Genomic DNA, 827425 nt, shown 5'->3' with positions numbered 1-827425 from the left:
CAACTCCTTTAAGTAAATACCAAGGAGTGTAGTTGCTGGATCTTGTCTTAAGGGTATGTGCCTGTTACTTCACATCCTTGTCAGCATTTGGTGTTGTCAGTGTTCTAGATTTGGGCCTTTCTAATAGATATGTAGTAGGATCCCATTGTTTTTGTGTTTCCCTGATGACATATGCTTGCTCTCCTTTATTCATATCTTTTTGGGTAAAGCGTTGAGATTTTGGGGTCCATATTTAATAGTGTTTTCTTTTTGCTGACTTTTCAGAGTTTTGGGTATAATTGGATAACAGTTTTTATCCTTGTGTCTTTTGCAAATATTCTCTCTTAGTGAATGGCTTGTCACCTCTTGATATTACCTTTCATAGAGCAGAAATTATTTCTTTTATGGATTGTGCTTTTAGCCTTGTATTGAAAAAGTTATTCCTGTACTCAAGATCACCTAGGTTTGCTTCTATATATCTATACTATGTTTTAGTTTTATGTTCTACATTCATGTCTATGATTCATTTAGAGTTAATTTTATGAAGGGTCTAGATTTTTTTTTTTTTTTTTTTGCACTGGACTGTCCAATTTTTCCAGCATTATTTGTTGTAAAGACTATACTTGCTCTGCTCTGCTTTTGCTTGTTTGTCAAAGATCAGTTGACTATATTTTTGTGGGTTTCATTTTTTATTCTCTTTACAGCCACACCCATGGCATATGGAGGTTTCTAGGTTAGGGATCTAATGGATCTGTTGCCACCGGCCAATGCCAGAGCCACAGCAACGCCAGATCTGAGCACATCTGCGACCTATATACACCACAGCTCACAGCAACACTGGATCCTTAACCCGTTGAACAAGGCTGGGGATTGAACCCACAACCTCATTTTTCCTAGTCAGATTTGTTTTTGTTGCACCATGATGGGAACTCCTTTGTGAGTTTATTTCTGATCTCTGTTCCTTTGCTCTATTTGTATATTCTTTCAACCAATACCACATTGTCATGATGACTGTAGCTTTGAGCTTTGGTAGTTTCTTTGGTCATGATGTGAAGAATGGATTTGTTTATGGCAGAATTTGAGCCTGTAAGACTTGTTTGTAAGCTTACAAAACATGCATTGACTTGGCTTATAAATATGTTGTCATATAGCCTGTGATTGACTCCACAGCTTTCTTTCTGTATTTCCCTTTGTACCCTTTACTTCTGTATTCATATATGATCATATTCATTTCACTGAACTTGGCTTGATCTTGAATTTCATGTCATTTGCTAGGAAGCCATTCCCAACTTCTTTTCCTTCCTTCTACCGCTTATTAACTATTCTCTTCTACCCTTCTTTACTTTTATTAAGTACTGAAATTATATATTTTCTTGCTGGTTTCTCTAGTTAGACAAAGGACAATATAAAGATTATAATTTACATACCAAACCCAAGTAGTTGGTGATATTGTATGAAGCTCTGTACAAATAAGATTTCTGAAGATTGACAGGACCCACTAAGGAAAAGAATAACGTGATTGATTATTACTGTCTGCTCCATACAAGAGAGTAACAGACACATTCTTGCATTCCTTGCACTAGAAGGCATGGTTGAACTATATTTATCTGAGCACCTGCTATCTGTAAGGTATTATGTTAGAACAATTATGTCTTTTATTTTACTCTTGCAATCATTATCTGTGGAGCATAATCCCATTTTTTTTTCAAATGAAATTACTAAATTAGCTTCTTGTATAAAGACACACAGTAAATGGCAAAGGTAGGATTAACCTCATACTATATCCAATGTTTTTGGAATTAAATAGATCAGTGGAAGTATCTGATACACATCCAGTGTTATGCCTGATACTGTAGGAATAAGAAGGATGTAAAAGAAGGCATTATCCCTCCCATCAAGGAGCTCATGTGAATGTGACAGAAAGTATGAAGTAATTGGCGAAAAAAAAAAGAAGGGCCACCCCCTCCTCAGCATCTTTGATTATTTGGGGAAAGCAAATGAGAGAAAGGAAAAGGAAGCATTTTTACAGTTGCAAGCCTGTAATGATGGTGTTACAGATGCAGATGCTGTGAGGTCTCTCATTGAAAGTTAATTGCCCTTTATTAAGACAAACCAGCTATAATGGAAAAAAATAAAAATCATTATATTAAAAAAGAGAGTTTCAAAATAAAGGGAGCAAAATTTGACAGGAAAAAAAAAAAAAGAAAAACAGACTGCCTTATGTCCATCAGGCCTTGAAACTTGGGCATGAGTTCACCTTCTTGAGAAAAGCCAGAATGGATAATAACCTTGTTATTGAAACTACAATAATAACCTAAGCTACAATTAGGCAGTGAGAATCATCACCTTTCCCATACATAAAAGGTCGCCTAAAATACTGGAAAGAACCTTGATTCAAAGTTATCCAGGTACAGACGCAAATTCTTGTTCTACTCTTACTGACTTCATACCTTTTTTTATAAGAACATATTCTCCTTGCATCATCCATAAAATGAGGGTGATAATACCTACCTCCCAGAATTTTTGTAAAGACGAAATGAAATAATGTGTGCAAAGTGACTTACATGAAATAGGTGATCATAATGGCGAGAGCCTTGATAGAGGAAGCAGTGATAATGATGGTACTAATGACAACATTGACAAGAGAATAATGATGATGTTACAGGTGACTTTTGTGAGGATGCAAACTCAAGACCTTCTAGCTCTATATTCCAAGTATAGCAGTAAGGCTTACTCAGTCTCCCCAAGCCTCTTTGGGCTCCATTTACTCTGACTCCGCCAGCATGCAAAATCTACACCACAAAATTCATTTCAGAAACATTTTCATCTTGAAGAGTTAACTGCTGCTTGATACATTCTCATACTCAGGGATAATAATCACTCTTTGCATTGTACTGTACTATTTGGTAGTTCACAGATATTTTTCTCATTAAGTCTATTAACATATAAAACACGCTTGAAATAAGTCCATCCACATAGTAAGTCCTAAATAAATCTTCGCTGCTGTTTGTGTTAATGCTATTACAATATTATTTTTTAGTTCATTTAATTTTGCAACAACACATTGTAAGGTAGGTAGAGTGGATTTTTAAATTCCCAAAGAACAGATTAAGATACCAGATCTCACAAAAGTCTAGTGATGGCCAGCAATTAGCACCTTGCTCAAGGGCAGAGGACTTTTACGCTTACAATTACTTCTTTCAGTACCTCTTACTTGGCTGTTCACAGAGCAGGTGCTTGGTCGATATCATTAAATGCTTATGCAGCTGATTTATAAAGGCCGTAGGAAAACATTGGTTCAGAGGCCAGATGAGATATAAGGCAAGAATAACATCCATATTAAAGTCAAAAATAAGAATGAATAACTTGATTCAAACACTTATATACAAATAAAACAAAGGATAGATGTTATAAACTGAATGAAAGCTTTGCTTGAATTCACAAGGTCTTGGGTATCCACTCACCCTTCAAATATCCTTAAATGATTTCAATTTATTTGCTTTTGTTACTATTAAGGGAAATCTGAAAGGAGCTGGAGATCAATACTCTACTTAGAGAGTTGGACAAAAGAAGTAAATGTCCAGGCTCCTGACTGGGGCAAGAATGATTGAGATGATCTCAATGATTCTATCTTAAGATAAGGTTCACTTATGAGTAGAGCTTGGTGTTCCCCCTTATAGCAGATAAAAGAGCAGAGGCTTGGAAACTATAACTGCCTTGCTCCCAACAACTTGTTATAGGAACATATTTAACTGAGGTCAAGAAAACAAATACTCTAAAGTAACTTGATCCAAAGGGCAGGGAGCATTTGCATTCACAAAAGGCCATCCACCTGAGGCAGACTTTGCCCTGGGTAGACAGAGGGGCTGGGGTCTGTGCTACACATATAGTTCAGATAACTGTAACCATTTTTTTCCTTTTTTTTTAAGGGCTGCACCTGCAGCATATGGAGGTTCCCAGGCTAGAGGTCCAATCGGAGCAACAGCTGCCAGCCTATGCCATAGCCACAGCAATGCCAGGTCCAAGCCATGTCTGTGGCCTCCACCACAGCTCATGGCAATGCCAAATCCTTAACCCACTGAGCAAGGCCAGGGATTGAACCCACAACATCATGGTTCCAAGTTGGATTCGTTTCCACTGCACCACAATGGGAAGTCCACCATTTTTTTCAACAACAGTGTTCATTACCCAATGTCTAGTATTATTTTGACAGACATACATGATAAATTAAGATATTATAGGAGTATCCAGGTTTCTCCCTGTATTATTTTTACAACTCTTTCATAAATTTTAAATTATTCAAAAATAAAATGTTTATTTTAAAATGTCTATTAAGTTCCCTCTTAGTGTGGCAAGGGTACAAAGGGAAACGGGGATAGTCAGGGAGAGTTTTCAAGAGAAGGGGGTCGTTAAACTGAGTTTCTTTGTTTTGTTTTGTTTTATTTAATGAGTAGTGGTAAATAAGTTGGATCAGAGGTAGGGAAGTACATGTTTAGTAACCTAATTTTTTTCCCAAATAATATTTCATAACTTCTTGCTATGTCAACTATTAACCCACATCATTATTATCAGGAACATAGTAGTTTCTAGAATAGATGAACACTAAATTAATTAATTATTTCTTTATGAACATTAAGAGTATTAATATTTTTCCTTCTTTTGTATCAAAATCTTGAGGAAATTCATTTCCACTTATATTTTATTTATTTATTTATTTATTTGTTTATTTATTTGCTTTTCAGGGCTGCACCCAAAACATATGGAAGTTCCCAGGCTAGGGGTCCAATTGGAGCTACAGCTGCCAGCCCTACACCACAGCCACAGCAACGCCAGATCCGAGCCACATCTGCAACCTACACCACAGCTCACGGCAATGCCAGATCCTTAACCCACTGAGCAAGGCCAGGGATTGCACCCTCAACCTCATGGTTCCAAGTCATATTTGTTTCCACTGTGCCATGACAGGAACTATTTTTACTTTTAAAAATTTTTTACTATACTTGATTTACAATATTCTGTCAATTTCTGCTGTACAGCAAAGTGACCCAGTTATACATATATACAATCTTTTTCTCATATTATCCTCCATCATTTTCTATCTCAAGTAATTGGATATAGTTCCCAGTAGGATTTCATTGCTTATTCATTCTAAATGTAACACGTTGCATCAACTAACCCCAGTCTGCTCCCACTCCCTCCCCTTCTTCCTTGGCAACCACAAGTCTGTTCTCTATGTCCATGAGTTTTTTTCTATTCTGTAAATAGGTTCATTGGTACCATATTTTAGATTTCAAATATAAATGCCATAATATGGTATTTGTCCTTCTCTTTCTGACTTACTTCACTTAGTATGAGAATCTCCATTTCCATCCATGGTGCTGAAAATGGCATTGTTTTGTTCTTTTTCATGGCTGAGTAGTATTCCATTGTGTATATATACCGTATCTTCTTAATCCATTCATCTGTTTTTGGACATTTAGGTTGTGTCCATTTCTTGGCTATTGTGAATAGTGCTGCAGTGAACATAGGGTGCATCTATCTATTTCAATGACAGTTTTGTGCCAATAGATATCCAAGAGTGGGACTGCTAGATATATGGTAGTTTTATATTTAGTTTTCTGAGGTACCTCCGTACCATTTTTCTTTTTTTTTTCTTTTTTTTTTTTTTTTGCTTTTGAGGGCTACACCCATGGCACATGGAGTTCCCAGGCTAGGGGTTGAATAGGAACTACAGCTGCCAACCTACACAATAGCCACAGCAGATCCAAGCCACATCTGTGACGCATACCACAGCTCACAGCAACACCAGATCCTTAACCCACTAAGTAAGACCAGGAATTGAACCCAAAACTCATGCTTCCTAGTCAGATTCATTTCCACTTCACCACAGTGGGAACTCCCATACCATTTTCCATAGTGGTTGTACCAATTTACATTCCCATTAACAGTGTAGGAGGGTTCCCTTTTCTCCACACCCTCTTCAGCATTTGTAATTTGTAGACTTATTAACGAAAGCCATTCTGACAGGTGTGAGGTGGTACCTTATTGTAGTTTTAATTTGCAATTCTCTCATAATTACTGATTTTGAACATTTTTTCATGTGCCTGTTGGCCATCCATATTTCCTCCTTTGTCCATTTAGGTCTTCTGCACAATTTTCAACTGGGTTGTTTGTTTTTTTTGCTGTTGAATTGTATGAGTTGTTTGTATATTTTGGAGATTAAACCCTTGTCAGTTGCATCAGTTGCACCTATTTTCTTCCATTCTGTAGGTTGTCTTTGTTTTTATGGTTTCCTTTGCTGTGCAAAAGCTTCTAATTTTGATGAGGTCCTGTTGGTTTACTTTTATTTTTATTTCTATTGCCTTAGGAGACTGACTTAAGAAAACATTTCTACAGTTGATGTCAGAAAATGTTTTGCCTATGTTCTCTTCTAGGAGTTTTATGGTGTCTTGTCTTCTGTTCACGTCTTTAAGCCATTTTGAGTTTATTTTTGTGCGTGGTGTGAGGATGTGTTCTAGTTTCATTGATTTACATGTGGCTGTCCAGTTTTCTCATCACCACTTGTTGAAGAGATTGTCTTTTTCCTATTTTATATTCTTGCCTCCTTTGTTGAAGATTAATTGGCCGTAGGTGTCTTGGTTTTATTTCTGGTTTCTCTATTCTGTTCCATTGATCTGTATGTCTGTTTTGGTACTAGTACCACACTCTCTTGGTCACCACAGTTTGATAATGTTGTCTGAAGTCTGGGAGAGTCATACCTCCTGCTTGGTTTTTGTTCCTCAGGATTCTTTGGCAATTCTGGGTCTTTTATGGCTCCATATAAATTTTTGGATTGTTTGTTGTAGTTCTGTGAAAAATGTCATGAGTAATTTGATAGGGATCACATTGAATCTCTAGATTGCTTTGGGTAGTATGGCCATTTTAATGATATCAATTCTTCCAATCCAAAAGCAGGGAATATCTTTCCATTTCTTTGAATCCTCTTTAATTTCCTTGATTAATATTTTATAGTTTTCAGCCTATAAGTCTTTCACCTCTTTGGTCAGGTTTATTCCTACATATTTAATTTGGGAGAGTGAAATTTTAAAAGAGTGAATATTTTATATTCCTTTTCTAATATTTCATTGTTAGTATACAGAAATGTGACTGATTTCTGAATGTTAATCTTGTATCCTGCTACTTTGCTGAATTAGTTGATCAATTCAGGTAGGCTTTTTGTAGAGTCCTTAGGGTTTTTTATATGTCATATCATGTCATCTGCATAGAGTGACAATTTTACCTCTTCTCTTCCAATTTGGATACCTTTTATTTCTTTCATTTGTCTGATTACTGTTGCTAGGACTTCCAATACTATAATGAATAAACGTGGTGAGAGTGGCATCCTTAGCTTCTTCCAGATTTTAGCAGGAAGGCTTTCAGCTTTTCTCCATTGAATATTCTATTGGCTGTGGGTTTGTCATAAATGGCTTTTATTATATTAAGGTATGTTTGCTCTATACCCACTTTGGTAAGAGTTTTTATCATGAATGGATATTGGATTTTGTCAAATGCTTTTATGCATCTATTGAGATGAAGCCATCACCCTAATACCAAATCCAGACAAAGACACTAAAAAAAATAAAATTATAGGCCAATATCTTTGATGAATATTGATGCAAAAATTCTCAACAAAATTTTAACCAACTGAGTCCAATGATACATAAAAAAGTTCATACACCACAATCGAGTGGGATTCATCCCAAGTTCTCAAGGATGGTTCGACATATGCCAGTCAATCACCATCATACACCACAGTTACAAAAGAAAAGTCAAAAAGCCACATGATCCACTTATATTTTAAATGCCTATTTAATTTTCTCCCAGTAAACAGTCATCTTCCTGAGGACAACAGCTCTGTTTATCTTTTTCATGCGTTAGTCCCCAAAATATGATATTATACTCAATAAAACTTTATGGGAATGGATGAAGATATAGCATATACAAAGACATGAACAGGGAGGAAAAAGACATGTAAGAAACATAAAGTAATTTTTAATAGCTGGAGTAAAGAATGCTTATTGTGGAATTTGGGAAGGCAGGGAATGAATAAATTGAAGGATCAACATTCACTCACTAAGGCAAACAACAAAATATTTACTTTGAACCTAGTCTGTGTCATGCATTGTAATGACAAAGGAAGGCAAATTTGCTCACCCAAGGAGTTTATAGGATTGCAAGGCCTTCAATATGAAGGACTTTTCTTTCTCTTTGTCATAAGAAACTTTTGAAATATTTTGAAGAGGAATCTTAGAAAGATCTTTACGTCAGTTGCAGAAGGAAACAGAGATATTTAATATTAGGAAACAAGTTCAGGTAGAAGTTTGTTGCAATAGTCTAGGTAGAAACGATAACTGCTTCCACTAAATTAGTTCTATAGAGACTGCAAAGGAGTGGCTACGGAGGTAGCTGGGATTAGGAGGGTGTGACCTATGGCAGCTGTGAGAGGAGATTCAAGAGGAAGAAGGTGGATTAAGATAAACCAGGGAGTAGGCACCTGTCCTATATGACTGATTTGAAGTGGAAAATGATGAAAAAAAGAAATGAATATGATTCTCAGTTTAATGGCTTGAATCACTAAATGTATGGAGAGCACACATTCGGGAAGGTAAGATCAAAGACAATGCAATCTGTTAGGGGTATGGGATGGGCTTTTGGAACAAGCTGAGTTAGATTCAACTCTAAGACTCCTGTGAAGACGCCCAGTGGGTAGTTGAGTGTCCTGTCTTTTAGGGTGAGAGCTCTGGGCTGAAGATATGGATATGTGTCAATATTGATTTGAAAAGCCATATCTCTAATCCTTCCTTATAATCACTGTAAATGAGATTATTCAGGAAGACTATGTAGACAAGAAAGAAAGATAACCTGGAGTGTGCTCTGGAGAACACTTGCATTTAAGATGATGAAAGAGGAGCATAAGAAAGAAATGAATTGGAAGTCATTGTCAGAGTGGTGGGAGAGGTTAATATTAGGTGAGAACGCTTTAGGAGAGTACATAAAAATATGGTTTAGGAAGTAGGGATAATTCGCCACTACAGGTATGAATGAGGAGTCGAATGATGTGTTCTTACACTTGGCAGGATGGGCGTTAGAAAGTCCTCCATAGTCTTATATTACAGCAATGCCAGGGACAATGCTAACTCTTCTATAGGGAAAATTACATTTAATTTATACAACAGCTGGTGAGGCAGGTAATATAATCTTAATTTTGCACATGAAGAAACTTAACTGACTGACTCACAGCCACTCAACTAGTTATTGGTAAAACTCATAATTAGACCTAAGAAAGCTAACGCTAAAAACTGCACTTTGAGTAACTAAGCTCTACTGTGCCACCCGCTGACATATGTAATCATATTCTATTTAGCACTCAGTTTAGAGTTTTATCTTGTCCTTCAATTTTTCATAAACACAAATATTAATTCTCTAAATCTGTTCTGAAAAAATCCTTAGAACTAAGTCATACTATATGCCTCCATGTGCTCCCCCAAATTATTAGCTCAAAACAAGTTACCCCATAGGTGTCCCATAAGTTTCATCCAGTGAATTATATTGAAAAGAAATGAGCATTTAGGGTGTTAAGAGACAAGGCAGAGAAGCTAAATTGTCCTCCAGTGACACAAGTGGCAGATCGAAAGGCCAGTGCAACTGCTATTGACTATAATCCCTGGTTCTAAGCACTAAATCATTACACCTCTCTAATGATTTATGTGTGACATTTCCAAGGTTATAAAACTAGGCCACACACAGACCTTTAATACAACCATAAATGGGTTAATAATGAATACTTCATACTTAATGCATGAGAAGGCAAACTGTAGGAATTGCACAAAAGAGGTCAAATCACATCTCTGGTGGGCAGTTCCTTTAAGCTTAGAGTTTGGAACAAACTATCGTGGGAGAATACTTTTCAACTCCTATCTCATAAATAAATCACCAGTTGTTTTATATTTTAAAACATCGGAACAGCCCCCCAGGGCTCTGTAAAGGCTTTATTTTCTAGGTCCATTGGCGCACAAGCCATTGCCTAAATTGTGTGTACAATCAGCTGCTTAAGAGACACAGTGGATTTTGCCTACGTCTGAAAAAGTGGGCACCATGGCTATCTTTTGCATAAAACTGGCTGCCATGGTGCAATTAGATGAGAAATAAATCTTACCATCTGATGACAGTCTGTGAACCTGAAACTAGGCAATATAGATGACTTTGAGAAAATGGAATCTTGTATTCTTTGACAGTGTAATTATTACTCTCTGTCAGCTTATTCTACTTTTTCATAAAAATCACTTAATACTTCACAAAGATATTACTTTTGCCATCTAATATCACTTTGGGAAGTATTAATAATTTAGGAACTTCTATATTAAAAATGGCTAATTCACCAAATGCATGAGTTGCCACAACTGGAGAATCCTCTCATTTTGAAAGTTTTGTTTGAATAGTTCAGTCTCAAGGTAGGACATTGGGAAGATTTAGAAGAGCTTCATTAAATATTTACTGTTTGGTATTTGGAACCCAGAAAGTCAACAACTCAATTGCAAAGAATTTAGGAAAATAGTGTGCAAATTTGGTTACATGAGAGAGTTTTTCTACCAGCAGATATGTATGTTATGATAAGCTCATTTCCTAAGATTAAATTTAAAGTTTTGTTTTTAACTACTTTTGTTTGAGCTGAAGTTCACTGGCAATGGGTAATTTTTACTTTTTTAGTTGACTTTTAAAATGTATTTATATAAAGTAAAATTCTCTTTTGGGTATAGACTGAGAGTTTTTATCAACGTGCTCAGTCTTATACCTACCACCACAGTTAAAATACAGAGCGATTCTGTCACCGCCTCCAAATTCCTTGTTTTGCCCCTTTATACTCAGTCTCCTCCACCCTCCCCCAGTCCCTGGCAACCACTGAGATGTTTTCTCTCTCTATAGTTTTGCTTTCCACTGCTGTATAAATAAAATTATGCAGTATGCAACATTTTAAGTCTTGATTCTTTCACTTAGAGTAATGCATTTGAGATTTGTTCATGCATTTCAGATGCCTATTCATGCATATCATAGAGTAATGGATATGAGATTCATTTGTATGTATCAATATTTTTTTATTGATGAATACTATTCCATTGTGTAGAATACCATAGCTTGTTTATATAAACTTGAAAAAAAAGTGCATTTGTAATGCTAGGATGGCAATGATAATAATGACAAATGACATAGTGCAAATGCTTATTGTGTAGGAGACATTGTTCTAGCTCTGTTCACATACTACCTGTTGGGGGAGGTCATCAAGAAGACATGACATGGTGTGACCTAGGAGTTGGACCCGAACAATTAAAGGCACCTCACCCTCTTTCCTGTCTTTAGAACTTACCTTCCACTTGCTTTACCCACTCCCAAAAAATGCCCCAGAGATACAGCCTTGTGGTGATGAGGCTATCTGAGCTGCTTGGAAACTAGTTAAAGCCTCTACATAAAGTTTTAAGATTCTGAGAAAGGCAGGGGTATAGAAATCTACTCACTTGGGGCCACCCAAGCCAACCCTTGGAATTAAGTTCCTTTGTTTATTAAACTGCCACCCACCAAATCTGGAGTGGTCTCCCTCTTTCTTTAACTTCTCCCTGAAGCAGAAGTGAGTCCATTTCCAATTATACCTGGTAAGCCCCTAAAGAGGTTCCTGACTCAACAATACCTTACTTAATTTCATCATCATGACACAGGCAAGTAACTATTTGACTTCATAGAAGAGAAAAGGGAGGCAAGAATATTAAATAACCTCCCCTGGATCACACCATTTATTAATGCCATAGCCCATATTTGAATCTGGGCAAGCTAACTTCAGAAACTGTCATTGTAACCACTATCATAAACTGCTCCCCAGTAATAACTACCAATTACTGAGCACTTGCCCTTGGGCTACAGCAAGTATTGGGGAAATTAATTTTTCACATGAATAAGGATAGGTTGAGAAAAATGAGACTTATAGAACTTATGCAGCTTGCCCCAAATAACACTGATAATATTACCTAATTTTCAACCACATCTTGACAACAAGAGCTCAGTACTTTAAGAGTTATTTGGTTTTGATCAATTTCTGGGCTTCTATTTTTTTATTGTTTCCTCCTATGACACTGAATTTCCCGTTCATCTCATCTCAACATGCAGAGCCTTTTGCAGTTGGAATAACTTGTTGGGCATTGATACAGATCATCTTCCAGCCTTTAAGATTAGATATTAAAATACATTTGCTACAAAAGAGACCTATTCTCTATCTTGATTCATCTTTGCCTGTGGGAAATTGAATTTTTTTTTTAAAAAAAAGTACTATCCTGCAAACTACATGGAGTTGACATGTGGGAAAAAAATATATTCATTTTAACTTCATGTTGTTCTTCATGAGGTTAAATCTTTATTCCAGAATAAAGATAAAAATAAAATTTGATGCTAGGCTGCTTATGTTATCACCTTATCATGAGCACTGCAGAATTGGAAGCAAGTCTTCAGTAGAAATGACTAAAGGGAAGACATGATTTTATTTTTCAACTATATTTATAGTAATAATGCACTCAGCTCACACCTCTAAGAAAAAGGTCTTGAAGTACTTTACATATTTTAATTAACCCTCACTGTACTAAGGAGGTAGATAATATATCAATTTTATTGAAGCATAGACCATAGAAAGCAAATTTGAGGTCTTAGGGTCAAAGTCATGGCCTGTTGGTAATAATAATGTTTCCTGGTAGAGACAGATCTGTTAAATGAAAGAACAGGAAGCACACCCAGCAAACTCTATGGTCTGACATTTTAGGAAAAATGAACGCTGCACATCCCAGCAATACTTTTGATTATTAATTTCTCAATAAATAAGAAATATATCCTGAATACTCTTTCCTACCTCACTTCTTTTTTTTTTTTTTTTTTTTTTTTTGTCTTTTAAGGATTGTACCTGCCGCACATGGAGGTTCCCAGGCTAGGGGTTGAATCAGATCTGTAGCTGCCAGCCTACACCACAGCCACAGCATGAATTCACTTCTTTTGCATATATACCCAGAAGTGGGATTTCTGGATCATACACTAGTTATATTTCAATTTTTTGAGAAGATGCTATACAGTTTTCAATAGTGGTTGCACCATTTCACATTCCCAGTAACAGTGCACATGGTTTCAAATTTTCCACCTCTTCACCAATACTTGTTATTTTCTGTTTTTTATTTAAGTAACCATCCTTTTGGTTGTGAAGCATAGTTTAAATTTTTATGACTAGGAATTTCATAAATTGAAAATAACAGAATCTTCCTAGTTCAGATAATTTTTATTCTGCTACTAATTATACACTTGATCTTATACAAGCCACTTTCACCTCTCCTTGCAATTTTTCTAAGACATTAGATGGGAATAATAAGAATACATATCCTAAAAACAGAGTTTGGGATACTATATAGGATATAGAGAGATATATAAACCTGCAGCTATAGTATATAAAAGATGTAGATATAAATATAGATGATTATATGTGACAGGTAAGTATACATGATTGAATGCTTATATACAATAAGATATAGTAAATGGAGATATGGTATCTTCCTTGACAAATTTCCCTGTATAGCTGCCTTCCACTTCCCTCAGATCACTTCCCAAATTAACTCCTTGCCTGGAGTCCTTGTTTCAGTGTCTGCTCCTAGGTATACCAGACTAATACAAGTACCTAGTCCTTCTTAGTCACTCAGGTATAATATTTAAAGTTTGAATTAAGATGAATGGGTTAAGAAGATGTGGTACATATATGCAGTGGAATACTACTCAGCCAAAAAAGGAAAAAAATAATGCCATCTGCAGCAACATGGTTGCAACTAGAGATTCTCATATTAAGTGAAGCAAGTCAAAAAGAGAAAGACAAATACCATCTGATTTCACTTATATGTGGAATCTAAAATATGGCACCAATGAACCTATCTATAAAACAGAAACAGACTCATGGACATAGAGAACAGATTTGTGGTTGCCAAGGGCGAAGAGGGAGGAAGTGGGATGGACGGGAAGTTTGCAGTTAGTAAATGCAAACTATTACATATGGAATGGATAAGCATTGAGGTCCTACTGTATGGCACAGGGAACTATATCCAACCTCTTGTGATAGAACATGATGGAAGATAATATGAGAAAAGAATGTGTGACTGGGTCACTATGCTGTACAGCAGAAGTCGACGTTAACATTGTAAATCAGCTATACACTAATAATTTTTTTTTTTTGTAGAAGTGTATCTATTTATTTATTTATTTATTTATTTTATTTATTTTTTTTTTTATTATTTTCCCACTGTACAGCAAGGGGGTCAGGTTATCCTTACATGTATACATTGCAGTTACAGTTTTTTCCCCCACCCTTTCTTCTGTTGCGACATGAGTATCTAGACATAGTTCTCAATGCTATTCAGCAGGATCTCCTTATAAATCTATTCTAGGTTGTGTCTGATAAGCCCAATCACCCGATCCCTCCCACGCCCTCCCCTTCCCATCAGGCAACCACAAGTCTCTTCTCCAAGTCCATGATTTTCTTTTCTGTGGAGATGTTCATTTGTGCTGGATATTAGATTCCAGTTATAAGTGATATCATATGGTATTTGTCTTTGTCTTTCTGGCTCATTTCACTCAGTATGAGATTCTCTAGTTCCATCCATGTTGCTGCAAATGGCATTATGTCTTTCTTTTTTATGGCTGAGTAGTATTCCATTGTGTATATATACCACTTCTTCCGAATCCAATCATCTGTCGATGGACATTTGGATTGTTTCCATGTCCTGGCTATTGTGAATAGGGCTGCAATGAACATGCGGGTGCATGTGTCTCTTTTAAGTAGAGTTTTGTCCGGATAGATGCCCAAGAGTGGGATTGCAGGGTCATATGGAAGTTCTATGTATAGATTTCTAAGGTATCTCCAAACTGTTCTCCATAGTGGCTGTACCAGTTGACATTCCCACCAACAGTGCAAGAGGGTTCCCTTTTCTCCACAGCCCCTCCAGCACTTGTTATTTGTGGATTTATTAATGATGGCCATTCTGACTGGTGTGAGGTGGTATCTCATGGTAGTTTGGATTTGCATTTCTCTTATAATCAGCGATGTTGAGCATTTTTTCATGTGTTTGTTGGCCATCTGTATATCTTCCTTGGAGAAATGTCTATTCAGGTCTTTTGCCCATTTTTCCATTGATTGATTGGCTTTTTTGCTGTTGAGTTGTATAAGTTGCTTGTATATTCTAGAGATTAAGCCCTTGTCGGTTGCATCATTTGAAACTATTTTCTCCCATTCTGTAAGTTGTCTTTTTGTTTTCTTTTGGGTTTCCTTTGCTGTGCAAAAGCTTTTCAGTTTGATGAGGTCCCATGGGTTTATTTTTGCTCTAATTTCTATTGCTTTGGGAGACTGACCTGAGAACATATTCATGATGTTGATGTCAGAGAGTGTTTTGCCTATGTTTTCTTCTAGGAGTTTGATGGTGTCCTGTCGTATATTTAAGTCTTTCAGCCATTTTGAGTTTATTTTTGTGCATGGTGTGAGGGTGTGTTCTAGTTTCATTGCTTTGCATACACCTGTCCAGGTTTCCCAGCAATGCTTGCTGAATAGACTTTCCTTTTCCCATTTGATGTTCCTGCCTCCCTTGTCAAAGATGAATTGACCATAGGTGTCAGGGTTTATTTCCGGATTCTCTATTCTGTTCCATTGGTCTGTCTGTCTGTCTGTTTTGATACCAGTACCACACTGTTTTGATGACTGTGGCTTTGTAGTATTTCTTGAAGTCTGGGAGAGTTATGCCTCCTGCTTGGTTTTTGTTTCTCAGGATTGCTTTGGCGATTCTGGGTCTTTTGTGGTTCCATATAAATGTTTGGATTGTTTGTTCTAGTTCTGTGAACAATGTTATGGGTAATTTGATAGGGATTGCATTGAATCTGTAGATTGCTTTGGGTAGGATGGCCATTTTCACAATATTGATTTTTCCAATCCAGGAACATGGAATATCTTTCCATTTCTTTACATCTTCTTTGATTTCTTTGATTAAAGTTTTATAGTTCTCGGCATATAGGTCCTTTACCTCTTTGGTCAGGTGTATTCCGAGGTATTTGATTTTGTGAGGTACAATTTTAAAAGGTATCATTTTTTTGGATTCCTTTTCTAATGTTTCATTGCTGGTATACAGAAATGCAACTGACTTCTGAATGTTAATCTTATAGCCTGCCACTTTGCTGAATTGATTAATCAGTTCAAGGAGTTTTGGGGTTGAGTCCTTAGGGTTTTCTAGGTATAGTATCATATCATCTGCATACAGTGACAGTTTGATCTCTTCTCTTCCTATATGGATGCCTTTTATTTCTTTTGTTTGCCTAATTGCTGTGGCTAAGACTTCCAAAACTATGTTGAAGAGCAGTGGTGAGAGTGGGCATCCCTGTCTTGTTCCAGATTTGAGTGAGAAGGCTTTCAGTTTTTCCCCATTGAGGATTATATTTGCTGTGGGTTTATCATAAATGGCTTTGATTATATTCAGGAATGTTCCCTCTATACCCACTTTGGCGAGGGTCTTGATCATGAATGGATGTTGAACTTTGTCAAATGCTTTTTCTGCGTCTATTGAGATGATCATATGATTTTTGACCTTTTTTTTGTTAATGTGGTGTATGATGCTGATTGATTTGCGTATGTTGAACCATCCTTGTGAACCTGGGATGAACCCAACCTGGTCATGGTGTATAATTTTTTTGATATATTGTTGGATTCGGTTGGCTAAGATTTTGTTGAGAATTTTTGCATCTATATTCATCAATGATATTGGGCGATAGTTTTCTTTTTTGGTGGTATCTCTGTCTGGTTTTGGAATGAGGGTGATGGTGGCCTCATAGAATGTCTTTGGGAGTATTCCTTCTTCTTCAACCTTTTGAAAGAGTTTAAGGAGGATGGGCACCAATTCCTCTTTATATGTTTGATAAAATTCACCTGTGAAGCCATCTGGTCCTGGACTTTTATTTGTAGGGAGTGATTTTATGACCTCTTCAATTTCATTTCTAGTGATCGGTCTGTTCAGTTGGTCTGTTTCTGCTTGATTCAGTTTTGGCAAGCTGTAAGATTCTAGAAAATTGTCCATTTCTTCCAGATTGTCAAACTTGTTGCCATACAGTTGTTCATAGTATTCTCTTATGGTTTTTTGTATTTCCGCTGTATCCGTTGTAATTTCTCCTTTTTCATTTATAATTTTGGTTATTTGGGTTCTTTCTCTCCTCTTTTTAGTGAGTCTGGCCAGGGGTTTGTCAATTTTATTCACCTTTTCAAAGAACCAGCTCTTGGTTTTATTAATTTTCTCTATTGTTTTTTGAGTCTCTATTTTATTGATTTCTTCTTTGATCTTTATAATTTCCTTCCTTCTGCTGACTTTAGGACTTTTTTGTTCTTCTTTTTCTAATTCGTTTAGGTGGAGGGTTAAGTTGTCAATTTGGGATCTTTCTTCTTTTTTGAGAAAGGCCTGGATTGCTATAAATTTCCCTCTGAGCACTGCTTTCGCAGCATCCCATAGATTTTGAGAGGTTGTGTCTTCATTATCATTTGTTTCAAAGCATTTTTTAATTTCCTTCTTGATTTCCTCATTGACCCATTGGTTTTTTAGTAGCATGTTGTTGAGTCTCCATGGAGTAGGTTTTTTCTCTTTGCTTTTCCCATGGTTGATTTCTAATTTCATGGCATTGTGGTCAGAGAAGATACTTGAGATAATTTCTACGCTCCTAAATTTATTGAGACTCACTTTGTGTCCCAATATGTGGTCGATTCTTGAGAATGTTCCATGAGCATTTGAGAAGAATGTGTATTCTGATTTTTTTGGATGTAGTGGCCTGAAGATATCAATTAAGTCTAACTTTTCTATTGTTTCCTTTAGGATCTCTGTTGCTTTATTGGTTTTCTGTCTAGAGGATCTGTCCATTGATGTGAGGGGGGTATTTAGGTCTCCTACTATGATTGTATTCTCATCAATATCTCCCTTTATGTCTGTTAATATTTGTTGTGTGTATCTGGGTGCTCCTGTATTTGGGGCATATATGTTGACGATAGTAACATCCTCTCCTTGGATGGATCCCTTAATCATTAAATAGTGTCCTTCTTTGTCTTTCTTTATGCCTTTTGTTTTAAAGTCTATTTTGTCTGATATGAGCGTTGCGACTCCTGCTTTTCTGTCATGTCTATTGGCGTGAAATATTTTTCCCCACCCTTTCACTTTCAATCTATATGTATCTTTTGTCCTAAGGTGAGTTTCTTGTAGGCAGCATATTGAAGGTTTTTGCCTTTTTATCCACTCAGCCACCCTGTGTCTTTTGATTGGGGCATTCAGTCCATTGACATTTAAGGTGATAATTGATAGATGATTATTTATTGCCATTTGAACCTCGTGTTCCAGTTGATTCTATGGTTCTCCATTTTTTTTTTTTTTTTTTTTTTGGTTGGATGGTCTCCTGTTATTATCTGCTTGAGTGGTTTTTTTTTTTTCATTTTTTGCAAATGCAATATTTGGTTTTGGCTTGTGATTGCCCTGTTTTTTAAGTATGCTAACCCCTTCCCATAAATGTGTGTTTTAGCCTGATGGTCCTGTAAGTTCAAACACTTCATTACTATATTAAAATTAAGAAGAGAGACATACATATAAACAAAAAGGGTTATTTACCTCCTGACATCCCTTGCCCACATTTTATGGTTTTGATGACTCTTTTTTATTTTTTTCTTTTTAATTTTATTTTGTTTGAAGCATGTTCATGATTAAATCTGTATGCTGGCTTATTTGAGTGACTTCTCTCTGATTGCAGTTTCCTCAGTCCTAGTTCTTCCTCTTCTTCTTCTTCTTTTTTTTTTTTTTCCTTTTCTTTTTTCTTCCCTTTCCTTCCTTTCTTTTTGGTTTAGAGAAGCCCTTTCAATATTTCCTTTAACCTGGGTTTTGTGTTGCTGTATTCTTTAAGTTTTTGTTTGTTGGGAAAAATTTTTATTTCCCCTTCTATTTTAAATGATATTCTTGCTGGAGAGAGTATTCTAGGTTGCATATTTTTTCCTTTGAGCACTTTAAATATCTCTTGCCATTCCCTCCTGGCCTGTAGTGTTTCTGTAGCGAAATCAGCTGATAATCTTATGGGGGTTCCCTTGTAGGTAACATTCTGTTTTTCTCTTGCTGCCTTGAGGATCCTCTCTTTATCACTAACTTTTGCCATTTTTATTATGATGTGTCTTGGTGTGGGTCTGTTTGGGTTCAGTTTGTTTGGGGCCCTCTGTGCTTCTTGTATCTTGAACCCAGTATCCTTTAGACTTGGGACGTTTCCAGCAATAATTTCTTCAAATATATTTTCCATTCCCTTATCTTTTTCTACTCCTTCTGGAATTCCTATTATGCGTAGATTGGCCCGCTTTATATTATCCCATAGGTCTCTTATATTGCTTTCCAGTTTTTTGATTCGGTTTTCTGCCTGTTGACCAGATTGAGTGATTTCCATTATTCTATCTTCCATATCACTGATTCGTTCTTCTGCATTATTCATTCTGGTTTTTACTGCCCCTAGTTCAGTTTGCATCTCTGCAAATGAATGTTCTAGTTTTTCTTGGCTCCTCCTTATATGTTCTAGTTCCTTTCTGAGGGTATCTGCATTACTGTTCATATCTTCTCTTAATTCCTTCAGTATTTTCACTATTTCTCTTTTGAACTCCAGGTCTGTCAGACTGCCGAGATCTGTTTCATTGTTGACTGTTTTAGGTGAGTTCTCCTGTTGGTTTGACTGGGAGTGGTTTCTCAGCTTCTTCATCTTGCTTGTTGTTTTCTTTCTCCTGAGGGAGTTGTACTCTCCGTGATCGGGCAGTGTTTGCCTTGTCACTGCCGTGGAATATTTCCTGAGGGCTGGCGTTGTTGGTCAATCTTTTTTGAGGCAGTGTGGCTTTTCTGGAGTGTTGATGGGGCTAACAGTGTTTCTTTGAAGCAAAGGAGGACTTCCTGAGGGCAGACAGGACTGAGAGGTCCACACCGCGATGGTAGCAAATTTCACTTGGCCATGCAGAGCTTGCTCTGGTGTTTTTAGGCTGTGGGGTTCTTGCAGGGGGTTGGCGGTGTTGAGCAGCTGCTTTTTAGGGGTGCATCACCCCCTGGGGGCTGGAGCAGCTATCTGGGGCACTGAGAACCTGAGAGGCTCTTCCCTAGGGCAGCCCAACTCAGAAGGACAGCCTGAGAATGTAGGCGGGTCTTTTCACAGTCTGGCTGAGCTTGTTGCAGCTTTTCTGGGCTGCAGGGGGGCCTGCCTGGAGCTGGCAGTCCTATGCAGCTGGTCCACTAGAGCATCCCCTGGGGGCTTGGGCGGGTAGCAGGGCCGTTGGAAACCGAAGAGGCTCCTCCCCGGGGCAACCCGACTCAGAAAAACTGAAAAACTGTCCGAGAATTAGGCCGATCTATTCACAGCCTGGCTAAGCTTGTTCTAGCTTTTCTAGGCTGCAGGCCTTTTCTCGGGGGCTGGTGCTGTTTGGTGCTGCTCTGCGGAAGTGTAGCCCCTCCAAAGGGAAAGCAGGCCTGTGCAGGGACAGCCCCTGCAGTGGTAGGCTTCAGGCAATTGTTGAGGCCAGCCCTCCTGGATGGCAGGCAGCCCCAGGTCCGTGAAAGCGTAGGGCGTGGCGGGGGTGGGGGGAGGGGATGCACTGGGAAGCAGAGTTTTCAGCTAGCTAGCGGGCCTGTAAGCTTGCTGTGGCGTGGGGGGTATTCTATGGGGACCCACCCCTTCTTCTCTCCCCTCCCCAGCACGGGTGCAGACCAGGCTCTTCTCCCAGGTTCCCTCTGATGTGGCTTTCCCCTTCCCCACTCCTGGAGTATTGCTCCATTCCTCTGCGACAGCTTTGTTTTCTAGTCTCCCAGGCAGTCTCTGCCCCATCAACTGGTTTCTAGACCTCCCAAGCAACTTTTCCACTCTGCCCCGCCCCCCTAGCCCGGGGACTAATCTCTGGAGCCGAGGTCTCGGTGCCCAGCCCCCACCCAGGCGGCGCCCCCCGGCCCTTTCTCGGGGACTAACCTTCTGCGGCGAGGTCTCGGTGTCCAGCCCCCTCCCAGGCGTCCCCCAGCCCTTTCTCAGGAATTAACCTTTGACAGCGAGGTCTCGGTGCCCAGCCCCCCCCCCCCAGGCGTCCCCCGGCCCTTTCTCAGGGATTAACCTTCGGAGGCGAGGTCTCGGTGCCCAGCCCCCACCCAGGCGTCCCCCGGCCCTTTCTCAGGGATTAACCTTCGGAGGCGAGGTCTCAGTGTTCAGCCCCCACCCAGGCGTCCCCCAGCTCCCTCTCGGGGACTAACCTTCGGCGGCGAGGTCTCGATGCCCAGCCCCACCCGCCCCCCCCCTCTCGGGACTAACTTCGCGGCGAGGTCTCGGTGCCCAGCCCCCACCCGGCGTCCCCCGGCCCCCTCTCGGGGACTAACCTTCGGCGGCGAGGTCTCGGTGCCCAGCCCCCCCCAGGCGTCCCCCGCCCTTTCTCAGTGATTAACCTTCGGAGGCGAGGTCTCGGTGTTCAGCCCCCACCCAGGCGTCCCCCGGCCCCCTCTCGGGGACTAACCTTCAGAGGCGAGGTCTCGGTGCCCAGCCCCCACCCAGGCGTCTCAATTTTTGGTGACTCTGCCCGTAGTTCAGATGGTCCGTTGGGTTCTTGATCGGCTTTTCCGTACTCCAACTTACTGCTACACTCTTCTCTGCATCTGGAGATTCCTCCGGTTCGTTTGATCTTTCGCCCGGTAGGTGACTTTCCAGGGTGCGGGATCCCTTTCTCCTCCGCAGTTCCCTTTCGGGAGCCCCCGTCTCACTCGGATTCGCCTTCTCTCACTCTCCTCTTTTCTCCTGTTCTGCCCAATAATGTCACGAATTTCTTGCCGTTATTGGAGTTTAGGTTCCTCTGCCAGCGATTGGTTGCTGTTCTGTGTGAGTCATTTATTCTGTAGATGTGCTTTTTTTGTTGTGTTTGTGGGAGAGGGCGAGCATGTCTTCCTACTCTTCCGCCATCTTGTCCTCCCTCCTAATAATTTTTTTTTAAGTTTGAATTAGGATCATATTTGATGTACCTAGGACATCTCCTAGAGTTATCTTTATTTCTGGTGCTACTGTTTTGATTGTTAGACTCATCATATAGTGTGAAGAATGATTCACAATCCTTTAACAGCCTCCCCCATCTCTTCCCCTAGAGGGCGAATGATAGCTCTAGGTAGAACACTACACCATCAGAGACTGAGAATCTCAGGCCAGAGCAAGACCTGATAGGAGAACAAGAGCCATATTCGCCATGTCTATTAGCAAATATAAGGGCTGTGTTTGACAGTCTCATTTGTCTGTCATCATTTTCTCTTCTAATCATCAGAAGATGAGCAATGATGAAAAATAGGAGTAGAAATAGGCATTACATATGTGCAGGTTTAAAGAGAGTGTGACCTTACTGAGGCTGATTCCTGGAAAAAAAAAAAAAAAAAAAAAAAAAAAACACGTAGAGGGTGGATTTTTCTATTCTGGCGAGGCTCATATTAAACACTCTGTCTGATCTTCTGAAAATGGATATGAGTATAAATGCATAGTTGTCAAAATGCACGATGGGCATGAGATTGCAGCCTCCAATTGTCTTATGAAATCCGTTTACTTATGGATTTCTGCCTACTCTAATCTATCTCAATAATCATCTTGGTCCTTGGCCTGTAGGATCAAAAATGAAAAAAATAAGTGTGTCCCATCTTTGTCCAACAGGAATCTCTGCACCACCCAAGTTCCAAATCGAAGCATCCTCACTAAGTCCTTTCTACAATTTGCCTATTCCCAGGTCAGCATTTTGTCTTCTCTTCCCCATGTTTTAATTGTGTTCTAAACTTTCTTCTGCCTTCATGACTATCATTTTGTATTAACCTCCATTTACTCTCACCCTAGATTGAATGCAAGCTCCTAGGGGATAGGGACCAAACATTTTTTTTTTCTTCTCTCCTTACCTGGGATCTAACATAGTGCTTGGCACATATACATAGATAAAAGTTGCAATATCTAGCATTAAATCTATAAACTGTTTTATTTCAGTGACTCAGGGGAGCAGCTGACATTACCAACCACTTACTCTGTGCTAGGCACTGTGCTAATTGCTTTATAAATTCATCTAATCTCAGAAACACTCTATGCTTTATATGAGGCTAGAAAATAAACCATCTTAAAGTTAGTTGCTTAAAGCAAAAGCCACTAAGCACCTGAAGTTGATCTGCAGAGGACACTGCTTGGGCATGTGCAAGGTCACCTTGGGATGACAATGGTTGAAGCAGGTCTAGGTCTCTCTCTCTCTCTGTCTCTCTCTCTCTCTGTCTCTCTGTCTCTGTCTCTGTCTCTGTCTCTGTCTCTCTCTCTCTCTCTCTCTCTCTCTCTCTCTCGCCCTCTAAATTCTTTGTTAAATTCTCCTTTTAGTATGATACCTTTTGTGTCCACGCTTTGTTGGCTGATTGCTCAATTGTTGTTGACAATACCCTGGGGCACAAACTTCGAGTCCTCTGAGCTAGTTTTTGAAACCAATCTTTGAGGTTTTTTTCTGACTTGGGGATGGGATCTTAGCTGTCTCTTTCCCTGGTTCTGTCTGGTAAACTAGGTGATCTGTGGTTTAGCTTCTTGTTCTCATGAAGCTATATGCCTCCTCTTATTTGCTGATCATCAAAATATCCATTTGGGGGAAAATGGGGGGATGGGTTCCCTTAGGCTTGAACTGCTCCATATTCTTTCAAGTATAGTAAGTTTACTTGAGGATAATTTGAGGGCTTTTTGCTCCTATGGACTACCTCCACCCCTGGGGAAATTCTTAGAGATGCTGTTCTGGAGCTGGAGGCTCAGGAACAGTGGTCTGGTTTTCTTATAGGTCCGTCTTATGAGAAGGGAGCTGCATGAGAATCTGGGGAACAGTAGCTTCTTGTCTTCTCTGCTTGCCTTTACCTGTATGGAACCCCTAACCTATGAGTGAGCTGCAAGAGGACAATGGGGGCGCTATTATTCTCTGCCTCTATGCCTAATCTAGAGCCTCTATTCTATTTGTGGGAGGAGGAATGGACATATCCTTAGCCAGTTGCACCAGGAATTTAGTCTGCAATTCACTGCTGGAGGCGGGGTAGATGAAAAATGATTAACACCCGCCTTTTCTAGAGAAAAAATGGCCAAAGTTGTATCACATGTTCCATGATGGTATCAGTGTGCTCAGGTACTTCACTGTGAGCTGAACTGACACCACTGCTAACACACCTGCCTCTGGACCTTGAATGTAGCTCTTTCTCATGCTGCCCTCACAAGGGGACTCTAAAATGTTCTTATGTTCTTGATTTTGTTGCCTCACTAGCTTGAGAGTCGAAGTTGAGTGTGCGTGCAATTGATTTGCAGAATCTAGGTCACATCCCTGCATCCTGACTATAAGAGAGGTTGGGAGGGTGGGCATTGAGCATGTGCATCCTGATGGTGGAAGTGAAACTTGCCTTCTAGAATTACCTTTGAGGTTGGAGGTTCCTCATAGATAGAAAGGGAGTACAGATGCTTATTATAAATGTCTTAGGAAAGCATATGTTGAATTAATGAATAGCAAGACTGAGAATAGCTACTAAAAGAGGTTATACTCAACTCTTGAAGGGTATTTCTCTCAGGTCTCTCTCAAAGACCAAGAGTAGGATCCGAGTGTGCTCATCCTTACAGGATTACAATGGGAGGACCAACTTGAGTTTCATTCTTTCATGATTCTTTATTGAATGCCTTCTCTGTGCCAGCCATTGAGTTAGGTAAATGGGGTTCCATCGTGAGCACAGACATGTGCCTGCATTGATGGAGATTATAGTCTGTAAGAGGAAGAGCATGTTATTTTTTTTAAATGGATGTGTATAAGTATCTTAGAAGTATTAAGAGAATGTGTAATAAGGGTTTGACCTCAGTAGATGATTCACCAAAGGCTTATCTGGGAAAAGAATGACTGAACAAAGATCCAAGGATAAAGAGAAAATAACTATATAAAGGGGAAGTGGAGATGGTAAATGAAAATTATTCCTCACAGCAGAGGAAAAACATTTGCAAAAGGTCATGCAAAGGCTGGAACAAGGTCCTTCTGAGGCACTGAACAAGAACAGTTATTGGATGGCAGAGGATTTTGTGTAATTTCTGGATGCAGACAGACACAGGGATAAAACAATACTGAGTTTTGGAGCACTTATTAAGGATAGTTTTATCCTAAGAACTATGGGAAATCATGGAGGAATTTTATAGAGAAGTCTTCTTTGTATAATCATATTTGTGTTTGTAAAAGGTAACGGTAGTTCCAGTGAGGAGAATGGACTGGAGGGTGCAAGAGTGGTTATAGGACACCAGCTCAGAGATGGTCAGACTAGCCTAAAGGAGGGGATGGTGGCTTTACCTTGGGTAGCAGCAGTTAAGATAGAAATAAAAATATATCCATCCTTCAGAGTTACCATTATGGCTCAGTGGGTTAAGAACCTGCCTAGTATCCATGAGGATGTGGGTTCAATCCCTGGCCTCGCTCAGTGGGTTAAGGTTCCAGTGTTGTCATGAGCTGTAGTGTAGGTCACAGATGCAACTCGGATCTGACATTGCTGTAGCTGTGAAGTAGGCTGGCAGCTGCAGCTCCATTTCGACCCCTAGCCTGGGAACTTCCACATGCCACAGGGGCTGCCGTAAAAAGGAAAAAAAAAAAAATATATATATATATATATATATATATGTGCATATCTCCATCCATCCTTGGCTGAAACTTAGAGTGATGCTAGAGAAGTAGGGAGTGAAGGAAGAAAGAGACCAGCTTCGCATTCACTGAAGCCCAAGTTAACACTGCATAATGGATTGTAGTCTGAGTCCAGCCAGATCGACTTTTTTTCCAAAGTCATTATCTGCTGTTATTTAAAATAAACTTTTTGTCATATAAAATAAAATATATTTAGGTTCTCTTTATTCTTCTCTAGTAAAATTTGAAACATCAAGTCAATCCTACAAGACTCTTAATAACTTATTTTTTACCTCTCTATTTAAAAATCATCTTTGAAATATTTTAAGTAAAATATTTATTTACTAGAGATAGTACTGTCCTGATCCATGACTATTTCATTAAATATTATGAGCTTTAAAATGCTCAACAATCTAAAATCTGACAAATAATGTATTTTATTTAATAAAAATACTAATTTCCTCTCAAATTATTAAAGTGTGGGGAAGAAATTTTAGCTGAGCCGAGAAGCTCTGGTGTTTATTTTCAGATGTGATCTCCTCTGGCACAAGTCAGACAGAATTAATCTGTCATCACGAAGTGAAGCAGGATTGATTATGTGTCTTATTTCCTGTGTAGTGTGAATGTGTGGGAACATGGACATAAGTTTTAATTTGTGTGCTCGTATGTGGTGTGAGTGTGTATGTGAACAGATAGTGTGACTTGTCATAGAAGAAAAGTATGTTTCACCAACATACTTAGGTTGCCTAATATGAACTTATTACACATGTACAAGTCAGTGAAATAAGTATAATAAGTTATCGTCCTTATTATGGCATGTCTTTATTGTCTGTATTACAACATGAGTATTTTCCCTGCCTGACTTCCATGCCACCTAATATCTCTCCTCAGTCTCTATCTATCCCAAAGTGTCTTTTTGCGTTACATAAAAATACAGGTGACTCTTAGCAATATGGGTTTGAACTATACTTTAACACGATCCACTTATACAGTTTTTTTCCAACTCCTATTACTATGTTTACAAGTCTGTGGCTGGTTGAATCCATGGATTTGGAAAGATAATGAATTTTTGACTATGAAGGGTTGGTTCCCCTAATCCCTACATTGCTCAAGGGTCCACTGTACTCTTCACAGTGGTGCAGCGGGAAATTTGGAAAAGCTTTTAAATGCTCAATGGGATCATAATTACCAGATCTTCTGCACTTGCCATTGGTGGGGAATAAATCACATGCAGCATGGAAGTTTTGAGGAATGACGTCGAAATCATATTTTGACCCCATGGAACATCTGAAAATTACAGTAGCAAATACAGGGTGGTGGACACTTGTGAGTGGATAATGATTGTGGAAACAGATAAACCAGAACAAACTTAGCTAATTTCACAGAATTGCGAGGCCGCCCTGCCACCTATATCCATCATCTTCCCACAGCGTATCAGAGTTCACCCTTTTAGAGATAGATCTATGATCCTTCAGAGAACAGTGGTTCTCATGGTATGGTCTCTGGGCCAGAAGCATAAGCATCACAAGGGAACAATTTATAAGTAAAACACACTTCATTGGCTATTTTAGGGAAACCAGAAATGGGATCTGAGTGCACAGTCTGCCATCTCTGAAAGTTCCACACCACTATTTCTCTCTTTGTCTACTCTTTCTGGAACTGTCCTGGGAGTTTCAAGTCATTTTCCTTCATAAGCTGAGTGTTACCCTCATTTGGCATAAGGCACTCAGAATCTTACCCTCTATACTTATCTTCTAACAATAATAATCCAATAAATTAGTCTCCCATTAGAAGGGAAGCTGGTGCTTATTTTCATGGAAACCCCAAATTCCTTCCTTCAGATATATGCTGCATGAGAGCGAGGACTCACCCTCTATTCTCAATAGCATCTCTTGCATGTCATTCAAGTAGATGAATAAATGCAAAGTTGATGATGAATTAGGAAGATGTCATTTGCCTATGGAAATGATGGGGTCTTTGGCCTGGTGGTGTTCTTAGTCAATAAACTCATGCCTTGGTCAGCATTGCAGGCCAATCATTCAAGATCGTTAGGGAGAGGAGAGTGTTGTGCACATGCAAGACAGAAACGGAGATCAGCCTTTGAGAGCAATATGTATGTATACTGTGGAAATGTGAGATCCAAGGTCAGATAAGTACTAGCTGTGACTGTAGATTCCTGTGTCAGAAAATAGAAGGCAAAGGAATTTGGGTCCATACCTGGAAGTAACAGGGAGCCACTGCAGGCTTTTGAGCAGAAGAGTGACATGACATTAACTCTGGGTAATTCTCTGCCTCCTCTAGAGCAGATACTTTCATGTACACAGGTTGTACTCCCCAGCTACCCTGTAGGTGGGAGCTTATCTGTGTTTCAAAGATAAGAGAACCAAGGCTCAGAGGGGCTGAGTGATGACTTGCCCAAAGTCATAGAGCAAGTGAATGACAGAGCTAAGGTCCAACCCAGATCCCACATCCAAGGCCAAGGCCCTTTAAATAAAAATAAATTAAGTAGTCATGTGTGAAGAGGCACGATTTTCAGAAAAGAAAGTTATTGGTCCTTAAACAACCTTCTCTTTTATGCGTGGTGGGAGGAAATGGTGAAAGATAGTAGTAAAACTCTCAGTAGGTAAGGACTCCACAAAACAAATCATCAGAAATTATCCAGGCTTCCAGCCTACTTTGAATTAATTGAGCACAGGGAGATGCCCAAAGCAAAGAGCAGTCTACGAGTCTTTCTAAACTCTCACAACGTCACCCTTCTCTGGGCTGTGAATTGTCTCCCGGAGAAATCCCAGCAGGGGCAGGCAAGGTGGGAAATGAACATTTCATCCCTGAAAGTGAGCCAACACTGCTTTGTCACTCCAGTCAGTTCCTGTTGACTTTCCCAGCCAAGCTTATGTCCACTTTGAGGTTTCTTGATTTCCTGCTGAGCCTCTAATGGACAGGTGGACCCAGAGTGCAATTGTGATGTCAAGGAAGGGTGAGGTGAGGGGAACAGAGTGAAAAAGAAGGAAGAAAGGCAAGGAGCCCATAAAAAGAATCTCTGACTGTTCAGTGATCTGATCCAGGTGCTCACTCAGCAGGGAGCCGTCTCTGGCAGGCAGGCATTTCTGTGGGACCCTGTGCAGGGGCCACATCAATGGGATTACAGGAAAGCGTTGGTGGCCCCAGCAGGTCAGGCTGCCATTTTTATTTAGGAACATATGAACCACTCAGAGTGCACTGAACACCATCTCTCTACCCTCTCTAGCCAAGCATGGCTTTTGTTGACAGTTCCATGAGAGTTCTTTCCTTCAGTGTTCCCAGAGGTCCTGCACATGGATCATTCCTCATTTACATGGAATAGATTGCTCTTTCCAGTAGCCAATCTCTCTTTCGGAGATGAGAAATGGCCCTTGCCACTTATGCTGTTTTATATAAAACAGATGCCAAGAATGGAAAATATTAGATCCTATTTGAGTTTCAAAGACAGAATTAGGATATTCTTCGAAGCAATGAAAATAATTGTATTCACATGTTTAGTTTTGGATATACTTCTGATTTACCAATGCATTTTTATGAGTTGGGTACTGGGCTACATTATTTTTCTGTGTTATCATTAATCCTAACCATGCATTTTAAGGAAATGGCACGTTTTCCTGTTTTTCAGTAAAACAATTAGAGAGCTGAGGTTACTTGTCTAAGATCACAGAGTTCCTCCATAGTAAAATTGGGATTAAGATTCTAGTTTATTTGTCTCTGAAACTTTTTGTTGTTGTTGTTGTTTGTTTATTTGTTTTCATAATGAATATAAACCAGAATTTTTAATGATTTTTATTTTTTCCATTATAGCTGATATAGTGTTCTGTCGATTATCTACTGTACAGCAAAGTGACCCAGTCATATATATATATATACACATACATGTTTTTCCCTCACATTATCCTCCATCATATTCCATCACAAGTGACTAGATATAGTTCCCTGTGCTATACAGTAGGATCTCATTGCTTATGCACTCCAAATTCAATAGTTTTCATCTATTAACCCCAAACTCTTGGTCCATCCCACTCCCTCATCGTCCCCATCCCCCTTGGCAACCACAAATCTGTTCTCCAAGTCCATGTGTTTATTTTCTGTGGAAAGTTCATTTGTGCTGAATATTAGATTCCAGATATAAGTGGTATCATATGGTATTTGTCTTTCTCTTTCTGACTTACTTCACTTAGAATGAAGTCTCTAGTTCCATCCATGTTGCTACAAATGGTATTATTTTGTTCTTTTTTATAACTGAGTAGTATTTTATTGTGTATATATACCACATCTTCTTAATCCATTCATCTGTTTATGGACATTTAAGTTAAACTGACTATAAAATCCTGTGATTCAGAACTAGAACAAACAATCCAAACATTTCAATGGAACCACAAAACACCCAGAATTGCCAAAGCAATCCTGAGAAACAAAAACCAAGCAGGAGGCATAACTCTCCCAGACTTCAAGAAATACTACAAAGCCACAGTCATCAAAACAGTGTGGTACTGGTATCAAAACAGACAGACAGACCAATGGAACAGAATAGAGAACCCGGAAATAACCCTGACACCTATGGTCAATTAATCTTTGACAAGGGAGGCAAGAACATAAAATGGGAAAAAGAAAGTCTATTCAGCAAGCATTGCTGGGAAACCTGGACAGCTGCATGCAAAGCAATGAAACTAGAACACACCCTCACACCATGCACAAAAATCAACTCGAAATGGCTGAAAGACTTAAATATACGACAGGACACCATCAAACTCCTAGAAGAAAACATAAGCAAAACACATCAACATCATGAATATTTTCTCAGGTCAGTCTCCCAAAGCAATAGAAATTAGAGCAAAAATAAACCCATGGGACCTCATCAAACTGAAAAGCTTTTGCACAGCAAAGGAAACCAAAAGGAAAACAAAAAGACAACTTACAGAATGAGAGAAAATAGTTTCGAATGATGCAACTGACAAGGGCTTAATCTCTACAATATATAAACAACTTATACAACCCAACAGCAAAAAAGCCAATCAATCAATGGAAAAATGGGCAAAAGACCTGAATAGACATTTCTCCAAAGAAGATATACAGATGGCCAGCAAACACATGAAAAAATGCTCAACATCGCTGATTATAAGAGAAATGCAAATCAAAACTACCATGAGATACCACCTCACACCAGTCAGAATGGCCATCATTAATAAGTCCACAAATAACAAGTGCTGGAGGGGCTGTGGAGAAAAGGGAACCCTCCTGCACTGTTGGTGGGAATGTCAACTGGTACAGCCACTATGGAGAACAGTTTGGAGATACCTTAGAAATCTATACGTAGAACTTCCATATGACCCCGCAATCCCACTCTTGGGCATCTATCCGGACAAAACTCTACTTAAAAGAGACACATGCATCCGCATGTTCATTGTAGCACTATTCACAATAGCTAGGACATGGAAACAACCCAAATGTCCATCAACAGATGATTGGATTCAGAAGATGTGGTATATATACACAATGGAATACTACTCAGCCATAAAAAAGAAAGACATAATGCCATTTTCAGCAACATGGATGGAACTAGAGAATCTCATACTGAGTAAAATGAGCCAGAAAGACAAAGACAAATACCATATGATATCACTTATAACTGGAATCTAATATTCAGCACAGAAAAGAAAATCATGACAACAACAACAACAACAACAACAACAAAAAAAAAAAAAAAAAAAAAAAAAAGGAGTTCCCGTCCTGGCGCAGTGGTTAACTAATCCGACTAGGAACCATGAGGTTGCGGGTTCGGTCCCTGCCCTTGCTCAGTGGGTTAACGATCCGGCGTTGCCGTGAGCTGTGGTGTAGGTTGCAGATGCGGCTCAGATCCCAAGTTGCTGTGGCTCTGGCGTAGGCCAGTGGCTACAGCTCCGATTCGACCCCTAGCCTGGGAATCTCCATATGCCGCGGGAGCGGCCGAAAGAAATAGCAAAAAGACAAAAAAAAAAAAAAAAAAAAAGAAAGAAAATCATGGACTTGGAGAAAAGACTTGTGGCTGCCTGATGGGAGGGGGAGGGAGTAGGAGGGATCAGGAGCTTGGGCTTATCAGACACAACTTAGAATAGATTTACAAGGAGATCCTGCTGAGTAGCATTGAGAACTTTGTCTACTCATGTTGCAACAGAACAAATGGTGGGGAAAAAAATGTAATTGTAATGTATACATGTAAGGATAACTTGATCCCCTTGCTGTACAGTGGGAAAATAAAAAAAAAAAAATTCTGTGATTGTGCTCTAGTAAAGATTGGTTGACTGATGTAACAACAATCCCCAAATTTTAGGCTCTGTCCTCTCTATTTAGCTGGAAGATAGGAAAAGAGCACAAGAAATATGAATGGGACCTTAAAATAAAATACTTGTTTTTCAGATTTTTATTTTTTCCATTATACTTGATGAAATGTTAACACCATCTACTACACTACTCTACTCTGCACTCTTAATCAATAAAATATTCAGGAGTTGCCATCGTGGCTCAGTGGTTAACGACTCCGACTAGGAACCATGAGATTGTGGGTTCAATCCCTGGCCTCGCTCAGTGGGTTAAGGGTCCAGTGTTGCCGTGAGCACTGGTGTAGATCGAAGACATGGCTCAGATCCTGCATTTCTGTGGCTCTGGCGCAGGCCGGTGGCTACAGCTCCAATTAGACATCTAGCCTGGGAACCTCCATACGCCGTGGTTGCAGCCCCAGAAAAGGCAAAAAGACAAAAAAAATAGAATAAAATAAAATATTCAGAGGTTGGTGTCACGATGAGGGCTTTGCTTGGAGCCAGAAAAATCAAGTGCATTCTGGAAACATGTTCTGCTTCCTGATAATAAATTGTTGAAGATTTGTATTTGTTTTTGTTTTTCCATAGTTGACATGCCTGAAGTTGGCATGCCTGATTATTTTTCCCCAGAAAAGTTATATGTAACAAAACACTATGTAGTATTTTTATCGCGTTAGTTAATGAAAATTGTAATCAGGGAGTTTTTTTCCCCATATTTTTCTCTTTATTCATAAAGTTCCAAAAGCTGTATCAATCTTCTCACAAGGATGGTTTCTTTCTGAGAGAGGTGCCAGGTGAGGAAGTATCACATGAGCGGTAATGGAATAGTCTTGGCCTTTATAGTATGGGAGTAAAATGGTACCATTCCAAGGGTCAGAGCATTTCTTGTTACATTTCAGTGGAAGAGAAGGTCAGAAGGATGATGTGGGACACAGCAAACACACAGGGCAGTAGGAGCCCAGCAATCTAGCCCTAAATCTCCTACTTTCTCCCTGAGGGACCCAATGAGGAAGGTTTCTTCCCTTTGGGTCTCAGTGGAGCCTCATGTGGAAGGAACAGCTTACTTAATTCATATTTGCATCTATTTACATTTCAGACAAAATTGCTAGCAAACTGAATACCTTATTTGAATAGAATAAGTGTAAATACACGTGAAGATACATGCAAAACAAAAATTATTCAAGCTCTCTGAATTGTAGGGATTTACTAGTTAGTATCAGAATTCTGGAGACAGAACTAACGGTTAATAGAGAAAGAAATATCATTAATACCCTCAGCTCTGAAATATCATGGGCTACTCCAGGCAGTAAAATTTTATATAATCAATTAATGTGGCTTTCTCTTTGAAATATAGCCTGACTACTATAGAGTTCAAATTGTTTTAATAAACTTTATTCTGGACACCAGAATATTAATAAAGATAAGAGGCACTAAGTTGAAAGCCAGTTAGTTACAATGACCGCAGAATTTTAACAGCAGCATTATTGCTTGGGATGCTGTGATCCCAAAACAAAATAAAACAGGATATGAAGGGTGTCAGACAATACGGAGGCCAGGAGAATGTGATTTGGATCCCACAAAGTTCCATTAAGACAGATATCATTTAGATAAACGCAACTGTTTTTTTTATCTTAAAGGCAAAAATCAATTATATTATCTGTGTATAAAGTGAAAACGCTAGTTGAAGGTTAAGAGAAACAAATCCCTACACCCCCAAAAACTGAGCAGCCATGGTAGTCTCAGACCATGAAGCCTTAGCGGAAGAACAGAATTCCTTTTGGAGGAAGTTAGGACACAGCCCCTGTCCTTGAACAGACACGAAAGGTTTATTAAGGGCATTGAGGCACAGTGCTTGAACAAAGCTCAGCTGCAAAAAAATATCCATTCATAGAAGTCACTACCCAAAGTTCTAAAACATGTGTTGGAAAACTAAGATTTGTAATTATGAGAATTCATAGGGAAGCAAATTGTACAACACATTTCAAGTGTTACCTCATAGTCTCTTAGTAAGTTGAGGATAAGAAAACCTGTTACCTGGCAATTACATCTGGGGGGTGGGTTTCCCTGGGGAAACTTGCTCACATTTGCACACAAAGACATCTTTAAGAGCATTTAATATGTTTCCTAAAGTGAAGCAATCTAGATTCTTATTAGTGGTAGAATGAATAAATAAATTGTAGTATTGTCATGCAGTGGAACACTACGCAGCAGCATAGACAACTTAAGTAGAAGAGGACTATAGAAGGTGGATTCCCCAGAAAAGAGACTCCATGTCACACATTTCAAAGTTTAGTGGGGATTGCTCTTGGGAATGACATCTGTTAGATAATAAGTGAAGCAGAACTGGGCAGAAGTAGATTTTTCTGCCATTATACATCATAACAAAGCCCTCAGTTAATCCCATGGGGAGCTCTGACATAGGTAAAACTTTTCAAAGTCATCCAAAATACCAGGAAAGGGAGGCAGACCATTGTACCTTAATTGACTAATAATTGGATAGTTGCTCTTGGGAAAGTGTAACCTGGGGCAAGGCAAATACCTTAGACTAAGGTCTGCTCCTGAGAAAGGCAATCCATTGAGAGGGTCTCAGCTGAGAGTAACCAGCATCCTTTTTGAAGGAAGGAATAGCTCAGTTCTGAGAGTTCTAAAAGAAAATCTGAGCAGCATATTAGAGCATCTAGAATAGATATGCATCAACATGATGCTATTTCCTAACATAACGTTGATGCAAAAAGCAAATTGTGTAAGAGTACAGAAAAATGCAATGCAATAACTGTATAACATTTTAAGAACATGAAAAACAATGGTGTATGCTTTAGCCATCCATAAATAAGAAACATAAAAGCATGAATGGTAATGAAAACATCAAGTTCAATATAATAGTTACTTCTGAGTACAAAGGGAGATGCATGTCGATTTTCACTATCTAGTTATCTAGATGATGTATATAGTAACTCATACATACTATTCTTTATGAGTGTTTATATGTTTGTAACAAAAGTTACAAATGTTGTAGTCTTTACAAATGTTTATATGTTTGACATATTTCATTGGGAAATATGAAAAGTTCAATTTGAAAAAATAAAATTAGGATTTCTCATAAGTTGATTTATCCATCCACTCATTGTGTGTGCATATATAATACTTTTTTTAAAAGTGGCTTAAAGTCTAAAAGTCAGCCTCCTAAATGCTAAGAGAAACAAGAGAAATACCAGGTATGGCCTGTCCTCTCAAAGGGCTTTCTCTAGTTGGGGATATAAGGCACAGAAAAATTAAAATAATAATGTAAGTTTATGTCGAGAAACCTGTATGTAAAGTGAAGATGTAGCTTTAAGCGGTAGCACATAATAAAGGCTATCTCTCAAGGACCTGGACAAATATAAAAGAAAGCATGAGTGTGAAGCAAGAACACAGAAAAAAATAAAACCCTAGAGTCCTTCACTTTCCTTTCCAGGATGCAGAGGACTCTATTAACTTGACAAGTGCTGCCATCTGAGTCGCCATTATTTCAAACATTTCTTACAACGACCTGAAATCTGGCACCAAGAGTGATTTCCATTCATGGTGTGTTCTTTGTAAGTATCACAACTCTCTTGGAGGCATATCTGTGATAGGAGCTGTATTGATTAATCATGATGCTATCTTGTGTTAGGTGATACCTATAGCTATCTTTCTACCCAAAGAATTTATTCTTTAAGAACATACGGAGTCATACCAGAACATATCTTCCTCCTTACAGGAGAACTGAGTAATTTACCATTGGAGGATTCTGAGTCCTTGACAACAATTTTTGAAGGAGTGTACAGATAGGATTTACTTCTCCCTTATGGCAATGGCTAGAGCTTATCAGTACTGATATCGTTTAGCTTCAGTTCCCAGAAGTGAGAGCTGTGTTATAAAATCATTGGCTACCTTTAAGAATTGTTGTGCCATTGTCTTCCATGAGTCTTTCCAAGCCCCATGATTCACTGTAGTTGTTATGCTTTATCATTTACTGTAGTCCTACAGTAAATGATAAAGCATTTATGTTGGATAATTTTAGAGGTAACAGTTTCCAAAATGACTTCCATTCAAGTGAAGGAGACGAAAGGGCTTATTTTTTTCCTCTGTCCCCAAATAATCTACTTTGTGACTCACAGGAGAGTTCAATATTCTAATAATTCTCTGGAAAATGCATGATATCTCTGAACACATCTGAGTTTATCTCATTACGTTTCCCATATTTGTGATAGCTTCAGACCCAGCTATTCAGTCTGCTTTCATTATTACCTCATGAGAAACTATTTAATTTTGGGTTATATTTTACATATGTTTTTACATTCTTCTTTTTATGACATCCTCATATATTAGAGATGTTCATATGAGGAAACTGAGGGCTAAAGGGGTAATGATTTTTGCCTCAGGTCTCATGGTGACCATTTCAAAACTGAATTTAGAATCAGAAAGCCTGGTGTGAAGCCCTCTTTACCAGCTGTTTCATCCACCTGGTGACCTGTCATTTAGTATTCCATTGAAATATGAGGAGTTCCCGTCGTGGCGCAGTGGTTAACGAATCCGACTAGGAACCATGAGGTTGCGGGTTTGGTCCCTGCCCTTGCTCAGTGGGTTAACGATCCGGCGTTGCCATGAGCTGTGGTGTAGGTTGCAGACGCGGCTCGGATCCCGCGTTGCTGTGGCTCTGGCGTAGGCCGGTGGCTACAGCTCCAATTCGACCCCTAGCCTGGGAACCTCCATATGCCACGGGAGCAGCCCAAGAAATGGCAAAAAGACAAAAAAAAAAAAGAAAAGAAAAGAAAAGAAATATGAACCAGTAAGTAATATTAGCAAGAGGCAGATTATGAGCTGCCATCATCTCCCAACAGAAGCATCAATTTTGACAACAATCCATCGACAAGATTGCTTTTGTGGGAGTCTAGTAATCCAGCAGGAAAGTTCCAGCACAACACTAGAGAGAAAAATTGAGAATAGATGTACCAAGGAGGGTTAAGAAGAACAGTCTTACTTTACCTACATCACCCTTTCTCCAAGGTGACACAGATCAGTGCCTACAGAGACCTTCCTAGCCTGTAATTTCTTCCACAAGTGAAAGTAAGAGCATTGAGTAAGTGAGAATCTAGCTGCCCCAGCCATTCAAGACACTGTCCAAGATGTCACTTCTTTCTTACCTTACCCAGATTGCTGAGGAGATCAGCACAGCCGAGTCATTGGGAGAGGTTGAGACCAGGGATGAGAGACTGTACACCCTACCAATCACACTGTGGACTCCAGTGGGAAGTCTACCCATGAGCTGATTGAGACACCTGGACTGTGGACCCCTCCCAAATGATGTGTGGTCATGCCAAATGCATTGTGTGCCTCACCTTCTCTCTCCCCAAGGCTGGATCCCAAGTACACTCTTGTTGACAGTGAGAACAGGTGTCTGATGCAGTCACTGTGAATCTGTGAGACTGGGACAAGGTACACAAACTTCAGCATATCACAGCACCATGTTAGAAAAAAGAAAGAGGAGATTCTCAGCACATATCCTTGCTTTGCAGCATAGAGAAAAGATATACAATCTTAAGAAAAATCCCCCAAGACGTGTAGAGTGAGCACATTGATAGAAAATGTATGAGAGCCTGAGAATCCCTATCTGGTTTGCTGGTAAAAGTGTTTCTCTCCCAAAGCTAATTCATAGAGACTGAAGAGGTGACTGCTATTTCAACTGCAAATGCAGCAATGCAAGACTTCAAGGAACATGAAAACTCAAAGAATCATGACACAAAAGAAATAAAATGGTGTTCCTGTAACCAATCTTAAAAAAATGGAGATCTGCAAATTGCCTAACAAAGAATTGAAAATAATTGTTTTAAGGAAGCTCAATGAGCTACAAGAGAACATGGATAGAAAATCAGCAACATCAAAGAATACATGAACAAAAGAAGTTCAATTAAAAAGATAGAAGTCAGGAGTTCCCGTCGTGGCGCAGTGGTTAACGAATCCGACTAGGAACCATGAGGTTGCGGGTTCGATCCCTGCCCTTTCTCAGTGGGTTAACGATCCGGCATTGCCGTAAGCTGTGGTGTAGGTCGCAGAAGGAGCTCGGATCTGGCATTGCTGTGGCTCTGGCGTAGGCCGGTGGCTACAGCTCCGATTCAACCCCTAGCCTGGGAATCTCCATATGCCGCGGGAGCGGCCCAAGAAATAGCAACAATAACAACAACAACAACAACAACAACAAAAAAAAAAAAGACAAAAAAAAAAAAAAAAGATAGAAGTCAGAGTTCCCATCATGGCTCAACAGAAACAAATCTTCCTAGGATCCAGGAGGACGCAAGTTCGATCCCTGGCCTCGCTCAGTGGGTTAAAGATCAGGTGTTGGCGTGAGCTGTGGTGTAGGTTGCAGACCAGGCTTGGATATGGTGTTGCTGTGGCTGTGGTATAGGCTGGTGGCTGCAGCTCCAATTCAACCCCTAGCCTGGGAACTTCCATGTGCCACATGTACAGCCCTAAAAAGACCAAAAAAAAAAAAAAAATATATATATATATATATATAGAGAGAGAGAGAGAGAGAAGTCATTTTTTTAAAAAAAAGTATATAAGTATATACAGAAATTGGAGCTTAGACTACAATGAATAAAATTTAAAATTCAATAGAACATTAACAGTAGATCAGGAAAGCTGTGAACTCAAAGACAAGTCATTTGAAATTAGCCAGGCAAAGGAGAAAAAGCAACAACAAAAGAGGAATGAAGAAAGCCTACAGGTTTTATGGGACATCTTTGACAGAGCTAACATTTTATTATGCTAGTCCCAGAGGATGAGCAAGAGAAACAGGCAGAAAACCTGTTATAAGAAATAATGGCTGAGAGCTTGTTCAGCGGCTGCTCTGTCTTTGTCCCCCAGCATGTCCTTGCTTCCTGGCCCCACAAGATGCCCAGACTCATCCTGTATCTACCCTGCCCTGGAACCTGCCATCCCTAAGGGAATGGCTCCTGCCTTGGAGAGAGGGATGAAAATCCCAGATCTGGGTGCTTTGTGCTTCCAGGCCCTCTCAGCCAATGGGCCACAGATACCTGTGTGGACACTGTAGGTGTTTTGGAGTTATAGTTGGCAGGCATACCTGAATCAGGCTCATTATTTTTGAGGTTTTTTGAACCAATTTCAAACTTAGGAAAAATTGCAAGTAAAATACAAAGAATTAAAAAAAAAAAAATAAGGCAGATACTTGACTGTGATTTTCTACCAAGGACAAATACAGCTATCAGAATCATCAGTATTGGAGTTCCTGTTGTGGCTCAGCAGTAATGAACCCGACTAGTATCCATGAGGATGAGGGTTTGATCCCTGGCCTCACTCAGTGGGTTAAGGATCTGGCATTGCCATGAGCTGTGGTGTAGGTTGGCATCTGTAGCTTCAATTTGACCCCTGGCCTGAGAACTTCCATATGCCACAGGTGTTACCCCCCCCCCAAAAAAAAAGATGACAAAAGAGAATAAAAAGAAATAATGGCTGGAGATTTCCTAGATCTGGTAAGATATATGTACATTCTGGTACATGAAGATCGAAAGTCTACAAAGAGGTTCAGTCCAAAGAAGACTTTACCTAGACATATTAATCAAACTGTCAAAAATGAAAGACAAAAAGAGATTTTTGAAAACAGCAAGAGAAATGCACTTCCAAACTCAATTTATAAGGCAACCATTACCCAGATACTCAAGTCAGACAAGGACACTGCAAAAAGACTCTGGGCAAATATCTCTGATGAAATGCAAAAATTATAAACCAAAGTACAGACAACAAAAGCAAAGATAAACAAGTGGAACTATATCAAACTAAAAAATTTCTTTACAGTAAGGTAAACAATAAAATGAAAAGGCAACCAATAAAATGGGAAAAAAAATGTGTAAACTATGTATCTGATAAAGTGTTAATGTCCATAATACATAAAGAGCTCATTTTACTCTATTACAAAAAAAATCCACAAATAACCCAATTAAAAGATGAGAATAAGACCTGGATAGACATTTTTCCAAAGAAGAAATACAAATGTCTATCAAATACATGAAAAGGTACTCAAATCATTAACTAGTAGGGACATTCCAATTAAAACCACAATGAAATATCATCTCACACCTCTTAAAGAGCCCTCTTATCTGAGGGCTGGTATTAATAGTTGTCAGCCTATATTGGATTATTATATATATTAAAGGATTCTCTGAACAAATGAGCCTAGAATAAACTCAGTGAAATGATGTGAAGTACATTTCTGTTCATGCATTTTCAGAGCTTTTAGGATATTAGAGATTACTGTCTAAGTATCAATACAGAGGCTACTGGATACTTTTCTTCTAGACATGTTTGTTCATAGAACTCTCTAGTTTATTGCTGTATCTTGCCAAACATATAGGAAAATGCTTGTCTAAGCCAACCCTATCAACATGTAAAGTGGTAAATTAAAGCATAAAGAAGTGGAGTGATTTATCCAAGGTCACTCAGTTGATAAGGGAATGATACCCAAGAGCAGGGAAAGAGGAAGGAGGGTGCTTGTTGAACAACATTTACCCAAATATTTCTAAAAACATGCAGCAATTTTTCACAGCCTGTGTAATGCTAATGAGAAAATGTACCCATCCATAAAATCAAATAGAGAGTAAGGTGCAATACATATTACTTTTTTTTTTCATATTTTTAAACTTGTCCATCACCATTAAACAGCAGGCAAGAAAACTCAAAAGAGATTATGGTAACAATACTACTAGTCTTATGTTAAATACCTATTAGGCATCTGGAATGCATAGGAATAGCTTAACGTTGCTAACACAGTCATCCTCTCCCATGTTGCTGTTAAATTGTGCTTCCCATGTCCATAGATTGTAAAAGAATAATGGGACCCTAGGAATCTCTTACTCTAAACTTTGAACATTTTTCAGAAATGAAAACTGAGACCCAGTTTTGGTAAAGAGCAAGGTCAAACATCTAATTTGTGGCAGCAGTGGACAGAGACCTTTGGTCTCTGGATTTCCACAGAAATGCATTTCCACTGGTGTGTGAGTGTGTATGACAATGCCACACTGCTGGATATTGCTCACAGGGCTCCACATTAAATTCTGGTTAACATCCCATTAGGGTTTTTATGAAAGAGAATAATTCTAAAATAATATGCCTTGTTATTTTTTAGCAGCCAGGGTCCCTGTTCAGGTAACCCAGAAAATAAGGACTGTGGCTCCCCATCTGGTTAGGGGGAAAAGTGGAAGGTAGCTCCTTATTGCATGCAAGATTCATCAGTCACAGATTCCTGTTAAGAAATATTTCAGTATAGATCTTGCTTACCCCCTTTCTAAGGAAATAATAGCCTTTTCTCCTCATCTATAAATGTCATCTGTGCTGCAAAGCATAAATAAGAGCAGTAATCAGAAGAAATATGAAAATGATCTAGCTCAGAACAAAAGAACGGCAGATGGCAGATTTAGCTTCTCTTTATAATAAACAGGGGAAGGAAATATTGACGTGCACATAGTCATTCTGCCTTTTGACTAGAAGGGGGAGGAAGATCTAAGAATGTTGCTCCTCAGCCACTTGCACATTTGCTTGGGGGTAGGTTTATGTCATCACAAAAGCTCATACAGTAAGAGGAAGAACCACATTAACTCCATTAGCTTCACAATAACAGACTGCAGCTGCTTTTTGACTGCCTTTTACACTTAGGGAGAATCAGGTAAGACAGTTCAGTGTGTATTGGATTTACCTTACAAAAGATTAAATCTGTCTCCTAGAATGTAGGAAGTTATTTTTTATATGTGTATATGCTCTATGACATATGCATTAGACATGTAAGGAAGATCCCTATACCTGCATGCATGTGTAAGTGCAGAGATTTCCCCAAACTGAACACAACTGTGCAATCAGCACCCAGATCAAGAAATAGAACTTTATCAGCACCAACATCTTTAACTTGTGTGCTTTTCCAGTCGGATCAGTAGAACACAACTTCATGTATCCAGGTTGTATAATAGGTCTTGCTATCTGGTAAGTTCTCTGGCTTTCTTCTATTTTGTAAATGCCCCTTGGCTATTCTTGGCCATTGGCATTTGCATATGCATTTTTTATTTTTTCATTTTTTTCTTTATATAATGAATTTATTTTTTTTCCATTGTAACTGGTTTACAGTGTTTTGTCAATTTTCCATTGTACAGCATGGTGACCAAGTTACACATACATGTATATATTCTTTTTTGCCACATTATCATGCTCCATCATAAGTGACTAGACATAGTTCCCAGTGCTACACAGTGGGATCTAATTGCTAATCCATTCCAAAGGCAATAGTCTGCATCTATTAACCCGAAGCACCCCATCCATCCCACTCCCACTCCCTCCCCCTAGGCAACCACAAGTCTATTCTCCAAGTCCATGATTTTCATTTCTGTGGAAAGGTTCATTTGTGCTGAATATTAGATTCCAGATATAAGTGATATTACATGGTATTTGTCTTTCTCGTCTCTTTCTGACTTATTTCACTCAGTATGAGAGTCACTGGTTCCATCCATGTTGCTGCAAATGGCATTAGTTTGTTCTTTTTATGGCTGAGTAATATTCCATTGTACACACACACACACACACACACACACACACACATATACACACCACATCTTCCTAATGTAATCATCTGTTGATGGACATTTGGGTTGTTTCCATGTCTTGGCTATTGTGAATAGTGCTGCAAAGAGCAGGCAGATTCATTCGTCTTTTTTTTTTTTTTTTGTCTTTTCTAAGGCTGCACCCACAGCATATGGAGGTTCCCAGGCTAGGGGTCTTATTGGAGCTGTAGCCGCTGGCCTACAACAGCCACAGCAATGTGGGATCCAAGCTGCATCTGCAACCTACACCACAGCTCACGGCAATGCCAGATCCTTAACCCACTGAGCAAGGCCAGGGACCAAACCTGCAACCTCATGGTTCCTAGTCGGATTCGTTAACCACTGCACCACGACCGGAACTCCTCATGTGTCTTTTTTAAGGAAAGTTTTGTCGGGATATATGCCCAAGAGTGAGATTGCTGGGTCACATGGTAGTTCAATGTACAGTTTTCTAAGGTACCTCCATACTGTTCTCCATAATGGTTGTACCAGCTTGTATTCCTACCAACAGTGGAAGAGGGTACCCTTTTCTCCATACCCCCTCCAGCATTTGTTATTTGTGGATTTATTAATGATGGCCATTCTGACTGATGTGATGTCATATCTCAAGGTAGTTTTGATTTTCATTTCTCTAATAATCAGGGATGTTGATCATTTTTTCATGTGCTTGTTGGCCATCTATATATCTTTTTCGGAAAAGGTTTATTCAGGTCTTTTGTCCATTTTTCAATTGGGTTGTTGGCTTTTTTGCTGTTGAGTTGTAGAAGTTGTTTGTGTATTTAGAAGATTAAGCCCTTGTCTGTTGCATCATTTGAAACTATTTTCTCCCATTCTGTAAGTTGTCTTTTTGTTTTCTTTTCAGTTTCCTTTGCTGTGCAAAAGATTTTGAGTTTGATTGGTCCTATTGGTTTATTTTTGCTTTTATTTCTGTTGCTTTGGGAGACTGAGCTAAGAAAACATTTGTAAGGTTGATGTCAGAGAATGTTTTGCCTATGTTCTCTTCCAGGAGTTTTTGGTGTGTTGTCTTATATTTAAGTCTTTCAGCCATTTTGAGTTTATTTTTGTGCGTGGTGTGAGGGTGTGTTCTGGTTTCATTGATTTGCATGCAGCTGTCCAGGTTTCCCAGTAATACTTGCTAAAAAGACTGTCTTTTTCCCATTTTATGTTCTTGCCTCCTTTGTTGAAGATTAGTTAACTGTGGGTTTCTGGGTTTATTTCTGGGTTCTCTATTCTGTTCCATTGGTTTGTCTGTCTATTTCGGAACCAGTACCACACTGTCTTGATTAATGTGGCTTTGTAATATGGCCTGAAGTCTGGGAGAGTTATGCCTCCTGCTTGGTTTTTGTTCCTCAGGATTGCTTTGGCAATTCTGGGTCTTTTGTTGTTCCATACAAATTTTTGGATTGTTTGTTCTCTTTCTGTGAAAAATGTCATGGGTAATTTGATAGGAATTGTATTGAATCTGTAGATTGCTTTGGGTAATATGTCCATTGTTACCATATTAATTTTTCCTACCCATGAGCATGGAATATCTTTCCATTTCTTTCCATCTTCTTTAATTTCCTTGATTAATGTTTTATAGTTCTCAGCATATGTCTTTCACCTCCTTGGTCAGGTGTATTCCCAGGTATTTGATTTTGGGGGGGGGTGCAATTTTAAAAGGTACTGTATTTTTGGATTCCTTTTCTAATATTTCATTGTTAGTATATAAAATGCGACTGAATTCTGAATGTTAATCTTATATCCTGCTACTTTGCTGAATTTGTTGATCAGTTCAAGCAGTTTTTGGGTTGAGTCCTTAGGGTTTTCTATATATAGTATCATGTCATCTGCATACAGTGACAGTTTTACCTCTTCTCTTCCTATTTGGAAGCCTTTTATTCCTTTTGTTTGTCTGATTTATGTGGCTAGGACTTCCAGTACTATGTCAGACAACAGTGGTAAGAGTGGGAATCTTTTTCTTGTTCCAGATTTTAATGGGAAGGCTTTCAGCATTTCTCCATTGAGTATTATATTTGCTGTGGGTTTGTCATAAATGGCTTTGATTATGTTAAGATGTGTTCCTACTACCCACTTTGGTAAGAGTTTTTATCATGAATGTATGTTGGACTTTGTCAAATGCTTTTCTGCATCTATTGAGATGATCATGTGGTTTTTGACTTTTCTTTTGTTAATGTGGTATATGACCTTGATTGATTTGCATGTGTTGAACCATCCTTGTGAAACTGGGATGAATCCTACTTGTTCATGGTGTATGATCTTTTTTATATGTTGTTGGATTCAGTTGGCTAAAATTTTGTTGAGAATTTTTGCATCTATATTCATCAAAGATATTGGTCAATAGTCTTCTTTTTTTGTGGTATCTTTGTCTGGTTTTGGAATTAGGGTGATGGTGGAATCATACAGTGTCTTTGGGAGTGTTCCTTCTTCTTCAACCTTTTGAAAAAGTTTAAGGAGGATGGGTATAAGTTCCTCTTGGTATGTTTGGTAGATTTCACCTGTCTAGCCATCTGGTCCTGGACTTTTATTTGTAAGGAGTTTTTTTATGACATATTCAATTTCCTTTCTAGTGATCAGGCTGTTCAGTTGATCTATTTCTTTTTGATTAGGTTTTGGTAGGCTGTAAGTCTCTATAAAGTTGTCCATTTCTTCTAGGTTGTCAGATTTGTGACATGCAATTGTTCATCGTATTCTCTCATGGTTTTTTGTATTTTCATAGTATCTGTTGTGATTTCTCCTTTTTCATTTCTTATTTTGTTTATTTGGGGTTTTTTCTCTCCTCTTCTTAGTGACTCTAGCCAGAGTTTTGTCAATTTTATTTACCTTTTCGAAGAACCAGCTCTTGGTTTTGTTGATTTTTTCTATTTTTTTTAATCTCTATTTTATTGATTTCTTCTTTGATCTTTATGATTTCCTTCCTTCTGCTGATTTTGGGTTTTGTTTGTTCTCTTTATAATTCATTTAGGTGGTGGATGAAGTTGTTGATTTGAGATTTTTCTTCTTTTTTGAGGAAGGCTTGTATTGCTATGAATTTTCCTCTGAGCACTGCTTGTGTGGCATCCCATAGATTTTGAGTGGTTGTGTCTTCATTATCATTTGTCTTAAGGTATTTTTTAATTTCCTTCTTGATTTCCTCATTGACCCATTGGTTTTTTAATAGCACGTTGTTTAGTCTCCATGTAGTCAGTTTTTTCTCATTTCTTTTCCTGGGGTTGATTTCTAGTTTCATGCCATTGTGGTCAGAGAAGCTACTTGAAATAATTTGTGTACTCTTAAATTTGTTGAGTTTAGCTTTGTGCCCCAGTATGTGATCAGTTCTTGAGAATGTTCCATGTGCATTTTGATGGAATGTCCTGAAAATGTCGATTAGGTCTAACTTTTCTATTGTGTCCTTCGGGATCTCTGTTGCCTTCTTGATTATCTGTCTAGAAGATCTGTCCATTGATGTGAGTAGGGTGTTAAATTTTCCTATTATGATTGTATTCCCATCAATTTCTCCTTTTATGTCTGTTAGTATTTTTTGTATGTATTTGGATGCTCCTATATTAGGAGCATATATGTTGACGATTGTAATATCCTCTTCTTGAATGGGACCTTTAATCATTAAATGGTGTCCTTTGTATTTCCCTATGGCCTTTGTTTTAAAGTCTATTTTGTTTGATATGAGTATTGCAACTCCTGCTTTCCTGTCTTGTCCATTGGCATGAAATAACTTTTCACATCCCCTCACTTTCAATCTATATGTGTCCTTTGCCCTCAGATGAGTTTCTTATAGACAGCACATTGAAGGTTTTGGCTTTTTTATCCAGTCTGCCGCTCTGTGTCTTTTGATTGGAGCATTCAGTCCATTGACATTTAAGGTGATTATTGTTAGATATGTATTTATTGCCATTTTAAGCCTTGTTTTCCAGTTGATTCTATGTTTCTCTTTTCTTCTTTTCTTTTTTTTGGTTGGATGGTTTCCATTTGTTTTATGCTTGAGTACTTTTCTTTTCAGTTTTTCTGAATGTAATGTTCAGTTTTGATTTGTAGTTGCCCTGTTTTTTAAGTATGTTAACCCCTTCCTATATCTGCTTGCTTCAGCGTGATAGTCATATAGGCTCAAATACATCATTAAAATTAAAAAAATCCATATTTTCTTACTTTCCTTCCCCACATTGTATGCTTTTGATGTCTTTTTTTAATCTTCATGTTTAGATCTGTATGCTGGCTTATTTAAGTGATTGCTTTCCAACTGTGGTTTCCTCCATCTTAATTCTTCTTACTTTTTTTTTTTTTAATTTAGAGAAGCCCTTTCAGTATTTCTTTTTAAATGGGTTTAGTATTGCTGTACTCTTTTAGCTTTTGTTTGTTGGAGAAATTCTTTATTTGCCCTTCTAATTTAAATGATATTCTTGCTGGATAGAGTATTCTAGGCTGCAAATTTTTTCCTTTCAGCACTTTAAATATATCTTGCCACTCCCTTCTGGCCTGCAGTGTTTCTGCAGAGAAATCAGCTGATAGCCTTATAGGGGGTTTCCTTAAAATTAACACTTTGCTTTTCTCTTACTGCCTTTAAAATCCTCTCTTTAACTTTTGCCACTTTTATTATAATACGTCTTGGTGTGGGACTGTTTGGGTTCACCTTGTTTGGGGCCTTCTGTGCTTCTCACATCTTGATATCAGTATCCTTTAGATTTGGAAAGTTTTCAGCCATAATTCCTTCAAATATATTTTCAATCCCCTTTTCTTCTCCTTCTGGAATTCCTATTATTTGTAGATTGGCCTGCTTTATATATCCCATAGGTCTCTTGTATTGCTTTTATGATTTTTCATTTGGTTTCCTGCCTACTCTCCTGATTGGGTGATTTCCATTATTCTATCTTCCACGTCACTAATTCGTTCCTCTGCATCATTCTTTCTGGTCTTTATTGTCTTTAGCTCAGTTTGTATCTCTGCAAATGAATTTTCTAGTTTTTCTTGGATCCTCCTTCTATTTTCTAGTTTCTTTCTAAAGGAATCTACATTACTATTCATATCCTCTCTTAATTTCTTCAGTATTTTCAATACCTCCCTTTTTGACTCAAAGTCTGTCAGGCTGCAGAGGTCTGTTCCATTGTTGATTGCTTTAGATGAGTTCTCCTATTGCTTTAACTGGTACTGGTTTCTGAGCTTCTTCATCTTGCTTGTGTTTTTCTGTGAGTTTGGGGAAGCCAAACTGTAGTCTTGTAAGGCTACTTCTATGCAAGAATACCCCTTTGTATTTTTTTGGGGGGTTACTATTTATTTTTGGTGTGGAACTGTGAATATTTGCTGTCTCTTTGTTTGGTGTGGGTAAGCTGTTATTCCCAGGATGCTCAGTGTGTTTTCAGAGAGAAGGAGGCAATGGGTAGGGCCAGCAGTCTGTGCCTGGTAATTGGGCCCTCAACAGCAGTAAGGACCTGCGGGAATGTGGCACAGGCTACTCCTAGTTGCAGGGCCCTGGGAAGTGGTAATGAGCTCTAGGCAGATCTACAATGTGACCAGGGAATTTTTGCAGAAGCAGCAGCAGGGTGTGTGAGTTTCCAGGGGAATGAGTGCAACAACCACTTGTGTTCAATTGCGATGCCCTCCTCTGAGGTGATTGGAATCACAGGTGGTGCCTGTTCAGGGACCCCTATTGGGAGCAGGCCATGACCATCTCTAGAGTCAGGGATAACTGAGGTGGTTTGCCCCCACCCCCTGTAGAACATGCATGAAGCAACCCATCTCACTTAGCCCACATAGGAGGTGCTGTACAGGCTGCTCCTTGTTGCAGGATCCTGGGAAGTGACAGAGATCAGGCATGTGGGTACTGCCTAGAGCGCTTGGCAGTGGCAGCAGCAGGGCAGGTGTGTTCCTGGGGGTGCGGGGGCACCAATAGTTGGTGTTCGGTTACAATGCCCTCCTCTCTGGTGCCCTTGAGGTGAATGGGACTGCAAGTGATGTCTGTTCATGGACTCCTAGTGGCGGTGAACCCTTCCTACCTCTGGAGCCAGAGATAACTGTGGTAGTTTGCCTTCACCTCCTGTAGACCATGCAAGAAGCACCTTGTTCTGCTTAGCCCTCACAGGAGGTGCTGCACAAACTGCTCCTAGTTGTAGGTTCCTGGGAAGCGACAGTGATCAAGAGTCTGGGCACTGCCCAGAGTGTTTGGCAGTGTCAGCAGCAGGGCAGGTGTACTCCCAGGGGAGCAAGAGCAGCAACAGGTGGTGTTCTGTCACAATGGCCATCTCTGTAGTGCCCTCTGAGGTGGTTTGGGCTGCAAGTGATTTTTGTTCAGGTATCCCCAGTGGCAGTGGGCCATGCTCACCTCTGGAGTCAGAGATAACTGGGGTAATTTGCCCCCCACCATGTGCAGACCGCACTAGAAGCACCTTGTCCCACTTAAACCATGCTGGAGGTGCTGCACCAGCTTCTCCTAGTTGTAGGGTTTTGGGAAGAGACAGTGAGCAAGCATCTGGGCTCTGCCCAGAGCATTTCGCAGTGGCAGCTGCAGGGCAGGTGTATTCCCAGGGGAGTGAGAGCAACAGTATATGGTGCTTGGTTGCAGTGACCTTTTTTTCTTTTTTGCCAACCACCAAGGTGACTGGGGTCGCAGGTGGAGCCCAATCCCAGGCCCCCTCTACCACAGTCTGTCCCCTGCCACCTGTAGATCGTGCAAGAGGCACCATGTCACAATTAGCCCACTGATGCCCTTAGCCCACACTGGAAGTGCTTGGTCACCAGCCTGCACAAGAAATGCCCAGTCTCCCCTAAACAAGCAAGAGGTTTCTCACCCCCCACCCCATAGTCTGCACCAGAGCTGCCCTACCCTCTGAGAGCCCGTGGGAAAGTGCATGCTCTGGTGCAGGGAATTTCCTATGGCATCTGCCCCTCCTCCTCTCACCCTTTCTAACAATGGCACCTTGCCTCTCCTGTGGGTCCAGACTTTCTCCCGGGTTCCCTCTGCCATGGTGTTTCCCTCCCCAGCCCATAACGTACCCCTTCCCTGCCCGTGGCACACTGCTTCTTAGCCTCTTTGGCTGTCTCCACACCACCAGCTCCAGTCCTCTCCCCAGGAATGACATCCGGAGCTTAAGTCTCAGAGCCCAGCCCCAACCCAAGCCTCTCAGGCTGTGGTGTCCCAGTAGGTGGTTCAGGTGATCTGTGCAGCTCTCAATCTGCTTTGCCGTTCTCAGTCCAGCTGCTGCACTTTTCTCGGCGACTTTGAGGTCCTTCCATCTGAGCTGATCTCCCCAACCCCACGATTAGGTGGCTTCCCAAGAAGTGGGTTCCTTTTCTCCTTTACAGCACCCTCTCAAGAATGCTAGTCCCATCCTGATTCCTTTTCTCTCTCTCTCTCTCTTTTTTTTTCTTTTGTTCTACCCAGTTATGTGCAGAGTTTCTTGCCCTTTTTGGAGGTTTAAGTTCTTCTGCCAGCATTCAGTTGATGTTCTGTGCAAGTCATTTTACATGTAGATGTGTTTTTTTGATGTGTTTGTGGGAGAAGGTGAACGTGACATCTTATTCCTCCATCATCTTGCTCTGCCCTCCCATATGAATTTTATAATCAGCATTATGTGAAAAAAATAAGTTATGTATCATTTTGATTAAGGTTGAGTGTGAGACAATTAATGTTTTTTAAAAATTGAGTCTTCTAATTCATAAATAGGATATATCTATTTATTTAAGTTTGCTTTAATTTCACACACTTGTACCTTTCCTATAACAATAGTTCTTACTCAACATGTCAAAGAACCAAGTGAGCTTTCTGCCAATTGTTAATTACGTCCATTACAGTTATGCATTTGGGAAACAGAAAATGAATAATGTGCTATAGTCTAAGCCAGAAATCCATTAATTATTTGACCTTCATATGCTTTTACTTTGTCAGAGCTTCTATTAATGGTGTTTTGGTTCTTCTCATATCTAAACTTGTCTTATAAGTTCACTGTTCTAATATAGCATCTCTTGAAAGATTTCACTTTTTCCAGATTTATAGGGAGACATTTGTGAACCAGGAAAATGACTATCTATGTATGACAAAGGATCTAGGCATGGACACCCTTTATAACTTGAACTCCACATTCTTTCCTTTTTCAGAAAGAATCTATACTAGGGATCTCCATGAAACAACCCACAGGATGTCCAAAATGTGCAGGGCTTGGCAGCAGGCTGGAGATCCAGGCCTGGGACTCAGGGAAGAGCTAATACTGTAATTTAAGTATGAAAGTATGCTGATAGTAGAATTTCTTCTTGCTCAGGAGAGGTCAGACTTTGTTCTGGTTAGGCCTTAAACTGATTGGATAAAGTCTACTTACATTATGGAGGGCAATGTGTTTTACTCAAAGTCCACCAATTTTAATCCTAATCTCATCCAAAAACTCACTCATAGAAACATCCAGAATAATTTTGACCATATATCCAGGCCTATGTCCTGTTAAATTGACATGCAAAATTGATCATCACAGAGTTTTGTGGTGTTTTGTTTCCCTTTATCTTGTATCTGAGAGCTCTTGACAGATCTTTACAATTAAGTCCTCTCTTGGATGGTCAGTATTTTGCTTTCTGGCTGCTGGTGTAAACTACCAGAATGTCATATGTTAGCTTAAATTGTTAGTTGGTCACGTTTGTTATTTCCTCTCTTTGGTGTTTCAGTGGTGCTAAGCAGCAGTCACCCAGTTCTGCAGCTCTTATAATTAATATTTTCCCCATACCTCTCAAATCTTGCAGGCACTGCACAGCGCCTCCCATCAGTATCCTGCCTAGGGTCAGCAGAGATAAAATCCTTAGCAATGGTAATGCTACTGCATGCCAGTGGTTACCAACATTCCACTTTCCACTAGTAGTGAGTTCCTTATTGCCAGCTGGCCAATGAATGTTCCAACTCTAGAATCCTTTTCTTAGAAGCGCCAGTTCCTACATGAAGATTTCTGAAAGGAGCCTCCAAATTTAGAGTACAGATTCAAGTTATTTATTATATAAATGTTTCTGGGTGAAACTAGGAAGTGAGTGGGGAAAGTACATTAATGAAAAGTTAGGACTCTATCTCAGTTGAAGCTCCATCCACCATCTGATTTCTAAACAACTCAGACTGTCCTACATCAATAAAAGAAAGTTGAGGTGTTGTATTATTTAGCAAGTATTTACTGGTTGTGAGCTGCTGTGGAACAGGGTGAGGGGTATGATTCCCAGAAACCTCTAGAACTTCATAAAAACTAAGTGCCCCTAGTAGCCCAAAGGCATATTCTAAAGAAAGTTGTTGGTGGAATCCCTTAGCAGGAAAGCTAATGGAAGCTGGAATATGGTTGTAGAGGAGCAGTAAAGGGGATCAAAATGAATCTGGGAAGAGCACCAACAGCATCTGCTATACTTTGTAGTTTTTCTGGCATCCAGAGAGCACTATGGCACTGTAGGATCAGGTTAATACTGATGCCCAGGAATTTGCAGGGCCTGAAACGTTTTTGACAGCAATTATCTTCCATATTTACAATATCTAAGTAGGATAGATAAAAGAGGTGTTATTGCTTGTGAATGATGAAGAGAAATAGTTACAAGATCATTAAATTAGTGAAGTACCACAGATAGGGCCAAGTCTCTGGTTCTCCTCCTAAGGGATGCATGTTATTATATATTTGAGCATCCCTCAAATTCGTTGTTCACCTGTCCAAAGCAGCTTGCTTATATATTAGTCCTTTTTGTGCCTTAGGTCAATTTTCAACAGAATCGTTATTCTGTAGCACACCAAATATTAGTGCACTAGTGCATTAGTGATCAACACTGTGCTAGAAGACACAATTGACACAGAAGAGGACAGGAGAGCACCTCCTTTGTCTACAAAGGGCTTATGACCTGTTATGTGTTGAATTGCCCCTAAAAACCTTATGTTAACAATCTAACCCCCAGCACCTGTGAATGTGACCTTATTTGGAAATAGGGTCCTGGCAGACTTAATCAAGTTGATAAGGTCATTAGGGTGGGTCTTCATCCCTTATGACTGGTATCCTTATAAGAGGACCACTATGAAAAGACACAGACACAGAGGGCAATTCCAAGTGACAACCAAAGCAGAGACTGAAATTGAAACTATGTAGCCGTCAGTCAAGGAGCAACAGAACTGGTATTCTCCACCAGAAGCCAGGAAGAAACAAGGGAGGCTGCTCCCTCTACAGGTTTTTAGTTTGTATCCATCTTTTGACCTCCCTGAATCTAAAGTTCATCTTTGAAGCTGTCTTGTTCCCTCCTCAGACCTAGCACCAAGGCAAATAAAGGAGCAGTGAGGCAATGAAATATGAACCTACCTGCCTAATTTCTGTTTTAACTTGAGGGGAGAGATTTACACCATTACTTTTTAATGCTGATGTAAAAGCAAGAGCCTCTGTGTAATTTCTTCTTTAAAAGATTTCAAAAGCAGACACAAAAATCTCTGTGGAGTTGGGCTGCATTTAACTTCTCTTTGCAAATTTCTCGGGACTTTCAGGTATTTGGTTTGTTCGGTTTCCTTGCTTAACTGGCAAACATTCATATATCTGTGACATATTGAAGAGAAGACAGATAAATTTAGAGGTGAATATTGTTATGATGCTTGGGCGATGGCAACTCCTCAGGAAAAAAACTAAACCACACTAAGATTAAAAACCTATGCAGAATTGTTGGAAATTACTTGTGTCACTGGAATACCACATCAAGTTAGAATGGAAGAGAGATATTTAGGACACAAGTCCTCCTGGAGAGTGAAAAAGTCCAAATATATTCACAGCTGTCTCCCTTCAGAATTAGCTTTTGCTCCAGAGCTTGTTCGAGAATCTTATTTCAAATAAAAGCTTCTTCTGTAATGAATTGAGATTCCAGCAGGTAGAACTCATTGAGTGAAATTGCTTCCTGCAATGATATACCATTCATTCATTCACTTCTCAGAGCTATTTAGAGGAAATTATCCATGGGATTGTAGCATTAGCTTAAAAGCTGCTGCTGTCGGGGGTTTTTTGTTTGGTTTTGGTTTTGTTTTTAATTTTTTCATCAGTGTAATTTAAAAACATGTTAGAGTATTAGTGGGAAAAATATTTTAAATGTATCCTTTTCCATATTGCTGAAATCGAGACATCAGAGATTTGTAGGCAATGGCATGAATAAACTTGAGAAGAGACAGTATTCTCCTACAAATGTCACAAGCTGTAATCCCCCTCTTGTTAAGCACCAGTTATAGAGACTTTGTGTGATCTGGGTACAGTGAGAGAGAAAAAGGTGTCAGGTTCCATTCTTGAAAGCTGCTCTATAATTGGTCACCTGGTTATATAAATTGAGTTTTTGAGTTTCATATGGAATTTGATCTACCATTCTAAATTCCAAAGGGAATTCAAATCATCCTCTGAGTTGCATATGAAATTGTTTTGCTAATAGAACAGAAATAGAAAATCGCATTCATGAAGGAAACATTAAAACACTGGGGAAATAAGTGACAGGAACGTTATGCCTTCATGGCATGTCATATGCGTTTTCCTGATGAGAGAAATTTAAATGTCTAAAAGAAGTGAGTAAATAAATGTCTAAATAAATAAATACCCTGAAGACATAAGTGAATGCACACTGAAAGAAAACTTAGAGCTTATTAGGTAAGCTTTTGTTTCAGTAAAGAGGATCTTTAACTTATGTTCTATTTGCTTGTTTTTTTTTTGTTTTGTTTTATTTTGCTTTGCTTATAAGAGATGCATGATGGTTGGTCTACATAGGGGAATGTGGGTGTTTTTCTTCCCTAGGTTATTGCTACAACATTTGAAAATACAATATTTGTCTGTAGTAAGCAGTGTATAGTTGATTTTTACTTTTAAATAGTCTGAAAATTGAAAAACTTCCACCTGGAACAATTCATCCAATTACATTTAATGTTATTAATGATTGAGTTTATTCTCCAGATGTTTTCTGTTTTCTGATCCGTTTTTTTTTTTTTTTTTTTTTATCACTCTTTCCTTCATTTATCTAATTTATTCTTTTAATGTGTTGGTTAAATTTTTATAAATATTATTGGATTATAGAAACAACAAAATACATCGTTGACTGATTAAAACATTCTAATGAAAATCATTACTTTTGCCATTTGCTCTTTCTATTAGAACTTTAAAATTTTAAAATAGTATGTACCTCATCCTCATTTTTAAATTGTTTTTCACTATTAGCTTCTAAGTTAGAAATTATTTTCTTTCACTGCTTTATTTGACTATTTTCTTACCCGACCATATGTATTTTGAAATTAAATATTTCATTTTGGTTCCTTTAAAGACAATGTCTGTTATTGATCTTGTGTTGCTCTTAATATTATTTCTTCTTTTTTTTTTTTCTTTTTTTTTTTTTTTTATAGGGCTGTGCCCTGGCATATGGAGTTCCCAGGCTAGGGTTTGAATCGGAGCTATAGCCACAGGCCTGTGCCACAGCCACAGCAATGCCAGATCCGAGCTCCTTCTGCGACCTACACCACAGCTTACCGCAACACCGTTTCCTTAACCCACTGAGCGATGCCAGGGATCAAACTGGTCCTCAAGGATTCTAGTTAGATTCATTTCTCTTGAACCACGACAGGAACTCCAATGTTATTTCTTTATCTTTGGTTATCAGTACTGTTTTTATGATATGACAAAATGTGCGTTGTGTGTCTGTGCCTCTTTGTGAGCATGTCCTGCTTACTGTTTAGTGTTTGATGAGCTCCTTTTGTTTGTAAATTTAAACCTCTTGTCTGTTTTAGGGTCACACCTGTGCCATGTGGAAGTTCCCAATTTAGGAGTGGAATCCAAGCTGCAGCTGCTGGCCACAGCAATACCAGATCCAAGCTGCATCTGCAACCTACTCCACAGCTTGCAGCAATGCCAAATCCTTAACCCACCGAGCTAGGCCAGGAATCGAACCCGCATCCTCATGGATACTATTTGGGGTCTTAACCCACTGAGCCACAACAGGAACTGCTAAACATTTTAAATTTAAAAGGTTTGTAGGTTTAAACCTTTTAAATTTAAAACAGTTTTAATAATTTTTCAAATGTTCTACATTCAAGCAAGATGTTTCATTCTCTCTTCTCCATCTGTGACTCCACTTACAACATTTTGTTGTGAACCACATTTTTCTTAACAACCTCACCTCCTTTTATCTCCTATGTTTTATTATTCTCTTTAAAACTCTATATGGGAATTTTTATTGGAATTGGTTGATTTTGTATTCATTAGTTCTTTGTTCGGTTAGCTGATAGTTTGGTGACTGAATAATTGTCCCTTCCCTTTTCCCTCTTCAATTGAAGTATAAAATATACAATAATATTCAACAGCTTAAAATGTATAATTTGATAGGTTTGGATACATGTATACAGTTTTGTAACCAGCACCTTAATTATTACATATAACTTTTCCATCACTCCAAAATATTTCCCGTGCTGCTTTTAGTAATTGCCTTCCCCTCACTAATTTCTGACTACCACCAGTATGAATTCATTCATTATAGTTTTGCCTTTTCTAGAATTTTATATCAATAGAATCATGTTTGTATTTTGTTTCTGACTTTTTAAGTTACAGCATTCCAGTATTATTTTAATTTGTATTGAATAATTATGCTAACATTTTTATATGCTTATTTGCCACGATCTTCTATAGTCTTAACATTTGTAACTATTTGGTAATTGAGTTGTTTTCTTATTATCAGATTGTTAAGATTCTTACCAGATTTGCAAATATTTTAACCCAATTGGCAGCTTATATTTTCATTTCCCTAAGTGTTTCTTTTGAAGTCCAAATTATCAAAGTTTGTTTTTTCTGTCTTTTTTTTTTTTTTTTTTTTTTTTGTCTTTCCTAGGGCGGCACCTGTGGCATATGGAGCTTCCCAGGCTAGGGATATAATCAGAGCTGTGGCTGCCACCTACGCCAGAGCCACAGCAATGCCAGATCTGAGCCACATCTGCGACCTACACCACAGCTCACATCAACGCTGGATACTTAACCCACTGAGTGAGGCCAGGGATCAAACCCACAACCTCATGAAAAAAAATGTGTTCATGTTTTCATCTAGAATTTTATTTTTGGGTTTTATGCTTGGCTCTATCATCCATTTAGAGATAATTTTTATTTAATATGAGTTATGGGCTATAATATTTTGCACATACATATTCAATTGTTCCATGACAATTTACCGAAATGACTATTCTTTCTTCTTGCTCAATCTTGAAAATCAATTGACTCTATGAGTATGAATCAATTTCTAGATTCTCTACTTTGTTTTACTTAGCTATTTGTCTAACATTTGGAGGAGGAGTCATGTTGCAAATGGGAAAAAAAATAACATTATCAACATACTGAGTACGGAAACATAGAAAAAACTTAGATTCTTTATGACATTGTTGTGATACCATATCATCCCTGTAAGTATCTGTCTTTAAAATTTCAAATTTAACTATAAATGCCATTATAGTTTAGGCCACTATTGTTTTTTGTTAGTATATATTTATTGTTGTTACTTAGAGTCTAGTGTCCCCTAGTTTTTTTAGACACATTATTTTATGGGGTAGTAATGTGTTCAACTTCTCTGCAGTGATATGGGATTTTGAGAGGAACTACTGAGTCCCTGAGAAGGAAGACCAGTTGATAATTGATTCAAGAATGTTTAATTTGAAACTGTTCTCCAAGAAATGCTATGAATTATATGGGAAAATAGAAACTAGATGTCGAAACTCAAATTATCCTCCAAAATGTATCTTTAAGCCTCTTCTATCCTTGAAACCTCTCTGTAGCAATCTGCAATGATAATTCATACACTGAAAGACATCTAGAAAGTTTAGAGCTATTTCTAGTAGTTCAGAATACTACTTAAGAGTAATTTCTATGGAGCATATAAAGTAAGTATGATTATAAAATATGACTATGTTATCCCACTTAGCAAAACTCCCAGAAGCCATTCTAAAGTTTCATTATCTATTTGTTGCTGACAGTGAGGAAACTTCATTTTCTAAGTGTAGTGGCATTCTTAGGAATTTGTCTGGCTTTTTATAGTTTCTTTGGTGTTGAAAACATCATCACTACTTCAACTTCTGCCCAAACTGATAATGCTCCCATGACAATTTAGGTTCAAGTCACTTGCCCCTCTTTCCATGTATGAGAATAGAATTGAAAAAACTGTGTAATTCAGTATCTGTTTTTCTTCGTACAAAAATACGTTTCGAGACCTCAGTTTGATGGAAAACTAGGATGGCGAGGGATAGATACGAGTGTTCATTTTGAGACCCTAAATTGAGAAGTAAATTCTAATTGGGAGTCAGAGAGTGGGATAAAATGAAAGAAGGACCAGAAATCACTAAATAGCTGCATTTTGTAGAACAATGGTATAGCAATTGAATATGTGAAATGGGGAGTTTATAAGACCCTGTGAGAAGTATTAGGTTCTATTTCAACCCAACATTTGCTGATTAAATTTAAAATTAACCTTAATGGGACAGAGAATATTACAGTCTTTTGAATGCATATTTTATTTTCTTTCCTAAAATAGTCTCTTTGAAGTTATACAAAGGAAAAAAAAATGAGAGGGAGAAAGCACATATAAACCATGCAATGAGGAGTAGGCTTCTATTTCTACAAATCCCAGAGGAGGTGACCTCATAGACTATACTGCTCATCACAGTCACTACAAAAGACCAGCCAGCATGGCTTGATAAACCTGGGTATATTGGCTCTGTTTTTGTCTCGCTTTGCCATTGCATAAGACACATCAGAAGGGGTATTTGATTTCATGGCGTACACACACTAAAACAGAGTAAGCAGCCCTGATGATATGAGTACTAGGGGCAGGAACCTGGCACAACTTCCACAGAATTCCCTTGGTTCACCTGTGAAAAAGGACTTTCAAATCAGACAGACAAACAAATCTCATTTTGGTGCATATACCAGGAATCCTGTACAAATAAACTGATCTCTCAGAGATGTACAGTCACCTTCTATAAATCAGAGTTAATAATACTAATAATAGAGTTTTGTGAACTAAATATGTATAAAATAAGAATGTAAAATATACAATGTCTGGACTATATGATTATTGTTTGGGAAAGAATCTATATAAAGATAAGAAAAAGAAGGTCCCATTCTAATTAGGTTTTAAATTCACATTTATTTACATTTAAGAGAAAAATTACTCCCCGAAATTGTAATCCAAAGAGTTACATTATTAAGCAACTTATTTCCAGGCTTATTTTTAAAAGAACAATTTAATGGTTTGTTTTTGTAAATATATGAAAATACAGTGTAATTGTATGGTATCTTTTAGATCTGTTCAGCTATAATTATTGGAAAACATTTAAGACTGAAGGGCCAAATATTATAGGCATTTAATGACACAGCAGAATTGCAATTTCTACCATTTTCATAATGTTAGGAAAGAACATAACTGTGGCCAAGAGAAGGCAAATCAAACGGAAACAAAATATTTGAAAGGAACAGGAAAGTTGTTTTTTGACAACTCTCCAAATGGTTGCACGGGCACACACACACACACACACACACACACACACACACACACACATCTGTTCTCTGCGGCTCTTTCTCTGGATCCCTGGACGCTTCTTCCGCCCTAAGTCACAAAGTGACATAGACTTTAGCTAACTTCCTCCCAACCCAAATGAGCATGTACAGTGAAATTACTAATGACTTTGTTTGTTATTTTGGTTTTGTTTTAGAACATCAGTGTGTTTGCAGAGATCAAGAGATGCTCAGTAGATGCAAACTATTACACTTAGAAAGGATCAACAGTAAGGTCCCACTGTATCTATATAGCACAGGGAACTATATCCAATATCCAGGATAGACATGCTGGAAGATGACATTTAAAAAGAATGTATATAGGGAGTTCCCGTTCTGGCTCTGTCGTTAACAAACCCGACAAGGATCCATGAGGATGCCAGTTCAATCCCTAGTCTCTCTCAGTGGATTAAGGATCCCACATTGCTGTGCTGTTGTGTAGGTCACTGATGCAGCTGGAATCTTGTGTTGCTATGGCTGTGGCATAGGCTAACAGCTGTAGCTCTGATTCGACCCCTAGCCTGGGAACTTCCAGGCATATGTACGACATCTTCTTTATCCACTCCCTGTCAATGGACGTTTAGGTTACTTCCTTGTCTTGGCTATTGTATATAGTGCTGCGGTGAACATCGGGGTACATGTATTTTTTCAAGCCATGGTTTTCTCTGGATAGCTGCCCAGGAATGGGATTGAGGATCAAATGCTAATTCTGTTTTTAGTTTTTTGCAGACTCTCCATACTGTTTTCCATAGTGGTTGCACCGATTTACATTCCTACCAACAATGTAAGAGAGTTCCCTTTTTTTCCATACCCTCTCCAGCATTTATTTTTTGTAGACATTTTTATGATGGCCATCTGGCTAGTGCAAGGATAGGTGTTAGCTCTTCTTTAAATATTTGATAGAATTTTCCTGTGAAGGCGTCTGGTCCTGGACTTTCATTTGTTGAAAATTTGTAATCACTGTTTCAATTTCAGTTACTTGTGATTGGTCTGTTCCTCTTTTCTATTTCATCTTGGTTTTGTCTTAGAAGATTATACTTTTCTAAGAATTTGTCCATTTCTTCTAGGTTGTCCATTTTATTGGCATATGGTTGCATGTAGTAGTATCTTATGATCTTTTGTATTTCTGTGATGTCTGTTGTAACTTTTCCTTTTTCATCTCTAATTTTATTGATTTGAGTCCTCTTTTTTTCTTGATGAGTCTGGCTAAGGGTTTATCAATTTTGTTGATCTTTTCAAAGAACCAGCTTTTAGTTTCATTGATCTTTTCTATGGTTTTCTTCATTTCTTTTTTTTTTTTTCCTTTTTTTTTCTTTTTTTTTTTTTTTTTTTTAGGACTGCAGGTGCAGCATATGGAAATTCGCAGGCTAGGGGTGGAATTGGCGCTACAGCTGCTGGCCTACACCACAGCCATAGCAATGTGGGATCCAAGCTGTGTCTGTGACCTACACCACAGCTCACAGCAGCGCCGGATCCTTGACCCACAGAGCAAGGCCAGGGATCAAACCCACATCCTCCTGGATACTAGTCAGAGTCGTTTCTACTGCACCACAACAAGCACTCCCATTTTCTTCATTTCTATTTCATTTAGTTCTGCTCCGATTTTTATGATTTCTTTCCTTCTTCTAACTTTGGGTTTTGCTGTTCTTCTCTCTCTCTCTAGTTGCTTTACATGTAGAGTTAGGTTATTTATTTGAGCTTTTTCTTCCATATGAATTTTTATTGATGAGGATCTTTCTTCAGAGTGAATTCCTAGAAGAGTCATTTCTGAGAGAAATGTGAATGCATATATAGTGGAATTAGATCTGCCCAATATTTTTTCCCCAGACACACTAATTTTCAAATTTTTACGAATATGATAGTTGAGAAATGTTATCTCAATTTAGTTTTAATTTGCATGCATACATCTCATAAATTTAAACTCCATTTTATGTATTTCTGGTAAATAGCTGTTCACATCTGTTGCTAACTTTTTGAGTCTGTTGCCCTTTCTCTACAGATTTTTGGTATTTTTCTTCAATTTGTAAAAGTTTTTTCTTTATATTAGGGATATTAACATTTTTTTGGCTTATGTTGCACATTCTTACCCTAATTTTTAATTTATCTTTTATATTTACTGGTAAAAATTTTCTCATAAAAAAGGTATTTTTATTTAACTTCATATAGACAAATTCATACATGTTTAGTCTTATTTAGTATAGATTCTGAGTCATAGTCAGAGAGCTTTTCTTACATTTAAATTAGAAAGGAATTGAATTTTCTTAGAGTATTGTATAGATTCATAGTTTTACTTCTCTAAAAATTATAACAAATTTTGCATATTTTAAAAGTCATGTCATTGTGCCCCATTAATTAAGTCTATCCTTGATTCATTAATTTTAGATAAAGTCTTTATCACATAATAGATTTCCAAAAGCAGTTGAATCTATTTCTCAAATTTCTATTCTATTTCATTTTACTACATTTCCATGCCAATTCATTCACCAATATCAGAGTGTTTACACAGAGAGGCTTTGTAATATCTTTTAATAGCTCTTAGAGTAATTCCCTTTCCTAGCTCCTTTTTCAGTATTTCCTTACCTATTCTTGTATGTTTATTTTTCCATTATGGGTTTTATTTTATTTTTTATTGTTTGTTTATTTATTTATTTATTTATTTATTTTTAGAGCCCCACCTGCAGCATATGGAAGTTCCCAGGCTGGGGGTCGAATCAGAGCTATAGCTGCCAGCCTGCACCACAGCCACAGCAACACAGGTTCCAAGCCACATCTCAATCTATACCACAGCTCATGGCAACACCTGATCCTTAACCAACTGAGTGAGGCCAGGGATCGAATCCACATCCTCATGGATACTATTTGGGTTCATTACCCCTGAGCCACTACAGGAACTCCTCTTTTATTTTTTTTAATTTTTTTCTTTTTTAGAGCCACATCTGTGGCATATATAGGTTCCCAGGCTAGAAGTCGAATCAGAGCTGCAGCTGCTGGCCTATGCTACAGCCACAGCAATGCAGGATATGACTATGTATGAGACCTACACCACAGCTCACAGCAAACTGGATCCTTAACCCACTCAGCGAGGCCAGAATCAAACCCATATCATCATGGATACTAGTGGACTTTGTTACCGCCTAGCCACAATGGGAACTCCTCTTATGGATTTTTAAATCAACTTCCTAGCTCCAGAAAAACTTGGTTGATGTTCCCTTTGGGATCACACAAAATTTATAAGTTGATTAAGGAAAACTAAGATTTTGATGATTTTGAGTGCAAAACAAAATGAGTGTCTTTACACATTTCAAATTTTCTTTTTGTCTATAGGGACATGTGCATAGTTTTTTTTTTACTTAATGATTTTTATTTTTTTCCATTATAGCTAGTTTACAGTGTTCTGTCAATTTTCTACTGTACAGCAAGGCGACCCACTCACCCATACACTTATACATTCCTTTTTCTCACATTATCATTCTCCATCATAAGTGACTAGATATAGTTCCAAGTGATATACAGCAGGATCCCATTGCTTATCGATTCCAAAGGCAATAGTTTCTATTAACTGCAAATTCCCAGTCCATCCAACTCCTTCCCCCTTCCCCTTGGGAACCATAAGTCTGCTCTCTATGTCCATGATTTTCTTTTCTGTGACATATATTAGATTCCAGATATAGGTGCTATCATATTGTGGATTGTCTTTCTCTTTCTGACTTCACATAGTTTGAGAGTCTCTAGTTCCATCCATGTTGCTGCAAATGTCATTATTTTGTTCTTATTTATGGCTGAGAAGTTTTCCATTGTGTATATATACAACTTCTTATTAATCCAGTTACCTGTCAATGGACATTTAGGTTGTTTCCATGTCTTGACTATTGTGAATCGTGCTGCTATGAATATACGGGTACATGTTGTTTTTTCAAGGAAAGTTTTGTCCAGATATATGCCAAAGAGAGGAATTGCTGAGTCATATGGTAGTTCAATGTATAGTTTTCTAAGCTACCTCTATACTGTTTCCTATAGTTGTTGTACCAATTTACATTCCCACCAACAGTGCAGGAGGATTCCCTTTTCTCCATACCGTCTCCACCATTTGTACTATTTGTACAAATGCTGGAACTTATTAATCATGGCCATTTTGACTGGTGTTAGGTGGTACCTCATATTAGTTTTGATTTGCATTTCTCATAATCAATGATGTTGAGCCTTTTTTCATGTGCTTATTGGTCATCTGCATATCTTCTTTTCTATTCAGGTCTTTTGCCCATTTTTCAATTGGGTTGTTGGGTTTTTTTCTGTTGAGTTGTAGAAGTTGTTTGTATATTTAGGAAATTAAGCCCTTGTCTGTTGCATCATTTGAAACTATTTTCTCCCATTCTGTAAGTTGTTTGTTTAGTTTTTTATGGTTTCCTTTGCTGTGCAAAATCTTGTCAGTTTGATTAGCTCCCATTGGTTTATTTTTGCTTTTACTTACTAGCCTTGGGAGACTGACCTGAGAAAATATTCATGAGGTTGATGTCAGAGAATGTTTTGCCTATGTTCTCTTCTAGGAGTTTTATGGTATCTTGTCTTCTGTTTAGTCTTTAAGCCAATTTGAGTTTATTTTTGTGCATGGTGTGAGGGTGTGTTCCAGTTTCATTGATTTACATGTGGCTGTCCAGTTTTCCAAGCACCATTTGCTGAAAAGAGTGTCTTTTTCCCATTTTATATTCTTGCCTCCTTTGTCAAAGATTAATTGGCCGTAGGTGTCTGAGTTTATTTCTGGTTTCTCTATTCTGTTCCATTGGTCTGTATGTCCGTTTTGGTACTAGTACCATACTGTATTGATAACTGTGGCTTTGTAGTATTGCCTGAAGTCTGGGAGAGTTATGCCTCCTGCTTGGTTTTTGTTCCTCAGAACTGCTTTGGCAATTCTGGGTCTTTCTTTGTTCCATATACATTTTTGGATTGTTTGTTCTCTTTCTGTGAAAAATGCCATGGGTAATTTGATAGGGATTGCATTGAATCTGTAGATTGCTTTGGGTAGTATGGCCATTTTTACCATATTAATTTTTGCAACCCATGAGCATGGAATATCTTTCCATTTCTTTCCATCTTCTATAATTTCCTTGATTAATGTTTTATAGTTCTCAGCATATAAGTCCTTTACCTCCGTGTTCAGGTATATTCCCAGGTATTTGATTTCTTGGGGTGCAATTTTAAAAGGTACTGTATTTTTGTATTCCTTTTCTAATATTTCATTGTTAGTATACAGAAATGCAACTGATTTCTGAATGTTAATCTTATATCCTGCTATTTTGCTGAATTTGTTGATCAGTTCAAGTAATTTCTGGGTTGAGTGCTTGGGGATTTCTATATATAGTATCATGTCATCTGCATACAGTGACAATTTTACCTCTTCTCTTCCAATTTGGATACATTTTATATCTTTTGTTTGTCTGATTGCTGTGGCTAGGACTTCCAATACTATGTTGAATAACAGTGGTGAGAGTGGGAATCCTAGTCTGGTTCCAGATTTTAGTGGGAAGGCTTTCCGCTTTTCTTCATTAAGTATCATATTTGCTGTAGGTTTTTTTGTAAATGGCTTTTATGATGTTAAGGTATGTTCCCTCTATACCCACTTTGATAAGAGTTTTGATCATGAATGGATGTTTGACTTGGTCAAATGCTTTTTCTGCATCTTTTCAAGATGATGATGTGATTTTGACTTTTCTTTTACTAATGTGGTGTATGATGTTGTTCTATTTGTGTATGTTGAACCATCTTGTGAACCTGGGATGAATCCCACTTGGTCATGGTATATGATGTTTTTTATATGTTGAATTTGATTGGACAATATTTTGTTGAGAATTTTTGTGTCCATATTCATCAAAGATATTGGACTATAGTTTTCTTTTTTGATAGTATCATTGTCTGGTTTTGGAATTAAGGTGATGGTGGCATCATACAATATCTTTGGGAGTGTTCCTTCTTCTAACTTTTGGAAAAGTTTAAGGAAGTTGGGTATAACTTCCTCTTTGTATGTTTGGTAGAATTTTCCTGTGAAGCCATCTGGCCCTGGACTTTTATTTGTAAGGAGTGTTTTTATGACATATTCAATTTTATTATCTAGTAATCAGTCTGTTCAGTTAATCTATTTCTTCTTGATTCAGTTTTGGCAGGCTGTAAGTCTCTATGAAGTTGTCCATTTATTCTAGGTTGTCAAATTTGTTGGCATATAATTGTTCATAGTATTCTCTCATGTTTTTTTCTATTTTTGCAGCATATGTTGTGATTTCTCCTTTTTCTTTTCTTAATTTGTTTATTTGGGTTTTTTCTCTTCTCTTCTTGGTGAGTCTGGCCAGACGTTTGTCAATTTTATTTACCTTTTCGAAGAACCAGGCCTTGGTTTTATTGATTTTTTTTTCTATTTTTTTAATCTCTATTTTATTGATTTCTTCTTTGATCTTTATGATTTCCTTTCTTCTGCTGACTTTGGGTTTTGTTTGTTCTTCTTTTTCTAACTCATTTAGGTGGTGGGTTAAGTTGTTGATTTGAGATTTTTTTTCTTTTTTAAGAAGACCTGTATTACTATGAACTTCCCTCTGAGCACTGCTTGTGTGGCATCCCATAATTTGAGTGGTTGTGTCTTCATTATCATTTGTCTCAAGGTATTTTTTAATTTCCTTCTTGATTTCCTCATTGACCTATTGGTTTTTTAGTAGCACATTGTTTATTCTCCATGTATTCATTTTTTTTCTCATTTCTTTTCCTATGGTTGATTTCTTGTTTCATGCCAGTGTGGTCAGAGAAGCTACTTGAAATAATTTGTATACTCTTAAATTTGTTGAGTTTAGCTTTGTGCCTCAGTATGTGATCAGTTCTTGAGAATGTTCCATGTGCATTTGAGAAGAATGTATATTCTGATTTTTTTTTTTTTTTTTGATGGAATGTCCTGAAAGTGTCAATGAAGTCTAACTTTTCTGTTGTATGATTTAGGATCTCTGTTGCCTTCTTGGTTGTCTGTCTAGAGGATCTGTCCATGGATGTGAGTGGGGTATTAAAGTCTCCTACTATTATTTTTTTCCAATCAATTTCTCCTTTTATGTCTGTTAGTATTTGTTGTATGTATCAGGGTGCTCCTAAATTAGGGGCATGTATATCGACAATTGTAATATCCTTTTCTTGAATGGATCCTTTTACTGTTAAATATTGTTCTTTTTTGTCTTTCTTTATGGTGTGCATTTTAAACTCTATTTTTTCTGAGATGAGCATTGAAACCCTGATTTTCTGTCTTGTCCATTGGCATGAAATATCTTTTCCCATACCCTCACTTTCAATCTATATTTGTCCTTTTCCCTAAGGTGGGTCTCTTGTAGACAGAAAATTGTAGATTTTTGTTTTTTATCCAATCTTCCACTCTGTGTCTTTGATTGAGCATTCAGTGTGTTGACATTTAAGGTATTATTGATAAATATGTATTTATTGCCATTTTAAACCTTTTTATCCAGTTGATTCAATGTTTCTCCTTTCTTCCTTTTTTTTTTTTTTTTTTTTTTTTGGTTGGATGATTTCTATGTACTTTACGCTCATGTCCTTTTTGTGAATGTAATGTTGGTTTTGATTTGTAGTTGCCTTGTTTTTTAACTATGTTAACCCCTTCCTGTATCTTCTTGCTTTAGCCAGATAGTCATATAGGCTGAAACACATTATTTTTAAAAAGAGTCTAGATTTTCTTTCTTTCCTCTCCAACATTCTATGATTTTGAAGTCCTTTTGCTGATTCTTTTATTTATCATCACTTGACAGTAGTTGTTTTTTTTTTTCCCCCATTTAGATCTGTATGCTGGCTTATTTATGTGATTGCTATCCAATTATGGTTTCCTCCATCCTACTTCTTCTTACTTCTTTTTCAATTAGAGAAGTCCTGTCAGTATTTCTTTTAAAGTGGGTTTAGTATTGCTGTACCCTTTTAGATTTTGTTTATTGGAGAAATTCTTTATTTCTCCTTATATTTTAAATTATATGTTGCTGGATAGAGTATTCTAGGCTGCAAATTTTTTCCTTTCAGAACTTTGAATATATCTTGCCACTCTCTTCTGGCTTGTAGTATTCCTATAGAGAAATCAGCTGATAGCCTTATGAGTGTTCCCTTATAATTAATGCCTTGTTTTTCTCTTGCTGCCTTTGGAATCCTCTCTTTATTTTTAACTTTTACCATTTTTATTATAATATGTCTTGGTGTGGGCCTATTTGGGTTCAACTTGTTTGGGGCCCTCTGTGCTTCCTGTATCTTGATATCAGTTTCCTTTAGGTTTGGAAAGTTTTCAGCCATAATTTCTTCAAATATATTTTCAATCTCCTTTTCTTTTTCTTCTCCTTCTGGAGTTCCTATTATGTGGAGATTGGCCTGATTTATATTACCCCACTGATCTCTTAAATTGATTTCATGTTTTTTCATTTGGTTTTCTGTCTGCTGTCCTGATTGGGTGATTTTCATTATTCTATCTTCCACATCACTAATTCATTCCTCTGCATTATTCATTCGGCTCTGTGGTGCCTTTAGCTCAATTTGCATATCTGCAAATGAATTTTCTAATTTTTCCATATTCCTCCTTATATTTTCTAGTTCCCTTCTAAAGTCATCTGAGTTATTGTTCATATTCGCTGTTAATTCCTTGATATTTGCCTTAATTCCTTCAGTATTTGCATTATCTCCCTTTTGAACTCAGTGTCTGTCAGACTGCAGAGGTCTGTTTCATTGTTTGCTGTTTCAGGTAAATTCTCCTGTTCTTTGAACTGGGAATGGTTCCTGAGCTTCTTCATCTTTCTTATGTTTTTGGTTTTTTTTTTTTTTTTCTGTGAGTTTACAGAAGCCACGCTGTAGTCTTGGAGGGCTACTTCTATGCAAGAGAATCCCTTTGTATTTTCTGGGGGGTTACTATTTATTTTTTGTGTGGAAGTTTGGATATTTGCTGTCTCTTTCTTCGGTGTAAGCAGTATGTTATCCCCAGGGTGCTGAGTGTGTTTCCAGGGAGAAGGAGGTAATGGGTAGGGCCAGTAGTCAGTGCCTCGTTGCTGGGCTCTTAACAGCAGCAAGGACCTGCAGAAGGTGATGCAGGCTACTCCTAGTTGCAGTTACCTGGGAAGTGGTAATGAGCCTTAGGCAGATTTACAAGGTGCCAGAGCATTTGGCAGGGCAGCAGCTGGATGTGTGAATTCTCAGGGGAGGGAGAGCAACAACAGGTATTGTTAGATCACAGTACCCTCCTCTGAGGTGACTGGGGCCGCAAGTGGTGCCTGTTCAGGGACCCCTAGTGTTATCAGGCCATGCCCACCTCTGGAATCAATGATAACTGTGGTGGTTTGCCCCCACCTGTAAACTATGCAAGAAGAACCCCATCCCACTTGTCCCATGCAGGAAGTGCTGCTAAAGCTACTCCTAGTTATAGGTTCCTGGGAAGGAAAGTGATCAACCCTCTGAAAACTGCCCTGAGCATTTGGCATTGGCAGCAGCAGGACAGGTGTGCTCTCAGGGGAACAAGAACAACAACAGGTGGTGTTCCATCACAGTGTCCTCCTCTGTGGTGCCTTTGAGGTGAATGAGGCTGCAAGTGGTTCCTGTTCAGGGACCCCCCCCCAGTGTCACTGCACCATGCCCACCTGTGGAGTCAGAGATAACTGCTATGGTTTTCCCCTGCCACCAGCAACCATGCAAGAAGAACCCCGTCCCATTTAGCCCATGCAGGAGGTGCTGTACAAGCTGCTCCTAGGTGTGGGGTCCTGGGAAGTGACAGTGATCAATCATCTGGGCATTGCCCATAGCATTTGGCAGTGGCAGTTGCAGGATGGGTGTGTTACCAGTGAAGTGAAAGCAACAATGGGTGGTGCAGTGCTGTCTTTTTTTTTTTTTGCCAACCCCTGAGATGACTGGTGCACAGGTGAAGCCCACTCACAGGGCCCCAGTGGTGGCAGTGCATGCCTCCCTCTGGCCTCTGAGACTGCTGTTATGATTTGTCCCTGCCTCCTATAGATCATGCAAGAGGCACCACTTTGCACTTAGCCCACCCAGGAGGTGCCCAGCCAACTGTAGCCCACACAAGAAGTGCCTGATCTCCCCATATCCCAAGCTATTGGCTTCTTGCCACCCATAGCCTGTGCCAGAGTCACCTCACCTTCTGAGAGCCCATGTGCACAGGGAAATTCCTATGGAGGTCTGCCCCTCCTACTCTCACCCTCCCCAGCAATGGTGCCTTGCTTCTCCTGTGGGCCCAGACCTTCTCCCAGGTTCCCTCTGTCATGGCGTTATACTCCCCAGCCTATAGCACACTGTTCCTTATCCCCATAGGCTGTCTCCATACAGCCACCCTAGTCCTCTCTGTGGAACTGACCTCTGGAGCCTGAGTCTCAGGGCCCAGTCCCTGCCCAAGCATCTCAGGCTGTATTGTCTGGGGAGGTGGTGCATATGATCTGCGTGACTCTCACTCTACTTTGCCCTCCTCAGTCCAGCTGCTGTGCTTTTCTAATTGACTTTGAGGTCCTCCATCTCGACTAATCTCCCCGTTGGTTAGGTGGCTTCCCAGGATGAGGGTTCCTTTTCTCTTTCACAGCTCCCTCTCAGGAATGCTGGTCCCATCCTGATTCTTTCTCTCTCTCTTTTTTTCTTTTGCTCTACCCAGTTTTGTCCAGAGTTTCTTGCCCTTTTTAGAGATTTAAGTTCTTCTGCTAGCATTCGGTTGATGTTTTATGTGAATCATTTTACACACAAATGTGTTTTTTTGATGTGTTTATGGGAGAAGGTGAGTGTGACGTCTTATTCTCTGCCATCTTGATCCTCCCCTCCCCCCCCACAGTTTTCTAAACAGACATTTTCAACAGGAAAAATTGTTGTTATCATAATAGCTGATACTCGAGATTCTCTTGAAGAAAAAATTGTCTTTTATTTGCAAAAGAGTATCTTGATAATTGTGTTGGATAGAAAGAAATAGTGGGAGACAAAGTGGTAAGATATCAGATAAAGAAGAAATTGCACTATAGACAGAGAAGAATTCTGAATTTTGGAAAATTTCTAGAAGAAAATGGAAAGAAAGATGAAATTGAAAAGGAGAGGGAAGAATCAAAAAAATTGGTAGAAAGTTGTATAAAATGTCAACGGTGTCCTTTTCAAGTCCTCTCTGGAAATTAAAAAAAAAAAAATCTTCCAAGAATGCTAGTAAAGTTACAAAAGGCACTGAGTTTCCTGTCAGGTTTATAGTTCTTAGGGAGAGAGTGTTCCCACAGAGGAGCATAAATGTAATGATTTGTGTTGCAGAACCAGAAGTAACTCAGAATTGAGGTCCCATGGTGCTTTGTTGAAATCTTAGCAAAGAGCACATACATCTGATCAGTGGGGGTTTAAATTAATTTAAATTAGTTTTAAGTTATCCATACCTGAATACTTAGTGACAGTGAGGCCCTCAGTGACTATCTTAATTACAATAATAAATAAGAAATAGAGAGCATCAAATACAAGTTCTCTGACACACGAACTTTACAAAAGACTAAAATTGGTATCATCCCACCGTCCAGTAAGTGTGAGGCTCTTAGGGATGTGTATTGTCAAAATATGTAGGATGAAGTGGGACTCTTTATAAACTGAGGAAGGCCAACTGTGCAGTGGCAATGGTATAATAATAGCTAATAGTTTTTGCGTGTGATATATATATATATATACATATATACATGCATATACATACATATATATCACAGTAACCATATATATCACAATAACCATTTGGAATGACTGCTATGGATATGCAGCTCTTAGGTGTTAGGAAATTAGGGTTTGGAAGGACAAAGTAACTTGCCTGAGGTCACACAGCTGTTAAACAGTGATATTGGTGTTTAAAATAAGAAGTTTGATTCCAGGGTGCAAGTAACCAAGCACTATGCTAATGCATCTCAGTCAGTTACTACATCTGGCTAGACGGAAGTTCACAAACTTCAGGAGAGAAAGTATGACAAGTAGAGGGATAGTTGGAGAAGGACTGTGCAGGTCAAGAAAAAGGTCGAGGGTGAACTGAAAAAAACTGTTCAGTGCTTCTCTTGTTCTGCCAAATAAATAAATAAATAAATAATATCAGCCAAGAATTAAATCACATGTGTAAGTGACATTTAGCGTAATTGCCCTTTGAACAGCTTCTGTATCCTAGAAGGTCATCAGTTCCTGACTCTTATCTTACCTAGGACAAGAGTTGCTCTTTTTAGAAGAACTGAAGGGAATGCATGAAAAAGAAAAGAAAATCAATCATTACAAAATATAGTACCTGTTCTGTTTTGGAAAAGAAAAAAAAGCAGGTAATTTTTAATTTTTTTTTTCAAAATTTGCCCCTGTTGGCCAGTTTTAGTTCTAAAAGCACAGTCACAGCCACAGGATCTTGTAACTTTATGGTAATTAATCCATGCTGTATAATGTCTCATTACTTCAATGTATGCTTATTGTGCATTGCCAAGAAGCAATAAAAGAAAATTAAAATAACCAAGGAGCATAATTTATGGCATTTTTTCCCTAAAGCATGCTTTTAAATAACATTCAGTCAGAGCAGTGTCATCCAAGGCATTTGGGATTACACATTGTACTATTAATAAATAGTTTGGGTAAGATGAATTGTGTTAGTAGTGATGATGCAAGTTAGATGTATATTTCATAGTGTGAAGAAATGGCTTCCTGGGGGAGGAAGTGAGATCCTTCATTTGTCACCATGTGAATCCAAGTAGATTATGGAAAAAAGGTATTGGAAAAATGTCAGAAGATCTGTGGAGATAAGGATCAGCCACCCCACCCCCAAATTCAAGCACCTTTTGAACTGAAGAGAGAAAGATGACTGTACCAGACTATCGGGAGGGGGTGTAAAGCTAACTTCCAGACATCACTCTGAATGCCTATAGTCCAGTGGTGGGAAGGATGGGCTTTTCATTAAATAGTGCAGAAGCAGTTATATATTCATAAGGACCATATCCTTAATTCCTAATATGCAGCATTTAATTAGAGATGAATCATGGACCCAAATGTGAAAGTCACAGTTGTAAAGCTTCTAGAGAAAAATGCAGGATATCTTTACAACATTACAGTTGTTTTTTTTTTTAAGCAAGCTACAAATGCATGAATCAAAATTGGTCGATAGAGAGAGAGAGATGATTAGATAGATAGATAGATAGATAATCAATAGGAAATAAGCAGAGAAATGGGTAGAAAATGGAAAAAGATAAATATATAGGCTTCATTAAATTAACATCTGTTTATCAAAGAATGATGTGTAAGAACAAGTTAAAATGATATGTTAGAAGTTTTATCTCAATAAATTTACCAGGAAGGAAGTGAACAGTATGCAATTAACTATGGAATCCACTCATTCTATTGCATACCATATTTCAGACATTTCTTGCTAATGGAGAATTGAAACAACCTCATAAAAATTTACCTAAGGCACCAGATGAGATTGACCCTCTGAGAGGTTAAGATGCTGTCTTTAAAACCTATTTTATACTTTGAAACAACAGCCATTGTGTCAGGTAATTTCCCTAATAAGTAAAAAATATGGATAAGAAAATCAGAAGATGTATTTAGCAGGTCCACCCACCATTTATCTCAGAGATTCATTTGGGGACTCTATTTTTCCTATTCACTCTAAAATTGAATAGTTTTCCAAGATAAGAATATTTCTGCTAAGAAATAAAGCAAAATTTCCATTAAACCTGAGAATTTTGATGCTATTGGTCACTTGGTCTCTCCTTATGTGTTACATAAGCAGGAAGAGAAAAAATTTGCTATTCTGGTAGTAATAATATTCCCAATTATCATGAGATTAGGTTGCTGTTAGATAATGGATAGGAAGAGATGTCTGTAATTTAGAGTATTCACTGGGGTATATTTTGGTACTTCCGTTCTCAGTAATAACCCTAAATGGGCAATTACAACCAAAGTTTAACAAGGACATAATAAATAGATCGGACCTTGTAGTACAGATCTGGTTTATGCCACAGGGTAATCAATCTAGAGCAGCCAAGTTTGAAGGGGACTTTTGAATGTTTGGTAAAGGAGGGTGTATTGAACAGCAGTAGGTGCTCTAGCAACAGGTACAACAGCAGAAACTATATTCTGTCTCTGTCTCCATCTCTGTCTGTCTGTCTGTCTCCCTCTCAGATGTAATAGGTCATACATCATTGTAGTATTAATGACAAGATAATCCACATTTACTCTGTTGCTGAGGGATGCATGGTACAGAATGTGGACTACAGTGGACACTGCAGCCCAGCATCTATGCTGCCTGAACCACAGTCTCCACCAACTTCTCTCATATCTCTGTGCTTGAAGGTATTTTCCAGAGCAAACTTCAGCAAATGAGGAATGAATAGCGCTATGGAAATGCTCCCTCATTCCCTGGGTGAAATAACTCTGAGGTGCATGTATTACACTGGCTTCAAGAGTTGTCCAGAAGTATTACGCCTTGTACACCCAACCGTAACCTTGCTTGACGATGCATCTTCTGTTAACTGGGCTCCATATACCTATCTCTTCTCCCCACTTACCTATCAGTGTGTCTAGAGTCACCTCCCAAATAAAATCCCTATTTCAAATTTGGCTTCTGGAGGGACACTGACCAGAGTACTACATGCAATATTACCTGATATTTTTAAACACAAGCAAAGATTATATGTTATTAAATATGTTTCTCTTCCCTTTGGGGACAACTGTTCATTTTAAAAAGGCAAATCATTGAGTTTAGAAGATAAGGACTAAAATCTCAGCTTTAGTTACTGAGTGATCTTAGAAAAGTTATATAATATCTCCAGATGTCATTTTCTTCTGCTATAAAATGAACTCTTGATGCAAAACTGGTATTCTATAATTCAGTTCTTATACATTATTCTACTGAAATCTTGTGGTTTTCTTTTGCTCCCACCCTCTTTCTTCTGTCTCTCTCAGACATGGCCTCTGCACCACATCATTCAAATACATCATCCAAATTATATTTTTGTTCAGTTACTATGGTGATGAGTGCAACTCAATCCCTCAGTTCTGAATTTTATTCTCATCACAAATAATACTTATTGTTCCTGTTGTGTCTTGTTGGGGGTGGAGAAACCCAAGAGAAGGTAGCTGGTGATACTTGGGAATCAAAATACATGCTGAAATCCTCTGCTGTAAGGGAAGTAGAGGCAGTGAAGAAAGAGTGCAAGGCAATAGCACACTTAACCACTGGAAAATACGGTTATGCAAAGGATCAGTGATTCTCTATAATTCTGGGAGAATTAACCTCTTGACATAATTCAAAAGTGAATCAATTAACTAGGTAGTGAAATTAGGCTACTGAAAAATAATAAGATATGTGAAACCTGCAATAACATTTCAGGCTAGTTAGTTTTTGATAAGCATAATTATTGTGTTTTTAAGTGTCAAATGATAGGCACCCATGAGTTTTCCTCTATCAGTATCTCTGACTTCGACCTGAAATACTTTCCCCTAGTACTTCACAATGTAAGTGGAACCCCCTTCCAAATTGTGAAGATTTGGAAACAAACTAAAAAGGTTACAAAATTGCAGCTTTTGGGCTGGATATGAGTGATATATGGGTTTTTTAATTAGGATGACCAACAGTTCCAGTCTGCCCAGGATATAGGACTTTCAGCTTTAAAACTATTCCAGGCATCAATTGTAGATTTTTGGTTTGCAGTTATTCTGAAGTTTTGATATAAGAGTCTGTATGTATATGAGATTGTTTTAAGTTGTTGTTCTCTTAATTGTAAGTTCATCTCCAGTGTCCTGCATTTGTACCCACCTCTTCTCATGATTTCTGATTTTGGAGGTCTAATTGTGCATGGATGATTTCATATCTTTACTATATAGATGCCTTTACTGGTGAGCCTTGTCATTTGTGGAATTTTTGTTTCCTGTTGCTGTCTTTTCTGCCTAGAGAAGTTCCTTTAGTATTTGTTGTAAGTCTGGTTTAGTGTTGCTGAATTCTCTCAACATTTGTTTATCTGTGAAGGCTTTGATTTCTCCCTCAAATCTGAATGAGAGCCTTGCTGAGTAAAGTAATCTTGGCTGGAGGTTTTTTCCTTTCATCACGTTGAGCATATCATGCCACTCCCTTCTGGCCTGCAGAGTTTCTGCTGAAAAATCTGCTGATAACCTTATTGGGGTTCCCTTGTTTGTTACTTGTTTCTTTTCCCTAACCCTTTCAAGATTTTCTCTTTGTCTTTAATTTTGGTCAGTTTGATTAAAATGTGTCTCGGTGTATTCCTCCTTGGCTTTATTTTATATGGTACTCGTTGTGCTTCCTGGATAAATCATGATGAGTTAGTCACTCTTTTTTTTCTTTGAACTACACAGTATTTTTTAAACTATGTTTCGAATCAATATTCCACATACAAAAAATTGAGAAATTCTACATAGTTATTTAGAATTTGAATTTCTCTTACCAAACCACCTGGCACCACTGGGTCTTCAAAGCTGTCTTATCCCTGAGTATTCGCATAGCAGCTGTTCTTTTCATAGGCAGAGCTTAAGGTCACCAGTTTGTTTCTATCCCTACCTCTTCCTGGTGTCTACCAACAAGTTGGCCAGGACATTATCTTCTCTCTGATGCTATTTTTCTTACCCCTGCTTAACTTTACCTATTATCTTATCTGGCTTGCCCCTAGATGCTTTTAAGATCACAAGCCATGTTTTTCAAATGTCTTTTGTTTTGTTTTTTGCTATAAAGTCCTATCCTCCAGCTACACTCAGAGGATACATTCTTTTTTAAGACAATTCAGCCATGCTTTGACATATTCTAAAATTTGAATTGGTTATTTCCTTTTCTACTTTTCCTCCTCGCATATCAATAGAACATTCATCACATAATGATTCAGTTATTTACAAGTATTTCTCTTCTCCAGAAGACCACACACAGAGAGAGACAGAAACAGAGACAGAGAGACAGAAAAAGATAGAAAGACACAAAGAGAGACAGAGAAAAAGAGTGAGTAATAAACAACTACTCTGTCATCAATTTGCTCTAAATATAAGATTTGCCAAATGTGAGTTGAAGTAGGGAGGTTATGTGAAGTACGCATTGAAGGATGAAAATAGCTCATTTAGAAAGGTACAATTCTGCTGATGAGAATGTAAATTTGTTACAAGCCTGGATAGCAGTTTAAAAAAGAGAAGAAAAGTCTGTGTTCCTAATGATCCATCATCTTCACTTCCCAATACTTAGAGAAACCTGCAACTTAAAATTGTGCACACTGATACTCATTTTATCATTGATTCAAATTGTGAAGATTTGGAAACAAACTAAATTACAAAGAATAGAGGAATAGTTAAAAAATCATGGTGTGTCTGCTATGAAATATTACACAGAATTCAAAGAATAAGATAGACGTTTATCTTATTTTTAAAGACATTCAAGATTTACATATTTAAGAGAGCAGAAAAGATATGCAGCACCAAAATGTTACATATCCACAAATAAATATGAAACTATATGTGTAAGTATGTTAGGTCATGCACTTAGAAAGAGTGCACCAAGCTGGTAACAATATCTCTGGGATGGGAACAGGATCTTGAACATCATCAAACCAGGCTTAAGCTATTTATCTTCTTTTCCTTAAGAGAGACAACTAAAAATTCAGAAAATAGTAAGCATTCATATTACTACCACTGATAATCAACTACTATTAACCATTGCTTTTTGCTTCTACTTTATCGTTCATTAAAATAATGGGTTTATTATAAAGATCTCAAACCAGCTATAATGAAAAAGATAAAAATCATTATTAAAAATAAAAATAAAATAGATCTCAAACAAGGTAGAAGACCACACATAAGTGAAAATAGCATCTCAGATCACATGACCCAGAAAAATAAGTATATTTTATATTATGTAAACATCATTCTAAAAAGCTTTAAGAGTATAAAGAGAGACCCCCTAGATCTATATACAGGACTATTTTCTAAGTATGTCTTCATACCAAAAATAGATCCTCTTTTTAATAAAAGGTACTGCTACATTTTTATTTAAATTAATAGAGGAGAATAAACTAAAGCAGCTCTTGAATTTAAAACATGTGATGGATTACCACAGAGATATTATTTGTAGCTTAAGTCATAGCTTAAAGTCCAAGAATAAAATATTAAGGGAAAAAAAGAGGGTAAAAACATGTGTTTCTTTAACCTTGTGTTTCAGTTTAATGTCATAGCAGTTCACTCCTACTGTTAGAGATGAGGATACAGACCACTTGTCTTCCCTTTACCTTCCAATGTTTTAAATTGCACTACAATTTTAAACAGTAAGCATAATTTTATATAATTTTAAATATAAATGTATTAACTGCCTACCATCAGTGCTTTTGAATAATTTATCCATTCCTGAAGAATTTTTTAAAATATAGTCAATCACAGGATTTTATCATTAGAAAATTTTTTAATTCAAGAAGGATTTAGGAGTATTTTATTCCCTGAAATATTTCATGTCTGAGAGTGCCTGCCTATTGACTTTGTATTTGAATATTCTTGGATTACATTTTATTTACATTCTGAACATTGTTGCTGTAGAGAAATCTGAAGCCCACCTGATATTTTTTCTTTTATGCAGTGAGTGCTTTTTTCCTTTTCTTGATGTTGGAAGTGTCTTGTCTTTATTCTTGATGCTCAGAAACTTAACTGGTAGTTTGACTGTGTTGTATCAAATTTTCATGGACTATTTCACCATCTGTTAGTATTTGTAAACATTGTACCCCCTATTTGGATACAGTTTTTATTCAGGATATGTTTTATTATATATATAATGAATTTTGTTTTTTTATTTACACAAATATTCCACTCATTTTGAAATGTTTGTATCAATTCTCAGTTTAACGATGATTGGTTTTTGCTTCAATGAATTAAAATTACTTTTATGTAGTAATATAAAATTTAACAAATATTAATAATTTCCCTAAGAAATGCATTTTTCATTTAGGTCTGAATGTTTTTATTTTTCATCATCTCTTTCTTTTCTTCTTTTTTTTTTTTCAGTTAGATTAGTCAACATAGGGAATCCTTGGAAATTATATCAGTTCCACACTCACTGTATTCAACCTAAAGTCTCAAAATTTGTCAGAGGCAACCTGTTTGTTCCCTTTTTTACCAGGCTGCAATTCTCCTAAGGAAAAAAAAAAAAGTAACATAAATATTAATTTTGTTTCTTTCCCAGCTGAGTGTTCTAGTAAGAATTCTTAGAATTCAGTTGACACACAAAGAGTATTTAGGATAAAACGGATCCAAGTAAGAATCAAATTCTTACTGTAGCCCTCTGCTTCACTCCACAATCTTCTGTTGCTTTCATGTGCCACCTATTTTGGGGACTATCAGTTTTAGGTCTAAATTCTTGATTCATATGAGACTCCTATGGGAGTTCATATTTTATGCAACTACCTAGGATGCAGGGTGGGATCCAGGCATCCTTATTTTTTTTAATTACTTAGGAAATTCAGGTAAGCAGACAAGTTTGAGAACTTCTACATCATTCTCTGCCTCTCTCTTTGTTTGACTGCTATTAATAATCACTTTTTAGGGAATAGAGTTAAATTTTTCTCAGCTAATTAAGAATAAGAATATGAGACATTGTATCAGTTCACTCTCTCAGCAGTGAAATAGACTACATTTTTCAGGCTAGTCCTATGACCCTCTATATATATTTTTAAATTCTACCTTGAATGTCTAACATAGATACTCCTGACCTCATAATTCTCCTGGGTAACTCAGAGGTCACAGCTACACAGGTTATGATTCCACCACATTCAACACATGATTTAGAAATTATGTTGTCATCATCTAGCTGGCGGGAGGGGGGGCCGCAGAGAGGTGATGGAGAAAGCACACCCTCTCCTCATAGCCACTGCCTGGAAGACACTTTATGTGAAGTGAGTTAGATGCAACACAGCGGGCCATAAAGATGAAATAAGTTTGGTGGACCACCAGCCAGTCTGTGCCACATAGGCTCATTAATTTTTGTGTGGTCTTCCATGGCAAATATTCATGTATGATTTGTTACAACCAAATTGGGTTTCTAAAAAAAAAAGAAATTAAATAATTTTGATGAAATGCTCTGACAGTGATAGACCAAGCTGCTTAGAGTAAAGAAAGTTTTGTGAAGGAAAGAAAAAAATAAAATAATGGAGGATTGGAGACAATAAACAAACAAACAAACAAACAAAAAAAATGGAGAGCATGGACTTTCAGCTTCCAAACAGGGGAGCTTAGACTGGATAGAATTGGCAGCAACAGCTACAAAGTTTCTCATTCAGGGGCAGAAACATTCCACATCAAACCAATGTGAGCTAGAGTGCAGAAAATTAGACAGAATCTTTGCCAAATTCCCCAAAGATATTAGAAAACCCTGGAATATATTTAGAAGCCGTAGCTCTTCTTGTCCCAACTTGTTCATGACTTGCTGTCAGAAAAGGTAAAAAGAAACCCTTTTCTGTGTTCCCAAATCATTTCTTTGACCTTCAGGTGCAAAATTAGAGAAGCAAGAATGTTTACAGGAAAATGAAAAAACATCCAGAAAGCAAACACCATATCCCAACAGCAGCCTCCTTCTTTGTGTGGAAAAAGCAATAATAAAACTAGATAAATAAGGGTCTACGTAATTTGTGAGGGAAGAATGGCTTTGCTTCCTGCAGATGTTTAGAATAAAACTATCTGCTGAAACAAAGCACCGCTGAAATCTCTCCTCCACAAATTCCCAGAGCCTCCATTGAAGAGGAAACTGGAGAAGTTGCAGTCTGCAGCTGAATAACCCCACAATTCCTGTTTTTGCTCTTCCCTGCCATAGTAATCTTTCAGAAAAACTAGGTGGGATGGGTCCCTGAAATGTGGTGCTATGTCTATTTGGGCCCCAGCTCTGAGCATGGATTCTAAGACTAGGCTATTGCACAAAGCTCCCTGGGCACAGAGAAGAGAACTGAAATCTAGACCATGCTCATTCTTCTTGCCTAGCTATGATTCTTGCTCTCACTTTCCCAAAGTGGACACCCATGGGGAGCTCATAAACTAGGAGCAGAGTTTTCTAATTTTTCTTCTAGAAAAAGTGATCTTTTCTAATTGTGTGCACCAAAGACCCCAAAGAGGAGAGAGATAAACCATCCTAAATAGGAGCCATTTGTGGCTGATGCTTTAGCAGAAGTAGTTCCTGTCTTTGAGATGCATAGTAAGTACTTGGTCCCTTTATCTTCCTGATCATGGCCAGATAGGAAGTACTTTTTCCTCTCCTCCCTCACTTTACAAGGGTATTTTCTTGCTAAGGATGCAGACACAGGACTTTACCTATTTTTTTCCCTAATGCCGCTCAGGTTCATCCTTAATTTCTTCTTGCCAAGGAATTCCAAGACCCCCCTTGCCAGTGGTAGAAGGATGGAGAGGGGGTGTTAAACAGAGAACGTGGAAAAGTGGGTAGGAGTACTCCCACGAGTGCAGTGTGTAACTGGTTGTGTGTCTGGGGTGTGTATGTGTGTATGTGTGTGATAGTGAATGTTGTCAATTAGATGGCAAGGAAAAACACTTTTGATAACATATGATAAAAGATAAAATAGGAAACGGACTTGATGGAGGTCCATTTAATTTGATCTTGGGGAAAAAATACTCCAGGAGAATACCCAGACTAAAGGATAATAAATTACGATATTATAATTGCCAATTATTTAATTATAGCTCTATCAATTTCATCCATTGATATGGTCTATTATTGTTTCTGTATTGATATTTTGTCTTATGGGCTTAAACCTACACCTTTAGGGGGTGTAGCCCCATCCCACCCTCACCCCCACCATCAGCATCATGATTACCATAGGGGAAACACAATTTTGTGGCAAATTGTTCTGAGTACCTTTTCACAGTTGATTGATTCAGAGTGGACACAAAAACAAACTATACTATTCTATTTTCTTTGTATTTGGGGACTGAAAAAAAAAGTTTTCAGGTGATTCCAATGTCTGAGGAAGAAATAATAAAGATCTAGAACAATTATAGGGCCTATTTCCTTCCTAGGGATCAGAGAAATGGAAGGGATCTTGGAGAGGCAGCAGTGAGTGATGACGTGGAGTGAGATCTTAATTTTCTGCTCAGGAATTGAACCTGGGCAGCCTGTTTGGGCAGGAATCCTAGCCACCAGACTAGCTAGAAGCTAAAAGTAGAATTGCCCTGATTCTTGCTCCCTATTGAAAGCAAGAATGTTTCCAGGAGTCAAAGACTGTGAAAACAAGTATCAAATTTATTGTTAGAGTCACAGTACAGTATGAAGGAGAGCACAGCAGAAAAGTAGTTTATTTAAATCAGAAGCAAAGAAATAATACACACCCTAAAGAGGAGTGCGGTTGAGGGTGTCCCCCTGAGTGAGTAGGGGTGGCAGAAGAGGTGATTTAACTCACTATGTAGGACAGTTCTTCAGGTCTTTGTTTAACTTTGGCTAATAATCTTGTTTTATTTCTCACACTTGACTGGACACCAGATCCTCCCCAATATGTGTGGAAATGTTTTGGCAAAGATGGATTCCAGAGCAAAGTGTGCCAGGATGGTATCAGGACTTTTTTTTTTTTTTTTTTTTTTTTAGCTTTTTAGGGCCGCACTTGTGGCATATGGAGGTTCCCAGGCTAGGAGTCAAATTGGAGCTACAGCTGCCAGCCTATGCCACAGCCACAGCAATGCTAGATATGAACCATGTCTGTGACCTACACCACAGTTCATGGCAATGCCCGATCCTTAACCCACTGAGCAAGGCCAGGGATCGAACTCGTGACGTCATGGTTCCTAGTCAGATTCATTTCCACTTCGCCATGACGGTAATGCCTCAGGACTTATTATGGGCTGGTGCCCCTCCCTTTTTGATCCCTTGGAGTCTTCCTAGGCATGTGTAATTGGGGAGCTCTCCTTGACCCCAGGAGTGATTGAAGTGGTCATCTTACCTTTCTACTCCAGCAGACTCAGCTCCTGCAATTAACTTTTTCCTTGAGGTGTCAAAGAGAAACAAGGCCCAATTTCCTTAGCCTAACAAGTCCCAGCTCTTCTTGGCCCAGACCTATCCACCTCCTACTTCAGCAGGAGACACTCAGTATAAAAAGAGAAAGAAAATGAAGCAGCTGTAGAAAGAGGATCAGAGTCAAAAGACAAGGCAAACATCCTGGTGGTGTAGAAGCCCCTAGTGCCAGGGGTTCCCCAAACCTGGTGAATTCCCTGTCCTTTAATTCCATGAGACTGTTCAATCTCCTAATAGCATTCTTCCTTTTTATTTGAGGTAGTTGGTATCAGGGTTTCACTTGCTTAGAATAAAAATTGTCCTTAGTAGAACTTTCCATGTATCCTCCAATTTGATCATCACAATATCTGTGTTAGGATGTATTCCTATTATATCTTCCATTTTATTTATAGAAATTGCACCAGAAAGTTTGACAAGCATACAGTCACATAGCTACTATGTAGAAGGGCCCCCTTCAGCACAGTCTTAAGAACAAAATCATGCAGAGAAGGAGAATCGGTGTAGGTATCAGGCTTACATTAATAACAATTTCTAATTTCTAATTATCAAACCACTCAGAAAGACTCCTCAGTGGTAGGCATGGCACTTATTGCTGGCTGTGACGTCTGTTTCCTGGGTTAGTTTTTGCAGAATTGATTTTGGTTGGTCACATGAAACCACACACTGAGAAGTAATAGAGGTGGAACTGTGCCTTCCACAGGAAACCCCCTGTGCACATGATGGCCCATCATCAAAGAACTGTCTAGCCCCACATCCCAGGAGAAAATGGAAGCCTTTTAAAAAATGTCAACAAACTAGCACAACAGCAGAAGCACTTCCCTCCACCTCTTTCTCTCCTGATTCAGCAAGAAATGGGTCCATTTTCCCTCCAAAGCTAATCATTCCATCTACATGTTTAAACTCTTCTTCATCTGACCCCTTTCAAGGACCTTGTTCTCTTGGTTACCGCCTCATTCTTTTATCTTCACCAACTTCTCTAAACATTTTTTAAAGTAGTTCAAATACCACCCTAGACTCTCATACCCCTCTTTATCATTATGTTTTTCCACTACCCCTCACAAACGAAGTTCTTGAAAAATTTATCTATGCCTGTTGTAGCCAAATATTCCTCACCCCGTTATAATCCAGTTCCTTTCCCCCACACTGTCGAAACATCTCATTCCTTGGTCAGAAATAACTTCTTTTTGCTAAAACTCAGTGGACTCTTTTCAGCCCTTATCTTTCTTATACTCCTGCAGTTTTTAACACTATTGACTTTTCTCTCATTCATAAACCAACCTTTAGGTTTCCCCCCTCCAAGTCTCTAACCATCTCCCAATTCTCTTCTACAGGATTTTGACCCCTTTTCCCCTTCAGTCTCTTACTGATGCTCTGAGGGTTTTTCCTTGAAGCTGCTTTCCTTTTCATTCCATAGTTGACCCACTGGCTCTCACTTCCACTATCGTGGCTTTGTTAACTATCCATATTGTAATGATTGCATGGCTTAGCCAAAATTTTAACCTCCCACTGTTAAGTGGACATCTCTTTTCAGGTGTGTCAGTGATGATTGAACACATCATTTTCCCCCACAGTAAAAAATAACACCATCAAGAAAGATGCTCAATTCCAAAAAAAAAAAAAAAAAATGAGAGGTTGCTTTGATTCCTCCCTTTATTCATCCCCCATTTTCCAAGTAAACACCAAATTAGGGCTTCACCCTGATAAAGGTTCCCCATATATTTTTTCCTATCTCCAGTATCAAAATTCTCATTCATTTTGCCCTGCTCTATGACTGCACTCTTGCCCGTCTATTCAATTCTCCACCCTGAAGCTAACAGGAGCCTAATAGTGTATAATCCTGACACAGTCAAACTTAGGTTTTATTGTCTCAAATAGATTCTGATTACATTCCCAATAATGTTTGATGTCTTAATGTCTTACCTCTTATGCCAAGGCCAGGGGTTGTATCTCTCTTTCTCACAATTATTCTCCCAAGGCCATAGCACAGTTCTTAGCACATAGTAGGGGTTAATGATATAAATAAATGCATGTTTACCTACTTTGCATTTTGGTAACTATTCTTAAAAAGACTGTGTAATAGAAATACCTTAAAGTCCAGAGAGCAGAGTCCTAACCTAATTTCTATTCTGCCTCTAACTTATAATGTGACCTTGAATCGCTCGGAGGGTTTTGCAACCTGAAGTAGCAGCTGGTCTCCAAGTTCCCTAAAAATCTAACATTCTGTGGTTCTGTTTGTTTGCCAAACCTCTAATTAATCTGTATCAGAGGTTACAGAGGAAAAAAAGAAAAAAATTAGAAAAAGCCAAATTGTACTAATGAATAGAGTCAATAAAAATAAGATAGCTTTTTGTGACATGAATGTCTGGTAGTTATGTATTGAAAAAAACAAAAAATGTCTCCATCCCGCCTTTTCTTCAAAGTTGAGCATCCAGAGCACACACCCCCATTAACTGGGATGCCAAGTGTGAAATTAATTCGTATAGTCCACATAAGTCAAAGGAAAGAGAAAGAAAAGCTAATGTCTCAATATCTGTTCGCTTGTAAACACTAGAATACACCATTATAATTTCATGGAGGAGCCACATTAATCTATCCATGCATTCACTGCCCTCTGAAATTATTATTCCTGCCAGAAGAGTTCATCAAGATAGGAATACTAATACTTTTGAGGAAATATGTGACAATGTTAATCTGGAAAACTAAGTGTCATTTGGCCTTTATTGCATATATAATCTCAAAATAATCAGTGTGTATACATTCCTAAAAGAAAATGTCTGAGCAACACCTGACAGTCAAAAATATTTAGTGAAATGATTCACCACTTGAGATTACAAAATTGCCTCTGAAAAGGAAAGCTCAATATGTTTTTAATGCGGCAAATTGGCCTTCCTATGTTCACAATAGTTTTCTTTTCCTATTTGAATGATGTTTAATGTCTACAATACTGACTTTAGCTTGTTTCCATTTTCACTATTATAAACAACCTTGGAATATTTCACGTTTTATACTAGGTTGCAGTTAGTTATCACAAAGAGGCAATGGAATACTAGGGTGTGACATTTATATCCTGGGTACCTTGTGACCGAAAGTAACCAATGTATTGACAATATTATGATGAATACCTTGAGAATCATTAATAATCAGATTAAATGCTCATTTGATTGTCATGGCAGATTTATTTAGTATCCATATACAGAGGTAACTAAATGTTGGCTGCTGCTTAGAAAAATACAAAAAATTGTAGCAGCTAAAGTTGTTATTCTTAATATAATGTGATCCTTTTAGTCTGCTTTTACACTGGAGTCTGATGCCACTGGTAAGATTAAGGGGATAAGGTTATCATCAGAAATTTCTCAAATTCTCCTTTCAATGTTATTCCATGTGGTATTACATTCAGACACCTCACAGCCAATTCTTGCCTTCATGCTGTGTTTTGGACATGCAAAGAAGGTCCACACACAGTCCAGGCCTCTCCAGTTTATATCCACCTACAAAATATCTCACATCTCTCCACACCTACTGTTTCTAACTTCAGTTCTACATACACTCATTGCTGTCTTCTCTCGGATGGAGGTCAATGGAAAAGACCTGGTGGATTTCATGGACACGATTGGTTATCCTGATCTTTTGTTCCAATAATGGGGAAAAAAGGATATTGAAAATATGTTTCACATCCTCCATGAGTCCATGCTTCACTCTTTTTTTTTCTATAATGTGACTTATCTGACTGACCAATCTCCTGACCTTTAATATCCTGCCTGTGCAGCATGCTTTATGAAGCAGAAAGCTTTGGGGATCTTCCTGGGCTACGTCTCTCATTCAGTGAATGGACCAGGCTAGACCTACTTGAGTGTATGCCCCATTCCACCAGGTTCTCACGAGATCATGAGGCCGTGATTCGGTCCCTTTCAATAGCACTGGAAAGCTCTCATCAGTCCTCTGCTCTAGAGTTGGGATCTCTCCATATCAGGTTTCCTCTTACTGATATCTCTCCTTTTTCCTCATTGATTTTTAGAACCCAGAAGAGAGAAGAGATATTCAAAGCTGCTAAACAGACTAAACAGGATTTGCTTTGAAATGGGACGTTAACCCTTAGTTATCACAATGAAAAAACACCTTAAAAGACATTTTATTTATCATTGAAAGACCAGTGTGAAAGACACCTGAAACTGGATGACTTGGTTGAGGTATGATAGACACAGGAAAGAAGATACCTTTCTCATCTCTCCACTACAAAGATACACATTTGGGATTAATCATGCCATCAGATTTTGATCATTTTGCTTTCAAATACAAATTCTGGATCTGGGGCATCTGGCTTCTGAGCTCTGTTCACCTTCCTAATAGACCAGTGACCCTGGGCATATTACTGCAGTTCTCTGTAACTCAGTTTGCATATCTGCAAATTAGGGATAATATTACCAAACACATAGGATTATTTTAAGGAGTGAATCAATTAATGAATTAATGCTTAAAGATTTATAGAATAATGCCTAGAACATAATAAGCATTCGAACTCAATAAATGTTATTATGATTATTAGTATTATTATTTCAATGACTATATCTGATTTCTTCTTTAACTCTCCCACCTTTCCTTTGTATCTTTCTCTGTCATTCTCTCCCTCTGTTCTGCCTTCCTGTGTTTCTATCCTTCGTGCTTACTATAATATATTGGTTACCTATCCTTTCTCCTTCGGTTAAGTTCTCTTCTGGGGTTTGGGGAAGTTGACATTCACAGTTCACAGTCAGTAATGTACTGAATATTAGCTGGACACTTGGAATATACTAAGTGACACAAAGTGTTGGGGACATTTAGAGGCGTTAAAGCTAATTGTTCCAACTGGAATTTATCCAGAACAGCCATGGAAAATGCATCATGAAGATTTTATTGACTCTAAGTGGCAAAGACCTTGATTTTTTGTGTCCTCTAAATGACAACACCTCCCTTCTCTCAACTGTATGCCAGAAATAGAAGGCAGCAAATTGGTCTTCTTGACAGAGATTACTGAGACCTAAAATATCACAAAACGAATTCTTTTCAGGGTAGCAGCAACATAGAAAGTCTGGAAGAAGCCAAGTGATAGAGCCTCGAAGTCTGAATTCCCCTGACTTCTAAGTCTCAGCCTTACTTACTTACTGATGGTACGGCTTGGACAAGTGACTTATTACTTCAGAGTTCCAGTTTCCTCATTTGAAAAAGGGGAATGCAAACGTCTCTAAGGCATGTTTGTTGTGAGGAGTAAAGGAAGTAACACTGCTAATGGGCCTTGCACAGGGCCGGGGTGAAGTAGGTAATCAATAACATTACTTTTATCCACCTGATTACAAAACTTCCCCTTGCTTTCAGATTCACTTTACCTAGAATCTGAGTGAATACTTCCTCTTTTTCCTATATCAGTACTCAAGCACAGAACAAACAAACATGACCCCATATTGGAGGTAAAGTTCAGAAGCTGAGAAAGGACTAAATCAGGAAACTGAGAGACAGTATCCAGGTGAGGAACACAATTTTATTGACGAGTTTCTCTGATAAATATTTGAACTATTTCTTTTTTTTTATTTTTAAGGTTTTATTGAAGAATATTTGATTAACAATGTTGTGATAATTTCTGCTGTACAACACAGTAATTCAGTTATCCATGTACACACATCCATTCTCTTTCCGAATCTTTTCTCACATAGATGATCACAGAATACTGGCTAGAGTTCTCTGTGCACTACGGCAGGTCCCAGTTTCACTGTTTCTAAATGATAAGAACCCAGCTTTGAGAGAATCTCTGGGACAAGCCTTCTAGGAAGAGGAGAGAGAAAATTCAAAGGCCTGGAGGTGAGAATGAACTTAAAATACCAAAAGAATAAAAGAAGACCGGTGAAGCTTGAGCACAGTGGCGTTAAGGAGGAGTGGTCAGAAGGGAAATGGCAAGGGAGGCAAGAGCGTAAGGTCGTAAGATTAAGCCTTGAGTTTCATTCCATATGCAATTTCCCTATGAAATGACTGAGCGGTTTTCAATATGGGAACAACAGAATCTGGAGGCTTTTCATGTTTTCTAGGAAACCTTTAACTAAGAAGCAAAGAAAGGCTCCTCTTAGAACTGGATGAGGTTAATCAATCTTTCACCTCAAATTCTTTATTTTAAGATAATAAAATTGTGGCCCCCTCCCTAAATATTATTTATTCAAAAGCTTATATGTTGTTGCTAATAGAAGCAGAAAATGAACATGGAATTTTGGTCTTTTGGCCTAAGTTTTTTTCTATACTAGAGCCCCAAACTCAGTTTAATGTCACCCAAGTCCTCATTATTCCTTAATTATAGGAAAGTAAAGTAGACAGAGTTCCTCATGAGATTCCTCCCAAGAATGTCTAGGAGTCTCCAGGAATTCCCCCATCTACCAGCCAGCCTCTTTGTTCAGACCTTTCTCTCCTGCTTGGTCTCAACTTCATCCACTTACTGTGCTTATGAGAACATTGTCGCCTGTGTCTGGGGTACCAGCCCCTCATGCTCTGAGGTCCACCATTCCTGAAGGAAGAAACAAGGTCCTCTACAGCACTGGGGAAGACCGTCCTTTCTCAGCTCTGCACAGCCTTCTTTCTCTAAACTCCACAGTGACACTACTTAGGCCACAGACTCCTGGGGACCTCTTAGAACAGCTACCTCACTGTCTCTCTTAACCACTCTCTCCTCAGGGACCAAGATTGGACCAACTGATTGGACAAGGATATACATCTTCCTCTCTTTCTCCATCCCTCCCATATCAGCAAATAACAAATATCTTCCTACCCAAATCAGACCTAACAAAACAAAATCTATGCCTTTCAATGTAGGCAGTCATTTCTCCATAGTTTGGCTTTTCAGAAACCCCACCTCTGCATCCCACTCCAGGGTCACTCACAACCCTGCTAAACAAGAACCAAGGGATATGTAGCTGATGGAGGTTGCTGACCCTGCCTAAAATCCTCCCTGCTGTGGCTTTAGCAAATGAAATTTTGCTTTTGGGGAAGGAGTCACCTCAGCAGAGGGTGGCCTTGTATTTCTCTGTGCCTTAAGCAACAGCATTACTGCCTAGAGAGTGGAGAGAGAGGGGGGATTTACTGCCTGAAGGGCATCTTAATAAGTCATCGACCACAGCCGAGGTGCTTTTCCTTAATTTATAGAGGAAGTGATAAATCACTGGGAGATACATCTTGCTCATTCAAGTGAGTCATTGGCCTCCTGCCAGCTCATCCCAGTGAACTGCAGAGTCTGGGATAAGGGCATGTGGGGCAGCCTTTCTCTGGCACTGGTTTTCAGGGCACAGTTGAGTTTTGTCATTGCATCACAGGCCCCAAAACTTATAAATAAGCTGGGATTTAGAAAACAGTTATGTGGATGATATATGACAGGAGAGGCGGTTTATATTTCACGTAGTTACTGAAAGAAAGAAGCATTTGGTTCTTCCTGAAAGTATCAATGACCCTTATGACAGGGATCACCTTTTTTTTTTTTTTTTTTTTTTTTGGCTTTTTGGCTTTTTAATACTGCACCCATGGCATATGGAAATTCCCAGGTTAGGGGTTGAAGCGGAGCTACAGCGGATGGCCTACACCACAGCCACAGCAACACAGTATCCAAGCCACATCTGCAACCTACACCACAGCTCAAGGGGACATGCTGGATCCTTAACCCACTGAGCAAGGCCAGGGATCGAACCCACATCCTCATGGATACTAGTTGGGTTCATTACCACTGAGCCACAACAGGAACTCCAGGATCATCTTTAAGACTTGGAAACCTGATATTTATGGTGCAGCTAAAGATTGTGAGATGTACAATGCGCACTGAGTTATCAAACACCTAAGCCTTTCCTTTTCAGAGTAGGGGGAAAGGGCAGGAGAAAGATTGGAGGAAACAGGAAAGCAAAAGAAAGGACAGGAGGAATGAAAGAAGAAAAAAGAAAGCAAACACTTCAAATCAAGGATCCCAAAAAGACAGAGGAAATGGAAGTCAAGAGTCATATATGTCTGCATTTGCACAGCGGTCTGGCAAACCTGGCCCAAATGTAATGTCATTCTTTTTTTCAAATGCACAGGATCTATAAGAGATAGTTGTTCCTGTCCTTGTTATTTGTAGAAATGTAAAAAAAAAAAAAAAAAAAAAAAAAAAGAAACCTAAAAAACAGACATCGGGGCAGCTCAACAGGCATTCCATCACCCTGGCCTGGGCTCCAGCTGATTCTTTGGACCACACAGAACCAGCTTTTGGGTCACTGCTTCCTGACCCACAGGTCCTATCAGTGAACTCCTTGCCCTCCAGAGAGGAGGAAGGCATTGGCCAATAGAAGAAAATGAGAAATATTTTGTTCTTCATTTTTTTTTGCATTGCTATTAGGGCCTCTGTAAGTCTGCAGGTCAAATTGTGAAATAACCCATCCTCCCGCTGTAGTTTTGTTTTCTTCATTCAAGCCTCTCTTTGGAGAGTTAATCTATTCACTCCCAATACCATCTACTGTCCATGACATCATTTACATGGAGATGCCACTAGATTGTTCCTTCATCTGTGTTTAGCCTTAAGTCTAAAAGCATTAATTGCAAAAAGTGGAATTTAGTTTCAGTCTAGCCTTGTGAGGATTCTGTATTCATCTGGTGTCCAAAGAAATCACCTTTGATGTTGTCGCTAAGATCCCAAGTGATCTTATCTCTGCCCAGGTCTCTGTCCTATATCCTATTACCAAGATAGTTCTCTCTCTTCATGAACCATCATTCCATCAGCATAGGGCCTTTTTACATGTTCTTCTTTCATCTGGAACTCTCTTCTGCTTCTCTTCACATAGTAAAATCCAGCGTAGCCTTTACATCTCAGCTCACATGTCGCTCCTTCATGAAAGACTTCCCTGCCTCCCCAAACTGGGTCATGCCTCACTACTCCTGGTGTACAAATCACCATACATCACTTCCCTATAGCTCTTATCATGTGTTTCTTATTGTTACTATTCCATCAATGGCCATTTTCTTCTCTGTCCTGTAAACAAGGAGTCTGGAAGTTCGTATACAATTTCTTTATTGTTTTCTCAGTACTAAATGAAAATCTAAGGGGATAATATTTCAGACAGAAAGGAAAGATATTCCAAAGACCCTAAGGTGTGAGCAAGGTTGATGTGCCTCAGCTAACAGATAAGGGAAAAATAGGGGAAGATGACATCAAGGAGGGAGACAGGGACCAATCATGTAGAAACGTCAAAGTCAGATTCCAGATTTTATTCTAAGATGAGAAAATATTCGAAAGGAATTCATATATATATATATATATATATATATATATATATAGTTTAATTTTAATTTTGCAAAAATAATATAGATTTCCTATATGCCTTTCTATCAGCTTCCCATAAGGAGAGCAGCTTTGCTAGTATTATCAAAACCAAGAAACTGACATTAATACAGTACCACTAACTAAAATAAAGACTGGACTTCATCAGTTTTTACATGCATTGTGAGTCTGTCTGTCTGTGTAGTACTATGAAATAACATCACATGTATGGATTTATATAACTAGAACCACAATTAGAATATACAATGATACCATTACCACAAAGAAACTACCTCATGTTACCCTTTTATAGTTATAATTACTGATCTTGTATGTACCACTATAATTTTGTCACTTCTAGAGTGTCATATAAATGGAGTCATATACCATGTCACTTTGGCAAGTGGCTATTTTTGTTCAGCATAATGCCTTTGTTTAGTCATCTCACAGAGATGAAATGGATACCTGATGCAAAATTTGGTTTGGATATCAGAATTTGATTTGGATCCTACACATTCACCAAGAGAATGTGGAAATGTTTTATTACTCACATAATGAGGCTTTCTGGTGAGAGCAGAATATTCTCCCAGACAGGTAAAAAATGCCTTGAGAAAACAAGGAGAGACAACTGTCTTTGTCTTTTACTGTAATTGAGGAGTGAGACTGTGGTGAGGGTCCCCAAATGCAGCCCAGGGCTTGTGTAGTTTGAAGGTTCAGTCAGCACCAAAGGAAAGAGAGTTCAAGCTTTTTCATCAGCTTGCCCTCATGTAGGGCAAGAGAGGAAGAAGTGATGGGGCCTCAAAGAGACAGAAATCAAACATCAAATAACATGTCAGACACTTTATTATACCTTGAGATTCATCCAAGTTGTTGCTTTATCAATATCTTTTGTTGCTGGGTAGTCTCCATTGTATAGTTGTATCACAGTGTATTTATGCATTCACTCATTAAAGGATCCATGGGTTGTTTCTAGCTTTTGAAACAACTAAGGATTTTGTACACAGGTATTCATACAGATATGCACTTTCATTTCTCTATAAGTGGTGAAGGGTGTGGTTGCTCAGTCCTATGGTAAGCGTGTGTCTAACTTAGTAAGAAACTGTGAGTCATAATCCAAAGCAGTTACACCACTTTATATTCACACCAGCAAAGAACGAGAGACTGCACTGGAAAGTTTAATGTGTGAGAATAGCATGAACTTATTTACACTTTTTTTTTTCTTTTTAGGGCCACACGGTGGCATATGGAAGTTCCCAGGCTAGGAGTTGAATTGGAGCTGTAGCTGCCGGCCTACACCACAGCCACAGCAACATGGGATCCTTAACCCACTGAGCAAGACCAGGGATCAAACCTGCTTCCTTATGGATACTAGTCGGGTTCGTTACCACTAAGCCATGATGGGAACTCCCTATTTATACTTTTAAAGGATCATTTTAGCTACTGCTTAAAAATGAATATGGAAGAATTAAGAGCAATAATAAGATCTAGAAAACTGGTTAGGAGGTGAGCGACAATTACGATGTGTACAGAAGGATAACAGGAGAGGTAGAGAGGAGTACATAAACCAATATATTTGTTTTAAAAAATTCAGCAGATTTGACAATGTGTTTTGGTGGTTGAGGGAAAAAGAAATTGAAGAATCAACTTAAGTAAAGTTGATTCAAAGCCACTGGATTGAACACAGCGGCTGTGTCTGTTAGCATAAATAAAAAAGGGAGAACAGTGGTTTTTGGAGGGAATAGATTGTTATATGCATGCCATGTTAAGTTTGTTGTGTCCTTTATTCAAATGAAAATGTTAAGGAGTCAGGTGAAACTATCAGAAAAGGTCAGTGCTAGAAATAAAGATTTGGCAGTAATTCAGATGAAGAAAGGTTTAACTGATTTGAATTTTTCCATTGGAGTAAAGTTGGGGGAGAAGGATGGGATAGTTAAAGTATTGGTAGGACAGAATAAATGGACCATGGAATCTAGCAAGGTCAAAGTGGTGAGAACAGCATGAAGTAGTAAGGACAGTGAAAAAATAACATCGAAGAGCTGAAGATTGTTTTGAATTGTCTAAGTGGTAATATGGAGGTGGCAGGTAAGTGATCCAAAAGGACAGGAGATAGTGGCCATAAAATGTAATTCAGGAGTCAGAAGCCTCCTCTTCAAAATCACCTGTCCTGTGTGTTGCCAGTCTTAAGCCTTGACGAAGGCAGTGTTATTGTCATGATCTAAGATGGTGTGATGGTTCATCTATGTATCAATTTGGCTAGGCCATGGTAGCAAGATAGTTGAACAAGCATTATTCTAAATGTTTCTATGAAGGAATTTTAAGATTTAAGTTTAAATCAGATTTTTTTTTTTTTTTTTTTTTTTTTTTGTCTTTTTGCTATTTCTTTGGGCTACTCCCGCGGCATATGGAGGTTCCCAGGCTAGGGGTCAAATCGGAACTGTGGTCTCCGGCCTACGCCAGAGCCACAGCAATGCAGGATCCGAGCTGCGTCTGCAACCTACACCACAGCTCACGGCAACGCCGGATCGTTAACCCACTGAGCAGGGGCAGGGACCGAACCCGCAACCTCACGGTTCCTAGTCGGATTCGTTAACCACTGCGCCACACGGGAACTCTAAATCAGATTTTTAATAAAGCAGATTGCCCTCTGTAATGTGTGAGGGCCTTTCAGTCAGTTGAGGCCTTAAATAGAAACACCTAAAAAAAAATTAAAGTAAAAATTAAAAAAAGAAATTTAAAAAAGAAAAAAAATGAGGAGTTCCCATTGTGGGCCAGCAGTAACAAACCTGACTAGCATACATGAGGATGCAGGTTTGATCCCTCGCCTCGCTCATTGGGTTGAGGATCCAGCGTTGCCGTGAGCTGTGGTGTAGGTCGCAGACATGGCTCGGATCTGGCATTGCTGTAGCTGTGGTGTAGACCAGCAGCTACAGCTCCGATTTGAACCCTAGCACGGGAACTTCCATATGCCATAGCTGTGGCCCTAAAAAGCTGAAAAAGAAAAACCTGTCCACCCACAAACAAGATATGCCAGCCAACTGCCTTCAGACTCAAATTGCAGTTCTCTGGGTCTCAAGCCTACCAGCCTACTTCGCTGATTTGGGGCTTACCAGCCTCCACAATCCTTCCCTTAAAGAAAGTCTCCTTCGATACATACATATCCTATTGGTTCTGTTTCTCTGGAGAACACTGATTAATACAAATTACTTCCCATCTTTGTAGGCCAAATCAATTCATATTTTTGAGTCTAAAAAAATTCCTATAATAGTTTCTCAAAAATAGAAAACGCAGTCCTAAAATCTGTATGGGACTAACGAAAGACCCCTAAATAGCTAAAGCAATCTTGAGTAATAAGAACAAAATACTACACTTGCTGGTTTCAAATGATATTACAAATTTATGGTAATAATCAAAGCAGCATGGTACTGTCATAAAAACAGACACATAGACCAATGGAACAGAATCAAAAGTATGGAAATAATCCCTGCATATAACGTTAACTCATCTGTGAAAAAAGTAACAAAACAGATAGTTTCTTCATTAAATGGTGTTGGTAAATCTGGATACCCACACACAAAACAATCAAAGTGGATTATCTTACTAAATGCAAAAATTGACTCAAAATGGATTATAGACTCAAAGTAAGATCAGAAATCTTACAAATCCTAGAAAAATTTGTCAAGAAAAAATTCCCTGATGTTGTTCATAGCAATGATTTCTTGAATTTGACACCAAAAGCACAGGCAATAAAAGTTAAAATAAACAAGAAGGACCACATTAAACTAAAAGCTTCTGCCAAGCAAATAGTTAATAAAATGATAATAAAGTGACTTTCTTTAGCTTACAAGTATTGTGGTAGTTTTGTCGAAGTTCTCAGAGCTTCTTTTTTTTTTTTTTTTTTTTTTTTAAAGGCCCCAGGGCATATGGAGGTTCCGAGGCTACAGCTATTGGCCTGCTTGGGATCCGAGCCACATCTTCGACCTACATAACAGCTCACTGCAATGCCAGATCCTTAACCCACTGAGCGAGGCCAGGGATGGAACATGCATGCTCGTGGATGCTAGTTAGATTCATTTCTGCTAAGCCACAACAGGAACTCCCAGAGCTTTTTGTTCTTTAAAGTTGAGAAATTTTACTAATTTTACTAAATACACCTGAGTTTTATATATTCTGGGTCAATTTTTAAATTTTTAAAAATTTTATTGTGGTATAGTTGATTTCAGTGTATTAGATTCAGGTATAATTTTTTTTAAGTGTTCAGTGAGCCCTTTAACATTTTAATTTTAACCTTTTTTCAGAAAAATTACTTAGCATTATAATTTTTAGTACTCACTCTATATCTATACTTTGTTATTCTTCTTTGGAGATACCTATTATATCATGTGGTATCTTCTTGCATATGTTTAGATTTACCAGTTACTCTCAAATCATTTTAAAGTTTCTTCTTTTGTTTTCTCTGTCTTCAGTCTTCTGTTCATTCACAGTTAATTTTAATTTCTGAACTGAAATTTTTAAATTTTATTTTTAACTTTTAACTTTTAAATTTTATTATTTTTAAATTTTACTTATAAATCTTTAAATTTTAAATTTTTAAAATTTTAATTTTATTTATAAATTTTTATTAAGATCTAATATGTATTTTAAATTTTTAATTTTATTTATAAATCTTATTAAGGCCTAATATGTATATATCCAAGGGTTTAAATTTTTTAATTTTATTTATAAAATTTATTTATAAATCTTTATTAAGATCTAATATGTATATACCCAAGGGTTTCTAATTATGACTTATTTTATATTTAAAGCCTTTATCTTTAAGTAGTTACCTTCCCTTGAAATACAAAATCATTTTATTTCTTTGGTGGTCATGTTTTCTGACATACTTTTACTGATGTGGAAATAACCATTTTGCTTCTTACTCTCTTTTTCTTATCAGGCTTAATCTTTCTTATCTTAACCTTTTTGCTATTTGTTATATAAGGAATTAGCCCCCACCCTGCCCCCAGCCCTTTGTGGCTTTAGCGTACCCCCTCCTGTTGTCTTGGTGTGATGTCCCAAATATGTTTTCTTACTTCTGATGATTCCTAACCCTGCTCCTCTCCTTCACTTTTATCTGGACTTTGTGTGTGTGTGTGTGTTTCTGTATAGTACTTCTCCTCAGTGTACGAATTTTCCTGAAAGAGAACTTTGGATGACTGATTTTTGAGAGTTAAAGTAACTCGGACTGCTCAACACCTTTAAACTTTAGATCAATACCTTGAGGGAGTTCCCATCGTGGCGCAGTGGTTAACGAATCCGACTAGGAACCATGAGGTTGCGGGTTCGGTCCCTGCCTTGCTCAGTGGGTTAACAATCCAGCTGTGGTGTAGGTTGCAGACGCGGCTCAGATCCCGCGTTGCTGTGGCTCTGCGGTAGGCTGGTGGCTACAGCTCCGATTCGACCCCTAGCCTGGGAACCTCCATATGCCGCGGGAGCGGCCCAAGAAATAGCAGAAAAAAAAAAAAAAAAAAAAAAAAAAAAAAAAAGATCAACACCTTGAAGTCACTCACTTTTGGAGTTGCCCAAGGCCCTGCAGTTTTAGCACCTGCTTTTAGTTGGCCGTCTGTGGTTTCCAATGAGTATATGTTTATTCATGTGAATTTTTTGTTTAAGAAGTTGTCGAGTATATGCCTAGTTATTTTCCTTTGCTTCACCCTGCAAATATTTTAATAATTTTTTTTTGATGGACGGTGGTTTATTCCCACATTCTTGTTCTATGTGGTTCAGAGTGAAAAAAATTTAGGTAATATTAATGCAGATATTTTCCACTTTGGCTGTGTTGCTTGGTGATATCTTTATTGCTATATAGACAATAATAGATACTCTATTTCATGAAGCATTTGACAGTTTCAAATTACGCTATCATTCCTGTTTTCAAGAAATTCCTTGGATCATCTTATTTATTATTTTTCTCAATCCTTGAAGCTATTTAACATTGTTATCCTCATTTTATGGAGAAGATAAAACATTATGCATAAGGCAAATTTTCAAGGTCACACTTCCAGCAAAAGTAAGCGTGCAGATATGAATTTGTCATAATTTTTTTTTGCAGACTACCAACTGTTAAACACCTTCATAACCCACTTCTAAATGTAATTGAAGCTGACAACAAAAGGATAAGTAAGAAGTGAATAAATGAAGAAAAGGGAGAATCTTCTTCTATTTGGAAAGAATGGGACTTTCAGAACTCCTAATGCTTAGTTTTTGAAAAAACAGAAAGGTCAGTGTGGCCAGATCCTGTGGGCTGGGAGAAAACCATGAACTGACAGATAAGAGGTAAAGAGGGAAATATAATTCAGAACATTATAGCACACAGCCAAAACTTTGGATTTTATGGGAGCCCATCAAAGTATTTTAACACATGTGCAAAATAACATGAAAGCTGAGAAGGATAAATTATGTATTTGGTATCTTTGGCTTTGAATCACTCACACACTGTAAGTCCAAGAGCATGGAGGATTGGACCTGTGTAGAACAGCCATGAAACAGTGGCTGGTAACCAAAGTGAGGAAAAGCCACAGGAAGAAAGCTGGAGATTTAGACTGTGGGAGGCCAGTCCTCACGCAGGGGATCATGGGAACTTTGGCAATGCTGTCAGTCAGAGTCATCATGGAGATCATGAAGCCAGTTGCATAATCAGAAACAGCAGAACTGCTTCAGTTTGAAATAGGAAAACACATTTTAAAAAAACCACACATTATCTTTGATAATTTTCAGGACCCTGCATCAGAATGTCTGTGATGTGTACATGTAAAAATACTGTGGCAATGATAACTCACTTCCTTACTTTGTATGTCAGCCATCTTTTATTACTGCCACTTAGATTTTGTGAGTTGGTTTTGTGATGTCTCAGTACATTCCTTGCTTCCTTATTCGATAAAGCAAATACATCAGGGGAAATAGTGGAAAGGACAATTCCTGTGACTCATATTATTTTTATATGCATTTAAATAACTAAGGACATTAAAATGCTTGTAAATCTCTTTACATGAGACTTAATATGCGGCATCACTAAAATATAAATTAAAAGAATATATAAAGTCACACGTTCACACTCCACAGTCCCTTTAGTGTTAATAGAAATCTTATGTTTCTGTTTAAACTTTCACTTATTCTATGTTTGGGGTATGTGGTAAATATTTGCATAAAAACCACTTGATAATGTGATGTAGATAAAAGGACATTATTACTTTCAAGAAGGTAGTTAATCAGCAATATTTTTAAGGACCTATTTTTAAAAATCCTTACATTGTTCTGAATTATGAGTCATCCCATTACTTCAAATGAATTGAGTTATTGGTTGTTTCTCATGTATTTTTACATGCCCACCTGAGTTCTGTCCGGATGCAGAAATATACGATAGTCCCCCAAAACACAGACACGACTGGACATATATTCTGTGCCAAGGACTGTCCTTGATGTTGGAGACAAGAGATGATAAAGATGTTATACTTGCTCTTAGTGAGTGGACAGATTTGTATGCTCAAATCTGAGCATTATAAAGCAGCTTTAAGTGTTTTCTTGTGGCACAGCTGGTTAAGTATCCAGCATTGTCACTGCCAGGTCTTGGGTTGCTACCATGGTGCCAGTTTGAACCCTGGCCCAGGAACTTTCACCTGCCATTGGCATAGCCAAAAAAAATTTTTCTTAAAGCAGCTTTAAATGAAATGAATAACTAGACATATGCTATAAATAGTTTTCTCTTGTATTATGGTGTGAGAGCATTGACTACGTCCTAATCAACCCTGCATCTCTCAAAGTGCCTGAAACTTAATGTATTTTTATGAAAATACACATTTTGTTAGAAAACAAAGCAAAGATTCTTGAAATTTTTGAACAATGTTATGAAGATAGAATAAAAATGGAACACTATAATTCAAAGCTGATAACAAATATTTATTTGCCTGGATTCCACTCTTGAAGACAGTATAAGAAATAGAATTCCTATTTACTTTTTTTTGTTTACAGAACTTTATGGGAAGATAGACGAATCAAGTACTAAAAACATTCTAGAACATTTAGAAAGAACCTGCGAATACACAAGGATGCAAAGTGCACGTGATGGGAAGGGTAGAGGGTGCAGACTGCTCTTTCTTCAAGTATTTTGCCAAAGCTTAACTTACTCTGGGAAACAAGCAACCCTGGATTATGGTTAATAATGAGAAAACATATGGTTCAGGTTAGGCTACAGTCTGTGAGATCCAAAAAAAAGCAACAGGTGTTTGCTTTGAATGCACTTGTGTTATAAAACACAATACATAACAACATTTGGCTTCCTGGAGCATTTTGAAAAGATTCGCTCCTATCATTAATAATTATAACATCTTACTGAGCATCAGAAAGCCATTCCTCTTTTGCTTCAACCCTTCAGTTAAACTGATAGTTTTTGCCTTCATATTTCTATCTTGGTGTATTTAGTGGTTTTAGACAATTTGTTAGCTATGCCCTATAAAATACATTTTTTGTTTAAATTTTAAAAAAAAAGAGTATTCTGTTTTAGTTCATGACAACTGCCAGGAGGGATAACTTGAGTCATGTGGATTGTGGGTTCTGCTCTACTGCCCATTTTTAAATGTCTCCAGTGTCCCTAGATAGTGTTGCTGGATAGTAAATTATCAGTCTTCCCTTCTATGGATTTTAGCATTTCTCCATTAAGTAATTTTATTACTAACTCCCACTACATATCTAGGGTCTAATGGCCTTATTTTATTTCCTGCTATTTCCAAAATAATCCCCTTGGCTCAGAATTCTATCTTCTGTGCCTCTAACCATCTCTCATACCCAACGGGCAAAGCTATAAAGCCAAACCTGTGAGACTCTGGGATACTGACAACAATCATCTAGTTTCCTTTTTCCGTGAAACTGCCTGCCTTACATTGGGGAAGCTTGGGGCAGCCCAGAGAAAGGGGAGGAGGAAGACATGCCCACTGCATTTTCAGATTCCTGTCAGTCATTATACGACACACTAAAGAGAGAAAGAGGGGAGGGTTGAATTCAGGGTTTAGGGGACATGAGCCAACAAAATTTTGTCAACCCTTTTAAGAAAAAGACTTCAAATTATCAGTAACATTCAGATGCAAAAGTCATTATTTATTAGAATAAGAACATGGGAAGCTTTGTCTTAATGTGGATTCAGCAAGATCTGCAGTCCTGGGTCTCTTGTAGACATAAGTCCTAGAGTGGGGAACCTAATGTAATAGATGGGGAAAATGTTCTTCACTAAAAGTTTCCTTAGAGATGTGATGTCTGCTCAAGTATATAAATATGTTCACTCAACTGTCTTATTATCAAGGAAGAGCATATGTGGGTACTGACAGAGATCGTAGAAGAGAATAATTAGAAAAACAAGAAATGAATGGCCACACTAGAATGTTCTATTGTTCCCCCTCTGGTGCAATGGTCAAAGATATCTTCAGGAGAATATGTACAATAAGTGGGTTTTAGATTATCTTGCTGAAAATTGTACAATATAAAAGAGCCTCGCTATGCCCAACCTATCCCTATAAGCCCCATGAGGTCTTCAGTATAAGCTTTTTGCCCATTCATATACTAGAGACCTAGAGGAAGTAGCTTGCTTTTGTATCCAGAAAGTTAACAGCAATATTCACAGGCCAAACATAGCTACATTTGATGCTTTACAGAAGGTGTGAGGGTCATGGTGGAAATGAAGCGATCAAAGGGAAGAAATTATTTTTTTATGTTCACTTAATGCAGAAGCATTTTTGTTTTACCTCTCATCATTCCCCCACTTTACAGGTGAAAAAACAAAAACCCAAGATAGCATGTGCTTCTTATAGGCTGGATTATGTTTATTGCAGAGTACAAGTTCTTTAACTCCAATTCTAGCCTCCTATATGTGGTCCAAACCACTCTTATTTGACCTAGCTCATCCCTCATCTTTCCTCTTAGAAATAAGATGGATGTCTACAAACTGCACTAAGACCTGAGCAGTGATATCTGTAGGTATCTTTAGAGCCAAGAGAAGTCTCTGTTGACCTAAAACAAATAGATTGCCATTTATTTCTCCAGCAAAAACAAACAAAAAAATGGGTTTATTTGAGATCAGCAGAGATTTGCAATTTCTTATATTGCCTTCAAAAGTGCAATTCAGGTAATTAAAGGTCTAGGAAACTAAATGGCTAGCCACTTGCAAATTCCTGGACAGCAAGGAGACTTTTACAGAGAGGAAAAGGAAGTTGGGATGGCTATACTAAACAAAGAATATGTGTCTTTTCATTAGCTGAGTTGTTTCCAGGAAAGAAGAGGAATTTCTTCTTCCCGTTGGCTCTGCTGATCACAGGTTGTGAGAGCTCCCCCTACTGGTTTCCTGGCTGTATTTAATTGCGGTTTTTGTTCATTAATTTTTTGCACCCTAGATCATTGTACTCTCAAAGTCTGCATGTCAAATCAAAGGAGCCTTGGTGGGAAGACACAAAAGCATCCTGTTGCCTATTCTCTATTCTCAGATTTCTTGTGGCCCTCAAGACAGGGTTTTATCAAGTGGGAAATTGACTTGGAAGCATTAAGCATTGATGAGACTCTTTTCAATAATCGATATGTTTCAAGTTTAATGATTAAATAATAAGAAAAAAGTTACATTTCCTTAGTTTTGCATTCTGCTGGCCAGAACTCATTATTATTTAAAGGTCTCTCTAGATGTTCTGATAATTTTTAGAAACACAGTTAAATGCTGAGATTTCATCTCTGCCTTGGAGCCATCTTCTTCTTAGCAGCTAGTAGGTAACTCATTCAGCTGTTCTCTTTATCACTATTTTCTAATATATTCAAGTTAAGAGAAAGACACTTCTGGCAAGATGTTGGTTTTGACTGGGCATTGTGACCTCGAACAAAAAATCCAGCTGTGTCTTTCTGTTTCCTGGGTCAGAAAAACCCAGTTCAAACTTGGAGATGGAAGCAGGACAATGGAATATTGATGGACCTCAACTGAAACCTTTCGGCCAAAGGCAGTTTTGCGTTGCCCATTTTTTATTGGTATATAAAAAAATTTAAAGTCTGCAATTACTCTAAATGTGTACCATTGAGTTCCAAGGAACGCAAAATGCCAAAAAGTCACATCCACAACTCTTTTCTGACATGTCTCACTGTCTCTAGAGTCTAGACTTAATTAAAAAAAGCTTTGGTTTATCAAGCTTCCATGGGATCATGACCTTGACACTTTTGAGAATCCATTTGTCCAGTTGAAAGAGAAGAGTTGTATCACCTTGATCCTTTCAGAGGTTCTTAACAAAGAATATAACAAAGGCATTCTACATTTTTTTGCCTTTAAGTTGTGTCTTCACAGCAGCAATTAGAATTGGAGCTTTGTCCTAAAGTTTGTTTTTTTTTTTTGTGGCCAAATAATTGAAATAATTGAAAAATTGTATTATTTCCTGAAAATCTTGGAATGTGTGGACCTCATATATCACTCTCAATTATATTTGCAAATCTTCTTTTCTGAACTCATCAAATTCAACTAGTAGCCACCAGATCACATTTTCAATACTATGACTCAAAGCCATTTAGTTTAAGTTCGAGTTTATTAATCACATCCTCTGTATTTCAAGTCACCATATGTGATAGCTATGCCAACCATGTTGCCCTACATAACATGGGTTGCCACTTTGCCAGCATCTTCTAAGTAGTTTCTCACTGCTCGTTCCCAGTCCCAAAGAATATTTTAAATTTTGTTATGGTAATAATGTACCACTTTCAATACCAGTTTCTTTTTAAAAAATTTTTAATATAGTTGATTTACAATGTTCTGTCAATTTCTCCTGTAAAACAAAGTGACCCAGCCAAATGTATATATATACATACACATTCTTTTCCTCATACTATCTTCCACCATGTTTTATTACATGTGATTGGATATAGTTCCCTGTGCTTTACAGCAGGACCTTATTGCTTATCATTTCTAAAAGTAATAGTTTGCATCTATTAACCCCAAACTCCCAGTCCATCCCACCCTCTCTTCTACCTTGGCAACCGCAATTCTGTTCTCTGTGTCTGTGAGTCCATTTCTGTTTTGTAGATAGATTCATTTGTGTCATATTTTAGATTCTACATATAAGTGATATTATATGGTATTAGTCTTTCTCTTTCTAACTTACTTCGCATAGCTTGGGACTCTCTAGTTACATCCATGTTGCTGCAAACGTCATTATTTCATTATTTTTTGACTTATAAGTATTCCATTGTATATATGCACCACATCTTCTTAATCCATTCATATATCAATGGACATTTAGGTTGTTTCTATGTCTTGGCTATTGTGAATAGTCCTTCTATGAACATACAGGTACATTTATCTTTTGAATTATAATTTTGTCCAGATATATGCCCAGGAGTGAGATTACTAGTTCATATGGTAGTTCTATATTTAGTTTTCTGAGGTAGATCCATACCATTTTCCACAGTGGTTGTACCAGTTTACATTTCCACCAACAGTGTAGGAAGTGCCCTTTTCTCCAAACCTTCTCTAGAATGTATTTGTAGATTTATTAATGACAGACATTCTGATGAGTGTGAGGTGGTACAGTCATTGTAGTTTTGATTTACATTTCTCTAATAATTAATGATGTTGAGCATTTTTTCATAAGCCTACTGGCCATCTATGTGTCTTCTTTGGAGAAATGTCTATTTAGGTTTTCTGCCTATTTTTCAATTGGATTTTTTGTTTGTTTTTTCCTGTTGAGTTCTATGAGTTGTTTGTATATTTTGGAGATTAAGCCCTTGTAGTTTGCATCACTGTTTTCTCCCATTCCATAGGTGGTCTTTTTTTTTTTTTTATGGTTTCCTTTGCTGTGCAAAAGTTTCTGAGTTTGATGAGGTCCCATTAGTTTATTTTTGGTTTTATTTCTATTGTCTTTGGAGACTGACCTAAGAAAACATTTCAGAGAATGTTTTGCCTGTATTCTGTTCTAGTTTTATGGTGTCTTGTCTTCTGTTTGTTTTTAAGCCATTTTGAGGTGTGTGTGTGTGTGTGTGTGTGTGTGTGTGTGTGTGTGTGTGCATGGTGTGATGGTGCATCCTAGTTTCATTGATTTACATGCAGTAGTCCAGTTTTCCCAGCACCACTTGCTGGAGACTGTCTTTTTCCCGTTTTATATTCTCGCTTCCTTTGTAGAAGACTAACTGACCATAGGTGTCAGGGTTTATTTCTGGGCTCTTTATTCTGTCCCATTGGTCTGTAAGTTTGTTTTTGTATAAGTACCACACTGTGCTGAATAGTGTAGCTTTGTAGTATTGTCTGAAGTCTGGGAGTTATGCCTCCTGATTGTTATTTTATTTGTTCATTTTTTTTTCTGTTTTGTTCTTTTCCAGCATTGTTTTGGCAATTCTGGATCATTTGTGATTCCATATAAATTTTTAGATTGTTTGTTCTAGTTCTGTCAAAAATGTCATGAGTAATTTTGTAGGGATAGCATTAAATCTGTAAATTGCTTTGGGTAGTATGGTCATTTTAACAGTATTTTTCCAATCCAGGAACATGGGATATCTTTCCATTTCTTTGAATCCTTTTTAATTTCCTTGATTAATATTTTATAGTTCTCAGCATATAAGTCTTCTACCTCCTTGGTCAGGTTTATTCCTACATATTTAATTTTTGAGGGTATGATTTTAAAAGGTATTATATTTTTACTTTCCTTCTCTAATATTTCATTTTTAGTATACAGAAATGCAACTGATTTCTGAATGTTAATCTTGTATCCTGCTATGTTGCTGAATTTGTTTTCTGTGGAGTCCTTAGGGTTTTCTACATATGGTATCATGTCATCTGCATAGAGTGACGGTTTTACCTCTTCTCTTCCAATTTGTATACCTTTTATTTCTTTTGTTTGTCTGATTGCTGTGGCTAGGACTTCCAATACTATGTTGAATAAAAGTGGTGAGAGAGGGCATCCTTGTCTTATTCCAGATTTTAGTGGGAAGACTTTCAGCTTTTCTCCATTGAGTATTATATTTGCTACAGGTTTATCATAAATGGCTTTTATGATGTTAAGGTATGTTACCTCTCTAACCACCTTGGGAAGAGTTTTTATCATGAATGGATGTTGGACTTCGTCAAATGCTTTTTCTACATCTGTTGAGATGACCACATGGTTTTTACTTTTCTTTTGTTAATGTGGTGTATGATGTTGTTTGATTTGAACATGTTGAGCCATCCTTATGAACCTGGGATGAATCCCACTTGGTCGTGGAGTATGATCTTTTTTCTATCTTGTTGGATTCAGCTGGCTAAAATTTTGTTGAGAATTTTTGCATCTATATTCATCAAAGGTATTGGCTTATAATTTGTGGTATCTTTGGTTTTGGTATTAGGGTGGTGGTGGCTTCATAGAACCTCTTTCAGAGTGTTCTTCTTCAATATTTCGGAAAGTTTAAGAAGGATGGGCATAAGTTCTTTGTATATTTGGTTGAATTAACCCATGAAGCCACCCCATTTTGTTTGTAGGGACTTTTTTTTGACATATTCAATTTTATTTCTATTGATCAGTCTGTTCAAATGATCTGTTTCTTCTTGGTACAGTTTTAAGTGGGCCGTATGTTTCTAGAAAGTTGTCCATTTTTTTAGGTTGTCAAATTTGTTGGCATATAATTGTTCATAGTATTCTATTATGGTTTTTTGTATTTCTGCAGTATGTGTTGAAATATTTCTTTTTTCATTTCTTATTTTGTTTATTTTGGTTCTCTTTCTCTTCTTCTTGGTGAGTCTGGCCAGAGGTTTGTCACTTTTGTTTACCCTTTCAAAGAGCCAGCTCTTGGTTTTATTGATTTTTTGTCCTATTGTTTTTTGAATTTCTATTTTATTGATTTCCTGTCTGATATTTATGATTTCCTTCCTTCTGCTGACTTTAGGGTTTTTTTTTTTTGTCCTTTCTGTAATTCTTTTAGGTGGTAGATTAAGTTGTTGATTAAAGATTTTTCTTCTTTTTTGAGGAAGGCCTATATGGCTCTCATCAACTCCCCTCTAAGGACTGCTTTTGTGGCATCCTGTAGATTTTGAATGCTTGTGTTTTCACTGTCATTTGTCTTGAGGTATTTTTTAACTTCTTTTTGATTTCCTAATGACCCATTGGTTTTTTAGTAGCATTCTTTTTAGTCTCCATGTCACAGGTTTTTTTGTTTTGTTTTGTTTTTTACATTTTCCCCCTGTGGTTGATTTCTAGTTTCATGCCATTGTGGTCAGAGAAGATACTTGAAATAATTTCTATAATCTTAAATTTGTTGAGGTTAGTTTTATTCCCCAATATGTGGTCAATCCTAGAGAATGTTCCGTGTGCACTTGAAAAGAATGTACATTCTTGGCTCTTTGGGGTGTAATGTCCTGAAACTCTCAATCAAGTCTAACTGTTGTATTGCGTCATTTAGGATCTCTCCATCAGATCCGTTACAATCTATCCATTGATGTGAGTGGACTGTTAAAGTCTCCTACTATTATTGTATTTCCATCCATTTCTCCTTTTATGTCTGTTAGTATTTGTTGTATGTATTTGGGTGCTTCTATATTACAGGCATATATATTGACAAGTGTAATATCCTCTTCTTGAATTGATCCTTTTATCATTAAATAGTGTTCTTCTTTATTTATGGCCTTTGTTTTAAAGTGCACTTTGACTAAAGTGTGTATTGTGACTCCTACTTTGCTGTTATTTCCATTCGCATGAAATATCTTTTTCCATCCCCTCACTTTCAACTTATATGTGTCCTTTGCCCTAAGGTGAGTCTCTTGTAGGTGGCATACTGTAGGATTTTCTGTTTTTATCCAGTATGCCACTCTATATTTTTTCATTGGAGCATTCAGTCCATTGACATTTAAGGTAAGTATTGATAAATATGTATTTAATACCATTTTAAACCATTTTTTCCAGTTGATTCTATGTTTCTCCTTTGTTCTTTTATGTTTTGGTTGGATGATTTTTTTGTTTTATCCTTGTGTCCTCTTCTTTTTAGTTTTTGTGAATATATTGTTTGTTTTGATTTGTGGTTGTCTTGTTTTTCAAGTATGGTAACCCCTTCCTATGTCTGCTTGCTTTAGCCTGATAGTCACATAGACCCACAGAATCTTTAAAAAAAGAGAGAGATTGTGATTTTCTTACTCTCCTTCCCCACATTTTATGATTTTGATTTTTTGTTTGTTTGTTTGTTGTTTGTTTGTTTTTTAAGGGCCACAGGTGTGGAGTATGGAAGTTCCCAGGTTAGGGGTTGAATCAGAGCTATACATTCTGGCCTATGCCACAGCCACTACAATGGCATATCTGAACCATATCTGGGACCTACACTACAGCTTGTGGCAATGCTAGATCCTTAACCCACTAAGTAGGGCCAGGAATTGAACCAGCATCCTCATGGATACTAGTTGGGTTTGTTTCCACTGAGCCACAGTGGGAACTCCTTGATGTCCTTTTTTAACATCTTCATGTTTATCCTTTGCTGTTATTTGTGTTTATTATAACTTTCACAAATAGATTTGTGTTTTGTTTTTTATTTTCCTTTTAGATCATTATACTGGGTTATTTAAGCGATTAATTTCCAGTTGTGATTTTTTCCATCCTATGTCTTCTTGCTTCTTTCCTATTTAGAGGAGAACTTTCAGTATTTATTTTAAAATGGGTTTAGTATTGATGTATTCGTTTAGTTTTTGTTTGTTGGAGAAATTATTTCTATTTTAAATGATAATCTTGCTGGGTAGAGTATTCTAGGATGCAAATTTTTGCCTTATAGAACTTTAAATATATCTTGTCATTCTTTTCTGGCCTGTGGTGTTTCTCTAGAAAAATCAGCTGATAGCCTATGGTGGCTCCCTTATAATTAACTCTTTGTTTTTCTCTTGCTACCTTTAGAATCTCCTTATCTTTAATTTTTGCCATTTTTATTTTAATATGTCCTGGTGTAGGTCTGTTTCAGTTCAACTTGTTTGGGGCCCCTTATTCTTCCTGTATCTTGATATCTGTTTCCTTTAGATTTGGAAAGTTTTCAACGATAATTTCTTCTAATATATTTTCAATCCCATTTTCTTTTACTTCTTCTGGAATCCCTATTATGTGTAGATTGGCCCACTTTAAATTATCCCATAAATCTCTTATATTGCTGGCAAGTTTTTTCATTTGATTTTCTGTCTTCTGTCCTGATTGGGTGATTTCTATTATTCTATCTTCCAAGTCACTGTATTATTCATTCTGTTCTTCAATGCCTTTAACTCAGCTTACATCTCTGCAAATGAATTTTCTAGTTTTTCTTGGCTCCTCCTTATAGTTTCTAGTTCCATTCTAAAAAAATTTGCATTACTGTTCATATCCGCTCTTAATGCCATCAGTATTTTCATTACCTCCTTTTTGAAGTTGATGTCTGTTGGAATGAAGAAGTCTTTTTCATTGTTTGCTTCCTCAGGGGAATTCTCCTGTTCTTTTAACTAGGAATGGTTCCTGTGCCTCTTATTTTGCTTTTATTTTTCCTATTCTGTGAGTTTAGGGAAAACAATTATCTACTGTAATCTTAGAGGGCTATTTATGTACAGGGGCACTCCTAGGTAACTTGTGAGGGCTTAGTATTTTTTTTGGCATGAGGGCTGCTTTTGGTTTGGATGCTTGCCATCTCTTTCATCAGTTTGTGCAAGATGTTATCCCCTTGATAGAGGGCACGCCAGCGTACAGCCTGAACATGCTTCCAGGAGATGGAGGCAATGGGCAGGGCCTGTAGCCAGTGCCTGTTTGCCAGGGCCCTTGATAGCGATGAGGACCCCCTTCAGAGGTTCTTAACAAAGAATGTAACAAAGGCATTCTACATTTCTTTGCCTTTAAGTTGTGTCTTCACAGCAGCAACTAGAATTGGAGCTTTGTCCTAAAGTGTTATTTGACTGGCCAAATAACTGAAATGATTGAAAAATTGTATTATTTCCTGAAAATCTTGGAATGTGTGGACTACAAATATTCCCTCTCAATTATATTTGCAAATCTTTTTTCTGAACTCATCGAATTCACCTAGCAGACACCGACTCACATTTTCATTATTTGACTCAAAACCATTTAGCTTAAGGTTCGAGTTTGTTAATCACATCCTCTGTATTCCACAGGTGAGAGCTATGCTTACAATGTTACCACTACATAACATGGATTGCTGCCTTTCCAGAATCTTCTAAGTAGTTTCTCATTACTTGTTCCCAGTCCCAAAGACAATATTTTAGGCTTTTGTTGTGATAATGTACCGCATTCAATACCAATTTCTGTATCAGTCAGCTAATGCACAATAATATTGCATAATAAACCTTCCCAAGTGTCAACAGCTTACAACAACCAGTATCTGTTCTTATTTTATGGGTCTGTTCATCACCTACAGTTTAGCTTGTCTAGACTGGCAGAGCATAATGATTATCTAGACATTAACTGTATCCCATCTTTTATGGTCCAGTATAGGCACATTAACTCCAGATTTATTGACTATTTTTAACATATGCAAAAAAAAAAGTCCAAGCCAAACAATGAACAGGAAGCAAGGTGAGTTTATTTTATAGGCGGCAATCTTCATAGGTTTGAACTGTGTGTACAAACTGCTTGAAGGTAAAATTACCTTTTTTTCTGGATATAGGACCACTTATACAACGCACTTAACCTACTCTCCTCTTCCTCAGAAAACTGGATGGTGTGTTCAAGAATCAGTCCTTGGGAATATTGTTGGTGAACATGGCAGAGGTGTTGTCTTCCAGGAAGGGACAAGCAGAGCAGTGCTTCATCTTACATCTACCTGTCATGAGTAAGATTTTTTTTCCTTTTTTTTCTCCACCCATGGCACTTGGAAATTCCCAGACCAGGGATCGAATCTGAGCCACATCTGCAACCTATGCCACAGCTGTGGTGATGCCAGATCCTTAACCCGCTGTGCCACCGCAGGAACTCCATGAATGAGATTTTTTTTCTTACTTTGTCAAAGCTATGCTGTTGATGGAAGAACATGGGCTCCAGATTTGTTCACCCACTGAAGAACAAAACCTCCTACAGTCTTTCCTAAGGAGGGTGGATGGTGGAGTTCCCCAGCTATCCAATATTAAACCCAGCAACTTGGTAAAGAATGTGGTTTGGCACCAGTCTCCTTTCCTCATGTGTTGGCAATGTCATTTACTTCAAGATTTAGATTGCAGTTCAATCTAATTCATTTGTGACCTGACATTAAACAAATTGCTTACCCTCTTTAAGGTCCATGTATAAGGTCGGGATCATAATGCCTACTTCATAGAGCTATTGTATTATAAGAAGATGGTGTGTGGGAGTTTGCTGGTGGCCTAGTAGTTAGGAGTCATTGCTTTCACTACTGCAGCCTGGGTTTAATCCCTGGTCTGGGAACTGAGATCCCAGATCAAGCCATTGGAGGCTACAGAATAGAAGATGGTATCTGCAAAGCAGTTGGCATAGTGTCTGGCAAATAGTCAGATTTGTTTTTATCAGTTGGCATAGTGTCTGGCAAATAGTCAGATTTGTTTTTATCTCCCCTGCCATTTTCTTTTATCTTGCCTTATTTCAGTAACATTATATGTGGATATGCTATGGATGATACACCTTTTTTGGAGAAAATAAAGTCATTACCTCTTGACATTTTAATATCTACTGATCTTCAGTCTTATCCAGCTATTCACTGGACTAAAACAGTTCTGTCCCTCTCCAGGGTTTTCTGGCTTCTGTGCTATGTCTTCATAGAATATTAGAACTAGAAAAAGCCTTAGACTCATTCATTTTCTAGCTGAAGAAACAGACAACTGAAAAGATGAGGTGGCTTGCTCAAGGTCATTAAGCTGGTGGTGGCAAGGCTGAGATTACAGTCTATTTTAGTCCACATTTCACTTTTCCATCTAAACTAGTGCCTGAAATGAAGAATTTACAAGTTTCTCTGATTAGTTTCCTGCTAATTTCTTAGCTGAACCCATGGCAAAAATAAACAACAAAGGTAATAATAACAAAACAGAAAATAGTCTACTTTTCTAGCTTGTTCTTAGATCCAGATTATATGCTTATATATTAAATCTAAAGTTTCACAATCATGAAACAGAAACAAATAACTGTAAGTAGATTTCAGAAATCAATATGAACTAAACAAATTCAAGAGAGCCCAAATATCTCTAAAATCCAATACTCTTTGGAGGGCCCACCACAGGATCCAATAAGAGAATAGAAAGGCCCTCCAAAAACCCCTACTAAGCTTGGGATCCTCAGCAGGCAACCAATTGTATGATCCAGAAACAAACTTAATTAAAGTACGCAGCAGTGTACAAAGCTGGACCACCTACATCGCTGAGACCAGGAATTCATTCAAAACAAACAGAAGAGAAAAAAGAAGAAAGTCCAATGTTTTAGTTAGCTCCAAGAGAGATGGTTGTGCTGGCTCTAATATCCCATGAGAGGATATAGCATGAAGTAGCCAGGCCTGAAAATTTACAAGCTGTGCAGTTAGGAGTTTAGATTTAGGACCAAAAAAATACATAAAGAGGTTTGGAGGATGTGTCTGGTGATTGCTAGCACTATAGGTGGGAAGGATGCTTTGGACTTAGATGCAGTGAATGGCTGTTTTCAAACTGGAGACATCTGTAGGAACTGTATTTTTTGCCATGCACAAAAGTAGCTGAGAGAAGAACTAAAGATGCTGCATTTGAAGATAGTTATTACCAGAAGCACGAAAACCTTAACATTTTGTGAGAAAAACAGGCGATGAGTGCAGTAGAATTTCAGCAAAAGGAGACACTAGGATCGAGGGGTGAGGGCAGGCTGCCCAGGCCCCACAAATCCAGGCTGAACTCTGCACTCTCTTTCCAATCATCTTTTATTGGGTCTTTGAGTCTGAACCTTGGCAGTTCAACTAGGTCATTGTGGTATCACCCTTGCTAAACTCTCAATTCCAATTCAGAAGTTTTCTTTTTAGGGTCTTGTGACCCTAAGACCCTATTTCTGAAATTGCCTCGTTATGTTTTCAACTGTCAGTATTAGTCTGTATGGAATGCTCTTATCCACCCAGACTTAGTGCACTGATTGTTTTCATGCTTCTGCTTACATCATTTCCAAGTTCCTGTGTCTTCCTAACAAAGGCCATCAAACATTATTATCATTCCATGTCTTTTTACCCCAGCAATAACTCCAAAATAGATTTCTTCTCCCCCAATTATTAGCATTGCTCCTTTTTCACAATGACACCAACAAATACTAAATTATAGACTTACCACTGCCCTTTGTTCGTATCTTTGAAGGATTCAGCTTCTGAATGATTGAGGAATCTCCTACCTTTCCTACCTATAAGATAATAGGGAATATCTTCACTCTTCTAAGCCAATCATCACATCTACATAAATCTGAATATCACAGCCACATCACAGTTAGTGATCCACCAGCTGTAAATTTCTCTGAGAGCCTCTTAATTTTTTCAAGATAGAGTCAATCGTTGTTATCCTTAACTCATAAATAGTAAGATAACCAGTTTTTGCTAGTAAATATTTAACAACCAGCTCCCCAGGGAAAACAATCCTGATTTCTCCTATTTACTGATTTCCATGCTGTAAATACTCCCACCATGTCCTGACTACAAGCTATGTATTTGACATACTGAACACAGGACTGGGGAAAAAAAGCTCACAATCAGCTCTTTAGAGCCAGTACGAGCTGGTTCCCACAACACCAGTGAATAAGTATTATTTAACAATGCACTTTTTGCTGTAACAGAATAAAGATGTCATTATTTTTCAATGGGTTTACAGTTTGAATAAGAAAATAAAAGCATGCACACAAACATGAATATATGCATCTACAATCTAATAAGCTGCAAAGCACAAGGGGAATTTTTCAGTGTCCACATAGGAAAGGTGACAATTAGTATGGATACTAGCACGTGGAGAGTGGTGTGCATGTTATCATTTTATTAAAAAAACAAATATAATACAACATGCATATGCTTAGGATATTGCTTTGATGACTTAAGCATCCATGTAGAAAATGCTTTTTTTTTTTAAATTCAACTATTTTAAACAGCCACCCACAAATCTCTGAATTTGAATAGTTACTCTGTGTTCATTCTCAGGCCTATAATGTACAAAGTCATTTATTCAGCAAAAATCTATATACTATATCCTGTACTAGGTACTACACAAAGAGCCGGTGGTAAAATAGAGAGTGAAATAGATGAGGTCCCCATCCTCAGAGAGTTTGCTGTTCAGTGGAGAAAAAAGATATATCGGCATATTTACCTATGCAGTTGTGTGGTTCTACCTGCCTTGAAAGGAATGTGTAGGGTATTATAAGAGCTCATCATAGGGAAATTGATGTAGTGTGGGAGTAGGAGTGGTCAGAGAACTGTTCTCTGAAGATGTGATAATGAAACAATAATACAAAAGGCTGGCGTTCCCATCGTGGCTCAGCAGAAATGAATATGACTAGTATCCATGAGGATGGGAGTTCGATTCGTGAGCTCGCTCAGTGGGTTAAAGTCCAGTGATGCCATGAGCTGTGGCGTAGATTGCGGAGGTGGCTTGGATCTGGCGTTGCTGTGGCTATGGTGTAGGTCAGCAGCTGTAGCTCTGATTCAACCCCTAGCCTGGAAATTTTCATATGCCATAGGTGCGGCCCTAAATAGCTGTGTGTGTGTGTATATATATATATATATATATATCATCTATGTGTGTATATATATATATATATATATATTTAGCTTATATAGAGAGATATCAAAAGTGAATGGAGTTTAATTAGGAAAAGAAGAAGGTATTGAAAGGTATAATAAAATCCAAAGAAACTGTAGCACATGGGCGTCTCCAAGGCATCGAGGGGAGACTCCTTTTAGAAACCTGATCATTATAGACAGTGTGCAGGGAAAATGACCAGATATGAAGATGGAGAGACAATGAAAAGCCAGATTAGGCAGGATTGGGGGGGATAGTGTTCAGGATTCTGAATTTTACTCTGAGAAGGAAGACACTTGTCAGGGTAGGGATGGGAGGGTAGGTGAATGGGATATTGATAAATTGGAGGTGCCCTGAGGACCTCGAAAATACAGCATTAAATGCATATACCATGAGGTGAGTCATGATTCCATTTAAAGCACTTCAGCTTGGGGGTGATATAAAGAAATACTTTTCTGAACATCATTCCGATTTCCGAGCATCTTTTTACAACAACAGCAAAAAAAAAAAAAAAAAAAAAAAAAAAAAAAAAAAAAAATCCTAAGAATATTATCAGATGCTTTTATCTTTGTGGTACCCATCTGGAAACAATGCTCTGGACTACACTGACAGATGGGTGGGGGGAAATCTGGTGCGTTTTCTCTCTGGGGACAATAGAGACTTCTTGGATGCTACCTACCAGCCCCCTGCTGTTCGTTTCAGAAACTCAGTACTTTAAGAATGCAGAGTTCCAAACCAGTGGACAGGAAGACATTTTTTTGTGGGGAGGGGAGTGGTTGCCTGTGGACAAAGCAGTGAATATGTTCCAATTTTAGAATTAAAGGAGAGTTAAGCTAGCTCCTCACTAGAATTGCCCAAGCCCTCTAGCACAAGTGTTCAAATTTTGGTTGTGCAGATTAACCTGGATAGAAATGGATTTTTAAACAGATAAATATCAGTGTGAATTTAACAACCTGTGATTTGACCAAATCCATGGAAATTACCTAAATCAACACCTTCAGGTTCATTTCACATAGAGAGTGAGAGGAATTAGTCAAGGGATTTGCTGTTGATTCTTGACTGCTGCTGCTTCCTCCAGTCCATTATAAGGGACATGTTTTATTTTTGTTTCCCCTCAACTCATCCTTTCTTATAATGTATCCTGGTACCACCTGCCTTCTCTGCCCCTTCCCATCAAAAAAAAAATAAAATGAAAAACAAAAACACTTCTTCGCCTCCGTCAATGCCACCACTGCATTCTTTTCTTGCCTTTTAAATTTTTATCCTTATTGATTTCTTTATGGTGGTAAAATGAGTAAAGGGAAATTTCTGCAGAATTCAACACAATAAGATCATGTCCTGAACTCCCTAACAGTCTGCTACATTATGTGATGTTTTAAGATCCCAGGAGAAATAGTAAGAGGGCAATAATCTGAGTTACTTAAATCTCAACTGGACAAAGTCTTGGAAAATATGCTACCAGGAATGTCAGAGCTTCAGCTGAATGGGAATGAAGAAAAAGAACACAATGGATTTATTTTCTATCCTTAGTTCTTTTTTTTTTTTTTTTTTTTTTTTCTCTAGGCTGAATTCTGGACCTCCCGCTAAAATCAGCTGTACCTTCAGACCAAAAAATTCCTTGTTTCTCTGCTACCACATTCCTTACACTAAGAAAACAACAACAAAAAGATTCCTCCTCTATGATCAAGAAGCAGCATAGATGCTCAGGTAAAAATTTTCAGATTCAAGTTCTAATTCCAGGCCTGTTCCCCATTCAATAGCAATTCTGTGAAAATTATAGGGGAAAAGGTCAGTATGTAACACTTCTACAAATGTACCTACTTATATTTCACATCATTTCCTGCAATTTCTAAGTGTCATTTTTATCCACAAATGAGTAATACTTTCATCCCACAAAAAAATCACATGTTTTCTGATTGCAAGGTGGTACAGCAATTACTCTGAGTCTATTTACTTATTTCTTGTTTGTTTTTTAATATATACCAGCTGAGGAGTCTGGCTCCAGGCAAAAATCCTACATGATCTTTCAGCCTGGCCACTGGCATTCATAAGACTTTACTTAGCAGGCCTCGTGGGGGAAAGCTGTCCTCCCCATCCCAGACTTGGGGCTTTGTGGTTTGCTGGAGGAAGCTTCAGTAAAGGACTCAGGAGCAGGTACTTACACTCAGAGGGCGTCTTGCTGGAGGCCTCTGCTGGGACGCTTCCCAAGAGCTTTTGCCAACCCCTCCTCACAGGGGGCCCTCACTTATGTACTTTTCCTCACTCTGACTCAGTTTTTCTTCACTCCTAGCTCTTTCCCGCTCCCAGGGCTCATCAAAAGGCAGGAGCTTCTTCTTCAGGATCCTCAGCAGTAAGATGAGTCCGTGATGTATACTTCATGCCTTCTGACCCAAGCTGGGCACCTTTTCATGGGAAACATGGAACATGACAGAGCTGGTACCTTTTCTTTTGTCTCTTGCCTCTACTGTCTCAGAAGGGAATGAAGACTTGATTGCTGATTTTTAGTTTGACTCATTATCTCCTCACTTGGCAGCTTGATACCAGTTTTACATGATGGGACAGGAAATATTTTTGACCCCAATTACATGAACTAGAGGCATCAAGGTGTTGAGGTAAATCAGCGTCCTTATTACCTAGCACTCTAAATCCATGGAAAGGCAACAGGGGAGAAAGTCAGGTAAATATAGCCCTCATCCCACCTCAGAATTTCAATAAAGAGCCACTGTGTTCTGATAAGCCATAGTACCATACACATAGCTCTCACAGTTGATGGGGCTGTGTGGCAGGCGGGATAATGTTCCCTCCAGAAACGTGAACATACTCATCTTGGATCCTGTGCGTATGTTATTCTACGTGGCAAAAAGGACTCTGATGTGATTAAACTAAGAACCTTGGGATAGGGGATTATTCTGGATTATCCTGGTGGGCCCAGTGTAATCACAAGCATTCTTAAACATGCAAGAGGGATACAGAAGATGAAATCAAAATAATGCAACAAAGGCCTGGACCCACCATTTCTGGCTTTGAAGACAGAAGAAGGGGCTATGAACCAAGGAAAGCAGAGGGTTTCTAGGAGCTGAAAAGGGCAAGGAAATGTATTCTTCCCTAAATCTTCAGAAAGTAATGCAGCCTTGTTAACACCCTGGTTTTAGTCTGTCAAGACCTGTGTTGGACTTCTGATCTACAGAGTTTTAGATTTTAAAAACTGTGTTGTTTTAGCTCACCAGTTATATGGTAATTTTTTTACAGCAACAATCGTAAACTAATACAGGCTCTTTCACGAGCATCCTTTCACTTGGACATCAAAATAGCTTCATGAAGTAGATATTAATATTTCTACTTGAAAAATTATTTCCCATTTATAAGCTTCAGGTTGTCCTTTTGGAGGAAATAATTTGCTCCATTTTGCACTAGTTCAAGAGGCAGAGCTAGAATTTATACATAGGTGTATGAATCAAATCCACGTCCTTTTTCTATTATATCCCCTGCCTTTCCCAAGTTTCTATGGGACCTCAGCCTCCAGAAATATTCAGATGAGTTTTACTGCTAATACTCTTACTCCAGTCCTCTAGATGTGTCTGGCCAAGTAACCACACAGATAAATACAATGTTTTAGTCGATGTATTTACAATTGTTTAAATGCAATTACTGCTTGTCTACTTGAAATCCATTTTAATGCTCAGGAAAATTCTCATGCAAGTTCTTTTCAATTTTATGGCATTGGGATGGAGAAATTAACCCTATACCCAATCATTATCGTGATCATCGCAGGACCTAGGTTCCTGGCTCCCTAACAGAATCAGGCTCCGCTATTGCCAGGCCACAGTATTTAAAGTCCTTCTTTTGTGCTCTGAGAAACAACATTGTGAGTGGCAACAATTAAGCTTGATTAGAGTTAGTAGAATGTCCAAGCAACGTTTACCATCCTACTGTTATGAGCAAGAGCATGCTGTCTCCTGAAACTGATTGCTTCCTTACACCAAGCATAGATAACCATTAAAAAGCTCAAAACCCTGGCCAAAAGGATGACAAGTGTAAAAGATGCAAACTGGTGGCCATGGAGTGAATACTCTGAATAGTGTGACTGTTGCTCGGGAAAACAGCGTGCCTCAACAGAGAAGTTCATCAGTTATACAGCAGAAATTGGCACAACGCTGTAAATCAACTATACTTTAATAAAAATATTAACAAATTTAAAAATAAAAAAAGAAGTTTGTCAGACTTCCACTCCATTGTCCTTCAAGGATGAACTGCCCTGCATTCATTCTTCATGTCTCCCCAGCAGAAAGATTCTTCGTGGCCTTCTGCCCATGTAGCTTTTGCTCTCTAGTCTACTATATAGCTCCTTTTTTTTTTTAAATTTTTCCACTTAGCAATTTTTGTATTATTGGCTCTGTCTTTTGATTTTTAACAAAGATTCATCTCAGAAAAAAAAATTATTCCTCTTAATTTTTGTCTTGTGTTTTCCTGTTCTCATGGCTCCCTGAGAAGAATGCTTGCCTTGCTAGGAATAACAAGAACATTAATTCATGTTGTTACTTAATCATCACATTAATGCCAGCAGGCATGTACTCATAGTCACATTTTTTTCAGATGAAAAAATTGAGCTTAAAGAAGTTAAATGCCAGAGTCCCCACTGTGGCGCAGTGCATTATGAATCCGACTGCAGCAGCTCAGGTCGCTGCGGAGGTGTGGGTTTCATTCCCAGCCCAACACAGTGGGTTGAAGGATCCAGGCATTGCCACAGCTATAGCTCAGATTCAATCCCTGGCCCAGGAACTTCCATATGCCACAGGTGCAGCAAAAAAAAGAAAAAAAAAGAAAGAAAGAGAAAGAAATTGTGTTTCTGAAGATTATATGCACACAGACCTAGGTTTGATAGCAAATACTTCCTGCTGCTGCTGGGCAGGGTGAGATGGCATGACTGGCTTTCACAGCTAGTGACTTCTTTGAGCCGTCTGTGTCTGATTCCTTCCCACCTCATAACTACTGCTCTGATGAGTGAAAAGTGGGCTCAGGGAACGTGGATGGAGATGCATGATCAAAGTAAGAAACCCAGTGGTAAGGCCACGCAGACTGCTAAGCTGCATGATCAGTCTAAATGGTTTAGACAGAAAGAATCTGGACTCAAAGTATATGACATAAAAATTAGCCCAAAGAGGTAAATGCCAAGGTTGGGGCAGAAGGTAAATGGTAGTGCCTGGATTAATTCCCTAAGATGGCTGACACCAGGATGGTATCTAATTAGAGTGAAACCATGTCTCCAGCATTTATGAAGACAGATTAAATAGACAAATAAAATATAATAGAAATGTAATAAACTAAGACTGGCTTATCCTCTGTATGGACAGTGTGGCTCTGGTGACTTGCAAGAGAATTTAGATAATACAAAAAAATAATTTTCTCATGCATAAAAGGAAAAAAGAAAGCTTAAATAGTGTAACTTGTAATTTCATATTTGAAGTGAGGCTAATTTGTGCAAAGAAAGAGAGAGAAAGAATTTAAAGCCAATGTAAGGAAGCATCACTAAGTAAATAAAATGTGTAGTAAAGTTATGGCAAACTGGATAAGCAAAAATTGTTAAGCGCTTAAGAGAATACTATTTAAAATAAGGAAAATCCTTTATTAATCAATATAATTACTACATTTCCAACACAAAGAGAAAGATGACCATATATTTAATTAAGAACTTTCTGTGATTCTTTTATTAGTTCACCAATATGCTGGTTTCTTTAGTGTTTGACAATATGGGGGAAAGATAAAATAACCTACTAACTGTCCACAAGAAACAGATAGTCTGTTGTGAAGGCAAGATAAAACCCATAGAAAATTTGGCCAAAACAAATTGAATGTGAATCTGTGATCCATCAGAGACAGGAGGAAAAAGGCAGCACGGAGTGGCCAGAGAGTTTTCATGGAGTGGACAAGGTATAGTCTAGCCCTTGAAGGATATGCTGAATTTGCCTAAGTGTAGAGGAAAGAAACAATAGAGGAGGCTAAACAGCATTATTCAAGGTGGAATGAGCAGGTTGCATTTTTCAGAGGTGTAGAGGTAAGGAGGGTAGGAAGTCGGCTTTAAAAGGGTAAGCTAAGTTGGGAAAAGTAAGCTAAACAAAATTAGTGTTTCCAAGTAATTCAACCAACATAAAGGTGTGTGATTAGTGTCAGTTATCCACTGGGAGAGTCTCTGGACTGATAGTGACAAAGAGATTTCTCTACTCAACAGCTTTCCCCATCATGAATAATAGGACTCCAAAACTCACCTGTTTCAAACAGTCTCTCTAAACATGAAGTCTATAGTGATGGAGGCAAAAATATTTATTCATTAAGCCACTGAGAATGACAAAGCTTATGCTGTATGTCAGACATTATAGTAGCAGACCCTGGGGATATTAAAATGCACAAAATTTCCCCCTCAATAAAAACTTACAATCTAGGAAGGAAAACAGACAAATAAATATCTTACAATGTATTATGAAAATTGTATGTGGACAGCTAAGGACAGCATTTCAAAAACTAACCAATTCATCATTCGGCATGCAAAAACTAACCAATTCATCATGTTGGGGAAAAAGAGACAGTTAAAGATGTCTGAGTAGCAACCCGAAAGACAAGTAGACATTTACAAAGTCAATTAAGTAGATAAAGGTATCAAGGAAAGAAGGAATCCCATATGTAAAAATAGGAAAATAAGAGCAATGTTTAGAGAACAGCAAACATTTCAGTATACTGATGTATAGGCTGCATTGAAGTGGAATGCAGTTCATTAAAGAATGAAGTTACCAAGAGAGGCAGAGATATAACTCAACAAAGTGTGGATTAGATTAACGTTCCACATAGATATACATAAATATAAAAACACACAAATATATAGATATATGATATACATGGTTACATGTTTGCATTGAAGAGCAACCAACTTAAATAGTACCTGAGTGTCCACAGTACTTGAGATAAGTGTAACACACAAGGTGAAGGACACATTATTCTTGAGTTTTTTTCCAAGAACATTTTCTGGTCGGCAGTGCAGGGAATAGAGCCCCAAGCAGTAAGTGTCCGTTTTAGTGAACGGAAGAGTCTGAAGAGTCAGAGACCAAACCCCAGGCCAACAACAGCATAAATATGAAGAACAATGTTTTGGAGCAGAGGGAATCACAGAGAAACAAGTCTCAAAATCTGCGTTCAAATATCCTCGAGTCATTGAATAACTCCCAAATTCTTCATGCAACAGGAAAACTCCATGAAACCCAGCACAAAACTTTAGTAAGTGAAAGACCTGAGCACAGATTTCTGCACCCAGAGCCAAGGATGTGAGAGGTAGAGTTCAAACCTTGCCAAGAGGGGCCTTCGCAAGTATCTGGGGATTTCTGTTAAGAACCCAGAAGGACTTGGCCTTAGAAACAAGGATCATTCTCTAGGATTAAACACAAAACTAAAATAGATCAACAAAGCCTAAAACCATTGTTGAAGAGAGAAATCTTATTTACTGAAACACTGCCTGCCTGACAAGAAAATGTAAGCATCTTTGCAGAAAGAAAGCATCAGCAATAATCCCCTATGTTTTTTCATTTGTAAGTCCAGGATTCAATCAATAAAGCATGATACAGGGCAAAAATAAAGACTGACATCAAATCAATAGGGGACAAAAGGAATAAAAGATTTAAAAAGAAATCAAAATTTTCAGAAAAGAATTTTAATTATAATTAATATATTAAAAGTAGAGGAAAGGAGAGAATTGTGGTCACAGACTTAAAATCTGAAAATGCATCAAACCAAAAATTAGGTAAGTGAAAAATTCAGTCACTAAAATTAAGTATTGAATATATCAGAAGCATCAGAAACCTGTGGTGGAGTTCCCGTTGTGGGGCAGTGGTTAACGAATCCGACTAGGAACCATGGGGTTGCGGGTTCAGTCCCTGCCCTTGCTCAGTGGGTTAACGATCCGGTGTTGCCATGAGCTGTGGTGTAGGTTACAGATGCGGCTCGGATCTGGCGTTGCTGTGGCTCTGGCGTAGGCCCCGGGCTACAGCTCCAATAGACCCCTAGCCTGGGAACCTCCATGTGCCGCGGGAGCGGCCCAAAGAAATAGCAAAAAAGACAAAAAAAAAAAAAAGAAAAAGAAACCTGTGGAAAATATCCAAATTAAAGGCAGACACCAAAAAAACAGAAAATAGAAAAAGAAGATATGAAAACACAGAATATATGTTAAAAAGGTATCAAAACATGGAATCAGAGCATCAGGTGAAGAAAAATGTGGAGAAACACTAGCCATTTTTTTTTAACCTGACAAATTAAAGAAACTCCAAGAATTCTAAGAAGAGAAAAAAAATAAAACTCAATCCTAAAAAATGATACACAAACAATTAAAAACCAAAAATAGTGATAAGTTAAAAGTTTCCAGAGGGAAGGAAAAAAGATGGATTACCTTCAAGAAAACTAATAAACTGATAGCTACTTTAATGATGTGACTGATTGAAAACATAAGCCAATTAAATGATATTTCTAAAGTATTGAAAGGGAAAAAAAAATGTAATGTGCCATCTTAGAATTCTATCCAAGGGAGAACATGTCCCATAATAGCAACAATTTATAGCTGTTTTCAGATTAACAAATCTGGAAGACTCTGTTGCCTGTATACTTGCCTGTAAAATATGCTAAAAGCTGAAAAAGAATTATCCCAAATATAAATATGAGACTATAGCAAATATATATATATATATATATATGGCATAGGAAAGGCAAAAATGAGGATGTCATGGGTTAGGTTTTTATTTAGGGATTATGTAAAAAGTTCACTGGGTCGTGTTTCTCTGCCCACTCTTGGGCAATAAAAGAGCTAAGACTGGGTAAAGGAATTTTGTTGCCAAATATAGTAACAACAAAGTTGTCAGCGAATCCTCCAGGCCCTTCTACTCTTATCTTCCATCCCCTAGATGAAGCTGCCCCAGGGAGTGGGGGTGATCCTGGACAAGAAGGCTCTCTTCAACAAGGGCAAATGGTGTTAAAACAAAGCAGGACGCTGTGTCCTTCACCATAACCTCCACCTGCTTTTTATCTGTAGAAACACCTTAGCCAAAGAATAAGTTTAACCAGAGAAAAGAGAAAATGCAGAAGCAGAGGAAAGCAGTCAAACACGGCAAAATGATCATAGTTTATTAACCTATTAGGCAAAGTCAAAGACCTTTACTTCCTCCTCAAGGGCTATAGAAAATATTCTGAGCCATATCCTGTGAGCTGTCTTGTAGAGTCTGCAATCCCCACCAGGTGAAAGAAGTTAATTCCATGTTGATTAGACTGTAGCCATGACCTAAGCTGCCACAAATCTGAGACCTGGCCTCAAGGAAATGGAAGCAAACCCACCCTGGGACTGAGGATTAACTGTACTTAAAACAATCAAAATGACGCTGAGCAGACCACCTCATGATCACTTGCAAGATGACTGTCAGCTGACCCTGCTGTTTCTGCATGTAGCCCCCCTCCCTCCACCTATTTGACCCTGAAACTCCCCTTTAAAATGTCTTGCCCAGTGGTTGTCACTGGTGGGGGGAGTCAGCCTTTGGACATGAGTCCACTCTCCTCCTCACCCCCCCCCCCACTGCTGGCTTCTGAAATAAAGCAAACTTTTCCTTCCAACAACTTTGCCTCTTTATTGGATTTTAAGTGGCGAGCAGCTGAACTCCACTTTTGCACCTGCCCAATGTGGGGCTGTGCTCTCTCGAGATCTGGCTCCCTGGGTTTCCCAGAGTAGACCTGCCACCATGACAGTGCTAGGATGGGCTAGATGAGCCTGTTGCTCCTGGCTACTGCCCCTAAGAGGGAGGTTTCGGGGGACATGCCTAGCAGATTACAAAGCCATTGATTCTCTCTGTTTCTCCCTTGCTCGGTACTGGCTACCGGCTTCTGCTCCTCCGTGGTGGAATGGAAAGGTGCATCTAGATGAGCTGACGAGCTCCAAGACCAAGTAAGTCCACCGGTATGCACCCAGCAAGGCACCAAGTAAGTGCACCAGTATGCACTTTTGGGCATAAAGTGCCATTTGGGCATTTTGCCAATTGGTACAGATGTCCGTCTCCATCTGGGGACCTGTTGTGAGTACTGACTGCTTTTTGGACACTTTGCCAGTTAGTTCTGGTATGTGTCTGGCGTTGAGGACAGTTTGGGTTGGGCAAGTGTTTGTTTTGGACTCTGTACAGGTCATCTTCTTGGAGGATTTGTGACAATTCTGTCTTCTGGTATGTGAATGTGTATTCCATTTGTGTGATTGGTATCCTTGTTGCCTTTTGTTAAATGGGAATTTCAGGTTCAATTCATTAGAAAAACTTTAGCTATGACTAAAGAAAGATGATCTTTTTTTTGTAACCCTGTGGCCACCAACAGTATTCAGAAACCCTTTTGAAATTCTAAAAGTAGTTCTTTTTGCATATGCAGTTAGAGAAAGCTAGCTTGGTAAAATACTGTTTGGAGAATTCTGATGCTGAGAGAGCAGAAGTATACCTATGGAAAAGCTTGAAATTAACTATTATTTTGTCCTTGAGCTGGTATAACAGTTCAGTTACTTGTTTCTTGGTTTTGTTAAGGATTTTAAGAGTTAAAAAAAGTAATGTATAATTAAAGCTATTAAAAATAGTAAGGGAAGTGGAATATGTGTTTTCAGCAAGAAAAGGTTGTCGGTGAGAGAAAGTAGAAGGAATGGAGATGTTTTTGTTGAGGAAAATAATAATTTTGCTCTACTGTTGGTTGTTTCTGGATGGAAAAAATAGGGGATGATGAATATGGATCGATAAAGTGATGAAAGTTTGTGAAAAAGGGAACTTTGATAATATAATTTTGTACATTGTTAAGATTAAGATTAGATTGAGTAAAACTAGGTGAATGAATTTTGTTATAAACTGGGACTGATGCAAGACCGAGTAAACTGATGCAGGACCGAGTTTTGTTTTGTCTCTGTTCAGATAGTAAAGTTTTCTAGATGAGTTAGGATTACTTGGTATGTTAAATCACATGGAAAATATTGTCAAATAATAATGATAAACATTGCATGGGAAATGTCATTAATATAAATGTTCTAAAAGTTATGAAGTTTCTCAAATTTTAATAATTCTGGTATTATGTTGTCAGTCATACTTCTAGTTATAAATTATCTAGTGAAGTTGTCACAGAGTATGGATACTCATGACATTTATCACTGCTAGCTTTAAATCTACTGCTTAAAGCACACATACAATGTTTGGGTGACAACTGGATATAATTGACAAAATGTATATCCTATAAAGTATTCTCCCATCACCATACCTCAACACATGTTATGTCTGATCAGTTTTCCCCCAATGTGGGTGGGCTAGACCAATATGTAAACAAAAGTTAGGCCTGGCAAAATATTGATGCTAAGCTTGGAACCCAAGATTATTTCCAACTCTTATGTCCATTCCCCTTTATTAGGCGGGACTATGCCCCATTTCAGCAGGATCCAGAACAGTTGCTGCCCCATTCCCTCAAATAATTGGGGGAAAATGAAACAAAAATGGAAACTAAAACTGAGTTCCTCTGCCAACTTTATGATTAGCCTCTCGATCCAAAACTTTATTTCCTTTCTTGCTCTGTACCAGTCCTTCCTCAAGACTGAGGGGAGTCAAAGAAAAGGGAGGGTCGAAACGGAGCAGGACCTTCCCCCCATGGCTTCCACCTGTGTTTTGTCTATAGAAAAACCTTAGCTGAAGCCAAGCAATTAGTTTATTCAGAGAAGTGAGAAAATGCAGAAGCAAAGGAAAGCAGTCAAACAGGACAAAATAATCATAGTTTATTAACCTATTAGCAAAGTCAAGGACCTTTAGTTTCTTCTCAAGGGCTATAGATAATACTCGGAGTCATATCCTGTGAGCTGTTTTGTAGATACTGAAACCCCCACCAGGTGTGTTGTAGGATTCTCGTACAGAGAGATGGGACATGGGCTTTTTGCCAGGAAGGAACATTTATTCGTGCCAGCACTAGCTCAGTGGATTCACATCCAAAGGCTAAGCCCTAAATGCAGCGGGGTGCTGTCTTATATACCCTCCATTATTTTTCTTTTACACTTTGATCCCTTTGTCCCCCTTATAAGATAACATACATTCGGTAAATTCTGGTTGGATGGTCCATGTTACAAAGTTGCACATGGATACCCACTGTCTTGTTGCCACAGAGTTACACATGCGCACACAGGTGCTGGTTATGCCATGTTGTGTTCCCTTTGTTCTGGGAGGGCCCTTACCACAGGTGGAAGACGTTAACTCCAGGATGACCAGACTGTAACCATGGCATCAACTTGCCACATTTCTGACACCTGGCCTCAAAGCAGTGGGGACACACTGACCCTGGGACTGAAGATTAACTGTACTTAAAGCAATCAAGATGATGCTGATTAGACCACTTCATGACCATTCAAGATGACTGTCAGAGCTGACTGTACTGTTTCTGCATGTAGCCACCTTCCTCCACCTATCTGACCCTGAAACTCCCCTTTAAAAGATCTTGCCCACCGGTTGTCATTGATGGGGAGTCAGCTGTTGGATATGAGTCTGCCTCCCCACCCCATCCCTGTTGCTGGCCTCCAAAATAAAGCAAACTTTTCTTTCCACAAATCTTGCTATTTTTTCAGCTTTTTAGTGGCAAACAGCCAGACCCTATTTACAATAACAACAGGAAGGACAACCAAGTGCTATTGGCTATTACACTACCAGTAGTTGAGTGAATGAATGTTTTAGTCCTAAAGAGCTTCTATGTGGGCAGTGCAGTACCATGTCTATTACAGTCCACCTCTTGGGCACCTGGAGTCACAGGCACAACCTGGAGATATTGTGGTTCAGTACCAGACCACCTCAATAAAGCAAGTATTGCAATAAAGTGACTCACATGAACTTTTTGGCTTCCCTGTGCATAGAAAATTATGTTTACACTATACTGTAGTCTATTAAGTGTTGCATAGCATTATGTCTAAAAAGCCAATGTACATACCTTAATTGAAAAATACCGGATTGCTAAAAATTAAAAATATTATGGAGTTCCCTGGTGTCTCGGCAAGTTAAGTATCTGATGTTGCCACTGCTGTAACTCAGGTCACTTCTGTGGAACAGGTTCAATCCCTGGCCTGGGAAATTACACATGCCATGGAGGCAGCCAAGAAATTTTTTTGAAAATAAAAATACTTTTGCTGAAAAATGCTGTTCCTCATCTAAGACTTCAGGGAGTCATAATCTTCATGCAATAATGACATCAAAGATCACCGATCACTGAAAAGCCTTGAAATATTGCAAGAATTACCAAAATGTGACACAGTCAGGAAGTGAAGAGATGCTATTGGAAAAATGACACCAACAGACCTTGCTATGCAGGGTTGCCACAAACCCTCAATCTGTTAAAAAAAAAAAAAAATTTCTGCAGAGTACTGTCAAGCAAAGCACCATAAAACGAGGTACGCCTGTATTTGTGTCATAAATTCTAGAAGCTGCTTCTTCAGAATTTTGGTAGGCTTTTTTTTTCCCTCCTGAATGAATTGTATGAAGAGAATATGTGTGGCATTAATTAAAATCTTAACTATCCAGCTGGTTTCTAGGCCAAACTTTATACTTATTGCTATCTACATCAACCATTGATTCCAGCTTCCCCTCATCCTAGGGCCTCTCCTGATGTAGATGAGTTGCCTGCTGGGGTGACAGACCCTTCCTGGCTGAGTTACCAAGGCTTTTTTCTTGGGATCATGCTACAGTGTTAGTTCATTTACCATCAAAGTTGGCCAAGAGATTTCCACTTGGAGTATTTAGATGCCAAACCTATGTTTCTCTGCCCCATTTTATAACAGAAGACCTAGCTCCTCCTAAAGATCAGAGCCCATGACACACATGATGGAGATTCCTTTCCTTGCCTGATGGTCTGAGAAGCTGAAAAAGTTTGGGTAGCAGTTGCTAGATGCCATTTAATAGCACTTTTGCTGTCTGGAAATCAAGACCTCTGAACTTCAGAGCCCAGGACTGTTTTTTCTCAGCAGGCACTGGACTTGTGGGGCTGAGATCATGACAGAGGGGACCTGAGGATTCATAGACTCTCCAGAATAACACTTCATCTGACACATGGTAAGCAAAATACCTGCTCCAGCCTCCTCCCTGGAAGAAGAGAACCAGGCTGTCTTAATCCTCTCATCTAACTGTGAATATCAGAACTATAGAACTACAGGCAGAAGCTGTAGTACTTTGCAGAATGTGGAAAATGCCGAAATAAGCTCCCTTCTCTGTCCTAAAAAGCTGAGCAGGATGGACCTATGGACGTGAGATGTTTGCCACAACAAACAGCCTCCCCTTCTAGGCTTTACTTTTCCCCCATGTTGCCAGGTTCCAGCTTGGCTCCCATGACATGATCTGCTATTTACTGATATGCTTCGTGACTAAAGTGAAAAGAAAATCAATAAGCTGTCTATCCAACATCTGACGCTAATGATATTTGCCTTTGGGTTCATCCACCTCCTCCATGCTGCAGGCTCCTGCTGCCTTGCTGCCAACTCTGATTACATCCTCCGTGTTCTTCTCAGTGCTAGAAGAAAAGGCAGAGGTGCCACCAGAATCGCTTGTTTTCTCTGATTCATGGCGCATTCTCAGCCTCCCTAGATTTTGTATCTAGCATAATCCTGGCGACAGTTGAAATAACAGAGAGGGCAGAATGTGGACTTTGGTAACTTAAGAATCTCATCTTCCAACATCACTTTGGGCAAGACATTTAAAACTTTGGCAGTCAGGTCTTCATCTCTAAAAGGACAGAGATTGAAACACTGTCAGTTTCCCATTCAGCTAAATAATTTTGTAATTCAGTAATCTAAGATTTTCAGGGATTTTAATTTGCCAAAGATTTGCCTAAGAGAAATAAATATTTTACATAAGCCTGAAACTTTCAAAAAAGGCCTGATTCATTGCCACTTCTGTCATCTGGCATCTATTTGATCAGATCTGGGTTAATGATTCATGAATGGAGTTGAGTTTTCTTAGGCAGCTAGTTTCATAAACATTCTATAATGAAAAGCATAGAATTAAGATGATGTGGGACAAATATAGAGTATGTGATGTAACATCTGAGTGGTCTTAGTTACACTCAGCTTCTTTGTAATTTAGGGACATTACCCATGTCACAGGGTTTCCATATGCCTACATGATTTGATATTTGTAAATCACATAGCACAGTGCCAAAGTATATTAACTATTTAACATGCCTCGCCAGTTTTCTCAGGTTTTGAACATAACCGTTGTTGCCGGGTCAGTGAATAAAAAGCAGTACCAATGTTGACAAAGATTAGGAAGAATGTTCCTTTTCTTCCTTTGACTAATGAGCCCCATAAACAGGACCATAAAAATATTGAGTTCTAAACCCCCACTCTTCCTATACTTAAAAATAAATGGAGGGAGTTCCCGTCGTGGTGCAGTGGTTAACGAATCTGACTAGGAACCATGAGGTTGCGGGTTTGGTCCCTGGCCTTGCTCAGTGGGTTAACAATCCGGCGTTGCCGTGAGCTGTGGTGTAATCTGCAGACGCGGCTCGGATCCCGCGTTGCTGTGGCTCTGGCGTAGGCCTGTGGCTACAGCTCCGATTCGACCCCTAGCCTGGGAACCTCCATATGCCGCGAGAGCGGCCCAAGAAATATTTAAAAAGACAAAAAAAAAAAAAAAAAAAAAGGAAAGTTCCCACTGTGGCTCAGCGTGTTAAGGACCCGACGAGAATCCATGAGGATGCAGATTCCTTGTCTTTGCTCAGTGGGTTAAGGATCTGGCATTGCCATGAGTTGCAGTGTAGGTTGCAGAAGTGGCTCGGATCTGGCCTTGCTACAGCTGTGGTGTAGGCTGGCAGCTGCACCTTTGATTCTACCCTAGTCCAGGAACTTCCATATGCCACATGTGTAGCCCTAAAAAAGAAAAATATAAATAAAAACAAAGAAAGAAAAAGAAACAGGATCTTTATGTTTAAATGTATCAATACCATACAAACAAATAAGAATGAGAAAATGGAATCCAAAATGTTTTCACCTCTATAAAATATATTTTATAGCTGCAGGGAACATTACTAGCTCTGCAGAAGCCCCTACCTTCTGTTCCCTTATATTCAAACATCCCTCTGAGTAGCTACTACCCTTCCTCTAAGAAGAGCATATAAGCTAATCTTAAAACTTCCTATAAATATTCCTAAATTTCATAAATCCACTTAATCAGTTTGGGGTTGTTCTTTCTTATTAGGATATATCTAAGAAAACCGGGATTTCCCAACAGCCATGAAGATTTTCTCCTATAATTATTTCATATTGTATGGCTTTAGTTTAGTTATATGATCCATTTTCAGTAAATTTTTGCATGTAGTGTGAGGAAGAGTCAAAATTTATGCTTTTTCTTTTTTTATAATGATTTTTATTTTTTCCATTATAGCTGGTTTACAGTGTTCTACCAATTTTCTCCCGTACAGCAAGGCGACCCAGTCACACATACATGTATATATTCTTTTTTCTCACATTATCATTCTCCATCATAAATGACTAGATATAGTTCCTAGTTCTATATAGCAGGATCCCATTGCTTATCCATTCCAAAGGCAGTAGTTTGCATCTATTAACCCCAGATTTCAAGTCCATCCCACTCCTTCCCCTTCCCCCTTGGCAACCACAAGTCTATTTTCCATGTCCATGATTTTCTTTTGTGTGGAAATGTTCATTTGTGCCATATATTAGATTCCAGATATAAGTGATATCATATGGTATTTATCTTTCTCTTTCTCACTTATTTCACTCAGTATAAGAGTCTATAGTTCCATCGATGTTGCTGCAAAAGGCATTATTTTGTTCTTTTTATGGCTGAGTAGTATTCCATTGTGCATATATACCACTTCTTAATCCAATCATCTGCCAATGGACATTTGGGTTTTTTCAATGTCTTGGCTATTGTGAATAAAGCTGCAATGAACATGCAGGTGCATGTGTCTTTTTCAAGGAAAGTTTTGTCTGGATATATGCCCAAGAGTGGGGTTGCTGGGTAATATGGTAGTTCTATGCCTAGTTTTCTAAGGTACCTCCATACTGTTTTCCCTAGTGGTTACACCAGCTTACATTCCCACCAACAGTGTAGGAGGGTTCCCTTTTCTCCACAGCTTCTCCAGCTTTTGTTATTTGTGGACTTATTAATGATGGCCATTCTGACTGCTGTGAGGTGGTACCTCATAGTAGTTTTGATTTGCATTTCTCTAATAATCAGGGATGTGGAGCATTTTTTCATGTGCTTGTTAGCCATCTGTATATCTTCTTTGGAGAAATGTCTATTCAGGTCTGTTCACCCATTTTTCAATTGGATTGTTGGCTTTTTTGCTGTTGAATTGTATAAGTTGTTTGTATATTTTTGAAATTAAGCCCTTGTCAGTTGCATCATTTGAAAATATTTTCTCCCATTCTGTAGGTTGTCTTTTTGTTTTTTTTATGGTTTTCTTTGCTGTGCAAAAGCTTTTCAGTTTGATTAGGTCCCATGGGTTTATTTTTGCTTTTGTTTCTCTTGCCTTGGGAAACTGACCTGAGAAAACATTTGGAAGGTTGATGTCAGATAATGTTCTGCCTATGTTCTCTTCTAGGAGTTTGATGGTGTCTTGTTTTAATGTTTAAGTCTTTAAGCCATTTTGAGTTTATTTTTGTGCATGCTGTGAGGGTTTGTTCCAGTTTCATTGATTTACATGCAGCTGTCCAGGTTTCCCAGCAATGCTTGTTGAAAAGGGTGTCTTTTCCCCATTTTATGTTCTTGCCTCCTTTGTCAAAGATTAATTGACCATAGGTGTCTGGGTTTATCTCTGAGTTAGATATCTCTATTCTGTTCTATTGGTCTGTATGTCTATTTTGGTACCAGTACCACACTTTCTTGATTACTGTAGCTTTGTAGTATTGCCTGAAGTCTGGGGGAGTTATGACTCCTGCTTGATTTTTGTTCCTCAGGATTGCTTTGGCAATTCTGGGTCTTTATGCTTTTGCTAACTAGATGCTTGGTTGTTTCAGATGCATTTCATGAAAAGATTATTCTTTCACATATTGAATTACCTTCACATCTAACATTTTCACTGAAAACCAGTTGTGTGTATGTGCGTGTGCACATGTGTATGTATTTCTACTTCCCTTCTTACTGTTCTATTCAATTACTCTATATGTCTATTTTTGATGCAAATATGAAACTGTCTTAACTACTGTCAGTTAGTGTGGTTGTTCCTCTAGTGTTTTCCTTTTCAAGATTATTTTGTGTATTTTAAATCATTTACACTTTCACAAAGTATTGTATCAAATTGTAACTTTTAAAAATGCTGCTTGGCAATCTACAGATTCAATGCAATCCCTATCAAATTACCCATGACATTGTTCACAGAACTAGAACAAACAATCCAAACATTTATATGGAACCACAAAAGACCCAGAATCGCCAAAGCAATCCTGAGAAACAAAAACCAAGCAGGAGGCATAACTCTCCCAGACTTCAAGAAATACTACAAAGCCACAGTCATCAAAACAGTGTGGTACTGGTATCAAAACAGACAGACAGACCAATGGAACAGAATAGAGAATCCGGAAATAAACCCTGACACCTATGGTCAATTCATCTTTGACAAGGGAGGCAAGAACATCAAATGGGAAAAGGAAAGTCTATTCAGCAAGCATTGCTGGGAAACCTGGACAGCTGTATGCAAAGCAATGAAACTAGAACACACCCTCACACCATGCACAAAAATAAACTCAAAATGGCTGAAAGACTTAAATATACGACAGGACACCATCAAACTCCTAGAAGAAAACATAGGCAAAACATTCTCTGACATCAACATCATGAATATTTTCTCAGGTCAGTCTCCCAAAGCAATAGAAATTAGAGCAAAAATAAACCCATGGGACCTCATCAAACTGAAAAGCTTTTGCACAGCAAAGGAAACCCAAAAGAAAACAAAAAGACAACTTACAGAATGGGAGAAAATAGTTTCAAATGATGCAACTGACAAGGGCTTAATCTCTAGAATATACAAGCAACTTATACAACCCAACAGCAAAAAAGCCAATCAATCAATGGGAAAATGGGCAAAAGACCTGAATAGACTGTTCTCCAAGGAAGATATACAGATGGCCAACAAACACATGAAAAAATGCTCCACATCGCTGATTATAAGAGAAATGCAAATCAAAACTACCATGAGATACCACCTCACACCAGTCAGAATGGCCATCATTAATAAGTCCACAAATAACAAGTGCTGGAGGGGCTGTGGAGAAAAGGGAACCCTCCTGCACTGTTGGTGGGAATGTCAACTGGTACAGCCACTATGGAGAACAGTTTGGAGATACCTTAGAAATCTATACATAGTACTTCCATATGACCCTGCAATCCCACTCTTGGGCATCTATGCGGACAAAGCTCTACTTAAAAGAGACACGTGCACCCGCATGTTCATTGAAGCCCTATTCACAATAGCCAGGACATGGAAACAATCCAAATGTCCATCGACAGATGATTGGATTCGGAAGAGGTGGTATATATACACAATGGAATACTACTCAGCCATAAAAAAGGATGACATAATGCCATTTGCAGCAACATGGATGGAACTAGAGAATCTCATACTGAGTGAAATGAGCCAGAAAGACAAAGACAAATACCATATGATATCACTTATAACTGGAATCTAATATCCAGCACAAATGAACATCTCCTCAGAAAAGAAAATCATGGACTTGGAGAAGAGACTTGTGGTTGCCTGATGGGAGGGGGAGGGAGTGGGAGGGATCGGGAGCTTGGGCTTATCAGACACAACCTAGAATAGATTTATAAGGAGATCCTGCTGAATAGCATTGAGAACTATGTCTAGATACTCATGTCGCAACAGAAGAAAGGGTGGGGGAAAAAACTGTAACTGCAATGTATACATCTAAGGATGACCTGACCCCCTTGCTGTACAGTGGGAAAATAATAAAAAAAAAAAAAAAATGCTGCTTGGATTTGACAGGACATGTGTTGTATCTATAGATAAATTTTGACAAAACTGACATTTTAGCAATACTAAGTCTTTCAGTCCTTGACTATCTAAAGTATCTCTATTTATCTAGGTCCATTAAAATTTATCAGAGCAATATTTTATAATTTAAGTCCATACTTCAAGCACATATTCCACTCTATTTATATCTAGTATTTGATGTTTTGATGTTACCATACATGCTATTGTTTTTAAATTTTATGTTCAAGTATTTTTTGCTACTATATATAAATATAAAATTCATTTGTGTTTATAAAACTTGTATCAGATGACTTTGCTGCATTCATATTTTTTTTTATTTTTAGGGTCGCATCTGGAGCATATGGAAGTTCCCAGGCTAGGTACCAAATCAGAGCTGCAGCTGCCGGCCTGTGCCACATCCACAGCCACACCAGATCCAAGCCATGTCTGTGACCTACACCACAGCTCAACGCAATGCCAGATCCTTAACCCACTGAATAAGGCCAGGGATCAAACCTGCATCCTCATGGATACAAGTCAGGTTTTTTATTGCTGAACCATGATGGAAACTCGTACATTCACGTTTTAATCTAGTAGGGGTTTTTTTGTTTGTTTTATGTTTTTTTGGTAAATTCCTTGGTAGATTTTCTGTGAATTAAGGCAGATTGCATTCTTCCTCTCTAATTTGAATGCTTTTAATTTATTCTTCTTGCATCGCTAATGACTAGGACCTCCAACACAGTACAGAATAGAAGTGGTAAGAATATATAACCTTGTATTATTCCTAATGTTAAGCAACTAGTATTCATTCTTTTATCTTTATTTATGCTATTAGCTGTGTTTTCTAATAAATGCCCTTTACCAATTTTAGGAAGTTATTTTCTATTATTTGTTTATTTTTCATAATATGTATGCGTTGAATTTTGGCAAATGCTATTCAGCATATGTGATATAATCATGTTTTTTCTCCATTTTTTTTATTTTTATTTTTATTTTTTTTGTCTTTTTGCCTTTTCTAGGGCCGCTCCCACGGCATATGTAGTTTCCCAGGCTAGGGGTCAAATCGGAGCTGTAGCCACAGGCCTACGCCAGAGCCACAGCAACGCGGGATCCGAGCCGCGTCTGCGACCTATACCACAGCTCACGGCAACGCCAGATCCTTAACCCACTGAGCAAGGCCAGGGATCGAACCAGCAACCTCATGGTCCCTAGTCAGATTCGTTAACCACTGCACCACGATGGGAATTCCTCCTTTATTTTGTTAATATGGAAAATAGAACTGATTGTTGTTCTGATGTTAAAATAACCTTGCTTCCTGATGTAAATTATTTTCAGTCATTATATATACTATCAATTTTACAGATTGGATTTGATTTTTTAACACTATCTTAAAGTTATTTTTGGCCTAAATTATTAAGAAAAATTGGTTGGTAATGTTTTATCTTTATAATGTATGTATGTATGTATGTATTTTTGTCTTTTTAGTGCCTCACCTGAGGCATATGGAAGTTCCCAGGCTAGGGGTCTATTCGGAACTGCAGGTGCCAGTCTACACTAGAGCCACAGCAACGCAGGATCCAAGCTGTGTCTGTGACCTACACCACAGCCCCCAGAAGCACCAGTTCCTTAACCCACTGAGTGGGGCCAAGGATCAAACCCATGTCATGATAGATACTAGTCAGGTTCATTACCGCTGAGGCACAATAGGAACTTTATATTTTTAATAAGGATAAACTTGGTCTCATAAAATGTGTTGGGAAATATTTCTTTCTACTCCATGTTCTAAAAGAGTTAGTATAGAGTTCATATTATTTCCTTTATGTATTTGATAGAATTCAACTGTGAAGCCGTCTTCATCTAAAGTTTTTTTTTTAATTCAGTATATTTACTATATATTGAACTATTTGATCTTGTCTCTTTTTTTTGTTTTTTTTTTTTTGTTTTTTTTTTTTGTCTTTTGTCGTTGTTGTTGTTGCTATTTCTTGGGCCGCTCCCGCGGCATATGGAGGTTTCCAGGCTAGGGGTCCAATCGGAGCTGTAGCTGCCGGCCTATGCCAGAGCCACAGCAACGCGGGATCCGAGCCGCGTCTGCAATCTACACCACAGCTCACGGCAACGCCGGATCGTTAACCCACTGAGCAAGGGCAGGGACCGAACCCGCAACCTCATGGTTCCTAGTCGGATTCGTTAACCACTGCGCCACGACGGGAACTCCTGATCTTGTCTCTTTTTGACCTAGTTTTGGTTATTTGTGTCTATTTTGACATTTTACATTCAAACTAAGTTGTCAAATTTATTGGCATGGCTTTCTTCATAATATTCACATATTCTCCCATTTAAATAGCAGTTTTAATGAGGTATAGTTCACATCCTATGCAACTCAACTTTATGTAATATATAATTCAAAGTCATTTTTTGTTTTGATTGTTTCATTAGTTTTTTTTTTTACTAAAATCTCAGATATATTCAACAAGTACAATAATCAGTTTTAGAACATTTTGTCCTCCCAGAAAGAAACCCATTACCCATAAGCAGTCATGCTCATTTTTCCCTACCAATCCCAACCCAGACAACCACTAATGTAATTTCTGCCCATGTATTTTCCTATTTTGGACATTTTATATGAATTACATCATATAATATGTGATATTTGGCAAGTAACTTTGTTCATGTTCTGTAATATTTTCAAAGTTCATCCATATCATAACATGTATCAGGACTTCATTTTTTACTGCAGAATAATATTCCATTGGAGTTCCCATCATGGCGCAAAGGAAATGAATCCAACTAGGAACCATGAGGTTGCAGTTTTGATCCCTAGCCTTGTTCAGTGGGTTAAAGATCCAGCATTGCCTTGAACTGTGGTGTAGGTCACAGACGCAGCTCAGATTCTACGTTGCTGTGGCTGTGGTATAGGCCGGCAGCTGTAGCTCCGATTCAGCCCCTAGCCTGGGAACCTTCATATACTGTGGGTGCACCCCTAAAAAGTATATAATAGTAATAATATTCCCTTGTACAAATATACCACTTTTAATTTATACATTCCTCTCTTGATAGACATTTGGGTTGTGTACATTCTTTTCCTATTATGACTAGTGCTTCTATGAACATTAGTGTACAAGTTTTTGTGTGAACACACTTTTTCAGTTATCTTGAGTGTATACCTAGGATTGGAATTGCTGGGTCACATGGCATTTTTAAGTTTATCTGTTTGAGTAAGAGCCAGATCATTTTACAAAATGGCCACAACATTTTACCAACAGTGCATGAGTTTTCCAGTTCCTCTACATCCTTTCTGACACTTGTTGTCCTCCGTGGTTTTTTTGGTTTTTTTGTTTGTTTGTTTTTTGGCCACCCCATGGCACATGAAGTACCTGGGCCAGATATCAGATACAAGCAACAGTTGCAACCTATGCTGCCGCAGCGACAATGCCAGATCCTTAACCCAATGAGTCAGGCCAGGGATGGAACCTGTTTCCTGGTGCTCCAGAGACATGACCTATCCCAAGTGCCATGGCAGGAACTCCATCCTTTGTCTTCTTTTATGTTATGCATCCTAGTGGGTGAGATGTGGTATCTCATTGTGGCTAATGACATTGAGCATCCTTTCATTTGCTTATTGTATAATTGTGTAACTTATTTGTAGTCATACATATTCATATAGTTGTTTAGAATGTTCAGTGGATGTCTGTTAGTACTTGCTGGATTATAGTGTTGTTCTAGGCATCTATTTCTTATTGATCTTCTGATTAATTTTTCTACCAAATTTTGAAAGGAAGTAATGAAGTCTCCAACTCTTATTGCTGGATTTTCTGTTTCCCCTTTCTATTTTTGTCACTTTTTACACTCCTCTAATTTTAGGGTTCCGTGGTTAGGTACATTTAGTAGCAATTATTATGACTTCCCAGTGGATTGACCTTGATGTTTTAAGTTGCGGTGATAACACTTATGAGATTTACATTCTTAAAAATTTTAAGGGTAGGGTATCATTCTTGTACAGCAGGTCACTAGAACCAATTCATCTTTCATAAAGAAAACTTTTCCCCTTGATTAATAGCTCCTATTATTCCCATCAACCCAGTTCCTGGCAACTACCATTGTATTATTTGCTTTTAGAACTTTGATTATTTTAGATACCTCATATAGCTGGAATCATGCAGTATTTGTCCTTCTATGACTTGATTATTATATTTTTCATAATGTCATCAAGGTTCACCAAAGTTGTCATATATTGTTTAGGATTTTTTTTCATTTTTAAAACTGAATAATATGCATTGGATGTATACCTCCTTTTTAAAAATTCATTCATCTATTCGCAAACATTTAGGTTGTCTCCACATTTGTTTATTGTGAACAGAGCTGAGTAAACATGAGAATGTAGATATCTCTTTAAGATGCTGATTTCAACTCTTTTGGATCATATGATAGTTCTCTTTTTAATTTTATGAGGAGACTCCACACTGTTTTTCTTAGTGGCTCCACCATTTTTCATTCCCACCAGCAATATACAAGAGTTCCAGTTTCTCCACATCATTATCAATACTTGGTATCTTTTGTTTTGGTGATAATAGCTATCTAAACATGTATGAGGGGCTATCTCATTGTAGCTTTGATTTGTACTTACTATTACCTTGATGTAGAGTGACATTGAACATCTTTTCATGTGCTTTGGACATTAATATCTCTTTTTAGAGAAATGTCTAATGCTTTTAGTCCATTTATAATCATGTTATTAGTTTTTTGTTTCGTTTTGTTGTTTGTTATTGAATTTGTAGAAATTACTTTTATATTTTGGAGATTAAGCCCTTATCAAATACATGGTTTGCAGATATCATTGTCCATTCCATATATTGTCTTTCCACTTTATTGAATATTTATTTTCCTGAATAGAAGCTTTTCAGTTTGATACAATTCCACTTGTCTATTTTTGCTTTTGTTTTCTGTGACTTTGGTGAAATAATGAAAGATACGTGAAATAGTTGGCAAGGCCAACGTCATGAAGATTTTCCCTTATATTTTCTTCTAGGAGTTTTATAATTTCAAGTTTTATGTTTGAGTCTTTAAATTTTAAGTTGATTTTTGTTTATGGTTTAAGATAATAGTCTAGTTTCATTTTTTGCATGTGGATATCCATTTTTCCCAGCACCATTTGTTGAAGACACTATCCTATCCTTATTATGTATTCTTCACATTCTTCTGAAATATCAGGTGACTACACATGCATGGGGTTATTTCTGGCCTCCCCATTTTGGTCCATTAATCTATATTGTCCTTCTTTTTGCTAATCCATACTGTTTTAGTAACTAAAGCTCTGTAATATATTTTGAAATCAGGCTGCATAATACCTTCAGAATTGTTTTTCTTTTTCAAGATTTCTTTTTTTACTTTTAGGGGTAGTTTGTGGTTAAATATAAACTTTAAAGTCATTTTTTTCTACTTCTGTTAAAATGTCTTTGGGATTTTGATAATGATTACATTGAATTTATAAATCACTTGGGGCAGAAAGGATATGTTAACATTATAAAGTCATCCAACAGAGGGACATGGATTACTTTCTACTTGTTTGTGTGTAATTTAATTTCTTTCATCAACGTTTGTAGCTCTCAGTGTACAAGTGTTTCACTTCCTTCGTTATGTTTATTCTTTTTTTAATTTTTTTTATTACTCAAATGAATTTATCACATCTGTAGTTGTATAATGATCATAACAATCTGATTTCACAGGATTTCCGTTATGTTTATTCTTAACTATTTTATTTTTCTTGATGGTATTATAAATCAGATTTTTTCCTAATTCCCTTTTCAGATATTTCATTATTTGTGTATACAAACATTATTTGTGTCCTGCAACTTTACTATATCCATCTATTAGTTCTAACAACATTTTGGTGCAATCTATAGGGTTTTCTATATGTGAGATCAAGATCATGTGCAAATAGAAGCAATTTTACTTTTTCTATTCAGATTTTGATACCTCTTATTTCTTTTTCTTACCTAATTGCTCAGTTTAGGACTTATCTATCTTTAAATAACTGGTGAGAATGGGCATCCTTGTCTTCTTTCTGATCTTAGTGAAAAAAAAACTTTAAGTTTTTCATTGTGAGAATAATGTTTACTGTGGGCTTTTCATATATGGTCTTAATTATGTTTATGTAATTTCCTGCTATTCCTAGTTTGTTAAGTTTTCATAACTAAAGGGTGTTGGATTTGTGCCAAACCCTTTTTTCTGCATTTATTGAGATGATCGTGTAATTTTTATTCTTATTCTTTTAATGAATTTATCACATTAATTGAAGTTTTGTTTGTTGTTCCTTCCTTGCATCCCAGGGATAAAACCCAATTGGTTATGATGTAGGATCCTTTTAATGTGCTGTTGAGCTGTTTGCTAGTATTTTACTGAGGATTTTTGCATCTATATTCATACAGAATATTGGCTTGGAATTCCTCTTCTTGTAGTGTTTTTTCATGGCTTTGGTCAGGGTAATACTAGCCTCATAAAGTGAGTTTTGAAGGGTCCTCTTCTCTTCACTTTTGTGAAAGAGTTTCAGAAGGATTGCCTTTAATTCTTTAAATGCTAAGTAGAATTTGCCAGTGAAGCCATCTGGCCCTAAATTTTTCTTAATTTGGAGGTTTCTGATTATTGATTCAATCTCCTTACCAATTATGCATCTGTATACTTCTAGTAATGTAGCCAATTCTTCTAGTTATTCAGTTCTTTGGTGTATAATCATTCATAACAATTTCTTATAATACATTTTTATTTCTGTGGCATCAGTTGTAATATCTCAACCTATAATTTTTTATTTTTGGGGGGTTCCTTCACTTTTTCCTTTATTATTCCAAATAAAATTTAGTTGATTTTATTTATTTAAAAAAAACTCAGTTGTTTTGAGTTTTTTCCCTATTGTTTTCCATTCTCTATTTCATTTATCTCTGATATAATCCTTGTTATTACTTTTTATCTACTAATTTCAGTCTGAGTTTGCTCTTTTCTTGTTCTTTAAGGTATAAAACTATGTTGTTATTTGAGGTCTTCCTTCTTTTTTTAATGTGTTTATCATTATGAACTCTTAGTACTGCTTTTTTTTTAAATGTATTCTTTTTATTGCAAACAAACATCTAAATTAATTTCTCCACCCACTTTCTTTAGAAAGAAAAAGAAATCAGCAGACCAAGGAGATACCCATTCAAGAACTGACATGATTAAAAATTAAGATATAAATGGGTGACTCACAATTTCATTAGCTTACAAAGAAGGTGGAGTTAACTACTACAAGCACACTGGTTATACAGCCTTAGTACTGCTTTTGCCTCATAACTTTTAGTGTGTGTTTTCATTTTCATTTTTTAAGATATTTTCTAATTCCCTTTTGATTTCTCCTTTGACCCATTGACTTATTCAAAAGTGTGTTATTTAATTTCCACATACTTGTGAATTTTTCAACTTTCCTTTCGCTGTTGACTTCTAGATTTATTCTACTGTGGTTAGAAAAAATACTTAGTATGATTCTAGGCTTCTAAAATTTGTTAGTGCTTGTGACCTAGTTTGATTCTTTGTGGAGAATGTTTCATATGTACTTGAAAAGTAGGGCTTGTTCTTTTGCTCTTGGGTTGGGTATTGTGTATATGTCTGTACATTCTATTTGTTGTATAGTATGTTTCAAATCTTCTGTGTCTTTATTGATTTTTCTACCTGGTTATTCTTTTTGTTACTGAAAGTGAGGAATCGAAATCTCCCACTATTATTATATTGCTGTTTATTTCTTCCTTCAGTTCTGTCAATGTTTGTTTTATATATTTAGGTGCTTTGATATTGTATACATATACATATACTTGTTATATTTTATATTTCATTATATTTTATACATATAATTGTTAGGTTATTTTTTATCTATACATATACATACATATAATTGTTGTATTTTTCTGGTAGATTACCTCATTATCACTATACAATGTCCTTCTTTGACTACTGTAACAATATTTCATTTAATGTCTATTTTGTCTGATATAAATATAGCCGTCCTGATCTCTTTGGCTCAATACTCTCCTGAAAGATCTTTTTCCATCCTTTTACTTTTAGCACATATGAGTGCTTAAGCCTAAAGTGGGTAATTCTTGAGCATCTCTTGGCCACTCTTTCTAGGAATTTAGTTTCTGCAACTTGCAGCTGAGGACAGTGTGAAATGCTAGAGACCTGTCAACATTGAGATACCCTATCCTTTGACTGACGACTGAGCTGAGAGGGACTCCAGTCTTCTTGGCCATACATCTTCTCGAGTGTTTCTTCATGCTAAACTGAGAGATGGGAAGGGAAGGAGAGGCTCATGGATCAAATGCCACAAAACCACTGTTCTTACTAAGATTCAATAGATTTTATTGGATAAATGTTTTGCCACTTTTTGTATACATTCTGTAGAATTTAAACTGTCATGCTGTTTTTTTAAATAGTACAAGTTATGGCTGTTTCACTAGGGAGTGGGTCTGCAGATCTCACACAGCCATTCATTCTAGGAGTAGAATTCCACTTGTCCTGTAAATGACTCTAGGGTCTGTAGTAGAATCCCACTTTTTATTCTGATATTGGTAATGGGTGTGTTATTTTTTTCCCTCATTAATCTACTTACAGGATTATTATTATTATTATTTTCAAAAATCCAGATACTGATTTTATTGAATTTTCCCTATTTCTTAAATTGTTTCTAGGTCATTGATTCCTACACTTCTATTATTTCCTTCCTACTGCTTGTTATGGGTTTAGTTTGTTCCCTTTCCATCATCACAAGTGAAAAATCTCAGTGATATATCTTTAGATGTTTTTCATTTTCTAAGATAAGCATTTAAAACTAAGCAGTTTTCCATAAGCAGTGGGGACAAAGCAGGATCAGAAGGTAAAATAGAAAAGTAGTTACATATACATTTTTGTCACTCTCTTGGCCTGCGAGCAAGCAAAAGGAAATGATCTGGTACCCTCAACCCGCCATGAGGAGAATGTGAATATGTCTAATTCCTTGGTGACAACAATTTATCAATGAGCTGTCAGATCTGAGTATAAGTCATGAAAGTAGATACTGAAACATCCTTCTACAACCCAAAATTATCCTCACCATCCACCTGCCTATCTCTTTTATTGAACCATTCTTTAATGAGCACCTAGTCCATGCCAAGTACTAGAGTAGGTATAGGTCACTACACACTGAACAGGGCACTGCTATCAAAGTGTTTAAAACCTCAGACACTGACTATCCTTATGCAAACTAAATTGGATTTATGAATAGGCAAACACTTAGACTTGGTAGAATAAAACATCTTAATTTCCAAACCTAACTTTTCAAAATTGACACCAAACACTTACCTTCTCTGTGTCTCTGGTTCTTCTTTTCCTTTGAAAACAGATTAGAATACTACATACCTCATATGGTTGTAGTGAAATCACTAACTATAAAGCCCTGGTGCAGTGCCTGCCAGAATTAGGCATTCACCTATGAGCTCCTTCTATCATCAATTGTTACATCCCTGAAGATCTTGGCAGAGGGCCTGGTGAAGAGGATGAACCGCCGTTCAGGGATTGTTAGAGAAGCTAGAGGTGGAAATGCCTAAGCCAGACCCAGGTGGAGTTTCAGGTACAAAATACTGAGCTTTTCAGGTCATGAAAGGATTTATTTTGCATATGAGAAATCTGTCCCATCACTGAAAGAATGACAAATAGTTCTTTAGAATTGGGGGCGTTTTAGAATTTCTAAGGACCTTAAGCATGGGTATTCAGGGTTCCTGTTTTCTAAAAGTAGCATTCATGTGTCTGGGTGTTATTTCAAGGCTCATATTGTTTTTTTCTATTAATTTTATATGGCTCTGACATGCTTCATTGCCTGAGAATATGTCCAGCCTGTGAAGCTGAGAATTAAATTCCTAATTTACATTTTCATGAAGTCAGGGATGCTTTTTTCTTCAGGAGCACATGTCAGCTACTTAGAGGAAGAAGTCAATCTCAAGAGAACATGGGAATGATGTGTGAGTACTATGGGTAGAAATCATAGACATATGCATTTGTAGGAGAGGGCATTGTTTTGAAAAGCCCTCTTGTAATCACTGTTGGCCAGTATGGATACTATAATTTCTCGAAAGAGACACATGACTATCCATATGTTCTCAGATTTAACCTCCCAACCTTCAGGTCATTTAATGTCCCAAACCATATGGCTCTGAGAGCCCATGGGAAGTAATCTCTTACTTCGTACCCACATAGAAAAGAAAAAGAAGGTATAGGGGAGCAAAATTTGTGGCCCCAAGGTGTGTCTCTTTGGTATGAAGATTAATTTAGGATGATTATTTTCAAGAAACAGAAGATTCAGCATGTTTCATTCCACCTCCTCCTTAAGCGCCTCAAGGAATTTAGATAAAGGACCTGTTCTTGGAATAAAGCTAACACTTGATATATTTGCAAAGAATATGGCCTACGAATAGTGGGGGAAACCCAATAAGACCTAGAAATCAGAGAATACTATGTGTCTCATCGTCTCTGAATGACTCAGCAGTCATTTGTTTACCAAGCATTTGCTTTGTCATCTCATTGTACATTGCCTTTCTCCCCTTTGAAGTCCCAAACCAATATCCCCAACATCCTCTTTTGTCTTTAGCTGAAGATGGTATTTAAGGTGGAGGTTTCAGTCATTTGGGGAGTTGCTCAGTTTTCCTGGACCTCTCCTATGTATATATGTCATTAAACTTTTGTTTGACTTTCTCCTATTAATCTGACTCACATCAATTTATTTCTTAAACCAACCAGAAGAACTTAAAAGTATAGAAAAAATTCCCTTCCTCCCTGACAATATATTTAAGTATGTATATATACATACATTTACATATTTTATATGTGTATATGTATGTATATATGTATAGCCATAGTTATTTTTAATATGATACCAGCTGTAATTGGAAGTAAATAACTCCTACTTTGAAGATAATCTTCTCATCTTTATCATAAAATAATTAATTTCTGACTCAAATTCACAAATGAAATTTAAACTTTTAGTTTTATTTTTTTTATTTATTTATTTATTTTTTGGTCTTTTTGCTATTTCTTGGGCCGCTCCCACAGCATATGGAGATTCTCAGGCTAGGGGTTGAATCGGAGCTGTAGCCACCGGCCTACGCCAGAGCCACAGCAACGTGGGATCCGAGCCACGTCTGCAACCTACACCACAGCTCATAGCAACGCCGGATCATTAACCCACTGAGCAAGGGCAGGGACCGAACCTGCAACCTCATGGTTCCTAGTCGGATTTGTTAACCACTGCGCCACGACAGGAACTCCTAAACTTTTAGTTTTAAATATAACCAAGAAGTTATCATCACCCTCCCTCAGTTCAGTTTTAGACATAGTTTTCAGATTTATAGAAGTCTAGGAATAATTGATGCCCATCTCATAATTACTTTCAGTCAGCTCAAGCAAAAAAATATGTAATGTTGATTCTAAGAAGTCATTCCACTCAGCAAAGGAGATTCTCTCTGTAGACTTAAAAAAAAAAAGTGCACAACTTAGAAGTTGAGAGTTAAGTTTTATTTGGGGCAAAATGAGGACTTAAGCTCAGGAGGCACCATCTCAAGTAACCCTCAGAAAACTGCTCAGAGGAGGCAGTGGGGGGAGATGTACAGGAGTTCTGAATCAAAGAGCAGGAAGTTGAATCAAAAGATTACTGTTATTAAAAGAAAACCAGGTATCTCAAGTTAAAGAATTTAGTGCTTTTCTTTGTACAGGAAGAGGCAAAGGTCTAGACTCACTGAAATCATTCCTTTGATATGCACCTCAGCTATCTGGGGCCAGTATCCTGTGTTTTCAGATCCTGAGTTTCCTCCTGGCTCACCCTTGGGAGTGACTGCCGTCTGATGTCTGACGGCTGCTAGATGGTGGGTATTTTTTGTTTCCTTCCTGAGTTCCCTCAGGGCTCACCAGCCCACTTTGGAGGTGGCTGCAGTCACTGATGACTGTGGCATTCTTTCTTCACTGGATATGGCAGGCATTATTTTATTTCTCATGTCCATGTACTAGGAAAGACCGAGTCAGCAATGATCCATAAATATGGAGTACTGTATGCTATAGACTGAATGTGTCCCTCCCAAAATTGGTATGTTGAAAAGTAACCCTCAGCATGATGGTATTTGGAGATGGGGCCTTTGGGAGCTGATTTTGTCATTAGGATGGTAACCTCCTGAGTGGAAGCGCTCTTCAAAAAGAGATCACAAAAAACTCTTACCCCTCCTGCCATGTGAGGACACAGCACAAAGACAGCCGTCCGTGAACCAAGAAACAAGTCCTCACTGTTGTGGGCTATGCATATGATGTTAAAAGAATTTCCAGACTCATAGGGGGTGAAAAGGAAGACAAGTTTATTGAAGCAAAAGACACTGCTAGGGCAGCAGGATGACTTTCTGATGATCAGGGAGAGCCAACCCCAAGCACGTTGTCATGTCTGTTTTTATAGCCCAGAGAGAGAGGAGGGGTCTTAGGATACACCTGCTGACCTACTGATTGGTTGGGGAAAGAGATGTCTTACGATATACTTGCTGGTTGGTTGGGAGCATAAAAGCCCCCTTAGAGGGGCAGGGTGAGGAGTAGGCCACATACCTTTCCTAGCAGAAGGTAGAGAGGAGTAGGCCAGGTTGCTCAAGGAGAGGAGAGGGCGTTACACTGTGGCAATAAGGGTCTGGTAATTCTTATCTCAGCCAGGGGCTTTTTGAGTTTTATCTCCTTGGAGAGGCCTTGAAGTCCCATGCTCACCAGACACCATATCTGCCAGCACCTTGCCCTTGAATTTCCTCACCTCTAGAACTATGACAGATAAATTTCTGTTGTTTATAAGCCACCCAATCTATCATATTTTTGTCATAGCAGCTGTTGTTACAGCAGAAAGACACTATTACACAAGAAATAAGTTGACTTTGGGGAATTGTTTCAATGTGGGCAATTATGGCTTGTAAATATAAATGCAGAGGATAACAATACATTTTCCTATGAGATTAATTCCCATTTCTAGGAGTTCCCATTGTGGCTCAGCAGTATCGAACACGACTAGTATCTGTGAGGGTGTGAGTTTGATCCCTGGCTCTGCTCAGTGTGTTAAGGATCTGGCATTGCCATGAGCTGTGGCATAGGTCGCAGATTCGGCTTCGATATGGCCTTGCTGTGGCCATGATGTAGGCTGGAAGCTGCAGCTCCGATTCAACCCCTAGCTTGGGAACTTCCATATGCCGCAGGTATATGGAAAAAAAAATTCCTATTTCTCATGTTTGGAAATGTTTCTCTCAACAGACAATATATTGATTATTTGGTTTTCTGGAGCCGAAAAGTTATTTTCCATTGCACATAGTTGTCACCTGCGATAACTAAGAAATGTGTCCTTGAGATGGTCCTTTGCACTGAGACTTGTGTTCTCACTTTTAATAGTCTTTAAGCAAATTCATGCATGTACCTGGGAATGGGGCTCCTGCCTTCTTGTCCCAAGTGGTAGATATACTTTTCTGATTTAAGACAGTGTTTAAGGCAGCATTTTGATTTAAGTCCTCTGTGATATCTTTGCTCTCCTTTTGGAAGGGTTCTTCCAAGAAGAGTAACCTATGAGGAATTTCTTTTTGGTCCATAGTAGTTTTTGGCTGTGTGTGAGAAGACAGAAGGGGAAGGAAGGTGGCAAGGCAATCCCAGCACCTTGAAAAGTAAAATGACTATTTTGCTGCACAATTCTGGCACTCGTTATCATTTATTAATCCTCAGAATCTCAGACATTCTTTCTAAATGGAAAGCACAGTTGTTTACCAGTGTCAGAGCAAGTCTTGCAATTATGAATCTAATTACTAAGAGAAAAAAACATGAATAATTAATAAAAATTATAAATGAGATTTTTAAAAGCTCATTGTCAGCAAGCAAGTGGCCTAAACTGTCAAAAAACACAAAGGAATGATCATAACATCATTTTTTCAAACTGGAAAAACTTTTTCCTCAAGGATGCCTACCTAATTTAATCACAGATTGTGAGATGCAGAATGACCAGAAAGGCGTGGTTTCATCAAGCAGTAAAGAATCTTACTAAATGCAAAGCTGGTTTGGAGAAACCTATGTAAGTTTGCTGGTCCATAAGTTAGTAATCAAAGAACAATTTTTAGGCTAAAATATCATGGGAAAGAAGAGAACTAATTGCTGGTCTTTCTGGGGGGGGAAGGGGAAGGAAGGAGTGATGGAAAGAGTTGTTCACTCCAGCTTGAGTCCCTGGAGATTGTTGGGCTCTGACCTCACCAACATTCAGGTTATGTGATGGCAATACAGGAGACATGACAAAGGTAAATGTAACTCAGCTTCCAGGGTGATTTTTATGCCCTTAGAAGCCTTTGTAAATAAATATTATTTTATATTAAACATAAAAATGTGCTATAAATTCAGATGATCAATTTGCATGAATTTGAAAAATATCTCATTATCACAAGAAATGTTACAGATTGCTGTAAGTTACTTGGGTTGTGCCCTATACTTCCCTTCCATCAGGAAATATCAGAAAAGCAGAGTTAAGCTGCCTTTGTACCAATTTTGAGATGGGAAAAAGGGGACTCAGAAAACTAAAGGGAGTTATCCAGACCACACAGCATCTATGATCAGAGCTGGAGTGAGATTCCCTCTTTCTCATCCTCCAGGACCCTTCCCCTGACTCACCCAGAAACAGAGAGGCAGCACCAATGGTTGCTGTGGAGATCCAGGTTGGCTGACACCGCTTGATCCTATTTGTTCCAGCCTGGATCTCTGAATAAAGAGAGATTCACTGGATGTTCTTTCAGGGGAGAAATCGGTCTCTGGGCTACTGATGTCCTCTCCTCTGTAGGAGTGGTGTCTGATTCCCCCCATACATCTTCCCTTTCCTGCAACACTTTCCTCCTAGAACAGAGCCAAGTTCCCTCCTCTCTGCCTGAATTGTCTGAAGATAATCTATCCATTTACTTCCTCATTTCTTCATTTTTATATAGCAACTATTATGTGTCACATGCCACTCCACTGCTAAAGACATACCCAAGAAATGTTGGTACATATGATACATGTAAAAGATATGCAACTGATGTTTATAGCAGCTCTATTCAAAGATTACAAATTGAAAATAGCCAAAACGTTTACTACAAAAGAACATGCATGTTTACGGTGACTCAGAGCTAAGTAAGCCAGCCATCATCTCTTCCCTCCATAGGCATTCAGTCTAACAAAGAGGGAAAGCAGGGTGAATCTGTCTACTTCACACAGACATCATTCGTGAACCCCATCCCAAAAAGGTGTTTTACTTTCTTTGGTTTTGTTACAGTTTTTATTGAGGATGTACATGCATGGAGGCAGATGCCCAGATCCTAAATGGGCAGCTCGGTAGTTTCTCATATCTGTATAAACCATTTCCAGTACCTGTAAGGCTTTCTTATGCCCTTTTCCAAAGCAAACACACCAAAATTAACTACTGTTTTGACTTCCAACACCAGGTATTACTTTTGACTATTCTTTAAATTCATTTATACGGAATGATACAGTGTGTCTTCTTTTAAGGCACTGGCTGCTTTGCTTAGTAGTACATCTGTGGGAGTCACTCAAGTTAAAGTGTTAGTAATAGTTTATTTTACTGTGTAACATGTCACTGCATCTATATATCATAATTTACTTTTTCATTCATCAGGGGTGGACATTTAGGCTGATGCACGTTTTCAGAATCAAGGTGAAGGAGCAAGTCCGTGTAATCACTCTCTCTTCCAATGAGTCCTTCAGAGAGGGGTGGGGGGAAGACCCCATCTTTCAGAGACAAACCTATTCAGCAAATGTTAGTTGCAGAAAAACATATGTAAATAAATATGTAATGAAAATTTTTATTCAAAATATCTCATCATCTTGCTACATCCTATGTCTCTACACACTGAGCATCTTCATCATGCAAACCACATATGGGCACATTTTCTCCTTTGTAACACAGGATACATTTGATTTCTAAATTCTTATTGAGCAGCTTAAGTGATGAGCATGGGTTCTCCCCATACCTAGATCCCAGTTGTATTAATAAGCATCTTTTCAATTTCTCATTCAGATTATATTTGCCTCGTTGGGAGTTCATGATAGCTTCTCATATATAGAGAGTACATTTTAGTTGACACAAAATTTTTATGCAGATCATTTCATTTGATTCTTGCAACAATTCCATAGGATGGAAAACACAGATAACATTATCCTCATTTTACAGAGGTAGAAAATTTTCTGTTAATATTTATTGAATGTCTCTATGTCATTACTGTTCTGAATGCTGCAAATATAAAGTTGAGCAAAGCACATTTCCTCCCTTAAGGAATTAATAGTCTTTTATATATCTACAAATACACAAATTTATATATTTATAAATATATAATTCATAGTCAAAATGGCCATAGGAACCGTAAAGCACCATATCATTTTTTAAAAAGTTTTGTGGCTGCACTGTGGCATATGACTCCCCAGGCCAGGAGTCAAATCCAAACTTCAACTGGAGCGTACATCACAGTTATGGCAACACTGGATCCTTAATCCACTGTGCTGGGCAGGAATCGGACTTGCACTGCCACAGAGACCACACCAGATCCTTAAATCTCTGTCCCACACCAGGAACCATACCATTTTACATGCATGAAAATAATAATTGTTATGTTATTATTATCATTATCAAGAATTTTTGATAATCAAAATGCAAATATTTAAAGACAAAGCTTAGATTCAAATTCAGTGCTCTTTCTATAGGGTCTTTTCCCCCATAATTAATGTTCAAACTCTGACCAACACACTGCCTTGAGCTTAATGAATGAAATACTGTCTAATCGATGGCCTCTAAAATGGGTGCATAGGGCAAATAGTTAGCATTCTTTATTTCAAGTCATATTTGGGAAGAAATTGCTCTATACTAACAAATTGCAGTAGTTATGAACATAGTAATAACACGAATAATCAAATGCAATTGAAATGAAAAATACATCTATTCAAGCTGAGTTTCAGCTCTTGTAATGTGCATTCAAATTTAATGTTATGATTTTCTGGAAGCTATGATAGACTGATTCTGCACTGGGGTTTTGTTTGACAGTTTGTGTTTCCAACCACATCCTCAAATTTTTAAGAGGAAAACTAACTTACATTCCATCATCTGGTCATAGGAATAAACAAACTAAGCTAGGTCTAGGGTAATAAAGGTTGGGTAATTTATACTCATGCTCAATATATTATCATCATCAAGCTCAAATTGAACTAATGTAAGAGGATTTATAAATAACCTTTGAGAAGAAATTTGTTCAAAATGTGGTGCTTTTATGACTTTTTTATTACATCTCTGAGACTGATCAGAGATGATGGAATCTTGTCCAGTGATCCCGTTCTGGCTGCTCTGGCCATTATCCTTGGTTGGTGACAGTTTTTGTCATTGATTTTCTACTTTTTAAAAAGTTGGGTAGAATCTTCTAGAATATCAGTAGAGGCTACTAGACTAGTTTAGAAGCTGCATTTTTTTTTTTTTTTTAAGCAGAGATTAAAAGTATGGAGGAAAAGGTGAGGGAGTTTGGTGGCATATCTAGAGATCTCCCTTGTCACTCCTCAGTGCCATGAATATTGGAATTCAGGTTTCCCTCTTTCCATTGTAAATGGGCTGAACCTCTCCCAGTAGCTGATTTTATGTTGTAGTTAAGTCTGCTGTGGATACTTTCTGTAAAAAACAATGAAAGAAGGTATTTTGGCCATGCGAAAACTCACACCAGTGGACTTCAACATTTTCATTCCTGGCTTCATTATTTTTCTGTGTAGAGAGAACAGCAAAAGCTTTCTATTCTTTCTTTTCCATGTAAAGTCCATGTAAGCCCACTCCTAACCATTTTCTCAACAAAGAAACACAACTTGAAAACACTAGGTCGATAAGCTGCTAAAAATTCATTCCCAAATCCATATACTTTGACTATATGTCCTAGCAATGTACTTTTCCTTAGACTCTGCGAAGCATATAGTCCCAGATATAACTAGGTGACTTCTGTGAGGGAATAGGATGGCCTCTAGAGCTCCCCCTGTGGGTTCTTGGTGGAAATAATAGTTAATCCACTATTTCACCCATTCTAGTGCAACCTCAAGTACTCTTCACAAATTATAGCCTGGGGACCAAATCCAGCCAAGTGCCTCCTCTTCTGGGTGTGTGTGTGTGTGTATGTGTTTTCTGTTTATTTTTCTTTTCTTTTCTTTGTCTTTTTGCCTTTTCTAGAGCCGCTCCTGCGGCATATGGAGGTTCCCAGGCTAGGGGTCGAATCGGAGCTGTAGCTGCCGGCCTACACCACAGCCACAGCAACTCGGGATCCGAGCCGCGTCTGCAACCTACACCACAGCTCAGGGCAATGCCAGATCCTTAACCCACTGAGCAAGGCCAGGGATCGAACCTGCAACCTCATGGTTCCTAGTTGGATCCATTAAGCACTGAGCCAGGACGGGAACTCCTGTTTATTTTTCTTTAAATGCACATGTACAGATTAATTACAAGGATATGTTGGTGTTTCAGGGATCCTGGATAGAAAACAAGCCTTACAAGGCATTCAGGAGTTCCCATCATGGTTCACTCCAAATCTGACTGGTATCCATGAGGACACAGGTTTGATCCCTGGCCTCGCTCAGTGGGTTAAGGATCCAGTGTTGCCATGAGCTGCAGTATATGTTGCTCACAGCCACACCAGATCTAAGCTGGAACTGGCGTGGCTGTGGCTATGGTGTAGGACAGCCACTGTAGCTCCAATTCATCCCCTAGCCTGGGAATCTCCACATGCCATGGGTACGGCCCTAAAAAGACACACGAAAAAAACAAAAAGCCAAAGGCATTCACATCAGACATCGCTCAATGGTAAACTTCACTAATTCAGTATCTTCCTCTGTTTTGCCTCCTTAGGTCACTGTCTGTTTTTGGAAATAAAGTCTTACTGGAACACAGTCACACCCATTCCTTTATGGCTTTGTGACAAAGTTAAACCAGTGGTTATGACAGAGGCGTAGTTTGCCTGCAAAGCCTAAAATATTTACTATTAGCCCTTTACAGGAAACATTTGCAAACTCCTCTATTCTAAGGAGCTTCAGGCACAATGATCTTACTTCTTTATGTTCTTTACAGAAATATAATAATGGGAGTTTAAATGTTACAATTTTTTCCTTGCAATTCGAATGAAGCAATGAAATGGGTGATGGAGTTCCCATTGTGACTAAGCGGGTTAAGAACCTGACTAGTATCCATGAGGATGTGGGTTGAATCCCTAGCCTTGCTCAGTGGGTTAAAGAATCTGGCATTGCTTCAAACTGTGGTGTAGGTCACAGACACACAGACGCAGGGTGGATCTGGCCTTGCTGTGGCATAGGCTGGCAGCTGCAGCTCAGATTCAAGCCCAGGAACTTCCATATACCACAGGTATGGCCCTAAAAAGAAAAAAAAAAAAATGTGTGAGAGCCCACTAAATTAAGCATTAGTCCACAGTCATGGGAAATAGAAACTATTTGTTTTATTATTACTATTATTATTATTAAAATGCATTACCTATGTGAATGTCATTATACAGAGAACCTTAAGAATATCTCCTGTAGGGAGTTCCCATCGTGGCTCAGTGGTTAACCCATCCAACTAACATCCACCAGGATACAAGTTTGATCCCTGAACTTTCTCAGTGGGTTGGGGATCTGGCATTGCCATGAGCTGTGGTGTAGGTCACAGATTCAGCTCAGATCCTGTGTTGCTGTGGTGTAGGCCAGCGGCTACAGCTCTAATTTGACCCCTAGCCTGAGAACCTGTTTTTGCCTCAGTTGTGGCACTAAAAAAAGAAAAAAAGGCAAAAAAAAAAAATCTCCTGTAATCTCCACATGGACCTCATGAGACACAGGCAGTATTATCAAGCCCATTTTATAGATAAGGAAATTGAAACTCAGCAATGTTACATAAATTGCCTATAAAACCCACTTCCCCAAGTATATGATAACCAAAAACCAGAGTCTAAGCCTTTCTGACTCCACAGTTTATGGTTTTAACTACAAAGCAAGCAGCTAAATGAAGTGTGTTCCATAGAGTTTTATTCAGTAACATTAAATTCATTTGATTATGGTGAATCCAACATTTATTTGAATTCCCTGCTGCTCAAGGCACTATGGTAAAAACTAAAGGATACAGAACCATGAATATGACACATAGGTTTTTAGGGAGCTCAGTTTTGGCTAGCGTGTGTTCCCCTTTAAAAAGTAAATAATCCATGGATAATAAAACCTGATTCTTATCTCCAGCTGAATCTCTTTTATTACTTTGCTTTCTCTAACCTTCAGGCAAATAAACTGATCTCAGTGGAATTGTCAGTGATATATAGCTGTAGCACTTTTTGACCATCCTCAGGTAGTGCAAATTTGGCTATTAAGAGGGCACAGGATATAGTTTTGAATTACAGAACATTGCAATATCAGAGTGTTGGAGAGAAAGAAAATTTTCCCCATCCTTCTAAGTTCTTCTGGCTGGTCTGCAAATTAAATTAGCATGAGACATATATCTGGAAAAAACAATCATTTGAAAAGATTCATGCACCTCTATGTTCATAGCAGCACTACTTATAATAGCAAAGACATGGAAACAACCTAAATGTCCATTGACAGGTAAATGGATAAAGATGTGGTGTATATATATATTATATGGTGTGTGTGTGTTTGTATATATTTTTTATGTGGCATATATATATATGTAATGTGGTATCTAAGTGGTATATAATGGAATATGGAATACTACTCAGCCATAAAAAAGAATGAAATAAAGCCATTTATAGCAACATTGATGGATCTAGAGATTATTATACTAAGTGAACTGTCAGAAGGATAAAGATAAATATGATATGATATCACTTATATGTGAAATCTAAAATATGACACAAATGAACATATCTACCAAACAGAAACAGACTCAAAGACATAGACAACAGACTTGTGATTGCAGAGTGTGTAGGAGGGGAGGAATGGACTGAAAGTTTGGGATTAGCTGATGCAAACTACTATACATAGAACAGCTAAACAACAAGGTCCTACTGTATAGCATAGGGAACTATATTCAATATCCTCTGATAAATTTTAATGGAGAAGAATATGAAAAAGAATGTATATATCCATATGTATATAAAACTGAATCACTGCTGTACGGCAGATATTAATACAACATTGTAAATTAACTATACTTCAATAAAATGAATTTTAAAAAGTTAACTGGCACCTAAATCAACTATACCCCAATAAAATTAAAATAAATAAGCAAAATTTAAAATATTCATTAGCATGAAACAGATCCATTATGATCTTTAGAAAAACCAAAAATTTAGTAATGTATATATGGGAGAAACTCAGGAAAACTACATAACTCATCAAAATGACCTAAACCCTCACCTTAATTACCATCTTCGGTTTGAGATTTCCAAGGGGAAGAAGGCAATTCCCATGAAGATGGAATAGCAAATATTTGGTAAGGGAATGTCTGCAGAGACAATGGAATAGGAGTTCGGTTCTGATCCTAGGTCCTGCTGAGTTTCCCACACCTAGCCCATATTCTGTGCAAATATCTCTTGTGATAAGCTCTACTCCAGGAATAGGCCATTTATCTAAAGTCTTTTAGGCAGTTAAGGGGCAGGTAACAAGAAACACCTCCTGAATCTTTTGTTTCTTAAAAATAATTAGCCTAAATTCATCCTCCTGTCAAAATGGCCTAGCGAATTTTGCTCTCTGACAAGAAGGAAAACTGAATTGGGTCAGGGGTGGGCATATGGAAGGTGACATGAGTACCCTGAGTGGGTCAACAAAAAGATGAGAGATAAGAGAAAACCAAGAAATTGGATCAGGAGGCCTTCAATAGCAAGCCTGCTTGTTGAGCGATTTAATCCAAATCAAGCTAGAGGGGAGATTTGGTGAGAAAGAGAGTGGAGTGGAGCTTTCAAGTATGTCTAGTCTGCGTTGCTATTTGTGGAAGGCCCAGTTGATTTAAAGGCTCTGTCAGGTCCAGAATTAATGAAGCACACTCAGAGATGTGACTCAAGCAGCGGAAACAGGAGAGGTGACAGTACCACCTCCAGCATTGATTGCCCAGCACTGGTGCACCAGTTTGGGAGGTGACCACCTGGGTGACTGAGCTTCTTTTGCTGGCCCCTCTGCCTCTCTGGTGTGTAGATGCCTCCTCATCGCTAGTCTATTTGACACTATTTTGGGGCACAGTCACAGGCTTATCCACACCCCCTCTCAGCAACAATGAGGCCATTTCTGGGCCTAGACTCTCTCAAGCTTCCTAATGAGAGAACATCAAGTCAGTAAAGGAGAAAATGCTTTCTTCTGCTCTTATGCCGCCAATCTTCATTTGCCCTGATATCTTTGTCTCTAGCATTCTGCATCTCATCTGAAGATGCCAAACTGAAAATAAGGGTTTTGAATCCACCAACACTCCCTTTAAAATTAATGTTTTTTTTTTTTAAAGCCTCTTAGAAATGGGTACAGTGCTGAAGCCATCAGGAAAAATGAAGACTGACAGTTTAATTTCACTAAATACTGTAAGAGAAAGGGTTCCAGCCACAATGACTGGTGGGCCTGCCCTGGATGATGGACTGTGCTGGAGAAAATTAATAGTTTTTTTTTTTTTTTTTAACCATTTCAAGATTTTACATTGAAAAACCCAGAGTGACTCCTCTGGGTGAGGGCTTCAGGCTATATTTTGCCTCTTTCTCCCTGATTTCATTTTACCACAAAGGCTAAATTGGACTTATTTATTTACGAGTACACAAAACAAAATTCCAAAATGCCTCTTCGTGTTCATCTTGCTTCGACAGCGTGCCCTCTGTGCATGCTCAGCTCACATAGTCTTTGAAGCTGATGCCTTGGCAGTGACAAGTACATTTACAAGACTCAGGTCTTCTCCATTCAGATGCCTCTCAATTTAGTATCCATCAAACACATCAGGTGCAAGAGGTTTGACATTATTGAAATAGGCACATAACACATAGCATGTTCTTACTTTTGCTTGGAGACAGGGACTGCAACCTTGGAATTAATTGCGGAGGGCAAGTTGACTCAACTGAAAAAGCATAACCAGTACTTCATATGGAAAACAAGACTCCACACAGTGGGGAGGCCATCATAAAAATAGGCATTTCAGACAATTTAACCTGCATGTAAGTAAGTTAGAGCAGAGTTAAAAGAGCGAGTTTTAAGGCAGTGATGGGTGTGTGGAGAGAATCTGTCAAGGACAGGGCACCCAGGAAGCTGACTCTACAGGAAATATTTGAAGGGATACTATTAAGTCCACATCTACAGAAGAAGTGAAGAAAGCAGAATTCTCAAGGGAAAAATTGGGCCATGATGCAGTCATAATAAAGGACTCATCTGATCTTATGGGGAACCCTGGACTAGGATGACCCTGCAGAATTTTTCCAATGTGAGATAAGGAAGTGTTGGGTTTTCACAACCCCAGGGAAAAGAAGGTCGTATGGGAAAAGTATTTCTTTTCAGCCTACAGTGTAATTTTGTGCATACTCAGCTACAAAACCTTGGTTTCCAAAACCATAGGCAGGTGGTGAAATGAGAACCTCAGTTCTGAAGTAGGGGGACTGAAAGGTATAGTACAGCATCTCTGGCAGTTTTCCCCATCAGTCACCCAGGTTCACTTTCTTCATTAAGTTCTGGAAGCCACTTCTTCAGGATTCTGGTGGCTGCTTTCCCTAAAGTAAGCTCACCAGGGGAAGGACGGTAGGACCAATGACCCCTTCCACAAATATACCCTTCTCCTCCCTTTTCTATTATACATTCTAGATTCCCCTTTGCTTGTCCACTGACTTACCTAGTAGGGTTACTCAGATTCTTATTCCTTAGGGCTTGAGACACATCTCAGGCTCTGACTATGGTGCTTGTCTGTTAATAAACAACAATGTTATCAGGAGACAACTAAATGGAGCAGTAGGGTACAAAATCATATTTCTCTCTCCTTCGAGGTAGAAAACAGTCTTTACTTCCTGCCATAAACAGGGTCATGACCACTGCCATCATGGTGAGTCCTTTGCTTGCTCATCACTTCAGGAGCCCAAAGTGACTAGGTATCACCCAAGGGCTAGTTTTTAAAAAGATTAATACATTGCTGCAAATTATATAGTCTCACTCCAGAACCCTGGGGTGATACATTGTGAATCTTCTATTTATGCTCACCAGAATATCCTGGGCAACTTTTTCTACCACAATCCCTTCTAATACACAGGATCTAGCATCCTGCTTGCACCAAAGCTTAGTCCTGCTTCAGGGCCCTTTCCCAGTGCCTTTGATGTGATCTGATATGTGGGTCAGAGCAGTATTCTCAGGGGTAGAAGATGCTGCCTCCAAAAACCAAAGACGTCTACCAGGCATTGTGCTTCCTTCTTCATGATAAGCATTGTGAGAGGCAATAGTCTGTCCTTTACTTCGGAGGTGATGTCCTGGCATGCCTCATTGGATCCCTAAATAATTCACTGATGTAGCAAGTTCCTGAATATTCATGCATTTTATCTCTTGCTCTTTGAAGTGTATGTCTTTTACTAAGTCCTCCAGTGAACTTGTCACTTCTTTCTTATCTGGTCTTATTAGCCTGATGTCATGAATAAGTTCATCCCTGTGATGCCCTGCGGGGTGTCCAGATGGCCTGGGTCTCCTCAGACTATGTAATGACCTTTGAGCTTCTCAGTGAGGCTAATTCCCAGCTCATCAGCACATTCCTTGTTGCTTTGGTAAGTGGATTGTCTTTCAAGTCTTTCCAAGGAATAACATTCATCTAGTGGATTTTCAAAATGTATATGGCATATAACGCTAACAAATCTACTTCCCTGAGTCTTGAGTCCTTCATCTCCTTCTTTCAAAAAAAGTTCTGGCATTTCTTTTACATACAGGCAGGGGTCATTGCTATTCCCAACTCCTCAGAGAGTACTCTCATATCAATAAACTCTCCAAAATCCAACTCTCTTTCCTGACACTCATGATCCAGCACCTCAGAATTTTGTTCCATATTTGCTGTCCCAGTTTTTGCTTGTATATGTTTAGTAAATCTTGCAGCTCTTTTAAAATTCAGTTTCTTACCTCCCTTAGTAATGCCAACATTCCCTGGCTATTTTATGTCATGTATTAACCCTAGCTATTGATCTAGTTAGCCAAGTATGGAAGTTCTGTTTAGCAAGGCAAAGTCTTTTACATAATCTTCAAGTAAAGGTGGAGTTGGGGATAACAGGAAAAAGACATACCCTTCTGTAGGCACAGATAATTTGAGTAAATCTAAGGAACCAACTTTTTTTTTAGTTCATCAACCCAATCCTATTTCTCAGGATCCCATTCCTTCCCAAATAGGATCCTGACCTTGGCTGAGGCAACCTATTGGCTGAGACCCCAGCCTTCTATGAAGCTCTGTTGGTGTCATGAGTAAGTCCTGGGAATTGTCCTCATTTTTTTCAGCCCTTCAGCAGCAAGAGATAGGAATCTCTTTAAATGCTATCAAGAAGTTTCTCTGGCTTTCACTCTTAGCTTTTAATTGCTTGTCAGTTGGCCCTTTCATTATCTTTCTCCAAATTATCAATTGAATTGAGAAATAGTGTCATTCTAGCTTCTATTTCCTAGTATTTCTTAAATGATTTATATATTCTACCTGCTAGCGCATCTTAGTCCATCACTAGTAAAGTTTTAAAGCTGTGCTGCTGTATTATTCTAGGGCCTGTGCATGCTCCACATCACACCAAGGGTGGGGTTCTCATTGTTGCCGTGCCAACACATGCTTCAGCTCTGAAAAATCTCATTGGAAGACCTATTCTCTCAGCCACTCCTGGACACAACTGTCACAGGGTTTGTTCTTGGGGGTCAGATTCTGAGATGGAGATTGGGATATAAGAAATGTTTAGGAGTTCCCGTCATGGCACAGTGGTTAACGAATCCGACTAGGAACCATGAGGTTGCGGGTTCGGTCCCTGCCCTTGCTCAGTGGGTTAAGGATCCAGCGTTGCCATGAGCTGTGGTGTAGGTTGCAGATGCGGCTCGGATCTGGCATTGCTGTGGCTCTGGCGTAGGCCAGCGGCTACAGCTCCAATTCGACCCCTAGCCTGGGAACCTCCATATGCTGTGGGAAGCGGCCCTTGAAAAGGCAAAAGGACAAAAAAGAAAGAAAGAAAGAAAGAAAGAAAGAAAGAAAGAAAGAAAGAAAGAAAGAAAGAAAGAAAGAAAGAAGGAAAGAAAGAAATGCTTAGAGGAATACTTTTTTTTTTTTTTGTCTTTTTACCTTTTCAGGGGTCACTCCCATGGCATATGGAGGTTCCCAGGCTAGGGGTCCAGTCAGAGCTATGGCTGCCAGCCTACGCCACAGCCACAGCCACGTGGGATCCGAGCCGCATCTGAGGCCCTCACCACAGCTCACGGCAACGCCAGATCCTTAACCCATTGAGCAAGGCCAGGGATCAAACCCGCAACCTCATGGTTCCTAGTCGGATTCATTAACCACTGAGCCACAATGGGAACTCCTAGAGGAATACTCTTGAAACTAATTCTGGTGGGGACATGAAGGAAATCAGACAGGACTGAGGGAGATGTTGGGCTCTGAGGCAGTCACAAAAAAAGGCCTGAGACTATCTTCTAGGAAACTCTGAGGGTCATTTAGAGTTTTCCCAAATTGGGGGAAGGGGCCTGGACTTTTATGTCGTCTACTGGTCATTGTATGTGGATGCTCCTGGTAAGAGCAATGTGATCTAGATGAGACAGCTGCCACTTTTAGTGAAGGGTAGTCTCTGGAGGAGCCTCAGTGATGAGCTGCCAGTAGCTTTGAGCCTCTGAAGGGACGGTTGCTCCAATCTTAAACCAGAGGAATATAGACACAGCACAATATCCAACATCAGAAAAGAAAGAACAATAAGACAATGAGATTGTGCTCAGCACTGGAACTAGGGTAAGGCCAGGGAAGCCTCACAAAAAAATTTAAGAGGGCACCAAAAATTCAAAAATCAAAATAAATGACTTTCTAATCCAATGTTTTTTAAGCAAAATTAACACAAAAACATTGATGAACAAGATACCAAATTTTATATAAAGACAGGACAGGTACTAGTGGTTTGTCTTTTGCCTCGGGCTCTAATATATCTTGGCACCTCACTGAGGTAGATGATTGGTTTTGTTTTATTTGTGGATAATAATTCCTTAAAGTATAACTCACTGTTCATGATCCCCAGGCATGACGCACATAATAGAAACTGTAGGCAAAAATTTGCTGAGGATCTTTTATACAAGGGATTGAGCTAGAGACTTCAGTAAAGCACAGACTCCAATATTTGCAAGACAGATCTTTTATTCCCTGTTTTACAGAGGGGGAGGTTAGGACTCTAAAGACTAGCAATTTTTATACTTCGGAAATATACATTTTTACACAAATCATGGTCTGTGTTTTCAAATAAATCAATGTCATTATTTTACAGTCACGCTGAAAATAGGAAATGATTCAGAAACCTTGCTAAAACTTCACACCAGCTACTACAGACTATCAGATTAAATAAGAATTTAAATGTATGTTTTTACTAGACATGCAGTATATGTACAACCACATCTCTCAAGGCCCTTACTAGCCCTGCTCTTGGGGAAAAAAAAAAATGCTTTGGAATCCTTGCTCCATACTAAATTCCATGATACCAAGAATCCCCCAGGCAGCCCACATGGACTGTCATTTCTCCATCAATCCAGTCGCCATGAAACTTCCCACGTTTATCTGAGCACTTTTCACAGAGTGCTGGAGGTTAGAATTACTTACATCTTTTCTCCTCTAGATCATGTGCTCTCAGCAGAGTGATTGATTTATCTTTGTTTTGCATACAAGGTAAAAGGCAGTGAATATATGTTGAAAATTATTGAAATAATAGATATGTATGCCCCCCTCTGATGGCTCAATGTCCTTCTCCTCTCTTCCTCTCCTTTGATGTCTCTATCTCTGTGTTTGTAGACACACCTACAGACACACTTTTTGGCCTGTGATCTCTTCAGAGAAAAATTAATTAATTCTGACCTTTATAAACTAGCTTCCTAATTGTGATCTATTCAAAAGGAAGACTAGAGAGTTCCCATTGTGGTTCCCCAGAAATGAATCTGACTAGTATCCATGAGGATGCAGGGTCAGTCCCTGGCTTTGCTCAGTGGGTTAAGGATCCAGCATGAGCTGTGGTGTAGATCACAGACACGGCTCGGATCTGGCATTGCTGTGGCTGTGGTGTAGGCCAGCGGCTACAGCTCCGATTTGACCCCTAGCCTGGGGAAAAATCGAAGCTGTAGCCAATATGCTATGGGAGCGGCCCTAAAAAAAGACAAGAAAAAAAAAGGAAGACTAGAACGAGATAGAAAAAGAGGAACTGCCTTTAAGTTTTGTTTAACTAAATTTAATTTTTAAAGCACATAATAGAAACGTTGTACACATCTCACTGACAGCCTTAATTAAAGAGGTGTGAAAAATTAACATGGAGATTGTGTGTTTCTTAGACTGTGTTCCCCAGAAACAGTTTCTGGGATGAAAAATTGTGTGCAAGTGATTTACTTAAGGACATGATCCCTGGAGAAATCAGGAAGATAGGAGGGGATAATAGCAGACAGGGTAGGGGGGAAAGCCAGGAAAATCACGCTCATCAGCCATGGCCTGGCACCAGCCTGACTTACACCTCAGTTTGCCGCATTTCCAGGCAAAGGAGTTATGATTTCCTACTCCCGTCTGTCAACAAGGGCTGCTAGTGAGGTTCCAAGGATTTCTGTTTTTCTGCACCTGCTGATGAAGAGATTTTGTTAGCCCAAAGTTAGGGCTCTGAAGAAAATCACAGGGGGAGGCATTAGCAGTAAAGCACTTAGAAGCTGGGAGAGGGCAGTAAAACAGTAAAATAAATACAAGGGACTAGGGGCAAGATACCACCAGCCCCCACTATCACCCACCACTTAATGCCATAAAATCCACTCCTTCTTACATTATATTATCTGCGTCCTATGATGCATCTTCTAGATGATGGTTGGTCACTAATTCTGAGGGAAGATTTCCACAGGAAGTTTAGCAAGGTGAACCACAGCCCCTGTTGCTTCAGTTAATCTCCAGGATGTTACTGATTTTTATACTCTCTGGCTGCCCAAATTATCTGACCTAGTCCACATTCCATTCACCCTTTGCTTGTGCTTCTGTTGGTCTAGGTGGCTGATCACACAGCTCCATACAGACCTTGATTACCAAGGCATCCAAACCCCGGGCTACTGTTCACTTTTCAGGCTTTGTTTACTGTACATGGGAAGAAACCTGGTTAAGGACACATCAAGAGACCCCAGATGGATCATCTTAGCAGCATATCCCTACTACCACCTTATGTAGCATCAACTTTATCTCCTCATGGTGATGAAAGTCTGTTATTCCCATTAGGATGGTACCTGCCTTCTTTGTCTTCTGGTTTACTATCAGGAGGAGACTAAAGTGATCAGCTAGCAGTGATTGCTTTAAGTTTAATGAGACTCATGATGTGTCTCCTGGTGTAAGTGTCCCCTAACTCATGGAATCAGGACCTCTCCTACACTGTTCAATACGGTAGCCCCTAGTCACAGTGAGCTACCAAACATTTGAAATGTGGTTAGTGCAACTGAGGAACAGATGAGGAACAGAATGTTTAATTTTGCTTAGCTTTAATAAATGTAAGCTGAAAGTTAAATTTAAAAAACTGAAACAGTGACATTTACACACTATGTATACATACATATACACACTATCTATATAAAATCAATGATTAACAAGGACCTACTGTATAGCAGAGGGAAATCTATTCAATATTCTGTAATAACCTACATGGGGAAAGAATCTGAGAGAGAATAGGCGTATGTATAAGTATATCACTTTGCTATGCAGCAGAAACTAACACAGCATTGTAAGTCAACTACACTCCAATAAAATTAAAAAAAAAAAACTGAAACAGTGTAAATTGTGTGTGTGTGTGTGTGTGTGTGCATGAAACACAAATGAGATGGTAGCATTTCACTTTATTCATGAAACAGACAGGATATCATTGCTTTGTTACAGTGCTTGTTTAAGCTTTGTATATAATTTCCAGTATTACACATAAATGCATCACCAATCTAGGTGGTTAGTAACAGATTGATTTAATGAGAAGTATTTTTTTCTACACATTGATGCAACATTTTGATGTGCTTATTTGAATATGTTTGCAGACAGCATGAATTAAGAGATACCTATGTGAATTATAATTGGTAATTAAATTGAAGTACCTATTATCTTATTCAATATAATTAAATTATTTGTTATGTTTAAAAGATAAATATGAGTGGAAATTTGCATTTAAAATGTAGACATGCTGCTAATGCAGAATACGGTGAGGGGGACAGAACTACAACAGGCACAATTTTCTTTTTAAAAAATGAGAGAAACTAGAAGAAAGTATGTCATAAATTTCATATTGAATGACTGTTATAACCTTCTGAGATGGAGCAAAATTTAAAAAGCTGTACATACATATTCTATGTATTTGAAAAAATAAGATAATATAGTGAACAGTGTTAAGAGACATCCTCAGCAACTCAGCACATTCATGGTAAATTTGAGTTTCTTTGTAAGTCATTTAAAAAGCAATCAAAATTAGCTGAGGAATTCTCTTTTGGTGCAGCAGGTTAAGGATCAGGCATTATCACTGCAGTTGCCCAGATCGCTGCTATGGTGTGAATTCAGTCCCTGGCCTGGGAACTTCCACATGCCATGGGTATGGCCAAAATTTATAGAATAGTCAACTGATATCAGAATTAAACTTCCAACAACAAATTTCAAATGATTCTTAACAGGATCTGAAATTGTGACTTTGACCCACTATAAAATGTTCCGGTGCTTGAATATGCACACACACAAATTACATGGAAAGATTACTGTTTCAGTTACAGAAATTTTTTTGAAAATATGTGAGAACAGACTAGAAAATATACTTCTAGTGAAAGTTCCTGAACTGAACCATCAAATAATTGCTCATAAAATACCAGATCTTTCTGGCAATATCAAAGATCAGTTGATTCACATCTGAAGAATTGCAAATACCTTTCTTTAGTGTTAAATGAATCCTGTGACATAGAAAATCATCCAATTAATAGTTTGGGTGTATTTTGCATCAAAGGACTTCAAAGTTTATAAAGAAATATTGTCAATTTGAGGCCAAAAAAAAAGTGAACTCAGACCACAGGTATGTTTTAATCTTTTACATCGGTCAAAAAGAATTTCAGGTTGATATTGAAAATGTTGTTTCTCTCAGAATAAATGGTGCTACAGCTTTGTGAGGTTAAAAGTCCAGATTTATTAGAATTTAAAATAAGAGCCTATTTTCCCTATTGGGTTATTCTAATAAATGATACATATTTAAATAATTTATATAAGATTTTATAGCAAGCTCTATGGAAAATATCATGGATATAGTTGTTAAAAAGTACTCACTGCTTAAATGCAAATGCCATGAATCATCACCACCAGTTGATGGAACTTTTATTAGAATTAAAAGAGAATAAATTTAACAATCCTATATTGTCAGTGCTAGCTGGTTGAATAATGCAATGATTTTACCAAGACTCACTATATTTACTCCAATTCAAGATTTTCTTGAAATAAAAGTAATTGCTAGTTCAGACTATGATAATAAATGCTATAGACTGGGTAGTTTAAACAACAAATGTTTATTTCTCAAAGTACTGGAGACTGAGATGTCCAGGTCAAGGCAACAGCAGACGTGGTATCTGATGAGAGCCCACTTCCTGGCTGGTAGACAGCCAGCTTCTTCAGTCCTCATGTGGCCAGAAGAGAGATCAGGCTCTCTTCATTAGGGCATTAATGCCGTCATGAGGGCCTCACTCTCAGGAACTAATCTAACCCTAATCACTTACAAAAGCCCCACTTTGTGAAGTGTGGGTTCCTGTTATAGGGTCCGACTTTGGAAGGGACAGAAACAATAGGCTCAGAGTTGATGTTTGCTAAATATTTACTTATCAAAGACAAACCTGGCAACGTGGCTTCTACTTTTTTCACTGATGTTACATTTCATAAGAATGAGTTAAGTCTGAAGATCCAGTGAAGTGAAGAACTTATTTGTGAACTACCCACACAAGTGCAGTAATTTCTTCTTAAGACTAAAACTTTCATATCAATAAAAAATTAGTTTACACATTTTTAACATGAAGCAATGAGCAGATTATATCAGTAGACACCAGTGCTGTCATTTTAAAATTGACAAAGTTTTGCTTCAAAGTCAAATCAATTTTTTCAAAAAAGATGAACCAATATTGCCATTGTAGATGCCAACACTAGAGAAAATACTTTTTTTAATGTGATGCACTATTTGGAAAGATTTTAAATGTTTGGAACAACTTGTTTATGTGAAGCTACAGTTGTTCCTCAGTATTCTTGAGGAGATTGGGTCCAGGACTCCTTGGGGATACCAAAATCCACAGAATCCATAGACACTAAAGTCCCATATTTAACCCTCCAAATCCAGAGATTCTACATCTGTAGTTCTATATTTAGTTTTCTGAGGTAGCTTCATACTGTTTTCCATAGGGGTTGTACAAATTTACATTCCCACCAACAGTGTAGAATCCCTTTTCTTCAAATCCTCTCCAGCCCTTGTTATTTGTTGACTTGTCAATGATGGCCATTCTGATTGGTGTGAGGTGGTACTTCCTTGTAGTTTTGATTTGCATTTCTCTAATAATTAGTAATGTTGAGCATTTTTTTCATGTTACTTCTGCCCATCTGTATGTTTTCTTTGGATAAATGTCTATTTAGGTCTTCTGACCATTTTTCAGTTGGATCGTTAGGGGTTTTTTGTCGAATTTTGTTGAATTTTATGAGTCGTTTGTATATTTTGGATATTAAACCCTTGTCGGTTGCATCATTTGCCAAGATTGTCTCCCATTCTGTGGGTTGTTTTTTTGTTTTTTTAATGGTTTCCTTTGCTGTGCAAAAGCTTTTGAGTTTGGCTAGATCCCATTGGTTTGTTTTTGTCATTATTCTAGGAGGTGGATCAAACAAGATGTTGCCGTGATTTATGCCAAAGAGCATTCCGCCTATGTTTTCCTCTAGGAGTTTTATACTATCTGGCCTTCAAGGAGAAACAGGATATTTGCATCAACTTAAAGGGACTCCCCACTGAATGTTTATTACTTGCAATGAAAAAAAAATACATACATGGTGCAAATATCAGACAATATTATGACTGAGTATACAGTACTATAGTATATAATTCTATGAGTATCACTGAGTAATCAACATTTACATTATCATTGAGGGAGATATGGACATGATGTGCCTCAAGATGTGCCCTGAGAAAAACCTCACCTATGTGGTGTTCTGGCACAGAATGCATATCCTAATGGACTCATAGGCAAACACCAGGCAAACACAAAATGAGCAATAGTTTATTAATACAGAGATATGGTGACTACAATTTTTTCCAAAATGCTAAGGTTATTTTTAAGAAAGGCTCTGGAAAAGTTCCAGATTTAAAAAGGCTAAAAAATAATAATAATAACTAAATGTAATAATTGACTGTAGAATGGATTCTAGTTTGCAGGGAAATAATGCTCTAAAGCATGTATTGGTCAACCGATGAACTAGGAACACAGTATTAGATAAAAATAAGGTGCTGATGTTAAATTTTCCTGATGCTGACACCTGCATCATAGTCATGTTAAAAGTTATAATCATCATTAATAGTAGTATAGTTATTCTTGAATGATCGTTACCATTTATTGAATATACACTGTGCTGAAAGCTTTATGTGCATTTTCCTTTTCAATCCTCACAAAATTCAGAAAGAAAGACATTCCAGTAGAGGTTTGTCCTTGTAAAGATTTTCCAATGTGGCTGTCGCTGGGATTATAGCCAGCTGATTATTAAATTCAGACAAGTGAAAGCATCTCTGTTGTGAAATGCAGTTTAATTCTGCTTGAAAACAATTCTGTCCCTCAAGCCTAAGCACATCAGGATGGAATTAATGTAACCAGGATAAAAGGCTCAGGAGGGTGTACTCGCTCTCATGTGAAGTGGGGGTTTGGGAGGGGGTTCATAAGCATTAACTGAAGATGCCTTTACTTGGTATCATGAAGAAAAAGGCAGCAGTACAAGAGGTCTTGTTCAAAACTGCTATATAAACCGTGAGGTGTGTGTGGTTCCAGAGCCAGCTCTGACGCTAATCAGATTTGTTATACATCCCCTTGGGTAAGTTGCGTCTCTCTCAGAACTGACTTTCTTTACTTGTAGTTGATAGTGAGAAAATTTTCATCAGATGTGTGGTTCTAAACACTGGCTGCAGAGTTGAATCACCAGGAAAGCTTGACAAAGTAAAATAGCATCAGGCCCAAGACAAGGCAGACCAATTAAGCCATTCACTAGCAGGTGGAGTCTGGAGATGTATATGCCCAAGTGATTTTGTTGTTGTTGTTGTTGAGGTATAACTTACATGCAATAAAGTGAACAAATCTTCAATGTATAGTTCAGTTATTTTTTTACCATGTATATGCCTATATAATTACCTCCATAATCAAAAATATAGTAGAACAATTCCATCTCTCCAGAAAACTCAAGTTCTCTCCCAGTCAATACCCTCCACCAAATTTACTACCTTGCTGATTCCAAGACAATGGATCAGTTTTACTAGTTTCTGAATTTAATATTGCTAGAATCAAACAGTATGTCTTCTGTCTGATTTCTTTGTCTCAATATTAAACATGTACAATTTATCTGTAATGTTCTGCATTCTTTATTCATTTATTATTGCTTCACAGTAATCCATTATATGAATATGCCGCAAGTTTTTATTCCATGTTACGGCTGATAGATATTTGAGCTGTTTCCAAAATCATACACATTATTAATAGTACTGTTGTGAACATTCTCAGGCAAGTCATTTGGAAGATAAACACACTCTTCCCCCGCATATGTCCCTAACCAGGGAATTGCTGGAGCAGAGGGCACCTCTATATTTACCTTTGAAAGGCACCACCAAACCATTTTTCAAAGTAGTTGAACTAGTTTAACTGCCATCAGCAATAGACAAGTTCTCCAGTTGTTCCCCATCTTTATGAATATTTGATATTGTCAGTCTTTGTAATCTTAGGTGTTCAGTGTGTAATTATATTGTTTTGTTTGTTTGGGGTTTTGTTTATGTCTTCATTTGTTTATATTCTGCTGATGACTAGAGAATTGAGTACCTTTATCTAAGCATATAAAACCATATGTATATCCTATTTATAAAGTACTTTGTTGAGTTCTTTCTCCATTTTTAATATAGTGGTCCTCTTCTTATGGATTTGTAGAAGTTCTTCATTTATTCTGGACGCAAGACAGTTTTCAGATATACATGTTGCATCATGCAGGGAGTAACTTGCCATTTTATACTATTAATGACACAGTTTGATGAACAGAAGTTCTTAATTTGAATGACTGTTAACACAGTTCTCCAGACAGCAGACTCTGAGAAAGTCTAGTGTTCGGGTTGTTTATAGACTGTCCTTTGGACAAACACCCAGGAGAGAGAGGGGAGAAAGGGAGATGTCTGTCAATGAAGCATGGCCAACAGCCTCCTCCAACCACAGCGAGCTCTGGAGCATATATTACCTTTTAGAGTTGTCCTGCATTGGGCCAAAATGGCAGAACTTTTATACCTTTGACCTCAAGGAGCACAATCTTGGGTAAGGTGGCTCTCTCCCCCTGGGGCTGTCCATAAAGTGGATGGCAGCTGAATGCTGTCCACTGACAGCCCTCCCAGTCGCTGGGATACCAAGTCCTTCCTTGGGGGAATCTGGTGTCACCTATCTACGTCCACTTCAACGTCCAAATCATAAAATCTTTTATTTTATGATTAGTACTTTTGGTGTTATGTTTAAGACATTTTTGCCTACTTCAATATTATGAAGGTTTTCTTGAAGCTTTTAAATTGATTTCTCATATTTAGGCCTTATAGGTCAGTTTTTGTATATGGTATGGCTCGGGTTAAAGCCACTTTTTTTTTTTAATGTGGATATCTAATCGAGACAGCATATATAAAAGAGCACTGTTTTCCCACAATGTTTCTATTTATTTTCACATACATTCATAATTTTGAATTGATGCTAGGGATGAATTTTAAGATCTTTTTTAGGTCTAGAGTTCTAGGTACAAGATGATAGGTATTTGGGTATGAATGAAAGGGAACTATGCCATCAGTTAACCTGAGGTCACTGATAAGGTATGTAACTAATAGAATTTAGGGCAATCTAATAAATTTGGAGAAAGGTTTGTGAGTCTAAATCAAATCTGATGAAATGGTATTTGTATTTGGAGACAGAAAACTTAATTAGTAATGGAAGACTTGTTGAATATGTGCAGGTTATGAAATACAGCTGAAACACATATAAAATAGGTAGAGATAATACTGGCAAAGTCTTTCCATTCTATTTAAAGATGATTAAGTTGCATAATATGGACACATAAATTTTTCCCATGGGCATCAGAAAATGCTTCTTAGAGTGTGGAGCATTTCAATTAAGTATTTTAATCAAAGAGTGGAAAATGGAAAATATGTGCAAGAGGAACTTAGGATTTGAGTTTCAAAACATTTGAGACCAGAGAAATTCTATAGACAAAGCTTTTCATTCCACTCAGAAACATTGTAGTCTCTGTGCCTTCCAGGTATTTCAACTCTCTGTACAATTAATCTTTTTTTAAAACCCCACCATTTTTAAAGAGTCATCTGAGCATAACCTCCTCTAGGAAACCATCTCTTCTTACTCTGATCTCCAACCCATCACTGTTTCGCCCTTTTGTTTTACCATGTCAAACCCTCACCTAGGCTGTGAGCTTTACAAAGGAAAAGGCCTTATTCATATACTGCTTTATTGTCTTATTCCCAGCGCCTATTACATGGCATGGATCACAATAGGCGGTAAATAAATTTTTGTTAATTTGAACTATAATTTAATAAAGATACATCAGATGGAGTCATTTCCCAGCTCAAAAGTCTAAAATGGGACTTGGCACACAGTAGACTCTCAATATTTATCTATTTAAGAGAAGTGAATCTGGAGTTCCAACGTGGTTCAGCAGGTTAAGGATATGGTCACTGCAGTGGCTCAGGTTGCTGCAGTCCCATGGGTTTGATCCCTAGCCCCAGAACTTCTGCATGCCTCGGGTGTGGCCAAAAAAAAAAAAAAATCCTGCTCACAACGTTCTTATTTTGACACTATTATGTTAATGATTCTACAGTGTATAAATGCATAAAATTATACACTGTATACCTTAAAGTCATATGCAGTGGTATATGTCAATTACATGTCATTAAAGTTGGAAAAAAAATAAATGATTTCTTAGGTTTAGAACAATTTTAAAAGAAAAGTGAAAGTGTGTAGGAAGGATAATTTTTAAAGTTTGATTAACTTATTGTTTGTGAATTAAATGAAAGAGAAAATCAAGATTGAGTGTTACCAGGGAGTTCCCGTCTTGGCGCAGAGGAAACTAATCTGACTAGGAACCATGAGATTGCAGGTTTGATCCCTGGCCTTGCACAGTGGGTTAAGGATCTGGCATTGCCATGGGCTGTGGTGTAGGTCACAGACGCAGCTCGGATCTAGCGTTGCTGTGGTTCTGGCATAGGCTGGCCACAACAGCTCCAATTGGACCCCTAGCCTGGGAACATCCACATGGAAAAGATTGAGTGGTACCAAATCATAAGAGTGAAAGGGGGTTACCTTACTATCAGATCCCTATGTTGGTATTTGTCTTTATGAGCAAAAATAGTGGCCCTATAGATGAAGTGGAATAGAGTCCTAGAAAGTTATATGATTGACTAACTTTCCAAAAGCCCACATTTCATAAAAACTATGTCCTTCTCACAAATTAACTCCTGATTTAGAGGTATGGGTTAGCTGCGACTATGCATTTTAGCTTTCTACATCTCCAATGTGTAAACTAGCTAGGTGATTTTTAAACACCTTGACATTTAAGCCACATACTCAGAAGCATTCACTTTCTTTAAAAAAGAGAAAATATTCCTGTGATCTAGGGAAAGTAGTATATCCTTTCTTATCATGAAATTAATAAGGAAATTTAGAATATTAACAAAAACGGTGGCTCCAAGAAGATATTTCCAATTTTTTTTTTATTTTTGCCCTTGTTATTACTAATTATGTCATTTTTCCATAGTAACCAAGCAAAAAGCTTCCCAGGATTGGAGGTGTAACAAGATGTAGAAAAGATACTGCTTTTGCCTGAGTTTTATAAAGCTGATATCAATCTTTTGTTTCATAAACTTCAGGCTGGTTATTACCCTAAACGCAGACTTTGGTGCGTTAAAAGCAACACTGACAGGAATACAAATAAGAGAATTCCCAATGATACTAACCAGTGGGATTGCAGAAGGATTGATTCCCTCCCACACCTCGAGAATGGAATTCAGGAAAGGTCACAAAGTGGCCAGACTTTGGAGATAAATTTGAGTTCAACTGACTCAGTGAAGACTCAGAGGTACCATTATCACAGTTGTTTGTTTTCCAGTAAAAGGAGAAAGAACAAAGCTTTCCACTGAGCCTCAGGACATAAACTGAGGGCGGTGCATTGAAAATGCCCAAGCCCAAAGTCAGGAGATCTGGAGGGCTTTGGACCTAGACTCTTAAGAGTCATGTAACCTTGAACAAATCAACATTCAACTTCCCAGGCCTGACTTTGTTTTATTCCATTCATATCTGTAATTTTTTTTTCTTTTCTTTTCTTTCTTTTTTTTTTTTTTTTTATTTTAGTGCTGCATCTGTGGCATATGGAGTTTCCCAGGCCAGGGGTCAAATTGGAGCTCTAGCTGCTGGCCTACGCCACAGCCATAGCAATGGGACCCACACCACAGTTCATGGCAACGCCGGACCCTTAACTCATTGAGTGAAGCCAGGCATCAAACCCGCAACCTCATAATTCCTAGTTGGATTTGTTTCCATGGCGCCACAACTCCTATCCTAAATTTCTAATTGCATAAACTGAAGCTAGCTCAGGAAAAAGACTCACAACTGGCTAAAATTTGATGAATCTGGTTCTAAACTTCATAATCTCTCATGTGCCTTTCTACTCTCTCACACTGCTATTCAACAAAGAAAACAAAAGTCCTATTTTAACAGAACATTCACTTAAACCTGAGAAATAGCTCACTTAGTCTCTTGGCCATACCCAAGTACAAGGGAGGCAGGGAAACAAAGTCTTTAGTGAAATGCCCTTGTGTTGAACTAAAGCTCTTTTTTATCTAAGAAGGGGAGAATGGATAATTAGTGATCGACAAGCAATCAGTGACAGAGAACTATCAAAGGCTTTTAAGCAAAGAATGATGTGATTAAATTGTGGAAGGTAGGAATGTATGTTATGTATATTTATATAATCGTCTAAGACATTTCAAAATATGTTATATAACTACTTAAACTTTACCTTCTCCAAAATAAGTTGAGGCTAGAAACAGTATATATAAAAAGTAAACATTACAAAGTAAAATATATAATTCAAGCCGGGAACCAGGGAGCTCTGTACAGAAGGAAGGCTGTCACCTAAGGCTTCATGGAGCAGGTGAGACTGAAGCATGATGGGAAGCAGCAGGTGGATCAGAAGGGCGAGAGCTCCCTCAGCAACAGTGACTTGATTGTTTCCTTTAAAAAAGGGGGCAAGCTTAGAAGTATCCAGGTAGCAGATTCAAGTATAATGTCTCCTGTGTTCTTCTTAAAAAAGACTACCTGTAAGACACAGGAGACAAAGGGATGTGTGACCATCAGGGCTTTTTCTTTTTTCTTCTTCTTTTTTTTTTTATTGGGTTTTTGTTTTTTTAAACTAATGCCTTTATTTTTTTTTTATTTATTTATTTTTTGGTCTTCTTGCCATTTCTTGGGCCGCTCTTACGGCATATGGAGGTTCCCAGGCTAGGAGTCAAATCGGAGCTGTAGCTGCCAGCCTACACCAGAGCCACAGCAAGGCGGGATCCGAGCCGCGTCTGCGACCTACACCACAGCTCACGGCAACGCCGGATCGTTAACCCACGGAGCAAGGGCAGGGATCGAACCCGCAACCTCATGGTTCCTAGTCGGATTCGTTAACCACTGCGCCACGACGGGAACTCCCATCAGGGCTTTTTCAACAGAAGTGATTGTTTCTGTAAGTTGGAGTAAATATCTACTATGTAGGAGACATTCTACTAGGCACTTCACAGTTCACTTAATTTTCAGAATTTTGTTCTGTTGGCATAATATTAGTCCCATGTTATAGATGAAGATATACTAGTTGATAAAGGTGAAAGTAATTGTTTTAGGGCACCCACCCCTAAGTGATTTTAATCCCAGGCCTCTGCAACCTCAGATGCCACGTTTAGTAGAAGATTCAAGGACATTCTAGTTGGAAATGACAACTCTTACCTTATTCTTTGTGTCAAAGGCTGCCAGGCAATTACCAAATACAAGTCCATCTCCTTGAACACAGCCTAGAGAATATAGTAAATTATTCTGGTGGTTTCATGGAACCCGTCCAGCCAGAGGGAAAATAAAGAGGATGTAGGAGTAGGCGTGTGAATTTCTTGTTCAGACTGTTTCTGGAAAGGCTTGATCACTTTGTTTACATACCTTGCCTTAAACTCAGTCCCTGGCTACACCTAATGGCCAACTGTGTGTCTCCCTCACAGTAGCCTACACTCTTCTTCACTATGGTCTTCTTTTTCCTGTCAAGGATGGAGTAAAACATGAAGCACAGAAGAATTATCTCTATCTCTTTAAGTCTTCATTTTTACAAAGAAGCCAATTCATTTCTCACAACCCCATGCATGCGTGTAGCCTCTCTCGGTTTCACAGAGCTGACAACCCTCTGCTGCAGCAGGTTCCTCCAGACTGTGTGATTCCGGGACAAGCATTTGGAAACAGGTTTGTTTTCTCTACTTTCTAGCTCCTTCAAGGAAACAGAAGTGCTTGTTTTAACATCGGTGTGAGGGGGCAAGGAAAGATTTTGCTTTACATAACTTTGAGGAATTTCTCCATTATCCACAGAATAAAAACAAAATTCTGGACTTGGTTTTTCAGGTTCTTCAATCAGTTTCTTTCTGTCTGTCTGTCTGTCTGTCTTTCTTTCTTTCTTTCTTTCTTTCTTTCTTTTTTTCTTTCTTTCTTCTTTCTCTCTTTCTCTTTTTTCTGCTTTTCCAGTCTTATCCTCAAAACAAGTTTTCTCTGTTTTTACCGCATGGCATCAGATTTTTATTCAAAGTAATTCCTTTATCTCTAGTTGTCTTCACCATTATATTTGCCATCTTTCCAAGAATCAGTTCCTGATTTTCCCCAGTTGGGCACTAGTGTGCTCTGTCTTTCTCTCTTTCTCCTTTCTCTCTCCCTCTCCATCTTTCACTGTCTCTTTCTCTCACTGAATACTCTACATATCTGTAGCCATATTACTTCTGTCATGCACTATAATGTTTTCTGAATCTGCTTTATCACCCCTACTAAGTGCTATTTTCCTTTAGAGCTAAGGGAATTAGACTTCCATAGTACATGGAATTAGGTATGCAAGGCTCATTTATTTATCTTCACACAGTTCCAGAAGACCAAGTGACTTACATAGGTATGGTTGACTACTAAGAAACCTGTAAGATAGTCTATTCAAATATATTTATTGAGTTCCTGTTGTGCCTCAGCTGGTTAAGAACCTGACATAGTGTCTATAAAGACACAGGTTCTATAGCTGGTCTCATTCAATGGGTTAAGGATCTGGCATTTCTGCAAGATATAGTGTAGGTTGCAGATATGCCTCAGATGCAGCCATTGCTGTGGCTATGCCATAGGCAGGCAGCTGCAACTCCGATTCAACCCCTATCCTGGGAACTTCCATATACCACAAATGCAATGCTAAAAAAGAAAACAGTAGCTTAGAATAAAACAAACCTATTTTCCTGGTGGTCAGAAGTCTACAATGGTTCTCCATGGACTAAAATCAAGGTGCTGGCAGGACTGCATTCCTTCCATAGGCTCTAGAAGAGAATACTTCACCTAAAGTTCTAGGCTTATAGAAGCTTGTATTGTTTCTTCTTCTGTTTTCAAGCCAGCAGTGTATCATCTTTCAGGTTCTCTCTGATTATGACCCATGCTTCCATCTTCAAATGCCACCTCAAGATTCTTATTTAGTCCCATGTGCAAAGTCTCTTTTGCATGTCAGGTAGCATAAGCATAGGTCCAGGGAGTTGGAAGGGGACCTCTTTGGGGGACATTTCTATTCTATTCTATTCTGTTCTGTTCTGTTCTACTCTACTCTATTCTACCATAAGTATCAAAACAAAGGTGTGGACTAGCTTAGAACTTATAGTAAGGATTTTTATAGCATTTCCTCCTAGAATAGAGGAACACAACTCTTTCCCCCTCTGATATCATAAGGAGAGCTTTGGGTTTGGTCCTACTACATAAAAAATAAAATTTGCAATATATCTTCAGAGCTCCCAGATAAAGGAAAATAAAAGGAAATATTTTAATTTCGATGCTGTAAAACATTATTCAGTTGACCACTAAAATGCACTTAATCATGGAATGTTATAAAGCCATGAAATATTTTAAATATTTACAATCTAATGACTAAGGAAGATGTCCTATAGTATAGTGGTTCCACAGTTAAGCAACTTATGAATATAAACACTCAAATTGATGCTTTAAAGCATGTTAGTGGAAACAAAACAAACCTTTTCTTAAAAGTTGGGTTTTTATTTGAAAATTTTTATTTTTAATTCTAAATCATATTGTGTTCTCGACACTTCTAAAATGACATAAATAAGCCTGGCTTGTAAAATTCTTTTTCATCTAACATTCAGTCTTTTGGCTTTATTATTTTTGGATAGTTAAAATGATCTAGCTCTTCTTGATCAGCTATGGTATGGCTATACCATGACACATAATTTAAGTGGACACCATTCAAATATGTATAATTATAGTTACCTATCTATAAAGAGAGATAAGTAGATAAAATTATTTTCCCTAAGCTGATTTTCCTAGAGCACCAAACAACTCTCCAGTACTGTTTTGGTATCTCAAAAGTAGTTCCGGCTACATAATTGAGTTTGTAGTCCCGGGAAAACTAGAATTTTATAACACTAGGCACAAATTTGAAAAGTCATATAAGGAAACTTTGCTTTGAAGAAGACTAAAACTATTTTATTAACTTTTATCTTACATACATTTACCTTTTCCTATTATATTGATTCCATCTAATCATTCTATAACCGTTATTATTTCTTTTCTATTTCCATTTAAGCAATTCTCACAAATTTTGTTACACAGTGCACAATAAATATTTATGTAATGGCTAGAACATTTTTTGTGAAACCTCCCATCCCAAGTATTGTACGAGGTTCTGGGATACACTATTGAGAAAAATGCATTGCCCCTGCCCTCATGGAGCTTAGTAGGGAAGACAGATATTAATCAAATAATCACAGACGTAGAGGCTTATGAGTGTGATAAGTGCTAAGAAGGAAAGGCATGTAATGATATGAGGGTTTGTGACAGCTGATCAGGAAGGTCAGGGGGAGCTTCCCTGAGAAGTACTTAGGTTGAGCCCTGAAGTATAAATGGGGGATGGTCAGGTGGGGGAGAAAGGGGCTAAGTGTTCCAAGAGTGCTGAAGGCCAAGCGCTCTGCTCAGGCTTGTGGGGGAAGCTGCCAGCAGCTGCGAGAAGGGCTGTGGCACTGGAAGAAGAGATTCAGGGTCAGTGCGATGACAGTATACAGAGGAAGGGCGACGTTAGTTTGGGACTTCGAGGCCTCTCCAGTGAGATAAACTCAAAGAGCCTCTGGTCAGGACAAAAACTGCCAGACCTGTACTGCCCCCTCCATCCCACTGTAATTGTTACAGCGTTCTCAAGCCTCTCCTGAGCAACCTGGCCTACTCCTTCCTGCCCCTACTAGGAGAGATATTTGGCCTGCTCCTCACCCCGCCCCTATAGGGGCAATATACACCCCTAACCAACCAGCAAGTGTATCCCTAGACCTCTCCTCTTGTCCTTTGTTCTTAGGCTATAAAGAGACACAACCTCAGACTCAGGATCTGCTCTCCTCCATAATCAGGAGGTCGTCATCTCACTGTGCTAGCACCATTTCTTATCTCAGTAAACTCTTCTTTCTCTGTACCTCTCTGTGTTGGAAGTTCCTTTCCCAACCCATGCATGATCAGGCCCTGACTCCATGTTACAGGATCTTTATTTTAAGAGCTGTGGGAGAGTTCCCATCGTGGTGCAGCAGAAACCATGAGGTGCAGCAGAAACCGACTAGGAACCATGAGGTTGTGGGGTTACTCCCTGGCCTCGCTCAGTGGGTTAAGGATCCGGCGACGCTGTGAGCTGTGGTGTATGGAGGTTCCAGACGCAGCTTGAATCTGGTTGCTGTGGCTCTGGCTCTGGCATAGGCCGGAGCCAACAGCTCCGATTAGACCCCTAGCCTGGGAACCTCCATCTGCCACGGGTGTGGCCCTGAAAAGACAAAAGGCAAAACGAAAAAAAAAAAAAAAGCTGTGGGATGCTATTGAAAGATTTTAAGCAGAGGGACATGTAATCAGTTCAGATTTCAAAACCAATGTGGAGATTTTTGAAGACTATCGTCTAAAAGAAGGAAGGCACAGGGAACTTGGTAGTCAGCAGAGGGAAATATGAAATAAAGGAGGATAATAGTACTTACTTATTTCTGTTGCTAAGTGCCAGCCATTTTGTTAAATTGTCATATCTGACCCTAAAAGTAAAGCCCATTTCACATCAATTCCAGGTTATCCTTGGCAGCCTAACCTCCTCCTGGCCCTTTGGCCTTCAGAGGTATTACGTTTTCAGTGAAAATAACAAAGAAAAAAATAATGGAGAAAAGGTCATCACTATGTGAACAGATATTTGAAAGTATGATGCTTATGTCAGCAGTCATTAATTATTTCATTCAGCATGAGCTGGAGACTAAAACTCAGAGGCCATCTGGGGGCCTGTCCCATGGCCTCAAAGGCCAACCATTTTCACATTGTTAAGTTCCAGATTCCCTACTACGATGACCGCAGCATGAATGTAGGTCTTTGTTACTAGAGGACCAGCTGGCAGAGTGCCACGGCTCCTGCAGAGTCTCAGACCACATGGCTTAACTGAGCACAGGTCAATGGCATTATCTGAATAAAAATGAAGAGGACATTTCCTTACCATCTAAGACATTAATGCCAGTGATGCCCAATAGAATTCTGAACTTCTGGTTCATACTAAAGAACTATCTATTATATAACTTAATAAGTACAAATCTTACCTACTTGTGATTTTAATCACTTTTTCATGGTTTATAAGGTAGATGTTTGGATTATAATTAGTTATAAGTACTCTCTATGTACCAAAGGCATTCTAATTAAATATTTAAGTCTATTACTCTTAATTTCTGTCTTCCTAATTAAACTGAACAGCCTATCTCCTGAGGATGGAGTCTCATTATTTGCCAGCTCTACCATATTTGTGAATCCATACACATCTCATTATCTTTCCCTTGTCCTTTTTTTTCAGTTGAAATCCCACCCCAACATCAAGGTCATGCTACTAACCATACCACATACCACATCCTTTGGGTTTTTGCTGAATATGGGTCTTAAGGTTGCTCTGATGGCTATCTCCTCTGAATCTTCAACTCTTTCTGTGTCTCATTTGAATTATGTCACATGCTACCTTCTATAAAACCATTCATACATTTTTGGTGTTAAGTTAGTTAAAGGCAGAGATTTTTCTCCCCAGAAGTACTTAGTGCAGCACATTGCAGATGCTCAATATATTGAGTTTAGCAGAATTCAGGAGAGTCTCTGAGAACTCTAACTTGAGGCGATGTCCTCCCACATTGCCTTGACTCTGCAGGAAAATATGCTTCTCATGGTAAAGCTGAGGAAGGTCTCATTGCTGCCGAGCTAATAATAAACATGAATCTAGGCTTCTCAACTGAGAGAAGCTTTTTAGCTGAAGTGATTCCAATGCCAAGTGTTAAAATGTGTGAAAATAGCCAAAAATAACAAGGAATGTCAATTACTGTGTGCAAGGGATTTCTTTTTTTCATTTCTAATTTTTTAGCCATGAGTTTTTTGTTCTTCTCATAGAAGCACAGTATGAGAAGAGCAAGGCTTGCTTTTGTTGGTTGGTTGGTTGTCAGTTGGTCGGTTTCATTATCTACATAAGAAAATTTTTCTCTATAATAGTTATGAAGAGATTGTCATATGTGCAATGTGTTAGTTTTGATCATGTAGAAGTATGAGTTTCATCAAGAGACATACAATGGCTGGAGGTTAAACAGGAGAGGTTTAACACAAAGAACTATTCACTGTGCTAAGAGAGTAACCATAAGGTATAAGGAAAATCTGTCTGGTGCTCTAGAGCTGAGGGAGAGTACTTTTGAAAATAAACTTGGAAGAAGTTCAGATCACATTGAAGAAGGTGTGCTTCGGCCCAGTGGATAGAAGAGAAGTGTCCTGGTTTGGCCAAGCTGAGATGGTTTGAACTTTCTGAGTAAACAATAGACCAAAGACCTTCAGATATAGAAGGTCATCAAAGCATGGCGGTCTGCATGAGAGCTTGCAGGTAGGTCACCTAAGTCACAGGTAGGCAGCTTGAAGATGGGTCCATGGAGAGTTTAGCTTCCATTTCTAGAAAGCTCTAGAATAGTTGTCACAAAGCTTAGGCTACAGCATGGCAGAAGGATTACATTCTGGCTCATGCTGGGGTATACCGTACTACATATTCGTGTGTGTGTGTATATATACACGTATATGTGAATATGTATCTGTGTGTATATATATTTATAAATACAATTTATTATATATATATTTTATGTGTATTTCAAATTCCAATTCAACATAACACAGTACATTGTTGTCTTCTTCCCTTCCATGTTTGTACCTCCATTCTCCAACAATGAGAATCATTGCTCCCATTAAATTCTGTATATTTACTTATTTGCTCAATCCTGGAATACGTGAACATATTCTCATAATGGCAAATAAACACATTACGGATAAAAATAATCCTACTAGAGTTCTCTACTTGTGATTCTTTTTCCCCCTTTTTGATAAAACATATATACTTATACAATGAAATCTATACGTTAAGTGTGAAATTCAAGAACTTAAAAAAAAAAAAAAAGCTGCTCACATTTTCCTCATGCCAGAAAATTCACTTGTGCCCCTTATACCTCAATCATGCCCCCACCCACACAAAATATTTTTATACATTTTTTTTGCCTGGTTTAGGATACCACATAAATAAAATAATATTGCATGTGCTTTCTTGTGCCTGGCTTCTTTTCTTAATATAATATTTTCGCATGTGTCATGTTGTTGTCTGTAACAGCATCAATACTTTTTTATTGCTGAGTATTATTCCATTATTTGAATGTACCACACTTTTTTTTTTACTGCATCTTCTGTTGATATGCACCTGGTTGTTCCCAAGTTTCTAGATGAATAAGACCACTATAAATATTCTAGTGCTGCCTTTTCATGTACATTAATTTTCATTTATCTTGGCCAAGTACCTAGGATTATGTGTACATTTACCTGATGTTTAAAAACCTTTCAGATAGTTCTCCATGTTCACTACCACACATGCATGAGGATACCAGTCGTGCCACCTCCAGGCCAGGCTCTAGTGTTGTCAGGCCTCTTGTGTTTGTTTTTGCCATCCTAGTGGATGCAACATACTATATTTTTGAGGGTTTCATCTGCATTTACCTGCAAATGTGATGTTCAATATTATTTCATGAGTTCACTGGAATATTGTTATGGACTGAATGTGTCACCTCAAAATTCTTATGTTGGAGTTCCCTGGTGGCCTAGCAGTTAGGGATTCGGCAGCATCACCTCTGCGGCATGGTTTCGATCCCTGGCCCAGGAGCTTCCACAGCCAAAAAAAAAAAATCGTATGCTGAAGCCCTAACTCTCATGTGACTGTGTTTAGAGATAAGGCTTCTAAGGAAGTAATTAAGGTTAACTAGGTCATAAAACTGAAGCCCTGATAGGTTAAGTTTAGTGTCCTTATAAGAACAGATACCTAAGAACTCTCTTGCATAGTTCATTCTCTCTCTCTCCCTCTCTCTCTCCTCCCCTCTCTCTCCCTCTCCACAGGCATTTGCTGAGAAAAAGTCATGTGAGCACACAGTGAGACAATAACTGCCTGCAACCCCCAAGGAGAGCCCTCACCACACACCAACCTTGCTGGCACCTTGGTCTCAAACTTCCAGTCTCCAGAACTGTGTGAGCATAAATTCCTGTTGCCCCAGCTATCCAATCCTTGTGTTTTGTCATGACTGCCCAAGCTGACTAATACAGATTTCTTTTTAGTGAATTGTCTGTTCAGTTTGTCTGTCCACATGTTTTATTTGAGTTGTTTTCCTTCTTCTTATCAATTTATAGAAATGTCATCATATTTGTATCTCAGCTAAGTGGCATGGGATCAGTAACGGCTGCTGTACCTCAGTAGTAACACACACGAGGTACGGAACTAGGTACTTTCTACACTTCACCTCTTTCAGGCATCAGCACAACCCAATGAGGGTGTCAACCTAAAAAAAATGCACAACCTGAAAGCTGATAGTTAAATTTGATCTGGGGTGAAGCCTTATTAGGACTAAGGCCTGGGAGACAGTATCTCAGGTGGGGGGGGGAAGCTAGGATATATAAGTTTTTGCCACAAAAGGAAGGTAGTAAGAACAAAAGATTTTCGGATAACCGGACTCTATGGGAAGATGTAAGGGTCTGGAATCTCTCCTTTGATATGCGCCTCAGCTGTGGGCAAGTTTTCTTTGTTTCTTTCCTGGGCTCCCTCAGGGCTCACGGGCCCACCCTTGGGAGTGGCTGTTCTCACAAATGACCATGACATCTTTGTTTTGTCCGCTTAACTACAGCCCAGGAAGCAGCATTTCAGACGGCTCTGAAATACTGCCCCAAGAGGAAAGAGGGAATATCAAGATATAAGTCATAAAGGTGAAGGGGGAGGTGCATGCAGAGACACGCACACATTTTCCAGAAGTTTGCTGCTGGTCTCGTGAAGGTGACAACTAGTCACAAGGAGCAGATCACCATGACGGATTTTAGTGTTTTTCTAAATACGAGGAGATGCCAGAATTGGGCTTATAAAATCTTCTCCTAAAAATTTCTATCTGAAGACCTTTCTTCCATTTTTCCCAGGACACAGAGTGCCTCGCTCCTGACCTCCACCCTGAGCTCTGCTCAAGGGGTGCTGCGGGTTGGCAGCTGCAGTGGCTCACGTTTTACTCCATGTAGAGACTGAGGGCAAGTGCCGAACTTCAGTTCACAAGGGAAAGTGATACTGTAGATTCATAAGGTCTTACACAAGGCTCTATAGTACTCAGTTGGATTCATTCCTCTCCTGACTTTTACTAATGAAAGTTATGCTGATTCGTAAAGACAACGTTTTGTATTTTCTCTATGTTTTTTTATTGTTAGAATTTTTCATAAGTTGTCGCATATTACAGATTAACTGGTCAATATGTAGAAATACGTGAATGTATAATTGCATGAAAGTGTGTACAAGGCATTTAATAACATATCATTTTCATCACATTTCTTTTTTTTTGCTGTTGCTGTATAACAAACTATCCCATACTTAGTTAATTAAAACAACAATGATTTCTTGTTATTTGGTATTCTGTGGGTTCGCTGAGCAGTTCTTGAGTTGATCTCCCTTGTAGATCACTGGGCTCACTTGTGCAGTTAAAGGCAGACATGGATGGATGGGCTGGATGGTCACTCACCCATCAGTCACAGTGTTACCCATCAGCTAGGATGCCTAAGTTCTTCTCTGTGAAGTGTCTCATTGTTCTAGGATAGATGGGCTTCTATTTAACATGAGGATCTCAGGGCAGCCTAGCAACAGGAAAGTGCTAATTATGGCCAAGCCTGAGTAAATATCTAAGAGGACTTGTATGCAACTCTTAATGAAAGACGTAGGTGTTTCAACGTGTACCTCTGAGATTTTCATTCACAGAGGTGACTGAGTGATGACTTGGACAGGCCAGTGCCACTGAAAGATGAATGCCATGTTACTCTCGCGTGCTTAGAAATGAGAGGCAAGGTACACCACACAGGGCACAGAACTACAAACCAGTCAGTCAGGGAGAATGAAGGATTAAGGGAAAGGTGTAGGGCAGAGCCCATATTGGGGTTTCTGTGATTAAGGCAAGGCAGGCAGGGTAAACGTTTTAGGACTGACTAGTTTGAATCATCCCCGTGGGCTTTGGGACATAGAGGCTGCCCCTAATTGCCTGATATCTGTTTCTGTGTTGATTTATGGGCTTAGTGTGTGAAAGTTAGATATAAGAGGTGGTTGGGGTTCTGGACTCAGGAGTAGTTGGTTTGCATATGAAAGACAGGCTGATCTACAAGTTGTTTATCATTTCTAAGAATTAGCTAGAGGGGCAACCTCACCCCAGCCAGCAAGGGACTTCCAGAATGTCAAAAGACATAAAAATCATAAGCTATGGAAAATAAAAATATGTGATTTATACAGTGGATGAGATTTTGTGTCCACAATAAATCTGGGGACTCCAAGCATTAAAGTTCGGCGTGGCCCACGTCAGATAAGGGTTAGGCAAATCTCTTTCTCTACAAATAATAATCATGACAGTTAATATTTATTGAGCTCTTCCCTTGTGCCAGGCATGACACACATAGTACATCATAGATTAAAAATGATCACCATTAATTCTCACATAAATCTTGTAACATAAACACTAGTATAATTTACACTTTCCAGATAAGTAAACCAGTTTTTACAATAAAAAGATTTGTTTCCTTTTGGATCTTGGGAGGAGAAAGTTGACTTAACCATTCTCACATTATCAGAGTTGGCCTTTGCAATAAAAATAAGTTCTTATGTAATAGGAATGGCTTAATTTGGGGGCAGCACAGGGCTTCCTCTCACATCTCTTTATCAACATTTTAACAGTTATCATAACAAAATGTAACCTTAAAAAGTATTGAGGGAGTTCCCACTGTAGTGCAGGGGGTTAAAAATTTGACTGCAGTGCCTTGGGTTGCTGCAAAGGCACAGGTGCAATCCCTGGCCCTGTGCAGTGGATTAAAGGATCTGGTGTTGCTGCAGCTGCAGTGTAGGTCACTGCTACGGCTTGGATTCAATCCCTGGCCCGAGAACTTCCATATGCTGTGGGTGTGGCCATTAAAAAATATATATATGTACACATACACAAACACACACACACATATATATAATAGGAACTAAAAGTTGGGAGACTTTGTCTGAAATTCTGGCCTTTGTCTGACTCTAAATCTTAAATATTTAACCACCGATTCCATTTTCCTAAATAATAAGCTGTGGAGAACATTTTCCATCATTGCTCACTCTTGTGTATTATCTCCTGTACTAGAGAAGGTGCATATTTCCATAGTTTAAGTAACTCCAATTTAAGTTCCAACTTAACTCCCTTTGACTTTCTTTATTGAGGTAAATCAGCCAAAGCATCTCAGTCATAGGCACACTTCCAACAAATTGAATGAAAAAAGTAAGTGTATGTGAAAAGTGCATTAAATGATTCTACTAGGCTATTTAGTTATCTGTATCCTTGTCTCCATCTGGTTTCCTCTGTAGTGCTTCCTTTTTGGGGGGAAAGTAACATTTCCACAATTTACAAAATCATTTTCCTTATTCTTTAAAGTGCAAACCATCTGAGGGGCATTTCTGAGTATCTGAGACATTTTAAAAAGAACCTATGTGTCTCATCTCACATTTTTCTCTTTAAAATATTAATTCCTTGAAACAAGTGTTCCCCAGTGTTATAGCTATAGTCCCTAGATTTTCTGAGTATGGTTCTAGGAATTATTGCCAGCAGTTTTAGTGGTAAAGGGAGAGAGAAATGAACAGAATTGTCCCCTCATCATGGAGGCCCAGGTCTGCAAGAAAAATATTGGGAAATGCAACATCTCTGCTGATTTCATGCCTTTCAGTAGGTAGTGTTCTCTTCTGCCCATGAGAACCAGGCAAGAAAATCTTGGTGGAAAAAAAGGAAAGTTGAAGCTAGGAAGTCAAGTGTATGCTCATATTTTATGTGTTATAATATTTTTTTTTTCTTTTTAGGCCATGCCCATGGCATATGGAAATTATTGGGCCAGAGATCAAACATGTGCCACAGCAGCAACCTGAGCCTCTGCAGTGACAATGCTGGATCTCCAATCTCCTGCACAAGAGAACTCCAGATCATTGTATTGGAAGCACTAAATAAACTATAAGTCTAACGCTATTATACTACACAGGTATGCCAAATCCAACCTGGAATTAATTAATTTTTTTGCTGTTTTTATCAATAAAAAAAATCACCATCATCAACTCCCAGAGTCTGAAACATCTTGAGCTTAGAGCAAACCTAAGACCTTCTGAGAGATGATCTAAGCCATAAAAACAAAGATATTTACTACTATAGTTTTCTATCCTGGAAGCTATAGGGGATAATTCAAACTTAGCAATGGTTTAAGGGGACTTTATAACAAAATATAGGATCAAAAAAATGTAAATGAATTAGCTGAACCATCAAGGGGTTATAAAATTTGATATATACATCATTGAAGATGTTAGAAGAGAAAATTTTGTATATGCAATATCATTATTAGTTGCTTTTTGTTTTCTTGTTTTTTAGCATTTTGAATAGTCAATCATTCCATTTTGCTCTTTGCAAACATTTTCCTACTTTAGTTTCTGAGATGGAAATGGTTAAGAAACAACTTAGCAAAGTTAAGTTGACGAACATATTTCCATTTAAAGATCAGTCAAGTTCAGTATGAAAGTCAAAACATGACCTCCTGTTTTAACAGAAAGAATTTAACACAATCTAAACTTTTGAGAATGAATAAAATTAGAAAAATTAGAGTACTGAATAAAACAAAATGAAGAGAGAAGTCTATCATGACAGAGCTTGTGATTGAGGAAACAACTACCACCCCTAGCATTGGGTGAACAAAGGGAAGAAGGTGAGTTTTGTTTTTTTTGTTGGTTTTTTTGCTTTTTAAGGCCACACCTGTGGCACATGGAGGTTCCCAGGCTAGGGGTCCAATCAGAGCTGTAGCCGCTGGCTTACACCACAGCCACAGCAATGTGGAATCTGAGCCGCATCTGCGACCTACATCACAGCTCACAGCAACACCGGATCCTTAACCCACTGAGTGAGGTCAGGGATTGAACTGGCATCCTCATGGATACTAGTTGGGTTCTTTAACCCCTGAGCCACAATAGGAACTCTGAGTTTAGATTATTAAATGTATAGGCTTGGAGAAAGAGCTGCAGAAACCTGGAACCCAGGTCTTGGAAGAGGACTTACTGTTCAGCTGTTGTTTGCACCTCAAAAATTCAAAGCAGGTCCCTGCAGAGGGGGGACTGAGATCCCATGACATGACAGAGCCTGTGATCGAGGAAACCCAAGTGCTGAGTTTTTGTGTGATGAGTGATTGTGTTACCCAAAAATATGGGTTCACCTCTTGGTGAGTACCAAGCCAAAAGAAACAACCAACCAAAGATCAAGAGAAAGAATAATTTATTACTTGCAACAAGTAAGGAGAACACTGAGGATCTTCCTCAAAGCATTACCTCCTAGAACTGCAAAACTGAGGAAAGTTTAAGCTAAGGATATAAGCATATTCATGAAAGGACATCCAAGCTTTAGCTGATTGAAGGGTCAAAAAATGTCAATATCTTCATCTCTCAGCCTCCAGGTGATCAGCTGGTTGAGCCCTTCAAGCTAATCGTTACCATTGAAATAATTCTGAGAGTCCTTACAACCAATGCTATAGTTACTTCTCTTGCTTGAAAACAGTCATGTGTTTATACATTCTTCTGTGCCCTTAAGATCATTAATTACTGAGACTTGTTCAAGGGCAGACACTGAGGCTGGGCCTAGTATATCAAAAGGCTTTTGTCCAAAAATGGCTTCTCTCACATCAAGAAAGCCCACCTGGTTTTCTTTCTTTGAGAACGCCCTAACTTACCTTCTTATGGTTGCTTCTAGACTAGTCATAGGAAAGGAACTTGAAGGTCAACTCCTCTGGGGCCAAACCTCAAACCCCTAAGGAATAGGTGCTGGATAGCTGAGGTCTGAGGTCTGTTCACCCTCATGGTGTAGCAGAGAAGAACCAAACTCCATATTGGATCTATATGTTTAGTGCTAACCTTTTTTTCAGTTGTCTGTGCTTAGTCATGATGGATCTGCACCTTTGTAAAGAAATATTGTCTCTAGCCTGAAATACACACAATAGCCCTTTCTCCAGACTCTGCCTTCCAGGCTTGACCTTTAAAGGTAAAACAACCTTTCATTCATATAGAGATAAAAGTTGCAGAACAGAAAATAGCAGTTGTCTTGTTGAAGGTTTACAGGACATTGTGACTAGACCTACCCAGACAGCGGCAAGAACAAGGGATTGTTGCATCTCCTCCCAGATCTGGCCATTACCAAGAGGTCTGCAACAACCGTCCACATCCTCTAACCTTTTAGTATACCAGAAGCCCGAATTCCAGGCTGGGGTGGATGGGACGTGAGTCTGCCATCTTCTTGGCCTGCTGGCTTTCCAAATAAAGTCACTCTTCTTTGCCCTGATACCTCACCTCTTGATTTATTGGCCTGTCCTATGGTGAGCAGTATGAGCTTGGTTTTGGTAACAATGAGTTTCTCAGTGAAAGGCTCAGAATGGCACAATGAAATATGTACAGATTATTTACAAGACACAAAAGATGCTACTGTGCCTCCTATTTAATTCTATCAATTCATGATGAAGCAACATGTCTCTTACCTTGCGTACCTCAACATGCTTTAGACCACTGGAACTTAAGAAATTCCACAGTGATAGGGTGTCCCTGAACATTCATAAAGTTAATCTCCCACCATCTGGCTTACATGCATCTTATTAAAGCAGCTGAAGTAATTGCTATTTCCTGTTGCTCTAGTCTGATCAACACAATGTCCTCAGTGTGGTGAACATTGTTAAGACATTCAAGAAACCAGCAGACTCTATTATGAGTGACAATAAGAGAATTGATGTTGCAATGAGGCAGTTTATGAAATAAATTGTGGTGTAAAATCAAACTGCCTTGAATAAAGGGATTTTGCAAAGTGGTACAGAGGGGGGGAAATGCATTTGCTAGGTGCATGGCTACATTCTAGGTACCGGAAAATGTGTTGATTCGCTCCTAAAGTTACCTTTCCACATCTGAAATAGTAGCACCCTTTGGAGTTGTCACCTAATTAAGTTTATGATAATCACCATTGTTCTTGGAGATCCTTTTCCTTTTAGCATAAGCTAATTAAGAAAACTAAATGGGATATGATAGGTAGCAGCATTCATGAATATTTCAATTCTGGACAGTGGTATTAAACAATGCAGTTTTCATAGGGATGTGGTTTGTTTTTTCTTGTATTGTTATGGCAAAGAAAGAAAATTCCAAGGACTTCCACTGAGCCCTTCCTTTCACAATAGCCCTCAGTTAATGGGTCAGAGGGTCAGCATGTGGATTCTGACATTTTCTATATCTGTCTATTATCATTATTCATTCAAAAAGTGAGGGAATATACATAGAATTTATTAATATAACTACTGAGATACTATGAACTGGAGATTGGCACTTGCCATCTGCTTCTACAGGGATTGAATCATGAGCCACTGCAGCTGCTGACCTGCAACACCCCCTGAACAGAGCTCAGGGTGGAGATCAGGAGTGAGGCACTCTGTGCTCTGGGAAAACTGGAAGAACAGGTCTTCAGATAGCCAGATATTTTCAGGAGATCTTGTGAGTCCAATTCTTGCATCTCCTCATTATCTGGAAAAGCACTAAAATCCTTCGTGGTGCTCTGCTCCTTGTGACTAGTCGTAACCTTCATGAGACCAGCAGCAAACTTCTGTAAAATATGTGCATGGCTGCATGTACCTCCCCCTTCACCAAAATCACATGTAAACTGACATTCCCCCTGCCTCTTTGGAGCAATATTTCAGAGCTATCTGAAATGCTGCCTCCCAGGCTATCGTCCTCATTTAGCTCCAAATAAAACTTAACTTTCAACGTTTAAGTTGTGCATATTTTTAAAGTTGACACTACTCTGGTTCCAACTTGGGCTGAAACTTCATTTATTGCCTAGATTCCATTGGCCCCTAATTAAATGGTAGACCACTGTCACATTTGAGATTCCTAGAAATTATTATCACAAAAAATACAACATCTACTGATCTCTATAAAGTGCGAAGTATTTCCATTTCCCTTTATTAAAGGGTGTCCTGTCCCTTTGGAAAAGGTTTGTAGTCACATTTACATATATACTTGTGGCAGCATGACAGGGCCCATCCTTATGCAGAACAGATTCCACCATTGATGAACTGGGGGAACTTGTCAACTGGCTGTGATATGAAAATTAGGTGAATGGCTATAATTTTCCATGATGGCATTGAGAAATCACTTTCCTTTTTAATGTGCATCAATTAATATCCATTAGGCCAACCATCTATTTTATTCCTAGAAGCGTCATAATTAGCTAGCAATCTCAAAAGATCACTACAGGTCCAAAGAGTCCACTTCCTACTACATCCTTGCTGGTTCATTGTGGTGAATATCCTCACCTTGTCTATGGTGAAATATGCTTTCCATTATCCTTTGTTCCTCTGGTATCCTATCATCCCCTTCGAAATTGTGGAGTTATTTTCCCTCCTTATACACAATCTAGCTAATGAAGCTACCATAGACCCTACCAAGGATACTAATACTCTCATCATTAATGTATTTCTCAATGCCTTCATGAAGCTCTTGTCTTCTCGGCACTCTTGAGGGATGTGATGGAGAAATGATGAAGTGCAGCCTTGGATATTAATTCCATTCCACATTTCCACCTCCCTAAACCTTTGTATTCCTCCCTTTACATTATTCCATGAAGTTCTGACATCGCATTAAATGAAGGAAAACATTAAGTTCGAGTTTAAGTCAACCATCTGAACTGTTCTAAACCCTTCTAGATTGGTATTCATTAAATCCAGACTTTCTCATAAATGCACTCATATCAACATATTGAGCTTAATCAAGATATATATCCTGCTTTATCCTTAAGAGGTTACCACAGAAGCTGTTAGAATCCATTCCCATAGGTCTCTGCTCACATAAAGAAGCTAAATATTTTTTTAAAAACTTAGAGCATTAGCTATTTTCTTCTGGGTCTGATGTTGAGCTTGTTCCAAATTATTGTAAGATATGACACTAGGAATCTAATCTATGACTATATGGCATAAATTAGGCAATAATAGGCAAATGTATGGTAGAACTTCAAAAGAGACTCAAAATTACTTGAAAATCAAGGGGCTTTGTCTTACCTGAATCTTCCCAAACGTTCCAAATATTAGGACCTCAATACACACAGTCCCTAACTTAGGAGTTTTCAACTTTACCATGGTGCAAAAGCAACACACTTTCAGTAGAAACCACACTTAGAATTTTAACTTTTGATCTTTTCCCAGGCTAGCCATCTTCAGGACAGAACTCTCTCATGATGCTAGGCAGCAGCAGGAGTGAGCCACAGCTCCCAGTCAGCTTCCAGGTCACCAAAGGTAAATAACCAATACACTGACAGCCATCCTGTACCTAGACAAACATTCTGGTTTTCACTTTCAGTATAGTATCCAATGAATTCCATGAGGTATTCAACACTTCCTTATGAAACAGTCTTTGTGTTTGATGATTTTGCCCAATGGGGATATAAATGTTCTGAGTGTTTAAGGTAGGCTAGGTTAAGAGATAATTTTTAGTAGACTAGGTGTATTAAACAAATTTTTGACTTCCAATGTTTTCAAATTATAATGGACTTATTAAGCCATATATTCTATCATACATGGAGGAAGATCTATATTTTTCAATAAATATCCTAACTTTTACATATCTCATTTGGTGAAGTGAATCCAACATAAGCTGTAATTCTGCAACTTGGACAATTAATGTTTATGTCTGGATTTATTGAGCTTAACCCCATGGCTATAAGAATAGGAAATTCTTCCATAAATGTATCAATGCCTAAAGAGGATGTGACATATATATATATGATAGATAGATAGATAGATAGATAGATAATAGATAGATAGATATGCAGTGAAATATTACTAAGCCATTAAAAGTGAAATCTTGCCATTTGTGACAACATGGATGGAACCAAGTGAAATAAGTCAGATGGAGAAAGATAAATACTGTATAATTACACTGACATGTGGAATGTAAAAAACATACTAATAAACAAATAAACAAAACCAAATAAAAACAAGCATGTAGATACACAGAACAGTCCAGAGACTACCAAAGGGCAAGGGATGGAAGAAGGACAAAATAGATGAAAAGGGATGGATTAAAGCTAAATTTTTGGCAGTGAGCACATTCTACTATATATGAAAGTAGAAATGTAAGGTTGCACATGTGAAATATATAATGTTATAAACCAATGTGATCCCAATAAAAAAAAAAGTTTTGTAAAGAATAAGGGTCTACCAGAGATGTTCTTTGGCTCCTCGATTGTGTTCTCAGCTTGTCATTTCATTTTTTAAATGTTATATAATTGAAAAAGGAGAAGTCACAACAGATACTACAGAAAAATAAAGAACCGTTAGTGAATACTATGAACAATTGTATGTCAAAAGATTTGACAACCTAGGAGAAATGGACAACTTTCTAGAGACTTACAGCCTGCCAAAATTGAATCAAGAAGAAATAGATCAATTGAACAAACTGATAAATGGAAATGAAATTGAATATGTCATAAAAACACTCCTTACAAATAAAAGTCCAGGACCAGATGGCTAGACAGGCGAAATCTACCAAACATACCAAGAGGAACTTATACCCATCCTCCTTAAACTTTTTCAAAAGGTTGAAGAAGAAGGAACACTCCCAAAGACACTGTATGATTCCACCATCACCCTAATTCCAAAACCAGACAAAGATACCACAAAAAAAGAAGACTATTGACCAATATCTTTGATGAATATAGATGCAAAAATTCTCAACAAAATTTTAGCCATCCGAATTCAACAACATATAAAAAATATCATACACCACGACCAGTTGGGATTCATCCCAGGTGCATAAGGATGGTTCTACATATGCAAATCAATCAACGTCATACACCACATTAACAAAAGAAAAGTAAAAAACCACATGATCATCTCAATAGATGCAGAAAAGCATTTGACAAAGTCCAACATCCATTCATGATAAAAACTCTTACCAAAGTGGGTATAGAGGGAACATTCTTCAATATAATCAAAGCCATTTATGACAAACCCACAGCAAATATAATACTCAATGGAGAAAAGCTGAAAGCCTTTCCACTAAAATCTGGAACAAGACAAGGATGTCCGCTCTCACCACTGTTATTCACATAGTGCTGGAAGTCCTAGCCACAGCAATCAGACAAACAAAAGAAATAAAAAGGCATCCAAATAGGAAGAGAAGAGCTAAAACTGTCACTGTATGCAGATGACATGATACTATATATAAAAAACCCTAAGGACTCAACCCAAAAACTAATTGAACTGATCAACAAATTCAGCAAAGTAGCAGGATATATGATTAACATTCAGGAGTTCCCATCATGGCTCAGTGGTTAACAAATCTGACTAGGAACCATGAGGTTGTGGGTTTGGTCCCTGGCCTTGCTCAGTGGGTTAAGGATCCGGCGTTGCCGTGAGCTAGGGTGTAGGTCACAGATGGCGGCTTCGATCCCACATTGCTGTGGCTCTGGTGTAGGCTGGCAGCTACAGCTCCGATTCGATCCTTGGCCTGAGAATCTCCATATGCCGCGGGAGCGGCCTAAGAAAAGGCAAAAAGACAAAAAAAAAAATTCAGAATTCAGTCGCATTTCTGTATACTAACAATGAAATATTAGAAAAGGAATAAAAAAATATAATACCTTTAAAATTGCACCCCAAAAACTCAAATACCTGGGAGTATACCTGACCGAGGAGGTAAAGGTCTTGTATGATGAGAACTATAAATCATTAATCAAGGAAATTAAAGAAGATGTAAAGAAATGGAAAGATATTCCATGCTCATGGGTTGGAAAAATTAATATTGTAAAAATGGCCATCCTACCCAAAGCAATCTACACATTGAATGCAATCCCTATCAAATTACCCATGACGTTTTTCCCAGAACGAGAATAAACAATCCAAAAATTATATGGAACCACAAAAGACCCACAATTGCCAAAGCAATTCTGTGGAACAAAAACCAAGCAGGAGACATCACTCTCCCAGACTTCAGGCAATATTACAAAGCTACAGTCATCAGGACAGTGTGGTATTGGTGTTAAAACAGACATATAGACCAATGGAACAGAATAGAGAACCCAGAAATAAACCCAGACACATATGCTCAATTAATCTTTGACAAAGGAGGCAAGAACATAAAATGGGAAAAAGACACTCTTTTCAGCAACTATTGCTTGGAAACCTGGACAGCTGCATGCAAATCAATGAAACTAGAACATACCCTCACACCATGCACAAAAAAAAAAAGTCAAAATAGTTTAAAGACTGAAATATAACACAAGACACCAAAAACTCCTGGAAGAGAACATAGGCAAAACATTCTCTGACATCAACCTTACTAATGTTTTCTCAGGTCAGTCTTCCAAGGCAACAGAAATAAAAGCAAAAATAAACCAATGGGAGCTAATCAAACTGACAAGCTTTTGCACAGCAAAAGAAACAAAACAAAACAAAAGACAACTTACAGAATAGAACAAAACAGTTTCAAATGATGCAACTAACAAAAGCTTAATCTCTAAAATATACAGACAATTTATACAACTCAACAGCAAAAAAGCCAACAACCCAATGGAAAAAAAAAAAAAAAAAGGCAAAAGACCTGAATAGACATTTCTCCAAGGAAGATAAACTGATGGCCAATAAGCACATGAAAAAATGCTCAGTATCCCTGATTATTAGAGAAATGCAAATCAAAACTACCATGAGATACCACCTCACACCAGTCAGAATGGCCATCATTAATAAGCCCACAAATAACAAATGCTGGAGGGGGTGAGGAGAAAAGGAAAACCTCCGGCACTGTTGGTGGGAATGTAAGCTGGTACAACCACTATGGAGATCAGTATGGAGATACCTTGGAAATCTATACATAGAACTACCATATGACCCAGAAATCCCACTCTTGGGCATACATCCAGACAAAACTTTCCTTAAAAAAGACACATGAACCTGCATGTTCTTTGCAGCTCTATTCACAATAGCCAAGACATGGAAACAACCCAAATGTCCATTAACAGATGATTGGATTAGGAAGATGTGGTATATATATACAATGGAATACTACTCAGCCATAAAAAAGAATGAAATAATGCCATTTGTAGCAACATGGATGGAACTATAGACTCTCATCCTGAGTGAAGTAAGTCAGAAAGAGAAAGACAAATACCATATGATATTTCATATATGGAATCTAATATATGGCACAAATGAACCTTTCCACAGAAAAGAAAATCATGGATTTGCAGAATAGACTTGTGGTTGCCAAGGGGGAGGGGGAGGTAGTGGGGTGGTTTGGGAGCTTGGGGTTAATAGATACAAACTATTGCCTCTGGAATGGATTAGCAATAAGATCCTGCTGTGTAGCACTGAGAACTATGTCTAGTCACTTATGATGAAGCATGATAATTTGTGAAAATAGAATGTGTACATGTATGTGTAATGGGGTCACCATGCTGTATAGTCGAAAAAAAAATTGTATAGGGGAAATAACCATTAAAATAATAATAATAAAGAAGTGTTTTTTAAAAAAGAAAACCCTTAAAAAATGTTTTACCGCACCCAGAAGCAGTTATCCCACACCAAAATCCATGTTATCAACACCATCACAGTCAAATAAACAGCGTTTCCTCTCCCAAAGCCTTTACTTTGGAGGTCACTGTATTACTAATAATCATAGATGATAATTTAACTAATGATCATATGAAGGTATACTCACTTGAAAATATTAGTTTACTTGAAGTATGTTAGTTTCATTGATGACAATAGGCTAAATCAGAAGGGGAACCTGAGCAGCATTTTGATGCACTGATCTTTCCTTTGCTTAGGGATACTTACTGTTCTAGTACACACTTTATTAGTTATGTAGAGTAGACGTAATCGCCATACCTCCAAGTATTCTGGAATACACAGCTCTCCTGTGGACAGTTTTCCACATGCACTGATTTAGGAGTAACTAGAAACTGGGGTTGAGGAATATGGTGATTAAAGAAGCTTAAAAAGGTCTCATGTGAAAATACCTCATTGGACACATAACTGAAATATAAAGCAAGTCTCTAATCACCACCTCATAGGATTTTTATGTGATTTAAATAACATTATATGGCATGTAGTAAGGAGTACAATACCACATTCAAGCCCAAAGTCATAGACAAAACAATCCCCAAGTCCCATCACTGAAGGTTTATTTCCTGGGACCAGGCATTACCAATTTCTGTATCACTCAGCTTCTAGTCAGGATACACAACAACTCATATTAAATAATTGAAAAGGCAAAAGGAGATTTCTGAAGTATCACTGAAGTAGCAGCTTTACTAAACAGCTACTGCACCCAGGACCTGAAAAAAATAAGAATATGGGAGAAAAGGGACCTCACAGAGCCAAGACTCAGCCATCTGAAAAGTGTTGAGACCAGAACTGATGTCTCAACCTCAGAGCGAAGCTCTCCCTTCAAGAGGGAATTCAAACTTCCAAGGGAGGTGTCCTTATGTTTCTGGGATGGGGGGAGGCACTAGGGGGCTAGTTTTATAGTGTGAGGAGAAAAAGCAGCAAACTGGAACAAACCAGGGAAGAGCAAGTCTGACTCCACATTGGATCTGTTTCATTTACTTTAACTTTCCTATTCTATTGCTTTTGCTACAAGTTAATCACCAAAGGGATATTGCCAATAGCCTAACCGTATACATAATGGCCCATTTTCAGGAACCCTCCCTCTGACTATCTGGGCATTGAGCTAAAACACATTTGTTAAACTCACAGGAAAAATCCTGACCAGGCCCACCTGTGAATGGCTACAGGAAAGAAGAAATAACACATTCCTTCAGGGAACCTGGAAATATTTGCAACGATTTATCACCTTTTTCACTTTACTTTCTCACCCCCCACCCCATTTGTCCTATAAAAGAAACTAGCATCCGAAGCTGGGCAAGACAACAGTCCACAGTCTTCTTGGCCTGCTGGCTTCCTGAATAAAGTCACCATTCCTTGCCCCAACAACCTGTGTCTCGATGTATTGGCCTGACCTGAGGCAAACAGTACAAACTGGGACTGGGTAATAACCCTGATATTAAAACTAATAACCCTGATATTAATTTCTGTGGTGACACAAATTATAAGTAGCAAGTCCATGTGTCATTCTCCTCTTACAGACTCCACCTAGCTCCCTCTGTCGGTCAGGCCTAACAGAATGCCAGCTGACAAAAGAGAAATGTCATTTGCACAGCCCTGGGCCCAGCATCACAGAGTATGCTGGTTAAAAGCATACTCTTGTATGCTTAAAAGGCTGGTTTTTAAAGGAGAGGTACTACCTTTATAATCAACACATACTGAATAATTCACATAATCCCAATATCAAAACAAACTGCAGGTGTTACCTAAACAACCAGGATGCAAAGATATGCCTTGGCATTAGCTCAAAACTTAGTTAATCTGGACACAGCTTGCCATATTAATATGTAGAAAAGACTTTGTTTTTCTCTATGGTAGCACAACTAAGAATGAAGTAATCATGTGCTTTTAAAAAATCCATACAAATTAAAATTAAATGAAATTTGCAGTAATAAAAATTGTGAGATTCTGGAATTGGTAACTAAGAGTATTTGCTGCATTTCTGTGCATGAGGTATTTAAGAAAAGAATATACCATCTGGACCAGAAGAATGAGCTATGGAGGAAGGAGCAGGTTCTCTGGATGACCTTTAGAATTCCCTCCCCACTTTTGCTAGTATTTTGCTATGTTTTTCTAAAAAAAAATCAATTTTCATTTCACATCCTTTTAGAATATCTGTCTTTGTCACTAGCAGAGCCTGCATTTGCATGAGGTTTTGAACTTTTAAAAAATGTTTACACTTTTAATGGGTTTTTGTGGCTACTGTAACAAATAATCACAAATTTAGTGGCTTAAGAAATACAACTTTATTATCTGGAGGTCAAAAGTCTAAATGGTTCTCTCTAGACTAAAATCAGGGCATTGGCAGGACTGTGTTCCTTTCCAGGGACTCTGGAGGGAAATAAATTTCTTTGCCATTTTATGATCTAGAGACCCTGCCTCCCCCCCACCACACACACATATTCCTTGGCTTGGGACTCCCTTTCTCCATCTTAAATGCCAGTAAAATTGCATGTCTTTGACCATTCTTCTATACAGCCCATGCGCCCTCTGACCATAGCTGGTTAATGGTTATTTAAAGAACCTGTGTGATTAGAATAAACAGGCCTAGATAATCTACTCGGTTCTAGGTCTTTACCTTAGTTACTTACGCAAAGTCCTTTTTCCCAAGTAAATGAGTGTATTCACAGTTTTCAGGACTTAGGACACGACCATCTTTGGGTGCCATTATTCTGACTACCAAAGCACTTACTGCCTTTTTGAGCTTCACAATCATCTCCTGGAGGTTCAAGGCAGGCATTTTTGGGGTAAGGTGATTGTAACATTGACAAATTAGGAAACCTGCTCAAGATCCCATTTCAAGCTAATTGCAAGATCCTAAACATTTATGTAAATTTCACACAGTAATTTGTCTTTTCTAATGATGTCATGGATCACAACTGTCAACACTTTAAAATGATCAAGCCCAGTCTCTGTAACACAGATGAAGGAACTGAATCTTAAAAGTGCCTTACTCTATATCATATGGTAAAGAGTGACAGACTTAGTACTTCAAGAAAGTTCCGGAAAGAATATCAGACAATGTATAGTCATTATGCCCCTTTGCCCCTACAAAACTTCTTCATACCTTTATAAACTATTTTAAACATAAAATTCACAGTCAACATTTCTTTGGGCATCTGGGCTTGTGTCCACATGTGGACTTGCTGTAGAAGAGGCTTCACGTGCACAGATCTGGCTCAGTCCTGTTTTTTTAGAATTTTTGGACTTGAACCAAATTGTTTAAGGCTCAATCTGTGTGTAACCAGTATGTTGAGCAAGCACGACTCCTGACATAATCAAAACACAACTTTATTTTTGTCTCTCACCATCCTTCTAAAATGTGCTCAGTTGTGATAATGTTTCTCTTGCCTTTGGATAAAAAACTTCAAGTCCATATTTTTGCTTGCTTCTTTTGGTTAACGTATCCTGGAGCCACTTTAAGAAACAAAACGGCCCTAATTCAGAAATTAGAATGTCCAGTTTAAGATATTAATGCAAACATTGGATTTGACTTAGCATTAAAATGTTCTTACCATCCCAGCCTGCAGAAGCCTGCATCTCCTAGAATCCTGCAGTGAAAAAGAAGAACAAGTTTGACTTCTTTTGCATTTCCTTACCTTGTGCTTTCACTGCCCTCACCCCACCTCCCTAGATAGTTTCTGACTCCTACACAGTTGGAGCAGAGTGAGGGTGGAGTAAAAAAGAAAAGTGAAATCTTTTGTTTAAAATGGTAGTTTCATAAGCTGGTTTTCTGCTCCCTGAGTTTGGCACCTGTTAAGAGCTGATGTTTAGAGGCTGTTGGAGTTTCTTTACTAGGTCCCTCTGCTTATAGAAATCATACACTGGGAGTCATATTGTGGGTGGAAGCTTGGCCTAATTTTAGTATCCCCTAGATATTCAGGGTCACCCCTTAGTTTTTTGCTACTGAGATTTGAAACTCTTATTTCTGATCTGTCTTGGCGGCACTTCTAAACTGGGATCAAGTTGACTTTGGGCTGGATATTATTCTCCCACATGACCCACCTCTAGCCCAAAAGAAAGACCTACATATCCTTTGTACTGATCAATTCTTAGGGTGCAGGTTAACTGCAAGAAAACCACAAAGGTTTTTTTCCAGGATAATCTAGATTTCACTGATGGGAGTTAGACTGTAATCTTTCCTCACAATTAGGTTTCCTATATTCTCAGGAATACATACATACATACATATACATGTATATCTTATCTAGCTGAAAGTTTAAAGTTCCTGGAGTTCCCACTGTGGTTCAGCAGTATCAAACCCAACTAGTATCTGTGAAGATGCAGGTTTGATCCCTGGTCCCACTCACTGGGTTAAGGATCTGGCATTACTGTGAACTGTGGTGTAGCTCTCAGACGAGGCTTGGATCTGGCATTGCTGTGGCTGTGGCACATGCCGGCAGCTGCAGCTCTGATTCGACCCCTAGTTTGGGAACTTTTATATCCCACAGGTGCAGTCCTAAAAAGAAAAAGAAAAGACTTTCCTTTGAATATTTGCATGTATCAATTTGGAAGGTTACTTTGGAATTTTCCATCTGTTTACCTTGGTGCTTAGTTGAAATATCACCTTTTATTAACTTTTCCATGTGATTCATTGCCAGCTTATTAAAATCCATATCCTAGAACAGTGGTTCTCAAAGTTTTGTGTTCACTGGGATCCCTCATAAATTTTGTAAAGTTTCTGTTTCTGATTCAGCGAGTCTCAGGCAAAGACAAATAATTTACATTTCTGAAAGTTCCCAGGTGATGCTGATACTGCTGGTTCTGGAGACCGTAAATCAAAAAAAAAAAAAAAAAAAAAAAAATCTCTGCAGTTTAACAAGAGGATGCCAAGGTATCTCCATTCTCGTACTGTTTTGGAGTTAACATTTGAGAGATATAGAACATATTCAAGTGTAGGATTCCTTTACAAGATCTGATAAATGTAATACTTCCTACTATCCTCTCTGATCCTAGTGTTATATTTAGAGTCAGGCACTGTTTCCAAACTGCAAGTGAATCTATATAACAGCATGATAGAGTCTGTTTATCAATCTGCTGTGTGTTCAACTATTCAATAAATATCTATTGATCATCTATATACACCAGGTATTATGTCTCTGGGACAGTATTTTTCAAAGTGTGGCCTCTGAGCCGTCAGTGTGAGCAGTGGTTTTTCTGAATGAATCAGAATCACCCGGAGGGTTTGTTAAACACAGATGTCTGAGCTCCACTCCCAGAGTTTCTAATCTATTAGGTCCAGGGTGATGCATGAAAATTTACATCTCCAACAAATTCCCAGTTGTTGCTGAAGAAATGTCAGTAGACACATCTAAACTGTCTTGAAGTGTGAGGCCTTTCTGTTTGCTCTTTCCAGTTTTTAAAAATAAGGAAAAACAATATCTTTTTTAAAAGTGAAAGTCTCCATCTAAATCATTTTGAAATTATTTACCAACTGAAGAAAGAAGTTTATTTTAGCAGCACAGATCATACCATCTTTAATGATGAAAAACTACAAATACAGTTCACAGGTCATTATACTTGCAGTGTTCTCTTTTTTACTATTATTCTGTTTCTTCCAATTAGTTCTTTGAAAATCAAGTTGAGGGCTATAGGTGACAGTGAGGGACAAGAATTTCTATTATCTTGTCAATAAAAATAAATCCCCCACATAAAAATGTCCTACTCTTGTTGGCAATGAGTAAAATCCAGCGATATATTTCAAAGGGTCTAGTGGACACGTATCTAAGCACTATGATGTCTTAGACTTCTGGTTGTAGCCAAGGTATAAGAGCTTGAATCAGAATAATCCCTTAGTTGAAAATAACTGTAAAACTTATGCAGTAACATAAAATTACTGTTTCAAAAGGCATTGGAAATAAACTCTGGATAGAGGACGCAAGAGACTACAACTCACAATGAGCAGAGCTACATATTCCCAGGGTTTTATTCCTGAGTCCATTTGCCAGTTCACGCCTGGGGAATATTTTTCTAAAATAAGTAAGTTACACAGAGCCAAGGAGGCAGACAAAAGCTGAGATTAGGGTGACAAAACAGCTAGGACTTTAAAGGAAGATACTGCAGGTAAAGGATATACATAAAGTAGAAAAAAAATATGTTATCGCCTCTTAAGCAATTCATGATTTGCCCATTGCAGGGTAAAACTTCAGGAAAATCAGCAGAAAGATGCAGCAGTGTACAGATTAAAAAGCAGAGCTGAACAGTGATTTAAACCTCTTTCCCAGTAAAATTCTGTGGAAACAAAAGTTAAAGCTCAAGGCCCATCAAGATAAAGTGGTCCTTTCACAGTTTTGTTCAAGATCCCAGAACTACCATGTCATGGAAGTAAGGGAAAACTGAAATAAAGCAGTTTTAACAAACTCTAAACCACATCTCACTCAGATTGACCGTGTATTATATCCATCATCCAAAAGAAATTGTTATGCAGTTATGAAAAACATAATATCATCCAGAATATATAGATATTTATATTTTGTCTGGAATCCAAATAAAAGAGCAAAACAGAGCTAAGAGAGAGAGAGCTTCTGAGAAAGAAATATGAATAATAGAAACAGACACACAGATGACTCTTATAGACAGGTACTTTACAAAAAGTATTAACTATAAAGAGAATAAAATGTAATAAATCTATAAGAATTCCATAAGCTATGAAAATAGTTAATTATAAATTCTACAATTGAAAAAAATGTAATTTTGAAATTAATAATTTAATAAAGATCATAATAGAAGAACAGAGCATTATTTAATTGCAAATTATGTCACAGTAAGGTAATCAGATTGATGCACAAATAGAAAAGGATGGAAATAGAAATATAGAAAAGAATATAAATTTTTAACACATTTCTAATTGCAGTCCAGTGGAGAGGAGGGAAAGAAACGTCATGAGCAGTATTTCAAAAAACCCTGGCCAACAAAATTCTCCAAAACTGTCAAAAGAGTGAAACATAGCTTTAAAAACAAATGAAATCCATGTAGTCATGAACTTCCTACCCAATACCACCACTTAATTACAACTTGGGGGTCTTAGATTGGTTGCACAACTTGCTTTGATCTCATGAAAAATAGCATGAGTGTCTTTGTTCTTTGATTTTTGGACTCAAATTGTGTGACTTGCTTAGACTAATGAGATGATACATACAAGACAAGAAGAGACTTGAAATACACTTTAATATTTGGGCTTCCTCTCTGATTCGTCTCCTATCATCACAGAAAAATATACCTCAGACGGCCTGCTGATCCAAGGAGGGGTGGCACCCACATATAGCATTTGTGCAAATGGATGCCTCCTTCAGGCTGGCCCAGCTGAATTTACCAATGATCTAACACCAGCCCATCTATAGGCATATGACTAAGAATTAAAGACTACTGTTTATGATTCTAGATTTTAACTAATGGTTTGAAAAATGGCCATAGCAAACATTATAAAGTATCTCCGGTTAAAAGACAAAGACTGACTTTGGTTTCCTGGAAGATGGTTAGAAATACTTTCCCCTCTTCCTCTCAGTAATACATTTAAGAACCTTGAACATCATATATTAAACAAACAAAATGATTCTAAAATGTGGAAATAAGAAGGTAGGTCAACTGAGGACCTTGGGGACCAAAAAGTTAGAAAAGCTGACAACCTAATAATACCAATAGGAACAGGCAAAAAACTCCTAACAAAAACCTTCTCTCTCTACCCAGGAACCAGGAAAGGTGCAGACAAGCAAGGCACACAACTTTTAGGTAATAACTGCACTACTCAAGCCAAACATAGCAGGAAATTTAAAAAAAAAAAAAAAAAGCTTGTATTCCCCACTCCTACCCTTTCCAGCAAAGGTCAAGTGGGAAGCCTAGAATTTCATTCTTGCCAGGGTGTACCAACCTCCTTCCCCCCAACCAGAGTGGTGGCTCAGAAGATGGAGTCTGGAATCAACATTTCCTCTCTTCTTTTTGCATCAGAGATACAGATGCTGGCCTACACCACAGCCACAACAATGCCAGATCCTTAACCCACTAATTAAGGCCAGGGATCAAACCTGTATCCCCATGGATACTAATTGGGTTCTTAACCCACTGAGTCACAGTGGGAGCTCCTGGAATCAATATTTTCATCTGCACCAGGCAATAGTAAGTCTCTGCTTCCCTGTAGTGAAGACCATAAGGGAGCCTAGATCCATATCTACCGGAAATAATGAAGATACCCTCCTTCTGCCCACTGAGGTAGTATAGAGAAAGTCTAGTGGAAAGTCAGGACTTTCCTTGCTGTCCAGAGTCTTTGGAGGTTGTGCAGACAGCAGTGCCAGGAGCTCCTACTCTCCCAGCCAGCAAGCTATCAGTGCTAGCCTAGTGGAGAGCCCAAACTCCCACCCTGCCCAGCAGTACAGGAAGACACCCTGATGAGTGCCAAGGAACTAAGAGGAAAACCAGGAATTTTTCCCCCATCCAGCAGTAATGAGACAGCATTTCTTTTCACTGCTGGGAAAAAACAACCAAACCAGAGGTTTAAACAAGAACCAGAGTCTCATAACATAATACCACAATTGCTCAGGTTTCAATCAAAAATCTCTCATCATACCATGTACCAGGAAGATCTCCATCTGAATGAAAAAAGATAGGCAAAATGACAGAAATGTTAGAAGGATCTAACATTTTTAAAACATTTTTTTTTCCCACTGTACAGCAAGGGGGTCAGGTTATCCTTACATGTGTACATTACAATTACATTTTTTCCCCCACCCTTTCTTCTGTTGCAACATGAGTATCTAGACATAGTTCTCAATGCTATTCAGCAGGATCTCCTAAAACATTTTTAAAACAAATAGTTTTAAAGCACTCATCAAAAAAACCCTCAATAAACAATTACGAACACACTTGAAACACATGTAAAAATAGAAAATTTGACAATAAATAGAAAGGCCAAAAAATAGAGAGCATAAAAAAGAACCAAATGGAAATTTTAGAACTGAAAAACAAGGTAACTAAAATGCAAAACTCAGTGAATGGGCTTAAGAGAAGAGTGGAGAGGGGAGAAGAAAAAAAATCAGTAAACAGGAAGAAAATGCATTGAAATTAACAATTTGAACACAATAGACTGAAAAAAATGACAGATTCAGGGACTTATGGAACTATAACAAAAAGTACAATGTTTGTGTCATCAGAATCCCCAAATGAAGAGGGAAGAGCTAAAAAATTACTCAAAGAAATAATGACCAAGAATTTTCCAAGATTGACAAAAGACTCAAACATACAAAGTTAAGAACTGAGTAAACCGAAAAGAGGATTAACAGAAATACATTCACATCAAGACAAATCTTAGTGATACTTCTGAAAACTAAACACATAGAATATATCTTGGGAGTTCCTGTCTTGGTGCAGTGGAAATGAATTTGACTAGGAATTATGAGGTTTCAGGTTCAAACCCTGGCCTCGCTCAGTGGGTTAAGGATCCGGCATTGTGGTGAGCTGTGGTGTAGGTCGAAGATGTGGCTCAGATCCCGCGTTGCTGTGGCTCTGGCGTAGGCCAGAGTCTACAGCTCCAATTAGACCCCTAGCCTGGGAACCTCCATGTGCCGCGGGAAGTGGCCCTAGAAAAGGGAAAAAAAAAAAAAAGCCAAAAAAAAAATTTTTTTTAATAGAATAAAATAGAAAGTCCCAGGCTCAATCATTAAGATATCAATAGTTACATGGAATGTTAATAATCTAAATGATAAAATACTTATGTGAAAATCTAACAAAACATGTTCTACTCTTATATGTTGAAAACACAAATGAAAGTAATCAAACAAGATTTAAATAAATGGAGAGACATGCAATATTCATGAATTAGAATATTCAACTTATGAAAAATGTCAATGCTTGTCAAATTTACATACAGATACAATGTAATTCCAAAGTCCTAGTAAGGATTTGTTCATAGATATAGACAAGATTATTCTAACATTATATAGAAGGAAGTTCCCTTGTGGCGCAGCAAGTTAAGGATAGGGTGTTGCAGCAGCTGTGGCACAGGTTTCAACTGTGGATTGGATTCGAGCCTGGCCCAGGAATTTCTACATGCCATAGGTGCCACCAAAAAAAAAAAAAAAAAAAAAAATTATGTAGAAAACCAAAAGAGCTGCCATAAGTAAAATAGTTTTTAAAAAGAAGAAAAACCTAGGCATATCATATTCAAACTACAGATATTCAAAGATAAAGAAAAAATTCTAAAAGAGGTCAGAAGAAATAAACACCTTATCCATAGAGGAACAGAATAAATTTACACTTTTAATTTTTAAAAAAATAAAATTACATCTGACTTCTCAGAAACCATGAAAGTAAGAAGGGAGAAGAGAAAAAAGGAAAATAAAAACTCTTTCAGACAAAAATTGAGGAAATGTGTTGCCAGTAGACCAGATTTGCAAAGAAGATAACTGGACAATTTCAAAATACTTGATGATTAAAAAACATACTTTTAAACAACATAAAGTTTAAAACAGAAATCTCAAAAGAAATTAAAATATATTTTGACCTAAATGAAAATAAAAATACAATTTGTCAAAATTTGTGGGATGCAGCAAAAACAGTGCGTAGGAGTTCCCATAGCGGCTCAGAGATTAAGGAATCCGAATAGGAACCATGAGGTTGCAGGTTCAATCCCTGGCCTTGCTCAGTAGGTTAATGATCCGGCGTTGCTGTGAGCTGTGGTATAGGTCACAGACATGGCTTGGATCTGGCGTTGCTGTGGCTCTGGTGTAGGCTGGCAACTACAGCTCCAATTAGACCCCTTGCCTGGGAACCTCCATATGCCGTGGGTGCGGTCTTAGAAAAGACAAAAAAGACCAAAAAAAAAAAAAAGTACCTAGAGGGAAATTTATAGCGTTTAATGAATATATTAGATAAGAAGAATAATCTAAAATCTATACTCCTCATCAGGAAACTAGAAAAAAAAAATCCAAATTAAACAGAGGAAAATTGTAAATAATTGAAATTGCAGGCAATATTTTTCTGATCACAATGGACACAAACTAGAAATAAAAACAAAATGATAAACACAAATACTTGAAAATTAAAAATTATACTTGTTAATTAGCTTATTAGTCTAAGAATCAAAGAACAAATTTTAATAGAAATTAATATATATTTTAAACTGAGTAATAATTAATGCATCACATCAAAACTTGTGGGATGCAGCTCAAGCAGTGTTCAGAGGAGAAATATTTTTAAATGTGTGTTAGTGCATGTGCACATGTGGATGAAAAATGTTGGAAAAATAATCTAAACATCTATGTCAAAAGAAGAGGAAAATAATAGGAAATTAAGCCCAAAGTGAGAAAAGGAAGAAGATAGTAAGAAACAATTATAAGAAAATAAAATAGAAATTAAGTAAAATATACAAAATTGGTCCAGCAAAAAATTTTTAACAATTCATAAAACTGATAAATTTTTAGTAAGATTTATCAATAAAAATGAAAGGAAACAGGGAATTCCCTTGTGGCTCAGTGGAATAGGAATCTGGCATTGTCACTGCTGTGGCTCTAATTATAGCTGTGGCGCAGGTTCTATCACTGGCCCAGGTACTTCCACATGTCACGGGTGCGGCGAAAAAAATAAACGAAAAAAAACAAAAATCCCCAACATCAAGAATCAAAAAAAGGATATTAACCTATATCTAATAGATAACAAAAAAAATGAGTAGTATAAAAATATGATAGAAACAAATATATGCTGATAGCTTGAAAATTCGTATTCAATGTATAAATTATTTGAAAACCACAATGTATCAAAATGAATGCAAAAAGAAATAAACATATATATGATATGAAATAAATTGTGTATGTTAGTAAAATTTTCCTGTGAAGTAAACCTCAGGCCCAGTTTATTTTGATGGTTATTTTCCCCAACCACATAAGGAAAAAATAAAACCAATCTCACAAATATTCCCCCAGAATATAGACAAAGTGGGAACACTTATCAGTTTGCTTTATGAAGCCAATGTAATCTCGATTTCAAAATCTGGCAAAGACATTACATGAAAGAAAAATTAAAGAACAAAATATCTCATGAATATAGTTGTAAAAATCCTAAACAAAATACAAGCCAATCAGAACCACCAATAAAATATAACAATAGATTATATTAAAGTGGAGTTTGTTCCTGGAATGTCAGATTAGTTTAACATTCTATAATCAATTTACGACATCAAAACAAAGGAGGGAAATATGTAACCACTTCAGAAGATGTATAAAAAGCATGTAATAGAATTCAAAACCCATTCATGGTTTTTAAAAGTCAGCCAACTAAGAATAAAAGAAATTTATTGAGTATGATAATGTCATTTGCAAAACAATCCCCAGGAAACAATGTACCTGAGAGTGATTTCTAAGCCCAGTGATTTTCTGAGCCCATTACCTCCATTTCCATTCATCATATTTCTCTTCCTAGCCAAAGAGATAAGCAATACATAAATAAATAAATGCATGGAAGAATTACTTGAAGGAAAGAAATAAAGTTTAATTTGCACATGATATCATTAGGCACATAGAAATTGCAAAAGAATCTAAAAATTATCAGAATTGGTAAGTAAAATTAACAAAGGCAACTAAATACACAAATCAATATAAGAAGTAATTATGTTTCAAAATACTAGAAAAAAATTCATTGAAAATTAAGAAAGAGATAATACTCACAATATGGCCAAACAACTCCAAAACCTGGGAATAAACTGACTGTAAGATGTGCAGAATTTCTACACAAAAAACTAATAAATATGGCTGAGAAGATTCAAAGAATAGCTAAATAAATAAAGAGCAGTAATAAACATATGGATTGGAGTACTCAGTATTTTGAAAATGTTAATTTCTCCTTAATTGATCTATAGACACAATGCAGTCCCATTAAAAAGCCCCGCCTTTTTTTTTAATTGACAAGGTAATTTTAAAACAATCTAGAAGTAGGGGACTTCACGCCCAATATCAAGATTTATTATAAAAAGCTACAGTAATTAAGAAACGTTTTTATTAGCATGGGGTTTAACAAACATCAGTTAACCAGAATAGAAAATTCGGAAACACGGATACACACATACAGTCACCTGATTTACAATAAATATGTCACAACAGCAAAGTGGGAAAAGGATGGTCTTTTTAATTAATGGCAATGGGTTAACTAGTATCCAAATGAAACAATATGAACTTTCACTCTTACCTCATATTATATACACAAAATTAATCATAGATGGATTACAGAAGTAAACATGATAAGTAAAACAAAGTTTATAGAAAGAAATAGAATACATTCATGAATTTAAGGTAAGAAAAGATTTCTAAAATGGAAAATAAAAAGCATTAGCCATAAAGAAAAGTTTTAAAGTAACAGCTAAGTTGGGTTACTTAACTATTAAGAACTTCTAGTCACCAAAAATTAGAATATAAAAAAAGAAGAAGAAAAAAAAAGCAGAAGTTCCTGCTCTGACACAGGGATTGATGGTGTCTCTGCAGCAGGAATGCAGGTCCCAACCCTGGCCTGCTCCAGTGGATTAAGGATCCAAAGTCGCTGCAGCTGTGGTGTAGATCACAGCTCTGGCTGGGGCTTGAATTCAGTCCTTGGCCTAGGAATTCCATATACCATCACAGGGCAGCCAAAAAAGAAAACAAACAACCTCCCCCCCCACCAAAAAAAAATTTGGAACATTACATCTAAAATCATTACTATTTTCTATGAAATTATAATGTGAAAAGGATTTATATTTAGACTATAAACATGCTTACAAATCAATAGGAACAATATATTGACCACCCAATATTTTTAAAACTGACGCAAAAGTCTGGAACAAGTGCTTCAGAAAATAGAATATCCAAAGGCCAGTAAATATTTTAAAAAGTACTCAGCATCATTATTCTTTGGGAAAATGCAAATTCAATGGCTATAAGATACCTCTGCACTCTCACCAGAATGGCTAAATTGAAAAAAAAAAAAGTGTTGATTAAGATGTGAAATAACTGAAACTCTCATTGCTGTTTGTAATAAACACTTAGAAAAATTGGCACCACTTGTAGAACAGTAAACATGCACCTTCCTTCGAACTCATTGATTCCCAAGACTATATCCTAGAGAGTGTCTAGCTTTTGTCTGCTAAATGGCATGTACATTGATGCTTGCAGCAGCTTTATTCCTACTAGCCAAAGTAGATACTACCTATATGTCTATCAACAGTAAACAGTATAATGAATAAGCAAATAGTTGTATGTTCATGCCATGGAATACTACCTGAGAGTAAAATGGACCAATTGCTAGTACATGCTACATGGATCATGAATCTCACAAATGTAATATTGAATGATAACAACTAGACACAGGGTACATACTGACTGATTTTGTTAAACGTATTCGAAAAGAGTAAAAATAATTTACATGTTATAGAAGTCAGAATAGCCATTCTTTGTCAGAGTGTATGTGCCTTGGTAGTATTGGTTGGTAGGGTACAGAAAGACTTTAGGAGACTGGAAAAGATTTTTCTCTTTATGTTTGTTTTTTGTTTTTGTTTTTTTTTTTTTTTTGTCTTTTTGCTATTTCTTGGGCCTCTCCCGCGGCATATGGAGGTTCCCAGGCTAAGGGTCTAATCGGAGCCGTAGCCACCAGCCTATGCCAGAGCCACAGCAACACAGGATCTGAGCCGCATCTGCAACCTACACCACAGCTCATGGCAACGCCAGATCGTTAACCCACTGAGCAAGGGCAGGGACCGAACCTGCAACCTCATGGTTCCTAGTCAGATTCGTTAACCACTGCGCCACGACGGGAACTCCATCTCTTTATGTTTGTGAGTGTGTGTGTGTGTGTGTAAAAATAAAATAACTGAGCAAGGTAATTAAGACTCTTACTGATATAGGTTAAATTTCAAAGTAATTCTAAAAGATGTTTCAATGCTAAAAAGCATTACCCTTGATATTGGACAGGGTTCTCGTCAAAAATCTGTAACTAATAGCAGTGGGTTGGAAAACATGAACCATTCCAGTTGATGTTCTGTTTTAAATTACCTTATTCATTGACTCAACTTTTGTCTTCTGTGCAAATATAGCTTTATGTGACACTGGTGGTGGGTGTCTGTGATTCATCCTAGTGGTAATTACCTGATGATATTAAGAAATGCTATCAGAAATATGAGAACACCAGCTTTGTCACTCATTCATCCATTCAGCATTTACCAATTGTCTCCTCTGTGCCTACACTGGTCTAGGTACTAAGGCAAAGGGAAAAATATATAAAGCATATAGGACCCCTAACTGACAAGAGTTTACAGTTGCATGAAGATAAGTAAGACAGGTGATCATCATAATGAAAGTACAATGTCAGAACAGATACCGGGTGCCAAAAGAATATTGAAAAGAAATAGCGGTTATCTACTTAGCATTAAAACAATAGCACTGATATATATATACTGTAAGATACTTTCCATAATAAGAACCCTTAAAAGGCTACAGATAAATCTCAAACATCCCTTAATGAAATGACATGATCTAGTGTGTGATGACAGAGGGTAATTAGTCAGGGACCAAGAACTAGGCTACAAAGGATGGCTGGTAGGCGCCACGAGGTCCTTAACTTAGGGATCCAAAGTCTAGAAGTATCAGGGAATCAGACTAGGAGATGTAGGAATGGAATAAATAATTTTGCTGTAGGGCCTCTATAGAAATCCAGTATTTGAATAGCAGGCATAAAGCAGCTTAACAATGAACCGGAAGGATCTAAATGCCTTCTTAGATCCGGGTTCACGAGGCTAGGATCATAGCTGCTAGGTCCACAGCTGGCTTTGGAAAATGGAACCCTCAGCCCACAGTGTGACTCAATTAGTCATATCTAGTCATAGTAACTGAGGAGGAAAGGTAGCTGAACACTTCCTAATGACAGTGTTTCTTGGCAAACACTCATGGATCTGCATTTGGGCATTTTTCTAAGCTTGTTCACATCTTCAAATTTTATACTATCTCTTCATGATAAATGGCATGTATTTACTTCATGATGTATTAAATAAGGGACTCCTTTAACCTTTTCTAACGTTAAAGTTTCACATTGCAGGAGTTCTCGTTGTGACAGTGGATACAAATCCGACTAGTGTCCATGAGGATGCAGGTTCTATCCCTGAACTCACTCAGTGGGTTGGTTATCCAGCATTGCCGTGAGATGTGGTGTGGGTCACAAACACAGATTGGGTCTTTTGTGGCTGTGGCTGTGGCATAGGCCAGCAGCTGTAGCTCTGATTTGCCCTCTAGCCTGGGAACTTCCATATGCTGCGGTTGTGGCCCTAAAAAGCAAAAAAAAAAAAAAAAAAAAAAAAAAAAATTTCATATTGCAAAGAATACTTCAAGTATCTGGTCAAGAGTTTGTCTACCACACAGTCTTCTGCTGACCGCCCAGAAGCTTGTGAATTGCACACAGGGGCAGATTCTTTGGCCCACGATTCACATAAAAGATCAGTTTGAGGAGAACTAAGAAGGCTTATTCCATCCATTCAATTTGACTCTAAAGCAAAACTTTGGAATCTCAACCTCTGTTGTCTACTCTTCTTGTTATATCTGATAGGGTATGGTAGTCTCTAATTATTGTTTTATATTTAGTAGGAAATCAATTATTTTATTTTATTTTATTTTATTTTATTTATTTATTTATTTATTTATTTTTTTTTATTTTTAAGGCCACATGGAAGTTCCTGGGCTAGATGTCCAATCCGAGCTGCAGCTGCTGGCCTATGCCATAGACATAGCGATGCTGGATCCGAGTTGTTTCTGTGACTTATGCCACAGCTTGCAGCAACGCTGGATCCTTAACCCACTGAGCAAGGCCAGGGATTGAACCCACATCCTCACGGACACTATGTCGGTTCGGTTCTTAACCTGCTGAGCCACAATGGGAACTCCAAGGAAATAAATTTATGTTTTTAAAAACTGACTAGATGTTTAACGTCTTGTCTTCTGCCTAGGGAAACGCGTTGGAGACCAGTGTCAAACAGAAGTTGGTATTTGAAATGTGAAATAATTTTAACAACAGCTGTCAGGTATTGGGCCTATGCTCTGTCACACAGGCCATTCTCACATGAGGGAGGTGATATAACTTCCATTTTATAGATGAGGCAACAGAGATGCAGAAACTCAAATGATATTCTACAGGTACAGCGTGGCATACATGGGATTTAAAACTAGGATTGTGACTTCAAAGTTTAGGAGTTTAAGCCCCACACTACAGTGTCTCCAAGCACCAGATGCAGATAGACACAATAGACTTGCAGCTTTGATCACTTCTGTTGCTTTCCTGGTCAGTCAGTGTACTTCTGTGCTGCTACCAGAGATTAACATACTGCCGGGGTACCTGGACTTGTGAGGGCTAGAGTATGTCTGTGCCTTGTCCAGATCAAATGGAGAAATGGGAAGCAGCACAAAAGAGTTAGTGTCTGCCCATCCGTGATACCCATTCTTTGATTTGTTTCCTCCTTGCCTTTGTAAGCTCCACTTGTGCTCTGAGAGAAAAGTCCTAAAGATCTTATTTTCCAATAGCTACCACATATTTTATAGAGTTGTATTCTGATGGAATATTATGCCCTAGAAATGTGCTGAATTTGGCTTCAGGGTTAACCTCAGTCATCTTCAGATCAGTTCTTTGGAAAGGAGACAAAAATAACCAAAGAGGGCTTGTGATATGGGACCTTTTGGTTATCATCTCAGTGGCCCTTAAAGGATTTGAAGGGTAGCTTTCCATTTCTCTAGTCTTCTCTAGTCAGTACTCCCTAAGAAACAGAAGTGAAATGTAGCTCCAGCTGTGTTCATTTCTTCCTTTTTGTATTTTCAAGGAGACTGGAATCAAAAAAGTATTATGAGGTTGGTTTTGTGACTTACCACATCAAAGCCTTTTATGTTGGACTAACACACGAGAGGACAGGAGAGAAAGAGAGATGATGGAAGTAACTGTTTCTAGATTAAGATTGTAATGATTTTTTTTAAAATACATTCTAAGGCTTTTTGGTAAAAGTATATTTATGAAAGTCTAATAATACCTCTCTGGATAAACTTAGTCATACTGCACATTTTCTCCATTTCATATTAAGACTATTTAAATTGGAAAAATATATGTGCATATGTGAATTCACACAATGACAATGATATTATTTTATGCTTCTCTCTTCCTGTTTAACTATGTAAACCATCTTTCGAAACCTGAAATGATAGTGTAAATTATACGTAATAGCTAAACAAAACCTATGTGGAATTTTAATTCATTGCATACAAACTGGGGGAAGATTTGGACTCAAAGGAGGGGAAAAGGATAACAAAATTCAGCTCTAAGTTTTTTTCTCTAACTCAATGACCTTGGATAAATTTCTTTATATTCTGTAAGATGCAGGCAAAAACTGCCCCCTACCTATCTTTTGCAGCTGCTGCAAGATTTATTAAACTAGGAGGAAAAAAAACCCTAAAACTGTTTAGAGGTCTGATGAGATAAGAGTTACATAAATTTAAGGCAACATTGTTATCTCCAAGAGGTGTATGAAGTTGAATTAAGTTTTACAAGACCCTTATGAGTCAAATAGATAATCTTAGACCTATTCTTACAAATATGAGGGCTTAAGTTCTTCTGTTAAAGCTATTTAGATTGGTTGTATGAGAAGAGATACAATCACTGGATTCAGAGCAAGGCCTGTATTTGTTGATACTTCAATATATTTTAAATGGTAGTTTTTTTTTTTTTAAAAAAAAAACCCCATCATTCCCTTGGCAAGCAATGAGAAGAGTCTGCATATTATTTTGTCAAGTTTTCTTTCTGTGGTTCTTCATGAAATTGATCTGAAATGCAAGACACCTTGTCTCAATGGTATCCAAGGGGAGCCAAGTATTTTGAGAGCTATTAAAAGGTATTGTTCTAATGATGAGACATATAATGTGATTTAGTGCAGTTGAAGCCAAGGTATCCATCAGCCAAAGGAAGACCTAGGAGAAAGCGAAGAAAAAAGCAATGTAACAGTTACTTATAACATAGTTGCTGCTCTAAGGTTCTGTGTGCAGTAAATATTCTACTATATTCATATAACATATATGTGGCTATAACCATGTATAACATTACCCCCACCCTCAACCAAATAATGAATATAAATTGGAGAATGAACATTTTCCTTTCAGCCTAAACAAACTCACTCACTTGTTTCCAACATTACTAAAAAAAATATGCAAAGTGCTAATTAGAGTGTCTGGAACATAGTCAATTGTCAATAAACATTACCTGTTATTATTTGGATTTGGAGTAGAAACGGTATTGCATAAAGTCAAGAGCATATAAGAAATAAGATGCCTGGGTTGAAGCCTTGCCTCTTGCACTAAATTAACTTGTAAAGTAAGCTGTAAAGTGGGAAAAATAATAGTGAAAAACCAAGTGAGCAGATCCATGTAAAATCCTTTGCAAGATTTCTAGCACACTTATCTACATAACGTTAAGCACTAGCAGCTGTGCGGGAAAGGCTTCTACACTGGTGCTGCTCTACTAGTCAGTTAGTGATTGAGCTCTTCCTTGAGCCAGGCATTGAAGGAGGCACTGGGGAAAGGAAAGAGAAATAGGGGAAACATGGCCCTTATCCTCTTGTAGTTTTGGGGGTGGGTGGGTATTAACACAAAATATTCAAATAAAATAATTTAAGGCTGTAACATGCTAGGAAGCAACTAAAACGGGGCTGACACAGAAAATGTGAAAGGAATTTTTTCTTAGGGAGACAGGGAAAATCTCTCTAAGGAAGTACATTTGAAGTGAAGGTTTCAAATAAAAGGAGTTAGCCATGTGAATGGGGTGGTGATGGGCATTCCAGGTAGGTGGAATAGCATACACAAAGGTCATGGGTTGGAAAAAACTTGGCACATGGGAGGATGGGATTGTCCAGAATGGCTGAAGCATATGGGTGAGGAGGAGGACTGCTGTCAAATGTGGTTGAGAGAATGGGTAAAACCCAGCTCATGGAAGCCTGATGTGTCATGGTAAGAAGTGTAGGTACTCTGTTGGCAAAGGTAAGTCACTGAAGGGTTTTAAGTAGTGGCAAGGGGCTTTTTAAAATACTTTTGAAATACTGCTTTTGCAGCTTTGTAGGCCAAGATACCTAAATTATTTTGATCATTATTTTATCAGTCATATGCCATAATGTTTAAATGTTCATATTAAATGTTCACATATGAGAATAGATGGAGATAAATACTATATATATATATGTTAACTGGTAATTAAATACCAACAAGGCTCTCTATTTCCTGCACATAAATGAATTATCTTGTGGTACCATTTTGGTCTTTGTATCCGGCTTTGGAGATGAATGTTAGAGACAAAGGATGGAGCAGAACAATTGCGGGGTAGAGAGAATAGTGTGGAGGCTCTTGTGCTGGTCCAGGTAAATGGTGGCAACTTAGACTCAGAGGTGGCATATTTTTTATATGCAATGAAAAACTCCTAATTGGAATTACAGATATATGCTCTCAACTGGTCTTTGATATCAAATACTTTTCTAATAAGTGACCCATTCTTAATGGATTATAGTAATAAAATCTATTGGATTGCTTATTGGTTTTTAAAACCTTGAAATAGACTAGCCCACTTCCTCTATGATTAGCCTATTTCTTGAAGTCCTCTGGAAAAGGAGGATGGTTTAGGCAATTACCGGTTCATGTTTTCTCTGCTTGTTGACACAAGTCCATGGGGATTAGAGCCATAAGAAATAAAGTAAATTTATATAAAAACACTTGGAGTCAATTTCTTCCACATCTGTGTAACTTTTTTTCACAAATGGATAATTAAAAGTAGGCATTAAAAAAGTGCCTGCTCTCTATGAATTTGCAGCAAATGGATTGTAAATGCTTTTATTTTAAAGGGAATATTGGATTATTGTAGGCGCTTTAAAAGATGGACATTGTAAACTCCTTGGGGAGGAAGGGTCAGCGCTTCTTGTACCAATTCTTCAGGAAGAACTTTGTTTTAAAAGCAAAACAATCTAAATTTTCATACAGTAATAATATACTAAGGCCAGAAAATGTGAATCCACTAATTTCTTTTCCATTTTTCTTTTTCCAGTCCTATATTTGGATGGGTTTATTTGGGTTCTGAGTCTTTAATCTAATCTGGGTTTCCTCTTTTGATGGAATTCTCCACTTATCCAGAGTGGAAAGGAGGTTAGCAGGGCATAGAAAGAAGACATTAAGCAAAGGATGCTGTAAACCTTTGAAAACCTTTCCAAGGAGATGAAAACAGCTAACCTGGGCTTTGACAAAGAGCACTTGCAATGTGGGAGGAAGGAGGACTTCTGGCTCTCCTCTTCTCCATCTAGAAGCCACAGTCCACCAGCGGTCCTCTTTTAGGATTCAGCCTTGGAAAGTAAAAGCGGTTTTGGAAGAGCACTTCGTGTCTCCATTAATGACAAACAGGACATGCTTTTGTCCTTTTAAGTATTCAAATTTAATGGCTGGGAAGCCTGCCTCTTGCATTTGCACATTTCTTGGATTGGTCATGAGAACAATAATTTTAATTAATTTTTTGTAGCATACCTCTGGCTTAGCATGATATAAGAGAAATTCCTCTTGAACAGCCTTAAAAAGAGCATTGAATAATTATAACTCTGTTATTTTCAAGTTGGTCACATCACAAACTCCAGATTCAGATTTTTTCAGTAAGGTTATCTTTGCAAGTGTGAAAATGAACAAACATGTAATTAGCAGCTGAAAATTGTAACTATTTTGTTGAGGGACTTGTTTATTCAATTATATATATTCATAGAATAACTTAATAGCTCCATGTGGTAAGAAAGTGTTATTGGGTGCATGAAGACTACAAAGACATTTGAAGGTATTTCAACCCTTAGAAGCAACTTTCTGTTTGAAAAAGGCTTGGATTTTGAGAAATTCTTTGTAATTTTCAAAGCCCATTCACCTACTATAAATCTTCATCTGAACTTTTGAATAGTAGCAGGGGAGCTCGGCAGAGTGGACATTATAATCATACAATTATAGAATTTTAGGAGTGAAAGGGATTTTAAAGGTCATTTAATGCAACAACTTGGTTTTAAAGCCAGGAAGCTGAGAAATTGCTACTTGTACAAGGTCCCACAGCAAACTAATAGCAGAGAGTCCAGCACCCACTTGAAGTTTGCTATTCAGAATCTTAAGGCATGTGTTAGTAGCTCTGGGCTAGGCACTAATGCCATAGGGTAAATGACTGACAGATTTCCTACCGTGCAGGGCACAGTGTCAAGTACTGAGGATAAAAGGGCAAACAGAATGAACTGGTTATTTCTTCCAAGTTGCTCACAGTGTGGTCTTCCTGTCCTCACTAAGTGTGCAGTCCCTTAAGGAAGCCAAGAAAAACGCCCACAAAATGCAGCAAGATTGGGTTCAAATACAGTGAGTGCTTTACGTTGAGGAAAGATCTAAGCATGGTGATTGATGGAGAAATCCCCAGACCCCCCCCCCCCGCCAACACACACACCCACTCACGCTCACGATCTTTTAATTACATCATTCTCTTCTGATGCTGGGACACACAGGCTCTGCTCAAGGTAAGGTCAAGATGCCAACTCACTGAGACTAAGAAGGCAGAGAGCAGAAGCCTACTCATTCCCTCTTAGCTAAACTGAAAAAGAACGCGGCGGGGGTGGGGGGTAAGGAAACGACCACAAAGACTGATAAAAACAATAAAACAGGAATAGGAAGTCCCCAACACCGCGACCACTCCGCCAGCTCCGGGCTGGCCACCCCCGCAGGAGAGGCGCACGGGCTCTGAGTGGAGCCCAGAGGCAGCGGGGGCGCAGAGCGCGAGGCGGCGAGGAGCGGGCGGCGGCGGCGGCGGCGGCGCGGGATGAGCCCAAGGGGAGGGTCGGAGGCGCATCCAGTCCCCGCAACCACCCGCGCGCAGCGCAGCTCGGGAGCGGGACGCAGCGCTCGGAGTCCCAGCAGCGCCCGCCCTCTCTCGCGCGTAGCCTGCCAGCGCGCCAGCGCCCGCTCCGCCTGTGACTTCAGTTCGGCTCCACCCCCGCGTGGCGGCGGCTCGCTTCGTCCGAACCCGCGCTCGGCACCAGCCCAGCCCGGGCGTGCGGCCGCCACCTGCCCCGCGCTTGCTCCGCCCGCCCCCACCGCGGCCCAACTTGGATGGAGTTGGGGTCCTGAGCGCCTGTCCCCCTCAGCTGGCCAGCGGAGAGCCCCGCGCCGACACCTCCAGTCTGGGACCCCTTCTCCGCTCCTCTCCGCTCCAGCGATGGGAAAAGTTGGTGCCGGCGGCTGCTCCCCAGCCGGGCTGAGCGCGCTCCTCGCTGGCGCGGGGTTCTTGGTCCTCTGCGCCCCGGGCGCCTGCGGAGGCGACTCCTGCTGCCCTCCGCTGCCTCCCAGCTCGGCTCCACGCTGGGTTCCGACCCCGCGGGGGCTTCCTCACCAGGGGCCGCGAGGTAGGGCTCCTGCCACGCCTCTGCCCCTGCTCGGACGCCCCCTGTTCGCAGTGTCCCCCGGAGACCGAGTGCTATCCCTGGAGCGGGCCCCGGGCACCGGGGCTTCGGTGGCGGTTGCTCCACGCTCTGGCCGGAGAAGACGGAGTGGAGAGGCTCAAGAGAAGGCAGACCCGGAAGAGGGCACGAATAGAAGCCCCCGAGGAGTGCTAAGGGACAGAGGGCAGCAGGAGTCTGGGACTCTGGAGCGGGACCCGGACAAAGCCACTCGCTTCCGGCTGGAGGAGCTGAGACTGACCAGCACCACGTTCGCGCTGACAGGCGACTCCGCACACAATCAAGCCATGGTCCACTGGTCTGGCCACAACAGTAGCGTGAGTAGAATGGGACTGAGGGCGAAAGGGTGAAAGATGGAAAGGGTTAAAGTCAGCCGTGTGATGGAAAGGAGAATTTGGGGGAAATGGGGTTTCTGGACTTGAAAGATTCTGCAAACTAGTGTTCCCTGCCCAACTCCCGCAGGAGTTGATGTCGTTATCACCTACTGGGAGACCACCCCACACCTTTTCCACCAACATCATCGGAGTCCTCTTCAAACCTCTAAGAAAGCTTCAAACAGGAACGGCAAAACCCTCTTCCCTGTTTCTGTGGTCTCATTGGCATAGGTGGAAGCCGAAGACCAGGCAGACAGAGGGGGTTAAGGTATTCTGAATGCCGAGGTGAAAGGGTTAAATTTACAGGCAGGCTGGCATTCCCTCAAGCCAGTTTCCCTGTACTTGCAAGACATAAGGATGAGCGCAAGTAAGATTAAGAAGTCATTATTTGTGTTTTTTTTTTTTAATTTTATTTTTTAAATGCAGAGCTCCTAACCCACTCTCTTCCCCACAAGCGCAGAGAAATTCAGTGGATGATAAGGTGGCCTTAATGTAGTCTCTGTTTCTTTGGACCAAGTGGATGCAAGTTTCAGGACTGGAACTCTCCAGCATCTTCTAACAGCACCCGCCAGTGTGTTTTGAGAGCTGGGGCTTTCCAGCCTGTGAATGAGTGGTTGTTCTCTGGCTTGATCGGTCCCAGGAAGATCAGATATATCCCTGTGACAACAACTCCCTGTTCTCCCCCATTGCCTGACCTCCTCTAGTGAAGAGCACAAATAAAGACTTAGCTCTCCTTTTATTAAGGGACAAGAGGGATTACTGGATTCCAGGAGGCCAATGCTGGGGAGCGTGGGTGCAAGTCCGTGAGCTGTGGCCAAGTCAGGGAAGGCTTTAGATTTTTGGAAAAACCTGCATGTCTGAAATTTGAGGTAGCTATTCCAGTTTAAACTGCACCTGGAAACTTTAAGGAGCTGAAATAATAAAGAGCTTTGGTAGTAATAACTGCAGATGATTTAAAAGTATGAAAACTTGCCCAGGCTGCCATTAAGCAGATAAGAACATAAAAACTGAGGATGAGAAAAAAAATGACAATAAATAAATAAATAAAAGTTTCAGGTTCTATCAGATTATTAGGATTGTAGTATTTATACTATGAACAGTCTCTGTATCCTGGTACATTTCAGAGTATTTTCGGTTGTGATGTAATTTCCAGCAACCTTCCCAGGGAAGTGTCACTTTAGTGAATTGTGCTCATTGTCAGCTTTTTAATGAAAGTTATGAACATTTTAAAATAAGAGCTTGTCATTATGTGTTCCTTGGATACATAGATATAAATTGTATTAAGACAAATCCTGATAAATAGTATTTTGTATAATATCTGTCCTGAGAGCATCAGCAGGGTTTTCTCTATAATTCAGCCTTCGTGGCCAAGGCATTGGTTTTATACGGTTCTCAGGACTGGTTTAATCAAATAATTGAAGCCAAAATTCTTTTCATTCAAATTCTTGGAGACCCTTGCCCTCATTCCTTACCCTAACTATCATATTTTTCATATCACAGCCACTAAAATTAATCCCCCAATTTGAACTTGAATCTTCTTAAACTGATTAAATAACTTTTGCACTGCTTTAAGTGATTAACTCAAAGCTACTGGGGGGGGATTTTAAACACATCAGACCTATTAGATCTTGTATCAAGATATAAAAGACGTTGGACTCAAACTGTTTCTAGCTTTTAATGTAATTCAAGCTGTAAAATATCACTCCCCCATTAGACCTCTACTTTAGTTCATCTCTTGAAAGATCTTGGAAAGAGCAAGAAAAGGAGAGTACATCTTTGGCAAAATTTAAACTAGTTGAGAAGTGGTGCCAGGCACTGCCAGCCTTTCTTTTTTTAATGGTGCTTACAAGCCAGTCAGGCTTATTCGGGTAAGGGCTTGAATGGGGAGCATGCAGGGAAATCTGAGTTTATGTAGGGAATCATCAAAGTGTTAAAGGTTGGAGCACTCAAATCATGTAAACTAATGCTATTCCTATCCTATCCTATTGAGTCGCATTCTTTAAGAACACTTCCCACCCCCTCTCTCTACCCACTTACATGCAAGTTTTTTTTATTATTTTTTTTCAGTTATATGTATAGGTAGTAGAGGAAGAGAAAGAGTCTTTTATTAGGATTCTCCAAAACAAAGGCATCCCAGATTCATAGGAGAGATAAGGTTTAAAGTATTGTTTTGAAGGAAAGAAAGGTAGAAAGAAACTTTTCTGGGCAACTTTGTGGTGAAAAGCAGAGTGGAGACCTGCTTATTTGTTGTTTGATCTCTGAGTCCTATGAATTTCCTCACCTGAGAAATGCGTGGGTTAGAGGTGGGGGGAATGCCTGTTGGATTCATTACTGAGAATTCCCTGCCAGGGTATGTTTAAGAGGGCCTTGTGACTGCAGAGTCCAGTGCACCTCTTTGTAACTCTCATCTCATAGCACTGCACTTGCCCCCAGAGTGGGATATCTGCTAACCTAACACTCGGGGGGGGCTTAGATTTTCTTCACGCTTAGACATTGTCCCCTCCGTGTCCACCCCCAACCCATGCAGGCTGCTGGCAGTACAAATCCTCTGAACCTGCCTCACCTTTTGCTAAATGCCTGTGCTAAGTAGGGCTTCTGATGACAATAACACCTGCATTAAAGGTGAAAATGTATGGTAATTATAGGCTGCCTGTCAAACTTGTGAATAATTCTAAGTCCTTCATTCACCTCCTTCCCTTCTCCCTCCTGCCCCCTCCGCTGTTGGACTTGTGCAGTTGTACAAAGATAGGACTGTTTTGCCTCCTCCGTGGGTGGGATGTGGCTCCTCTGTACTGCAGTCTAGCTTGGTGGAGGCTGTTGACAGAGCTGGTGGAACACCTGGGGGGAATCTTTTGGCATAAAAGGTGCTGGGTATGAATCATTTGTCATGAGCTTGGTGTCGTAAGCAAGAACATATTGTTCCTACCCTACTCATCCAAGGCATGCTGTGCCCTGATCTAAATTTATACAGTAATTCATAGTTTGTTGAAATATATATTTGTCTATATGTGTGTATGATGGGGCATGTGTTTATTCCTTATTTTCAAGGAAATTTCAAAGTGCTATACTCATTCATCCTTACAAGATCCCTGTTAGGTAATAGGGAGGCATCAAGTGTTAATATCTCGTTTTTATATTTTTATGCTGGAATCAATTTGTTTGAATTCATGGTCTTGTCCCTCTCTCACTAGAAATAGCGTTATAGAATTTGTGAACAGGGGCTTTTACTTGACGTGTTTTGATATCATGAATACTGCATTCATCGTAGAGAATGATGACCTGGTTGGTCACGTACTTCTTTGCCTTTTGTGGTTCTGGGACTTGACATTTAACTTCCATCCTGCATGAATAAACTGCATCCCACCTTGAGTCAGGTTTTGGGGTAGATGTCTCCGTTCGTCATCTCACTTAATGTTCAGAAAAATGTTGTGAGTAGGTATTATTATTCCTGATACATCAAAAAGGAAACTGAGGCTCCAGAAGGCTCAATGACTTGCCAAGAGGATATAACAGCTGAGTGGCAAAGCAGACACAGGCAACCAGGGTGATCTGACTTCAGCCCCCTTCCCCCTCCACCACCGCATGGCTTGTCTTAGAGAGACTTTAGGGTAGGACAGAGACCCTCAGACCTTTGGGAATCTGTATTTTAAATAATCCTATCTTGGGTGGATTTCAGATGATGTTGGAGGAAGACATAGTCTTAGCTGGAAGCTCCATCTCTTTGTAGAAAAGCAAGGACTATAACGTGTGCCTGTCACAATGCACTCTTTACCTTGAAGTAGTGATTTGGCTGTTCTCTTATCCGCCCACTTCTTCATCTTTAGTGAGACATGGAATCTGCACCTGGTGATTCATTGCCTGAGAGGTAATGTGCCGTCATTCAGCTTTCAGAGCTGGTCTTCTGCAGGAATGGATTCCTTTTCTAAGTTAATTACAAACCTGATTTATAGAGAGGTGGCCGGTGGACACTTGAATTGGATATACATTTGGACATAAGTTTTTTTCTACCTTTTTTCCTCAAGAAAAGTGATGAAGGATTTTAGGATTTTTCTAGCAAGCCCACATAGTAGCTTTATGCTATTAATGAATGTTAATGTGGTGTGACATGGGAGGAGATGGGGTTGGAAGCAGATTTGGGTTTGAATGTTAGTTCTCCTGCTTACCAACACTTTGCTTTGAGCATGACGCTTAAATTCTTTGAGCTTCTGTTTTTTTCAACTATAATATAGGGAAGTTATGTCTTTTTCTGGCTTTTTCCCAAAGATTTGATATCATGTACACAAAGTAGCTAGTGCATAGTAAGTGCTCAGTAAATGCTACTTCTTATTTTTGTGCACAAAATAGTTCTCTACTGGTAATTAAAAATCCTGGGTTACAGCCCTGGCTGTACACAAAAATTAGGTGTGTAGTGATAGCTTGTTAAAATTTTGTGGCCTCAATTTTATCCTCTGTAAAATGACACTAACAGACTACCTCAGTGGAATCCCTTACAGGTTGAAATTAATTTAATATATTTTGTGAACCTGTAGGTATTGTACACCTACTACATCGAAATAAAGTGCACTGAGAGTGTCCGGTATGCAGAAATGGCACAATGACCTGTACCTTTGGCCTATAAGTGAGCAAACTTTTAATTTCACAAGATTCTTCTTCTTTCCATGGTTTATATGCATATCTAGTTATAGGAGATTAAGGCATTTGAGACTCAAGCAGGCATTCATTTCAATGTTTGCAGCAAAACATAGTTTATTTGGCTTATTGTATCATATCTTCATGTTAAAGCACTTTGGGCCAAAAAAATGCTTAATTTGAAGTTGGAAATTAAAGATCTCTTAAGATATTTTAATCGGATTGTGTAGAGTAAATTGACATCAGTGTTGACTCTGGGAACTATATCCACATCCTTTTAAAGAAGGACCCCAGAAACTCATAAACTAAGGTACAGAAGCTGATGCAACTATCTGATTTTTGTAAGAGAATAATTGCTCACATGTAAGGAAACGTTGTCATAGGGCAACATTAGGCTAAGAAGCTTAGGCAAAATATCCTATTTATTTTTGATTCTGTAAACATGTATTGAATCTTCATAGTTTGCAGGCACCGATTATAGGGACATATGTGTAGTGATGCACAAAGATGGAAAGAAATGATACCTGCCCTCAAAGAGCTTTCGGTCTGCTACCCAAAGTATACTCTGAAGAGGCAGCAGAAGGTTAAGGGTCCTCTGAGGGTATAACACGCTGGAGGAGTTCAGAGGAGGGATGGGCGTGTTCTGGCTGGAGTGGTCTCAAAACTTTATTGCAAAACGGATACTTCAACTGAACTTTGAATTGTAGAGAAATTTTTAACTAAGAGATGGAGATTATTATAAGGATGTTTTGAGCTGAATGGATGGTGTGAGTAAAGGTCAAGAGTAGAGATGTAAAAAATCATATCTAGAGCCAAGAAATTAACCTGCATTTGGTGTGAACTATGTTTGAAGTTTTAATCTTAGAAATATTTTTAAAACTATGATTTAACAACAACAAAAATCCACACCCATCTCCCAGTGAGTTTGACTGTATTCTGAGCCCCAAAGGAAAACAGAAACCTGTATGGTCACTTGAAGGCATAACTGCCCTTATTTGCACATTAAAACTCAGCTAGAGTCATCACTATTTCATTGTTACCTTGACATTCTTTCACACACAATATTCACAAAAAGACTTTCTTTCGTTTAAGTTCTTGGTCCGAAATATCACTGGCCGGGCTGCCTGGAGGTCAATTATTTTGGCTTCCTGACAGCTTCTGTTAACTAAACAAACATATGTAAAACATTTGCCCTGTCTTGGTGTATGTCTCAGTTACTGTCCTATATCTCTGGCTGGAAAGGAGGGAGAACGAACATCTGTGTGTCCTAGAGGGGAAACTAGCCAGTGTCTCTGAAGTCGCCAAACAGATGGCAGAGAAGAGGTGTGGTCAGCATGAGATGCAGCTAGGCTCCATGAAGCCTTGTGGTTCATCTTGAGGAGTAAGTACTCTGCTCCCATGGGATAGATGGAATAGTCAAATGGTTGGCAAGAAACAAAGCCGGAATCTTACTGTGCACAGTTTATAAAGAAAAAGAGAGCCTATTCTAAAATGTAGGTATGGGGAAAAAAGGACACGAATGCTCTGCAGGAAATCCTATATGAAATTCTACAGGTGTATAAAAGATATTGTGTATGTTTCTATACCACTTTCCATTGGTTTTAGCCCTTTTCCTTTGTAAAATGCTTCAGTTTTCAGAGATTGAAACATTAATTCCATTACTTTAATTTTATTCTCACCTCAATCCAATGAGATTGGAAAGACAAATATCATCCGAGTGTCTCAACTAGGGAAAGCCAGCGTTGGTATTAGGCAGGTCAGTTAGTGGAAGAAGGGGGTCAAAAATGTTTTGTCACCCTGTATGACTGATTCTTGATTTGGAATACTGCTGCCTTTTCACAGCCAGCAGTTAGAACACAGCTGCATCCTAGCCTCATGGTTTGCCTGAAGCCGGTGCACCTGTGTTTGCCATTGTGTGACCAAGTGTGGATGTTGGCCATGGAGCGCCTGAGTTCTAGGTTCAGCTCTTCGAGTTATTTGTTCTGAGCTTCAGAGAAAGTGGTCTGGTCAAAAGTCATGCTTTTGGCATTGTGTAAAGAGAGACCTTAAAGAGAGATGATGGGACTTTTTGCCAAGGGAGGTCTCCATCAATAACCTCTCTACCCTATAGGTTCCACTGTTAATGGACTTTGGTGATGACATTACTTATGGCTGGGCTTATAGTTGCAGAGGATTGGGGAGGAATAGAGGATAATCACCTCCTACCCTCTTTAATTGTCTTATACATATGAAATCTAGTTTAAAATAGTATTAAATATGGTCTCAGTGAAAGGAACCTAGAGCTTCAGCTTTGGGGAGCAGCAGTAGTCAAACCAAAGGGGTGCCTTGTTGATTCTAATGGATTGTATTTGCTTAAGGATTTTAAGAGGGCTACCAGCTATTGCCTTTTCTACTTCTTCTAACTTTGGGGGTATGGGCATGAAGGCGGTAGTGGAGGAAGGGAGCAAAGAAGAGTTTACTGAACACTAGAGCTAACTATTTGCAGCCAGATAAGATATGTTGATTATAGCAGAAATTGCTCTTAACAATGATAACATAAATAACCACCAAGTCAGTGACCAGCTTCCCTGGAAGGACATTCTAGGGCATCACCACATTATTTCACTTCATCTTCACACCATCCTTACAAACTAGATTATCATTATCCTCATTCTATAAAACTGAGGAGGTCAAGCCTTAAAGAACCTGTCCAAAGTCACCCAGCTGTTAGGTGGCAGCCAAGCTGGAACTGGATTTTTGCCTTGGCTCCAGAGCTTTTTCTCGGTCATGCTGTCCCTTCATAAGGGTTTATCTCTGAGTTTCTTTAGCGAAAACTACACGAGTCATTGCAGAGGGGCAGCAGAAGAACGCTTAGCATAAGTACCCCATCTCAGCGTGTCCCCTTTCACGTCACCCCCATCTCAGTCCCCTGACCTGATACTCTTTGCTTGGTGATGAGCTGATCCATGGGGGAGTTTGATCAAAATCCTAACCTCCATCCGTCGTATCCCCAGGAACGGCTCGGCTGGAGTGATTAATATGTGTCATCTTGTTATCCTGGGAGTATGTGTGGGATGTGCTGATTGGCTTCTCCCTGCTGGCTAATGACCCTAGAGTGACAGTGGGACAACTTGTCCTCTCTATAAAGGAAGTGCTAATAAGAATCATATTATCAGACAACCAACTAATCATGTTGTGCCTGAAGCCAACACATTGATGCCTCTGGTCGACTTCCCCAACCAGAGTGGCAGGGGCTACTGAGACACCAAACTGTGGGCCGTGGGTCTTTCTTCTCCAGGGCCTGAGGGGGAAGTTAAAGGGAAAAGCTCTTCCCCTTATCTAAGTGCTTCCCAAAATGCACTCTCGATTAGAATCATTAAATGGGAGCAGAGGCTATTTTAGGCACGGTTGTCACCCTGCTTAGAAACCTATCTGCAGCCCTGTTTACCCTGCCTTGCGTTTTGCTGAATTGATGGAAGAATCCTTATATGAGCAGCCCTGGGCTCTCTCTTGGGCACCTTGGGCAGCGTTTTCCTAAGAGTTTGTCTTCATGGGGCCTGATTTTGAATCTGCTGAGGGGACTGGGAATCTTTATGTTTTGCAGGCTCTCTTAGGAGTGCTTTTTTCAAAGTTTATATGTGAGTCTGGGGTCCACGAACCCCTTCTATCATCTGCTCAATTTTTTATGTCAGCATGCTGTACTTTTTTTCTGCAGAGAGCTGAAGCCCAAAGCTTTTATCAGCTTCTCAATGAAAACTGTGACCCCAGTGACGAGGGCCCAGTGGAGAGTTCTGTAAGAGAAGGAAGGATAATTACATGCAGAGCACAGGTGCCCCAGGCAGAAGATGGTGCCTTTCTGCCAGAAGGTGATATTTCTGTCACTGGACTTATTCCTAGGCAGTTATCTTTCCTGGATGTCCATATGACTTGGACAAAACAAGTGGCTAGAAGAGTACATTATTTTAACTATAACATAAGAACCAGCTATAATGGAAAAAATAAAAATCATTATTAAAAAAATGAGAAAACTGAAAAAAATATACATAGATATATAACATAAGGGAGTTCCCATTGTGGCTCAGTGGTTAAAAAAATCCGACTATTATCCATGAGCATGTGGGTTCGATCCCTGGCCTAGCTCAGTGGGTTAAGGATCTGGCATTGCCGTGAGCTGTGGTGTAGGTCACAGACTTGGCTTGGTTCCCCTGTTGCTGTGGCTGTGGTATGGGCTGTCAGCTACAGCTCTGATTTACCCCTAGCCTAGGAACCTCCATATGCCGTGGGTGCGGCCTTAAAAAAAAGTATAAATAAATAAATAAATAAAACATAATGCTTAGTGATTGGTTTGAATTCCCACTCCACTCTCTACTAGATATGCAAACTTCGGCAATTAACTTTGTAATTCTGTGCCTTAGTTAAATGGAAATAATAGTGGTGTACTTTCTATATGGTTTCTCAATGGTTAAAGGAGACAGTAGATGTAAAAATGCTGAAGTTGGAGTTCCTGTTGTGGCGCAGTGGAAATGAATCCAACCAGGAACCATGAAGTTGCAGGTTTGATCTCTGGCCTCTCTCAGCGGGTTAAGGATCCGCCATTGCTGTGAGCTGTGGTGTAGGTTGCAGACCCGGCACGGATCTGGTGTTGCTGTGGCTGTTGTGTAGGCCGGCGGCTACAGTTCCGATTAGACCCCTAGCCTGGGAACCTCCATATGCTGCAGGCGCAGCCCTAAAAAGACAAAAGACAAAAAAAAAAAAATGCTGAAGTTGACATCTGGCATATATAGTAAGCAACAAATAAAGGTTAGCTATTATCACTATTATTATCATCCTTTGTTAGTATTAATTCTAGGTCTAGTAATGCTTGAGTATGACACACTAAAAGATGTTTGTAACAGGATGCTCATTGCTTCTGGTTCTGCATTTATGCTTTTTCATTCCAGTTCCAATTTCTTATAATGAAGCATCCCTTTCAACATCTCTAGCTATTTGCATACCTGTACAGGGTTGTAATGGTTGATAGTTGTAATCGGGTTCTGGACCCAGTTTTCAGTGTATGGGTGGGGTCATGGGGTGATAGTTCCCCCCGCCCCCAACAAGCAATTCTCTGACACCAGCTGGGCGTCCCAACGATTTAACTCCATTATGACACCATCTACCCAGAGGTAGCATCAGATTTCACAGGTTAAGGACTCAGTTCCCTCCCTCCCAGTTTCAAGACCAGCCCCAAATCCGTTATCACCTGTGCTTCTGACCAGCAGGCCATTGATTGCAGGATTCCCTCCTTGGGTTTGATTGTTAGAGCGGTGGCTTGCAGAAATCAGAGAAACACTGTCCTTGCTAGGTTAGCAGGTTAGTAGAAAAGGATATAACTCGGGTAGGGCAGGTGGAGGAGATGCCTAGGGCATAGCATGGGGAAAGGGTACAGAGCTTCCCTGTGCTGTCTGAGCTGCCACTGCCCCTGAACCTCCACAGGGTCACCAGCCTGGAAGCTCTCGGAACCCTGTCTCCCTCCCTGTCTTTTTGGGTTTTTAATGGAGGTTTCATTTCATAAGCGTGGTTGATTAAATCAGGGGCCACTGGCCATTGATTCAAACTCTAGCCCCTCTTCTCTACCCAGAGGTCACGGGGTTTGGACAGAAAGTTTCAACCTTCTAATCACAGGGTTGTTTTTCTGTCAACCAGCCTACATCCTTCGTTATGGTCCAAAGTCACCTCATTAATATCTCATCACAGGGAAATCCAGGGGGTTTAGCAGTTCTGGCCAGAAACAGGAACTAGGACCAAATATATATTTCTTATTGTAAATCGCAGTATTGCCACTAGCTTACTGAATGTTGCCTGGGTTTTTTTTTGTTTGTTTATTTGTTCTTTGGCTATTCTGTGGGGAGAATTGGCTTTCACATAGAAGAAACAACTCATGAGCTTCCACAGGAGTGCTGTAGAATATTCAGCCATTTAAAGACTGCTCAGGTAAGTAGATATACATGAGCAAATTGGGAAAATGCCCACAGGATACTAGAAAAGGGAAATAAAGTGATATGTAAGTAATAAAATGAACATAGTACAAATGTAAACCCCATGAGGTGAGGATTTCTTCTTTCCTTCCTTCCTTCCCTCCTTCTCTCCTTCCTTCCCTCCTTCTCTCCTTCCTTCCTTCCTTTCTTTTTCCTTTCTATACCCCAAGTGCCTAGAAATATATCTGGAATTAGAAGTGGCTAAATTCTTGAAAAACTTATTATATATTATAAAATTTCACTTTTGTAAAAATAGAGGGAAGGCAAAATTAAAGAGTTTGCCTCTGATTATGATGAATGTGGGATTGCAAGTGATGTTTTTTTGTTTTTCCATAGTTTTGGTGGTGTTGTTTTTCCATGAACATGCATTGCTTGAGTTATATTTAAAAGTTATTTGAGAAATGAAAAAAAAAAAAAAAGGAAACAAACAACACAAAGAGAGAGCAAGCAAGTTTGTGAACTTGGCCTCATTAGAATTGCATTCCAGGCAACTGAACTAGACAAAGAGCCCACGTTCAAGTTGCCTGATTTGCTTTCAGTCACTATTGTTGGGAAGGGGCCGGTGCCCAGGGTTTTTGTAAAGCGACAAGATCACTCTGAGCCTCCCTTCCGGGTGTGCAGCAGCAGGGGCTTCCAGGCCTTTTGTTTATTGTCCCCCTTGTTGATTCCAGAGAGAAAGATCTGGAGGTACTGTCACCAAGCTGCTACACCTCCCAGAAACTCTAGTAGCTTCCAGTCCTCAATAAAGAAGCACAGAAAAAAAAAGAAGAAGAAAAAGAAGCATGTATTTTATTTTAATATCAGTCTCCTTCTTGATCTTGGGCTTCACATCTGCATCATTTATGTGTATGTAAGTGCAGACATCACTGATGTCGGCATCGCTGGCTACTCTGTACACTCAGAGCAACTGTGCACTGATGTACAGCATTTCAGTCTCAGCTCTTAAATGTGAAATACTAGATATTGTAGGGTTACGGAGAAAGGGTGTTTACTGATTGTGAGAGCTGAATGGAAGGCAATTTCCATAAGAAGGAAAGGGGAAAAAGAAACCGGGAGGAAGAGTCAAAGAGACAATGGAAGCAGAGAGATGGAAAAGGAGAAAGTATAAGAGGAGAGAAAGAAAGTATGAGATCCTGCCAGAGGCAGAGATGAAAGATGGAGACCCGAGAAGTGGACCAAGAAAGAGGAGGATAAAGAAGGGATAATGAGCCAGTGACACCATGAACTGGGAAAAGCACAGAGACAAAGACAATCCTGTAACAAAGGCATGGAGACAGTAAATCACAGAAAGAGACTTAGAGATGAAAAGAAAAAGAAAAGTGCCAGTGAGTGAAGAAAACTTATCAACTCATAAAATGTGCAGAATAGAACCACTTTCTTCCTGATCTGACCTTATTCTTTGCACTGTAGCAACAGCACATCTCTGGCCTTTGGCTCTGGGGCTTTCATACCCAGCCATGTCGTGTTGCTAGCCGCAGACAATTTTGCATGTGGGTCAGCTTTGAGAGCCATGCATGTTGGTGAGCTGGGTGTAGGCTGGAAGGGGCGCATGCAGTATTTATGCATTAAAAAAAAAATCTCTTGAATCTGATTGGGAAATGGGACTGATGGGTCTGGATGGTGGAAAGGCAACTTTTAACCTTTCCTTTTATACTAGTCCATGCTGTTTTTAATTTTTAACATGGGCATGCATTTCTTTAATAATAAAAATAGTAAAGCATGTTTTAAGTGGCTGTTGTGTCAGCACTGTTCTGAGTGCTGGGAATACAAAGATAAATAAGACCTGATCTTTACCCTGGAGGGTGAATATTCTGATGGAAAGAGACAGACACATAAACAGATAAATAGCAATTTAGTGTGATAAGTGCATAATAGCTATAATAGAGTTTTGGGCAAAGTGTTATAGGAGCAAAGATGAGTGGGGGACAACTAATTTTTTTCTAAGAGCAGGAGGCAAAGCTTTAAAGTGAAATCATATTCAAGCCAGGTCTTTATACACAATAGGAGTTTTGCAGATGACGGGGCTGGACAGGAGGAAAGACTACTCCTGCCCATTTTAAACTTCCCAAATCCTGGGTCAACAGACTGTGACTCAGATGGTTCTCTCTCTCTTCATCATCTCAGTGCCCAAGATATTTGGAATCAAGGCTCACAGCGTGTTTAAATATCAGATTAGCCTCCCCAGCGTAAAATGTCCTGTTAAGTACATGACCTCAAACTAGTCAAAGGAAGCTGATTTTTCCAAAGGGAAAAATTACCCCCTTGCATCCTTACACACCCATGTGTGCCTACACATGCATGCACACAGATATGCACAAACAATTTTAAGTATTGTTAACTTTTTATTCACAGAAGAATTGGATTAACTAAGCAGTCATGGGATTTTCCCTTGATTATTCTGTATGTTTTAAAGAGTTAAAGTGAATGTTTATGTCATTTTCTTGATCATGCTTCCCTAATCAATATGGAGATCGAGGTGTCTTAGGATGAATTGTATGGTCACCATTTAGGATTGCAGTAAGATTATTCAAGGCAGTAAGAAAATGCAGTGGCATGTTATCTAGGCTTAAGTGTTTACCCCTTACAAATAGGAGACTGAGCATATGTAAATAAAATACGTAGAAAATTCCCAAAGAATAAATTGGCTTTTACTTGGTTGTCTCCTCTACCTCCTTCTTGTCTACAAAGAAGAAAAAAGATAAAGAAAAAAGAACATAGAGGGTAGCCCATGAGGAAAGACATGGCCAGAAATAGAGGGAGCCTATGCCCTTAGAACCAGCTCACCAGGTCATGAGAGACTGAAGAGACATTTCCCTAGCCTTTGAGTTCTACCCTTTCCATGCATATGCCTTTCAAACAGACTGTGGTTTCAGATGATATTACAAGGTCCAGATCTGGCTCTGAGGTATCATGATTTAAGAATTTCTGCCTAGAGTTTTGTGCTACTGTAGTTGATTAAATGACTCAGGAATTTTATCATTTTTGAGACAGAAATCACTTGGGAGTAACCTTTTCAGCTGATAATAAATATGCCTTAGATATAAAAATGACTATCCTCAAAGAATAGGATGAGGTTTACTATGATCTGAATGGTTGCAACCTTCCCTCAATTCATATGTTGAAACCTAACTTCCAAGATGCTGGTATTAAGAGAGTAAGGCCTTTAGAAGGTAATTAGGATGTGAGATGCCTCTATGAATTATATTAGTGACTTGTGGAACCCCCTTGAACTTTCTTCCATGTTAAGGTCACAGCACGGAGGCGCCATCTGTGAACCAGGAAGGGAGCCCCCACCAGATTCTGGATCTTATGACATCTTGATCTTAGGCTTCCTAGACTACAGAACTATGAAAAAGAAATTTCTCTTTTTTACAAGCTCACCTAGTCTCTGAGTTTTTTTTTTGTTTTGTTTTGTTTTGTTTTGTTTTGTTTTTGCTTTTTTACTTTTTTGCACATACAGGTTCCCAGGCTAGGGGTTGAATCAGAGCTATAGCTGCTGGCCTACATCAGAGCCACAGCAACTCCAGATCTGAGCTGCATCTGCAACCTGCATGCACCACAGCTCATGGCAGTGCCAGATCCTTAACTCACTGATAGAGGCCAGGGATTGAACCTGTGTCCTCATAAATGCTAGTCAGATTCCTTTCTGCTGTGCCACGACGGGAACTCCATATTCTATGGTATTTTCAAATAGCAGCCCACGTGGGCTAAGACAAGCTCTTGTCTGGTTACCAACATAGTTTTAAAGTCCTATATGAGATTCTTCTTGATATTCATTTAATTTAAAGTCTTAGAGAAAGAAGAAGGAAAAATTATATTTCCCTTAAAAGCTCATCAACTTTGAAAGTACCCAAGTACCTCTTACTCAGCCTCAATGTAGATCTTGAAAATATCTGCAAAGAACCAACAATGGCATTTCCCATCAGAGGGATAAAAATTACTTTACCTTCCTTTTACAGGTGCATTTGAGGTCATTTATTTAAGGCAGGGGTTGGCAAACTACAGCTTATGGGCCGAGTCTGTCCTACCTCCTGCTTTGGTATGACCCATCAGCTAAGAGTGGATTTTATATTTTTAAATGACTGAGAAAAATCAAAAGAAGAATGATATGTTGTGACACCTCAAATTTTTTTGATATAAAGTTTTATTGGAACACAGTCATTTATTGTCTACAGCTACTTTCCCTCAAAACTGATAAAGTTGAGTAGCAGTGACAGAGATTGTACAGCTCATAAAGTCTCAAACATTTATCCTTTGGTCCTTTACAGGGAAAGTTTGCTGCCTCCTGATTTGGGGGCTTGGAAAGAATGTGAACAGGGAGGTCTGGCAGTTGTCATCTGCACACGAACCTGACAGTGCTCCTTTGACCCTGATTTCCTTGCCTCAAGGTGTATGCACTCTTAGCTATTGCAAGTTCCCAGTCACAACGTGAACCTCTCATTCTCTGTTTCTGTCCCTTTGCTTTATTTCTTGCCCAGTTAAATCCACCTCATTTTTTAAGTCCTCACTTGGATATCACCCGCCTTCTAAGAACTTACCCATTAATTCCAAAAAGATGAAGAGATCTCACCTTATTTGCCAGGTCACTGTCTTCGTACCCATGTCCGAGCACTAAACATCATCTGGTTTGCATTCTATCAAATCTACATTTTGCTCATTTTTATAAACCAGTATTAGGTATGTAGGGGGTACTTAGTCACACTTTAAAAGATCAGAGCACTAAAGTAGTATAGGATCGTTTAATTGGATTTTTTTTATTCACCGTCCTGATTCATGAGGTATAAACCATATGGATTATCTCATCTACATAGTTCTAGTAAAACAACTCCAAAGTAGAGAAAGAGAAAGGCACACACACACACACACACACACACAGAATCACAACTTTTTCATAGCAGGTGTTTAGGGATGCTTCTTAATGAAGTTTGATGCTCCAGCTAGTGACTGGTAGGGGCTTGCATTGCCCCAGGTCTGAGGGAGAAAATACTTTCATTCTCCTCATTCAGGAGCTGGCTTGACAACCAGCCCCTACCATACAAAAGTCTCAGCATGGCCAGAACATCTGAGAAATGATGAGGAGCTGTTGCTCTGTGAGAGATAAAGTTGCATTTGTGATAATGGACTGAACTGAGAGTACCATGACAAATGAGAAAAGAATTATGGGTTAAAGCTGCATGTTCTTTTAGGCACATTTACCTGAAAAGGTAGCTTGAGAGTTGCTGGCTTTTCCAAGTGAGTTTGGGTATAGTAGAATTTCAGTTAAAGCTATTTAAGGACTCTGTTTATTGAGGGCATAGGCGACAGTGACTATGGTCACCCTTGTCGGTAATAATCATCTTCACTGCTGTCAGTGTTGACACCGTGACAGTGTGCTTGGCGGTATTCCTGGTAATACATGTATCAGCAACAATAGGAAGTAGGCATTGTCATTATCCACATTTTAGAAATAAGGAACTGAAAATAGGAGGCTAAGTAACTCACTCAGCATCACAGGGATAGTAGAATGTAGAATTGGGATTTAAATGCAGACTGTTGCGGTCTGAAAAAAGATCAGCTCTTGGGCATTATATTCTTCTGCATTTAGAACACTATGGCATTTCATCTTCAAGTAGCTTCAAGGTGCTCATGTATTCAGCCATTCAGTTGTTGAGTGCCGAATACCTGCCAAGCATGTGCAGGCACTGGGGATTTATTCGTGATCAAACCCAGTAATAGTCCATGAGTTTGGCGCTTGGTGGTCCATCCATGGACTCTCTGTAGGGTTTGAGAGATTATGATCCAGTGCTTCTTTTGAGAGGTAGACTTTTCAGAACTCCCAAAGCTTACTCATTCCTTAGGGGTTCATTGAAAGAAACAGTTTTTAAAATAAGATGAACACTGTTAGGCACTGGGGAGCATATCGTGGTTAAAATAATGTAAACATATTCACAGAAATCTATATCTAAAGATACAGACACTTAGGATTCTTTTTCTCATGGACATTGGCAAATTAGTATTTATGTGTGTGGGGGGGTATGTGAAGGACATTTGTATGTACACACACATCTCCGTTTCTGCCTCTATATCATCAGGTATACATATACCTATAGCTGGATGATCTCTTCCAGTGTCTCTGCTTTGTTTTCAAATTTTGAGGCAAATTCTATTATATAAGGATATAATAAAACTGTGGGGCTACTTTTCTATGAAAACCAAGATGTTTGTCCCAGTTGTCTGATTAAGTAAATATTTTATGTGTAGATTAAAAAAATGATGAAACTATTTCAAATCCAGTAGTAGCTATAAGCACTGAATTAAAAATAGAGCTCAAGTGAAGTTATTTAGCAAAGAATGTGTCCTTTCTTCTTGCCATAGTTCCTTCTTTCATATGGAAAACAACCCTTTCTATTTAAGAAGGAGCCCTTGGTTTCTTTCTCTAAATCAAGGACTATTTAAACTGGTTTGTGTTGTGGGCAACCTGCTATCTTTCGGCCTAACAGCTAAGTTGCCTTAATTCAATCAGAACAAATTTGAATGGTCTGACCTTGATTTATTATTAAAACTACCCTGCAGCCAACTTGTTTGTGTTTTTAATGGAATTCCTTATTTTTAGGTCTGCTTAGATTTTATTTATGCTAAATTTCTTGCAAAAGCATGGGTTTCTAATTAAGACCTATTCGCTGTCTTTGTTAATACCTTGGTGCATGCTGGTTAATTTTCCTGCACAGTGACTTAGCGTTGGACCGAGTTTCTTAACATGTGGTATTTGTGCTGCAATAGAGACAGAAAACCAGGATAGTAATGGGGTTTTGCATCCTTTAGGCAAGACCATTTCTGTAGCTTTGAGTGACTGACAAAATGTTTCCTTCCCAGAAGTTACTGGTCTTTGGCCTTCCTCCAGTCTCCTCATTTTATTCTTTAGGTGATTCATTTCAGCAACTTTCGCTTCACTATTTCTGGTAATTCAAATAACTTGTACCATCAGGAAATGCTTAATGTGTTTGCCCAAGATTTTCCTACCAAACAATCTTCCTTATTCTTTGCTTGCCCATGTTTTAACACCACCCACCACCCACATCAGTGTTTATCACATTGTTTGCTGATGGGTATAAGCAGAGAATTTGAAATGCTTTCTTTCACACCTCCCCCTTTGTCCACAGGAAGCCAGAGTTATTGCCACTTTACAGTAGAGGGAGATAGATTAAATAGCATCATGTACCCTGATGGTTTAATTCTTTTAAAAAGGCACTGCAGAAAGCCTTAGCATATTGACATAACCATTCCCATTTTTTTTTTCCTTTTCAAAAAGTGGTGTGGATATTTGTCACACCTATATCCTTATAATCCTGTACAAAATGCAGGCAAGTGACTGAATGCAAATTCTCCTCTGTCTCCTTTGGGATACTAGTATTTCTCAAAAAAATTGTGACCCTTTCTACACAGGTTTGAAGAAAACTGTGGTGAAGTGGGAAGAGGAATGTCAAGGAATTCAGCAGGTGGAGCTGTTCCCTATGAGACAGTGCTGAACCTGGCTTCTGCATGGGTCTCAGCCACTCACTGCTGAGTGCAGACTAGGCCAAGGCCATGGGTTCATACTTGTTTGGCAGAGACAAACTAGCTGCAGGATCTTGCTCTGTCTTTATAAACTCAGGCAGTGTTCCACAAGAGTATGTCCTCTTATGATGAGATGGGGTCAGTGTTAGCCTAGCTCTTTGGCTGACCATTCTGGCACTTGTCTGGTCAGTAAAGTCTTTTTTTTTTTTTTTTTTAATTAAAGTATAGTTGATTCACAGTATTCCTTCAATTTCTGCTATACAGCAAAGTGACCAAGCCGTACATACACATACATTCTTTTTATTTTTTTTTCATACTATCTTCCATCATTTTCTAACCCAAGAGACTGGACACAGTTCAGTAGGACCCCATTACTTATCTGTTCTAAATGTAATAGTTGGCATCTACCAACCCCAGACTCCTTGTCCATCCCCTTCTCTCCCTCCTACAAACACAAGTCTGCTCTCCCTGTCCATGATCTGTTTCTGTTTTGTAGACAGGATTTATTTCTACATATAAGTGTCTTATTAGGGGGAAGGAGAGAGTAGTAGTTCAAATATGGACTGTAGGACCCCATGTTTGTTTTCCATTTACTAGCTCTGTGACTTTTATTGTGGCATATAAATCCTGCCATGTGATTATTAACTTTCTGATAGGGCTGAGAATGCAAACCTAGTGCACCTCTCAAGTAGCTGACAGTCCGGGGGGGGGGGGATACATAGTGAAAATAGAACTTGGTAAGTACACTACACAGGTATTTACAGAGGAGAAGAAAATTAGCCAGATGAGAGTGGAGTGAGGTGATATTAGCAAAGAATTCTGAGAAGAGATAACATGTCCTTGGTCAATAAAAAGGATAAAGAAGAATATTCTGGTGAAAAGATGTAGAAACATGCTTCCTATGGAAGGACTGATACATGTAGCAACTCACAAGCACAAGGGGGAGCAGCTCATGAAAGGTACAGGGTGGAAGTCGGGGGAGGGAGGATAAGTCAAGAGAAGGAACCTAGCATCATATCATGAAGGGCAAACAAGACTGAAGGTACCAGGAGGTGACATAATCAACATTTCACTTTGAAGAATTGATGAATTGGAGGGACCAAATATTGGAACAAGAGAGACTGGGCAGAAAGCTACTTGTAGAATTCATTCCTCTACTGATCCTTGTTTTGAGGCATCGTGTGAGCAGCTGAGTACCTGACTGTGGTTGCTGGTGGTGCTTTGTGATTTTTGCATAGGCTTTTTCAAGGTGTCACCACAGAGGGTAGAACCAACACATGAAGCCTGTCACAAAATGTGCATCATTGGAGATCTTGCCATGACATAGTGGGTTAAGGATCTAGTGTTGCCTCAGCTGTGGTGTGGGTTGCAACTGCAGCTCTAATTTTATTCCTAGCCTGGGAATTTCCATATGCTGTGGGTATGGCCAAAAAAAAAAAATGTGCGTTATCAGTAGCGATATCTTTTTGTCTGCTCTATATTTCATCCTTTGCCTTTGAAATGCCAAGAGGGAGGCCTGTGCTTGGAATCAGGATGCCTGGGTGTAGAAGCTGTTTCACCACAAATTCCCTGTGTGTCTAACAAGAGTCATTTTAGTTCTCTGGGGTTCTTTCCTTCATTTGAGAATGAAAATGCCAGACTGGATGATAGCAAAGATCTTATCCACTTTATAAGATAAATGTGATCCTACCTATGATATGGTGATGAGAAAGATTTGAGATGGCATTTAAGAGCTTGGAGAAGAGCCACAGGTGAAATTGGAATTTAGCCTGAAGTATGAATGATGGAGAGGACTTCATAGGGATGGGGACATATGGATTTGAACCATGCTAAAGTATTTTACTATAGGTCACCACACAAAGAGCATATAAATATAGACTGTGTGTAAATCTGCTGAGCATACAGGTGGTATTTAATAAGTGTTCAAATTAGTGTTAAGCAACTTGAAGGACCAGATAACATCTATTTTTTTTAATAGTTGCCCTAATATGGTACCCTTCTCACACTAGGATGCAGGAAAGGTCAGTTAATGAAGACACTTTCAAATGTCTTCTTCTGAGCACAGTTGAACATTTATGCAAGAACAGCACTTGTGGTTTCAGCTGCTTCTTGCAGTACAGTTCTCCATGCTACAAAATCTAAGTTCCCACCACATCTCTAGTGGGATTCATAAAACCAGTCCCCAGTAGAATCACTCTTAGAATTGTTATCTTCTGGGCTCACATTTCAATATTGTTCCTCTTCCCAAACCTCTGCTGCATTTGAATACCAGAAAAAGGAGAATGATCCCTGGAAGGCAGCCAGTGAAAGAGCTAACCTTGGGTCCATGTTGCCAGAATGGAGTAGGAAAACTTTAGAAGACAAAAGCAATGGAATTGGTGGGGAGGGAAATATGCAGTGCCTGATTCCTCATCCACCATCTTTTCTCACTTCTTAGAATGAAGGAGCTTTAAGTGCTGTGAGACTTCAAGGACTGTTTTCCCCTTGGTGTCCCAAGTCAGGGGGAAAGAATGGGACTCTTTGATAGGAAGGTGAACGTGGGTGTTTTTGATTGTGCTCTATTCAGGGAAGGCAGGGGATGGTGATAAAGACAGAAAAAGACACTGCTGCTTCAGCAGAGTTCCCTGGGTGCAGGACATGCCACTGGGACTGTGCTGGGGGAAGTGCCTTTGTTCAGCACGAAGCCAGGCATCTAGGGAGTCGTGATCAAAGGCAAAAAAAAAAAAAAGAAAAAACCTCTTTGCTACAGCCAGCCTTTAAAATAGACCCAATTAGGCCCTTAACTAGGAACCCTAGGGATTCCTCTGCCCCATGCTCATCACCATTCCACTCTAGCTAGGACTTGTGCATGCACAGAGGCAAGACTTGGTGCTGATAACTTTTTTGTATTATATGACAAAGGTCCAGGAACAAATTTGAGTCAATGATCTGAGCACTGCCCCAAAGCAAGTCTGCATTACATAACTACCACCTTCTTGAAAAATAGTCTAATAATCCCTATTGGGCACACTGCATACTTTCTTAGCTTGTTCTGGCTTGGAGAATTGTAACAGTGCTAACAATTGGCCTAGGGAGGGAATGATGAAGCTTATGTTTTTACTTGGAAGGGAGAGTCGTTGTTTTAATTTGTTCTCATGTTAAATAACATGTGTGCTCTCCTGTCCACGCTGTCCATCTCTGCAAAAGCAGTCCAGATAAACCCTACCTGTGGATGCTCAGTCCAGATCCTTATGGACTCGATTTGAGTTCACATTGGGAATTGCTGGTCATTTTCATTCCTTCTTTTCCCACAGTCTGATCTTGGTAATTGAGTATTGTTAATTGTTGGGTCCCTTACAAAGCAGAAAGATCTCTGAGGTCAGTCCCTCCAGTGGTCTCATTTTGCAGTTTAGAAATCTGAGGACTGTGGAGATTGAACGAAATGTGCTATGAAAGCCTTCAGAGTGTGGTTGCCCTTGACTTTTATAAAGGGTTTCAAACACTGGAAGTGGGTTATAGTGCTGGAAGATTGGGTTTGTATTCTTGGTTCTGCTATTTACTAGTTGGGCAACATTGGATAGGTCATTTAATTTCTCTAAGACTGTTTGTTCATCCATGAAATGAAACTAATGGCACATTCCCCCTAACAGGGTTAATCCGAGTATTACCAGAGATCTTGTATGTCAAGCGCTTTGTACAATGCCCTCTCCAAATTACATACTATGCATGTTAAATGTTGAGCTAAGGAAAGACCTTTGCAGAGGACGTAACTATAGATGTCTTGAAAACAATTGTTACCGAAATACATACTGCCAACTGGAGACTGGCACTTGCCATATACCTCTAACAAGGATTAAATCATGAGCCATTGCAACTGCTGACCTTCAGCATCCCCTGAAAGAGTTTAGGGTGGAGATCAAGAGGGAGGCGCTCTGTGCTCCGGGAAAACTGGCAGAACAGTTCTTCAGATGTATATTGTCAGGAGAAGATTTTATAAACCCAATTATAAACCCAATTCTTGCATATCCTCATGTCTAAAAAGCATTCAGATCCTTCATGGTGACATCTGCTCCTAGTGACTAGTAGTAACCTTCTGCAAAAATGTGTGCTTGATTGCAATGTACCCCCACCTTCACCAGATTCACAAATATCCTGTACTCCCCCTGCCCCATGTCTTTGGAACAATTTCTCAGAGCTATCTGAAATGCTGCCTTTCAGGCTATAGTCTTTATTTTGCCCCAAGTAAAACTTAACTCACAACTCTCGTGTTGTGCATTTGTTTCAGTGGACTGTATATATGTGTATATATGTTTTTCTTTATCACAAAGGTGATAAGTCAGGGAGCCTTCATAATATAAGCATTTTCTACTAAAAGCTGGCCATAGACTACATTTCACTAAAAAAACAACATTTTATAAGCACTCATTGAGAACATTCAGTATTTTCACTCAGTGGGTGACAACACAGTCCAATAAGAACAAATGTGTGTTCATTTATTTGAAAACTAAACACTTAAAAGTCAACCATGAGAAACAAACCACAAAAATGACAGTGTGAAATTATTGCTGCTTGTAAAACTGCATATGTCATGAAATTAGAAGCTTGAATTTTAACAGTTTTTCACCGAGCACACTTGTTCAGGGTTTCTTTGAAATCCTGTATTGCTGGAGTTTATACGTATGAAAGAATTGTGATGGTGATGGTGGCCTTAACTTCACAGGCTTTGCAAGGAAATTTTGGTTTGCCAAAGCTTGAGGTACTTAGTGTATGGTCAGAAAAATATAGTTGTACACACTTTCTTTTTCAATGGTAGGCAAATGGAAATATGAGTGAAGATTATGAGATCAAGATGAAGATAGTTTTAGCATGGGATTTAATTTGAATGCTGCTTTAGCATTACCTTTGTTGAGATGGAGTGGAATGTAATGGTTAAGAGAAGCACTAGAGGCCCGAAAACCTGGCTGTGCATTTTGTCTCCACATTTTACCAACAAGGTGACCTTGAACAAATCACTGAAACGTTGAAGATGTTTCTTTATCTTCAACGTCTTCAAATTCAAAATGGGCTCAACAGTGGTGACTCCACAGGAATGTTGTTAGAGGTAAATGAGAGACCATACCTAAAGCCCTTTGTGTTGGGTTAGGTGCATGGAGGTTCTGAATACCAGCTGGTTGTTATTGTTAGCTTTGTGTCTGGGCTATTATTATTATGTCTTGGTAGCTCCAGGTTTCTAGAAATACTTCAAGGAAGTGTGATCACTAGAAATACTTCAAGGAAAGGCCTGCCAAAAGACTAATTTACATGGATGGGTCGCCTTTTGTCTTAGGAAGTATGGTGCACATCAAAGCATTGGCAATGGAACTGTCTAATGTGTACAAGCTTCACTAATCTCCACATCTTAGTGTATGTGTGAGGATCTGACTGTCCCTTTAAGGATCCACTTTCCCCCTTTCCCTCTCTCTTTCCTTTTCTCTTTCTTTCTCTCTCCTTTGTGTCCCCTAGGATTTGCTAGGACTTCACAGCTACATCAGCAATTGATTGCAGGGCGAGCCCAGAGGATCTAGGTGGCAGTGTCCTTATTTCATTTGGAAAGATCTTAAAAGGATAAACAAGTAATAGAAACTGTGTTTTCTTTTGGCTTTTTTTTCCACCAGACTCCAAATAAGCTAGTCTTCCATCAGCAAGGCTAAATCTAAGCTTACACCTCTGCCCATTACCAGCTTGATTTCTAATTTTGAAAACTGTCTTCATCTATGTCATTTCAAAGCCAATGAATTCAATGCTCTCTCTCTTTCTCTCTCTCTCTCTCTTTTTTTTTTAACCTGGAGTTTCTTTTTAAAGAAAGGAAGACTATCCAGATGATTTAAGCAAATGAGAATTTAATTCATCAGATTTAATCTTATTTCTGTGCTTGGATTCATAGCTTTAATCTGTAAACAAGCACATCATTAGGGAGATAGGTAATTACACAAATTAGATTGGAGAAACTTGGCCAGGGGAGATGGATTTTGTTTACCCTCATTTGTTTGGCACCAGAGGAATTTCTTACACAAAGAGAACGTCTTGTGTGGCTAGAGAAGGGGAAAATAGTGGAAAGTCTGGAAAAGGAATGCTTTTGTCCCAAGGACTAAATCTGGTAGCAATGAGCTCTTGTCCAACCACTTCATGGGGGTCAGTCTGAGGTGAAGGACAGCAGAGCGTGGAGCAAATAGAGGCATTGAGGTGTCCACTTCCCAGGAGCCTGACACGTGTTCCTTGCTCAGAATATGTCCTTTGGCTTAAATCGCAAGTATAAAATCTTAAGATATGCTCTGTACACGTTGAAGTATACCCATGAACAATCATTCAGATTGCCTTAGGGATATTTCCTCTTAAAAAGAATGTCTAAGATTTAAAGAGGAGATGATGTTCTCAGTGGATGAATAGTCTACAAGGATAAGTAAAATGTAATTATGAATTAATGTTTTTATCTACTCATTTTAAAAGGAGGGACCGATACGCCTGATGAGTGGTGCACAGACCCTCACCCTTGGAAGGGCTTTGCAGGCAGATATTATTTCTGAGAGTTAAGGCAGGCAGAGAAGGAGAGGAGAGAGAAAACACATGCTCTTTGGACAGATGGATCCTCAGAAAGGATAACAATCCATTTACAAAGACAGTTTGGATCCTAGAATCCAGGTATTGTCTTTCTCTTATCAGCATTGCAGAGCCAGTGAATACTAAAAGGAAAAAGCAACCTAAAGAAAAAGCACCTTAAAATAAGAGTGGTCAGGCATGAAGTCCATAAAGGATTGGAGGGATGGAAAGATCATTTAAAAGTAAAACATTCCTTCATTCATTTTTTAAAAATTACAAATTCACTACCTACTACATGCTAGGCACCATACTAGGATCAGGATCAGGAAATTCAGCAGTAACAAATCCAGTATGAATTTTACTCTGAAAAATTTTAGAAATCAAAACCTGAGAAAGATGATTTATATCTTTGATTATTTTGGTGATAATGAGATGAGAAAGGCAAAACACTGCTGTTACCTATTTTTGAACTTGATATAAATGGAACCATACTGTATGCAATGTTTTTGACTGGCTTCTTTTGTGATATTCATCCAGATCACTCCATATAGTTTTAGTAGGTGGTTCCATCCTGTAATATACCATAGTTTATCTATCCTCCCAAAGATGTGTACTTGAGTACTTTTCAGTGTTTTAAATACCACTGCTATGAACATTCTTGTAAATAGCAGTGGTGCAGCAATTGTGACACATTCTGTGAAAGTACATATCAAAGGATTTAACCTAATCCACAGGGCAGAGGGGACTTTTTGAGCCAGTGACATTGGAGTTAGGGGTAATGGAGTCCAGCCAGAAGGAAAGGTATTTGCTGACATCCAAGACAGGAAGGAGATTGAGGCAAAGAACTCTGTTAGACCAAGAATATCTAGGAATGCATGTCATGAGTGCTGTGGGCCTCATTCAGAATGTCCCCAGAACCTGCTGCCCATGCAACATCCAAGGTCTACTCCATCCTCTCTGCCATTCCCACCTTCCAGTCCCCTTCTCTGCTACCTGGTTCCTAGGCTGGAGAAAGGGTGACTGAGGCTGCAGGATTAGTACAGGGATTCCTTGTAGGAGATGACAGATAAGAGGGGCTCTGGGGAGCTCTGTGACCCCAAGACCTTGGATTCTATTGTTGGTGAAATATTTATTTTCCAAACTGGAGCACTGGGGATGGTTTAGTATTAGGAGAGGTGGCTAGACTCTGGTCTTAAACCTGTTTGGTGGAGTGATTTGAAGGGAATTTGTTCCAAATAGAATTGGATGAAACTGATTGATTCTTTCAAATTTGTTTTGCAAATGGAAAGAAGAGAAGTAGGGGAGATTCAGTGGCATGTGGGGAAGCAGTCAGTGTACACTGGGCCAAGAGAAGTGTGTGAAGGCCAAGGGAATAACAGTATTTTAGAAACTTGACCTGGCCTCTTTTTCTACTTGGGTGCAATATGAAGACAAATGGCTAAGATTCGTCTTATTCCTGGGGAGAGGCAGTATTGCAAAGATTCTTATTCCTGGGGAGAATAAGAATTGGGGAGAAGCAGTATTGCAAAGAGGCTATGAAAATGAACTCTGAGATTGATGGCCTGGACTTGAATCCTGAATCTCTCTGAGCTCCAGTTTCTTTATCTTCACCACAATCTGAGGTCTCCAAGTCTACTTCTGTTGACTAGCTGGGTAATCCTGAGTATGATGTTCAACCTGCCCATATCTTCATTACTTCTTATTTAACATGAATATAATAATAAAGGTGGTTATATGTCCATTGACATCTGAATGGATAAAGAATATGTGGTACATATGTACAGTGGAATACTGCTCAGCCGTAAAAAGAACAAAACAATGCCATTTACAGCAACATGCATGCAACTAGAGATTATCATACTAAATAAAGTATGTCAAAAAGAGAAGGAAAAATACCATATGCTATCTCTCATATGTGGAATCTAAAATGTGTTGCAAATAAACCTATCTATCTAGAAAAAAGAAACAGATTCACAGACATGGAGAAGAGACTTGTGTTACCAAGGGGGGGGGGAGTGGGATACAGTGGGAGTGTGGGGGTGGGAGGTGCAAACTATTACATTTGGAGTGGATAAGCAATGAGGGTCCTACTGTGTAGCACAGGGAGCTATATCCAGTCTCCTGGGATAGACTGTGATGGAAAATAATTTTTTAAAAATAATGTACATATATGTATGACTGAGTCACTTTGCTGTATAGCAGAAAATGGCACAGCATTGTCAATCAAATATACTTTAATAAATAATAAAAATAATAATAAAAGTGGTCATGAGGCTTAAATGATTATCGATGAGGCATTTAGAATAGCACCTGCTACATCTTGTAATTGTTAAATATTATCATTAATTGCACCCCATCCCTTTCCATCTGTGACTTTAGACAAGACACAGTCTCTCTGAGCCCCAATTTCTTCATCTTCACCACAATCTGAGATCTCCAAGGCTGCTCCTGACATTTAGCAATTATGTCCATGTGCCGTTTATGGTTCTCCAAAGCTAAAATGGTATAATCACATAGCCTGGTGCTGAAGTATGTTTTGCGTGCTCCTGATGTTGACAATTACTGCTGCAAATTTGTCTAGCAAAACTCAACACTTTCAAGATTTGGTGGAATGTAATCTGAACTTGATGCATTTCGTTTTCTTTGCAAGCTATGTGCAACCATAGTTTGGATCAGAAAATAAGGATTTATTGTTTCTGTTTTAATCTCTCATTCCCCTGGATGTTAAGATTTCAGTAGGTCCCTTGCATGAAGAGAAGCCAGGATTCGTTGCTCTCTCCCTTGCATGTGGGTTCACAGGCCTTTCCTGTGAAAAATCTTTGATGAAATTGTCCCCAAAAGTTTTGCATAAACACCTAGCTTCCACCTTCTTGATTTCAAACTATCTTTTCCTTTCAGCCCTTTTATGTTTCTTTGCTAATTTTTCCCTAGGACTTCAGGGCCCTACTATTAAACAGGGGCCACCATTTACCTTCCTCCTGATGAACAACTTAAAAGAAAAACCAGAGGTTATTTATCTGAAAACAGGATCATGGCGAAGGGTAGGAAAAAATGAGAGCGAGCGATCAGGAGACGCTTTCAGTTGCTATAACAACCATATATAATATCTGTATTTTCTTCCCTCTTTGCTTTTAGTATCCTATCTAATCTGGTTTCTGATTCTAAAAATCACCTGGGATCATTTGACAAAAGGCTATGTGATTTTTTTTTTTTTTTTTTTTTTACAGTGCTTGAAAAAGAAACAAAATGCAACAATGTCTATCAAGTATTGTGGGTCTGCTGCCTGCCAGGCACTTTACTGGGTTTTTAATATATGTCATTTCATTGCAATTTTCTCTTTCTTCTAGAACACTGTGGAGAATATATTGCTTTCTGGAAATACAGTGTTAATCTGATACACTTATAGCTGGAGCTGTTAGGAAACTCCCAATGCAGGTCCTGGGTCTGAGCTTTAGAAGACACAATCTTCTGGACTGTCAGGTTTTGGGTGGAGAGGGGAGTTTGATAAGTGTCCTTTCATGATTTGTTCATCTATAAGTTGCGTTTGGTCACATAACTTCCTGGGTATCTTTCTCTTTTGTTGAAAACAGTGCTAGTCTGTCTGTATGATACTGTTACTTCTTGCATGCTTAATTGGAAGAAAATTCTGAGCACTGTTACACTTCAGTGAGTTCAGATTTGCTCCTACTATGTGCAAAGCACTGGGCACAGTGCCAAGGGGGAGGTGAGTAGATCCACTCTGCAGCTTTCTGGAATTCATATTCCCAAAAGAGAGAGAGTTCCATATACAAATAATGCAGATAATCTTGAACTTGGGGTAAGTTCTAGAAGAAATATGCAACGATTAAAGGAAGCCGAAGACTTGGCTTTCTTCAGAATAAATTTACCATCACAGAGACTTAACTGTCATTGTATAATAGTTTCTTCTGGCAGGGCCCTTTTTGGGTTTTTGAATTCAATTTATAGCTATTCAGGAAGAACCTCCTATGTGTTAGGCTCTCTGTTCAGCACAGAGTTCACAGGTAAATGGGACAGAAACTTTACTCAAAGATGCATTATACATATTTGTAAATGGGTTAGTGTGAGTGTGGTCTTCAAAGCAACTCCTTCTTTCCAAATTTCCACTGTGTTGTGCATTCCTTACCTTAGGCAAAGCCACAGACATTCCACTAATGGCACAAGACATATAGCTGATTAGCCAGAGTCAGATTTTGAAAGATCAACTGGATTTTGCCTCTCCCCTTAAAATCCTACAGACCTCCTCCTTTTTTATCTGGGCACCATAGCCATCAGTCCTGTGCTGAGCTTTCCATGGCTATTGCACCCAATCCTTCCCCTTGTGGTCCAGCTACATTAACCTACTGCAGAGTGATGGAATGTTGATCTTAAATGATCCATTCTAGGCAGAGGCAGAGAGAAGGAAGCCTAGTTAGTGGGAATTAATAGTATAAAGCTTGAAAGTTATAAACAAATCTTAGTTAAATAAAAACTAAATTGTGAATTGTACCCTCATGATTTCTTTCCTTCCTTCCTCACATCTATATCCCATTCCCAGCTCTCACTCCCCTTAGAATGAAAGTGTGTCAGTTACTTTGCCCAGGGCCAGTAAGACCCTCTGACCCCCTTTATTATTTTTAGTAGTAATAGTTGAGCAGAAGTGCACAGGAAAAAGCATCTCAGTGACTCAGACAGAAATTTCAGCAATTTGTGGCAAAGGTGTTGGAATCCATAGCTCTGAATACTTTTCCTACTTTCAACGGCCCTTTCTTACTGAGTGTGAAAAACCGCTGGAGTAAGCAGGTTATGTTTGTTAGAGAGATGGAAACAGACAGGAGGAGCGCATTACTTAACTGAAATTGAAATCTGGGCATCCGTTTAGGACTGCGGTTGCTCTTGAGAGGTGGCTGGACCCTATTTTGGTTTGCAGATTCCTGGGGTTCTGATTATTAAGGATTTTCAAAGGTTGTGGTTATATTCAAGTGCCAAGAGTAGTGAAACAGACACAAAAGGAAGGATGGAAGAAAAGCATCAGGGCTGAGTTGAAGAGCTCTTCCATAAAGTCCTTCCTGCTGACTAGATTTCTAAGTCTTTCTTATATTCCTGACAAGGGAAAATGAAAATACAACTGCTGTAAGACTCCTCCACAAATGTGGCTGTTTATTCAAAGCAAAGAAAACCTCTGTGTGTCTGCTGAGGTAAGCTGTCCACAGGCTCCTTCCTTTTCCTAGATTTTACTCTTAAAATATAGGGGACAGAGGAAATAATAGCTGAAATATGGTTACACACATGGAGTAGCAACAGGGATGTTGAATAATCTTAGTGAATCTTGTTGATGCCTTAACAAACAGACAATAGTCACAATCAGCACATTGATTCCATGAATGGAAGCAGCCACGGAAGTGCTGCCTAAAATAGTGTGTTGATTTTCACATTAAAGTAGGCCAAACTCTCTCTGTTGACAGTATTAATTTGCTTAGCAAGCCCTTTATTTCATTGACAGCAAGGAGATAAGCTTTCAGCCCAGCTGTGACTGAATTAGCCATCAAGCAACAAGTATTTGTTGTCTACTGTCTCTGCGCTCATGGTTGTTGGACACTGTAGTGGATGCATAAGTCATATATATCTCCAGTTTTTAAGGAGATTTAGTCTAGAACTAAGGGGACTGTGCTAACTCATTTAAACCCCAAATGCTACCTCCTAGAAATGAAAATACAGCCTAGGAAAGGAAAGCAAAGGGGTCGGCACTGTGCTTTATAGAACAGAGTGGGACTCTCACTGGATATTTAAGGCTAGGGTAGGTCTGGGTTAGAAAAATGTCAGGTTTTCCACAAGTGGGGAAATGCTTGGATATAGGGGTGAAAAATAGGATTTCCTGGAGTTTATAGAAACTTGACTCTGTGGTGAGCAGGTGTGGATGAGAGGTGGGATGCTGAAGGAGAAGACGGAGGGAGAGACAAAGGGAGAGAAACCTGGGTAGGAAGGGGGAGGGAGAGAGCCAGGCCATTTGCAAGACTTTAAATGCTAGAAAAAATAATTTTCTTCAATTCCCACTCACTTGAGTCTGAAAGGATTAATTTTTGAAGTTTTATTTTACTACTTTATTCTTCTTTCAGGGAAGAAAGAAACACTGATGGAAATACACATTTTCTAGCTTTGGGGCAGCAGCTGTCATTCCTATTGGAAGGAGACCAGAGAGAGAGCAGACAGAAGATAAGGGGTTTTTCTCATCTTTGCTTGTGCCTCAGGTGCCCGGTCTATAAAATGGATGAGAAACAACCTAGTCATAAATAATTGTCCTGTTGGTGCCTGTTGTGTGGTAGAGACTCTACCTAGAAATATTCTAAATGCTAAGAGTGAAATACCTTTTCCAAGGTACCGCATCATCCAAGAGAAGGGCTAAAGCCCGGCCCTGAGAATCAGCAGTTTTTGAAGGAATTTCCGCAGTTGGTAGATTAGTTATAGGAGAGGGAGGTGAGACTTGGAGGATCTGGAAGTGGTCAGAGCATGAACCATAAATGTGACTTGAAAGGTCTCAGTAAGAGAGTCAGGGGAGGAGGGCATGCCAGGAAGAATGGCTTTCCCAACCAGTGGACAGGCACTTATGAAAGAGACCAAATGCAAGCTAGTTCAGAATTAGAATGGGTGGTGTGAGGAGCAGAAGGGAGAACACAGGGACCTGGCAGCCTATGTGTGGTGTCAGAATCAAGGAAACATTGAAAAGTGACTTTAACTTCTAGACCTTTCTACTTGTATGAGGTACCCAGAATGAGCAAATTCAGGGAGACAAAAACAAAACAGTAGTTACCAGTGGTTGGGGGGGGGGGCGCTATTGTTTTAAGGGTCCAGAGTTTCTGTTTGGGATGACATCCCCGTTCTGGAAATAGGTAGCGGTAATGGTCAAACAACATTGTGAAGGTGCATGATGCCACTAAATCGCACACTTAAAAATGGTTCAAATGGCAAAAATTCAGTTAAAATGGCAAATTTCATGTTATATATATTTTGCCAAAATAAAAGAAAAATCTCTTCCTTTCATGATTAACAAAATAACTGCCTGTTTAGGAGGACTCTTGGTTAAAGTCCACAAGGAAATCTGTTCAACTTCAAGTTGTGTTAAGAGCCAGAAGGAGAGCAGGAGTTGCTATCAGACAGGTCCTAAGTCTTAGATCTTTGTATTTTTGTGCTCCTGTTGTTGCCTATGTGCTGTACAAAAACTCTTCTCAGCCATGAGAAGCCACAATTAGAATGGTGAATCACTCTTACAACAATAAATAAATCGTTTCCAGCCTCTATTCCTTTGGGTAGATTTTGGAAGGGTTTTGGTTAATCATTTAAAATATGATTTGCCTCTTAATATTACTTAACTTCTGTACTGCTTGGAGAATATTTTCCATCTTAAAGGGATGGAAATATTGAACTTAATTATAAGAAATGCTAATCCTGTATTGCTACCCAGTCTGTAAGTGTACAGACTACAGTTAAGAGGAGCTAACTTGTTGCTTCTGCAAACAAAAGTAGCTGTAAGACACAGAATCCCACTTTTTGGGAAAATTTTACTTTTCTGCTAAGGGCCCTTGAGTGGCGGGGTTTTCCAGATTTTCACCCTTTTGGTGGTTCTACTGATACTGCTTGGGTTCTTTTAACTCACAGTGACGTCTCCCCTTCAGGATTGTAAGGCAGAGATTCCTTCTGGTTGGACAGTCCTTTATTGCATGTGAAGCTCATCCCTCTTCTCTAATAGTTTGGTCTTTTTTCTCTGGAATGTATAGAAAACTTGCATCTATCTGAAGACATGATGATACCTGTTGTGGTTATAAGAGATGGACTCTCTAAGTAATGAGGTCCTACTGTATAGCACAGGGAACTATATCCATTCTCTTGGGATGGCCATGGTGGAATGTATATATTTGTATGACTAAGTCATTTTGCTGTACAGCAGAAGTTGCCACAGCATTGTAAATCAGCTATACTTTAAAAATAATAAAGGACAGGGAGTTTGGGGTTAATAGATGCAATCTATGTGTTTGTAGTGGATAAGCAGTGAGATCCTGCTTATAGGACAGAGAACTTATGATGGAGCATGTGGAGGATAATGTGAGAAAAAGAACATATATGTATGTATGACTGGGTCACTTTGCTGTACAATAGAAATTGACAGAACATGTAAATCAACTGTAATGGAAAAAAATAAAAATCATAAAAAATAACGAGTCATTTACAGTGGATAAGCAGTGAGGTCCTACTGTACAGCACAGGGAACTATATCCAATGTCTTGCAATAGAACATGATGGAAGATAGTATGAGAAAAAAGAAGGTATATGTATCTATGCCTGGGTAACTTTGCTATACAGTAAAAATTGGAGCACAACTATACTCTAAAAAGAGAGAGATGGCCTCTCTTCCATGATACAGAACCTCATAATTCCATCTCCACTAAATAAACTGACATTGACACCCACAGAAACCCCCACTTCAGCAGGGTAGAGCTTTTGTGAACTTTGGAGTATGATCAATGGTCTCTCATGTAGAACCCAACAATAGCAATAGTGCTCGTGCCAGGGAAACTAAAATCAATAAAGAAAAGAGATTTCAGCCAAGGCATCAAAGAGGTTATTAGGGGACAGTGAGAAAGAATTAGACGAGCAGTTGGAAAAGGTCTTAAAAATCTTCCTTTGAGGGGGTTTGTTCGGAGAGGCCTCTTGAATGTAAGATGACAAGTCCGTGCTCCCATCTTCAGATTAAATGGCAGGTTGGGAGAAGTGGTAAAATAGAAGAACTTAAATCGTGCTCATGTGAGACATTTTCCTAATTAATGAGTTAATCCATCTCTACCTGGTTTCTCCATAATGAACCAGGGCCGTTTTGTTATTGTTCAGGCTCGTGTGGAGTCATTGATAACAACGTTATTTGTACATCTTTCTTCCTCACTCCTTTTCATGCCAGTGTGCAATTGAGCCCAATCATTGCATTTCTCCCAATGTTGAAGGAACTGGCAGCTCTTGCTTGAGCCTGACTGATTTATTCCATGTTCTTTCGTCCCACGGCAACTAAATTCTCGTTAAATTTATTTTTGAACAAAGGTAGTCAGCCTCTGAGAGAGATTCTCTTTTAAATGAATGACAGCAGACAGTTCCAAGACAATTCATTTGCTTATATCTATTTGCTGTATCTAGACGGCTATTATCATGCATGTGGTACTTCAGAACAATTTCACCCAGTCTGCTGTCAGTAGCAACCAGCCTAAGGATCCTGCTTCAGCTGGACTTGTGCTTGGCATCTTGAATCTGAACTGTAACTTTCCATATCGCCTTGATATGTGGACAAATTCATGCTTGGAAACATGCTGGGAAAGAGCATCCTTATTGCAAATAATTTTTTGGCTTAAAGAGACTGTAAATGTATATACTTCTGTGTTTTTCACCAACCATCTAATAAACAAGTTTTCAGAAACAAAATGTGTCCCAACCTCCCACCCCCCTCCAGAGCCTGGTCATTAGAAATAGTAGCATCACCCAGCAGTAAAACCCAGGAAGCCTTATCAGATAGCAGGATAATAATAGCTAAAGGGCAGTAAGGAGAAATGCCAGAGAATTAATATTAACCACCAGTGTGTATCAGCGTTATGAAGCAAAGGGAAGCTAGAGGAAGACTATGGGAAATGCTCCATTTCTAAGTTAAAGGGATGTTAGAATTCAGGAAGTCCCAGCTAGGAACATGTGTCCTGGAAAAATGATGTTGGCAGTGACTCAGCAATCCCCTGTATGGTGGTGAGGGTTTATTTTTGCTTGTCTTTGTAAGCACATTACACAGGTGTCTTCATTAGATTTAATTCTCACAAGCTTCTCTTATTACTTCCATTTTACAGAAGAAAAAACTGAGGTTCAGTGAGGTTTAGAAACTTATCCAAAGACAAACAAACAGCTGGCAATGGCAGATATGGAGTCAAACACAGACCTGGTAATTCCAAAATCTTAATTACAAAGTCCATTTTCCCTTTCCTCCTTATCCATGCCAGCAAAAGTTCACTTTGCCTTTTTTTTTTGCAGGCTTCCCTAACTGTGAAAGGAGAACGGAACATACTGTCAGCCCTCTATCCTTTTCTCCCAAAGGACACTTTGGTCTCTGGTTGCTTTGGTGTAAATTCTTTCTCACATAGGGCATGATATAGGCTAAGTTTACATTTATCTGAAAGAAAGGATTAACACTTTGGAGCAGCACAGTAAGTGCTGTGGAATTTCTTTATGCCTACAAAGATTTGTAAGACCTTATGCTTACCTTGAAGAGCTTCCAGTCTAGTATAAAGTTTGGAAGGAAAGTAATGTGTGTTGAGAGCCACCTGAGTTCCATTCACTCTATTTTAGGGAACTACTTTTCTTCAGTCCTTGAAACAGCTAAACACACTATCCCTGTGTTACAATGAGACAAGGTTTCAAGATGATCCATTACTGGCTCCAGATTACACAGCTGGTAAAATGAGGAGCAAGACTTAAAACTCAGCTGCGCCTGACTCCAGAGCCAGTATTTATTGCCTTATTCACCCAACTCTCTCTTGTATGGGGGTGGGAGAGTGCCATCGGATTCAGAGATGGAGGGGGTCCTACCAGAATGGGAGCATGAGGGAAGGGGGGACAGCAGTCCATGTGGGAAGGAAGCATAAGTGAGGTGATATAGAAGCAGAAAGGCATGAGGTGCATATATAGAAAACATGACTAGCATTGGTTCTGTCATTTAAGATCTTGTACTATCTTCCGGAAAATGATTCCATCCTCCTACTGTCTTGAAAATTAACCAGATAATAGGCAAGGTTATGCCATATGGGACGGACACACAAAAGAACCAATGAACACTTAAGCAAATGAACCCAAAGAAATGCTGCTTACCTAGGGAGCCCTACAAACAAAGCGTCTGCTAAGGAAATCAGAGTAATGGTGGTGTCAGAACCTGTGTAGGGTTAACCTGGAGAATTAGAATTTGAAGCACTGAAAGCAAGCAAAGAGAGCTGTATGTAAGTGAAAATGCATTCATTGGTCCAAGCAACATAAGGAAAAAAAAATGTCCTAAGTGGCAACATAAAATCCTGGAGCAGTTAATTTCTCTTACCTGGCAAGATTGGGCTCATTATCAGCAAGCTTCCTTGAAGAGCCAATGTACCATGGGCATTTTTTGCAATTACACATCTCCTCTGAATAATCAGCCTGTCATGGACAGGATTGAGGTTGGCATCTCATTTGCTGCCGAAGTCACCAAAGATCTGTAAATCATGCTAACCACCTCTGGGCTCAAATGAGCGGGTGGTGGAGGGAGGAAAGGCTACTTGCCCATGGCACTAAGTTGTACATGCTTCCCTTACTGTTGCTATTTATGATAGGCAGAGTGCTTACAAGTATTCTCCCCACTTGCTCATTAATGCCTAACAAATCTTTTAGAGTCTTTTCTCTGTCATGGACAGAGTGTGTCCCTTCTGCTTGGAATTGATTCATTAATACAATTATGTTGAGGTCACAGATCCTCCCTCATAACTGGGATACAGGGAAGTGCCCACAATTAAAGGAGATAAAATCCACATCCATCAAAAGAAGTGCTCTGATGATGAGCAGAACTGGTGTGTCCCCTCTCCTTGGCATTTTCTAATGAGCTGGAGATGTGGAGACAGGCTCTCTGCAGAGGTGCAAGGAACGACAGGGTCCTATGGATGGTTTCTGACTTCATCCCAGAAGCTAAAAATGATTTAAGTCAAACTGCAGGAATGCAGAGGATCTGGGCTGGGGGCCGGGGTTCTCTTAAATGTCAATAGGAGGTCAGATTATTTTTGGTTCTCATAAAAATTTGATCCCAACATAGATTCCAAGAATTGAAATAATGTAGATACCTGTGTATATAAGATGTTTCATATTGTGAGTCGTACAGGGAAATTTTCCGAGATGCTGACCCTATGTTCTAGAAGTCCTAGGAATTTAGCTTTGTCTAGGCTGATAGTCTAAGTGTTTAATTGCAGCTTTTAAATTTAGGAGCTGGCATTAGAAGGTGGTTTTTGTCCTTGTTTGTTTAGAAAGGGCGGAGTGATTGTTGGCTACCTTAGAGGAGGTCAAGGTTAAAGTAAGTTTAAAGTAAAAAGGAATATTGTGATTCAAGGGACTCTTCCAACATGAAGACATATATATGAAGGAAAGCAAAAGGACAGGTAGGTCAAAGAGGAGATAATAAAGTCAAGCAGAGATAAATGTGACCTTAAATAGGTGTTTAATCACATTGAATCATGTTTAATCATGTATTATAGACAGTTACCGACATGTTAGTTTATTGGCAAATCACCTTAGGGATGAAGGAAGGAAGAGCATTCCAATTTAGAAGCATTTATAGCATTTCTTCTGGGACCTGAAGCATTTCCCATAATGATGGTTTAATACAATCTTGGTCAATTACCTTTCTGTGAGAGCTGGGGATGTGTGCCACCTTGCTGGAAATGTTAAAATCCCATTAAACTTCAGTTATTAGTAGCAGAGGGGAAAAAAAAAAACCCTGAGTGATTCAATTAAGACACAAGCGACCAGATGTCTGTGGCACTGAATTAGTTTTCCTGTTATGAGCAAGAAATACTGATTTTCAAGTTGGCTGAAAGCCTATTTTCCCCCTTATTCACCATTATTATGAGCTGCTTTTCAGCCTTCTCATGCTGCTCCAGTTGCCAGATTTTTAGAGATTTAACCATATCCAAACACATTAAGTGACTTCTTCTGTGTACAAAGATGTTATAGCCACCACCAGGAAGGCAGGAGAGCAGTGACTAAGTGTCTACACTCTTCCCCTTTTTGTTTCAAGACTGTAGTTGGGGAGATATTTCTGGGCTATGATATCTTGCTTCTTGGAACTAGAAACCTGGATGGAACTACCTGACTTATGTACATTTGTGTATAGATCACTAGTAATTTCTAAGAAACAATCAAATTGTGTATATTTTCAATCATTTTGCAAAATAAGCCACAGTGCAGATTTGTTGGGAGAGGGAGAAAAATCACCTTCAGAGGATGCTGAGTGGTAGGGTCCAGCTTTACTGATGCTCAGTGATGGGTGAAGAGCTGAATTCTTGAGAACACCTGTTTTTGTTGACTTCTTTCATACATTGAGGAGAGGGTTCTATGTGATTTCTGAAGCTCCTTCTAGCAACCGTATTACATATTTTGTGAAATTGTTCTACAAACATCAGGAAAAGCCCAAACTAACCAACCAATAAACGAAAAGTACATGAAAATCCTTGAATCCAATTCTTAGATACCAAAATGGATTTTCCCAGAATGTCTTTTTTTTTTTTTTTTTTTTTTTTTTTTGGCTTTGCTATTTCTTTGGGCCGCTCCCGCGGCATATGGAGATTCCCAGGCTAGGGGTCGAATGGGAGCTGTATCCACTGGCCTACGCCAAGCCACAGCAACTCGGGATCCAAGCCGTGTCTGCAACCTACACCACAGCTCACGGCAACGCCGGATCCTTAACCCACTGAGCAAGGCCAGGGATCGAACCCGAACCTCATGGTTCCTAGTCGGATTCGTTAACCACTGCGCTATGACGGGAACTCCCAGAATGTCATTTTTATATTGATTCTTTGTATTGTTGTTGTTGTGGGAGGGTCCCCTAAACTATAAATTTTGGAGGAAATTCAGCTTGATTTTTATCAAGCTGTAATACTCTTGATATCACTTTGTGATACTCAGGGAGGTTGCATGAATGGGTTTATTTTGGTTAGTCATTAGTTTATAATTGATTACTATTGTATTGGTCTCATAAAATCAGGCTGATCTAGCAAGCTTGAATGAAGCTCAATATCCAATATACTGTGGATACAGGCCTAGGATAACAAGAAGGTTCCAGAGAAGCAGGCCCTTCTGCTCTGACATTGCTAAGAAAGTGCCTCTTGTGAGAGAGCAGGCACAAGCAGGGGGGATGCTTTAAGTTGGTCCCAACTTCCAATGGCTGGGCCAAAGCACTTTTCTTGTTGAAGTTGCCAGGTATCACTGTCATCCTTGTACATTTCCAGCTGAATATGTGGGTGAAGCTTCCAGACCCTCTGGAAATAAAGAAAATGGGCTTTCTTGTTTTAGAAAGCTGGGAGGAGCAGGCGTTGGAAGAGAATTCAGTTTTCCACAATTGCATTTTGTTGACCAAAAAGCTGACAGTTCCCTTGATCGGGTGGGAGAAATGCTGTATGCTTTTTGAGTTTTATAAAGAGAAAATTACGCATTTCATACGCAGTCGAGCTGGTTATTTACCAGGTTTCGATGTTTTTCTTTACTTCATTGTTTTGGGTACTTCCCACCTCTAATAACTACATTAGTGCTCAGATTGAACTGGCTACCATTTCTCAGGGGAAAAAAAATTAGACGGGGAATAGGTGATACTATTAATGATATATTTACCTTTCTTTTCTGCTTTCTGTGCTAAGTTATGAAGGCTTCAAAGCTAGCTCAAAGAGTCATCAGTTTGGGAGACCTAAATTTCAAAACTGCCCAGTCTTTATTTTTTGGTCTTTTTAGGGCCGCACTCATTGCACATGGAGTTTCCCAGGCTAGGTGTCCAATCGAGCTACTGCAGCCGGCCTATGCTACAGCCACAGATCTGAGCTGAGTCTGTGACCTACACCACAGCTCACAGCAATGCCGTATCCTTAACCCACTGAGCGAGGCCAGGGATTGAACCTGCGTCCTCATGGATGCTAGTCAGATTTATTTTCGTTGAGCCATAACAGGAATTCCAAAACTGCCCAGTCTTGATTGTGTTTACATCAATTCTCTGACAAGTTTCCCATTACATACCTGACCCTAACACTGAAATCAGACTTGCAGAGGGAATGAGATTTAAGTGCATTGAATAGAGGCATGTCTCCACTGTAGTGATCCAGATTGGGAACTCTGGTGTTGGATGGTGCCATGCTGTTGAGGCCAGCTGCACACATCCTTCTTTTTGAGGCTCCTGTGCTCAACAAGAACAATAACCATGCCTTCCATAAGCACACAGACACTAAAGCATGGTGCAAAGAGTTTGAGTGCATTTTATTATTTAATCCTTACTCTAACTCCACAGGTAAGTTTTAGTTTTGTCTCCATTTTGCAGTTTTTTGTTTGTTTATTTGTTTGCCTCTTCTCTGCTGGTGCCTTTTGTTCCTTGGCCTATGGGGATATGTGCAGGATCAGTGCACAGATGTGAAAACCTGTGTCATCATGCCATTTCAATCCCTGTCCTCTCCTTTGCACAGTCACAAATAGGAGTCATTATTATTCTTACAGCCCAAAGCTCAATGCTGCATTCTGGCCTCACTCTAAATGTATGGGAGCCTGAGCTAGCTCTAACTGAGGCTAGAAAAAGTAATGTCTTCAAGTCATCTAGCTAATAAATGACAAAGCACAGATTTAAACCCTTGTTTATCTCTTAGGCCCCATATTTAAACACCAACCTATGTCTTATAGTTAAAAGATATTCACACTTTGAGTTAAACATGAAGAAATTAACAAGTGAAAATACCACCTTCAACACTGGACCCAAGTAAGAGTCTTTTTATAATCTTAACTTTATGATATTTTGTATTATGTCTCATGTGCTAGGTTCTGGGCTAATTATTGGGCTAGAAATGAGTTTAGACTAATTCCTATTCCTAGTTTTCAGAGTGTTCTTTTTCACTTTCTATCTATTCACTTCAGGGTTCTCTATTTGAACTACTTTCGAGAATTAACATTCAGGAGATCCCGTCATGGCACAGTGGTTAACGAATCTGACTAGGAACCATGAGGTTGCGGGTTCGATCCCTGGCCTTGCTCAGTGGGTTAAGGATCCGGCGTTGCCGTGAGTTGTGGTGTAGGTTGCAGACTCAGCTCGGATCCCGCGTTGCTGTGGCTCTGATGTAGGCCAGCGGCTACAGCTCCGATTAGACCCCTAGCCTGGGAACCTCCATATGCTGCAGGAGCGGCCCAAAAAATAGCAAAAAGACAAAAAAAAAAAACATTCATGTAGAGCCAGTCCATTTTAGTTTGTTTATCAGTTTATCAAATGGTATGGTTATCTGACACATTGCTTTATTACTATATGCACATTACTTTATCTATTTTAAGCATTAGACATCATGTGTGGGCAAAACTGTGAATTCATGGACCAATTATTTCAGTTTTCAGTGGGAGATTGCAGCTTCACTAAGAATCTTTTACTGTGTATCCACTTCCAAATTGGGAATTGCTTTGGCTCTTTAACACTTTGGACCTCATTCAGTTTGCTTGCTTGTTTTTTTGTTTTTGTTTTTGCCAGTTTGTCTCTGCCCCATAAATTTTAAAAGTTAGAAGAAAGTGGAAAAGAGAGAGGAGAAATTGTGGATGTAAAGGAATAAATTTTTTCATCTGGAATGTGAGTGAAATCATCACTGGAAAGCAGTGACAATGAGCAGAAGGGGCCTGTCAAAGTGACTGAGATTGTCTGTGCATCTCTAACAATGTCTAGAATGACACCAACAACACTGAGGATTTGCTCATCATTATTCCGAGTTGAGTTTTCTTTCTCTTCCTCTTCATGCCCAATTCATAGCTCATCTCCAGCTGTAAACTTCGGCTGTTAAGACAAATGCTAAATTGGTGCCTCGCTTTGGACGATGAAACTAAATTTCTCCTTTTTTTGTTTTTAGCTCATAATGCAATGATAGACATTTTATAATGACGCTGAGATTTTCCTGAAACTGCCATCATGCTCTTGTGCCACCAGGATCAAAGCCGAAGATGATGAATTTAAAAGCTTTTCTACTCAATTAAAAATTACTAAATACTACAGCTTTTCATTGATGAATCACTTAAGATGGTCTTGTGTTCCTTCCTTCTACAGATTCACATGCACATGTGCACACACACACACACTCTAATGCCCTATTTTTATCTATAATTAATTTGAGTAGCTTCCTCTCCACCTTTCCTGGCTTCACGATCAGAGAAGCAGAACCCTGACATTAGAGCAGAGCTCCTGCCACTTTCTGCTCAGCAGTTTTCTTTCTGAATAAAAAGGGTAAGGGGAAAAAAGGGAAAGGAAAAACAGACTTCTGATGATTTTACTCCAAGCAAAAAAAAAAAAAAAGGGAAGAAATAGCAGGGTTGACAGGGTCAGGAAAGGCAGACGCTTGGTTGTATTTGTCTTAGGGGTGAGAAGAGAGAGATGGAAATAAGGATGTAATTTGAAAGGATATTTCTTCTTATGAGGTGACCTTTTTGTGCCCCCAGGAATCGATGGGGCCAGAACCAGGCTCTACAGCCCGTCTCAGGCTTGACACTAAGTGCAAACTGGCCCACCTACATTCGCAGAGGCATCTAGTTGCTAATCTCCCCTGGGACCTGCCCTATCCACCAGCCAACTTCTGCATGGGGATGTACTTGCCTTCATTTATTTTTATCCTTTTTTTTTTTGGTTATATGATTAATATATGAGCAAATTTCTGTTGTAAAAGATAAAAACAATTGATAAAATAGTGGTTTTCTTGGGCTCCTTCTCCCTCTGCCCAAAGTACATTTCTCTTATGAAAGGCAATCACTGCATTTTTCCAACAGTTTATGTTTATTTTGCATGGAGATATAGATACAAGGAAATAAAAATGCATTTTTTTGGTTTCAAAGATACGAGTTTCATATTGTCTATATACTATTATGCAAGTTTTGTCTTTTCTCTAAGTGATATTTCTTGGACACTTGCTGTAATGTTACTTAAAGAATATCATGTGATTTTTTTTCTCTAGTATGGTGTTTTATAATGTAGTTAAATCACCCTTAGCCATTTTACTATTAATGTATTTAACAGTATGTTGTAATTGGCACCATCTAGCCTTCTTTGCTGGGTTTTCTTGAAACAACTGAAAAGCTAGGTGGGATCATCCCAAGCCTACCATGGCAGGACTTTTGTATTGTGAAAGCCTGATTTGTGGAGAGCAGAGAGAATGTTTATGTGCTTATGGTCAGCTCAACTCTGAACTCCTGCTCTGCTTAAATCTGTGCATTTGTCGGATCTTTTCAAACTCCACGTGTTTTTGTTTAATCAAAAACATCTCTGAGGATAGCCAGATAGGAAGTATATTTTTCTGGGTTCCCGCAAAATGCCAGGCACACTTATGTCATCTTATGGCAACTGAGAAACAGGTGATACTGTCCTTAATTTATAAAGGAAAATGAAGTAGCTTGCCTGAGGTTGCACATGCTCAGTAAGTAGCACATTGCAGATTTAAATACTCTGGCTACAAACACATCTGTGATTTCCATGACGCCATGTTACCTTCCAACTTGAACTTCAGCTTCAAATGCTAGATTTTTTTCTCTTTAATGTCTTCATTTCTCCATGCAGACCTTAAGCAAAGCTCTCACATTGCCATCTTTCCCTGCTTCTCTGCGTAGATCAGTGCCTGCTGGCTTTTGCACCTGAAACTTGAAATATAGCACCTAGGGATTTTCTTGCCGTGGTCTTCCCTACAAGGAGCATGTTAAAAGAAGGGATGTTCTATGGAAATTAAATGGGTTTTCTTGAATGTGATGAGCCTGCTTACTGCATTTTCAGTTGTAGCAATTTGGTGCAGGGATGCATGGCTGGTTTAAGCAAGCGTGCTTTGCCTCTCAAGTTAGTCATCTCTGGTTTCATGGAAAGAATCCTCCCTTAGAGAAATAACAGGTGGGAAAGATCTATTAGGTTATCCTGTGCATTATGAGATTGCTTACTGCTGTGAATTCGCTGGGTCTTTGCTTTATCCCTCTTTCAAGTGACCCATGTGATAAGTCTTTCGTCTCTTTCTATAAACTAATAAGTATTACTGTTGGGATTTGCTTAGTCTGAGTGTTATTTTGAATCTGCCAGTCTAAATCAGACTCCTACCATCAGAGAATAGAATAACATCGCACAGTACAGTCATCTCTCCTGGCACTTGGTTATAGGCAGGTACTTTTTTTTTTTTATTAGTTTCTTTCCTTATTCATGAATGTATGTATTCATTTCAACAAATACAAATTAAATGCCTTCTCTGTGTATCTCTACAAGAGATGCCTTATGACGTATTAATGGATTTTGTAATGTATAATGATGTAAGGTAGTTAACATCCAGTATCTACTCCCCCAAGAGTTTGGCTTCTCATTATTTCTGACAGTATACTCACTTGCAAAGGTACTGCCAATATGAAGTAGAATTATTAACAGTGATCATGACATAGGAGATACATTAAAAAGCAGGCCATGATTAAGAGCCTGGTATTGATCCCTGATGGCATATGCTTTGTGCTCTGAATAGGTAGGGCATCAGAATGAACTGGAAGAGGCCATGAAAGGTTCTGCTAAGTGAGTGACAGGTGTTGGATGGCTGTGACCAGTCTTGGCTCTACATGGACAGCTCCATACATGAAGACTCTCCAGCCTCCTTTGTTTTCTACCACTGCATTGTCTTGATGATCAATACACCTATGATTTTATCTATCCGAAGATGATTTTGACCTAATTTGTTACATGTCTACTTATTTGGTCTTCAGGAAATGTGAAAATTCCCAGCATCTGTGAGGAATCATAAGACTTGTTTCTTAGTTTTGCTGATCTGTACTGGGACATGGGCAACTATCTGTGGACCTATCTGTGGATTAAAGTTTTTCATTTATAAAAGAAAAAGTTTGAAGAGGATTCTAACAATTATTGAGCTTTTCTCCTTGGCCAAGGAATAGGGGGTTATTTAATTTGATTGCCTCACCAGACCATAAGATGATCCTGGCACTCTCCATTTACTAATAAAAGAAAAATCAAGGTCAAGCGAGGCAGTATAAAATTTTCAAGGTCTCAGACATGGTAAGGTATTTCTGATTCCAAAGCCCATGCTTTGGAATTCCTTTGAAGGGTTAAATGGGATTACACTAGGGACCCTTGAAATGCAAACCTTGCGTAAACTAATCCCTTCTTTAAAATCAACTGTATACCTCAGGGGAGTGCATGGAATATACAAAGCAGCAAAATTCTGTAGGTAAGAGTAACAGCACTGCTAATATTTCTTTGCTGTATCTGAGCCCATCCTAATGATTTTGCCATTCATCTCTGAAACCTTCCTAATTCTTCTGCACAATTTGAAGGCATGCTTCAAAATCTGCAGTAAAATTTTTATATTTTGCCTACTTATTTTGCTTCCTGTACTAGTAAATTTGGTAATTTTAGAGGTTTGTGTATTACCTTCATTGTGCTGGCTCTGCACTGCATTTCATTAGGGTATATAGCAGTCAGGATAGATTAGTTGATGCTGCAGTAACAAACAACCCCAAATTATCAGAGACTTGAAACAGGAGATGTTTGTATCTTATTTATTTTATATGACCCATGTGATTCATTTGGGGAGGCTCTCTTCTGCTTAATTATCTCTTAGGGAGCCAGGCATTGAAAATTCCACTATCTGTAACTTTGCTAATTGTTGACATTGGAGAAGAGAGTCCTGGAAAGTCTCGTATTATAATTGAATATTCTGACCTGAAAGTTATACATGTCATTTCTGGTAACTGCCTATTATCCATGTCTAGTCACATGTCCCATTGATGCCCGAACTGGATGAAAAAATCAAGATGATGGTATAGTCAGTATATGGTTAGTTTCCCAAAAGAAAAAATGGGGTTAATATTGCAAGTATTTTTAAAAGCTTTAAGAAAGTAGAAGTGGACAAGAGCATAAAGACCAGAATAGGTATTATTTTCCTAGATATAAATTCATCTGTGCAGTCACCCATTGATTTGTTTATCCTTTTACATTATATAAAAATTTATAAAGATCCCTCACAACCTTATGGAATAAGGCAAGAATACTTTTTAAATCAAAGGATTTTGGATGATAAGTAAATCAGTGGAAGAAAGTAATAGAGTCCAAAGATGAATTTATCATGGGCATATACATATGGTAAGGTCCTATTCAGTTCATGGATTATTCCCTAAATTCACTGTCAACTTTCTAGGAGCTAAATCAAAAAACATATGCTCATGCTTTATATGATTAATAATTTCTTGATTAAAAAATTGTGGTTAGGGAGAAGAATCTTTATTTCTGAAACTGAGAACTGAATGCATTTTTTTCTTTAGGGCACCGCAGAAGCCATCCGCTGAAGAGATACAATAGCTTTTTCTGCTAAGACCATTCGGTATTTAGATGGATGGCTTGTAGAAGAGTGTCACTTCTTTGGGAACTAAATACATGCAGAATAAATAGGTAGTTCTCAGGCATGTCTGATATTTTCACTCTAAGCTTCTTTGCTGTAAACATCTCTACTATAAGCGTGGTTGCCTCATTTTTTGCTGCATAACTAATTGGCTGTAAGGCAATTTTGCTGTAAAAGAGAAAATAACTGGTTGGCAGTTTGTTTTCATTTCTTCATTGATGGAGTACACCCATTTTTATATTATATAAATCCTAAAGAGGCTGAAGGCCTCAAAGGCTCTTAGTTGAACTCACATTTCCCATCAAACTTCGGAATGTCTGTTAACGGACATGTGACCCTATGCCAGGAAGAAACAACAGCGTAGAAGCCTTTCACAATATAATACACAGGTCAGTTACAGATATGCATTCTAGTGGTTGGAAAACTGATACCTCTCTTAATGAAGGAAGAAAATTTAACAACAACAACAACAAAAAGGTGTGATGTCTAATAAGGAAATGAATCAACAAGCAAAAAATGCATACAATATGGTAAACTTAGTGTGAATAGTAAGACTTGAAAGACAAGTGCTTAGGTATAACCCACAAAACAAAATCAGTCATTTGCACAGATTGCCATGAATCTACACATTTTGAAATGTATTCGGATAATTTTGTATTTGCCCTAGTCCTTTTAATTCTGTTACTGAAAAATCATTGAATGCCCTCCTTTTATTTTTGTTATCATATCTTTTATGGTGATGTGGCCCTATAGGTTAGTTATGTGGCAAGAATGTTTATAGTGAAAATGCTTTTGTGACAAGGTGATTTATGCCAAAAAGCTTAAGGTGAAAATACCTAGATCCCTCCTTGGGTCTGATTTGAGCTCAATAAAACACATTTGATACTTATCTGTTCATAGCATCCTTTCAACAAATATTTATTGAGCTGTGGTATCCTGGGCATTGTGCTAGATTTGGGGAATACCAAGATTAGGTTCTCAGTGTGTAGCTGGGATAATTGTCCTATTGTATGATTATTATGGGGGGCGAACATCTTGTTCTAGTCACATGCAGAAAGATGGATGAATTTTTCACTATAAAAGTATCCTAAGAATGAGTCTCATTTATATCATGGGAAGTGCATAGCAGTAGGAGAGACTCTTTGGTGAGGAGAGATCCTAATCCTAATTTCTCATCATCTACATCCAATAGCAGAGGCATAACTATCTCTTGCTTTATTATCCCTCAGGATTCAAGACATCTGGATCCAGCACAGTTTATTAATATTGTTTCTTCTGCTGTTCTAACCTCTGAACCACTTCTACTCTTCTCTCCCTTTTTTTCTGCCCTTCTCTTGTTGTGCTTCAGCCATCAAGTATTCTTTCTTTCCTAATCTCTACATCCTGAGTTTATACTGTGTTTGCTTTCTAGATCAACTTCCCTCTATAGTTCCTTTCACATCTCCTTTAGATCTTAATTGAGCTGTTACCTCCTGTCCTGGTGCTTCCCTGACTCTCCAAATAGTTAATTTGAACCATTCCCTGTGTTCAGACCCAGAACTTAGTTCTTCACTTAAGGAAGGTATGCTAATCACAGTCATTGACCCATAGTATTCACTCAATACCCATGAACTGTTGTTGTTAGTATTATTATTATGCTTTCAAACTATATGTTAATTGAGAAATAAAATTGGGCTTTCTGTCCAGCATTTCTTTTCCTTTTTGATTCTTCTGGATACGCCACTGGCATTCAGGTTGCTCCTGACCCTTCTAGCTCTTTCCTTCTTGATTCTGTCTCCCATCACAACTGAGGTTACTTCATAACCTGCAAGCTTGGTGTTTCTTAGGTCTGGTTACTAACTCCTGCCTGCTCTTTCCTGTAATCTAGACTCAGAGATGACTCTTTAAAAATTGAGCTGTCCCTGTGTGGGTAAATGGAACGTCCTGCACTCCTCAGAGAATTTGGTGAAGGAGGGCTGAGCAAAGGAAAGGGCTGTTTTATAATCAGATCAGATAAGGTTAAGACTTTTCCAACGTGCTGAGTCCTGAAAAGTCTTCTGAGTTTCCCTTTTTGAAGTAGACATCTGTGGTTTTGGCTTATTAAACATGCTTTTCTCCTGGGAACATCATGCTGATGTTCTTTACTCTTCCCTACTCCCAGTCCAGGTGGCTACAGTAGAGTAGATCTCACATCCAGATCCCGGGAGAAACATGACTCTAGCCTTTCGAGGAGGGATAATGTCCCTGTTGGCCAGAAACATTGGCTCAAGAGAAGGAAGATGACCAAAGCCAGATCTTCTAAGCTACAGAGATTCAATTTCTGGACTGTTTTTGGAAATAATGGAAAAAGGGGACTTTTTTCAACTTAGGGCAGCTAGGAAGGTGAGATATAAGCCAAGTACAAGAGTCTGACACCCTGGTGAGAATTTGCTGAGGTATCATCTAGCAGTGAGGAGTGCTGTGCCAACAGATGAGGAGAGGCTGATTCCTGATGACATTAGAGCACCTGGAGGGAGCCATACCTGAGGATCACTCCTTGAATGTCTCAGATACATGGACAGAATATATACTTTGTTACTTAAGCTTGACAGAATGAGTTTCTGTCATTTGTGTCTAAAAGAGACTAACCCACCATCCATTAAAGCAGGAGAAATATCATATCTGTAATATTTTTTCCAAATAGAGGAGTGGATTGCAGCTCTGCTCACAAGGAAATGATGGCTTGTTTTGAACTTGAGTTTGCCCTGCTCTAAAATGGTGCCTGTGGCAGTGGCCACAGGTGGTCAAGAGGATTTGGTCTTTGGGTCATGCAGGAAGGAGCACAGAGGGGCATTTTATGGCCCACGGATGCCTCTTTGGGATTCCCTTCTCTGCTTCCTACCGGAATGTAAAAGCCTACACAATACAGATGGCATATTTCATTAATACAAACAGAAGTCCAGGCAACAGATGCTTCGGGGACTGAGGGGAAAGAGCTCTCTGTATTTCTCCAACAGCAACAACTTGGATGACAAATTTCTCCCACTGAGCATATTGAACCAAGAGCAAAGAAGCATGTAGTTTTCAAGCCTCAGGCACTCTGGTATTTAAAAGTAGGAAGATCAAAATTAGTATTTTTGGACAAAGAGTTCTTATGAGGAAGAAGCTTCAGTGAAAACGGATGAGCAGGAAAAGTGAGGCATCTTTGTGAATTTCCCAGGCCTTCAGGTTGGGCAGGACATCTATGTTCTATCTCTGTCTAGAAAGCATATATTAATACACCTTAGTTGGCACCACTTCCCTGCACAATGACAAAAACGAAGCCAGGCCAATTATTTGCACACCAAGGGCTGGGTTAGGGTGGCTCCTGTTCCTTTGTTTCTTATATTGTTTTGTGAAAAATGTAATACAGAAATGATTAATTGCAAAGCAGACCCAGTTCTCCTTCTGCCTGTGATCAGGTTAAATCAAATGTCCAAGTTTAAGTTATGAAACTGTGTGTCGGTATAGTGACTAAAGAATTATAAAAATTATACAAGACTTTCAGATCATATTCTCCTGAGCTCACTGTGACTTTCGACAATGCCTCAGAAGGAGTGTGGAAAAGATAGAGGTGTGGGGATAGAATGCTTCTGCACTGCCTTGTGTTATTTCACTGAAAAGGGAAGATTGATAGCAAGCATTTGAAGGCAATAGTATTTCAATTTTTGTGACTCCCCAGTAGGGTAGGCTTAATGCTAATAAAGTATCATGGACAGTGATCACAGGACAGCTCTGTGCTCACAAAATGTAAAGGTTTTGCATTACTCATATATATATATGTCTTTAACATACTTGCCCCTCTTATTGTGTGTGCATTTTTAGTCTATTCAGTTGTCGGAGCAGAAAAGGCTAAGTTAGCCTGAAGAACTGCAGTTCATAGCTTTGCATCTAATAGGTCGATGCTCTGACTCCTCTGGTTTTGCAAGACTTTTTCATTCTTTTTTTCTTTTTAGTGCTCAAGTAAAACCTTAACGAAATGCCCCCTGAGATATAGGAAGCAAAATAAAACACCTTTAACAAATCCCAGTTAGATTTCCTTTTCATATGTAACTCAAAACAGGTGATACCATTAAGAGTGTGAGCCACTTACAATTCAGTATATGCTTCTGCTGGCAGCCAGTCTTCACTTGGTAGCGCTTGTTTGCTCCTCCTGTCCTGGCTTTGATCCCTAACACCTTACCTTTCCAACTGATTTCCCTGAACTCACAGGTCTCCTCAAAGCCAGCTCCAGGTGGGTAAGGCAAGCAGCTTGGTTTGTGGAAGAAAAGCTACAGGTTTTTCTTTCTGTACTTTAAACCCTCTCATCATATCCACAGTGTTGGAATGAATAGCAAAATAAAATAAGAAGACGTACCTAAAATGCTGTGACTATTATTACCCATTAATTTGTTTGTGCTTTACTTATTGAGGCAACAAGTGCAAATTATGTAATGCATTATACCAGTCAGGAGAAAATGGTGAATAAGATAAATATAGTCTCTTAAGATGTAGAAAGCCGAAAGCTCCCTTTTGGTTTTGTCTCATCCATGCTGAAAATGCACATTGAGTATTTCATAGCAAGGAAAATAAAAATAACAAGTAGAGCCACTGTAAATCAAGAATTGCATACTCAAAAGACCAAAGGGACTGGGTAGTTTACATCTATGTACAAATTTGGTCAGCTGAGAATTGATAGGACATGATGGAACTATCAATAGTTCTATCTATCCAGTAGATAACTGGAGAATGACATGCTTAAAGACATTCAAGTTGAAGAATATTAAGTCAACTTTTTCCAGACACGTGTGCACGTGCACAAGCGCGCACATACACATGCACATAAGTATTTAGTCCATAGAAATATTTTGGTTTCTGAAAATATGTTATTTAACACAAATTTTAGTTTATTGATTTTCATGCAAGAACACATGTCTATTGTTTCTCAGCGGAGATAATTCATTTTTTCTTCAGGAGGGAGAATTTTTTTTTTTTTTTTTTGTCTTTTTGCCATTTTCTTGGGCCGCTCCTGTGGCATATGGAGGTTTCTAGGCTAGGGGTCGAATCGGAGCTGTAGCCGCCGGCCTACGCTAGAGCCACAGCAACGCGGGATCCGAGCTGTGTCTGTGACCTACACCACAGTTCATGGCAACGCCGGATCCTAAACCCACTGAGCAAGGTCAGGGATCGAACCCACAACCTCGTGCTTCCTAGTCAGATTCGTTAACCACTGAGCCACGACAGGAACTGCCAGGAGGGAGAATTTTGAAGTAACATTAAGAATCTTGGCAGGTAAGCATTTGCTCTTAAATGGGTGTTAACTTCTTTCTCCTGACTCCTCTGTAGAGGTTAGCTTTTGAAACAATGCCAGGAGATAGAGAACCAACTGTGGTTGCCAAGGGAGAGAGGAGAGGGAGTGGGATGGCCAGGGAGTTTGGTGTTAAAAGATGCAAAATCTTAGATTAGCATGGATAAGTGCTAAGATCCTAATGTATAGCACAGGGAACTATATCCAATCTCCTGGGCTAGACCATGATGAAACGTGTATACATGTATGTGTAACTGGGTCCCCTTGCTGTACAGTGGGAAAAAAAAAATTGTATTGGGGAAATAAAAAAGAAAAAAAAGATGATATAAGAAAAAGTATGTATATGTTCAACTGGGTCATTTTGCTGTGCAGAAGAAATTAGCGTAACATTGTAAATCAACTATACTTTAATTTTAAAAAATGTTTAAAAAAAATGTCAGGAGTGAATAAGCAAGATCCAGCTCACTAACTACCAAAGTTGTTAGAACTAATCCTGGCTCCTCTGGGTCATGTTCAGCTTGATTAACTGAAGTTAAGAACTCTTTCCCCACCAACAAGGATGACTGAAACCAACCCAGTCAAAGATTGATTTTCAAGTTTTTTATTTTTTTTATTTTTTTTATTTTGAGATTCTCACTAAATGCTGTTTTCTCATTTTCCTAGACACAGGATAGCTTTGACTTTACCAAGAAGACTGTCTGAGACTATTTACTTATTATTACAAAATGCACCCATGCCTGAAAAACTCTCATTTGAATGTACGTGGGGCAAAACGACTAAAATGCTTATTAATAAAGTCACATCTCAAAAACTTGTAGATGTTTCTGGAAGAAATTTTTCTTTAGCACGGGTAACTAAAGAGTAAAACCTCTCAGGAGACAAAAATGTCTACTTCTCTTTGCATGTGCAAGTGTAAGAGAGCTGTCATTTGTTGTTATGATTGCAACAAAATTAGAGGTAGGATTAAATAATGAATCACATTCTGGAGTTCCCCATCATAGCGCAGTGGTTAATGAATCTGACTAGGAACCATGAGGTTGCAGGTTCGATCCCTGGCCTTGCTCAGTGGGTTAAGGATTCGGCGTTGCCGTGAGCTGTGGTATAGGTCGCAGACTCGGCTCAGATCCTGCATTGCTGTGGCTCTAGCGTAGGCTGGTGGCTACAGCTCCGATTCAACCCCTAGCCTGGGAACCTCCATATGCCGCAGGAGCAGCCCAAGAAATGGCAAAAAGACAAAATAATAATAATAATAATAATTAATCATATTCTGTTTGAATTACATGTTTTATTGTATCTCCTCTAGGTTTTAAGCTGAATGAGGTCAGGAATCATGTCTGTTTTACCCATTGTATCTCCTACTGCAAGTCTGATATCTGACATATATAGTATGCACTTAATACATATTTTTTAGATCCACTCAGAACAAATGAATGAATGAATCTAGATTATTCTCAGAAGTAATGTCATTATAAGTTTCTATTTTATGGTTTCAGTTTATGAACCCATGGTCCTTTGATTCATCAGTTTTAAGGAGAATGTGTTTAAAGTATATACCGATGATGTTGAATAGAACATTCCACAATGGTGGAAATCTTTTATACATGCTCTGTTCGACATGGTAGCCACCGCCGCATGTGGCTATTAGCAGTTTAAATGTGACTAGTGTGACTGAGAAACTGAATTTTTTTTCCTTCTGGCATCTTTTATTTTTTTATATATGATTGTTATTTTTTCCACTATAGTTTATTTATAGTATCTTCTCAATTTCTACTGTAAAGCAAAGTGACCCAGTCACACATATATATTCCTTTTCTCGCATCATCTTCCATCATGTTCCATCACAAGTGACTAGATATAGTTCCCTGTGCTATACAGCAGGATCTCTCTGCTTGTCCACTCCAGATGCAATAGTTTGCATCTATTAATTCCAGACTCCCAGTCCATCCCACTCCCTCCCCCTGACTTTTTAATTTAACTTAATTTTAGTGTATTTAATTTAAATTTAAGTAGGCATATGTGGCAAGTGGCTATCATGTCACATTGTGCATAGGTCATTTGTTGACTTAATAGAGTTAGTTTTTTTTTTTTTTCTTCTGAATAGAAGTTCAGTGCTTGAACATGTTTATGGAAAGTGGCATATTTTAGGAGATGGATATGTAAAACTCTTATGTTTTCTAGTTGTCTCTCCCTCAAAAACTTTCTCCATTAAGAGTGGATAGAATTTGCACATGTTGGAGAAAACTTCAATTCAGGGTTGGGATAAGATGCTATGAATATAGACCTCTGGAAGGCAAGAGAGTTAATGGAGAAGAATTAATAAAAACTGAATTCTCAATAGCCAAGACATGGAAACAACCTAAATGTCCATTGACAGATGAATGCATTAAGAAGATGTGGTGCATATACATGATGGAAAACTACCAGCCATAAAAAAGAATGAAAGAATGCTATTTGCAGCCACACGTATGCAACTAGAGATGTTCATACTAAGCGAAATAAGTCAGAAAGAAAAAGACAAATACCATTTGATATCACTTATATGTGGAATCTAAAATATGGCATCAATGAACCTATCTACAAAACAGAAACAGACTCATGGACATAGAGAACAGATTTGTGGTTGCCAAGGGCGAAGAGGGAGGAAGTGGGATGGACTGGGAGTTTGCAGTTAGTAGATGCAAACTATTGCATATGGAACGGATAAGCATTGAGGTCCTACTGTATGGCACAGGGAACTGTATCCAATCTCTTGTGATAGAACATGATGGAAGATAATGTGAGAAAAAAATGCAAATATATGTATGACTGGGTCACTTTGCTGTATAGCAGAAATTGATAGAACATTGTAAATCAACTATACTTTTAGTTTTAAAAAATTTTAAAAAGTGGATAGGATTTGAAATGCAGAGAGAGATACATTATGTAGTAAGCAGTTTATAGAGGAAAAATATATCTTCTATTAAGTTGCCTCTGAAGAACTTGCATTTATCAAGTAAGACTGAACCCAACTGTTTCTCCCCTGTGAGGTCTCCCTTTTCTGCTGCCTCTGAAGCTCTGTAAAATTCTGTATCTCTGACACTACATATGACTCTACTTTAGATTTTTCTCAAGACAACTAAAACTTCCTCAATGAATTAGGCACTGTATCTTTCTTTTATTTTTGTACAGAAGCTCATACCAGGCCTCATTCAGTACCTCACACGTGGTTAGTCTTTCATGAACAGTTACCAAGTAAGGGAGTTCCCGTTGTGGTGCAGTGGAAACAAATCCGACTAGTATCCATGAGGAATTCAGGTTGGATCTCTTGCCTTGCTCATTGGATTGGGGATCCGGTGTTGCTTTGAGCTGTGGTGTAGGTTGCAGACTCAACTTGGATCCTGCATTGCTGTGGCTGTGATGTAGGCTGGCTGATATAGCTCCTGTTTAACCCCTAGCACCTGGGAACTTGCATATGCTGTGGATGCAGCCCTAAAAAGCAGCAAACAAACAAACAAACAGACAAAACCCCCACCAAACAAAAAAAGTTACTGAGTGAAAAAGAGTGAAGTTTGGGGTCATAAAGTTCAAGTTCTAGTCCAGTTCTGAGTCTCTGCCATTTACTTAGTGATCTGAGTCTAACATGTAATACCTCTATGTCTCAGTTTTCTTGTTTTTAAAACATGGCTATTAATACATGCTTCCCAAGGGTAATGCAAGAGGATCTCGCAGAAAAAAGCACATGGGTGTAAAGGTCATTAAAAGTGGATCTAACACTTGTCAGTATGGCCTTCAGATTGATACCTCCATGGAACTGATTTCAGTTCCTGGCAAAAGTTATTCCAAAAGTGTTGAGAGTTATGCTACAAGGTATTAGTTAAATTCTCTCTTTCCTTATAAAGTTATGTATCTCTAAAAACAAGGTATTTGATGAGCCCAAGGTATTTGATGAACAGTGAACTTCCTAATTTGACATACTTCTGTACCGTATGATACACTCCTTTGCCAGGTCTTTTATTTTTACAAAATATGAAAATAGCCTATGGAGTTCCCATCGTGGCTCAGTGGTTAACAAATCCGACTAGGAACTATGAGGTTGCAGGTTCGATCCCTGACCTTGCTCAGTGGGTTATGGATCTGGTGTTGCCGTGAACTGTGGTGTAGGTTGTGGACGCGGCTCAGATCCCTCGTTGCTGTGGCTCTAGCGTAGGCTGGTGGCTACAGCTCCGATTCGACCCCTAGCCTGGGAACCTCCATATGCCACAGGAGCGGCCCAAGAAATTTCAAAAAGACAAAAAAAAAAAAAAAATTGAAAATAGCCTAATTGCCTCTTGGGGAAGAAAACCAAAACATGTAGTTATTGCTCAAGACCAAAGGGTCAGCTCATCAGCCTGCATTAGGAACACTGACTAGTTCTTTGGTTTGGCAAGCGGCTCCTAGAAAACAGTGATTGATTCCAGGCCCCTCATTTTCTGCTGAGTGATACTTCAGATGTTCAGAGAGGAGCCACAGGATTAAGGGGCTGGGAATGATTGACCTGGGAGGAAAGATGAAAGAACTAAATATAGACAAGTTGGCAAAGGTCTAATGAGAAATGTCATAACTACCTGCCAGTAGTAGTTATCTAACATCATATAAAGAACAACCTGGATAGTATGCTGGGAAAAAAAAAAAAAGACATACCATAAAAATTGGCCACTTTGCAGCTAGTCTAATGATTGTTTGCATAAGACTAAGACATGACCTGAACAGAATCCTATTACAATAATGCTTTGCAGAAAATGCTTTCATGTGTAGGATGTAGTAGATATTCATTGATCGTCTTACTGTGTAACAGGGACAGGATGGGGCATTTTCACTTACTTTATCCCCTAGCACTTTCATGTCAGTGATACAGACTTCTGTAGGAGTCTGTCCTGGAAGTGAAGAGATGACATATTCAGTGGAAATAAAGGAGAGTTTAATAAAGGAACCATTCAAGGTTGTTGGTGGAGTTAAAGGAAACCAGTAAGCAATGAGGAAGCAGCCTCACCTCTCGTCCTGAAAAGATGAAGAGAGAACGTGGTGATTAGAATGGAGAGGGAGCCATAGGTGTGGGAGGCAGAGAGTAGGAGAGTTTCAAGCACAAAGAGAGGAAGGTGGCCACCACTAACCAGTAGGTAGACAGATGGTTAGGGATGAGGGATGATAGATAGCTTTGGTCTCTCTTTCTCTTTCCAGTCCCCCAGCTCTTGCCAGTTCCTCCCACTGACCCAACAAGAAGCCACAGGGCATGAGTTCCCGTTGTGGCTCAGTGGAAATGAATCCGACTAGTATCCATGAGGTTTCGGGTTCAATCCCTGGCCTTGCTCAGTGGGTTAAGGATCCAGCATTGCCATGAGCTGTGGTGTAGGTTGCAGATGTGTCTCCAATTCTGTGTTGCTGTGGCTGTGGCACAGGCCCGCAGCCATAGCTCCAGTTCATCCCCTAGCCTGGGAACTCCCATGTGCTGCCAGTGCAGCCCTAAATGCAAAAAAAAAAAAAAAAAAAAAAAGGGCAAGGGGGCCCAGGTGCTATAGCCCCAGACGTAAGCATTCTATGGCCCACAGTGTGAGGAAGGAGGGTAGACAAAGCTCTGGAAGGGCACATGGAATTGTCTGTCTTATTTTATAATAAGAGAAATTGTGACCCAGAGTAAGTAAATGATTCATTTACCAGCATGCAATGGAGGAATCAGATTACAGACTTCTGATTCCAGAGTTTTTGTTTCTTAAGTTCTCCATTTCTGATTCACTTGTTTCAAATAAAATGCAAACTGGACTAAGTTCCTGGATTCCATCACAGGAGCACAGAGGATTTTGTTCAGTTCCTTGACTGAAGATTGTCTTAACACTGACCAGTCACTGTCCAGAACTTCACATTCATCACAAGTGGACCTGGTGAGAAAGTGAGGGTGAGTTTGTCTGTGTTTGAGCAAAGATCTCAATACTGAGGGGAGGTTATTCTTTTTAAAGTACATGAATGGTTTGATACAGAATGAGAGGTTGAGGAAAAGTGGTGCTGGGATAGCAGAGAAAAGTGAATGGGGAAAGTGAGATGGGAGATTTAAGCAGGAATGAGGGGGCCGTGTTGAGTGAGTTTCTGATTGGTTATGTTAGAAATTTGACCTTTAACAATATTGATAATTTCAGCAAACTTTTACTGAGTGCACATTATATGGCCAGCTGTGTGCTAAAGCTGTGTCTTTATGGACGTAATCTCTGTGTTCACAATAGTTAAATATTTAACCACTTACAAGTGAGAAAATGGAGGCAATAAAGAAGTTGCAAGTCATACCAGTAGTATGTGGTGATAGGGATTTGACCCTAGGCATCTAGCTTATCTCAGAGTCAGTGCCTTCGACGTTTTAACACTTACTAAAGCAAAGCACAAAGCCTTCAAGATCATATTCCTCATTAAATGTGGGTGAAAAATAACTTCATCTATTTCTTCTGTAGTACAACAGTAACTGAGCCATGCATTATCTGCATTTAGAGTTTCTGCAAACACTGAATAAGATATAATTCATCTATTAGCAAATATGACTGATTGTGTCATTTAGTATATTTTATAATGGAGATTCATCATTGTTTCTAGTTGGGTGAAAATGGGGACTAGGCAGTGAGAGTTTCATAAATACAAAAGAAAAATTCCTGGGCAAGTTGTGAAGTGTATCTTTATTCTTGGGTTTTTATGCAAATTGAATCCCACACACCATTTGGAAATAACTATGTTGGGGTTATGTGGTTTATTGTAAGCAGGGCACATACTATTTTTCATATTCGGCTTTATAATATTTTTATCTGAATCACTTTTACTGTGCTCCTTGGATGAGAGGTAACTTTTTTTTATTCCTCATGATTTCTGCCCTATACTTAGCCATTTGGTAACTTTCTAGAATTTTATTTTACTGTAAAACTCAGCACTGATAAATCACTGGGCTTCCATATAGAGTGGATCTTAAATTTATACACTCTGACTCAGGTAGGTAGAAATATAACTTTATTTCTCCATAACTGAATATTGCTTGCTTACCAGCACCCATTTCTGCTTAAGGAAGGAATACTCATATGCCACTTGAATTTATCTCACTTGCTGTTTAAATCTAATGCTTTTAGGTTAAATCCAACTCTCTAGAGAGGATACTTAATTTTTTTCAGAGGACTTTCTTTACCCCTTCTCTTTCTCCTGGGTCCAGTAGGACCATGAGTTCCCACTGATAAAGTGGGAAAGAGGCATGAGGTCGAAGGGTACCTTCTGGCTCTTGCAAACTTAACGCTGAAGAATGTCACGCCTGGTCTTTCATGTTGACTCTGCTGAAGATCAGAGGAAATGAATGGCCTAGGCATTCTGCATATTTTTATAACCATTTGTAACCAATACATGTGGTTCTTCATTATAAATTTATTAAGCTCATAATTAACAAATTTACTAAATAATGTAACTGTGGAAATTCCAGCTATTGAGTAAGCAGGCATTGAGTACCAGGGTCGTTTCATAAAGAAATGGTGAGTGAGTTTCTTTGTGTTTATCTGTTGGCTGTGGCGGTTGTGCTGTGTTAAGATTCTGGGAGCCTCTGGCCTGAGTGGAAATGAGCACTGTGGTCAGTTGGTGATGTCTGCTTTGGAAGCGTAGTGGGGAGCATGGTGACATGTAAGCCGTATGTGTGACAGCTCTAGTTTATGTGTTAACCATTTGCTACTCCCTCTCAAAGTTCCTCATTTAAAAAATTCTCTGAGTTAGATCCTGTACTTAAAAAAAACTTCAGAAATTTATATCTACCCTACCTTTTGTCAGTCGCACCTACCTTATACAGACATTTAATTTTGTGGTTAAGAATGCAGTTGTAGAAGAGATAAGTTACTTCTGTTTCCTTTTGTATGCTGTGCATTGAGATCACACCCCTAGTGGACGAGGCTCCCGTCTTAATGCCTCCTTGTTCAGTGTCTTTTTCCCCAAGACTAGCTTTGGCTGCCATTTAATCCCTAGCTTGACCATCTACCGTCACCCCTTCTCCACCACCTCTTGCCTAATACCAGCCAGTGCCTTTAGGAAAGACCTATGTCTTACACTTGGCCAGGCAGTTTCCACATCTTTACACCTGTGTTGATATGAGACACTCTGAAGACTGCCTTTTCCCGTGTTTCAGAAAGAAATCAGGTGAATCTCTCCTTCCCACAGATCATCAAACTTATCTATAAGACTTCTGTTGTTCCCTCTCTAAATGGTGCAGGGCTGGCTGTGTCAGGGACCAAACTTTTATTTAACCATGTTGATTCTTCAATGTTCACGGTCAAATGCTTCTCTTCCCCTCTGTTTTAATTTTTGGTCTGACAAACTGCTCCTGTATCCTTCTCTACCTAATGACTATCTTACTCTCCCATTCTCCCAACCACTGATACATGGAAGCTTTAAAAAAAAAATTCAAAACAAAATCCACCTGTCTGTTTCTTATATCTAATCATTTCTAATCAAAAGGTCTTGGGCTCTAAATCTCTTGTAGAGACTATGGCTTAAAAAAACAAAAACAAGAACAAACAAACAAACAAAACCTCACTACTTTTGCAAGTTGCAGTTGAATGATGAACTTATTTCTCTAGTCTGTATATCTTGTTTTCTCCTTTTAGACTATATTGCCTCATCCTGTTGGTCTATTCTTAATGAAAAAAAAATGGCTTAAGGGAAAAAATTACCAAGAAGGAGCATAATTTGGAATATAATATTTCAAAATAATAGCCAACTTTAATAATAAATTGGAGCTGCTTAATGTCAATTAGGAAGAATACTTAATAGGATTTCTCAGGGAGTTAAGTCTCTCCATGATTGATAGATGTCCCTTAGAAAATTAAAATTATGTATTAGTTATTCAGCAACAAATGCTTACCATGAATCACTGTTTGAGGGCTGAGAATATAGTAGAGAATAAAATAAACAAAAATATCTGCCCCTATAGGGTTGATATTCTAGAGAAGAAATAGAAAATATATACATAAGCAAAATACGAAGGACATTTCATCAGTGTTGTGCCAAAGATATAATAAGGAATAATGAAAGGAAGTCTGGGAGATACAGAGCTTTTTGAAATTTGAATTAGAATGATGAAAGTTGAAAAATCTTGAGGAGGGAGTGAGCCATGTGTACATCTGGGTGGATAGTGGTCCAGGCAGAGGGGCCAGCAGGTGGAAAGTTTCTGAGGCAGGAACAACCTTGATGTGTTTAGGAAGAGCAAGGAGACACAGAGTGAGTGAGGAAGAGAATAAGAAAGGGATGCATCATAGAGGTCAGGGCGGAAGAGAGAGTGACGGGCAGATGGTGTAAGGCCTTGTGGGCCATCATGGGGAATGTGGCTTTGATTCTGAGGGAGATGAAGAGCCAACAGAAGCTTTTAAACAAGCAATGACAGGAGAGGCTCACTTTTAACAGAATTTCTCCAGTCGAGAATAAGCTAGAATTAAGAGATTCTTTGCAGGAGGCTATTTCAGAAATTGAAGCAAGTGGTAGAGCTGATTCAGACCAAGGATGCGATGCCACAGGTAGTGGCAACTGTGCACATGTTGGGTATATATGTAGTACATTGTGGTTAAAACACGTGGGCTCTTTGTGGCCAGGCTGCTTGGGTTGAAGTTGTAATTCAATCACTTACTATGAAATCTTAATAGAATTCCACTAAAGCCTATGGAACATGAGGATTTTATAAAGATGAAATGAGAAATGACATGAAAAGTAACAAAAATAGTGCCTAGCTCATGAAACTCAAACCATTATCAGGTATTATTATTGTCATGGTTTCTTTTGTTTTTAAACTTAAAAAAAAAAAAAAAAGCAAAGTGGGATCATGAAGGATTTAGGGGTTTTTTGTTTTTGTTTTTTCCTCATGGTTTGCTTTTAGCCCATGGATCTTGGACTCTTTTCCCAAAAGAAACAACCATCAAAACTTTCAATGCTTTCAGGATTTGTCTGGTATAGGTGCTTAGAAGTAAAATGCAGAACCTTCAGTTTCTTGAGTCCTACACTTGGTTCTCAAGTTGAAAGCCATACAAAGATGCAGTTGGCATTTTATGGTTACTGAGTAAAGAGAATGTAAAAATAAAATTGTTATTGGTCTCTCATATCAAGTTACTAAGTTGTCACATCAGTTCTTTGTTTATATGTAGTGCACATTTGGCTCCTGAGTGGGAAGAATAAAGAATCTTAAGAGCCATTTGTCTGGCAGGTGTATTGGACTGCATCCTTGTCAAGTCCAAGGCAATGAGCATGATAACACTGAGAGTCAGCACTGATAGTCACCATGCATTTAGCGCTTAGTGTGTGCCAATCCCTGTGCCACATCCAGTAATTCTCATCCTGTAATACAGATGATATTCTTCCTACTTTCTAGATGAGTGAGGCGCTACACTACGTAGTTTCCATAGATGTAAATAGCCATCTCCTGAAGAATCCTTGTCTCATATCCTGGTTTTTCATGGCAGAAATAGCACACTTCAGTCTTGGGCAACATTCGCTTTTGAAGTGTCCTTAATATCTTACAGTCTAACAGGATACCCCTAATAATCAATGGGAGGACCTCTACTCGATATCTTATAATAACATATAACGGAAAAGAATTTGGAATCTATATCTGTATCTATATATATATGAATCACTGTGCTGTGCTCTTGGCAATGACATAACACTGCAAACTAACTATACTTAAATTTTAAAAAACGTTAGTCCTTTTCCTGAGCTCAGGTTGTACAGTTGCACCTAGGATGGCTTCCAGTCCCTCTTTGTAGGAGCATATCTGAATGGCAGGTATATGTGTGTGCTCTCCTTACCACATTTCTGTAGTTGGCTTATATGAGAGTTCTTGTCTTCCTTCATAAATCAACTTCAATACTGTTAAATCATGTGCGCAGCTCTTCTCAGAATCTGCTCGCATCTTCTGTCATCTTCTGGTTCTGTAGGTGCTCCGATATGCTCTGAGGTACATTTCCATGGGCCCACTTGTACACAAAGACAGGATCACCAGAAGGTGAGTGATGGATAATGAAACCATGTGGCAGCTAGTTGGTTCTTGGGAAATACTGAGATTTTTTCCATTTCTATATCCTAAGGCTGAGTTGAAGAAAATGAATTGTAGCCATATGGACCATTTAGACTCTGAGGGAGCAAGTTCTAGCCATTAGAGGCAGGTGGGCATCTCCAGTGGTTTCCTAGCATTTGAAAGCTTTTAGGCAGGGAGCTGGAAGTAAGCATGACTGAGGAAGGTGATGGAATCTCAGTGACTTCTTTCCCACCTGAAATTTAATTTGATAGCAGATGAACTAAGTCTCTGGAATTTCAAGCTCATGTTTAATCTGTTCATGATGACTTGAAAAGAGATACTCCACTCATCTTCCTGAGTTTACAGGACTGTCAGAAAGCCAGAGACACAAGTTAGAAACATTGGAAGAATTATCTTCCTGGCAGTGGACATTAATGCCCTATCCTAACTTTAGACACCACCTTCTGTCTGTATGATGCAAAGATGTCTACATCATTACATGATGAAACAGTGAATTTCCATCATCAGAAGACTGATTCCATTTAAAGGGAGAGGGAATAGGATTTACTTTGAATCCTAAGCCATCAGTCATTGTTGCTGGAGACTCATAAGCAAGTGGTAAGGATTAGGGGATTTATCAGAAAAGACTCAAATGGGGCTACTCACTGACTCCACTGCACAGATAGGAGGGGCTTAGTAGAGGAGTAATGTCAGCAGCAGCTGCAGGACAAGATTTGTGATAAAAGGTGGTAAAGGACAGCTGTATTAACGACTTTTGTGGCTGTTTTCCTGAGTTGCACCATAGCAGAGGGCTTGAGTCTTTCTTGCTCTTTCCTCCAAAAGCCCCACGGAGGGGGGTAGTTTTTTCCCCATATGATTGCTCTCTTTTATGTCACTGACTGTCTCCCCTTTCATCCCTTTACTCAATAGATTGTGTGTATGTGCATATACAATTGTGGATTAGAATAGATTTCTGGCCATGTCATTTCGGCCCATCAGTCCTAGACCCAGAATATCTCTCCACATCATTTCAGCTGTAAGGTGTTGGACTAGTGAAGAATAGGAGAGCACAGAATGAAAGGCCTGGCTTATTGTGTGCCAGGCAGACTTGGGTTTTGCATCCCAGTTTCACATCTTACTGGCCAACCTTGCTGGAACCCTGCTTCATCAAAATAAAGGCTTTGGTCCAAAGTGTGCAGTCAATGAGGCTATCATTATTTATCATTACTCATTTTAGCATCTCTCCCAGGTCCAGCATCTTCCAACCCTGTTAAGCATCCAGGTTTAGTGCTGTTCCAACACAGTTGGGAAAGAATAGCTAACAACTACTCACAACTTTAAATTTTATAAAGTAATTGCATACTCTCATTTAATATCTTAAAAATATTGGAAGATATAAGTGATGAGAATTGTTATCAGTCATCATCGTCATCATTACTACTGCCATCGTTTTATGTGCGGAAAAGGGAAGGTCAGCAAAGCAGTGACCCAGGCCCAGGTTATAAATCCAAATCACTCTCTGCTCTCTTGTCCTATGCTAAAAAAAAAAAGATTAGTTATACCGGGAAACAATTTGTCCCCAGTTTAATACTACTCATCCATAAAAAATGACAAAATAATGCCATTTTCAGCAACATGGATACAACTAGAGATTCTCCTAAGTGAAGTGAGTCAGAAAGAGAAGGACAGATACTGTATGATATCACTTATTTGTGAAATCTAAAATATGGCGCAAATGATCCTGTCTACAAAACAGACACAGATCACAGACATGGAGAGCAGACTTGTGGTTTCCAGGGGGCAGGGAGGAGGAAGTGGGATGGACAGGGAATTTGGGGTTGGTAGATGCAAACTATTACATTTAGATTGGATAAGCAATGAGGACCCTACTGTACAGCACAGGGAACTATGTCCAGTCTTTTGGGGTAGAACATGATGGACGATAGTATGAAAAAAGAATATATATATATATATATATATATATTTGACTGGGTCACTATGCTGTACAGCAGACATTGACACAAGAATGTAAGTCAACTGTATTCTAATTTTAAAAAATAGTCCCCAGTTTACATGTTAATGGGAAGCTGCTATCGCCCATTCTATTTTCTTCCCCTTTCTACTCCCTTGTGCCCACTTAGGCTTAAGCTTCTGTGAGGTTCTCTCTAGGGATGGATAGATTGTGACAGGCCACTGGTGGGAAAAGTGCTCTTGATGCTTCTTGTCTCCTTTCAAGGAATACTGAGTAAGAGGAAAGGAGATCAAGAAGGCTTACTCCTCCCAGAAGGAGGCCAGGTCCCCTCCGACGGAAGTCATTCAGGCTCCCCACTGCCTTTGCTCTCTAATGCCGTTCTGTCATTGTTGGCTGAGTTATGAAGTGAAATAGACACAGACTTAAGGGATTTGGTGGGTCCAGGGATAATTCCTTTTTCCTCGTTTCCTGTTCAGTGTTTAAGTCTAAAAAGAGCTTCAACAATTTTAGACTCCTTTTAAAAATTGTGAAGATGGATGGAATAAATATTGCTAGACTTCGGTGGGTTTATTGTAAGACTATAATAACTTAGAGTAACTTGCATCGAGCTTTGTGCCATTTTTCTGAGTTCAGTGCTTCGGGAGGAGAGAGGTGGGGTTTGAGAAGATATAGAGGAGACAGAAAGCATCCTGCAATTTATGCTTTGGGATAATTGATTCGCCTTTGCTCAACAGCAGCAGCTTTGAATCATCTTTTTGTTGTATTAAGAAAACCCTTTTGTTTCATTTATGCAATAACCAGTTTGAGTGCCTGCTCGAGCTTTGATTCTGTGCTTAGTGATGGGACACAGCAGTGAGAAGGACACACGTTTCGTTACTCCTCAGAGATAGAGAGGCGGTATGTGTTAGATGATATTAAAGCATATGAACATGTTTTAGTTTCTGCAGATTTTTCAAGATTTCCAGAAATCTCCATATTTTTTTCTAAGTTTTAGATTTTCATGTACTTGGATTAATGTAGACTAAGCTTTCCTGAAACTCAGAGGAATAGACAATGGACAGTACTAGTAGTACTTGGATGAAAATCACGTAAAGACTAGAATGTCTATGCCATTCTTTTGTTTACTCCAAAGAGCTTTCTTAGTTCATTCTTAGTCAGCTCACATCAGCTTTACTGTTTATTAATCTATTCTATGAAAATGTTGATTTTATTTATTTATTTATTTATAATTTTTTTTCCTTTTTTTTTTTTCCAGGACCACACCTGTAGCATATGGAAGTTCCTGGGCTAGGGGTTGAATTGGAGCTGCAGCTGCCACTCTGTGCCACAGCCACACTAACACAGGATCAGAGCCACATCTGTGACCTAAACCTCAGCTTGCAGCAATGCTGGATCCTTAACCCACTGAGAAAGGCCAGGGATCCAACCCACACCCTCACAGACACTATGTTGGGATCTTAACTGCTGAGCCACAACGGGAATTCGAAAACATTGGTTTTAGCTAGAAGCCAACAAAATGAAATGAACAGTTACAATGCCCCCAAAATGAGAGTTTTTCGTATACTTTCATAAGAAATATAGGAATTTGATTTAGGGTGATTATCCTTATTGGTGTCTCAGGTAAGCCATTGGTTCGTACGGAGTGCTTTTTCAGGAGTGACTTGTATATCATGTGATTCTAAGTCAGATTCTTATTGCAATTTCAGTTCCGGTAATAGCAACTAAAATTAATAATGGTAATAATTATAGCAACATTAATAGTAATTTTTCAGAAAGCTTAGATAAGAGGTACTAATTGGAAGGAATGTGGATCTCTCTCCTCTAATCCAAAGAGAATCTGAGCATGGCATATCAACTATAATGGAAAAAAAATCATAAAAACAAACAAATAATTTAAAAAAAAAAGAGAGCTGAAGAAGAAGGATCCAGGAAAAGGAGGATCCATGGCTACTCCAGGGGCTATAGCAGAAGTTGTTCGTGAAATTTTATTCTAAGTCTCCACCATTGGTGTAACTTAAACTCTGCATCTAAATTACAGATGACTTGAAAAGACACTCTAATTGTTTGGGTCTGGTTCAGCTGCCAGTGAGTTGTGGCCAGAGAGATAGAGGCAGAAAGCTGCTGATCATCAAGTAGTGGCTATACCAGCTGACTTTCTGATTAAAGGCGAGTCAGCCAGTTGACCAGTATGCCTGCTTCATTACGCCTCTGAGCCTGCCATGCTTAATTACACAGCTTCTCTTATATGTCAGAGACATCCTGGTTTACCAATTCAGTTGTCACACAGACAAGCAGAGTGCCAGCCATCCCTCCCCAACCAGGAAAAAAAAGCAAGGTTCCTACCAGAGGCTGTATCCAGATGCAGCGCAAGGAGCCACTGTAAAAGCTGCTTGTCAGTCATTGAGTTTTCAAGGTGATATGCTTGCCTCCCTGATGTTTAACTTGACCTTGTCTTACAGTTCTGAGATCTATTGATAAAATGATAAATTTAACTATCACCAGTGCAACATGTATACAGCCTTTGAGGAAAAGAGTGGGAACAAAAACATTCAAGCCATTTTAAAAGTAAAAAATCCCTTCAGTGAGATAGTTACTCAACCCACGGCAACTAAGAAACTCAAGGAACCAAAAGAAAAAACAGGTAGAGGCTGTAAAGAAGGTTTCTGCAGATGGTGGTCCTCTGCTAATATTTATCTTTTGCCCCCTCTACTCTTTTTTAAATTTTTTTTTAATTTTTAATTTTTTTAAAAAAATTTTGACTTGTTTGATATTAGTTTCAGATGTACCACAAAGTGAATCAATGTGTGATATATATATATATACATTCTTTTTTTACGTTATTATAAACTATTGAGTAGATTTCCCTGGGTCATACAGTAGGTTCTGGTTAATCATCTACTCTATACAGTAGTGTGTATATGCTATGCTATGCCCATTTTCCCAATTCCTCCCCTCCATGATTTTTCCTGTGGTAACCATAAATTGGTTTTTAAATCAGTGAGTTTATTTCTGTTCTCTAAACAAGCTCCCTTGTATCTTTTTTGTATCTTTTTTTTTTTTTTTTTAGATTCCACATATAAGTGATATCATATGGTGTTTGTCTTTCTCTCTCTGACCTAGGTCACTCAGTATTATAATCTCTAGGTCCATCCATGGCCTCCTCTACTCTACATCCCAGCTTTTCCATGTCTTCATGATGAATGCAATATTAATTCCTCAGTTGTTTGACACCTTGGCTGCCTTTCCTATAATGGGTTCTAATAATCTTCCAGTTAATCCTTGTCACTCACTTGTCATCGCTTTCATCATCACTACTACTATGTATTGAGTACGTATCAGGTACTAGGAATTATGCTTGGTGATGTGTGATGTATGTATGATGTATATGTATGTGTTTGTGTGTGTGTGTTTATAATTTATTCAGTCCTTAAAACAATTCAAGAGATCATGACTCTATAGAGAGGAGTTCATGGTTATTCAGACACATTAAAAATTTGCCTAATATTATAGCTAGGAAGTAATAGAACTAATCTACCTAAGTCTTTCAGGATCTTTCTGTTATTCTTTGTTGCCTTTTATTCATGAAATTAAAACTTTTTTTTTCTCCAGGAAAACTGAACATGTGGACCAATGATAAAGCTGCTTAATAAAAACAGATTGGCTGGTGCCACTATGGAATGCCATGCTTTCCAGAAAAAAAAAAAAAAATGAATTGCCTCAAGCTGTTGATAATGCTCTAAATTTGAAAGGCCAGCCAGCCACATGGTGGCAGGTTAAATATAGTGGGTTTCTTGAATTTTATAGAGTACAATTCTCTGTCCTCAACAGTGAACACAACCAAGGTTGACCTAAAGTAAAAGACATGAATCACAGAGGAGTGAAAATGAAATCCAAATTTTGTAACTCTCAGTCCAGTGCTCTTTCTGTTATTGGTAATACTTCTAGGTGGAATTAAATAGTCTGACTTAACAGACTTCTGTATTTCCAAACCATGCTGGTGGGTCTCTTCTTCCACCCAGTAACAGTAATATGCATGTTGTTGCATTATTTTTTCCCAATGGGAAATGAAAAAAAACCCCAAGAGATTGGTTAGTGTACCTAAAGTCACGCAGCTACAAGTGACAAAGTCACAATGTTGAATCTAGACCTATCTGGTTGCAAATTCATGGTCTTTTCACTCTGACATATTATGTATAGTTTTGATAAAGGTATTATTTGACTAGATTAAAAAATATAGGATAAAAATTTCAGAATATCTCCACATTTTAAGCTCTTCTATATTAACTTCTCTTATTTATTAAAGAATCTGGTCTCTTAATGAGTTTAGACATGCCCACTCACTACCCCCAAAATAATCCATCTTGTCATTAAATACATCATTTATGCACATTGGAGGTTTGAGAGTTGATGAATTTTGCATCTGTATATTCACATCTTGGACTTTTTGTTGTCTTGGCTGGGTTTTACTATAATATAGAGTGCATTAGGATTTCTGTGTGAATTGTGAAACTATTAAATGCTTATTTGTCTCTAGAAAGCAATGAGCCTCCAGGTATTATGCTTATATTAGATTCCTCAGATGCTTCTCCAGTGCCTGAGATCTCTACACTGTGAAAGCAAGCTTTGGAAATCCTTATTTTGACAGCATCTGTGGAAGTGCTTTAAACCCCAAGTCACTTCCAGGCTCTGGAGTTCTTTATTCAGTCACATTCTCCTTTTGAACAATAAGGCTTAGAAATTTGTTTGGTAATAGGGAAAAGGCCTTGGTTTGTTTTATTGTCAAATTCCAATTGCTTTGTGAGTGATTGTAAAATGTAGAGCTAGTGTCTGTAATGCAATTGCTTCAGCATAATACAAAATGCTCATTGTCGACTCCTCCTGAGAAAAACACTGTGTAGCTGTTAAAAAGGATTCTGCTTATACTTCTGCAGCATTCCGCCAGGCGGGATCATTAAGATCCATCTTCAACATGTGTCATGTGTTTGGGTGTCACCAACCTACTGTATTTTTTTTTTTTTAAGTAAAGTGTAGTTGATTTACAGTGTTGTGCCAATTTCTGCTCTACAGAATAGTGACCCAGTCAAACAGATGTATACTTTCTTTTTCTTCTACTGTCTTGCATCATGTTCCATCACAAGAGACTGGATATAGTTCCTTGTACTATACAGTAGGACTTCATTGCTTATCAATTCTAAATGTAATAGTTTGCATCTACTAACCCCAAATTCCCAGTCCGTAACACCTCCTCCTTCATTCCCCTTGGCAACCACAATTCTGTTCTCCGTGTTTGTGAGTCTGTTTCTGTTTTGTAGATAGGTTCACTCGTGCCAGATTTTAGTTCCACATTTAAGTGATAACACGTGGTATGACAAAGGAGGCAAGAACATACAGCAGAGGAAAGATAGTCTCTTTAATAAGTGGTGCTGTGAAAACTGGACAGCTCCATGTAAAAGAATGAAATCAGAACTTTCTCTAACACCATACCCAAAAATAAACTCAAAATGGATTAAGGACCTAAATGTAAGGCCAGATACTATGAAACTCCTAGAGGAAAACATAAGCAGAACACTCTGACATAAATCGTATTTTCTAAGCTGGGAAATGGAGCAGATGCTCTTGGGAACTTGATTTACTTGCCCTATTTCTCTTCAAAAGAGCCCCGGCACTTTTTTTTCTCCCACATTTCCCCATGGTTACAATGTGCCTCTCTTATTGTGGTCCCTAATTAGAATACTACTTGATAGTAAATAAATTATTTAAGAGTTTAATAAAATAAAGTGTGGTGTGAGTTGTCCATAAAGAACAAACCATAAAATGAGCTTTGATCATGTTTCTGTGTTTTGGAAGTACATTTCGCATTTATTTGCAAGAGACTAACCACTAAACTGAATAGTAAGTCACTCCTTTGAGGAGACCCATGTTGAGTCAGTTCCGTAATATGTTGATGTTCTAGCCAGCTTTTGTTTGTTGTTGTGTTTAAATGGGATTACCCAACAACAAATCCAGCCTTCCTAAAAATCACACAATGTTGGTTTTCAGAGTTTCTGAAATATGATGATTTAGAAAAGCCTAGTCACACGCCATCTGGAATGGCATCTCTGTCTCTATCTCTCTCTGTGTCACTCTTCATCTCTTCAAATGTGAATAGGCTAAAAGGACTTGTCTCTTGTGTCCCTAAGATTTTATGTACCTGGAACTTGAGGTCTCTTCAATAAAACAGAGGCTTTGGGAAATTCATGCTGCTCTAACCTCTCATCAAGACATGCTATTGGTAGTGAGATATGAGCACAGTGTTTTAGAAACTGAGCTTTAGAAAATTCGCATGCTCATGAGTTTATATCAGGTAAAGCATTACTACTCTAAAAAAAGCTTGTAATGAGGAACTCATGAACCATGATCCCATTGTTTTTCAGGAATTAGAATAGAATAGAGCCCCCAATAATTTGGAATCTGTATTCTTTTTAAATAATATCACAGTGTCTTTTGAATAATTTTTATTTGTGGTTTTGTAGCATTTACTTAGTCTCATTAGGGGGCAGGAAGTCAGTTGAGAAATACATCAAAGAACGCATTAGGGTAATTCTATTTGTCTTTCGTATGAAGAGGCCAAAGAATGTATTTGATTATTTGCATTTGTAATTCTATTGTAGACTATTATTGATAATAGTCAAAATTACATTAATAGTCAGAATTACATTTCAGTTTCCCAAGTTTTATTTTTTACACCAGAAAATTCAATTCAGTATTTTCATTTTCCTCCCTCTTTCCCCCACCTCTTTCTTTCTTTCTCCCCCTTCCTCCCTCCTTCTTTCTCTCTGACTAACCCCCCAACACACACTAACATCTGTGGTTATAAACTGGGTTTAAATGAAGATTTGGCTTCTAACAATAAGAAATAATACAGTTCTTTTTCATTTACCTTTTTTTGCCCTGCTGTAGACATTCATATTAGCTTTAAGTGTTATTTCTTACAGTGTTAGGTGTATACACTTCAATAATTCTCTTAGCTACAGTATGAAAGGGTATATCCTAAATCATCTAATCCTAGATAATTATCCAACAGCTTTATGTCATGCCCTTACTAACAGGGCAGAAGGCCACAACCTGGAACTCAAGAATCATGTCCAAACCCAATATGACCTTTTGCAGTCAGACTCTAAGTTGGAAGCCATGGGTTGCCTCTTTCCCCACTAATGGTTTCTGTTTAAGTATCCATATGCAACTCTACTCTAGTCAGCATCTTTCTTTTAAGGATGCAGATTCCTTGTGGAAAAGAAATGCTTTCACTTAGGATAGTTCTGACTCATTTTAAAGACTGGGGCAGGGCAGGCTAGGAGTCTTCTGAAGATGTGTCCCGTTTCTCAGAATTAGGGAGGTAATTGTTTTGGAGTATTACAATGGTTATGAACACTACTAAATCTTCTGAAAGTTAGGACACACACACAAAAAGTATGACCGGTGACGCTCTTGTACTTTAAATGGCTGTGTCTTAAGGCATGATGGGTATTTTTTTTTTCTTTATGCTTTTTAGGGCCACACTTGCAGCATATGGAAGTTCCCAGGCTAGGGGTCCAACACCTTACACCACAGCTCACAGCAACGCTGGATTCTTAACCCACTGAGTGAGGCCAGGGATCAAACCCACATCCTCATGGATTGTCTTTGGGTTTATTACTGCTGAGCCATGATGGGAACTCCATGATGGGTGTTGATTAAAGAGCATATGAATGGGATTGGAATAATAAGATGAAAAAAAAATACAAATGGATGATTTAAACAAAATCATTTGAACATTCATTGGAAACGAACAGAGCAAAATGAGAATTCTATTTTGAAATATATTATAAAATTGATAGTCCACCAAGATTTTTATGCCATAGGATGTCACTTTAGAGTTAGATATTCTCCTCTTCAGATGTGCTCACCTAAATTCCAAGTTCCCCTTCCTGGTGATGGGGGTGAGCCTTGCCTGTAAAGGTACTAAGCCCTTTCAAATATTCAAGCCTCTGACTCTCATAGAGCCCTTCTCTTATCAGGAAATCCAGCTCTTATATTTTAAAGATCTTTTTTTAAGACAAACAAACAAAACCTACTTTTCTGTGTAGTTAAAAACAGTGTTTGCCTTTGAACAAACCATATCTCTAATGAAAAAAAAATGTTTTAAAGGTATACCTAAAAAATGTTTAAAGAGTAAAATAACTTGTGAAATTAAAATAAGCTCCTCTTAAAGAGAAGTGAAACTAAAGTTCCAAATATCTGAGGCTATTTCATTTCTACCTCAGAGTCCTTGAGGGCAGACAAAGCCCTGTTCTGACAGCTGGGCACTGTGCTTTGTCGTCAGGAAAATCTTTGCCCTGAGAGTTTGTGGAAGTGCAGGTGTGATTAAAAAACAAACAAACCCTGAAATTAAAATGAGGGAAAACTGTGCAGTTACACACCAGATTGGCCAATTGAACAAAGTGGCACCATTGCTTCAAACAGGCCAAATGGGAAAGTGCTGTTACCTCTTTGGGAGAATCTCTTTTTATCAGTTTTAAACAGATTATTTGCTTCGCAGACATAGACACACAACCATGTATGTTCTACTTGTGTGAGTTGAAAGATGACAATAGGGTTTTTCTACCACTTTCCCACTGGTCCAGGGAGCTCACAGTTTGCTTGAATTCATCTTTGTGGTTTTCTGGATCCTGTTAATAACCCATGACCTGGGTAGCCACAGATGGGACCCATAATCATAGTAGCTCTTGATTTTTTGCTTGTTGTCATTATTCATGTTATTCCTTTTTATTTTTTATTTCTCTCCATCATACTTTTTTTTCCCTCTTTCTCTCTGTGTCTTCATATATTTATTAGCTCTAAAAATCTGCTACATCTAGAAACAGACTAAGTGATAGCCATAAGCAGGCAATACACAAAATATGATTAGCTGTTCTGAATGTGACAGGGTGCAGTTGTTATAGAATACACAGAAGAAAGCAGCATTGAAAGGACCTGGGTTTTTTTACCCATAGGCAGCCGGCTTGGGGTGCCGTAGTTGAGAGCAGTTCTCAAAATGGCAGATCTTGTGGGTTGGTGATGGAAGGGTTTAGTACAGTGATCGGCATGTCCTGGAATTCACATTCTGTTCACATCGTGTATAAAAAGCCATGAAGTTAACGCTCTATTTCAGTGAATTATAGAAAGTTCCCTGAGAAGGAATGCATGGTACTTTTCTCTTGGACCATCTTGTTTGGGGTCAGCCTGTGATTTGAGGACCTGAGACTTGTTGCAAGAAATGTTTTCTTACTTTTGCATGATCCACTGAGTGGTCAGGTTATGAGACTGGCCTCCTTATAGAACAGAGAGAAAATGATTAAAGAGGTAGTTTAGGGGTACTTAGGGCTGCAGCTTCTGGAATCGGACAGACCTGAAACTGAATTGTGTCTACAGTACTTATTTACCAGCTTTGTGACCAAGTTGACTGACCTATCTGACCTCTGTGGATTCATTTATAAAATGAGAATATCAGTAATCCTTCTTGATACAGTTATGAGACTTAAGTGTGATGATAAATGCAATGCACTTAACCTCCTAACTCTTAAGAGAATTATAACCATGACAGACAGTTGTCCCAATGGAGAGAAGGTATGGACTAACATCCTGGGGGCCAACAGTGCCCTCTGAATTTTCTGTACCATTTTATTTGAAATATGATTTCTGAAGCCATTCAGATAGGTTACAATTAATTTAGGAGATTGGGTATTAGTTTTATTGTTCTAATAATTGAATTTTTAAAGTGAATAAAGAGCAAAACTTGTTAAAATTGCTCTTCTAATTACCATAGCAGTGGGACAGCTTTTAGCTGTGGCATTCGAAGTGCTTCTGATATAAGTGCAATACTGTCTTTATGTTTTGATTACAGAAGGTCTTTCGTGTGCAGAGCTCTTTATAAAATGATGCACTGCTTGATTACCAAGGAGCAGATCTTTTCGACACATATGGTTTTACCAGACCCCACAGGGACTTGGAGAAGAGACTGCAGTTGTCAAAGAGTAGATGATTTTTTTTTTTAATTAAAGGAAGTAAGTTGTTTTTAAATTGGAGGCATGATTGGTGTTCAGCATCCCTTCTGGCTAATGCTGGAGTGACAGGGGTTCAAGGGAGACCATCTCATTTCACTAGTTGCCTGCAGATTGCAGGAGGCATCTCAGGGAGAGATTTAGTGCTAAGAGACCAGCAGAAAGCTATCACTTGGCAGTGGAATGAACACCCACCGAAAACAACATTATTGTTTAGCATCAGCAACTCAGAAAAAGCATGGGAGGGGTTGTCATTCATTGGAAGACTTGGAGGGTGCTAATAAAATACATTAGAAGCAGGTTGTTCAAAACCGTTCTAAAAATGGAAAAGAATCCAAATGTTTATTGCAGCAATTTTATTGCTGGGAAACACGGGCTTTACGACCAGAGCATTTGTAATATATTCAATTGGGTCTCTGAGGAATTCCAGGCTGGTGAGAATTATTTGGATTGCATGAGCGTAATTATGTTACAGTTTGAGAGCTAAATCTCTCTTTGTTTTTATCCTACATTTTATTTTATTAATCTTTTAGATGAGAGCAGCTCATGAGGAAAATTGTACGCCAGCCAAAGGCAGGAGCTGGGGTCCATCCAAGACCTTCATTATTAGCCAGTAAATCCAGGTTTTGTGCCGGCTCAGAGTTCTCCCTTTGGCGATGTTTGTGTGGCATCTGTGCTGACTTCCACAGAGTCGTCCCTTCACCAAGGATGCTGGCCAGATGCAAGGGCTTTCTCACCCAGGACCTTCCTGGTTTGTTCCTGGAGAATCTTTTGCCTCAGCTTTGTGTTATCCACTTTCCAGAATTTTGGGGCAAAGGTTTTGTTTTTTGTTTTTGTTTTTGTTTTTTGTTTTTTTTTGAGGATGAATTAGCTGACAGCCTGGCATCCAGCAAACTTTCTCTCTCCTTGTTCTTGCCTTTACACTGAAAGGTGTAGCAAAAATTATTTTGTAACGGTGGCTACTGGAGCAAGTGACAATTGTTTACTAACTTGCTGTCTCCTGAGGGAATAAGTGCTAAGATCAGGTGAGGCATTGGGCAAAGCCAACCCTCCACTCTAACCATCATTCTAGAATGTGGCTACTTAAAAGGTATATGTTACATTTGGAATGGATAAACAATGGGGTCCTACTGTACAGCAAAGGGAACTGTGTCCAATCTCTTGGGGTAGAACATGATGGAAGATAGTATGGGAAACAGAATATATATATGACTGGGTCACTATGCTGTATAGCAGAAATTGACACAACACTGTAAGTCAGTTATACTCTAATAAAAAAAAAAAAGAAGTCCAGTGTCATAAAAAAGTAAAATAAAATAAAAGATGTGTAGTTCTTAGCTGCTTAACATCAGTGATCCAGTTCCTGCTAGGATCTGTGTTGGCACACCTTTGGAAGGCTTCCAATGAGTGGTGACAATTTTACATTTAGTCAGAGGTGTTATCACCTTCAGGGCATTCCCTTAGGATCTCACTGCCATTTTAAATCAATTAACTTTCTTGAGTGCCTTTTATGTATTTCCTGAGGGATACAGTTTTATAAAACGTGGCCACCTGGGCTCCATGAATTTAAGGCAAGTTGCAGAGAGAACCTTGCACAAATCCAACCACCATGAAACAATAAATGACCTAACAGTGGTTCAGTGCTAAATTATAAGAGGCGAGATGTTGTTGCTTTGGAAGCTTAGAAGAGAAGGATGCTGGGTGGTCCATGGTGGTCCTAGAAGAATGATCTAGTACAAAAGTTTAAGTAATTCAAAATGTGAAGAGTTTCCTAAACACAGATGGTGGAGAGAAATGCGAAGAGCGTCATGAAGATTGGGTGCTAAGGGAGTGTTAGGGAACTGGGTTGGGTGGGAAAGGTGTGTCCAGACCAAAGGCATTCAATATTTTTGGAATTGCTTTCATCGCCAGAGGACACTTCAATCTGGGATCTGGTGAAGACTTATGTAGAAAGAACTCACATGCAAAGTCTACCCCATAATTCAATGTCAGAAACAGGCTTCCCTCCCTTGGGTGATAAATTACCTTCTCCTTTCTAATCTTGTTTTGAATCCCCTGCAAGCTGAGCTAGAACTAGGGTGAATTGAATTAGTATTTCTTTAATCCCAAACATTTCTCTTCTTCCAGGGTGGCACCCCCTTTTTCTGGCTGTAAGTTATTGAACCCTGAGGCCTTCTCAGAGAAATTGACACTGGTACAGAGCAAGATTTTGTTGCTGAATTAATGTAAATAGAACCACTATTCCAAAGCGTTTTACGATAGTATTTGATGTCGTACATCATGTAGGAAAGACACTTCAAAACTAATATACTGGGCTTCCTCTGAAAGTTTCAAAAACTCTTTAACTCACGTAACATTTTATATTGATTGTAAGTGATCAAGGAATAGCAGTTCCATTTAACAGATGGGAACCATGAGTTTTCCAGACGTTATATGCTGGTTCAGAATTGCAGAAATTAGTGAAAAGGACTTACCTGATTTTCCCCAATTCTCACCCTAATTCTCTTCCTAAATTCTCACCTCTCTTCCTAAATGTTACTTTCTCCCCTAATTGCTGTATTCTTCTGTAATTTTCCCCCTTGATATATGTAGCATATATAGAGTGGACTGTCATTTTCTAGAGTCTGCAAAGGGAAGCATAGTGTTTCAGAGGAGGGACGGGTCTGGAGTCAGAGATACCCAAGTTTGAGGCCTGATTCTGTTTAACATCAGTGTCATCTTGATCCATTTAATCGGATCTGTGTTTCATTTCTCTTAACTGTCAGGCACATACGATAATGGCATCTGCGTGATGCATTATTGTGAGGGTTAAATGAGATATGATGTGAAGTGCTTAATACAATGCTTGCTTTATGATGACGCGCATCAGCAGTTATTAATAACCGCATGTTATGCTGGGTAGAGCTAGTTTGTTCTTTATCTATAATGATCTTATGTTTTCCTAAGGTCCATTTTGTATAAACATCTAGAAAATACTGTAGTAAAATCATGTCCCTTACTTTATAGTTTTGACAATACCTAGTTGTAGGTAAGTAGTAGTAAGTCTATAAAAATGGCATGATTATTTAGTCTGTATCTTTTAAATATTTTGAGACTGTGTTTAGAATTCATCCAGTAGGTAACATTCATTATATCACCTAATTAGAACTAAACATATTTGTAAAAATGGGATTTAATTTCGGGAATTTGATTACCTAACTGTTTGAGTAGGTTCAAGGCTGGAAACATGATGTCACTACATACACCTCAGAGATATCATAGGGGAAAAGCTAATAAAACATCAGAGGGATAAACTGAAACTAGAGCATGTGAAACTCTAGGTCAGTGGAGACAGAAAGTATGAAGGAAGAGAAGAACGATTGGGAATGAAAAATAGGGCAAATCCCCCCGAGGTAGAGTCATTAAAAGTAACAGATGCACATAATCAACAAGCTACTTTCATCTTGAAAAAGCATAACAGATAAAGGATGCATGTCAGATGCTAGTGCCACAGTGGAAGATTTTCACAAAGGAGTTAAATATATTGAATAAACCCACTAACTTTTCTTGGGATGAAAATGTTTCCTTCATTCCGAAGTCCCATACTTCTATAGTACTGTGAAAAATAAAAATGGCTTTAGGATATGAATGAAATAGCAGTGACCACTAGAAAAGTCAGGAAAATACACTCCAGGAAACACCTTGAAGGGTCCATCTCACCGTGTTGTTTCACCTCAAAGGGAGCCAAAATAAAACATTTACCTCTCTTTCCTCACAAATGGGTGTATGTAACTTTCTCAAAAGCTCCATCACTGGGTTCATTCAATGTTGAGTCTGAGGATAGGGAGTGAATTCAGTCCTTAGACTGAACCACGTGAATAAACAACTTTCCTTTATATATTATTAATTTTTAGTAAATATTTGCTGAAAAAAATTAAACTTTGCTCAAATGTTACATGTTACACTGGGTACAGTTTTGTGAGTGTTGGGGTGATGTGCTTTTGTTCAGACAGGATTGCTATAAGAAATAGCCATACTAAAGGATATTAATATGTTTTATTACGAAAAATGTTAAAAAGGCTTTCATAGTCAAATCTTTTCAGGATGGAGTTGCCGTCATGGCTCAGCAGTTAATGAACCCAGCTAGCATCTTTGAGGACGTGAGTTCCATCTCTGGCCTTGCTCAGTAGGTTAAGGATCTGGCATTGCCATGAGCTGTGGTGTAGGTCACAGACCTGGCTCAGATCCCCAGTTGCTGTGGCTCTGGTGTAGGCCAGTGGCTACAGCTCCAATTGGACCCCTAGCCTGGGAACCTCCTTATGCTGTGGGTGTGGCTCTAAAAGACAAAAAGACCAAAAAAAAAAATCTGTTTGGGATCCTCTGACTTAGGTGATCTTAAATAGATTTTTTTGGCTGCAGGACTTCAGAGAGTTTAATATGCTCGTGTGCCCTGTGAATCACCAAGAAGGCTAAATTGCTAAGTTTATTTCACTACAGGCAAGTTTTTCAGAGTATCTTAATGGTCCTGATGTTTTGCTAAACACTACCAGAAGCCTAGCAAGAGACTTTGATATTCACAACATCATTAACTTGTGGGCAGCCCTCAGAAACTGATGATCTGAGATGAAGTGTGACTTTTTCCAGGTTCGTGCTTGGATTTCAGAACCTGTACAGAAAGTCACTTAGTTATTAGTGAGTCCAGCTGTTTCCCACCTCCTCAATTTTCCTTCTTGGTGGTATCATCTGTTTAAAGTGATGTAGCTTTGTTTCTTTGTGAAACAAAGTGCACCAGAAGAAAGTCAGCTCATGTGGCAGGTGACAATAATAAAGTGAATGTGAAGACCTCTGAGAAAACCTTTGCCAGAATATGGAAATTCCAGAGATGTCAAGGAATGAAAAACTGAATTCAGCTGTGGCGTTTTTGGATCAGAACAAGTCCACCATGTGATCTGTATAGAAACAAGAGTTGTTTGAGAACAGATTTCACCAAGCTTTCTAGCTAGTGCCAAAACGCATAGCTTTAGAGACATATGAATGGAGAAATGGAAGATTCTGAAGAAGTGTACTGTATTTGTGAATTTGAGGGTTTCTGACAGTCATGCTTTATCTGGTAAGAGTATTAATCTAACTTCTGGAGGGTAGCAAGTTTATACAGTTCTCTATGCCAAGAACATTCACTCTAAGGAAGGCATTGACTGCACTTTGCGAATGAGGAAACTGAGCTCCAGGGAGATCAAAACACTTATATCATCTCATCGTTCAGGATTGATGATTCAAAGCAAAGCCTGCCTACTTCCCAACTCTCTCCACTGCATTGTGCTGTTTTCTAATTTGAAAAAAAATCACTTTCTTAAATTAGGATTAATTGAGGATTCACTATGTATGGCTTATTACATCAAAACCTCAAGCCCTCTGTGTTAATATATAAAATTCAGTATGATCAGTTATAAAAATTAACTGCCCAGTTTATAAAATCCCTAGTAATTATTTTGAAGGTTTCTTCCAGGTGAATATACTTAATAGGCTGATGTTTATCGATGTATACTACCCCATTTGGGGGAAGCTTTGCCTTGAATGTCTACTGCCTGACAAATAATAAACATTCGATAAATATGAGTCACCATTACCAATGGTAACAGATCATGACAGCAATTCCATCATAGAATGAATCTTATTTAAAAGACATGCGGAACTCCTGTTGTGGCCTAGCAGCTTACAAACCCGACTAGTATCCATGAGGACATGGGTTCGATTCTTGGACTTGCTCAGCAGGTTGAGTATCTGGCATTTCATGACCTTTGGTGTAGGTTGCGGACACGGCTTGGATCTGGTGTTGCTGTGGCTGTGGTATAGACCCCAGCTGTAGCTCTGATTAGACCCCTAGTCTGGGAACTTCCATATGCCACATGTCCAGCCCTAAAAAGCAAAAATAAATAGATAGATATCCTAGCCCACATTCAATGTTGTCCTCTCCATGTAACTTTCTGGTCTCCCAAATTAGAACATTTCTCCAGGCCTTAAGTGTATGTAGTTCTGTATGATATTTGGCATTTCTTGATTGTTATTGCAAGAGCCAGTATGGTTTAGGTAAGCACAGAGGATTTGAAGTCAGAAAGCCTGGAATTCAATCCTACCTCTACCATTCTTGAGCTATGTGACTTTGGCAAAGTAGCTTAAATTTTCTGTGCTTCAGTTTCCTTATCTGGAGATATGTGCTAAGAATATCTGCCTTCTAAGTTGTGAGGAGTATTTGTTTAGTGACTTAGTACATGCTCGGCACTTTGAGGAGTGACTGGCAGGTATGAATAGTCAACAAATATTAGTTACTGAATTCGAGTCTCTATCGTCAGCTGGACTGTAAGCTCCTTAAGGACAATGGCCAAACCCTGCTTCCCCTCTGTCTGGCACTGGGTTAATATTTTTAGTTTTAGTTTTGCTTTGTGTTTTAGTGTAAATGTCAGGTGAATGCTCCTGAGAAAATTAGTAGCAACTCTTTACCCTTTCATTCATGGCCTGTCCACCTTGGCTGATCCCATTTCTCCAAATCTTTCTTTCTGTTTAGAGTGGTATCCTTAGGGAAGAATTACATAAGAATATCTGTGCTACATGTAATTGAAGCAGTAGCTCATTGTAATTAAAAGTAATTGAGATCCTACAGTGAATGGGTTTTAGGAGGAGCTGGGTGGGCATCAACTAGACAGAGTGTCCCAGTGCTTTCCCAGTCCCCTGAACTCTAGTAACCCTGCAGCTTCGGGGAACAATGAGCCTTTGTGTCAGTGTCACCAAACACCACTGAGCACCCTCCTTGGGAAGTGGCCTTCTAGACGGAGACCTAGCATGTCCCTTGCTGGCTTTAGGTAGTGTAGATAGAGGAGTTAAAAGCACAGGGTTGACAGTCCGATCTGCATGTGGCTTCTGGAGCAATTATTTAAACCTTCCCTGTCTTGCTAGTTCCTTTTTGTTGTTGTAGTTGTTGTTATTTTGTTTTGTTTAAAAATGAGTATTATACTAGATCTCTAGCATTGTTCCAGATAATACATGTGCTGTCAACTTCTTTCTCTTTCTTTATGCAATATTAAGTACTCTCACTTTTTTCTTTTCTCTCTCTATGTATCTGTATATCTGTCCATATGTATATGTGTGTCTTTCTACACACACACACAGAGTCAGACACACACATACACACAGCAAGATAAAGAAAGGGAGGGGAATTTTTGTGTTATGGAGATCAAATGAAACAGTATAGATTAAATTAAACCACCACACTTTTCTAGCATATAGCAAGCGCTCAGTGCATGTTGTTAGTGTGTTAGGTATTCTAAGGCATTTGTATGGGTTATGTAGGTAGAAACTTGTTTAATTGATGATTTGAAAATTTAGAAAAAATCTGAGGACTCTTACTGAGCGAATTTGGCTTGCTTGTTACTATTAGCTTCAAGCTTACCCCTCTGTAGTTGGCTTTGGGAAGCTGAAGTTGGGTCTCCCTTGACAGCCTTCCTGGTTCCCTGGAGGCTTATGTTAGGCTCTGCCCATAGAGGACGCTAGAGAAAACCAGCAAGGTTGGAGGGGGCAGAAAGGACTCCTTCCTTTCTCCTTTTGGACTCCCTGACTTCCCATTACTGTGGGCGTTACCTTAGCAAAGCTTCTTCACTTGGGCAGCAGGAATGCCTGCCTGTAGCTGCAGTTGAATCCAGTTTGCAGTTTTGCCAACACTCGAAGAACCAACCTCACAGTGCCCCTCAGTGATGCCCCAGGAGCCAAAAGCACCCCCTCATCACAGGTCTAAGTGTATAAGTGTTGGTAAGTTCGACTTCTTCCTGTTTTTCCCTCCGGCTTTCTGCCGTGATTACCTACTTCTGTGATACCTTCAAGTTCTCTTTTGACACTGTCAGTTACCCAGTGAACAATTTTATGCCTATCTCACAATTCTTCCTTTTAAACTCTGTCATCGTAAGTTGTGTGTTTTCTGTCTGGTGACTGGACTGAGTGATGTGTGTGTTAGGACCAGTCTTTGGTAATAGTGCCAGAGAGAGTGAATACCAGTTGGCAGAATGCTAATTGGGTGGTGGCTTGCTCCATATCATTCTTAGATCCAAGGAAGTGGGTTAATCTGGAGGAACAATTTTTCCAGACATATGGTGCCTTTAATGCTACTTAAAGAAATTGTCACATTTATCATCTTAACCTTAACTATCGCAAAGGACGTTTTCTTCCTCGAAGCACATTCTGTAGAGGTGAAATGACTTGCCCTCAGGCAGGTGTCCCTAAGGAAGTTTATTTGTTGCTTTCAGGGGATTCACATAATCTCTCACACTTGTGTGCCAGAGTTGGGCAAACGGAAGCTTTTTGAAGGAGAGGCTTTTCTTTTCAGTAGGTTTTTGTTTTTTTGTTTGTTTTTTTTTAATGGAGCCTTGATCTGTAAAAGGAAATACTGTTATTTTTTAGTAGGGTTATTGGGAAGAAAATATTGGTGGATTAAAAAAAATTAAATCCATTAATATTGATGGATTAAAAAAAAAATCAAGTTCCTGCCAAGGTGCAGGGGGTTAGGAATCTGACTGCAGCAGCTTGGCTCACTGCAGAGGCACAGGTTCAATCCTCAGTTCAGTGCTTCCACAGCTATAGCTCAGATTCAGTCCCTGGCCTGGGAACTTCCATATACCATGAGCGCAGCCAAAAAAGAAAAAAGAAAGAAGCTTGAGAATTATTTTGGGAGTGAACACAAATAAAAATAACTACATAAAAAAAAAATCTCCCAGTATATTTCCTGCCCTTGAGGCTGCTGTTGGGAGGACAGCCCTTCTCCCTGCCAAGCCCATGCTCCTCTTTTTGGCAGCATGAATCTGAGCCAGATGGGCTGGGATTCTGACTCTTGCTGGTCCTTTCAGAGTATGCCTGACCTCAGACTGGATAGAGCCAAAGCCAATGTTTACACTTTGCATCTTTGCATTTCTCATTATTAACGTTTAGTAAATGCCAAATGGAAACCTCCTGGTCACTTGACTCAAGCCTCATTGATGGAACTTTTTTTTTTGGAGATATCTTTCCTTCTCTTAAAATGATCACTGGGAGATTTATATCACTCTCCTTATAGCACAAATATTCACAGGATAAATATATTTTTAAATATAATATAAATATATATTTAAATATAAACATATGCACACATTAGATTCTCTAATATTCAGTACCATAATCATTAAATAGGTAAGAATGGTAATTTCTGTTTTATGAATTTTCTAACAATACATACAGCCATACAAATCATGAATTATCTTTCTGTATTACTCTTGCCCTATAGGAGTTGGTAGAGTGGATTGAAAAAGAGGACATTTTCAGAAATGATGAGGGGAAAGTAAATTATTTGTCTTTCTTGAACTTTGATTTTGCAGCCCCTGAAACTGAACACAGTTGGAAGCCTAGGAAAAGATGCTTTAAATGGAGGATAAGTGCTCAAAACGGAGGTTTTAAATTCTGCAATTCTGCTCTGTTGTTTTTCATTAACTCGTATTCTTACAGAGTGAGGAAAGAGGCAGTTAAGTGGGAGTATAAGATGGAAAAGTTTGGCAGTTCCTCAGAAAGCTGCCATATGACCCAGCAATGCCATTCCTAGGTGTAGATCCCAAAGAAATGAAAGCATATATTCACACACAAAAATTCCACATGAATGTTTATAACAGCATTATCCCCACTAGCCAAAAAACGAAACAACGAACCAGAGTCAACCAAGTGGCAAATGGATAAACAGAGTGTAGTCTCTTCACATTTTGGAATATTGTTCAGCCATAAAAAGGGATGGAATACTGCTGCATACTGCAACATGGGTAAACCTTAAAGCATCCTGCTAAGTGGAAGAAATCAGTCACAAAGGCTTACGTACTATATGATTTAATTTATGACAGCTCCGGAAAAGGCAATTCTGTTGAGCATAGGGACAGAAAATAAATTATTGGCTCTGGAGTGGGGAGAATGAGGAGTGAATGATAAGGGGCCTGGAGTTTCTTTTATGGTGATGAAAATATTCTAGAGTTAGGTAGTGATCGTGGCTGCACAATTCCTTAGATATGCTAAAATTCATTGAATAGCATGCTTTAAAAATGGTTTTAGTATGTTAGTTATATCTCATTTAATAACTTTTTTTAAAAAGACAGTTGATAAAAAGTAGTCCTTTGCATTGAAGGAGAGAATCATTGCATATGACCTGGTTTGGATTCTGTACTCCTTCCTCTTTTAAACAAAGACTGATCATCTAATTCAAAAGAGATACTTAGGGCATGTTTTAAAAATTTTTGAATTTGCAATGGAATTCTGGAGGCATGAAAATGATAGAGGTGCAGATGGGGTCAGCATGGACATCTTGCAGTTTTGTGACCACATTCCCTTCCCCAGGTCAGATCCCTCCATGGTCACATGAGGGGATCCCCTTAGCTGGAGGCTGCTGAGCTCGTCCAGAGGTGTTTCTTCATTCCATAGCTGTATTTACAATATCAAACCAAACTTAAGACACTCTTTGAATTGGAGAACTCAGTTTATAGTCAGAATAACATGACGTCAACAACAAAATAGCAAGTATGTGCTTCAGGGATGGTTGGGAATCTGCTACCAGTGTGTTCTCTCACCGGCAGGGTTTCGTGTATGATTAACTATCATTGTACTTGGATGATACATCCGCTCCTCAGGAAGATAGCTTTCTAAGGGGGGAGAAAGAAAACTCAACTTATATTTAGAGTCAGACTGACTTATGCCTAAATTAATGTTTGTTCAAACACTTGTTACATAACCTTTAGGAAAATACTAAGCGCTTTCGTCTCCAAATCTTGGTGATTTGTCACAAGATTTAACAGGTACAATGCATGTGGGGCTTGGTAATATCTTGAGGAGTTAATCTGTTGTTCCTCCTGATTGCCTTCTACTGTTTCACCAAATTCAAGCAGGTCATTGGCTTCCTGCTTAGTTGTCTCAGGGAGGAAATTGGTAGGAACAATGATGAATGTGGTTTACAAATCTTCCAGGCCTTTCTTTCCAAAAGCAGGAGTCCAGAGTACATTCAGGATTTGTGGTAACAAGCTTCCCCAGAGCAGCTTAGAAAAAGATTCCTTCAAGCTAAGGTGAGGAGGAAGGTTAAAATCACCTCGATTTGTTTCCCAGCAGCACTTTTGTGACAGTGGCCAGACTTTGAAGATGGAGAGGTGAGGGTCTTAAGGGGGCTAGCAAAGTTATGCTGTTCCAGGCTTGCCATGGAGGCAGCAGGAAGCTAGATTTTCTTCTTTTTTTTCTTCCTTTTTCTCTTGACAGCTTTTTGGGATAGGGGCTTTGAACCACCATTATCATCATCATCTTTCTCATCATCTGTGTCATTATCCTTGTCACCATAGCCAGTGCTTAAGTGATCTTAATGTGCCAGGCATTTTCTAAGCACTTTGCACATACTGCTTTAGTTAATCCTCACAACATATGAAGTGGCACTCTTTAAAGGAAAATGAGCGAGGATCACAAAATAGAGAGTTGTCCAAGGTAGCACAGTGAGTAATTGAGGGAACAGGCATTCTAGCTGAGACAGTCTGGTTCCAGTTGCTTTTAGGCACTGTGTTACATGCCTTTCTGAATGATAAATCTTGTGTAAAAGAAGGAAACTAATAGTTCCTAAAAAGCTGTATTTAGGAACCAAATCTCACACCCACTCTGCCTGAAAAGCACATGGCAATTTTGTAAACTTTTTAATGCTATCTGTGCACATACAAAAATTATGCTAAAATGTTTTGGAGTGCTAGACTAATTGATACCCCATTCCAAAGGAAATGTTCATGGCTGGAGCCTTGCAAAAGGTACAGTCTGACCTTCTTCCAGACCGCTGGGCAAGGATCAGAAGATGGTCATCCAGAGACTAGCCAACAACTTGTTGACTGAGGGAAAAAAGCTGAACCAACCAGCCACTTTTCTTCCTTGGGTTCCTAGTAGAGGAGAAGGTAGGCTACCTTTAGAGAACAGATGAGTCCATGAATGACTGAACCCGGGGGGATGACCTCAGAATCCCACACCTGAAATCCCTGCAATGGTCTTATCTCTGAAATGATTGAGTTCCAGCCTTGCCCCAATGAAACTGTGCTGCCCTGTCAACTCTTTGTGGTTTTACCATAACTCCACCTATAGTCCCCATTTTTAAATTCTTGGAATATTTGAGTTTCTCAGCCTAGCAAAGAGGTGTGTCTAATGTGGTGTTGAGCTTTTCTGTATTGACCACACATTTTTAGTATTAAGGTTGGTTAATTAAGTTAGCAAGATTATGTTACATAGGGCCCAACTATGGCCAGTAACAGGATTTTTCATATCCCAGTGGTGACAAGTCAGCATCGGCCATTTCTCCTTTCCTTCCACTTGTGTGGTTGGGAACACACTATTTATTCTCCCTCCTTTTTCTCTCTTAATCACTCCTGGAGGACCCAGTCCTGTTTAGGTTTCTTCCCTAGAAAAATTTCAGCAGTGTTGAGAAAAATCATCATCAAATGATTACATTATTATAACAGAGTAGGCATTTTGAATCATTTGAGGTAAGAGTCAAGGCTTAATCAGCATTAACTAAGTGACTTTTGATCATTAACTTTATTTCTCTCTAGCCTTGTGTCTCCAGTGTCTAGGGCAATAGACTCATTGTGCAGCCTTGTAGCAGATGGCTGGCTTTTCACTTTCAGAGAGCTATTATCTTTGAAAAGGAAGGCTAAAGACACTAAGTAATATTTACAGGTTTCCTTATGTTTGCATAACACATTCTCGTTTCACTCAAAATCATTTTTATTTGGTAAAGTGATTGAAGGATAATAAACATGGTAGCAACTCACAAAGTAGTTTTCTGCCTGAAGGAATCTGAGGCTCTTTGGAACATAGGTTGCAGAGACAACTCTGGAGTGAAACGTGGGAGCTATTTCATGGCTAAATGGCTAGAGAAAATGCTCATGATGTTTGGAACCCCCGAGGGGTGGACTCAGAGCTACAAATACCCTCTTAGTTTCAGACAAAATGAGAAAAGGAGTCATCTAGGTTGATCTGATGAAAACTTAAGACTGGGGAAAATCGTAAAAATATTCAGAACCATTAACATTTCCATTTCTCTTCAAAGAATCAGCTTCCCAAGGGAGGATAACTTCCTTTTTGAAGGTTGAGAAATAAGTTTTCATTATAATGAGAAGATGGTGGCTAAGTGATAGGCCCTGGAATCAAACAGGTTGGATTTGTTGTGAGCCACATGGGAAGTCCTAAACAGGTTGGATTTGAATCCTGTCTCTGCAATCTGTTAGGCTTGAAAAACAAGAGAAATTTATGAAATGAAGGAAATAATAGTACCCACCCTTAGAGTTTCTGTTCAAGATGAAATATGATTATGTATGAGTATTCAGTGTATTTTAGAAGCCTGCAGCTCTCGCTAAATGTTAACGCTGATCTTTTTATTATTGGCCTTTGCCACATTCTCATGGCTGAGTCAGAACATTCTAGTTAGGGATGCTGAGTATATGTAGAATGCCTTAGGATTTGTGGTATTGGTAGGGTGAGAGAATGCTCATTCAAATTACAGGTATTTCTAGGATTTAAAAACAGAAACAGACTCACAGAGGTAGAGAACAGACTTGTGTTTGCCAAGGGGAGGTGGGGAGGGAGTGGACTAGATGGGAAATTAGGGGTTGGTAGATGCAAAACTATTACATTTTGAAGGGATAAGGAATGAGGTCCTACTGTATAGCACAGGGAACTGTGTCCAATCTCTAGGGATAGAACATGATATAAGATAGTATGAGAAAAAAAAAGTATATATATATATATATATATGTATGACTGCGTCACTATGCTGTATGGCAGAAATTGGCACAACACTGTAAATCAACTATTTAAAATATGGAGTTCCTGTCATGGCTCAGCAGTTAATGAGTCCAACTAGTATCCATGAGGACATAGATTCGTTCGATCCCTGACCTCACTCAGTGGGTTAAGGATCTGGCATTGCTGTGAGCTGTGGTGTAGGTTGCAGACATGGCTTGGATCCCATGTTGCTGTGGCTGTCGTGTAGGCAGCCACTACAGCTCCGATTCAACCCCTAGCCTGAGAACTTCCATATGCCATGGGTGTGGCCCTAAAAGACAAAAAATAAAATAAAAAATAAAAATAAAGGGGGAAGTGGTATTGCTTTTATTTGGATTCTGTACTCTGGCACTCTTTAGATGGTGTCCCTGTGCAAGAAAGCTGAGACTCACTTTCTTCTTCTGTTAAATGGGAATCACAGTAAATAACCCTTTATGGTTGTCCTGACAATGGATGGAAATCATTGGAATGGAAGCTTTTTGCAAAAATAGCACTACAGAAATATTGCTTCCTTTAATGTGTACCAGCACCACTGGGGGGTGTATAATAAAGTTTGTAGACCAAGCTTCCTGAGATGATGTAATTCCATAAAAATAGATCAGTGCATCAACAACAAAACAGATTGCTGTCAACAAAAGACGAGAAAAAAAAATTCATCTTCTGCTGAAGGATGGGTAGAATCAGAAAGGTAGATTCCACTTTGGGACAGATGATAATCACACCTTCAAAGGGAGTGAAGATGAATGAAATTCCAGCATGGAAAGTGGAGATCCTTGTGTAGCAGGCTGTTTATATAAACTGGAGCTTGATAGGAGGCAGTCTGGAGGCAAAGCTTCAGAGAGGAATCATTTTCCTGGCTATTGCTTCTTGCCTTGAGCCCTGTTTCCTTGGGAACAGCTGTTACCTGTGCCATAGTGAGCGGCTCCTCCTCACTCTTTCAGGTGGAAAATGTACAACTTTGAGTGACAGGCTGTTGAAGACTTAAAATTTGTCAAGCTGAATGTATCAATTGACTGGGGAGGTTGGAGAGTCAAGGGTAGGACGGAGGCGTCTATGGAATTCCTTAAGTCCCTTCCAAGTTCAGAGTTTAGGATTCTAAGTGGGTGGCCCCAGATGCTGGTACCTTATTTAATCCTTTCTATTCTCAGCCAGGATAATTATTTAAATGTTAAAGTAGAAATGAGTTGAACTACTCAGGAAAGCCACAGGTAGCTGCCTAAGAGAATTTTAAACATTTGTGAACAAAAAGTAATAATTAGTGAAGGGACTGGGGGTGGAATGGGGAGGAAATGAAGAGAGTTGGTTAATAATGTCTTTCAACTCAATGAGGTTCAGCAAGTATTGAATTTCTACTGAACATTTTGAACCAGGTAGCTTTACTGTTCTGCCCCCTCTTCATTTATTTGAAGTGTGTTAAAATTCACCCAGATTTCATTATAGCTAAAGTTACTGTCATGAACCTGTGCAAGACCCCAGAGAATTTCCATTTTTAATTGGGAGTGTGGAGAACTGAGGAAGTTGCTGCAAATTTATCCAAGTGCTTAACTGTGGTGTGAGAAAGCTCAGGATTGGTGCCAGAATGTTACTATCTATATCCATAAATTTATAAAATGTGAATTGATAAACATGCACAGCTAATAAGTTCCTTTCATTAAGAATGCAAAATTGAAAACTCAAATAACCAGGCTTACTTGAGATACAAAGTTAGTAAGAATTTTTTATTTTGACCATGAGGGTCCAAGAAATTTTGGATTGCCTTTTGAATTATTGAAAGGATATTAAATCATGTTAAACATCGTTGTGTTTGAGAATTGGTTTTTCTGATATTGGTATATATGGTTACATTTTATTCACCAGAATCGAATAAGTCACCAGCTTTTAAATGGTCTTGAATGGTTTGTTCTGCAGAACTTTGTCAACTGATTATAATATTGGAGTGTTCCCCTTTCATAGAATTAATATAAAAGTGTTTAATGTCCTCATTCCCTCACATATTTTTTATACAGTTTTATTATAAAATGACTGCCTCCTTATTTTAGAAAATATGAAAATTAGAGAATCAGAAGTTTCCACTGTGGTGCAATAGGTTAAGGTTCTGGTGTTGCCACAGCTGTGGCGTAGGTTGCAGCTATGGCTTATGTCACAGCTGTGGCTCAGATTTGATCCCTGGCCAGGAAACTTCCGCATGCTGCAGGTGCAGGGGAAAAACAGAGAGAGAGAGAATCATATACAGAACAAAAAAGCCCTCATTTTTCCACTAACAAGAAATACCTCCTAATATGTTGGTGCATTTCCTTGTATAACCATACACATATACATACATACATGCAGACATGTATAGGTACATAAACATACTTGAGAATAACACACACTCTTTCTACCCAACTTTCTAGCATCTAGCAGTCACTCACGTGGTGAGTTTCTTACGGTGCAAGGAAAGATCATTTGCTTCCACTACCTGATTGTCCAGTTTTATGAAAGCATATTTATTCCTGCATAATTTGAAACAAAGAGTATGGAATTTTTCACTTGGCAGAAAGAAGTATTTGAAAAAACAATGAAAATCAAAAATAAAACACTAGAACAGTAAAACTCTTACATCTTCACACATACCACTGCCGTCATATTTCAAGATGCAATATCTCTGACCTTGTTGAATTTAGGGGGACTGCAGAGACGAGAGTATTAACATATGGAGAAAGGAAGTGATAAAAGCTTGATATAAATCCAGGTGATTTGCAGATCAGTTCCTGTGTACCTGTGGAGTGGCTGCATTTCCTTTTGTGACAGTCTTTCTAGAGTTTGAACACTTAACTTCTATTTTCCTGAAATTCAGAGAAATAGGTTTAGCTCCCTGTGGTGTTCTACCATTACATCGACTTACGTTTTCATGAATAATTTAATGAAAAAGGTGCCTTTAGTTAGATGTAATTATAACGTAAATGTGCTCCATCCTGAATTAATTTCAACTCCTCACTCATCTGTAATATTTTGATTGAAATAATAGAAAACACTACTATTGAGGTATTAGTGAATTTAAACATGTTAACAAAAATATGGTGAAGATAAATGACTTGATTTTTCTATCAACTTTAAAAATTAAATTCAATATTTATTCCTTTATCAATATTATTATTATAAATATAAGTTCTTTCAAGTTAAATAAAATTGCATTTAAAAGTATATGCATGTAGCATGCAGATGGTGTGGTTTTGGACCGATTTCTTAACTTCTCTGGGCCTCAGTTTCCTCACTGATAAATGAGGAAGTGGAGGCTGCTGATAGCTGTTTTATAGGGCTATTGTGATCATTTATTGATATAATAACATGCGAAGTATATTTAACAATGTCTGATACAGAGTAAAAACTCAATAAAGATTAGCTACTAATATTATCTTTTCAGATTAGCTTCTAATATTTATTTCACCTTTATTGTTGACTTAATCTTATTATGGAATCAGCATATTTGCAATTTGTAATGATTTATTCATGCATTTATTATGCCATGCTTATTTCCAAAATAACTTTTAAGGTGTTATACATTATATGATACAGATAAAAAACCCCATAAGTTATATGAGTGAGATAAAACAACCAAATTATTAAAGGGTTTAAAGAATAATTATATCAGAACCTAGATTAGGAGAGCTATGATACTGGATCCCTGAATTTTACTCTGAGCTGCCCACAAAAGGGCAAAAAGGAAAGAATGGATTATGGAGTTCTTGCTATCTTATAAAAGGAGATGTTGGTTTTATAGATTTTTCTCTTGTACTGCAGTCTAAGTGGAATGTATTGCTGTGGCCTTTATGTAAGAGATGATGAAAACCCTAATGAATGGTATCTTTATTAGCAGTTTTATTGCAAAAAAAAGATTAAGAATGGTCTTAAAGTCATGTGCTTTTCTTTGATTTTTGTTAGTTAGAAATAAGAATTTTAATTAGATATGTAGAATTTTGTTAGGATGTCAGAGTAGTATTTGTAAACGCAGTTTGTTTTTCATGTGCTAAACATCCATCATGGATGTTTGTGTACACATTATTTTTTCTCTTTTCCTTTATTTGTATACGTTCATCCCCGATATAAATTATGATAACTGGTAAAAATTCTTATTGAGTACCATTAGATTACTTGATAGAGAGTCAATTTTTTTTTTTTTTTTTTTTTTTTTTTTTTTTTTTAGGGCCACATCTGAGGCATATGGAAGTTCCCAGGCTAGGGTTAGAATTGGAGCTGCACCTGCTGACCTACGCCACAGCCACAGCAACTCAGAATCCAAGCCATGTATGCAACCTACACCACAGATCATGGCAACACCAGATTCTTAACCCACTGAGTGAGGCCAGGGATCAAACCCACATCCTCATGGATACTAGTCAGATTCATTTCTGCTGTGCCACAACAGGAACACCTGAACTGATTCATTTTTATGTCTAACTTTCCCTCACGTTATCTTTGCTTTTTCTTTTTGTCTTTTTAGGGCTGCACCTGCAGCATATGGAAGTTCCCAAGCTAGGGGTCAAATTGGAGCTGCACCTGCTAGCCTATGCCACAGCAACATGGGATCCGAGCTGTGTCTGTGACCTACACGCAGCTCATGGCAATGCCGTATCCTTAACCCACTGAGTCAAACCCAAGTCCTCATGGATACTAGTCAGGTTTGTTACCATTGTGCCACCACGGGATCTCCTATCTTCCCTTTCTCTTGATGAAACTCATCACTTAGCATAGTTCTGATACTTGTCAGGCAAGATTACTGCTATTTTTTACTCATAGCTCTCTTTGGATGGAATAGAGAAAGAAGACATTTTCTTGAGTTAACTTGGGAAGGCAAAGAGAAGGTATATTTGCAAATGTGAGTATTTGATTCGGTATATATTTTTTGAACATTTAAAACTCATTGGTTTAGGTATTGGTGAAATAAAATTAAATATGATTTTTAAAAATCTTAAACATTTTGAGGAAAAGAAGGCAAACATGATAGGCAGTGAAGAGAATGAAAAAATGAGTTGGGTTCGATAGGTTTTTTTCATGTAAAAAGATATTGTTTAAGATAGAGTGAACATTTTGAGCTGGGGCCCTGTGGTCACAATGACCGCAAAGCAAAGGAGAGGGGTTGTTGGCAAAGAGATTGAATCGGGAGACTCTCCTTCATGGTGTCTTTGATCAAAAGGGGATGCTCAAGGGCTGAGGGCATGTTGGGGAAAATAAGGAGAGAACAGTCTTGTGTGGGCAGAGGGCAGGGTAAGTCTTGCAGGGTAGGTCTTGCAGCTCTCCATTTGCAGGTTTGGGACCCTCTTTATGTACAGGGTAATAATTCTAGCAAAGAAATTCACTTGGGTGTATATTATCGTCAAAGCCTTTCACATCCATTAATTAATTTTAACCTTACAAGAACCCTCCTCAATACCTTTATCCTAGTTTTACCAATGAGAAAAAAAGAGGTTGGATAGATTATAAATTGTTGAGAATACATAGATAAAAGCCCTGGAGATAGTTGAATCCAAACTTTCTAAATTTGGATTACTGTTTCCATCTTTCTACATTTTAACGCTGGGTATACATGTGTACATGTGTATACGTGTGTGTGTGTGTGTGCGTGCGTGCGTGTGCGTGATGAGGTATGGCAGCGGATTAGCTAAGGTACAACTGTGCTGTCACTGGTAGGATTCTGTCTGTGAAGACAAATGATAAATTAAAGATCACTGTGTCTGTCAGAAGCATTCACTGCCCCTCATGATAATCAAATCTGATGTTCTTTGGCATGCTGATGTACTTTGTAATTGAATTTTATTTCATTTGGTAGAACATCTACTCTCGAGTCTGTGAGTAGACTTCTGAGGTTGTTATTTATTTATTTATCTATTTCACATCCCCAATGCAAAATAAAGCAGGATCTCCTCTGTCTGGGCTTGCGGAGCATAAACCTGCTTGATGGCGGGAGGATGGGACAGATGGACTTCTGAGGTCCTTTTCATGTTGCAGAATTCATTAGTGTCTCCTCTCTTATTGCTCCAAAGGTTCTTTCATAATAAAGCTGATAGTCAAAGCGCTAAACAGCCTCATGCTTTATACCTCATCTCCTGGATTCTTTATGGGAGTAGGGCTGCAGGTCCTTAAATCTGGCATCCATAGCGTTTCTGAGACTTTTTCTTTCATTGTCAGTTATGACCTCACAGGAAATCTGGGCTTCTTGTTTTCCTGGGATTTTGAACATAACTTCTGCCTTCTGAGCAGTTCCCAGGCAGCAGAGAGCCTTGTTACAACCTGAGATCATATGCCTTTAAACAGTGTGAAACATTGCAAAGTAATTGCTTTTGTTTTAAAGTCCTTGTCTTGGAATGGAAAAACATTGAAAAATAAGATTGTGTGGGAAACTATAGCCACTTCAATGTCACAGTTTCAGCGAAACTAGACTGTTTGCCTTTACCACTTTTACTGAAAGAGTGTCTTTATAATGTGTGCGTGGGATTTGCTTTCGCCCTCATTGTAGAAGCCAGCTCTGTGGAGTGAAGTCCCTTGTTCTGGGCTTATTGGCTGGCCTTCCTGTAACCCTAGGCTCCAATGAGAAAACAACAAAGACAGGTTTTATGTTCTGTGTTAGAGATGATTTAGATTATGCTAAGGAATTTTTATACAGACACTAGTCATAGGAAACATATTTTGATCAGTGAAAACATAAAAATGGCTTATTGGTTTCCCATCACAAGATGCATTTCAGGGGAGAGTTTCAGCATATGAAAAAAAACCTAGGGCAGTACTATTAGCAACGTGCTGAGGTTTTTTTGTTTGTTTGTTTGTTTGTTTGTTTTTTTTAAGGTTTGCACGCACAGCATATGGAGGTTCCCAGGCTAGGGGTCTAATCAGAGCTACAGATGCTGGCCTTTGCCACAGCCACACCAGATCCTTAACCCACTGAGCAAGGCCAGAGGTTGCAACCTCATGGTTCCTAGTCGGATTTGTTTCCGCTATACTACGACAGGAACTCCATGAAATGTGCTTTTTTATTGTTGGTGATTTCCCTAGTTTTCTTGGAAAAGTTGAAAAATTGCTTACCCTAATGCCTTTTGATATCAATTCATATTTGCAATACTTTCAGTCATACTCCTTGAAAATAAAAATCTTAGACAATTGGAATCATAAACCATAATTCTTGGAGTTACCGTAATGGCTCAGTGAATTAAGAACCAGTTTACTATTGCTGAGGGTGTGGGTTTGATCCCTAGCTTTGCTCAGTGAGTTAAGAATCTGGCATTGCTGCAAGCTGTGCATAGGTCATAGATGAGGCTCGGATCCCATATTGCTATAGCTGTGGCGTAAGGTGGCAACTGCAGCTCCGGTTTGACCCCTAACCTAAGATCTTTCATATGCCATAGGTGTGGCCCTAAAAAGAAAACAAGAAAAAAACAACAACCGTAATTCTCTGTGGACCAATACTTTAATGATATTTAATAGTTGCAATATTTGTAATTGCTAACCTTTACTTTCCTGTTCTCATGTGCCAGACACAGTCTTGCATAGACTGATTCATCACCCTGTGAGGTCAGTAGTATTATCCCCATTTTAACCCATAAGCATCCTGAAGCATGGAGATACTGAGCAGCTTGTGTGTTATACCAAACAGATAAATAGGAGGGCTGGGACTCAAACTCAGACATTCTGAGTTGGGAGTTTCTGCACCCTGAGACAGTACAGCATACAGCCTGGAGCCCTTCTTGAATCACCAAAGAAAATAATAGTCAAGATAATTTTATTGTTAATAATATAACACATTATATTTATATATTTCTTTTTGCCTTTTCTAGGGCTACTCCTGTGGCATATGGAGGTTCCCAGGCGAGGGGTCTAATTGGAGCTGTAGCCACCGGCCTACTCCACAGCCACAGCAACGTGGGATCCGAGCCGCATCTACAACCTACACCACAGCTCATGGCAACGCTGGATCCTTAACCCACTGAGCAAAGCCAAGGACTGAACCTGCAACCTCATGGTTCCTAGTCAGATTTGTTAACCACTGCGCCACAACGGGAACTCCACACATTCTATATTTTTGAATGGCCATCTCTGTTGCCTATTTAAAGAAAAAGCCTCAGCCAGAATATGTATTAACCAGAAATACTTATTTATCTGTCATATTGGATAATGACGGTAGGTATCTCCGGCATCTTCAAAAACAGGCTGATGGACCCATTTCTGTTATAGGAAGATTGTTGTTCTTGTTCTCCGGTAGCTGCATTATCAGATTCTATGCTGTCTTTCTTTTATCGGTAGTAACAAAAATGTTCTGCCAGTCAAATGAGTTGGTTTTCATTTAAGGTGCTATAAACTGAGCGTGTTTCCCCCCCAAATTGTGTGTTGAAACCTACCCTCCAAGGTGGTTGTATTTGGGGGTGAGGCTTTTGGGAGGTGATTAGGTCATGAGGGTAGATCACTCATGGGTAGGATTGGTTGCCTTACGAAGTAGGCTCCAGAGAGCTCCTTGCCGCTTCAGACATGGCTAGAAGTCGGCTACGTATGAACTCAGAAGTGGGCAGATGAAGCAGTACTAACATGTTGATTGCAGTATGCTTCTATTTCCATGTGTCGTTTAAGAATGTCATTTTTAAACTTTCTTTGAGATACTATGTTAATTTCTGCTCCACAAGTGATTCAGTTTTATATAATAGAGACTTTTTAAATATTCCTTTTCATTATGGTGTATCATAGGACACTGAGTGTAGTTCTCTGTGCTATGCAGTAGGACCTTGCTGTTTATCCCTCCATGTATAATAGCTTATGTCTGCTAACCCCAACCTCTCACTCCATCCCTCACCCAAATCTCTCCTCCTTGGCAACCACGGGTCTGTTCTCCTTATATGTGAGTCGGTTTCTATTTCGTAAATAGGTTCATTTGTGTCCTATTTTAGATTCCACATGTAACTGATGTCATATGGTATATGTCTTTTTTTTTTTTTTCTTTGTATGATAATCTCTAGTTAACATCTGTGCTGCTGTGAATGGCATTATTTCATTCTTTTTTAGGCTGAGTAGTTACCCCATTGTATATATGTACTGCATCTTCTGTATCCAAAGAATGTGATTTTTATTTTTTTGTCTTTTTAGGGCGGCGCCTGTGGTGTATGGATGTTCCCAGGCTAAGGGTTGAATCGAAGCTGTAGATGCCAGCTTGGCAGCCCCAGCAACACCAGATCTGAGCCGCATTTGTGACCTACACCATAGCTCATCGCACTGCCGGATCCTTAACGCACTGAGGCCAGGGATAGAACCAACATCCTCATGGATACTAGTCGGTTTTGTAACCCGAAGAGCTAAAATGGGAAATCCCAAAGAATATGATTTTTGAGGTGAACTAACTACGTAGAATTTGGAATTTCCAAATTGAAATCTAAACTTTATTTTTTATTCTGTGATTGCCCATTGTTAAATGGTGGAATGTTTCGGGAGTTCCCGTTGTGGCTCAGCAGGTTGGGAACCTGACTAGTATCCATGAGGATGCAGGTTTGATCCCTGGCCTTGCTCGGTGGGTTAAGGATCTGGTGTTGGCCTTGAGCTGTGGTGGAGGTTGCAGATGTGGCTCAGATCCTGCATTGCTGTGGCTGTGGCATAGGCCAGCAGCTGCAGCTCCAATTCAACCCCTAGCCTGGGAACTGCAGGTGCAGTCCTAAAAAACAAAACAAAACAAAAAAATAAAGGTGGAATCTTCGGCAAAATAGTAAAGCTCAGTTCCATTAGACATTGTAAGAACCTGGATTCAGAGAGGGAAGGAAGAAGAAAGGGAGGGAAAAACTAGGATAGACAGCCACACATAATGTGTAGAAACTCTATACTTGACTTGAGTTTAGTATGAGAAAGAATTACTTTGTTCAGGTTCAGGAGTTAAGGGCACTTGGGTCTTTGGAGGAGCTGCAGATTGGGAAAGGTGAACCAGATGTTTGGGGGCTATGACTCCCAAGAGGCAGAGACTGATGTTGTTTTATAATGCCTGTTATATAAAAGATAGGACATTATCTTAATTTTTCTTTATGTATTGGGTTGTGTTTGTGTGTGTCCAAGAAAGAATGCCTTTGCTGGCTTTTTAATGATCTTGATATTTGTGTTCAAGAAACTCATTTTATGGGCAATTTTTTTCTTCTGGGGGATTCATCTATTCTATAAAGTGGTCATGCATTGATTATTTGAGAATAAAAAATGCTGATTTTATCCTTTTCTTGTCTTTTGAGATCTGGTGGTGTATTTTTCACTTCTCTATGTGACCTAGTCACATTCTTTGGAGTTTTAATGATGACTTTTAGAACAGAGAAAAGTTGGTGATCAAGCAGTTGAGGTTTGGGAATGGGGGAGGTTGGTTGCTGGAGCTGATAAGGAAAGTTTCTGGGCATCTGATGACAGACAAGAAAACCACCCAGGGCATGGTGAAAGAGGGATAGACTAAAAAGACAAATAGAAAATAAAAGAAATTCAACTGAAAATGTCTGATTTGCGGGCATACCAGTTAGCTGTGGCTTTAGTGACATGAACCTCCCCTATATGATAGGGCCTTGGATGTTCGCTATAAAACTATAGTAAGATCAGAGGCAGAAGCCCAGCTTTCTCTTTCTAACCTAGAAGAATTTTGGATGAGCAGAGACTAAATGTCACCATTGCCTCAGCCAGCTGAATCAACTGATTTCCTTTATTCCTTGCCTTCTTGCCCTTTGCCACTAATAAATGAGTTAAATGAAAAAGGCAAATGATATTTTGCTTCCTATGCATCTTTAGATTAACTGTGAGTGTGTACGTGCTGATTATAGGATGAGAGATTTTTCTCCTGTCCTCATGAGTCATTATATTCTGCAAACTAAAGTTTCTCTGCCACCTGCATACACGGCTTATTGTTCAATCCCCTGTAACTGGCAGAGAACAATTAAAATTCAAAGAAAAGCTCAGTGGCAGAGGAATGATGTTATATCTGTATCTGGCAGAGTGAGGGCCCACAGTTCTCAGATCTGCCCTGCAAAGCAGAGGCAGGAGGGTGAGCAGAGAGTGGCAGTGTCTTGGGCTTCCAGGATACAGGGGCAGTTTGTTAACCTCTCGAGTCCTGGCCTGTTGCTCAGCTCACTGAACTGCACAAGTACATTGCTTTATCAAGTCTCTTTTATGAGCTGCTTTCCCCTTCCTGAGCACATTTTTTATAATGGCTGATGGGCTGTTGGTTGTGATGAAAGCCCCTTGGACGTCTGCACTCTGTACCAGCCAATGTCTGCAAGGACTCCTCGCCTTCTTTTCTGCCAAGTCTTAAAGAAACTGCTGTTTTCCGAAATTAAGTAGCTTTGTTTCTCCATGCTTTGAGCTCACATTGTCAAAGGGGGCATGTAAAGAAGGGTCATCTCTCAAAGTCATCCCTCATGGGTGACTTCAGTCTTCAGAAGGGAAAAGGTAGTTACGGCCCAGCTCTGACAGCAACTCCTTTGAGCAGATATTTCTCCTTGTTCCTGCCCAGATATGGCTCACGCTGAGGCAGGCTGTGCTCAACAGGCATATCCTGATATCATCTCTATTTCTAAAGCAACCATGAGGCAACTCTAGGTGTTAATTAGATATGTCCCACTGTATTATTTTCCCTGTCTTCCGTCACCCTGATGGGCCTCCCTTCCCTTTGACTCAAACTGCCATTGCGGCTGTCTGGTAGAAAAGCTGCACAGAACTTTGTATACTCATGGTCCAGTGCTGTCACTGCCTGGGATCTAGCAGAGGGCTCTTACACAGTGCGGAGTCACTCAGAGCAACATCCTCTGCCCTCCGGGGAGGTGTGGAAGTCTAAGAGGAACACCATGCACCAGAAAGTAACACAGCATTGTCAGTTAGCCACACATCAATAATAAAAAGGAATGTGTAAACTGATGACAAATCTTAAGATGAGCGTTGCTTTGAACAAGTGTTTTTCCTTTTAATTTTATTTTGCATAAGTTGTAAAGATGTGCCAATCGGAGTCATCTTTGTTGCAAGGAACATAGGACATCTTTGGGTCTGTATGAGGCACTTTAAAAATTATTTTAAAATTTTTACTATAGTTGATTTACAGTGTTGTCCAATTTTCTCATTTATAGCAAAGTAACTCAGTCTTTGTGTGTGTATATATATTATATAGTGTGTATATATGCACACATGTACATCATATACATAGATATATATATATATATTTAGCTCACTGAGCTGCACAGTGTACTTTTTTTTTTTTTTGGCTTTTTAGGGCCACACCTGAGGTATATGGAAGTTCCTAGGTACTAGAGGTCAAATTGGAGCTACAGCTGCCAGTCTACACCACAGCCACAGCAACGCGGGATCCAAGCTATGTCTGTGACCTACACCACACACAGCTCACGGCAACACCAGATCCCCAACCCATTGAGCCAGGCCAGGGTTCAAACCCACATCCTCAGGGATACAAGTTGGATTTGTTTCTGCTGCGCCACAATGGGAACTCCCACTTTTTAAAATATTATTTTCCGGAGTTTCTGTCTTAGCTCAATGGTTAACGAACCCGACTAGCATCCATGAGGTTGTAGGTTCGATCCGTGGCCTCGCTCAGTGGGTTAAGGATCTGGCATTGCCATGAGGTGTGGTGTAGGTCATAAACGCGGCTCAGATCTCACATTGCTGTGGCTGTGGTGTAGGCTGACGGCTATAGTGTCAATTGGACCCCTAGCCTGGGAACCTCCATATGCCATGGGTGCAGCCCTAAAATGACAAAAGACAAAATAAAATATTATTTTCCATTATGTCTGTCCCAGGTCCTGTACAGCAGGACCTCATTGCTTATCCATTCTAATTGCAATCTACTTACCCCCAACTCCCCTTCCATCCCACTTCCTTCCCTCTCCCCTTTGGCAACCACAAGTCTGTTCTCTATGTCTGTGAGTTTGTTTCTGTTTTGTAGATAGGATCATTTGTGAAGCACCTTCTTTATGAAACTCGCCTGTAGAAGTTGAACTCAGCAGCTCCTCCTTTATGTCAGCATCTCTCCTTTGTACAGAATCTCAGCTTCTCTCCTGCTTTCTGGCTTAACATGGAAGGAGACTAGGGCTTGGCTGTTGCTTAGAACACAGAGGTAAGAGGGATGAAAGAGTGGATGGCAGAGTCAACCAGAGAGAAGAGGAGGATGATGCTTTTTGCTCTTGAAGGTCTCTCAGCATCTTCTCTCCCTGTGAAGTCTTCTCCAGTCCTGTGATTCAAAATCAATCCTTTTTTACTCTGTCCTCTTATAGGATTTTATTTCAGGTCCCCCATGGTCTTCTGCACATCCTCTGTTGGATCCAAGGTAGCTGTGTTCATGTCTGGTCTCTGACTACATGGCAGGCTCTTGAGAGTCCTAATAAGAGCAACTAACACTTCTTAGACATATCCTAGTGACGGGGGCTCAGGAAGCATGATCTCAATTAATCTTTACCTAGTGGGCCCTCAGAGAAGAGTCCACCATTTGTTACATTTTATAGATAAAACAAAGAGATGCTTCAATAATTTGCTTAAGTAGAAGAGGAAATTAGTGTTGAGACTGAGTTTGACAAACCAGAACCCACTCTGGTCAGTGCAGAGCTCCTGCCCTGTGGTTGCTACTTGGCTGTTGATTAATGAATGTCCGAGGGAGTAGAGTTCCCGGCACTTAGCCTGGCCGTCTCACTCCCTGCCCTGGGCTGTCAGGTTAGTCTTTCAGCAAGACTCTAAATGTGACATTTCCCTGGTTACCCGTGACTCCCACTTCAAATCTCCCCCTCTTGTGCTCAGTTCCAGCCAGACTTTCTTTCTGTCCACTGAATGTGCCCAGCTGATTTCTGTCGCACAGGTACCGCATCTGTGCTGATCTGCCTGCAGTCCTCCCCTCTTCACCTGGTGTATTTCTCCTCCGTCTTCAGATCAGGGCTGCAACTTCCTGATAAAATCTGCCAACAAAAGCCCCAGTGGCCTGCTCTTACAGTTCTAGGCACCTTTTCTTTTACAAAAGTTGTTGCAGTTAGAATCCTGCATTGGCTCAAGGCCCATGGCTGGTTCTATTCATCAGTGCAGCCTCACTACTTATCACAGTGGACATAGTGAAGTTAAAATTTTTAAGACACTGCTCCCTTGCCACGTGCACTTTCCCTGTTGTGAAGGTTTCCACTGCCTATTTCCCATTTCTGCACCGTAGCCCTTATCCTTTGCCACCTATTTGTTGTGGACATAGCACCCAAATCAGGGGTCTTCAATGCTTGATGCATATCAACATCACCTGGGGGCCCTCAAAAGTTTGATAGCTGTGCCTACTCCGGGTCAGTTAAGTTGGAATCAGTTTGGGATGTATTTTTGACTCCTCTAGAGGATTCTAAAGTGAGAACTACTAACGCGAATAGTGACTGCACACTATAGGGTCTCTATAGAAATGCTCTTTGCCAAACAGGTATGTGCATTTCCTAAATGGGGACAGCTTAGATGCAGCAGGAGGTCAGCTTGTGTGATTGAAGATACCTGTGCACACTCCTGGCAGTTGATGGGAAGAAACCAAAATCTTGATGAAACACAGGGTTTCTGCTTCCTTGTGCTTTTAATACAGCCATTTTGACTTTTAATCATTTGATTTGCCTCTTCCTTTGCCCAGGTAGATTTTGACAAGCATTTTCAGAGAACTCAGCAGAAAGACCTTGTATTACTTATCCATGGGTATGTTTCAAACAGTATAGCTCTTCTGGGTTGCATATCAGCCTTCTTTTCCCGTTGAAGTGACTTTTTGAATGGGTTACAAATGTTTTTTCTGATTCAAGGAGAAACATACACAAATGGTAAAGAATAAATATTCCTATTTGGTTCACTCTGCATTTCATATTTGACTACCTACTTAACTTTTGCCTGACTGATTTCATTTACCTGTGGCAAAAGGTGACCTGTAAATTTTTTTTTTTAAGAAATAAAGATTTTAAAGATTTTGAGTAGTGTCAAAAGTCTGTTGCAAACTGTTCTTATCTCAGAACAATAAATCTTTAAATGTGTAAAGATTTCCTTGGAAGTACTCATTTTAAAACTTACGTGGGGATACGTGTTTGGAATGAATAATGGATTAGTCTTCTACCAGTGGAAATCACAAAGATTTTAAATAGATTTTGGCTTGAAACAAAGTTTCTTAAGCATTTGAGTGAATGATTGAGTGGCTTTTAGGTGAGGGAAAGCAGTGGGTTTTTCCCTGTAGGCTTTTAATTTACGCATAGGAAATATATTCCCAAGTGAGATACATTCCTGCCTCATAATTTTGCCTCACCTGGAAAGTCGTTGATTCCTGCTTTGTGCTGATTATGTCCTTAAAGTAATAGCAAGCCACACAGTGTTAGTAAAAATGCTGAGAAGGGGAGAGGGTCAGGTTCCTTTGTTGGCTCTGAGTTTTCTGTGAAGTTCAGTGGGGTGGGGAGACCATTTTCTGCAACAGTTGATGTCAAGATTTTTCATATCGCTAATGTTCTAAAAAGTGCTTATTCCGTTAGGTTATAATCCACAAAACTTGATGAGAAAAAATTCCCATTGTAGAATTGAAGTTGACAAGGAGCAGGAAAAGAATTCATGGGAGAGAAGTGAGAAGAAGATAGAAACAAATTCATGGGAGGCTAGGAGCAGATTTAGGATTTCTGTGGTACTGTTGTTCTCAAAAATCTATGACTTGGGAGTCTGGCATTAAATTTTTGTCTTTATGTTATCCTTTAAGAAGGTGCAATATAAAATATCTATGTATATATGTATATACATTTATACCTGCCAAATACTTGGTGCTCAGTAAGTCTTACTTGAATCTGAAGATGCAGGAAACTAAGGCAACTCTATGTGCTTCCTTGCCCTGGAGGATTTCACTTTTTTTCTATTATCATGGGTCTTTATTCATAGAGCCCCTTTCAAAAACATCCTGGTTAATTGATAATATATATGGTCACTTTCCTTAGAAGAAATGTACCTAACCTTTTTTATTTGATTAACTGAGTTGCAGTTGGTTGGACAGATCTTGAAATTTGAAAATGATTCTTGATCTGGCCTAAAATGTTATCATCATGTCTGAGGTTGTCCCTAGATTCCCAGCTGCTAAGAAGTGATAAATGAGTCTCTGTAACCAGTAGGCCTCCTCAGAGGTGGGTGAGGACCTGGGATATTTAACAGCTCCATTAATGACCTGGAAGAGCTTGATAAGCAGCTTGCTAATGACACCTGCTGATGACACTAAATCATGTAGGCGTTGGAAGCAACAATTGAAGTATGAATGGGAAAAAAAAAAAAAAAGCTGCAAGCCCAGGCAGGGGCTAGAACATAAAAGTCCATTTAGTTTAATGTTGTTAAAGCAATTCTGCATCTCTGGGATTCTCAGTTCCTCCTGTAAATATTAAATTAGTGATGTATCTGAAAATGCTTGGCACAAATGTGCACCTCAGTATGAATTGGTTAAGTCAGATTTTAAGGGCAGCATCATAAACCCCAAAGTCGTTCCTTCTTCTGCTATATCGAGAGTCTATGAGTCTCCAATAGATAGATAAATGGGCATCAATGGATGCATTAACCCCGAAATAAGTTTACCAGATCTTTAGTGTGTGTCTGTGAGTGTTGTGAATGTATGTTTGGGTGTTTTCTGGGGAGAGTGTCTGGTTTTCATCAGGTACCTGAGGGTGTTGAAAAGGAGAAATGCACTAGGAACCTCTGTACTGGTCTCTGAGCTTCTTGTAATTTTTTTTCCCGATACCCTAACCCTGAACTGAAATTTCTATATCTTCAACATGCCAGATGGCTCAGAGCTTAGGGCCAGGGCAGTTGACTATTACTCTGCCATCCCCTGAGATTTTCAGGGATTTTAGCTCTTTGGAAAGGTCTGAAGTATTACCCTATCTTCAGACACTCTCCATCACTATGCCTTGTTTTGTTATCCTCATAAGACAAGAGTAGCTAAAGTGTGACATTTTCTTCTTTACTATTTCATTTCACGTGTGTGCTGCCATCCATTAAACTATAAGCTCTTTGAGAACAGTATTCTTGACTTCTTGCTTGTTGTCATATGCCACATACCTAAAACTGATCTATAATAGGTCCTCAGTGGTTATGTGTGGCAGAGAAGGAAGAAGGGAAGAAGAAAGGAAGGGAGAAAGGAAGGGAGGGAGGAAGCAAAGGAAGAAAGGAAGTAGAACCTGCCACAGGGTATATATTAAACGGTTTAATGAATGAAAAACTGAGAGGACATATGAATGAATAAGGACAGCTCACTGAAATTGTTGTAAAGATGTGGAGGGAAGGATAAGGCCTGAGTCCTGGAAAAATTCACCAGCTCTTCTTTGGCATAATAGGGATTTTCTGCTCTCTAGCCTGCAAAACTTTTCTCATGATCTGGTTCCTAAGTTGTTCTGTGTGGTGCTTTTGGTTCTAGAAAGAAACTACCCAGTCACATTTCTTCCAAGTTGTCAGGATGGACTGTTCCATTTCTTGGATACACAAGGAAGCTTTGGTCCAGCTGCTGACAAAATGAACTCCTGGCAGAGATCCACTAAAAGCGAGGTTTCGAGGAGAGGTCCACTAAAAGTGATTTGCATCTACTTTCATTTAGTGTGACTAGAATATTCCAGAAATAAAACCTAAGTGGGGTGGCATTTTTATCACCAGGTTTTCTCCCCTGCAACCAAAATACTTCCTTCAAAATCAGAAAGCAGTGTCCCAGAGTCTTCTCCTCACAGGAATCTACCTCTTCTGATTGTGGAAATGGAATTTTCCTTTTGGCTGAAGCCTATATTCCTGTTCTTATTAAATCGACTTGTATGTCGCATCAAGTGTTTAAAAGTGAACGTTTTTTGTCTGAAAACCTGTCAGCCCTGGATGATGAGCTGCGGAATAAAAGAATTGACCCTTATAGGTAAGCATCAGTTATTGAGCCAAATCTAGGAATATCTGAGATTCAGCAAGATGAACTAACGAATGTATTTGTTTTGGCTAAATCTCTCCCTTAGGCTAGTTTTTCAAAGTTAAGAATTTTGGTTGATTAGGCCTGTTCTCACAGGAGCATGTGCTCATGGGCCTGGTTCCCTGAAACTCTTGGGAGAAATGTGTACTTGTGGAACAGCAAACCCAATTTCATACACTAATATCCCTTATTAAATAGGCTGGAAGCCAGAATTTTAAAGTGAGGCATGTTACATTTGTTTACTGATCATTCTTTCTGCCTACAAGCCATCATCCAGAGCTGGAAGTTTAGGGGCATTATGTATCTGCCAAAAGTACTGGAATTTTTTTTCCTTAAAATTCCAGATTCATTTCTAACCTCTTGTAAGTTTTACTGCATAATTAACAATAATGTTTGACACTGTCATCATCTTGACAGACTCTAACTTGGAACATCTGGTGTTATTTAGCCAAGAGCCTGGTTCTCTTCTCCCAGTACAAAAGGGTTCTGATTAATTAATCATTGCCCAACTTGAATAATACATTAAAGATAAACTTCAATGCTTAGGAAAAAAACAAAGGGGAAAGTTTTCTTATGTTGTAGAAGATGGAATTTCCTATTCACAAAAATGTAAAAATGAGTATGTTTTAGCACCTACCATAGAGGGCTGTTTTTTGGGGTTCAACCAGCAGAGCTTACTCCCTGGGTTGGTTGTTTATCCCCTGCACCTGTCTCAGCACCCCCTTTTGATGTTGGTGCCTTTGCATTCTGTGGTTTGGATGCCTAGAGAACTCAGGGAGAGGAGAGTTCACTGAGCATCTAGGTGGTAAATTCCGTGCGGACTTTAATTGTGTACCCAGTGCCCATCTGAGCCCCGACACCAGTAGTAACTCAGTAGGTGTTTGTTCAGTTTACAAATGGGAATCCCTTGGCTGTGCCCACTACCAGTGCCCACGCTATATAGGTTGAGAACTATCAGTGTCCTCATCTTATCAAAGGCTGGAAGTTGGTGTAGTTTATTAGTCGATCTGTTTTTCTTTGCATGGATATGGCTCTGTGACTCAACGGACTTTATATCCACAAACTTCGAAAACACCTCAAGTGTGTGATCTGCATTGGGTTAAATAAGATAATAACCGGTTTATGATTTGTATTGCTTTCTCCGAGAGTCCTTTATATGAGGTTTTCAAACACAGAGTCTCTGGTACATCATTAAACATGGCCTTTTTGTGTGGCTTTGTCCTTCATAAAAGCCATTCTCTCGTTTGCTGTGTCCCTTCTGTGGCCTTTCATTTAGGCTTACTTCAGATCACTTTTTTATTCCATCCAGAAATTCTCACCTACAATCTGAATGGCTGTGAAAAGTTGCAGTTAACTCATATTTAGTCGTAAGACTAAATGTTGTAGAGACAGCTCCATTCTGAAGGTCATGGGACATTTTCCATCTTCACATGCCCCATAATATATTTATTTATAAGTACCTATCAGTTATTAATTCTTTCAAACACATTTGCATTGCAAATATATCCAAGGCAAGATCCTAGGCACTGGAGATACATCAGTGAATAAAAGGGCAGGTTCCTGCTGTCATGGGGCTTACACCCTAATTGAGAGACAAATTAACAAATTAATGTAAGGTATATTATTTCAAGTAGTGTTAAGTAGAAGAAAGGCAGAGTAAGTAGAAAGATAGTGAGATGGTATTCTAAGGTTATTTGTGGTGTTACTAAGGAACTTACTGGGCATTCCTGAGCACCAATTATATGCAATGCTTTGTGCTAAAAGCCCATTCCCTGTAATGCACTTTCAATCTAATGAGGGAGATAGGAAATGCAAAAACATAGCTAAACCATAATGTTGAAAATATTCAAGTTAATGGGAGAGATGCAGAACAGTATCACGGGGCTTTGAAAAAAGTGAAAGGGACCACCTAGGGAGCAGTAACTGTAAAGTCTCCTCAGAAGAAGGGTGTGGGAGGTGGGCCCAGGTAGGGATGGGACTCCATTCACAGGAAACCTGTATGAGGACATGACATTGGGAAAATACTGGCAATGCCCTGAAGTAACACATGGTCCATTTTGGCTCAAGTGCAGGGAGAGAGTGGGATGCTATTGAGAGAGCACTGTAGTGTTCCCGTATTGCCAAATTTTGAAGGGCTTCAAATGCGAAAGTGAGAAATTTGAATATAAGAGCCACTTAAAAAATATGTATTTAAAACACGTTTCCTTATTTTCAGAGTAATACATTTTCATTATTTAAAATGTAGACAGTTCCTAATAATAAAGTTTCAGGCAGAAAGGTGAGTTAATCAAAGCAATGGTAACAAAGTAATGACCCATCAATGGTGTACAGACAATTTCAGAGTGGAAAGAACTGCAAACTAATCATCTAAGTTTATTGACGCCACTGACAATAGTTTTGTTTTGCTTTGTTTTTTAACTACTTGTTCTGCTGACATCTGGGTTCTGTCTAAAATAAAATTGAATGCCAGATGGGCCTTTTCCAGAAACCTTATGAAATTCAAATACATAGCCACCATTCATGGTTTAGGGACTGTTTGAGAGACCCCATGTTTTCTTTGCTTCATGCTCTTTCTTGCACCCTCTACTCGGAATCGTTGTCCAGAATGTGGTGAGTCCTCAAGGGATATTGATCCTAATTGAAGATTGAATTTTCTGGAAAGATTTTTAAATCCCAGCAATTAACGCATGGATTTAGAAAGTCAGACAGTCTCTTTCCTGGAATCAAATCCTTTCTCTTTTTCACATTCTTTGCTGGCATCATAAATGTCTTCTTTCACACACCCTGATGTACAGGAGACGTATTTGCCGGTGCCCAGTGTAAAGAGTTTTTAATCCTTTTGCATTTTCTCACCCTCTTTTTCTCGGCCGCATGTTATTTTTATGGGCTTTTGTCAGTTTGCCTTTGGGGTCTCTTTCCCTAGAAAAACATATTGCAATTATATTTCATGACTGAATTAGTATAAAGGAAAATATATAATGTTATTTATTTGAACATTTTCTTTGAGCTAACATTTGTATTTTTTGCTTTAGATTTTAAAGTAAATTAAAACATTGCTCTGGTTCCTTAAAACTAGTATGAGTCTTAGGAACTCTGCATGTTATACCTAAAGGGTAAGTTGGTCCTTCTTCCTAATTGTGGAGAATTGATGATAAACTGAATTGAAAACTGTTATGCATGACCGGGCCTAAAGTTGTCCATGCCCCATAAAACTCTGCAGATATGGGCTTCAAGTCAGATATTGCATGCTTTGAAAATACCTCCCATGTGTACACTTGGGGAAAGGTCAGTTTCATTTTATTGACCTTTTCATTCCCGTCAGTAGTGGCAGCTGCAGTCTTCTATTTGCAGTGAATTTAGGAAAAATAGGGGCCTCACTACTCATGTGAGAATCACCCAGGCCAGTTAACGAGGTCCCTTTTAATGAAATTTCAAATTTCTTTGCCCCGTTTAATTGAATAAGATATTTTGGATCAGAATCTCCATGTTTAAGGCATGTAACTCTCATGCAAACTTAAGCTCATAGCCACTGTTCTATCAAATATCTCTTGTGGGTCCTCCAGTAGTTCTCCATCACAGAATAAAGCCCAGCTCTTTAACCTGGCATTAACTATCCTTCATAGTATGGTCCAGCTTCTAACAGGGCCTGGCATTTCTTTCTCTAGCCCTGATGACATACATGAAGTTATTCAGGTAAGCCATCCTCTCTTTGGGTCTAAATTCCTTTCTTTCCCAGGCTGTCAGTTTCATATGTATTCCTACAAACTCACATCAAATGCCATCCCCTCACTAAAGCTCCTAGGGAGCCCGTAATATAAAATTGGCACCTCCTTTTCATGCCCTGCCCACATGTCAGATACACCACTCATGACACATTATTGCATCTCTTTATTTGGGACTATCAACTTAAAGACACACACACAGCATGAGAGCTGTGAGTTCAGTTTTATTTGGGGACTTACCGAGGATTGTAGCATAGGAGACAGCCTCTCAGATCTCTCAGGAACTGTGTCAAAAGAGATAGAAGGAAAGGCATATATATATATATATACACAAAAAACAAACATAAGAAAAATACATATATATAGGCATATATATATATGATTTTGGTAAAGGAGTACAAGCCTTTAGTCAAGGATGTCTTGGTAGAAGGTTGCTGCTGGTCACGATAACTCATTTAATATTTTTTTGCTTTTCTAAGAATGGGAAGATACAAGAATCTAGGGTCATAAAAATTTCTCTAAAAATATCTGTCTGAGGGCCTTTGCTGCCAGTTTTCCCAGAGCACAGAGTGCCTTATTTTCAGTCTTTTCAAGGTACACCATAGGTTAGCAATTGCAATGACTAATGATTCAATCCCTGTAGAACTGGGTAGCAAGTGACATTCCTTAGTTGGCATGGCTTTTCCCTTACAAGTTAGAAAGCTCATTTCTTAAAAGCATGGCTTATTTCTTATTTATTTATTTTAAAAATTACAAGGCTAATTTCTTATGGGCCGTATTTTTCTTATGTTTGTTTTTTGTGTATATATATATGTGTGTGTGTATGTGTATTTGCTTGTTTATTCATATATTTGTTAATATTCTTAATCCTTAAGGCTAAACACAGAATCTAGCAAATGTTAGGCATGCAGTGTGGGGATATCTTGATTTCTTTCTTTCCTTTGATTGATTTTTTTTTTTTAATAAGGTCATAGCCAGGCATGTATTTGGGTTAGGTAATATCAAGATTCAAAGCAAAGGCAAAGTGCAAGTCACCGGAGAAATACTGTAAGCAAACCGTTGGAAATGGGAGATCTCCTTCGCTATAAACAGTTCTCCATCGCAGGTCTTTTATTTAATTTTTTTTTTCCAGTAAAAGAGAGAAGAAAAAACTAGAAAGGAACCAACATTGACTATTGCAGGTGATCTGTTTTTGGCATGAAAAAGGGTAGAGAAGCTGATGTGGGAAAGGTATAGGTGTTTAGTTGAGAGACTATAAAAATGGACAAGCTACATAATCTCTACGTTTATGGAATTCATAGTCTAAGGCAGACACATTGTCAAAGATCCAGAGACAGAAACAAGCGGAGCTTTGGGAAGGACAGTGTAGTTCAATTCTTTGAATGTTTACTGAACCAGAGACATAGGTCTTCCCTCATGGAGTTTTTACTCTAGTAGGTAGGTTGATATTCAACAATGAAAAATATAAATCACAAATATCATATATTTTATATATATTTATAATTACTGACTCTGGTAAGCATATAGTTTCCTAAGGAAAGGCTGGGCCAGAGGGTGAAACATGAGACTGAAAGAATTAAGATGGGACCGATTTTGGCAGTGAGGGGGGTGCCTTTGAAAGCTCTGCTAACAGAAGCATTTTCAGACAATGAAAGAACATTGAACACTTAACAAGCCTTCAGGCTATGGAAGGAGGAGGAGCAGCCCAGCACTAGCTAAGAAAGACTTGTTAACGTGTTAATAATTTTAACAATAAAATTTCTTTAATAATTTAAATATTTAATAATTTTAAAGAAAACCAGAAAGACTTTATTGCTTCATGTATTTGGAGAGCTATTCTTCCTATAAACTCATACATACAGCTATTTCTGTTTCCCATATGTCTTCATGGAAAGAGCATCATTTCATCTGGCAAGAGAGAACATGAACCATTCACATGGCAAAATCAACACTTTTCAATATGTAACCCTCAGGCTGAATAAAAACTTGTGATAGAAAAGACCTATTAAGCTACCCATTACTAATACTAAATCTTCCTCCCTGAGGACCTGAATAAAAGCTTAGTCCTTCTCCTTAGATGCTGTCTAGCTCTTTGCCGGAACTGGATTTTAATGGCTGAGGATCCAGACATCTCAATATTTCCCTGGAAATAGTTTTTGTCTATCAGATTGACTTATCTTGGAGGATTTTTTTTTTCCCCCTGGGAAAGGTTTCTATGCTTAATTTAATTCTATATTTGAAGGGTGACAGAAGATGAATTCATTAGATGCCTGGAATCTTTGGAATAATATAAGTTGGAACATCCAGCTTAAATTCTTGAACAGATGCATTTTATTTTGAAATAGCCTTAGAATTTCCAACATAGAGTTCATGCCCATCCAGCTGCACTGGTGTTTGGGGGTCAATTATCACTTCTCTAATGGCAGACTGGTAGTCGGAGCTAAATCAAGAATTTCCTATCGCACCATGAGAGCTCTAGCTCTCCTTTCTCATGCAAAAAGCAGGTACTGCTGGTCTGTTGTAACACATTCACACTGTACTAGGATTGTTAACTGAATACTGGGTTTGTCTCCTGGTGGGTATTGAGCCAAAAGGCACAACCAAGCCAAAGATCAGGAGAAGGAAGGATTTATTATTACTTGCAGCAAGGAAAGAGAACACCAGGGATCTTCCCAAAGCAGTGTCTCTTGAACTGCAAAACTGGGTACGTTTTAAGCTAAGGGTACATGCATATTCATGAAGGGGCGTAAGCAAGGAAAATTCATCACAGAATTGGGTAAAAGGTCCGCAGAGTCGAAGCGGTAGTAGATTAAAGTCATGAGGGTCAGCAGCATCATCCATCCTCCATCTGGTTGGGGGCCTTAGTGCCTACAGAACTCAAAGATATATATTATTATGTATATCCCTTGAGGAGAACCTAGGACCCAGCTTTATCACTGAACTATTGTGTGCCTTTTTTCTGTTCCTGCTTTCCTTTGTTCCCTTAAGATCAGTATTTCCTGAGACCCATTTAGGGCAAACATTGTGGCCAGGCTTAGATCCCAAGATGACTTAAGCCAAAAAACGACTTAAGAAAGCCGTTCTTGGTTCTCTTTCTCCAGAGACCTCCTAACCTGTTTACAGAATGGCCTCAAAAAACATTCATTGGAACAAATCTGAGTTAGCAACAGAGAGAAAAATTATCTGCCAGCCTGGTTCTAGGTGATCTCCATGGCTCTTGATAATTCTAGATTGTGTGGGGCTCCTTGAGGTCTTTATTTTAGAAGTTGGTAAATATCATACCCCTTCTGCCAATGAAAGCCAAGCATTCTTCTTATTCATAGTTCTTGTTTTGGTTGAGTGATTGGATCATTTTTCCCCAGTACAAGGCCAGAAACGATGACAACAGATTCAATGACAGTGGTGAAATCTATAGGTACACATTCTAAACCACAGTCCGTGGGAGGCCTGTGGCTATCTGGCTTGCTAGCACCCTTTATTTTGGGTGGTTGTTCCAAGCCTAATTACAGAAGATGTGCCTTGGAGTTTATAGTTTGCTGTGCTTTGTAGTTGATAGCATTGCTAAATTGTGAAGACTGTCATCTCTTTGCTTGAGATGGTGCATTTTAAGGTTAATGAATATTGTGAACTCAAACTTGATACTACAACAAGGATTTAAATTTTTAGAAGTTTTTCATTCCCCCCAAAGTGACTTAAGAGCTGTTATCTTCTTCTTATCAAACCTAATAGGTAGATAGATAGGAAACATAATTTTTTTTCCCATTTGTGATAAAGAAATTGAGGCACTGAAAGTTTGATTGGTTTGTCTCTGGAACAGGAGATACATACTCTGAAAGTCCGTTTTGAGACACAGTGTCCCAGCCCAGCTGGCTTAGGCTTCCGAGGGCTGTGATCTCACTCCTCTTCACTTTTCACTGAATAGCTGGATTTACATTCTGGGCTTTTATGTAAAATTCTATTTGAATATAGGGCTAAAAATATTTAAAAAACCTTGGTGGAGGGGAAGGAGAAATGAGCCTGGAGTTTGAGTGTGTTTCATTTGCAAATGAAAAACACAAATGGAACTCAAACTGACTTCATAGAGAGGGAAATTACTGCTTTTGAACTGCAGTGTCAAGGGGGTAGCCCTAGCTTCAAGCCCTCTGGAGGATCCCAGTGCTTTAGTCTTCAAGAGATCTCCCTTCCCAGCTTCAGTTTCTCTCCACATTTCTGTAAATGGATGTCATTCTCGGCCAGCGTCTTGCAGAAGGTGTCAGTTAGCTACCAGTCACAAAATGCTTAACCCACAGCAGAAGGAGAGAGCTGCTTTCCAGGGATGGCATTAACCAGAGTTCTGTGGCTGCTTCTCTTTGCTTTCAATAGGACCATGTGCTCTCCTGCATAAATGATCATGTAGGAATACATGTGGTAAAGTATATTGTATTTTAGTGGGTTTTCCCCCCCTACATACAAATTATATCATACTACACATTTGCTCTGAACTTGCATTTTTCCTCCCCAAAAATGTTGGGATCTGTTTTTTCAACTGTTGCATGGTATTACACGGAGAACTATAATATTGATTATTTCATAATTTTACCATTAATGAGCTTTTAAGTTACTTGAGTTATCTTTGTTACAGCGAATGATTATTATATTAACAGCATTTTACATACCCCATGGGCTGCATATGAGATTATTTCTCTGGGATAGATACCAGGAGGTAGATCTGCTGGGTTAAAAGCTATAAGCTTTCCAACTTGGATGACTGCCACTTGACATCCAAATCCTTACTGGGTATTCGCCCTTGGCCAGGTACTATGCTAAATGTCTCATTGAATTCTTGCTAGAGCCCTAATAGGGTTACCCTATGAGGTACATGCTAATATTATTATTGGTTTATGAAAGAGTATGTTGAGTCTTAGAGATTTCTCGTCACTGGCCTAAATTTAGAAAGGCCAGTGATGAGAATTTGTCCTGTCTTGCTAATCTAAAGATATATTTTACATTCTAAAGTTAGAGGGTCTATTACTTGTACTGTCCCATCTGCTCAGGGAAGAAATGTATCCCTTAGTCTTGGGCCAAATACATGAAGGGGAGAATCTACACATGTGCCATCCTTGTGTTCAGCTTATATGATTTGGGTTCCATAAGGTATTTCTGCAGTTATTATCTGGCACAGTTAAATGTGGAGTGAAACTAAGTCAATAAAACAAAACTGATCTGCACCTAAGCCACCCAGAGAAAATGAACATGGCGGGGAGAAAACTGGAGAAAAAGATGGGCCATTAGTTAAAGCAACACACATTGTGAAGTGGGGGGCACGTTTGTCCATGGAGTCGCTGGCTGTTGTATAACACGGTTAATGTGTTCACAGTGGCCTAGGAATCCTTGTAGGATGTCATCATTATTGCTTTGTCACTGGCTTCCTGGACTTCGTTGGTATTAAGTAGCCTTACTTTACTTAATCCTGTAAGGATAGGTGTCTTTTTAACCTTCCATTGAGGTGGTCAGATGTTTAGTTCTATTTAACGTAGATTGCAGTGGTGGAGGATTGTCAGGTCTCTAAAAAACAGATCAACTGCTGAGCTCTTAGGACATGGTTAATTGGTAGCTGCTGAGTCTAAGAGGCACCCAGTGCTTCCCAGCTGAACCCAAAGAAGGAGTCAGACAAGAAAGAAGGCTACTTCCAAAAATCCCAGAAAAATAGGCTGAGCTGTTATTCTGAGAACCAGGAAATAATCATACCAGATACATGTAAGATACTTTGGCTCATGCTAGAGACTATTAAAATATTCTTGGCTCATTTTAATTTTAGAAGTTTCTATAGAACAAGCGAGAAAGCAGCATTTTATAACTCCAGCATTTTCAGTAAATTTTTTAAAGAGATTTGATATACTTTTTTATTCCTTGCTTTTCGGATTACCTTGCTATCGCTTAACTTAGTCGTGTTTGGGAGTTTATTTATCTTTTACTCTTGTAAATGAGCCCTTTTTTTTTAGCTTAAACTCTTGTGACATTTCTTTAAGCATATCTTAGCGTTCTGGACCTAATACCTATCATATTTTGACTTTTTCCTGCTCTATTCAAAAGAAGAACCATTTGCTGCTGACCTGTCGGCAGAATTAGAAGGTAGAGTGAGTACTGGACTTTATACATATTTTAACTGATCCAGCCATTGGGAGGCCAACTCCCCTCCTATAGATGATAAATATTAGAACATATTGATGTTCACATCATGCAAGTTCATGACCCATTTCTGACAGATGTACTAACTTTGTAGCTTTTGTTGCACTTAGAATGTGTATCATGTGCTGGGCAATGTTAAATGTGTGTTATTTCATTAAATCCATGCCACCCTAACAGGGAGGCTCTCCATTCACCCTCATCTCCATTTTACTAGTTAAAAACAACAGGATTTAAGCAGCTCACCTGGGACCATAGTTATTAAGCAGCTGATTCAGGGCTACATCTCCTCCCTGATTCTAGGATTCCTTGTACTACCTTGCTGAGTGCTTTCCCTGCTGTTTTTTTCCCTTCCCTGCTGTTTTTTTTTTTTTTTTTTTTTTAATTTTTTTTCTCTCCCTTCATATGTTCAACTTTAGGAGAAATTTCTTTGTGTGTGTGTGTTTTATGTTTCCATTTAGAAAAGCTTATAGAGGCTCAGTTTGGTACTTTAACAAATCTTTTTCCATCTAATAGCTTTGTTAGGGTACACTTAGCCATAAGTAAGTGGGGAAACGAATAAGGTGTCCTCCAAAGCAAAAAACAAAAAAACAAAAAAAAAAAAAAAGAAAGAAAAGAAAGAAAAAGAGCCTTCTTTTAAAATACTGTTTGGGACTTGGTTTCTCCTATTAGCCTCTAGAGCTGAAGTAATTGGGACTAATGGTCCTTTCTGGTGTTACTTCAAAGGGATGTTAAGACAATTGAATGATTTGTTTTGTAGGAATGACAGTATTCAGTATTTTGAGGATTAAATCTCCATGATTGTGCCTGGAAATGATTTTTATCTGAGAAAAACAGTGGATTTCCCTACTCCCACAGCTCATTTATAAAATATGCCAATATTTATTCAAGCTTCTTTGGCTCCAGAAGCCAGATAGAAATGCAAACATAGTATAGAGGTTTAATTCTTACCGAACTGCCACCAGGGCTGGCTGCTGATAGATCACTCCCCTCTCGCTAGGAGCTTGGATACTATGTGTGCCCATGCACTCTGCAACTCTCTACACAACTTGTGTCGCCATGGGAACATACTACAATTACCGAATCTGTTGGAACGTCAGCTTCATTTCTTTCATTTCTAATTGAATACCAGCAAAAAGGGAGCCTTACTTATATTTATTTTTTCAATTGGAGTATAGTTAATTTACAGTGTTGTGTTTCTGGTGTATAGGAAAGTGATTCAGTTATGTGTGTGTATATGTGTGTACGCACTTTTTCATGTTCTTTTCCATTATAGTTTATTACAAGATATTAAATATATGTCCTTGTGCTATACAGTAGGACCTTGTTTATGTATTTTATATATAGTGATGTGTATCTGTTAATCCCAAACTCCTAATTTATCCCTCCTCTCCCCCATATTTCTCCTTTGGTAACCATAAATTTGTTTCCTATGTCTGTGAATCTGTTTATGTTTTGTAAATAAGTTCATTTGTATAATATTTTAGATTCCACATATAAGTGATATATTTGTCTTCCTCTGACTTAATATTTCTGTGTCCATCCATGTTACTGCAAATGGCATTATTTCATTATTTTTCATGGCTGAGTAATATTCCATCATATGTATGTATGTATGTATGTATGTATGTATGTACCTACCTACTACATCTTCTTTATCCATTCCTCTGTTGATGGACTGTTGGGTTGCTTCCATGTCTTGGCTGTTGTAAGTAGTGCTGCTGTGAATATTGGGGTGTATGGATCTTTTTGAATTAGAGTTTTCATCCTTTCCAGGTATGTGCCCAGGAGTGGGATTGCTGGATCATCAAATTCGGTTTTTAGTTTTTTAAGGAACCTCAATACTATTCTCCATAGTGGGGGCCTTCTTTATAAATGGAACCTAGTACAATAAGGGAAGATGATGAGGGCACTACCTAATATTTTAGAACTTGAGTTTTTTTTTTTTTTTTCTTCAAGAGATTTCCTTCACCAAAATGAGAATTGGGTAGTCTGAGTCTAGATATTTTAGCAGAGGATACGCAGGAGATGCTAAAAGGGAGGAAGTTTTACCTAAGGAGGTCTGTAAAGTCTTAGAGCTACAACTGTAGACAATTGCAACAGCTGTAGTTCTTACTTGTGTTAAAATCACCATTGCATGGCTTAAAAGATATGGTATATATACACAATGGACTATGACTCAGCCATAAAAAAGAACAAAATAATGTCATTTGCAGCAACATGGATGGAACTAGAAACTCACATACTAATGAAGTAAGTCAGAAAGAGAAATACCACATGATATCACTTATATCTGGAATCTAATATATGGCACAAATGAACCTTTGCACAGAAAACAAACTCATGGACTTGGAGAACAGACTTGCAGTTGTCAAGAGGAGAGGAAGGGAGTGGGATGAACTGAGAGTCTGGGGTTAATAGATGCAAACTATTGTACTTGGAGTGGATGGGCAATGACATCCTGCTGTATAGCACAGGGAACTATATCTAGTCACTTGTAATGGAACATGATGGAGGATAATGTGAGAAAAAGAATATGTGTATATATATATGTATGACTGGGTCACTTTGCTGTATAGTAGGAATTGATAGAACACTGTAAATCAACTATAATGGAAAAAATAAAAATTAAATACAATTTTAAAAATAAATAAAATACATATATTCCTTAAAAAAATAAATAAATAAATCACCATTGTGAACAGTTGTATAGAAAGAGCTCAGAAAGGGAGTTCTCGTTGTGGTGCAGTGGCAACGAATCCAACTAGTATCCATGAGGGCACAGGTTCGATCCCTGGCCTCGCTTAGTGGGTCAGGGATCTGACGTTGCTGTGATCTGTGGTGTAGATTGCAGACACGGCTCAGATGCTGTGTTGCTGTGGCTGTGGTGTAGGCCAGAAGCTGTAGCTCTGATTTGACTCCTAACCTGGGAACTTCCATATGCTGGTGGTGCAGCTCTAAAAAGCAAAAAACAAAACAAAAAAAAAAAAAAAAAAAAAAAGGAAAAAGGAAAAAGAAAAGAAAGCCAGAAAGAGCTCAGAGAGAAACAATGACTGTCTGGGCTCAGCAACCTGAGTAGCTTGCTGTGGTCACCTATAGGCTTGGAGGACTGGGGAATTTAAGTTCACTTATGTCAGTATTGGTAACTCTCTCCTCAACCTAATTGTGTGTGTGTGTGTGTGTGAATATGAAGTATACTGGCATTGGCTCCTCACTTCAAATACTACCTGTATTTGATGTCTAAAATGAAAGGACTAAAAATTCAGCATTTTTATTACTAAGGCATCAAATATCTTTTCCTTATACTGGCTAAATTAAACAAAAAAAATTGCATCCAGAGTAGGCTATTAATGTCACTCTTTCCCTAGCAGGTATAATATTATGGCATAGTATAAGCATATGTGCTTAGGAATCACACTGTCTGGGCCCAAACCCTGATTCTGCCCCTTACGATAACTATGACTCTGAAGGGGGGGGTAGCGATTATCATGTCAGTTTCATAGGAAGTTTGTATGGAGTAAATGAAACTATCTGGGTATAGTACTTAAAGTGTCACAATCTTAGAAGTGTTAGCCCTTTAACTATTAGTCAGTTCTAAAACACATTGGTGGTTTAATAATCTTCAGATGTGGAATGACTTAATTGATGAGAGCTTTACCAATGACAGGCAAAAACAATTTAGAGAAGAAAAAACTCAAATTACAGGTGATGTTTGCAATTAATCAGTGAACCCTGAGCCTCATCTGTGGAAAATCTCATCGACAGTGAAGCTCCAGATGATTAAACACTATATGGAGCATCCTGATTAACTTTTAATCTGTTAACTAATGATAAGCATGGTTTTCACTCCACTCTCCTACCAAGGCATGGTTCTGCTGGTACAGGGTTGGCTGAAGGGTGGGATTCCAGTTCACTATGTTCAGTTGAGGTGCTTTTTTAAAATAAGTGGAAAGAGACATTCTTGGTGGGGAGCAAAGCGCCCAATTCCCTGTGCTTTCTCCCGCAAAAGTAACCCCACTCAACATTGTGTGTGAAGATTTTTTTATCTGGAAGAATTCCCTGAAGCAAGATGCTCCAAGACACCTTACAGTAACACTGGAATAGAACCTATCTCCACATCTATGAAGATGTAGAAAGCCTGGTGATGAGCTGCAGCAGAGTCTTCTTCCCCATGTGGAGACTGGTTGCTGCTAATCAAATTCCTGAGCCCTTTTTTGATATTGCAGAGGCCCAGTTGGAATTGCACATGTATCTGTATTCTTCATTATACAGAAGAGCTGAATCACTCAGCTTTTGGCTGGTACCCCTCTTACACTGGTTATCTCAAAGAGGTCAGGGTAGTATTTTTGTATATTTAATTAATAGGTAAATGGATAACTCACTATATCTGTACTAAAATGAAAAGTGAACAAAATGTGGTGTTTCTGGGGAAAAATTGTGAAAGGATTTCTGGTAGAAAAAAGAGTGCAAGTCAGTGTCCTGATAACCCATCCCCATCAGAGAGGGGGCATTTCTTCCATTCTTCGGGTTTTCAATGCAGCTGGAGAGATACAGCGTTTTCTCCATTAGGTTATTAGTGTTGTTTCAGATTAAAGTATGAAGGAAGGACAGGTAGCAGGCTCACAAATGCCTCTTACCCACCCTTCCTCAAGCAGCCTCTGACTTCCTAACTCTTGGCTCTTTTCTAATACTTGGAACATGGCCAATTGTATTGACTCAACAGCCTTAAGCTCTCTCCAGACCCCTCCCCCCCCCCATTTCTGTTTATGAGGTCTTCTTTACTACACAGTCTATTTAAGACTTAACCAGGGTGCTTCCAGATGTGACAGATAAGTGGTTTTCCTATTGAATTGGCCTGCCCATCTCTGCTCTTTCCAAGCTGTCCTGTGGAAATCTCGTTCCAAATATGTTTGTGATGCTGATTAACAGTTTCCCCACCACACTACCAATGAACTAGAGGATTAACTGGCTTATAATTATATCTCACGTCTCCCAGAACATCAGGAGTGATTAATGGACCACAAGCAGCTGCCTGCCCTAACTGTATTCCATTATCTGGGAGGCTCACCAGCTCCCATCTCTCTTACCCCACATGGCTGAGGAGTTCTCCTGGAAGTACCAAAACCCACTTGTACTAGAGACAACAGAACTTGGAAAATGAAGGAATGGGGGTGAGGATTTAAGAAAAGCAGATCTTAAACCTCAAGAAAGAAAAAAACAACCAGCTAAATTCTGGAAACCCTCTTTATACTGTTAATGGGAGTCTTTAATCTTTATCTGTAATATTTTCCTGTAGGTAAAATGATTCCCTACCTTATTGAATTGTTACATGATTGTTCACTGATTAATTGAATTAAGAGCTTAGCATAGCTCTAGGCACATTGAAAAAAAATTAGTGTTTATTGTTAGATATCAATAACACTAAACATGCTTTTATTTATCATCACCTGTGGACTGTACTGGCCACACACTTTACACAGCCTATGCAGTGCTCCAGTTGAGAATCAAACCATTGTCATTTTGTAGCTATGAGAATGAGGCTCAATGGGAAATAAGAATCGGGAAGGGTTTAGTGCACAATACTGGTTCTTGGAACTGTGCCTTCCTTTCTAAAGGAAGATGATGAATTTGCTCTGTTGGCAGGTTGTGGGGTAGACAGGTTTGGTACTGACTGTGCAAAAAAAAAAAAAAAAAAAAAAAAAAAAAATTCCTTCCCATGGGCAAGGTTTGCTTCTCGATTGATGGCTTCAGCAGTGAGTTGGAGGGTGTGATACAGTCTGAAGTGTGTGGATGGGAGGGAGTTGAAGTGTGTTACTCCAGCCTGGTCTGATTACCTCTATCATTGAACAGTTTTCAGGTAACAATAGCTTTGTTGTCATTTCCCTTTGACATTCGACATTGTGGAGAATCACCCAATTCACAAGACCCCTCTTTTTCTGGAGATCTCTCCATGTATCTGTGAGAGTGATGAGGGGAAGTGCCCAGCAAGCTTGCTTATAGTGAGTGATTTACCTCACACGTATGCCTGGTTGAAGTCAATTAGATTTCCCACCCCCAGGAAACTAGATTGGGACTGAGGAAGAGTAGCTATTTCTATAACTGCTGCAGACCTTGGTGGTTTTCAGAAGGACATATTCCACCCAGCCTTTGGAATCAGGAGCAGGAGAGGGGAAAATGCAGATAAGCAGAGAGAAATCAAGAAAAGATATGTGCAAAGAATATTCTTGGGATCTTCATGGTTTTCATGCCTGCTTTCAGTCCCAAGGCTTTTAATCCATACCCCTTTATGCATGTAATCACTTTAATTTTCTCTTTCTTGCTTAATCTAGTTTCAGCTGGTGTCTGTTAATTGTTGAAACCACAAGGGTCCTTACTGCTAGCCATATGTTTGTTTGTTTTACGTATATTTATGTGTCTGGAATGGAGCTCCGGGTAACAGAGAAGCAGCGAGGCTATGTTCTTGGGTTTGACTGTCAAAAGGTCGCAAATGCTGCTGCTGAGTCCTTTCTTTCTCCTTTCTGTCGTTGGCACCACCAGACTCTGCATATGTCTGAGATTCTGAACACAATAGAATAACATGGGGAAGAACAACATGTCAGAGGTGGTTCATATTTCTGATTTTGGAAAGCAGGAACATAGGGTCCTAGTGCAGAGAATTTGGGGAAGTTGGTACAACCACTATGGAAAATAGTATGGAGGTACCTCAGAAAACTAAATATAGAACTACCATATGACCCAGCAATCCCACTCTTGGGTATATATCTGGACAAAACTTTTCCTGAAAAAGATACACACACCTGTATGTTCATTGTAGCGCTATTTGCAATAGCCAAGACATGGAAACAACCTAAACGTCCATTGACAGATGAATGGATTAAGAAGATGTGATACATGTACACATGGAATATTACTCAGCCATCAAAAAGAACAAAATAATGATATTTGTAGCCACATAGATGGAGCTAGAAACTCTCATATTAAGTGAAGTAAGTCAGAAAGAGAAAGACAAATACCATATGATATCGCTTCTATCTGGAATCTAATACATAGCACAAATGAATCTTTCCAAAGAAAAGAAACTCATGGAGTTGGAGAACATACTTGTGGTTGCCAAGGGGAAGGGGAGGGAGTGGGATGGACTGGAGTCTGGGGTTAATAGATGCAAACTACTGCATTTGGAGTGAATAAGCAATGAGATCCTGCTGTATAGCACAGGGAACTATATCTAGTCACTTATGATGAAACATGATGGAGGATACTATGAGAAAAAGAATGTATATCTATGTACGACTGGGTCACTTTGCTGTACAGTAGAAATTGACAACACTGCAAACCAATTATAGTGGAAAAAATAAAAACCATTTGAAAAAAGTTGGGAGAAGGGAACCAAGTGGAAGCAGAGGAGATAGTAGGTGGAACACAAATATGCTTTGAAGTGTTAGAGGAAAGCCCGGAAAGGATGGCCTCAGAGCCATTAAAAATTATGGCCGGAAAGCCAGGTCTCAACATAGGTTGGGTGTCATTCACATTTTGAGGCTTTTAATGCAAAGTTCTTCTTTTCTACCAATGTCACAGAAACCTTCCAAAAAAGTCAGTCATTTTCGATAGGGTAGAAATAAAGTCTTTCAAGACAATTTGCCAGTAATGTTACTCTGTGTCTCCCAGCCCTAGGCATTGATTCCTAAAATGACTGTGGACAGAATCAATTGTTTTCAGATGGCTAATTTGATGAGTATTATGGGCCATGGCTAGCAAAAAATGCATTAGAAATGGAAAAAAAAAATCTGTCAGGGGTTGGAAAGGATCCCTGGAAAGTTATTTTTTAATGACACCAAACGAGATAACTTAGCTATAAATGAAAGAAGCAACTACTTACATGCCTAATAGTTCTCAAGATCTCAGATTACTTCAAGGGTTAGGGAGAGAAGAGGTTGTTATATCCGTATTTTCACACGGAGGTGGAGACCTCTGACTTTTGGTGTGATTTCATCTGTTCAGACATCTGCTTCAGCCTCGATGATAACGCCTTCCAGGTGAGCTAAGCTGCCCATTTGTGCACAGGCCAGTTTCTGGGAAAAAAGAGTTTGAGAACTGTGAGTCCTTGTTATCTCTCGCATTGTTTCTGTAAGGGCAGCAAGAGAGGTTCGTGGTTCTGAAATTCAGGTGAATTGCACAGGGGTCCTTAGAAGATGCAGGCCCCTCTGTGTATCCCTCCTTTGTCACTTCTCACTCCTGGTGTCTCTCCGGTCCCCTTTTTGCATTTGGGATTTTATGTCTTACTCCTTAGGTCTTTACCAGTCTCTCTCCTCTCTGGTGTCACCGTTCCCCCTTCTGTCCATTTCCTTTTCCCTGTACTTTTAACCTTTTCAGTTTCAAACTCAGTAGGATGTAAACATGAGTTTTGCCCTGAAAATGATGAGCAGAGTTTTGTTTTGTTTTGGCTTTTTGTCTTTTCAGGGCCGCACCTGCGGCATATGGAGTTCTCAGGCTAGGGGTTTAATCGGAACTGTAGCCGCTGGCCTACACCACAGCCACAGCAACACGGATCCGAGCCATGTCTGCGACCTACACCACAGCTCTTGGCAACGCTGGATCCTTGACCCACTGAGTGAGGCCAGGAATTGAACCCGACACTTCGTGGTTCCTAGTTGGATTTGTTTCCATTGCAACATGATGGGAACTCCTCACTGAGTAGAGTTTTTGCACCTGTTCAGAATCAAGTGCATTTGGCCATGAATAAACATTTATCTCAACCTTTCACTATCCTTCCAAACAAACAAAACCACTGAGTAATTTTGCTACTTCACTTCCCTGAAATTAGATTTAAATGTGCCTCGTTAGTATATGTGTTCATCTGTTATATTTGTGATTTTCCTTTGCATAGCATAGCTATGGGTATGGAGAGCTTAGACACATAAAGGCATAGATAAAAGCACAGAGGGCTTTGAATTGTACAAATCTTGTATTTATATGTAATTCAGTTACTTAGTAACATTTGTATGACCTCAAGCAAGATATTTAACCCTTTTCTTATCTGTCACTTTGTCATCAATATCATGCTTACCTCACAATGTAAATAGGAGGATGAAGTACTATGTAATGTTACTAGAGTACTTAGCTCAGGTCTTTAAGCATTCTCAAATGCTTGCTTTTATTATTAGCATTAGACATGTCTGAAGCCACCTGGTACTAAGTATTGAATGTGGCCCTTCACTAACAAAAGAGATGTTCTTATGACTAAAAGATGTAACGCAGAGTAGACCACTCTTGATGTCTTTAATTTTTTCAAGTGCAAAATGGTTAAAATAATTTCAGCATCTGTTAGGTTCTCACATGACATGGTAATCTTCTTTAGACATGCATAACCCTCCAAAGGTTGGCACCTTTGTTTTCTTTAGCTGCACTCCAACACACCTTCCATCTTTCTTGCCTCCACCTCTTTCTTGCCATGATGTTCCTTCCTGCCTCAGAGATGTCACAGAAGCGCATATTTCCCCTTAAGTGCAGTTGATGTTTGAACAGTCTCTGATACAAGAATAAAGAGCCTGCCTACCAGCCTAGAACTTGATAAGAGTAGAATAGAGACAGAATGACTTTGTATGTGTATGTGTACATGCTGTTGTGTCTGCTTGTATTTGATTAATGTCTATTTCACACCCTTAATTGTAATGTCTGTGAAATAAAAAATTTCTTGACTTCCTCCCATATCTGGAATACCTAGTTCTGGCCTGATGCAAAATCAGTTCAATGCATATTTATAGGGTTAATTGAATGTCCCATGGGGAGTTTAGGCAATGCACTTACAATGGGGAGGCTCTCCTTTCAGTCTTGGGGTTTTGTTGGGAGTGAACAAGCTAACATTTTTTTGAGTGTCTCCTGCATACTGTGGTTTGGGGGAATTACAGGGAGAGGGACATGAAGACTGATTTTGGCAGCTGAATGTTTGAATAAGCAGTGTAGAGGAGGCTGTGGGTTGGTAGATTTAGTGGGACTTTTTCTGACTAATGTGCTCCCAAACTGATAAACCCCTGCCCTTGCCTAGTGGAAGGGAATATTGACCAGGATGCAAATGTTTTATGGTTACTCACCCAGTATTACAGAAGGATGCCAATTTGTCAGGGAACGACCTAAACATCCTCTTGTAAAAACAAACATAAACTCAGGCTTGCCTTAGGGAATCAATCGGCTTTATCGAGGGATAGCTATTGATTGCAATCCTGTAGGAGAGTATCTAGCCCAGTGTCTGTACATCCTTAGGGCTTAATATATATTAATCTTCCCATTAGAGCAAAGATAAGAAAATTATAGGGCTTCATTTGGTTTAATATCTTAAACTGGGCTGACTTCTTGATTTGTTATCTAGGAGCTAGGAGTGTTCATTTCCTAGAATCACAGAGCACTGAGCCAGAAAGACTTTAAAGATTATCTAGTCCCACCGATTCATTTAAGTGATGAGCAAAGAGCAGCCATGAGAGGTTAAGTGACTTGGCAAAGGTCACACGTGCTTCTTTGATTTAGAAGTAAGCGTATATAATCTGTTAGGCCCCTGCAGTGAAAAGAAGGGGAGAGAGAGAAAATGAGAATTTCTTGCAGATGAGAACTTTGGGAGTAGGCATTATTACTAGAATTCACAATCCTCTTCCCCATAGTTGGTTGGTTGTTTTCTATAATGCTGCTTAGTTCAGTTGTAAAAGGTTTCCTGGGGATTTACCCAATATAGCAACCGCTCACCCAAACCAAGTATTGCTACTCTCTCTCAAGAAAATTGGTTAACAGTGTTACCATCCACCTAAGTCCGAGGAAATATGTTAGAACCTTTACACTCAGCCTTTCACTTAGTCACTGCAATTGCATGTGGTCTGGAACAGTTGCACAGATGAGGAAACGGAGGCTCTGAGGAAATGAATCCATTGTCAAAATGACAGAACTAGGAAGCAGTACAGAAGGGAGTGTGACACAGATCTGTAGGAATAAGAAGCATTTTCTATTCCCTGTCTGCTAATTCACATGAGAAAGGATGGGGAACTCAACAGGTGAGGATAGTCAGCTAAGAAAGTGTTGAGTGCTGCCTTCTGATAGAAAGGAGTTCCCACTGTGTCTCAGTGGAAACCGACTAGTGTCCATGAGGATTCAGGTTTGATCCCTGGCCCCACTCCGTGGGTTAGGGATCTGGCGTTGCTGTGAGCTGCAGTGTGGGTCACAGATGCAGCTCGGATCTGGCATTGCTGTGACTGTGGTGTAGGCCTGCAACTGCAGCTCAGATTTGACCCCTAGCCTGGGAACCTCCATATGCCACAGGGACAGCCAAAAAAATAGTGAAAATAGTGACACCTGAACTGCCTGTCAGGAATAGGTTACTATAGAAAGTACCTCCCTCCTCCATAATAATTAGTTCAACTTGGCAGAGATAAATTTAAAAAAAAGCAAATTCAACCCCAATTTCTTGTTTTCTTTGGAAAAGTAACTATTGTTTCATTCACCAAAACTCATGTATTCATTCTTTTGTTCATTCACCAAACAGAGCCTGAGAACTTATTTTGCACCAGACGTCAGGTGGAGAACTGAGGATTCAAATGAATAGGTCCCCGTTCTTTCCATCAACGCGTTCACATTCTCACTGGGGCATGACAAGCAGGCCAACAAATAATCTGACAGAAATCTTTTTGCCACTGAGCCAGCGGGTTGTGTTTGCGTCTCAGATAATTCTGTACAGAAGGACCTGCCAGAGGAGTTGAGGATGGGTACCTTTCCCTGCAGCAGTGGGTGATTGAAACTTCTGCGGTGCCCTTGCCGATCCTGCTAATAAATCAGGTTGGATCCACCGCGTGGCTTGCCGTGGCTGTCCTTGAGGAATGGTGTCATACTGCTGCTCAGGGATGAGTGTAATGGTTTATGACTTCGGCACCTGAAGTCCTATCACACAGCACGTTCCCTGGAGATGGTGATCATACAGAATGAATATTGCTTAGCTGGTGATAATGTCACGCTGCCACGCTGAGTTACACGGATTGCCTGATTCTTGCAGCTGAAAAACTCCTGGCTGATTAATCCCGTTGCCATGTAAATAGAGTCAGTGTCAAGGAGATCGTAAATGAGAAAACGGATGCTCGGATGAGGACATTAGTGAGGAATAGAGAGTCCCCATCACCCCTCTCATCCTTCAGGCAGCCCCTGACAACATCATTATCCAGGTGAGAAGAGGCACATCACTCAGCCATGTCCTGGAAGGCTTCCACATCTTCCTACCTGACCCCTACCCTCCAGCCCTATTTTAAAGAGTTAATATTTTACGCATCGTGTAACCAGGCTTTCACTTGCTTGCTCTGCCTCCGGGGAGGTGTTTTGGGACCACCCCAGTATAAGAAAGCCTGAGCTTCAAGCACCTTAATTACTAACCAGATAAATTGGGGCATGAGTTATTCATTCTGTTAAAGGACTCATTAGAGAGTTCCTTTCAGAGAGTCTTTCACATTTGACTTACAGAAATTTAATTGCTCATATAAACTAGATTTCAGGTCTGCTCACACTCAGCTCTTTAATTGGTTTATACCCGAGACATGCACGTCCACCCATATCAATTATCTTGTATGTTGGGTAACTTTACTGCCAGTGTGAAGGGTCCTGGGGAGATGTCACATCACATCACGCTGGGCTCTGTCTCCCACTGCCATACTTACACCTTCCTTTTCTCTTTTATCCTGATCCTTCCCTTCCCTTCCCTTCTTGCTCTCTGGAAAAACTATTTTAGGGGCAGCCTCTGCTTCGAGCTTTAATTAAAGCATCTCTTCCAAATACATCTATTGCTCTTCTAAGTAAACCCATCAATCTGTTCACCTGAAGAAATTTATACTGTGACAGAAGTTCAGGTAAATAACCTTTTTCTCCATCCTGTTACACTTTTTAGAAACATTCCAGTGTGTATATGAAACACTCCAGTGTTAAACTCATTGGAACGTCTGTAGAGATTTGAAGTCCTGTATCCTTTACTATGCTGCTTGATATTCCTTTCTAATGTGGGTGGTCACATTCCTGTGGCAGATGGTAGATTTTGAGGTTGGCACCCATGGAGCCTCAGAGAGAGGAGTACTTTTATGCTGTAGGAAGAGAGGCAGATGCCACTCTCAAGGGTGACATTCATTTGACCTTCTTCAGCCATCCCAGGGCTTATCTCTCTGTGCCAGGATTATTTCCGCAATCCCTTCACTGGCCTTCCCACTTCTAGGCTCTGGCTCTTGCTTACAGTTGTTGTCAGATACACCTTCCTGAGGGGCTGGTTTTTATCCCATCAAAGACTCTCTGGCTTCCTGCTGCCTGTGGAATTAAGTTCTATCTCCTCAGTCTGACATCTAGGGTCTTCCAGAAATTAACCTGCCCCTGACTGAATTTATCTTCTTGAAATATGCTGTGGTTTTTGGATTCCCCTTGGAGTACCCTTGAGACACTGACATTAACCATTTTCTTATATTCTGCAATCAGTTGATTTTGTTTGGAGTCTAGTTTCCAGGATATCTGATTTTCTTCATCTTCTCTATATACAGCTATACTAAGCATTGTACAAGTCAGTACCTCAGTGCACCCCTCTCTCTCACTGTAAACCCCTCCTGAAATAGCTTCTGATAGTTTGTTTCATTGTTAAGCTTCCACTGTAATTTCAGTCACCTGATTCAATAGAAGGGCATTGTCTTTGAAAGCTCCAGGGGTGAGAAGTTTTCCCATAATTCTTAACCAGGTATCTGGGATTTGCTTGAGCCTGAAGAGCTATTTATACCCATGCTGGCATTTTTTGGGTTTGATCCCTTCTTCCTTTTGTTTGTCTTTTTAGGGCCGCAACCTCGCCAATATCGAGTTTCCCAGACTAGGGGTTGAATTGGATGTAGCCCCTGGCCTATAACACAGCCACAGGAATGCCAGATCCAGGCCATGTCTGTGACCTAGAACACAGCTCACTGCAACTCCAGATCCTTAACTCACTGAGCAAGGCCAGGGATCGAACCTGCATCCTCATGGGTACTAGTCAGATTCATTTCCCCTGAGCTACGACGGGAACTCCCGATTCCTTCTTTTTAGACAGACTTTGCCATGATGATAGTTATAAATCTCTGTGTTTTAACTAGAATTTTCTTTTTTCTTTTTGGCCACACAGGAGACACGTGGAAGTTCCCAGGCCGGGGATGGAACCCAAGCCACAGCTGTAACCAGAGCCACAGCAATGACAGCACTAGGTCCTTAACTTGCTAAGCCACAAGGGAACGCCTAGAATTTTCAAGTACGGTGTTATGCATTTCGTTTTCTTTATAGCCTAACCGTTCACAGAGTTTTATTTTTAAAGTTTTAACATTTGCAGTCCCTTTTGCTCCATTGTTAAGCCGTTTATACTAATGTGCCCTTGCTTTTTAGATTTCAGTTTTGTGACCCTTCATACAACATCTAACAAAAGCCGTTTGCCATAATTAATATTATTGGTAACATGCTGTGCTTTACATCAGGTAATTTTGGGGGCATTATTCAGCTTCACAACTCTCCAGTACTGAGATGACTAATCCTTAGCTCCAGGCAGGCTAGTTAAATCTCCTCAGATTCTTCTAAAATAGAATATCCTTCTTCCTTACCTATTTAAACCCTTCCAGAATATTTAATGATACTCAGGAATTAATTGTATTTTAAATGTGGTAAATGTCTTAGTTATTCTTTCTAAGACATCATGTCTTTTAAAGATATACCCTATGAAACAGTCACCAATGAGATGATATGACATAGTAGATTTCTTTCAAAATAATCTCAAATGAGGGTGAGAAAGTAGGCAGAGGTACGAATAAAACAAGATGGACCACCATGCATTTGTCAACGTAAATAAAGAGGCAAAGTAAGGCAGGCTCAATAACCAGAAATTGAGTTTATTTGGGAATAGCAGAGGAATTGCATTTCAGGAAACACACAGAATAGCAAGCTACAGGCTCGTCCGCTTGAGGAGGAGGCTGTACTCATGGGTAAATAATGCAAAGAGTGGGGAGTCCAGTTGGAGTCTAAGCAGCAAGCTCAGTGGCTTGAAGATGACAAAAGATGTTTGATGCATGTTCATTGTTTAGGAGGTGAGTCTTGGTATTCTGTAAGTCAGGCATTTATGGAAATCAGTCTCTCAGTTCTTAAGTTCTTTTCTTCTGAGGGTGTGTGTGTAAGATTCTCCATTTCATATCCTTTAGTTCTATTTTAGAGTGAAATCCTTTCACAGTTGGTAATTGCTTGAGTATGAGGGATAGGTACTGTATGCTAAGAAGCACTAGTATGATAATACTGGCATTTCTCAAGCCTTCGTGCACACAGATCACTTGACAATATTGTGAAAATGCAGATTTTGATTAGGGAAATCTGGGGTTGGATGTGGAATCTTGGTAAGTTGGCCTCCTCCATATGCATGGGTGCCACATCCTCAGGTTTCAGCCAACCAAGGATCAAAAATATTTGAAAAAAATTCCAGAAGGTTCCAAATGCAAAATTTGAATTTATCATGTTCTGGCAATTACTTATATAGCAATTACATTGAATTAAGTATTATAAGTAATCTCGAGGTGATTTAGAGTCTGTGGGAGCAAGTGCATAGATTACATGCAGATACTACTCTCTTTTATATACAGAAAATTGAGCTTCTGCAGATTTTGGTACCCGTGGCAGGTCCTGGAAACAATCCCCCAAGGGACAACTGTATTTCTAGCAAATTCCCAGGTGACAATGATGGGCTTATCCTCTGACCATACTTTTGAAAGCTTTGAGAAGCAAGGTAGTATAATATTCTCTTTTCATTGTTAAATATTCATTATTTTCCAAAACTACAACAAATCCTTCTATTCTTCTTTGCCTAACTCAGGTTCCATGGCTTCCTTCAGGGATTTTCCCCTAATTTCAGGACAAATGGATTTCTCCATGTTTTAAGCTTTACTAGGCCTTCTGGCCTCTACTATGTATTGATATATAACCAATGTATTGATATCTTGAATTGTTAGTTTAAATTTGTGTTATTTTCCTGAGACTGCAAAAATTCTCATGTCCCAAGCTTTGCCTTTATGTTTTTTTGTTTTTCTACCATTATACCCCTAGCACATATTTTTATATAGGGCTTGATTTGACTCAAGGGGGAAGAAAAAAATTGATATTGCCTAAATTCTGAAATGCTAAAATGAATACAACCAATTAAAAAACTCCAGAATGATAGTCTGGGGACAGAGAGTGGCAGAAAATGAAAGAAAAGTTCTTGTTAGCCAGAGAGGGAGAGAGGCCTTGCTCATCTGGGTTTGAGGTAGGAGGGTCAGCATTTCTTGGAATCTGTGGTGTGGGGGTGAAGGAGCATAGTACTGACAGTCAGGAGACCTGGGAGTCGTCCTGACGCTGCCATAATGAGCCATGTGGCTGCAGCTAATGTGATGGTGGCTGGAATTCTGTGGCATGCTCTCTCTGGACTCAGTAATTTCAGTAAATATAACTCTCACAGTATCACTGCAGGTAGTTGCTATCACCTATGTTTTCCTAAATGCATACTCCCTTGTGAACCAGATAGCCCACTTAACCTCTCAGAATCCGTGTCACATGGGTTCACACCCAGACCTCTGACTCTGGAACCCAAGCCCTTCTTGACGAGGGTCCTAGTCCACTGAAAAGTGTCTCAGGCTGTGGTCTGCCAGACTCAAGGGAAGACCACCTGGAGTGGTTCTGCTTCTCTGTCCCTATACCCTGAATCAGAATGTTAGGGGAAGGACCTAGAAATGGGCATTTGAGGAAGTTACTCAGGTGCGTTTGAGCTTCCTTAAGTCTGAACCATGCTGTGTTGTTCTGACTGGTTGAGTTATATGCACATACACACACACACATCCCTCATATTAATCTAGACTAAAATTCTGGTGGCCTTAGGTATGCCCTCTGGGTCTGTTTTCCTATCTCTACTTTCTGTAATTGTTGTGATGTTCGTGAGATTTTGCATGCAAAATATCGGGCATATGATAGATACTCAGTATCAGGATTTTAAAAAATTGTTTCACTGATTTTTTTTTAATGGAGAAGGAAAAAAAACTTGATTACCTAAATGAAATTTCTGTATCTTCTAAGTATGTGCATTGTATGTGTGTAGAAAGAGTTAAGTGGGAATCAGTTATGCAGATTTGGTTGAGAATTTAGTTTTCCAGGGTGGTGGGGAGGGAGGGGACTTTTGCCTGAGAAGTTTAGGCATTACTGCCTTGTGTTACCCAAAAATTCATAACATCATTTTCTCTGAATCAACTACCCTTTGGAGTTCCTGTTGTGGCACAGCAGAAATGAATCCAACTAGTATCCATGAGGATGCAAATTCTATCCCTGGCTTTGCTCAGGATTCAGCATTTCTTTTCCATACTGTCTGATGGTTTAGGTACAAAAATAAGTCTTGGAACTTACTTTAATAGGAATTCCTTGAAAGTGTCTTTTGAGAAACACTGATTCCATCAGAGTTAATAGATTATGTTAATCACAGAAACATTTAGGAATGCCAGATTTAAACGGATTTCCCACTGAAGAATGGTTAGGGGTCTTTAGTATGCTAACATCTATAGGAGCACAAGTTAAATTTCTAAAATTCTGAACATCAGATATTTTTCCCTCTCCTTCCCTCTCACCCCAGGCATTGCAGAGAACAGATAATCCAGGGAACACACTGGGTATCAGTTTTGAACAAAATTCTACAGGCTAAGTCGTTTTGGGGTTGTTCTAATTTCATACTGCTGTTCATTTACTATTGTAATTCTAACCAAAGGAGGTTTTTTTGAAAAAGCCCATTAGTGAAATTCTGAGATTAGAGGCTGTATATTTAGTTAGCGTAAAAGGTGATGTCATTTGTCCTATTTGTACCTCCTTTTAGTCATTTTTGTCTGGGCAGAGTGACTTGGATAATTTGAGGTAAAAGCACTCATCCCAAATTGACTTCAACTTCAGGGTCATCACCATCACCGTAGGGGATATGGGGTGACTCTCCCTAGGAAGAGGAAGCAGAATGGTCTTGGCTCATTGAATTGTAGGTTCATAGTCTCAATGATTTCATTGCTTCTAAACAGCCTTTTTGGACTTTTCTGTAGCTTTCAGTGATTGCTTCTTCTTGGAACCCCAGAGTACTCACTCTGTGTGCAGCTCTTGTTCTGGCATTTACTTTCCTTGTCAGTCCAATAGGTTCCTGGGTTGCCTGCCTAAGGAGATCATAAGTTCCAAAAGAGCAGACTCACGCCCCAGTGGGCTCAGCACAGCAACACACACACACACAGTGCACATCTGACAGCTACCTGCTGCTGGAACCCAATGAGCAGCCCGTCTGTACTTGCCTTTAGCATTTGAGACATTCCAGTGCTATATTTTGATTGAATGGCACTCTTTAAAAGAGATGGCTTCTAGAAGGAGCTTTCAGAGACTGAAGTATGTGGCACAGGGAAAGGAATGGCGGGGTCAATGGGCTTCTTCTCTAGCAGACCCTGATCTCTTTGCTTCATTCCGGAATGTTGCAATGTAATTGCTTTTCTGATTTAGACAACTTTAGAAAAAATCTTAATAGTAATATTTTCTGTGGATCCCAAACTCTTATTCCTATAATAACCAGTCTAGCAATAAAAATGGATGGAGGAGACTCTGATGAGCCTGAAAATATATGGTCCATTGACAGAGGAACACTTACTTCTAAACTTAGTTGTTGCCATCAGGAATTTGTGCCAAAGACTCTAAGATCTTCAAATGCTATTAAAAAAAAAAAAGATTTAAAAACCATAACCTGAAACCATTATTTATAATGACAAATCTCCTGATTTTTAAAAAGTCTGTGTACGGAACATTTGTTTACAATCTATATCTACATTCCAAATGTACAATTTACCCACTAGACATCATCATCATATATGTTGCTTAAGAGTTTACAAAACAGTTTATGATTACCTCGTTTAGTATTTGCAGTACTGAGTTTTCCAGTAATTAATTCCAACATTAATTCCCCTGCACAGGTGCAAGACCTGAAGTCTGGATGGGTGAACTGAGTCACCCAAAATGATACAGCTATTAAACAGCAGAGCTGGGACTAGAACCTGGGATTCCTGGTTTTTTGGTTTGGTGTTCTCTCTAACAAACTGCCATGTCACAAGCCTATTATTTTTTCTTTCGGTCTTTAAATTGTTTTTATATAAAGTATCACATATGTACATAAAAATGCACAAATCATGAATCCACTGCTCAATGAATGATTGAGAAGGGGATGCACTTAGGAAACCATCACCCCTTGAAGAGGCAGAACATCCCCAGCACCCAGGAACCCCTGTCAGGTCCCTGCCTTTCTCTCCCAGGCTAACCATTCTCCCAACTTGACTTTAACTCAGTAGACTGAGTGTGTTAGATTTTGCCTGTTTTTGTTCTTTGTGTAAATACAATCATGCATTCTCTATTATTTCATGTCTCGTTTCTTTTGCTGAGAATTCTGATTATGAAATATATTTGTGTTTACTGTTTCATATAGCAGTAGTCTGCTCATTTCAGTACTTCGTAGTCTGTTGTGTCAGTATTCTAACATTAATTAGTCAGTTTCACTGTTTATGGACATATGTATCATTCCTAGTTTTTGGTTGCTAAAATAATGCTGAAATGAGCATTCTTCTTATCTCTTAGTGCCCAAATATATATAATTTTGTTGGAGATATATACAGAAGTGTAATTCCTGGATTCCAGATTAAGTACTGCTTAATTTTAATAAACACTGAGTTTTCCAATAATTAATTCCAACATTAATTCCAAAGTAACTAATGTTCCCACCATCAATATAAGAGAGTTTCAGGGGCTCCACATTTTATCAACATAGTTTTTCATGTCTTTCTAATTATAACTATCCTAGTGGGTACATCCATGTGTATCATTATGGCTTTCATTTTCATTTTCCCAAAGAATAATGAATTTAAGCATTTTTTCAATTGTTTTATCAGCCAACTGACTGTTGTCTTTTGTGAATTCCTTGTTCATGTCCTCTCTTTATTTTCTGTTAGGTAATCTTTGCTTTTGATTGAAGAGTTCTTTATATATTCTAGACATGACTCCTTAATCAGTTATATGTGTTGCAAATATTTTTTTCCCACTTGACGCCTTCCTTTTTCACTCTGTTAATGATTTCTTTTCATGAGTGGAGTGCTCTTAAGTTAAAATCGTCAATTTCCCATTCCTTGCCTCTCTGGTGCTTTGTGTGTCCTATTGAAGAAATTCCCTTGTTTACTCCAAGGTCACAAAATTATTCTTTTATATTATCTTCCAGAAATTTTATTGTGTTGCCTTTCACATTTAGATCTACCATCCATCCACCTAGAATTGATTTCTGTGTATGGCACAAGTTAGGGGTCGGATTTTTTTTTCCATGTGGATATATCCATTTGACCTTGTACCATTTATTGAAAAGACCGTGTTTCCCCCACTGTTCTGCAGTACAACCTTGTTGTAAATCATGTCTAACATCTCTATGAAACTTTTTCTGCATTATCTCTTCTTTCCAGTGGATATCCTTTAATATTATCTTAATAATTATAGATTTATAAAAAAAAATCCTAATATCTGTTAAGGTAAGACCTCTAAATTTACCTTCCTAGAAGTTCCCATCGTGGCTCAGTGGTTAACAAACCTGACTAGCATCCATGAGGATGCGCATTTGATCCCTGGCTTGCTCAGTGGATTAAGGATCTGGTGTTGGCATGAGCTGTGGTGTAGGTTGCATATATGGGTCAGATCCCGAGTTGCTGTGGCTGTGGTGTAGGCCAGCTGCTACAGTTCCAATTCGACCCCTAGCCTGGAACATCCATGTGCCACGGGTGTGGCCCTAAAAAGACAAAAGACAAAAAAATAAAAGTAAATAAATTTACCTTGCTATTTATGATACCCTTGCATATTGGCCAACTCTGTTTCCATCCATTTTAGTTTATAATCAACTGCTAATGGTTTATTTTTGACTTAGATGTTTTTTACTTCACAGCTGCTCCTTTGAGATCTTTACAGATTTGTTACTTTCAGTCAGAAATGATAGAAGTGAAACTCTCAACTCCTAGTTCAATGCATATGCTGACAGATGAGGAAGATTTCGTGCTAAACATGTGTCTTAATTATTTAAGACCATGGTTCATTCAGAGAGCCAGGGATCCTTGTGTTACAAGTTATTATATTATTTTAGTTATTTTGAAAATATTTCAAAGTCTAAATATTATTTTCAAATGTAGCATATCAATTCTCTGCATTTTGTTTCCATGAGAACTGTCCTTGTCCACACCAGGGGTGCTTCTGACTTTGACTCTGCACTAGCTCTGCCCTGGGTCTAGAATGTCATTCCCCCAGTTCCTGGTATGCCCAACTCCCTCACCTTTATCCAGACCTTGCTTAAACATCATCTTCTCGATGAAACCTAATTCTAGTTCAAATTGTAAGTTCTAATCCTCTTGCCCTGCTCTGTTGGGTGTGTGTGTGTGTGATTGCAGTAACTCTTGTCACTTTTTGACACACTTGCTAATATACTTGCGGATAAGGTTCTGCCTAGTATCTGTCTGTCTTTCCACAACAGCAGATGTCTTGGCTTTGTTGGCTAATATATCCTAAGGCAGGAACAACACCTTGCATGTAGTAGGTGCTTAACAAATATTTGCTGAATGAATTGAAATGAAAGATAGGTTTCTTCTTTAAGCCTGGTTTATCTCTACCTGTGATTATTTGGGATTATATGGAATGATCTGGTGAAAAGGTGTGATCTGAAGAAGTCAGTGTGCATGAGAGTCTGAGAGCTTCTTGGAAAGAACTCATCCTAATCCTGAGCTTAGCACTTCAATCCAGAAATACATGGTTTCAGAGTTTGCAAGCAAAGGATGACTCTGACCACACTCGGACACTGGCTGTTCCTTTAGGAGTTCATGTGCTCATCCTAGAGTGAGGGAAGATGCAGGTTAGAAATAAAACATACCTTTTTATTTTCTAGAAAAAGTTTGTAAAATACGTTCTCAAACTTGTGTCCATTAGAATCATTTTGAGGGCTTATTAAAATTCAGACTGCTAGACTCCAACACCAGTATTTATTTATTCATTTGTTTTAATTTTAGCATGGGGCCAGATGATCTGTATTTCTACCAAGTCCCTAGATTATGCACCTGCTCTTGGTCTAGCCCCACACTTTGAGAAACATTGCTGTAAATTATCAGAAAGCAAGGAACCTGGCTTCTGTACCCCCTTGTGTGTGACCTTAAGAAGGAAAGAAATGTTTTGGTACACCTCAGTCTCCTACTTGCTATAGAAAACTTTCCAAACTTTGAACTCTAAAGCATCGTCAGAGCTCGGTATCCCCTGAAATGAACAGTGGCTCCTGTAAGAGGGCTGGTGCCAGGGGAAAGGGTAGAAGAACAAGGTGGATGCTCCATGGTGGAAGGTGTTTCTCCCCCCCATCCCTTTAACGCCCACCTCCTTTTAAAAAAATGATTTTCTCTCCTCCTTCCCTCCAGACCTCCCTTTCTTCCTTTCTTTTTTAAGTGAGTACATTTGAGCCACTTCTAAGGTGGACCAAGTATAACTTCTAAGGATGACCTGAGTATACCTTGTTTGTGGGGGTCTAGAGATTCTGAATTAGCAGGAGTCAAGAGTTGGAAGGGTTATACCTTTTATAGACCTTTAAGCCCCCGATAAGCTTGTGACAAACAAAATCTTAAGCAATCTGGACCTCCATCCTTGTAGCGTGAGGAGGTCAGGCACACTGGCAGGAGGAGGCCTGGAGGGAATTGATAGTGTCATTACAGAGTCGATATTTATTTAATTCTGTCTTCCAACCACTGGCCAGAGGTAGCCAACAAGCTGAGGTGATGCTGCATTTTAATAAATATCCCTAAAGAGCTCTTCACCTAGGCTTAGTTACAGTGTGTAAATACGCAGACAGCCCATTATTGATGCTAATCCTCATGCTAGTGCAGAAGGGAGAGGATGGCCATGGAATAAAGTATAGGTGGGTAATGGCCGCCTCTTATTAGCTCATCCAAAGCAAGAGTAAGTCTCCTGCTGGCTACCTGTGATTCGAGGTTATCTCAGAACTAATTACCCTTCTCTGGGTGGCAGGTTCCATCTCAGTGCACTGTAGAGTTCCTGGCTAGATCTGAAATCTTTTATGCCACTGACTTTAACTTCTGCTAGTCTTCCTGTTGAATTTCATTGAGGCCTGGGCTCTGGGTTAAATGCCGTCTGAGTTACCCAACTTTTCTTAGAGATTTGATTTCTTGTGCTTCTCCAAACCTACCAGTTACAACAGATGCATGTTCGTTTTGTGAAGGAAAGCTACCAGGTGCAATGGGGCAGTAACTCGACTTCACTTGGTATATTAACTCATCATCAATTATCTATCTTGTACCTGGTGTTCCTATAAGCCTCCGTGGCTGTGGAAGTGAATGCTGTTAGGCAGTGAGATGAAGAGGAATTAAGGGATTACAGAAGAATACCAACTCAGCCCACAAGGTGCAGGTCCAGGCTTCTTAGTGGAGGTCATGACTTGAGATACATCCTTACTGTTTTGTAGAAGTAAGTAAAGGAAATGAGAGAGAGGAGCATGCTAAATGCAAAATATTATAAATAACATAAACATGATGAGTTGTATGGTATCTGTGGGGAATTATATTAAGAAGGTGATAGAGGAGAAAGGATCTCAGTGAGTTAACAGTCATGCTGTTAACAGTCCTTCAGTTTCATGTATGTAACATAATGCTAGAGTACACAGTTTTTGGAAGCAGATAGCATTCAATTTCTGATTCTTCTACTAACTAGCTTTGTGACCCTGGGACAGTAACTTAAACTCTCTGTGTATGTTGCTTCCTATCTTTACATTTTAGTCATTGCATGTAAAGTGTGGATAATGATACTGTCTTTCTCACAGAGTAATTGGGAAAACAAAATACATTAATGCATCGGAAGTGCTTAGCAGAGTAAGAACTAAATAAATATTAGCTATTATTATTCTTTATTAATGCTACTGAACCAAATATTCTCACCTGCTGCGTAGCAAAGCCAATCTCCTGACACTGGATTGTGGTGAAGAAAAGTGCAGCATTTAATGTCAGGGCACCAAGCAAGGAGAATGGGCAACTTATGCTCAAAAGACTTGAAATTCCTGATAGCTTTCAGGGAAGAGTTTTTAAAGGTAGCATTTGGGTGAGGGTTGCAGCTTGTGGACTTCCTTCTGATTGGTTGGTGGCAGGGTAACAGGTTGTTGTCTTGGGAATCTTAACCATCAACTTTTGGGTTCCAACCAGTCTGGGGTCTCTGTGCTTGTGCTCAGTGGGTAGTCACCATTCTCCATCTAGGTGGTGGTCTTAGTTCCTGCAGAAGGACTCAACTATATGCATCAGATTATTATGCATACCTCTTGAGGAACTAGGACTCTTTTACTGCTGACTTAGTGTTTTACCTAGCATTGCTTTTCTTGCTTGACTGCTTTTCCATTTATTTGTTTGTTTATGTATTTATTTATGTATTATTTAGCATTCCCTCACTTTCCTAATTAGTAACTCCTTGAGTCTGTTCTTAGGAACTCAGGGGAGGCACCTGGGGACTAAAGCCTTTTGCTGCAAAAAAAGGAAGAGGAGACATGGAGGGGCTTTTATATTCAGGAGGTCCCCGCAGGATTCTGCTCAGTTTTAAATTCCCTCTTTTATTTGGTACTCCTCAATCCTGAGGGGAATGGCATGGGACAAGAAAGGGAATAAAGTTGTGAATAGAAATGCTAATCATAAACTTGAAAGAGGAACTTGGTTTTAGGAGAACTTGGTTCCCTTATCAAATACTTATTATGTATCACCCCTCAACTACCATATGAGCAGTTAAGTATCTCTGTTTGGATTTTTTGCCATGCCTGTCCCACATGAGGACTTGGGCTTTTCATCATTATACTACACTGTACTTACAAACTTCTGTAGTATGTCTTGTGTGTCTAGCCAAAAACAATAAACAAACAAACAAAAATCAGGAAAGGAGTGTGTGAAATAAAACTAGATTGAAACTCAAGGAGTTCCTGTCATGGCACAGTGGAAACAAATCCGAGTAGGAACCATGAGGTTGCAGGTTCAATCCCTGTCCTTGCTCAGTGGGTTAAGGATCTGGTGTTGCTGTGGTTGTGGTGTAGCCTGGCAGCTGTAGCTCCAATTTGACCCCTAGCCTGGGAACCTCCATATTTCACAGGATCGGCCCTAAAAAGCAAAAAAAAAAAAAAAAAAAAAAAAAAAAAAAAAAAAAAAAAAAAAAAAAAAAAAAAAAAAAAGAAAAAGAAAAAAAGAAACTCAAGACTATTCTTTGAAGCCACACCACACCTTGGAGTATGGAAGGCAGGTGCAAAGGTAAAGCCAAGCAAATGACTCCATTGCCATCTTAGACAAAGTCACATAGGAACTCCTGAGATCCAAACCTATTGCAGTAACACATCACTCTGCCTGGTGCCTGGACAAATCCACACGGCAATCATGCCATCTTCAGGTGCTTGCTTCTGATTTTAAACATTTCCAAAAAAGAGAATGAAGGAAAAAGTATCTTTCATGATTCTTTCCTTTTAGGAATGAGGATCTCCTTCTCTAATGGGGGTGGTTGTAAAGATAAAAATAGTGAAATCTCAAGGTGTGAACAGATTGACCTTTTCATTCCACTGCCTCCTTACTCGAAAACTTCAGGTGTGCTCACTTCAGGGTTCTCTATGGCACACACTGCAGGAGGCTGGGGAGAGGGAACCTATAGTATAGGCAGTGACTTTGAGTGTTTAGGGAAGTCAAAAATAACAGAGTGGGAATTAGGGAGAAGTGGGAACATTCTGTTGGGTTCTCTGTAGTATTCTGTCAAATTGTCTGAAAAATGTCTTAACACCTTGAACAAGGTTTCCAAGAGGTGGGCACTTGTCAGGATCCCCAGAGAGCTGGAGTTTTGTCAGAGGTTGTGAGTAGCTGCAGGGTGAACCTTCAGGTTATAAAGAACGAGTGAGAGTCCAGGTAGCATCTGTCTAAAGGAGCGGTCATCTGGTGTCTTGCAGGGCAGAAGCAAAGACTCTGCTTTTGCAAAAGAGAGAGGGCACAACTCTTTGAGGTTTGCATGGGTTTCTACTAAGAACTGGGTGTGCTTTTCTCTCTTTTATGGCGGGGTTTTCTTTCTTAGTGAGTTCAATCTCTTTATTTCCTCTTAGGCTTTCCAATTAGCACATTCCTCCTGCAGGAGGCGACATTTGAATAAGAAGTGAAAAGTGGTTTGAGAAATAGGCAATGGGATCCCACTGAACAGCATAGGGAAATATGTGTGATTGGGTCACTTTGTTGTACAGCAGAACTTGATGAAATATTGTAAATCAACTATAATTTAAAAAGATAGGAATAGGCATGTTCTTCCCACTGTGACTGGTGCTCTGTGAAAGTGAGAGTAAAAGCAAAACAGACCCAGACAGGGGCCTTCATGCTGTCCATGGCCAAACAGTGGAGAGACTGATCAAAGGTATTGCTATTCATGGGGCACCCCCTATCCCCCAATTGGCATGACTTGGTAATTATGGAAGAAGTATTTTTTTGTTCCTCCTGAGTTTCCTCCTCGGCTGAGCATGTGAGAATCTCCCCAGTGTAGGCAGATCTTACAGTGTGTCACAGAATAGCAAGGCTTGGTTCCAGATGGTCCAGTTGAGTTACACATTTTCTGGTGGGGCCTGTGAAAAATCATTGTGTTCCTGTCTCTGTTGGGTATATCTGATCTGAAAGCTTCAGTGTGAGAGAAGCTAAAATTATCTGCAAGATGTGTTCGATACAGTGGAAAAAAACAATGCAGGGCAGCTCTGCCAGTAGACGCTGCCATTGTCTAATTATGACCATCCAAGCTTTGAGCTCTGCCTTATGTAAAGAGATGCTGACTTATTCAGAGATGTGAGCCCTCCCCAAAAGATCACAATCCTAAGGTGAACTTAGTTATTCTGTCCGTCTCTACTCAACTTTCTTGCGCTGGGCTGATTTTCCAAGTTTTCCACTTGGTGGCTGAGGGAAGTGCCTGGTAGGAGCTGATGCCTCAGTACTTGACATCACAGAGCTGTGGATAAACACATCTGCAGGGGAGATGAGCTGAGTGATGACTATTCCGTGACACAGGATGTTTCCCTGAATGGCATTTGCTTTTCGAAAGTCATTCAAAGAAAGCTGGAAGAGGAAAAAAAAAAAAAAATCCTCTGCCTTGTGAGCAAAGTAACTTGGCCTCAGCTCAGTGAAGCATGATCAGGTATGGCTGGAGTTTTCTTTCATATTCTGTCCTGCAGAGCAACTATTTGAAAATGTTTCTGGCCCAGTGAGTTTTCAGACGTACATAGTGGAGAGCCCATGTGATAAATGAAACCTTTTGTGAAATCTCCTTGACTTTACCCTCCCCAAAAGATTTAAGCGGCATTTTGCTGAACTAATTTATAAGTTCAGATTTCCACATGCTTTTACGATCCCTAGCTTCAAACACCGAGGTAATGTTGATGAACACAGATTTGAATATATATGCGATGGGCATCTCTTGCTGTTAGCTATGTGTTTGGTGCCATGGTTGTTTATGCTAGTTTACTTTTTCAGAAATGAGAATATACTGGCTCACATAGTTAAGTAGTTACACATAATAACAATTTTTCAACGACTTAAATCTTAATCCCAAGATATATACTTCAGTTTTCCTACTGGTCTTTTTTCCAAATTGAACCACTACCATCATTTAATAATTATTTGCATTTCTCAATAGAAATCCCTTTAAGGAAGTTGAAAAAACACGTTCATCTTCAAGTTAAAAGGTATTTTGGTTTGTTAGAAAATACTTCTGTGTATGAGATTGTAATATTTTTCAATCTTTTTTTTAATTGTGTATATTTTGGTGTGCTTCTCAGTGACTCCATTAATATTTCCAAACAGGACATTTTATTCTGCGTCACATTCTGAGGACAAACTTTAAATTCAGCCCAGTCACTTTGTCCATAATTGTAAACTCGATAACATTATGCCTTGTATTGCCAGATTGATCATATTCTGCTTACTAAGAACTTGAAGATTCACAAAAATCTTGTTACAGTTATATTCTGTTTTAGAAGTGCATAAAATGAAGTAATTTCTTGTCTCATTTGAAATATTCACATTTGTACCTTGCATTGAACAGATTTGCTGAAGGACAAGTGAAAAAAGAAAAATTATAACTCTCTGACCAAATAATTCTAAAATGTCTGTGATTTAGTGAACAGTATAGAATTCATTTTCCAATGCAGTTTTGCTTTTTTTTTTTTTAAGGCTGAAACCACAGCATATAGAAATTACCAGGCTGGGGGTCAAACCGGAACTGTAGCTGCCAGCCTACCACAGCCACTTCAACATCAGATCTGAGCTGCGTCTGCAGCCTATACTGCAGCTCATGGCAATGCCGGATCCTTAACCCACTGAGGCCAGGGATCAAACTTTATCCTCATGGATACTAGTTAGATTTGTTTCTGCTGCACCACAACGAGAACTCCCCAATGCAGTTTGGATAGAAGATGGCATCTTAAAAAAGTGGTGCTAGTCTGTGCAAGATGCAAAGACTGCTTGAACATATGTGGAGAATAAGTTTTATAAGGGCCATCACACTTTATAGTTTTTCCTACTGTGGTTTTCTCAGTAGCAATACAGATGTGAGTACATAGTTACCACACTGGATTATATGATTAAAAAAAAAAAACAAACAGATCCAGATCCTTAAGAGTTTGTGTTGTATAAATACAGAATAATTTAACCAAATAATAAATCTTCCTACTATCTCCTTGCATGATCACAAGTTACCAAAATCAGCAAAAGGGAGAGAAAGACAATACTTATTTTCATATTCACTTGAATTCTTCTGATCCTATATAACCCAGACTTTGAGCAAATTCATCCAGAATGTGGAATTCACTTTTTTGGCTTCATCTCTGCACTACATTATCAAATATTCTTTCCAATTGTAATATGATCTGTTCATCAAACTACTTATTGCCGTGTCACTTATCAAAGGCATTAATAAACTTTTGTCTGTTGTGGGCCCATCTCTCATACATGTGATGAAGCAATTTATATTGAACAATGCTACAACTGAATTTTCATCAACATGTTTGAGTTTTCTTTGTATACATTTTTTTTCAAGAACATTTAGATTTATTTATTTATTTATGTTTGTCTTTTTAGGGCTGCACCTGCAGCATGTGGCAGTTCCCAGGCTAGGGGTCAAATTGGAGCTGTAGCTACTGGCCTGTGCCACAGCCACAGCATTGCCAGATCCAAGCCACATCTGCGACCTTCACCACAGCTCACGGCAACACCAGATCCTTAACCCAGTGAGTGAGGCCAGGGATCAAACCTGTGTCCTCATAGATGCTGATCAGATTCATTTCTGCTGAGCCACAATGGGAACTCCGAAGAACATTTATATATTTAATTGTCCCTGAGAGAATCTGGGAGATATATTTGTATTTTGTATAAAAGTGACCTTGTGACTTGGCTGGGTGGATCACTAATTTTCAAAATTGTACTATATAAATTAGATGCAAGGCTTGGACTTATATCACTGTAAAAAGTGAAAGCAATGATAAATGCTTGTTGTGCTATCTTTTTATGAGTGACTATATGGAAAAAATTGGGGACAGTGCTATTTTAGGTACTAGTGAAATTGTCATTGGCAGTAGCTGAAGAATCATACGATGTCAGTATCAATTGCTATCTCATTTTGGAGCTGATCAGTGTCACAACAGTCATTCGAATTAAAAAATAATAATCTGTAAAAGTAATGATGCACTTCTAATGTAATTACTTAACCTGCAATAAATAAATAAAAGTGGTACCAAAATTTAGACAACATACAAAAATTGTATGTTATTATAGCAAGACCTAAACAATAAGCACTGAAATTCTAGAAGAATATGGCATGTATCCATTTGTTAGTACATATTTATCAGGTGGTCGTGACAAGGCACCCAGTTGGGTATGGCTCAGATGTGCTGAAGTAGTGCATTAATTACTAGCATCCTCAAGTGTGATGGACATGCACAGGCCTGGTTTTTTAAATCTGTTTAAAAGACTCATGCAGAATATTCCACATATTGATTTCTGAGTTTCTAATCACTCTAAAACATTATGAGATAAAACTCCAAGACATTTAATTTTGTCATGAACCTGCGATTTGGGCAGGGCTTGACCGTGGCTGTGTCAGCTGGTGAGGCTTACCTGGGCTGGAAGATGCATTTCAAGATGGCTCATTCACATGACTAGCAAGGTAGTGCTGTCTGATGCCTGGGAGCATAGCCAGGGGCCTTTCTTCTTCTCCACTGGGGCCTATCTATAGGGTTTCTTGGGCTTCCTCACAGGATGGAGGGTGGGCTAGAGGAGAGTATGTTCCAAGAGACATGAAGTAGAAGGTAACAATTTGTTAAGGCCTGGTCTGAAAGATGGCACAGTATCACTTCTGCTGTATTCTACTGGCAAAGCTTCAAAAGAGCCTGCCCAGATTCACAGAGATGAGACAAAGACCCTCTTCTTGGAGCGGTATCAAAGAATTTGTGACCATCATTAAGGGTCACCATGCAGAGATACCACCTTGATAGTCAGTGACTCTTTACAAGGAATTTGAAATAATGACACAGGGACTGCAGTTGAAGTTGCAGACTGAGGTTAACACCAGGAAATGACTTAACCTGGAAGAAAAATGAACACTCTGATTGTCTCTGGAGTCTGGATATTTGCTGTGGGCCTCATTTGAGAGCATGACTTTGTTTTTTAATTACTACCATTAAGAATATGAAATGTAGTTTGAAAAGGGATAAGATTAGAAGAATCTAGGGGTTCTGTGGAACATAATTTGAAACTTACTATTTTCATGTATGCTTCTTTCAAAGCCCAATTCTTTTTCTTCCCTCAAAGATATACTTCAAAGGACTCCTACTTGTCACCCTCCTGGGTTTCTTTAATTTTGTCATTGCTTATACAGTGTGTCCTTCTGCTATCTACTCTTTCATTGCTCTGATTTAATATGTCATCATTCATTCATTCATCTACTTAACAAATGTTTATTCATACCTATTATGTATTAATCACAGGGTGAACTGGGATAGAGACATAAGTGGGAGTTTTGTCTTTTTTCTTAGAGTTTTTTTTAAGCTTTGTTATTTATTTATTTTATTTTTTCTTATCAAGTAGTCTTAATTGTAATCAATTGTTATTTCCCCAATACTTTATTTTTTTTCTACTGTACAGCATGGTGACCCAGTTACATGTACATGTATACATTCTTTTTTCTCACATTATCATGCTCCATCATAAGTGACTATCTCTTTTTTCCCTCCCACTATTCTATCGTAAGTAGTATAATAGATTTGCAGAGTGTAACAGACATAAAAAGGGGCTTTAAATCCAGGCTAAGATTACACACTCCAGCCCAAAACAAATTACCACAAAATCAAGAATTGACAATTTATATAATTTTCGGTCATAATAGCATACCAGCTGAATATTTATTGGTTCTAAATAATTCTAAGTCTTCATTCAGATAGTTAAAATTAGGCATCAACAGATGGATAAAAAGAACTATAGCTTGATTTAATTTTTTTTGGCTTAGTGATGTTTATCCATTCTCTTCTGTGTTCTGTTACTTAAAAATCAAATATATTACATTTTCTTATTAGAAACATTTAAATAATTCCTTGTGAAAGTTAATAGCCTTAAGCACTTGTCTTCTTGTATATTAAAAAAAGTATATCCTCTAACATATCAACTAGGAAAATCTATATAGTCCAGGAGATAATCTTATCAAGGAAGCAGGACTAACAGCTATAATCAGTCATGTTTTCAACACTCATACCAAAGTACTAAGGGTTTATTCACTTTTAGTTTAATAATCATTATTTCTTATACCGAGCACTTTCTAATAGAGTGATCATGCTCTTGTTTTTGCATTCCATTTTTAAATTTTTCAAAATGTTTATTTTATATTGAAGTATAGTGATGTTGCAATGTTGTGTTAGTTTCAGGTTACAGCAAACTGCATCAGTTTTACATGTACAAATACACGTTTTTTATCAGATGCTTTTCCATGTAGGTTATTGCAGAATATTGAGTAGAGTTACCTGTGCTATGCAGTAGGTCCTTGCTACTCTGTTTTAAATATAGTCATGTGTATATGTTTCTCCCAAACATCTAATTTATCCCTCTACCCCGTGTTTCCCCTTTACTAACTGTAAGTTTGTTTTCAAAGTCTGTGAATCTGTTTCTGTTTTGTAAATAGGTTCATTTGTGTCAGTTTTTTTAGACTCCACATATAAGCAATATCATATGTTATTTGACTTTGATTACTTCACTTAGTATGATAATCTCAACGTCCATCCACATTGCTGCAAATGGTACTATGTCATTCTTTTTAAATGGCTGAGTAATATTCCATCGTATATATGTACCACATGTTCTTTATTCATTCCTTGGTCAGTGGACATTTAGGTTGCTTCCATGTCTTGATTACTGTAAACAGTGGTGCAGTGAACATTGGGGTGCATGTTATCTTTACAAATTTTAGTTTTCTCCAGATACATGCCCAGGAGTGGGATTGCCAGATCATATAGTTTCATTTAATTTTTTTTTTTTTTTTTTTTTTGTCTTTTTGCCTTTTCTAGGGCCGCACCCACAGCACATGAAGGTTTCCAGGCTAGGGGTCTAATCAGAGCTGTTGCTGGTGGCCTACCCCACAGCTACAGCAACACAGGATCCCAGCCGTGTCTGTGACCTACACCACAGCTCACGGCAATGCCGGATCCTTAACCCACCTAGCAAGGCCAGGGATCAAACCTGCAACCTCATGGTTCCTAGTCAGATTCGTTAACCACTGAGCCATGACGGGAACTCCCCATTTAATTTTAATGCCAGAAAATATCTCAGGGTCTTAGGTCTATTTTTGCAATTCATCTTTGTTTTTATGATCCTACCTATTAAAAGAAGAAAATTTTCACTATGATTATAGCAGCGAAATATTGTTATTATAGAAACTATGTAAAGTACAGAAAATTACAAAAAGGAAAATAAAATTACTTACAATTATACCAAGAGATAACTATGTTAATATATATATATATATATATGGAAAAAACATAAAATACAATTTTGGAATCATAGGATCAAAATGCTTATGTACTTTTTAAAATTTCAGTTAAATTCATATTTAGCCTTTATTTTCTGAAATACTTTTCAAAAAATTGTATTTCTGCTATTTATATTATCCCATTATATAAAATTTCTCAAGTTTAAACTACCTCTATTTTTAAGGTTTACATGGTAATCAGTTCTTTTTCCTATTACAAGTAAGACTGTGATGAACTTTCTTACGCACATATCTTTGACCATGTGTCAATTTGTGTAGAATTGTTTGTTGTATTTGGGATTTTTTTGGTAATAGCCATGAACATTCCAGGACTCTTTCTTTGTGCAGAGCTATTCTTTTCAGAAGTTTGCATTAAAGTATCTGTCCAGGTAAGTATTTGATTGGTAGCAACTGGAGAAAGTTTCTTCAGGACCAGATGATTTGTTTTTGTTTTGTTAATTTAGCGCTTTGGCTGTCTTTGGACACTCACACTCACACACACACACACACACACACACATACTTATGCATAAGGAGATGTATTTTTTTCTTTTACAAATATCTCTACTACAATGGAGATGATATGCTCCACCTTTTCATTGATGTTCTGCTCACAACCCAAAGTCCAAGGAGGTCTTCGCAGATCTTGAACTAAGACATGGAGAATAAATGGAAATTAATGAAAGAAAGGAACTGAAGAATTGTTGTAGAAGGCCGCTTAAAAATTCAAATTAAAAAAAAAAATTCAAATTTGGAGGAGTTCCTTTTTGTGGCTCAGTGGTTAACGAACCCAGCAGGTATCCATGAGGACTTGGTGTTTGATCCCTGGCCTTGCTCAGTGGGTTAAAGATCCAGTGTTGCTGAGAGCTGTGGTGTAGTTTGCAGACTCAGCTCAGATACCACGTTGCTGTGACTATGGCATAGGCCAGTAGCTACAGCTCTGATTTGACCCCTAGTTTGGGAACCTCTGTATGCTGTGGGAGCAGCCCTAATAAAAGACAAAAAACAAAAAAAATCAAACTTGTGGAAATTCCACGTGGCACAGCAGGTTAAGCATCTGGCATTGCTGTGGCTATGGCGCAGGTCACCTCTGTGGCGTGGGTTCAGTCCTTAGCCCAGGGACTTCCTCATGCCTTGTGTGCAGCCCAAAAAAATACAAAACAAAACAACAACAAAAAAATAATAAATCCAATCTTGTGTGGGGGGGGTTATTACACACAGTGACAATAGGATTCTCTGCTATTTACTTATTAGTTTATTTTTCGGAGAGAGTTTAAGAAACACTTTGTTAACTTTTACAATTTATGCAATGCTCTATAAAATGCACTCTTGAAGGTATCACGAGGTAAGTCGTTCATTGTTGCTTTCTTTTTTCAGTATGTAAAGACCTTAAGGTTTATTCATACAGTAGAACACACTGTAGGGATTATTATGGTGAAATACTTCTGTATATATTTATAATGGACACGTATTGGAAAATTACACATTAACATTAGATTAGAAATTGGAGGGTATAATTGAATAACATTTTTTAACAGTTATAATTGTATGTTTTTAAAATGTAAAGTGAGATGATTTGAAATCCATATATGTTGTGGAATGATTGCCAAAATCAAGATAAGTAACATATTCATCATATCATAGAGTTAACTCTGTGTGTGTGTGGTTAGAATGCTTAAGATTGACTCCTGGCAACTTCCAGGTATACGGTACCAAATTATTAATTATGGTCATGTGGCTTGCTTTTAATTGGAAGGTCCTACAGTCATACTGTTTCCCTGCTTCTTCCTTCTTCTTCCCCTTCCTCCTTCCCTCTCTCCTTTCCGTTCCCCCTTCCTTCCTCCCAAATATTTAGGGCTGTATTAATTATGTAATGAAAGGCACAGTGGCCTCAGTGGGAGGCAGTATCTTCCTTGCGATGTGGGCTCCATCCCACACAGCTGTTCCCACAGCAGCCCAGAGACTCCTTTCCGAATTCCACAGACCCTGCAGGTAACATCGTCACCATGCGGTTTGCAGTGCAGTGTGCTGGCGCATTTTTATGCTGAGAATTTCAGATCTGGACGAGACAACAACAGAAAAGCATCAGACCTATTACCCTCCCTTAGACATGTATCTAAACGATAAATATCTTTGTCTTATGAGGCAGTTAAAGCAGGTAGTGAGTTTCCAGGATCAATGTCGATATGGCTATACATACACACTTGAGCTATCCATAAACATATAATCATATGTTCTTACATTGTTGTTCCATTGGAAGTTTGCAAATAATTTAAGCATCTGGGAACCCTTTGTAGAACCACTTTTCATCATAATGAGTGGCCCAAGTGTTATAACTCGCTGAAGCTGAATTTGGTCAGAATTATCAGTCCCCTCATGGAATCTTGGTAACAGCACCCACGCTGATTGGGGCAAGTATGCAAATAGTGGGACAAAGGCACGGAGCACTTTTACACATTTGTTTAAAAATAGCCCATGCTGTTTCTTCTAGGATTTAAAATCAGAGGTGTTATGTTATAAAGAGACAAGGGTGGAACCTGGCGGCTGAGTTCTCATAGACGTAGGTGAGATTGTCTGTGCTGAATGCAGCCTGGGTTTGCTAGACATGGTTATCTTGATTCATTTGTTGGCCAAGTCCAACATGCATACGAATTCATGTGAGATTGTATGTGCAGGTGAGTTATGCTCTGTTTTCTTAAATTCTCCAAGGTTTTCGCAGCTGTAGAAATGAGGACTCATTAGTTACAGTTTCTGCTTCAGCATGAGCTAGGTGAAGTGAAAAAAGTTGCATACAGTGAGAAAAGGCTTCTACTAGCACCAAAGAGTGGCTGTGTCTCAAGGCTTCCTAAATTAGTCCTCGGGTAGGAGCTTTCTTAGGGCCTGGGTCTGACAGAATAATTAAAGAAGACTGGGAAGCTTCACTCACTTGATAATTATTTTTTAGTTTCAATATAATCTGACCTTACAAAATTCAGTATTATTGAGAGATACTAGTTTGGCTTAATGAGAAGCATGAAAAATGTAACATTCTCCATTGAAACACAGCTTTATTACTTGGGGCTAGATTCAAAATCACAAACTAACAGCTTAACACCTTTTGTGGTGATGCTTGTGGGTCTGCTTTAATGATGAGATAAAGATGATTTTTAATTCACTCAGGGCTATTCTTTTCCCTGATTGGGCATACAGACCAAGTGGTCTTTGCCATGTTCATTTGCTGTGTAACACATTCTTTCTAAAAATATGTATATTCTTGGAATTTTTTTTTCAAAATCATAAAAGTGACACCTCACTGCTGTAAGAAGTTAAAGGAAAATAAATTCTCTGAAGGAAGAGTTAATAAATTCCCTCCCTTCCAACTCAGATCTCAAGTATAACCAAAAATAACAATTCAGCATGAATCCTTGTGGAGTCGAGTTTAACTGCCTTAGCCAGAGCACACAGCAGATACTCAATAAATAGTTGTTAAACTGACTTGAAGCCATCTCCAGCTCTTACACAGCCTCATTCTATCTCTTACAGTGCCCTACTATTTTTTATTCCCATTACCCCAACTCCAGCTTGAACCCCCAGAGCTTTTTTTTTTCTGCCCCCCATAGGGACACACCAGAGGCACATGGAAGTGCCCCTGCTAGTGGTTGAATAGGAGCAACAGCTCCTATAGGCCAACAGCTGGATCCCAGACGCCTCTTTGACCTACACCACAGCTCACAGCAGCACCAGAACCTTAACCCACTGGGCAAGGCCAGGGATCGAACCCACATCCTCATAGGTACTATTCGAGTTCTTAACCTGCTGAACCAACAATGGGAACGCCCCCAGAGCTTGGCTTCTAACTTGACTACTGGGATGGCTTCCACTGACAGATGTGTTCCCACTGTGTTTTGATTTTAACCTTGGAGGACTGCGTCTGACATGTGCCCTGTGCTGGCTTTCCCTGACCAAGAAGTCTTACACTGTACTCCTCTCTGCATTAAAAAAACAAAAACAAAAACCAATCAAACAAAAACAAACAGGCCAATTCCAGTGCAGACACCTCTAACCCTTGGCCCCAGTCTAACAAAACCACATTTTTCTACCTCATATCTTAAGTTCCATACAAACTTGACTTTTGAAATTTCTTATGCCTTGCCGCTTTCTGCGTCTCTGCTTATGTTTATTTTGAGCCATCTCTGCTTATGTTTATTTTGAGCCCGGGATTCAATTACATGTTAATTTTAAGGAATTACTGTGTATAAGACATTGTAGAGTTAAGTAAAACATTCCTAGCATCCTTTAATATAATACGGGGGATGTTGAGATAATTATACAAGAAACGCTAATAACATAATCTTTCTTCCACCACCCAGTATTTGTGTTCCCTCAAGTAACACCTTCTAGAATTCTTTCAAAATAATTGCTGACATCTTTCTTTTCTACCCTCCTTGAAATTGGCATTGATTGTTCTCACCCATCCATGTTCCCACACTTCCTGTTCTGCCTTATAATTATTTTTGTCCTTATCTGTCTTCCCTGCTAGACTGTAAACTCCTTAAGGACAGGGACTGTGCATTCGTTCATGAGTCTCTGAAGCAAGTAGAATACTGAGAATAATGTGTTAAGATATGAGTATTATTTATTAATCTGTGTTCAGTGTTTGCCTGTACTAATTTAAATACTCTGGTTAAGCCATGTGTTAGCTTGAAGTTTACTGAAATTCAAGTTTTGGGTAAAATTGACTTGATAGTTAATGACTTTCCCAAGGATTCTATCAGTTTTGAAGGGTTGAGAGGGTCAAGTACATTCTCAGGGCATCCAGTTCTGTGGTGTGTACCATACACTATAAGATACAAATCTTGTAGTTCCTGTGGTGGCTCAATGGTAATGAACCTAATATCCATGAGGATGCAGGTTCGATCCCTGACCTTGCTCAATGGGTTAAGGATCCGATGTTGCCTTGAGCTGTGGTGTATCTTGCAGATGCGGCTCTGATCCCACATTGCTGTGGCTGTGGCATAGGCTGGCAACTGTAGGTCTGATTTGACTCCTAGCCTGGGAACTTCAATATGCCACAGATAAGGTCCTAAAAAGACAAAAAATGATGCAAATCTTTCTGTAGCTGCTATATTCACAGGTATTGGAAAAAAATAACATTTCAAATCTTTGTTAGTTTTGTAGATTCAATTAAAGATTTGCTAGAGGGTGTGGTGGGGAAGGGTGACACAGCAGCACAGGTTTCTACCATGACTCTTGTTTGGTTTCTCTCTTCTCTTTCCTCTACCACTCTCTTTGCCTCATCTGCTCCTTTCTAGTTTGTTCCAGAATCTCCAGACTTCCTCTCCCATGGCCCAGCTGTTATCTTTTGAGACCTTTTTTTTTTTTTTAAAGAAGGAAATGAATATAACAAAAACCCCAAATTGGACAAAACAAAACAGATCAAAATAGGAAGGAGTTCCCTGGTAGCTCAGTGGATTAAGGATTGGCATTGTCACTGACATGGCGCAGGTTTGACCTTTGGCCCAGGAACTTTTGCATACCATTGGTGTGGCCAAAGTGTACACACACACACACACACACACAAATAACCAAACAAAGACAGTTTTCCTCTTAAGAATTCTGAGTTCAGTTGTGAAGAGAATACAGTTTTCCCTCTCATTACCCTTGTGAATTCCATCTTCATCATGCATAAGTAAAATTCTGAGCTTGGCCCTTGGCTGAATGTGTAAGGCCTGAATTAAGAAGGTGTACTCTTGAGCCTACTGCCTGATCTGGAAAGGAGAATGGCTCAGGAGTCCCTGAAGCTAAGTTATAGTTTGAAAGAGCTGAGCTTCTGCTGGTGCAAATGGAAACAGTTTGTCTTCGAAGGCAACTCGAAGTGATTTCTGACAAAGTGAAGAGATGGGAGAATAAATACGTACCCTGAACTCTAAAATTCTGTTTCTGCTGTGTAATTTAAGGCCAGGGACTAAGCACTGTTTTCTTAAATGAAACAAATGGTGCTATAAATGGTAATAGAAACAATGCATCTTCACTGTTTGATGTGCCTCCGATGAGTTCCCGTTAATGAAACAGGACACGACAGATGCAAAAGGATCAGAGTTGAAGATGGGAGATGGGATTCCAAATGAAATAGTCTCTAGTGTCTGGAGATCTGATCTTAGAAAAGAAAAATGACCTTTGTCTATTGGTGTGTGTGTGTGCACGCTGGGGTGTGTGTATGTGTGCATGATATGTGTGTGCAATAGGGTGTGGGTTTGTATGTATCAGTGTATGTGTTTGGTGGTGGTGATATTGAGATGTGTGTGTGTGCACATGTGTGTATGTGTGTCAGTGGGTGTGTATATGCTGAGATGTGTGCATCCTTGATGGCATGTGTCTGATTTTGCGTATTTAGGGGCTGAAGGTGCAGGGCATTGCATGTGGGTTTCCATTAAACCTTAATCATATAAATCTATAGCTGTGGTTTGACACAGGCTCTTAGGTTGGTATTTGAGGATCTGCCTTCATTTGACCAAATGTGATACTTTAAAAGTTTTGTTGCTCGTTATTTCTTAAAACTTGAGTCATTCCTTGCCAGCTTTAGGTCTAAAGAATTATTTATCACCAAAGTTCTAGAGTCAGTAACAAATGGGAGAACTAAAAAATAGTACAGGGAGCTGCTTTTTAATTGCTCGTCCATTGTCTTTACTGTCTGTTTCTATTCAAGAGGTTGTTAGCTTTACTAACCACAGAAATTAATTTTTGCAAAGTCCAAAACCTTAGGAGCTCAGTATATCAGAGGGGTTATTTTTAGAAGAGATAAAGCTGTTCTGTTAGTTATTTAAAATGAGGTAATGGTATGTGTGTGTTGAGGGGGGAGTTTGGGAACATTTAGTGCTAATGAATAATTCAATTTGATTTGCTGGGGAAATGAAAGGGGATGGCATTCTGCCCTTCTCTAATGTAAAAAAGATAATGGCTGTTTTGCTTTAATGGTATATCTGAAAGTATCTAATACAGCTTATTTTTAATTCTAGGTCAAGTCATCAGCCTTTGAAAGTAGTTTAAGACTAGCTGTCATATTAAAGTACACTCTTAAAAATAGAAGGAGTCTGGGATGAAATTGTATTCAATCGTTCCTTTACCCCACTCTTACCTAGGACTCCTTCCAAAAACAAAATGTTTTTCTTAGCTGAACATTAAAGACATGAAAGTAACCAGAAGTTGGGAATCCTGATGACAGGAAAGGCAGCGTGAATCTCTGGTCAAAGGTGCTTATGAAATTTCAGGGTCTGACATCATCAATACCAGGAGGTTTGCAGGTTAGATATCTGTTTTGTTTTGTTTTGTTTTGTTTTCTTCTATTTGCAAGGCAGCTCCTCTCTTGCATTTAGTTGGAGTCTTCTCCTAAAGTAAAAGCAGGCAGTGAAAGAATCTGCTGAATCCCTGAGAAGTAAGCAGAGTAAATGGTCTCCAATGCAAAGTCCATTCTTTCTCTCTCTTCTCCCAACCCGGGGAGCTGGGAATGGAGGAGGTGGGCATGGAGGCTGGGGGTTTTTTGGGGGGAGACAGTGGAGAGAGAATGATGCTTAGTGTGATGGAGAGAGGCAGTTCACTAAACAAAAGCATGCTTTTGAATTTATGTATAAGTTTTAACTTTTTTTTTTTTGCTACAAAAATAGCCAAATCATATTCCCTCCCCTCCCCTCTCCTTTCCTTTCCTCTCTTTCCCTCTCTCTTTTTCTCTTTCATTCTACCTGCAGCATATGGAAGTTCCCGAACTAGGGGTTGGGAGCTGCACCTGCCTGCCTATGCCAAAGCGACAGCAACAACACATGTGGAGCTGCATCTGCCACCTATGCTGCAACTTGCAGCAACACTGAATCCTTAACCCACTGAGTGAGGCCAGGGATCGAACGTGCATCCTCACAGACACTGTGTCGGCATCTTAACCACTGAGCTGCAACAGGAACTCCGATATGCTTACACTTTAAACCACAGTATGTATGTAGACTTTTAGGAGAAGCCTTACTGAGAGCATTGCACATTTCTCTGACTTTCGATGCCCTTTGGGAGGTTTTCTGAATAAGGGAAATCTCTCTGTATTGGTTATAGTTTTCTTCAGTTGACTTGGAACAAACCCTCTGTTTTAGCAGGAGTGTAAAGTGCTTGGAAATGATGTGAATTGGGATGGTTATTTATCTGCAAGTTGGGGGACTGTTCTATGGCAGTACGTCTGTGATAGTTGAGTCCAACTATGGTCAAGGAGATAAGCAGTGGGTCAGGTTCAGAGAATTTGTTCCTGCAGTGAAGTTCTTGGAGCATGGCCAAGCTGCAGGCATGGAAAAATGAGTCAGAAACCCAGACCATCGGCGGCAGGACGGAAACAGAGGTGGGGGTGGGCACACCGGGAGTGACTCAGGACAGAGATGGAGAATAAGGCGAAGGCTGAGTTCACCAGCTATTTATAATACACCTCCTGTGTGCCAGGCACTGTGCCGAGGATAAAGATAAATAAGGCCTGGTTTCTGGTTCCCAGGGTAGTTCACATTACTGGGAACTAGAGTATCAGAGGACTATTTTATGTAGTTCCAGCTTTGTGATCACAACACTCTACCCAACAACTATTTTGGTGCAGTTTTAAAAAGAAAAAAAAAAAGGATGTCAAAATAATTTATACATTCCTCCTCCTCTTTCCTTTTCCCTAAATGAAAAGAAGATTCTAAAAAAGACATTTAAATGGAGTTCCATATGCTGCTTTTGTGATTTTAAGCATATTTCCTTTCCATTTTAGAAACATGATGGATATTCCTTTATAACTGCCCTGTGGGCCCTGGGCAGGTATCCTCCAGCGGTAGAGGTAGAGACATTGCGTTTAAGTTCTTTGCAAGTTGGACTTCGTCATTTCTCCAAAGAGTACCAGCACTGATCTCATTATGTAGGTGACACCCTCTGCTCAAATTATCTGGAATGATCACCAGATAGCCTGTCTGCTATTATGTCAATGAAAGGCCTCATTTGCAAATGGAAAAATTGTAGCTCTGAAAACAATGTGCTTCTGATTTCTTGGTACAAAGAGAGGTGGGTGATGGTGGGGTGGGTGGGAGTAGGGTCATATGCCTCGGAGAAGTTATGCTTGTGACTTTAATGTGAAATTTAAACTGATTTCTAAGGATCTGGGTTTCTGGTTTTAGCTCAGATCATTCCCTGTTGTGGGGGGAAATCTGGGCCTCAATGAAAAACTATACGTTGTCTATAGCACACCCTTCTGGTAATTCTCAGATTCTGATTTTATGAGAGCTCTTGTAGAATTCTTTAAATTGTAGATAAATGATAATAATGCAAAATAATTTTTGTCTGAAGACAAGCACATTCCAATCCTGACCTGCAGTTTCTACCAGCTCTCCCAAGCCTCTGAAGGTTTTGTTACCTTTTGCATATTCATGTCAGCACTCTTAAATCTATACAGATTGGTGCTGTTTGGAAGTCTCCTTTGACTGGTTATAACACCTTCCAGCTTCCCTTATTAAGAGTAAAAATAGGAGTTCCTGTCATGGCTCAGTGGTTAACAAATTCAGCTAGGAACCATGAGGTTGTGGGTTGGATCCCCGGCCTTGCTTAGCGGGTTAAGGATCCAGCGTTACTGCGAGTCTGCGAGTCGTGGTGTAGGTCGCAGATGCGGCTTGGATCCCATGTTGCTGTGGTGTAGGCTGGTGGCTACAGCTCCGATTAGACCCCCAGCCTGGGAGTACAGCAGCCAGTACATATGCCGCAAGTACAGCCATAGAAAAGACAAAAAGACACACACACAAAAAAGAATAAAAATAATCTTTTTTTTTTTTTTTTTTTTTTTTTTTACGGGTTGACTTACTGGGGTAGTATATGTAAATAGCACTGTGAAGATTTAGTGCTTATATTTAAATTCAAGCTTAAGTCATGTGGAACACATCTTTCTAATGGTGGTGGGGAAAAAAATCCCAAATAAGTGCTGTGGTTATTTTTGGAAAAAAGAACCCATGTTCTTTTTTTTTTGGCAGGGTCAGGATTGGGAGGTTGAGGCATGCAAAATTTCCCAGGCCAGGGATTGAACCAGTGCTACAACAGTGACAATGCTGGATCCTAACCAACTAGGCCACCAGAGAACTCTGAACCCATATTCTTTTTATATTTCTATATGATTTTATCATTTTTTGGAAATTATCTTTTAGCACTGTATTATCGTCCAGACAGATGTGTAACTCCAGGATTCAGTACCTTTTGATTCAAATTCCCAATTCATTTCTAAAGTTGTTCTTTTCTTCTCTGTTACAATAATCTCACTTTTTTAACCCCTTAATATCCATCCTTCCCATATATGTTTTAACTCCTCTTTCAGTTATTACTGATAGTTTTTTTTTTTTTTTTTTTTTTTTTTTTTTTTGGTCATGCCTGTGGTATTTAAAAGCTCTCAGATTGAACCCACACCACAGCAGACTAATAGGCTTTTTATTGAGAAGATTTCCATTTGATTTTTATGGGATAGACCAGTAAGGGTTTACTTGCCATCTTTGCACAGAAGGTAAGAAGCAAAATGCAAGTTGGTGTTTGCCTCTAGGCTATGTGTCAAGGCTTAGCTGGATTGCCATCAGTGAATTATTGCCTCTTCATCTTACCCTTCTTCCTCAGAAATATTCAGCACCGTTTCGGAATGTTATATCTTGAGTCGTTAAACCTTCACCAATATTTTCACATTCAAGTAATGCCAGCAAAATTTAAATTTAAGAACTAGTGCTTTTGCTTCAGGGCAAAAAACAGCTCAGTGGCTTGTACTTGTGTCCAAAATAGTTTTAATCAGCTGTTAAAACCAAAATCACCCTTTAAATTGATAGCATTTTTCAAGAAAAATGGCTTGAGGATCCTTTCCCAAACTGTCTGTTGGCTGAAATAAGGACCGGTTGCTAGAATTGTATCTCTGTAATCTTTATTTGATATTTATGTGATATTAATCCTATTTTTTTAATTCCCTGATTACTTAGAACTGAATTAACATGCTGAATAGTAACATACTGGTAGAGGAACAGATACCTGATTATATTATTTTTCTCTGGCTCCTGTTTTTTAAAACATTCAGCATATTTCCTAAGGATTTTTGTCAAGCTGTGGTCATTCTTTATGTAAAAAGCTGACCTCAAAAGAATCAGTTCTGTAGGTAGGAGAGTTTCATTATCACGCAGGTTCCCTGAAACTCCTTGGGACTAGGTTTAATTAGAGTTTTAATGAGCCTATTTTAATAGCAAAGTGGGCTTATTTTTCTTATCAGAATCATGAATTAAGATTGTTTGTTTGTAATTTTCCTTTTCCTATAATTTCTCCTTTTTCATGTCATATCCTTAGATGAGTAAAGCTTACTTGGTTGATGATTAACTTCAAAAAGAGTAGTTTTTTTCTCCTGCATACATTCAAATAAAGTGTTGATGGTTCCAAATGTGAGTGTTGGGGCTTCATACCATGTCAGATTGGCAGTGATATTTGCTATATAAGGAACAAAACTATTAGCTAGACTAGGAGCTATATCTAGTCACTTGCGATGAAGCATGATGGAAGATAATGTGAGAAAAATTTTGTATATATGTGTGTGTGGGTGTGTGTGTGTGTGTGTGACTGGGTCACTTTGCTGTACAGCAGAAAATTGACAATACTGTAAATGAACTATAATGCAAAAAATAAAAATCATTAAAAATACTAATTGAAAAAAATGTATTAGCTAGTTTTTTTGGCTTTAAGACATTATTTGTTGGAATTCTCCTGTGGCTCAGTGGGTTAAGAATCTGGCATTGTCACTGCTGTGGCTCTGGTTATAGCTGTGGCATGGATTCAATCCCTGGCCAGGGAATTTCCACTTGTTGTGGTGCAGCCAAAAAAAAAAAAAAAAAAATTATTTGTTTGGAAAAAAAGGAATTCCTGGGCACTCCTGTCCAATCAAACATTCTAAAGAATGTTTTGTCTCCATCACACCCCCTTAGTCTTTGATAGTGAAATCTTTTATTTTGTTGAGGCTTAATCTTCTTATCTGTGAAACGGAAATGTTAAATAGTGTAACAGAGATGCTTTGATGGTGCTTTGATGAGTGTAACTTGCATTCAGGTATAATCAAAGCTATCAGTACAGCTTCCTGTAAGCTAGTGTCACAAACTGAAGCAAGAGAGTGGTCTGCTGTCATAGCACGGGCATGAAGGCTTTCTTCAAAGAGATGCATGGGAAGAGTTTCCAGCCCCACTTGGGGAACTGAAGACGTTCTTGAAACCTTGGCCCTGGAAATAGGATCTAGACCTGACATGTGAAAGACCTATAAGAAAGTAGCTGGATCTTAGAATTGACAAGAGAGCCTAGTATCAAGATCTGTGATACACATCATGAAACTACTTTATAGTTTTCCCATTTTTGGATAAACTCTAGAAAATGTCTAAGATATGTTTCACTCTATTATAATCCATTGCTATTAAGTCCCAAATCGGCCTCTATTTTCCTGGCTTTAGCTTATACAGACGAGCATTCCTGTTTCTCATTATTATAACTAGGAGAGGAAGTCTGAGCATTGTGAATGGTGGGGAAGTATATACAAAGCCAGGGGTTCCTTTGTCAGTGCCAGTGCTTTTAAGCCCACACAAGCTCTTGTTCTCCAGAGATGTACCAAGAAGCAAATTACAAACAAGCATCCAACAGTCTCTCCATTGTGATCCTGCGTCGATTGCTCTGTCCTCACCTTTTTGTTCCCTGTCCCTATCTTCACTCTAAGTTATTGAGACAGTATTCACACAGAGTCACATTGTATTACACAGGCTATGTAATTGCATAAAATATTTCATTTCTTTCAGATCTGTCGCTGGTAGAAGTGGCGATAAAAAGACCAAAAAGAGTAATTTACTTTACCATCAGAATCAGGTTCTAAATGTAGAAATTAATGAGACGTTTGCATAGTTTGAAAACGAAGCTACAAAAGGAAAATGCAGAAGTGATTTTATACAATCTCAACTTCATGCTTTTTCTTCCTTTTCTTCTCCCTCCTCTTTTCTTCCTTCTCTTCTCTTTCTCCCTGTGTAGGGCTTTCCTTTTCCCCCTTCTGGCATTTTCTATAATGTACCTTAGAGTTAAAATTCACCTCTGCTGCAGGGGTAATGAATCTTTTAATCAAAAACAGATAATTATTAGTGGTGTTAAAGGCTGAAAATCCAGGATTCACCTTTCCCTAATGCTGTGGACTTTGTTCCAAAGGCATGATTGCCTTTGTCAGTAAAGCTGGCAGGCCTAAGTTGAGGACTCACACAGAGAAGATCTGATCAGAAATAATCAATTTTCAAGTTAGAATTGCCCACTACAATTAAGATCTCTGCACTTTCAAACATGTCAGCCTAGCTCACCAGTAAAATCTGGCCAAACATGTGTTCTCTTTGTTTCAGGTTTTGATTCTATGTATTTGAGGGATGGAAAGGCCAGGATGAGGGTGTCGTCTCCCACCAGCTTGTCAAACACATCATTGTGGAGAGAATTATCGAGCCATTTGACTTCTGCAATCAGGGAACAGGAAGCTGAAATAACACTCTGGCTCCTGGAACACATGCTGAGTAGGCATTGGCTTGGGTGGAAAGCTCTCTTGTATCCCAAGGGCCCTACGTGTCAAATACAAAATGTAAGTCAAAGGCAGTGGAACATAAAGTTCTCTGCTGTACCTGGTATTTGACAAATGGCTAAACATAAGCATAAGTCAGATTAGTTAGGCTCATAGAATACTGAACAGGTGAAAAAGTGACAGCTTTCATTTCAACATGATTTCGAATAGCTGCACTCCAGTAATCAGTGGCCATGGATGAGTCTTCCGCTCAGCAAACCTCTTTTGTCAGTGATTATAACGATGACAAGCACCAGTGAAAAAATCATCGCTCACTTTGCAAAAAGATAACCTGCCTCAGTGAAAAGAAGTGCTTATAAATCTCTTTAAATTATAAACATTTAATGGAATTACAATCATTATTGTATTTTTCATGGGTTGTATTTGTTTGCCTGTTTTATTTTAGGAACCAATTTAAAAGTAGACCTTGTGCATTGATGGCATGTGTATGTGCAAGTAGAGGCTATAGGTAGACATGGAAAGTGGCAAATGAAGGCTTAGGTTCTCTTCAGTCTTCTTAAATCCTGTTACTCTTCATTGCAACCAACTGATCTCCATTTGCTCTTGGGATCTTTGCAATCATACACCATGACACTGGTAGCAGCACTATTTCTTATGAAAGAGTAATGTGAAAGATGCAGTAGACTAAGTTGTATAGACTGTGAGAAGAATTTGAGTTTTATGGGTAGGATGAAGTTTAATTCCTTTAGGCCTGGACTGAATAAGATGTGTTAGGTTTGGAGGGACCTGAAGAGACCATCTCTTTCTCTTTCTTGCCTCTGAGCAAGATGCTCTTAAAAATAAAGCTCTATACTATTTTGGAGGTGTCTTAATCCCAAGAGTAGTTTTTTTTTTTTTTTTTCAAGGTGACTCCTTTTATTACCTTTTCAATAAATGACCCTTAATATGAACAGCAACATGGATGTAGCCGAATTAAGGGTCTGTGCACATTAAGAAACATTCTACTTTAAAATGAATTATGTCAGTGAAGGCATACCCAGGACTAGTTGCTTCAACATGAAAGTCCTATGCGAAAAGAGCAAGAGGTTGGTGGTGTGATGGGAAGGGAAGGGGCCCTGCTGGAGAAGCTGCATTTTGGGTGAGCTTTAAACTGGCAGCAATGTCTTGCTGAATGGAGACCAGGAGTATATCAGGCTTAGTGATGGGTGGTAAGGAAAAGGAGTGAAAGAGAGTTAACTTCCCCATACTTGAAGGTTACTGTTAACTATCAGTGAACTTGACTGAGTGGGGATACTGCCTTGGGAGATAGACTGCCTTGGGAGATAGATCACCTACAGGGTGGCTTTAGAGAAAGCACTTGTGGTAATCTAACATCATTTAAATTAGAGGAAAAAGCCCCTCCTAGGGACATTTGATCCTTATCTCATCAGTATAAGATTGTGTTTTATAGAGCAGTATTCTCTACTTTGCTCAAAATACTGTAGGATTATGGGATTGGACTTCTGGTTGTTTCCCTGGGAGGTTCTTACAAAGTCTAAAAATATTTCTGTGTTACAAAGGCACATTTTGAGACCTGATTTTATTTACTGTGGAGCATTGCAAGCATTTATAGTGCTATATGAGTGCTAAATATTAATGTACTTTTTTTTTACTCTACTGATACCCAGGCATCATATGAGTGTATAATTCTGGAAAAGCAGTCAAATGCATCCTAGGAGCTGCCCTACTTTATTCTTAAAAGGCTGCCCTCTTGCAGAGAATTCTAAAAAAATATTAAATGATTATCCACTTTTCAACCCAGTGGCTCCCTAGAAACGGTGAGTTTCTCTCTAGAGGTAGACAGATTTTCTTGGCTACTGAGAAGTAGTGCTGAAAGACTGACATAATTCTAAACACCCTAGCTGCAGGTTATACCAAGCAGCCTCACTTTAGCCAGTGGTAAGCAGAGAGAATGTATTTTTCATCCACCACGTCTGTCAATTGAGATATGGATACTGCCCTTCTGCTGGCACCTTTCTGATAAAACAGTAATTTTAAACCCACCTTGATTTTAGACTTTGGAAGTAAATAGATCCCTTTGCCCTGTGTGAATGTGGGTGTGGTGTGACTCACATTTTATAGAATAAAGGTGCTCTTCAAAGTTGACATGTGAGGTAGAGTCTACTTCTATCTCCCTTTATTTTTGATGACTTCATTGGACATGATACAGGAAATTTACCAGGCATGGGAAGAAAGGGCAATTTTATGGCATCCTGTATACTTAAGTAATATAGCAAGAGGAAAGGAGGATGGATCTGGTAAAATGGCCTTACTCTGTTGGCGTAGTTCTGTTTTCATCACTTTTTGTTAAAGTCAGCACTGAAGGAATCTCTCTTGAACAAAATCAGAAAAGCATGAAAAGCATCCCTAGAGCATAAGTAAACAAGTGATTTTGTAATCATCATCATCATCTTCCAAAGGTTGTTTAAATCGAGTTAAAAAAAGGATTCAGCACTTGTGAAAGATGGAGTTTTTTTTAAAGTATAATTGATTTACAGTATTATGCCAATTTCTACTGTACAGCAGTGACTCAGATATATATATATATATGTATATATATATATATAGTCTTTTAAAATTATTATTTTCCATCATGTTCTGTACCAGGAGATTGGATATAGTTCTCTATGCTGTAGAGTAGGAACTTGTTGTTTATCTGTACTTTTTTTTGGTCATTTTTTTCCTTTTCAGGGCCATACCTGCAGTGTATGGAAGCTCTCAAGCTAGAGCTGTAGCCATTGGCCTACACCGCAGCCATAGTAACTCGGGATCTGAGCTGCATTTGCAACCTACGCTGCAGCTCATGGCAATGCCAGATCCTTAACTCACTGAATGAAGCCAGGGATCAAACCTGCATCCTCATGCATACTAGTCAGATTCGTTACCACTGAGCTACAATGGAAACTCCTATCCATTCTAAATGTAATAGTTTGCATTTACTAACCCCAAACTCCCAGTCCATACCACCCCCTCCCCTTGGTAACCACAGATCTGTTCTCCATGTCTGAGTCTGTTTCTGTTTGTTTTTTGCTTTTTTTTTTTTTTTTTTGCCTTTTTGACTTGTTGCCTTTTCTAGGGCCACTCCCTCGGCATATGGAGGTTCCCAGGCTAGGGGTTGAATCGGAGCTGTAGCCACCAGCCTGTGCCAGAGCCACAGCAACATGGTATCCAAGCTGCATCTGTGACCTACACCACAGTTCATGGCAATGCTGGATCCTTAACCCATTGAGCAAGGCCAGGGATCAAACCCGAAACCTCACGGTTCCTAGTCGGATTCGTTAGCCACCACACCATGACGGGAACTCCTGTTTCTGTTTTGTAGATAGGTTCATTTGTACAATATTTTAGGTGTCACCTTTAAGTGATAACATATGGTATGTATCTTTCCCTTTCTGACTTACTTCATTTAGTATGATGATTTCTGGTTGCATCCATGTTGCTGTAAATGGCATTATTTCATTCTTTTTATGGCTGAGTAGTATTCCAATATATACATGTACCACATTTTCTTAATCAGTCCATCTATTGATGGGCGTTTGGGTTGTTTCCAAGTCTTGGCTGTTGTGAATAGTGCTGTGATGAACATAGGGGTGCATGTATAGAGTTTTTGTTTTGTTTTAAAGAAGGAGTTCTAGGTGTTAGATAAGTATCTTGTATTGCACTAGTCCTTCTGTATATAATAATTATAAACTTTGAAGGAAAGAAAAAACTACTTGAAGACATTGGAGAGGGAGACATCAAGCAGAAACAGAAAGGGATTTAACTCATGAAAGGAAGGAATGGGACTGGGCCAAATCTTTTTTGTATGGTTTTTCCTCTGAGGGTCCTCCCCTATCCATATGGCACAGAGGGGATAGACCTCAAGCAGAGGGTTGGTGGATGGAATGTGGAGCTTTCAAAGAGGCTAGTGATTATAGAGCTATCTCAGAAATGAAGATGCCAAAGATATGGGAGCCTCAAAATCTGATTCAAATAGTCACTGGTTCCAGCAGATAGGATTAGTTTGAAGACTGAAAGGGCTCAAAAGGGGTTTCATCTACTGCTTTCTGCAAGGGAAACAGAGTTTAGGTTTGAATTCTGCTCAACTAGAATTCTTAGTAAATATTTGCCTTGATCCCATGAAGCCATAGAAGGGACACACCTTAAGAATAAAAGCTATGTACCAGACTCAGGAATTGCCAGAGGCTTAAATGAAAATCCCAAACCATCTCATCCTGATAGAATGTAAAGCCAAGCTTCTGCAAGCTCCAGGTAATCAGCCAGTAATTTTTTTTAACAATTTTATTTATTTATTATTTATTTGTTTATTTATTTTTAAGACTGCAGGTCTGAGATATAAAGTTCCCAGGGTAGGGATTGAATCGGAGCTACAGCTGCTGGCCTGCTCTGTAGCCACAGCAACACTAGATCTGAGCCATGTCTGTGACCTACACCACAGCTCACAGCAACACCAGATCCTTAACCCACTGAGCAAGGCCAGGGATCAAACCCACATCCTCATGGATACTAGTTGAGTTTGTTTTCTCTGAGCCATGATAGGAACTCCTCCCTGCCACATATTACCCACAATGTTCAAAGAACAGTAAAAGATTACTAGCCATGCAAAGAAAGGGTAAAGTAACCCACTGAGCAAGGCTAGGGATTGAACCTGCATCCTCATGGATACTAGTTGGGCTCCTTTCTCTGAGCCACGATAGGAACTCCTCCCTGCCACACATTACCCATAGTGTTCAAAGGACAATAAAAGATTACTCGCCATGCAAAGAAAGGGGAAAGTGTCACCTATGGTGAAGGGAAAACGTAGTCAAGACAGACCAATCTGATTGCCCAGATATTAAGAGTTAACAACAGAGTTTTTAAACTATTATAGATATGTTCAAAGACTTAAAGGAGAAGATGGTCATACTGAGAGAAGAGATGGAGATCTCAGAAAAGAAATGGCAACTATCAAAAAAGAGCTAAGTGGAAATGCCAGAAGTGGAAAAAAATACTGTATGAAATGGAAATATGTATTGGGAGAGGAGATTGGACAAGAGTGTAAAAAAAAAATCAATAGGCTGTAAGATAGGTTGATAGAAATTTATCCAAGTACAAAGAAAAAAAAATCCCCACCTCCAAATATATATATATATATATATATATATATATATATATAGAGAGAGAGAGAGAGAGAGAGAGAGAGAATAGAAAATGCCCTAATTTGATTTAAAAAAAAATCTAAGAAGCTAAGCAATATCAAGTAGGATAGATATAAAGGAAGCCACACTTAGCCATCTTGTAGTCAAGCTGCTGAAAATTGATTTTAGACAAGGCTGTTACCTAATATAGAGCTGGTTCTTAAGAAATTTTTGTTACGTGATGATCACCAGTGGAGCATAAGGATGAAGAAAGAATATGATAGCCCTATGAGCAAATAGACCAGGGTTTTAATTGACATTGATGCTGAATGACTGAACCCTAGGAGAATGGGGCTCTCTGTGTCACACTTCATCATCTCTAATTTTGCTGATAAGCATAGCTGCCCCATATGGCTGTTATGAAGCCTGACTGTGCTTATGGTATACACACAGATGTAACGCAATGCCACATAAGACATGCTCTGTAAATGCTCACTTCCTCTCCTATTTTCTTTTGTCTTTCTGGGCATTTGGAAAGTGTCTTTGAATATAATGATTCTGGTTATTCTATATGATATAAAACATAGAGTATATTTTATGAGGCAGAAAAGTCCACTTTCAAATCCTAAATCAAAAGTCTGGTAATTTCCACCCGATTTTTAAATGTTTCTACCTGCAAGATGTATTTCCATTTGTAAGGCTTTGGAGAACATTTGTGGAAAACATAGAGCTTTGAAAATTTGCATATTTTAAGCAACTTAACTAGAAGGTAGTTCATGTTTGCTAGTGTTTTCATTGTATTTATGTGTCCGTGAGGTTTCAGGATTGAAGGTGTTTCTGAAATGTGTTCATAAATATGTGCTAATAAAGATAAAATTCATTTCCATGTCTTTAATGCTGCATGAAAGGTGGTCAGAATGGTATTAAGAATAGTGATTGCTTTTTCATTCTGAAAAGTTAAGTTAGTTTAGCTGTACCTAAAGCTTTGCAGGGAAATTGGAGAAATACTTTAGACATTGGTAGGCAATTTAAATGTTAGTAAATAAGCCTGTCATTGGAAATATTTCCAGGTTGGTTTTAAAAATAAACTAATCACTCTCACAAATTACCAGCCTAATTCTTAAATCTTACAATCTTACTTGGTCATTGAAATAATGGTTCAGTGGGCCTTCTTTGTTTTAAACATCTATTTTATAATTGACTAAAGTAATTAGTCCTGGGAGTTCCCGTCATGGCACAGCAGAAATGAACCTGACTAGGAACGATGAGGTTGTGGGTTTGATCCCTGGCCTCACTCAGTGGGTTAAGGATCTGCTGTGAGCTGTGGTGTAGGTTGCAGACGCAGCTCAGATCCCACGTTGCTGTGGCTGTGGCATAGGCCAGGAGCTGTAGCTCTTGATTCAGCCCCTAGCCTGGGAACCTCCATATGCTGTGGGCAAGGCCCTAAAAAAAAAAAAAAATTCTAGTCCTGTTTAAATTTGTGGCCCCTTGTTATACTTCAGTTCCTATGTTATGTAAAGTGCATTGATAATTTCCATTAACCCCAAAACTGCAATACATTTTCTTAATACCTGGCCTTTAAAAAGCTTTGTCAGTTTTCTTATTAACTTTCACCCTATTTACAAACACGAAGTTAAATGTGACCTTTACAAATTGCCGTTAGGACCTGGAACCAGTTGGAGCTAACAAGAATTATGCTGTTGGTTCCCCAACTGGAAAATTCCTCACAGTTGCTACTGTTTAGGTGATTTGGGCTTCTCTTTTGCTATTGTTGCAGTTTTGTGTTAAGTTCTTCAATTTAGAATTTTGTGGTAAAGGCAAATAGAGATGGCAGTGCACACTGTATCAATTTAAATGTTTACCAGCAGTTATTATTTATGAGAATGAATACTAATGTGGCACAATCTGGTTTCAGAGATTGTGGACAGGATTGCTTATGGAAACTCTAGCAGTCATAAAAAGGCAAATTAGTCCCTGGAAAGCGTGGACATACTTTTTATTTGAATGACTTATCTCAGTCAATTATTACATTACCAAAAAAAACCCCCAGAAAACAAAAACAATACTGTTTTGGGTGGAGTCCCAATTAGCTTATGGAAAGAGAAGACCAATTAGTATTTTAATTTACCATAGACTTTTTATAGTGAATAGATTCATGATTTGTATTTACAATAGATTTTCAGAATTCTACACATTGGGTTGTCCAGTGTCTATTAGATAGATTATATCATATATATTATATATATATAACATATATATATATAAATATCTATTAGATAGATAGAAAATGGAGTTCCTATTGTGGCTCATCAGGTTAAGAACTAAACATAGGGTCCATGAGGATGAGGGTTTTATCTCTGGCCTTGCTCAGTGGGGCTAAGGGTCTGGTGTTGCTGCAAGCTGCAGTGTTAAGTCACAGATGCGTCTCAGAGCCAGCATTGCTTCGGTATGGTGTAGGCTGGCAGCTCCAGCTCTGATTCAACCTCTAGCCCAGGAATTTACATATGTAAAAAGGAAAAAAAAAAAGAAAGTAACATCAGAATAAGATTTTATGTATAATTATTCTGAGTTAGTGAGGCAATATAGCATACGCAGTTACCGAAATAAATATTTAAAAGCTAGCACTGGTTTGAATGTCCTTTTTAAGCACCTTTGGCATTTCATTCACTTGACCAATAGTTATAAATACCCCTGTGCCAGGAAGCTAGCTGCTTGTGATAGAAGGTGAATATAGTGAGGCCTCCGATGTCAAGCGTCTCCATAAGTCCTGATTAGTCAAGACTAATCAAGTGTTCTTTATGTGGTTATTTCCTATCCCTAAAAAATTAGCACTAGGGGAAATGACATATTCATGGGTGAATTTAACCAAACTCTGATAGCATTCCAGTAATAGTAAATATGGCCCTAGGAAGCTTAGAACCAGCACTGGGAGATCTTTGTCTTTTCTAGGATATTTAATTGTCCTCGTTTTACCTTTGACCTGTGATATTGATCTTTCTATGGAACTGAGAACAAACTCAAACCCATGGGAAACAGAAAGCAATGGCGATCTTAACAGTGGAGTGTCTTCAAAAGATATTTTTCTTAGCTGTTGCGTTTGGGTAGGTTTCTGAAAATGGTAATGGCTTGGTAAAAGCAAGCTTGCGCACACACACACACACCCTTAAAATCTAAATTAGTTTTCTCATCCTTGAAACTGGGCACAGTTCTCTGTTTACATTTCCGCATTCCATGGACTAACATAGTGTGAAATTCCAAACCTAGATGTCTTGGCTAATGAATATACAGTATGTTGAAAAAACACGATCCGTACCTTGGAAGGCAGGAACACAATTTTTCATATCAATATTTATTTAGCTGTAGTTATATGTATTCCTCTACTGTTTTATATAGGTTAATATGTATTAATATATATTCATACTATCCTCATAAGCCATCACGATGAGAATTATTGCCACTAAGCTGTGTTGGGTCTAAAGCTTGTATTTCCTTTGAACAGATTTCAGTAATGGTCTTTCTTGTGGCTAAAGAATCCAATTCAGCCTCTTACACACAATTTTTTTTTTTTTTTTGGTGTTTTTAGGGCTGCATCCGTGGCATGTGGAGTACCCAGGGTAGGGGTCAAATTGGAGCTGTAGCTGCTGGCCTATGCCAGAGCCACAGCAACGTGTGATCTGAGCTGAGTCTTTGACCTACACCACAGCTCACTGCAACGCCAGATCCTTACACAAAATTTAATCTGACTATGTCCTAACACTTTTAATTATATCCAACCATCCCCAGGTACCAAAATCCCTACATGAATAATTGCCACACTTTGGCTAATGTATTGATGATTAATTTTTGGTGACCTGGAACTTAAAACCCTATAAAAATGATGGAAGCCCCAAGATTTGAATGGGTGCTTGGGGTTAGAAACTCAGGAACCCTCAGTGACTGTTTGGTGCTTTTAGCCTTTTCTGAGCATCTCACAGGAGATCCCTGAGAGTTTCTCATCCTAAAGGACACCTGAGAACCAAATTGTTGGGAGCGCATTTCTGGGGAAAGGAGGTGACAGGAAGAACAAACAATGAAGCATGTAGCCTGTTAAGTGCCCCCTGGTACTGTGATGAGGAGCCTGTCCTACCTGTCTTCTCTTTGGATAACTGGTTATTTTTCTCAGCACTGCCATTTTTTTTTAACGCCTCAGCCTGGAGGTGAAGACAGGGGAAAATTTCTCAAAGATGAAAAATCAATTATTCTTTCGAAACCTCTCAGGTTTTAAGTACCTAGGAGAAGTGATTACAGTGTCTGCCTCTATCCTCTGTATGTTTTGAAAGCACACAGGTTGTATGAGAAAGATCAACTGGAGTTCCTCTCGTGGCTCAGTGAAAGTGAATCTGACTAGTATCCATGAGAACACAGGTTTGATCCCTGGCCTCACTCAGTGGATTAAGGATCCGGCGCTGCCGTGAGATGTGGTGTAGGTCACAGATGGGGCTAGAATCTGGCGTTTCTGTGGCTGTGGTATAGGCTGGCAGCTGTAGCTCCAGTTCGACCCCTAGCCTGGGAACCTCCATATGCCTCAGGCACAGCTCTAAAAAGCAAAAAAAAAAAAAACAAACAAAACAAAACAAAAAAACAAAACAAAAAAAACAAGTGCATGTCTATAACCAAAGTTATTTCTTTCCTCAGAAGCGAATCATTGAGCTTCTTAAGGTGCCCCAGAATTTTATTTACAACCATTGTTCATTAGACGTGGTGTATGTAGCATCTGTAGCTGTCATCAGATACTTGAAGAAGTTTATAACCTCCACCCAAAACCAGGTATAGCAAATTCAGTGCTCACAGTCTCACTAAAATTTGAATTTAATGATTTTCCTAAACAATGCATTTGAACAGACTCCTGGGTGTGCACAGTTACAGTAAATGCATTCTTACAAACAGGCCGAAACTCCTTTAGTGTGGTGGTGCATTTCAGGAACTTTTGTTTCCTATTTATTTGTTTGCTAGTTTAGGGGGTAACAGCGTTGGGTGTTAAGCCTCATGTATATTGACAACATAAACACATTTTCTGGATCATTGGATTCTTGGAACATAGTCTTTAGGAATCACTCCTGTCTGAACTGAGGTCTTGATTGGTTTAAATTCCTTGAAACTTGTTAAGGAATTAGTTATGATGTCCTACCCTATTTTGTTTTGTTTTTTTCCTTCCTCATAAATAAATGAAAGATTTAAATTTCAAGAAATCACACTTAAATGAAATAAATTACATCTCTTAGGGGAATGCGTGTTGAAAGAAAAGAAGGAAGAATTGACGAACTATTAACAGTTGTAATTCTCCACCTTAAGTTACTGACAGCAAGCGACATGATAACCTTACAGATTGCAATCTATGAAGAGCTTGGGAAATTTGACCTTTGCATTACCATTGGTCTCACAAAGCCTTCCGCTTATTCTAAACAGCTGTCACCAGCATATTTTCTCGTAGGCTGCAGAAGAGAGGAAATGCATATAACCAGAGAACTAGGGTGCTGTTTAGCAGAACTCAGCAAGGCCACTTACAGGCAAATGTGATGGATGGTGAATGGCAGCAAACTTCTCAGCCAGGGTGAAAGTATTAGAAGTTTGCTTGTCATTGATTTACAGTCACCGAATAGAAAGAACTAATTAGCTGAGGTTGGTTGACTTAGCAGTTTTTTTGGTCCACTTTTGAAACAGACAGGGACTTCCAATTCATAAACAGGACAGAGTGGCTCCAGGATATTTCTGCCAGCCTTTTTACCTACACTTGTTCTCCAGGATAGGATACAACTAAAAGTCACCAAACTTTGACTTGAGGTCTGGCTTGGAATTTACACTGTCGCAAGTGGTCAAATAAATGTTTAGAATTCCTTTATGTGGCTTTGGCAAAAAGTAAGTCGCAGACACATAATTATTATATGTTTGTTCTAATATGCTACCTTTGAGTATCACACCTGCAAACGGCCCCACATTATATCTAACTTGTACTTTGTTCTTTTTCTTCTTGGTTCTGGGTATACCTTTGTTAAATTTTTCAAACATCCCCATAGCGTTTGTGTTGTAATACACTCAGGGTATTGGAAATCACACTGGAGTCATGATAAATGAGTCCTGTTACTGGTTCTGCCACCAACTGATGGTTTGTTCTTGGGCAATTCATATAACTTCTCTAGGCTTCAATTTCTCATCATGATAATAATCATGGTATCTAATATTCGAGGGACTACTGTGTGCCAGTGCTTTGCATAGACTATATCAGTTAATCCTCAATAATCCTATGAGGTAGTTATTCTACATCCCATGACGGAGACACTTAATGAAGTTAAGTTGGCACCCACAGGAAGGTGACAGCCAGGTCACAAGCCTGACAGTCTGATTCCAAAGCCCAGACACTGAGATCAGGGCTCACAAACTCAGAAGTCTGCTAGGACCACACAAGGGCTGTCAATGAGTGATGGCATGCAGTTGGCTCCAGCAGGTGGAGAGCTGGCATTCTTTAAGCAGGAACTCCAGCTGCATCCTTCCAGTCGCTTTTGCTGGGTGGCAGTGTCATCTGAGTATTGCCAGATCTTCTAATTTTTATTTTTCCAAGGGAAGAAAGAAGTCTAGTTTGGTACTTAAATTCCTGATTATGAAATGCTGGCCAGTTCCCATCATGGCTCAGTGGTTAACAAATCTAACTAGGAACCATGAGGTTGATGGTTCGATCCCTGACCTCGCTCAGTGGGTTAAAGATCTGGTGTTGCTGTGAGCTGTGGCGTAGGCTACAGCTCTGATTACACCCCTAGCCTGGGGACCTCCATATGCTGTAGGAGTGGCCCTAGAAAAGGCAAAAAGACAAAAAAAAAAAATCAGGGGTGTGAAATGCTGACAAATAATTGTCTTTGCTTTTAAAACATGCTGAAGGCCAATATCACGTAGGACGAACAGTAGGACTAACAAAACATGATTTGGAGCTGCTTTGGTTTGACAGTCATCTGCTGTGATAGAAATACCACCTACCCTCCTACTTTATAAAAGGGCAGATTTTTGACTAAATAATCTCTTAAGTCCTCCTAGCACCAAAATTCTCTATAATTCTTTGATTATCTCAAGTTTCTGGTTTCCACATGCGCATGTCTTCAAATTGCTTTCTTCCAAACTTTTTAGGTGTTTCTTACTGGTAAAAAAGAAGACCCTGCCCTTTTAATGATGCCTCTATTCTCCTCTCCCTCTTTTTTCAAAACCTTAACAAGTCTTCCTGTGGTATATTGGATACTGTTTTCCTTACAGTGTCCAGTTAGTCCCTCTTTTTTTCCCCCCTGTAGTCTCTCTTCCTTTGGTTCTTTTTTTTCTGTTTCTAGTCCCATCACCCTGGTACAAGCCTCCCCAACCCAATTTTACACCAGTATATTCAAATAGACTCTTAACTTCAGCCACTTATTGCTCTAATCCAAGAGTTGGCGCACTACAGCCCGGGGGCCAACTTTGGCCCATGGCCTGTTTTTGTAAATAAAGGGTATTTGGAACCCAGCCATACCCATTTGCAGTCACACATCTGTGGCTGCTTTCATGATACAACTTTGGCATAGAGTTGTTGCAACAAATATTTGTGGTCCTAAAATATTTACTAACTTATTCTTTGAGAAATAGTTTGATGATACCTGCTAATCCATTTCTTACCTAGCTGTCAGATTTAACTTTGCATCTTCAGGATACTGTGAGTCACCTCTGTTCAAAATCTTTACTTGTTCTCCTATTTCAACACACTCTCTCCCCGCCGCCCCCCCCCCCACCCCTCAAGATCTCTCAGCCTGGCATTAGAAACTATTCAAAGATGATTCTAGTTTATCTTTCCCGCCATATTTTTAAACATCACTGTGCTCTCTGATCCGGCTGGTTAAATGATGAGCCACAAACACAGCCTGCTTGCCCTAATTCTGAACTTTTGAGAATTTGCTACAACCAAATGTGCAGTATAATTTGCCCATCATTCTTTGAACTATGATTTCAATGGACATTGATGATTGTTAATTAAACTAATTATTATTGAGATCTTACTGTGTATCAAGGAGGGCAATTGGCTTGTGCATATAAATAATTTTGTATGTCCTGAATTGACTTATGCCTTCAACTTACATGTCTGGGGAGTTCTCTTGTGGCACAGTGGGTTAAGGATCCAGCATTGTCACTGCAGCAGTTACAGTTGCTGCTATAGCACAGGTTTAACCCCAGCCCAGGAACTTCCACATCCCATGAATGCAGCCAAACAAAAACAAAACAAAATTTAAAAAACAAAACATGTCTGCATATTGAATAATTATTCATTGACCATGTACTGGTTTTTATAATTATTTTTTATGATGGGCTCTATATTAGCACAAGAATTAGATTAAACTAGACCCAAATCTAATGAAGGAAACAGGTAATAAAAATGATGTGCTTGGCCGTAGTAGAAACATGCAATACTAAACATGTAACATACTCAGGTCAGGATGGCTTCTTGGAGGCGATGGCATTTGAGCTTGGGTATTGGAAATTGAGAAAGCCCCAGAGACCTGAAAATTCATAGTGGTTCACAGAATAGCAAGAAGGTGAGGATTGTAGCATTGCAAGGAGAAGTGGCAACAAGAGATGTGGACTGTGGGTGTCTTGGAGAATAGGAAGTTAAGCTTCCTGAGACAAGGAACCCTGAGCATTTCTTAACAAGAAAGTGGCGACTAGGTATTACCAAGATTGTAAATTCCTGGGTGGCAGAAATTACATTTTATGTGTAATTTTGTCTCCCATGGGTTCTACCAGCTCTGCCTTGAACATAGTGAACATTCAATAGAGTTGTCCATTGATTAATTTCATCCTGGGAATGAAGTGTTTCTGGCTGGCTAGTAGCCAACAACATTTTTGAGTTTTCTCTGAGCTTAATAAAATGCTGACACCTAGGTGTTTTTTTTTTTTTTTTATTAAAGCAGCAAATATCATTTAGGTGATGAGAAGCATCAAATTCTTGACATTTCTCTGCCTGTCACCTTCACCCTAGTGGCCAGAAGTGGTGTTTTCAGTGATCAGCAAATTTTTGATAAAGTTGAAACTACCATAAAAAGTGGAAAGTTTATTCTTTGTGAGAGTAAAGGTGGGAAATACTGGTTCTCTAAACTCCCTGAAGATGACATGTTTTTAATTATTATTATTTAAGCCAAAGGGAAATGAGATAATTAAGAAACCTGGAGTTCCCATTGTGGCTCAGTGATAATGAACCCAACTAGTATTCATGAGGACGTGGGTTTGATCCTTGATCCTTCTCAGTGGGTTAAAGGATCCAGCATTGCTGAGAGCTGTGGTGTATGTTGCAGCTGTGGCTCTGCAGTGATTTGGTGCTGCTGTGGCTGTGGTATAGGCCAGGAGCTGTAGCTCTTGATTCAACCCCTAGCCTGGGAACTTCCATATGCTAAGGGTGCAGACCTAAAAAAAAAAAAAGAAAAAACAAAATTAAGAAACGTTCGAAGTTGTTGATGGTAGGGAAGGACCTTATGCTTCCTCCAGACACATATACATCAAGCCCCCAGCCTTCTGTGCTGTGGCAGGAATGATCAGCCTGCACTAATTGTCACAAGTTTCCAGGAGTAATGGAAGTCCGTGGGCATCGTAGCTGTGAGTGTCAGATCTTTGGTTATGTTTATGATAGTGGCTTTTAAAAAAGCAAAAAGAAGACATTTCAAAGATGGTAATCTGAGTTTAGCCTTGTGGGAACTGTTTTGTTTCTTTCCCTAGCAAAGACTTGGATTAGGATTTTGTTCTGAGAACTTCATAAAGCTAAGACAGTAGAGTGGTTCCACTTCCGGTTTGACTGTAGCAAGAGTACCAGGGTTGTTCTTTTTTTTTTCTTTCTTTCTTTTTGTATTTTTAGGGCCACACCCACGGCATATGGAGGTTCCCAGGCCAGGGTCTAATAAGAGCTGTAGCTGCCGGCCTACACCACAGCCCCAGCAAAGTGGGATCTGAGCCATGTCTTCGACCTGCAGCAGAGCTCATGGCAATGCTGGATCCCTGACCCGCTGAGCGAGGCTAGGGTTCGAACCCTCATCCTCATGGATACTAGTTGGGTTAACCACTGAGCCGTGATGGGAACTTCCTCATGGCATTTTGTATGATATTTATCACACTGTATAAAGTGGCCTGAAGCCCACAGGATAGTGATCACTTCAAGGGGATAGGATTCATTATTTTGTTTCAGTGGCGTATCCAGGACACTTAGCTGTACTTGGCCCACAGTCATCGCAATGATAAAATAATAATAGCTATGATGTAATCCTAAATCACCATGTTAGTCCTAACATCTGATGCAATAGCTTGAATAGGTGCTCATTTAAACCTTGTGGATAAAGAAAAGGGAATCTCTATTGAATCTCTCTCAATCCTGGCCTCCTCCAGATCCAGACAAAATCCCCTTATGCAGGCATCTCACCTTTATCTTTATTGTGCCTGCCTCCTGCAGGGCACTGCCATTAAATAATTTTGGCAACTGGTATCTTTTCCTGGAGACAGAGTGCTAAACAGTGATTTATTGCTTGAATACACATTGCTTTCATGGAAGTGATTTGTTTAAAACAACAGTAAAGCGCTAAATAAATTATTCATTCCATGCTAATTCTTCACTTTTATGTGCTGTAGTCAGCGTCAAAATAAGCAGCCTGTGGGGCATTTTATTTTTGCCACATTAATCTTGGACAGTTTAAAGGAAAAAAAAAAAAAATCAGAGGAAGTCTAAAGAAGTGGTTCCATTTTCAAGAAAAAAAAAAAAAAAAAAAAAGATGTTTTTGCCTACTGCCTCGTGCAGCAGCCGGGCAGAGAGTTCTGGCTGAGGCATCCTTTCCCCCCAGTGGTTCTGAGTCACTTGCTGAACCCACAGACTGGGCCGGTGACCCGCTCACTCGCCTCCCTGTTCCATGTTGGGAACACTGTTGCTCCTTTTCCCTGCAGAAAGCCATTCTCAATGGCCCAGTCATGTCACAGGGCAAAGAGGTTCTTTCCTTGGGTATCTGCATTTCCTAGGGCACACTGGGTGTTTTGATTTAGGATTTATCAGTTAAAAAGAGAAGCAACAGTGCCATACTTATCCATTTTGGAGCTGACTTCCCACGTGGACTAGAGATATTATTTGTTTCTAGCCTTTCTTATTCTGCTTTACTGAAGCCTCCTGTCCTGTGTTGGAGTGAGGGACGTTTGAGTGACTTTGAGTTTTGAGACCCTTCATTAGTAGAGTGGCAGGTGGATGTTCTTGTTGTAGATTTAGGGGAAGTCTCTCTCCTCTTTTCTGAGCATTGAGCCCTCCATGTTTTATCCCTGATGGTGGGTTAGGAGAGCCATGGCTCTCTGGCCTGGAATCCACAGATGTCTCATTGAGTAAGAGACAAAGTACTTCTCCGCGTAGGATGGTGGAAGAGTTAACACACCCCATCTGTCAAAGCACCAGCTCCACATCCAAAGCCAAGATCTAGCCTTAAATATGTGTGACCTGAGTCCCATCCCATCTTCTGCAGGAGAATAACAAAAACCATCTCCCTAGGATTGTAAAGTGTGCAAAGCACCTGGCTTGTAAGAGCTTGGAAATGTCCCATTTACATCCAGCTACTTTCTCTTTAGTTCCACAGTCCTTAGTTTCCAAGGCATTCTAATCTGGCAACTCAGTGAGCCACACACTGCCCCAACTCACCCACCCCTTCCCCGAATGTATAATGAAGGCAGACATCTGTTTTTCTTTCTTTTGTCTTTTTAGGGCCACACCTGTGGCGTATGGAAGTTCCTAGGGTTAGGGTCAAATCGGAGCTGCAGCTGCCACAGCAACTGCAACCACTCAGGATCCAAGCTTCGTCTATGACCTACATCACAGCTCACGGCAATGCCAGATCCTTAACCCACTGAGTGAGGCCAAGGATTGAACCTGTATCCTCATGGGTACTAGTCAGATTTGTTACCACTGAACCACGATGGGAACTCCTGTTTTTTCTTTTTGCATCCTCCATGACATTTAGAAAAATAGACTTTATGGTCAGTGTCTAGAAAGACAATTGAATAGATTGAATAAATAGATAAATAGGTAAGATAGATATGACAGAGCTTCCTCTGGCTGATTAAAAAAGCAAGTATAATCTTTGAAACTCTTTAAAGCTATTCTTTTTCCCTGTCTAAAAAGGCCATGTAGCATGGTAGATAATCACCTGAGCTCTGGTCTCAGTTTATTTGGGTTTCAATCCTTGCTTTCCTACTTGTGTGCTAGCTGATGTTAGGAAAATTCCTTAAACTCTCTGATTTGCCATCTGAAAATAGACCATAAAAATAATAAAAAAAGTATTGACTTCATAGGATAGTTTAAAATACATAGAGATTATGTTATGCAAAGTGCTTAACAGAGGGACAAGAAATTTTAAGTACTCAGTAAACTGATGATAATCATTTAGTTAGAAAAGGGAATTCTAATTTTATCACTCCTATTTGATAGGGAAAAGAAAACAGTTCCATGAATTGACTAAAGTCACTTAAGGAATTAAATTTGACTCTGTAACCAGAACCTTCTCGACTTCTAACTTTGTCTTCACTCTGCCACCCATACCAACTTGATTTCGCTTGGTCCCCATTGCACAGAGGAAGTAGGGTTAAGGGGCCCACAGGAAACTGTTGGAAGACCTGGCATTCAGGCTCTGCTTTCAGATCTGCACTCTGATGCACTTACACTTATCCAGAGCTGTCCTTTCCTAGACAGAAGAAACTCACAGACTGGGAAGTGGGTTTCTGCAGTGTCCTGGCCAACCTTCAGATATCTCACAGATCTGTGCATGAAAGCTAACGCTCTTGGGTGAAAGGACAGAAAATCAATAAACCTTTGGATTGGATCATAGACATGTTTTACAAATCCCCAGCCCTCCGCAAAGAGATACACAGCATTGAATTATCCATAGCATTTAATCCTTTAATCAGCTTGGGCTTCTAAGTGGAAATCCAGAGTGTTTGGAATGTCATTCCTAAAATTGGAATTTCATGAAATGGCACTGCTCTTATGTTGCAGTTAGTCGGGGGTTTTGATCACACTCTGTTCTAAAAGCTTACTACAATAATTGCTCATGTAACGGAAACATGTTCTTTATACCTGGAAAAGTTCATCATCAATATACGTATGGTCAGTCAGTCAGACCATCAATAAATATTGAAATTCTTTAGGTTGGCAGAACACCATGTCTAAGGTCACATATGAGAGTCAAAGAGGCATTGGTTCCTACCTTTTTGACTTGATTTGATTTGAAGCTGTATCTGACTTGTCCTTGTAGGTTATATTATGAAATTTAAACTTAAATGGGAAGCAAGAGAAATGCTTTAAAGATTGGGAGAAGATGACATGAATGCTGTTTTTATTTATTTTTTTATTTTTATGTTTTTTAAGGCTGCACCTGTGTGTGGCACATAAATGTTCCCAGGCTAGGGGTGAAATCAGAGCCGCAGCTTTAGGCTTATGCCACAGCCATGGCAATACTGGATCCGAGATGCATCCGTTCCCTACACCATAGCCTGCAGCAACACTGGATCCTTAACCCCTTGAGAAAGGCCAAGGGATGGAACCCATGTCCTCATGGAGATTATGCTAGGTTCTTAACCTGCTAAACCACAATGGGAACTCATATCTTAATTTTTTTATATATTTATTTTTTGGCTGTGCCATAGGCATGGGAAGTTCCTGGACCAGGGATCAAATCCAAGCCACAGCTGCAGCAGCACCGAATCCTTAACTTGCTGTGCTGGGGCACAGATCAAATCTAAGCTGCCTCAGAGAAAATGCTGGATCCTTAACCAGCTGCATCACAGCAGGAACTCCAAGACTGTTATTTTAAAAGAGATTATAGAGGTAGCAGCACAGAGTGAGCAAAGTGAGATGAGATGCTGGCAGAAATGTCAGAGGCGTGGTGCTGGCCAGACCAGGTTGATGTGAAGTTAGATGGGAGAGGTTTATAAGATGTAGTGACTGATTGGATTTGGGGAGAAAGGAGAGGTTTGGAATCAGGCAAGACTCAGAGGTCTAGCTTGAGCAAGGGCAGTAGCGTTTAGTAAGCTTGATGACATTGAAGATTGAGGTACTGGGCATTGAATGGTATTATAATGGGAAGACATCTTATGAGCATGTAGTATAACCACAGAGAAAATTGAAGCCCAAAGAGGTACCTTGCCTCAGTGTCCCATTGTGTCAGCAGCAGGGCTCAGAATTAAGTCTGCATCGCCTGATTCATAGCCCAGCTGCACTGAATAGGTTTAATGGGCATCTAATGTAGAATCCTTCTTAAAGGTGATTTACACCTATAAGGAGAAATTCTGGAAAATGTGAAGTTACTGAAGCTCAAGATTCTGAGCTTCATAGGCATGGGCGTGCTGAGAGTGCTGGGGAGTTGTAGGTTTTTTTCACGTGTATAGGGGAAGCTGGGTTGCAATCAGAAAACACTTCTATTTCCTCATTTTTGCCAAACTAAAGATATCTCAGAAGAAAAGTATGCAAATCTTTAAGACAATGGTGATTTGTTGTGATCTAATTTGTCATTCTGATATTCACAATGAAACTTCATTTTATTGATAATTTTATATTATTTTCCTAAAGTGAAGCCCCCAAATTGTATGACTTGCATCCTCACAAAACCTGGGCCTACCTGTTGCAGTCTAGTCTACCTCTTTCAAATCCCGCATCTCAGAACTGGCCCAATCCAGCCCTTCCTTCTGAACCCAGGAACTCTTGGCTTCATGCCCCAAATCCGCATATGGTTTATTAAGATTATTTTTTTACTCTCAGAAGCTCCTATTCACAAGGTGATCCTTCTAAAAGTGTAAACTATGCCATTTGTCAAATGAGGTGGACAGTGAGATGATCTTTCTATTCCCTTCAAATTTTGTCTTGTTTCTTTTCAGCGTGGCAAAATGCTCCCCTCCCCCAGTTTATGGCTGCGCTGACAACATAGGGAGGTTCCCAGACCAGAGACTGAATATGAGCCACAGCTATGACAACACCACAAATCCTTTAATCTACTGTACTGGGCCAGGGATTGTCCCCATACCTCTGTAGCAACTGGAGCTGCTGCAGTCAGATTCTTAATCCACTGTGCTGCTGCAGGAACTCCAAAATGCTCATTTTTTAAATAACCACCCACCCAGCCATCTAGGATCCCATTGTAGAGGATTAGAATTAGAATCACGTAGAAACAGTTTGGTTTTGTGACTACATGACAAGGAATATATAAAAATCACTTCACTTCTATAGGATTTTTCCTCCAACAGAAACCTTTATCATTTGTTAATGTATTTGACTTGGGATTTCAAGATGTTATTTAAATTTCAGTTTCAAGCCAATTCTTTTAAGTTTCAAATTTCCTTTTAGGCAAATTATGTTCCATTGAACACTTCAGACAGGCAAACCAGAGATCTGCTCATAGAGATGATCAGTGGGTATTGTTGATTTATTTCTCTTCCTTTCTGGCCCACCTTAAGATTTACTTGTAGTAAAGGAAAATACTTGAAGTTGGCCCATTTGAACTCTAGCCTATTGTTTACCACACTATTCTTGTTGCTTTCCTTAGTTGCGCTGAGTGGTAAATGAGAAGAGAAAATGAAAACACAAAATTGAAAGCTTACATTCTTTTCATTTTTTTATTCTAGCGTCTTACTGAGGTTCATGGTCTGACACTTGGCTCGTCATAATATGCACTTCTTTGTTTATTAGCTCCTTGTGTGTTTTGTTATCCTTGAAAAAATAGTATTTTAAAAAATTGAGTTAACCTCTTCAGACCCATGAATCACAAGAGAGTGAAACCGAAGAAGGAGAAGTGGAAAGGGAAAGTCTGGCTTCATTTCTTTCCATCCAAGTTAAAGCTAAAGCAGTAAATGAACAGAAGGCCCCTCATCCTGAACACACTGTTTGCTGGTTAATGGTGCGTTCCTCTTGTGTGTGGGTTCTCACCTAGGAAGATTCTTAATATTTAGAGAGTGTCTATAAGTCAGGCAGACAGTGATTTGAGAGCCTGGAATTCTGTCTTTCTCAGATCAGTGCCTCAGAGAAGTTGAACGGGAATTTCTCCATTATTCACATCCCCTCTCGCTCCCTCCTTCCAAACTCAGGTTTGTGCACCTTTTTCTTTAGCATATGGAAGGTTTCCTCTCTTTTATTTTCTAGATTTCCGGAGAGGAAATATTGCAAAATTTTTACTATTATTATTATTTTGCACTTTAAACTCAAAATTCTCTGCATTTATTGTGTTTTTGTAAGTATCAGATGATCTAATATGAATAGGGATTAACTCAAAGGGAGATAGTTTGGGTAAAATCTCCATTCCTTTCTAAATACTAGGAGGGGAAAGAGGAGAATGTGGTCTATAGTTTGTTTCTTTAACTATGAAACAGTGGACTTGCACAGAACATTTCCAGTGGGTTCCTTCCTTGCACTGTCGGAGACCCAGACCACCCACTGAGCTGCCAGCTCTTTTGCCCTGTGTTCTAGCCTCATAGCCTCAGTTGCTTTTAGGTGTTGAAGCTTTGGCTTTGGGTCTCCAGTTCTTTTTTTTTTTTTTTTTTTTGGCTATGCGTTTGGCATGTGGAAGTTTCCAGGGCTAGGGATCGATCCCGTGCTGCATTTGGGACCTGCAGCATAGTTGTGGCAACGCTCTATGCTACATGGAAACTTCCTCCCATGCTTTTTTAACATTTCTATTTACTATCCCTGTATGGGGAGAGGTTTTGTCTTGAATATACATTTTCTTCATATTTTGTGCATTTTTCCTTCGTACTCTTTTTGGGATTACGTTGGTATTGATATCTGGCTCATTTTTAGAAAAAATGCTTTATTTAATTTATCCTCTCCCTACTTCCCCTGCTGTAATGCAGAAGATTGAAATAAAGTATAATTTAGGGTAGAATAATTTAAATAAAAGAAGTGTGTGAAATTGTCATATACATTAGATATGGGTTTGTTTCCTTGTTCAAAAAAGAAGAGGAGGAGGAGAAGGAAATAAAAAAATATAGGAATAAAGTGTCATCAGTCTGTTTGGTTAGGCACTGTAAGATTAATAGATTTTGGAGAGAGTATTTTTTTAAATTGATAGCATCCCTCACTTTGGGGAACAGAAAAGCAAGTTTATGATCAAAGGTTCTATTTTCAAGATTTGTGTATGAAAGCTATTTAGGTCTTGGATTTGTTCGCTAAATATAATGACCTGGGCCTAGAATTAGAGTATGCTAGTTTTTTTATTAAAAGCATTTCTTTACTACTTTGTTACTGACAGGAGAGCACTTGACTTTCTGTAGAAAGGGGCCAGGAGATAAGAGTTGCCTCCAATGAAATGTACAGTTTTTCTCTCATGCAAATTCCTGGACCATTGGTCTACAGCTCCTGGGACAGATCTGGTCTTACATGTTAATTCAGGCGACCTCTGTGGGGAAACAGACTCACAGGAAAGACATAGCAAATTTTACTCAAAAAATGTTTCACTTTCCATAAAGGCTTTTCCGTATGCCATAATTTTCCTTGTTTCTTGTGTTGATTAGCTTAACTGTGTGCACTATTTCTGTCTGCATCTCTGTTGATTTTAAGTTCCCTGGACGGGGGCTTGGTCCAGTGGGTCTTTAACACACACCATTTCAGTGTCACACAGAGCATATTATATGAATAAACATTACTTTAAATTATATGTGGGCTTCTACAAAACATGAAGGTTGTTTGGGCATGAAGGGCTTTCTGGAGGTAAAAATCTACTAACTGCACTGACCCTGCACCCCAGATTAATCCCACGCTTTATACTGGTTTTTCATTTCAGGTTGTGTTTGTAAGTGCTAGATTACCTCCATCTGATGACTTCGCGTGGGTGTGTGAATCCTACCAACCCTTCAGCGTCCTTCTGGGGCCTCTTAATCCAGTTTAGCCATTATTGATTTCTCCTCTATTTGCTAACTCAAGTGGAGCACTGCTACGCATGCACATAAATCTTCCGAAAGTGTTGATATTTTAAACCAGTCTGTTGAAATTTGTGGTTAGATGTGTGCACATTCATTATCAGGAACCCCCTGATCTGAGAATAGCCAAGTTCTGTTTTGAGTTAAGTGGAAGGATCAGCTCCTAAACAAAAGCATTTCATGATGGCTCAAAAATTTAAAAGAAAAATAGTAAATTAAAAGTAACAAATAGGAGTTCCCTGATGGCCTAATGGTTAAGGATCTGGCGTTGTCACTACTATAGCTCGATCCTTGGCCTGCCAACTTTCACATGCCACAGACACCCCCCTCCCCCCAAAAAAAGACAAAAAGATGCCATTGAGGGAGTTCCCATCGTGGTCCAGCGGTTAATGAACCTGACTTGCATCCATGAGGAAGCAGGTTCATTCCCTGGCCTCGAGCAGTGGGTTAAGGATCTGGTGTTGCTGTGAGCTGTGGTGTAGGTTGCAGATGCTGCTTGGATCCCCGATTGCTGTGGCTGTGGCATAGACCAGTGGCTGCAGCTCTGATTGGACCCCTAGCCTGGGAACCTCCGTATGCCGCAGGTGCAGCCCTAAAAAAGACAGAAAGACAAAAAAAAAAAAAAAAAAAAAAGATGCCATTGACCAGAGGGCAGTAGAAAGGTAAAATTTAATTTGTCCATTATAAGGAAATCTATTGTAGGACTTTCTAGAAAAAGCAAATTGAAGAGAGAAGCCTATGACCAGTAATGTATATAAGTAACAAGATTTCTATACTTTTTAATTGAATGTAAAATGAAGATTCTTCTATGGTTCTGCCTTGCCTCTAGGCAAGGCAACAATCATACTCCTCTTTTGTTTCATTTTTTTTTTTTCTTTTTAGGGCCACACTTGCGGCATATGGAAGTTCCTTGACTAGAAGTCGAATCAGAGCCACAGCTGCTGGCCTAAGCAACAGCCATGCGAGATCCAAGCTGCTTTTGTGACCTGCACCACAGCTGGTGGCAGTGCTGGATCCTTAACCCACTGAGCAAGTCCAGGGATTGAACCAGCATCCTCATGGATACTGGTTGGGCTCGTTACCACTGAGCCACAACAGAAACTTCTGTAACAGTCATACTCTTGTTAAGTAGAGTACTTTGGGGAGAGTTGAGCACAGTGATTAATAGTCTGTATCTAATGTGAGTTAAAGTTGCCCCTTACTTACTTGCTGAGTAATCTAAGTTCCTTAAACTCTCTGTGCCTCAACTTCCTCATCAGAAAATCAGGTAACTACTTGAAATGCCCTTGATAATGAAATTTGGCACACAGAGTAGGTATCAAAGAATAGTAAATGTATAGTACTTTAACCTTTGCAGATTTTCCACTTCCTATTGTGTTTGCTTCCCACAACTCTACACGATAAAAAAGAAAGGTAACCTTATCTCTTTATTTTTCTGATACTTTTTTTTTTTTAATTAGAGAAGTCAGTTCAGCATTCACATGACTTATTCAAGGTTAAGCAGTGGCAGATGTTATCGATGTGGTGATCATGCCTCACTTTTTCTTCACTAGCAGAGTCTACCTCTTACCGTAGAATGTGCCAAGGGAAAGTACCAGCTCCTTATTTTCTCAGTTTTGTTGCACATACCATGTGGACATGCAGTTGGATCCTGGTCGTTGAGATTATAGAGATTTTGCTGGGAGGGCTTTTGGGAAAGGGTTTCCTTTCTAGTTCAAAAAACAGAACAAAAGCAGACATACACTGGAGATTCTTTTTTTTTTTTTTTTTTTTTTTTTTTTTTCTTTGCTGGAAGTAGCTGTGTCTGCATGTGCTGTAAAGAAGGGTTACAGCCTCCTTGCAAACATTAGGGCAAGTAGCAGCCAGCATTGACACTGTCAGAGAGGGAATGTGACCATGGCTTGGGTCCTTGATGATATTGTTAGGCTAACTTAGTCATGGAACTCTATCAACTCTTGGACCTCTTGTTAGATGAGCTAATAGTTCCGTTACTGTTTGAGTTTTTTTGTATTCCGTCTCTTACACTAAAGACATATTAAGGGATGTGGTGGCTAAGCCAAGAATCAAAATCTGATCTTCTGAGGATTCTAAAGCCTTTGTTCTTTTTAGCAAAGCACACCACCACCCTAATATTAAGGCCATGCATAGGCGAGCCGCATGTCTCTCTCAGTTCTGATATATGGGCGCCCCAGCCCATCATCTAAGCCAGAGCTCAGCCTGAGGACTGGCGCTCTTTTTATTGCTTTGTGAGCTTTCACATCTCTGAACCCTTATCCCCATGGTCCCTTCCCTTAGAATTTCATCTCTATAGCCTCTTGACTCCATCACAAACATCCTTTGGGGTTGATCTTGAATGCCTCCTTTTGTAAAAACCTGTTCCTGATGATACGTTTCTTGCTCTCTAAAAGATATAAACACTTTGCTGCTGTTGCTGCATACCTGTTTCTTCCTTATTTTGTAACCCTCTTTGTACAACTCTGCCTCTCCACTAGACTGTGAACTTCCAGGAAATGGTACAGGGTCTCATTCTCCCTTTGTGTCCTCATGACACATATTTTTTATTCCTCCATCTTAAGAAGGCATAATAAATGTTCATTGAACTAAATGTGGAGAATTTTAGAGCTGAAAGTTCTTTCTTCTGAACAAAGCTCTCATTTTCTGGGAATTAGAGAGGGTTCTTATCCTTGGATTCATGACCCCCCCTAGGATTCAGGAGATCAGTGAAATCATTAACATTATATTCATTGTTTTATGTTCATAGCTTTTAGTGCAGCAGATTCTTAAAGAATTCATGGCTTCTTAAAAGAATGAGAATCTGTTTAAGTGGAAAAGTTGAAATAAATGCTTTCTGAGCCAAAGATACAATTTGGAACATGCGTATTTTATGGAAACCACTGTTGTGAGTTTGCTTCTTTTCCCTAAATCTAGAGTGTGGATAAAAAAACCAAAATGACTTTCTGGCTGCTCAACACCCACCCCTCTCTTACATTTTATCCAAATTTTTGATCTCCATGGAAGATTGTTCCACATCTCTTCAGGGCCCTTACTCTTCTCTGTTCCCATATTCACTTCCATCCACATCTTTAAAAACATCCCACCTTATGTCACTGGTGAGCTGATGCAGTGAGCAGAGAGGTGGTCCTTTGAGACTGGGTAATGAGGGAACACCAGGGCCTGTAGGAAGCTGGTGGGGGAAAGATGCAGGTAGCCACCTTCAGCCCCTGAACCAACCTGCTGATGTCTTCAGCATGGTTATGCTAATGCTTATCCATGCTAGACTGCAGCTCACACTTCAGGAGACAAGGATTGTGAGCACAAGCATGATTTAGTTCTGGGGAGCCTGTACCTACATTACAAGGACAGAAGCACCTGCCTAGGCTGGCTCTGAATCACTAACGCCTGAGAACATTGCAAAAGACAATGTCTTATTTTATAGAATAGGACCTCTGTCACCCTCTTCATTATTCAAGATTTGGAGCCATAGACTCTCAAGAATGAAAAGACTTTAGGATCTTGTAGTTGAAATGCTCCCTCTCAAGAAACCTAAGGCTACGCTTTTGTTTTCTCTGAGATTAGATTCCACTTCCACAGTTAGACACAGAGCAAGAAGGAAAAAAAAAAAAAAGGAATAAAAATCATCCATAATTGAAAAATGAAGAGATGTGTCCTACTGTTTTAAGATTTCCCTGAGGTGAAGGTGAGACCAAGTGAGGGACAGGGCCTAGGCTGGGTGTCTGGGTGGAACTTAGATGTCCCTAAATGTGCATTAGTTCCCCCAGAGCTACCCTAAATCCATAGTTTAATAAGAATAGTAAGATTGCAGGGCCAACTCCTCCTTCAAGAAAGATTCTCATAGTCTGCTTTTTTCAATCAGGTTGCTATTTTTAAGCAACATAATTAGGAGAGGCCATTCCTTGGGGGACTGTGCACATTCCTTCTTAGAGGATGAAGGGGAACCCCAATGACCCTCCACTTTTACTTCCATCCTCCTTCTTCTGGGGTGCATGCTCTGAGTTAGCCAAGGGTCAAAACACTGTGTCCTTTCCTTAGGAAAATAAGTGGAGAATTCCTGTGTCACTGCTTGGGAAATGATGCATCAGTGTTGCATCATTGCAGTCTAGTAGTCAATTTACAGACATTTTTAAAAGTATACTGGGTAGAATCAGGTGACTAGGAAGGTGCTTTAGGAGTTGCTTAAATGTTTGGAGTTTCATTTCTAAATTATACTTTTTTATTCTGTGAATTTTACCTCAATTTTTTTTTCCATTTTTTAAATTTTATTGGATTACATTTGATGTGCAATGTTGGGTTAGTTTTAAGTGTACAGTAAAGTGAGTCAGTTGTACATGTACATATGTCCATTCTTTTTCAATTTCTTTTCCCATATAGGTTATTAGAGTATTGAGTAGATTTTGCTGTGCTATATGGTAGGTCCTTGTCACTTATCTATTTTATGTATGGTAGTGTGTAATCCCAAAGTCCGAATTTATCCCTCGCCCCTATGCTTCTCTTTTGGTAACCATAAATTACATTTTGAAATCTTTGAGTCTGTTTCTGTTTTGTGAGTTAGTTCTTTTGCATCATTTTTAAAATTAGATTCCACATATTAGTGAGCTCATATGTTTATCTGACTTCCCTTAGTAGGATAGTCTCTAGGACCATGCATGTTGCTGCAAATGGCATTATTTAGCTCTTTTTTATGGCTGAGTTATATTCCATTATATGTATGTACCACGTGTTCTTTACCTAGTCCTTTATTGATGGACATTTAGGTTGCTTCCATGTCTTGGGTATTGCAATTAGTGCTGCAGTGAACATTGGGGTGCATGTATCTTTTTGAATTATGGTTTTCTCTGGATAGATGCCTAGGAGTGGGATTGCTGGATCATATGGTAGTGCTATATTTAGTTTTTTAAGGAACCTTCTTACTGTTCTCCATAGTGGCTGCACCAATTTACATTCCTGCCAACAGTGTAGGAGGGTTCCCTTTTCTCCACACTCTTTCCAGCACTGAATTGTATTTTTATGTTTAAAAAAAAGTCAAAACCCAAACATCTGCTGTCACATTCTAAGGCATCACTTGTCTTAATACTTGGCATCATGGAGACTTCTGATGTATTAATTTGGCCTGTTTCCATGTTAATTCATTCTAATTCAGACCTGGATAGAAGGCATGCCTTGCCATTTTGGACAACAGAACATTTTTTTTTTTTTTACTGTTTTTTGCAACTTTAAACACTTCCATTAGTTATCCACATACAGTCTACCCTCCATATCCACAGGTTCCACATCCCTGAATTCAACCAACCACTGGAAAAAATTCAGAATGTTCCCCCCCAAAATCTTGAATTTTCTATATAGTGATGCATTTTTACATAGCATTTACATTGTATTAGGTATTATAATTAATCTAGAGATGATTTAAGGTGTACCCGAGGATGTGCACAGGTTAAGAACAAATACTGCATGATTTTATATAAGGGGTTTGAGCATCCACAGATTTTGATATTGATGGCATCCTGGAACCAATCCCCTGTGGATACTGAGGATGGCTGTGCTAGTGTCTCTATCTCTGCTTTTGTTATAACTGAGTGTGGAAAGAAGTTGGGGTTAGCAGAGGGGAGGAGTTAATTGGCATTTTCCTTTCCTAGGGTCCATTGTGATTTCTCCCCCAACTTTATTAAGGAATTCTTGACAAATCCAATTGAATGTATTTAAAGGGCACAAGGTGCTTTAATATACAAATACATTGTGTAATGGTTGCTAAGATCAAGACCTCCCCCCGTCCTCTCTCTCTCTCCTTCTCTCCCTCTCTCCCTCTCCTTCTCCTTCTCTCTCTCTTTTGGTGAGAGTGCTTAAGCTCTACTCTCAACAAGTTTTAAATGTACAGTATTGTACCGTTAACTATAGACACCATGCTATACAGTAGATCCTCAGAACTTAAAACTGAAAGTTTATATCCTTTGTCCTACATCTACTCATTTCCCCTTCCCTAGGCCCTAACAATCACCATTCTGTTCTGCTTCAATAAAATCACTTTTGTTTGTTTATTTTAGATTCTGCATATAAATAGACAGTATTTCTTTTTCTCTATCTGGCTAATTTCACCAGCAGAATGCCCTCCAGGTTCATCTATGTTGGCATCAGTGTCAGTATTTCCTCCTTTTTTATAGATGAGTAATATTTCATTGTGTGGAATACTATGTTTTCTTTAGGTGATGGTTTTTTTAACACCTGTGTACAGAGGGGCAGGTGAGAGGCTGGGATTGGAGGAATTATTTTGTGGGAGCTTTGGGTAGATGCTGGGAAAGGATAATAGCTTTAGTGGACATCTGGCTCAGTGCTGGGAAGAAAGACACAAAGGAAGACCCTGATTTATCCCTGCACAGAGTGTGGCACAGTTTCTGATGCCTTCTCACCCTCCAAGGAATGAGTGATTTGAAACAGCAGCTTAGTAGATGGGCTTTAGTATCCTCTTTATAAGTGTGGACAAAATGAAGTTCCTCCTCCTGCCTCCAGCAGAAGCTTTGTAAACAGTGCATATGGGGGGGGAGCCCCAGAAAAAGGATTTATGGTGACTACATCTCCTAGACTGGATGGGCGATCCTTAGACATGTCACTGTGGAAAGTCCCAGAAATAATTGAGCATTGAGGTCCGGATACAATGTAGGCAGTGGTTCTCAAGCCGTAGATGTCTAGACTATAGCTATCTAAAGAAAGTATCCTAAGATTTAAAGAGTGACCTAAAAAAGTGTTACCATAGGGTCACCACTTATCATTTTGAATTAGAAATATTTTGGTACTATATAATGAGAACAAGACATATGGAAAAAAAACGAACAAGACATATGGAAAAAAAAACGCTTATAGATAATCCATTTAATATGAATGTATTTATCAAAACAGCCTTGTTCTTACTGATTGTATTTATAATTAAACATGCTATACACTTGGACAGTGAATTCAATCTATATGTGAAAATTGTTTACCAAGTGAATAAAAATAAATGATCATTTATACATTATTTAAGTACATACAACATTTCACTTGATTAATGAGTTCAGGTGACCTTTTTTTTTTTTTTTTTTTAAGTTTGAAAAAGATGCAAACATGGTAGCCAATCGGACCAGAATAGGCAAGTAATTGCATTTACCTCTTTTTCATCCAATGGTGCTAGTTTTGGCTATGCCTCTTTAGCAAATGCTAATTCTGTAAAAATCACATTGCCAATTAATTAGAACAGAAAAATGAAGAACAACAAATCAGATCTAATATCATGACATATCACCATCCAGGTGTAATGTGGTAAATAATGCATCTAGAGAGGCAAGGAGAAAAGAGATTTCGGATAACTGATTGAAAACATAACTAAAGGTTAGCTGTTCCCCCTTCTTTCTTGCTCTCCTTCTGAAAACAGAAAAAGTAGATTGATCAAACAGCTATGCTTTGAAATGCCATAAAGGACGCCTCTTCTGGGGCGGTATTGACAAGCTGCCTGAGTGTATCATTGGCATTTTTGTTTTACTAGCCCAGCAAGAAGAGGCAGGAAGTGGATTTTTACCTCCCTGCCCACCTGCCTGTGAATTGCTTTAACAATGTCCGTCTGCATGTGTGAGGGGCTCCATGCCATTCCTCGCTGGGTTAAAATGTTCCTTCTCTTAGGGCTCCAATGAATTCCCTGGTCAGATGGACAGGAGATGCAATTTGTGACCTGCAGAACTGCATTATTTAGTTTACTGCCATCTTGTTTCAAGAGAGCGACTACCTAGAAATGCGTTATGCCCACACCCCCATTTTCTTGGTGGGGGATTTATAGGCCTATTCAGCAAAATCATACCGAGGTGGAACTGCAACATCACTCGTTGTCTTCAAACAAACAGCCACCCCACTGTCACTGATCAGTGTTCCTGGGATGGCGGTGATTGAAATTTACCACTTAGAGCAACTTAATTGGCACATGGATCTGTTAAACATATGCCCCCACCATAGGTGGGCCATCTGACATGCCCATAGGGTGCCCAGCGACTCACACATGCTCACATTTTGCTAAAGAAGTAAGTTTTGAAGCCTGTGCAGTGGTTAAGGAGGAGTGGCCTTAGAGCACAGGTCTGGAGATGTCTGCCTGTCTTGGGGTGACCATGATCCTTCATTCCCTTGAACCTGGAACAAACGAAAGGGCATGCACTTTCAGTTTTCTTGCTGTGAACAAAGGGATCAGAAGCTGTCCATCAATTCTTGTGCCTTCAGTAAAGCCAGCCCTGTGCTAGTAGAGTGAGTCTTAGGATTCAGTGCGCCTGGGCAGTTTGCTGCCTTGGAATTCAAGGTTAGAATGTTCTGTGTTCACTGTGGCTAGAACTGATCCCTTGGTCTCCAAAGAAAATCAAGGAAATCAATGGCAGCATTTTTCTGTTGAGTTGAAAACAGCAGGACTGGGCTGAATGTTCTAGGTTATGAGTGTCAGGAGAGAAATATGAACCACAACAGAAAACAAAGCAGGTCTTCATTTTGTAAGGAGAGTGAACCTTTGTGTTTAGGAACACAGCTCTGTTGTATCTTCCCAAGTGTCCCGTGTTTCACGTGGAGCCAGGCGGTGCCAGGTCATGGCTGCAGGCCCCCAAAGCAAGCCGCTCTTTCAAGCTGCCACGATGGGCATGAATTCACAGACCACCAGGCCCCATCTGTATTTGTGTTCTCTTCTGACACAGGGCCAAACCCTGGGCTCCTAATAAATGTTTCCTAAGAGTTGAATTGTGAAAGAATGAACTAAATAGTTTGGCTTCCTCTGGGTGAGGTTGAAAAGAGCAACAAGTTAAAATCAGGGGAAGATTTGCAGTGAAGCTAAGGAAGCTTAAGTTTTGGTGTCCCTTAATTGCACAGGTCCCATCCCAGGATGTGTTCTTGGAAGGTTTGAACTCACAATTTTATATATATATATATATTTTATCACAGGCTCCCTGAATTCTCTAAGCTTTCAGACCCTGAAAATGCTTTGAAATGCCATAAAACATTGGCCTGTGCCTATTAAAATGCTGTTGCTTAGTCCTAGTAGCTTCTATCCAGTGGCTTTCCCAGAAGTTGGTAGATTAAGAGAAATAGATAAAGCCAAACCCCCAAAAGAGCAGGAAGGGAAGGAACTAACATTTAAGAAACTCCATGCTAATTGAAGAGTAATCTGCATTTATTACCTAATTTAACTCCTCCCAGCCACCCTATCTGAGAAGTAGCATGTTGAGGTTCAGAGACGCTAGGTCTCCCCAGTCTAGTACAACCAGGGGGGCTGGGACCTATGCCGTTGACCTTCCTCTTTCCACTTTCTGCTCAGTGGCTGCCTTGCAGGGCTTCTCTCTGATCACTTTGCTAGTTAGCCCTGAAAGTGTTAAGCCCACCAGGATAAGAAATGCCTGGATGGGCACGTAATGCTTGCTGCTGGGTGAGAGGGAGAAGGTTAGGCAGGGGATCCCTGGCTTGAGTGGTTTATGGACGGGTACAGGAAAACCCTCCCCTGGTCTCTGTAAGTGGATGCTGCAACTATTCATTCAATTATGTTAAGCACCCATTAAAGGAATTCTAAGCCCTCCCTTGGGCCATTTCAGTTCTATGAGATTGTAATTGTTTGAAACTAACCATGATTTCTTCTTTTGCCTTCAGGTGATTCTCATTTTGACAAAGCTCTATGACTATAACCTGGGGAGCATCACAGAGAGCTCGCTTTGGAGGTAGGAAATTGAGTTAATAATTACTGTGTTATTTAAAACAATGCCCGGGCTGCTCTCCCTCACCCCCTTTTCCAGGTGGGACGGGTTTTGGTTACGTGTACCTTTTGTTCCTCTGTTTGCTTTGTATTTCCCTTAGCCATGGATTGGGGTTTCTCTCCAGGAAGGCTGGATCCTTACTTTTTATAGACCCGTTTTTTGGGGGGGTTATAGACAGATCTTTTTTGCTAAATTGTTCATTAGGTTGTCTTTATGCATTTTGGTTCCCACATTTCTCACTCATCTGTGAGCTTACTGGAACAGAAACAAAAGAATGAGGAGATCTTTGCAAAGGGGATCAACAACCTCTAGGCCGGCAAAACCCAGGCAGGCTACCAGGGCAACACTCCACAGGGCTACCAGCTCCCGTTCCAAGGTTCTGAGGCACAAAGGTGTGCACACACAGTTATTTTTTATTTTTATTTTTTACTTTTCTTTTCTTTCTTTCTTTTTTTTTTTTTTGTCTTTTTGCCTTTTCTAGGGCTGCACTTGCAGCATATGGAGGTTCCCAGGCTAGGGGTCCAATCAGAGCTGTAGCCGCTGGCCTACACCAATGCCGCAGCAACATGGGATCCGAGCCGCGTCTGCGACTTACACCACAGCTCATGGCAATGCCGGATCCTTAACCCACTGAGCAAGGCCAGGGATCGAACCCGAAACCTCATGGTTCCTATTCGGATTTGTTAATCACTGAGCCACAACGGGAACTCCATGTGCACACACGATAATATGCATGCCTTAACTCTGAAATTCACACTATTTTGTCACGCATGTAAAGCGTGCAGTTAATACATTTTTTTTTTCTCTTTTTAGGGCAGCATATGGAAGTTCCCAAGCTAGGGGTTGAAACGGAGCTGCAGCTGCTGGCTGGGTGAGAGGGAGAAGGTTAGGCACAGACACAGTAATACAGGATCTGAGCCATGTCTGCAACCCACACCACAGCTCATGGCAATGCCAAATCCTTAACCGACTGAACGAGGCCAGGGGTGGAACCTGCATCCTCGTGGATACTAGTTGGGTTCATTGCTGCTCAGCCATGATGAGAACTCAGCAGTTAATACTTTTGAGATGAATGAACAAATCTTATAAGGCCACACTAACTCATTGGATTCAGCACAAAAGAAAGTACTGAGATGCTCAGGCAGTTATTCTCTCCTCATTTTTTCTTGGAAACTATACATTCTGTTGTTTTGTTTTGTTTCTTAAAAAAAAAAATCTGCTTGATTTATCTCACTTCTGATGGGCTCTTCTCCACTCCTGTGCCATGTGGCCACACCCAATCCTTGAAGTCCAGGATAGCACTTCCTCTGATTGTTCAGCCCTGGATTACATGTTGATCCCTGACCTGGGAGAAGATGGAGACAAACTCCATAAATAATGTTCATACACAGAGTTCCCATTGTTGCTCAGCAGGTTAAGGACCTGACATTACCTCTGTGAGGATGCAGGTTTGATCCCTGGCCTTGCTTAGTGGATTAAGAATCCAGCATTGCCACAAGCTGGGGAATAAGTTGCTGCTGTGGCTCAGATTCAGTATTGCTAAGACTGTGGTATAGTCCAGTAGCCATAACTCCAGTTTGACCCCTAGTCTGGAAACTTCCATATGCCGCAGTTGCAGCCATAAAAAGAAAAAAAATATTATTCACAAATATACTCTCACACACACATATAGACAGTGAGAGTCATTATACTAATATCAGAAAGGCAGGAGTGGTGTATGGGACAACATAAGATCAGTGGGGGATTCATTACCTATCAGTTCACCAGGAGACCAGGAGAGACTGGCTACTGGCTATCAGTCTCAACACTGAGCTCTAGGGAGAAAGACTCCAGTTGTCCTGTTTGTGTCAGGCCCCCGCCCCATGTTATGGAATTGTGTCTCATGGCTCACAATCAATACTCACAAATGTTGGTAGAAGGGACAGTTGCCTTTGATCTGAATGCTGATAGTCTGGGTGTTGGTGGACTCAGCATCTGCCCAAAACTGCCTCTGAATAGTCTACTTGGCCATGGAGGTTTTAAAGGGAAGGAGGGAAGTAATCTCAGTTAATCATTGAGATGGGGGAAGGGGGGTCAGAGTCATGGCCATTCCCCCCCCCCACCCCCACCCCGAGCACAGGCTCGTGTGTAGGCTTGTCCACTCCTTGTGGTCTTTCTTCAGATGCTATCTTGTCCTCGTGGTTTGTTCACAAGATTACTGAAGGGGAAGCTAGGAAAGAGAGCTGGTCGTCTGTTAATTACTTATTCTCCATTTCTCCTTTGATCTAGAGAAAGAACCCACAGATTAGGCCAGGAATTGTGTGCTGGAAAGATTTTAAAGCTGTGCTAGGGCTGGAGATGAGTAGAGCATGGGGGCGCCTGGTTTAAGGTTAGTGACAAGACAAAAGGGTGCTTCCTGCGGAGAGCTCTTTCCTGCCTAAAGCTGCTTACACTGTACAATCAACAGTAGCTGGGGAGGCAAAGTTGATTTACTTGGTAGCAGTTTGGTGCAAGAGCTGCCTCTGTTGGGGAGTGAAGTTGTCATATAAGAGGAGGTGTCTGGATTGGATAAAAATCCAGAAGGAATCTACCGGGCCCCCAAAGAAGATTGTTCATTAAATTTCATGTTCATCAGATGTCTGTTTTCTTTTGGGCTTTACACTCAGTACCAGAAGCCTCAAATAAATAGTCATGTGTTTTAGGAGAACCCTAGTAGACCAAAGGAAAAAGGCTAGGTTCTATTATTTGTTGTCAGGTACTTAAATTACTGAGCTCTTTCCCCAACTAGGAGGTCACTTATGCAGAGTTTCTGTCCCAAGGAAATTTTGTAACTGAATTAAAATGTGGGAAGTTTGGTAGGGAGCCTCAAAAAATTCAGATCTTTAATGCATGAAAGGCTTGACACCTGCTGCATTGTTTAAATGCAATACCTGTTTGTCAGCATCTTTGTGACTCTGAGTAAGTTTGTTTTCTTGATGGATTTCTCTAACGTATGTACATAAATGAAAGTAAAAGCCAGCTTTTACTCTGCCATAGAAAGTGTCATCGGTACATTAGAAAATTAAAAGATATGCAGTTCTGTCTCAGTAGGACAGACACATAACAGCCAGGTTTTCAACCTGAGTGGTACTGGGAAGAGCATATGGGAGGCCATGAGGGACAGCTTGTCCTGGTCTGCTGAAGCTCACGTTCAGCCTGCTTTTCTCACCGTAATGGGGCTTTGATACTGATGCTTCAATCCAGGCAGAATATTCTTTTCTCATCTTAAGGGATGGAGTTAATGAAATGAAAATGACATCATGTTCTAGTTGTATCAGACCTCCCTTCTGATGGAGTGGCCTCCATGGGCTTTAAGCTTGGGAAAGTGTGGCAAGAATGACCTGCTGTCTTTTCCAGCTTAGAATCAGTTTCATTCAAGGATATATTCATATATATGTCATATCAAAACCAGACAAATATGCATGCATACATATCAAAACCAGACAAATATGCATGCATACATACAAATATATACACATAATACACACATATATACATAAACAATATACCCACATATATTTGCTTTTCTTATACCCACAATAGTTATTTGCCGTACATGTCATGTCCTATGTGACAAATAGGACTGTGGGTATTTGTGCTATTATAACCCTGATACTTTGATAAAAGAGCACTTATGTTAAGGAAAATATAATTTAGAAAATGAAAGAAGGAGAAATAAATATTTGGAATACTTCATGAGTGCTTTGCAGGACTTGCATTTTTTTTTGGAGTGGCTCATGATGCTTGTATTTGGTCTTTAAGGAACCTTTTGGGGGTGCTGACATAGAGGAAGAGAGAGATAGGCCTGGATGGGTCAAGGATGGGGCCAGAAAGAAAGGTCCTCATGGTCTCACATCATCAAGTTCAGTCATGACGGTGGCAGGTGAGACAGCTATGGGTTGAATCATTTTCTCCTGCACCAGCTTGTACTTTCTTGTCAGAAAACCTGCCCTTGCCAACATTCGGAGCCTTCCAAGGGGCACAGGCCAGGTTTTAGAGATTCTCATGTCACTTTGAATACAGGACATAGCACATGGAGAATGCTCAGCACGTATCTGGTTTTCAACAGACCAGTGAATACTACAGTTTTATCTCTAATGCACGGTCATTAACATAGCATTCTCTTTCTCACTCATTTATTCAACACAGATGAATCGATTAACTTCTTTAGGCCTTACATTTTTCTTGTCTAGGGAAGAGAAGGTGGATGAGTGCATAGATCCGCAGCATGTAGGCTCCGCCTTCCAGAAGTTCATTGTTCAGAGAAGCCACACTCTGTGGATAGTTAAATTGAGAGAGAACTGTACTTGCCTGTAAGCTGCCTTATGTAACTGTATTGAATAAGGGACTTAAGCTGTACCCAGAACTGCCATATCCCAGAAGGTGTTAAATCTAATGTAAATAGACAAACTGTCACACAACCGTTAAGTGTTGTAATAAAGACATGAGAGTAGTGGTGCGTCTTTACTTTGCTCATGTGTATATTTTCTGTTCTCAGCTAGACTTCATGTCCTTAAACCCAGCACCTTGCTGGTTTCATGATAATGGCAGTGATGCTGTTGATGAAAATAGTGATAGCAATAATAAAGGCTAACTTGGATCTAGCACTCCGTATATGTCAGGTGCAAAGCAAAGTGCTCAACATACATTATTGCATCCTCTGAGTTTATTTGTATAGTGTGCCAAAGTTTGTAAATAATAGCCCACACACTTAGAGGCATGTTAGTTAATAAACTTCAGTCATATCACTACTTATTTTTCATCTCAGGTCCCATCTGCCTGCTGGTGGATCTTGCCATACGTCAGCAAACAGCATTTTAATCATTATGTGTGTGTGTGTGTGTGTGTGTGTATGTGTATATATAAAATTGTTATGTATGTGTATTAAAAATAGGGTTTTTCAAAGCACTGTGACATTTTAAGCCACTTTTGCCCCATTCCAGAGAAATACTGGGCAACGGAAACGGCTTCCCATCCGGCAAATTGATACATGCACTTTTCAATTGAGCCTTTATTCTTTACAACTTTTAGCAGCTGAGCAGTCCAAAGGGGGCAAGTGGCAAATGCCTTAGGGATGTTAGAATAGGAGGGAGGCCAAGAGGCAGCTGACCTTGCAGTGATGTTCTAGGGCCTTAAGCCTGGCGGAATCCACAAACCTTGGCTGACAGAGCTCTATGCCGCTGTACCATATTAATGAGCTTTTGCTCCCAGTTGGTCTTGTCATTGATTACACCTTAATCCTGGAGCGAGTTGTTGATTTTGTTTTGTTTTGTGTTGTTTTCACTCAGGGAGTCAAACTGAGGGAAGGGGGCTGATCTGACACAGAACAATTAACTGCACCTCAGAATCTTCTCTGCTTTACAGTGGATTAAGCTGTGAGATTTGGTAGAGCTGGCGGTTTTACCATATTGAAGCAAGATAAGCTTAAAGGTTGAGATAAATAAAATGTCAAAATCTAGATACAGTATCTCTGAGAAGAAATATATTAATCTTTTTCCCCTCTGCGGTAGGGTAATCAGCACTCTGCTGTGAGAGGCTTAGCTGATGAGCAAGCCCCCCAGCAATTCTGGAAAGACTGCAGGTATACTTCTCTCTTAAAGGGACACACAACCTTCAGTGTGTCTGTCATAGGGCTTGCCTGGAGTGGCTCACTTCTCAAAGTCACTAGTATCTTATTTTCAGGTCCACATGAAACACAAGCTTCCAAATAGATCTCCAAAATCATATACTCTCAAACAGCAATACCTGCTTGGGGCGGGGGCGGGGGGCGCGGGGGGCGGAGGGGGAGCCATACAGTTAAAGTGAAGAGAATGGGTTAGGCTGTTTGATTCTGTAGTGGGCGCCAGCCCTGCTTCCTTACCATAGGAGCCACCTTTTTTCTTCTTGAATGTTACACACAAAGGTCATCAAGAGAAGCTTCCTAGTAGAGCCTCTGTGGAGAGAATGGCTGGAGAGTGCCTCGAGGCAGCATCTGTGTAGGGTTGGCTGCAGCTAGTACTTTTGGAGGGCTCCGGGGATTCAGGCTGACAGAAGCTGACCTCAAGACAGTGGCTCTGCCAACCCGGTGGGTAGTTCCACTAGCTGAAAGTCTCTGCTTCCCACTCCTCACCCAGGCGAAAAGCAGAGGGCAGCTTGGATAATTAGCACCAGCTTTCAAGACTGTTTTGCCACACAATCCAATTTTCAGTCAACTGCAAATACAAAGATACAGAATAAGGATATCCACCCTGAAAAAAAGAAGGAATAAAGCTAGAGTGTAAAATTGTCCTGCACGAGGGCTCTTCATGTTACATGGATCCTGTGATGTTATTTATCCCTGTACGTGCAAATGTTTAGTGTCTTCCTGAAGGCCCCCAGGAGAGACCCAAGCTCCTCAACAGGATCACGGGGTACTTTGGATTCTGGATTCCTCCCAGCTCTATAGCTCCCACTCCCATCCCCCCATTTGTGTCGGGCAGAGCTGTTTGTGGGTCCTGGACTTATACATTCATTTGATTAGATCTTATTATTTTAAAAAAATAAAAAAATGTTTGCTCATTAAAACAAGTCAAACAGTGCAGAGTCCAAAAAAAAAAAAAAAAAAAATCGTTAGAATGTTTTACATCCTGCACAGATCCAGCTTCTCCAGCATCAGTGATGCTAAGAGTTTTGGGGGATACCATCCATGTCATGATGACTCACCTCAAAAATTACCAACAGATATATGCATATGTCGGGACCACTTTTTTGTTGTTTAAGAAAATAGGAGTAGCTGTTCATAGGATTCTGACAGCCTCTTATTTTCACTTAACAATTCGTCATGGTTGTCTGTCAGTGAATACATTTTAAAAATAGATCTGGTTTATAAGCATCAAATAGTATGGATGTTTTATACTGAATTTATTTTTATTTATTTATTTATTTATTTATTTTTGTCTTTTGTCTTTTTTTTGAGGGCCGAACTCACGGTATATGGAGATTCCCAGTCTAGGGGTCTAATCGGAGCTGTAGCTGTCCATTAGAGCCACAGCAAGGCTAGATCTGAGCTGCCTTTTCGACCTACACCACAGCTCATGGCAACACTGGATCCTCAACCCACTAAATGAGGCCAGGGATCAAACCCGCATCCTCACGGTTCCTAGTCAAGATTCGTTTCCGCTGAGCCCCGATGGGAACTCCTGTATACTGAATTTAACAGCTGCTCACTGAATGAACTTAGGTAGTGCTTCTGTGTGCCCAGAAGTGTTCTCAGTGTTTTTTATCCTTATGACAGGCACTGCTGGCTTACCAGGTTTACAGATGAGAGATGTGAGGCTTAGAAAAATTAAGTAACGTGCCCAGGGGTCATGTGGTTGGTGAGCGTCAGAGATGGATTCTGAGTGTATTCTCTTTTTTAAAAATCTTTATTATTAAAGTATGGTTGATTTACGATGTTTCATCAAGTTTTGTTATATAACAAAGTGACCCAATCACACACATTTCCCAGTGCTCTACAGTCGGATCCCATTGCCCATCCATTCCAGATATAACAGTTTGCATCCAAAAAAACCCCCAAAATGTCCATCCATCCCACTCCCTCCCCTTCCCCCCCCCGAAACCCCAAGTCTGCACTTCTTGGCCATGCTGTCTTAACACCAAGCTACACTACCTCACCATGATCTTTTTTATTGGATCATTATCTAACGTCCACAATATTTGCTATTACATGCAGGGCTTCAATAAACATGTTTGTAGACATGTTTTTACATTTTGGTAATTTTCTCTCCATCAAGTACTCTAGAGTCCTAAAGGTGATCTTGCTGGATCAAAACCAAATGCATTTATAATGTTAACAGATTCCTGAAATTACTTTCCAAGGTGGCTGGGATAATTCATATACCCACAGACAATTATAGACTGTAATTTGCTGATGATTTCACCAGTAACTGGGTCTTTTCAATACTTAGCATTTCTCCAGTCTCTTGAATGAAAATTGTGTCTTGACGGCAGTGTGTCTTAAGAGGTAGACTACCAGTGAAGGGACATAAAGGAGTAAACACAATTTTGCGTGAAGGGGGTCATAGACTAAAGGACCATCTTCCTTTCTTTAAGTGAGGACAAGTCCAACCATGTTTTATGAAGGTTAAATCAGTGCAAAGAGATGAAAAATATTTTTCTTAAACTGAGGGAGGAATAAAACTGATGGAGGATTTTGTATATTAGTTCATTTGTATCATTTTTGTTAGATTCCACATATAATTTGATATTTATCTTCCTCTGTCTGACTTACTTCACTTAGTTTGATGATATCTAGGTCTGTCCATGTGGCTGCAAATGGCATTATTTCATTCTTTATGTGGCTTAATAGCATTCCATTGTATATATGTACCACCACTTTTTTTTTTTTTTTTGTCTGTTCATCAGAAATAGACTCACAGATGTAGAAAACAAACTTACGGTTACCAAAGGGGAAAGTGGTGAGGAGGGATAAATTAGGAGTTTGGGATTAACATTTTACATATTACTATATGTAAAATAGACAACCAACAAGGACCTACCTGTATAGCAAGGGAGGCTCTACTCAATATCTTGTAATAACCTGAAATGGAAAAAATGTGTAGAGTAGATATATGTATATATTATAACTGAATCACTTTGCTGTATACCTGAAAGTTAACACATTTTCAATCAACTATAGTTCAACATTTTTTTTTTAAATGGTGGAGCCCTCGTAGCAGCCCTATTCACAATAGCCAAGACATAGAAACAACCTAAAGTCCATTCACAGATGAATAGATTGAGAAGATATGGTACATATACAAAATGGAATACTACTCAGTCATAACAAGAACAAAATAATGCCATTTGCAGCAACATGGATGCAACTAGAGATTCTCATAGTAAGTGAAGTAAGTCTGAAAGAGAAAGACAAATACCGTATGATATCATTTATATGTGAAACCTAAAACATTGCACAAACGAACCTGTCTACAAAACAGAAACAACCTCAGAAACATGGAGAACAAAACAGAAACTAACTCACAAACATGGAGAACAGACTTGTGGTTGCCAAGGGGGAGTGAGGAAGTAGTGGGATGGACTGGGAGTTTGGGGTTGGTAGATGCAAACTATTATGTTTAGAATGGATAAGCAGTGAGCTCCTACTATGCAGCACAAGGAACTATATCTAATCTCTTAGGATAAAATATGATGGAAGATAATATGAGAAAAAGGTTATATTTATATGTATGACTGGGTCATTTTGCTGTACAGCAGAAATTGGCACAACATTGTAAATCAGCTATACTTTAAAAAAAAGAAAGGATGGAGTTCCCATCGTGGCTCAGCAGAAACAGATCTGCCTAGCATCGATAAGGATGCAGGTTTGGATCCCTGGCCTCAGTCAGTGGGTTAAGCCGTGAGCTGTGGTGTAGGTCATAGACATGGCTCAGATCTGGAATAGCTGTGGCTTTGGTGTAGGCTGGTGACTACAGCTTTGATTCAACCCCTAGCCAAGGAACTGCCACATGCTATGGGTGTGGCCCTAAAAAAGATGAAAGAGAAAGAAAGAAAGAAAGAAAAAGAAAAGAAAGAAAGAGAAAGAAAAAGAGAAAGACAAAAAGAAAAGAAAGAGAAAGAAAACAACAAAAAAACGGTAGAGGATTGGGTGGCAGAGGGGGTTTGGATATGGAGCTTATATGGGGGATGGTCCAGCCATGGTAGATCATCGTGGATGAGGGGTGGGAAAAGGTCCAGGGTCTTGCTCTTTGACCAAGAAGGGAAGCCAGAGCTTACCTGAGACATAGAAAAACTTTGCTGGGAGACCTGGAGTTGAGAGTGCTTCTGCCATTTGGATATATGGTGAGTGATAATGGACTTAAGAAGAGGCTTGAGCGTTTGAAAGAGCTGCTAAGGAGACAGGAGGACGGACTACTCAGGGAAGGCTGGTGCAGTGGGTGATGCTGGGACCCCAGCCGAGGTCACAGACTGGGGATAACATGCCTGTGCTCTCACTCCTGTGAGCTGTGGGTAATGCTCAAGAAGGCAGTTGGTCATGTGGTACAGGGAGGTGTTGGAGAAGGATAAGAGCAGGGGGATGAGGAAGCTAGGGGTTAGGGGGAGGCAAAGAGTGAAAAAGCAGGAACTGTAATCCAAGCATGTTTAAAAGCCTAAAAAAAAAAAAAAGAAACACTTAATATGCAGAGGAGTATAACCTTTTATAATATTAAATTTAGGACACATTTAGCAACCAGGGGTTCTGTGGAAAGGAGATGGTCAGAGCAGGTAAAATTAATCAGAAAAGCCATTTATGAAAGCTGCTATTAAGAAATCTACTCAGCTCTGTTGGAGCAGCTGCCCCTTTTCTGCATGTGTGTGGAAGAGATGGATCTGCTTGTCAGGACCCCCATGTTCTGTGAGTGGTACCTCACCTCCACATCTTGGAGGACACTAAGCAGCCTTTTCTGATCTGGTTGCGAAAGATCATCCAGGTAAAGACTTATGGACCACATCTGGTCAAAGTCACCGCGATGCCTTTGTCAAGAAAGAAGGGCCAGCTCAGATGTCATGTTAAAGTGATGTTAATCAACTTTCTGGTCACTTTTTTCTTCCTATCACACTTTGCTCTAGAGCCCATGCCAAAAATGCACTCTTTTTATATAAGTCTATTTTTGGAATTCAATTTTCTGGACTCTCAATTGACTTTGCCTTTGGCTTCTTTCTCCTCTTGGGTGTTTATAGTTCTTGACTTTGATCACTCCACTTCATAGAATCTCAATAAAGAAAATCTTTACATATTCCAGCCATGGTGAACTACCTGTAGGTTCTGCTAAACAGCATGTGTTCTCAGAAGGCCATTCTGTAAACAAGTCAGCTCCTGCACTTGGGCATTGAATCCAGGGTCTGTCCATTCCAAGGTGATGGGGCGGTTTTTTAATTGCTTTGTTTTTCATCACAAAGGGGGCTGTGATAGTATTTATCTTGTAGAATTATAGTAACACTTTGTTACATGTGTGTCACCTATCAAACGCATAGTAAGTAGAGTAAATAATACAAGACAAACAAAAACCTTAGATCTTGTACTTGTGTGATCTTCTTTGCTTGCCTTTTCCCTTCCTTTTTTTGTTTAATAAATAATGATAACCATTTATGCTGATGCTTTACTATGTGCTAAGCACTCTTCTGGGAGCTTTATGTGTATCAACTATAAATTAATCTCTCGATATCCTCTGAGGTTGGTACTATCATTATACCCATTTTATAGATGAGGACACTTGTGCAGACAGTTGAAAGCTTACTAAGCAGTGGAGAAGGGATCTGAGTGCAGGCAGACTGGCTCCAGAGCTCAGACTTTGAACCTTCCAGGGACCATCTCCTGTAGGGTCCCTTTCCTGACCACAGCCTTCCGCACAGAATAAATCCCTGCTCATTTTCTCATTCTTTCTGTTGCACATATTTTTCTTTTTGATGTATTACTTGAATCATTAGCACTTCCTGTGTATTTATTCCCTTTACAGAACCATCTTGAAGGTTGCCTATTATCTTACTCACCTTTGCATCCCCGGTACCAAGTACAGTTCCGCACTAGGAGATAGAATACTGGGGAGAAGAGATTTTTAAAAACACAATCTTTGTCATCTTGGATTTAATGAATTGATGCAAAGCTTGCCCCATCCTATATATCACAGTTTAACAGGAGGTAGTTTACTCAGCTGATAAGTCTTGCTCTCATCTGTTGTCATTGCATCTGAAGGGCAAATAATTCATTTGATTTTGGCGTGTGGATTGACACTGCCATGCTGCAAGTCTGTAATGATGCTTCTGTGAGTGTGAATTTATTCCTCTTAGTTAGGTTTTTTTCCTTTGGCTAGCGTGGGGAGTTGTTTAAAAACAAACATAATATCGGGCCCATTTGAATTCCTAATCCTGAACACTGCTTACTGTGCTGTTACCAGAGAATTGACTTTATGTGGGGAGTTGGGACCCCCATCTAGGCCAGACTTGACCCTGAGCAAAGGCCAGGGGGGCCATGCATGTCCATGAGGGTGGTCCCTAGGGGTGGGGGCTTTGCCCTGTGCGCTGCAGGACAAGAGGGATGAAAACAGCATCACAGGAGAGTTTTAGAAAACCCTTTTTTCAGGTGATGTTTCCTAAATACTGTTCATCCATAAATCAAGCTGGGGCATTTTCGGCTCCGTTCTCCTCTTTCCAAAGGGAAATGGTGTGCTGAAGAGTTATTCCTCAGCACGGCTTTATTTCTTTCCCCTGCTGGGATGTATTAGCAAGGTCATCACCTTTGGTTTATTGGCTTCAAACAATCTGTGATTGCAGAGGATTATGACTTCTTAGCTTGCAGAAGCAGGAGATGCAATCAATTCATGAAAGGCACAGGACTTTTTTTTTTTTTTAATGTATATTTATTTCTGCCAGCATTTCTGGGGACCAAGACTTAAAAGAGCTTTTTGAAAAGAATTTATCATTGAATGTCCTGCTTCATTGCTTCTTTCAAATAAGAACATTGAGTCAGGCCAGTGTGAACGTAACTTTCACTCTTTGAGTTTGAAAGAAAGAAGACGACTTCTCAAGTCTGTCTTCCCCCTCCCCCAGCTCTAAACCGAATTAACTGGGAAATATATACTCATTGCAGCGTGCCAAACGCAGAACACTTTGAAATAGCTGGGGCCTTGGATTAGCAATAACTTCTGGTTGATGAGTTAGTTCTCTTTGGTCAGGTAAGAAATTCTTTTGTCTGAAAACTCTTCCAATTTGATTAGTATTTATTGCAGTATCAGTTTTCTGACTTATACTGACTTCATTTCCCAACTTCCTGGGTCACCCTTTCTCAGTTTGTTACTACCTTTCTCTCACTTGGGATTTCGTCACTTCTGACCTTAGAAAAGTACTTGAGAATTTCAGCTCTCCTCTTCCCTCTACATTGCATGTCCTCTTTGGGAGTTGCAGAAAACAATTGCAAAGACCTGTCTCTTCAGAACTTAACAAACAAATGTTTCGACATGGAGACTGTACTTGCACGAGGCTGCTGTGGGTCCTGCCCTGCAGTGGCTTTGGCAAACAGTTTCTCTGACACCACGTGCTTCGTTAAAAACTGCTGTTCTCTTGAGCAAGGTCTGGCCTTTGAGTTCCCCTTCTTGGCTGCTCTGCAGAGGTCCAAGGCCGATGCTCTGAGGCTGAGATGACACATTAATCTGTGGACTCTGTCTCTGCCCAGCAGCCCAGCAATGTTTTTGTTTCAGTTGGTTTTATAGTCTCTTACTCAAAAAAGACCCTGCTTACTGATTCGTTGGGCAGTCTAAGCGCATGATACAGTGACTCCTCCAGTCAGCAGGAAGCATGTGGGATGGAGGGTGGGGTGGCGAAATCAGCCACTATCTGGACTCCAGGCAGCAAGAGACAGCTGAGAATGGCTGCTTCCAGGGCAGTGCTGGATAGCTGAGCTTCACCAGCCAGCATGGCAGCTCAAGGTACTAATTTATCTGTGTTCCTCATCTTCTCCAGATATAACTCTGAAAGATATATTTCAAATGAAAATGAGGGCCACATCTGTTATTTTAGCAACTCACTGTAGTAGGGCAAAGGTCAAGGTGCAGGAGCCATTCTAATTTATAATGGCAAACAAGCTGATGGGTCTGTGCTGTGTAAGCCCCTGAAACAGGCCTCCTAGACTAGAGTAGAGCATGAATGGTGTGGCTTTGGGTTCCTCTTCCCTCACTTCTTAGGCCTGCTTTTTTCATTGATTTGACACTTTCTACACCCCAGTAGTCCCTATACCCAGTGGAAATAACATGGCCCTTTCTTTTTTCATAGGTTTTTTGTTTGTTTTTTATCTTTATAGAAAAAGTAGAGTGGAGGTGGTTACTCAGTCTAGTAAGCCTTAGTTCGTGCTACCCTTTCTGGTCCTCCTTTTTCTCATCTGGTAACTTGGACTGGTAATAGTTCAGCATTTTAGATTTGAGAGGACATACATACACTATTTTAAGATTAGATTGAGTTTCTGCCGTATTTAACCAAGGACAGAAGTTTATTGAAAACACAGTGATCACAAAGAACTACTGATGATTTTTATCTATGTAGGTCCTTGCCTTGGCATGTCTGAGAAGTGTACTATTTTGATTTTCCACAGTTTTGAGCCTTGCATTATACTCAAGAACGATCTTTGCACTTAATGTTTCCTTTAAGGGAATGCAGATATCAGTTTCCTCTGGGGCTTATGTCAAATCTGCCGTCATCAAGGCCACATATGATCTATGGTGGAAATCAGAGTTCAGTAAATCCCTGAACAATAGCCCTGCCTCCAGCTTCCCAGTGTCCATGAAAACCTAATCCCCCACAAGTACATCTCATACAAGTTTATTGTGAGAAAAGATGCATAGTAGGGCCTCATTATATGTGAATTCCCTCTATGCATACCATTTTTAATGTATTCTTTTCTTATGGCCTAAAGGTATTATTATTGATCTCCAGAAAGATGTCCTGTGTCTGAGAGAGAGCCTGCTGTTCCATCTGCTGACCAAATCAAAGCTCCTGTCTTGAATTTGAGTGTCTCTTGACCATATTGCTTCTCAGATGTGTGCTTTTTGCTGGACATAGGATGTGGGGCAGTGTGTTAGTTCCCATCCTGTTGTTTTGCTGAAGACAAATATGTAACTGGTACTTCAAGGTGCCAGTCAGGACCCACGTGAAAAGAAGGAAGAAGCTCATTGAACTGCTGTGTGTCACCTCATGGCTTGAGGCCAAGTCAAAATTTAGAAAAGAAGGGAATTGGCTATGATGTATAAAATAAGTAAGCTACAAGGATATACTGTAGAATACAGGGAATAGAGCCTATGTTTTAGAATAGCTCGAAGGCATATAAACTTTAAAAGTTGTGAATCACTATGTGGTATACCTGTAACTTACATTGTATATCAAATTCAATCTAAAAAAATTAACTCCCTATAAATAGGGATACCAAGGCTCAAAGGCTAAAAGACTTATACAGAATCACACAGCTAGTAAGTAGCATACCTGGCACCCTCAATGAGGGTTTTGTTTTTGTTTGTTTGTTTGTCTTTCCTGTCTTTATAGGGCCGCACCTGTGGCATATGGAGGTTCCCAGGCTAGGGGTCTAATTGGAGCTGTTGCTGCCAGCCTATGCCATAGCCACAGCAATGCCAGGTCTGAGTCGTGTCTGCGACCTACTTCACAGCTCACGGCAACACCGGATCCTTAACCACTTGAGTGAGGCCAGGGATTGAACCTGCAACCTCCTGGTTCCTAGTCAGATTTATTTCTGCTGCGCCACAGTGGGGAACTCCTCAATCAGGTTTTTTATATTCACACACATGCACATGCACACACAAAGGAACTGAGATTTTCAGCAACGAATCAGTATTTAAGAGTCGTTAGCTTCCTATACCATCCTGCAAAGATCACTTTTGCAGATTTTCAGGAGGTAGTAAAGAGCAGTGAACATTCGTGTGTGCTTCAGTCAGGTGGTAATAGTGGTACATTTTCAAAAGAAGAGAGCATCTAAACCGCCAGTTCTCAAGTTTAATTCTTATATTTCAAAGTACTTTCTAGAAGTATTAGCAATTCTAATGAAAATTGAATGTGCTTAATCTCCAAGAATTTTCCTCAAAAATTTTGCAACAATAATCAAAATAGTACATTTATTAGATAACTACTTTGGTTTATCCTATGAAAAGTAAATGGCATGTCCTGGGCATGTTTGAGAGTTGGTGTGAGCACGCCCTGTGTTCTAATCTTAGCACTGCCACTAATTGTGTGATTGTAGGCAAAGTGTTTTATTTTCACAGAATTTTGGCCACCTCATCTATAAGCTTTTACTACATGGACTCTGATTTTTAACCTGGCTTCAATGTTCATATTTCTAAGAATTTTGCCCTAAACATTTGCCTTGTTCAAAGCATATATCCTCATATATTTTGGGATGCTAATGAGAAAACATTAGTATCCCTGTTTCTTCTAGGGTGTTTTTTCCTTAAATGTGTGTCCATCACTAGAAAGAGGCAGAACAGCTAGTAAACTCTCTCTGGTTTTGTGGGTCAGAACCCTCATATTTCATGGCCACTGAGTTAGAGAACCTCTACGCCAAGTTTAAAACAATAGAAAACAGAGAATAAATTACCTTGACTAGATTACTTCATGTCTTTGGACCTTAATTTTCATATATTGGGGATAATAATAATTCTATCAGGTTACTGTAAAGAGTAAATTTTTAAAAAAAATTTTCTTCGCATATTTTAAGTTATAAATGGTAAAAACATAACTGAAACCTAGGTGTTCATATTTTTGTGACGGAAAAGATGAAAAAGAGTTAGTTATCATTTGCTGCAAAGCTTGTGTGACTCTCAATTCCCTGATTGGTAATTTCAGAAATGCTTTCCTTAGTTAAGGTTGCCGTAGATATCTGGTGACCAGATGTTATAATGGTCCAGATGCTCTGCTCTTTGTAAAGGACTCTGTGGATGGTGGTTATTCCTAGCTGGGAGTGGGAGCAGGGAAAATTTGATCTTTCTATTTTCCTCCACCATGGCAGAGGGCATCCTAACGGTCCAGGTACCACTGTAATTCACTAGATATTGGACTTTTGGAGAATAAGTGTTTAGTCTGCAATTTTTTTGGCTTATAGTACTAGACTAGAGAACAAAGCTGTCACATAGTCGGTACTCCGTAGGCATCTTTTTAAGGAATCTGTGAATTAATAAATCACTGATGTTATGTTAGTTGCCAGCCTAAGCCTGGCAATATGCTGAGTATATTTCTTACTTAGTGGCTTTTAATTTTAGGAACATTAGAATCTCCTGGGGAGATTTAAAAAAAATATATTATTTGTGGGGTCCCATCCAGGACTAATTGAAATAGGCTCGCTGAGTCTGGGACACAGGTAGTATAAAAGCTTCCCAAGTGATTTTTAACTTGTGAGAGACACAGAATCAATGAACTCTTGATCGGTTGTTTTCCTGGGGTTTGCTTGACTGGACTACTTGCTAATGTTGCCAATTACTTACTTCTGGTCATCTAAGTTTCCGTGAGCATGTTCTCCCATCTTGCCGTTTGTCATGTCTAACATTTTCTACATTAACAGGGATGCAAATTTATTATCCACATTAAGAGTGTAATCTCTTCAGCATCTAGTTTGGAAATGCAGTCGTGCTGTCCATGTAAATCATCAGCTTAGACCCTTTTGTCGTGTGAAAGAAAACATGACCGTCAGGATGGACAAGATTAATGTTGACTAAGCTCACTGATATGCTGTAAATTGCAGAGGCCTGGGTCTCAGACTGGTTGAGTCAAACTATTGGTAATCCCTCCATAACATTATGAGATGAGGCGGGTTCTTGGAAGGTGGTTTGAATTGGAGACTAATTCCTAATTCCTATTTAAGGGTTTAGTTGCAACTGTGTTGGCACAAATCAGCTAAATGTTGCCATTGCCCCTTTTGGGGGAAGGGGAAGCTGTTGCTTACCTTGAAGGTCCTTCTGATGCTATGGAGGGCGGAGGAGACAAGCTCATTTTGGGAGTGTGTTGAGGATGCCCTTAGAGTAAAGCCTTGTCTGGAGTCTTTGGAATTGTGTTGCTTTGTTTTTCATGGATGGTTAACATATTTATTCTTCTTTAGTTCCTTGTCCCACTAGAATATCATTTTGTCCAAGAAGCAAATATAAGTCATGCCATAGACAGGCGTACGCCTATGTGGTGAGGACTGGGGGGAGTGATGGCTGTCCCTCTAAGGCACCAACATATACCTTTGCTTTGTCACCCAGTGGCAAAGTTATATGACAACTCAAGATTCCAGGAATAACACAGGAGTGGTGTGAGGTGCTTTAAGGAAGGATGATTAAATGCCAAATGAATGGTATTGGGGAGCTATCCACAGCCAAATGTGAAGTTATTTTTACTCAAGGCAGTGATTTCTACACTGTTTTTTTTCTTTAAACCTCAGGGTGTCTCTAGATATTTCAAGAAGTTTGTATAATTCTCAAAAATAATAATATACTTTTAGCCTATATTAATATCATAGTATGCTTTTTTCAGTGAGGGAATGGAGGTGGGTGATATTCACATAATGTCTCTGCTCCAAAAATGAGGGATGGACAGCTGATCAGCTGACACATCATTTCCCGGTGAGAGCATTCCTAGAGTATAAATGTCAGTGCCCCTAAATCCTGTGTTTTCTTGAGCCTTCTGGAAGCATGCAAATCTGAGATCTGCTGTTTTGGAAGAATCTGCATGTTTTTCCCCAGACATTTTTTCCTATTTTATTGGCACATGTGACCCAGAATTGCAGTGCATTTATCTCCTATCACCCTTTTGTTTCTCTTTCTCCTCTTACCTTTGATTCCAGAAATGTTTTAAAAATGACAAATGGTAGTTAATAGCATGGCAGGCAGGGAAAAATGAACAGTGGTGGGCTCATTTTGATAGACTATGCTGTCTGCAGATAATTTGCCAGGGAAGAGTGCTGACATATACAGCCCCACAAGAGGACTTATCCATGATCTTAAACCAAAATCATTTTGGAAAGTTTCCATTATTCATAAGGCATGATCCGTGAAAACTGGAGGAGGCTGTCCCCTGGTGATGCCTCTGGGCTGGTGGCTCTTGGGTTCATGAGTTAGAAACAGGCAAACATCTGTATTTGTGCACTTGAGGAGATGGCTGACTTTCAGAGAACGAGATTTTCACTGGAGGCCAGCATGGTGAAACCAAGTTTTCTGCCATTATTACCAAGTATTTTCCTTACCCTCTTCTAGGTCCTTCCCTATGAATTCTGAGACCCTGATCTTGCGGCTGCTTTTTGCTCTATCCCATCAAATGTACTTCATCACTTTTCTGTCTTGCCTCTATTCTAAACCCTCTGATGATCAATGTTTCTTTGTATGTCCCTTGCCTACTGGGGTGCCTGGATCATGAAGTAGGCTCATTAAAATTAGTTAAATGAATGACTGAATGAATGAATGAATAAAGATCCAAAACAATATTGCTGGAATTCTCTAGATGGGATTTAAGTGCAATCTCCTCCCACAGAGTCTGCCAGGAGGGGCGGGTCAAGACAAGGGTGTCCAGATTTTCTCAGCATTAGGGATAAGATCAGATAGTCAGTATTTATTTCCCCCTGAATCTAGTCCACAACGTGTGCTTTTCCATAATCACACACCTGCAGTTTGAGAGAATTCCCAAGGCTACTCTATCTGCATTAATGTACCTCATAGCCAGCCAGTCTCCCGCAGTTTGACTCTAGGAAATTCTGATTGCAAAGCTTCATTTAAATCTGCTGAGACTGTCCTATCTTTGAAAGGCAGATTCCCTCACATCTGTCCTTGGTTTACTGAGGCTTTTGAACAGATATGAGGAGGAGGTTATGGAAGCATTAGGGAACTAGCTTTCCTGGACTTTTGATAGAAATTTCACTTAGGGGTCATACCTGACTCGGAGGGAGATTTTTTTTTTAATTTTTAATTTTTTTTTGCCTTTTCTAGGGCCACTCCCTCAGCATATGGAGGTTCCCAGGCTAGGGGTCCAATCGGAGCTGCATCCCACAGCAGCGCGGGATCCAAGCAAGGCCAGATCTTTAACCCACTGAGCAAGGCCAGGGATCGAACCCGCAACCTCATGAAACCTAGTCGGATTCATTAACCACTGCGCCATGATGGGAACTCCTCAGAGTGAGATTAAAACAAAACAAACGGGAGTCTTGACTCTTGAGGACCACAGTGTTTTCCCAGATTCTATTAAGAAAAAAAACAACATGAAACAAAATGCACCTGATCTAAGCACTTGGCAGGTAAGGGCAGTTTGCCTGTATTGATGCCATGCCTGTGAGCTGGCTACTTTCTTTAATATAAAGACAGCAGTTTATAATGAGATGCACAAATGCACACATGCATGCATACACCTGTGCATGCATACACCTACAAATGCCAATGCCTGCGTATTCCCAGTGACAAAATGAGGTAAGGCTAGCAGTAGGTTTTGCAGATAATTTGTATTCAGATATACAGCAGCCATGCCACTTACTTTTCAGGGTAAGCTGATGGCTGTTTACTCTAAGCATAATGGTTCTGTTAGGAGTGACCTTTCCTGGTGATTTTCTAGCCAATCAATCTTAACCCTTTAATTGATTAATTTACTTAAGCAAAAAGGGCACTCCCACCCCTTCTTTCAAAGCAATTATTCATTTTACACTGTACTCAAAATGATTAGTTTGGGAATTCTAATGACTCTACACCATTTATTTTCATCTTTATGACTGAGATCTCAACAAATAAGTGAGCTGATATATTGTGTGTGTCAGTGTGTGTGTGCACTTACGTGTATACCCTCACAAGTGCATGTAGTCATTTGTTTGTTATAGAACCTTACTGAGTACTCCAAAATTATAGCCAAGAATAGAAGCTTTAAAGTGACAAAGTTTGATTTTCCACATACGTAGGACACTAAAACAATGGAGAGAAAATGAACCAGAAGGCTTGCAAAATAGTCTTTCTTGGGTGATCTGCTTTCCCAAAAACTGATTAGGACTCTAATCTGTCTAGGTGTGACAGATTATTAGGGAGGGGGAATGAGGAAGAAAGTGCTGGCATCTTTTCTTTTCTAAAAAGGCCTTTTTAATAGAGAGGGAAAGTAAACACAAGCCATTTCTTGTGGAACTCACTTTTCTCTAATGGACCAATTCATATCTTTTTCTCTTCTTTTTTTTATATACATATAATGATTTTTATTTTTTTCCATTATAGCTGATTTAATGTTCTGTCGATTTTCTACTGGTACAACCTCTATGGAAAACAGTGTTGAGGTACCTTAGAAAACTGTACATAGAACTACCGTATGACCCAGCAGTCCCACTCTTGGGCATATATCCGGACAAAACTTTCCCTGAAAAAGACACATGCACCCACATGTTCATTGTAGCACTGTTCACAATAGCCAAGACATGGAAACAACCCAAATATATTTTTCTCTTCTAATATCTCAGGTCTTTTTCCTTTTTTAAAAATATGATTTGAATTTTTCTATTCACTGCTATGGAGAGACCTGCATGTAATGTATAGCAGAAAGGAGATGGAAAATGGATGAGCAATTTTAGAAGATTTTAGGAGTCTTTTGTTCTGGAAAAATTCATTCTCTTCTGATCTTCAATATAATCTCCTTCTAAGTCCCTCCTCTAAGGCTAAGCCACCCTTGAACATGGAGCAGCTCTTCACCATTAAAGCATATTCATGGAGACAAAGTGACACAGAAGGAGCCATTGAATTCTCACCTGTGAGAGTCGTGGCTCTCCTATGGATGTTTTAATGTGTCTTCTGCACACTTTAACAGTATTCTTTAATTAGGCGTAACGGCAAGTAAAAATATTTTTTCCTCTAAAACTACATACACATTATACACCAATTTAGACAACTATTTAAAATATTGAAAATTTATTTGCAAAGAGAAAAGGCAAAAGTGAGAAAGAGGAGACATGGGGGTAGGTGGGTGGAAGCAGCCATCCCCGCCGTTTCTTGTGTGGGGCAGTCTTCCTTGTCCTGCCTGTTCTTTGCCTTCTCCCCGGAGAGCAGGGCATCTTTGCCCATAGTCCCTTGAAAGGCCAGATCACTTGCTCAGATGTGGTTCTGTTTCTAAAAACCCAGGGCTTGTCCTCTCGCCCATCTACATACTTGGCTTGGAAAAACCCTGGCTATAACCTTGCACTGTATATTATTTTTCTTTTATGTTTTCTTCCTAGTAACTGGATAGATAACAGTGTTACTACTGACCTAAGCATTAGTCATTGTCACAGAGACGTATCTTCCCTAGAAATCCTGTCTCATGGGGGGAGAGGGTGTACAAAAAAATATATATATACATATATACCTTAGAAATTTGTTGGGAAGAATGGTTACAGTTTAAGACCCTTGATCTAATATCATCACAGTGCTACTAAGTTATTTAATGATTCTTTTACATCAGAATTAACTGTTAGATTTGTGCCTATTTATACTTCTGGATGGGATTTTATAGTCTACTTTTACATCCTACTTTCCTATTTTCATCCCTAATATTTCACTGGTTTTAACCATATGACATTCCCAATTTTGACTATTTTTTTAAATTGAGGAATAGTTGATTTTACAGTATTGTATTAGTTCCAGGTATACAGCAAAGTGATTCAGATATATATTCAATATATGTATTTCAGATTATTTTCCATTATAGGTTATTATAAGATATTGAATATATTTCCCTATGTTATACAATAAATTGTTGTCACTTATCTATTTTATTTTATTTTTTTTGTCTTTTGTCTATTTTTAGGGCCATACCTGTGGCATTTGGAGGTTCCCAGGCTAGGGGTCCACTTGGAGCTGTAGCTGCCAGCCTACACCACAGCCACAGCAACTAGGGATCCAAGCCATGTCTTCGACCTACACCACAGCTCACGGCAACACTGGATCCTTAACCCACTGAGAGAGGCCAGGGATTGAACCTGTGTCCTCATGGATGCTAGTCAGATTCATTTCCACTGAGCCATGACGGGAACTCCTCTATTTTGTATATAATAGTTTGTGTCTGTTAATCCTATCCTCCTAATTTATCCCTCCTCACTTCCCTTTCCCCTTTTTGAACTATAATGTAGTTCTGCTATTAACCCTCTCATATCTGATGGACCTCAACTGAGTCTTTCCCTTGACTGGTGCTGTTCATGCCAGTTGAACAAGACCAGGTTCAACAAAGTAGAGCAGAAACTTTATTTGATGATCAAGGAATGGAGAAGGGAGAGCTCATGTTCTCAAGACACCTTCTCCCCGAAGGAAGGGAAGTGAGGGACTTGTAAGGGATAAAAGGCAGGTGCATCATCAGAAAGTGGGAGAAAGGGCAGAGATTTCCAGGAACAACCAGGGATGTGTGGTCCCTCAGGCTCCCTTCCATTTGCTCAGCAAGGTACAGGTCTTGCCTTTGGGTAGTGATCTTAGCATGGTAATGAAGCAAAGGAACTTTCGGACCCTTCTAGGTTTCCTCTGAGCAGGAACTGTTCTTGCAGTTAGGTTGGAACTGGTTCAGGGCAGTTGAAGGTCATGTTTCTTTTGAAGTGTAACTGGTAAACATCTTTGACGAACATCAGGTGTTTTGGAAGAAGAATAGAAATGAGTTGCAGTGGTCTTCCCGGTTCCTGGAGTATGTGTGGGTGACAGTTCAATCTAATGATAATAGTGGGTGCTCAATAAAGAGGAACTTTATAATTTGCTAATTACTTAACACAGACCATCTCATTTAATTTCCTAGATGATCTCTCAAGTAATCACAGTTGACCCTCCAACAAAGTAGGCATTACAGGCACCAGCCCTCCACACACTGGAAAATCCTCAATCTTTATAGTCAGCCCTGTCTATACATGGCTCCTAAGTATCTGTGATTCTGTATCTGTGATTATGCATCTGAGGATTCTACCAGCCATGGATTGTGTCATCAGCAGAGTCTTCTATTGAAAAAGCAGTAAGTGGACAAACACAGTCAAACTTGTGTAGTGCAAGGCCCAACTGTGCATTTTTTGATTCCCTACTTTTCAGATAAGACAATTCAGGCTCAGAAAGGCAGTGACAAATTCAGTCTTAAATGGCTGGTAGGGAGGCAAGATAGTATTAAAACTCAATTTGCTTTGATTTGAGAGAGACTTTTTTCTTTAAGGCACACAAATTATTTTTAAAAATGCGTATTCATAATGGCAGCAACATATAGAGCTCATTGTATGGAGCTACTTGAGTATTTTTAATCCTAAAAATATTGTCCTTTGATTAACATTTACTTTGTTTCTTTTTTTTTTCGTTACTGTAAAGAATGCTGTGCCCTGCATAACTCTTTAGTACACATTAACTATATACTTTAGCTGGGATTAAATATATTTGCTGTTTTAAGATATACTCTTGTGTTCTCCATTGGATGGTAATATCCAATGTGAGCCTTGAAATTTTCCAGTCATGGAGTTATTATCTTTTTTTTTAAAGTTATGGTTTACTTTCGGTGTTTTATTTTAGAATCATTTTTAATAGCAGACCCCAGGTAATGTGTTTATATAAAACACTGGTTTTATGCACAGATTTCTTAGAACACCACTATTTTAAAGAGTCTGATATACTTGTAATGACTACAGTTCCTTTCCATCAAAGGAAATCTTAAAGTCATTAGCTTTACTTTTCTACCAAACATACTGTCCCTTGGGCTCTAGTATTACCCCCAAAGATATAGGGCAATTGTTGTCTATTGTGTTGTTTTAATGAGAAGTAACAATTTCATCGTAAAAACACAGAAATAGACTTGAAGCAATTATATGGGAGATGCTGCATGAACAAATTTCAGGTTATTCAGACATAAAAGGAAAAACTAATTGTCTGGACAGAAACATTCTTATTTCTTCTCTCATGCGATTGTCACATGGAGAGAACAGAGAGGGGGGAAATTGCTATTCAGGTTTGTAGAGACTCTGGCTCTTAAGAGCCTCAAACAGTTAGGTATCAGTAAGCAAGCTTGAGGCCATCAGGAGGGGGTGATGTAAGAGCATGTATTTCAAGCCCATTTCATGCTAAGCAGGGAGCTGGTATAATTTGAGTGATAAGCTTCTGCTACAGGGTTAGCCAGTTCAGTGTGTTGGTGGTCCCATCCAGGAGTCCAAAAGCAGAAAGTGAATGCCCTGCCTTGTGGAAACTAACCACACAGAGGGCACAGCAGGAGTAGTAGCCACCTAGCACTTGACCTTGGGCAGAATCTGGCTGCTCTGACTGTAGAGGAAGACAGGATAGTGGAAGGGGCCTTTGTGCTACACAATGAAAAATAATACAGAAGACAGTCATTTATCAAGGATCGTGAGGCTTTGCCTGCTCCAAATTAGTAATACTGCCAGAGTTTTGATATTTTAATCTGTAGGGACTCACTGATTACAAAGAGAGATTTGTAGTGTATACTATTTGATGCATACTGTAGGATTGAAGAGTAAAAGTATAATTTAAAAAAATAATATTTGAAGTAGGTAATGTTTTAGAAAGTATGTATTTCTTTAGGTATAAATATGTCTTGCAAGTGAGCAAAAGAAGTGTTGTTTTGCATAAATCAGAACATCTGAAAATTGTTGAAAGCAGAACAAAGATTAATAAAACCTTAGGTATTTATGAAAATTACACAAGGAATACATTTTGCTTGTCTGTTCTTATAGAATTAAAAAGTGAATTCACACTGTAATTGTGTTACCTTGAAATGTAAAAACCAAAAAAAAATGTAGTTAAATGTAAAAAGAATATTTAAATGATTAGAGATTCCTATTTATCTGTCTCTCATGGGTTATCCAGCAGCAGCATTAATAACTGCAGAAGTAGAAAGAGATGATGACGGGCAACTCTTTTGACAAGGTCCTTGTAAAGTATAAAATAATGTATATATAATTGGGTGATTTGTGGTGTTTTCATAATATTAACAAATGTCATGGTTTTGCTAGTTTGTTTTGATTTTGTTTGGTTTTGTTTTATTATTTACCAGATTGGGCAGTTTTAAAGATTCTTTTAAATCATTGAGTATTGGATACCATCATCATGCATTTCTTTTTTTTTTTTTTTTTTTCCCACTGTACAGCAAGGGGGTCAGGTTATCCTTACATGTATACATTGCAATTACAGTTTTTCCCCCACCCTTTCTTCTGTTGCAACATGAGTATCTAGACATAGTTCTCAATGCTATTCAGCAGGATCTCCTTGTAAATCTATTCTAGGTTGTGTCTGATAAGCCCAAGCTCCCGATCCCTCCCACTCCCTCCCCTCCCATCAGGCAACCACAAGTCTCTTCTCCAAGTCCATGATTTTCATCATGCATTTCTAAACAGAACAAATTGCTTTTAATGCAAAAGTAGATGATCACTTAAAAAGCCTTTTTCAAAAGAATGAGAAGCCACAGACTGAGAGAAAATAGTTGCACACACACACACACACACAAACTCTGACAGAGAAGTGTTATCCAAAATATACAAAGCATGGTTAAAACTTAACAGTAAGAAACCAACCCACTTTTAAAAATGGGCAAAAAGTATGAGCAGACACCTCACTAAAGTAGGTATTTAGCTGGCAAATAAACATATTAAAAGATGTCCACAATCATATGTTATAAAGGAATTGCAAATTAAAACAGTGATATTTTACTACACATTTTTAAAGAATGGCTAAAATCCAAAACATTGACAAAACCAAATGCTAGGAAGGATGTGTGGTAGCAGGAACTCTCATTCATTGCTGTTGGGAATACAAATGGTACAGCCACTTTGGAAGGCAGTTTGGCATTTTTTTTTTTTTTTTTTTTTTTTTTTTTTTACAAAACTAAACATATTCTTTTCATCTGATTCAGTAGTCTTGCTCCTTACCCAGATAACTTCAGAATTCATGTCCACACAAAAAACCTGCACATGGATGTTTATAGCAGCTTCATATATAATTGCCAAAACTTGGATGCGACCAAGATGTGCTTTGTGGGTAAAGGGAGAAATAAACTGTGGTGCAACCAGACAATGGTTTATGATTCACTGATGAAAAGAGATAAGCTATTATACCATGAAAAAATATGGGGGAACCATAAGTGCCCAGTATAAAGTGGAAACAGCCACTGTGAAAAGGCTACATGATTCCAACTATATGGCATTCTAGAAGGTACTATGGAGAGCATAAAAGAATCAGTGGTTTCCAGGATCTTGAGAGGGGGAGAGAGGTGAATAGGTAGAATTTAGAGGGCGTATTTAGTGATGCGATTCTAAGATAGTGCAGTGGTGGACTATGTGCCATATACATACATTGGTCAAAACCCATATGGTAACACCAAGAGAGAACCTCCATGTACTCTGTGGACTTTGAATGATGGTGATGTGTTAGTGTAGGTTCATCCAGTATAACAAATTTACCACCCTGGTGCAGATGTTGATAAGAAGACTAGGTGCTTGGAGGCCAAGGGCATGTAGGAGCTCTGTGTACTTTCCACTTAATTTTGTGATGAATCTAAAACTTCTCTGAGAATGTATGTTAAAAAAGCACTCAAAGCCTTTGGACAATTCTATGATTTGATGTTATCAATGTTTTGATGTTCTTATTAATAGTTTTGTCTGTTTGTGTTGTGTGTTTATTAGTCTCATAAGCTCTTCTAAGAGGAATGGGGATCTGTGCTTATAATGGGACCTGCTGGAGCCTTCAGGTTGAGTTGAAGCCAAGCACTCTCACCCCTCACATTTTCTACAAGGCAACCCTATAATTTCTTCCTCTCCTGGGTTTCTATGTTACTGCTCAGTGATAGTTGTATGTTGAGTACCTAACTCATGAAACCTGCCTAGAGAATATCAAAACTTTGTCCTTGGTGCAAAATGAAAGTGCCACTGTAGCTGATCCCTTTCATGCTTTCTTAAGCCTTAATGTTCACCACCTGAGGAAACCTGTCTACTCAATAAGACTGTCCATTTACAAGTGGCATTTTCAGATTCTTGACCTTTCTGTGTATTTCTTAGTGTTTTCCACTTCTGGGACTTCAAAAGTTCAGCAGATCAGAGGGGATTTCTCAACTTGTAAGCTATAGCACACAGGAAAGCAATTTCTTAGATTTCCCTGGTGGGAGTAAGGTGCTTAGGTTGTAGAAGTAGGACCCTAGAGAGAGCTGTCCTGGAAACCCAGGCAACACGGAAAGAAATAATCATTGTTCAGATTGAATTTGTGATGGGGCAGAGGAGGGATGTCAGCCTGCTTTTAGCTGGTTTTGCCCTCTGGGCACTAGACCCTTACTGCTAATTCTCACAAAGAGTCATAGGTACTTATAGTTTCTACTGAGATGCCAGTACAGTAGATCCCAGGGTTAAGTGTGAGCTGGATGCTCCTCTCCCTCCTCAAGTCCTGCCTCCTATGAACTAATTTACAAGGCAAATGATTATTGTAATCTTTGGGGTGCAAATGATTGTTGTAACCTGTTTGGAGTCATTTGCACCCTTCACTCAAATAGAAGGGTTGGGTAGAGGATATATAAACAGGTCAGGAGGGCGAGAGGATTTTGTAAGGTGGGTATCCTCACAAGGAGACACAGAGAAATTTACATGCTAAATAAACCTCTTCTTCCCTGTTTCAAGCGGTTACTGCCTGTCATGTCAGTTGAGCCTGGTAGGGATCAGGGAGGCAGAAACATTCAGTAGGACTTGCATGTGATGAAGAGGGTTTCTTGAGAAAGCATTGTCATATAGCCATGGGATGTTTCCTGTCCCACTCATGTGGTGGTGAAGGAGAGGGCTTCAAGAGAGCTTCACTCATACCCCTCACCCCAAATTTGGCGAGGCAAAGCCTGACACCTGCCTTTTTTCTTTTTGTCTTTTTAGGGCTACACCTGAGGCATATGGAGGTTCCCAGGCTAGGGGTCAAATCCAAGCTGTAGTGCCAGCCTACACCACAGCTACAGCAACCCCAGATCCAAGCCGCATCTATGACCTACACCATGGCTCACGGCAATGCTGGATCCTTAACCCACTTAGTGAGGCCAGGGATCAAACCCATGTTCTCATGGATACTAGTCGGGTTTGTTAACCACTGAGCCACGAAAGGAACTCCCTGGCATCTGACTCTTGCCAGATGCAGTTAAAGTGGTTTGTGGATTGGGATCTGGTTCTGGGGTACCTAGAGAGAGAAGTAAGAGCTGACCATCTACTAGAGGGTGGGTCAGAAAGAGTACTGGTGCTCTGGTGCATTGGGTCTGGGGAGGTGGGAGTGTTTAGAGAGGACTATGAAGGAGAGAGGGTCACTGGGGTCTTCTCAAGCCTCGTTGAGTAGGCTGTCCAAACAGGCGAGGAGACCTCTTGGTGGAAGGAGTTGGAGTTGGGCGTCCAGGTGACTGCCAGCTGCAGAGATGCGCTCCAGTTCTTCCTTGTGTCAACGTAAATGATGCCCAGCTTAAACATTGAGAGTTAAGGGGCAAATGAGGAGCAAAATGAGGACTATGGCCCCAGAGGCTGCATTTCAGATACCTCTGAGAAATGGCTCCGAAGAGCCAGGGGGAAATGTCAGTATATATGTGATCTGGGCGAAGGGGGAGGTACATGCAGCCAAGCACACATTTTACAGAAGGTTGCTTCTAGTCTCATGAAGGCTACACTACTCACGAGAAGTAGCTGTCGCCATGAAGGATATTGTGCTTTTCAAGATAGGAGGAGATACAAGAATTGGGCTTATAAAATCTTCTCCTGAAAATATCTTACTCTCTGAAGACCTGTTCTGCCAGCATTTTAGGGGGTGTGGAGGGTCGGCAGCTGCAGTGGTTCATGATTCAATCTGTGTAGAGGCAGATGGCAAGCCCCCATCTCCAGTTCTTACTTGGAATGGAGGTGGGATCCCAATCCAGGTCATGGGAATGCAGAGGAGGGGATTCAGCTGGGAGCCCTGAAGGTATCCAGAGGGCTAGAAACTGCTCATGGGTAAGAATGACCCTTACTCCTCACCCCTCCCCCTTCTGCCTGCCTGGAGCAAGGCAGCAGGTAGAAAGTTGAGGGAGCTTGAGTAGACTGCTCTGAGAATTCCATGGTGCAGCTGGAAAGGGGTCGAGGGCTTCAGGGTGGGAGGTATGAGGAGGAGGGAGAGAAGAGGAGGATTTAATATAGTCGAATACAGTATTTTGATTACTATATTCAACTGGACATTTTTATGTATTGAATTAAGCTGTGCATATGGTTTAAAGTGACTTTAGGGTTATCTATGATATTAAAATAAACAGCCCAGGGATCTGCCAGAGATTTCATCAGGAGTAGGGGAAGTTTGCTCCCAAAGAATGAAATTGAACAGAAGACAAATAAAATTGTCTTTTAAATTTCTAGTCATATTTGTTTAGCATCTGGTTATAGATAGAGATATAAATGTGGATGTTGGCCCTGGGTCCCAGTAGGTGGGCTGTGCCCCCTGTGGCTCATGCTCAGCATCTGCTTTTCTCTCTGCAGTGACCTTGGTTCCCTGGAAAACTGTGGTGATGGGGGAACAGTGGTGGGAGTATAAACCTCCTTTTTTGAGAAGTAAAGCTGTAGCTGCTAAAGAGGGGGTAGGAATTTGTCACCCTCTTCCTAAAACCTATCTAATATCATGAACGACTATGGGAGGAAACATAACCATTTTAAATGTGATTATACCTGAACCTTAAAAATACACCAGTCATGCACCATGTGAAACTGGAGCTATATTTTGCATGACTATATAATTTTGCTTCCAAATTTGGACCCTTTAGAGAAGGGACAATATGACTAATCATGTTTAAACAACAGGAATAAATTGGGATTGTCCTGAGCAAACCAGGGCATATATGGTCATTCTTCTTTTATTTTAGGGTTGCACCTGCGGCATATGGCATATGGAAGTCCTGGGCTAGAGGTTAAATCAGAGCTGCAGCCACAGCAACACTGGATCCAAGCCACATCTGCGACCTATGCTTCAACTTGTGGCAACGCTGGATCCATAACCCATTGAGCAAGGCCAGGGTTCAGACCGGCATCTTCACAGATACTAGTCAGGTTCTTAACCCACTGAGACATAGTGGGAATTCCATATATGGTCATTCTACCCATAATCTGCTGCTCTTAGTCTACAGGAAAAAAAGAGAGATTTTTAATTTGTTTGTTTGTGCTGGAGGTAAGAGCTAAAATCATATTCTGCTTTTGTGCAGCATCATGCCATTTACCATGTAACACCATTAAGCATCCTCTGAAGCAAGTAGCTCAGGAATTTACTGCTTATTTGCTTCACGCTTGATGGTATTGCAGGTCACACACACCCCTATCAGAATCCAGACAAGGCATTTAAATCGAGGTATCAGATTATAGAGCCTATATCTCCCTAGGAATCCTTCCGTGCTCCTGGTTCAAGGTCCTAGCAGATATCCTTTTCCCAGGCAGACCATGCTCAAGAGTAGGAGAGAGAAAATGACTACAACCAGCAGAAAAGAAGACAGGGAGGCAGTGGAATTAGGTGTGTTCCATTTAAGAGTCAGTGGAATCAGGTTGGAAGGTATATAAGATTTAAAATCAGAAGACTTGGGAGTTCCCATCATGGTGCAGTGGAAACAAATCCAACTAGGAACCATGAGGTTGCAGGTTCGATCCCTGGCCTTGCTCAGTGGGTTGAGGATCTGGAGTTGCCGTGAGCTATGATGTAGGTCGCAGATGCAGCTCGGATCTGGCATTGCTGTGGCTCTGGCATCGGCCAGTAGCTGTAGCTCTGATTAGACCCCTAGCCTGGAAACCTCTATATGCTGCTGGTGCGGCCCTAAAAAGACAAAAAAAAAAAAAAAAGACTCGAATGTATTGTCACCCTGTTACTTAATATGTAAGATTTAGCAGATATATAACTTTCCTAATGAGAAGGCCAGTGCCATCATACCATCCCCTCTTTTTACAGAGGTGTTTAAATTGTCAGGTTATAGAAGACATTAAAATATATGCTAAGTTTATACAACTTTCAAGACACTCATTATGAAAGTTCCTGCTAGTTCTTCTCATTTACACTAAAAATAAGTCGGAAAATTTTTTTCCAGCATTGCCTCTTCCTCTCTCTGCATCTGAGCCCAGATGTTGAAACTTATGGTAAGGAGATAATTACTTGTTTTCCACTCCTGGTCACAGATTTTCAGACCACTAAATACACTATTTATTCTTCTCTCTCTCTCTCTCTGCCTCCCTCCCTCCTTCCCTTTCACTATTTGATGAAATAACATATGTGAGGGTGAGCAGTAAAGTTCAAGTAGATGTCTGTTATCAAGAAGCCACTTTGCTCAGGTGCTCTTGTTTCTGGCAGAAGGCACTGCGGTAAATCGGTGCAGATTCTTACCCCTCAGGAGAATGGAGTGGACAGGAAAATCAAAAAGTTGCAATGATGAAAACTTAATTGGGGGGTTCAAAGAACAGTAAACAAGATATTCATTCACCTAGTGTTTGTTCCAAGGATGTTCAAATGAGTTGCAGCTATTGAGAAAACAATTCCCGAGGCAGAAGTTCCATAGGCTCCCGGTCAATTTGGCTTCAGTTTCCAGCACTTGAGGTGAGTACCACTCATAGGAGAGATCGGTTACTTTTAGATAAGTGTTCTATTCCTTGGCCATCCTGGAGCAATACCACCAACGTTTGAGGGACTCTGCAGAATTCAGAGATTGCCAAGCCAGTTTGCAATCCATTAATCAATATTGATTGGAGTAAGCATTTAATCCAGTGTCTTTCAGCACTGGGTGGATTTTGCTCTCAGAGGCTATTTGGTGATGTCTGGGCATATTTTTTGGTTGTTATGACCAAAGTGGGGTGATTGCGACTGACATTTGGTGGGTGGAGGCCAGGGATGCAGCTGACCGTCCTACATACGTAGGGCAGTCCCACACAACAGAGAATTTTGGACCTGAATGTCAACAGTGCTGGAGCGGACAAACCCTGGTCTAACCTAACTGGGTGTAGCACAATGGGGGATGCAAAAAAAAAAAAAAAATCAAGAAATATGGTATCATCCCTCGAGTAATTTAGAGCCCTGATTCAGAAGCCAGAGCAATACGCCCCATCCATTAGTTGAAATAATTTCACATCCAGAAATATTTATTGAGCACTTGCTACGTGCCAGGGGCTCTGCAAGATTTTAGGATGATTGGTAGTTGTAGTAGGACCTTTTTTCAAGACGCTTAGAATTTACTTGAGAGGACACATGTTAAGAAGGAGAACACCAGAGTTCTCTTGTGGCTCAGAAGGTTGAGGACCTGATGTTATCTCTGTGAGAATGTGGGTGCGACCCCTGGTGGTCAGTGAATTAAGGATCTATTGTTGCCACAAGCTGCATGGTATAGGTTGAAGATGTGGCTGGGAATCCTAGTTGCTGTGGCTGTGACACAGGCTGGCAGGTGCAGCTCCAATTCAGCCCCTAACCTGGTAACTTCCATATGCCATAGGTGTGGCCCTAAAAAGAAAAAACAAATTTACTGTGTGATGGAAGAAGTCCTATTTGGAAGGGAAAAGTCAGTATTGCTCTGAGAAAGAATGACGGGAAGAATTTCTTTAGGTTTGCTGATCAGGAGAAACCTCTCTGAGAATATGAAAGAAGAGAAAAGTAAATAGAGATAGCTGTGTGCCCTAGGCTCTGAGGCCGGAAAAAGCTTTTGACTTTGAGTGATTTGTGTGTGGGGGTGGGTGGGGAGGATGTGCCAGTGTATATAGATGGGGAATAGTCAAGCCAAGAAAACCTGGTAAGAATTCAGGGAAGGGAGAAATGACTAGGGATGAGGGAATTCTAGAGGAGGATATGGGAAGTTGGAGAGGGTGCACAGGCAGCAGAGGGTGGGAGAGGATGCACAGGCAAGGACTTGCAGAGAGAAGTCAGCACGTCTCATTTTAAAGGGAAATAGAAGAATCTGGGCTGGTTTGGTTGAAACAGGACATGAGAGTAATAAACCTTGATTTTCACCAGACTTCTTTTAAAATGGGCCTGTAACAGAAGTGTACCTGTGGTGCGGCAGGTAAGGATCTGGTGTTGCCACAGCCATGGCTCAGCTTACTCCTATGGCATGGGTTCCATCCCTGGCCTGAGAACTTCCATGTTTTTTTTGGCAGGTGTGGCAAAAGGGGAGGCTCCCTGTGGTGACATTATATAAAAGTGACCCCGGAAAAGGAAATGTTTGGAAAAGTAGGTTCTTTGTCTTTGAAAAGGATTACTGCAGGCAACTGTATGTTGTGATCACTAGGCAGGAAAAACGCATATACTTAGAAGCAAGGACTTGGATCCAGAATGGCCGATGGTGCTGTGGAAAACCAAAAAAAAAAAAAAAAAAATTACTCTCAGCAACTGTCCACTTCATTCACTCAATATATAGGTTTGAGTACTTTTGATGTACTACACCCTGGCAGCATATTAGTGAGCAAAATCAGAAATGGTTTCAGCTCTCAGGAAAGTTACAGTTTAGTGGGTAAGATATTGCTGAAATGAAAAACAAAAGTAAGGATTCATATAAATACTGAGGGGAAGGCATATCTGTCCTTATAAAAACCTATGATTAGAGGTTTTTTGCTAGACAGTTTTAGTGACAGGGAATGTAGGAAAGTGTTGAGCACGAGGCATGTAGAAGTCCAGGTGAAGTGGGGTGGAAAGGAAGGGTGCGAAAAGGTAAGAAGAGGAGGGAGGAATCATGGCAAGAAAGAAGAAGGTAGGGACCTCCACTGGGGCTGCAGTGGAGGGGGTCATGAGAAGTAGGCTGTGAAATGAGACCACACTGATAGGGAAGAGTAGGAAGGAGGGAGATAGGATGGGGGCTGAGTCAGGTGGGAGAGGGGGAGGAGGGAGCAAATAGGGATTTTGGAAGATCCAAGAGAAAAGAGTGTCAAATCCTGTTGGAAAACTTTGCAGAAAATCGGGAGAGGGACAGTGAAGAGGTTAAAGTCATATTAGTAGGAATGCATTGGTTCATATTCAAGAAACCAGAGTAAAAGATAAGAGAGTAAAAGATAAGCCTTGGGGATGGAGTTTCCTTATGGTACAGTGAGTTAAGGATCCGGAGTTGTCACTGCAGTGTCTCAGGTCACTGGTACAGGTTTGATCCCTGGCTGGGAACTTCCACATGCTGCAAGCACAGGGGGAGAAAAAAAAAAAAAAGGACTTGGGATAAACCATTAAAAGAAGATGGGGTGTTAAGGATGAAGGCTAGATATCTAGCACACCAGCAGGATAGATAAAGTACCACTCACTGAGAAAGGAAACTCTGGAACAGGACTCTTTGGGGGAAGAAGATCACGAGCTCAGTTTTAAGAAAGTTGATTTTGAAGTGTGTTTGAGACATCCCAGAGGAGTTATCAAATGCAGTTCTGGAACTCAGAGAACAGTCTGTATTGCTGTTAAGCAGCTGCTGTGCTCCTGCTTAATTAAAAGCTGACACTATTCCCGCTGCAGAGGCTGGTGCCTTGCCCCCATCACAGTGCCATCTCTTAATCCGCAGACTTGAAAATGGGTACAGCCTACCCCTGGCAGCTGACAGCACTGTTAATCTGCACTAAGCAAGGAGCAGAGAGAGTTTAAATCAAAGTTCGGTGTTGAGCATATGTTGACAGGAGAAAGAAAATGAAGGGTGGGAAATCAGATTTGCCATTTGTGAAGTGGGGGACACTTTCACTGCGCACAATTTGGAGGGAGGAACATGGGGATCTCACATTAGCCATTCCTATAAGCCCTGAAGTAGCTGATTAATGCTATTCTGTCCAATGAGCTAATTGGATGTGGGATTACATTTTGGAAAGGGATCTTCAAAATTATCTAGATCAATCACTCTTGTTACAGTTGAGAAAATTGAGGTTGCGGGGGTAGTAAATAATTTATCCAAGTTTACCCCACTTATTAGTGACAGGGTGTGGCTACCGTCTATCCAATTTATTTCACTGTTGGACTTGGTTCTGTCCCCTAGAATTTTGATCCTGAAGGCAGTGGCCTGCAGCATTATTTCACTTCTTTGCACTTTGAGGATGGATGCTGATCAAACAGCTCGGGCCCCTTTATTAAAAAAGAACATGTTTTGTGGCTTTTTGCTAGCACATGCTTGTAAATCACCCCACTGAAATCCAGAATAGCTTGGATAACCATATGAACCTTAGCTAAGAATTTAGCAGTCTGTTACGACATCCAGTAATTTTAGTTTATCCCTGTCCCTAGGGGAGAAAGGGAGGGACTCCAGTACAAGAAACAAGCTAATAAATATGTGTTTTTAAAACTCAACATCTTCTTCCCTTCCCTCAGCAAATGTTGTAAATTTGGGGCATTTATGGTTTGCTGGAGGGAGCAGGCTCAATGTCAAAGTGTTTTAATAGCCTTTGATTTACTTTTTAAGTGTTTATTATGATGATTGATGGCAGTGTTTTGAAGCCAATCACAGAATTGGGAGAGATGGGAATAAATTGCTGTCTTCCCTCTGATTGGCTGTGTGAGGGAGTTGGTTTGGTTTGGGGAGGAGTTAAAAGCAGCATAGGGGCTCAACCTGCATTTCCTTTTCTCTTTGAGTGGCAAGTGGCTCTTGTTTTTCCCTTTTGTCACCTAGAAGAATGTGGTTTTGCCTCAAGGACAATTTCTTAGGCTTCTGTCCCTCCAATGCCCAGTTCCAGCAGCCACCCTGCTGAGTGGGAATAGAGTGGCTTGCTCCAGGGACTTCACTCAGCCTTGAAGACTTACAGGAAAAATTATCCTTCCATGTTAGGTCATGAACTCAGACCAGATCTGGCACTCCATCTCGCATGCCTCGAAGGACTAGTGAAAAGCAAGCCAGGCAGTCGAAGGAGTAATTGGCTTGGATTTCCGTTTGTTTAGGCCATAATAACTGCCTCACCATGCAGCAGCACCCAGCAGGGTGAGCTTGAAACCCCTCTCTCCTTCTTGGAGAGAATTAAGTTGCATTTCACCCTGTGCTCTTTCTCTAAATCCTCAATGGCCAGCATCACTGAGAAGGCAGGCAAAGGGGGCTTTTGAAATGTAAATACTGTCACCTCTCCAGGAAAATCCATCAAGTCAGTTGCTGAGTCTTTACTCACATTTTGATGAAGAATCATTGTATTTCAGTTCCAGCAGCATTTTTCTTCCCTCTAAATCCAGCCACAGTGTTCATCAATTTGTTTAACAACGCCTGGGGAGCCTTTGGTTCTGGCGTTGAATAATGAATGTTTGGAGTGCCCACTGCTTTAAATACTTTCTAAATCTGTGTTCCCGTCTGTGCAGAAGGCAAATTGACAGGAAGGAGACTTCCATTTCTCTCATTCAGAAGAGAATTGGCATAGAGAAGTTTGTTTAGGTAATGACACCTGGCCAAAGAAAAGATACTTTAGAAATACAGTTCCTCCTGAACTTCTTTCTCTTTTTCTTTCTTTCCTTCCTCTTCTTTTCCCTTTCTTCTCTCTCTTTCTTTCTAATTTTTATTTTATTTTTTTTTTTACTGCCCAGGGGTATCGCCTTTGTAGTGGAGGTTCACAGTCTATTAGAATCCTATTTGAGCTTTAAAAAAAATTTAGCAGTGCAGGTCCCCCACCTGGATAACTGTGTGGAATCCAGGTATGTTTGTGTGTTTCGCCACACTCTTGGCATATAGAAGTTTCCTGACTAGGGATTGAATCCAAGTAGTCTTAGAGACAACACTGGCTTCTTAGCCCACTGAGCCACAATGGGAACTCCACAGGTGTGTATTTTTAAAGCTCTCCTCAATTCTTCTTGTGCAGCCAGAATGGAGAACCCCAAAAAGGATTATACTGCTGAAAAAAACAGGAGTATGCAGCTCTTTAATGAATGTAATCCCAGGAAAAGCAGTGGTCCTGAGCTTTTGTACAATTAGATGGTCTGAGGAGCCTGTTGAGATGCAAATTCAAATCAGAGACTCTGATTCCCTTAGGTCTGGGGTGAGGGTCAGAAGTGACAATTTAATAAAATCTGGTGCCAGAAATAAAAGGATCATCTAATGAGAAAAAGTAGCACAGGCCTGCTGTCAGGGTTGTTGCTGTTGTATTTTTCTTGGTTTTCTTTAGTTTCTTGATTTTAGGTGTTCTGATTTATAGGATTTGGCCGAATTAAACACCTTCATTGGATTCTATTTCTGCTTCTCTCTAGGTTCAGTCTGGCTGTGGTGTTAGCTCTAAGCAGTGGTTCCCAAGCAGGCTTCATACTTGAGGAGCTTTTAGTCTGTACTGTGACCTGAACCCCTGTCTTCACCCAGGATCCTAATGGCATTGGTTTGGGGAAGGGCTCAGACTGGTATTTTTAAAGATTTTCTGTGGTTGTAATGTGCAGCTAAGATTGAGGAGCACTGGGCTAGAGAAAGGTGAGAAGCCACAGGATTTCTCGGATCAGCACAGAAATGCAAAGTTCTATACTATGTCTGCAGAACTGTCCATGACAGTGCAACCAGATCTTTGTTTTAGGGCTACTTCCCTGCTCCATCCTGAGTTGGGGATCTTGGCTCCCTGATACTGATGGCTTGAAGTTCATCTGTTGATAAGCTAGGGCTGAGGCTGTGTGACTGGAAAAAAAAATGTCAAGAGAAGAAAAAAAGACATTTGCAGGTCTTGTCCTCATGACCGGACTCTGAGGGTGATGCAGATAATCTGTGCCACCACAGTGGGGTGAGCCAATGTGGTGCTGGCTGGGGTGTACACCTCGTGGAATCCTGAGTGACACATCAGCCCAGGATCCCGTGGATGAAGGAAATGCTCTTTTGAAAAACCAGTTGTTTGGTAGTTGAAGCTAAGTGTACAGCTATTTTCAACAGCAACGAATAATTCTTGGACATCTACTGAAAATGAGTGCCATCCACTTGCATAGTGCTTTACACTTTACAAAACCTTTCACATACATTTTCTTCCTTGACCTTTACAAGACATCTGTGAACTGAACCAAATGAGATAAATGGGGTTTAGAGAGTTTAAATGACTTTCCAAGGGCAGACATCAATAATATATTGGACTATATTGTAGGGCAATAATTCAGGTCTTATGATTCCTCTTCCAAATGCAGGAACTAGTATCATAGTTGGACGGCAGATAAACGTATTTAAAATGTTAGTCCTCACCACTTATTTTATGCATATTAAGCAAGGATGAATAGTGCATGAGACCTGTAATTTTGTTTTTTTCTTAGCTCAGGCCTGAGAAAAATAGCTGAGATGACTTGAAGAAGAAAAAAAAAAAAGAAGTAAATATAGCATGCATTGTGGTCCAGGGATGAGGTAGAATCCTGGTGTTGGCACACAAGTGATTGTAGTTGGAGTAGTACTACTCCAGTTATGCCATTGTTTTGTGTGTGTGTGTGTGTGTGTGTGTGTTTATGTTCAATAGATAATTATTTTATAGGTTAAATGGAGAAAAACTGTGTTGTACAAACAAATTGCCAGAGCTTCCTTTGCCTTTTTTGGGAGACATTTGTGTTAACTGGTGTCATTGGTGATAATATATCTGCATACTCCAGACCTCTTGTAATGATTGATGGGAAAGAAAGATGGGATAAGAACTCCCATGTGATTCTCTAAGGCAAACACTAAAGAGGGCTTAGCCTGTGCCAGGTAACCGACAAGTACCTTTTCTGCGTCATCTCATTTATGCTTCATACAACCCCATAATTCAGTACTGTCATTAGCCAGTACTGAATTATAGAGAGAGTGACTGAGACACAGAGGTGTGAAGTAGCTTATCCCAAATGTCACACTGGTAGAAAATGAGGCTCCTTAATTCAAGAGCCCAGTTTTCAACTGCTTTCTTCTACCTCTGCTATGCAAAGACTTTTTCCCTTGGTAGGGGGAAAGTAGAATCAGACTTAAGTTTGGGGGTGGGGGCTGCAGAGGACAGAATTGTTCAGTGTAATCTACTTAGAAAAGTTACCTTGCTTTGCTAAAGTGAAATGATGGGGCAACAAAACAAAACAAAAACTCCACTGAGTATGTGGGAATGAGTGGAAATTACTGGAAAACTTTTGAAGTCATTTCCCCTGCCATGATATAAACATGGATTTCTCCCCACTGTGCCAAGCTCTGGACACTTAACTCTTCCCCCAGATCAGCAACTATGTCTCAGCAATACCTGCAAATATATTGTGTGGAGAGGTATTTTTGAGCCTCTCTGTGTGTAGGTATATGTTGTGGGGGGGCTGTATGCAGAGATTTCAAGGAAAAGGGACTACATTTCACAGATTAGAGGCAGAGAAACAACCTCTAGATGTAATAAGCAAGGGAGATGGAGAAACCAGCTTGAGGCTGGGTTCATGTTGAAATTTAAACATTCTGAGAATGCATAAAAATCTCAGGAAGAATGTGGTATAGAGTAAGCTGTTAATTGGGGTAGAAGAGCATATCCCCATGCCTTGCTTGCACAGAACTGTGCAGTAACAGGAAAGTGCCTATCTGTGTGCTGTTTGGCAGAGGTGAGATGGGGGATGCATCTGTGGATTTCAGTGCAGATATGATGCCATGGTCTGGAGGTAGCAAATCCCTCTCTGTAGCTGGGCATGTGTGTGGGTCTGCATTTCTCTGTCTCATTTTCTGTTGCTGAGTACACTGTCTCCCCAGCCCCTCTTGCCTTCATTTTGTATTCTCCTACTCGATACCTATAGCCACTTTGCAAGGAAAAGATGTTGACTTCTGACAAAGGGAAATGCATTCTTTTCACCCCAGTGAAATCAGCGAGGGTCCTCAGCATGGGAGCAGTGGATTGAGAGCAGGCAAGGCAGCCAGGCAGCCAGTGTAGATTGAATGCCATCCTCAAAGACCATGTGTTCTGTGAATTTTCAGAAGGCTGTACTGGAGCCTCCTCCCAAACACCAAGGGGGCTGGGCTCCTAGGCTCAGAGAAGGAAGCAGGTGGAGGGGGCAAGCTTTCTGCATGCTTGGTGGGTGTTGTAGGGTTAGCCAAGGTGCCCATCTCAAGGAAAAGCTGACTCTGGAAGACAGTCATACACTTCTTTCCAAGCATCTGAAGCAGCAAGAAAGGCAGAGAGAATTCATGTGCCATCAGGACAGAAATAATGGAGTAAATGGAAATGTTTAAAGAAGGCATGATGGCAGCTAGGAAATGTTTAAAGAAGGCATGATGGCAGCTAGGTGGTGGAGCCCGAAGAGTCCTAGAGGAGGCTTTAACAGTTTCCCGAAGTCGTGAATGAGCAGCCCAGGAGCTGACTGGGAGAAGCAGTGAAACCTGCCCACCTTGGACAGCTTCCATTGCCTCCAAGGGAGCAGTTCTGTTGCAAGGTCACTCCAGTTTTCAAGGCCCTCGGAAAAGAATGGACAGTCCATCCCGCCGAAGATGTACCCAGCCGGGTCTTGGAGGGGACAGCCTCATCCATAAAGTGAAGTTCTCCAGCTGGGCAGCTGAAGCAGAGAAGCACTCCCCACGTCAACCATGCCAGCCCAGAGAAGGGACAAAAGGGGTCATTGGAGTAAAAGAGGATTGACACTAAAGGCTCCTGCAAGCCCTTAGTAGTGACAGGCAAGTTACATTAGCTTCAGGTTTGACACCTAAATTCTCCATGATTGTGTGTTCAGGACATGTCTTAGTACAACTTAGTGATTAAAAACACATATCCTGGAGTTCCTGTCGTGGCTCAGCGGAAAAGAATTTGACTAGTATAGATTAGGACTCAGGTTCAATCCCTGGCCTCTGTCAGTTGGTTAAGGATCTGGTGTTGCTGTGAGCAGTAGTGTAGGTCATAGATGTGGCTGGGATCTGGTGTGGCTGTGGCTGTGGTGTGGGCCAGCTGCTGCAGCTCTGATTTGATCCCTAGCCTGGGAACCTCCATATGCCATGGGTATGGCCCTAAAAAGACAAACAGAAAAACCCCCCAAAACACCTGTTCTTTGTATTAGACATTTCTGAGAGCATTGGGAAATCAGGACAAGGGGCCCTGACATATGCCCAGAAGTCATAACCCATGGAACTGTTAGCTGATAGTATTGGGAAACATGCAATTACTTGGGTGTGATGGTGTGTGTGTGTGTGTGTGTGTGTGTGTGTGTGTGTGTGTATAAGCTATCATGTTGGGTATTGGTGGTACAGATACAAATACACAGGCATATAAATATATACATATAAATCATTAATTTCTGACCCCTAAAGAAAGACCTACATGCAGAGAAAGTGGTTGAATAAGAACTCAAGGTAACATACGCTGAGAGTCAAATGATGAATACATTCAAGACTTCAAAGGAACAAGAATGGTGGTCTGTGGCTAATTCAGCTTTCCTGGGAAATGAGGAACTAGGATTCTCCTTACAGTATGAGTAGAGTATATATGTGGCATAATCTTTTGACTTTATCTGTGGATACTCTTATGTGCATCAAAATGGGAATACCTTTATCACTTTGCAGATTATCAGAGTAACATTTACTTTTTAAATGCTAGAAAAATGAAAGGATATAAAGTCCACTGTAATCTCAGAATCCAAATTTAACTTCCAATATTTTATATATATTCTTTATTTCTGTATGTATAGATACAAAATGATCGCTAGTTTAATCACAGCACATTTGATCTATATCCTTTATGTTTTCTCAGATCAGTGTATACTAATCATATTTCCATGTCAATAAAAATTAATCTGTGTCGTGATTTTAATATGTGATTGTATTTGTTTAATGGTTATATCAAACAGCACTTACCAGTGCCCCCGTCACTGCATATTAGGTTCTTTCTGATGGGTTATTGCTTTGTGTTGTACTGGGATAAAATCCTTAGACATGGCAGTTTCCCTGCTAGGAAACAATGAGGAGATCTTGCAAAAGTTTCACTCAAAATGGTGTGAACAGTTGTTCTCTGAAATACTTGCACTGAATATATACCTACAGCAAGTTATACAGGTACCTGTTTCCCTGAACATCTGGCAGAAACGGGTGTTAACATTCTTTTTCCATTTTTGTCCATCTGCTGGCTTGGAACGAAGGCATGGAAAAATGGCATTTTGGGGTCTGCATGACCTTTGTAATGTCAGGAGGCTGATTCTTTTACATTTTGGCAAGTTAGTCACTTGGCACATCCCTCAGTCACGTTCAGCCCCTTCCCCGGGGTGTCACAGCTGAACGTTTTGCACTCGGTTAACTAGAGATGTTTTGGGATCTGAGCAGGACATTGAATTTCTGTGCTCTGGCCTCTCAAGATTTGTATTTTAAACCAGACTCACTTGTTATTATAACTTAAAGCTGTTGAACCTAAATATTTCCCCAGAGGAAGGAAAGGTGTTGATATAAGATAGATTAGATTGGGGCTATAAGATGACAGAAATTGAGTTAGTGATAACTTCAGAGACAGTTCAAAGAGTTTGCAGTAGATTATGGGAGGGACTGATAACAAATTGTGAAATTGTTTTAAAGCATTCTAGAGTTTCATAACTCTAAAATTCAGTGTCTCCAGGGTTGCTGTTAGAGTTGATTGTCATTTGATACAGTTCACTCTTGACACATACAGACAGGCATGGCACACATGCACCAGTGCTTATATAACAGAGAGAGAAAGTGAAAATCAGAAAAGTAATTTGGTCACACAATGAATTATTGGAAAACCAGAGCTCTGAAACCCTAGGCCTATTTGTAGTTTGGTCTGTTTCTCTTGATAACTGACCATTTTAATTTTAAAATTACATGAAGTGAAAATAACATATATATTTTAAGTCACTTGCAAATTGGCCTTAAACCAATAGCCTTTTGTGGGGAGAGAGGGAGGTAGAGAAGAGGGAGTGATAGTTTATTTATTAACTTCTAATAATCTTGCCTCATAATTCTAGTAAGGTTTTACAATTTGGTCTTCTGTCTATTTAGGGCTGCACCTTGGACATTTGGAGGTTCCCAGGCTAGGAGTTGAATCAGAGCTACAGCTGCTGGCCTATGCCACAGTCACAGATCCGAGCTGATGCAACCTACACCGTAGCTCACGGCAATGCTGGATCCCTAACCCACTGAGCGAGGCCAGGGATGAAACCCACAACCTCATGGATACTAGTTGGGTTTGTTAACCACTGAGCCTCTCTTTATTATGTTTCAATAGTGTCTATTTTCTTAGAAATACATTTGTTTTCAAATACTTCAATGTCAAATTGAATAGAGGAAATTATATATTGTTTAAACTCTATATTCATCTTGTCTGTCTCTAATTTTATTAATTTATTTTTCTATTAATAAATTCACCAGATTCGTGTATTAATGTCTCATATTGTTTCCTAAGAAACAACTCCTTGATTTATTAATCAATTTTAATCTATTTCTTTTTTTCTCTAACTCATTCTTTTCTGTACTTTTATTATTGTTTTCTTCCTGCTTTGTTACGGATTGTAGTTGTTTTTCTCCATTCTTACATTTAATAATTAATTTTTTAACTTTCATTTTTACTAATTATTAAAACATTTGAGCTTAAACATTTGCTCAGTAAAACTGTTATATCCCATGTCTTGATAATAGCGTTTGCATTTGCATTATTTTCTCATTAGTCTCATTAGTCGGTATTGTAATTTTTATTTCCTTTTTCACTCAGCAGTTCTTTTAGAGGGTTCCTGATTTCTTAGTGTAACACTGCTTTTACTTAGGAATTTGTTTAATTTTATGTTTCTTTTTTTGTTTGTTTGTTTTGCTTTTTAGGGCCACACCCTCAGCATATGGAAGTTCCCAGACTAGGGGTCTAATTGAAGCTATAGCAGCCAGCCTACACCACAGCCATAGCAATGCTATGATCTGAGCCTCGTCTGTGACCTACACCACAGTTCACGACAATGCTGGACCCTTAACCTGCTGAGTGAGGCCAGGAATCAAACTCACATCCCCATGGATCCTAGTCAGATTCTTTAACTGCTGAGCCATGAAGGGAACTCCTAATCTAATTTTACTTCTTGAAGTCAGCCAATAAAACAGCTCAGTACAGAAGTCATGGATCCCAGCTTTCTGCCTTATTCTAGACCAGGTGTCTAAATACAAGTTGGCCAACAAGGGCCTGTCAGTGGGACCCATCTCCCATCTGTGGGAAAATGAGAAGGATTTCTCTAAACTTGGCATGGTTTAGCTATAATCTTATTTCCCTACTTCTCTGGCTGTTCCTCTTTTTGTGATTTTATTGTTTTATCCAAGGAAAAGGAGGAGGATCTGAATGCCATTAAACCCCTGACGTTGTATCAAAACCAGATAATGATCTAGTTCAAGTCTCAAAGTTCCCAGAGTACCTACCTATTTTCCACCCTCCCGACCAGCCCAGGTGTGATCTGTCTCACAGCTAAACTCCTGTGGTCCTCCGGCGTGTTCTTCCCTTGGCACTTTGCACTTTTCCTCTTCTTGGGGCTGAGATATTGATATATGGCTCCCCTCTCCTCCATCAGAGAGTCAACTTGTAGAAGGCTGTCTGGATTCTTAAACGTCTTGAGCATATGCCATGCATACAAAAAGCAACTGAATAAAAGTTTGTTTTAATTGAGAGATAGTTTTGATTTACAATATTGTGTTAGTTTTAGGTGGAGAACAAAGTGATTCAGTTACATATTTTTTTTCGAGATTATTTTCCATTCCAGGTTATTATAATGTTGAGACCAAGTTTAAATTTTCAACTTGGTGCAAATTGGCATGATTTGGAAAATTTCGTGGTCACATATAAGACTTGGGGGTTTAGGCAAAGCTATATCTTTATTACGTAGAGGATTTCCTTGGTGTTAACTATTAGACATATTCCAGGATTTGGATGATATCCATGATAGCAAATATGTAAACTTAGACAATGTCAAATAACTTCTCTCTGCTTCACCTATAAGTAAAAGAAGTTGTGTTTTCCTAGCGTTAATACTCCTGACTTCTAGTCTCTGATTCAGGGCTGGGGAAAGAAGCCTGATTTTCCTAAATTATTACAAGGCAAATAATGGCAGTGATGCAAAACCTATCGCTGGTCTCAGACCACTTTAAACAGGCAAGTGAAACTATATCACATCCTATGCATAAAACCATGGACATAAATTATTAGAATTGCAAATACTCCAGTCCCTAAAACAAAATCAAACAAATGAAAAAAAGGAGGCCTTTTTGTAAGCTAATGAGAAATTTCATAGTAAGTAGGATTTTATTTCTTTGTCTCACTGAGAATGTTGTTATTGATGTAATTTAAATATAATTAAAAATACATTTGGTTTAGTCATTGCTTTCCCTTCAAATTCTTACTCTTTCTTGTCTCTGAGAAAGTCCTGCTGAGTTAGTTTGATCTTCCAAAACAAACAATGTTCATTAATTTATAGAATTTTAGGCAAAGTTGGTAAGAGATGATATGGTATAGGAAATCAACACAGAGCCAAGTCACAACAGGATTTTCTTGGATAATATTTTTAATTTTCTGATGGTTATTCTGCTGCAACTCTTACAGATGACAAGAAGCAGCTGGTGCGTATAGTGAACCTCACTTTTCTTAATTCAAGAAAGCAATTTATTATTAGATGTATGGCCTTGGCTTTAGTGCTTTTTATTCTTGTCAGTTGCCACCCTAATTGAAATTGCAGAAACCAATGCCTTCATAGGGGTCCATGAGCCCTTGGAAGTAGCACAGCCCTGTTAACCACAAGACTCTCCAATGGTGGATGTTATGACTGAAAACATTAAAATGGAAGAGGAATGGAGGCACATACCAACCAGATTTGGAAGATGAATTAAACAAAGGAACATCATATGCATTAATGTTTTTATTTCACCTGCTAGTGTGTACACTGTATACGTTAATTACTTTTATTTCACCAGCTAGTATGTATTCTTGATTCAGTGCTTGTTATCCCATTAGGCAGAAATAACCACCTATAGATTCGTGTCCCAGGCATAGTCAGTATATACTTTTTTTTTTTTTTAGTTGTAAAATGATCATAACAATCTGATTTCACAGGATTTCCATCCCACAGCCCAAGATAGTCAGCATATACTTTTAAAGAACCTCACATAAATATAAAAATTATGCTTGTGTATTACAGTTTGGAAATTTAATAAATGTAAATAAGAAAAGTCACTTGCAATCCTATTAACAATTATAATAATTATGGCTCACTCAATATTCCCTTCCTATCCTTTTTTTCTGGCTTATTAACATTAAAAAGTAAGTTCATATCATGTATAAAATTATAAAGATTACATCTTTTTAGTTTTTTTTTTTTTTAAGGCTGCACCTATGGCATATGGAAGTTCCCAGGGCAGGGACTGAATCCGAGCTGCAACTGTGACCTACACTGTAGCTCTGACAATGCTGGGTTCTTTAACCCACTGTGCTGAGCTGGGGATCAAACCTGAGCCTCTGCAGCAACCAGAACCACTGCAGTCGGATTCTTAACCCATTGCACCACAGTGGGAACTCCCTAATTTTTGTATATAAATTTTCATGCCATTTTTTAGCTTTAAAAACTTCAAATTTTAATGTTTAAGTATTCTATCATATGGTTGAATGGTAATTTTTTTTGGTTGACATTTAGGTGATTTCAATTGCCTATTATAGATAATGTGATTTTCAGGACATATTTTTGTTGTATGTATGTATATGTGGGTGTTACATGCTTAAGGTAAATCTATATGAAAAAAATACTGGATTGAAGGTTAGGGACTATTTTTAAAATTACCACATTAAATAGTAGGGTCTATATTTAGGCTTCTGTATAAAATGCAAAATTAATTTTCAAATATGTTCTAACAATTTATACTCCCACTGACATACCAAGTGCCTATTTTAATGAAGTTACACAAGTCGTGCACATTATCTTATTTTAATCTTTGCTTATTTTGTAATAGAACAGTAAAGTCTCATTTTAAAAACTTTGTGTATCTGTGATTGCTTAGGAAGTGGAACATTTTAATGTATTCTCCTCCCAGTCTCTCATGTTGTGGATAACTTTCTGTCTCTTACATACCTTTGTACTGGTTTTCATCAATCTGTAAGAAGACATTTTGCCTCGTGTGTTGCATGGGGCTGTTGTCTAGTTACTGTGGGTGAAACCGTCATATCCTGGGTGAACACTGATGGCAACACTGTTCCCCAGACTCTCACAGGTCATCTCTGTGTTTGGCCCAAATGTTCTCTTAAGGAGAGCACCTAGCTTCAACTATACTGTTGCCAGCTCAGCTGTTTTAAGAGCTACTTTATGTGCTGGACTATAAACCTTCTCCATGATGCAGCCTTTTGGATGGAGGACATCATCAGCAAGTGGTGTATGAGCATTTTAACTAAAAATGCTCAAGAGACCAACAAAAGAAGGCACACACTAAACATAATGGAAGCTTAACCTCTCTGTACCTCAGTTTCTTTGTATGTGTAATACAAAGACGAAGCCATCTTACTTCACTATTCCAAGTAAGTAGCATGCATTTATCATACTGTTTGTTAGCTTACTCCTCTGTGTCTAATAAACGAGATTGTGAGGTACTTGAGTTTGGAAACCAGGTCTTAGTCATTATATCTCAGGAGCTTTCATTGTGTCTGGTGACAATGTTTGTTGAATATCAGAATTGAAATCAGAAGTTTTACTGCCTGGTTTTGAGGTAGGGCATGATGATCACAGCAATGGTCAGGTATAGACTTTCCAGGGATCTTCAGTGTCCCTGGTATTGCAAAGCTGCCAGTCCTTTACCCGTATCTCCTTGGCCGCACCACTCAAATGTATTAATTTCTACTTCAGTTATACAACTGTTTTTAAGCTTTAAAAAATAGTATCAGATACTATCTTTATAAAAATAGTATCAGATATATCTTACAAACATATTCTGACACTGGGATTCTAGTATGTCATTTATTTGCAGATGATTCCTGGAAACATAATTTGGAGAGGTGGGAAGTGAGACAGGTGGAGGAAATCATCCAATAAAGGGAATGTTATCATGTCAGTCAACACGGTGGGTGAATGAAGCTTAATCTCATTGGGGAAGCCTGAGAGTTGGTGCAGAACTGACACCCCTGAGTTGTCCTATATAAGAAGTAAGGGAATTAGATTGTTTATATACCAAGCCCTATCTAAATCGATTGAGGGCTGCTGCAGGGAGTGTGTGTTCATTCTCTGGCACCTCTTGCCTGCCTCTGCAGTCAATGGTGGTGAGGGGGCTTCCTGCAACCAGAGAAGAGCCATAGACAGTTGGAAGTAGGGCTATTAATCCATTTGAGTGGTGTGGCCAAGGAGATACGGGTAAAGGACTGGCAGCTTTGCAATACCAGGGACACTGAAGATCCATGGAAAGTCTATACCTGACCATTGCTGTGATCATCATGCCCTACCTCAAAACCAGGCAGTAAAACTTCTGATTTCAATTCTGATATTCAACAAACATTGTCACCAGACACAATGAAAGCTCCTGAGATATGATGACTAAGACCTGGTTTCCAAACTCAAGTACCTCACAATCTTGTTTATTAGGCACAAGGAGTAAGCTAACAAACAGTATGATAAATGCATGCTGCTTCAAGTTGCAAAACAAGGTACAGTGAAAATTCATAGGCGAGACAACCATGAGAACTCATGAGGAGAAGCCATGACTGTTTCCTGTGTGATTTGGGAGAGGTGGGGAGTAGTTCCACTAGACACGATTTTTAAGTTTTTTTTTTTTTTTCTTTTTTCTTAACATGAGCCCTTTGCAAAGAAGGAAGGGGTATGGACACCCTAGGGAGAAAAATCTATATAATATAATGAGCCAGAACTTGGAATAGTGAAGTAAGATGGCTTTGCCTGGGATACTATATTAGTTCTATAAACCTGGAAGGAAGGGTTCATTTGGGTCAAGCGGTAATTGTTGAGTCTAGAGAGCCATGCTCTTGTCAGGTCATAGATGACCTTGTGAAGGGAGTTGTGAGGACCTTGCAAAAGCCTTGGGGAAAGGCTTTACGCAGAGAGCTCTTTGGAAGATACTTATAGAAATGTGATCTTGGAAACAAGGAGACCAATTTGGGGAAACTGTAGAAATTTTAGCACAAAAGGTAGTAAGCCCTGGTGGCAGAATGAACTTAAGTCACGGTTTAAAAAAAAAAATGTGGAATCTAAAGGTTATGAGATAGGCTGTAAAGGTAGGCAGTAAGATGAGTGAGATGGAGCAGCCCTGGATGATTTTCAGTGTTTCAGACTAGGCGACTGACTGCATGGCTTTGCCGCTCATCCTGTAGGCATTGGAAAGGGAGACTGACAGTTTAGGGGCAAGAGAACTGGATGATGTAATTGGGCAGGGTGTTGGTTATTTTTCTTTCTTTGGCATCCACCATTCCTTCCCTCCCTCTTTCCCCATTAGTGCCTAATTGAATTCTCAGTCCCAAAGGAGCATTCGCTTTTCTTGTCAAACTTGTGCTGTTAAATACCTGGAGCTCAATGTGAAATCCATACAGGGAACTTCGTGGCTGCTGCCTGGATTCCTGTGTAGATTGAAGGGAAGAGCAAATGGGTTGGGATGGATTTGTTTGTTTGTTTGTTTTTAAAATAACTACAGGAAAACAAACAAGTTAACATGATTTAGTCCTGGATTTTCATTCCAGTAGTACCACTACCTACCAGTAGAACTTTGGAACGGCTCTTCAACATCCAGAAAGATTGTTTTGAGAATTGAATGACCTGAGGAGTATTTATCTGCCTGGCAAACCCTTAAGAACCATATAATTTGAACAGCAAGTAATTCATAACTTAAGGGAAAGGCATGAAAAAGCCAGCACTACTCTGACAAGAGTAGTCAAGACCATATAGTGGGTCCCTTACTTATGACGTAGAGACAGAGTATAAAGAATTGTGCTTTAAGGTTTGTGGGAAACTTAATAATAAAGATAAAGTTGGAAATGGGTGGCTTAGAATAGAGCAAGAAACCATTAGCATGGTGAAGAAAATCAGGAGCCATTTCTTGGGGAGAAAACAAAGAGAGAATAAGAAGAATGATATAACCAGGCTAGCAGCCCCATGTGTCTTTCACGCCCCCACATGTCTGGCTGTGGCTCCTGTCAACCACACCGCCTACACCTCAGCAGTGTAACCTAGATCTGTACCCTGAGAACCCCCTCCCCCCTACATGCCAAAAAGTTTATCTTCTGATGAGTCTTAGTGGCCATTTGTTTGACACCGGGACAGTGCTTTCCTGTGCCAGAGGGCTTTTGGAACAGTTGCTCTCTCATGAATAAACAGAGGAAGAAGATTGTGAATGTGGGCAGTTAACTAGTTTCTAATCTACCTGTGAAACTCCTGCTAGGAAAGCCCGACAGAAGGACAGAAATCCTCCTGAAGAAATTGGCTGTCAGAAATCTAATTAGGTGGGAGGATGATTAGCAGGCTCAGTGCTGTAGGTGGGTTTATTTTAATAGTTTGGGACATGGTTGGGCAGAACAGCAGCTGATCAGCATGAATTTAAAGACATCTGAGGAGCAAAATGACAAGACTAGAAGTAGAAACATGCAAGCATTTTCAAAATCTTTCCATTTAAGAACTAAGTGAGTGAGAGGCTATCACAGAGCTCTAGGAGCTTGTTGAGATGGTGGCCACAGCATTGCTCTTTTGAAGTTACCTGCGCGATTGACCCTTGTTAGGTAGTGCTTTCTCTTTGCAAGCAACAGGAACTAACTCTGGCTAATTTAATTGAAAGGAAGTTGACTTGCAGTATAGCTGGTGCCTACACACTCAATAGGCGTGACGTTCCAGCTTAGGGGTAGGTGGTGACCAGGCCAGCAGCAGAGATCTAGAAGCAGGAACTTCAGTAAGTATCAGGTCAGGATGCTGATAGCATATGTCCAGACTCCAAATATTTCTTCCAGTCTTATGTTTCTTAAAGTGCAAAATCCTTGGCTAGTGTGTCCCATTGTCTGAGCTTTGGCTGCAGACCATTGGTTCCCTCTGTGGCTCTAGAGGGAAAAGGATTCTGAGCCCTTGGAAATCTACAGTAAGAAGCAGACACTTGTTTTAAACACCGGACCCAAGATTCTTCTCAGGGCTGCAGAAGTAACTTCCTAGAAGGCAATTTGGGTGTTGGGAAGGAGGAGTGGATTTTGAGTCATTCACACACATACACACACACGAAGGCAAACATCGAATGTGGAAATGATATGGAGATGTAGAAAGTCCAACCACCAAAACTGATTTTTTATGATGTGATTATAAAATATTAAGATTTCAGGCCAAGGGGTAATGAATAGAAAAAGTGTATGCCTTTTATTTTTTTAATTAAAATAATTTTATAGTTGATTTACAGTGTTGTGCCAATTTCAGCTGTACATCAAAGTGACTCAGTCATACCTATATGTACATTCCTTTTCTTATATTATCTTCCATCATAGTCTGGTGCATCCCTTTTATGCAGGACATAGCTTAAGGGTAAACTGAAAGAGAGTTGAGGAAAGTAGCGGCAGAGCAATCATGGGCAATCACATATCCTCAAAACCTTCTAACCTTTCTGAGTGCAGGCACATAAATAAAATAATATAGGGGGCATGAAAAATAGAAATTGAGTGTGTTGGGTGTCAGAATACCTGAGCCTGTGACCTTGAGTCATTTCACCTCTCTCTGGGAACTCAAGAATGTGGGCCCAGCTCTAAAATCTGTTATGGGTGGATGCTTTAGTTGGGCAAAGTGTGCAGAGAATGTAGATCTGGTATGTCTGCAAAGTTAACTTTTAGCTTTTTTTTAAGCATTACGGTAAAAAAAAAAAAAAATCACATTCAACTGACCCTCTTAACCATTTTTAAGTGTATAGTTCATTAGTGTTACATGTTTTCACATTGCTGTAAAGCAGATCTCCAGAATTCATCTTGCATATCTGAAACTCTACATCCATGAAACAATGACTACCCTTTTCTCCTCTCCACAACCTCTGGTAGCCACCATTCCACTTTCTGTTACTTTCTGACTACTTCAGATTCCTCAAATATATGGAGTCATATAGTATCTGTCTTTTTGTGACTGGCCTATTAGGAAAATGTCCTCAAGGTTCATCCATGTTGTAGCATATGGCAGAATTTCCTTCCTTTTCCATTGAATATATGTATTGCATTTGTTTATGCATCTATCCGCTGACCGAGGTTTGGATTGCTTCCACTTCTGTGCTCTTGTGAATAGTGCTGTGATGGACATGGGTATACAAGTATCTTTTTGAGACACTGCTTTCAGTTTGTGTTGGACATATACCCAGAAGTGGGATTGCAGGATCGTTGTGATCAATCATAATAATTCTCTATAATTTTCTTTAAGTCATCATGGTAATTCTATTTTCAACTTTTTGAGGAACCACATACTGTTTTCCGTAGTGACTGCACCATTTTATAACCCCAACATTGCACAGGATTGCAATTTCTTCACTTCTTTGCCAGCTTCATTTTTATCTTTTAAAGAAAAGCTACTCACGGAGTTCCCATCATGGCTCAGTGGAAACGAATCTGACTAGCATCCACGAGGATTCAGGTTTGATCCCTGGCCTTGCTCAGTGGGTTAAGGATTTGGCATTGCCATGAGCTGTGCTATAGGTTGCAATCGCGGCTCAAATCTGTCATTGCTGTGGCTGTGGCGTAGGCTGGTGGCTACAGCTCTGATTGACCCCTAGCCTGGGAACCTCCATATGTTGCGGGTGTGGCCCTAAAAAGACAAAAAAAGAAGAAGAAGAAAAAAGAAAAGCTACTCTACCTAACAGTCACAGACTGTGTGTGGAAGAATTAGTGTCTGGAATAAATACTGTTTGCCATCATTTCTTGGGGACCCCCAGAGTTTTCAAAAGCCCTGCTGTGAAGGAAAGGGGTAGAGAAAGCCCAGTAGGGATTTGAGGAAGGTAAATGAGAAGGTTCGGGGTCTTCACTGAACTAAACTGACAAATGAATGAAGGTGCATACAGTCTATAAGCTCGACTAGACTGAGTTTACTTCCGAATCCCTGTCCAGAACACTCCCAGCTGACATCTGGATTACATTTGTTATGAGAAAGCTAATATGTTGGTGTATGTATAAAAAGACTCCTATAGTCCTGCCAGTAGCCATATGAAACACTAGTCTGATTATCTCGGTGGGTTGAGAGAGCTGAGGTTTGTGGGAAAAATAACTTGCCCAGAATTCCACTAAGAATGTTTTGGAATCCAACCAAAGCTCTTAGCTCTTCTCCCAGAGTTTGGGATTCTTCATATTGTCAATAATGTGATACAACAACACGTGCCTTTTTATTTTATCTGTTTAGAAAGCTTTGTTTTGCTGGTTATTACATATGTCAAGACTAGGTATAACTTTGAATTTGATGAGCAGCTACTTTTCTTTGTGGCAAAGGTCCAACTGACAGCTCCTTCAAGTCCTATTCTTGCTTCATAGGCTACACGGTTTATTACACACGTCTTGGTAATCCCATCTTGAAGGTCTCCAGGATTGCTGCTATCAGCCTTGGGGTTATTTTTAAAGTTCGCTCCTTTAAGGACTTGGCTGGTTCTCACCACAGCTCATTTAATAAAGATGGTCTCTCCAGCCCATGGAAGGACTTGAGACTGTTCTCATTATGGATTGGAACTAGTGACTTGAAAGAAAGGTTTCCTCCACAGGACAGATAAGAGCATCCTTCCTCTACCCCCACCGTCACCACACAAGCCTCCCCATTCTCTCTGCACGGACCACACACACACACACACTCCCTCCCCCACACACACCCCCCGAATTCCCCACAAGCTGGCAGATTTTCCTAATTTGCTGTTCATTAAGTTATATTAACTGTGGAAATAAACTATGTCACATGATCAAATGTTGTTAGATAAAAATGAATTTGCCACCTGCTGCTTCACTCCTGCCCCTCTGGAAAATAAAAGGAATTGAATTTGCTGAGAAATTCCTCTGACTTGTATTTTTTTTCCCCTTTAAAAAGCACCATATGTCAGGCAGAGAGCCACAGCTGTAGTTAAGTAGCTGAAAGTCCATCTCTCTTATTAATGAAGAACTTCAATGCAAATAAAAGCTCTGTTTTATAAGATAAACTTCCTGTTTACTTGCAAATTCATGTTTTATATCAGAACTGATGATGTATTCAACCTCATGCTGCTGACCTGGAGAGCTGGGGAAGTCATTATCCATTTTTGAACACTACAAAGTGTTGAATAAAAATGTTCAGTTTGGCATTTGAGGTAAATTCTCCCTTCTCTCTTATTCTTTTCCACTCACATTTTTTTTTTCTCTGTAAATCTTCTGGGGGAAGAAAAGGAAATTACCTTTCCTGGACCTTTGAAATGAGCTGCAGTCATTTTCTTATTTTTCACTTGACTAAATGTAGCATATGACAGTAGCTTCTTTTAATTTTAAGGCTATTTAGAGATGTTCCCAGCTTTGGATGTGAAAGTTTTATCTCATTCATTAATTTCATTCATTCCATAGACAATTATTGAGCACAGTGTGTGCTAGGCCTTGTACTGGGTTCAGATAATATATTAATGATGAGAAGTATACATATCTTTTGCCCCCATGGAGCTTTTAGGCAAATAGTGAAGAAAAAAATATAGATAAATAGCTTTCAGTGAATATAGCATTATAAAATCTGAGCTAAACTAAATATTTTAGATCAAAAGAAATGTTTGCATTCATTTTGTGGACTTTATACAATCTAATTTTTTAAAGTATTTATTGAATGTGGCCAAATTTGGTATCTGATTATGAAAGCTTTATCCTTTGAACAAGGTTCTGAGGGAAAGAAAGAAAAAAGCTCCATCCTTGGGTGAGGGGAGGGAAATGGTGGTTGATAAAGTTTTCATATGGGTCTTTTTCCCCCTGTGATTCTATTGAGAGAGTTTTAGAAGTAATTTTATTATTATTATTTTTAAGACCCCCGAAATGTTCATTCAAAACATTTGAGTTCAGTAGGTAATATATGGAGTTTAATTTATCTAAAGCCCTTTAGACTATTAATACTACATACAAGGAACTTTAAAGGGAAAGACCTATATCCTTATTTATATTTACATCTTTCCCGAAGGAAGTTTCATGAAAGACTGTGGAATAACTGAAATAAATATACGTATAGATGAGTGCATAAATGGGTGGATGAATCGTGTGCTTTGATAAAGTCCCAACGTATGTGCCTACAGCCTTCATTATTCAAGTTTAAAGCTCTGAACTGTGAGAACCCTTTGCTAAACGCTGGTACGGAGTAGTGTAATGTGCTAGATGCTATAGAGTCCCTGAGCTTTCCCAGTTAATACTGTGCTGTGATTGATGGAGACCATTGTCTGGGGACTATTTAAAACGGGTAAACAGCTGCATCTGTTTAAAATAACTCAAACTCCTAGGTGACTTAGAATAAAAGGTTGTTTTTGAATCAGAGAAATAGCATGCAGGTGCAATCCTATTTGAACTGTGGCTTAATTCTAAAGCCACTAAGGAGTGCTTGGTGACCTGTTGACGGGGATCCCAGTTGATTTGACCACAAAGGAAATCTTGGTCAATTTTGTTCAATTTCGCATCTACAGATTAGTCTAGTAGCAAACTCATATAGAGGGTAAAATACCAGGAGGCTTTTTCCACAGATATGGAGAAGGCTTTGCGTCAGGCTTATTCTGGGCCATGTGAAAATGTAGTCTGGCATAGAATGAATAGAGTGAATTGGGCAGCTTTAAGGCAGTGTTGGTGCTGTCCAAATTGGGGAAAGCTGCAATGGAAGAAATGGTTTATCTGCTGCCGAAAAGGAAATGGAAAAACAGTATATCTCTTAAGTGAGTTAAGCATGAGAGTGGATTGTCAAATAAAGCTAGAGGTCTTTTAATTCTTCTTTATGTCTATAAAAAAGAGAATGGAGGGACAGATTTGTTTAGTTGAAGCCCTAAATTAAGAAGAAAGTCTGCTATGTGGATTCTTTTTCATCTGTTTTAATCTGTTATTCTGTGTAATTGTCAAAGAGGAAATCATTATATTCAATTTAAAGACGCTCCAAATTGAAACTTCTGATTACTTTAGTATAATTAGATGGGTAAAGGGAACTCTTAAACTCAGTCTGTTCACTCATTCATATATTTGGCACCTGCTGCACACAGCTATTATTGTTCATTCGGATCACTCCATCACCTTTATGCTGACTTATTTATTTCTCATCCTGAAATACTTTTTCTTTGCATTTTGAAGGACCACTGGTTAATAGCACAATTTACCAGGTGCACTGTCAAAACAGCTTCCTACCCTCTCTAGACCAATCATCGGCTTGATTAATTAATTTAATCAAACACTCCAGTGTGACAGTTCATCCTAATTAGCTAATAATATTCTATTTTTCAGCACTCTTGGGACCTAGATATTTTTATTGTATAAAATAACACATTGCATTCTGTTCTTGAAGGTCTGAGGTCTACTTCAGTGTGAGTTAAGTTCAGAAGTTCTGTGCCACTGAGGGTGAGTCAGAGAAGGAAAATGGATCATAAATCATACTAAAAGAAGAATCCTTGAATCTGGAACACATGCTAAGTGCTGGCTATTTTGCTGGAGCCGTCGTGGTTGCTAGGATGGGGAATTGATGCTCTCAACTCTGTTTCATAGGACAACCAATTCGGCCCCATTGAGATACAGACCTAGGATTCTACTTAAAGCGTAGTTGTCAGAAAAGGGAAAAAGAAAATCACTCCCATAACCATAAGTGCTGCCAATAACTGGCATTTTGTTTGGGTTCATAGTGCCACAAATGGGTCTAGTCACTCTATTCTTCCCACCTTACACCAAGGCTGGGTTTTGTCAATGTCAATGCTGCTGATGAGAGGGAGTTCCCATCGTGGCTCAGCGGTTAAGGAATCCTACTAGGAACCAGACGAAATCCTGAGGAATTAAGTAACTTGCCCAAGGTGAACTCTAGTGGCAGAGCTAGATTCACACCAGGCAGTCTGACTCTGAGTCTGTGCCATTAAATACCTCTATGATGTACTGCTTCTCTGGCATGCAATGTCTCTGGGAGAAGAGTGACAACCTACCTGACGTTTGTTCCTTCAATCTCGAGGAACAAATGGGTTCCATCCCTGGCCTCGCTCAGTGGGTTAAGGATCCGGCGTTGCCCTGAGCTGTGGTGTAGGTTGCAGACGCGGCTCGGATCCCAAGTTGCTGTGGCTGTGGGGTAGGCCGGCGGCTATAGCTCTGATTCGACCCTTGGCCTGGGAACCTCCCTATGCCTCGGGAGCGGCCCTAGAAGAGGCAAGAAGACAAAAAAAAAAAAAAAAAAAAAAAAAAAGCTACTGATGAGAAGAATTGAGAAAAGTTTCTTTCTTTTATTTCTGTTCAGCATTCTCCCCTGATAGCCCACTGATTTATTTGACCATCTTGAGTTCCTTTGTCTTGTGAAGATGCCATTTAGAAAAGTTTTCCCATCACCGATGCCTCTCAGGGCTGATTTTACATACTCATCGCCAGCGATCACATTTTAATTACATGGGCCTTTGTTTTGCTTTCTCCTTTTTAATAAGACTCTGCTGAGAACATCTTCCCCTTTCTGGGCCTAATCAGGTTGTCAGATCAATTAAGGTAATTGACAGCAGGTTTATCACTTTCCTTAATCAGGAATGTAGCCATTTTATTAGAGGAAAACAATCCCCTGATGATTTATAGAGATGGGGGAAAAAGTACAATCTGTATAAATGGAGGGAAAAACAAAGACAGCCTGAAATGTCAGAATGTCCCTCTCTGAATGAGAGAGGGAGGTGAGAGGGAAAGATGGCCAAGGGTCTTCAGAGCCAACCTCCATCAAAGAATAAAGCAGGGGTGCCCAGATTTGAGTGTGCCTCAGAATTACCTGGAGGGATTAAAAATACAGTTTGCAGCTCCCCATCTCAGTAACTTCAGTAGGTGCTTGGTAGAGCCTGGAAATCTGTATTTTTTAGAAACATCCCAGATGTTTCACCCCAGAAGGTAGTTCTTTGCATAGAGCACATTGAGAAGGAAGATGAGTTGAGAAGCTTTTGGAAGACCAGGGTGTAGGAATATTAGTGCGAAGAAACATTAGTGTGAAGCTATTGGAAGAGCGTAGTGCCACAAATGGGGCTAGTAACTATGTTCTTCCCACCGTAAAGCAAGAGGGGGTTTGTTTAGTATCAAAGCTACTGGGGAGACAAACTGAGAAAAGTCAAGCTAGGCCTCAGGCAGTGCTTCTTTTTCTTTAATGTGCTTGCACATCAGCTGGCTGTATTTCATTAGGTATGTAGTGTAAGTCTCTGTGCCAAAAAAGCTAAAAGTGGTGGTGCCTTTGCTGTTGGGTAGTGGAAAGCATATGAGGTGGCATGACCTTTGACTCTGGGTTTTTTTTTTTTTTTTTTTTTTTTGGTTCCCCAATGCTGTTCCAAAAGGAGAGTTGGCAGGGTAGTGGCCATCTTGTCTGCCCATTAGAGCTACCAAGGGTCATAAGGTAAGGAGGGTGAGCTTTCCGTCAGTGTCTGGGCAGCCTGGGGAACCACCGAATCTAGAGAACGGGGCTTAGTCCCAGGATGCCTCAGCCTACCCTCTCAGAAAGTAACATCTTGGAGAATCCTGCTGAGGTGCAGTGGGTTAATGATCCGGTCTTGTCTCTGTGGCAGTAGAGGTTTGATTCCTGTCCCAGGCAGAACTTCCACATGCTGTGAGTGCAGCCAAAAAGAAAAAAAAGAAAGTAATGTTTTGACAGTCTCCATCATTCTCTAAAGCTGTAGAAGGATGAGGATTAGGTTCTGAATATGTACACCAAGACAGGCCTTTTGTTTTTGAAATTAGTCTCCCATAGAAAGAAAATGTTTATTGCCATGACCTTGATGTTTTGCAGATAACTATTCTCCAGCAGTTCTTGTGGCACACAGGCCTCTTTAAAAACAGCACCTTGGAATTTTAAATACCGTTAAATTTCCCCAGATGCTTTTATATATATGGTAATTGATTTCTTGAACATGAGTTCTGTTTTGTTTCTCCAGCACCAAATACAATGCTTGAAGTAAGGTTTAGGACGTAGATTCTTCAATCCTCATCAGCTTAGAATCTAATCAAGGAGAAGAGTCATCATTCACTGCTTTGTATCGCCCCTGTGGCATACTGAGGTTCCCAGGCTAGGGGGTCGAATCAGAACTATAGCCATGGCCTCAGCCACAGTCACAGCAATGCAGGATCTGAGCCATGTCTCTGATCTACACCACACTCATGGCAACACTGGATGCTTAACCCACTGAGCGAGGCCAGGAATCGAACCTTCAACCTCATGGTTCCTAGTTGGATTCATTTACGCTGTACACAATGGGAACTCCCTGGTGCTTTTTTTTTTTTTTTTTTTCCCATGTAGGTAGCATATTTAGTCCAGTGGAGAATGGGTTATGTCTATATGAGATAGTCATTGAGGTGACACTTGATTGGTCATGCAGTTACGCATGCGAGGCCAACAAAGCAAAATATTGCTACTCGCATCTTATCTAATGGAACTGAGGCTAATTGAGTCCCCAAGAATAAAACTAGGATTGGAACCTTTTATTCAATCCTTATTGGTCATCTACTGTTTTTGGATACTCAGCAAAATCCTGACACCACATCTGTGGTCCACAGGGCTGTCTTGATTACATCCCCTCTGTTGCTCAGAGCCTCCATCTTTTGACTTCCTTTCAGTGCTGTTTCTACCAAGAACTTAAAAAAACAAAAAAGGCTCCAGAATTTACCTGGTGGCTCAGTGAATTAATGATCTGGTGTTGTGACTACAGCAGCCTGTGACACTGCTGTGGCTCAGGTTTGATTCCTGACCCGGGAACTTCCACATATTGTGGGTGTGGCAAAAGAAAAAGGAAAGGAAAGGAAAAAAGGCTTCTAACCAATTTAAACAGGCACCACCCTCAAATATCTTCTAATTGTTGAGCAGGCCTTGGTCAGCTTGATCTTAATGAACCCTACTAGTATCCACGAGGACTAGGGTTTGATACCTGGCCCCACTCAGTGGGTTAAGGATCCAGCATTGCCTTGAGCCAAGGTGCAGATGGCAAAGGCAGCTCAGGTCTGGTGTTGCTGTGGCTGTGGAGTAGGCAGGCAGCTGCAGCTCTGATTTGACCCCTAGCCTGGGAACTTCCATATGCTGCACGTGAGGCTCTAAAAAAGAAAAGAAAAGAAGTCTTAGAAGTTAGAAGCCTGGACACTTTACCTCTTTATTAGGCCACTGATATTTTATTCTCTGCATTCACTCTATAAAAAACTATTATCTCAAACCAGCTTCTGAAAAATGGAAAAGTACTTGTGTTCAGTGTGTTTTCCTCTAAGAATCCACAAAGCGTTCTCAAATTCTATTTCACACTTGTCTTTATGACACCATGGAAGGCAGGAAGGAGCCAGCACTGACCCTATGTATAATTGATAAAACAGGCCCAAAGAGTAGGGTATTTGCTTCATGTCACCCAATGGGTCAGTGATTTAAAAAAAGACAAGAAACCAACCCTGGTGACACACAGTTTGTGGCTTTTTCAACTAGGCACTCTGTCTAAAGGTATAATGTATCTGTATGTGAGAAAAATGACACAAAAATATAGGGTATTTAATAAATTGCCAACACTTGAGGAAACAATACATTTGCAATGAAAATTACAGTCATTTAAACATTACAGAGTATAGTTTAAGAAACCAATCTCTGATGAGTTCAACACTAGATCCTATTTCTTTTTTAGAGTGATTTTGTGACTGACGCATAGGAAAGTATTTTGTAAGCTCATTATTTGTCCTACTACTAATAATTCCCTTTTATTGAGAGCCTACTGTGTGCTGAGCACATTATATCTGCTTCTTTATTGGGAGGTTATATTTTAATCTAGAGTTTCATGACTTTGCCACAGTAATAACATTTTTTCATTTTGCTATAACCCTTTAATCCGTCTAAGATTATTGAATGTCTGGTGTGATTTTTCCACCTTAATCTCTCCTTTTTAACCCCAAATAATAAAAAGACATGGTGGGAATTACTGCTGAAATGAAATAGAGATGTTCTTTCAAAATAGTGTAAAGCAACACATTTCTCATTCAGTTTTCACTTCGCCTTATCACCAGTTCTGAAGTTTTAACAATATATTTAATTTTCTTGAATTTATTGAAATATTGCAATCATGATTAATTTTTTTCAAAATTTTATTGGAGTAAAGTTGACTTACAGTATTGTGCTAGTTTCAGGTTTACAGCAAAGTGGTACGGTTATACATATATCCATTCTTTTTCAGATTATTTTCCCATATAGGTTATTACAGAATATTGAGTAGATTTCCCTGTGCTATACAGTAGGCCCTTGTTAGTTATATCTTTTATATATGGTAGTGTGTATTGTTTGTTTGTTTGTTTGTTTTTTGTCTTTTTGCCTTTTCCAGGGCCGCTTCCGCAGCATATGGAGATTCCCAGGCTAGGGGTCTAATTGGAGCCGTAGCCACCAGCCTATGCCAGAGCCACAGCAATGCGGGGTCTGAGCCGCTTTCTGCGACCTACACCACAGCTCACAGCAACACTGGATCGTTAACCCACTTAGCAAGGCCAGGGATCGAACCTGCAACCTCATGGTTCCTAGTCGGATTTGTTAACCACTGTGCCACGACGGGAACTCCCGTAGTGTGTATTGTTAATCACAATTAATTCTTAATTGATATCAGTATTTATTAGGATTAATATATTAATGCACTCTTATGTGACTGATATGTGTGTCCATTGGTAATCTATGTGTACCATTTGTAAATGATATTCCTAGTTAATTTCAAAAGGCGTTGAACTTTTGTTCTGTGCAGACCACTATGTTTTCAAGGACATAGGGCTTTCCTGTATCTCTGGTTATCTCTTTCTAAACATTCTTGGAGTTTCCATCGTGGGTCAGCAGTAATGAACTTGGCTAGTATCCATCCTCACTCATTGGGTTAAGGATCTGGCGTTGCTGTGAACAGTGGTGTAGGTCACAGATGTGGCTTGGATCCTGTATGGCTGTGGCATAGGCTGGCAGCTGCAGCTAAGATTCAGCCCCTAGCCTGGGAACTTCCATATGCTGCAGGTATGACCCTAAAAAGACCAAAAAAAAAAAAAATCTCTATTTAGTGCCTGACATAGCCCTGGATACATAATAGCTTAATAAATAACAACTGGTTATTGAAACCAACTTCTCTAGTCCTGGCTTTGCTCAGTTATTTGTATCATCTGATAAAGCTGAGCTTCTATGTCCTACTTTGGGAATCAGTGCTTCCACTTAAGCCTGTTTGCCCATTAGAGGTTCTAGGTTCTGGCAAGGGAATGATTTGCTGCATAATCTCTATGTATGCTTGGAAGGCAGTACATTTAGTTTACTTCTAATGAATGAAACCTGCAGAGCAGCTCCTCAGGATCTTTAATAACATCCATCCTTCTTTCATGCCCAGCCTGGTAAGGTTGAGTTGCAATGAGCTAACAGATCGATAGTAATCACAGGGTACTTGGAAAAGACAGCCTCCTCTATAATCTTGGGACAGCTTAGTTAGTGTTGCCTCTCAACCCAGGATGAGGGTGTGTGTGAGTGTGTGTGAATGTGTAGTATTTGATTTTGATGGTTTCTAAGAAAATAATCCCCTGTGGCTCCCACTGCCTTGTCTTCTTCTTTATTAGAAGACAAGCATGCAAACGAGACAGTGAGCCTCTCTGTTTCCTCTGCTCTGAGGCTGCCCTGCATTTCTTTCCCCCAGTGGTGCTCAGAGAAGCCTTATTAGTTGCTCAGACTTGCTAGAACAATACATGCTATCTTTTTGTAAGACCTGCCAACTCTTGGTCTTTTTCTGCTGACCTCCTGGTCAAAAATGATTTTTAGATGTTTGGCCGTGAGCCTTCTTCTTTGGAGTAAATTATGGTCCATTTAATAATTGAAGGCCAAAAGCAGGACATTAAGTCCTTTTGATTTGAGACTAACCTGAATAAATTGAAAAATATCTTCTTTATCTTTTTCTTTTTTTGGTTCTCTTTGTTCTAAGCTCTCTTTCTTTCTTAAAAACCTTTATTATCTTTTTAATAAAATAATTCAGGTGTGATACACAAAATTAGGAAAACATAGAGAAGCAAAAGAAAAAAAAAAGCAGCCATAACGTGATCACTATCTCTAAAACGATTATTTATGATATTCTTCCTGCTCCATAAAACTTTCACCAGAAATTCAAAACATCATACATTTTTCCTATCCAAAACATAAACTGTCTTCAGCATAACAAGAACCCTGGTTTTATTAAGCACTATCCTTGATGATGATTACATGTTAATTTCCAACTGTTTAAGGATGCTTTGTATCCCCAGAGAGATATATAAGCTTCAGTAAAGGCTTAACGTCTCCTTTTACTTCTTTCCACGATAGTACATGTTCAGATGCTTGTGGCATTGAACTGATTTTAACTATCCAATAAGAAAATGTTTTGTTTTGGCTTTCTATTACCATCTTGAGATACCTTTTTAACATGGAAAAAAAAAATCCTAACTTGAGTAAATACATATTCAGGTCTTCTTTAAAAAATGTTCTCAGTCTCTGTTGTTTTGGATGGTTTTCCTAATTGACAACCAGTGTAATATTCAGCAGTGGAAGTGTTTGTGCTTCAGACAAGTGGAGGAAAATTTAATTTGTCTGGTATGGGCTTTAACTGACAAATGTTAGAAATTGACCTTTTCAACAGAAATTTACTTGGAAGTCCTAAGTGAAGCTCTGCTTTAAGCTAAATTTGTCACCAGGACATGATTAAATTCTTTTAAATGTAGATCAATTGCACATATTATTAATGGGAATTGAAATCTCCCTAAATGGTAGCCATAAATTTAAAAGAAGGAAAAAGAAGGATGTGAAGGTTAAGGTGCTCATTTGCCAAGTGGATGATCTTATATTGTCTTGGAACTCTATTTGAGGGACAGAAAGTTGTTTATTCCACAGTGGGCTATGGCTAGAGTCGTTAGAATCTTGTACTAAGGGGCAGAACGCTAAGTTTTTCAATCACTGGAACCCCCCAGACCCTTACATCGCATAGTACATGGTAGGAAGGCCATACATGTATTTAGGAGAAAAAGAAAGAAGAGAGGAAGATAAGAATAAGGGAGGAAGGAGTTAAGTTTTTATAACTTTCCTAGATGCTGAGCAGCTCATAGAATGAAGAGGAAGCAGTGTTATAGGGATGGGGCCTGAGAAATGACTGATGTTCTCAGCAGGGAGAACACCAGTGGATTGGCTCAGAACTCTAGCCACGGTTTGTTATGAAGTTCGAGTGAGGCTTTGTGCCTTCATGGGAGATGTCAACATAGAAAACAGTGAAAGAACTAGGTTCTTCCTGCTGCGACCCTGTATAAAGGGTTGACTTACCTGTGCACGTTCAGAAACATTGTGATTTTCTTTACCCTGGTGAGTCAGAGAAGCTTAAGTTGAAGATAGGAGTTTAGCTGGTGACAGGGCAGCAGCCCTGCCCAATCAGTGGCAACCAAAGACCATTGATTACTAATTCTTTTTATGCACAAAGCTCCTCTACCCCCCGTTTAATCTTTGAATGTGACACAGAATCTGCCAGAGGAAAGAGAAATGTGAATTATTTCAAAGGGGAAAGAAAAAAAAAATGTGAAGGTGCTATTAACATTGCTGATAATATATTTTCGACTGACGAACCTCACCTCCCATTCTGAGGTACTCTTAGGGCTTATAACATGCTTATGGCGTTCAGATACATATCTTAGGTTGTTGGCAAGTGGCTTTTCTAAAATCAAATCAAATTGAAAGACATCTGCTTACTCCAAAACATGAATGACTTTCTACAAATGGCAAGGGGAACAGGCTGGATGAGTAGCTCCGAAGCATGTTTGGGTCACCTTAAGTCAAACCTCCTTTGAGTCTTTCAGCAGTTATTTTTGCATACTATCTAGCTTTTGTGGCAGAGTGGTAGAAATTCTAATGTCTCTGTGGTGACAGTAGTTCAGTATAGTCAGAATGGAACTTGAGTCTAGGAAGGTTTTGCTGTGTTTTTATTTTGGTTTTTACATTTAGTCATTCAGCCTCAATAGCCATCAAATACAGAGCTTCAGATCCAGCCCTGGGCTACAATCTCCAGACAATGTATTTTGATGTTTATCCTCTTCTTACTAAAATTCTTTAGAAAGACCTCTATTAGGAAAACCACTGTTTTCTTGTTTGTTTGTTTTGCTATCCCTGCCTCATTAAGAGTCTGTGTGTGTGTGTGTGTGCATGTGTAATCTCAAGATTAAAAGCAAAGGATCTGGAGTTGCCAGTATCGCTCAGCAGGTTAAGAATCTGACTAGTATCCATGAGGATGCATGTTTGATCCCTGGCATCGCTTAGCAGCTTAAGGATCTGGTGTTACGTTAAGCTACAGTGTAGGTTGTAGATGCAGCTAGGATCTGGTGTGGCTGTGGCTGTGGCGTAGGCTGACAGCTGCAGCTCTGATTCAACCCCTAGCTTGGGAGCTTCCATATGCTGCAAGTGTGGCTGTAAAAAGGGATTTTTAAAAATAAAGACAAAGGATCAGTAATTAGGAATTCTGGTCTAAAGAATCTAGAACAGGATCAGCAAGCTAGGGCTGAAATCTACCTGCCATCTGTTTTCATGAATAGATTTATCAGAATACAACCACACCCATCTGTTTCCATACCGTCTCTGTCTGCTTTTCTGCCACCACTACAGAGTTGAATAATTTCAAGAGAGACCCTTCATTTAGTGGCTCATATTTAGTGTCTGGCCACTTAGAGAAAAAAAAAAAAAGTTATCAAACCCTGATCTAAACTATATTCACAGTTACCCATCTGCAGGTATCTTGTTAAAGACGAGAATAATACACAGACAACCCAGAAGCAACCACAGTAAATCCAGAGGCAGAGAATTTAGGCATTTGCTGCCTTCATTGAGCATCTGAAAAAGAGAATAACTTAGATTTCACTTTAGGTGAACTTGCCCTCAGTGACCTCAGAGGGAAATGGACCAATTCATTTTCATTTATGTGTTCAGTGACTGTCTAGGGCCTATGGCCTACAATCAGATGTTCACTACATGTTGGGTGAATGAATACAGTCATATCAAAGGGCACGTGGTATCAGAATCATTATGTTTCCACTGAGATTGATGGATACCAGAAAAGAAATCTTTTCTAACAATGGAGTGTTTGTAGAATGGCAGCAAGTTTTCATCTTCCCTTGCTGTTAAGCCTGTTGATCTTTTAACTCAGCTGTCTTGGTGTAATTTTCTTCTCCATATGTATGTGTTAGGATAGATAATAGGCTTGAGTTTTATTAGGTGGGGTGTAAAAAAGGCTTTCCTGGTATAAATGATGCTACTGGAACAAATGACTAAAAGATGTTAATGAATTTCCTTTTCTGGCCTTTAAAAAATAATAGGATGCATGCTCTCCTCTCTGAAAAGGTTAAAGACCAGGGGTAGGGATTAGTCAACTTAGAATCTATTTATCACCCTTGGAACTTTTGTTTTTAACAGGGATCAGACAGAAGAATAGATATTTATTAAATAGCTACAGTATGCCAAAATCATAATAGTTCTTTGAATCTTTACCACAGTCCTAAGCTTTAGGTCCTATTGTTCTTTTGCCGAGAAAGAAACTAAAGCTTCAAGAAGATGGAAAATTACCCATAGTCACCCTATGAGTGAACCAGCCAGGCTATGAATGAAGGTCTAGCTTTATTTCTCTAAAGCCCATGGTCTTCCCACTAGACCCTTGAAGTCTTTCTGTTCGAAAATACTTCATCTCTTTTGTCCTTTTTGCAGGGATTTACTCTGCTTTTGAACAGAGCTACTGCTGGTTCTGAGAATGGTGGATTCCACATGTTCACACAGAGAGAAATTCTAATATTGTTTCCACTTTCTTCTACCTTTTTGTTTTTGTTTGTTATCCTACTCTTTGTTTTTTCAGTAGAGCTTCAACCACTTCAGACCTTTTCTCAAAATAAGCTGTTCTAATTCTAGGGTGCTTATTAAGTTGTAGACTCCAGAGCACTTCTAGCACCTGTTGGATTAAAGCTCTATGGAAGGGACCCAGAAATCTGAATTTTTTACAGACTTCCTTCATCATCCATTATAAATGTCAGGCAGACTGTCCTAGAGAGTTGGTTCTTCAGTGCCCCTCAAAGACATAAAATTTAGGAACTCCTCAACTTAGAAGTATTTTCCTAATTATTTATATATATAATTAGGAAATACTTTATTTATATATATAAATATATATAAATAAGTTTATATATATAAACTCCTAATTATATATATATATATAATACATATATATTATCCTTTTTTTAAACACAAGAAGATTTTTTTTATTGTACTTTAGTTCCAAGGCTAGACTTTAGCTCGTAATATTTTTAACACCAATATAGCTGAAGTGCAATAACTCTTTATGGCTTGCTGTCAGGAAGAACAAAACATGCTTGTATAACAAGTGAAATGGAACTCTTGTACACAAAGACTTCATTTTGGACTCTTTTTTTTGGTATTTTTCAAGTTTTATTTTTATTTATTTATTTTTTATTATTGTTAAAGTATAGTTGACTTATAATGTTTTGTCAAGTTTTGTTGTACCACGAAGTGACCCAATCACACACATTTCCCTGTTCTGTACAGTGGGATCCCATTGCCCAGCCATTCCAGATATAACAGTTTGCATCCAAAAAACACCTGAAATGTGCATTTCATTTTGGACTCTCATCTGAGCCTGATCATTATCTGTCCTGGGTTCCAAATAAGGATGGTGACTACACTTTGCATTCCAACCACCTTTGCTACCAACTGCCTAATGCTATCATTATCAATTTTATCAGAGCTAATCTCTCACCTGAAATTGTGTTATATGTGTGTTGCTGCTGAACAAATTATCGAAATTAACTACTAAAAAAAGCATCTAACTACTGAACTAAGCATCTATGCTTAGTTCTATTTTTTTCTAACTCCTGGAAAAACCATCTATGTATATATGTGTGTATGTACGTATGTATTTATATATATATATATAAGCTCACAGTTATGGAGAACAGAAGTCAGGTGAACTCTGTTGGTTTGCTGCGCAGGGTTTCACATGGCTGAAATTAAGGTCTCTACTGGCTGGGCTCCCATCTAGGGGCCCAGGAGAAGCATTATTATACATGCTCCTGAGGCTTTATGTATGTCAGAGGTCACTGTTTCTTTGCTGGCTGTCATCTGGGTCTGTGTTCTCCTGGAGATCACCCACATCTCTTCTTACGTGGCCTCTCCATCTTCAATCCAATAAAGGCTCCTGGAGTCAGTCCCCTCTCCAACCTGCTTCTACTCTTTACTTTCTTATCTTTAAGAGCACATTTGATGTTGGGTCTACCCAGATAATCCGATCTACCCTCTCTCTTTTAAGGTCAACTGATTAGTAATCTCAGTTGTCAATGCCAAGTCCCTTTTGTCATGTAATGTAACATATCCATTAGGAGAGGACATCTTCGAAGGGAGAGACAATATTCTATCTACTATACTCACCTATAGACATCATTAAAAACAAATAAAAAACAGATTTCCTAACTGTAATGTAGAGATAAAAAGAAGTATAATGACTCCATTTTAAAATGTATTTTAATATATCACTGTTTAGACAATGCCCTATTAGAGATAAAATTGCCAGCAAGAAGAGTTGTGAGGAGCATAGGCACAAGTGAGTAGGGTTGGAAATCCAAGTTCTATGAGTAGCATGGTCATCTGTTATGTGATTTTTCAGAAATGGTGAACATTTCTTGGTAAAGTCCTCAAACAAAAAGAAAAAAAAAAATGTAATTTTCCCTCGAGTGACATTGGAGTCAGATTTTGTGACGTTTAATGGATGTTAACAATGGGAAAAAATTACATTTTTGTGTAAAATGGAGTTTTGTTTTAGATTTTTCTAGCAATATGAAAACTAGTGGGGCATTGGAAAATTATGTGTGATGGCATTGGGTATCCCTAGGCCCTCTGCCCTATATATGCACAATCATTAAGACAAGATGAAAGCATCCCATACATTTACAGAGTCCCCTGGGGGATGGGGACACCCCAGCTGTTCCAGCACTGGGAAAGATCAGGAAGGTGGATTGGTTGTATCTGGATATTTAAGAGAAGCCGTGACTGTTCTTGGGCTGCTCATAAAGGTGTAGTAATTCCTCCAAACAAATTCCATAGGTCACATGGGACCTGACCATGTCTACCATAGGGCCAGGGATAGGTAAGGAGTGAGGGTCGGGAGACCTGAAATCTTCAGTCCTTCTTGGCAGTGCACTGGGGAGGTGGTCTGGAGAGAGGTTATGAGTATGGACCGATGACCATTATGAATTGTATGAGCATGGCCAAGTTCCCGCAGTCCTTGGAGCCTTGTTTTCCTCATCTATAAAGTACAGAAGTCTGTCTATAAGAATCCCTTGCCAGGTGCTGTAGGAGAAGCCCCACTGCATCAGAGCAGGGTTCTGCATGTGGCAGTTGGTTCATCTTTGGTGTAGGGGATGCTTATTTAATCTGCATGGTAAAGTTGGGTTTCCAGAGGGACTGGACTCTCCCAGAATCTGCAAATTCCTAGATCCTTCTCCAGAATTCAAATCCAGTTCAGGCCTAGAAGTCTGTTATGAGAAGCAGATAGCATATGTATTTTATTTTCCGTTCACAAAATTTTTCTGAGGGCTATGTCCATTTTTTTAATAGAGGTCTACTTCTTCAAAAGTAGAACAATGTTGGAAGTTTCCCTGTGGTGCAGTGGGTTAAGGATCTGGTGTGGCCTTAGTTGTGATGAAGGCCACAACTGGGGCTCAGGTTCTATCCCTGGCCTCGGAACTTTCACGTACCTTGCGTACAGCCTCCCCCTCCCCCCGCCACCAAAAAAAAGTAGACCAGCTAACGCTGGAATTTTCTCCCAAAGCCCATGAAACAGCCTGAGTTTTGTTCCCTGAATTTTAGGGAATATTGGCTATTATTAATAATTTATATGAAAAGCCAACTGTGGCAAAAATAAAAGTTCTCTCCCAGGATTCTAAAACACATTTTAAAGCAAACAAGGGTTGAAATGCCTGTGGAGGTATAAAAATAGTAACTGATTCTCATTAACTTCATCACTGTCAGAAACATTTGGTACGTGCCTAATTACTTACAGTCGTATGCTAGGCACTGTGCAAAGGAAACTGTCTCTATCCACAGAAAACTCACTCTAGAAAAACCTCTTAACACTATGAACACACCACATCATCAGGTACCAGGATGGGGAAAGACTGATTAGGTTGGCATTCACAGTAGTGCTATTTGCAAGAGATACAAGATACTACATGGTTATTTGAACTCCCAGCTTACCACGTAAATAGAAGTGATGCTCAATAAATAGCTGAGGATTGAGGAGCTTAAGTAATGAGCCCTGGAGACTCCTTTCCTTAAGCAATCTCTGAACAGGATTTGGGGACATCGTACTTCATTTTGAGAAAATTAGGCTCATGAACCCTGATGGGAAAATTCCAGGGCATCTTACCTCTCATTCCTCTGCCACCCCTCTATGTAGCTATGACACGCAAGCTCCACTATTGAACCTTTTTTTTTTTTTTTTTTTCTGGGAAGCAGCCAGAAAGCACATTCTTTTTAGCACTTGCCCTGGCATTAATCTCCAGCTATGTGCTTTCATCTCACTTCCGGTAAAATGCCATCTGTAAATCCTGTGCTTAACCTAAGGTTAGATGTCAGGGGAACAAAATACTGATTCTTATTTTGAATCACAATTGTTGCTATAAATAGAAAACTTTATACTCTGATAGATCCCTTGGATGCAAAGTGATGGATGAGCTTTTGGTGATTTAAAACAAACAAACAAACAAAAAAAACGGCCCTTAACTTCCAAACTACAGCTCAAGGAAAAGTAAACACTAATAAAGAAGCATAACTAATACACTGCTGAATTATTCATGTTGGTTATGAAAACCACACCCTCAGTGTCCAAAAAGCCACATTCCTTACAGTGTTATCCATAACAAGAACGCCTCAGGAATTGTCTAGTCCTACATGAAAATGGAGGATTAGGCACTGAACCAGGACTGTGCTAAAGAAGAGTGTAATTTGAAGAAAGTATTGTGAGTTATACCTAGAAAATGTTATGCATAATGAAATAAATTATTGTGAAATGTTAATAACTATAGTTACTATATTTTGGTGCAAATGATAATTTGATGATAGCCTCTAAGTATTCCTCACTGAAAAATCAAACCTAGGAATGACTCCTGGGTCTCTTGTCCAAGCCATTATCACCTAACTGGACTCTCTGCTTTTTCTGCTTCTCCATTTTCTGATTTATTCTCCACACAGTAGCCAAAATGATCTTTTAAAGTAATTTGGCTTTGACCAGATCACCCCTATGCCTTACAATCTCATACAGAAGAAAAATCTGAAGTTCCTATCCTGTACTCCATGGAAGGCCTTACATGATCTAGCCCCTGTCTCTTTCTCTGTTTTCATCCCCCTCTAAGCACAGCATTTTCTTGTGGTTTCTTGAATACCTCTTAGAGCCTTTGCATTTTAATTCTACTTTTAGTGCAGTTATGTCACCTGCTGAGAGGTCTTCCAAACCATCCCAGGTACAGTAGCCACCACTGTCACTTTTTATAGCAAGACTCCCTTTTGTTTTTGTGTGAATATTTATGTATAAGAAAATATCCAATAGTTTTGTTGGGATTGATTGTGTCTTATGCTAAAATGCGGGCTCTTTGAGAATAGGATCCTTGCTTGTTCTATTGAATATTTTATCCCAGTATCCAGAAGAGTTTATGTCATATATTGTCCTCAGTTTACCTGGTTTTGTTGAGTGACAGCCTCAGTTGTACACACACTTTATTCTAAAAGTGTCATATATATATATATATATATATATATATATATGTATTAACCCCTGCATACCACTTTACCACTGTAGTGGGCTAGAATCATTGTTTTCTTTGTCTAGTTGGTAACTAAAGCTTCACTGATCTGATTCATTTCCCTCTCTTGGGATATAAGACTTAAACCATTCCAAAATGCTGGTAGCCTTAAATTTCGAGACCAAAGGACAATTTCAGGCACCATGTTGATTATTACTCTGGGGTCCAGGACTGGTTTTTCTGTGATTATGCTAATCTTTTGGCTCTTGGATGCAGTGAGCTCATTATATATTAGTAAATATTTATAAAGAGCTCGATGTTGACTGTTTCCCAATCAGGTTCATTAGTGATTCCTCCTAGCAACCTTGTGAGGTCAATCAGCATTATTAAAGAACAGCCCAGAGAGGTTGGGCAACTTGCCCAAGGTCACTCAGCAGGTCATTGGCAAAGCCTGCATTGGAAACTTCAGAGCCCATTACTGTGACAAGCCCTGGCGTTGACTCCTCTTGGAAGGGTGACCCCTAATCGTTTTTCTTGTGAGGTAGGCATATGAACACTAAATGTTCTGAGGGGAGAGAATTGTGAAGGCCTTGAGTTGAAGGAGTTATTGGTGCAATTAGAAACTGGAGCCAGATATTGAAAATTGAAAATGCTGCTTAAGGGAGGTGAATTGGAGGACGTATTATTTTTGAGAAAATGAGAGAAATGTAGTTTGAAAAATAGGACTGTAAAAAGCAGAGATGTATGTAGAAAATCAATTTCGGTGGCTTTGGGAGATGAAAAATAATACGTTATAGGGTCAAAACCTTTTAGAAGAGTGTGGGTCATGGTATCAGAAATAAGTTCCGTTTAAAAATGTTTAGTTCTCTAAAATGATATGCCACCAACTCACCTCCATCAAGCAGTGTTTTGTGAGGATGAAATCTGGTTTTCAAGTACATACCATTTCAGCCTTTGAAGCCCAACATACAAATTCCATGGGTGCCACTTTCATCAACATGCCCTACTAAATATCCTTCAGGAATATGTCAAGGAAAATGATCTCAGTTTTAAGAAATCATGCTGCATCTCACTGCCCATTATTTCTTCTGTGTTTTTTTTCCTTCCTTTAGGATTTAAGATAAGTAGTTCTTGAATAAATGGGAGCTACCTACTAAACAGTAAATGAAGGGGAGGGAGTTCTTATTGTGGCTCAGAGGGTTAGGAACCCAACATAGTGTCTCTGAGGATTCGGGTTCAGTCCCTGGCCTCGCTCAGTGGATTAAGGCTCTGGCGTTGCTGCAAGTGTAGGTTGCAGTTGTGGCTTGGATCCTTTGCTGCTATGGCGGAGGTGTAGACTGACAGCTGCAGCTCTGATTTGACCCTTAGCCTGGGAACTTCCATATGCTACAGGTGCTGCCCTAAAAAAGAAAGAAAGAAAAAAAAGGATAAGTAGTTCTAAGCTGGTGAGCTATTATGTCCTATCTGATTTTGGTCCTTTGAGCCTTCAGATTTTATCTTCTAACACTGATCCTTGGAAGCAAACTATCACCTGCATTAATAACTGCTTACATGATCAATACTTAATACTAAAGAACTTTCTAGGGGGCATCTCATGCAACCCTTCGCATGATTCTATGAGATAGATACCATTTTTAGCCCCATTTTACAGGCAAGGAAACTAAGCTGCCAATTGTAAATCTAGAACCTTCATTCTATTAAAACCTTAGTGAGATGAAGCTCTTCCCCTTCTCAGAACCTTCCAAAGGCTTAACATGGCCTGCTAGACTCAGTGTGGTGGACGTGCTATTATCTTGGTGAGCGACCAACATTGTTCCTCTTTGTTAACAGTCTTTGCTCCAGGCATGCTCACCTCCTGGCTGTAAATCAAACACCCTGAACTTGGATGTGACTCAGTGTTCTGGCACTGGCTTTTCCATCTCCCTGTAACATTCTTTCTCAACATATATAGCTCCCACTTATATCAGTCAGATTTATCCTCCAGTGCCTTGTTAGTAAGGCTGTTAGTAAGGCCCTCTCTGACGATGCTGTGTACTGTAACCCCATTTTCACTCTCCGTCCTCCTTACTTTGTGTACCTTTGTGGCTTTTACTGTCACCTGAAAAATATTTATTTATTCGTTGATGTGTTTATAATCTGTCTCTGTCCACTAGAATGTAAGCACCGAAGGAATGAAAATTTTGTACTTTTTTTCTCCTTTCCCTATTTGATTTTCTTTGTTTGTTTGTTTTTCTTTTTAGAGCTGCACCAGGAGCATATGGAAATTCCCAGACTAGGGGTCGAATCAGAGCTGTAGCTGTGAGTCTGCACCACAGCCACATCAATGCTAGATCAAGCTGCACCTGCAACCTACACTACAGCTCATAGCAAAGCTGGATTTTTAACACACTGAGTGTGGCCAGGGATCGAACCCACGTCTTCATGAATACTAGTTTGGTTTGTTACTGCTAAGACAAAATAGGAGTTCCTCCTTTCCCTATTTTCTTGCCAGTGCCTAGATTAAGGCCTGGAACATGAGAGACACAGCATAAATATTTATTGAATGAATGAATAAAGGAAGGAAGGAAGGAATAAACCATTATACTACACTAATACACTGTATTTCTCATCATTAGATTAACTACACATTGCGTCTGATTGTGAGGAATGTCTTAGGTTTCTGGTGAGCATTTGCAGCCTCTGCCTCCATGTGACCTGTCACCAGTCCAATGCCACAGAAAGACACAAGCCACAAAGGGCCTGAGTGTTTTAGTTTGTGTGTTCATCTTGACATTTTTAAGGGTACTGGGAAGTGAGTATGGTGAGATTGTGAATGGCACTGCCAGAGTTTCCCTGAATTACTTTGCTTTTTAAATAAAGTTGGGAAAGGTAAGGCAGGTGGGACCTGGCAGTTCTCCTGGGGACTCACGGACAGGTATCAGTGTGGCCTAGAGTGATGGGAAGGTTAGAGCTCTAGCTCCAGTCAGCTGGACCATCAGATTTTATGGAAAGCATATTGCCTGTGGATTGGTGAGATATCACAGTTTGTCGAGTGGTGGACTTGGAGGTCAGTGACTGAAGTGTTTCTGGTTAACCTTTTCTTTCAAACCTCCATCCCATGAAGGATCCTGGACTACATTCTCGGTAAGCATTCTCTATCATTTGTGATTTTTTTTTCTTTTTTGTCTTTTTAGGGCCGCACTCACGGCGTATGGAGGTTGAATGGAGCTGTAGCTGCCGGCCTACACCACAGCCACAGCAATGCCAGATCCGAGCTGATTCTGGGAACTACACCACAGCTCATGGCAATGCCGGATCCTTGACCCACTGAGGGGCACCAGGGACCAAACCCTGGTCTCATGGATACTAGTTGGGTTTGTTAACCACTGAGCCATGACAGGAACTCCCCTCATTTGTGATTCTTAATGTCCTCTTTGATTGACTGCTATCCCTCATCCTGGTCCCTTTCCCAACTATAAGCATAATTTCAGTTTGATGTGATTCTTTTTTTTTTTTTTTTTGTTAATTCAAATTCTTTTTTTTTTTTTTAATTTTCCCACTGTACAGCAAGGGGGTCAGGTTATCCTTCCATGTATACATTACAATTACATTTTTCCCCCACCCTTTCTTCTGTTGCAACATGAGTATCTAGACAAAGTTCTCAATGCTACTCAGCAGGATCTCCTTGTAAATCTATTCTAGGTTGTGTCTGATAAGCCCAAGCTCCCGACCCCTCCCACTCCCTCCCCCTCCCATCAGGCAGCCACAAGTCTCTTCTCCAAGTCCACGATTTTCTTTTCTGAGGAGATGTTCATTTGTGCTGGATATTAGATTCCAGTTATAAGTGATATCATATGGTATTTGTCTTTGTCTTTCTGGCTCATTTCACTCAGGATGAGATTCTCTAGTTCCATCCATGTTGCTACAAATGGCATTATGTCATTCTTTTTTATGGCTGAGTAGTATTCCATTATGTATATATACCACATCTTCCGAATCCAATCATCTGTTGATGGACATTTGGATTGTTTCCATGTCCTGGCTATTGTGAATAGTGCTGCAATGAACATGCGGGTGCATGTGTCTCTTTTAAGTAGAGCTTTGTCCGGATAGATGCCCAAGAGTGGGATTGCAGGGTCATATGGAAGTTCTATGTATAGATTTCTAAGGTATCTCCAAACTGTTCTCCATAGTAGCTGTACCAGTTGACATTCCCACCAGCAGTGCAGGAGGATTCCCTTTTCTCCACAGCCCCTCCAGCACTTGTTATTTGTGGATTTATTAATGATGGCCATTCTGACTGGTGTGAGGTGGTATGAGTCTAATGGCAGTTTTGATTTGCATTTCTCCTATAATCAGCGATGTTGAGCATTTTTTCATGTGTTTGGTGATACATCTAATGTATGGGGGCACATAGTTTCCATGCCTCTGATTTTTTTTTTTTTTGCTTTGGAGAAGAATAACTTCATGTATAGAATCATGTTTCTTACAGTATTCATTAATTCTAAGATGGCTAAACTTAATTTTTTTTCTCTGCTGAGATGAAGGTCCTTTTTCATATTTGATAACCTGTAATTCTGAGAAACTCCCTAGTGTAAGCATCAGAAAACCTGGGTTCTCTTTATGACTTGGATCTCAACTAAATGCTTGACTTATTTTATACCGAGTCTCAGCTTCTTTATCTGAAAAACCGTAAGGTCAGACTTACTTTATTGTGTGGAAACTGTGCTTTATTGATTTCAAGAGGTCATGTGGAAGTGTTAAAGAGTCACCGAAAGAGGGAAACGAGGGTGTCTGTGAGGATGGGCTGGGGTGGACGATGGGGCTTTCAGTGAATATAACTCCTTATGTGTCTACTATATGATTAAATGAGGTCTTAAAACTCCCACTGCTTTAATTAAAAAAAAAAAAAAGAAAACCATTGAGCAGAGGTGAGATTACCTCTAAGACTTCGTTGAAGATCTACTGTCTTAGAATTTTTAGCTTTCCTCACAGTAATAGGTAAGTGCCTCCTGATAAATGATGATATGTTAAGACATTGCGGTGATATGTAAGAGTGAACAAACCATGTTTCCTGTCCAAGTGCAATCATTTCATCCTTAAAGAAGCTAAATAGAAAAGATGGACAAGATGTAACAAAAAAGATATACCTCCATCTTTACACTCTAACCTCTGGTTGTCTCCTAAAATTTTGGGATGCTCTTTATCTCTCAGCTAAGTCTAGGCTTCACAATGGACAGAGTGTTCCCCCAAACTCCTCCTGCCGCAGGAATTCTTGAATGTTACAGTCATGGCTAGATATCAGATGGTCCAGTCCTCTCTGCTTACACGTGAGAAAGTAATTTACTCATTTCCACTTCACTTTCAGAAAACATAGGCTAAAAGTTCAGTTGCACACCATCAAGGCTCCCACCATTTATAGAAAAAGAAAAAAAAAAAAACAAAAAACAAAATGATCTTATGTATGACACCCAGAGAACAACTTTTATAATTTAGGATAATTGAATATTTTAACATTGGGGAATCAAGTAAATCCCATTATCTCTGCTAATTATGCTTCTAGAATACATTTTTCCATAGTTTTCATTTGCATGTTTTTTCGTTTTTTTTTTTTTGGTTTTGTTTTGTTTTTTTTTTTTTTTTTTTTTTTTTTTTTTGCTTTTTAGGGCCACACCCGTAGCATATAAGAGTTCCCAGGCTAGGGGTCGAATCAGAGCTGTAGCCACCAGCCTACATACACCACATCCACAGCAATACCAGATCTGAGCTGAGTCTGGAGTCTACACCACAGTTCACAACAATGCCAGATCCTTAACCCTCTGAGACAGGCCAGGGATCGAACCTGCATCCTCATGGATACTAGTCCGATTTGTTTCTGCTGTGCCGCATCGGGATCTCCCCATTTGTATGTTCTGATTGAAGGATTAGGAGAAACAAGTAACATTGGCTTCATTTGATAAATATTTTACTTATTTTTGCATATTTCCAGGCAATATAATCACATTGCTCCTTTAATCAACCAGAGAGCCATGTGAGAGAAGAATGAAGCACTCTGGCAGAAATAGCACATGGCAATGACAAGTGGCAGGTTAAATTCATTTTCTGATAAGGATTCTAAAATAAAGGATATGCATGTGTGTGTCATTTCATGTCTGGTGCGGTGTATTCTTCACAAGGATGGAGAGAGGGTGCTGTAGTCCCTAGAACCATCGGTGCCTTTAGAGTTTTGGTTTATTTGATGCTTGGACAGAGGGTCCTCATTCACATATAAAGTTGACTTTAGAATGATAATTGGCAAATATTATAAACATTGGTGGTTCCTCATTTGAGAAGAATGTGATCTAACTTCTGGGAGCTTCGCTGGCAAATACAGTTTTTTTCTAGACAAGTTACTACATCTTTCTCTAAAGCACAAACCTTGAATAGATGAGCCACTTTGTCTCATCTATGAAGTTGGCTTTGGAGACTGTTTGAATCCAGGCCCTGCTCATTATTGCTGTGTAGTATTGGCAAGTTCTCTTCCTCTCTGAGTCTCAATCTATACATTGGGACCATGCTAGTACTTAACTCAGAGGGTGCTGTGAGAATTAAATAAGGTAATCCTCGCACAGTGCTTGTCATCCCAGCTTGTGGAGTGTTATAAGCATTCAGTGAATGTCTGTTTTTGTTATTCATAAACTATTTGGCACCTTCAGTTAGGAGTATAAGGTAATGCAGCCTGTGATGATGTGACCTCAACTCGGTAATGGAAGCTCTCTGTTTTGAATCAGCAATGCCTGCAGATTAGGGTCATATCAAAAGAGCGGAACCCTTTAAAAAGCCGAGTAGACATGCCTTTCTCCTCCTAAATTTATCTTTACCCCTGTAACTGATAAATGCATATTATGTTTTCCATTGCTCTACTTATATATAATATTTTAATACATTAATGCATAGTACATTTTGTATACATATTTGTATGAGTGCTTCCTAAGTAAGCCCCTAATTTCTCTTCTGTTTATGCTTCAGAATTATTCCTGCTTGGCTCAGACTCAGTAGGGAGCCCTGAAATTATCTTGCTTTCTCATCCTCCAAAAAAAAAATGCAAAAAAACACATGTGAAATTTCTCAGATTATATCTTCTGGTAATAGAGGATAAAATTTCAAGGTATTGTGTTTTGAATCAGCAGCATTGTTTGAGCACCTTTTAGATGGTAAGGTGAAGCTGCAGTGTTGGAGAGAGAAGAATAAGCATAAATGCAACTTGCTGTCTGATAGCTGGCCATCAGCAGTGAGGGGAGTAGCCTCATGTAAGGGTAATATGTGGCAGAATGTAAAAAGCAACATAAGATAGGTTCGGGGGGTTATACAGGTATCGAGGAAGGATGTGAGAAAGCACAGTGAAGGAAAAGATGTTTGAGTACAGCTTGGACTACAAGTGAATTTTGATGAGCATGAAGAAGAGTCAAAGAGTAAATGTGATCTAGTTTCGTCGTCAGAAAACACAGTCTATTAGTGTTACTGAGTCTAAGCTCATACTGCTTGCCTCACAATAGGCCCATAAATTGAGAGATGTTTCTGGAGCAAGGAACAGTGACTTTATTAAGAAAGCCAGCAGACTAAAGAAGACAGTGTCCCAAAGAACAATCTTACCTGAGTTAGAATTCAGGCTTCTTTGACACTAAAAGGAAAGGTGATGTGATAGGTTTCTGCAAACGTTTTGGCTGGAGAATCCTTTGTTCTTGCAGATAGCCACATAGGTCGGGTCATGATGTTCCTGTAAACCTCCAGCAGGACAAATGTTATTCTCTGTTCTGCAACTTTACATCTCTTTATAATGGAAAAATGTTATACCTTTAAAGGTCAGAGCCTTGAGAATGGGCTATCCTGTATATCTCAGACTATAGCTTGTAGCAAATGCAATAGAATAAAAAGGTTATGGAGTTCCCGTTGTGGCTCAGCCGTTAAGGAACACGACTAGTATCCATGAGGATGCAGGTTTGATCCCAGGCCTCACTTAGTTGGTTATGGATCCGGTGTTGCTGTGAGCTGTGGGGTAGGTCGCAGAGGTGGCTGGCATCCATCATTGCTGTGGCTGTGGTTTAGGCTGGCAGCTGTAGCTCCAATTCAACCCCTATTCTGGGAACCTCCATATGCCGCAAGTGGGGTGGCTCTTTAAAAAAAAAAAGGTTAAAGTAAAAGAAATAGATCCAACATGGAGTCAGATTTCTTATGTTATTACAGAAAACTGTGAACATTGACAATTTCAGTACAATGTGAAGGGGTCTGGGATGGTGGAGAGGAAAGTCTAAAGGCTGCTAGTTGACTGGCTTTGTCAGGAGAGGTAGGAAAGTCTATGGAAGGGAATCCTGAATGATGATATGGAGCATGTGTCCTCTTCCCTCCTCACTGCTACCAGCTTGTCTCTTTAGCAGTGGGTATTGTATTTGCAAAGAACTAGAGGCATGAGGGAGACTACATCTTGGGAAAGAAATGATTAGTATTTACTCCTGGACTTATGCAGCAAGATCTAGCCACTTCACAAATGGCAACAGCATGCCCCAGAGATGGAGAGAGAATTTAGTGAACACTACTCTCTACCATTCTGTCCCCAGTGTCTTATCTCCCCAGAGAAAATCGTGTGTGTGTGTGTGTGTGTGTGTGTGTGTGTAATAGAGAGAGAAAGGAACTTGTAACATTGTCTTCTTAAGAAAAATATTCTTCTCTGTACCTTTTCCAACAGAAGACCTGCTCCTATGTTAATTTACCCTCCCTTTCTTAAGCAAAATGATCAGAGAGCCAGGTATCAGGACCAATTTTAGTTATTTTTATTTTCAAAAAATGAACTGGAAGGTAGTTCAGAAGTAAAGGTGATCCCTTTACTGCTGACTCTAATATAGATCGATTTACTTACTGCTGAATTGTGGGTGGGTAGCATTGTCTTGTATTCTCTATTGCCACTTTCCCACGGAGCAATATATGTACATATGTACAGTCTCCATCATACCTACAGTCACAAGCAAATATATTCAAGTTTCTTATCTCCACTGCCTTGGGTGACTAGAAGCATTAGGAACACAGTGCTGTGATCCAAGGAAAGAAAGAGCAAAGACAACAGAAAGATGAGAAAGAACCTTCAACAGCTTATTAACGCATATTGCCCCTTATATTTAAAAATAAATTCTTTAAGGAGTTCCGTGGTGGCTCAGCAGGTTAAGGATCTGGTGTCATCATTACTGTGGCTTAGGTCACTGCTGTGATTCGGGTTCAACCCCTGACCCAGGAACTTCTGCATGCTTGGCCAAAAAGAAAAAAAAAAATAATAATAAAAAACCACACAAACAGGCTCCTTTGAATTGCAAATTCTGTGACATATGGCAGAGTGGAAGCGTCTGTATGGCACACTAACCTGCCTCCCCTGATCCTGCTGTTTAACCCCTGTTCCTCTGATTCTGCAGGTTAATCTGAAAAGCTCAGGAAATCCAAAAAACAGAGGGAAGCTTGTTCAGCTGAGGACGCACCACAACGTCTCAGCAGAACATTTAAATTATATGTTTCAGCTGACAGGCAACGTATTTTAGGGCAGAATCCTTAGAAAGCGGGAGACAATTTCCTTCAGCTCCACGTCATCGTTTGATGTAGATTGCCTATTATATTCTCGAGGTATTATGAAAAATGGATTGGGAGATATTTTCTTGACAGTGGGTAGACTAATGGAATCTGGTGACTGTATTTAAAATGTGCAGGGGTTTGTTATAACATGGTAATAGAAATATCAATTGCACTGACAGGTTAAAAAAAAATCTGTCAATGAATGATAATGAAGTTATTTAAATGTCGACTCACTTGCAAACATTTTCCAAACCCTAAATTATTCGCACTGCTTTAACCTCATGCATCCTAAGTTACTCAGGAGCAGGGTCTGTGATGCAGCCGGCACACCTTTGCCTTTGGAAGCTATTTTTATGTTGCCAAATGCACCAGGAGTGATGGAAGTGGCCGCTCTTAATGACTGTAGGAAGGAAACAGAACACAGAAGCTGTAGCCGAATGATTTAGAGATAAATGCTCTTCCGCTTTCAGGACATCTCATTTGAGCTGATATGAGTGATACACTGATGCTTCCGTCCCCAAGCTTCCCTCTGTAGCTCATGTCTTGGTTTTGTGATCTTGGCATTTTGGCTTGGTGTGCTGGGAAATGTACTATCCCTCCTTGGGGCTTGGAGGTGGAGAAGGAGGGGGCTGGGTTATCTGGATACCTTCTAAAGTCTTTGTGAAGAAGGAGCCTGGCTCATCCTTGGTTCCAAGAGTATGTCCATTTGGCTTCATGTATTCATTCACCCTCTGTATGCAAAAGCACCTGATATGTGGCAGCCTCATCCTGAGGACTGGAGACTTGGGGTGAACAAAAATGTTCGCTGTGCTCTTGGTACTTAGGAAATAGATGCCAGGCAGAGGTTTCTCAACTGAAGAGTAGAGGAGCATAGAACATGCTCATCACCCTAGTCCTGCTTCACCCTGCACAACTTAATTGTGCTTGCCTCATAACAGGGACTGCAGGGTTCTTGCCAGACTAGAAGAGCCTCCTAATTCTGACTTAGAAAACCCAGTAGGCCACATAAGAAGAGCAAGCATCTGTGAAGTCAGCCACTCAGCTAAAAAGAATTGGGTTTCACAAGTGTCTAGGGTCCTCTGCTGAGAGCTAGAAAGTAGTGTGCAAAGTCAATGTCTTTCTTAACTCTCATGGAGCTTGCATTCTGGTAGGTAATGGTAGACAATAAAAAAGTTAAAAAATCTATCAGATGGGGATAAATACTGTGAAGAGAATATAAAAGAGGCTAAAAATGTGGAGTGGACTGGGAGAGGGGCTACCATTTTATATAGCATGGATGGTATCCAGAAAGAAGTGAGGGGGCCACTTGTCAGCATATCTGGGGAAAGCGCTTTCCATGTATAGAGAATAACAAAGCTGGACTGGGCAGGGATGGGGAGGAGGTGGAGAAAGGAAAGGGATTTGGGGATGGACATCTCAGAGTTATATTGCAAACCTATTAGATAAGGTGACTTGTGGACAGCAGGTCTGGAGTTTGTTATGGAGACCAGGGCATTGACTGGTTACTCAGCTCATGAGTTCCTGAGTCCATTTCTTTTTGACTTCACTACTTTTGATTGTGACACATTGGCAATCGTCATGAGACATCATCAAATCACTAAGGGGTTGACCCACTCACTTTCTCCATATTTCTAGCCTTCCCAGGAGCCAAGGTGGACTGGATCAAAGATATAATTTCTTTTACTCAGACATCATTTTGAGAGTTTCTGGTGATGGAATCTCCCTGGCAGGCCTTCTGTATTTTTACAATGGATGAAGGGAAGCCAGGTTTTTGCCTACACCCCGAGGAAGTTCTAACAATTTCAGTTCATATTCCTTTTACTAAGAAAGCAGAACTAGATATTATAAATGCATTTCCTTTTCCTCTTGTCGCTTTTGAGGTTAAGCCCTGAATGAGAGTTGAACCTCCAAGTTCTGTAGCCTTAATTTAAGCAGGTTGGTTATCCATCTGGGCCTTCCTTACCTGTAGCCCGTGACTAATATCAGTGTCCCTCTTATGGGATTCTCTTTGAGCTGAAGAGGTTAGATCACTTTGTAAGAACCCAATAAATTTTTATTTATTTCATTTTTATTATCTCTTAGGTTTCTTAAGCATAATAGTCTATTCAGCAGTGGAATTCTGACACAATTATTGTAGAAGCAGAGTGTGGAATCTTTATCAAATTCCAGTTCTTACCCCTATGTCTCTGATCCAAGAACCCCACAAAACTACTAACAAGTATCATTTTAAATATGTTAGACTAAATACGGTTACATTTAAAAATGGTAATAGCTTCCTGACTGTCTTATGTTCTAAGGAAACTAAATCTAATTCATTTTCAGTGTTGATATTTTCCTTAAGGATTCATGTGATGGGTTTTAGTAAGTGTGGGGCCAAGAATACAAAAAATCATCAAGGAAAAAAGGAGTAATAAAATGAATAACAAAAGCTATCATTGGTAAATTATACATACCAGCCATTGCACTCAGTGTTTTATGGATGAATTTAGCTTGCAAATGATGCTGCCGTTATTTATTATCTCACTTGATGGTATAAGATTATAGTAGAAGAAATCCAATCACACATTTTATTTCTGTCCCTCCTTGTGGAAACTACCCATGCCCTGTATTCTTGCCATCTTCAGGTGGGAGAGTTTGTCATCTTGAAGAGATCATGAGGTCTTAGAAGGCAGGTGCCATGCCTTGAATGTGGTTTCTCCACCTTTCAGAGAAGCTCATCTCAGATTTATGCATACAGTAAATACTTAAATAAAGACATGCTTTAAAATATTCTAAAAGTCACTATTTAAGGTATGTTTGTAAAAAGGGTAAAGATTAAGGATCAAAAGCAAAAACCTACAATCATTTATTTAATCACTTGGTATTTATCTTCCTGGAATGCTTATTTTTTAAGCTTTCAGCATCTTCTAGCCAGTATCAGTGTTGACAGAAGCTATGTTTTTCTTCTGTAGATTAGTCACCTTATAAAAAAATCTGAAAAAAAAGACTTGCTTTAGAATGTTTTAGAAAAATGGTATAAGTTGAGAATTCAGGGTTGCTTATATTGCATCTTAAATGTGTCTATGTATGATGCATGTTTTTAAGATTACTTTCTTTTTCTTGCCTTTATGACAACAGTCACTTTATGGTTAGTGTAACTGACATTTCTCTTTATAATATGATTTTTAAAATATTTTTAAAAATTTAAATATTTCTTAAACTTTCTTTGGCTTTTTATTTTTTGACTTTGTTATTATTTCCCAAAGTATGTCATTAATAATCACTAATCTCATTAGATATCTCTTAAGAATGGATCCTATCATCAAACTTGTTTTGAAAATATTTCATGAGATATGCATGTAAGAGGTTCACAGTATATATTAGAATAGTAAGATTTATTTAGGTATATAATAATATTTATAAATTCTAAAGTAAAGAAACATTGTTTTGCCTAATCAAGTATTTCTTTACATTTTTTGATTTTAGAAAACACTCCTCCCCCCGTATCTAGAAATGAGGCTTAAAATATTTAACAGCTCATGCACTGGCTCAACAGCCAGCCCGCTGCTCAACTGTCTGTCTCTCCTCTGCTCTTTCAGAGCCCACACCCCTAGGAGACTGAATTTCCCACATTCAACCATGCAGACATAACTGGAAGCATCTGTTAGCTGTGAAGGGGGGGTGTGTATGGGCACTAGAATTGCCTTCCAGGGTGCAGTGTGTCCTCCAAGGTCAATGTCTCCTCCACTGAGGCTCAGGCTCATTGGTATAGGCAGTGGACAATCAGAACAGGTGCTGGAGAAAGTTTCCTGGAGACCTCTGCTGTACCAGTCCCCAATCTTTTGGTTGTTGGAACTGTGAGGAGATCTGGAAGTTCTCTAAGGAGAGTCCACGGTGCTGCGGCTGGTAAAAGGAGCTACTCGGAGATCTTGGTGCAAAAACTATTTACCAGCTGGTTTGCAAGTATTGAGTATTTTCACTCCTGCATCATTGTACCAATGTATTCCAGTTGACTCTTAGTTTTACCCACGACCAATGTCAATACTCTGTCCAAAGAGTAATGGCAGATCTTGAAGAATCTGGATTGATGATGTTATAATAAGAGAGAAATACCCATTAGTATATTTTAAGCTATCTGAAAAAAGTTGTTAATGTAAATCTAAACTAATCACTGTATTATCACCTTGTCACATTGGGATTTCGGTTAAATGCACACACACACATGCAGAGTTTTCCCTTTAATATGTTTTTTTTTAATGTAAAAAATATTCATTGAGTATCTCAGGGATCAAGTTAATAGAACTTATAAGAACCTGATTATCATCCTTTTATAGACCGATCCCTACTTCTCTAGCCTCTTTTGCCCTTTATTCCACTAGGAAAATGGAACGATTCTCTCATCTCCTACGTAGTCCTACTGATTTTCACCTATCACTAGGCAAAATGTATTAATGTAGAAGTATCTGTACATTTCATCCTCCTCCCATCTACTTTTTTTGTTCTTGAACTTGTGAAATTATTCATAATACTAAATATAAAAAGTTATCCAATAAAAGAAGCTAGAAAAAGGCTTGTGAAATTTTGCAGACAAGCAAGCCTTAGTAAGAAGAGAAAGTTGACTCAGTAAGGCCAGGGTAAGAGTGGGAAAAAATGGGCAAATACTAAGTTTGGACTGAGTAAGGAAAGAAGTCTCAGATATTTCTTAGAAGTAGGAGGAAATTTCACAGCACAGGAGTTTGAAGAATAAAAGATGAATATGGAAGGAGAATTTAAAGAAGTTCGTAATGGCCCATGGGTAGGATCTTATGTGAGGAGTTTGGGAATGTTCTTCAAATGTTCTTGGTGATTAAGCCAATGCTTGTTTGATGAGGCTAGAGCACAGACTGGTCCTGAAGAAAGCTTATATATTTCAGTTACACAGGGTTCTTTCTAATTTATGATATGCTGACTACAGCTGACCCTTGAATAACATGGTTTGAACTGTATGGGTCCATTTATATGCAGATTTTTTCTGTTTTTATTTTTTAATTAAAGTATAGTTGATTTACAACATTGTGACGATTTCTGCTCTACCAGCAAAGTGACTCAGTCATATGTAGATATACATTCTTTTTTAAATATTTTTTTCATTATGGTCTCTCCCAGGAGATTGGATATAGTTCCCTGGGCTATAGAGTAGGACATTATTGTGTATCCATTCTAAATGTAATAATTTGCATCTATTAACTCCAAACTCCCAGTGCATCCCATTCCTTCCCCACACCCCCTTGGCAACCACAAGTCTATTCTCTATGTCTGTGAGTCATGTAGATAGGTTCATTTGTGCCATATTTTAGATTCCATATGTAAGTGTCATCATATGGTATTTATCCTTCTCTGACTTACCTCACTTAGTATGATAATCTCTAATAACATCTATGTTGCTGCAGATGGCATCATTCCTTTCTTTTTATGGCTGAGTAGTATTCCACTGTGTATATGTACCACATCTTTTTAATCCATTCGTCTGTCAGTAGGCATTTACGTTGTTTCCATGTCTTGGCTCTTGTGTATAGTGCTGCTATGAACATAGGGCATATGTAGATTTTTTTTCAATAATAAATAACACTATGCAATCTGTGGTTGGTCAAATCCTCAGATGCACAAGCACAGATGTGGAACCACAAATGTGGAGGAACTGCATGTATAGAGGGCTGACTGTAAGTTAAATGCTAATTTTTGACTGCAAGGATAGTTGGGGCCTCTGACTCTAGGTTGTTCCCGGGTCAACCCTGTATCTCTTTTCTAAAGCCCTACCCATTTTCCATTTGCAAAGTCCATAGTTCTTCGAGGAAACTTGGCATAATATCTCAGTGATTTGGAGTATCATCTAAATTCTATAAGGTATTGACTATTTATGTTTGTTTACTTATAATTTATATATATGTATTACATATCATAATAATATATTATCTATAGTATTTAATATGTAAATTATTAGAGTTAAAAAACTAGATCCTCAGCCATAATAAATTATTAATAATAAATAAGTTAATATAATAAATAATAAATATTTACTTAATTTCAGAATCATGTATTTTATAGCTTTATTCCTCTCATGCTTGGTCCAGAAAATTTTTTCTTCTATTTAGTCTTTATGGCCTGTGGGAATTTATAACTTCTATCAATATCTGAAATGGATTAAAATAATTACATTTCTGTGTGTTTTTGTAATTAAACCAACTTTATTTTCTAAGTCTTGTTTCATTGCACACAACACATTGCAACTTTGTATTTATACCTCTCAAAGCTATTAGATTCTTGAGAGTAAGGGCTTGTGTTATATCCTGGTACACAGCCACAGAGCCTGGTCCCTGTTAGAGACTCCACAAGGTGAATGAATGAATGAATGGATTTCAGTCTAATTAAGAATATCCTATATGTATAAAAAAGACTTGCAGGAAATTTTACATTTGTTTCCCTTCAATTAAAAAAAAAAAAAAAAGCTGCGTTATAATGCAAGTAACAGGGTTTAGGGCCAGAATACCTAGATTCAAATTCTAATTGGTTTTGAATAGGTCACTTAAGTTCTCTCAACAACTTTCTTCAAGTACAGGTAATATTTCCTATTGTACTTGGTTTAATGAAGATCTACTCAGATTATAACCCTGAAATATATAATGGATGTACAAAGAGGTGATTAAGGCCTGTTTCTTCAGTCTGAATGAATGAATTATTCACCAATGTCAAGAAAAGATGAAAGAATCTCCAAAAAAGATAGAGTCAGTGCCAAGAAGTAATACCTGCCCAACATCAGGTTGCTTAACACTGGAAAAGGCCACTGAGTAGAACTGTGAAATTCCACTTATTATGAAGACATTTTCTTATTCTTAAATTATAGGAAAAGACTGAATGACCTTTGGAGGGACTGACCCACCATATATTTGATGACTCATGAAAGAAAATACAATTTGTAGATAAATCAGGAGAACCTGCTTTTCCACTGTGCCAGAGATAAAGCAGAAGTTCGGAAATGTCAAATCTAAGTAAAAGCTCTTTATTGCTTTGGTCAATTCAAAGGACACCCTCATTCTTAATCTTTTAAAATTAAATGCATCCTTTATGCAATATGCATACATTGAGGAGTGTTGGTGAGATGGAGTTTTAATTTTTACCATTTCAATTTAAATGCAAATGTTAACCACTCACATGATGCTACTGTGTACATAATTAAGCATCATTATATACTACATGAATCATTTAGAAATCTCTAGAGAGCCATTCTACTATGTAAAACATGTATTATACTGACAAGCAGGCAAATGACGTGTACTTCTATCCTCATTAATGCTCCTTTTAAATTATAGGTCAACTGATTATGGGACAACCTATGAGAAGCTGAATGATAAAGTTGGATTGAAAACAATTTTAAGCTATCTCTACGTGTGTCCTACCAACAAGCGTAAGGTAAGAAATGTACATTCAGAATGCTATTTATTCATGGTATGACTTATGTGTTGGCTGGCTAACCTCTCTGAGCCACCTAAAACTCCATTAGAGTTAAACTTGAAGAGATATAAAGATGAGTTGATGGATGTGAAGGTGGTAAAATGTCTGACACATAATAATTTTCAGATCAGCAGCTGTGAATGTAGGAGGGAGAGGGGTAGGTATATCATTACCATTTCCAAAAGGCAGCTCTGGGGATGTCTTGTTGAGTGGATGTTCCAGACTCTCATAAGGACTGTGGCCAATCAGAGATACGAATCAGAATGAGCTTTGACAAAGCAGAAGAAGATATGGGGTTTTCCTGAGATGTCCCCCTGTTTTCCCTTGACACGAAGTAAATATATTGGCTACAGTTGAAGTGAATGCTCTCTCCTATAGCAGGTTGGAAGTTTCATTGCTAAAATATATTCAGCCTGCACACAAATGTCAAGTTGGAGACAATGCTGGAAGGAACTTTGGAGGTCATCATACAGCACACGCAAACTTTACGGATGAGAAAACTAAGGTCAAAGAAAGGAAATGGCTTGTTCCCATCACAGAGTTATGGGCACATTGGGACGAGAATTTAGGTTCCTTGATTGGTAGTCATATTGTTTCCATTACATTATACTGCCTCTATGAAAAAGGTTTGTCTCTTCCTCAGAGAAAGTTGGTATTTTCTTGGGAAGAAAATGTTTGCTTTTAAATGAGAAAGACCTATCTGTTTCAGGAGGAAACTGGTGCAACATTCATCCTTTGGTTTTAAAAACTTGCACTATCAAATTCTGAATTCTGAAGCATAATTTCTAGGTATTATGTGAGTTCTATGAATAGATAACAGTATCAATCAGGAACTATAAAAGTGCTATTGAGTAATGTGTCCTAAGTCATATTTTGTTTGAGTGATGGCACTGATTCTTAGGTTCTCAATTCAGATCTCTCAGTAGGTACCACTGGTGACCTTGGGTAGGTGCTGTGTTATGTTATCTGGCCCATGGAATTAATACATTTTTGAACACTCATACTCAAATCTGGCTATATATCTAAAGCATTGAGAGTCTCAGAATGTTCAAACAGTGGCCCCAACCATGTTGCTCTGACATGGGACTCAGAGACCTATATCTTGAGCAAACTCCCAGATGCTTCTGGCATGTATCTAGGATTAAGAACCATTTAGGTAGAGCATAATGCTTCTTCTGGCTCTAAACATTTCAAGTTTTGGGGTTGGAGTGGAATAGTTTACCATTGTACCTAGACTCTGTAGTCAGATGGCTTGAGTAAAAACCCAGCTAAACCAATTAATAAGTGTATAACTGTGACAATTTACTTTCATATCTAGGCACAGTATCATCAAATTTATTTTTTTTACAATTTTTAAATTTTATAATGATTTTTATTTTTTTCCATTATAGCTAGTTTACAGAGTTCTGTCAATTTTCTACTGTACAGCAAAGTGACCCAGTCACACATACATGTATATTATTTTTTCTCACATTATCATGCTCCATATAAATGACTAGATGTAGTTCCCAGTGCTATACAGCAGGATCTCATTGCTTATCCATTCCAAAGGCAATAGTTTGCATCTATTAACCCCAAATTCCCAGTCCATCCCACTCCCTCCCCCTCCCCCTTGGCAACCACAAGTCTGTTCTCCAAGTCCATGATCACTTCATTCCCCTTTTCTCATCTTCCTTCTCCTCCTCCTTGTAGCTATTGGAAGTAATAGCAATGATTGTCCTTTACAAATAGCAGTGTTCAGTAGAACTTTCTGCAGTGATAGAAATGTTCCTCTCAGCTGTCCATTACTATGGACACTGAACACTTGAGGCTTTTGAGTATTTGAAGTATAGCTAGTGTGACTGAGGAAGGGGATTTTCCATTTCACTTAATTTTAATTAATTTGAGTGTAAGTAGCCACATGTGGCTGCTGGCCACAGTATTGGACAGCATGTTCAATAATTTCAGCCTTACAGATTTAGAGATTTCCCTTGGACATTCCTGACTTCCTCTTACTGGCTGATGACTGGTCCATCATCAACAATAACATCTCAACAAATTTGATCTTCTGTATACAGTCCTAAATTGAGGAGCTGAATTTATATCCTTTGCTTTTATAACTTGATTTAGTTATGTTTGTTGGTTTTGAATCAATTCTTGTAATCTCTATTGATTTTTCCTCTAGTTCACATTTTTAATAAATTTCATTTTACAATCCACAAACCGTAGGCACCAGAGGATATAAAAAGAAATAAGCCAGATTTCCTCCCTTAAAGATCCTGTATTGCAGTAATCGGTGCACTTAGATGTTTTGTAATTGAGAGCTCTGATTCTCCGTCCACCTAGCAGGTGACTTGGGGTGAGTCATTTACATTTTCGTATTTGTCACATGATATAGGCAAAAATGAGGGGATTTCCAGCCGAAGATACCTTAGAATTATTTTTATGTAGTGGTAATCTCTGTTTTATTGGTGCCATTCGAAAAAAAAAAGTGATATTTAAAGGTACGATGTCAAATGTTAAATGTGAGCCTAGGCTTTTCTACAGCAGGAGAATATCTGGTGGTGACCTGAATGCTCTGAGAGGAGCAGCACTTAAAGAATGAGACTTTCAAGTCCAGGTGTAGAGCGAAAGATTGGAAGGAAAGCATAGATGGAATACAGAAAGGAGCCCAGCCATCAGATGCGCTCATATCGATACATCAGTATCAATCATTCTGTATACTTAATCTCTAGTTATCTGTAGGACTGTAAAAAGGACATGAGGCCATGTGAATGTAGCTAAAATTAAGACTTGGCTGATCCTTTTTCCAGAGAAAATGTTACTGTTGCCAGTGACTATGAGAACAGCCTTCTCTGTGCAGGTTACCTTCCAGAAGCAGAGGTGAGCCTGAGCTGTTTAAATCACCATGTTTATGGGTGAACCAAAGAGAAAGGATCTTTTCCTCTATAGATAAATGAGGCCTTCAGGGTCACTTTCTGAGATGCTGATAGATTTAAGAAATATTGGAGGACGATGAAGGTCTTTACAATGGTGCAAAAATCAATAAAGTTGACATAGCAGTATATTTGTGTTCAGTTTTTCTACTTATGAGGTGAATTTATCACCATGAAATATGCCCCCCCCCACAAAGGGACATACTTGAACCAAAGAGATAGTACCTGCACAACATTTTAAAGTGTGAATATATTTCCCCCAATCAATGAGAGTTTATGTTTAAAAAAAAAAAGAAGAAGAAGAAGAAAAGAATTATCAGGCTCTATTAATTATTCAGGACAAAGGCATTCAGAATTGCTGCAACTCTCCTAGGACTTCTGCTTCCTCCTGTGAGAAGGCAGGCTTCTTTAAAGGGTTGGATTAATTCTTTTAGGTCTGGGGGGGGGGTCCTGTCTAGCAAGTTAACATCTTTTGTACCAGATACTTTTCTCTCTTCTTCACATCAGTGAGGGTAACTGGAATAAAACCAACAGGGGGGTAACTATCTTGAGTTCTCAGAAACCTGTTTTGCCTTTGCGTTCTTCTTGCTATTTTTAGTTGCTTTGTAAGGACCAGTGCAGTTCTTCAATCAACATGCCTCCAACAGCGGGCATCATGCCCTGGCTTTGCAAGCAGCTTGTTAGGGGCATTACAGGACTCAGCATCCAGAACAAAACAGGCACTTATTTACAGTTTAAATTGATGATCTTCCATTGGCAGTTTCTCTGTAAGCCTGCTGTAAATGACAGCAGCTTTCCTTGGATGTGTTGGTTATAATAAAAACTGGAATCTTATCCTAGGTGAGTCTAGGAATTTTTTTTTAAATTTTTTGTCTTTTTAGGGCCATACCCATGTCATATGGAAGTTCTCAAGTTAGGGGTTGAATCAGACATATAGCTCCTGGCCTAGGCTACAGCCACAGCAGTGTGGGATCCAAGGCTCACCTGCAACCTACACCACAGCTCATGGCAACACCGGATCCTGACAGAGCAGCCAGGGATCAAGCCTGCATCCTCATGGATACTGGTTGGGTTTGTCACTGCTGAACCACAATAGGAACTCCCAGTCTAGGAAATCTTGATTGAGATATGTAGGAAGCCAACTCCCAGGTATTATCCTAGGTCAACATACTCTCTGTTGAAGGGATCCTGCACCTGGCCTCTGATATATGAGGTTGGCCCCAAAGAACAATGATGAGTGGGTCCTGGCACCAGAGGAGAGGCAGGTTAGCAATCTGTTACCATACCTCCAAGGGAAAGCAACCCCCCCACCCCACCAGTCATGATAAATCCCAAGGCTCATTAGTTTCAGAGGTGGTTTATTGGCTGCATGAATATATATGATTTAACCTGCACCTGAAATGAGCTTCTGGGGTGTAGAGTGTGATGGGAAGAATGAGTACAAATGTATCTTAAAAAAAAAAAATCAATGCTGAAATCTCAGTTTTACTCTTAAATTTTCAAACTGTTTATTTGTTTTCTGTCGATAAAGAAAACTTCTTTATACCCTACATGTATCTACCAGCGGTACCTTTCCCATTACCGCCAGCCAGCCTTAGCGGTTCTCCCTTCACATGCTGTTGTGTAACATCTTGAAGGATTAAAGAATACAAAACCCCAGGTGGAATTCATCAGGGGAGTGAAGAAGAAAAAAAGTATTTTTTTTTAAATTCATAACAGCCAATTAATTTAGTTGTTATATCCTGTGCTCTCTGTATGCTGTGCTCCCAGCAAAGAAAAAAAATCCTGAGATTATTTTTTCTTTATATTTCCTGTGCCCCACCCAGATCCCAGTTCCTTCTCCATTCGGTGTTATCATGGCTTAATTAATTTTATTCCTGCTGAGAGAGCCTTCCAAGACTTTTATCCTATAAATATAGGACCCAGGCTCCTTGGAACACATTGATTATTCTTGTGGGTCTCTTGGTACAGGCCAACAGTAAACAGTTTTCATTTTCTACAGATGTTTAGGTTTTAATTACTGTACTGTATGTGGCACTTTCTAAATAAGCATGTGGTTATTGACTTCTTACCTCTTCTCTTTATGTCCTGTGCATGCTTAGTTTCTTTGGGCCTTTGTTCGGATGGTCTGTATCATGTAAGTGACTTTGGGAGACAGGAAAGAGTGTCCACTGACTTCTCTGAGAAAAAATGGTGGAATCGTGAAATCAGAGCCTAAAAGATGTTGGAGGTTTTCAGTTTCTGCTTTTGGATTTAACCAATATGGAAACTGAGTCCAGAGAATTAGTCTTGCCTGAGGTTGCATGCAACTGGTGAATGAAAAAGTTTATTCCATAAGCTTCAAATGCCATTTATTTTATCAAATAAAATCAATTCCGCTAATGAGATTTTCTCACTCCCCCTGATTTCCCAGGCATCTGTTTCTGTTTTCTAACACTTCTCTCTTACTTTGAATTATAGTTATGTTTGACCCCATGTAATTGTCCCTTTAGAATGCAGGGTTCTGGATGGAATACAGTGCCTTTATCAGCTTTGTTGTCTCTAACCAGCAGAGTATAGGGCTTCATTCATGTCCAACACATGGCTGAGATTTAAATTGAGCATAGGTTGGGTTTGGGACTCCTAGGCTGGAACTTGAAAAGGAAAATACAGTGTGAAATCAGCTTTGACTTCGTTTCTTGTCTCTAATTATAAAATTAATTCTTTCAAGTCAATAAACAAGGAAAGGAAAAAAAAATCCCTATAGATTATAGTCATTTCTTGGCCCTAATGTATAATTTTATCTTTTCTAGCCACAAAGAGCATAATTAATATTTAAAATGCCAGGACTTTGCATAGCTCTTGCTCAACATTATCTGGTGAGGCCAAGGGGAACTAGTGTTACTGTATAATACATCAAAGGGGGTGCATGACACTTCCCTTGGCAGACAGGCAACACTTACTCATTCTTCCTTAACTCTTTTATCTGTCCCTTTGTACACAAGATCATGACTTGCCTCTAATCTTTTAAAAAAGAGCGTATGTTTCATTCATAAAGAAATGCAGTGCGTGAACTCAGAGACCTAGTGGAAGTGGCATTTTCCAAACTTCAGGACAAGTGACTGTGTAGAAAATGCATGCTTATTCTCCTGCACTTAACCTGGGCAATGATGGCTAAAGAGAGGGATCTTCTCCTTTGATCCTTCCTGGGTACAGCTTAGTGTTTATACTATCTCAGTCCATCAAGTTCTGTTCTTTGCTTGCACATTCAAAGCCAAATCAAATCCAAGAAGGCATGCCATATCTACAATTTTCCCCCCTCTGAGTGACTTTGCAACACTCACCCAAGCCCCCGGGTTTCAAACAAACTACAGAATAAATGCAAAGTGCTCTGTTTGAAACAGGGGCAGTGTGCCAGGAACAGTGTCCACTAGCAACTCCCTTCACTCCAGGGTAGCCCTAGGGAGCCTTCTGGAACTACTGGGCTCCACAGAACACAGTTGAGGGAATAAAAAAGAATGAAAAAATCTCTGATCTAAGCCATTCCACCTCTGTACATGGAACTATAGTTGAAATAGCCATATACCTCATACAATTTGATCTAACTCAAACCACCTTTGATAACATTTATAGATTTAAAAAGCTAATCAAATCACTGTCTTTTTTATTTTAGCACAGTATGTTACAAGTAGGTACAAGCTGATTTTTATTGAATCTTATCAGGGCCTCTCTAACACTAATATTAAAAAAAAGAAAAGGAAGATTCAGAATGTGTCTGGTTTCTCAGCACTCATTAATTAACTAGTAATTAGCTGTTTTATCTCATGCAGCTTTAAGTAGCGCTAAGTATTACTTTGTTGCTGCCAGAAAGAAACTTCTTGCATAACTAGCATCACCTATTTGTAATTCCTCATTTCTAAGATGGAGTGTCTATCACATATAACAGGCACCTAATACATTAAATATTAAGCATGAATTGCTGATCTAAAAAGAAAGGAGTTATATTTGTATAAGGATCAAGTTTCTATGATGTTGATGTTATAATTCAGAGTTTCATTAGCCACATTTATGTGTAACAAAAAAGTGAAAAACAGCAGTTCTCTTGCAGTGTATTGGGTTAAGGATCTGGTGCTGTCACTGTAGCAGCTTGGGTTGCTGCACAGGTTCCATCTCTGGCCTGGGAACTTCCATACGCCACAGGTGTGGCCAAAAAAAAAAAAAAAAAAAAAAAAAAAAAGGGAAAACATATAGGTAGCTAGCTAGAGTCAAGTAGGTAGAATGCTGATAAATAGACCCACAGATCAACCTTTTTTAAGTTTAGATAATGTTTTCTAGTTGACTTCAGATGATAGTTCCTTCCCAAAGGGGGAAAAATAGAATTCTATCTTTTGGTGTTGTTCCCTTTTAGCAAATGAAGTAATCAGGGTAGAGATAGCCTGAATGAGTCTCAAAATATTATGGAATAAGATTGATCTGAAACTGCATATTTCTTATACCACTGAGCGGGTCTCAGAAGGAGGTTGCCTCTGTGGCCAGGTGGAAGTTCTCAAAAATGAAAGGAAGCCTGCATCAGAGGCTGATCGTTCTTCAAATATGCCTAATAGACTATCTGCTTAACCTTCTATGGGGAGGTCCTTTTTTATTTAGTTATCTATCTCCTTATTCATTTATTTTTGCCTCATCATCTGTCCTTATTAGAAGTCGTGTTCTCTGAAGTCTGGCTGGCCTGATGTTAAATGCCCATCCATTACCCTTTTATGAAGGTCAAATGCATTATTTCAGTTTGGTTCCAAGTTATGCTCTGTTGTGGAAAATGGTCAGAGGTCTTTTCAACATTCTAGTCTGTTTGCTTCGAGCATTACTCCCTGTGGTTTCTCAGAGGTTTCCATCATTCAATGTTTGACACTCTGTATCTAGAACATTTGTTTCTAGTGAATAGCCATGCTGCTCTCATGATGGATGGAGATGAATGCCCCCTGCTACAGGAAATGTGCCATATTTACTAGGGTGAGGATGTTTCACTCCAATATATCAGATCCGCCCTGAGCTTTCTCTTGGTGCTGTTAGGAAAAACAGAGTTGATGTCAATGAATCTTGAATAAAATCACTTTTTTTTCTTCCCTGGAGAAATTAATACTCAGCCTTAGGGGCTAAATTGTTGCCATTTAAACATCCCTTTTTCTGATCTCACCTTTCTCTTGACCAAATCTTCTTTTGATGGCTATTCCCTTTGTTTCTTTCAGCATCCAACTCCCATTTTACTTGGTCCCTAACTGCTAACATGTTTCTTGTTCCATAACCCTACAAGTCAACTACTTAGGATAACTTTTACAAGACAAAATGCCATAGTTTGTAGGCAACAAGATGGGCTTAGATCTCCGTAAGTAACACTGCCTGAGGTTTGATGACAGAGACAGAGCAATCTCTTCTTTGCTCCCTAGAAGCTATGTGTGCTTGTTGGGTAATAGACTACTTAGTGTCTCTGTAGTTGGCAGCCTTTGCCAACCAGGGTATGAACATACCTGTAGTGGAGAAAAGGAAGATGTAGATGAATCAAAAAAAAAAAAAAAAGAATGGGGAAAAAAACCCACCCTGAATACGCAGTCCATAATCTCCCACAGATTAAGAGAGGAAAAGGTATAGAAGGAAAGATACATGTTAAGTTAAGAGGGAAAATGACAGAGATTACTAAAAAGCATTTAAAGCAACAAAACGGGTGATGAGAAAAAGCTAGTACGTAAGGTTGGAGAAAAGGAAAGAATGAAATCATAAATATTTTCAACAGCAGATTAGGAATCTCTTGAGATCTCTCAGAGAGAGGAGGGCTGGCTAATTTACTGGGAACGTATTAAGGCTCTCAGAGGGAGTACGGTCTACCTTTATCTCTCTGTTCTTCCTGAGTGCTTTCAGAGGGAGAAAAGATGTTGATGGCTGTGGCCAAAATTGGTTTTGCCAGCAAGGAAAACACAATGATGACTCAAATGTGGAGGAGAGGCTGGCCTTGATCTAGGCTCCCCAGCTCCCCAGCAGCAGATTCAAATATCATTGCTACTGCCTGCAGTTAATAACATTTTGTCCTTTTAACACTGTCTCACATAGCTACTCCTGTCTCTCTATGGAATGGCCTTTTCTATTTATATGCACATCTTAGTGTCTGCACATGTCAGGTGCACCAACTCAGCATCTATTGGCAATCACTTGGAGTTACATTTTGTCATTTGAAGCGGTCATTGTGATTTTTTCCTGGTATAATGGTTAAGTTCATGGACCCTGGAGTCAGTCTGCCTGACTCTAATGTCCAGCTAAGCCACGTACTAGGTATATACCCTTTAAACAAGGTTTTGTTTTGTTTTGTGTTTTAATTAAAGTATAGTTGATTTACAGCATTGTGGCAATTTATGCTCCACAGCAAAGTTAATCAGTCATATATATATATATATATATATATATATATATATATATATATACACACACACACACACATTCTTTTTTAAAAAATATTATTTTCCATCATAGTCAATCCTAGGAGATTGGATATAGTTCCCTGTGCTATACAGTAGGACTTAATTGCTCTTAGACAAGATTTTATCTATTGATTTGTCTGTTATTAACCACTCTGCAATATAGTTTCCTCATCCCTAACATAAAATATAACTATTGTGTCAATATTAAGAGGTGGTTATAAGAAGAGTTAAAACAAGCCAAGAGGGACAGTGCCTGACACATAGTAAGTATTTGATAAATGTTAATCTCATCATTATCATTTTTGTCTGTTTCAAATTGTATGGCCATGCCTTATGCTATCATTTGTCAACTCCACCAAAATTATTAAATGCCTATTTTGTGACAGATCTTTTAAGAACTAGGAAGTAGAATAGCAATATGAGACATTGTCTTTGCTCTTAAGGATCGCACAGTCTGGCAGAGGAGGTGAATGTTAAAAACACAGTCAACTACAGTGCAGAGGTTGTGTATCATAATAGTTATATACACAGAACTCTATTTGGAGGACTCAGGGAAGGCTTCACAGGGAAGTAAATATTTGTCAAAGGAGAAGGGAAAAAAAAGATGGCATGTGTCTTTCAGTGTATATGTTGTGAGAAACTAGTGTAAACAGACTATGATGCATGAATAATGGCATTAATTGATTTGCAAATATTAAATGAATAAGCATATGCCTATTTCAAATATTTCTGCCTCTCTTAACATGCTAATTTTCATTTATATATGACTATACCAATTAATTAGACCAAAATAAAAGTCTTCATGGCCCAATTGAATTACAATTCTAACATAATAACATAATTTTTTCAATTGATATCAATTTTCCTTGTCTTTATAAAGTTAGTAAACAGTCAGTGATGACATAATTAAAATTGAATAAAACCAAATTTTACCTTATTGTAGATTTGACATATTCAGAATTTATATTAAGTAACTATTAGTCAGACAATACTATTGATGAAAATTGGAGGTGTGATTTTAAGACATCAAAATTGACACATATTTTATTGAACACCCTGGCTTGTGCCTAGTTCTTAATAAGCACATCAGTGAACACACACACACACACACAAACACACACACACTAAGAAAGTGTGAACCATGTATTGCCCTTTGGGGTTTACCTTCCCTGTGCAAGGATGCAATTAAAGAATAGTGCAAGACAGAAAATGATGGATTGCATGGTACAGATGACACAGACTCTAAGAGTTTAGAGAGGACTATCGCCTGGGATTGTCAGGAAAACAGCACACAAGGGCTTAGATTGATCAATGATGTAGACCAGTATGACACAGGGTCATGACATTCACAACAAAAAAAAAATACAATTTAGTGAACCAACATTTATTGAGTGCTAGGTAGTAGAGAGACAAATCAGCATCAATCAGAGCCCTGTCTGCAAAGAACAGGAGGGAAGGAAAAGGTATGCAGGTTGCGATGAGCATGGGAGTTAACATTGGTTACAGGTACTGTACCCTTCATCTTCTGAAATCTTAATAATCTGATAATATATATTGTATGTCCCACTCTTTTGCAACCTAAAAGTGCTCCTTCAAGTGTTCCTTTGACAACTTCTTTAAGCTAATTGTTGATTTGGAAAATATAGTCCTATTAAACTTACTGAACACTTAGGAGAGCACCCAGATCAGGGCAGGAGGAGGTGAATATTGGAGATGACAGGGAAGTGACAAGAATGGAGTGAAACATGGCAATAAGTTCAAGCGGTCAAGGGTATCAGAGGGCATGTCTGATGTTTCAGTGACTAGTAGTTCATATTTTTCCTTACTCCTTTCTAAATGGAGCCCAATTCTTTTGAAAGAACAGCTACGACTTAATAAATGCTGGTACGTTCTCCTTCAGTAAACCCAAATTTCAGTAGGATGACTGTAGCTTTAGGTGCCAAACCACCCATCCAGCTTGCCTTTAATTATTATAGTGTTTGAATTCCAGAGGGATCCAGGAAAAGAGCAGAACTTGTGCCGGGGAAAAAGACTTTGGATCTCAGGAAGGTGCTTGCCTGATGATGGAAGCAGTCTGTTTTCTTTGGAGTTTAAGTTATGCAGCTTGTGTGTGTGTGCTCACCTCTCAGCCTTCTTGAATACATTCTTTAACCAACAGATTTACATGTTTTCTCAACTGCCTAATGCTGTCTTTGTTCCCCCAGGCTCCAGCCCTTTATGCTTCTATTTGGAAGTGCATTACTGACATTTACCAACTCCCACAGAGGACTCAGTCAATTACCACCATAGATGCCCATTGTTCCAAGAGAGCTGACCTTTACCCCTAGGCACCAATTAAAATCTATCTGCTTTTTACCCCTGCAGTGCTTGCTGTAATTCTGGCTCAATGCCTGGGTGTGACTGGTGGGATGCTTTCTTCTTAGTTATCTTATTTTTCTTCCCCAAATAATAAAAGTGATCGCGAATGGAAACATATGTTTTCTCTAGTATAAAAAAGGGAGACCTCAAGAGTTAATGTGTTTTCCATTCAATCACCTTTTGTGGCAACACAAAAAATGACCCAAGAAATAAAATAATTAGGCAAAAATTGGGACATGGCTTGCAGGTTTATCCCTGGATTCACTTATCAGCAGAGCACACCAATTAATTCATGATGATGATTTGTTGCTAATTGCAAGAGTTCTTCTGCCCCAGGCCTAGCTGGCCTGCTCCTTGACAGGCTGACAGAGGGACTAAAACCTCAGAGTGCAGAAATAAGGCGTGGAGCCGCTACATGTCAAATTATTTGTGTTACTAGCATTGCTAGGATGGTAGCCTTTTAGGTAGTCTTAAAGTCCTTCCTTTAATGGGATTTGCGGTCGAGACATTAGAGCCAGAAGTAGTTTGTCTGATATCATACATGTTCATCATAAGAAGATTACCATCCCTGGCAGAACAGTAGCCTTAAGACTCACTAATTTAGGGAAATGAACTTGATAGTGTATTCTGAGACATGTCATCTCTTTTGTAACTCTTTATGCTGCTCTTGACTTCCATCCCCCATTTTCTGTCCTAACAGAGGTATGGTGCTGCTGACATTTTAATGAAGTTTGAAGACAAGTTCCACCAGTTATTTTAATAGAAATGGCCTTACATAAACACAGTGGCCCAGGAACAAGTCTCTTCATAGTCACATTGAGACAAGAAGTCCCGATTTGCTAAAAGTAAATGGAGCTTGAAATTTGCCTTTCACCGTTTAGTTTAAAATTCCAGATCTAAGCAAGTTAAAGTTGGACAGAAAGCACTGTCCTCTTCTTGTAGAAACAGCCTTTCCTCCCACCTTCTTTTCCCTGCATGGTTAGTGCGAACAACCAGACTGAGAAAATGCAATTAATTCTTTGATCTGCAGAGGAAACAGTTCCTGCAGTTATATTCTCCTCCCCCATGTCCTCCTGCCTTTACTATTTGAAATTGTGTAGATTTGTGCAGATTATACTTGTGTAGGAAGGCTTAAAATTTCCCACGAGCCACAACACTTCACTTGTGCTCCCCCATGGGTCCAGGTACAGCCTAGTAGTGTAACTTGGTGAGTGTGAATCATCTGGAGACCCATGTCAGCATCCCATTTTCCAGCAAGCAATGGGAACTGGCTCAGCTCATCTGATAAAGCCCAGAAGATGATCAAACTCTAACTCTTTGGCTCCATTTATTACACATACAGAGCTGTGCCCATGGTTCATTATGTTCCTCCCATACAAACCCAACTCGGGGAAATTACAAAGAACTCTGAAATAAATATGTGGGAAGAGTGCTGTTGAAATTGGATGTTACCTGTACACACTTGCTTAGTTTATGTCTTCTTCCTTCTTTACTTCCATCTCTCTTTCCTTCCTTCCTTCCTTCCCAAAGCTCATTTATATGAAAAATGGAGTAACAAGACCAACTTATATATTTAAAACTGAATATATTTTCAAGTAATTATATATGTGTGTAAGTGCATAAACATCTTATCCTTATAAAAACTCTGTGAGATGGGTAGGAGAGGTTATGAGCTTTTATACCTGAGACCTAGTTAGTGGCTGATGGACTTGAATTAGAAGCCAGTCTTTGCATTTCTGGTCTATGTTCCTTCTTAGTTTACTGTTTTCCAAACATTGCTCCAGTTTTCTTGTCTGGCATGGTTGCTTTTTACTAGAGTTCTTAAGGCTAAGTGTTGGATTCCTCTATAGACCTTTAATAAATTTCATGCTTTAAATATGAATTACATAATCTCAGATAAAATGCAAAGCACAGAGAAAATGTAAAGGCAAACCATATGTCACATTTTAAGTCAGCTTGTATAAAATCATCCAGCCCTCTGTTTAACATTTCTTGATAACAGCCTTGACAGCTTTACAGGATAAGCCTGATGTCTTTAAAAATCTGAAAAAGACTGCATGTAGAGAGTCCCAAGGCAACCTCATTTTAACCCCAGGACCCAGTACTGGTACCCTGGAAAAATGCTAATTAATAAAAAAGAGGGGGGGGGAATAAATTGATGAACGAATAAATGAATAAATAAAAGAAAGTTTGAGAATATTTTTTTATCCTCAGTATTTCTAAGATTAGAGCTGCCAACAACAGGATGGATTTGCTCTGGCAGGAGGATGGGCATTGACCCTCATAATGCTTTTTGCCTCTGTCATGACATGCCTGTAATTGGCACTGTCCCTTGCCCTGCCTCTGAGCTTCCCTGGGGCCCAGTAGGCTGCCTCTATTTACTCACAATATGTATTTGTCTACTCTGGCTTGTTATTTTCCACTGGATGGAATGCAGGTCAGAAGTGCACCCATCCCACCATCACACCTATGACCAGTGCCCTGAAGAGCAAGATAACTGGCCAATATTTGATACAGGATCGTGTAGAGGTAGACTCAGTTGTCCAAAGTGATGCTCCTTGGAGAAATCACCGCTGAGAAATGTCCCTTCTGTCACCACATGCATACACTGCCATGTACTTGTTCTTTCCCTGGTATAGCTTTATCCATGGGCTCTGATTGGACCTTGTGACTCCATCATTGCCTTTAGTCTTGAGATGCTGTACCATCATTAGAGCTCTAGGCACCCACTTTTTCCACAGGACCTGCTATTCCCTTTTTGTTCCTTAGAGAAGAGATCCTCATCTTTTAAGCAATTTCCACTATACCATCAGTGGGAAAAAAATTACTCTTCTAAGATTGGACACATGTTTCCTAGTGAATTAACCTTTTGCACCCCCTCCCCGATGTTTTCTTTCTTTCTTTTTTTTTTGTACAACATATGAATCAAAGAGATAATTAAAACTATAAGATATATATATATATATATATATATATATATATATATATATATATAAGGAAGTATTAGAAAGGAGATTGTTTAAACTGGACCTAAGTTGGAATAGAGACCTCCTTTTACTTCTAAAATTAAATAGTGTTTGAAGTAACCTAGACTCAAACTTTTTGGAAACATAGCAAAAAACAATGGTTCATGCTTCTCAAGTGAATAATTGTAATAAACTCTGAGCAGTAAGATGTGCACATGTGAAATGTACTGAGAACATTCCCACACATGATGATAGTTGATACGGAAACAAAACAAAACAAAACTCTGAAATCAGGATAAATGCCATAAACACCATCTTAATATTGAGAAAACTAAGTCTCAGAGAATGAGTTGACCACACTGTGTGACTTATACCTGCACAAGGACTTGGCAACAAGGAAATCTTCCTAAGCTTCTTGGCTACATTCACCTTTCCTATGTATTAACTAAAGGGTATAATTTCCCTAGGGCCACAGTTATTTCTTCCAGTGGTGCATAGGAGATGCTAGCTTCTGCTCAATGAAGCAAGCAGTAACTAATTCTGTTTTTTAGCCATTTATAGAAGAGTGCTATAGCTTGAATGTTGATATCTTTGGATTTCTCTCTCTCTGTGAAAATACTTAGACATATATCTATCTGCCTTTCAGAGATTTGTGGAATGAAGTGGCCAAATTAGCACTGAGGTTCCTAGACCTCAGCATATGTAAGAATCATCTAGAGAGTTTGTTAAGAATGTAGATTCTGAGGTTATGTTTTACTGAGAAATTCTGGGTCAGAAGCTCTGAGAATCTGCATTTTAACCACCTACAGAAATGAGCTGTGTTAACTGTAAGGTAGCCTTTTTCAAGGAGTCTCTTGGTTTCATATTTCTTTATAAAAATAAGTAGGTAAAATTCTTGATAGTGGTGACAAAAGTATAAAATATGTGTTTGGAGCCAGCTGCCCTCTACTGGACAACAGAAAATTTGATGTAAATTTAGACCATTTTTGTCCATTTGTCTCTTTGACATTAAAACTGAGTTCATTATTTCCCTTGCAGAAAGATAGCTGTGTTATGCATTTGACCACTAGATGGGATAAAAGTCTAGGGCATCTTTGAGATTTAGGGAGGTGGTTAAGCCACCACTTTTAGGAGTGGATTAGGAAGCAGGGTGCAGGCTGCTTGGTACCCTTTAATTCTTCCACCAAGGAATGAAGTAGGGGCTAGAATTAATCATTTATAGAGCTGCTTGCTACCCATGTGACTCTGCAGAGGTGTGGGAGGATGCTTTTACAGTGTTTTCAAAGATATTTGATAATCTCAGGGAGGGGGGCTTCTTGAAATTTTATTTTTTAAGAGTTCCACTCCATTATTCCGGGAGTCCACTGTCCACTTTCGTTCCTGTGCACAAGTGGCTCTGTCTTGGTATGAAACACAGGTGCCCACACAGCCTTATTAGATGCAAACTGCTGTTCAGAGATTCCCATGAGAGAGGAACACGAAAAAAATGCAGGTTATTTTTTTTGAAACAGAGTTGGGAATAAAGTCTAATGTGTGTCATGGTCTGGAACATGAGTAAAGAGAGGGGTTATCTTGCTTTGAGTTTGGACCAATGAAAGGGTAATTTTAAGGAAGCATGGATGTGTAAGCGTTCACCTATTACTGAACTTAACCTTCTCCACCTTCCAAAAGAGAGAAAGAGGGCAGTGAACATGGATACTTTTTACTTCATGTCTATGCAAGTTCCCCTTCACCACCCACAAACACTAGATAAGAGAAATTAAAACAAAACAACAAAAAAGGAAGAGTTCCTGTGTGGCTCAGTGGGTTAAGGAGCCGGCATTGTCATTCTAGTAGCTCTAGACGCTGCTGTGGTGCAGGTTTGACCCCTGGCCCAGGAACTTCCCCATGCGACAGGTGTGCCCCCACCCCTGCAAAAAAGGAAGAAAATGACTCCAATTTGAAAAGAGACAGACATGAATGCTCAGAGAGGGTTCTCTCACTTTAATCCAGGAGGGCCAGGTGTTCAGATCAGTCTACCAAACAGATTCTGGAAATTTGTTCACCGTGAAGGGAAGTTTATGAAGGCTAAAAGATGAATGGAAGAATAAACGGATTGTATACCACCAGATGCTCCTTTTCCAGCCCCTTCCTCTGCCCCAGCATCACCAAAGCTTAGCTGTCACTCACCTGCATTTTCCAGTTTGAATGTCCTGTCTTTCCAGTTCCCACAGTGACGAGTGGAACTGAACAGGGCTGACGGAGGGCTCCTGGCCAGATGAGAGGGGCTTCTTGGGAGACCATTGCAGATTGACCCTGCTGCCTTCACTAAAAGGCAGCTTGGCTGCAGAGCCTCACAGACAAGAGAAGAGTGAGTTCCTCCATCCCTGACACCTTCTGTCCCTGTGCCAAGGCCAAATTCAAACTTCATTTCTGATGTTCAGGAACTTAGAAGAGCCTTTGTGTCTGGGAGGTTTTTACTTTTGTTTTTATGTTTTTGTTTTTAAAGAATTGTATACCTGTAAGGCTGAACCTCCCCTCCCCCACCACCAAAAAAAAAAAAAGTCAAGAAAGAAAAGGAGAAAGTGATGCTTTGGCTACCAAAAAAAAAAAAAAAATCTGTCAGTAAGGAATCTGAGTCTGATGACTTGGCTCAAATCTCACATCTTGTTTTCTTTACAACTGGCAGTAAAATGGACAACTGCTTCAAAACTCTCTCAGCTTTTCTCTGAACAAGTTCAATATCCTTTTTATTTCCTTTTGCTCTTGTGGTTTAGCTCTAAAGTAGGAAAACAAGAGGCAGTGTAAGCACTATCTGTGGCAGCAGAAAAGGGGCTGAAAGCATCAGGGGATGTGTTAACTTTGTCCTCCCTGCATTTGGGTGAATGCTGAAGAGTGGTTGGTTAGGAGCATGGCTCCTAGAGGCAGCCAGCCTCTACCAAAATCCCACTTGAATCACAGCCCCCACCCAAATCCCAGCCTCAGTGGCACCAGTGTGGGTGCTTGAGGATGTACTCCTCTGTGCTGTAATATGGACAAGGGATGTGGTGAACAGGAAATGAAACAAGACACACTGTACCCTTGCAACTAATGTAATAGAAATCAACTTGACTTCAATAGACAGAAAAAAGGAAACAACATACACAAAGCACATGGTGAATATCCTTGAGTATTTACTGTGTACTAGACACAAATTCAAGGTACCAGAGTTTTTTCTTTGGTAAACTCAAAATCTGTTGGACATTTTATTCTGATGTGTCCTTTGCAGGGAATCTCCAAGTGCAATTGCAAGGTAGGAGATGTCCCTCCTTCTGGAAGATCATTTACACCTGCAGGGAGCTGTTGCTGAAGGGGGAAGTTGGTCCTGTTTTAGGCAAGTGTGACTAGTGGGATTGGTCTTGGAGAAAGTGGAACCCAGAAGGGTTTGAGCCATTTGTTCTGAGAGGTGTATCAGGTGGTTTTATTTCAGAACCAGTGGTAGAATCCCATTCATCTCATTCCATCTGGAAAGTGGAGAAAGTACTAATTCTCCTGTCTCTAGGGGTTATTAAGAGTACAGCACAGTCATATATGAAAAGATATTGTGATATTTGAAAAATGAGGTTCACATGTACAAGATCATGTTTTTAGATTTATTGCCAAGACAACTTTTTGGGAAAAAATGTGACCATGGAGAAGAAGGGTAAGCTTTACATGGAAGAAGACATTAGATGAGATATGGAGAAATGTGTGTATGGGGGAAAAAGAAGTAGGAATCAGATTCTTGGAGGATTACACCTTGTGGTCTTTTTTTTTTTTTTTTTTCGTGGTTTGCAAAATTGTAAAAGGGAAGTGCCAACTATGGTGCAGAGGGACTTTCAAGAAGAAAACGACAATCCTGGACTAGGATGAAGGCAGAGGAGCCTTCTCATTTTAGTCACCACCCTTATTAACAAAAGATGTTATTTATCACTTTACCTTAAATATACTCTTTTTAAATTTTATTTTATTTTTATTAGAGTATAGTTGATTTGCAGTGTTGTGTCAATCTTGCTGTACAGCATAGCGACCCAGTCATGCATATACTAGTCATGCATCTATACATTCCTTTTCTCGTATTATTTTCCGTTATGTTCTATCTCAAGAGACTGAACAAGATATAGTTCCCTGTGCTGTATAGTAGGACCTCATTGCTTATCCATTCTAAATGTGAAAGTTTGCATCTACCAACCCCAAACTCCCCATCCATACCACATCCTCCCCCTTCCCATATATCCAGACAAAACTATAACTAAATATGCTTTTGCTTTATGTACATGTAAAACCACATAGTTCAGGGAACCACTATTATTTCTTCATCTGTGAATAGGGATAAGAAGATGTATCCTGTTAGCTCTCTATATGCTGGCAAGGACCAGGAAACGACAAACACAAAGAGATGCATACCGATTAAGTTGAATTAAATAATCTGTAACTGCATTAATACCATGATGAGGAAACTTGAAAGAGTGTGTGATTGATCCCTACAGGACAGGCTTTCGAAGGAGTCTTTGGAAGGAAAAGTTTTGAGCTGGACCTTGGAAAATAGGAAGTCTTCAAGAATGCTTTGACATTGTAAGCTGATGGGAGAATCACTGCAGATGATGCAGGAGACTGTGGTGATTGGGCTCACTGTACATATTCTGCAAATAACTTAGTTCCAGAAACTATTTTGATTCAAAAGTAGTTAGAGCTCAGCAGCTGGTCTCCTATTGGCAGAGGAACCCAAGAAGACAGCATGGGAAATGCTTCTGTCACAAACTGCCTGGTGGAATCCAATTACTTGGAATGGCATCTGGCCAGGGCAGTTGCTGTTAATATCACTACCCTTGCAGAAAGTTTCCAGGGAGTCTTAATGACTCCAAGTGGTCAGGACCTCGTTTTATATATCAGTGAAAAGCCTGCAAAACCACAGCCAGAAATGCCCAGCCAAGAGAAATCGCTATTCTTGTATAGATCTGCAAACTCAACATCTGAGCCCAGAGGGGAGGGGCAAGCAATAGGGCCTTCAGGCTTTTGAGGTAGAGATGGCAACCGAGTCCCCATGCTTAGTCGATGAAGCAGTTTATTATATCATGCCTTAAGTGCCCTTCAAACGGAGGTTTGCATTTTCAAAAGGGACAGATTCTTATTCACTGTTGTGGTTTGGTCTCTATCCAGACACAAACATTAGGAAAAGAAAGGTTGTGTGTGTGTGTGTGTGTGTGTGTGTGTGTGTGTGTGTGTGTGTATCCAATCCTACATCTTTCTAATAAAGGAATCCCTCTCTTCTTTGCCTCTTTCCTTCCTACCTTCTTTCTCCAAAGCAGATCATGTTAGCAAAAAAAAAAAACTTTTGATAGTGTTGTTGACCTACATTACAGTACAAGCTCAGCAGCTACAGAAGTAATCAAAAGAGAAAGATGAGAAAGAAAGGGAAAGCTTGTTGGGTTCCCCTGAGTTAATCTCATTGTGCTCAATTTCCAAGAGAAAGATGGTAAACATATGTGCTTTTCTCCTATGTCTTTATTGATATTCTGTTCAGGACTATGAAAATTAAAATACAGTGTCTCAGCTCCACTTTTAGCATGATAGTAAGTGGGTGGGACAGGATGTTGAAAAGAGCCAAGCAATTATGCATTTGTCATGGGTAATAGGGAAGGTGGAGATTCCTTCTTTATTTAAAAGGCTTCGTCTCCCATCAGATGGGCTCTATTCCCACAGGACTTTGCTTGCTATATAATTTGTAGTTTCAGTATTGTCCTGAATACCCAAGTGTAGAGGTTGCTCCATCAAACACTGCTTTCTCTATGTCCTTTAGATTATTGTGATATGCAAATATGTATGTATATATGAGAAAAAAAAGAAACTAATAATGTCATACCCAAATGCCGAATGGACATACAAGTCAGTTCTCTAATGGCAGATTCACCATTGGGACCTCTGATTGACAAGCCAGTCAAAGGGCTATGTGGCCTTGGGCAAATTGTCTGATCTTCTTGGCCTGTGGGAATAAAATAGTTAGCATCTTAGGATTTTTTTTTTCATCACTTAAAATGTTTATTTTGTACTTATTGGAAGAGTTATTTTAGATTCATTAGGCAGACATTTTAATCATAGTTCTCTTATGCATCCATAAAAGAAAATATGAAATCACTTGATACGTCTAAGATGTCTTCACATTGAGAGTCCAGCTCTTTTTTTTCCCCAGTCATACATGTATACATTCTTTTTCTCATATTATCCTCCATCATATTCCATTACAAGTGACTAGATATAGTTACCTGTGCCATGCAGCAGGATCTCATTTCTTATCTACTCCAAATGCAAGGTTGTATATATTAACCTCAAAATCCCAGTCTATCCCACACCTCCCCATTCCCCCAGCAACCACAAGTCTGTTCTCCAAGTCTGTGAGTTTCTTTTCTGTGGAAAGGTTCATTTGTGCCATATATTAGACTCTAGATATAAGTGATATCATAATGGCATTTTTCTTTCTCTTTCTAGCTTACTTCACTCAGTATGAGAGTCTCTAGTTCCATCCATATTGCTGCAAATGGCATTATTTTGTTCTTTTTTATGGCTGAGTAGTGTTCCATTGTGTATATATACCACATCTTCTTAATCCATTCATCGTCAATGGACATTTAGGTTGCTTCCATGTCTTGGCTATTGTGAATAGTGCTAATGAACATAGGGGTGCATGTATCTTTTTCAATGAAAGTTTTGTCCCGATACATGCCCGAGAGTGGGATTTCTCCACATCCTCTCCAGCATTTGTTATTTGTTGACTTGTTAGTGATGGCCATTCTGACAGGTGTGAGGTGGTATCTCTTAGTAGTTTTGATTTGCATTTCTCTAATAATTACTGATGTTGAGCATTTTTTCATGTGTTTGTTGGCCATCTGTATATCTTCTTTGGAGAAATGTCTATTAAAATCTTTGCCCATTTTTCAATTGGGTTGTTGTTTTTTTATTGCTGTTGAGTTCCATTAAGTTGCTTGTATATTCTAGAGATTAAGCCCTTGTTAGTTGCATCATTTGAAATTACTTTCTCCCATTCTGTAGGTTGTCTTTTTTTTTTTTTTAGTGGTTCCCTTTGCTGTGCAAAAGGTTGTCAGTTTGATTAGGTCCCATTGGTTTATTTTTGCTTTTATTTCTGTTACCTTGGGAGACTGACCTAAGAAAACATTTGTAAGAATGTTTTGCCTATGTTCTCTTCTAGGAATATGATGGTGTCTTGTCTTATGCTTAAGTCTTTAAGCCATTTTGAGTTTATTTTTGTGTGTGGTGTCAGGGTGTATTTGAGTTTCACTGATTTACATGCAGCTGTCCAGTTTTCCCAGCACCAGTTGCTGAAAAGATGGCATATGGAGGTTCCCAGGCTAGGGGTCGAATCAGAGCTGCAGCTGCCAGCCTACGCCAGAGCCAGAGCAACTTGGGATCCAAGCCACGTCTATGACCTACACCATAGCTCATGGCAATGCCGGATCCTTAACCAACTGAGCAAGGCCAGGGATTGAACCCACAACCTCATGGTTCCTAGTCAGATTCATTAACCACTGAGCCACGATGGGAACTCCTGAAAAGATTTTTTAAAATGAGATAAATGGACAGTATCCTTAAGATCCCGTAAATGCCAAGGGGCCCTTACTAATTAACATATTCTAATTTCTTTGATACCTGCTGCAATCTTCTCTCTTCACCTGATCTTTACTTCGTAAAACTATGTAGTAGTTTGCAGCTGATGGCTTTCAGTCTGGGGGCTCTGAAGGTAATAGATCCCAAGTCTTACCTCTTCGAGGAATAAGTTAATCCTTTAAAATCTCCACTTAGTTCCTTATCATCCTTACTGGGCTTTCTGATACTTGTTTGATAACATCCTTTAATCTAACAAATTGATTTGTTATCCCTAAACACCATTTTCATCTAATTTGCAGCTAAGATGTCCATTAGCAAGTAATTGCACTGAATGAACTTAAATGCTGTATATTGAGATAAAATACCTTTTCAAATCTTTTGGATAGCCTAGGGAGAGATAAATCTTTAGTTTTCAGAAGACAAGGTTAAATATTATGACATCATCAGTGCTGGAGGGTTCCCTTTTCTCCACACCTTCTCCAGCATTTGTTATTTGTGGACTTATTAATGATGGCCATTCTAACTCGTGTGAGGTGGTATCTCATGGTAGTTTTGATTTGCATTTCTCTAACAATCAGGGATGTTGAGCATTTTTTCATGTGCTTGTTGGCCATCTGTATATCTTCTTTGGCGAAATGTCTATTCAGGTCTTTCACCCATTTTTCAAATGGGTTGTTGGCTTTTTTGCTGTTGAGCTGTATAAGTTGTTTGTATATTTTAGAGATTAAGCCCTGTCTGTTGCATCATTTGAAACTATTTTCTCCCATTCTGTAAGTTGTCTTTTTGTTTTCTTTTTGGGTCCCTTTGCTGTGCAAAAGGTTGTCAGTTTGATTAGGTCCCCCTGGTTTATTTTTGCTTTTATTTCTGTTGCTTTGGGAGACTGACTTGAGAAAACATTTGTAAAGTTGATGTCAGAGAATGTTTTGCATATGTTTTCTTCCAGAAGTTTGATGGTGTCTTGTCTTATATTTAAGTCTTTCAGCCATTTTGAGTTTATTTTCGTGCATGGCATGAGAGTGTGTTCTGGTTTTATTGATTTACATGCAGCTGTCCAAGTTTCCCAGCAATGCTTGCTGAAAAGACTGTCATCTTCCCATTTTATGTTCTTGCCTCCTTTGTTGAAGATTAGTTAACCATAGGTGTCTGAGTTTATTTCTGGTTTCTCTCTTCTGTTCCATTGATGTGTCTGTCTATTTTGGTACCAGTACCACACCATCTTGATTAATGTGGCTTTTTAATAGTGCCTGAAGTCTGGGAGAGTTATGCCTCCTGCTTGGTTTTTGTTCCTCAGAATTGCATGCAATTCTGGGTCTTTTGTGGTTTCATATACATTTTTGGATAGTTTGTTCTAGTTCTGTGAAAAATGTCCTGGGTAATTTGATAGGGATTGCATTGAATCTGTAGATTGCTTTGGGTAGTATGGCTATTATTACCATATTAATTTTTCCAACCCAGGAGCATGGAATATCTTTCCATTTCTTTACATCTTCTTTAATTTCCTTGAATAATGTTTTTAGTTCTCGGCATATAAGTCTTTTACCTCCTTGGTCAGTGTATTTCCAGGTATTTAATTTTGGGGGGGCAGTTTTAAAAGGTATTGTATTTTTGCATTCTTTTTCTAATATTTCATTGTTAGTATTCAGAAATGCGACTGGTTTCCGAATGTTAATCTTATATCCTGCTACTTTCCTGGATTTGTTGATCAGTTCAAGTAGTTTTTGGGTTGAGTCCTTGGGGTTTTCTATATTATAATATCATGTCATCTGCATATAGTGACAGTTTTACCTCTTCTCTTCCTACTTGGATGCCTTTTATTTCTTTTGTTTGTCTGATAGTTGTGGCTAAGACTTCCAGTACTATGTTGAATGGCAACGTTGAGAGTGGAACAAGTCGCTGTCTTGTTCCAGATTTTAGTGGGAAGGCTTTCAGCTTTTCTCCATTGAGTATTACATTTGCTGTGGGTTTGTCATAAATGGCTTTTATTATTACTATGGAGAACAGTATGGCGGTATCTTAGAAAACTATGCATAGAACTACCATATGACCCAGAAATCCCACTCTTGGGCATATATCCAAATAAAACTTTCCTTAAAAAAGGCACATGCAGCTGCATGTTCATTGCGCACTATTCACAATAGCCAAGACATGGAAACAACCCAAATGTCCATCAACAGAGGATTAGATTAAGAAGATGTGGTATATATACACAATGGAATACTACTCAGCCATAAAAAGAACAAAATAATGCCATTTGCAGCAATATGGATGGAACTAGAGACTCTCATACTGAGTGAAATGTAAGTTAGAAAGAGAAAGACAGATACCATATGATAGCACTAATACTGGGATCTAATATAAGGCACAAATGAAACTTTCCACAGAAAGGAAATCATGGACTTGGAGAATAGACTTGTGGTTGCCAAGGGAGAGGGGAGAGAGTAGATGGATTGGGAGCTTGGGGTTAATAGATGCAGACTATGGCTTTTGGAATGGATTAGCAATGAAATCCTGCTTTGTAGCACTAGGAACTTTGTCTAGTCACTTATGATGGAGCATGATAATGTGAGAAAAAAGAATGTATACATGTATGTGTAACTGGGTCACCATGCTGTACAGTAGAAAAAAATAATGTGTGGGGGAAATACAAAAAAATAAGTTATGACAATTGAATCCTAAGGTTGATACAAATAGTTTTGAAATTGAATTTCTCATATTTATAGTTTGCACATATTCCTATGGCATCTGTGAATGTCATTCTGGAAATAACTAAATAACCAGGAACTAGTTTGCAAAAGTAAATATAAATAGAAACCCTTTTCTTTGAGTTCTTGTGTCAGAGTACTCAAACAATGGATTGTCTATCTTTGGAAATAGTGATATTCTTTTCCAGAATATCTGCTTTGATTCTGAGTATACCTCTGTGCTGTGGGGTTGCTGTGAGATAGTATGTTCATTAAGAGAACCACATATTTCCATATTGTTTGTGGGTGGACCACACTAGGGGATTATAATGCTCCATTTAAGTGTATTTTCTAGATAACTGAAGTTTATCTTCAGAAGATAGTAGTGCCTGTTTTTATTTTACTTAAAAATATTTCAAAATTGTATCCTCACCTTCCTTATTAAACAATGTATTCTTTGTCATTTCCTTCATTATATGAAGTTTAAATAGGTCATTATCCTTTGCAGTGGTTGTGATAATATATAAGTGATACCCTATCTTCTTTACTTTTTTTTCCTTTGGTCCTTTTGTTTCTAGGGCTTCACCTGGGCATATGGAAGTTCCCAGGTCAGGGGTTGAATTGGAACTGTAGCCACTGGCCTATGCCACAGCCACTCAAGATCTGAGCCACATCTGCAACCTACACCACAGCTGTCAGCAATGCTGGATCCTTAACCTGGCGAGGCTAGGGGGCAAACCCACGTCCTCATGGATACTAGTTGTGTTCATTACCACAGGACCTCCTTCTTTACTTTATTGGTTGAATTATTTTTTTAAAAAAAATTGTGTGTTAAACTGCTTTTCTTGTTTCTCTTTTTCATGTAGAAGAAATTGTCCTTGGATAAGTACTTTCTCGAACTACATTCTTCAAATTTTTATTTTGCTACTTTTAATAAGGAATTTTCAGATCTGAAACAGGAAAGAAACTAAAGTTTTATAAAGACTTAAATTGAAACAATTATACTTTGTTGAGGAGCTTATTAAAGTGAAGAACTTTTGTGAACCTCTGAACTAGTGCTTTTCCTACTAACCTGTAGCATCTCCCTTGCAAAGGGGCTCATTCTTTCTAAATGCCATAATTTCCCCCTGTCTGGCTGTCAGTTCCCATCCTATTACACTTTCAGATGATGGTATCTGTTTATCATTTGATGCCTCACCATGAAACTCTAGCTTGATTCTCCCAAACTTCTAGGGTGCAGCTTTGCTTGAGGGATAGCTGTATTTGAAGTTCCACATAGGATCTTCAGAGTAGAATTACCCAGTGTATCTGAAGCAGAGAAGATATGGGTACCTTCTGAGAGAAAAGTAAAAAGACTGACAAACCATTTTCCTGCCCCTGCCTCCATCCTCCCTTTCATGTCCAGAATGGATGCAGAGCCTCACAGAGATGGACCTAGTTTCTATCAGTGTGCCATCCTTAGCTTGATAAGAGCCTTTTGTTGAAGAAGGAATGTGACCCAAAGTCACAACACACGCCTCTACTAGTGATGCTGGGCTGGATGACTTGATGTGGTTTCCACTCTGTGGTGGCGTGTTAATGATGGGTTTGAAGAGACAATATAGCATCTACCTGAAGAAGCGTGACACATCCTAACACGAGTTTTCAACTTGTTTTCAGGCCATTCAGCTCTATTTGTCAGGGTTTTATGGTCCTGTGCCAAGCTCCCAGCTGCGTCACAGACAAGGCCATGCTCTTTAATGGATGCATCCATCACTTACTGACCATCTACTGTACATGAAGTAATAGTCTAGGTATGGGACACGATGGGCAGGATACATCTTCTCCACAGTTGGCCATCTAGTGAAAAATGCATAATATATCATAAAGTAAATACTTTCCAATTGTAATGCCACATAGAAAGCAGGGTTCCTTAACTAAAATCTCATGGAAGGAGTACTACACCCAGATATAAGGTAGGCAGAGGTTAGGAATGACATTCCAAGGGAAGAGATACCTAAATGGGATTAAGAAAATAAAGAGAAATCCACTTATTCCAATGATGGGGGATAAGAAAATACAGAGAACCGAGCAAATAGCTGTGAGAAAGAGCACTCATGAGCTTGCAGGTGATTCCTGAGAGTCCTTTAGAGTTGAGGATGGGGGAACTGGGTTATGCGAGGCAAAAGTCAGAATCATCAAATGTTTTTGTATTGCATGCTGAGAAGTTTAAATATTATGCTGAAAGGGATAGAATGACACTGGAAATTTTAGACAGAAGATGGGCATGCCCAGATAATCCATTTTGAAGAGGAGTCAGAGGGTCTGGAGTCTGGACACTGCAAAGATTTAAGAGCTTGAGGGGGCAGGAGAGATAAATTAGGAGTTTGGAATTAGCATGTACATACTCCTATAATAGGTAAAAAGCAAGGACCTACTTTATAGCACAGGGAGCTAGCTATACTCAATATCTTGTAATAACCTATAATGGAAAATAATCTGGAAAAATATAACTAAATCACTTTGTGTATACTTGTAACTATTGTAAATTAGCCATGCCTCAATTTAAACAAAAGGACTTAGGAGTTTGAGAATAACCTCTGAAAGAGAGGATACCTTATCCTCCAGGCAACTGACCTGGAGAGAAATAACTTAGCAAAAATGACCTGCTACCTAATAGAAGCATGAGGTCTGTATTATCCACCATGGATGAGGCAGGAAGAAGTATTTATAATAGACCAAAATCAGGGAGTTGATTAAAGAATATAAACCCAGGCATACTGAGATATGAAAACTTGAGATTTGGGGAAGCCAGGAATAAAATTACCATTTTATCTGTAAAGTCCTGGTGTAAAAGGCTAAGAGGCAGGTGGTATGTTCACCCTGAAGAATTTCAAGAATTCCCACATTTATATATTGCCCTTTATAGATCCTGAGATGAAAACCCCTTTCCGACTGCTAAAAACTCTTTATACTTAATATTTACTCAGACTTCTGTGGAAGGATTTTGCTTTGGTGAGTTAAACACAAAAGTCCCCGAAATCCGGGAAGGGTATTACCTGACTTTTTTTTCCCCCTGATATTCATTTTATTTTATTTTATTTTCTTAGAATTCTACCTGTGTTTCTTTATTTTATTTTTTTTTAGATTTCAGTTGGATTTTAGGAATATCCGTAGATGTTTGGCTTTCCTAGATATAAGAGTTCTTTTTAGGGCTTGAGGTTTGTGTGCAGCCAGTGTTCAGCTCTTGTCCCCACTGACTTCCAAGAAACATGCAACCTGGATCCATAACATCACTGACCTAGAAGTTTCCCCTTCTCAAACATCATTTCCAGATGTCCAAATTCTGAAACATAATCCTCCCTTGTCTGTTCTGGAAAACAACATTTCATTACATTTACCCCCAGAGCATGAGATTAGTTATTTCCGTACACACAGCTGTTAATTATGTATCCAAACCGCAACCGATGTGGCAACTTGCCTAATTAATCTCTGGGCACCCTGTCTTCTTTTTTGAATAAGAAGAGATTTTCCTTGATGCAGCAGCTATGACAAGTACTTTCCTCTCTCTCTCTCTCTCTCTCTCTCTCTCTCTCTCTCCCATCAATTTGTTTGAATGACCTACGCCTTGCCCAACTTCCTCTTTCTAACAAAACACCGGGCTTCTAAATGCTTTCCTTTTTTGATGCTCTTCCCACAAATTGGCCCCACATCCTCCTCAAATTTAACCTGTGAGATAGGCTGATTGTTAAATGGTTGCATGTCAGTTTCACTCACAGGAATCATCTGTATAGAAGATGTTTGGAGATTTTGATATGAAAAATGTCCTGTAGAAATCAACAGTAATAGGAAACTTTCTCTAGTAATTCTTTGCTGCAGGCCTAGATTGGGAGGCAGGGAGAAGATGTGCTGTAATCTATCTCATTGCATCCCTCAGCTGTTAGAAATCCGACAGATACTGCATTCGGAACCTCTTTTATCAGTGGTTCATAACTTTCAGAGAATGTTCTACTCTTCCTACCTTATTCACATCAATCAATAAACAATATACTAGCTGGAGAGAAGCCAAGATGTGTCATTGAGATAATGAGGCCTAAAGAGCTGATAGATGGAGGGGAAGAGATCCTGAGCAGCGCCAGCACCCACAACAGCTTGGATTCTTACTAACTGCCTTCAGCCATTGCTATCGAGAGAACAGAATCTAATCGCTCAAACTTACAAAGTATTGTAAGAGCAAAAACCACTGCCTGGCATTAAGATTGTTTTTCTGCATGTGTAGGTGAATGCTTATAGCCTGTTGTAATAAATACATTAATGATTGTAGGTCAGTGCCACTATTTTGTGGATTTTCCCTCTCTTCAGTATTTCCCAGATAGGAATGTGCTCCTTTTATAGGGTAAAATATACTTCTTTCTAAAGGCATGGGTGTTTGTGGGAGTGACTGTGACACTGTAAATCTGTTTCATCAAGAATGTGACCCTGGAGAGTTCCCTGGTGGTCTAGTGGTTATGATTCAGCACTTTTACCACTGCAGCCTGGGTTCAGTCCCTAGTCTGAGAGCTGAGATTCACACATCAGGTTGCTTCATGCTGTGGCAAAAAAAGAAAGAAAAGAAAAGAGAAGAAAGAAAGAAAGAATAGAGTAGAATATGAACCTCATTCTAGGACTATAGAACTATGACTTTCGCTTATTGGCACATTAGTTAAGTGTCTCCTTTTAGATCATGCAAACTTGATGATTTAGCTTTGATGAACAGAAGTCTGGGCCCAAGGTCTGTGCTCCAGGTTGGTTTTGACTTATGTTGTGAACAGTGAGGCGACCATGTGAAAAGAGAGGTAGCCCAGTCTTCCTAATCAAAAGGGGGACAAGATCATCTCTGAATGAAGGCTAGTTCTTTCCTTCCTGTGTTGTCTGCATTCTGCATGTATACAAGCATTTTCCATAGTTTTTTTTTTTTTAATTGTAGAATGTCAAGTTTTGCTGAGCACTTCTTTCACTGTACCTGATTTTCTCTATAGGAATCTCTCTGAAGTCAAGCTTACTTTATCTTCCTCACAGTACTTTCTGCATCTACCCAATTTTAAACACTTCTTCTAGCCCTGTACTTCTACACCCTGTTCAGATTTTGTCTTTACTCTCACGATGCTTATTTTGTGTTTCAGAAGTTACAACCTGTACTTAGTGAAGAAACTGACAGTATAAGGCATTGCAAGTCAGTGGCTGAGACATCTTTATCCCTCATAAGCCTGAGTGACTTGGGCTTTGCATGTCCTCAATAAAGGTTTGTCAATTCACGGTGAGGCTGTATAGTATAAGGGGTGAAAACGCTGACATTTGCTTGTATTAAATCCTGGTGTGGAGTTTCCATTGTGGCACAGCAGAATCGAATCTAATTAGTATCCGTGAGGACTGGGTCAGGAATCCAACATTGTAAGCTGTGTAGATTGCAGAGGAGGCTCAGATCTCATGTTGCTGTGGCTGTGATATAGGCTAGCAGCTGCAGCTCTGATTCTACCCCTAGCCTGGGAACTTCCGTATGCTCTAGGTGTGGCCCCCCCACCCCAAAAAAAAAAAAAATCCTGGTTTGGGCAATTATTATCTGTGTGATTTTGGGCCAGTCACTTCATCTCTCTGTGCCTCAATATAGCAATCTGTAAAATGGTAGTATTAATAGGAGCTAACTGATAAAATTATAGGTGTTCATGAGTTGATCTGCCTAAACCCCTTAGAATGGAATCTCACACACAGTAAGGGTTATTAAATATATTGTTATGCAAAATAGTAAAAAATAAAAATTATAGTTTAATTATAAAAATTATAGTTTAATTGTAAGGCACGTAGAAGAATTTAGTTTAATGCCCCAAACAATACTATTTAGATTTTTACCCTCCCTTCTTCTCTTCCATTTCTTCCCTCCTCTCTTTCTTCCTTATTTTTCTCTTTCCTTTTCTTTTTGTCCTAACGACTCTCCTTAAAATTATGAATAAGGGCACGTGTGATAACATGTAGATATTTAGTGCTTATGTAAATACTAAATGAGTTAATTAATGAATAAATAATCTGAAAATTTTAAAAATGTACATATGCTCCTATCCATTTTATAACCAAATAGTAACAGCTTACTATGTAAAAGGCAGTAGAAGAAGATGAAAGATTCCATGTCTGATATTGATACTGCAGTCTAGTAGGGGAGACATACACATAAAGCAACAACAACATGGGATGGTTGGCTTGGGGATGTAGCATTTACACCTGGTGTGCTTTTGAAGGACAGAGGAAAGTCACCTTCTCAGCTTGCCAAGGGCATGAGAGACTTCCTGTTTCTTCACAGGATGGACCTATACTCTCTTTACTTTTTGGTCCCTCTGTATGTGGTGTTGGTGGTTCATTGGTGAACTACAGCACATAGAGACAGTAACCCCTTGTTTATGGTTTTGTTTATAATCTTAGAAATGTTCTGGAAGACAAGATACTAACCTTTAGGAGGTCTTGCAGTCATGCATTAGCTTTATGTAAGTGTTGTTTAAGGTATACTTAATTATTTTCAGAATGATTCTTGGAGGTGATAATGGCACATAATTCCTACTTCTGCATTTAATTTTTTACTAATAGGTCATCATCTCTTGCTTGAGAGATTGGAGCCATAGCTTAGAGCTCAAGTGCAAGAAGATAACAGTCACTGTAGGTCACTTAGAAATGAAACAACATGTCCGGTTGTGGCGGTCAAAATCAGAAGCTCAGTCTGTGTAAATTGCAGCAAAATAGGGCAACCAGACAATTTTGATTCCTTGTAATAGGTCCTGATTTATTCCTTTAGCCAAATACTATGTGGAAATGAATGCAATAGTTCTGCCTTCAGTTACATAGATGTTTGTCTGAATTGAAGAATCCTAGGCTTCCTTGTAGGAAATGGAAGAATAAAGTGACGAAAGGCAATTAATCCCCCTTTTAGGATCCTTAAGAAATGATTCTTCGTATTTAAAAGATAGGTGAAGTAAACTTTTTGTGTCAGATAACTTTACTTCTTGGCTCATCTGTGTCTACTGCTCCTGTACACACAATGTGTGTGTGTGTGTGTGTGTGTTTGGAAGGACTGTTTTGTTAGCTTTACTTTCTACATCCTTTGCCACTCTGGGGATGTGCTATTCCCTCAGTGTCCAGAATGCTCAAATCAGAGCTCCAGGAGTTCCTGTCATGGCACAGTGGAAATGAATCCGAGAAGGAACTATGTGGTTGTGGGTTCAAACCCTGGCCTTGCTCAGTGGGTTAAGGCTCTGGTGTTGCTATGAGCTGTGGTATAGGTCACAGATGTGGCTCGGATCCTGTGTGGCTGTGGCTGGTGGCTGTGGTGTAGGCTGGCAGCTACAGCTCCGATTAGACCCCTAGCCTGGGAACCTCCATATGCTGTGGGTGTGGCCCTAAAAAGCAAACAAACAAACAGACAAACAAAAAATCAGAGCTCCGGCCTACGAAAGCCATCATCTGGGAGCAGCTGGCTGCATGGACTTGAAGGTAGTTAAAAAAAAAATTAAATTGGCCATCTGTCTGGAGCTTGTGTAGACACATAACAGAGATGATTCTGGATAATATTCAGATTGATGTTTTACCCCAAGGGTAGTTGGAGGGGTTTTGTTTTGCATGTTTTTCATCAGACCTGGTTTAAAAATTCATGGCTCACCTGTCTGTTTATTCCTTTCCTCTGTATTTCACATACCCTGGCACAGCCAAAACCCTCCTCAGCAAGAGACTAAATTGGAAAAGGGTTGTATTCAGAGCCTCAAAGAGAATCTGTGCAGTTTTCAGGAAAATAGCCTAAGTATGGGTCCTGTGAACTGAAAAGATAAGGGTGTTTTTCAGGTCAAGATTTCCAAAAGTTAGCAGCATCATTTAGTTTTCTTTTCAGTCAGTCTTAGAGCAAAACATCCTTTAGCCAAGTGATGTATTTGAAAAATGGAGATTCCTATTGCCTATGAATTCCAAAATTCTCAGAGGTGTCTGATGCACTAGATACAGACAAAACGAGCCAGAGCAAATGACACTGTTTTTCCCGGTAGATAATCTCACTGAATCTCTTATAGATGACAGATCAGTGAGAAAAACAGTTGATATTTGATCAGAGAAAGGTGCTATCTCTTCTGTGTAGGATTTATTCTTGGTTGGAAGTGAAAACTCTGGTTCAGCTATGGATGAGCCAAATTAAACTTGGTTAGGGTCCAGGGAGCTCAGTTTTCATATCAATTAATCTGTAATAGTTTCCATTTCCCAAACTTATCTGTTTCTCTCTCTCTACCCTTTTCTCCAGGAGAAGTGAAGAAAGATATTTAGCCTCAAGGCTGAGCTTTAATAAACAAAGTGACCTTTATATTTTAGCTCAAAGAAGTAAATATAATCTTAAAGGCATCATTGGCAACTGAGCCTGGATAGGGTGGGACTTAGGCTTATAATACAGCACTTTTATTCTTACCTTCAGGGAAAAAACAAATGTGATAAAGGGACTGGTGAGAAACGCTATATGTCAAGAAGATCTACATCTTCTTAAAAATGTGCCATCTTAGATTTAGAAGCATGCTAACGTTTCTATCATCTAAAGCTTCCATTTAACACAAATTTGCTTTCTGCTGTCCTTCTTACCATAGGTTTACTTTGATTTCAGAAAATCTGAACTGCCAAATATGTAAATTAAGAAATTATTCACTTGACACAAAGAAATAGCACTGACTTCTTTTATTTTATTATTTTATTTTATTTTATTTTATTGCTTTTTAGGACTGCACCTGCAGCGTATGAAAGGGGTCTAGGGGTCCAATCGGAGCTACAGATGCCAGCCTACACCACAGCCACAGCAATGTGGGATCCGAGCCGCATCTGTGACCTATGCCACAGCTTACAGCAATGTTGGATCCTTGACCTGCTGAGCAAGGCCAGGGATTGAACCTCCATCCTCATGGATACTGGTTGGATTCATTTCCACTGAGCCACGATGGGAACTCCAGCTCCGACTTCTTTTAAATAACAGGTGTTCCTTGCATGTCCTGCCAAATAAGGGCAAAATGTAAAACTCCAATGTCAGGATTTGCCAAGAAAAGATCAACTGAATATAAAGAATGGTATTTTTGAAAAAGGTAATATTATTTTAGGTATAAAGGATTTGATTCACGAAAATTTGACTTATTACCTCACCAGAATGTATCTTTCACCTAGAATAGCTGTATAAGATTTGAGCTGAAAGAGATACTAGAAACTATCTTTCTGTTCTAACCCAGCATTTTAAGATGAGGAAATTTGGGCTCAGAGAGGTCGAGTTAATTTCCTAATGTCCCAGAACCAGCCAGTGGTGGAAATGGACCTTATTCTCCATTTCCTGGCATATTTCCTTTCCCCTTGACTATCACGTGGTTCACCCGACTTTAAAGAACATGCCTCTTTGGAGAGTTCCTGTCATGGCTCAGTGGTAATGAATCCGACTAGTATCACTGAGGATGTGGGTTCATCCCTGGCCTTGCTCAGTGGGTTAAGGTTCCAGCATTGCCATGAGCTGTAGTGTAGGTTGAAGACGCAGCTCGGATCCTGCTTTGCTGTGTCTGTGGCTTGACCGGCAGGTATAACTCCGATTTGACCCCTAGCCTGGAAACTTCCATATGCTGTGGGTGGGCTCTAAAAAGACAAGAAAACAAACAAACAAACAAGAAATCCCCCTTTGGAACACTGGCCTTTCCTTTTCCTAGACTTGTGTGACTTTTTTTTTTTTTTTTAAACATAATTATGTTGGATGGCTTGAGTACTTGGTGTAAACATCTTGTTCCTAGTAAATGCCAAAGATAACAGAAAAGACCGTTGTTCTAAGGGCTCAGAATGGATGTGGTTTTGGTCATCTTTCCCAACAAGTAGATATTCAGAACCAGAGCTTCTTACCACATCTGTAATCAGCACCACATCAACTGATCTATTTCTCAGTGTCCCCATTCTTACTGTTTTGTATCTTGTTCTCAGAGATAAATTTTAAAATAATGAGATTGATCTGAAGCCACAGAAATCCTAGAGCAAGTTATAGGAGTGAACTAACAATTGTTATGTTTCTTCTGTGAGCCAGCAGTGTAGACAGTGGATTGGTGTTTTCTAAAATGTGTTCCTCAGAACCCTAATTCTCTAGAAGCTCCGTGAACAAAAACAGACTTTGTCTTCGAATGCATTCAGCAAATGTTAAAGCCTATCTCTCTTTTTGCTTCAGAATGTGCTTTTCAGAGATTTTAATAAGTCAAGTCAACCTTGACAGTTTATTTCTTTATTCTAGTTTTTCTCAAATTGACATAACTATTGGATCTTTATGATGTTATAACTATTCATTTTGCTTATTAGAAAATGGTGTGTTCTGTGTTTTGGTTCCGTTTGGTCATAGTAAACACCTACCCTGTGAAATGGACATTTTTGGCCCCATTTCATAGCCATGAAAATAAAGAGTCAAACATAGAAAGGAAAGGTTGCTAGTAATGAGAACTGGAACTCGAAGTCAAGCCTATGTTCTTAGCTCCTAGAGGAATCTCAATTCAAATACCTATTGCTTGAACAGGTAATTGGAGATGTGACTAGGGATTATGGCTGAGGCATTTTATTGCAAGGAAAAAACAGTGACACAGCATGTGAATTGGGGGAAGTGAGGAATATCCCCAGTGTCCAGTATGATCTCGGTCCACTCAATCTGTTGTTTGATGTCCCATTTTTGAATAGCAACAAGGACATGGCACCTCTCTTTTATTTAAGCTCTAAATTTATGCTGCATCTTTTTTTTTTTTCTTTACTAATGACAAAAGCCAACGGATCCAGCTTTTATTGCTGAGAAGGCAACAGAGGATAATGCAGATTGTAGTAAACTAGAGAGAATATGGCCTCTCTCATAGGAGATAACAGCTCTAAAGTTCTTGTTGATTATGACCCTCTGGGAATACAGTCCTGGTGAATCTGAACATGATTGGAAAATTGGTGATGTTCTTTGGGTCAAATTTATGTACATTGAACAGAGCTTGGGCACTGGTCAGAGTCAGCCTGTGGACCCTGGAGATATAGTCTTTGCATTTTGCTGTGCTACTTGCTCAGGGAAACAAGTTTTTCACCAAAATGATTCTTTTACTTTTCATTTTCTCTGTGGTGATCGCACATTCTGCGGCTTGAGGACTTTATTGAACACTAAAAAAGACGTGTGTGCTCATTTCCATTGGTAGTAGGCAGACATGAGCTGTTCTTGAAATACCTGAGGATGGATTCTGAGAATTTTAATTTTTGAGAGTAATTCTATATTTTTGTTAAAATACCTTAGAGATAAGACAGACTTTATACAATTTCATTTAGTGGCTCATTTATGAATTGAATATAAATTGTATAAAAGAGGGAATATTCTGTTTAGTTTACATTTTTTTCTTGTGTTTTAGACAAATTGAAACACATATGTTAATAACCACTCCAGTGGAGTTCTCGAGTGGCTCAGTGGGTTAAGGATCTGGGTTTGTCACTGTTGTGGTACGGATTTGACCCCTGGCCCTGGAACTTCCACATGCTATGGGCATGGCCAAAACAAAACCAAAAAAATAAATACTTGGAGCCCATGCTCACTGGTTAGGAGACTTGCTTATTTTGTAGTCTAATGCAGTTTGGGAACCAGGTTATTGGGTATAAGCCATGCAGATGCCAAAAATGCTCTGAAATGTTCTTGAAGAAATTATGTCTCTCCCTGCCCAATTTCACTTCTTTGAGGTTTGCTTCAATTTCCAGTTGGAATATCTTAACATTTGTAAAGTGCTATGTAATACTTAAACATCATGGATTTATAAAATCTTCTTAAATAATAGCATAACAAATTTGCAGAGCTTTGTGCAGTGAAGTATTTTTCAACATCTTACAATATGTAATAAATGGATGACAAGAAAGATTTTGCTGTGATATAGTCAAAATGTAGAAATAATGATTTTCTGTAACTCTCTTATTCAGGAATCACAATTACTGAAATGCTGTGAAGTTTAAAGTTTCTAATTTCTTAATTGTCTTCAAACTTGAAATGCTCACCTGATATCCCTTATGCATATGCATATGTAATATGTGCAGAATAATACTTTATTACTTTTTTCTAGAAATTTAGATGAAGATTGAAAATGTGCATACATAGATATTATAAATACACCACGAAGTAGGAATGGTATTTATATAAGTCGATAGAGGAAGAGAAATAATCATGATTTAAAATGGAGAAAATATAGGAACTGGCAATCTGCCAAATGAGGATGTTCAAATGAAGTCACAAAAGGAAGGGAAGGAGGAAAGTAAAATCCACACTCATTAGGAATGTATCTTAACACAAAATATGCCTTTGTCCTTAGTCGGCTTAGAAAATGATACAAAAAGTGACAAAAAAAATAACCGAAGTGTGGGTAATATGTACTTCCCATGTTCCTGTGAAGGAACCATAAATTAGTATTCTCTTTTTCTGAAAGACATCTGGTAATATGTATCAAAAGGGTAACAAAATTCATATTCTTTGATCCATAAATTCTACCTTGAGGAAATTACTTGAAGAAATAATAGTTGAAGTATAGAAGTATTCATCTATATTAGGGCATAAGATTATGAGTGAAATTTGAACTCTTTCTAATAAGAAATTAATTGCATAATGGCCTATCCATACAGTCAAATTCTATGTAACCAATAAAATTGATAATACTGAAGAATACTTAATAGCCTGGAAAAAGTTTTCAGTGTAGTTTTAAAGTGGAGAAAGTAGGTTAAAAAGCAGAGAGCATCATGTGGTACTCTCTCTTGCTGCATAAATCAATTTATCCCTCCCTTCACCGTGTGTGTGTGTGTGTGTGTGTGTGTATCTATCTTTCTCTGTCTCCCCCCTCATTTATTTATATGTATTTATACATGCAGAAAAACAAAGATTGAAAAAGCAAATTTCAAAATGTTAGTGATAATGATCTCTGCGTAGTGATGTTAGAGTGAGTTTTCTTACTTCAACTACTTTTGGAGTGGCATTTTTCAAAATTTTCTACAATGAACTCATTCATTCTTTTTTTTTTTTTTTTTTTGGCATATGGAAGCTCCCAGGGTAGGAGTTGAATCAGCGCTGCAGCTGCCAGCTTACACCACAACTCACAGCAATGCTGGATCCTTGACCCCCTGCACAAGGCCAGGGGTCGAACTTGTGTCCTCATGTATACTAGTCAGATTCGCTAACGCCGCACCATGACAGGAATTCCTAATTCTTACTCATTCTTGAAAAAATGCATTTTAAAACAAGTAGAAGGAGTAGTTTAAAAGAAACAAAATCATTGTATCTTTGGCATATTCATATTTAGCAAAAACTAGACACCTGCCAAGTAGCTTAAAACCTGCATCCCTGTTACTAGGTATACATTTTGTCTTCATCCTTTTTTTTTTCTGAAGTGAGGGAGTTAGATTGAGTACCAGCTGTTTGTGAATTGAGAAGGGACCAAGTTTGAGAGGCTCCCTCCCCACAGTGGCAAGACTAAGCTGCAAACACACAGTTCGGGTGTGGCCTTCAGAGGAAGAGGTGCTTCAGTGTGGGCTCTGAGGAGGAACCTGCCAGTCTAACAGGCTGGTCCATGCAAGTGACGTTCTAGACTAAGAACAGGCAAGTAGCCAGCAGTGTTTTACAGGCAAGGTTACCTTTGGTTATAAGGATATTTGAGTGAGATTTCTAGAAAAACATAAATTGATTTTAGAACAAGGTTTACTTTGAGAATGTGTTCTTAGTTAATTAAATATTTTATTTTTATGGCCAAGTCTGTGGCATATAAAAACTCTTGGCTAGGGGTTGAATTGGAGCTGCAGCCACAGGCCTACACCACACCCACAGCAACACCAGATCAATGACTTACACCACAGTTTGTGGCAATGCCGGATCCTTAACCCACTGAGCAAGGCTCGGGATCCAACCCATCTCCTCACTCTGAGCCACAATGGAAACTCTGAGAATGTGTTCTTAATTTAATAAAATATGGAGTTCCTATTGTGGCTCAGCGGAAATGAACCTGGCTAGTATCTATAAGGATGCAGGTTCAATCCTTGGCCTGGCTCAGTGGATTAAGGATCTGGTGTTGCTGGGAACTATGGTGTAGGTCACAGATGCAGCTCAGATCTGGTGTCGCTGTGGCTATGGCATAGACTGGCAGCTGCAACTCCAATTTGACTCCTAGCGGGGAACTTCCATATGCTGCAGATGCAGACCCAAAAAGCAATAATAATAATAAAATATGTCATCAAAAGAATTATTTAGATTGAAGATGGAAAAGAGGTTTCTATTTTTTTAGTAGGAGCCTGACAGTGGAAGGGTATGGGGATGACAGGTAAGGTATGGAGAATGATTTGAACCCAGAATATTCTTTGGTATTCAGGGGATAGCTCAGCACATTTCGCTGGTTCCATTAGTGAAATTACTGTGCTATAGTCAAATGACCATGGATTTCAAGGAATGGTCAGTGATATCTGGTTTATTCTTTCAAGGAAGGTGTGGGTCTAACCATGAGTTTGAGGACCTCATGTATACAACATGCATATTTTTTTCCCTTAAGCATTACATGGTACTTCTTTGTTTTATTGAACATGGTCACTATTTTTAAAAATTTACTCAGTTTTCTAGAAAATTCTTTTGGGGAAAGAATTCTCTGAGGATTTCAGATAAAGAAATCTTTCTCTCAGTAGGAAGGTGATATAATTTATTATCCTACCCATACATTTCTGAGTGTCAGTAATATTTACGATGGTATAACAGGGATAAACCAGTACTGTTCAGGACAAAATATGACATATGTTTACCCTGTCTATGATCCATGCAGAGAGAACCAAACTGCCTGTGAGCTGTCTCTCATATAGTCAAAGCAGCTCTTAAATCAAGATTAGTCACCTTTGTAAATGATGTCTTTATAGGTGTATTCAACCCCAAATAAATATGAATCTCAACAGGAAAACTTTTTTGCACAGTTACAAAATGGAATGGATATTTTATTTTTTTATTTTTATTTATTTATTTTTTTGCTTTTTAGGGCCACACGTGTGGCGTATGGAAGTTTCCAGACTAGGGGTCAAATCAGAGCTGCAGCTGCCAGCCTATGCCAGAGCCACCAGCTTATGCCAAAGCCACAGCCATGCAGGATCCCAGCTGCATCTGTAACCTACACTACAGCTCATGGCAACACTGGATATTTAACCGACTGAGGGAGGCCAGGTATCAAACCTGGATCCTCGTGGGTACTAGTTGGATTGTTTACTGCTGAGCCTCAGTGGGAACTCATAAAATGGAACTCTTATAATTGGATTGTGTGATAGCACCTTACTAGGTATCATTGTGATCATTAAGGATGCTAACTTCTGAGTAATTGTGGTAACTAGATACATAAGTTATATTAGCCCGGATACATAAAAGATCATACATAAAAGGCAAAATTTTTATTGTTTTGAAACTTTTTTGGGAAACCTTTATTCCTTTTGAATTGGGGCAATGAGAAATACTGCTGAAGTCAAGAGGGATGGTTTTGTGGATATTTTCTTAAAGTGTAGATTCTCCATTGGTAGTAACTTGGAGCAGATGAGTGTTTTATAGGGTTGGTGTAGTAGCAGCAGGAATTGAGCAATGCAGCAGGATGCATATAAAATAAAAAACATAAAATAAAAATTGTAGATGGTTTTATACCAGCCTGTGCATGATAAAAATTGAACTTGCTATATGTTTCTGGGACACATTTACCATTCAGTCATTCACCCTGACACCCAAATGGCCTTTTGTTGTTTTTGTTGGTCCAAGCTACTAAAAAGTCAGTTTATTTCAAGAACTAAGAAAACAATAAATATTTTGTTTTCAATTGCTAGATTCTTTTGGAGTTGAAATTGGTTTTGTTGTGAACATAAAGGGACAAGAATCGTTTTTTCTCTTAAGCCCATTTTTTATAGTTTGAGATCTTTAATTAAATGATGGGATTATACTGCCTAGTATTGGGCTCCCATATTGAAGAGTTAGTTATGCACACTTTGATTGAACACTCAGCAGATCTATTATTCTATAATTTAATCTGGGTAATTTATGTACCCTGAAAATCCACTGACTGAAATTCCTTGACCTTGGGTCTCTTGATGTCACTGAGAAAAACAATAAAATTCACTTAGCCTTCAATAAATAGTCACCTTGAATTGATACCAGATTGGGGATTTACAATCTTTAAACATTTAAAGTAACAGCTATTTCACAGCCGAGACTCAACGAAAAATCTGATAACCTCAAGTGATCTGTATCCCAGATATATTATGATTATGAGATGTTATTATTCATATTGAATATAATAATAATATTTTATCACAACCCCCTTCTTTTAACTATAAATGATATATTTTACAGAAAATACTTGTGGTCATAAATTTCTAAGATGGCTGACATCTATTCTTTTTTTGTTTTTTTTTTTAGCAGTCACTTGATAAGTTTATTGTGAGGATAAATGAGTTAATATAGCAGTATGTTTAGAACAGTGCTTGTCCCAAAGAGGCAGTAAAAATTACCCTCCTAAAAGACCCTCTTCCGTTTTTCCTCCTTTGCTCACACTGCCAACTTTTTTTTTCATTTTTTTAAAAAATTTATTGAAGTATAGTTGATTTACAAGGTTGTGATAATTTCTGCTGTACAACAAAGAGATTCAGTTATACATGTACACACATCCATTCCCTTTCACATTCTTTTCCCACATAGATTATCACAGAATTTTTTTTTTTACACAATAAAATACATATATTTAAACACAATTACATTCAGACAGATTATTATATCATGGATCTTAAGAAACAGATTAAGTGTCTCCCTCTGGAGAAGTGGAATGGAAAATATGCTGAGACAAATAGGAAATTTATTATATGCTTTATCCCATTTTGTATGGCTTTCATCTTTACCTTTTAGTATTATCTATTACATTTCAATTTTCCTTTAAAATTAGCATTATATTAAAATTGTGTATATTATGCAACTAAAATTTATAAAGAAAGCCTTATATACCATTAAATATTTTATATAGCATAGTAAAAATAATAACTGGTAAGAATAGCAAAAATAATACACCCTCTGAAAATAAGTAAAATATAAAATGCATAAATTGGTTAAAAAACAGTGTAACTATATAAATATGTCCTCACAATTTGTTACATCTTATTGATTCTTCAATATAGGCATTACCCATTCTAGGTGATGTGATAAACAAGACATTATAGACGTTACATTGTACCATGGGGAGAAATGGTTATTAATAATACAATTATAGAACTGTATTATTTAATTTTACAGTTGCATTATTTAATTATAATTATCATAAATTGTTTGATGGATAGTAAATCAGAATCAGATCTAAGAAGACTTCAGCATTCCAAGAATGATGTCAAATGACCCCCTTCATGGTGGATTATGCACTTATTTACTATGAGATATATTTCTTCTCCAGAGAGTCCTTGTTTGTGTATCCATTGTAGATTTTTGGTTTGCAGGTATTCTGAAGTTTTGATATGATCTATATGTATACGAGATTGTTTTAAATTGTTATTCTCTTAATTGCAAGTTCATCTCCAGTGTCCTGCATTTGTACTCACCTCTTCTCATGATTTCTGATTTTGGTGGTATAATTGTGCATGGATAATTTCGTATCTTTACTGTATATATACCTTTACTGGTGAGCCTTGTCATGTGTGGCATTTTTGTTTCCTGTTGCTGTCTTTTCTTTTCTGCCTATAGAAGTTCCTTTAGTATTTGTTATAAGGCTGGTTTAGTATTGCTGAATTCTCTCAGCTTTTGCTTATCTGTGAAGGTTTTGATTTCTCCTTCAAATCTGAATGAGAGCCTTGCTGGGTAATCTTGGTTGGAAGTTTTTTCCTGTTCATCATGTTAAGTATATCATGCCACTCCCTTCTGGCCTGCAGAGTTTCTGCTGAAAAATCTGCTGATAACCTTATTGGGGTTCCCTTGTATGTTACTTGTTTCTTTTCCCTAGCTGCTTTCAAGATTTTCTCTGTGTCTTTAATTTTGGTCAGTTTGATTAATATGTGTCTTGCTGTATTCCTCCTTGGGTTTATTTTATATGGTACTCGTTGTGCCTCCTGGATTTGAGTGAGTGGTTCCTTTCCCATGTTAGGGAAGTTTTCGGCTATTATCTCTTGAAATATTTTTTCTGTCCCCTTCTCTCTCTCTTCTTCTGGCATCCCTGTAATATGGATGTTGGTACATTTAACATTGTCCCAGAGTTCTCTGAGACTCTCTTCATTTGTTTTCAATCTTTTTTCTCTTTTCTGTTCTGCATCTGTAATTTCCACTAATCTGTCCTCCACCTCACTTATTCATTCTTCTGCCTCCTGTATTCTGCTGTTAGCTGCTTCTAGTGAATTTTTTATTTCAGTTATTGTATTTTGCATCTCTTCTTGTTTAAGTTTTATATCTTGTATCTCTTTGGTTAGTGTTTCCTGTAAGTTATCCATCATTGCCTCCAGTTCATTTCCAATGTCTTGCATCATCTTCAGCATCAACGTCTAAAGTCTTTCTCCTGGAGGCTAAGAATCTCCTCATGGCTTAGCTGTTTTTCTGGGGTTTTTCCTTTCTCCCTCATCTGAGTTATAGTTCTCTGTCTTTTTTTTATAGGTTTTTGGTGTGGTGACCTTTTAGCAGATAATAGAGTTGTAGCCTCTCTTACTTCTGGTGTCTGCCCCCCCTTGTGGCTGAAGTCGGTATGGGGGCTTGCTGTAGGCTTCCTGATGGGATGGGCTGATTCTAATCCCTCTGATGTGTGGGGTTTAGTCTCTGGATGGGATTAGAGGCAGCTGTGTGCCTGAGGGGTCTTAGGTAGCCTGTTTACTGAGGGGCAGGCTGTGATCCCACCTGGATTGTTGTTTGCCCTAGGGCTTCTCAGCACTGACTGACTGGTGGGGCCAGATGTTCCCAAAATGGCCACCTCCAGAGAAAGGCACTGCTGCTGAATATTCCCGAGAGCTTTGCTTTCAATGTCCTTCCCTCACAACAAGCCACATTCACCCCTGTTTTCCCAGGATGTCCTCCAAGAACTGCAGTCAGGTTTGACTCAGATTCCCATGGAGACCTCGCTCTGCCCTGGGATCCAGTGCACATGTGAAAGTCCGTGTGCACCTTTTAAGAATGGGGTCTCCATTTCCCCCATTCCTGCGTACAAGCCCCACTGGCCTTCAATGCCAGATGCTCCAGGGGCTCTTTCTCCCAGTGCCAGATCCCCGCACTTGAGGGTTTGATGCAGGGCTCAGAACTCTCACTCCTATAGGTGAGCCTCTGTGAACCAGTTAGTTTTCAGTCTGTGGAGCTTCCCACCTGGGAGGTATGGGGTTGTTTATATCATGAAATCGCCCCTCCTACCTCTTGATGTGGCCTCCTCTTTGTCTTCTGGAGTAGGGTGTCTTTTTTAAGGTTTCCAGTCCATTTGGGTGGAAATTGCTCAGCTTTTAGTTGTGAACTTTGTTGTTTTTAGGAGAGAAGTTGAGCTCCAGTCCTTCTATTCCACCATTGGCTGACATCTATTCTTACCATCCTTCTATGGGTGTGGTTATTATGTCCTTTCTCTCTTGAATGGTAGAGTCTACCTTTCTCCTCCTTTTTTTTTTTTTTTTTTTTTTTTTTTTTTTTTTATTTTCCCACTGTACAGCAAGGGGGTCAGGTTATCCTTACATGTATACATTACAATTATGTTTTTTCCCCCACATCCTTTTAAATCTAAATTGAAATCAGTGATATGTTTGTTCAGTAGAATGGGGCAAAATGGATATCTGAGAACAGGTCATAAGAAGTCTTGCAGCTTCCACTGGAGTTCCTTGGGGCATTCACACTGGAAGAATCCAGCCACCAATTAAGAAATCTAGTAACAGAGTTCCCATTGTGGCCCAGTAAAAACGAATCCAACTAGGAACCATGAGGTTTCGGGTTCGATCCATGGCATCGTAGGACATTTGGACCCCTGGCCTGGGAACCTCTATGTTCCATGGGTGCGGCCCTAAAAAGACAAAAAAAAAAAAAAAAAAAAAAAAAAGAAAGAAATCCAGTAACCATGACACTATAATAACATGTAAAGTTCAACTGGAATACTATGTGGAGGATGGGATACAATGTAGAGAGAAATAGGCCAAGACCAACACAAGAGTGAAGAAACCATCTTGGACGTGTAACCTGTGGTTTCGGCCACCACATCTGACATCATGTGGGTTTGAGACTAACTGTCCAGCTGAGCACTTTTGGAGTTTCTGACCCACCAAACCAAAAGCAAAATAAATGGTTGTCTTAAGCCACTCTTCTGACGTAATTTGTTGCACAGCAATAAGGAAGCAGAACAGAGGTCCTTTTCTCTTAATATACTGGATGAGTTCTGCTGCTTCTGGGATGACTTATTTTGAGATGGAATTAGCCCAAAATATAGAAATGCTGAGGAGATGCAATCATGGGGAAAGAAATGTGGAAACATTGCACTACTGTATCGCCAGCCCTGACAGAAGGGAAAGAAGAAGGGAGCAAGGAGAAGCAGCAGCAGAATGTAATTGTGCTCAGGGGCAGCTTGATGAAGCACACTTGCCCTGTTCTGCCTCTCAAAGAAGCTTGCAATGAGCAGTGTCTGTCATTAAATAATTAAGGAACGAACAAAAAATTGTACATGAAATAGATCTCCTTGTTAACTGGAGGCCCTTCTTCCTGGGTGATCCCTCCTCAGTCCCCATCTTCCTGAGAGCTCTGCAGAGAATCTGGGGAGATTCTTACTTCACTAATCTGCAGATCCTGTTGAGAAACCCCCAGTGGTCTCCATCAGCTTCTCAGGAAAGCTTTAATAGCAAAATACATTAGCAAGTTCTCATGTGGCTGAGACTTCATTAATCTTCCCCAGCACACCCTGGTATATTTATCCGTTTACCATGAAGCATTAATAGAAGTAAAATTGAAACATATTCCTCAAGATGATGATACAAGTAGAGCAAAGGATGAAGAAGGTGGGTCCATTCTGTTCACTCATTTTCAGATAGATTCATTCCTATAGGCTCTTCTTTTCATTCTCCAGACTTTCAACTTGACATTTATTCAAACTCTAAAATTGAATGCACAAGGTAGAAATTTTACCCAAAAAAGTGTGTCTCTCACCTAAATCAGTGTTAAAATATACTGATTGCTTCTCTTGCTTGCTCCTTCTCTTCATTTCTTCTCCTTTATCATTTCTAGTGGAATAAAGAGATTTCTTATCATTAAATGAACATCATTTCTTGTAAAGTTTCCCAGGAGCAAAGAAGATGAATGTCCGTTTCTCCCAGCATCACAGCTCCCTCTGATAGCAGCTAACATTTTAATGTGATGTAACCTTTTGGCATTTATAGATCTTTGGGGATTTAGGAGAGAAGTTACTCTGGGACTTGTAAAGACCATGGAAGTGTATTCTGATTGGGTTTGAGTAGAGACTGTGGATAATAAGGGCATTTTTTTAAGGCGGCTCAAATATTCTCAAGGTATTTAATCAGTTTCCATAGTGACTGCAAAAATAAAAATGTCTCTCAAATTTGTACATCATTCTTTTCCTTTAAAATACCACTTTTTAAAACAAGAAGACGCAATGCTATGCATTAATGAGTATTCTGTATTCCCACCTATCCACTTAGTGTGATAATTGCAATTTTTCCAGCAAAATGAGTTTTGTTTTTTTAAATGACACCTAGATGCAGAATCTGTTTATGGGAAAAACAGTTACACTGTACTGATTCTTATTGGTTTTTAGCATGAACATTTTTGAGAACAAGCTTATAGTTGAATGCTTATTTGCCTACCTGTAATATCATTAGGTCAGAGCTTTTTGACCATTTCTATCATTTTTTTCCTCACCCATACTTATGATAAAGCATAAAACCAGTTTTATGGAGGAGAGATGCTAGAAGAATAAGGAAAAAGAGGCCAGGGGCCATTGTGAAAAATCTGAGTGTTAACCCACAGAGCTAGGTATTTTGCTTCCATAGATTTATACTTAAAAGTCCCCTCCTAAATTTTTATTTCTTCAAGAATATCTTGTTACTGAATCATCTTGTTATTGAATTTCCATTATCTAGTGCCTAGTCTCTTATTGCTTGCCTCCCCAACACACACACCTATTTCCTGTCTAGGCAATATATTTTTATGAGATATTTGTAATACAAGGTTTATCTCTTGCGTTTTTAGAACTCAACCATCACATTTTATCAGAACATGCAGTACTGTGACATTCTTTGTGAAGTAAAAAGAGTAGCATTCCCCCAAAACTCAACCTTGCTTTCACAAGATGATCTTGTTTGATCTTCAGGAAAACTTATACAGCATATCCCATAGATTGCGTTCCTACTGATTAGCGGTATGACCTTGAGCAAATCATCCCATTCCTCAAAGCCTCCTTTCCTCATCTGTCAAATGGTCATGATATCTACCTGAAGTATTTTAATGATTTAATGAGGTAATACATTTTAAAGGTTTAGTAGAGTGACTGGTACCCAGCAGATGCTCAGTAAATGTCACCTCCATAATAATATCACCACCTTCAGTGATGAAACTGAGGCTCAAAGAAAGGTGAAGTGAGCCATGAGCTCTTCAAAATGGCACAAAGAAGTTTGATAGAAATGAAACTCAAACCCGTCTTTGGAGTTAGGCCCTGTGGGATACTGTGATTATGGTATGTATTTATAGTTTGTTTTTCCTTCTTTCATGCCTTGAATAGGATTCACAAAATTCACCTTCTTTTGGTTTCTCTTTCTCTCTTTTTTTTTCTTTTTTGATTGCACCTACAGCATTTGGAAGTTTGCAGGCCAGAGCACATCTGAACCACAGCTGCAGCCTATGCATAGCTGGAGGCAATACTGAACCCTTTACCCATCATGCCACAGCAGGAACTCATCACCTTATTTATCTTTTGTGAGAAAAGGCACACATCCACGACAGCATTGATGAGGGTTGTGTTTAGGAATTAGTCATGGCTCTTGTGGAAAACAAGTGTGTGGTTCAGGAGGCCCAAGCTCAGCCCTGCAGATCAGTTCACCTCATGCATATAGGGAATAGCGTCTCACAGGGATATGGTGTTAATTAGTTCGAAATTCTCTAGGTTATTTCAAGGGAGAGGGTTGTGTTCAGTAGTCCCAAGAGAAATCAGAAGCTGTCTTCCATAAACTTTCTTTCTTGAATTGTATTCCAGGGAGTATAAGCCATACGTTGTCATTCCTGGTGAACCTTGCTCTTCTGTGTACCCTACAAGGTTTGGCAGAGAAAGAGTACTGAATGAATTATCATCCTTGTTCCATAACAAGTAATGGGTCAGGTCTTCTGACAAGGCTATGTAGAGAAGTGTGAAGGACTGAAATTGCTTGATATACTTTTAAAAACTCTATTTTCCCCTGGAAAATTCAGACTTTGAGCCCTCATTAAAAAAAAAATAGTTTAGAGGAGTTTTCCCTGTGGTCAGTAGGTTACTAATCTGGCTTGTCTCTGGCATGTCTCCTAGACTGGGCACAGTGGGTTAAGGATCTGGCTTTTCCACAGGCTGTGACATAGGATTTGATTCCTGGCCCAGGAACTTACGCATGCTGTGAGTAAGGATAAAAAACAAACAAACAAACAAAAAAAAACTAGAGAATACAATGCAAAAATTTCCCTACAATTTCACGGAATCAGTTTTCAGGCCACAAGGTGATAGTCTATTGCTCAAACATTCTCTTGGTCTCCCTGGTACCAAATGACCGTACTTTGTGCTAATGAACATGGGGGATGTGTTAAGTGAACCTCATTGAGTTCGGAGGAGGGGGTGAGTGGTTCATCTTTCTATAGACTCTCTCCTGTCATTGTTTACCTGATGGAGTCTTTTCCTTTTTAATCATCTTCCCCTCCTTTTCTCACTGTTATGTGTACTTGAGTGATTTCCTTTCCATGGGTCATTCTTGGGTGCCATGTAACTTTCCCTAACACTGTCCTCCAAACAGTTGCTGATTGATAAGCACTTACTGCTTTCACCATCATCTATCTCATCTGGGAAGGATAAACACTCAGCTAACACTGGGAACAGGCAGCTTTTCCATCCACACTGGTCAGCCAGTTATTTACTTGCTCTGATTACATTTTGCCCAGATTGTTTTTTATTTTGGAGCCAGAGGTTTGCAAGTAGCCTCTTATACTCTTTATAGATAGATTTTTCTTTGAATAAAGTGGCTAGACAAATGGCTGCTATTGCTATTGTTACTTGTCACTGTCATTATCATTGTGAAAATTATTATGCACCTGTGATATGGGTATCTGGATCTGCATTGAGCCTTGAGCAAAGCAAGAGAAAGGTATCCTCAACACTTGAGCTCTTCTTGATTCCAGTGTGTGAATGACAAGGAATAGACAAATGAGCAAGCAAACAATGAACAACACACAAAATAAATACCCTTTGCTTTAGGAGTAGAGAAATTGGAGGAAAAGGTATATGCTTCAAGGTGGTGAAGCTGACTTGTATAACTCTACCCTGTCTAAACAGGAATTCCAAGAACAACACAATTAGGAAAAGAATCTGGAAAATTAAACATTAAGGACATTCCTTTAGGAGAAATGTCCTGAGTTGACAGGTGGAAAGATCAGAAATCTGCCATGCAGCCTTTTGTAGAATTACATCATGTAGCCACATGTTGAATCTGGAGCCAAAGAGAGCAGAGACGCATTTAATTTTTGATGACACCGAGCTTTCAGAAGGACTAATACCAAAAAAAGGGAGATGTATTTGAAATCTATAAATTCCATTTCATGTTCATTTGTCACCTTTAGGAAAAGGAACTAGGGTTTTGTCCTTCTCTCCAGGTGGGTGATGAATGATTGCTTGGAGTCAGGTGGTGGGAACTAGTGTCGCTGTTATTGACTTTCTATGGAAAACAATTCATCTGTAGATGCGGTCATTGCAGGATTTGCACACCCTGCAAGGCATAAGTAAGCAAGTTGTGATCTCATGGGCTGACCTGAACAGAGAATAGTTACTTTCCTATTAAAGACAGACTCTTCTCATTGTCTTTACCCTCCTTACTTCCAAGCAGAACAGCAGGGATTTAAGAGGACTCAATTCCCAAAGTCACAGGGATCCATGAACTGCATTTAACAGAAGGCAGGGGCAGGAAGGACTCATTCATTTGTTCATTTATGAAGACATAGGGACTTACTATGGACAGAACTTTATGCTAGGCAGATAAGCTCTCTTTTTAGAGAGCTCACTTCAGGAATCCTGCAAAGTTTGGAGTCATGTCTTTCATCAAGGCTTTTTAGAGTTCTGTCATTCAGATCATATTCCAGGATGCAGAGGATTAAATACAGCAAATCACTATTTATTCAAAGTCACATGAACAGCCGAAAGAAGGTAGAAAGCCAGTGGAAACCAGCAAAACAGGGATCACTGAATATATTTAAAGAATGTAATTTATTATTTTTTGAGTATTTGAAGTTACTGTTTTGACAGTATTTCCTAGTAGAATACCTCCTTGAGAAAATAGGACTTTAAAGATTGGGTCACACTTAATATTTACATTATATCTTTTTTCTCGAATGGGTTAAACAGTTTCTATTTACATCTTAAATTCTCTGCTTACTAACATATTTGCCTTTGATAATCTATAAAATGGCAGAACAAACATTAACCCATTTGAAATACAATTACTAAAGAATTTACATTTAGTAAATTAAAGACTGAAATAGAGATTCTACTAATTCAGTTAATAATAGTTCATTAAGTATTACTGTGGTTCAACCACTGTACCAATTGCAACTTAATTGTTGAAGGTTGTGATTAAGTAATTGAAATACATTGTATGCAGAAGTGTATATTAATGTGTGTGTGTGCATTTGTGTGTTTAAGGTTCAGGTGGAAAAGGATATAGACCATGATATTAAATGGAAAAAAAAGGATTAAAAGCTCAATCCATGGTATTTATGTAACTGTGGATAAAGGAGTAGAAGGGAGCACAAACATGCTTTAACTTGTTGAAAGGATAGGGTCATAAGCAGTTTATTTCTCTTTTATTCTGAATTCTGCTGGCAGTTTTGCAAGATTGTTTTTGCAGTTAAAAAATGGCTAAACAAAAATGAATCCAGACTGACTGGTTTATTTTGAGTGGGTTAGAGCAGAGATCTGAGAGAAGAACCACTGGAAGGTTTGTGTAGTACTGATATATGTATGAATCTTACAGGGGGAGTTTCCAGAGACCTAGCCCTGAAATAATCTAAATGCTTTTTCCATAAACAGATTAGATAAATCAGGGTAAGGCAGAATCACATTGTTTATAGGGGTTAGGTTGTAAATTCAAAAGGGATTGATAAGTAATGCCAGACATCGTCCATAATTTCTAAAATGTCAAATCCGTAAATAGAAGGTTTTAGGTGAAGGCTGCGTAGAGGTGGTGAGACTTTGGTCCACGTATTTTTAGAATCCAGAAGAAAAAGCGAGGAAGCTAGGAGTTCTATTTATTCAATATTCAAATCTCCATATGTTTGAAAATATTTGCATTATTCTTCCTCCTCCATCCAGTAGTACTTTGGATGTAAAATATCTCCTACAGTCTCCTTTAGAGCATAAAGGAGTATCAGAAATACTTTAAATAATGAGAAATAAAAATCAACTTGATTTGAGGATATTCTGTGGGCCCAGGGTTTTTATTTTGATGAAGCAATCTGCTAGGAGAAGCAGGTGATGAGACCCACACTTGTGGGAAAAGAGTAAAACATATTCTGGTTTATAGGGAAATGGAAAATCAGAGAGGAACTGGAAATCACTGTGCCTGAGACAGTAGATGCTCCATAAAATTGAGCCTCTTCATATTATCATGGAAATTACTTTTGGCAATAGTGCAAAAAGGTTGTTATGTATTATTGTTAATTGTGATTGGAGACACAAAGCAATATGATCATTTGATGACTTATTTGTTATTTGGAAAATGACAGCTTTTATGTGCCAGTAAATATGAAATCACTTGGAAATATCCTTGTGAATTTAGGAGCCATCTGATTGTCCTTGCTTAATGCATACAATGGACTTTAACGAAGCCACACAAGTTTGTATTAGCAGATTACCTGATGGTTCTGTGTCAGCCATCCAAGGAGCGAACACTGACTGCTTGGTGCTTGCAAGACAGAGAAACCTATAACTTTGTTAGAATTTATGGCTGATGGACAATGGCTTCACTGGAACATTGCGATGAGAGGCAATTAGTCTGCAATTTTGTGTGTGCTCTCCATCTTGTTTGGGGTGGGGCTGACAGCCACAGTGTTTTCTGCTCGCTCCACCACCTCCCTTTCTCCTCTTCAAGAAGGGAAGGTTGCAAGAACAGCCAGGAACCTTAAATTCATCCTGGATAACACAAACACAGTTCAGGATGAGCGTGTCTGGTGTGTGATCCTCATGTGCCATTTACAGAGATAGGACACCACTTTGGAAGATGATGCTAACTATCTTGAGGTTTTTCTATGATTGCCTCCAAATGCTTGAGAAATCCCTGTGTGTTTGCCTAGCACCCTGCTCTTTTCTGACATTGCTGTAGTTTTTTTTTTTTTTTTTTTTTCTTCTTTTTTTCCCCGCACTCTCTCTCTGGGAACTGCCACATCCTTGGCTGGTAATCTTTAAAGCCTGGGCTGCAATGATTTCTCTTCATACAGCCACACGTTAAACACATCTTTCATGCTTCTCTGAACCAAACTCAGAAAGTGCCAATTAATCAGTAGATGGGGAAGAAGTCAATGGGTAGCATTAAGGCCACCTGTCTGGAGGCATTAGGTGTGCACTTTGCCTGTGTGAAAGGCAACCTGCAGAGACTTGGTAATGAAGTGCTTTCTCACACATTCCTAGAGGCCTAAAATGAGAGAATCAAAAGCAATTTTCCAGGCTGCTCCTCTGTCTCGCTGCTCTTGTGGACTGTTCACACTGCTCTGGCCAAGATTAACCATCCCAGCAAGAGATCACCAAGCCTCTGGAGCAGTGAGTTCTTACACGGGTATAGCATACTTCTCTTGTCACTAGGCTAAAGATGGAGAGGGGCCTCCAACCCCTCTTTCAAGGAACTTCCATTCTTTCACATCTGCTCACACTGTCCTGGGCATCTTTCTAGATCCATGTGACTGCTCTGAAAAACTCTTTCTATTCATTCCTTTAATGAATTCCTTGAATTCATTCATTTGACAAATACTTGTTGAGTATATAATATACACTGGCCTTCATTCTAGCTGTTGGAAATACACCTGTGGAGGAGAAAAATAGAGAAATGTCAAAGACCACCTTTCTCATGGAGTTTATGTTCTAGAGAGAGAATATAGACAGTGAATAAAATAAGTAAGTAAACTATGTAGTAGGTGAGCAGGTGGTAGAGGAGTCGTTTTTCAGTGCGCCAGGGAAGGCTTCTCAACACCCAGCCTTTGACTCTAGACTCAGAAAATCAGGCTGAAGGCAGGATGACATGGATACGGTTGATGTGAACAAGAGGGTTTGTGGCAGGAGAGAAAAACTGATCAACTCCATCTTCTGTCTGTTTCCTTCCCCTTCTCACCATAACAAGTCTGGTTCTTTCATTCCCCTCAAATAGAGACTAGACAAGGCCCTCTTGGAAGGAGGGTTGAGGTTAGGGGAACAGTGGGAAGTATTTCCAATTAAGGGAATTACTTTGGAAAAGAAACAAGGATCCCTAGAGAAGGGAAGAAATTGCACGTCTTTATTACCTCTGCCTGTCCTGGCTCCTTCCTTTCTTGGTATAAACAGTTTCATGGCTTTGGTCCAAGGTAGGAGAGCAAACCTGACAGAGCGAAGGTCCTTGTTTGGATGAGTGTTCTTTGACCCCTCATTTCCCCTCCCTTGTCAAAAACTTAGGTCATTTGTAAGCTTTATAAATTTGCAAACTTAACTTTTCTGTTGTTTTCTTTCCCAAACAATTCTCTGCCACAGATTATGTTGCTCACAGACCCGGAGATTGAGAGCAGTTTACTCATCAGCTCAGACGAAGGGGCCACCTATCAAAAGTACCGGCTGAACTTTTACATCCAGAGTTTACTTTTCCACCCCAAGCAAGAGGACTGGATTCTGGCGTACAGCCAGGACCAAAAGGTGAGCAGGATTACTTTGTTTGAGAGAGTGGTGCATAGCTGTCCTGAGAAAGACAGCCTCTTAGTCATCTCTGCCTTTCTTCTCTGTAGTCGAGTTTGTCCTATGCAGTAGCCTGAGCTCTGTGCCAGCAGGGTGAGGGGCAGTAGTGTGGTCTCAGGCTGCTTGCTTGAGCTATGTAAATATCCAAAACAACAGACAAAGGGAAAGCTAGACCCTGGAGTGGCAGTTCTCATTCTGAAAGTTTCAGGCCATCAAGACACCCTGATGGCATTTAAGACAGTGTTTTGGGGATAAAGGAGCCATAGGTTTCTTAGATCCTTTAAGGGAAGGATGACCCTGTAAAGGTTAAGAGCATTAACCAGTGATTTGTTAAAATAGCAAGAGAAATGGCCAGAGGAGCAATACTAATGTACATAGATAACATTATTCAGAATCTTGTAATCTCAGCACTTTTCTTCACTTGTTAGCTGGGTGCTGAAGGATTGGTCTACTTTTAACAAAAACATTGAATGAGGTTATGCTAGTGTGTGTGTGTGTGTGTGTGTGTGTGTGTGTGTGTGTATGACATATGTATATATTTTATGGGATACATGCTATCAAATACATTCTATACTCTTCTACCATAGCTCCACTACAAAATACATAGAGCTCCTGCTTTTAAAGAACTTACAGTTTCAGGTAGAATCTAAGTCTAGAAACAGCAAAAGCAATCTAATTATAATTAGAAGAAATAAAATATACCTAGGCAAATGTGGGAGGGACTCTGGCCATAAAAGCCAAAAGGAAAATAGGTAAAATATTGGAATGCTCTTTGTGAAATGCGTGGTTCAGTGAGGTCATTATGAGAATTCTCTTTGGAGGAATTTTGTTAGAAATTCCATATATTTGACTTACCTGAGGGAGGAGGGTATTCTAGGGTTTTATCTATCTGGGCTGGCATGGATGTGCGGGGGTTCTTCCTGAAGGGAGGGGAAGGGTAGAAGCAACTTTCCAAGCTCTCTACTGACACGAACATATTTGAGGAAGCAAATTAAAATTCTTAGGATTGGAGTTTTATTCATGCTGCCCTTCCTGCCAAATAAAATGCACATTAGCCTAAAAATAGAAAAGATTTACAATTAAGTATTTTTTTCCTCTTGAGCAGCCTGGCTACCCTTTCAGCAGAATGTACAATTTCATTCCTGGAGTCAAGCCACAGTGCATCTTGTCCAGGATGGTGCAGTTACCAGAGGCAAAACTAAGCGGATCGGGACACAGAGTATTAGTCATTTAATCCACTAGGTTTTTGTATTTTATTTGACAGTTGGTTAATTTTCCCCCTGATGCCAGAGGCACAGTGAAGGCCAGATTTACCTAGCTAAGTGAAAACTATGCATCTTTGCTAGTGTATCAGAGGAGATACCCAAACATATAACCCTTCACGTGCCAGCACTCACACAACAACTCCTGAGCACTGTGGCAGAGTGGCTTGCCCTGCAAGAGTCAGGACATGTGGGCGTGTGGCGGTTACGGCTCCACTCGGCCATGGACAGGAATGTACTTGGTATTGGCTTTCTTTGCCTTAAAATGTGTTTATGTGGATAATTACAATATCAGGTGCACTTCTGATGAGACTGAAAAAAACAAAGAAGCAAATCTTAAGACACAGTGTCTGGTTTATGTGCTCAGTATGGTGCACTGCTGTGTAAAATAACTATATCAAGGAGTATTTAATCCAATAGGGGAAAAAGATAAATACACATGAGTTCATCACTAGTCTAAGAGGAACCAAAAAGGCAGATAGAACCCTCATTCACATATTTTATGGATTATATGAAATTGGCAGCCCAAACTTTAGGAGATGGTGATCTTATAAAATGATTTCTCCTGAACTTTAATGAATATGTCATATTTCTGCTAGGGGGTGGGGTATTTTACACAAGAGGAATGTTATAAACAATACTATAAAACTGTAAAGTTAGAAAACCTGCATTTACAGGATTGTAAATGTGTCTCTTTGCCTGAAACTGAAATCTGGGGAAGTTCATTACACATGTACTCTTGGAACCTAATCTTGTGTTTTGGGGGAATGATTTGACTCTTAGGCAAAATAATGTTTCTTATCCCAGTTAGGGGCCTTTTGTACATTTTGGCCAATGGAATTGTGTGTTCAGAGCTATAGATTACAAAGATTTATCTGATAGCAACGTTAGGATGAACTGTGGAAATGAGGCCAAAACCAAGAAGACCAGTTATGGTGAGATCACTGTAGTTCTGGTCTGGAGCAAAAATTGTCTTTTGTGACCACTGACCAAATGATTTCTTTCATTTTAGAGGTAGATATCTTCACAATCTTTGCTCTCTGTGTCACTAACAAAACTAAAATCGGAGGCATTAACAGATTTTCCCAAGGGGGAAAACCACTCATTGGTATCACATGTCTAAGGTGACCAAAACCTTATATGAGATCTAGTAGAGTTCTCTACTAAATTGATGGTGATACCTGGAGATTAGCCAAGGGACAGAAGTCAGCCTTTTTACTCAGTTCTCTGTTTCTCCAGAAAAGGATGAAGGAAAAATTATCCCAGGGAGGTGGGGTGGGGATTGAGGATAATCTGCAAATATGAGTAGGGGTTGGAGAAAGGTTCCATGTGTCAGGCTTGAACCACAGAATGGAGAGTGGGGCCATAGCGGGGAGGAAGTGGGCTGCGGGCATCAGAGGAGCCATTAGCTGGTGGTGTTGGCTGAAAGTCAAGTGGGAAGGGTCTGTGGCCACTCAAGTGGATCAGTGATAAGGAAATAATAGCTGGCAGTCATCTACAAGTCACAGAGCTTTTAACTCTGATGAGATGCAGCTGTGGGTGCCAAGGAGGGCCCGGTGCTGGTGCTGGCAGGCCAGTGACTTTTGGAAATGGGGACATTTATTCTTTCATGTAAGGATTGCTCATCAATATTTCTGTGCTGCTGCTACAGAACTCCCAAGCTAAGCCAGTAGCCTTGGTGCTAGGATTTCACTCTGCCGATGCTGTCTTCCACTAGCCTGCGGTGAACAGAGTTCTCAGGCAGCAAGTGCTATCTGATAGACAGTATCAGGTTGGCCCATATGGCAGCTTCTTCAGAGCTCACCTGGGGGCAGTCCCCTCCTCTCTGTTACCTTGTTTGCCATCCATCTTCTGAGGCATACACTCCCTCCTTTGAGTACACAGCCACCTTTCTTTCCCTCTATTTCCCTGCCATTGCATCGTCTCTCCTTCAGTGAAGGGGACGTTGGGATGGCCCCAAGAATAGAGTCTGGATCTCTGGCTTACAGGAAGGAGCCCATATGGGCTGTGCTGTTCTGCTCCGGCCGTGTTTCATCTTGAGCGTCTGAACTCTCAGTGGAGGCTTTTTGATGTGAGCATTTTGAGGGACTCAAAGAGTTGGATTGAGCAGATTATCCTTTCTTGCCAGAGATAGGCTTTTACTGGCCATCAATTCCATAGGCAGCCAGTGTTTGTTTTTCTTTCTTCCCTCCCTCCTTTCTTTCTTTCTTTCTTTTCTTTCTTTCTTTCTTTCTTTCGTTCGTTCGTTCGTTCGTTCTTTCTTTCTTTCTTTCTTTCTTTCTTTCTTTCTTTCTTTCTTTCTTTCTTTCTTTCTTTTACAGCTTTTAATCAGGGAGAAATGTGTATGGCCAAAGGCCCTTGAAATTCATAAAATCAGGATATTTTGATATTTTAGCCTTTTTTTTTTATTAGAGAAAGACATTTACCTGTGATATTTAATACTTCGGTGGTTGCCAAGAGGTAAAAGTTTGTTGAATAAGCATGTGACTCTCCAGCCACCACTTGAATGACCAAAGAGAAAAGCTTTGGAACCTCTTCCCCTTTAAAGCCCTAAAAGAAGTAGCCTGACTCCTTTTTTTTTTTTTTTTTTTAAAGGTTGCACCCACGGCATATGGAAGTTCACAGGCTGGGGGTCGGTTGAAATGGAGCTGCAGCTGCTGACCTGCACCACACCCACAGCAATGCCAGATCCTTAACCCAGTAACGGGAAGTCCCCTGACTTCTTATGAAGCCCTGTCGGGGGACTTCCTTGGTATAGGTACAGGTGATAGACTCCTTGGCCTCTGAAGGGTCTTGTGAAGATGTGACTTTGAAAAGCCCCAGAATTTCCGGAAAAATAAGCATTGTAGACATTATGCAAAGTCCATGTCAATTGGGCAGAGGGCTGCCTATCACATACAGTCACACCTTTTAAACTTCTCACAAAACAGCAGTGAATCACTGTGGATGCCATGAAGAATTGCACGGTATTTAATATGGGGACACAAACAGATCACTTTCCTTTATTTCCTTATTTGTTATTTCTGTAATTAAGCAGTAGACAAACCGAACATTCTCCTCGTTCCTTTGTTTCTTGGCATTTGGAAACTGTGCAGCCAGGAGAACAGAGAGAGAACACGTCTTTTCCTTCCTTGTCTTTTCCCCCACTTTGTTGCCTCAGCACAGGAAACCACCCAAGGAAGGCTTAGCAGCAGGCTGAGTCTGCCAGATTACATCTTTATTTTAATTTGGCAATAAACTAGTGTACAAACTGTGCTATAAAACATTGCCTCCAACGGCATCTCTCAGTCTGTCTTAAACACCTCACTAAACATGTTGTGTTGGGAAACATTTGAAATGAGAGAAAACAAAACACAGATGTGACTGCAAGAAAAAAAAAAAAAAGAAAAGCATAAGAATAGGCATATACCTCAGTTCTGCCAACCATCGGGGGGTGCTGGGCTTGTGGCCTCTCTGTGGGGTTGCACCAGAGCAGACGGTACAGGGGAGAGTCTGCAGTGTTGTGATGCCCCGTGAATGCTCTCAAGACTCAGATGGCCCAGGAGTTTGGGAGGAGAGGCCCCCTTGCTCTAGAAAAGCCTTTCTCAGATAGCTCTGCAGATGCACCTGCTGCCTCTGCCCCTGACCTTGAGCAGGAGGCACCACTTTTCTCCATCCTTTCCAGTGTGCTTCTTCCCCTACCCTGCGGATACCCAAGTCCTTCTGGGCCATGAACTCAGTTCCTACAAAAACAAGCAAGCATGTATGTAGCGGAATAGAGTGGCTGGGTCTCTGAGCTGTGGGAGACTGGAGAGCAGGTGTTCATTAAGGAAGGTGAGGTGGGGAGGGGTGGGCTGGAGGAGGTCTCCAGCCTGCTGTTCTTGCCACCAAGGATGGCTCCTCCAGTGTCACCAGACTCTCAGAATGTCTCTAGATAAGTAATGATGCTTTGTTTGAAATATGCTATTTTCCTATGAAGTGTTTATACTAGTTCAAAATTTTAAAACAGAAAGCTGTGCAGGACAAGTCAGCCTCACCTGCTACTTTGTATGAGGCCCCAAGTAATTTTTTTTCTTATTTCTCTGTCTTTCCCATCATCTTTGTTTTTCTCCTGATCATGGATCTCCCTGCCAGTTTTTTATTTCAGGAGACATTCAATTGTTTTGTGAATTTTAAACATGCACCCAAATGAGTGATCAGTTCTATGGAAGGAGGACAAAAGCCTTAGGACAGCTCACCCTTCATTTTGTATCAGTGCTAGAATATTCATGAGTTTATATTGCCTCACTTATTCCAGGGTTCTATGAGTCAGCAGTCAAGTAATATCATGTGGGGGCTTGTACCATCTCTGCTCTCATCTATATTCCAAAGTGTCACTGTTAATGAAAAAAATCCTAAGGCTCACACAGTGGCCACACCTTCAATATTTTGGAAAATGTGTGTAAGACACACATTACAACCAAAAACACGGCTTTAAAGGAGAATGTGTTTTGATAAGGAGATCCTTTCACAAAGAACTGAAGCCCTAACTATTAACAGCAGTATTCTCTGTATAAACAAGGGCTGAGTTTGAGTTAAATTCAAATATTTATAGGAAAGGAAAACTATACTGCCAGTGCGCTTGAGAGCATACAACAAAATTTTAGTAACTTCCCTGAAAATACATATTTTTAAATTAAAAAATAATTTTGTTTTCTCCCGCCTTTCTTTCTACCAGTGTTGCAATTTTATTTAAACAGTTTCATATCCATTTATTAAAAACAAAAAAGACACATTTATTTCTTTTTCATCTTTCCTATTTTTCTTGACTGGGCCCTAAGAGAGGGCTATTGCTTTTCAGGGTTGCTTCGAAAGCCAGGAATTCCCTGAGAAATGATGACTATTGGATAAAAGAAGAGCATTTTCCAGAACTTGTTCCAATTGGTTTCTCACCAACAATGGACAACACAGAAAGTGGGGTAGGAACATCAGTTCTTTACTCTGCCAGGCCCTGCAAAGAGCCATGTGACATTCTGCAGGTCACTTAACTTTTAAAGTTTCTCCAACTCTGAAGTGGAAGTAGTCACAGTACCTGGCTCACAGGAGTGTTTGAGGATGCTGTGATATAGTACATAAAATACTCAACATAGAGCCTGGCATGTAGCTGGCATCATCACATGGATGCTCGCCAGTGTTTTATTCAAAGACCTGAGAGAGAGACACCTGGTGTGGTTTAACTGAATTTAGACACAAGGCTGCTTTAACAATAATGCAGGGTCTTTCAGGTACCTGAAGTCATAGATGCTTTTGTCCATGTTGATATTCTCTTAGTCAATCACTAAAAGGTACCACTGAACCAGAATGAATGGAGCAAGCGAGAACCAATTTATGGTACTCAGAAAATATTATTGATTATAATAAAAGTAAGCCATTAAATATTAAAGTATTTGGCTTCACAGTAACTCTGTTTTTGTATAGACCTACCACTCCCTTCGTGTCAAAAGGGTAAGATTGAAATAAAAGACAAATGGATCTTTCAAATTCAACCCCTGGGGATATTCAAATGATTTCTATACAAGCACAAACACTTAGGAAACTGATATCTACCCAGTGCCATCATGTTTCCCAAGGCACTGCATTAGTGAAAAGGCACTCTGTGATTTATAAGAAATATGTGAAACATTATATACCGTGCTGGTTTGGCAAGCTTTCCATGTGCTGAAATTTCCCAATGTCACAGCTGATTTCTAATCTCATGAATATGTAAATAATTTAAGTATCCAAGTACAAAAATGGCAATTAGAGTGGAAACCAGGGAGCTTGCTAAATGTCACCCCCAGTGCTTGTTTATAAAACAAATTCTCAAGCTGAAATGCCATCATATGCAAACAAGGAAGGTCTCTGTTCACCTTAGATAACTTGTTTAACCAGGTTGTATCATTATTTTGTGATTGCTACCTGAAACAGCTGGATCTACCTGTTCCCAACTTGGAATGAAAGGGGGTGTAAGAATAAGAAGAAACAGAAGTGAAATAAGGAGAAACAAAGAAATGATTGGAATGAAAGTTTGGCAAGAGACAGTTGTGCTACTTGGTAGCTATTTGGACTTTGAAATAAATTATATTTTTACTTGTGCAATTTTTTTAATCCAGCTCTTTTGATCCATTCTACCCACCAACACTTGTCTAGAATGGATTAAGCTGCCTCCTAATCCAGGCATTGGTCTGGGAAAGTTTGAAGAACATTTGATGCCCTAGGAGGGCCTGGATCTCTTTCTTCAGTGAGCTCCAGGGATATCCAGAAAAGACCTGTCTCTAAGGATGGCCCTTTAGAAATCTAGTAGTGCTGAAATGTTCCTGTATTCTTCCTTGTCAAGAGTGGTTGTAACCAAAAGTCTTGCCAAGGAGGGGAGTGGTTTAGGGAGGAGGAAGACTTGGGCTTGTACATGGACATATGTTATGAATGTCTTCTTTGTCAATCACTAAAAGGTACCATTGAACCAGAATGAATGGAGCAGGCAAGAACCAATTTATGGCACTCTGAAAACATTGTTGACTCTGTGGGTTTCATATTAGGGAGTTCCTGTTATGACTCAGCTGGTTAAGAACCCAAGATCATGTTCGTGAGGATGTAGGTTCTATCCCTGGCCTTGCTCCATAGGTTAAAGACCCGACATTGCCACAAGCTGCAGTGTAGGTTAAAGATGCAGCTTGGATCTGGTGTTGCTGTGGCTTTGACATAGGCTGCAGCTCTGATTTGACCCCCAACCCTCGGAACTTCCATATGCTGCTGGTGTGGCCATAAGAAGAAAAAAATTTTTTTCCTTTAGGTGTTATCTGGTCCTACTTCCTCCTTTCAGTATAATAGGCTATTGTAAGTACACATTACAAATGGGAAGCACATTCAGGATTCTAAGAGATCTATACGCCTGGCCAGGATATCATAGCTGGCAAGAGGAAACCAGAAGTAAGTGACCTCCTAGAATGACCAGGTCCCTTTACTGAGCTGTACTCTTAATATAAAATATTATCAGATGAAAGTAACAAACTCAGGTCTCCAAGGCTCTCACTCACCTGTCTTGCTTAGTTCCATTGCCTGCCTGGCTGCTCTAACTGCAGACATGATGAGAAAATGCCCCAGGACAAGAAGACTTGTGGTGCAAAGCCAAACAGCCTCAGCTACTCCAGGAAAGGCGCTGTTAAGCAGTATTCATCTCCAGGACATGAATGCACTGTCCAGGGTCCTTCCTGGGTTCCTGAAAGTCTGGAAGAAGAAAGCAATCACAACTGCTTCTCCTTAAGATCCTCCCTTTCCCAGGGGCTGTGGACAGCTAAGGCTGGAGACAGTAATCAGCGGAAAAAGGAGAGAATGAGAACTAGTATTGACCCTTTACTCCGCAGCAAGTATTCTGCCAAGCTTTTCACATTGATTATGCAATTTTATTCTTATAGTAAAGATTAGATATGTTATTATGCCTACTTAGCATTTGGGGATTCTCATGGTCTAAGAAGTCAAGAAAATTCCCTAGGGGTCTAACCCACTGTGACTTTCTTCTCACTCCATCCTTGCTGAACCACATTTACCTTCCTAGAAAAGCCACTGTGATAATTTTTTCTTTCCTTTAATTACCATCTTTTTCCTATTTTTATTTAACCATCTTCTCCCTGTCCAACCTACCATGAGACGTATTCCCTATGACAGATGCAGTAGTACCCATTTCAAGAGCTGAGTTTCACAGCAGAGAGCGAGTTGTTTGAAGATCACACAGCAGAGAAAGGGAGAGGAAGGGACCTACACGCAAGAGGGGATTTGGCCCTGACTTCCAGGCAGCTGGCAGCCCCTCGTGATTCATCAGACTGGCTTGTAACACAACACTGTGACCCTTGCACATCTCCACCAACCTTGCACCCGCTCCAGTCCAGGGGTCTGTTTGTAAAATCTCCCTCTGCCCAGGCAGAATGTCTGGAGCTTTCAAAAGTGACCGTGTCTGTAAATTGGTGCAGCTACTATGGAAAACAGTATGGAGATTCCTTAAAAAACTAAACCTGGAGCTATTGTGTGATCCAGGAATCACATTTCTGGGCATATATCTGGAAAATATGAAAACTCTAATTGAAAAAAAATGTGTGAACCCCTGTGTTCATAGCAGCACTATTTACTGTAGCCAAGACATGGACGCAACATAAATGTCCATCAGTAGATGAATGGATAAAGATGTGGTGTATATACACACACATACACACACACACACACACAGAGAGAGAGAGAGAGAGAGAGAAGCACAATAGAATACTATTCAGTCATAAAAAATGAAATAATGCCATTTGTAGCAACATAAATGGACCTCAAGATTATCATACTCAGTGAACTGAGTCAGAGAAAGGCAAATACTCTGTGACATAATTTATTTGTGGAAATGAAAAAAATAATACAAAGTAACTTGTTTACAGAGCAGAAACAGACTCACAGACATAGAAAACAAACTTATGGTTACCAAAGGGGAAAGCAAAGGGAGGGATCAATTAGGAATATGGGATTAACAGAAACACACTACTGCATATAAAGAAACAACAAGGACTTACTGTATAGCACAGGGAAGTATATTCAGTATCTTGTATTGAATATATTCAATATCTTATAATAACCTATAATGGAAAAAAATATGTATCTTTTTTTTTTATTATCACTTCCCTGTGTACCTGAGACTAATACAGCAGTGTAAATCAACTATACTTAAGTTAAAAAAAAAAGTGACCCTCTTGTACTCTACTTCTGGTCAGATGCTTTTCTTTTTTAAATTTTTTGGGGATTATATTATTATTATTATCATCATCATCATCATTGTTATTTCCTTTCCTCCTTCCCACAGCCAGGGGCCCTGATTCATCTGGACACCCATCTCTTCCCTCTCCTTTTTCAGTTACCTTCTAACTGATTGTTCTTTCTCCCCCGTTCCATCTTCACACGGCTAATGGATCCATCTTACAGAGGCACAGTTCCAATTATGTTCCAAGTGACAATTTTCTCCTCCTGCTTATTTTTGTCTTTCAGAACTGCTGAGCGTCATCATCTATGCATTTAAATAATGGCATGATTACATGGTTATTGAAGGCTACTTACTTTTTTTTTTTCATCAGTGTCGAGATATTGAGGGATTTGTGATATAGATCCCTATCTTAGTTTCTCATTATTTTGTTTACCTTACACTTATTTCCACATCTCTATTATAGAAATCTGAAAGCTAAGATTCCATTTAAAAATGTTCCTAAATACCTCCAAACCTGGGTGCACAGGAAGTGTCCATAAATTGAACTGGCCCACAGTCACGTATTGACCCTTCCATCCCAGCCAGCCCCAGTTACATATGTTTGATCCCCCAAGCCTGCCTCCAAGTGCCAAACACAACTGTGGGGTGTGTGACAGACTTCAGTGACAGCAAGGGAATGACCAGTGACAGATTTGATAAATCCAGCTTCGGGAGAGATTGATGGAGCCGGTAACATGTCATCATTCCTGCTCACTCTTTATCAGCCAAGCCTGAATGCTCAGCCTTGGTGCCCTTGTCTTTTGACCTTGTCTTTTGGGCCAGTCTACAGGAGCTTCCCACAAGTTACGGTTCAGTGGCATCCATCAACCTCCTCCCAGGCTCTGTTTACAGCCTCTGCTCCCACTTGACTTTTTGTTATGCATTCCCACCAAACCAGGTCTCTTGCAGTTGACAAAAGAAGAACAAAGATACCACTCTCATCTTTGCAGCTCTGTTTATTTGCTCAGACTGACCCACATGCCCTGGCACTCTTCACATCTTAATATTAAGATGTTTCAACTGTACTTCTAATCCCACCTTGAAAGCTTTGGCAGATTCCCAACTTCTCCTCTTTTATATCAGCCACCATAGCACTGTGGACAAAATATAGGACGTTACTGTACATGGCATATGATGGCATCTGAGAAGCTGGCTTTTCCTTTGAGGAACTTATATCTATTGAGGGTGGGACAGCTGGTCTGGGTTGGTCGTCATAGGTCTCTACCTGCCCCTGTGCCCACCAGCCAAGGAGACGACTCTGTCAGCACTTGATGAAGTTTCAGGTGCCTCATGATGTGTTTTCCTAAGAGTGAGTCCTGACCCTCTGTGCTTTGCAACCAGAGCATTAAGCATATCTCTGCAGACCCTGGAATTTTTGGACTGATTCTCTTACTTTTTTTTTTTTTTCTTCTTAAGGGCTGCACTCATGGCATTTGGAGGCTCCCAGGCTAGGGGTCGAATGGAGCTGCAGCTGCTGGCTTGTGCCATGGCCACAGCAATGTGGGATCTGAGCCACATCTGTGACCTACACCACAGCTCGTGGCAACGCTGGATCCTTAACCCACTGAGGGAGGCCAGGGATCGAACCTGCAACCTCATGGTTACTAGTCAGATTCATCTCTGCTGCATCACGATGGGAACTCCTGATTCTCTTTCTTCCTTATTGAGGCTTGGGGGAAAGAGCTTGATATTTGCAACGCCTCGGGCCTGACATTAGAAATTTATCTGAAGTCCTCAAGGAACCATCTCTTTCTTTTTGAAAAGGATGCAGTAACAGAGTGAGCAGTGGTGAATTAGTGAGGTAGACAGTGCTTTGTACCCAGGCCATTCCCCAAGGCAGCATTAGGATGAAGCAAATCCACCAGCACTGGCAGGGTTTTCTGTCAGCTGTTTCAAGAAGGGCAATTTGCAAGCCTCTACCTCTAAAATGTTAAGGGCACAGAAGCAGAGAGGAGGGACCAGGCAACCTTGAAAAGAGCCAACCACAGGAAGTGTTCCTCCAACACAGAAGCCTCTGCAGGAGCCCATGTGAAGAAGACCCGGGGACCTGCCTCCTGCTGGGCATGGCCCCATGGGGAGCCTTGTAGTGAAAGCATCCAGTCCCATCAACCAAAGATAAACATGCTATATCGCTTCTGCCTTCTACCCAGTTGTGTCCTAGCACTGATTTTCTAGCTGCAAAAGAAAACTCTTAATGTGTACCCAACCATCTAAAGTGAGGGGCTTTGTTGATCTGATTTAGAACTACTGAGAAGACTTTCCAGGGATGGTGATGCTTGCAAGCCTTTGCATCAACAGAGAGAAGTTGAATTTTTCTTCAGAGATAGATGCTGCTCTCCTGAGGATTGAACCAAAATGTAAGAGGATGGAAAATGAAAGTTGAAAACAGCTTCTTTCATACCGCACTTCTTTAAGCTCCTCTTAATCTGGTGTAGATGAGGGATCCTGAGCACAGTCAGTAAATCTCACTCTCGCCCACCCCAAGCTATTTTATTTGTTCCCCTGTGTCTTCCTCCTTATTCTCCCTTGGAGCCTGTGCTCCTCAGCCAACTTGCAGTTCTACAGACCTCCTGAAGATGGCACTGGAGATCATTGTACAATTGGGTAAAAGTTCATAGTCAAACCAACCCATGGAATCCATCCTTTGCAATTACGTATGTCTTTATTTGTACTTTTCTTCTAGCAGACACAGGAAGACAGCAAGAAAACAAGCCAATGTGAGAGATGTCAAAAATAAATAGGATAAAGAAGGACAGGGAATAAGGAAGGAAGGAAAGAAAGAAGGAAAGGAAGGAAGGAACGATACTTTTTAGGGAAGGAACTTGTCAGCACAGGAAGAAGTATTGACAGCCCCAGACTAGTGTAATGACGGAGTGGAGGGCTGGACCCTGAGGCTCTTGTAGATCTGTAGGGTTGATGGGCTGTGGGTTTGTGCTCCTTAAACTGTATTTGCTGAGATGCACACAACTGATCTCGGATAGTTCAGAAGGGTTTTCTACCTTGCATTCTTTGTTAACCAACATCCTTACCCTTCCCTTTATAAAAAGTCTACGTCTTCAATTTTTCCCCAATATTTTGTACCAGTGTTAGCAACACCAAACAAAACTAAGCCCCTCCAAGAATGGCATTTGGGGGTTCATGACAGAGGGTTAGGAGATGAGCATTGCTCTCTTAAAACTAGTTCACGTACTCTCCCTTCCTCCCCTGATCTTTCTCCCTGGCTTTCTCTCAGCTTGGCACTGTTAGAGAAAGCTGCTGCTGCTTTCTCTGATGTGACAGATAGTAATGATAGTTCTCAGTTCTGTGTTCTGACAGTCAAAAGAAGCCTTGGAACTGGAGACAGACAGGGAGGGAAATAAATCTTATTTAGGTGCTGCCAACGCTATGAATTTTATTAGAGGACATTGACTTGTTCTACACAGAAAGCCTTCCACTGGCAGTAGAGACAGTCATTGGGTAAAAAAGACTTTGAAAGCATTCTCTTCTTTGTGGAGGAAAATTTCCTGCCAGACGCTGCAGGTTTAATTAACACTTTTACTTGGAGGGCTGTGAGTTGTTTTCCCCTTTTCTTGGTGTAACATCAGGCTGGACAATTAACTTCTTAGGGAGAAATGTTTGAAGCAGTAGGTGAAATATGCAGAGCCACTCTGTCTAGGGCTGAATATACTAGACCCTGCTTGCAAATCCTTGGGCGTTTCAAATGTATTGATATTTATAAGGTTTTTTTTTGTTATTGTTGGTTTTAAGTATAGGCCTCTAGGTATGGATCCATGGAAGTAAAACATATTCCTCTGCCAAATTACCTTTGTTTATTCTTTGGGGAACCTTAGTGTTATACTAGGTAGATCTATCACTTGGGGATTTGCATGGTGTAAAGTCAATACTTTTTTTTTCTCCCCTTGATCACCTAAAAACTTTGTGATCTCATCCAAGAGGCGAGCAGTGAGCTCAGATATTTTAGAGTAGCTTTAGATAGGAAGGAATTTCTGCCTTGCATATATAAAAGGCTCTCTTGAAAGGCTACTGAGAAAGTTCAAGGTAAGTATGTGGACTCTGGCTTGATAGCATTGCTTATACTGTGGTTCTTTGGAAATGAAGCCACTGGGAAATCCGAGTGTGTAGAAGAAGGTTGACAGAAAAGGTATCCTCTGATTTGGACCTAAAAAGAAGACTGGCCTTGAGGTGGGCAAGTCTTGAAGCTATCTCTGCCAGAGTGGGTAACACCAGGGAAGTCATGGCGGGGGCTTGTGCCCAAGTGTGAAAGGAAAAGTGAGGAGTTGAGTTTATTGACACTGAAGGATACCTTTTGAGATGGGAAACTATGAAGGGATGTCATTGAGCTGAATAAGAGAGGCTTGCTTTATTGGATTGTTTGGTCTACCCACTGCTTGAGGGGCCTCTGGATGCTCACAAATAACAAAGCATCCCCTTGAAGAGGATAAAAACAAATATCATGGGACATACCTGACTGGTCCACAGGTTCTAAATCCAAGCCTGGGGGATCAATTAAAAAAGATATAGAGGAAACACACACACACACACACAGATGCTGGCACCTGGCGTTCCTCACAGATGAATTCTGTGTGAAGGAAGAGAGGGCAAACCCTTGGTGTAGCCCTAGCAGAGGGTGGAGTTTATATATGATTTTCAGGATCTAGGTGAGCCCAGCCTCCATGCACCTATTATTTCAAACACCCCCTATTTTCTTACATTTTCATACATCTTTGTATATAAATATGTTAGCATACATTTTAAAATAGATACAAGCACACATAGTGATGTGATCTCTATTCCCTTTAAGCTCGTAAAAAGCAGTGCAACTCTGGGGTTTTAAAAAAAAAGGTGGTGCAAGAGGAGAGGGGAGAGGAAGCAGCAGACACTCCTGTTTTAAGTGTTTGCTGTTGTGATTCAAGTCTAAATATTACAATGCAAGGTGTTCAGGACATACTAGGGAATAAGAAGCAGGATGTGCCTCCTCTGGCTGCTTGAATTAAGAGTTGTCACGTCTTTTGTTGTCTCTACAAGGGGAGCTGTCTCCCCATCTCTCCTCCACACTCTGAAAATGAATCAAGCATGAAATGTACCCAGGAAACCTTTCTCCCCCAGGCATGATGGAGCAAAGAAAAAAAAAATGACTTGAATGAAAAAGTCACAGACTCTTCTCAGTTAGATGCCAAAATCCTATGTCGTTGGGGCCGAGTGAACTGCTTGCTTGAATAGCCGAATATTTCAGCCCTTTTTTGACTTCATGATGGGTTTTGATCCGGTAGACACAATGTTACAGCAAGCTCTTCCAAGGGTCAGTAACTCCTCATGGAGCTGACTTATTTCTTGGACGTGCTCAGTACATCTGCAGCCTTGGCGAGTCACTTGGTGAGTCATCCGACCTGCGCTGAGTGCTGGCCCTGGAGATAGAGGACTGTCATGGTGCTTAGTACAGAGTGACTCACCATCCATTCACAGTGGCACTTGGCAAAGGCAGTGGTGGATGATTGGGATGTGAGTGGGTTACAGACCAGGCACATAGCGTAAAGGAGATGTCTCAAATGACATTTTTCAAATCAGCAGCGAAATGTCCATGGGAACCAGAATGCTTAGAACAACAGGAACCTCTGGGCTGCCTTCAGAGGATCCTTCTAGGGCCAGAAGAGGGTCCGTGGTGCTGCAGAAATAACTGGAGAGGGGCAGGGTATGGAAGGAGCCAGTAATAAGGAACAAGACATAAAAGAAGAAAATCTCTGGAGGGGATGGAATATGTGGAGGGTTCAAGCCTGTCTCATGAAAGTGTTTCTTTACTGTTACCCTTGGAGAGCACTGAAGCAGTATAGCAAATGCACTTGAAATCTTACCAAGCTGTATCACCCATTGTAAGATGGCCTTATAACTTCATTTATTGCTGGGATGGATGGTGTGTGGATTAAATGCAATGATGCATGAGAAGCACTTGGATCATAGTAAGAGCTTAGTTCATATGGTAGAGCCTGAAGTTCCTTTGCTTCTTGCTTAAAAAACCAACACTGCTTCCTCCTGCCTGCAGGATTGATTTGGGTCTTCCTAACCTGCAAATTAAAGACTATTTTAAGTTGCCCTCAACACTTTCATCTAAATGTATCTAGATAAGCCAGGCTTATTTATTCACTGTCCCTGCATTTCTCACCTTCGACCCCAGTTGTTCTCTTTATGGGTAATGCCTGTCCCATTTTTGTCAGCTTGAATTCTGCCATTCATATGGCTCCTAGGTGAATCTCCACTCATCTCAGGAGCATCCCTGATTGTCTTCCATGTCTCCTTTCTTTGCATTCTTCTGTCACTGGTGACCACATGCATTTCTCATTATTTTGGTCAGGTTTGGGTTATATTATCAGCTTTCTTAGAGCCAGGTCTAAATTTTGTACTTCTTTATATTCCGGACAACGGTCTACATACACTCGGGCCAGCACCAGCAGTACAACTCCCCAGGCAGATGGCTTATAAAACCCCGTTCATGGTAGTATTTAGTGAGCATGTAATTTCTGACAGGTCAGTTCATTTTTGTGAGCTTCAGTTTGCTCAGCTGTAAAAGGGGGATATTTATGTCTGCCTTTCAGAATGTATGTAGGGATTAGAGATGGTATGTGGAGCCCTAACCTGGCATATGATGGGTGTTAATAAATGGTAGGTATTAATGATGATGATGAGCCAGTGAACCTATGTCTATGCATTCAGTGTACTCTAAGGTACTGAACACTTTCTCCTCTCTGCAGTTATACAGCTCTGCTGAATTTGGAAGAAGGTGGCAGCTTATCCAGGAAGGGGTTGTACCGAACAGGTTCTACTGGTAAGTCTCACTCTCTTTTTTAGCACGTTAAGATATCACCTGACAAAACGAGCACTGGAATCTTCTCCTCACCCAGAGCTCTCACATAAGGTCTGTTCTTACTGGGATCACACATGCCCCTAGGGCAGGATGTGACATTAGAATGGAACTTTAAAAGGAATGATAAAGCAGTGTCATAAATTACTTAACAAACACACACAAACAATTGAGATTAATGAACAAGAAGGGCTTTGTTGTTTTGTTGTATTTTGATGAGACTTTGAGATGGTCACTTAAAAATCTTTTTAATGGTGACTTTTATTATGCACATATATGTTGTGTGTTCGAATCAGGGTTTTCAGAGTAAATAAGGTCTTATTTATTCTAAAAGTAGATTTTTCTCCCATTCCCAATTGCAAGTCTTCTAGACATTGATGTCTTTTAGGCATTGTCATCATCATATGGGAAGCAACCAATGTTCTTAGTTTATTACTTATCCTTCTGTAACTGATCTGTGGATTACATAACACATACAAATATAAATATATTTTTTCTTAGAGTGGACTGCTATAACAAAATACTATAGATTAAGCAACAAAGGAAGGAAGGAGGCAAATAAAGTAATACTCCTTTTTTTTTTTTTCACCTCCTGAGGCCATCCCATAATTAAACTAGAGATGGCCTCCTTCCCTGGGTGACTACAATGGAAAAGAAGGAATAATTCAAGTTTCTTTTAGCTTTGCAGTCGAAGAGCCTGGATCCTGGCAAAGTACAAAGCATTCTAGGGTAATGTGGATGTTACTTAACAATCCCCTTTGAATTTATAACCCAGCCCCTGTAAAGGATGTGATTCTGCCTTACCCTGATTTATCTAATATGCCTACGGAAAAGGCGTTTAGATTGTTTTAAGCCTTTTGCTAGTATGAGCAGTGCTCTATAGGACTAGCTCAGACAATAGTTTAAATATTCTTTGTTCCCATCATTCAGAATCATTGAGGCAATGACCTTTAAGAGCCAATGAGTTTTTAGCAAGTATGACAGTAAAAGTTGTCTTCCTTTTACTCCTCCTGAAATCACACTTCCTCTCATCAGCTTTGGGACTTCCATGTACCTCATAGCACCCCACCTCATCCCAATTCCCTCACTTCTAAGAGAAATGCATTTTTATCTTATTCATTTTCCAACACTGTGCTAAGACCCCCCTGAGAGTTGAAAGCCAGATAGCAGATAAATCTCTTAAAACACTAGTAAAACCTTCTGAAAAGGTTAAAGATGAGTCACTTGCAAACAATCTCAGAGATAACACATAGAGGATTCTGTATGGAGAGTTTTTTTTTTTTTTTTTTTTTTTTTTTCCTATCGCAGAAACATTGTTAACTTAAAATTTCTGTTGCATAGAAGCTATTCACTGCTGCTTCCACTCAAGAATGGCTGAAGCTGTGTTTCCAGTGTCTAAATTAGCCTCTCCCTTCTCAGGGAGTTCACTTCTAGCTGTCTGAATCTCCCTTCTCTGATTAGCATTTCTTCTCTTTCTTGCTTACTCATGGTGTCACTTATTCATGAGACACCTTGCAACGTCTATGTATTTTGCCTACAGGTTTTAAAGTCACTTTTTCGAAAGAGGAAAGAGAGTCCGTGTCTTTTTTTTTTTTTTTCTTTTACTGAGTATTAAGTGTGTATAGAAAGGCCTGAGAGAATAAATAAATGAACCTCCTAATTTAACCTGGAAACGGCATATCAACTTTGTATTAGTTTTGCTAATGAAAGAGTATGAAGGACAAATCTTTCCTCAAGTCCTGCTTCCAAGTGACTGAAAATATCTGCATATGGATCCAGCAGTAGAAGGTAGAAAGTTGCAATTCACGAAGGACTGGACAGAAGTTTCTTCCAACAAGTAGAAAGAAAGAGAAACTTGACTAAGAAGACAAACAAGGAAAAAAAAAACTCAGATGAGAGAATTTCCCATCTCAAGTACTACACAGTATCTTCTATCTCAGGGAAGGTCTTATTTGCACAGCATTATGAGGCAAGCAGATCCCATGGTTGCTTGGCTGGTAATAATTGAACCCACTCTTATCTATTCTTGGGATGGGGGTCTTCATTCTATAATCTTGATTAGCAAAGTCCTTGTAACCAAACGTCATGTCATTATCTTTGTAAAATATTTACACATGATTGTGTATGAATTCTAATTAATCTGTTGAGTGAAATAAATGATACCCCTCCTTGTGCTTTTGGGAATAGAGACATACTTCTCCGTTCAGGCCCTGACATTGTGATAGGCATTATTCAAGCATAAGCAATTTAATCCTCTGAACAATTTTATGAAGTAAGCCTTGTATTATCATCCCTAACAGATCAGGAATCTATGGCATGGCTAAGTAATTTAGCCAAAGTCACACACCCAGAAAGAGGCAGAACCAGGATTCAAATGTAGGCAGATTGTCTTCAAAACCCATGAGCTACTAAATCAAGAGATTCTGTAGCCTTTGCCTCTTGGATTTTTTTGTTTGTTTTCTTTTTCTTCTGAGCTAGAGATGTGAGCCCTGGAAATCCCACTCATTCAGACAGATGAGTAGAGAAAACCCAAAGCTCTTTTGACCACCATGCCTGCATGTGTGTCTCTCCAACTGGGCTTGGCAGATGTCCCCCTCGGGTTCTTGAAGCTCAGTTGTTTTTCAAGAGAAGGCATGGAACCTTGTACATTGCACAGTGCCCATGACTGTTGATGAAATCTCTTGGTCTGTGGCCACACGGTCTGTATTTTGACTCTGAGCAACTTCCTGAGGCTGGCAGGAAAGGTGTCAATCAAAGTAATATTAAATAGAGTCACTCTTGGAAATCAGTCCCTTCAAATTACTTAAGAACTATAGGGTTATCTAGGATTATTCAGCAAGCTTAATTGAAAGAAGCTCTCTTTAATCATTGTTGAAGCCTGGCTGTGGGAGTGTAGAGGGGACTGAGGGGAACTTTTCTAGTGCTAAATTGAATGGCTGAGTGGCCGTGGGTAATAACATAGCATTTCTCATGGAGAAAAATGAAAATGAGTTCCTATCTTTTCCTCATCATGTATTGCATTTAAGAAGTATCTTTATATGGGATGTCCGTAGTAATGCCACCCCTGGAAGTAATCAATGGCAATTGTAAAACAGTTATGGAATCTAAGAGCATATCCTTGTGTTCACAGTGGTTGCTGCTAGTACAGCCATACTGGCATAAATATGAACTTTCTTCCAAGACATTTAAATTGCTTCCAAAACTGATTTGCATGTTTAAGACATCTTATAAAACACATCCTAGCACAAGATTGCCCTTAATAGAATAGGTGTCTTTTTATTTAACTGTTATAGCAGTCTTGTTCTTTACTACATCAGAAATCAATTATACTGGGAGGCAGGACACAGCCTGGAGGCTAAGGGGCTCAGAGATACTGAGGTGTGAATTCTAGATCTGCCATTTACTAAGTAAAGAGTTGTGGGGAAGTTAACTTCTGTGTTCTTCAGTTTGTTTTTTTTTTTTCCCTGTAAAGTGAAGATAAGTAATACCTACTTAATTAAAGGAGATGTTTCTTGTGACTTGGTTATAGCCTGGCACCTAAGAATTGTATTAAGTTCCCATTGGCTAATAGTAATATTATTAATACTAGCTGACTTTTTTACATTTCCTAGTTTTGTTTTCCCCGTGTTTTCTTCATTCTCAGTGTTATCGAAACCCTGTCCACTGGTGCTGAGTAGAAAGCGGAGACAGAGTTTGGGATGAAGGAGAAAAGAGTAGCTTTTATTGCTTTGCCAGGCAAAGGAGGCCACAGCGGGCTAATACCTTAAAGACTGTGTCCTCTCTTGGGGAAGACTTGAATGGAGTTTTATCGTCCAAAAGGAGAAAAACAGGGTTTCAGGGAAGAATCAGGATTGGGGTAGACATGCATTCTTCTTTCTTTGGGAGAATCTTCGTCATCGAAGCTGGCATCAGGAGATCTCGGCAGGATCATGGTGGCGGTCTTCTTGATTATTTTCTGGAATAACAGCACTTGGGAAAAAGGCATAGCAATCTGAGATTTGAACAAACTAGGAAGGTTACTGAAAAACATCCTGTGCTGATAATCTTTAACCCACAGGGGTGATTCTGTTTAGGGTGCAGTTAGGCCAGGGAGAAGGACAAGGAAGGGCTCCAAGCTGTTCAGTTTTAAAGTATTCATTTCTAAAAGAAGCATGAGGAATATAATGTTTCTCTTAGGTGTGTAAGAGCCTGTGTCATCATGTGTATCTTCTGAGAGGGAGCCAGGATCCTGCCCCAAAGCTGTACTGTTGTTTCTTGCTCTTCCTCCCTTGTCTTTGCACCCCCTTCCTTTCCTGAGCAGCAACTGTCCAAACCTGTTGTTTGGAACTTGGGGAGGGCCGTGGAGGCTGAATGAGGCCCATTTCCTCAAAACAAGAAATGGGGACACAGAAGGGCATTTGTGCCCAGGAGCCCCACAGGGCTCTGCTTGGTCACATCAGGAGGGCTTTCCCCACTCACAGTAATGATGGACATCATCGGCTTTAGTGTTCCAATCTACGTTTGGAAAGATCCATTCAACCAGTCTCTGTTCTCATATTTCCAGGGAATGAATCTGAGTGGTCTGGCTTAGATCAGAGCTGTATATAAGATAGTTCATTACTCATGTAGGTCTGACACATATCATCCTTGGGAGCTAAAGTAGGATACAGTGCACAGTCCCAGTCAGACTGCCTGGTTCAAGCTTGGAGAAGAGATGATTCCAAAAAAGGGGGAAAATGGGTTCCGTTATCATAAAAGAGAGTATAGATTTTCATTAGGGAAAAAAATACAAATGAAAGAACTGAAAACCAGCAAGATAACGTCCCATAATAAAAATTTGTTAAGTAACCACAGTAGTCTGGGTACATGATAAATCCTTCATGCCATTTCATCCTCATGACAAGACTGTGAGGTAGAAATTCTTATCCTCATTTTGATGAAATAGAAAAATGATGTTGTTTGTCCAACATAAAATGTAGTATAGCAAGGTTTTAATGTTGGTCTAGCTGGGTCCATGGCCTTTACTTGCAATAGTAAAGTTCAGCTCCAAAGTCAAAACCTATTTTCAACCTGTATCCCCATACTTACCATTAGTTTAATAATTCAATCAACAATAGCAAAGGTGTTGCATTTGACATTGAGGAAGACATGGAATGGAGGACCTGTGGTACCCAAATGCCTTGAATAATTAAAGCTTCTGCCCAAAGCCAAGTTTACCATTAGAGGTGGATGAGTGTGGTTCGTTGGAGTCTAATTCAAGTTTAGGACAAAATAACGGAAGACGGTTTTCATTGTAAACCCCTCAGTGATCTATTTTCTATGCAAAAGATGAGACAGTCTGGGAGCTGTTTCACTTAATTAAAAATAGGTTCAGATGTACCTTAGTGAATATGTTGTTCTGACATACAAGGGGCTGGCTAAAAACAGGGACAGCTGAATGGCAATAACATGTTTTCTGTGACTGACTCACACATGGGGAATAAAGAGTCTGCTAGACAGTGAACCTTTTGTTATTCTGGAATGCCATCTTGTTTCATTGATGTCCCTTGGGGGGTATATTACAACTGTGTTATACAGCAGAGAGAGACAGGAATACTTCCAGCTCCATACTCAAGGTGTTTGAGCAAGTTTACACATTCTCATTCATTTCCATGGCTCAATGCCAGTCAGTATGAATGACTTTCCTTTCCACATCTTTGGCGACCAGTCCCATTTCTTGAGCACGTGCTGTGTGCCAAGGTCTGTGCTGAGTGCTTTGCATACATCGTTTTGAGCAATCCCCAAAGCGATGATGTGAAACGATTTATGGATCAAAACTCCTTCAAGACGTGCTAGAAAAATACAACCGATTTCAAGAAAAAACAAATTTAAAAAGCAGTATTGGCTCATGGGTCTGGAACATGAGAAGGTGTTACTTTTTCTAAACTCTCCTTGATCCAGAGGCTTGTTGAAACTACCAGCTCTTGATCTCTTCCCATTGCTCAGCTCCACTCTCCTCTGTCTTAGCTTCACTCCAGGAAGACTTCTTCCTGGTGGTCTCCAGCAGCTTATGGGTTCCCAGATTCACTCTGATGGAAAAGAAAATAGCTTCTTGCTTGATGTTCCAGCAAAACTGCTGAATTTAAATCTTATGGCCCCTGAATAGGTAACATGCTCACATCTGGACCTGGAAGTAGAATTAAATTCCGGTAAATCACATGGACAGAAAGCTGAGGGATGGAGGTGCGCCAGGAAAGGGGAGCATTTGGGGCAACTTGTCCCAGTGGAAGCAATAAGTTGAATGGGAAGGCATCAACAAGAGGTGCTTCTTGCTGATAGATGTTTTAATTCCATTTTTAAATGAGAAATAAATAAGGTAAATAAGAAGACAAAATCCCAGAGAGGTTAAATAATTTTGTCTTTTGTCCCACATGAATAAGTTATGGTGATGGAATTTAAACCAAGGTATGTCTAGGTGAAGAGCCTGTGCTGTGTATGCACCGTGCTGTATTCTCCCCCATGCATCTTTGCAAGCCCACTGTGCTAGTAAAGGTGGCTTGAACTCCAGCTTTTTTGAGGACCCTGCTTTGCAGAGATCATTTCTTACTTAGAACTGTTATACTGACAGGTATTTCCTGTTGGGCTCATATCACTGGGCCCCAAACAGTCATTAAAGTCACATTTGTCCATGTACCTGACCTGTTGTCCCTACCCAAGGTCCTCTCATCTAACCTCAGATGTAAGAGGCAGATCCATAAACTTTGTAACTATATCTGTCATGGTTGGAAAATACTCCAGGACTGGAAATAGTTTCCTATCTCTGATTCTGACTTATTCACTATCACTCATCCCCAACCCATGTTGAATATTGCCATAGAGCCAATTTCAGGTTGTTGGTTCTGGGGTACTTTTGCCCTGTTTGATAGTTTGTTGTATATTCAGCAGGTCACCATGGCCCTTCCTCATCCTCCTTCAGAAATGCTGGCATTCAACCCAGCATCTTTAAGGCACTCATATTAAAGGGACTTTGAAAATATGACATGAGATAACTCTTTTTCTTTCTCACCCTCTCCATTGGAAATGGGGTAGAGTCTATTACTATATCGTAATATTCAAAGATCAAAACTGTCCTAATACATAGGAAGTGCTAAAAATTATACACTGTACAAAAGTCTATTACTATACATATAGTCAAACTTTGTGCTATCAAAATAACTAGAAAATGCGATACCATATTAGATAGGGTGCATGGCTGTTCTTTGCAGATACTTTGCCTCATCCTTCACCATATCTGTGAAGCTGGTCTTTATTTGCAGAGAACATCTAAACAAATACCATCACTTTCTTTTATGTGAGCAGGCATTGGAACATCTCACTATTCAAAGTCAACTTTTTTAATAGGCTTCCGTATTTCTGTATTCCCTGTATCCCAGCCTTAGCACTTTAGAGTCATATTCAAAATCTTCTCTTGCTTCTTCCCTCTTAAATCTTTGGGTTTCCAAGTCCATCAGTTCCACCTCCATGAAGTTGTTCCTGTCCCCCTCCTCTTCCATCCTCCCTAGCAGTACCCTGGTTCAAGACTCCCCCCATCTTCTCTCTCACTTGGAATAGTAAAAAAAGCCCCTCCATTCATCTCCTCACATCATACTGTTGCCTCAGGAATTGTATAAGCATTTCCCTGATCAAGTGTTTGTCTCAGTCCTCATTGTTTATAACATAAAATTGAAAAGAGTAAGAATGTAACTAGGTTCTTGCAAACCTGGTCAATATACATTTTATGACCCAGCTGCCATGCTCCCGATTCTGTGTGCTAAATTCCAAAAGGCCAGGTAAGTAATTCTAAGCACCAGTTAGTCTACGGATCGGTCTATACCTCTTATCTCTATGGTTTTATACATACTCCTACCTGGAGAATAAATTATCTTTTTTGTTTGTTTGTACAGTGTTTAATTTTTAGCACTTCCTGTTTATTAGGACAGTTTTGATCTTTGAATACAGAGATAATGATGGCTTTTGTCATTTATCAGGATCACAGGATTGGACCTTTATGGCCTTATACTGATGGCTGCTTCTACCATGGAGCCTTCTTTGATTCTTGCTTCTTTTTTTCTAGGCAAGAAGAATCTCTTTGAATTTCAGTGTGATTATGTCAAAAATAAAATATAATGCATAATAGCATGTGTTACAGGTCTGTGTATGTATGCGACTGATAGCAAGAGCACAGGCTCAGAGCCAGTATATCCAGCTTCAGATCTGAGCTTCACTCTCTACTACTTGGGTGATCTGGTAAACTACTTCACCCACCTGAGTTTCAGTTTCCTTCTTCCAGGTTTTATTTTGAGAATCAAAAATGGCATCTTATCATAAGTATTGTTAAGTAACTTAGCACTTAGTGTGTTCCGCATATATATCTATTTTTTTATGTCTTCATTTCCCTCTCCTGCTAAAAGATCAGTTCCTTAAGGACCAGGACTTTCACATATTTCTATCCTGTGTATGACACTGCACATGCATAACACACCCATAAGGTAGGGAAATTCATCAAATACACATACATCTCCAGACTGAAACACATTTTGAATGGACTTTATTTGTTAAGTCAGGGAACCAGTAGGGATGACTTGTCTTTCCTTCCTGCCTGGAAAGGTTACACTTTTAAGTCATTGAATCCATCAAAGTGTGTATTGAAAGCAGGGGAAAGGGGTGTTGTTCCAGATCAGTAAAAGGAACACTTTTCTGTGCAGTAGGTTATTTATTTATTCAACAAGTTGCCTAAGGAGGCATGAAATCTGAGTTAGCAGAGGAGTTTAAGTAGAAAGAGAGTGGCTGCTTCCTAGACCCAGGGAGCTCTCCCACGGAATATGGACAAAGCGTCTGCATACTTCAGAACGTGGTATTCAGGAGAAGTACTTGGAACCCTCCTTTCTCTGGAGTATGGACTTTATTCTCTCTTCTCTTATTCTCCCAGTCCCCCTCCCAGACAGTTTCTTCTGGATCTGAGCCCTCACCCTCTGAGCTGAACCACTATGTGGCTTAGGGAAGGAGCGAGGATACATAGCAGCAAAGCATCTCTGAGATCACGTACCAAGAGCTGCACTGGGGCACTTCTGGTACCTGTACTCAGAGTGCTGCATGAGAGGGTTTTCATTATTCTTGAGAGGCCTTGTGTTTTATCTTTTTTTTTTTTTTCCTGTTAATGAGCTCTACTGAGTGCTATTTCTCAACCCACATGGACCTCCCTCTTTTTCTTAATGTCCTCCTATGATTAGCAAGTTTTCCCTGCAAATTAAGTTCAGTTTTCTCTGCTCCAGTGAGCCCATCACTTTTCTCATGACCTTCATTCACTAATGGCCATCATTGATTCCTGTCCTCCTTATCTTGATGGCTGTCTCCATGGACTGTAGCTTCTCTGTCTCTGAGTTTCTGAGATTCAATCATTTCTCTAGATTTTGGCTACGAACTCTTATGATGGCAGAGTTCAAGAGATGGCAGTAAAGAGTAAACGAGAAGGGGAAAAAATCCTCATAATTGTGGCTTATTTTATTTATTCATGTATTTGCTTGTTAGGGCCACACTCACAGCATGTGGAAGTTCCTGGGCTAGGAGTCAAATTGGAGCTGCAGCTGCCAAACTGCACCACAGCTACAGAAATGAGGAATCCTTAACCCACTGAGCAAGCCAGGGATCAAATCCACATCCTCGTGCATACTAGTTGGGTTTGTTACCACTGAGCCACAAGGGCAATCCCTGTGGCTTCCTAATTTAGACTAATATTAAAATGTGTGTATATTGACTTATGCCCTAGTGATCAGACCTCAGCCTTCAAGTTTAAGAGCTTCTCGGTTTGTCAAGTATCTGTATGTGTGGTTTCTCTTGCTCAATCAATCATTGTCCACATTTGTATGTTCCCATTAGTGAATGAGAGATGGTGTTTGGTGCTTAAGAGTGAGAGCTTTGGAGTAAAAATGCTTATGTTAGAATCCTGTTTTCAAGAGGTATGACAATGAGCTAATTAACGTCTTTAAGCCTTTTACCATCTTACTCTGTATAATGGTCATCGCAATAGTGTCTTCCGCACATATTTATTGTTGGGATTATAATGAGAATCCAGGTTAAACTCTTAACACATAATACATGATGAATAAATATTAACTGTTGTTTAAAAGAGAAGTGGGGGCAGGTTGGGGTATTAATGAGTTTCTGAAATGCCATCTCATTTTAATATTCAGTTTAATAATGTATATATTCAGTGGGCATTTTTTTTTTGCTTTTTCGAGGGCCGCTCCCACGGCATATGGAGGTTCCCAGGCTAGGTGTCCAATTGGAGCTGTAGCCACCGGCCTACACCAGAGCCACAGCAACGTGGGATCCAAGCCACATCTGCAACCTACACCACAGCTCACGGCAATGCCGGATCCTCAACCCACTGAGCAAGGCCAGGATTGAACCCGCAACCTCATGGTTCCTAGTCAGATTCGTTAACCACTGCACCATGATAGGAACTCCTCAGTGGGCATTTTTAATGTGTGATGTGTTTTACTTTTTCTGTTGCCCCAGAATTAGGAACAAGGGGTAGCAAATCAGTCTGTTTTACTTTATAACTTCTCAATTATTTTAAAACTTTTATGTTGCCCAGTGCATGTAATTTACATTAGTTAAGTAATTTTCAGCGCAAACTCTTGGCCGTGACGATAGAGGAAACAGCCCCTGCCCTCAAGGGGACTTGCAACTGCTGAGGTGGGATTGCCAAGGGAGCTGCAATAGTATGAAAGGATATAACCCCTGTATAGCTGCCCCTGCGTGAGTTTACAGCCAAGCATCTGGTTCAAGGCCTAAGGTTCTAAGACAGGCAGCCTGGAAGAAAAGCTGGGCATGTAGTTTGGAAGGGAAGATCAAGGACAAAGTAGATAGAACCTGCTGGTACTTCTGCACGGCCTCCCACCACCTCTCGCCAAAGGGACATTCAGAGTAAAATGGCTTCCCCTTGCCTCCTGCTGTCCAAATGTCACATACATTTTCTTTCAGTGAGTTCTAAGTTGAAACCATACAGAGACTCTGGAAGATACAGTTGCAGTTCTGATGTAATGCAAAATCACCACTGTCTAACCCTTGAAAACATGGCATCTGTGCACATCATTTTCAACCCTATGTAGCTTCCAAATGAAAACAAAAACAAAATTATGCATCTACTTAGCCTGATGGAACCCCTGCCCATACATCTTAAAATATGATAAATATCTTCCTAAAGAGATGAAAAACAATTGCCCATGTCCTTGTATCTCCCTTTGGGGGATGTTCCCATTCTTGTGAGTCATCCTTCTCCTTGCTATAGTCCATAATTAAAATACTGGCATGGAGTTCCCGTCGTGGCGCAGTGGTTAACGAATCCGACTAGGAACCATGAGATTGCGGGTTCAGTCCCTGCCCTTGCTCAGTGGGTTAACGATCCAGCGTTGCTGTGAGCTGTGGTGTAGGTTGCAGATGCGGCTCGGATCCCGCGTTGCTGTGGCTCTGGCGTAGGCTGGTGGCTACAGCTCCGATTAACCCCTAGCCTGGAAAACTCCATATGCCGCGGGAGCGGCCCAAGAAATAGCAAAAAGACCAAAAAAAAAAAAAAAAAAATACTGGCATGTACGGTGAGCCACAATTAACACATTTTATGTTGAAACAGAGGAATGGGAAAAAGGAAAAAGAAAGGAAAAGACTTACACATGCACATACACTCATGCACAAATAGCTTCATATTAAAGGATTTGTCTGGTAATAGACAAAAGATGAGAAGAAATTAACCAAAAATCTAGGCTATTGAAGTGCCTGGAACAGTACCTGGCGCATGCCATTTATCTTTAAATTTAAAATTTCACTGAATGAAGATGCACCCTTATTTTGTATATCTGTCAAAATAATTCTATTGTTTAACCAATAGAATTATTAAACTTTATTATTTCAGTGGTTGTACGATACCTGCTGATTTAAGAGATGTTAAAATGAAAAAGATAGGAGCTTCTTGGACTTAATGAAATGGGTGCAAGTAAATATGTGTTGAATAAGTGAAAAGTGAGGAATGGATGTAGGAGTTAAGGCAACCACTGGTATTTATTTTTCAAATCAAAGTTTGGATAGGGTTGCTTTAATACATACTAATGGGAAAAGGAAGGGTAAATTCTGGACAGGAAGGTAGTGAAGACCCAGAACCTGGATCATTTGGGTGGAAATGAAATGCAGAGCAGGCCAAGGAAAATCCTAAAACTAACTATAGGACTAGTGAATCCTTGATGACCAGCCCTGATGTGTTTATGCATCAGAATCTAGGAGTCCCCCTGGTGGCTCAGCAGGTTACAAACCTGACTAGTATCCATGAGGATGTAGGTTCAATCCCTGACCTCACTCAGTGGGTTAAGAATCCGGCATTCCCATGAGTTGTGGTGTAGGTTGCAGACGTGGCTCAGATCCCTCATTGCTGTGGCTGTGGTGTCAGCTGGCAGCTGCAGCTCTGACTCAACCCCTAGCCTGGGAACTTTTATATGCTGTACACGTGGCCCTAAAAAAAAAAAAAAAAAAAAAAAAAAAAAAAATCATGAGTCTTAGAAAACTAAGGGCCTTTCACATCTGACTTCTAACTCACAGGAATCTCTTATACCAAATTCTAAGAGGATTGAGGAGAGAGTGTTGTCTGTCTATCAGGATCTATCTTTCTCTAAAGACAGTAGTTGAAGGAAATGGACTAGTCCCACTGTTTTTTATCATTGGCTCTGGCACTTAAAACATCAACCCCTCTAAACAGAGTGATTCCATAATTTAGACAAAGCTGTCAAGGTTTTCCCAGACATAGCAAGATGTGCCCTGGAGTGGGGGGATGGAACTTGCTGCGGCATTTATGAGATTTATGGTAAAGGGTTTTACATGAGTGCCGAAGTTTAAGGCAGATAAATCCCAGAAGACAAATACCACCAATAATTGAATTACAAAGCCATTATCATGTGCTGAACAGAGCAACTTTATGACTCTATTGTGACAAGATGAAATTTGTTAGAATATTTATGTGCCTGGAATAGCTTCTGCATCCCCAACCCAGAGAACAAGCTAGCTCTTTCACCTGCCTTCTATGAGAACATAGCCTTCCTGAGTAATTCAGTAGCCAAGGAAAACAAGGTGCTTAAGAGAGAGGAGTCCAGAACAGCCACAGCGTACAGACAAACCTCACATCTGACCTCGAATGTCAACAGCTCCTGAGCCCAACATCTTCATGTTGTCAGCAGAAATCAGCCTCTTCCCATCGTAATCAGGGCGGCCCTGGACTCTGGCTGTCCATGTTCTTTTCTACTTCTGGACAAATGGAGAGTAAAAATATCCCTGTAGAAAGAGCCATTTTTCTGATCCTAACATTTCGTTGAAAAACATTAACTTCATCTTTTGTGATTGTTGAAGTCCATGAATCATAAACTCTGGACGCAGAAATGAAACAGCCGTTTTACCTGACTTACAGGGTGAAATGACAACATGGCCAATCCATTCCATGTGATGACAGTGATTTCTTTAAAAACAGATCACTTTGCTGCTTTGCTATGATTGAGTATATCCTTATGAGATTTGGGTAGTTTTCTCGTCATAACTTGTTATTTCGAAATAATTTTAGAATTACAAAAGAATTGCAGAGTTCCCATTGTGGCTCAGTGGATTAAGAACCCAACATAGTATCCATGAGGATGCAAGTTCAATCCCTGGCCTCGCTCAGTGGGTTAAGTCTCCGGGTTGCCACAAGCTGTGGCATAGGTCACAGATGCTGCTTGGAGCCAGTGTTTCTGTGGCTGTGGCAGGGGTCTGAAGCTTGCAACTCCTATCTGACCCCTAGCCCAGGAACTTCCATATGCCGTGGATGCAGCCCTAAAAAGAAGATGAAGAATTGCAAGTTCCCATAGTGGCGCAGTGGAAACGAATCCGACTAGGAACCATGAGGTTGCTGGTTCCCTGACCTCTCTCAGTGGGTTAAGGATCTGGCATTGCCTGTGAGCTGTGGTGTAGCCCAGTGGCTATAGCTCCTATTAGACCCTAGCCTGGGAACCTCCATATGCCGTGGGTACAGCCCTAAAAAGACAAAAAAAAAAAAAAAAAAAAAAAAAGAATTGCAAAGGATAAGAGCATTCCCATATGCTCTTCACTCATATTAACATCTTATTTAACCATGGTGTGATATTCGTAACTAAGAAATTAGCATTAATTTAATACTATCAACTAAACTGGAAACTTTATTTAGATCTCTCCAGGGTTTCTACTAATGCCCCCCCCTTTTTTCCCTCATCCAGGACCCAAACAAGAATCCTACATTGCATTCCTTTGTCATCTTTTTAGTCTCTTCAAATCTTCCCTGTCTTTCCTTGACTTTGATGACCTGGACAGTTTTGAAGCATGCTAGTCAAGTATTTTGTAGAATGTTCCTCAAATTAGGTTAGTCTGATGTTTTCCCATGATGACAGGGTTATATGGTTGAGAAGAAGAATCACAGAAATGGTGTGTCCTTCTCATGCATCACCTCCAAGAGTGCAAGACATTAGTGTGTCCCACTACTAAGCATGTGAACCTTGATCACTTGATAGTGGTGGCACTGCCAGGTTTCTCCATTGCAGACTATTTTCCCTATTCCAGCCTCTCTTTGTTGGAGGCAAGTGCCTGAGTCTGGTTCCCATTCGAAGGAAAGAGACTCAAGCTCCAGCTCCTGTCAGGAGTATCAGAAACTGGGTGAACACGTGTTAAAAATCACCATAATCATTAAATATATTGAGGGAGCTACTTTGGGGGTGATGGACTTTGATGATGCATTTTAGGATTCATCCTTCAATCTTGCCTGCAGTGATTATTCCTGGGGGTCTTTTTTTTTTTTTTTTTTTTGGTCTTTTTAGGGCCACACCCTTAGCTTATGGAAATTCCCAGGTTAAGGGTCAAACCAGAGCTTCAGCTGCCGGCCTATACCACAGCTCATGGCAATGCCAGATCCTTAACCCATGGAGCAAGGCCAGGGATCGAACCTACGTCCTCAAGGATACTAGTTGGGTTTGCTACTTTTGAGTGACAACAGGAACTCCCACCTGGGATATTCTAATGGAAATTTTCCACCCTAATCCCCAATATATGTTTTAGTCCATTCCAACTGCTATAACAAAATACTACATACTGGATGGCTTATAAACCACACACATTTCTTCCTCTCTCGAAGTTTTAGAGGCTGGAAGTCTGAGATCACAGTAACAGTATGGTAAGATTTTTGTCTTTTGTCTTTTTTTTTTTTTTTTTTTTTTTTTTTTTAGGGCCGCACCCACGGCATGTGAAGGTCCCCAGGCTAGGGGTCTAATCGAGCTGTTGCTGCTGGCCTACGCCAGAGCCACAGCCACTCCAGATCTGAGCCGCGTCTGTGACCTACACCACAGCTCATGGCAATGCTGGATCCTTAACCCACTGAGCAAGGCCAGGAATCGAAACCACAACCTCATGGTTCCTAGCGGATTCTTTTCCACTGTGCCATGATGGAAACTCCAGAGTAGTAAGGTTTTTATGAAGGCCCTGGTCTGGATTTTGGCGCTACCTTCTCACTCTGTCCTCATGTTGTGGAAAGGGCAAGGGAGCGTCTCACTCTATTATAAGGGCACTAATCCCATTCATAGCAGTTCCACCTTCATGATTTTCATGATTTAATTACCCACCAAAGGCCTCATCTCCTAATACTATCACCTTGGAGCTTAGGTTTAAACATGTGAATTTGGGGACTTCTTGCTGCAGCTCAGCAGGTTAAGGACCCAATATTGGACGCTGTCTCTGTGAGGATGCATGTTTGATCTCTGGCCTTGCTCAGTGGGTTAAAAATACAGCCTTGCCGCAAGCTGCAGCATGGGTCACAGATGGGGCTTGGATCCTGCATTGCCGTGGCTGTGGTGTAGGCCTGCAGCTGCAGTTCCAATTTGACCCCTAGCCTGGGAACTTACAGATGTGGCAGAAAAGAAGAAAACAAAAAACAAAATAACCCTGTGGATTTGGGGGAGACACATTCACACATTGCCTGTTGAGTTAACCCTGACTTTTCTGAGACCCAAAGGGGAGAAAAGAAAAGGGATTTTTTTGTTTTGTTTTGTTTTCATGAGAAGTTCACTGGAGTGAGTCAGGAACTGGGGTTAGTAGTTCCAGCCTGATGCTATCTGAGTGGTGTGACTTTGGGAAAGGTATGTGCTATCCTGAAGCCTTTTGGTTCCCTTTATTGTTAACATATGGTATTCGGATGAGTTTGTCTCCAAAGTCTTTTTGTCTCCAAGGGATCCCTTAATTCATATTATTAACTGTAGTCGTAGCTGCATATACTCTTTAACTGGTCACAGCACTATTGTTACTAACACCTGTTCTACAGATGCTACATGGAGTTGTAGAGAAATTAGGAAGCCTCAGTTCCAATCTGACTGTATCATTTAATAACCCTATGACCTTAGGCAAGAAAATCGCTTACAAGACAAGCACAGCCTTTTTTATCATCATTATTTTTCCTGGATTTGTGTCATATATGAATTTTCTAGTCACACAATATGTGTTCTTATCAAGCTATTGACAGTTGATGAGCAGGACACCATCAAGGGCACACAGCCTTGCAGTCTCTATGTGACATCAATCCCACACGACACACTTGGACACTAGACGTTGTTTGACACCAGTGGACAATTGTTTGTTTTTGGTTTTTTTTCTTGAGGTAGTTAAAGCCCTTATAGTTTAGATTTTTTTTTTTCCTACACAACTTTCAAGAAATACGTGCAAAGAAAGAAAAAAAAGAGTTCCTGCTATCGTGCAGTGGGTTAACAATCTGACTATAGCCTCTTGGGCTGCAGCAGAGGTGTTGGTTTGATCCCCAGCCCAGTGCAGTGGGTTAAAGGATCCGGTGTGGTGTAGATTACAGCTGCAGCTCAGATTCAGTCCATGGCCTGGGAACTTCCACATACTATGGGTGTGGCCATTAAAAAAAGAGAAATCTATGCATATAATGTATACCTGATATATATTTATATTTCTATACTCTCTTCTCTGTTGAAATGTCAACCTTTTGAGGTTCAGAGAATTTCCTCTCTTTTATTCATTCCTAAGCCCTCAACACTAGAACAACCACTGGTGCATTATTGCTACATGGCAAATATTTGTTGAATTCATTCATTCATTCATTAAAAATTTTAGAGGATCGGCTCTCCGCCCTGATGGGTATGAAGTATTAAGGATGCCCCAGGAATCCTCAGTTCAGAGCTATGGTCTCCATAGCGAGTTACCTGCAGCAGCACCTGTTACCTGGGGAGAGTGGAAAACATGACTCATTGAGATGTAAGGGGAAGTATTAGAGTTTCTGACTTTTTGTCTGCTATTTGATTTCTATTTTGTGTATATTTTCTAAAGTTAATATATAAGTTATATATATGTGTGTGTATATATATATAATATACTCTAGTGCATTTCCATGACCTCTTACTAATAATGTCATCTATTGGGTGCATGCTCATTTTTTCCTCCTTCAGTGATGTATTCAAATAAAATATTTGGAGATTGCTGCCCTTGGAATTCTCTTATAGAGTTTAATTTCTCTGGGTCAGATTGTCTCCAGTAGCAAAATGCACAGGTTTCCATTCTTCTATACTCTTAAGTGTTCTCCCTTCTTGTCTGAAGTTCTTTGTCCTTTACAGATGTGGGGAGAGAGGGGAATTGGAGAAACTGTCTCATCTCCTTGTCTTCTACTAATATGGGCCTTCTAGTTGCAAGACCTTCACACCTTCTTCCTCTCACTCTGAATTTAAGATTGGCACAGATATACCCCTCCTGGTGTCCCTAGCATTTTTTTCCCTGTTATACTCTCAGAGATTCAGCCTTCTAAGCACTCTTACTGTCATGGTCTGTGCAGGGGGTGGGCAAAAAGAATTTTCCAGTATAGCAAGGTGAGAGAAAGCAAAGTTTATTGAGGCAAGAGACGCTGCTAGTGCCATGGGACAACGTTCTGATAATCAGGGAGAGTTGACCTAGAGCATGTGGTCGTATCTGTTTTTATAGCCCAGAGAGTGGAGAGGTCTTAAGATATACCTTCTGACCCGCTGATTGGTTGGGGAAAGAGGGGTCTTAAGATATATTTTCTGGTTGATTGGGGGTGTATAATGGCCCAGTAGGGATGGGGTGAGCAGTGAGCCACGCACAGTACCTTTCCTAGTAGGGGGCAGGAAGAAATAGGCCAGGTTGTTCAAGGTGGAGGAGGGGGCGTTGTAATGAGAAAGGTTGGGTGATAACAGTATGGAAATTCTTGTCTTGGCCAAAGGCTTTGAGTTCTCTCTCCTTAAAGAGGCCTTGATGTCCAACACTTACTAAGATGGTATCTGAGTTGTAAGTATTCTAAAATTTAAGAAAAGTCCACATCTCTTCCTCATAAAAACATCCCTAGTCTATACTCTCTATCCCTTTGTCATGTGGGACATATTAAACCCCCTTATTCTTTACTTTCCTGACTATAGAAATATTTTTTGTTTTTGTTTTAGTTTTTTTTTTTGTTTTTTAGGGCCACACTCACGGCATATGAAGGTTCCCAGGCTAGGGGTCAAATTGGATCTGTAGCCACTGGCCTACACCACAGCCACAGCAATGCAGGATCCGAGCTGTGTCTGCGACCTACACCACAGTTCACAGCAACGCCGGATCCTTAACCCACTGAGCAAGGCCAGGGATAGAGCCTCCAACCTCTTGGATGCTAGTCAGATTTGTTTCTGCTGAGCCACAACGGGAACTCCCATTCTTGTTTTTATTAATGGTACAGGTTTATTGATATTAAAAGTAATACATGCTCCTTGTAATTTTTTAAATTACTGATAAGCATGATGATCCCTTAACTATGGCTGCCCAATTCTAAAACTTCTCAAAGGTGATTACCATTATGAGTTTTAAATGTATATTTCCAGCAGCATTTTTTTCCTTTTATATGCATTTTTGCTTTGGGTTAATCAATAGACAGTAGTTAGATAAATTGGGTATTTTCATTTAATAGATTGCAATAAAGTAGTTAGAGATCTCTCTCATTAATTTTATGTTCTGGCATGGAACAGTCTCCAAGATATGTTATTGAGTCAAATTAACAAGTTGCTAAAAATACATAGGGTATGAAACTGCTATAGTTTAAAAAGATAAAAAGAAACTTTATTAAAAAAATATTGTGAACTCCTCTTTTACCTTGATCCTAAACTCTTTGATCATTTAAAGTGTATTTCTCTATATCTCACTGGACTATCATTTCTGTTTGGGGATCAGGCTCATGATCTGGTCATGTTCCCTGGTTTCTCTCAGATCTTCTCATCTGTATTCAGGAAACAGGGAGAGAGATGGGAGAGGCCATAAAAATGGGAAAATAAGAATGAAACAGGAAATGCCACCAGTGGTCTAAGAAGCAATGTTATTACATTAGAAAAAGGGAAAGTGGAAGGGGAGGGAAGCATTATAGAAGAATGGTCTATCCTAACTGGTTTAAACCTTGGTCATATTGATGTCTGGATATTAGTGCAAGTTCAAGTGCCCAAGGAGCAGTGAGGGCAAACTAAACGAACCATCGGAGTTTGGAACTGAGAAAGATTTATTGTAGGTTATGCCAGGAGACAGGTGGCTTGTTGCCCTGCAAAAGCCTGAACTCCCCAACCCAAAATTGTAAAGCCTTTTATTTATTTATTTATTTAGCCATTTCTTGGGCTGCTCCCATGGCATATGAAGGTTCCCAGGCTAGGGGTCAAATCGGAGCTGTAGCTGCCAGCCTAAGTCAGAGCCACAGCAACGCATCTGCAACCTACACCACAGTTCCCAGGCTAGGGGTCAAATCGGAGCTGTAGCTGCCAGCCTAAGTCAGAGCCACAGCAACGCATCTGCAACCTACACCACAGCTCACCGCAATGCCGGATGGTTAACCCACTGAGCAAGGGCAGGGATTGAACCCGAAACCTCATGGCTCCTAGTCGGATTTGTTAACCACTGCGCCACACCAGGAACTCCTGTAAAGCCTTTTAAAAGCCAAGTGGCAATTGCGGGGGTGTGGGGGGCGGTTGGTTTCAGGGTAAGTGATCAGCTTGTGATCAGCTTGTGTACAGTTCTCTGATTGGCTAATGGTGAGATAACACTATCTGATTGGTTGATGATGGGGTAACAGCAGGGTGTCACAAGGGTTCCTTAGGAGCCTGTAGGCTTGGGGACTACATGCTCATGAATATCAGGTAGTTAATTTCTTCCATTTGGTAGGGGTTTTAGCATCCATAAAACATCTCAGGAAATGTACATCAGGTGCTATTATCTAGATATTTCAGAGAGGGACTAAAGCAGAGGACATGGAAGAAGAACCTGCCCTGGGAAAGCCCCCTAGGTTCATTCTGGGTTACAGGGACAGACATGCTACTTATTTCTAAGCATTTTCATTGCCCTTTTAACATTCAGCTTTATTTCTACCCAGCAGTTCAATTTCTAATCAGTAACAAACATCCTCACCTCCCACACCCTCCTGAGCCTTAGGCATTCCCTCATTCTGGGCCAGACACCCCACTCCTAACTTTGCTCTCCTACACACACACTCTCTGTCTGTCTGTCTGTCCTACATTTTGTTATTGATATATAACCTAGCAGTCAGGCTTCTGGATTAGGGAGTAAGAATGACATGGTACAGAATTTAATGAGTTTAAGGATGTTGGTCGTGCTGATTCTCAGGAACCATTATTCATTCAAGAAACTAAGCATCATTTTTTTGTTTGTCTATTTATTTGTTACTTGTAGTAGCCACCCTTGCTTCTGGGAAACCAGTGTAACAATGTGGAGACCAGAGGAAAACATTTTCTGGGCTTGAGGGAGAATTAAAATGCCACCTTCGGAGTTCCCGTTGTGGCGCAGTGATTAACAAATCCAACTAGGAACCAAGAGGTTGCAGGTTCGATCCCTGCCCTTGCTCAATGGGTTAACGATCTGGCATTGCCGTGAGCTGTGGTGTAGGTTGCAGACGCAGCTCAGATCCCCAATTGCTGTGTCTCTGGCGTAGGCCAGCATCTATAGCTCTGATTTGACCCCTAGCCTGGGAACCTCCATATTCCGAGGGAGTGGCCCAAGAAATGGCAAAAAGACAAAAAAAAAAAAAAAAAAAAAGCCACCTTCAGACTGCTTTGCATTTTTTTTCCTCATTACCCCCACAGGGACAGGAGATGAGACCTCAGGCCAAGCTACTATGGTCTCCAAAGGAGACAGTTTGGGGGGTGGGGGGATGCGCTGGTGTTGTGGGATGGAAATCCTATAAAATTGGATTGTGATGATCGTTGTACCACTACAAATGTAATAAATTCATTGAGTAATAAAGAAAAGAAAAAAAAAGTAAACATTGCAGCAGCAGCCAGACTTTCCTGGTAATATTTGTCTTGAGAGCCTAACTAAGCATTGGGTAAAGAGGAAACCCTTGACTGCGGCAAAAATCAGAGTATCCAGCTACTAATCCTTGCTTGCACCCTTGGATTGTTTATGGAGAGAGCCTGCAGGAACCTGAATGTTCCATGGAGAGCAAACAGAAGGAGGGCGGGTGTCTCTCCCCAGCCTCCATTCCTCTTCACATCCCTCCTCATTCCTCCCTCGGCCATTAGCAGCAAGTCTAAATCTAAATAAATAGGTGCTATCCCGACACGGTGTTTATTTTTTAATACTTGCTGTGCAGTTATCTCTATCAGGACATTTTGTGGCTCTGCAGCCTTTATTGAGCAGTATATTAAACTGGTATAAACTCAGACAAAATGCCAGGGGAATGATAAACTGGTGACATTTTTGAGTTTCTCTGTAGAAAATGTCTACAAAGGCTGCATTTGGCTGATTGTATTTCAGAAGACTGATAGTGCACTGCTAACTTCGTGGAGCCCTATATCAGAGAGTGAGTGTTTTATTTGCATTCTTGACTATGAAAATCCTTAGATTTTATTCCAAAACTGCTCCTAAATGTGAGCAGCAACTGAAGATACGGGAAGCATAGAGGCAGGAGGCTAGCTTTGTCTCATTTGTATCAACAGAGCTGGATCTAGCTTGGCCTGAGGGCTTTCACCTTAGACTTTCTTGGGCAGGGAGACTTCTGCATAGATAAATGGGGATACAAGTTCTTCTTTTCAGTGATTTATAAACTTCTGTGCATAACTTTTTTTTTCAGTGATTTATAAACTTCTGTGCATAACTTTTTTTTCAGTGGCATCCCATGGCTTTTAGGATCAAATACAAAACCTTGGCATGCTGCATGCAGTGCCTCAGTTTTCATTTTATTTTCTACCTCTCTACTCTGAAAACATTAGATCTTCCATGTTGACTTACTGGTTCATGCCTCTAGGGATCATCCTCTCTCTGACCTGGTGCCTTTCTACTTGATGTTTATCTGGAATGTTCTTCCACCACCTCTATCCATTGGTCATATTATTGTATATCCTTGAAGATTCAATCCATTGACTCTAAAGGCTTCCTGGACCCTCATTCTCCTCTGGAATTTCTCCTGTGTCTTCAGATACCACATTGAATATTAGAACCTTTGTTTCATTGGATTGCTGTCTCTCCCATAGCTCTAATGGTCATAACAGCAGGAAATCTGTAGCCCTTGTTCTTATCACATAATAAAGCATTAGAATGTTTCACCTAATAAATGATTTTATTTATTCCTGTGGTTGATTTCTAGACCGTTGACTCATCTTTTGTCTTTTGATTTATGATGGTAAATCTTTGCTGCTAATGGAAGACCCATGATATCCCAAGAAGCTTTTATTACCAACATCAATTTTAATTTTCACATGAGGATTAATTTTCACATGAGGATTAATTTTCCCCACCAAACAACACACACCCTTGCTGTGGGCCAGGAATTTGCTAGGTGCTTTAAGATGTATATTCAAGGAAAACTTACTAACATATCATTTTATCCTTAAAAGATAAAATAAGATAAAAGCCCAGAGCTGTGAAGTAACTTACAAATGTCATACATACACATTAATTGATAAATGCTGAAATGGCTGGTTGTGCACTTCCCCTTTGTCCAAAAGCATTCAGAAGATATTTATTGAATATCTGTATATGATAAGCATGGTGCCTAGCCCAAAAATACAAAAAGGTTTGAGCTTATCTGTCAATCAGAGGGACAGGCAAATGAATCACCACTTGAAACATGGCCTAATTTATGCTGTGCAGAAGTATGTGCATGGTTCTGGAAGCCTCAGAAAGGATAACCATCTTAGCTTAAGTGGCACCCCCACTGGGAGGACTTTTCAACTTCACTCATCTACAGCAGAGCCACAGACCAGAAGCATTGAGAAGGCGGAGGTAGGGTAAGAGGTTATTCCAGGCAAAGGCACCAATATTTGCAAGGGTGTGAAGATGTTCCTTCCCTTCTCTGAAATTTAGCTCAGGGAGGGAATTCATTTTCCCAGTTAGACATAAAGATGATATGAAGATATACAAGATACAGCCACCTATTGTCTCTTTATTTAATTAAAGGAATCCTGCACCCGGATTTTTTCATCTCATTTTTATAGAGAGATTCTTTATGAAGCCCAGAATTGGATAGTATAGTAAATATTGACCAGGGTAAAAATGTCTGTATATTTATTGAGGAAACCTTCTTTTCCATGCTCTGGTAAGCACAGAGAATACAGTGACAAAGAAAAACAGACACTTGCCTTTGGGGAGTTCAGTGTTTATGCAAAGACATCCAGAAAATTATTATGAACCATGACAGGGATGTATACAGGGCAATCTAGAAACATAAAGCAGAGGTGCCCAAACCTCTGTGCTCAACACCTAAAGTCAGTTACTTACATGATTAGGTAAGGAACCTTGAAGCCATCCTTGAGCTCTTACGCCCAAAAATCAGATCATCAAGAGAATATTTTTGATTAAATTTTATATTTATGCTGATTTTCTTTGATTTATTATTTTTAGCTTTATTGAAGTACGACTGACACATAGAATTATAATATGTATATTTCAAGTGTACAACATGACGACTTGATATACATATACAAATCATATGATTTGATTTCACAAAGTAGAAAGGAATTCCATACCCTTAACACATCCATCACCTCACATATTTACCATTTTTTGTGGATAAGAACGCTTAAGTTCTACTGTCTTAGCAAATTGCAGTTACACGATACAATATTCAGTTATATTCACCATGTTGTACATCAGACCTTCTTCATCTTGTTCTCTTACTGTTCTCTCCCCTTTCCCCACCCGCATCCCCTGCTGCCCAGCCCCTGGCAACCGCTTACCATCATCATCATTAGTAAGAACAACAGTTGATCTTAAAGCATACAGAAAACCATTCGATGCCTCAGTTTCAACCAAAATGTATAAATGGCCTAGAAAATGATACTCTGCAGGTCATCTGCAGTGATGTGTTTCTGCAAAGTGTCTGGTCAGTGACAGCACCATTAAAACCAGCACCTCCATGGACATTTAACATTGTTTGGTTCAGCTCTTGAATTCACCAGTGCCCCAAAGTGAAAGCAGCTATAATTCTTTATAATCTGTGACTACATATCTAGAGGTACCCTAGACCTCCAGGAAAAAGGGCAAGCACATCAGCAAATAAAAGTTGTTGGAAACACTGTGGTCTGACTTTAAAATTTTATTTAGTTGTTGCAGTTATTTTACTCTACATGGGAAAAAAAATTTAGGCGGGGTAAGGGAATTGGTTAGCCACCATTGACTTTGGAAAGACAAAGGACTCTGTTTTGGTTCTGTCCCTTTCCATTAGTTGATAAGAGGGAAATGTCACTTGAAACAATAGCTCTTTCCTTTAGAGATGATAAAAGATTAAGAGACTCCTGTTTTTATTTATATGGGGTCATGTGCACATGGGAAGATGCAACTGGATACACAAAAATCATTGTGCCTCCTATTGACACTGAGCACAATCCAAGGAGGGGTAGGTTTGCTTGCTAGTTGCAACACTGTGTTTCTGGACCCCAGCTTCTGGGAGTCATAGTTGCTGGTTATTTGAAGGAAAAAATTTGCAGCAGATAAGGTGGGAGGTGAACAGTAGGTTACTACCCAGTGATAATTTGCAAAAACCAGTTACCTGCTAAGCTTTCTAGTTTGAGTGTTGCCAGAAGGGAGTTTGTTTTCTTTTTTAATGCTCATGACTGTGACCTTGGCAGTAGAGGTCACTTCTGAGTCCAATCAGTGCTTCGCTGTGGCAAGTGGAGAGCTGCCTTACCCAGACAAGCAGTCACTAAGGCACTTGACCAAAATGATAATGGCAAAAGTGTCACTGTCTAACTGTGCTCAGATTCTAACCAGGCCAAATGTCTATGTGTATGCCCCTGTCTCTTTGAGGGGAATTGTAAAACCCTTGTTAGGACATTTCTGCTTTCTGGGAAAAAAAAAGAGCAGAGTTTAATGTTTCTAGCATAGGTTCTGAATTTCAGGCTGTGTATCAATCAAAGAAAAGTTGACAGTGATAATAGGGCTTTAAGGAGATTTCTTAGGATGAAGAGAGACTAAGTTTGCAAGGCTTCAGACACTTTGAGTTGGGAAGATGAGTTCAAATAAGAAGAGTTCTGGGAATGCCCTGAGGACAATGATTAAATCACTTCAAAGAGCTCACAGACCATTATACACTCTCCCTACCTTCCTCCCCTCCTTATTCCTTCTTTCCTTCATTCTTTTCTTCTGTCATTCATCATTTGACTATCTATTGTATTGTAACTCAGGCATTATTTTATGCATATATATGCATATTCATATAAAAATATGAAGTGTTTAAAACAAAGCTCCTCCAATGGCTCTCAGTTTGGAATGTGTTGGGGGGAGCTGCTTTTACATGGAGAAAGACACAAAAATAATTATTTATAACAAAGCTTTACAGTATTTATATAAAAAAGAAATATTTGTTGGAAGGAAGAGAACGGTTTTCCTGGTGACACTGAGAAATAGCAATGGAGGAAGCGACTTTCTAGATGTGTCTTAAAATAAGAGTCAAAGAAGACAAGGTGAAACTGGAGAAGGGCCTTTCAAGCTGAAGAGAAAAACATATAGAGGCTCACAGGGGCCTGAGGAAAGAAACAAGGCACCTTCAGGGAGGGGCAGGAGATGGGGTGGCTAAAGCAAGGTGGGTCTTGGGTACCCTGAGTCCTGGAATTAATGTGTGTTTTTTAACATCTGCGTTTTCTCACATGGATTAGATGGCTGGGTTGAGTGGCTCAGGACAGGCAGAAGGAGACCAGTTTTAAGGCATGTTACTGTTTTCTACGTGGAAATGGAACAGATTAAATGAAAGCTCTGCAAATCTGATGAAAAAAAAGTCTATAGACAGTCCCAAGTTTAATTAATCTTGCTGTATGAAAGTCTTAGAGTATGATTGTCTATATGAACTTATGTAACAGAATATTATTTTCTACTTAATATGGCTCACTGCAAGATAAGTGAACAATATGTGCCTTCAAGGCATTTTAAATAGACTTGTGTTTTACTTACACGTGTGGTTTCTGGCACATACCTTTCGGTGTGGTGCATTTGCATTTCCCCCTTCACACAAGTTCAACAATACAGAAAATGGTGACTCTATGCTATTCTGGCCACTGTATTGGTTGGGTCACATGGTGTGTTCATAGGGTAATAGTAGATAGTTATGCAATTTTTAAATGAAAAAAAATTAATTAGATCTGTTTTCAATGTAAATCACTGTTCAAGTCACCCAGCTAAAACAGCCTGCCTGGCATCTGCCTGATAAGTCTTGAAAGTTTAATACACTGCGGGTGAGATTGTTCCATATGACAAGCATGGGACTTATTTGCAAGTCTGAGCTAATAACACACAATATCCTTGCCGGAGTTAAGCCTGGCCTTCATCAAATATAGGTTTCATTATCGTTTTTATTTGAAGTGGAAATTTTACTGTCAGGCTATATAAATACATACAGTAGATGTATTCCAAGGATGGTGGTTTTAGAATCCTGTGGACACTAGCGGTCTGTGGGCACAGTTGAGAGTTTCTAAGGCACATGGAAATTAATTAATGTTGATGTTTCTCCATCATTTAGGTCTGTGATGGGGTCAAACAAGGAACCAGATCTTGTGCATCTCGAGGCCAGAACTGTGGATGGTCGTAAGTAAAGCAACTTTTCCACCATGATAATGTTTTATCAATCTGCCATCAATCAAATCTGCATTAAAGGAAATCACAGCTGCAATAATCTAAGTCATTTGGAATTGAGGACATTTTTTTTGTCCTTTGTAACCTAAAATTGTCTTAATAATTCTCAATGATTCTCATCCAATCAGGTTTTTTTTTTTCTTTGCAAGTGTTGAGAAAATTCCAAAAGCCTTTTTTCTAAAGTTAACAGTTATTATTGTGTTATTGCTGCTGTTTTGTTTTGATTTATTTTTCCAATTTCCTTACTTTTAGCATATATTATCCAGGCACCACCTCACTGTTTTTCGTTTGGTTTTTTGGTTTTTGGGTTTTTTTTTTTTTTTTGCTTTTTAGGGCCACACCCATGGCATATGGAGGTTCCCAGGCTAGGAGTCTAATCAGAGCTTCAGCTGCCAGCCTATGCCACAGCCTCAGCAACACCAGATCCAAGCCATGTCTGTGACGTACACCACAGTTCACAGCAACACCAGATCCTGAACCCACTGAGTGAGGCCAGGGATCGAATCTGCAACCTCATGGTTCCTAGTTGGATTGTTTCTGCTGCACCACAATGGGAACTCCTGTCTCACTGTTTTGATGAGAGATGCCAAAAGCACTTAGAAAGGACTGAGAAAAAAAAAAAAGAATCATCCCAAATATTCCCGTCATAAAGGGCAGGAGGGAAAAGTCAGTTGGTGGTTCTGAACAACCTCAGTTAAGTTGGTGACAGTGGACAACCACACTTCCTGTGGGCTTTGTGGCTTTAGCACACAATAAAGAGGAGGGTTGCAGATCCAGGATCCAAACCCATGTCTGAGTCACTCACAAATTCACTATCAGAGAGACAAGGAAATATTTGGCTTGAGCAAGAAAGAGGAAAAGAGTACAGTAGGGAGAGCAGAGTATTTTCTCTCTAAAGCCATGAGTGAAACATCAGGCAGTTATAAGTAGGTGGACTTTGCTTGGATAATGGCTTCCCTTGATGAAGTCTGCGATTTAGTGTAAGATGCTAAAGAGTAGTTAAGGAAAATGAGTGGAGAGTCTGGAGAGTCGGGGACCATTTTGTTATTTCCTCCATTATATTCTTTTCTAGGTAGTTTCAGCTCCTCCCTATATCTTCCAGCCATCTTATGTGAATTACCAGCATTTCCAGTTGTTCGAAGTTCCAGTTTTCCCTGTTTCTTAGTTTGATTCTAATTGTGACTGTAATTAACAGACACTTTCTTTAATAATGTATATACCTTGGTTTCCTTGTCTGGAAAAGGATAATTACAACCTCATATATCTTATGAGAATTAAGTGAATTAATAGATGTAAGTGCTTAAATGGTATTTAAAATACCTTGTTTAATGAATGATAGCTGTTAGCACTTATCAAGCATCATCACATCATATTTCACTCACCTCTAATGAGAGAGTAAGCTTTTGAATACATGGATTATCTCTGTCTCATTCGAGATAAAAACTAGGTTTTAATATAAAAACTAGGCCAACAATAGAGATTGGATGAATAATTGGGAAGTTTAATTTATGTTAACCTGATTAGTATAGTCTGATTTCCATTTTTGGTACTATCATATTTTTCAAGTTGCTTTTCATCATTTTATCCATGTTTATAATTGCCTTGGACTGCATGATTCTAAATATTTAAAAAAAATGAATATCAGAAAAGTTCACTTGCTTATTGTGTGATCTTTAAAAAGTTACTTAAACTCTTTAATGCCTCTGTTTCCTCACCGTAAATTAAACAAGTTAATGATAATGATTCTTGTAGTAGCTAACATTTACTGAGCACTTGCCTCCTACTAAGAATTATGCCAAAGTATCCTTCCATACTTTTCATGGTTAATCCTCCCAACTTGTAAGTTGGGTGAGGATTTTACAGGTGAAGAAACCAAGGCACAGAAAGTTTAATATATTTAAACAACAGCACCATGGATGTCCTTCCCTTTCTTTGGCCCTGAGGATCTCTAGAAGGGGATACTGCTGGGCTCCAGATGGGCACTGCAGTGAAAAGGAAGAAGAGAAATGAGATAAATGTGAAGGAAAAAGGAGAAGAGTCAGATGAGAAGAAGATGTCTGGAGTGTAGAGAAGGAATGCCGGAGTCCAGCTCCAGCAGCCGGGGATTCCTGTGGGGATGGTCAGCAGATGCACACGTAGACAGCCTCTTTGTCCCTTCTTTCAGGGCGCTGGACCGGTCAAATTTTATTAGCATAAGTGGTTGATTATATAGACAGTTTTTCACTACAGATTACGTCATAGTGTTAAAAGTACATTGGTTAACTATTAGGCTTTGTTTTTTGATCACATGGTACAGTAGCAGTACGTCATGTTTTAAAATCTTCAGTTTAACTAAATTTAGTGAGTGCAATTCAAGGACAGACAGGCACAGCGTATCATGTGGGAAAGAGGAGACCCAGCACAAACCATCTCATGGCCAGCCAATTTTTACAAGCTGAAGAGGCCACAAACATAACAATTTTTGTCTTCAGACTAGTGTCTATCTTCACAGTGTCCTTGGCAGGGAGACTGTGAGAAAATACAAATCAACTTAGCTAGCTACCACTAAAAGTTTCTAAAATCAAGGACAAAACTCACAGCTGGGTTTCTTTTGATCAAGAATAATATATGTCTAGCTTCTATAGAACTCATTAAAATCCTAACTCTAAAGTTTACTGTATAACTAGTTAGTAGATAAACACTCTATTTTAATTAAGTTGGATTTAAATAGAGGAAAGTCCTTCAGGATGAAATTCTTATTATACTATTATTGTAATTTTGTTAAATCACAAATCACCACAGGAAAATAAGAATAGGAAATAAGAATAATAAGTAAATAATCAGGAAAGATTGAGGAAAACTGAATAACAAAACAACAGGAAAGACTAGGTCACCAGCGAAACAATCCATGTTCTCAGGCACAAACTTGGAAATTGTTTTCCCAGGAAAGCCCCAATTTTTCCCCATCAACATCAAAATGAGAGCTGTGTAACCTGAGGCCTGCCCTCGGCTTGTACCATGCAGGCAGGCTTTCGTCCTGACCAGAAGCCCACCTTTGGCATGCACCATTCAGGCAGGCCCTTTTTCTGATTAGGAGCCTGCCCTCAGTTTTGTACCGTTCAGGCAAGCTCCCTTCCTTGGCTCCTTTCATCTTCTCCGCTCCTGCAAAGGAAGAGAATGGCCTCTCCAGTTACCGCAGCGCCAAGTTGTTCAGCACTGAACCAGAGCGTGATTTTTTGAGACCTTTCCTGTTTCGGAAGTAGCCCTCACAATTCGAAAACTTTATCCTCACTGACACTGAGCCTGTCTACTCTCCTCCACTCTTCTGATGGGAAGGCACATGATACTGATGATTTACCGGCTTACAGCTAGAAGAAGCTGGTCACCCCTGCCATCCAAACTCTCCAGAGACCACACCTACTCCATTACTATGCACTCACAGGGAGATTTTTTATCTCCAGAGGCTCCTTTCCCCTTTTGGGGAATGAATATATTCTTTGGCAGAATCAGTGGGGGAACAGATCAGAGTCCAAGCTCACCATCTCCATCCTCTTTTATAAACTGAGGCAGGGCTGTGATATGTAAGATGCCCAGACTGTACCAGACATAGAATAAACTCAACAGGTTAGAGCTTCTTTCCACCTCTTAGTGTGCTCTCTCTGGTGGCGACCAGATCTGATGATATTGTCTTGGATTCCAAGGTCTAGTTCTTGGTACACCATAGTCAGAGCTGTCTTTTTCCTAAGTCAGAAGTTGCCATGTTCTCCACTTAAAGCTTTGTTTTACTTCCCATTGCTCTAATAATAAAGAACCAAGTTCTCACCTCCGCCTGTAGCTGCAGCATAATCTGATGCCTGCCCATTTCTTCAGCCCCATCTCACTCTGTGTCTTTCTCATTCCTCTACAATTCACTTTGGGTTTGCTCTCAGTTCTTGGAACCCGCAAGGTTTGTCACCCGATAAGGCTCCATACCTGTTGTTTCCTCTGCTTGAAATACCTTTCTTTCTTCCCCCTCCCCTTTCTTCACTCACCTCTCTGGGTAAGCATCCATTTCTTTTTTTTTTTTTAACATTTTAATTTTGAAATAATTTTAGACTCACATAAAAGTTGCAAAAATAGCACCAGTTCTTCTGTACCCTTCACCTAGCTTCCTTCAGGGATAACATCCAGTATCACCATAGCAGAACCAGGGAAAGCAACCATTTCTTAAGGAAGTATTTCTTGAACTCCTAATCTAAACCAGCTTATTTTGTTTGCTTTCATCCAATTCTGTTATTTTTCTTTATGATGCTCGTCTTAGTTTGACATTACTCATTCCATTTACGTGACTGTTTGATCATGACTTTTCTTCTCTGCCAGCTTATAAATTCTGTGAGGGTAGGTGCCATGTATTCCTTTGTTCAGTATTGCATCTCCAGCACATGCCAGAGTGTCTACATGTAAATGGGGCTTAATAAGTGTTTACTGAATGAATGAATGAATGATCACACAGTTGAGCAAGTGTCAGGGTTACCAGCTGGCCACCTAACCTCACTTACCAAGTTGTCTGAAAATTTTAAAGCATTTCATCTTGAACTTTAACATGCAAATGACCCACCTAGGGATCTTGTTAAAATGTGGATTGTGACTCAGTAAGGGCCCAAGAGTCTGCATTCCTAACAAGCTCCCAGGTGAAACCAATGCCACCGATCTGTGGAACATGCTTAGAGTAACAAAGACCCACAACAGAAAACTAATGAAAAAGCTTTAGTGTCCGTCTCCCATGACTACACCCCTTGTTTAGAAAGCTCTAGATGGAATTGCATCCCAGATTGCTTTTATTTTCAAGCTTTGGGGGATAGTGCTGCTTTCTGACTTGTGTCATCTAAGGCACATAACCCCATATCCTGAAAACAACCAGGCCATCACTTCCTCTGATCTGTACGTTTCTCTCACCCAACATTATTCCTGTGCTCCCTGCAGGTGTGGAGGTTGATAATGCCAAACTGTCATCTCAGGCTTAGCTTTCACAAGGCATGAAAGATATCAGTTCTAATTTTATTTACTTTATTTTACTTTTTTGCAAAGGCAGCATCTTCAAAAACTATCCAAGAGTGAAAATTCAATAAAGGGATTTAATTCGGAAAGTTATCCCTGTCAAAACAAAACAAAACAAAAAAACCCCTGCCAACTTAAATAAAGGATCTATGCATATGACACATGACCTGGCTGAGTATAAAAGAAATGAGATAGTTCTCAGTATTGTATTCCTCTGTCTGTCTGTCCTGCCTGTCTTCAGGAGAGTCAGTAACCAGGGCCTCAGGTCAAAGGAACATAGAGGAGGAGGAAGAAAAGTACACAGAGAGGTCAGAGGAGCCAGCTATTAGCAAATGTAACTGAGAGTGTATTTATCAAAATCAGACTCCAGGCTGGCCAGTTGCTCCAAGAATTCCAGTGTCTCTGTGTTATCTTTCTCCCCATTCCATGATTGGGACCCCTCTTGTTTTTCTATCTCTTTGCTACTGTTTAGTACAAAATTTAAATATATGGGATCCATTGTTTATATTCAATATCCGATAGGCTATATGCAAAATAGTATCTATTTATATTTTACTTTGAACATTTTTTTTTCTGATTTGATGGTTTTAAGAATTTTGTAGCCAATGCACTGAGCATATGACACAGAAAAAAAAAAAAAAATCCCCCTCACTTATTTGGCTCTTCCCCATGAAGTGAATTGCAGATGCTTCTCTGGCATTTTTTTTTTTTAATCCAGGCATGGCTGATGTACAATATTATAGTAGTCTCAGGTGTACAAAAAAGCGATTCAGTTATACATGTGTCTAATTTTTTAAATGATTTTTATTTTTTCTATTATAGTTGATTTACAGTGTTCTGTCAATTTCTACTGTATAGCAAAGTGACTCAGTCATATATATGTGTGTGTATATATATATATATATTTTTTTTTTCTTACATTATCCTCCATCATGTTCCATCCTAAGTGACTGGACATAGTTCCCTGTACTATACAGCAGGACTTTTCCAGATTCTTTTCCATTATAGGTTATTGTAAGATATTGGTATCGTTCCCTGTGCTGTGCAGTAGGACCTTGTTGTTTAATCAGCTTTATATATAGTAGTGTGTATCTGCTAATCCCAAATTCCCAATTCATCCCTGCTCTCCCCCTTTCCTTTGGTAGACTCACTGTTGTGAGTCTTTATCTGGGCTTATATTTGAAGTTTAATTTTAGTCTCATTTCACATATCTCTAAATCTCATTTTATAATTAATTTCTATTTCAATGAAAGTCTCTCTTGTTGAGGAGAGGTGAACTCTGGAAAGCTTTTGCTCTGTGAGGGTCTATGATCCACATAAGGTTTCTTCCCAACAGTTCTCTGAATGTTGTTCTGATATGTTCTGTAGTTTACAACCACAACAGGGATGTTATTCTCTTCTTGTCCTGCCTTTCTGCCTTGGGAGGCCAGCTAAAGGGCGCAACCTCAATGACAATCAATCATAGCAAGTATTACTGCAAATTTTTGAATATATTTATTGGCTGTGGCATTTGTTATTGGCCCCTGCACTCAACCAAGAACAAATTGACAGGTCCTTATTCAGGAAACAAAGATTTTACTGTTTAAATACCCTGTGTGTTGGGGGAGACTGAGTGTGTACATATACCTAATATATTTAAATTGCTACCCAGTGCATTAGGCTAGTAAAAAGGAAACCTGCGTTCTATTGATTTACTTAATATAAGTACATGTATGTGTGTGTGTGTGTGTATGCATGTAATATATGTAGTTAGAAAATATTGACCAAACTGTTAGATTGAAAAGCTTTGTGAAAAGTCATGTCTTACTTATTCTTGGTTCTAGGTATAGAACATAGCTTAGAATCTGGTGCATTCAATGTATGTTGACTTAATAAATACCTGTGTGTGTCACTGTATGGGCATATCTTCTTAAAGAAGGGCCTGTAGTTGTTCTGTGGTAGCCTAGTGATTACATATCTGGTGTCACTGCTATGGCGCAGGTTCTATCTCTGGTCCAGGAACTTCTGCATGCTGTGGGCACAGCCAAAAGGGAAAAAAAAAAAAAAAAAAAAAAGGAGAGGGGACCTTTAACCATAGTATGTAGAGTTCCTTAGGGCTAATGGATGAGTGTGAGAAACTCAGAGTCTCTGAAATCATGTACCACTTAGTATGTGTGTACGTGATTTGGAGGAAAAGGACGTAACTTTTATCAGGATCTTTGTGTGGTAATTGCACATGGATCTGCAGTTTTATATCTGTGCTCATCTATGTATATTATCCTATTAGAGAACCTGCACTACCAAGTTGGGACTTTCTTGCTTCTCCCTTTTACTTCTGAAATGAAAGGCCTGGCTGGTGACCTGAATATTTCTGCACTTGCAGTGTTCTGTGCTAGCAGGGACAGGGAACAATTCCTGGTCTCCATGTCTATTTGCATGAGTAACTAACCTTGTAACACCTTGCTGTAGGACTAATCTCTTTCACTGGGGAACCAACAACCTTAGCGCTTTAACCAGCCGTGAAAATACTGCCCCCAAACTCTTTCTGAAGTGGACCTCAAATCAGCATTTTATAAGCGGAGGTAAAAATGAAAGGAAACTCACCACTCTATTCCACCACCATCCCACTCATTCTGGTTGTGGGTGAGAGTGAAACATCTCATTTTTACTTCCCATTTTCTACTCCTGCAATATCAAATTGTTGTCTTGAACAGCATGCATATTAACATCTGGATAAGGGAGCACTGCTGAAATACTGTAGGAGCAGAGCATCGCAGACACAGAGACCTCAGTTCTCATCTGTCCTCACTGTATTAACAATGAAGTGGTTTGAGTTCATACAGTAAGCTTTCATTACTTTCATACCAGCAAAAGTAGCGAAAATTGACAGAACACTGAAAACTAGCTATGATGGGAAAAAAAATCATTTTATACATATATATATATTTTTAAAAAGTAGCACTGACAACAATACAGAAGATAAGCAGTACTCCAGTGTGTCAGGTGAAAAAGAGAATTCACTTCCTGACCTTCATTCTCATTCCCCAAAATTGGTATTAAAAATATTTGTTTTCTTTTTTATTATCCCAGAAATTATTTGGGTTTCCTGGATAAAAGTATTATTTACACGTACATACACACTAACAAATGTTCATAGTGTAAAACTTTTATGCCAAAGTCTGTGTGAGTGCACACAGGAGCAACTTAAAAATCTTTCCAGCACATGTAAATTTAGCCACTTCGTGGTTAATCACTACATAGAAACCTATTATGTACTCAACTATGATTTTGTTAATCACTGTCTCATTGATAGGCATATAGATATTGGGGACATTTAGAATAGTGCTGATTCATTCACATGCACACATATTAACTTATTCGGTTAGAAAGCATTCAAACATGTATAAGCAACCAACACTGCTCAAAGAAAAATTACTGAAGGGAAATCTCTGGGTATGAAATTGTATACATTTAAAATATGTACAGACTTAGTCACATTGCCCTCTGAAATAGTTGTAGCATTGCATACTTTTCATTTGTTGTTTGTTTGTTTTGCTTTTTAGGGCTGTACCTGCAGCATATGGAAGTTCCCAGGCTAGAAGTCGAATCAGAGCCTCAGCTGCCAGCCTACCCCACAGCTACAGCGAAGTGGGATCCGAGCCACATCTTCCACCTACACCACAGCTCATGTCAATGCCAGATCAATAACCCACTGAGCAGGTCCAGGGATCGAATCCGCAACCTCATGTTTGCAGTTGGGTTCATTACTGCTGAGCTACAACGAAAGCTCCTCATTACATACTCTTTGAATATGAGAGTGCCTGTGTTTGCAAGCTCTCAATAGTCCATAATATTATGAAAAGTTTTTTAAACATAACCCATCTGCTGAGCAAAAATGTGGCATGTCCTTATTGTTTTAATTTGCATTTATTTAATTAAGAATGATGTTAAGAATTTGTATTTATTTTTCTTGGCTGTTTGTATTTCGTCTTCAGTGAACCTTCAAGAGATATCACATCTCTTTAATGTTCCTAGAGAACAGCAACACTGGTATTTTTATGCAAATCTAAAAATACCACACTTGCCACCCCTGCTCCAGCCAGAGTCCCAACACAAGTACACCCACTGGATTATTAGACTACGCATTTCATAGCCTTCACCTACCTTCTTCATCAAACAGTTAATGTATTTAGTAGCTTCTAGGGTGGTGCCTGGGGGGAGGTTAGAAGTTTGCATTTCTGGTTGGCTTCAGATTCTAAAAGGTCCCTACTACTTCCTGACATGTTTAGCAGATACCCTCCCCCTCCTTTCTGTCCCCAGATCAAGCATCCAGGCTTAATCCGCCAGCACCTAACACTTTTGTCTTTCTAATAGTGTTGTTCTGACCCCATTTTTCATATTGCCTAAGTCTCTTGATTTCAACCACTATTGATTTCTACTTGGCCTCTCTGATGTAGCAGCTAAAGACAGACCTGAAAACCAACAAGAAAAGCATGAAATAAGATAACACAGGCCTCCCCACTCAACAAGGAAAAACCTGACAGTGATGGTGCAGTAACTGACTCAGCTGGGCAGCTTTCAAATTAGGTCCTTTGTATCCATTTCGTGCTACATTCCCTGCACCCTCTGTGAGGAGGTTTGTGCCTTTATTTCCCAAGGATGTGAGCACAGAGAAGAAACTTGTCATCTCCAGATCTTAATTCTAGGGCAAAGGACTGGCTTTCTCCAGGGTTCTCAGGCTCCCCCAGGACTCAGCAGTACCAGTCCATATACCATGGATGTGTGGCAGTTTCTAAGGGTTTGGAAATTTCCTCATACTTCTGACTCATGCTTTAAAACAAAATTTAAAAGGTAGCATCATAAAGATCTTGGCACTCACTCATATCTCTTCTTTGCCCTATATGTTCTCAAGCAACAAAGGTGCTACAATCATGCATTATATTCCTATCATTTATATGATGCTTCTGCACTAGATACTTTTAGCTGCTCTACTTAGAACAATGCTTGGAAATAAGGCTTCTTATTATTTTCCTCACTTCAGCTGAGAAAAATGAGGCTACAGTGATTAAACACTTTTGCCATTGCTGAAGGACTAAAATTTGAAGCTGGGTCTGGTTCACTCCAGACCTATTTATTAGCCATTCATTTGAAAAACATAGTTAGACATCCATGCTATGCCAGATGCCCTTCTAGAATAAGGTATAGTAGGGGAAGTTGCAAAAGCCCTGCCCTTGTAGAGCTTACCTTCTAGTTAGAGGAGACAGATTATAAGCAAATGCGTAATGCCAGGTGGCGATGTTGGGGACATGGCTCAGATCATCAGAGTCGAAAAATGAAACACATGAACACAGGGAGATCTCGACAAGGTTCTTTACTTCTGCAGAAGGGTGCGGGTACTCCAAAAAGCGCACACACCAACAAAGGACCCTCCCCTATTTATCCCTAATACAGGTGCTTTACCTGTCCCCTTTCCATAGGTCAGGTCAGGGTGCACATTCTTCCCAGTTGGCTAATTTGAAACAAATTGTTACTGGGAGAAGAGGGAAAGAGGAGGGGAGGTCGCAGCCAAAACCAGAGCAAAATGGAGTAACCAAGATTTCCTTTGATAGAAAAGACATTATGTTACTTTCCACAGTGATAAGTTCTAGGACGCAAAACAAAGCAAAGTCTAGCCAGGGAGTGATTGAGAGCTGTCAAAGAAGGAAGCTCTGATGAGATGGCATTTGGTATTTCAGCCAAGTCCTTATGGAAATAAGGAAGAGACCTGGGCCAGCCAGGTGGAACAGCATGTGTGAAGGGTTGAGTATCTGGGCATGCTTGGCATGGCTGAGGTATAGCAGGGAGGCAAGGTGACTGGAGGACAGACAGGGCAGGCAAATGTGTTGTCCCTTTGTGTTTATATCACCTTGGAAGGCAAATATTATGCCTTATTGATCTTTACTGAACATTTATCATGCTTCAAGTATGATATTCAGTATTAAAAGTGATACAAACAGAAAGTAAGTGAAGAAGTAGTGGATTGAAATACCCACATGTCTCAGAGGCTGTGCCTTGAACTGACTTTCTGCCCTGGCATTAATCATATAACATATATAAGTAAATACTGCATGTCCCTCCCTTCAAAAAGCCCTGGGGAAGACATGCTACATATTTTCTCCACCATGCACAAAACTTTCATTTCTTCCTGCCTCCCTTCCCTCCCGCTTCCTATTTTCTTCCTTTCCTACTTTGTTCTTTTCATCGTCTCTTTCCCTTTTTCTTTTTCTTCCTCTCCCCTACCCTGCCCCTTTTCTTTGTAAAATTTAGTTTGGAAAGTTTCTGGAACAAATGTGCTTTTGGGTTTTCATGGCCGGTGTGACCTTATGGACAGCTTGGTGTTCTATTGTGGTTTTCCCACAAAACAGATGGCCCCCCTTCCCCAGGCCCATCTCCCATTCTCTCTCAGGCCTCTGCTCTGGCCCAGTGCTCCTGCTTTCAGGAATGGTGCTTTCTCCCAGGCAGAGTTCCAAGCAAACTTCCAAGTTTTTGTCAGCTTTTCCATGGCTGTCCCCATGCTCACGCCACCCCCCTCCCCTGGACCAGGTAGTTGTCCCTCTGAGAGTTGGAGTCAATGGTAAAATAGTCTGTATTCTCAAGTGTTCTATAGGCCATGAGTGCACAACAGGCCTACAGCTGTGTGTGATATCAAGTAGCATAAAGACAGAGTCATAGGAGAAGTCCTGATACAGAGTAGGCCATCTGTAGAGGCTCGAAGGTTAGATGCCTCTCACCTGGGGGCCCACAGCACCTGTACTTGCACCTCTCCCAGGATACACTCACTCCACTGCATCATCCTTGGTAAGTGATTTTCTGGATTCTACTAAATTATTCTATCTTCTTGTTCTCTCTCTTGTCCCCAGGTCGCAGTCCTGCATTTGGCAAAAACTGTGTGACCCCAGACTTTCCATGTAATAATCATGACCTCCTGAATGTCCATAGGTAGCAATACAAGATAAGAGTTAGAAAGTTACACTGGACCAAAATCAAGAGATTCCCTAGAAGAGAGTGATGCCACTGGCTCCTCATGCCAAGGAGAACATTTGATCTAATCTTATCATTTTCCCAGAAATTTTTTGTCCTCCATATAGTCGTTCAGGGGCTGAGGCTGGAGTCTCACTCTTGAAGATCTCGGTTCTTTTTTAAAAAATTTATTTTATTGAAATATAGTTGATTTACAGTGTCATGTTAATTTCTGCTATACAGCAAAGTGATTCAGTTATACGTATTCTTTTTCATATTCTTTTCCATTATGGTTTATCACAGGATAATGTAGTCCCCTGTGCTTTAGAGTAGGACCTTGTTGTTTATTCATCCTATGTAGATAGTTTGCAACCACTAATCCCAAATTCACAATCCATCCCTCCCCAAGCCCCCTCCCCCTTGGCCGCTGAGAGTCAATTTTCTGTGTCTGTGAGTCTGTTTCTTTTTCATAAACAAATTCATTTGTGTGATATTTTACATTCCACATATAAGTGATACCATATAATATTTGTCTTTCTCTTTTTCTCTTAGGAAGATCTCGGTTTCTAACTAGTATCTGTTACAGAGAACTCTAAGATCCTGATGGGAATGAAATTTATTTGAGCACAATTTTGTTGACATGTGTACACCTGTGTGTGTGTGGTGTGTGTGTGTGTGTTTGGTGGGAACATTAATAGGAATGTTCTAGAATAAATACTAGGATGGTAGAAAGAACAAAAAATTTATATACAGATGTATGGGCTTTAAAAACTTCTTTAAAGTTGAAAATTAATGGGGGGAGCGAAGGAGACTTTTAAAGTGCTTAATCTTGCTGGCATAATTTATGGTTTTATTTAAAATTAAACTTTTACAACATGAAGGCATATGAAAGGATTTGGGGCTATTTAAATGTGTTAAATGGTAGAATCAGTGAATAGAGTTCTGGCAATCATCAATACAGTTTTTGCTTCATCATCTAGTAGCATATCAGCTTGTACAAATCTCCTCCTAAATATGGAGTTCTTCACCTGTAAAAAGTACCTTTCTCTGGATTTTTTACAAAGTTTAAAAGAAAAAAAAAGCATGGTATATGATCCCATTAAGCACAGTTCCTGACCCAGAGGAGAGGTTGCTCTGGTTATTTTGGAGGTTAATGCTGCAGTTGCTGTCAATAGAGCCATTCTGGGAAGGGAGAGGTCTGCCTGAGCCTCAGGAAAAACTCTCCAGAAGAAGGCTCAGGAAGTATTTAGATAGGATAATAGGAAAAGAAAAGGCAGTTGAAAGCAAGGGAGCTCTCCAAATGAGCATGAGGTGCCAGCCAGGAATGCACGTGGGGTTTAGAAAAGGGAAGAGCCCTGGAGAAACACAGGGGCCAGCAGCATCATAGAGCTTTGTTTGTTGGGGAAGAGTGAGAAGGAAACAGGTTTCAATGGCTAAAATATGGCAACAATGTGTCAGACCCTGAAGTCAGTCATCTGACTTTGAAAATTTATTTTTTTTTTTAATTCTAAGAACCCTCATTTTATGGAGAAAATGTCTGAAGGCTCATTTGGTAAATGACCTTCTCAGGGTCACATAGCATGTGACGGACAGAGCCCAGACCTAGAACTTCACTCGAAGGGGAGGGAGACCCTGACCGACAAACGTGGCTGCCAGCAGGCCGCTCTGGGTGCTGAGCGCCAAGGTGACTGCCTGCCCTCCTCAGAGCCCTAGGTATTTTCCAGTTTTGCCCCAACAACTACTTCACCTGCCTGCATGGACTGTTTATTATCTGTTAATTATACACAGAGAATGTCTTTGGTGTTTTAAAGAAGTTACTGTAAAAATAGCATTAATCTGAACCCCCCAAAATGAATATAAAGGAAGATATTGGAGTTCCCATTGTGGTTCAGTGGGTTACGAACCTGACTAGTATCCATGAGTTTGATCCCTGAACTCAGTTAGTGGGTTAAGAATCCAACGTTGCTGTGAGCTGTGGTGTGGGTCACAGATTTGGCTTGGATTGGATCCTAAATTCTTGTGGCTGTGGTATAGGCTGGCTGCTGCAGCTCCAATTTGATTTGACCCTTGACCTTTGATTTGACCTTGACGTTTGATTTGACTTTGACCCTTGATTTGGACCCTGCTGCAGCTCCAGTTTGATTTGACCCTGACCCTTAGGTTCACATGTGTGAACCTCCTCGTGCCACAGGTGTGGCCCTAAAAAGACGAAAGAAACGAAGGAAGGAAGGAAGAAAGATGGTCTCAGGTAGAAATCTGTAGTACATAATAGTTGGTTCCCTTGAGAAACAGTGAGCAATACTGGTGATGAAAGGGGGGCTTTGATCATGGGGGCACAGTTCCCATTATTTGAGCACAGTCCAGCCAGACCCTGGCTGAACACCTTTCTTGAGTCCTGACTGAAGTCCTCACAACCACCAGAAAGATGGTGCCTGTTTATTCCCATTTTACAGACTTGGGAGGTAAAGTGATTTGCTTAGGTCTACCAAGCTAACAGGCCTTGAGCCTGCATTTAAACCCCTGTTCCTCTGCTTCACATCTAGCCTTTAAAAGGCAGCTTCTTTTCTTTAGTGCAGCACAGATTGGGGGCATGGGAATTGCATTATTCCAAGCAGCAGCTGTTGCAGAGAACGAGGCTGCTTAAAAAGAGCAGCACAGTGTCCTAATTACCTGTGGCAAGGAAAACATCTGTGTGGGGAAAGTAATGAAATTAATTCTAAAGTCTAGCAGTTGCCTACATTAATTGACGTTAATTAATGCCAAATTACAAGATACTTCCTATGGAATCGCATCATACACTCACCAGAATTGAATATGGAAAGAGTTCATCATACTTAATGCTATTACAGCAAGCCCCTAGGGGAAGAAAGAGTGATTGGTCCCTCATTATGAAGTACAGCCAATTTCTTTCTGTTTCCATTAGGAGGGGAAAGAGAACAAACCAGGAGCACTTTACCACCGGCAGGCGGCTGGGAATTCATCATTTCCCCTTCAGGTTGCAAATTTCACTTTGAGCCACACTAAGCAAGAAATGGTGGTTTCAGGACCTCTTCCCAGGGCTTTTCTTGTGCCCCTCAGTAGTCCATTTTGTAATTCTCAGCTCACGGCATAACTCTGCCTCAGTTGGTGGCTTGAGGAGGGGAGGAAGCTAGGACATGCAGAGGCATTAGAAATGATTCTCTAATTCTTGTGAGTAGGACTGCTGAAACCCACAGGGAGCCTCGGCCCCTTCCCCTGAGAGATGCGGACTAGAGATTTGCACCCTGGTTGTCTGCTTCTCTCATACCACTGCCTCTCTGCTAGGTGACATCTCATATATATCTTTTATTCACTTTTCCCATGCAAACATACATATGTAGATATCTATATATACCACTTGCGCCAAATTGGGTCCATATGCACGTATTTTGGTAACCTACTTTTTAAAAAAACTTTTATTTTGGAATAGTTTTAGATAAACAGAGAAGTTACCAAGATGGTGCAGCTTTAGCCTGCTTCCCCTAATGTTAACATCTTAGACAACCGTGCTCTATTTTTCAAAAATAAGAAATTGACATCAATATAACATTATTAATGGTTAAGTTATTTTTGTGATATAAAATGTATTCAGCATTTCTGTAAATCATATATACTCCAGAAGCAGAATTTTAATAGCAGGCTCTGTATGATCCACAGCCTATTTAGCTGTTTCTCTAATTGTTGGCCATTTTGTTTTTTATGTTTTATAAACAGCACCATACAGCTACCAAAGTAGCTACATCTTGACATACATCATTAATTACTTCTTCAAGTAGAACTTTCAGTACTGAACAAAGGTCAAAAGGTATTTGATCACATTGCCAAATTACCCCCAGAAAAATAGAAATGTACAAATCGTCTTTTATTTATTTATTTATTTATTTGCATCTAGGTGTATCCATTAGTAGTTAGAAGCCAAAATACACTTAACAAAAATTGACCCCACATTTTCTGGGGTCTTTTATGCAACACAGTGGAAATAAACCAGACTTGGTGTCAGGCTAACATAGTTTGAAACCCCATACTGCCATTTCTATAAGTTCCTTGAGCTTCCTTCTCTTTATCTGCACAATCAGTTGATAAAATATACTCTGTGGTATTGTTAAGGTTAAATGTGAACATGCATTAGGATACCAGACACATAGATGCTCAACAGATGTATTAGTTTCCTTGTTCTTTTAATTTCTCCTCAAATCTCTCAGATTCATGATTTCTGTACAGTTGAGTTATAAATATGAAAAGTTTATATATATACATATTTATATTTATTTTTGGCCACACTTGCAGCACATGCAGGTTCCTGGGTCAGGGATCAAAGCTGAGCCACAGCAGTGATTACTCCGGATCCTTCACCGCTAGGTCACCAGGGAACTACTGAAAAGTTTATTTTTATATTTTCTGTCTTATGTTTGTTCAGAGACCTTTAAAGAAGAAGTTGAGGTTTTAAGAAAGTATTAAATACATTGCAAATGAAATAAGCACTGTGTATTCATCAAGAAGTCCTCATTAGATGGCAGTCTTAGAAAGTCTAATTGAAAGTTGTTTTTGTGATTTGAAGCCTGAGACTTTAGGAATCTTTGAGTCAATTGCTTTTATTCCTTATCTCACATAAGTAGAAGCACGGAGAAAAGGCAGCTGTAGGTTCAGTACAGTCAGTAACCATGTACTCAGTAATGTCATCAGAAACAGGTTCGTTCTATCTCTGTGTCATACTTTTTATGTAAACTTAGCTGTATGTGCAAGAAGGCTGGAGCTGTCCCAACATCACACTGACACAGTGTGGTTGGTGGTAGAAGAGGGTCTTTTGTTGTGCCTCCCTGTAGCCCCTTTAAAGATCTCTCACTTCTTATGTATTAGAACTTAGTTTAAATGCGCTCACCTAAAGCAAACAGTGAAAAGTAGAATAGGAAGACATTGAGTGGGCACAGACCCAAGTGGATTATTCCATGCATGTCAGAACTTCTGAGTCATGTGGAAGAAAGACAAGCCATCAGATCCAGTACTGTTTTTTCTGGCAAAGAGGCAGAGGGGGAATGGACCCTGGGCAGGTCACCGACAGTACTCGATAGTGAAATATAACTGGAATACTCAAATTCAGGGTTTTTTTTGTGTGTGTGTGTTTTGTTTGTTTGTTTGTTTGTTTGTTTTGTTTTTTTTGAGGAACTTGTGTACCTCACACTGATTTAATCATTATGAAAAGTACCAAAAGAGAAAACAGGCATAGTATTGTTGATAGTAACACCTGACATTTGTACAACTTTCAGTTTCAAAGCATTTAACATAGGTTATTTCTGTTAATTCTTGGAGCCAAATTATGAGATCATTAACCTTGGCATCCTCATTTAATGGATGCAGGTAGCAAGACTCAGGAAGATGAAGCGATTTCCTTTGCATTATGCAGCTAGGAAGTGACCACACCAGAATTCAAGCCCAGGTCTCATGGATGCCAGTCTCCCTATATATGACCCTGAGACACCTTTTGAAAAACAGAACTCAACTAAAAGCTGTAAAAGGGTTGATGGAGTGTGAACTTTGTTGGCAGAGGGGCACGTTTCCCATTGTGTCTCAGTGGGTTAACAACCTGACTGGTATCCACAAGAATGCAGGTTCCATCCCTGGCCTCACATGGTGGGGTGAAGGATCTGGCATTCCCATAAACTGCAGTGTAGGTCACAGGTGCAGCGCCCATCTTGAATTGCTGTGGCTGTGTTGTAGACCAGTGGCTGCAGCTCCAATTCAACCCCTAGCCTGGGAACTTCCACATGCCGCAAGTGTGGCCCTAAAAAGACAAAAAAAAAAAAAATGTGTGCAGTGAAGAAGACCATCTAGGAAAAGGATGAGTCCCAGACATTCTTTTCAAGGATACAGGTCATGAGTTATGCCCTAAAATGAAACTATCAGGATGTCTGGAAAAGGAGATAGGGAAGGCACTGTAGAAGGCTTTTCTTTAGTTTTTCTTTGGAGGACTAGATGGGATAAAGTACTTGAGAGCTTCCCCATACCCACACCTGACAGTGGGATAAAGGAAAACCTTGGATAAAGCTTTCCTCCTGTCCTTAGAGCCAGATGGAGCCAATGTGCATGCCGCCCCCTAGTGGCACTCCTTATAGGATACAAGTTTACCCAAGTTCTTTAAGTAAAAGTATTAGATGATGTTTCCTTAAGGGAAATCATTAGTGAATCCTTATATCCAGCTCAGCATACTATTGTCTACTCCCATTGCACATAAATAATCACATCCTGATTTTTTTTCATTTGAAAGAGTGGATTTCTTCATACATCTTTGATGTCCTAAAATCAAACTCACCCATTCATTAAGCATCAAAAAGAGGTAATATAACTTACTTTTGTACTCAAAAAGATAGAGTCCAGTAAAGTGGCATGTGCCAAGGAATATTTATTTATTGGGTACTGTGTGCCAGGAACGGTGTTAGAATCTGGAGGTATAGCAGGGAACAACAACAGCAAAAGAGGTCTCCTCTGTCTTCATGAAGATTAAATTCTGATTGGGGCAGAGCAGAAATAAATCATAACCAAGGTGGTTTTTAGATTGTGATAAGTTCCATGATGGACATGAAGAGGATGGAGTGTTATCAAAAGTAATCATGGCAGGCTGAACTCTAGACCTTCTTTGGAAACAACCTGGGGAGAAGCATTTTAGGCAGAGGGCATACAAATGATAAACTTCTGATACGGTAGAAAGTTTGGCCAAATTTCTGAACAAAGTGTAGGTCAGATTAGAAGAATCACAGGGAGAGAAGAGATGAGCTTGAGGGGAGATGGAAGGAGTGGTTGTGGAGGGCTTGAATTTATTCTGAGTGCAAGGAGGCAAAGGGAGTTTTTAGTTAGGAGGTGACATCTGATTAGTAGAGAGGGCAGAATAGCTGTGGGTGAAAAACAGGGACAGCCTCCCTGATACAATATATTTTCAGCAACAGAAATCACATCTATTAAGTTATTACTACTGACGGTTATCACCTGCTGTAATCTCAGGTGAGATGCTAGGTCTTGGTTTACTCATCTATGAAATGAGAGCACCATTTTTGAGTTGGTAATCTCCTCCGTTCTACTTTACTTTCAGTTAGTAGTGGGAGAAAAACCTTGATCATGACATAGAACCTTATTGTTCATAACAACTGCATCGGATGACTGATGACTGCATGGATGTGTGTTGATTTATCAGGAGTCAGAATGTAAAGGTGGACCTCTTAATGAGAAGAAATAACTGTGAAAGCACAAACACTGTTGCCAGTTTGTGAAAATACTTTCACTTAGGTTCGGGAGGAAAAAATGTAACAGGAATTTAGTATTCTAGGATAACAAGAATTGGTAGACATAGTGATGGTGGTGTTGATAACGAGTGAGTAAAATGATAATGATAATGTTAACAATAACAATGACAGTAATGTAGTTAATAAAGAACGTGAGGTTTGTTTGAAGAATTGGAGATGTCCCCTGTGACCCTCATGCTCATGTGTCTTATCACCCTACCCCCATTTTTTTTTTTTTTCAGATTCACAATATCTGACTTGCAGAATGCAGAACTGCACAGAGGCCAACAGAAATAAACCTTTCCCAGGCTACATTGACCCAGACTCTTTGATTGTCCAGGACGATTACGTGTTTGTTCAGGTATGAAAGATCCACTTCCCTGGATTGTCTCAAAGACGTTTTCCTTTCCCTGCTTCTGCTCCTAAGGCAGCCCCCTTTGCCTGCTTACACTTCCTTAAGAACAATAAAGAAAGAAAAAAGCCTTATTTTTTTTAACAAAAGGAACTTTACCAAGTTGAAGCTTGAATCCTAACAGAGTAGTAATTAGTTCCCTGGGGCAGTATTTGGAGGACCCTGTCAGTGGGGGTGCTGGAGACAGTGCCCAGAGTACTCAGCTTTGTCTCTAGATCAGGTGCACTTGCCTTTTTCCCCCTCATCTGTGTTCCAGAGAGGCTCCCTTCAGTCATCAGCAGGAAGGAGCAGAAGAAGGGGGTCTCTTCCTATCAGGAGAGCATTCAGACGATGAATCTCCTCCTAGTACCTGCCTTGAAAATGCAGAAACAGGTGGTGACAAGAAGCTGTGTGGTGGCTGGAGGTGGTGGGAGGCAGAGCCGAGGTGGAGCGTAATCAGCCATTATTGTCAGGCACGACTGTGATTAGGTTGGAGAGAATGTAGACGAAATGTATTCAGACAGGTTTTTTACCTCCAAAGAGAAGCTGTGGGTTCAAGGGTGGTTAGAAGAGAGAAGGAACAAATAAATAGGCTTTGTTTTTTTTTTTTTTTTTCACATCTAGGCTTGTTTGGACAGAACATTTAAAAATTCAGTTATTGCTTTCCATGTTAAAATTGACAAAAGTATATTTGCCAAATAGTGTGTATATATAAATACATATATGGTTTTACTATGAGACATTTAGGCACTATTGTATTTATTTGGACAAGAAATCATAATTCAGAGTATTTAAGCCCATGCATTGGTAAGCAAGTGTTCCAAGTGATTATTATCTGCCTGTGTACATAATTACACACACACACACACACACACACACACACACACACACACACACATCCTTTTCCTTCAGGAAAATGAGTAATGAGCACTCTGATAACTTCAGCATCAAATTATCAAGTGACATTAAAATGGAAAATGGTTACACATATTGTTTTATTTATAATTCATTTCTCTATCAGTCTTGCTTCCAGGGGCTGATCCAATTTTCTAATAACAAGTTTATAATCCACATATATGATTTAGAAAGGCGAATCCATTCTGCATTTAGAGTTTCATATATTTCCTGCCCAGGCCACTAGGAACATGATCCTGTAACCCATCACTAGGACAAAGAGGTGATCTGGCCACATGGTGCTGAAGATGATAACTTTCTAGTCACCTTTTTTATGCATCTGATGAAATTCCCCCAGAGCATTTGTTGACATTCTGAGTACACAAACTCCAGCTGACTTCAAACTCCAGGTGTTTACATGAGTTAAGAGTGACAACATGAACTCACAGAAACTGAGAGTTAGAATGGTGGTTTTCCTTGGCTGGAGGTGTGGGTAGGGAAATGGGAAGCTGTTGGTCAAAGGGCGTACATGTCCCGTTATAAGATGATGAAGTTCTGGGGATGCAGTGTACAGCTTGGTGGCTATACTGCCTTATATGCTTGAAAAGGTATTAAGAGAATAGCTCTGAAATGTTATCCCCAACAACACACACACAGAGACACACAAAAATCTTAAGGGAAAGGATGAAGGTGTTGATTGACCTTATATGTGGTAACTAACCTTATATTTTCACAAAGTATGCCTGTCAGGTCATCCTGTTGTACACTTTAAACTCGCATGTGTAATTTGTTTAGTATCTCGAGAAAGCTGGGAAAAAAGCGTGGCTCCAAGGGAGAGCGAGATTGGCGGTACACCCCTGCCAAGTCACCTGCTGGTGCTTAGCTGAGGTGGAGACCAAGCCGCTACTCACTCTCCCTCAAACCCACAGCTTCTTGGGGCTGGACGCCCTGGACAGACCCAGTGGCTGATGGCTGTGAGGGGTAGCTCACAGTTCTCTTCTGGGAGGCCCCGGGCTAGAATGACTCTGAACCGCACTGGAATGAGTCTGAACCGTGATCCTGGCTTGGCTTTTCGTCTAACTCATTGGCACCACTGCTCTGGGGGCCATGTTCACAGCCAGCAGTGTGACTGCACAGAATTCAGTGCCCATACAGGTTCTGACCTGTATGGTTCGCTTCTGATCTGGCCCGGGTACTCTCAGTCTCAGGGCTAGATTGCTGGGCTGCTGCAGCACATTGATCCAATATACCCTGAGGCTTGTATCACTTTTAAAAAAACAACAAAAATGTTTCCTGGCTCCCCAGCCACAGGGCAAATCGCAGGATTGTATTTTTGTCCACTGGGTTCCGTTTGGGCCTCTAACCAACTCACATACACTGTCTGTTTTAGAAAAGAATGCCAACTCTTTACATGTGCCCACAGCGGTCATTCATGCCCTTGTGTTGGCAGCTACCCACTTGCATTCAGGGACTGGTCTTGTAGGACCTGGAGCTGGAACTGTTGTCAGCAGCTCCTCTTACGACCTTTGTGTTTATGCTCCAGCTGACGTCAGGAGGACGGCCACATTACTACGTGTCCTATCGAAGGAATACCTTTGCCCAGATGAAGCTGCCCAAGTATGCTTTGCCTAAGGTATGGCCTGAATCAGTCTCTCAATTTCAGTATCCACTCTTTTCCCCAAGGACCCTTTCTGTCTCTCAGAGTTATTTATTTCTCTGCATCCCCCATCTCTGATTCTCAAGTTCACTTCTTTTCTTTTTTGCCAATCTCATAACCTTCCCTTCTCTCAGTGGTCCCTCCCTCCTCCATCCCTCCCCCACCCCACCCCCTCTAATCCTTTGGAATTCTTGGTATAGGAGCATCTGAGTAAACAGATAACTGGTTGGCTTTTGCTTTTCCAGTGTATTATTGGTTTTCTAGCAAGACAGAAACTATGCTTTGGCTACACAGTATAGTAGTACAACAGGCAGGATACATTTACATTCCGTTTCTTTGTTTTAATTATGGAGAGGTTGTGCAGCTGTAACTGTCTGACTGTGCTTTCACTCATTGGAACTTATGAGACTGGTTGTCTTTAGGGTTCGGAGACACAGCTAATTTTTTAGACTTTCCCAAAGACACGCTCCTTTGAAAATAGTGGCAGACAAATGTTAAAAGACTTCCAGCTGCAGACGTCCCCAGGCTCGCCAAAAACACTAAACTACGTTAATACAGAGCGCCACCTAGTGGAGTTGAAACTGACTTGGGCGCTCAAAGCTGTGGATTTGAGACCTTGCTGCCACTGTGATGTATTTTAATAAAGTTGCCAGAAATTAACACCTTTTGCCTTTTCTCCCCCTAGCAACAGTCGCTGAATTTCCAGTGTCTTTAGTTTAAATTTTTATTGAAGTGTAGTTGATTTACAATATTATATTCACTTCAGGTGTCCAACATAATGAGTCAGTATTTTTATAGATTATATTACACTTAAAGTCATTACAAAATAATGGCTATGTTTCTCTGTACTGTACAATGTATCCTTGTTGCTTATTTATTTTATACATGGTAGTCCATGTCTTTTATCCTATACCTCTATCTTATCCTCATGTCCCTACCCACTTCCACACCCCACTGGTAGTTTGTTCTCTATCTCTGTGAGTATGTTTCTGCTTTTCTTTTTTGTCTTTTTAGGGCCACACCCATGGCCTATGGAGGTTCCCAGGCTAGGGGTCAAATTGGAGCTGTAGCCGCTGGCCTATACCGTAGCCACAGTAACACCAGACCTGAGCCGTGTCTGCAGCCACAGCTCATGGCAACACTGGATCCTTAACCCACTGAGCAAGGCCAGGGATTGAAACTTCATCCTCATAGATAGTAGTCAGATTTGTTTACTCTGAGCCACAACGGGAACTGTTTCTGTTTGGTTATATGTATTTATTTGTTTTATTTTTTATATCCCACATATACATGATAGCGTAGAGTATTTGACTTTCTCTGTCCTATGTATTTCACTAAACATAATACTCCCTAGATCCATCCATGTTTTCATAAGCGGCAAGATTTCATTCATTTTTATGGCTGAATAATATTCTATTGTGTGTGTGTATCCCACATCTTTGTTATCCATTCATTGGCTGATGGCCACTTAGGTTGCCTACATATCTTGGCAATTGTAAGTGATATTGCTGTGAACATTGCAGTGCATTTATCTTTATGAATTAGTGGGTTTTTGTTTGTTTGTTTTCTTTGGATATATACCTAGCAGTGGAATTCCTGTATCATATGGTTCTGGTTTTAGCATCTTACGGAACTTCCATACTGTTTTCCATAGCGGCTGCACCAGTTTATATTCCCACCAACAGTGTATGAGGGTTCTATTTTCTCTGTATCCTTGCCAGCATTTCTTATTTGTAGACTTTCTGACAACATACATTCTGACAGGTGTGCCTTGATCATAGACAAGGGAGAGGTATGTGGCTGTAAGAACGAGACAGTGTATGTTTAAATATAGTTCTAGCTCAACTTTGAACTCTGGCTGAACAAAGAAAATAAACAATTTTTATGGTGTTTTCATGACTCTTATATTTTTATCCATGACTTTGTAGTATGTTATCTTGGACCAGTGCCAGCTACCTGCCCAGGAAATCTGTGGTTTTATGCACAAGGGCGCTAAACATCCCCTTCCCCTGGAAAGGCAGTAGTATCTGAGTGCTCTGGCTTCTCCAGGCAGAGTCCTCCTTCTTGGCCATCCCTCTGCCCCCTAACTCTATCATAGTGAAAGGTGAGCTGTAAACCTCAGCCCATGAGAGGTAATAACACATTAAATTACGCTATTAACTCCGAGGAAATATATCCATGTGAGTCATTATTATGTTCAGCTGGTAAGAGATTCAGAGATTAATGACAGTGGTAATTGCCCAGAACTTTATGCTGGTGCCTGTTTATGTTTCGGTGGTCCTTGCTCTTGATTTGGCTTAAAATACTTTCTCCAAAGACAAACACAGCATTGGAGTTGTGCCTAGGATAAGAATGGTGTAAAGTCAGTATGTAAAAGGAAAACGGAAGTGTTATGAAAATGACCCTTGGTAATCTTTTAGGAAGGTCCATTGGGCAGTGATCATGTTACCTTGGTAAGTCCAACAGAGGTGTTTGGTTGTGTTTTTCCCTTGAGCACTGAAATAAATTTGCCGCTTCATTGATTGACCAACAAATGAAATAGTTGGCTTGCAAGAATTATACCTTTAAGATTTCTCTTGTGGCTTAGTGGGTAAAGGATCCAGCATTGTCACTATAGCATTGTGGGTTTGAGCCCTGGCCCAGGAATTTCCGCATGCCACTGGTACAACCAAAAAAAGAGAAATATTAACACCTTTAAAAACAATAATTAACTCAATGCAGTGAGATGCTTCTGTTTAAGAGGCATGTAGGAACTGAGAGCCAATCAGGTGACAGATCCAAGTCATTTATCTCATGCCTGCTTAAGCCCAGGAATATGCTTTTTTTTGTTTGTTTGTTTGTCTTTTCTAGGGCTACATCTGCGGTATATGGAGGTTCCCAGGCTAGGGGTCCAATCCAAGCTGTAGCAGCCGGCCTACGCCAGAGCCACCACAACACGGGATCCGAGCCACATCTGTGACCTACACCACAGCCCACGGCAACGCCGGATCCTTAACCCACTGGGCGAGACCAGGGATCGAACCCACAACCTCATGGTTCCTAGTTGGATTCCCTAACCACTGCACCATGACGGGAACTCCGGCATATGCTTTTTGAGTGGAATAAGTTTCAACCAAACATAATGCTATTTGCTACAGAATTGAGGTGAGAATCCAAGTCTCCTGACTCCCAAACTGACATTCCTTCTATTATACTTTTCTACGCTTGAAAAAAATGAGCAGTTCTATTATTAAAAGGGAGCAGCATCACCTCCCCCCCAAATTTTAATATATGAGGGGTATTCAGAGAAGAGTCCCATTGGCCTCATCAACCCCCCAAATGGTAGTTTAAAACCCAGGAATCCTCTTTGACCCCTTTCCTGACATGTTAGGAAACACATACTTCGCATTGCTTGTTCAGAGCCGTAGCGCAGATCACTGTTGACAGTTGCCCCAGTGGCATCTCACCAGTTGGAAAGGAAAAGGTTTTGCTGTGAACCTGAATTGGCTGTCTCTCTCCTCCCCGTCTCTCCCACATGAGTATGTTTCATTATTCTGCCTCATCTGAGTCTGAGGGTAGAATGCAGTGATTGATTTAGTTTTGTCCCCAGAAAAAGAGGAGCCACTACAGCAATTGGTCCAAGCAGGTGTTTATTATTTAAGGCCATGAGAGGCCTCATTACAGCCCCATTACACCTTCGCAGAGATGCCCCAGCTTGGGTGGAGTGATGCCTGGCGAAGGTGCATATATTTCAGAGCCCTCTATCAGAGCAGGGCCTCTGCAGCTGGAAAGGAACAAAGCTTCCTGTCTACCAAAAGAATTGAGACCAACCAGCCCTTTCATGCTCAAGTTTTCTTTAATCATCCCCTTCCATTGTAGCAGCTCTTGAAAGACTGTGGTTGCACTGAATTGTATTCTTTTTAAAAAAAATATATAATGTTAAAGATGACCAGAGAGGGGGATGGGGAGATTTTAATATCACTGTTATCATTAAGATTGGGATCCCCTCCAGACAGGGAGACCCAGTAACAGTTTCCCTCCCTTAACATACTTGGAACACATTCTGAGCTACTCAAGTGAGATAAATGAGGCAATACATGTGAAAGTGCTTAGAGCATTTTGGAGGACAGATACTCTATAAAAGCAAGGTAATATTATTATTAGTATGGATCTAGTTGTCTGTGTTGGAAAAGATCGATGGAAAGTGGGGTGTGGGTGGTGAAAAGACTTCTTGATTCATAGCAAGAGACCCTAATTCCAGACCTCAATCTGTCACTCACCTGCTTTGAACTTTTGGCTGGTTTATCAATTTCTCTTTCTCTGTTCTTTTTTTTTTTTTTTTTTTTCCTTTTTTGCTCATTTGTGTTTTACATTTTTAAAAGACAGAGCTTAGATTCACAGCAGTATCTTCTCAAATGTGTTACTCAATAAAATGCCCTTAGAGATGATTCATGAAAATTTGGTTCTATGATTATAAGTTTAAAAAAAAAAAGTAAATTCCATTCCATACTCCTTGCCTAGAGGCTAACAGAAACCCACCGGTATGTTGAAAGCTCTAGGATGTCCCGTGAGCAATAAAGATATAATAATTAACATTAATCAAAGAATTTTACAAAAGGATCCATTAAAAAATATGTTAAAGGAGCTCTCATTGCAGCTCAGTGGGTTAATAACCCAACTAGTGTCCATGAGGGTGCGGGTTAGATCTCTGGCCTCGATCGGTGGGTTAAGGATCCAGCATTGCTGCAAGCTGTGGCATAGATGAGATTTGGGTATAGTTTATAGTTTTCTCCCCTTAACTTTTTTTTTTGGGGGGGGCACACCCATGAGGTATGGCGTATATAGGCTGCTGGACTACACTCACAGCCACAGCAACATCAGATCCTTATTCCACCGAGCGAGGCCAGGGACCGAACCCACATCCTCATGGATACCAGTCAGGTTTGCTACTGCCGAGCTACAAAAGGAATCCCTCCCTTTCAGTTTATTTTGAAATCATTTTCAAATTACAGAAGAGTTGTGGAGTTCCCATTTTGGCTCAGCAAGTTAAGAAACCTGACATAGTGTCTGTGAGGATGTGGGTTCCATCCCTGGCCTTGGTGAGTGGGTTAAGCATCTGGCATTGCTGTCAGCTGTGGTTGTAGGTTACAGATATGGCTCAGATCCCCCTTTGCTGTGTCTGTGGTGTGGCCTGGCAGCTGCAGCTGCGATTCAACCTTTAGCCTGGAAACTTCCGTATGCTGTGGGTGTGGCCCTAAAAAGCCAAAAAGCCAAAATGCAAAAAAAAAAAAAAAAAAAAAAAAAGACAAAAAACAAAACAAACAAACAACTATTAAAATCCAACGATACTGTTGTCCTATGGAACAGATGTTGGGAAATCCTCTAGATTTCTAAGTTCACTTTTTGGTCCAAAATCTTGTGTCTCAGTATAAGCTTTCAACATAAAGTGCCATTTGGGGGCAATAGCATAGTTTCCTGAAACAGGAGGATATCAGCAAGAAGAAAAAGGACAAATGACATTTAAATAAGTCAAACATTTCAATTAAAATATTTAAGACCAGCATCATTTTTAAACAGTCTATTCAAGGTAGTTAGATTTTATGTATATATGGAGATCTGCCCTTGACTCTTATCTGGCAATGACCATTTTAATCTATTTTTGTTCTGTAACCAGCTCTCCAAGTGACTTAAACATTTGATAACATCTGTGTTTTCCATTCCACGTCTACCAAGCAAGGGTTTGAGTGGGCTGGGATTGTATAGGTGATTTACCCTAGCCCCAGGCTTTATTTGATGAGTTGTCTATTGTGAGCTAGGCATCTGAGGTTCACCAGGACACAGATTTACTCCAAAGGCACAGAGGTAGAAATTAATCATGCAGGGACCAGTTAGGGCTGAAAAATTTTCACTTGAATTCAGGGATGATGCTCCATCCTGCTGACAAGGATGGGCACATGAGTTAAGAGAGTCATTGTTTCAGGGTTCTAAATGCTAGGATGAGAATTTTGATCTTTGTCCCATAAGAAATGGGGAGCCATGGAAGGTTGGGCCCTCAGTGGATGAATGGTCCTTGGGCTAACTTCCACAGCTAATTCCCTCCATTAGAAAGCTACAGAACATTTGGTCAAACCATGTATTGTTAAACATATGAGTTAGCACCCTCGTGTTTGCAGTGAACAGAAAGGCCAAGTCAACCTTGCCTAATCAATAAAGGGATTGAGGGTTTGCTTAACTGAAAAGAGCTAGCAAGTATGGAGGGGTGCTAAGTGCCAGGCACTAGTGTAAGTGCCCAATACTCACTGACTGCTTTAATCCTCACAGCTCCGCAAAGGGAATAGTGTTATCTTTAGTTTGCAGGTGGGAACTAGAGAGACAGTTTCTGAAGCACAAAATTCAGTTCACAAAACTAACTTACAAAGACAGGATTTGAACTCAAGTACTATTACATCGAAGACCATTCTTTTAATCCTTTTGCTATTCTGTCCTAACAAGTTTATAGGTAAGGCAGGCTTCGTAGATATCCACATCCAGTGACTCAAAAAATGTCCCAGAATTTGGACCATCTCTCTCCATCTTTTGAACCTTTTTTTTTTTGGCTCCTCCCATGGCATGTGAAAGTTCCTGGGCCAGGGATAGATAGAACCCAAACCACAGCAGCAATCCAAGCCACTTTAGTGACAACACCGGATCCTTAACCCATTGTGCCACAAGAGAACTCCTTTTGAGCCTATGTTTTTAGGATTGGCTTGTCTTCTACCTCCAAGATATGTTTTCATGTGATCTAGACTTTGTTAATATTCTAACTGCTTGTGAACCAATAAGAACATTTTCTCTCTCTCTAATAATTGCACAGGATGGGAGAAAGTAGCAAAGATTGAGTATGGGGAGGAAATTTGTCTGAGAAGGATAAGGATGTTTTTCAAAGAACGTCAAGCTATAGTTGCCACAAGAAATGTACTTAGGTGTTGGGCAGATGTATGACATGGCCAGCTTTTATACCAAACCTTAGTTTGCATTGTCAACCACCTTGAATTCATGAGAAGGATTCATTTTTGGCCTCCCCACTCTGGACTCTTTCTGTAAAAACATGATCCAGCTCTACAGTATGGAGGCAAGGCCTGAGAGGCGGTCAGGAACATGAAACTTTTGGAAAAGGACTTCTTCCTTTTCAGATCACTTGAGGTCACTCAGATCAAGGCTAAAGAGGAGTGAGAGACTTGTCTATGTCTAAAGCAGAGTTGAAGCTCAATTGCTGATTGATTGATTGAGGACACGTGGGAATATTACAATAGAAATTGAGAAGTTAGGAGGCAGAATTTTCCAGCAGTGGAATTGTTGCCAGGGAAGATTGACAGATCTCCTGAAGCTTTTTGAGGATAGTGGATGGTCTGTCCGGGAAGATCTCGGCACTGAACTACAGAAAGGTTAAGAATCTCTCCAGGTTGTTCTTCTACCTTTAGACTTATATGTAATCCTTTTTTTTTTTAGGTTTGTTTTGGATTGTTCTTTGCTTTTTGGAAGTGATACCAATGTGTACCACTTTGGGTAAAGGGGGGTGGGAGGCTGCAGGGAGCTGGTGTCCCCCTGAGACAGCAGGCCTTTCTCTGTGTCAGCCTGAATGCCTACTCCTCCAAAGTTTTGAATGGCTAGAGAAAAAATTGAGTCCCCACCCTGGGATGTCTATTCCTCTGCCTTGTTTTTAATTGTCTAAGAAAACCAGAGTCCGAAAATATCATCAATTATGCAGACTGACTCTCTCCCTTCTGGTGATTTTTTGTTTGTTTGTTTGTTTGTTGAGTTTGGCCTCACTGGCAGCTTGTGGAAGTTCCTGGGCCAGGGATCAAGCTTGTGCTGCAGCAAGGACCCAAGCCACTGCAGTGACGATGCTGGGTACTGAACTAGCTGTGGCACAGGCAACTCTTGGTTTTCCCCTCTTGTATTTAAGGTTTCCTGATAAACTTCTCAGAGCTGAATTTTAGATAAGCTAAGTCCTTGAACATGCCTTAACCTGAAGATGAGGGCTCTGGGGTTCTCAGGTGAGCATTCTTCCTCTGGGGCTTCTGGATGTGGCTAAGCCTGCACGCAGTGCTTCTTAATCTTTAATATGCATCTTAATCATCCCTGGATCATATTGAAATACAGATTTCTATTCAATAAGTGAGGCCCCATGCTCTGTGTGTCTGAGAAACCTGCAGGGGATGGGCATGCTGCAGGTCCATGGACCACTCTGAGAGGCTCAAGGCTTGTCCGTGTTCTCTCTGCCCCTCATATTCACCCCTCATATGCCTTCTGAGCCTTCCCCATGTTTGTGCTTGGCAAATACATCTGGATACCTGATTCTCCAAAGTCATATGTATTTGAGAAATTATTCTTCAAATTATCTAATGAGGTAATTAAATTATAACTGAGCTATCAAGCATCACTGTGTCCTTTTTTCTGATGACCTTACTGCCTAACCTCATAACAACAAAGGAAATATATGGCTGCCGTGTAACTTGTTATCATCGCACAAGGAAAATCTATGTCCTCCCTTGCAGTGCCTACACCCTTATTCTGGTGTTCCTCGTCAGATTCCACATTCTGGGGATGTGTGTCAAGTGCACTTAAAAAAACCTCTTCTTCCTCTTTCCTTCCCTGTGTCTTTCCTCAGGACATGCACGTCATCAGCACTGATGAGAACCAAGTGTTTGCAGCCGTCCAAGAATGGAACCAAAATGACACATACAACCTCTACATCTCAGATACCAGAGGTGTCTACTTCACCCTGGCCTTGGAGAATGTCCAGAGCAGTAGAGGCCCTGAGGGCAATGTCATGATTGACCTCTATGAGGTATGTCACAAGGCACGTGTGGTTGTGGGTCACTGCAGGGCCTGGACTGGTGGGTGAAGGCCCAGGTCGGCTGTTTCCTCAATCACTTTAATTATTAGTTCATTATGTGGCTTATTCCATTTGGCAGAGGTGGGGAGTTGCCGAATATTTTTATTGGTTAAGTGGCAATCTGCAAAACAGCTCTGGGAGGGCTTCTTTGTTGACCAAGTCCAAGGCCATGAAGCCCCAAAAGACTTGGAAAGTGTCTGGGGAAGCAGTCAGTTAAAGGATTTGAACAAGAGTGACCCTAGTGTGAAATTCGAAAATAGTCTTGAACGGGCAGTAGGGTGTTGGGGTGGGGCAAGGAGGTAACAGGCATGGGCAGTGCTCCCTAAGTCTCTCTGAAGAAAGACCTGAGCGCACGTCTTTGCATTGCATCAGAAGACACTGCCTTGGACTTGAAGACCTTTCTGACTACCTACCTTCTACTGGCTAATTGCCCGCCCCTCAGAGGGCCACTGAGTGAAATAAGATCCATAAGTCTTTTTTTCCTAAGAGGGGAGAAGGGAGGAGAAACAAAAAGCAGTTTACCAGGTTTCCCTAGGGGAACTCTGATTCTTTGTTTCTCAGAATGACCAAGGTTCAAGATAAAATGGGAGTTTGTGGTTAGTAGATGCAAACTATTACATTTAGAATGGATTAGTGGAGTTACCATTGTGGCTCAGCAGTTAAAGAACCTGACTATTATCCATGAGGATGTGGGTTTAATCCCCGGCCCTGCTCAGTGAGTTAAGGAAATGGTGTTGCCTTGAGCTGCCAGATTGGCTTGGATCTGCCTGTGGTACAGGCCAGCAGCTGCAGCTCCAAATCACCCTGTAGGCTGGGAACTTCCATATGCCCTGGGTGTGGCTCTAAAACAAAAGCAGGGGGGAAAAAAAAAAAGAAACCAATTTCACTTAAAAAATTTAAACCTATCATTGGAACTCCTTTCAGTACTCTCCATTCCTTCATCTTTAGGTGTTCTTGGGAATTCTGTTCTAGTACCTGAAGGTCTCTGTCTGTATAAAAGCCTGTTAACAAAACTGTGTGCCCAACTCAGAGCTCCAGTATTTGTAATGAAAATTATAGGAGGCAAGCATAAGACACAGTTTGTGCGTATATATTTAGAAAAATACACTGTGAACTATTTTATGCATTCGCAAGTTTCTTCCACTTCATTTCCTGCCCATGTTCTAGATAAATATAGTATCATATATCTCAGCCTCAAACTGAACATGTATTCTGGAAAACATTTACATATTCTAGTGATTTACTTTCAAATTCATGTTGTAAACATTGTGATTTAGGGTATAACTTTTGGAGTCAAGGTTGGCTGGGTTTAAATCCTGGCCATACCGCATGTATATATTCTTGAGATAAACCAGGAATGTCTGAGCCTCAGTGACCTTGTTTAAAAGAAGGAGAAAAACGTGGTACCTCCTTTACAGGATTTCTCTGAGGATTAGATAAGGTAATCTTAAAGTACCATGAACAGTGCCTGAAATATAGCAAGACTTAACAAATTATACATTAATATTATGTTCCAGTGAGTTTAAGCTCCAATACAATGTTTTGGTCTTGTATTCTTAAAATCTACCGACATTGTTTAAATGTCCAACACATTTCCACTGTTTTGGAACTCTCCTCCATCCCATATTGCAATTAGCATGGCCATATGACATCCTTTATCACCAGCTAGTTGTCGTCTTATAAACAAATGTAAATTACCACATTTCTTTCCTCTTTTGTAAATGTCTTATAAACATTTAAACTTTCAGGGTATTTTGTGGAAATGCCATGCATTTTCTTGCCTTGATCCTGTATTTACAATGGAAATACCTTGCTTTGAGAGTATAAAGTCACATCCTCTCTTCCAGATTGATCACCTGGTTTGCTTCCCTGGCCTCAACTTTCTCCTTGCTCTCCTGAAAACGTTTTCTGATTTTCAGGCTGCATTTTTCCTTCTGGATTATCTTCTCCCATCTTTTCAAGTCAATGTGGAATAGTTTCTCTGGATAGTTTTGTTTTTTGCCAAAATAGAGACTATTTTAATTAGTCCCTTGGTGAATGGAAAGGATGGCAGATTTGAACATGAGTGACTTTGGCAGGTCCGATTATTTTCAACTGTTTCCCTGCATGATTTTCTGCATTCGAAAATCACTAACAGATAGGGAATCAGAGGAAACAATGACCTCTGGCCACTGAAAACCCTTTTTGGGTAATCTTTATGTTTTCCCTTTGTGTGACTATCTGTGGGGAAACTGCTGGCTCTTCTTACCATCCCTTTGAGCAGCAGCGTGACTACATTATGTAAAGGAGTTCTGCATCCTGGGGCCGGGAAGAAGAGTCTTTGTTTTATTAGCCTGACAGTTCACAGCAACTTGAATTGAAATTGATGTGATTAGAATGGCGGGTGCCGTATCTGCTGATTACCTAGATAGAAAGAATATTGGCTGACACAGAACCTGGCACAAATGTTCCTTAAATCGGATTGTTCTGCCTCGCAGGAAGCTGAAAACCATCCAGTATGAATTTCCCAGTAGAATTTCAATGAATGATGAGTGGTTAGAGATAAATGAAAAGTAAGAAAATCCATGAGTGAATTAATAACAACGAGAGATGAGCAGTATACAAGGTGGGGGTGGCAGATGGACCGTATGAAGTGCGTGTCTGCTCACACGTGGAGGTGACAGAGGAGGATGGCGTGTGCTCTTTGCTCCTATGCTTCTACATGCTGATTACCTACTGTTCTTATGTCCTCTTTAAATGATGTCGTGGAGGCACACTGTGTAGTGTATGACTGTATGATGAGTCTGTGTGTCAGGAACATGTACTGTTGATGAGTCTTTGTGTGAAGTGCAGAGGGAGGCACAGTTCTCACTGAAATCAGTCATTTCATTCACTCACACCTTGGAACCTTACAACTGTCATGGGTGGTCTCTACAGCAGAACTATATATGTGTCTGATGAGATGGGGAAATGTTGGTGCAAGAGTGCTGAAGGCCATCGTACGTGGTATAGTTATTGAAATATCAGAATTTCCCTTAGTGTAAGTTGGCCATTGAACATCGACCCCATTCAAAAGAGTAAGACAGGAGCCAGGAAAGTTGGCTATAGCGCAGAACTGTTAGATAATTATTTTTGTTGATGAAAGGTCATAATAAGTAGATAATTTGTGGGATATCATTATGTGCCAGGCACCTTATAAAGAACCTTTCATAATTATTCAATCTACATTCAGTTTATGACACAGATTTTAATCATTTCCATGTATAAGTAAATGGAGGCAGATAGAATGAAATTGTTTTTACAGATTGCAGAGCTAGGAAGTACCAGAATTAGGATGAAACTATTGCATGTCCCTGGGAAAGATCAGTATATATATTTTCTTTTTTGGGGGGACGTTGCCACACCCTCAGCATATGGGGTCAAATCAGAGCTACGGCTGCCAGCCTATGCCTCAGCCATAGCAATGCAGGATCTGAGACACGTAGTGACCTATACCGTTGCTCATGGCAATGCTAGATCACCAACCCACTGAGCGAGGCCAGGGATCAAACCTGAATCCTCATGGATACTAGTTGGCTAGCTTCCTCTGTGTCACAACAGAACCCCTATTCAGGCTTATATTTGATTGTAGCTGAGTAATAACGCTAAGGTAGAAGCCCAGTAAAGAGCAGAATAAATATCAGACTTTATCAAGCAATAAGAGAAAAGAGACAAGAAGAAGAAAATGATCTGGGGAAAGCCAACAGAAACATAATCAGCAGAGGACCTATTCACCATCCCCTGAACCAAATCCCGAGCCTGCAGTTACAGGTAAATTCAAGCTGTCTTATCCTGGGGCTCCCAGTTTTGTCTGGTGGATGTTTTTGTGCAAGAAAATCCTAGAAACAAGTGTCCTAAAATCCTGTCATTCCTGAATAGCACAAATTCCCTGGTGGCACCATGTGGGATGGGTCACAGAAGAGAGCATGCCTGATGGTAGCCAGAGCAAAAGAGATGTGATGTGTGTGTCTGAGACATGTGAGTCCTAGTGTGTTTGTCTGGTATGGGTGATGAGAGGTGTCTGACAGCTTTGGACAATACTGTCTCCTCTGGGAAGGGAATATTAATTAATGATGATGAAGAGCGCTTCAGTTTAATGGACAATGACAGTTCACCCCAGCCAGGCAGAAAGTGTTGTGTTGGGAATGAAGCCACCTGGGTGACAACTTCAGAATGCACAGAATGCATGCACTCACGAATGAGGCACAGTGGGCATCGTGAAAGAGAATCAATGACCAGTTCATGTTCTGTTGCACACGTAGTGTCTTCTGTAGGTTTTGTTGTTGTTTTGGTTGCTTGTTTATTTTCTTTTTTTGCTTTTTAGGACCTCACCCACGGCAAATGGAAGTTCCCAGGCTAGGGGTCAAATCAGAGCTGCAGCTGCTGGCCTGTACCACAGCCATAGCAATGTGGATCCGAGCCACATCTGCAACTTACACTACAGCTCACAGCAATGCCGGATCCTTAACCCACTGCGCAAGGCCAGGGATTGAACCCATGTCCTCATGGATATTAGTCAGGTTTGTTACCACTGAGCCACAGGAGGAACTTTATGGTTTCTGTATGTTATGAGTACATTTTCTTTAAAAAAGAAAGCTTCATGGTTCTGATAATGATAATGTAGCTTACCGCTCCTTACAATGCAGCCTAAGAGGTAGGGAAGGAAAATGCTCTTCCATCCAGGACATATTTATTACAGCACATAGAATGGACCACCTAATTATTTAAGACGACGTTCTCCCTGGGTAGGCAAGTGCTGACTGACAAAAGCAACAAGGAGGGAAAGAACACTTAGACTTTCTTGGCAGTGGTTTCCCTGATGGCCGAGGCACCCTTGGCCCTTGCTGAGTATGATCTCTCCTGGCTGAGATCCTCTCTTTAGAACAGATTTCCTCCTGTTTCCAAAGCCCCAAGAAATCATGGTTACGGATAGGTTCTCTTTCTTGCCATAGTTGTTGATTCATCTTTTTTTAAATTCTCTTCAGATTTTGACACTTCAGGTTTGTAATTAAAGTCTGAGGCAGAGAGGGTGGGAGGAGTCAGCCTGATCAGTACCAGAGACAGAAATAAGTGAAAACTCCTGTGCAAGGCAGGGTCTTCCCGAGGTAGCCTCCACGTGGAACCTCTGAACGATTGGGACAGGAGAGCTCCCTCTAGGGGTGGATAGTTAAAAAAACAAGGGAAGTATCTGGGGTTCTTTCTTTAAATCACCAAAGAAACCCAACTCTCAGCACCTATCATATCCTAACACTCAGAAAAAAAAAAAAAAAAAAAAAAAAGAAAAAAGTCATCTGTTGAGTGAACGTGTAATTACTTAGACATTCCAGGTGCCATATTCCCAGTACTTAGAAGAATGCATGACATGTGACAAAGGTTCAAAAAGTATTAATTGAACAATTATTGAGTGCATGTACTGAAGAGTAAATAAAAGGTAGCCTCCTGTAAGTATATTATCCAGATGTGATATTTTGTTCAAGATACTCTAGAATGAGGGAGAAATTTGAAGAAATAGCACTGCCAAAGTGCATGGACTCTGAGTTAGACTAATGTGGAGTCTAGTCCTAAGATTCTATCAGGAATGACCTCAGGCAGATGACTGACCACATTCAGACTTTGGTTCTTGCATGTATGAGATACGAATGCAGTGAGTCTACCTAGAATGCACTGAGAGATTGATGTGCTCACATTACAAAGCCATTCCTGTAGTGCCTGACATTTCTTATGAACTCAATAAGTTGGGGGCACTGTTATTGTTGTTCTGTATCTTCTAAGGCAGAATTCTTACTACCTGTATTATTATAAACAAAATAGGACTTCTTGTACAAAGTGACTTTTTTTTTTTTTTTTTTTTTTTTTGCTTTTTAGGGCCTCACCTGCAGCATATGGAGGTTCCCAGGCTAGGGATCTAATTGGAGCCACAGCTGCTGGCCTGCATCACAACCACAGCAACACCATATCTGAGCCACGTCTGTGACCTACACCACAGCTCATGGCAATGCCAGATCCTTAACCCACTGAGCAAGGCCAGGGATCAAACCTGAAACCTCATGGTTTCTAGTCAGATTTGCTTCTGCTGTGCCACGACAGGAACTCTTTTTTTTTTTTCCCTAAGTGACTTTTCAATTGTTAATTTTAATGAAGGAACAGGGTGGCTTGAATGATAATCCAAAAGTTATACTGGAGTGAGAGACCGTGGTGTGAGGAAGGACAGAAGATGCTATAGAATTAACATGTGGTAAGGAATATAAGGAGTCCCAGATAAGTTTCTAGGAAGACGGATACACTTGAGAAGTTGTTTAGAGCCAAGATGTATATATCATGTATGTGAGAGACACATTGGAGGACAGGGATGAAGAGTTGGGGAAATTCAGAATGAAAAAGAGGTCCTCGTTTCTGGATAAAGTCTCACTGAGCTGGGCCTTGAAGATGGATAAGTCGAGACCTGTAAGGATGCTACCAAGAGAAGTGAGGGAGCGCCTACGTGATCAAAGAAAGTAAGAGGAGGGAAGGTAACACATTGAGGTTATTATCTTTGGGCATGGTCAGAGTTCTGATACGCTTTGTTTGGGGTTGAAATTTGAGCTATAACACTTCAGATTTAAAAATCTAATTAGGGGAGTTACCATCATGGCTCTGTGGTAATGAACTCAACTAGTATCCATGAGGACATGACTGATCCCTGACCTCACTCAGTGGGTTAAGAATCCTGCATTGCCATAACCTGCAGCTTAGGTCACAGTTGTGGCTTGGATTCTCCGTGGCTGTGGCTGTGGCATAGGCCAGCAGTTGCAGCTCTGATTTGACCTCTAGCCTGGAAACTTCCATGTGCCACAGATGTGGCCCTAAAAAGGAAAGACAAAACAAAACAAACAAAAAACAAAACAAACTAATCAAATGGTATTTTGGCTTCTTTTTTAAAGAAAAAGAAAGACTTACTAGTTACCTTGAAGATTCTGGCATCAAATTCCCCCCATATGAGAGGGAAAGAAGGAAAAGTGGCTTCTCAATACCCTTGGCATCTTTGTGCAGGATTCAGAAAGTAGAAAAGGTAACAACAGGTCTTTCCTTGAAGGAAGACAAACTCCCAGTGGTGAGGTGTATCACCCCGCTAGGAATACTGTCCTCAGAACCCTGTGTCTGTGTGAAGGCATGACTTCCAGTGGTCTGGAATACTGGTTTCCCATCCTTTCCCACCACAGCCTCACCCCAGTCCCCAAACAGGCACAGACGATGGATGCAGAGAGGATTGTCTGGTTACGAAATCATGTCCCCTCATCCTCAGCTGAAGCCCAGACCTTACACACCCACACCCACATTAATACACATGCACATACATGTTCACAGAAATGCACCCATCAGCACACCAGTTCACACACATTCCACCTTTTGGGCAATAGTACTGTTTCTTTGATATCCAAAGTCCTGTAGGAAGAGGGTAGTGGTTCCAAGAACTATATGATGAAATCTCAAAAAGAGCCATAGAGGAAGGTGCCTCATGCAAAGGGGTGCATGGAGACACACAGAAAGGTGGGCTTCTCAGGCTCAGGGTAAAAGGAACAACGAACAGTGCAAAAACCTAAGAGCAGGCAGGAGTGACCATCCGTGCAGATCAGACCACAAAAGCCAAAAATAAATAAATAAGAAGACCCAGGATTTTCACAGATTAAATGCCTTGGCTGCAAGAGAAAAAGAAGCAGACCCTCTCCAGCTTCATTCGCACATTCCCTCCGCTTTCTTTGCCAAGTTTTTATTCCTGAAGATAAACCTGAAGGCCAGGCTGCCAGAGATGAATTACAAAGCACAGGCCTTTCTGCTCAAGTGGCCTTTGGTAATGTCAGGCCGTGGGGGGCCAATAAGGTCACTGAATCTGCAAATCAAATGAACCAGCTTCTAAACAGGCATAATAACCCTGTTCTGACCCTGGGTCAAAGGAGGGAGAGGGCAGGGAGGGAAATGGGCAAGGGAACGACCAGGACAGGTGATATTTTTCTCCCTTCTCTACGGATTGTAAGCATCTGGCGTGCTGCATGGTTAAGACAGTGCTGTTTCTCATGGCTGAGCCTGCTCTGGAGGGAAGACAGGTATGGCTGTGAGAAAATTCTGATTTATGAAATTTAATTTTTTATTAGAGTATAGTTTGATTTACAGGGTTTTCTCAATTTCTGCTGTACAGCATAGTGACCCAGTCAATACCTATACATTCGTTCATATACTGTATAGTCATACCTGTATATTCTTTTTCTCATATTATCTTCCGTCATGGTCTATCCCAAGAGACTGGATGTAGCTCCGTGTGTTATACAGTCAGACCCCATTGCTTACCCATTCTAAATGTAATTTAATCTTTAAGGAATTGGCAGTTGAGTCATAGAACTATGTAACAGCTTCTCCAACATATGCAAAACCAACATGGGGTTCCCTGGTGGGTGTTCCTTAGGGAGCTGGTATAGTGAATAACTAAATATTATTTTTAATTAACATAGTATTGTTGGGGGGTAGAGTACTCCTGGAAATTATGTCCTCACATTCATCAAGGATCTACAATGTATAAGAAAGTATGCTGTCTATTGCTGCTGACCCCAAATGAGACTGTTTTCCCAAGTAGTTTCAAAGTATTCCTCCCAGCGACTCATTTATACACCATTTATTTGCTTAACAAACTTATTGTTCCAAAAGAGTTGGCCCACCTCTAAATGTTGCCAGATGCTAAATCAGCAGGTACGAACTAGTGAGGTTTGACTATGTCGAAAGCAAAGGCACAACATGAGTGTTCTATCGATTGGAACCCAACCTCTTTGAATTGACAAATCCAGAGTGTATTTGTTGAGAAAAATGTTGAGAGTCAAACAGATATAGGTCTGAACCTCAACTCCCTGGATTAAGCAATTCAATTTTGTTTATACCTCGCTCTCATCATCCATAGAATCATGATAATAACTTTTATGCTGTTTATAGTGAACTTTGGCCGTTTTGTACGTAAAGTATTAGTCACAGTGGTTCAGATTGGCAAGAAGTGATACTACTGTTTCATTCTTCTGCTTAAAATTATAATATAAGGGGCCTAAGTTACGTTAAATGGGTTCAAATATGCTTGATAGCTTATTTGCTTACTCTCCTGTCTGTGTGCCACAAAGCTACTTAATCTAACTTTCTGTTATCTCATCCTCAAAGGAGGCTGATGGTAACTGTATCTCCTAGTGTTTTTTCTTGGTTGGTTGTTTGTTTTTGGTGAGCATTAAATGAGATGACCTTTGCATAGTGTTGAAATGTCTTAGTCAACACATTTCAGACCTTTCTCTCCCTGCCTTCATCTTTTCCAGGATTGTCATAATTGCAAGCAGATTCAAATATGTATGAATTGGTTTCATAAGTTCTAAAACACATGAAAAATATGACACGCAATTAATGATGTGTTACTACACAGCTTTGGCAACTTATCAATTGTTACCTCGTCCCTAACATATAGAAGAGAGAAGGCAATCATATTTTCAGAGCCAAATAATTAATAAGGACTATTTATAATGAGAACAATAGTGTCATACAAATGGCTGAGGGATTGCTTGAAAGTTTAGAAAAACTACTACTTCTTCAAGTTCAAAAGCCGTTCTCTTTTGTTCAGTGTACTTTGGTAGCTTAATAGAGAGATCTTTTACAGAAAAAAAAAGGAATAGTAAGTGGATCATGAGCTTTAACGGAGCTCTTTCTATTGCCCAAGACTATAGATTGCACAGTGATTTAGTCACTAAAGACAGGGGCTGTGAACCCACAGAGCTCTGGGTCAAAATCTCTGGTCCACTACCTACTGTCTATATGACCTTCAGCAGTGTGACATTGGGCAAGTCAGTTTACTTGAGTGAGCCTCAGTGTCCTCATTTGCACAATAGAATAAGTGATACTTACCCAAAAGTACTGTTACAAGGATTAAATTAGATATCATATTTAAGATCCTGGGTGTTACGCCTAAAATAAAAGAAAAGTATCCCCCATTTATTTATCATTTGCCAAGCATAAAACCAATGGCATCAGAGTTTATCTCTAGGCAACTGCAAGGTACTACTAGCCTACCTTAGGGAAATAAGACACCTCTATCAAACTTGGATTAGGATCCCCCCACCATAGGGGCATGGGTCTATTTCATTCTGTCCTACAACCCAGAGAGTCATTATACACCTTTCCCATCTTTCCTCCAAGACAATTGCTCACAGCTGGATTTTTTTTTTGTCTTTTTTTTTTTTTAAGTAAAACAAATATATTTCTTCTCAAATGGATGTACTTTTCAGCCATGTCAATTTTTCCCAGGTAGCAGGGATAAAGGGAATGTTCTTGGCTAACAAGAAGATTGACAACCAAGTGAAGACTTTCATCACGTACAACAAAGGCAGAGACTGGCGTTTGCTGCAGGCACCAGACACGGACCTCAGGGGGGACCCTGTGCACTGCTTGCTGGTGAGTCTTCATATTGGGGTGAAATGCCCCACACACTGAGGGCTGGAGAAGGAGGTTAAACACTCAGATGAACGTGGTTCCATGGTTTCTTGCTCAACTGATGATCAGAAGGATTCAGGGAAGGTCCTGAAGGCAGTGTGTAGAAGAGCCACAGATCTGCCTTTTGTGATGGACCAAAGCAATAAGAAAACATGAGTAAGTTTCTTGCTCACTTCCAAAGATGTTCAGTTTCTGCCCCATCTGATGAAGACCTCAAATTGTAGTGTAAGGGAAAAAATGATAGTTTCCATCTATGGTGAGGAAATGGACCCTTACTTTCCCGTGAGTGATCTGTTGTGAAGCTAGTGATACACAAACACAGCTGTAGAATTGATAAATGGAATTATGTAGATTTACTTTCCAGATGAGATGTTGATTCATATTTTCAGAGGAATTTATGCCTCAAAGGTGATTTAAATCCTTTATACTCTTTATAAGTTTGTTTTTGTTTGTTTGTTTGTTTGTTTTTAGGGCTGCAGCCAAGGCATATGGAGGTTCCCAGGCTAGGGATTGAATCGGAGCTGTAGCCGCTGGCCTACACCACAGCAACACAGATCCTCAACCCAGTGAGTGAAGCCAGGGATTGAACCTGCATCCTCATGGATGCTAGTCAGATTCATTTCCACTGAGCCATGACAGGAACTCCCCCTTTATACTCTTTATAATATGGTCCATTCATTTGTGTCATTGTAGAAAGCTGGTGTTGGCAAACTGTGGCCTGTGGGGCAAATCTGGCCCACCTCTTGTTTTTTAAATAAAGTTTCATTGGAACATACTCATGCTTATTCATTTATATATTGCTGATGGCTGCTTTTGCTCTATAGTGGCAAGAACTGAGTGGTCATGACAGGAACCGTATAGGTCTTCAAGCCTAAGATGTTTGTTATATGGCCCTTAGCAACAAAAGTTTGTTGACCCTTGCTTTGAAGTTTGGCTTTTTAAAAATTACCAGATGAATTTATTTATATATCTGGTTATATGATGGTATCCAAGAGAGGAATCAAAAGTGGTTTCTGCCTTCAAGGTGCTTATTGTCTACTTGGGAGGGAATACATCAATGAGTGAATGATTACAAGGTCACACCTCACTCCTTTTAATAGTTTTGTTGCCTGCCCTGTACTTGACATCTGAATAGACACTGAGTGAATGAAGATGGAGGGGAGGAAGAGATTGATTGTAAAGCAAAGTATCATTAAATGCTAATGTCTATAAAACAGTTCCAAAGTTTTATTTCATTTCATAAAATGAAAAGATTAGTCTGTATAGCGGAGGAGAGACCTCATAGTTTAAGTAAGAAGGGCTTGATACACATCAGTATCGATACCCATCATACAGCCCCAACTTGAGTATTACCCATACTCCGTGCCCTTCCTCTGGTCCCATGAATTTTGAGTAGTCACTTTGCAGGTTCATTTCCTACAGCTGTAGACAGGTCACCCTCCTAGATGAGAAGATGCCAGCATCCATAGCTTGACCTTATTGGTTGCAGAGGATATCATGGTTGTCACCATGCATCAGGGAAGCAGTCTGAAATTCAGCTTCCCACTCACCTTCTATCCTTATTATTGGCAACTTCTGGGGGGTGGGAGGGGAATAGGGGGCAGTGGGAAGCCAGTTGTTACAGTAAGGGCACAACGCCAATTACAGAGTAAGTAAGTGTAACAGTTAGTTATTGAATGCCTACTCTATGCAAGACATGCTTCAATAGCATTTTAAAAACAACCCCCCCCCCGCTTCCTTGCTCAGCTCTTCCAAGTTGGAACAATGTGATATTTAGCCAAAGATGCCCAGCAGGTACTGTGCCTTAATGTGATCCTCCATCCCAGCATGCTTTTTGGTGATTGAATGTTCATGAGAGAGAATTAATTGTATCACATGAAGAAGCTTTCCTGGGTGCTCTGGCATCATAAATGGGCCATTAGAAATGCCTCTTAAATGAAGCACTTAGCACCCTGCTCTATCCCCAGCTCAGTGTTAGGAAGTTTTACTGCTGTGCCTCCAAACTCTAAATGCAGTATCAGCATCTCCCTATCTCCACTGTGACCATCCTAACACAAGCCATCATCCTTCCTCATTTCTCCTACAGTGACCCCTGTTCCTCCTTCCTCTACCTGCCAGTCTCTTCTCCACATAGCAGCCAATGCAACCTTTTTTTTTAAATCCAACTTTATTGAGTTGAAACATGAATACATAAATTTTCCCATTTTAAGAGTACAGTGATAAATCTTGACAAATGTGTAGACTCATATAACCACTTTGCACAGTCAGGATTGAATCTTTTCATCACCCTAAAAAATTGCTCTGTGCCTCTTTGCAGTCAATATCCACCCCCCACCCTTGGCCCCAGACAACCGCTAATCTGTTTTATTTCATGAGAAATTAGATTGTTCTTTTCTAAAATTTTATGTAAATGGCATCAACTTGAGCTTTAAAAATTCAGAGCATGTCCTTCCTTTATTTAAACCTTTTATTGACTTTCTAATTCAGGTGGAATGAAGTCCAAATACTTAACCATGGCCCACAAGATCCCATATGGTCTGGCCCCTGTCTGCATCTCCTGCCTAGTCTCAACTCTTCCTTCCTTACTCATAGGTCACAGTTGGGGAGCAGGACACACCTTTCTATACCATTAGCTCACTCTGCTCATTTATGTCTTATGCTCTATATTTGCCATCATATGTCTTAAAATGCCCTCCTTCTAACTTGGCTTTATCTTGGCATTCAGATCCTTGCTTGATTACCTTAATTTCAGAAAGCTTCCTTGAGCATTCTCTGAAGTTGCACTTGGCCCAGCATTTTATATTCATGAACTTTCTTACCCTCTGAAGCCAGCCTGTGCATTTATTGGTTTTTGGTCCAGCTTTCTCTGCTGCAAGTGAGCTCCATGAGTGCAGGGGCCATGGCTCTCTTTTTGGTCACTCCAGAGAATCAACTCAACAGTCACACTTGATACATGGTAGGGGCTTACCACACAAGTTGTTGAGGGTGCTGTGTTTGTTTGAAGCTGTCACACCACAGTCATATGTGTGAGTTTCCTATTTGGACTTTAATAGAAACCTTTCCTTGCCATTGATAGTCACATGGAAGGATTTGTCATAGCATCCACCTCCTGAAGCTCAAGGTACAAGTTGACCCCAAATTGCAAAATCAGTAGGTTCATCAAGGTTGAGCAAAGATGAATTAATGAGATACCAATGTGTGGTACCCAAGAATCCTTTGGCCTTTCTCCCTCATGAACCCTGTTGTTTAATGTAGTCTAATCTGAGCTTTAGAAAACAGGCAGCAGGCTGAGAAGGGGAAAATGACAAAAGGAAGAAGAAACCAAAATAATTTTATAAAAATCTGCCAAAGGAAGAAGATAGGAAACAAAACCCAGAGTGTGAAAACCTTCTGTAGGTTTGGGAGCTGGTAGCAGAAAGGAGATAAAAAGTGATTTTAGGTTGTGAATACTTCGAAAGTGACAGTGTCACTGAAAGCACAGCCTAGTGATTAGAAAAGAGATTTTTCCAGCAGAGCTGTTACAAATGTGGAACAAGTTCAGAATTGCAGCCCCAAATGGAATGTTCCTGGTAAAATGTATTCTCTAGAAATAAGACATCCAAGGTAATTTGGGGCTATATTTTTAGGACTTTTAGACTGATTGCCTGGAGGGTTCAGCTGGGATTTCTTTCCTCTGAAGACTGCGTCTAAGACAATTAGATGGGGTGTTGTAGGTCACGGTCCACCTGCCTCCAAAACCTTAGAATCGGGCTCCCAAGAGGTAGGATGTGAGCTGAGCCTGTGACAAATCCTTGGGCCCCTAGGGAAAGCATAGTGTTTCATGGAGAGAGGTCGTGACTTCTTTATGGATTCACTTGGCAGTTTTCTACTAGAGCTAAAGCGTCCAGCTACCCCAGGAGACGCTTGACTCTGCTTCCTACTCCTTTGTACAGGCTGTTACTCTCCTTGTTCTGCTGAATTGAAGCAGGATTGAATGCCCCACACCCAGCCAGCTGTCTGGGGTACAATCCCCTGGGCCTCCCTCTTCTTTGCCACTGACTCTTTGAAAAATCAAGTGGATTCAATGTTCCAAATCAGTGTCAGAAACTGCACAAATATGTGTGTAGGGGGTGGACACTTTTGGGAAATTCACCTGCTGCCTTATTGTTTATGAAAGCTCTGAGCTGGCTTTTCAGTACAGTATTCAGATTAGGAGCCATCAGGATGAAGGTACCATGAAGATGAGATGTAAAGGCTGTTAATTCCGAGGTTAGGGGGAAAGAGAAAGTGAAATGAGAAGCTGGTTGACTTAAATAATCAGTTTTTTGGTTTTTATTTTTGGTTCTTTTGTTTGTTTTTTTATAGCTGCACCAGCAGCATATGGAAGTTCCTGTGTAAGGAATTGAATCCAAGCCACAGTTGTGATGCAGCTGTGGCAACTCTGGTTCCTTTAACCCACTGTGGTGGGCCAGCCAGGGATTCAACCCACATCTCCCCAGTGACTGGAGCCACTGCAGTCTGATTCTTAACCCACTGCACCACAGTTTTTTAAAATTTATTTGTTTCGTGTTGGGGACTGCCTTGTATCATTTGTTATTTCTCCACGGGCTACCTGCAGTGCTAGGAAGATAGTATCTAGTTCATGGATCAGTTGAATTCAGCAGGCATTTACCTAACACTTGCAATGACCAAATGATTTTGTTGGTTAAAGTGAGAAAAAAAAGAATAAGGCAAAAGAAGGTAACTGGAGCATAGAGGTTCATGATGGACCTGAAGAATTTGTGTTCTCCCTGAATTCGAATACAAAACTTTGTCCGTGCTTGACTTTATGCACTTTTTCTTGAAAAGAGTCTTCAATTTACATCAGATTCTCAAACTCTGTACCTGACTCTGAAAAAAAAAAAAAAAAGAATGCAGACCTAGCTGTTTCTAGTATTAGCCAACTGATGATATTCCATGCCTTGTGACTATGTATGAGTAAGGACAAGGGGCAGCTTACAGAGATGCTGGTCCATCCATTCTCTGTAGGTTAGCTGCTAGATCATCGTGGTTTCACTGAACAGGCCTGCATTTTCTTAATACGGAGGGGAATAGAGAAATATCTATGAGATAAGCTGTACTTTGACTCTATTGGCAATAATTCTGGAAAGATGTTTAGATATTCAGTACATGTCTGCTAATGGAAGAAAGGAAGGCAGGGAGAGAAAAGTGGACAGAGTGCCCTCTGCCTGGGCAAAATGTGCATTATGAGAACTAGAGAGCCTTGTCTTGTGTTTGTCATGAGTTTGCAATGGCTTGATAGTCATTTTAACAAACCTACCTAATAATCTTTGGTGATTTAACTTTGATAAATGTCCAGAACCGTTCAAGTAGAAAAGCTTAAGTTAAAAAAGTGAAGGTGAATCACTTAACATTGTTTTTCTGCAAACATTGATGTGGACGGTATAACTTCCCTGACAAAAATGGAAGAAGGGAAAAGAAAAGCCACAGAATATTTTCCTTGTACCAGTTGGGGGCAATCCAGTACTACAAATATGAGAGTGGAGAAAAAAGTGCACAAAAAAGATCATTTCTGATGTTGCTGCAACTGCATGAGGTGGTGTCGTTTCTTCTCAAATTAATTTAGCTCCAGCCTCTGAAAGCCACAGCAGCAGACTAGTGCTGAGATGGCCGATTGAAAATGCCCTCTTTCTTTTGTAATAGCAAGTGCCCTATATCAAATAATTCTTGGGTCAGGTGGCAACTTAGCTTCACAGTCTTCCAGACTGCAGGGTTATGGAGCATGTGGCGCATGGCTGGCTCATGATTCCAAACCGAGTACTCACTTGACCAGAGGTGTCCTGCTATGTTGGGTGGTGCAACCCCCCCCGCCCCACTAAGCCCATATGCCTAAGTATAATCCCCAAGGAATAATCACTTTTTAAAATGCCATGGAGATCTTCACATTATTCTGATGATGTGGTTACATATAAGCCCACGTACTTCTGGCATTGTTCTGAGTAAAACAGTAAAGTAAGGTCTTTCATGTCCTAACTTGAAAGCTTTATATTTCAAGTGTTTATTGACTGCCTTTTTTAGATGCTATGCGAGGTTTTACAGAGGATGCAAAGTAGTACTTAATGTTTTCTCTTTATTTGTAGCATGTGTCTCTTAGAGGGATAAAACTGTGCATGCCTTGGATAGATAATCCAGGACTTTGCTTGGTAATTATAAATCAGGGATGGTCCTGATAGGCTGCAGTGGTCAGGAAAATTTTCATGGAAAAACAGTTTGACACCTCTGTGTTATCCTGTGTCCACATCTTCCTAAGTTTTGTGCAGCACTGCTCTGGGACCCTAAAACAGAAAACAATACCCCCTCTGGTTTTCCTCTTGGACAAAAGGATGCCCTATTTTGGGGTCTGACTCTTCTTATAGGGTGGCCTTCCTTATTCTTATGGAACATTATAGAGTAAAAGTTTCCTTTTTTGAAAGCTTCACATGAAATTTTCATGCAAAACAAATAGTTTATTACAATCATCATTCCTTGAGAATTTACTCTCTGTCTTGGCAGTGAGGCAAAGACCCTCTGTTATGATCCAGTGTTCTATTTCACCAGCCTTTTGGCTACTTTTATTCCTGAGTTTCATTTTTAGTTTGTCATTTACTCTGTCCCATATAAATGTAATCATTGTATCTCCATAGCTTTCTGAATATCTGCTGGCTGAGACAGAGCAGAATGAAAGTAATAACAGAGACGCATTGGTGATTCTAAAAACTGAAGTCGATAAGATTAGAAAATAATCTTCTTAAGAGATGTGGGTTCAGACCCAAACTTTTAGTTTTTGACTACTCAGTATAAGAATTATCTTTAAATAAAATTTGTATGAGATTTATTATCTTGTTTGTGAAAACTATGGATATCTTAATCTGAGAACTTGTTCGAGGTATTGACATACAAAAAGGTCCCTTAAATTTAAGTTGTTATTAATAGTGCATTTTGTTTACAAGAATGATTTTTATGTTGAATAACACTGAGTCTGATAAGACCTTGACACAGACCCTATGCCAGTTATCTGGTGGATGTTAGGACAGTTACACATTTCATGCAGCTTCGTCTGTGGAACTGAGACCAAGATTTCAAACAGCTAAGAGACACTAAGTGATTTCATCAAAGCCTAGCCAAACTTTTCTTCCTATGTCATATCCCATTTCTCCTCCTTGATGGTACCTGACTACCTACTGTATTACAGTTCAACTCTTCCACTTCTTTTCTTTGTTATTGATGGTACTCAGACTGAAAATATCCTTTATCCTCTTGACTATCTCATCTGTGGTTCATATCTACTCACCTTTGCCTTGGCTACCATTTTCTCCTTGAAACTCCCCCAATCCAAAGTTTGTAGTGGTCTAGTTATCCTCCAGAATTTCATATTTTGTCTGTACTGATCCCATGTCTGTTAAAATATTCTCTTAATAGTAATAAAAAGATCTTAAAATATATATACTCAATAGTGGCAGAAACCAAAATTAGTGAATGTAACTGTTTCATAGGCTATACCACATGTTTTGTAAATACACTACTAAAGTGTTTGTTGAATGGCCAAATAGTGATTATAGCAGTAGATTAAACTTCAATTGCAGGTGCTCTCTTTTTCACAGACTTGGCAGTTGTCTTATACTTAGTGGATAGCAGATACATGTGGAATGAAAGATGGATGAATGGTGGGTTCATGGATGGATGCTCTGAATCTGAGCTTTAAGTGACCATTTAGATTATGTGCCTTTATGACCCTCATTTCTCCTCTTCTCAGCCCTACTGCTCACTACACCTTCACCTTAAGGTCTCTGAAAATCCCTACACCTCAGGGATCATTGCCAGCCGAGACACAGCTCCCAGCATCATAGTGGCTTCAGGTAAGAAGCTTGCCTGGTTTGCTTGCTACTGTAAAGTGCGTTATTTTAAGAAGCTAGCTCTCTGTGCTTGGAACTTAATGAGCAAGCTAAAAATATTTTTGAAAGACACCAAAACCATTGACCCTGAGGCAAGTATGCTGCAAAACCCTGCTCAGATATAACGTCCGCAGTCTAAATCCATCTCAGGCAAGGCACACTGCCAGCATAGCCCATCATTAGCTTTTGCAGAAAGTTCCCTTCACTGATGGTTATGTGTTCTCTCCAGGTAACATAGGCTCCGAGTTGTCAGACAGCGACATCAGCATGTTTGTCTCTTCAGATGCAGGGAACACTTGGAGGCAGGTAAGAAAGTATCCTGGGTCAAGTTACTGAAGTTAAAAGAATCTAAAAATTGTCCCACTTGGTTCACTTCTGGGAACTTACTCAGCACACATAAATCCTCAAGTTTGCCAACAGGTTTATTTTCCTTTTTGTTTTATGAAAGTCTTTTTAAAAAGTCTTGAGTTTAGTAAAACAGTTACGAAATTTGGTTTATGTTTGATAAAAATGTTCTCAGAGACTATATGTAAGAAATTTTCTAAGTGTCAGTGAAACCAAATTAGATGTACTGAATTTTTCCCATGAAAGAAAACTAGAATTCTCGGGAGTTTATTATGGAGGGAGCCTGGAAGGGAAATTATCTACTCAGCACTGGGTTGCCTTCATAAATTCCCCTTGCCTTGAAGTCAGAACAGAGAGGAATGCGATGATATAGAAATAGCCATGACCCAGGTGGTGTCAGAGATGTTTCAAGCTCATGTGCAAAAGACAAAGTGATAACCATCAGGGTGCATATGTTAGGGAAAGTCAAATGGAATGACTTTAAACCAATGTGTTTAGCTTAAATGCTTCCTCTTTCTTCTGAATGAAAATTATGTAATCATAGCTTATAAAACAGACACTTAATGAGGTTTAGCAATCATAACAAGATATGTGCCTGATGCCTAGTTGTTGCACTTCAATAAATATGTTTTAATAAGCCACTGACATTTAATTATCATACAATAACTAACACCATAAATTGAAATCTAACACACAGGTAATCACACTGCAATGAGAACTCTCTGCTTTAAATTTTATATAGAGATGTTCATGTTATGATCTAGCTACCATTTCCTAGCTTCATAGATCTGCACTGCAATTCCCATGTTTTGAGAAGAGTGGGGCAAGAAAGAAACTTGCTTTAAGAAGTCTCTGGTCTTTTGGTCTAGGAGGTACGTAGGATATTAGGCTTCCTATGAAGAAGAGAATGAGATCCAAGGTCTTATTTTTTTTTTCTTTCTAACATCCCAAACAAAGCCAAGAAGGGATAAATTAGGAATTTGGAATTAACACATACACATTACTATATATAAAATAAGTAACTAACAGGGACTTACTGTATAGCACAGGGAACTCTACTCAATATTCCATAATAACCCATAAGGGAAGTGAATCTGAAAAGAAATGGCTATGTATATCTATATATCTATATATCTACACACACACACACACACACACACACACACACACAATATTGGATATATATATCCATTCTTCTTCAGATTCATTTCCCATGTAGTGTGTGTGTGTGTGTGTGTGTGTGTGTGTGTGTGTGTGTACACTCATGATTCTCTTTGTTGTACACCCAAAACTAACACAACATTGTAAATCAACTATACTCCAGTAAATTTTTGAAAAAAGAAGAAAGCTAAGAAATCTCTGCTATACTCCTGGGATACTCATGGGTATAAGAGGTAAAGAAAGGGGGAAAATTATGCCTATAGTGTAACCGCAGACAAGGCTATACTAACAGTGTAATTGTGAGAAAATAGCCCACATCTCATACAGAGAGGACTTAGAAGTTGTTTTCATCCTGTTTCCTTTTGACCTCCAATTCATCTCTTTATATTTTGAGAAAGACCCACTGGCACATGTACCCAAGTGATGATCCCATTTTGATCAGAACTACTTTATAGCTTGTTAGAGAATCTCTGAGTTGAACAAGTACATCTGCCCTCATAATACTGGAAAACTTTGAAATAATTACATCTGTAATGGATGCTGTAATGCTGCAAGTCCCATCAGCATCAGTTACCATCTAATGGTAACTGATTGGAAATTCACCCTTATTTCTACACCTTAGTTTTCTCATCTGGAAAAATGAGAATATTGCAATAAAGTCTCTCTAAGGTTTCTTCAGTCTAAAGATGCTACCCAATATGACAGTTACCCAATATTCCAACATTTTCTTAAATGAGAATCAATAGACTTACCACCAAAAAATGAGAAAATAAATATAAATGCATAACTTTTAATTATTTAAATTTCTTTTGTGGAGCACCTAAAATAATAATAACAACAATTATTATTATTATTTGTCTTTTTAGGGCTGCACCTGTGGCATATGGAGTTTCCCAGGCTTGGGGTCAAATTGGAGCTGTAGCCACTGGCCTGTGCCATAGCCGCAGCATCATGGGATCCGAGCTGTATCTGCCATCTGCACCACAGCTTATGGCAATGCCAGATCCTTAACCCACTGAGTGAGGCCAAGGATTGAACCTGTATTCTCATGGATATGAGTCAGATTTGTTTCTGCTGAGCCATGACAGGAACTCCCTAAAGTAATTTTATGTAACTCCCGTGGTACTTGTAGCCAGCCTTGGGAAGCATTGTTCATAACTGTGTCTTCTCAAAGATTTGGGGGAACCCAGTTCTATTATGGAGAGAGTTCTGCTGTGGAAGACTAGTTCTCTGAACCCTGGGTACGTGTGGATGTGGGTGTGTGTCCCTGGGTGTGTGTTTTCCTTTTCCAGATCTTTGAAGAAGAGCACAGCGTTTTGTATCTGGATCAAGGTGGAGTCCTGGTCGCCATGAAGCACACATCTCTCCCAATTCGACATCTCTGGTAAAGGCATCTGTTGCGCATGGGTCATGTACATGATGGTTCCACACAGCTAAGACCAATCTGAGTTAGGCTATCAGTCTGTGACTGTGCTTATAGAAAATTGTCGAGGTCTGCTAGAATATAACTTATTCCTTTGCTTTACTAAAACAAGAAGGAGGAAGAAAAGAGAGAGAGGGAGGGAAGAAGAGAGAGGCAGCTTGGTTCTGCCCCTTAGAGAGGAATTGTGTTGTGGTTTTCATATGTGGCAGAACCCTCTCCCCGCCCAGCACCCCCAATACCTTATTCTTTCAGTATATTTGTGAGTAGAATAATGCATCAAGGATAATCTCTGAATAGCTTATCTTTTTGCAACCACTTGTCTCAGGTAACATCTCCTGGAGTTTAGTATTTGCATTCACTATGTGCATTCTACACAGGGATCAGCAGTTCATGACCCTTCTACTCCAGTCCCATTTCTCCTGACCCTACTTCCTCAGCTTCCTTTTGGAGAGGTGATATTCTGGAACTCTTCCTGTAGGTCTTCCATAGGCTGACATGCAAGGCCTAACATGCAGAGGGATGTCAACAGACTTGTTCATCTTTGTTTTTGAACACGGCTCTCTCCACATGCGAGCTTGTTCAAAGTCAGAAGCTTGATTTTCCCTCCTCTGATGATGACTTTGGGAACCAATGGGAAAGCTGCAGAATAAGAGAACCAGAGGCTTAGCTTGGGGAAGGGCAGAGCAAAGGAAATGTCCTTTGCGGCCATCAGGGTTGCAGAGTCCTCTCTTACTTTCTAGAGTCTGTTCTTCTACACCCTTTCACTCAGTTGAGTCAACCAGAATTTACAACAATGTAAGAAAAATACCACTGAGGGTTTGATCATATAGAGGTGGCTGGTTCCAGTCTGTCTCAGTGGGTCTCATAAGGCCATTGCTCTTGGAATCACCTGTAAGATTTGCTGCTTGATTGCAGTGAGGTTTTGGAGAGGCTCACATTGAGACCTGAGATCTAATAAAATATCCAAAATTTTAAAAAATTCTATCAAAGGCTTATTATAATTCCTGTTTCATGCAGTTCTCCCCTTACTGCTGCTGTAACACATCTAGGTCCCAAATCACTTGGCTAACTGCCTCTCTATCTTCTGATGTAATTAAGAACCCATAGTCATAGAAGAGGCACACTTTGACAATGCCCCAAATACTTCTAAAATGTATCCTGTCCTGGTAATAGTATCTTTTCATGGAAAGGATTTTCTTTTGAGAGCTGATGACTGTTATTTTTTTTTTCCTGTCATTAGGTTGAGTTTTGATGAAGGGAGGTCTTGGAGCAAATACAGTTTCACATCTATTCCACTTTTTGTGGATGGGGTTCTGGGTGAGCCTGGGGAAGAAACTCTAATCATGACGTAAGTGGAAAACTGCCTTGTCCTCTAGTTTTGACATAAATCCAGAAACATGCTGTTTTTAGTTAAACCTATTCAACTTGCTACGGTCAGGTTTGAAGTTGCTAGCAAAGGCAGTACCTCTGATTTCATGATTCCCCAGCAAAGAGGAAAGAAGAATGTGGGCATCCATTTTCTTGGCTCTTTACTCGCTATTAGGAGACCCACACTGAGGGCTGGCAGCAAAATGGTACAGGCTATCTCTTTCTATACTGAATGAGTGTAGGGAAATGAGATGTGATTATTTCAATAGAAAATAAAGCTATCAACTTAAAACTTTAATAATAAACACACTTGATATACAGAAAATTACAGGTATATAGGAATGATTTCACTTTCAGGCAGAACACAGAGCTTGATCAAAATGCTGCAAAGGACGTTATTTTTCCCTGGCTCTTTACCTAACCCAATTGTGAGGCATATTAGGGAAACCATGAGAACAGTCTGTTCTTATGAAATTGCATTTACAGCTCATTCTTGTCTGGAAAGTGATGATCATTAATTTGTGAAAGACTTGATTAATGGCTTGCCTGCCTATGGGTTTTAAAACGTGAGCTTTGAATGTGAAATCTGAAATGGATTTTTTTCCTTCTGGAAAATCAGACATAGAAAACAGAGAGGGGAAGGTTTTAAAGGGGTTGATCCTATAGCAACGAAAATTTTTAAATCAAAATGAATAGTTGGTATCTTTTTCTAATATTTTCTCCCCTACCCCCCTGTGTTTTTTTTTGTTTTTGTTTTTTTGTAATACAATGGAAAACATCAACAGAAATTTAATATGCTTAATAGCTACCCTTTTGCTTATGGTAAAAATAGTTTGATTAAAATGTTATTGTATAGTTCGTCTTTATTCAATTTTTATATTTGTAAAACACAGATGAAAAAAAAGCTGCCTGAAAAGGCTACTTTGTGGCTTTTATTCACATCTTCAATAGGTGATTCAAATGCCTCATTAAATAGCTGAGTCTCCCTGAGTAAGGAGGGGAGAATGAGCACGGTAGGAAATAGTTATAACTCCTCAGGCTTGCTGCCCACTTTCCCTCGGGACTGATGGGAAAGTGAAATAGGGTGGAAACCATGGGAACCGCGTGCATTACCAAGAAACCTAGGAGTATAATCTCACACTGCATAGAAGGTGGCATTTGTGATTGTTTTCTCCATCTTTTCCTTTCAACCATCCTTGTACAATATATAGAAGTGGGCTTTTAAGTCAGACACCCCGGGTTCTGACTCTACCAGTTCTTAGTGATTTGACTTTGTTTTTTTGCATGTTAACAAAACTCTTTGAGCCTCAAGTTACCAGAATGTGAAGTGGAGTCAATAACAGCAACCCTCCTCAGAAATGTGTTTAGGGGATCAAATGATATGACCGATGTCAAGGGCTTATTAGCCTTGTACTAAGCTCATAGAACACACTCAGCACATGGGAGCTGTGGTCATAACCATTGGCATTGCTATTATTGTGATTATTTTTTATCATCATGAACTCTGCAGAGTGTTTGGACACTTTAGCCACCGCTCTGAATGGCAGCTGGTCAAAGTGGACTACAAGTCTATTTTCGATAGGCGATGTGCCGAGGAGGACTACAGACCCTGGCAGCTGCACAGCCAGGTAGGAGGAGGGGGCTAGGTTGAGTCCTGGGTGGGAAGCATGAAGAGTATTGGGAAGAAAGCTAGTCATTAAAATGTCGGAATTGGGGTTCTCTGAGCAAAAATGTCCATTTAGGACTTTCTTACGTGTTTTGTGTTCTATAGCAGTGAACAAACTCAACATTTATGGCTTGTTGTGAAGTAATTTCTGTTTTTATTGTGCTAGGATATAATGAGATAAAATTCAAATGTGCTTGGCTTAGACTTACAACTTAAGATGAAATAGCAGCTCAGCACAGAGATCCAAATGTAATTTATCTGAGCATGTCATCTGGTTGCAGGGTGGGGGCAGGGGTGAGGAAAGCTCTTCAGTTTTATCTAGCAATGCAAAGGGAAATATAAAATAACAAAATTAAGCTGGCGAGTGGTGCCAGTCAAATGCCTCCTCTCCACAGCTGTGATTCCCTAGGGTTAGGTAGCAGTTCTTGTCTCTTTCCAAGGTACTGGTGTTATAGTATGCAAAATTAGGAGTTTCCATCGTGGCTCTGGAAGGCTAGGAACCCAACTAGTGACCACGAGGATGTGGGTTCAATCCCGGGCTTCACTCAGTGGGTTAAGGATCTGGTGTTGCTGCAAGCTGCAGATGCGGCTCAGATCCTGAATTGCTATGTCTGTGGCATAGGGCTGGCAGCTGCAACTCCAATTCGACCCCTAGCCTGGGAACTTCCATATGCCACAGGTGTGGCCCTAAAAATAAGGATGTGGGATTATTAATAGGAAAATTTCCTTCATCCAGGCCCCTCTCCAACTCAGCTTATGTCAGCATGCATGGCTGAAAGCCTCTCTCCTTTGGTTTCCTGAGGTAGAAGTCGTTTTGCTGGTCTCTCGAAGGACATGACAGAGTCCTCTGCTGCAGAGCCGTCACCACATCCCGCAGTGACACATCCTATACCCTAAACCTAAACTAAGTAACATACTTACATGTGGAATGTATCATGCAGCTGGTTCCAGTGAGTCTGTTCAAGAAAGGCAGTGTAGCGTGGCTTAGACAAAGCTCTGTTCTAGTCCCTGAGATACACAGAGGGAGCTGAGTTTGACCATGGGAACTGCACCAGCTAGAATCATCCTCTCTACCTGGAGGCTCAACAGTAAAATTACTGCTGACTGACATTGCTGGTATTTTCCCCCTTGGGTGCACAGGCATTATGATCTTCAGTGTTTTTATGTATTTTGTGGAAAGACACAGAATTTAGTTCTCTTGCTTGTCTGGTGGATGTATATAAAATCCGCGCTGTAAAGTTGAGTGGATAGAGAGTAAATCGGGACAACATGGGCCATTGTATTTCTTAGCAATACTCTTTTTTCCCCCCTATGCTTGTAAAAGATCAAATGCAGAAAGATCGAAGTTAATTACTGAGATTTGTTGCCAATAGCCTGTTTATAGGCTGTCTTAGTTATCTGTGTATTCCTCATAGCACTGTACCTAGCACCTTGGCAGGTAAAACCTTGCAGAATACATAGAGAATTTTTTGACACACCTCAAGCCTTCTTAGGATGACCTTTATCTATAATAGGGCTATTAATAGGGCTCTAGACATCAAAAAAGGAAATGCTTGTTAGCACAAAGCAGACTATGTGAGTCCAGGTTACACTAAGGTTTAAGAACATATCTCCAAACTGTCCTGATGTGGAGTAGAGAAAGTCCAAGCCATGTACTTGACTGTGTGAGGTTCTTGTGTCCTTACAGGGGGAAGCATGCATCATGGGAGCAAAAAGGATATATAAGAAGAGAAAATCGGAGCGGAAATGTATGCAAGGAAAATACGCAGGAGCTATGGAGTCAGAGCCCTGCGTCTGCACAGAGGCCGATTTTGACTGGTGAGCTTGTGCTCTTCTCCCATGGAGTCATCGGGTATAGCAAACTAGCGTGGACCTTAGTGAAAGCTGAGATTTGAATTCTAGTAACATGCATAGATCCAAGTGGCAGACCTCATTTCCTGTGAGCTTACCGCTTGGGGTCATCATGGCTTCCTAGCTGTGTGCATGTGTATAAGGAAAACCAGGGGTTTCTTTAGGCTTGGAAGATTCAAAGATGGCTGGTAGTTATCTTCACATATTTAACAGATCTCTGCACAAAAAGAAAGACCAGATACACCCTGAGTTTCTTCAGACAGCAACACTGTCTGAACTTTTCAGGGAGCAAATGTATTTGTGTTTAAGATGAAAACCTTTCTAGAATCTAGGGTATAAAAGATTCCCCTGGTAGTGGGACAATGGTCATGTAAGGCAGTCTACCTGGAGACTTTCTTTTTTTTTTTTTTTTTTTTTCTTTTTGTCTTTTTGTCTTTTCCAGGGCTGCTCCTGTGGCACATGGAGGTTCCTAGGCTAGGGGTCCAGTTGGAGCTGTAGCCACTCGCCTACACCAGAGACACAGCAACTTGGGATTGAGCTGCGTCTGCAACCTGCACCACAGCTCACGGCAACGCTGGATCCTTAACCCACTGAGCAAGGCCAGGGATTGAACCTGCAATCTCATGGTTCCTAGTCGATTCGTTAACCACTGAGCCACAACGGGAACTTCTACCTGGAGACGTTCAATCAGTGGTTAGCTGTTGTTTGTGAGAGCCTTGAAAGACTCCTCTGAATTCAGTTCAAAGATGGAGTCCATGGCTTTGCCATCCTTGGCTTTGTGAACCCAGTGGTAAGGCTGCCTTCTTCCTTTACCACAAGTAAGCTAGTGTAAGCTGGAAAAGTAGTCAGAGGGCCACAGTGTTCTTTCTGGAGCATGGGTTAAGCAGAAAGCTAGTTTTGGGGCCAGTGATGGCCTTGCTTGGGTCTAGTTTCGACATTCAGATGAGCTTGAAACATGGTTGAGGGTGAGTCGGTGGTAACTCCCTTGATCACATCCATCTCAGTTTCTGTTTCTTTTTTCCTCCTTCTTTTTAAAAATGTGTTTATGTATTTTGGGTTTAGAGAAAGCAACTGCTCCATATATATATCAGTGTTAAATAAATTAAACTTGACCAGCATAAGAACCAAAGCCATTCATTTAACAATAGGATTAGCTTGTAGCCATCATAGGTCATATATCTGGTCATCAAAATATCAGTGATTGGACTGATATACTGTGTATATACACATCTCTTATCTCAGAAAAAGGATGTCATCTCTCACGGAGGCCTTGAGGAGCATTCTCTAAATAAATAGTACTGGGCAGGCCTGGCAAATTGGCTGCCAGCACTCAGACTGATCACCCAAGGCTGTTCCTCTCCTGTTGGTAGAGAAGGCAAGCCAAGAGCCAGTACTGTGTTTCGCTGGGCTCAGCCAGAGGCCAAACAGAGCTTCAGTTACAGGGAGCCTCACAGGAATTCTGCAGAGGCCTCCCCAGCCCTGACTTCCTTTTCAGTCTGTGCACGTTGTTAAAATCATAAAGATATTTTATCCCTGTCCTACCTTTTAGGATTGACATCCTGAAACACATTCACAGGGAAAACGTCCACAGAGTGTTTGTCGTTCATCACATCCCTCTTTCTGAAGCCTGACTGCGTCTCTTTTATTCTATTTAAGGAGAGTTTGTAAGGGAGCCTAACTTTTGGTCTTAGTGATTTAACTTCAGCCTTAGCAAACAGTCATTCTTGGGCAGAGAGCAAATATCCTTTCTCGTAAAAACCAGTCCCAGAGTTCCCATCGTGGTGCAGCAGAAAGGAATCCGACTAGGAACCACGAGGTTGTGGGTTCGATCCCTGGCCTCGCTCAGTGGATTAAGGATCTGGCATTGCCATGAGCTGTGGTGTAGGTCCCAGACATGGCTCGGATCTGGTGTCGCTGAGGCTGTAGCGTAGGCCAGCAGAAATAGCTCTGGTTAGAACCCTAGCCTGGGAACCTCCATATGTTTAGGGTGTGGCCCTAAAAAGACAAAAGACCAAAAAAAAAAAAAACCGTTCCCAATTCCCTTAATTTTTCTGAAAACATCTGTTCCTGTTCCTTTGGGAATCTTTTCTACAGGGTCCCACATAAGCCAGTCATTTGTTGTTGGCATTACCATGTATTGTTTTTCTGTTCAATTCTAAGCTAGTTGGTGTGAAGAGAACTCGGGCAAAAGGAAAGTTTCTCCCTTCTTCATCTCACTCCCCTTAGGCTTGGCCCAATTCTTGCATTCCTTTGTGATTGCAATCTGCTGCTCATCCCACTAACTAAAATGTCATCAGAGGAGTGGGAAGTGCATCATGAATGAGGTCACTGTAAGGTTATCTGGTCAAATGGGATTTTTGAAACTGCATGATTTCTGAAAATATTTTGGAAGGCTCACCATGACCTAGTTGATTTCTCACAGTAGCTAGAGCTTAGGTAATTCCAACTGACTGTTGCATCACAAAAGGTGATTGTCATTGAGTGTTCTCTCTTGGCTTGGCTCTCCCCTGGATAGACTCCCCCATCCCCGCACAACCCAGATGACCTTGACAGTTATTTCCAGCATTTGTAAAGTAACTTCCAGACATGAACATTGGGCATCCTGTAGGCAGCATTTCTGAAGTCTTCCTACCCATGCTGTCTTGAGCTGGCACCAAATCCAGCTGGTATGTGCATAATTCTGAGTGCCAGCTGCCTGGTGACAGGGTCCTTAGCAAGCCGAGTTCTTCTCTCCCAGCCTTCATGCGCCAGCATCTCACCTCCATGACACAGATGGGCCAATTCATACTAACGCTTGCTGAGTGCTGCCAGCAATTTGTCTGTGCATGTGGAGGTGCAATTTGTTGCCATCTTTGCACCCGAGTTTATCTTTCAGACGCCAAGAATATCAGGCCATTCAGAGGCTCCTGGAGGCAAGGGAAAAGTCTTTGACTGTTTTCAAACTAGAGAGACGATTTAAAGCAGTTTGTCCCAATTGGCAGTGTTAACTGAGGAGAGCAGAGCTTTTCTTTGGGGGAATGCTAGCAACACTCCTGAAGGACATTTCTTCTCCTGCTAACTTTGAAACATATGGCTTATGCACAGAGAGCCCTGGCTCAGCTCCCCTTGGTGTATCCAGATGTCTTGGAAGAGCACCCCAAAGACATCACTAGTGTGAGGATAATGCCACCTGTGGTGTCATACAACTCTTCATTGAAACCCGACACTGAGGATGGGAGCATCCCCCACTATAGCTTTCTCTGGGTCCAGCCAGAGTCAGTATTGTGTCTCTCACTAAGGAGAATAGTGTCTCCTCTTGACTTAAAAGTATTTGATGGGAATTATTGGGCATTAGGCTTTCCTATCTACACATGCCTCTCTCTGGCCTCCAAGTTAGCATTTCTCAAAATGGGTTCTCTAGAATGTTTCCATGGGTGATTTATAGATAATTCATGGAAAAAAAGGCCTCCATTTTTGGAAAAGCATTGACTCAACAAATGCTTGTTCTTTGATGAATTGACTAGAGTAGAAGTTGGCCCGGACTGACATGAAATTGTCCTCAGTAACGTTGTCACCTACTGAAAGGTTTCTCTTGGCTCTCTGCCCAACAGTGACTACGGTTATGAGCGACACAGCAATGGCCAGTGCCTGCCAGCATTTTGGTTCAATCCATCTTCTCTGTCGAAGGACTGCAGCTTGGGACAGAGTTACCTCAATAGCACTGGGTGAGTGTCTGAAGCAGGGGCCTTAGGAGGTCAACTTCGGCTGCTTTTGAACATGTGTGAAGTTTACAGAATTGCTTTGATCAGAGACCATGCCTATTTCATGACAGCACCAATGTATTTGCCTGTGTTCATTTTCATAATGCAGCACAGATTTGCCTTGTTAAGGCAAATTTCACCTGAGAATAAGACCCCAGGTGCAAATAAAGAAATGAAACAAATTCCTTAGATGAAGGTGGCAGTATTGATAATATATTGTCATTTCTTCATTTTTTGAAACTTTTATTTCAGAACTGTTCAGTCATATGATACCTTTTACCTTCACTCCATCCCTGGACAGCCAAATAAGTATTTTCCATGTGTGTTTCCTGTTTTACAAATGTGGAACCCGGAGGCAGAAAGGAAGCTCATTGACTTTTCAAGAGTGTGCTAGTGTTAGTAGAACTGTGTTTAATTTTCTCCATGTCCGCTCTTGACACGTTGAAGGCATGCATTCTTTCTTTATAAATCTGAAATCAGCATCTAAAATTGTGTGTTTAATGTTCTGTGTTGTGGGGGGTTATACAATATTATTTAAGAAATACCCTCAAAGGGAAAATAGTCTTTGACTTACCTGCAGTTGTAACTGATATTTATAGAGTGGGTGAAACTATTCGGATTCTAATTCAACAGTCTATAAAAACACATTGATGAATAGGGCCTAACGAGTGAGGTATTAATCAGGGTTTTCTGGAGATACATTTTTCTATCTTCATTGGAGATATACATGTGTATATAAATAAAGAGATGCATTATAAGGAATCGGATCACCCAGTTATGGAGGTTGGCAAGTCCAGGTCATGAGATCTGTTGGCTCGCTAGGGATCCAGGAGAAAGGATGGTGTTTCCAGTCCCAGTCTCGACACTGGTGGTGAGCCAGGAAAGCTGACGGTGCCGTTCCTCTCCGAGGCCGCAGGGTCGAAACCCAGCAAGAGCTGATGTTTCCATCTGAGTGTGAAGGCAGGAAACGTCATGTCCAGGGTGAAGGCAGTGGGACAAGGCACATTTTCTCTTCTTCAGAAGAGGGTTAACCTTTTTGGCCTTTTTAAGCCTTCAACGGATTAGCTGAGGCCCACCCATTTTGGGGAGGACAATCTGCTTTTGTCAGCCTATTGCTTTAATATTACTCGCATCCAAAAACACCCTCAGAGAAACATCCAGAATAATATGTGACTCAATATGTGGGCACCTTTTGGCCCATTCAAGTTGATGCATAAACTTAACTATCACAGGTGATACTAAGTTATAGCTAAGTTTAAATATGTCTATCATATTAACTAAAGATATTATATATTTAGCTGTGATGATGGTATTCTGGTTAGGATAAAAAAGAAAAGGAAACCTTATCTTTTAGAAACACATAATATGTGACATTTGTTTTAAAATATTTTTAAAAAGATAGGTATTAATAAATGTTGAAGATAAATTAATGAGGCGTGGGTATTATACTGCCTTCTCTCTTGTTTGTGCATATTTGCGAATTCTGACATTGAAAAGTTAAAAAGGGAGGAAGAAAGGGAGAGATGGGGAGAAGGAGGGAGGGGAGAGGGATGGAGAGAGGGAAGGAAGGAAGGAGAGAGGGAGGGAGGAAAGAAGGAAGAGGGAAGGGGGGATGGGGGAGGGAGAGAGGAGCAGGCACCTCACCAACAGACCAGGAAAAGGAGGAAAGGAAGGAAGAGGGAAGGGGAGGAGCAACTGGTACTACTTGACAGTTGTTCTTTGCACACCAGCTGCAGTAGAGAGGTGAGGACATCCATGTTTTCATTTATGTACTTTTGTATTTGAAATTTCGGAAGTTTCTTTAAAAAAATTAACAAAATAACAAATCCTACTTTTTTAAAGGAAAGAAGAAACACAAGCACCTATGTCAATATTCTTACCACTGATGTTAAGAGTCCTACAACTTTTGAATAAAGAGATAAGCTGCAATTTGTTGGAACTGTAGCACAAAACCTGAGAAAATTACAAATAACATTTTTACAGCGTGGGGTAGCGAGGTCTTCAGCATCTAGCACTGTGGGAAAAAATGGAAAAGGGCTGATGAAATAACTAAACTCAGTGGTGAAGAAATGCCAAAGGAAGGGACGTTATCATTTGCAGGTACCAGCCTGTTTAGGTATTGTAATGCACATTGGGAGCCCCTGAAGCTAATTTCAGAATTGATTTTTCTCTCACAAGTCAGTTGAGGAAGTTATACTTATTCCCTCTTTGATGTTGATGACAGGAAGCTGAAGTTCAGAGGAGTCTAATTTGCTCCAGATGCTAATCAACTCGCTGCAATAAGACAGAATAAAGGCTGATGACCCCTCATGTTTCAGTTTATTGAGAATATATATTATTTTAATTTTATAATTATATATATATGTATACACACACACATATACAAACATACACTATTTTAAGTCTACTTAAAAAGATTTCACCGTTCCTTTGGAAAACTTTAGTTTGTGAAACCCAAATTAATCCTAAACCATATAAAGTAAAACATCAGAGATGAATAATTTATAATATCTATTCAATGGGGTTTTTCAACTGTGCCCCATAAAATTACCATTTCAGTGACAAAAGTGGTTCAGCAATGAGTGTCCGGGTATATACATGTTTGTCAATGCAGTTGTGTTTATTAATCACCAAATCACAAATATTACTTCCCAAGGCTCTGTCTCTGCTCTCAGAAGTTATTCCTATCTGTGGGTATTACATGAGAGCGTCTGATGCTAAAGGATCTTTGTTGAGTTATTGCATATGCTGGTTCTATTCATTTCATTCAGACTTTTTGCAGAAAAGCATCAGCATCAGAGAGTGACTTTGTGTAAAAAAAACATATGATAAATACCAGCCATCGCAGGTGGGATAAATGCATTGTTCTCCAGAGTTAAATGCTCCCAGGAGGAGGAGTGACCACCTGCATAAGGCCCTATGGACTAAGGTCAGGGGAAAGGGTGTCATTTGTGCCCCACAGATGATGCATTGTCTACACGACACATTTGTGTCAGGAATAAGAAGACTGTTGGCCAGGACAGGGACCTGAAATCATCCTCAAAGGAGGGTCCAGACCTCATATTCCCATTTGCAGTGTCTATAGCCAACTCAAGAGTGGGCAAGAGCTAATGTGTAGATGAATTTGAAAAAGAACTTTCTGTCCTTCTTAATCCCACTCCAGCCCCTCACCCCAGATGTCACTTATCTATATGTTGACTCAGTGGCATTTCATAAGGACATACTCAGTAATGTTATAGTCATTACAAGGCTGACTTTAAACATTTAGCTTTTCACTTAAAGACATCTAATTACTATATATACACGCACTTGCACACACATATATTTTTATGTTTAAAAAGCCAATTTAGGAGTTCCCATTGCAGCTCAGCAGGTTAAGAACCCAACATAGTCTCCATGAGGATGTGAGTTCAATCCCTGGCCTCACTCAGTGGGTTAAGGATCTGGCATTGTAGCAAGCCGTGGCTTAGGTTACAGATGCGCTCAGATCAGATGTTGCAATGGCTGTGGTACAGGCTGGCAGCTTCAGCTCTGATTTGACCCCTGGCCTGGGAACTTCCATATGCCATAAAGTCAGCTGTAAAAAGAAGAAAAAAAGCTAATTTAGATTATCACTCCAATCCTGGACCCATTTCCCATACAATTGTGGTCTGTTTGGCATGCATGCTTTTAAACACCTTCCTTTGCATTTGTCATTGAATAATTATGTCAAGAAAAATATATAATTTGGGATATAGTTTTTAGATGCAATTTTCAATAGATGTATTATTTTTCTCTTTGCCTTTTCCATTCAAACATGTGTCTTATGCATCTTTCCAGGTCAGAGTATATAAGGCTACTTGCTATCAAATTTTTTTGAACTTCCTGTAATCGAGCAGCTGGGATGATGTAGTCACCCCTTTCAGGGACATTGTGATCATTTCCTATTTCCTACCACTATAAAGCGTGCTGTAATTAGCATTCTCATACCATAATAATTGTTATTAAAACCGTACAACATTAATTAGAGTCTCTTTTGGCAATTGAAGCTCTTTCTGCCAGCTCCTAAAGCAAATTCCACCCAGTGAGCTGGTTAATTCTTAGAGCTCTGTCTCCAGGCATTGCCAAGCATCTCCATAAAGGTTAAAACACCAGCTTCCTCGGGGTTCCTGTTGTGGCACAGCAGAAACGAACCTGATCAGTATCCATGAGGATGCTGGTTTGATCCCTGGCCTTGCTCTGTGGGTTGGGGGATCTGGCATTGCTATGAACTGTGATCGCAGACACAGATTGGATCTGGCGTTGCTGTGGTTTTGTGGTTTTGTGGTTTTGGTGTAGGCCAGCAGTTGTAGTTGTAGCTCTGATTTGACCCCTAGCCTGAACTTGCATCTGCCACTGGTATGGCTCTAAAAAAGGAAAAACAAAAACAAACAAACAAAACACCAGCCTCCTGACCACACACTGCCTGTGAGCCCCAGAGATTCAATTGTATTAACTGCTCTTCTCCTTTAAAATACATATGCCAGTAAGGGAATGCTGAGAGGACAGGTAAGTAGGATTTCCCTCACTGACAAGGTGAGGCAGGTTGTTTTAAGCAAAAGAAACAAGAGATGACTCAGGTGAAAGGGCCATGCTGGTAGTTTTCTCAAGGACAAGCCCTGATATCAGTGCCTGGAAGTCTGCAGAATTAAGGAGCCACCCTGCTCCTACACCTCTCCAATGCCTGTTGTAACCCATCCTTGGGCATCTCGGGTTGTCCTAAAGAATCGGTATTAGCTCAGATGGGGATGAAGTGCAGAGGAATCAGGAGCTCAGGGTCGGCCTCCATAGTTCTCATTCCCCAGGTACCTCCCTTGCCCCATGTGCTACAGCCATGCAGTCAGAACTTGAATTGAAGGGGGTCTGCTGAGCAATCCTAGCTTGTCCTTCAAGTTTAACAGGCAGCTCTGCCAGTAGCACGTTTATGAGAGTTTAGTTGAAGGCATGCAGGTAAACCTTCCTTTTATTATTTTTTTTAAGAGCTCACTTTAGCAATGGCTATGGCTGCTCTCAGTCAGCTTATTACCCTGTGTAGATAGCTGGGTTGTCAGGTTCACTCACTTCACAGTATAACATCGGTTCTTAGTATGCCCAGTAGAAATGGTATTTTGAGAAGATGCCCAGACTGTCACAGCTTCACCACGTAAAAGTGCATGGGTATGCAATTTTTGTTTCAGTTCTTGGAAAGGTCTTAGAAAAGATGGTTGGAATAAGAGCTGAAGTGGGTGAAGCATGTCCCTCCAGGTGGCTGTAGTCACCAGTCCCTAGTGTCAGGTTTCCAGTGTCCACACTATGTGGATGACATGTAAGCAGGGTTCTACAACATTCTGTCTGCTTCTTTTCACCCTTGGCCTTCACGCCTTCCACAAGCCATTCCGTGGAAGGCAGGGAGGCTGGTACTAGAGCCTTTAGCCTATTATGGGTAGAGAGGGAACTCTAATGGGGATGGGTTGCTTGGTAGAAAACAGAGATTTTTTTTTCTCTTTTCCTCCATGATGTGGTTTTTTAAAAAATTTATTTTATAGATTGATTTACAGTGGTATATTAATTTCTGCTGTACAGAAAAGTGATTCAGTTATGCACATATATGTATATATATTCTTTTCCATTATATGGTTTATTACAAGACTGAATCTATATAGTTGCCTCAGCTAGACAGTAGGACTTTGTGGTTTATCTATTGAATATATAATAGTTTGCATCTGTTAATCTCAAACTCCCAATTCATCCCTCCCTCCCTCTTGGCAACCACAGTCTGTACTCTGTGTGAGTATATTTCTAAAACAGCGTGATTTTAGAGTGAAACACAACCCCTGACATTTACTGTTCTTTTTGGCAAGTGACCTCCTTTCTTTGAGCCTCAGTTTCCTCACCTATAAAATTTTGCTGTTTGTTTTTGGGGTTTGATGAAATAGGATGCTGTGAATGAAGCCTGCAGCACAGTGCCTAGCAAATAGTAATCACTTTACAAAGGGCAGGTACCATCACCAGTGGTCATCACCTATGGACTCCTCTGGAGGTGAAGGTAAAAAGAAGGGGAAAACTTTCTTTTATTGTGGATCTAGAGTCAGACACTTAGAGTCATGACAGCACTGAGATCTTGAACGCATTTAATCCAAACCCCCGTTTCCTCATCTATAAACTGAAATGATAACTTGTATAGGCTCATAAAGTCACATAATTAGAAAACCACCATACACCAGAACAGGTGTCCGGTCCATCATTGCCACTCAAGGCAGAGACACATTTACCTGATTAGTGAACGACTTCCTTTTCTTCAAATAAGGTGAAATTAGTATTCATCTACATATCATCTTGCATTTAGTACTGAAATAATCCCAAATATATTCTTCTTTGCCTCTCCATCAATGACTATAAATATCTCAGTTTGCACATATAGAAGCACAGGTTTATTTCGCCGAACTGATATACGGTTAAATCTTGTTTATACTGTTTGGGATCCAGGGAACATGATACAAATTTAAGTTGCTAAATTAAATAGGACATTGCTTGTTTCATGCCAACCGTAAAAGTTTCTGTAGATGTAAAATAAAGTGGGCACTGGGCTGGTTTATTCTAAGAAACCAAGATAATCTTCTCAGGGGACAGATTTCTTCTTGCTATTAAGCTAGAGATATTTCTAGATGTGTTTTAAAAAAAGTGGGTATAGAAATTTCTGTCTGTGGAGTTACTTTAGAGGAGCCAATAATCCCTCCTGGAAGAATGTAAACATACAATTTACATTCTTATTTTTCCTCAGGGTTAGTTTCTCAATATTCAATGGAGATATTTACTCAGGAAGCCTGAAAAAAAGGATTTAAAAATAGCATTAATTCGGTATCTATATAAGAACATTTAGTGAGTCCAGGAAAAAAATATATACACATAAATATAGCAAAATAGTAATCTCCATACTGTCAACATACATTGAGAATGTTTTAAAAATGCTTTCTATAAACATATTCCTCTCGACATCAGCCATGAAAACACTTAGACCCAGGCTATCCTGCCATTGCTTTGGGGTTGCTATTTCCAGGGTCTTTGGGGCTGTGGTCTTTTCCTCAGTGATCCCATTTCTGTACCTGATGGGATCTTGGTGTTCGGTCTGATTTCCTCAGTGGATTTGTCAGTGTACATCTCGGAGAATGACGGGTCTGAAAGCGGTGTATGGGTCTCACGTCTACAGAAAGGAAATCACTTGCATTATTTACAGACTCAACCCTGCAGGGGCCCGTGTAGCCGTTTTCTTGGAAAACACCCACGCAGTCTCACAGCAGATGCACTATAATTGGCTGTTGCTACAAAGTTGATTCTTCAGAATATCTTTCTTAGATGCATCTCCCCCATGTATTTGTGGGATGGCATGAATGTTGGCAGTGGAGAGGAAGGTGCACGTCTCTGCATGTGCAGACCTGGTTCCCCACATCGCTGTCCTGCCCACGTCGGTGGCATTGGCAATAACAATACTCATCTGAGTGGTACTGCATTGTGTGGCAGGAGAGCGCAAAATTCAGGCCAGAGGCCTGTAACCACCACTCATCTCCTGTGTGATCTTGGGAAACTCTCTACACTGTATCTCTTTCTTCTGTGCAACCCAGCGGGATTGTGTTGGATGTTCTCTGAGATCCCTTCAGGCCCTGACGTGTCCATGACCAATTTGAAATGATCTGATATTAAGAGGTTTAAAAGAAGGGGCATTCTCCCTGTGAGTTAGGTGGCTGGTTGGCTCCGGTAGTGGATTCCACAAGCCATTCTCATGATTTTTGATAGGAAGTCATTGAATTTGGTTGGCCATATGTTCCGCTTCATCAAGTTGGCATTCAGATGAAGTTACATTCTATTTATTGTTCAAATTAAAAGATGTGTGCTTCCATCCTATTTAATGCAAGAAAAGTTTTCTTCCTTCCACCTAGTCTTCTGTCTGACAGCAGTCCCCGAGGTCTATTTACTTGGTTTAAGGAGAAAGTCCTCAGCTATTGCCTGGAAGAGAGACACTTGGCGAACCTGCTTAGTCAACCATGGAACCCCATTCTTTCTGAATGTTGGTGTTAGTAGTATGTTAGCAGCCATACTGCTATCTAGGGTTATTGATGACATATGGGCACATAGGGTCTAGAAAGATTTCAGGTGTTAGCAGAAGACTGTATCCAGGACTAGCTCTCTTCTATGTCCCCAGGACTTGCCCCATTTTTGTTTCAAGTCACTGTAACAAGGCAGTTTCCTTTAAAAACAGAGATTCGTAGTATAATCCAAGATTATATTAAACAGTTTCAGTTCTTCTCACTGTGCACACAAATGAGGGATACCAGAGCTCAGTGACAATAAGACCTGCCTTGGCTATAGGAAAACCTGAAGTTCTAGCTCTTCTTGATCATTACAAATAATAACTTCTGTGAAAAGGGGGAATAAACATCATCATAGGAAGACATCATTTCTATATTGAATTTTTTTTTCTTTTTTTGGCCGCACCATGGCATATAGAAGTTCTTGGGCCAGGAATCCAATCCGAGCCACAGTTGTGACCTACCTTTGCCACAGCTGCAGCAGTGCCAGATCATTAACCAACTGTACCACAAGGGGTACTCCCTCTACACTGAATTTTAATGAATAAATAGAATCTTGACAGGAGTAAGACCATCCCAGACAGAACGAATTGCACAGACAGGAAAAGGCATGTCAACGTCAGACTGCCCTGAGCTCAGGAAACATGTCAGGCAGCGGAGAGAGATAAAGCTTAAAAAATACTTGGGGATTGGAGTTCACACTGTGGTGCAATGGAACGGTGGCATCCCTGCAGCACCAGGACACAGGTTTGATCCCTGGCCTGGCACAATGGGTTAAAGGATCTGGCATAGGTGGCAACCGCAGCTTGGATCTGATCTCTGGCCAGGGAACCCCATACGCTGTGGGGCATCCAAAAAAGAAAAACGCATTGAGGACAGACCATGGACCTCTCTTTTAAACCTGAATTTTACCCTTTATGAATAAACCATGGGAAGTTTTGAATTATTTTAAGGAAGAAATTAACATGGTCTAATTTGATCTTAAGAGAATCTTGGCAATAAAAGTTTAGTTTCTATTTTCAGGGAACTTGTATAATACCAAGTTAATATTTAATACTTTAAATACAAACTTTTTACTACCTTTTGATATTTTAGTATTTGGTAAGGTCTTGCAGTGTGCCAGATTCTGTGTGGTCCTCATGAATGCATTATCTCATTTGCGGCTCCCAAGAACTTTAGGAAAAGATTCTGTAATTATCCATATTTTACAGGCAGAGAACCTAAGCATTAGTGTCTGGGTAAATTGCCCAAGTTTGTATAATGAGTAAGAACCTGCATTTAAACTGAGGCAATTTGGTTCCACAACACTAGTTTTGACCACCAGGGCAGTGATCTTTAATCCTGGTTGCACACTGAAATCACCAGGGAACTTAAAACATAAATGAAAGTATACTGATACCCAGAATTCTCAATTAAACCATAATTTCTGGGGGCAGGGCTTTGACATCGAGGACAGGGTTGTGATTGACTAAGCTAGAATATACTATCACCTTAACATATGCTAAATAGTCATAAACGTCTGTACCAAACATTTGTACCAAAATCCTAAGTTAAAAAAACAAACAGACAAACAAAAAAACCCCTGCTAAATAGTAAGATCACAGGATATGAAGACTTTTGGTGCTTTTTTCCTGTTTTACTCTCACAAAGAAAAACTATGTCCTTTATCTTTTTAAAGACTGGCAGGCAGCACAGAAGCAAAATCAAAGAGGGTAGGGGTAAAAAGGAAAAGGTGACAGACAAGTATCAAGAAAGGAAGGAAGAGAATAGTTGAAATTGGGGTTGTTGAAGTAATCAGACACTATCTACTGATGAGCGGTCGGTAATATCAAAGGCATATTTGCAGAATGTTTCCTTTCAGAAATTGCACAAAGACTCCCTTGCCATTACAAAGCACTTTTCTTCTTGGCAGATTGAAAAATGTTTTACCAACTAAATGCATCCCAGTAATATTCAGAGCTTAGGTCCAACATAATCATAAGTTGCCTTGTTATTGCGGAGGTAGCAGCCCCATTTAATAACATATTAAATGTATTATTCATTTATGTAACAGACCCAGGGACAGCTGCTGAGATGAAAATAGAACCATTCTGTACTGCAGAAAGCAGGTGTGTGCTTACTTGAGTAAATGAACTCTGTATTTCTGCACAATTTTCTTCTAAATTTCGGGGACCAGTCTGATTGGGCTAATGCAATGCCATTTTCATCCAGGAAATATAACAATTTCAGAATGCTTTTTAATGAGCATTTAAAAAAAATTACCAACAGTCTTCTCCGTGGCACAATCCCAGGGGGAAAGATTCGTGCTTTGGATTTAAGCAGAACTCCTGTTGCTGCAGGGTTTAGGAAAGCCTGGGGCAACGATTGGTCGGAACAGTGACAAACAACAGGAATGTTCTCTAGCTGATGACGGTGAGCTCCTGCCTCCATAGCAGCTCGCCAAGATAAAGTCACAGGTGTACTTGGATGCCAAATGATTAAAAATCATAACCTGCCTTTCATTTGCATAGTGCTTTGCCTCTGAAGCCCACAGGGAGTTTCTGTTGCAGTTTAACTAACTGAGATGCCATAATTACTGTGTGACATAGCTGGTCATTTCTTTGCTACTATTGCTGGTACCAAAAAGTTACTATTCTTCACTGTCTGCACCTTTTTTCCCCCTTCTCTTTCTCATCTGCCCTTATTTTCTTTTTAAATCAGCATACAGTCATAAGCATCTACAGTGGACTTCTAAAAATATCAGATGGGTGTGCCCATTGTGAGTCAGTCGGTAAGAATCTGACAAGTACCCATGAGGATGCGGGTTCGATCCCTCTCCTTGCTCGGTGGGTTAAGGATCCGGTGTTGCTGTGAGCTGTGGCGTAGGTCACAGATGCAGCTGGGATCTGGTGTTGTCATGGCTGTGATGTAGACCATGTAGACCGGTAGCTGCAGCTCTGATTCAACCCCTAGCTTGGGAACTTCCATATGCTGTCAGTACAGCCGTAAAAAGCAATAAATAAATAAATAAATAAATAAATAAATAAATAAATAAATAAAATATCAGATGGGATGTTGTGGAAGTTGCTCAGACATGGCAATGACCAATTAGAATAACTAGGTTATCTCAGTGCAGGAGCAGGGCTTGGGGGGGGGGGGATCCTTGGTGTGTGAGGTCTTAACTCATTTGCTGCTGGATTGCTAGGTGAAGCAGAAACTCCAAGGATGGGGACCAGCATAGCTGGGTTGGTGGGTGGGATACTTAAAGAGTTCAGGGCAGTGGTAATACCCAACAGCTAGGCAGATATTTCAGTATTTAAATGTGTGCAATAGTAAAGAATAGTAATATTAAAGAATATAGTATAATAGTATGTAGTAAAGTAGTGTAATAATAAAGAATATGTGTATTCTAGAGACAAATGGTCTAGGGTGTTGGCTGTCTGATCTTGAGAAAACAAGTTAAGTTCTATGAATCTTAATTTCTTGGTCTGTTTCTATTAAAGTGAAAAAAAGAAGAAAAAAGCAAAAAGTAGGAAGGATTTACTCAATCTGCAGACTGAAGTCTCCTTAATATGAAGTTTCAATAGAAGGCAGTATATGTAACCCCTCACGAGATACTGAGTAGAAACTATGAAATCTATCCAACTTTTTGCACTATACAAATACTGCAGTCTATGGTACCTAATATTGAGTCATATGATGCATCTTTCTCTAAATGGAAACATTTCTTTGCAATATGTATTGCTCATCCTAACCCTTAATGATGTAGCCTTTGACGTATATCCTCAATTATCCATGTATGTCTTTTCAACTAGATTATAAACTTATCAAGGGCAAGGAAGGACCATGTCTTCTACTGAAATGATTTGATTCCTTGATCAAAGGAATGACTAAATGAATAAAACTGACTAAATGAATAAAATCAATTAATTAAAATGTGGACAATAGATACGTGTTCCTATGATGATTTGTATCTCTGTTGGGAACCTTCTGTGAATAAAGTGTCATCTTTAGAGCATTATGAAGGTAGCAATGGATAGCCCTTGGGGCTAGGCAGAGGGTCCAGCTTTAAGAGCTGGGAGTCACCCATATTATAATGAGCTGGGTTACAATTTGAGCTTTTTTTTTTTTGCTCCACATAGGTATCGAAAGGTGGTTTCCAATAACTGCACGGATGGAGTGAGAGAACAGTACACAGCCAAACCGCAGAAGTGTCCAGGGAAGGCACCTCGAGGGCTCCGGATTGTCACTGCTGATGGAAAGCTAACAGCAGAGCAAGGCCACAATGTGACTCTCATGGTTCAATTGGAAGAGGTAGGACAAATTCCATCTCCTCTCTGCTTCCAGAGCCAGTAATTTTTCCTCAGAAACCATGGTTCTGTTTATGTCTTTCTGTTTTTGTTTTCATGTGTATACTTCCTTCATTTTTAATTTTGTTTCACATTTTTATTCTACTTTTACATCCTTGGTTTTTGTTGTTATCGTTCACCTTCTCTGATGCATTTCTTCACTTATTTTTATTTCCCTGCAAATTGTTCTTCACTTTTACTTAATCTCTCACCTCTTAAGGATTCTTTTTGGTTTTAACTTTGCCTTATTGGCCCTTTAGCAACATGTTTTCTCAGAATACATCAACCGTATTCCTAGAACAACTTACACACTTATGCTCAGTTAACCTAAAAGCTGCTGATGCCATCTTCTCTTACCTTGAAGTCTTGGCTTTTCCTTTCCAAAGGCAGCATGCTGGTCATACATATAAGCATCAGGGCCAATCGAAACATAATTAATTATAATTTATTTGGTAATTGAGAGGTTTATTTATTTATTTACTGTCTTTTTAGGGCTGTATCCATGGCATATGGAGGTTCCCAGGCTAGGGGTCAAATTGGAGCTGTAGATATTGGCCTATACCACAGCCACAGCAACGTGAGATCCGAGCCATGTCTGTGACCTACACCACAGCTCACGGCAATGCCAGATCCTTAACCCAGTGAGTGAGGCCAGAGACCAGACTTGCCTCCTCATGGATACTAGTCAGGTTCTTTAACCACTGAGCCACGACGGGAACTCCGAGAGGTTTATTTTTAAGAGCACCTCAGGTATATCATGATAAGCACCAATTATTATTTGCCAAGTTATGGTTTTCTGAAATTTCTGAGTATTCAAGTGGTAGAATAAGATGACATTTATATTCTTTATTTTACAGTGTACACAGGCATATTTGTCATCTTGTAAATGAGTAAGACAGCCTCTAAAGGACTAAATGATCTGTTATTAAGCTGTGCATCCTTCCTTCAACCTTGTTTTCTGTGTAGCTCAAGTATGACCAACACTGTGCTAGACCTTGTTAATATAAAAGGGATTTTAAAAGTTCATAATGACACCAGGATGAAGAGGTACAACATAACTTCTCCTCTTCTCTTTTGATACCTCCTTGGTTCTTCGTCTTTAACACGCGTGAGAATTACCTGGCAAGCATGTTAAAACAGTTATCCAAGCTCCATCTCTAAAGAGTCTTATGCAGTAGGTTGAGATAGGACCCAAGAGGATGCATTTCTAATGAGCTCAGGGATTATGCCTTATGCCTCAAGAAAAAAGAAAGAAACAAGGGTAAAGTCAAAAGGGATAGTCCAGCCTGAGAGGCTCTGACATGAAGGGAAAAGATGAAGCAGTTAGGATTACATTGTCATGGTTGTTCCAAATACTTAGTATTTTAATTCCTATAGAAAAAAAAAAAACAACTGTGAACTAATGAGTTTGAAACTCTGGCTCAGATGATGCTGATGCTTTTAGTGTAAGGACCCCTTAGAAAATCCCACTCTAACGTAATACTCTTTTCTACTGTCTACTTAATAAGTGCCTTTTAACCATACCCAACCTTCTGAACACTATGGCTCCTCAAAGTTCTTCAGATGGAACTAGAAAGAGGCAGACCAAATTAGGCCAGTTGGAGTTGCTTGCCTTTCACAGAAATAAATCTTTGAGGACTTCTGCCTGAGGCTGTGACAGACTAGCTTACTGCAAAACAAATATATCCATATATATTTAGAGCAAGAGTGAGAGTGGGAGCGAGAGAGAGACAGATAGACATACAGACAGAAGGAGGAAGAGCATTTGAGAAGGTACAATTCTTTTCTTGAGAGATGGGAAATTCACTGATGAGTCCAACATTTTATGCTGTTATTTCCCCTCAAGAACTTTGCCCGTTCATACATCACACTGTAGAAGAGGTCAGATTTCATATCCACGGTAGACAGTTAGAAAGTATTGGCTAGACATCTATTTGTGGAAGCGCAAGGATGGAAAGACAAAAATTGGACTTCAAGGTCACCAGGTTCCCTGAGACTGATGAGGTCAAATCCCAGTGAGAAAGGGAGTCTAGAGAATTCATACAGTATTATGTGTCTTCTCTTCCCTTGAATTATATGACAATCTCTAAAGGATACAGGCAAAATAGAGAGTAAGTCACTAATAGGGTGTGAAGTCAGACATATTTTTATTACATTTTGGGGAGATAAAAATTTGAATTGAGGCACTATCCAGAAGGAAAGCCTTGGTGAACAGCACAAGACTATGCTCTCAAGACTCCTATAAAGTTCCACCTATGACAGGAAACAAAACCTGATAAATATAAAAGAAAATGTGGTTTACTTAGGCTATATTAAACTAAGAATTGTTTTTCAAAAGACGCTATTTTTAAAAAATAATAAGGGAAGCTCTAGAGGAGAGAAGTTATCTGCAGTACATACATTCAATAAGGAACTCATATCCAGAAAAATATAAATAAATACTAAAAATCAATACGACAAATTCCAGCAACCCAATAGAAAAATGCACAAATGACTTAGATATCTCAAAGAAGATAACCAAATAGCTAATGAGCATATTAAAGGAGTCTCATCACCACTGCTCATCCAGAAAATGCAACTTAAAGACTACAGTAAGTTATTCTGCGCAATCATCAGAAGATTTGTATTTTAAAAGAATAATATCACATAACTGGTCAGTCATCCTATGCTACTGGGAGTTTATCATTTTTTTTTTTTGTCTTTTGGCTTTTTAGGGCTACACCCTCAGCATATGGAGGTTCCCAGGCTAGGGGTCTAATCAGAACTGTTGCTGCCAGCCTATGTCAGAGCCACAGCAACATCAAATCCAAGCCATGTCTGCGAGTTACACCACAGCTCACAGCATCACCGGATCCTTAACTCACTGAGCGAGGCCAGGGATCGAACCCACAACCTCATGGTTCCTAGTCAGATTCATTTCCACTGCGCCATGACGAGAACTCCAGCTATTGGGAGCTTAGAGTGGCATGATGGAGACCAGTTTGACCTTAACTACTCTAGCTGAATATATGCAAACCTAAGAGCCAGCATTTCTACTCCTAAGTTATACTCATCAGAAGTGCATACAGATATGCACAAGAATATATGTAAAATGCTTAGCGGAGGAAGAGCTCACAACTGAAAATAAACATTCATCAACATTAGCCTGGAGAAATAAATTACAGCATATTTATAAAATGGAATACCATGCAACAATTAAAAAGGGCAAACTATTTCTCCATACAAAAACTTGAATGAATCACCCATCTAATATTGAGCTAAAGAAATCAGACTGAAAAAGTGCATATTATATGAGTCTATTTAATTAAACTGCAAAAAATAGGCAAAGCTAATTTAACTATTACCTTTGGAGGGGGAGTGGCAAGGAGGATTTTGGGGGTATTGGCAATGTAAAATTTCTTGATTATTAATGAATGTATTCACTTGTAAAATTCAGGTTGCATATTTAAGGATATGCATAGTTTTCTTTCTGCTATATTCAAAAAAAAGCTTACTTAAAAATCATTTTAGAAATTTCAATAAAATAGAGTACTTTGTATGTAGGCCTTTAAACAATAAGGAACTTTAAACAAATAGGAAACTGTCAGGGAGGGATTAATTTTTCCAGGTCAATCCTGTACCCTGTGGTGAATGTAAAGGTCCCTTTCCCAGAAATATAAGGAACCTGATAGTGATACTCAAAAAGAACATCATCTTTTGAAGCAGCTGATGTTAATGCCAGCACAGGATTCAGAATTTAGATTTTGTTTCATTTCAAAGAACATTGTAGAGAAAGATCTGAAATAAGAATTCAGTCCTGGTCAGCTCCAACCTCTGTACATCCTCCAGGGAGAGATGCCAAGCTCTCATCTATTCATCTTTGCTCTTCTGTGTAACAAAGATCATCAGGCATCTCAAACTTGGCTGAGCGATGTGGGAACAGATTGAGGAATCTGATTCTAAGATGTGTAAATTCATGCCTTCTGGGCACAAAAAGGGGAAGAAAAATAACAAGTCAGTTCATTCCACTTGAGTGGGCAAAGCTACAACAGCAAGGATGAATCTGCTGCCTTCAGCTGTCAGATGTGGCTCCTTGATGCTCTTGTCTCCCAGTACAGAGCACCAAGCAGTAAGATTGTCCCCATAGCAGGTGGCCTTGGGGACCTCACATTTCATTATTGAATCCTATGCTAATGACTCACAGCTCTCCTTGTAGAAACAACCTTCATTTCTCTATTAATCTGGAATTTATATACATAGGCATGGCTGATACATGCGATGAGCAATGCAGGACAGAACAGCAGAGTATCTTGGAGAAGCTGGGGAGCATTGAAATTTGACATAATAATAATTCAGATATCCAGCAGTGATTGAGGACTAACTGTGGTCCAGTTTGTGAATGCTTTCATGGATTGTCTCATTTCCATCCTATAGCAGCAGTCCTCTCTGTGTAGGTATTATCATTATCATCACCTTATAGATGGTGCACCAAAGCACAGAAAGGCAGTGACTCCCCTGAGATCACACAGCTACTAGGCAGTTGAGCAAGGAGTCAAATCCAGGCTCTTTGGTATCCTGCCTTTCTACCACTTCTCTGGGCTGGGAAGAACTATTTTCTGGCAAAGAACTTCATGTAGTCCCTAAGCCTCCTTAGAAATGCTTGGCTGGAGGCCAGATCAAGGAACAAGAAGTAGAAAGAAAGTAGAAAGCCATAATTCAGTCTGGACTCTTCTGGATTTTCTGAGAATATTCATGACTTGGATTCAGCTTGTTGAAAACCAATTTAGCAAAGAGAAAGGCCATATCCTGGTGCAGGCATCTCCCTTTTTACAAAACAATGCTTTTGTTGAGTGGCTACATTGTATCTGGTGCTGTTTATTCTAAAGAATGCTGGAAAACATAACATAAGAGTACAGTACTCAAGGACTTTAACATCCATGTATCCAGAGTCCTGGGTATGAACTAGGCTATAATTATTGCTTAATTAAATCTAAAACAAAAACAAAGTCCTCTGGCATGTGCTGCTGGTAATACTTGGGGTCTCTATGTCCTCCTCAAAATTTCTGTGAGTTCACTTCTCATTTGAATTTGCTGCTCCTAAATTTACTTTGAATAGAATGTCCGACCTGCCGCCATACCTAGTGCCAATTCTTTAGTAACACCTAGGGATCTTAATGCCATGCTTCTGATGCCCCTAAAGTGGCAAGTCCTCCAGCTGCCAAAGGAACCAAGAGGTCCCTGTTACATTTTGATATGACCTGTAGTGTAGTTAAGGAGATGTGGGCAGAAGACTATCCAAGCCAGTGTAATGTTTTATCATTTGGGCACCAGAGGTCATGCTTCTGTGTCTCCCGGTTTCTTCCTAGTTCTTTGTCCTGTACACTTGTCTTCTGTCTCTGGGGCCAGATTGGGCTAGAGGTTGATGCAAACCCTCTTTTCTTTGTCCCCAGTTACTTGCACACACAAGTGCTCCATGTAGGCTCCATCTCTTAGGCATATCAACTATAGCATTAGATACCTGAGGCATCAACTCTCCCACCAGCTAGTTAGGGATGTGGGTTTATTTATCCTTCAACAAATATTTCACTGAGTTCCAATTTTATGTCATGTACTTTTCACTTATGAGTAGGCATATTTCAGTTTGTGGAAATACAAGTTTTGGGTTAGCAAGGACCTCTGCTATATCAGATTTTAAATAAAAATCTAAATACTCAAGGTAGAAAATACTAGAAAAATAGATGTTATAAAATAGAAATATTTTATAATCATTCAAAACAAAATTTACTGAATTATATTCTTTTTTTTTTTTTTTTTTTTTTTTTTTTTTTTAGGGCCGCACCTGCAGCATCTGGAAGTTCCCAGGCTAGGGGTCGAAATGGAGCCACAGCTGCCAACCTATGCCACAGCCACAGCAATGCAGGATCTGAGCCATGTCAATGACCTATACCACAGCTCACGGCAATGCAGGATCCTTAACCCACTGAGCAAAGCCAGGGATCGAACCCGCAACCTCATGGATCCAGTCGGGTTCATTAATCACTGAGCCATGAAGGGAACTCCCTGAAATATATTCTAACAATAATAATAATAATATATATATTCATTATAGACATCTATATCTATATTACTCATCTGTAATAATAATCTTCTTTTGGCATCTCCCAATAAATGATAAATATTATTAACGTAGGAATCCCATCATGCCTGGCTGCAGCTCAAGCATTACCGCTTACCATGCCCAACATATTGATAGGAACTCAGTAGATGTGTGTGACTATGGATAGGCTTCCCTAAGGAGTGTAGAGATAAAGCCTAAACTTAAAAGGAAAAGGCTCTTAAAATTTGAATAAATCCCAAACGTGTTAAAGTCTTCATCTGAAATCTAAATCCCTTCCTTTATTCTGTTCTAGTGCATGTCCTAATTGTAACATAAGAATATCAATGAAAACCATGCTAAAACCAGTGCAAATAAGAGAACTTCTTACTGACTGAAGATAATCAAAGGCTAAGTACACTGAGGCCAGCTTGTAACTTCATGTTTGATAGTACACACCTGAGCCAAAATTTTGCAGCTTAGACAAAGGCAATACATGGAACCCCTCTCTTTAAATGACATGTGAGGCTACCCTCCACATCTAGGTGACACAATGACTCCATAACACAACTCTTTCAAAATTCCACAACTTGGTCACTCAGAGAACCACATAGTTCTGTTGAAGTTGATGAAAAACTCTGTTGTGGGGAACCTATGCTGCTGCTTTGAGGGTTCTCTCCAAATATACTGCAATGGAAGAATCTTCATTAGGAGCCACAAGGCAAAGGAGCCAGTCTTGCTTCCATCCCAGATTCACTCATTTTGGCATATCCAAGAATACACACACACACACACACACACACACATTCACACCATGCATTTATGCATCAGTAATTTTTTTTATTTCTTTATATTTTTTCTACTGTACAGCATGGTGACCCAGTTACAGATACATGTATACATTCTTTTTTTTCACATTACGTGCAGCAAATACAATTTGTGCCGTATTCATCAGTGTTTTCTTAAGGACAAAGAACATGGATCCAGAAACAACCAAGAGGGAAGAGGAGGAGTCCATGCAGTTGTATTTAAGAAGCCAAATGTTTTACATGTTATGAAGACACCTGATATTTAGAAAGCCGATCGAAAGTGTTTTGCAGTCAGACCCCAGCATCCAAGCAGAGGTGGCATCTCTCTCTCTGGAGAATCACTGAAGATGGATGTCTTCTGGACCACTAATGAGCACCTAATGAGTCTGTAGACGTTCAATGCAGTAACTCAGCTTTCTAGGGAAATCCAGTGTGAGAACCTGAAGGCACAGGATGGATGGCAAAGGGCCTAATCAGTCTTAAGAACTCAACAAAACTGATTTGAAAGGCATTCATTTGAGAGGACTGCTAGGCAGAAGTGGTGTCTGCATGTTACAGAAGATAATTAAATCTGTTTTAAACAGCTGTAAGAATAAAGAGATGCAATTCACTGCATAATTTAAGACTTTTAAATTAAATCTGAGGCAAGGGACTAAAATTAAAAACTTTGATCCGTATCTCATTGTTTTAATACTTCAATTTACATACAAAGACTGGAACTTAATAAGGAAAATTCATGATTATAACTTCTGTAAGATTTAACTCCAAAATGTGAAGGCAGTGTCCTCATTAAATGGATTTCAGTAAGCTGTAATTTCACATACACTGAAAGACTTATGGCAGCATAAAAGTAACCACAGTGTTATAACACTTCATAAATATTGCTGGATGCTGCCAGCCATGAGATGGTAGAGAAGGTAACTTGATCAGTTCGTATGTGTGCGCGCATGCGTGTGTGTGACACTCATCTGTTGAAATGATAAAGGAATCTGACCTACTTTTTAAATTATAGTTGATTTATAATGTTGTGTCAATTTCTGCTGTACAGCCTAGTGTCCTAGTCATACATATGTATACATTTTTTTCTCATAATATCTTCCATTCATTGATAGATGAATGGATTAAGAAGATGTGGTACATATGTACAATGGAATACTACTCAGCCATAGAAAAGGACAACATAATGCCATTTGCAGCAACATAGATGCAACCAGAGACTCTCATACTAAGTGACCTACTTTTTTATCTGGAGAAAAAGCAGAGCTTTTAAAAATGGCACAGAGAGTTAGCAGGTAGCATTGAGTCCAAGCAGTTATCACTTTCTAAGCCAGCCCAGGTCTGACAGAGAAGGCTCAGCTGTTTTCTTCTTCCACACAAAGGAATGAGAGCTGATTTCATTGAGATTTAAGAGGCTTCCCTGTATTCTTCACACCATTCAGCTTTATTCTCTTTGACTCTAGCAAGGTGATTGAGCCACCTTATTTCCTTGCCCTGGTGGCCTGGGGTTAAAAAGGAAAGGAGGAAAGGACACAGGCAATATAGCTTGTTCTTAGCCAGGGGCCTGATGCATGAAGTTCAAGTTGGATTGGTTAACAGCTCTTTCTAAGGCTTTGCTTTTCTCTCCCCCCAATGCTGGTCCATGTGCATTGGAGTATTGCTGTTCTTTAGTGTTTCAAAGAATAGATGTTTGCAAAGACCTTCAGTCTACCTTGACAAGCAAAGAGAGATACTTGACTCATTACTGAGGGTTCTACTATGGTGAGCATCCTAAGAGCAGGGGTCATGAAACTGTAGTCTTCAGTTTGGATTTTTCAGTCTTTCATCCTGTCTGCCTCAAGCCCTCCAATACAGATGTCCACCACCCCTTGCATCAGAGCTTCACCATACCACGCAGTTCTTGCCCAGGTGTGTGACTTCCTGGGATTTCTGATTTTGCACTCTGCCCTTCATTATTACATGGCCCTCTCTCTTATCAGCTCATTCCTCCGTGTTATCCACCCTTCACATGCAATGGAATGTCTCCATCATGTGACAATAGTATTTGAATCAATTCTGCATCTTCACCTGAGAGTGGAGATTATTTCAGCGACCTGGAGGGATGTTGGAATATGTTCAGATGTCCAGTAATGCCAGTCCCAAGAAGAGCAGGATAATAAAAGTTGCAGGTTATTTGAACTAGAAATGACAACTAGGGTCATCTTCATTCTGCCCATCTGTAGGTAAAGAAATTTGAGGTCTAATTGTAAAATGCATTTCAAAGGGCATTTAACTGGGTCTTCTAAATCCCAGGTCACCACCTGCCTTCTGTAGGGCACCTCTTCCACAAATAGTACCTTTATAGACCTCTGTAAACTCATTTAGAGCAACCTAATAACTTGGAAAACTTGGAAAAGTGATGAAGTGACCTCCAGGGCAAGAAATCATATATCCATAGATGGGAGCTTATGGCTCAGATAAATCTACCTAGTGATTCTAGATTTAAAAGCTTTGAAAAGTGTTTAAAAATGTTGATGGGATAACATAAAACAGTGTAATAATTTTAGTGTTGCTGTGGTGGTGGTGTGTGTATGTATGTGTTCATGTGGATTGTCATTGGTTAGTATGGTGTGCATCAGTCCAACATATGGGTGGTGTGATATGAGCAATTTGAATTTTCTTCCAAATTTTATATATATTCTACAATTTTCTTGAATAAGTCACACAGTTTTTTTTCTTCTTTCAATAAATTTAAAATATTTCTATTACATACTTAACTAGTAGGGAGAACTTGTTATAGATTTATGAAAAGGAGTAAGGAATCTTCCTACTACTTTTTTTTAAAAAATGTAATTTTGTTCTTATTATGTACCTGAATGTTTACTTTTAGAGTGATTTTTTAAGTCATTTAAAACCATTTGTACAATGTATGTTATTTGGCAGCCCTGTAGCTTTCCTGCCAAAGCCTGCTACAGTAATTCCTGAAGCCACCACGTAGTGCTAATAGCATAGCAATGCCGTTTACACCTAAAAAGTGAATCAAGGTAGGGCTATTGAAAACCATCTCTGACTAAGCAAGGAGAAGAGGACATTTCTATATTTTGCAATTATGCCAATATCTAGATATCTTGGGGTTATATCCACAGCTCAGTTTTGAAGATGCAAAGAAACCCAGGGCATGTCTCAAACCAGACATTTAGGAAACACTCTTTCCCAGCTTGTCTGGTGGAGGCAGCCTCTGCTTTCATCAACATTGTATCACTTGCTTAGGAATAGAAGCTAGAGCATGTGCAGCTACCTTTTATCATGGACTAATGCCGTCCTGTGCCAGAAGGAGTCTGTTTTCCATTGTAAAATGGTAGGTCCAAAACAGCTTCAGCAGCTGCCTCTGGTTTGCAGCCATCTCACTCTCTGTCAAATACTCTTATCACCAGGGGCCTTCACAAATGCGCTTTGTAACTTCCTCGGGATTTTATAGAGCTGGCATATTACACTGGGCTCCTCTTACATCACTCTGATGAAGAATTTGGTCTGTGCTGACGTTTCTCTAAAGGATTTTTGTTCCTGAAGCCTACAAACACTCTCTGGTTTTGCACCTTAGTCTGTTCTTCAGCACCCACCTGGGATGAGCACAATGGAAGAGTTCGAGTGGCTTCTGTGAACCAGAAGTAATAGTGCTGAACCTAGAGTTACATAGAGCTTGGTTCAAACTCATCTTGTGACTCTAGGCAAGTGTTAACAATCTTTTAGGTCTGAGTCTTTTAGGGTTAAAGAGTCAATGAGAAACTACACAGAGAACAGCTCTTGTGGGATAGTAACTTTCAAGGAATGTTCTCTCTCTTTTCCCTTAGTGACCATCGGGGATGTTCTAGAACAATCTTAACTTTCACAATTCATGTCAGAAGTTACATGTGAGTGTTCAGTCGTATTGAATAACTGCAAAGGGGATAGTGCTTCTCTCCATGAACTCCTTTCCATCAGCTGACAAAATCTCTCCTTTGGGGACCAGAGCACATTATACTGCAGTTCCGTCTTTGCTGTTTCTTGTTGAGACCTCACCAATCTGAGTTTAAAGTCATCAGCCTGAGTAGCATGCCCTGGAGTAGGGCATACAAGGCAACGGGGGGTTATTTTTATTTCACACTCCCCACCCTGCCTACGTACCTTCAACCATAGAAGAAAAGGCTGAAATGCCTGATTTTTATTTCTGGCATTTAATGCTGCTCAGTGATAAATTTGTTCAAATATCGTTGTCAAAAGAATATTATTATTATTATTATTATTATTATTATTATTATTATTATTATTATTATTTGTCTTTCTAGGGCTGCACCTGTGGTATATAGAAGTTCCCAGGCTGGGGGTCAAAGTGGAGCTGTAGCTGCTGGCCTATGCTATAGCCACTGCAATGCCAGATCGGAGCTGTGTCTGTGAATTGTGCTGCAGCTTGCTTCCAGATCCTTAACCCACTGAGCAAGGCCAGGGATTAAACCCACATCCTCGTGGATACTAGTCAGATTCTTAACTCGCTGAGCCACAGTGGGAACGCCTCAAAAGTCATTAAAATAACAGCAGAAACCCAAGACCAAAGTTGGCTGTATCCCATTATCAGTCTGACCAGGGTCTGGGTTACCTCCTGGTTATTTCCTGTAGACTTCATCAATATTGACATGCTTTACCATAACCATAGGGTAGAATGTTGTGTTCTGCCATGTTTCTTGTGTTGTACCATTGTTGGAAATTATAGTAACTCTGGCTCAGGTTGTCAGTGTTGGAAAGTGAGACATGTGGACAAGGAGAAATCTCAACAAGGCTCTTTACTTCTGCAGAAGGGCGCAGGCACTCCAAAAAGTGTGTGCGCTGAACAAAGGACCCTCTCCTATTTATCCCTAACGCAGGTGATTTACCTGTCCCCTTCCCATTGGTCAGGTCAGGGCGCACATTCTTCTTGGTTGGCTAATATGAAACACATTGTTACTGGGAAAAGAGGGAAAGGGGAGGGGTGGGGGTCACAGGAAGGCGAAGCCAGAGCAAAATGGAGTCACCAAGATTTCCTTTGATAGAAAAGACATCATGTTACTTTCTACACCATCCTTTGCCCCTTCTTTTAAATCTGGTGAAATCTTTGTTTCTCCTCATTTACTTCTCTCTTTTAATCCTGCTCATCTTCGTCTGGCCCTCACTTCCTTCCACTCTGGAGGAGTCAAGGTTATTTTTTTACCAGTATATTTATGCTCATTCAAACCCATACAGACTTATAGTTCATATATGCATTAAAAACATTAGGGTCTATCTAGGTTTTTCAATGCCATTTTCACTGCAGGAACATCAAGGTCCCTTCCAAGACCGAGTTTCAGTGAAGCCTGAGTCAGGCTCACCCTCGAGTTTTTCGGTGACCAGCCTCTGACATGAGTCCAGTGTCTCTCTGCAGTGGGTGCCTCGTGCCTTCAGGAGTGTCTCAGAATCTCATTTCTGGATGAGGCTGTCAGTATTGAGTTACTGCAGCATTTGTTTCTCCTCTTTTCCCTGAAGCTGTTAACAGGAAATGATAGGTTCACATGCCTTTCATTCTTCAGGTTAACCTTGGCTTCGTTGTAGCCATTTGATATATTTGTTTTCCTATCACAGATGTCAGTGCCGCCCTGGAGAAACCACACATAGGTGTCTTGTGGCCTTTCTACCTTTCGTGGGCACTTCTTTTGAGCTGGTATTCTCAGTTCCATGTCTATTAGGGCACGTGACCAAGTGGCATTAGGTCTGAAGAATTTTACATGACAGTCTCGATATTTCCCAGCCTATGTTGTGTCTCAAGCATGATGGCTTATCATTTATTCACTTGAAGTCCCCACAGATTTTTCTGAGTACTAATTATGCTGCTTCACCAGAGGGAAGGCATAAGGGTGGTGCCTGGAGTTCATGACAACCCATCTTTCCACTGATAAGCAAAAATATTGTGAGAGGCAGAAATGGTCAAAGCCAGGAATAGTGTCTAATAAAAGAAAGTGAGGCTTACCTTTGTTTTCATCTTTTTTCTCACTCTGAAAGGCATTACAAGTAACTTCCAATTAAAGAAACTCAGCAAGGACTGAGCTGCATGGATATAAGTTAAACCACAGATCATCTTAAACCTTGCTCACCAGATGTGGGACTTGAGCCTTCTTGTTTAACCTGTCTGTGCCCCAGTTCTCCTGGTATATTAAATAGAAATAACATCTGACCTCACTCTCTCCCAGATGCCCTCACAGCCACATGAGATAATATATAGGAAGGCACTTTGATGCAATATTAGAATTGCACAATATTCAGAATTTATTTTTCTTAGAGTTCCCATTGTGGCTCAGTGGAAACAAATCTGACTAGCATCCATGAGGACACAGGTTCGATCCCTGGCCTTGCTCAGTGGGTCAAGGATCCGGCATTGCCATGAGCTGTGGTATAGGTCACAGACACAGCTCAGATCCCCCATTGCTATGGCTGTGGTATAGGCCAGCAGCTAAAGCTCCAATTCTGCCCCTAGCCTGGGAACCTCCATATGCTATGGGGGTGGCCCTAAAAAGACAGATTATTTTTCTTTTTTTTTAAATCAAATTTCAAAATGTATGAACAGAAAAGAATTGGCTGCAAGCACTGTGTTAGGTATGGGGGATATAGCCATTAAGGACACATCTTAGCCCTTTATACAAACTGCCCACATGTTATCCAGCAACTTGATTTCCTAGAAAAGTTAACTAACCGTGAGTGCATGTATTGTGGAAATTTTGTGATTGATCACAGTCACTAACAGTGGGTTTAGTTCTTTTGTACCTGACTTTATGGATGTGCTCTTGGCACCCAGAATCCTAAACCATCCTGGAAAACTTTCACCATGGTACCAAAGTGGAATAGGAATGGCATCAGCTTGTGCTGTAACATATTCGTTTTCCAATGAATTCAGCCCCAAGAAAACCTAATGCTCACCCATCTGAGCCAGAGGGTCTCAGCCTTCAGTGCAGCCCAGCATCAGCGGTGCACTTTCTCAGGCCACAATTGGATCCAGCATCCTCCTCAGAGACCCTGAGCCAAGAGGGGGGTGTTGAATGGTAACTGGGCATCAGCTTTTTTTCTTTTAATTTCTCCAGGAGATGTTGATATCTAAGGCTGAGATTCACTGATTTTGAAACCAATAAACTATGGGAATTAATTTTGACAGGAAAGTGAATGTAATTTCCTGTTGTACCTCATATATCAAAATCTACCATCATCTACCCTGAACTGTCCCCTAATTGGCTTCCCAGAATACTCGGCCTCCTTCCAGCACATCCCCCACATTGTAGCCAGAGTGATCTTTCTGAATTAAAAATATTATCATGCCATCTTTCCCCAAACTCCACATCAAATAGTTTCATGTTTCCAGTTGCTCTTTGGAACTATATCAGTCAGAAATTTGGCCCTCAAGTCCTAGAATGTCGTTGTCTCCCCTCCAGTCTAATTTCACACCTTCCTGCTGTGTCTGTGTCTTCAGCTTCCTTTAACTGTCCATCTGGTTCCCTCTGCCCTAATTGCCTGGACTTCTCACCTTCATCTCATTCTCTCATGTCCTTTGTTCGGTTGATCTCCTTCTTCCCTTTAGGCCTTTTCGGTTCAGAAATCACTTCTTCTGTGAAGCCTTTCTTGAAGTTCTCAGTCTGGGTTAGCTTTCCATTTCTCCACCTATTATACAAGCTTGTGACACTGTGGGCCTCTTTTTCATATCATCCCCCATAGTAACTTTTTATGTATTCGTTTGATAAACAGTGTTCTCTCTCTCTCACTAGCAGTCTTTTGGCTCACAAAAGCCCAGATCACATCTCTTTTGTTTGATTGGCTATAATTACTTAACAGCATTTTCTCCATTTAGTATCTGACATAAGATAGACATTCAGTAAATGTCTGTTGGTTGGTTGAATGAATGAATGACCAGAAAGCCTGTTATGACCGGACATGTGGTGACCTAGGACTTTGGGGCTCTTTCCTTTGCCCTGTTTTTTATTCTCTAAAAGAAGTTGGTATTCCCACCTGAGATGGTAATTGTGGCCTAAGGAAATCAGAGGCTGATGACAGGTGAACGCCTAAGTGATGCAACTCTAGCTGTGTTAGGCTTTCCAAGCACCCGGGAGCCCCCGAAAGCCAAGGTATGAGATCCAGTTGTTCTACTTGAGTGGACAAAGCTATGCCAGCAAGGATGAAATCTGCCACCTTCGGCTGTCAGTCTTGGCCCCTCCTGAGCCACATCAGGAGGCCCTCGGAACCTCTCATTGGATTGGGGGATTCCATGTTTTTGCCTACAGGTGTTCTCAGGTGTGTTGTAAACCTAATACACATATATCTATGTCTATGTCCACATCTCCATCCCTGAACCTGCCCTAATGTTCTGAAAGCCTGGCTCCTCCTCTCTAAAGGCAGTCCTGCTGTTGCACTGGTCCAAACACCGCATGGCTCCCTCCTTTTACCTGTAATGTACATAGAGAGCATTGTCAGCAGCGGAGAATGAGGAGGGCTACCAGACCAGCATGACAGACAGTAGACATCCAGACAGAACTTGGGAGGAGTTTCAGGTGATTCACAAGAAGTCTGAGCCAGGTCCGCACAGAGTGTGGGTACCAAACCGATAGAGCCAGACAAGGTAGCCTGAAGGGGTGGCAGCCAGACCTGTACCTTTCCAGTTGTGTGAGCAGCTGTTCTCTCTCAGGGGAGGCTGAAGTAGATCAGCTGATGGGTGAATCCTCCTTCTGTCTTCCTGTCTTCCCTGATGCCACTCTTTTCTTCATGAAGAGCCTTACACCTGTCCCTCGCAGTCTCTCTGAATCTCTCTCTGTCTCAGTCTCCCTCTCTGTCTCTCTTAATCTCTCTGTCTCCCTCTCTTTCAACCTCTCTCAGTCTCTCTCTCTCCCTCTCTGTCTTTCTCAATCTCTTTCTCTCTCTCTGAAACCGTTGCTTGCTTTACTCCATAGCTAACCACTGTTTACTTTCCTTGAGATGCTTGTCTAGATTTTAAGGTAGATTCTTCTTCCATGCCCAAACCTAGGATTTACTGGCAACATCTCTGTTGAGAATCCATAAAATATGGGAGGAAACTGACCAGAAGCAGAATGAGAAATTGACCTGTCTAATTTGTTTGTCCCAAAGAGAGACAAATCAGCAAGAGTGGCTGACATTTATATATATCAGTGAAGGGAATTAAGTAATTGCACAATGTCTAGGCTGGTGGGTATTTGTTTTCTGGTTTTGAATGGAGTTTCTTTTTCTCACTCTGGGGAGAACTTTTGCCCATGTCCTTACTGAGGGTTAGCAGCTGTGTGTTTCCCACAAATGCTTGGCTGGGTACAGATCAGCAGAGTAGGTCACATAGATTCATAGGATTTGAACTGTTTTTCCTTTCCCTGTGAATTAATCTTTTAAATGTCAGTGTTTTAAGCTGCCCTTTTCAAAAAATATGATACCGTATGAACCTTACTTAATCGAAAATACATTTCTAGTTCAAAGGTTTTTTTGTGTTTCCCCCCCCACTCTGAAAATGGGAAACGCTAACAAAACAAACAGACTTGGTAAAGGATGGATTATCTGTGAGGGAAGCTGGGTTTTGTTGGTTTTTCTAAGATACTTTGTTCATGGAGAATCTCAACTAATTCCACAGGCTTTTTTTTTTTTTTTTCCTTCTAGCTACCTGCAGAAATTTAGAATCACATGATTCTAGTCAAGCTTTAAATGGGCTATTGCAGGTCTTTTACGGCTGTGTTATTTTTACAGTCCTTTGTTTCGGTGTTGAATTTTACAGATGACTAATTATTCATATGATCTTTATAACAACCCCTGGAGTGAAGACGGTAAGATATTAATATTCCCATTTCAGAGATTAGGTAACTGAGACCAAAGGGAGCTTAATAACTTGCATGAAGTCATCCAGCTGGTTAATGGCACAATGAGATTCAAGCCTGGAGGAGCTGTCAGTGCTTTTCCCACTTACAATGAGTGAAATGTTAAGTCCAAGGAGATGGCTCAAATCTTGACTGCAGCTGACTTGCTATGGTAACCTTGAGCAAATGGTTAAACTTTTCTTCCCTTCAGCATCCTCATCTGTAAAATAGGCAAACATTGCCCACTCTCCTCTCCAGACTAAGGTTCTGTGAAGAATAAAATGAGAATGTTTTTATAGTATGAAATGCTGAAATATAAAAGAATTAACCATCCTTACCTTAATAATAGGGCTGAGTCCAGTGTCATATCAGATAGAAGGCAAGGTGTCTCTTGTCCTTCCAAAGTGGTTGGGGAACCAGAAGTAAAGAAGGTGATTCAGGAGTCCCCATGTGGCTCAGCAGGTTAAGAACCTGACATAGTGTCCCTGAGAAAGCAAGTTCCATCCCCGGCTTCACTCAGTGGCTTAAGGATCTGCTGTTGCCACAAGTTGCAGTGTAGCTCGCAGGTGTGGCTTGGATCTGGTGTTGCCGTGACTGTGGTATAGGCCTGCAGCTGCAGCTCTGATTCGACCCCTGGCCCAGGAACTTCCATATTCTGCAGGTGTGGCTGTAAAAAGACCAAAAAAAAAAAAAAAAAAAAAAAAAAAAGACAGCGGGTGGGGAGAAGGAGATTCAAGAGTCTGTAGCCATGTCAGGTAGGCTGAATTTTTAGAATTGTGTATATACAACTTTTATTTATGTGGTTGAGTAGACTAAAACAAATCCTTCAGAGGCATTGAGTATCAAATTGGAGCTGATAGTCAAACACTTTTCCAAACCTTGGAACTTTCGGTAGTCTATGCCCTTCAGATTTGGAGAGCATCCATCCTAGGAAATGCTTGTCTGCCAAGGAATGTCCCAGGGATTCTGTGGCACAGACAGATGTTCCCAGCTGCAGGAGGGAACTGGGGCTGCTGTCCTCCCTGAGCCCCGGACCAGGACAAGCCCCAGCCCCTGCAGCAGAAGCAGCCAGACACTGACTCCCCTTCCTCTGATGTCATTCTGTCTTTCAGGGCGACGTCCAGAGGACGCTCATCCAGTGGACTTCGGGGACGGCATCGCAGTGTCTTATGTCAACCTCAGCTCCACAGAAGATGGGATCAAGCACGTCTATCACAATGTGGGCATTTTCCGAGTGACCGTGCAGGTGGACAACAGTCTGGGGTCTGACAGCGCCGTCCTGTACTTACATGTAACTTGTATGTTATTACTGTTGTTGGTTTATGACATAGTTTAAATATCATGTCCTTTTAAATATACAATCAAAAATGTCTTATCTAGGAGAAGCTCCCTAGTTACCTTTTAGGGATAGGGGAGTGAGGAAGTGAGAGAACAAGGAGAGAGGAAATTGGGAGAAACCAGGGCGTGGTTTTGCATAATCTGGTTTGTTTCAGAATACTTCCTTTCACTGACTGCCTCTTCCAGATGCTTCTGACAGATGATACCTGTATCTGCAGCCTGAGCTGGTTGATTTGATGGATGTGTGGGTGTTTTATTTGGGGGAGGGTTAATCAGAAATATTTGAGAACAGTCCACATTAGCACAAGTAATGGAATTTTTCCCATCTGATTTTTTAATTTTTTTTCATTGAAGTATAGTTGATTTGTGTTTTGTCAATTTCTGTGGTACAGCAAAGTGACCTAGTCATACACACACACACACACACACATACACACACACATTCTTTTCCTCATATTATCTTCTGTCGTGTTCTGTCACAAGTGATTGGATATAGTTCCCTGTGTTCTACAGCAGGACCTCATTGCTTATCCATTCTAAATGTAATAGTTTGCATCTACTAACCACAAACTTCCAGTCATCCCACCCCTCCCCCTTAGCAACCACAAGTCTGTTCTCCATGTCTGTGAGTCTATTTCTGTTTTTTAAATAGGTTCCTTTGTGCTATATTTTAGATTCCACATATAAGAGATATAATATGGTATTTCTCTTTCTGACTTAGTATGAGAATCTCTAGTGATTTTTTTTCTTTCCATGTTATATCTCGCTGCCAATAATTCTTTTAGACTTGTGCTCGTAGTTTTTTTAATTATGTTTCCTAGACTTTGCTCTGTGATGATGTGGTCCTAGAAGCTGGTGTGGAGGGAAAGAGGGTAAACAACGTTCAGGAAGCTCCAATAAGAAAGACTTTTAAGACGTGTTAAAGCTTTTCCCCTGTTGTGGAATTCAGAGGCTGTTCTCCTAATGAGAAATGGTAGCTTCTATGCTATGTTTGGTAAAAATGTCTGCCATGATGCCTTTTATGGTCAGTGTGTGGTTGTTCCCAAATGGGCATAAAACGTGATTAGATTGCTGCAGAAATGGTTTACATTTGAATGAAAGTTAGCCCCTTTATATGAATGTTCAAATTCCAAGTTCTAGGCCAGAAGTATTAAGGCTGGACATTATTTCATGACTCTCGCCTATCAAAACAGATGGAGCCCAGAAAGTACCAACTAGGATCTCTTGTTAAGCTGCTGTGATCCAATGGGAGGACAAGACTATTTCAGGGTCCCCAAGAAATTGTTCCTTAGTGAGGTCTGCTCTATTAGTCATTATTTTTTGTCGTTGTTCTTATGAGGGCTCCACTTGCAGGATATGAAAGGTCTCAGGCTAGAGGTTGAATCAGAGCTGCAGCTACTGGCCTATGCTACACCCACAGCAATGCTGGGTCTGAACCATTTCTGTGACGTGTGCCACAGCTTGCAGCCACACTGGATCCTTAACCCACTGAGCGAGGCCAGGGATTGAACCCATGTCCTCATGGATACTAGTCAGGTTCATTAACTGCTGGGCCACAATGGGAACGAGTGAGTTTCTTAATCAGCTGAGCAACCGTGGGAACTCCCTCTATCAGTCATTCTTGATCCATCTCTATACCCAGGACCAAGGGGCTTCGAAGAAACACTCAGGTGCTTCTTTGGGCTGAAACAATGTTCTACAGGATCCCCAGCCAACTCCACCTCCCCCTTTTCAGTTAATGTTTGTTAAGCTCTTAGTGTGTGCCAGACTTTGTGCTAAACAAGTTCTTTATGTGTATGGTCTTCCTTTTCAAAACGGCCCTATGAAGTAAGCACTGTTAGAAACACCACAAAGGACCGTAAGGTTCAGAGAGCTTGAGTCACCCATTTGAAGCTGCAGACCTACTGTCTAGCAGAGCCAGGCCTCAGATGCAGGTCTCAGGAACCCCAGCTCCTGATCGCTGTTATTTCAGCTCCTGTGCTGGCTCAGAGTCAGAGGATCTGAGTCACCCTCAGCTTGGATTCCCCTCCATGTCTTCACACATCATGCTGCAGCAATGCGAACACTTAGGATAAAAGCCGTGTACTGACCACACAATGACAGACGTCCCAGACATGTCTCCCAGGCTCTTTCTGCTGATGCCTCCCCTCAGATGCCCAAGATAGACTTCATGGAGTTCCCTCTTCCTGAAAGATAATCCTTCCCTCTCTATCATTCTGTATGGGGGAGGAACTGATCATTTCCTAGGAGTAATCAGAAAATATTTTTAATTTGGTTGTGATTATTGTACACCTATAAATGTAATAAAATTCATGAAGTAATTAAAAAAAGAAAATATTTTATTTTATTTTATTATTTTTTTGTCTTTTTGCTATTTCTTGGGCTGCTCCCACGGCATATGGAGGTTCCCAGGCTAGGGGTCCAATCGGAGCGGTAGCCAATGGCCTACACCAGAGCCACAGCAACGCGGGATCCGAGCCCCGTCTGCGACCTACACCACAGCTCACGGCAAAAAAAAAAAAAAAAAAAAAAAAAAAAAAAAAAAAAAAACAGCCAGGCAACGCCGGATCGTAGCCCCACTGAGCAAGGGCAGGGACCGAACCCGCAACCTCATGGTTCCTAGTCGGATTCGTTAACCACTGCGCCACGACGGGAACTCCCGAAAATATTTTTAAAATGCATCACAACCCTTGATTATAAATGAAAAAACATATCACAACACAAATGACAGTATGTTTGCTGAGAATGGCTGCTTACCTCACAGCTTATTCTGCAAACCTTATTCTGTAAAGAGGGTTTCTGTTAGAGATCTACTCTCCTTAAGAATTAGAGTAGTTGCAGGAGTTCCTATTGTGGCGCAGCAGTAATGAACCCGATTAGTATCCATGAGGACACGGGTTTGGTCCCTGGCCTTGCTCAGTGGATTAAGGATCTGGCATTGCTGTGAGCTGTGGTGTAGGCCACAGAAAAGGCTCAGATCCTGCGTGGCTGTGGCTGTGACTTTGACCAGCAGCTGCAGCTCCAATTTGACCCCTAACTTAGGAACTTCCATATGCTGCTTGTGCAGCCCTAAAAGCAAAAAAAAAAAAAAAAAACGGAGAGAGAGAGAGAAATGGTGTTCTAGGTCCCATGTATGTATTAAACATCCCTGAACTCCAACTACATGTCAATACTGATTTATAGGAGTTTCCTGGTGGTTCAGTGGGTTAAGGACCTGGCATCACTGCAGTGGCTCAGCTTGCTGCTGTAGTGTAGATTCACACTCTGGCCTGGGAACTTCCACATGCTGTAGGTGTAGCCAAAAAAATTTAACTAAGTTAAAATTCAGCAGCAGCTTTTCATCTCTGTTTCTCAGAGTCTCTCATAGAGACAGCCGCAGCTCCCCCTGTCCTGGTTGCCCTGCCAGATCTCCCTCCCCCTACATACAACCATATCCCTTGATAGGAAAAAATTTCCCTATCCTAGCTTTCTTCTGGGCTGACTGAATTCTGGGGAGCAAAAAAGCACAGAGCTTGCCTCTGCCCAAGATTAAGGGTTGCTAAAGCCAAGATTTCCAAAAGAAATGAGTTGCTTTGTTCACTTGCAATTTCTTTCACCTCATTAGCCTAATTGAATGGCTTAAGCGATTTGACCTTAACCTCCATGGCAGATGATTTGTAATGGAGAGTTCTGTGTTCTGATTTTAATTTTGTCAGACTTATGGGTTAAGCAGTCAGATAAGCTGCCTCCTGTCACAGGACCCCTTTCTAAGCCTGGTCTTGGGAACAAGAATCAACTTTTTGAACTAATCATATTAAAGCAGGATTATTTTTTAAATTTTCATTAATTCCCATATGTCTAAAAGCCATGGACTAAGCCATGCCAGCAGGTTCTAATTTCTTTGCTAGGGCTTCTCTCCTGAAGGACCCATTGTGCTTTCTTCTGCATGTGAACTTCTCTGCTTATCCTTTCTCCTCTACCATGACAGGCAGCATTTGGCCCTTCTTTCAGATGGGACAAGCAAAGATTAGAAAAGTACTATGATTTGACGCTATTTTACCCTAAAAGGAAGTGACTATAAAACCATAATTGACTTACACTCTCAGTAATCTCAAATATGAAGGACAGCATGGTGGTTTTTAGTGTCACAGTTCCAGAATATAGAAGGGGAATAGATGGCTTTGTAGGAAAAACAAAAACAAGCACTGGACTGCATTGGGAGTTGTTAGGTCCAGATGCTGGCCTGAACTCCTGGCCAAGTCACTGCATTTCTCTGAAACTAATTCTTCTCCTCCATCATATGAGGAATGCACATCTTGTTTCCCAAGAGTTCCATCATTGAAAGTATGCTATGTCCCATCAGTTAGCAAAGTTTGATTTTCCATTATCACAATGCAGCTTGTACTTAGTACTTAGTTTTGTACTTAGGGGGTTCTTAGCTTGCCCAATGTGCCCTCAGCCCCTCGTCCCTTCCCCTCCCCCTACCTAGGGCTTTTCCAGAAAGCCCCCTAGCCCGTCTTGAGCACACACTTCTTCTACTCTCCAATTCAGAAAGGTGCTTTGATTCTAAATCAGAGGTTCTTAAATACTGGTTTGCAGAGGTCGTCAGAAGCAAGTGGAAATGATGTTCCTGCTGTAATGCTTGCAGGCCCGGGCAGCTCTCGGGGCAGCTGGGGGATCTGCTGCAGCCTGGCGGCCGTTGAGCATTCCTTGGGGAATGTATTCTCTCTGCTCTACTAGTTTTGCAAACTAATGAGACACGTGGTTCAGCCAGGGTTGCCTTCAGCAGGATGGGGTAGAGAATTCAGAGGATATGGAGATTTCTCCTCAGAAGGCTGACCTTTCTCAGCCATTCTTGCAGGAAAACAACAACAAAAAACCCAATGTATATTGTGCAAATTTGTAGAAGAGATGGTGGAAAAAAAAAAAAAAAGATGAGGGGAGTTTTCTGATACTTCCCAAACCTCTCTCCTCAAGTACCCCTTTACATAGAAGCCCTCTGCAGATGCCTTTCTGGCCCCATCTTAGGGTAAAGTGTGAAGTTTCTTGAAAACCTGTGTAGCTTTGAAACTAATTACATGATCAAAACCCAGGCCAGCATGTATCAGACCTGGGTTTTGCAAAGTGTGGTTAATGAGCCACCTGCCCCAGAGTTAGATGGTAGAAATGTGCTGTCCTGGGCCCCATCCCAGACCTATTAAATTAGGATGTCTGGAAGTGCAGCGTCATGATGTGTCTTGAACAGACTAGTAGTCTTCATGCACACTGAAGTTTGAGGGACTCTGTTGTAGGATCTCATCTTTACACTTTGAGTTTCTCTTATATCTTTTAGTGGATTTTTTTTAACACCTCAGACAAACTGCAATATGATACATACACAGCATTTAAATAGGTGGTCAGGAGGTTGTCAAAACAAATGCCAGAGCAGAGTGTGCATGTGCACGTCTGCGTGCGCTTGCGCGCGCTCGCGCGCACACACACACACACACACACACACACACACACACACACAGTGTGTTCGGTCACACAGACATCACTCTGCAGCACAGAGAAACCACGAGAAGGGAATCTCAATTCATACAATTTCCCCCTTTCTCTCACCACCTTGGGAAGGTTCATAAGGAGTAATGCAGCGCCACCTGCTGTCCTTTTTGTTCATTTCAGGCACTTGTCCGAAGAAGTGATTCTCGCCAGCTTATTCTGCTCACATCTGAGTGTGGCCAGCCCTCTGGGGCCCCCAGGGGCTGGAGTTTCACTTCTAAAACTCTGTGAGGGCAGATCACACCATCTTGGCAGAAAAGTGAGGCTTGAAAGATGGGCTTTGGGTATCAGGAACCAGGTATATTAAACACATAAAAAGTCAATGGACACAAGAGGATTTGGTGATCTGAAAGCTAAATTACACATATCTGTAAGAATGGATGATGTGTATACATGCAAGAAGGAACTTATACAAACATATGTACAAATACTTCAGGGTCTCCAGTGACATGCTGAGTGTCCTGAATGTCAGGTCTTCTTTCCTCAGTCTCTCCACTGAAGCTGTTTCCTGCCATTCCTTACACATGGCAAGCTACCTCCTCCTCAAAGTCTTTGCATGTGCCCTACCTTCACCCTGGAGCTTTCCCCAGAGTTATCTGGTATATTCCTGCATGGTGTTCAGGTCACTTCTTAAATGTCATTGATTCTGAGAGATTTTACTTGAATATCCTCTCAGAAATAATACTCTCACCAACCCCTGATTCTTGCATTCACTGCCTATCTCAATAATACATAATCTCCACCCAGTACCAGGTGTCCCCAGCACCTAGAATAGTGCCTGACACATGGTAGCACTCAAAAACCACTGAAGGAAGGAGTGACTATATTTCAGGAGCAAGATTCAACATGTGTTGCTAACAGGACACCCAGACATCATCCTTACTTTGATAACTGGAATTAAAAAAAAATGTTGAACTCTCCTACGTGACAGAGACCAAAATGAACCCTTTTAGAATGGACATGACATGTCTGTCAGAGCTTATCTAGCTCTTGCATTCTAATCAATTGATGTAACTCTGATTAGGGTTGTCAGGAAGAGTGTCATAGAGGAGAGGACACTGGGACTGAGAGTTGGAGATGACAGGTCCCGTGGGAGAGGTGTGTAAGCAAAGTCCTTGGGTGGAGCAGGGCAGAGCCTGCTGAACAATCCGTGTGATTAATAAGAGCAGGTGTAATGAGCAGTTCCCAGTGCCTGCAACATATTTAAGTCATCAGTAAGCAGTGACTCTTAATAACTATTTCGTTAGCATGGGTCTTATGGAGCACTTGTCAGCTGGCCCACACTTGAACTTGAACTGCTTTGGTCCACACCCTGGAGTTGAGGAAGATGACTTATGCTTTTTGTTCATCTCTGCATGGGGCATAGTAATGTCTACTTCCTAAGGTTGCTGTGAAGATTAAATGAGAATAAGAAGTTATCCCCAGAATATGTGGTACGGATCATTGCTCAGTAAACATGGCCCTTATATTATCTCATTGAATCATTCTGGCTTATGATCAACTACTTCTTATCATCTGTTTTATAAACCAGAAAATCACTTCTACTCTGTTTGCTAGTCTCCAAGACTCTGATCTATAAAGAGAGAAAAACAAGGACAACCACAGAAACATGAAATTCTATCATTTGTCCACTTATCCAGCCAATGTTCTTGTACTTGCTTTGTCTCAAGAACTGTGCACACCTTTATCTAAAAAGATAACTATGAAAGACGCTTCCCCTCTAAAAATTTATAGCCTATGTTCTCTGCCTCACAAACTGTAGATGTGTGTGTATTAGCTATTGTTATTATTATAATTAAGTAATAAGAATCTTAATTTTGAGCAAGTGAGCATGGCTTTCTAGAAAAATCACTGTCACAATCTGGAGGGTGAAAACATATGTAGTCATTACTATGCATCATATGAATATGTAATATGTATATGTGCACACACACACATATAATATGCAAGAATGAATTTACACAAACACACCTATACATATTTCAGGACCCATAAGGCCAACATGCTCTATGTCCTAAATGCCTCTGAGATCTCATCATCTTCCACTCTTTCCCCCCATTGCTCCTTTTCTTACTATTCCTCAGACATGGAGAGCCACCTCGTCGTCAGTGTCTCTGTGTGTTTGCTCTACCCTCCCCCTGGAGCAAAACTGATGGGGACACCTGGCACTTGGTCCAGCTTTTGTATTACTGAGGGAAGCAGGCACTGAATGCATAGAGCAGAAGGATGGATTAGAGTGGGGAAGGGTTGGGGGGTGGAAAATCTGTAATGGTCCAGACGAGAGGGGTGTTTAGTACATGAACCAGGGCAGGATGAGAAGGGCTCTGAGAGGTGGTTTTGAAACCAAATCAGTGGATGCAGGCAGCAAGGAGATAAGGAAGTGGGACTGACTTTCTGCTTCTGAGTTGTGCCCCTGGATAAACATGGGTGTTACTCATCAAGACTGGAAAGTGCACAAGGGGAAAAATGGTGGAATTCATAGGAACATTTGGCTGCTAATTGAGTCTGGAGTTGAGAAGATGGATCCCTAAGCATGTAGTTCATAGTCGAAGGTCAGGGTGTGGATGGTATTGCTCAGAAGTGTAGCTGGAGGGAGAAAAAGGCCAAAGAATCACATGGAATGGTCAAGTAGAAGAGGAGATGTGATTAAGGCGCATGGAAAGGCCTGAGATAAACACTTTATTCTCCACCTTGTAGAAGAAAGATTGGGTTGACAGGTGTTTGTCATGTTACCTTAAAGGAAAAGGCATTTTGTCTGGTAACAGTGACTCAAAGAGGTCAGGGGTTGAAGGATAGGACTAGTGGTTCTCTGGGAAGAGGATGTTTGTATCCTTGTGAGTTTGTACATCTGGTTAAGATTTCTGGTCTACAGGCCCCCATGGGTGGAATTATCCCCTTCTTCAGCTGAGCGTATCCTGAGAACCTGAGGCCCACCAGCAATCTCTACCCTTGATCTTGCCAACTCATGCCTGCCTTTGTCCTGTTCAAGCTTAACTCAGTACCGTGCTTACCTCACAGGTGGCTAGCTTTACATGCACTTGCACAAACACACACTCACATGCAGTCATGCACAAACACACATTTATACACACTCACATGGATCTTTAAAATCCGGTAAAGAGTAAAGAATGATTACATGTAGAGTGGTTGGGGGATTTGTACAATAACCACCCCCACTCCCCACCCAACACAAATTCTGTGAGGTTTTTATAATCTGGTTATGAAATATACCAGGGTATAACCTCTTGGAAACACTGGACATCTTCCTGTGAAATCTCACATCTTGCCTATTCCTTTAAGGACTTCATCCGTTACTTGTAGGTTTTACCACATAAATAACTCAGGTTTTAGGCCTGGAAGAAAGACTGGTAAATGGAAACTGTCGAGATAGAATTGTTTACCATATAACCTCTCCAGATTAGGGACAGCACCTAAGCCCTTAGGGAGCAGGACTGATGGTTTGGAAGCTTCCAGGACAAATATGTATCCTCTCCACAGCAGGGAAGGTGCAGCAGGGAGAGCTCTTCTCTCCATGCCTCCTCTCTCCTCTTGTCCCCAGGTCCCCTGGAGCACGTACACCTGTCTCTTCCCTTTGTCACCACGAAGAACAAAGAGGTCAATGCGACTGCCGTGCTGTGGCCCAGCCAGGTGGGCACCCTCACCTACGTGTGGTGGTACGGAAACAACACGGAGGTGGGTCACCTTCCACACGGGGTCTGGGCAGCTCCACAGAAACTGGCTGGAGCAAAAAGGGGGAAGAAATAGCTGCCGTTACTTGAGTCTGGGGCTTGTCACAGCTTCGGGTGGGCTCTGAGTATCCCAGTCATGTCATCAGTATGCCCTCGGTCTCTCTTAGCTGCACCCTCCCTCTTACCCCTGCCTTCCTCTGAGGTAGCTCTTCCCCAGGTGGGCTTTGCCTTCCTGTGGCCCTTGGCAGCAGCCTGAGCTTTATGCCCCCACAGCTCAGCAGAGAAGAAGCTGTCTTTCCCCAGAACACTAACAGAAGTCCCAGAATGGAGTCATATCAGCCAGGCCTTGATCACAGTGATGGGGGAGGAAACAGATGTGGAAGTCGGCTTCCCTATAACCACCTGATTGAAAGGAGGGAGAGTATGGACCCCGCAAGGAAAAGAGGCCAGTGGACACAGACAGACTAGAGCCACAAGTGTCTGTACAGCCTGGTCCTTCTCCCTGCCATGACCTCCTCACCATGAATCAGATGTGGCCCTTCTTCATCTCAGTTTTTTTTTTTTTTTTTTTTTTTGTTATAGCCGCACCTGCAGCATGTGGAAGTCACCAGGCTACTGGTAGAATCTGAACTCTAGCTGCAGGCCTAGCCACAGCCACAGCAACGCAGGATCCAAAAGCTTCATCTGTGACCCACACCACAGCTCATGGCAATGCTGGATCCTAAATTGAACATACATCCTCATAGAGACTATGTCCAGTTCTTAACCCCCTGAGTCACAGCGGGAACTCCCAGCTCAGCATTCAGCTATATGTTTCCCCCAAACATTCCCAGTGATCCAAAGTCAGCAGCAGTTCCAAAACCAGTAGACACCTTAAACCTCATGTCTCTGAGTCCTTCATTGTACAGATGAGAAAGATGAGGACATGCATGAATCGGCTTCCTCGCATCTCATTCGGCTGCTTCAGGCAGAGGCCAAATCCAAGGCCTTCTTGGGCCTACATGGATTTGTCTTCCTCTCATGCCAACCTGCATGCTCTGCTTCAGTTTGGAACTCAGTCCACTTGCAGAAATTGACGTTTGCTTGCAAACATTAGAAAAGGCAGTAAGGACTGAGGCCCCGAAACATCCCAAAGGACACTGGGACCAACTGCCTTGGACTGGAAACCTTTCTCCTCCAGCAGAGTTGCTTTCACTTGTGACTTTGCTCTTCCAATGCAGCACATCTTGTGTGAATACAAATCCCTTTATACCCCAGAGCTGAGTTGTGGCTTTCACTGCAGCCATGACTTTGCACCAGCCCTGGGAGGAAACCTCTCCTGACACTAGACCTGTTGTACACCTGAAGTCCAAGGAATCTCTGGCCTCTGCTGCTGCCATAAATCTGCTGAGAAGAGATGCATGTAAATCGGGTCCAAACTGGGCCTGCTACCCACAGTGGCAGAGGAGAAAGCTATGTTATTTGCCTGAAAGCTAGTACCTGAAGGTGAAAGTCCTCAAAAACTTGCTTCTATTTTTTTTTTTCCTGGATTTTAGCAGAAAACCAAATTCTCAACAGATTATGTTGAGTAGACTGCTTATGCTGGGTTTAGTCTTCCTTGTGTTATGCCAGGAGTTAAATGAATTTTGATCTTAAAATTAATTAAGGAAAGACAGGAATGAAATGTTTGTGGGGAGTGAGTCAGGGGAGGTCAGTAGACTAATAATCTTTTCCTCTAGGGCCCCAGTGTCCAATTGCATTACAGGCACTGCTCCAAATCTTTTTTCTTTTTTTTGAGTCCTCAAACCACTATCCAATTAGTACTTGTTTCCATAGCAGCTCCATCCAGGAAACTGCTGCTGGAGCCTCTCAGAGGAAGCCAGGCCACACGAGGCCTCCCCTGTCTAATGGGTGTAGTTTGAGTGTCCTTGGTCACTCCGTTCCATTGTAATTTTATATAACTAGTATACCCTGGAAATGAACAACTAGTCAATTATAATTTTTTTTTCAGTGACTACAGCTTAAATCTGAATTAATTTTAAAAAATCTCTGGTTTGGTCTGATTTTAATGTTGCCTTGGATTAAGCCATCTGCTGGATACAAGTGGATTGTCAGAAAGAGAGGTGTAGGATTCTCTGTGAAGTTTCTATTCCACCAGGAGGCCAGACCTATTGATCTCCCCAGCCCTGAATCAGGATGCTGTCAGAAAAGGGGTGTCAGATTCATAAGGAATGAGTAGCGTTTCTTGGGGTCGTGCCCCTAACAGCCCCTCTCTGGCCTGGATTTGTGATACGTGGTATGGATGCAGGTGGTCACACAGACAAGCCTCTGCTGATTTGAGGAGCTTGCTAGTGACTCAGAGCTGGTGCTGGACTCACCTGTAACTGAGCAACTTTCCCCTCACTCTGCTGCCTTGTTGGTTTTAGCCCTTGATCACCCTGGAGGGAAGCATATCGTTCAAGTTCACTTCCGAAGGGATGAACACCATCACTGTGCAAGTCTCAGCCGGGAATGCCATCCTGCAGGACACGAAAACCATCGCGGTGTATGGTGAGTGGTCCTTCTGCTGAGCGCACTATCCTTGTGTTCAGATGAGGTGGTTTGGTACCTTGGCACCGAGGGACCTCCTAGCTTATGACCTCTACCCAGAGAACAGAGGGGACTAGTGGAGAAAGAGCTGAGTCAAGTCTCATCTCCTATTTGGGGAAGATGTAGTTCACTATCAAAATTGTGGTCTCAATGTGTAGTCTCAACTCCAAAAGGGGTCATTGCTTTTGATTTTTCAAACTGGGTCTGGTGCCCATAGAGCAGCTCTCTGCTCACCTACCTTAGGAAGAGAAAAGTGAGTTTCATTATGTGTAAGGCTGATTCATCCCATTTGGTGGTTTGGTGATATATAAATAGCTAAAACCCATTATAAAAGAAAGTGGTTAATATTGAGGCTTTTTTTAAAGTTCAAGAGTCATGATCATTAAGAAGAATTTACCAGTGTTTAAATGCTCTGAAAAACTCTTCCACAAATGTGTGTATCATTAAAAAAAATTACACTATTTTTATTTTTTTAGATTTTATTGAAGTATAGTTGATTTACAGTGTTGTATTAATTTCTGCTCTACAGCAAAGTGATTCAATTATACATATATATTCTTTTACATCTTCTTTTCCACTATGGCTTATCACAGGATATTGACTATAATTCCCTGTGCTACACAGTGGGACCTTGTTGTTTGATACTCTGCTAGTTTAAAAGTGAGAGGAGAGTCATAATAAGCACAAGTCATGTATCTTCATAGACTAGATATTAGTTTGAACAAACAGCTATATGGAACAATCTTATCATCAGTTGGGGAACTTGAACATAGGGTATTACATGGAATGAAAATTTATAGTAATGCAAAGGTAGAGTCATTGATGGAAAATGAGAGATTAAAAAAAAACAGTTGCTCTCATTTTGGCAATTTTTTTTTTTCTGCGTAGATATTTAGATGGGTCTGCACTAAGTGCTTTAGTGGATGGGAAAAATGTGAACTTTTATTGTTAATATGAAAGTGGCACAAATCCTTCATGGAAAATTAAAATTTAGAAAGCAACAGTGTAAAAGGAGATAGATAGGGAAATAAATGTTACGCAGGGAGAGAGCACGAGGGAGGGGTCAAAGAAGGGAGTAAGGGAAGGTGAGGCAGAGATGGAGAGGGATGGAGAGTCAGAGACACACGAGCTTGTGGTCCAAAAATATCACTTGTCCCAACTCCAGAATTAATTGATTCCGAGGCAGGTTCTGTTTTTCATTTCTCATCTTGCCAACTTGACCTTCAAATTCAGAAAGTAATTTGTAAGCAACTTGGAACATTTCTGAGTACCCTGCTTCCCGCATGGCTGCCTGTTAAAATTTCATAATGTTTCTTCCCTTCTCCCTTCCTGGAGAAGCTCGATAAGCCCAAACACTAAGTGAAACTAATCAGTGCTGGTTTTCCTGTGCGTCTCGTCAGTAAGACCTTGTAGCCAGATGGCCTGGAATGGAGGAGAGCTTTTGCTTCTCCTTCCTTCTTCATCTCCTTTCTATATTGTGGGAATGCACTTCTTTTTAAGTTTTATTGAAGTATAGCTAATTTACAAGGCTGTGATAATTTCTGTTATACAGCAAAGTGACTCAGCCATGTATATACACACATCTAGTCTCGCTCGGATTCTTTTCCCACATACATTATCACAGAATACTGGGTAGAGGTCTCTGTGCTATACAGCATGTCCCTGTTGGCCAGTCATTCCATATAACTCAGTGTGAATATACCAATCCCAAACCCCCAGTCCATCCCTCCTACCACCACCCCCCCGCCTGTCCCCTTTGGTAACCATAAGTTTTTCAAAGTCTGTCTCTGTCCTGCAAATAAGTTCCTTTGCATCCTTTTTTTTCTTTTTTTAAGATTGCACACATAGGTGATCTCATATGATGTTTGTCTTTCACTGTCTGACCTCACTTCGTGTGATAATCTGTAGGTTCATCCATGTTGCAGCAGATGACAGTATTTCATTCTTTTTAATGGCTGAGTAATATTCCATTATATGTATTGGAATATTATACATATTTTTCTTAGAGAGGTCAAAACTTGCCCCAGCTAGACAAGGGCAGAGCTGGGCTTTCCACCCAGCTCATGCTGTGATTAAACTACACTACTGGCTCTTGGGTCTTTTCTGTCGGAGCTCTCTTTCCTCTCTGCTTCTTAGATGTCGCAGGTGTCACTAATGGACACTGACCCATCAACCTAACAGCTGTCCTCTTGGTGAAGGATCTCAGCTACCTCCTCATTGGAACCAGATGGAACTCTAAATCTAAAAGGTCTTTGCGCTTATCTAGTCCAACCCATTATTTCACAGCTAGGAAATTGTGGCCCCCAAATTGGAAAATCCTGGCTTAACGTTATTCTGCTCTTCAGTAACAAGATCTGATAATAATGATAGCAGTGGCCGTGGTAGAAATGAACATTGATGAGGCCCTTACCAGCTTCTGTCCTGAGCACTTGCTACATATGATCTGTTTCATTGCATCCTTTGAACAGATTTATAAGAATCACATTATGATTATTTCTGTTTCATAAGTGAGAAATTTTGAGATAAGTATAAGAAACAAACAGAGCCTATGCATTCTGCATCTAGCAGGACTGTTTCTAACCACCTTCTATCCCTTGCTATGCTGAGCTCTTCCTCTTCCTAAAATCTTGCTAAAGGCGTCATGTCAGAGCGAATCACTCTTCATCAAATGGCTTATCTTCACTTAAAAGGATCTCTTAATTTCAAGCTTGAGCAGGGAAGTGGGCTTCCCCTCCTCTAACTGAATTCCTGAGTAATCAAACATCCCTCGTCCATCTTCAGTCAGATGGGTTGTCCAGAGTTTCACATATATAACTAAAAAATTCTAACAACAGGTGTGATCTGCTAAAGGAAAATCGTGTCATGGAAGTCAAACAGGCAAGATTGAACCCAACAGAAACAAACAAATTGGAGGAATTGTGGGGGGTGTCGGCCACATGGAAGTTCGCAGGCCAGGGATGAAACCCAAGCCACAGCAGTGACAATGCCAGATCACCAGGGAATTCCAATGGTTTCAATTTCTGGGATGAGCCAGTAGAAAGTACTGGAGGATTTTAGGGGGGAGGAGATGATCGGTGTGATTAGGCAGCAGGTGTTTGCTAATTGGCGCTCAGGGAACTTAGGCAGAGGGTCCTATCATTCTGGATGATAACCCTTTCAGAGATGGCTCCCAGGTCCCAGAGAAAGGTGTTTCTGGGTTGCAGAAGATGTGCATCTCAAAAGTACAGAGAAAGAATTTACCATTGGAAGTTGTCCAATGTCAGTGCTCTAAGAAAAGGGAGGTCAGGGCCAGCATCTGGAAGAAACCTGTCTGAAGTTTAAGGTAAGGGGACCATTAAGATTCTCACGGTCAGACTGAAGGAGGAGTCATATTCAGGAAGTTGACAGAGGAAAGATTATCTACCCAAAGCCATGAAATAGAGTGGAGGAAAGAAAATTTAGTTTGCAGGATTTTCCCTCGTTTGCTTCAGGACTCAGGTTTGCCTTTAAATACAAAAAGAAAGTGTAAATGTGTAGAATTCTTCTCTCTCAGCAGCTGCAAAAACAAGGCATATATACATTATTGGCCTTTACTGTTTTCAGTCCACTCCCCACCACCCATCCCCTATTTGTTGAATAAACTTAGGGATAATGTTTCTGCCCTGCTGTTTAGCATACTAAGTAATTATGGAGGGAGCTGCACCATTTTTCTCATTTGTGTCTTTTTATTAAGATAAATATCTTCTCTTGTAGATGAAGTCTCCACAGTTTGGTTAAGAGGTTTAAGGGAAGTGAGAATGACAAAAGCGTACATCTTCAGAGTGAAGAGTTAGGACCCAGTGGGTGATTCCTCAGCGCTGCCATTTACTGAGTGGCTAATAAATATGCATTTCATTATTCTCCATCAGAACTGAAGCGGTGACATTCACATAGGTGGCCAGTGACTCATAAAATAGTCAAACTTTGAAAAATACATCTTTGGAATAAGCTGACTGCCATAAATACAGGCTTTCTAGGGTAAGAGACACTAATGCTTTGCCTGATAAGCCTTTAGCATTGTTAGGAGATGCACGAGTGGGATTTTGTGTTTACTGTGTGTGTAATCGGCATTGTCGATGTTGCTAAACCCCTCCTGAAACATCAGAACATACTTAAAACAAGAAAGAAATGTGTGATGAATAGTAAAATGCTTAAATTACAGAGAGCCTCTACTGATGCATTTGTTTATTCAACAGAAACTGTTTTAATTAAATGAGTATGTTGAAAACCTACCATGAACTGGGAACTGCCCTAAAGGGCTAGGAACACAAAGCCCTGATTGTCACTGAACTCCTCTTCCAGTGTGGGAGACAGACAATAAAAACAAAATCATTTAAGTAGCAAGAAGTATGAAGAAGGTCGATAAGGGCCGTTTGAGGAAGGGTATTAGAGCTGGTGAAAGGGAGGATACCTGAGGTTGCTGACGGGAGGGCTCCTCCCAGGAGAGATGGAAGGCTGAAAAGGAGCCCAGCAGGCTGTCCTCTAGGGAACTGGAGGCATACCAACATGGGAAGGAACAGACAGAGTAACTCAGAAAGGACAGGGTCCTGGAGTGTAAGGCAGTGCACAGGACACGAGGCAGGAAAGAAAGTCAGGGCTGGGTTGTGTGGGACTATGCAGGCTGTACTAAGAAGCTGAATTTTATTCTCAATGCAATGTAGAGCCACCCACTAATTTCAGGGAAGCAATGTGATCTGAGTATGCCATGTGCCAAACGCTGTGCTCTTCTGTGAAATCTGTGACTGTGCCAGGGCCAAGGCCATGCCTTCTAGCCAGTGGCTGAGTGGTAGGAATACTAGGCAGACTGATTCCTGGGACATGGACTCCTCTGACACTGGCTTGGAGATATCCCACCATCTGTGTCACTCTTCCTCCCTGTCTTGCACTGTCACATATGCATCTGGTCTGATGTGCTCCAGCCTCTTCTGGCTTCTTCACCATGATCTCTTAGAGATAATGCTGTACACAAAGTCCTTGCCTTTATAATTCCATCTATTTCCTAGACAACCGAGATTAACTCAGAGGCTACAGAGACAATTAACAAAATCCTTGAATTAAAAAGCCTATAACCTTCCTTTAACTGAAACTTTGGGGCAAACAAAAGTTAGCAATAGAATGACCACCATAATAATTGTAATTATGTAATAATTATTATCATACAATGATCACAAAAGTATGTGCAAAACACAGTCATACCATAAGGAAGAAAATTAAAACCTGGTGAGGAATAGTGAGTATTCAGTCAGTAAATGCTCGAACTAGAGCTTGGATGCCGTGTGCACATAAGATGGAAAAGATGGGGTGTTCTAGGCAAGGGGCAGTGTGTGGGCAAAGGCCAAGGGTCGTAAACCTGTGATGCATCCAGGCCACTCCAGGGGTGTGCATTTAGTGTCCAAGGATGCAGGGCCTGGGACGGGGGACAGTGGACAAGGGCTGTGGAGCTGAGCATCGGCCAGAGCCTAGGGCTTTGGTTTGAAAAATGAGCTGGGAATTAAGAGGGATGGGAAATCGAATTTGCCTTCCAGGAAAGGCTCTCTGGTGAGTATGGAGGAAAAGGACCCTCCATTAGGGCTTTGCCTAAAATATAAAGTATAACAGACTTCTTGAGAGACGTGTCAGACTTAACAGTCATCATCCTACTGTTGTGTCCCCAGAGGAATTCCGATCTCTTCGCCTGTCCTTTTCTCCAAACCTGGACGACTACAACCCGGACATCCCTGAGTGGAGAAGGGACATCAGCCGAGTCATCAAAAAGTCCCTGGTGGAAGTGAGTGCAGACAGCTCCTCCTCTTGCCCAGGTCCTTTCCTCTCTGTCCTTGCAGAGCTTCCCAGAGAGGGGACCCTTACACAGAGAGGTGGCAGGAGAGGGCTGGAGGCCAGGGGAAGAGTACCTGCTGAACCTTGTCCTATAGCTGCATACACATCACAGGATGGGGAGAGAAAGTGAATAAACATGGGGTCCTTACTCTTTGCGAAATTCTTGTTCTGCTGAGAGAAGATGACCATGGAAATACATGACAGTCAAAGTTTGCGATCAGCCATTAGTACCTGTAAAATCAGCTACTGTGCATGGTACTGAAAGGCATAGCCTGGTACATTTAGTAAGAGCAGCCTGGGATTCAACTCCCACACATGGCCAGCACAGCAGCACCCTGAGCAGGAGGGCGGTCATCTCACAATGTGCCAGTTCTTTTTTTTTCCCCTCACTATTGATATTTTTCTTGCAAATCACACTAATTTTTTTTCCCACAAATTATTTCACCCATGAATATAGTGGAGGTATGGGAGGGAGGAGGGAGGTATGGGAGGGAGGAGGTAGGTATGTAAACAGGCTTTTAAAATTTCCTGTTCTTGTTTTTGAATGATCTCTTCTTGACTGATCAACAGTCAAGAGTCAAACATTTTCTTTCTTTCTTTCTTATCTATTTATTTATCTTTGGCCAAGCCTGGGGCATGTAGAAGTTTCCTGGAAAGCCACAGCAGTAACAAAGTAACAATGCTGAATCCTTCATTGCTCGCCCACCAGGGAACTCCTGTCCCATTTCTTTGAATGACATTTCTCTCCTACAACTGTCCCAAGAAGGAATATTATTGTCCTCATTTGCAGATTAAGCAATTGAGGTTCAGAGAGGTTAAAGAACTTATTTAAAGCCTCACAGCTAACTGCAATCAAAGGAATGGGAGATCCGCTCATGGAGCGTCTTGGATTTATTGCTCAAACCAGAAAATTAGAGATGACTTTTACTTAAGGTACATTCTTAGCCCCAGAGAGAGGTCAATTTAGGATGAGTTATACATCCTTTCCTGCACCCAGTAGGCGGTGCCTCATGACACAGAGGGCTGAGGAGAGATAAAGGCACTGGGATAAGACCTATTCAGAAAACAGGTCTCACCTCCAGCCTTTGGCAAAGAACTGGCCTTCCTTGTATCCATACCATTATCTTTGTTGATGTGGTTTAGCACTGAGAGTATCTCAGAAACTCTTCTCAGTGTTTTACTTTTTTTTTTTAAACACAGTAATCTCACACACAGGCACACACACATATACACACAAACCCTAGCTTAGGATGTAAACAGTATGATTTTTCCCATTTTACAGGTGAGAAAGCTGAATTTAGAGGCAGATAACATGCCAAGTACAGTTAAATATCAGACTCTGGAGCCAGACCAGTGAGGTCGGAAACTTGATTTCGTGGTTTTCTAAACACTCTACTCCTGCCATGCTTTGCCTTGTTATGGGGAGAAACAGATAAATGAATGGATTTGTGGGGTGGAAAGAGGCATCTTCAAGTGCCTCTGGGTAAATACCTTCTCACCTGTGTGTTTCTGAATGACTCAGCATTCATGACCTTAGTTATGGCTAAACATTCTGGCCACCAGGGGGTGCAGCCACTAGGCTGCAGGCCCAGCTGGAATAGGCCCTTCTGCCCTTGGAGCTGTTTGTGACAGCTGGTTTCTCTTCTCCGCTCTACAAGAGAACTGACTTATACCCTTCAATGAACCCACAGCCCACCTCCTTCAATCCACAGTGATCCAGAGTTCCTGGTCCCTGTAGATCTCCTAGACAGCTGTCCAACACGCCCCAGGTGATTTAACAACTGGGCATTAGCTCAGCAGTGATGTTTTCCAAGCTGATTTCTCCTCGCATCAATTGTCCAGGGATTAGATGCCCTGGGCCTCCACCTTTACACCAGCTGTCCACTAGGCTAGAAATGACTAGTCATTAATATTTCTAGGTTGTTGCCTAGTGTAATCAGCTACATGTAGAACAAATAGGTTGACTCAGCATCCCTCAGGACAGAGTGTGATGGGGTGGAGTTTTGAGGACTTTTCGGTTACCGAATCCTAAGAAGATGAGCTGAGCCAGCCCTGGTCCCCCAGAATCCCACCATCGTTGAGATCAGCCATTACACTTGGCTGCTTTCTCAAACCTTGAAGTACCATGTTTCCAAGTGTATCCTAATAAATTCTGCAAGATGTATAGCTGGGAGTCATCTTGCTTGTAGTTTTCCTCCTAGTCATTCTGTAACAGAATGTGATATAAAATCAGTTGCCTTTTCCTTATTGATTGGGGTTTTTCTGTGGACATTTTGCCATAGAGTTTTCTTTTTTTTTTCTTTTTTTTTTTTTTTTTAATCTTTTTAGGGCCACATTTGGAGGTTCCTAGGCTAGGGGTTGAATTGGAGCTGTAGCCGCTGGCCTACACCTCAGCCACAACAATGCAGGATCCAAGCCACACCTGCGACCTACACCACAGCTCATGGTAATGCCGGATCCCCAACCCCCTGAATGAGGCCAGGGATCAAACCTGCATCCTCACACTAGTCAGATTTGTTTCCTCTGAGCCACAACGGGAACTCCTGCAATGGAGTCTTTAATTGGATGTCATTCAGTAAACGTTTTTGTAGATGCTGCTGCTGATAGTTTAGATGTGATCTTTGAGTTTAAACTCTAAGAAGGCCATAAAACATTATACCAGCTATGATAAGAGCTGCTGTATTCAAACTAAGCGTCATCACTCACTACCTAGATGATGTTGAGCCACTGTTGAACTTCCCTCCATCTGCTATCTGTCCTACAGCAGAAATAGGGATGCACTGCCCAGATCCCCACTCATGGAGAGACTGTTAGCTGCTAGGAGTGCTGTGAGCAGAGGCTTCAGCCACCTTCCCCATGCCATGTCCTTTTCCAGTCCAGTGGCACAGTTATATAAAGACATGGCCACTCAGCTCAAACTCAGAAAAATACGAAGGGCTCCTGTCCCTCTCTGCAAGGTCTTCTGAGGCTGACGTTGCCCTTTATCATGGCTCAGCTTCTCCCTCTGCCCATTCCTTTTTCCTTTTCTTCCCTCCCATAGTTGTTGATTCCAAGAATGTCCCCTAATAAACACCCTATGTGCTACACTCAGAGCTAGCTTCCTGAGGACTCCCAGTCTGTATCATGTCTTCACCTGCAAAGAGAGACATAAAAATACTTGCTCCAAAGAGTTACTGGGCAGGGGTGGGGATAGGGGGTTGCATTAGGTAAAACTGAGACACATTTTACCAGTGCCAGACACATGGTAAGGACCTGATAAATGAAATTTCTTGCTGCTTCAAAAAAGGTGTACATGTAGAGTTCAGAAACGAACCATTACTTAATTGGGAAAGCCTGAATATACTGGGGACACTGAATTAGTCATATACTGAAATAAGTGAACACTGAATTAGTCATATACTGAAATAAGTGGACATGAAGGATAAGTTATGTTCTAGCAGCCAATGCATGGAAAAGACATTCTGTGAGAGATGTCCTGCACAGAAACATTTGTAAGAAAAGACTAGGATATTGAGAAATTATACATGAGTCCACTTGGCTAAGCATAAGATGACAGTGAGAGTTGTGGACAGTTAGTTTAGGAGGGAAAGGTGGGACCATATTGTGGGAGGATTTGAATATGTATTTAATGCAGTTGGCAGTGGGAATTTGTGCATGAAGTTAAATAGAGAAACATGATCTGAGTTGGACTGTACGGAGATAAGCCTAGATGTAGAAGCCTGTCTCCTGGAGATGGGGAGGCTATAGTAAAACTTGGGGGCGAGAACATAAAGGCTGCATTGAGATATTAAGGGGGGTGCATTTCAATGGGAAGGAACCTCTAGGATCATGAGAGTGGAGGGTGACTTGTCAAGATCTCATGGGCTGATTAGGTAGTGTTGGAGGTGAGCCTAAGACTTCCAGCAGGGGGATCTGGGAAAGGAGGGTCTCCCATGATGCACATGCAGAAGGAAGATTTGGGGGGGTGAACATGAGAAATTCTCATAAAACAACCAGTTGACTCTCTGGCTGCTGGAGAGAGAAGCTGGGATTCTAGCCCTGGATTCTAGAACCTTCTAGAGAGTGTGCTCAGGAAATTGGAAGTTCTTGGGTGGTATCTAACATGTTAACAGAAGATTTAGCATGACAGAGTAAAGGCTGAGAGAGCTTCCTGGAACAGGCTGACATCAGGCTCTGACTCTTTGAAGTCAGCAGGGGTGTGTGGGTTGTACTGTGTATGGGCAAGTCCAATCATACCTCAGTATGACTGGTCCATCTGGGGAGTAACTCTAGTGCCAGGAGGAAAAGGAAGCTGGCTTAGAAAGTATTCAGTCATGAGGGGCAGAAGACAAAGTGTAGTAAATCAGGGCCCTCTCACTGGCATGATCCACTTACTTGTACAAGGCAGGTTCAGCTGTTATCCCCATGTTTTGTTTGAGGTGATACACGCACAGAAGTGTTTAAGGTCTTACAAGAATGGAGCTGGGATCAAACCTCAGAGCCTGACCATGCCATCTCTCACACCCCTTCCTGCACAGTGCACCCAGGACCCTGCTTTTATACTCCCTGCCCACCCTATGTCTTCTCAACCACCCACCCCCAGTTCCCCACTGAATCCTTGATCCCACCTTGTCACTGCTCCTGCAGGACTTATGTGTACCTCTGTGTCTCTCCCTCAGGCCACTGGGGTTCCTGGCCAGCACATCTTGGTGGCAGTCCTCCCTGGCTTACCCACTGCCGCTGAGCTCTTTGTCCTGCCCTATCAGGATCCGACAGGAGAAAACAAACGGTCAGCTGAAGATCTGGAGCAGGTGAGTCCCCCAGCTGACGTATCAGTGTCTCCAGCAGTCTGAGCCCAACCCTGCTAGTATCTGACCACCACAGCAGCTCTGGAGGTCTCCGTTTGGGAGGGAGGGCACCAGCTGTTGTAGGAGTCTTTGACCTCCTGGTCCTCTATTGAGAAACATAATCTGGTGATCTGAACTACAGCTTCACCAAAATACATGCGCCAACGTGTGTATTGTCAGCAGTGGCTACATCACTCACAGTATGTTGCCCTGTGAGATATTCTACAATGCGTCCAATGAATGAGATGAATCTATGTGTACTGACATGATAAACTGTCCACCGTATTAGGTGGGGGAAGAGGACAAGAGACTGAACAATACCTAGACATTGAACCCATTTATATCTTACTGCACATACTTTCGTATGGGAACGTTGTGAGAATCAAATGACATACAACATTTTTTTTGTGGGAGTATATTTTTTCTGTTTTTTTGAAGTATACTTGATTTACAATGGTGTGATGATTTTTATTGCAGAACAACGTGACTCACATATCCACATACCCATTCTTTTTCAGATTCTTTCCCCATATAGGTTATTAGAGAATATTGAGCAGACTTCCCTGTGCTGTACAGTAGGTCCTCACTGACCATCCATGGGTCAATGGACAATGGGTGGTCAGTTGACCATCTACAATGGTGTGCATATGCCAAAGCCAAGCCTCCAATCCATCCCTCTGTCTCACCTTTCCCTTTTGATAACTGTAAATTTGTTTTCCAAGTCGGTGAGTCTGTTTCTTTTTTTCTTTTTTCTTTTTTAATTGATTTATTTTTTTTAGCACAGTTTTAGGTTACAGCAAAATTCAAGGGAAAATACAGAGTGTTCCCACATACCCTGTGTCCCCACATACTCAAAACTCCCCCACTGTCAACATCCTGCACCACAGTGCTAAATTTGTTATAATCCATGAACCTGAATTGACACATCATTATCACTCAAAGTCGACAGTTTACATTAAGGTTCATTCTTGATGTTGTACATTCTGTGGGTTTGGACATGTGTGTAATGACATGTATCCACAATTACAGTAGTGCTCTGACTACTCATTTCTCTCTCCCCCTTAATCCATGGTAACCACTGATCTTCTTAATGTCTCCAGTTTTGCTGTTTCTGTTTTGACATAAGTCCATTTCTCTTATTTTTTACATTCCACATGTAAGTGATATCATATGATGTTTGTCTTTCTGTCTGACTTACTTCACTTAGTATGATAATCTTTTAAAAAGGTACAACTTTTAAACATACCGTGAATCCTCTTTATCACCACCATACATAAGGTGACCTGATTTCAGTTGATAGTAAATGAGTAATTTTGGCTCCAAGGACCTCTCCTGGCCATGTGGGGTCTACTTTCTCTTCATCTCCACCACCTCTGGAGTATTAGAGAGAGGATGTGTGGTGTGTGTGTGTGTGTGTGTGTGTGCGCACATGTGTGTTTCTCTCTCTTCTGCTCCCTTAGGTCTTTTTCCCCCTCTTTTTCCTTTTATCTTCAAAAGATTCTTCAGTCTCTATAGTGAGAATTATGATGCTGTTACTGTTGTTCTCACTATTCATCCATTCACTTAAAATGATCAGTCTTGGTCTGGTTACCCTGTTAGAAACTACATGATTTTGGTTTCTCAATTCTTTCTGGCAGATAGATTAAAAATAGCATTCCTTTCAGACACTAAGTAAATATTGGCTTTTTCCCTTCCAGTACTTGGAGCTTTTCAGTGTACTTAGAATAAACCCATAATCTAGTCCCATGGTGTCTCATCTTGAAAGATGGTTTGAAAGCCTCCTATTATAACACCCTTATAACAACCACCCTGAATTCCAGCAGGGCCCACCTCCTAGCACACACCCTCCTTTCAACTACTGCTTTCTCACTTGGTGAAAGTCTTGCCTCTATCATTTTTTTCATGTGCAAGTAATGAAAAACAGAGCTGTCAAGGAGAATCCCATTGAAGCCCATTTCGTAGTGAACTGCAATTGGAGGTGGGCAGCTGGTAACTCCTTAGATTTGCATCTGACTTTGCTCAGCCCTGGCACTCAGCTTCCCATTATAGTCTGCAGATTATTATCTGCGTCTGCACTTCTGTGGGAGAAAGAATAGCTTATTTCTTATCACAACACTGCTAATGAGACGTAGAGTGGAGGTAGATCCCTGTCCATGGCCTCTAGGTAAGAACCTTTGCAGATGTTCCTCCTCTGGAAAGCTTGTGGATTGTCCGTAAAATCCAGGTTGTTGTCTTCTCAATATGTCTTCTCAGATTTTGAGCCAGCTCATTTCCTAGGTACCACATCAGCTGTGCCTCTATTTCTCATCCTTTCCATTTTTCTTGAAAAGTATAATATTTTCTAGATGTGTCTTTGAGGGGAAATGTGGAAAGGTGTTCTGCAAACCTTCTTACACTTATGTAGCGACGTATCTTGTCCTGACTGTCTGTTTTCCCTGGAGTTCTTTTTTCTCTTTATTCTCTGTCTTGTCTGAGTGGCTCCTCCAAAAACATTCTCAAAGAGTTGAGCGATTGTCCCCAAGGCAGGCTGGTGTCAGGTATTGATGAGCCATTTAATCAGAGCCCTAAAGGCAGCTGGCCTGCCTTATTTGAAGGCTGGGGAACTTAACATTTGGTGCCCATGTAGGGAGTCCAGCCATTTTTATTAGAAAGAGCACGTGTTTGGAGAAAAGTAAATCAGATTTCTAGTTTCAGCTCTCTAATTCATTGTGTATGTCTTTTAGATGAGGAAAATTCCGACTAGAAAAGTTAAATAATTCAGCCAAAACCACATAATCTATAATATGTATAGGGTCATTAAAGTAATGATACAGCAAAGCCCTGAACTTTAGTAGATATTCAGTAAGTGGCAAATGGATTATGGTTACATTTATGGACATTTTGTGATAGGAGGCGTGAATATGGGAAATGCAAAGTTGTATTAAAGACCTATATAGTCAAGAGCATGTGTTGGAAGGAGGATGGTGACAGTAGGAGAAAAAGATTAATGAATAAAATTACGCAAGAGAACAAGAACAACAGGAAGCAGAATGGGTGTGAAAGACTAAGCTGGAGGAAGAATAAATCATCTAAGTTATTGTGTAGGTTGATAGATTTAGGGAAAACAGGGTACCAAGTGAGAGTTTGTAACTTTGGTTAAGGAAATTGCCAGTATAGCAGTCTTATCCAGAACTCAAATTAAATACAGTGACCAAAGGCGAGACCAAACGTATAAGCAGTGTGTGAGAATATAATTACTCCAATTAATAAATGCAGTATTGAAGTCAAAATATAAAACTCAGCTATGTGTCAAGAACCTATGAAACAGAGGCTGCCCACAGGAGTCCCTTTAATCCTTCTCTCTGTCACTTTTTCTTTCTCTCTCTGTCTTTTTTTTTTTTTTTTTTTTTGCTTTTTAGGGCCATGCCTGTGGCATATGGACGTTCCCAGAAGAGGGGTCAAATCAGAGCTTACAGCTGCTGGCCTACACCACAACCACAACAACATCAGATCTGAGCCATGTCTGTAACCTACACCACAGCTCATGCCAATGCCAGATCCTTAACCACTGAGTAAGGCCAGGGGTTGAACTCGCAACCTCATGGTTCTTAGTTGGATTTGTTTCCGCTGTGCCGGGATGGGAACTCCTGACTCTTTAACTTTAAAATGGAGGAATTCAGGCCCCAACAGGAAGCTGTGACTTGCTTTAGGTAACACAACTCTTGAGGGAGAATGAAATCCTAGTTCTGTTTTCTGGGACTAACTCTCAAGCCTAGCAGCACCCATACTAAGCCATGCCACAGACATGGATTTCGATGCTGCTTGACTTCCGTGGGCTCCCAAAATACTAAGGCTGTTGCACCATGGAACAAACAGGAGATGCTTTGCTTTGTTTTGAATTTGTGTGTGGGGTGTGTTGTCTTCTGATGCAATGAACATATATTTAACTCAAACAAATTTAAGGGGAAAAGGTGAATTTATGAGCTTATTTAGTTGGAAAGTCCAAGGATGCAGTTCAGGCATGGGGGAACTCAAAGTATCACCAGTTACTTCCCTCTCTCCCTCTTTCTCCACCTCTTTGTTGCTACCACATGGGAAGTCTGCCTGGGAATGAAGCAAATGCATAGGAAGACAAGAATGGCCATGGGGAGCACCAGTGTTTTATGTAGTTAACTTATCAACCCCATTCAAAAGATGGTGCCTCCCCAATGAGTGCACCCCAAGCACCTAGGTTGATAATTCTTACTGGCTTGACTTAGGTGAAGTGGGCCTCTCTTAACTAGCATGGGAGTCAGAGGGGCAGAGCTCTGTCAGTGACAATGCAGATGTTTTATACCCTCCCTGGATTAGGGGTTTAGGGAGCCTCTCCTAAGTCAAAAGGGCAGAGAATAAAGAAGAATATGGATCCTTAAGGAAAATGTGGAGCAGTGAAGGAATGGCAGACAGGCAAAAGAAACTGACTTCCTTTGTCATAAATTACATAGAAATTTCAACTGAATGCAGAGTAAGACCAGATAACCGAAAGGACCCCACTCCTTTGAAGGCTGCCCTCTGAATCTCAGGTGGAACTTGGGAAGAGCTGGCTTCATCCCCTCTGTTAATATTCTGGTCCCTTCCTTGTAAAGGTACTGCACAGAGTTCCCACCAGGGGAAGGAGGGGGACCCTAGCCAGACAGACCCTGAAGACTGACAGCATGACCCTGGGAAAGGGCACTTGGTTCTCCTCCCACAGCCTCTCCTAGCATCCCCAGGGGAGCAGGGATGCTGGCTTGGATTGATCTTTCTTGTCTGTGAGATAAATTGAAAATTCCTCACAGCGAGAAGTACTTGACCTTGTTATCCGGATAACGCTAGGCTGGGTTAATCAAGTGACCTCTGTCTAGAAGGGTTCCACCACTCTTATGTCAGAAATCTCCGGAGAGTGAGAAAAGACTTACTTGCCCTTAGCTGGCCTCATCAAGGACAGTGCCTCCTGCTGCCCTGAGGCCAGGTGCTCAGGTGTGTTGTTAACCCCACCCCCTCTACCGCTATACTCCCTGGCTCCACTCTTGAGTCATTGGAGGAGAGGAGATCTATATCTGGCTGTCCTGGAAAGAAGAATGACCATCGTGCTCTGGTCCTGATGCTGTGCTGGGGAGATAGAGAACCAACTTGTTTTCTTGCTGAATCTCTAAAGGACATGAACACACTTGAAAGGAACATAAAGATGATGGACAAAATGTCAACCACCAACGAGTTTCCCCTCAGTTGTTTGTGTTAGCATATACATTTGACAGGTGCAGAATACAAAACAAAACAGAGGGAAAGGAAAGATGCCTCTGGAAATGGAACAGTCTACTGGCAGCATTTTTAGAAATTAAATACTGTATGGGAAAAAAATCTGAAAAGGAATGGATATGTGTATATGTATGGCTGATTTACTTTGCTGTGTACCTGAGATTAACACAGCTTTGTGAGTCAGATATTTTCCAATAAATTTTGTAAAGAAATTAATTATTAAATGCAATGAATAATCTCAGACTATTTTCTATATACTCACATAGTCTGTCCTGTCTATATTTTTTTAAAGTGAGGAATTGAAGAAATATTTTGGAGTTCACAAGGAAGGTCATTAAAACAGGAAACTGAACTGAAAATAGAATAGGTTAAGAGCTGGGCCAAAGAACATGACAACAGGAGAGAGAAGCCTTGAGCTGGTGATGGGGAACCCAAGGGAAGGAAATGTATATGACCACATTCTTTCTTTGTTTTGACATCCTACCTTATTAGGCACTTTCATCAAGCTGATTCTTTTGTGCTAACAAAGAAGAGAATTGTTAAGTAGAATTTGCGTTTGGCTCCATTGCTAACTCTATGTTTTAATCCAGAAATTTGCTAGATGAATTGTGAAAGAACTTTCTCTGTTGATTCTAAAAGTAGTATCATTCAGTTACTATGTGAAGGAGCCTGAATAACATACTAGGATGAGGATTGACTGACTGGGTCAGTTCCCAGGTCATCCCAGGCAAGTCTCCCTCTAAGCATGGCATTAAAATGCTATGTCTGTTTAGCAGGGTTTGCATTCCTCCTACCAGAGGCAGAGATAAGCATAGTTGTTTGGCCCAGTGTAGCTTGGCCATCAGTAAATCTGCCAAAGCGCATTTCACTTTCCACCACTTCTTGGTGTTTCATGTTTCATAAATTGCCAACTGCTCTATTGCCCTCAAACTTCTCTTTTCTTGTGTTTCGATGATTGACACTTCCATTCTAATAGTCTGAGAGTCTGCTTTTCTCTATTGGTTTCATTAAAAGTTGTTCAGATGTTGAATGTGTTCTTTGTGTGGTACCTATCCCTTCTGTTCACTAAACATCTCCAGCTCACTGCTTCTGGGTACCTGGTAGAGTCGTACCCATGTGTCTCTTCTGTAAGCAGAGCCATGTGACTAATTCTGATCAGTGAGATGGAAGCAGAAGTGTGAGTGTCACTTCCAAGCTGAAGTACTTAAATGTGGGTTGTGGGACCTTGAGAACCCTTTTTCCCTCCTGTGGTGTTATATACATTTGAGGGGGGCTGATCCACCAGCCTGTGTCCCTGCCTGACAATAATGAGCACAGCACCATCGCCTGCCTCCAGTGGATGCAGAATGTGAGCAAGAAATGTACTTCCTTTGTCTCAAGTCCCCGAGATTTTAACATTGTTACCTCAGGCTGACCTAGCTTATTCTGATTGCTATGCTTAAAATTTGTATTTTGTCAAGAAGATGAGGAGAGAATGGGCCTGTACCAGGCTCCATCCACTACATCCTTTAGATGGTGTCTTTCCAAGTATTTTTTATTGAGTTCCCAGTCTTTTTAAGCGGTACTTTAAAGGAAGTGTGGGTTGCATTGGAATCAGAGGCATATTCCACCAAACAGGCAGATATAAAGAATAATACGTTCTTTCTTTGGCTGTGATTATATACCTGAAGGAGAATAGACAATGGAGAGCAGCAGAAGAGGGATGACAGTACAAAGGGTAAATGAAACTTGCTAAGACAACACACTTTCACGGGACAGAAAAAGAAAAATAAATGATTTAACTTCCCCCGGCAGGGCCAATCTTCCAGCCATCACATGTTGTTTCACCTTAGTCTTTTTCATGCAAGCTTGTGTTCTTTTCATTTAATCTGTCACCACAGTGTTCTGTAGTTGCTGTTTATTCTACTCCTTTAGCCAAAGACTCTGCCAAACATTGCAAATTGTGTTAACTGGGGAACAGAATGTGGCCATCCCAAGGCTAGGCTTAGGAACTGCCTCTTCCTGTAGTTCATATTGGTCAGCTGACTTGGACCAGTGTCTATAAGTTGTGTGCTTCACAGTTGGATGAGAGATAGAAACATGATGAATGAAATGCTGCACTTTTTATCTCTTAAATCTGTTTGGCTGGACCTCCTTCCAAATACTTTTTGTTTCCTTGTCAACTGAGTCAAGGAAATAATCTTCATGGAAATGCCTAGGATTATAAGTCAAACAAAACTAAATTCTAGTCTCAATTCTTCTCAAATATTAACTGAATAAATTTAGTAATGTCCTTTAAGCTCTATATTCCTTTCAGTGGAGATACTGACACTAACACCTGAGATATGTTATGTAGAAAAGTATGAAATATGCACCTTTGCCCATGTAAGGTGTTCAGTGCATAGATAATACAGTTGCAAATGTATGTAAAAATTCACAAACAGATAAAAACAATCCAGGAAAAACATTCCTGCAAGTGATATGGCAAACATTTAAAATGTTGTCAAAATCTGTCAACAGTTTCATGTTCAATTATACATGGTTCTAATTGAGAATATTTTTGTATCCAGTGTAAATTTCATTTAGTTTTGTTTCTGCGCATAAATTCTTTCTCACACAGTATGTATTCTTTATTGCATGCCCTTTGATTCAAGTGAAATACATGAAACACACTTTCTGCTACTAGATTATTTATTCCTTGCCTCACCTGCATAATGTTGTAAATGATACAGATAAAACCAATGAAGCAATATTATAAACTAAAACAAATTTGGGAAGTTAATTATTTTCACAAGGGACTCTCCTGGAAATTATAAGTTAGAAGTATGTTGTTCTGATGAACACTATTTTCTGCTTTAGTTATCTATATCTTTTTTTTTTTCACAAGCATTCTCAGGGAGAAGAAATAAATATCTCTTTAACTAGTTGAAATAGAGAAGTCTTTATCTTACAAACATAGTCCCTTTTGTCTAGGTGATAGACTAAAACCAGACAATTCCTTAATTACTTCTATGAGGTTTTTCCTATTTGAGTTAAAATATTTTTTCTAAAATATAAGTATGGATGTGTATGCATATGTATATAAACATATATATTTTGTACATGCATAATTATATATATTATATTATATTATATATATTTCTCACATACGTATATATATATATATATATATACGTATGTGTATAGATTTATTTCAGAGCCAAAACCTTTCTGTTTAGCTTCTGCTAAAAACTCACTGTCAGATTCTTATAAAGATCTTATGTGTTGAATAATAAGATTAAGGTAGAATAGGATTCTTGTGCACTTCAACACTTTACAGAACACAGAGAAAACCATGTACAGAGTCTGTTAGAAATCCACTCTTCCTGTAAACCTGGAATATTCTGGAAAGTTCCTAGGGCCCAGGAAAAAGAATAGCTTATATAGAGAGAATAAAATTGTGTTCAATATAATGTTATCATATTGTTTTTCTGCATGGTTGGCCAAGTGGAAACATTTGAGAGGCTGAGCGTGAGCTGGATCCCGGGTGTTCAAGCATAGGTCCCTGACAGTCATTCAAGTTCCTGTTATTAAGCAAAGAAATTCATCTGCAGAGCAGTTCAGGTCCACTATTGGACAAGGGCCTCGGCAGGGCACTTTTTTCTTCAAAACAAAGCCACTAGACCCTGCTTAATTGATAGTAGGATCAAAGGTGTCATTTCTGGCAAATCAGTGGACTAAGTGAAAATCAATATAAATAAAAGAAAAATAATTGAAGAATTTAACTAGCAGATGTTCAGAAGGCATCTAACTAGACTCAAATAGCATATTAAATAAAATATTACTTTGGTGAGTAGAATATTAAAAACGAGGCAAGGAGATCAGATAATAGGAGTATGGATTTCTCTGATCGCATGTCACAAGTTACTCAAGAGTGAGTGAAACAGAGCACATTGAACTGGATTTTCTACTTTAAACACATGGAGTTTTAATACTTTGTCTAGAAAACCTTACCTTATACTGTTACTACCTAAAACCAGCTCCTTTGCCCCTTGTTAGGATTAAATATTTCAAAGCCCAGAATTTCAGGAACCTGCCCAGTACTTGTGATTCAGCCTGAGGAGCAATTTTGGGTCCATGAACATAAAACAAGGGTCAGCCAATGTGTTACTTAAGTTGTGGTTATACTTTGTTTTAAATGTATCATTTATTATTTTAGCAGAATGGTATTTATCATCAATAAATATCCATGAAATATCTATTATGAGAAAGCCGAGAGAATGTTTTTGGGAAGGGGAGGGAAGCCAAGATAGGAAAAAAGTGAAGTCTACTATAAGAAGTAAAATAAATGGGTACACATTTCACCAGCATATTTACTTCTTTTAAGTTGTTGTTTATAAGAAATATTCTCTCATGGAGTTCCCTGGTGGCTCAGAAGGTTAAGGATCCATCCTTGTCACTGCTATGGCTCAGGTCATTGCTGTGGCGTAGGTTCGATCCCTGTCCCAGAAACTTCCATGTGCCACAAGCACTACCAAAATAAAAAGAAAGAAACCCTCTCTTAAATTTTTTTCTAAGCTAATAACAGCAACATTTTTTTAACAGTAGAAATGATGTGATTTACTAATTGTCTTATTTTGTAGCAGTTTGGATGTAAAGTCAAGTCATGCTTAGAAAACAATTCTGCCTGCATATTCTGCACTAAAAACTCAAAATCGTATAAAACTCAGTTATATAATTTACAAGTATAATATTGGGATATATGGCAAATGTTGCTCAGCGAACTTCCATATAGTTAGTGTGACAGTCTTGGTGCCACTCACTCTGACACTTCTTCTTTCAGATATCGGAACTGCTAATTCACAAGCTCAACCAAAACTCTGTGCACTTTGAGCTGAAGCCTGGTGTCCAAGTCCTTGTCCATGCAGCCCACTTGACAGCAGGTCAGTGTTCCTGTTCCTGGCTTCTGGTTGGTGGCTCTTGCAAAGGGGGACCCCAGTTTGTTTTTTCAGCATAACAAGACTGGATGGCACCACTGCTAATCAGATGTAGGGGATCTGTCTTTGGAAGTTCCCTTACTTGGTATTTTTGCCTTAATGGGGACCCATGAAACAACAGAATAAGGTGATTTTTCCTCCTAAATCCCTGGCAAAAACACTCAGTGAATCACTTAGATAAAGATCTTCCAATGATAGCATACTATATCTTACAGAAATATTGAAAATAAAGTTAGCCTTACAAATTACTTTTTTTTCCTGGTCTTTCTGAAAAACCTTATTTTTAAGTCATTCACATTACAAAGGAATTTCTTTCTTTCAGTTTTGGGATAAAATAATGCCATAGAAATAGCTGGGACCTGTACCAGGTCATAGCCAGGAGTTGAACCCCAGGTGGGTCAGGATCTTATAAATTAATTAATGTCATGAATTTCTGTCACTTCACCTGTGAAAGGGAAAAGGGAAAATCTTCCTAAGGCTATAGAGAAGTCTCAATAATAATTGAGGTAATCCCAAGTATATATTATTACGTTATATTAATAAGTTAAATTAACACTGTTTATTGAGTACTTAGTTTCACAGAGTGTTATACTGGTCCTGGATAGAGTAGGAAATGGTCTTTGCCCTCAAAAGAACACATAATGTGTGGTGATGTTTCAAAGTTTGGTGCTAGCAACAGTGGCAGCTCTGTGGGTGGGAGAAATGGACAGTGGTGCTCTATCCCAATGAGTGAAATGCGTATATGCCTTTATAGAGGCGTTTCTAAGCACTTAGGCTTTGCAGCTTTGCAGCCAGACCATTGGTTTCCATCTTGGCTCTATCACTTATATGCAGACCTCGAGAGGAGACTTCACTCCTCTGTGCCTTAGTGATGGCAGTAGCACCTATCACAGTGGGATTGTGCAAGGATTAAGTGACTTGTTTTGTTTTGTTTTTGCTTTTTGGGCTGCATCTGCAGCATGTGGAGGTTCCCAGGCTAAGGGTTGAATTGGAACTACAGCTGTTGGCCTACACCACAGCCACAGCAACACCAGATCCAAGCCGCGTCTGCGACCTACATCACAGCTCACAGCAATGCTGGATCCCTGACCCACTGAGCGAGGCCAGGGATAGAATTGTATCCTAATGGATACCAGTTGGGTTCATTTCTTCTGTGCCACAATGGGGAACTCTGGATTAAGTGAAGTTAGAGAATAGTGTGCCCTGAGAATAGTTCCTGGTGCATAGTAAGATATTATTTTTATTTTCACTTTTTTATTATTATTATTAACAATCAAAGCTTTACAGGACACTTAAAGCAGAGATCAATTGTGCCCACTCCAGATGATACCAGAAAGCGTCATGGAAGAGGTGGTCTTTGGGAAGGACCTTGAAAGATGGGTAGAGTTGAACTCAAGAGATTATTCTAAGCACCAAAGCACCAAGAAAGCCCTGAGGGCTTTGGGGATGCAGAACAAGTAGGAACAAGGAGCAAGTGTTTCCAGCTCCATTCTCTGGTCTCCTGGAGGTTCCTGGAGGTGTGCCTGGGTCTAGAGAGAGGGCAAGCAGGTTGGCTACTGGCCTCTTTTCTGCTTGATTCTTTATTTGGGTTTCATAATTTTTTTTTCTTTAAAAAACCCCACTGAATTAAAAAAAAAAAAAAAGCAATATTTAAAAGGCACTGTCCTGAGCATGGGATATGGAGGTGGAATGTGGAATTACACCAGGCTAAGCAGTTTGTATTTCCTTGACTGGGCTCTGGGAAGCTGTGGAGACCCATGAGCAGAGGTGTGATGGATTCAGAGTGTCACTTGAGGAAGATGGCTCTTCAGAACAAAGGTTGAGTGGAGCCAGTTTGACATTCTGCAGCTTGTCATTCTAATTCATCCATTGAAACAGACATTTTTGAGTACCTGGCTACTTTGAACCGAGAATTGTTTTCAGCATGGGATCAAGTCCCTACCTTCATGAAGCTTCCATCACTGGGGAAAGCCCAGCAGGGAAGCAGTGCTACTTTCTGAATCATAATGATGCAAATACCCTGCCCTAGAGGAAATAAGTAAGTGTAAGAGAATAGGACACAATGAAACTCTATGAGGGCACCCCTAAGCCTATGGTCTGGATAAAATCTGCCAACTTATCTTAAAGCATTTGATGATCAAGATTGACTGTTTCCTATCAAGAAGGTTTGGCCTTTGGTCTTTGGTGAATGTTGGTGATACATGGCAGTTATATACCAAGTCGAACTAGAAAACAAAGTTCTGAAATATCCCTTGTAGTCATCCTGATGGCCAAGCCACATCCTGATGACCAAGCCACAAATGTTGTCAAACGAGAAAGTAACTACTTGAAATTGGTTGAAATCAGTTTACAGATTTATTTTAGCTACTTAAAAGAGTTTCACCTGTTTAGATGGAAGATTGCCCCTCATCATTCTCTTTTAGGATAACTAGAGATGCTTGTCTTCTTTGAGCTTAGAGGCTAAACACAGCCATGCCTGATACTCCATACTGAACTCTGTGTTTGAAGAAATGTGATCAACCATCTCTGACCATACTCAGCTTCTAAAGGAACATTACCTTCAGGCAGCATATTTTGCTGTGGAGTAGCCTGACTTATTAGAAAACTCCCCAGGGGCTTCTGATTGAAAGGGGGGCAGAGAACTGACCACATTCCCTTAGGTCAAGATAGGCAGAGAACTGACCACATTCCCTTAGGTCAAGATAGGCAGAGAACTGACCACATTCCCTTAGGTCAAGATAGGTAGAGAACTGACCACAATCTCCAATTCTAGAGGCAACTTGCATTTCACACCTTTTCCCCATACCTCTCTCTCTTTCATTGGTTATTATATGTGCCTGGTATTCATTTAACAGATTGTCATAGCACACTCCAAAGATGGTTCAGATTAGTTTACTGAATGTGAATCTTGTTTTAAAGATTACTAAAGGATGCCTTCCTCAGATGACATCTGGTTTAGTCCTGGGAATCAAGTGGAAAAGATAGGCATCCAAAAAGTGGCCGATTAGCTGAAATTGGTTTGGCCAGCGGCTTGGCCAGGGAAAGTGACAGAGCAAGTGCATCCATGGATCCCTAGTTCCTTGTGGGAAAGAAAGGTTGTTCCTGATACCCAGGAAAAATTAACCCCACTCATCTCAGTTCCAGAGGGTAAGAAGTAATACAAACTGGTGAAGATCTGGAAAATGTATCCAGTTGATGTTCACTTCATCCCACAGCTGGGAAATTTGGGAAACAATACTCATATCCCTGTGAAGAGGGGGCTGGCAAAGGGAGGTGTGTTCCTGGGTGCTCCATAAACATGCTCAGATTTGAAGGAGAGACCCCTGCAGCATGCTTATATACTGTGCAGTGTTGCCAAAGGAACAAAATAAAACTGCAGTTTGAGCCAAAAGCCCGAACTCAGACAGGGCCAGTTTGGAGAGAGTGAGAAAATCCTTTGGCTTCCAGGCGTTGGGGCTGTTCAGGGTTCCTCCCTGTTAAATCTGGTCATAGAGCCTTTTGGCAGTTACTGAGCTTCCGAGGATCACTGGCTTGGATGACTGGCTTACTAGGAGTAAATGTAGACTTATATGTGGGATATCAGCTCCAATTTGAAGAGTAAAGGAAGGCAGTGCCAAGGGCTGACATAATAACCGAGTCATGGAAACTTTCACTATATTAATTTTAACCGTATTTATCATGATAGTGTTAAAAATGGTACCCACAGATACACAGTCACTCTCAGCCAGACATTTATATGCACAAGGCAAGGCTGGTGTTAAGGTTGACCCTCTTCAGTGGCCCTCTTCAGTGATGCATAGGTAAAATATAGGAGGGATCAGTGTTCTTTGGAGATTGTTCTAAGTTAGCTCGATCTGATTTTTTTTTTAAACTATTAATACAGGGTGATAGACTATGTTTCCAAGACAGTGGAGGGACTTCTCCTTTCAAGTTTCATGTAGAAAACTTGACAGGTTGGCTAGTGGATCAGTTGGCTAGTGGACTGAGACAATTGCAGTGATTTCTTTGATAAGTTGAAATTAACACATTCACATCAGGATGGCCAGAAAGAGAAGGAGGAAGGTCCCTGGGGAAAATAAAAAACACTGAGGGAGAGCATTTGATGCAGAATTTCCACCTCTGCTCCCTTTCCCTCATCTTCTCTGTAGGCAGGAGAAAATAAAAATAAAATGAAATTTAAGAAAAGGAGAAAGGACACCGCTTGCAACATTTCATGTCTCATAAGTAGGATTGCTAATACTTTCCCAGGGACCATTCTTACACGCTGCTGCATTCCATTAATTGCTCAGCAGATGTTCAGCAGCCTTCTTTTAAAAATGTTTGAGCCAGAGTATCTTGCTGGTGGGAGAGGCAATGCATAATTTGGTTTGTCTCCAAGGGAAAAGAACTGTCTCCTTTCAGGAATTTACTGGCCTTATTTTGTTTTTCAAATTCAGTTCCCTGTTTGCTTTTATGGGAACACAAGGTAAGCATTTCCAGATACCTGAATGTCATGAGAGACTGGATCTCATTTGTTTCCCCCACATGTTCTATTTGGAAGTTCATTAACTGTGGTATCTAGGCGGAGCTAAACTCTGAACACAATCCTCATTTTGTTTTTAGCTACTCCTGTGCTTCTTCATTTCTGTGCAATGCCTCTTGAGGGCCTAACCACTCCTGACAGCTATGTGTCTGAAACTGTCTTGTAGAAAGGAATGATTTCAGCTTGTATGAGAATAAGGAGAGGATGAGGAACTGTTATCAAGAAATTTGAGGCTTTCATTGGCTTTTAGGACCTCATGACAGATGGCAGCCATGTTTAGCACACAAGGGAGTAGGAATCAATCAAGCTGGGGCTGGATTGGAAGACCTGGTATTTAATCTAAGTGTACCTTTGCTTGTGGGATTCCCATTTGGAATGTTTCTCCCTCGTCTCTACATCTTTCCTACACCTATTAAATCTCTGCATTTTAAGGCTCAGCTCAGTACCAACATTTCCATGGCATCTTTCCAGAGACTTCTCTTTCACTGATGCTTTTACCTTAGCCTTCTATTCTTTTATTGTTTATTTACTTTATTCATTTATATTTTCTGTATTTGAAGAGCTGTGATATAGGGATCTGTGATGTAGGAATGAATTAGGAAGAGTTTTTCTAGCAAGACTTACAAGAAGGCTTGGAATCTGTTGCATTTGATTTCTGTAGGTACTTCTGGCAGAACAAACCTGAGCTGTTAAGAAAATATCCCTCAAATGCCAATAGTTTTCTCATTGCCCCTGGTAACTTGGAATTTACTCAAGGGCACAATCCATTTCAGACTTATCGGTTTACTTCTCACATGACTCTGTGCCTCACTTTACAATGATTCCTTTAAAACTATGGTTTATCCAGGGATTTGAGGTGAACTTGGACCCTCCCTCAGTGAACAGTGGAGACCTGAGGCCCAGATACTAGTCACATGAAACTTGCCTAATTCTAAATGAGGGGGATGAAAAACATTCCATGCAGAAGGTTCAGTAAAAGTGAGCCTTCGTGTTGAATAGGAGTTCACCACAAGGAGAGAAGATAAGTATGCCAGGTTGAGGGGCTCTGTTGAGCAGAAGTAGAGCAAAGTGACATTGTATGGTTTATTAAAGAGATGCAGAGTTTGACATGGTTTGGGGCATCTAGACACATACCCTCAAATATTCCTGAGTGTTATATTTATTGAAGGTAAATCTATGAACAGAGGAAAGGGAGAGGGATAAAATTCAGAGAAATCAGACAATTTGGGATGTCATTTATATATACACCTTGTTTATTGTCCATCCATGTATGCTGTGAGAAAACGCTCATAAAGGCACATTTAAGATTGCAAAGTATTTTACACATGGAGAGGAAGGGAGGGACAGGGGAGATGATTTTTTTTTTTTTTTTGCATTTTAGGGCCACACCTGTGGCATATGGAAGTTCCCAGGCTAGGGTTCGATTCAGAGCTGAGCCACTGGCCTACACCACAGCCACAGCAACACCAGATCCGAGCTGCATCTGTGACCTACACCACAGCTCACGGCAACGCCGGATCGTTAACCCACTGAGCAAGGCCAGGGATCGAATCTGCAACCTCATGGTTCCTAGTCGGATTCATTTCCGCTGTGCCACAGTGAGGACTCCGAAAGGATTTTTTTAAGACAATAGTTTTTTGTTTTATTTTTTTAATGGCCTCACCAGCAGCATGCAGAAGTTCCCAGGCCAGAGATTGAATCTGAGCCTCAGCTGCGGCAACACCAGATCCTTTAACCCACTGTGCCAGGCCAGAGATCGAACTCATGCCTCCCCAGCAACCGAAGCCACTGCAGTCAGATTCTTAACCACTGGACCACAGCAGGAACTCTGACAATAGATTTGGAAAACAGTCAATAATCTTTTTTCTTTTCACAAAGTATTTACCCATTTTACAAGAATTTTTTAACCTCAGTAGAAAAAGATGGTAATTTATTTGACAGAGTTGAAAACCTAGGAGAAGGAGCCTTTTTTAGAGTTGCCAAAGAAGATAAGTTTCATGGTTATGTTGGGTTTGATGTTGTAAAATGTACAAGTGAAAAACCTTACTGAAATAGCGGCTGATGGGGGAGAAGAGGACCAGACTGTACTTTAGACTGTGAGCTTTATTTTATCACCTTTTAGAGGATGGCCAGGTGGAGGGAATCTGCTGATGGGTAGTAAACTAAAGCCCTAATTTCAGATGCAAATCTTTCAAACTACATCAAACTCTATGTCTTTGTTCAAGTGAGGACCCTTGGTTATGAGTAAATTCAGCGATTCCATTTGGAAGTGGAGGTGGGGGCAGAGGATGGGAGAAGCAGCTTAAAAAAATGTGTTGTTTCTTCTTTGGCAGAATAGATGAGGTCAGTGAGAATAGAAGATAAAGACTAAGCAAGCAAAGGGCACCACAAAACCAAGTTAGATGGATTCATACTAAATTAAAAACAATAATACTAAGGGACTTTTTATGTTTCATAGGAATTATTTTTTGGGATAAATAGACTAAAACTTGGGTGATGCATTTCTACACAGAGGGACTGAACAGGCTGGTGCTGACTGGTTTCTTCAAAGTATTTGGGATAAATGTAACCCTGTTCTATGTATGGTTGGAAAACTTCTTTGTAACAATGTAGGCAAACTCTGCTATGAAGCAGTTGTTCTTTTTTTTTTTTTTTTTTTTTTTTTTTTTTTTTTTGTCTTTTTGCCATTTCTAGGGCTGCTCCTGTGGCATATGGAGGTTCCCAGGCTAGGGGTCCAATCAGAGCTGTAGCTGCCGGCCTACACCAGAGCCACAGCAATGCAAGATCCGAGCTGCGTCTGCAACCTACGCCACAGCTCACAGCAATGCCAGATCCTTAACCCACTGAGCAAGACCGGGGACCGAACCCGCAACCTCATGGTTCCTAGTCGGATTTATTAACCACTGCGCCACGAAGGGAACTCCTGAAGCAGTTATCCTTACCTTTGATTGTACATCACAGTTACTGAGGAAGCTTCATAAAAGTAGAGGTTCTTCTAACTTTCCTGCACACACCGGAATTCATATCCCAGGGAGAGAGAGCAGGAAATCTGCATTTATAACAAGTTCCCCAAATGCTGCTTATGCAGCCAGGCCTTTCACCAACTTCAACAAATGCTTTTTTTTTTTTTTTTTAAAGGCTATACCTGCAGCATATGGAAGTTCCCAGGCCAGGGATCCAAACAGAGCTGCAGCCACAGCAATGCCAGATCTGAGCTGCATCTTTGACCCACACTGCAGCTTGAGGCAATGCCAGGTCCTTTAACCCACTGAGCGAGGCCAAGGATCAAACCCACGTCCTCATGGATACTAGTCGGGTTCTTCACCCACTGAGCTAGAACGGTAACTCCTGCCAACTGCTATTATGGAATATTCCACAGATAGCAATCCATATGCATAACAAGGAAAGGTGCACAGCTCACTCCAGCAATAAATCTGATTTACGACTCAGGGCAGCCACTAAAACATGCATGTCTTTTAAAATAAGAGCCCTTGATATTAAGTGTAGGAGGAAACTAGTAATAAACATTAAAATCTAATTCCTTGGCATATTTGGAGCCAATTGAATTGGCAGACTGGGTAGAGGACAGTGGGAGTAGGGAAAAAAATGAGACCTGTCTCTGAATCTGGGATATACTCAATCCATAATCTAGATGAATGGCAAAGGCCAGCCAAGAGCCATGGCCGTGAAGCAGTTGAAAAATGATTAAAGCGTGAACTAGAATGTTAGTGGCAGATGTAATTGAATGGCCATGAGTTTTATGAAAGTTAAACAGATGATATTATCTCATGTTATTAATGCACTAGTGTGAACAGAAAAGGACACATCCGCATCTCACTATATTTCTGCACACATTGGAGAATCGGGATGCCCTTCTAGTTTTCCAGTGGGGGGGGTCACCACTTTTCTGGAGTTTTGGATACTGACAATAAAACATGTGAAAGGTTAATACTTTTCAAAGGAAGAGCCTCAGATGTTGAATTAAAAAAAATTAATAATGCTCTCAACCCCTCTTGTCTGTCTAGCTGTTGCCTTGTTTCAGCTATTGCGTTTAGGAAAACTGTCCTTTGTCAAGGGTATGTGTTGGCTTTTAATAAAACTATTATCTTGTGTTATCTGGGTCTCCATAGTTACTGCTGACTAGTTCAATTTCTTTTTCAGGTGTAATAAAAAGATATTATCACAGAGATATTAGAGAATTAATATTTCCCAGCTTTCGTTGCTACCTCTGGATATGTTATGAGTAAATGTAGGAAGGGATAAGGCACTTAGAATTTCCACCTAGGTCAGGATACATCATGAATTCTGCAAAACAGTTTACACTGAGAAGAACTTTTCCACTGGAAAGTAGAGTTAGCATGAGTCCAGAAGCTTTAGAAAACATAATATAATCTAAGCCCCATCGTTATAGATGCAGATGCCAAATTATGGAGTTGTGGAGCTCAGAACTGTAAAGTGAAATAAATTGCAGCAATAACATTTTCCATTTAGGGATGAAATTAGTACTAGTGGAATTCTTCCACAGCCGATAAATTTATCTGTCTTTTTAGTCTCTGGTTGCCTTATTATCTACGCAGTTATCATTTACAAGTCTTTTGTGAGTAAAGTCATGATAGTAATATTTTTCCTTTCTTCCACTTTTACCCCTCAAATAATCTTTTTCCTCTACAAATAATTAGGCTGTTTTCCAGGCATGTGGACCCAGTAGCTTTTGACAATTATTAAGCTGTTACAGTGTTATGATAAGTCATACCAGGTACCAAGGTATTAAACATAGCCCACTCCCTAAAGTGACTAAATGAATGTGATACTGTCATAAATCTACCAAAGACCAGAAATTAAGTTACTCTTTAGCTTCTAACAGATTCTTCAGGGTTGTTTTTTTTTTTTTCTTTTTTGGCCACACCTGAGGCATGTGGAAGTTTCCGGGCCAGGGACTGAACAACAGTGACTCAAGCCACAACAGTGGCAATGCCGGATACTTAACCCACTGAGATGACTATAGGGTAGCTGGCCTGCTGTGGCCAGGTCTGAGGATGTACCTGGAATCTCGTGGATGGAGAATGGTCAGGAGAGAGTGATCAGAGGCACTTCAAAAACAGGGTACAAACATGCCTCAGGTTGGAAATCAGCAGTGGTCAGGATGCAGGAGATACAGTTCCTCATGCATGGGGAAGGCAAGGCAGATAGTCCCAAGAAATGGGCAGGAGCAAAAGAAGGCAGGAGAACACATGCAGAATACAGAGAAGATCCCAGAATTCAGGACAAGCTACATTTTAGATGCGAAGTTTCTTTCTTTCTTTTTTCCTTCCTTCCTTCCTTGCTTCTTTCCTTTCTTTCTTTCCTCTCTCCCTCTTTCTTCTCTTTTCTTTCTTTCTTTCTCTCTCTCTCTTTCTCTTTTTCCCCTTCCTTCCTTCCTTCCTTCCTTCCTTCATTCTTTCCTTCCTTCTTCCTTTTTCTTTCTTACTTTCTGGCACCCATGGTACATGGTATCTTCCAGGCCAGGGACTGAATCCAAGCCACAACTGTGACCTGCACCACAGCTGCAGCCATGCTGGATTCTTTAATCCACTGCAGTGGATTGGGGATTTAACCCACACCTCTGCAGTGACCTGAACCATTGCAGTCAGATTTCTTAACCCACAGCACCACAGTGGGAATTCCTAGACACCAATTTTCTTATACCTAGAGTGACCAACACTGTCAGGCCATATCTGTTGTGTTACATAAGTTTTAATAGTGGTCCCTTTCATTCGCAAAGTGTCCTGGTTTAGAACATTTCACTTATACCCTGCCAGTGGAGACAGAAGTCCATACTAAGAACATCTAGAACAGCCTCAGTTGGGATTGCTAAGCTCTCCTCCACGTGGTCTCTCATCCTTCAGTAGGCCTCGCTGGGCTTGCTCACTCATGGCAAGGAGAGGATTCCAAGAGGGAGAACAAAAGTGCACAAGGCCCTGAAGCTCACCACTGGCACATCATCACTTGTGTCACATTCCATTGCCAAGTCAAGTCCCACTGCTAGCTCAGATTCAGGGAGGTGAGGAAACAGACTTCAACTCTTGCTAGGAGAAACTTCAAATTCAAATTGCCCAAGCTTGGAGTCAGAAAGAAGTAGAGAATTGACCCAATTAATCTGCAGGAGGCTTACCAGTTGTTTAGAGGAGACTTGAGATGCTTTTAGGTACTTTAGAAAATTCTCCCTGAGTCATAATGGGATTGAGCTACTACTGGCGATCAAGAGGTGTGTTTTCTTGCTTAGTTTTGTTTTGTGTTAGTGACCCAGAGTGTATAAAGATCAGGCATACTCTAAAGATAAAAACTGGGGAGTTCCTATGTGGCTCAGTGGGTTAAGGACCTGGCATTGTCACTGCTGTGGCTTGGGTCCATGCTATGACACCAGTTCATTCCCTTGCCCAGGAACTTCTGCATGCTGTGGGTGTGTGGCCAAAAAAAGATAAGAATTGTATTTTATGAATGACAGTAGGAGAAGCTAACCACACAGTACTCACCAGCTGGTATGCATAATAACAACCTGTGCAGTTTGTTACATACATAGATTTCTGGGACTCTCTCTCAGAGACTGATGTATTTTTTTCTCTAGTGAAGCCTAGGAAGTCAAATGTTCACAAGTTTGAGAGGTGATTTCAATTCAGGTGGTCTAGAAACTATACTTTGAGAAATATTTTAATAGCCAGCAGGATTCCTCATTGACTTGCAACCCTAGGAAACCAAAAGGCATCCTTCTGTTCCTATCAATTATAGTGGTAATTTGGTCTTTGAGGTACCCATGGTTGTCATTACTTGGCCAAGTGACCTCAGTTCCTGAAGACTCATCCTCAGTTTAAAGCTAGTAGCTGTGTTTCACTAGTCATTAGAAATTTTCCTGGGAATTCCCATTCCATCTGGCCTGCAAGATCATGGCTTTTATGTCACTTGGTTATAGCAGTCCTTAAGGCTGTTATTATTGGCTTTGAACTGGACAGAAGGGTGATGAGATAAGGGAGACTGCTCTGTCATAAAGACCTGTCAACGCTTTCTGTGATCTAGATAAACATTTTCCCTGCCATTTCCCTATCACCTTCATTTCTGAAAAACGGATTTCAAACCATATGGATTTTGTGATATTCAAGTTATGTAAGTAAAGCCTGGCTTGGGAATGCTTTGGAGGCAGGAGAAGGGAAATAAAATCAAAGTATGCAAACTTGAACTTGCTTTTGTAACTTCTTGATATTACTAACTTTTGGATTAGAAATGCAGTTCAAGGAGTTCCCGTCGTGACTCAGTGAGGTTAACGAATCCGACTAAGAACCATGAGGTTGCGGTTCGATCCCTGGCCTTGCTCAGTGGGTTAAGGATCCGGCATTGCTGTAAGCTGTGGTGTAGGTCGAAGACGCAGCTTGGATCCTGCGTTGCTATGGTTCTGGTGTAGGCCAGCAGCTACGGCTCCGATTGGACCCCTAGCCTGGGAACCTCCATATGCTGTGGAAGCGGCCCAAGAAATGGCAAAAAAAGACAAAAGGAAAAAAAAAAAAAAGAAATGCAGTTCAAGTCCAGAGTTTCAGGATTGTAGAGCAGGTAGAAGTTGTCCAAGCAAGTCCCTTTGATAGAATGAGAGTCAATATGGACAGCAGTAAGGGTGTCCCTGGGGCTTTACCAGGTGATGCCACCATATTGTTGGCTTTAAAACTTGGAAATAACCCAGTGGAGCAAGGCTGCAGCAAAGGAGGAAGCGATGCTCGGGCTGAGGCATTCCCTAAAGCGTGATTTGTGGGACCTAGGTCTGCAAAGTGTCTGTGCTCTGATGAGTTGGTGAATCGCTATGATGAAGTCACGTGAGCTTCTTTCCTGAAGAACTGCTGTGAACTTTCATATGCAGAATCTCCAAGATGGGAAATGCCATAAAGACTGTTTCCCAAAATTATTTGACCATGGAACTCTAGTCGTCTCTCAGGGCTTGTTCTCCATAGAATACACTTTCAGAAATACGGTAGTGATGATCGGGGAGTTCCCTGGTGGAGCAGCAAGTTAAGAATCTAGTGTCATAACTGTTGTAGCTCTGGTTACTGCTGTGGTATGTATTCGATCCCTGGCCTAGGAGCTTTCACAAGCCATGTGCACAGTGCGACCCCCCCCCCCCAAAAAAAGAGAGAGAGATTAAAAAAATGGAATAGTGATGATAAGATGGTTTTAAAACTGTTGGCCATGTACCATGTGCTGGGCACCATGCCAGTGCTTTATAAAGTCCACCTTGTTGTATTCTCATAGCTTTCTAAAACTAACACTAGTTTTATCTCCATTTCACAGATGAGGAAGCTGAGGTTCAGTTTAAGTCATTTAGATTATAAGTGGCCAAGTAAGAATCTGATTTCCAAAAGGGACCATGTCAGTTACTTCATCCCAGAGGTGGAGTTTTGGGTTCACTCTCCTCATGTACATGCAGCCTATGGCCATTTGTTTAGCACTCACTGTGTGTGTATATCACTTCTCACAAGAAGACTCTTGTTACTGCTGTATGCATCCTTGTTATTATCATCATCAATCCAGGTCCTCATATAATAATTCAGTGTATATTGGCAGGAGTGTAGAAACGATGTGTGCCAGCACCAGTAGAATGTGGCGTCACACGCAGTACTGCTGTGTCCACGCTTTGCTGTGTGTGAACACTGGCAGATAAACCACTCAGCACTTGCCCCTACTAATTCGTTTAGACTGCAGTTGGAGGGGGATTTGTTTCTGCTAATTCCACACAACAAGCGGAATCTCATTTATCACAAGTTTTCATTCCTCAGCAAGACACACAAACTCACCTCAGTGCTGGGCAAACTAAGACCTGCATCTGAGGCTGTGTGGAGCAATTAGAGTCCTGTATCTGTTCAGGCACAGATCAGCAAGCAGCAGCTACCCAGGAAATACAGAGGGTAGTGGTACCCAACCTCTCAGTGCGGCTGCCTGCTTGCCTGCCTGCTTGCTTGCTTTCCTGCAACTGAGAGGCTACTAAGTGATGCAGAGATGGGGCAGAGGGGAGACGAGAGCACACAGGGGATCGGAGAACTTGGAATGTAGAAGCTTATTTTCCCAGAATGATATGCTAATTACTTAACAGTGTTAATGCCACTTGTGTTGGAATGATGATTTGAGTGGGGATGATTCAAAATGGAAAGATTTAAGCTTGTGATGGGAGAGAGGAGGAAGAAAGGAAGAGAAAGGAAATGAGTCCATTTGTATGTTTGCTTTCAGTGTCAGTGAGAGCCTGGCTAAAGCAATTTCCTCTCTTTAGTTTTCCATTTATTTCAAATGCCAGCGCTTTCAGGCAGTCCTAGTATTCTTTCTGGTTGCTCCATAACTGATGTTCTGCTTATTCTGAAAGGACATTCAGCTGGGAATTAGAAGTTCAGCCAGTCATGCTAACCTGCCTCGAATCATCCTTGCAACCTGTGGCGCCTCTCTGAGCCTCCCTTTGCTCCCTGTCAAATTAGGGGTTTGCATTAGAGGATTATTTTTAAAAGTCCCTTCTATCATTATTTCCATAAATGTGATGATTGTGTTGCGATGATGTTCAGAAAGAAACAGAGAGGGAGAGAGACCTTATCTTTTAGAGTTAGAGATGAAAGTCCCTGAGAGCTGAGATTTGCTTCAACATAATCCGGTGTTGGGGTTGTGGGCACTGGACCAGGGTAGAAATGAAATACCATTGTCTGTGGGTTGATGGTTGTTGAAGGGTGGTGGGGGCATGAAGCTTTATTTCTCTATGTACACATAAAATCCACCGGTATATACACACATGTGCACGTATATGTGCATATTATATGTATGTCATCAACATTTAAGAGTGTATGTCCTAGGATTCTAATTAGTCCTTATTAGAATTTTGACTTTGTCACTTGTTAATTTGCTTTTTATGCTCTACTTTTAGCTTTCATTCTCAGTCTCAGAAATATTTTTTTAATTTTCTGGTATCCCCTGCTGAAATTAGCCCAGGGTTGAGGTATACAGAAATGTGAAAAACAAAAACTGGAGTTCCTGTTGTGGCTCAGTGAGTTAAGAACCCAGATAGTATCCAGGAGGATGCAGGTTCAATCCCTGATGTCTCCTAGTGGATTAAGGATCTGGCATTTCTGCAAGCATAGGTCCCAGAATCAGTCTCTGTCTGATATGGCTCAGATCCTGAATTGCTGTGGCTGTGTAGGCAAGCAGCTTCAGCTCTAATTCGACCCCTAGCCCTGGAACTTCTGTATACCACAAGTAGGGCCCTAAAAACAAAAACAAAAATGAAAGCAAAACTCAAAGCCAGGAGTTCCCATCGTGGCGCAGTGGAAACAAATCTGACTAGGAACCATGAGGTTGCGGGTTTGATCCCTGGCCTTGCTGAGTAGGTTAAGGATTTGGTGTTGCCGTGAGCTGTGGTGTACATCACAGACACATCTTGGATCCTGTTTTGCTGTGGTTGTGGCATAGGCCCACAGCCGTAGCTCCAATTAGACCTCTAGCCTGGGAACCTCCATATGCCACTGGTGTGGCCCTAAAAAGCAAAAAAAGGAAAGTGTGTGTGTGTGAAAAAAAAAAATGACTTGAGTTTAAGTCTTAAGTCTTCTGATTATTAGTTCTGAGTCCTTTGGAATGACATTAACCTGTTAACCTGTGAGGCTCCTGCTGTCCCTATCTGTTCAGTGGAGGGACATTGAGGAAAGTCAATTGCAATAATGTCTACGACACATAGTAGGTGCTTTCTCCCCCACCGCCACCCCCAACTTCCAGCCAGTTGTGTCGAGTTCTGAAGTATTTCCAGACTCTTTTGCACTGCATTTTCCTCAGCAAATGAAAGAGACATTTTTTTCCTCAATTTCGAGCTGAAAATTGCCTTGGGGGTTCCACCCAGTGAACCCCTCCTTTCTCAGTGACACTCACACTTCACGGCATAAGCACTGCTTATCTTACAGAGGAGGATCACAGAGGTTGCTTCATTTTAGTGCTTCCTTAAAAGGCGATTCTATTAAAACAACCAAGCCTGTTTTCTGAGAAAGAGAGCTTGACTTCTGTTTTTCACCCAAAATGTTTCATGGAATAGGCTTTCCAGCGGTGGTTACCGAGTGCCTGGGCTATAATCCTTCAATAAATAGAGCAGAAGCAGCCTTGAGTCTTGTCTGAAACCACCAGAATTCACCTATTCTTGAATTTTTGTATCTGAAAGACCAGAATGTTGCCCTCTTGGCTCTCAACAGAGAAAAGCCACAGAAAATGGTGCTTAAAGGTCACCTGCATTTCTGGCTATCAGGTTTTGCTTAAATTATTGGAAGGTAAAGGTCAGTTTCCAGGCGTCTAAGGGGTACGTGAGGCTTGCCTTTTATGCTTGAGCTATGCTATGTTTGCAAAAAATGGCAGTTTTCGAGAGGGTGAAAATTAATTGCAAAGTCATTAAAGTACAACAGACTTGGCCTGAAATAGAGGAGGGCCCAGAGCTGTACTCGAAGAGCAAAGTCAGGGAGGGAAAATCTTTAATGGATGCAAAGGCATCTGCTTGGTCCAAGAGGAGAACTCACGGCCTCTAAGAGGCTGGTGCCTCCTGGCGCGGGCAGTCAAGACTTTGGCAAGTTATTGAGATGACACTGGCCTGCCCACTCCTCCTGCAGCATCAGAGCAGCTGCCCTTGTAAAATATTCACTTAGCCACCAGTTTCCTATGTGCCAAACATATGAGCATGTTCTGTTATTCTCCAGTTCTTTCTCTCACAGGACAACTGCGGGGATAGGTGCAGGAGGGATTGGAAAGTTCATAAACATATTCCTGTCGGTGGTTTTTCTAGTTTTCTGCATTGCTGAGTGGAAGAAGCTTGCTTGTATTCAGAGTACAGGAAAATTTAATAACTGCACTCTTACAAATAGTGCTTCAAAGTCATAATAGCAGTAGCAATAAAAGCTTATACTTAATAAAGGTCTTACTATGTGCCTAGCACTAGCATCCACAAGTCAAGCCTCATGACACGCATATTATGCCACTTGGTTTTCGGGGACCACCATGCCTCTGTGTGTGAAGAGTGCCAGCCTGTCAGAATACCACCCGCCTACCTGCCTGCTTATGACCATGCCTCGTCTTCTCCTTCAGCCCCGCTGGTGGACCTCACTCCGACCCACAGTGGATCTGCCATGCTGATGCTGCTGTCCGTGGTGTTTGTGGGGCTGGCCGTGTTCGTCATCTACAAGTTTAAAAGGTACGTGTCCCTCCATCCACGTCTCTCCTCCTCCACAGCAGGTTCAGAAGCATTTGTGGCAGTGACGTACCTGTCCCGTGCACCCCAGTGATGGTTTCTGTTAATGTTTTAGGAAGATCCCGGGGATTAATGTTTATGCCCAGATGCAGAATGAGAAAGAACGAGAGATGGTCAGTCGAGTCAGTCACCCTGAAAGCAGGCCCCATATCCCTCAGACTGAACTCAGGCGGCCTGGCCAGCTGATAGATGAGAAGGTGGAATCCCAGCTCATAGGTAAATGAATCCCGGTAGTCCTCAGCTCTTCAGCCTGAGAAGTCAATGGCTGACTTTCTCTCTAACCCCTTTCTGGCTTGACATAACCACTTTCTCTGCTCTAACATCCCTGAGAGAAACAGCTAAGATGCCTCTTTCCCTGCTTCCTTCCATTAGATATAGAAGGAAAAAAAAAAAAAAAAGGCTTCTTGCTCCTATTTTTTTTTTCCTCTTATGAGTTGATTCTTCTTTTTGCAAAAACCCTTGCTGAAACATTGGACTTGACGTGTTTATTGGTAAAAAACAAAGTGGTTGCTCTAACAGTATCCAAGAAGGGCAGGCCTCGGAGGCTGGAGCTGGTGGCCTGGAGGGCTGGGCGGGGTTTGAGGGAAAGGTGTATAATGACTGGAGCAAGCCATGGCAGCCTTACCTGGGGACAGCTCTTAGGACAAACTGCTCCAGGACACTTGTAGACGAGAGACAGACTGATCACTCCTGAATTTTTAAAAAAAATCCAGCAATAATCTAAAAACAGTCCTCCAGGAAACATGCATCCTGAGAATGTTGAGGACATGAGGCATACAATTGGCAGAATACCTCAGGAGTAGGGCTCCTGAGAGAGACCCCTGGAGGGTTAGGCTGTTACTGAGCATGGTGGTAGATTTCCTCCTCCTTACCACCCACGCCCTACCAGAAGTCTTAAAATGGGTTTCAGCATCATTCAGTAGAGCTCAGTCTCTGCCTGGAAAGGAAGCATGGGAACCCAGTGGCTAGGTGTAGAGAGTCTCAAGGGGATTGCTAAGTCCTACCTATGTATTGCAGAAGAAAATTTTATAGGAAATTAGAAAACCCGTGGAGCCATCATTGTGATCCATTCACTCTTCGATTCCTCCTGTCTGATGGCCTTAGGAGTGGAAGCTGTAAATGTTCCCATCTAGACCCTGCATTGATGACTCTCGTGGATAAATTATTATATAAGTGTTCAGACTCCACTCTGATGTGGTAAAGCCAAACCACCTAGAAGGTCCTTACTGATGATTGTTAATCTGGTACCTGGGGAAAAAAATGAGTTTCTAAATGAGAACAGAACCCTGTCTTTAAATGAATATGGCAAAGGTCTTTGGCTGTATTGAAGGGAAATTTAAGTGCAGTGCCTGGCTTGTATCAGAGGTAATAACAACCATGACTCCCACATCCGGTGTCCAGTTTTCACAGTGTGCTTCCTTTTATTTGGGGAGACAGGGTGATAAATGTGTAATTGCTTCGGGTTAAAAAGAAAAAGGCTTTTCCGTCTTCAAGTCCAGAGAAGCGTTCACCCTGTCTATTTACTTCTAAAGCTTCTAAGTACATTTTTGTGGGTCATTTGGTTTTCAATCCCCTTTCCACGGGGTATGAAGCACAGCTGCTGTTGACTTTATTAAAGTAGCAATCCTTCCTTCGCCAGGAATAGCTCCCAACATATTGCTACGTCTCTGACACCTTTCCATTGCCAGTGTCATTAAATGAGTAAGTGTTACACGTTTTCTCTTAGGAGAGTAGCTTTACCCTCCCCTCCCTCCCCTTCTACTCAACCTGGTGACTCATCTCTCCGATTGCAAAGAGCAAGACACGCCACTCCACCTGCATCGCCAAAGCGGGGATCTGCTGGGACTCAATTTGCAATTTAAGGAACACCCCTAAAGGCTACAGGCGACCTGCTGATCAGGAAAGAATTTCGCTCTTGTCAAGTACATCCTTCTTCATGACCACTAACGTTATGTTTTCTTTCTTTCCTTTGTTGTTCTGTTTCCTGTTTTGCCAGGAAGTATTTCCATAGTTGCTGAGAATCAAAGCACAAAAGAAATCCCTACCTATGTAAATGTTTGAATGGAGGACGCCAGTAAAAACAAAAACAAACAAATCAAATAAAAACAATCAAAATCCAAACAAACAAACAAACACTCACTGCATCGGGACTTTTTAATTCTTCAGACACAGACAACAAGGGTTTTTAGCTTTAAGCCTGTGCATGTGGACAATACCTTGAGAACATGCTTGGAGGGGTAGTGTACAGGTGCTCTATTTTAATGGAAAAACACTCCCCTACCCTTTTCTTCTTCTCTTTTTTCTGATCGGTCGTGTTTGTAGAAAATTCCTAACATATATAGGCCAAGGAAATCTGCATGTATTTTTGGAAATATTCTTGGCTCTAGATTTAACAGCTATTTTAGCACTACGGGCTGATGGGTGGATTAGCCACTCCAGTTCTTTTCACAAGACACAAAGACATGCACAGGAGTTTGAAACCCTGAGCTGTTTCTCTGTTCCATGTTCCTCGTTGCCATTGTCCCTTCTCAGTTATCTTGGGTAGTCTCTGTTGGTCGGCAGCGGCCACCGGACTGCCTTCTCCATTCTGTGTGGCCACGGAGACAAAGAAGTGAGTTAAAATTCCATGGATGCAGGCAGAATAGGGAAGGCAGGCCGGCAAGGGGACAAGTGTGTTAGAAGTGGACCTGTGTTTTCTGTTCCCCCCTTTCCATCATGACCGCTTCCTCCTGTAGTTTTCTCTGCTTCTGCCCTACGTAGAAGACAGAATCTAGTTAACCTGAATTCTGACCCTCCCTCTTGTTTGCTCTCCACGTGTGCTCTTGATCTGTCCATGTCTGTCCCCTTTCCTTCAAATCCCCAAGTATCTTTCAGCTCCTCCTGCTTTTATTTCCCAAGCACGTTAGATTCTGGACATTCATCCTGATGTTCCCTAAATGCTGGCCTGGCCTCTGCCAACCCTGTCTCTACCACCTGAAGTTTTGGGGCTCACACACCCAGGCATGCCAGCCTCCATACACGCTGACCACGCTCATCCTACCCTGCAGCGTTCAGCTTCGTGTATTTTTTTTTTTTTTAATCTCCTTCTATAGAACCTGCCTCTTCCAAATAGCCTCACCTTTTCCCACATGGAAACATATAATATGTGTATAAGAGTTGAGATATACAAAGCAATTCAAACCTGGCCCTGTACCTTAGAAAAGAAAGCATGCAGATGAATAGGGGTATTCTCACACCCTAACAAAAATCTCCTGCAGTCAGATTTCAGAACCTTCTTGGGAAAAATGTTTGGAACATGTTACTCTGTGTCAGGGCAATTTCCTCCTGTGATGGTTACCCTTACCTAGTATTTTCCTCTCTCACAGTAGAGTGGAAATATTTGTAAAATAAAACTTATTTTTTAACCAGAAGCAGCAGCAGGTTAATGGATGTAATGTTTGAGTCAAAAAGTCTGAGAATATTTAAGGTCTTGTCTTACATTAGGATGGGATTGTGACTATGTAGGATGATCTAGACTCTTTACTGTGTGCTCTCTGATCTCTGAGTATCATAGTGTCAGCAGAGGAAAAATTCATAAAGGGGAGGAGATAGCTGACTTCAGCAGATTGAATCAAAGCATAAAGAAATCCCAGGTTTTCCAGGGCAATTGAGAAAGAAAGCCTGGAGAAAGAGGGAGACAAAAGTATGTCTGGTAGAAGTGTTTGGAGTATGATGGATTGGATAAAGCCCACTTCAAAATAAAGGAAAGTGCTTTCAACAGGCTGCTCGCAGTGTAGCCTCCTTCTTGGCCATGTTCCCAGGCCAACATCAGTGTATAACAAAGCCTTGAACATGGGGGGTGTCCTTAAGATCCTGATGACCCCCATCCTAGGATAGCTCAGGTCAGGGAAGAGAAGCAGAACTTTAGTCAGAAGTTAATCAAGCAGAAGCTTTTATGGTTGAAGATCCCTGGAATGAATCTGGGAGATGGATGATGCCTGAGGTGCCATCTCTTTGTAGAACTCAGTTGATTCCCAGCCTCCCAGGCTTCCTACCCCATGGGGAACATCCTCATTGATCCTCTTCAGTTGCAGCCTCCCACATTTAATCTGGAAGACAAAGTGTTTGGAAACCAAAAGAGGCTCACCCCAAACAGCACAGAAAGTCCTCAGAGTTGCAGTTCAATTATTTTTCATTGGAAAGCTGTGAAAAGGGGGCTAACACTATCTAACACAGTGCCTTGCCTAGAGTAAGTACGAAGGAAATTATCTATTGAAACAATAAATGAATGAATACATGACAAGACATAGGGAAGAATGAGCTTATAAATCCTAATTAAAAACAGAATTGGACATGAGATGCCTGGAATTTTGAAAGTGATCAGAGATGGCCAGTTCTAGATGCAGCATCTCTAGGGTCCTCAGGTGCCTCTCCTCAGAGCTCCCTCCCACCTGTAGGAGATTAGTGAGGCAAAGTACTGCTCAGAGGTGAACTCATTGTTTTTGGGATCTAGCTCAATGGTTCTCAAAGTGTGGTACCCAGACCAGCGGAATTAGCATCACTTCGGAGCCTGCAAATGGGAGGGACCCAAGTGCCTACCTACTCGCTAACAGCAGGTGCAAACACAATGAGGAGTTTGGTGGGCTTGGGGCCAGAGGAGTGGATGGGAAGGGATGGATGCAGAAGGTCAGATTCAGGGCAAGCTACAAATCTGATATTGCAACATTTTCCAAAAGTCCAGAAGGCAAACCATGCATGCTCTACCCTGAACTCCCCAACCAAGGTTTTCTCCTTTGCCTTGTTTTTAACTGGGTTCATTGTCCAAAATGCAGAGGTTTGCTTTGCTTTTTTTTCAGAAGTTCCAAACAGCAACTTTGAGAGCAGTGGGGTGCTTGGCAGCTGTTCTGTGTTTTCCAGGATTCCAACTGAGCATTGATATTCCCTCATTTGCCAACTTATTTTTATAGGAAGCCAATTAAAAAAAAAGTTTTCTTATAGTATTGGAACTACTTCTAATTTTAAAATGACTTTTTTGATGTATTTTTTGTTAAATACTATGTAGTGTAATGTATAATTGCTCTTGTTTATTGCTTTTACAATCATATTTATTAAACAGATAATGTCTCTAAAGTCTGTGCCTCAAGGAGTTTATTTTATGCCAAGCCTTGGTGTCCAGATATAGAAGTGATGCGTCTATAGGGTTTCATAAAAGCTAATTGCATGAGAGTCAGTAAATACCACAGGTTTGAGGGGGTTGGTTTTTTTAGGGTATTGTGTGTCTTTTTTCTTTTTTTTTTTTTTGCTATATCAAAGTGAAATATATATTCTACTACTAGAATTCTACCTGCATTTCAGTTGCTCGTATAATGTCCATTGTTTTATTGTTACTTTATTTAAAAATCAGTCCAACAGATTGCATTGGACTGAGTAACATGTTCACTATCGTTCATTGAAAATGAGAACTTGTTGATATGGAACAAACCATTCACATTTGCTCATAAGCTTGTGGTTATTGAAGGATAAGATATACCTGAGATGAAATGTGGGGAGTGGGAAGGGCTCAAATGATAGGATAATAATGGCTTAGATCTTGGAATCAGGAGAGTAGGGTTTTCTTTCCAGCTCTGCCAGCTGTGTGACCTTGAGCAAAGCACTCGAACATACAAAAGCTTTAGTGTTCTCATGCATACACTTTGAAAGAAAAGAACACCTAGCTCTGGTATTCTGAGTGGGTGAGTCATTCCCAAGAGTCCAGAATAGCTGATTTAAACTTGGTGGAAAATAAAGGGGTAAACTGGATCCAAACCCTTTCCACCTGTGGCATTTCCTCGTGGGAAACATTTTGTCCATGTATTTGATTGAAACATTTGTGCCGGCATAAAACCCTCTTACACTTTTCAAAGTCCTGCCAGGTTCAGAAAGGCAGTGCCTCATTAGGACAGTCCAGCATGTGTGAGAATTTACTTTGTTTTTTCAGATGGTCTTTCACCTTGCCTTTCCTGTAGGCTTTCTTCCTTCCACCCCTTCATTATTTTTCAGGCTAGAGCCAGTATTGCTTTTCTCCATCAGGAGTATCTTCTCCCCAGTGTCACTACTGAGGGTATAGACAATCAAACAAAAGTCATGCCTAGAGATACCATACAGAAGGGATTTCATACAGGAAATTTGTTGCTTGAGTAACTGAAGAGCCAAGATGTCAAATAGGGGATGGTGACCCCAAGATTAGCATCACTCCTGTTGTCCTTCTAACCCAGGACCACCAGATTAAAGCTGAAATCATAGAGGATGTGTCTGGCAGAAGCTGGAGCCATGGAGGAGTCAAGGCCATTGCCAGCAGTGCTGCCCAAGCAGATGAAAGGGAGGGGGAACTTGCACTGGGCCTCCCATCTGCAGCCAATGTTTCCCACTGGCCAAACCCAGCCCCAGATCAGCAGGCAGTGGAGCCTTGGAAATGTAGTTTTCTGAAATACCAAGAAGAACAGGGAGGAGTAAGGAGAACTTGAGAACGCAGATGGGTGATTGGCACAGCACCTCTTTCATGTTCTGCCCAAGTCAAATCCAACACATCTCCTCCAACACAAAGGCACTTGTTAAGTAGTAGGTGCTTCTTTCTCTGATATGCTTTCACATATTCCACTTTGAACAATGCATATTTAAAATTTGTCATTATGTTTCTATATGTCCCTTTACACCTTTCTCACCCAATTCTGTGTGCCTTTAGGGGAAGATCTTTTAGTTTTCACTTCACACCACCAGCCTTTAGCTGACAGCACTGAACATTCCCATGAGGGGGCACTAGATAAATGTTTGCTGAAATTCAACCTTGAATTTTCAATTTAGTGTTGAGAGTAACTCCATTTCACTTAGCAAAGACCTCTGAGGCACCCTCTCCATCCAACTCCCCTTGCCCAGCTATATCACCTCTAATTTCATGTTGAGTTGCTGTTTGTCAAGAATCCACAGATTCTTGTCTTTCCTCTCTGCTACCATTCAAGCTGCCGTATTCAGGGAGTTATTCTTAGGTATTAATTTAAGTGCAGTAATTACAGTTTTTAAAAAACCAGCTGGAAAACAGCATGAAAAATAGAAGCCAAAGTTTGGTTTCTGAATCATTGGGTAATTTGTTTTCCTATTTCTTAGAGGTTAATAGCATTTTGAAAATGCATGTTAGGCTGATGCTTTTATAGTGGGGGAATACCAAATTATTTCCAGATGGACAAATAGAAGAAATAATTGTTAGAGATTTCATGTTAAACAAATGAAAAGGAATCTTTGGTTTACAAAATACAAATACTTATTGATCCATATGTGGTGCAGACTTCTTAGGTGGTGATAATACCATTGTGAACAAGGCTGATAAAATATCTGCCTTCATGGGTTTATATTCTAAAGGGGACGGTGACCAAATAGTAAAGTTTAATGTAACATATACAGTGCTATCCTACATATAAGAATAATTTAAGATATTGATTGGTAAAATGTAAAACATAACAGGGAGCAGAGTGACTGGGAATGGGGATGGGAAGGGGGCAGTTGGTCCCTGGCTTGAAAAAGAACCAGCCACTCAGAGACACAAATAAAACACTTATTACCTTGAAGAAGAACTGACATTTGCCTAAGAAAGAGGGCAGTGGAGTATTTACAGTTTGTGGTTATTTTAAAGGGATAGAAGGAGACTTATCCAAAATCTGACATAATGTCCTACCACCAAATGAATGGTGTGGTTCATAACACAAGAGGCAAGTGGAGGTTGCCAGTCGTTTTTTGGTGTCTGTGTCTGTGTGTGTTCCGTATATTTTTCTACAGCTGAATTCAGCTGGGTTAAGTTTTCTGTATTAATCTAGTGTTTCTCATGGGCAAAATCACAAAAACACAAAATTTGCATTATCCTAAAATCCGTCTCTAATAATATCAATTGCCTTATTAACACATTCACCTAAACATAATTAGGTAACAGTAATTAGTTATGTGCCCTAAACATACGAAACATGTCCTATTAATGAATCTGGATGCATTGCTTAGACTGTGTGTTGAGTATCTCAAGCCAGTGTGCACTGAAAATGTTGTTCTTAGGTTCATGGTCAGCACCTATGCTGGGGTGGGGGCGGGGTAGCTGTAAGCAGAAGAGTTACTTCTAGAGGAGAAGATGTGGAAGCTTCTAGAGGATTCCCTCTGGCTTAACTTGTGTAGTAACCTTATTATTTGTTCAGCCAATAGCTGTTCACTCTGCCTGCCATCTTCTGGCCACAAGATGAAAGCATCAACCTCATTTAGGAATAAAACCAACATATAATATTTCACACACACACACACACACACACACACACACACACACACTTCATGAATGGCTGGGACTAGCTTAGCCAAGTGTCCGCTGAATACCTGGGGGTAGGATGTTCTCACTGACCAAGGCTAGGGCACAGAGGGAGCATTGACAGCTGGAGGTGGAAGCAAATGAATGCATAATGTGAAGTCCAGTTCCAACCCGTGACTTGGTGTGAGTCTATATGAACACTAAGACCAAAGAGCCAAAGGCTTTTACCTTTTTAATTCACAAGCCAACAGTTCAGAGTCGTGAATGAAGTTTGGCATGAAGAAGTAGTGAATGGAAAAATATTAATGATAATGAAAATCATAAAGTAGCTACTATTTCTGAACATTATTTATGTCACTACTTGATGTGCTCGTTTAATCCCCAAGAGTTCCCAAAGTGAGAATGGTTTTGTTTTTTTACATTTGGTGAAACGTTTCTTTTGTGATCACAGGGTGGCGGGTGTGAATGACATCAAAACGATTGCTTTTCCTTCCTCACTGTTTTACTCCTAAAAGATGAATAATGTTTCAGATTCACTTCTATGGTTAATGGACGCCTGATTAATTGATGGTCTCAGCTGATGAAATGGTGGGTCAAAGTCTAGACAGGCCTGGGGCTTGGGCAGCTTAGAAAAACACTGATTCTGTTCCAAATCAAGCAACTTCGTCAGCTGGGTTAAATAAGAGAAAGCTGCTCCGTGCAATGAGGATAGTTTTCCAAACCCTTCAGTGTGCTGCATTTCAGATGGCTCAAGACAGGACAGTCATCTTCAGTGACACTCCTGGCCAAGGTATTGTCTGGAAGAAGGACCAGAAAGAGTCAATTCTCCCATCTTGCTCTGTAGAGATTTTCTTCTGCTAAGGACTGGATAGATGTCCCTGGGGTTTTATGAAGTCAAATTTCTGGTCATGCAGAGCGCGAGGATGGTAAACATAAATTGGTGAAATGGAAAAAATGGAAAATGGATTTCTATTGGGCATGTGTGCTTTTTTAAATTTTTTTAACAGATTGCTAGACTAGCAAGTGTAAGCGAAATAATTAAGGTGAGATGAGGTTTTCTTCCACAGAAATAACCTGAAAATACTCTTCGGAAATCTAGAAGGTCAGGTAACTATCGAATTCTTTTTTTTTTTTTTTTTAATATGGCCGACAACCAAGCAGAAAGTTATTTAGTCTACCTAATATAGCATTTCCAATTTCTAGATGTATTTCCAGTTGTTCTGTAAGTATTATTTCTTCTTTTTAGCTTTTAATTTTAGGCAATATGTTGCAAGGGTATCAGGAGTACAGGGCAGAAGGATGTGAATGGGAGGTTTTATATGAGTAGTGGACAATGAGCTAAAAAAGGAGAAAAAGATGGTGATGGGTGGTCCATTTGCTATATTGTAAGGAATAAATGATGTAAATATGAAAATGCCTCAAGGTAGTATGTTCATTTAAACAATGTGGGAACATCAGTCTGGAAAATTAAAATCTTATGTCCAAGGTCATATGTCCAGTAGGGGGGTAAAGTCAGAATTTCAACCCAGGACTCCTAATGGACATGCCTATTCCTGTTTCCACTCTACCATCCTCCTTTTCAGCCCCCGCGCACAGGTATGCCACACATAGGAGATGGTTTAAAATAAGAAAATTGCATGTTCACGCAGGGACCTACTCTAAATAGAGCTGTGGGAAAGTGTTTACCCAAGGAGAAGAGTTATAATTTTTTTGAAAGCACACAACAAATCCTGTCTCAATCCTTGCAATTGAGCTACACAAATAAAGACTTAAACCTTTTGACCTTCCTTGACGTGGTACACGGGGAAGATAGGCCACCTAAGCCCTCCCAGAGGAAAGACCTGATATTTGCTACTCACTTCAATAAACAGGTGGATATAAAGGAAGTGTTGTCCAGATACCAACCCTAAGTAATCTGAAACCCAGCCGCTCATACAGCTCCCAGAGTGCTGCCTGTAAACCACAGATACAGACGTGGCTTCAACCATTGGAGGTTGGATTCCTTATGGAGTCTCATGCCTGTGAATGAGCTTTCTTCCCAGTGCCTTCATGGCAGGCCAAGATCTTCCATCCCCACTTCGGCCCCTGGAGTGAAGCTCTGTGGTTCTATTATATACAAGCACATTTGACCAAGCACGACTTTGTTTTTTACTGATGAGAGTCCACAGTATTATTGCAAATAGGGGAAAAAAAAAACTGGTTGGTTTGGGATCACCTGCTTAGTCACAATGCATCCTGAGTCCTTAGTGTGAAGGGAGAAGAAAGCAAGCCTGGAGAGGACCAGTGAGACTTACCTGGTCTGACCCAGGTAAGTGCTGCTTCTTGAATTTAATGTAGTATTCAAAGAGGTATAAAAAAATCTATATTGTGTTTGGCCCCCATTCCATAGGTAAGGCATGTTACCTAAAGATTCCAGTCAGTGATTATATTACATGTCAGGCTGGTATGTCCTCAATCATCAGTGTCAGCTGCCTATGTTGCCTTTTTTTTTTTTTTTTTTTTTTTAATCTATGGTTGCACCTGCAGCATATGGAAGTTCACAGACCAGGGATTGAATCCAAGCCACAGTTGTGACCTAGGCCACTGTGCTGGGCTGGGTATCAAACCTGCATCTCCACAGTGACCTAATCCACTGCAGTCAGATTCTTACCCACTGTGCCACAGTGGAACTCCTTGGTTGCTTATGAATCAGGTTCTACCGAGGCTTTTGGGGTTGGGAGGTCAGCAAGGTCTGATCTTGCAGGCCAGGGAGTGGTAGAAACAAATTAGGGCACCTGGCTTTAATTTAAGTGGATTATTAGAAAGACAGAATAGGGGTCTGGAGTCCATGCAGAAAACTGAAGGAAAATTCCTCAGGCTGAGCCATGTGATGGAGAGAAGAGAATCACTGGGATTTGGTAAAATACCCCCAAGCACTCTGGACCCCCAGCCTAAAGCATCCCAATTTCCCCCAGAAGTGAGCTGGTGACTCCTAGTAGAGTCTTCAATCCTGGAAGCACTGGTTCTAGGACAATAGGGATTCCACTTCTGCCAAACCCTTTGGCAATGGATTATCTGGTCATTTCAGAGCTTTTTGGAGAGTAACTGCCCATTAGTTATCAGGCTCACATAGCTTTTGTCTTCATTTTCTTTTCCTCCATTTTTTTCTACACTATTTCTTTGGCCTCAGCACTGATCTGATAGGGTCCTAGCTCTGGGTAGTTTTAGGAGACAACCAATAAAGGCAGTGTACATGTAACCAACTCACCTTGAACTCTGGCAGGGAAAACTTTTTGGTGAACAAGTAGGTTTGTGTGCTCTATGTAGAGGCAGATGAACTCTTTTGTGTATAATGTGTGGTAGGCAGTTTCTGGGAACAAAACAAAAGCAGTGCCAGATGGTTTATTAGGCATATTACACTGGTCCACTCTGCATAATTTCATAGGCATTACAGATGGGACTGTCATCCATCCAGTCGTGGGGAGCAGAGGCAAAAAGTAACTACACCTGAGTCCAAATTTTCAGTGCTCAGGGGATATCTCTATTAAGAATCAAGTTTGCCAAAACTGCTTTGCTAGACATATAGCCTCAGAACTTTAAAAGCTGGAAGGGAAATTAGAATTTATTCCTGGTATTTCTTTTTTTTATATTTTTTTATTTTTTTATTGCGAGTATTTCTTGAGCACTGACTAGGTGCTGGGGCTTCACACTAGACTATTGACTTAGCCAGTCACTTCCTTGGACTGAGGTATTTTCTCATGGACAGGAAGCAAGTTAGGGCAGAACAGAGACTCCTCTGTCCAGATTAAATACCCTTTCTTACACCACACTCTTAACCTCCATTCTTTTCTCTGTGACACCTCCCCCTACTCCCATCCTTGCAGAACATAGACAAGCTCCTTCAAAGAACAGAAAAGGATCCAGGAGACAGGAGAAAAACGACTGCCACAAACCAAGGATTGAGGGTGTAGAATGGCCCTCAATCCATGAAAATTAAAGCAATTTTTATTCGTTTGTTTATTCATCTACACGGGCATGTACTCAACATACGAAATTTGAATGGCTTCTAAATCACAGGACAGTCCCCGAGGTGTGAACTTTAAAGAAGCAGTCTAGTCATCAACTAGTAATTTAAAAAAATTCTTTTATTTGCATCTTTCAAGGACTATGGGCATGTGAATCATAACTCTCGCCATGATTTTCGAAAGCCCCTTTTGCATGTTCCAGTTTTTCTCCTTTTCATAATTGCTTTGGAGTCACTCAGCCAATTCTACCTTTTTCTTTCTTTTTTTTATCAGTCACTCTTGTTCTCATTTGATTAAATTTGTTTTAGCTGCCTCTGCTATGATATTGACAGATATTCTTCTTTTTTTTTTTCATTTGAAGTTTTACTGAAATATAGTTGATTTACTGAGGGTTGTGATCATTGCTGCTGTACCTTTTCCTTTTTTGTCTACTCCTACAGGCACCCACTCACTACTTAGGTTCTTTACTGTATAAATCTACTTAGACCACTGTTAGATCCAATCTCTGACCGCACTCCACCCCGTCACTTGATTTCCTTTCATTTATTTATTTATTTATTTGTCTTTTCTAGGGCTTCTCCCATGGCATATGGAGGTTCCCAGGCTAGGGGGTGAATCGGAGCTGTAGCCACTGGCCTATGCCAGAGCCGCAGCAACGCCAGATCTGAGCCGCGTCTGCAACCTACACCACAGCTCACAGCAACGCTGGATCATTAACCCACTGAGCAAGGCTGGGGATCAAACCCACAACCTCATGGTTCCTAGTCGGATTCGCTAACCACTGCACCACAACAGGAACTCCTGATTTCCTTTTAACAGAAGGTTGAGGGAAAGGGAGAAGAACTCTTGAATAAGTCTCATCTGAGAATTATAGGTATTAAAAAACTCACCTAAGAAGTCATAGGAGGAAGTAGAGTCAGTGCAATTTGGCAATATGTTAAACATGAGAAACAAGAGATAAAGAGAAGCTAAACATTAATATGAAATTTAGGGCCTGAGGAATAGTAATGCTATTTGAAAAAGAAGGTCTTGGCAAAGATAAGGATTTCAGACTTAGATATCTTGCATACAAGAGGTGAGGCAATAAGGACCCACTGAAGTTGGTGATGAGGGGCACCAGCAGATAATATAAGGAAATTGATACATTATAAGAACTAGGCACAAATATAAAGTCCCAGACCTCTGGGTCGCTTTAGTGCAAAAGAAAAAAAATTCTAAATACATTATTAGGTTTGGAAACTGTTTCTGTGAACCGAGGGTACGGTTATAATGGTCTCCCTATGTTAGGTAGTTGCATTCAAGTTAAGATCAGTCTCTCTTGTGGGAAAAGAAGGTGGCAAGCATAGTATATTTTAGAAAACTTTGTTAATAATTGTGTTTAAAGATTTCAGCATTTAAAGAGAGATGGTGCTCTCTATGTCTGTGAGTCCCTTTCTGTTTTGAAAGTAGGTTCAATTTTGCCATATTTTAGTTTTTCAGACATAGAGGACAAACTTGCAGTTGGTTGCCAAGGGGGAGAAGGGAGGGACTGGGAGTTTGGAGTTAGCAGACGCAAACTATTAGATTTAGAATGGATGCACAACAAGGTCCTACTGTATTGCATGGGGAACTATATCCAATCTCCTGGGATAGACCATGATGGAAAATAATATCAAAAAAGTCATATATATGTATGTATATATGTGTGTGTGTATATATATGTATATATATAACTGAGTCACTTTGCTGGACAGCAAAAATGGGCACAACATTGTAGATCAAATGTAATTTTAAAAAAGAAAGAATGAAAATTAAAAGACATAGTCCTTTTATTTTAAAATGAAACTAAGAAAATCTCACTTCAGAGTTCCCGTCATGGTGCAGCGGAAACAAAACGAATCCAACTAGGAGTGATGAGGTTTCGGGTTTGACCCCTGGCCTCATTCAGTTGCTGTGAGCTGTGGTGTAGGTCACAGATGCAGCTTGGATCTGACATTGCTGTGGTTGTGGTATAGGCCAGTGGCTACAGCTCAGTTTAGACCCCTAGCCTGGGAACCTCCATATGCCACAGGTGTGGCCCTGAAAAAAAAAGACACACACAAACAAAAAAAAAAGAAAAAAGAAGAAAAGAAAAGAAAAAAGGAAAACCTCACTTATGTGTTAATCTTAACGCCCCAATGAGGCCATGTAAATAAACTAAATGGGATATCAATCTTCTATATTTCAGTTATTCTAAAGAAACCAGCACATATGGAGATTTGATTTGTAGATTGTCTTTTGATAAAGACTGATCATTTTCAGTTTTTCTGTTCAGATTTAAGCCATTTGTCACCAGGGCCAACTACTTAGAAACTGCCTTAGAAATGCTAACTATGATCTATGGAAAACATTTAGTACAGAATCTGGTGTGGACTAAGAACTCTGTAAATCATGGCCAGGAATTCTAGAGGTAGTAGGAAATACTAGTGCTATATAATGGTGTAAATGTTTCCATATCTGGTTGTTTAAGAGATGATAAGCACAGCTTAAATGCAGTATCCTCACATATTAGTTAAGGTTCCAGAGAAACAGAACAAATAGGATATATTCATAAATTTATTTTAAATGGCTCATGGAGATAATGGGGGCTGGTGAGTCTGAAATCAATAGACAACCCAGTAGGCTGGAAATTCTGGTAAGTAGATGTTACAATCTTGCCTCATAAGACAATCTGGAGACACAACTCCTTCCTCCTCTGGGAAGTTCAGTCTTTTCCCTAAAAGCTTTCAACATATTGGATGAGGCACACTCCTATTATGGCAGTATAATCTGCTATCCTCAAAGTCTACTGATTTAAATGTTCATCACATCAAAAAAATACTTTCACGGAGACTTTGAGACTGTTTGACGGAACAACTGGGTGGTAGAGCCAAACCGACAGTCACTACTTATCACGAGTCATCAGTGTAACTCCCCAAAATATACACTGGTCTGGCAGGCGACTGATGTCCCTTTGACTCCTCTGACTTTTGTGGTGTCCTGGCCAAGTCACTGATTTCTCTGAGACTCAGATTTATCCTGTAGAAGATATTGTCCTTCCAATTTTTCATGTCCTTTTCTGGATGGCCAGTGGGATTATCTCCACGTAGGAATGTTGGCCAATGGCTATTGTCTAAGAAATGTCACACATATATGTGACAGCCTTGAGGAAGCAAATGTGACTTTTTGTTGTTGCCATTCTTCCAGATATAAATCTAGTGGAGTTTGGCACCAAAGAAGTTAGAAGTATTTTCAAGTCACTACCCACTTCGAAAACATATCATACAGCGTACTCATGCTTGACTACTCTGTTCTCATGGGACAGTTGTGTTAAAATAGGCTTAAAATCATTCATATAAAGATCATTTAAATGGACAATATGCACCTGGACTGGAGATATCCCATTGTGAAGTCAGAGGCACCAGACAGGAGAAATAAAAAGTCTGTTCTTCCTATAGCAGCTTCTGCTACATGAGACTGAACTAGAGTTTAGTTTTCACTAAAATTTAAAATATTGACTATTTTTGCACAAACGCATTATCTACAGGGTGAAAGCATGAAGAATAATACTTTAAGTGTAGAGGAAAGGAAAAGACAGAGAATAAAGATTTAACAACAGAAAGCAAGAGCAAGGAAAAAGAAGAAAGGAGAGAAAGAAAAGGAGTAGAGATTTTTCTGGGCATCCAATGCATGAAATCATCCCATCATCACCTCCACAAAGGTATGCTCCATAGAAGGTGAGAAGCACCCAGTGGGCTGGAGGGGACACACACTGCTGCTCTTTCTATCACTTCATGGAGCTCCAGACAGGGAGGAGATGTCTGGGAGACCCTTGGAAAGGGGGGCATAGTGGGTGTTGGTATTTTGCTAAGAAACCAAGATGCTGAAGTGAATTTAATTATAAGTCTAAGGGGGGTAGCCATAGAATTGCAAAGTCGCTAATTGAAGGAAACAAAAGGTACTCACATCTATGGTCAAATGGGAATACAGCAATTCTTTAATATTAAGGAGGTTGAAACAAGTATGATGACTAAGCAGGAGGCAAGTGAACATTTAAGCAGGATGCTTCAGAAAGCAGCAGCCTTGCAGGAACTGGGCCCAAGCTAAAGGCAATAGAGGCTAAGAGCAAAGAGGACAGAGTCACACCCCTGTCCAAATAAAACAGAATGATCCCAGTGTTTCAACTGCAGAAAGACCAGAGGACCTAAAGTATATTCTAAGCCTCTCTCTCCTAAATTCTCTCCCTCTGCTATACTTAAGAAAAGAATTAATGTCTGAATTTCTTTAAGGAAGAGATTTTGAAAAGATAGTGAAGCTAAAAGTCTCTGGGATCACCATAACAAAGAAATACGTTCCTTTTTAGGAATAGGAATGGGATAGGAAATCTAGCCTATTATACAGAAATGGATAACATTTTTGATTGCCTGAAACATCAACTGTAACAGAAACTATTCTAGAATATAAAGCTGAAGCGGTTCCTTGGTGAGATATTGTAGAGTGCCTTAAACATGAGAGTAAAGAGACAGGACTTTATCTAGTAGAAAATTCATTTCCAAAGCCATTGGAAATTTTTAGCACTGACATGGTGTAATCAGAGCTCTCACTTTAAAGTTGACTGTGGAGCAGGGTGAAAAATAATTATCCATTGCTGCATAAGACATGACCCCAAAACTTACCAGTTTAAGAGAACAGATACTTTTTTTCTCACAGTTTCCAAAGATCCAGCAATAAGTTTGCTAGATGGTTCTGTCTCAGGGTTCCTCAAGAGGTGGTGGTCAAGCTGTTGGCCAGGACTATAATCCTATGAGATCTTAAGTGGGTTAGAGAATCCACAGAGATCACTTGGTCTCATAGAACTTACGGAAATCCTTAGATTCTCATCACATAGCCCTCTCTACAGGGCTGCTTGACATCCTCATGACAATTGCAGCTGCTTCCACTGGAGGGAATGATCTAAGGGAAAGTGAGAGAGGAGGAAGGTTGGTGCTCTTAATGACCTAGTCTCTGAAGTCTGACACTGGCACTTCTGCTCTGTTCTCTTTATGAGAATTGGGGTCACAAAGTCCAGCCTATACTCAAGGGCAGGGTCATTAGACTCCACTTCTTAAGGCAACAGATAGCAAAGAATTTAAATAAAACCCACAGAGATAGTTTAGCGTCTGAGTGCTATAGAGATTTTCTACCTTCCACCTGGTGCCTCTCATCTCAACATGTATTTGGGACAGGAAAATAAATTAGGGGTCTAGCACAGTGGTGAAGAAGACCAGATTTTCGTTAAAGCAGTGTGACAAAGAGGAATGTCACGGGCAACACACGTGAGATACATTAGAAAGAAATGTTTGGGGAAGATGTGCTATAAATTTGATGTCAACAGGAAGGAACAGCAAAGAATCTTTAAACATTTCTTATTTATAAGTTACCTGTGATCATCAGATGAGGTAGATCGAATGGGTCTGATAATGATGCCATTGGCAAAGATAAAGAAGGGATGAGCTGAGGAAAGATGGGGAGTTAATAAGTTTGCCTTTGGAAAGGTTGAGTTTATGATACCATGTGCTAACACTAGCAGGCTGTTGACATACTAGCCCAGAACTGACTGTGAGTCTGGGAAGTAGGGGTTGATGTGGCAGTCATTTGCACTGAGCAATGAGAGAAACCAGACAGCAAATGGGTTGGCCAAAGAGAAAGAGCGAAGACACCTAAGTTCAGACTCAGGGAAAATTGTGACATTTGTGGGAAGAATGGGAGAAACAGAACTGTTGAAACTGACCAAAAAGAGAATTTGGAATCAGCAGGGGCCCAAGCAATAACAGCATTGTGGGAGGAAAGGGAAGGTGAACACCACAGTTGCCACTGTCCAATGCTGAGGGGTCAGGATGAATGTGAGGAATAACTGTATTTGGAAAGGATGCCATCGTGACATCTGATGGAGGGTAATGAGTGGGATGGAAAGTGAGAAACAACAACCACATGGTATGGTGTGGAGTAGTGAGTAGAAAACTTCAGGGGTGTGCTGAAAAAGGTTTCCGATCTGGCTCGCTGCGGGTGGAGCCTGATATGTAGCATTGCTGGAATCCATGGTGCTTTCATTATGGTCATTCCCAAGCTATCAATGATTTAACAGCCTCACAAGATTCTGAAAATTTAACAATTGATTCTCAGGAGCCTGTGTGAGCTGGTTGCCATACATCACTGGAAGAAGTGAAAGATGGATGCGTATATACAAGGCATTCTTTTGAACATTTTTGGAAACAGACAGGGTAACTTACTCTTATACTCTACAAACATGGAAAGGCAAGATATCCTCTCAGAAAGCTTCCAGGAATACTCATAGTATCCAGAGGCTGGAGGAGATCTTTTTGGGCTTCATGCTCTGTGTCCCTTCTACCAGCGTCCCCTTCTTCCAAGGGCACCTGGCGTTGACTTTCCCTTGGTTTTCTCCCTCCTTGTTTTCCATCACTCTTCCTCTAGGACCTCGCAGAAGCTCCATTTCCCCATTACAATTCTTTTTACCTTTTTTTTTTTCTTTTTAGGACCGTACCCATAGCATATGGACATTCCCAGGCTAGGGGTTCAAATGGTGCTACAGCTGCTGAACTATGCCACAACCACAGAAATGTGGAATTAAAGCCATGTCTGCAACCTATATCAGAGATCATGGCAATGCTGGATCCCTGACCCACTGAGTGAGGCCAGGGATCGAACACACATCCTCATTGGTTACTTGAAAGATTTGTTTCCACGGCATCACAACAGGAACTCCACAAATCTTTTTGTCTTGAACACTCACATTCATCATGGATGAAACACCTAAAAATGTAGCAAACTTCTTACTTTCTAGTATCTATCATCTCTCATAGCAGAATTTTGGGATGTCATGCTTAAAGCCATCTTCCACACCAGGGATAAGACCAGTGAGAAATAAAAGGGCAAAGGAAGTGGGAGAATCAAGTCCTCCCACACTTAGAAAATATAAAATGGGAGTTCCCGTCGTGGCATAGTGGAAAGGAATCTGACTAGGAACCATGAGGTTGCGGGTTTGATTCCTGGCCTTGCTCAGCGGATTAAGGATCCGGCATTGCTATGAGCCGTGGTGTAGTCTGGGAGTCTGGTAGCTCCAATTAGACCCCTAGCCTGGTAATCTCCAAATGCTGCACCATAGGTACGGCCCTAAAAAGACTATATATATATATGTGTGTGTGTGTGTGTGTGTGTGTGTGTGTGTGTATGTATATGTATGTATATATTGTATATATGTATATATATGTATGTGTGTATGTGTATATATGTATATATGTATGTATGTATGTGTAAATATATGTGTGTATATGTATATATGTGTGTGTGTGTGTATATGTATATATATAAAATGAGGCTTCAGAGTAGAATATTAACTGCCCACCACCTCCTTCTGCCAGAATCCTTGTATTTCTCACCATCGTTTTGGTTTTGATCAGCAGTGCCCTTGATCCTGAGCTGCTGCACCTCCACTAAAAAAGCCCAACAAAGACAATACAAAGAGACAAGGACTCTCTTCTAATCTGTAAGCATTTTTTCTGTGTCAGAGGATCATGTGCTTCCTGGAGAATTTTGAAGAAACTCAGTGCCAACATTTATTCATGATATGTGTTCTTCCAAGCCTAAAAAACCCAGACTTGAAAGCTGTGTGATTTTAAAGCAAATTGATCAAGACCACGACTGTTAATAAAATGCATGACTACAGTCTGCATATTAACTGTGATCTTGGGGAAAATACGCATGGGAATCCTATACCAGTATTTTGCACTTGAGCTTAGAATTCTCATTTTTTAAATGAAACTTTATTGTGATTATTAACCTGAAGAAATTTTAATTATCCTTTGATGCTTGAAAGTTCATAATGGAGAGGTGCCAGAAAAATCCCACCGCTAATTAAATCCAACTGAATATTTCCTTCACCTGATGATAGAGAAGTGCTTCTTGTTTGTCAAATCCCTTTCAGCCAAATAACCACTTAACTAATCTCAAATTGAATATCTTATTTAAGATTTTGAATGATCCTTTCTCTCCAGGGAGCTGCTGTTGAATATTATAATCGCAGCATCCAGGGAAATATCTCTTACCCTCCTGACCAGAGGAAACAGGAAGAAAAAAAACATGTTTTTTTTTTTTTTTTAAATATCACTGAGTAGATTAAAATCTGGGAGAATGAGTATACTGACATTTTTAAGCAAAACAGCATCAGTAGAAGGTGGGAGTGACTGCCACCACTGCCTATAAATCCTAGTTCTGCACTCCCAAGAAAGAAAAGAGGTGTTGACTCTTCATCTTTAGACTAATGCGACTCTTCTTTCTGAGAATGCTAAATAATGGATTCAGTAATCATGACTCAAAATCACCAAATAGTGACCTTGACCTGGAGACCCTATAGGCCATAGAAAGGGCAGAGTGACCTGAAAGTCAGCCTTTCATACTAGGCAAAAGAGAATTGTGTCTGGCTCTGTCACTTGCTAGCTTTGTGACCTTCAATATTCACCTAAATGCTTTGCATTCCTGTTAAAATGACATCTGAGACATGTCTGAAAAAGCATATATCATTCTACCATTTCAGCCAACTTAATTGAAATACTATCAATAAAGTTTATTGCAAAGTGAATCATGTTATTCCTCTGCTCATACTATGGAATGGCTACTATTTCACTCAGATTAAAAACCCCTGTCCAATGGATGGATTAAGAAGATGTGGTACATATATGCAATGGAATACTACTTATACTACTCATAAAATAGAACAAAATAATGTCGTTTGTAGCAACGTGGATGCAACTAGAGATTCTCATACTAAATGAAATGTCAGAAAGAGAAAGACAATACCATCTGATATCACTTAGATGTGGAATCTAAAGTATCCTACAAAGGAACCGACCTCAAAACAAAAAGAGATTCACAGAGAAGAGAGAACAGACTTGTGGCTGCCAGGAGGGAGGTGGAAGAGAGTGGGATGGATGGGGAGTTTGGGATTGGAAGATGCAAAATATTACATTTAAAATGGATAAGTAATGAGGTCCTACTCTATAGTACAGGGAGCTATATCCAGTCTCTTTGGACAGACTATGATGGAGATAATATAGGAAAGGGAATGTATGACTAAGTCACTTTGCTAAGTAGCAGAAATTGGCACAACATTGTAAATCAACTATAATTAAAAATAAAAAAATAAATAAATTAACCCCCCTGTGCTTTCACTGATCTGTACCTGACTTCACATGGCTTCCCTGACCTCAGCTCCTGTTCCTCTCTCCTATGCTCTTGCTGCCTCAGTCTCGCTGGTTTCTCCTTGTTCCTTAGAGAAATACCCTCCTCCCAGAGCCCTCTGTACTTACTGGTGTGTCTTCTAGGAATGTTTTTCCCCTAGTTTCCTACAGGATTTGTTCTTTCACTTAAGTTTCAGTTCGATTCTTTTGAAATTTCAACACTTCACTATTGATAGTACTTCTTATGTCACAGGTAAACATCTGTGATGATTAACCTAAAGTTAACTTGGAGGGTATTTTGGGAAGAGATTGACATTTTCATTGGTGAACTTTGAGTAAACAGATTGCCCTCCCTAATATGGATCTTCCAACAAGCTGAAGGCCTGAATAGAATAAAAAGATGCATGAAAAGACTACCTACTGAATGGGATAAAATGTTGGCAAAAGATAACTGATAAGAGATTAATAACCAACATATATAAACAGCTCATACACCTCAACATCAAAAACGCAAAACAACCCAATTTTAAAAATGAGCAGGAGAACTGAAGAGACATTTTTCCAAAGAGGACATGCAGATGGCCAACAGGCACATGAAAAGATGCTCAATATCATTAATCATTGGGGAAATGCAAATCAAAACCACAATGAGTTATTACCTCATACCTCTCAGAATGACTGTCATCAAAAAGTACACAACAAACGTTGGCAAGGATGTTCAGAAAAGGGACCCTTCCTACTCTGTTGGTGGGAATATAAATTGGTGCAGCCACTGTGAAAAACAGCATCGAGGTTTCTCCAAAAACTACCATATGGCCTAGCCATCCCACTGCTAGGTAGACATCAGAAAAAAAAAAAAAGTTATTTGAAAAAAATACACATACCCCAACATACATAGAAGCATTATCTCCAAGTGTCAAGACATGGAAGCATAAAGCTAAAACCCAGTATTCCACTGGAGGGCTACTCAATAATCTTCTTGTTTATTTCAAGGTCTTCTACAAATTTTCCAAAATTCTTCCCTGCTTTATCTTGTCTTGGGACTTATCAACAACTATAAAACAAAAATCAGACAAACAAGTAAAACACATCATATGTCTCCTTCACTAGAGTGTGAGCCCCATTAGGCAGATTTTGTCTTTTTATCCACTGCTGCATCATAGCATCTAGAACATTGGTGGACACTAGGTATGCAATAGTATTTGTTGAAGAAACTTCTTTGCTTTTCTTCAGTCCATGAGGGAGAGAAGGGAAGAATACTTTGGAGAAAATGAGAGACTGGGGATTTTGTTTTGTTTCCTTTGTTTTTTTCCTCTTTCATTCTGGAGGTTTATCTCTCCCTATGGAAAGAGCCTTTACTCCTCCTTGCTGCCTTCTTCAGTGTGAAGCTGACATTATTGAGAACCTACTTTGTGCACCATTTTAGCTGTTTTAAATACGTTGGATGAACTGACCATCATAACCCCATGAAGTAGATTCTATTATGAAGCCATTTTACTTACAAAAGTCACAGAGAGGCAACTTTACGCTAGGTCATACAGCTAATAAATGATAACTCCAACCCCACCAGTTCTAATTTTACACTGTTAATCATATCACCAGAATAGAATAGGACCAGACAAGCCCCTCCCTACTGCCATGATATTGCTTAGATCACTTTACCACTTAAGACAACTACCACGTCTTTTGTTCTTCATTTATTTAACTTTGCTCTTTATTTATGAGAAAAGCCAATTGGAGTCAAACTCAAATTATGTCCCAAGCAAAGCACATGCTCATGGCCCTCTTTCCTTTGGATTTTAAAATATCAGAGTTCCTGTCGTGCCTCGGTGGGGTAAGAACCCGACTAGAATCCATGAGGAGGTGGGTTCAATCCCTGGCCTCGTTCAGTGGGTTAAGGATCCAGTGTTGCCATGAGCTGTGGTGTAGGTCACAGATGCAGCTTGAATCCCGTGTTGCTGTGGATGTGGTGTAGGTTGGCAACTGCAACTCTGATTAGACTGGAAACTCCCATATGCAGCAGGTGCAGTCCTAAAAAGAAAGAAAAATCAATTTATTGTTTCCTACTTATTCCCAAAGATATAAGAGGGCAAATCTTGCTAATCTTAAATATTCAAGGCATTTAATGGAAACATCTAGCACATTTAAATAGTCTGGATTTGGGATTCTCATGTCAGGATCCCTCTAGTCCTTGACGTGTAGGCATTGTTTAGGTTATGCCTGCAATAGAAATCCTGCAAGTGGGAGCTGAGCTGAAGTTTTGGCAGAGTTAAGGTACAGAGATATCTAAAAAGATTTATTTTCTTCTTGGATGGTGTTTTGTTGAGGGGGGAGTTGGTTTTGATGCAAAAGAAAATTTAATACATCTTTTTAAAAACATGCACTCAGAGTTTCACTTTCATGAGAAAGTATACAAGTAACAAAGAAGTGGGAGTTCCCTTGTGCCACTGGTTAAAAATCCAGTATTATCACTGCAGCAGCTCAGGTCCCTACTATGGCATAGGTTCCATTCCTGGCCTGGGAACTCCCAGGTACCAGGGGCTCAGTCAAAAAAAACTAAAACCGTTCAGACACTACCACTGGTATGTGCTCCACTTTGAACCTTGAACTTCCAAACTCAGGAATGGTGCAATGAAGCTAGAGTGGTAAGGGAGATAGAGCTTAATCACCAATTGCATAAATGAGAATTTCTTAAGTTCCAGGGTTTTGCTATGCATTGTGATACATCATAAGGGAGATCAAGCCCTTTTAAGAGTCACAAGTTATAGGCATATGAAATGAGAAAGAGCTCTGGAATTATGTAGTGTGGCATAGTATTATTTTTAGATCATTTTGTGTTGTAAATAATAGAATAGCAGTTCAAATTGATTTAGGTGCAAAGAGGGGATTTTGAACCCCTGGACTTTGCATAGGCAAACCCAGTGGTTTGAAAAGTGTCACCTGGAAATGACCTCTGTTTCTTGGTTCTGCTTCACCCAGTATCTCTAGCCTGACCTCTAGAACCCTACTTTTTTTAGCTTCTTCTGCAGCTGAAGAAGTATGTCTTTCTCATTAATCCCAGAAAATTTGAGTCTACTAAGTGTAGCTTGGGTTATGTGCAATCCCTGAATCCATCTCTGTGGCCAATAGAAAGAAATTCTCCGATGTTATAAGGCCTAAATTGTTTGTCTACCCTAGGATCAGAGTCAATTAGAATTTTCCAAACCACATGGACTAGGACTGGGAGTTTCTAAAATAAGAGATAATATAACTAGACAAAGAGGCCATGGATGCCACATGGGCACAACAACAGAATCCTCTTCTTTGCAGAACCATGGTATCTAGTTTCATGTGGCCCTACACAGTGACATTCAGGCTTGCCACAGTAACATTAGCCTCACAAGGTATGCTTACTCTGCAGATGACTTGGTTATTTTCTTTAGCCTGAGTCTAGTGTGAAATTTTTCTCCATAGTCATTTGGCTGATTTCCCAGCCTAGGACATTAACTTTTTAATTGACACTGGCTCTTGGTCACTTCCAAGTTCAAGATAAGGTGTTGATTTTAATCCATTGTAAAAACCTTTAAATCCCTGGCTACCACTATAGTAACAGTAGAGTTTGCATTTTAGTTTCTCCAGACTGAGTTGCAAACTGATGGCTAAACTGTAGCCTCATTTTTGGAATCCCTATTATGGTCCTAATTCCTTTTTTCCCCTATCTCTCCCTCAAAGTTTAACTTGACATATTCTTTGAGGAGGAGATCTAGCATTGACGCTAATAGAATAAAAACAATGTTATGTGATATGGAAGAGAACTCCAGTTTAGGTTCCTGCTTCAACTGCATTTATTACATGCATCCATTGTCATTTTTAAAAAAAATTGTGACAAGTATATAACTTAATATTTACCACCTTAACTATTTTGAAGTGTATAATATAGCAATATAACAGTCCTCAAAAACATTTTCATCTTGCAAAACTGAAACTCTATAACCACTGAACAACTCCTTTTTCCCCTCTTCCCCTAGCCTCTGGCAACCACCATTCTATTTTCTGGTGACTTTTCTTATGAGAGAACTAATCTGTTATCATGTAAGAAATAATTGAGGGACCAGGAGTGCTTAATTTGGACCAGATTATGCCTAGGGGACCTGAGAGCCATTCTCGTGTGTCAACTATATGCCAGGCATGTCTGCTGAAGAGACTACTTCAAATCTGATTTGGAAGCAGGTAGGATATGAATGATTAAAAAAATAAATTCTGGATTATTCCAGTGGCTAGAAAAAGAGCCAGATGTTGGAAAGTACAAGAAGAAAGAATTTAGGACAACATAGGAATGTTTTTCTTAACAGAACTGTTTTATCATGAGATGAGATTCCTTTGGGAGGGCAGAGTTCCACACCACTACAGATGTTCAAATATAATCTGTTATTAAAACAAAAGACTCTTGTAAAAGGATATCAGACACCATCCACAGATTAACTTAAATGTCCCATTTATTATCTTCTAACAATGAAATTTCTATATGACTTGGGGAAAGATAAAGACTATAGTTTATTAACTATTTGGCATGACATAAATACAAAATTTATTGTTTTACATGAGATCTAGAACGTTGAAAATGCAAACTGTCTTGTGAACAAACTCAACCATGGTATACTTTATCAAAATTTAAAATACATATGGGAGGTAATGGGCTTTCTTCTTTTTCTGGACATTGTATAAAGGAACCCTCATAGACACTTATGAAATTGGGCAAAATGTATTAACAGACCACACTCATACATTGAACACTGGGAAATCCTGGAATATGGTACAGAAGAGAAGGGAAATAATTGAAGCAAGTACTATAATTTCTCTGGCTAGATGCATAAAGACAGTTTTTGAATCATGGGGGCAGAGAAGAACAAATGAACAGGGTCTGGTGATCTTGCTGAATGGAGGAGATAGAGATCAAAATTCTAGGAGACAGAGGCATCTGGAAGTGAAAGTAGAACTCTGGAAGAGAGTAAGGTAGAAGAAAAAAAATCTAGAAATCTGCCTAAGTATCCCCTGGAGTTATTATGAGTAATGAGCAACTCTTAACTACAAGGATGAATACATAAGAATCACAGAGCAGTAAGATGAATTAGACAGAAGTCTCACAGTGATTATAAAGAGGTATTCAAGTTTCAATCAGCCAGAATGGAGAGCCCATTGTGATGCCCCAGACCAAAAAATTAATTCCCCAGAAGTTTTGTACTGTAGAAGTAAAGCTGGACTATCCTACAATGAAGGTTATTCTATCTCTGTACTCACCTGAAAGTGGTTTAAACTCTCCATGAAGGGATGATATAAATACACAATAATCTAACTGCCTGACAGAGCACAGCTCATTAATGGAAGGCAACCAAATTTAGACACTAATCAATATAACCTTTACAAAATCAAACTATAATCACACATGCCAAAGACAGATAACTGCATTTCAAACCAAGAGGAAGATCAGTCATTAAAAACAGATCATTCAACAAAGAACCAGATAAATGGAGGGCCATTCCATGTTCATGGATAACAAGGCTCAATATTATCAAGATGTTAGTTCTCAACTTGATCTATAGATTTAAAGCAATCCCAACAAAAATCTCAGCAAATTATTTTGTGGATACTGACAAATTTACTCTAAAGTTTATTTGGAGATGCAAAAGATCCAAAATAGCCAGCATAATAATGAAGGAGAAGAAAAAGTTAGAGGACTGACACTGCCTGATTTCAAGACCTTATTATCAAGCTACAGGATTCGAGACAGTGATATTGGTAAACAAATTGGTAGATAGATCAATGCAACAAAGCAGAGAGCTGTTTAGTAGACCCACATAAACACAGTCAACTGACTTTTAACACAGGAGCAAAGGCAATAAAATAGAGCACAGACAGTCTTTTTAACAAACAGTACTGAAGCAACTGGACTTCCACATACAAAACCTTAAATTGAGACACACTTCACAAAAATTAATTCACACTGGACTATAGCACTGGGAAGTATGTCTAGTCACTTATGATGGAGCTTAATAATGTGAGAAAAAGAATGTGTACATGTATGTGTAACTGGGTCACCATGCTGTACAGTATAAAAAAAATAATGTACTGGGGAGATAAAGAAAAAAAAGAACTAAATGTAACAAATATACTATTCTTATGTTGATGCGGATAGTGGGCAGCTATACATATATAGGGGTAGAAGGTATAGGGCAATCTCAACATATTCCCCTCAATTTTAGTGTGAACCTGAAGCTGCTCTAAAAAAGTCTTGAAAAAATTAAGAAATGACAAAGATAATAGAATTAGTTCAGAAGTATGTGAAAACAGCTTTTAGAGTTAGGGAAGAGTACTTAAAGTTTAACAGGAGAGAAAGGGAAGATATATAAAAGAACTAGTGGTACACCTAGAAATAAAAAATTAAACACTCACAAAATAAAATTAATAAAAGATTAGAAGTTTCAGAGACAATAAAATCCATCTTGAAAAAGAAGCAGAATAATTTCTGGAAAATGAAGTGTAGAGACAAAAGGGGAGACTAAAGAAAAATATTGCCTCAGTGACCTATGGAATAATATCCATTGTATAACATACATATAATTTGTGCTGCAAATTAAAAAAAATGTCAAAAGACAGAAAAATATTTGAAGAAATTATGACCAAATTTTTCCAAATGTGATGAAAACTATATGCACACAGATTATAGAAAACCACACCAAAGGACATTGTAATCAAATAGATAAATAAAACAATGAAGGAGAAATAATATAAAATACCAGGAGATTAAAAAACAAGTAGTACTGAGAAACAAAGATTAGGTTACCACAGAAAAAGGACACAAAAATGATAAGAATTATCATTTAAGAACAAAGATAAGAATTATTTAAGATAGTATAAAATATGCAATTTAGAAGATAATGGAGCATAATTGGAAAGTATTTGTGAGGAAAATCTGATAACCTAGAATTCCATATCCAGCCAAAAAAATTCTTGAAAAATTAAAGTGAGATGAAACATGTTCATCCTAGAAACAAATGATGAAGGAATTTTATGCCAGTAGATTTATACTATGGGGAATATTTAAAAAATGTTTCAGGTAGTAGGAAGTAACACCAGAGAGTCACCCGGATTTACATCAATAAAATCATTACAAATGATAAAAATAAAAGACATTGTCCCACTTTTTAACTGTCTTCAAAATACAATTAACTACTTAAAACAAAAACATCAATTTATTATGGGGTTTTTTACATATATAGAAACATGTATGATAAGAATAGCATGAAGGATAAGAGGAGGAAAATGAAAGCATATTGCTATCAGTCTTACACATTTTTAATTTTTTATTATTTTTCTTTCTTTCAAGGCTGCACCCATAGGATATTGATGTTTCCAGGCCAGGGGTAAAATCAAAGCTGCAGCTGGCGGCCTATGCCACAGCCACAGCAATGCGGGATCTGAGTCACGTCTGTGAACTAACTGCACGACAGCTCACGGCGACATCGGATCCTTAACCCACTGAGCAGGACCAGAAAGAACTTGCATCCTCATGGATATTAGCTGGGTTCGTTACTGCTGCCCCACAGTGGGAACTTCAGGCTTATACACTTTTAATTGTGGATGCATATTGCAAACTCTAAGCAACCACTAAACTAATAGATGAGATCAGATGGAATAAATTAATCTGATAAAATGCAAGGTAAAAGGGAAAATAAACAGACACAGATGTAGTGAATAAGATTGTAGATTTAAACCTATTCATATTTGAAAATCATGAATTTAAATGATATACATACTCCAGTTAAAAGGCAGAGATTTTTTTCCCATACTGGAAGAAAGGCAATACCAACTGTTTACTGTCTTCAACAAAACTGAAACCATAAAATTTGGGTTAGGACTTGAACCCATGTGCTGAGGCTTGAACCCAGCCAAAACCCAAATTGGGATTAGAACCCATTGTTTTTTTAATTAAAATCACACAGCTCATCTCAGGACTTACTGAAATTCAGGATCTTTATGTCTCAGTGCAGAAGGAACTCAGCAAGGGGCAAAGTGATAATGTAGGAAGTATATTTATTAAAAATAGAGTATGGGCCATCTCAAAAGGAATGAGAGCTTCCCTGGGAGAAAAACCCTCCATAGACAGAATGTGGGCCATCTCAGAAGGTGAGAGGCCCTAAAATAGGGGTGGTGAGTTTTCATGGGCTGGGTAATTCCACCTGCTAATGAATGGGAGGATTTTTCCAACTTTTTTGGGGAAAGGACAGAGATTTCCAGGAATTGGGCAGCTGCCCACTTTTTATCCTTTTATGGTCAGCCTTGGAACTGTCATGGCACCTGAAGATGTGTCATTTAGCTAATGTATTACAATGAGTGTATAATGAGGCTGAAGGTCTACTAGAAGTTCAACCTCTGCCATCTTGGGCCTAACTGGTTCTGCCGGAGTCCAGCTCCAGCAGCCAGGGTATCCCTATGGGGATGGACAGTGTTGGCGATGCACACGGAGACAGCCTCTTTGTCCTTTCTTTCAGGGTGCTGGACTGCTCAAATTTTATTAGCATAGGTAACAGTTTATATAGACAGCTTAATTGTAACTTACATCACAGTGCTTAAATCATATTTTCAAAGGTTAAATTTCAGACTACATGGTATAGTAGATATACATTGTATTCTAAGAGTTTTAATTAAAACTAACGGATACAATGCATCATGTAAAATTATAATGGGTACAAAACATTATGAGGAAAAAACATCATATGAAAATAAGGCAATTCGGTATGAAACATCTTGTGGTTACTCTTAGCAAGCGCCACCTGTTATTGTTTTAAGCTAATCTTTAACAACTAGAAAGGTCACAAGCACAAGAATTTAACATTTACAGAAACTCATTTTTTAGATTAAAGCTTGGGGTACTAACTTCAAAGCGTTATGGTCAGGGGACAGTATGAGAAAATATTTTTTATATCAAAGCAACTTAATTTCATAAAACTTAAAAGCCCCCTACAAAACTTATTAAAAGCAAGATTATTATTTTTTCCATCAAGAATAATGTATGTCTAACCTATTCTAACCTATTGTACATTCCACAATTAACTAACTCTAAAACCTATTCTTACTTGTAACAAACCAATGAACACTTTGTTTTTGCTTACATTAGATCTGAATAGAGGGAATTTCACCAAGGTGAAACTCTTATTATTTTATTACTGTTCCAATTTTATTGAGTCACAAAACAATATAGCAAAATAATAAAGAATAACAAACAAATAACAGGAAAGATTGAAAAATAATTAAATAACAAGAAAGACTGATTTTTCCAAGAAATGATTTTTATTCTTGCATGCACTGTTGTGCAAAGCCTTCATTTTGTTATTGTAGCCATTGTTGTCGGGTTAGCAGGTGAGCCTCATTATTTTTAGAGCTTGCCCTCAGAACTGTGCCGCAGGGTAAGCCCTTTTCCCTATTTCTAAACCTGCCCTCGGAACTGTGCCAGCAGGTAGGCTTTTTTTCCTTGGTTAGGAACCCTGCCTTCAGAACTGTGCTGTCCGGCTAGTTCCCTTCCTAGGCCTCCTGCATCTCCTTGGCTCCCCGCATGGTTCTAACAAGTTTTTGTTTCCTTTTCAATTGGTATGTCGTTTTTTAAAGGTTCCCTCCATCAAAACCATTTAACATAGAAATACATGGGTTTTTACATGAGGTTGCGGGTTTGATCCCTGGCCTTGCTTAGTGGGTTAAGGATCTGGCATTGCCATGAGCTATGGTGTAGGCTGCAGATGCTGCTCGGATCCCGAGTTGATGTGGCTCTGTATAGGCCAGTGGCTATAGCTCCGATTAGACCCCTAGCGTGGGAACCTCCACATGCTGCAGGAGCAACCCTAGAAAAGGCAAAAAAAAAAAATAATAATAATAAATACATGGGTTTTTATAGGGAGAGGTATTTAGGGTGATTGATACATTTTTGATCTTGATTGTGATGCTAGTTTCACAGGTATTTAGCTTGTGAAAGTATAATTGGGTGCAAGTCTAAAACAGGTGCTTTTTATTTCATGTAATTTTTGTTACATTATATATATAGTATTATAATACATATGATAAAATAATTTCATTAAATGTTAAATAATAAAATTGATTTTTAAAAATCAAAACAAAATCCAGCTCAAAAAGCCAGGTATGTTCAAAAATATTCTGCTTCCATGCAGCCAAACTCGTTCAAATCTTTGCGGTAAAATTTGTCATATGGCTTAGTGGCCTTTGGACTTGGAAGAATAAAATTGTTCTGTTTCTTTTCTAAACCTGGAGCAAGAGTTCTAATTTTCCCAGGTTAAAGCTGAGTTGGACTGAGCTATCTACATTCCACCTCTGCTCTGCTTGTGGCATAGAGCTCCCATTTACAGAGGGCTGGTTGTGTTATGGGCGGATGGAACCTGGTCTAGCTGCTTACCTACCTTTCCAGGACTCTGGTCTTCCTCCAAGGTCAGTACAATTAGCAGGGTAAATGGTTAGAGTTCAGGAGCTCCTGGAGAGCCATAGTACCCAACACATAATACCCAAGTGTAAGGTAAGGCCTGATCTTTTCCACTGTAGCTTTAATTCTGAACAAGGTCTATGCCAGTAAGCCAAGCCTGTTCCAGCAGAAAAATCTAAGTGAAAGTTTTGCAGCTAATGAAATGAATTCAATATTGTGTGGTTTATGAAGTCTCTCTCAACCCAATTTTGGTCCGAGACTTGTTTGCAATATTGTTGATAAATTTAAGTCTCTCCTATAGGAAAAAGGACTTCCACTGAATTCAAGTCTCTCAATAGTCTGAAACCATTCATTGATAAATTGTTTTATGTTGGCATATTGCCTTTCTAATCATAAAGCATTTTCTTTCCTTTTTTTTTTTTTTTTTTTTTTTTCCAGTCTTTGTAGGGCTGTATCTGTAGCATATGAAAGTTCCCAAGCTAGGAGTCGAATCAGAGCTGTAGCTGCCAGCCTACACCACAGCTACAGCAATGCCAGATCTGAGCCACATCTGTGACCTACACCACAGCTCACAGCATTGCTGGATCCTTAACCCCCTGAGTGGGGCCAGCGATTGAACCCACATCCTCATGGATAGTAGTCGGGTTCATTACTGTGAAGCTATGACAGGAACTCTGCATTTTCTTTTTGATTAACTAATGTACTCTAGTTGTCTCATGTACTAATGTGTTTCCTAGGTGGTCTTTAAGTTCCTAGAGGCCTCTAGGAAGTCTGAATTCTGTAGCACATCCCCCAGCAGTCCTCCATTCTGTCTTAGAAGCATAGTAGCAAAAACATTCCCATCAAAAACTTCACTTGTTCATATTAGCCTTCTGACCTTTAATATCACTAATGGTGAATCTTCTAGAGCAATTTTCCAAGCTGTATTATATAATTTACTGCTAATAAGTGCACAATTTCAGATGCTACATAGATCACTTTTTAAAAACATATTCTTGCTTATTTTAGTAGGCACTGTAAAATATATAAGGAGAACATTAATGCTATTGTTTCCACAGACAGCTTTTTTTTTTTTTTTTTGGCAGTGCCTGTGGCCTGTGGAAGATCCCAGGTCAGGGATCAAACCTGCACCACAGCAGTGACCCAAGTCCATCACAGATGATATTTTTAAAGATAAGGGTTGAGATGGATACTGAGTTGAAAATACAGAGGTTAAGTAAAAATTTTGATTACTATATGGGGAACATAGATGTGGTAAAATCATCAAGGTGATATGGAAATGCTTGGATTTAGTGGGTAGGTGAAACCACTTTAAGACACACACTAGGATGATATATTACTCTAACCCAAGCACTCTCATCTTTAGTGTTACAGTACTTAGTCACCCTCTGTGCCTCCCTTTTCCCCTCCTCCTTACAAACACAAACAATGTCCAGCTCATTGGCCTCCACGGACTGCAGATTGAGCTCACATACACTTCTAATGGTAAACCTTCTATCTGGCCAGTGTTTTAATGACTGAAACGACCTACACCTGAGCCTAATAGGCTCCAACAGCAGAGCCCAGATCTCTGAGCTGATCCCCTGACCTCTCCAAGGTGCCAAACTCTGTGGTTTAACAAGAGGAGCCCCCAGCAAATCAGTTTCAGGGTGTTTGGGGTGATTTATGAGCTTACGAGCTAGGTCATGAGTAGGAAATACATGCCATTTATCAGCTCTCTGAGTGAATGGCAGAGAGCTGGAGAAGGAGCTGGCTCCAAGGCCTAATAAGGAAATAGCTCTCACCTACCTAGAAAGGGTGGGAACTCGGCCCACAGAGAGCCAGAAGTGGGAGCTTCATCTTATTTCTCACCATATACTACTTTGCCAAGTAATTTTTAGTTTCAGTTGGAAATCTTAACAACAACAACAAAAAAGACATGTCAAAATTAATGTCGAGAATTGATGTTATGAATAAAAAATGATGCCAAATTAGCACTTCAGATTTAATTTGATGTGTAGCATGCTGCCAAGAAACTTGGAACATTTGCAGGTTGTTGGGAAATAGTTACAAATGGCAAACAGCTTCCTCCACCAAACTTCCCTTTCTCTCATCACCTCTCCCCGAGATGACCTCCTTCGGAAGAGACAGATACTGATCTGTGTGGGGGTTGCAGGGGGCAGAGGACAATAATAGATATCAAAAGAATCTAGTGATAGCAAATCATTAGATTGTTTCTCATTTGCATTTCATATGAAGGATTTTTAGTTCCCAGCTTTTAAACAATAGGAACTGCTTAAATCCAGATCCCTGTATTTGAGTTCACATTCCTTGGGAGAGAAAGATTTTTAAAATATCGGGCTGCCTTCTTAACCTGCTTATCCAAGAACCTGTAGGAACACAGTTCAGTGTTTCTCTCAGTTAGAATTCGTTTTTAACTTTTTAAACTCTCTTTTAAAAACTAAGAAGTAAGTTAACGATTGCATTTTGTTTATGTTGAGCACTATTCTGAAATAGGCTGATTTTTGTCACTGCTTTTCCTCCGCACAGCACGCCCCCCCCCCCCCATTCTGACTCCAGATCAAAGGACTCTTTGATAATGTCAGATCCAGACTGAACTGTGAACCTGATCCACTGAAATGGGGTTTTTATTTTTCTAAAGTTGACCTCAACATACTTCTATTTTTAACTACCCCCTTCTTCATGCAGGTCTGGTTTATTATGATATGCATTATTATATGTATTATTCACTTTATGTTCATATAACTGTATATTTTGAAAGAATCTAAGCTGGCATCTGGTTTACCCTCCTTTGCACAAGGGAAGTGGGGTCCACAGAGATGTTGCTTCCCCAAGTTCATGTAGACAGTGACTAATAGGAATGCTGGTCCTTCCTGATTTCCCTCTCAAGGCCAAGATATTTTCCATAATGTGCCTCTGCCTCACATAGCAGGGGTGGAGTATATATTGCAGAGAAGACTTTGCGTTGTTTCCTCTAGAAAGAATATCTTGAATGTTTGGTGAGTGTACTTGCCCTCAAATCTACTCTTGAAATTTTAATGTGTTTTCTTGTCAATCAACTAAATGTCCAGACTCCTGTTCTGCTTCTGTGCCCTGGAGCCTAACCGCCTTCAGCACTGCCAGTGTGAGATTATCCTTTCTTAATGGGCCACAATGGAGTGAGAGCCAAAGACTGGCTGTCTAGTGCATGCACCAGAATATGAAAAGGGAAGAAGCTGTCCACAGGCTGGGAGATAATGCAAATATCAGACTCTTGTGGGGGCAAAAGACCCAACATGTGAAATATTCAGAGGAACTTAGCCAGAGGCCACACTCCAGGAGTCAAGTAAGTCACCCATTTATTCATTTATTTATACAGCAAATCATATTGATCAGCTTTTATATGACTGCACTTTACTCAATGCTATGGAGTATATAGCTCATGTTTTTCTTATCCTATACATTGAATTAGAAAGCCTCATCCAGAAAATTCTAGAATAGGTGTTGTCACGAATAGAAGAAAATTAACGCTATCACCCAAATGAGAGGCCTGGGTAAAACATGTAGAATTTACACATAGTGAAAGAGTTTATAGGGGTTTTGGTTATGACACATTGTAACACTAATTGACATTTTTTGTTCACTTATGGATCATGCACATGTATTAGTTTATATAAATTCTTACAATGAACTCTGTTTTCCCTTTTAAGGATGAGAGTACTAAACCTAGGTAAGTTTTACCTAACTAGCCCAAACTCACACAGCTATGAATGACTGGAGCCAGGAGTCAACCCAAGGGTTGTAATTAACAGCCAAACTCTGACAAAGGAAGGCTGCAAGAAAGGCATGACAGTGAACCAAAGATTGAGATGTACATTGAGGAGGATGAGAGAGAAGGGCAAAGCACTGAAGGGAATAAGAAGAAGGAGCAGAAAATGCCATGGCTTAGGAAGCTTGGTTTAGGAAGTAATTTATGCCCAAATCACACCTCTTGGGATCACATAATTGGTATGCTGATAGTATAGTGCAGCAGGGCCCAATAGGATCGTTGTTTGGAAGGTTGTGAACTGGATGCACAGAAATAGATTGCATCCCATATCAAGACAGATGACTTACAAGCTTCCTGTCCATTGCTATTTCAACTAGAACGAAAGAGAGACAAGCCTGTCGAGTCTCTGTTATTTGTCTTTTATTCCTCTGCCCTGGGCTCCGGGTAACACCACTGATCAGACCCTGTCCACCTAAGGAAAATCAGCCTGAAAGGAAGAAAAGGAAACAAATAAGATCTTTCCTCCAAAAAGGGTTCTCTTCATTAAAGAGCAACACAAAACAAATATGTCGCAGCTTTGTAAGAGTAATTCTTAGGATGTGCAATGGAAGACAGAAGTGAAATGAGTTACATAGGAGAAACTAGAGATATCATGTTACGATTGAATAGTGCTCTATTCTTTTTTTAAGTGGAGTTTGATATATTTTACTTTAAAATTTGATCTAGTAATCTAGCCCCCTCTTCACAGATAAGGAATCTGGGACTAGAGAGTCAAAGGTTTTGCAGGGTAATATTGATGTTAATGACAAAAATAATAGGACTAAAGGTCTTTTGGATTCTGCCTGGTCAAACTAGATGGTATATACTCTTGCTATAAATTTCTCTCCATTTACATTATTGGGCATATCTTATTTTATATTTTTAAATTTTTATTTTTTTTGCTTTTTAGGATGTACTTGAGACATATGGAAGTTCCCCGGCTAGGGGTTGAATTGGAGCTACAGCTGCGGACCTACACCACAGCCACAGCAACATTGGATCCGAGCTGCATCTGCAACCTTCCCCACAGCTCATGGCAACGCCGGATCTTTTAACCCACTGAGCCAGGCCAGGGATAGAACCCATGTCCTCATGGATCCAAGTCAGGTTCTTTACTGCTAAGCCATGATGGGAACTCCCTTTATTTTAAAGAAAAAGAAGTGTTTTTCAAATGATCGCTTCTATTCTTTACAATCAAAATGTATATTTGTTAAGTATTTCTGTCTTCTTACATTGTTTGTTGAGCATTGGAAATCTTAATATTTTTCACAACCTTTCTTAGACACCTTGATATTTTTCACAACCTCCAGCACACAGCAGGGTCCTATGCAAGGAGGTCTGGTGGCTTTAGGGGTTGAATGAATAGCTAAATGTATGTGTGTCCTGGAAGCAGAGAGGTAGCATGATGTAGTTAATCATATCAGGATTAAAAATTATGCAGAACTAGCTGTTATTTACCATTTATAGAATTTAGGGCAAACTGCTTCACTTTTCTAATGTTTAGATTTCTTTTAAAAAATCATAAAATGAAGGTATTAGTAGAACTTAATCTCCTAAGATCCTCTGAAAATGGAAATGGATTAATGAATGAGAAATGCCTAGCACCATTTGTGGCATTAGTAGGTTTTTAATTGTTGTTATTATGTAACCCTACTCATGTTTAAGAAAACAAGGGTCACAAAATTTTGGTTTGCCTTCCTGGGTTATTAACAAGTTTGACTATTTAATATTTGCATTGAGTCAAAAGCTCACTTCCAGAATTCCCACTGTGGCACAGTGGGTTAGAACCTGACCACAGCAGCTCAGGTCTCTGTGGAGGTGCAGTTTGATCTCTGGCCTGGTGCAGTAGGTTCAAGGATCCATTGCTGCAGCTCTGGCATAGGCCACAGCTGTGGTTTGGATTCAGTCCCTTGCCCAGGAACTTCCATATGCTGCAGGTGTGGCCATAAAAAGATGAAAAAAAGCCCACTTCCTTGAAAACAGCCATATGGATTCAGAAAAATGGCTAAAAGTTGAGGTTTAATTTACGCTAAAGTGAACTATGTTCACAGAAAGCACAGTCTGGAGTTTTCTCAAGGTGATGTTGGAGATAATTTAATGATTGATTCTCCTGTTATTAATGCTGGAGAGATGCTTCTTGTAACTTTGTGTCCTTTTGCTCCTGGTAGCTCAGCTTCAAGGGGATGGTGGGCTGTGACAATGACACGCAATGGATGATATCTATCAGCTTCTCTCCTTGTAGCTCTGAGTGTCTGTTTTGTGTTCAGTTCAGTGAGAAGAAGGCCTCACTGCTCTTCAGAATGACATATACATTGCCAGTAATTACTTTCCTGAAATGGAAAAGGAATTAAAATAAAAGCATGAGTGTGGAAAGGCGGGGTGGTGGCGGCAGGTTTTTTGAAGAGTGTATTGGCAGTTTGAAGCATGAATAATTAATTTTGTCTTGAGATTAAGTTCAGTCTGTGTTTATGATCTGTTGAAAAAAAAACTCTAATGGGTTCTAAATAAATTCAGTATCAATTTAAACTATTAGAAGAAGTTAAATCAAAATAATTAGGATATTAGAATACTTTGTGAATTTCCAATCACTGCCTTATTGAGGCTCTGGATCTTTTCCAAGGAACAATAATAGCATGAATATATTAGAATGTTTGCTTCTCTTAGAATGTGACTGATTGCTTATGTAAAGATGATTGAGAACTTGCAAGAGAGAGAAAGCCAAATGGATGTGTTGACATATTCAAGGGAGTAGGTGCTATATACACGATAAATTACTTTGTACATATAGATTAAAAACAGCAGAGTGATAATATACTGTTAAAATAGTTTAACCTGATTATTCTTTATTTACAGCAATTGCTCAATTCCACACTGTAGTAAGGCATTATTTTGTGACATTTTTCAGTTATTATAGAATGAATTGGCAAAATCTGAATAAGATTAAGGTGAATTCCAATAGAATCCAGAGCTTGGTCATTTGTTTGTTTTGCTTATGACTCTCAATTCTCACTGTAACTGAAATAGAGATCAGGAATTTTTCTTTTTCTTTTTATCTTTTTGAGGGCTGCACCTGCGGCCTATGGAGGTTCTCAGGCTAGGGGGTTGAAATGGAGCTACAGCTGCTGGCTTACTCCACAGCCACAGCAATGCCAGATCCAAGCTGCATTTGCGACCCTACACCAGAGCTCACAGCAATGCCTGATCCTTCTCACAACAATGCCGGATCCTTAACCCACTGAAAGAGACCAGAGATTGAACCTGCGGCCTCATGGATGCTAGTCAGATTCGTTTCTGCTGAGCCATAATGGGAACTCCCAGGGATTTTTCCTGTGTTACTTATTAGGATTTCCCCTCCCCCACTTATTCCTGCCTGGAGCATAGTGAGCATGGGAATTAAAACAAATACAAGGAATTTTGAGTTTTTTTGGTCCCCTTTCTGAAGCAACAGCTCATTTGTTTGTAAGGAGTTTTCACGAATCTATTTGGTAACTGCCTTAGTGGAATACCCATCAACATTCAAGAGCTCATGAATTCTCTGGATTTAATTATTCCAGGGCTTATAGGAATTGGTCTATAAGAGATTTCCTTGAATTGTTTCATGGTTTTTTGTTTGTTTCTTTTCTCCTAAGTATTATCCATCTCATTTACATTTAGTATTATATTTTGAAAATATTAATTAGTCCAGTATAACTGTGATTTGATAATCAAGCACTGGCTACTGGAGCTGCCAGCCTGCTACTGTGGCAATTTCTACCTTGCTTTCCTATTTTTTCCAGATGAGGTAAAGAGAGAAGATAGACTTCCAGGGCATTGCATTTTTTAAGTAATTGATTCTGAGCTGAAACATTGCACTGAGTACTTTGCTTCTTGGAGAATCAGAAAAGATGTGCAAACATGGATCCTCTGTCTTCAACAGGTCAGAAAGGGTAAGGCCTAGCGATAGTACAAATGATCCAGCAAAACAGTAGTAGTTTGAGCTCCAGGTATATCAATGAAACTGTAAACAAAATTTAACAAGCAACTGCAAGTTATTCTTAGTAAAATTACGAAAATGTCCATGTATTCTAATGAAAATTAATGAGTACCCAATTCTGTGTGCGTGTGTGTGTGCGCACACAAGCATGCATGTGCGTGCAGGTTTCCCCTGCTTGAAATGCCCTTCCCAGTTTATAATATTAATGGCAATGCGTTGTTTTTCTGCCTCATTAGAAAGGGATTGTTATGCTTTCAAAACAGAAATTTTTATATATTCTAAAATAGAACTGAGTGTTAGCAATTGGAAAATTATATCTCTAAAGGCTTTTGTCTCACTTCAGAGGATTCAGTTGGAAATGGCTCTAGCATATCTTTTTCTAAATTAATTTTCATATTTCTGATAGAGAAACACTGTCTGCCTTTGTCCCAGGACTGTGCTTACTCATCTATGTCACTTTTTTCCTTTGGGATCTGCCTATGCTTTATTCCTCATGCACAATGAAGCTAAAATCATTCTCTTTCAAAGTCCCTTGTATATGGATAAATACTGTGTGAGAGAAACCAGAAAGTTTGACAAGTGGAAGGTAGGTAGGTCAATGTGGTGTAAAAGCATTGGGTTTGGGGCAAGATAGTCCTGTATTTTCTTGCTGACACCATGATTGACCTTAGGCAAGTAGCTAGATCACACTGAGCCCCCGTTCCCTCACTTGTAAAAGGAGTAAATTAATAATACCTACCTTGCAAGTTTCTCATAGTGGTAGAGATCATTTATACCAAGTGTTTGTAACAGTGCATGATAAACAATGAGTCTTCAGTAAAGACTGGCCAGTGGTAGCAGAGACAGTCAATGTTATAGTTGTTGTAACAGTAACATCAATATCCAGGCTGTGTCATTTTGCTATATGTGATCACTGGCTATATATTCACAAATTATTATTCTTTTTAAAACGTCAGAGTCTTTTAAAACCAGTGCCTACATATGCTCACTAGATAGCTTGGATGAGAGTCTCGGATGAGATGGGTTGTGAGGAATGGCATGTTGTCGGGGAGGCAGTAAGCAGCTGTGGCACCTGGAATTACAGAGAACTCATGCTTTGCCTAATAAGGCAGGTACTGCTGGCTTCCTGCTGACTTTTCCCCTTTAGTAAAGATTTCAGTGTTAACCAAGCTTTTCATTTCTGACAAGAAAATCCAGAATGTGGATAATGCAAAATATCCTTTAAATGTTGGCAACAAACCAAAAAGTACTGTGCATAACAACCGTGTCAGGCTGAACACAACAAGATTGCAGGACAGATTTAGCCTGTGGATACAATTTGAAATCTCTCATCTAGATGAGAGACAACAGTAGAATTAATATTTGTACAGCATGTGCCTTATGCTCAGAGGACACACTTTCAAGTACTTTATGTCTATTAGCGTGTTTAAGCATTCCGATAATGCTGTAAAATAGGGGCTAATAATCAGTTTTATTTTTATCAAGTCCATTCTACAGCTAAGGAAACTAAGAAAAAGAGAAGTTGGGGTTCCCGTTGTGGTGCAGCGGGAATGAATCTAACTTAGGAACCATGAGGCTGCGGGTTTGATCCCTGGCCTTGCTCAGTGGGTTAAGGATCTGGTGTTGCCCTGAGCTGTGTAGGTCGCAGAGGCAGCCCGGATCCTGTGTTGCTGTGGCTGTGGCTGTGGCTGGCAGCTGTATCTCTGATTGGATCCCTAGCCTGGGAACCTCCATATGCTGTGGGTGTGGCCCTAAAAACAAAAAAAAAAAAAAAAAAGAAAGAGAAGGAATTTGCCCAAAATCTCTTGATTATTTATAAGAATTTAGATCTGAACCTATGTAATTCGACTGCAACCTTCTTTGCATTTGACCTTGGGATTTACAAACTAAAATAAGAAATTCCTCTTATTTATAGAAATCATTTTTTAATGGGGTATTAAAGGACAAAATTCTGTAGGACTTAAATTTCATTTTAGGCATGCACTGTTCAATAACATTTATTGAATGTATTCAAAATGCAGAGCCCTGAATAAGGAGCAGTGATAAGACAGATAAATCATGGACCTTGTCTTCAAAGTACTTTTACTTAATATGAGAGGAAATGTGTGAGTAGCAAAGTATCATAATATATAGAGGAGTTCCAGGGAATGTTTCTAAAGGATATTGGGAATGGGGAGGGTATTTGATTGGCATTTTATGAATGGCTTGACAGACATGGCTATATTTTACCTACATCCTGAAAAATAGGTTTTATGTCAATGGACAGATCTGAAAATACTAGGGGTCAGTGTAAACAAAGATTTTGTGGTAGCAGAGACTACATTTTAGCAAATACAGGGAATAGCCAAATTAGCCTATAAATAGGATTTGCAGAGAAAAGGAGGAAGATGAATGTGGAAATGTGCCTGCATATGTGTTTTCTCCCTATGAATTCATGCCTTAATCATCACACACACAAACACACACATACACACCCCCAAAACCAACAAAAAACCAACATGAAGTTTCCAGAAGGGCAAAAACATCTCAAATAATTCATCAAGGTCAGTTTTTAAAATGATCTACTGCCAATGCCCCACAACAGAATTGTGGATGATCAAAGACAGAGCCATAAAATATCCCCTTTCCTTGTTTCCTTTATAAAATACAAATCATAGAAGATAGAGATATTTCAGAATGAACCATTGAAGGGAAGATGTATTTTAGCAAAAGGGAAGGAGATTATGAGTAGCCTGGGGTGTGAGCTGAGATGTACTGGACGATTATCTAGACTGAATTCTAATTCTTGTCCCACCTTAAGCGTACCACAAGCTCACTGTAATCTATTGCAAATCCAGCACTGTTGTTAGAAGATCATAGTAACTTCAGAACTTCTTACAAGTGTCAACTTCTTGAATGCAGTGTTTATGCTTAATGGTTACCAGTAAGTAGACAGAAGTGTTCTCTTCCTTTCTCTTACATTTAAAGAAATATTATTTTTGCAATATTAAGTCAATTTCAAGTCTAACCTGATGTGATGCTGTTATGACTCCATACACAACACTTTAAATAAATAAATTAAGGTTGCAAGGCAAGAGTCTCTTTCATTTTGGCTCTTAAATCACCTTGTTAGATCACCTCTTCAAGTAAACATGTTTTATGTGTATAGAATGTTCAGTACAGTACATGGCAGAGAAAACTGCTCTGTGCATTTGGCCGTGATAACAATATTCCTTGTTATTATTTCTATCATCAGCAGCAACAGAGCTCCTTCCAGGCTCCATTGGAAAACCCATACTCTAAATTTATCTCAGTCATTAACCTCTCCCAAGATGGTATGGATTCAGGAAGTCTGATGAGGCAGAGTTTGGACAATACCCTGTGGAAGGCCATTGAATTTCAGCACCAATCACTGTGAATCTATTTATTTGCTGCCAAAGCCTTTAATTTGCTGTGTTAAATCACAACTGTAAAAATTGTCAACCCAAATTTTGCCCATCAAACAGAAAGCATTAAAATACAAATTATACTTTTAAAGCACACACTTCTTATTCCTTTTCTTAATATGTTATTTTCCCTCAAGAGGTGGAAAAAGTGGCTCAAGAGGGACCTGTCTTTAAAGTTATTTTAATCTTTATTCTATCTAGGCCTTTCCTGGACTCATTTAATCTGCTTGATTTTTAAATCATGATTATATCCTCCAGATACCAATTCATGACATCCTTCCAAGGAATTGTTCATTAAAATCTAATTTTTACCTTCTAATGCTGGCTTTTTAGCTAATGAAATCTGCAGTAATTATAAATATCCATCTTGCAAAACCTCAGAATTATTGGCATTTATATATAAAGTCAAGCAATGAGAGAATGATATTAGCATTGAAGTTAGCTCTTTCCTTTTCATCTCAATGAAGTGAAGTTAGTACATATATAGTTATGCATATTTAAATAAAAGAATCTCCTTTCAATATTTTTACACTGTCATTAGAACGCTTTTGAATGGTACCCAGGAGAGACCACATCTAATTTAAACTTCATGGCAGGAAAGACATCAGGAGACTTCAGATTCATTATTTAACTTGATGATCTGGAAAGACTGGGGAAAGTTTCTGTGATATTGGGCTCTGATCAACCCAAGGTGCCCTGTAGTGATAGTTTTCTCTCTTTTTTAATGAATTATCAGATGAAATTTTATCAAAAAGACAAATCATTTATGAAAAGTTGGAACACTTCCCTAGCTCATGAGTTGAAACTTTGCATAAACAGAATAAGCTCTAAATCCTCTTGACACTAACAAGGTAAGAGGAAGTTTAGGCATCCTGATGTGAGAGCCAGCAGTGAATCCACAGAGAGCTCAGTGCTGATCTGTGTCCAAGCTTCCTAGTCCAAAGGAAAGATCACGTGGTACATGTGGAAGGTTCACAAATTATGAGTTCCATGGAAATTGACTGTCTCTTGGAGGGGAAAATAGACATATTATTGCGTAGCGGAAAGAGGACGGATTTTGCTCAAGGATACAGGGTTTGAAAGTGGCAAAGCCATGATTCAAATACAGGTCTGTTGGAGGCCAAAATTATATAATGTATCTGAGCCTCCATTTCATTATCTGCAAAATGAGAATAATAAAGTCTACTTCAATAGTAATGATCCAAAGGTTAGATAAGCTTTATCCACCATTTACTGAATGCTTTCTATATGACAGTTTACTGTTTTCATTTAATACCAATTGTGCCCTGGGGACTAGAATGGAAAATTAGCTACTGTTCTTTAGTGATTGAATAAAGTCCATTGCCCCCTAGAACAAAGAATGAAATGAAGCCCATTGTTCACAAGCAGATAGGTTTCAGTTTCTTTCCCTTAGGCTGGTGATTCAGACTAATGCAAATACAGACTTCATATATCTTCCTTGGAGATAATTGAATGGGAAATAAAAACTTCTAGGCTCCTGCACTGAAGTTCTGCTTTGGGAGGGCAATTGAACTGACGTCAACATCAAAGGACACTTTTGATAAAAACACTTTCATTCTTCTAGCGTAAAATGAGAGCAGCCCTAACTAGATTAATGTATTTCCTCTTATTTCCACACCAGACTTAATTTCACTAAATCTGATTGTTTTCTATCCAATATTTCACGAAAGGTTATACCGACTAACCCCTTTGAATCTCAAATCAAGAAACCCTTTGTCTTTGCAGATTGAGTAAATCTTTCATCTTGTTTTGCTTACCTATTCCTGCTTTTGCTTTAATGGAAAAAATGAATTATTTTCTTAGGGATTTCTAAATAAGTTGTCATAGTCATAGTTAAGTCAAAATGTATTGTTTTAGAACTGCTAACTTATACAACTTTTGAGGTTCAGTGCTAATCATTCATCATTCCTTTATGTGGAGTTCACAGCAAGTACTGTGAATATATGCACACACACAAATATTAGCATGTATAGTATATATATAATATACATACATACTATCTATGTATACATATATACATACAAAAATATATACATGTATATATGTTATTTTCATTGACTTCACATACATTTAGTATTAGTGTGCATTCAGAAATCTGCAGAGCAAAAATAATAAAGAAATAATTTGTTCTTTTCCTTGCTCTCCAGGCTCTTAGAGATGATTTGGGATGACATAGTTAATGAGTAAAACTAAGTTACTAGAGATTTTAAAAAATTATAGATGCAAAAATAACAATGTAGTATTAAAAACAATGTTTTTCTTTTAATAAAAAATTACTATGTGCTAGGCACTGTGCATTTATTATCATATAGAAAAGTCACATATGATTTTGGCCAAATTCAACAAGATGCATACAAATAGCCTCTTTCTAAAGGGAAGAAGTAGAGACTGTGAATGATCACATGGCTTATTAAGGCCACTTGCCAAGTTTATTTAAGGTAAGTCTGGAACCAAATGAAGCCCAAGATCTACACACAATTCTAGACCATCTGCTACACATGGAAAAAGTCAAATCCAAAGCCAGTGGGTAATCAGTATGGAATGAGATTAAGTAGAGGAAATGTGTTTTCTCTCTAGATATCCACCTATGTGCCTGTTCTAGGGTGTAAACTCCTATAATGCTAGATCTCTTTGAAAAACAAGTTCTTTAACAAGTTTCTATACTGATAATAAAATGATGCATTTTTCATAAAGTGTTTGGAAGTCTATGGATTAGGAATATGAATTCATTTACTGGGTAAAGTGAATACATCTACAGTTAGGAAACACATATACCCAAGATACCATGGAAATCATAAGGTTTAACCCTTTGTTTTATGAACCAAGAACTAGGATTTCCCACTGTAGCTCAGTGCTAACAAACCAGACTAGTATCCATGAAGATGGGGTTTGATCCCTGGCCTTGCTCAGTGGGTTAAGGATCCAGCGTTGCTGTGAGCTATGGTGTAGATTGTAGACATGGCTTGGATCTGTCATTGCTATGGCTGTGGTGTAGCCTGGCAGCTACAGCTCTGATTCAGCCTCTAGCCTGACATCTTCCATATGTCATCGGTGTAGCCCTAAAAAGAAAAAAAAATTCTAATCCAAGAATGGACGGAATTCAGCCCTGTGTTCAATTTTGTGGACACATTTTAGGAAGGGAGTTGAAAAACTAGAATATATTTAAACAAACACACAATACTTAACATTCTGGAGAAACATTATAGATTTCTATTGAGTTTATTCTATTCATTTACTCATTCCTTCCACACACATTTACTCTATGACTCTTTGTTTTTTAGAGGTATGTATGGGTATGTATTGTAAAATAAAACAGCATGGAGCTGACAGTTTTCTCAGTACTAAAAAAGCCCTCAGCATTGAGTCAAAAGACTTGGGTTCTAGTCAGGGCTCTGTCACACTAGTCACGTGACATGGAAAGAAATTTAAACTAAGTTAACCTTGGAAAAGACATTGTGGTTGTCTTCTCCTAAAGCTATTTTCCTCCTCTTTTTTCTTCAACAGAAAAATGATTTAGTTCAGCTATCAAGCTGGGCAGTGTCCTTGGTTGAAGGTAAACTCCTTGTCCAGCTCTAGAGGATGAATCATTTTTATTTTTGCCAGTGATGGTCTCACTCTCCTTTTTTTTTTTTTTTTTTTGTCTTTGTAGGGCCACATCTGAGGCATATGGAGGTTCCCAGGCTAGGAGTCAAATCAGAACTGTAGCTGCTGCCCTACACCACAGCCACAGCAATGCAGGATCCAAGCTGCAACTGCGACCTACACCACAGATCATGGCAATACTGGATCCTTAACCCGCTGAGCAAGACCAGGCATCGAACCCATGTCCTCATGTATACTAGCCAGGTTCATTAACCACTGAACCATGACAGGAACTCCTCACTCTCCATTCTGAGTCAGTGATTTAGGGAAAGAGTGAGTTCTGGGAATTATTTTCCATCCCATTGAAAACAGAAAGCTTCCACAGGGGAAAGATATTCCCACTTCCTTCTTACTATTCCTGTGCCAAAATCTATCATGAGTGTGTGATGTTGCAGTAGCCATCTTGTGAATGTGAAGGGAAATATTGCTAACCAATATGTAGGAAGAGAAATAAAGAAACTGTCAGGGTAATTGCACAACCTCAGACTATCTATGCATCTTACCTTGCTTCATTGATCTTCATTGTAGTTATCACTACCTGCTTTAATAGGTATGCATATATTCATGTGGCTCTTAATTCTAAAGCTAAATACAACTGGAATAAAAGTTCAAGAAAATACCAATTATTTTGTCCATCACTGAATTCTTAGTGGAAGAGATGAATGAATGACTCTTTGATTGATAATATTCTTTATTTAAATAGTTTTATTATAGTTTATTTACAATGTTCTGTCTATTTATGCTGTATAGCAAAGTGACACAGTTTATATATCTATATAAACATATTACATAAAACATATATATATGTGTGTGTTCTTTTTCTCACATTATCCTCCATCTTGTTCCATTGCAAGCGACAAGATATAGTTCCTTGTTCTATACAGCAGGACCTTATTGCTTATCCATTCCAAACGCAATAGTTTGCATCTACTAAACCCAAAATCCCAGTCCATCCCACTAGCTCCCTTTCCCCCTTGGCAACCACAAGTCTATTCTCCATGTCTGTGGGTTTGTTTCTTTTGTGTAGATAGGCTCATTTGTGCCATATATTAGATTTTGGATAAAGCGATATCACATGGTATTTGTCTTTCTCTTTCTGACTTACTTCACTTAGTATGAGAATCTCTATTTCCATCCATGTTGCTGCAAATGGCATTATTTTCTTCTTCTTTATGGCTAAGTAGTACTCTATTGTGTATATGTAACACATATTCTTAATCCATTCATCTGTCAATGGAAATTTAGGTTTTTCAAAGTGCTGCAATGAACATAGGGGTGCATGTATCTTCCTCAATGAAAATTTTGTCTGGGTATATGTCCAGGAGTGGACTTGCTGGATCATGTGGTAGTTCTATATTTAATTTTCTGAGGTACCCACATACTGTTTCCAGTGGTTGTACCAATTTACATTCCCACCAACAGTGTAGGAGGGTTCCATTTGTTATATGTAGACTTATTAATGAAGGCCATTCTGATCAGTATGAAGTGGGACCTCATTGTAGTTTTGATTTGTATTTCTCTAATAATTAATAATGAACATTTTTTCATGGGCCTGTTGGCCATCTGCATGTCTTTGGAGAAATGTCTTTCCAGGTCTACTGCCCATTTTTCAATTGGGTTGTAGGGTTTTTTTTGCTGTTGAGATGTCTGAGTTGTTTGTATATCGGCTATTAAGCCCTTGTCAGTTTCATCATTTGAAACTATTTTCTCCCAATTCATAGGTTGTCTTTTTGATTTCTTTATGGTTTTCTCTGATGTGCAAAACCTTGTAAGTTTTATTAGATTCCATTGGTTTATTTTTGTTTTTATTTCTATTGCTTGGGAGACCGACCTAAGAAAACATTGGTATTGTTGATATCAGAGAATGTTTTGTTTATATTCTCCTCTAGGAGTTTTATGATGTCTTGACTTATGCTTAAGTCTTTAAGCCATTTTGAGTGCATTTTTGTGCATGATGTGAAGATATATTCTACTTTCATTGATTTACATGCAGCTGTCCAGTTTTCTCAGTACCATTTGCTGAAGAGACTCTTTTTCCCATTGTATATTCTTGCCTCCTTCATCAAAGATTAATTGAGTGTAGGTGTCTGGGTTTATTTCTGGGTTCTCTATTCTGTTCCACTGATCTGTATGTCTGTTCTTGTACCAGTATCACAACATCTTGATTACTATAGCTTTGTAGTATTGTCTGAAGTCTGGGAGAGTTATGCCTCCTGCTTGTTTTGTTTTGTTTTGTTTTTCCTCAGAAATGCTATGAACATTCTTGGTCTTTTATGTTTCCATACAAATTTTTGGATTGTTTGTTCTAGTTCTGTGAAAAATGTCATGGATAATTTGATAGGGATCACATTGAACTTTGGTAGATTGCTTTGGGTAGTATGGCCATTTTAACAATGTTAATTCTTCCAATCAAGGAGCATGAAATATCTTTCAGTTTCTTTGAATCCTTTTTAATTTCCTTGATTAATGTTTTATAGTTTTCCACATATAAATCTTTCACTTCCTTAGTCAGGTTTATTCCTAGATATTTAATTTTTGGGGGTGTGATTTTAAAAGATTTGTATTTTAATATTCCTTTTCTAATATCATTGTTAGTATACAGAAAGGCAACCAATTTCTGAATGTCAATTTTATATCCTGCTACTCTGCTGAATTCAGTGATCAGTTTGAGTAGTTTTTGTGTGGAGATGGCTAGGGTTTTCTATACACTATATATTAATATCATGTCATCTGTACAGAGTAACAATTTTACCTCTTCTCTTCCAATTTGGATACTTTTTATTTCTTTTGTTTCTGATTGCTATGGCTAGGACTTCCAACACTACATTGAATAAAAGCGATGAGAGTTGTCATCCTTGCCCTGTTCCAGATTTTAGCGGGAAGGCTTTCAGCTTTTCTCTGTTGAGTATTTTATTGGCTGTGGTTTTGTCATAAACGGCTTTTATTATGTTAAGGTATGTTCCCTCTGTATGTACTTTGGTAAGTGTTTTTATCATGAATGGATGTTGGATTTTGTCAAATGCTTTCTCTGCATCTATTTAGATGATCATTCTTTTTTTCACTTTTCTTTTGTTAATGTGGCATATGACTTTGATTTGTGTATGTTGAAACATGCTTGTGATGAATCCCACTTGGTTGTAGTGTATGATCTTTGTTATATGTTGATGGACTCAGTTGACTAAGGCTTTGTTGAGAATTTTTGCATCTATATTCATCAATGATATTGGCCTATAATTTTCTTTTTTGGTAGTATCTTTGTCTGGTTTTAGTATTAGGGTTATGGTGATTTCATTGAATGACTAAGAGTCTTCCTTCTTCTTAAACCTTTTGGAAAATTTTAAGAAGGATGGTATGAGTTCTTTGTATGTTTGGTAGAATTCACCTATAAGTCATCTGGTACTGGAGTTTTTTTTTTGGTCTTTTTTTAGCTCTGCATCCCCGGCATATGGAGGTTCCCAGGCTAGGTATAGAATCAGAGCTGTAGCTGCTGGCCTATGCCACAGACACAGCAATGCCACATATGAGCTGTGTCTGCCTGGGATCTACACCACAGCTCATGGCAAATCCAGATCCTTAACCTACTGATCCGGGTTAGGGACTAAACCTCTGTCTTCATGGAGGCTAGTCAGATTCATTTCTGCTGACTCAAGATGGAAACTCCTGGTCCTGGACTCTTTTTTGTAGGGAGTGTTTTTATTACATATCCAATTTCATTTCTAGTGATCAGTCTGTTCAATTGATCTATATCTTCTTGATTAAGTTTTGGCAGGCTGTATGTCTCTAGAAAGTTGACCATTTCTTCTAGGTTGTCAAATTTGTTTGTATATAATTGTTTATAGTATTCTTTTATTTTTTTTAAATTTTTTTGGAATTTCTGCAGTATCCATTGAGATTTCTCCTTTTTTATGTGTTATTTTGTTTATTTGAATTCTTTCTCTCCTCTTCTTAGTGAGTCTGGCCAGAGGTTTGTCAATTTCATTTAATCTTTCAAAGAACAAGCTCTTGGTTTTATTGATTTTTTTCTATTGCTATTTGAATCTCCATTTTGTTTATTCCCTCTCTGATCTTTATGATTCCCTTCCTTCTGCTGACTTTAGGTTTTGTTTGTTCTTTTTCTAATTATTTCAGGTGGTAGATTAAGTTGATTTGAGATTTTTTTTTTTTATGCGGAAGGCTTGTATTGCTATTAACTTCCCTCTAAGAACTGCTTTGTGGCATGGCATAGATTTTGAATGGTTGTGCTTTCATTATCAGTTTCAAGGTGTTTTTTAATTTCCCTTTTTATTTCCTCATTGACCCATCAGTTTTTTAGTAGCATGTTGTTTAGTCTCCATGTAGTCAGTTTTCTCTCATTTCTTTTCCTGCGGTTGATTTCTAGTCATGCCATTTTGGTAAGAAAAGATGCTTGAAATAATTTCTATACTCTTAACTTTGTTGAGGTTAGTTTTGTGCCCCAGTATGTAGTCAATCCTTGAGAATGTTCTGTGTGCACTTGAAAAGAATGTATATTCTGATTTTTTTGGATGTAATGTCCTGAAGATGTCAATTAAGTCTAACTTTTCTATTGTGTCATTTGGATCTCTGGTGCCTTATTGATTTTCTATCTAGGGGATCTGTCCATTGATGTGATTTGGGTGTTAAAATCTACTATTATTGTATTCCCATTAACTTCTCCATTTATCTCTGTTAGTATTAGTTGTATGTATGTAGGTGCTCCTATTTTAGGGGCATGTATATTGAAAAGTATACTGTCTTTTCCTTGAGTTGATCTTTTTATTATTAAATAGTGTCCTCTTTGTCTTTCTTTATAGCCTTTGTTTTAAAGTCTATTTTGTCTGATATGAGTATTGCAAATTCTGCTTTCCTGTCTTTTCCATTCACATGAAATATCTTTTCCCATCCCTCATTTTCAATTTATATGTGCCCTTTGCCCTAAGGTGAGTCTCTTGTAGGCAGCAGATTGTAGGTTCTTATATTTTAAATCCAGTCTACCACTCTGTCTTTTGATTGGAACCTTCAGTTCCTTGACATTTAAGGTGATTATTGATAAATATGTATTTATTGTCATTTTAAACATGTTTTCCAGTTGATTCTATGTTTCTCCTTTCTTCTTTTTTCATTGGGTGATTTCTTTTTATTTTGTGCTTATGTCCTCTTCTTTTTAGTTTTTGTGAATGTATTGTTTGGTTTTAATTTGTGGTTGCCCTGTTTTTTGAGTATGTTAACTCCTTCCTATATCTGCTTGCTTTAGCCTGATAGTCATATAGGTTTAAACACATTCTAAAAAAAAGTCTAGATTTTCTTACTTTCCTTTCCACATTTTATGATTTCAATGTTCTTTTTTAATATCTTCATGTTTATCCTTCTGCTATTCCTTGTGTTTATCATCTCTTTTACAATAGTTTTTTTTTTTTCTTTTTGGACCTATATACTGGCTTATTTAAGTGATTTCTTAACAGTTGTGATTTCATCCATCCTATGTCTTCTTACTTCTTTTTAATTTAGAGGAGCCCTTTAAGTAATTCTTTTAGAATGGGCTTAGTATTGCTGTACTCTTTTAGTTTTTGTTTGTTGGAGAAATTCTTTATTTCACCTTCTATTTTAAATGATATTCTTGCTGGATAGAGTATGCTAGGCTGCAGATTTTTTCCTTTCAGAACTTGGAATATATCTTGCCCCTGTCTTCTGGCCTGTAGTGTTTCTGTAGAGAAATCAGTTGATAGCTTTATGGGGGTTTCCTTATAACTAACACTTTGTTTTTCTCTTGCTGCCTTTAGAATCCTCTCTTTATATTTAACTTTTGCCATTTTTATTATAATACGTCTTGGTGTGGGCCTGTTAGGGTTCAACTTCTTTGGGGCTTCTGTGCTTCCTGATTCTTAATATCTGTTTCCTTTAGATTTGGAAAGTTTTCAACCAGAATTTCTTCAAATATATTTCCAATCCCTTTTTCTTTTTATTCTACTTCTGGAATACTTATTACACATAGATTGGCCTGCTTTGTATTATCCCATGGATCTCTTATATTGCTTTCATATTTTTTCAGTGGGTTTTCTGTCTGCTGTCCTGATTGGGTGATTTCCATTATTCTATCTTCCAAGTCACTAACTTGTTCCTCTGCATTATTCATTCAACTCTTCAGTGCCTTTAATTCGGCTTGCATCTCTGCAAATGAATTTTCTAATTTTCCTTGGCTCCTCCTTATGTTTTCTAATTCCTTTGTAAAGTAATCTGTATTACTGTTTACATTCACTCTTGATTCCTTCATATACACTCTTATCTCCTTTAGTATTTTTACTATCTCCTTTGTGAACTCGATGTCTATTTGACTGCTGAGGTCTGTTTTATTGTTTCTCCTTCAGGGGAATTCTCCTGTTCTTTTAACTGGGAATGGTTCCTGAGTTTCTTCATTTTGCTTCTATTTTTTCTAATTCTGTGAGTTTAGGGAAAATAGCTGCTATAGTCTTGGAGGAATATTTTTATATGTGAGAGCACTCCTGGATATTTTGTAAGGGCTTACTATTTATTTTTGCCATGAGGGCTGCTTTTAGTTTGGATGCTTGATGTCTCTTTCCTCAATGTGTGCTGGCTGTTATCCCCTTGATATGGTGCTATGTATGCTTCCTAAGAGATAAAGGCACTGAACAGGGCTAGTAGCCAGTGCCTGGTTGCCTGGCTCTTGACATTGCCAAAGACCCATGGGAAGATGGCTTAGGCTGCTCCTAGTTGCAGGGCCATGGGAAGTGGCAGTCATTCTCAGGAAGGTGTAACTGGTGCCAGAAGCATTTGGCAGTGGCAGTGGCAGTGTCAGGGCATGTTCATTCCCTGGGGATTGAGAGCAACAAGGGGTGGTGCTCAGTTGCAGTGTGCTTCTCTGTGCCTATCTCAGAGGTAACTGGGGCCTCAGGTGGTATCTGTTCATGGATGCCTAGTGGTGGAGGGCCATGCCCATCTCTGGTGTCTGAAATGACTTTGTTTGTTTGCCCCAGCAACTGTGGACAATGCAAGAAGTGCCTCATCATACTTAGCCTACACAGAAGGTGCCACCACCAATAACCCATGCAAGAAGGGCCTATTGTCCATTGCCCAAGCAAGAGGTACCTCGCTACCCATAGCCCCAATCTCTGAGAGTCCGTGCATGCACAGAAAAATATATTCCCATGGCAGTCTGCCCCTCCCCTTCCCCAGCAATGGTGCCTTGCTTCTCCTACAGGCCCAGACCTCATGGCTTCCTTCAGCAGCGTTGCTCCGTTCCCCAGACATTTGTGCACTGCTCCCGAACCCCTCAGGCTGTCTCCACACAGCCCACCCTAGTCCTCTCCCCAAAACTGACCTCTGGAGCCTGAATCTCAGTGCTCAGCCCCCTTCCGAATGTCTCAGGCTCTGATGTTCCAGGAGATGGGACTGATGGTCTGTGGGGCTCTCTGTGTGGCTCTCCCTCTGCTTTGCCTTCCTCAGTCCAACTGCTATGCTTTTTCTCTGAGGCTTTAAGGTCCTTCCGTCTTGGCTGATCTCCCTGTCAGTTAGGTGGCTTCCCAGGTTGTGGGTTATTTTCCTCTTTCATAACTCCCTCTCAGTTGTGCTAGTCCTGTCCTGATTCCTTTTTCTCTCTCCCTCTCTTTTTTACTTTTTGTTCTACCCATTGTGTGGAGGGTTTCTTGCCCTTTTTGGAAGTTTAAAGTCTTCTTCCAGTGTTCCAGATTTTCTATGTGAATCATTCTGAATGTAGATGGTTTTTTTTTTATGTGTTTGTGGGAGAAGGTGAGAGCCACATCTTACTCCTCCACCATCTTAATCTCACCTCTTTGATAACATTCTTGAGTTACTTTACATGACTCTAAATTATAAAAATATTGTAACATGTGATATATAACACAGAATATTCTAAAGTTATAATTTTTTTTAATGGCTGCACCTGAAGCATATGGAAGTTCCCAGGCTAGGGGCTGAATTAGAGCTACAGCTGCCAGCCTACACCACAGTCACAGCAATGCAGAATCTGAGTTGCACCTGCATCCCACACCACAGCTCATGGCAACGCAGATCGTTAACCCACTGGGAGGGGTCAGGGATTGAAACTACATCCTCCTTGGTACTAATCAGACTGGTTACCACTGAGCCACAATGGGAACACCCAAAACTTTGTGTAAAATGGTATGCTATTGACTTATTGTAAACAGCTTTAATATTAGTAAGTTTGAATATCTTTTCATACTTGTAGTTTCTACTTGTATTCTCTTTGTACGAATTCCCTGCTTATTCCTTTTGTGTAAAAGGAACTTTTAAAAGAGAACTTATTAAAGAATAGTGTTTAAAAATAATTTATCTTAATTTGTAATTATTTTTCTATAATTCTAGTCATCCAGAGTAGGAAAGGGAAATTTGTTTAATAAATATTCTTGTGCTAGGCAGTGGGGAGAACACAAAACTAGGATAGAATTAGACAGTGTTCTTGTCTTCAAAATGTGTGTCCTCAAGTTAAAAATCAAGATAAACATGTGTAATATAAAAAAAGCCTTATGAAATATGTAGAATATATTGCAATAGTTACAAATGTACTCCCATATCTGTATATATTCAGCTTTATACTTATCTCTGTATATTGTAATTATTTGTTTACATGTTCATCTTTCTTTTTTTAAATTTTTTTTTCCCGCTGTACAGCATGGGGACCAAGTTACACTTACATGTATACATTTTTTTCCCACACTTTGTTCTGTTGAGATATAAGTATCTAGACATAGTTCTCAATGCTACTCAGCAGGATCTCATTGTAAATCCATTTCATGTTGCATCAGATAACCCCAAGCTCCTGATCCATTCCACTCCCTCCCTCTCCCCCAGGCAGCCAAAAGTCTATTCTCCAAGTCCGTGATTTTCTTTTCTGTGGAGGTGTTCATTTGTGCTGTATATTAGATACCAGATATGAGTGATATCATATGGTATTTGTCTTTGTCTTTCTGACTTATTTCACTCAGTATGAGAGTCTCTAGTTCCATCCATGTTTCTGCAAATAGTATTATTTTGTGGCTGAGTAGTATTCCATTGTGTATATTTACCACATCTTCCTAATCCAATCATCTGTTGATAGATATTTAGGTTGTTTCCATGTCTGGGCTATTGTGAATAGTGCTGCAATGAACATGTGGGGTGCATGTATCTTTTTCAAGGAAACTTTTATCTGGATATATGCCCAAGAGTGGGATTGTGGGGTCATATGGAAGTTCTATGTATAGATTTCTAAGGTATCTTCAAACTGTTCTCCATAGTGGCTGTACCATTTTACATTCCCACCGGCACTGCGGGAGGGTTCCCTTTTCTCCACACCTCCTCCAGGATTTGTTATTCATGGACTTATTAATGATGGCTATTCTGACTGGTGTGAGGTAGTATCTCATGGTAGTTTTGATTTGCATTTCTCTAATACTCAGAGATGTTGAGCATTTTTTCAGGTGTTTGCTGGCCATCTGTATATCTTCTTTGGAGAACAGTCTATTCAGGTCTTTTGCCCATTTTTCCATTGGGTGATTGGCTTTTTTGCTCTTGAGTTGTATAAGTTGCTTGTATATTCTAGAGATTAAGCCCTTACCTGTTGCATCGTTTGAAACTATTTTCTCCCATTCCGTAAGTTGTCTTTTTGGTTTCTTTTTGGTTTCCTTTGCTGGGCAAAACTTGTCAGTTTGATTATGTCCCATTGGTTTATTTTTGCTCTTACTTCTGTTGCCTTGGGAGACTGACCTGAGAAAATATTCATGATGTTGATGTCAGAGAGTGTTTTGCCTACGTTCTCTTCTAGGAGTTTGATGGTGTCTTGTCTTATATTTAAGTCTTTCAGCCATTTTGAGTTTATTTTTGTGCATGGTGTGTGGATGTGTTCTAATTTCATTGTTTTGCATGCAGCTGTCCAGGTTTCCCAGCAATGCTTGCTGAATAGACTTTCTTTTTCCCATATTATGCTCTTGCCTCCTTTGTCAAAGATTAATTGACCATAGGTGTCAGGGTTTATTTCTGGGTTCTCTATTCTGTTCCATTGGTCTGTCTGTCTGTTTTGATACCAGTACCACACTGTTTTGATGACTGTGGCTTTGTAATATTGCTTGAAGTCTGGGAGAGTTATGCTTCCTGCTTGGTTTTTGTTTCTCAGGATTGCTTTGGCATTTCTAGGTCTTTTGTGGTTCCATATAGATTTTGAGGTTGTTTGTTCTAGCTCTGTGAAAAATGTCCTGGGTAATTTGACAGGGATTGTGTTGAATCTGTAGATTGCTTTGGGTAGTATGGCCATTTTTATAATATTGATTTTTCTAATCCATGATACATGTTCACCTTTCCACTAGAATATAAGAATTTTAGAAGTTGGACTTTTATTTTACTAATATTTGCTTTCCTTGTAGCTCTGTAACTCTTTATCTCAGTACAGAGTAAGTTAGCAGTGAATGAACAAGAAATTAATGAGACAATAGTTTGAAAAGATTTCACAGAGGATGGAGTATATGTACTGAAGACTAACTGGTATTTGGAAAGGCATAGGGAGCAAAGAGTATCTGTAGCAGAGGAAACTTGCATGACAGAAATCATGAGAAAGGAATGATAGTTGAATGGTTATGGTTCAGTAAGGCATAAACATTAAAGCAATGAAAGGATAAAGTCATGGGAAAGAGAATGATGGGAAATGAGGTTCATGGGCCACAGATCATGGAATTCTTAAAAGTCAAGGTAAGAGTTTGGAATTCATAAGTATTGCAGTAGTGAATGGAGAGCTTTAGGCAGTGGAGTGAGATGGTGGAGACAATGACCAAGCATGGGATTTGGGTAGAGAGGCACAGAATGAACAGGAAAACCAACTGGATAGATCCCATGTGACTAGTGTTAGCAACACTAATGATTCTATTATGCATTCTGATTCTATTATGCATTGTCCATCCTACAAAGGCTAGTAAGTCTAATGAAATTAGGTCCTTAAAACTCTATTGCACTCTCAGAATTGGAGAATCTATTGATGCGTTTATTCAATACACATTTCTAGAACATCTGTCATGTGTCAGAGAATATGCAATTTGTGGGGATTCAAATGTTCAAACTAATTAGGGATATGGAGGTGAAGCACTCTGCCTCAAAATGTTCAACTCAAATCTTTCATTAATTTTATCAATAAAATATTTGAATGAACGACCCTTCCTTTAATAATGTCTTATAATTGACCATGCCTTTTAACCATGCCACCAAACTCACTTGCGTTATGCTGTGATGGCACCATTTGGGGGGTTCTGTATGATGGTATTGTAGACATGAATGTTTACTAAAGCAACAGTAAATGGAGCCAGCATCATCCTAGATATTCAATTTCCTGAGAAAAAAATGACAAAACTCCATGTGTAATTACCTCTTAAAAACTGCAGAAATCAGGCTAAGCAGAGATGCTTAAAATATGCATCATTTTGATACTGCTATTGGTTTCACTCTGCTAATGACATGAAATTATATCCCAGAGGTCAGTATTAATCACTGTGTTGATTTCTTCTCTAGGAGGCAGACTGCTCTAGTATACATTAGAGAAACTCATTGAAGAATAAAGTGAGCCTAGGGTCAGTGTATAACCAAGAGAAGAACAAATACATCTGAGGCTGTCTAGATATTTTGTTGGCCTTGCGACTCCATGTTTCTAGGGATGCCGTTGCCTAGATTTTTGCATATATAAACATGACAGGAAAAGCTGACTATTTAAGGAATAAGTTATAGAATGGAGGACATCTATAGCATTGTAATGTGAACATGTGAAATGAACAGGACTATCCCAGTTAGGAATGAACAAGAGATCACAATAAAAGTGAGATCATTTTGCTATGGTTGCTGCAAGAATACAATTTTCTTCTAGTTCTTCCTGATTTTGATAAGGTCACAACTAAATTCTATTTGTCTTAATTTGTGCCTTTTCTATCTTTTTTTTCTATATGGTTTATATACTATGTATAACATCAGGGAAAAAAGTTATAAAAATGTCATTAAATTAGAATAGTTATTAAAGAGTTATCCTAGGGGGATTCCTACATGCTCATGAATTTGTGCATATTTTTATTTGTTTTGTTTTTGTTTCTCCTCTGTTTCATTATTTTCTGTCAAGGCCACCAAACACTTACTGATAGGCTATGTCATTTCTTTCTTCCTCTAGCCCATATTTTTGCTTGCACTAACTTTCATATTCTACATTCCTCAATACATAAGATGAAGAGAGATGATATTTCACCTCACTACTTTCTATTTACTCTGTTACCCAGGTTACAAAGTAGAATGACCTCATTTCCTCAATGCTTTCACAAAATTCAATTACACAGTTCTTTTATTTCATTTTATTTTTACTGCTTTTAAAAATTCCAACCAATCTACTCCACTGTAAGATATAAATTCTTGAAGACTGAGTTATAAAGCTGTAAGTGATCAATATTCTTCACTGCTCAAACTCTCTCTTCCTCATCATTATTCTATTTTTCTTAGACCAACCTAGTCCTCCCCAACTCTGTTTTCTCTTGAGATGTTATCTCTCAAAGGATTCTGGTAGAGCTGCCTCAGCCGTCTTCAGAGATGTTCAGATAAGTCTGAATCCTTGAAAAAATGTAACTTAGCTTTCACCTTGGAAGCACTTACTGATGTAGGTTCACTATTATCAGTTCATGTATTTTATATTCAAAGTGTTTTTTTGCTGTGTGCAAGTATCCTCATGTAGAATAAATTTCAATTGCAATATTGTCACTGAGGCCCTGGATATTTTTTTCACTTATAATGCATTTCGTGATTAATGAGAGACAGAATGAGTCAGAGTCAGACAGAAAGGATCAGTGTTATTTTCAATTTTAATATTAAAATAATATTTCAATAATTTAAATATTTAAAGTGAGCGCTTTTATGACTTGAGTCTAGTTATCTTGGTTTATACTTTCATGAGGATAGTATAGTCAATAATTTTTTACTTGAACAGGGAAAAAGGAGCACACAGAGTAATAGAAGCAGAAACCTTTCATTGGTGATACTTGAGTTTAGACAGACGTTGGTATCTGTAATATCTTAATACAGTGTTTAATTTCAAAAGTAGGTATTTCAACAATTACATAGTAGGTCAAAGCCAAAACTCTGTAATTGATACAATTACTTTCTTTGGCATCACACAGCTGCAATACTCCTTTTAAAACAGTCCGCATATTATTGAATATTTGCAATTTCAGAATTGTGGAAACCCTGTATCCCTTTAAAATTATTTTAATTTGAAAATTGGGAGTGAGGTTGAAGGCACAACTTGTCAAAAGCTATAGCTGGCACTCAATGACCCACAGTGTAGGCCTGATTTATTATGCAAATACAGAGCCAGAATATATTCTGTTTAATCATGCAGGATTTTTTTTTTGTTTGATGGAGTGTCCAGGCACACAAATGAATATTCCATGAATCCCAAATCTACTTCAAAAAGGGAAGATATTTATATGGGGTTGTAAGAACAAGGTGCCAGAATTGTGATTTACAGAATATTGTTGGTCAATGTTAGAAAACAGTTTGTCTTTAAACAACTGAACTTTATAATGAGAAAATTACCAGCAGCTTTTAGCTACTCAGGTTATTTAAGTGAAAGATGAATTCATCCATTATGAGCTATATAAAATCCATTGATTACTTGAATACTTAAGCCTTACGGCCTGGGAATCTTGTCTGACTGATATAGCCTCTCTTCATCCAGAATTTATCGTTGAAGAATGATTTTATGATACTGCAGCATTTCAGGTAAGCCCTGTTCTCGCAACAAACATGAGGAGATAATTCACACAGGCAAATGATAATATATTTAGTGGCCAGCAGTTTTTCTTGGCAGCTGTTAACCATTCCCGTACCAATGCCAAAGCTCACATCTCAAGTCTAAAACCTGAACTCAGGGGGAGAACCACAACAAATTTTGTTTCCAGCATTTTTCTCCAGATCTAAATGCCTTCCAGCAAAATTATTTTTTTTTAATGTAAAAGACTAATACACATAGAGAAGAGTAACTGGGAAAAATGATGACAATGTGCATCACTGCTAGGATTTTGTTGATTCTTGCAGAGTTGAAGACAAACATCACAAAATTATTTTATTCCCTTATGTTAAACTTTAAGGTAAATACTTTTTCTGGATCTTATAGATGAGAAATCTTCAGAGTCAAGTGACTTTTCCAATGACATTCAGCTGAGGCATAGCAGGGTTAAGTTTTCAAAATGGATTCTCTTTCATTTTTATAAACTCTTAGATAAGGAGCATCAGCAATTTTAGACCTTGATTTTTAAAAGTTATAAGGGTGTCATAATAAAAGTTATGTAAGGAAACAACCACACATAATATAAAATTTGTAGTAATATAGTGTTAAAATGCCAACATACCATGAACCTGTATAATATGAAGTTTTCTCCTAGTTGATTTCAAAAATCAGATCAGTGATTACGACTAAGTTAGTAAAGATTGCAATATTCACTGCAATTATCTAAAATGCAGAGTGAGCAGACTCCTTTCAGATTCCCTGCTCTCTCTCCAAACCATAAAGATTGATGAATTTTTTCAAGAAGAAAATTGGGGGGCTTTTTTTTTAAAAAAAAGAACATAAAAAGGATACAATTTGCACTCCAACCAGCAGGTTTTAAAGTTGTCTGATTGTAATATCTGAAGAAAGCCAAGGCCAAGATTAACTCAGGATGTTCTTAAAATTATGATGACCATCCGCCTTCTAGTATGTATTAACCAATCTCTGAAAAGTGCTTATCATTACTAAAATAAAATGTGCAAATTGTGTTTATATGCTGCTGCATTTTGAAGAGACTTCGATGCTTCAGGTTCATCCTTTAAAAAGAATACTCAATAGAATTTTGAAACAATTCTGGCTATTTACAGTATCCATTATTGTCATATCCTTTATTCTTTATTTTTTGTAATTCTTCCATGAGACAGGTAAATGCAGACATAATTTTTGCTTCTAAAGGTTTATCTATTTTGGGAGTCCCCATTATGGTGCCATGGGTTAAGAACCACTGTAGTGTCCATGAGGTTATGGGTTGGTTCTCTGGCCTTGCCCTTTGGATTAAGGATCCAGCATTGCTGCAAGCTGTGGTAGGTTGCAGATGAGGCTCAGATCTGGTGTTGCCATGGCTGCAGCTCTGATTTGACCCCTGGCCCGGGGAACTTCCATATGCCTTAGGTTCAGGGGTAAAAAGGAAGGAACACTGCAATATGCAACATGCAGCATGGTTGGAGGTACAACAAAATACTTTTATGTTGAGAATGAGGCCATCCCCCCTCATCCACCCTCTACATATAGGCTTTTCTCTTACCACCAGTTTGTGACACCTTACGCTTAGTTTAGGGAATAAAAACTTCTTAGGTGGGATAACCAGACTACTTGGTGGAGCTTGTTGGAGAAGGAACACCAAAGTTCGGGATAATTATTTGCATTTGTCAAAAGAGATACATTTGGTGGAGGTGTGCTGGAAGGATGGAAAAAGGAAGAAATACATTGCAGTATATATAGGAAAGAATAACCAGAAATTTTCAAAAGAGATTTGAAACACTTACTTCAGTGACTTCATAGGGTTATGATGTGAATCATATAAAGAATAGTAAATAAAACAAACAGTATTGTTGGGGGTTTGAAGCTGATAGTTAATCACATTCATTTCCCCCCTAAATTCCAAATTCAAGGAGCCAGCTTCATTTCTGCCTGTTTTGATTAAAGAACACAGCAGGAACAAAACTTAGACTAGGTTTCCTAATGTATCCTCTCTTCTCTCCAAGCTCAAAATTCGAGTGGGGTGACTGCACTTGTAGGGCACCCACGGAAGGCAGTGGCCAACTCTATACCTTGCCAAGCACAGAAAGGCCAAGCTTCCAAGATTCAAGTGGCACATTCAGCCTTTAACACATAAGATCTGCCTATGAAAGAAATAAGGACTGATGGCTGTGGTCTCATCAATCAAATAAATCATCCCCCCTCTTATGGGGAGCAGCTACTAAGAGAGGAAAAAGGGGTAGGTTCTTTCTTTCCATTACCTCTGAGCCATAAAATTTCCTCATATACAGGTTGGCAAGAATTAGGGGAAAATAAGTGGTTTCTTGTAACATGCTTTTCTCCATCATCTTTGTGGCTTCCTCTCTCTTTTCCATGACACAGGGTTTGACTCTCTGTTAGCTTTTTCATGGTTTCTCTCTGGCTACCATAACCCCTTCTAATGACACCAGACAGTAAACTCTAGACCCTGGTTGTTCCATACTCTAAACATTCCTTCTAGTAATCTAACTCATTAGGAACTTCCCAAACCTTGAAGGAAGAATTGAGTGAAAACATTTTATGATCTGAGTGAATATGAAAACTCTAGAGAAATCCTCTTCACAGGTTAATTCCTCTTTTAATTTTTTCATAATTCACATCACCTCCGCATTGCTACAAAATTGGAACACATGCTACAGAATTTAATCTTAGTAGTGTTTAGTTAGTTCCTTGCCCCCTCCTTCTCTCTCTCACACATGCACACACACACCCAAAATGTTATATTTACAAGATTTATAAACCTTTCTCCGTAAAATGTGGACTGGAGGGGTGTGTGTGTGTGTGTGTGTGTGTGTGCATGGGGCTAGTCAAGGATCACTTTTTGCTATGAAATACACAATAGCAGCTATAATTATAAGCTGGTTAGGTATATAATTAACAACACAGGCTCACTAAAGTTTCATTCTACTTGCTTCAGTTGTCTTTAATGTAAGTGGCATTCTGTATTCCTCACAAAGTGAGGCTTCTAATCAAGGCACAAGTGATCTTCTAATTAACTGTCTTTGATCCTCTGGAATAAAATGTAGTTTTGTTCACGTTAGGTGTTAGAATCATCCTAGCCTTTAGCATGAGGTTTCTCCAATGGCTTTGTCATCAAGCCAGAAAATTAGTGCTTATACACTGTGAGCCTCAAGGAAGTCACTGAGCAAATCGTGCCAGTGTCTTCACCAACCAGGCATATTACAAAATTCTGAATGGTGACTTGGTCATATTTTCTAATTTTGCATCTAGTGACTTGATTATCATCATGATCAGTTTGTAAAAGCTTCCTCTAGTCAGCAGTTTTTAAGCCTGATTGCATATTGGGATCACCTCAGAGGTTTTTAACAACCACAAATGCCCAGGATCCTATTCCAGAACAAAGTAATAAGAACCTCTCGAGGTAGGACCCCATGGTAGCTGATTCTAATATGCAGAATTGGGAATCACTGACAAACACCAGATCAGCAGTCTTTTTCTGTAGAGGTGCTGTGAGGCAGTGGCAATAGTGAGAGCAAGGAATCCTACCCTAGTTAAGAGGGCCAGAGGATAGGAGTAGGGCCATGGCTCTTTATCTGCTTTGAAGAATGAGTTCAGCAAAGAGATGGAAAATAGTGAAACAAGTAAAGTGTTTATTAGAGGAAAGAGTAAGACACAGGTAGGCTCAGAGAGAGACACATGATTTTAGTTTAGTGAAAATCACTTACACGGGCAGTCCATCCAGTTTCCTCTGACCAGTCCTCTTGCTTTGTCTGGCTTCCAGTCCATATTGGGTCTGACTCAGGGCCCTCCCCTATGGGCATACACACCTTTTTGCCAAAATGGATTCTAGGGCAGGGGTTTCAGGGAAGTTGACAACTATTTGGTCTGGGGCCCCCCTCCCTTCTCCAACCCCTGAGGAAACTTTTAGCCTACATGCAGTTTGGGAGGTCTCCTTGACCTCAAGAATGAGAAATATTAGGTCTCCTTATGTTTTCCTGGATCAGGACTCAGCCCCTCCTTTCTCCTGCCATTATCTTATTCTTTTCTTTCTTTCTTTTTTTTTTTTTTTTTTTTTTGTCTTTTTGCCTTTTCTAGGGCCACTCCCACAGCATATGGAGGTTCTCAGGCTAGGGTTCTAATCAGACTGTAGCCACTGGCCTGCGCCAGAGCCGTAGCAACTCAGGATCTGAGCCACATCTGCGACCTACACCAGAGCTCATGGCAACGCGGGATCCTTAACCCACTGAGTGAGGTCAGGAATCGAACACGCAACCTTATGGTTCCTAGTCGATTTGTTAGCCACTGAGCCATGACAGGAACTCCCCATTATCTTTATCTTGAAGTATTGGTCCCCAGGCAACATATTCCATCTGCTCAGCCTGGGGCCATCTGTCTCCTGCCTCACAACTACTCTGTTACAAGTATGCAACTCTGCCATGAAAGCAGCCATAAACAATGTGTAAACAAATAGGTATGGCTCTATCTCAGTAAAACTCTATTTACAACTATGATTTTTATTTATAATAAGAAAAATATGTTTGGTCTTTCCTCTGACAGTAAAACACTTGTAAGTGAGGAAAGTGCAAAGGCAACTTTTGTTATGGTAACGAATTTACTTTTGGAGCATACCTAGGGATGGGGTTTGGTTTCCTGGAGAACCAACCAGGTGAATAGAGGGTAGGGACATTCAGTACCACCCTCCCGATCTCCTGGGAGGGGAGAGGGGCTGGAAGTTGAATTGATAAAAAATGGCCAAAGACTTAATCAGCCGTACTCATGTGATGAAGCCTTCATTAAAAACTCACAAGGATGGGGCTAGGAGAGTTTTCGGGTTGGTGAAAGAATGAAGACTTGGGGAAAGTGCCGTACTTGGTGAGCACGTGAAAGTTCTGTGCCCTTTCTCCCACCTCACCCTATGCATCTGTTCCAATCTGGCTGTTCTTGAGTTACATCCTTTCATAATAAGTTGGTAATCCAGTAAGTAAAATTTTCTCTGAGTTCTGTGAGCTGCTCTAGGAAAATAATTGCACCAAAGGAGGAGATCCTTGGAGCCTCCCATCTGTAGCCAGTTGGTTAGACACACAGGTTACAACCTGGGCTTCTGACTACTGTGTGTGTGTGTGTGTGTGTGTGTGTGTGTGTGTGTGTGTGTGTGTGTGTGTTGGGGTTTGTGGGGAGGCAGTCTTCTAGGACTGAACCCTTAACCTGTAGAATCTGATGCCATCTCCAGGTAGATAACATCAGAATTGAGTTACATTGTAGGACACCCAGCTGGTATCACAGAGAATTGCTTGGTGCAGGGCACCTCCTCCCAACACATATACATAGTGTTTTGCCCCAGAATCCTTTCAGGAACAAGACAAATTTGGCCTGACCTTAAGGACTTGGATTAGTAACCCATTCATCCTAATTTTATCCTCTGGATTCAGTAATTGACTTAAATGAGCAGCCAGAACTGTGTGATAACAGTAAAATAAAGAGAGCATTTGCTTTAGAGTAAAAACAAAACAAAACAAAACAAAAAACTGGGTTCCCAACCTTGCTTGCACTGCCACTACTTGTTGTATGAAAAATATGGGGATGTCATTTAGTCTATTGAGATGCAGCTTCTTCATATTGAAACAGGAATAATGATACTTAATTCAAGGGACCATGGCGCTGCTGGATTTCTCATGAAAATTCAGCGGTTTTTCTAGCTAATAATACCTCACATTTATTGAGCATTTACCATATAGCAGGCACTGTTCTAATAGTTTCATATTCATCAACTTATTCTCCTCTGAAAAAGAAAGATGAAAATGGCAGAGGCCTGACTTCAGTGAATTTTCACAATGGAGAAAAACCGTATTCATAAATTGCTAAATTTCATTAGAATGTGGTAAAGTGATAAATACTAAAAGATTTACAGCAGTATAGTAGGTATTGAGGATGGAGAGATCACATACAGCTGGATTAATTAAAATCTTCTGAAAAACAACTGGTAAAAAATACTAGTGGCTAAAGACTGGGTATAATTTCATTTTTGCAGGTCCGGGAGAAATGGAAGTGTTGGGGATAAAAGGTGTGGAATTGGGAAAGCATGGGGTGCATTTAGAGATGGGGGCCTGTGGTTAGAGTTGTGCTAACGGAACAGCAAGTTCTGAGGTGAGCAGTTAAGAGTCACAACATGCAGGGCTCTGATTTCTGGGTTAGTAGAACTTAATGTAAATCAATAGAGAAATAGCTAAGGTTTTTAAGGGTGAGTGCTATACTTTGGGCTTTGATTTAGAAAGATTAATCTGACAATGGAGGAAAGGAACTGTGGTATTGTTCCGTTATTATACTCATTACAGAGTGCTATAATGATTAAATGAGTTAATATAGGTAAAGCTCTTGGCACATTGTCTGGCAAACAGAAAGTACTATGTAATTGTTAGGAATTATTATTGCCCCATAAATAATATGGAACCATTATCCAGCCTTTTTCTTATTTATTTGTTTGTTTATTTTGATGTGTCTAGTTTAACATAGTTCTAGAAGGGAATTAAGATGTGTGTGCCTCTTAAACGTGGTTTTCTGATTTTAAGAAAACAATGTCAAAACTTGGAAACGAGGCAAAGAAGGTGGTGAGAAGCCTGTCAATGTCATACTGGAGCATTAACCAGCCTGTCCTCGGTTTATTTATTTAATTTAGATCTAATACCTTGCAAATAGAACCATGTGTGCAGGCTTTGAGCAAGGACAGGACCCACATGCCTGAAAGAGCTGCATTGGAAGGTTTCATGGATTCAAAAGGGAGAGAGGAAAGGAGAGCTCAGTTAAGCTTTCCAGCTATGAAGTAATGGGAATCTCAGCTATCACAGTAGGAGCTGAAGTGTAAATGAGAAAAAAAAATGAGAAAACAGAAAAACAACAAAAAAAATGAGAAAACAGAAAAACAACAAAAAAAATGAGAAACGGAAGGTGATTGGATTGGAAGAAATAAGAAGATGTCTAAATCAATGTTTTCTAAATAAGGGTGTTGGAGTTCCTTGGTGGCTCAGTGGGTTAAGGATCTGGCATTGTCACAATGGTGGCTCTAGTCCCTGCTCTGGTGCAGGTTCCATCCCTGGCCCAGGAACTTCCGCATGACATGAGCACTGTCAAAAATAAACAAATAAGTGTGTCATGAACAAGCTGAGGGAGGTCTGAAGGAAAAGAGCTGTGGTGAAGTTGTGGTTGCTTTGTGGTAGCTTCAATCTGACCATGTCCTGTTGGAGGTATTCTGAGCAGAGCTGTCTCAGGCATTTGGAAATGTGGGAATTAATCAAAACCAAATAGGAATCCTGTAATTCCATAAATAGGACAACTGTGGAAATGGTGAGCAGAGAATTCCTACTGCTTTTTCTTTTCCTGTTGGCTCAAAGTTTGGTCTGGGCAAGGCAAGTGATGGTCATGCTTGTGCATGAGGCCTCACTTGCTCCAGCAATAGTAATTCTAACTGTGTGCCTAGGGTAAGATTCTTACAACCTATCTCCATTTAGGGGAGAGTTCTATTTAATACTTCATAGTAAGCTAGTTAATGTTCTCTATTTTCTCATACTCTGGTTACTATATTTCATATACTTCTTTTATTTACTCAAGGAGAATGGACACCCAGAATTTGAAGTCAAAACAGTTCATCATAAAATATTAACATGGAACAATGTGCAAAAAGCTCACACATCTTTCTGCATTTTTTTAGGGGACTTGTGGACTTATTAGTGATAGTCGAATATTTAGTGTGGGTTGAAGGCTTCATGAGAAACAGTGTAGATGAGAGAAGGCTGAAGGAGTTAGGAGAAATGAATCAGGAAGAGTTTCTGAGATGGGTATTTGCACAAGTGGATTGTTTTAAGACTGTCATGTTTACCATATCCCAATAGAGGAGACTATGAAGAGCCATGTGAGTTAGGAAGTTCTTGAAGTAGGACATGAGACTGTGAATACGTGAAAAACACGACAGAAGTAGAATTGCGAATGTTTAGCTAATGAACAGAGATGAAAGGAAGGGACAGTGAGAAACATGAATCAAAGGCAGCCACACTTTTTTAAGCCTGAGTGGCTGAAGAACTGTGGTACAATTAATTATACATGTCAGGGAAGCTGGCAGGAGAGGTGATTCTGTTCTTTGTTCTGGAGCAGGGAGGCCTTTGAACATGAATGTTAGATTATCTGTTAAGGACAGTTAGAGGAAGGGGAGATAATTATGATGTGAAGAGTAGAGAAAGCAGGAGAGTTTGGGTTGCTCTTTGAGTTGGAATTGAACTAAGGAGATGTTTTTGTTTTGTTAATATGCTCAGTGACCCACCATTGGACCTCAAGCTCCAATTTCTTGAGCCTGACTTCTAGGAAGTGTCATTGTAAGAGACAGAGGATCTTTACCAAAAATGCTTGTCCCAGTGAGAATGCCACATACACTCTTGACGGGTCACTGACTCAAGATCCCTGAGGGCAGACCCAGGGAGTGCACACATGCAAGGGGTCGGAAACTACTAGAAAACTGTAGGCTCTTTATTCGATGCATATACCTGCTCCTAATATTGAGTGTGTCTTTTTAAAAAATATATTATTTTGATTTTTCTTCTCAGACGAGTCAAGATTCCTCACAACGTTTGCCGTTTTTTCCAAACAAATGTCAATGAATATCACTGTCATAGCTAAAGAAAAGTGCAGGTTTTGCTCCTTCTCAAAATACCTATAAGGGCCAATCCTTTGCATTTTACTTTCCTATTTCACTGAAAAATTTTGTTGTTGTTTGGAAAGCTACATTTATTTTTGCTAAACTTTATTGTACACCCACAAGTAGTTTAGCAACTGAAACGGCTGCTGACAATATATTATTTTAATTGTAAGATGGTGCTTCTTATTGTGACCTTTATTTTTAGGGTGACTGAACTAAACTCTCCATTGTCTTCCCTTTCCAAAAGAAGAGCTCTGTACCAAAATAAAACAAAAAATACACAAAAAAGCAGTTGAACTCATGCATTCCTATGCAACCAGTTTTACTCAATCAGTTAGTAATCAGTTGGAATGAATTCAACTGGTATTGTTACTTAACATTTTTTGGCCAGTAATTTATTTTGTAGCCCCATTGAAAGTGAGCACATTCTTGAATTGTGATCGTGAAGCTGATGCTGGTATAATCATTATTTTTCCCTGTAGTTATACTCAATTTGGCTGCATCCTCTAGCCCTTTGGGAAAAATTATCCTTGAAGTGAATGTCAGAATCTTTGTCCCCACAATCTCCAACCACAGCTTATACCAGTGGCCCTTTAGCAGTGGCTGTGGATCTGTTTGTTACCCTTAAGATAACTGGTTGTTTAATTGAACAAACCAGATTGTGTTGGTATCTTCAGGTACTTTTATGCTTTCCAAGAAAGATTTATTATCAGGTTAAAAAAAAATTCTATTCAATGGTAATAAATACCTTCTATTTTCTTCACTCATTTATTTTTTTTTTAAAACCAGTATTAATAGTACCTGGTAGGTGTTCAGCTTAGTAACATTTTCTAGTTCTACTATCACTCAAAACATGCAGCTCCTTTCTTACCTGTATCTTCATCCTTTTCTCCTTAAAAAAAAAAAAAAAAAAAATAGCTTCCACATTCTATCCTGAAACTAATAGTTTCCTGAAGAGGGCGATTAAGTAAAGCCCATCTCTGTTTTGCTGCAACTAGCAGCACAACCAGGCACCTTCTCACCAGTAATTATTATGTGGCAGCTTTCATTTCAGAAGGTACCAATAAGCGGAATTATACCAATCCATCTCTAACACCACCGGCACATCAATGAAAATAAGGGAAATTGCAGGGTTGAAAAAAATCCTGTGTCTGAAATAAAACAAACAAAGCACACAGGGTCCCTAAGTGGGTTTTTATCAGCACAAACAATATCAGTTTAGCGATGACGACTCGACTCACAGAATTAGAAATACAAAGGGTCTTGTTTGTGGTATGCAAGCTATAAAAGCAGAATATACTGCCACATGCCAGGTGTTGCTGGTGACAGCTTGTTAAAAATATAGGTTCTCTCTTTGAAACTCTTTCTTTGTTCACTTGGGGCTAATGTTATCTCAGACAGAATAACACACTCATCATTAGTTCCTTGTAATAGTCAGCTTGTCCTACTCTTATTTGAATGCAACACAACTCAAAGGGGTTTAAGCAAAACACAGTTTCATTTCTCAAAATCATGTCACTGAAAAGCCCAGTATTAGAGTTTGCTTTATTCACAGCTACATTCAGGACCTCAAGTAGATCCATTAGAGCTAAATCTATTTCTCACCACTATCAGTTCTCTCCTCTTAAGCTGTTTTCTTAGGCGAGCTCCCACTCTGCCATGGTATGTGCAGCTCCAGCTTTTTAGCTTATCAGCTGAACATCACCAGTATTTCCCACACCTGCATTTCGTTTGAAGGCTTTCAGCCCATCTCTGAGTTAGTTACTCCAACCAAATGACATGAAGATGAATGACAGGGAACTCGGGATAAAAGTACAAGAGGATGGTTTCCTATTAGAAAATCAGGGTGAATGGATGCCAAACCTACACAAACAAATAATGTAAAAAAATCTACCAGCCTTTGAAATGTTTTAACTAGTGGCTTTCCTTGACTTCTTTTGTGAAGGAAGCCCCTTTCATTCCTTGGGTAGAGCGAGTCCTTCACCACCTGGTGAGCATTTTTTACCTTGTCACATAATTATCATTGATATTACTATTTCCTTAGGCATCTCTCTCCCACAGAAATGTAAAATCTTTGAAGGCAGATAAAAAGTAGCTTCAACAGTGCCTGAAGAGTAGAATTTCAATAAACATTCACAAATGCTTTCATAGTTGGTTCTTATAGGGTTCAAACTATTGCTCTTCCTTCCTTTCTTTCTTCTTTCCTTTCTGCCTTCTCTTCTTTCTTTATTTCTCCTTTCTTTATAATTTTTTTCCTTCAAGTCCAGATTATCTTTCTCTGAGAAGACTCTTCCACTCATTTTTTTAAATTTTACTCTCTAATTTCTAAAATAAAGGTATTTTCTAAAAGGTTATTAATTCAATCAATAAGGGAAACAATGTCATCTCCTTCACGAAGTCTTCCTTAAGCACTTTGGTCTTTATGAATGCTTGTTTATTAACTGTGTTAATTAATAACATCCTCTATGCTATTTTAACACCATTTTATGAGTTTTTATATCATGTCTAGTTGAGTGTGTTGCTAAAACTCAACCTCTGTCCGCCAGTGCCAAACAGAAACATGGAGACAGAGTTCTGGGCAAAGGAGAAAAAATTAGCTTTTATTGCTTTGCCAGGCAAACGAGGTCACAGCAGGCTAAGGCCTGAAAGACTGTGCTCTTCCTTGGGAAAGATTAGGAAGTGGTTTTATAGTTCAGGAGTGAAAAATAGGGCCACAGATAAGGATCTGCATAGATACAAGTTTTCGTTCCTCTTCAAAGTTGGTGTTTAGTGGTCCTAAGACTGGTTCTAGAGGTCCTCCTCTCTCGTTTTTGTTTATTGGGGTTTTTAGTTCTGCAGAAGAGCTCAAAGATTTGTTATGTATATTCCTTGAAGAGGAACTAGAATCTTGTCCCAAGGGCTGCATGCACTATTGTTTCTTGACTGTTCCTCCCTTGTCTGAGCATCCCCTCCCTTTCCTGATTAGCATCTGTTTGAACCTGCCCTTTGGAACTCAAGGAAGGTTATGGAGGCTGAAACTTATTCCTTAAAAATAAGAAGTGGGGGACAGAGAAAGGTTTGTGTGCCTATGAGCCTCACAATGCCCTGCTCAATTTCAATTGTACTGAAATGCTATTATCTTACCCCACATTCTTCTATAGTTCTTCAGAGCCATTATATGAATACTTGGTTAGTATAAGGCAGGTATTGTACATTGATAAGTGTGAGACATGAGAAATCAAAGGGGAAAATATGTTGTCAAGTTTGAGATGATTGAAAAGACCTTAAACAGATATGTAGTGATATAGACTCAACACCAATAATCAAATCTGTCTGAAGGTGAATATAAGTGACATTTCTCCATTTCCTAATTTTCCCCATGTTTTCTTTATGGGGTCAGGAAAACGCAGTTTTTAAAAAATTCCAGAGGGAGTACTTGCACACAGATGGTGATCAAATTTATCAGTAATAAAAATATTTATGATCCCTGTATGATTGACTCTCTTATAGCAACACTTTGACAAAGGGGTCTGCCTTATTCTGTGGTCTCACAGAGGAAGGCTTTGAAACAAGGATTAGAAAGCAAATAGTGGGAGTTCCTGTCATGGCTCAGAAGTAATGAACCCAAATAGGATCCATGAGGATGCGGGTTTGACCCCCGGTCTTGCTCAGTGGGTTCAGGACCCAGTGTTGCTGTGGTGTGGTGTAGGCCAGCAGCTGTAGCTCTGATTCGACCCCTAGCCTGAGAACTTCCATATGTCAGAGGTATGGCTCTAAAAAGAAAAAAGATAAAAAGCAAATAGTTTAGCAGGTGAATGGAGGAATTGAGAAAGAAGAGGGAAAGAGAATAAAAAACATGTAATATAATTAAGCCAGTTTCCACAATGACCTCCTGGAGCTTTCTCCTTCTGCAGAACTTTGGAAATAGTAAAGACCATGGCCCCAGAGTTATCCCAGTCTAGAGGTGGGGAAATTGGACTGCTTATTCACCAACTTTCATTCTTCCATTAGTCATTTAGTCATTATTTTAGGGGATCTATTTTTTTTTTTGTCACACCCGCTTAAACCGCATCACTAACCCTAGCTGCTATAGTGACAGCACTAGATCCTTAACCACTAGGCCACTAGGGAACTCCTTGGGGCAGCTGTTTTTGATGGGCATTAATTCCCTGACACGTCAAGCCTACAGTGTACATGGGCAGAGAGGCTCTAGAGCCACACAGAGAGATACATGGCAAAGAAATTCATATGCTGGCAGCAGAACTTCTAGCTCATGTGCACTAGAATAGAAAAGGGGAAAGTCATACTGTGGGGTCCAACAGTGTCTACTCTATAGGTGAACATGAGGGCCTTTTTAGGGTAAAATTAAACTGTGTACTTGACTTTGAACCATTCAAGTAAAACAGGATCTCAATTGTTCTGATATTGAGATCCCTTGAAAGCTGTCTGTTTATGTGACTAGTAGATATGTTTACGCTCTATTATAGTACTGAGTCTCTGAAAAAAAAACAATATCCAAAATTTAGAGACCTTTGTAAACCCATGTTGATAGCACTATTGAGCTTACATTGAATAGTTGTCACTTGTCAATTACAATAATAGTGACTTTTCCTATACACATTTGTGTTCAAAACTCAACATTCTATGAGGCAGCATCATGGGTTATCTCTATAGGCCTTTGTGGTATAGCTGAGATCAGAGTGATTTTGAAGTTGAGCAGAACTAGATTTAGATTCTGGCTATGCTAATGAACAGCTACTATTTCTGGGCAGGTTATTTAGGGGTGTGGACCTTCAGGTTCCCAACCTATGTAATGCAGATAATATTAAACACCTATTAGATTTAAAAATTACATGCACATGCATATAGTACTAGTAGAGAGCCTGTCATGTAGTAGACATTCAGCAAAATATTGATTTTCATCTGTATGAGGAAATGGAGTATTAGAAAAGTAGACTTTGGAAGATCAAGATCACACAGGTAGTAACTGTTGGAGCTGAAATTAAATCTAGGTCCCTGACGACAAAATACAGATGTCTTTCTACATCAGTCATCAATAGAAATCTGTGCTGCTTCTTTTTCTCTTATGGATGCCATTCCACTGCTAACTGTAATTATTGCCCCTGAAGCATAAAACTAAGACCTCCCACTGAGATATACTATCATCCAATTTATGTTTCAGAAGTTAAAATTGCTAATTAAGTGATTTCAACACAAATTTTATATTTGAATCTTGGCTTAATTTGAAGTTCTATTCTGCTGAATCTTGCAATGGAAGGGGGCTATATTTAACCCTGTCACTAACACTTGGATTTATTAAAATAGTGTAGCTCAGAATTTGGCTGTGGAACTAGACTGCTTGTGTTTCGATCCAATTCTACCATTTACAAGCTGCATTTGTGCCTGCCTCAATATCCTCATTTATAGAATATATAGATTCCTTTCACTGTGGAGTTTCTACAAAGATTAAATGAGTGAATACATGTAAAGTGCTTAAAATGATGCCTGAGTCCATAGTAAAAGCTCAATAAATGTTATTATTTGGGAGAGAATATTCCTAAAATAGTGTGTGATGATATTATAAAATTAATCCATAAATGATTATGGGGTTAGGAGTCTTGACTTGGAATTGAAGTCATTGGAAAAATAATTGAAAAGAAAGAAACAAGAAGAGAATTAGGATCAGAAATGAGTCTTAATAGTCAAGAGACAGCGAGAATTCCTGCTGTGGTGCAGTGGCTAATGATCTGGCCGTCTCTGTGGCATTGCCGGTTTGATCCCAGGCCTGTGCAGTGGATTAAGGATCCTGTGTTGCTGAAGCTGTGGCATAGATCGCAGCTCTGTCTCAGATTCAGTCCCTGGCCTGGGAACTTCCATATGTCTTGGGGGCAGCCAAAAAAGAAAAAAATATATAATCAAGAGAAAACTATGCAGTCAGAGAACAAAATTTGGAAAAGCCATGCAGCCAAATGTATTCAAGGCTGTTCTTCCTTGGTGTAATGTTTCCATAAGTCTCAAGTTAAGAACAGCTTTGTTGGAGTGATTATTTAGTGTCCATTAAATTTTAAAAAGTGGGAATAAAAGCAGATAATTAATCGAACAGGTACTTAAGAGATGTCAGTAGATGAGACAAAGGGCAAACGTGGCAACCCTTTATGACAGATCTGGTAATATATTTACTACCTTCTCCCAAGACAGTACATGTTGTGAATGGTTAGTCCTAGGAAGGTATGAATCACATCACTAAGATATGAATATCCAGTGGGCCTCAAATGATAAAAATAGAGCCTAATTCAGGAGATGGTGAGGCATCATCTCCCATCCTATTTAGAATCTATCTCCTCTGGTCCTGTTATTCAACCTGTCCAGCTCTACAACAACAGTGATTATGCATCTGGGGATATCCTTTGTTTTTCTCCCTCAAGCTCAATTCCTTTAGTGTATCCAGACCATCCTGGATCTCAATTCCAGTTTTGGATGAAATTCTTTCCCATAGGTCTCCACTGACCTATGCCAGTCAAAGATGTAGTTGGGAATCTCTGTCATAGGATGTTTAGGGAATTTCATAAAGGCCACAGAATGTTCAAAGACAGAATCAGTTGTCAAGCTGCCACACCCATCAGACTCAAAGCACTTCTGAGGGCAGTTGTCTAATTTTAGAAACCAGCTTAAGAACATCTTATTTCAGAACCCATCATACTATTACGTAAACTGAATTTATTCTAATGAGTACCGGTGCCAGGGAAACACAGAGGATGCTTTGAGAGTTCATCATAGAGAAGATCCGAATTTGTCTGGGAAGGGACATTTAAACTGACCTGCCTGAGTTGGAGTGAAGTGAGAGCCTTCCAGAGGTGGAATTCTAAAGGAAGAAAGTTCCTTTTGGCATTTAAAGAGTTAGTAGAACTTGGGTTCCGCTTTATGGGTTAGTCTGTTAGTCAGAAAATTTCCAGAAATTAGAAGTAAGTAAACCTCTGTAGCCAAGGTTAGAAGATAATTCTTTATTCTGCTTGCCGATTGGCTTATTGAAATTTCTGCTGCCCTTTAAAGCAATGTTTCCTGAAACACCTTCTGGGTGAGAAACTTCTTACATTAGTAAGTAGGTGAGAGTGCATCATGGAAGTTATGGCAGAAGCAACAAGATGATGCTAAGATCTCTAAATCAAAACTTGATCACCTCCTAGCTCTATTAGGGGCTGACATATTTTTTTTTTAATGGTGGTGAATTTATACTGATTCCTATGTTAATTCACAAGTAAAATGTACCATACTGAATAACCATAGTCATTGTTTCATTATTCTCTGTGCTTTAATATCACTTCCTAAGTAATACCATCTTCTTTTGTCTTCTGTTTCATTTAATGCTAGTTTCTTATGGGAACCAGAAGAGTCATTATAAGATGACTCAAATGAAGTCATGGATTTATATGCACTGTTTTTGTGGTGGCAAATGAAAATGCATTGACAGTGGAAAAGACTGAAAGGGGATGAGAAGAAAGAAGCTACTAATGTCAGGATTTGGTCTAATGGATTCATCTATAGATGGTAGCTCTGTGGGAGGGGCTTACATCCAAAACCATCTATAAAAGCATTTGTATGTATAACACAACTGTAGGTATTTTGGCTTTCTCTCTTTTTATCTATAGGGTGGCTTAAATGATAGGTTTTTGAAGCTTTGTAAGTCTTCAGTTATTTGGTCACCATCACATTGTAAACTCAAAGACAGTCACACACCCACACAGTAACCAATACTACTTGGATGTGTTATGTTTAGAAAAGAAAAACTCTGTCCCATAGAATTAGCTTCTCTGTAAGGGTAAGGTCTATAACCAGACTATGGGGCCATAATATTCATGTACAAAATTAAAGGGCAGAGCATTTAAGTCTTGAACATGTTATTTTGTGGTTTTAATTAAGTGATCAAGAATAGAAAGTATTTTGGATGGAATCCAAGCAAATTCAGTAAAATGAAAACAGGGATATATTTATGATACAGTGATACTAAAATGATTATTTCTGAATGGGTATAATCAACAGAAACACAGTCAAATCTGTGGTAATTAGGGGAAGGAACAAAGTCTATTTTACCTCTTAGATTTCAATCATTTTCCATTGTGTTTGTCCTGGAGGTGACGCCAAGCCAGGTCCATGCCATCTAGAGTCACCTATATTTGGGAAAATCATTCTGTTAGGATCAGTATAACCAAAAGATACATAATCTGTGCCTTTGAGTGCAGAAGGATTCAGGACCTAAGTTACACACTGTTTTTTCTTCCAAAATGTGGTTGTAACTTGGTTATGGCTAATTCCTAACACATTTTCTTGAGAACATTAATTCCTTTAAGCCATGACCTAAAACTTATAATAAAACTGAGTTTATGAAACTTTTAATAAAGCTGAATACATAATAATACACATTTGGTGGGTAAGGCTTTGAATCAAAGAATCAAGTCAGGGAAAGAAAAACAGTAAGAGGAGAGGTTGAGGTGAAATTGAAGGAGAAGGAGAAGGAAGATAGAAAGCAAATAAAGAGAAAGCATGTAAATGCAGAGAGTTCAGTTTCTTCCCAGGTCCAGAGCAGATGGCTCACCCCAGGCAAACTGAACAAGCTGTCCTAGAAACATCCTGTGTCTCTATAGCTCTTTCACATTCCTCTTCTTTCCCCAAGCTTTTATATGTCCCTAAACCTTCCCTCATCACACCCACCCTTGCCTACCTTCAACCCCAGGACACTTTCTGCTCCAGGAGTTTATATCCCTTCGATGTTCCATCTCCTTGGTATTTATGGTCTAACTAACCCATTTGTAAAAAAGTAGACTGGAATAATTGACATGAAATTTAGAACACCAGATAAAACGAGAACTCATCCAAAGGTACTTCTGTTTCTCAAAAACTATTTAATCCAAAGTATATTTAATTAATAGAATTTCAGATGGTTTGAAAATAAGTGAGGACAGAAGATATTTTAAGACTTGGAGGCCTAGGAAACATACAGACCACCGTTTCTTAGGAGACTGATTCACAAGGTAGCCATTCTTGTCTTTCTTTACTTCACTCAAAGAATCTCTAAAATTTCTAAGATTTTTGCAAGGGAACCTGTATATTATTTCTAAAATTTTCTCTTTTTTCCCCTACTGGAATATTACTGCCATTGAAGGAGGGGGCTGCTAAGTCACCTTCGTGTTCCTTTCCCTCCATTCTCCAGTCTCTACCTGACAATAGGTATTCAACATCCAATAAACTTTAAATGTGCAATATATTTTCTCTACTTCCCTTCTAAGGGTCAACACATTAAAAATGTTTTTTTTCCATCTTTCTATTGTCTTTCAAAGAAAGGAAAGCACATCATTTACTCCTCCTAAAAATAGAAAGTCATGGTTGCATTTATCTATGATACAACATGGAAGCCTCGAATAAGGTATATACAGCCAAAAAACACAAGAAGCAATGTTCAACATCACTAATTATTACAGAAATGGAAATCAAATCTACCATGAGGTATCACCTCACCTCAGTCAGAATGGCCATCATTAATAACTCCAAACAATAAATGCTGGAGAGGGTGTGGAGAAAAGAGAAACCTCTTACACTGTTGGCGGGAATGTAAATTGGCGTAACCTCAATGGAGGACACTATGGAGGTGCCTCACAAAGCTAAAAATAGAACTGCCATAGGATCCAGCAGTCTCACTCTTGGGCATCTATCTCAAGAAACACATAATTTGGAAAGATACATGCACCCCAATGTTCATGGCAGCACTATTTACAATAGCCAAGACAACCTCAATGTCCACTGAGAGAGGAATGGATAAAGAAGATGTGGTATATAGACACAATGAAATACTACCTAGTCATAAAAAAGAATGAAATTATGCCATTTGTGGCGACAGGAGTGGACATAGAGATTATCATAGTGAGTGAAGTAAGTCAGACAGAGACAATTATATGATTCACTTATATGTGGAATCTAATAAAAATGAAAGAAAAGAACTTATTTATAAAACAGAAACAAACACAGATATCAAAAACAATCTTATGGTTACCATAGGGTTAATCAGGTGGGGAGGGAGGAACTGGGGGGATGGGAATTACATATACACGCTACTGCATAAAATAGATGATTAACAAGAACCTATTGTACTGCCCAGGGAAGTCTACTCAGTAGTTTATAATGACCTATATGGGAAAAAAGAATGGGAATAACAGTGGCTGGTTCACTTTGCTGTACACCTGAAGCTAATACAACATTGTAAGGCAACTCTATTCCAATAAAATTTAGAAAAAAAAAAAAAGAAAGTATATACAAACATACAGATCTGTTCTTTTAACCTGAGCCATTTTCCCAAGATGTGGAGTTGGGACAACTTGAAATCCATCCCCAAATTGAAACCAAATTTATCTCTTCATAATCACAGGAATTTTGTGAACAAGTCTCTTTTAAATAATAAAAGACATCAAATTTTGAAACAGCTCACTGCCATTCTTATGACATTTTATGTAGGAGAGGCTGACTTGAGAAGGGAGACTTCTAGTCATAGGAAAGATCTGGCCTGAAGTGGGACTGGAAGGATTCTGTAAAGAGGAAGGTAAAAAGACTGTGACGCTGAAACACAGAGGGGTTTTGATTATTTCAGCATGTGGTCCAATAGGCAACAAATTCAGCAAGACCAGGATTAGCATAATGTAATGAGTCCAGAATTAAGAAGCCAGAAGACTGAAGAGAGGGTAATGAAAAGATTCTTTACCTAGACAAGACAGCTCAGGATAGAATATGAAAGAAAAGAGAATTCCTGTCAATCAGACACCACCTTCTTTTGAATTGGCCCCCATCATTAATACAGAATATTTTGGAGGCTGGATGATCATAAAAGCCAGGCTATTTCATAGATTTCTGAGTTTCAGAATATGTTTTTTCTTATATAACTCAAACAACTTAGGGAAAATGTGACTTCTTTTTTAAAGACAAATTAAATTCCATTTGCAAATGGATCAGTATCAATGCCAAGTTGTCAGAATTTTAAAACTTGTGAGGAAAGATGGAAGTCGTGTGCTTCACAATTACTGGAATTTGGGTGACATCACTAAGTGCTAATTGCTTCTTCACAATTGAAGAAGAGGCTTGTTAAAATTGATTTAGTTGGATTTAACACAAAGTCCAAGAGCAGGTAAGTGGAAATGATGTGCTCTGTAAAGTAGGCGCTATTAGGAGAAACAGGTTGTTGTTCGTGATGAGACTTCATAAAATAGCCATAAAAAGGTTAAAATGGGCATAAAGAGGTGATGAACAGATATAAGCCAGTAACAACTGAGTCATGTCCTAGGAGAAAAATGGGAATTCATAATGTAATTTCAAGATCTTAATGAGGACTTTATAGATGTTTCAAGTCAAATATGATTATTTGCCTTTTGCCTAAAAACATATTGATGCTGTTTGGTTCTTTGAAGGTTCTTTCCAAATTTTCTCTTTGATGATCAGTTTCCACAATAAATATGTACACAGTAATGGTTGAGCAGAGGGACTGAGATCATCTTATTTTTTTCAATGAAGATATTAAACTATGATACACTTTATTTGAAGGAATGAAATGTGTTAAGTCGTCTTAATTTTGTTCCGAGAGTGATTATGGATCATTTTGTGGTGGGTCCATCAAGTTTTCTTAGGGGTGATCTTAGCACACAATTATATTTGGAATAATACTGAGAACTTTACAATAGCCTCTCTGCAAGGCTTTGCAGAGACTAGGAAATGGAGTCAAGAGAGAAGCTCTTTTTATTATCAATGTATCTCACACTCCATGTACTTATATTGGAGGATGAGGCACTTGGGAAAATTCATTATATCATGTGTTATGCAGTCCTTGTACCAAATAAATGTGCAAGGCAGACTTCTGGCAGCTCTCTCTGAGATGCACTAAAGAGATGGTCAGGGAGTTCCCGTCGTGGCGCAGTGGTTAACGAATCCGACTAGGAACCATGAGGTTGCGGGTTCGGTCCCTGCCCCTGCTCAGTGGGTTGACGATCCGGCGTTGCCGTGAGCTGTGGTGTAGGTTGCAGACGCGGCTCGGATCCCGCGTTGCTGTGGCTCTGGCGTAGGCCGGTGGCTACAGCTCCGATTCGACCCCTAGCCTGGGAACCTCCATATGCCGCGGGAGCGGCCCAAAGAAATAGCAAAAAGACAAAAAAAAAAAAAAAAAAAAAAAAAAAAAGAGATGGTCAGAATGCCCCCAAAGATTTCACAGGCTGGAAAAAACTTGTAGAGTAGTAAACTAGGTCTCTGTTTGCCTTTGCAGGTTTGCATATTTATAGGGTATGTGAGTAACATACCCTTTTCTCATCATTATTCTCTTGAGCTTTCATCTCATGGTTAGAGTAAGTATGCCTGTCTTTCTCCCTCCCTGCCTCCCTTCCTTCCTGCTTGCTTTCCCTCTTTCCTTCCCTCCTCTCTTCCTGCCCCCGTTTTTTTTTTTTTTTTTTTCCCTTACTTCCTACATCTGGCATCAGATGGCACAAGAAATTAAAGGCACTCTAGCTCTAATAATCTGGGAATTGAGGTAGCACGTTATTTTGAATTATTTGGTTGCAGGCAATAGAAACTAACAATGTTGAAATTTATCTGAGCCCTGGGATTCTGGAAAATGGCAAAATTTAAGAATCCTCTAACTATTTGATGTCCTGGGAAATAGCTTACTACAAAGAACCACCCTTCCCCACGTGAATTAAATAGACTCATGGATGCTCCTCTTGTTTCTTTATGACAAGACCAAATACAGACCCTCCAAATTCCCATTCCTTTTGCCTCCTCAATGGTTCAGATGCTTGTCCCCACTGATCCTTTGGAACAATTTGCTCTGTGATCAAATGGTTAAATTTCTTCCCTTCCCCTAGGCACCTGAACTTTGAGCCTACAAACAGCTTTTTCTTAAAAGGCTCAGGGAACAGGCTGGTCTCAGGTTAAAGCATGCTCTAATCAACAATCTATCAAATCATACTTTCACCCCACTTTTTTGCACTTTTTTTTTTCTAAACTTGTTTACTTCCCTCCAAGCGAAAGAACACTTTGTCTATCCTTTGAGAACAATTTCTTAAGGTTTGAGCACTCTCTTATTGTAATAGTCCCTTCTCTATCTTCACCTCCCTTTAAGTAATCCTTTCAAATAAAGTCTCTCCTTATTAAGTGTGGATTTTTTTTTATTTGATAAAACTTATGTAGAGAAAGTCAAAAGAAGCTGCAAAGCAGCTCAAGGACAAAAGGTAGTTAACTGAATAAATGGGTCTTAGAATGGACACAATTTAAGTGGGAATAATAAACTTGGTTGAGAGTTGGTTTAAATATCCACAGTTAGGACTGGTCATCTCTACACACGTCTTCCTCTCAAGAGACAAATTCCAAGGACAGGGAATTAGTCTTGCCTGACTTGGATCACCAAAGGGCACACAGGCCTCCCTGATTGGATGTTCCACCAATACTACATAATGACGGGAGAAAAGTGACTCCTCAAATAAAAGCTCTGATCTTCTTCCAGGAAAGGAGAAAAATGTTGCATTACAACATGACAAGACAATGGTAGTTTACTATAGATGTGATCCTTACCTGGGAAGCCTGGTACATTTAGATTTTCCACATCAACTGAAATACACTCTGTGAGTGAATTAGATTGGGGTATCCATTACATGTGGCCCTATTCCAAGAATTCTTACGGCTAATCTGCAAAGTAGCCACTTAGTGTTACTTATATATATATATATATATATATATATATATATATTTCCATGTTTTGTAAAACAGAAATAAAGTATTAATACTTTGAAATGCATAATATAATCATCTCACAGGAGACCAGGTGTGCTGCAGTAGTAAGGGGTGTTATGCAACAAATAATTTTTGTAACCAATGTGTAATCTATGTTTCTTTATAAAAGAGATACAATGTTCTCAAAGATTTCCTGAAAATCTTCCTTTATAAGCAACTTTGCAGAACTATTTCTCTCTAGCCTTTTATTTTCTCTCATTTATTTTATCAATGTACAAGTATGGGCTAAGTTATGAGAGGTTCCCTCCGCCAAAAAGCATGTTATATTTCAAATTAAGCTAGAGTTTGGGTTAGTTCTTTTAGTCAAAAAGCAGGACAAAAAAGAAATTTCCTCTATACCTGTGGGAGTTAGGGAAAGAGAGAGAGCAAGAGCAAGCAAGCAAAAAGTTTTTCATTTACATTTTTGTTTTAAATAATGATTTTTCTGTTTTTAAACCAGGGGAAGATTGCCACTAAGATTTGCTTAGAAATCACTTACATCTTTTTAATCTAAGGTAGTTGCTGCAGCTGAGCCTGCTGG

General features: G+C 39.6%; 1 protein-coding gene and 1 long non-coding RNA gene across 3 annotated transcripts; both read left to right on the top strand.

Annotated features, from left to right (window-relative positions):
- LOC110256680 lies at positions 109771–191863 on the top strand. 2 transcript variants are annotated; one of them, XR_002338549.1, is made up of 6 exons: positions 109771–110286; positions 115748–115891; positions 116475–116620; positions 124111–124145; positions 182390–182518; positions 191774–191863. It is a non-coding gene; the product is annotated as an uncharacterized LOC110256680 (long non-coding RNA). The 2 variants fall into 2 exon arrangements; XR_002338548.1 differs by having other exon boundaries at positions 115748–116620.
- SORCS1 (sortilin related VPS10 domain containing receptor 1) lies at positions 219217–748885 on the top strand. The gene is given in 28 exon segments (XM_013983712.2): positions 219217–220012; positions 415357–415424; positions 504561–504660; positions 558632–558790; positions 575599–575672; positions 602737–602801; positions 622375–622493; positions 624961–625050; positions 633704–633883; positions 644249–644395; positions 652206–652308; positions 652574–652650; positions 655143–655234; positions 656514–656621; positions 658152–658269; positions 659995–660125; positions 663749–663862; positions 676101–676272; positions 694150–694174; positions 694177–694335; positions 703455–703588; positions 705990–706113; positions 711825–711937; positions 716646–716777; positions 726871–726970; positions 743649–743754; positions 743867–744027; positions 745538–748885. Coding segments are annotated over 28 exon segments (3537 nt in total). The 5' UTR covers positions 219217–219454; the 3' UTR covers positions 745546–748885.

This window comes from Sus scrofa, chromosome 14 (genome assembly GCF_000003025.6).
Source record: "Sus scrofa isolate TJ Tabasco breed Duroc chromosome 14, Sscrofa11.1, whole genome shotgun sequence".
In the NCBI taxonomy this organism is placed as follows: Eukaryota; Metazoa; Chordata; class Mammalia; order Artiodactyla; family Suidae; genus Sus; species Sus scrofa.
This window is presented reverse-complemented; position numbering and strand designations above follow the sequence as displayed.